Source organism: Microcaecilia unicolor, chromosome 3 (assembly GCF_901765095.1).
Source record: "Microcaecilia unicolor chromosome 3, aMicUni1.1, whole genome shotgun sequence".
Lineage (NCBI taxonomy): Eukaryota > Metazoa > Chordata > Amphibia > Gymnophiona > Siphonopidae > Microcaecilia > Microcaecilia unicolor.
In genome coordinates, this window is record NC_044033.1 from 412,211,623 (window position 1) to 413,220,401 (window position 1,008,779).

The following is a 1,008,779-nucleotide window of genomic DNA, read 5'->3' on the forward strand; positions in this document are numbered from 1 at the left end:
TGTGACAGATGGTTAACTAGCTTTACCACATTTAAATCTTTATAATAAGGTCTGTCAAATGTGACATCTGAGGGAATAGCTTAGAAATACTTCAACTCATACCTACTCAATTAGAGAGAAAGTGTTTGTTAAACCCCTGGATCTAGATTTGTTTTACATGTAAAGATCCCTCAGTTACCCAAGCTACTTAGGAACAGTGTTATTATTTATTTATTTATGACATTTATATCCCACAATATTCCCGCCCATGGGCAGGCTCAATGTGGCGTACATTAGTTAATAAGCAAACAATAGTACAATAGTACAAAGTACAGTAGACAAGGTCACAAGTGGGAGAAAGAAATAACTGAGGAGGAAGAGGAAGAGAGGGGAGGTGATAAATTATCACAGACTGAGCCATGGGCTAAAAGGGGGTGGCACCTGTAGGGCTCGTGGCGTATGCACTGCCAAAAAGGAAGGTCTTGAGTCGCTTCTTGAAAGTCGGGTGATCTGAAGTGAATTTGATCTCTCAAGGCAGCCCGTTCCACAATTGAGTGCTGAGATAAGGGAAAGAGGAACCACAGATGGTCTTATATTTGGGGCCACGGGGAGCAGGGTAGTGGAGATTGAGGTACGAGCGGGCCGACCTTCGGGAGTTCCTGGGCCGCAGGTTTATGAGAGTGTCCATATAGGAAGGGACATCTCCATAGATGATTTTGTGCACCAATGCGCAGGTCTTGAACGCAATGCTGTCCTTCACAGGAAGACAGTGCAGCCGCTCACGTAACAGTCTCGAGCTTTCAAATCTAGATTTGCCAAAGATGAGTCGAGCTGCTGTATTCTGAGCTGTTTGCAATTTTTTTAGGAGCATACTTGTGCATCCCCCATAAATACTATTGCAGTAGTCAAGACGGCTAATCACCAGGGACTGGACTAGATTGCGGAATACGTCTCGAGGGAAGTATGGCTTGATACGCTTAAGCCTCCAGAGAGAGTGGAACATTTGCTTGACTGTAGAGTTCACATGCTGCTCCAATGTCAAAGATCTGTCAACCAGGACTCCCAAGATTTTTAGGGATATCGAGATAGGCAGGACAAGCTCAGGAGTAATTAATGTAGGAGGCCAGAGTTTGTTGTAGGGAGAGGAGAGGATCAAACAGTACATTTTCTCGGTGTTGAGTTTGAATCAAAAAGAATTGGCCCAGTCAAGCATGGTGTTAAAGCCTTGATGAATCCGACAGGTAATTTCATTTAGGTCTTTCTCAAAAGAGATGAAGATAATGATGTCATCTGCATAGATAAACGGGTTTAGCCCCAGTTTGGAGAGAGCCGTTGCCAGGGTGATCAATATCACATTGAAGAGGGTAGGTGATAGTGGGGAGCCCTGTGGCACTCCGCAGTCTGCTTTCCAATGAGATGATTGTGTTGAGTTGGCTTGTACTTGGTAGGATCTGGATGTAAGAAAACCTCTAAGCCAGGCTAGTACGTTCCCACTTGCACCAAAATAGTCAAGGAGCCACAAAAGTATACCGTGGTGCACCATGTCAAAGGCACTGGACATGTCGAACTGCAAGAGTAAAATGCTCTTCCCTTCAACTATTTCCCTCTTGAAGTTAGATAGGAGAGTGACAAGTATGGTCTCGGTACTGTGGAGCGGCCAAAATCCCGATTGCGAGGTATGCAGAACATTAAATTTGTTCAGGTGCTCACTGAGTTGTTTATTCACCAGGCTCTCCATAAGTTTTACAAAAAGGGGGATGGAGGCTATTGACCGGTAGTTGGACAGATCACAACTTTTTTCTTAGCGTCTTTAGGTACCGGGGTTAGCAAGATGTTACCATGGCTTGTAGGGAACTTGCCTGTACCTAGCATGTAGTTGAGGTGTAGCGTCAAGTCATCTAGGAAACAGGCAGGGGCACTTTGGAGCAAATAGTTGGGACAAACATTCAGCCTGCAGTACTTCCCGACAAATCTGCGGAGCTCCAACTTGACAGAATCAACAGAGAGAGTGGAAAAGCTTGAGAGAAAACGGTCTACTGGTTGCACGTCAGGTCCCGGGTCCAAACCATTAATAAAGTCACTAATGCTGGAATAGTTTTGCGGAAGGGTGCTCTGTAGTTTCTTGAGTTTGTCTTGAAAGAATTTTGCTAAATCGGCAGCAGGCGGGGTGCATTCTCCCGTAGTGGTAAGTACTCTGGTATCCATTAGCTTGTTTACAAAGAAGAAGTGTGTCTTGGCATTGTTGTAGTCTGGGCCAATTTTTTTCTTGAAGTAATGTTTTTTTGCCTGTCTGATTGCATAGTTGTACTTTCTGTGAGACTGCTTCCACGCAATTAGATGCTGAGTGTCCTGGTGCTTTCGCCAGGCCCTTTCAAACCTTCTGGTATTTGCCTTGAGCGTTCTTAGGTGATCATTGAACCACGGGGCGGCTACTTTCCTCTTTGTGGAACACTCCTTGAGCGGCGCAATGGCATCTAAGGTAGTTCTGCAACGGTTATCCTAATTGGGTAGGAAGCTGTCTGAGTCTACTGGGTCGGGCCAGTCTGACTCATATATAGACTGCCAGAATGCCGCAGGGTCAACATACCCTCTCGTTGTGTACGATGTTGGGGAATGCTTGCGCCATGGTCCTTTTAACTGCCACAGAATTGAGCAGGTGAGCTTAAAGTGGTCAGACCAAGGGACAGCTGACCACAGGGCTTTGGCTATGCACTGATTGTTGTGGTTAGCCGATTTAAAAAAGAAGAGGTCTAGAGTGTGTCCTTTGGAGTGGGTAGCCTGAGTATTCCAGTAGGTAAAGTACCAAGAGCTGAGGAAGTCCAGACAGTCACGCGTGTGTGCAGAGGAGTAATCTTCGAGGTGCAGATTATGTTATATTACATCCAGGCTTATATCCCGCCTATTATCTTTACAGTTCTAAGCGGGTTACAGATAGCAAGAAAACCAGAACAGACTTCTGGGAAGATAACTAGTCAAGCAGAAAAGCTAATCAAGTTATACATTTTTAAATAAAAGTTTTTATATTTTTCTTAAAAAAGAAATATGAAGGAAAACATTCCAGCAGTATCTTTCCATAGGCATGCTGCTTGAATGGTCATAGATTTATCATAAAGCACTAATCTTTTCTTACCCTTAATTGATGGACATGTTAAAAAAAATAAATAAATATCAGTATCAAATCTCCTAACTCTGTGAGAAAATGCAATGCAAAAATGAGCAAGCAAATAACCAGGAATCTACGCATGCAATGTTTTAAAAAGAAAATAACCTAAATTGAAAAAGACTCTAGCCTCAATAGGCAACCAATAATGCTTAACATAAAAGGAAAAGACACTATCAAACTTGGATAAGCCAAAGATTAGTCTGATTGCTATATTCTGTATTGTTCGGAGCTTCCACAATGACCCCTTTGTACAACCCAAATAGATCAAATTGCAATAATCAAGAGATGACAATAATAATGAATGTACCAATCACTCAAAATAACTGAGTTAAAAATAAACATTTCTTAACAGTACATAGCTTTTTCATCAAGAAAAAACATTTTTGACTACAAAATTGACTTGTGGTTCCAGTGAGATAGAACAATCACTTTGAACCCCCATCTTAATTGGAGAAAGCAAAAAGTCAACATTATTAATGGTGATGTGTGGGTTTAAATCTGGATTGGTATTGAAACAAAGGAATTTAGTTTTCTCTGTATTTAGTTTTAACTAATGAACAGACATCCATTTTTCTAACAAATCAATGCAGCACTGTATCCTAGCAACATCAATGTTAAAAATGGATTGAATAAGAATTAATACAAAAATATCATCAGCATAGATATAATGGAAAAAGCTATGTTTTTCCAACAGAAAGCTTAAAGATTGCATAAAGATGTTAAAAAATACCAGAGAAAGAGGGGAACCCTGCGGAACTCCACAGGAATTACTCCAATTAGAAGATAAATCTGAGCCTAATTTAACCCTATATAATCTACTAGTCAGAACACCTCTAAACCACCTCAAAACTGCATCTGCAATCTGTAATTCTTCCAGCTTCTGTAGTAAAGTGAATGATATATACCTGTAAGCAGGTGTTCCACGAGGACAGCAGGCTGATTGTTCTCACGACTGGGTTGACGTCCACGGCAGCCCCTCAAACCGGACGAAAAATCTTGCGGAAGGTCCTGCACGCAGGGCACGCTCACCGCGCATGTGCGGCCGTCTTCTCACCCGTCCGTGACCGTTCCCGCTCAGTTTAATGACAAGCAAAGAAATGAGGAAAAAACGCAACTCCAAAGGGGAGGAGGGAGGGAAGGTGAGAACAGCCTGCTGTCCTCGGAGAACACCTGCTATAGGTATGTATCATTCACTTTCTCTGAGGACAAGCAGGCTGCTTGTTCTCATGACTGGGGTATTCCTAGCTCTCAGACTCACTCAAAACAAAAAAAACAAGGTCAATTGAACCTTGCAACGGCGAGAGCAAAACAGAAATTGACCTACAAAGAACAACTAACTGAGAGTGCAGCCTGAACAGAATAAAACCGGGTCCTGGAGGGTGGAGTTGGATTCAAACTCCAAACAGATTCTGCAGCACCGACTGCCCGAACCAACTGTCACGTTGGGTATCCTGCTGGAGGCAGTAATGCGATGTGAATGTGTGGACAGATGACCACGTCGCAGCCTTGCAAATCTCTTCAATAGTGGCTGATCAGGTGGGCCACTGACGCAGCCATGGCTCTAACATTGTGAGCCGTGACATGACCCTCAAGAGTCAGCCCAGCCTGGGCGTAAGTGAAGGAAATGCAATCTGCTAGCCAATTGGAGATGGTGCGTTTCCCGACTGCGACCCCCTTCCTGTTGGGGTCGAAAGAAACAAACAATTGGGCAGACTGTCTGTGGGGCTGTGTCTGCTCCAGGTAGAAGGCTAATGCTCTTTTGCAGTCCAATGTGTGCAACTGACGTTCAGCAGGGCGGGTATGCGGTCTAGGAAAGAATGTTGGCAAGACGATTGACTGGTTAAGATGGAACTCTGACACCACCTTCGGCAGGAACTTAGGGTGAGTGCGGAGGACTACTCTGTTATGATGAAATTTGGTATAAGGAGCATGAGCTACCAGGGCCTGCAGCTCACTGACTCTACGAGCTGAAGTAACAGATTCCATGACACTGTAGGAGGCTTGACAGGGGGCTTTGACAAAAGCAAGCCTCTCATGAATCGAACGACTACAGGCTTTCCAGAGACGGCTGTACCGTCTACACGATGATGGTAAGCGCTAATTGCACTAAGGTGATTCCTTACTGAGTTGGTCTTGAGACTCGACTCTGATAAGTGTAGAAGGTATTCAAGCAGGGTCTGTGCAGGACAAGAACGAGGTTCTAGGGCTCTGCTCTCACACCAAACGGCAAACCTCTTCCACTTACAAAAGTAACTCTTTTTAGTGGAATCCTTCCTGGAGGCAAGCAAGAAGCGGAAGACTCCCTCAGACAGACCCAACGAAGCAAAGTCTACGCCCTCAACATCCAGGCCGTGAAAGCCAGAGACTGAAGGTTGGGGTGCAGAAGCGCTCCATCGTTCTGCGAAATGAGAGTCGGAAAACACTCCAATCTCCACGGTTCTTCGGAGGACAACTCCAGAAGGAGAGGGAACCAGATCCGACGGGGCCAAAAAGGCGCGATCAGAATCATGGTGCTGCGGTCTTGCTTGAGCTTCAGTAAGGTCTTCCCCACCAAAGGTATGGGAGGATAAGCGTACAGGAGGCCCGTCCCCCAATGGAGGAGAAAGGCATCCGACGCCAGCCTGCCGTGTGCCTGAAGTCTGGAACAGAACTGAGGCAGCTTGTGATTGGTCTGGGAGGCGAAAAGGTCCACCGAGGGGGTGCCCCACACTCGGAAGATCTTGCGTACCACCCGGGAATGGAGTGACCATTCGTGCGGTTGCATGAGTCTGCTCAATCTGTCGGCCAGACTGTTGTTTACGCCTGCCAGGTATGTGGCTTGGAGAAGCATGAAGTACTGGCTTGCCCAACGCCACATCCTGACGGCTTCCCGACACAGAGGCGGGATCTGGTGCCCCCTTGCTTGTTGAGATAATACATTGCAACCTGATTGTCTGTCCGAATTTGGATAATTTGGGAGGACAGCCGATCCCTGAAGGCCTTCAGTGCGTTCCAGACCGCTCGGAGCTCCAGGAGGTTGATCTGAAGACCTTGTTCCTGGGGGGTACCACATTCCCTGGGTGTGGAACCCATCGACATGAGCTCCCCACCCCAGGCGAGATGCATCCGTCATCAGCACTTTTGTGGGATGAATTTGGAATGGGCGTCCCAGGGTCAAATTGGTCCGAATTGTCCACCAGTGCAGTGAATTGCGACAACTGATGGACAGGCGGATGACATCTTCTAGATCCCCGGTGGCTTGGCAATCACTGGGAAGCTAGGGTCCATTGAGCTGATCTCATGTGAAGACGAGCCATGGGAGTCACATGGACTGTAGAGGCCATATGGCCCAGGAGTCTCAACATCTGCCGAGCTGTGATCTGCTGGGACGCTCTGGCCTGGGAAGCGAGGGACAGATGATTCTGAGCTCTCGCCTCAGGAAGATAGGCCTGAGCCGTCTGTGAATTCAGCAGAGCTCCTATGAATTCCAGAGATTGGACTGGCTGGAGATGGGACTTCGGGTAATTTATCACAAACCCCAGCAGCTCCAGTAGTTGAACAGTGCACTGCATGGACCGAAGAGCTCCCGCCTCTGAGGTACTCTTCACCAGCCAATCGTCGAGATACGGGAACACGTGCACCCCCAGCTTGCGCAGGTACGCCGCAACCACCACGAGACACTTCGTGAACACCCGTGGTGCAGAGGCGAGCCCAAAGGGCAGCACACAATACTGAAAGTGACGTGTCCCCAGACGGAATCGAAGATACTGTCTGTGAGCTGGCATTATAGGGATGTGAGTATAAGCATCCTTTAAATCCAGGGAACATAGCCAATCGTCTTTCTGAACCATGGGTAGCAGGGTGCCCAAGGAAAGCATCCTGAACTTTTCTCGCACCAGATACTTGTTCAGGCCTCTCAGGTCTAGGATGGGGCGCATCCCCCCTGTTTTCTTTTCCACAAGGAAATACCTGGAATAGAATCCCTGCCCTTCCTGCCCGGGTGGCACGGGCTCGACCGCATTGGCGCTGAGAAGGGCGGAGAGTTCCTCTGCAAGTACCTGCTTGGATGGGAGCTGAAGGATTGAGCTCCCGGTGGACAATTTGGTGGGGTGGAGACCAAATTCAGGGTGTATCCGTACCGCACTATTTGGAGAACCCACTGGTCGGAGGTTATGAGAGGCCACCTTTGGTGAAAAACTGTCAACCTCCCCCCGACCGGCAGGCCGTCCGGCAGGGCTACTTTGATGGCGGCTATGTTCCCATGGATCCAGTCAAAAGCTCGTCCCCTGCTTTTGCTGTGGAGGTGCAGGGGGCTGCTTAGGCGCACGCTGTTGACGGGAACGAGCGTGCTGGGACTGTCCCTGTGCCTGAGGAGGCCTTTGGGCCGGTTGGGTGTACCTACGCTTGCTGTAGGCGTAGGGTGCAGCCTGCTGGGCCCGGGAAAAATGTCCACCTGCGGAGATGGATGCTGAAGGCGCCCGGTGGGAGAGCTTGTCGAGAGCAGTTTCCCGCTGATGTAGTTGGTCCACCAACTGCTCGACCTTCTCGCCAAAAATGTTATCCCCCCCCCCCCCCCCCGGCAAGGGACATCCGCCAGCTGCTGCTGGGTGCGGTTGTCCAGGTCAGAGGCACGCAGCCATGAGAGTCTGCGCATCACTATACCTTGGGCCGCAGCTCTGGATGCCACATCACAGGTGTCATAGATACCCCTGGACAGGAATTTTCTGCACGCCTTCAGCTGCCTGACCACCTCCTGAAATGGCCTGGACTGCTCCGGGGGGAAGCTTGTCAACCAGGTCCGCCAGTTGCCGCACATTGTTCCGCATGTGGATGCTCGTGTAGAGCTGGTATGATTGTATTCTGGTCACGAGCATGGAAGAATGGTAGGCTTTCCTCCCAAACGAGTCCAGAGTGCGAGACTCCCGCCCAGGGGACGCTGAGGCGGTATCCCTCGAACTCCGTGCTCTTTTGAGAGCAGAGTCCACGACCGCTGAGTCATGAGGCAGTTGAGGCCGCATCAACTCCGGGTCTGAGTGGATTCTATATTGGGACTCCGCTTTCTTGGGAATGGTGGGATTAAATAATGGCTTCAACCAGTTCCGAAGCAGTGTCTCTTTGAGGACATTGTGCAACGGTACCTTGGAAGACTCTCTAGGTGGTGATGGATAGTCGAGGACTTCGAGCATCTCCGCCCTCGGCTCATCCACAGTTACCACTGGGAAGGGAATGCTGATAAACATGTCCCGAACAAAAGAGGCGAAGGAGAGGCTCTCAGGGGGCGAGAGCTTCCTCTCCGGTGAAGGTGTGGGGTCGGAGGGAAGACCCACAGACTCCTCGGAGAAGAAATATCTGGGGTCCTCCTCCTCCCCCCATGAGGCCTCCTCCTCGGTATCGGACACGAGTTCTCTCAGCTCAGACTGCAACCGGGCCCGTCTCGACTGCGAGGAACCACGTCCTCGACGAGGGTGTCGAGAGGTGGACTCCCGCGCCGGCAGGGACAAAGCTCCCTCCATCGATGTCGACGGGGATTCCACCTGAGTGGCGATCGGCACCGAAGACCGCATCACAGGACCAGAGCCCACCGGCGCCTCCATCAACGGCACCGAGGGCGCAAGCATCCCCGGTCCCGACAAGGCCTGGCGCATCATCCCTTCCAGGATCCCCGGAAGGATGGTTAGGAGGCACTTGTCTAGGCCCGCTGTCGGGAGAGGCTGGGGGGGGGCGGTGCGGGCATAGGTGCTGAAAGCTGTCCGGGTCCAGGAGACGGTACCGGGGTACCCGACGACCTGCGCATCGACACCTCTTCGATAGAGGGGGAGCGCTCCTCCCGGCGCTGTCGCTTCTTGGGGGTCGAGTCTTCTCTCTACGTCCCGGAGCTGCCAGTCCCATGCGCCATGGGCGACCGATGACGGTGCGTCTTCGCAGCTTTCTTCCGATGTCCGTCATTGGCGCTCTGCGACATAGATGAGGAGGAGGTGGAGTCTCCAATGCCTCTGGGGATCGGATACGACGGGGTTCGGTCCCGATGGCTCTGAGCAGCGGGAGTGGCCGGGGCAGACTGCCCATGTGGCCGCTCACCACCGCCGTCGCTGGCAGATCTTCGGGCCATGGGAACCTCTGCTCCTGGGGTCGGTGCCATAGTCGGCGCCGAAGACGTCGACATCGGTACCGGTACCGAAGACCCGGCCGTCAACACCGATGCCATCGAGGTCGACGTCAAAGGGCCAGCGCAAGTTCCAAAAAGACGGTCCCAAAGAACTTGCCTTGCCACCTGCGTCCGCTTCCACAAGCCGAGACACAAGGTGCACGCTTTGGAATTATGCTCTGGGCCGAGACACTGGAGGTACCAAGCATGAGAATCGGTCTGCGAGATCTGCCGGCCGCACCGACCACACTTTTTGAATCCGCTCGGGACCTTCGAGGACATCGACGGAAATATCGCGTCGGCGAGATCAAAATCGTCGATGGTGGCAGTGAAAGGCACACCACAAAAAGGAAGTAATGGCCGCGCGGCCACAAGGCCGTGACAAGGCGACCCCACGAAGAAACTCGACGAGGGGGAAGGAAAGGAAAAACGCGCGGAAAACAAGAAAGAAATAAAGTAAAAGCACGGACTAGGCTGCAAATCGGTTTTCCAGGGCTGACACGGAGAGAGAAGAAGACGCATCTCTCTCCAGCGCGGAAAGCGAAAAACTGAGCGGGAACGGTCGCGCACGGGCGGAAAGACAGCTGTGCATGCGCGGTGGGCGTGCCCTGCGTGCGGGACCTCCCGTGAGATTTTTCGTCCGTGGACGTCAACCCAGTCGTTAGAACAAGCAACCTGCTTGTCCTCGGAGAAAAGGGAATGATCCACCAGATCAAAGACTGATGACAAATCAAACTGAAGCAACAAAGCACTCTTGCCTTCGCTCAATAATGTCCTTACATGGTCCAACAAGGAACATACCGTTTCTGGGCCAAAAAAAAAATAACCCCACACAGAACCCTGATTGAGATACTGTTAAGTCTATCATGCCGTTCCAAATATTGGTTATGTTGTATAGTCACTAGTCCCTCCATTAATTTAAAAAAAAATGGGATAGACGCCAATGGTCTGTAATTAGAAACCATGTGTTTGGATTGAGTTGGATATTTTGGTATTGGTGTGACAATAATTTCTGCCATAGTATTAGAAAAATGTCCCTGGGATAACTGATATTCAATCCACAGATAAACATTTACATGAAATATTGTTGGAGCTAATTCCATCAAATAATGAGAACAAATATCCAATATGCAATAAGAAGAATCATATTTTTGAAATAATTTGGAGACAGGTGACCATTCAATAACATTAATTTCCTCCCATACTCTTATCTACTGGAGTGCCCTGCCCAAAGATTAAATCAATACACAACTCTAGTTTCTCATTAATTGATGAGTTATTCTCATCAATTAATGAGGAACTAGTTCCTAGCTTGTAAATCTTCTCCTGAAAATAAGAGGATAACTGATTTACAGTGGGATATTTTTCTTTTGCAGCGCTTAAGAGTTTAAAAAGTGAATTAACGGAAAACAGTTGTTTTGTATTGCAACTCTCACTCAGAATAATATTTTCTTCTAGCTAAAGTTATTGCTTTCTTATACATATGAATCGCAGCTCTCCATTTGTCACTAGATAAAATAGATTTGTCCTTACTCCATTTACGCTCTGGTTTCCTGCAATCTTGTTTTAATTTTAAAAGATCTGGAGAGAACCATTTATCACTTTTCCACAATCATTTAACTTTAGAATGAAGGGGAGCTAATTTATCCAAGACCTCATGTCTAATATCAGGCCAATCATTTTCCAAATTCAGATATCTATCTTCAGGAAGCTCTAAAAGTATGACATCCCAGAAAGTTTTAGATTCTATGCTCCCTCTGTCATAAATGTTGCAAGTCTACACTAGTCAATTTCTGAAATTGATGCCACCATAATGTGAAAGAACATCGATAATGATCAGACCATAAAGACTCCTCCCATAAAACATCCAATAGCCTAATACCTGAATTCTCCAATCCTCCATTACTAAAGGTAACCAAATCCAATTGGTGACTTTTACTGTGAGTAGAGAAAGAGGGTGGTATCACATAATTTAAAGAAGACAAAAAAAGAGCAAAGTTCATTCCTCATGATGTCTTGTAAGTCGACCAAATGTATGTTAACATCTCCCAGTATCAAACTATAGGGACTTTCAGTAGAATTTTTAAGAACAAATTCACAAAATTAAGGATAAGCTTTGGATCACTTGCTCAGTGGACAGTAACATAATATACGTTAAATGGTCTCGAAGAGTAGAATCTTTAAACTGGCAAGCCAGTGTCTTCAACAAACTTTGCAATGAGTCTGCCACCAGAAGGGAATTAATCAAGAAAATCTCTCAGTGGTGACTCATTTGGGGAGATGCCAATTTCCTTGCAGGAATGTTAAGCAAAACATTTCAACAGAGGGTTTACAAAGGTATGATGAAAATCTTAGACTTAATAGAAGACAATGACAAAATTAGGTCTTTCCAAATTAAATGTTGCAGGATCAGGGCAATCTAACACATCAGGATGTTCTAGCTTATCTGTAAATACAACATTATGTTCGTTTATTAAACACTACAGATCTGCAAAAGGACGCTAAAGAAAACTTGGAGGAGTATTTGTTATTAGACAGTAAGAAGGTTGCGAGGATAGCAGTTTTATATTAGGTATTATCACAGAATAGGCCAGTTTTAGATTATTTAGGATGTACAGAAAAATTATAAGACTTAGAAATTCACATAGGTGCAGGTACACTTCAACAAAACTTGAAAACCATATTGGATCTAACAGTAAATATAGGATTACAGGAGCAACAATATCAGTATTAGATAGGAACGTACATATCTCCTAAGTGACCGGTCCCAATGGGGATGGCAAATGTCAAAAAAGTATGGAAGATAATGGCACCCTAACACATTTATTTCTGAAGTGTAATCAGATAGAAAAATATTGGGAACAGGTGTTTGGTTATTCAGAGCAAATTCTGGATGTTAATGTGGGAAAGTGTCTTGTCTGGAAAGAGGGTGAGCCCTTAGGTCCCGCAAGTCCCCGAAGGACCTCAGAGGACAGCCATGCAACCCCGTCTTCACCCGCGGCAACCGCCGTTCACCGGGGGTTGAGCCCCCAGCTGCAGGCGGCCAACGGGACTTCCGGAACCGCGGGGTTGACGAACTGACCCAGTACTGGAACCGGGGAGGGCAGGTGGAAATCAGAGTAGTCCAACAACAGGCCACAGGTCAGGACAGGCGGCTATCAGAGTCGTCTAAAAACAGGCAACAGGTCAGGGCAGGCAGCTTACAGCATCGTCCAAAAACAGGCAACAGGTCAGGGCAGGCGGCTAACACAGTTGTCCGGAAACAGTCCAAAGGTCAAACCAGGAGAACAAGGGAACGCACTGAAAACAAGAACACACAAAGACTGGCCTTGGGAAACAGAACCTGAAGCAACGTCCTGTTTCAGCCCCGCTCCTTAAATACTGTCAGCATTCAACCGCCCAGCCGACATGGCCGGCCAATCGGAACCCGGCTACTGGAGAAATCCCTCTGGTTGGTTCCGTCCGGCCTCCCAGGCGGGGCTACAGCACCGGCATCCCAATCTGGTTCCTCTGAGGCGGAGCTTCGGGTTCCCACGCCCGAATGTGGAGAAGACGCCGGCCATCGCGTCTCGGTGCCACCCTCCCCGCTGGCGCAAGCACGGACCCCATAGCCGGCGACCGAGAGCCCGGAAGCTGCGATCGCCGGCCCACGGGCTTGGCCCCGGACAGGGCGGCCATCGCCGCGGCCTCAAGAAGGGCAGCCCTCGCCGCAATGGACACCTGCTCAGCCCCGACTGCACCCGGAACAGGCGCCCATCTGGGAAACCGTCGGGTAAGCCCTCTCTGGCTGCGGGTCCTTCCTGCTGGCCCTTGCTTCCCGCAGAGGAGCAGCCGGAGGGAGCGAAGGATGTGACAGAAAGTCCGAACAAATCTTTCTATTTGATGTCTGACTCAGATTTATTGACAAGAGGGAAGAAACATTGTTGCAAAAAGCTTTGTAGCTGGTTCAGAAATGTATTTTAATTAACTGAAGATGTCTACAACCACCCTCTGTTACCAGTGGAGAAACCAACTATTTGATTTGATGGTGATGGAGCAGTTGCAAGTTTAAAAGGCTAAAATAGGAAAGTGAAGGAATTTTCAAAACATTTTGGGAGCCTTTATGAAACTCCCTCTCGCATAGGACACAGAGAGGCTTATTTTCAAAGCACTTTGGGAGGCTAAGTTCCATAGGTTTCTATGGAACTTTGGGAGGCTAAGTGCTTTGAAAATGAGCTTGAGAGTTTACTATTAAATTATTAAAAATTATTGGAGATACTTCTATTAACAGTACTGTAGTTACTGTCGGGGGGGAGTGGGGTTAATATAACTGGCACTGTGAAAAGCATGTTCCAGAGGGGTGATGTAAGGAACCACATTGCCTCCAGGGATACAGTGTAATAGCCTGGGGCAGGGGAAAATAGATGTCTATAAGATATTTTCATGGATATAGAGTTGGGAAAAATATATGATGGGGTGCATTGAATGATTTGTTCTTGTTAACAATTTTCCAGAATTACATGTTGCAATAGAGAGTATGGGGGGGGGGGGGGGAAATTCTGTAAATGAAGCACAAAGAGCCATGAGCCACTTCAATTTGTCTAATCATTGCTGTATAAACAGTTGTACAAAAACTATGTAATAAATTATTTAAATAACTTGAGAGAAGGGGCAAAAACCAAACACACACAAAAGATCCACCATACATAAGTCCTCGACGAGATTGTACCACTGAAATTTTAAAAAGGAGATAGACAGATCTCCTCCTGGTTCACTAACGAACTAAAAGAACTCAAAAGACTGTAGAAAACAAGAAATATAATGGTCCAAGAGCAAATCCACAGTTCACATGGAAGTGTGGAAGAAAACAATAAAAAAAACTACAAAACCAAACTAGGACATGCAAAAGCAAATTATTATAAGGAACAAGCTGGCCTCAACTACCAAAACATTAAAAACATATTTGAGTTAATCAATACCCTGCTAGTCACCTACTCATTTACATCACTAAACGACAAAGTATTGTGAGCACTCTGGAGGGCTGGTGCGAGGGAAAGGGGATAGTGGGTCTTTCAGCCGGCATCATCCCCGTTCATTCAGCCCAGCTAGGAGAACGGGGCGCCCTCTAGGGATCAAACTGCCAGGGAAAGCTGTAATGCAGGAGAAAAACTACACTTCCCAGAAGCCAGTGCAGGGTCAGCTGAACTCCCAGGAGGGGGAGGGTGGAGTGACTGATTGGGAGATGAGGTCTGATCCTGGAGATGGGGAACAGCTGGTGGAGCTTGGGGAGGAGGAGATGGAGTGGAATAAAGAGGAGGTAGAAGGAGAAGGTAAGGGGGAGTGCATGGAGGTTGGAAGGTTTGCTCAAACTTCCTCAGGAAAGGTAAAGGCTTTGGTGGCGGGAGTGTGGCCCAAGCTGTGCATACTTGGAGAGGATAAAATAATCCAGTGGGGAAGCCACTGGTGGAAGAAGTTAACCCATAAACTATCTAAGGGTAGAAGATAGTGCTGATGAGGGGAGGCTACAATTGGGAGCAAGACAAAGGTTTATATTCTGAGTTAAGATTGGACTGTGTTAATAAGCTGAATGTGGAAAAACTGAACTGACTCTTGCATTCTTGAGGAAGAAACTGCTTGAAGATTAAAGCTGTATTAAAAGATGCTGAGAGAATAAAGACCTGTGGTTTTCAAGAACTATAAGACTGCTGGAGTTTGTGTGTCCCAGTTGTGAGCTGATCCTGGGCGCAGGTCAGCTGGGCAGCAGTTAAACTAGGCCAGAAGCAGTGCAGCAAGGCGGTGGTTGCAGCTCGTACCGGGGAAAAGCTAGCCAAGCTAAGCAGGGTCGACCCCGGCTCTCACCTGGAAGAGTGACCTGGTTACAGTATTTAGCCAAAATGTCAGCTGAGTGGATGTTGAGAATAAGATCACCGACCTAAGAAAATCACTACCAGACAAAGCCTACAACCTGGACACATTTTTTCGACGTAACTGGACACCACACATGGCAACATAATAGCAGATAGAACTTGGTCCTCCTTCAAACCATTAACCATGGAAATAGAAAGGCACCTAGTGCAGAAAGTTTCCAAAGTACCTTGCCAGTTAGATAGCTGTCCAGCTACCTAATGCAAACAGCCCCTGACCACTTCATAGAACACCTAACATCCTATCTGTCCTCTATGCTGTCCAAAGGTCTGTTCCCAACAGAAAAAGGCAACATCATCCTAACACCAGCCTTAAAGAATGAGAAAAAAGAAAGAAACAAACCCTCAAACTACAGACCAGTATGGTATGTTTGTGTAAGTATTCCATTAGCGGAGTGGCAACATATCCCTCTGTTAGTTTTATCATGAGAGATATGGAAACTACAGGTCTGTAGTTTGAGGGTTTGTTTCTTTCTTTTTTCTAACTGTAACAGAAGAATTTTCTTGCCTTTGCTGATCTCCATTCTGAGTTTTGTCAGAAGGGTGTTTCAGTGCTAAATAAAGGGTGGAAACCTGATTGGGATTCATGCAGTATGGTATGTTTGTGTAAGTATTCCATTAGCGGAGTGGCAACATATCCCTCGGTTAGTTTTATCATGAGAGATATGGAAACTACAGCATGAATCCCAATCAGGTTTCCACCCTTTATTTAGCACTGAAACACCCTTCTAACAAAACTCAGAATGGAGATCAGCAAAGGCAAGAAAATTCTTCTGTTACAGTTAGACACGTTTAGTGCCCTTCACATGGTTGATTATTCAATACTTGTAAGATTGCTGGACAAAATCAGAATCAGTAAAGAGGTGCTCCAGTAGTTCAACAGTTTCTTGACATCCAGATCCTACCAAGTAAAAATGAGATCATCCCTATTGCTCACATGGAAAGCTGAATGTGAAGTCCCCCAAGTTTCCCCCATTTTTTCTCCCACCTTAACATTTTGATGATTCCACCAGTACAAACCTTGGCAAAAAATGGCTTCAGTCCTTTCCTGTACACTGATGATGTATCAATCTACATCCCATTCAACAATAAACTAGACTACAGCGCAGCGTACATCGAGTAGCGCTATAGAAATGATAAAGTAGTAGTAAATCTGGCATAAACATCCTACAATCATGGGCCACGACATTCAAACTCAAACTTAACACAGAAAAAACCCAATTCCTGGTGTTAACATCTCCTCACTGCACTGACACTTACTCAAACATCAACATAGGAGTCAATTAGCCAATAGCCAAAAACCTGAAACTTCTAGGAGTTACTCTTGACCGTAAACTATCACTTGAAAAACAAATCTCGACCACCTCTTCAAAAATGTTTCAAACAATGTGGAAGCTTAGAAGAATAAGAGACTACTTCCCCAGGGAGCTCTTCCGCATGTTAGTCCAATCGATGGTCTTAGCACATGTTGACTACTGAAACAGAGTGTATGCTGGTTGCAGAGAACAACTACTGACCAAACTGCAGACAGCCCAAAACACTGCTGCCTGACTGAGCTACAGGAAATTGTGATACAAAAGTGCTAAACCAGTACTCCTTAAACTACATTGGCTCCCGATCAGAGACGGAATTCTTTTCAAAATCTGCATACTAGTCCACAAAATCATCTTTGGTCTTGCTCCAGAAAATATAACAATCAACCTCACCCTACGCAACAGTGCAATTGATACATGAAAGTACCTGGTGCTTCAATTCCCTACCTGCTCAGAATTAAGATATAAATCAGTGCACTCGTCAATCTTCCCCTTCCTAAGAATGAAAAACTGGAACTCTCTACCTAAAGAATTAAGATCTGTAAGTAACTACATCTGATTTCACAAACACATGAAAGCATCATATTTCAGAAAATCCTTTCACACTGATGACACATAACCTAGAAATCTAAGAACTTTGAGTAGCCATAATCAGTTCTGCAAAACACCTGAAAGCATTCAATTTCAAGAAATTTGTTTAAGTTGATGTCATATAACTTCCTATCCTCGTCCACAACTACTCTCCTTAAACCAATGTAATCTCCTGCTTAATTAATCAATTTTCCACTATCCTCTCTGCGCCCTCGCCTTCATTCTCTCAATCAACGCCTTGAACTATAGCCAGATTCTACTCTTATTATCTGAGCTGTCCCCTCTGACTTTATTGTAAGTTGCATTGAAACCAATCACATCAAGAAAATGCAGGATACAAATGTCAAATAAATATATAAAAATAAAAGTCATTCAAAATTATGTCATTCAATGGTGGAAAAAAAAAAGACATGCCACCTCGCAACTGTGCAAACTGTTCACAATACAATGTGGCTCAAGTTACAAATGTTAAAAAGAAAAGAAAAAAAAACTTTAAAAATTCAAAATCGATTTTAATAGGTGAAGAAACTTATTTCAAAAATTCTATCCAAATAGTGCAACAAAATCAAAAGGACATCATTTATCTCAATAACTTAGTAATGTGATAAAGCAGTGGAACAGACAATGGGCAATATTTTTGCCCCTAAAGGCTACATTAGGGCATTACTTAAATCCTATTAACCATGCGGCCTGGGAGTCAGTATGAGGTCTGGGTGCCATAGAAATGTATATTGCCCTTGGGTTTTGTTTTGTTTTTTTTGTTTCTTTGGAGGTATTGTGAATAAGTGTGTCAGTACACAGATGTGAATTCTTCTTTTATCCAAAGTGAAAGCTTCAGTAAATACTCTCATAAGCTCTACTTCACCATTAGATTTTTCTGGCATCTCTCAACAATAAAAATCAGGTTAAGACAAATGGTATGTGTGTACAATCAGTTTATTTAAGATTCAAGAGCACTTCAGCTTTGCACAGCAAACAAAAATCACAGCAATAAAGTGTTCTTTTGTAAACAGTCCAAAGAATTCAAGTTTTCAAGCAATGAATATTGATATTTAATATTCATGAAAATATTCACCCAGTAACCAAAAACTGTGTGAAAGAGTTGTGCCATACTTAAAAGGCCATGGTTATAAATGACTTCACCCTACATAAGTTCCATTTTTCCAGAAGTTACATAAAGGTAATTGTGTCAAGCTCCTCTTAACAAAAATTTGTACAGTATCAGTTAATATGGGTTCTCTGGTCTCAAAAGGAGCATCTGGCCATTATATATCTAGTGGGCATGGAGGGGAAACAGAGGTAGAAATGAAAATGCACCAACAGCATAAAAATAAAAATCTATTTGGTAAGACTGACAGCTCAGAAAGAACTGGTCAACTACCTTCACCCTGTGCTTTAGTGGTAATTACCTTAAAAGTGATTTATACCTTTATAAATATATAGAATGAATATTTTCCTAGCATGTGGCGTGTCATTTAATAATCTTGCTAATAGCAAAGGTGCTTTCCTTCTTTTCTATTATTAACCTTTTGCCTAAAAAAATTATTATGAGGTTGTTTTTCTTCTCCTGGTGAAAAACTAGATCTAGAGTGGCCTAAATTAAGGACAGTTACAATTGAACAAAATGGTAATACTCCTATAATAAGTAATAATGCTATCCTAGGGAGGAAGTGACGTCACGGACTGGGATGGCAGCTTGAATGCGGAGCTCCGTTGGCGCATTAAGAGCAAGCAAATCCCACAGACTTGAGCAGTATCCCGCAGCGTGGATCGAAGGGGAAAGGTCCCTGAGTTATGTCGCCGAAGAAGGGACTGGAGCAATTCCGTTTTTTGATGGATCAAAGTAAGAAAACGCCGGTGGCTTCGGCGGGGCCAGAGCGGAGTGAATCAAAGATGGCGGCGAGCCCGGCTGCGGCCGGGGAAGAGCACGCAGAGGAGGGACTCGAAGAAGCTGGCAAGATTGCAAAATCGGACATAGTGGCTAGGTTTCAGGACTTGAAGGCCGATCTGGCGGGGGTCCGAAAGGATATGCAAACTGCCCTGAGAGAAATTAGGGCTGAAAGTCACGACTTGGGAACACGTGTTGGTGAGGTGGAGGAGGGGATGGAGACTCTTAAGCAGGACATGGGGAAACTGCATTAAATAGTGAATACTGACACGCTGGAATTGCAACAACTCAGGGAGCAGGTGGAAGACCTGGGGAATAGGTTGCGCCGAAACAATTTGCGATTCAAAGGAATCCCTAACTTGGATATATTTAGCAACTGTGAAGCAGTGATTTGAGAGCTGAGTGGGTACATTTTGAATCCTGAGGAAGGTGGTCAACTACCAGACCTCCACATCCAGAGAGTGCATAGAGTGGCTGGGCCCGCAGTGAGAATCCAACCTGAGGGACATTGTAGTGTGTTTTGCTGATTTCCCCATGAAGGAGAAGATATTGTCTAAAGCGAGACAGCAAAAAGAGATTCTTTGGAAGAACTGTAAGATTGGTGTGTTTCAAGATCTGGCATGGATTACTTTGCAAAAGCGTCTATCCTTTCGAGAAGCCACGATATTTATGAGGTCAAAGGGGATCCGATACAGGTGGCTATTACCATTTGGGATGTGGCTAACGGTGGACGGTAAATCACGCAAAGTAAAGACCCCGGATGAAGCATGGTTAACACTGCGATCTTTGGGGTGCAGAGATGTTCCAATTCAGAAGGAGTTACTGGAGACCGCCAAGGAACCCAGAGCGTATTCAGAATGGCAGAGGGAGGTGGATCAGGGGAAGAATTCTGACAAGCAAGCTTCCTGAAGGAAAACAGACTTATGCGGACTAGTGGAAAATTGATTTATTCATTGAGAGCATTATGCAGATAAGTAATTATTTCAGGGGGTGCCACATATAGGGGGTCTGTAGGGGAGAGGGAAGGGAGGGCAGGGTACCCTGGTGAGTATGGGGAGCATGGGAATATGTTGGAAGATGGTGAGGGGTGAGGTGAGAGATTGAACTGGAGGGATTTTGGGTGTGGGAATTAAAATTATGCGGGTTTGGGGGTGGAGGGATGGAGAGATGCTTGGCAGAAGGGTTAGGAATTAGCTTTTGAGAGGTCAAAGTCCCGGGAGAGTGCGTTGATTCCTCGTGGGATGGCTGATCTACTGATAGAGAGATCAGCTAAAGGGAGGGAGAGGGAAGGGGAGGATGGGGGAGGGGTTGGGGATATGTTGGAGCAGAGGAGAGTGGGTTTGGAGCAAGGGGGAGGGCAGAGATCGCCTGTGGGGAAGGGGAGGGAAGGGGAGGGGCGGGGAGGGGAGAGACCTTATTAGTGGGTACATGGAATGTAAACAGGCTAAATAATCAGGGGAAGCGCAGTAGAGTATTTAAGGAGTTGGGAAGGCTTAAATGGGATGTAACATTTTTGCAAGAAATGCACTTAAGACCGAGAGATACTCACATGCTGCATCATAGGCCTTTTCGGGAAGTGGTGGTACATCAGGGAATAGGACCAAAAAGAATGGGGGGAGTGGCCATTTTGATAAGAAAAACTTGTGGATTTGTGATTAAAAAGGTGTTTCGAGATACCAGTGGGCGTTGTGTGGCCCTTACAGAGTGTGGTTGCAGAGCAAGGAGCTGACATTGATTAACATTTATGCTCCAAATGTGGGGCAGAGGAAATTCTTTCAAACATTAAAAGAAGAAATTTTGGGATTTGTTGGCGGGCAAGTTGTGGTAGGGGGGATTTTAATATTGCCCCGGATGCAAGGCTAGACCATTCGACAGGAGGAGGGCAGCAGAGTGGCCCTGGGCGGAAAGCATTGTTACAATTTTTGAAGGGGTTGGAGGTGGTGGATTGTTGGAGGTTGCTACATGGGGTGCAGCGGAATTACATCTTTTACTCGCATGCAGCGCAGACTTACTCCTGTATAGATGGGTTGTGGGTATATCGCAATGGATGGCCTATGGTGGAGGCAGCTGAGATAGAGGCGATTTGTATTTCAGATCATGCACCAATATGGATTAAATTAATTGGGCTGGGCCAATGCAGGCGACAAGGAGTCTGGAGACTTAATGACTCATTGCTAGGCGATGATGAAATGCGGGATGATAGTAAGCTTACTATTCAAGAGTTCCAACGATTTAATGATAATGGGGAAGTAACTGATGGGGTATTATGGGATGCGTTGAAGGTAGTAGTGAAAGGGGCTTTGATTAAGTGGGGGTCGCGCAAGAAAATGGAAAAAGGGCAACACTTGCTAGCACTGCGTATGAGGTTATTGTATTTAGAAAAGCAACATAAGCGAAACCCTACGCCACAGATCTGGGAAGATCTTAAACAAGTGAGAGGGGAAATAGCACAACTGCAGATGGCTGACGATTATATGAGAACCAAGCTAAAGCAGCAATATTTTGAGTTTGCCAACAAATCGAGTGCAATGTTGGTCCATTATTTACGGGTGAGGAGAGGGCATTCCCTTATCCAAAAGATGAAAGATGACAGGGGAGGCTGGCACTATGCTGATTCAGATATTGGAAAATGCTTTGTGAAATACTACCAGGATTTATATAGAGCCACTGGGGGTACTCCGGCTGCAGATATAGCTCGTTATTTGGACCAAGTTCCATTACAACGTTTGGATGAGGTTGAAAGAACTCAGCTTGGGGAACCTATTAGAATAGGGGAGGTGCAGGGAGTGATAAAACAGCTTCCTAATGGTAAGGCGCCAGGATTAGATGGATACTCAGTGAGGTTTTACAAGTGCTTTGGGGATGAGCTTGGAGATTTATTGGTGCGAGTGGGTAATGCGGTTTTGGAGGGTAATGGGCTGCCGGTATCCATGTCCGAGGCTGGAGTAACAGTCCTACCTAAACCTGGGAAAGAACCCACTGATTATGGGTCCTATACGCCTATTTCACTTTTGAATGTGGATGCAAAGATAGTGGCCAAGGTCCTGGCTAATAGGTTGGCTAGGGTGTTGCCGAAATTGATTCATATGGATCAATTGGGGTTTATCCCAAAGAAGCAGGTAGGGGATAACATAAGGCGTACTCTACATTTAATATGGGAGGCGCAAAGAACCCGGTCTGGTACAGCACTGTTGGCTATAGATGCAGAAAAGGCCTTTGACCGGGTAAGTTGGGGGGTTTTGCGAGAAGTAATGAATTGTATGGGCCTTGGAGATAATTTTGGTGCTTGGCTGGGAGCCCTGTATGCAACCCCAAAGGCATGCCTTAATATTAATGGGGGGATATACATTTTTTTCCCAATAGGTAGAGGGACTAGGCAGGGCTGTCCCTTGTCGCCCCTCTTCTTTGCACTGTACATAGAGCCATTGGCAATAATGATACGTCAGAATCCAGATGTTTGAGGGATTAGGGTTGGGGGGATGGAACATCGTATTGCACTGTTTGCGGATGATGTGCTACTTTATGTGGTGGATCCTGAGCAGACACTGCCAACGGTGATGGAGATCCTTAAGGAATTTGAACGATATGCAGGCCTAAGGGTTAACATGGATAAAAGTGAGCTATTGGGGATTTCTTTGACCCACAGGGAGGAAAGTAGATTAAGAGCATTGTTTACTTTCAAATGGGCCAAATATCACATTCGATATTTGGGGATTCAGATTCCCTGAGACCGGGGAAGGGTGTATATTCTTATTTATTTTTATTTTATTTGTTACATTTGTATCCCACATTTTCCCACCTATTTGCAGGCTCAATGTGGCTTACATAGTACTGTAAGGTGTTGGCCATTTCTGGTAGAGAAAACAAATACAAAGAAATGTTATGGTCGGTTAAGGTTCATGTGTTATAGACACATTGGGTAATCGTAGAGAGGAAGAGTTATGCAGTGTCTTTTACAAGCTTTGGTTTCGTTGTGTTGCAGGGTTCAGGCACTTAGGTTGGGTCGATAGGGTATGCCTTTGTGAACAGGTTGATTTTTAGTAATTTCCGTAAGTTTATGTGGTCGTACGTTATTTTCACAGCTTTTAGTAGCGCGTTCCACAGTTGTGTGCTCATGTAAGAGAAGCTGAATGCATAAGTTGATTTATATTTGAGTCCTTTGCAGCTTGGGTAGTGGAGATTTAGGTATATTCGTGTTGATTTAATTATGTTTCTTGTTGGTAGTCTATGAGGTCTTTCATGTATCCCGGGGCTTTGCCGTAGATAATTTTATGGACCAGGGTGCAGATTTTGAAAGCAATACATTCTTTGATTGGTAACCAGTGTAGTTTTTCTCGGAGGGGTTTGGCTCTTTCGAATCGCGTCTTTCCAAATATAAGCCTGGCTGATGTGTGTTTGAGCGGTCTGAAGTTTCTTTATGAGTTGTTCTTTGCATCCCACATAGAGTCCATTGCAGTAGTCCGCATGGCTTAGTACCATTGATTGTATCAGGTTGCGAAATGTTTCCCTCGGGAAGAATGGTTTCACGCGTTTGAGTTTCCACTTGAGTGGAATATTTTCTTAGTTGTAGAGTTAACTTGGCTCTCAAGTGTAAGGTTACGGTCGATAGTAACGCCGAGAATTTTCAGGCTGTCTGAGATAGGGAGGGTGTAGTCTGGGGTGTTTATATTTGTGGGTTTGTTCGTATTGTGTTGGGATGAGAGGATGAGGCAGTGTGTTTTTTCTGTATTGAGTTTTAGTTGAAATGCATTTGCTCATGAGTCAATGATGTTTAGGCTGAGCTTGATTTCGTTGGTGATTTCTGTCAGGTCATGTTTGTAAGGTATGTAATATTGTGACGTCGTCTGCATAGATGAATGGGTTGAGGCCATGGGAAGATAGTAGACCAAATTAGGGTGGACTTGTCCCGATGGAAGAGGTTATGGCTTTCTTGGTGGGGGCGCATGGCAGTAGTGAAAATGAATATGTTGCCTAAATTGTTATTTCTGTTTCAGGCACTGCCAGTAGCGGTTCTGAGACGGACACTTAAAAAATTGCAGGATTTTCTGTCTCAGTTTATTTGGGAGGGTAGGCATCCCCGTTTGGCGGGACGAGTATTGTGGGGGGCTCCTGAGAGGGGGGGTAGAGCGGTGCCCAATATTGAGTGGTATTATTTTGCTGCCCAACTGCAGATGATTATGGACTGGGAGAGGGGGATAACTAAGCCAGCTAGTCAGTTAGAGCAGTCGTATAGCCCGCATAGGCCAATGAGTTCTTACTTATGGACTACTGAAGGTGTGGGAGGGATCTTGGCTGGGATACAAAATCCATACGTGAGGCATTTGGTGGAATTGTGGCGACATGTGCGGAGGAAATGGGGACAGACTGATAGGGTATCGACACTGGCGCCTTTGCGATGGGAGCCTAAACTTGGGGCTGGGAGAGAAATGATATATTTGTGCGGTGGGAACAAGTGGGTATTTTGAATTTCCGAGATGTGCTGCAGGGAGGTAGGATGAAGAGTTTTGATACGCTGTGCTCCATGTATGGCCTGTCCAGAGGGGATATTTTTTCTTATATACAGATTTAACATTTTGTGGGGACATTAGGTTGGAAAACCTGTGGCTTTTGTTGAGGAGGGTGCCCAGACCACTAATCAGTGATATATAAATTTCTTAGGGGATGGGATCTCAGGCCATTTGGGTTTCAGGGGGCCTGGGAGGCTGATTTAAATTGCGTTTTTCTGATCGGGAGTGGGAAATTATTTGTGGGGAGGTTCAAAAAGCCTCGGTATGTGTTTCGGTGCAGGAAAATACATATAAAGTCCTATCCAGATGGTATTGCACACCTGAGAGATTGAAGCGGATGTACCCTGGTGCATCAGACTTGTGCTGGAGGTGTAAATCACAACTGGGTTCTTTTCTACATGTATGGTGGACCTGTCCCAGAGTGGTTCCTTTCTGGCAGGCCGTTATGAAATCATTGGTAATGTTGATTGACTCATCCTCGGTGTGCAGTCCTGTGGTATGCCTCTTGGGTTTACATAACGAGAGGGATTCTTGGGAGGAGAGCAAATGGATGCGATGGGGGTTGGCAGCAGCTAAGTGCCTTATAGCATGGCATTGGAAGAAAGTAGACCTGCCGACTTTGGGTGATTGGAAGTGCAAGTTGGGTCAGTTAATACAAATGGAGCGTCTTACGGCCTATCACAGGGAGGGGTTTCTGCGACATAAGGGTGGATGAGCTTGATTCCAACAGCGATTACTACGCATTTAGGATGGTGAATTAGAGGATGTAGATGGGCTTGGCGGGGGGAGGGACAAGAGGGGGAGGGGGTGAGAGAGCGTGCCTCAAAGAACCAAGAGGTACTCTCAAGTTATGCAGGGGCTGAAAGTGGTTGGAGGGTTGGGTGGGGGGGTGGTGTATATTATTGATGCACAGCCTAGTTGGAGAGCGGATGTTGTTTATGGGACTATTATTAAAACAAATAAAGCAGAGGAGTTCAAATAGATGATAAGATTGTGCATGATGTATTAGTTAAGTAACTGTTAGCCCCTGTGTGGGCTAGAGTGAGCAGGATGTGCTCTTTGAAAAAGTTGACTGTTACAAAATTGTTATAATAAAAAAAAAAAAATTTAAAGTGAAAAAAAAAATAATGCTATCCTAATAGAAGGTGCCTGGTTAGAATTAGAATAAAGTCCAACATTCAAGACAAAAGCATCTGAAATACTCTTTTTTAAACATTTTCCCAATTCATTAAAAGAAAGAGTGAAAAAGTTCCACTTTTTAGTTGGTATTAAAACCTAGAGACAACGCAGCACAGCAAGTCAAACTATGCTGAATGTCACTATGCTATTTATATGACACTTTTTCTTTTTTTAAACATGCTATGTTACATAGTCTGGATAAATGGAGACATTCTGTTCAGGTTCAGCCAACAGCAATCTGAAGGCCTCAAATGCTACATGTTTGTCATGTTCCATTTTTTTTCTGGGCCGGATCTTGATTTAGGACTCGTCAATCCAGTGGGTATACCATGAAAGGCAGCTGCTGTTAAACTGGCAGTCTGCACTAGCCAATGAGCGTGCACCTTTGAGGAGTTTGGGTTCCTGAACCTGCCCAAACATTTCATCTGAAAAGGGGAAAGGATAAAGGCAGAGTAATAGAAGTAGGAAGAGAAGATAGGAAAGGTGTACCGAAAGGTGTTGCATACACAAATTTTCAAAGTAGAAGATTCCATGACCTAGAAATTTTAACATAAACTCATTTCTTTTCCCACTACAGACCAAATAAACAATCCAACAGAACAATTATGAAAATATTGTTCCTGGTATGCTACAATGCTGAACTCTACTGATGAACTGTTTTTCACTGTAATTAATCTCCATTAACTCACTCAGGTGAAAGTGTGCACTGTACTTTGGATGTGGTCTACTTTCGGATGTACCAATTTTGTAGCCTACTGTGCCAATTATGGATTTGTACAAAAGAAAAGGCATAGCTATTTAGAACAAAAACAAAGAAAATGTGAATTCAGCCCTTGACATTATTGCAGTATATGAGCATATCCTTTTAAATCATATTTCTTAGATTAATGTTTACCTAACAAAGAGAAAATAATCTAGACAAATAAGTCTAAACCTATGGCTTCCTTTGGAGCTTGCTTGGCAAGTTCACCAGTGCTTTCACACCACCCTGAGTTTGGAAGCAGCCTCAGCATTTCTGTTTGCTAGGTTGATAGGAGGTCAGATGCTTCCAAAGCATTATGCAAAGAGATTACAAATATGTACGTTTGTAGAATACTTTCTTGTTAATCTTGTAATTTCACTGTAAACTCAGACTTCTGCTTCTCAGGCAGACCAGGCTAATATTGCTGAAGCAGAAATCACAAGCCCTGTAGACAGCACTACATAGCATTCTTGTTAATTCTTGCTGACTGCTGTGTAGTAACTCCAAAGTAATATCCAGCAGATCCAGCAAAGAGAGACTGCTGTACTATTCAGCCTGGGAAATCAGGAGGAAGATAATTAATGGGAGCAAGCAGGTGAAAGCAAGTCATCACTTCATGGTTCCACTTGACTGTGACAACTATACTAAGAGCTGGCAGATATTCACTACAGACCTGACCAGATTAATTAGCTAGCAGTGATATGGTAACATTAAAAGAGGTTTTCGGAAAATGAACATATTAAGTCAGGAATAAAAAGACAATTACTTTGTAGTGCTATGAATTATGAAACTGCCCTTAAAGGTTTGTGATTTTGATCTCAAGTTTGATCATTTAATATAGCCTATACCCAATCTTCACAACCAACAAATATTTGTGATTAATGCAGATTACTATATTCTGCACATTCTATCAAAAGGATCAGACAGTACAAAGTTAAGAGAACTAATCTGGTGTGATACTTTAGGTATGTTCACTGCCAGCAATTAATCTTGCTGCTCAATCCCTCTGCAAACTGATGGATTTTACTTTGCTCACAACACACTATGGGGAAAAAGCCTTTGGCAATTAGTTGAAGTCTTAATTAACTTTTTACAATCATTTTTATATACAGTAATATCTATAAAGCCTACACAGTCTTTAGAGCAGTAATAATTTCTCAAAATGTTGTGGAATATTCCCCAGATTCATAAGTGTGAGTGATAAAACATTAACTATCTACCTCCAATCATTTCCTGGAGAATGAAATCTCAGAATGAAAAAGGAGTTTTTAGCCCATCAGTTTTCCTTTAGCCTTTCCATTCAATTGGAACCAACCTGGGTAACAGTGCCAAAAAATCTTCATTCACAACTACCCAGGGTCTCTACCCTTCCCTGTCCATCCTAATTTTATACCTTTCTCCCACTTTTCAGGACTAGTCAATGTAGTGACAATCTTGACCACGAGCCATGTACCAGGGCTCCTTCAAGAACCCATGGTCTAGCTACTAGGTGTCATCATTACTTTAAGTCTGGGGCTCCTTTCCAGGGAGCTGTGAACACTGCCTCTGCAGCATCCTCCGCCCCAGCCAGCCTTGGGAATGGAGATATGATCCAGGAAACAAGCCAGGTCTTCTACATGGCAGTTGTTTCCACTGACCATATATTGTGGCATAATCACGAGCCATTACAACTTTTCCAACATTTTTTTTTTCAAAAAAAAAAAAAAAAAAGGGGGGGGGGGAAGGGCCTCTGAAAGTCTGTGGAACGTCACTTTATTCTATCTGTATATCTACTGTATGGCCACGAAACATACTTTTGCCCAGTTCAGTTGTTCAAGTGAAGACCCTGCCGTCTCCTGCAGCAAGAACAACCAGTGGGTTTAAACACTGCAATTGAATGGGCATCTCTCCTTTAAGATCTTCATTCGGTTTACGGCCGATGTCACATGCTGGGTACGTCTGGAACGTTCAACGTCTTTGATGGTGTCTGAGTTCAAAGGGACAGCAATGCTGAGAGGCACTGTGAAAAACGCCAGGGTTGAAGAAACCGGGCTACTGACAAGTAAGTGTGATGCAAAGTAAATGAGATATTAATAAATGTTAAAAGAGGAAGAGAAGTTTTCGGGTTGGATGTGAAGAGATTCCAGTGAATGTCTTTAAAGCCATCAGTCAAATGGGTGGTTACAACTTGAATGTTTTTAAATCTTGCAGATGGCATTGGGCACATTTACTCCCTTGAAAAAGCCCTGGCAATACCGTTGGATTAAGATAAGTGCTTAATTGTCACAGTTGTTTACCAAATATGGTTTATATCAAATCAAAAATTGAAAAAATTCAACAGCCTGGTGTAAGACAGTAATAAAATATGATGAAATTTTGAGGGGTTGGCCTATGATAAATTGAAGTTCTGTTGGTACTATGTGCTGTTAGAATAAAGTGACATTCCTCAGACTTTCGGAGGCCTTTTTCCCCCTTTTTTGAAAAAACAATTTTGAAATAGTTGTAATGGCTCATGATTATACCACAACATATGGTTTTTGAATGTTGTGTTCAATATATGGTTTTATGGAAGGTTCCTTTTGGATTTGTAAGGGTTCTTTTCACTGAACCAGCTCCTCAAAAAGAGGGTGTTAATTCAGTTGGTAACTGGAACAAATTAACATTTTTTTCCCAAGTGCTGCTTTTTTAAGAGAGCTTTCTATACTTCTACTTACTTATATTTTGGCAGTAAAGCTTAAAATTCATTAGCATAATTTTTAAAATGCCAGGTACCCAATAAAAAGTGTAATAAAATCAGAATACTTAGCAAAATCGAGGACCTCCATATAGTTATTACTCTTAAGAAAGAGAAGAATAAATATATTTCTTTAAAAAAGTGACTATGACTTTATGTGCCAACATTGTCAAAAAAAAGATCATCCCCATGACAGATGACAACTACTCAGCAAAGATAAGAACATCTTCCAAACACGGGGGGGTCCTTGTGCTACAAAGGCCACCTTGCTAGTTTGCATTCGTACTTCTAAAGCCAACATCATGCTCTGCAAATCTTTGTCCCTTCAAAGCAAACAAGCAGGTATTTGGCAGCAAAACACAGTCAAATAAATAGGATGCAGTGCATTCAAATATTTAAGTTTTTTTTAGGCATTTTCTTTTTAAACCTTGATGTGACTCCCAAATTTCTACTTGGTAATTTATCTATGTTGCTGTTTTACCTAGCTGGCCTTTGATTGATGTGCACATCTGAAACCAGCAATTGTTCTGTGCATTTCAAACTATAAGTCCTCAGGAAAGCTTTCTGTTGTTTTCTTAAGTCTTTGAACCAGCACAGCATTCTCCAGGTGAGCTTCCTCCAGCGTGAGCGTTTCATCCAATAGCTCCCGTAGAGGAAGAGAGGTTGTCAAAGTAAATGGAAGGCTTCTTCTACATCCCTGGGCTTTCTCAATGTAGTCTCGCACTTGGCTAATTCTGGAGAGATAGAGGAGGCGGTTTTAGTGCAAAAAAAAAGACTTTTTAAAATACTACTAAAATTATGAGCAAAAAGCAATTTTGTGCACAAAAGTTTTTCATCCCCTAAACTCTACCGTTCCCTTGGGATTTGTAGCCAAATGAATGACCCTGCATTGTTTAGCATTAAATCTTAGCTGCCAATTCTCAACAATTCTTCATACTTCACTAGGTCCCTCCTCATGTTATGTAAACTGTCAGAGGTGTCAACTTTACTGCAGATTTTGGTATCATCCACAAAGTGGCAAACCTTTTCACATAGTCCTTCTTCAATAATGCTTACAAAAAATGTTAAAAAGAACTGGACCAAGAACTGAATCAACCTTGCAGCAAACCACTAACATCCTTTTCCTCAGAAGTATGCCTTTGGGGACAGGTGGAGGTTCCGGGAGAACTGCTAGACACCAGGGAACAGGACAAGGAGGGGGAGGGAAAGGACGAGGAGGGGAAACAGGACAACGAAGGGGAGGGGAAACATACAGAGTTATACAGAGATTATACTTTCTGGCTTTTGATGTGTCACCTATAACTATTGCTGCTGTGGTTTCTTGTTTGCAGTGCTATCTCCCAGAAATGATGTCCCCGGTACCGATTACTTCATCTTGCCCCTAGCAGTGCATGCCACATAGGGGGCGTGCCATGTGCACGTGCCGAAGCAGCACATATAAGGAGCAGGTCCTGCTCCTTTGTATGCATTATGAGTCAGATTTTATGTATTATGGCCCCTCTTCCTGTTCATACTTCTGTTCCTGATCTTCTCCTCATTTATTTCCTCTACCTTATGTGTCTATTACAACCAATTCCCGTTATCTAAGGCTGCCACCCATAGAAACCTGCCCACAGGTCCAATTACGTACAGGTAAGACAACAAACTCCGGTGCAAAATGTAACTCCTTTAGCCCTTCCTGCTCCTACGAATTCTCTCCATAGAATTGGACTTCTTAATTCTCACTCAAAGGGAAACATCATCTCCTCAATGATCTTATATTACCACAAATTGGATATTTAATGCATAATAGAGACATGGCTTATGGATTCAGAAACAGCCTACATTAAAGCAAGTTGCCACCTTGGGATACACATTCTATGTAAACAATCAAAATATCGCCACAGTGGAGGCGTAGTAGTCATTTACTGCCAGGCTCTACCACTATACAATTTCAATACTAACTCACAACCCCCCACAGATTCGCTTACCTTCAGGACTAGAGCCCCTACTGCAATAGATTTTCTACCTTTGTACCATCCTCCACCACCGACCTCTTACTCCTTTCAACTACTTCAGGTTCTACTTACAGATCATTGTATTAACTCAAAAGCTCCCTTTATATTAGGCGACTTTAACATTCAATATAATAAATTTACAGCACCTTAAACCTCTGACTTGACTGATGTATTTTCAGACCTAGATTTAAGTCAACATATTACTCAGTCTACACATTTATTTATTTATTTATTTATTCATGGCATTTATACATTAGCCCAAAACAGACTCAAGTTCAATGTGGCTTACAAACAAACAATAAAGTGAATAAAACATAATAATGTACAGAATATAACACAAATTACAATAGCTTCAAGAAGCAAATTAACACATGTGCATTAAGTAACCAGAGATTTAGACTATCTCAAGGACAAACAAATAATTAAGGGTGGATAGGTGAGAATATAATTAGGCAGGACTAGATGGGAAATGAGATTAAGAAAAGGGTGTGGGTAAAATTCAAATAGAGTTCTTTGTATTCAGAAAGGACAGACTGAAGAAATGTATTTTTAGAAGACTTCTAAAAGTTAGGTATCATCTGTAAACTTGATTGGTTTAGGAAGAGAAGAATTCCAAACTTTGGTGCCTTGATAGGAGAAATTAGCAAAGTGAATTATTTTATATATCACATTATTACGGATACAGAAATGTAAGACAAGATATTTTGTAGATGATGGAACAACATTACGTTGGGGTAATTCAATAAGATTATTCATATATGATGGGGCTTGACCAAACAGGATTTGGTGAATGAAAAATTTGAAAGATAATCTCTCTCTTAGTGTCAACCAATGTAGCTCATATAAAAGAGGAGTGGCTTTGGCGAAGCGAAATCTACATATAAGACCAGCAGCATTTTGAGCAGGGCACACATTAGACCTAGTTTTGTCTTCATCCACGTCCCCTGCCAGCCTCATTCCTTTTCTCTGTCTATTCTACCATGGACTGATCACTCTCTCACAACTTTTACATTCACTCTTCCTAAATCCAAAAATACACATTCAGCCCACTCTACAAAGACCAGAGAACTCAGCAAGCTTACTCCTTCTATCCTAGAAAAATTGTCATTGGATATAGATACATTTCAGCACCTTCAGACGTGGAATGATGGCCTCCACTACTTCTTGAAAAATTTTGCCCCTATACAGGACTCCACATCAATAACATTAAAAAAATACAAAGAACCATGGTACAACCACAGCTTCAGCTACACAAACGACAGTTAAGAGAAGTGGAACGTAACTGGAGACATCAACAAGTACCCTCACATAAGGATACAGCCCAATCATATAAATTAGCTCTACTAGCAGCCAAAAAGAGCCATTATTCCTCCAAAATAACTAACGCCCCAAATACAGCTATTCTCTATCAGATATTTCAGTACAACTAGTCCCCCCCCGTTTCTGATCCAACATCACTGCCCACTTGCCAAGATCTTGCAAACCACTTCAATAAAAATATGTTCACTCTGTGTAGCACTCTCAACAACCCCGACTATTTCTACAACACATCCCTCTTCAGACTCTCAACTGCTGACTAGTAAGCTATCTTCATTTCATTGCCGATTGGACTCCCAATTGAACTGCATCATTCAAGGCATGAAATCAATAGCACCTCATGATCCTATTCCCTCAGTATATATTAAATGAACTGCTCAAGGTCTGAGCCCATTCATATTGCATATGATAGATTCCTCATTTTCTACCAGGACAGTCCCAGAGGCTTGGAAACATGCTATACTATGGCCTCAAATTAAAGATCTGACTAAACCCATCTCTGAAATAACGAATCACCCTATAGCCAATCTCCCATTTCTCATCAAAACTGTAGAAACAATAATCCAACCTCAACTACAAGATTTCCTAACTAAAACAAATACATTACATCCAAATCAAACAGGCTTTCGACCACACCACAGTACTGAATCCGCTCTCCTAGGTATTACCACAACCATTTGCAGATAATTAGACCAAACTAAGTTAATCATTCTTCTGTCACTCAATTTATCAGCAGTGTTCGATCTGGTAGACCATGCAGTACTTTAAAAAGGCTCCATCAAACAGGAATTCAAGATCTGGTATTTGGTTTAAATCATATCTTTCACACCACTCATATGTTGTTCAATATCAAGAAAAACAATCTATGCCATTTTCACTTGATTCTGGAGTACCACAGGGATCAACTCTTTCTCCCATGCTGTTTAAACATCTATTTGGCACCACTTCTTATTCTCACTCAGTCTCTTGGGTTCACAGCTGACGACATCCAATTATTACATTATATCGATCAAACAAACACCCAATTGATTCACAACCTTAACTGCAACTTAACCCAGATCACTAACTGGCTAAAGCAAAACCAGCTAATTCTCAATCCCGAGAAATCAAAATGCATTCTACTACTACTAATCATTTCTATAGCGCTACAAGGCATACACAGCGCTGTACACCATACACAAAAAAGACAGTCCCTGCTCAAAGAGCTTACAATCTAGATAAGACAGGTAAACAGACAGAACAATAAGGGTAAGGGAATAGAGAGGTAAGGATAAAAGGACAGGGCAAGTGAGTAGTGGTTAGGAGTCAAAAGCAGTGGTAAAGAGGTGGGCTTTAAGTTTGGATTTGAAAACGGCCAAAGACGGGGGTAGATGTACAGGCTCGGGTAGTCTATTTCAGGTGTGAGGTGCAGCAAGATAAAAGGAATGGAGTCTGGAATTAGCAGTAGAGGAGAAGGGGACAGATAAGAGAGATTTATCTACAGAACGGAGTACCCAAGAGGGGGCATAGGGAGAGACAAGAGTGGAGAGGTATTGGGGAGTGGCAGAGTGAATGCACATATAGGTCAATAAGAGAAGTTTGAATTGAATGCGGAAACGGATAGGGAGCCAGTGAAGTGAATTGAGGAGAGGGCTAATGTGAGCATAGCAACTTTGGCGGAAAATGAGTCGCACAGCAGAGTTTTGGACTGACTGAAGAGGAGAGAGATGGCTAAAAGGGAGGCCGGTGAGAAGCATGTTACAATAATCAAGACAAGAGGTGATAAGAGTGTGGATAAGGGTTCTGGTAGAGTGCTCAGAGATGAAGGGATGGAGTTTGCTGATGTTATAGAGAAAGAAATGACAGGTTTTGGCAATCTGCTGAATGTGAGCAGAGAAGGAGAGAGAGGAGTCAAAGATGACCCCAAGGTTACGAGCTGATGAGACAGGGAGAATGATAGTGCCATCCACAGAAATAGAGAAAGGGGGGAGAGGAGAGGTGGGTTTAGGGGGAAAGATGAGAAGCTCGGTTTTGGCCTTGTTAAGTTTCAGATGACGTTGAGACATCCAGGCAGCGATATCAAATAGGCAGGCTCAAACATTGGTCTGGATGCTGGTTGAGATTTCGGGGGTAGAGAGGTAGATCTGGGAGTCATCAGCGTAGAGATGGTATTGAAAGCCATGGGATGATATTAGAGAGCCAAGGGAAGAAGTGTAAATGGAGAACAGGAGAGGATCGAGAACAGAACCCTGAGGTACACCAATTGGTAGTGGGATAGAAGTGGAAGAGGATCCACCAGAGTGTACACTAAAGGTGCGAAGCGAGAGGTAGGAGGAGAACCAGGAAAGAACAGAACCCTGGAATCCAAGTGAAGACAACGTATCAAGGAGTAAGCTGTGATCAACAGTGTCAAAAGCGGCAGATAGATCGAGAAGGATGAGGATAGAATAGAGACCTTTGGATTTGGCCAGTAACAGGTCGTTGGAATCTCTGTATAAAAAGCATTATTTTTGCCATTCAACTTTTTAAAAAACTTGTCTGTTCTGCTAGGGGCAAAAGCAATCCCTGTATAAAAAGCATTTTGTTCTGCCACTAATTTTTTCATTGCTATTTCTTTTACTGGAGCTGTGCTCATTTTTTTTTTAACTTGTCTGTTTCCTAGGTGAACACTGCTAAAAGAAAATAAAAGAATTTTTTAAAAAAGAAAAAAAGTTTGCTTATCTGTAACTTTTCCCCCCAAGCTCTAAAAAAACAGAGCGTGAGAACAGCATGCATGATCTCATACAGCTGACTGCAGGGACAAGGGAGGTGTGTGTTTGGGGGGGGGGGGGGGGGGGGTTGAAAATTCTCTCACACAAAACCTTTTTTCCTGCACAGCCTGCTTGTTTGCTTTAAAGCTGAGAGAAACCAGGGCACAATCTCATACAGCTGTCTCTGCAGAAAAAAAAGAGAGGGGTGCTTACTCTTGAAACAGCTCAGCTTTTGTCTATTATGTACCCTTTAAAGCAAAGAGGAGGAGGAGGAAGAGGACGGTCTATCTTTTTGTTTTAAAATCTACAAGGGATGAGTTTATGTGGATAGTTTCAATATGGCTGTGTATTGTGGCGTCATATTTGGCGGGTTTAACAAATGGTTGTTACATTAGATGAACGTCACTGGTTGGCAGTTGTCAACGACACAAGCCTGGAAAACAATCTTGTATTGAAAGGTTAGTTATAAGATGAATGTTTCGGTTTGGTTGCACAGAACAGTATATTAATCAAACTGCTTTAAAGGTACACATAATAGAGGCGACACTTTTAGATGAAGGAAACAAGGCCCTTTGAGGTATATACTATTGCACGGTATTAAGCTGCATGTAGTAAGAAGATCTGTGTACTGCTGACAACTCCTGGTTGTACACTTTGTTGATGATAGCTTTATCTACATTGAAAGAAGCAGACTTACGCACACAATGTTGAAGCATAATATGATGAAGCTATAGAATAAGTATGTGGTTACGGAGAGGGGATTGGGAGGTGGGGAGAAAATGGAAAACTGTATGGTGACATTAGCTACGATGATAACATGTTGTGATTGTGTGTTGCTTTGAGACTTTGTATATGTTATGTTACCGTCAATAAAAAGCTTTAAACATAAAATCTACAAGGGAGATCATTCAGCAGTCAAGTCTGTCACTCTTAAAACGCAGACGTACCTAACACGATCCAACTTAAAAGGGTATCCTTTTTTTTTTTTTTTTTGAGAGAGAGAAAAAAAAGAAAAAGAAAAATGGTGAGTCTGGGGCTAAAAAATGTCCATTTTCTTTCCTGTGAGAAAAAAGTGAAACTGTGCATGTGCAAATAAATTTCACCAAGGCTTTAGGGGCGGGATTTTTAGACATCACTTTCAGTCATGTGACCCCATCCAAGGTGGGTGCCAGTAGTGGAAACAGGAAGTGACATAGGATGACTAGCGGTAGCTACCATCTTGGAAAAAGGGTTGTGGCTATGGCATCACTTCCTGTGATATCACCAAAAGGGGTGTGGCTATGCAGATAATGTGGGGGAGGAGCGGAGTTATGTAAAAGGGGTGGGGCTTGGGAGGACTATAATGTCACACCCAGTGACATTATGGGGCAGGGCTTGGGTATGTCCTCAATTCTGATTGGCTGTTGGGACCGGAAGTGGGTGTGATCACTTGTCAAAAATATGCACACTAGCTTTGACGAAAGCTAGTGAGATATATTACTCACAAAAAGGGAATAGGAAAGAGTAGCCACATATTTAAAAAGACTAAAATTTTCCAGAGAAGATGATCCTACCTGGAAGAAACATTGAATTTCTGTATAATCCTCCTCCCATCTGCTAACCAGATCTGAATACTAGTGATTGGTTCCAAATCATTGACAACAACCACAGGAAGACTTCTGTCTGCCGCTGCTTCTTCGTAACCCTTCTGCACTTTAGAAATTATCTTTGGTGTGGCACTGAGAAACAAAAAAATACATATTTAAGACCATGGGACATGATAAAAATAGGGAATTTCAATACTTTTAAGTTATTAGAATTTTATCCACTATTGCGAAAAAAGTGTTGTTACCTTCTGAATTCCTTTGGAACTGAAATTCAAGCTAACACAAACATAGTTAACACAACATGTTTATAATTAAATACCCAGCAAAATTAAACATTTTAGGCACAATATTCAACCAGTGGCAGTGGTTTCTTTAGATGCTCACTGCCACTGGCTAAGTTAGGCCTGTATATTCAGTGCCAGCCCCTATCATAGTACTGGCACTGAATATCCTGGGTGTTTGGTGGTGCCCAGAATTTATCCAAATACAGCCAATATTCAGTGAAATACCTGGACATCCAACAAGGCATAGTTAACACAGCTAATTGGGCATGTTGGGCAGCATATAATGCTATCTGGGCAACAGAACTGAAAATCTATGCTACCTGGATAATTTCTGGCTCCACCTCCAGACCACCCCAGCACTAAGCAGACAGTGCCACAGCAGACAACCAGATAGTACTGCTAAATATGTTCTCTATGCTGCTCAGTATCTGCTCTAGGGCTGGTCAGCAAATTTAACTGAAAAGGAGCCTCTCCTGCTCGGTTAAATATCGACCCTTTCCTGAAAAGGATGATAAAACCTGTTGAGAGCAAAAAGCAAGCACTAAATGCCTACTCATTTATCGGTTCAGGCATTTCTGAATTTCTAGATTGTAAGCTCCTAGGAGCAGGGACTGTTTCTTATGCATTATCAGTACAGTGCTGCATTTCGATAATACCAATCCCTAATACTATCCATGGTGCTTAAATACCTGAATCAAACAGGCCCGTCCAATCTTAGAATTACTATCATATGCCCCCTATCGAAATCCTGAGCACTCAGAACCACTTTTGACTACTCCCTTCTCATATTCTGGCCAAGCTGTTTTCTATAAATCTACATCGTCCTACACCAATGTGGAACCCAATTGCATTAGATATCTGCCAGAACCAAAGTTATTCTTCTTTCAAGTAGCAACTACAGCAACGTTTATCAAACTTTCTATGGCTGTGACACCATTACTGCAACCACAGGAGCACATGACCCCAGAGGTGTAGGCTGATGAACATTTCTATGGACAGTCTACCCAGGTCATGACCCCAAACGCGCATTTTGTGACCCCATTTGAGGTTATAACCTACAGTTTGAGAAGCCCTGAATTAAAGTCGACTCAGAGTTCTATTGAACATCTTAAAATTAAGGGATAGGCTGAATAATTCTTGAGAACAAGTTCTGTCCAGCCTTGGTTTGGAGAACTGTCATTTGAATTAGCTTGAATATTATATTTGTAACTGTTATTATTTAGATAGAAACAGTATACATTATGTAAATTCTAATTCATCTTGGAATTCCTTAAGTAAGGAAAGAAATCAAGTTCTAACAAAAATATTAAAGGAGGAATAATTGAATTTTATTTTAAGTGAGCACATTGCAAGTAACTGTAATTTTAGAAACATTCTCTTTCTATTCTTTTTATTTTGTTGGGCAGACTGGATGGACCATACAGGTCTCTTTATCTTCCGTCACTTACTATGTTACTATATTCTAGTAAAACAGGAATGTGATTTCTGATGTTGTTGCAGAAGAGCAATCACTATAATCTCAGCTCCTATTAGATTGCACTGTATATGCAGCTGGGCTTAAACCACAAGAGTAAAGGACAGGTAAATCAACCATAACTGCTTTACTCTCCTCTCCAAACAAAAACTCATCCTGCTGGTTTAGCTGCATAATTATAGAATGTGTTCTCATCCTGTGTTTAGCAGACTAGAACTCTACTACTATAACTGCCTCTTGTTTAACTGCATACAAGGGCAACAGTACTTTTTTTTTTCTAAGTTTCATTGTTCCTAGCTGCACATGCATCACTATATCGTATCCCAATATAATGTTGTGGTCAAATATCTGCAGCTAGTCAATAAAAACTACTTTTAGATCTTGCAGCAGAACTAAAGTTTAGGGTTGCTGCAAAAACAACACACAAACCCAACCCCTCCCCTTCCAAAAAACAAACACACCCCTCTTTCACGCATACAAGATATAAGATGAGCCTACACACTCACTTTATGACGTCATTCCCTATTAAACTCTGGTGATTCATATCTTGTAGGGATGCAAATCTACTTTTCTCGCGTGTTGCAAGTTCTGCAGCTAGCACAAAATGCTACAACCCGACTACTTACTAGAGCAAGCAAGTTTGAGCATATTGCCCCACATTTTAAAAACTTGCATTGGTTGTCCATTGTCTAGCAGATTCATTTTAAACTACTGGTATTGGTTTTTAAGGCACTATATGATGGATGAGGCTCCTTATGCTATGGTTCAAAAGCTGCAGAACTATTATCCTACAAGATCCTTGCGATCACAGAACCAAGAATTGTTGACTGCTCCCTCTACTCGCAGTATTTGACTGCAGACTGTTCGTATGCAAATTTTTTTCTGTTGTAGGACCTCAATTATGGAATGCTTTGCCTCTTTATGTACGACAATCAACTTCTTTAGCAGCATTTAAGAAACAGATAAAGGCTTTGCTGTTTTCAGAGAGCATTTCCTGAAGCATAGTTGGTGGGGGGCTTGGCCAAGATTAAGGTTCTGTTTATGTTCATTGAGTGCACTGATGGTGTTTTATGTTATTTGATTATGTTTGTTTTATTGTAATCCACCCACATTTTTAGATGGGTGGATTATAAATTTTTGTCAATAAAGAATTTTGTGCAGGTAAGTGATAGTTGATTTTAGTGAGATGTACAAATTACGCTCACTAAATCATATTCCTCCATCAACTCAGATGCCACAGTAAATTAATTAGACAACACCATGTGACAAAATGTGTGAAATGGCTCAGATATGACTGCCCCAAGGTGTTAGAAGGGACAGTTTAAGTCATTATAGAAAAGGTGGTGAACCCCGTGGGCTCAGGGAACAAAGACAGAGTACAATATAAAAGGAGAAATGAAAAAAAGGAGCTTTAATGATTTGGAGTGTATGTTTGAAATTTTAATTTTCTTCTAAACCATAACAGCTGTGCTGAGGCTTTCCAAAAAAAAGGTGGTGATTTCAGAAGGGGTAAGCATCATTTACTCGTGTAAAAAAGCATTCTGAGATTTGGAGATGTGCTCTGGACTGACCTTCAAGGTATACATGCATTGCACTGTGTGTATATCACAGAAAATTTCCCTGATATTTCCATTTGCTTTGAGTTATTCATAACTGTCAGCAATCTTCTCGTTTGGACTTAGGCTTCGGAGGAGAGCTTTAGAGAGGAATCATGCTCACCTCTTTGGCATTCAAAACCACTTTGAATTGCAAAAATTAGCAACTTGGAGGGTAGTTCCATGATCAGTTCCCTCAGTCACACAGGCTTCCAAAACTACCATTTCCACTGTAGGAGTATTTGCTGTGATCTCACCCACCCGGTGTGCACATGAGAGCACCTTTACAGCCAACATGGACGCTGCAACCTTTCACCTATATGTCTGACTACCAACTGTGCAGAAGTCAGCATTTCAGCTTGTAATAGATTTACTGAAGCCTGCACCACCTCCAAGGTCACTCTGTATCGGGGGAGAATGCATGTCCCTGAGAGAGAGAGAGAGCTTACGAGATAAGACGGACAATGGAAGCTTCATACAGATGCTGGGAGTACATGGTGGGATTATTTCTGATTGGCTCCCAGAAAACTGATGGGTCGGAGGAGCGGGAACAGAAGGGGAAGAAAGCTAGAGTTGGCGGGAAGAAGAAGGAAGAAAGAACAGAAGAAAAGAAGAGGAGAGGACTTGCATTTCTGCAAGCACCTGATTTACCTGAGAGACTTACTGATAATACCTGGCAAAGCTTTTCCCCAGGTTACAGCTGTCTACAGGATCTATACTGAGTCTGTATCATCTGTTGCTGAGCAAGACAAGTGCATCACCTAAGCTCGTGGGACCTTGCTGAGACATTCAGCTGAGGTATCGGAAGGAACCTGATCTGGTGACCGGAACGGTGAGATCATAGCTTACTTCCTTCAAGCTGGGTTAGATAATTGGTCTGTGCTCGGACCCCTCAGATGCGTGACGTCAGGATTTATGATCTCTACTCGCTGTTAGCCTAGTATAAGATTTGTGTGGTAATCATTAGGATCTCGGTATTGTGTTTATCTGTCATTACAGATTAGCCAATAGGATAATCATAGTTAGTCTCTATATTTTTGGTATCATTGTGCATGCAATCAGGAATTGCTGATGCTATAAGCTGATAAGGATTTTTCTATATTTTTGTATATAACACTGTATAAATAAACTAATATATTCCATTGGTCTGTCCGTTATTTTCCATGTAGCGAATGTCGGGCGGAGGCCACACCCCCTAGACATAAGCGAGTACGTATGTAGGAATTGGCCTCTTACAAAATCTATATAACCACCTACAAATTGGGGGCGTTCGTCCGGGACGGTTGGTGCAAGAATAGCAGAAGTTAAAACTTTTCTGGGTCTTTTCAGAAAGCTGGTTTGACCTTCTGTTTCTCTTTGCACGAACTGCAGTTCCACCCTAGCTGACGGCAGACCTTTGTTTATACAGCGGTGTTTTATTGCTGTAATTGGTTGACAGATTTATTACTCTGAGCTCCAAAAGAGAAAAAACGGTTTCTCTAACTCTGTAAGGAAGGAACACAGGGTGTGTTTAGTCTTTAACATGGCGACCGGCACGGTTGGCACATTGCCTGAAATGCTCCTAAGTGAACAGGAGAAGGGCGTGCTGAAAATATTACTGCCACTCTCTCATAGTAAGACGAAACCAGCACCTCCTACAGTAGAGTCTGTACGTGCTTTATTTAGTAGCAGTTCACCGAATAGCTCAGAAGTATATGCTACGGTTTTAAATACAATTATAAAAGAGAAACAGCATTTGTCACAATGGATGCTTTGTGAACTGGGCGTGTCTCTTTTGGCAGTTAAAGACTCTTTGATGAATGAGATAAGAGAGGTATCTGTACCTCTAACAGATCGCATAGCGGATTTGCAGTTAGATTTGTCCCAGACTAGGGAAACTGTCCAGGAGCGAGACAGCGAGTTAGCTGCATTACGAGTTGATTTAGAGACTGCCAAATCTGCTTTAGCAGGAACCAATGTAAGCCCCGCCCCACCTCACTCCTCGGAAGAGATGTGTACGGAGTGCCAGACACTGTATGATAAGTGTAAAACTTTGCAGTGTGACCTATCTGATTCTGAAGCACGTAATTACACATTAAAGCAAGAAATTGCCCAGTACCTCGTGTCTTTTGATTCGTTGCAAGAGAAATTTTCTCGTTTGACTGGTGCTTTACACAACCAGACTAGGGAAACAGATAAGTTGCAGACATTATATCGGGAGCTAAAACAGGTCTCAGAAGGGGTTCAGAGTGAGTTGCGCAGGGAGCTAGTGACCACTCAAGAAGAATCTGTGTCTGTGTTTCAAGATTGGCACGCGGCCAAGCTAGAGTTGGTGGAGTTAAAAGAGAAGCAGGAGACAGTCTCACTGCAATTACAATGTACAGTGAAGGACAGAGATTCATTGTCTAAAGCATTAGATGAGTGCACTGTAAAGATTTCCACAATGCAGCAAGAGCTTACGCACATGGCGCAGGAAGAAGTACCGTATACCTTAGAGTTCCCCGACAGTTTTGCTGCGGGTCACCCAAGCCCAGCTCCCGAAATGAACCGTTACGTGAGCCGGGAGGGACCCGAGTTAAACACACCCATTGGGGGCACGGCTTCGGCTCTTTCCCGCCCCTCTGTACAATCCAGCCCCATAGGGGCTGGTGACCGAAGCAGCAGACCCGAGACAGTGACACACCCATTGGGGGCACGGGACCAGGGACGGCCTGCGGAAATCATCAGCTCACTTGGTCAGGTGCCTAGCTCAGGGTTTCAGCCTTCGGCAGATCCACCCAGTTTTAGCAATACACCTGCCCCGAGGTTCTCTACACCTGCTAGTGATCAGCGGCATGTCAGGCCGGAACCCAAGAAAGGAATGTCTATGGAGAGGCAAGCATATATTATAAAGATGCTACGCACCGTAATAGCGCCTTTTAAAGAGTCTGCCTCGGTATCCATAGAAACCCATCTTAAGGCAGTGCATGAACTCCTGCAGACCATGCACGTCTCTTCTGAGGATGACATCAGAGCCCTCCTCAAATGGACCTTTAGTACCGAGTGCCATGAAGTTCTAGATTTGATCATGTCCGATAACCCCGATTTACGGTCAGTGGAGCAAGCCTTAGCGAAGCGCTACGGTCTCTTTGCCAACTCTCTTGAAGCTAAGCGTGCAGCGTATACTATTAGTTGTAATCCGGAGGAGAGTCCGCGGGAGTGGGCCCATCGCTTGAAGCGTGCATTTTACCAAGGGGGGGTGCCGCCTGATTCTAAAGATCTTGAATTTGGTGATTTCAGGGAACTTTTTATACAGGGTCTGCCTGATCCGATAAAGATTCCCTTGGCAGGAAAAAACGCAGAACCCTATTCCAGCCTTCTAAAGCAGGCTGAAGGAATTTTTGAAATCTGCCGCGCCAAGCCAATCGCAGAGACTCCGAAACCGGCATCCAAGAGTCGCAACAGGGTGATACCACCCGCTGTTTGTGCGGTCACTTCCACGCTTTCTCTGGAAAACAAAGCGCCGAGACCAACTACGCCGCCGGGCTCTCAGGCCATGCCGCGGGATGCAGCGCCTCCTATTGCACAGGAGGGACAGCAACAACCTAAAAAGAAGCGGTTTAATCAGAAGAAGTGGAATGCAGAGAAGATCCGTGCTATGCAAGCTCAGCTGGACCAATTGATGGCAAGATGTTCAATCGCGGAGTCTAGCAGTGTACCTAAGACACCTTCATCTCATAAAAAGGTCAAATTCCAGAAGCAGAAGGACCAGTCTTCTAGACCGCCGACCCCTCCGGGGCTGAGTGTTAAATCTGTTGAGGTGGAACAGCCATCCTCTTCGGAGGAAGAACAAGCATGACTAGACGTGGCCACAAAACCTGTTACCGCAAGCGTCCCCACTGTCCACGTGGATGCGTTGTCGTCCATCAGTGAGGAGTCCCCCGTGAACCATGCTGCGTCGCAGCCCTCGAACCCGGAAGGGCCTCTTTCAAAAGACTCATCCCAGGAAGTCAGGTATTTTCTAGGTAAGCTTATATCTAAAGGTTACAGATATACCGTGGAGTTGTTAATTCAACAAGTACTTTCCTGTGAAGGTCTCCTGGATACAGCATCAGAGGTGACTTTGGTCACCCAGGGCCTGTTTCAGAAACTCGAGGCATCTCTAGGGGGGGGGTCAGAATGTGCTGCGTGTCACACCGTGCGACTTGTCACTGGTGGCCTATGGCAATCAAAGTATTGGAACTGTGGGACAGGTTTGGCTATCTTTACAGCTTGGACAGATGACCGTCAGGCACCCTGCCATCATCACTACCAGTGAGGGTGAAGAATTTCTGATTGGAAATGACCTTTTGAAGAGATTTCGGCCTGTTTTGGATTATGACGAGGAAACGATCTGGTCTAAGGTCACTCGACCCCTTAAATATGTGCGAGGGAGATACTGGCGTACAGTCGGTGATGCCAACTCTGTGGAGCTACAGGACACTCCCCTGCGGACTGATCTCCGGTGTTCCGCGGATCCGCCCATGCGGGAGCCTCCGTTGACAGAGGCACCAAAAGGGGGTCAGAAGCATGAAGAGCTGGTGCAACAAGCGGACCATCTAGAGATTGTTTTACAGGACACAGCATCACCTGAAATCTCATCTCCTATCTCTGGTCCTGATTTTGCTCATCCTTGCAAGGTGACTGTCATCACCCAGAAAGGTGATGAATTCACCATACCAGTTCAGGTGGCTAACACCCAATTGCTTCAAGCTACTTTACTGTTCACTAGTGATCTCTCCTACATCAGTGACTCGTTGTACAGCCAAATTCGTAAGTCTGTACAACTTCCCTTCAGCAGATGTTCCTCTACTTCGGTACAGGTACCGGGACAAGGCTCCAAGCCGCTTGACGGAATATGTGGCCTTCCCTTGACTGTGGGAAAGAAGACATTCACTCACCACTTCTCTATTGTCCGGGGCTTGAGGGAACCCTTATGTTTGGGGTCAGATTGCCTTGCACGACTGGGAGTTTATGTGGACCTGGTGAATCTAGTCCTGTGGAGTAGAATGCAGAACAACCCAGTGGAACTTGAACCTACGGCTGTTTGTTTGAAGTCTGGACAGACCATTCCCCAGGTCTGTGAGGTAGTCTGTGACAAGGATGTAACCATTCCAGGTAGGGTACGGGATTTTTCCCTCAAGCTTCGTCTCGCTCAAGGACAACGTCTGCTGGATGAGGTTGTGTTCTTTAACCCACATGCCCACTTTCGAGACCTTGGATTGGCAATTGGTGTTCTGCCATGTTTGGAGGTCACCGGTACCACCTTATACCTGTTGGTCACCAATCCACAGTCTGCTGAAGTTGAGCTATCTGCTGGAGATTCTTTTGGCTTTCTGGTTGGCCAGTCTTTCCATGATGTCGAGGTAAGTTTGCCTATCCTTGGCAGGCTGCCTTCTTCTTGGGACACCTGCCAGGGGGGGGAGACGACTGACAGTTGGTTTACCTCTCCCAGGGGCCTCATATCTCTCGAGTTTGTTTGGCCCTATGATGCGACGTGTGCTCAGGTACAGGTGGAAGATGACTTCTTGTTTCTGTCCAGGGAAATGTCTGTACCTCAGAAGCCTCGAAGGGTGAATTCTGTGGAAACCTCAACCTTGCAGGAGGACATTGAAGAACAGGTGGAAATTTCATCCAACCAACCTTTCTCAGAGTTTGATGCTATGGTGAAAGAGCAAGTGGAACAGGCTGATGCTTGTACTACTCACACAGAGAAGAGGAAGTTGACTCAGTTGTTGTACAATTACAAGGACCTTTTTGCTGTAGATTCGTATGACTGTGGACTTACGAACCTACATGTCACCAGAGTGCCTACGGAACCTGGTGGCAAGCCTGTCTTTGTGCGTCAGTATAAGATTCCATTGGCTTCCTATGAGTCTGTACAAGAGATTCTCAACACTTTGGAGACCAGGGGTATCATCAGACAATGCAACAGCACGTACAACTCCCCTCTGTGGCCCATCTTGAAAAAGAATAACAGCTGGAGAATCGCTCTGGATTACCGTCAGTTGAATAAGCGAGTACCCTTGTCCCGGTGGCCTATGGCTCCACTGGATCAGAACCTTGCAACCATCAGGGGGGCTAAGTATTTCACCAGCCTGGATTTGGCATCAGGGTTTTGGACAGTACCAGTCCATCCCCACGATCAGCATAAACTGGCTTTTACGTTTGGGAAGAAGCAGTATACGTGGAACAGGACACCCTTTGGGTTTCTCAATTCACCTGCTGAATTCAACATTTTCCTACACAAAGCCCTACCAGATGCTGAAGCTCGAGGAACAGTGGTCTATGTGGATGACATTCTGATCAAGAGTCCTACCTTTCAGGAACACCTGGAGGAGATGGAGCATGTCTTCACGCAGTTGGCAGATGCTGGAGCTAAACTGACTCTTGCCAAAGGACAATGGTGCAGGAAATCACTGAATTACTTAGGGTATGGAATTTCTGCTGAGGGTCTGCGACCCCAGAAGAAGCGAGTGCAGTCTTTACAACAGTTGAAACAGCCCACCAATATCACTGAACTTCGTTCCTTTCTAGGAATTTGCAACTACTCCAGACAGTTCATAGATGAGTATGCGGAGATCACCCGACCGTTGGTCAAGTTGTTGAAGAAAGATACACCTTGGGTCTGGGGGCCAGAACAGAAATCTGCTATGCAGGAGCTGAAAGACAAGCTTAGCTGCTTCCCATGCCTCGCATACCCCGAGGGAGGTCGTGAGTTCTACGTGGACTTGGGATATTCCCAACACTCTATGAGTGCTGTCCTATATCAGAAGTATGACACGGATAAGAGGGTAGTGGCGTATGCCAGTAAAGGACTAACGGATGTGGAGAGGAAGTATTCCGAATGTGAGAAAGCACTCCTGTCTACCGTTTGGGCTTTGCAACACTTCAGAAGTTACATCCAAGGTGAGAAGCTAATTGTGGAGACTTGCCACCAGCCCATCAGTTTCTTGGGTAGTGACCGAATTAAGACCGGTCGAGTGTCAAACAGCAAAATAGTCTCCTGGACATTGGCTCTTCAAGGCTGGCCTCTGGAGGTAAGGTATGCTCAGAAACATCGTAACGCAGTAGCCCAAGGTATGGCTGACCTACATGATTGTGCAGAACAGGATTCCATTGCAGGTATTCACGAAGCAGATGTTCCCCCGCCAGAGAAAGAACCTCATCGACACCATCTGTATGATGAACAGACTTGTGCTACCATGCCTAAGGTCTATGTAGATGGTTGTGCTTACCGTCGTGATACAGTCAAGGAATTGGTTGCAGGAGTAGGAGTGGTATGGGATCCAACCAATCTTGAAGAGACCCTGAAGCACAGCTTGGGCTCGCGAACTAATCAGTACGCTGAGATTGTGGCAGCTCTGGTGGCGGTACAGTCTGCAATTCAGAAAGGAGTCCGCCAGTTGGTCATATGTACGGATTCGGACTATGTGAGACAGAATTTTGTGTCCCATTTGCCCATCTGGAAGCAGAAAAATATGTTAAATTCCAAAGGAAAACCAGTACATCATGGAAACTTGATCCAGATTTTAGATCAACTGGTAAGGGACCATGACATGACCATCTATTGGAAGAAGGTCAAGGGTCATGCAAAAGTTGACAGTCCCGACAAGCTGGGAAACGACTTGGCCGATCACCTGGCCAAGGAGGGTGCGCTTACAGGAGAATTATGGCGACCCCCAGATGTGGAGACTGCGGCTGTCCATGCGGTCACCCGACGACAGGCGAAGCAGTCCAACGACACGCCGGTGGTCCAGTGGTGCAGGGAAGTCCCATCCTTTGATCTTGTCATGGCACAGAAATCCGACCCGGTGATCGGTAGATTTTATGAGTACACTAGTTAAAAAGGCCCGTTTCTGACACAAATGAAACGGGCGCTAGCAAGGTTTTCCTCGGAGTGTGTATGTTTGGGAGAGTGTATGTGAGAGTGACTGTGAGAGTCAGAGTGAAAGTGTGAGTGTGTGAGAGAGAGAGTGTGTTTGTGAGAGAGTGTGTGTGTGAGAATGAGAGTGTGTGCAAGTGTGTATGTGAGACACAGTGTGATAGAGAGTGTGTGTGTGTGTGCCCATCCATGCTCCTCTGTCCCCTGCCCCCTCCATTCATCCCTATCCAGCATTTTCCCTCTCTGCCTGAGGCCTGCCCTGCAATCCATATCCATCCATGCCCATCTGTCCCCTCCATTCATCCCTATCCAGCAAATCCCCTCTCCCTGAGTCCTGCCCTTCCAATCCATGCCCATCCATGCTCATCTGTCACCTGGCCCCTCCATTTTTCCCCATCCAGCATTTCCCCTCTCTGTCTGAGGCCTGCTCTGCAATCCATATCCATCCATGCCCATCTGTCCCCTCCATTCATCCCTATCCAGCAATTCCCCTCTCCCTGAGTCCTGCCCTTCCAATCCATGCCCATCCATGCTCCTCTGTCACCTGGCCCCTCCATTTTTCCCTATCCAGCATTTCCCCTCTCTGCCTGAGGCCTGCTCTGCAATCCATATCCATCCATGCCCATCTGTCCCCTCCATTCATCCCTATCCAGCAATTCCCCTCTCCCTGAGTCCTGCCCTTCCAATCCATGCCCATCCATGCTCCTCTGTCACCTGGCCCCTCCATTTTTCCCTATCCAGCATTTCCCCTCTCTGCCTGAGGCCTGCTCTGCAATCCATTTCCATCCATGCCCATCTGTCCCCTCTATTCATCCCTATCCAGCAATTTCCCTCTCTCCCTGAGTCCTGCCCTCCCAATCCATGCCCATCCACGCTCCTCTGTCCCCTGCCCCCTCCATTCATCCCTTTCCAGCAATTGCCCTCTCTTCCTGAGCCCTGCCATCCCAATCCATGCCCATCCATGCTCCTCTGTCCCCTGCCGCCTCCATTCATCCTTTTGCAGCAAGTCCCCTGTCTCCCTTTCATGACCCCCCCTTGCATCCATGCTCCTCTCTCTCCCATGTCCCAGCCTGGGCCGCCCTCTTCTTCCCCCCCCCCCTTCGCATCCATGCTGTCGTTTCTCCCCTGCCCTCCCGCTCCCATTGTTGTTCTTTAGTGGCCACCCTCTTCTCTCCCCCCAACATGGTTGTTTTGTTTTTTTTTTCTTGTTTTCAAATTTACCTCCGTGCCGGTTCCGGCAGCGAAGCGTCAGGGAAGGAGGCGGCGCTCCCGACGTCTAGGTTTCCCTTCGCTGTGTTCCGCCTTCTTTTGACGTCATCCTTGACGTCAGAAGAAGGCGGAACACAGCGAAGGGAAGGCTAGACGTCGGGAGCGCCGCCTCCTTCCCTGACGCTTCGCTGCCGAGCGTTGCGATTGGTTGAGTGTCATTGCTCCGCCCTCGACGTCATCACGTTTGACGCGTGGGCGGGGCAGACACAATGCGATCTCACCCCCTTCACTTTAGAATGTTGGCTAACAGAGGCTTCATTAGAACGTTGGAGGTGCGTTTTATATAGAGAGATATGGAATCCGCAAGACTGTTCCCTGACGGAAGAACACAAGCAAGATGAGGAAATGAGGATACTCTACGCCTCCCGAGAGAAGTTCAAACTTCACAAGGACCTGCTTATTCGGACGAGCAAGCATGGCATTGAGCAATGGGTGGTGCCTAAAGAATATCGAGGCATTATGTTGCAGCATGCCCATGACGAACCATGTGCTGGACATCGAGGGGAGAATATCACCTATGAGACCCTAAAGCAAGTAGCTTATTGGCCTCACATGCGACAGGATGTACAGTTGTACACGCGAGGGTGTTTGACCTGTTGTCGGTTCCAGCCATCTTCACCATCTCACCGAGCACCACTTAGGAAGAAGGGTATCGCCATGCCCTGGTCGGATATCCAGATTGATTGGGTTGGTCCTGTAGTTCGATCCACTCGTGGTAACAAGTACTTGCTCACAGTCACCTGCTTGTTCACCAAGTGGTTGGAGTGTCTGCCTGCACCCAACTGCACGGCAGAAACCACGGCTACCTTACTACTGAATCATGTGTTCAGCCGGTGGGGTTTGCCTATGCGAGTGGATTCAGACCAAGGTTCTCAGTTCACGGCAGAGGTGATTCAACATATGTGGAAGATGCTTGGAGTAAAGAGTAAGTTGCACATAGCTTACCGACCTCAATCTTCGGGACAGGTGGAAAGAGCTAATCGCACCATCGTGACCATTCTGAAGAAGTATGTGTCATCCTCAGGTAAGAATTGGGACCTTGTCTTACCATTGGTCCTTATGGCGATTCGTTCCACACCCCACCGTTCCACCGGAGTGTCTCCTTTTGAGATGATGACAGGTAGGGAAATGACATTACCAATTCATTTGTTGTACAGGACTAATGATGTGAACTTGTCCAGTGCTACCTCCACTCATGAATATGTCACCCATTTGCGTAAGCATTTGCAAAGTGCCTTTGCCTTTGCTCAGAAAAATTTGGAAAGTAGCGCTAGAGGTAGAAAAGCCTATTATGATCAAGGGACTACCTCTAAAGAATACCAAATTGGCGACAAGGTATTCTACTTCAATTTTGCCAGAAACAAGGTTAAAGAAAGGAAGTTTCTGCCTAGTTGGCGTGGTCCATTCCCAATAGTGGAAAAAGCTTCACCTGTGGCTTACCAAATTTGCCTCAAGAAAAATACTAAGGGTGAAGACACCCTTAAATGGGTCCACATCAATCAGTTGAGACCACGTCATCCCAGTCATTTGATTCCAGACGTATGTGTTGATGACACGAACTGTACTAACACCCCAACAGCATAGTCTGTTTTCTTTGTACCTTGCAGATGCAGAAAAGAACCCTGATGATCGTGTTCTGGATCTCCGTGCTGCTGGGATCGTGGTCCAAGATGATCGAACCTGGTCCCATATCTGGAGTTGTTCTGCAAGATACCCCTGGCTTCCTGATTACCCAGTCCCAGATTGTTCCCCAGAAAGTAGTTGTGTCCCTTGACCCAATGCATGTACTACTGAAACATTTCAATATGAGTAACTTAACTCTGTCTGCTGTTACCCATTCCTGGTTTCTCAATTATATGCAAAATGCCCGTGCACAAGTGAAGAACATTTTGCATCAACTGGACAAAGTCATGGTACAACCTATGCAACCTTATAATTCCAGGTCCAGATCTAAGCGTTTTCTTGGTCTGGCCGGTGGTTTGATTTTTTCGGCCATTGGTTCACTTTTTGGTATTTCCATGTCTGTTGCCAACGTAGTTTCTGTCCAAAAGCTGCAGGCCAATATACAAGCCATCCAAGCAGACTTGAAAGCCATCGAGACCAAATTGGTAGTCCAACAGAGCCAACTTGTGGCCCAGGGTAAAACTATTGCTGATACGGTCACTCTTGTGAATTTACATACACATAAAATTAGGGCTAACACAGCTGATTTGTTGACAATTAAAGGTACCATGAATGAAGACCGTGTGTTTATACAACCTGTTAAGGACCTTATCCAGGATTTATTTAGGGAAGTAGATACTAGTGTTAGTAAGCTAATGCAGGGACAGATACCAACGTACCTGATACCATCTGATGTTGTTAAAGATGCCTTTGCCAAAGTTACCCGTTTGTCTATTGAACCTTTTCAAATTCAAATCGCATTTCATTTAGGTACTGCCCTTCCCCTTTATTTGGATATGGAGCGTATGGAAATTGCCTTCATCCTTAATTTGCCATTTATTATGCCTGAGAATGTATACCAGCTTAAACAAGTTGTAAATGTAGGTACGTGGCATGAGAATTTGTACCTTAATGTTGATACACCTAAGTATGTTGCTTACCAACAGGATGCTCCGCAACATTATTTGGTCCCTAACTTAGACCTTTGCCACAAAACTAAAGATGTTAATTGGCTATGCCCTGGTAAACCTTTCCTGAAAGACACAACAGAAGCTCTTTGTGGCTTGTCCACAGAGAATGTCCAAGAGAAGTGTAAGGTTACCGTGTCAAAATATGACGATTTTCTGATACCACTGTAGCTGTACTGGATACGGTATGGTTAGTTAGCACACCTAGTACGGAACTTACTGTCACCTTCCAGAAGCATGATGTAATCAACCGTTACGCTCTTCCTTGCAATGTTTGTGTGATCGCTGTACCCAAGTATGCTGTTGCCCATGTAGGAGGAGTTTCCCTGTTTTATCTTGACACAGACCCGGTTGTTTCTGAGTTGGAAGTGCTTGATGTATTTCGTGGACATCCTATTGACTTTGCTATGGACCTTATACCATTTTTACAGTCCAAAGACTCTCACACTGTTGAATTATCTGTCGACCATGAGACTCTCGAGGTTGCAGATTACAAACGTCGTTCATCTGATGTCACCCAGTTCCACATGTCCACTCACGTTGTCATCCCACTTTTGACCATCTCGTGGTTCATCATGTTCCTGTGTGCTGTAGTGTTTTGGAGAGACCTTCGTCATTTACGCTATCGCGTAAACACTTTGTCACCTACGGCGATGAGATTGCAAGACTTTATGTAGTTACATCTGACCAGCGTTTTGCCAACAATTTATTCTGTTTTCACTTTTCTGTACTAATATGCTTTGCTTTGCATGATGTGATTATGGTTCATGATTTGTTTGATTAATTTTCATGTGTTAAGACTTTTAACTAACTGCACATGCGGGTTCTATTATTCAGTATTTTGCTGTATTAGCATTTTTGATTTCCTTGTGAACATTATTTTGCTTAATAGAACTGTTGGAAGTGTGTTAGTTTGCATTAGTTGAGATTTACTTTGAAACTTTTTGTAGTTGACCATGAAGTTGTACCTGAATCCTGACTGAACTGTCTGGCTTATTTTTGTAGTTAGGTTGGAGAAGGCCATTACTCCTTTGTAGTAATTTCCATCTCCAAGGGGGGGAATCTGTAGGAGTATTTGCTGTGATCTCACCCACCCGGTGTGCACATGAGAGCACCTTTGCAGCCAACATGGACGCTGCAACCTTTCACCTATATGTCTGACTACCAACTGTGCAGAAGTCAGCATTTCAGCTTGTAATAGATTTACTGAAGCCTGCACCACCTCCAAGGTCACTCTGTATCGGGGGAGAATGCATGTCCCTGAGAGAGAGAGAGCTTACGAGATAAGACGGACAATGGAAGCTTCATACAGATGCTGGGAGTACATGGTGGGATTATTTCTGATTGGCTCCCAGAAAACTGATGGGTCGGAGAAGCGGGAACAGAAGGGGAAGAAAGCTAGAGTTGGCGGGAAGAAGAAGGAAGAAAGAACAGAAGAAAAGAAGAGGAGAGGACTTGCATTTCTGCAAGCACCTGATTTACCTGAGAGACTTACTGATAATACCTGGCAAAGCTTTTCCCCAGGTTACAGCTGTCTACAGGATCTATACTGAGTCTGTATCATCTGTTGCTGAGCAAGACAAGTGCATCACCTAAGCTCGTGGGACCTTGCTGAGACATTCAGCTGAGGTATCGGAAGGAACCTGATCTGGTGACCGGAACGGTGAGATCATAGCTTACTTCCTTCAAGCTGGGTTAGATAATTGGTCTGTGCTCGGACCCCTCAGATGCGTGACGTCAGGATTTATGATCTCTACTCGCTGTTAGCCTAGTATAAGATTTGTGTGGTAATCATTAGGATCTCGGTATTGTGTTTATCTGTCATTACAGATTAGCCAATAGGATAATCATAGTTAGTCTCTATATTTTTGGTATCATTGTGCATGCAATCAGGAATTGCTGATGCTATAAGCTGATAAGGATTTTTCTATATTTTTGTATATAACACTGTATAAATAAACTAATATATTCCATTGGTCTGTCCGTTATTTTCCATGTAGCGAATGTCGGGCGGAGGCCACACCCCCTAGACATAAGCGAGTACGTATGTAGGAATTGGCCTCTTACAAAATCTATATAACCACCTACACCACATGCATGTAGCATTATTTACATGTACAAAGCCCAGACTGATGCTGCTCTTTTTTTATGTTCTTTTGTAAAATAGCTTCTTTTTATATACTGAAGAAATATGTTAGCCTTGCTAGCCCTTGCTCTCAGTAAAATCCAGGCCAATGGCTCATAATAAGAGCTAGGCTTCTTAAAATCAAAATCATCTCTGATACAAAAGAGAGCTAGCCTGTAAAAATCAGAGATCACCTTTGACACAGTTATATTTCACTGTAGCAAGTGCTGCGCTGGCAAGGAAGGGGGTTTTTGCTCTTGGAAACATTCTTGGGACTGGCACCTGTGAGAAGTTATGAGCAAAGCTGTTAGGGCTAATGTACGTCATTAGAAGGTCGGATGCAAGGGGGGTAAGCACACCAAGGGAGGGGGTGGAGCGGAAGAGGGCAACATGACCTGTGAGATCATCTCACAGATGGGCTCTCAAGAGATTTTGTTTATACTTAGGGCTTGAGAACATGTGAAGTCATTTTACTTAAACTGATAAGTGCTAGGAGCCCTGTTGAGACAGCTGGAGTCCATTGGAACCAATGAAGCCAAAATGGTATATAAGGACCATTCTGGAGAGTATTAGGGCAGACAAGAGGAGGAGAAGAAGAGAGAAGGAAGACTCCAGAAGGCCAGACAGAGAGGACGTGCCATGTAATGCTGTTCCACCATGTGACTGTCTGATTTGCTTGTACTACTATTGGTAAGATTGTAATAAACTATCTTATTATATCTATTGAATACTGGGTTCCTTTCTAATTACAGACCTAGCTACAGCCTGGTCTGTGCAGACCTGCCATGAGCAGATACAGGGTTGGGGTAATTAAGCATCTAGAGGGGATTTGCAGTTCTCTCTAGGATAGTACAGAGAGCCCATGGCTTCCGCTGCCCAAATGGGTGAGGCAGATCTAATTATATACAATACATCATTACATATACACTATAGTGCCACAAAAAGTATGCTGTTTTATGGTCATCAAGCCATTTATAAAAGGCTATCAGTTTTGCACATGATATAAACATCCATGTTTTTAAAATCTAAAAGCCCTATACAGAGTTACCCTCAAAATCACAAAAGTTCATATTTTTGGAAACTACCTTGTATTCTCCTAATTGTTAAAATCATAGAGGGCTTGGTGATGTATCAATTAACAGAATATTTGGATAATTTTGGCCTGCTTCATGACTCTGTCAGCATTCTGTAACTACTTTAGTATGGAGACAGTTATTAGTTCTCTTCCGGCGGAGGGTAGAATGCTGCTGAGTAAAGGCCAAAGAGTTGTCATCTTACAATTTGACTTGTCGAGTGCTTTTGATCTGGTTGACCATCAAATGTTCCTGAGCATAACAGACAGTTTTGGAACTGGTGGTAATGTTCTTACATCGTGGACATACAAGGTTAGATTTAAGGAGGCCCTTTCAGAGTCTTGGTGTGCTAACTGTGGAGTCCCACAGGGATCCTCGCTCTCTCCAATTCTTTTCCATGTATTGATGTCCTTTTTGGGTTCGGTATTAAATTCTGCAGGTTTTAAAAGTCTTTAGCTGTGCAGATGATATTACAGTTTTGCTACCATTAGTTCAAACTGTTGGATACTACTGTTAGAATTAGGTACTGTATTTTCCTACTTGAAGACTGGATTATTAACCACTCTCTGAAGTTAAACAAGGATAAAACTCAGTTCCTTTTTCTAGGTCAAACAGATGGAATTTGGAACAAGAATATGTTGAAGTTGAGGGGGTAACATTTTTCATCTGAGAAAAATATTAAGATCTTATTATTATTCTGTCTGGTACTCTTTCCTTAGACTCTCAGGTGAACTCATTTGTTAAGAAATCTTTTTTCTTAATGAAAAGGCTTAGAAGAATTTGCAATTTGTTTGATATACAATTGTTCAGATTGGTTTGTCTAGAGTCTACTTCTGTCAATTTTAGATACCTGTAACAGTATCTGTACAGGCTGCCAAAAAGTCCTGGTAAAAAAAGATCCAAACCATCCAAAATATATCTGCTCATCTGATCTTTTCTGCTTGTAAAAAGGACAGGGTTTCACCATTACTATTGGCTCTCCACTGGTTACCGGTAGACGCATGTATTCGATTCAAAGTTTGTACACTGGTCTTTAAGATGTTTTATGGGCTGGTTCCAACCTATTTATCTAAATGGGCTCAGACTGAAAATAGTAGTATTGGTCTCTGTGACACTCTTAATCTTCATTATCCTATTCCAAGAAATCTGAAATATAAAACCATTTTCTCTGACAATTTATTATATCAGGCTCCTGAAATTTGAAACTCCATTCCACAAGATGGTAGACAAATTTGTAATTATCTTAAATTCAGGAGATCATTGAAAACTTTTATGTCAATGCTGAACTGGGTTTAGTTTTCTGCTGTTTTTATATGTATGATTTTTTATAATTTTTATGTTACATCACAGGTTTTGCCTGTTTAATCTTTTTGTGATCTGCATTTAACTCTTAAGGGCTATTGCGGAATATAAGCAGTTATGTAATGGGTCTCCACCTGTCTCAATGTCAGCTGGACAGGGCCCTCGGGACCTGCCAGTGTGGGACCCGACCCCAAGGTGACCTGAGGATTCGACATCTCCTCGTCGAATCTCAACACCGAGCTTTGGGTGAAGGCCAAGATGCATCGGCATCGGTCGTCCTCGATGCATGGAGCCAGGAGCTCCAAGGTGTCAAGGAATTTGGCACTCAAGAAGTGTCAGCGCCAGGAGGATCACTCCCTCTCTATTCAGGAGGTACCGATTCATCTGCAGCCTGTCTCGGAGTTAGCACCTCAGTCTTTCCGGGTGTCTGTTCTCGATCAGCGTCTCTGGGTCCTGCTCCCTGAGATGCTGGATGGCTACTTGCAATGGTGTGTGTCGGTATCAGAGGTGCTTGTGCCTGCCCCACTGCCCACTGTGGCTCTGCTTAGCCCTCAGCCTGCAGTGTGGCCTCTCATGCCGGCGCCATGTGCAAGCCTGGTGTTGACTGCCACCCATGCTGGTACCCCCTAGACGTTGGTGGAGGAAGCTTCGCCGGAGTCAAGGAGGGAGCCAGCTTCTTGACGCCCCTCTCATGGACATGGCTCCTCAATGACAAGGCAGGCTCGGTCTCAGCACTCCCACAAGGAGTTTCTATCCGATATCGATGAAGAACACTTGTGGGTGTCAGAGGAGAGATCCAAGCTACTTTTCCTCTAATGAATTCTATGGAATTCCCCCTGAACCCTCCTCTCCACTTGAAAGGAGAGTCTTTCATTCCCCTCTTTTGTAAAGGAAATGGCTGAGGCTATTGCATTTCGTTTGGAAGTGGAGGATGAGCCCAGGGCTAAGATACTCGAGGTCCTGGACTACAAGTAAAAACCCCGGAAGAAGCATGGTTAACACTGCGATCTTTGGGGTGCAGAGATGTTCCAATTCAGAAGGAGTTACTGGAGACCGCCAAGGAAACCAGAGCGGATTCAGCATGGCAGAGGGTGGTGGATCGAGGGAAGAATTCTGACAAGCAAGCTTCCTGAAGGAAAACAGACTTATGCGGACTAGTGGAAAATTGATTTATTCATTGAGAACATTATGCAGATAAGCAATTATTTCAGGGGGTGCTACGTATAGGGCATCTGTAGGGGAGAGGGGAGGGAGGGCAGGGTACCCTGGTGAGTGTGGGGAGCATGGGAATATGTTGGAAGATGGTGAGGGGTGAGGTGAGAGATTGAACTGGAAGGATTTTGGTTGTGGGAATTAAAATTATGCGGGTTTGGGGGTGGAGGGATGCTTCGCAGAAGTGTATGGGTTGAATGAATGCAGTGGATGTGGAAGAATGCAGGGTGTTGGGAGGGTTAGGGATTAGCTTTTGAGTGGGTTTGGAGCAGGGTGGAGGGCAGAAATTGCCTGTGGGGAAGGGGAGGGGAGAGACCTTATTGGTGGGTACATGGAATGTAAACGGGCTAAATAATCAGGGGAAGCACAGTAGCGTATTTAAGGAGTTGGGCAGGCTGAGGTGGGACGTAAAGTTTTTGCAAGAAACACACTTAAGACCGAGAAATACTCATGTGCTGCGTCGTAGGCCTTTTCGGGAAGTGGTGGTACATCAGGGAATAGGACCAAAAAGGATGGGGGGAGTGGCCATTTTGATAAGAAAAACTTGTGGATTTGTGATTAAAAAGGTGTTTCGAGATACCAGTGGGCGTTGTGTGGCCCTTAGAGGGTGGTTGCAGGGCAAGGAGCTGACATTGATTAACATTTATGCTCCGAATGTGGGGCAAAGGAAATTCTTTCAAACATTAATAGAAGAAATTTTGGGATTTGTTGGAGGGCAAGTTGTGGTAGGGGGGGATTTTAATATTGCCCCGGATGCAAGGCTAGACCATTCGACAGGAGGAGGGCAGCAGAGTGGCCCTGGGCGGAAAGCATTGTTACAATTTTTGAAGTGGTTGGAGGTGGTGGATTGTTGGAGGTTGCAACATGGGGTGCAGCGGAATTACACCTTTTACTCGCAGGCAGCGCAGACTTAGTCCCGTATAGATGGGTTATGGGTACATCGCAATGGATGGCCTATGGTGGAGGCAGCTGAGATAGAGACAATTTGTATTTCAGATCATGCACCAATGTGGATTAAATTAATTGGGCAGGGTCAATGCAGGTGACAAGGAGTCTGGAGACTTAATGAGTCATTGCTAGGTGATGAGGAAGTGCGGGATGATAGTAAGCTTACTATTCAAGAGTTCCAATGATTTAATGATAATGGGGAAGTAACTGATGGGGTATTATGGGATGCGTTGAAGGTAGTAGTGAGAGGGGCTTTGATTAAGTGGGGGTCGCGCAAGAAAAGGGAAAAAGGGCACCACTTGCTAGCATTGCGTATGAGGTTATTGTATTTAGAAAAGCGACATAAGCGAAACCCTACGCCACAGATCTGGGAAGATCTAAAGCAAGTGAGAGGGGAAATAGCACAATTGCAGATGGCTGACATTGATTATATGAGAACCAAGCTAAAGCAGCAATATTTTGAGTTTGCCAACAAATCGAGTGCAATGTTGGCCCGTTATTTACGGGTGAGGAGAGGGCGTTCCCTTATCCAAAAGATGAAAGATGATAGGGGAGGCTGGCACTATGCTGATTCAGATACTGGAAAATGCTTTGTGAAATACTACCAGAATTTATATAGAGCTACTGGGGGTACTCCGGCTGCAGATATAGTTCGTTATTTGGACCAAGTTCCATTACAACGTTTGGATGAGGTTGAAAGAACTCAGCTTGGGGAACCTATTAGAATAGGGAAGGTGCAGGGAGTGATAAAACGTGTTCTAATGGTAAGGCGCCAGGATTAGATGGATACTCGGTCAGGTTTTACAAGTGCTTTGGGGATGAGCTTGGACATTTATTGGTGCGAGTGGGTAATGGGGTTTTGGAGGGTAATGGTCTGCCGGTATCCATGTCCGAGGCTGGAGTAATGGTCCTACCTAAACTTGGGAAAGATCCCACTGACTGTGGTTCCTATAGGCCTATCTCACTTTTGAATGTGAATGCAAAGATAGTGGCCAAGGTCCTGGCTAACAGTTTGGCTAGGGTGTTGCCGAAATTGATTCATATGGATCAATCGGGGTTTATCCCAAAGAGGCAGGTAGGGGATAACATAAGGCGTACTCTACATTTAATATGAGAGGCGCAAAGACCCCGGTCTAGTACAGCACTGTTGGCTATAGAAAATAAAGGCTAAAGAGTTGGCGTTCCAGAAATACACAAAAACTCAAGAACAGGAACACGGGGAGGAATACCAGATGAAACTGAAAGAAGCCAAGAGAGAGATACGTCTGGCGAAAGCGCAAGTGGAAGAACAAATGGCTAGAAATGTAAGGAGGGGTGACAAAAATTTCTTCAGGTATATTAGTGAAAGGAGAATGACTAAAAAGGGAATTGTGAGACTAAAAGTTACTGCGAACCACTATGTAGATAGTGATGAAGAAAAAGCAAATTTGCTAAATAGATACTTCTGTTCTTTTTTCACAGAAGAAAATCCTGGAGCAGGACCGCGATGGACTGGAAAAAGTACAAATGAAAATGGAGCTGATACAGCATCATTTACAGAAGAGCGGGTGTATGAACAACTTGTAAAGCTAAAGGTGGACAAAGCCATGGGACCGGACGGGATCCACCCCAGGATATTGAGGGAGCTCAGAGAGGTTCTGGCGGGTAAGATTTATTTGTTTAATAAATCCTTAGAGACGGGAGAGGTTCCGAGGGATTGGAGAACGGCGGAGGTGGTCCCTCTTCACAAAAGTGGTGATAGGGAAGAAGTTGGAAACTACAGGCCGGTAAGCCTCACTTCGGTTATTGGAAAAGTAATGGAAGCGATGCTGAAGGAAAGGATAGTGAATTTCCTGGAAGCCAATAAGTTGCAAGATCCGAGACAACATGGTTTTGTAGGAGTATTTGCTGTGATCTCACCCACCCTGTGTGCATATGAGAGCACCTTTACAGCCAAAATGGACGCTGCAACCTTTCACCTATATGTCTGACTACCAACTGTGCAGAAGTCAGAATTTCAGCTTGTAATAGACTTACTGAAGCCTGCACCACCTCCAAGGTCACTCTGTATCGGGGGAGAATGCATGTCCCTGAGGGAGAGAGACTGAGGGAGAGAGCTTACGAGATAAGACGGACAAAGGAAGCTTCATACAGATGCTGGGAGTACATGGTGGGATTATTTCTGATTGGCTCCCAGAAAACTGATTGATCTGAGAAGCGGGAACAGAAAGAGTTAGTTCCTGAGAGAAGAAGAAGAGAGAAGAAGAAGAGAGAAGAACAGAAGAACAGAAGAGGAGAACACTTGCATTTCTGCAAGCACCGATTTACCTGAGAGACTTATTGATAATACCTGGCAAAGCTTTTCCCCAGGTTACAGCTGTCTACAGGATCTATACGGCGTCTGTATCATCTGTGGCTGATCAAGACAAGTGCATCACCTGAGCTTGTGGGACCTCGCTGAGACCTTCGGCTGAGGAATCGGAAGGAATCTGATCTGATAACCGGGACGGTGAGATCATAGTTTACTTCCTTCAGGCTGGGTTAGATAATTAGTCTGTGCTCGGACCCAACAGATGTGTGACGTCAGGATTTATGATCTCTAGTTGCTGTTAGCCTAGTATAAGATTTGTGTGGTAATCATTAGGATCTTGGTCTTGTGTTTATCTGTCATTACAGATTAGCCAATAGGATAATCATAGTTTCTCTATATTTTTGGTATCATTGTGCATGCAATCAGGAATTGCTGATGCTATAAGCTGATAAGAGTTTTCTATATTTTTGTATATAACGCTGTATAAATAAACTAATATATTCCATTGGTCTGTCCGTTATTTTCCATGCAGCTAATGTTGGGCAGAGGCCACGCCCCCTAGACATAAGCGAGTACATAGGTAGGAAATTGGCCTCTTACAAAATATATATATAACCACCTACAGTTTTACCAAAGGGAAATCGTGCCAAACGAATCCCATTGAGTTCTTTGATTGGGTGACAGGAGAATTGAATCAGGGACGAGCTATGGATGTAATCTCCTTAGATTTCAGCAAAACTTTTGACACGGTTCCCCACAGAAGGCTTTTAAATAAACTGGATGGGCTGCAGATAGGACCCGAAGCGGTGAACTGGATTAGGAACTGGTTGACAGACGCCAGATGGTGGTGGTGAATGGAGTTCGCTCGGAGGAGGGAAAGGTGAGTAGTGGAGTGCCTCAAGGATCGGTGCTGGGGCCGATTCTGTTCAATATATTTGTGAGTGACCTTGCCGAAGGGTTAGAAGGTAAAGTTTGCCTATTTGCGGATGATACTAAGATCTGTAACAGAGTGGACACCCCAGAGGGAGTGGAAAACATGAAAAAGGATCTGAAGAAGCTAGAAGAATGGTCTAAGGTTTGGCAATTAAAATTCAAAGCGAAGAAATGCAAAGTGATGCACTTAGAGAATAGAAATTCACAGGAGACGTATGTGTTAGGCGGAGAGAGTCTGATAGGTACGGACGGGGAGAGGGATCTTGGGGTGATAGTATCCGATGATCTGAAGGTGACGAAACAGTGTGACAAGGCGGTGGCCGTAGCTAAAAGATTGCTAGGCTGTATAGAGAGAGGTGTGACCAGCAGAAGAAAGGGAGTGTTGATGCCCCTGTATAAGTCGTTGGTGAGGCCCCACCTGGAGTATCGTGTTCAGTTTTGGAGGCCTTACCTTGCTAAGGATGTAAAAAGAATCGAAGCGGTGCAAAGAAAAGCTACGAGAATGGTATGGTATTTGCATCACAGGACGTATGAGGAGAGACTTGCTGACCTGAACATGTATACCTTGGAGAAAAGGAGAAACAGGGGTGATATGATACAGACGTTCAAATATTTGAAAGGTATTAATCCGCAAACGAACCTTTTCCGAAGATACAAAGGCGGTAGAACGAGAGGACATGAAATGAGATTGAAGGGAGGCAGACTCAAGAAAAATGTCAGGAAGTATTTTTTCACAGAGAGAGTGGTGGATGCTTGGAATGCCCTCCCGCGGGAGCTGGTGGAGATGAAAACGGTAACGAAATTCAAACATGCGTGGGATAAACATAAAGGAATCCTGTTCAGAAGAAATGGATCCTCAGGAGCTTAGCCGAGATTGGATAACAGAGCCGGTAGTGGGAGGTGGGGCTGGTGGTTGGGAGGTGGGGATAGTGCCGGGCAGACTTCTACGGTCTGTGCCAGAGCCAATGGTGAGGATAGTGCTGGGCAGACTTGTACGGTCTGTGCCCTGAAAAAGACAGGTACAAATCAAGGTAAGGTATACACAAAAAAGTGGCACATTTCTTGGGCAGACTAGATGGACCGTGCAGGTCTTTTTCTGCTGTCATCTACTATGTTACTATGTTAGATGCAGAAAAGGCCTTTGACCGGGTAAGTTGGGGGTTTTCACGAGAAGTGATTAATTGTATGGGCCTTGGAGATAATTTTGGTGCTTGGCTGGGAGCCCTGTATGCAGCCCCGAAGGCATGCCTTAATATTAATGGGGGATATACATCTTTTTTCCCATTAGGTAGAGGGACTAGGCAGGGCTGTCCCTTGTCGCCCCACCTCTTTGCACTGTACACAGAGCCACTGCAGTAATGATACGTCAGAATCCAGATGTTCGAGGGATTAGGGTTGGGGGGATGCAACATCGTATTGCACTGTTTGCGGATGATGTGCTACTTTATTTGGTGGATCCTGAGCAGACACTGCCAATGGTGTTGGAGATCCTTAGGGAATTTGAACGATATGCAGGCCTAAGGGTTAACATGGATAAAAGTGAGCTACTGGGGATTTCTTTGACCCATAGGGAGGAAAGTAGATTAAGAGCATTGTTTACTTTCAAATGGGCCAAACATCACATTCGATATTTGGGGATTCAGATTCCCCGAGTCCGGAGAAGGGTGTATAGTCTTAACTATGGGAAGATAGTACACCATGTCAGGTCATGTTTGTAAGGTATGTAATATTGTGACGTCGTCTGCATAGATGAATGGGTTGAGGCCATGGGAAGATAGTAGACCAAATTAGGGTAGACTTGTCCCGATGGAAGGGGTTATGGCTTTCTTGGTGGGGGCGCATGGCAGTAGTGAAGATGAATATGTTGCCTAGATTGTTATTTCTGTTTCAGGCACTGCCAGTGGCGGTTCCGAGACGGACACTTAAACAATTGCAGGGTTTTCTGTCTCAGTTTATTTGGGAGGGTAGGCATCCCCGTTTGGCAGGATGAGTATTGTGGGGGGCTCCTGAGAGGAGGGGTAGAGTGGTGCCCAATATTGAGTGGTATTATTTTCCTGCCCAACTGCAGTTGATTATGGACTGGGAGAGGGGGATAACTAAGCCAGCTAGTCAGTTAGAGCAGTCGTATAGCCCGCATAGGCCAATGAGTTCTTACTTATGGACTACTGAAGGTGTGGGAGGGATCTTGGCTGGGATACAAAATCCATACGTGAGGCATTTGGTGGAATTGTGGCGACATGTGCGGAGGAAATGGGGACAGACTGATAGGGTATCGACACTGGCGCCTTTGCGATGGGAGCCTAAATTTGGGGCTGGGAGAGAAAATGCTATATTTGTGCGGTGGGAACAAGTGGGTATTTTGAATTTCCGAGATGTGCTGCAGGGGGGTAGGATGAAGAGTTTTGATACGCTGTGCTCCATGTATGGCCTGTCCAGAGGGGATATTTTTTCTTATATACAGATTCAACATTTTGTGGGGACATTAGGTTGGAGGGGAGACGGAAAGTCTGGAAAACCTGTGGCTTTTGTTGAGGAGGATGCCCAGACCAATATCAGTGATATATAAATTTTTTAGGGGATGGGATCCCAGGCCATTTGGGTTTCAGGGGGCCAGGGAGGCTGATTTAAATTGCTGTTTTTCTGATCGGGAGTGGGAAATGATTTGTGGGGAGGTTCAAAAAGCCTCGGTATGTGTTTTGGTGCAGGAAAATGCATATAAAGTCCTATCCAGATGGTATTACACACCTGAGAGATTGAAGCGGATGTACCCTGGTGAATCAGACTTGTGCTGGAGGCATAAATCACAACTGGGTTCTTTTCTACATGTATGGTGAACCTGTCCCAGTGTGGATCCTTTCTGGCAGGCCGTTATGAAAGTACTGGTAATGTTGATTGACTCATCCTTGGTGTGCAGTCCTGTGGTATGCCTCTTGGGTTTACATAACGAGAGGGATTCTTGGGAGGATAGCAAATGGATGCGATGGGGGTTGGCAGCAGCTAAGTGCCTTATAGCACAGCATTGGAAGAAAGTAGACCCCCCCCTCCCGACTTTGGGTGACTGGAAGTGCAAGTTGGGTCAGTTAATACAAATGGAGCATCTTACGGCCTATCGCAGGGAGGGGTTTCTGCGACATAAGGGTCGATGGGCTCGATTCCAACAGCGATTACTACGCATTTAGGATGGTGGAGTATTAGAGGATGTGGATGGGCTTGGAGGGGGAAGGACAAGGGGGGAGGGGGGGGGAGAGAGCGTGCCTCAAAGAACCAAGGGGTACTCTCAAGTTATTCATGGGCTGAAAGTGGTTGGAGGGTTGGGGGGGTGCATATTATTGGCGCACAGCCTAGTTGGAGTGCGGATGTTGTTTATGGGACTATTATTAAAACAAACATTGCAGAGGAGTTCAAATAAATGAAAAGATTGTGCAAGATATATTAGTTCAGTAACTGCTAGACCCTGCGTGGGCTAGAGTGAGCAGGATGTGCTCTTTGAAAAAGTTGACTGTTACAAAATTGTTATAATAAAAACAATTTAAAGTGAAAAAAAAAAAAAAGAAAAAAAGATAAATTGCTCTTGTGACTTTATAAGATCAGAGTTGAGTACTATCTGAGTCCTGTGCTGTGGATCCTTGTCCTTTGTACAGAGTTCATCTTGTTCACTAAAGTTCTGTTTTCTTCCAAAAAAAAAAAAAAAGATAGGAAAGAAGACAAATTTTTAAGGTTCTCATAACATTCGTTTTGTGAACCATTCTGATTTGCTTTGCAAGAAGTGACGGTAAAGTAAATAAATGATAACCTTGTTGGACTTGGCGGACTCTCTCCCACCAGAGCAGTTGGCCAAACAGCAGAAGGCATGTTGTAAATTTTTGGCCAGGGGTGTCTAAGACACATTTGACATGGCATCCAGGATCTCTGCTCAAAAGTATAGTGTTTCTAACTTGGAACAGTCAGTTCAGCAGAGGTTGGCGTTTACCCCCTGCCAGGGGGGGGGGGGATAACCTTTTTGGAGAGAAGGTTGAGGACGTCGCTGACCAAATCAAAAAACAAACTGATACCATCTGTACTCTCCCACTAGACGCCTTATGCACCAGCCTCCTCATCTATGAGGTCCTTTGGCAAGTTGAGGAGGAGTGCTTAATACCCACAGCGATGTAGGAATGCCATCTCTTCTCACCAGCCCATTTAGGGTCAGCCCAAGTGCGCTCCTTCTCGTCAGCAGCATGCGCATAAGGCCCCTGCTGCTCCCCAGTCGAAGCAAGGGACGACCTTTTGACTGGCTCCAGCAAAGCACAGCCGCTCTCAAAGTGTCCGACCCGGACGACTTACCTGTTGGGGGGGGGAGGGTGAAGATTTTCTACAAAAGGTGGTCCCCTTGTGCTCTCAATTGGCTTCAGAAACCTCCAAGTTGCCCACCAAGAACTCATTACTTCAGCTCTCAGCATAAGGACCATGCAGTCAAGCCCGTTCCACCAGGGGAGGAAGGGCAGGGATTCTATTCCAATTACGTCCTTGTGCAAAAGAAGACCGGGGGGGGGGGGGGGGGGTGAATGTGTCCCATCCTATTCCTGAAGGACCTGAACAAATTCCTGGTCAAAGAAAAGTTCAGGATTGTTTCCCTGGGCACCCTCCTAACCATAACGCAGGAAAATGATTGGCTATGCTCGCTGGACTTGAAGGATGCACATACTCACATTCCGATACTTCCAGCCCACCAAGTATCTCAGATTTCAGCTGGGAGCACATCACTACCAGTAGCTCGTGTTGTCCTTTAGCCATGCGTCAGCTCCCAGGGTCTTCACCAAATGTCTAGCAGTAGTCGCAGCATCACTACACAGACTGGAAGTCCATAGGTTCCCTTACCTTGACAATTGGCTGGTGAAGAGCACATCTGAGGATGGTGCTTGGGAGTCTATGATGAGGGTTACTCAGGTGCTAGAGCTACTAGGGTTCATTATAAACTACCCCAACTCATTTTAGACTCCCCGGAATCGTCCCTAGAATGTTTACTGCGGGTGATATCAAGATATGGGGAGATGTCGGGATTTAAATTAAATTTAGCTAAGTCTTAGCGTTACCTCTGAGCGATGACGTCCAAAAAAGGTGGAGGGGAGAATTCCCACTACAGTGGGCAGAGGGAAAGATGAAATATTTGGGGGTTATAGTACCAAGAGATTTAGCATTGACCTACGGGCTAAATGTGCTCCCGCTTTTGACGGAGACCATGAGCACATTACAATTTTGGGGAGCATGCCCACTTTCTCTGTCAGGATGCATAGCGCTGTTCAATATGATAATGGTACCCCAGTGGTTATATATTTTCCAAATGTTACCCCTGTTTTTGAGGCAAAAGGAAGAACGGACATTGTGTCAGATGGTGCAGCAGTTTATCTGGAGGGGAAAGCGCCCGCGACTCCCCATGAGTATTATACAAAAGCCCAAACAACACGGGGGAATGGGTCTGTTGAACGTTAGGTATTTAACTATATCTTGAACTATGAGACACATGAGGGATTGGCTGACAGGGAACCACAGCTTCTCGGCGACTCTGGTGGAGTCCTCCAGTTTTCCTAAAACTCATTTAAGTTGGCTGATGCATACAACTAAACGGAGGCTGGAAGCAGGAATTTTAAAGAACCCGCTTGACTCTCGGCCAGGGCAGCCTGGAGATGGCTTTATAGTAGGCACGGGCACACGGTGAGGTCCACCCCCTTTTTGTCGATACATTGGAATCCGGATTTCCCAGCTGGGACCACATCGCACCCTGGCGAAGGAAAGGGATCCTATACCTGTATCAGCTGCTGGACAAGGAGGGGAAGTTGCGGGCTTTTGTGGACTTAAAGCAGGAATTTAATCTGCTAGACATTGATATATTTGCATATACCCAGCTGAAACATTATGCCTCCTCGTTAGGATGGATTAACTTATGTGAGGACATGCAGGACACGTTGAGTACAGCTCTCACCCTGGGCTCTCAGAATATAGTCCCTCTCAGGTTTCATAACCGGTACCTGCTAGATACTACAGAGGACATAGATTATAAGAAGTGGTCACAGGCGTGGACTAAAGATTTGGGAACCGAAGTGACTGAGCATGCATTACAGAGCTATGTACTGTCTATCTTGCATAATTCTCTATTAGGGCTAAAAGAAACGCCTTCAGAAAATGGAAGAAGGAACCGTCTGAAAATAACAAGAAACAGCATAAGGAGTGTCAAAGCAAATGCAAGGCGCAGATTAAGAAGGCCAAGAGGGAGTATGAAAAAAAGATAGCATTAGAGGCAAAAAAACATAGTAAAAATTTTTTCGGTATATTAAAAGCAGGAAGCCGGCAAAAGAATCGGTTGGGCCGCTGGATGACCGAGGGGTAAAACGGGCGATCAAGGAAGACAAAGACGTAGCGGAGAGACTGAATGAATTCTTTGCTTCGGTCTTCACCGAGGAAGATTTGGGTGGGATACCGGTGTCGGAAATGGTATTTCAAGCGGATGAGTCGGAGAAACTTACTGACTTCACGGTAAACCTGGAGGACGTAATGGGGCAGTTCGGCAAACTGAAGAGTAGCAAATCTCCTGGACCGGATGGTATTCATCCTAGAGTACTGATAGAACTGAAAAACGAGCTTGCGGAGCTACTGCTAGTGATATGCAACTTATCCTTAAAATCGAGCGTGGTACCGGAAGATTGGAGGGTGGCCAATGTAACGCCCATTTTTAAAAAAGGCTCCAGGGGAGATCCGGGAAATTATAGACCGGTGAGTCTGACGTCGGTGCCGGGGAAAATGGTAGAGGCTATTATTAAAAACAAAATTACAGAGCACATCCGAGGACATGGATTACTGAGACCAAGTCAGCATGGCTTTTGTGTGGGGAAATCTTGCCTGACCAATTTACTTCAATTCTTTGAAGGAGTGAACAAACATGTGGACAAAGGGGAGTCGGTTGATATTGTGTATCTGGATTTTCAAAAGGCGTTTGACAAGGTACCTCATGAAAGGCTACAGAGGAAATTGGAGGGTCATGGGATAGGAGGAAATGTCCTATTGTGGATTAAAAACTGGTTGAAGGATAGGAAACAGAGAGTGGGGTTAAATGGGCAGTATTCACAATGGAGAAGGGTAGTTAGTGGGGTTCCTCAGGGGTCCGTGCTAGGACCGCTGCTTTTTAATATATTTATAAATGATTTAGAGATGGGAGTAACTAGCGAGGTAATTAAATTTGCTGATGACACAAAGTTATTCAAAGTCGTTAACTCGCGACAGGATTGTGAAAAATTACAAGAGGACCTTACGAGACTGGGAGACTGGGCGGCTAAATGGCAGATGATGTTTAGTGTGAGCAAGTGCAAGGTGATGCATGTGGGAAAAAAGAACCCGAATTATAGCTACGTCATGCAAGGTTCCACGTTAGGAGTTACGGACCAAGAAAGGGATCTGGGTGTCGTCGTCGATAACACACTGAAACCTTCTGCTCAGTGTGCTGCTGCGGCTAAGAAAGCAAATAGAATGTTGGGTATTATTAGGAAAGGTATGGAAAACAGGTGTGAGGATGTTATAATGCCGTTGTATCGCTCCATGGTGCGACCGCACCTTGAGTATTGTGTTCAATTCTGGTCGCCGCATCTCAAGAAAGACATAGTAGAATTGGAAAAGGTGCAGCGAAGGGCGACTAAAATGATAGCGGGGATGGGACGACTTCCCTATGAAGAAAGACTAAGGAGGCTAGGGCTATACAGCTTGGAGAAGAGACGGCTGAGGGGAGACATGATAGAGGTATATAAAATAATGAGTGGAGTGGAACAGGTGGATGTGAAGCGTCTGTTCACGCTTTCCAAAAATACTAGGACTAGGGGGCATGCGATGAAACTACAGTGTAGTAAATTTAAAACAAATCGGAGAAAATCTTTCTTCACCCAACGTGTAATTAAACTCTGGAATTCGTTGCCGGAGAAAGTGGTGAAGGCGGTTAGCTTAGCAGAGTTTAAAAAGGGGTTGGACGGTTTCCTAAAGGACAAGTCCATAAACCGCTACTAAACGGACTTGGAAAAATCCAAAATTCCAGGAATAGCATGTATAGAATGTTTGTACGTTTGGGAAGCTTGCCAGGTGCCCTTGGCCTGGATTGGCCGCTGTCGTGGACAGGATGCTGGGCTCGATGGACCCTTGGTCTTTTCCCAGTATGGCATTACTTATGTACTTATGTATTTATACGAAGTTGGGAACTACAGTACAAATTTGCATTACGAATGTATGTGTCAACCTATAGGGCATATCGAGCGGGATTCGAAGAGTCTGGGGCATGCCCTAAATGTGCAACAGAGCCAGCCTCCTTGGGGCATATGTTCTGGAAGTGCTCAAGAGTGCTCTATTTCTGGTCACGGGTATTAAAGTCACTTCAGGAATACTGGACCCAGGGAGTGTCATTACAGCCGTTGATCTTATTTGATGTATGCAAATGTACAAGACCCACCTTACCGGGCTTCCAGAACTTTTTGAGAAGGTCAATACTGACTGGGAAGAAGGTTATATTATTAAGCTGGAGAGAGGCGGGGGGGTCCCTCTTTGAGCCACTGGAGGACACATATGATCGAGCTGATGAAAATGGAGAGGTGTGGAGTACGAGATCTTGAATCTAGAGAAGGCAGGAGCCTTAAGCAAACGTGGAGCAGGTTTTGGGATACACTACAGCCAACAGCAAGGAGTAAACTTCTCAATTAACTGTGCACCAACATACATATAATGAGATGGAGGAGGACTGCCTGACTGAATGTGAAGGGGGGGGGGGGGGGAGGGAAGTTGGATGGGAAGGGATAGAGAGTGTTAATGTTCCTGGTTTATAGAAGTGAGTTTTGTTACTGTTTAAGATAAACACTGTTAAAGAGTGCATCCTCGGGGAGAAGGGGGATGGGATATGTGGGGGGGGGGATGGGGTAGTATAGGAGGGACATTGTTGTAAAATGTTATTAACATGCTGGAATTTTCTTGCAACCAGTTTAATAAAAATGATTGAAACATAAACTACCCCAAGTCCCATCTTCATCCTGCTCAACAATTGGAATTCATTGGAGCCCTGCTTGATACACAACAGGTTCAAGCTTTTCTCCCAAGACCGAAAGAAGACACTCTACACACTCTGGCTTCTCAGGTTCGAACCTCACAGCAGATCACAGCTCAGCAGATGTTGAGGCTGTTGGGCCACATGGCTTCCACAGTTTATGTGACACCCATGACATGCTTTCACATGCAATCTGGCCAATAGACCTTAGCTACAGAAGATCTAGCAGATGTCATCTGAGTGTCTCCAGAGCTTGTTCACTCTCTGCTTTGGTGGACCATTCGATCCAATTTGACTCTGGGACTACCCTTCCAAATTCCTCAGCCTCAAAAGGTACTGATGACGGATGCATCTCTCCTCAGTTGGGGAGCTCATATAGATGGGCTTCACACTCAGGGAGCCTGATTATTCCAGGAAGCATGTCTTCAGATCAATCTTCTGGAGCTCCGAGCGATCAGGGATGCTCTAAAGGCTTTCAGACATCGGCTGTCCAACCAAATTTTGCTCATTCAAGCAATCAGGTTGCAATGTATTACACCAACAAGCAGGGGGGCACCAGATCATGCCCTCTGTGTCAGGAGGCCGTCTGGATGTGGCACTAAGCTAGCTAACACAGCATATTCATTAGGGTCACTGATTTGGCAGGCAAAAACAAGTCTGGCTGACAGTCTGAGCAAGGTTATGCAACCGCACGAGGGACCCACGAGATCTTCCGAGTGTGGGGCACACCCTCAGTGGATCTCTTTGCCACTCAACTGAATCACAGAATCCCACAATTCTGTTCCAGACTTCAGGCTCACAACAGACTAATCTCAGATGCCTTCCTCCTGCAATGGGGAACAGGTCTTCTGTATGAGTATCCTCCCATTCCTCTTGTGGGGAAGACTATGCTGAAACTCAAGCAAGACCACGGGACTATGACACTGATCACACCTTACTGGCCACGGCAGATCTGGTTCCCTCTTCTTCTAGAGTTATCCTCCGAAGAACTGTGGAGATTGGAGTGTTTTCAGACCCTCATCATGCAGAACGAAGGATCTCTTCTGCATCCCAGCCTTCAGTCTCTGGCCCTCACAGCCTGGATGCCGAGAGCCTAGAATTTGCTTCTTTGGTCTCTCAGAGGGTGTCTGCTGGGTCTTGCTGGCTTCCAGAAAAGATTCCACTAAGAGGAGGAGGTTTGCCATGTGATGTGATGACAAGGCCCTAGATCCTGTTTCCTGCCCTAAACAGACCCTGTTTGATTACCTTCTACACCTCTCCGAGCCTGGTCTCAAGACCAACCTCATAAGGGTTCACCTCAGTGCAATTGGTGCTTATCATCACTATGTAGAGAGTAGGCCCATCTCTGGACAGCCTTTAGTTGTTCGCTTCATGAGAGGATTGCTTCTGGCAAAGCCCCCTGTCAAACCTCCACCAGTGTCATGGGATCTCAACATCGTTCTCACCCAGCTGATGAAATCTCCTTTTGAGCCAATGAATTCCTGCCATCTGAAGTACTTGACCTGAAAGGTCATTTTCTTGGTGGCAGTTACTTCTGCTCGTAGGGTCAGTGAGATTTAGGCTCTAGTAGTGGACGCACCTTATACTAAGTTTCATCATTACAGAGTAGCCCTCCGCATGCACCCTAAGTTCCTACCAAAGGTTGTGTCAAAGTTCCATCTGAACCAGTCAGTTGTCTTGCCAACATTCTTTCCCCAACCTCATGCCCATCCTGGTGAAAGCACTTTGCACACCTTGGACTGCAAGTGAGCATTGGCCTATTACATGGAGCAGACAAGGCCCCACAGACAGTCCAACTAACTTTTTGTTTCTTTTGATCCAACAGCTTGGGGGTCGCCATTGGGAAACACACAATCTCTAATTGGTTGGCAGATTGCATTTCCTTCACTTATGCCCAGGCTAAGCTAACCTTGGAAGGTCACATCAGAGCCATGGCTGCATCAGTAGCCCACTTGCGGTCAGCCTCCATTAAAGAAATTTGCAAGGCTGAGATGTGGTCTTCAGTCCACACATTCACATCTCTTTATTACCTTGAGCAGGATACCCGATGCAACAGTTCAGGCAGTGTTGCAGAATCTGCTTCGGGTCTAAAATCCAATTCCACCCTCCAGGCCCATTTTATTCTGTTCCACGCTGCACTCTCATTCAGTTTGTATAAAGTTTCAGGTTGATCCGAGTTATGTCCTTGCTATTGTGAGGTCCAATTGACCAATGTTTGTTGTTTTTGGTAAGCCAGGATACTAGTGATACCCCACTTGTGAGAATGAATGGCCTGGCTTGTCCTCAGAGAAAGCGAAGATAGTTACCTGTAACAGGTATTCTCCAAGGACAAATCCTCTCCACCTCCCCTAGGAGTTGCCTATTTTTATTTTTTATGATGTTAACAGCAGTACCTGCACCCATGCAGCAGGCGGGAAGGCACTCGCACATGTGCAGTGGATCGTGTCTCATGCTCCACAAAGCTCTGTAAAAGCTTCTTATAAGGTCCAGACCGAGCAATGTGGCACTGTATTACCCACTTGTAAAAATATAAAGCCTGCTGTCCTTAGAGAATACCTGCTACAGGTAAGTATCTTCACATTTCAACTGCTTCAGATGTCTGTTAGAGGTGTGGAAGGGAGAGGGGTACATATCTGGTAGACATGTGGGACCATCCAAACCTTTTGGCTCTTTGTGACTCGGTCTCTCTCCTCAGTGTTGGGTCGCTCCTTCTCTCATTCACCTCAATGGTGCTTGCTGGGGTTGGGTAACCATAGGGATTTTTTAAGTGGCAATGACTTTTGAAGCGAATGAGTCTGGCAGCGGCTAAGATTGTCAAATCTGCCCTTTGGAAAAAGGCAAAGGAACCAACACCTGTGGATTGGGCTGCAAAGTTGATCATTGTTGAGGAGCTGGAAAAATGAACAGACTGCCGTTTGGCGTGTTATGTCTTTACTGCTGATGAATGGACTGTTGGCTGTAGTGCAGGACTCTGGGGGAGGGGGAAAGGGGCATGTTTTTCTTTTGGGCTCAAGCTGGGTTTCCTGAAGAGTCACTGGGCACTCAGTATAGCTGGTAGGCATAGCTGTGGGTGGGGATGGGGGTGGCTGGAGTGGGTGTGGTTAACTTTTCTGTATCTTGTTGCTTTTACTGTTTCAGAGCAGTTTTATGTTGTGGCTTTCAATGTGTCTTTTTTTTTTTTTTTAGTGCCTGTTCAAAATACTTTCAATAAATATTTATTGTTAAAAAAAAAAGAATGTTTATTAGGTACAGTACTCTCTCATCACCTCTCTCCTTGACTACTGCAACCTACTCCTCACTGGCCTCCCACTTTGCCATCTATCCCCCCTTCAGTCCGTTCAGAACTCTGCTGCACATCTTATCTTCCACATGGACCGATATACTCACATCACCCCTCTCCTCAAATCACTTCACTGGCTTCCGATCAGGTACCGCATACAGTTCAAGCTTCTCCTACTAACCTACAAATGCACTCGATCTGCAGCCCCTCCTTACCTCTTTACCCTCATCTCCCCTTACGTTCCTACCCGCAACCCCCGCTCTCAAGACAAATCTCTCCTTTCAGTACCCTTCTCCACCACCGCCAACTCCAGGCTCCACCCATTCTGCCTTGCCTCACCCCATGCTTGGAATAAACTCCCTGAGCCCATACGCCAGGCCCCCTCCCTGCCCATCTTCAAATTCTTGCTCAAAGCCCACCTCTTCAATGTCGCCTTTGGTACCTAACCATTATACCTCTTATTCAAGAAATCTAAGAAATCTAGACTGCCCCAACTTGTCATTTCGTCCTTTAGATTGTAAGCTCCTTTGAGCAGGGACTGTCCTTTTTTGTTAAACTGTACAGCGCTGCGTAACCCTAGTAGCGCTCTAGAAATGTCAAGTAGTAGTAGTTCCCTGTCCCCAAAAGGCTTACAATGCAACTTGAGTTAACATGTTAATGCAATCTAACGCACATCATATAACACAGAATTAAGTAGCTTGCGTTAAACACAATAAAGCACACTAAATTAATGCAGGTTAGTAAGTCTCACCGTTAGTTTGCACCTCAGACAACAGAGAGTGAAGTAACTTGCTCAAGGTCACAAGGTGCGTCAATGAGATTTGAACTTTGGCTTCCTTGGTTCTTAGCAGATGCTCTAACCCTAAACTACTCCTTTACTCCATGTTTCTTCACACTTATGGACTGATGTTCAGAACTCCCACGGTAAAGCCAACAGCACAGAACCCATACTGCTGAACAGCACAGAAAATTAGCTTGCAAATGCTCAAAGGAAACGGTATTCAAATGATATGAGCACTGTAAAAGCAAAAGCAGGGGGGCGTGTGCTTGGCACATGTGCAGGAGTTTCATGGTATCATGCATCAGGCAAACCCGAAAGTGAAACACACATTAGCGCCTGTTTTCTGTGCCTTTAAATACAAGCTTTTCAATTTTATTTTATTTTTTTACCTGGAAGACTTATATTTAAGCGAAGAAAACAGGCGCCAATGTGTGCTTTCACTTTTGGGTTTTCTCTGACTTGCGCTACCAGCACCAAGCTGTTAGGTTTTCTGAGGTAACGGCTGCTTTGTTTTGTGCACTGCTCTCTGAGCATTGGTAGAGAATAGGAAATTACCTCATTAACATCCATTTGACTACATTTGCATGCTATCTGTGCTCATCTTTGGCATGCACATTGTCTCCTGCACTAGAGCCCTCTGAGCATTCAGCACCCACTAATTCTGGTGCTAGTCCGGCACCAATTGCCTCGACCACTGGCGCTGCATTTTGAGAATCAGCCCATCAACATCTTGAGGCTGAACAGCCCATGTTTAGTCTAGGGGTTAGGGCTGTGTACCCTGAATGCAGGAGATGTGGATTTGATTCCTAGTGTGGGTGTTTTGGGTTACTATTGTAGCACAGAATGTTGCTACTAACTGGGTTTCTGCAAGGTTTCTACAAGGTACTTGTGACCTGTATTTGCCACTGTTGGAAGCAGGATACTGGGCTAGATGGACCATTGGTCTGACCCAGTATGGCTATTCTTATGTTCTTTGAAAAGCCTCACCTTCCCAATCGGTAACCTTGTCCAGAAAAGGGATAAAATACTGGCTTCCGTGATGCACATTCCTCATCTTTCTTATCTTCAACCTTCACATCCACTTCATCCTTATCATAAATCTTTTGTAGTTCTAAAGGTAGCTCCCTTATAACACAAATTAAAATTAAAATCAATTTCTTCTCCTCAATAATACCTTAATACATAATCGATTAGGGCAGAAAAAATCTCAGCCTGCTAGCAAGACAAGTCAGTCTCTTATTAAGAGCAGGAGCTAAATTAACATGGATATCATCGTTAATTGTTGGGCTGGAGATACAACTATGGTGATAATTACATTAGTACATCATTACTCAAAATGCTGTCTACACTGTAATTAGCAACTCCATTAGTAACTGGATTTCAGCTATCCTGGTAAAAAGCTAAGCTGCTTACCTACAACAGATGTTTTCTGTTGACAGTGGAATTAAATTAGGCACACAGCTGGGTGACATCACACACTGCTGGACAGACCAGCCCTTCCAGCTCAGAACTACTGTAAAGTTCTGTGCATGGGTAGCCCTTCCTGTGTGCAGCAGTCTCCTCAGTCTCTACATTTCGTAGTTCAATAGCACTACAAGTCTTAGAAAGAGGAACTATGTGCCTGATTAATTCTTCTGTCTATAGAAAACACCTGTTCAAGGTAAGTAGCTTAACTTTTCCATCAACTAGCACAATATAATCAGGCATACAGCTGGATGACTCCCAAACTCAAAGCCACTCCGCTGTATAGGTCCTCTATTGTAGGAAAATTATCTGATCAGAAACACAAGGGTTGCACAGTTCATGAAAAATTGTTTAATACAGCTTGGTCAAAAGTATTGTTTATGACGGTTGACTGTCAAGACAATAATAAGAAGTGCAGATATGACATGATGACCAGGGAGCTGTTTTGTAAATGCTCTGAAGTGAAGCCGATTTCAAAATAGCTATGATAGTCATAATGGTGCTGATGATTTGAGGAGGCTTGACTTAAGTATTTAGAGGAACTGCAATCTGCTTGTACCAGAAATGGATACAGCAATTAGCAAATTAGTTAAGGTCTGTTTTGCCTCTGGAATGCCAAGTTGGTTACAAGCAAATGAGACAACAGTTGTGTAGATTTTTTGATGGATTATTTCTTTTCAGATAATGAGCAACAGCTTATTATTTGCAGTTTCATGTATATGTGCTTCTCCCATAGATGCTTTTGCAGTTTAGGACAATATAGGTAGCACTATTTCTTCTTTCATATGAGAAGGCACAGCCATCTTTGGCAGGAATTCAGGTGGAGTAAAATACTACCGTATTATGGTGAAACCGGACATCAGGGAGCCGATACCATGAAAGTGCCTCAAAAATACCATACAACGATGAAATAATCATTCAGAAAAACAGTGCACACCATAGCAGTGATCTACAGTTCATTGCGAAAATGTTCCCCTCCCTTTCACTTTGTGAGCAGTTATTGGTTCATACACTGACAGGAAGGGGGACATTAAAAAAAAAAATCCTCTAGTTGTACACCACAGTAACACCACCACCACAGAAAAAGCCCTGGTAGTCTCGTGTCCCCCGCCCCCAAAAACAAAATCCCTGATGGTCCAGAATCCCTCCCCTGGTAGTCTAGCAGCCCTGCTCCATCCACCCACATTAGATATAATCTCTGGTTTCCTAATGTACCAAACTCCCCTCCTCAGCTAGTTTAAAAACTTAAAAAGGCAGGAGCAGTTCCCATTTGCTCTTACCTCCAGTGCAGCTGTCATTCAAAATGGGTCAATCAAATAAAGCAACACTAGAGATCATGCACCACTATTTTGAATGACAGCAGCTCTGGAAGCAGGAGAGAGTGGGAATCACTCCTGTCTAGACTACCAGGGATTTATATTTCTATGTTTGGGGGGGGGGGGGAGATTTGGGTCAGGTCAGGTCAGGGGCATTCAATCCTTGTAACTCACCTTTCTATGCTGCCTAAGACCTAGTGGTAAATTTCTTGCATTGTGCTTGTGTTGCTCTCCCTCAAAAACTTCTGTGCACTGCAGTGGATTAACTACTTGCTTCCTTTGTGTACAACTTAATATGCTGTGTGCTAGTCTACCACATCAGTTAACTTTAGCACTGAACCATCGTGCACAAAGATAGTTTTTTTTAACCACATGCTTCTGCCTATGGTAGCTTTCTGCATCAGCCCTAAGTTCATAGGAGACTAAGGTTCAGAGTTCAAAGATTCTTCTAGCCCAGTGGTTTTCAGCCCAGTCCTCAAGATACAACTACCCAGTCAGGTTTTCAGGATACCCATAATGAATATACATGAGATAGATTCGCATTTGATGGTAGAAGCATATTTAACTCGTGTATATTCATTACAGATATTTTGAAAACCAGATTGGTTAGGTGTGTCTCAGTGATTAGTCTGAAAACCCCTGCTATAGCAGGAAAGAGTCTTTGTAGTGCAGGCAGGGGAGTCCAGGTTTTTTCAACAGTGAGCTGCATGATCAGAAATCCCTATATATGTGCAGGCAGGCCCCATGAATATTTTAGCTTGGGACAGCATGACTAATACTATTCTGAAATTAAGACTTTATAATTACCAAATGGTTCTGTAATACTTCACTATTATGTGTGCTAGCTAAATAAAAACAATACATATTTTGCTAAAAATCTCACGGGCTTCATTTGGCCTGCAAGTCACATGTTGGATGTACCCATTTTATAGGCTTGAATGGCAGTTTCATGAGAGAAGAAAGGACGAGAGGCTTCTGCATCAGAGCTTTAATATTAAGGATCCCATTCATGAATCTTGAAATAATAGGGCAGTAAGAAGTTAGAACTCTGTCTATGAAGATATTAAAGGCTAAGAGTGCATTAAGCTGGACTCTGCTAGAGAAACGTTTCAGTCCTATGTAATAAAGATAACTCAAGTACTACTACAACTACTACTACAAATCATTTCTATAGCGCTACCAGTCGTACTGCAATATGTAAGTATAATACTACTGAAAGGATCTTATCCATTTGTCACACGCAATGCTGTAAACCTTTTCCATCTGATAACATATGTACACCTTGTGAAAGGTTTTTGTGTTACAACCAAAATGTCTTGATGACAACAGGCCTAAAGAGACCACTAAGTGCTATTTAACTTCCATGATTTTGGAGGCTGTATCTTGCTAAGGATGTAAAAAAATTGAAGCGGTGTAAAGAAAAGCTACAAAAATGGTATGGGATTTGCATTACAAAACGTATGAGGAGAGACTTGCTGACCTGAACATGTATACCCTGGAGGAAAGGAGAAACAGGGGTGATTTGATACAGACGTTCAAATATTTGAAAGGTATTAATCCACAAACGAACCTGTTCTGGAGACGGGAAGGCAGAAGAACTAGAGGACATGAAAATGAGGTTGAAGGGGGGCAGACTCAAGAAAAATGTCAGGAAGTATTTTTTCACAGATACTTGGATACTTGGAATGCCCTCCCGCAGGAGGTGGTGGAGATGAAAACAGTAACGGAATTCAAAAATGCGTGGGATAAACAAAGGAAACCTGTTCAGAAGGAATGGATCCTCAGAAGCTTAGCGGAGAATGGGTGGCAGCACCGGTGGTTGGGAGGCGGGGCTAGTACTGGGCAGACTTCTACGGTCTGTGCCCTGAAAATGGTAGATACAAATCAAAGTCAGATATACATATAAAGTAGTGCATAGTAGGGAGAGGGAAGTGGGAGGGAACGGGTAAATAAGGGGGGGAGTGGGTAGAGGGTAGGAAGATGGGAAATGGGATGACAACTGTTATATATACGATACTGACATATTGTTAAATTGTGATGTTTGTAAATCAAAAACAAACTTGAACTATGGAATGTTAAAGCTGTTGAATTATAAATAATAAAAATGTTGAAATATGAAGTAGTGCATATGAATTTATCTTGTTGGGCAGACTGGATGGACCGTACAGGTCTTTTTCTGCCATCACCTACTATGTTACTATGATGTTAAAACATAAGGACACGATTGGGATGCAGAAGGGAGCGTCTGTCTGCATTATCTTTTGAAGAGAGGAACTAGGTTTTTTTTTTTTTTTCAATCTCCAAAATGTATTTCAATTTGCAAAACAGACAAAATCTGAAATACAACAGCAACAAGTTGGCTTATAGATAAACAACATGGGCTTTAAAGACCCCCCCCCTCTCAAATCAAGTATAAATCGACAACCCCCCCCCCCCCCTCCACACAACTACAGCTCTTACTACTATGGACAAAAGGGTGGTAACGCCATAGTAGATTATGAAAGAGTATCTGGGTGAGAGTTGTTTGAGCAAAGTTGAGCATTTTCAGACTTGGTTTGATTGTAAACTGAGATTACCTGTGTCCTAGTCCCACCCACCCCTAGATGAACTCCCTTTATATAGGACAATCAAGGGACACGTATCTTCATTACACTTAATTGGTCAATTCTACTCCTTGTTATTTCCTATCACAGCATACCTTTTCACATTTGTTAATCACATCAATATGACCTTCATTCAGTGCAATACATGTTCTGCTTTAAGCCTAAGGCAAACTATCTGGAACCTTAGAGCTTGTCCTATCTGTCTCCAAATATCAGCTCTGAAAGATGAGATCAAGAAGCTCAAGAAGGAATTAGCTACAATTAAAGAAGCATCCAGGATTACTCATTTCCCAGCCAATTTACTAGCACCACTTCCACAGAGAATGAAACAACAGAGGAATAGATGTGTCATAGTAGGCTCTGGTAGACTAAGATCTGTGACACGGAAGCACTCACCCTGCCAACCTTTGCCCGTCAAATTCTTTTGCTGCGTTGCATCATCATGATGCTGGAAAAAGAAGTACTATGGTGGAACCAGAGGCAATGAAAGTAGCACAACCCAAGAAACATCCCCAAACAATGACAGATTGGTGAAAAGCAGAAAACTATTACTGCTTGGAGACTCCATTATCAGAGGAATTAACTTAGGAACACAGTTCAAGGGTTTGCAACCTAGTGAAATGCCTTCCAGGATCTTCAGCTACCAGATGTACCGACCAAATATTGAAAGTGATCAGTGAAGAGAGCAAGGCTTCAAACACTGATGTTGTAATTCACATGGGGACAAATAACCTGGCCAACAATAGCAAGTTTACAGCACAGAGTGTGTTCCAGAAGCTTGGGGAAGAACTGAAATCTTTGGTTTGGACTGTGGCTTTTTCTGAAGTAATTCCTACATGGGGAAAGGGAGAGGAAAGACTACGCAAAACAGTGGAATTCAATAAGTGGCTTGAGTCTTGGTGTAAAGAAGAATGTTTTAGATACAGAGGACCATGGGGTAATACGTGGAAAAATAACAGGCTGTACTGTAATGATGGGCTACATCTTTCTATGATGGGAAAAATGATCCTTGGGGAGAAATTCAGACAGTATGTTTCTAGACATTTTAACTAGAGGGTGGGGGTGACAAAAGGAAACAAGGAAATTCAGAAAGTCACCCCCAGAATAAACAAGATGGCAGAGGGAAAGGTCATCTAAGTATAGAAAACCACCTAAACTCACCAAGCACATGGAAACCAATGAGCACAAATGCTCGTAGTCTAAGTAAAAAGGTTCAAGACTTGCAAGCCCTGATGTCTGAAGAAAACTTGGATATTGTTGCTATACAGGGGTTCAACGATTCCCATGAATGGGCTATAATCTTTTTATGAAGGATAGAGAGGGCCGAAGGGGTGGAGGAGTGGCACTGTATGTGAGAGACAATATCTGAACGGCTGAAATGCAGGGAACCTGGGGAAAGGAAAAAGCTTTATGGATCGTCCTGGAAAGAGAAGACAGAACCTGAATCCACACGGGGGTTATCTACAGACCTCTGGGACAAATGGAGAAGTTAGACAAAGATCTGATAGAAGATATTCAAAAGATTGGTATGAAAGGGGAGGTGCTACTGTTGGGAGATTTCAATTTGTCTGACGTGTATTGGAACCTCCTGTCTGCAGAATCGGAAAGAAGCAGGGAGACTGTGGATGCCTGTCCAAGTACCTTGCTCAGACAAATGGTGACGAAACCCACGAGGGAAGGGTCAATGCTGGATGTAATGCTCACGAATGAAGTGTTTTCAATATCCAGGTCGGTGCCCACCTATGTAATAGTGATCATCGCACCATATGGTTTGATATAAGGGCAAAGGTGGAGGGCGGACGCACAAAACTCAAAGTACTGGATTTCAGACGTACTGATTTTGCTAAAATGGGGGAATACCTGAAGAAGGAGCTGTTGGCGTGGGAAGGTGCAGGAGATGTGGAAAAACAGTGGTTCAAGCTAAAGGCTGCTCTAAATATGGCTACTTATCTTTTTGTGAGGAAAGTAAACAAAAACAAGAGAAGCAGGAAGCCTATATGGTTCTCCAAACAAGTAGCTGAAAAAATAAGGGCAAAAGAGGCTTTGTTCAAGAAATACAAAAGAACACAACGAGAGGATCATGGAAAAAATTATCGTATTAAACTCAAAGAAGTGAAGAGGGAAATACAGCTACCGAAAGTGCGAGCGGAAGAAAAAATGGCTAAAGATGTAAAGAGAGGTGACAAGACCTTTTTCAGATATATTGGAGAAAGGAGAAAAGATAGGAATGGAATTGCAAGACTGAAAGATGATGAGAATAGCTATGTGGAGAGTGATGAAGATAAAGCGAACGTGTTAATTACTTCTCTTCAGTATTCATGGAGGAAAATCCTGGTGAATGACCGTGGTTGGCTGCCGAGGGAACATCTGGGAATAGAGTGGACACTGTGCTGCTTACGGAAGAAAGAGTTTATGAACAGCTTGAGAATCTGAAAGTAGACAAGGCTATGGGGCCGGATGGGATGCATCCCATGATACTTAAGAAGCTCAAAGAGGTACTGGAAGGACCTCTTAAAGATTTATTTAATAGATCTTTAGAGGCGGGAAAGGTTCTGCAGGATTGGAGATGAGCTGATGTGGTCCACAAAAGTGGAGACAAGGAAGAAGTGGGAAACTGGTAAGTCTCACGTCAGTGGTAGGAAAAATAATGGAGTCACTGCTGAAAGAAAGGATAGTTAACTTTCTAGACACCAATGGGTTACAGGACCCGAGGCAATGTGGCTTTACCAAAAGAAAATCCTGCCAAACGAATCTTATTGATTTCTTTGACTGGGTGACCAAAGAACTGGATGAAGGACATGCGTTAGATGTAATCTACTTGGATTTCAGCAAAACCTTTGATACGGTACCCCACAAAAGACTCGTGAATAAGCTGAAAGGGTTGAACTTAGGACCGAAAGTGGTGAACTGGATAGGAAACTGGTTGATCAACAAGTGGCAGAGGGTGGTAGTAAATGGAATCCGCTCGGAGGAAAGGAAGGTGAGCAGTGGAGTTCCTCAGGGGTCGGTACTGGGGCCTATTCTGTTTAATATATTTGTGGGAGATATTGCTGAAGGGTTAGAAGGAAAGGTTTAACTTTTTGGGGATGACACGAAGATAGCCAATAGAGTGGATACCCTGGAGGGAGTAGAAACAATGAGAAGGGATCTCCGAACGTTAGAAGAATGGTTGAGGGTCTGGCAGTTAAAATTTAATACTATGCTAACTCTAGGATAACTTGCTGTTCTGGTTTCAATATTATATTATATGTTCTACTAGAAACCGTTTTCTTCTCTGCCCTATTTTTTATTTGTTTGTTTGTATGCTGTGATTTAAGTGACCCTAAAATCTATTAGTGTTCAATTTTAAGTGCTCAGTAAAACACACATTGCTCCGGCTGGTCAACTGATAGGCAATATGTAGTACCCGACATAGTAACGTAGTAACATAGTAGATGACGACAGAAAAAGACCTGCACGGTCCATCCAGTCTGCCCAACAAGATAACTCATATTTGCTGCTTTTTGTGTATACCCTACTTTGATTTGTACCTGTGCTCTTCAGGGCACAGACCATATAAGTCTGCCCAGCACTATCCCCGCCTCCCAACCACCAGCCCCTCCTCCCAACCACCGGCTCTGGCACAGACCGTATAAGTCTGCCCAGCACTATCCTCACCTCCCAACCACCAGCCCTGCCTCCCAACCACCGGCTCTGACACAGACCGTACAAGTCTGTCCAGCACTATCCCCACCTCCCAACCACCAGTCCTGCTTCCCACCACCGACTCTGGCACAGACCGTACAAGTCTGCCCAGCACTATCCCCGCCTCCCAACCACCAGCCCCGCCTCCCGATCTTGACTAAGCTCCTGAGGATCCATTCCTTCGGCACAGGATTCCTTTATGCTTATCCCACGCATGTTTGAATTCCGTTACCATTTTCATTTCCACCACCTCCCGCGGGAGGGCATTCCAAGCATCCACTACTCTCTCCGTGAAAAAATACTTCCTGACATTTTTCTTGAGTCTGCCCCCCTTCAATCTCATTTCATGTCCTCTCGTTCTACCATCTTCCCATCTCCGGAAAAGGTTCGTTTGCGGATTAATACCTTTCAAATATTTGAACGTCTGTATCATATCACCCCTGTTTCTCCTTTCCTCCAGAGTATACAGGTTTAGTTCAGCAAGTCTCTCCTCATACGTCTTGTAACGCAAATCCCATACCATTTTCGTAGCTTTTCTTTGCACCGCTTCAATTCTTTTTACATCCTTAACAAGATATGGCCTCCAAAACTGAACACAATACTCCAGGTGGGGCCTCACCAACGACTTATACAGGGACATCAACACCCCCTTTCTTCTGCTGGTCACACCTCTCTCTATACAGCCTAACAACCTTCTAGCTACGGCCACCGCCTTGTCACACTGTTTCGTCGCCTTCAAATCCTCAGATACTATCACCCCAAGATCCCTCTCTCCGCCCGTACCTATCAGACTCTCCCCGCCTAACACATACGTCTCCCGTGGATTTCTATTCCCTAAGTGCATCACTTTGCATTTCTTCGCATTGAATTTTAATTGCCAAACCTTAGACCATTCTTCTAGCTTCCTCAGATCCTTTTTCATGTTTTCCACTCCCTCCCGGGTGTCCATCATAGCACTTCAGCCCTCCCTCTCTCCTAATATACCTTAGAATGTATGTGAATAAGCATCAAACTTATCAATATTTACTTGATGAGTACTTAGCTTGGGGCTGGAATTATCTTATCCTCAGGTTACTACAGTGTACTCTCAGTGGGTCACCGGAGCTCTGTGGTGGAATAACGTGCTTGTGATAGAAGTGAAGTCTTTGCTGACTCAGTAGAGAGAACGATTAGTTGAAAAACAACGGACTAATCTGTTAGGGTCAAATGATACAAAAAGTTGGGAGGACTTCCTATGAGGTTTAGTATGTTCCAGATAATATGCTAGACCATGCTTCAGTTTAAGATACGCAGTGCTGCTTCTCCAGGATGAGAGTGTGGCTTAGGGAAGAAGACAGGAAGTACAATGGACTGATTGAGGTGAAATTCCAATACCACCTTATGGAGGAATTTGGGGTGGGTTCGGAGAACAACCCTGTCATGGTAAAACCTGGTGTAAGGCGGGTCTGACACAAGGGCTTGAAGTTCGCTTAAAAGCACTTACTTCTGCCAGATGAGTAAGAACAATATTTTAGAAGTGAGGAACTTCAGAGACTAGGAATGGAGTAGTTCAAATGGAGGTTTCATGAGAGCTGTGAGGATGACAATGAGATCTCACACTACCAGAGATGGTTTGATAGGAGGTTTGGTATGAAATACATCTGGTACTCAAGTGTACTCTGAGTTAGTTTTGAAACCAGAATCAGAAAGATGAAGAACATACTCCATAAGGGAAGGAAGAGAGCACATAGTAGGGTCACCAGAGGGAAAATCTTCTCCACTTGTTAACGGTAACATTTCTGTATAGGCAGCTTCTTAAAGGCTAGAAGTATTCTAGAGACACCGTGTGGAAAATTTAAGAAGTTAAGTCTATGACATCATGAACCACACTGTCAGGGCCAGAGTGCAGAGGGTTGGATGAAGTAGGAACCCCTCATTCTGTGTTATCAGGGTTGGAAAAGGATGTAACCTCAACGGTTCCTTGGACGATAACTCTAGGAGAAGAGGGAACCAAATCTGACGTGGCTAGTAGGGAGCAATTATGGCTCATGGTCCCTTAGTCCCAACGTAACTTGAGAAGTGTTCTCCCAATGAGCGGCAATGAGGGAAAGGTGTATAGAACATCTGTTCCCCAATGAAGTAGGAAGGCATCTGGAGCTACACGACTGGGAGCACAGAATCTGGACTAGAAGCGGGGGAGCTTGTTGTTCTGAGAAGTGAAGATGTCTATTGCTGGGGCCTCGCACTGCTGGAAGATTCGGTGAGCCACCAGCATGCTTAGGGACCACTAATGAAGCTGAAGAACTCTGCTCAATTTGTCTACCACAGCACTCTGTATGCTGGCTAGGTAAATAGCCCTTATAGAGATGTTTCAAGAAGTTGCCCAAGTCCATATCGGGATTGCTTGTCAACAGAGGAGATAAGAACCTGTTCCCCCTTGCTTGTTCAGGTAATGTCGTAACCTGGTTATCTGTGCGAAAGAGATCTGATTAAGGAGGCAGTCCTGGAAAGTTTTGACGGTGTTCCAGACTGCTCATAATTCCAGGAGATTGATATGATGTTGTATCTCCCGTGGGAACCAATAAACCTTTGTATGGAGACCATCGAGATGAGCACCCCAACCCATGGAAGCATCCGTGGTGAGAACTTTGCGATATGGAAGGGGATGAAATGGAGCTCCTCTGGTGAGATTCTATGGAAGCATCCACCACTGTAGAGCGTGGCACAGCTGTGGAATAACTCAAATACAGACTGAGAGTGGCTCCGTGGCTTGAGACCATTAAGAAGAAAGAGTCCACTGAGGTGTTTGGAAGTGGAGCCGAGCCAATCGTGTTACATGGACTGTTAAAGCCATATGGCTGAGTAGGCGGAGCATCTAACAAGCAGATACTTGGCTGGAGCTGAAAATATGTGCAGAGAGATGTATTATATTGTCTATCCTCTGTTGTGGGAGAAAGTCTAGACCTTAAACAGTGTCCAGGAGAGCCCTGATGAACTGCAAGGTCTAAACCAGTTGAAGCTGTCATATGGGGTAATTTATCACAAATTTGAGGAACTCCAGGAGACCTATAGCAGAGAGAATGAAAATCTGTGCAGACTGCAGGGAGGCTGCTTTGATTAACCAGTCATTGAGGTAGGGGAAAACATGTATGGCCCACCTGCGGAGCATTGCAGCTACCACTATCACGCATTTTGTGAAAACATGAGGAGCTCAGGCCACGCCAAATGGCAAGACTTTGTATTGATAATGCAAAGTCCCACAATGGAAGAGCAGAAACTTCCTGTGAGCATGAAGAATAAGTATGTGGGTGTATGCCTCCTTTAGATCTAGAGAGCAAAGTCAGTCATCAAGTTGGATCATGGTGAGAAGTGATCCAAGGGAAGCCATGCAAAATTTTTCTTTAAGTAGGAATTTGTTAAAATCCTATAGGTCAAGAATTGGTCAAACTCCCCCCCCCCTGTCTTTTTTGGTATGAGAACATATCTGGAGTAAAGCCTCGACCCTTCTCTGGCAGAGGACCTGGTTCCATTACATTCTGTCGGAGGAAGGCAGAGAGCACCATCATTTTGAGGGAGTTGAAATAAGACTCTCTTGGTGGATGGTCTGAAGGCCTTCCTTCCCAACACAGAGCATAACTATGCTAAATGATCCAAAGTATCGAATGGTCAGTGGTTATGAGGGGTCATCTATTTTGAGTACAGGATTAGCCTGCCTCCCACCGGTAGGTTGTTTGGCACAGACAACTGGATGGTGGCAATGCTCTCTAGAAAGGAGTCAAAAGCTGGGTTGTTCAGACTGAGAAGGGGTCCGTGACTTCTGTCCTCGCTGCTGACATGGGCATGAGCACTAGGACATAGTCCTCTGAGGAGGTGTCCCGTTCCCCGGTCCTACCTGTGCTCCAGGTGGAGGGGGCGCGGTTCAGCGACCCCCGCGACGCCCGGGGTGGCGAAAGGGGACCTCCGGGAAGACCGACGCGGTCGCGGGGACCGGCGACCCGCTCGGGCGACCTCAGGGAACGGGGCGTTGCGCCAACGAAGATGGTGGCGCCTGCATCGACGCCTCCAAGGGCGGACCAGCGCACAGGCTCCGCCCATCGCTCCCGGGATTGGTGCGCCGGTCCCGAGGCCCCGCCTGGAGAGCGGGCCGACCAATCCCGAGGTCCATTGCCTCCTGGGGTCAGGTTGGTTGGTTCCTCTCTCGGGGAGGGGGTGGGACGGCGCGATATTTAAACCTGGAAACAGGGAAACTCACTGCTTCCGGTTCGTTGGTTACTGAAGCCGTCACAGTGGGTTTCCCTGTGTTTACTTGCTAACCTCCTACAGAGACTGTACCTTCTGCTAGCCGTCCTGCTAGCCTCTCCGTCGGAGTTGTGCCTTCTGCTAGCCGTCCTGCTAGCCCCCTCGGAGACTGTTCCTTCTGCTAGCCGTCCTGCTAGCCCCCTCGGAGACTGTTCCTTCTGCTAGCCGTTCTGCTAGCCCTCCTTCAGAGACTGTGATTTCTGCTAGCCGCCCTGCTAGCCCTCCTGCGGAGACAGTGCCTTCTGCTAGCCGTCCTGCTAGCCCTCCTACAGAGACTGTACTTTCTGCTAGCCGTCCTGCTAGCCTCTCCGTCAGAGTTGTGCCTTCTGCTAGCCGTCCTGCTAGCCCTCTTCAGAGACGGTGACTTTCGCTAGCCGTCCTGCTAGCCCTCCTACAGAGATTGTATTTTTTGGCTAGCCGTCCTGCTAGCCTCTCCTTCAGAGTTTGTGCTTTTGCTAGCCGTCCTGCTAGCCCTCTTCCTTAGACTGTGCTACGTGCTGGCCGCCCTTGCCAGCTATCCTCCAGAGACTGTGCTACTTGCTGGCCGCCCTTGCCAGCTATCCTCCAGAGACTGTGCTGGGGCTAGCCGTCCGCTCGCCCTCATTCTGAGACAGTGCTGTTCCCTCTCGGAGTGCTAGCCGCCCCTGCTAGTCCTCCCTTAAAGACTGCGTTCTGACTACCAGCCAGGTCAGCCGTCACCCCGCGGTTCCAGCAGTCCTGCTGGCCGCTTGCAGCTGAGGGCTCAACCCTCGGTGAACGGCGGTCGCCGCGGGTGAAGATTCGGGGTGCTCGGCTGTCCTCTGGGGCCTTGCGGGGCCTTAGGGAACCTAAGGGCTCACCAACAGAAACACAACAGAAACAGAACAGGAACCGGAAGCCATGAGCTCACCGACGCAACCTGATCTACGGGACCTAGCCAAAGTACTTCAGCAGCAGCAGGAGCAGCTGAACGCCCTGTCCGGGGCGCTCCAGAACGTATGCTCTCAACTTTCAACGCTTCAGGTACAGAACCAGGCCGCTGCGGTCCAGGGGGCCGCAGCAGCTCCCCGTTTGGGAGGGTTCTGCACGGGACCTCGGTTCCCTGAACCGGCACGATATGATGGGGCCCCCGGAGGTTGTCGGGGGTTCCTCAACCAGTGCAACCTGGCCTTCCGGATGCAACCGGAGGCATTTGCTTCGGACCAAAGTAAAGTGGGCTACATTATGGGCCTCTGTGAAGGGAAAGCCCAGGCCTGGGTGGCCCCACTAAACGAACAACAGGACCCCATCTTGGATGACTACAGTGAATTTCAGCGCCGGTTCCGGATGGTGTTCGACCTTCCTGGCAGACCATCTTCCGTGGCGTCGGAACTGCTGCGGATCCGTCAGGGTGAAGGGACGGTGGCCGATTATGCCATTCGTTTTCGGACCTTAGCCACGGAACTGCGTTGGAATCCGGAGTCCTTGATGGCCATCTTTATGGAAGGCTTACAAGAACGGATCAAGGACGAATTGGCTGGACGGGAGGTCCCAGGACAATTGGATGCCCTGATTTCACTCTGTATACGGGTAGACACCCGGTTCCAGGAGCGAGCTAGAGCCCGGGCGGAGCGGCAGAAGTGGGCGCGGGGGACGTCCCGGATGGGCAAAGGACCGTCCCCTCGCCGTGGGAACCGGGACTCCAAGGAGGATGGGGAGGAGCCGATGGTAATGGGCCATCAACGGCTGGCTCCCTCCGACAGGAAGAAACGCTTGTCGAACGGATTGTGCCTCTATTGTGGTGAGGCTGGACATTTCATCCGGACCTGTCCCGCCCGGGCGGGAAACGCCTCCCCCAAGGCACCTTGAGGGAAGGGGTCTTGGGGCACTCCGCTCCCCTACCGGACTCCCTGATAACACTGCTGGTAATGTTACGTTGGTAACAGACCACGATCCAGACCCGGGCCCTGGTGGACTCTGGGTCAGGGGGTAACTTCATCGGGCACGAACTGCTGCAACAAATGGGCTGGCCTACGCTCCCGCGGAGGCCGGCGCTGCAAATAACCTCCATCCAGGGAACTACTCTACCACAGCCGGTCACGGAGATCACCCCCTTGTTGGGATTGCAGGTGGGGGAGGATCACCGGGAGGAAGTTCAATTCCTGGTACTATCCCGGACCATTCACCCAGTGGTCCTAGGATTGCCATGGCTACGGTGTCACAGTCCTGTTATCGACTGGACCGGGGGAAGTATCCAGGCTTGGGGTAGTTCCTGTCAGGAGAACTGTTGTAAGGGTCGGACCGGCAGCTGCCCTGCATTTAATATTGTGCCCGGTAGGGGACGGGTAGAGCTGGGCTCCCTGCCTATGGATTATAGAGACTTTGCAGATGTGTTTAGTCCAAAGGAAGCGGAGGTGCTACCGCCTCATCGGTCTTTCGACTGTGCCATTAATCTGAGGACGGATACCATGCCACCTCGGGGCCGACTGTATACCCTGTCCCGGGGAGAGTCCAAGGTAATGCAGGAATACATCCGGGAGAACCTGCGGAGAGGGTTCATCCGGCCCTCTACGTCCCCTGCCGGGGCGGGATTCTTTTTTGTCACCAAGAAGGATGGATCCTTGAGGCCCTGTATTGACTATCGAGGGTTAAATGCCATCACAGTGAAGGATTGCTTTCCTCTACCGCTCATTCCCGAGCTCTTTGACAGGCTGCAAGGAGCCCAGGTGTTTACTAAGTTGGACTTGCGGGGGGCCTACAATTTAGTTCGTATCCGGCCAGGGGACGAATGGAAGACGGCTTTCAACACCCACGAGGGACATTTCGAGTACCGGGTGATGCCGTTCGGCCTATGTAATGCCCCTGCGGTGTTTCAGCGACTTATCAACTATGTGCTTGAGGATTTGCTGAACTCCACGGTGATTGTATACCTGGACGACATCCTGGTTTTTTCCAAAGACCCCGCTGAGCATACGGGCCACGTCCGCGCAGTGCTGCAACGGTTACAACAAGCCCGTCTATTCGCTAAACTCAGCAAATGCGCCTTTCATCAGCGGTCACTACCCTTTTTAGGACATATTCTGTTACCCGGGGGGCTACAGATGGAGCCGGACAAACTCCGGGCGATTCGGGAGTGGCCATAACCGCTGGGATTGAAAGCACTGCAACGTTTCCTGGGGTTTGCGAATTATTATCGCCAGTTTATCCCTCAGTATTCCCAACTGACAGCTCCGCTGACGGCGCTCACCCAAAAGAACGCGAAAGTCCGGGATTGGCCGCCAGAAGCGCAAGCGGCCTTTCGCCACGTAAAGGAGGCGTTCAATTCAGCGTCCATCCTGTTGGCTCCAGATCCCGAGAAACCTTTTATTGTAGAAGTGGACGCGTCCGCCTTGGGGGCCGGGGCAGTCATCTCTCAAGTCAACCCCGAAGGCCGGCGTCAACCTTGCTCATTCTTCTTGCGTAAATTCTCCCCGGCAGAACGGAATTATACGGTAGGGGATAGAGAACTCTTGGCATTGAAACTAGCCCTGCAGGAATGGAGGCATCTGCTGGAGGGAACGGAGCACCGATTTACGGTGATCACGGATCACAAGAATCTCCTGTATCTTCAAGAGGCTCAGCGGTTAAATCCCCGACAGGCCCGATGGTCGTTATTCTTTGCCAGATTTCACTTTCAGTTAGTGTTTCGGGCGGCTTCTCAGAATACCCCGGCGGACTCGCTCTCCCGAGCATTTGAAGTTCCTGAGGAGACCAAGGAGATCCACCCTATGTTAAATCTGGCATGTCTCAGTGCGGCTACGGGGGAGGTCGCGCCGACTAAGGAGTTAGTGCCGGCCGCCGACCGAGAAAGAATAATGCAATGGGGGCATTCATCTAGATGGGCTGGGCATTTCGGGTATCAGAAGACCCTCCGGTTCATTGCTAGACAGTATCAATGGCCTCATATGAGGCGGGATATTCTCCAATTTGTTACTACGTGCCCTGTGTGTGCACGGACTAAGCCACTAGTTGGGCCTCCCGTGGGGGACCTGCAACCACTGCCCATACCGACCGCTCCCTGGACGGAGTTATCCATGGATTTCATCACCGACCTCCCCAGCTCCCGGGGTCACACCGTGATTTGGGTGGTGGTAGACCGTTTCTCCAAAATGGCTCATTTTGTTCCATTACCGAGCCTTCCATCGGCGGCCTCTTTAGCTCAGTACTTCATTCAGCACATTTTTCGGTTACATGGGCTGCCCAGTCGGATCGTCAGTGACCGAGGACCCCAATTCACCTCACGCTTCTGGAGAGCCTTGTGCACGGCTTTGGGGGTAGAGACTCACTTTTCATCCGCCTACCACCCCCAAACCAACGGCATGGTCGAGAGGATTAATCAAACATTGAAAGGATTCTTGCGGGCATTTGTCAACAAACGTCAAGATAACTGGGCCTCTCTGCTTCCATGGGCCGAGTTTGCATATAACCAGAGTGACCATTCATCCTCAGGACACTCTCCGTTCTTCGTGGTATACGGACGACATCCTCGGCTTCCAGGGCCGTTCCCTTCTCCAGCCCTAACCCCCGTGGGGAACCAAACTCTAGCGGATCTGCAGAAGGTCTGGGAGATGGCCCGGGAACAACTACAAAAAACAGCTGCCAAAAATAAAGTCTTTGCAGATCGCCACCGGCGACCCGCCCCAGTGCTCCAGCCGGGGCAGAAGGTATGGTTAAGCACAAAGTACCTGAGACTCCGGGTGCCCTCCCGGAGGCTGGGACCTCAGTACATTGGACCTTTTGCTATCCAAGAACGAATTGGAACAGTAACGTACCGGTTGCGGTTACCGAGGACCCTACGAGTGCACAATGCCTTCCACATCTCCTTATTGAAGAAATTTCGTGGGTCCAGATGGCACCCTCACCAATCCAAGGATGAAGCTCTCGAGGTTACTCCTGATCCGGAGTATGAAGTAGAGGAGGTGCTAGATTCAAAGAAGCGGCGGGGAAGGCTGTATTATTTGTTATCCTGGAAGTATTTTGGTCCCGAAGACAACTCCTGGGAGCCCGCGGCGAACGTCCATGCGCCAGACCTGATCAGAGCTTTCCACGCCCGGTTTCCGTCTAAACCCGGCCCCGGGGGAAGGGGGGCATCCGGGGAGGATACTGTCCCGTTCCCCGGTCCTACCTGTGCTCCAGGTGGAGGGGGCGCGATTCAGCGACTCCCGCGACGCCCGGGGTGGCGAAGGGGGACCTCCGGGAAGACCGACGCGGTCGCGGGGACCGGCGACCCGCTCGGGCGAGCGCCGACCTCAGGGAACGGGGCGTTGCGCCAACGAAGATGGCGGCGCCTGCATCGACGCCTCCAAGGGCGGACCAGCGCACAGGCTCCGCCCATCGCTCCCGGGATTGGTGTGCCGGTCCCGAGGCCCCGCCTGGAGAGCGGGCCGACCAATCCCGAGGCCCATTGCCTCCTGGGGTCAGGTTGGTTGGTTCCTCTCTCGGGGAGGGGGCGGGACGGCGCAATATTTAAACCTGGAAACAGGGAAATTCACTGCTTCCGGTTCGTTGGTTACTGAAGCCGTCACAGTGGGTTTCCCTGTGTTTACTTGCTAACCTCCTACAGAGACTGTACCTTCTGCTAGCCGTCCTGCTAGCCTCTCCGTCGGAGTTGTGCCTTCTGCTAGCCGTCCTGCTAGCCCCCTCGGAGACTGTGCCTTCTGCTAGCCGTCCTGCTAGCCCTCTTCAGAGACGGTGACTTTCGCTAGCCGTCCTGCTAGCCCTCCTACAGAGATTGTATTTTTGGGCTAGCCGTCCTGCTAGCCTCTCCTTCAGAGTTTGTGCTTTTGCTAGCCGTCCTGCTAGCCCTCTTCCTTAGACTGTGCTACGTGCTGGCCGCCCTTGCCAGCCATCCTCCAGAGACTGTGCTACTTGCTGGCCACCCTTGCCAGCTATCCTCCAGAGACTGTGCTGGGGCTAGCCGTCCGCTCGCCCTCATTCTGAGACAGTGCTGTTCCCTCTCGGAGTGCTAGCCGCCCCTGCTAGTCCTCCCTTAAAGACTGCGTTCTGACTACCAGCCAGGTCAGCCGTCACCCCGCGGTTCCAGCAGTCCTGCTGGCCGCTTGCAGCTGAGGGCTCAACCCTCGGTGAACGGCGGTCGCCGCGGGTGAAGATTCGGGGTGCTCGGCTGTCCTCTGGGGCCTTGCGGGGCCTTAGGGAACCTAAGGGCTCACCAACAGAAACACAACAGAAACAGAACAGGAGGAGCAGTAGAGTATAACGACACTTAGATGTGTAGTAATTACAGAATCAAAATCCTCCCACAAATCTTCTATAAGAAGAAATGGTAGAGTGCTGTGGGACCTGGAGAGAATACTAATGGTATCTGTATGATTTTCTTAATTAGGTTGGCCACTTCCTTGACTTTATCACCAAATAAGTTATCCCCATGAAAAGGGTCATCTGCTAGACATTCCTGGACTGCAGATTTGAGGTTGGAAACTCAGCCAGGAAAAACGTGGCATTATTCCTAAGGTGGATATGGGAGAAGAGACTTCAAAGACCTGTCTTGCCAGATATTTGTGACAATTCAGAAGTTTTCTGTGAAGTTTAAGAAACTCAGCAGCCCTTTCAGAAGGAAAGAAGGAAGTCTGCAAAGGAGAAAGCACTCTGTATCACAGAGTTTAAGTAAATTGTAGAATAAACTTGATAATCTAATATGCGGTTGGTTAGCATAGAGGCTTGAAACGTTTGCCTTTGTTTTTAATTATAAAGGCTGCTCTATCCCCTCCCAATTAGCATGAACTAGCCATTCTCAACTGGGAGGGATAACAGAAACCAATGCTAATCAAACAATATATGAGAAATATCTTTATTATTCTGGCTTACCAATTACAAATACATTTCTGAGAGAATTATACAGTAACATAACTGGATGTTATTCTGTTTTCATCTCCCAAAATATTCTTCTGAGAGGACAGTTTATATACCATTTCAAACAATAATTCCTTCTTCTGCAAGACTGTCTTTCTCAGAGCTTATCTGATTTCCAGGGACTGGCAACATTCTTTTTACTGTTTACACTAGTCTCCTTTCCCAGGCCTGTTTGTAGAGGTACCATAAATTCTAGGGACCATAAATCCCAGAGTCCTGCAAGTACTATCAATTTGATAAATTCCAGAGCTGTACAGACTTTATCAATCTCTAACCTTTTAACCCTATTCCATAATGCATAACTTGTGCTCATAATTTCTTCACCTTCCAAAAAAAGTCTAATGTTCTAGTTTCTCTATCTGGAGGAGCAGAAGCATGAAATCTCACACTGAGAGTGCACTTTAAGGCAGATTCCACAACTAAGGAACAATGGGGGTAATTGTGTTTTTCAAACCCAGTGCATTTCTGTATCCTGTACATAATATCAATTTTCTTTGGCGCAACCTGACTGTTAGAGGAGCTTTCCAGTATTTGAAACAGCATCCTTTATCACTGTATGAAGGGGAACAGTGATTTCCTCTCTAGGAGGAAAGTCATAATCTAGAACATCAAAGAACTCTGAACGAGGTTCCTCTTCAGTTTCCAATTTGAAAGGTTTGGTCTGGGCCATCTCTCAGACAAAACCAGGAAAGAATATACTTTCAGGAGAAGACTTACGCTTTTCAGGTGGCTGAGAAGGTTCAGACAGAATGCCTTAGGACTAAATTTAATAATGAGAACAAACAAATATATGACAGAAAAATATCCCAAAAAGGGAAGGAACCAAAAATAGAAAAGGTTTTACAGGCTGAGAGAAAAGGTTTTACACGCTGAGGAGAGATTTAAAAAAACAACCTCTCTGCTCTGCAGAAAATGCAAGACTGCTGGTCCCACGCCTCACAGTTTTAAAGTGACAGTGCACTATGGCAGCGTCCACACTGGGTTCCATGGATGACTTCACCCATGTGAGATTATTATGCTTGCTTGTCCTTGGAGAACTAATATATGCAAACTTATAGTACACATATTCATTGTGGATATATAGAAATGGGGATCCAAAGCCTTGTTCTAGTGAATAAAAAGAATAAGGAAGCAATCAGAACTGCACAGAGTATAACATGACCTGTTAAGCACTTAAATTATATGGGATAATTCTCAACATTTAAGCATATGTATTCTCTTCCTTGGAAAATTCATAGAAGTTCACATATGGAAAGATAGGAACATACTTTATATTTTTACGCAGTAGAAAACTTTGCACTTTGGAGATCTAGTTATAAGGAAAATGAATATTCCAATACCAACAAATGCACAAGGAACTGGAGTAAATTCACACTAAGCTATAATCAAATGATAATTAATCCAAAAATACTTTGGTACCTGTTTTTGTTGGGGGGGGGGGGGGGGGTTTAGATGAAAGCTGTGTATGTGTGTGGGGGGATGTTTCTTGGGGGTGGTGGTTTGCTTGCTTTCCTAATTCCTCAAGACTTTCTCCAATTGAAACCATAACAGAAATAGGACCGGCCTGTTAGCTCATTGGCAAGGCTAAACACTGCCATACATAAGGACCTAGTCTGATTCTTAGCTCAGGTCTTCTACTTCCCGAGTCACCCAAGACAGCATTCACAATTTGTGAAGGAGAGATTTAAGTGCTATTGTACAATGGCTATTTTCTCTCCTCCATGGGCTGTGAAAGCTGTCTTGGGAGACTGGAGTTTAAGACACATGATTACAAGATTCCAGAAGGAGTGGCCTAGTGGTTAGGGTGGTGGACTTTGGTCCTGGGGAACTGAGGAACTGAGTTTGATTCCCACTTCAGGCACAGGTAGCTTCTTGTGACTCTGGGCAAGTCACTTAACCCTCCATTGCCCCATGTAAGCCGCATCGAGCCTGCCGTAAGTGGGAAAGCGTGGGGTACAAATGTAACAAAAAATAAAAAAAAAATAAAATGCACAAATCCAGGATAAGAATAGACACTGGAATGACTGGAGAAATACAAGTTGGAAGGGAATATAAAAATAGAGGGAAAAAAATCCTGGACAGTTGTGAATGGAAGTTTGTAGCACCAGATCTCACCTGAGCTATAAGGCCAAATAGAGCAAGAGGAAACTGGCAAATAAACTAAAGCTCACAGAAATTTCATGCAGAACCACCCCCACCACACACACACATTTCTCATCTCTTGATTTTTTCATGAATTCTATTAAATAAGACTGCAGAAATCTGGAACTCTGTCATTCAAAATTATTTCCCCCCCCCCCCCCTTTTTGGGGGGGCTGGTTCCTCCAGTTCCTCTCAAATTTCAGCTCAAAACAGAACCAGTGCTGTGATCTGCCACCATGAACCTTCATTTATTATTGAAAAAACTTGCCAAGTCTAATTAAAACAGTCAACAAGAGCAAAGAATGACCAACACATGCAAATTCTAGCTCAGCACAAGGAAAGCAACTTGCCCTCTTCTCATGGACTCCAAAAACTGTTGGTTTGCTGCATCTGTATAGGTCCTGAGGTCACCACCATTTACAGTGAATCCATTCTTCCATAGTTTAATAATTATATCAGCCTACAAAAAAAGAGCATAATGAGCATGTTTGTCTATAATTCCAATAAGCATTAAAAAAGTCCCACTAGCTAAAACATTTTTTCTAGTTTGATTAAACACACACACATCCACTAGAAGTATCAGTTACAACAAACCAAATAAAGATGAAATATTTATATACAGTAAGAATTATTCTATCATGTACAACCCAGATATACCGCATTTTTAGGTATAACTTGTCTGGAATGTTTTTACGTTTGGGGAGCGTGCCAGGTGCCCTTGACCTGGATTGGCCACTGTCGGTGACAGGATGCTGGGCTAGATGGACCTTTGGTCTTTCCCAGTATGGCACTACTTATGTACTTATGTACTTATATATTTGTAATTAGTTTAACGGTCAGCACAAACAGATTTAAACTGGATTATAAGACTGGAAAGCAGAGAACACCTACAAAAATTTTAATGGTTGCATCCCAGGGAATTATGCACCAAAAATATCAAAACTATGCACTGAAGAAAGTCTGAATTATGCAAAGTTATACAAAAACAAAGCGAAGGTACTTACCTGTAGCAGATGTTCTCCAAGGACAGCAGGCTTTACATTCTCACAAATGGGTGACGCCGACACGTATCACCCGGTCTGGAATTTACAAAAGTCTAATCAGAGCTTTGTGGAGTGCGAGACACGCTCAACTGCACCCATAGCACAAACGAGGTCTCCTAAGATTTATACTATAGCAAAAATAATCTAAAAATAACAAAGGAAACAACTCCAAGGAGAGGTTGAAAGATTGTGAGAATATAAAGCCTGCTGTCCTCGGAGAATACCTGCTATGCAATCAGAATCATGGTTCCGCAATCTTGCTTGAGTTTCAACAAAGTCTTTCCCAGTAGAGGTATGGGAGAATATACATAAAGAAGACCTGTACCCCAACTGAGGAGGAAGGCATCCGATGCTAGCCTGTCGTGGGCCTGAAGCCTGGAACAGAACTGAGGGACCTTGTAGTTGGTCTGAGTGGCAAAAAGATCCACTGAGTGGGTGCCCCACACTCGGAAGATCTTGCAGGCTATGCCCATATTGAGAGACCACTCATGAGGTTGCATTATCCTGCTCAGTATGTCGGCCAAGGTATTGTTTTTGCCCGTCAGACAAGCGGCTTGAAAGAACATGCCAGGTTGGCGAGCCCAATGCCACATCCGACGGTCTCCTGACACGGCATGATCTGGTGCCACCCGCTTGTTGGTATAATACATTGCAACCTGATTGTCTGTTTGGATGAGAACAATTTGGTGACATAGCCAATTTCTGAAAGCTTTTAGAGCGTTCCAGATTGCTCGGAGCTTGATCTGCATATTCGTTTCTTGGGAGGACCAAGCTACTCAAGTTTGAAGCCCATCTACATGATCTCCCCATCCCAGAAGAAATGCATCCATCATCAGCACTTTTTTGTGGCTGAGGAATTTGGAATGGAGGTCCCAGAGTCAAACTGGTGGGGGAAGGGAGTGTAAAAGCTCTGGGGATACTTGGATGACACCTTCTATACTCCCAGTGGCTCGATACCACCGAGAAGCTAGAGTCCATTGAAATGACCTCATGTGAAGACATTCCATAGGTGTACACTGTGGAAGCCATATGGCCCAACAATCTCAACATTTGCTGAGCTGTGACCTGCTGAGAGATACAAACCTTGGATGCGAGTGCGACCAGATTGTCCGCTCTCGTTTCCAAGAGGTAGGCTCAAACCATTTGAGTATCGAGCAGGGCGCCTATGAACTCCAATTGCTGGACAGGGCAGAGATGGAACTTGGGGTAGTTTAAAACGAACCCTAGTAGCTCAAGCACCCAAATAGTCATCCGCATGGACTCCTGAGCACCTTCCTCTGAGGTACTTTTCACCAGCAGTCGTCAAGATGGACTCCTAGTCTGCACATTGATGCTGCAACTACTGCTGGACATTTAGTGAAGACCCTGGGAGTGACGCGAGATCAAAAGGCAACATGCAATACTGAAAGTGATAACACCCAGATGAAACTGAAGACACTTCCGGTGGGCTGGAAGTATCGGGATATGAGTATATGCATCCTTTAAGTCCAGAGAGCATAGTCAATTGTTTTTCTGAATCATTGGGAGGTGCCCATGGAACAATATATAGAACAGGAAAAGTTCTCTACGATGACGAATCACAGAAGGCAAAAGTAGAGACTAATAGACAATTCACCACTGGAGTCTGATAGTTTGTATCCAGCATATTCTGTTTGGTGCTACGTGATCAGTGAGTTGACAACACATATACAAGTAGGACTCTTCGTTAAGCATTCATTACTTGGTGTATTTATTGACCCCTGATGCAGACGCTTTTTAGCGTCGAAACACGGCCTGTGTCGGGTCGCTATCTCTGATATAATAAAGACTGTTGGACTCACGTCTCCAGTGGTGAATCGTCTATTAGTCTCTACTTTTGCCTTCTCTGAGGTGCCCATGGAAACCATCCTGAACTTTTCTTGGATTAGAATTTGTTCAGGGCCCTTAGGTCTAGGATGGGATGCATTCTCCCTGTTTCCTTTTGCACAAGTAGCTGGAATAGAATCCCCACCCGTCCTCCCCTAGTGGAACAAGCTTGACCACATGGGGCTTCAGAAGGGTGCAGAGTTCCTCTGCAAGTACCTGTCTGTGCTGACAGCTGAACATATGAGCTCTCAGTGGGCAATTTGGATGCTTGAGATACCAAATGACAGTACATCTGAGACGGACTATTTGAACCTCCCCCCCGATCAGCAAGTCACTTTTACTGCAGCTATGGTTTGCTGGAGCCAGTCAAAAACTCATCCCTTCCTTTGACTGGGGAGCAGCAGGGGTCTTTGGCACACGCTGTTGACGTGAATGAGCACAGAGTGGTTCAGCCTGAGTAGGCTGGTGAGCCAAAAGGTTGTACCTATGCCTAGGACAATAATAGCAACTCCTCCTTGGCTTGCCAAAAGTCCTCCTAGATGAGGAGGCTGATGAAAAAGGCGCCCAGCAGGAGAAAGACGAGATAGTATCGATGTGTTTTTTTATTTGGTCTGCGACCTCCTCAACCTTCTCTCCAAAAAGGTTATCCCTCCAGCATGGGGCATCTGTCAATCTCTGCTGAACAGAATATTCCACGTCAGAAACACGCAGCCATGAGAGTCTTCGCATTGCTATACTTTGAGCAGAGATCCTGGATGCCACATCAAAAGTGTCATAAGTGCCCCTTGTCAAGAACTTTCAACACGCCTTCTGCTGCCTGACAGCTGGTGAACTGACTCTGCTGCTTGACCAACTGGCGAACTGACTTGTCCTGCTCCAGAAGAAGCATCTCAGCAAGGTCGGACAGCTTGCGCACCAAGCTTCACAAGTGGACACTTGTGAAGAGCTGGTATGATTGTATTTGAGAAATGAGAATTGAAGCATGGTACATCTTCCTCCCAAAAGAATACAGGATTCTAGCTTCTCTGCCTGGTGTGCCAAGGCATAGTCCCTGGAACTCCTGGCTCTTTTGAGAGCGGATTCCACCAATATGGAATTGTGAGGCAATTGAGGCCTATCAAAACTAGGTGCACTGTGGATCTGGTACTGGGTGTCAAACTTCTTGGGCATGACAGGGACCGACAGAGGGGATTCCCAATTCCTAACAAGGACTTCCTGGAGTACCTCATAGCCTCCTTAGGAGATGTTTAGTCCAGGACCTCGAGCATCTTGGCCCTGGGCTCATCTTCCACTTCCAAAGGAAACAGAATGGCATCAGCCATTTCCTTAACAAAAGAAGGAAATGAAAGGCTCTCCTTTCAGGTGGAGGAGAGGGTTCAGAAGGAATTCCATAGGACTCATTCGAGGAAAGGTACCTTGGATCCTCCTCTGAATCCCATGGGCGCTCCTTAGTATCTCACAATACCTTCTAATAGAAGACTGAATCTGCCTGGACTCCAACGTCGAGAAGTCAGCTTCCATCTTGACTCCTGGTGGAGGTGGTAGAGACAAAAACAATATCTGAATTCAAGAGAGCTTGGGGCAAGTACACAAAATCTCTAAGGGAGAGGAAGGGATAAACAGATGGCATGGATGGGCAGACTGGATAGGCCATATAGTATTTATCTGCCTTTATTTTTCTATGCTTCCATAATCATGCTCCTACCTTCCAATGGCTCATGTTGCTGGGTAGTTTTTAAGCCTATGTGGTGAGAATGCCTCAAAGCCTGGTATGATTATGCTTTTTGTGTCAGTGTAAACATGGCCCTATCACTGATTAAGAGCAAGTCCTAAAATTTCATCACTCACGATGAAAATATTAATTCTGCTTTAAGCTCTGCAGAAATCTGGGACATGTTACTTGGCATACAACCCTCCTAGAAAATGTTTCTTCCTCTGAAGTTGAGAGAAAATTCCAAGAGGACTCTTTTCATCTGTCGTGGACAGGATGCTGGGCTCGATGGACCCTTGGTCTTTTCCCAGTATGGCATTACTTATGTACTTATGTAATTCATAAAAAAAAAAACACTGGAAATCAGCAATATCAGAATTACTTGCCTTTTTATAATGCATATGAAATTTATTCCACAAGGCTTTTAGGAGAGGGATTTTGGATTTAGCTCTTGCCTTTTCAGTGGTAGCTCAAGAAAAATTATATTCAGATATAGGAGGTATATTGATGTTTAGAAGGAGGCAATTGTTTTGATTTTTTTTGCTTTTTGGATTGAACAAACCCTTTTTCAATTGTACCTCATATCCTGAGCTACAATAGGTCATTATGAACATGAGAGCACGATTATTCAAATTTCACACTAACTTTTTATTCATTCCTGCTAAACCTTAAATAAATAAATTGAGTCAAAGGACTGTCCCAGATTTTATCTACCTACATGGTCCTTAACTTCAGTCAGTGGAACATCTATAGAATCAGCACTTCCACGTTCCGTAAGCAGGACATCAACAAATGAAGAATGCTTTCCAGCTAGGCCATTGGCAATCCAGTCACCAAATCCTTGCTTGGAATCCCTTGGGAAGAAAAAAAAACAAGAATATAGAACAAAAGTTTCAAATTCATTTTTGCCAACTGATCTTTGCACCAAAGTATTCTGGGCCCGGATCAACATTTTGCTGACCTCCACCGGTGTTAAACCTGGAAATTCAATCCTGGGCCTGGGCACCAGCATTGAATTTCCACGTTTGCAGAGCCAGCTTACACATAGCCAGTTAAATGTGCGATATTCAATGCTTAACTGGCTTGGGTTAATGTATAAACATAGGACCGACTTATGTGGTCCCATTTATGCGGTTAACCTGGCCAGTTAAGTGTCAACTCCGCCCCTGAAACACCCCCAAAATAGCCAATTTTCAGTTTGGCGCTAACCCATTATTTTCAGTGGCACTAACCGGTTAAGTGTCGTTGAAAATTAGTAATTAGCCTATTTAAGTGGCCAGGAGCCATTTCTGGCCTGTTAAATCACTGAATATTGATCCCTCTGTTCTTTATCTCTCTCATTAGAGCTGAGCAGCACTGTTCTGCCTGTTAAATGTTATGTATTTTTTTATTTAAGCGAATCGTTATGCATTCTTGCTCTGCCTTAGTGTGTAGTATTCTATGCCACAGTCCAGAAAAAATGGTAACCAGAGGAATCTTTAAGCCATACTGAACCCGATTTGATTGGGGAAAAGTGGGATGTAAAAATAAATAAATTCACTAGATCACGAGTGCCATCTATGTGTCAAAACAGTAGTATAAAAAATTAGACTCACAAGCTGCTTATTCAAAAACTAGTTTTCCTCATACTTAAAAACACACATACCTTTATTGGTATTTGCCAATTAAATAGATTATGGCTCTACTACCATGTATACATACAGAATCTCTCAATATAAACCAAGGTAACATTATGTCTTACCTGATAATTTTCTTTCCTTTAACGCAGCAGATGAATCCAGGAACTAGTCGGTTAAGTCCGCCTAACAGCAGGTGGAGATAGAGATAAACAAACTAAAGGCAGCGATGCCAGATGGCCAGCTCCTTCCTCAGTTAGTATGTCATTTGTAAGCATTTACCAAGGCCAAAAATATGAAACCAATAACAACCAGAAACCATCCTCACTGTGAAAAACAGAGAACCAAATAAGAACTTCGAAATAACTGCAAATTGATCCAGAAATCAGAATCCTTTCCGTGTTCCCATATCTGTCTGAACTCTGCAAAAGAGAACCCGGAAGGAAAAAAATAGCCACACTGCGCGGAAAATGAAAAAAACGTCGGCTGAACTAAGGAGGGATTCTGGATTCATCTGCTGCGTTAAAGGAAAGAAAATTATCAGGTAAGACATACTTTTAACTTCCTTGTCACTTGCAGCAGATGAATCCATGAACTAGTGGGATATACCAAAGCATTCCTTAAGTAGAGTGGGAAGCTGACGCTCCCCGCGCCAACACTCCCGCCCCAAAACTCGCAGCCTCCCGAGCAGACACGTCTAGCCTGTAATGCTTCGCAAAGGTTTGACGGGACGCCCAAGTAGCCGCCCAACAAATCTCTTCCAGAGATAAGGCCGACGCCTCTGCCCAAGAAGCCGCCTGTGCCTTCAGGGCCACTGGAGACGCCTGCCCTTGTAGCAGATACGCCACTCCAATGGCTTTCCTAATCCAGCAAGCAATGGAAGTCTTAGAAGCCGCCTCACCTCTTTTCGATCCCGACAAGAGCACAAAGAGATGATTCGAGCGTCGAAACTCGTTAGAGATCTGCAAGTACTGAAACAAGGCTCTCCGCACATCCAGGAAACATAGCGAGGCAAACTCCCCGAGATAATCCTCTCTTTGAAAAGATGGAAGATAAACCGCCTGATTGACATGGAAAGCCGAAAGCACTTTAGGTAAAAAAAAGAAGGCACTGTCCGGATCGACACCCCTGCTTTCGAAAACTGCAAAAAAAGGATCTCTGCAAGACAAAGCCTGAATTTCAGAAATCCTCCTAGCCGAAGCAACGGCCACCAAAAACACTGTCTTAAGCGTTAGATCCTTCTCAGAAACCTTATTCAACGGCTCAAATGGTGGGGCCTGGAGGGCTCGCAGTACCACATTCAAATGCCAAGCCGGGCACAGCTGCCGCAGAGAAGGCCGAAGCCGAAGAGCCCCGCGTAGGAAACGGACCACATCAGAGTGAGCTGCTAAAGAGGAACCATCCAGTTTGCCCCTAAAACAAGCTTGTGCGGCCACCTGCACTCGAAGGGAATTATATGCCAATCCCTTTTGAAGATCATCCTAAAGGAACTCCAGAATAACCAGAATGTCCGCCCGAAAAGGCGATTCAGCACGCAAAGCACACCACGCCGAGAAAGCTTTCCACACTCGCGCGTATGCTGCTGAAGTAGACTGCTTCTGTACCCCCAAAAGAGTGGCAATGACTTGTCCTGAAAATTCCTTCTTCCTCAGCTGCTGCCTCTTAATAGCCAGGCCGTAAGACCAAAGCGGGAGGGATTTTCCATCAGACCTGACCCTTGATGCAGCAGATCGGGAGTCACCGGATGTCACAATGGTGGCTCTGAGAGTGCTCGAAAGAGATCCGCATACCACGGCCGTCGGGGCCAGTCTGGGGCCACTAGAATGACCGCCCCCCCAATGCCGCCCTATGCAGCAAAGAACTCACCCTATCAGAGGCCACGGAGGAAAAACAAACAGTAGCTGTTGTTCCGGCCATGGCCAGAGAAGAGCATCCAATCCTGCAGATCCTGGCTGCCGTTAGCGGCTGAAGAACTGGGGAACTTTGGCATTGCAAGCCATGGCCATGAGATCCATTACTGGTCTTCCCCAACGTTGACAGATCAGCCAAAAAGCCAAGTCCGGCTGAGAAAATCCACTTGAACATTGTCTTGACTCGCAATGTGCACTGCCAACAGACTCTGAACATGCGCTTCCGCCCATACTAGAAGACGAGACGCTTCCACTGCCAAGGGAAGACTGTGAGTGCCCCCCTGCCGACTGATGTAGGCCACCGTCGTGGTGTTGTCCGAAAATACATGAACCACCTGCCCCTGCAGAAGTTCCTAAAAACTCCGCTGCACATTCACGACTGCTCGCAACTCCAGACAATTTATCGGCCAAGTCGCTTCGAAAGGGGTCCTCGATCCCTGGGCTACTCGATGAAGACAATGGGCTCCCCAGCCCACAAGGCTGGCATCCGTCACGACTACCACCCAATTGGGAAACACCGGAGAAACACCCTTCTGCAAATTGGCTGACCGGAGCCACCACGCGAGACTGTCCTTGGCCCAGCTCGACCAAGGAAGGCGTTGTTGATAATCCGGCGACCATGCTCAAAAGGAAATTCTGAAGAGGCCGCATGTGAGCCCTTGCCCATGGAATGACCTCCAAGGTCGCCGTCATGGAACCGAGGAGCTGAACATAGTCCCACACTCGGGAAGCACAACGACTCAATAAGGTCCATACCTGAGAAAGCAACTTGATCCTTCACTCCTCGGGGAGAAACACCTTCCCCCGCTTCGTATCGAATTGCACTCCAAGATACTCCAGACTCTGAATAGGAACCAGATGACTCTTGTCCATATTGACCACCCAACCTAAGGATTGCAACACCACAATCACTCGGTCAGTGACCACTCAACTCTCCTCTGTTGTCATCGCCCAAATCAGCCAGTCGTCGAGATATGGATGCACTCGAATCCCCTTCTTCCGCAGGAACGCCGCCACCACTACCACCATGACCTTGGAAAAAGTGCATGGGGCAGTGGCCATAAGGGCCCGAAACTGGAAGTGCTGACCCAGCACCACAAATCTGAGAAATCTCTGATGGGGCTGCCAAATGGGAATGTGTAGGTAAGCTTCCCTCAAATCGAGAGCCGTCAAAAACTCGCCTGGCTGAACAGCAGCAATAAATGTCCTTAATGTCTCCATGCAGAAGTGACGAACCCCCCAAAAATGGTTTACTTTTCTGAGATCGAGAATAGGTTGATAAGCCCCTCCCTTCTTTGGAACCACAAACAAGATGGAGTACCGACCTGTGCACCTTTCGAGAGGAGGAACAGGCACGATAGCCCCTATCCTTAGTAGGTCTCGCAAACACTGCAGAACCACTGTCCTCTTGGCCCGCGATACACAGCGGGACTCCAGAAAAAAGTCTGTGACGGGAGAGAAGAATTCTAGCTTGTAACCTTCTCGCACCACATCGAGGACCCACTGGTCCGAAGTAATTCTGGCCCACTGTGGAAGAAACAGAGAAAGCCGACCACCGATCTGCTCTCCTCCCGAGTAGACCTGCACCCCATCATTGGGAGGCCCGAGAAGGAGCCCCCTGATGAGAGGGGGGTCCAGCTGGACACTTCTCGTTGCGAAAGGAAGAACGCTGCCCAAAACGAGGACGCTGAAAGGCTGCGTTGGACTGCCCCGGGCGATACCGTCGCGTCTCTCTGAAACGTGACCTCGAGGCTCCCTGCCTGGAAGTAGACTTGGGTCTATCCTCCGGAAGACGCTGAGATTTGGAATCCCCCAAATCTTTAACAGTCTTTTCCAAGTCTTCCCCAAAAAGCAATTTCCCTCGGAAAGGCAATTTAATGAGCCGTTGCTTAGAGGCCATATCTGCGGCCCAATGACGGAGTCACAGAAGACGCCGAGAGGAAACGGTCAAGGCCATAAGTTTGGCCGAAGCACGGACCAAATCATACAAGGCTTCCGCCAAGTACGCCAGCCCAATATCCACCAGCGACATCTGAGGAGTTCCCGGCATATCAGACTCCGAAATCGAATCCATGACAGAATGTAGCCAACTGAGACAAGCTCTAGCCGCATAAGAACTACAAACAGAAGCGAAGTGTCAAAGCAGCCACCTCAAAGGCATGTTTTAAAGAGGCCTCTAGACGTCTGTCTTGCATATCCTTAAGTGCCACACCACCTTCCACTGGAAGAGTAGTCTTCTTAGTGACCGCCGTCAGCAGGGCATCCACCCTAGGTAGAACAAATTGCTCTAAACGGTCCGCTGAAACCGGATACAGCCTGGCCATAGCCCTGGCTAATTTCAGCCCCCCCCCATCCAGATCCGCACACTCGTCCTTCCCTACACCCCTTCCCGTGCACTCCGCTCCATGGATAAATCCTTCTTATCTGTTCCCTTCTCCACTACTGCCAACTCCAGACTTCGCGCCTTCTGTCTCGCTGCACCCTACACCTGGAATAAACTTCCTGAGCCCCTATGTCTTGCCCCATCCTTGGCCACCTTTAAATCTAGACTGAAAGCCCACCTCTTTAACATTGCTTTTGACTCGTAACCACTTGTAACCACTCGTCCCCACCTACCCTCCTCTCCTCCTTCCTGAACACATTAATTGATTTGATTTGCTTACTTTATTTTTTGTCTATTAGATTGTAAGCTCTTTGAGCAGGGACTGTCTTTCTTCTATGTTTGTGCAGCGCTGCGTACACCTTGTAGCGCTATAGAAATGCTAAATAGTAGTAGTAGTAGTAGGGCCAAAATCAACTCTTCAATAGCTTCATGTAGCAGAAAGTCCTTAGAAGGTCATCTGGTACTAGCCATCTTGGGGTTGACCGCCTGAGAAGCCGCAACCTCAGGGTCCTCTATATTCAGGGCTTCTACAGCCTGAGAGATAAAGGAGGCCAACTCCTCTTTAAGGAAAATCCTCATGGTGGAAGAGTCCTCCGGTTGGTCAGTGAGGACACCGTCCTCCACGTCCTCTACCTCCGTCTGCTACGAGAGAGCCAACATGGAGGCAGCTGCAGGCGACCGTATGGAGGACCCCTCCACAGACCCCAAAGAAAGCCTAGGCTTTTTAAGGGAGGAGAAATCCTCTGGGGAAAAACCCAAAATCTCTTGGTTACCCTCAGAGAGAATCAAAGACCGAAGATGTCGCAACCGCGTGAGGGAGGGCAAGGCCCTTTTCAACAAAAACGCCTGATGGAGTAGCAAAATAAACTGTCAAAAAACCCTCCCCCACAACGGAGGAGGTCGCAGCCATGGCACCTGCACCACCGCCCACAGTGCCTGACGGCCCCCCCGACTCCCCTACCAGCGGAGAAGAAGCTTTGCCCAAAACAGCTACCGGAGCCGGCTCCGTGGCCGATCGCAAAATGGCAAGAGAATCGCCTGGCTCTCGGCGAGAAAGCACACTCTCGGGGGGGGGAGGGCCACCGCTCCGTCGAGTCCCGCCAAATCAGCACACCCCGCGCTGCAAAGGCCTGCCGCCCAATGCCGTTTCCCGCATTGGGAACAGCATTTTACCACCTCCGCTGCCATCGCCCGTCCCCGAACAGGAACCCAGCAGGACTTACCCCGGACCGGAAAGCGCGAGAACTGACAGCTGAGCTGAAGAAAAAAAAACTCTCCGACTCCACTTCGAGGCAGGCTCAGACAAGCAGGCAACAGAAAACAGGACTCGGACAGGAGTAACACAAACCTGATCTCAGCAAAAACACACTTCCCTGTGCTTCTCTGTTTCTCTTTTAAATAAATTCTATGGTTCTCTTTTTTTTTTTTTTAGTGAGGAGGCAGAAACAAACAGGGAAGGAAAGGAACAGCAAAAGCCTGTTCAGAGGGAATTTGAGGTGCAGCAGGGACTCAGTAACTGCGTATGATGCCAAAGGGGACACCACCAGTCCGCCACCCCCAGCTCAAACTGGCCACTGGCCCAGGAGCACTCTCAAAGGCCTTGGGCCCAGGAGCTGGAGAAAAAGCCATCCACCACCTGCTGAGATAGAGACATACTAACTGAGGAAGGCGCTGGCCGTCTGGCATCACTGCCTTTAGTTTGTTTATCTATCTCCACCTGCTGGTAGGTGGACTTAACCCACTAATTCCTGGATTCATCTGCTGCAAGTGACAAGGAAACTTGTTTTCTACTTTTTTGTTTGCAACTTTACATCCTCTCTCTTACACTCATTATAACATTTACACATTCACTTTTCTGCTCCACATACTAAGTACATATGTAAAAATTATAATATACCTTTTATTTTCTTGCTTACATACAACAAATCCATGACACGATGAATCCCCAGCACTGGGGGGGAAAAAAAAAAAAAGACTTGTTATGCTGCAATGCTATATATTTAGCACACACAAACCACATACTTACTACTACAGGATTAATTCTGTATCACACAAGCTAATGTACTCTTTATTTCATTCACATCACCACTTTAGGTGAAATTTGGTCATACCTGTTAATTCCTTTCAAATCAAGCTACACCAGTCTGAACAAGATGGTTGTATCTCTTTCCTACAGCAACAAAGAGAGTCCAAATCTCCCACAAAAAACACTAGAAAACAAAGCAAGCAGAAGATATCCAGAAAGACCAAACTGAAGTCACAGATGCGGAGTAAAGCGATCGTCTCATTTTGTTAGAACCTTTGGAGGAACATCCGTATATGCCAATTTGTAGACCCCTGAAGGCCTTTTTGGCCGAAACACGGACCGTGTAGGGTCCTAATAAATCATTTTGGTTTCTCCACATCTGTGACTTCAGTTTGGTCTTTCTGGATATCTTCCGCTTGCTTTGTTGTTTTCTTGTATCTCTTTCCTACCAGTAGATGGATATAGAGAACTGAGATTTCCAATCTCATCACCGAGATATAGGTTGGTGCCTCCTGGAACTTTCTAGTATGCCACTGCCAAAGCAGTGTAAAGTCCCTTGAGCCACATCAGAGCCCCATCTGTCATTGCAGCATTAGTAAGTTAACCATTTAACCTATACAGGGAACTATGTACAAACACTGACAGAGGGTCTCACGCTAGTATGGCTGGACTCAAGGAAAGAAAACAACAATTATGACCAAAATTTCTTTCTTCTAAGGTATGCATATTCAAGTTTTCCAGTCTCTTCTCATATGTCTATTTTTATAGCAGCCTGGACCACTGTCTTTCCACTCATCGTATGTCCTCCCATCCCATCAGCTTTTTCTTCAGGTATTCCCCCATTTTACTAAAATCAGCATGTTTGAAATCCAGGACTTACAGTTTTAAGTAGCTACCCTCCGCTTTAGATGTTACAGTCCAAGTCCAAAAATCCAGAATGCTCGAGGATGGGGTCAATCCAGACTTTCTGGATTCTTATACAGTACTTTTAAAATTCATATTTAAGGAAGCAAAAAAAAAAGAGAGATAAACAGGCATCCAGCATCTGTCTCTCCTCCCCTTCCAGCGTCTCTCTCCCCCATCTAGCACCTCCCTATCTCTGGTAATTTCTTAAGCTGCAGATACAAAGCCCAGGCGCCTCCCCCCCCCCCCCCCCACACACACACAAACACATGATCGGCATCTCTTCCTTCCCTCCCAGCCCTGCCCACGGCTTTCTCTCCCCCTGTTGAACTCCCAGTGTACTTTTTCAAAAGCAAGCAAGTCTTCCGTGCTGCAGCACCAGTGGCATCCTTACTCACAGGCTGCCTCCAGACTGCACCAGGCCTTTCCCTCTGAACCGTCCAGAAAGGTACACCGGGGGAGTGAGAGAGAGAAAGCGAGTTGCGAGCAGAGCCAGGAGGGGAGGAAGAGACGCCAGACCATGTGTGTGCGGCAGTGCAGGGGTGGGGGGAGGATAAGGTGTACAGCACTTGTGGTTCACATTCTCGGACGGTCTGGATGTTGCAATTTTAAAGGGTCCGAATTCTCAGGCAGTCCAGATTTCTGGTATCTGCATTTTTGGACTTCTACTCTATATTGAACCAAACTGTTTGATGATCACCACTGTCCAGGTGGACACCCACTTGGACATTAGACACAGCTTTCCCACTTGTGAGTACCAGATCCAGCGTCGCTCCTTCCCTTGTGGGTTCCATCACTATTTGTCTGAGCAGAGCACTTTGAAAGGCATTCACAATATCTCTACTTTTTTCCTGATTCCGCAGATGGGGTGTTCCAATCCACATCCAGCAGGTTGAAATCTCCCAGCAACAGTACTTCCCCTTTTTTCCCAACTTTTGGATATCTACAACCAGATCTTAATCAAGCTGCTCTAATTGTGTGTCAGAGGTCTGCAGACAACACCCGTGTGAACAGAGGTTTCATCTTCTCTTTTCAAGACAATCCATATCACTTCTTCCTTTCCACAGGCCCCTGTATTTCAGTTGTTTTCATATTGTTTCTCACATAAAGAGCCACTTCTCTACCTTTTCAACCGTCTCTATCTTTCCTAAATAGATTATAGCCTGGTATGTTTACATCCCATTCACGAAAGTCACTGAACAAACAGAGGGAACAAAATGTGTCACCACACTGTCAGGGAAAGACCACCAAACCTGTCCCTAAACAGGCAAGCACAGCCATCTGAACCTTCAAGGAGTTGCGGTCCAAGCCTTGTTGAAAACACCCTCTGTAGAAGTCCAGCATGGCTGGGAATTGTGCTCTGCCAAGGGGAGAGGGAACACTTCTCACACCAGAACTCAAATTCTTTCCACACCCAGACATAAGCCAGCGAAAAGGACTTATAGCCACCTCAAGGGCCATGACATAAGCCAAAAGGAATCTTGGTCCCTATCTCCACTGATCCCTACTGAAGTAAGCCCTGGCTCAGAGGAACAGCCAGGGAGGGGGGCTGAAGACCTGCTAGAAAGCATATCAAGTCCTCCAAGGCCAATCTGGGGCAACCAGGAGAATCAGAAAGGGTGCCAAGCCAACTTATACAGCACTCTCTCAATTGAAGAGCACTTTTCCAAAACTCCCAGTCCATTTTTTGTCAGTTGTGAACTATGCGATTAATTTCATTTATCAAGGCAAGATTCATTGCATACCTCAAAACTGTCAGAAAAACTGGACCGAGTGAGTTTTGAAAAAGTGCTCTTCAATTAGAGGCCATGAAGGAAAGGGAGTGGCTCCTGCCAGGGCCACTCCAGCACCACTGCATCATTACCAGCAGAGGCGGCTTCTCTTCCACTGAAGAACTGAGTTGCCTTGGTATATGGTTCTAGGCTAACAGATCACATCAAACACCGGCCAACCTCACTTGCTCACAAGGGTTTGGAAGACTACTGGACCAGCCTAAGGAAGTCTCATGGACACTGTCCTGGCCCACAACATGGACCATCAAGAGCGCCAAGAGATGCCTCTCTACCCAGCAACATATTCCTGTGACCTCCTGTTCTATGGCCCCCTAACCTCATTTGTTGACATAAGCCATTGCCATGCCACTGTTTGACATCACTTGGACAGCTCTCCCTTGGAGAATGGGGAGGAAGTTCAGATGCACTAGCCTGATGGTCCTCACCTCAAGAAAACTGATTGATCAGGCTGCTTCCTGACCAACCCAGCACCCCTGCAAGCCCCCCAGCCCGAGAATGGAATCTGCAGTCGCCATGATCCACTCCAGCGGGTACAGGGGAACCCCACCTCCAACAGGTGAGCAGAATGATCCTACCAGGTCCAGGCTACTGAAGAGACAAGCAGACTTGCCTCAAAATCCTGAAACCTCGGAGATCAGCGCAACAAGAGAACCACCTGCCCAGACAAAAACTTAGATTGTGAGACCACTAGAGAAAATCCCTAAATATAACTAAACCGCTTTGGTTGCACCCACAGAAAGGTGGTATATCAAATACACTACCCTTTACTCTATGTGTGTACATGCCCACAGAACTACCTCCAGGGTTGCTGTCATGGAGTCCTTGACATAGCCCCATCCCAGCAGCACACACAAACTAAAAATAGAAACTGATGTTTGTTCATCTGCTACTCGGTGAAAGCACGCTCTCTTATGCTGTGTCAAACAAGACTCTCAGATACTCCAACTACTGACAGGGAACCAATTGACTCTTGGCCTAATTCACCACCCAGCCTAAGCACTCTAGGAGCTGAATCACCTGGGAGGTGGACACTCAAATTCTCTTCTGAATCATCTCTGACCAGCCAATTGTCAAGACAGGTATGCACTTGGATGCCTTGGAAGTGCAGCTGGGCCGCCGCCACTATCATTTTCAAGAAGGTGTGTGGAGCCGTTGCCAGACCTAATGGGAGAGCACAGAACTGAAACTGCTTCCTAAGGACACAAATCCTGTCAGACCTAGGAAAGTAAGGAACTTGCCCAGGGTGAACAAAGATAATGACCAAGTGCATCATCTCCATCCTGAACTGTGACACCCAAACCACAGTACTGATGCCTTTTAAAGGCCCAGCATGGTCTGTAAGAGCCATCCTTCACTGGCACCAAAAAAAGAAAGTAGCCACTCCTGCCCTGCTCTGCAGGAGGCATGGACTCCACTACCCCAAGCAGAGCAGATGTAGAAGCATGTTGGCCATCACCTGGTATTTTGCAGGCAAACTAGAAGGAGAGTTCAAGAAGGCGTCTAGGACTGGCAGTACCAGGTCTAAGACATAACCTTGACTGACCACCGCCAACAACATTCACTGGTTGGATGTAATACAGGCCTACTTGAGGTGAAACAGGGACAACCTGCTGTCCATTGGAACACATGAGCAGCCAGGCATATTCTCATTGTACCCCTCTGGAGACACCAATCCCTGAAAGGGCCAACTCTTTGTCTCATTGGCCTGGTTGGGGTTCCTTGGGTGCACTTATTTGCCCAAAATCATCTGCTCACCTTTAAGCAGGCTTTGCCCAGAACTGATGAGGGAGACAGAAGGGCCACGCCTCCTTCATGCCTGAGCAACTTTTGCCCCAAAGAACAAGTGCCATCAAAAGGGCACAGTGCTCAAGTGCACCACAGGAGGATGAATAGTGGTGAAGCCACAGTCATCTTCTGGCCATGACCACCAAGGTTACCTAATGAAAGGTACTAAATCGTATATATGCTGGAAAGGCCACCCTGGACACCAAACACACCATCTCTGGGGAACCAGGGATTTGCTGTACCCAATGCAACATAGTTCTGACCACATGGCTGCCACTTGTGGGGCTAGCATCCTTGTTGCCATTGAGAAGAATGCCAGCTTGAGGTGTTCTACCTTTCTCTCCTATGTCTCCCCAAGAGCCAAATCTCCCTCCTTCACTGGGATAGAAATCTTCATGGTCACGGCTGACAAGAAGGCATCCATTTTGGGAATTTGCCAATATTTCAACTTCCTCAAGCAGCAGGAGATAGAGCCTTTGAAGAAACTTAGCACCCTACAACACTCCTTCAGAGTACTCCCACTCTGCCAACACTGTGCACGTGAGAGCTTTGTGTGGTCCTGCTAGGTCCTCCAGGAGGGGCAATCTCCTTCATCCATCTCTGACAAGGATTTAATGACTGTATTGTTAAGGCTGAGGAGAATCAATATCAAATCCTGCATGCAACATGTAGTCCTCAGGCAAAATTCACATCTTAAGGCCCTCAGGGTCTGCCTCCAGCCCTCCCTTGGGCTTGGCATAAACTGGGTCATGCCCAGGATGCTTTGCCCATTGTGGCATGGCTCCTGAGAGCACCTCCTCCTTGCATGGCCTAAGAGGAGTACTCTCCTTGGCCAGTGCTCCTTCACTAGAAGGACCACCTGGTAAAGCTATTCCAGCGATTCACCTGGTAAAAGCCATTCCGGTGATGCAGGGGGTCTCCCACCAGCCCCAATGTGAGTCATGTGCCCCACTCCCAGGGAACTGCTGCCATGTGTTCCTGGGGCTGCCATTCCCGCAAAACCAAGTTAGGACATTGGAATGGATCAATTGGGACCTGCAGCCCAATGGGCAGGCTTCCCCCAACCCTCCCAGGTCACTTCTAGCACATCTCCTGCAACAGGGGTCCTCAAATCCAGTCTTCGAGGTTCACATCCCAGCCTGGATTTCAGGATTTCCACAATGAATATGTATGATATCTATTTGCATTCACTGTTTCATTGTTTGCAAACAGATCTCATATATATTCATTGTGGAAATCCTGAAAACCACTATGGGTTGTGGACCTCTAGGACTGGATTTGTGGATCCCTGTCCTACAAAGCCAGCATGCTCAGTACATGGTTGGCCTACCCCAGCAAGCTGTAGCCCAGGATGCTGGTTCTCTGTGATCCTCCTGGGCTTTCTGCTGTTTTATTTTTTGTGTGCGCACCCAAAATGGGCCCTTTTTATTTTTTCTTCTTAACTTTATTATCCTGAACAGCAAGAAGTCTAGCTACGAGGATTAGATCCCTTTTTTAAGGTGGGTGGAGATTTGAGTAGCCTAGTAGTTAGTGCAGCGGACTCTGATCCTGGGGAACTGGGTTCGATTCCCACTGCAGCTCCATGTGACTCTGGGCAAGTCACTTAACCCTCCATTGTCCCAGGTACAAATAAGTACCTGTAAACCGCTTTGAATGTAGTTGGAAAAAACACAGAAAGGCAGTATATGGGAAAATTAGGGTCTTACCATGATAATTTTCTTTCCTTTAGTCATAGCAGATGAAACCATTACGTATGGGTTGTGTCCATCAACCAGCAGGGGGAGATAGAGAGCACTCAACTTTTCACAGTGCCTCATGGCCAGCTAGCTCCACTGCCTCTTCAATATTTGAAGCTTCCAAAGCAGTATGGCAAACCGCAATGGGAATAACATGAACTTTCCTCACAGCAAACGATGGCCCCTTAACAAGGGCATTAACTCAAAAAAGGAGGGAATGAACTCATCCTCCTGAAGGGAATAAACTCGTCCTCCACTTTGCATAAACGGAGGGAATACTTGCATCCTCCTGGAGGGAATAAACTCATCCTCCCAAAACATGAACTGGAGGGAATGAACTCATCCTCCTATAACTGTAACAAGAATCCTGAAGACTGTTCTCCGACTCCCCAAGGAAGGAATATAACTTCAGGAAACAAGAACAGCACCTAAAATCAGAATCACTGCAATACAGACAATCATACAGGGATGGCTCATGGCTTCATCTGCTATGACTACAGGAAAGAAAATTATCATGGTAAGAACCTAATTTTCCCTTCCTTGTCATCAAGCAGATGAAGCCATTACGTATGGGATGTAACAAAGCAATCCCTAAATAGGGTGGGAACAAGCCACACCATGCGCTAGCACCTGTGCTCCAAAACGCGCATCCCTCCTGGCAGCCACATCCAACCTGCAATGTCGGGCGAAAGAGAGCTTAGAAGCCCATGTTGCAGCACTGCAAATCTCATGAAGAGATAGTGCTCCAGTTTCCGCCCAGGAAGAGGAAATCGCTCTTGTGGAATGTGCCTTAAAGGCTCCAGGCGGAGCCCGGCCAGACAGCAGATATGCTGAAAAGATAGCTTCTTTGAGCCAATGGGCAATAGTGGCTTTAGACGCTGAAGACCCTCTGCGAGGACCTGCAAACAGCACAAAAAGATGATCAGAGGTCCTGAAAGAATTTGTAATTCGCGGATACTGCAACAGAATCCTGCGCACATCCAAAAGGTGCAACTGCCCAAATGAATCTGGAAACTCCTCCTCAACAAAGAAGGGAAGAAAAACAGGCTGGTTTAGGTGAAACGCTGAAACCACCTTAGGCATGAAGGAAGGCACGGTCCGAACCGTGACCCCTGACTCTGAGAATTGCAGAAAAGGGTCTCTACAGGACAGCGCCTGGAGCTCTGACACCCGTCTCGCCGACGTAATGGCCACTAAAAAGACAGCCTTCAGTGTCAAATCTTTCTCTGAAGCACGCTGAAGCGGTTCAAAGGGAGCCCCCTGAAGGGACTTCAATACTAACCCCAGGTTCCAAGCTGGACAAAGTGCCCACACGGGAGGACGGAGCCGAAGCACCCCTCTAAGAAACCGTGCCACATCTGGATAAGCAGCTAAGGACACGCCTTCAACCTTGCCACGCAGGGAGGCCAATGCTGCCACTTGCACCCGCAGGTAATTATAGGCCAAGCCTTTGTGTACACCATCCTGCAAAAAGTCCAGAATCGGCGAGACAGGAGCCCGCAACGGAGAAAGCTCTCTTGAAACACACCAGACTTCAAACTGGCGCCAAATCCTGACATAAGCCACGGAAGTGGAGCGCTTACGGGCCTGCAGGAGAGTGGAAATTACCTTATTTGAGTAGCCTTTGTCTCTCAATTGCGCCCTCTCAATCGCCATGCCATAAGACCAAAGCGGCAGGCGTCCTCCATGGCCACCGGACCCTGTGACAACAGGTGCGGAACCAGAGGTAACGGAAAGGGAGCCTCCAACAGCATCTGTTGGAGGTCCGCATACCAAGGCCTCCTGGGCCAATCCGGGGCGATGAGCACCACTTCTCCTGGATGCAGCCGAATCCGCAGGAGCACTCGCCCTATCAAGGGCCACGGAGGGAAGACATACACCAAGCCCAGGGGCCAGGGTTGAGCCAAGGCATCCAACCCGGCAGAGCGAGGATCCCTCCGTCTGCTGAAGAAGCACGGGACTTTGGCATTGGAACTGGTCGCCATAAGATCCATCACGGGCTTGCCCCATTTGGCACATATCTGCAGGAATACATCGTCTGCTAGTTCCCACTCCGCTGGATCTGATACCTGCTTAGATAGTCGGCTTGTACGTTGCTCTGACCTGCAATGTGAGCTGCTGACAGGGACTGTAGATGCAGCTCGGCTCAGTGGCAAATTTGTTCGGCCTGCGCGGCTAGAGCTCTGCACTGAGTGCCGCCTTGTCGATTTATGTAGGTAACTGCTGTCGTGTTGTCCGACATCACTGACAGCCAATCCTTCCAGGGTCACTTGAAAGGCCAGAAGAGCCAGAAACACCGCTTTCAACTCCAGGCGGTTGATAGACCACTCCGACTCGTCGGGCATCCACAGACCCTGGGCATGCTTCCGCTGGCAATGTGCGCCCCAGCCCTTCAGGCTGGCATCTATCACCACTAGGCACCAATCGGGGAGCGCCAGCAGCATTCCCTGCCGCAACATGCTGTCCGAGAGCCACCACTCCATACTGAGGCGGGTCGCAGGGAGCCAAGAAAGTCTGCACTGATAATCCTGAGATACTGGAGACCATCGCAGAAGTAGAGAATACTGTAGAGGTCTCAGGTGCGCTCTCGCCCATGGCACCACTTCCAAGATGGCCATCATCGATCCCAACAGCTGGAGAATGTCCCAAGCTCACGGGCGGGGCATCCTCAGGAGCAGACGGACCTGATTCTGAAGCTTGCACCGCCTTTGCTCGGGAAGAAACACATAGCCCGAGGCTGTGTCGAACCTGGCCCCCAAATATTCTAGAGATTGCGAGGGGGTCAGGTAACCTTTGGCCATATTGACGACCCAGCCCAGAGATTGAAGGACTGAAACCACTCTGGCTATAGTTAGATGACTCTCTTTTTCTGAGTCTGCTCTGATGAGCCAGTCGTCTAGGTACGGGAGAACCCGGATACCCTCTCGCCTGAGAAAGGCAGCTACTACCACCATTACCTTGGAGAAGGTTCGGGGAGCTATGGCGAGGCCAAAAGGCAAGGCCCGAAACTGGAAATGTTTTCCCAACACCGCAAACCGCAGAAACTTCTGGTGCGGGGGCCAAATTGGTATGTGCAAGTAAGCTTCTTTCAAGTCCAGAGACGTGAGAAACTCTCCTGGCTGTACCGCCGCAATGACGGAGCGCAGGGTTTCCATGTGAAAATGCCGCACTCTTAAGGACTTGTTTAGCTCTTTTAAGTCCAGGATCGGGCGAAAAGACCCGCCTTTTCGTGGCACCACAAAGTAAATGGAGTAGCGGCCTAGACCTTGTTCGGCGGGAGGCACCGGGGTCACAGCCCCTATCTGGCACAGACTGTGCAAAGTCTCCTCTACCGCCGCCCGTTTGGCGGCAGAACCGCATCGGGATTCCACAAACACGTCTCTCACCGGGGCATCGTCTATTCGGTAGCCGTCTCTGATCAGGTCCAAGACCCACTGATCTACGGAGATTTTGGCCCACTCCTCGAAAAAGAGGGAAAGTCTTCCTCCGCTGACAGGAAACGAGGAGGGGGCCGGCGCACCATCATTGAGAGGGTCGCCCCTGACCTCCAGGCCTTGAACCGGCAGCTGCGGAACGTTTGTCCGAGCGAAAGGAGTTTCTCTGCTGAAAGCGGGCACGAGAAGTGAACCAGCAGCACGCCCCAGGCGGTACCTTCTAGCTTCACGGAAGCGAGGTCTATAAGAGGAGCGGATCGCCTGACCCTTAGAGGAAGGCTTCGGCCTATCTTCGGGCAAGCGCTGAGGTTTGGAATCCCCTAGGCCTTTAACAATGTTTTCCAGCTCCTCACCAAACAGGAGAAGGCCTTGAAAGGGCAACTTCACCAACCTTTGCTTAGAGGACATTTCCGCCACCCAATGTCGTAGCCAAAGAGTGCGGCGAGCCACCACTGCTACATCCATTTGTTTAGCCGAAGCTCTGACCATATCATAAAGGGCGTCAGCCAAAAAGGACAAGGCCGACTCCATCCATGGAGCCACTTCAGATAAGGTCTCCGCTCCATCACCGGGCTGTTCCACTGCCTGCTGTAACCAAGCCAGGCAGGCTCTAGCAGCATAACAACTGCATGCAGACGCCTGAACAGTGAGACCTGCCAAATCAAAGGACCGCTTCAGCGCTGAATCAAGCCTGCGGTCTTGAATATCCTTCAGGGCAACACCTCCTTCAACAGGGAGGCTAGTTCTCTTTGTCACAGCCGTGACCAGGGCATCCACTTTAGGCATTGCAAAGCAAGCCAAATGTTCCTCACTCAGAGGGTATAATTGCCCCATAGCCCTGGCAACCTTCAAAGGTCCCTCGGGGTCAGCCCATTGAGCCAAAATAAGCTCTTGGATGGAGTCATGCAAAGGAAAGGCTCGAGCAGGCTTTCTGGTACTAGCCATCCTTGGATTAACAGAGGAGGCTGTGCCACTCCCAGGATCTTCAATCGAGAGGGCTTGTAAGGCATCTCAAATAAGCGCCAGCAGCTCCTCGCGGTGGAAAATCCTCACCGCAGACGGATCATCAAGCTCCTGTGGCAATTCTGCACCCGACTCTGGCTCCTCAGCCCAAGAAGTTCTGCCAGACCCCTCAGAATCCTCATAGCCCGACCACGGGGGGGGAAAGGGGGGGTGCACCACACTCAGAAGGGGAATTAGCCCTTCTGCGTTTATCAGGAGGATAAGAAACAGGCAAAGCCAACTCCAAAAGGCCAGGATCCACCGGGGGGGGGGGGGGCAGGCAGAGGGTCCGAAGATCCCTGTGGAAGAGCTCTTTTAAGCATGAATGCCCTATGCAGCATTAAAACAAAATCAGAGGAGAAAACCGCTCCCTGACCGCCCAAATCCTGCCCAGGGCTATCAGCTCTATTATTAGCCTCACTCAGAGGACCCCCACCCCCGGATTCAGGGCTCTCCGTCGCAACGGAGGCCGCACCATGTGGAAAATGCAAAATGGCGTCCGCTGCCAGCTCAGAGCGCGAAAGATCGCCGCTCGCCATGCTCGGGCTGGCTCTACCGTCTGTACAGCACGAATTACAGAGCCCCGCTGCTGATTTGTGCTTGCCACATTTAGAACAGCGCTTTACAGACTCCGCAGCCATCACCAAAAACGGCGGTAAAATTCAAAAATGGCGGTTCATGCCAAAAACGTCCCGATCGAAGGCCCACCCCGGAGGAGTCAGAAAACACTCTTACCTCACTAGACCGAGTATCACAGCTCCGGTCCTGCAGAAGAATCTCAAGAAAAACCTCTTTTCCAAAATCGCTGCGCTAAAGCGCAACGTGACTAATTTTTTTTTTTTTTTTTTACAATGTGAGGAAAGCAGAGGCAAAAGAGGTAAATAAAATCAATCCGGAGGCTCAGATAAGTGGGAAAGGCAGGGAAAGGCGAACCAATGAGCCTGCATCCACTGAGTGGGAAAGGACAGGGAAAAGCAAGCTTATATGTCCACATCCACGGGGGCATGGGTAAGGCAGGGAAAGGGCTGACCTATGTGCCTTCAAAGTGAAGCTGCTATAGCCTCTAACACCCCGGCTAACAACTGGCAAGCCAGGAGCCACCCCCAGGCAGATTTTTGATGGAGCTCGAAGAAGCTGCAGCCACCCTGCTTGGGGAGATAGAGAATACTGAAGAGGCAGTGGAGCTAGCTGGCCATGAGGCACTGTGAAAAGTTGAGTGCTCTCTATCTCCCCCTGCTGGTTGATGGACACAACCCATACGTAATGGCTTCATCTGCTTGATGACAAGGAAAAGTCCCATTCCCATTTAAGCACATCTAGCACTGCAGGTGCCTTTGGGGAACTACGAAGAGTAGCAGGGAAGGGGATGCAGGGAGGGGATTGGGAACCCACACCCCCCTCAAGCAAGGTCCTCATGGAGATCAAGCCTGGCTACCAACCAGCAGGCACCTATGGCTACTAGCTAGTGGAGCATGAATTTTGTGCTCTACTGGCCCTGGTTAATGGGCTGGGGGCAGGCATGAGGATGTTAAGTTCAATCAGCAAGAGGCAGGAGCACTGGAAAGGTGGGCCTGAACCTCCTTACCATCTCCTAGAAGTAGAAAAATACTATAAAGTTCCAAGAAGCACCAGCCTATATCCCAGTGATGGCACTGGAAATCTTAGTTTTCTATTTCTACCTCCATCAACTGGTAGGAAAGGGATGCAAACCACTTGTTCAGTGGTGTGGGCTTGGATGAAATGAAACATCTCCACACACAGCTAATGATTCATATGTTTTATGGCACACAATAAAAGGTTGAGCATCACTTTCTACAGAAGGATCTACCAATCTCAGTGTCCTTTTAATCTGCATGAAAATCAAGCAAGAATTGTTCAATGCCCTTGGAACAATAAACAACTGGCCAGACCAAAAGCTTCCAATGCAGCACTGCAAAGAACTAGAAATATATGTTTAGATATGTTATTTTCCAAACTTCCTCACAAGGGAATAGTTAACATATCTGTTACCAAAGCTGGGGGATGGGGAATCAGGATATTATTATTTATTTATTTAAAATCAAGTAATGACCTTGCATCTTATTCATTTACTTTCAGCTTAAGTATCTAAGACCATGTAATGACTACATCATAACAACACTCTGTAAGCCACATTGAGCCTGCAAAAAGGTGGGATAATGTGGGGCACAAATGCAATAAATAATAAATAATAATAATAAACATTCCACATGACACAGAGAGCAGCATGGAATCATTATGGATAGCAATTCCATATGTGAAGGGAAGGAGCATTCTTGTAGGGCTGTACTACCGTCCACCAGGACAGAATGAACAGACGGATGAAGAAATGTTTACAGAGATTAGGAAAGCTGGCAAATTGGGCAATGCTATAATAATAGGTGATTTCAATTACCCCGATATTGGCTGGATAAATGTTACATCAGGGAGTACCAGGGAGATAAAATTTCTAGATGTAATAAACAACTGCTTCTTGGAGCAGCTGGTCCAGGAACCAACAAGAGGGGGAGCCATTTTGGATCTGGTCCATGGTGGCATCAGAGCATAGTGTGAGAGGTGGCGGTGTTGGGTCCCCTGGGAAACAGTGATCATAACATGATTAAGTCTGAGCTACTATCTGGGATGAACCTGCAAAAGAAATGTAGCTGCATTTAATTTTCAAAAGGGCAACTATAATAAAATGAGGAAAAAGGTTAAAGAGAAACTAAAAGGATCGACTGCAAAGGTTAAGACACATGGAGGGGGATAATCCAACGCTGACGACCATCTCTAAGGGCGCCCATCTCTGAGGACGTCCCCACGAAAGGGCAGGGCATCCCATATTGAAACAAGATGGGCGTCCATATTTCGTTTCGATAATACGGTCAGAGACGCCCAAATCTCAACATTTAGGTCGACCTTAGAAATGGTCGACCTAAATGTTGCGATGGTCTACCTTAGAGATGGATGACCCCGGTTTTCGCCGATAATGGAAACTGAGGACCCCATCTCAAAAACAACCAAATCCAAGACATTTGGTCATGGGAGGACCCAACATTCGTAGTGCACTGGTCCCCCTCACAGTCCAGGACACCAACCAGGCACCCTAGGGGGCACTGCAGTGGAATTCACTAATTGCTCCCAGGTGCATAGCTCCCTTACCTTGGGTGCTGAGCCCCCCACCCCCCCAAACCCACTCCCCACAACTGTACAACACTACCATAGCCCTTATGGGTGAAGGGGGGCATTTACATTTGGGTACAGTGGGTTTCGGGTGGGTTTTGGAGAGCTCACATTTACCACCACGAGTGTAACAGGTAGGGCCTGGGTCCACCTGCCTGAAGTGGACTGCACCCACTAAAAACTGCTCCAGGGGCCTGCATACTGCTGTGATGGAGCTGGGTATGACATTTGAGACTGGCATAGAGGCTGGAAAAAATGTTTTTAATTTTTTTGGGGGGTGGAAGGGGGTTGGTGACCACTAGAGGAGTAAAGGGAGGTCATCCCCGATTCCCTCTGGTGGTCATCTGGTCAGTTCGGGCACCTTTTCGAGGCTTGGTCATGAAAAAAAAAAGGGACCAAGTAAAGTCGGCCAAATGCTCATCAGGGACGCCCTTCTTTTTCCCATTATCGGCCGAGGATGCCCATCTCTTAAGCACGCCCCAGTCCCACCTTCGCTTCGCCTCCGACACGCCCCCGTCAAGTTCATACATATTCATTATGGATATCCTGAAACCCTGATTGGCAAGGGGTACTCCCCAGGACTGGACTTGGGAAACACTGCGATAGGAGTTCTGCTAGACTGCAAAAAGGGAGGAGGGGGGGAATGTGTGGAAAGAAAAAAAAAAAGGCTGAGCGGGAAGGAAAAGCAAAATATATGTTCATAAAAAATGAGTCAAAGAATTTCCTCTCCCCTACCACATTAAAAAAAAACTTTGTCCAACACCTAAGTTTTCTAAATATATTTACATTACCTGGCAGGTAAATTCAATCCATCAACTTATTTACTTTGCTGTTCTTGATATAAGACCATTTAAGAAACATGGTGGTTTACAAAATATCCTGAAAAATTAGTACCAGTGATGAAGCAATACTAAATAAGTAAATATGTGTGGGAATATACAACCCCTGTTACTATTAGGTATCGGTTTTGAAATACATTTCCATTTTGCAAAACATGAAATGCTTTATTCCAAAGATGTCAGCAAACCAGAGAATACTTTTGCTGATCAGTGTAAGCAAGAGAATACTTTTGCTGATCTATAAGTAATGATATAAGAAAAATCCTTTACCTTTCTGTTTGTTTTATGGTTTCACTTTTGTCTACTTCCCTCATCTTGTCTCTTCTCTTTCTAATTACAGAAAGAGAAAATTGTGATTATAGAAGAAAGACCATAGCATCAGTTTTGATCCTGTGTGAGAAAGATATATTGAAGGCAATCACATTAACTTACCCCAGTAAATAGCAACTTCCCCAGTTAAACTTTCTAAAACATGCCCTCATTCAATCTGGCTAAATGTATGAATGCATGGTTTCATTAAATGCATAATTTATGACAGATTCAGGATTAGGGTGTTTTGTGACAATCAGAAAATAACTTGTATATTTTTATATTTAAATCTGTTTATTAAGTTTTACAAAGTGAACATAGAAGGAACATTTCTAATACATAGAAAAATCTATGACAAAATCTCCACGACAAATCAAATCAGTACATTGCGAAGGGCAAAGGGCCTTGTGTCTGATAGCCCCGTACCTATAATACCTCCTTCTATATTTAATCATTTTTATTAAAGATCATACAAACATTAAAACATTAAATAACACATTTACATTATCATGGCAGATACTCCAAAAACATTCCAGAATGCTAACCACCATTGTATGCAAACCATATTAACCTTTATTCCCCCCCCTTTCCCCCCCCCATCCCTCCCCCCCTTCCCCAGTCCTCCCTACCCCTTCCTACCCTCCCACCCAGTTATCTTTGTTACGCTTACCTCCCCTCAACCGGCTCTAACCTATCATGTGAGTGAGTTGACCAATAAGCTACGAGCTCTACCCGAGAGCGCCTGCACGTATGGTTCCCAGACCTCCCAAAAGCAATATGCAAAGCAATATGCAATATGCTTTGTTTCCCAATCAAAATAGCCTTATAGAGGAATAATCTCTCCATAGGTCGCAAGTCTTTCCCACTCCCACCTAGTCCTAGCACTATGCTTCGTGGCAGCAAACTTATCTTTTTATATAACAGGGACTCACAGAATTCCATAATCTTACCCCAAAACTTCCTAATTTCAGGACATTCCCATAGCATATGATATAGGGACGCTCTCTGAAAATTACATTTAATACACTTAGGCTCTTGTATATTTCCAGTATAGTATGCCTGTATGGGGGAGAAATACCCTCTCAAGATTATCCTAAATTGTATCTCCCTGTGTCGAGCACTGGTCACCTTGTATGCAATCTCCTTCAGAAACTGGGCAATGTCACCGCTCCTAATCTCCACCCTCATATCCGCTGACCACCTCCTGGCCACCTCTCCGTAATCTCGCTGCACCATTATCATACCCAGTTGTCTATAAAGCACAGACACCGAGGTCTGCTCTCTGCCCGGAGGCAAGAATAAGTTCGACAATAAGTCATATATCCCTCTACCACACTTGTTCCTTTGCAAGTGCGATATATAGCTATGGAGCTGAAGATAGTCATACCAACTCACATGCTCTGTTCCCACCATATCTACTAGGGCCTCCCGAGTGATTATCTCCCCCGAATCCTGTATCACATCCGCCACCAACACTACTCCTTCCCGTGTCCAACTCATTAACCTCTTTTGGTTCCCCCCTTGCCCAAAGTCCGCATTCCCCGCTAACGGAAGCATATCCGTGCTATATGGGTTCTTATTCAAACGTTGTAATATATACTGCCATGTGCGTCTCATGGGTTGTAATAATACGTGCTGGCTCCACCCCTTAGGGAGCACTTCACTCTTAGCATGTAGCATATAATACGGATGATATGGCCTGAACAATTCTTTCTCATAGCTCCATGCTGTATACTCCTCTGTTTCTAATATCCAGTCTGCCAAATGTCTCGACAAACAGGCCCAGTTATATTGTTTAATGTCTGGCAATCCGAGGCCCCCCTCTGCTCTTCTCCCATACAAAAATTCCAACTTAACTTTAGCCTTCTTCCCTCCCCAGCAGAACCAGGACACCATCCTACGGAGTTTTTTAAGATCTTTTGTTAGTAACAGAATTGGCAGCTGTCGCAGAACATATAGCCATTTTGGAAAAATCATCATGGCAAACAGCCCTACCCTACCGCTCAACGATAGAGGCAATCCCTCCCACAAAGTCAACTGGTGTTTCGTATGATGTAACAGTTCATCCACATTCCTTCTATATAATCGACTCAAATCCCCTGTTAGAATGATACCCAGATATTTAAACTCATTATCCGCCCATCTCAACGGGAACTCTCCTCTCCATTGCTCTCTTACTATATTAGAGGTGGGCAATCCCTCCGACTTCTGGGTGTTCAATTTGAAACCTGAAAATGCCCCATATTCGGCAAAGACCTCCATCAACACCGTCAACGACTGCTCAGGTCGAGCCAGATGGACCAAAAGATCGTCCGCAAAGGCCGAGATCTTAAATTCCCTGCTACCCAATTTCACTCCTTCAATCTCTGGGTTCCCTAAGATTTCCCGAATCAAGGGATCCAATGTGATGGCAAAAAGTAATGGGGACAGGGGGCATCCCTGTCTAGTTCCTCGATTAATCACAAAACTTTGAGAGTACGACCCATTAACCAACACTCTCGCCGCCGGATTCTTATACAATATTGATATCGCTTGAGTGAAATATCCCTCAAATCCATACGCTCGCAGTGAGGCAAATAGAAATTCCCACTCAACCCTATCGAATGCCTTTTCGGCATCGAAACTAATCAATAATGAATCCCCTCCTTCCCTACGCATCCTGTCCATTGTGGCTAAAATCAGTCTAATATTTTTCACACTCTGTCTCCCCTGAACAAACCCGACTTGAGGGGCTGCCACTATCTTAGATAACACTCTGGTCAATCTCGATGCTAGTATCTTCGCCAATAATTTAGCCTCGTAGCTAATTAAAGATATTGGTCTATAGGAGTCGGGGGATATCGGATCCTTCTCTGGTTTCAGAAAAACCATAATATCCGCAAGACGCAAGGACTGCGGGAGCTCCCCCGATTCAACCGAAGTATTGAAAGCATTGACAAGGGATTCTCCTATATCTAACCCTAGTATTTTATATAGCTCTGCCCTAAAGCCATCCGGCCCTGCTGCCTTATGTAGTGCACTACCTCTGATTTCTCTAAGCACCTCATCCACTTCTATCTGTTTGTTTAGCTCCATCCTCTGTTGCTACGTAATTCTAGGCAGAGTGACATTCTCAAGATACATATCTGTGTCTAGATCATCAGCATCATTCTTTGCATACAACCTCTCATAATAATCATGAAACACTTTCTGAATCTCTGCATCGGTGTGTACTAGTGCCCCCCCTTGATTCTTGATCGCCATCACTCTTCTCTGTCCCCTCGCTCTTTTCACTAATCTTGCCATCATTTTCCCTGGCTTATTGCCGAACTTATGTAATTGAAATTTATAATAAACAGCAGATTTACTTGCTCTCTGATGCAACAACTCATTCAAGGACGCTTGTGTGGCCAGGAGTTGATCCCCGACCCGACCTCCAGAATGCTGCCCATATGCCCTTCTTAAATGTACTAACTGTTTCCCCAGTCTTATGATTGCTTGATTTCTCTGTTTCTTCTTCCTGGCACTAAACGCAATTATTTCACCCCTTAAGACAGCCTTCCCCGCTTCCCAGTAAAGGGTCGGTGTGTTTACATGGGGGGCATTATGAATTGTATATTCTTTCCATCTCCCCCTGATATATGTCCAAAATTCTGGATCGTAATACAGATCCAGGGGGAAGATCCAGCGATACTGTTTGCTTTGTAGCTGCTGATCCCTGTATTTGATATATATAGCCGCATGATCCGATATTATCGTCGGATCAATATCGGCCTCCAATATCTCTGCAAAACTCTCTTCATCTATCAGCAAATAATCGATTCGTGATTGTGTGTTGTGAGCTCTAGAATAATGTGTATAATCTTTAAGGTTTGGATGTAATACCCTCCACACATCTACCACCCTCAATGCGCCACATATCAGGTTTATGCCTTTGTTAGCTCCAACAGCCTTGCCCGCACTAGTATGAGATCTATCCATCTTGTGATCCGCTACCACATTGAAGTCTCCCCCTATTATTTTATGCTGTATATTAAAGCACTGAATTTTACTTATGAGGGTCTGATAAAATTGTTTACTGTACACGTTAGGAGCATATACATTCACTATTAGAAATGAATTACCATTCACCTTTACCTGAGCCAGTATATATCTCCCTTCCTCATCAAGACATGATTCTTCTATCACCACCTGCAAAGATTTATGGAATAATATCGCCACTCCTGCTTTTTTCCCTACCGCTGGGGCTTCTAGCATGGTCCCCACCCACCAGGTTTGAAGCTTTGCATGCTCCTAGGACGTTAAGTGTGTTTCTTGTAGGAGCACTACATCAGCCCCTTTCTTTTTGAGGCTATAAAGTATTTTCTTTCTTTTTATAGGAGAAGATATACCCCCCACATTCCAGGAGTAAACTTTAAGTCCCATTACGTTATACCTGTTGATGCTGGCCTTATCAAGTATACTACGTCTAGTGCCCAGCAGGCCCGGCGTCCCAGCAGCGCCGCTCCCGCTGTTCTTCCCCACAAATGCTCATTAATCCGCTCCCTCACCTCCATTTGTATACACTGTATTGCCCGTTGAGATTCAACTACCCAGGACCTTCCCCTCCCTATCCCCCCCAATCCCTCCCTCCTCCCAGCTCCCCTTCCCCCCCTCCCGTTCCAAATGGTAATCACGATATAACACCCACACTCTCCCAATCAACATATCCCCCCTACCCATCAGCTCCCCTTCTCATTGCCAGCATATTATACAGGCACATCTACCTCATATTATCCATCATACTAATCGTTAGCTATCTGTCTCCCTCTCGGGAGGCAGAAGCCTATTCCAGATACATTTAACTATATAAACCCCTTCAAATAAAGTCCCAACAGAAACTTTAGGCATTTTTATAATCCCATATACACATACAACCTCGAGACTCCTGCATATGAGCTTACAGAGAGTCCACTGTGCAAACTGCGGATTCTCGCGTTTGCATATAATCTCGATCAGGCTTGTGCTCACTCCGGAGATCTACTCCAATCCGGCTCATCTACTTAAACTCTTCAACTGCACATTTTCAGTCTTTGGGACTGTCTCTCCGAGTTCGTTTGCCATACTCTGATCAAAATTGTCCCAGTTACTATATCCAATTTTATCTGTCCTTCCCTCTAAGGGAATACTGGAATCTGGATCATAGTTCTGTACTTGCTTCCAATTTATAAACATATCTGAAACCTTAACCTCAAAACCTGGTATTATCCCATATGCTCGTTCAGCCACGAACCGCCATCCGGTGCTCAGTCCAAATGCCCGCAAACCAGTCCCCCAAGGCTCTATTCACTTTTATTGCAAACTGATCTTCACTCTTCCCAGCTTTCAATATCTCCCTTCTAGGTATTTTCATGGCGTATCCTGCGCATTCCCGTGTTGCTACACATATTCTCTCGCTGCCTCCACTTTATCAAAAAATTTTGTAACTCCATTAATAGAGATACGCAGTTTTGCAGGATATAGAAGTGCAAACTTTATCTTTTTCTGGAACAAGTCCGTGCACAATGGCGTAAAAGTTTTTCTCAATGCTTGCACCTGTTGAGAATAATCCTGAAAGCACAGGATTTTCTTACTTTGATAAGTCAGGGTGCCCCCGCCTTGTATCGCTTCCAATATAGCTTGCTTATGTCGGAAATTGAGGATTTTCAAAATCACCACTCGTGCCCTGGTCTCTGATGGGCGTAGGGGCCCCACTCTATGTGCCCTCTCCACACAGAAATTATGTATTTTATCCTCTATATGCAGGGACTGTGGCAGCCACCCCTCCAAGAATGCTGGTAATTCTTTATCTATTAGTGACTCTGGGAGCCCGACTAACCTCAAGTTATTTCGCCTGCTGCGATTCTCTAAGTCGTCGAGCTTAGCCTCCAGGCTCTGCACCCTTTTCTCCATTTTCGCGGTGATCTCCTTCTGGGCCTCAGCTGCCTCCTCGACCTCCGATACTCGCTGCAGCCCTTCGTCCAGCTCCAAACTCATGCTATCGATTCGCTCGTGAGCTTCTTCCGCTCTATGATAAAGTTGTTGTAATTTTTTATCTAGGGCCGCCTCAACCGCCGCTGTGATCTCGGCAGTGATCTCCGTCATCCATACAGAGCATGCTGTAAGTTCTCCGATATCACGCTGGTCGGCCATTTTGTTGTCAGCCTGCTTGAGTCTATCTCGCTCCTTTCTGACTGTTTTTGTCGCCATTCCGCTTCTTCTCTCGGTCTTTCCGATCGCGAGTCAATTCCCCCAGCTGATGAGTGCGAAGCTGTGCCTTTTTCCGCCGTGGGCTCGCCAATTCAGCCGATTATTGGGTTAAGTGGGCACAGAGCTGAGCTTACCAGCGTCTGCCCTGCACCATGGCGTCACGTGATCTACAACTTGTATATTTTTAAATCTGTGCATATTATGTTCTAGAGATAAAACAAACCAAACGTTTTACAGCTCCTCTGTACACAGGGCTGGAAAAATATTTTGAAAACTTAGGAACTAGGATTCCAGCTCTAGTGTAGCTGAGACTGACACTAGGGACAAATCAGCTAACTTGATCCCCCGCACCCCCTCTGGTTGCATAATCATCCCCTTTCTTCCCTTCCCCACCTCTTGGTACACAACCATTCCTTCTCAAGCTTAATTGGCCCCTACAGAAAGAAAACAGCATCTCCACACTGCTCTATTCAAGCTTCAGATGGAGGCAGCCAGAGGGTAAGAGTGCTGTTCTCCTCCTTCCTTCATGCCCAAGAGGATCATACTGTGGCAAGGGAGATGAACAAAGCTGCCTGCAGCAACTTAAGGTAAGATTATGCCAAGGATGGAACACCAAAAACTGCAATTGCACTGATTCACAAAGTACCCCTCCCTCCGACAAAAAAAAATGGCCCTGTATATGTAATATGGCTGCTCCTTGGATTAGTATCATTGTACATGGTGAACCAGAGAGCTCCTCTCAAGCCTGAAGCACTGCCAAGTGCCAAATATGGTAAAATTATGCCTTACCTGCTGATAGTTTTCTTTCCTTTAGTAGCAGCAGATGAATCCAGGAACTGGTGGGTTGTGTCCATCTACCAGCAGGTGGAGATAAATATCACAAAGCTGAAGGCAGTGATACCAAACGGTCAGCTCCTCCTTCACTTCAGTATATGTCTCATCACCAAGCAGAATCAGACAAGAAACCAGGAAGCCTTCCTCATCAACCAAACACAACAGAAACTCGTCAGTCCAACTTAGAGAAACCATGACCGTAATGGACTCCTCTTCAGTGGTTTCTGTTCTCTCTCTTTTTTTTTTTTTTTTTAACTAAAGACCAGGACAAGAACAGACAGGCAAAACAAACGCAGCTGACAGAGGATTCATCTGCTGTTACTAAAGGAAAGAAAATTATCAGCAGGTAAGGCATAATTTTACCTTCTTTAGCGTATGCAGCAGATAAATCCAGGAACTGGAGGGATGTACCAAAGCAATCCCTAATTAGGATAGGAAGTTGCCGCTCCCTGCAAAGGCAGCATCCAAATAGTGAAAGCACACCCGTTCCGCCCAAGAGGTAGACAGCAACCTCGTGCAATAAGCCTGCAACGCCACCGGCGGGACACAACCTTCCAAAAAATCCACGGAAACAAAGTATCTGCAATCCAACAAGAAATAGCCGGCTCAGACGCCACTGTCCATTGGCAAGAACCAGCGAGAAGGACAGAAGATCAGAACGCTGAAAAACATGAAACATCTGCAAATGCTGAAGAAGAACCCTCCGAACATCAAGATGACAAATCGCCGCATACTCCGCGTGAAAATTCCCCTCCCAAAAGGAGGGAAGAAAGAAAGGCTGATAAAGAAGAAAAGCCAAACAACAGCCGGTAAGAAAGAAACAATCATATGCAAGGTCATTCCAGAGTCAGCAAATTACAGAAAAGCAGCTCAGCACGGCAGCGCTAAAAATTCAGACACCCTGCATCCCAAAGAATTGGCAACCAAGAACACTGCTTACGAGTAAGCTCCTAAGCAAAGCCTTCTGCAAAGGATCAAAAGGAGTCCAAAGCAACACTCAGTAGACAAGGAGCCCTAAGCTAGGTTCGGAGAACAAGAACGAGGTTTCAGAGCGAACAAGGTCGAAACATCGGAGGAGCAAAGCACTCTGCAAGAAATGCGCCACCTCTGGGTGTGAAGCCAGAGAAGAGCCCAACACTCTCTCCCAGGAGCTGGCTACCGCTACCTGCACCCGAAGCGAATTAGAGGCCAGGCCATTCTGCAACCCGTCCTGCAGAAAGAAATCAATCACTGAGGAACAGACGCCTGAATGGAGACCAAGCGTGGGCCGCAACCATGCCTCAAAAAATCCTCTACACCCAAGAATATGCAGTCGAAGTGGACCGAATACAAGCTTGCAATAAAGCAGTAATTACTGAGTCCAAAGAACTCTATTCCTCAGAGTCAACCTCTCAAAAAACCAGGTCATAAGACCAAAGGAAGAGGGATCCTCACTCTGTAATACACCCTGAAGGAAGAGCTCAGAGTCAAGTGGAATTCAAGATGGAGGTGCCACCAGGAGCCGCACCAGATCCGCACACCAAGGGCACTGTGGCCAATGCGGAGCTACCAGAATGACAACCCCAGTGGTGAGCAATCTGAAAAGAACTCAGCCACAGAGAGGCCACGGAGGAAACACTATCGAAGAACACCCTCTGGCTAAAGAAGCAGCTGAACAACCAGCCCTGCCGAATTGCCCTCTCTCCGATGACAGAAGAAAGAAGGCACCTCGGCGTCCAGCCGGGACTCTATCAGATCTACCTCTGGAGCTCTCTACCTGAGGCCAAACTAGAGAAGCACTGGTGTGGAATACCATTCTGCAGAGACAAGAAGGCAGAAAAAGAGAGCACACCATAGGAAAAGCCTGCTAAGTGGGCCGTGGAGAAACAGAAAACAAGGTCCTCTGCCGTCCATGGGGGCAACACGCCCTGGTGGCCAGGGCCCGACTGAGTCCCACCCTGTCAAAAAAGAAACCACCGCTGTCGTGTTCTCCGATGGCACAAGCACTGCCTGGCCAGCAACGTGTCCTGAAAGGCTAGAAGACCAACAGCACCAAAAGCAGTTCCAGGCGAGAGATCGGCCACACTGTCTTCCATGCCATCCACCGCTCCGGAGGTGGAAGAAGGAGGCAAAAGGCTCTTCAGCCCAAGAGGCTTTGACCACCACCATCCACAGCTGAGGAACCAAAGCATCCCTTCCACAGGGAGGAACTGCGGAGCCACCAATTCATGTGCAGTCATGCCAAGAACAGAAAACGCCGCTGACACTCCTTGGACACAGGAGACCACCTGCCAAGAAGCGCAAGCTCTAGATGTCATATGTGAGCACAATCCACGGCGCTAACTCTAAATTAGCTGCCAAAGAGCCCAGGACATGAATGCACTGCAGCACCCCGAGCAGACCACGCACCAGAATCTGAAGCTAGATCCTTCAGTCCTCAGTCAAGAAAAAAAAAAATCATACCAAAGCTGTCTGGAACGGGATGAGGTGGCTTATTTGAAGGGTGACCACCCAGCTCAAGGCTTCCAACAGCGAGAAGAGCCAGGAATATTAATTCTCAGTACTCATCTACAGCGGGGTGCACTCTGATGCTGTCCTTGCGGAGAATGCCACAACACTCCCAAACCTAAGAAAAGGTGCATGGAGCCTTAGCAATGTCGAAAGGCAAAGCCTGGAACTGAATATGAAGGCCCAGAACGGCTAACCAGAGAAACCGCAAATGAGGGGGCCAAAGAGGAAAGAGCAAAAACGCTTCCTAGAGGAGAAGTGCAGGGAAGAAAGCTAAATTGAAGTAGCTCTGCAATATAGCAAGCTGTCCAATACAAAGAAAAAGTGAACTGAGGCCTTAGAGACACTGCAACATACAGCTAGCTAGAGGTGCTGCAGATACAGTGGAAGCTGGAGCTGGTGTGCAATAGTTTTGACCAGTGTCAGAAGACCAGAGCTGCTGTGGGAAACCACCATAGCTAACCTTAGGCACTGTAGCATAAACTGCCCCAGCTATGTAATGACTGCTTATAAAGGCAAGCAATATGGGAGAGTGAAGTAAAATATGCCCCATATGAAAGGGAGCCAAGGGCTACAGCTTCTAATATGATGCACAAACCAGCCTTAAACCTGTGACCTTCAGGTTGAAAGCCAGCCATCCTCTAGAAAAAAACTATTTGCTGAAACTACTGCACATAGAGATAATGCCCCCATAGTAGCACTGAGGTTCCATGATTACCATGGAGAAGTGAACAATAGCCCCAGAAAATAACAATATGCAACATTTCCCACAGAAACGTGGAGACAACAGCACTAAGCCTAGAAACTCCATTGTAAAGTTGCAGAAAAAAAAAAGAAAACCTACAGCACCTGGTATTCCCAGGCAATCTCCCATCCAAGTAGAAACCAGGCCCAACCCTGCTGTGCTTCCAAGATCAGAGATCAGGCACAGTCAGGGTAGTGTGCTCATAGGCAATACCCATACTGCCAACATAAAAAGAGTTCCACAAATGAAGAGAGGGAACCTTTCAGGGTGTTTAATAAACTGCCCTCGGCGAAAAAACTGAGGGGACCGAAAAGTCTGTAAATAAAAATACTAAATAGGCCCTTTCAGAGGGCTAACACACAAAGAGCCCTGCTCTGATGCTGTTCACTGTTTCCCACACCAGGAACAGCCTTTAGCTAATGCAGTAACTATAAGAAAATCTTAGTTCACCACAGACAGTGACACCTATTAGAGACTGCTGTCATCAATGCATCTACTTACGCAAACATGGCTTTCCAGCTCAGGTGATTCCTGTTAGCTCTGTGCAGAAAGGGACAGCCCTGAAAAGGCTCCCTCCGAATACAGGAAGACAGGGGACCAATGGACCCTACTGCTGAGCTGAAGAGTAAACATTCACTCTTCGGGGCAGGGTCCATCAGTGGAGACTGAGCTGGGGAACAAGCCAGAAATCTCCAAAGGCTGAACTAAAAAGGAACTGTCAGTTCCCCTACCAAACTTCTGCAACGTATAGGCATATGGAGCAGCAGAATGAACTAGGGGGAAAGGTCAGAAGCCCCCAGATTGGCTGACGTGCATCCCGAAAACAAGGCGTATTGCAGAAGGACCATCAGAATCCTTCTGGAAAACCCTGCTGTCTAGAACCCATCCACCCAAGATGAGCGTAAAATTCCCCTGAGCCCGAAGCTATCAAGGGGGAACCAGAGAGGGGTCCCAATGACCCCACCTCCAACACGGCACCCAGTCGCCTCTCCTGGAACACTGGATCTACTGCAGAGGGTAGCAAAGCCATTACTGTACCCGAAGAAACCCTCAAAAGGGGCGGGCTACACACAAATGCTGAGGAGGCAAAAGCCACTTCAATCAGTGGACATGGAGAAAAAGGACAATGAAATCTGGCACAAAACAATTCCCCCGAATCAGGAGAAGTCGGTACAAAACCTGAAGGGGTCCTCATAGCAGAGGTAAACCCACCAACACAGCCAACAGCCAGAAAGCGGGAGCCGCATCAGGAGGCGCCAAAAGAAAATGGTATGCGCACCCGACACCTCAAAGCAGGCATCCCGCTCAGGAGAAAGAAATCCCTTGTGATTGCCTGTGGCTTTGTGCACCCGGCAACACATGTCCCCACTGCCGCCAACACTTGCTCACAACATAAGCCTCCTATGGTGGCCTCTGCCACCAATACCGCGCGTCCCCCAATGGCAGAAAAAATACACACACTGAAGACATGCAGACTTCATGCCGACAGCGGGACCTCCCAGGCAAGCCTGAAACCAAACCGGCTCAGCAGGCTACACACACACACAGCGACTCCAGAAACGCTGTCCCCCAAGGCTCCTCTTAGCAACCTGCTGCCCTGTTGCAGCTGCAGAGCCTGTGGCCCAAATCGCTCTCGTTTTTTTAACAGCTGATACCAGCAGCAAACATGAGGTCTGTTTTTTGTTTGTTTGTTTTTTTCGGGGGGGGGGGGGGGTTAGTGAGGAAGGCTACAGTCCAAACAACAGCCCAAACTCTGGGAGGAAAGGGACCATGGGGTGAGGCAGGGACCCAGGACACCAGGTATGCCCCTAAAGTTAGAGCCCAAATACCCCCTAAGCTCAACTGGCCAAAAGGCTCAGGAGCAGGTCCAAGAGACAAATCCAGGAGCTACAGAGATACCATCTACCACCTGCTGGAGATATTACTATTATTATTATTAGCATTTGTATAGCGCTACCAGACGCACGCAGCGCTGAACACCTGACAGAGAGACAGTCCCTGCTCAATAGAGCTTACAATCTAAAATAATACAGACAGACAAGACAATTAAGAGCGAGGGAAGTACTGGGTGAGAAGGAACAAGGGGGGAGGCAAATGAGTAGTGGCTAGGAGCCAAAAGCAGCAGTGAAAAGGTGGGTTTTCAGCATAGATTTGAAAACAGATAGAGATGGAGCTAGACGTACAGGCTCAGGAAGTTTATTCCAGGCATAAGGTGCCGCGAGAGAAAAGGAACGAATCCTTCTATCACCTTCTCCCACTACTCCAACCAGAGTTACACCTAATCACACTGACCACCCTTCAACATCTTCAGTCCTTCTGTGACTGTTCTCTTGTGCTTGACTGCTTAAATATTTTAAATGTAAATGCTTTACTTTTTGTCTATTAGATTGTAAGCTCTTTGAGCAGGGACTGTCTTTCTTCTGTGTTTGTACAGCGCTGCGTACACTTTGTAGTGCTCTAGAAATGTTAAATAGTAGTAGTAGAAGGGGGATGACAAGAGAGATTTGTCCATACTGAAGTGAAGGAGGAGCTGACACAACCCACCAGTTCCTGGATTCATCTGCTGCATACACTACAGAAGGGTGCCGAGTATTTTCTCATCCCTGTATGTACCTGTGTACAAGACTATGCAGCTAGGTAGACAATTTTAAAATTTGCCCCACAGTGATCATTTAACCCTGACTTAATTATCCAAAAGTCTGTTTCTCTGAATTATTTTGAAGACTCATAGTAAATGCTAGACTAGAGGCAGATCATCACATTTGTTTGGCACCATTTCTATGATTTGCTGACCAGATAAGACAAAGGACATGCACTGTATCTAGATCCTTGAATTTCAGCAAAGCTTTTGATACCATCCTACGCAGGAGTCTCAAACTGAGAAGCCTGCGTGTGGATGTCAGTGATGAACTGGATTAAAACTAATCAAGTTTATGTTTAATATACACTTGATATATCGCTTGTTCAGATAAGCGATATATCAAGTATATATTAAATATTAAACAACAAAAAAAGCATAAAATCAGAAAAGAACACAAGATTCAGATAAGATAGGTACACAGAGCACATATACACTTCACAGATATAAAATCATAAAACAGTGATTACATACGCAATGATTAGACAAACCATCCGAGTCACAGCAACCAAAAGACTGAATGAAAAAAATGCGTTTTCAGATGAATTTTGAATTTCTTGAATGACATTCTCACCCCAGACAGAGGAAAGGAGGGAGGTTATTCCACAGCTTGGTGGCAAGAAAATGAAATGCAGATTGTCTGGTGGACTCTAAATGAGCTTGTTTGGGGCTGGCATTACCAAACGGTAAGAATCTAAAGATTGCAGGGATCTAAAGGAAAGCCATAATAAAAGGCTCTGTGCGCTAAACAAAGAATTTTGAAGTAAATATGATATGGAAGAGGGAGCCAACGAACACATTTAAATAACAGCATGATGTGATCTGGCCTTTTTCCGTGGCAGAGAAATCATACATCTGACTAATACAGAGTTTGGAGACGTTTAAGTTGGGATCTAGTACAGCCTGCATAGATGAAGTCACAGTAATCTAATCGGGAGATCATAATAGGGTGAGGAAGAGTGTGCATCAGAGGGAAATCTAGAAGGCATGTATTGTGCATTATTTATGTAAAGCTTGATGATTTGACAGATCTGTTGTTGAGAATAACGATATCTAGACAGCAGAAAAAAATAACTGGGAGAATGGTCAGCCCGAACAGAACAGGGAAATTAAGTGGTTGTGGCAAAGAACCTGCTATCCAACAAGCTGTAGTCCAGAAGAGGTACTGCGAGAAGACTTCCAGAGAGAGAGAGAGAGATCTTCATTGGTAAGGATTTGCTGGAAAATTGTTTTTAAACTTGGAGAAAAGTAGACAGAATTAAATAGGTAATCACAGAGATTTTATTTTAAGTTAGTCTGGTCACTTAGCAAAGGAATTTTCTTAGCATTTAAAGTCTCTGTTACAGTTCCATAGGCTAACATTTAAGGGGGGCTATGTTATAGTTACTATACTACACTATAAAGTACAGCTAATAGGCACAAGAAGACTCAGTTTAGACTTTTCTTTAATGAAATTATCCAAACCTTTATTAAACCCTGCTAAGCTAACTACTCTTAAAACATTCTCTGGAAATTAATTCCAGAGTTTAATTACACGTTGAGTGAAGAAATATTTTCTCTAATTTGTTTTAAATTAACAACTTAGTAGCTTAGTATTTTTGGAAAGAGTAAACCATTGATTCACGTCTACCCATTTCACTTCACTAGGTATTTTATAGACCTCTATGATATCTCCCCTCAGCCATCTCTTCTACAAGCTGAAGAAACCTAGCCACTTTAGCCTTTCCTCATAGGGAAGTCGACCCATCCCCTTTATCATTTTCGGTACTGTTCTCTGTACCTTTTCTAATTCCACTATATCTCTGAGATGCAGTGACCAGACCGGCATACCGTATTTGAGGAGCAATAACACCATGGAGTGATACAATGGCATTATTTCCATTCCTTTCCTAATAATTCCTAACATTTTATTTACTTTCTTAGCTGTCGCTGTGCATTGAGAATAGGGTTTCAACATATCACCAACGACACCTAGATCCTTTTCCTGGGCGGTGACTCCTAATGTGGAACCTTGGGTCACGTAGCTATAGTTTGGGTTCCTCTTTCCCACATGCATCACTCTGCAGTTGCTCACATTAAATGCTATCTGCCATTTGGATGGCCGATCTCATAAGATCCTCTTGCAATTTTTCACTATCCTCTTGAGATTTAACAGCTTTTAATAACTTTGTGCATAGATAACCAATGATAACTCAAGTGGTATGACATGATCATATTTGTGTGCCCTACCTAAAATATGAATTGCTGTATGCTTCAAGGTCTGCAACAGTCCCAACAGATGAATTTACAGCCAAGAGAGGAGACCATGGTTATTGCAAGCTGGTTGCGCACATAGAGGAAGTCAAGACTAAGACAGAGGAGCAGGCAGAATCATTGACAGGCCTAAAAGTGTAGGCCGACAGCCAAGAAAAGAAATATCAGGATTACTAGATGAAATAAGTGATATTGAGAACAAAAAAGGGTGCCATTAGGAGAGTGGATCAGGTGAAAGGAATAGAGGCAGTGGTACAGGACATTTACTAGAAACCTTTAGGAGGTGATACTGGAGCAAAGATGTGGCAACAATGCAGATGAAAAGGGCACTTGGCACCCCTTCAAACAATAAGCCAAGGTGTATAAAGTGTGTGTAAAAGAGCTTGGCGTGTGAGTGTTGTACAGCACTTGGGGGGGGGGGGGCAAACAGTATGCTGAAGCAGAGACTTTGGACATAAGTAATCTTTACAAATGTTTTGAATAGTTACCTAATGTTTGGAGGTTAAACTACCATAACAAATGTTTCATGATGATGCCCTGCTCTTGCATGAGACCCACCTAAGGAGGGAACTTCAGAAGTTGTCACTGCCATAGTGTAGTCTTTTGGGGGCAACCACTTCTGATGTCTCAGATCGTGCATGGGGGGGGGGGTGGCAGTTGGCTAATCTCTTTCACATAACTTTGTGGCCTAAAATACTGGATGTGAGCAAGGACCTATGAGGTACATGGATGTATATTAATGTAGAATAAGTTGGATGATATACAGTTTCACCGATGTATACGCAATGGCAAACCACCCCGCTAATAGTCTGCAAAGAAACCATCATGTAAGAGGCAAGCCCCATAAATCATGAGAAGAGCTTGGTGCTGCTCACCACCAAGTTTGTATCGCTGCTCATGGAGGTGGAGGGGAGAGAGAGAGAGAAAGAAATTATGGACCTCAGAAAAGGAGAAAGATAATGACCTGGTGGAAGAAGAGAAAAGAAGTCACTTCACTGGCTTCTGATCAGGTACTGCATCCAGTTCAAGCTTCTCCTACTAACCTACAAATGCACTCAATCTGCAACCCCTCATTACCTCTCTAACCTTATCTCCCCTTACGCTCCTATCCGAAACCTCCGCTCACAGGACAAATTCCTCCTTCTCTGCACCCTTCTCCACCACCGCCAATTCCAGGCTCCACCTTTTCTGCCTCGCCTCTCCCTATGCTTGGAATAAACTTCCTGAGCCCATACGCCAAGCCCCCTCCCTGCCCATCTTCAAATCCTTGCTCAAAGCCCACCTCTTCAATGTCGCCTTCAGCACCTAACCATTATACTTCTATTCAGGAAACCTAGACTGCCCCAATTTGATTGTCTCCACATTTTGTCCATTAGATTGTAAGCTACTTTGAGCAGGGACTGTCCTTCTTTGTTAAACTGTACAGCGCTGCGTAACCCCAGTAGCGCTTTAGAAATGTTAAGTAGTAGTAGTTTAGGGAAGTTGTGGAATGAGATTTGATATACTGCATGTGGTTACAATCAAAGCAGTCATATTATATACAGGTACTTATTATGTACCTGGGGCAAAGCTAAGTTACTTACGTGTAGCAGGTGTTCTCCGAGGACAGCAAGCATATATTCTCACATGTGGGTGATGTCATCCACGGGGCCTGGTGTGGACACTGCCAAGTGCACTGTCACTTTAAATCTTTGAGGCAGCGCCCCCACCGCACATGCACAAGTGCCTTCCCACCTGACAAAGTGTACCAGCAGTACATCAAGAAGACAACTCCAAGGAGAAGCAGGAGGGATGTGAAAATATATGCCTGCTGTCCTCAGAAACACCTGCTACAGGTAAGTAACTTCGCTTTCTCTGAGGACAATCAGGCATATATTCTCACATGTAGGACCAGGCTCACAACATACATGAATTTTCAGCAACTAGATAGTGAGGCTGGTGGAAAAGAGGGAGGAGTTGATTTGTAAGTAGTAAAAAGATCCTGCCTAGAATGCTGCTTCAGACAGTAGTGAGCAGTGAAGGTGTGGATAAAAGACCATGTAGCCGCCTTACAAATGTCTTCAATAGACGCAGAGCAGAAATGGGCTATTGAAATTGCCATGGCTCTTAACACTGTGAGCTGTGACACGGTCTTGAAGGTCAGACCAGCCTGAGCATACGTGTAAGAGAGACAGTCAGCCAGCCAAGTTCTCCCTTCCCCACCTGATTAAATAAATCTGCCAAGAGTGGCGCCAATTCGGCGGCAAATCTTTATAAAATTCATTGGGGAGTCCATCCAGCCCCGGGGACTTACAAGACGGCAAGCTACGGATAGCCTCCTGTATCTCCAACGGAGTGACAGGTTTGTCTAGTTGGGCCTGTTGTTGTAAAGTCAGTGGGGAGAGATCACTGTCTGCCAGGTAGTCTGCAATAGAATCCTTGGACGGGTTTATCTCCTGGTCATATAGGGCCTGATAAAATTCCCTGAAACGTCTCCGTATTTGCTCAGAACTACGCACCAGGTCTCCCTTACCATCTCGCACCTGTGTGATGGTGCGATCCACTTTCCGTCGCCACAACCTTATGGCCAGAATGCGCCCCGCCTTGTTTGCGAATTCATACGAGCCCACCCGTTGTCGGCTATGTAAGTGGCTAAGCTGTTCAGAATAAATGGAGTCAAGCAACAACCTCTGCCCGCTCAGCTCTTGTAAGATCTGGGGAGACCTGCTAATCTTACAGTGGTGGAAATAAGTATTTGATCCCTTGCTGATTTTGTAAGTTTGCCCACTGACAAAGACATGAGCAGCCCATAATTGAAGGGTAGGTTATTGGTAACAGTGAGAGATAGCACATCACAAATTAAATCCGGAAAATCACATTGTGGAAAGTATATGAATTTATTTGCATTCTGCAGAGGGAAATAAGTATTTGATCCCCCACCAACCAGTAAGAGATCTGGCCCCTACAGACCAGGTAGATGCTCCAAATCAACTCGTTACCTGCATGACAGACAGCTGTCGGCAATGGTCACCTGTATGAAAGACACCTGTCCACAGACTCAGTGAATCAGTCAGACTCTAACCTCTACAAAATGGCCAAGAGCAAGGAGCTGTCTAAGGATGTCAGGGACAAGATCATACACCTGCACAAGGCTGGAATGGGCTACAAAACCATCAGTAAGACGCTGGGCGAGAAGGAGACAACTGTTGGTGCCATAGTAAGAAAATGGAAGAAGTACAAAATGACTGTCAATCGACAAAGATCTGGGGCTCCACGCAAAATCTCACCTCGTGGGGTATCCTTGATCATGAGGAAGGTTAGAAATCAGCCTACAACTACAAGGGGGGAACTTGTCAATGATCTCAAGGCAGCTGGGACCACTGTCACCACGAAAACCATTGGTAACACATTACGACATAACGGATTGCAATCCTGCAGTGCCCGCAAGGTCCCCCTGCTCCGGAAGGCACATGTGACGGCCCGTCTGAAGTTTGCCAGTGAACACCTGGATGATGCCGAGAGTGATTGGGAGAAGGTGCTGTGGTCAGATGAGACAAAAATTGAGCTCTTTGGCATGAACTCAACTCGCCGTGTTTGGAGGAAGAGAAATGCTGCCTATGACCCAAAGAACACCGTCCCCACTGTCAAGCATGGAGGTGGAAATGTTATGTTTTGGGGGTGTTTCTCTGCTAAGGGCACAGGACTACTTCACCGCATCAATGGGAGAATGGATGGGGCCATGTACCGTACAATTCTGAGTGACAACCTCCTTCCCTCCGCCAGGGCCTTAAAAATGGGTCGTGGCTGGGTCTTCCAGCACGACAATGACCCAAAACATACAGCCAAGGCAACAAAGGAGTGGCTCAGGAAGAAGCACATTAGGGTCATGGAGTGGCCTAGCCAGTCACCAGACCTTAATCCCATTGAAAACTTATGGAGGGAGCTGAAGCTGCGAGTTGCCAAGCGACAGCCCAGAACTCTTAATGATTTAGAGATGATCTGCAAAGAGGAGTGGACCAAAATTCCTCCTGACATGTGTGCAAACCTCATCATCAACTACAGAAGACATCTGACCGCTGTGCTTGCCAACAAGGGTTTTGCCACCAAGTATTAGGTCTTGTTTGCCAGAGGGATTAAATACTTATTTCCCTCTGCAGAATGCAAATAAATTCATATACTTTCCACAATGTGATTTTCCGGATTTAATTTGTGATGTGCTATCTCTCACTGTTACCAATAACCTACCCTTCAATTATGGGCTGCTCATGTCTTTGTCAGTGGGCAAACTTACAAAATCAGCAAGGGATCAAATACTTATTTCCACCACTGTATGTTGGGCCTCCAGCCTTTGTATGCTGTCCAAGCACCCCTTGATCTGTGCTTTACATACTAGAGAGCGTGTGCTAGCTACTTTCAGGAAATAGCCCCTGGTAACCGCTTTCATTGCATCCCATACCACGTTAAGGTTGGGTCCAGATTCTATGTTAAACTCCATATATTCCCTTAGTATTTTCCTCTACCCCTCTGTCACCTCCATATCCTGCAGCACAATGGTATTAAGCATCCATCTCCTGTCCTTGTGTTCTACCTTTATTTTTGATACCACCACCCAGATTGGGGAATGGTCACATAGGGTCGCACTTCCAATTTCAGCGTCTGGCCCCCACTCCACCAGGGTTGTGTCTAAGAAAATGTAGTCAATGCGTGAGTAAGAGCCATGTACTGCCGAATAAAATGTGTAATCCCTGTCTTTCATGTGTGTCAATCTCCATATGTCCAAAACACCCAACGAGTAGGCTAGGGACTCCAACACTTGTGACTCTTTTTTGTCCACTGTAGTATGGGCCCCCGAGCGATCTATTTTTGGGTGCATGACTGCATTAAAGTCCCCCCCCCCCCCCCACTAAGGTTCCCTGGGCAAATGTAGACAAGGCATTTTTAACCTTGACAAAGAAGTCCACCTGTCCTGTATTTGGGGTGTATATAGATGCTATAGTGAACTCCACCTGATCTACTGTAAGGTGTAAAAAAAGAAAACGCCCTCCCGAGTCCCCCTTTACCTTTATCACTTGCACAGCCAGGGAAGAATGCATCAGTATCGCCACTCCATCTGTCCTGGATCCCTCGGGGGAGGCAAAATAGGTCAGAGGGTAACCAGGATGAGAAAGAAGCCTCTCATGTTTCCGTCGTAGATGGGTTTCTTGCACTAAGACTACATGGGGTTTATGCTGTTGCAACTCTTTAAATCGTTTCTGTCTCTTCTGTGGCATATTCAGGCCTTTAACATTATAGGATAATATCTTTAAGTCTGTGGTCATTTCTTAAGTTATAATTGTAGCATTATTCCAAAACATTCCTGCGGTGAAGGCAAATCCCATTGCCCTTTCTATTGGGTCCCCTCTTGCCCCTGGTTCGTACCATCTCCCTTCTACCCCCACCCTCCCCTCTATCCCCCCTCCTTCCTGAAACCCCTCCCTACCCCAAACAGTAACACCACCCAGAGGTCTATTCCCTCCAAATGGGAATCAAGGAAATGACTCACCTCTTCAATGTCACCCCAACCCCCCCTCCCCCTCCCTTTAAGTTTTAGTCAGCACTTCCATCAGTTTCCCTTTAGTCCAGCCTTGTTCACTCCCCCCTTACACCCCCATCCGAACCACAAACCATCCCATGTAACATACACAAACACACTTCTTCCCCTTTCGCCCCTCTTGCCCACTTAACTCTCCAATCTGGGCATCATAGACATAACAGTTTAACCAAACTCAAACATTCCAACTGCTTGCCTGCATGAACAGGAATAGTGGAAACCACATCTCTGCATCAGTCACAATAAAACATGAATGTTCTGCAGCCAAACCTTCTCCGCCAAGTCCTCTCAACGCTTCGGGGTGATGCGCCTGGTAGCCTCTGGTACCCGCTTCCACTTTTGCAGTTTGGCTCTAGTGGTGGGGGCCACTGCCCCAGGTGGATTCTGCGACGTCACCAAGCCTTCTTTAAACAGCGCTTCCCAGGCCTCCAATAAAGATTGTACTCTACATTTGTTTCCCTTCAACACAAAGTTCAGGGAGAATGGGAAGCCCCATCTGTACTGCACCTGATTTTTAACCAGAATGTCCAGGGCCGGTTTCATCTGTCGCCGCTGTTGGAGGGTGTAGGTGATATACCGAAATTTTTGCCCCTCCATACTCCAGGTCTTGCACTTTCTGGGCCCACGCCAGAATCCGCTCTTTAGCTTCATACTTGTGGAACCGCACTATTATATCCCGTGCTTGCTGTTCTTTCCGCGCTCCCAAGGCACGGTGCGCTCTATCCAGTTCCTCCAGCGCTTCACCTGCTTCGGGGCCAATCAGGGTGGTGCACAAGATCTGCACGATCCGAGGCACATCTTCAGTCTCTCCCCCTTCTGGGACGCCGCGGAAGCGGAGGTTATTCCTCCTGCCCCTGTTTTCCCGGTCGTCTAGCTTAGAATTCCAGGTCGGCATTGTGTTTCTCAAGCCCCTGAATCAATTGTGTGTGTCTGTGCAGGTTTTCCGCATGCTCATCGAGCTTCAGTTCAGCCTCCTCCACCCTGCCCCCCAGCTCCCGCAATTCAGTACTCAGCGTGTCCATCCGCTCCAATCTCTTCCTTGGACTGTTTTATTTCGTCCTGGATATTGGACAGGAATTTTCGGAGCTCACCCAAAATACCTTTTTTTGCTGGCGGGGGGTGCGATTCTGCCAGGGATAGGGCCGAGTCCGAATCAGGCATTGAGGCCCGCTCAGGAGACTCGTGGCATTGTGCTGCCCTTCCCCCCGCGCTTTTCTCCCACTTTTCTGCATCCGTTTTTCGGGTGGAGGTCGCTTTGCTCATGGCGATTTTTGTGTGGGGGTGTTCACGTCGCTTTTTCCCACTTTAGTGGTGCTGAAGATCGCTGTTGTTCGCTGCAAGTGGGTTTTAGGAGACGGAGCTCCGGGGTTAGGCAGCCATGTCGGAAGGTGACGTCACTTCCTCGTAACTGCATACATTTCGGCCTACTATGTTCTTAAGTCTCATTTTCCAGTCCTGGATAGTGGGTCCTACTCGTTGTATCCAGTGAGTGACAATCTCCAACTTTGCGGCTGCCAAACATAGTCTTTTTAGCCGCTTCTGCCATTTCTGGCCCCTTTTGTTTCTCCACCCTAACAGACACCACTTCAGCTCTGCTGGGAACTGTGTATCCAGAATGTATGTCATATGCATGGCTGTTTGTGCAGCGCTGCATACACCGTGTAGCGCTATAGAAATGCTAAATAGTAGTAATAGTAGTACGTCCACCCAAAAAGATACCTATCAAAATTTTTAATATATTTTTGGCTTTGCTCAGATGGAGTTCCAACCGACTGCTGGAGAAATGGCGCCTCAGAGAACGCGGTACATGCGCAAAGCATAGAAAATCTTTGACCAGAAGCGAGCCCGTTTATAAACCAGTCCATCCTTGTTAAGTCCTGTACGGGTCACTGTTTTCCAATCACATATACAATACATTGTTCTACTTGAGTCATCTTTTGCAATACATTACCCCCCTTACTCAAATCAAACTTAACCAAAACCAGAAATTTAAACATCAGTTAAATCATGTTTGGCACTAATCCAATGTTCAACTAGGGGGGACTCAACTTTTAGCAATACTCAGTATTGCTCAGATGCTGCGCAAGATGTTGATTTTTTTCACAGTTTGACCTACGTACATTAGCCCACAAGGGCAGACTATAGTGTATACTACAAAAGAGGAGTCACTATCTGTCCTAGAAGTAAGGTAAAATGTACAAGTATCATTTTGATTAGGAATTTCAACCCAGTGTGTTACAATTGCTAACTCACAGTACCTGCAACCACTGCACTTATAATAGCCAACTTCGCCACTACTTCCTGATGTTCTCTCAGATTTCAACCTTTCTCCCAAATTAGGACACCTGCGGTAAGAGAAACGAGGTGCCTGCTAAAACACTGAGTGATTGCCTAAAAGGACCCAATGCTTATTAATGATATTTCTCACTACATTGGTGCATAGAACATAAGGAAGAATACAAGTAAGTCCAGAATCCTCCATTTTAGCACCCTTCACAAACAGCCATTGCCGTTCAGCATTAGACGCTCTCTTAAATGCCCTACGGACTACCCGATTTGGATATACCCGCTGGCTTGTATCTCTTTTTGGTAACAATTCCTGCAAATACGCAGGAAGGGATAAATCCATATAGAGTATAGACAAAGAGTATGGCTTCCTACTCCCTTTTGAAGTGGGGGAAACAGAAAAGCCTCTAATAAGATGATGAACAAATTTAAGGGAGAGAAGGTAAATTAATATCCTTCTATTTGTAATTAAAGGAGTAACAAACCTGTGTATATATTAAGCGATTCCTTTAATCTAAAATAGGAACTTAGTATACAGACATGCATCTTCATTGTAGATATCATGAAAACCTATATTAGAAGATTGCTAATGTAAAAGTGGAGGGGGGACGGGGTTATGTATGGAAATGTCATTTAGACTCCTCCCCCCGCCACAAATTTAGCTTACCCCACTGTTGCAAATGCCACTCAGATATTGTCAAGAGATACCACTGGAGACAGACTATGGCTTGGGGGGGGGGGGGTTGATGCAAACTTGAAGATGACAAATCTGATGTTAAACATAGAAAAATGTAGGTAGAGAAAGACTATGTGGCCTGTCCAGTTTGCCCATCCTTGCCATCAACTCTCCCTATCACTCTCTTACAGATCCTATGTGCATGTCCCAAGCTCTCTTGAATTAAGATACTGTTTTTGTCTCCTGCACTTCCACCGGAAGGCTGTGCCACAAATTTCACCACCCTTTCTGTGAAGTAGTATTTCCTCAAGTTACTTCTGAGTCTACCCTATTTTCCCTTCATCCTATGCCCCCTCATTCTAGAGCTTCCTTTCAATTGAGAGACTCAACATCCTGGAACCCTTTTTAAAAATCAGCATTGCATTGGCCATCCTCCAGTCTTCCAATGCTTTGCTTTTATTTTAAAGATAAATTACATATTACTAAGAACGGTTCTGGAAGTTCATTTTTCAATTCTATGAATACTCTGGGATGTATGCCATCTGGTCTAGGTGACTTGCTACTCTTCAATTTGTGATATTGCTCCATTACATCTTCCAGGTTTACAGAGACATGATTCAGTTTCTCTGACACTTCAGCATTGAATACCATTTCTGGCACTGGTATCTCTCCCACATCTTCCTAGATGAGAATCTAAGCAAAGAATTTGTTTAATCTTTCCGCTATTATCTTGTCTTCCCTGAGTATCTCTTTTACCCTCAGTCATTTAGCAGTCCAACCGATCCTTTTGCCGGCTTCTTGTTTTTAATATACCTTAAAAAAAAAGTTTTTACTATGTATTGCCTCCAGTACAATCTTCTTTTCAAAGTCTCTTTGCCTTCCTTATCAGCGCTTTGCATTTGACTTGCCATTCCTTATGCTGTTTCCTGTTATTTTCAATCAGATCCTTCTTCCATATTCTTAAGGATTTTCTTTTAGCTCTAATAGCTTCTTTCACCTTACTTTTAACCATGTTGGCTGTCATTTGGTCTTCCTTCCTCCTTTTTTAATACATGGAATATATTTGACCTGGGCTTCCAAGATGGTATTTTTGAACAGCATCTGCGCCTGATTTAAATTTCTGAACATGTTGCATCATTGCAGGACAGTCTTTCAAATGCAGTTTGGTATATGTATTCTTGTACCTTCTTTTGCATGAATGTACCCCTTTCCTATCAAATTTTTGAAGTTTTGTTTGTTTCTTTATGTATTTAAGTTCTTGACTCTGTACACTGCTGTGCTCTGCCCTGGCAGTTAGAGCGGTTTATCAAATCTAAATAAACATATATGCTAATCTCAACTTTGTTAAATGTTTCAGACACATCCATCTACTTGCTGCAGTGATGGTAATGAACTCTATTATTCTGTCTCACTATGTTTTCAAATGTAAACCACATTGAACCAGAGTTTGCTTGGGATAATGTGGGATATAAATATATATTTTTTTAAATCCTTTATCTTCCACTTTTTAAGGCCCTACCTATCCAGCTGTTTTTGTCTCCTGCACTTCCACCGGAAGGCTGTGCCACAAATTTCACCACCCTTTCTGTGAAGTAGTATTTCCTCAAGTTACTTCTGAGTCTACCCTATTTTCCCTTCATCCTATGCCCCCTCGTTCTAGAGCTTCCTGTCAACATGGTGCAGATCTTGTGTGTAGCTAAAAATGTTGTGTTTAGTATATCTTGTGGAATTCTTGTTTTGCTAGTCTGTTTATAAATATTATAGACTCTTAAATTTCCCATAGCATCTTTGGAAAATGACGAAGAAAGTGAGGAAAGCCAAGATGATAATGAAACTCAGGAAATGTGGGAACAGCAACAACTATGGAAAGCAGTTAAAATATTTCAGGTAATCCACTTGGAACTGCTGCAGTAGACCAAGGGCAGGAAAATCAGCAGTGACCTTGGTGGCTGCTGCTCAGTAATGGCTGCTGCTCAGTGGTTCTGGCATCTTCTTATCATAACGGCAGCACTTTGTCATTCCGCACCTTCCATCCCAGAGTGTGTACTTTATATCATGCAGGACAAGGTGTGGCACCAGCCTTGACAGTTAAGGAGGAACATGTGGTGCTGTGGAAGTCTAGGGTGGGAGGTTGAGTGAGAAAATAGAAGGAAGGGAGAGTAAGTAAGGGATACAAGGGAGGGGGACAGAGGAATAGTAGGAGATAAAGGAGCCAGGAAGGGAATGAGACAAGTGAGTGGTTGGAGGAGCTGTGGAGTATGAGTGGATTGTCCTCTCCTCCCCCTTTACCCTTCTTTCTTCCCCAGTGTGGAAAACTAAGATTTTCCTCCTCCCCCAAAGAAAAAGAAACAAATAATTTAATTAAGCTCAGATAAAAGCAATTTTCTGGCATTTCTATTTTATAAAATAAAAAAATAAATATGCAGCTTTATGAAAAGTTTCTGTGTAATTGCCTCAGAATTTTGAGTGTTTGTTAGCTCAGTGTTCCCCAAACCTGGTCCTGGAGTCACCCCAGCCCCTTTCACGCCCTCACCCCGCCCCTTTCTGCACCTCATCCCGCCCCTTGTCGCACTTCGCCCCGCCCCCTGTCACATTTCCCCTCGGTCTCACCTAACCTCCCCTCGGCCCTGTCACCACCTCTCCCCTTACACATGATCTTCCCTGGTGGTCTAGTGACGTTCGGGGCAGGACCAAACATAAAATCAGTTTTCAGAAGCATCCTACCTTTCGGCGTCTTTGTCCTGAATTAGTTTCCTTGAAATAATGATGACAAAGTCTGCATATCAACCGTTCGTTATCTTGTGCTTCTACCTGGTGGGCTGAGAAGGCGGCAAGCTGCAGTACAGCAGCAACTGCACCTGTGTGCAGCAGCGTGCAGCGTCATCATCAGCTGATCAGGCAGGCGCTGGCTGGCACGCACACAGACGCTACCTGCCTGTGTAGCCTGGCTGCGCTGCGTCGGCCCGGGCCACGCGGCATCAGAGGACGAGGAGTCGAGGACAGAAATGACGTATTGCTGTTGCCAACCCCTTCCGCCGACATGGTAAGTGAAGGGCGGAGTCGGCGGACCCTCTCGGCAACGGCCGCGTTACAGGATCGCGGTAGTAGGGTTACCATTCGTCCCGACGAAACCCGGACAAATCGGGGAAATGCGGAAATCCGCCCGGACTCCCCACGGCGTCGGCGCCCTCAAAAAGAGGACATGTCCGGGGAAATGCGGACGAATGGTAACCCTTTTTCCATAACAAATGGGTGGTACCTTGTTGTGGAAGTACCAACATGGCGGCTGCCTAGGGAACCGGCTTCAGCTATATGACGTCATGCTTTCTCCTGTTATTAAAACCTCCTTGCAAACTATCTCATTGGTCTTCTTTTCCCCTTCCTGTGTCGAGAGAATAGAATGCGTTTGAATTCCGGCGCGTGCTGGCTGCTGGGAAACGTTGGTAGTATGGTTTGGGTCTTATGAAAAGTTTGGGACATATTTAAAAAACCGGCCATGCGCCGTTTTCGGGTTCGTGCGGCGGAGTCCAGCGAGGAGGAGGAGGGAGATGGGAAGGGTGGTAGTCCCCGGCGAGAAGAAACGGTGGAGATGAAAGCGGCCTTGCCTGGCCATGAGCAGGGGGGGGTGTCAGAGCGACGAGGATATAGGAGAGGATGGAACTGCAGCGCTCAGTGCTTCCCGGCACCGCAGAAAGCCTAAGACTGGCCTTTGAGCTTGGGGCTGCTCAGCTTCGAGGAGCAGAGAGAGGAAGGTAGGAGCTGGTCCTCACTGCCTGGCCTCTATGGTAGCTGCTTGTTTATTTATTTACGTCTTCCATATCATCATGCTGATCAATCCATAGACTGGTGGGTTGTGTCCATCTACCAGCAGGTGGAGATAGAGAGCAAACTTTTGCCTCCCTATATGTGGTCATGTGCTGCCGGAAACTCCTCAGTATGTTCTCTATCTCAGCAGGTGGTGGTCACACACAGCAGCAACTCTGGCTAGGCCTCCAAGCCTAATTTTTAGGTTTTGTTGAGTGCCTGGGGTTGAGGGCTCTTCTTGAGCAAGTGCAAACCTGGTGGCGCCAGGTCCCTCCTTTTCTCCCCCCTCCCGCTGGCTCTGTTAAAAAACAAAAAAAATTTTTGAACGTCCTTAAAGGCGTTTATTTCGACGTTTATTTAAACGTTTATTGCAGCTACTCACTGGGACACCAGGTCGTTACAGCTCGGAGCGGAAAGCAGGTAATTTTTTCCTTTTTATAGCGGGCAGGGGGTTCCCCGATTGATCTCCACGTGGCCTATGGCGTCGGAGGGCGAGGGCGCAAAGAGCCGCTCCCCGGATCGCTTCTGCGCTTCTAGAGGGGATGCGGGGGTCTTAAAGTCTGATTCGCCCTTGTTGGGTGACAGTTTCGTGACCGATGAGTGTCCCGGTCCTTCCTCCGGTGTGGCGGTTTTTCCCGCCATAAACGCCCATCCCCTGCTGCTCGCCTCCGCCATCTTGGCCGGCCACGCGGCTCGGACGGCTTCTTCTTGGGCCGCCCTTGAGGTGGGAGACGTTAATGCCATGAACGCCCTTAATTTGGGCGACGGCACAAAAGCGGCTAAACTTAAGCACCGTTCTTCCTGCGCGGCTCCTTCGCGGAGTGTCGCGCCGGACACCATTTTAGATGCGCAGCATGTCTCTCCCCCGCTCTTGCGAGCGCCGGTTGAGAGTGCGTCTAGGGCTGTAGCCCAGGCTGCGGAAGTGCACATTCTGGGGGGTTTCTCCCCCGAGTTTGTTTTGCTGCTGCATCAGGCCTTCCTTATGCAAAACGCTGCCCCTGCTCCCTCGTCTGGTAAAGAGGTTGAGGCCCCCGGAGGTAAACGCCCTCGGGTTGATTCCCAGGCCTTGGAGGACTTTGTCTCCTCCGACGTAGATGAGGGCAGCGTTTCTGAGTTCTCCCAACGGTCCTTTGCGGATTCCTTGGAGGAGACGGATCCCCGCTCGGATGGAGCGGATGACCCCTCTGCAGCGCGGCTCTTTAGCTCAGAGGATTTGCCCAACCTGTTAGTGCAGGCCATGGGCATTTTGAAGATTTCCTCTCCGGAGGACGTCTCTCCCTCAGCCCCTGTTGGTTCTGCCATTATGCTGGGGACGAAGCGCCCGCCTAGAACCTTCCACGTGCATGATGCTATGCACACCTTAATTTCGGCTCAGTGGGATGTCCCGGAAGCGAGCCTTAAAGTGGCTAGGGCTATGTCCCGCCTCTATCCTTTGCCTGAAAGTGAACGTGAGGCCTATCTGTGGCCTACCGTGGATTCTTTAATCACTGCGGTGACTAAGAAAACGGCGTTGCCGGTGGAAGGTGGCACGGCCCTAAAGGACGCCCAAGACAGAAGATTGGAGGCGGCCTTAAGGTCGTCCTTTGAGGCGGCTGCTTTAAGTTTGCAGGCCTCAGTTTGCGGCTCCTATGTGGCCAGGGCGCCTGACTATGGTGCAGCGGGCTTCCCCCTCGGATCATTCCTTGAGGGCTGATTGGCCGGCCCTGGAATCGGGCTTGGCCTAATTGGCAGACTTGCTGTATGATGTCTTGAGGGCCTCAGCTAAAGGCATGGCTCAGACAATCTCTGCGCGGCGGTGGCTTTGGCTGAAGCATTGGTCTGCTGACCACGCCTCTAAATCCCGCCTGGCTAAATTGCCTTTTAAAGGCAAGCTGCTCTTTGGGGTCGAGCTGGACAAAATCGTGACCGATCTCGGCACGTCTAAGGGCAAGAAGTTACCGGAGGTCAGGGCTCGGGCTAGTACTCGCCCCGGTACCTCCAGAGGACGGTTTCAGGAAGCCTGTCGGTACCGCCCGGGCAGGTCGGGCTCTTCTGCCTCCTCTTCCTTCAAGAGGAACTTCTCCCCCAAGCAGCATTTCTTTCGCAGAGACCGCCGTCCCGGAGGTGCTCCCTCCGGTCCTCCCCCAGGGTCTCGTACCCAATGACGGGGCCTTGGTCCATCCCCCAGTGCAGATTGGAGGACGCCTGTCCTCGTTTCTGGGCGAGTGGACCACAATAACTTCAGACGCTTGGGTGCTGGAAGTCATCAGAGACGGCTACAAGCTAGAGTTCTGCCGACCCTTAAGAGACGGGTTTGTACTCTCTCCCTGCAAGTCTCCGGTCAAAGCTGTGGCAGTGCAGCAGACCTTGGACAATCTGATCCGCCTGGGTGCGGTCGTTCCGGTGCCAGAAAATCAGCTTGGCAAGGGACGTTACTCCATTTACTTTGTGGTACCAAAGAAAGGAGGTTCTGTACGGCCTATCCTCGACCTCAAAGGGGTCAATCGGGCCTTGAAAGTTCGGCACTTTCGCATGGAGACTCTCCGCTCTGTTGTAGCGGCAGTGAAGGCAGGGGAGTACCTGGCATCCTTTGACATCAAGGAAGCGTACTTGCATATTCCCATCTGGCCTCCTCATCAACGCTTTCTGCGTTTTGCAGTACTGGGCCGACACTTCCAGTTCAGAGCCCTCCCGTTCGGGTTGGCTACTGCTCCGCGGACCTTCTCCAAAGTAATGGTGGTCATCGCGGCCTTCCTGAGGAAGGAAGGAGTACAAGTCCATCCTTATCTGGACGACTGGTTGATCCGAGCCCCCTCTTATGCAGAGTGCGGCAAAGCTGTGAACCGGGTGGTTGCTCTTTTGAGCTCCCTGGGGTGGATCATCAACTGGGAGAAAAGCCAGCTGCGCCCAACTCAGTCCCTGGAGTATCTGGGAGTTCGATTCGACACCCAAGTGGGCAGAGTGTTCCTGCCAGACAATCGGATTGTCAAGCTTCAGGCTCAGGTGGACCAGTTCCTAGTAGCCTCTCCTCTTCGGGCTTGGGACTATGTGCAGCTGTTGGGCTCTATGACGGCCACGATGGAAGTAGTGCCCTGGGCCAGGGCTCATATGAGACCACTACAACACTCTCTGCTGCAGCGCTGGACTCCGATGTCGGAGGATTATGCTGTGCGCCTTCCCTTGGACCCAGCAGTGCGCAAGGCGCTGAGCTGGTGGACGCAGACAGACAAGTTGTCTGCAGGAATGCCTCTGGTGACCCTGGAGTGGATTGTCGTCACGACGGACGCCTCTTTGTCGGGCTGGGGAGCCCACTGCTTGGGAAGGACAGCGCAGGGGCTCTGGTCTCCTGCAGAGGCAAAGTGGTCTATCAACCTCCTGGAACTCAGAGCCATTCGGTTGGCGCTTTTGGAGTTCATCCCGGTACTGGCGTTGAAGCCAGTACGGGTCCTGTCGGACAATGCCACGGCTGTGGCCTATGTCAACCGCCAGGGAGGTACCAAGAGCGCCCCTCTAGCCAAGGAGGCCATGAATCTATGCCAGTGGGCGGAAGCGAACCTGGAACAGCTGTCAGCGGCCCACATTGCCGGAGTCATGAATGTCAAGGCGGACTTTCTCAGTCGCCATACCTTGGAGCCCGGAGAGTGGCAGCTATCTGCTCAGGCGTTCTTGGGCATCACGAAGCGCTGGGGCCAGCTGAGCCTAGATCTGATGGCGTCATCGGCCAATTGCCAAGTGCCGCGCTTTTTCAGCAGAGGACGGGACCCTCGATCCCTGGGAGTAGATGCTCTTCTCCAACAGTGGCCGACACAAGAGCTCCTCTATGTGTTCCCGCCCTGGCCCATGTTGGGCAGGGTGCTAGACCGGGTGGCAAAGCATCCGGGCCGGGTAATCCTGGTGGGTCCGGATTGGCCCAGACGTCCCTGGTATGCGGACTTGATCAGGCTCTCAGTCGACGATCCTCTGCGGCTGCCAGTGGAGCAGGGTCTGTTACATCAGGGTTCCGTGGTGATGGAGGATCCCTCCCCCTTTGGTCTTACGGCCTGGCTATTGAGCGGCAGCGTCTGAGGAAGAAGGGCTTCTCAGACAAGGTCATCGCCACTATGCTGAGAGCGAGGAAGCGCTCTACTTCTACTGCTTACGCCAGGGTTTGGCGTACCTTTGCAGCGTGGTGTGAAGCAGGCTCATGTTCTCCATTCACTGCTCCAATTTCTTCAGTGTTGGCATTCCTGCAAGAAGGTCTGGAGAAAGGCCTGTCGCTCAGTTCCCTTAAAGTCCAGGTAGTGGCCCTGGCTTGCTTCAGGGGCCGCCTGAAGGGTGCTTCCCTGGCTTCGCAGCCAGATGTGGTGCGTTTTCTCAAGGGAGTTAATCACCTGCGCAGTCCTCTGCACTCGGTGGTGCCTGCGTGGAATCTCAACCTGGTGCTAAGAGCATTACAGAAGCCGCCTTTTGAACCCTTGTCGAGGGCATCTCTGAAAGACCTGACGTTGAAAGCAGTCTTTTTGGTGGCTATCACTTCAGCCAGAAGAGTTTCCGAGCTCCAGGCACTCTCATGTCGAGAGCCTTTTCTGCAGTTCACTGAGGCAGGAGTGACTATTCGCACAGTGCCTTCCTTCCTGCCCAAGATTGTTTCTCGCTTCCATGTGAATCAGCAGCTCTGTCTCGCTTCCTTTCGTAGGGAGGACTACCCAGAGGAATACTCTGCTCTTAAATATCTGGATGTGAGACGAGTCATCATCAGATATTTTGAAGTGACCAATGATTTCCGGAAGTCGGATCATCTGTTTGTCCTGTTTGCAGGTCCTCGTAAGGGTCTGCAGGCTGCTAAGCCTACAGTGGCAAGATGGGTCAAGGAAGCCATTGCAGCGGCTTATGTGGCCGCGGGGAAGGTGCCGCCTATCCAGCTGAAGGCTCACTCCACTAGAGCTCAGGCGGCCTCGATGGCAGAGGCCGGCTCCGTCTCCTTGGAAGAGATATGCAAGGCGGCAACTTGGGCATCGGCCCATACATTCTCCAAGCATTACCGCTTGACTGTGGCGGCACGGGCGGAGGCCCGGTTTGGAGCTTCAGTGTTGAGGTCAGGGATTGCAATGTCCCGCCCTGGGTGAGTACTGCTTCGGTACATCCCACCAGTCTATGGATTGATCAGCATGATGATATGGAAGGTAAAATTATGTATCATACCTGATAATTTTCTTTCCATTAATCATAGCTGATCAATCCATAGTCCCTCCCAGATATCTGTATTGTTTATATTCTGGTTGCATTTCAGGTTCAAGTTTAGTCTTCAGTTCCTGTTCAGGAGGACTTCATGTTCAAGTTTTTCAATGGATTCTTCAAGAGTTGAGACGAATTTGTGTTACAGTGAGCTGCTGCATTCCTCTCCCCTCCATTTTACGGGGCTGGATTGAGACTTAAATTCTGCCGGCACTCCCTCCCGCTTCGTGCGGCTGTAGGGCAGCTTTGTACCCTTCCCGCTTCGGCGGTGTTAGGGTCAGTCAGCTCCTCCCGCGGTTGCGGTTGCAGGATAAGCCAGATCCCCCCGCATTGGCGGGTGTGGTGTCCCTCCCCCGCTCCGCGGGGATGAGCTGGACGGATTCCCCTCCCCCACTTGTGTGGGGATGAGCTGGGTTAATTCCCCTCCCCCGTTTCGGCGGTGGTGAGCTGGGCAGAGTGTCCCTTTGTGGGTGTAATTCTCTAAGTGCTGAGTCCTGCGGATGGAGCTTTGATATCGACATACTGAGGAGTTTCCGGCAGCACATGACCACATATAGGGAGGCAAAAGTTTGCTCTCTATCTCCACCTGCTGGTAGATGGACACAACCCACCAGTCTATGGATTGATCAGCTATGATTAATGGAAAGAAAATTATCAGGTATGATACATAATTTTACCTTACTGTTCCGCCCGTTGGGATACCTTCAGGGCAGCTTACAACCTAAACATAGGAGAAAAGAGAAATTTGGGGGAGAAACATGATACAGAAAGGGGAAGGTGGGGGAAGTACAAAAGGAGTGCGCCAAGTAACTTCAGACTGACATCACCTCAGCACCTTTTTCTCGCTTGAAACTGCAAGCTCAAGTGCCACGGATTGCTTAGCGCTAGTAGTTAGCGGGGCACATTGTTTATTATGTTAGGGTTTTATCAGTTGACAGGTTACCTTTCAACTAGCATAACGGAACCGAGCCGGTCACAACGAGGATCTATTTGATCCGATCAAATGAAAGGATTGGGGGGGGGGGGGCTTATTTGGTGAAATTTAAGGAAAAAGAATCAACGACAGATCAATATAGGCTAATAATCCACAAAGACGAGAAAAAGGAAAATCGTGGCACACAAAGGAGCAGACCGTGTGAAGCAGAAAAAGTCTTTATTGCCTCTCTCCCACGCCCTATGGGCTAGGGTTGGGTGAACCATGGAATGAAAGGCCTCCGAGTTTGCTGCTTCCAACATGGTGACTGTACCTGTGTTGCAATGTGACCCAGCATCCTGCTGAGAAGCTGCCACTGAACTTAAAGCTGGCCCATGCTTTCTCTTGGCCAGGTTTGGTCGTACTCCCAAAGTCACAGGATCATGATCAGCGCGACTCTCACCACTGCAACAAAACTCAAGTGCCAGAACTGCCGCTGCAGCCCCCTACCCACAGTGGAAGCACCTTTTCACACAGGCATTTCCATGCTTGCACCCAGCTGCAGTCACTCTCTCCCACACCACTCCCCATGCTCTAAATTGGTATTACCCCATTTTAACTGTATAACAGAGGTATCATGTACATTTGCAGTGCAATTTTATTTCTACTTTAAGAATTAAAGACAGATTTCACAACTGTGAAAAACAGAAAGTAATCATATATAAAGTATGACAGCTCTCCTTTGAAAATACTAAGTTATCCAATATGAACCTACAATACATTCTTAGGCAAGGGAAACCAGAGTGGATGCCTTGGTCATAGCAGTCACAAAGATTACCATTCTCATGGGTGGGGGGGAGCAGGTAAAGGCGTTGTTGAAGCAGGCATTTCAAGTAGTGACGCTGAGGCTGCTGGGTGTGATATGCAGCAGATACATGTTCAGGTCCTGTTTGAGGTGGTCCAGCAACTCCCTATGGATCCTTTGGATGCCAAGGAAGTCTCCCAATCGGTCAGGAGTATGGCAGTAATGGTGTCAGCATGGAGGGGTTGGTCAGGAGTATGGCAGTAATGGTGTCAGCATGGAGGAGTCTATGGCTACAGAACCTGTCTGCAGATGCAGTATTGAAGTCTAGGCTTAGCAAGCTTCCTTTTTAGGGGCACAAGAGAAGCCATTTGCATCGCACCAACACTCCAGCCAGTCTGGGGTAAGAACTGAAAACACCATTGTCCCATGCAACTCATTGTGAAGGAACTTGGATAGATCAGGCCACAAAGGCTGCTAGAAGACAAGTACAGACAGCACAAGGTCTGGTGCAGGGAAAGTCTCATTTTAAAGATGCACACCATTACTGCTCTGGTAAGGGTTTGGAGAAGCTGCCCCTTTTCCAGACTAAGTCTCCGTCCTTCTACTTTTATGAAAAAGATGGACTCAGCAGGATCAAGAGGCTCCAGACACCGCAAGGGTGCCCAATGATAGCCTGGGTGTCGCTGTTGTCTCTAAACCTGTGCACATTGTGACATTGTCATTAAGTGCACACAATTTTTTAGTAGCTCACAGTAAGCGAGACACATCATACCAGTGCTCCAGCCAAACCCGAGCAACACAACCAAGACCTCTGGATCATTTGGGGAGTGCAATTTTAACTTGCTGCTAGAATAATAGCACGAGGGAGGTCATTCATATTGTACAACAGCTCCAGCCAGGCCCAGGGTAAGGAGACTGAAAATGCTATTGTCCTACGCAATTCGTTGGAGACCTCCAGATCCTTTTTGGAGCACATATTTGATTTGCTTCAAAGGTAATGGCACAAGAGAAGCCATTTGCATTGCACCACCACTCCAGCCAGTCTGGGGTAAGAACTGAAAAACCATTGTCCCGTGCAACTCATCGTAGAGTTCAAGATAATTTTGGGAGCACAATTTCAGCTTGCTGTAAGGGGTGCCATTAAAAATGTTAAAATGCAAACTTGAAGATGACAAATCTGATGTTAAACATAGAAAAATGTAGGTAGAAAAAGACTATGTGGCCTGTCCAGTTTGCCCATCCTTGTCATCTACTCTCCCTATCACTCTCTTACAGATCCAATGTGCATGTCCCAAGCTCTCTTGAATTAAGATACTGTTTTTGTCTCCTGCACTTCCACCGGAAGGCCGAGCCACAAATTTCACCACCCTTTCCGTGAAGTAGTATTTCCTCAAGTTACTTCTGAGTCTACCCTATTTTCCCTTCATCCTATGCCCCCTCGTTCTAGAGCTTCCTTTCAATTGAGAGACTCAACATCCTGCGCATTTATGCCGCATAGGTATTTAAATGTCTCTACCATATCTCCCCTCTCCCACCTTTCTTGCAGAGATCTGTCTGTCCCCATTCACAGCCCTGGATAAGCGTGGGTTATAAGTTATAATAATAAAACTACCTGCTAGTCAAACATGCGGTTGGCACAGCAAGGGTGGTTGTAGCGTCACGTTGGCGAAAGGAGGGGGTCCCCTCTTTAGCTGGATGGCTTAATAAGTTGAGGTATGTTCGTGAAATGGAGAGACTAGTGGCTGAGCGTAAACAACTACTGGGAAAATGGCGTTCAGTTTGGGAGCCCGTCCCTTTTGACGCTCTATAAATCTAGCTGCTATATACAAAGAGTGACATGAGGGGTAGTGCCCAGTAGTGTCCACCTGGAGGGGGGGGGGGGGGGGAATATTTGTTTTCTTGAAAATTGGATAAAAAATGTGAAGTTTAATGCAGTTGACATAGTTATGTTGAAACTATTGAATGTAATCATACAAGCTGTACTGGTAGGTTCCTGTATTAGAATCAGCATGTTGTATTCTTTTATTTTTTGTGGTTCCCTTGTGCTGTTTCAATGGATAATAAAGACTTCTTGCAAATAAAAAAAATAATAAAACTACCTGAGTCCATTTAGACCTGCAGTTCATGCCACTGACACAGCTGTATTGCAGGCCACTTTTTATTGCGGCTTAGTAAAAGGACCCCATGGTGACTTAAGGGAACGTAGGTCTCTAAGTAGTTGATTTCTGTTTGGTTTATGCCTGGCAGGATTTGATGATGTCTGTCATGTGTATCTTTACAGTTCTGTATTCATCTAGCAGCACTGCAGACTTTGTACAATGGCTCTGCCACTTACTGCTGAAACACAAGTAGTGCTTCCTATTGTTTTCATAGAAGAGCAAGATGGTTACAACTTTTAATACTAAAATTAAGCTGTACATACAAGAAAATGTATTCTGAACACTTGCACATTCTGACCTTCCCTGCACAGGCATCATTGCTTCATGATCTTAAGAAATTCTGAAAATAAATCCTTCTTTGACCTGTTGTACTGTAGTGTTGTCTTTATAAATAACTAGTAAAAAAAAAAGGCCTGTTTCTGTCAGAAATGAAATGGGCGCTAGCAAGATTTTCCTCGGAGTGTATGTTTGAGAAAGAGTGTGTGTGTGAGAGAGAGACAGTGTGTTTGTGTGAGAGACAGAGTGTCTGTGTGTGAGAGAGAGATAGAGACTATGTGTGTGTGACAGATAGAGTGTGATAGACACAGAGTGTGTCAGAGTGTATGTGAAAGAGAGTGAGTGAGTGACTGGTCTCAGGACCCCTCCTCTCCCCCTGCCCCCCTGCAGATACCCATGTCCAGCGTCCCTCCTCTCTCTTCTGCCCCCCATGCAGCCACCCATGTCCAGTGTCCCTCCTCTCTCCCCTGCCCCCCGTGCAGCCACCCATGTCCAGCGACTTTCATCTCCCCCTGCCCCCCCTGCAGCCACCCATGTCCAGCGACCCTTCTCTCTCCCCTGCAGCCACCCTTGTCCAGCGACCCTCTCCTCTCCCCTGCCCCCCCTGCAGCCACGCATGTACAGCGTCCCTCCTCTCTCCCCTGCAGCCACCCATGTCCAGCGACCCTCTCCTCTCCCCTGCCCCCCCTGCAGCCACCCATGTCCAGCGACTCCCCTCCCTGCCCCCCTGTAGCCACCCATGTCCAGCGACCCTTCTCTCCCCCTGCAGCCACGCATGTGCAGCGTCCCTCCTGTCTCCCCTGCTCCCCCTGCAGCCACCCATCTGGTCTCAGGACCCCCTCCCCACCTCCCTCTCCCCTGTCCCCACCTCCCTCTCCCCTGTCCCCACCCAGCCATCCATGTCCAGCGACCCTCCGCTCCCCCTGCAGCCACCCATATCCAGTGACCCTCCCCTCCCCCCTCTTGGCGCATCACCCAAGCCCCTCCCCCCCCCGGGCACATCAACCCCCTCGCCACCTGCAGCTGCCAATGGTAACGCTGTCCAGCCGCCGCTGCTGCTTCTCCTGTTGAGCAGTAGCGGCCGCTACAAAAAAGAAAAAAACCCCAAAAATGTTTTTAAACCTGAAACGCGGCACTGTAGACAGCCATCTGGCATTGGCTGTCGTCTCTGCAGCCACTCCTCTCCCCTCTCACATCGCTGCACTCCTCTGGGGTCTTACTCCAGGGGCAGTGACGTGGAGGCGAGAGGAGGAGCGGCTGCAGAGACGACAGCCAATGCCAGATGGCTGTCTACAGTGCCACGTTTCAGGTTTTAAAACATTTTTGGTTTTTTTTCTTTTTTGTAGCGGCCGCTGCTGCTCAACAGGAGAAGCAGCAGCGGTCGGACAGCGTTACCATTCGCAGCTGCGGGTGGTGAGGGGTTGATGTGCCCCGGTGGGGGGGGGGTGTTGTGCCTGGGGGGAGGGGCTTGGTTGATGCGCCAAGGGGGGGGCACTGACAGCTGATTCCTAGGCAGGGGGAGGAGTAGTTTCCCTACTCCTCCCCCTGCCAGGCTGACGTCACTCACAGCTGATTCGCAGGCTACGGAGCCTAGCTCAGCAACTGCAGGAGCCACGGACACAGGCAGCTACTTTAGAACATTGGTGGTGAGAATTATTATATAGGATTTGTATGTATTTTTTGTAACAATTATCTTTTTTGCCTTGCTAGGTGGTAGAGTGTTTTCCAGAAAGATAGTTCAAAGATCTTAAAAGTGGATCAACTCTCCCACAGTTGGCAAAATTTAGCAACCATTTGTTGCAGTCTTCAGATGCAATGTACCATAATTTCAAGTAAGTGTGTGGCATGAGCTTGCATGACTTCGCCATTGAATGGATTTCAGTGCTCTGGGAAAAGATGGATTTGACTTGTCATCTTTTGCTATTTCATTAAAGCAAATGCTTTAGAAGGACCTTGCTGGTATATTAGAAATGGAAATTCCATTTTGTTTTTGTTGTGTCTCAAACATAAGTGTACATTGGAAGAAAAATCTAGTAATAACCACGTGAGTGGTCATAGGATCCCTACATTCCATTTCCTATTTGTTAATTTCAGTTTGCTTTTTGTAGAGCGGAAACTAGTGAGATGGTACTTCTGTTGATGAAGATAAAAGCATTGGATTCTGCAGATGTTCTTATTAAGAAATACAGTCTGGAAAACTTGAAATGCGAAACAAAGACATGACATTTGTCAAAAATATTGAACTATTAAAAAAAAATATGTATTATGTATCTTGTATTTTTGTAAACCTTGTATATTTATAAACTACAGTGTGGTGAAATGATGGAATCAACTATGTTTAACTTTGCCAGAGGGAAGCAGAACATTTTGTTAAATTATGTATCATGAAAAAAGACAATTTGTATGTTACCGAATTATTTCAATCTGTCGTATTCTACATCTGTTTTAAGATAATTTTTTAAATTAAAGAAGATATGAAAAAATATTTAATTTTATCAGTAGATTTGGATAAACCTTTGTTAAAAAAATCTCATGTTATATTGTCTGGTCTTAACCTTTAGGCATTTCTGGTAGCTATAAATCCATATGGAATTGTCTCACTAACTTTGATCACTATCCTTGTTTTCATTATTAATTTAAATTGCAACCTTGTGCTTTTTTTTTTTAATAATGCACATGGAATCAAATTTGAACTTTTCACTTGTGTTAAATTGCTGATTACATAACTTTTGTCAGCTGAATCAGAGCAGCATACTCTATTTTGGAGTGGAGGAGTAGTAGTATAATGGTTACAGCCGTGGACTAAGAACCAGGAAAACCCAGCTCCTTGTGAACTTGGGCACATCACTTAACCTTCCTTTGCTTCAGGTACAAAGGTAGATTGTAAGCCCTCCGTAGACGTGAAAATACCTTCTATACCTGAATGGAACTTGCCTTGAGCTACACTGAAAAAGATGTGAGACAGATCTTAATAATGATTTTACAGTACATAGCCTGCTGCTTCCAAAAAATGTAATCTACCTGTAATGAAAAACACAGAAGAAACCTGTCTTCGCAAAAAACAATAGCCGTCACAAACATCTACCTGTAATGGCCATGCCTGGTAACACAGGGGGAAAAAATCTAGTTTCAAATTACCAGATGAAGAATATGGGAAACGGCTCCAGGTCCAGTCATGGTATCCTCAAGACATCTTGGGTTCTGCTACTGGAGTTGTAGCACAAAGATTAGCCTGTCTGCATGCATCTGGTGTAAGGAAAAAGCTCTTTGATTAAAAGAAAAAAAAGTAAATGAAACTGTTTATATCTTTAAGACAGTGTATCAAGTCTGCAGTGTATTACAGGGTACTACATTTCTTTGAAGGGGTGAATAAGCATGAGTGTAAAGGTGAACCAGTTGATAATTGTACATCTGGATTTTCAAAAGGCATTTGACAAGTACCTCATGAAAGACTCCTGAGGAAATTTGAAAGTCATGAGATAGGAGGTAGTGTCCTGTTGTGGATTAAAAACTGGTTAAATGACAGTAAACAGAGAGTAAGGTTTAAATGGTCAGTATTTTCAATGGAAAAGAGTATTTAGTGGGGTTCCCAAGGGGTCTGTGCTGGTTTGCTGCTTTTTAACATATTTATAAATGCTCTAGAGATGGGAATAACTAGTGAGGTAATTCAATTTGCTGATGACACAGTCATTGTTAAATTGCACGAGGACCTTATGAAACTGGGAGACTGGGCATTCAAATGGCTGATGACTTTTATGTTTAATCATTTTTATTATTGAAAACATCACATGTTATATATAATACAGTGAAGGCATCATCTATCAACATGCTCCTAAACATGCCAAAACATTAATTAATAAATGATACAATTTGTTTTTCAATTTTAATCAAACCCCCCCATCTCTTACTTCAGCCTTACTGCTTCTCAGAATAACCCCCCCCCCCCCCAGTCCCAACAGATTATTACATTCCACTTCAATGTACTCCTAAACTCCCACAACAAACCAACTAAGTAATACAAAACATCTTAATTTGAATCATACCCTCCCAACCCCCCCCCCCTATGATTCAACTGTATCAGGTATATAATAATATAGCACACTCCCCAGGAACACTCTAAGAAACTCCTTAATCAAGTATCTTCCATGGTAAGGCTTAGAGATCAGTCCACATATCTTCGAATCATGCCCTTTCTCATAAACCACTCCCCCCCCCCACCTCCCTCCCCTTTATCCTTCCCCCTCCCCTCCTGCCTTCCCACTTCCCCATCCCCTATACCACCCACCTCCCTCCCGCACAGGAATAGTCTAACATCCACTCTTCCAACATCGATTACAACTTGAGTGAGTTCACCAATAAGCTGCAAGCTCTTCCTGATAGAGCTTGCACGTACGGCTTCCAGACCTCCCAGAAATGTTGTTTACTTCTAGGGCTACGGTGCACACCATGTGCCTCCATGAGCACCAGGGAGTGAAGCAAATTCCTCCACTGCCAGAAGGAGGGCCCTATGTCCTGAGTCCAATATTGTAGAATACATTGTTTCCCAATAATTATTGCCTTATATATGAATAGACGCTCCATGTGCCGCATAATTGACCCATTCCCCCCCAGGCCCAACACTACATTTTTCGGCGGCAACCAAATCTTCTTATGTATTAGTGTCTCACAGAATTCTATAACTTTACCCCAAAACTTCCTGATGTCTGGACATTCCGAAAGCATGTGATACAATGATGCTCTCTGAAAATTACACGTACTGCAATTTGGTGCTTGAATCCTACCAGCATGATAGGCCTGTATAGGGTAAAAGTATGCTCTCATAATGATTCTAAATTGTATCTCCCTATGTCGGGTACCAGTCACTTTATATGCAATCTCCTTCAGAAACCGGGCTATATCTCCACTTCTAATCTCCACCCTCATATCCGCAGACCATCTCCGAGCCGCAGCCTCATAACTATGACGCAGGCAGTGGTGTGCTGGAGCAGGCTCTCACAGGCTCGCAAGAGCCGGTTGTTAAGTTTTTAAGAATTTTGGGAGCCGGTTAAAGTAGGGCCCTCCATGGCTACTTAACAACTGGCTCCCAAAATGTGGGCTTGGGCCCCCTGCTGAATTATCTTTTACTTTGCTGGTGGGGATGCTGAGCCCTGCCAGCCAAGTAAATAGACTACTGCTGCTCCTTGCTCCATGTTTCCAGCTCTGGGCCGCAGGCTGGGACTTCTCAAGCATGTGAGAGAAGTTCCAGCATGCTGCTCAGAGCAAGACGTTGGGAGTGGTGGCAGTCCATTTATTGGCTGCCAGCAAAGGTATGCCTAGCGTGCCCGCAAGAAGGGATAGAGGAGAGAGAGGCAAGTGTTTCTCCCCCCCCCACCCCCACCCCTGGCCCTTCCAACTTCAGAGCTGTCTACGTTCAGAGAAAGAGCCTGTTGTTGAAAATGTACCAGCAAACCCCTGGATGCGGGGAAATCATATTTAACTGTTTATACAGTATCAACACCGAGGTCTGTTCCCTACCCTGAAGCAGAAATAAGTTCACCAATAAATCATATATTCCTCTATCACGTCTGGCTCTATGTAGTTGCTTAATATAACTATGTAACTGATAATAGTCATACCATGCCACATTCTCTACTCCCACTATATCCTCTAAGGCCTCCTGAGATATAACCTTCCCCGAATCCTGCATGACATCCGCCACCAGAACTACCCCTTCCTGTACCCAATTAATAAACCTTGGTTGGATGTTCCCAGGGCCAAATGCTCCATTCCCAAGTGGGAGCAGATCCGTACATTGTGGGTTCTTGTTTAACCTCTTTAATATATACTGCCATGTGTGTCACATTGGATATAGTAATATATGTTGACCCCATCCCTTAGGCATCATTTTACCCTGGACATGTAACATATAATATGGATGATAGGGCCTCAACAGTTCACACTCTGTACTCCACACTGTATGCTCTTCGGTTTCTAATATCCAATCCGCTAAATGTCGTGCCAAACAAGCCCAGTTATATTGTTTAATATCAGGCAACCCAAAGCCCCCATCTGTCCTTCTCCCATACATATATTCCAATTTAACTTTGGCCTTCTTCCCACCCCAACAAAACCAGGACACCATTCCCCTAAGTTTCTTTAGATCTTTGGTCTGTAATAAAATTGGCAGTTGTCTAAGGACATATAGCCATTTCGGGAAAAGCATCATTGCGAACAAGCCGACTCTTCCACTCAATGTTAAGGGTAGCCCCTCCCATATTGCTATCTGATGTCTTGTATAATGTAACAACTCATCAACATTCTGTCTATATAATCTTCTCAAATCCCCAGTTAGCGTTATGCCCAGGTATTTAAACTCCTTATCCGCCCACCGCAATGGAAACTCTCCCTTCCATTGCTCCCTCACTGTGTTGTTAGTGGGCAATCCCTTAGAGTTTTGAATATTCAATTGAAAACCCGAGAAGGCCCCATATTCTTCAAAAACTTCCATTAACACCGGCAGCGATCTCTCCGGCCTCGCCAGATGAACCAAGATATCTTCGGCAAAGGCCGATATTTTAAATTCTCTGGTTCCCAGTTTTATTCCTTCAATCTCAGCGTTTCCCTGAATTTCCCAAATCAATGGATTCAAAGTAACAGCAAAGAGTAATAGGGATAGAGGGCAACCCTGTCTAGTTCCTCGATTAATTAGAAAACTTTGAGAGTACGCTCCATTTACCAACACCGTCGCCGCCGGGTTCTTGTATAATATGGAAATCGCTTGTGTAAAATATCCCTCAAATCCATACGCCCTCAATGATGCGAAAAGGAACTCCCACTTGACCCTATCGAACACCTTTTCGGCGTTGAAGCTGATCAAGAGGGAGTCCCCTCCCCCCCTGCGTACCCTCTCCATTGTAGCCAAGAGCAATCTAATATTTTTCCCACTCTGTCTCCCCTGCACGAACCCCACCTGAGGGGACGCCACTATTCTCGGCAACACTTTCGCCATTCTAGATGCTAATAGCTTGACGAATAATATAGCCTCATAGCTAATGAGTGAAATTGGTCTATATGAGCCTGGTAAGGTCGGATCCCTCTCTGGTTTCAAAAACACCATGACATCCGCTAGTCCCAAGGATTGCGGAAGCTCCCCCAATTCAACTGACCTATTAAAGGCATTAGCTAGAGCGCCTCCTATGTCCTGCATTAAGATTTTATACAATTCAGCCCTAAATCCATCTGGCCCCGCAGCCTTATGCAATGCACGTCCTCTGATTTCTCTAAGGACCTCTTCCACTTCTATCGTCTTGTTTAACTCTCTCTGCTGTTGCTCCGAGATCTTCGGCTTAGTGACATTCTCAAGATACGTATCTGGGTCTAAGTCATTGATATCATTCTTAGCATATAACCTAGCATAATAGTCCTGAAACATGTCCTGTATCTCTGCATCAGTATAAACCAACTCCCCCGTCCGCGTCCGAACCGTCAGCACTCTCCGCTGCCCCCTCGCTCTCCTCACCAATCCCGCCATCATCTTCCCAGGCTTATTGCCAAACCTATACAATTGATATATATAATATTCGGCAGATTTATTTGCTCTCTGATGCAGCAACTCATTAAGGGACGCTTGCGTGGCTAATAATTGCTCTCGGACATGGTCTGTGGAATGTTGCCCATAAGACCTCCTCAAGTGTACTAATTGCTCCCCCAATCTGATAATTGCACGATCTCTCCGTTTCTTCTTCCTAGCGTTATACACTATTATCTCTCCCCTTAACACAGCCTTCCCAGCTTCCCAATATAGTATCGGGGTATTTACATGAGTTGCATTATGTAATGTATATTCTTCCCATTTCTCTCTAATATACGTCCAAAATTCTGGATCATAGTACAGGTCCATGGGAAATAGCCATCTAAACTGTCTACTCTGTGGATTCTGATCTCGAAATTTGATATATGTAGCCGCATGATCTGATATAATCGTAGGGTCAATATGGGCCTCTAATATATCTGCAAAACTCTCTTCATCTATCAGCAGGTAGTCAATTCTCGATTGTGTGTGATGGGCTCTAGAGTAGTGTGTATAGTCTTTGGTGTTTGGATTTAGTACCCTCCACACATTGACCACTCCCAGTGCTCCACATAACAGTTTTATACCTTTATCCGCCCCCACTGCTGCTCCCGCTACAGTGTGTGATCTATCCATAGTTGAATCCGCTACCATGTTGAAGCCCCCCTCAATTATCTTCTGCTTGATGTTAAAGTGCTGTATCTTACTGATAAGAGTATGGTAAAATTGCTTGCAGTACACATTAGGAGCGTAGACATTACCTATGAGCCATGAACTGCCATTCACATTTACCTGTGCCAGGTTATATCTCCCTTCGGTATCAACACATAGCTGCCCAACCTCCACCTGGAAAGATTTATGGAATAATATCACAACCCCCGCTTTTTTCCCCACCGCCAGGGCCTCTATTATAGTGCCCACCCACCAGGTTCTAAGCTCATGCGCCTGAGTTGATAAATGTATCTCTTGGAGGAGTGCTATATCAGCCCTTTTCTTTTTTAAGACTATTAAGTATTTTATTTCATTTAATAGGGGAGATATGCCCCCCCACATTCCAGGAATACACTTTAAGACCCATTAGTCAACATCAGCTCGTACGTGCAGCTTGCACCATCCCTACTATTCTTTCCCACATCCACTCAGCATTCCACTCACTCACATATCCCCTCTTATTCCTTATTGCTAGTCTATATCCTGTTGCCCAATCCCTGCTTTCCCCCCACCCCTCCAAATACTCCCAGCTCCCATTCCACTATTCCTCCCCCCTTCCTGTTCCAAGAACTAGTCACGAAATAACACCTGCACTCACCCTACAGCATACCTCTTACCCATCCACTCTCATTCCCATTCCCCAACATCTTAGCCATACACAGCCTTATCTATCACATCTCCTATACCAGTTTTATTCGTCTCCCTCTCGGAAGACTAGAAGAAGCTTCTGAAGGTCCATTCTGTATATATCTCCAGCTCTGCGGAATCGATAGCCCAACGACCATTCCAGGCCCAGGTAACCAGCTGGAGACCATCCATATCACCCACTCGATCAGCATCCGATTCCAATTTTGTCATATAATCTACTATCAAGCCCCGGAGGCACTCTGATAAACATTCTCAGTTCGTGTCCAATCAATCAATCGCATCTCAAACAGCTAATTGTTCAAACCTTGGGGCTCTCAAATTAACTCCCATTATCAGACTCTCCACTTTGAAGCCAGTCCAGTGAAATCCAATAGTCTGAATCTAATCTCTGTAAGATTCTGTGATCTTCTACTTTTTCATTGAGGATCTGGTTCAGTCCCATGTTGTTGAATATATTCTTTAGCTGCCTCCACCTTATCAAAGAATTTGGTTACTCCATTGATAGTAAGTCGCAGCTTTGCAGGGTAGAGGAGCGCAAATTTTATTTTCTTGTTAAATAAATCCGTACATAATGGCGCAAAGGACTTCCTCATCGTTTGCACCTGATACGAATAATCTTGAAAACAAAGGATCCTTTTACCTTGATAGGTAAGGGTGCTGCCACCACGTATCGCATCCAAAATATATTGCTTATGTCGAAAATTAAAGCATTTTAAAATAACCACTCTCGGCCTGGTCACTGCCTGTCGCGAAGGCCCCATCCGATGAGCCCGCTCCACACAAAACCGTTGTAGTTTATCCTCTATATGTAAGGTCTGTGGTAACCATTCTTCCAAGAAGACAGGTAAATCTTTATCCATCAGCGACTCAGGGAGCCCGACCAGACGAATGTTGTTTCGCCTGCTCCGATTCTCCAAATCATCAAGCTTTACCTCCACGCGCCACTACAGTTTCTTATTGATCTCCTTCTGCGCCCCTAAGTTCTCCTCGATCTCCGAAACCCGCTGCAGGCCTTCATCCAGCTCCAAACTCATACTGTCAATGCACTCGTGAGCCTCCTCTGTCCGATCAAAGAGCTGCTGGAGTTTCTTATCCAGCGCTGCCTCCACCGCTGCTGTTACCTCGGCTGTGATCTCCGTCAGCCATGCGGTTCCCACGGCAAGATCCCCGAGATCGCGCTGGTCGGCCATCTTGTTTTTGGCCGGTTTAGATTTGTCCTGCTCTCTCCGAACCGTTTTCGCTGCCATTCTGCTACTCACCTCCGATTCTTCAAGCGCTTATCGGTTCCCCCACCTGATGCATACAAGGCAGTGCTGTTTCTCACCTTGGGCTTGCCAAATTAGCAGTTTTTTGGGCGAATGTGCGCGGAGCTTAGCTTACCAGCGTCAGCCCTGCACCATGGCGTCACGTGACCTCCCGGCTGTTGACTTTTAATGTGAGCAAGTGCAAAGTGATTCATGTGGGAAAGAGAAACCCAAACCATAGGTAGGTGATTCAAGGTTCCACATTAGGAGTCACCGCCCAGGAAAAGGATCTAGGTGTCATCATTGATACATTGAAACCCTCTGCTCAATGTGCAGTGTTGGCTAAGAAAGCAAATGGAATGTTAGGAATTATTAGGAAAGGAATGGAAAACAAAACTGAGAATGTTATAATGCCTTTGTATCACTCCATGGTGCGAACACACCTCAAATACTGTGTGCAGTTATGGTCACCACATCTCAAAAAAAGATATAGTGTAATTAGAGAAGGGTGAAGAAAATTATAAAGGGAATGGGACGACTTTTCTATGAAGAAAGTTTAAAGCGGTTAGGCACTTCAGCTTGGAGAAAAGATGGCTGAGGGGAGATATGATAGAGGTTTATAAAATACTGAGTGAAATGGAACAGGTACATGTGAATTACTTTTTACTCTTTCCAAAAATACTAGGAATAGGGGGTATGCAAAGAATCTACTTAGTAGTAAATTTAAAACAAATCTGAAAAAATATTTCTTCACTCAATGTGTAAGTAAACTCTGAAATTTGTTGCCCATAAATGTTGTAAAAGCAGTTAGCTTGGTGGGATTTAAATAGGTTTGGATAACTTTAATAAGCCTTTACTAAGATGGACTTGGGGAAAATCCACTGCTTATTTCTACGATAAATCAGCATAAAATCTGTTTTACTGTTTTGGGATCTTGCCAGGTACTCGTAACCTGGATTGGCCACTGTTGGAAGCAGGATACTGGGGTTGGTGGACCTTGATGATAACATGTTCTTAAAGAATATTGAACAAGGCACAAAACAAAAATATCAAGACTGTAAGTAACCTCCTGAATGGCTCATATAAACATTAAAAAATTGAGGCAACAATGGGGACCCTTGAGGAACACCACAGTGCGACTTCCAATCCTTTGATGCTATACCATTCTTCAAAATGCTATATTGTCTATTTCCCCAAGAAGAATGAAAAACATTTAAGAACTGATTCCCTAATGCTCATTTCACTCAATTTAAAAAGCAGCAAATTATGATCCATGGTGTCAAACACCATGGAAATATGAAATTGCAATAAGACAGCTTCCTTACCCAAGGCTATATATCCCTTTATTTCTGTTAATAAGCACTATAAGCATTCTCTCCGTGCAATGCATTGGGAGAAACCCATGCAGTGAGAAATGTCAATACATAGGGCCCTGTTTACAAAGGTGTACTAGCCGTGTAGATGCCCATAATATTTCATATGGGCATCTACACTGTTAGCGCGTGCTAAATTTTAGCACATGGTAAAAACACTAGAGCATCTTTGTAAACAGGGCCCATAGATTATTGTAAAAAAATTGAGAATTGATAGTTCAGCACAAACTGAAGGAGTTTTACTATCCAAGGAATATTCACCTCTGGTCGATCTATATTTTTAGGAATGGGAGTAAGAGCAATCGAAGCAATTTCATTAGGGTAAACAACTTCCAGCAACACTTTATTTATAAATGCAGTAAGACATATTAAGATTTTAGAAGAAATTGCCTTTAAATAAAAACATGGACAAATAGCCAAAGAACTTGCTTTCTTGGCCACTCTTCCCAGAAATTTTCCCATCATAGTGGAAGAAACGGGGGAAAATTCATGCCATAATCTATCTGCTGGTATAACTTGAGCATACTGCTCAGAGCCAGAAATAAGCAGGAGTCTATTTGGCTTGCGGGGCTTGGCATGCCCACTTTGGGGGGGGGGGGGGGGGGAGGAGGAAGGGGGAGAGAAGAATGCATTACCCTCCTGGTCCACTTCTCCCAAATTGCCCAGAGAGCCTGTATATGCTTGCCTCTCATTTTTTATGTTGGTGATTCCTACTATTTGTGCCATGCAGCTTCTGGTGAGTTTGAGCTTTGTGGTGACCAAAATCCCATTCTATTCTCACAAGATAGAATGGCATGCAGTTCAAAGTAACTGCAAGCTATGTTCTGCAGCTGGAACCCCCCCCCCCCCCCCCCCCACCCGAATAGCTGTTTAAAATGTGGCACCACATAACAAGGCTCCAGCCAAAGTATAGGAAAGTAGAGGAGGGGATTAAAACCTGGATTAGGGGGAGAGCCAGTTCAAAGGGATGGGTATGGAGAAAGGATGGTGGAGGTTGACAGCGTGTCTGCTGCTTTGTCCAGTGATGATCTTTGCTCTCGTATTTTACAAATTGGCCCTTGCTTGAAAAATAACAAAAAGATGCTGTATTAAGGGAACTCATAAATGATGCAGTTAAATCTAGGCCAGTGTTCCACAATGTGCTCCTAAGTGGAATGCCTCTTTCCAATACAAAATCAAATCAACATGGATGTTGTATATGGTGAATGATTTCTGATGCACATAAAGTGGCAAATTAAAAAAAAATTGTGTGTTTTGTGCAGATGTTCCCTGCCAGGTCTTTGGGCTTACACTACTTGGTGAAACAGATATGACAATATCATTTTGTGACAAGTTGTCAGACTTCTTTCCTGGAAGCACTGGGTTTGTGAGCCCTTGGACCACTACTGTGGAGCGGCAGTGGCAGGCAAGGTCACCTTCAAAGCAGAGACGAGGCAAGGCTGGACTGGAACCCTGGACTGGAGTTCTGCACTGGAACGCACCAGACGGGTGCGCACTGGACTGGAACCCACTGGACTGTAACACACGGGACCAGAACCCACTGGACAGGAACACACTGGACCTAGGCTTCACCTACGCTTAGCCACCGTTCCCCGAGGGTTGAGCCCTCAGGTTCGGGCAGCAGGCAGGGCTTACAGGAAAACCGGAACTGGAACTAGCAAGCAGGAACAGCAGGAATCAGGATACAGAAGTGCCCCAAGGCACCTAGGCGAAAGCAAGGCAGACAGGCAGGGAATGTCCGGGTTTCGGCAATAGGTCTGGCCACAGGCAGAGAATATCCGGGTTCAGGCAGTAGTCGAGTCAGGCAGCAAGTATCGGGGTTCAGGCAGTAGTCGGGTCAGGCAACAGGCAGCAAGTATCGGGGTCACGCAGTAGTCGGGTCAGGCAGCAAGTATCGGGGTTCAGGCAGAGTGTAGTCAGATTCAGGCAATGGTCAGGTCAAGTAGCAAGATTATGGCTGGAGCTCCGGTAGCAAGGAGTACTGGCAGCGGACAGGACTAGGGCTGAAGCTCCAGAAGCAAAAGAAAACACACACGGGAAAACCAGAAAGCTAAACACAAGAAAACTAGTAAAGCTGAACACAAGCTAACGAGCAAAGCTATGCCCAAGCTACGAGTAACAAACTAGAAACTCACACTGAACTGGACAAGGTAGCAGTGCACTCTAACATACCAGGGACCTTAAACGATGCAAAGGCTGCAGTCTCTAAGTGATTAATAAAGCCCTTCAACACCTGAGGAGCAGCTGCACAGCAGGAGGTGGGGTTGGGCTCTGACTAGAGAGACAACCACTTGTTTTGTAACTTTCCAGGTGCTGGACCTGAACCAAACTCCTGCAAAGTAAAGTAAATTCTGACCTTTTAAATTCCAAACTTCTCAACTTTCTGGCTATAGGTGAGATACCTGATATTCTCTTTAATTTAATGCTTATTGCTTAATTAATTAATTTGCCCTGTGAAACCTCTTTCATTCTTTTCCTGCCAAGCTCTGATAGAGGGGACAGGCTGTTCAAACTGCATTGCATTGGGCTCTAAAGTTGCATTTTACATTGCTGAAACTGCTATAATTATTGGGAATTTTTAGATTTATTTACAAAAGGAAAGTTATATTCTAGGGCAATTTTGAAAGTTAAATAAATTGAAAATTCTTTGATCAGACTATACCATTTCTGGTCCCATCTAGAGAATTTCCTTGATAACAGCATTTAGCTGACACACTGGGACTTCTAATCCCACCCACCCCACGGTTTTCCACTCATTTATAGACAAACCAAACCTCATTAACTTTACTCCTCAATCATACACAGGCAGTCTTGCAGACTGTTAACCCCAACATAGTACACCTGTTCATACCCATTTCAACCAATCAGGATGACTTTTATTCTCTGCAATAATTGTGGTGCTTTAGTTTCAAGGCCAATCATCTGGAGACTTAAAGCTTGTCCTGTCTTCAGTTATGTAGTTTAAAACAAGAGCTCAGTAAAGTAATGCAAGAATTGGATGCAATTAAAGCAGCTTCTAAGACTGCACAGAATAATAACTTCTCACCACTGCCTCAAAGAATAAACCCACATAAGAACAGATGGTGCACAGTAGGCTCAGGCAGACTTCGTCATGTGACACAGAAGCATCCACCCGCACAAGTGTTGCCACTAAAGAATTTAGTTGCTCCATTACAGCACTGTGATGCTCCTGAAAATAGAACTGAGGAAGAGGAAAAAGCAATAAAGTTGGAACAAAAAGATATGAAGGTACCCAAAGTGAAAAGACACCCCCAAATCACTAATGTTAAAACACATACAAGGAAATATAGATGGAAAGCAATGGCCACAAATGCTCGTAGTCTAAGCAATAAAATTCATGACCTTCAAGCCCTGATGTTGGAGGCAGACTTAGATGTTGTTGCAATCACGGAGGCTCAATGGTTTCCATGAATGGGATGCAAACATACCAGGCTATAATCTATTTAGGAAGGATAGAGAGGGTCGTAAAGGTGGAGGAGCAGCTCTGTTATGTGAGGAATGATATCATGGCGACTGAAATGACAGGGACCTGGGGAAAGGAAGAAGCGATATGGATCACCTTAAAAAGAGATGATAGAACCTCTGTCCACGTGGGTGTTGTCTACAGACCCCCGACACAATTAGAGGAACTAGATAAAGATCTAATCGCAGATATTCAAAAATTAGGAAAGAAAAAAGAGGTTCTCTTAATGGGAGATTTCAATCTGCCGGATGTAGATTGGAAGGTTCCGTCTGCGAAATCGGAAAGAAGTAGAGAGATCGTGGATGCTTTCCAAAGTGCTCTGCTCAGACAAATTGTAACGGAATCCACGAGGGAGGGAGCGACGCTGGAGCTGGTGCTCACAAATGGGGATAGTGTGTCAAATGTCCGAGTGGGTGCATACCTGGGAAGCAGCGACCATCAAACCGTTTGGTTTGATATGACAGCTGAAGTGGAGGGCAGCCACTCTAAACTCAAAGTCCTGGATTTCAAGCGTGCTGACTTTAGTAAAATGGGGGCATACCTGAGGAAGGAGCTGATGGGCTGGGAGGACATAAAAGAAGTGGAAGGACAGTGGTCCAGGCTGAAAGAAGTAATGAATAGGGCCACAGACCTTTATGTAAGGAGAGTAAATAAAAGCAAGAGAAAAAGGAAACCAATATGGTTCTCCAAGCAAGTGGCTGAGAAAATAAAGGCTAAAGAGTTGGCGTTCCAGAAATATAGAAAATCTCAAGAGGAAGAACACGGGGAGGAATACCGGATGAAACTGAAAGAAGCCAAGAGAGAGGTACGTCTCGCGAAGATGCAAGCGGAAGAACAAATGGCTAGAAAGGTAAGGAGGTGAGACAAAAATGTCTTCAGGTATATTAGTGAAAGGAGAATGACTAAAAAGGGAATTGTGAGACTAAAAGATACAGCGAAACACTATGTAGATAATGATGAAGAAAAAGCCAATTTGCTAAATAGATACTTTTGTTCTGTTTTCACTGAAGAAAATCCTGGAGAAGGACCACAAGGGACTGGCAAAAGTACACCTGAAAATGGAATGGATAGAGCACCGTTCACGGAAGAGAGTGTGTATCAACAACTTGGAAAGTTAAAGGTGGACAAAGCCATGGGACCGGACAGGATCCACCCCAGAATATTGAGGGAGCTCAGAGAGGTTCTGGCAGGTCCTCTTAAAGATTTGTTTAATAAATCCTTGGAGACGGGAGAGGTTCCGAGGGATTGGAGAATGGCGGATGTGGTCCCTCTTCACAAAAGTTGTGAAATGGAAGAAGCTGGAAACTACAGGCCGGTAAGCCTCACTTCGGTTATTGGAAAAGTAATGGAAGCGATGCTGAAGGAAAGGATAGTGAATTTCCTGGAAGCCAATAAGTTGCAAGATCCGAGACAACATGGTTTTACCAGAGGGAAATCGTGCCAAACGAATCTCATTGAATTCTTTGATTGGATAACTGGAGAATTGAAACATCGACATGCTATAGGCGTAATCTACTTAGATTTTAGCAAAGCTTTTGACACGGTTCCCCACAGGAGGCTCTTAACTAAACTCGATGGGCTGAAGATAGGTCCCGAAGTGGTGAACTGGATTAGGAACTGGTTGACGGACAGACGAGAGAGGGTGGTGGTAAATGGAGTTCGCTTGGAGGAGGGAAAGGTGAGTAGTGGAGTGCCTCAGGGATCAGTGCTGGGGCCGATTCTGTTCAATATATTTGTGAGTGACATTGCCAAAGGGTTAGAAGGTAAAGTTTGCCTATTTGCGGATGATACTAAGATTTGCAACAGAGTGGACACCCGGGAGGGAGTGGAAAGCATGAAAAAGGATCTGAGGAAGCTAGAAGAATGGTCTAAGGTTTGGCAATTAAAATTCAATGCAAAGAAATGCAAAGTGATGCACTTAGGGAGTAGAAACCCACGAGAGACTTATGTGTTAGGCGGTGAGAGTCTGATAGGTACTGAGGGGGGGAGGGATCTTGGGGTGATAGTATCCGAGGATCTGAAGGCGACAAAACAGTGTGATAAGGCAGTGGCCGTAACGAGAAGGTTGCTAGGCTGTATAGAGAGAGGTGTGATCAGCAGAAGAAAGGAAGTGTTGATGCCCCTGTACAAATCGTTGGTGAGGCCCCACCTGGAGTATTGTGTTCAGTTTTGGAGGCCGTACCTTGCGAAGGATGTTAAAAAAATAGAAGCAGTGCAAAGAAAAGCTACGAGAATGGTATGGCATTTGCGTTCCAAGACATATGAAGAGAGACTTGCTGACCTGAACATGTATACCCTGGAGGAAACGAGGAACAGGGGTGATATGATACAGACGTTCAAATATTTGAAAGGTATTAATCCGCAAACAAATCTTTTCCAGAGATGGGTAGGCGGTAGAACGAGAGGACATGAAATGAGATTGAAGGGGGGCAGACTCAGGAAAGATGTCAGGAACTATTTTTTCACAGAGATGGTGGTGGGTGCTTGGAATGCCCTCCTGTGGGAGGTGGTGGAGATGAAAACGGTAACAGAATTCAAACATGCGTGGGATAAACATAAAGGAATCCTGTGCAGAAGGAATGGATCCTCAGAAGCTTAGCCGAAATTGGGTGGCGGAGCATGTGGGGAGAAGAGGGGTTGGTGGTTGGGAGGCGAGGATAGTGGAGGGCAGACTTATACGGTCTGTGCCAGAGCCGGTGATGGGAGGCGGGACTGGTGGTTGGGAGGCGGGGAATCCTGCTGGGCAGATTTATACGGTCTGTGCCCTGAAAAAGACAGGTACAAATCAAGGTAAGGTATACACATATGAATTTATCTTGTTGGGCAGCCTGGATGGACCATGCAGGTCTTTTTCTGCCTTCATCTACTATGTTACTATCAGTAAGCCACTAAGGAGGCTGTCTAGGCACAAGCAAGAGAGACAAGTCCGGCAGCCTGGAAGGACCGGACCGGGCTAAAGTCTGGAACGGGTAGGAACAGCAAGACAAACTATGGCAGCCACTGGCTCTGGCCACCAGCAGGTGAGAGGAGCACAAACCAAGGAGCAGGCAGAGCGCACACAGAACATAGAGAGACTTAGAATACCTAGGTGCAGCACAGAGGAGCAAACAGAGCCAGGCTGGAGACAGAGGTAGAGCTAACACAGGCAGCACCCCTAGGTGCAGTAGAGTGGAGTAATTAGAGCCATGCTGGAAGCAGCCAGCACACAGAAGGAAAACTACTCCAGAAAGGATAGGCAAAAGCCAGCTTAGAAGCTGACCCCCAGAAATAAGGTAAGTCTGAGGGTGGTCACGGCCACAGACGTGACACAAGTGTGCCCTGTTCTGCAGTTTGATCACACATTTATATGATGTTTCTTTCCATATGCTGAACATATTTCTCTTCAGAATATAGTAACAAAACACTGCTCGTGAGCCCCTCTCTCTCATATCCACAGATAGTTCCTTGTAGTCCGGTGTTGATGCTTCTGTACAAAGTCACAGGTGAGGCCCCACTTGGAGTATTGTGTTCAGTTTCGGAGGCCCTATCTTGCTAAGGATGTAAAACGATTTGAAGCGGTTCAGAGAAAAACAACGAAAATGGTAGGGGGTTTACGTAGCAAGACATACATAGAGAAACTTGCTGACCTAAACATGGATACCTGGAAGAATGGAGAAATGGGTGATATGATACAGACATTCAAATATTTGAAAGATATTAATCTGCAAACAAACCTTTTCCCAGAGACAGGAAGGTGATAGAACTAGAGGGCACGAATTGAATTTGAAAGGGGGCTGACTCAGGAATAGTGTCAGGAAGTATTTTTTCACTTAGAGGGTGGTAGTTACCTGGAATGCCCTCCCACGGGAGGTGGTAGAGATGAAAATGGTAGAATTCAAAAACACGTACAAACACAACGGAATCCTGTTTAGGATTGGATCCAAAGAAGCTTAGGGGAGATTAGGTAGGAATGTCAGTGCTGAGCAGACTTCTATGGTCTGTACCCTGATCGAGGCTGAATAGATTTGGATGGGCTGGAGTGAAGCTTTTCAGTGGTTTTGACAAGTTCAGAAATTTTAGAACAAGGCCAGTGTCAGGCAGACTTCTATGGTCTATGCCCTAAAAGAGGCAAGGATAAATCAAGATCAGGCATACATATGATGTATCACTTCATACCATATGTAATGAGTTTATCTTGTTTGGCATACTGGATGGACATACTGGTCTGTATCTGCTGCCATCTACTGTGTAATCACTAGGGCTGTAGTCTGTCTTATCACAACATATGCAGGGCACTTCTGGGACTACATTGTAGAGGGCAATAGCAGAGGGGGACACTAGATCTGTCTTTTGTTCGTAATACACAGTAAGCTTGATCTTTTGTAGTGTTGATGCTTGAGGTCAACAACCTCAAACAATTAAGCATAGTGCATTCTCACTTCTTACTACTTTCTTGGGCAGGAATTTTATGAGAACTGGTACCTTCTATTCATACATCCTGTTGGTTAAATTCAAATGTGATGCTATCTACAGCTAGGTTCAACAATGTAGGACATAAAAGGCCTTCATAAATGTCAGCGACCATACCCATCATTTCCAAACTACACATCTGAAATTAATACTTACCAGACAAGGCAATCACACTAGTGGATTGTCACAGGGATGCCTATTTAAGTGCATTTTGATTGATGGTTTCGGTGCAAAATTACTCCAAGAAAATGTTCACTGCTACCTTTTCTTTAGATTGAATTAATCTAGCTATGTCATTTGCTACTGTGCCACTCAAGTAGGATTGCAAGTGGTTGTGAATAGCTGCTTCACATTAGCTCCAGAACCTCTACCAGTGGGCTTATTCAACTCTGGGAAAAAAATCACTATGAACAAATTGGGAAGCTCCACAGCCTTTATGGGTGGGGGGGGGGGGGGGGGGGAGGGGGAAGGGGGAAGAATGTATGTCCTGGAGAAGGACTGCGATGGACTGGCAAAAGTACAAATGAAAATGGAGTAGATATAACACCGTTCACGGAAGAGAGTGTGTATAAACAACTTGAAAAGGTAAAGGTGAACAAAGCCGTGGGACTGGACGGGATCCACCCCAGCATATTAAAGGAGCTCAGAGAGGTTCTGGCGGGTCCTTTTAAAGATTTGTTTAATAAATCATTGGAAACGGGAGAGGTTCCATGGGATTGGAGAACAGCGGATGTGGTCCCTCTTCACAAAAGTGGTGATAGGGAAGAAGCTGGAAACTACAGGCCAGTAAGCCTCACTTCAATTATTGGAATAGTAATGGAAGCGATGCTGAAGGAAAGGATAGTGAATTTCCTGGAAGCTAATAAGTTGCAAGATCCGAGACAACATGGTTTTACCAAAGGTAAATCGTGCCAAACAAATCTCATTGAATTCTTTGACTGGGTGACTGGAGAATTAAATCAGGGATGTGATATAGATGTAATCTACCTAGATTTCAGCAAAGCTTTTGACACGGTTCCCCACAGGAGGCTCTTGAACAAACTGGACGGGCTGAAGATAGGGCAAAGTGGTGAACTGGATTAGGAACTGGTTGATGGACAGACGCCAGAGGGTGGTTGTAAATGGAATTCGCTCAGAGGGAAAGGTGAGTAGTGGAGTGCCTCAGGGATTGGTGCTGGGACTGATTCTGTTCAATATATTTGTGAGTGACATTGCTGAAGGGTTAGAAGATAAAGTTTGCCTTTTTGCGGATGATACTAAGATTTGTAACAGAGTGGAAAACATGAAAAAGGATCGGAGGAAGCTAGAAGAATGGTCTAAGGTTTGGCAATTAAAATTCAATGCAAAGAAATGCAAAGTGATGCACTTAGGGAGTAGAAACCCACGAGAGACTTATGTGTTAGGCGGTGAGAGTCTGATAGGTACTGAGTGGGGGAGGGATCTTGGGGTGATAGTATCCGAGGATCTGAAGGCGACAAAACAGTGTGATAAGGCGGTGGCCGTAGCGAGAAGGTTGCTAGGCTGTATAGAGAGAGGTGTGATCAGCAGAAGAAAGGAAGTGTTGATGCCCCTGTACAAGTCGTTGGTGAGGCCCCACCTGGAGTATTGTGTTCAGTTTTGGAGGCCGTACCTTGCGAAGGATGTTAAAAAAAATAGAAGCGGTGCAAAGAAAAGCTACGAGAATGGTATGGCATTTGCATTCCAAGATGTATGAGAAGAGACTTGCGACCTGAACATGTATACCCTGGAGGAAAGGAGAAACAGGGGTGATATGATACAGACGTTCAAATATCTGAAAGGTATTAATCCGCAAACGAACCTTTTCCGGAGATGGGAAGGCGGTAGAACTAGAGGGCATGATATGAGATTGAAGGGGGGCAGACTCAAGAAAAATGTCAGGAAGTATTTTTTTCACAGAGTGGTGGATGTTTGGAATGCTCTCCCATGGGAGGTGGTGAAGAGGAAAATGGTAACGGAATTCAAACATGCGTGGGATATACATAAAGGAATCCTGTTCTGAGGGAATGGATCTTCAGAAGCTTAGCCGAGATTGGGTGGCAGAGCCGGTGGTGGGAGGCAGGGATAGTGCTGGGCAGACTTATACGGTCTGTGCCCTGAAACTGGCAGATACAAATCAAGGTCAGGTATACACAAAAAGTAGCACATATGAGTTTATCTTGTTGGGCAGACTGGATGGACCATGCAGGTCTTTTTCTGTCGTCATCTACTATGTATGTCTTCCATCTTGGTGACTCAGTAACTTATTAATATCCACTTTCTTGATCCATTTCCTGTAAGGAATTAGGTGAGCTTCCATTTTTCTGTCCAGCTTATTTGAACCCAGTTCTTGGTAGTGGCTGGTTTAGAATTTCCGATGAGTCCCCATCAGATTTCTGGTCTGTTGGCAGTACCTCAATTCTCTGTAACAGTTGTGGAGGTTCTGATCATACTATGTACCTTGCAGCCAGGCTGAAACTGCTCAGAAGGAAATGAACAGTTGCTGCCTGTGTACAGAAGCATACTAGACAATTTAATTGTCTAAAGCCTAGGAGGTGAGTTGGTGTGTTATCCTCCCTAGCAATCAGTCTGAGCTACTCTTGGGTACCTGTTTAAATCAGACACTATATTGTAGCTTTTATACAGTATATTAGAAATGCAATACTAAGTTTTTGGAATCCTCTCGTGATAATATAGTAAAGAGAGCAACTTTGCTAGTTTTATTTCAAACAGAAGAGCAAAAAGGTGTTAGTATGAAAGCATATTTCTCACCCAAACATGAGCTGTTTTGTGGTCAAACAAAGATGTTTCCTGACAGATTAATATGAGGTGAAAGACATTTCTACAGCCAAAGCCTAAAGTTTTATTAGCAGCTACTTCCTTTTTCATGAAATTTTCTTGTAAATGTCTGGTAACACATGGAAACAGCTCTTATATTTTTCTAGATCCTAATTGGAGAATTTTCTTAAAGATAAACCTAATGTTCAGAAAGTGGATTAATATTGCTGTAATTAAGATCTAAGCAGGTGCTTTGATTAGATGTTTATGTCTTCATGCCTGTGGTTATTTGGAGTAACTTGGAATTTGTTTTTCTCTTTCGACTTCAATTGCGGTTTCCCTTGATGTGGACTTCCATGTAATAATGTGTAGTTTTATTAGCAATTTCTTCCATGTTTCCATAATGTTCTTGTAATATATAATAATTTGAAATAAAAAAATATATAAAACACTACAGCATTAGTCTTATTAAAACAGCTTTATTTAGGTAAAATATTACAGTCTTAAGAAGTCAGTGCCTTCATGATTCACCTGTATATCACCAATCTTATTTTAATGTACAAAAGCAGAACTCAGCCATGATCCATCTGCATTATTTGTCCAGCTCTGGATTGATTTCTTTCCAGATTCTTTCCTCTATTTTTGTAGTATCATACTCTTTAAGCATATCAAACTCTGCCCAGGGCCTGTCCCACTTCATTGCTTCTTTTAATTTTTCTTCTGTTAAGTACAGTTCAAACTTGATTCCCTGCACTTTGTACTTGGGTCGTTCCCAGCGTTTTGACCACGGTTTAGGCTTCATTTTAACTTTCAGCTGTGATGGTTGGAATACAGAATAAGATATCATATTTTTTGTATTATGAACCTTAACATTTAAAAAATGCATACTGTCATAGCAATTTTCTAAATATAGTACACTGAAAATTACAAATAAAAAATGTAGCAAACAGTAATTTTACAGAATATATTATTTCTAATAACACCACTTACATTTCCTAATAAATTTATGATGTGAGCACTAAGGATGGACAAAGTCAAACTTTTGGAATGTGACTTTCCAGTAGACCTTATGTTCATTGTTGGGGTTAATTTTCTAAAGCAACTTCTTTCTGAAGTATGAAATATTTGTTATTTTTAGCTCATTTGGCACCTTATAAGCAGCTTCCAAAATGAGCTAATATGGTTCATAGTAAAATATAAACAGGACTTCTGATTTTAGATGTTTATTTTTCAGGCTACTAGGTGCTTTCCCAGAGTCCAAAGAACTGGGGTTTACTGGTGTATTTATATTGCAAAAAATGTTTTTTGAAGTTTTTTTTAGGAGGATTCCATTCAATGATGCAAAACACAAATTTTCCAGTATCAGCCCTCTCCTTGTCCCAGCTAATACGGTTGGGCCCGACCAAATATCAGAGCTCACCGGGTTTGAGATGGCTGGCATCAGTTTTCGGCCATAATGGAAAATAATTCCGGTGATCTCAAACCCGGCCAAATCCAAGGCATTTGGTCGAGGGAGGAGCCAGCATTTGTAGTGCACTGGCCCCCCTCACATGCCAGGGCACCCTAGGGGGCACTTCTAAAAATTTAAAAAAAAAAAAAAATAGCTCCCTTCCCTTGTTTGTTTAGCCCCCCAAATCCCCCCCCCCAAAAAAAAAACCCACTCCCCACAACTCTACACCATTACCATAGCCCTTAGGGGTGAAGGGTGGCACCTACATGTGGGTACAGTGGGTTTTGGAGGGCTCCCATTTACCACCACAAGTGTAACAGGTGGGGGGGGGGGGGGGGGGGAGGGCTGGGTCCACCTGTCTGAAGTGCACTGCACCCACTAAAAACTGCTCCAGGGACTTGCATACTGCTATCAGGGAGTTGGGTATGACATTTGAGGCTGGCAAAAAAGTTTTTTTTTGTGTGGGAGGGGGTTGGTGACCACTAGGGGAGTAATGGGAGGTCATCCCCGATTCCCTCCGGTGGTCATTTGGTCAGTTGGGGCTCCTCTTTGAAGCTTGGTCGTGAAAAAAAAGGGACCAAGTAAAGCCGGTGAAATGCTCATCAGGCATCTTGTGAGCACGCCCCCTTGATGTTTCGCCGGCTCCGTGACGGAAAGCAGCTGAATCCGGTCAAAATCGGCTTTCAATTATACTGATTTGGCTGGGTTCAGGAGATCGCCGGCCATCTCCCGATTTGTGTCGGAAGATGGCCGGCGATCACTTTCAAAAATGAGCTGGATTGTGACAAAAACAACAACTTTACAACACCAGCCTCCCTTCCAATCCAGCTCTTTCTCTCCAAGTTCCATCAATCAGCTCCCTTCTATCCTCCCCCCACTATCTGCCAGCAAATGCCCCTTTAAGCCTCTGCCACCTTCTCCGTCCCAGCACTTGCTGTCAGCTCCTTCTTCCACCTGCCCAGTGCTGGCATACTCTTCAGCCAGGAAAGAGCTTGTGGCTTCCACCACTCAGCAGGTATTCCCTGATCTTGTGAGAAGTACCTTCTCGCATAGTGCTGCCAGGCAGAGGCCTGGGAATGGAATGGAGTTTGTAACCACCCTGTGGAATACCTATCAAAATGGTACCTGGGGCAATGGAACGTTAAGCGACTTGCCCAGGATCACAAGGAAGAGAGGAGGAAAGGCAGGCTGAGCAGTGGGAGAGAAGCAGCAAGCAACCGTCACTCTGGAGGGCATCCCAGCGCAGGTGAGTCCTCAAGTGCTAACCCAATAATAGATGTCAGAATGGTCCTGGACTGATAAAAGGCCAATATACCAAGAAGTAGCTGGGGTCAGAAAGATGCTATGGATCTGTTGTTGAGTGAAGAAATATTTTCTCCGATTTGTTTGATATTTACTACTTAATAGCTTCATTGCATGCTCTCTAGTCCTAGTATTTTTGGAAAGAGTAAATAAGCGATTCACATCCACCCATTCCATTCATTATTTTATACTTAAAAAGTATTGATATACAAACAAATCTTGTTTCATTGATGGGGATGCAGGAGAACTAGACGGCATGAATTGAGATTGCAGGGTGGCAACTGGAGTAGCATCAGAAAACACTTTCAAGGAGAGGGTGATGAATACCTGGAATACCCTCCTGGTGGAGGACACTAAAAAAAATAAAGTGTTATTTAAAAAAATGCGTGGGATAAACACAGAGGAGTCCTAAATAGAAAGAGGATGGAATCCAAGCAAATTTAAACAACCTCATGGTTGTTTATGTGTTATGATGGACAGTACCTCTGTGCCATTTTCAGGACACAGACTGCACAAGTCTTTCTGGCACTAATCAGGATCAAGTATGCTTATTTTATAGCACAAGCAAAAAAGGCACCAAATTTCAAATAAAGCCGCTATAGCTCAAATGCAATTTAAATACATCCTAAACCTGTTTCACTAGCTATAGTTTATTACTGCATTAAAAAGTTATACTCGTAGCTCTAAGAATTTTCTTCAACTCTTCAAAGAGAAAATACACCTTTCATTGTCATTAGAATTAAGATATACTCCAAAAATTCTTCTCAACAATTGTTAGTGAGCCATCATCACATATTTTAGGAGACACTTCTTTCCGACATGAATTCAAATGTTGCATTACACTGCATCACAGGAAGTTCAAAATGGAGCCTCTCGGGAGGAATGAATGGAGAAGGAGACAATCCTCCCATGATGCGACGTAATGCAACACAAACTCACATTGGAAAGAAAAGTCTCCTAAAATATATATGATAATGGCTGACTAACGTTGGTGGTGAGAAGGTCTATCTGTAAGTGGCTGACAGTCTTTTTAAGAGGAATTTTGGAAGAAAATAATTGTTATGATAAAGTTTGTTGAATCACACAGAAGCACACTGAACCACAACGAATCAAGAGAAAAAATTGCTAAAAATATTTTTTGGAGTATTATCTTAGACCTAATTACAATGAAAGTCTCTTTGAGTTGAACAAAATCTACATCTGAAGGTCCACAATATTTTCCTGTCCCTAGATGAGCACAGAGGATCCTTAGTTACAAAGAAAGAGCCAGGGAGCAAATGGGATCCACAGTACTACAGAAGGAGTTAAACTGAGCACACTGGCTAGGCTGCCTGGTCCTTATTTCTCCCTCACACTCAGATCTGGTTAGACTAAAAACAGCTACTACCTGGTTTACAGGAACCTCTTCAGCGACATGATGCGGTACAGGTTTCATATCAAAATCAAAGGTGCTGTATTCTGGAAGTGCATCTCGCAAATACATCAGGTTACCGTCTAGTCTCTTCTCCAGTTTTAGCACCTGGATATCCTGAATGCGAGGACTGTACAAATCATAGCATATCTCAACTCCTGAACACAAAGGCAAAAAAACCATGAATACAATGACCATGAGGCAGATTCAAAACTACCAGAGTGTTATTTTTGACCTTATAACACAGGTTATGTGACAGAAGTGAGCCAGTAATGCTGGATACCAACATAGTTTACTTGGGAGGTGTAGGCAAGGCAGTCTTTCCTGGCAACTGGGAAGAGGGGAAGGTAGTTGTCGCTACTAACAAAAGAGTAGAGTGGAGGAGTGTGGGGGGAGGCCGTATGAACAGTGGCAGCAATGGGTCATGGGACAAGCAAAATGAGCACTGGTGGTGGGGAGCTAAAGGGCAGTTTCCTGAGATTATACAGCAACACAAATGTCAAATATTAGTTGCCATGAACTAGTAGAAAGCTGCGTGCTGCCTAAGACCAGCAAATTGCTGACTAGCCTCAGACCCTTCACACCCTGCTCCGCCCACCATACCAAAACCCGAAGCAAATGTGATATTGTTCACTCCTTTGGACAGTAAAGCAGCGATCACATTTTTATAAATTAAAAAAAATACATTCTGATCCCACTTTATACCTTTTACATGATAAAAATCTGAATGTTTTAAAAATAATGTAGCAGATCCTCTCTCTTTTGAAGGCTAAGGGACATCTGAGAAAAAAAGCATTCATATGTACCATCGACATCATTCATCACACCAATTCCCAAGAGCCATTACATAAAATGTTTACCATGATGGTCTAGTACCATTAACCACAGCAATGCAAAAGACTCTTTAGTGCCCATTTGCCCATGCTGTTTTAAAGAATCGCAGCCTTCCCCTCCACTGGAAGGTAAGCAAAAATTGGATGCAGTTTTTTTTAGTACAGCAGTTAGTTTGATGCTTTCTCTTGCATGGCTTCTGACACTGTTGGTAGGTCACGAGCCAATATCAATTACAAGATCACCATCTGCCAAATAATATCCAGCTTTATAACATTTCAACACAAACAACCAGCAAACTAAGGGGTCCTTTTACTAAGGTGAGTTGAAAAATGGTTTGCGGTAGTGTAGGTGCGGGTTTTGGGCGCACGCCAATCCATTTTTCAGCGCGCCTGTAAAAAAGGCCTTTTTAAACATTTTTGGCAAAAATGGACATGCAGCAAAAATCAAAATTGCCGCGCGTCTATTTTGGGTCTACCAACCATTGACCTAGCGGTACAGTCTCATGCAGTAACTGTGCGGTAATGACAAGCTCGCCAAATGCCATTTGGCGCACGTCCGATACGTGCGTCAGAAAATAAAAATTATTTTTCGAATGCACGTATTGGACGCGCGGCAAAAATGAAATTAACCTAAAGAGCCATGTGGTAGCTGTGCGGTAACTCCATTTTGGCGAGCGAAGACGCTTACGCGGCTTAGTAAAAGGACCCCTAAGCTGATTTATTTCTCTGTAATGAAGATACTAGAAAGCAAGATTCCTACTCTGAACAGTATTACAAGTATTACAGCTTTCTGCTGAGCCGCACCAAAGAGCTTGTCTTCCGACAGATACAGCAAGCAGCATGGCAGTCCTCCAAATTACATAGGACAGCTTTGGAAAGGTCTAGTGCCATACACAGCTGGAAAGCATTGGCTCGGTGAACTGCTACTCTATGGCACAAGGCCGCCACCCTCACATAGCGAATGCTACATACCTGTAGAAGGTATTCTCCGAGGACAGCAGGCTGATTGTTCTCACTGATGGGTGACGTCCACGGCAGCCCCCTCCAATCGGAATCTTCACTAGCAAAGTCCTTTGCTAGTCCTCGCGCGCCCGCGCGCACCACGCATGCGCGGCCATCTTCCCGCCCGAAACCGGCTCGAGCCGGCCAGTCCAGTATGTAGCAAGACAATACAAGGGAAGACACAACTCCAAAGGGGAGGCGGGCGGGTTTGTGAGAACAATCAGCCTGCTGTCCTCGGAGAATACCTTCTACAGGTATGTAGCATTCGCTTTCTCCGAGGACAAGCAGGCTGCTTGTTCTCACTGATGGGGTATCCCTAGCCCCCAGGCTCACTCAAAACAACAACCATGGTCAATTGGGCCTCGCAACGGCGAGGACATAACTGAGATTGACCTAAAAAATTTACCAACTAACTGAGAGTGCAGCCTGGAACAGAACAAACAGGGCCCTCGGGGGGGTGGAGTTGGATCCTAAAGCCCAAACAGGTTCTGAAGAACTGACTGCCCGAACCGACTGTCGCGTCGGGTATCCTGCTGCAGGCAGTAATGAGATGTGAATGTGTGGACAGATGACCACGTCGCAGCTTTGCAAATCTCTTCAATAGTGGCTGACTTCAAATGGGCTACCGACGCTGCCATGGCTCTAACATTATGAGCCGTGACATGACCCTCAAGAGCCAGCCCAGCCTGGGCGTAAGTGAAGGAGATGCAATCTGCTAGCCAATTGGATATGGTACGTTTCCCCACAGCCACTCCCCTCCTATTGGGATCAAAAGAAACAAACAATTGGGCGGACTGTCTGTTGGGCTGTGTCCGCTCCAGATAGAAGGCCAATGCTCTCTTGCAGTCCAATGTGTGCAGCTGACGTTCAGCAGGGCAGGAATGAGGACGGGGAAAAAATGTTGGCAAGACAATTGACTGGTTCAGATGGAACTCCGACACAACCTTCGGCAGAAACTTAGGGTGAGTGCGGAGGACTACTCTGTTATGATGAAATTTGGTGTAAGGAGCCTGGGCTACCAGGGCCTGAAGCTCACTGACTCTACGAGCTGAAGTAACTGCCACCAAGAAAATGACCTTCCAGGTCAAGTGCTTCAGATGGCAGGAGTTCAGTGGCTCAAAAGGAGGTTTCATCAGCTGGGTGAGAACGACATTGAGATCCCATGACACTGTAGGAGGCTTGACAGGGGGCTTTGACAAAAGCAAACCTCTCATGAAGCGAACCACTAAAGGCTGTCCTGAGATCGGCTTACCCTCCACACGGTAATGGTATGCACTGATTGCACTAAGGTGAACCCTTACAGAGTTGGTCTTGAGACCAGACTCAGACAAGTGCAGAAGGTATTCAAGCAGGGTCTGTGTAGGACAAGAGCGAGGATCTAGGGCCTTGCTGTCACACCAGATGGCAAACCTCCTCCATAGAAAGAAGTAACTCCTCTTAGTGGAATCTTTCCTGGAAGCAAGCAAGACGCGGGAGACACCCTCTGACAGACCCAAAGAGGCAAAGTCTACGCTCTCAACATCCAGGCCGTGAGAGCCAGGGACCGGAGGTTGGGATGCAGAAGCGCCCCTTCGTCCTGTGTGATGAGGGTCGGAAAACACTCCAATCTCCACGGTTCTTCGGAGGACAACTCCAGAAGAAGAGGGAACCAGATCTGACGCAGCCAAAAAGGAGCAATCAGAATCATGGTGCCTCGGTCTTGCTTGAGTTTCAACAAAGTCTTCCCCACCAGAGGTATGGGAGGATAAGCATACAGCAGGCCCTCCCCCCAATCCAAGAGGAAGGCATCCGATGCCAGTCTGCCGTGGGCCTGAAGCCTGGAACAGAACTGAGGGACTTTGTGGTTGGCTCGAGATGCGAAGAGATCCACCAAGGGGGTGCCCCACACCTGGAAGATCTGCCGCACTACACGAGAATTGAGCGACCACTCGTGAGGTTGCATAATCCTGCTCAGCCTGTCGGCCAGACTGTTGTTTACGCCTGCCAGATATGTGGCTTGGAGCACCATGCCGTGATGGCGAGCCCAGAGCCACATGCTGACGGCTTCCTGACACAGGGGGCGAGATCCGGTGCCCCCCTGCTTGTTGACATAGTACATGGCAACCTGGTTGTCTGTCTGAATTTGGATAATTTTGTGGGATAGCCGATCTCTGAAAGCCTTCAGAGCGTTCCAGATCGCTCGCAACTCCAGAAGATTGATCTGCAGATCGCGTTCCTGGAGGGACCAGCTTCCTTGGGTGTGAAGCCCATCGACATGAGCTCCCCATCCCAGGAGAGACGCATCCGTGGTCAGCACTTTTTGTGGCTGAAGAATTTGGAAAGGACGTCCCAGAGTCAAATTGGACCACATTGTCCACCAATGCAGGGATTTGAGAAAACTCGTGGACAGGTGGATCACGTCTTCTAGACCCCCAGCAGCCTGATACCACTGAGAGGCCAGGGTCCATTGAGCGGATCTCATGTGCAGACGGGCCATGGGAGTCACATGAACTGTGGAGGCCATGTGGCCTAGCAATCTCAACATCTGCCGAGCTGTAATCTGCTGGGACGCTCGCACCCGCGAGACGAGGGACAACAAGTTGTTGGCTCTCGTCTCTGGGAGATAGGCGCGAGCCGTCCGAGAATCCAGCAGAGCTCCTATGAATTCGAGTTTCTGCACTGGGAGAAGGTGGGACTTTGGATAATTTATCACAAACCCCAGTAGCTCCAGGAGGCGAATAGTCATCTGCATGGACTGCAGGGCTCCTGCCTCGGATGTGTTCTTCACCAGCCAATCGTCGAGGTATGGGAACACGTGCACCCCCAGCCTGCGAAGTGCAGCTGCTACCACAGCCAAGCACTTTGTGAACACCCTGGGCGCAGAGGCGAGCCCAAAGGGTAGCACACAGTACTGGAAGTGACGTGTGCCCAGCTGAAATCTCAGATACTGTCTGTGAGCTGGCAGTATCGGGATGTGCGTATAGGCATCCTTCAAGTCCAGAGAGCATAGCCAATCTTTTTCCTGAATCATGGGAAGAAGGGTGCCCAGGGAAAGCATCCTGAACTTTTCTTTTACGAGATATTTGTTCAGGGCCCTTAGGTCTAGGATGGGACGCATCCCCCTGTTTTCTTTTCCACAAGGAAGTACCTGGAATAGAATCCCAGCCCTTCTTGCCCGGATGGCACGGGCTCGACCGAATTGGCGCTGAGAAGGGCGGAGAGTTCCTCTGCAAGTACCTGCTTGTGCTGGAAGCTGTAAGACTGAGCTCCCGGTGGACAATTTGGAGGTTTTGAGGCCAAATTGAGGGTGTATCCTTGCCGGACTATTTGGAGAACCCACTGATCGGAGGTTATGAGAGGCCACCTTTGGTGAAAAGCTTTCAACCTCCCTCCGACTGGCAGGTCGCCCGGCACTGACACTTGGACTTCGGCTATGCTCTGCTGGAGCCAGTCAAAAGCTCGCCCCTTGCTTTTGCTGGGGAGCCGAGGGGCCTTGCTGAGGCGCACGCTGCTGACGAGAGCGAACGCGCTGGGGCTTAGCCTGGGCCGCAGGCTGTCGAGAAAGAGGATTGTACCTACGCTTGCCAGAAGAGTAGGGAACAGTCTTCCTTCCCCCGAAAAATCTTCTACCTGTAGAGGTAGATGCTGAAGGCTGCCGGCGGGAGAACTTGTCGAATGCGGTGTCCCGCTGGTGGAGATGCTCTACCACCTGTTCGACTTTCTCTCCAAAAATGTTGTCCGCACGGCAAGGCGAGTCCGCAATCCGCTGCTGGAGTCTATTCTCCAGGTCGGCGGCACGCAGCCATGAGAGCCTGCGCATCACCACACCTTGAGCAGCGGCCCTGGACGCAACATCAAAGGTGTCATACACCCCTCTGGCCAGGAATTTTCTGCACGCCTTCAGCTGCCTGACCACCTCCTGAAAAGGCTTAGCTTGCTCAGGGGGAAGAGCATCAACCAAGCCCGCCAACTGCCGCACATTGTTCCGCATGTGTATGCTCGTGTAGAGCTGGTAAGACTGGATTTTGGCCACGAGCATAGAAGAATGGTAGGCCTTCCTCCCAAAGGAGTCTAAGGTCCTAGGGTCTTTGCCCGGGGGCGCCGAAGCATGCTCCCTAGAACTCTTAGCCTTCTTTAGGGCCAAATCCACAACTCCAGAGTCGTGAGGCAACTGAGTGCGCATCAGCTCTGGGTCCCCATGGATTCGGTACTGGGACTCAATTTTCTTGGGGATGTGGGGATTAGTTAAGGGTTTTGTCCAGTTCGCAAGCAATGTCTTTTTTAGGACATGGTGCAAGGGAACAGTGGACGCTTCCTTAGGTGGAGAAGGATAGTCCAGGAGCTCAAACATTTCAGCCCTGGGCTCGTCCTCCACAACCACCGGGAAGGGGATGGCCGTAGACATCTCCCGGACAAAGGAAGCGAAAGACAGACTCTCAGGAGGAGAAAGCTGTCTTTCAGGAGAGGGAGTGGGATCAGAAGGAAGACCCTCAGACTCCTCGTCAGAGAAATATCTGGGGTCTTCCTCTTCCTCCCACGAGGCCTCACCCTCGGTGTCAGACACAAGTTCACGAACCTGTGTCTGCAACCTCGCCCGGCTCGACTCCGTGGAGCCACGTCCATGATGGGGGCGCCGAGAGGTAGACTCCCTCGCCCGCATCGGCGAAGCTCCCTCCGCCGACGTAGTCGGGGAGCCCTCCTGGGAGGTGGCCGCAGTCGGCACCGCACGCGGTACCGACGTCGGGGACCTCACCCCGGGCGATGGGCCAGCCGGCGCCTCGCTCGACGGTACCGGAGGCGCAAGCACCGCCGGTACCGGAGGGGTAGGGCGCAACAGCTCTCCCAGAATCACTGGGAGAACGGCCCGGAGGCTCTCGTTCAGAGCGGCTGCAGAGAAAGGCAGAGAGGTCGATGCAGGCGTCGACGTCAGAACCTGTTCCGGGCGAGGAGGCTGTTCCGGGCTGTCCAGAGTGGAGCGCATCGACACCTCCTGAACAGAGGGTGAGCGGTCCTCTCGGTGCCGATGCCTGCTGGGTGCCGACTCCCTCGGCGACCCAGAGCTCTCGGTGCCGACGCGGGGAGGAGACCGGTGTCGATGCTTCTTCAACTTCTTCCGAAGCATGTCACCGGAGCTCCCCGGCACCGACGAGGAGGACGTAGAATCCAGCCGTCGCTTCCTCGGGGCCGAGGCCGAAGGAGGTCGGTCTCGGGGGGGCTGTACCGCAGGAGCCCTCAGGGTAGGAGGAGACCCACCCGAAGGCTCACCGCCACCAGCAGGGGAATGGACAGCCCTCACCTGCACTCCCGACGATGCACCACCGTCCGACGACATCAGCAGACGGGGTCCCGGTACCACCGACGTCGATGCAGCTATCCGATGTCCCGGCGCCGATGCAGAGGGCCGATGCCTCGATGCACTCGATGCACTGGCGGCCGAGGATGAAGCTCTGGACGCTGACAACGTCGATGCACTCGATACCCTCGGTGCCGATGCCGACGAAGAGCCCGAGAACAAAACGTTCCACTGGGCCAATCTCGCTACCTGAGTCCGCTTTTGCAAAAAGGAACACAGACTACAGGCCTGAGGGCGGTGCTCGGCCCCCAGACACCGAAGACACGACGCATGTCTGTCAGTGAGCGAGATGATCCGGGCGCACTGGGTGCACTTCTTGAAGCCGCTGGAAGGCTTCGATGTCATGGGCGGAAAAATCACGCCGGCGAAATCAAAATCCGAAATGACGAATTTGAGCACCAAAAAGTTTTAGGGAGAAAATCTCGACCGAGCCCGAAAAGAGGCCTACCCCGACGACGAAAGAAAACTTACCGGGGCAAAGACTGAAAAATACGGGAAGGGGCAAACGAAGCCCGGGGGGCTTCCGGAGTACTTCCCGACAGTTTTTAAGGATTTTCCGAAGAAAAAAATAACACGCCAAAGAAAAGGACGCGCGAGGTCGACTTTCCGGGGCTCGACACGGCGAAAACACGACCGTACCGAGTGCGGACAAAAGAAGACTGGCCGGCTCGAGCCGGTTTCGGGCGGGAAGACGGCCGCGCATGTGCGGTGCGCGCGAGGACTAGCAAAGGACTTTGCTAGTGAAGATTCCGATTGGAGGGGGCTGCCGTGGACGTCACCCATCAGTGAGAACAAGCAGCCTGCTTGTCCTCGGAGAATGGATATATCACTGTTCATGTTTTATTTCAAGCGACAAAGGGCAATAGATATGTTCCTTAACAACACCTAAAAAGATAAATAGTAAGAGTCAAACACATTTTCCCAGTTCCCTTTAACTCAAGCTTACTTCCCCACTTTATAAGTGTATATTAAAAAGCTATCAAACATGCCTTGCCCTTCTATGATATTCCGCAGCACAAATGTAGTGCCGAGTCCTGTTCCCGATCGCTGTGTGCAAATTCCTACAAACTTGCTTACTTTGTTGCTGGCATGTGGATCTGACATGGTCACCGCAAGAACACTTCCTGTTATTAGAAATCAGAAGACAAAAGTGTTACAAGTGCTGCAATAAAAACAGGAACTGTAGGGAAACTGCCATCCTGCTTTCTCACAGCTGGGAGGCTCACAATCAAATTCTGTGCCCAGCTTCAGCGAGTGGTCTGAGTCACATAAATATACATAACATGAAGCTGTAAAATGATTATGTGTATCTTCAACTGTTTTCTAAAGGTATTGCATTCATGCTTATACACAGGTTTTGGGCAGTATGCGATGATCACTTAACTCAATGTGACTTCAGAAAAAATACATCACAGGAAAATTTGTTAAACAATGCCAGAAAGCCAGGGAGAGGCAGAGAACCGCATGTGTTCATTCAATGAACCAAAAATACAAACCATAAAATGTACAGCACTTTGTGCAACTGCTATTTGAACTAAAAATAATGACTGGCAAAGACATTTCTTCAACTGTATAAAAGTCTTAACTGCCCACAAAAGTTGGGATTTAGATTTAAATTAGTTTTAACCAAATCAAAACTCAAAATTTACAAATTCATGTTCTGTAGCTATTTCCCTGCCTTAAAAGGCTTACAGCCTAGGTTATACCTGAGGCAATGGAGGGTGAAATGACTTGCCCAGTGCCACAGGGGTTTCCATGGTTATCAGCCCTTTACTCATAAGACTAGCCATACTGGGTTAGACCAATGGTCCATCTAGCCCAGTATCCTGCTTCCAACAGTGGCCAACCTAGGTCACAAGTACCTGGCAGAAACCTAATTAGTAGCAACATTCAATGCTACCAATCCCAGAGCAAGCAGTGGCTTCCCCATGTCTGTGTCAATAGCAGACTATGGACTTTTCCTTCAGGAACTTGTCCAAACCTCTTTTAAACCCAGATTCGCTAACCACTGTTCCAGAGCTTAACTATTGAGTGAAAAAAATATTTCCTCCTATTTGTTTTAAAAGTATTTCCATTAAACTTCATTGAGTATTCCCTAGTCTTTGTACTTTTTGAAAGAGTAAAAAATTGATTCACTTTTACTCTTTCTACACCACTCAGGATTTTGTAGACCTCAATCATATCTCCCCTCATCCGTCTATTTCCAAGCTGATGACCCCTAATCTCTTTAGCCTTCCCTCTAACCAAGTGATTCCAAAACCTGTCTTGGGGGAACCCCAGCCAGTCAGGTTTTCAGGATATCCACAATAAATATACACGAGATTAATTTCCATGTACTACCTCCTTGATATGCAAATCATCTCATGAATATTCACTGTGGATATCTTGAAAACATGACTGGCTGTGATTCCCTCCAGGACAAGTTTGGGAACTCCTGCTCTAACCACTGGGCTGCATCGCTTACATTTAAAACCAAGTAGTAATCCACAGACTGTATTCAGAGATAGCAAAAAAAAAAACACATTTACTCACCTACATAGAACTCTGGAATGTTCAGCAATTTTCTTCTTGCTACCATATCTTTTCTTTCAATCAAGTATTTTAAAGAGTCTTTTCTATCTCTGGGTGGAATGAATTCAGGGCTCAAGAACCTGCACAATGATCAGAAACATAAGTAAGTAACCAAGCTATTTTAGACAAATCATCTTCCATAAGCCAACCAACTGCAGTTACTTATCATACCAAAGTGAACTCCACAGCTAGCCTATGAGTGGGGGGTTTACTAAAGTAGGATAAGGCAAATCTCAAAACACAGGCAAGGAATGAAAAAACACCCCAGTTCACCCTGACCCAAGTCCCGAATTTCCTAATTCCCCCCTCCCACCCAAAAGGTAGGAGCAACGCCTAATCACTCCTACCTCCAGCGACCCCTCCCCCCAAGTCTTATTTGGCAGACTGACCCCTAGCAATGTGTGTTGGTACACATCACTAGAGATCAGGTGTTGCCATTCTGAAAGATGGTATTGCTCCGCCTTTACAGGTGGGGAGGGAAACCCAGGCAGGGTGTAGGAAGCATTCTGGGGTGAGGGACAGGGATTCGTAAATCCAGGCAGGATGGGGTGGGGAGGGGATAATAACGGGAGCGACTGACAGACATCACTCCTGCTTTTTGAGGCAAGGAGGTTTAGGGCAAATTTATTACTGCTGGAATTCTGCGCGACAGCAGAATTTAACATTTTTGCACAAAATCTGTGCTCTGCCTCTGAGGGGAGCTGGCTAGTTCTCTCCCCCCCTCTCCCCATGTCATCCCTCCGAGCCTGGGGTCCTAGCTGGCTGGTTCCCCCGCCGCCCCCGAGCCTCGGTGCCCCCCCCCCGCCAAGTCTACCTGAGCACGGCCTGATGGTCTCTTCATGGGCAGGAAAGAATCCCACTCTTCCCTGCCTGTCACCGCTTCTTCAAAATGGCCTCCAAGACTTCAAGCGGTAATCTCTAGAGACTACCGCAGGAAGCGGCGATTTGGAAAAAGCGGTAGCATTGGCCCAGAGCAGCGGCAGCGGGTAGGAAAGAGTGGGGTTCTTTCCTGCCCCGAAGAGGTACTCCCGATGCAGCAGCTCCTCCTCCTCATGGGTGGTGGTGGGTGAAAGGAGGGAGGGGCTGTGAAAAAAGAAGGTGGATGCTGTGGCAGGTCTGTAAAGATCATGTGGATGCTGTAAAAAAAAAAAAAAAAAAGTGGATGCTGTGGAGGGAGGGGCTATAAAAAGATGGCTGCTATGGAAGGGGTGGATGTATGGAGGGAGGGGGCTATAAGAAAAGGTGGACGCTGTGGAGGGAGGGAGGGAGGGAAGGAAGTGTAAAAAAAAAAAGGCAGATGCTATGTGTGGGTGCAAGGAGGGGGGATGGAAAAAATATGGATGGTGTGTGGTAAGGAAGGGGGCTGTAGAAAAGATGGATGCTATGGGTGCTGGGAGGGAGGCTCGGATAATATGGATGGTATCTTTGTACAGGGAGGGGGGGTGTTATATTGGTTAAATTATGACAAACCTGCAGAATTTGCAAACCCTGTGAACAGAATTTTACAGAATTTGCAAGTTTTGTGTGCAACAATTTTGAAAGTTTTTGCACAAAAGTTTGATTTTTTTTTAGTGCAGAATTCCGTCAGGAGTAATTTATGCAGAATTATATGGATTACGTGGTGCTCTGACAAAATAGCCTTTGACAAAATGGCCCCTCCCACAAAATAACCCCTACACAAAATAGCCCCCTACACAAAAATAACATTACAAAAAAAAGATGATAAACTACAAGTGAAATCTTCACTGATAAAAGCTCCTACCAGCATTGCATTGTATAAAGAATATATAAAGAAACAAAATTCTATAGCTACCAACTGGTATTTCTGATCTGTTCTGCTGTTTAAGGAAACTATTCTTCCATGAACATGCTAATTAACCCCCCCCCCCCACCCCCCCCACACACACACAATATTGTCATCATTTTCATGGTCTTACCAACCTTATCCTGTTTGGCAAGGTAAGATTATTAGGAAAAAAAAAGCAGTGACATATTCTGGGCAGCCTGATCGGGCCCTTTTGTTGGGGGGGGGGGGGGGGGGTCTAATTTGTCAAGGGCTATATTGTAGGCAGGCTTTTTTGACAGTGGCTGTTATGTCAGGTGCTATTATGTCGGGAGCTTTTTTGTCTGGGGCCATTTTGACCAGGTACCGGATTATGTGTACCATCATAATTATGCATGCATAATCACAAATTCCCCACGGCATAGTTAATCCTGTCCCAACACAAGCATCTTGACTCTGAAAGTCTGGACTTTGACCACTCTGGTTTCCATCTGAAAAGCACAAAGTTTTGTCCCAGTTTTGATCTTGCCCTCCTGGACCGTGATGCAGCTGCCCTGCTGCTCCTCTTTGACCTTGCAAGTGCATTCAATCTCATGGACCATAGAGGCTATGGGCCTGGCAGGGAAGGGAGAAACTGGGTAATCAGACAGGTGTTATTCCTGATTGGGAGGACTTGGTCTGTGTGCCCTAGAGATATCCTAAATGCCTCCAGAAAGAGAAGCTGTGGCGTGCCACAAAGGTCTTCCCTACCCCCACTGTTTTTCAATATCTGTGTGCTTCTTTATGGTCTTTTGGTTTTATCAGTCATATTTATGCTGATATTCCACTTGGTCCCTCCAGGGAAGGACCCACATGCTATGATCAGTTTACTGAATAATGCCTGGTCTAAATTTAATCTTGGCTTCTTGACAGTAACTAGTATCAAACTTCAACAAGAATTAAATTATGCACATAAATACCACTGAGGTTTCATGTGTCTCCAGTTGTTGAAGGATTAAATTATGGTATCAACTGAGGCAGATGTGCAACAGAACAGTTAGGCAGCTGCAGCCCTTTTCAGATCTAAGTCTCTTTAAAAAATTTCTCTATGCATTTGATATTTCCCTGATCAATTTCTGCAACATTCTTTTGATCTGCCTGCCAAGGATAGCCATAGCCCACCGACCACTGCAACATGGATCATGTCTGGTAGTTTACGGACAGCCAGTCCACTACTATTATTTTATCATTTTCATTGGTTATGGCTAGATACAAATGTAATTATTCACCCACTATTTATACTTGGACTTCCTGTTTTTAAAACACAAAACACCTGAGTGGATTACAAAACACTTAAAAAAAATAAAGTAGTTTAAAAAAATCCCACCCTCCCTGTCATCCCCCCAAATTCTCAATAAAATAATAATAATAAATTAGCCCCCTCCTACATTCTCAAAACAATTTATTACATCAGCATGGCCAGCACATATTATATCTTACCACATTTTAAAAATGGAACTGTTTATGTTATAAAGTTATTACAGAGCCCCCGACCCCCCCCCCCCCCACAAACTTGAAATCTTCCCGGGTGGACCCTTGACCTCCCCCCCCAACACTGTTCCGAATAGTGCTGGAAAATTAGCGCTAGAACAGCGTGCCCTCATGATCAAAACTAATAATAGCATGCAATCCTCACACAGACGTTGTTTGGCAGGTCAGGGCTGCAAAGAAAAAGCCCGAACCTGTCAAACAGGAGGTCCCCCAGCCCCCATAACCCCCCCAGGACAATATTCACTGGTGTCCCAGTGGCCTTCTCCCTCCCACCCCCTGGACATGGGGATGTTGGAGGTCCAGTGGACCTCTAGCCCCCCCAACGCCCGCTCTGATGCAAAAATAAAAAAAAACAGACCATGGTGGCCGAGTGGGCAACCCTACCCCCACAGTGGCCTAATGTCCCCCAATTCCCCCCATACCTTGAGAAAGGAGGAGAGAGTAGTTTTGGAAAGAATGTTGGCAGGACGATGGACAGGTTAAGATGGAATTCTGACACCACTTTCGGAAGGAACTTAGGGTGCGGGCGGAGAACAACTTTGTTGTGATGAAATTTTGTGTAAGGTGAATCCGCTACTAGGGCCTGAAGCTCATTGCCCCTGCTAGCTGAAGTAACTGCTACCAAAAACAAGACTTTCCAGGTCAAGTATTTCAGAGGACAGGAATCCAATGGTTTACAAGGAGCTTTCATAAGCTGGTTAAGGACGACAATGAGGTCCTATGATGCTGGTGGGGATTTGACTGGGGGCTTTGTTAAAGGTAAACCTCACATGAATTAAACAAACTAGAGGCTGTCCATAGATGGGCTTACCCTCTATATCATAAGTACTAATTGCACCGAGGTGAACTCAAAGAGGTACAGAAGGTATTCAAGCAGGTTCTGTGTAGGGCAAGAAAAAGATCTAGGGCTCTGCTCTCACACCAAATGGCTACCCTCTTCCATTTCAAAGTATAACATCTCTTAGAAGAATCTTTCCTGGAAGCCAGCAAAACCTTGGAGACACCCTCCGGGAGATTCATGGAAGCAAATTCTAAGCTCTCAACATCCAGGCTGTGAGAGCCAAAGATTGGACGATGGGATGCAGAAGAGATCCCTCGTTCTGCATTATGAGGGTCAGAAAACAGTCCAGTCCAATCTCTATGGTTCTTCGGAGGATATTTCCAGAAGAAGATGGAACCATATCTGTCTGGGCCAATACAGGGCAATCAGGATCATGCTCCCAGGTCTTGCTTGAGTTTCAGCAAAGTGTTCCCCAGTAGGGGGATGGGAGGACATGCATACAGGAGGAGGAAGGCATCCAACGCTAACCTGGAGCAGTACTGAGGGACCTTGTGATTGTAATGATGGGCAATACCCATGCTGAGAAACCCCTCTTGAGGCTGCATTCCCCTGCCCCGTCTGTTGGTCAGGCTGTTGAACTTTCCCACTAGGTACATAGCTCTGAGGAGTTACCTGTGCTGGACAGCCCAGTTCCACATCCTTACAGGCTTCTGACATAGAGGGTAGGATCCTGTACCCCTGCTTCTTGACATAATACTCTGCAACCTGACTATCCATTTGAATAGGTACAATTTGGTTGAACAGCCGATCTCTGAAAGCCTTTATTATGTTCCAAATTGCCTGGAGTTCCAAGAGGTTGATCTGCAGCTGCTTTTCCTGGGCTGACCAAAGACCTCGAGTGTGAAGCCATTCTAAGTTTAAATTTGTTTATTAAAGTTTACAATATACACAAAAAGGAATATCTAATGTACAATAAGGCCTGTGACACAATATCTAGTACACTGCAAGACAGTACATCGCAAAGGGCAAAGGGCCTTGTGTCTGATAGCCCCCTGCCTATATATCTTCCCTCTTTGTAAACCTTCGTTGTTTGCACTGTACATCTGACCCAGTCGTCCACTTACAGGCGGCTTACTAAAAAAAGCTGATACTGTTACTTAAAAGATTTTCATACAGAGATGGGTTTCTGTTAGCTTCAACTATTTGCCACTATGTGGTATAAGGACTTTAAACATCTCAATATTTCAACACATCACAAAACAGTCAAAACTTGCCCTCCGCCCAACTGATATACCAACCCTACACCCAGCCTGTGCAAACTTTATGACCTGGTGTACCTCCGCCCCCCCCCCCCCCCCCACACTCCCTCCCCACCCTCTCTGCCCTTCCCTAGTAAATCAAAGCCCAGTTGGGAATAACCTCAGGAGTCTCTAACAAACCTCTATAGCACTTAACTGGTGCATATAGCATTTAACCTCTCCCCCTTGGGCTCAGCATTTGCAAATATGGGGCCCATACTTGAAGAAATTGCCTTCTACATTTGGCTGATGTTTTGGAGTCACGAGCTTCCCAGGAGGCCAAAAGGTGCACTTGGTTTCTCCAATGACAATATGCAGGGGCTTCCGTGGAAGTCCAGTATTGCATAATACATTTGCGGGCCACCAGACTCAATTTCCTGCACAGAAGAGCCGCCGGCGCCTTTAGGGGGGGCGAAAGCCCTAGCTTGGTCCAACAAAAATTGCCTTTCGGTTCCCTGAATTTTATTGCCTAGCTTTATCAGAAATCCACGGACTCGCTGCCAAAATGCCCGCACCTTTGGGCATTGCCAAACAGCATGATAAAAAGAGCCTGGGCCTCCATCACATTTAGAGCAATTAGCACTCTCCGACCTCTGCATATGAGCCAGCTGTGTTTTAGTCATGTTCCCCCGCAGGATCACCCTGTATCCGCACTCTCTCAGTCTTTCATCCGTAACTAACTGTTGGATCCCCTTCAGTGAGGCCACCACATCCCAGGACGCTAATGAAGTCCCAAGATCCTGCTCCCATTTAAGTTTAATACTTTCATATTGTTTTATTGGTCTATCACAAACCAAGGCCCCATATAAATCAGAAATCGCGTGTCTCTCTGACGCCAATTCAGCGAAGAACCCTCGTGTCTTTTCTCCTAAACGGCCTCCCAAGGCAGCCTGATTCAATGTCTGCATATAGTGTTTAATTTGTATATAGGCAAACCGATTCCCCCAGTCAGATCCTATCTTGTCTTGTAAAGCTTCATATGATAGTATGTCTCCAGTCTTGTGCAGCAGGTGTTCCAATTTCGTAATACCTCTCTGTCCCCAGCCTCCAAACCTCGAGCCACCCATTCCGGCCTCGAATGCTGCGTTGCCCACAAGCGGGATTTGATCCGAGACGTTCGGATTGCCTCCCAATTGTCCCACCCACCATTGCCATGTCATTCGAAGGGGATGGAGTAGTACGCTCCGCTTGAAGTTAGGGGGCAGAGTTTTACGCGGTAGGTGAAATAGGGCAATCATGTCATGTGGTGCGAAAAAAGCTTGCTCAAACGATGTGGGCGTATAATAGTGCGTATTGAGAAGCCAATCTCTCACGTGTCGTAGTAGGCATGCTTGATTATATAAAAAGAGGTCCGGAAAGCCTATGCCTTCTTGCCTCCAACTGCCTATTAACAAGTCCTGCCATAGTCTTGCCCTTTTACCGGCCCAGCAGAACTGGCAGCACAAACGATTTACACATTTCAAGTCTTTTTTTGACAAACGGATGGGCAGGGTCTGTAAAGCATATAGCCAGCATGGAAAAATCACCATCTGAATCAAGTGCACTCGCCCCATCAAGGACAGTGGTAGTCCCCTCCAAGAGTCTAATTTTTGTCTGGTGTAGTCTAAAAGGGCCTTAACATTTAATTGATGCAAGTCTGTGGTGTTCATTGTGAGTCTAATCCCAAGGTATTTAAAAGATTTATTTGCCCACCGTAAAGGGAAGTTGTCCCCCCAATCCTCTCCGCTCTCTACCGGGGCTGCTAGGGCTTCGGACTTAGCCAAGTTAATTCAAAAACCCGCATAGTCTCCGTACTCTTGGAAGGTCTCTAGCAAAGTTTCTAATGACACTTTCGGGGATGTGAGGTGTACCAAAAGATCGTCTGCAAATGCTGCAATTTTAAATGTCCGTGTGCCCAGTCTCACTCCTTTGATCAGGGGGTTCTCCATAATGTCTCTAATAAGGGGGTCTAACACCAGAACAAAAAGAAGTGGAGATAGTGGGCAGCCCTGCCGGGTCCCTCTCTTAATAGGAAAACTCAACGACTCCACCCCATTAACCCACATCGTGGCACTTGGATTGGCATATAAAGTTTGAATCGCCTCCACAAATCTGCCCGAAAAACCGTAGCTTTCCAATGTGTCAAAAAGGAATGCCCAATGCACCTTATCAAAAGCTTTCTCAGCGTCAAAGCTAATTAACAGTGACGCCAGCCCATTGTGCGTGCCATGTTCTAAGGATGTCAAAATCGCCCTCAAATTTTTACTTACTGCCCGGCCTCCCACGAAGCCCACTTGACTTTCATGTATGAGGTGGGGCAGCAGTCTTGCCAACCTATTGGCCAAGATTTTAGCCATCAACTTGGTGTCATAGTTCAGCAAAGATATAGGGCGGTATTTATTTTTATTTATTTTATTGCATTTGTATCCCACATTTTCCCACCTATTTGTGGGCTCAGTGTGGCTTACAATACATTGTAAATAATGGAAATGCAATTTGTTACAATCAGTTATGGATTACATTGTGAGAGGTTAAGCGAGACAAAGTCGAGGTGTCGTTAGGAAATAGGACAAGGAAAAGAACAATAGAACACTGGAAAGAGACAACGGGAAATTGGTAGGGTGATAGAACCTTAGCAAAAGAACATTCAGTATAACATTTTCTGTGAGTGAGGTTTAAGTGTGATGAGATTACGGGGGATGAGAGTTCAGAAAAGAATGTATTGGTGTATTTCTGGAATAGTGAATGATGTCAGCTCCATTGGGTCCCTCTCCGGTTTAAGCAGCACTACTATTTGCGCTTTATTCAGGTCGGGTGGCATGGCCCTTGAGTCTATCATGTAGTTTAAGAACCTAGTTAAATCTGGAATAATTCCCGCCCCCATCAATTTATAAAATTCTGCCCGTAGACCATCTGGTCCAGGAGCCTTCAACAATGGGCTCTGGGCTATTGCCATGGTCACCTCTTCTTCTGTAATTGATTGGTTAAGGCGATCTCGCTCTCGTTGGGTAAGCTTAGGGAGATTGAGATTATTCACATACATCTGATTAGCTAGGCCTATATCTTCTGGGGGGGCACAGAGATCTTTATAGAAAAAGCCTGGAAAATGTTGCAGATATCTGTATCCGAAGTTGTAAGGCTTCCCCCCTTCCCCCGAAGAGTAAGAATATTCCTATTTCCCCCCTTTGGTTTAAGGAGCTTGGCCAGCAATTTGCCCGCTTTGTTCCCGTGTTTATAGAGCATGTATCGATAGTAAATCTGCGATTTCCGTGCGCACCCGTGTAGGAGTTCGTTCAGCGCTGTTTGTAATTCCAGCACCCGCTGCTTGTGGCTTGCCGCATGTCTCCCCTAACCGTTTCCTTGCGCAGCAGAGTTGTTTACTCAGTCTTAATATGTCTCGATCCCTTGAAGCCCTGACATAATGTGCGTGACTAATTACTTCCCCGCAGAGCACGGCCTTGGCTGCCTCCCAGAACAAGATCGGGTCATTCTGATGTTCGTGACTGTGTGCAACATAATCTTCCCAGCTGGCTTGTAAACGGCCCTTTAATATGGGGTCTGTATAAAGCTCTATAGGAAACTGCCACCTGTTGCCCCGTCTAACCTGACCCCGGGGCTGCCACGCCACTCAAACCCACGCGAGGTCTGATATCACATAGGGTCCAATCTCAGCTGTTGTAATTTCCCCAAACATCTGTCGTGAAACTAAGACATAGTCAAAACGGGACTGAGTTGAGTGGGCTCGGGAAAGATGAGTGTAATCTTTCATACCTGGGTGAAGCACCCTCCAGACATCCGTCAAGTCTAACAGCTGGCTCAACTTCAATAAGCCTTTATTGTTGTAGTAGGTCGCAGAGGTGCCCGGCACTGATTTATCCAGTGAGGGGTCCCAGACCACATTAAAGTCTCCACCCACTATGATCTCAGCATGTGGTTGCTTAAGGAGAAAATTAATCACAGGTTGAAAAAAAACTTCTGTCGTAATTGTTGGGAGCATAAATATTGCATAGTAAAAATTTTTGTTTGCCCACTATGGCCTCCAAAATGACATAACGCCCCATAGGATCCACTAGAAGTGGGCTTATCGCTGTAGCGACACCTTTATGAAATAAAATTGCCACACCTCCCTTTTCCCCTGCGCATGTGCCGCTACACACTCTCCCACCCACCAAGTGCAGAGTTTAGCGTGTTCCATCTGAGACAAATGTGTCTCCTGCAAAAAAGTAATGTCTGTATGTTGCCTATTTAACTGTTGCAGAATCTTGGACTGTTTTATAGGTGAGTTCACCCCGCCTACATTCCAGGTTATGATTTGTACCATATGGTTATTTTAAATGAGATGGTATGTATACCAAAGAACTGTAATGATATCGAGGGGGGGGGGGGCATCCCAGCCATTGCCCTCCCTCAAGTCGTGTTCTTCTCTCTACTTGTTGGCCATAAACCTGAGCCTTTACAGTGGGGGAAATAAGTATTTGATCCCTTGCTGATTTTGTAAGTTTGCCCACTGACAAAGACATGAGCAGCCCATAATTGAAGGGTAGGTTATTGGTAACAGTGAGAGATAGCACATCACAAATTAAATCCGGAAAATCACATTGTGGAAAGTATATGAATTTATTTGCATTCTGCAGAGGGAAATAAGTATTTGATCCCCCACCAACCAGTAAGAGATCTGGCCCCTACAGACCAGGTAGATGCTCCAAATCAACTCGTTACCTGCATGACAGACAGCTGTCGGCAATGGTCACCTGTATGAAAGACACCTGTCCACAGACTCAGTGAATCAGTCAGACTCTAACCTCTACAAAATGGCCAAGAGCAAGGAGCTGTCTAAGGATGTCAGGGACAAGATCATACACCTGCACAAGGCTGGAATGGGCTACAAAACCATCAGTAAGACGCTGGGCGAGAAGGAGACAACTGTTGGTGCCATAGTAAGAAAATGGAAGAAGTACAAAATGACTGTCAATCGACAAAGATCTGGGGCTCCACGCAAAATCTCACCTCGTGGGGTATCCTTGATCATGAGGAAGGTTAGAAATCAGCCTACAACTACAAGGGGGGAACTTGTCAATGATCTCAAGGCAGCTGGGACCACTGTCACCACGAAAACCATTGGTAACACATTACGACATAACGGATTGCAATCCTGCAGTGCCCGCAAGGTCCCCCTGCTCCGGAAGGCACATGTGACGGCCCGTCTGAAGTTTGCCAGTGAACACCTGGATGATGCCGAGAGTGATTGGGAGAAGATGCTGTGGTCAGATGAGACAAAAATTGAGCTCTTTGGCATGAACTCAACTCGCCGTGTTTGGAGGAAGAGAAATGCTGCCTATGACCCAAAGAACACCGTCCCCACTGTCAAGCATGGAGGTGGAAATGTTATGTTTTGGGGGTGTTTCTCTGCTAAGGGCACAGGACTACTTCACCGCATCAATGGGAGAATGGATGGGGCCATGTACCGTACAATTCTGAGTGACAACCTCCTTCCCTCCGCCAGGGCCTTAAAAATGGGTCGTGGCTGGGTCTTCCAGCACGACAATGACCCAAAACATACAGCCAAGGCAACAAAGGAGTGGCTCAGGAAGAAGCACATTAGGGTCATGGAGTGGCCTAGCCAGTCACCAGACCTTAATCCCATTGAAAACTTATGGAGGGAGCTGAAGCTGCGAGTTGCCAAGCGACAGCCCAGAACTCTTAATGATTTAGAGATGATCTGCAAAGAGGAGTGGACCAAAATTCCTCCTGACATGTGTGCAAACCTCATCATCAACTACAGAAGACGTCTGACCGCTGTGCTTGCCAACAAGGGTTTTGCCACCAAGTATTAGGTCTTGTTTGCCAGAGGGATTAAATACTTACTTCCCTCTGCAGAATGCAAATAAATTCATATACTTTCCACAATGTGATTTTCCGGATTTAATTTGTGATGTGCTATCTCTCACTGTTACCAATAACCTACCCTTCAATTATGGGCTGCTCATGTCTTTGTCAGTGGGCAAACTTACAAAATCAGCAAGGGATCAAATACTTATTTCCCCCACTGTACTACTTTCCATCCTCTTCCCACCAGTAAGTCCCCCCACCAACTCTTATCTGCTGTCGTCAAGATGCTTTGTGTGGCCTGTCTCTCTGTGACTATTCCTTTATATTGTAAGCCTCAATCGACTCCCTCTACCCGCCCCCCCAACCTACCTCGCCCCTCTAACCCTCCCTCAAATCCCCACCTCCCCCTATCCATCCCCCCCCCCCCCCGTCCCTTGTGACCGGACCCGCAAACGAGGACCATCACTTCCTACGTCTCTCCCTCCTCCCTCCGAGAGCCATTGCAGATTTCCAACAATTCCAACCCATGTCGTTCAGAAGCCCAAATCGTCATTAATAAAGGCCCTGCGGCCAACCTGGGCCCCTGAACCATGAAACATTAACCTTTAACTTTAACATATAAATAGTCTTTACTCAGTGCTTCCTTCCACAAATAAGCATCTATGTCACGGTCCGTGCACTTTAGGGAACATGCTTATATACCAACTCTCCGTACAGGCGCTCCTCGCTCAGGTCTGTCTCCAGCAGCTGGTATCCAGGCGCCCCTCTCAACGGTCCTCTGGTGTGGCTGCATCCAACTGCTTTAAAAACTCCTGGGCTGCACTCGCTGTTTCATAAATTTTATTTGTTCCTTTGTAAGTAATTCTCAGTTTTGCCGGGTATTGCAGCGCAAAACTTATTTTCTTCTGAAACAGCCTGGAACATATTGCTGAAAATTGGCGCCGTTTTGCTGCTACACCTGCCGAATAATCTTGAAAACACCGGATTGGCAACCCTTCAAACTCCAAAGGGTGTCCTGTTGAGTCGCTGCAAAATTTCTTGTTTTTGTGCATAATCCAAGAATCGTAGAATGACTACTCTGGGCTTGCCGGTTCCTGCACCTTTCTGTCCCAACCGATGAGCTCTCTCGATGCGAACTGGGCCCAGGGCTTCTGGGAGTTGTAGTTCCTTAGCCAACCAACTGGCTAAAAAGGTCTCCAGGCCCCACTCCTGTATACTCTCGGGAAGTCCCACCATACGAATAGTATTTCTTCTGGACCTGTTCTCGAGGTCCTCGACTTTGTCTTCAAGTGCCTGCAGCTTTTCCTGCATTTGATTTTGTGCACCCTCGATTGTCGTGATGCGGTCTTCCACCTCGCTGACCCTCGATTGGAATGCAGCACAGTCCTTGGACAAACCTGTGAGTTGGGTCTGTACCCGTTCAAGCTTGTTATCAATAGGGGCTAGCCGACGGTTCAGAAGATCGTCCATTACTGCCATCATCTCCGCAGTGATTTCCGCGATCCACGTGGATGAGACTGTCGGGCCAGGTGGGCTTGCGGGCGGCGCCATTTTTTCTTCTCCTGCCCTGGCGCGGAGTCTCTCTTTTGGGGCATTTTTCATCGCCATATCGTTGCTAGAGAGCATAAAAAATAACCAGCAGACCGTGGGATCTTTAACACTCTAGATGTTACAAGTTGGAGTCTTATTTATACAGTTTAAAGGCTTCAAAGGGAGGACAGGAGCCGGGGAGATCGATCTATTCAACCTCTTGCGGTCATGACGTCACCGGAAGTCGTGTGAAGCCATTCTAAATGAGCTCTCCACTCTAGGCTGGATACATCTGTTGTCAATGCCTTCTGGGGTGGAAGAACTTGGAATGGTAGACTAAAGGTCCAACTGGACTAACTTGTCCACCAAAGGAGATACTGATCCAGATCTGTGGCGATTTGGATGATATCTGCTAGGGTCCCCTTGGCCTGAGACCACTAGGGAGCTAGTGTCCATTGGCCAGTTCTCATATGGAGATGTGCTATGGGGGTGACATGCACCATGGTATCCATGTGGCCTAATAACCTCAGCATCTGCCGAGCCGTGACCTGCTAGCTGCTGCGAACTTGATTGCCAATGGTAACAAGAGTGTCTGCCAGTGCCAGAGGGAGAAAGGCTTGGGCTTGAACTGTGTCTGTCTATCAGGGTTCCTATGAATTCCAATTGCTGAGTTGGTGGTAGATGGGACTTCGGGTAGTTGATAATGAACCCTACTAGCTCCAGAACCCAAATAGTTCTCTGCAAGGACTCCTGAGCACCCTCCTTTGATATGCTCTTCATCAACCAATCATCCAAGTAGGGAAACACAGACTCCCAGTCTGCACAGCGACACTGCGACTACCACTAGACACTTTGTAAATATCCTGGGAGTCGATGCAAGGCCAAATGGCAAAATGCATTACTGAAAGTGATGTGTCCTCACCTGAAAATCAAAGATACTTCCCATATAGACATCCTTCAAGTCCAGGGGATAAGAGTGCCCAAGGAAACTATCCTGAATAGATATTTGTTCAGGACCCCTTAGGTTTAGGATGGGACACATCCCCCCCCCCCCCCCCTATTTTCTTTGGCACAAAGAAGTACCTGGAATAGAAGTCCTTCCCTTTTCCCCCTGGTGGAACAGATTCGACCACATGGACCTTCAGAAGGTTGGAGAGTTCCTCTACAAGTACTACCTTGTGTGGAGAGCTGAGGCAAGATGTTTTCAGCGAGCAATTTGGAGGTTTCTTTTGCCAATGTAGAGTGCAACTGAGATGGATTATTTGAAGAACTGACTGATTGGAAGTTACAAGGGGCCACTTTTCTTCGTTAAAAAAAAAAACAACCCACTTAGCCTCCCCTCCACCAGAAGGTTATCCAGAACAGTCACTTTGACGGTGGCTATGCTCTCCTGGAGCCAGACAAAAACTCACCCTGTTTTGACTAGGGAGCCAGCTGGAGGTTTTGGGCACTCTGTTGACCAAAATGAGCATTCTGGGGCTGAACAGACTGAGCGGGCCAAGGAGTGTACCTATGCCTCAGAGTAGTAGGGACCTCGCTTCAACTTGCCAGAAAACTTCCCAAGATGAGGAAGGCACAGAAGGTGTTCACTGGAAGGGGGCGTCGATGGTATTAGTATGTTTTTTGATCAGGTCAGCGACCTCTTCCACCTTTTTCCACAAAAAGGTTATCTTCATGGCAAGTTGCATCTGCCAACCTCTGCTAGACTGCGGGGTCCAAGTCAGAGACACACAGCCATAAGAATCTGTACATTGCTGTACGCTGAGCAGATATCCTAGACACTGTGTCAAAAGCATAACAGGCCTTCTGCTTCTTGGTCAACTGGTGAAGCAATTCGACCTGCTCCTGAAGGAGTATTCACCAAGTCTAACATACTGCTGGTGTGATTGAATGTGGGAGATAAGCACCGAGATCTGATACATCTTACACACAAACAAATCCAGTGTCCAGGCTTCTCTGCCTGGAGGAGCAGAGGCGGAGTCCCTGGCTCACTTAGGTGCAGATTCAACCACCAAGGAGTGATGAGGCAATTGTGGCCCGTCAAACCCAAGTGTACTTTGAATCCGGTACATGATGTCAATTTTTGGGGGGCGCAACAGGGACAAAGGGGAATCCCAATTCTTCACCTGAACATCTCAAAGGATTCTGCAAAGAGGGAGAGTCACAGACTCTCTAGGAGGTGAACTGTAGTACAGAACCTTGCACATCTCAGCCCTAGGCTCGTATTCCATCTCTAACTTAATAGGGAGGGCAGCAGTCATCTCCTTTACAAAAGCAGGAAAAGAGAGACTGTCAGATGAAAATTTATGTCTCTCCTGTAGAGGGGAGGGGTCTAATGGAATTTCATAGTCCGAGAAATACTTTGGATAATCATCTGACTCCCATGAATGGTCCAAATCGGAGTCAGTGAAATACTCCGCGTGGGAGGGCTGAGTCTGCACCTACCTCATATGAATGTAAGTATTGTCATACTGGGACAGACCGAAGGTCCATCAAGTCCAACATCCTGTTTCCAACAGATTTTCCCCAAGTCCATTTTAATAATGGCATGAGGACTTTTCCTTTAGGAAGCTATCCAAACCTTTTTTTAAGGAACCATGTTCACATCTGGAATGGCACAGAGATGCAGGTTATCCCTGGACTCCGGCAAAGCTTCCTCCACAATCAACAAGGGGGGGTAACTACATGGGCAGGTGTCGAGGGTGACTACACCACAGACTGAGAGTTCTGCAAGGCAGGGAGTGGCAGAGTCAAGGCTGGCGCAAGCGCCCCTGGTGCCAATGAACTCTGCACCTATAGAAGCCCCACCAAGTGCTCTTGAAGCACGGGCCAGATCTGTTCTTAGAGGGTCGACATCAGTAAAGGCTGGGACACCAGGTTGGAGACAGCCTGCAGAGTTGCTGGTGTCATAGTGAAACTGGGTCACAGCTACCTGGAGACTGGTGCGTAAGCACCTCTTCAATAGAGGGGGGAAGTGCTCCTCCCGGCACCGACGCTTCTTGAGTATCGATGCCCCCGGAGCTCCAGGCACCACACATCAAGGGGCATCGATGCATGTGCTTCTTGGCCTTCTCCCAATGGTAAGCATCAACGTCCCTCGGTACAGACGAGGATGATGTTGAATCCACATCACCTCCTTGGAGTCCGGTACGATGCTGACCAGTCCTGGGGGCCCTGCACAGTGGCCAGTGCCGAGGCAGGTGGAGACCCACTCAATATGTGTCCACTCCCAGTGTCTGAGGACAGGTCTAGTAGCCATCAGGACTGATGCTTCCGATGCCAGTGCAGACACCGAAGCTGATACAGATGTAGATGATTTGGACCTGGCTCCAAAAATCTTCTCTTTAACACTGTTTAGAGAATTGTAGTCTGGCCCAAAACAATAAATACCTCAGAAATGGGTGTCAGCCCCAGAGATGGTCCCTATTGCACTAGTCTTAAAGCCACTGGGAACTTTTGATGACATGGAAGGAAAAATGGCTGAATACAAATGCATTACAAATACAAAATATTCTTATATTCCACAATAATCGCCAAAGTTCTATGCGGATTACAATGTATAAGAAGTCCAGCCAATCCCTGGAGAATTACAAAAACAGAAAAAAACAACATTACCAATAGCCGTGAAAACAACGTAAAACCACCTAAACTTCCAGAAATCACTAAAAACTTACCTGTTCAAAAAAGCATACCCTACCAACCCAACTTAAATGCCTGAACCCTGCAACACTATGAAACCAAAGCACGTAATAGACATAATGTAACTCTTCCTCTATACGATTCCCTAATATGTCTGTCCCACATGAACCTCATTCTACCATAACATCACTGTGTAACTGTTTATACCGGAATTGGCAAACGCCTTTACAGTACTATGTAAGCCACATTGAGCCTGCAAACAAGTGGGAAAATGTACGATATAAATGTATCAAATAAATAAATAAATAAAATAGCTAACACATACATTTCCTAAATAGAAAAGCTGCTAAAAACAGAAAATTAGATGAAAAAATTGTCTTAAAACAAATTCCTTTAGGAATTAGAAATTCTTTGAGGTTGCAATATCCAAGTGCTCCTGTTCTACCTACATTAAGGAAACCTATTAAATCCAACATATAAAAAGGAACATGCCCATATAAAATCTTAAAAACCATTATTCATAAACTGAATTTGAGCTTCCACTGGTAGCCAGTGTAATTTCACCAGTAACAGGGAAACTAATCTCCAATGTGTGTTGAAAATACCAGCCTAGCTGCAATATTCTGGATGTCTAACTTTTTCAAAAGAAGCTTTGTACACCCCACATAAATTATGTTACAGTAGTCTAATTGCCCTAATATCAGGCTTTGCACCCCCAACCTGAATACTAAAGGATCTAATACACCTCTAATTCTTCTTAGTTTTTCCAGAATTAAAAAGAATTTCTTTATCGATGCATTAATATGCAACTCTAGAGATAAGGTATTTGAGAAAACAACCCCTAAAAATTATAAGCTAGTTTCAATTTAAAATTTGGATAATTCATTTTTAAAACATTTTCATTCCAAGTATCAGAAATCTGCCCAAAAATAAGGTCTTTTGTTCAACTTTAAGCAGAGAGAACAAATCCATTTGTCTAACAAATTAATAAAATCTATAATCTGTTTAGCTAAATCAAATGACTCAATGGTGAGGAAAAAAATGGGCAAGCTCACCTGCAAAAAATCTTAATGTTACTTGGCTGGTGCTCAGGACTAAATAGGCCTTCAGTTCCGAAAAAGAACGAAAACATAAAATGGGGAAAAAGCTCTAAGGGTATAGGAAAGATATACTTGGTACAAAAAGAAAATTATTAGGAACAAAGCCAAAAATCCCCTACAGGGAAGGCACCAGATAAGGAAAAAAAAAAACCCCAACACGCTGAAGAAAACCTCTAACAAACATATCCTTTCTTCATCTCGGATGAAGATAGACTGTTGGTCCCACACTTGTGACTTGGGCAGGAAGGTACCTGCGCATGTGTGGCAGGAGTGCTATATCAAACTGTTAAAGTGACACTATACTAGACAATGTTTTCTGTACCGGGCTCTGTGGATGACGTTACCCTCATATCAGACTACTATGACATTCTTGTGCTTGGAGAAAACAGGGACCACTGCACTCCCCAGAGTCCTCAAGCTAAAAACAAGGACCACTGTACTCCCCAGACACAAGAGCCCTCCTGCTGACAAGGGCTACTGTATTCTCCACGCAGGCAGAAACTACTTATTCACCTGACACAGAACCCTCCTACTGATAAAGAGCCTACTGTACTCCCTCTAAAAGCAGGAGCTACTGTACTCCCGATTAGGCTGTGGCTACTATACTCCCCTAACAGCTGGCTCTCCTACTAAAAAGCAGGGACTACTATATTCCACAGACACAAAGCTCGCCTGCAGGCAGGAGTTACTGAACTTCCCAGTCCCAGAGTCCTCAAACTAAAAAACAGGACTGTCATAGCAAGGCATTGGAAACAATTAGAGGCACCCTCAGAAGAGGACTGGCTCTTGAAGCTATCTTTGATTGGTGAAATGGAGAAATTTACGGACAAGAGATTGGGACGTCATAATGAATCTTCAGAGTTATGGACTCAATATCGGAGTTTAACCCACATGACATAAAACTTAAATGTATAACCTGCTGGGGGGGGAGGGGTGGGGAGAGGGAGGGGGACGGGGACGGGGATATTTTGGATTGTATCAGTGAATGACTGTTTGATAAGCACTATGTTTGTTACTATACAAAACCAATAAATAAATACAAATTTAAAAAAAACTAAAAAACAGGGACTAAAATACTCCCCAGACACAGAGTCCTCAAGTTTAAAAAACATGGACCAATGAATTGCTCTGATAGGCAGTCCCCTGCTGGTGATGAGAGGCCGCTGAACAGTCCAGACAAGCAGCTCTCCTGCTGGTGACGAGGGGCCGCTGTACTGCCCAAACAGGTAGCCCTTCTGCTGGCAACGAGGGGCCGCTGTACTCCCTATATAGGCAGGGACAAATATCTGATGCATGTGCATATGCTCCTCCTGCTGACAAGGTAAAATTATGTATATAACAAAAGAGAGGGAACAAAGTACAAACTAAAGTCCAAACAAAAAAAACAGCACCACGGGCCTTTAAAAATGGAACACAGTTCTTTAATGAATGATTTTGATACAGAAAGTGAAAGTGCCTTGGTGCTTTGTAGCTTTTACTACATGAGACGTGGGGTAAGGAATAATATATTGTAGAGGAATATATTCGAGTTATTCCCCAAGTTTTCCACGTCATCACTGTGACCCCTGACGCAGGTGCTAGTCACCGAAACACGGCCCGTGTCGGGTCTTTTTGTCAAGGCTCATTCATTAAAGAACTGTGTTCCATTTTTAAAGGCCCGTGGTGCTGTTTTTTTTGTAAGGTAAAATTATGTATCATACCTGATAATTTTCTTTCCATTAATCATAGCTGATCAATCCATAGACTGGTGGGTTGTGTCCATCTACCAGCAGGTGGAGATAGAGAGCAATCCTTTTGCCTCCCTATATGTGGTCATGTGCTGCCGGAAACTCCTCAGTATGTCGATATCCAAGCTCCATCCGCAGGACTCAGCACTTAGAGAATTACACCCACGAAGGGACACTCTGCCCAGCTCACCACCGCCGAAACGGGGGAGGGGAACTAACCCAGCTCATCCCCACACAAGTGGGGGAGGGGAATCCGTCCAGCTCACCCCCGCGGAGCGGGGAAGGGACACCACAACCGCCGATGCGGGGGGATCTGGCTTATCCTGCAACCGCGGGAGGAGCTGACTGACCCTAACACCGCCGAAGCGGGAGGGGTACAAAACTGCCCTACTGCCGCACGAAGCGGGAGGGAGCGCCGGCAGAATTTAAGTCTCAATCCAGCCCCGTAAAACGGAGGGGAGAGGAATGCAGCAGCTCACTGTAACACAAATTCGTCTCAACTCTTGAAGAATTCATTGAAAAACTTGAACACGAAGTCCTCCTGAACAGGAACTGAAGACTAAACTTGAACCTGAAATGCAACCAGAATATAAACAGCACGGATATCTGGGAGGGGCTATGGATTGATCAGCTATGATTAATGGAAAGAAAATTATCAGGTATGATACATAATTTTACCTTCCATATCATCATGCTGATCAATCCATAGACTGGTGGGATGTACCGAAGCAGTACTCACCCAGGGCGGGACATAGAAATCCCTGACCGCAACACTGAAGCTCCAAACCGGGCCTCCGCCCGAGCAGCCACAGTCAAGCGGTAATGCCTGGAGAAGGTATGGGCCGAAGCCCAAGTTGCCGCCTTGCATATCTCTTCCAAGGAGACGGACCCGGCCTCTGCCATCGAGGCCGCCTGAGCTCTAGTGGAGTGAGCCTTCAGCTGGATAGGCGGCACCTTCCCCGCGGCCACATAAGCCGCTGCAATGGCTTCCTTGACCCATCTTGCCACTGTAGGCTTAGCAGCCTGCAGACCCTTACGAGGACCTGCAAACAGGACAAACAGATGATCCGATTTCCGGAAATCATTGGTCACTTCCAAGTATCTGATGATGACACATCTCACATCCAGATATTTGAGAGCAGAGTATTCCTCTGGGTAGTCCTCCCTACGAAAGGAAGGGAGACAGAGCTGCTGATTCACATGGAAGCGAGAAACAATCTTGGGCAGGAAGGAAGGCACTGTGCGAATAGTCACTCCTGCCTCAGTGAACTGCAGAAAAGGCTCTCCACATGAGAGCGCCTGGAGCTCGGAAACTCTTCTGGCTGAAGTGATAGCCACCAAAAAGACTGCTTTCAACGCCAGGTCTTTCAGATGCCCTCGACAAGGGTTCAAAAGGCGGCTTCTGCAATGCTCTTAGCACCAGGTTGAGATTCCACGCAGGCACCACCGAGTGCAGAGGAGGGCGCAGGTGATTAACTCCCTTGAGAAAGCGCACCACATCTGGCTGCGAAGCCAGGGAAACACCCTTCAGGCGGCCCCTGAAGCAAGTCAGAGCCGCTACCTGGACTTTAAGGGAACTGAGCGACAGGCCTTTCTCCAGACCTTCTTGCAGGAACGCCAACACTGAAGAAATTGGAGCAGTGAAGGGAGAAAGTGAGCCTGCTTCACACCACGCTGCAAAGATACGCCAAACCCTGGCGTAAGCAGTAGAAGTAGAGCGCTTCCTCGCTCTCAGCATAGTGGCGATGACCTTGTCTGAGAAGCCCTTCTTTCTCAGACGCTGCCGCTCAATAGCCAGGCCGTAAGACCAAAGGGGGAGGGATCCTCCATCACCACGGGACCCTGATGTAACAGGCCCTGCTCCACTGGCAGCCGCAGAGGATCGTCGACTGAGAGCCTGATCAAGTCCGCATACCAGGGACGTCTGGGCCAGTCCGGACCCACCAGGATTATCCGGCCCGGATGCTTTGCCACCCGGTCTAGCACCCTGCCCAACATGGGCCAGGGCGGGAACACATAGAGAAGCTCTTGTGTCGGCCACTGTTGGAGAAGAGCATCTACTCCCAGGGATCGAGGGTCCCGTCCTCTGCTGAAAAAGCGCGGCACTTGGCAATTGGCCGATGACGCCATCAGATCTAGGCTCGGCTGGCCCCAGCGCTTCGTGATGTCCAAGAACGCCTGAGCAGATAGCTGCCACTCTCCGGGCTCCAAGGTATGGTGACTGAGAAAGTCCGCCTTGACATTCATGACTCCGGCAATGTGGGCCGCTGACAGCTGTTCCAGGTTCGCTTCCGCCCACTGGCATAGATTCATGGCCTCCTTGGCTAGAGGGGTGCTCTTGGTACCTCCCTGGCGGTTGACATAGGCCACAGCCGTGGCATTGTCCGACAGGACACGTACTGGCTTCAACGCCAGTACCGGGATGAACTCCAAAAGCGCCAACCGAATGGCTCTGAGTTCCAGGAGGTTGATAGACCACTTTGCCTCTGCAGGAGACCAGAGCCCCTGCGCTGTCCTTCCCAAGCAGTGGGCTCCCCAGCCCGACAAAGAGGCGTCCGTCGTGACGACAATCCACTCCGGGGTCACCAGAGGCATTCCTGCAGACAACTTGTCTGTCTGCATCCACCAGCTCAGCGCCTTGCGCACTGCTGGGTCCAAGGGAAGGCGCACAGCATAATCCTCCGACATTGGAGTCCAGCGCTGCAGCAGAGAGTGTTGTAGTGGTCTCATATAAGCCCTGGCCCAGGGCACTACTTCCATCGTGGCCGTCATAGAGCCCAACAGCTGCACATAGTCCCAAGCCCGAAGAGGAGAGGCTACTAGGAACTGGTCCACAATCCAATTGTCTGGCAGGAACACTCTGCCCACTTGGGTGTCGAATCGAACTCCCAGATACTCCAGGGACTGAGTCGGGCGCAGCTGACTCTTCTCCCAGTTGATGATCCACCCCAGGGAGCTCAAAAGAGCAACCACCCGGTCCACAGCTTTGCCGCACTCTGCATAAGAGGGGGCTCGGATCAACCAGTCGTCCAGATAAAGGATGGACTTGTACTCCTTCCTTTCGCAGGAAGGCCGCGATGACCACCATTACTTTGGAGAAGGTCCGCGGAGCAGTAGCCAACCCGAAAGGGAGGGCTCTGAACTGGAAGTGTCGGCCCAGGACTGCAAAACGCAGAAAGCGTTGATGAGGAGGCCAGATGGGAATATGCAGGTACGCTTCCTTGATGTCCAAGGAAGCCAAGAACTCTCCTGCCTTCACTGCCGCTATAACAGAGCGGAGAGTCTCCATGCGAAAGTGCCGCACCTTCAAGGCCCGATTGACCCCTTTGAGGTCGAGGATAGGCCGGACAGAACCTCCTTTCTTTGGTACCACAAAGTAAATGGAGTAACGTCCCTTGCCAGTCTGATTTTCTGGCACCGGAACGACCGCACCCAGGCGGATCAGGTTGTCCAAGGTCTGCTGCACTGCCACAGCTTTGACCGGAGACTTGCAGGGAGAGAGTACAAACCCGTCTCTTAAGGGTCGGCAGAACTCTAACTTGTAGCCGTCTCTGATGACTTCCAGCACCCAAGCGTCTGAAGTTACTTTGGTCCACTCGCCCAGAAACGAGGACAGGCGTCCTCCAATCTGCACTGAGCCATGGACCAGGACCCCGTCATTGGGTACGAGACCCTGGGGGAGGACCGGAGGGCGTACCTCCAGGGACGGTGGTCTCTGCGAAAGGAATGCTGCTTGAGGGAGAAGTTCCTTTTGAAGGAAGAGGGGGCAGAGGAGCCCGACTTGCCCGGGCGGTACCGACGGGCTTCTTGAAACCGTCCTCTGGAGATACCGGGGCGAGCACTGGCCCGAGCCCTGACCTCTGGTAACCTCTTGCCCTTAGACGTGCCGAGATCGGTCACGATTTTATCCAGCTCGACCCCAAAGAGCAGCTTGCCTTTAAAAGGCAACTTAGCCAGGTGGGACTTAGAGGCGTGGTCCGCAGACCAATGTTTCAGCCAAAGCCAGCGCCGCGCAGAGACTGTCTGAGCCATGCCTTTAGCTGAGGCTCTCAAGACATCATACAGTAAGTCTGCCAAATAAGCCAAGCCCGATTCCAGGGCCGGCCAGTCAGCCCTCAAGGAAGGATCCGAGGGGGAAGCCCGCTGCACCATCGTCAGGCACGCCCTGGCCACATAGGAGCCGCAAACTGAGGCCTGCAAACTTATGGCAGCCGCCTCGAAGGACGACCTTAAAGCCGCTTCCAATCTTCCGTCTTGGGCGTCCTTTAGGGCCGTGCCACCTTCCACCGGCAATGCCGTCTTCTTAGTCACCGCAGTGATTAAAGAATCCACGGTAGGCCAAAGAAAGGCCTCACGTTCACTTTCAGGCAAAGGATAGAGGCGGGACATAGCCCTAGCCACTTTGAGGCTCGCTTCCGTGACATCCCATTGAGCCGAAATTAAGGTGTGCATGGCATCATGCACGTGGAAGGTTCTAGGTGGGCGCTTCGTCCCCAGCATAATGGCAGAGCCAACAGGGGCTGAGGGAATCTTCAAAATGCTCATGGCCTGCAGTAACAGGTTGGGCAAATCCTCTGAGCGAAAGATCCGCGCTGCAGAGGGGTCATCCGCTCCATCCGAGCGGGAAACCGTCTCCTCCAAGGAATCCCCAAAGGACCGTTGGGAGAACTCAGATACGCTGCCCTCATCTACATCAGAGGAAACAGCGTCCTCTAAGGCCTGGGAATCCACCCGAGGGCGTTTACTTCCGGGGGCCTCAACCCCGCTATCGGACAAGGGAGAAGGGGCAGCGTTTTGCATAAGGAAAGCCTGATGCAGCAGCAACATAAACTCGGGGGAGAAACCCCCCAGACTGTATTTCAGCAGCCTGGGCCACAGCCCTAGACGCACCCTCAACCGGCGCTCGCAAGAGCGGGGGAGCAACATGCTGCGCATCCAAGATGGCGTCCGGCGCGACACTCCGCGAAGGAGCCGCGCGGGAAGAACGGCGCTTAACTTTAGCCGGTTTTTTGCCGTCGCCCAAATCAAGGGCGGCCATGGCATGAACGTCTCCCAGCTCAAGGGCGGCCCAAGAAGAAGCCGTATGAGCAGAGTGGCCGGCCAAGATGGCGGAGGCGAGCAGCGGGGGATGGGCGTTTATGGCGGGAAAAACCGCCGCGCCGGAGGAAGACCCGGGACACTGACCGGCCTCCAAACTGACACCCAACAAGGGCGAATCAGACTTTAAAATCCCCGCATCCCCGCTAAAAGCGCACACGCGGTCCGGGGAGCGATTCTTCGCGCCCTCGCCCTCCGACGCCATAGGCCACGTGGAGATCAATCGGGGAACCCCCTGCCCGCTATAAAAAGGTAAAAATTACCTGCTTCTCGCTCCGAGCTGTAACGACCTGGTGTCCCAGTGAGTAGCTGCAATAAACGTTTAAATAAACGTCGAAATAAACGCCCTTAAGGACGTCCAAATTTTTTTTTTTTTTTTTTCAACGGAGCCAGCGGGTGGGGGGAGAAAAGGAGGGACCTGGCGCCACCAGGTTTGCACTTGCTCAAGAAGAGCCCTCAACCCCAGGCACTCAACAAAACCTAAAAATTAGGCTTGGAGGCCTAGCCAGAGCTGCTGCTGTGTGTGACCACCACCTGCTGAGACAGAGAACATACTGAGGAGTTTCCGGCAGCACATGACCACATATAGGGAGGCAAAAGGATTGCTCTCTATCTCCACCTGCTGGTAGATGGACACAACCCACCAGTCTATGGATTGATCAGCATGATGATATGGAAGCAGGGGCTACTGTACTCCCCAGACATACAGTTCTCCTGCTGAGAACTGCTACTGTACTCGTCTCACAGCGTTTCTGTTGACAGCCAGGGGCTACTATACACCCCTGATACAGCTCTCCTAGTACAAAAGAGCTGCTGTACTCCCCTGGCATAGATCTTCTGTTGGAGATTTACTGTAAATCCCCCCCACACACATAGGTTGGGGCTACAGTACTCCCCGACAGGCATCTGTCCTTCTAACAGGCCAAGCATACTGCACTCCCTTGACAGGCCAGGCCTACTATATTCTAAAGGGGAAACTCCTAAGTTGTTTCCATACTATACAGTGTTACAAACTTACAAAAACAAAGTAAAACAACCCCCCCTCCCCCCCACACTGCTCACTCATAGAAGAAGAAATTATCACCTCAGTTTCCTAGGTACAGTCATCAGGTCATATCAGGAGTGTGTGTGTGTGTGTGGGGGGGGGGGGGGTTGGAAAGAGGGGAAAGGGACTCAGACTATTCAGCTAAAATAGAAGCCGAAGAAACCTCAGAGCTAGCTACACATGGCCACTTCTTCAATCTCCAAAGTACCTCAAACCACAAGTAGTAAGGTCTCTTCCTGGAACCAGAGGGGAAGGATCTGGAGCCCTCCAAGTATTTCCAAATTTCAAATCCAGGTACTGCTCTACACCACAAAGAAGTTTAGCGCAATTTAACCAGTGGCAGCTGGCTGAGGAGCTTGTGTGGACTATTCAGTCCTGGAGCTGCATGGTCTGTCTGTCCTATCCACTGGAGACAGAGAAATGCTGAGTATTCTGAGCCTGTATAGTGCCCTTAAGGGGTAAGCCATGAAGAACTACTTTGTTTCTCTGTCTTCATCTGCTGGCTGATGAACATAATCCACAGGTTCTGGACTGGTGTGGTATGGACGCTAAGAAAAGGCAAACTGTTTTAACTTCAAGTTTTAGATATGTTAGGACTTGAAAAATTCCAAGTGCCATGGCACCTAGGGTTCCCCCCTGGTGTTTGCAATCTTTGTGCTCTGAATGTTTTCCCTCCTACTACTGAAGCTGAAACAGATTTCTTCTGTCCAGCATTATGCAATTTTCAGTAAGTTTTAGCCAGTGTCAGAAATCACACACCGGTCTTAAGTTGAGACCAGCGTGGAAGTTCAGGCACAGCATGACAACGTCACCGAGAGAAAAACGCTGTTCTGATGGCATCAGTAAGCAAGGTGAGGAAAGGGTAGCTAATTTGGGGGGAATAAGTCATGCCCACTCAGTACAGATAGTGACTGGCTTGGTTGGGAAATGGCTGACCGGGAGTGGAAAACAGAGGAAGGATAATTGGGATCCAAGACAAGGTGATAGTGAAACAAAGAAATATGCGCTTCAGATTAAGTTATTAGTGTAGTGCTGGCTTGCTCTGGATTCCACGCCCAAGGGGATGGATTCTAGTTGTGCGCAATAGTATCTTAGGGCCTAGACTTAGCCAGCTTCTCTTCCCCTTCTCTCATAAAGGATAGCAAAATAGCTTTAGTACACCATGTTTAAAAAGAGCCGTGGGCAGTACCTTGGAGAACGACTCTCCTGTTTGCCCCCAGCCTGAGGGGAAAACAAAGCAGAGGTGGAGTGACATCAAGACGTCATTCTCAGACACTGGTTTCTAAGTTTTGGGGCTGGCTTCTAGACCTGAGGAAAATTTGTCAAGGCTTGGCATTTGTGTTTATAAACAAGATGAGCTGCAGCTTGATAGAAAATTCAGCAATGCTAAACAGTCTCCATACTTTGCTTACTTCCTTCGTGTTGACTTAATCGTTTTGTCCACAATAACTGGTTTTGGAGGGGGTTGAAACTTAGATGATTCATCTTCTCCAACACTCAGGAGTCTGCTGGAGGAACGCAAGGACCCTTAAAAAATAGAAAAGAACAAATACAGTTCTAACAACAACAGAACAAGAACAGATTACCTTCCAGCAATTAAGCCATTAAGATAGTGTATTAAACATTGTGCTCTCAACATTAAAAACAAATAAAAATTCTGCACTTGCTTTGGAGTCTCACAATTTAAAAGAGATGAGGTCTTGGGAAGTAGCTGACAAATCAAGATCGGCCAAGGAGGGAGATTTTTTGATTTTTTTGGCCAGTCCTGGTTTTAAATTCACATCCCAAAGCATTGTGGGATTTGTAGCCTGGGTTTTTAGCCCTGTGCTGCATGTACCATAATGCACCTGGATGGGGTTGTCTGAAACCCAGGACTGGGCTAAACTCTCCCTCCTGAAACTGGATGACTTGGCAGCTCAGCTTAAATCTCAGCCAAATACATACCACAAACAGTTCTTACAGCCCCAGGCCAAACATATATTTTCTGCTAGCAAATTATCTAAAAACTGGAATGAGGAGGGGGGGAGTGGGCAGCAATTTCTATCATTCCGCTTTGATCATGGACTTAACTAGAAACGTAAGAAGAGGTAAGGAACACTGTACGCACTTCCAGCCACACAAAACTTTAAAACCAAAAGCTATCCTGCCATGCTACTTACAAGGCAAACGGAGCCCAGAGAAAAGTTGTACTGGTAGCACCTTCCTCAAAGCCGCCATGCCAGTTGCAGCCACTGCACTGTGACTGAGCAGTGCACGCGTCGTGCACAAACTTTAGCGTCACCAGCAGAAAGCGTTCAGTCCCTAAGCTGGAAATCTGCAAAGAGAACAAGGTAAAAGACGGATCCCTCAAATCTTTTCCCATTAATACCGAAAGCGGCCGCTGCAGCAAAAGTGGGCTTCAGTGTTGTCATGTTTTAACTACCGCTGCTGCCATATAGAAGACGGCATGAGCGGCAATTGCAAATTAACTCTCCTCGGTCTAACATATCACTTTCCTTCCCTGTCCACGATCCAGCACCTCTCTCTGAAACACCGCCACCCCACTTTCAAACTCACACTTGAAGTCACTCAACAACAATCCCGCAGCTTTCCCGTCTCCGCTGTTTGCTCCGTCTCCTATGATACCCGACTCACTTCTATTCCGCAAAGGCAATCATCCTGCCTTGCCGGAAACAGGAAGTTTCCTCATACGAGAGAGGGACTCCTCCAAGAACGGGATCAAGCAAGGAAGTTAGGTTGAGAACAGAAGACGGTACGAGACTATTTCATGGAGGTTTAATATACAGGAGTGGAAGTGAGCCTAACTAGTCCACTGTAAGCAAGGAAGCCAATTAGGACAATCTAAGTTTCCCCTTCCCAGCGTAGCCGTCATCCCCGTTCACTAAAAACAAAGCAAGCAAATGCAAAACTATGAGCTGCTGCATCCTCATTGTCGTTTTTTTCTTGGTCCATCTGTAACAAGTCTGAAGCTGTTTCAATGGGATATGCAGTGCCGGTTTTGTTTTTACTTATTGGACAGCTTTTTAATTTACTTTCAAGCTTCCCATATGTAGGTATAAATATCATGAAATAACAATTGAATATCACTAAAACAGCTTTAAACAATTATTATAGCTGGTAGAAACAGCAATTTTAAACTCTGCATTTTGTGCTCATTTTTCTACACTAAAAACTAAATACACTATATACAATACAGATGGCCACATTTCAGTGAGGATATCCTGTTTCATAAGTACATAAGTATTGCCATACTTGGACAGACCAAAGGTACATCAAGCCCAGCATCCTGTTTCCAACAGTGGCCAATCCAGGTCACAAATACCTGGCAAGATCCCAAAAAAGTACAAAACATTTTATGCGACTTATCCCAGAAATAGTGGATTTTCCCCAAGTCCAAATTAATAATGGTCTATGGACTCTTCCTTTAGGAAGCCATCTAAACCTTTTTTAAACTCTGCTAAGCTAACCACCTTTACCACAGTTACAACCAACAAGCCCTAGGGGACAAGTTAAAATACAGAAACTAATGAACAAACACCTCTCTACAGCATCAATGTTCCAGAAATTCCCCTTCCCCTTTAAAACAGTATCCATCCTCTCCCTCAGCTATTAAAATCCAATGAGGGAACAGGAAATAGCAAGAGCTAACAAACAGGTAATATAGATAATAACCCCAAACCAATATTCATTCACAAACGCATTTAAAGTGAGAGGCTTTGCCACTGTCTATAAGGTGCCCAAGCACTCAAAAAGAATCCCACAGAATCCTTACAAAGTGCTGTCAACTTTGTCATCAGATATATATGATCAATTTTCATTAAAAGCTGTTCCTTAGTGGGCATATCCTTTCATTTCCAGTGAAAGGCTAACCACAATCAGGCTGCTGTGGCAACCAAAGTCATACGTTTGAGCACCTTCCTCCAACCCAGGAGAAGGACCATTAAGAAGAAAAATATACATATCCCTGGGTAAGGAGACATGTAATACATCCTTAGAGCAATCCCACCAGACATGTAGGAAAAGTCCCTGCAAATCCACACGCCCACCAACACAACCCAGTCTGTGCCATATATCGCCTGAAGCCGCGCTGGGGTATAATACCATTGAAACAACATTTTATAGCCATGTTCCATTACATTAGTTGTGATCTAGACTTTCAAAAAGTTCACATACAGTTTCCCACTCCACTTTCATCAAGGGGCAATCCAAAAGATCTCCCCTTCATATTTTAATTCTAGTGGCCTATAAAAAACAATAGCCTTATACAATCTAGAAATAAGCCCCATTCCTGTCCTCATACAAAATACTTTCAAGAGGGCATAATTCTCCCTGCTCCAGTGAGACAACACTTTCCGAAGCATAAAATCTGTAAGTTGTTGAAAGTGAAAATGATCATGAGAGGCCATATTCATCCTGGAGAATTTTAAAGGAAATCAGTATCACTGAAAAAAATCAGTTGACCCAAAAAAAGAGAATCCCCCTCTCAGCCCACCGCTTAAAAACCGAGCTGGTCTCTCCAGGAAGAAATCCTGGAGCATACTGTATGTAAGACTAAAAAAAACACACACACAGTTGTTTGGGGAAAAATCTCCCCCACAACTCTTGCCACAGGGCCAAAGTGCATGCCACTCGAAATGGAGCTCTCAATGATAACTTTTAGGCTATCCAAGGAAAACAGAACCTTGACTATTAAAGCCTGTTTTAGTTGCACCCAACCTTTAGTCAGGAATGAGGCCCACTCCAGAAGCACCTTAAGCTGAGCAGCATAATAAGGAAATAATGTAACCCCATCCCCCCTTGTATCCAAGCTGCATACATTCTAATCCTTTTAACTCTCGGGGTTTATGCTGCCATATGTAAGAGAATGCTCTCCGCTGCAAGTGTGAGAAATGTGTAAATATATTGCTTCTTCACTTAACAAAATTGCAAAGGTAAAATACTTAGCTTATGCCCTTGTAGAAAGGAAATCTTTGGGGATAGAGGTATAACTATATTTGAGTTAGAGAGAGAAAGAGAGAAAGAAAGAGAGAGAGAGAGAGAGAGAGAGAGAGAGAGAGAGAGAGAGTGAGTGTGTGTGTGTGTGCGCTAATATTGTAGGCCCTTTCTAACAGAGATCACCATATTATTGCTTTGCAATTACTAACAAAGGAACTACTTCAAAGAGACATGTGCTAATTACATAAGGAATGTAAGACCATGAGGAGCGAGAAGGGGGAGAAGGAAGCTCAAATCGCTGAGTCAGAGGTGCATGAAAGTTTCAAGGACGGCCTTAGGGCTGAGATAAAAATGTAGCCAGGCATGAGACCATGATTGGACACCTTCAAGATAAACTGTGAAACTATGGAACAAAGGGAACAGAAAAAAGGGGGGTTGGAGGGTAAATGTGATGCTTAGAACTAATGTAATAGGTTATAGATATCAAATCATCTAATGAAAACTTAGGGGCAGAAACCTATGTTACCAGAGAAAAATAATATATAAACTGTAAGAATTAAGGAAGGGTGTGCCTGCTTGCTTTCAGAGACACCCATTCTTGCAAGAGTGTATTTTGAAACAAATTAATTAGGACTTGTTTCACTAATTTGCTTTTGGAAGTTCTTTTTTGTGTAAGTTCTCAGGTTATCTGGGAGTTGTTTCTAACAGCAAGCAAACAGGAAAGCCTTTGGAATAGGTAGGGGGAAAACAACTAAAAAGATGTAAAAAAAAACAAAAAAAAAAACGAGGTAGCACCACCATTTTGATAGTGTTAATTCTACCCACCCATGAGATGCGTAATCCCTCCCCACCTACCCAAATCAGCAAAAACAGTTTTAAAGAGAGGAGGATAATTAATATTAAAAAGCTGACTCAAATTGGGACACCCATCAAAATTGAAAAGATCTTTTAGATCAACCAAAAGAGCACCAGAAACTGTAAGGTTTAAGATTTCAGATGTAGTAATATTAAGCTTAAACCTGGACACTGAACCAAAAGCTGACACTTGCGCAAAGTGGTCATTAGAAAGGGCCAAGAGACCCGATCAAATGCCTTTTCTTTAATAGTTATCAGTACTGCAGGAGCTAGATCATGTTGTGTGACCCAAATAAGGTCGAGGAGCCTGCAAATATTACCATTAGACTGCCTCCCCACAATAAAGCTGGTTTGATCGTCATGAATCAGATCAGGGAGGTACTGCTGAAGTCTTGTCACCAAAAGATTTGTAAGTAACTTATAATCCACCCCCAATAAGGAGACAGGCTGATATGATGAACCAGCCTGTCTCAGGGAAAGGGGAAGCTCATTCTCCAAAAGAAGGGAATTAAACATTCTAGACTAGCCACCCACCTGGGGTTACCCCGCAGCCACTTAGAGGGTCTATCTCTAGCACAGCTCAGGTCCACCTGCACCTGCTGCTTGTGCTCTGCACTAGCACCCTCCTCCCACCGACTGGGTCACAACCACCGCTAGTCTCCTGCTCTCCAATTACATCACAAGGGTTCTGTGATGTAGTCCACAAATGTTTTTATAAAACCAATTGGTGAACCCATCTAACTGAGAATGTACTGGAGCCACACTCCCAGAGGTCCCACAGTTCCCAGAAAGCGCTCCCAGACCCAGCACACAAACCACCAGGATTCTTTATCAGTTCAGACAGAGGCAATGAACTAAATATTGTTTGTTGTCTTTTAAAAATCGAACAGTGGAACAAAATAGTGCAATTAGCAAACAATAACAGGTAATTGAAATATGGATCAATTATAACACTAACAACATTTGTTTACTTCCTAGAGAGTACCTGGGGAGATCAAGGCATATATCTCTTCACAGTGCCTCAGTAAAGATCTGTCTCTCTTTTCTCCCATGCTAAGACTGAAGCACCAGCAATAAAGGCTGGGTAATTTCAAACTCCAGGCCAATCAGAGCCCAGTCAACAAATTTTAAAAGTATACTGCTCACAGTACTGTAGATTAATTTCTTCACTAAGTGAAACTAAAAGATGGCAAGCCCTTTTCTATAACAGCTTTAACAAACATGCACCACCTTCTGGCCAAACTAGAGAAATATACATCAAGAGTTAATAAAGGCAATTTTACAGGTTTAAAACACACTGTTCTGTCACATAAGGGTTTTGCGATGTAGTCCACAAATGTTTTTATAAAACTGAATGGAGAACCCCCAGGTGATTTATATGTTGGAAGGTGCTATATAGCCTCTATAACTTCTGTTAGCTCAATAGGTTGCCGACAAATGGTCTGGTGCCTCCTGCCCCCCCCCCCCCCCCCCATTGTAACAAAGGCAATGATATCCATTCCAAAAAAAAGCCTCAACCCCAGCTTGTGGGGGCTCTTCATCAGGAGTATATAGGTGCTGGTAAAAAGCAAAAAATTCCCAATGAATTTCTACATCTTGCATGCATACCCCCTACTCCCATCTTCTACCCCCATGGTTCAGTTATGGACCTACCTGTTTTGCTTCCCCATTCAAAATACGTTTATTGCATCTTTTGCAGGACCCCAGCTATATCTTCCAATTCAAGATCCTTATGATTTCATTTTTTTAGCTTACAAATTATACAGGAGTGACAAATTACAGGGAAATAACTTATGTGCTCTTTCAAATAGTACTATATCAATGCATAGTACTGGAGTAAGAACTACATTATTTTGGAGTTTAGAGCTCTTACCGTGCCTGCCACGTTTTAGTCTCCTCCTGACCTCAAAAATCGAGTGCAAAGAAACATAGTGCTTCTCTAGCTGAACCCATCTTAAATGTTATTGTAATCTGCCTTGGAAAACCTGGTGTTATAAAGATGATGGAATATATTTAAATTAAATGGAAGTATAATTAAATTCTCCTTTCATTGGGGCACATGGAATCACATCTGTTTTGTAGAAGTTTACCTTTTAGATACACAAATGGATTATTCTGTTTGAGCATGTTTCATGAACAAGTGGTTTATAAGTCAAAATAATAAAACGATTTTCTGTCAAACAGATCTCTCATTTGTTGAAACATAACTAAATGGGCTATAAGCCCCTAATGCAGTCCATTGGGTTTCTTATATTTTGTTCTTGTGATGGCTTATACCGTGCCAAAACTGGAAATACAGTGAGACAGAATAATAGAATTCAGTAACATCCAAAACTTATTTTTGATGTTTTAATCATCTTTATTAAAAGCAAGATGTATTAGTTGATAAGCTTCATACAGAACAAGAAAAAAAAAGTAAACCATCCAACATGGCACAATAAAAACTTTTACAGAGAACATACCCCAAGAACCCTTCCCCTCCCGTACCTCCTCCCTCTCCATAAGCCCACCTATTTCCACCTGCCAAAATAACACAACAGATGTACAGATCAGTAGAACTCAAAGCATTTCATAACAAGTACTGCCTCCACTGTATGCAAATCTCTCTCATGAATATTAATTGTCAATATCCTGACAATCCTGACTGCCTTGGGTAACGCCAGGACCAGGTTATCCTAACTACCATAAGAGGCTTACATGGTCATATAATTAACATTATAATTTTATTTGTATTTGGGGAATAACTGAGAAAATGCTATTAAAAATGATAACCTGCTGTATATCAACCAGTAGTAAATAATAGTAATAAACAATATTAAGTGCATTTTTATAGCATATCACTGCATTCTTCAAAACATAAGGAGCAAGTTCCCACAAACCATCTTTCTCTTTTGATTTAGGCACAGGAAAAAAAAAAAACTTTCAAATGCTCCCTGGTTTCAACCTAATACATGTTAAATGTGGGATATGAATGTCATAAATAAATAGATTGAAACTGTGAATGTTGAGCACCTGATTCTCATAACATGATGTCTGTTTTCGTGGCCCATTACCAATAGAAAAAATCTCTGCACAAATATAACACGTACTAGGGTGTCCCTGTAACCAGCCCCTCCAACTGACTACTAATTATGATTTACAACAAATTACTACTATACCTATGAAAAGTTTTTCCATTTTCATACTTCCTCTGTGTACATTCATATGCTGCACAAGCTGGCATGTTTGAAAATATAAGTGAGATTTAATAAAAATGCTACCAACAATAAAGAACAACAAGGTGGATGTAGCATCTCATAGGTTTGCTTGCTTTGTTTTGAGTGAATGGGGATGACGGCTACGCTGGGAAGGGGAAACTTAGATTAACCTAATTGGTTTCAGCATTCTGAGGTCACTTCATCTCCTGTCTATTAAACCTCCTTGGGCTATCTAGCCAAGGAGAAAAGATTGAGAACAGAAGACAGTACAGGTTCTGTAGTCCGTTATTTGTGTTGAAGCCAGTAGGCGGAGTCACAAGTACACCCAAAACAATAGCAAATGCTATTGAAAAACAATAGTAAAAGATTTGGAAATAATGGACTGCCTTGCTTGGTCCATCTGTAAAGAGTCAAAAGCTGTTCCAGTTGGATAGGCAGTGCCTTAAAAGGTGGAGGACAAAAGATTTTTTTTATTTGTACTTATTTGACAGCTTTTTAATTTGAAAATGGCCCATATGTAGATATAAATATCATGAAAGCAAAACTGAATATCACTAAAATAGGTTAAAAAATTATTCTAGCTGGTTGAAAATATCACTAATAAAGGTTGTGTTTTGTGCTCATTTTTCTACACTGTTCCATACAATAATACATGGCCAAATTTCAGTGAGGATATCCTGTTTACTGATGGGTTCATCTTAACTGTTGTTGTAATCTGCCTTGCCCTTGGAAAGCCTAAAGATTGGAAGTAAAATTAAACTCTCATCGGGCACATAGAATCACATATTCACCTCATCTCTTTTGTACAAATGGATTCAGAAACAAATGGTTTTCCTAAGTCAAAATAATAATAATGAATTCTTTCACGCAGATCTTGCATTTCTTTAAACATAGCTAAATGTGCTATAAGCTCCTAATGTAGTCCAGTGGATTTCTTATGTTTTGTCCTTGTGATGGTTTATAGTGTGCCAAAACTGGAAATACAGTGAGACAAAATAATAAAATTCAGTAACATCTAAAACTTATTAATTAACATTATAATTGTGTTTGTAGTTGGGTAATAACTGAGAAAATGCTGTTGAAAACTGACTTAAAGAATAAATATATATCAAAGAACTGGAAAATATTGGCATATTTAGACTGACTCTACACTTCTGCATGAAGGTAGCTCTGCCCTCATTATTTATTAAACAGTAGTCATAAACGTATTAAGTGCATTTTTATAATATACCACTGTATTCCACAAAACAACAAGGAGTATGTTCCTATAAACAATCTTTCTCTTTTGATCTAGGCAAAGGGAAAAAAAGATCTTAAATACTCCCAGAGAATCTAGTAAAGCAGTTAGCTTAGCGGGGTTTAAAAAAGGTTTGGATAGCTTCTTAAAAGAACAATCCATAAGCCATTATTAAAATGGACTTGGGGGAAAATCCACTGCTTATTTATAGGATAAGCAGCATAAAATGTATTGTACTGTTTGGGGATCTTGCCAGATACTTGTTACCTGGATTGGCCACTGTTGGAAACAAGTTGCTGTCTTGATGGACCTTCGGTCTGTCCCAGTATGGCAACACTTATGTACTTATGTAACATAATTCATGTTTATTGTGGGATATATAACTGCCATAAATAAGTACATAAATAAATAAATAAATAGAAACTCTGAATGTTGAGCACCTGATGCTCATAACATGTCTGTTTTAGTGGCCCTTTACCAGGAGAAAAAAACCTCTGCATGAATATAGCACATGCTAGGGTGCCCTATAACCAGCCCCGCCAATGACTGATTATGATTTTTAACAAACTGCTACTCTACCTATGAAAAGTTATTCCGTTATTATGCTTCCTCTGTGTACATCCGTATGCTGTACAAGCTGGCATGTTTGAAAATATAAGTAAGATTAAATAAAAATGCTACCAGCAATAAAGAATGACAATGAAAACAACTTGGATGCAGCAGCTCAAAGGTTTGTTTGCTTTGTTTTTAGTGTACGCAGAACAGACTTCTAGTGGATCCATCAGCCAAGATGGCCACTACAAATTGAGCTTCTGCATCCCCCAACTATGACCCCCGATAAGGCATCCAGTTTACTCTCCTGCAGCCTTGTCTCCGATTATCTCGCCCTCCGCTCTTACCTGGCAGCATCGGGAGTGCTCTGGTTTACAGCTAGGGGGTGCCAGGTGGGGTTGTTTGCGCCGAGTGCTCATGCTTCCCCCATCGGAGTTGCTGAGGAGATCAGGGCAGGAAGCCCGGTGGAGAGGTTTAGTGAGGTGAGGCAGCCGGCCCAAGGAGCAACATTGATAGGCAGCAGAGGTGAGGAGGAGTTGACTAGCGGCAGCCAACGCTGTGGGAGGAGCAGAGCTGCAATATCGAGGTGGCGGCTGGTGAAGCATCCAATTTGGTATGGGAGCTGCTCTGGGCCCTGGGGTACGTGTCTGGGTGGTGAGAGAGGGAGATCGGTGGCAGCATATTGTTTGAAACCCTCCTGTGCACTGCTCCCTAGGCCTGCACAGAGAACATATCCTGGACCTTCAACAGGGTAGACTGTATAGGGCTTTGGTTGATTCTACACGGTCTATGAGCAGTGCTGAGAGGTTCCCCCCCCCCCCTTACTGCTCTCTGCCTCCTGGTTGTGCTTGTTTGATATTCCACCTACGGAGTGGCACTGGCCTACTGGGGCTGCCTAGGGGGTGTAGTGTTTCCGTAAGGCTGCCCGTGGTACCAGAAAAGACATGGAGAAGCATCGCAGAGGAAGATTAAAAATGATGGATTCCTACAGTGGGATCCGCCTGGGTGTCGGAAATAGTTGCAGAGGTCTGCAGGCTGTGGAACAGGCCATGGGAACACAGTTGCAACAAATCATTGATAAACTGGATGGCATGGAACACCGATTTACTACTTTCAACAAAGTTGGAAGCTTCGACTCAAGAATCTTCATTGGAAATCAAGTGCCTTCAAGATAGGATTGCTTCCTTGGAAGAGAAGGTTGATGACTTGAAAAATCGTTCTTGCAGGAACAATCTGAGACTGGTTGGATTGCCGGAATCAGTACACGATGCAGAATTATAGGGTTTTCTGGAAGCCTGGTTCTTGCAACATCAAAGTACGGCTGGCCGTTTACATATAGAACGTGCACACAGACTGGATCCCAAAAGATCACCTACGGAGTGGCCCAATTTTTATATTGCTTAATTATCATCATAAGATGGAGATATTGAGGCATATTTTCCAAGCACTTAGCCTTCCAAAGTTCCATAGGTTTCTATGGAACTTTGGAAGACTAAGTGCTTTGAAAATATGCCTCCAAGTCTTTTCTTGGAAGAAGTAAAACCCTGGATTATGAAGGACATAAGATTTTGTGTTTTCAATACTATTCTAACAAAGTCTATCTTCAACATAAACAGTTTTCTCCGCTTTGTCGCCGTTTACACAAGATGCAAGTGTGTTTTAGCCTGTTATATCAGGCTAAGCTATGGATCCACCACAATGGAACTTTTCAATATTATGATACAGTTCAGGCGGCCCAGGCTTTTGTGGATCAGCTGGAGTGCAATAGGCCAAGCACATCCAAATGACTCTTTAGATTTTTAGTGTTACATCTGGGACTTCTTTGGATGTGCTTATGAGGACGGGGGGGGGGGGGGGGGGGAGCATATTCTGTGTTGCTTCTGTGTTTGTTTGTTTTTTTTTTGGGGGGGGGGGGTAGATTCATGGGTTGAGTCTCTCCTGTTAGCCTGTTCTACATGGATGGGAGGGAGACTGGGAGCTAACAGTCCTTTTTTTTCATTTACAATTTACAGGAGGGGGTCTGCAGTTGGGGGTACGGAAATCATGCACCTTATGGTGCCCCTTAGGAGAGGGGAGGGGTTGGGGAGGGGAGGGAGGATGGGCTGGGATGGATGGGGATATTTTTGTGAGGGTTGGGAGGTGGGAAATAGGCAGGAAATCCTGGATTGTTCAATGGGAGTATTTGCAACAGAAGATAGTATGGTTGGGGTGGTGGGGGTACTGGCTGGGATGCCCCTACCATTCTAGTAGAGTGGCTAATCACTTTTTGTATCATTTCTACAATGCTATCATGTAATGCCCTTCAAAATAGTGACCTGGAAGGTAGGAGGTATTTCTTCCCCAGTCAAGCGCTAAGTGTCCATTGCCTTCCTTCAAGAAACACATCTAGATGCCAGGAAACAACTAAATCTTTGTTGATAGTGGGTCAGTTCTTATATTGAATCTCCTACACCAGCCAAAAAGGCAGATGTCATTATATTAGTACGGAAAGGGATTCAGCTGTCCACTCACAAAATTATTCACGATGATGTTGGATGATTTTTTTTGGTTCATGTAATAAAGAACGCCAACCACTGTTTCTTTGTAACATTTATGCACCAAACACTTACAGTAAAACCTTCTACAAGCAGATTCTTCACCGTTTTCAAAGCTTTGATGGGATTCCTTTTTTGGTAGGGGGGACTTTAATGAAGTGGGGGATCCAAGGCTAGATAGATCTCATGGGACAGTGAGTGGATCCTATCATGACTGCCAGGGTATTCCAATGTTGAGTGAAGTCCTGAATTTGGTGGATGTTTGGCGCACCTTGCACCTGGTAGAATGTGACTATACTCACTTGTCTCGAGCGCACGCCACGAAGTCCAGGATTGATTACATTTTCATTTCTCGCTGTCTATTTACAATGATACAGGCAGCAGAGATTGGACCCATTAAAATCTCAGATCATGCTATGGTGTCCGCCTGCTTGGAGTTCCCCAGGGTGTCCCCATGACACTATAGTAGAAGCTCCCTGTTTGGCTTTACAGGGATGGGAGATTTTTAGACTTTATTTTACTGAAATATCAGAGATTTAAGGAAGCAAATGCTGCCCATGTGGATAATCCTATCATATACTGGGATACTGCTAAGGCAGTGCTTAGTGGAGAGATTATAGCCTATGTTAATCAGCAAAAGAAGGTCAGAGACAGGGAGCTACTCAGTGGTGTGCTGGAGCAGGCTCTCACAGGCTTGCAAGAGCCGGTTGTTAAGTTTTTAAGAATTTTGGGAGCCGGTTGTTAAAGTAAGGCCCTCCATGGCTACTTTAACAACTGGCTCCCAAAATGTGGGCTTGGGCCCCCTGCTGAATTCTCTTTTACTTTGCTGGTGGGGATGCTGAGCCCTGCCAGCCAAGTAAATAGACTACTGCTGCTCCCCGCTCCTTGTTTCCAGCTCTGGGCAGCAGGCTGAGACTTCTCGAGCATGTGAGAGAAGTTCCAGCATGCTGCTCAGAGTAAGACGTTGGGAGTGGTGGCTGCCAGCAAAGGTATGCCTAGCGTGCCCGCACGAAGGGAGGGAGGAGAGAGAGGCAAGTGTTGCCCCCCCCCCCAGCCACCCCTAGCCCTTCCAACTGCAGAGCTGGCTACGTCCGGAGAAAGAGCCTGTTGTTAAAAATTTACCAGCACACCCCTGGAGCTACTCCAGTTGGAACAAGAGGTTACACGTCTGAGACAACTTTATGGAATCCACCATAATATACAGTTTAAAACTCAGCTTTTAGAGTTGCAACATACTTAAAGTACTCTACATTAATTAATCACGATACCCAAAAATCATACAGTCATTTTCAATATCAACTATACAAGCATGCAGATAAGAGTGGTAGATTGCTAGCCTGTTTGGCTCATCCCCGTCAGGGTCCATTTAAGATTAATGCTTTGTAGTCCTCCACCGGGGTTTTGGAAAATAAGGATGTTCAAATCAACCACATTATGAGAGATTATTATGCCCAACTGTACTTGTCCCCTGATCCTCCTCTGTTGGAAAGCTCTATACATCTTTCTGGTTTGGATCTTTCATGGTTGGATCCAGACAGTTTGCCTATACTAAATGCTCCTTTTGTGGCAGAGGAGGTATCTTGGGCTATAGAAAGGGGACCTTCAGTAAGGCTTCTGGACCTGATGGCTATAGAGGATAATTCTATAAGATACTGAGAGAGGAGGTCGTATCCCCGCTGACTTCCATGTTTAATACTATAGTAGGAGAAGGACAGTTGCCTGAATCCCTGTGGCTAGGGTATATTATGAACCTAAGTACTGACTTTGGTTCAGGGCCTGAAATTACAAATAATCTGACAGGCCTCAGTGACCATGACACTGGATTCAACTCAAGGGTGACTCAAAAGCCCATGATCTGTTGAGACATGCAGGTGCAAGCAAGAATAAGGAAAGAGCAGGGGTGCAACAGCATAAGTGCCATGGTTAGCGAACTTGTGGTAACGGATGTTCGGGGGAAAAACAGAACCATGAATTCCCCCAGGAGAATGACTAGGCCTGATAAGGTTTTCCGAGAACAGATAACCCCATTATTAGCATTTACAGTAAGCATTAACCACATTATTATCATATAACCAATAAGCATTAACCATATTATTATCATAGATCCAATTGGTATTAACCACAATATTATCATATCAAATAAGTGTGATTATTGTCATATTGCCTATGTATGATTTGCTTCTTTAATTAACATATATAAGTTATTGTGTGGAAGTATTTTACTGGAGATCTTGTGCAGCTAACATGGATGTGTAACAGCCTTGTCTCCCATGAGAAACTGTATCGTATGATTTGTACTTCATAAATAAAAGCAGTTTACCTTTCTCATATGCAACCTTGGTCTTTCCTCACTCTATATATTGGATAGTGGATATTTAATAGTCTAGGGTGAGGGCCAAAAAGGCTAGAAAAACACTAGCCCAGATAGTCATTTTGCTGAAACCAGGTCAAGATCCACAGAAACCAGAATCATATCGACCGATCTTGTTTCTTAATTATAAAGCTAAATTATTTGCAAAACTTTTGGCAAACCATCAATCTTATATAATTCCTGATATGGTCGAGGACTCTCGTGGGTTTTGTGCAAGGCTGCAACATTACTAAGAATGTAAGAAATATTCTTGCTACTCTAGAGTTGGCAGCCAGTCAAGATGTTCCCTCAGTGCGGATCAGTTTTGATGCTGAAAAGGCCTTTGACAGGGAGGTGTGGGACTTTTTATTTGGGGTATTGGATACTTATGGCATACATGGGATTTTTGAGGAAGTGATTCAGGCTTTGTATTTTCTTCCTTAAGCTCAAGTGTGAGTGAATGGACTGCTTTCTTCCCCCTTTTCAATATATTGTGGTACCAGACAGGGTTGCCTGCTCTCACCACTTTTGTTTGTCCTTACTCTGGATCCCCTCCTGTGACATTCAGAGGAATCTGGACATACAAGGCTTTCAATCAGGTACAGATACCTTTAAAATAGCAGCTTTTGCTGATGATTTGTTGTTTCATGTGATTAATCCCCAGTATCAATAGGGGCTTTGTTAGAATGCTTGACTGAATTTGAGGATTTTTCAGGCTTTAAGTCTCGACAAATCAGAGGCATTGCAAAGGGTGGGGCTTGGTGGAGACATTATTCGTTGAAATGGGCCAGTGAATCTTTTCTCTATTTGGGGGTGTTATTGGCTATGGAGACATCGAGACTATATTGTTTGAACGTTGATAGGTTGTTAAAAGACACCAAGCTTCATTTTGAGAAATGGAGTCATTTACCTTTATCTTTAACGGGCAGGATAAATCTCTTTAAAATGATTATTTTTCCTCACTGGCTCTATATTTATTTATTTATTTGTTACATTTGTATCCCACATTTTTCCACCTTTTTGCAGGCTCAATGCGGCTCACATAGTACTGTATATGGCGTTAGCCGACTCCGGTATGAACAAATAGAGGTTTGAACAATACAAGGTGAAACCGTGGTAGAACGGGTCACATGTATGGTAAATACAATTGGGAGAACTTAGAGAGGGAGAGGAAGAGTTAGGATATGTCCATTACGGTCTTTGGTTACGTTGTGTTGCAGGTATCCAGGTTTTTTATGTTGGGTTGGTGAGGTATGCTTTTCTGAACAGGTCTGTCTTTAGTACTTTCCGGAAATTTGGGTGGTCGAGCATAGTTTGTACTACTTTTGGTAGTGCATTCCATAGTTGTGTGCTTAAGTAGGAAAAGCTAGATGTATAAGTGGATTTGTATTTGAGTCCTTTGATGCTTGGGTAGTGGAGGGTTAGGTATGATCGTGCTGATTTAATGGTGTTTCTGGTTGGCAGGTCAATGAGGTCTGTCATGTACCCCGGTGCTTCGCCATAGATAATTTTGTGAACTGTCGTGCAGATTTTGAAAGTGATATGTTCCTTAATTGGAAACCAGTACAGTTTTTCTCGGAGTGGTTTGGTGCTGTCAAAACACGTTTTTCCAAATATAAGCCTAGCTGCTGTGTTTTGGACGGTCTGAAGTTTCTTTATAATTTTTTCTTTGCATCCCGCATAGATTCCATTGCAGTAGTCTGCGTGGCTTAGTACCATTGACTGTATCAGGTTGCGAAATATTTCCCTCGGGAAGAATGGTCTCACGCGTTTGAGTTTCCACGTTGAGAGAAACATTTTCTGTATGGTGGATTTAGCTTGGGTCTCTAGTGAGAGGTTTCAGTTGATTGTTACTCCAAGGATTTTCAGGCTGTCTGATAAAGGGAGGGTGTATTCTGGGGTGTTAATGTCTGTGGGTTTGTATGTGTTGTATTGGGATGAGATGATGAAACAGTGTGTTTTTTTTCTGTGTTGAGTTTTAGTTGGAATGCATTTGCCCATGAAATCATGATGTCTAGGCTGAGCTTGATTTAATTGGTGATTTCTGTCAGATCATGTTTGTAGGGGATGTATAGTGTAATGTCATCAGCGTAGATAAATGGGTTAAGGCCTTGGGTGGATAAGACCTTGGCTAGTGGGACCATCATGAGGTTGAACAGGATCGGTGATAGTGGTGATCCTTGCGGTACTCTGCAATCTGGTTTCCAGGGTGACGATATGTTTGTGGTTGATTTCACTTGGTATGTTCTGGTTGTTAAAAAACCCCTTGATCCAATTGAGAGTGTTACCACTGATTCCGAAGTAATCTAAGAGTCTTAGTAGTATGTTATGGTTAACCATATCGAATGCACTGGACATGTCAAATTGGAGGAGGAGAATGCTTTTGCCTATGGCTATCTCCTGCTTGAATTTAGTTAGGAGAGTAAGTAGTATTGTTTCAGTGCTGTGTAGGGGTCGAAATCCTGATTGTGACTCATGTAGAATAGTGAATTTGTTCATGTAGTCATTGAGTTGTTTGGTCACCAGTCCTTCAATTAGTTTGACTGCTAATGGGATAGATGCCACTGGGCGGTAGTTAGTGATATCGTTTGTTTTTTTCTTGGTGTCTTTTGGTATTGGGGTGAGCAGGATGTTGCCTTTATCTTTAGGAAAAATATCCTGCTGAAGCATGAAGTTTAAGTGGGATGTGAGATCTGTTATGAAGCGGTGGGGGGCAGATTGTATTAGGTAGCTGGGGCAGGTGTCCAATTGACAGTGGCTGTTGGAGTATCATTTAATCGCCTGGGTGATGTGTCGGCACTGAGGAGGGCGAAATTTGACCATGTTCGGTCCACAGGGTATTCACCGGGGTTGGGTCTAGCCCATTCATGAAGTTTTTTTATGTCCATGTTGTCCTGAGGTAGAGTTTTGCGTAGGTTGACAATTTTGTCAATAAAATATTTGGTAAGATTATCTGCAGATGGGATGTCAGTGTTGGTTGTGATGACCGGTTTTCTATCTAGTAATTTGTTCATGAGATGGTATAGTTTCTTTGTGTTTTTGTAATCCGGCCCAATTCTAGTTTTGTAGTACGACCTTTTGGTCTGTCTTATTGCGTATTTGTATTTCCTTTGTATTTGTTTCCATGCATTGAGTGTGTGTTCGTCCTTTATTTTTTTCCATGCACGTTCTAGTTTCCTTGTGTTTTTAGTTTTTTCAATTCTTCGTTGAACCATGGTATCGAGTTGTGTCTACGTGAAGTTCTATATTTTGCAAGTTTTACCACTGCGCCTTTTGCAGAAAGATCTCCAGCAGTTTAATAGGATTTGCATGAAATTTTTTATGGGGGGGGGGAGGGGAAGAAACTGAAAATGCGTGTAGAATATCTTTATGATTCCTGGCCGCAAGGAGGTTTAGGTCTACCTTACCTTAGGCGCTATAATCAGGCTTGTCTTCTGAGGCACTTTAGGGATTGGTTATTTAGTACTGAGCAGTTTACTCCTTTGCAATGGGAAAGGGAATTGTTTACACCTTGGCATTTGAATGTTCTTTTGCATGCCTAGACAAAAAATTAGCCTTGCTCTTGTTGTAGGAGTGTATTGCTACAGCCACTGAGAGGCATTTGGTGGGCTCTTTTGAATTGTTGGAATCAGAACCCAAATGTTAGCACTTTATTGCCATGTAGGGGCAATGCTGATTTTCTACCAGGACTGGAGTCTGGACAGTTTAAGACATGGTCGGACATGGGTATTGTTTTGATTGAGCATTTTCTCAATGAGGAAGGTGTTTTTTTATTCTTTTCAGGATTTACAGCAGAGGCTTTCCCTAACTCACACAGATTATTTTGCTTATAAGCAGCTGCATCACTATTATACTAGTTTAGATCATGGGGCTGTGCATATGGGGCTGAGTCAGAAAATTTGAGATTTTTTTGCAAAGAGATGTTTTGGTCCATGTTTCTGTATCAGGTTTACACAGAGCTTTGATTTCTCTTCTCCCTCCCCAGGAGTATGGTCCTCTTAAGGAAGTTTGGAGTAGGGACCTTGGGTACAAATTGAAGGGGATGGATTTTAAAAAATTGATTAAAGCTATTAAATGCTGAACTTCAGGAGAGTCGATACTGAATACTCCACAGGGCATATATATCACATCAGGCTGCTAGAGCAGGTTGGGTGCCTGCTGGTCAATGCCCCAAACGTCAGCAGGAGTACAATACCTTTTTTCATTCTTTTGGCAATGTAGTAGTATTCAAGCATTTTGGAGGTTGCTTCATCGATACTTAGGGATTATTTTTGGTAATCGTGTAGTCTTTTCCTGGATAGGAGTCTTTCTGAATAAATGGGAGACATATGAGATCTCGAACAAAAGTGCATACTTAAGCATTGGATGCAGGAGGAGCCTCCCTCTTTTTGGTACTGGAGAAGTAGATTGCATGTCTTTATGTTATGGGACGCAAGGGCTGTTAGGACTTCCCCAAAGGAAAAGCGAAGATACTTACCTTTATCAGGTGTTCTCCAAGGACAGCAGGCTGATCATTCTCACAATTGGGTCAACAATCCACGTTGGCCCAGGAATTGGCATTATGTATAGCAAAAAGGTTTGCTAGAGCCTTCTGAGGAACGTTCCATGCCTGACTGCGCATGCGCGGAGTGCCTTCCTGCCTGCCACGCGACCACACTCCAGTTCAGTGAAAAGCAAAAAAAAAGAGAGAGAGAAGACAACTCCAAGGGGAGGTGGGCGGGTTTGTGAGAGTGATCAGCCTGCTGTCCTCGAACACCTGCTACAAGTAAGTATCTTCGCTTTCCCCGAGGACAAGCAGGCTGACTTATTCTCACAGTTGGGGATCATTAGCATCCAGGCTCATCCAAAACAACAAACAATGGTCAATGGGGTCTCGCAACGGTGAGGACATAAAAAAGATTAACCTGAAACTTTATACAAACTAGCTGAGAGTGCAGCCTGGAACAGAACAAAATGGGCCTAGAGGGGCAGAGTTGGATTCTAAACCCCAAACAGATTCTGCAACATTGACTGCCCAAACCGACTGTTGCTCTAGTATCCTGTGAAAGGCACTAGTGAGATGTGAATGTGTTGACTGAAGACCACTAGAGGTATGGGAGGATACGCATACAGAAGACCTATTCCCCAATGTAGGAGAAAGGCATCTGACACTAGTCTGTTGTGGGCCTGACGTCTGGAACAGAACTGAGGGACCTTGTGATTGTACTGAGTGGCAAAAAGAAGATCTTGGGGGCTATGCCCATATTCAGGGACCACTCATGAAGTTGCATTATCCTGCTCAGTCTCTCGGCCAGACTGTTGTTTATGCCTGCCAGATAAGTGGCTTCTAGAAACATGCCGTGATGGCACGCCCAGAGCCACATCTGGACGGCTTCCTGACACAGAGGGCAAGATCCGGTGCCCCCCTGCTTGTTGGTATAATACATCACAATCTGATTGTCTGTTTGAATTAAGATAATTTGGTTGGACAGCCAATCTCTGAAAGCCTTAGAGTGTTCCAGATCGCTCTGAGCTCCAGAAGGTTGATCTGAAGATCTGTTTCCTGGGGGACTAGGCTCCCTGAGTGTGAAGCCCATCTACATGAGCCTCCCACCCCAGGAGAGATGCATCCATCATCAGCACTTTTTGTGGCTGAGGAATTTGGAATGGACGTCCCAAGCTCAGACTGGATCGAACTGTCCACCACTGAAGACAGCGTACCAGCTTAGGGGACACTCAGATGACATGTTCTAGACTCCCCGTGGCTTGATACCACTGAGAAGCCAGGGTCTATGGAGCAGATCTCTTGTGCAGATTTGCCATGGATGTAACATATACTGTGGAAGCCATGTGGCCCAACAACCTCAACATCTGCCGAGCTGTGACTTGCTGCGATGTCCGAACCTTGGATGCAAAGCACAGAAGGTTGTCCATCGCGTCTCCGCTAGATAGGCTCGAACAGTCCACGTATTGAGCAAGGCTCCTATGAATTCCAACTGTTGGACAGGGGAGAGATGGGACTTGGGGTAGTTTATTACGAACCTTAGTAGCTCAAGCACCTGAATAGTTTTCCACATGGTTTCCCGAGCACCGTCCTCTGAGGTGCTCTTCAACAGCCAATTGTCGAGATAAGGGAACACATGCAGTCCTAGTCTGCGTAGCAACACTGCAACTACCACTAGACATTTGTTAAATACCCTGGGAACTGACATGAGGTCAAAGGGCAACACGCGGTACTGAAAATGATGTGTTCCCAGCCGAAACCGAAGACACTTCCTGTGAGCTGGAAGTATCAGGATATGTGTATATGCATCCTTCAAGTACAGAGAGCATAGCCAATCATCTTTCTGAATCATGGGAAGAAGGGTGCCCAGGAAAACCATCCTGAACTTTTCTCGAACCAGGAATTTGTTCAGGGCCCTTAGGTCTTGGATGGGATGCATCCCCCCTGTCTTTTTCTGCACAAGGAAGTACCTGGAATAGAATCCCTGCCTTTCTTCCCCTGGTGGAACGGGTTCAACCGCATGGGTCTTTAGAAGGACGAAGAGTTCCAGTGCAAGTACCTCCTTGTGTTGAAAGCTGAACGTATGAGCTCTCGGTGGACAATTCAGAGGTTTGGATATCAGATTGAGGGTGTATCCTAACTGGACTATTTGAAGAGCACACCTTTGGTGAAAAAAGTTTAACCTCACCCCAACCGGTAAGTTGTCCGGCACAGACACATTTATGGTGGTTATGCTCTGCTGGAGACAGTCAAAAGCTCGTCCCTTGCTTTGCTGGGGAGCTGCAGGGGCCTTAGACGCATGCTGTTGATGAGAACAAGCACACTGGTACTGAGCCTGAGCAGGCTGGTGAGACACTGGACTGTACTTACACCTAGAATAGGAATAGGGAGCATTCCGGGACCCACCAAAATACCTCCTGGATGAGGAAGTGGAAGCAGAAGTCGCCCGGCGAGAGAGAGAAGCCATAGCATCTGTATGCTTCTTGATCTGGTCAACTAGATCTTCCACCTTCTCTCTAAAAAGATTATCTCCCGGCAAGGAACATCCACTATCCTATGCTGGACCGAATGGTCCAGGTCAGAAACACATAGCCATGAGAGTCTGCACATTGCTATACCTTGAGCAGAGATCCTGGATACTATATCAAAAGTGCACCCCTGGCCAAGAATTTATGACATGCCTTCTGCTGCTTGACTAGCTGGCAAGAAGGTTCGGCCTGCTCCAGAGGGAGGGCATCGACCAAACTAGACAGCTGCCACACCAAGTTTCGCAAGTGGATGCTCGTGAAGAGCTGGTATGACTGAATACAGGCAGTGAGCATAGAAGCCTGATACATTTTCCTTCCAAAAGAATCCAAGGTTCTAGCTTCTCTGCCTGGGGGCATAGTGTCTAGAACTCTTGGCTCTTTTGAGCGCGGAGTCCACCACAATGGAGTTGTGGGGTAACTGAGACCTCATCAACCCAGGCTCCCCGTGGATCTGATATTGAGAATCAACCTTCTTGATGATGATGGGCACAGACAGATGGGACGCCCAGTTTCGCATGAGGACTATCTTCAGTACTTTATGCAAAGGAACCGTCACTGCCTCCCTAGTTGGAGAGGTGTAATCCAGGATCTCGAGCATCTGAGCCCTGGGCTCATCCTCCGCTTCTACAAGGAATGGAATGGCCTGAGCCATTTCCCACACAAAGGATGAAAAGGAGAGGCTCTCAGGTGGAGACAGTCTCTTTTCAGGCAAAGGGAAAGGTTCAGAGGGAATCCCAAAGGACTCATCAGAGAAGAAGTACCTGGGATCTTCCTCTGACTCCCACGAGCATTCCTCCTCAGTGTCGGAGGGCACTTCCCTCAGTGACTTCTGAGACCGAACCCATCTCGACACCGAAGACCCATGGTCTCGAGGGTGATGTTGAGGGGCTGACTCCCGTGTAGACTGCAGCAAAGTTTCCTCCATCGACGTTGATGGGGAACTGGCCTGGTTTGCAGCCAACACTGGTGCTACAAGAGGTGCCGCAGCAGACAGCATGGTAGGCACAACCACCCCCGATGCAGATGCAGTGTGGTGTAGCAGTCCTTCCAGGAGTTCCGGAAGCAAGGCCCAGATCTGCTCATCAAGAGCCGCCATCGGTAAAGACTGCTGGGCCAGTGGGACAGCAGGTTGCAAATCCGCCTAAGGCTTGGAAGCAGGAACTTAACTGCTAGGAGACAGATGTGCTGGCACCTTTTGGATGGGGGGTGAACGGTCCTCCCAGCGTCGACGCTTCTCTGGTGGTGAATCCCTTGGTGCCCCGGAGCTCCCGGTGTCGGTGCTTCTTAGCCTTCACTCGATGCACCTCACCGAGACTTCTCGGTACCGACGAGGACAACGTCAAATTCCCACGTCGCGTCAGGATTGGGTCCAACAATGGACGGTCCATGGTGGCCTACATAGCAGAAGGCCTCAAGGCAGATGGAGACCCACTTGATGCCTCGCTGTTCCCATTGTGTCTAGGTCTCTCAGCAGCCATCCCTACCTCTGCTCCCGACATTGATGTTTCCCACCATACTGATGCTGACGTTGAAGGACTGGACCGAGCCCCAAAAAGTTTTTCTCATTGGGCTTCTCGAGCAAGATGAGTCTTTTTCTTCATAAGAAGACAAAGGGCACAATGAGCTGGGCTATGGTTGGGCCCAAGGCACTGGATACACAACAAATGTGTATCAGTACCAGAGGCGTAGCTACGGGTGGGCCTGGATGGGCCCAGACCCACCCAGTTTTGTCTCAGACCCATCCAGAACAGTCCCACCACCTCCGTCACCGTGTCTCCTCACCTTCTCCCACTCCCGCCATAGCGCTTCCATTTAATACTATCGGCGCTGACTCCTCTCCTGCACTTCACAGTCTCTGCCTCCCACCCCCGTGGCAGCGCTTGCAATTTGCTATCTGCGCTGCCTGCCTGACAGATGTGGCGTGACATCCTGCTCCAGGGCCTTCCCTCTGCCGTGCTGATTAAACTTCCTGTTTACGCAGGGCGGAACGCATGCGGCAGAGGGAAGGCCCTGGAGCAGGACGTCGCGCCACATCTGTCAGCTGTCAGGCAGCACCGATAGCAAATTTCAAGCGCTGCCGCGGAGGTGGGAAACAGACACTGTGAGGTGGAGGAGGCAGCGCCGATAGCGTTAAATGCAAGCGCTGCAGGGGTAGGAGAGGGTGAGGAAGACAGTGGGGTGCTGGCCCTGCAAGGGGAAGGGGCTGAAGGGAAGGGAGAGGTGCTGGACTTTTTTTTTGGGGGGGGGGGGGGGGTAAGGATGATGCGGAGTTGCTGGCCCTTGGAGGGGAGGGGCCTGAAGGGAAGAGAAAGGTGCTAGACTTGTGAGGGGCAGGGGGTTGGAGAGAACGGAAGGGAGAGAGGTACTGGACTTGCAGGGGGGAGGTTGGAGGGAAGGGGAGAGGTGCTGGATTTGCAGGAGGGACTGGAGGGAAAGGGGAGATGGGCTGAATATGCAGAGGGTTGAAGTGAAGGGGTGAGGTGCTGGACATGAAGGGAGGCTGGATGAAAGGGAGAGAGGTGCTGAATACGTAGTGGGGGGCTGGATGAAAGGGAGAGACGTGCTGGATATGTAGTGGGGGGGGGGCTGGAGGAGAGGTGCTGGATATGCAGGGGATGGCTGAAGGGAAAGGAGAAACATATGGACCTGCAAGGAGGGCTGGAGCAAAGACAGAAAGGTGCTGGACCTATGGGAGGGGTAAGAGGGAAGGGAGAGAGATAAGGGGATAAAAGAAGAGGGGGTCAAATGCTGAACCCACAGTGGGAGAAAGAGCCAGATGCATAAGGGGAAGGAAAGAGAGAGAAAGAGAAGATGGTTGGGGTGGGATCAGAGAGGAGAGGGACACATTAGTGTGGAGGAGGGAGAAAGGGGACATAGGGAGGTGTACAGATACAGAAGGGAGATGATGGGCATTAGGTGGGAGCATGGGGACAGGGACACAAATGTGAGATGCTGTATGAGGATGGCATATGGAATAGAGATACCAGGCTGGACACTGGAGAGGGGGGTATATGGATACAGAGAAAGGGGAGAGATACCAGACAAGGGGGAGAATAGGAACACAGAAGGGATATGCTGGGCATGGAGTGCATAGGTGCACAGAGGAATGATGATGGATGAGGGGATATGAACACAGGGGAGATACTGGACAAGGAAATATAGGAAAATGGAGATGGGAGATGGATGATGGACACGGTTAAAGAAGAAATGTTAAATAGACAGGAGACCCTGGCAAGGGAGTTAAGAGAAGACAGAGGGAAGCAGAAACCAGAAACTGGGACCAATATGATTTGAAAAAAAAAAAAAAAAAATAATAATAATAAAATGACCAGACAACAAAAAGGTACAAAAATTATTTTATTTTTAATGTTGTGAATATAATATGTTGGATTTGGAATGTACATCTTGCCAGAGTTGATTTTAAACATTGCTAGGGTCCAGGACAGAAATAGGAAAGGACCCCAAAATCCATTACCAGGCTACGCATTCAGCTTCCAGCAGACGGGCTTTCTCTGGTCAGGGAACCAAGCACACACGGGCCAGGAGGTTCTCTGGATGCAGAATGTGTTTGGCATCAATACCATATGTGTGTTAGAGGACCATGGCTCAATGGGGCCGACGTTCCACGCGCAGGGCCCAAGAGACAGGCAAAGCTCTGGAGTCTCAATGTGTGGATGAGACGATGGTGCAGGGAGGAGGGTTTTAGATTTGTTAGAAACTGTCTGGGTAACATTCTGGGGAAGGGGGAGCCTATTCCGAAAGGATGGGCTCCACCTTAACCAGGGTGGGACCAGGCTGCTGGCATCGGCATGTAAAAAGGAGATAGAGCAGCTTTTAAACTAGAAATGGGGGGAAGGCCGACAGTCGCTCAAAAGCGCATGGTTCGGGATAAGGTATCTTTCAAAGATATCACCAAAACAGGGAAGATAGGGTATCCTGATAGCGAGGTTGCAAAAGAGACCGTAGTAGATCAGGTGTCCTTAAATAAAAATCAGACAAAAGATTGCAAATTAATACTGTCAAGTTCTGAGCATGATGTAAATAGGAACAACAAACAGTTTGAAATGTCTATATGCGAATGCCAGAAGCCTAAAAAATAAGATGGGAGAGTTAGAATATATTGCACTAAATGAAAAATTAGATATAATAGGCATCTCTGAGACCTGGTGGAAGGAGGATAACCAGTGGGACACTGTCATACCGGGGTACAAATTATATTGTAGTGATAGGGTGGATCGAATTGGTGGAGGGGTATCATTGTATATTAAGGAGAGCCTTGAATCAAATAGATTGAAAATTCTGCAGGAAACAAAACACGTATTGGAATCACTGTGGATTGAAATTCCATGTGTAAAGGGGAAAAGGATAGTGATAGGAGTGTACTACCATCCACCTGGCCAGGATGAACAGAAGGATGCAGAAATGTTAAAGGAAGTTAGGGACGCAAACAAACTGGGCAACACAATAATAATGGGTGATTTCACCGATATTGACTGGGTAAATGTAACATCGGGACACGCTAGGGAGGTACAATTCCTTGATGAAATCAAGGACAGCTTTATGGAGCAGCTGGTACAGGAGCCAACGAGAGAAGGAAAAATTGGAGATCTAGTCCTTAGTGAAGCGCATGATCTGGTGCGGGAGGTAATGGTGCTGGGGCCACTTGATAACAGTGATCATAATATGATCGGATTTGATATTAGCTTTGAAGTAAATATACATAGGAAATCAAATACATTAGCGTTTAACTTTAAAAAAGGAGACTATGATAAAATGAGAAGAACAGCGAAAAGAAAACTTAGAGGAGCGACTGCAAGGGTCAAAAATTTACATCAGGTGTGGATGCTGTTCAAAAACAGCATCCTGGAAGCCCAGGCCAAATATATTCCGCGTATTAAAAAAGGAGGACGGAAGACCAAACAACAGCTGGCATGGTTAAAAAGCGAGGTGAAGGAAGCTATTAGAGCTAAAAGAAAATCCTTCAGAAAATGGAAGGAACTGACTGAAAATAATAAGAAATGGCATAAGGAATGTCAAGTCAAATGCAAAGCGCTGATAAGGAAGGCTAAGAGGGACTTTGAAAAAAAGATTGCGTCGGAGGCAAAAACACATAGTAAAAATTTTTTTTAGATATATTAAAAGCAGGAAGCCGGCAAAAGAATCGGTTGGACCGCTAGATGACCGAGGAGTAAAAGGGCCAATCAGGGAAGACAAAGCCGTAGCGGAGAGATTAAATGAATTCTTTGCTTCGGTCTTCACCGAGGAAGATTTGGGAGTGATACCGGTGCCGGAAATGGTATTCGAAGCTGACGAGTCGGAGAAACTTAATGAATTATCTGTAAACCTGGAGGATGTAATGGGGCAGTTCTACAAACTGAAGACTAGCAAATCTCCTGGATGGTATTCATCCCAGAGTACTGATAGAACTGAAAAATGAGCTTGCAGAGCTATTGTTAGACATATGTAATTTATCCTTAAAATCGAGTGTGGCACTTGAAGACTGGAGGGTGGCCAATGCAGGGGCGTAGTTGCTATGGGGCCACGGGGGCCAGGGCCCCTATAGATTTGGCCCTGGACCCCCCTGCCAATGACCCTCTCAAGCCCCCCTCCCGCCGCAAACCCGCCGTCGCCGGACCCCAATCCCCGACAGCCGAAGTCTTCTTGCTTCGTTTGGTTTCTGAGTCTGTCTGACATCCTGACGTCAGACTTAGAGAAACAGAACGAAGCCTTGCGATCTGCAAAGGTAGGCGACGTCATGGCGACGGCGGGTGGGATGATTGTGAAAAAGAGGACCTTACAAGACTGGGAGACTGGGCATCTAAATGGCAGATGACATTTAATGTGAGCAAGTGCAAAGTGATGCATGTGGGAAAAAGGAACCCGAATTATAGCTACGTCATGCAAGGTTCCACGTTAGGAGTCACGGACCAAGAAAGGGATCTAGGTGTCGTTGTTGATGATACGTTGAAACTTTCTGCTCAGTGTGCTGCTGCGGCTAAGAAAGCAAATAGAATGTTAGGTATTATTAGGAAGAAATGGAAAACAAAAATGAGGATGTTATAATGCCTTTGTATCACTCCATGGTGTGACGGCAACTCGAATATTGTGTTCAATTCTGGTCGCCGTATCTCAAAAAAGATATAGTGGAATTAGAAAAGGTGCAGAGAAGGGCGACAAAAATTATAAAGGGGATGGGACAACTTCCCTATGAGGAAAGGCTAAAGCAGCTAGGGTTCTTCAGCTTGGAGAAAAGGCAGCTGAGGGGAGATATGATAGAGGTCTATAAAATAATGAGTGGAGTTGAACGGGTAGATGTGAAGCGTCTGTTCACGCTTTCCAAAAATACTAGGACTAGGGGGCATGCGATGAAGCTACAAAGTAGTAAATTTATAATGAATCTGAGAAAAATTTTCTTCACTCAACGTGTAATTAAACTCTGGTCTCTGGGATTCGTTGCCAGAGAATGTGGTAAAGGCAGTTAGCTTAGCAGAGTTAAAAAAAAAAAAAGGTTTGGACGGCTTCCTAAAAGTCCATAGATCATTATTAAATTGGACTTGGGGAAAATCCACTATTTCTGGGATAAGCAGTATAAAATGTTTAGTACTATTTTGGGATCTTGCCAGGTATTTGACTTGGATTGGCCACTGTTGGAAACAGGATGCTGGGCTTGATGGACCTTTGGTCTGTCCTAGTAAGGCAATAAGGAAAGGAGCTAGCACAAGGGTGTCTAACGCTCTCCAACACCAGCATCTCTCCTTTCTTATCCCTTCAGGTGTCCAGCATCCTCCTCCTCCTCCTCCTCCTCCTCCTCCTCTCCCTGCTTCCACCACCTACATACTTCGGTCCTCTGCTAAGCAGAAAGAATGTGGTACAGAGACTTTGAGTACCCAGTGCTGTACTCCAGGCCTGGAACAACCAACCCAAATTTTGAGTCATAAGAGGGCAGCACACACTCTAACATGAAGTACACAAATACTGCTGCCATTGCTCTCTTGCTTGTCTTTTTGGCCATGCACCCACCTCACATAGATGCCTAGTCTGCGTAGTGTCACAACCAACCTTGCATGTAAATAAGTTCTATCAATAAGTTAACTTAAAAAAAAGTTAGCACCTTATACTTTCCTGTTAATCATCATGGTTGGAATTCAGTTTTGTAAACACTGCCCTGCAACAGTCTTCTAGAAGCTGTATTATATTTAGGTATAACTAAATTAACATGGACGTCAAGGGTTAAAGCCTTCAGTGGCAGAAGATGAAGAATATCTTCTTCAGCTATTCCAAGCAATTGGGCAGAAAGGTTCACACCACATACTTGCTATTTGTAATCTATTTTTTTTTTAATCAGCATATAAAAATCTCTGGGGACAATGATAAACATGGCTTTCTCCACCCAGTGAAAATACATCTTAAAAACTGATCTTTTCTTCAGCAAAAACGAATAAAACGGATTTAAAACAAGCCACCATATTCTTTAAACACGGGGAAAAAAAGGTTCAAATCAGGACAGCCGATGTCTTGTCTGTGATGACAGCGCCGGAAGAGCCTCCAGCATCTCCACACGAAAAGTACACACACTATATCCTGGGGGAGGGGTCAGAGCAGGAACAGATTTCAGGCTTCGGTAATGCCAAACATAACAAAATCCACAATAACAACTTTTATTTCAATAAATATTTCTTCCCCAACTCCCTCAAAAAGCTAATAAAAAAAACCCCGTCTCTATCTCCTTCCCCCCATATACTGCCAAGCCCAGCTTCCCCTTTTCACTGCAACGTAAGAGGTGGAGCTAAACCTCCTTTCCTCAGCTGCAAACTTAGTACCGCCTCCTTCAAAAGTCACACACTTGCATCATAGAATCACCGTACGAGGTTAGAGAGTAACTCACGCTGCCATAGAGTGGTAGTCCAGTACTAGAGAGTAACCCAGAGACTAAGGAACTTGGGTTAGCTTCGTAGGCGCCCTCCGGCGGAAGGCGCTAGAAGTGGCGGGGCTTGTGAAAGAAAGAGAAAGAGCGAGAAATGGCGCTCAGCGGCTCTGCTTGAGAGAAGGTTTCGCGCTCTTGTCCGGGTTTTTGTCTGTCTTTTCCCGTGGGTTGATTAGTGCGCTTACATTCATACACAGAAAACGGGGGAGGGCGCTTTACCCCTCCCCGGCACTACAGTATGGTGAACACCCGGCTGAGCGCGCACCGCGGCCAAAGAGGCACTGGCAGCGGTGGCGGCGGTGGTAGCAACAGTACCGGCACCGGTGGCAGTAGTCATTTTATATCGTCCCGCACCCGCTCGTCTAAGCGGCGGCAGAGAGCGGAGGAAGACATGCCGGTGAGTGCTGCGGCTGGAGAATAGGAAATCAAAGTAAAAACTCTTTTGTGTGAGAGAAAATTCCCTGTGGTGGTTGGGAGGAGGAGGGGGGGAGAGAATGTAGTTGGAGGAGGGGGTTTTCATCTTTTTCTAGGGGGGGGGGGGGAGTAGGTTTTCTGTGTACTGTGGGGCGAGGAAGGGAGTAACCTAAGGTTTTTAGGTTTTTTTTTTTTGGTCCTGGTGTAGGTGTATGCGTGTCTGTGTCTCACCCTGTGTCTGTCTGAAGGAAAGAAGACAGCAGGCGCAGCCAGCCAGCCCAGCAACCGCTCCATCTCTGGCTGTGACTGGCATTGCACGCGCATGCGCACACGCAGTTACTTGCAAAACTTTGTTTTATGGGGGTGAAAAATAGGTTTATTATTGTTAGGTGCTAAATAGTTAATTGTTTATTTTATAGGTTAGGCCGAAAACAGTTGTAAGGTATAGTTTTTTTCATAGCTGGTTACGTTTTATACCGCTTTTCAAAGATTTGAGTGTTAATGGTTTGTCTTTATTTTCTCTTTACATTTAAATGTTTTATCCCACTCCGTGTTTAGTATTTTTGTCACGCACTTTGCAATTTTTTCCCCTTAATCTAACACTTACACCTTTCGCATCGCTCTTCATACCAGGTTAACTGAAAAAAGTTGTATTACATCACTTGTTTTCTTTGTACACAGTCTTTATCTGCCCTAATTTTCTTGCCTCGTTCTGCTTTATTTTATATTCTTCTTTTCTGTGCTCCTTTTTTAGAGATCCCTTATATATTTGAAACGCAGTTTTAGTTTTTCTTATTTTTATGTTTGCTTATAAGAAATATTGTTTTTTTTTCTATAGCTTCTTTTAGTTTAGCTCTAATTTTCTTGCCTCATTCTGCTTTATTTAATACTAGTAAAAAAGGCCGCTTTCTGTTTTAAAGAAAACGGGCGCTAGCAAGGTTTTTTTTTTGTGTCCAGAGAGAGAGAGAGTCTGACAGAGAGTGTTTGTGTGTGAGAGAGTGTGTCAGAGAGAGAGAGAGAGTCTGACAGAGAGTGTTTGTGTGTGAGAGAGTGTGTCAGAGAGAGAGAGAGAGTCTGACAGAGAGTGTTTGTGTGTCGGAGAGAGAGTGTGTGTCTGATAGTGTGTGGGTGTGATAGAAAAAGAGTGCTTGTGTGTCAGAGAGAGAGAGAGAGAGTGTGTGTGTATGTGTGTGAGACAGTGTTTCCCCTTTCCCACTATAAGGTACCTGAATCCTTAGTGGATCATCCAGTACCTGCTCAGCCTCTTCACCCAATGTCCAAGTCCCCATCTCCATCCTCCCAATCAAAGGCTCCGCCCTTTCTGCCTCGCCTCACCTCACGCGTGGAACAAACTCCCCGAGCCCATATGCCAGGCCCCCTCCCTGCCCATCTTCAAATCCCTGCTTAAAGCCCACCTCTTCAATGTCGCCTTCGGCACCTAACCTCTACACCCCTACCCAGGAAATCTTGACTGCCCCAACTTGACATTTCGTTCTTTATATTGTAAGCTCCTTTGAGCAGGGACCGTCCTTTGTGTATTTTGTATAGCGCTGCGTAACCCTAGTAGCGCTCTAGAAATGTTAAGTAGTAGTAGTTTCTGTAGATTATTCCCCCCCCCCTCCCTCATTGTCTTCTTCTGTCCCCTCTGAGTCCCACGCCACCCTCTCTCCCCTCCGAGTTCCACGGCCCCCTTTCCTCTCGTCCTATTTACAGGCTGTCCTCCCTCCCCACTCCCATTCCCCTGCAACTCACCAGTGCATAAGTTTCCAGGTGTTCGCCACGGCCCTGTGGTCGGCCGCCGCCTGCTTGTGGTGGCCAACCAGCTTCAGGTCGTATTGTAGCTTGTCGTCATTAGTGAAGTGTTTGTGTGTGTGTGATAGATATAGATTTTTTTTCAGAATTTTGTTTGAGGGGTGCGAAAGGTAGGTTTGGCTAGTTCGGAGGGTGTGATGGTGTGTGTGAGTGAGAATGTTAGGGGGGTGGGGGATTGTGAACTGTGAGGGAGTGGGGAGGGGGTTTTGAAGGGGGGGGGGGGTCTGCGTTCCTGTGGTGATGGGTTGAAAGTGAGGGTTCCTTTAGGTTGTGTTTTTTGTGGCTATCAGTTTTTTTTGTGTGTGTGTGAATGTTTGGGGGGGGGGGGGGCGGATGGTGAACTGTGAGGGAGTGGCTGTGGGCTTGGAGGGGGGTCCAAATGAAACAGCTTTAAAGTTGTTACAGATGGACCAATAATAAAGGACAACCTGGATGCAGCAGCTCATACATTTGCTTGCTTTATTTTGAGTGTATAGCAATGACGGCTGCACGGAAGAGTGGAAATAGAGATCAACCAAATTGGCTTCCTTGCTTACAGGGAACTAAATAGGCTCACCTCTTCTTTCTGGTGGGAGGAGCTCTGAACATGCTCTGTTGCTTTTGTTTTCTTTGTCTAGTACTGGGGAAGACTCGGAGGCGGCGGGGTGGGAGGTGCAGCGACGGTGGGGACTTGGAGGGGGTTCAGGGGCTTTCAGGGGGGTCAGTGTTGCTTGAGTGGGTGGGGTGGGCCCCTCACAGCGCCTCTCACCTCCGTGTAAAGGTGCTACAGCAGAGGCAACAGCTGCTCGTTCCCCTTCGGGCCTCCCTCCCTGTCCCGCCCTCGTCTGAGTAAATTCTTGGAGGTGAGAGGCGCTGTGAGGGGCCGGGCGGCGTGCCGGTGGCAGATGGAGGGGAGTGAGTGAAAGGGGGAGCGACGGCGAGGTGGACGGGGGGCTGTTGGCACGTCATGCTTGAGACGCGTCATTCGCCTGCCCTCGACGTCATCACGCTGCCCTTTCTCCCTCTATTATTGCTTTCCGGAGCAATAAATAAATCCAGCTCTACGGGGGATCCGGGGAAGGGCAGCGCTTCGGGGCGGTGGGTTTTTGCTAGGTGGGCGGCAGTTTCGGGAGAGGGAGGGCAGGTGGCAGTTTTTTGAGGGCGGTGTGCAGCGATTCCTAGGCAGGGGGAGGAGTGCCTACTCCTCCCCCTGGCTGGGTCATGGTTTGCCTGGGTCGTCACAGTTTGTGTTGTTTTCTGGGCGTCGGGCTGGACTCGGAGGCGCAGCCAGTCAGTGGCACTTCAGGAATGACGTCACTTTTATCTACTCCACTTTCCTGAGCTGCTCTGGCCAGAAACCACGGTTCCAGGCAGTCTCAGAAGGTTGGAGGTGAGAATTATTATATAGGATTCTTCTTTTCTGTGCTCCTTTTTCAGAGATCCGGTATATATTTGAAATGCAGTTTTAGTTTTTCTTATTTTTATGTTTGCTTATAAGAAATAGTTTTTTTTTTCTATAGCTTCTTTTAGTTTAGCCCAATTTTTTCCCATTGCATAGATCTTTTTTTCGTTCTGCACTGCCATTGCCTCTTAAGGTACTTTTCCTATTGGTGACTTTGAAATTTAGAGCTGTGATGTCTGTGTGGCTCCTTTCTCATGGGGAAAACGTAACCCCCCCCCCTTCTTAATTCTATAAAATTGCATTCCATATCATCAAGCTGATCAATCCATAGACTGGTGGGTTGTGTCCATCTACCAGCAGGTGGAGATAGAGAGCAAACTTTTGCCTCCCTATATGTGGTCATGTGCTGCCGGAAACTCCTCAGTATGTTCTCTATCTCAGCAGGTGGTGGTCACACACAGCAGCAGCTCTGGCTAGGCCTCCAAGCCTAATTCTTAGGTTTTGTTGAGTGCCTGGGGTTGAGGGCTCTTTGGAGCAAGTGCAAACCTGGTGGTGCCAGGTCCCTCCTTTTCTCCCCCCTCCCGCTGGCTCCGTTAAAAAAAAAAAAGTTTTGAACGTCCTTAAAGGCGTTTATTTCGACGTTTATTTAAACGTTTATTGCAGCTACTCACTGGGACACCAGGTCGTTACAGCTCGGAGTGGCAAGCAGGTAATTTTTACCTTTTTATAGCGGGCAGGGGGTTCCCCGATTCTTCTCCTCGTGGCATATGGCGTCGGAGGGCGAGGGCGCAAAGAGTCGCTCCCCGGATCGCTTGAGCGCTTCTAGAGGGGATGCGGGGGTCTTAAAGCCTGATTCGCCCTTGTTGGGTGACAGTTTCGTGACCGATGAATGTCCCGGTCCTTCCTCCGGCGTGGCGGTTTTTCCCGCCATAAACGCCCATCTCCCGCTCCTCGCCTCCGCCATCTTGGCCGGCCACGCAGCTCGGACGGCTTCTTCTTGGGCCGCCCTTGAGGTTGGAGACATTAATGCCATGAACGCCCTTAATTTGGGCGACGGCACAAAAGCGGCTAAAGTTAAGCGCCGTTCTTCCCGCGCGGCTACTTCGCGGAGTGTCGCGCCGGACGCCATTTTGGATGCGCAGCATGTCTCTCCCCCGCTCTTGCGAGCGCCGGTTGAGGGTGCGTCTAGGGCTGTAGCCCAGGCTGCGGAAGTGCACAGTCTGGGGGGTTTCTCCCCCGAGTTTGTTTTGCTGCTGCATCAGGCCTTCCTTATGCAAAACGCTGCCCCTGCTCCCTCGTCTGGTAAAGAGGTTGAGGTTCCCAGAGGTAAACGCCCTCGGGTTGATTCCCAGGCCTTGGAGGACTTTGTCTCCTCCGATGTAGATGAGGGCAGCGTATCTCCCAACGGTCCTTTGCGGATTCCTTGGAGGAGACGGATCCCCGCTCGGATGGAGCGGATGACCCCTCTGCAGCGCGGCTTTTTAGCTCAGAGGATTTGCCCAACCTGTTGATACAGGCCATGGACACTTTGAAGATTTCCTCTCCGGAGGACGTCTCTCCCTCAGCCCCTGTTGGCTCTGCCATTATGCTGGGGACGAAGCGCCCGCCTAGAACCTTCCACGTGCATGATGCCATTCACACCTTAATTTCGGCTCAATGGGATGTCCCTGAAGCGAGCCTTAAAGTGGCTAGGGCTATGTCCCGCCTCTATCCTTTGACTGAAAGTGAACGTGAGGCCTATCTGTGGCCTACCGTGGATTCTTTAATCACTGCGGTGACTAAGAAAACGGCGTTGCTGGTGGAAGGTGGCACGGCCCTAAAGGACGCCCAAGACAGAAGATTGGAGGCGGCCTTAAGGTCGTCCTTTGAGGCGGCTGCTTTAAGTTTGCAGGCCTCAGTTTGCGGCTCCTATGTGGCCAGGGCGTGCCTGACTATGGTGCAGCAGGCTTCCCCCTCGGATCATTCCTTGAGGGCTGATTGGCCGGCCCTGGAATCGGGCTTAGCCTATTTGGCAGACTTGCTGTATGATGTCTTGAGGGCCTCAGCTAAAGGCATGGCTCAGACAATCTCTGCGCGGCGGTGGCTTTGGCTGAAACATTGGTCTGCTGACCACGCCTCTAAATCCCGCCTGGCTAGATTGCCTTTTAAAGGCAAGCTGCTCTTTGGGGTCGAGCTGGACAAAATCGTGACCGATCTCGGCACGTCTAAGGGCAAGAAGTTACCAGAGGTCAGGGCTCGGGCTAGTACTCGTCCCGGTACCTCCAGAGGACGGTTTCAGGAAGCCCGTCGGTACCGCCCGGGCAGGTCGGGTTCCTCTGCCCCCTCTTCCTTTAAGAGGAATTTCTCCCCCAAGCAGCATTCCTTTCGCAGAGACCGCCGTCCCGGAGGTGCTCCCTCCGGTCCTCCCCCAGGGTCTCGTACCCAATGACGGGGCCTTGGTCCACGCCCCAGTGCAGATTGGAGGACGGCTGTCCTCGTTTCTGGGCGAGTGGACCACAATAACTTCAGACGCTTGGGTGCTGGAAGTCATCAGAGACGGCTACAAGCTAGAGTTCTGCCGACCCTTAAGAGACGGGTTTGTATTCTCTCCCTGCAAGTCTCCGGTCAAAGTTGTGGCAGTGCAGCAGACTTTGGACAATCTGATCCGCCTGGGTGCGGTCGTTCCGGTGCCAGAAAGTCAGCTTGGCAAGGGGCGTTACTCCATTTACTTTGTGGTACCAAAGAAAGGAGGTTCTGTCCGGCCTATCCTCGACCTCAAAGAGGTCAATCGGGCCTTGAAAGTGCGGCACTTTCGCATGGAGACTCTCCGCTCTGTTATAGCGGCAGTGAAGGCAGGGGAGTACCTGGCATCCTTGGACATCAAGGAAGCGTACTTGCATATTCCCATCTGGCCTCCTCATCAACGCTTTCTGCGTTTTGCAGTCCTGGGCCGACACTTCCAGTTCAGAGCCCTCCCGTTCGGGTTGGCTACTGCTCCGCGGACCTTTTCCAAAGTAATGGTGGTCATCGCGGCCTTCCTGCGAAAGGAAGGAGTACAAGTCCATCCTTATCTGGACGACTGGTTGATCCGAGCCCCCTCTTATGCAGAGTGCGGCAAAGCTGTGGACCGGGTAGTTGCTCTTTTGAGCTCCCTGGGATGGATCATCAACTGGGAGAAAAGCCAGCTGCGCCCGACTCAGTCCCTGGAGTATCTGGGAGTTCGATTCGACACCCAAGTGGGCAGAGTGTTCCTGCCAGACAATCGGATTGTCAAGCTTCAGGCTCAGGTGGACCAGTTCCTAGTAGCCTCTCCTCTTCGGGCTTGGGACTATGTGCAGCTGTTGGGCTCTATGACGGCCACGATGGAAGTAGTGCCCTGGGCCAGGGCTCATATGAGACCACTACAACAATCTCTGCTGCAGCGCTGGACTCCGATGTCGGAGGATTATGCTGTGCGCCTTCCCTTGGACCCAGCAGTGCGCAAGGCGCTGAGCTGGTGGATGCAGACAGACAAGTTGTCTGCGGGAATGCCTCTGGTGACCCCGGAGTGGATTGTCGTCACGACGGACGCCTCTTTGTCGGGCTGGGGAGCCCACTGCTTGGGAAGGACAGCGCAGGGGCTCTGGTCTCCTGCAGAGGCAAAGTGGTCTATCAACCTCCTGGAACTCAGAGCCATTCGGTTGGCGCTTTTGGAGTTCATCCCGGTACTGGTGTTGAAGCCGGTACGGGTCCTGTCGGACAATGCCACGGCTGTGGCCTATGTCAACCGCCAGGGAGGTACCAAGAGCGCCCCTCTAGCCAAGGAGGCTATGAATCTATGCCAGTGGGCAGAAGCGAACCTGGAGCAGCTGTCAGCGGCCCACATTGCCGGAGTCATGAATGTCAAGGCGGACTTTCTCAGTCGCCATACCTTGGAGCCCGGAGAGTGGCAGCTATCTGCTCAGGCGTTCTTGGACATCACGAAGCGCTGGGGCCAGCCGAGCCTAGATCTGATGGCGTCATCGGCCAATTGCCAAGTGCCGCGCTTTTTCAGCAGAGGACGGGACCCTCGATCCCTGGGAGTAGATGCTCTTCTCCAACAGTGGCCGACTCAAGAGCTTCTCTATGTGTTCCCGCCCTGGCCCATGTTGGGCAGGGTGCTAGACCGGGTGGCAAAGCATCCCGGCAGGGTAATCCTGGTGGGTCCGGATTGGCCCAGACGTCCCTGGTATGCGGACTTGATCAGGCTCTCAGTCGACGATCCTCTGCGGCTGCCAGTGGAGCAGGGCCTGTTACATCAGGGTCCCGTGGTGATGGAGGATCCCTCCCCCTTTGGTCTTACGGCCTGGCTATTGAGCGGCAGCGTCTGAGAAAGAAGGGCTTCTCAGACAAGGTCATCGCCACTATGCTGAGAGCGAGGAAGCGCTCTACTTCTACTGCTTACGCCAGGGTTTGGCGTATCTTTGCAGCGTGGTGTGAAGCAGGCTCACTTTCTCCCTTCACTGCTCCAATTTCTTCAGTGTTGGCGTTCCTGCAAGAAGGTCTGGAGAAAGGCCTGTCGCTCAGTTCCCTTAAAGTCCAGGTAGCGGCTCTGGCTTGCTTCAGGGGCCGCCTGAAGGGTGCTTCCCTGGCTTCGCAGCCAGATGTGGTGCGCTTTCTCAAGGGAGTTAATCACCTGCGCCCTCCTCTGCACTCAGTGGTGCCTGCGTGGAATCTCAACCTGGTGCTAAGAGCATTGCAGAAGCCGCCTTTTGAACCCTTGTCGAGGGCATCTCTGAAAGACCTGACGTTGAAAGCAGTCTTTTTGGTGGCTATCACTTCAGCCAGAAGGGTTTCCGAGCTCCAGGCGCTCTCATGTCGAGAGCCCTTTCTGCAGTTCACTGAGGCAGGAGTGACTATTCGCACAGTGCCTTCCTTCCTGCCCAAGATTGTTTCTCGCTTCCATGTGAATCAGCAGCTCTGTCTCCCTTCCTTTCGTAGGGAGGACTACCCAGAGGAGTACTCTGCTCTTAAATATCTGGATGTGAGACGAGTCATCATCAGATACTTGGAAGTGACCAATGAGTTCCGGAAATCGGATCATCTGTTTGTCCTGTTTGCAGGTCCTCGTAAGGGTCTGCAGGCTGCTAAGCCTACAGTGGCAAGATGGGTCAAGGAAGCCATTGCAGCGGCTTATGTGGCCGCGGGGAAGGTGCCGCCTATCCAGCTGAAGGCTTACTCCACTAGAGCTCAGGCGGCCTCGATGGCAGAGGCCGGGTCCTACTCCTTGGAAGAGATATGCAAGGCGGCAACTTGGGCTTCGGCTCATACATTCTCCAAGCATTACCGCTTGACTGTGGCTGCACGGGCGGAGGCCCGGTTTGGAGCTTCAGTGTTGAGGTCAGGGATTTCAATGTCCCGCCCTGGGTGAGTACTGCTTCGGTACATCCCACCAGTCTATGGATTGATCAGCTTGATGATATGGAAGGTAAAATTATGTATCATACCTGATAATTTTCTTTCCATTAATCATAGCTGATCAATCCATAGCCCCTCCCAGATATCTGTACTGTTTTTATTCTGGTTGCATTTCAGGTTCAAGTTTAGTCTTCAGTTACTTCAGAAAGACTTCGTGTTCAAGTTTTTTCACTTGGATTCTTCAAGAGTTGAGACGAGTTTGTGTTACAGTGAGCTGCTGCATTCCTCTCCCCTCCGTTTTACGGGGCTGGATTGAGATTTAAATTCTGCCGGCACTCCCTCCCGCTTCGTGCGGCTGTAGGGCAGCTTTGTACCCCTCCCGCTTCGGCGGTGTTAGGGTCAGTCAGCTCCTCCCGCGGTTGCGGTTGCAGGATAAGCCAGATCCCCCCGCATCGGCGGGTGTGGTGTCCCTCCCCCGCTCTGCGGGGATGAGCTGGACGGATTCCCCTCCCCCACTTGTGTGGGGATGAGCTGGGTTAATTCCCCTCCCCCGTTTCGGCGGTGGTGAGCTGGGCAGAGTGTCCCTTCGTGGGTGTAATTTTCTAAGTGCTGAGTCCTGCGGATGGAGCTTTGATATCGACATACTGAGGAGTTTCCGGCAGCACATGACCACATATAGGGAGGCAAAAGTTTGCTCTCTATCTCCACCTGCTGGTAGATGGACACAACCCACCAGTCTATGGATTGATCAGCTATGATTAATGGAAAGAAAATTATCAGGTATGATACATAATTTTACCTTAACAATTTCACGCGTAACGCACAAAGTTGTGTTCATAATACAACATAGTAGGGTTAAAATATTTTTATTAACTTGGAGATGTGTTGGGAGGTGGTTAACTTGGAGATGTGTTGGGAGGTGGTTTGGCAGAGGAGTCAGGGCTGCTGTGGTCTGGGTCCGCTGCTGGTTCAGTGCTAGGAAGACTATGTACCAGCGTGCAGTTTTGATCCTTTTCAATTTAGAATCAACCTAGAGAAGTTCATCTGGGTAATACAATTGCGAATCTTCTTTGGAGGCCAGGACAGCCAAGGTGTACTATCACGTGTAAGTACAAAATCACGTTGGCTACCACCTATCCCACTTGATCCGGTCGTTGAAGCTTTTAAACAACTAGTACTACGAGATGTGCTTAAATTTTACAACACAGATTATGTAGGTTACCGAGATAATTTAGGTAAACAGGAGCGGCAAGCTTTGAATAATTTAAGAAACAATAAGAATGTGGTGATTAAGCATGCCGATAAGGGTGGGGCGGTTGTGGTCTTAGACAGAATTGAATATACTACAGAGGTAGAGTCACAATTAGCAGATGCCACTGCTTATAGTGAATTGGATGTAGAGCAGACCCCAGAGTTAAAGGACAGGATTAAAGAGGTCACGCAAATGGGTCTAGAACAAGGTTTTTAACACGCAAGGAATATCAGTTCCTCAATAATAGAATACCAGTGATCCCAGTATTATACACTCTACCTAAGATTCACAAAAATCCAACTAATCCGAGTAGACCGATTTTTGTCTTTGAGGGGCGCTCTGTTAGAAACACTATCAGCGTACGTTGATACGTTTCTCAAAGAGGTGGTGACCGAAAGTTCATCGTTTATTGAAGCTACAACACATTTTTTACAGCTGCTGAGCAATGTAGTATTACCAGAGATCCCCACCATGATGGTGACATTGGGTATTAAATTTTTATATACAATGATCCCGCAAGATGAGTTAGTAGTCATTAATTATATGGATCACACTTGAGACCCGGCTGAGACCGCATGAGGTCCCTTCAGAGTTTATATTACTATTGACGAAATTAGCACGTCAAAAATTTTTTTTTCTGTCCCAAGATAAATTATTTGCACAAACTTTAGGGGTTGCAATGGGAGCAACTTTTGCCCCCACATTAGCAAACCTTTATACGATGGCCTTCGAAGACAAATGGCTCACACAATCACCTTGGCAGAATAAGATGTCCTTTTACTACTACTTAACTACTACTACTTAACATTTCTAGAGCGCTACTAGGGTTACGCAGCGCTGTACAAATTAACAAATAAGGACAGTCCCTGCTCAGAAGAGCTTACAATCTAAAGGACGAAATGTCAAGTTGGGGTAGTTTAGATTTCCTGAGAAAAGGTGTAGTGATTAGGTGCCGAAGGCGACATTGAAGAGATGGGCTTTGAGCAATGATTTGAAGATGGGTAGGGAGGGGGCCTGGCGTATGGGCTCAGGGAGTTTGTTCCAAGCATGGGGTGAAGCGAGGCAGAAAGGGCGAAGCCTAGAGTTGGTGGTGGTGGAGAAGGGTACTGAAAGGAGGGATTTGTCAAGAGAGCGGAGGTTACGGGTGGGGACATAAGGGGAGATGAGAGTAGAGAGATAAGGAGGGGCTGCAGATCGAGTGCATTTGTAGGTGAGTAGGAGAAGCTTGAACTGTATGCGGTATCTGATCGGAAGCCAGTGAAGTGACTTGAGGAGAGGGGTGATATGAGTATATCGGTTGAGGCGGAAGATAAGACGTGCGGCCGAGTTCTGGATGGACTGAAGGGGGGATAGATGGCTAAGTGGGAGGCCGGTGAGGAGTAGGTTGCAGTAGTCAAGGCGAGAGGTAATGAGAGAGTGGATGAGAGTTTGAGTGGTGTGCTCGGAGAGGAGGGGGCGAATTTTGCTAATGTTATAGAGGAAGAAGCGACAGGTCTTGGCTATCTGCTGGATATACGCAGAGAAGGAGAGGGAGGAGTCGAAGGTTGCGGGCAGATGAGACAGGGATGATGAGGGTGTTATCAATTGAGAGAGAGAGTGAAGGGAGAGGAGAAGTGGGTTTGGGTGGGAACACAATAAGTTCCGTCTTGGCCATGTTTAGTTTCAGGTGACGGTTGGACATCCAGGCAGCAATGTCGGATAGGCAGGCCAGTACTTTGGCCTGGGTTTCCGCAGTGATTTCTGGTGTGGAGAGATAAAGCTGGGTGTCGTCAGCATAAAGATGATATTGGAAACCATGAGAAGAGATTAGGGAGCCTTTTGGAGTCAATACATCAATGATATATTTTTATTATGGCATGGCAGCCTTAGTGAGCTGGAAAACTTTAAAGTATGGCTCAATCACCGCCATTCCAGGATACAGTTCACCTTATCGCGTTCAACTACCTTGATAGATTTTTTGGATGTAAAGATTCATCTAACAAGCGGTTCATAACAAAGGTATTCACAAAACCAACAGATAGGAATACCATTCTTGAGTTGTGTTTGTCATCCAAGAGCATTGCGAGAAAGCCTCCCCTTTTTGCAATTTTTGCGATTCAAACGTATCTGTACAAGGGAAGAAGACTTTGAGAGTCAAGCGCAGCGGTTTAATGACAATCTGCGACAAAGAATCTATCCACATAAAGTCCTGCGAAAGGCATACCTCCAAGTCAAATACAACAATAGAGACCTACTACTTCAAAGAAGACCACAGACAGATCAGACAGACTTGATGATGACATTTGTGATGAGGTTTGCTCCAGGTGGAGAGGCGGCAGCCAGAATTATCAGACAACACTGGGACATCATGAACACACTCTCTTTTCACGCAACATCGAATAAGAACTGCTTTTTCTTTTTTGAATCTTTTATTTTGCATTTTCAAAGTTATACAAGCCAAAGTTCAAACACTACAATTCTCCAAAATACATTAATTGATCAAATCGTTAACATTGCCAAATCTTAATAACAGTGATGTGTCTTCTGATATTACTCCCATCTCCCCTATTTCACCCTTCCGCAAATTATATGGCATTAGGATTTTACAGTGGTAGCCATCCAGGCTGTATATGGTTCCCAAATCTTTTGATGCTGAATCAAACGCCCTTTTCTTAAGGCAGTAAGTTTGGACATCAATTGAATGTACTCCAGTTTTTCCAATACCACTGAGATGTCCGGCAGTCTCGGTTTTATCCATGTCGCTGCAAGTACTAATTTGCCCGCCACAAACACCTGGGTGGCGAATTGATGTATATGCCGTGGTATATTGGGTGGTTTAAAGTGTAATAGGCAATATTCCATTTTCAATTGATAATGTAAAGTAGTCACTAAGCAAACAAAGTCTACGATGCTTGCCCAATATCTTTGCGCATGTATACAGGACCACCAGACATGATACATATCACTCTCTTCTCCACAGGCCCTCCAGCATTCTGCTGAGCTTAGTCGGAACATTTTTATTTTTATTTATTTATTTATATGAAGTTTTTATTGAAAGAAAGTACAATTGTCCAGCAAAACAAAGCAGGAATGGACCTTATATGTTACATAAAATGTCATACCACATAGCATAAGCAACACACTAATCAGCATAAAACACACAAACCCTGCATTGCCAGCCCAATAAGCCCAAACCCGTATACTGATTTGCCACTGTGCATGAACAAACAAAGCCTCCAACACTTCAATCTTTATAGAACTTTTACAATATAAAACGCCCAACCCCCCCTCCCTATTTGAACTTGCACAACTAGTACTCGTAACACTCTGCAGGTTTTGTAGTTATGATAAAAGGATCCCAGGTTGAGTGCCACCTACTGAGTTGATTACACCTCTCAGCTATTAACTTTTCCATTTCATAAACATACCCCAATTTCTTAAGCCACCGAGCTAATGGTGGGACTGCAGGGAGTTTCCAGCAAGCCGCTATGACAATTCTAGCCGCACATGTGGCATAACGTAAAAGGTGATGTTGAATGGGGGAGAGTCCCACCACTTTTGCTGAGAAGAGAGAGACTGTGGGGTGCCACGGAACTGGGCTTCCCAGCCACATCTGCAATCTGTTGCGGACCGCTTTCCAGAAAGCCCTGATTTTCCTACAGTTCCACCAAACGTGCCCCATGGAACCCTTAACCCCACAGCCCCTCCAGCACAACTCTGACAACGCTGGGTAAATGCGCTGGAGGCGGTCAGGTGACATATACCACCTAAATAGGACTTTAATGGCATTCTCCTTAATGGGAACATGAGATGACACCTTCGCCGCGTCCCTCTCCATCCTTTCCCATACCACCTCCTCTACTTCCATACCCAACTCCCGCTGCCAACTCCTCCATGAAGAGTGTATCGAGGTGCTTGCTGTATGATAACATTATGTAGGCGTGATATCAGTCCACTGGTCATATCCGTTCCCTCACAAAGGTACTCTAGTGCTGACTGTTCCCTAAGCATCACTTCCCGGACTGCCCGTGTTTTAAGGAAATGATGTAATTGAAGGTAGGCATATTCATCAGTCTCCACTACTGAAAATTTATCTTGGGCTTCTGGGTATGACATAAGAGACTCCCCCTCAAACAGTTGTCCCCACGTTCGCAGCCCTCCCTTGTACCACCTAGTAAACGTTCCTCTCTCTGTTCCCAGGTAAAACAATGGATTGTACGCAATAGGGGACAGGCAAGACAGTGTGCACCGACGATGTGGAAAAAGACTATCCCAGTTGGCTAGAGTAGTATATATAGAAGGACACAGACCCTCCCCCAGTGACCTAAGGGAGCTCGGAAGCCACATAATCGCCCCTAGGGGCCTATCACCCACAGTAAATTGCTCTATATGCACCCAATGCTTATCGTGGTAGCCCTGAAACCAGTCCAATGCCCCAAGCCCTCCTCGATTCCTAGCCTGATATAAGAAGACCCGCGCTAATCTTGGCCGCTTGCCTGCCCATACAAAGCGCACAATACAATCTTGTAGCACAGCTAAGAACTTGCGGGGCATCTCGATTGGGAGGGCCTGAAATAAGTACAGCAGGCGCGGCAGGACATTCATCTTAACTGCAGCTATACGACCGAACCAGGAAAGTTCCAAGTCTCCCCACCTATCCATGTCCTCTGTAAGTGCTCGGGCCATTCCCTTACAATTAGCTGAAAAAAGGTCTGAAAGCTTGGCCGTTATTTTCGCCCCCAAATATCGAAGGCTCTTATTAGCCCACCGAAAAGCGTACAAGGACTTTAATTCTTCCATCATTTCCGTAGGGAGTGACGCGTTTAAGGCTTCAGATTTCGACATATTCACTCTAAACCCTGATACTACCGAGTACTCCTCAATGTCCCGCAAGAGCACAGGAAATGTGGTCAAAGGCCGAGGGACAAAGAGCAGCACGTCATCAGCAAATAAAGACAATTTATGCTCCCTCCCTGCTATCGTAATGCCAGTAATCCCCGGATTTGATCTGACCCTAGAGGCAAATGGTTTCATCACCATAGCGAACAACAGCGGAGAGAGAGGACACCCCTGCCTAGTACTTCTGTGTAAGGTAAACGAGTGGAGGAGTGACCTAGTGGTTAGGGTGGTGGACTTTGAACTCAGTTCCTCAGTTCCCCAGGACCAATTTCCACTTCAGGCACAGGCAGCCCCTTGTGACTCTGGGCAAGTCACTTAACCATTGCCCCATGTAAGCCGCATTGAGCCTGCCATGAGTGGGAAAGCGCGGGGTACAAATGTAACAAAAAAAAAAATCAGAATTCCCCCCGTTCACTCTGATGCACGCTTTTGGTGAGTTATAGAATGCTTGAATCCACCCTCGGAACTGTGGCCCAATCCCAAATATCTCCAGAACTTTATACATAAATGGCCAATGCACCCTATCAAAGGCCTTTTCAGCATCTAGACTAAGGAAACACAGAGGCCTTCTAAATCTTTTAGCCAAATATATAATATCTACAACTCGCCTCGTGTTATCCATTGCCTTTCTGTGTGGAACAAAGCCCACTTGATCTGGATGAATGATCGTGGGAAGCAGAGGGGCCAGTCTATTGGCCAGAACCTTAGCTAATATTTTAACGTCCACGTTTAATACCGATATTGGGCGATAAGAGCCACACTCTAAGGGCTCTTTATTTGGTTTTGGTAGCACAGCTATCCAGGCCTCAAGCATAGAAGGAGGTAAGGACTCCCCCTTCCCAATTTGATTGAACAAGTCAGCCAAAAGTGGAGCTAGGTTTCGGGATAAATTTCTTATAAAATTTGTTAGGGAGCCCATCCAACCCTGGGGACTTACAAGATGGTAAATTCTGAATAGCTTTTTGGATTTCAATTGGGGTAACTGACGCATCTAGAGTTGCTCACTGTTGGTTTGTCAAGGAAGCTAGCTCACTCTGCGCTAAATAGTCTACGATGGATTCTGCGGAGGGATTAATCTCCTGATCATATAACTCCTGGTAAAATTTAATTAAAACGTCTTTGTAAAGCCTCTGAGGTGTTAAGCATATCTCCCGCACCTCCCGGACCTGAGTTACTGCCCTCTCCACCTTCTGTTTACGCAGCCGTATGGCCAAAAGACGGCCTGCCTTATTAGTGAATTCATAGGAACGAACTTTCGTTCTTGATTGGAGCTGGCATAAGTGCTCTGAATAGATGGAATCTAGCTGAATTCGCTGGCTGCGCAGCTCCTCCAGGACTTCCTGAGAACCACACGCCTTGTGCCGCTCCTCTTGTTTCTGAATCCTATCCAAACATTGAGCCAATTGGTGCCTACGGACCTTGGCTCCTTGACTGGCTAGTTGCAGAAAGTAGCCTCTAGACACGGCCTTCATAGCGTCCCACACTGTACTGAGGGGAGGGCCCGACTCAATATTCAACTCCAAGTACTCCTTTAGCACTTTCCTACATCCCTCCACAACCTCCCTTTCTTGTAGCACACTCGCATTGAGCGTCCATCTCTTATCTTTATGCTCTGCCTTAATATTGGGCAGTGTAACCCAGACCTGCGCATGGTCCGATAGTGTCACACTGCCAATACCTGCACTTGAACCTCTTTCTACGAGGGCTACATCAAGAAAAATATAATCGATTCGTGAGTATGAGGCCTGCACTGCAGAGAAGAATGTATAATCTCTCACATGTGCATGACCCAGCCTCCAAACATCGAGGGTCCCCAAGGAGTGAGCCAGGGAACCTAAAGCCAAAGAATCCTTGTTCCCTACTTGCTGAGCAGACCCAGATCTATCCAGTTTCGGATCCATGACCCCATTGAAATCTCCCCCCAAGGTGATGGATCCCTGGGCAAATGTAGCTAAGAGGTTCGTTACCTTGGTGTAAAAAGCTCCCTGGTGGTCATTTGGTGCATATATAGAGGCTATTGTTATATCAACTTGATCTATAATGATATGTAAAACCAAAAAACGCCCACCTGGGTCCCTCTTGACTTTCACTATTTGGACTGATATCATCTTATGGAACAACACCGCCACCCCGCACTTCTTAGAGCCATCTGCAGGGGAGGCAAAATAAGCCCTAGGGTAGTTAGGATGGGAGAGGAGTCTCTCATGCCGCCGGCGAAGGTGCGTCTCCTGCAACACTACTATATGAGGCTTCAGCTGCTGAAACTACTTAGAGTTTTTGCCTTTTATGGGGCACATTAAGTCCTTTTACATTATAAGATAAGACCTTTAAGTCCGTACTCATTTCGAGTGGTCAAAACAAAACAATATAAAGTGAACACTACATACCAATCCATTACATATGTCTGCAACCCCCTATTCCCCAAATGTGCAAGTCCCACCCCTCCTTCCCTACTCCCCTCCCCCCACATCCAGCCACCACCCAGAGGGGGCTAACCCCCTAGATGGGAAATAGAGAAAGTACCCCACTGTGCTCCTGACAACCCAGCTCCCCCGCCCCCCCCCCCCCCCCCCCCCCAGCCATCTCCCCGCAACCACCGTTCCCTAAGTCCTTCTTTACACAATCATCCTAGGAACAGATCAAAAGCACTCCCCATCTCCCCTCGTGTTCTCTCATCCCCCTATTATACCCACCCTCCGTCTCTCAAGCATAACCCTCACATCATATAGCATCTCCCCGTACAAATTCCCCCGCTCTTCCAAACAGTTTTACATGCAGAGAATAAACCTTCCCCAAACATAACATCCCAGGGATAACTGACAACATAACAATTCTTTAGTACTCTAAGATCATTATCCCCAATTTACCACAAGGGTGTCCATCGTCCCAGTGATCTCCACAGAAGCACTGTACTCAAATTGCAGACCCCAACGAGACTGCTTCGCCCCAGTTCAGGTTCCCTCTGCCGCTACTCCCCGCTTCGGGTTACTTCACTTAGTAGACTCAGGGATCCGCTGCCATTTTTGGAACTTCGCTTTAGTAGCAGGTGCCATCGCTCCCGGAGGTGCCTTTGAGGTCACTAATCCCGCCGCATGCAGGGACGCCCAGGCCTCGGCGAGTGAGCAGACTCTGTGCTTGGCTCCCTTAATTGTGAAATTTACTGAGAAAGGGAAACCCCATCTATAGGTGATATGCTCTTTAATTAATGCATCCAGAGCCGGTTTCAGTTGACGCCTCTATTGCAGGGTAAACTGTGAAAGATCTTGGAATACAGTTATTTTAGCTCCCCCAAATTCCAGGTCCTGTTTCTTCCGGGCGCAAGCAAGTATTTGCTCTTTAACTTCATACTTGTGGAAATGGACGATTACATCGCGCGGTCTGTTCTCCTGCCGCTGACTCAAGGCTCTGTGCGCCCTATCCAGCTCTATTGCCATTGCTGCTGCCGCCTCGGTCCCCAGTAAATTAGTGCAGAGTTTGCACAATTTGGTTAACATCCTCCGTTTCACCGCCTTCAGGAACTCCGCGAAATCGGAGATTGTTTCTCCTACCCCAATTTTCGAGGTCGTCCAATTTATAAGTTAGCTCCCTCGTTTTTTGATCCACCTCCTGGAAGTGCACCGCATGTACATTCAGGGATTCCGCATGATCTTCCAGCCGCAGTTCCACATCTTCCACTCGTCCCCCCAACTCCCGAAGGTCCGAGCTCAATACCTCTATCCGGTCCAGTATTTCTTCTTTGGATTTTTGAATGTCACCCTGGATACCGGAGAGGAGCTTTCGAAGTTCGCCAGAGACGCCCTTTTTGGCGGGTAGCCTCCGTGATTCTGCCAGCGATAACGCCGAGTCAGAGCCGGATAGCGAGGCCTGCGCCATTGCCTCGTGGTGCTTCGGCGTCTTACTAGGCCCTCCTGCGGACTTCTCAGGGTCTTTATTTCGCCCCGTATGCGCTTTGCTCATGGCGATACAAGATGAGTAACTTCTAAGGACGCGTTGCAGGCTGTCCAAAATCGCTGATGGCTGCTAAATATTGCTTTTTGTAGCTGTGGGAAGCGGGAGCTATCAAGCTAAGCTGCCATTGCCAGCTGTGATGTCACTTCCTCCTTAGTCGGAACATTTTAGCCAAGCGGTTAGGGGTGTAGTACCAGCTATATAAAATCTTGTGTCCATTCTCTACCATAGTGCTGGATACCGACACCTGCAGCAAAGATTTAAAAGCCCTTGCCCATTGTGAAGGGTTATGGGTTATTCCCATTCCTAGGTCCCATTTTTGTGTATAATATTCTACTGGGTACTCTCGTGCTAGTAGAGCCTTGTATATTCTAGTAATGCACCCTCGACCTCCTCCTCCCGTCATCCCCCTTTCCAACTGTGTTTCAATTAGCTCAAGTTCCTCTCCCGCTTTTCGCTTAATGAGATTTTGCACCCTGAAATAGTGAAAGGCCTGAAGCGGGGAGAGCCCATGTTCCTGACACAATTCCTGATACATAGGAATCCTATCCTCTTTACACATTTGTCCCAGTTCATACAACCCCATTTCTTCCCAGTCTTTATATACCCTGCCAAATTCTTCAGAGCTGAACTAAGGAGCAAATCTAAGGTAAGTATGTTGAAAGTAAGTGCGCTCTGGGAAGAATTGTTCCCTTATCTTAATCCATACTGCTAATGGCCATTGTAGGAGATAGGGGCTTCTCTGGCTTAGCTCCTTAAGTGTCTGTTTGGGCAGCCATGGGATCGCTCTAAGTGGGTATGGTTCCAGCCAATGTTGTTCAATGCCAACCCATATCTTCTCTGTGTTCTGGGACCAAGTTGCTAAAAGTCTGATGTGTGCCGCACAGTAATAATCGTAAAAAGAAGGAACCCCCATACCTCCTCTGTCTCAGGGTTGGTACATCGTGTCTCGTTTTACCCTGGGTGGTCTTTTCCTCCAAATAAAGGAGAAACCTTTGCCTTGTAGGCCTCGAAAAAAGGCATCTGGTATGTCTATGGGCAGTGCCATGAACAAATATAACAATTTTGGAAGCATTATCATCTTAATAGCATTAATTCTGCCCACCCAGGATAGTGTCAGGCCTTCCCATCTTTCAATTTCCCGAAATAATTCACGTACCTTACCTGGGAAATTATACTTGAATAAATCCTCTATTCGGCGTGTTATATTTATCCCCAAGTACCTAATGTAATTAGTAGCCCATTTATAAGGGAATTGCCTTTTCAGTAAGGCTAGTGTAGAGCTAGGTATATTTACATCAAGTGCCTCGGATTTGCCAAAATTTATTTATTTTATTTTTATTATTTGTTACATTTGTACCCCGCGCTTTCCCACTCATGGCAGGCTCAATGCGGCAGGCAATGGAGGGTTAAGTGACTTGCCCAGAGTCACAAGGAGCTGCCTGTGATGGGAATCGAACTCAGTTCCTCAGTTCCCCAGGACCAAAGTCCACCACCCTAACCACTAGGCCACTCCTCCACTTTTTAAAACCCGATATTGCCCCATAATTTTGTATCTCTTCTCCTACCACCGGGAGGGCTATTTGAGGATATTTTAAGGTGAGCAGAATGTCATCTGCGAAAAGGAGTATCTTGGTTTCAATCCCCCCTCCTTTAAGGCCCCTTATCTCCTGATTCGCTCAAATCTTGGCAGCCAATGACTCCATCACTAGTGCAAACAGTAGGGGTGATAGTGCGCAACCCTGTCTGGTACCTCTGTGTAGAAGAAATGGGCGTGTCAGTGTCCCATTAATGCGCACTACTGCTGACGGGCTTTGATAAATGAGATGGAGCCACTCTACAAACCTCCCTTTGATGCCCACCTTCTCCAGTACCGCAAATAGAAAAGGCCAACCGACTCTATCAAAGGCCTTTTCAGCGTCTAAAGATAGTATACATAGTGGTGATTTAAGTATATGGGCCCCCCGTATCACCTGCAATATTCTCCGGATGTTGTCAAAAGTCTGCCGTGTGTGGACAAAGCCTGACTGGTCTTCATGTATAAGTTGTGGAAGGTGTTTCTGAAGCCGTGTAGCCATAATCTTTGTAAATATTTTATAGTCCACCCCTAACGGTGAAATCGGTCTATAAGAGCTACATAATTGAGGGTCTTTACCTGGTTTAGGTAAGACCGTAATTGTAGCCATGTTCCAAGTGTGTGGCAAGCTCGTGGTCCCATCTAACGAGTTAAATACTTGTAGCATGCAGTTGGATAGATCTAATCCTGTGCAGGGTCGAGGGACACAAACATTGAGGGGATTGCTGGACCTCTGTTCTATACTCAACCTTATAGACGTTTGGCGAGTACTACACCCTTTAGAAAAGGAATACACTCATCAGTCCAGGGCCCATGGTACTCATTCCAGGATCGATTATCTGTTAATCTTGAGAGAGCTCTTTTCAGACGTAGGAGAAGCTGAAATTGGCCCCTGTATAATCTCAGACCATGCGACGGTCTGGATGACCTGGAACTTGGGGAGTCAGGGGGGGGTGCAAAAAAGCTGGTCTTTTCCTAGCTACCTATATAATGTTGGGAAGTTCAAGGAGTTCTTAGTGAGTAAGTGGGGAGAATATTCACACTTCAACGAAGGGGTAAAAGATAATTCAGTACTATTTTGGGAAGCTGGGAAAGCAGTACTGCAGGAGACATTATAAGCTATGTAAGTCATCATAAGAAAGTCAGGGATAGAGAAATCTTACGCTTGGAGAAACAACTGCTGAGCTTACGAAAACAATTTGGGAAAAAGCCAACCCCCAAAATTAGACAAGATATTATAACAGTCCAGACAACTCTAAACGCCTTACTCCATGATCGGGCGGTTAAATCACAAATGTACTATAAATTTGAACTTTACAAACAAGGAAATAAAGGTGGTAAGATGCTGGCAAGGCTAATAGCGTCTAAACGTTCTTCCAGACACATTTTAACTATTAGGAATGAGGGGGGGAAACTACTCCACACAGATAAAGAGATGAGACGTTTTTCAAAGTTTTTTTCAATCACTGTATGGCTCGGGGGAAGAGAGAGGTCTAAGCGAAGAGCTTTACCTGGACAATGTCTCGACCCCTAAAATTCAATCGAAAGAGCAAAAAATTCTGAATGCTCCTATAAGTTGTGATGAAGTGAGTTGGGCAATAGGGTGTAGTAAATTGGGTAACTCTCCGGGCCCAGACGGGTTTAAAGCAGAATTTTACAAATTGCTGGGAGAATCGATAGTACCGTCTTTAACTCACGCATTTAATGCCTGGGTAGACCAAGATCATTTGCCGGAACATCTTAACTTGGCCCAGATAATAGTTTTGCCTAAACCTAAAAGGGATCACACCTTAGTAACTTCGTATAGACCTATTTCGCTTCTCAACCAAGAAGTAAAATTATTTGCTAAGATACTGGCGAATAGGCTAAGACGTGTCCTCCCATGCATTATTCATGAAGCTCAAGTGGGGTTTGTTCAGGGAAGATCAGTGGCACGAAATCTTAGGTGTATTTTAGCATCCCTGGAACGCCTGGAGGCTGGGGGTGAATCATCTATTATGATAAGCTTTGATGCCGAAAAGGCATTCGATCGGGTGGAGTGGCCCTTTCTGTTCTCTACCTTGGACAAATATGGGATCCAAGGATGGTTTGTGAGGGCAATAGCGGCATTGTATGAATCACCAAAAGCTAAGCTGTGGGTGAATGGAATGTACTCTGAGGAATTTGAAATTAAGAGAGGGACTCGGCAAGGCTGTCCGCTGTCGCCCTTACTTTTTGCATTATATATGGACCCATTAATCCGAGACATAAATCAGTGTTCCACAATTAGGGGGGTGCGGCTTGGAGAACAGGAATTTAAGGTAGCGGCTTTCGCTGATGACTTGTTGGTATTGCTAACAAACCCACAGGAGTCATTAGGTGATCTTTTGGAAGTCTTTTCAGAATTCGGGGCATACTCTGGGTTCAAATTAAACTACGACTAGTCGGAAGCGATGGCCATAACAGCAGATACTCGTAGAACATGGAGGAGACAGTTCCCACTGAAATGGGTGGAGGATTCATTCCGCTACCTGGGCATTTATTTAACACCAAGGACAAAGGTGCTTTATAGAACAAATGTGCAGTGGCTGTTAGACAAAACAACAATTGGAAGCCTGGAAAGGACTGACACTGTCCTTATCAGGGCGCGTGTGTCTAATTCGCATGGTAATTCTCCCCAGGTGGTTATATGTAATGCAAACTCTGCCTTTGCAGTTATTACAGAAAGATATAAGGATGTTCTACCGTATAGTGATGAAGTTTTGTTGGGCATATAAGAAGGCAAAGGTTCAGATGTCATCATTACTGGGGGGGTGGAATCAGGGAGGAATAGGCTTGTCCAACATTAAATACTATAACATTGCATGTAGTTTGAGACATGTGCGTGACTGGATCTTTGCCTCGGAGTACCACACACCTCTGGAGATAGAAAAAGAGCTGTTTAAACCATACCAGCTGGTGTCATTACTGCAGGGGGATAACAAGTCCTTGCCTCAGTTGATGAGAAAATCAGTATTGCTGAGCCCTGTACGGGAAGCGTGGAGATTCCTGGGTAAACAATTGGGAGGTGACCCGAGGGTATCAGAACTTCTAACGATAAGGGGGAACCCAATGTTTAGACCTGGACAGGAGAATTCAGTGTTTATGCGGTGGGAGGCTCAGGGTCTCCGTAATTTGGGAGCAGTGGTAGATCAGACAGGGGTGCCTAGAGCTCTGGACAATTTGATTCTGCATGAATCAATTCGCTGGGGTGACAATTTTGCTTACTGTCAGCTGAAGCACTATGTTCACTCTCTTGACAAAGAAGCACTTAAGTTTAAATTGGGAGAGAGAATACAGAATTTATTTACGGAAATCTCAGAGTAGGCGCCAGCCATATCCAAGCTACAGAAGAAAATCTGGTCTTTGGCACCTGGGAAGGAGCTGACCCAGCTTCGGAGAAGATGGGAGTTGGATGTGGGATGTGATCTTGCTTTCTGGGATATTGCAGCTCATCTTAGGGGCATTCCCCAATTAATTAGCGGGGCAGGATACCGAGAATGTGCATACAGAATTGTTCACAGAGCCTATTTTTCACAGGTCCAGCTATTTCGAGCGGGGGAAATTGAAACACCTACTTGCCCGAAATGTAAAGCTGCTGATAATTCTCTATACCATGGGCTCTGGAAATGTCCGGTTATAAGATGTTTTTGGAGGAGGGTGGCAGCTTTCCTCTCCCTTTTGATGTCAAGCCATGCTCAGGGGACATCTATTCAAATGGTGCTTGATTGCCTGGGTTCCTTTGGGGGGCTCAGAGCGGGAGAGGTGCTGTTGTGCCGTAAGCTATGTTTGATTGCAAGAAAATGTATATTGCAACAGTGGACTTCATCGGACGCACCAGAATTCTGGCACTGGCGTAACCAAATACATCAGGTACTTACATGGGAAGCACAAGAGGTTAGAGGCTCATTTAAACGTAAAACCCGATTTTTGAAACTCTGGAATCCTTATTTAGCCAAGTTATCACATCAGGGGAGAAGCCTAATCCTTAATAAATTATGAATATAGGGGGTAAATGTCTTGATGTTTATGTAGAGAATTTATATGAGGTATAAGGAGGGGAGGGGGGATATAGAGAAAGTTAAGAAGGCTAAAATAAGAGAATGGATCTGAACGTTGAGTTGCTGTATAATTTGAAGGTATGACAATGTATACTTGCTGAAGACTGTAATTCTGAGAATTTTTGATCTCAATAAAAAAAGTTGAAATATAAATACTTGTAGCAGCATTGGGGCTAGCAGTTTTTCATATAGTTTGTAGAATTGGGGGGTGAACCCGTCTGGTCCTGGAGCTTTGTTCGGGGATAATGCCCGAATCGTCTGCTCCACTTCCTCTAGTGTGATAGGCGCTCCCAATGTCTGCACAGCTTGTTCTGGTAACATTGGGAGGTCTATGCCAGCTAAATACGTCCTTATCTCCTCTTCTCTACCTCCCCCCTCTGCACTATATAAGTGTTGATAGTATCTTCTGAATGCGATTTCTAAAAACTTAGGCTCCGAGTGTACCCCTCCTCCGGCTTCTCTAATTCCTCCTATCATGTTCTTATTGGTGTGTTGTGCTAGTTTATGGGCCAGTAACCGGCTGGATTTATTGCCAAATTCAAAGTGCATTTGGCGCACTCGTAATTTTTCTGTTATGTCAGCCAGCTCAAGCTCATGCAATTGTGTGCGCAGCTCATACGCCTGTCCCCTTAGACGTAACGGGTTTTGGGCTGTCCCCTCTTGCAACTGCTTCTCTACTTGCGCTAGCTGCCGGCGCAAAGTATTATCTTTTGCACATCTCTCCTTCCATCGCTTAGAGCGCAAGGCTATTAAGTGGCCCCGAAGCACTGCTTTGAATCCCTCCCACACCATTGTTGGGGAAACTTCCTTATTATTGTTAAACTGGATATATTCTCTGATATGTTCTATCTGAGCTATGTTCGCTGGATCTGACAACAGTGCGTTATCTAGGCGCCACTGTCGCCGCCCACCGGGCGGACCCAGGCCACGGAGTTGCAGAAGCACCGGGGAGTGGTCCGACCAGGTTCGCGGCAGAATAGAGTGTTCTCCAATTGCTCCCAACAATGAAGTATCCCCTAGCCACATATCTATTCTAGATGCAGACTGATGGACTGTAGAGAAGTATGTGTAGGCCCTCTGGGTGGGATTGTCCCTACACCAGTAATCTTGAAGTTGCCAGCGTGTGATAAATTCGTGAAGCTGTCTTCTATCGCCTTTTACATAGTTTATTCTAGGTATCGTATTATCTACTTGTGGATTCAGTGTGAGATTAAAGTCCCCTCCCAACAATAGGGATCCTTCTGTGTGTCTGGTAAGTATTTGATCTACTTCTCTAATGAAATCTCCTTGCCGTGTATTTGGACTATATATGTTCACTAATGTGTAGGTTCGTCCCATCAGTGTGAAGACGATCAACAGGTATCGCCCGCCTTTGTCTTTTATAACTTTTTTTTATATCCCAGGATTTCCCCCTGCCAAAAGCTATAAGAACACCCTTACTTTTCGTATTATCAGTACTAGAGGCGAAGTGAATAAGGGGATATGCCTTATGCTTGCAAAGACGTTCATATCTAGGTTTTAAGTGGGTCTCCTGTATCAGCCCTATGTCCACCCCATGTCTTTGCAATTCCCGGAACATCAATTGTCGTTTTCTAGGTATATTCAGCCCCCTGGCGTTTAGCAACATACATTTAATGTCCCCCATTCATCTTAATGTACAGAAATCATTCCTTTAATTTCCTCAGCCATATTCAGCATTATCCTATATCCCACCTGTATCCCATGCCACGCCACTTTTATTCCCCTCCTCCCCCCTCCCATATCACCCCTATGGATTATAGGCATCACTTGCTATCCCAGTGAATGCCTAATCTAGGAGGAAGAAACAACTTGCCCCATCCCAGTCACCCCGCAGCAACAACAATTCCCAAACTACCTCTTTTTGTCCAGAGCCCAAACGGAAGCTCGTTATAACCAACCTCTTAAACAACTCTTACTTAATGTTCAATAACTTTACCAACAGTAACGTCCATATTTCTTCAGGTAACTCGTGTTGCTGATTGTTGGCGCTGTAATCTTCTGGGCCCCTTCCCCACCCGTTGCCACTTCGGTGGGGAGAGGTGAGAACCGGGCCTCGTCCCAGAGCTTGTCCCTGATTTCTCCCCTGGCGTCGCTGTCTCCAGGAAAAATTCTTGTGCTTCCTCCAAATTTGATGTAGCTTTTCATCTTTATAAAACACAAGAGCAAAGGGATGTCTCCATCTGTATTGAATCTTTAAATCTCTAAGATGTCTTGTGAATGGCTTCAATTCCCCTCTCCTTTTCAACGTCGCTGCCGCCAGATCTTAGTATATTTCAATGGCGTATAATCCCATTTGAAATCTTGCGTTTGACGTGCCAATTTCAGCACTTGTTCTTTTTGTTTATATCTAGTAAAGCAGGCAATAATGTCCTTTGGCCTATTATTGCGCATAGCTCCTAGTGCCCGGCGCGCTCTTTCAGTCTGTATTGTTTCAAGTTCTATCGTTTCGCCATTCACTTTGAACAAGTCTTGCACAATTTGCTGTATCACCCGTTCACAGTTCTGATAATTAGGGGTTTCAGAGAGGCCCCGGAATCTAAGGTTGCTGTGGCGGCCCCGATTTTCCAGGTCCTCTACTTTATCCAGTAGTTGTTGTTGTTGTTGTTCGCTCAGCAGCCCTGCAAAATGATGATCCAGCGATTCCAGGGCCTCCCTGTGAGCCTCCACCTGTGCCTCTGTATCTTCCAGGCGTGCACCCAATTCGCGGATCGCACCCCGCAAGTTTGCTTCTACCGTTGCCACTTCTGTTCGTAGGGCTTTAAGATCGGAGCTGATATTTTGTAGCCACTGCTGCAGACTGAGTTGCTCCCCCTCAGTTGATTCCGCTATGGTTTGCTGTTCCAGCTGGTTGTCTTGTACTTGAGCACTCCCCACATCTGTTATGCCTTTCGCTTTGCGCGCGTCTGCCATCTTGGATTTGGGCTTCGACCCAGCGCCCACGAAGGCGAATCGGGAGAGATCCGCCGTCGTGCAGTTTGATTGCATAGGCAAGCGCCGCGCTATATCCTGGGCCCAGTAAGTTCTATTTCACGCTCTTTGACCATGTTTAAAATCGCGGTTTTAGTTGTTTTCGCCGCGGGGCGGCCGGAGCTCATCTCTCAGACGTTCATCTGGGTTGGTGACGTCACTTCCTCCCCAAGAACTGCTTTTTCAAGGGCAAAAAACCTGAAGGAACTGTTGAGCCCTGCCCAGTTATCAGTGGAGGGGAGTGCAGAAACAGTAGTGTCACCGGGTCACTACAAATGCAACAGGACCAATTCTAAAATTTGTGCAATAACAATTGAAGCTCATAGTTTTTCTCATAATGGACGTTTATATCGTTTAAAACATCGGACCACATGCCTTACTACGAATGTGATTTATTACATCAGATATCCTTGTAATAGAGTTTATATTTGGTAAGTCGAGCAGTACATTCCATGCCAGAATGACAACATCGCTGCAGGATCTCTACCCAGAACATCGGGGCACCATTAGTGCATCATTGCATACAACACCAGCACACAATAGCAGACCTGAGATACATGGTGATAGGCCATGTAGTTACATCAGTAAGAGGGGGCGATCTTAACAGGAAATTATTACAGCGGGAAACATTCTGGACTTTTCATCTGGATACCGTAGAACCCAGGGGACTGAACACCTATATACATTGGGGTTGTTTTATGTAATAGAACTCGGGATATGAGGTATGCATCGTGATGTCAGACCATTTCCGGTCTAGCAGCCATCAAAAAGACGCTGCCAGTGCTAGTTTAGAGCAGCAGTCGAAGGAAGAAGGCGACTTAGTGAGGTATGTACAGATCATGAACTGATTAGATAGGGCAACACCGATCAAGCAAAGACTGACAGGCATTGCTTTTCTCTTTGTGAATAGACCCGAGGTTCAAGTATCCCCCTTGACAAAGCTGGATAGTGAAACAGGCTCCTGTCGGGGTACAAGGACTCGGGAAGTCAAGACTCTAATATGGTGTGAAGATATTTACCCGCACCATAAAGAGTCAAGATAAGTGACCACCATTAGCCTGCCATTATTTGCGTGATTATATGAGCAGATATATATGCATGCACTGTTAATGTGAGCAGATTGATACATATAAGAACGGCAGTAGGAACTGCCAATAACGGCAGCTGACAATCTGAAATATATATGAAAAAAACAGAAAAAAGAAGATAAGTTAAACAAAAAAAGAATTTATTTCAGATTATCAGCATCTAAAGGGAGAAAGGGGGTCTTGTCAATGATTACAAACTGTCACAAAAGGGCTCTCACCATTGAGTGAGCAAAAATATAAGATTACCCGGTGACTATAAATATGAGACTTCTCCCTATAGTAATACAAGAATAATGAAAGATAGAACATAACTGTAGTTCTTCTATCAACCATAAAGTTGTTAACTCCAGATCATTCTATCTACCATAGAGTTGAGGAAGACTATGTTGAGCAGAATTTGTAGTGGCTGGGAGGCAGCAGCAGGTTTGGGAGGCGGCATTGTTGGAGAGTGGCATCAGGATCATGTTGAAGTGTGGGACGCCTCTGGGCTCAGGGCAGAATGGGGACTGCGGCTGCTGGTGTTCGGGAAGGCAGGAGGTAGAGGGAAGCCCTGTTTGGGTTCTCTGAGTTGATGTTTTGACATCACCGCATTGATGTCATTGTGCACACATAGGGGGCAGTATTGGACACGAGGCCTACTGGGAATAAGCTCTGGAGTGTATATAGCTCCAGAGCATGAAGGAGAGCCATTAGGTGATATCGGGGAAAAGTCCAGGGGAGTTGCTGAAGAGGCAGGGTCCTGAAGTTTGAGCGTAAGCTGGTTAGTGCATGCGCACACGTGTTGCAACATTGAGGGGATGACAGCAGGAGTGCATGCTGGTGGCCAGTGTTGCAGGTTTGTGGCAGAGCCGTGCAGCAGAAGGTGGGTCCGAGCATCAGGGCATCGGGGAGTGTGGCAGTAGAAGACTTATGGCAGAGGTAAGGAACCTATGATTTTATTTTATTTGTACTAACAAGAGTTTTCTGGAGTGGTTGTGTTAGGATTGTAGGGCCAAGTTTAAAGTGCAGCATGTGCTGTGCATGGACTGTCAGAACTCCCAGTAGTTCCAAATGGCTCTGGTTGGCATTTGGGTGGGTAACACTGGTTGTGTGCGTGTGTAAAAGTTAATCTGAGTACAAATTTGGCACGTTTGTGTATGAATTTTAGGGCAGAGTGTTTGAAACATAAAATTGAAAAGCCTGCAATTTATTTTGGCTTCAGGGTCAGATTGTGTGAATGCTATGTGACTGGATTTATAAAAGTCTCTGCCTGCACTTTTAAACTTTATCCAAAACGGGTACATAAGACTGACCTTGATAGTTATGGAAGTTCAAATGTCAGTTCAGAAGCTGTTGAATCAGTTTTGAATAATTTAAGGTTGTTTGATGTCAGCGTCTCTGAGAACAGAGAGGAATTTGAATGTTGCTGACATTGAAGAAGGAAAGCTGTAATCTCTAGCTACTTACTAACCTCCTAGTGCAGTGATGGCGAACCTTTCAGAGACCGAGTGCCTAAACAACAACCCAAAATCTAATTACTCATCGCGAAGTGCCGGTACTCATTATGGGCGGGGTCACCACATATGACTCCACCCCATGATAGCCACACCCCCTTACACCAGCCTTGGCGTATATAAACAAACATCATTGAAAATATTATACTAGTATAGGAGAAAAAAATAACATGATTTTCTTTCATTATAAATCATTTCTGTAAGTTATTACAGCTCCAGTATACCCAGTGCAAAATAAGACAGCAGATGTAAATTCTCAAATTGGACATATTCCAAACACTAAAATGAAAATAAAATGATTTTTTTCTACCTTTGTTGTCTGGTGATTTTGTTTTTCTATCCATATTGGTCCTAGTCGCTGATTCTGCTGCTATCTGTTCTTTTAACTCTGTTTCCAGGGCTTTCTTTCCATTTATTTCTTTACTTTCCTCCTTTCTTCTTCATTTCTTGCCCTCCATCCATGTCCAGCAATACTCCTCTCCCCTCCAGCCACAAATGTCCAGCCACCCTCCCCTCCCTCCAGCCGCCCATGTCCAGCCTCCCTCCCACCCAGCACCAGGCATGCCTCCCTCTCACCTAAGCACCAGGCCACCCAAGCCTCCCTCCCTCCCACCCAAGCACCAGCCCTCCCACCCACCCAAGCAGCAGTAGCAAGCAGGCAGGCAGGCCTCCCTCCCACCCACCCACCAGGCAGGCCACCCACCCTCCCACCCAAGCACCAGGCCTCGCTCCCTCCCTCCCACCCAGCGTGCACCAGGCCTCCCTCCCACCCACCCACCCGGCGTCAAGCATTCCTCTCTCCCTCCCACCCGGCACCAGCCCGCCATCCCTCCCTTCCTCCAAACCCCAAGAAATGTAAAAGTCTTCCCTTGTCCGAGTAGGCGGCATCAGCAGTAGCAGCGAAAAGCGTGCTGCTGGTTTGGCGCGTCTTCAGCCTTCCGTCTCTCAAGCTCTCTGGTCACGCCCTAACAGGAAATGAGGGCGGGACCAGAGAGCTTGAGAGACGGAAGGCTGAAGATGCGCCGAACCAGCAGCACGCTTTTCGCTGCTGATGCTGACGCCGCCTACTCGAACAAGGGAAGACTTTTAAATTTCTTCAGGTTCGGAGGGAGGGATGGAGGCCGGGCGGGCTGGTGCCGGGTGGGAGGGAGGGAGGAATGCTTGACGGTGGGTGGGAGGGCTAAGTTTTGGGTGAGGCGACCAGCGACGCGCGTGCCAACAGAGAGGGCTCCGCGTGCCCTCTCTGGCACGCGTGCCATAGGTTCGCCATCACTGTCCTAGTGGTTAGGGTGGTGGACTTTGGTCCTGGGGAACTGAGTTTGATTCCCACTTCAGGCACAGGCAGCTCCTTGTGACTCTGGGCAAGTCACTTAACCCTCTATTGCCCCATGTAAGCCGCATTGAGCCTGCCATGAGTGGGAAAGCGCGGGGTACAAATGTAACAAAAAAAATGGAATTGTGATAGCTTGAGAATTTTAAAGCTGTGTTGGCAGAGAATTTTTGTTAGTTTCCCTGGAAACTGGAACATTGAATATTAAATACCCTAAAACTCTGGTGACTTCTGTCCCTTTAAGTATCTTTATGTATTTGGATCCTTAACTTACGTGTTTGTCGTTAAGATAGCTATATAAGTAATTTAAAGAGAAGCATGTGCAAAAGAATGATTTGTGGAAGGGTTTAAGTAGGGATATGGATTATCTTTTTTTTTTTTTTTAAACTAGTTGGGAAAGTCAGGGGGCAAGTCTTTCAATTAAGATTAACCTTAGATAGTTTAGGATTTTCCCTTTGAGTTTGTATATGTAGGGAATAGGGATCACAAGAAGAAGAAAAGATCTGAAGAGAGCTCCAACATTAAAGAAAGGTGAAGACAGAAGGCATTTAAAGAGAGAAGAGTGATGAGACAGAACTTCATAGACATTGGAAGGGAAAGACTTACCTGCATCCCTATGTAGTTCAGTTGTTCTGAGAAAAGTAGAACAAAGAATCAATTTCTTATTAAAGTAGTAGAAAAAAGTGATTTGTAACAAAGTTAGGATTATAGAAGTAATAATTGTGTTATATTTACGTGATTGTCTTGTTTTTAGTTTAACTGGATCCAGTTAGGAAATGTAAGAATAAAATATAAACCATTTATTAACATTTCACACTCTGGTGTGTATTCTTTGGATATTGTACTAATTTGTTTGGTGATAAGTTGTTCACATACCTTGTTCCTCTTAGTCATTCCTTCAGTTTGTTATTAGTTTTCCCTTTTTCCCTCTTCCCTGTATTTTATGGACTCCGTCCCTTTGAGAGAAAAGCACACCTGAGGTAATGGCCAATCGAACTACAGGTAAAGTAGGGTGTGGTTAGCTCTGAGGGGGTGGGGTTTACATTACATTATAGAATGTAATTTGCATGCTAATTAGCATTGACCAATTATTGGTTATAATTTGATTATTGATCTTGGCATTATTAATTAGCAGTTATGCACATAACTGCTATTAGTCCAGGCCCTGCCAAATTTTCATTAAATCTAAGATCCAGCTCAAAAACTTAGGAGCCGGCAGCTGAGACCTTCACTTGCTTCTTCTTCCACACTGCTCCAACATTACTAGTGAATTTTTTATTTTCAGGGTGGGCATCCTCTACCATGTCAGCTGTAGCTCTTTATTTTAGGCTCTTTCTGTCTGTGTCTCTGGGCAAAGAAACCTTAGTAAATCACTACCTTAAGATGCCTTTTGAAGTCACTGGCAGAAGCCAGCCGTCTCCTTTCCCAAGGCATGCTGTCAACTGTGGGACAGCAGTACATTGATATGTAAAGCAAAGAGCAGTTGCTTGGTTATTTCACATATCTTTATGGTCTGTCTCTCTCTCATACACCTCTCTCCAGTCTTCACCTAATCTTTCTCATGCCATCTCTAGCCTTCACCCAGTCAGTCTCTCTCTGTCTCATAGTAGTCAGCAGCACTGCCTCAGAAACTAAGAATGTGGTAGGTTTAAAACAAATCGGAGAAAGTTTTTCTTTACTCAGCACGGTTAGACTCTGGAACTCATTGCTGGAGAAGGTAGTGACGGCAACTGGCCTTGCTGAGTTTAAAGGGGGGTCTGGATAGATTCCTGAAGGAAAAGTCCATTGATCATTATTAAATTTGGGGTTTTTGCCAGGTTCTTGGGGCCTGGATTGGCCGCTGTCGGAGACAGAGTGCTGGGCTTGATGGACCTTTGGTCTTTTCCCAGTGTGGCAGTGCTTATGTACTTCTCCAGACTCTGCCCAGCAATTGGGCTCTCCACATGCTTGAGTCACGCAGTCCAGGAAGTCTCGTGCGTTTAAGCCTCACGAGACTTGAAACCGCAAGACTTCCCGAACTTCCTGGACTGTGTGGCTCAAGTATGTGGAGAGCCCGAATACTGTGCAGTCTAGAGAAGCAGTTTGAGGCAGTGCTGTGAATGGAAGAAAAAAAATCTTGTTTTGGGAGAGGGGTATGAAATTCAAGGCACCATTGTGCAGTTTCTAGGCGCCATGGCAACCTGGTGCTCAGGGTTTGTTACACACTAGATTTTGCTGACTAATTCAGGGCTCATCTGAGGTGCATGTGCAGGTCAGGGGTGTGCCTAACAGTTACTTTCTACAGTTGGGCATGAATATTTATGCTAGCCCTTGAGGTAGTGTAAGCAGTTGCGCCTATAAAGTTAGGCATATAATGGTGGACTTATGCTAGTACTAGTAAAAAAGGCCCGTTTCTGTTAGAAATGAAACGGGCGCTAGCAAGGTTTTCCTTGGAGTGTATGTTTCAGAAAGAGCGTGTGTGTCAGAGAGAGAATGTGAGAGAGAGAGAGAGAGAGAGACAGAGTATGTGTTTGTGCGAGAGAGAGAGAGTGTGTGAGAGACAGTGTTTGTGTTTCTGTGTGACAGTGTGAGAGAGAGGGACAAAGACAGTGAGTGTGTGAGTGAGAGTGTATGTGGCAGACAGAGAATGAGTGACTGCGTGTGTGGTGTGAGGAACCCCCTCGCCCCCTTGCAGCCAGGCATGTGCAGCGACCCTCCTCTCCCCGTGTTCCCCCTGCAGCCTCCCATGTCCAGCATCCCCCTGCAGCCTCCCATGCCTATCAACCCTCCTCTCCCCCTGCTGCGTCCTTCCTGTCTCCCCTGCTCCCCCTGCAGCCACCCATGTGGTCTCGGGCCCCCCCCCATAGCATCCCTCCTGTCCCCCTGCAGGCACGCATGTGAAGCGTCCCTCCTCTCTCCCCTGGCCCCCCTGCAGCCAGCCATGTCCAGCGACCCTCCTCTCCTGTGCAGCCATCCATGTCTGAGGACACTCCTCTCCTTTTTCCCTGTTCCTCCCCTGTGGCCAGCCATGTCCATCGACCCACCTGTCCCCCCTGCCCGCCCTGTAGTGTCCGTCCTGTATCCCCTGTCCCCCTTGCAGGCACCCAAGTGGTGTGTGGAGCCCCATCCCTATCTCCCTGTTTCCTGCCCCCCCTGCAGCCTCCCATGTGCAGCAACCCTCCCCTCCCCCTGCTTCCTTCCAGCCACCCATGTCCAGCGAGACCCCCACTTCCCCCCCCCCCACCGTGGCACATCACCAAGCCCCTCCCCCCCTCATCAACCCCCTTGCCACCCGCAACCGCTAATACAAACTGTGTCCGGCGGCTGCTGATTCTGCTATTCAGCAGCAGCAGCCCGTACATAAAGAAAACAAACAAAAAAAAAAAAATCCTCCTAAAACGCACCTCTGTTGAGAAGCATCTCACATTGGCTGAAGTCTCAGCATGCGCTCCTCCTCTCCCCTCTGACGTCTCGGCGTTTCTCCGGGGTCTTCCAGCAGGGGCACTGATGTTGAGGGGAGAGGAGGAGCGGCTGCAGAGACGTCAGCCAATGTGAGATGGTTCTCCACGGAGGTGCGTTTTAGGAGGTTGGTTTTTTGCTTGTTTGTTTTCTTTATGTACGGGCTGCTGCTGCTGAATAGAAGCAGCAGTAGCCGCCAGACAGAGTTTGTATTAGCGGTCACTGGTGGCGAGGCGGTCGATGTGGGGGGGGGAGGGGCTTGGTGAAGCGCCGGGGGAGGGGTTGGGTGATGCGGCAAGGGGGGGTAGGGGCTTTCTGATGCCCCGTTGCACGGGTTGTTGTGGCGATGCGGCGGGGGGCACTTAGAGGTGCACCGTCGAGGCTGTGTGTGTGTTTGTGCGTGTGTGCTTTGTATGTGTTTATGTGTGTGTTTGTGTGCTTTGTGTGTGTGTTTATGTGTGTGTTTGCGTTTGTGTGTGTGTGTGTGTGTGTGTGTGTAGGGGGGTTGCGGGTGGCTTTTGTGGTCGTGTGGTTGGGGAGTTTGCCAGCAGTCTGTAGCGATTCCTAGGCAGGGGGAGGAGTACTGAAGCACTCCCCCTGCCTGGGTCGTTGTTTGTTGGAGGGGGTTGCCAGTTGGTAGGGGTGCCTTTATGGATCCCTTTACTCTCTGTGTTCCGCCCTCGAGGGCGGGGCAGAGAGACATGGTGAGTTGGATGGCTTCACCGCCATGAACTTACGAACTGTTTAGGGATTTTGCAGATGGCTTCAGCAGGTTGTCTTCAGAATGTTGAGGTAGCGTTTTATGTACAGATGGGGCGTGGCTGAGGGCGGGTCTATGAGTGAGGGTGACTGGTCCTAGCCTATGAAGACTACAGGATTTTTATGCTTCTCTGCCTGGGAGTGAGCTTCTCTGCCTTGGAGTGAGCTTCAGAATGTTCATGGTGGGATTTATTAATATAGATTGTATAATGGCAATTGCATGCATAATAGCTATTATAGAATCCACACTAGTGTGCAATATCCTGGTGCCTAACATTAGGCAGTCTATAGAGAATTAGCTTCCAAACGTCTGGGAGAGTGCAAGCATGGTTATTATGTGACTGAGTGATAGTGATAAAGGCAAGCAAATACATGTTCACAGCAGTGTGTTATGAATATTGTAAGTTAATTCAAGCCAAAGCTACTTTTTTCAAGATGAATGACAGTTCTCTGTAGAAAAGCTACATTGGCCTTAAAGGTTGTATTATTTATTCTACCATGTAAGACTTTTTTTTTTTTTTTTTTTTTGGCAGCTTTCTAACTTGCAGAAGTGAAAAACGTTCAATCACTGGCTTAATAATTATCCCTTTAGTGTTCAATGTTCCCATAATAAGCCATATGGGAACAGATTGATGGGAACATTGGACACTAAAGGGTTAAACAATTTTTCTGTTCGTGGCTGTGGATAAATTTCTTAAAAAAGGCAGTAAATATATCCTAATAAATAAATAATTGCTCAGTTGGCATTAAGTCCGCACTTAAGCCAGCTTGGAGGAGTAGTAACTACAGCCAATGTGCCCACAACATCTGGACATCTTATATATCTGAAGGTGGTTTGGTGGATTACTCCAGGAAAATTCTGCACAAAAATATTAAATTCTGCACACTTGTATTTTTTTGTGTACAGTTCCCCTATTATAAGGCCTGGCATATCCCCCAGGCATGAAATACCCCCCATGCAGACTTCCACCCCATTCCCATGGTGCTTGCACACCCCTCATCCACCTTTTTCCAGCTCCCACAATCCATCTACCTTTTTTTTTTTTGGTCCCCTCATCTACTCTCCATACACTTTTTCCAGCCCCCCCCCCCCCCACCACTCCATCTGTCTTTTTTCCAGTTCCCTCCTGCACACACATACCACCCTTTTTCCAGGTCTCCCCCAGCACACAAACTGCATCCACCCTTTTTCCAAGCCCCCCCCCCCACGCACATTCCATCTACCTGTTTTTCCAGGACCCCCCAGCGCACACACTCCACCCTTTTTCCAGGCCCCCCCAACCCCAGCGCACACACTCCATCCAGCCTTTTTTCAGGCCCCCTCTTCCTCCCCTTCCTCCTGCACATTCACTGGTTCAGCGCTATAGGATGAGCTGCAGAGCCACAGGTCGGGCTCCTTTCTACTCCTCTGCTGTCTTGGGCCGACTGTTCCTTTGAGTTGTGTGGAGCTCCATATAACTGTGCGGCTTAAAGGAACCACAGCAACAGAGGAGGAATGGTTCATCTTCTGCTGTGCAGCTCTTCTTCTGGACCGGTGAGTGCCCTGAAAGGCAGACTGCACAGGAAAGGCCGAATTCTGCGGTGGTGGTGGGGGGTGCAGGGAATGGGAATTCTGTGCAAATTCTGCATTGTGCAGTAGTTCAGAATTCCCCCAGGAGTAGTGGGTATACATTTAATACCTTTTGGTGTTCTTCATTCTGGATACATTAAATATTTTTGTCATGCCTTGCCAAATTTTCTATTATATCTTGCAAACGTGTGCTTTTACTCTAATTTCCTGTTGTGCATAACAGATACTTTTTCTATTTGCCCTCCAGAGACCAATGTTAATTTGGATACATTTGAAATAAGCCTTAATCCGGTGAACTGTTGTGACAAACAAGTTCAAGACCAGATTATGTGATATGGGATCTGTTTGTCATTTTATGTTCTATTCTGATATAATACCTGGCAGGCTGAGGTGTAAAAGGAAACCTCTGTCATCTGTCCTTCTGCTCAGTTACTGCCATCCTGTTTAGGTATTGTTAAGTTATCAGCTGTAAAGCAGTAAGGCAATTGACAGGCCTTACTTTTCACCTAGTTCACGTTGGTTGCTTTTACACAAAACTTGTAGTTAATAATGTTTTTGTAGTGCATTATGCAGGGTAATGTCTTGTAATATTAGTGACAAAGCAAATAACTTTTAGATGATATTGATACTGGAAGTTATTATATTTTCATGCAGCAGTGCTTGTTAGTTTTCTTATTGAGTGTTATTCCTAGCCTGCTTCATATTTTGTCATACTAAAGCTAATGTTTTTTTTTTTTTTGTGTGCACTTTATTTTTGGAATGAAGGTGCACACTCATAGCAGTACCCTTGTTTCATTCAATTGGTCTAGAGCACTATTCAGGTTCATATTCTAACTATTCTTGTTCTATGCATAGGCACCAGTGCTTTAGTATTTTTCTTAAGTCTGTATATCTGGGGCAGCAAGTTCCATGCTGCAGAATTACAGGAAAACAGGAAGGAAGTGCTTCTGGATCCCTAGTTACAGCCCCCGCCTCCTCCTGCAGCCTATTGGCTGGCTGTGCCTGGCCAATAGATTGCAGGTGGAGGAGGGAGTTATTGTAGCCTAGCAGCTGCCAATGGAAAAGGGAATGTAGCAGAACAACAAAATAGATAACTTAATTGGTATGGAAATTTTATCAGTGTTGCCAAACTAATACCTATAGCAGTTAAGGTAAAAAAGATAGGGAAGTACTGGGAGAGGAAGAAAGATAGCAAGGAAGGAGTGAAGAAATTTAGGTTTCAACAGTTTTATTGATGACAGAACCATATGAACAGGTAACATAAAAAAAGAAGCTAACAGGCAGGCCAATAGAGCAAGAACCAGTTTGAACAGTCATCAAACTTTTTTAACATTTTGTATCCACCCCATAACTTACAGGACAAGACTGCATATGAACAGGCATCAACAACCAATAAAAAGTGCCCCAGCAACACACCCCAACGTTCAGCACCAGTCCAAAAGAAACCTTTCCAACCCCCCCCCCCAAAAAAAAAAACAAAACAAAACATCTCTAACCCTCCCCAGTGCCCAGAAAAGGGGGAGTAATGAAGATGATCTCAATCACCCTACCCAAAACACCCAGAATCCAATATGAACAGTACAAGAGAATCTGGACTCTTGATGACTCCCAGATTCCAGCACTAGCCTAATGAGCCACCCACCCCCTACTTCCCTACCCCCCTCTGGTATTCAACCCATGGTGCTGGAGAAAAGAAAAAAATTAAAAATTATTAAATAAAATACCACGGCCCTTAGGCAACAATATATCAAAATAAGCATACTGCACTTTTAGACAGTGAACTTTACACTTAAAGGAACCCCTCGCCTCCCACATGGCAAGCAAATGAACTTGGTTCCGCCATTGCCAAAAGGACAGAGAAAGTGGTGAGACCCAATATTGCAAAATACACTTCCAGGCAGCCAATGTAAGCTTACGGAACAATAAAGTACATTCCTTAGAAGCGCCCTGAAAGGCTCCTGGCTAATCCAAAACAAACAACTTCACTGAACCACGAATGGTACATCTAAAAATGGACTCGACAAAACAGAGGACCAAAAAGCCTGAATCTTCACATATACCCAGAAGGAGTGCATAAAAGTACCATCAGCTGCCTTTAATTTAATACATGTACGTGAACGCCCACCCCCCACTTTAGAAAGCTGGAGCTGTGTAAGGTAAGCCCTATGGATGACCTGAAAGTGACATTCCTGAAGCCAGTATCCAGAAATTGTGAGGAATACCACTAATAGCAGCCTAAACATCCCACCCAGCTAAAGAGCGGCCCAAATCTCTAGCCTATTTCCCTTTCAACACCCCAAAATCTGGCCCTGGTATCGCCTGCTGAAGTGCTTTATGTAGTCCTGAAATGCAGATAACCTGCACGGAGATGTTGTGAAAAAAAAATCCCTCAGTTTGACCCCCATTCTATTACTAGCAGTGTCCTCAGCCAAAAAAGCCACATAGTGCTTAACTTGACAGTGTGTAAACCTATTCCCCAATGAACTACTATACGTTGTTGGAGATCCTCAAAGGGAAGAATTCCTCCATCATTAGCTAATAAGTACTCCAAATCCGTTTATCCCTTGCCTCTCCCAATTCAGGAAAACTGCATTATCCATCCCAGCTGCAAAGTCTCCATTCCCTCTAATGGGAAGTTGATCTGTGACCCTGGGGTCCCCCCCAGCAATCCAAGAAGCACATACCGCACTTCCTGCATCGGTTTAAGAAGTACATTCCTCCTCATCTACACCAGAATCTGAGCTAACGGTGTGTGTGGAGCAGATATAAACAATTATAAGGGGCAAAAAAGACTTGTTCCCACTCCAGTGTGGTAAACCAATGTTTCGAGGTGAGCCAATCATGCAAGTGACACAAGAGGCAAGCTCTATTGTACCATTTGACATTTGGAATACCAAGGCCGCCCCAGGCCCATTGCCCAACAAGAAAGAAAACCGCATGTTAGCCTTCTTACCCACCCAACAAAAATGATGAAACAGACGATAAAGGTGATCAAAGTCTTTCCCTTTCAGGCTGAGGGGGAGGGTCTGTATGACATAAAGCCACCTTGGAAATATAATTGTACAAATAAGATGAATCCTGCCCAAGAGAGAAATCAGTAGGTCCTGCTAGCTATCCAACTGTGTACACGTAGCCTCCAACACCCAAGAGACGTTGATAGAATAAAGGGTGGACATGTTGACGGTGAGTTGAATGCCCAGATACATAAATGAGCCTTCAGCCCATCGTAAATCGTAAAGGAAACTGGTTTCTCCCCTCCCCCTAAAGATACCTAACCTGCGCCGACGATGGCAGAGCCTCCGATTTAAGAAAAATCCTGTGTAGTCGCCATACTCCCAGAAAAATTCTAATAATCCGTAGAGAGATTCCCTAGGATGTAAGATATGAACCAGCATATCGTATACAAAAGTTGCTGAACCCATCCGGATGCTGCAAATGTCAGATTTGTCGTTGAAATATCTCAGTAGAGGGTCTAGCATCAATGCAAAAAGCAATAGGGAAGGAGGGCAACCCTGTCGGGTACCCCATAAAATAGGGAAGCAAGCCAAGGTACAATCATTTACAGATAGGCTTGGGGAGCAGAGTATAGGGACCTAATCGCAGAGACAAAATGACCCGTAAAACCATAGGTCTCCAATGTTGCATATTAAAAAGCCCACTGTACCTGGTCAAACGCCTTCTTGGCGTTGAAGCTGATTAACAAAACACACTCCCATCCTGTGCTCTCTTCTCTAACGATAGGAGAATATTGAAAAGATTGTTGCTTGACAAAACCAATTTGAGACTCTTGGAGCAGGGATGGTAGCACTCTGGCCAATCTGTTCGCCAGAATTTTAGCTAACAATTTGGCCTCAAAATTTAACAGCGAGATCGGTCATAAGAATGTAAGAGTAGCCATACTGGGTCAGACCCATCGTTCAGTATCCTGTTTTCCAAACAGTGGTCAAGCCAGGTCACAAGTACCTGGCAGAAAGCCAAATCATGGCAGCGTTCCATACTACAAATCCCAGGGCAAGCAGTTGCGTCCCCATTTCTGTCTCAATAGCAGACTATGGACTTTTCCTCGAGGAATTTGTCCAAACCTTCCAGATATGCTAACCATCGTTACCACATCCTCCAGGAAAGAGTTCCAGGGCATAACTATTCATTGAGTGAAAAAATATTTCCTCCTATTTATTTTAAAAGTATTTCCATGTAACTTCCTCAAGTGTCCCCTCGTCTTTGTACTTTTGGAACAAGTAAAAAATCGATTTACTACTTCTTGTTCTACACCACTCAGAATTTTGTAGACCTCAATAATATCTCGCCTCTTCCTTGTCATCAAGCAGATGCAGCCATTACAGATGGATTGTGTCCATCAACCAGCAGAGAGAGAGACCACACTTTTTTCAGTGCCTCATACCAGATTGCTCCACTGCCTCTCTTCAGTATTCTCTATCTCCCCTAGCAGAGTGGCTGCAGCTGCTTCAAGCTCCATCTAAAATCTGCCTGGAGGTTGCTCCTGTGTTTTTGCCTGTTGTTAGCAGGGGTGTTGTAGGCTATAGCAGCTTCACTTTACAGGCACATAGGTTCGCCCTTTCCCTGCCTTACCCATACTTCCGTGGATGTGGACACATTGCTTAGCTTTCCCTGTCCTTCCCCACCAACAGTGGATGCAGGCACATAGGTTCGCCCTTTCCCTGCCTTTCCCACTCACCTGAGCCTCCGGAGTTCTATTTACCTCTGCTTTCCTCACAGCGTAAAAAAAAAAAAAAAGGAACAGAGGTTTTTCCTTGCCTTTTTCTGTGGGACCAGAGCTGTGATGCTCGGTCCAGTGAGGTAAGAATGTTTTCTGACTCCTCCGGGGTGGGCCCGCGATCGGGGCGATTTGGTGTGAACCACCATTCTGAATTTTACCGCTGTTTTCGGCGATGGCTGCGGAGACAGTAAAGCGCTGTTCCAAGTGTGGCAAGCACAGGTCAGCAGCGGGGCTCTGTAAATCGTGCTGTACAGACGTTAGAGCCGGCCCGAGCATGGCGAGCGACGATTCTTTGCTCTCTGGGCTGGCAGTGGACGCCATTTTGAATTTACCACATGGCGCGACCTCCGCTGAGACGGAGAGTCCTGAGCCCGGGGGGAGGCCTCGGAGTGAGGCTGATATGAGAGCTACTAGCCCCGGCAGAGATCCGGGTGCCCAGGGTGAGTTTTTCTCCCCTGATTTTGTCTTATTAATGCATAAAGCATACATGCTTAAAAGAGCTCTTCCACAAAGCCCTGCAGGGGCCTCTTCTAATGCCCCCCCCCCCCCGGTGGATTCTAGCCTGGGTATGCCCTCTGAGGCGTTATTCCCTGATAATTGGCAGAATATGAAGCGCAGAAGGGCACTTTCCCCTTCAGAGAGTGCTGCACTTCCATTTTCCCCCCCCGTGGTCGGGCGGCGAGGATTCGGAGGACTCTGGCAGGCCTTCATGGTCTGAGGAGCCAGAGTCTGGTGCAGAAGTGACTCAGGATCTGGACGATCCCTCCGCGGTGAGGATTTTCCACCGTGATGAGGTGCCAGCGCTTATTTCTGATGCCCTGCAGGCTCTCTCTATTGAGGACCCTGCCAGTGGCACAGCCTCCTCTGTGAATCCTAGGATGGCTAATACCAAAAAGCCTGCTCGAGCCTTTCCTTTGCATGACTCCATCCAAGAGCTTATTTCGGCTCAATGGGCTGACCCCGAGGGACCTTTGAAAGTTTCCAGGGTTATGGGGCAATTATACCCTCTGAGTGAGGAGCATATGGCTCGCTTTGCTATGCCTAAAGTGGATGCCCTAGTCACAGCTGTGACAAAGAGCACTACCCTCCCTGTTGAAGGAGGTGTTGCCCTGAAGGATATTCAAGACCGTAGACTGGAATCAGCACTTAAACGGTCATTTGAAATTGCAGGTCTCACTATTCGGGCATCTGCATGCAGTTGTTATGCTGCTAGAGCCTGCCTGGCTTGGTTGCAACAGGCAGTGGAACAGCCCAGTGATGGAGTGGAGCCCTTTGCAGATGTGGCTCCGCGGATGGAGTCGGCCTTGTCCTTTCTTGCTGACGCCCTTTATGATATTGTCAGAGCTTCGGCTAAACACATGGCAGTAGCAGTGGTGGCTCGCCGTCTTCTTTGGCTACGGCATTGGGCAGCAGACATGGCCTCTAAGCAAAGGTTGGTGAAGTTGTGCTTTCAAGGCCTTCTCCTGTTTGGTGAGGAGTTGGAGAAAATTGTGAAGGGCCTGGGTGAGGCTAAACCCCAGCGCTTGCCCGAAGATAGGCCTTGGCCTTCCTCTAAGGGTGCGGCGGTCCACCCCTCTTACAGACCTCGCTTCCGTGAAGCTCGAAGGTACCGCCCGGGGCGTTCTGCTGGGTTCACTTCTCGTGCCCGTTTTCAGCAGAGGAACTCCTTTTGCTCGGACAAACGTTCCACAGCCACTGGCTCAAGGCCTGGAGTTCAGGGGCGACCCTCTCAATGATGGTGCGCCGGCCCTCTCTTCGAGTCCTGTCATCGGAGGACGTCTTTCCCTCTTTGCCGAGGAGTGGGCCAACATTTCCTCAGATCAGTGGGTCTTGGACCTGATCAGAGATGTTTTCAGAATACAATTTGACGCCCCAGTAAGAGACGTGTTTGTGGAGTCCCGATGCGGTTCTGCCGCCAAACAGGCGGCGGTAGAGGAGACTTTGCAAGGTCTGATTCAGATAGGGGCAGTGTCCCCGGTACCTCCTGCCGAACACAGCTGCGGCCACTACTCCATCTACTTTGTGGTGCTGCGAAAAGGAGGGTCTTTTCGCCCTATTCTGGGCTTAAAAGAATTAAACAAGTCCCTGAGAGTGCGGCATTTTCACATGGAAACCCTGCGCTCCATCATTGCGGTGGTACAGCCAGGAGAGTTTCTCACGTCTCTGGACCTGAAAGAAGCTTACTTGCACATACCAATTTGGCCCCCGCACCAGAAGTTTCTGAGGTTTGCGGTGATGGGAAAGCATTTCCAGTTCCGGGCCTTGCCTTTTGGCCTCGCCACAGCTCCCCGCACCTTTTCGAAGGTTATGGTGGTAGTAGCTGCCTTTCTAAGGCGAGAGGGTATTCGGGTTCACCCGTACCTGGACGACTGGCTTATTCAAGCAAACTCTGCTGCAGAGAGTCAGCATGTAACAGCCAGAGTGGTCTCAGTACTTCAATCTCTGGGCTGGGTCGTCAATTTGGCCAAAAGTCACCTGACCCCCTCGCAGTCTCTAGAATATTTGGGGGCCAGGTTCGACACAGCCTCTGGGTATGTGTACCTACCCGAGCAAAGGCGGTGCAAGCTTCAGAATCAGGTCCGTCTGCTCCTGATGATGTCCCGCCCGCGAGCTTGGGACATTGTCCAGCTGCTTGGATCGATGACGGCCACCATGGAACTGGTGCCCTGGGCAAGAGCGCACCTGAGACCTCTACAGTATGCTCTACTCCAAAGATGGTCTACAGTATCTCAGGATTATCAATGCAGACTCTCTTGGCTCCCTGCGGCCCGACTCAGTATGGAGTGGTGGCTCTCAGACAGCATGCTGCGGCGAGGAATGCTGCTGGCGCTCCCCGATTGCTGCCTAGTGGTGACAGATGCCAGCCTGAAAGGCTGGGGCGCACATTGCAAGGGGAAGCATGCCCAGGGTCTATGGACACCCGAGGAGTCGGAGTGGTCCATCAACCGCCTAGAGTTGAAAGTGGTGTTTCAGGCGTTTCTGGCTTTTCAAGTGACCCTGGAAGGATTGGCTGTCAGAGTGATGTCGGACAACACGACAGCAGTGGCCTACATAAATCGACAAGGCGGCACTCAGTGCAGAGCTCTAGCTGCGCAGGCCGAACAAATTTGTCACTGGGCCGAGATGCATCTACAGTTTCTGTCGGCAGCTCACATTGCAGGTCAGAGCAACGTGCAAGCCGATTATCTAAGCAGGCATCAGATCGATCCAGCGGAGTGGGAACTTGCAGACGAAGTATTCCTGCAGATATGTGCCAAGTGGGGCAAGCCCGTGATGGATCTTATGGCGACAAGCATCAATGCCAAAGTCCCGTGCTTTTTCAGCAGACGGAGAGATCCTCGCTCGGCGGGGTTGGATGCCTTGGCTCAACCCTGACCTCCGGGCCTACTGTATGTGCTCCCTCCGTGGCCCTTGATAGGGCGAGTGCTCCTGCGGATTAGGCTGCATCCAGGAGAAGTGGTTCTCGTTGCCCCGGATTGGCCCAGGAGGCCTTGGTATGCGGACCTCTGACAGATGCTCGTAGAGGATCCCCTTCAATTACCTCTGGTTCCCAACCTGTTGTCACAGGGTCCGGTGACCATGGAGGACGCCGGCCGATTTGGTCTTATGGCCTGGCGATTGAGAGGGCGCAATTGAGAGAGAAAGGCTATTCCAATAAAGTAATTACCACTCTCCTGCAAGCCCGCAAGCGTTCCACTTCCATGGCTTATGCCAGGATTTGGCGCCAGTTTGATGTCTGATGTGCTTCCAAAGAGATCACACCCCTGCGGGCTCCTGTCTCGACGATTCTGGACTTTTTGCAGGATGGTGTACAAAAAGGCTTGGCCTATAATTCCCTGCGGGTGCAAGTGGCAGTGTTGGCCTCCCTGCGTGGCAAGGTTGAAGGCGTGTCTTTAGCTGCACATCCAGATGTGGCACGGTTTCTTAGAGGGGTGCTTCGGCTCCGTCCTCCCGTGCGTGCACCTTGTCCAGCTTGGAACCTGGGGCTAGTGCTGAAAGCCCTTCAGGTTGCTCCCTTTGAACCGCTTCGGCGTGCTTCAGAGACAGATTTGACACTGAAGGCCATCTTTTTAGTGGCCATTACTTCGGTAAGACGGGTGTCAGAGCTCCAGGTGCTGTCCTGTAGAGACCCTTTTCTGCAATTTTCAGAGTCCGTGGTCACGGTTCGGACCGTGCCTTCCTTCTTGCCTAAGGTGGTTTCAGCGTTTCACCTAAACCAACCTATTTTATTGCCCTCCTTTGTCAAGGAGGAGTTTCCAGAATCTTTTGGGCAATTGCACCTGTTGGACGTTCGCAGGACTCTGCTGCAGTATCTGCGAGTTTCTAACTCTTTTTCAGGATCTATGATCATCTGTTTGTTTTGCTATCAGGTCCTCGTAGAGGGTCTCCAGCGTCTAAAGCTGTCCTCACTTGGATTCCAGGGCTCTGTCCTTTCCTGGTTCTCTTCCTACCTCTCCCTCCGCACCTTTAGTGTTCACTCTGGTGGATCCTCTTCTACTTCTATCCCTCTGCCTGTCGGCGTACCTCAGGGTTCTGTTCTTGGTCCCCTCCTCTTTTCTATCTACACTTCTTCCCTTGGTTCATTAATCTCATCCCATGGCTTTTCCTACCATCTCTATGCTGATGACTCCCAAATCTACCTTTCTACCCCTGATATCTCATCTTGCATCCAAACCAAAGTTTCAGCGTGCTTGTCTGACATTGCTGCCTGGATGTCTCAACGCCACCTGAAATTAAATATGACCAAAACCGAGCTTCTCATTTTCCCCCCCAAACCCACCTCCCCGCTCCCCCCGTTTTCTATTTCTGTTGATGGCTCTCTCATTCTCCCTGTCTCCTCAGCTCGAAACCTTGGGGTCATCTTTGACTCTTCTCTCTCCTTCTCTGCTCATATCCAGCAGACCGCCAAGACCTGTCGTTTCTTTCTTTACAACATCCGTAAAATCCGCCCCTTTCTTTCCGAGCACTCTACCAAAACTCTCATCCACACCCTTGTCACCTCTCGTTTAGACTACTGCAATCTGCTTCTTGCTGGCCTCCCACTAAGTCACCTCTCCCCTCTCCAGTCGGTTCAAAACTCTGCTGCCCGTCTCATCTTCCGCCAGGGTCGCTTTACTCATACTACCCCTCTCCTCAAGACCCTTCACTGGCTCCCTATCCGTTTTCGCATCCTGTTCAAACTTCTTCTACTAACCTATAAATGTACTCACTCTGCTGCTCCCCAGTATCTCTCCACACTCGTCCTTCCCTACACCCCTTCCCGTGCACTCCGCTCCATGGATAAATCCTTCTTATCTGTTCCCTTCTCCACTACTGCCAACTCCAGACTTCGCGCCTTCTGTCTCGCTGCACCCTACGCCTGGAATAAACTTCCTGAGCTCCTACGTCTTGCCCCATCCTTGGCCACTTTTAAATCTAGACTGAAAGCCCACCTCTTTAACATTGCTTTTGACTCATAACCACTCGCCTCCACCTACCCTCCTCTCTTCCTTCCCGTTCACATTAATTGATTTGATTTGCTTACTTATTTTTTTATTTTTTTTTTTTGTCTACTAGATTGTAAGCTCTTTGAGCAGGGACTGTCTTTCTTCTATGTTTGTGCAGCGCTGCGTATGCCTTGTAGCGCTATAGAAATGCTAAATAGTAGTAGTAGTAGTAGTAAAGCCACTATTGCTCGCTGGCTTAAAGAAACTATCTTTTCAGCTTATTTGCTTGCCGGCCGGCCTCCGCCTGATGCCTTTAAGGCACATTCCACTAGAGGAATTTCCTCTTCTTGGGCTGAAACTGGAGCACTCTCTCTTCATGAGATTTGTAGTGCAGCAACATGGGCTTCTAAGCTCTTTTGCCCGACATTACAGGCTGGATGTGGCTGCCAGGAGGGACGCACATTTTGGAGCGCAAGTGCTGGCGCGTGGTGTGGCTTGTTCCCACCCTATCTAGGGATTGCGTTGATACATCCCATCTGTAATGGCTGCATCTGCTTGATGACAAGGAGGGGAAAATTAGGTTCTTACCGTGATAATTTTCTTTCCTTTAGTCATAGCAGATGCAGCCATGATCACTCCCTGTCTGATTGCTATCTGCTGTAAATCTATTTCAGGTTCTGTTCATGTTTCCTGGAAATTCCGTCCTTGGGAGAAAGTCAGAAAGCAGTCTTCAGGATTCTTGTTCAATTAAAGGAGGATGACTTAATTCCCTCCAGTTTCATGTTTTGGAGGATGAGTTTATTTTCTCTGGGAGGATGAGTTTAAGCCTTCCGGGAGGATGTTTCATTCCCTCCATTCTGAGTTAATGCCCTTTGTTGTAGGGTCATCGTTCGCTGTGAGGAAAGCTCATGTTATTCCCATTGCGGTTTGCCATACTGCTTTGGAAGCTTCAAATACTGGAGAGGCAGTGGAGCAAGCTGGTATGAGGCACTGAAAAAAGTGTGCTCTCTATCTCCCTCTGCTGGTTGATGGACACAACCCATCTGTAATGGCTGCATCTGCTATGACTAAAGGAAAGAAAATTATCACGGTAAGAACCTAATTTTCCCATCTGTCTCTTAACCTCTTTAGCCTTTCCATCACCTTTATCATTTTGATCACACTTCTTTGAACCTTTTCTAATTCCGCAATATCTTTTTTTTGAGATACAGCGACCAGAACTGAACGCAGTACTCAAGGTGCGGATGCATTATAGTATTTTCAGTCTTATTCATCATCCCTTTCCTAATAATTACTAGCATCCTGTATTTTTTTTTTTGGCCACCGCCACACACTGAGCATGTAATTTCTGCATGCTATGTACATCGACATTAGATCTTTTTCTTGAGTGCTGACCCCCCATTTGGACCCTAGCGTCGAGTAACTATATGATTTGCTCACCCCCCAGGTGGACCATAGCATCAGATAGCTATGATGCGTATTCTTTCCAATGTGCATCACCTTGCATTTATCCACATTAAATTTCATCTGCTATTTGGATGCCCAGTCTTCCAATTTCCTAGTCTTCCTGCAATATTTCACAGTACGCAAGTGTTTTAACAGAATTGAATAATTTTGTATCATCTGCAAATTTAATCACCTCGCTTGTCATTCCGATTTCCATATCATTTATAAATATGTTAAATAGCACCGGTCCTAGTACAGATCCCTGCGGCACTTCACTGTTCACCCTCTTCCATTGAGAGAAATGATCATTTAACCCTACCCACTGTTTTTTGTCCAATAACCAATTCCTAATCCGCACCAGAACTTTGCCACCTATCCCATGACTCTTTAATTTTCTCAGGTCTCTCATGAGCAACTTTATCAAAAGCTTTCTGAAAATCTATATACACTACATCAACCGGCTCACCTTTATCCACATGTTTATTCATATCTTCAAAGAAATGAAGCAAATTGGTGAGGCAAGACTTCCCTCGGCTGAAGCCATGCTGACTCTGTCCCATTAATACGTTTGTCTATGTGTAATTTTATTCTTTATAATAGTTTCTGCTATTTTGCCTGGCACCGACATAAGGCTTACTGATCTGGATCACCCCTAGAACCCTTTTTAAAAATCGGTGTCACATTGGCCATCCTCCAATCTTCAGGAACTATGGACGATTTTTAACGACATGTGACATATTACTAACAGCAGAACTGATAATAATCTTGAAATAACATCCAGAAAGATTCAAAAATTTTGCTTAGCTGCAGCTTCAAAACGCCTATCAGATAGTTAACAGGTCATAGCCGCCGCTGTAGCTTGTCGTACCGAAAAATGATTGATCTACTGAATGCCTCCTTCCCCTCCCCTTCAACTAAAAACTGAACAGTCTGGAACAATTCAGATGGCCTATTCAATACTTCCTTAATTTTAGTACTATAAAATGTATTCCTAGTATCACACATTGCCCTATACTCCAAGAGGCTCAGTTTATTTATTTGTTGCATTTGTGTCCCACATTTCCCCACCTTTATGCAGGCTCAATGTGTCTTACATTATGCTGTAATGGGAATCACCATTACCGGAATGAGAAATAGTGTGGTATTGCATTAAAGTTCATAAGTGACAGAGTAATTTAAGCAGTCAGGCATAGAGAGTTCATTTCCGGAATGAGAAATAAAGTGGTATTGCGTTACAGTTCAGTGGTGACAGAGTAAATTAAGCAATCAAGTATAGAGGATTCGGTTTTGTCCAGTTCTGGTATGTTTCGTTGTCTGGTATTTAGGATAGATCATTGTGGTATGCCTTTTTGAACAGGTTGATTTTTGGAAGTTTGTTAGGTCGTGCATTGTTTTTATGACGTTTGGTAGTGCATTCCATAGTTGTGTGCTTATGTAGGAGAAGCTGGATGCATATGTTGATTTATATTTTAGTCCTTTGCAACTAGGGTAGTGGAGATTCAGGAATGTGCGTGCTGACCTTTGTGTTCCTGGTTGGTAAGTCTATTAGGTCTGTCATGTAGACTGGGGCCTTGCCGTGAATAATTTTATGACCCAGTGTGCAAATTTTGAACGCAATACGTTAAGAATCATAATCATCTTCCTTAGCTTTACACCTCTGCAAGTATTTCGCTTGTCTCAGTTGAGCAAGCAGTTGTCAACAGCAGCGTTTTTTCCATGGTCCAAAGTTAATGTTCGCCTTCACTTTAACCAGTGAGCCTGATGTCGGTGCCGGGCAAAATGGTACAGACTATTATAAAGAACAAAATTACAGAGCATATTCAAAAACATGGATCAATGAGACAAAGCCAACATGGATTTAGTGAAGGGAAATCTTGCCTCACCAATCTATTACATTTCTTTGAAGGGGTGAACAATTGTGGAGAAAGGTGAGCCGGTTGTTCTCCAAGGACAAGCAGTCTGCTTATTCTCGCACGTAGATTGACGTCTGCGTCGGCCCCGGGAATTGGCATTTTGCCATAGCAAAGAACAAAAAAACATTGCTAGAGTCTTCTGGCGCGCACACCTCAGTTACTTTTTTTCCGCGATGAGGTGCAGGAGGTTCCTCCTGTGCTCCTTGTTCTGGCCTGGGAAAGAGGAGTTCTTGAGCGATTTCCCCCCCCCCCCCCCCCCCGTGTATTTTTTTCTTGTTTATTTTCTTTAAAAAAAAAAAAAAAAAGAGCTTAGGACCCCTTTTTATCTAAAATCCTCAGTCTCCTTTCCTTTTCAACGCAACCGGCTTTCTGCTTATTTTTGTGCCCCTTTTTTATTGGCACAATTGAGTCTTTCTTTTGATTTCGCTGGAGCCATTTTTCTTTCCATGTCATCAAGGACACCCAGCGGCTTCAAACATTGTACTCTGTGCAACTGGACCATTAGGTACTGATACCCATTCCTGGTGTATCCAGTGCCTTGGGCCCGACCACAGCCCAGCTGCTTGTGCTCTGTGTCTTCATATGAAGAAGAGGACCCAAGTAGCTCAAGAACCCAACGTGAGAAATTTTTTGGGGTCCGGTCCTTTGACGTCGGCATTGACATCGGTACTGAGGTCAACAATGAGGTAAGCATCGACGTCAGGAGCAGAGGTAATGGCTGCTGAGAGACCATGTTGCGCTGGGAGCAGTGAGGTGTCGAGTGGGTCTCCACCTGTCTCGAGGCCTCCTGTTATGCAGGCCCCCCCCGGGACTGACGGTCTTCGGACCCAACCCCGAGGAGTCGTGAGGATTCCACGTCGTCCTAGTCAGCATCAAGGAGGCTCGGTGACGGGCATCGAGTGAAGGCGAAGAAGCACCGTCACCGATCTCCTTTGACACATGGTGCCGGGAGCTCCGGGGCGTCGAAGGACTCTGCACCTGAGAAACATCGGCGCCGAGAGAATCGCTCCCCCTCCATACAGGAGGTGCAGATGCGTCGGCCTCTTAGCATCCCAGCACCTGAACCTCAGCAGATTCTACTACCGGCTGATCCACTGATCCCGCAGCCTTCTCTGATGGTGGCTCCTAACGAGCGCATCCGGGCCCTGCTTCCAGAACTTCTGGAAGGACTGCTGTGCAGTCTGCTTCTGTGTTGGGGGGGGGCGGGTGCTTGTGCCTTCCGTGCCATCTGCTGCAGTAGTGTCTGGCCCTTCACCTGCGGTGAGGCCCTCGTCCATGCAGGCTGTCGGCCTCTCTGCATCTCCATCGAGGACGTTGATCCTCAGCATCGAGGCAGGCTCAGTCTCAGAGTTCCCTTAGGGAGGTACTTTCCAATACTGAAGATGAGCGTTCGTGGGAGTCTGAGGAAGATCCCAGATACTTTTCTTCTGATGAGTTGTATGGGATTCCCTCTGAACCTTCCCCTCCACCTGAAAGGATACTGTCTCCTCCTGAAAGTTTCTCTTTTACATTTTGTGTCCGGGAAATGGCTACTGCTTTTCCATTTCCTGTGGAGGACGAGCCCAGGGCTGAGATGCTCGAGGTCCTGCATTATCCCTCTCCACCTAAGGAGGCTGTGATGGCTCCTTTGCATAAGGTACTCAAGGAAGTCCTTATGTGAAACTGGTCGTTCCCTCTGTCTGGCCCCGTGATCCAGAAGAAAGCGGATTCCCAGTTTTTGATCCACTGTGAATCTGGATTGATGAGGTCTTAGTTACCCCACAATTCCATGGTGGTGGACTCTGCCCTCAAGAGAGCCAAACGTACTAGAGACTATGCCTTGGTGCCCCTAGGCAGAGAAGCTTGGACCTTGGATTCTTTTGGGAGGAAGACGTATCAGGCCGCTATGCTCGCTGTCCGTATCCAAGCTTACCAGCTCTTCACGAGCGTTCACTTGTGGAACTCGGTGAGGCAGCTGTCTACCTTGGTTGATGTCCTGCCTTCGGAGCAGGCCAAGCCTTTTCGCCAGGTGGTCAGGCAGCAGATGGTGTGTCATAAATTCCAGGCCAGGGGCGCTTATGACTCTTTTGATGTGGCATCCAGAATTGCTGCTCAAATTATAGTGATGCTCAGACTCTCATGGCTGCATGTCTCTGACCTGGATCATTCAGTCCAGCAGAGGATGGGGGATGTACCTTGCCAGGGGGATAATCTTTTTGGAAAGAAAGTAGAGGATCTTGTTGACCAGACCAAGAAGCGTAATGATGCTATGGATTCTGTCTCCCGCCAGACGCCTTCTGCTACAACCTCCTCAACCAGGAGATTTTTTGGGTGGGAAGCGGAGTGCTCACTATTCCTATTCTAGGCATAGGTATACTCCGGCTTCTCGACATCCTGGTCAGGCTCAGCCCCAGCGTGCTCGTTCTCGTCAACAGAGTGCGCCAAAGGCTCCTGTTGCTCTCCAGTAAAAGCAAGGGGCAAGCTTTTGACTGGCTCCAGTTAAGCATAGCCTAAGTAAAAGTGTCCATACATGATGGCTTGCCGGTTGGAGGGAGGTTAATCTTTTTCACCAAAGGTGGCCTCTCGTAACCTCCGACTGGTGGGTTCTTCAAATAGTCCGGTTAGGATACACACTGAATCTGGAATCCAAACTTCCAAATTGCCCACCGGGAGCTGATTCATACAGCTCCCAGCACAAGCAGGTACTTGCAGAGGAACTCTCCGCCCTTCTAAAGGCCCATGCGGGCAAAACCGTTCCACCAGGGGAAGAAGGGATGGGATTCTTTTCCAGGTACTTCCTTGTGCAAAAGAAAACAGGGGGGATGTGTCCCATCCTAGACCTAAGGGTCCTGAACAAATTCCTAGTCTGAGAAAAGTTCAGGATGGTTTCCCTGGGCACCCTTCTTCCCATGATTCAGTAGAACCATTGGCTATGCTCTCTGGACTTAAAGGATGCTTACATACAGATCTCGATACTCCCAGCTCACAGGAAATATCTTCAATTTTAGCTGGAAACACAGCATTTCAGTACCTTGTACTGCCCTTTGGCCTACCGTCTGCGCCCAGAGTGTTTATAAAGTGTCTAGCGGTAGTCGCAGTGTCGCTACACAGAGTGGGAGTGCATGTGTTTCCTTATCTCAGCGATTGGCTGGTAAAGAGCACCTCCGAGGACGGTGCTCTGGAATCCAGGCGGATGACTATTCAGGTGCTAGAGCTACTGGGGTTTGTAATAAATTAATCCAAGTCCCATCTCTCTCCAGTTCAGAAATTGGAGTTGATTGGAGCTCTACTGGACACGAAGACAGATCGGGCTTATCTCCCCGAGACAAGGGCAGACAACCTGCTGTCTCTGGTGTCCAGAGTTGGAGCGTCTCAGCAGGTCACAGCTCAGCAAATGTTAAGGTTCTTGGGGCACGTGGCCTCCACAGTTAATGTAACACCCATGGCATGTCTACATATGAGATCAGCTCAATGGACCCTAGCTTCCCAGTGGTTTCAAGCTGCAGGGGATCTGGAGGATGTGATCCAACTGTCCGCCGATTTTTGAAAATATCTTCAGTGGTGGACAATCCGGTCCAATTTGACCATGGGTTGACTATTCCAAATTCCTCAGCCACAAGAAGTGTTGACGACGGATGTATCCCTCCTAGGGTGGGGAGCTCATGTAGATAGGCTTCACACTCGGGGAGCCTGGTCTTTCTGTGAGACAGGTCTTCAGATCAACCTCCTGTAATTACGAGCGATCTGGAACGTTCTGAAGGCTATCGGAGATCGGCAGTCCAACCAAATCATCTTGATTCAAACAGAAACAATCAGTATGCGATGTACTACACCAACAAGAAGGTGGGACTAGATGTCGCCCTCTGTGTCAGGAAGCTGTCCAGATGTGGCTTTGGGCATGCCTTCAGGACATGTATCTCCAAGCCAATTATCTGGCAGGTGTAAACGACAGGCTGAGCAACGGAATGCAACCTCACAAGTGCTCTCTGAATATGGGCATAGCCCGCAAGACTTTCCGAGTGTGGGGTATCCCCTCGGTGGATCTTTTTGCCACTCAGATCAATTCGTTCTGTTCCAGGCTTCAGGCCCACAACAGACTAGCATCAGATGCCTTCCTCCTACATTGGGGAGCAGGCCTTCTGTATGCGTATCCTCCCATACCTCTAGTAGGAAAGACTTTGCTGAAACTCAAGCAAGACTGCGGAATCATGATCCTGATTGCAACTTCTGACCATCTCAGATTTGGTTCCCTCTTCTTCTGGAATTGTCCTCCGAGGAAGCGTGGAGATTGGAGTGTTTCCCAACCCTCATCACTCAGAATGAGGGGTTGCTTCTACATCCCAACCTCTCTGGCTCTCACGGCCTGGATGTTGAGACCTTAGAATTCGCCTCCTTGGGTCTTTCAGAGGATGTCTCCCGAGTCTTGCTTACTTCCAGAAAATAGTCCACGAGGAGGTTTGCTGTCTGGTGTGACAGCAAGGCCCTAGATCCTCTCTCTTGTCCTACACAGACCCTGCTTGAATACCTTCTACACTTGTCAGAGTCTGGTCTCAAGACCAACTCCGTAAGGGTTCACCTCAGCGCAATTAGTGCTTATCATCTGCATGTGTGGAGGAGTGGCCTAGTTGTTAGGGTGGTGGACTTTGGTCCTGGGGAACTGAGGAGCTGAATTCGATTCCCGGCACAGGCAGCCCCTTGTGACTCTGGGCAAGTCACTTAACCCTCCGTTGCCCCATGTAAACTGCATTGAGCCTGCCATGAGTGGGAAAGCGCGGGGTACAAATGTAACAAAAAAAAAATGTAGAAGGTAAGCCTATCTCTGGACGGCTTTTAGTTGTTCCCTTTATGAGAGGTTTGCTTTTGTCAAAGCCCCCTGTCAAACCTCCACCAGTGTCATGGGATCTCAACGTCGTTCTCACCCAGCCATTGAAAGCTCCTTTTGAGCCACTGAATTCCTGCCATCTGAAGTACTTGACCTGGAAGGTCATTTTCTTGATGGCTGTTTCTTCAGCTCATAGGGTTAGTGAGCTTCAGGCCTTAGTAGTGGATGCACCTTATACTAAGTTTCATCACAACAGAATAGTTCTCCACACACATCCTAAGTTCCTGCCAAAGGTGGTGTCAGAGTTCCATCTGAACCAGTCAATTGTCTTGCCAACATTTTTTCCCCAACCTTGCGAAAGCAGCTTGCACACCTTGGACTGCCTTTTACGTGGAGTGGACGAAGCCCTTCAAACAGTCTGCCCAGTTGTTTGTTGCTTTTGATCCCAACAGGAGGGGAGTCGCCATCGGAAAATGCACAATCTCCAGTTGGCTAGCTGGTTGCATTTCCTTCATTTACGCTCATGCTGGGCTGGCTCTGGAGGGCCATGTCACGGCTCATAGTGTTGGAACCATGGCTGTGTTGGTGGCTCACTTAGTGAGCCTCCATTGATGAGATTTGCGAAGCTGCAGTGTGGTCTTCAGTCAACACATTCTCAGCTCACTAGTGCCTTTCACAGGATACTCGAGCAACAGTCGGTTTGGGCAGTCAATGTTGCAGAATCTGTTTGGGGTTTAGAATACAACTCCACCCCCCTAGGCCCATTTTATTCTGTTCCAGGCTGCACTCTCAGCTAGTTTCAGGTTAACCTATGTTAAGTTGTTTATTGTTTTGAGTGAGCCTGGACACTAGGGATACCCCACATGTGAGAATAAGCAGCCTGCTTGTCCACGGAGAAAGCCAAGATACATACCTGTAGCGGGTATTCTCCGAGGACAGCAGGCTGATTAGTCTCACAATCCCTCCCACCTACCCTTTGGAGTTTTTTGTTTTGCTTTTTCATTTAACTGATGTATGCGCTTGCGCGGCGGGCAGGAATTCAGACCGTGCATGCGCGGTTGAGCGCTGCATGTGCCAGAAGACTAGCAAAGTTTTTTGTTCTTTGCTATGGCAAAATGCCAATTCCCAGGCTGATGCGGATGTCGACTCACGTGTGAAAATAATCAGCCTTCTGTCCTCGGAGGTAAGTATCTTTGCTATATTGTGTATCTGGATTTTCAAAAGGCGTTTGACGAAGTACCTCATGAAAGAGTCCAGAATAAATTGGAGTCATGGTATAAGAGGTAGTGTCCTATTGTGGATTAAAAACTGGTTAAAAGATAGAAAACAGAGAGTAGGGTTAAATGTTCAGTATTCTCAATGAAGAAGGGTAGATAGAGCATTCCTCAGGGGTCTGTGCTGGCACCGCTGCTTTTTAACATATTTATAAATTATCTAGAGATGGGAGTAACTAGTGAGGTAATTTACATTTGCTGATGACACAAAGTTATTCAAAGTTGTTAAATCGCGAGAGGATTGTGAAAAATTACAAGAGGACCTTACGAGATTGGGCAGATGACGTTTAATGTGAGCAAGTGGGAAATGATGCAAGTGGGAAAGAGGAACCTGAACTATAGCTACGTCATGCAAGATTCCACGTTAGGAGTCACAGATCAAGAAAGGGATCTTGGTGTTGATAATAAATTGAAATCCTCTGCTCAGTGTGCTGCGGCGGCTAAGAAAGCAAATAGAATGTTAGGTGGTATTAGGAAAGGAATGGAAAACAAAAATGAGGATGTTATAATGCCTTTGTATCGCTCCATGGTGCGAACGCACCTCGAATATTGTGTTCAATTCTGGTCACCGCATCTCAAAAAAGTTATAGTGGAATTAGAGAAGGTACAGAGAAGGGTGGCGAAAATGATAAAGGGGTTGGAGCGACTTCCCTATGAGGAAAGGCTGAAGCATCTAGGGCTCTTCAGCTTGGAGAAGAGATGGCTGAGGGGAGATATGATTGTGGCCTATAAAGTGGAAAGGTTAGATGGGAATCATTTATTTACTCTTTCCAAAAATACTAGGACTAGGGGGCATGTGATGAAGCTACAAAGTAGTAAATTTAATACGAATGAGAGAATTTTTCTTCACTCAACGTGTAGTTATATTCTGGAATTCGTTGCCAGAGAATCTGATAAAGGTGGTTAGCTTAGTGGGGTTTGAAAAGGGTCTGGATGGCTTCCTAAAGGAAAAGTCCATAGACCATTATTAAATTGACGGGGAAATTCCACTGCTTATTTCTGGGATACAATACATAGACTAGTAGAAAATCAAATGTGTGTGTCTTATGTCTTGCTCATGTGTTAAAGGGAAAGTCTCATAACAGTCGCTGGGGTTATTTATACCACCAATCTCGGCGAGCCCTTATTTATTTATTTTTTTTAATTTGCTTTTTGAAACTTACATTTCAAGTGATAACACTTGTTAAGAAATACAGATAGGCATAAGTAATGCAGATAAATACAACCAAAAATTTTGTATTTAATCTTCTTTAGACCACAATATAGGAGGGGGGCAGTTTAGGCAATTCTTCCAGGAGAAGGAAAACCACATAAGACAAATTAAACATGTATATAGCTTAACACGCCTATCCAGACATCAACTTAAATCAGCCCAATATCAGATACTAAGTTACTGACATTTTTTTAAAATCTATAAATGCTTTCAAATGTTCAGGATTGAAGAAGATATATTTAAGCCCTAAATATTTTATCACGCATCTACAGGGGTAGTTCAAATAAAAGGAGGCTCCTATTTCTAGGGCCTCCTTTCTAATTGCTAAAAATGCCCTTCTTCTTTCCTGTGTCTGCTTGGCAACATCGGAGTACATCCATATTTTCGCCCCACAAAATAGGGACTGTATATGTCTAAAGAATAATCGTTTGCTTCTAAATCTTGCTCAAATATAAAGGACACTATTAAAGTATTTCTTTCAGAATCCTCATTTAATGAGGACTCTAAAAGTTCTGTTAAGTTCAAGTTTTGTCCATTTTTTTTTCTTTGTGACTCTATGTCCATTCCTGGTTCACTTTTCTTCTTTTGTGGAATATAATAAATTCGATTGATTGGAGGAATATGTTCTGGGGAATATTTCAAGACCTCTATCAAGTATTTTTTAAAAGCTTCTAAAGGAGAGATCCCAGTAGCTTGTGGAAAATTTAAAAATCGCAAATTTAATCTACGATTATAATTCTCCAGTTGTTCAAGCTTCCTATGTATACCAGCATTATCCTTTATTAACATAGTAGAAGTTCCTTGAATCTTTTCCACTTCAGTTTTAAGCTGAACCATTTGGGTTTTAGAGTCAGTTTTAATTGTTTCTATAGATTTAGAAAGATTGTCCACGGTACTCACAAGTGCTGCCATACCTTCCGTTGAGTCAGTAAGTTTGGTATCAAGTTGTTGGAGAGCATCCCATATGCTCTCTAAAGTTACCGTCTGAGGTTTAATCAGAGAAACTCTGTAAGCTTGATTGCCTGCCGGCTTCAAGCCTCCGTCGGTTGTACTCCCTTCCTGACCTCTTGCTTGGGAAAGCCCTTCGACGACTTCCGTTTCTGGCGTCCCAATAGGAGAGGGAGGACCTTCGGGCACAGGCGGTATGTTGGGCCCCCGGGGCGAAAGAGTGACATCGAGCCCCAAGTCTCGTAGCTCTCCCAGCAAAGAGACAGCAGGGCGGCTCCCGGTAAAAATTTCTGGAGTCCTCACGGTGAACCTTTCGATTGACGGCTGCGAGGGGGAAGAGGTCCTGACCGCCGAGGCTCCGGTCTTACCGCTCCTTTGCGCTTCGTATGCGGCATACTGGTAAGGTACAAAAAGATTAATTTCGCTGCCGTCGTCTAGAGGTCTCATCCGAGATTGCGGCGTGCCGCCATCTTGAAACGCCCCCGCGAGCCCTTATTTTGCGACAATTGTAATCATTGACAGTCCCTTCCTCCAGCCTCTGTTTTTTTGTATATTTTCTTTGTGTATTATTTCTTTTTTTTTTATATAGCTCTTTCTTCTTTTTTAGTAACTATTGTCTTGTGGATGTATCAATTTAATCACTTCAAGATCTCTGCGTACACACTGTGAACTCATGTGTTGAACATTAAGACTAGGCTGTACTTATTTTCAGTATTAAGTCTTCACTTATCTTGAGTTTCCAGGTGCTGATATTGCCCCCACAGGTGCCTGTTTCGCTCAACGTGGCTTTCTCAAGGGATTAGTAGCACTCTGGTCCTGAAATCAAACAGAAAAGTACAGACCCGTTAACACAGTCGTTCATCCAAAAGTGCTGGTGTACAGGAACGTAAAAACCTCCTAGCTTACAGCAGGACAGCCTCCCCTTACTCATGCGGGTGTCCAATATACAAATATGGCGGCCTTTAAATAGGCAAAGCTATTTTGAGCATTTCCTGTTTCCGGTACCTAAATCTGGTGTCTCACATAAAGCAACCCCAATGGATAAACGTGTTGAGACCCCTTGGTTCCAGGGTATCAAGATGATAAATCCAAAACGTTTCTTGTAGAAGTTTCCTATTCCTGTTCCCTCCTCTAGTGGTTAATGCCACGTGATCGATTGCCATGCGTTTGAGGACATCAGCTGAATGGTTATGCTGAATACAGTGATACACTAGAGGCGCTCCTATATTCTGTGCTGTGATCCGGGATCTGTGTTTGATCATCCTAGTATTTAATAATCTGCTGGTCTTACCTATGTATTTTTTGTTGTACGGACAAAGAACAGGATGATTTCATATTGAAACGGAATATGATCCTAAATAAGTGTTCTTTAGACCTTATGTTATTGATTATTGAGCAATTGAAATCAGCTCTACAAGAAGAAAAAGAACTATTAGACAAAGAATTGAAAAAATTAAAGGAAGGTGTCTCAGCGCAAGTATTTGATCAAAAACATCAACAACTGAAGGAACGACTTGAATTTAAAGACCAGCTATGTAAATCTAAGATTAAAAAATTGGCAAGAGACAGACTGGATTATGCACAAAACGTCGTCTACCCTTGGACTAAGGAGAAAACTGCTAGAGAAGATCCATCAACAGAATTCTTACCAACTGATACAACAGTCAAGAAGGTGACATTTAAGGCATTCCAGTTTTCAGACAGTTCCTCCAGTAACAGCGACCCAGATGAGGATTTTTTAGGGAGCCGGCCACCGCGGTCCATGAGAGGCCGCGGTGAAAGAAGATGTGGAAACCGGGGGCAATCCAGAACACGGCCCCACACCAGATCACAGTTTTTGAAAGATTTGAATGTCATCAACTTATCCAGTACTGACTTGACTCCGGCACAAACATCACTGTTATCAAAAGGCCTGTCATATGTTCCAACTAAGACGTTTAACCCTTTTCAATTTCGCATCGAACTTGAAAAATTCATTAGGTCCTTGCATTTGAGTGTTTCTTTGGGTGAACAGAAGTAAGCGAAACACCGTCCCGTGTTTACAACAAATCCCAATGGATCCCACCGATTCCTCTGGACCCAGTGGTCACAGTGTTTAAACAATTAGTTCTATGTGATATACACAAATTCTACGACATTGAATATCGCAGAACACAAGATAATTTGACAAAGCTAGAACGACTAGCATTGAAAGAACTAAGAAACAACCAGAATATAGTAATAAAATGAGCTGACAAGGGTAGGGCGGTCGTCGTTCAAGACATGGCAGTGGATGTCCAGGAAGAGTTGGCAACAGCATTCTCTTTAGAGGCACAGCAAAAAGTGCCCCTCACGTTCCATCACAGGCACATCAGGGACACAGTTACCGAATTGGACTATACCAAGTTACTGGCTGCCTGGAAACGAGATATCCCCATGGCCCTTACATTGCCTCAGTTCAAGTCCTATGTGCTTACAATGCGCAAAACAATGAACATGACACAGCACTGGGAGCTACAATACAAATTTGCTCTTCGACTCTACATTTCTCCCAGAAGAGCCTTTCACATGGGACTCTCGCCTTGGGGAGAGTGCCTCAAATGCAGGGATCCGGGGGCCACCCTCAGGCACATGTTTTGGTCCTGCAAGGGCATAGTCCGATTTTGGAAGGAGCTACTACAATATGTTTCTGAGATGTGGAAGGCGGGCTGGAAGTATGACTCGGCGCTGCTCCTGGGCCATCCTGTTCTCATACACCCTGTCCCATCAGGATTTACCACTTTTGTACACAAAGCTATTGTGGCTAAACAAGCGATACTCTCAGAATGGCTTACATACAACTACCCTACAGTATCGCAGTGGCATGTGCTTATGATAATGTTACTGCGGGTAGAGAGGGTGGGAATTACAGACTTTAAAATGAAGACTGGAGTGCGTTTCCAACTCACTTGGACTCCCTTTTGGAATACTCTGACTCCAACTGCAGGAGTAGACTGTTAAACTTCTAGATATTGCCCTGTACCCGTTATGTTCATTTGATGCCATAGCAAGGGAAACAAAGGGGGGGGGGGGGAGGGGAAGGGAATGGGAGGGAAGGTTATGTCCTATTTGTTGGGGTAGAAGTACTATGTGTATCAGATGTTCATACATGATGATAACTTTTCTTCTTCCTTAAGTTTTGAATAAAAATGATTGAAACATAAAGAGAAATTGCTCCATATTTTCAGTTCCAATTAGGATTACCAGCAGTTTCTTCAAAATGGGTATATCATGGCAACTTTTAAAACACCATCTCAAAGATAACCACCATTAATCAAGGGTCATGGATTTGATGTACCACCTTTCTGTGGTACAACCAAAGTGGTTTACATATTCTTTTTTATTTTTATGTTCTCAATACATAAAGATAAACCATATTTGCCACAATAAACAACCCATAAAGTATAACTTGAACATACACAGTGCAACTGTCAAAGCATATCCAATAACTTCTGCATTGAGTTTTTCCTTTACCCGTCACTCCCAACACACATCCTCACAATCTCTCCCTTGTAACATATCAATACTCAACTCTCACACACCATCCAACCCAATCATCCCCTCCCCCCATTCCTCTTTCCACCCTCCCTTCCCATTTCCGGACTCTCACCACTGGAGGTAACCCTGTTATGTGAGCATACCCACACACTTGTTCCACAGCTGAGCATATTGGCGATTACTAAGCCTATGAGGGTTAGAATAAGCCCGTATTTCATATTTGCCTATTTCGTTCATTTTTGCCCTCCACACCTCCCCTGTCACCGCTTCAGAAGAGATCCAAGAGCACAGGATAGCTTTCCTGCCCAGAAGCAGAGAGACATAAAGGAATCACCTACATGGCAGTGTCAGCCCCTGGCTCAGCAATAAGGACTGGTCCCCTAAGAGGAGGGTGGCATAATCCCATTCCAGGGTCCTCTTCAGGACATTCTTAAACACTTGAAAAATTTCAGTCCACAGCCGGAGTGCTGGGCATTCCAAGAAGGAATGTAAGAATGTACCTCTCTGCATCTTATATTTGTTACATGTATCATCTGCCCATAGTCCCATGCGTACCTCTCTAACTTTAAAGATGTATGCCCTGTGCAATAGCCTGTATTGTGTTTCTTGTAAATCAGCAGAACGCACCATCCTAAACAGTGTATCAAACAAACCCCCCCTATCGTCTGCCCTGTGTATTTGGTTCCCAACTCTTCATTCCACCAACCTGCCAAGGTGTCCATATCTGTCTTTGGCCTGTTCTTAACCATGAGTTTATACCAAGTCGAAAGGCTATTTAACCTATTAGGGATATTGAGGAGGACCTGATCAAGAAGACCCCAGGACCACTGATCTCCGTGTCTTGTTCTTAAAGAGGCCCAATAATGTCTAACCTGCAAATATAAACCAGGACTTATAGCCACCAACTTCAAGAGAGTGCTGTAAAATAGTTTACACCAGTATAATATTATAGAAATATTTTTATGTGTATAGAGTACCCTCAGATATTCACCACTATAACTGCAGTCAATAATGCTGCTACAAAGTGGCATAGCATTTCTTTCATCAGGTAACTCTAACAAATTTTTTGGGGAGAGCAACATATGCTCATTTTATATGCTTCCCAATCACCTCAGTGCTATAAAATCACTTATTACTTTTAAAATTGAAGTTGGTGGCTATAAGTCCTGGTTTGTGTGTACAAGTTATTGAATGTTACCAGAGACATTGATATTGTGGATTCGTTTTCTGTTGGTAACCTGCAAATATTGCATTAGATTAGTATTTGGAATATCCCAATGATCCTTCATCTCACTAAAGGTGAGGAAGGAGTCTTGTCCTGCACTATACAATTGTCCCAGGATCCTACAGCCCCTGTCCTCCCATCTGGAGAAAACAGAATGTCCCATACCCGCTGGGAACGCTTCATTCCCCACCATGCTCAGATATGGGGAGGTATCCGGGGTTCGCCCTTGAAATTTCCTCCACCAGATCCATGCCCTCTGCAAAGGCCTTAAAAAACCCAATTTGCTGATTATACTAGGGTTACCACTGGAACTTATGTGCAACAAGTTCAAAAAAGACCATGGGGCACACCAGTCAACCAATCCCGTCCTAGGCAGAAAACGACAACCACTTCCCACCCCTTCATACACAAAGCGCATCAGCGCAGCCATATTATACAGGCGCAGGTCCGGGAGGCCCAAGCCCCCCACTGTTTTATTCAGGGACAATAATTTATGGTACGCAATCCGTGCCCCCTTTCCCCTCCAGATAAAGGCGCGCAGGATGGAATGGAAAATCCACTCTTCCCTCCTTAGCACCCATATGGGAGCTGCCTGCAAAGGGTATAAAATCTTGGGCAACATAATCATTTTTACCAACGCTACCCGGCCCATGAGGGACAAAGGCAGATCCTTCCATTTATCACAGAGCTTTTTAACTTTGTTCAGAGGTTCAATCACATTCTGCTTATAAAATTTAGAATTACTAGTGCTAAGAAAGATTCCCAAATACCTCATCGATCCTTTAGCCATTTGCAGGGGGAGCCCCCCCCCCCACCCAGCCCTGGGTCTCCCTGTATGCTGGACAGAGGCAGGACCTCTGACTTAGAGCAGTTGACTTTGAGCCCCGATATGTCCCCAAATTCCTCTAAAAGGGATAGGGCCCGTGGCAGGTCTCCTGCTACATTAGCCAGATACAATAAGATGTCATTAGCAAAAAGATGTACGCGGAACTCTCTGCTGCCCACCCGTATCCCTCTAAGCTCTCTGCTGTCGCGTATTACTGCCGCTAATGGCTCAATTGCTAAGAGGAAAAGCAGGGGAGATAGGGGACACCCCTGCCGCGTGCCCCTGTGCAGTGCAAAGCATTTGGTGAGCCCAGGAGCCGCGCCGTTGGGCCTGCATACAGCTTCTCAATCCAAGACACAAACGCCCCATGAACCCCAAACCGGCCCATGGCCGCAAACAGGTAGTCCCAAGAGATACTGTCGAAAGCCTTTTCCATGTCGATTCCAACTAGGGCTTCCAATCCTCCCTTCCCTTTGCTTTCCTGAACAGCCATTAAGGCCCGTACAATAGTCATAGAGCCGCATCTCCCCGGCACAGAGCCCACCTGGTCTTCATGTACCAAATCAGGAAGCAGCAGATTCAGCCGTTTAGCCAAAATAGCCGCCAGCAGGTTAACGTCCTAATTCAGTAAGGAAATGGGGCGATAGGAGCCCAATTGGGCCTGATCCTTACCGGGCTTAGGTATGAGCACAATATGAGCCAAATTGTCTTGTAGGTTTAAACCTTCCGCCACCAGTCCGTTAAACCATGCCTCCAGTGGCGCCACCAAGTCAGCTAGTATTCGATAGTATTCTGGACCATACCCATCGGGCCCCGGTGCCTTAGTTAGTTTTAAGGCCTTAATACCCGTTTTAATCTCATTATGTACAATAGGAGCATTTAACAAAGCCAACTGCTCTCTCGTCAACTTAGGAACACACGTCTGTCGCAAAAATTCATCGGAGTTAGTGGAATCAAAAGCTCTGGCTTCATATAAGGATCTGTAAAATTGCACAAATTGTTGTTCAATTTGAGATGCTGCCGTGTACAACTTCCCCTTATCTTTTATGCTAGATATGATCTGCCATTTACGTGCAGGCCGCACCAGGTTAGCCAGAAGTTTACCTTCCTTACTGCCCCATTTAAATAGGCAATATCGTTGGAAATAAATATCTCGTTCCACCCTCTGGGTGAGAAGGTCATCTATCCTCTTTCTCAGGTTCATCATAGCAGACTTATGGGCCTAGGTCATGTGGGTCATATGTGTGCGTCTCGCCTGTTGGTACTCTCCTGAGAGGCGTAAAAGTTCCTCCTCCCTCCACTTCTTTCTCCCTGCAGTATATGTTATGATATGACTCCGCATAACTGCCTTAGACGCCTCCCAGTACGTGTCAGCGAATATCTCTGGTGTTTGTGAGTTTGATAGTCTACCCACCTAGCATGAAAGTTCCTGTCACTATACAATGCAGGTGAGAATCTCCACGTCTTTTCCCCGGCCCCATCACTCCAGGCCACTGTCATCTCTACCGCTTGGTGGTCGCTTAATACCTGATCAACTATATGCATCCTTGAAACTCTCGAAATTAATGAGATATCAACTAATAAATAGTCCAGCCTGGAGTAAACTCCATGTGGATTGAATAAAACGTGAATTCCTGGTCATGCGGATGCAGAAGCCTCCACATATCTACTAGCCCCAGTTGAGAGGATACGAAATTGACCCCCTTAGTCTCCCAGGCCCCTCCCCTGGACTTTGCCGGCTTACAGTCAATAGAGGGATCTGCAGCAAAATTAAAGTCCCCTCCCACAATAAGTTTATATTCAGAATAAGGGATCCCCCTTGCCACCAACTCCGAGAAGAACCTGTGGGAATAGATATTCGGCCCATATACATTGCACAATAAGAGCTTCTCCCCCCATAACTCTCCCATGACCAGGACATATCTGCCCTCTTTGTCCTAAACCACTTTATGAATGTGGAAAGGTAAACGCTTGTGTATATGTATGGCTACTCCTCTTTGTCTAGCATTATATGATGAATATCCAACCTCACCCATCCAGCCCTGTTTAAACTTCAAGTGTTCTACAGCCGGTTGGTGCGTCTCCTGGAGATAGGCAATATCCGCTTTTTCCTTATTAAGCCGGGAGAGCACCTTAATTCTCTTGATGGGGGAGTGGACACCATCAACGTTAAGAGTGATGATCTTTAAATTAGCCATATTGGTACTCTGTGTTACCAATAGCAGAATTCAAGTGTACAGACCTCTCGCAGGCTCCCTAGCACAGCCTGCAAGGGTAGATTAGCACATCTTCAGGGCCCGCCAACTAAGTTACAACTCCCAGTCCAACCTATGTCCCTCCTCTCCCTCTGTTCCCCTTCCACATACATCCCCCATGCACTCCCCCACTCCTTCCCCAAACCCCCCTCCCCCTCATCCTCTGTTCCCCCATCCTCTACCTACCCAAAACCAGCTACGGATCCGCCCTCCCTTTCCCCCACTTAACCAATATAAACAGTGTTACAAGACTTAATCCCCCCCCCCCCCACTGCTATTTGTGTTGTTCTTCTAAAGCCCTTCGCTCTCTGACCTTGTCTGTCAACGCTCCCAACAGTAAGACATATAGTCCTGTCAATTAGCCCTTTCACCACGCTTCCTTACTGGGCATTACCAGGGAGCTGAAGAGCATAAAGATAGAGAGGGAGACCCCCCCCCCCCCCCCCCCCAGTGTTCGCAGTCAGCAGTTCCATGAAGTCTCAACAATAAACCAGAATTAAAACAATAGAACGTTACTTTGTGCGGGGAGCAGCACCAGTCCCCCTTCGTGCGAGTCGCACCAAACTCTGTTCCAGTGTTGCAGACCACTCCTTCTCTTCCAGCTCTCTTTTGCCCCAGGTTGTTGGTCCCGCTTCCGATTGTGCTTCCCCACAAACTCTTTCGCGGCCGCCACCTCTGTGAACATGGTAGATTTCCCTTCATGCCATATGCGGAGCACTGACGGGTACATCAGGGCTAACCGCGTGCCCCTCTCGTGAAGCGTCGAGCACACAGGCGCCATTGCTCTTCTCAGGAGCGCCACTCTCGCTGAGTAGTTGTTAAAGAGCTTCAGACACTGCCCATCATATTCCAGTGTTTCTGTGAGCGGAACGCCTTCAAAATTTGCTCCTTCTCTTTCCAGTTAAAAAAAATGGGCAATCGCAGTCCTGGGCCTATTATTGTTGCTGGCCCCACGTGCTCCTATTCAATGTGCCCGATCGCAGCAGAAAGAAGGGTTCAGACCGTCAATTCCGGCAGCCATTTGCCAAAAATGTCATACAAATTAGAGTCCATCACAGATTCCGGCAGGCCAACTACCCTCAAGTTGTTTCTTCTGGCGCGGTTTTCTTGTTTTTCCATTCGATCTCGCAAGGTATCTACCTCTTTCTGCAATGTCGCGACCTGCGCTGCAGCCCTCTGCGCCTTGTCCTCCCGCGCCGAAAGCCGTTGTTCCACCTCCGTGAGGCGCGCTGCATGGGAATCGAACTTTTCATTGATCTCGTCCACTGCGGACTGTAGTTTATTAAATTTGTCCTCCAGCGCTGTAGTCATGGACCTCGAGATTTCCTGCGCCCAGTCCATCGGTAAAATCGCAGTGTCGGGCTGCAGAAGCGAACTCCCCGCCATATTTTTTTGTGTCTGCTTCGCTGCAATCGCTGTGTTTTTGTGCGATTTTGCGGGCATACCTCGCACCAACTCTCGCAGCTATGCCCCTAATCAAGCCAGAAGGGCTGTACACCAGTCTTAAAACGTTCTGGGATCTTGTAATCTTGTATTTAGGCTGCTTTTTGTGGGTTCTGGACAGAGCCTCTCTTTCTTTGCTGCCTCTTAGGTAGCAGGCATCACGTGATCCCCAGTACAGCCTAGTCTTAATGTTCAACACATGAGGAGTTCACAGTGTGTACGCAGAGACCTTGAAGTGATTAAGTTGATACCTCCACAAGACAATAGTTACTAAAAAAGAAGAAAGAGCTATATATATGTGTTGTACTTCTCTACTTTTGTAATTCATGTAAGCCATATTGTGCCTACATTTGTGGGAAAATGTGGGGTATAAATGAACTATATATATATATATATATATATATGTATATATATAAAATAATATACAATGCATAAAGAAAATATACAAAAAAACAGAGGTTGGAGGAAGGGACTGTCAATGATTATAATTATCGCAAAATAGGAGCTCGCCGAGATTGGTGGTATAAATAACCCCGGCGACTGTATGAGACTTTCCCTTTAACACATTAGCAAGACATAAGACACACATTTGATTTTATACTAGTCCATGTATTGTATATTTAAAGCACTATAGTAGAATATTGCCACCTAACGTTGACAATATTTCTGGGATAAGCAGCATAAAATGAATTGAACTTTTTTGGGATCTTGCTAGGTATTTGTGACCTGGATTGGCCACTGTTGGAAATAAGATGCTGGGCTTGATTTTGGTCTGGCCCAGTGTGGCAATACTTATGTATTTATGTGCAACCTCATCCAAATACTCCTGCAAAGCATTATTCTAAATATCTACAGCTTCTACAACAGATACTGTTAGGCAAAACAAATTTTCCAATAACTTCTCCAACTCGTAAGCCTCCCTTCGCAAGGCAGTTCTTTTTTTTTTTTTTTTTTTTTACATTTGTACCCCACGCTTTCCCACTCATGGCAGGCTCAATGCGGCGGGCAATGGAGGGTTAAGTGACTTGCCCAGAGTCACAAGGAGCTGCCTGTGCCGGGAATCGAACTCAGTTCCCCAGGACCAAAGTCCACCACCCTAACCACTAGGCCACTCCTCCACTCTAGAAGGATTTCTAAGATCATAACTAAAATATTGATGCTGCATACTTAAAAAATAAAAAATGATCAGATCATGTGACTGTCATCACAGTTGAGGTAGCCACCAAGGAAGACATCAATTTCTCAGACAAAATCAAATCTAATACATGACATGCATGATAGGTAGAATCTACAACTGTCTGACGTAGAGCAAACAAATTAAAATTTTGAAGTAAAACATGAGCATTTAACACCATTCAAACAAAAGGACTATTAAAATCTTCTAAAACTCAAAATTGATCAACATCCAGCAATAAATCAAAATAGAACAATACCCACTCAATATCACTGGCGGACAATACAGAATGCAGTCAGTTCTGCACTTAGTGTTAATACATCAATACATCAATATGACCTACTTTCATCACTTGTAAGTATCAAAAATTTATGTTTAAATCTGTTTATTGACATGCAATCCAAGATATACAAATCTTGTACTATAACAAATTAATATGCTAACACAACAACAGACTGCTTCAATGTCTCATGTCATCAACAGTTTTTATATCTTCTTCCCCCTCTCCAATATCCTAACCCACCCCCCATTTCCCCCCTAAAGTCACATGGATAAGCAGCCAAAATAACATAACATAAGCTGAACATAACAATCATAACATCTCACAGCAACAAGTACTTCCACCCCCCCCCCAACCCAATATCTCAAACCCCAAATCAAACTTCAGTCAATATATCATGGGTGTCCCTTCCTCTCAATACTCTGCTGTAATTGTTGTAATATCCTCTGCTTAGCCCTTGGTTGTAAAGTATACAAAAACCTTCTCCAAACATTTTTAAAGGAACTGATGTCTTGTGCCGTGGAGTTTACTACCCCACATAGTTCCATGTGCAAAAGCTCTATCAGCTTCAATCTCCAGAGATCTTTTAGATGGTGGATTTGAGTCTCGCCACTTGATCAAAATTACTTTCTTTCCAATCAGCGAGGCTCTGCGCATGAAGCCCAGCAGACCCGCAGGAGATGGTTCTCCAAAACTAAATATATCAAACAAAATCAAGGTGTCCGCTTGCGGCTGCCGGCCCCAACAGCGTTTGATTTCATCAAGAATGGAGATCCAATATTGATGAATGTAAGAACAAGTCCAGAACATGTGTCCCAGTGTGGCTTGGGCAATGCCACACTTCGGGCACTCCCCAGATCCAAAACCTGCTTTTTGTGCCCGTACTGGTGCAATATAATATCTCATCACAAATTTATACTGTTGTTCCCAGTCTCGAATAAAAGATGACCTATGCCCAATTTCATGCAGGAACTGCTGTAGCATATCTACCGTACACACTACACCAATGTCTTTCTGCCAGGCACTGGCAAGGTGCCGGTAATCAATATCTTCCGTAGTGTCCAGTAAGTACCGATGATGATAACGCAAGGGCACCACATTTTGAGACCCCAGTGTTAGCGCTGTAGATAAGATGTCTTGTACGTCTTTGCTTAAGTTGAAAGCGCCCAGAGAAACCGCATAATGTCGCACCTGCAAATAAGCATAATATTCAGTTGGAGGCCGCCCATGCTCCCTGCTCAACTCCGCAAAGGATTTTAACTGTCCGTCATTATTAAGCAGTTGGTAAAGGTAGTGTATCCCACGTTTCTTCCACCTGATAAAGCTTCTCTGCAAAGTACCAGCTGGAAAGTCTGGGTTCAGGTATAAAGATAGAAATGGAGTGGCCTCCGCTGAGAATCAATGCCGTCGGCACAACCACCTCCACATTGCTCTGACTGAATTGAGAAACAAGTTCTTTTGTGGGCTATTACTGGGTCGTGACTTAATCGTATGCATTAGCCAACTGAGGTGTGTCTGTGGTCAACATTTGTAAAATGGTGGCTTCCCACTAACCAGTCTCTGGCATGTCTCATGACACATGCAATGGTAAGATATTGCATACTAAGTAAACTCATTCCCCCATGCTCTTTTGGCTTACTTAAGATATCTAAAGCAAGCCGAGGACGTTTGTTGTTCCACAAAAACCTTCGCAATACAGCCTGCAGTTTCCTCTCTTCCCGTCCCCCCAAATATAAAGGCAACATCTGAAACTTATAGAGCCATTTGGGTACCACCACCATATTGCACAATGTGATACGCCCCGCAAGAGACAGGGAACAGGACTCCCATAACCTCAGCAAGCGGGGGGGGGGGGGGGGGAGGACGACATATTTTTCTCATAAACCATACCTAGCTGAGTGGGAACTATAACTCCAAGATATTTAATATGCCCTTCTGCCCACTTAAATGGGAACAAATCTGTCCACTGTTGTTTAGTGGACTCTAGAATCGGACGTGCCAGAAACTTGTCAAAGTTTAACCTAAAGCCAGATAGGTCTCCGTACGCCTGCAACTCAGTCAACAAATGTCTCACCGATGTCCGTGGCTCAACCACTACCAACAGCAAATCGTCCGCATATGCTAATATTTTCACAAGCTCCTTCCATGCTCTAATTCCCACTATATCAGGAGCTGCTCTGATCACACACAACAAGGGCTCCAATGTAATCACAAACACTAAAGGAGAAAGTGGGCAGCCCTGTCGTGTGCCTCTCTCGATCCTGAACCCCTGCGTTCGTACCCCACTAACTAGCAACCGCACCCTCGGGTCTGCGTATAGCGCCTGCACAGCACGAAGATACCAGCCCTGCAAGCCAATCCAGTGCAAGGTCTCCCACATAAAGGGCCACAGCACCCTATCAAAAGCGCGTTCTGACCGGGGCCTCCATCAGAACTGCAATTAGCCGACGCACATTCATCACCGATTGCCGTCCACGGACAAATCCCACTTGGTCAGCCTCTATAATAGAAGGTAACACCAAAGCCAAACGTTCTGCCAAGACCCGCAAGAAGATCTTGATATCAACATTTAATAATGAAATAGGCCTATAAGAAGCTGGTTCTAGTAAGTCACGTCTGGGCTTTGGGATTAAGCTGATGAAAGCCTTCGTTTGCATATCGAGGAAATCGGCCGGTCTCGGTGGCCTCCTCGTAAAGATCAAGCAAGGGCCCCACTACTTGGGTCTTTAAAAGCTTGTAAAACTCGCCCGAGAAGCCGTCTGGGCCAGGCGCCGAGTGGAGCCTCAGGGCCTGAATCGCTGTCGCCACTTTTTTTGCCGTCAGTGGTGAGTCTAACGCCGCCACTTTTTATATCAGTAAGCTTCGGCATATTAGACCTGAGCAAATATTCTTGAACCCTCCCTCTGAGGTCCACGGCAGACTCCCCCTCATACAACTCCTCAAAGTGTCTTCTAAAGACCTCAGCGATTGCTGCCTGTTGAGTGGTTACCTCTCCTGACTTCTTGCGTAGCCCTGTTATTAATTGCAATCGGCAAGTTCCCTTGATCAAACGAGTCAACATTCCCCCGGGTCTGTCCCCGTACCTCCTCAGGGCATACTTCCGCATCACCATGGATCGTATAGTGCGCTCGTGAATCAGGCTGTTTAATTCTGTCCTAACATATATGAGATTTTCAAATTAACCCTGCGTGGGAGTTTTAGTGTACCTCCGTTTTGCCGCTTTAACCTGTCCCTCCAACTCCACAATCCGCTGTGATATTCGCCTGTTCCTAAAGCTCACATACGCTATTAGATCTCCTCTGATCACAGCCTTTGCAGTCGACCAGAAAAGACCAGGGTGATCAACATGCTGCCTGTTATTTGCTACAAAGTCCTCCCATTTACCTATCAAAAAAGCGGCAAATTCTGGAGAGGAAAACAAGTATGCGGGAAAACGCCACCCTCTGGATCCTTGAAAATAGGGTTGCGATTCTAGGTCCACCCAGATTAACGCGTGATCAGAGACTTCCTCCGGACCTATTTCAGCTTTGCACACTTGAGAAAACAAATCCTGTTCTACCCGCGACACATGCGTATAATCTCGCTCTTCCTCATGCAAAAGATGCCATGGGTCCACCAAACCCAGTGAATCACAGAACCCTGCCAGCAATGTAGCCACAGCAGCTCTTCCCATATCTCTAGGGTTAGACCTATCCAATTGGATGTCAACAACTTGATTCATATCTCCTGCAATAATTAAAAGGGTCTTTCCCATGTCTCTGGCACTCCGCAAAAAGCTTAGCAAAAAATTTTCCTCCTCCTTATTGTGGTGCATATACTGCCACTAAAGTACGCATCGGACCCTGCAGGTTCAGACGAATACCCACGTAACAGCCCTCAGTATCCACAAACAACAATTTGGCATCAGCGGCTATGTTCTTATGAAGCAAAAGTGCCACGCCCCCGCCTACCACAAGATGGGGAGCCAAAGATTTCTCCCACCCAATGTCGCCTAAGCTTATCTTGTTTCCCCTGTGACAAGCGCGTCTCCTGTATACAAGCGATGCCTGCCCCCTGTCTCCTCAGAGCAGTGAAGATATTTGCCCTTTTTATTGGAGAGGTAATCCCCCCCACATTCCAAGAAATTATTCTTACACCTTTGTCAGATCTCTGAGCCATAAACAAGGGCTACTTTTCCTCGTCCAGAATTAAATATTTTATCGTCCCTCAGGGAGCCCAGCCTCCCCCCTCGGGCACTAATACCACACAGCACAACTGCCGGCGGCAATCAACAACAGATCGTTTTACACATGTTTCTTGCCTCTGGACATCCCATGGATTCTGCGAGTCTACCCCTTTGCCCACTCTCAACCCCCCCTCTATCCCCCTCCCCCCTATACCTTACCCCTTCCCTCCCCACTACCCCATCCAATATACCCCCTGGTATCCCACCCATCACTAAAGGATAGGCTTAGAGGGCTTTCTGTGTCTCCAGGGCCCCCGCTCTCACATAATACATACTCTGCATTCCTCATACTAAACATATAGACATCTGTCTAGTAAAACCATGTTAACCAACCAGCAATAAACCAAACATATGAAACATAATACAGTAATAATTCAAGCATTCCCCTCTGCCTGCATACGGTTTGGTCTGTTCTCTGTTATGTTGTTCACACATTGCTGAGCTGATGAGACACTTTCGAACTGCTTCCACACTCCATCCACTTTAATTTTCAGCAGTGCTGTGTAGAGCAGCATGAACGGCACATGGTGGGTATGAAGCTGCTGGCATACGGGTGTACATTTTTTCCTCTTCTCTTGTAATGCTGTCGAATAGTCCTGAAAATTTCTAATCTGCTGCCCATCATATCTTGTATCATTTCGCTTAAGTCTATATCCTCTCAGAATTTCCACTTTGTGCATATAGTTATGCACTTTAATAATTACTGTACGCGGGGTCCGTCGTCCATCTTGAAGCCTTCCTATCCGATGCGCCCGCTCCAGAGAGAGCTTGCCTGCATGATCGGACAGCGCGAATTCTGCAGTTAACCAGGCTTCGAGCACTGAGGCAAGCGCGCGATCATTTATCGTTTCAGGAAACCCCACTAACCTGAGGTTTCCGCACCTCGATCTATTTTCAATGTCATCCAATTTTGCCGTCAGCATCTTGACTTTGGCTTCCAGCGCTGTAGTTTGCCTCGTGGCGGGCCCCATAGCGTCTTCTACAGCAGAAACTCTCGTCTCCAGCTCGCTGGTTCTATTGATGGTATCGGTGAGCAGCGCTTCCAGGTTTGCACTCTACTCGCTCAATTTATCCAATCTCAGCGCCAATGCCGCTCCAACCGCCTCCGTAAGTTGCCGCAGCTGCTCTTCTGTGAATATCGCGGTGCTGTCCTGAGACGGGCCTTCTCCTGCAGCGGTCAGCGTTTTCAATCGATCTTTCTCCCTTTTTGCGTTTTTACTGGCCATGCTCAAAGCGGGAATGCCCAAATATATTTTTCCATACAGATGCACCTGCCAATCCCAGCTTTTGGAGGGCTCTCACATGCAGGTTGGTGCTTTTTAATCAGTTTTTAGAGAGCAGGGGCCTCGGAGAACACAGAACCACATCTTCTCCGTTCAGAGCATCACGTGACCCCTCACTTCAAAATTTTAAAGAACTAATAAAGATAGGTAAAACCTCATTTGTTCTGTTCCCCACACACAAAGAAAAATAATATATTCCTGCTACTAGCTGTGATAATATTAACTTCTTGAATCCTATTGCTTAATAATTTTTGACTTTACTATTTATGTATGTGATAAGTAGAGGTTGATTTCAATAAATCTTGACCCTTCATACGAGTAAACATTTGTGCATTGTCCTGACTCATGTTTCTGTATTTGTATAAGTGATAGGAATGCACCTCTGATCTCCAGTTGCTTCTAAAGTGCGAAACCGCTCCTAAGCTTACATTGGCTTCCTATTAATGCTCACATAACATTCAAAATATGCACAATAGTCCACAGAATCATCTACGGACTCACACCAGATTACATGACGGAACTTATCGATTTACCAATAAGAAACGTGACGAGAACAGCAAGAACCTTCACTACCCCAATTGCAAAGGTATAAAATACAAATCTTCACATGCTGCCAGCCTCTAGTTTATAGGCACACAACTTTGGAACTCACTACCCAAAGACCTGAAACTCACAGAAAATTACCTAAAATTCAGAATAATCCTAAAAACACATCTTTTCAATAAGCCTTTCCCTCCTGGATCTGTCTAATCCCACACCACATTACATCACGAAAAGTTCAACGTTTCCCTCCGAGCGAATTCCATTCATCGACGCCAGCGGGTGGTGGTGAATGGAATTCACTCGGAGAAGGGAAAGGTGAGTAGTGGAGTGCCTCAGGGATCGGTGCTGGGACCGATTCTGTTCAATATATTTGTGAGTGACATTGCTGAAGGGTTAGAAGGTAAAGTTTGCCTTTTTGCGGATGATACAAAGATTTGTAACAGAGTGGACACCCGGGAGGGAGTGGAAAACATGAAAAAGGATCTGCGGAAGCTAGAAGAATGATCTAAGCTTTGGCAATTAAAATTCAATGCGAAGAAATGCAGTGATGCACTTAGGCAGTAGAAATCCACAGGAGACGTATGTGTTAGGTGGTGAAAGTCTGATAGTTACCGAAGGGGAGAGGGATCTTGGGGTGATAGTATCTGAGTATCTGAAGGTGACGAAACAGTGTGACAAGGCGGTGGCCGTAAGTAGAAGGTTGCTAGGCTGTATAGAGAGGGGAGTGACCAGCAGAAGAAAAGAGGTTTTAATGCCCCTATATAAGTCGTTGGTGAGGCCCCACCTGGAGTATTGTGTTCAGTTCTGGAGGCCGTATCTTGCTAAGGATGTAAAAAGAATTGAAGCGGTGCAAAGAAAAGCTACGAGAATGATATGGGATTTGCGTTACAAGACGTGTGAGGAGAGACTTGCTGACCTGAGTATGTATACCCTGGAGGAAAGGAGAAACAGTGGTGATATGATTCAGACGTTCAAATATTTGAAAGGTATTAATCCACAAACGAACCTTTTCTGGAGATGGGAAGGAGGTAGAACTAGAGGGCATGAAATGAGATTGAAGGGGGGCAGACTCAAGAAAAATGTCAGGAAGTGTTTTTTCACGGAGAGAGTGGTGAATGCTTGGAATGCCTTCCCACGGAAGGTGGTGGAGAGGAAAACGGTAACGGAATTCAAACATGCGTGGGATAAACATAAAGGAATCCTGTTCCGAGGGGATGGATCCTCAGAAGCTTAGCTGAGATTGGGTGGCATAGCCGGTGGTGGGAGGCAGGGCTGGTGGTTGGGAGGCGGGGATAGTGCTGGACAGATTTATACAGTCTATGCCAGAGCCGATGGTGGGAAGTGGGGCTGGTGGTTGGGAGGCGGGGATAGTGCTGGGCAGACTTATACGGTCTGTGCCCTGAAAATGACAGATACAAATCAAGGTAAGATATACACAAAAAGTAGCACATATGAGTTTGTCTTGTTGGGCAGACTGGATGGACCATGCAGGTCTTTTTCTGCTGTCATCTACTATGTTACTATGTAAATGGAAAACAGTAATGTTAACCTCTCTCACAATATGCTAATATATCAGCCTAAGCGTTTATTGTACTTCTGTATCATGTACTAGACTTCTACTAATCTAAATTTTGTAACCGCCTTTTTAGCAATATGTAAGCCACATTGAACCTGCCAAGTGGTGGGAAAACGTGGGATACAAATGCAATATATAAATAAATAAATAACGTTGTTTAAATGTGAGCAGTACTGATAGTCTGTATGGGAAGCTATAGGGAATGAGTTAGCTAACAAATTTGCAGTAATTGACTTTTGTTAGCTGTGTGGAAGGGCAAGCAATATTCATTATTTATTTAGATTTTTTTCACACCTTTTTCAATAGTAGCTCAAGGTGTTACAATCAGTTACACTGGGTATTGTAGTTTAAAGCAGCTTTTTTAACCTTCAGGTATTTTTTGTTGTGTGAGCCTTTGCAACATGTCAACTATCCAGCATAGAAATCCACTTCTGTTTATAATGGGGTCAAAATTCAGCGTGCTGCTGGATATTGATTCTGATTGCTGTGGCACTGTTTAGAGGCAGTCAGGAATTGGCACCAGTGATAGTCAGATGCCTGCATAGCTAACCAGACAACCTAGACTGCACACAAGACAGTCCCAATGTTGCCTGATTAGCTATATGGGTACAGCACTGAATATCAGCCATACCCACATAACTTCCAGGTGCTACTGTTGACCTGGATATTCAGTGCTGGTGGCCAGATATGGCTGGCACCAAATATCTGGTTTGAATTTAGCCTGTGATGGTGAGTGATGAAAGAAATGCTTATAGCCACCGTCTGAATGTTGACACATGTATGTTTAGTAGCTTGGTTTCTTATATTTAAGTTTGATATATATAGTATGTCCAGATTGTTCACAACTCCAATATTAATGAATCATTTTCCCCAAATGTAGCCTTACCCTTGCTATTTGATGGGTTTGACTTTAGGGCCACTTTGAGGAAGTCACTGCCCACACTTTATTAACCTGTGTACAACTGATTTAGTCTGAATGATAGATTTTAACATACGCTTTTGCTGAAACATGTTTTTTAGAGATTGGCCTGCTGTTTAATAATTGTTTTTTCTTTTCAGAAAGATACATGCAGTGATGCTAGTTTAAGTGATAGTCCTTTGACTCCTCAAGCCAAACGCACCTGCAAACATGGTGAGCCTGTTTGCAATGACAGCTCAAAATCTCGCCATTCTGGGCTGCGAGAGGACTGGAGCATTTCTACTAGGCGGTCTAGGTAAGGCTGGTTCAATCTTTGTCTACAGCTGTATTCTACAAAAACACAATGTAGGCTGCTGAAGTGTAAATGTGAGAATATACTGTCTAATAAAATTGATCACATCACTGTTTCAGTGAACTGCACAGTAGCATTGCATGTGTTCTCCAAGAACAAGCAGGATATCATCTCCATACTGATGGGTGATGTCATGATGGAGCCCTATGTGGGAACCACTGTCCAGCAACTTCTATAGGGTGAGGCAAAAAAAAAAAAAAAAGTAATCCCCTAGAGTTGTTTCATGTTTTCTCAGCAACTGCTTGGAATTTCAATGTAGAATTTTACAGCTTTACTATCTACAGTAATACCTCGTTTTTCATTGACTTCGGTTATCGTCGGTTTTAGTTTTCGTTGATTTTTTTCAGCAAAAAATTTATCTTGGCTTTTGTCGGCATGCCCACGTGACCTTGCTGCTAATTTTGTGAAAACAAAGGGCGACCCCTGCGTTCTCCTGCTCATTGTGGCATTGTTTCTTATGTGAGCATCACCCCGTGCATCTAACGCAACGCACGTAAGATAAAATCACATGTGCTCAAATCTAATTTTCCCTGTTAAATGTTTCCCTTGCTAACAAGTTAACCCTTTCCCTTTAGCTCCATCATTGGACTATATTTATTCTCTTTAAAATGTTTTTGGTATGTATTTTGGAGTGTCTAGAACAAATTAATTGGATTTACATTGATTCATATGGAAATAATTGCCTCGGTTTTCGTCGGTTGTTTTCGGACGGATTATCAACGAAAACCAAGGTATCACTGTACATTTATTCACTGGGTGGAATGAGATTATCTTTAAACACGGCAAAGTTACAGACTTTTTAGCATGACCACCCAATGATTTTCATGTGTTCAAAAATGTTTGCACTGTAAAACTACCATTATTTGGAAAAAAACTGGGCTACCAGCTTACTGATAATTTCAGAGTGATGTCTGGGTGGCAATGTTGGAGGTCTATTACAAGTTCCACCCAAAGACGCAAACAATCACTGAACTCAGGGAGGTGCTGCAGACTATCTGGGACAGCCTGCCATAGGGACTGATCAAGAAGTCTGTTAAAAACTTCCCAAAGTGACTGAAGGCCTGTGTTAAAGCTGGGAGTGGACACTTTAAGCATTCACAATGACTGCGAAATTCTGACATATTGTTAATTATATTGTTTGAGTGATGTTGTTTTACTGTGTTTTAGCTTGAACATTTTTAACATGCAAATATTGCTAGGTAATAACGCTAAAATATCAATAACATCAATGTAGTTTAAGATAATGAAATGTTGTTTCCTTGTCGTCAGCAGCAGATGAATCCATTACGAATGGGTTGTGTCCACCTACCAGCAGGGGGAGATAGAGAAATACTGAGAGGCAGATGGAGCTAGCAGTCCTAGAGGCACTATGGTTTTCAGTGTTCTCTCTCTATCTCCCAGCAGGGTAAGACGCAGCTTGTTCAGCTCCTTGAAAATTTCTGCCTGGGGAGGCTCCTGTGCTTGGCCAGTTGAGCTAGGGTGTTGTGGCTGGTGGTGCCCACTTTAAAGGCACTTAGGTTCGCCCTTTCCCTGCCTTACCCATTGTGGATACAGGCACATAGGTTTGCCCTGTCCCTGCCTTTTTCACCCTCTACTGCTTCCGGAGTACCTCTGTAGCTGTTTGCCTCCAATTTTCCTCACAGCGTTAAAAAAAAACAAAAAAAAAAACGTGCTTTTTATGCGCTGCTATTCTGAGGCTTTTATTGGCGTGCAGCGTGACCAGAGCTCGGTGGACTCGGTACTTTGAGGTAAGAGCGGTACTCAGCTCCTCCGGGGAGGGCCTGCGGATGGCGTTCCGATCGGGGTGATTTTGGCGCAAAGCCGCCATTTTGTATTTTATTCCGCCGTTTTTCGGCGATGGCTGCTGAGGGAGTTAAGCGCTGTTCCTGTTGTGGCAAGCGCAGATCAGCAGCGGGGCTCTGTAAAACGTGTTGTATAGACGGTAGAACCAGTATGAGCATGGCGAGCGATGAGTCTTCCCGCTCAATGGAGCTGGCAGCGGGCGCCATCTTGGAAGCACCGCATGACTCGACCCCCCCCCCCCCCATGGTTGCGGAGGAGTCTGTGAGCAGAGGGGCGCCTCGGGCCGAGGCTACCAGAGGAGTTCCGTTCCGTAGTACTAGCTCCTAAATCGGAGACGGGAGGTCAGGCTGAGTTTTTCTCCCCTGAGTTTGTGCTTATTTTACATAAAGCCTTTATGCTGAAAAGAGCTCTGCCGCAGGTGTCTGACACTGCGTTGCTACCTGGTCTCCCTCCGACTGATGATGGCCCGGGGCAGATGTCAGAAGTGGATGTCCCTGAGCGTTGGATGCACGTTAAACATAGACGGGTAAATTCCCCGTCGGAGAGTGGCACACCTCCCTTTTCCCCCCTGTGGTCGGGCTGTGGGGACTCTGAGGGATCTGGCAGGCCTTCGTTGTCTGAAGAGCCATAGGAAGGTGTCGGTTTGCCACTGGATCTGGATGATCCCACTGCGATTTGGATTTTCCACTGCGATAAGCTGCCAGCGCTTATCTCTGATGCCTTACAGGCCCTCTCTATTGATGATCCTGTTGAAAGCGAGGCCTCCTCTGGTAATCCGAGGATGGCGAATACTAAGAAGCCTGCTCAAGCCTTTCTTTGCATGACTCCATTCAAGAGCTTATTTCTGCTCAATGGGCTGACCCAGAGGGGCCCTTGAAAGTGGCCAGGGCGATGGGGCACCTTTACCCTCTGAGTGAGGAGCACTTGGCCCGTTTTGGGATGCCTAAAGTGGATGCCTTAGTCACTGCTGTGACAAAAAAGACCACCCTCCCAGTAGAGGGAGGGGTCGCCCTGAAGGACGTTCAGGACCCGCGCCTAGAATCAGCGCTAAAACGGTCCTTTGAGACTTCGGGCCTAGCCTTAAGGGCGTCTGCTTGCAGTTCTTATGCTGCTCGAGCCTGCCTTTCTTGGTTACAACAGGCAGTGGAACAGCCTGTGGATGGTCCGAGTCCCTCGCTCAGGTTGCACCGCGCATGGAGTCAGCCTTATCATTTTTAGCTGATGCCCTTTATGATCTGGTCAGAGCTTCGACTAAACAGATGTTTGTGGCGGTGTCCGCCCGCCGCCTTCTATGGCTACGGCATTGAGCGGCTGACATGGCCTCTAAGCAAAGGCTGGTGAAGTTGCCTTTCGGGGACTTCTGTTATTTGGAGAGGAGTTGGAGAGGATTGTTAAAGACCTGGGGAATGCTAAACCCCAGCGGTTACCTGAGGATAGGCCACGGCCTTCTTCCAAGGGTCAGGTGGTTCCCTCCTCCTCTAGACCTCGCTTCCGTGAAGCTAGAAGGTATTGCTCGGGGCGCTCTGCTGGGTTTACTCAACGTGCCCGTTTTCAGCAGAGGAACTCCTTTTCCTCGGACAAGCGATCCGCAGCGGCCGGTGCTCGGCCTGGAGTTCAAGGGCGACCCGCTCAATTATGGTGCGCCGGTCCACTCCTCCTTTACAGCTGTAGGAGGACGCCTTTCCCTTTTTCTAGAGGAGTGGACCAAGATTACCTCGGATCAGTGGGTCCTGGACCTGATCAGAGAAGGTTACTGATTGGAATTCAATGCCCCGGTGAGAGACGTGTTTTTGGAGTCCCGATGCAGTACTGCCGTCAAACAGGCGGCGGTAGACGAGACCCTACAAGTCTTGTTGCACCTTGGGGCGGTGATCCCTGTGCTTCCCGCCGAACACGGCTGCGGTTGTTAATCCATTTACTTTGTGGTGCCGCGAAAAGGCGGATCTTTTCGGCCCATTCTCGAATTGAAGGAAGTCAACAAGTCTCTGAGAGTGCGGCATTTTCACATGGAAACCCTGCGCTCCATCATTGCGGCGGTACAGCCAGGAGAGTTCCTCATGTCTCTGGACCTAAAAGAAGCTTACTTGCACATACCTATTTGGCCTCTGCACCAACGGTTCCCCCAATTTGCGGTGTTGGGAAGACATTTCCAGTTTCGGGCTTTGCCTTTTGGCTTTGCCACAGCTCCCCGAACCTTTTCAAAGGTAATGGTGGTAGTAGCTTCCTTTCTTAGGCGAGATGGTATCCGGGTTCACCCGTACCTAGACGACTGGCTCATCAGAGCGGACTCTGCAAAGGAGAGTCATCATGTCACAGCCAGAGTGGTCTCAGTACTGCAGTCTCTGGGCTGGGTCGTCAATATACCCAAAAGTCACCTGACCCCCTCTCAATCTCTAGAATATTTGGGGGTCCGGTTCGACATGGCCTCGGGGTTTGTTTATCTACCCGAGCAAAGGCGGTGCAAGCTTCAGAATCAGGTCCGTCTGCTCCTGAGGATGCCTGGCCCGCGAGCTTGGGACATTGTCCAGCTGTTGGGGTCGATGACGGCCACCTTAGAAGTGGTGCCATGGGCGAGAGCGCATATGAGACCTCTGCAGATTGCCCTGCTTCAACGATGGTCTTTTATGTCCCAGGATTATCAACGCTGATTCACGTGGCTCCCTGTGGTGGCTCTGACAGCATGCTGTGGCGAGGAATGCCGCTAATGCTTCCCGATTGGTGCCTGGTGGTAACGGATGCCAGCCTGAAGGGCTGGGGAGCACATTGCCAGGGAAGCTATGCCCAGGGTCCATGGGTACCCGAGGAAACGGGGTGGTCCATCAATCGCTTAGAACTGAGAGCGATATTTCAGGCGCTTCTGGCCTTTCACAAAACCCTGGAGGGACTGGCTGTCAAGAGTTCTGTCTGACAACACGACAGCAGTGGCCTACATAAATCGACAAGGCGGCACTCAGTGCAGAGCACTGGCCACAGAGGCCGCTCTAATTTGCCACTGGGCTGAGCTACATCTGCAGCTTCTGTCAGCAGCTCACATAGCAGGTCAGAGCAACGTACAAGCCGATTTTCTAAGCAGGCATCAAATCGACCCAGCGGAGTGGGAACTGGCAGACGAAGTGTTCCTTCAGATCTGTGCAAAATGGGGAAAGCCCGTAATGGATCTTATGGCCTCAAGCACAAATGCCAAAGTCCCGTCCTTTTTCAGCAGACGGAGAGATCCTCGCTCGGCAGGGTTGGATGCCTTGGCTCAACCCTGGCCTCCAGGCCTCCTGTATGTGTTCCCTCCTTGGCACTTAATAGGGCAGCTCCTCCTTTGAATTCGGCTACATCAAGGATTGATGATCCTCATTGTCCCGGATTGGCCCAGGCGGCCGTGGTATGTGGACCTCCGGCAGATGCTGATGGAGGCTTTCTTTCCTTTGACTCTGGTTCTGAACCTGTTGACGCAGGGCCCGGTGACCATGGAGGATCCATGCCACTTTGGTCTTACGGCATGTCTATTGAGAGGGCGCAATTGAGAGACAAGGGCTATTCTAACAAGGTCATCTCCACTCTCTTGCAGGCCCGCAAGCGTTCCACTTCCGTTGCCTATGCTCGGATCTGGCGCCAGTTTGAGGCTTGGTGTGCTTCTAAAGCGATCACACCCATGCGGGCTTCTGTCTCGCAGATACTTGACTTTCTCCGAGGACAAGCAGGCTGCTTGTTCTCACGACTGGGTGACGTCCGCGGCAGCCCCCACCAACCGGAAGAAGCTTCGCGGGCGGTCCGCACGCAGGGCACGCCCACCGCGCATGCGCGGCCGTCTTCCCGCCCGTGCGTGACCGTTCCCGCCAGTCTTTTCTTTTCCGCGCCTGAGGAGAGTCGTGCCGTCACCGCTCTCCCTTCGCAGCCCCGGAAAGACCGTCGCGTTTACGCGATTTTGTTTAGTTTTGTTTAGTTTTTTGGTTACCGCGTGCCCCAGTTCCTTTTCTTTAAAAAAAAAAAAAAAAAGAAAAAACACGCGCTCCTTTTTCCCTCGTTTCTAGTGAGGGCGTCGCGTTGCGGCCTTGTGGCCGCGCGATCGATTTATTTTTTCGAGGTGTGATTTCCGCCACCATCGACGACTTTAACTTCGCCGATGCGATTTTTCCGTCGATGTCCTCGAAGGTCCCGAGTGGATTTAAGAAGTGTGGTCGGTGCGGCCGGCCGATCTCGCAGACCGACACCCACGCTTGGTGCCTCCAGTGTCTCGGGCCGGAGCACAATATCAAGTCGTGTTCCCTGTGTCTCGGTCTCCGGAAACGGACTCAGGTTGCGAGGCAAGTTTTGCGGGACCGTCTTTTTGGAACTTGCGCCGGCCCCTCGACGTCGACTTCGACGGCATCGGTATCGACGCCCGGTCCTTCGGTACCGGTATCGATGCCCGAAAAATCGGCATCGATGGCATCGACCCCAGGAGAACAGGTCCCGTCGGCCCGCCGGTCCTCCGGTGAGGGTAGAGGTGAGAGACCGCGTGGGCAGTCGGCCCCGGTCACTCCTTCAGCCCGTGGCCCTCGGGACCGAACCCTGTCTGACCCGGTTCCTCGGGACCGAGGGGGATCGACCTCCTCCTCCTCCATACCACCCGGCACCGGTGACGGGCACCGTAAGAAGGCAAAGAAGCACCGTCACCGGTCGCCCTCGACGCATCCGGCTCTCGGTACCGGAGAGGAGTTGACGCCGAAGCGTCCGCGTCGAGAGGAGAGGTCCCCCTCGGTGGTGGAGGTACCGCCACGTCAGGGTCCCAGCATTTCGGTGCAGTCTCCTGGACCCGAGCAGCTTCCAGCACCGATGCCTCTACCGGCCCCCACGTCTTTCCCGACAGCGGGCCTGGACGAGTGCCTCCAAGCCATCCTTCCGGGGATCCTGGAAGGGCTGATGCGCCAGGCTGTGCTGGCGCCGGGGGTGCTTGCGCCCTCAGCGCCGATGACTGTGGCACCGGCGAGCTGTAGCCTGGTGCCGAGGCCGCCGCCGCTTGCGGCGCCGGTCTCGACCGCCACGCAGGTGGAGTCCCCGTCGACGTCGATGGAGGGAGCTTCGTCCCCGCCGGCGCGGGAGTCCACCGCTCGATGACACCGAGGCCTTGGTGCCTCGACATCGAGCCGGGCCCGGTTCCGGACTCAGCTACATGAGCTCATGTCCGATACCGAGGAAGAGGCCTCGTGGGGGGAAGAGGAGGACCCCAGATATTTCTCCTCAGAGGAGTCTGCGGGTCTCCCCTCGGACCCCACGCCTTCACCAGAGAGAAAGCTCTCGCCCCCTGAGAGTCTCTCTTTTGCCTCCTTTGTGCGGGATATGTCTATTTGCATTCCCTTTCCCGTGGTCTCTGTGGATGAGCCGAGGGCTGAGATGCTCGAGGTCCTCGACTATCCATCACCACCTAGAGAGTCCACCACGGTACCGCTGCACAATGTCCTCAAGGAGACACTGCTTCGGAACTGGATGCGACCATTAACTAATCCCACCATCCCCAAGAAAGCAGAGTCCCAGTACAGGATCCACTCGGACCCAGAGTTAATGTGGCCACAATTGCCCCATGACTCGGCGGTCGTGGATTCTGCTCTCAAGAGGGCACGGAGTTCGAGGGATACCGCCTCGGCGCCCCCGGGGCGGGAGTCTCGCACTCTGGACTCGTTTGGGAGGAAGGCCTACCAATCCTCCATGCTCGTGACCCGCATCCAGTCATACCAGCTCTATACGAGCATCCACACGCGGAACAATGTGAAGCAACTGGCGGACCTGGTCGATAAGCTCCCGCCGGAGCAGTCCAGGCCTTATCAGGAGGTGGTCAGGCAGCTGAAGGCGTGCAGAAAGTTCCTGTCCAGGGGTATCTATGACACCTGTGACGTGGCATCTCGTGCTGCGGCCCAAGGTATAGTGATGCGCAGGCTCTCATGGCTGCGTGCCTCTGACCTGGACAACCGCACCCAGCAGAGACTGGCCGACGTCCCTTGCCGGGGGGATAACATTTTTGGTGAGAAGGTCGAGCAGCTGGTGGACCAACTGCATCAGCGGGAAACCGCCCTCGACAAGCTCTCCCACCGGGCGCCTTCAGCATCCACCTCAGCAGGTGGACGTTTTTCCCGGGCCCGGCAGGCTGCGCCCTATTCCTTTGCAAGGCGTAGGTACACCCAGCCGGCCCGAAGGCCTCGCCAGGCACAGGGACAGCCCCAGCGTGCTCGTTCTCGTCAACAGCGTGCGCCTAAGCAGCCCCCTGCGCCTCCACAGCAAAAGCCGGGGACGGGCTTTTGACTGGATCCACGGGAACATAGCCGCCCTCAAAGTGTCCATACCGGACGATCTGCCGGTCGGAGGGAGGTTAAAATTCTTTCACCAAAGGTGGCCTCTCATAACCTCCGACCAGTGGGTTCTCCAAATAGTGCGGTGCGGATACGCCCTGAATTTGGCCTCCCTGCCACCAAATTGTCCTCCGGGAGCTCACTCCTTCAGCTCCCATCACAAGCAGGTACTTGCAGAGGAACTCTCCGCCCTTCTCAGCGCCAATGTGGTCGAGCCCGTACCACCCGGGCAGGAAGGGCAGGGATTCTATTCCAGGTACTTCCTTGTGGAAAAGAAAACAGGGGGGTTGCGTCCCATCCTAGACCTGAGAGGCCTGAACAAATTCCTGGTCGAAAAGTTCAGGATGCTTTCCTTGGGCACCCTTCTGCCAATGATTCAGAAAAACGATTGGCTATGTTCCCTGGATTTAAAGGATGCATACACTCACATCCCGATACTGCCAGCTCACAGACAGTATCTCAGATTCCGCCTGGGCGCACGGCACTTTCAGTATTGTGTGCTGCCCTTTGGGCTCGCCTCTGCCCCACGAGTGTTTACAAAGTGCCTCGTGGTGGTGGCGGCGTATCTACGCAAGCTGGGAGTGCACGTGTTCCCATATCTCGACGATTGGCTGGTCAAGAACACCTCGGAGGCAGGAGCCCTCCGGTCCATGCAGTGCACTACTCAACTCCTGGAGCTGCTGGGGTTTGTGATAAATTACCCAAAGTCCCATCTCCAGCCAACCCAGTCTCTGGAATTCATAGGAGCTCTGCTGAATACCCAGACGGCTCAGGCCTTCCTTCCCGAAGCGAGGGCCAACAACCTCTTGTCCCTGGCTTCGCAGACCAGAGCGTCTCAGCAGGTCACAGCTCGGCAGATGTTGAGACTTCTGGGTCATATGGCCTCCACAGTCCATGTGACTCCCATGGCTCGCCTTCACATGAGATCTGCTCAATGGACCCTAGCTTCCCAGTGGGTTCAAGCCACCGGGAATCTAGAAGATGTCATCCGCCCCTCCACCAGTTGCCGCACTTCACTGCTCTGGTGGACCATCCGGACCAATTTGACCCTGGGACGTCCATTCCAAATTCCGCAGCCCACGAAAGTGCTGACGACAGATGCATCTCGCCTGGGGTGGGGAGCTCATGTCGATGGGCTTCACACCCAGGGTCTGTGGTCCCTCCAGGAAAAGGATCTGCAGATCAACCTCCTGGAGCTCCGAGCGATCTGGAACGCACTGAAGGCTTTCAGAGACCGGCTGTCCTACCAAATTATTCAAATTCGGACAGACAATCAGGTTGCAATGTATTACACCAACAAGCAGGGGGGCACCGGATCTCGCCCCTTTTTGTCAGGAAGCCGTCGGCATGTGGCGGTGGGCTTGCCAGTTCGGCATGCTCCTCCAAGCCACATACCTGGCAGGTGTAAACAACAGTCTGGCCGACAGACTGAGCAGAGTCATGCAACCGCACGAGTGGTCGCTCCATTCCAGAGTGGTACGCAAGATCTTCCGAGAGTGGGGCACCCCCTCGGTGGACCTTTTCGCCTCTCAGACGAACCACAAGCTGCCTCTATTCTGTTCCAGACTACAGGCCCACGGCAGACTGGCGTCGGATGCCTTTCTCCTCCATTGGGGGACCGGCCTCCTGTATGCTTATCCCCCCATACCTTTGGTGGGGAAGACCTTACTGAAGCTCAAGCAAGACCACGGCACCATGATTCTGATAGCGCCCTTTTGGCGCCGTCAGATCTGGTTCCCTCTTCTTCTGGAGTTGTCCTCAGAAGAACCGTGGAGATTGGAGTGTTTTCCGACTCTCATCTCGCAGAACGACGGAGCGTTGCTGCACCCCAACCTTCAGTCCCTGGCTCTCACGGCCTGGATGTTGAGGGCGTAGACTTCACTGCGTTGGGTCTGTCTGAGGGTGTCTCCCGTGTCTTGCTTGCCTCTAGGAAGGATTCCACTAAAAAGAGTTACTTTTTCAAGTGGAGGAGGTTTGTCGTTTGGTGTGAGAGCAGGGCCCTAGAACCTCGTTCTTGCCCTGCACAGAACCTGCTTGAATACCTTCTGCACTTATCGGAGTCTGGCCTCAAGACCAACTCAGTAAGGAATCACCTTAGTGCGATTAGTGCTTACCATTATCGTGTGGAAGGTAAAGCCATCTCTGGAGAGCCTTTAGTCGTTCGATTCATGAGAGGCTTGCTTTTGTCAAAGCCCCCTATCAAGCCTCCTGCAGTGTCATGGGATCTCAACGTCGTCCTCACCCAGCTGATGAGACCTCCTTTTGAGCCACTGAATACCTGCCATCTGAAGTACTTGACCTGGAAGGTCATTTTTTTGGTGGCAGTTACTTCAGCTCGTAGGGTCAGTGAGCTTCAAGCCCTAGTAGCTCATGCTCCATATACTAAATTTCATCACAACAGAGTAGTGCTCCGCACCCATCCAAAGTTCCTGCCGAAGGTGGTGTCGGAGTTCCATCTTAACCAGTCAATCGTCTTGCCAACATTTTTTCCCAGGCCGCATACCTGCCCTGCTGAACGTCAGTTGCACACATTGGACTGCAAGAGAGCATTGGCCTTCTACTTGGAGCGGACACAGCCCCACAGACAGTCCGCCCAATTGTTTGTTTCTTTCGACCCTAACAGGCTAGGGGTCGCTGTCGGGAAACGCACCATCTCCAATTGGCTAGCAGATTGCATTTCCTTCACTTACGCCCAGGCTGGGCTGGCTCTTGAGGGTCATGTCACGGCTCATAGTGTTAGAGCCATGGCAGCGTCAGTGGCCCACTTGAAGTCAGCCACTATTGAAGAGATTTGCAAGGCTGCGACGTGGTCATCTGTCCACACATTCACATCACATTACTGCCTCCAGCAGGATATCCGACGCGACAGTCGGTTCGGGCAGTCGGTGCTGCAGAATCTGTTTGGGGTGTAAATCCAACTCCACCCTCCAGGACCCGAATTTATTCTGGTCAGGCTGCACTCTCAGTTAGTTGTTCTTCGTAGGTCAATTTCTGTTATACCCTCGCCGTTGCGAGGTTCAATTGACCTGGGTTCTTGTTTTGAGTGAGCCTGAGAGCTAGGGATACCCCAGTCGTGAGAACAAGCAGGCTGCTTGTCCTCGGAGAAAGTGAATGATACATACCTGTAGCAGGTGTTCTCCGAGGACAGCAGGCTGATTGTTCTCACCTACCCTCCCTCCTCCCCTTTGGAGTTGCGTTTTCATGTTGTTTCTTGCTTGTCATTCAACTGGCGGGAATGGTCACGCACGGGCGGGACGACGGCCGCGCATGCGCGGTGGGCGTGCCCTGCGTGCAGACCGCCCGCGAAGCTTCTTCCGGTTGGTGGGGGCTGCCGCGGACGTCACCCAGTCGTGAGAACAATCAGCCTGCTGTCCTCGGAGAACACCTGCTACAGGTATGTATCATTCACTTTCTGTGGGATGGTTTACAAAAAGGCTTGGCCTATAATTCTTTGGGTGTTCAAGTGCCAGCATTGTCATGCTTTTGGGGGAAGGTCGTTGGCCTCTCCCTGGCTTCACATCCAGATATTGCACGGATTCTGAGAGGGGTGTTTCGGTTCCAGCCTCCCGTGCAGGCCCCTTGCCCGGCCTGGAACCTTGGGCTAGTATTAAAGGCTCTTCGGTGTTCGCCCTTCGAGCCGCTGAAGCGAGCTTCGGAGAAGGATGTAACTCTAAAGATGGTCTTTTTGGTGGCCATTGCATCGGCGAGACGGGTATCTGTGCTCCAGGCGCTGTCCTGTCGAGACCCTTTTCTGCAATTCTCAGAGTCCGGAGTAATGGTACTTACTGTGCCTTCCTTCATGCCTAAGGTGGTTTCAGCATTTCACCTAAACCAGCCTATTTGCCCTCCTTTACTAGGGAGGAGTTTCCAGAATCCTTTGGGCAGTTGCACCTCCTGGATGTGCGCCGGGCTCTGTTGCAGTATCTGCAGATGTCAAATGCTTTCAGGACCTCTGATCACCTTTTTGTATTGTTGTCAGGTCCTCGCAGAGGGTCTCCAGCGTCTAAAGCCACTATAGCCCGTTGGCTTAAGGAAGCCATTTTTTTCTGCATATCTGCTATCTGGCCGGCCTCCGCCTGACGCCTTTAAGGCACATTCCACAAGAGCGATTTCTTCCTCTTGGGCTGGAACGGGAGCACTCTCTCTGCAAGAGATATGTAGTGCAGCTACTTGGGCTTCTAAGCTCCCTTTTGCCCGTCATTATAGGCTGGATGTGGCTGCCAGGAGGGACGCGCTTTTTGGAGCACAAGTGCTGACGTGTGGTGTGGCTTGTTCTCGCCCTATCTAGGGATTGCTTTGATACATCCCATTTGTAATGGATTCATCTGCTGCTGATGACAAGGAAGGGAAAATTAGGTTCTTACCTTGGTAATTTTCTTTCCTTTAGTCACAGCAGATGAATCCATGATCCCTCCCTGATTGACTCTGTTTTGTGTTCAGTTTTTCCTGCAGACATGTTCCCTCATTGAGAGAAGTTGGAAAACAGTCTTCAGGATTTCTGTTCTACTACAGGAGGTTAAGTTCGTCCCTCCTTTGTGTTATTTCTCCAGTTCTGGAGCGTTCGTTCGCTGTGAGGAAAGTTCATGTTATGCTACTTTTGTGGTTTAACACTGCTTTGGAAGCTTCAACTACTGAGAGGCAGATGGAGCTAGCCGTCCAGGAGGCACTATGTTTTTCAGTGTTCTCTATCTCCCCCTGCTGGTAGGTGGACACAACCCATTCGTAATGGATTCATCTGCTGTGACTAAAGGAAAGAAAATTACCAAGGTAAGAACCTAATTTTCCCATGGGGCTTTCCTTACCAGAGAATTATACAAGGGCACTATCACCTCTTTGTTCCTGCTGGTCATCCGTCGTCTCATGCACCCAAGCATCCTTCTGGCTATGACCTTCACTTTTTCTACCTGGTTGGAAACTTTAAGGTCATCAGTCACAATAACCCCCAAGTTCCTCTTTTACTTTGTGCACAGAAGCACTTTACCCCCTATATTGTACCGTTCCCTTGGAGTTTTGTGACCCAAGTGCATGACCCTGCATTTTTTAGCATTAAATCTTGGTTGTCAAATATTGGACCATTCCTGAAGCTTCACTAGATCCTTCCTGATATCATTCACACCTTCCGGGGTATCCACCCTATTGTAGAGGTTGGTATCATCCGCAAAGAGACAAACCTTACCAGACAGCCTTTCCGCAATATCACTCACAAAGATGTTAAAAAGAGCTGGCCATAGGACTGATCCCTGCGGTACTCCATTGATAGCATCCCTATCTTCAGAGCAACTCCATTTACCACTACCCTATGTTTCCTTCCGTTCAACCAGTTTTTTTACCCAGTCAGTTAGTCTATATCCCTTACCAAGGGTACTCAGTTTATTTATGAGTAACCTGTGCGGAACTGTGTTCAGAGGTTTGCTGAAATCTAAGTACACCACATCTAGCGCCCTGATCACGTCCAACTGTTTGGTTACCCTGCCTCTAGTGAAGCCATGTTGCCTTGGGTCCTGCATTCCATTCAGTTTGCGAAAACCTCACAATCCTGCTTTAAAAGCATTTCCGTTAGTTTACCACCAAGGTCAGACTGACCGGTCTGTAATTCTCAACTTCTTACTTCCACTCTTTTGCACAGGGACCACATCTGCTCTTCTCCAGTCCTTCGAGACCACTCTGGACTCTAAAGGAAGCATTGAAGAGGTCCGTCAGCAGAGCCATCAGAACTTCTCTGATTTTCTTGAGTACCCGTGGATGTATCCCATCAAGCCCCATTGCTTTGTCTGCTTTTACTTAGCTAGCTCTTCACGAACACAGTCCTCTGAGAACGGGTCTTGGTCTACCATTCTGTTCTGGATGACCTACCTGTAGGAGGGAAACTGAATTTTTTCCAACTAAGGTGACCTGTTGTAACCACAGTCCAGTGAGTTCTTAAAATAGCCTGGACAGGATGCTCTCTACAATACTCTGTACAATTGGAAACAATCTCACCTAATTGTCTGGTGAGAGCATTGAAAGTTCCTTGTCACTTGCAGCAGATGAGTCCAGGAACTAGTGGGTTAAGTCCGCCTACCAGCAGGTGGAGATAGAGATAAACAAACTAAAGGCAGTGATGCCAGACGGCCAGCTGCTTCCTCAGTTAGTATGTCTCTATCTCAGCAGGTGGTGGACTGCTTTTTCTCCAGATCCTGGGCCCAAGGCCTCTGAGGGTGCTCCTGGGCCGGTGGCCAGTTTGAGCCAGGGGTGGCGGACTGGTGGTGTCCCCTTTGGCAGCATACTTAGTTGCTGGGTCCCTGCTGCACCTCAAATTCCCTCTGAACAGGCTTTTTGCTGTTCCTTTCCTTCCCTGTTTGTTTCTGCCTCCTTACTAAAAAAAAAAAAAAAAAAGAGAGAACCATAGAATTTATTTAAAAGAGAAGCACAGGGAAGCGTGGTTTTGCTGAGAGCAGGTTTGTGTTACTGCTGTCCGAGTCCTGTTTTCTGTTGCCTGCTTGTCTGAGCCTGCCTCGAAGTGGAGTCAGAGTTTTTTTTCTTCGGCTCAGCTGTCAGTTCCCTCGCTTTCCGGTCCAGGGTAAGTCCTGCTGGGTTCTTGTTCGGGGACGGGCGATGACAGCGGAGGCGGTAAAACGCTGTTACCGATTCGGGAAACAGTGTTTAGCGGCAGGCCTTTGCAGTGCGGGGTGCGCTGATTTGGCGGGACTCGACTGAGTGGTGGCCTCTCTGAGAGCATGCTTTCCCGCCGAGAGCCAGGTGATTCTCCCGCCATTTTGCGATCAGTTGTGGAGCCGGCTCCGGTAGTGGTTTTGGGCAAAGCTTCTCCACTGATAGGGGAGTCGGGGGGGGGGGGGGGGGGGGGGAGGCTATCAGGCACTGTGGGCGGTGGTGCAGGTGCCATGGCTGCGACCTCCTCCGTTGCGGGGGAGAGGTTTTCGCCAGAGTTTATTTTGCTACTCCATTAGGCGTTTTTGTTGAAAAGGGCCATGCCCCCCCCCCCCCCACACGGCTGCGACAGCTTCGGCTTTTGATTCTCTCGGGGTCTGGGGGTAAGCAAGAGATTTTGGGTTTTTCCCCAAAGGATTTCTCCTCCCTTAAAAAGCCTAGGCTTTCTTTGTTGTCTGAGGAGAGGTCCTGCATACGGTCGCTTGCAGCTTCCTCCGTGGTGGCTCTCTCGGAGCAGACGAGGGTGGAGGACAGTGTCCTCACTGACCCAACTGAAGGACTCTTCCACTGGAAGCCCTAAATATAGAGGGCCCTGAGGTTGCGGCTTCTCAGGCAGTCAACCTCAAGATGGCTAGTACCAGACGACCTTCTAAGGCCTTTCCGGTACATGAAGCTATTGAAGAGTTGATTTCAGCACAGTGGGCGGATCCGGATGGGGGGGGGCTGAAAGTAGCCAGGGCTATGGCCAGGCTGTATCCGATTTCAGCGGACTGTTTAGAGTAGTTTGCTCTACCTAGGGTGCTCTACCTAGGGTCACTAAGAAGACTACTCTTCCAGTGGAAGGTGGTGTGGCACTTAAGGATATGCAAGACAGATGGCTGGAGGCCTCTTTAAAACGTGCCTTTTGAGGTGGTCGTTTTGACACTTCAAGCTTCTGTTTGTAGTTCCTATGTGGCTAGAACTTGTCTCAGGTGGCTACATTCTGTCATGATTTCGGAGTCTGATATGTCGGGAACTCCTCAGATGTCGCTGGTGGGTATTGGGCTGGCGTACTTGGCAGATGTCTTGTATGATTTGGTCCGTGCGGCCAAATTCATGGCCTTGACCGTTTCCTCTCGGTGTCTTCTGTGGCTCCGTCATTGGGCCGCAGATATGGCTTCTAAGCAATGGCTCATTAAATTGCCTTTCCGAGGGAAATTGCTTTTTCGGGAAGACCTAGAAAAGATTCCTATTCCTGTAGAACTTCATTTACTGTATCAATGTTTCATTCTCAAAGGAATCGATTAAATTATCCATGTGGCTCACTAATAAGATTATATCTGAAGCAAAATTTATTTACTACCATCATTAGGTCCTAGCACGCCTTCCAGATGATATTCAATGTAACCTCCACGGGAGCCAAAAATTCCAAGCTGATAGCTCTTACGGGTTTAGGAGTGGCACCGCCGACAAGGGTTCAGCTGTAAACGACTTCCGTTTCAGCATACACTCCTAACTCACTCCTCCACTCCTTTGGACATGGTGGTTAAATGATTTGAGAGCGATGAACGCTGGCCATCGGCGGCTGACCCCCCCCATTGTCTCCTTCCTCGGCTGTAAAATACTTTATAAATGAAGAGAATCCCTCAGAAACCTGTCGGACCTCACGTCCCAGGTTCTCAACCGGTATGAACTGAGCCGTTGACTTGTTTCTAAATAGGGATTTTTAAACTCTTCTTTTAAGTATTTTTTATAGTGCTCAATGTGAAGTTTTTAAATATAGCAATTCTGACTACAACCAGTTCAGATATAGGAAAGCACCAAAACCAAGAAATGCAACACTTAGCTTGTGTCCTACGGTGCCACCGTTTCACCGTTACGTGGCTTCTTCAGGGACTGGTGTTGCCACTACTTAAAGTTCTCCTATCATTAACCTTTTCCCCTTTACACATGGAGTTCCAATCCACAGTGATTCCAAGAAGTGTTTTGTTTCCTGCAGAATTTTCAATCTATTTGATTCAAGGCTCTCGTTAATATACAATGCTACCCCTCCACCAATTCGATCCACCCTATCACTACGATATAATTTGTACCCCGGTATGACAGTGTCCCACTGGTTAGCCTCCTTCCACCAGGTCTAAGAGATGCCTATTATATCTAATTTTCCATTTAGTGCGATATATTCTAACTCTACCATCTTATTTCTTAGGCTCCTGGCATTCGCATATAGACATTTCAAACTGTGTTTGTTGCTCCTATTTACATCATGCTTAGTACTTGACAGTACTAATTTGCAATCTTTTGTCTGATTTTTATTTTTATTTAAGAACACCTGATCTACTACGGTCTCTTTTGCAACCTCACTATCAGGGTACCCTATCTTCCCTGTTTTGGTGATATCTTTGAAAGATACCTTATCCCGAACCATGCGCTTTTCAGTGATTGTCGGCCTCCCCCCCCCCCCCCCCCCCCCCATTTCTAGTTTAAAAGCTGCTCTATCTCCCTTTTAAATTCTGATGCCAGCAGCCTGGTCCCACCCTGGTTAAGGTGGAGCCCATCCTTTCGGAATAGGCTCCCCCTTCCCCAGAATGTTGCCCAGTTCCTAACCAATCTAAAAACCTCCTCTCTGCTCCATCGTCTCATCCACGCATTGAGACTCCAGAGCTCTGCCTGTCTCTTGGGCCCTGCGCATGGAACAGGTAGCTTTTCAGAAAATGCTACCCTTGAGGATCTGGATTTACTCTTTCTACCTAAGAGCCTAAATTTGGCTTCCAGAACCTCTCTCCCACATTTTCCTATGTCATTGGTACCTACATGTACCAAGACAGCCGACTCCTTCCCAGCACTCTCTAAAATCCTATCTAGGTGGCGCGTGAGGTCCGCCACCTTCGCACCAGGCAGGCAAGTGACCAGGCAATCCTCACGTCCACCAGACACCCAGCTATCTATATTCCTAATGATCGAATCACCAACTACAACAGCTGTCCTAACCTTTCCCTCTCGGGCAGCACTTGGAGACGTATCCTCGGTGCAAGAGGATAGTACATCCCCTGGTGGGCAGGTCCTGGCTACAGGAGTACTTCCTACTTCACCAGGGTGATGCTCTCCTTCTGGGGGACCTCCCTCCTCCAAGGTAGCACAATGGCTACCAGACTGGAGGTGGGACTTCTCTACAACATCCCTGTAGGTCTTCTCTATGTACCTCTTTGTCTTCCTCAGCTCCACCAAGTCTGCTACTCTAGCCTCAAGAGAACGGACACGTTCCCTCAGAGCTAGGAGCTCTTTGCATCGGGCACACACATATGACATCTCACCAACTGGGAGATAATCATACATAGTAACATAGTAGATGACGGCAGAAAAAGACCTGCACGGTCCATCCAGTCTGCCCAACAAGATAAACTCATATGTGCTAGTTTTTTGTGTATACCTTACCTTGATTTCTACCTGTCTTTTTCAGGGCACAGACCGTATAAGTCCGCCCAGTACTATCCCCGCCTCCCAACCACCAGCCCCGCCTCCCACCACCGGCTCTGGCACAGACCATATAAGTCTACCCAGCACTATCCCCGCCTCCCAACCACCAGCCCTGGCACAGACTGTATAAGTCTGCCCAGCACTAGCCCCGCCTCCCAACCGTCTCTGCCACCCATTCAAGGCTAAGCTCCTGAGGATCCCTTCCTTCTGAACAGGATTCATTTATGTTTATCCCACGCATGTTTGAATTCCGTTACTGTTTTTCTCTCCACCACCTCCCGCGGGAGGGCATTCCAAGCATCCACCACCCTCTCCGTGAAAAAATACTTCCTGACATTTTTCTTAAGTCTGCCCCCCTTCAATCTCATTTCATGCCCTCTCGTTCTACCGCCTTCCCATCTCCGGAAAAGGTTCGTTTGCGGATTAATACCTTTCAAATATTTGAACGTCTGTATCATATCACCCCTGTTTCTCCTTTCTTCCAGGGTATACATGTCCAGGTCAGCAAGTCTCTCCTCATCATGTATACCCTGTTGTCATCTACTATGTTACTATGTATGATTGTCTCCCAGTTGGTGAGATGTCATATGTGTGTGCCTGATGTGACACTCAATGCAAAAGACTGGATAGCACCCCTCTCGCTGCTGGACTGCTGACTCCTTCTTAGTGTTTTTGAGTTTTTCAATAATTTAAAACTTGCTACAGTATTAAGGATATAAGCCTAATATAAAAGTGTTTTTTAGTTTATATAGTATATTGTATGATTTAGTGTTTCCTTCTTAGATGGTAATGAAATGTATTTAAAACTCTGTAAGAGCACTCCTTGCTTGTTATCCTAATTACAATAACTGATTATAAATGAAGAGTTATCCTAGGGGTGGGTGGGAAGACTAAACTAGATCATGCAGTGCCTGTTAGATTCTATCTGTTAATGCTGTGGTACAAAGTTTATAAAACTAAGTGGAAAAGACTAAGGAGATTAGTTGATAAAATTTGCTTTTTATATTTTTATTTTGCCTAACACTAACCTACAGTTCCTCCTTGAAACCCCAAAATGCCCAACAAGATAACACATTACATGTGATACTTTACATGTATAGCTGATCTTGATTTGTCCTTGCCATTGGTGTCCATGGCTAGGCGCTTATTGTGGCTGCTTCCCAGCAGTGCCTTATAAAGTTGCCTTTTAGGGGGAAGCTTCTCTTTGGTGGTGATTTGGAGAAATTTGTCAAGGATCTAGATAATTTCAAGACACAGCATTTGCCACACCAAGCGGTACCATCTTGACCACTCAGCTTCCTTTCAAAGATCTAGGAACCAGCTGAAGCAATCCTTTTGCTTTGACAAGCATTCTTGCAACCAAGTCTGTAGGTCCTGCAGGCTCACTCTTTGTCAGACAGGAGAGGAGGGCATCTGTTCCATTTAATGAAGAGTGGGCCGAGATTACGTCAGACCAGTGGGTCCTAGATATTATCAAAGAAGGTTACAAATGAACGTTCTCCTCTCCAATCGCAAGATTTTTTTTTCTTGGAATCCCTGTGCAAAACCTTGCATAAGAGGCAGGCCATATTTTCCACGCTTCAGTCCATGCAGGAGTTAGAGGCAGTGATTCCAGTTTCCAGCCATGAATGAGGTCAGGGCTGCTACTCTATCTATTTCATTGTTCCCAAGAAAGGAGGATCCTATCGCCCGGTTCTTTTCAAGAAGGTCAACAAGTTCCTTTAAGTAAAGCATTTCCACATGAAAACCTTGTGCTTAGTAATGGCCGCAGTTCAGCCGGGGGAGTCCCTCACCTTTCTGGACCTCAAGGAAGCTTACTTCCATATTCCTATCTGGCTGCCTCATCAGCGGTTTCTCCGCTTTGTGGTAGTAGGACAGCACTTTCAGTTTCAAGCGATACAGAAGGAGAGAATTAGAGTGCATTCCTATTTTGACGACTGATTTATCAAAGTCTCCTCTTCTCAGGAGAGCCATCAGGTTGCCTCCAGAGTGATTCGTATGTTGCAGTCTCTAGGGTGGTGATCAGTCTTACCAAGAATCACCTAGTTCATATGCAAGCTCTAGAATATTTGGGGGTTCCATTTTGATACTTCCCAAGCCAAGATGTTTTTTCTAGATCTCAGAAGGGGCAAGATTCAGAGTCAGGTTCATCTCTTGTTACAAACACCAAGTCCTTCGATGTGGAATTATGTGAAAGTTCTGAAGTCCATGGCAGCAACACTCGATGTAACTCCATGGGTCAGAGCACACATGTTTTCACTTCAGCAGTCTCTTATCTCGCTGGTCTCTGGTAACTCAGAATTATGGTCTACGCCTTCTTTGTACGGCTCAGGCAAGGTACAGCATGTTGTGGCTTAAGTAGAACAGTCTCATCTGAGGAATGCCTTTGTTCTCTCCGTCTTTGATAGTTGTTGTCACAGTTGCGAGTTTGACAGGTCGGGGAGCACACAGTCTCCACCACAATGCACAAGGTCTGTGTAGCAAGATAAAGGCACTTTAGCCAATTAATCATTTGGAGCTCAGAGTGATTTCCAAGGACCTATTGGACTTTTGTCTCATTCTGGAGGGCAAGCTGGTCCGTGTTCTTTCAGTCAGTGTCATGCTGGTAGTTTACATAAACAGGCAAGGAGACACACCGAGGGCTGCTCTGGTGCCTGGTATGCACATTTTCTGGGCAGAAAAGCATTTGCTCCAGATTTCAGCAGTGCAATTGTGGGGACCCTCAATGTCCAGCAGTAGCTCTTTAGATTTGGTGGAATAGGAGATGTCACTGGACGTCTTCAAGCTCATTGCCCCAAAAATGGGGCAGCCTGATTCTGGACCTTATGGCAATTCATCACAATGGCTACTTAAGACTCCAGAACATATGAAAAAACCTTTTCTTTATTGACAATAAATATCAGTCATCCATACAAACCTACATACAATATAGTTTTAACTCACTCAAACATTCGCACGCTCCAGCCATCCATCCATATTCGTAAAAGTAGTGCACAGCTATATATGCCTTTCACAAAGATGATACAGCTCGTCATCAATCAATGCAGTGTACATAACTTGTCAATTTGATCTGTACCCATTATCCTTTGTGTGGCTGAAACAAACTTAATACAGTGTTGCACCATATACGTAAATTATAAGAATATTCCTCAAGCCACAATAGTGTTCCCAATTGAAGACAAATGTCACTGAGAATATCCAAAACCCCCAAACTGGGTTGGCTGGAAACGTGTGTCCATGCTTGAAAACTTCAAATCGCCGGTTCCCCGATGCTGATCGGCATTTCGTCTCCTTCCTCAGGAGGAACCAAAACTGTAACAACATTAATGCTCATCACCCACTACATACTCATATTTACTTTAAACTAATTTTACAAATCAACATTTTAAATCGTACTTACTAATAATACTATATCATGCTGCACGCCTACGTGGTAGTCGGCCAGGCTTCCGCCCAGGAATCGCACCACCGGAAACTGTTGTACGTCAGCCCCGAAATTGTGTGAGTTAAATACCCAGGGGCCCATTGCACAAACGCACGCGCCGACAATTACGTCACACCCACTCGACCTCCAAATTGAGGCCGTGCGGTGCTACTGTGCCCCATGTGTAGATGTAACGCTGCTCCAATAAAAGTAAACGAGCACTAATGTCCCCACTTCTGTTGGTAGGTACAATCTGGGACAACACAACACATTGGAGCTGATCAATAGTGTGATTATATCGCTGCCAATGGGACACCAGCGGATTCTCCCTTTTACCTAATCTTAAATTGCTAACATGCTCTGCCAGCCGATTCTTTAATTGTCTCTTTGTGTGGCCTATGTAATATAGTGCACAAGGGCACCAAATACAATAAACGACACACTCACTAGTACATGTAGTGTTCTGTCTTAAAAAGAATTGTCTATCACTATGTGGGATATCAATCACGCTGGTGTCCACAGAATAGCAGCAATACACACATTTACCACATGGGGAATGTCTGCCCATACTATTTTGTTGTTTGGAACGTTTGAGCAACTCCCCTATGTTGGCCTGTCGAGCATACGCCACCTTCGGTCGTTCCCTGAACTCCGAGTGAACAGACAAAACATGCCAGTATCTGTGGATGATTGAAGAGATGCCCACTGCTCTATGGGAAAAAGGAATAACGCATGCCACTGTGTTACTGGAGGAGACCTGACCTGAATAAAACAACCAAGGACGATAGGCATATAGCGCCCTCTTATATGCGCTCCGTATAACCTGCTTCGGATATCCACGCTCTACAAATCTGTCCCTCATCTCCCGAGCCTGAGCCTTGAATTCGATAACTGAAGAACATAAACGACGTAACCTCAAAAATTGGCCCACAGGGACACCCCTCTTCAGAGCCTTATGGTGAAAGCTCTGATAATGAAGAAGGGTGTTCCTGTCGGTCGGCTTACGATAAATAGTCGTATCAAATCCACCATCTGATGTTCTAATGATCTTAATATCCAAGAAATCAAGCTCATGAGTATCCATTCTAGAGGTAAATTTAATGTTAACATCAGCATCATTAAGACTTTCTATAAAGGCATTAAGAGCGCTAAGGGGGCCTCGCCAAAACAAAATAACATCGTCAATGTACCTTTTCCACATAACAACGTGGCGGTACCAACTCGAAGTGTAGACATGAATTTTTTCATATTGGGTCATATATAAACAGGCCAGGGAAGGTGCGACAGTAGCCCCCATCGCAACTCCCCGGGTCTGTACATAGAACTGATCACCTTCCCTGACGATGTTATTTTGTTTTGGCAAGGCCCCCTTAGCGCTCTTAATGCCTTTATAGAAAGTCTTAATGATGGGTATTTAACTCACACAATTTCGGGGCTGACGTACAACAGTTTCCGGTGGTGCGATTCCTGGGCGGAAGCCTGGCCGACTACCACGTAGGCGTGCAGCCTGATATAGTGTTATTAGTAAGTACGATTTAAAATGTTGATTTGTAAAATTAGTTTAAAGTAAATATGAGTATGTAGTGGGTGATGAGCATTAATGTTGTTACAGTTTTGGTTCCTCCTGAGGAAGGAGACGAAATGCCGATCAGCATCGGGGAACCGGCGATTTGAAGTTTTCAAGCATGGACACACGTTTCCAGCCAACCCAGTTTGGGGGTTTTGGATATTCTCAGTGACATTTGTCTTCAATTGGGAACACTATTGTGGCTTGAGGAATATTCTTATAATTTACGTATATGGTGCAACACTGTATTAAGTTTGTTTCAGCCACACAAAGGATAATGGGTACAGATCAAATTGACAAGTTATGTACACTGCATTGATTGATGACGAGCTGTATCATCTTTGTGAGAGGCATATATAGCTGTGCACTACTTTTACGAATATGGATGGATGGCTGGAGCGTGCGAATGTTTGAGTGAGTTAAAACTATATTGTATGTAGGTTTGTATGGATGACTGATATTTATTGTCAATAAAGAAAAGGTTTTTTCATATGTTCTGGAGTCTTAAGTAGCCATGTGTTAAAACTGACTCTGGTTGTGTAAAAAATCCCTATAGTTAATCAATTCATCACAATGCCAAGGTTCCCAAGTTTTCAGCAGAACCTGGCCATGGTCAGTGTCAGGTCTTCTCTGTCTTTTCTCCATGGCCCGTGATAGGCAGAGTTCTCCACCGGATTCTTCTTCATCCTGGTCTGGTAATCCTGGTTGCCCTAGTCTGGCCCAGGAGGTTGTGTTGTGTAACCTGATTTGGCTGCTAGTAGACAGGCCATTTAAGCTTCTGCTTTCTCAAGGGCTTCGTCTGCAGGGTCTAATCCAAATGGAGGATTCATCTTGTTTTGATCTTATGGTCTGGGTCTTTAGAGGTCAAAATTAAGGAATAAAGGTTACTGTGATGATTTCCTTCAGTTGTGAAAGCGATCTACCTCCTTGGCTTATGCTCAGTTCTGGAGAATTTTTGAAGACTGGTGTTCAAAATGGGCCATCTCCCCCCTTCATTCTTCCTTGCCACAGATTTTAGCCTTCTTGCAAGAGGGCTTTAAAAAAAGGCTGGCCTACAACTCCCTTGTAGGAGGCAGTTCTTGCTTGTTATTGGGTGTGGCTGCTGAACACATCTTTGGCTGCACATCCGGATGTTGTTTGTTTTTTTTACGAGAGGTCAGTCATTTTAAATCTCCTTTTTGGTGTCCTTGCTCAGAATGGAATCTTAACCTGGTGCAGAAGGCTACTTTGAAAGACCTTACCCTAAAGTCTGTTTTTCTGCTGGCCATTATTTCTGCGTGTTGGATCCTTATCCTGTAGAGATCATTCCTCGATTTTTCTGAAGCGGGGATGACCATTCGCACCATTTTTCCCTCTCTCTCTAAGGTGGGGTCTTTGTTTAACCTGAATCAACTACTGTTTCTTCTGTCCTTTAGGAAGGAAGATTATGGTAAGGACTTTGCCTTGCTGCATTTCCTGAATATCCACCAAGTGCTTCTCCAGCATCTTCAAGCGACCAATGAGTTTCGTCGTTCAGATCATATCTTCATCCTCAAGTCGGGACATAATTGGGGCAATGCTGCCTCGAAGGTGACTGACTGTCGCTCGCTGGATTTAAGAAATCTATTGCGTCGGCCCATATTCTTCTGGTAAACAACTTACATCTTCGATTAGAGCTTTCTCTACCAGAGCTCTTTCAACATCTTGCAGAATTTCAAGCCTGTTCTCTTGAAGTATGAGGGTCGGCCACATGATCCTCCTTACATACCTTTTCCAGGCACTTTAGACATTTTGGCTTGGTCAGAAACATTCCTTGGAACATCGGTTCTGTCTGTTGATGTTTCTGGTTCCCACAAGTCTCTGGATTTATCTGCTGTTGATGACAAGAAAGGAAAAATGATGTTTTACCCGATAATTTTCTTTCCTTTTAATCACAGCAGATGAATCCAGAACCCCACCCTGTGTTGGTACTTTGATCCTATTTTCAGTAATTTTCTCTGTGTAGGCTTGTTGCTGCATATTGCTATTTATCATTTCAGTTTTGTTCACACCTTATTTCTGTGAGGAAGGATTGTTTAATTCTATCTTTTGCTTTGTTATGAGCAATACTAACTGACTCAGGAACTTACTGTCCTATAAGAGAGTTCAGTTTGATGCCCTATATCTTCACCTACTGGTAGATGGTCATAACCCACAAGTGTCTGGATTCATCTGCTGTGATTAAAGGAAAGAAAATTATCAGGTAAGACACACTTTTTTTTTTTCATATATGGAATATATGGTTCATTAGAGTATCACAGTTGTCATAATATCCTAAACTCAAGCTACAAATGTAGCAGTTCAACTGATTGGCATGCACTAATTAATTTTAAGTTGCATGTGTTGTGACTTCTGCTAGGAGTTGTATTTCAGAAAGTTAATATATATATATTTTTTTTAGGCTAAATCCTCAATCTGGAACTTCATTGCCAAATGGACATGCTAGTTTATGTAAGTATATTGGTTTTATACATATTGCTTATATGTGACCATCTCTGGGGAAAGGTGACTAAAGTAGCAAATTTAGTTTATTTGGCCTTGCTATAACACCTTTGCCAGCTAGCAGATCCAAAATATTGAGAATGGCTGATTTTATTTTCCTGTCATGAGTCCACGAACAGTCTGAAAATGTTACATGGTTGAACTTCTGTAACTTTATTTTTTTCACATAAAAGGGTGGGGTTTGGGCTATTGTATTATTATTTACAGGTGCTTGATATAATGCAAAATGCCAAAATTGGCTTCTATGTGGTTTACAACTTTTTTGCTCAAACAGAATTCATTAAAACCTTGTATTTTTGTTTCTGGTAACTTTAGTTGCCTTTTTCCAGAGATGGTCACACATATGCTATTATACTGTATATTTTTTTAGTACTACTATTTTATTTCTCTTAAGTATATAAACAGTATCCATATATAATAGCTCAAGCTGTGCTGGATTATAAAGGGGAATTTCAAAAGAAGCCAGATCTTATTGCAAGTGGTCTGGCCTTCAGATGAAGAAACAGTTTTCTCTGAAATTGTGTGGATTTAGCTACATTGGGAAATACTTGCATTCTCCAAGGACAAGCAGGCTTCTATATTCTCAGATACCAATCTGCGTCGGAGCCGTGCTCCACTGCGCAGGTGCAAGTGCCTTCCCACCCGCCGGCCGCATGAGCGTGGTCTCAATTCTTTTCTTTCCATGTGAGGAGCAGCTTTGTTTTTTCGGTCTCTCCTCACATACCTCGTTCTAAGAGGTTTTGAGTGCCTTTTGGCTAATTTTTTATTTTTCATTGTGGTTTTTTATTTTTTATTTTTTACACTTTAAATCCTGCCCTTTTATTTTCTTTGTGAATTTTGCCTAAGTTTTAAGTTTTCTTTAATTTTCGATGTCCTGGGTCGGTTTAGGCCCTGACTCCGGTCGGGTTCTTCCCTTCTTTTTTCATGCCTTTGCCCCTTTTTCAAGTGCCATTGAGTCTTTTGATTTGGCCGATGAGGTTTTCCCATCCATGACAACAAAGACTTCCAGTGGCTTCAAGCACTGTACTCGGTGCAATCGGACCATCTCGAGGAAGGACACCCATTCTTGGTGTCTGCAGTATCTTGGGCCCGACCATATTCCTGCGAACTGTGCTTTCTGGCTTTACATGAAGAAGACGACCCAGGTTTCCTGAGAAGCTCAACAAGAGAAGATTTTTGTAGCCAGGTCAGGTTCTACTACTACTACTACTACTATTTAGCATTTCTATAGTGCTACAAGGCATACGCAGCGCTGCACAAACATAGAAGAAAGGCAGTCCCTGCTCAAAGAGCTTACAATCTAATAGACAAAAAATAAATAAAGTAAGCAAATCAAATCAATTAATGTGAACGGGAAGAAAGAGAGGAGGGTAGGTGGAGGCGAGTTGTTACAAGTGGTTACGAGTCAAAAGCAATGTTAAAGAGGTGGGCTTTCAGTCTAGATTTAAAGGTGGCCAAGGAAGGGGCAAGACGTAGGGGCTCAGGAAGTTTATTCCAGGCGTAGGGTGCAGCGAGACAGAAGGCGCGAAGTCTGGAGTTGGCAGTAGTGGAGAAGGGAACAGATAAGAAGGATTTATCCATGGAGCGGAGTGCATGGGAAGGGGTGTAGGGAAGGACGAGTGTGGAGAGATACTGGGTAGCAGCAGAGTGAGTACATTTATAGGTTAGTAGAAGAAGTTTGAACAGGATGCGAAAACGGATAGGGAGCCAGTGAAGGGTCTTGACGAGAGGGGTAGTATGAGTAAAGCGAACCTGGCGGAAGATGAGACGGGCAGCAGGTTCCTTAACATTGCCATCGAGGTCGGAGGTGTCGGCATCAATGTCGAACATCGCACTGGCATCGGGGGCCTCAGTAAGCATGGCTGCTTCGAGACCTTTAGACACTGGGAGCAGTGAGGTGTTGAGTGGGTCTCCACCTATCTCGAGGCCTCCTGCTGTGCAGGACCCTGGGACCGTCCATCGTCGGATCCAACTCTGAGGTGACATGAGGGTTCGACGTTGTCCTCATTGGCACCGAGGAGCATGGCTGATGTGCTTCGGGTGAAGGCCAAGAAGCATTGTCCTAGGTCATCCTCAGTACATGGTGCTGGGAGCTATTTACATCATGCTTAGTACTTGACAGTATTAATTTTGCAATCTTTTTGTCTGATTTTTATTTTTATTATTATTTAAGGACACCTGATCTATTACGGTCTCTTTTGCAATCTCATTATTGGGATACCCTATCTTCCCTGTTTTTGTGATATCTTTGAAAGATACCTTATCCCGAACCATGCGCTTTTGAGCGACTGTCGGCCTTCCCCCAGTTTCTAGTTTAAAAGCTGGTCTATCTCCTTTTTAAAAGCTTATGCCAGCAGCCTGGTCCCTTTCGGAATAGGCTCCCCCTTCCCCAGAATGTTGCCCAATTCCTAAGAAATCTAAAACCCTCCTCCCTGCACTTCAGAAAATGCTACCCTAGAGGTTCTGGGTTTGAGCTTTCTATCCAGGAGCCTAAATTTGGCTTCTAGAACCTCTCTCCCACATTTTCCTATGTCATTGGTACCCACATGTACCAAGACGGTCGGCTTCTCCCCAGCACTATCTAAAATCCTATCTAGGTGACGTGTGAGGTCCGCCACCTTCGCACCAGGCATGCAAGTGACCAAGCGATCCTCATATCAACCAGCCACCCAGCTATCTTTATGCCTAATCGAATCACCAACTACAACAGCTGACCTAACCCTTCCCTTCTGGGCAGCACTTGGAGACATATCCTCGGTGTGAGAGGGTAGTGCATCCCCTGTTGATGCTCTCCTTCCGGGAGACCTCCCTCCTCCAAGGTAGTACAGGGGCTACCAGACTGGAGGTGGGACTTCTCTATGTACCTCTCTGTCTCTCTCAGCTCCACCAAGTCTGCTACTCTAGCCTCAGGAGAACGGACCTGTTCTCTGAGAGCTAGGAGATCTTTGCATCGAGCACACACATATGACATCTCACCAACTGGGAGATAATCATACATGTGACACTCAATGCAAAAGACTGGATAGCACCCCTCTTGCTGCTGGTCTGCTGACTCCATCTTAGTATTTTTGAGTTTTTTAATAATCTAAAACTTACTAAAGTATTAAGGATATTAGCCTAATATAAAAATGTATTTTAGTTTATAAGGTATATTGTCGGATTTATTTAGTGTTTCCTTCTTAGATGGTAGTGAAATGTATTTAAAATTCTGCAAGAGCTCTCCTTGTTATCCTAATTACAATAACTGATTATAAATTAAGTTATCCTAGGGGTGGGCAGGAAGACTAAACTAGATCCTGTAGTGCCTGCTAGAGGCTATCTGTTAATGCTGTGGTACAAAATTCAAGTTTTAAAACTAAGGGGAAAAGACTATGGAAATTAGTTGATCAAATTAGCTTTTTTTATATTTTTATGCTGCCTATCACTAACATACAATTCCTCTATTAAACCCCAATCTTTAAGTTCCCAAAGCAAAATAGTGTTCACTTACCAGAGAAATGTCCTCTTCTCTCAGAACTTCTCAGAAAGTTCAGTGGGACCTTTCCTCTTTATATAGTTTTGAATCTAAGGGGCCTTTTTTATACAGGCTGTTTCAAGCTAACTCAGCAACCTGTGCAAATATTCTACTTCCCCACACCTTAATTAGCACCTAATTGAGGCCACTGGACGTGCTACCTCTCCAGCAACCAAAGAACAGAAAATAACTGCCTTTTAGAACAAGAGGTTTTGGCTGTTAAGTTTCTACCTCTGGAAAAGATTTCAGTTTAAAGCTAAGGGAAAATGCCTATTTCTAGAGAAAATTTTAGTTTAAAACTGTGGGAAAAGGGTTGTACACTATGGCCATTAGTTAATAATGCTTGCGTTTCTCTCTCTTTTTATTCCCCCCTTAATACTAAACTAGGTCCTGCTTACTTCTCTCTCTCTCGCTCTCTCTCCCCTCCGCGCCTCCTTAATAGTAAACTAGATCCTGCAGTGCCTGCTAGAGGCTATCTGTTAATGCTGTGATACAAAATTCAAGTTTTAAAACTAAGGGGAAAAGACTGTGGAGAGTAGTTGATAAAATTTGCTTCTTTATATTTATTTTGCCTATCACTAACCTACAATTCCTTCTTTAAACCCCAATCTTTAAGTTCCCCAAAGCAAAATAGTATTCACTTACCAGAGAAATGTCCTCTTCTCTCAGAACTTCCCAGCTGGTGACTTCCGGTGACGTCACTGTCCTCGATGGAAGCCTGATTTTGTAGCTCCCGAACAATCCAGCTAAAATAGCGAACTTTAGCAGTAAATACGACGAATTTTGATTCTCTCCCGCTGATAGAACCTCGATCGAAAGGTAGGAAGGCAGCATGGCGCAAAAATTAAAGAACTTAGAGGCGAAAAGCGCGATGCGCAGTAGCCAGCATACATCTAAAACACCCTCGCGCCATGTCTCCCCGCACCTCGAAGAGGCCTCAGATTTTGAGTCGGAAAGATCGGAAGAAGACACAGGCAGTGTGAGGAAGTCGCATTCTGCCCGTTTGCTTATGAATTTGAGAAAGGACTTAGCTCACATGAAAGCGGACATAGTAGAGCGCATTGATAATTTAAGAGGTGAACTTAAAGAAGTAGGTACCCGTATTGAAGATCTAGAAGTGCGGATGGATGAGCACGTGGAAGTAGTACAACAAATGCATCAACGTGAGGAAGGAATTACAACGCAGATGTCTGAACTACAATATAAGCTAGACGACATTGAAAATCGCAGTAGACGTAAAAATCTGCGATTTCGCGGGGTGCCAGAAGGGGGGACCCAGGAAGAGGTCCTGAAAATTGTACAAGAGGTCTGTGGACAACTCCTAGCGGCGCAGCCAGATATGCCTTTACCAGAGGTCGAGAGGGCCCACAGAGCACTAGGTAATCCGCAAACCAACAGACCAAGGGACATTGTTGTTCGGTTTTGGAAATTCTCTGAGAAAGAGCAATTACTTGCCTTGGCACGCCAGCAGAAAGAACTGATGTATAATGACACTTTGATAACAGTATATCAAGATCTGTCAGCATATACGTTGCAATGGCGTAGAGAGATGAAACCAATACTGGACACTTTGAACAAACATAACATTAAATATCGATGGGCCTTCCCATTTACCCTTTGCTTTGTTATAGCAGGCAAATCACACCGAATACGCACAGTAGCGGATGCGAAACAACTCCTTCAATTGGCAGGCCTAATGGAGACGGAAGCTGAGGAGACAACAGCGGCCAGCAAGGCGCGGGATAAAGTTCATCAATGGAAACAAGTCTTCAATAAAGCAAAGAAACCACGAAAGACGACAACACGATCTGTGACATGATCTGGGAGAATACTAAGGTTTTGTTATTCATGATGAGAGTGCACCCAGAGAAGTGAGAGGGAAGATGCACTTGCATTGAACTGGAGGGTCGTATTTCAGGGATGAAGGGAAGTCAGGGAATCGGGCTGTGAGAGAGGCTGTTGACCTTGTTGGGAGTTTAATGTGGGTAAGTGTGGGAAGTATTTTTTTTTTGTTTTCTGCATTTCCCACATGGAGTACATTGTTGGGGAAGGGGAAGGTGGGTGGGGGGTGTTATTCTTCTTCTATGTCTGTAAGTGGGGAAGATTCTATTATAGGTGCTGTTATATGCTTTGGTCCAGGCCTTTCTCTATTTCAGGGAGTTAGATGCTATCAGATCTAAAAATAATTACCTGGAATGTTAAGGGTTTAAATTCTCCGAGAAAAAGACAGTTGATATACCAAGAGTTAGCCAGATTGCATCCACAGGTGGTAATGTTACAAGAAACACATTTGAAACGAGCGCATGAACATTTGTTTCACCCTGCCTCATATTCAAAAATTTACTTTGCCTCTGATATTGCAAATAGTAAGAAGCGAGGAGTGGCTTTACTCTTTCATGATAGTATACCCATACAAGTTCAGCAAATTAAGAGAGATCCAGCAGGGCAATACCTTCTCATTCGGGGAATGTTGGAATCTAAGGAATACACTTGGGGATCCATATATGGGCCAAATGCAAACCAAACCTCCTTTTTAAAAATATTAAAGAGGAATATTAGACCTATGGTAGGAGGCCAACTCATATTGGGAGGTGATTTTAATGTTACCATGGACCCGAACTTAGATCGATCGGGATCTGTCTCCCGAGCGGATAGAACACTGGTGGGTCAGATGGCTACATGGGTAGAAGAGATGGGTCTCTTTGATACATGGAGGGATGGGCACCCCCTAGACAGGGACTACTCATTCTACTCCCCAGTACATGCTTCATACTCCCGTATAGACTTTCTCTTCCTAGATAAACTACTGGGGAGACAAGTGAAAGATACACAAATTGGAAATATTACTATTTCAGATCATGCTCCCTGTGAGGTATTACTGTCCCTCTCTGGGATAGCTGATGGACAGAAAAGGTGGACCTTTAATAACACTATGCTAAAAGATGAACACATCTGTGCAGACTATGTGAAAATGCTTAAAGAATATTTAAACTTTAATCTGGATTCAGGCCCTTCCATTGCTGTTGTCTGGGACGCTTTGAAAGTGGTATCACGTGGCCACTTTATGACAGTGGCGGGTCACCTTAAGCGACATCGGGAATCGCTGAAGCGGTACTGGAGGGGCAAGATTGAGGAGTTTGAGATTATTCATAAGCAAACAGGCTCTTCTAGGATATATAGATCTCTTCAGGAAGCGAGGCTCCAACTGGATGAGCTGCTTCTTAGGGACCTTGATTTTATTAATGAGAAACTCCGTCTCCATGCATACAATGGAAGAAATAAAATTAACCGTCAACTGGCACTTCGTTTACGTAAACTTAGGATGGACAGAAACATATTCCGGATTAAAGATAAAAGGGGCACAACTCTTTCCACATCTCAGGCTATCAGGGAGCGATTTAGGGAATTTTATGCTGAACTATATACTAAAGATCCCTCTATACAAAATACTGCTATCCAGGCATACCTAGAGGAAATAAATCTCCCAGTTCTGCTCACGGAGCATTGGAGCAAATTGGAGGCTCCGATAGAGGTTAAGGAGGTACTTAAAGCCATCAAGACATTGAAGACAGGCAAATCTCCGGGAGTGGATGGATATACTGGAGAATATTACAAAACATTTGCTCCATATCTCGCGCCTATATTGACAGAGGTTCTGAATTTTGTTAGGGAAGGAGGGAATTTGCCTCCAACCATGAAGGATGCATGGATAGCAGTTATTCCCAAACCCAATAAGGAGGTAACTGAATGTGCTTTTTACCGCCCGATTTCTATATTAAATGTTGATGTACGTATCCTAGCAAAAGTGATGGCCACTAGGTTAGTAAATATTTTACCAACTCTAATACACTCTGATCAGGTAGGCTTTATAATGGGCAGACAAGCCTCTGATAATATTAGGAGGACGATGAATGTCATATACTTGGCGCAACAACAAAAGTCCTCATGCTGTCTGCTAAGTATAGATGCTGAGAAGGCCTTTGACCGGGTGCATTGGTCTTTTTTGCACTCGGTCTTACAAAAGTTTGGGTTTGGACCTATGTTTAGAGGGCTGGTACAAGAATTATACACTGCACCTAGGGCATGCGTCAAGATTAATGGTAACTCTTCCCCCTTTTTTGAGCTATCTCGAGGAACTCGTCAGGGTTGCCCTCTTTCCCCTTTATTATTTGCTCTTGTACTGGAACCTTTAGCTCATAATATTAGATCCAACCCGGCAGTCCAAGGGGTGAAGGCGGGGAGGTGGGAGTCAAAAATTGCTCTTTTTGCAGATGACATTCTGTTGACCTTAACCTCTCCCTTAACATCTCTGCCAGCAGTATTTACTGAGATTGAGTCATATAGCCAAGTATCAGGCTTTAAAATTAACTATACAAAGACTGAGGCCATGGCAGTGGAGATGGAGGAAAGAGACTATCAGACCTGCTGTCAGACTTACCCGTTGACTTGGGTCAACCAGGGATTACGGTATTTGGGGGTGGTACTTACCTGCAAATTGAATGACATGAGTGCAGCCAATTATTTGCCCTTAATTAAGGAAATTAGGAGAGATTTAGATAGATGGGATCCATTACATCTCTCGTGGTTTGGGAGAGTGGCAACCGTGAAGATGAATATTCTCCCACGTCTGCTTTATTTATTTCAGTCTATACCACTTCCAATTAATAACCGTATGCTTCACTTGCTTCAAACCAGAATAGAACACTTTATATGGCAGGGTCGTAGGGCTCGTCTCCCTAGGTCCCTTTTATATGCAGCTAGGAAAAGTAAGGGTGGATTAGGGGTACCACATTTGGGGCTATATCACAGAGCCGCCCAAGCGAAAGCTGCAATCGAGTGGTTCCATGAGTCAGACCATAAGCTTTGGATTAGGATAGAGCAGTTTATGATACAGAGCCCACTAAGGTTGGGACAACTACTTTGGTTGGCGCCTAGATATCGGTATTTACCTCAACCCCTAAATCCGATCATTCAATACACCTTTTCTTGTTGGGACAAATTAGAGAGAATGAAGGGATTCTATGAATCACGCCTAACACCCATAGCCTATAATGCGGCATTCCCTCCTGGATGCACACTGTCTCCTTTTATTAAATGGCGGAAAAATAGATTGATATGGTGGGGGCAGTTAATGAAAGATGAGCGCTTCATTACATTTGGGGAGTTGGCTATTGAATATGACTTACCTCAGCAAGACCAATATGCATATAATCAGATTATTCATTTTCTTCAGACAGCAGGTTTGAAGCGCCAGTTAAGTGGGGAAGTTACATTTTTAGAGCAACTATGTGTGGAAACTGAAGAGTCCAAGGGACTGATCTCTAAGTTATACAGCCACTTGAGGGACTCCCTGGTGGTTAGTTGTAGACACCGGGATAAGTGGGAAAGCGAATTGGGAGTGACATATACCCCTGAAGTATGGCAACAGATGGAGCGAGCCTCAGTTCACAGCTCTCGAGCAATCAATATCCAAGAAAATTGTACAAAAGTAATATATTGTTGGTACCTCACCCCATCAAGGCTACATCATATGTATCCTGGGACATCGAAATTATGCTGGAGAGGCTGTGGGCAGATTGGCACAATGGGACACATTTGGTGGTCTTGTAGAAAAGTACAAGCATTCTGGAAATCGGTGCGAGGCAGGTTACATGGATGGGTGGAGGGTACCATACCATGGGATCCTGCAGTGTTTTTTTTTAATAAACCGATCAGAGGGCTCACTATTCAGGGGGGCCAGCTGGCAAAACACTGCTTCAATGCAGCTCGATTGCTGATAGCACGGATGTGGAAACAGAATGGATGTCCTTCAATATGGAGATGGTGCAATTTGGTGTGGCACATAAGTAATATGGAAAAATTAATGGCTAAGGAGAGTAAAACCCTAGCAAAATGGGAACAGATTTGGGCACCAGTGACCAAATCCTTACCGTAGACACGGATCTTGGAATCTTCTTTAGGGATAAGACATGGAGAAGAGGAAGGGAGGGGGGAGGGGCGTGGATTTCTTTGGGGACACTGGGTATATATAAAAGGTTTAAATGTTACAAGAAATGTTATTGCTTTTTATGAAAATTGCATTAGGAGTCTTTATGTACTATGCAAATTATTGTGAGAGGAACCTGTAGGATAAGTGTCTGTAAAGTTTTGAGTTGTACTTTGTGGTTTCACTCAATAAAGCTTCTTGTTAAAAATTAAAAAAAAAAAGAACTTCCCAGCTGGTTAGCCTTCTTTCACGTGGGATGTAGCTCCATATTGGCCCGTCGGAAGACACTTGGCTCCTAAGGAACACGGTCCATCTCTACATATGGTTCGCAACATTCTCTGCATCTTGCATGCACTTCCTTTTCTGTCCCTTGAGCGCAGCTCCCTTTTTGCATGGTGAACACAGCTTCATATCTGCATAGTGAGCATTGCTCCTATTGCTGTTGAGCGCGGCTCCCACCACCGCCTGTTTCTTTCAACTGCAGTTCCATCTCTGCAGGTTGGGTTGCGGTGCCATCTCTGGATATGGAGCTTGAAACTCCTTGTGCTGCAGTCCAGGGCACATTTCCCACATGTTGGCTGTCATTCCTTCGTTACCCTTGGGCTTCAGATTTATTTGATTTCTCGATATGACACCACTGCTGCAGGTTGGTTGCCTCTGCATCTCTGGGATTGCAATGTGTCATCTTTTCTCTGGGTTAGGTGGTCTAGCAGCCTGTAGGCAGCAGTGTGGCAACCAGTTCAGTGCAGCTTCTTCTCAAGATAGTTTCCTACCTTTCTTTTTGGTTTTCCAGGGCAGCTCTGGCATACCAGATAGCCTACGTCTCCATGGATAGATGGACAGAGTTCGTTTCTTCTCCTTCACTCGGCATTATCTCTTGGTTCATGACTCTAGACCGAGCTGGCTTGATGGGTAATTTTTCTCCAGTTGGGTCCCTTGATGTGGTTGGTCCATCCCTTAACTCTTATGCTTGAGCTTCAGACACTCTCTAACTGGTTGGTTCTACATTGTCCCTGGCCTTGTCTCTTTCCCTCGATGAAGGTTAGAGCACCGGTTTGGTGCTGGCTGATCCTTGGTATTTGCTAGGATGCTTCTTCCACCTTTCCTTTTGGTTTGTGGTGGAGAGGCATGCCAGGGAGTAGTCTGCTGCTATCGTAATCTGAAGAAGACTGACCCGTGCCTATGAATCAGACGCCTCTTCATTTTATGTCAGTACAGCGTTTACTTTGCTTCCTGGAAGGGGTCCGGTGCTCGTACTCTAGTCCTCCTGGGGTCTAACTCTCTACTGATATTATGCGATGCTCTGGAACTGGTAAGGTTTCTTTCCTTGCACGCTCCTAGGTTTTAGTGCACTCATACCGTGGCTGCTTCTGCTGCCTCTCTCATACCTGGGATGCTTGGTCTTTCTTTCTTTTCACTGGACGTTTCTAACCCATCCTGCTGTCTTGGACCTTCTGGGGTTTGACACAGACCCGCGCTTCTGACCCAGTTGTCTGAAAACAATTGCATCCTTCTCTGCTTCTGGACTTTTCTAAGCTGGTATGTTTTGAGCGGTTGGTCAACCTTCTGGTTTCTTCTGTTTCTCCCACCCTATTAGTGGATTGCTTTGTTATATCCCATTGGTCTGGTCTGGTATAGATGACAAGGAAAGAAAAAATTATGTTCTTACCTGATAATTTTCTTTCCTTTAATCATACCAGATTAGTCTAGATGCCCTCCCTATCTCAGTGGTTCTCAGTCTGGTGATTCTTTTAGGTAACGTCTGCTACTCCAGTGCACTGGGATACGGTGGAACCTGCTGCAGCACTCTCCAGTTAGTCAGTTCATGATCTATTTTCTCAGGTTATCCTCCTGCCACTTCCTCTTGTCAGCTTTGTATGACTCCTGTTGCTGTTAAGACGTGGAGTTTATTTCCCGGTTTCGGGAGTGAATCAGGACGTGCTTGGGACGACCTAGCGTGGTGCATAACCTCATGCTTAACCTCCTGGATGGGAGGCTTGTAGTTGCCCACAGCCTCCCAGGAGCTGCGAGGCTTTCTACCTCAGCTCAACTGGTTGGCATGTCTGACTTACTGTGTTTTATTCTAGATCTGTAGAGCACCATTGCTTGGCTATTCGAAATACTGAACGTTCCAGGCTGCACGATACCCTTAGGGGGTAAATCACTTGGAACTTTTTTCTCTGTGTCCTTCCACTGGTGGATGGATGAAAGAAAATTAAAGGTAAGAACATAATTTTTCCATATAGGTTAGCCAGGTCGGTGGCCATAGTGGCTCCCATCACTGTCCCTTTTACCTGTTGGTAGAATGTGTCTTGAAAGTGGAAATAGTTCTTAGTGCTAGAGTTCTGCATGTAAGAATTAGATGATTTGGAATTTGTGGCCTTTTTTTGTACATAGTCTGTACAATGATTGAGAGGGCTTCTAATTATTCATTTAGTGTTTATTTAATAAAACTTGTAGTCTGCCCATCCAGCCATCTGAGCGAGTTACAATAAAACAATCCAGTTGATATCATAGAATAACAGTATCACAAACATTCAAAGTAAAACCCCAAACAACCCCCATCCCTGCTTAGGACCCAACAAAAGCTTTGCAAAACAGCTGTTTTTTTAAAATAGTACAAAAGAAGAGACTTGATTGTGGGATATTAGTTTCTCCAAGGACAAGCAGGCCATTAATTCTCACAATTAGGAAACATGATCCCGCGTTGCCCAGTACGGAGCTTGTGATGAGCTAAAAAACGGAGCTTCCCTAGCGTCCCTCCGGACCGGCCCAGGATCGGACTGATGGGTTGTGTAAGCCTTCCAGCAGGTGGAGACCTGGGCCAGTCCGGAGGGACTAAAGGGAAAGCAAATTAGCAGGTAAGGTCTAATTTCTCCTTTGTGGCGCGCGGGAGCCATTCAACTGCATATGCACAAGTGCCTTCTCGCCCACCGCATGCACAGTTATTTTTCTACCATGAGGAGAGGTTGTTTTTCTGTTGTCTCTTCACACTGTGTTGTCTGGAAAGAGCTTCTCTAGTAAGTAGTAGTAGTAGTGTTACTGTTCGTGGGTCCCTCTCTGTTTTCTCTCGTATTCTTTTAGTTTCTTTTTCCCAAGTTTTAAGTTTTCTTATTTTCTGTCATTAGGCTGCATTTAGGCCTTGACTTCGGTTGAATTTTTCCCTTTTTCTGGTGCCTTGCCTTTTTTTAGGCACCATTGATTTGTTTGATTCGGCTGCAGAAGTTTTTCCGTCCATGTCCACGAAGGTTCCCAGTGGCTTCAAGCACTGTACCTGGTGCAATTAGACCATCTCTGGCAAAGACACCCATTCCTGGTGTTTTCAGTGTTTTGGCCCGACCATAGCGCTGCTAACTGTGTCCTTTGTCTTCGGATGAAGAAGACCCAAATGTCCAGACAAGCTCAATGTGAGAGAACTTTTGGAGCCAGGTTGATACCTTAATGTCTGCGTTGAGGTTGTTGGCATTGATGTTAGGGGTTGCACCAGCAACAAGAGTATCCGTCTGCATAGCTGCTACAAGACCCATGGACACTGGGAGCAGTGGTATGTTGAGTGGGTCTCCACCTGTCTTGACACCGACTGCTGGGCAGGCCCCCAGGCTCCGCTCATTCTGCCTTGCCTCACCCTATGCCTGGGACAATCTTCCTCAACCCCTACGCCAAGCCCCCTCCCTACCCATCTTCAAATCTCTGCTTAAAACCCACCTCTTCAATGCCGCTTTCGGCACCTAATCCTTTCGTGAAATATAGTATGCCCTATCAGACTGACTCTACACTTGTCTTTTGACTGTACACTCGTCCTTTGACTGTACACTTGCCTTTAGATTGTACACCTGTCTTTTAGATTGTAAGCTCCTTGAGCAGGGACTGTCCTTCCATGTTAAATTGTACAGCGCTGCGTAACCCTAGTAGCGCTTTAGAAATGTTAAATAGTAGTAGTAGTAGTAGTGTCTGACCTGACCCCAAGACGACATGAGAATTCGACATTAGTACCGAGGAGCCTCGATGCTGAGCTTCAGGTGAAAGCCAAGAAACATCAGCATTGGTCATCCTTGACGCATGATGCTGGGAGCGCCAGGACATTGAAGGATTTGGCACCCGAGAAACCCCTTCTATCCAGAAGGTGCCAGTGCGTCCGTCTCTTAGCAGCCAGGAAACCATCTCTTGTTTCGGCCCTATCAGTTCTGCAACCTGTCTCGCAGCCGGCACTCAAGCCTTTCCTGGTGTTGGCACTTAATAAGCATATCCGGGCCTTGCTTCCTGAGCTGCTGGTTGTCCTCTTGCAAGAATGTGCATCGGCATTGAGGTGCTTGTACCTACCCTACCTCCCGTTGTGGCCCTGCTTGACCTGCGGTTTGCCGTATGACTTAGTTGTTGCCTGCTGCTCCAGTGTCGACTGCCACCCAAGCTGGTACCCTCTCGACATTGGTGAAGGAAGCTTCACTGGAGTCGAGGTGGGAGTCGACGCCTCGATGCCCCTTTCGAGGGAATGCTTCCTTTAAGTCGAGGCAGGCTCGGTCTCAGCCCTCCCATGAGGAGTTGCTTTCTGACACCAACGAGGAACGCTCATTGGAGTCAGAGGAGGATCCAGTGTACTTTTCAGAGGAGGATGAGTCCTATGGCATCCCCTCTGATCCCTCCCCTACGCTTGAGAAAAGAAAAGCTCAGGAGAGCCTTTCATTTGCCTCTTTTTTGAAGGAAATGACTATGGCCATTCTGTTTCGTTTAGAGGTGGAGGACGAGTCCAGGGTCAAGTTGATCGAGGTCCTGGACTATGAGTCGTCTCCTAGAGAGGCTGTGACTGTCCTACTCCAGGAAGTCCTCGTTCGGAATTGAGAGTCCACTCTGTCTTTCTCTGTGCTGCCCTGATCAACATGCTGTACTAGATCCACTGCACACCTGGATTTGGTAAGCCCCTGTTGCCTCTTTATTCTATAGTTGTGTAATCTGCCATCAAAAGAGCCAGGAGTTCTAGAGGCTATGTACTTGAGGGACTCTGCACACAAGTTGCTAGACTTGGGTGACTATCTCACGGGAGCAGGGTGAGTTAGTATGCCAGTTGGCCAAGCAGCTGAAGGCGTATAGTAAGTTCTTGGCCAGGGGCGTCTAACACTTTTGACGCATCCAGGATCTCTGTTCAGAGTATAAAAATGTGCAGACTTATAGCTGTGTGTTTCTGACTTGGAACCTTTGGTTCAGCAGGGGTAGGTGGGTGCCCCATGCAGGGGGGGATAACCTTTTTGGAGAGAAGGTTGATGAGGTTGTTGACCAAATCAAGAAACACACTGATGTCTTCTGTCTCCTGACAGATGCCGTCCTCATCTAGGAGGTCTTTTGGCAAGTCAAGGAGGTGTGCCTACTAGTCCCAGAAACTTAGGTTTGCCACCTCCTCTTGCCAGCCTGCTCAGGCTCAGCCCCAATGTGCTCATTCTCGTCATGTCCTCTGTGTCAGGAGTCTGGATGTGGTGCTGGCCTCAACGGCATGGCATGTTCCTTCAAGCCATTTATCTGGCGGGCAAAATCAACAGTCTGGCCAACAGGCTGAGCAGAATTATGCAACCGCATGAGTGGTCTCTCAACTTGGGTGTTGCCCGCGTGATCTTCCAAGCGTGGGGTACCCCCTCAGTGGATCTCTGCCACTCAAATGAATTGCAAACTCTCTCAGCTCTGTTCTAGGCTTCAGGCTCACGACAGACTAGTGTTGGATGCCTTTCCCCTTCAATGGGGGACAGGTCTTCTGTATGTGTATTTTCCCATTCCTTTTGTGGGGAAGAGTTTACTGAAACTGGAGCAAGACCATGGGACTATGATGTTGATCGCACCTTACTGGCTGCGACAGATTTTGTTCCCTCTTTTTCTGGAGTTATCCTTCGAAGAACTGTGGAGATTGGGCTGTTTTCCGACCCTCATTATGCAGAACGATGGATCTTTTCTGCCTCCCAACTTTCAGTCTCTGGCCCTCACAGTCTGGATAATGAGAGCCTAGAATTTGCTTCCTTGGGTCTGTCGGAGGGTGTCTCCCGGGTCTTGCTGGCTTCCAGGAAAGATTCCACCAAGATATGTTTTTTTCAAATGGAGGAGGTTTGCCTTCTGGTGTGAGGGCAAGGTCCTAGATCCTCTTTCTTGCCGTACACATACACTGCTTGATTACCTTCTACATCTTTCCGACTCTGGTCTTAAGTCCAACTCTGTAAGGGTTCATCTGTTCATCTCCGTGCAATTAGTGCTTATTATCAACATGTAGAGGGTAAGCCCATCTCTAGACAGCCTTTAGTTGCTTGCTTCTTGAGAGGTTTGCTTTTGTCAAAGGCATCTGTCAAATCTCCACCAGTGTCATGGTATCTCAACGTTGGTCTCACCCAGCTGATGAGAGCTTTTTTCGAGCTACTGAATTCCTGCCATCTCAAATACTTGACCTGGAATGTCATTTTCATGGTCGCTGTTACTTCTGCTCATAGAGTCATTGAGCTTCAGGCCTTAGTAGTAAATGCACCTTATACTAGGTTTCATCACAACAGAGTGGTCCTCCGAATGCACCCTGCCAAAGGTTGTGTCGGAGTTCCATCTGAACGATTGTCTTGCCAACATTCTTTCCTCAACTTTCATGCCCATCCTGGCAAGACCACATTGCAATCTTGGACTTCAAGCGAGCATTGATCTGTTACATGGAGCCCCAGAGACATTCCACACAGCTTTTTGTTTCTTTTGATCTCAACAATAAGGGGGTCACCATTGGGAAACACACAATCTCTAATTGGCTGGCAGATTGCATTTCTCTCACTTATGCCTAGGTTGGGCTGACCCTAGCAGGTCATGTCAAGGCTCACAATGTCAGAGCCATGGCTGCATCAGAAGCCCACTTGCTGTCCGTCTCCATTGAAGGAATTTGCAAGGCTGCTACATGATGTTTGAGTTCACACATTCACATCTCATTACTACCTTGAGTAGGATACCTGACGCGACAGTCGGTTCGGGAAGACAGTGTTACAGGATCTGTTTGGTGTCTAGAATCCAACTCCATCCCTGCTAGGCCCATTTTATTCTGTTCTAGGCTGCACTCTGTTGTATATAGTTTCAGGATAATCTGAGTATTTTCCTCGCCGCTACGAGGCCTAATTGACCAATGTTTGTTGTTTTCGGTGAGCCTGGATGGTAGGGATACGCCAACTGTGAGAATTATGGCCTGCTTTTTCTTGGGGGGGGGGGGGGGAGGGGGAGGGAATGAAGATACTTACCTGTAGTAGGTATTCTCCGAGGACAGCAGGCCTTATATTCTCATAGACCCTCCCACCTTCCATTGGAGTAGTCTCCTCTTATTTATTTTTATGTTGTAGTATTTAACTGTGGTAACTGCATTCCTGCAGTGGACTGGAATGCACTCAAGCATGGGCAGTGGAGAATGCCTTGTGCCCCACAAAAGCTCTGTTAAAGCTTGTCAGAAGCTCTGGACCAGGCAACGTGGGATCGCGTTACTCAGTTGTGAGAATATAAGGTCTGCTGTCTTCGGAGAATAGCTGCTACAGGAAAGTATCTTATGTATCCCAACTGGCCCCATTGTTTTGTCTACCTTCCGTATAACTAGCTCCTCACGAACACAGTCTTCTGAAAATCGTTCCAAGGTCTGCTTTCCATATCATCATGCTGATCAATCCATAGACTGGTGGGTTGTGTCCATCTACCAGCAGGTGGAGATAGAGAGCAATCCTTTTGCCTCCCTATATGTGTTCATGTGCTGCCGGAAACTCCCCAGTATGTTCTCTATCTCAGCAGGTGGTGGTCACACACAGCAGCAGCTCTGGCTAGGCCTCCAAGCCTAATTTTTAGGTTTTGTTGAGTGCCTGGGGTTGAGGGCTCTTCTTGAGCAAGTGCAAACCTGGTGGTGCCAGGTCCCTCCTTTTCTCCCCCCTCCCGCTGGCTCCGTTTAAAAAAAAAAAAAAAAAAAAAAATTTTTGGACGTCCTTAAGGGCGTTTATTTCTACGTTTATTTAAACGTTTATTGCAGCTACTCACTGGGACACCAGGTCGTTACAGCTCGGAGCGGAAAGCAGGTAATTTTACCTTTTTGTAGCGGGCAGGGGGTTCCCCGATTGATCTCCACATGGCTGATGGCGTCGGAGGGCAAGGGCGCAAAGAATCGCTCCCCGGACCGCGTGTGCGCGTCTAGCGGGGATGCGGGGGTTTTAAAGTCTGATTCGCCCTTGTTGGGTGTCAGTTTGGAGGCCGGTCAGTGTCCCGGTTCTTCCTCCGGTGCGGCGGTTTTTCCCGCCATAAACGTCCATCCCCCGCTGCTCGCCTCCGCCATCTTGGCCGGCCACGCTGCTCAGACGGCTTCTTCTTGGGCCGCCCTTGAGGTGGGAGACGTTAATGCCATGGCCGCCCTTCATTTGGGCGACGGCAGAAAAGCGGCTAAAGTTAAGCGCCGTTCTTTCCGCGCGGCTGCTTTGCGGAGTGTCGCGCTGGACGCCATCTTGGATGCGCAGCATGTTTCTCCCCCGCTCTTGCGAGCGCCGGTTGAGGGTGCGTCTAGGGCTGTGGCCCAGGCTGCTGAAGTGCACAGTCTGGGGGGTTTCTCCCCCGAGTTTATTTTGCTGCCGCATCAGGCCTTCCTTATGCAAAACGCTGCCCCTGCTCCCTTGTCCGATAAAGGGATTGAGGCCCCCGGAAGTAAACGCCCTCGGGTGGATTTCCAGGTCTTAGAGGACTCTGTCTCCTCTGATGTAGATGAGGGCAGCGTATCTGAGTTCTCCCAACGGTCCTTTGGGGATTCCTTGGAGGAGACGGATTCCCGCTCGGATGGAGCGGATGACCCCTCTGCAGCGCGGATCTTTCGCTCAGAGGACTTGCCCAACCTGTTAATGCAGGCCATAAGCATTTTGAAGATTTCCTCTCCAGAGGACGTCTCTCCCTCAGCCCCTGTTGGCTCCGCCATTATGCTGGGGACGAAGCGCCCGCCTAGAACCTTCCTCGTGCATGATGCCATGCGCACCTTGTTTTTCGGCTCAATGGGATGTCCCGGAAGCGAGCCTCAAAGTGGCTAGGGCTATGTCCCGCCTCTATCCTTTGCCTGAAAGTGAACGGGAGACCTTTCTTTGGCCTACCGTGGATTCTTTAATCACTGCGGTGACTAAGAAAACGGCGTTGCCGGTGGAAGGTGGCACGGCCCTAAAGGACGCCCAAGACAGAAGATTGGAGGCGGCCTTAAGGTCGTCCTTCGAGGCGGCTGCTTTAAGTTTGCAGGCCTCAGTTTGTGGCAGGGCGTGCCTGACGATTGTGCAGCGGGCTTCCCCCTCGGATCCTTCCTTGAGGGCTGACTGGCCGGCCCTGGAATCGGGCCTGGCTTATTTGGCAGACTTACTGTATGATGTCTTGAGAGCCTCGGCTAAAGGTATGGCTCAAACAGTCTCTGCGCGGCGGTGGCTTTGGCTGAAGCATTGGTCTGCTGACCACGCATCTAAGTCCCGCCTGGCTAAGTTGCCTTTTAAAGGCAAGCTGCTCTTTGGGGTCGAGCTGGACAAAATTGTGACCGATCTCGGCACGTCTAAGGGCAAGAGGTTACCAAAGGTCAGGGCTCGGGCCAGTGGTGCTCGCCCTGGTAACTCCAGAGGACGGTTTCAGGAAGCCCGTCGGTACCGCCCGGGCAAGTCGGGCTCCTCTGCCCCCTCTTTCTTCAAAAGGAACTTCTCCCCCAAGCAGCATTCCTTTTGCAGAGACCGCCGTCCCGGAGGTGCGCCCTCCGGTCCTCCCTCAGGGTCTCGTACCCAATGACGGGGCCCTGGTCCATGGCCCAGTGCAGATTGGAGGACGCCTGTCCTCGTTTCTGGGCGAGTGGACCAGGGTAACTTCAGACGCTTGGGTTCTGGAAGTCATCAGAGACGGCTACAAGCTAGAGTTCTACCGACCCTTAAGAGACGGGTTTGTACTCTCTCCCTGCAAGTCTCCGGTCAAAGCTGTGGCAGTGCAGCAGACCTTGGACAACCTGATACGCCTGGGTGCGGTCGTTCCGGTGCCAGAAAATCAGATTGGCAAGGGACGTTACTCCATTTACTTTGTGGTACCAAAGAAAGGAGGTTCTGTCCGGCCTATCCTCGACCTCAAAGGGGTCAATCGGGCCTTGAAAGTGCGGCACTTTCGCATGGAGACTCTCCGCTCTGTTATAGCGGCAGTGAAGGCAGGGGAGTTCTTGGCTTCCTTGGACATCAAGGAAGCGTATCTGCATATTCCCATCTGGCCTCCTCAACGCTTTCTGCGTTTTGCAGTCCTGGGCCGACACTTCCAGTTCAGAGCCCTCCCTTTCGGGTTGGCTACTGCTCCGCGGACCTTCTCCAAAGTAATGGTGGTCATCGCGGCCTTCCTGCGAAAGGAAGGAGTACAAGTCCATCCTTATCTGGACGACTGGTTGATCTGAGCCCCCTCTTATGCAGAGTGCGGCAAAGCTGTGGACCGGGTGATTGCTCTTTTGAGCTCCCTGGGGTGGATCATCAACTGGGAGAAGAGCCAGCTGCGCCCGACTCAGTCCCTGGAGTATCTGGGAGTTCGATTCGACACCCAAGTGGGCAGAGTGTTCCTGCCAGACAATCGGATTGTCAAACTTCAGGCTCAGGTGGACCAGTTCCTAGTAGCCTCTCCTCTTCGGGCTTGGGACTATGTGCAGCTGTTGGGCTCTATGACGGCCACGATGGAAGTAGTGCCCTGGGCCAGGGCTCATATGAGACCACTACAACTCTCTCTGCTGCAGCGCTGGACTCCGGTGTCGGAGGATTATGCTGTGCGCCTTCCCTTGGACCCAGCAGTGCGCAAGGCGCTGAGCTGGTGGCTGCAGACAGACAAGTTGTCTGCAGGAATGCCTCTGGTGACCCCGGAGTGGATTGTCGTCACGACGGACGCCTCTTTGTCGGGCTGGGGAGCCCACTGCTTGGGAAGGACAGCGCAGGGGCTCTGGTCTCCTGCAGAGGCAAAGTGGTCTATCAACCTCCTGGAACTCAGAGCCATTCGGTTGGCGCTTTTGGAGTTCATCCCGGTACTGGCGTTGAAGCCAGTATGGGTCCTGTCGGACAATGCCACGGCTGTGGCCTATGTCAACCGCCAGGGAGGTACCAAGAGCGCCCCTCTAGCCAAGGAGGCCATGAATCTATGCCAGTGGGCGGAAGCGAACCTGGAACAGCTGTCAGCGGCCCACATTGCCGGAGTCATGAATGTCAAGGCGGACTTTCTCAGTCGCCATACCTTGGATCATGGAGAGTGGCAGCTATCTGCTCAGGCGTTCTTGGACATCACGAAGCGCTGGGGCCAGCCGAGCCTAGATCTGATGGCGTCATCGGCCAATTGCCAAGTGCCGCGCTTTTTCAGCAGAGGACGGGACCCTCGATCCCTGGGAGTAGATGCTCTTCTCCAACAGTGGCCGACACAGGAGCTTCTCTATGTGTTCCCGCCCTGGCCCATGTTGGGCAGGGTGCTAGACCGGGTGGCAAAGCATCTGGGCCGGATAATCCTGGTGGGTCCGGACTGGCCCAGACGTCCCTGGTATGCGGACTTGATCAGGCTCTCAGTGGACGTTCCTCTGCGGCTGCCAGTGGAGCAGGGCCTGTTGCATCAGAGTCCCGTGGTGATGGAGGATCCCTCCCCCTTTGGTCTTACGGCCTGGCTATTGAGCGGCAGCGTCTGAGAAAGAAGGGCTTCTCAGACAAGGTCATCGCCACTATGCTGAGAGCGAGGAAGCGCTCTACTTCTACTGCTTACGCCAGGGTTTGGCGTACCTTTGCAGTGTGGTGTGAAGCAGGCTCACTTTCTCCCTTCACTGCTCCAATTTCTTCAGTGTTGGCGTTCCTGCAAGAAGGTCTGGAGAAAGGCCTGTTGCTCAGTTCCCTTAAAGTCCAGGTAGCGGCTCTGGCTTGCTTCAGGGGCCGCCTGAAGGGTGCTTCCCTGGCTTCGCAGCCAGATGTGGTGCGCTTTCTCAAGGGAGTTAATCACCTGCGCCCTCCTCTGCACTCAGTGGTGCCTGCGTGGAATCTCAACCTGGTGCTAAGAGCCTTGCAGAAGCCGCCTTTTGAACCCTTGTCGAGGGCATCTCTGAAAGACCTGACGTTGAAAGCAGTCTTTTTGGTGGCTATCACTTCAGCCAGAAGAGTTTCCGAGCTCCAGGCACACTGTCGAGAGCCCTTTCTGCAGTTCACTGAGGCAGGAGTGTCTATTCGCACAGTGCCTTCCTTCCTGCCCAAGATTGTTTCTCGCTTCCATGTGAATCAGCAGCTCTGTCTCCCTTCCTTTCGTAGGGAGGACTACCCAGAGGAATACTCTGCTCTCAAATATCTGGATGTGAGACGAGTCATCATCAGATACTTGGAAGTGATCAATGATTTCCGGAAGTCGGATCATCTGTTTGTCCTGTTTGCAGGTCCTCGTAAGGGTCTGCAGGCTGCTAAGCCTACAGTGGCAAGATGGGTCAAGGAAGCCGTTGCAGCGGCTTATGTAGCCGCGGGGAAGGTGCCGCCTATCCAGCTGAAGGCTCACTCCACTAGAGCTCAGGCGGCCTCGATGGCAGAGGCCGGGTCCGTCTCCTTGGAAGAGATTTGCAAGGCGGCAACTTGGGCATCGGCCCATACCTTCTCCAGGCATTACCGCTTGACTGTGGCTGCTCGGGCGGAGGCCCGGTTTGGAGCTTCAGTGTTGCGGTCAGGGATTTCTATGTCCCGCCCTGGGTGAGTACTGCTTCGGTACATCCCACCAGTCTATGGATTGATCAGCATGATGATATGGAAGGTAAAATTATGTATCATACCTGATAATTTTCTTTCCATTAATCATAGCTGATCAATCCATAGCCCCTCCCAGATATCTGTATTGTTTATATTCTGGTTGCATTTCAGGTTCAAGTTTAGTCTTCAGTTCCTGTTCAGGAGGACTTCGTGTTCAAGTTTTTTCAATTGGATTCTTCAAGAGTTGAGACGAATTTGTGTTACAGTGAGCTGCTGCATTCCTCTCCCCTCCGTTTTACGGGGCTGGATTGAGACTTAAATTCTGCCGGCGCTCCCTCCCGCTTCGTGCGGCAGTAGGGCAGCTTTGTACCCCTCCCGCTTCGGCGGTGTTAGGGTCAGTCAGCTCCTCCCGCAGTTGCGGTTGCAGGATAAGCCAGATCCCCCCGCATCGGCGGGTGTGGTGTTCCTCCTCCGCTCCGCGGGGATGAGCTGGACGGATTCCCCTCCCCCACTTGTGTGGGGATGAGCTGGGTTAATTCCCCTCCCCCGTTTCGGCGGTGGTGAGCTGGGCAGAGTGTCCCTTTGTGGGTGTAATTCTCTTAAGTGCTGAGTCCTGCGGATGGAGCTTGGATATCGACATACTGAGGAGTTTCCGGCAGCACATGACCACATATAGGGAGGCAAAAGGATTGCTCTCTATCTCCACCTGCTGGTAGATGGACACAACCCACCAGTTTATGGATTGATCAGCTATGATTAATGGAAAGAAAATTATCAGGTATGATACATAATTTTACCTTACTTTCTTTCCTATTTGTGCTTGTGTTTTATGATCCTTCTAGGCCCTTCATCTGTGAACACAAAACGGATATATAAGCAATTCTTCTTTATTCTCATTGCCTTCTGAATAATTTCTCCCCTTCACCCTTAATTTCACAATGCCACTTTTACACTTTCTCCTAGCACTAAAATATCTGAAACAAAACAAAAACTGTCTTGTTTCCCCATCCCCACCTCATATTTTTACCATGTTGGCCACTTTTTCTTCCACTTACATCTTTTATTTTCCCTGACTACTTTACCTGCTTCTCTAGCTTTTTCAGATGTTGTCTTACTCTTTTTATGACCTCTTGTAGTATAGGAAGGCCAGCCTCTTTTTCTTCACCTTTTCAGCTTGTTCTTTTGAGAACTAAAGTGGCCTCTTTTTATTTATTCCTAACAAAACAGTTTGTTGTCTTCAAAATAGCGCTTTTCTGACTTCCCCAGATGTTCCCATCCAGCTAACAACTCTTAAGTATTTCCTCATCATGACAGAGTGAGTGAATGTAGAATCTTCACTTTTGAATGAATCCTCTCCATATATATCTTTTAATATTGAACCACACCATCCATAATCACTGTATGGCAGATGACCACACACTATAACTTCAGAAACACATTCCCCATTTGTAAGCATTAGGTCCAGTATGGCCCCATCCGGCATTGATTCAGTTGCAAATTGTTGGAACGGTTCTTCCTTTATAAAGTTCAGGATCTCCCTACTTCTAGACAACTCCATAGCAGGGATGTTCAAGTCAACATCTACCATATTGAAATCACCTAGACAACTTCTCTTTTCATAGCTATAATGTAAATTTCTTCAGTTAAAGGGTTTATTATGTTGATTGAAGGTAGTTGTCAAAATCTCAGGGGGATTTCATATGGACCCCCATAGATCTGTGTTCTGAATCTTTTAAGTATATAGCAATGCCCTTGATGGTGTATTTTGTGAATGTGTATATACAGTAATAACCGTTAGTAAGGAAATTGCATTAATAAGGACATTTATTAATAGAATGTGGTCACTTTGGCAAAACAATTGGCCTATGCATAGGCCAATTATCTGGATTTATTTATATGAGGAGTAGTTATGATTTAAAACTGCATTCAGAAAAGTTTATATATAGATGACCAGAATTTATCCACTACTCGAAAAAGCTGCTAGTTATGGGCATTTTATTTATGGCATGAATATGTGCTGTATGTTTTATGTATGCAAAATTGTGTTCCTTGAATCTTGAAATACTAAACTGAAGTTCTGTATTTATCTCTTAGCCCTCAAACACCCCTGTCGTGGGAAAAAACAAGATGACGAAGCCCGCCCTTGCTTGAATGGCGATATGGAAGTTGGGAGAGGTTGTCGATCAAAGAGCAAACGATTTGAAACGTTAAATCAAAGCTTATTGTTTGATCAGTTGGTCAATAGGTATGTATGGATTTTATAATTGTGTTTTGTTTACAGAATTCAGCATTAGTTGTTAACAAGAATAGTCTCTAGTACCATTTGTTAGTGATTGTCTGAAAGTAGTGCCCAGATTATAATTATGCAGCAGTTTAATTTTTTCTTTTTACTACTACTACTATTTAGCATTTCTATAGCGCTACAAGGCATACGCAGCGCTGCACAAACATAGAAGAAAGACAGTCCCTGCTCAAAGAGCTTACAATCTAATAGACAAAATATAAAGTAATCAAATCAAATCAATTAATGTGTACAGGAAGGAGGAGGGTAGGTGGAGGCAAGTGGTTACGAGTCAAAAGCAATGTTAAAGAGGTGGGCTTTCAGTCTAGATTTAAAGGTGGCCAAGGAAGGGGCAAGACTTAGGGGCTCAGGAAGTTTATTCCAGGCGTAGGGTGCAGCGAGACAGAAGGCGCGAAGTCTGGAGTTGGCAGTAGTGGAGAAGGGAACAGATAAGAAGGATTTATCCATGGAGCGGAGTGCATGGGAAGGGGTGTAGGGAAGGACGAGTGTGGAGAGATACTGGGGAGCAGCAGAGTGAGTACATTTATAGGTTAGTAGAAGAAGTTTGAACAGGATGCGAAAATGGATAGGGAGCCAGTGAAGCGACTTGAGGAGAGGGGTAGTATGAGTAAAGCGACCCTGGCAGAAGACGAGACGGGCAGCAGAGTTTTGAACCGATTGGAGAGGGGAGAGGTGACTAAGTGGGAGGCCAGCAAGAAGCAGATTGCAGTAGTCTAAACGAGAGGTGACAAGGGTGTGGATGAGGGTTTTGACAGAACATTTTAGAAACAGAAGATAAGACATCGGAGTCAGACCAAGGTCCATAGAGTTTAGCATCCCATCTCTGACTTCAGCCAGCCTGAGTTGAGATTATCTGGCAGACTGTAAAACAGACTAAAAGCGCATACCTCAGTTTTCTTTCTTCCGCGCAAGGAGTGACGGTTTTTTCTGTGGCTCCTCTCTTTGCCCGGGAAAGAGCCTTTTTAACATTTTGAGCTTGTCTTTTCTTTTTCCCCTCTTCTTTTTCATTTGTCATTTAGTTATGTTTAAAAAAGAAAAAAAGGTTTTCCCCTTTTTTTCATTAGTTTTGTTTGTTCCTCTTAAAGTTTTTCCTTTATTTTCGATAGCGGCCAGGTCTCTCACTTTTTGTGCCTTTTCTCTCGGCACAATAGAGCCGTTTGATTTCGCCGGTGCAGTTTTTTCCTGCCATGTCATCGAAGACTCCCAGCGGCTTCAAACGTTGTACTCGGTGCAACTGGACCATCTGGGGCACAGATGCCCATTTCTGGTGTTTCCAGTGCCTTGAGCCCGACCATAGCCCAGCTCGTTGTGTCCTTTGTCTTCGTATGAAGAAAAGGACTGAATTGACTCGAGAAGCCCAGAGAGAGAAACGTTTTGGGGCATGGTCCGGTCCTTCGACATTGGCATCGGCATCTGAACCAAGGTCGGCGGCATCGACATCGAGGGACTCATTGATGTCGGGAGTGGAGGTAGGCATGGCTACTGAGAGGCCACAGCACTCTAGGAGTAGTGAGGCATCGAGTGGTTCTTCACCTTCCTTGAGAGGCCACAGCACTCTAGGAGTAGTGAGGCATCGAGTGGTTCTTCACCTTCCTTGAGAGGCCTCCTGCTGTACAGACCCCATGGGACCATCCTTTGTTGGACCCGACCCCAAGTCGATGGTGGGATTCAACGTCACCACTTCAGTACCAAGGAGCCTCAAGGTGCACTGAGCAAAGGCTAAGAACCACCGACACCGTTCCCCCTCGACACATGGTGCCAGGAGCTCCGGGGTGTTGAGGGATTCGGCACCTGAGAAGCATCGGCGCCAGGAAGATTGCTCCCCCTCCATACAGGAGGTGCTGACGCATCAGCCTCTCAGCAGTCCAGTTCCTGCTCCTGAGCCTCATCAGACTCTGCCATCAACTGCTTCACTGACCCCGCAGCCTTCTCCGATTGCGGCTCTCGACGAGTGCATCCGGGTCCTGCTTCCAGAGCTTCTGGAAGGGCTGCTCTGTCAGTCTGCTTCGGCATTGGGGGTGCTTGTGCCTGCTGTCTGCTGTAGCGGCGTCTGGCCCTCTGCCTGTGGTGAGGTCCGGTATCAGCTGCCACCCAGGTTGACTTCTCATTGACGTCGGTGGAGGAAGCTTCACCACAGTCAGTGCGTGCATGGGCCCCTCAACATCGCCATCGAGAACGTAGGTCCTCGGCGTGGAGACAGGCTCAGTCTCGGAGGTCCCTGAGGGATGTGCTTTCCGACACTGAGGAGGGAGCGCTCGTGGGAGTCAGAGGAAGATCCCAGGTACTTTTTCATCAGATGAGTCCTTTGGGATTCCCTCTGAACTTTCCCCTCCACCTGAAAGACTGTCTCCTCCTGAGAGCCTCTCCTTTTCATCGTTTGTGGGGGAAATGGCTGAGGCCATTCCGTTCCCTTCTGATGTGGAGGATGAACCCAGGGCTGAGATGCTCGAGGTACTGGACTACACCTCTCCACCTGTGGAGGCCGTAATGGCTCCTTTGCATAAGGTACTCCGGGAAGTCCTTATGCATTCCCTCTGTCTGGCCCCATGATCCCTAAGAAGACTGATTCCCAGTATCAGATCCACGGTGAACCTGGGTTGATGAGGTCTCAGTTATCCCATAACTCCATGGTGGTGGACTCTGCCCTCAAGAGAGCCTAGAGCACTAGAAACTATGCCTTGGTGCCCCCAGACAGAGAAGTTAGAACCTTGGACTCTTTTAGGAGGAAGACGTATCAGGCCGCTATGCTCGCTTCCTGTATCCAATTTTACCAGCTCTTCACGAGCATTCACTTGCATAACTCGGTGAGGCAGCTGTCTAGGTTGGTTGATGCCCTCCCTCCGGAGCAGGCCAAACCTTTTCGCCATGTAATCAGGCAGCAGAAGGCGTATGTTCCTGGTCAGGGGCGCTTACGACTCTTGCTCAAGGTATAGCGATGCACAGACTCTCATGGCTGCATGTCTCTGACCTAGTCCATTTGGTCCAGCAGAGAGGATTGGGATGTACCTTTCCGAGGGGATAACCTTTTCGGAGAGAAGGTAGAAGACCTGGCCAACCAGATCGAGAAGCACACAGATGCTATGGCTTCTCTCTCCCACTGGGTGCCTTCTGCTACAACCTCCTTTTTCCGTTCTCTGAACTTTTTTCATTTGGGGTAACTAGAACTTTATAAAGTACTCAAGGCCACCTTGGACCTATACAGAGAAATAACAATATTATCAGTTTTGTTCTTCTTTCTTGAATAATCCCTAACATTTTATTTGATTTTTATTTTTGGCAGCTGCAGCACACTGGGCTAAAAAGTTCAGCATCTTATTCAAAATTATTTCAAGATATGTTCTTGAGTGATGACCAAACAGGGGAACCTAGCACTGGGTACCTGTAGTGGGGATTTTTTTCTCCGAGGACAAACAGGCTGAGTTGTTCTCACAACTGGGTCGACGATCCGTGTCTGCCTGAGAATCTGCATGAAAAAATAGCAAAACACACAAGATTTGCCAGAGCTTTCTGGCGCGTGTACAGCGACGCACTGTGCATGCGCGGACCGATTTTCCGCCGGCCGCGTGAGTGCATCTGTTCTTTTTTCCGCGACGAGGAGTGACAGGAATTTCTGTTGCTCCGTTTGTGCCCGGGAAAGAGCTTTCAGCGACGGTGAAGTGTTCTCGCTTCAGGTTTTGCTTCCTTTTTCAAAAAAACAAAACAAAACTTTTTTTCCCTTACTTTTCTTAGTTTACTTTTTTCCACTTTTTAAAGTTTAAAAACAGAAACATGACAGCAGATAAAGGCCATATGACCCATCCAGTCTGCCCATTCTCAGTAACCGCTAACTCTTCCTTTTCCTAAGCGATTCCACATGCTTATCCCATGCCTTTTTAAATTCTGGAACAGTCCTTGACTCCACAACCTCCACCGGGAGGCTGTTTCATGCCTCCACCACCCTTCTGTGAAATAGTACTTCCTTATTCCAGAGCTCTCCTTCACTTGAAAAAGGCTCTCTTCCTGTACATTAATGCCCTTGAGATATTTAAATGTCTCTATCATGTCTCCTCTCTCCCTCCTGTCTTCCAGTGTATACATGTTGAGGTTCATAAGCCTGTCCCTATAATTTTTGCGTTCTTTTGGACTGACTCCATCCTGTTTATATCTTTCCGTAGGTGCGGTCTCCAGAACTGCACGCAGTACTCGAAATGGGGCCTCACTAGAGACTTTTACAATGGCACTATCACCTCCTTCTTACTGCTGGTCATGCCTCTCTTTCTCCGAGGACAAGCAGGCTGCTTGTTCTCACATGTGGGTCGGCGTCCACGAGGGACCAGGAACGGAGCATTTTTCCCAGCAAAAATCCATAAAGCTTTGTGACAGCTTCCGGAGCATGAGGGACTCGCACCGCGCATGCGCGTCCATCTTCCTGCTTCAGCGTGTTCGTTCCCGCCTCAGTTTTTCTTTTTCTGTGGAGGAGAGTGGCTGCATGTCGGTCTCTCTCCCTCAGGCCCAAAGAAAGACTTTGGCGTCTTAGCGCTGTTTATTTGCGCTTTCTTTTTTGTTTTAGTTGCCTCTTTCGTCTTTTCTTTTTCTAGTTAAAAACAACAAAACAAAAAAACCCTTATTCCCCCCTCCTTTTAAGTTTCCTTTTGCTTTTCTCGCGGTTCTCATTTTGTGCCCGCTGTTGGCACAATCGAGCCTTTTGATTTTGCCGCCGCGATTTTTCCGCCCATGTCATCGAAGACTCCCAGCGGCTTCAGAAAGTGTGCTCGGTGCCAGTGGTTGATCTTGGGTACTGACCTGCACTCGTGGTGCATCCAGTGCCTTGGGCCCGACCATCGCCCAGACGCTTGTAAGTTGTGTCTCAGCTTGAAAAAGTGGACACAGACGTCGAGAAGAGCTCTTCGGGATTGTCTTTTCGGAGCTCCGACTGATTCCTCGGCGTCGACATCAGCACTGGGGATGGCTTCGACATCGAGAGCACAGGTAATGGCTGTCCGGACATCACCACTAGCTGGGAGTAGCGAGCCGTCGAGTGGGTCTCCACCTGTCTCGAAGGCTCCTGCTGTGCAGGCCCACTGGGACCGACCACTGTCGGACCCGACCCCGAGGAGGCGTGTGGATTCCACGTCCTCGTCGGTACCAAGGAGTACCGGTGACGTGCTTCGAGCGAAGACGAAGAAGCATCGTCATTGGTTTCCTTCGAGGCACGGTACCGGGAGCTCCGGGGCGTTGAGGGATTCGGCACCCGAGAAGCGTCGATGCCGGGAGGTGTGCTCACCCTCCATACAAGAGGTGTCGGTGCGTCGATCTTCGGACAGCCTGGTACCACCCCCAGGCCTCCACAGATTCTGATGCAGACTTCTGCACCGACCCCACAGCCTTCCTCGACAGTGACTCTAGACGAGCGCATCCGAGCCGTTCTTCCAGGCCTTCTGGAGGGGCTGCTGCGTCAGTCTGCCTCGGTACCGGGGGTGCTTGCGACCTCGGTACCGTTGATGGAAGTGGCTGCTGGCTCTGTGCCTTGTTCTGCGGTCCCCGACGCCAGTACCGCTGGCGGCATCGGCTGCCACCCAGGTCGACTCCCCGTCGACGTCGCTGGAGGGAGCTTCATCGCCGCCGGCATGGGAGTCAACTTCTCGGCATAGCCATCGAGTACGGGGTGCCTCGGCGTCGAGACAGGCCCGGTTTTGGACTGCAGTTAGAGAACTCTTGTCTGATACTGAGGAGGATACCTCGTGGGTTGAAGAGGAAGATCCCAGGTATTTCTCTTCCGAGGAGTCTTGTGGTCTTCCTTCTGATCCTACTCCTTCACCAGATAGAAAGCGTTCTCTCCCTGAGAGCCTTTCTTTCTCTTCATTTGTTCGGGAAATGTCTGTGGCTATTCCCTTCCCTGTGGTATCTGAGGATGAGCCCAGGACTTAGATGCTCGAGGTCCTTGACTATCCTTCGTCACCTAAGGAGTCATCCACTGTCCCTTTGCATAATGTCCTTTAAGGAGACATTGCTTAGGAACTGGGTGAAACTACTAAGTAATCCCACCATTCCCAAAAAAGCTGAATCCCAATATCGGATTCATGGAGGACTTGAGTTGATGAAGTCGCAGTTAACTCACAACTGGTTGAGGATTCCGCTCTCAAGAGAGCCAGGAGTTCTAGAGATTTTGCCTTGGCGACCCCGGGACGAGAATCTAGAACCCTGGACTCTGTGTCCAAGATTCAGTCTTTCCAGCTCTAACCGAGCATCCACATGCGGAACAGTGTGAAGCAACTGGCGGACTTGGTGGACAAGCTCTCTCCGGAGCACGCCAGGCCTTTTCAGGAGGTGGTCAGGCAGCTGAAGGCGTGTCGTAAATTCCTGTCCAGGTGTGCTTACGACTCTTTTGATTTTGCATCCAGATCCGCTGCTCAAGGTATAGTGATGCGCAGACTCTCATGGCTGCGTGCCTCTGACCTGGACAATAGAGTCCAGCAGTGGCTTGTGGATGTTCCTTGCCGGGGGGATATTTTTGGCGAGATGGTCGAGCAGCTCCACCAGCGGGAAACCGCCCTCGACAATCTCTCCCACCGGGCGCCTTCAGCATCTTCCTCATCAGGTAGACGTTTTTTTCAGGGGAAGGAGGAATGCTCCCTATGCTTACAATAAGCTTAGGTACAATCCACCATCTCGATAGCCTTCTTAGGCTCAACCCCAGCGCGCTCGTTCTCGTCAACAGCGTGTGCCTAGACAGGCCCTTGCAGCTCCCCAGCAAAAGCAAGGGGCGGGCTTTTGACTGGCTCCAGTTGAGCATAGCCGCTATAAAAGTGTCTGTGCCGGATGATCTGCTGGCCGGAGGGAGGCTAAAATATTTTCACCAAAGGTGGCCTGTCATAACCTTCGATCGGTGGGTTCTTCAAATAGTCCAGCTAGGATACTCCCTCAATTTGATTTCCACACCTCCAAATTGCCCACCGGGAGCTCAGTCCTTCAGTTTCCAGCACAGGCAGGTGCTTGCAGAGGAACTCTCCGCCCTTCTCAGCGCCAGTGCGGTCGAGCCCGTTCCACCAGGGCAAGAAGGGCTGGGATTCTATTCCAGGAACTTCCTTGTTCAAAAGAAAACAGGGGGGGATGTGTCCCATCCTAGATCTAAGGGCCCTGAACAAATACCTGTTCCGAGAAAAGTTCAGGATGGTTTCCCGGGGCACTCTTCTCCCATGATTCAGAAAAATGATTGGCTATGCTCTCTGGACTTAAAGGATGCTTATACACACATCCCGATACTTCCAGCTCACAGGAAGTATCTTCGATTTTGTCTGGGAACACAGCACTTCCAGTATTGTGTGCTACCCTTTGGTCTCGCATCTGCGCCCAGGGTCTTTACAAAATGCCTGGCGGTAGTTGCAGCGTCGCTACGCAGACTGGGAGTGCATGTGTTCCCTTATCTCGATGATTGGCTGGTGAAGAACACCTTGGAGACAGGAGCTCTACAGTCCATGCAGATGACTATTCAACTGCTACAGCTACTCGGGTTTGTTATAAATTACCCCAAGTCCCATCTTTTCCCTGTTCAAGGACTGGAATTTATTGGGGCTCTGCTGGATTCACAGACTCGCGCCTATCTTCCCAAGGCGAGGGCAGACAATTTTCTGTCCCTAGTTTCCTTGGCCAGAGCGTCTCAGCAGATCACAGCTCGGCAGATGTTGAGACTTCTTAGCCACTTGGCCTCCACAGTCCATGTGTCGCCCATGGCCCGCCTTCACATGAGATCTGCTCAATGGACCCTAGCGTCCCAGTGGCATCAAGCTGCATGGAATCTAGAGGATGCGATCCAGCTGTCCACCGAATTTTACAATTCCCTTTCGTGGGGGACAATTCGATCCAGTTTGACCTTGGGACGTCCCTTCCAAATTCCTCAGCTTCTAAAAGTGCTGACAACGGATGTGTCTCTCCTGGGGTGGGGAGCGCATGTAGATGGGCTCCACACTCAAGGAGCTTGGTCCCTCCAGGAATCAGGTCTTCAGATCAATCTCCTGGAGTTGCGAGCGGTCTGGAACACTCTAAAGGCTTTCAGAGATCGGCTGTCCAATCAGATTATTCAAATTCAGACAGACAATCAGGTTGTCATGTACTACATCAACAAGCAGGGGGGTACCGGTTCTTGCCCCTTGTGTCGAGAAGCCATCCAGATGTGGCTTTGGGCTCGCCGTTTCGCAATGTATCTCCAAGCCACGTATCTGGCAGACAACAGTCTGGACGACAGGTTGAGCAGGATCATGCAACCTCACGAGTGGTTGCTCAACTCGGGCGTGGTTCACAAGATCTTCAAAGCGTGGGGCACCCCCTTGGTAGATCTTTTCGCCACTCAGATCAATCACAAGGTCCCTCAGTTCTGTTCCAGACTTCAGGCCCACGACAGACTAGCGTCGGATGCTTTTCTCCTTTATTGGGGGAACGGCTTTCTGTATGCATATCCTCCCATACCTCTGGTGGGGAAGACTTTGCTGAAACTCAAGCAAGATCGCGGAACCATGATTCTAATTGCACCCTACTGGCCGCTTCAGATTTGGTTCCCTCTTCTTCTGGAGTTGTCCTCCGAGAAACCATGGAGATTGGAGTGTTTTCCAGCCCTCATCATTCAGAACGAGGAGTCGCTTCTACATCCCAACTTCCAGTCTCTGGCTCTCACGGCCTGGATGTTGAGAGCTTAGAATTTGTCTCCCGGGTCTTGCTTGCTCCTAGGAAAGATTCCACTAAGAGATGTTACTCTTTTAAGTGGAGGATATTTTTCATCTGGTGTGCCAGCAAGGCCGTCGATCCTCTTTCTTGTCCTACACAGACCCTGGTTGAGTACCTTCTACACTTGTGTCTGATCTCAAGACCAACTCCGTAAGGGTTCACCTTAGTGCAATTAGTGCTTTTCATCTGCGTATAGAAGGTAAGCCTATCTCTGGACAGCCTTTAGTTGTTTGCTTCATGAGAGGTTTGCTTTTGTCAAAGCCCCCAGTCAAACCTCCACCACTGTCATGGGATCTCAACATTGTTCTCACCCAGCTGATGAAAGCTCCCTTTGAGCCACTGTATTCCTGCATTTGAAGTACTTGACCTGGAAGATCATTTTCTTGGTGGTTTATTTCAGCTCGTAGGGTCAGTGAGGTTCAGGCCCTAGTGGTGGATGCACCGTACACTAAGTTTCATCACAACAGAATAGTCCTCCACACTCGCCCTAAGTTCCTGCCGAAGGTGGTGTTGGAGTTCCATCTGAACCTGTCAATTGTCTTGACAGCATTTTTTTTTCCCCGTCCTCATGCCCACCCTGGCAAAATCAGCTTGCACACCTTGGACTGCAAGAGAGCATTGGCCTTTTACGTGGAGCGGACAAAGCCCTTCAGACAGTCCGCCCACTTGTTTGTTGCTTTTGACCCCAATAGGATGGGAGTCGCCTTTGCAAAATGCACAAAACGCACAATCTCCAATTGGCTAGCAGATTGCATTTCTTTCGCTTATTCCCAATCTGGGCTGACTCTGGAGGGCCATGTCACGGCTCATAATGTCAGATCTATGGCTGCGTTGGTGGCTCACTTTAAAGTCAGCCTCCATTGAAGAGATTTGCAAAGCTGCTACGTGGTCTTCAGTCCACACATACACATCACACTACTGCCTTGAGCAGGATACCTGACACGACGGTTGTTTTGGGCAGTCGGTGCTGTAGAATCTGTTCGGGGTTTATAATCCAACTCCACCCACCTAGTCCCATTTTATTCTGTTCCAGGCTGCACTCTCAGCTAGCTGTATATAGTTTCTGGTTAATTTACGTTTTTGTTCTCGCCGTTGCGAGGCCCAATTGACCAATGTTGTTTGTTTTGGGTGAGACGATGCTAGGGATACCCCAGTTGTGAGAGCAACTCAGCCTGCTTGTCCTCGAAGGTATTCTCTGAGGACAGCAGACTGATTATTCTCACAATCCCGCCCACCTCCCCTTGGAGTTATGTATTCCTTTATGCTTTTGGATTTAACTGAGATATGCGCTTTGGCAAATCTTTTGTGCTTTGCTAATTTTTCATGCCGATTCCCAGGCCTTTGCGGATCGTCGACTCAGTTTTGAGAATAATCAGCCTGCTGTCCTTGTAGAATACCTGCTATAAGTAAGTATCCTCGTTTTCCCTGTCCATCACTTTGCACTTGTCTGTTTTAAACTTCATTGTGATACCGCAAGCAGAGTTTGGGGTGGAACTTCTAAAGGGACTGTGAAACTGAAGTGCAAAAGCTTTTTTTAATGGCTTGGTTTGGACAGATCCAAGCCTGTTCCTTTCACAGGTTGGGGAACTCAGGAGTAGGCATAACTCATATTACAGTTCAGTTTTAGTCATAAAAAGGTACTGACTTCTGCTAGATCACAAAGTCACAGGGTGCACAGGAGTATTAACTTGAAATTGGGTACTAAACAAACGAGGAAAGACTTGGTTCCTGCCAGATCACACAGGTCAAGAATTGCTGAAATGAGAACTTCTCGTTGATGGGCCAGCCTTCTAGTCTTTCACACACAGGTCATGGAAGTGTACTCCTCTGTGCTCTGTGATTTCTTTTTTCTCTACTGGCTGAAACACATCCTCCCTGATGAGAACTCTACGGCCACCTTAAGAGTCCTGGCTCAATGAGGGATGTTCTTAAGGTGGACTGGCAGTTTTCTATACACTCCATTTCATTCATATGCCATTAATGTTCCCAGTCTCCTCGTCTCACAAGATCTTTCCCCAGTTTCTTGCTTTGCTCTTTTTTTTAACAGCATCTAATAATTTGGTGTCATCTGCAAAATAGATAATCTCACTCATTGCTCCCTTTTCCAGGTTAATTATGAATATAGTAAACATCACAGTTCCTAGTACAGTTCTTTGGGCACTATTGACCTTTTTCCATTTAGAAAACTGATCATTTAACCCTCCTCTATTTCTTCACTTTTATCCACTTATCATTCCATGATAATACCCTGCTTGAGATTCTGTAACTTATTTAATTTCATGAGTAGCTTTACATGAAGGATAGAGGCTGACCGAAACTGGGACTTTTGGTTTTGATCAAAACTGAGCCAGCAACCAAAATTTTCTGTTTGGTTTCAGCCAAAGCCATCCCCCTCCCCCCCCAAACCTGTGACCACTCTCAGCGGCCCCTGCCCCCCTCACGGTCACTCTTGCCACAACCCCTCCCCCCACACCTGACAATCACTCTTAGTGCCCCTCTTCTTTCCGCCCACCACCCAAATGCCCTCCCTAGGCCTACCTTTAAACTTCCTGGCGGTCTAGTGGGTCTTCAGGGCAAGAACAATTCCCAGTTGGTCTTGGCACCTGCTGATTTTGCAGCCAAAATAGATGCCAGGACTTGCTGCGGCAACCTTATGAGACTGCTGTGGGAGGTCCTGGTTGCCATTTTTAGTTTGGAAACAGTGTAAGCAGGACTCGCAGGGGCATAGCCAGACACCCAATTTTGGGTGGGCCCTGGGGCCCAAGATGGGTGGGCAGAAGAACTCCTCCTTGTCCCACAAGTGATTTGGTCTCTCCCTCTCTCACCTGAATGCTACATGGTCTCTCAAATATCCCCCTTCCCTTGCCCCTAGATTCAGTATTCTCAGTCTCCAGCAGGTGGAAGGAGGTGAGCCCTTCAGTCAAAAAAAGAGTTTAGTTTCTTCTGTTCCCCTGAGGTTTTTTGTTGCAAGTGACTGCAGTGTACACTTTAGTTGGCACCAGGGGTGTTACACCTGGAATCTGTCCCCGTTGTTCCTTCTTTAGTCACCCAGCCTCTTTCTTTGGCGATTCAGGCTGGGGAGTGTTCAATCTATTTGGTGGGAGAGCATTGTAGCTGTTGGAGAGGCAGCTGCGATTTGTGAAAAAGAAATAGCAGTGCAAACGGACAGAGCAGCTCTTCTTCTGCTGGGATATTTTCGTGTGGGGCTTTCCTCAGGTGGTGCAGTCAGCTGCTGTTCTTTGTTTAAAAAGAAAAAAAAGAATAGTGCGGTGCTATGGCTGAAAAGCTTATGGCTGAAAAGCTTAAGAGGTGTGAGGTCTGTCAGCATTGGGGGGTCTGGGCCTTCAGCGCTTGTAAATTCTGTACCACGGTTGAAGTGTTTGAGTTGGTCAGTCCTGTTCCGGTGGGTCTGCTCGTGGTTCCTTCTCATCCTGCTCCTGTTTTTTCGGCTTGGGCAACTGAGTCAATGCATGCTCCCATTTTGGTGGGAACAGTGACCATTTTACCATCTCCAGCCATTGTAGAGGACCAGGCCCTTTCTACTTTACCTCAGCCGGCTGGTCGTCCAGCTGTGGTGCTTCCAGCTCAAGTAGTAGCTCAGGAGGGAGGTTTCACCCCGGAATTTGTACTGAAAATGTATCAGGCATTTTTGTTGACACGGGCAAGTCCTCCTCCTCTCACTTCTGCAAAGTCAGGGACCAGGCAGATGGTTCCTGCAAAAAGAACTAGAGTCTTGGAACCTAGAGGATGATCAGGATTTGGATATGCCCTGTCTGGAGGAGATGGAGGGGGCTGGATTACCCGCATTTGGAAGATCCCGCTGAGGCAGAGGCGGATTCGTCTTTACCAGGTGAGGATCCATCAGTTGTTCGCATCTTTTACAAAGAGGACCTGCAGGAACTCATATAGTTGATAGCCACCATGTTGTCTTTTGAGGAAGACCAGCCAGCGGTCCCTGAGGGGCATAAGGTGGATATGCTGGTTAAGGGCATTATGCATCCTGGGAAGACTTTTCCTATGCACCAGGATATTTTCGGCTGGCAAGGTCCATTGGTAGGCTGTATCTGGTCCCAGACTCTGACAGATCACAGCTTAAAGTGCCTTTGGTGGATGCCGTGGTGTTGGCGGTCAGTAAGCGCAATACAGTCCCAGTGGATGGCGGTACAACTCTTCAGGACATTCAAGATCGTAAAGTGGAGGCCCTCTTAAAAAGTAGTTTTGATGTCTCTTCTCTGGCAGTGCAGGCGGCTATTTGTAGCTCTTTTATTTATTTATTTATTGGGATTTATTAACCACCTTTATGAAGAGATTCACCCAAGGTGGTGTACAGCAGGTACAGTTTAACATAAAACTTACAATTTTGTTAACAGCATAACAATAGTAAAATAACCAAGAATATACATAAACACAATAAATGATAAACTTGAAAACAGTAAATTGAAACCCAATAATGGAACTACTGTAAAACAGTATAAAAAATGTACACATTTAACAGCACTGAAATTAAAATACCAGAGATATAATACAATATTAGCAATATAGTAATGATACACCTAATAAGCATGCATTAGAACATTCAACTAACATACATATGATGCTAATGATTTTCTACAGTACGGCTTTGTGAGCTCATAATACTGTATCATCCCAAAGAAATAGCATGGCAGTTTCGAAGAGGGTAAGGGGTTCTTGCATTGGTTTTCCTCTTGGATGAGCTACTAAGTCCTGGCTTTCCATTCTCACTCATACCACAGCTCTGCTACAGGCTAGATTTTGGAGTGCGTGACCGATGTGGCTGTGCAGACCACCATGAACAACGGGGTACTACTAGAGTGGTGTGCCACCCCCATATACTACACGATGTGGGCCTGGGAAAGAGGGGATACTAGTGCTGGGCAGAGAATAGAGAAGAAAGGAGGGGATGTTTGGTAAAAGGAGAGAATAAGAGGGACGTTGTTCTGGAGTCACCACTAATAAAGGAGTGGGCATTGTGCCAAAGCTGCTATCGATAAATGAGGTGCCATTCCATTTTTGCAGAAGGCACTAGAGTCAGTGCTAACTCAAGGGCCAATGATCAAAACTCCAGCGCTATTCTGAATAACGCCATAAACATACTGCCGGAACAGTGCAGAAGAACAATGCCCTAATGCTCAAAGCTAATGAGATTCAAATTTGGTGGCTAGAGCTTGTTTCTGGTGGGTCGAGCGAGTCTTGGACAGATCTTCTGATGATTTGGCTTCTATTGACACACAGGTAGCTAAAATTGAGATGGGCTCTGCCTTTTTGGTGGATACTTTGTATGATTTGCTGAGGGCTTCTTTTAAATCTATGGCTCTCAGTGTTGCGGCTTTCTCTTCTCTCTGGTTCAGAGGTTGGTCAGCAGATGCAGCTTCTAAGTCTAAGTTGAGTAAATTTCCCTTTAGAGGTTCCTTTTTGTTTGGGGACGAGTTGGACAAGTTGGTCCATAGTTTGGGTGATACTAAGGTTCCTCATCTTCCTGAAGACCGCCCTAGACTTCTCCCGCGAGCTTCTGCTCTTGACTGGGGGCGAGAGCGAGATTTTTGCCGATTTTGATAGGGCAGAGGCGTCCAGACGCAGAGGTCTTGTTTTTTTTTTTTTGTTTTTTTTCAGAGGACCCAGTCCTTTCAAGGCTCCCGTTGAGGGGGTAGAGACTCCAGCTCTACTTTCCATTCCCCAGCCTGTCCAGCCCAGTGAAGGTATCAGGGCCTTTCCTCTGGTTCCGGTGGGAGCTCGTTTAGCTCGGTTTTATCAGAGGTGGGCCCAGATTACCACGGATCAGTGGGTCTTAGAGGTTTTTCCAGACGGGTACACCTTACAGTTCATTCGGCCTCTCTCCGGCACCTTTCTGGAGTCTCCCTGCTGCTCCCATGTCAAGGCGGGTGCAGTCTGGGACACTCTATTAAGACTTCAACTTCAGGCTATTTGTCCGGTTCCTCTGTAAGAGCTCAGACAAGGCCGTTATTCCACTTACTTTGTGGTTCCCAAGAAGGAAGGCTCCTTTCGACCATTTCTAGACCTCAAGGTGGTCAATCTCTCTCTGTCTCCAGTTTTTGGGTGGAAACCTTTCACTCCATTGCAGTCAGACCAGGAGAGGTTTTGATGGCTCTGCATTTGACGGAGGCCTATCTGCATATTCCGATTTGGCCAGGACATCAGCTCTTCTTCCGTTTTGCAGTTCTGGGTCAGCACTTTCAGTTTCGAGCCGTATAAAACTTTTTTTTTTTTCCCCCCCTTGAAAACTGGTCTTGAAAACTGCTGAGCAGCATACAGCATTGGGGAACTGTTGTGCTGCAAACAGACGAGGCAGGCAATCACTCCTCCAGTTGCTATGAGAAGTTCCTGCTGCTAGCCAATCACAGCGAGTTTAGCTGACACCAGCGAAGCTAAACACACTGTGATTGGCTGCTGGAACACAAGGAGGCGGAACAAGCAGGAGAGCTCCAGGGGGGGGATGGGATTTGTAGCAGAGCCGTGCAAAACTTTTTTTTTTTTTTTAACTGCTGTGTTTGAGGGGCAGCAAACTTGTTTCATTAGGGGGAGAGAACAGTGGTGATTAAACAGAAATGCTTGCTACACACACAGATGGAAGGCACTCTTTACCAGGCATTTTTATCCCTCTGGGCTCCAAACACTTCCCAGAAGAGGTCCGAGTCCAACTTGTACTGTTCATGAGAAGTACGTGGAATGGAGTGACAACTTACAGCATCAGCTCTGCGTCGAGGTGCATCAAGACAGATGAGTCTCTGAAGTTGGAGGAAGCTCCCCTGATGATGTTGACACATGCTTCGGTCGGGTTTGTGTAGCATAAGATGGTTAACACCGAGCTGGCTTGCGATATCTAATCTTTTACTGTCTCCAATGCATCGGCAGTCTGAGCCGGCTGGCTATACAGACTGCAAACACAGTAGCCTGAAAGCTCTTCCTTGAGCATAGCCCGGATTTCCTTGTGAAGAGCAGGAATTGTTACCAGCTCAGAGGGTGTTGTGGACACAATCTGAGTTATAGCCTGTGCAGAGGTGTAGAGATCTCAAAGGCTTTGAAGGCTCTTGACACTTTTGGTGGAGGAACAGGAGGAACATCGTCAGTGTTCTCTGATGGGGTGGCTGTGACTTTACACTGCATATTTGCCACAATTTATTCATCAGTCAAATGCTTGTAAGTGGAGCACTCATTATCAATTGAAACCCAGTTCAGGATATCATTATGCATATGTTCAAATTTTTTTAGTGCCTCTTCAGCTAACTGCATGTCCTCTGCAGAAAAAAAAATCCTCTTGGGCATCCTCCTCCTCCTCTTTCCTCCTCAATTGTCGTTGAAGGAAATATGGATCCATACCTCTTCAACCAGCATCGCTCAATGCAAATTGCTGAGATTGCTACCTCAGTGAAAAGGCCTGAGATACTAAAGCTAACGTCCTTCAGGTTGAGTGATGCCCGCGCTGCATCAACTGTGGCTGTATCTGCCACCATCCTCTTAATCAATTCACGTTGGTAGTTTGTTTTAAAGTAATGTCCTGGTCCAGGGGTTGCATCTCTGATGTATTCTTTGGTAGGAAAGCCACTTTGAAGGGTATTTTTCTTTTGTTTTAAGTTTATGTAGATGAGCTCTAACAGCTGGAACAAAGGATTTATGAAACCAGTCTGTGCAGATTGAAGAGTTTATTCAAGCATGCCTTCTGTTTGTGTATTCAAAGGGCAAATATTTCATATGGGTTTCAAGCAGGGAAGGGGGTGGGCTCCATCCCAACGTAGCTAGACATTGGCTGGAGAGGAAATATAAGAAAAAAAGGGAACCAAGACAATGATATAGGCGGATTCGTATTATTGTGGAGTGCATTGTAACAGGGTTCCGTTGTACTCTCTTCAAGCTCATGTGCTTCTAATCTCTTTTCCCTCGTGTTCTAGTTTAAAAAGCTGCTTCAAATCTTTTTTTTAGTTGTTGGTGCCAATAGCTTGGTAGTAAAGTTAAAATATTGGTAGGATAAACCTTTACAGATTCTAATTGTAATTAGTGTTTTTCTTTTTAATTCTTGAAACATTTATCTACATTGCATTTAAATTCTTACTCATTTACTGTTCATGCATGCTTATTGCATTATTGGCCAATGTTCTTTCACGTATTGACAATTCTTTTATATACACTTGATAACTTTTATGTACTTAAAGCCAACATTCTGACATGATCTGCAGTTGTATCATAGTAAAATAAAAGCAGCTTGATAGCCTCATTTTGGGGCTGAATGATTTAGCTTCTGTCACAGGTATTCTACTCGCATGCTCTTCTAAATAAATTAAGAAAAATAGAAATCCTGCCAGTGAGAGTGGTTATATATTAAAACAACTAACCTTAGAGCACTATTCATGACTTTTCTCATTGCTTTCTAATGAAAAAGTAACTCTTATGCATTTACTAAACCATAATAATTTTATAATTCTGAGCATTAGTCATTAATTTTGTTTGTTTGTAGTACTGCTGAAGCTGTTCTGCAAGAAATGGACAACATAAACATCAGGCGCAGTGGAAAATCAAGAGAAGTGGAACGGCTGAGGATGTGGACAGATACAGAATTTGTAGGTGTCTGGTTTTATAATTTCAACAGAACTTGATCATTATTTTTTGAGGAATTTATCTCAGACTTTTTTTTTTCCTACACTAATGGTTTATTTCTCTTACCTTTGTAACAACTAATTTGCATACAGCACGGGTTTATTTTGTTGACAAGTAGAATTAAGTCAGACACTTGAGGGTTGCTGTTATATAATGATACCAGAATGGAACAGCTCTCCCATAACTAAGAACTAGCGTGTATGTCTGAGCATGCATGGTCCTTCCTATGCACAGCAGTCCCTTCAGTTTTCTTACGTTTTTTTTTCCTGCTATCCCAGACAGATGTAAAAACAAAACTTTTCTGAGAAAATTATTTGAAGACAACTCTTGATCTACTTTTGCAGTTTTCATTATTATTTTTTTGTATGTGTTTGTTACTTTAAAAAAATGTGGTGGAAAAATGTGCAGAATATGGGTCATGAAATTATTTTCATCTCCTGTGTGTGTGTAGCTGTGTTGTCTCTGTGTGTATCTGTGATTTGGAGGAAATAGGGGAGGAGGTGGCTTTAATGCTTCAGTACCTAGTTGGTTTGGAAAGAATAATAAAATTAAACCAAGTTTCATAAATCATTAGATGTCAGAGTACAGATTTCAAAGTCCCATGGCTAAGGCTGGGTTAATACTATATTGGGCCCCATACATAGACCCCCTCCATGTTTCCTTTTTTTTCACATCCCACACCGAGTCTTGTTTACATTTTCCCTACTTACCCACCCCACTGGGATCATCATTCATTTCTCACACCATCCCTTTCCCCCTCTCTGGTAACTTAGGGAAAACTGTAGGGCATAATTTTGGATGTGGCAGAAGCAGCAGGTCATAAATGAGGATGGGGCCTGTGCAATCAGGTAGTTCAGATGTAGTGGCCTATTGGTTAGAGTAGGGGGCTGAGAACCAGGAAGTTGGGAAAGTCATTTTCATTGTCTATTGCCTTTGGGTGCAAACCAGAGATGCCAAAAATGAACTGCTCCAGAGTGAGATTTACAGGTGATAAATCTGAAGAAAAAGCCCCAACAAGCTCAGACAGCAATAGTCAACAACGGTTCAAGTATCATCATTGGCTTAAAAAAAACCTCCTTATCAAAATAGCTTCATTAGTGCCATGCAAGCCATATTCTGCTTTTTATGTATTTTGCATTAATTTTTAGACTTCAGTTTTAATAGAAAATGGAGCATTTGAAAGGAATACAATTAGAAAGTTATTTTCTATGGTTCCCTAAAGCAGCAAAGTGAATTGTTGGTGATAGATGTTTATGAAATTGACATTAGAGGTACTATTATGATGGAGATCAGTTTTAATAAAAAGAGCTTCAACTACTTAAGTCTTATGAATTTTTAAAAGTAGAATATGACTTGTATTGCACTGATGAAACTGTTTTGATAAGGAGGTTCTCCGAGGACAAGCAGGCTGATATTCTCACGTGTGGGTGACGTCACGCCGGCCCCCAGAGGACCGCGCATGGCGTTCGTACTGCGCATGCGTGCACGTAGTTTCCCGCCCGTCGCGCGGTCACGCTCCTCAGTTTCTTCTTTTCCGCATCTGAGGAGACACGGAGTTCTTTTCGAGTGCTTCGCGTTTCCTTGCTCCCGGAGTGAAGTTTCTTCTCTTCATCGAAGATCGTCTAACTCGTTTCTCTATACGAGGACTGATTAAAAAGCAAAAGAGAAAAAAACCCTCTTTTCCCTTTATTTTTTAGTTTTTTTCCCCATATTTTATAAGTTTCCTTTATTTTTTTGTTGCGACCGCGGTTAGGTCGCTCGGTCGGGATTTTTTCCTTACTTTGTGTCTATTTTTCTGACACAATCACGTCTTTTGATTTCGCGGAGGCTATTTTCCCCGCCATGTCATCGAAGACGCCCAGCGGCTTCAAGCCATGCGCCTGCTGCATCCGGACCATCTCTGGCACTGATCCGCACTAATGGTGCCTGCAGTGCCTTGGGCCCGACCATCTTCAGGAGAGCTGTAAGTTGTGCCTAAAAATGAAGAAACGCACCCAGCTCTCCAGAGAGAAAAGCTTTTTGGGGTCCGGTACCTCGGCGTCGACATCGATACCGTCGACGTCGAGGGCAGCTTTGGCATCGGGAGACCAGGTAAAGGCTGCCAAAAGACCGATGCACGCTTGGAGCAGGGATACATCGAGCCGGTCTCCACCCGCCTCGGCGCCACCTGCTTTGCAGGCCCCCCGGGACCGACCTGTATCGGACCTGGTCCCGAGGCGTGTGGATTCCACGTCCTCCTCACCGGTACCAAGGAGTCTCAATGACGGGCGTCGGGCAAAAGCACCGTCATCTTTCTCCTTCTCGACATGGTACCGGGAGCTCCGGGTCGTCAAAGCATTCGGCACCCGAGAAGCGTCGATGCTGAGAGGATCGCTCTTCCTCTGTGATGGAGGTGTCGGTGTGACAGTCGTCTAGCAGCCCGGTACCGGCTCCCCGATCTCTGCAGGTTCTGTCTCTGAAGCCCAAACTGACACCGCAGCCTTCCTCGACAGCTTCTCTTGATTAGCGCATCAAGGCTTTGTTTCCCAATTTTATGGAAGCAGTGCTGCACCAATTGCATTCGGCACCGGAGGTACCGGTACTGTCGGTGCCGGAGGCTCCTGCGGCACCTAGCCTTTTGCTTGTGGTGAGGTCTCCTTCTCCAGTACCGCTTGCGGTACCGGAGTCGGAAGCCACCCGGGTCGCCTCTCCTTTGTCGTCGGAGGAAGCTTCACCGGAGGCCCCAGAGGAGTCGACTTCTCGACACCGTCATCGAGGTCCCCGTACCTCCATGTCGAGACGGGCTCGGATCCATGCTTCTCTTTCTGAGCTTTTGGCCCCATCTGATGATGGCTCATCTGATGAAGATGACAGACCTGGAGTTTTCTCTGCTGAGGACTCTCTAGGTCTTCCATCTGATTCAACTCCCTCACCTCAGAAGCAGCTCTCCCCTCCGGAAAGTTTGTCTTTCTCATCTTGTGCGGGAAATGTCTAAGGCCATTCCCTTCCCTGTGGAGACTGTGTATGAGCCCAGGGCTAAGATGCTCGAGGTCCTGGATTATCCATCTCCACCTAAGTCTTCTACTACAGTTCCTTTTCATGATACACTCAGGGAAGTGCTGTTGAGGAATTGGGAGAAGCCTCTTTCATGCCCAACTGTTCCCAAAAAGGCTGAGTCCCAGTATAGGATCCATGGGGAACCCAGTTTCGTCCGGTCTCAGTTGCCTCATGATTCTGCGGTGGTGGATTCCGCTCTCAGAAGGGCCAAGTGTTCTAGGAACTTTGCCTCGGCGCCTCCGGGGCGGGAGCACAGAACTTTGGACTCTTTTGGGAGAAAGGCGTATCAGGCTGGCATGCTCGTGTCCAAAATCCAATCGTACCAGCTCTACACGAGCATTCATTTGCGGAACTCAGTAAGGCAGCTTGAGAGCTTGGTTGACATGCTCCCGCCAGAGCAGGCTGAGCCTTTTCGCCAAGTGGTCAGGCAGCCGAAGGCATGTCGCAGATTCCTGTCCAGGGGTATTTACTATACTTGCGATGTGACATCCAGATTCTCTGCTATGGGTATAGTGATGCACAGACTCTCATGGCTATGTGCCTGTAACCTGGAGGAACGAACTCAGCAGAAGATTGCGGATATCCCCTTGCCGGGGGGATCATCTTTTTGGAGAGAAGGTTTAAGAGTTGATTGATCATCTCTATCAGTGTGATAACGCTATGGATTCTCTGCGCCTTCTGCATCTACTTCCTCATCTAGGAAGTTTTTTAAAGGGAAGAGAAGTGCTCCCTACGCCTCTAGGGGTCGTAGGTACACTCCTGTTTCTCGACAGCCGGTTCAGGCTCTGCCACAGCGCGCTCATTCTCGTCAACAGTTTGCGCCGAAACAGACCCATGCAGCTCCCCAGCAAAAACCAGGGATGGGTTTTTGACTGGCTCTAGTTGAGCATAGCCACCTTAAACGTGTCCGTACCGGACGATCTGCCTGTCGGAGGGAGGTTACAATTTTTTCACCAAAGGTGGCCTCTCATAACCTCCGACCGGTGGGTTCTTCAAATAGTCCGGTTAGGATACACCCTCAATCTGGAATCCAAACTTCCAAATTGCCCACTGAGAGCCCAGTCCTTCAGCTCTCAACACAGGCAAGTACTTGCAGAGGAACTCTCCGCCCTTCTCAGCGCCAATGCGGTCGAGCCCGTTCCACCAGGGCAAGAACGGCTGAGATTCTATTCCAGGTACTTCCTTGTGGAAAAGAAAACAGGGGGAATGCGTCCCATCCTAGACCTAAGGGGCCTGAACAAATTTCTGGTGAGAGAAAAGTTCAGGATGGTTTCCCTGGACACCCTTTTTCCCATGATTCAGGAAAACGATTGGCTATGCTCTCTGGACTTAAAGGATGCTTACACTCACATTTCGATACTTCCAGCCCACAGGAAGTATCTGCGGTTTCGGCTGGGAACACAGCACTTTCAGTACTGTGTGCTGCCTTTTGGCTTGGCATCTTGGTATTTACCAAGTGCCTGGCAGTTGTTGCAGCGTCTCTACGCAGACTGGGAGTGCATGTGTTCCCTTATCTCGACGATTGGCTGGTGAAGAGCACCTCCCAGGCAGGAGCTTTACAGTCCATGCGGATGACTATTCAAGTGCTGGAGCTACTAGGGTTTTTTATCAATTACCCAAAATCCCATCTAATCCCAGTTCAGAAATTGGAATTCATAGGGGCTCTGTTGTGCACGAAGACAGCTTGTGCCTATCTGCCCGAAGCAAGAGCGGACAACCTTCTGTCTCTGGTCTCCAGGGTTCAAGTGTCCCAACAGATCACAGCTCGGCAGATGTTGAGACCTCTGGGGCACATGACTTCCACAGTTCATGTAACTCCCATGGCACGTCTTCATATGAGATCAGCTCAGTGGACGCTAGCTTCCCAGTGGTATCAAGCTACAGGGGATCTAGAGGATGTGATCCAGCTGTCCACCAACTTTCGGAATTCCCTTCAGTGGTGGACAGTTCGATCCAATCTGATTTTGGGATGCCCATTTCAAATTCCTCAGCCACAAAAAGTTCTGACAAAGGATGCATCCCTCGTAGGGTGGGGAGCGCATGTAGATGGGCTTCATACTCAAGGAGCTTGGTCCCTTCAGGAAAAGGGTCTTCAGATCAACCTCCTGGAGTTGTGAGCGATCTGGAACGCTCTAAAGGCTTTCAGAGATCAGCTAGCCAACCAAATTATTTTAATTCAAACAATCAGGTTGCGATGTACTACCTCAACAAGCAAGGGGGTACTGGATCTCGCCCTCTGTGTCAGGAAGCCGTACAGATGTGGCTTTGGGCTCGCCAACACGGCATGTTTCTCCAAGCCATTTATCTAGCCGGCGTAAACAACAGTCTGGCCGACAGGTTGAGCAGGATAATGCAACCTCACGAGTGGTCGCTGAACATGGCTGTAGCCAGAAAGATCTTCCGAGAGTGGGGCACCCCCTCTGTAGATCTTTTTGCCACTCAACTCAATCACAAGGTCCCTCAGTTCTGTTCCAGACTACAGGCCCATGGCAGGCTAGCATCGGATGCCTTTCTCCTTCATTGGGGGACAGGCCTCCTGTACGCGTATCCTCCCATACCTCTGGTGAGGAAGACTTTGTTGAATCTCAATCGAGACCGAGGGACCATGATTCTGATAGCGCCGTTATGGGCCTGTAAGATCTGGTTTCCTCCTCTTCTGGCGTTATCTTCCGAAAAACCGTGGAGATTGGACTTTTTTCCAACCCTCATTACTCAGAACGAGGGGGCACTTCTACATCCCAACCTCCAGTCTCTGGCTCTCACGGTCTGGATGTTGAGAGCTTAGATTTTGCCTCCTTGGGTCTTTCTGAGGGTGTCTCCCGAGTCTTGCTTGCTTCCAGGAAAGATTCCACTAAAAGGTGTTACTCCTTTAAATGGAAGAGGTTTGCCGTCTGTTGTAACAGCAGGGCCCTAGATTCTTTTTCTTGTCCTACACAGACCCTGCTTGAATACCTTCTACATTTATCAGAGTCTGGTCTCAAGACCAACTCAGTAAGAGTTCACTTTAGTGCGATTAGTGCTTATCATCAACGTGTAGAAGGTCAGCCTATCTCTGGACAGCCTTTAGTTGTTCGCTTCATGAGAGGTTTGCTTTTGTCAAAGCCCCCTGTCAAGCCTCCTCCAGTGTCATGGGATCTCAATGTCGTTCTCACCCAGCTGATGAAACCCCCTTTCAAGCCACTGAATTCCTCCCATCTGAAGTACTTGACCTGGAAGGTCATTTTCTTGGTGGCTGTTACTTCAGCTCGTAGGGTCAGTGAGCTTCAGGCTCTAGTGGTTCATGCTCCTTATCTTAAATTTCATCATAACAGAGTAGTCCTCCGCACGCACCCTAAGTTCCTGCCGAAGATGGTGTTGGAGTTCCATCTGAACCAGTCAGTTGTCTTGCCAACATTCTTTTCCCGTCCTCATACCCGTCCTGGCGAAAGCAAGCTGCACACTTTGGACTGCAAAAGAGCATTGGCCTTTTACGTGGAGCGGACAAGCCCCCACAGACAGTCCGCCCAGTTGTTTATTTCTTTTAATCGCAACAAGAGGGGAGTTGTTGTCGGGAAACGCACCATATCTAATTGGCTGGCAGATTGCATTTCCTTCACTTATGCCCAAGCTGGGCTGACTTTAGAGGGCCATGTCACGGCTCATAATGTTAGAGCCATGGCTGCGTCAGTGGCTCATCTGAGGTCAGCCACTATTGAAGAGATCTGCAAGGCTGCGACGTGGTCATCAGTCCACACATTCACATCTCACTACTGCCTTCAGCAGGATAGTCGACGCGACAGTCGGTTTGGGCAGTTGGTGCTGCAGAATCTGTTTGGGATTTAGAATCCAACTCCAGCCCTCCTAGGCCCACTTTTATTCTGTTCCAGGCTGCACTCTCAGTTAGCTGTTTTCTTGTTTCAGGTCAATCTTATGTCCTCGCCGTTGCGAGGTCCAATTGATCAATGGTTATTGTTTTGAGTGAGCCTGGAGGCTAGGGATACCCCACACGTGAGAATATCAGCCTGCTTGTCCTCGGAGAAAGCGAAGTTTCTTACCTGAAGCAGGTATTCTCTGAGGACAGCAGGCTGGATATTTTCACAAACCCTCCCACCTCCCCTTTGGAGTTGTCTTTCTTTTTAACTATTGGATTCAACTGAGGAGCGTGACCGTGCGACGAGCGGGGAAACTACGTGCGCGCATGCGCAGTACGAACGCCACGCGTGGTGGAATGCTCCAGAAGAGACTTTTGCAGATTTTTACTGAAAATCCTCCGGGGGCCGACGTGACATCACCCACACGTGAGAATATCCAGCCTGCTGTCCTCAGAGAATACCTGCTTCAGGTAAGAAACTTCGCTTTTTATATGCCTATGATTATGCTTGAGCCATTATTGACTATTGTTGTCTGAACTTGTTGAGGCTTTTTCCTACTTGTTACTGCTGCTTTCAGTGTGTTAAATATTGTTTAACTACTACTAAATAGTGTATTTTTGGTATGTTGATTTGTCTGATAATCGCATTCCTTCCATTGTATTACAGATAATGCTATATGTTGAAAGGTAGCATAAATATGAGATTTCATGATCCTAAATCAGATATCCATCTAGGTCATCAAGATCCCCTGAAATCAAAACCAATTAGACTTGGCATCACCTTTTGACTTAATGAGTTTTCATTGAATCTGCAAACTCCCCAATTCATCTTCCAGTGCTGAATTCCTGAAACAGACTTCTTTGCCAGCTGTCAGTCATGTGGCACCTGAGCTGTGTGCTTACTTTTCATGAAACAAGCATGACAACTGATGGCATTCTTTTTGCTGAAGTATGTGTGACTACTTTTCCTAGTAGCGTCTTGACAAGAGGAGTCAGTGAACTTCAGTCTTTTGTCATGTATAAACTGAAAAATCAATTCCATGGAACTCGAGAGATGTTACCCTGTGGTGTCCTTATTTATTTATGGCATTTATCATAAACTCACCCATGGTGAGGTACTTTAATAAAAAGTGGTAAGAAGTAAATTCTAATTGGTATTATAAAATGTCATAATATAAAATAGGAAATAGTTAATAATAGGGCAGTAAGTTAAATATGAAACACTGCTGCATTAATATCAATACTGTCAACTTTGCAAGGAATTGTCAAATGAATACAAATTAAAAGAAAAAAAAGATTTAACATTCAGGATTCCTAGTAATGGGAAATACCAGTGAAAAGCCAGAAGAGCGAACCATTTCATATTTGTCTCTGAGGACAAGCAGGTATAATATTCTCACATGTGGGTGACATCCACAGAGCCTGGTGCGCAGACACTGCCAAGTTCACAGTCACTTTAAATCTTTTTGAGGCAGTACCTCCACCATGCATGTGCGGGTGCCTTTCCGCCTGACACTTGATCGCAGGACCAGATTTTATGTTTAGTTTTTAAGATCGCAATAGGTTAGGTTTCAAAAGTGGTGGCTGCGAAGTTGCATGTATATCAACCTCCAAGAGCTTTAAGATCTGCTGACCAGATGGAGACAGCAGTCCAGCAGCAAGAAGGGTGCTATCTAGTCTTTTTGCATTGAGTGTCACATGTATGGGTCTTCCAGTTGGTGAGAAGTTATATGTGTGTGCCTGATGCAAAGAGCTCCTAGCTCTCAGAGAACGGTTCTGTTCTCTTGAGGCTAGAGTAGCAGACTTGGAGGAGCTGAGGGAGGCAGAGAGGTACATAGAGGAGAGACCTACAAGGGACATTGTAGAGACGTCCCACCTCCAGTCTGGCATCCCCTGTGCTGCCTTGGAGGAAGAAGGTCTAGTTCCAAGCAAGGTCAGACAGCTAGTAGTAACAGACGAAGTCACTCAGATGCACAGGCAGATCTATAAAAGTAGAAGCCAAAGCAAAGTTGAGCGGAAAGAGCTGCTCCTTTAAATACTACTACTACTACTATTACTACTACTACTTAACATTTCTAGAGCGCTACTAGGGTTACACAGCGCTGTACAAATTAACAAAGAAGGACGGTCCCTGCTCAAAGGAGCTTACAATCTAAAGAACGAAATGTCAAGTTGGGGCAGTCTAGATTTCCTGAGTAGAGGTGTAGTGGTTAGGTGCCAAAGGCGACATTGAAGAGGTGGGCTTTGAGCAATGATTTGAAGATGGGCAGGGAAGGGGCCTGGCGTATGTGTTCAGGGAGTCCGTTCCATGCATGGGGTAAGGCGAGGCAGAAAGGGCGGAGCCTGGAGTTGGCGATGGTGGAGAAGGGTACTGAAAGGAGGGATTTGTCCTGAGAGCGGAGGTTACGGGTAGGAACGTAAGGGGAGATGAGGGTTGAGAGGTAAGGAGAGGCTGCAGATCGAGTTCATTTGTAGGTTAGTAACAGAAGCTTGAACTGAATGCGGTACCTGATTGGAAGCCAATGAAGTGACTTGAGGAGAGGGGTGATATGAGTGTATCGGTCCAGGTGGAAGATAAGACGTTTAGCAGAGTTCTGAACGGACTGAAGGGGGGATAGATGGCTAAGTGGGAGACCAGTGAGGAGTAGGTTGCAGTAGTCAAGGCGAGAGGTAATGAGAGAGTGGATGAGAGTTTGGGTGGTGTGCTCAGAGAGGAAAGGGCGAATTTTGCTAATGTTATAGAGGAAGAAGCGGAAGGTCTTGGCTATCTGCTTGATATGCGCAGAGAAGGAGAGCCAAGAACCAGCTGGCAGGGAAGTGGAATCAGCTGGCCCGAGGGAAGCAGATTGGCCCGCCGACAGGAGGGGGTGGAACCACAAGATCACTGGCCAATCAGGGTGCGGTAGGCGTGACCCGAGCTCCTGGGCCCTGCGCCCAGAAGAGGAGCAGTTTCCCTGGAATGCCGGCGCTGCCAAAAATGGCTGGCGTTCCTCAGCAGCGGTGGAAAGGCAGACTGGACACCGGTGCTGCGAAGTGGGCCGGCGGCAAGCCAGGCGACGGGGAAATTGGAGCTTCGGCCCAACCAGCATGGCCGACGCCCTCCCCTACAGTGGCGGAGCAGGAGCGCGGGTTGGCCATGAGGAGCGGGCCGCTGGTAAGGGACGCGACAGTCTGATAGTGGTAGATGCAACACTTCACAGGTGGGGCATACATGTCTTCCCCTAATTGGATGACAGATTAATCAAACAGCCTCTTAAGAGCTTGTGAACTTCTCAATTGCCATATGGCTCCTAGAACTCCTTGGATTTGTGTTCTGGTTATCCCAAATCACATCATAGGGTCTCTCCTTGACACTTCTTTCTTTCATCTGAGTTCGGACAATACACAGTGTCTCGCCACTCAGATATAGAACTCCACCCAAGTATCTGCTTGTCAGATGCTCCGTCTACTCGGTCACATTGCTTCGACAGTCAATGTAACACCATTGGCTTATCTTCACTTCCGAGTTCCCCAGTGTACACTCTTACTTCAGTGGTCCCAAGTTAGGGGATTACTATCAGATTGTATTCAAATCATTCCACAGCTATGCCACTCTCTACAGTGGTGGATGGTGTCCCAGAATCTCACCTGGAGTCTTCCATTTCAGCCCCTTCCACATCACAAAGTCCTCACCATAAATGTCTCACATCTTGTTGGTCTCCACACAAAGGGATCTTGGTCCCCACGAGAGAAACAACATCATATCAACCTTCTGTAATTGCAAGCATTTTGAAATGAGTCCAAAATCTTCCAGGACCATATCCTCGGTCAGGTAATACTCATTCGCACGGACAGCCAGGTAGTGATGTATTACCTGAACAAACAGGGAGGAGCATGTTGTTACTACTTCTGTTGACAAGCTAAACGCGCTGTGATTGGCTCAGAGACTTCCAGGTCTCTCAGCTGAGTGGAAGCACGGCAAAAAAATACTTTTTTTTATTATTGCAGAGGTGAATGACGGCAAAAACGAACGGCTTTTTTCGATGGCCAGCCTCAACTGCACTTTTGTTTTTATTATTGCGGCGGGGGGCGGATTGACTTTTTATAGTGGTTTTTCATCAGTTTTCAATCCTGCCCAGCCCCAACGAGAGGTACAGACCTCTCGTTAGAGTTTCCAGCGTTAAGGCAATCGGAAAAGCTTAGTGCATCTCATTACAATAGGGTTTCTACACAATTTGCTCATCTGCATTCCGTTTTCATTAGCTGTTAACCGTTGTCGTAAAATGGCTTTTAGTGCATGCCAGGGTTTACAACTTGCTCGTTAGGTTTAGTACATCTGGCCCGTAGTTCTGTCTGGGGTAAGCTTGTGCCTTGAGTCATTTCAGTTTGTTTAACTTTCTCTCCCTCGGTGTTCCCTTTGTTGTAATGAGCTTCTGCTCTGCTCCCTGTGGTTCTGCTTCCCCCTGTCCTTGTACTTTGCTCTTGTTTGTTTGTTTTAGTTCTCTGTTTGCTGTAGCTGTCTCCTGTGTTTGGGGAGCAGCGTTAGTTTTCTGGTCTGTGTGTGTCTAGGCAGCTTGGTCTGTTTGCTTACTCTCCACTTTATCTGCTGAGTAGCTCTGCCCTGTTTTTTTTTCCCCTTTAGCAGTTTCCTTTTTCACTTGGGTGTTGTGGGGCCAGCTTTGTATATTCCTTAGGTAGTTCCCCTTTCCCTGTATCATCGTATGCTGTAGGTACAGCCTAGTTCCCTTGTGTGCTGAATGGTTCAGCCTAGAGTGTATTCCTATAGGTGGTTTTCCTTCCCCTTTTCCCTGAATGCTGTAAGGTACAGCCTAGAGTATTCCTTGAGTGGCCTTCCCTTTCCCTGAGTGCTGTAAGGTACAGGCTAGTGTGTTCCTATGAGTGGCTTCCCCTTTCCCTGTATCGTTGTATGCTGTAGGTATAGCCTAGTTCCCTTGTGTGCTGAATGGTTCAGCCTTGAGTGTATTCCTATAGTTGGTTTCCTTTTTCCTTGAGTACTGTGTTGTATAAGCCTAGAGTGTTTCTTTCTGGGGCTTCTTGTATTCTTAATCGCCTGTGGCACAGCCTTGTATACCTTTAGAGGCTTCTGCCTCTCACCCTGCACTGTATGCACTAGTTGTGGCCCAGTTCCATTTGGAACCTTTGTTCTTTTTCCCTTCCCAGAGTGTGACTCGGTTCCCGGTCGGCTGTGAGGCCCGCTTGCTTGGTCTCTGCGTGAGTGGGTTCCTGATCGGCCATGAGGCCCGCCTTAATTCTCTTTCTCCCACTTTCTGGTGTTGTGAGTGTGTGGGGCTTAATGGCTGGGGTGGTGAGTAGGGCCCGTTCGGTCTACCCTAGGCCTTGGCCAAAATCCTAAACTAGGCCTCGGCCTGGGCTCAAGGGCTCACGTCCGGAATAACAGGATGTTTTCGAATGGGCTTAGATGGAGACTTTTACTACCTTCAGATGTGTAGGTTTCAACCACCTTCTCTCTCTGCTCAGAACTCTCAGGCCCAGCGTGTTCGGCCTCGCCAGTCTTGCTCTCAGAAGCCCCAGCCAACTTCCCAGTCAAAACAAGGGACGAGCTTTTGACTGGCTCCAGGAGAGCATAGGCATTTTTCAGTCCAGGATGGCTTACCGGTAGGGTGGAGGCTGATTTTTTTTTTTTTTTAATCCATTCAGGTGGCCCCTTGCAACCTCCGACCATTAGGTTCATGAAATAGTCCGTTTCGGCTACACCCTGTATTGGTATCAGAGGCCACAAAATTGTTCACCGAGAGCTTCGTACACCAGCTCTCAGCACAAACAGGAACTTATAGAGGAAATCTCCGCTCTTCTACAGGCTAATGCAGTAGAACCTGTGCCACCAGGGCAAGAAGGGAAAGTATTCTGTTCCAGGTACTTCTTGTGCCCAAATAGATGGGGAGATTTCATCCCATCCTAGACCTAAGAGCCCTGAACAAATTCCTAGTCAAAGTGAAGTTCAGGATGATTTTCCTTGGCACCCTTTTCTCCATGATTCAGGAAAACAATGGACTATTCTCTCTGTACTTAAAGAATGCCTGTACCCACATTTCGATACTTTCCAGTCACAGTAGGTGTCTCAGATTTCAGATAGGGAAACACCACTACCAGTACCTTATTCTACCATTTGACCTTGTGTCAGCTTCCAGGGTATTCACCAAGTATCTAGTGGTAATAGTGGCATATTTAAGCAGACTGGGAGTATATGTGCTTCCCTATCTGGATGATGGGCTGGTCAAGAGCACCTCGCAGGAAGGGGCTTCCTTCAATGCACCTAACTATTTGGGTGCTGAAGCTTCTTGAGTTTGTCGTAAACTACCCCGTCTCATCTTCTCCCTGTCCAGCAATTGGAGTACATAGGAGTCTTGCTCGTTTTTTTTCTCCCAGAAGCGAGGGCAACCATCTTCACAGCATTAGCCTCGTAGGTTTGCAGCTGTAAGCAGGACACAGCTTGTCAAATCTTGAGTCTGATGGGTCACATGGCCTCAACAGTGCATGTCGCTCTCATGGCATGACCCGAGCTTCCTGGTGGTCTCAAGTGGCTGTATATCTGCAATCCAGATTTCACCAGAGTTAACGCATGCTCTTCTCTGATGGACAATGCAATTGAATTTGGCTGTGGGACTACTATTCCAAATTCCGCTACCTCAGAAGGTGTTAATGGATTAATCCAACCTGGGATGGGGTGCTCATGTAGATAGGCTTCATGCCTAAGGAACTTGGTCTTTTCAGGAAACTGATCTTCATATTGAGCTTTTTGAGCTGAGGGCCATTTGGAATGCGCTAGTGGCTTTCAGAGATTGGTTTACAGAACCAAATTATTCTCATACAAACGAACAACCAGATTGCAATATTCTATGTATACAAGCGGTGTGGTATGAGTTCCTACCCCTTGTGTCAGGAAGCAGTGGGAATTTGGCAGTGGACCTTCCTTCATGGAATGGTATCTTGAGCCACATATCTACCAGGAAAGGACAACTGCCTGGCAGACAGACTGAGCAGGGTTTTGCAAGATACAGTGGATCTTTTTGTCCCTCATCTCAACAGTTCTGTTCCAGGCTATGATTACATGGCAGACTAGAGTCAGATGCTTTTCTCTTACATTTGGGGAAGGGACTTATCTATACCTCTCATATTTATTTATTAGGATTTATTTACCGCCTTTTTGAAGGAATTCACTCAAGGCGGTGTACAGTAAGAATAGATCAAACATGAGCAATAGTTAATTACAGCAGTAAAAATATTAAAAAACAATACAAAGTATGGCATGGTATACTACTTACAATGTCAACACAATATGTAATAGAACATAATTGATAGTGAAGGGTTAAGCAAAGATGTAAAATATAGATAGGTAAGAAAGTAGGAAGAGTTAGAAAGTAAGGTGATTGATTTAAAGAAAGTTGCACATGAGGTCAGAGAGTTAAATATTATCTCAGCTAGGGTAGGAGTGAATAAACATGTCTTGCTGCAGTATATGCAGCCCGAGACACTCCTTGTGTGTGTGAGTGAGACTAACAAGTTAGTTACTTCTTCCATTAAAGGCGTCGTTGAAGAGCCAAGCTTTCAGCAGCTTCCTGAAGTAGAGATAGTCTTGTGTTAAGCGGAGCCTTTCAGGCATTGCATTCCAGAGTGTAGGGGCTACTCCAGAGAAGGCTCGCTTGCGGGTATCACATCGTGTAATGTCTTTTGGAGAGGGTGTGGTTAGTGAAAGTCCTTGGGAAGACCTTAGTGTCCTTGGCGGTGTGTGGAGGATCATCCTATTTTTCAGGTACTCAGGGCCATTTCCTTTCAGGGCCTTGAAGATCAGGCATAGAGTTTTAAATTTAGCCCTGTATCACTGGTAGCTGGTGAAGCTTTTGCAAAAATGGTGTGATGTGTTTTACGTCGCTTCCAACCTTCTATGAGTCTTGTTGCTGCATTCTGAATCAACTGGAGCTGGTGCAGGCCCTTTGTAGTCAGACCATTGTATAGTGCATTGCAGTAATCCAGTCTTGATATTATCATGGCATGTACAACTGGGATAAGATTTACCTTCTCGATGTAAGGAGAGAGAGCCTAGCTGTCGCAAATAGTAGAAGCAGCTCTTGAAGATTGCTTGGATTTGGGGAATCAGAGTAAGTTTTGAATCTAACTGTATTCCAAGGTTCCTGACTTGTGATAGAGGGGGAGTTTGTACTTCCCAAAAGGGATTTTGATGTCAGGTATGTATCCACTTGGTTAGGGACCCAGAGAAGCTCATTTTTACTTGGGTTCAGGCAAAGTTGGTTGTGTTCAGCCCATTCTTGAATTGATGTTAGACAGGTAGTCAGTTTATTCAAGGCTGTAGGTAAGTCAGGTTCAATGGTATGAGTAGCTGCACATCATCTGTATAGATGTAGAACTGAGTGTCCATTGACTGAATCAGCTCAGCTAGTGGCTTGAGGTAGATATTGAACAGAATAGGTGACAGTATCGATCCTTGTGGTCAGTGTCCATGGTGGTGATGAGTTGCTGCCAAACATGGATTGTTGTCTGTCATAGATAGGATCTGAAGCAAGCAAGTGCTGTTCCATTGATACCTGTTTCTATCAGTCGTGTTAGCATGATATCATGAGGGAGAAAATCCGCCAAAAAAGCGGAGAACTCAAACAGGGGTAAATGTGGGAGAAAATCCGTCAGGGGTAAATGTGGGAGAAAATCCGTCAGGGGTAAATGTGGGAGAAAATCCGTCAGGGGTAAATGTGGGAGAAAATCCGTTCAATGTTCCTACATCCTCCAGTCTCTGGCTTCCTTGGTCGCTCTCCCACTTTTTCTGTGACAGCATGATATCATGATCCACAGTGTCGAAAGCTGCTGAGAAGTCAAGCAGTACTAATATTGAGGCAAATCCCTTGTCTCAGTTTCTGTGAAGATCATCTAGTAGGGATATGAGGACAGTTTGTGTACTGTAACCAGGTCTGAATCCATATTGACATGATATCATGATCCACAGTGTCGAAAGCTGCTGAGAAGTCAAGCAGTACTAATATTGAGGCAAATCCCTTGTCTCAGTTTCTGTGAAGATCATCTAGTAGGGATATGAGGACAGTTTGTGTACTGTAACCAGGTCTGAATCCATATTGACATGGATCTAGCCAGTTTCTCCTTTCTAGCTAGTCATTAAGTTGAACACAGACTGTTATTGTTCTATGAGTTTCCCTAGAAATGGGATGTTGGATACTGCCCTGTAACTTTCAAGTTTGTCCTGGCCAAGGTTGTTTTTCTTCAGTAGAGGGCAGACCACTTCCCTTTTTAATGCTGTTGGTAGCTGCCCATTAGAAGGAGAGGTGTTCACAATTTTTGTGTTCTATAAGGCCCACACTTGCTGCATTATCTTAGGATTTCGTCTGACCATAATAGGGGTGTTATTTCAATACTGTTATCCCAGAATTCTGGGATATCCACCCCTTTGTAGAATACCAGGTCTAGTATGCGACCCTTTTCATGGGTTGGAGAATTAATCACCTGTGTAAATCCTAGTGCTGTCATCTTGTCCAAGAAGGCAGGCAGCTGTGGTGGTATCTGGGTTTTTGATGTGTAGATTGAAGTCTCCCATGATCACCATCCTAGGGTAATTTAGGGTTACTTTAGTAGTCAGGTCTAGGAGTTCTTGCACAGATAATGTGTTGTTACGAGGTGCTCTGTATACCATGAACAGCCAGATTGTTTTCTCCTCTTCAAGATATATTAAAAGAGATTCAGGTTCATGCAGCTGGGGGATGGATATTCTGCGCAGTTTGATTGTATCCCGAATCAAGACTGCTACCCCTCCACCCTGTCTTTCTGGTCTTGGTTGATGTTGGATGTTGAAACCTGTTGGGCATAGTTCAGCCAGTGGTAAACCCCCACTTTCATCTTGCCAGGTTTCATTTATTCCTAGGATGTGAAGATGCTGATCATTTATGGCATCATAGATCACCGAGGATTTCTTTACAGCTGATCTGGCATTCACTATATACCTCTCATAGAGAACACTTTGCTGAAACTCATGTAGGGCCGGGAGACTAAGATCCTGATCTGCACCTTACTGGCCGAGGCAGATCTGGTTTCCTCTTCTGAAGTTGTCCTTCAAAGATCTGTGGCGATTGGAATATTTTCCAACCCTCAACACGCAGAACGAGGGCTCTCTTCTGCATCCCAACCTCCGATCCCTGGCCCTCACGGCTTGGATGTTGAGAACTTTGAATTTGAAACCTCTGACCTGCTGGAGGGAGTCTGCCGCATTGTGATGTGACAAACCTCTTCGCTTTTCCTACACAAAAACTGCTTGAATACCTTCTGCTCATCCTGTGTCTGGTTTGTAAACCAACTGTGTAAGGGTTCATTCTAAGTGGAATCAGTGCTTATGTCTTTGTTGAGGTAAGCCCATCTCTGTACAGTGTCTACATTGTGTGTGAGGTAAGCCCATCTCTGTACAGTGTCTACACTGTGTATGAGGTAAGCCCATCTCTGTTCAGGTTTTAGTTGTTCACTTCGTGAGAGGTTTGTTACTGACAAAGCCCCCTGTCAAATCTCCAGCTGTGTCACGGGATCTCATCATTGCCCTCACCCAGCTGATGAAAGCTCCTTTTGAGCCATCTGAAGTAGTTGACTTAGAAAGTTGTGACCTATACTTTTCAATGGGAAAAAAACGATTTTGACAATATTCCAAAAATTAAGAATAGGAAACCAAAAAAGGTTTTAAGTCTTCACATCCTTTGTCATAGCAAACCCAAACTAGCTTTATTATCAAAATTGTTTTAATACCCCATCTGTGTCCAGTCAAGTAATTTGAGCTGATCCAAATAATTTTGGATGAATAATCAAACTGTTTCTTGCGGATGATTAATGAAGAATTGGTTTAGGGAAGTTTGGGTACTGCAATAAATTTTGTTGCTACAAGACTGGATGATGGATAACTCCTTGAATATGTTTTATCTCATGGATTCTTTAAGTTTTGTACAGCTTGCCTATGGGTTTGTTTTCCCATAGGCAAAGGTTGGGTCACCATGGTGGGGGTAGAAATTTTTTTATTTATCTGTGGTAGTATTGTGAGAAAAGTTTGAGTGGGGTGGAATATGCCTTTTATATATTGTGGTAGGTGGGGAATGCAATTTTTGTTGATGGTATGTCATCCACTGAATTACAGAAGTGTCTGCTTTGGAAGAACTGGCTTCTTTGGTGGTGGTGGGAAATCTGTTGATAAGCAATGAATATTGGATTGTATTTGTGTATCTTAGTGTTCCACCAGTGGTTCAATTTTATTTATTTATTTAAAAATAATGCGACTGATGTTCTTCTCAGAGATTTTTGCCAGCTGGGTAGAATGAAGTAGCTGGTGGGGGCAGTAAAGTAGCACAATATTATAAAATTTCTGTGCAGTTAGCTGGGTGGTCAATAAAACAGCTGGGTAGAGCACCCATTCAGAAGGTCCTGAGAAACACTGAATCCACTAATTCCTGTTCAAAATATCTTTTCAACCAATCCCTTAACAACTGTATGCCACGCCCCTTCTATCCTTCCATACTCTTTCCATTTCTCCTTTTCCTTCCAACAATTAAGTTGCCCTCCAAAGTCTCTTTGCTTATAAAATTTTCTGTAGCTCCATTAAAAAACAAACAAACAAAAAACCCTTATATACTATGGGGCTTTTTTTTTTTTTTTTAGTACTGAAGTATTTTCTACATACTATTTTATCTAAACTGAAATGTAGCTCCTCATTCCAACTCTGTGTCAACATCTCTGTTGCCTAACAAGGAAAACAGAACTTCCAGACACTTTGCCAGATGCAGACACACTGTTGACCTCATTCTACCACCTTATCCCAGTTTCCTTTTCCCAGTTGTGGCTGTACAGATCAAAAAGTATTAGGAAGTGGTCTGATTACACTATCAGCCAGACAGTAAGATATTTCAAGGTCCATAATTCATATTCCAAACCACCCAGGAAAACTGAATCTAAAATCCCATCAGCTTTGTGTGTGCGCACTTGCACAAACTGCTTAAAAGCTAAGTCACTAATCATCCTGTGTACTGCTGTCCATTTCTTATCAGCCATATCATGCAAACTAAAATCCTTCATATCTACTATAATAAAAAGCATTTCCAACGTTCTGAAGCTGACTTCATGGCAGTGAAGGGTTTCTAGGGTTCGTGCTGCCTGTAACGCTGTATCCATCGCCTGTCCTGACGTTAGCGTACTTCCTGGTTCGTCACACACATGAGGGTGTCGTCCTTCCCTTCCTCCCCCTCCCCTTCCAGTTCCAGGCCCCCTCCTTCCGATTTTTAAAAGTCATCTTCACTTACCAAGTTGGGGTTACGGCGGACGGCAGCAGCAGTAAAAGGCGTGCAGGCTCGACCCTTCTCTCTCTCTTAGCTGTGGTCCCGCCCTCATTTCCTGTTTCCACAAGGGCGGGATCACAGCTGAGAGAGAGAGAAGGGCTGAGACTGCACACCTTTTACCGCTGCTGGCGGCTGCTGTAATCCCAACGAGGTAAGTGAAGATGACTTTTAAAATTCGGAGGGAGGGGGCCTGGAACTGGAGGGAAGGGAGGGAGGGGACCCTGAAACTCGGAGGGAGGGGGGACGACGACACTGGAACAGAGGGAGGGGGCAACCCTGGAACTTGGAGGGAGGGGGACGACCCTGGAACTCGTAGGGAGGGAGGGGGGACGCCCCTGGCACACACTCTCAATCTCTCACACACTCTCTATCATAGATACACTCGCACCCAGTCTCTCTCTCTCTCTCTGTCACACAGTCGCACATTCACTCTCTCTCTCGCACACAGTCACTCTCACACACACTCTGTCAAACATACACACTCCGAGGAAAACCTTGCTAGCGCCCGTTTCATTTCTTTCAGAAACGGGCCTTTTTTACTAGTACTATATAACAGCGTTGTAAATGTTGGTCTTCCTTAGATATCAATAAATCATCTTAACTTTTATCTCACAGCTGAGTGCCCAATACAATAATAAAATACCCATATCCCCAATTCTTATAAAATCTACTTTAACCCCTGAACCTAAAACAAATGATATTGTTGCAACTGCAGCCCCTTGCTAAACAGTGGCACCACCTCCCCTTCCTTCTCTCCCTTGGGCTTTTAACCCCCATAAAACCATTCGGACAACCCTACTTATACTCCATTTGGACAAGAGCTCGTAGTCAGGTTTTGAATGCTATACAAACTCCTCCTTGGATGCCTTCATAGTTTGTAACGTGAGGGGGGGGGGGGGGGGTCAGGTTTCATGGTGGTTCTCTGTATTTGGGATTATCAGAGCCAAAGCCCAGAGCTATTTTGTCCTGTCTTGGGGAATCAAGTAGGAGGCGAGAGAGAGGTTTCGGGTGAAGGGGATTCTTTAGGGGGGGGGGGGGGGGAAGTTTGTGTGGGATGGAGCTCTTCAGTAAGATGTATGATTCAGTTTTTTTTAATCTGCTGTTTTATATTCAGTAAACAGATTATTTAAATCATTTGGACACAGCTGATGAAGTAATATGTTCTCTGAGGACAAGCAGGACAATGATTCTTGCGTATGGGTGACATCAACCGATGGAGCAGTGTTCTACAGCTTTAAGAAGCTTTTGGCAGTGTCCTACTGCAAATTCTTTCCCGCCCAGTGTGATCATGTGGGACCAGTAGTCGTTCTTTTTCCGTGAAGCATGGAGATTGCGTTTCTGTGGGCTGAGTATGTCTTTTCTTCTTTTTTGAGTTCCATCCCTAATCGGGTATTTCCCTTTTTTTCATGATTTTATTTTTTTCCTTCCCCTGTGCTGATCAGTTTTTTCTTTTTCAACTATGAGACCCACTTAAACCTGAGCACCATATACTTTTTTGTGAAGATCTTTGTTTTTTTGCCCTCACCATTGAGCTCTTTCATTTGCCAGTCTCGTGGCTTTAAGCATTATGCCCAGTTGTAACAGTGTCATGTCTAGTATGCCTTCCCCCCCCCCCCCCCCCCCACACACACACACAATTAGGTGTTTGTGGTGCTTAGGCCCTGATCATGAGGCTTCTGTTTTGTTTCCTTTGCTTAAAAACGCAGAAAATAACTCTGAAGTCGAAGTAGGCCCAAAAGGAGAAACTTTTTGTGTTCTCCAAGTCTGGTTCATTGGCATCAGAAGCATCGGTACCCATAGCTGCTGGAGCTGCATTGGACACTGGGAGTGCACTGACATCGAGGAGGTCTCCACTTCCTCAACACTGGGCGCCGATAGCAAGCCCTGGGACTGATCTGCATCGGACCCAACATTGAGGAAACGTGGATTCAACGTTGTTCTTGTCGGCACTGAAGGACTGTTATGCCGTGCATCAGGTAAAGGCCAAGAAACATCGGCATTGGGCCTTATTGAGGCGCGGTGCTGGGAGCTCTGGGGCATTGGTGTCGCCAACACCCAAGAAGCATCAGCACCAGGAGAAGAGCTTCCCTTCAGTAATTGCAGTGCTGCCCCACCAGTTTCCTCACAACCTGGACCATACTTCTGATACAGCACCAGCAGATTCTCAGGCTGGCTCCATACTGGCACTGTTCCCATCTTTTCCAATGCCTGTTTTTGAGGAGTGAATCCGAGCCATGCTGTAGAAGGGTGTGATGCAGAGGCATCGAGGGTGCTTGTGCTGCACATGGAGCTGCCTCAGCGCATCCTGGAAGCTCATTCCATGCCTGTCAAGAGGTTGTTAACACCAGTGCCTCACCGGCCACCAGTGTCTGTACCTACCAATGCAGTAATTCTCTCTACATCAGGGGAGAAAGCTACCCTGGAATGTCGGTAGCAACCTGCATCTCTGCTCCCATTTTTGAGACCTGTACCTTCTTCCAGCAGATGGAGGCAGGCACAGATTAAGATTCTTATGATGACTATTTTGCTGAGTCTGACATTGGATCACTCTTTGGCTTCTGAGGAGGAACCTGAGAACTTCAGGAAGAGAGGTCCTTAGATATGCCCTCAGATCCCTCCCCACCACAGGAGAGAAGGAAATCTCAACCTGAAGAGCTCTCTCAATTTGGCTTTCTCAGGGAAATGGCAGCAGCCATTCCATTTCAGTTGGATGTGGTGAGCCCAGGGCTGAGTTAACAGTTGTGGACTATGCGAGAGGCTGTGACACTTACTACTACTACTACTTATCATTTCTATAGCGCTACAAGGCATACACAGCGCTGTACACCATACACAAAAAAAGACAGTCCCTGCTCAAAGAGCTTGCAATCTAGATAAGACAGGAAGACAGAACAATTAAGGGTAAGGGAATAAAGAGGTGAGGATAAAAGGACAGGGCAAGTGAGCACTGGTTAGGAGTCAAAAGCAGTGGTAAAGAGGTGGGCTTTAAGTTTGGACTTGAAAACGGCCAAAGAGAGGGCTAGACTACTACTACTGCCACTCATTTCTATAGCGCTACTAGATGTATGCAGTGCTGTACACTGGACATGAAGAGACAGTCCCTGCTCGACTGCTGTCACCAACAAGTGCACCTTAGGCAACGCAAACATCTCCTCCCCTTCCAGCAACAAAGGATAAAGATGAGCCATGGCCCTCCCTACCTACAGGCTCATGTCAGACACACTCCACTCTGCGGTAATCAGGTCCTGAATGTGCAGGTGCTTGGGGAACACCTTGGATGGGCTCCTGAGTCTCTTTGTAAGACCAATCGCCTGACTACCTGCCAGAACCCCCCCCCCCCCCCCCCCAAGTGTTCCTCTATGAAGAGCACTGCCAAAGCCTCAGAAATCAGGGAGCCTAACTCCTCCCACTCAAACAGTCTGAGCACCCAAGGGTCATCCCTCTCCCCCAGAGGGAGCTCACTTTCCTCCAAAGGCTCTGACAGAGAAGGCCCCTCCGAGCAGACAGATGCGACTTCTGACTGAAGTGAGACCCAAAACCAAGTCTTCAAGGAGTCACCTACCAGATCCATCCACGATCTCTTGGGGGCTTGCGGGATAACCCTGCCCTTTCTCTCACAGGAGCTGCCAGGCCCACTATAGGAGAAACCCCCTTACTTCAGCAAATATGCCTGGTGGAGCAGGAGAACAAATTCCAGAGAGAAAGGCAGGCCCTGACCCAGGGGGCTCCCCCCCCCCCCCCCCAAAGAGACCACAACCTCTTCAGCTGCCTGCACAGGAGCCTAATGTTCTGCAGAAAATAAAATGTCCGCCGTTCCTGCCTTTCACTTAGGCAAGGCGCCGAGATGCTGTACCGGGAACCCGGAGCTGGAAGAATCCAGCTGGTGTCCTGTGAAATGTGCAGATGAGAAATTGGGTGACTCTGCTCTCTGGGAGATAGTACCTAAGGAGGCGGGCTGCTGCTGAATTCGAAAAGGTTCAATTGCCACCACCATTCTATGATGGTCGAATCTGCTCTCAAATGAGCCAAGAGCTCCCGCGCTCATGCTCCCCCCCTCCCAAGTAGAGAGGCTCCGATGATGAATTCCTTTGGGAGAAAAGTATTTCTGGCCTTGATTCTTATTTTCTGCATACAGACCTATCGGTTCTGCATGCCCTATACATGAAGTCCCTGATGTCCAGTTTGATCTCTTTTGTGGATACTGTCCCATTGGAGCAGGCTACAGAGCTTCGCCAGTTGACCAATAAGCAGAAGAAGTGTAGGAAATATCTGGCATGGGGGCACTTTTGTTTTCTGTGGTGTGGCGTCCCGAATCTTTCCCTCATGGCTGCGCATTTCTGACCTAGAACCTGCAGTTCAGGAGAGGTTGTCATACGTTCCTTTCTATGGAGGCAGTCTTTTTGCAAATGAGGTGGAGGAGATCATGACCTCATCAAGAAACACACTGATACCATTAAGTCCTCTCTCTTGGCCTCCTCCTTCTGTACCCTCCACCTCCGTGGAGGGTTTGTAGAGGATATAGAAAGGGCACCAATTAATCTCAAAGACTTAGGTAATACCTCTTCTTGTCCTCAGCGACAGGCCCAGGCCCAGCGCACTTGTTCACTAACCACACCCTCTCCCGTTCTAGGCAGCAGTGGGCCCAGAAACTTCAGCAAGCTCTCCATTCAAAGCTAGAGACAGACTTTTTAAAGAGAGTATAGCCACAATAAAAGTGTCTGTCCCAGACTGCCTTCTGGTAGAAAAGAGGCTAAATTTTTTCCCAAGAAAGGTGGTAACCTCAGACTTGCGGGTTCCGAAAAAAGTTTGGACCCAGTACTCTTTTGGCAACACAGACTTTCAAACTGCCCCCTGAGAACAGCATTCCTCAGCTCTCAGCACAGGGAAGTGCTCGCAGAAGAACTGTCTTCCCTTCTCAAGGCCCACGTGATCAAACCTGTTCCACCAGGGGGAGAAGGGAAGGAATTTTATTTGAGGTACTTCCTTGTGCCCAAGAAAATGGGGGGATTTTGTCCCATCTAGACCTAAGGGCTTCAAACAAATTTTTGGTCAGAGAAAAGTTCAGAATGATTTCCTTGGGCACCCTTCTTCCCATGATTCAGAAAAATGTTTGGCTGTGCTCTGGATTTAAAGGCAGCTTACACACCTATCCAGATATAACCCAGGTAGAGGAGGTATCTCGGATTTCGAGTAGGGAAGCACCACTTCCAATATTGCATCTTGCCGTTTGGCATCATGTCCGCCCCCGAGAGTTTTTACAAAGTATCTTACCATAGACACAGCATTGGTATGCAGACTGAGGGTGCATGTGTTTCCCTGCTTGGGACAATTGGTTAGTCAAGAGCACATTGAAGGAATGTGCTCTGGTGTCAGCGTGGAGAACTATTTGAGTGTTGCAGCTACTAGGGTTCATTATAAACTACACCCAAGTCCCACTTAATCCCAGTACAACTGAAGTGCATAGGAGCTGTGCTAGATACAGTATAGGCTTGGGCCTACCTGGCACCAGCATGAATAGATGCCCTCATTGCCATCGCCACTCAGATTTATAGCAGCCAGCAGGCCACAACTCAGCAGGTACTGAGATTGATGGACCACCTGACCTCCACTGTCCATGTCACTCCGATGGCTCGTCTCAATTTGCGGAGCGCCCAATAGACCCTTGCTTCTCAGTGGCATCAGGCCATGGGGAACCTTGCAGATATCATCTCTGTAATCCCAGTTGCTTCTCTGGTGAATGAGTCCACCCAACTTGGTCCTGGGACTCCCATTCCAGATGCCACTGTCTCAACATGTGCTGACAATGGATGTGTCTAACTCAGACGGGGAGCCTCATGTAAATGGTCTTTACACCCAAGGTCCACTCAGGAGACCTTACTTAAAATCAACTTTTTCGAGCCACGGGCAATATGGAATGCTCTAAAGGCTTTCAGAGATTGACAACTAAACCAAATTATTCTAATTCAAACATCAGGTTGCCATGTATTATGTCAGCAAGTGAGGGAGTGGGGAGTATGGGATCATACCTCTTGTGTTGGGAAGCAGTCAGGATGTGGCAGTGGGCTACCAGTCATGATGTGCTGCTCCGACTCACCTGGAGGGGCAGCAGAATGGCCTTGCAGACAGATTGAGCAGGGTGATGCAACTGCACGAGTGGTCTCTCAGCATAGGCATTGCTGGAAAGATCTTCTGAGAGTGGGACACCCCCTTGGTGGATCTTTTTGCCACTCATCTCAACAGCAAGGTCCCTCGGTTCTGATCCAGGCTCAGGTCACATGACAGACTATCGTCGGACACCATCCTCTATCTGGGGGGGGGGGGGGGGATCCTCCTGTATGTATATCCTTTGTTGGAGGTAGACTGGCCTTGGTGCTGCTAAGCTCCTTGTACCCCCCAACACAAGTTCAGAACACAGCTCTTTAGTGGTAATCCACCAGCTTTATTATACTTTGCATCCGGAACAGTCTTACCTTTAGCAGACCCAGTTAACTCAGCAGTACACCTGTCCTGGGTTCTCCAAGCTCTAGCCAGGCTTCTCTGGTCGTCTCTTAAATAGCACTCTGTCTCATAGCAGCCCATTCATAAGAACATAACATAAGAATAGCCTTACTGGATCAGACCAATTGTACATCTAGCCCAGTATCCTGCTTCCAACAGTGGCCAATCCAGGTCACAAGTACCTGGCAGAAACCCAGTTAGTAGAAACATCCCATGCTGCCAATCCCGGGGCAAGCAGTGGCTTACCCCATTGTCCATCTCAATAACAGACTATGGACTTTTCCTGCAGGAACTTGCCCAAGCCTTTTTTAAACTCAAATATGCTAACTGCTGTTACCATATCCTCTGGCAGTGAGTTCTAGAGTTTAACTATTCTTTGAGTGAAAAAATATTTCCTCCTATTTCTTTTAAAAGTATTTCCACGTAATTTCAATCAGTTCACTTTCTCTACATCTCCCAGCCTTCAGCCTTACAGATAAGAGCTTTTCCTCTTGAGCCCAGCATGTGGTTCTCACTACTCCCCACCTGGTTCAGTGCTGCTGTGCCACAGCACACTGCTTCAGCCCTTTGCATTGGTCTATGCCTTCCAGGGTTAATGAAGGTAGAAGGGGAATGGTCTCATTCCATATTTCCATTGGCATTTGAACCCTTCCACTGATGACTTCCTAGAGCTGAGGCAGATGAATTACATTTGACTCACTGTTCCTTTAAAGTGATCCCTCAGCGCTCCATAGCTTCTTGCAATCCCAAAGTCCTTATCATCTTAGGCATTCCAGTTCCCTGACAACTCCATGTCTATAGCCTCACGGGCAGGGCAGGTCCATGGCTCGCTCTTTCAAGAGCGGTTGTCTTTCTTCCCTTACTGCTCCAGCCTACTGCCTTTTTTAGTTGCCCTCTTCTGTTCCAGTAGCTCCTGAGCCCCTCCTTCCTTTCTCCCAGGAACTTCCTTGGGAGCTTCTTTCCCATTGGATGAATCGGGAGGAGAGTATAATTCCCAACCCACCCACAGGAGCCTTTCTCTCTAGTTAGAGCTAGGAGACTACCTTTACCAGCATGCTTACAAGATCCTCCCTTGCAGCTTGGGCTTCCTAGCACGATGGTCTCAGGTTATGCTTGCCCCTCCCCAACATTCTTTACTTAGCATTTCTCTGAGGATCAATCTGGTGTGCGTGGAGTTAAGCTTCTGTTCCTTCCTCCCTGGCTTTCCAATTGTCACCCTGCTGTGAGGAACATGAAGGCTCACACTCTGTCCAGGGACAACAGACACACAACCCCACAGTTTCCCACCCTTTGTCATTCTTTCTTTCTTTCTTTCTTTCTTTATAGCATTTATATCCCACCATTTCCCACCCACGGGCAGGCTCAATGTTGCTTACAACAGCCTTTAATTTAAAAAAATGCATCAATTCAACAAACAAACAAACAATTTTTTAGAAGTGTAAGAGAGAAAGGGTAAAAGCAAAGAAGGGAAAAAGAAAAAAAAATACATCAATTCAGCAAACAAACAATTTCTTAGAAGTGTAAGAGAGGGTAAAAGCAAAGAAGGGAAAAAGAAAAAAAATACATCAATTCAGCAAACAAACAATCAATTTCTTAGAAGTGTAAGAGAGGGTAAAAGCAAAGAAGGGAAAAAGAAAAAAAATACATCAATTCAGCAAACAAACAATCAATTTCTTAGAAGTGTAAGAGAGGGTAAAAGCAAAGAAGGGAAAAAGAAAAAAAATACATCAATTCAGCAAACAAACAATCAATTTCTTAGAAGTGTAAGAGAGAAAGGGTAAAAGCAAAGAAGGGGGAAAAAAAAAGAAGTGGTGATCAATATGACGCCTTGACAGACAGTTCAGAAGTAAGAGATACTAGGTGGGATTTGAGCGTAAGCTTTTCCAAATAAAAAGGTCTTGAGGCGTTTTTTGAAGGTTGGGTGATCAGGAGTAAGCTTCACCAATTTAGGTAGACCATTTCACAAATGAGCGCTAACATAGGAGAAGGTGGATGCATAGGTGATCTTGTTTGCTGTCTGTTTCCTTATATCTCCCCTCCATGCTTAGTGCTGAGGCTTCCCTTACAGATTCTGAGGGAATTGAGGAGCCATATCCATCTTGTTCCAACCCACCTAGTTCCGGTGACGCCCCTTGAGTGTCAGACCTTCAGTCTCCCTGATAGGGAAGACTCTGCTGAAATTCAAACAGGACCAAGGGGCCATGATCCTCATTGTATCTTCTTCTGGAAATGTTCTCCAAAGAGCCGAGGAGACTGGACCATTTTCAGACTCTCTCATCATGCAGAATGAGAGGTCTCTTCCTCACCCCAGCCTTCAGTACTGGCCTTCGTGGCCTGGAAGTTCAGAGCATAGCGTTTGCTTCCCTTGAACTGCCTGAGGGTGTTGGCCAGAGTCCTGTTGGCTTCCACTTAAGTGGGAGAGGTTTGCTGTCTGGTGTGAGGGCAGATTCCTAGAGCTTCTTTCCTGCCCTACACAAAACCTTAAATACCTCCTACACCTTTGCGCGTCTGGTTTGACGATCAACGTTGTAATGATTCACTTCAGTGCAATCAATGCTTATCGTGAGGAGGGAAGCCCATCTTTAGCTGTTCACTTCCTGAGAGGTTTACTGTTGAGTAATCCCCCCCCCCCCCCCCCCCCCCCCGGTCCAACCTACTTCTGTGTCATGGGACCTCATCGTTGTTCTCACTCAGCTGATGAAAGCTCCTTTTGATTTGTGTACCTGACCTGGAAGGTCTCGTTTTTGTTGGCGGTCACTTCAGCTCACAGAGTCTGTGAGCTAAGGCCCTGGTAGTTGATCCACCTTATACAGGGTTTTCTCATAACAGAATAGTATTCCGCACACACCCCAAGTTTCTTCCTACGGTAGTGTTGGCATTCCATCTTAACCAGTCATCTTGCCAGCATTCTTTCCAAAACTTCACACTCATCCTTTTGAAGGTGCACTGCACACCTTGGATCACAAGTGAGAGAAAAGCGAAGTTACTCACCTGTAGTAGTTATTCTCCGAGGTCAGCAGGACCCATAAACTCGCATCCCCTTCCACTTCCCCTAGGAGTTTCATTTTTTGCTTTGATATTATACTGCAGGTCCCACATGATCACGCTGGGTGGGAAGGCACTTGTGCATGCACAGTGGGATGCTGCCAAAAGCTTCTTAAAGTTCTAGAATACTGGTTAGTGTCTTCACCGGGGCTCCATCAGATGATGTCACCCATATGTGAGAAACCCTGTCCTGCTGGTCGGTGACTTCGCTTCTCCTAATGCAGCCATGATTGTGTAATTCCCCTAAAAAAACTCATTAATTCTCCATAATCAAATCCATAAAAATATCCACTTTGTTTTTAGTAGAATATTCATTGATCAAAGCAAATTTTGGTATCTTTGCCATTCTCTGTGGACCTTTACCAAATTCCATCATATTCTCATATGGCCAGAGGAAACAATTCTTTCCTTGTCATCAAGCAGATGAAGCCATTACGTATGGGTTATGTCCATCAACCAGCAGGGGGAGATAGAGAGCACTCAACTTTTCACAGTGCCTCATGGCCAGCCAGCTCCACTGCCTCTTCAGTATTCTCTATCTCCCCAAGCAGGGTGGCTGCAGCTTCTTCGAGTTCCATCAAAAATCTGCCTGGGGGTGGCTCCTGGCTTGCCAGTTGTTAGCCGGGGTGTGAGAGGCTATAGCAGCTTCACTTTGAAGGCACATAGGTTAGCCCTTTCCTTGCCTTACCCATGCCCCCGTGGATGTGGACATATTAGTTTGCTTTTCCCTGTCCTTTCCCACTCAGTGGATGTAGGCACATTGGTTCGCCTTTCCCTGCCTTTCCCATTCATTTGAGCCTCCGGAGTTCTTATTAATTCTGCTTTCCTCACAGTGTTAAAAAAAAAAAAAAAATGGAACACAGGTTTTCCTTTGATTCTTCTATGGGACCGGAGCTGTGATACTCGGTCCGGTGAGTAAGAATGATTTCTAACTCCTCCGGGGTGGGCCCGCGATCGGGGCGTTTTTGGCACGAAACTGCCATTTTGAATTTTCCCGCTGTTTTTGGCGATGGCTGCAGAGAATGTAAAGCGCTGTTCTTGGTGTGGCAAGCGCAAATCAGCAGCGGGGCTCTGTAAATCGTGCTGTACAGGTGTAAGAGCCGGCCCGAGCATGGCGAGTGATGATTCTTCCTGCTCAGAGCTGGCAGCGGATGCCATTATGAATTCTCCGCATGGCGCGGCCTCCGTAGAGACGGAGAGCCCTGAGCCCGGGGGGGGGGGGGGAGACGGACCTCGAATTGAGGCTATTCAGGGAGCGGCTAGCCCCGGACGGGATCTGGGTGCCCAGGGCGAGTTTTTCTCCCCTGATTTTGTGTTGTTATTGCATAAAGCATACATGCTGAAAAGAGCTCTCCCTCAAGGGTCGTCTGAGGCACCTTCTATTGCCCCCCCCCCCCCCCCCCCCCGGTGATTCTGGCCTGGGACTGCCCGCTGAGGCTATTTTCCCTGATAATTGGCATAAAGAAAAGCGTAGAAGAGCTAATTCCCCTTAGATTGTGGTGCACCTCCTTTTCCCCCCGTGGTCGGGTTGTGAGGATTCGGAGAGTTCTGGCAGGCCTTCGTGGTCTGAGGAGCCAGAGTCAGGTGCAGAATTACCACAGGATCTGGATGATCCCTTCGCGGTGAGGATTTTCCACCATGATGAGCTGCCAGCGCTTATTTCAGATGCCCTACAGGTCCTTTCTATTGAAGAGCCTGACAGTGGCATGGCCTCCTCTGTGAATCCTAGGATGGCTAGTACCAAAAAGCCTGCTCGAGCCTTTCCTTTGCATGACTCCATCCAAGAGCTTATTTCCGCTCAGTGGGCTGACCCCGAGGGACCTTTGAAAGTTTCCAGGGCTATGGGGCAATTATACCCTCTGCGTGAGGAGCATTTGGCTCGCTTTGCAATGCCTAAAGTAGATGCCCTAGTCACTGTGGTGACAAAGAGAACTACCCTCTCTGTGGAAGGAGGAGTTGCCCTGAAGGATATACAAGACCGTAGGCTGGAAGCAGCACTTAAACGGTCCTTTGAAATTGCAGATCTTACTGTTCGGGCGTCTGCATGCAGTTGTTATGCTGCTAGAGCCTGCCTGGCGTGGTTGCAACAGGCAGTGGAACAGCCCGGAGATGGAGCGGAGCCCTTCTTGGATGTGGGTCCGCGGCTGGAGTCGGCCTTGTCCTTTTTGGCTGATGCCTTTTATGATATTGTCAGAGCTTCGGCTAAACAAATGGCAGTAGCAGTGGCGGCTCGCCGTCTTATTTGGCTACGACATTGGGCAGCGGACATGGCCTCTAAGCAAAGGTTGGTGAAGTTGCCCTTTCAAGGCCTTCTCCTATTTGGTGAGGAGTTGGAAAAAAAATTGTTAAAGGCCTGGGAGATCCTAAACCCCAGCGCTTGCCCGAAGATAGGCCGAAGCCTTCCTCCAAGGGCCAGGCGGTCCACTCCTCTTATAGACCTCGCTTCCGTGAAGCTAGAAGGTACCGCCCGGGGCGTTCTGCTGGGTTCACTTCTCGTGCCCATTTTTCAGCAGAGGAACTCCTTTCGCTCGGACAAGCGTTCCGCAGCCACCGGCTCTAGCCCTGGAGTTCAGGGGCGACCCTCTCAATGATGGTGCGCCGGCCCCCTCCTCGCTTCCTGTCAGCGGAGGACGTCTTTCCCTCTTTGCCGAGGAGTGGGCCAGTATTTCCTCAGATCAGTGGGTTCTGGACCTGATCAGAGATGGCTACAGAATAGAATTCAACGCCCCAGTAAGAGACGTGTTTGTGGAGTCCCGATGCGGTTCTGCCGCCAAACGGGCGGCAGTAGAGGAGACTTTGCAAGGTCTGATTCAGTTAGGAGCCGTTTCCCCGGTACCTCCCGCCGAACACGGCTACGGCCGATACTCCATCTACTTTGTGGTGCCGCGAAAAGGTGGGTCTTTTCACCCTATTCTGGACTTAAAAGAATTAAACAAGTCCCTGAGAGTGCGGCATTTCCATATGGAAACCCTGCGCTCCGTGATTGCTGCGGTACAGCCAGGAGAGTTCCTCACGTCTCTAGACCTGAAAGAAGCTTACTTGCACATACCAATTTGGCCCCCGCACCAGAAGTTTCTGAGGTTTGCGGTGTTGGGAAAACATTTCCAGTTCTGGGCCTTGCCTTTTGGCCTCGCCACAGCTCCCCGAACCTTTTCGAAGGTAATGGTGGTAGTAGCTGCTTTGCTCAGGCGAGAAGGTATCAAGGTTCACCCATACCTAGACGACTGGCTCATCAGAGCAGACTCTGTAACAGAGAGCTATCAAGCTACAGCCAGAGTGGTCTCAGTACTTCAATCTCTAGGCTGAGTCGTCAATATGGCCAAAAGTTACCTGACCCCCTCGCAATCTCTAGAATATCTGGGGGCCAGGTTCGACACAGACTCGGGCTGTGTATACCTACCCGAGCTAAGGCGGTGCAAGCTTCAGAATCAGGTCCGTCTGCTCCTGAGGATGCCCTGCCCGCGAGCTTGGGACATTGTCCAGCTGCTGGGATCGATGACAGCCACATTGGAAGTGGTGCCCTGGGCGAGAGCGCACCTGAGACCTCTACAGTATTCCCTACTTCAAAGATGGTCTCCAGTTTCTCAGGATTATCAATGCAGACTTTCTTGGCTTCCTGCGGCCTGACTCAGCATGGAGTGGTGGCTCTCAGACAGCATGCTGCGGAGAGGAATGCTGCTGGCGCTCCCCGATTGGTGTCTAGTAGTGACAGATGCCAGCCTGAAGGGCTGGGGCGCACATTGCAAGGGGAAGCATGCCCAGGGTCTATGGAAACCCAAGGAGTCTGAGTGATGTCGGTCAACATGACAGCAGTGGCCTACATAAATCGACAAGGCGGCACTCAGTGCAGAGCACTGGCCACGCAGGCCGAACAGATTTGCCACTAGGCCGAGCTGCATCTTCAGTTTCTGTCGGCAGCTCACATTGCAGGTCAGAGCAACGTGCAAGCCGATTATCTAAGCAGGCATCAGATTGATCCAGCAGAATGGGAACTAGCAGACGAAGTATTCCTGCAGATATGTGCCAAATGGGGCAAGCCCGCGATGGATCTTATGGCGACAAGTTCAAATGCCAAAGTCCCGTGCTTCTTCAGCAGACGGAGAGATCCTCGCTCGGCAGGGTTGGATGCCTTGACTCAGCCCTGGCCTCCGGGCCTACTATATGTGTTCCCTCCGTGGCCCTTGATAGGGCGCGTGCTCCTGCGGATTCGGCTGCACCCAGGAGAAGCGGTCCTCATCGCCCCGGATTGGCCCAGGAGGCCTTGGTATGTGGACCTCAGACATATGCTAGTGGAGGCTCCCCTTCCTTTACCTCTGGTACCGAACCTGTTGTCACCGGGCCCGGTAGCCATGGAGGACGCCTGCCGCTTTGGTCTTATGGCATGGCGATTGAGAGGGCGCAATTGAGGGACAAAGGCTATTCAAACACAGTCATTTCCACTCTCCTGCAGGCCCGCAAGCATTCCACTTCCGTGGCTTATGCCAGGATTTGGCGCCAGTTTGAAGTCTGGTGTGTTTCAAGAGCGCTTTCTCCGTTGCGGGCTCCTGTCTCGCCGATTCTGGACTTTTTGCAGGATGGTGTACACAAAGGCTTGGCCTATAATTCCCTGCAGGTGCAAGTGGCAGCATTGGCCTCCCTGCGTGGCAAGGTTGAAGGCGTGTTCTTAGCTGCTCATCCAGATGTGGCACAGTTTCTTAGTGGGGTGCTTCAGCTCCGGCCTTCCGTGCGAGTACCCTGTCCAGCTTGGAACCTGGGGCTAGTTTTGAAGGCCCTGCAGGCTTCTACTTTTGAGCCGCTTTGGCGAGCATCGGAGAAAGATTTGACACTAAAGGCCGTTTTTTCTTGTAGCCATTACTTTGGCGAGACGGGTGTCAGAGCTCCAGGCGCTGTCCTGTAGAGACCCATTTCTGCAATTCTCAGAGTCCGGGGTCACGGTTCGGACCGTGCCTTCCTTCATGCCTAAGGTGGTTTCAGCGTTTCACCTAAACCAGCCTGTTTTCTTGCCCTCCTTTGATAAGGAGGAGTTTCCAGAATCTTTTGGGCAGTTGCACCTTTTGGATGTGCGCAGGACTCTGCTGCAGTATCTGCGAGTTACTATCTTTTTCAGGATCTATGATCATCTGTTTGTTTTGCTATCAGGTCCTCGCAGAGGGTCTCCAGCGTCTGAAGCCACTATTGCCCACTGGCTCAAAGAAACTATCTTTTCAGCTTATCTGCTTGCCGGCCGGTCTCCGCCTGTAGCCTTTAAGGCGCATTCTACCAGAGCGATTTCTTCCTCTTGGGCTGAAACTGGAGCACTCTCTAGTCAAGAGATATGCAGTGCAGCAACATGGGCTTCTAAGCTCTCTTTTGCCCGACATTACAGGCTGGATGTGGCTGCTAGGAGGGATGCGCGTTTTGGAGCACAAGTGCTAGCGCGTGGTGTGACCTTTTCCCACCCTATATAGGGATTGCTTTGTTACATCCCATACGTAATGGCTTCATCTGCTTGATGACAAGGAAGGGAAAATTAGGTTCTTACCTTGGTAATTTTCTTTCCTTTAGTCATAGCAGATGAAGCCATGAGCCCTCCCTGTATGATTGTCTGTATGCTGTGAATCTGTTTCAGGTTCTGTTCTTGTTTCCTGAAGTTCCTTCCTTGGGAGAAAGTTGGAAAACAGTCTTCAGGATTCATGTTCACTTATAGGAGGATGAGTCCATTCCCTCCAGTTTATGTTTTGGAGGATGAGTTTATTTCCTCCAGGAGGTTGCGTGTATCCCCTCCAGTTATACAATAAGGAGGATGAGTTTATTCCCTCCAGGAGGATGTGTTCATTCCCTCCTTTTGAGTTCATGCCCTTGTTAAGGGGCCATCGTTCGCTGTGAGGAAAGTTCATGTTATTCCCATTGCGGTTTGCCATACTGCTTTGGAAGCTTCAAATACTGAAGAGGCAGTGGAGCTGGCTGGCCATGAGGCACTGTGAAAAGTTGAGTGCTCTCTATCTCCCCCTGCTGGTTGATGGACACAACCCATACGTATTGGCTTCATCTGCTATGACTAAAGGAAAGAAAATTACCAAGGTAAGAACCTAATTTTCCCTTAGTCCCTCTAATTACTATATGAGTACTATCCAAAGTACCCTTATTAAATTGTTGCAGTTCTGCCCTCCCCTGAGTAACTGCACCTCCTCAACACACAAATACATTCTCCCCATTGTAGCCATTTGGCTAACCAACCTAAATCTGAAATCCCTAATACCCACAGGGCTCTTACCTTTTGAACCATTTTCAACAATCCAAAATGCAGAAAGTATCGGAACACACCCCACTTCAAAGCCAGACACGAAATTCAACTGACCTAACACGTGCAATAACCACATACCACAATTCACACAAACATTGGTGAGATCATCCAGTGTGATCATATGAGGGACAGCACAAAGTCCCCCCCCCCCTTTCATGCTGCTTTTACGGTATCAGAAATTGATTACATTGCTCTGGGGAACCAGAGCTTACTCTTCCCCAGGTAGAGTTAGTGACTTGTGTTTGAAAGTGGTTTTGTTCCAGTCTAGTGATTGGGCAGAGCAGGTAATTGCTGCAGTAAATCATCATACAGGAGGGGCTGAAAAGCCTTTGTAGTTTACTGATATTGTTTATTATGTGAAAGGTTGGTGTGTTAAATATCAATCAAATCTCATGTAACCAGCATGAGCATTTTATTTATTTACTAGCTGTTACCGCTGGCGTTGCTTAGTGATAGGTTAGTACTTTGTAATTGAGAAAAGCAAGGTTTATTTGTGTGTAATAACACTTTATAAGTATGCTGAAGTGTGAGTGTGCATGGACATATGCTACTCGGGGGTGTGTGAGAACAGGTGAGTGTGAGTAGGGGTGAGTGTCAGTGGAGGGGGGTGCCATTCTGGAGTGTGTGATTGGGGTTGTTTTGCTGAGGGGTGTGAGAACGGGTGTGTGTGATGGGGTTTTTTTGCTGCGTGCTTTATTAGTGAGTGGGGGGGGGGGGGGGCTGTGAGTATAACTGAATGTGACCGGGGTGTTTTGCTGACAGGCGTGTGAGAAAGGGTGTTATTGACCTTGAGTTTAATACTCCCTTAAATCAGAAAATGTTGAGACTGGATCCCTACCTAGCACTAACTATTTTTTTTTTCTGATCAATTTGTTTAGGTTGATTTTCTTTATTAGTAGTTTTTCAATCTAGCAAGTGTCTGCCGTTTGGCTTACACCGTTTTCTTGTCAAAACACACCTTTTTTCAAAGGCATATTGAAATTGTTTCCCGCTCTTTTCGAGGAATGTTCCCTTGGCGGGGTAGTGAATTCATGCACAGACACACACTTCGCAGCCTGACCCCAATACTTTCTCTCTACCCTGTTCCCAGCAGTTTCTGAACCCTCCTTGTACTGAAATTGTCATGGAAGAGGGTATTAGAGAATGAGAAAGGGACAACTGCACAGCTGCTGTCCATGTTTCTCCCCACTAATCTCTGAGCCCTCTCACCCTGTCCCAACCAAGCATCTCTGTCACAGTCTCCCAACCACTCAGTTTGTCGCTTAGTAATCTGTCTCATCTCATAGACTTGGGAGGGGGTATTGAATCTCCCTTGTACTGAAATTGTTAGGGAAGAAGGTATTAAAGAATGAGAGAGGGACAACTGCACAGCTGCTGTCCATGTTTCTCCCCACCAGTCTTTGAGTCCTCACCCTATCCCAAGCAGTTTGTCAGGGTTGCCAGGTGGAAAATTTTTTTCCCACCCAATCCCGCACAAGAAACAGCCCAAAACCCGGCCAAACACAAACCCCGCCCCCGCCGTCATCAACCCCGCCCCCGCCGTCACCGCCCCCGCCGTCACCGGCCCCGCCTCCCCCGTCACCGGCCCCGCCTCCTCCGTCACCGGCCCCGCCTCCCACGTCATCGGCCCCGCCTCCCACGTCATCGGCCCCGCCCAAAACGTCACTAACCCCGCCCCCCGCGGCCAAAAAAAACCCCGCCCTGAAGCCCAAAAACCAGCCCAAAAAACCGCAACCCGCCGCGGGCAAAAATTTCCCGCGGCGGGTCGCGGAAAACCGCCCAATTGGGCGGTAAAACCGCCCACCTGGCAACACTGCAGTTTGTCGCTTAGCAACAGCAAGAAAGAACTTTCCGACCTGCAGCCTATTTAATGGTTGGAGGTGTAGCTCCCCCTCCCTGAGTGCCCTCGTGAACTGAATCACTTCAAAACTACACAGTAACCTCAGCAATGGCGGGTAGAGTCTGCATGCCGGTTTTGGTGGCCGTAGCTCCTTGGAGGGGGGGGGGGGGGGCTGGAGGAGTTAAGACATGAACAAACAATGAAACACATGCGCCTGCTTTATATATATATATAGATTTTTTTTACAGTACTATAAAGGTGCATATTTTCAAGCATGGATTCATGTCTACAGTGGGTGAAGTAGCCCTAAGTTTAATATCTATAGAAAGAACACCTTTTAGATGATTAATCTATGAAGAACTTTCTCCCCTAAGTGTTCACATTGACATCAATAGAATTGTAGCAGTCCTTAGCAAATCTGTGCACTTTGAGGATTCCCTGATTTCTTGAACCCTACTGTTTTGACTGTTTGGCACTATATACTGAAAGAGCCCATTTAATAAAAGTATATTTGTCCTCAACCTCTACTTTTAGGAAAACATGGATATGTATTCTCGAGTGAAGAGGCGGCGGAAGAGTCTTAGAAGAAACAGCTATGGAATGCAAAACCGTCATGAAGAATCTACAGAAGGGGAAGAGGAGGGGTCAGAAGGTGCAAGATTTTTAACAACTGTGAAATTGAAATGTTTGCATGTGTAATGTGCCTGTGAAAGAGTAACATAATAATATAGTAAATGTTGGCAGATGAAGACTTGCACAACCCATCCAGTCTACCCATCAAGGAATCTGGCACTGTGCACAGGTTCCACTTCATGATTAAATATGGTATACTTTATCTCAGTCTCTCCATGCCAGTTTTGGGGCACAGACCCTAGAAGTCTGCCCGTACTGGTCCTGTTTCTGAACTACTGAAGTAGCAGTGGAAGCCCACTTCAGCCTCAATCAGCCTCCTGAGCTGATTTTGCCATTTGCAGGACCCAGACTGTTGAGGTTTGACTAGTATTGGTCTGTCTTCCCATCCCCTGAAGCTGCAGTCAAAGCTCTCTCCAGTTACGAGGTCATTTAAGTTTTGCTTTAATTGGATTCCATCCTTTTTCTGTGTTTTCCATGCATTCCTGTCACCATGTCTGTTTTCACAGCCTCTAATGGGAGGACATTCCAGGCCTCCCCCACCCTTTCCGTAAAAAGTATTTTCTGACATTGCTCCTAAGTCCTCCCACTCTGCAACCTCAACTCATGACCTGTAGTTATGCTGCTTCTCTGTCTCTGAAAAAGATTAGTTTGCACAGTAATACCTTTTAAGAATTTAAACATCTGTATCATATTCCCTCTATTTGTAGTTTCCTCTAGGGTATACACATTGAGGTCTTTTCAAGTCTCTTCTCGTACATTTTTTGGCATTGACAATGTATCTGTATGACTTGTGATGTATGCACAAGTCATACAGATACTTTGTATTAGAGACAGTTTTCTTAGTTGGAGACCTTATAATTTTACGAGTAGACACGCAAAAGACAGGCAAAAAAAAAAGTGGGAAAAAGTGGGATATAAATGTGCTAAAATAAGTAAATAAAGTTTTGAAAATTGTGTGGTATTGTTTGGCAGAGGATCTTCTGTTTGCTCTGAGTTCTGTTTATTAGGTGGGTGAGGGATGCTGTTGAGATGCATTTACAGCCCCCCAGGGGAAGGAAATAATGGTGATTTCTTGATGAGTGATACCTCTCAGCAGGATTTGGGGCCTGTGATTGTAGAGTTCTAGATGTGATGCATGGCCTCTGACCCAGGACCATCACTGCAATAAAAACAGTCTAAATCAGTATTCTCAGAGGACAAGCAGGCTGCTTGTTCTCACAATTGGGTCATCGTTGTCCACGGTGGCTCAGGAACCGGAAGAAAAATTTTGCCAGCAAAAATAAAGACTTTCGGTAACGTTCCGTCATGCGAGCAGGATGGTCTTCAATGCGAGCAGGATGGACTGCACATGCGCGAACGGCTTCCCGACCGCTGCATGAGCTTGTCTTTTTAGTCTTTTTTTCTCCGCGATTAGGTGTGCCAGTGTGTTTTCACTCCGTTCCGTTCGGCCCAGGACGAAGACTTCTTTCGCGATCCTTGTTCGTTTTCTTTTTCTTATTTCTTAACATAGCTCAAAAAAAATTTTTTTTTTAAATTGTTTCCCGTAGTTTCTTAGTCATTTTTTGCCATTTTAAAGTTTCCTTTCCTTTTTCACGCGGCCGACCTTTAGGCCGCTCAGTCGTGTTCTCCCCTTTTTGTGCCCTTCCTTTTTGGCACAATCGTGTCGTTTGATTTTGCTGAGGCTGTGTTTTCTTCCATGCCATCGAAGACACCCAGCGGCTTCAAACGTTGTTCTCGGTGCAACCGGACCATCTCAGGTACCGATACCCACACTTGATGTGTCCAGTGCCTTGGGCCCGACCATAGCCCAGCCGTTTGTAATCTGTATCTTCGTATGAAGAAACGGACCCAAGTGTCTCGAGAGGCTCAATGGGAAAAACGTTTTGGAGCTGGGTCCGGTCCTTCGACATGGGTGCCAAGGTCGGCGGCGTCGACATCGACAGGAGCATCGACGTCGGGGAGCAAAGTAATGACTGCTGAGAGACCAATTCGCGCTGGGAGCAGTGAGACGTTTTGTGGGTCTCCACCTGTCTCGAGGCTTCCTGCTAGGTTGGACCCGGCCCCAAGGAGATGTGAGGATTCCACGTCTTCCTCGTCAGTACCGAGGAGTCTCGATGACGGGCGTCGAGCGAAGGCTAAGAAGCACCATCATCGTTCTCCATTGACGCATGGTACCGGGAGCTCAGGGACGTCGAGAGAGTCGGCACCTGAGAAGCGTCGTCACTGAGAGGACCGCTCCCCCTCGATACAGGAGTTGCCGATGTGTTGGTCTTCTGGCAGCCCGGTACCTGCTCCCGAGCCTCCACGGATTCTGACACCGGCACCACAGTCTTTTCCGACGGCGGCTCTTGACGAGCGTATCCGGGCCTTGTTTCCAGAACTTCTGGAAGGCTTACTGCGACAATCAGCTTTGATGTCGGGGGTGCTTGTGCCCCCTGTGTCATCTGCTGTAGCGGTGCCTGGCCCTTCACCTGTGGTGAGGTCTCTGACCCCGGTGCTATCTGCGTCGGCTGCCACCTAGGTCGACTCCCCTTCGATGTCGGTGGAGGAAGCTTCGCCGCAGTCGGATCGGGCGTCAACTTCTCGACATCGCCACAGAGGACGTTCCTCGGCATCGAGACAGGTCAAGTGTCAGAGTACTTTCACTCAGATTGTGTCTGACACTGAGCAGGAGCGCTCGTGGGAATCAGAGGAAGATCCCAGGTACTTCTCTTCCGATGAGTCTTTTGGGATTCCCTCTGACTTTTCACCTCTGCTGGAAAGAAGATTATTTCCACCAGAGAGTCTTTCTTTTTCCTCTTTTGTCCGGGAAATGGCTACTGCTATTCCGTTCCCTGTGGAGGTTGAGGAAGAGCCCAGGTCTGACATGTTGGATTATTCTTCTCCACCTAAAGAGTCTGTGAAAGTCCTCTTCCATAAGGTACTGAAGGAAGTCCTTATGAGAAACTGATCCGCCCCTCTGTCTGGCCCTGTGGTTCCCAAGAAAGCAGAATCCCAATATCGGATCCATGGTGAACCTGGAATGATGAGGTCCGAATTACCCCACAATTTCATGGTGGTGGATTCTGCTCTCAAGAGAGCCAGGAGTACTAGTGACTATGCTTCGGCGCCCCCAGGCAGAGAAGCTAGGACTCTTGATTCTTTTGGGAGGAAGGCGTATCAGGCTGCTATGCTCATGGCCAGCATCCAATCATACCAGCTCTTCACAAGCATACACTTGCGGGACTCGATAAGTCAACTGTCCAGCTTGGTTGATGCACTCCATGCGGAGTTGGCCGAGCCTTTTCGCCAGGTGGTCAGGCATCAGATGGCGTGTCACAAGTTCCTGGCCAGGGGTACTTTTGACACGACGTAACATCCGTGGGGCACCCCCTCGGTGGATCTTTTTGGCACTCGGATCAGTCACAAGCTCCTTCAGTTCTGTTCCAGTCTTCAGGCTCACGACAGACTAGCGTCAGATGCTTTTCTCTTGCATTGGGGAACAGGCCTTCTGTATGCATATTCTCCCATATCTCTAGTAGGGAAGACTTTGCTGAAACTCAAGCAAGAATGAGGAGCAATGATCCTGGTTGCTCCGTTCTGGCCTCGTCAGATTTGGTTTCCTCTTCTTCTGGAGTTGTCCTCCGAAGAACCATGGAGATTGGAGTGTTTTCCGACTCTCATCACCCAGAATGAGGGGTTGCTTCTACACCCCAACCTCCAGTCTCTGGCTCTCACGGTCTGGATGTTGAGGGCTTAGAATTTGCCTCCTTGGGTCTTTCAGAGGGTGTCTCCCGAGTCTTACTTGCTTCCAGGAAAGATTCCACTAAGAGGTGTTACTCTTTCAAATAGAGGAGGTTTACCATCTGGTGTGATGACAAGGCTGTCGATCCTCTTTCTTGTCCTACACAGACCCTGCTTGAATACCTTCTACACTTGTCGAGTCTGGTCTCAAGACCAACTCCGTAAGGGTTCACCTCAATGCAATTAATGCTTATCGACGTGTAGAGTGTAAGCCTATCTCTGGATGGCCTTTAGTTGTTCGCTTTGAGAGGTTTGCTTTTGTCAAAATCCCCCAGTCAAACCTCCACTAGTGTCATGGGATCTCAATGTTGTTCTCACTCAGCTGATGAAAGCTCCTTTTGAGCCACTGAATTTCTGCCATCTGAAGTACTTGGCCTGGAAGGTCATTTTCTTGGTGGCTGTTACTTCAGGTCGTAGGGTCAGTGAGCTTCAGGCCTTAGTGGATGCATCTTATACTAAGTTTCATCACAACAGAGTAGTCCTCCGTACGCACCTTTAAATGCCTGCTGAAGATGATGTCTGAGTTTCTTCTGAACCAGTCAGTTGTCTTGCCAGCATTTTTTCCCTGTCCTCATACCCACCCTGGCGAAAGCAGCTTGCAAACCTTGGACTGCAAGAGAGCGTTGGCGTTTTACGTGGCGCAGGCGAAGCCCTTCAGATAGTCCTCCCAGTTGTTTGTTTCGATCCCAACAGGAGGGGAGTCGCCATCGGAAAACGCACAGCCTCCAATTGGCTAGCACATTGCATTTCTTTCACTTATGCCCAAGCTGGGCTGACTCTGGAGGGCCATGTCACGGCTCATAATGTTAGAGCCATGGCTGCGTCGGTGGCTCACTTAGCCTCCATTGAAGAGATTTGCAAGGCTGCAACGTGGTCTTCAGTCCACACATTCACATCTCACTACTGCCTTCAGCAGGATATCGACATGACATTCAGTTTGGGCAGTCAATGCTGCAGAATCTGTTTGGGGTTTAGAATCCAACTCCATCCCCCTTGGCCCGTTTTATTCTGTTCCAGGTTGCGCTGTCATCTAGCTGTATATAGCTTCGGGTTAACCTATGTTATGTCCTCGCTGTGGTGAGGCCTAATTGACCTATGTTTGTTGTTTTGAGTGAGCCTGGATGCTAGGGATACCCCACGTGTGAGAATAAGCAGCCTACTTGTCCTTGGAGAAAGCGAAGATACTTACCTGTAGCATGTATTCTCCGAGGACTGCAGGTTGATTATTCTCACAACCCCTCCCACCTCCCCTTCGGAGTTATTGTTATTTGTTATGCTTTTTGATTTAACTGAGGTACGTGCTTGTGCGTCGGGCGTGAAGTCAGTCTGCTCGGTGCACGCTGCAAGCGTGCCAGAAGACTGGCAAAACTTTTTTGTTTTTACTATTAGAAAATGCCAATTTCTGGGCTGACGCAGACGTTAACCCACGTGTGAGAATAATCAGCCTTCTGTCCTCGGAGAATACCTGCTACAGGTAAGTTTCTTCGCTGCATCTACAGTAGATTTCCTTTGTGGCTTCATTCCAGATAGTATCTCAAACTTAATGATTTTCTCTGTGGACCCAACACCGTTACCTCTTGTACTATGCCCTGCACTCCACCAAGGAATAGATCTAGAATGGCTCCCCCTCTTCTCTGTTCCTGGATTGGTTGCTCTATGAGGCAGTCATTTATTATATCTAGAAATTTTATCTCCCTGGTGCTCCCTGATATAATATTTATCCAGTCAATATTGGGGTAAGTGAAATCAAAATACTACATCAAGTCTACTGTCCTCTACTTTGAACCCTGGACTGGTTAAACTAAAACACGAAAATAAGTGGAGAAAACAGACCTTGGAACACAGAACTCCAAATACACAGCACACAACAAGTCAGAAGCTCACAATAATCATAGGTCATTAAAAAAACAACAACTTCATTTCTGATAATTAAGGCAATGTAATCCAGTCTTGGGCTCAAAAGCAGGCAAACAGTACTTCATCCAGCTGATGAGAGAGTTCTACAGTAGCAACTGAAAAAAATCCACGGTACTTATATTCATACTCTGCCATGTTCATGATGTGCTGCAACTACAACAACTGTCCTAACTATTCCCGCTTGGGCAGAAGTTGTTGGAGACTTTTCCTTGGTTCGAGAGGATAGTGCATCCCCTGATGGGTAAGTCCTGGCTACAGGGGTACTTTCTGGTTCAGCAGAGTGAAGCTTTCCTTTTAGGAGATCTCCTCCTTCCATGGCAGCACAAGGGCTGCTAGACTACAGGCGGACTTCTCTACAACATCCCTGTAGGTCTCCCCTCTGTGTACCTCTTGTCTCCCTCACCTCCTCTGTCTACTACTCTAGCTTCTATTCCAAACTTTGGCGCAACTGCATGTAGTTGCCACTCCGACTCATTAAAAAATATAAATTGCATGTAGGTAGACAAACCGTACTCTGTTTAGTTTTGGTCTATTTCAGAGAATGCTGAACCCAACATTGTCAGTTTTCTGCAAATGTAGTTTTTCTGTGATTTTAAAGAGAGAAACATTGTCTAGATTTACTTAAGCCAAGTCTGATTTAGCATGAATATAGGTTAAAAAACTGTGTGTTTCTCTTTGGTTTAGAATCTCATGAGGAAGAAGATGTAGATGAAGTGGAAGAAGCAGAAGGGGAAGAAAATGATAGACCTTACAACCTGCGACAAAGAAAAACTGTGGAAAGATATCAGGCACCTCCGATAGGTACTGCAGGGAGCCAAGTTGTAATACTTTTTAGTACATTTCATGGTGTACTAGTAAAAAAAAAAAAAAAGGCCCGTTTCTGAAAGAAATGAAACGGGCATTAGCAAGGTTTTCCTCGGAGTGTGTATGTTTGAGTGAGTGTGTGTGAGAGTGACTGTGTGAGAGAGAGTGAATGTGCGAGTGTGTGTGAGACAGCGTGAGACTGGGTGCGAGTGTGTCTATTAGAGAGAGTGTGTGCCAGGGTCGTCGTCCCCCCTCCCTCCCTCCAAGTTCCAGGGTCGTTCCCCCCTCTCTCCCTCCCTCCAAGTTTCAGATTCCCCCCTCCCTCCCTCCGAGTTTCAGGGTCCCCTCCCTCCCAGTTCCAGGGTCCCCCCTCCCTCCCTCCGAGTTCCAGGCCCCCTCTCCCTCCGAATTTTAAAAGTCATCTTCACTTACCTCGTTGGGGTTATGGCAGCCGCCAGCAGCGGTAAAAGGCGTTTAGGCTTGGCCCTTCTCTCTCTCTCAGCTGTGGTCCCGCCCTTGTGGAAACAGGAAATGAGGGAGGAACCACAGCTGAGAGAGAGAGATGGGCCGAGCCTGCACGCCTTTTACCGCTGCTGCTGCCGTCCGCCGTAACCCCGACTTGGTAAGTGAAGATGACGTTTAAAAATCGGAGGGAGGGGGCCTGGAATTGGAAGGGAGGAAGGGAGGGATGATGACACCCTCATGCGTGTGATGAACCAGGAAGTACGCTAACGTCAGGACAGGAGATGGTTACAGCGTTACAGGCAGCATGAACCCTGGAAACCCTTCACTGCTATGGAGTCAGCTTCAGAACGTTGGAGGTGCTTTTTATTATAGCAGATGTTCTTATATTCATACAGTTTTTTTCTATAAAATCAAAGTAAAATATTCATGCAACACACAGAATGAAACAAAATCAATTGTTTAATGACAGTCAAAGCAGGGTAATCAGCTGGGTAACTCCCAACTGTAAAACATTTTTCATGTATTTGCAGGTATACAATATTTAAAGACTTTTTATTTTAATAATACCTTCAGTTTGCTTCCAGGCTTATAACTAAACTATTTGTCTTGTCTAACATTCTTTATTGATTTGATTCATTTTGTGGTATTTGATTGACATGTTGTAAGTCCAACAAGTGCAGGAGGAAAATGAAATATAACTGCATAGACGACGTCCAACATCTGCCCTCAGGCCAGCTGTGGCTTACCTAACTTTGGGATGCTGTCCAGTTGATATTTTACTTCAGTAGTTAGTAGACGTGATTTTAAATCATTGTAGAGCTTTTGTTTTTTCTCCGCGTTGAGGTGCGGTGGTGTTTTTTGCTGTTCCTCACAGGCCCAGGAGAGAGTCTTCATTTTTTGTTTTCAATTATCGTTCCTAAAAAAAAAAAAAGGTAGAGTTCCTTTACTTAGTTTTTCTCCCTTTTGAAGTTTCCTTTCTTTTTCGACGCGGCCGGCTTCAGGCTGTGCGGTCGGGTTTTTTCCATTATTTTTGTGCCTTTTTCTTTTGTATTTTTAGGGTGCATTTGTCCCTCCCAATATAGTGGTCCATCCACCAATTCTTAGGAAGAGATAAATCACCCAAGGCTGAATCTCTCTAGGAATTTAATTAGATACCTTATTTCTTACCAAGTATTTGTACAATTAGCAGATCAGTGATACCTCAGTGGGAGTACGGAACATTGTTATACAAAAGTACTGCTATATCGGAGACTTCAAAGAATATATAAGCAAATACTTTTTATTATTCTCCAAGTATATGTACAATCAATTGCTTATGGGAGTACAGTAACACAGCTACACATAGGTGTTCTCTGTGTCTGAGTCTCTAATGCTTTATTTTAGGGTCTTCTTCGCCCTCACCGCAAATTACCAGCTAAAGCCAATTTGCAGATATAAAAGTCTTGAGGTTACTTATGAGAAAGCAATAGAATTACTTGCCAATGCAGGTACAGTTGATTGGCTTCTCATGAGAGAGCAGCCCTGCTTGCACAAAGATACTGGCTGTGACTGTCTCTCAATTGAAGTAGGAATTACAATCACTTATTAACATTACAGGTCATACCTAGGTAATCTGACAATAATCTCGTTTATTGGATATAAGCTAATATAATGGTTAACACTGGTTATGGTAATGAGTTGGCTAGTATTTACTGGAAAAGCTAATAATAGACTAGCTCTTCCTGGAAGACTGTCATCTTCCTGAGGAGTTATCTTGTTCTGTTTTTCACTAAAACATCTGTGGCCACCATGTTGCTAAACAATGGTACTCTGTTTTTCCACCTACGCCCTTTCCTCATTCTGCTGCATGAGAGTGTCACAACAGATCCTGAGTTCTGCATTCACACTGAAGTTCAGGTTAGAGTCACGGACCTGTAAGATTTTCTCTCATTTCAGATCCTGAACCAAAGTCAGGCCTTGAATCAAAGGTCTTAGCTATGATGATAATATGCATTTTTAACAGGCACAATCGTGTAGTTTGATTTCGCCGAAGCCGTTTTTCCTTCTATATCGAAGACTCCTAGCAGCTTCAAATGTTGTACTCGGTGCAACCGGACCATCTCAGGTACCGATACCTACGCCTGGTATATCCAGTGCCTTGGGTCCGACCATAGCCCCAGCCGCTTGTAGTCTGTGTCTTCGTATGAAGAAACGGACCCAAGCATCTCAAGAAGCCCAACGAGAAAAGCTTTTTGGGGCTTGGTCCGGTCCTTCGATGTAGACATTGACTTCGGTACCGAGGTCGGTGGCATCAACATCGAGGGAAGCATTGACATTGGGAGCGGAGGTAATGGCTGCTGAGAGACCAATTCACGCTGGGAGCAGTGAGGCATCGCTTGGGTCTCCACCTGCCTCAACACCTCCTGTTATGCAGGCCACCTGGGACCGACCTTTGTCGGACCCGGCCCCAAGCAGGCGTGAGGATTCCACGTCCTCATCGGTACCAAGGAGTCTCGATGACGGGCGTCGAGCGAAGGCGAAGAAGCACCGTCATCGTTCTATTTTGACACACGGTACTGGGAGCTCTGGGGTGGGCGTTGAGGGAATCGGTACCCGAGAAGCGTCAGCACTTAGAGGATCGCTCCTCCTCTATTCAGGAGGTGCCGATGCGTCGGTCTTCTGGCAGCCCGGTACCTGCTCCCGAGCTTCGACAGATTCCGCCACCGGCTTCTTTACCGACCACTTTATCAACCCCGCAGCCTTGTCCAACAGCGGCTCTCAATGAGCGCATCAGGGCCCTGCTTCCATGGATTCTGGAAGGATTGCTGCCCCAGCCTGCTTTGGTGTCGGGGGTGCTTGTGCATTCCGTATCGTCTGCTGCAGTGGTATCTGGCCCTTCGCCTGTGGTGAGGTCTCCGACCTTGGTGCCGCTTGCCACCCAAATTGACTCCCCTTCGATGTTGGTGGAGGAAGCTTCACCGGAGTCCAGTCAGGCGTCGACTTCTCGGCACCGCCATCGAGGACGCCGTTCCTCGTGTCAAGTCTGTGGCCGTGACCACCCTCAGACTTACCTTATTTCTGGGGTCAGTTTCTAAGCTGGCTTCTGCCTATCCTTTCTGGAGTAGTTTTCCTTCTGTGTGCTGGCTGCTTCCAGCATGGCTGTAATTACTCCACTCTACTGCATCTGGGGGTGCTGCCTGAGTTAGCTGTACCTCCGTCTCCAGCCTGGCTCTGTTTGGTCCTCTGCTGCACCTAGGTATTCTAAGTCTCCCTATGTTCTGTGTGTGCTCTGCCTGCTCCTTGGTTTGTGCTCCTCTCACCTGCTGGTCTTGCTGTTCCTACCCGTTCCAGACTTTAGCCCAGTCCGGTCCGGTTCTTCCAGGCTGCCGGACTTGTCTCTCTTGTTTGGGCCTGGACAGCCTCCTTAGTTGCTTACTGATGGCTGCAGCTGCTCCTCAGGTGTTGAAGGGCTTTATTAATCACTTAGAGACTGCAGCCTTTGCCTTGGCATCGTCTAAGGTCCCTGGTATGTTAGAGTGCTCTGTGCCCTTGTCCAGTTCAGTGTGAGTTTCTAGCTTGTTACTAGTAGCTTGAGCATAGCTTTTCTTGTTAGCTTGTGTACAGCTTTATTAGTTCTCCTGTGTGTTGTGTTGTGTTGTGTGAGTTCCTAGCGTGTGACTAGTTAGCTTGGGCATAGCTTTGCTTGTTAGCTTGTGTACAGCTTTACTAGTTCTCCTGTGTTTTGCTTAGTGTGAGTTTGTAGCTTGTGACTAGTTAGCTTGGGCATAGCTTTCTTGTTAGCTTGTGTACAGCTTTTCTAGTTTTCTTGTGTTTAGCTTTCTGGTTTTCCCGTGTGTGTTTTCCTTTGCTTCTGGAGCTTCAGCCCTAGTCCTGTCCGCTGCCAGTACTCCTTGCTACTGGAGCTCCAGCTATAGTCTTGCTACTTGACCTGACCATTGCCTTAATCTGACTACTTCTGACGGAACCCCGATACTTGCTGCCTGACCCGACTACTGCCTGTATCCGGATATTCTCTGCCTGTGGCCAGATCTGACTATTGCTGGAACCCGGACATTCCCTGCCTGTCTGCCTTGCTTTCGCCTGGGTGCCTGGGGGCACTTCTCTATCCTGATTCCTGTTGTTCCTGCTTGCTAGTTCCAGTTCCGGTTTTCCTGTAAGCCCTGCCGGCTGCCCGAACCTGAGGGCTCAACCCTCAGGGAACGGTGGCTAAGCGTAGGTGAAGCCTAGATCCAGTGTGTTCCTGTCCAGCGGGTTCCAGTCCAGTGGGCTCCACTCCAGTGTGTACCAGTCCAGTGGGTTCCAGTCCAGTGCGCACCCGTCCGGTGCGTTCCAGTGCAGAACTCCAGTCCGGGGTTCCAGTCCAGCCTTGCCTCGTCTCTGCTTTGAAGGTGACCTTGCCTGCCACTGCCGCTCCACGGTAGTGGTCCAAGGGCTCACAAACCCAGTGCTTCCAGGGAAGAAGCCTGACACCTCGGCATCGAAGCAGGCTCAGTTTCGGACTGCTCTGAGGGATGTTTTGTCCGATACTGAAGATGAGCATTCGTGGGAGGAAGAGGAAGATCCCATGTACTTTTCTTCTGACGAGTCCTATGGGATTCCCTCTGAACCTTCCCTTCCACCAGAAAGGAGACTTTCTCCTCCGGAGAGTCTATCCTTTACCTCCTTTGTCCGGGAAATGGCTGCGGCTATTTCCTTCCCTATGGAGGTTGAGGATGAACCCAGGGCTGAGATGCTCGAGGTCCTGGATTATCCTTCTCTGCCTAGAGAGGCTGCAACGGCTCCTTTGCATAATGTACTGAAGAAAGTTTTTATGCGAAACTGGTTGTTCCCTCTGTCTAATCCCGTGATCCTGATTAAAGCTGAATCCCAATATCGGTTCCATGGTGAGCCTGGATTGATGAGGTCTCAGCTACCTCACAATTCCATGGTGGTGGACTCCGCCCTCAAAAGAGCCAAGACCACTAGGGACTATGCCTCGGTGCCCCCAGGCAGAGAGTCTAGAACCTTGGACTCTTTTGGGAGGAAGACTTATCAGGCCGCTGTGGTCACTGCCAAAATCCAGACATACTAGCTCTTCACGAGAGTCCAGTTGCGGAACTCGGTGAGGCAACTGTCCAGCTTGGTTGATGCACTCCCTCCAGAGCAGGCCGAGCCTTTTTGCCAGGTGGTCAGGTTGCAGAAGGCGTGTCGAAAATTCCTGGCCAGGGGTACATTTGACACTTTTGATGTAGCATCCAGGATCGCTGCCCAAGGTATAGTGATGCGCAGACTCTCATGGCTGCGTATCTCTAACCTGGATCATTCGGTCCAGCAGCGGATGGCGGATGTTCCTTGCTGGGTGGGATAACCTTTTTGGTGAGAAAGTAGAGGATCTAGTTGACCAGATAAAGAAGCACAATGATGCTATGGATTTTCCCTCTTCTGCTACTGCCTCCTCATCTAGGAGGTTTTTTGGAGGGAAGTGGAGTGCACCCTATTCCTATGCTAGGCGTAGGTACACTCCTGCTTCTCAGCAGCTTGCCCAAGCTCAGTCCCAGCGCGCTCATTATCATCAACAGCGTACGCCTAAGGCCGCTGCGGCTCCCCAGCAAAAGCAAGGGACGGGCTCCAAATTGCCCACCGGGAGCTCAGTCCTACATCTCCCAGAACAAGCAGGTACTTGCAGAGGAACTCTCCGCCCTTCTGCAGGCCCAAACGGTCGAATCCGTTCCACCAGGGGAAGAAGGGCTGGGATTCTATTCCAGATACTTCCTTGTGCAAAAGAAAACGGGGGAATGCGTCCCATCCTAGACCTAAGGGTCCTGAACAAATTTCTTATCCAAGAAAAGTTCAGGATAGTTTCCCTAGGCAGGAAAACAATTGGTTATGCTCTCTGGACTTAAAGGATGCTTACACATCTCAATACTTCCATCTCACAGGAAGTATCATCGATTTCGGCTGGGAACACAGCACTTTCAGAACCTTGTACTGCATTTTGGCCTGGCATCTGCGCCCAGAGTGTTTGCAAAATGCCTAGCTGTAGTTGCAGCGTCTCTACCCAGACTTGGAAGTGCGTGTGTTTCCTTTTCTCCGAGCACAAGCAGGCTGCTTGTTTTCACTGATGGGTTGACTTCCGATGGCAGCCCCAGGTCCGGAATTCTTTCTATCAACAAAGTTTGCTAGAGGCCTAGTGCACGCATCGCGCATGTGTGGCCATCTTCCTGCCCGTCGCGCGAACGTGCCCCTCGGTCTCTTTTTTTTTTTTCCGCGGTCAGGCGGCTGTTTTACGGTCGCTCTGCGCCTCAGGAGAGAGCCGTTTGAGATTTTTCGTCTTTTTTCTTGTTCTCTCGTTTTTTCACGAGTCCGCTCACTTGTTCTAAAAAAAAAAAAAAGTTAGACGACTTCACCTTCCTCTTCTAGATTGTCAGAAGTTTTTTTGTTTTCTTTTCGTGTGCGGCCCTGTTGGCCGCCCGTACAGGGTTTTGTTTTTTCCCCTTTTTTGCGTGGAATGGCCTCCCGGTGGAGTCAAAGACAGAATTTAAGGAAGCATGGGACAGGCATTTGGTATCCCTTAGGGAAAAGCAGGAGTTAATGGTTACTGAGGAAGGGCAGACTGAATGGATCATTTGGCCCTTATCTGCCGTCATATTTCTATATCTCTATGTTTCTATGACCGAAGCAAAGAATTCAATCTCTCCGCTATGGCCTTGTCCTCCCTGAGTATTCCTTTTGCTTCTTCCTGATCTAACATATCCACAGATTCCCTCACAGTCTTCCTACTTCTGATATACCTGAAAATAGTGTTACTATGAGTTTTTGTTGCCACAGCAAGTTTTTCTTCATATTCTCTTTTAGCCTTCTTTGCATCTGGCTTGACAGTGCTTCTGTTGCTTCTTATTTTCTTTATTTGGATCCTTTTTCCATTTTTTGAAGGATGTTCTTTTGGCTCTAATAGCCTCTTTCACCTCATGTTTTAACGATGCTGGCTGTTTTTTTTTTTTTTTTCCCCACTTTTGTGAATACATGGAATACATGTAGTCTGGGCTTCCACAATGGTATTTTTAAATGGCGTTCATGCCTGTTTTAAAGTCCTAACCTTTGCAGCTGATTCATTCAGCTTCCTCTTCTTTTTTTTTTTTTTTTTTTTTAAATTCTTTGAGTTTTATATGTAGACATTACATGAGAAAGAGTTTTGGAGATAAACAATCAGATAACAGTAACTGTAACAAATCAAGAATAATCAAACTACTGCAAATGCTGCTATATAGATAACTGGTACTGATTTGCTGGAATAAAAATTTCTGTGCTGATTTTACAAAGAGATTAAGGTAATATTAATATGCTGAAAATAAAAAATTACGTATTTTGATAGAATATATCGGAGTCCATAGTTTGACGTTAGAGATGTGATTTTTAATAGCCGCATACTCTTCATATTTTCTGAGGGTAGACAGATGATTCCAGCATTCATGCATTGTGCTGTTTTTCCAGTGTAGAATAATGATGTGTGTAGCCAGGGCCATCATGATGTCTGTGAGTTTGTTAGAGGGTTTGAGGATGAGCAGCCCCAGGGTGGAGGAACGAAATATAACAATCATAAATTAAATTTTAATATTGGAGTCTAGGAGCAATATTTTTGAGATTCTGTCCCAAACAGCTAACCAGTAAGATTCAACATATGGACATGAGAATAAAAGATGTGCCAGAGAACCATCTTGTGCCAGTATTTAGAGAGGTGGCTTTGTGTAATTTTTGCTAGTTTGATTGGAGTCCAATATGCTTTATGTACTACAAAAAAAGGAAGATTGTGTGATTCCAGCAGATAATGAAAGCCTCTTCATGTTGGACCAAAATATTTTCCAATCAAGAGAAACAGGTGTGAAGTCAAATTCACGTTCTGAGGCACATATTAACTGTGAGCCAGAGGTTAGGAAAAGTTTCATACAACTCTTTATAAAGGAAGGATGAATTTTGGTGATATAGAGAAAGAAACGACAGATTTTAGCAGTCTGTTGAATATGTGCAGAGAAGGAGATAAAGGAGTCGAAGATGACCCCAAGGTTAAGAGCTGATGAGACAGGGAGGCTGAGAGTGTAATCTACAGAGATAGCGAATGGGGGAAGAGGAGAGGTTGGTTTAGGGGGAAAGATAAGAAGCTCAGTCTTGGTCATGCTTAGTTTCAGATGGCGGAGAGACATCCAGGCAGCAATGTCAGACAGGCAGGCTGATACTTTTGCCTGGATTCCTGCTGAATTTTCTGGTGTGGAGAGGTAGATCTGGAAGTCATCAGCTTAATGGTACATACGTATTGCCATACTGGGACAGACCAAAGGTCCATCAAGCCCAGCATCCTGTTTCCAACAGTGGCCAATCCAGGTCACAGATACCTGGCAAGATCCCCAAAAACTCAGTACATTTTATGCTGGTTATCCCAGAAATAAGCAGTGGGTTTTCCCCAAGTCCATTTTAACAATGGTCTATGGACTTTTTCTTTAGGAAGCGGTCCAAACCCTTTTTTTTTTTAAACCCTGCTAAGCTAACCGCCTTTACCACATTTTCTGGTAATGAATTCCAGAGTTTAGTTACATGTTGAGTGAAGAAACATTTTCTTCAATTTGTTTTAATTTTATTACTTTGTAGCTTCATCGCATGCCCCCTAGTCCTAGTATTTTTGGAAAGAGTAAACAAACGATTAACGTCTACCCGTTCCACTCCACTCATTATTTTATAGACCTCTATCATATCTCCCCTCAGCCGTCTTTTCTCCAAACTGAAGAGTCCTAGACACTTCAGCCTTTCCTCATAGGGAAGTTGTCCCATCCCTTTTATCATTTTCGTTACCCTTCTCTGTACCTTCTAATTCCACTATATCTTTTTTGAGATGTGTTGACCAGAATTGCACAATATTCGAGGTGCAGTCGCACCATGGACTGATACAAAGGCATTATAACGGCCTCACTTTTGTTTTCCTTTCCTTTTCTAATAATACCTAACATTCTATTTGCTTTCTTAGGCACCGCAGCACACTGAGTAGAGGCTTTCAATGCATCATCAACAACGACGACGCTGAGATCCCTTTCTTGGTCGGTGACTTCTAACGTGGAACCTTTCATTACGTAGCTATAGTTTGGGTTCCTTTTTCCCCACATGCATCACTTTGCACTTGCTCACATTAAACGTCATTTGCCATTTAGATGCCCAGTCTCTCAGTCTCGTAAAGTCCTATTGTAATTTTTCACAGTCCTCTCGCTATTTAACAACTTTGAATAACTTTGTGTCATCAGCAAATTTAATTACCTCACTAGTTACTCCCATCTGTAGATCATTTATAAATATGTTAAAAAGCAGCAGTCTCAGCACAGACTCTTGGGGAAGCCCACTATCTACCCTTCTTCATTGAGAATACTGACTGTTGAACCCTACTCTCTGTTTTCTATCATTTAACCATTTTTTAATCCACAATAGGACACTACCTCCTATCCCAGGACTCTCCAATTTCTTCTGGAGTCTTTCATGAGGTACTTTGTCAAACACCTTTTGAAAATCCAGAGAGACAATATCAACCGGCTCGACTTTATCCACATGTTTGTTCACCCCTTCAAAGAAATGTAATAGATTGGTGAGGCAAGATTTCCCTTCACTAAATCCATGTTGGCTTTGTCTCATTAATCCATGCTTTTGAATATGCTCAGTAATTTTATTCTTTATAATAGTTTCTTTCATTTTGCCCGGCATCGACGTCAGGCTCACTGGTCTATAATTTCCCGGATCCCCTCTGGAACCTCTTTTAAATATTGGCTACCCTCCAGTCTTCTTGGACCACATTCGATTTTAAAGATAAATTACATATTACTAACAATAGTTCCGCCAGTTCATTTTTCAATTCTCTCAATACTCTTGGATGAATACCATCCGGTCCAGGAGATTTGCTACTCTTCAATTTGTCAGATTGCTCCATCACATCCTCCAGGTTTTTAGAGATTTCATTCAGTTTCTCTGACTCATCAGCGTTGAATACCATTTCTGGCACCAAATCGTCCTTGGTGAAGACCGAAGCAAAGAATTTGTTTAATCTTTCTGCTATGGCTTTGTCTTCCCTGATTGCCGTTTTTACCCCTCGGTCATCTAGCGGTGTAACCGATTCTTTTGCCGGCTTCTTGTTTAATGTACCAAAATTTTTTTTTTTACTATGTGTGTTTGCCTCCAATGCAATTTTTTTTCAAAGTCCCTCTTTGCTTTCCTTATCAGCATTTGCATTTGACTTGACATTCCTTATGCTGTTTCTTGTTGTTTTCAGTCTGTTCCTTCTTCCATTTTCTGAAGAATTTCTTTTAGCTCTAATAGCTTCCTTCACCTCACTTTTTAACCATGTTGTTCGGTCTTCCTCCCTCCTTTTTTAATACACAGAATATATTTGGCCTGGGCTTCCAGGTGATACTAAAAACCATGGGATGAGATCAGAGTACCAAGGGTAGAAGTATAGATGGAAAAAACAAGAGGTCCCAGGATAGAACCCCTGAGGTACACCAACTGATAATGGGATAGAAGTGGAAGAGGATCCAGTAGCGAATACACTTAAAGTATGATGGGAGAGATGAGAAGAAAACCAGGAAAGAACAGAGCCCTGATATCCAAGTGAGGACAGTGTATCAAGCAGTAGGCGGAGATCTGCAGTGTCAAAAGCAGCAAATAGATCAAGAAGGATAGCATAGAGACCTTTGGATCTGACCAGGAACACATCATTGAAGACTTTAGCATGTACTGTTTCACTTGAATGAAGAGGGTGAAAGCCAGATTGAAGTGGATCAAGAATAGCTTGAGATGAAAAAAGTTAAGGCAATGGAGGTGAACAGTACATTCAAGTATCTTGGATAGGAAAGGGAGGAGGGAGTTGGGGTGATAGTTTTGAGGAGGAAAGAAAATGTGCAGTTTCCTCTTCAGTGATTTCAGGAAACGATGAAAAAGAGGCAGGGATTGGGGGAGGATTGAGAGAATGATCTAAGGGAAGGAGAGTTGGCGATGACTTGGCTGAGAATCTTGTGAACCTTATCAGGAAAGTACTTCGCCATAGTCTGGGGAGAAAGTGAAGGAGGGGTTGGAGTTGAAGGAACTTTAAGGGGAGAGTTCAGTGTGGGCAGGAGACATCGATGGTTTGAGCCAAGAGAATTTGTCAACTGGATGTAGTAGTCCTGTTTGGCAAGTGAAAGAGACTTGAAGGAAGTCAGCAAGAATTTGAAATGTATGAAGTCAGCATGGGCACGGGATTTCAGCCAAAGGCGTTTGGCAGAGCGAGCACAGGAGAGTAGGTAGCGGATTCTAGAGGTCAGCCAAATCTGTGGTTTGGTACGCCTTACAGAACAGGGAATTGGAGAAGCAAGTGTATCCAGAGCAGAGGAGAGAGTAGTATTATAGGAAGGGACATCCTCATTGACAGGCCTGGATAACATAGTGGTTAAGAAAAGATTTGAAACACTGGAAGCTAGAGTAGAAGGGTCAGTAGGCTGAAGATTCCTAAATGTATTGGTTGAGAATGGACAGGACTGGGGGTGGGGGGGGGGGGGGGTTAAGTGTCAAAGTTATCCGATGATGGCCAGAGAGGGAAGAGCTGAGGCGCAGAAACTGGAGAATGAGCAGTTTGAGAAGAAGAGAAGATCAAGACAGTGGCCATTCTGGTGAGTTGGGGGTGGTTGAGCACAGTTGAAGATTCAAAGAGGATATTAAAGCGAGAAACTGAGAAGCATAAGAGTCAGAGGGATCAGTAGCATGAATGTTAAAATCCCCCAAGAATGAGGGAAGGAGATGAAGGGTTGAAGAAGGAAAGCCAAACGTCAGTCAGTGATAAAGGAAGAAAGGGACTTATCAGTGGGTCGATAAATGACTGGTATTTGGAGAAGCAGAGGAGTGAATAGATGGAGTGGACATCGAAGGAAGAAAAGCAGTGATACTGAGGTGAAAGAAGAGGTTGAAATCTAAAGTGGGGTGAAAGTAATAGCCAGACACCACCTCCGTGGCCAACCAGGGGAGGAGTATGGGAGAAAAGGTAATCTTCATGGCGCAGAGCCATGGCTGAAGCAGAGTCTTCAGGGCAAAGCCAAGTCTCAGGGCAAGCAGATGAAGAGTACAAGAGATAAAGTGGTCTAGCATGTGGGAAGGTTTGTTGCAGGCAGAGCTGGCATTCCACAGAGCACATGAGAAAGGCAGGGAAGAAAGGGGAGGAGAGGAACAGAAATTAGATTGGAGACATCATGGTGTAATCTGCACCAATAGGATGAGAGCTGATGTGGAGGACCAGGATTGGGAGTGATAACCCCAGGGGAGAACAGGAGAAGGAGCAAAAGAGCACGGTAAAGAGTAGGAGAGGCATGACGACAGTGATGAAGGCGAAATGTACTCAGAATGGAGATGGTTGACTGGATGGAAGGAAATGTTTAAGGTTGAGCTGAGAAGGTAGAAGACAAAAGAGATGTTGAAATGATGAAAGCAGAAGGTGGGCAATGTGTTCCTGCAGTATACAGTGGTTTCAGATGGAGAAAGCGATAGGGAATGGACAGAACCAAGAAGAGAAAGTGTACTGGAACTATAAGTAGCTGGGAGAAAATACAAAGGGTATAGTGAAAATGCTTTGCACGCCATCAGGCGTGTGCAGCACCTGGAGCGAAGGCCCTGGGAGGATCGGGGTGGACCTGGGTATCACCCTGGAGAAGATTGTGAGGATATGCAGAAGGGTTGCAAGTCCTCCACAGCACCTGGATGGCAGCTGGTAGGAGCGCTGGGCACTTCCTCTGTGCACGTCTCAGCCAAGAAAGGGCTTTCTAGGGTTTAGGCCAAAGCCAGCATTCCTCCCCCTGAAGGTCACCTCATCTTAGCCAAAAGGCACCTGGAACGAAGGTCCTGGGAGGATTGGGGTGGACCTGGGAGTCACCTTGGAGGAGGGTATGAGGATATGCAGATGGGCTGCAAGTCCTCCACAACACCTGGAAGGCAGCTGGTGGGAGCACTGAGCATCTGGAGCGAAGGCCCTGAGCGGATCAGAGTGGACCTGGGAGTCACCCTGGAGAAGGCTGTGAGAATATGTAGATGGACTGCAAGTCTTCCACAGCACCTGGAAGGCAGCTGGTAGGACCACTGGGCACCTCCACTATGCATCTGACAGCCAAGAAAAGGCTTTCCAGTGGTTAGGCCGAAGTCAGCATTCTTCTCCCTGAGGGTCAACTCCTTCTGCCCTGTCTCATTGAAATTGCTGTATGATCCATGATAATATGTCTCAATAGCTCATAGTTACGTATAGTTCTCATGCCGTGCTCATCTTCTCCATTGCTGCTCTTCTCAGGCTCATTATTTCAGTGAAAACTCCATCTCTTACATGAATATGATCTCCATCAGTGTTTGTGGATTAAATAACCCCATCGAACGTAAAAAACTTTTCCTTTACCTTAAAAATCTCAAAGCAGATGTTGCCCTGATAGAAGAAACACATCTGATTGAGATAGATAATTTTAGAATGAATGATTATCATTTTACTGTAATTGCTCTGTTGACATTTGTAAATGCAACGAAGTTCTGATACTTGTGAAGAAACATTGTGTTTTAAGCCTTTAAAATAGATATTCTCCGAGGACAAGCAGGCTGCTTGTTCTCACTGATGGGTGACGTCCACGGCAGCCCCTCCAATCGGAAACTTCACTAGCAAAGGCCTTTGCTAGTCGCGCGCCCATGCGCACCGCGCATGCGCGGCCGTCTTCCCGCTCGACCTGGCTCATGTTTGTCAATCTTCTTTTGTCCGCGCTCGGGACGGTCGTGTTTTGCGCCGTTTCGCGCCCCTCAAAGTTGACCCTCGCGCGTCTTCGCGATTTCGCTAAAAAAAAAAAAAGAAGACCTCGGTCTTGTCCCTTCCCGTGTGTCCAGTTTGTTTCCCCGATGTAAGTTTCCTTTCGCTTTCGGGGTAGGCCTTTTTTGGGGCCTCGGTACGGGTTTTTTTTCTCTCCCTTATTTTTGGTGCCCTTCGTCGCCATTACGAATTTTGATTTCGCCGGCGTGATTTTTCCGCCCATGTCATCGAAGTCTCCCAGCGGCTTCAAGAAGTGCACCCAGTGCGCCCGGGTAATCTCGCTCACTGATAGGCACGCGTCGTGTCTTCAGTGTCTGGGGGCTGGGCACCGCCCGCAGGTCCTGTAGTCTTTGTGCTCTTTTACAGAAGAGGACTCAGGTTGCGAGATTGGCCCAGTGGAACGTGTTGTTCTCGGGCTCTTCGTCGACAACAGCACCGGACTCAGAGTGCATCGACGGCAGCATCAAGACCTTCGACCTCGGTATCGACCCTCTGCATCATCGGTACCGAGACATCGGAAGGCTGCGTCGGTGGTACCGGGACCTCCGCTGTTGCTGATGTCGTCGGACGGTGGTGCTTCGACTGGAGTGCAGGTGAGGGCTGTCCGTTCCCCTGCTGGTGGTGGTGAGCCTTCGGGTGGGTCTCCTCCTGCCCTGAGGGCTCCTGCGGTATAGCCCCCCCGAGACCGACCTTCTTCGGCCTCAGCCCCGAGGAAGAGACGGCTGGATTCTACGTCGTCCTCGTCGGTACCGGGAAGCTCCGGTGACATGCTTCGTTTGAAGAAATCAAAGAAGCATCGACACCGGTCTCCTTCCCGCGTCGGTACCGAGAGCTCTGGGTCGCCGAGGGAGTCGGCACCCAGTAGGCATCGGCACCGGGAGGATCGCTCACCCTCTGTTCAGGAGGTGTCGATGCGCTCCACCTTGGACAGCCCGGAACAGCCTCCACGCCCGGAACAGACTCTGACCTCGATGCCTGCATCGGCTTCCATGTCTTTCTCCACAGCCGCTCTGCACGAGAGTCTCCGGGCCGTTCTCCCAGAGATCCTGGGAGAGCTGTTGCGCCCTTCCCCTCCGGTACCGGGGGTGCTTGCGCCACCGGTACCGTCGAGTGAGGCGCCGGCTGGCCCCTTTCCCCGGGTGAGGTCTCCGACATCGGTACTGCTTGTGGTACCGACTGCGGCCGCCTCCCAGGAAGGCTCCCCGACGACGTCGGCGGAGGGAGCTTCGCCGGTGCTGGTGAGGGAGTCTACCTCTCGACGATCCCACCGTGGCCGTGTTTCCACGGAGTCGAGTCGGGCACGGCTTCAGACACAGGTTCATGAACTTGTGTCTGATACCGATGGTGAGGCCTCTTGGGAGGAGGAGGAGGACATCAGATATTTCTCTGACGAGGAGTCTGATGGCCTTCCTTCTGATCCCACTCCCTCCCCTGAGAGGCAGCTTTCTCCTCCCGAGAGTCTGTCTTTTGCGGCCTTTGTCCGGGAGATGTCTACGGCCATCCCCTTCCCGGTGGTCGTGGAGGATGAGCCCAGAGCTGAAATGTTTGAGCTCTTGGACGATCCTTCTCCACCTAAGGAAGCGTCCACAGTACCCATGCATCATGTCCTAAAAAAGACATTGCTGGCGAACTGGACCAAGCCTTTAACTAATCCCCACATTCCCAAGAAGATCGAGTCCCAGTCCATGGGGACCCAGAGCTGATGCGCACTCAGTTGCCTCACGACTCTGGTGTGGTGGATCTGGCCCTAAAGAAGGCTAAGAGTTCTAGAGAGCATGCTTCGGCGCCCCCGGGCAAGGACTCTAGAACCTTAGACTCCTTTGGGAGGAAGGCCTACCATTCTTCTATGCTCGTGGCCAAAATTCAGTCTTACCAGCTCTACACGAGCATCCATATGCGGAACAATGTGCGGCAGTTGGCGGGCTTGGTGGACAAGCTCCCTCCTGAGCAAGCCAAGCCATTTCAGGAGGTGGTCAGGCAGCTGAAGGCGTGCAGAAAATTCCTGGCCAGAGGGGTATATGATACCTTTGATGTTGCGTCCAGGGCCGCTGCTCAAGGTGTGGTAATGCGCAGACTCTCCTGGCTGCGTGCCTCCGACCTGGAGAATAGGATCCAGCAGCGGATTGCGGACTCCCCTTGCCGAGCGGACAAAATTTTTGGAGAGAAAGTCGAACAGGTGGTAGAGCAGCTCCACCAGCGGGATACCGCTTTCGACAAGTTCTCCCGCCGGCAGCCTTCAGCATCTACCTCCTCCAGGTAGACGTTTTTATGGGGGAAGGAAGACTGTTCCCTACTCTTCTGGTAAGCATAGGTACAATCCTGTTTCTCGCCAGCCTGCGGCCCAGGCTAAGCCCCAGCGCGCTCGCTCTCGTCAGCAGCGTGCACCTCAGCAAGGCCCCTCGGCTCCCCAGCAAAAGCAGGGGGCGAGCTTTTGACTGGCTCCAGCAGAGCATAGCCGACATCAACGTATCAGTGCCGGGCGATCTGCCGGTCGGGGGGAGGTTGAAAGTTTTTCACCAAAGGTGGCCTCTCACAACCTCCGACCGTTGGGTTCTTCAAATAGTCCAGCAAGGATATACCCTCAATTTGGCCTTGAAACCTCCAAATTGCCCACCGGGAGCTCAATCCTACAGCTTCCAGCACAAGCAGGTACTTGCAGAGGAACTCTCCGCCCTTCTCAGCGCCAATGCGGTCGAGCCCGTGCCATCCGGGCAAGAAGGGCTGGGATTCTATTCCAGGTACTTCCTTGTGGAAAAGAAAACAGGGGGGATGCGTCCCATCCTAGACCTAAGGGCCCTGAACAAATATCTGGTCAAGGAAAAGTTCAGGATGCTTTCCCTGGGCACCCTTCTTCCCATGATTCAGGAAAACGACTGGCTATGCTCTCTGGACTTGAAGGATGCCTACACGCACATCCCGATACTGCCAGCTCACAGGCAGTATCTGCGATTTCAGCTGGGCACACGTCACTTCTAGTACTGTGTGCTACCCTTTGGGCTCGCCTCTGTGCACAGAGTGTTCACGAAGTGCCTGGCTGTAGTAGCAGCGGCGCTTTGCAGGCTGGGAGTACACGTGTTCCCCTATCTCGACGATTGGCTGGTGAAGAACACATCCGAGGCAGGAGTTCTACAGTCCATGCAGATGACTATTCGCCTCCTGGAGCTACTGGGATTTGTGATAAATTATCCAATGTCCCATCTTCTCCCAGTACAGAGACTCGAATTCATAGGAGCTCTGCTGGATTCTCGGACGGCTCGTGCCTATCTCCCAGAGACAAGAGCCAATAATTTGTTGTCCCTCGTCTCTCGGGTGCGAGCATCCCAGCAGATCACAGCTCGGCAGATGTTGAGACTGCTGGGCAACATGGCTTCCACAGTTCATGTGACTCCCATGGCCCGCCTTCACATGCGATCTGCTCAATGGACCCTAGCTTCCCAGTGGTTTCAGGTTGCTGGGGATCTAGAAGACGTGATCCACCTGTCCACGAGTTTTCTCAAATCCCTGTATTGGTGGACGATTTGGTCCAATTTGACTCTGGGACGTCCTTTCCAAATTCCTCAGCTACAAAAAGTGCTGACTACGGATGCGTCTCTCCTGGGGTGGGGGGCTCATGTCGATGGGGTTCACACCCAGGGAAGCTGGTCCCTCCAGGAACGCGATCTGCAGATCAATCTCCTGGAGTTACGAGCGGTCTGGAACGCTCTGAAGGCTTTCAGAGATCGGCTGTCCCACCAAATTATCCAAATTCAGACAGACAACCAGGTTGCCATGTATTACATCAACAAGCAGGGGGGCACCGGATCTCGCCCTCTGTGTCAGGAAGCAGTCAGCATGTGGCTGTGGGCTCATCATCACGGCATGTTGCTCCAAGCCACATATCTGGCAGGCGTAAACAACAGTCTGGCCGACAGGTTGAGCAGGATTATGCAACCTCACGAGTGGTCGCTCAACTCCAGTATAGTGCTCCAGATCTTCCAGGTGTGGGGCACCCCCTTGGTAGATCTCTTTGCATCTCGAGCCAACCACAAAGTCCCTCAGTTCTGTTCCAGACTTCAGGCCCACGGCAGACTGCCATCGGATGCCTTCCTCCTGGACTGGGGGGAAGGTCTGCTGTATGCTTATCCTCGTATACCTCTGGTGGGGAAGACTTTGTTGAAACTCAAGCAAGACCAAGGCACCATGATTCTGATTGCTCCGTTTTGGCCGTGTCAGATCTGGTTCCCTCTTCTGGAGTTGTCCTCTGAAGAACCGTGGAGATTGGAGTGTTTTCTGACCCTCATCACACAGGACGAAGGGGCGCTTCTGCATCCCAACCTCCGGTCTCTGGCTCTCACGGCCTGGATGTTGAGAGCGTAGATTTTGCCTCTTTGGGTCTGTCAGAGGGTGTCTCCCGTATCTTGCTTGCTTCCAGGATAGATTCCACTAAGAGGAGTTACTACTTTTTATGGAGGAGGTTTGCCGTCTGGTGTGACAGCAAGGCCCTAGATCCTCGCTCTTGTCCTACACAGACCCTGCTTGACTACCTTCTGCACTTGTCTGAGTCTGGTCTCAAGACCAACTCTGTACGGGTTCACCTTAGTGCAATCAGTGCATACCATTACCGTGTGGAAGGTAAGCCGATCTCAGGACAGCCTTTAGTTGTTCGCTTCATGAGAGGTTTGCTTTTGTCAAAGCCCCCTGTCAAACCTCCTACAGTGTCATGGGATCTCAATGTCGTTCTCACCCAGCTGATGAAACCTCCTTTTGAGCCACTGAACTCCTGCCATCTGAAGTACTTGACCTGGAAGGTCATTTTCTTGGTGGCAGTTACTTCAGCTCGTAGAGTCAGTGCGCTTCAGGCCCTGGTAGCCCAGGCCCCTTACACCAAATTTCATCATAACAGAGTAGTCCTCCGCACTCACCCTAATTTCTTGCCAAAGGTTGTGTCGGAGTTCCATCTGAACCAGTCAATTGTCTTGCCAACATTTTTTCCCCGTCCTCATTCCTGCCCTGCTGAACGTCAACTGCACACATTGGACTGCAAAAGAGCATTGGCTTTTTATCTGGAGCGGACACAGCCCAACAGACAGTCCGCCCAATTGTTTGTTTCTTTTGATCCCAACAGGAGGGGAGTGGCTGTGGGGAAACGCACCATATCCAATTGGCTGGCAGATTGCATTTCCTTCACTTACGCCCAGGCTGGGCTGGCTCTTGAGGGTCATGTCACGGCTCACAATGTCAGAGCCATGGCTACGTCAGTGGCCCACTTGAAGTCAGCCACTATTGAAGAGATCTGCAAAGCTGCGACGTGGTCATCTGTCCACACATTCACATCTCATTACTGCCTGCAGCAGGATACCCGACGCGACAGTCGGTTCGGGCAGTCAGTGCTTCAGAATCTGTTTGGGGTTTAGAATCCAACTCCACCCCCCTAGGCCCATGTTTATTCTGTTCCAGGCTACACTCTCAGTTAGTTGGCTAATTGTTAGGTCAATCTCAGTTACGTCCAGTTGCGAGGCCCAATTGACCATGTTTGTTGTTTTGAGTGAGCCTGGGGGCTAGGGATACCCCATTAGTGAGAACAAGCAGCCTGCTTGTCCTCGGAGAAAGCGAATGCTACATACCTGTAGAAGGTATTCTCTGAGGACAGCAGGCTGATTGTTCTCACAAACCCGCCCGCCTCCCCTTTGGAGTTGTGTCTTCCCTTGTCTTTGTCTTGCTACATATGGGACTGACGAACACGAGCCGGTTCGGACGGGAAGACGGTTACACATGCGCGGTGCGCATCGGCGCGCGAGGACTAGCAAAGGCCTTTGCTAGTGAAGTTTCCGATTGGAGGGGCTGCCGTGGACGTCACCCATCAGTGAGAACAATCAGCCTGCTGTCCTCGGAGAATACCTCGCTTTTTCTTTTTTTAATTGTGTCCTGAATTGTATTTCTCCTATTTGGCTAGCAGGTGGTATTTCTTTGCTGTAAAGCTGTTATAGGGAACTGAATGTTCTTTTCTTTAACACAAGCAGTAAGCAAGCAGCAGTATACTTTCAAATCTTGTCTGGGCTCTGATTGGCCCAGGAGCTCTTTTCCTTTAGAGTGTTCTGATTTTGCCTTCAGTCTTGGCCTGGAAGAAGAGGGAGATAGATCTCTTTGCTAAGGCTCTGTGAGCAATTATATGTTCTGATCTTTCAAGGTACTGTTTAGACAGTATATAGATGTTTAGTTAGTGTTATAATTGATCCATATTTCAGTTACCTGTTGTTTGCCATTTGCACATTTTCTGTTCACTGTTCCAAGTTCTGAGAATAAACACAGTTGTTTGTTCATTCTGCTTGTCTGGACTGAGAAAGAATCCTAGTGGTTTGTGAGTTGGGGCTGTGAGTGCTTTCTGGGAACTGTGGGACCACTAGGAGAATGGCCCCAGTATTCTAGAAATCAGTGAGGATAAATTGAGCGTGTGAGAATCACCCAGAGGCGGTTGAGACACAGTCAGTGGGAGGAGTGTGCTAGTGTAGAGCACAAGCGGCAGTTGCAGGTGGATCTGAGCTGTGTTGGGGATAGACCCTCTTAGTGGCCTCAGGGTACCCCGGACGGGTGGCTAGGTGTTTCGTCACAATACTTATGAGCAAAGCTTTTTTTGGTCTTATTAACAAACAAATACCTGATGCCGAATGATGCTGGAACTTTGTAGAATTGAATGTATCTAATACTACTCAGACTCTACTCTGTGTGTATGGCCCTAATTCTGACAATCCCACCTTTTTTCAAAATATTACTTCTGAAATCCTGAAATTCGGCTCCACTAATTGTCAGACTGTGAGCCCTTGTGCCTTGATTCCACACCTTAGCTGAGTCCAACTCCGGTGTCGGAAGGTGGCCGGACCACCCCGAATCTTCGCCTGGGAAGGCCACCGTTCCCTGGAAGTTGAGCCTCCAGGTGCGGGCGGTCTACAGGGCTTCTTTCCTGGGCGACACGGGTGGAAAACGGATACCCAGAAGGAGGTAGTCAGGATCTGGTCCGTGGTCAGGGCAGGCAGCAAAAAAGCAATGATCAGGATCCGGTCCGAGGTCAGGGCAGGCAGCAAACAACCTATGGTCAAAATTCGGTCCGAGGTCAGGGCAGGCAGCAAACAGGCAGTGGTCAGGGTTCGGTCCGAGGGCAGGCAGCAAACACGCAGTGACCAGGTCTGGTCCATGGTCCAGGTAGGCGACAAGCAAACAACAGAATCCAAAACAGGCAAAGGTCAAAAATCAGGAACAAAGCCAGACGGTCCAACTGCACTGCAACTACCCAGGAACTGAATAGAAGCCGAAACACAGGATGACTGAAGGCAAAGCTTTAAATAGTAAGGCAATCCGAGTCAACCACTCTCAGCTGAATCCAAAATGGCTGCCCCCCACAGGCGATCTCTAAGGACCAAATATGGGCTTCCTTCCTGTCCTAGTTACTCCAAGATGGTCTCCTAGGATATGATCTATCCAAGATGGCTGTACCCCTTGAGCTATCCAAGATGGCTACGACTCTTGAGCTATCCAAGATGGCTGCGGCCAATGAGCCAACCAAGATGACGGTTGCCAGAAATAGGAAACAGAAACAGACCCTCCTAAGACTGATCCTCGCCCCTTTCGGACGGAACTGAGGGAAGGCTTAGCCGGGAGGAGCGTCGAACAGGTGAGGGACGTGACACTAATCTTGTTGTATGGGGTGACTTTAATTTGGTTCAAGATTACACTTTAGATAGGCACTCTAAATGTCCTATGAGACAGTCAAAATCAGCTGTCATTCTTGAAAATATGAAAACCTGTTGACCTTGTAGACCCTTGGAGAATTATGCACCCCATATTAAGAGTTTACTTTTTTCTCCCCGCCACACCCTGGAGGGTGTGGATGGCATGAGGAAAGATATAGTGAACCTTGAAGAATGATCCAATAATTAGTAACTAAGATTTAATGCCAAGAAATGCAGGGTTATGCACTTGGGTTACAAGAATCCAAGGGAACGGTACCATATAGGAGGTGAAGTGCTTATGTGTGTTAAAGAAGAGCCAGACGTGGAAGTGATGGTGTCTGGTGACCTTAAGGTGGCCAACAGATAGAAGAGGCAGCGGTCAAAGCCAGAAGTATGCTTGGGTGCATAAGGAGAGCATACTTGTTCTCGGGAGGATCACCTATTACACTGATTGTCATCCAGTCTTCAAGTCCCATTCTCCATCTGCTAGTAAGGAGATATAACCTATAGATCTGAACAGCTTTAGCTGGACTCAAGGAAATTAATAGGTAAGATAAAATTAACAATTTAGGTGCACTGAATTTATAAAAAAAAAAAAATCCTTATCCTCTTATCCAGACCATTCCCTACGAGTGGGTAATATGCACTCCTACCAGCAGAGGGAGACTGAGAATTATTGAACAGTGCTCCTGTATATGGGACTGTGCAACCCTGACCTGCTCAGTATTTCTCAGTCTCCCAGCAGAGGTAGGTGCTGTGCAACCGTGCTCCATATGTTTGGTTGGTGTGCTGGTTTTGGCCCCTTGATTTTAGTTAGGTTTAAAGGTTCCCTTTAGGGATCTTGCTTAGTGGTTTAGTAAATGGGGAAAAAAAAGGAACAAAAAGAAACCTCCTTGGGAGAGAAATAGCTGCATTGGACTCAGGCTCTTGGCCCCAGCGCCTCTTTTGGGGGGTGCACACTCCGATGCGTGTCCCTCCCCCCCCCCCACTCCCCTTTGCCATTAGCAGTGCGCCTCGGCCTTCTCCCCCCTTCCCTGGGAGAAGTTCCTTCGGGCAAGGCCCCTTGTGGGAACAGAGCACTGTTCTCTTCCCCACCCCCACCCCCCCCCAAAAATTATATATGTATATATATGTGTATATATAACATAGGAAACGCCTGGGGGGCAGTGGGCGCTTTGGTTTCTTGGCGCCAGTTTTTGGTGCCTTCGCTTTTGCAGCTGCAATCTTGAAAAATAAAAAAATAAGGAAGCCAGAACCAAGGCAATCTAGGAGGATTGCAGGGAGTTTGGTGGTGTGATGCTATTCCTGGTTCCTGCGAGGGTGGCTTTTCTTCCTGCCCTTCCTCCGATGGTGGCACAGTCTGAAAAGCCGCACTGTTACGTGGCCTGTTCAGCACACCGTGTTGTCTCCCATAGCACCGGCTTGTGCAGGGTTTGCGAGAAGATGAGGCCCGGTTCTGGTGAGGAGCATGATTTGATTATTCCGATGGCAGTAGTTGCAACTACGATTCCTGGGCCAATGGGTGAAGGGTCGGAGTTGCAGAGCACTCCTTCCCATGGCGCGATGGATGCGGTTTTGGCGGGAACGTCTGCCATGTTGCTTCCTCCGTCACCGGTCCCTTTCTTCTCTGAGGAGCTGCTGGTGATGTCACGGCAGGACTCCTCAGGGGCTTCAGCAGCTCCGTTTTTGCCAGAATTTGTGTTGCTATTCCATCAGGCTTATTGCCTGAAGAGAGGAATTTCTTCTAATGTTGCAGCGGGTTCTCTGGCCCCTCCTCCATGGGATGGGCCCTTGGGGTCTCCAGTTGAGACACCCAGGTCCAAGAGGCTGCGTCTGGCTGGTGTGGAGGATCTGGGGGAGGCTCTCTCCCTTGGTTCAGACCCTCCGGTAGATGCAGAGGTGGAGGGGGGAGAGTTTTGGGACGTAGGATCCCTGGATGAACTCAGAGGCTCCCTTAGGTAAGTATCCTTTGGTAGTATGCATTTTTAGAAGGCAAGGGCTGCCCTCCCTGTTGGCGGAGGTACTTCAGACGCTTAAATTGTCAGAAGATCCCCCTCAGGTGTCCCAGAAAGGGGACCCGCTTCTTAAGGGGGTTTGTAGACCTCAACAAACCTTTCCTTATGAGGATTTGAAGGAACTGGCGGAGGCAGAATGGCTAGTTCCCAATTCGCATTTACGAATTGGTCGTGCTATGGCTTGCCTTTATCAGCTCCCTCAGGCAGATCTGGAGACCTTTCCGGGTCCTCAAGGTGGTCGCGCTGGTTACAGCAGTCACCAAGAAGTCAGCTATCCCTCTTGAGGGTGGGGCGTTTCTGAAGGACCCGTAGGATCACGGGTTGGAGGCTTTGTTGAAGTGCTCCTTCGAGGTTTCTGCCTTGGCCTTGCAGGTGGCCATCTGCATGAGCTATGTGACTCGGGCCTGTTTTCGTTGGGCTGAGCATCTCCCTGATGTTCTGGCAGACTCCTCTTCTCATTCGGTGGCTGATGTCATTAATCTTGAGATGGGCACTGCTTTTTTCCTGATGCCAAGTATGACTTGGTTCGGGCCTCTGCGAGGAATCTGGTACTGGTAGTGTCGGAACGCCGCTTCTTGTGGCTCTGTCACTGGGCGGCGAATGTAGCATCCAAAGTACGTCTGAGTCAGCTTCCTTTCCCGGGTAAGCTTCTTTTTGGCGATTGAGTTGGAGAAACTTGTCAAGAGTCTGGGCGAGTCCAAAGGGGCTCGGCTTCCGTGGATAGGTCCCGCTTGGCTTCACGGTCTGCGGCCCGAGGGCACCTCAGGTAGGCTTGCAGATACAGGCCAGGTAGAGGTGCTAGTTCTCAACGTGCTCTGTTCTGGTATAGAGGTCACTACTTTCAGCCCTTTTGGGATACCCATAGAGGAGGTTGCGACGGAGGCACTGGGGTATCCAGCAGTGCCAGAATCTCCCAATGAAGGGGCAGGGGCCCAGTCTCCGGTTCTGACCATAGGAGACAGGCTTCAGCTCTTTTGGTGGAGCTGGGTCCAGGTAACTTCAGACCAGTGGGTCTTAGATATAGTTAGGTACAAGTATGCCCTGGAGTTTCACCATCCGCTTCCAGATGCCTTTCTCGTTTCTCCTTGCAAAGTCACCGCTCAAGGCCAGGGTTGTGCGTCAGACCCTGGATCGTCTTCTGGCTCTGGTGGCTGTGGTTCCCGTTCCCCCAGGCGAGAGAGGTTCTGGCAGATATTCCATTTACTTTGTCATGCCCAAGAAGGAGGGCTCCTGATGTCCGATTCTGGACCTAAAAAGGGTGAATCGGGCTTTTTGGGTGTTTCCCTTCCACATGGAGACTCTCAAGTTGGTTATCATGGCAGTTCAGCTGGGGGAGTTTCTCACGTCCTTAGATCTTACGGAGGCGTACCTTCACATTCCTATTCTTCCGCACCATCTGAAGTTTCTTCGCTTTGCAGCCCTGGGAGATTACTTCCAGTTTCGTGCAATGCCCTTTGGGCTTGCTAGAGTGCCATGGACCTTCTCCAAGGTGATGGTGGTGGTAGTGGCTCAGTTGCTTCAGGAGGGGATCTTGGTGCATCCCTACCTGGACGATTGGTTAATCAGGACAAAGTCGGCAGAGGAAAGCCGGAGAGCCTCAGGTTGAGTAGTTCTCCTTCTCCAGCAGTTGGGATAGATTATCATTGCATTCAAGAGCTCGCTGGTTCCCTCTCAGTCCTTGGAATTCCTTGGAGTGTGTTTCAGTACACGCGAGGGCTTGGTGCACCTTCCGGCAGTGGGCATCCTGAAAACCCAGTCCCAGGTGCGTCGGTTGCTGGCAGACCAGGCTCTTGTCAGCGTGGGATATTTTTCAGGTGCTGGGGTCTATGGCATTGTCCATCAAGGTGGTGCCATGGGCACAGGCACATATGAAGCCTCTTCAGGCGGCCCTCCTGGCTCGCTGGTCCCTTCAGGTAGACTTACACTCATTCACAGCCTCTCTCCGTCGTCCAGTGCGGCTCAGCCTTCAGTGGTGGCTGGATTGTCATCATCTGAGCAGGGGCATGCCCCTCAACACTCCAGACTGGGTGTTTGTAACAACGGATGCCAGCCTGCCTGGGTGGGGAGCCCATTGTCAGGGACAAGTTGCTCAGGGCTCCTGGTCGGCAGAGGAGTCTCACTGGTCCATTAATCGTCTGGAAAACGGGGCAATTCATCTTTCTCTGTTGCATTTTCAGCCGATGCCCCTATTTTGCGATGTCAAAATTCTCTCCAACAATGTGACAGCAGTTGCTTATGTCAGTCGTCTGGGGGGACGAAAAGCTTTCTTAGCGCAGGAGGCAGCGTTGATCATGGCCTGGGCGGAACAGAATGTCCGGCTTCTCTCGGCAGCACACGTTGCGGGAGCATCCAACCTACAGGCGGATTATCTAAGTCGGCATCATCTGGATCCAGGGGAGTGGGCGTTAGCCCCGTTCTCCTTTCAGCTCATTGTCGATCGGTGGGGCACCCCAGTAATGGATCTGGTGGCCATGGAAGAGAATGCCAAGGCTCCGCGGTTTTTCAGCTGCAGAAGGGAGTCATCGGAGGGTCTCGATGTGTTGGCACAGCCCTGGCCTCATGGAGTTCTCCTGTTTGTGTTTCCTCCGTGGCCGCTCATTGGTTGGATTCTTCAGCATATCCAGGGTCTTGTCAGTCATGTGATTCTGGTGGTTCTTGATTGGTCGTGTCGACCGTTGCATGTGGGTCTCTTGTGATTGCAGGTGGACACTACACTTCCTCTTCCCTCGGAGGAGGGTCTGTTGGTTCAGGGACCCGTCCGGATGCCAAATAAACAGCTCCAGCCAGAATTGACTATTGGTCGCGGTGCTCATTGGGTGAGATGGAGAAAAGCCCTCAGAAACCACTGGTATAATACTGGTGGTTTAGTGCGTGGTTATGCAATGTTTATAGAATAACTCACGCAGCAGTTCTATCATTGGGCAAAAAACTCCACTGGCCCGGGCTAAATTTTTAAGCCTCAAGGTTCTACACACAGTTTTAGCAAATATATTGTTTATATGCTAATGTTCAACAACACAGGATAGTGAGTAGCACTTAGCTTATGATTTCTAGTGGTCCTAATGGTCACCCTTGACGTGTGTTCTTTATACACGTCCATACCACAGGAAGAAGCTTTACACACAATTAAACAAGTATTGGACAGCAGACCCAGACCACATCAAATACCCACTGACTTCCTCTTGACGCTTGCCAGAACAGCAATGAAAGAGAATTATTTTATGTTCCTTGACAAACTTTACCTACAAACCAGTGGAGTAGCGATGGGGGCAACATTTGCCCCCTCGATTTGCCAATCTGTACATGTCTCAGTTCGAATCGACATGGATCACACAATCTCCATTTAAAGAGATCATTTTGCATTGGTGGAGATATATAGATGATATCTTCATGATTTGGGCAGGTTCAACAGCAGACCTTCAGAGATTCATGAATTGGCTTAATAGCTGCAATCAAGACACTCAATTCACCGAGCAGCATTCGTCCAAATGTATCCACTACTTAGATGTGGAAGGCAACAATACCATTGATGGTTTTGTCACGAAAGTATTCAAGAAGATTACGGACAGAAATACCTTCCTACATAATTCCAGCTGCCATCCCTCACATCTCAAAAACAGTCTCCCTTTCTCACAGATGCTGAGGTTGAGACGCATCTGCACCGATTTTGCCACTTTTAAAAATCAAGCTCATGATTTGATGGCAAACCTCTTGGACAGAGGTTATTCGAAGTCTGTCCTAAAGCATGCGTACCGGAGAGCAAAATACAATGACAGGCAGTTATTGCTGTCCAAGTCCATGAAACACAAAGTAGAAGACAATACATTTACTATGGTCATGCAATACAATGAACACAGCCTTTACCTTGCCAACATGATCAAGAACAGATGGGACATTATGAGATCCACACATACATTTGAAAATACTGATCTTCGTATAGCATTTGCTAGGACTAATAATATCAAAGAAATAATCAGTCCAGCAGATATTAAATCCCACACCGATAAACCAAAAATATTAGGACACTTCAAATGCGGTCATTGTCAAATTTGCAATTTCACCAAACAAATCAAACAATTTGTAAATCCCCAAACCAACATGGTATACAAGCTAGCACATTTCTCCAATTGCTCTTCTGACCATGTGATATATTCTCTAAGCTGCCCCTGCAGTAAAACATACATCGGGATGACAACGAGACCCTTGAAAGTCAGAATCCTAGAACACAGATCAAATATTCGGAGGTCGGCAGTAAAAGAGCCTGTTGTGGAACACTGTGTCACTCAAAAACACAAATTTGAAGACCTGCAATGTTCTGTCATCGATTGGATAGCGCCGTCCAATAGGGGTGGCGATCGCAAACTTAAACTAGCAAGGAGGGAAGCCAGGTGGATCTTTGAATTGGATACTTTAGCACCCAATGGGCTGAACAGCTCCATTGATTGGTTCAATTTTTACTGATGCTTATTACGTCATATTCACGCAAGTACATCTATCAGCTGTTTGTACGTTAACGCCGAGGCGCCATTTTCAATTTCATGCCTCCAGCTCAAGTACGTCTGTCCGTGGGGTGACTTCCTGAAGGTGTGTTTACCAAAAGATTTCTCACACAATTACAGGCATCTAATATATATCTTGTCTGTTTCAGATTCTCAACACCACAAGAGAGCACTCCGTTCCTGACGAAGCCATGTTTCTAGGTGAAACGGTGGTCCCCGTTGAACGGATATAGAAGAATGCCCAATAGAAATCATAAGCTAAGTGCTACTCACTATCCTGTGTTGTTGAACATTAGCATATAAACAATATATTTGCTAAAACTGTGTGTAGAACCTTGAGGCTTAAAAATTTAGCCCGGGCCAGTGGAGTTTTTTGCCCAATGATAGAACTGCTGCGTGAGTTATTCTATAAACATTGCATAACCACGCACTAAACCACCAGTATTATACCAGTGGTTTCTGAGGGCTTTTCTCCATCTCACCCAATGAGCACCGCGACCAATAGTCAATTCTGGCTGGAGCTGTTTATTTGGTATTCGGTTACGTATTTTGCCCCAGCCACGCTGCATTTGCCCTGTGTAGTTACCCATCCGGATGCCCAACATGGCTCAATTTTTGCTTACGGCTTTGCTGTTGAGCGGGCACGATTGTTGAAGAAGGGCTACTCGGTTGCGGTGGTGCATACCCTTCTGAGTTTCAGGAGGTGGTCCACTTGCTTGGCTTATGTTCGGGTTTGGCGTGTTTTTGAGGCTTTGTGCGAAAAGCGGAAGGTGCAACCATTGAGGGCCTCCGTTGGTCATGTACTAGAATTTTTATAGGGAGGTCTGGAGAAAGGATTGTCGCTGTCCTCCCTTCGGGTTCAGTTGGCGGCGCTCGTGTGTTTTCGGGGTCCGCTTCAGGGGAAATCACTAGCCCTTCATCTGGATGTCTCATTTTTTTTTCCAGGGGGGTTAAGTGATTGCGACCTCCCGTGCGCCCGGTGGTCCCTTCCTGGGACTTGAATTTGGTGCTGTTGGCTTTGGTTCAAGCCCCGTTTGAGCCCTTAGGGCAGGCTACGCTTAAGGATCTTATGCTTAAGGTGGTCTTTTTGGTGGCTATCACTTTGGCGCAGCATATTTCCGAATTGTGGGCTCTGTCCTGTCGTAAGCCATTTTTGGTCCTTACCGAGGAGAAGGTGTTATGGGCGGTTCCTTCCTTTCTTCCTGAGGTGATTTCTCCATTTCATGTCAACCAGTCTATTTCTTTGCCTTCCTTCCTCCTCCCCTCAGTTGTATAAGTTTGATGTCCGTCGGGCGTTGTGGTGCTTTTTGTGTCGGACAGCGGACTTTCAGTAGTCCGACCGCCTCTGGGTATTGTTCGGGGGACCTCGAAAAGGGGAGGTGGCTCCCAAATCTTCCATTGTGCGTTGGATCAAGGCAATTTCTTCCGCGTACGTGCTGTCGGGGAAACAGATGCCTGCGGTTCTTTGGGTGCATTCTACGCATGCGCAGGCTTCTTCCTGGGCAGAACACTCTCATTCCGCCACAGGACATTTGTAAGGCTGCGACTTGGTCCTCACTGCATTCTTTCTTCAAGCATTACAGGTTGGATGTGCAGGCACGACGGGATGCTTCCTTTCGGGCGTCTCTTCCTCCAGGGGCTTTCTCACCCTCGGTGAGTACTGCTTTGGTACTTACCACTCGTAGGGAATGGTCTGGAGAAGAAGATAAGGAAGAAGAAATTAGGTCTTACTTGTTAACTTGCTTTTCTTGAGTCTCTCCAGACCATTCCCGAGCCCACCCAGGAACAGTGGGATAGTTGAGATTTCTTCTGTCTGGGATTGCAACTGCACCTGTGTTGTTTTATTAAAGTTTGTTCCAGTTATTCTTTTTGGTGCTCTTTTTTTTCTGGGGAGTTCCTTCTGGGAGCTCAATTTCTGGTGGTGTTTTAAGTGTTTTATTCCTTGTGGTTGAAGTTTTTTTTTTTTTTTAAGGTGTTGCTTGGCTATTCAAACTACTGAGCAGGTCAGGTTGCACAGTCCCTTATACAGGAGCGCTGTTCAATAATTCTCGGTCTCCCTCTGCTGGTAGGAGTGCATATTACTTGTAGGGAATGGTATGGAGAGACTCAAGGAAAGCAAATTAGCAGGTAAGATCTAATTTCTCCTTAAATATTCTAGAACCACGAGAAACGTGTGCCTATTGTTTATTTTACATTGAGAGACTTGTCGGTGGAGCCCAAATGTTCAGAACAAAACATTCTCACCCAGTTGCATGCTGAATTTATAGCAGTCATCAATGTGAAATTACCCTTTTCTAATGAAAAGCTTCATTTTTTTTGTAGCAAACTGCAGTGCAAAAATAATTTTTGCTATTCTAAATGTTATTTTTTTTTCATCAGTGCCAGCACATCAGAGGAAGAGACAGAACACTTTGTTTGATACTCACAGGTCTCCTGCAAGAAGAAGTCATATCAGGTAAGGTTAAAGCATAATATACTTTTTATATTTTGTTTTTAAAGGTTTGTCTTGTTTTAGAAAGGTTGAAAGTACTCCTTTATAATGAACATAAGAACATACGCTTGCCATACTGGGACAGACCAAAGGTCCATCAAGCCCAGTACCTTGTTTAAAACAGTGGTCAATCCAGGTCACAAGTATCTGGCAAGATCCCAGAACAGTAAAACAGATTTTAAACTGCTTATCCTAGAAATAAGCAGTGGATTTTTCCAAGTCCATCTGAATAATGGCTTATGGACTTTAGGAAATTATCCAAACCTTTTTTAAACCCTGCTAAACTTAACTGCTTTTACCACATTCACTGGCTACGGATTCCAGAATTTAATTACACATTCAGTGAAGAAGAAATTTTCTCTGGTTTGTTTTAAATTTACGACTTCACATCTACCTGTTCCATTCCACTCAGTATTTTATAGACCTCTATCATATCTCCTCTCAGCCGTCTTTCTTCTCTAAGCTGAAGAACCCAGAGGTTTGCTGTTGACAAAGCCCTGGGTCAAACCTCATATATCATGGAATCTCAACTTCATTCTCATACAGTTGATGAAAGCTCCTTTTGAGCCACTTGATTTCTGTCTTCTGAAGTATCTGACCTGGTGGCAGTCACTTCAGCTGACAGAGTCAGTAAGTTTTGGGCCCTAATAGCTGATCTGCCTTACACAAGATTTCATCACAACAGAGTAGTTCTTCACATGCACCCTACGTTCCTTTCTAAGGTGGTGTCTGGGTTCCATATTAACTGGTCAGTCGTTTTGCCAACATTTTTCCCTAAGCCTCATGCTCATCCTGGTGAAAGCGCACTGCTTACCTTAGACTGCAAGCGAGGCTTAGCCTTTTATCTGAAGCAGACTAGAGCCCATAGACAGTCCACCCAGCTTTTTGTTTCTTTTGATCCAAATAGGATAGGGGTAGCTATCGGCAAGTTCATACTTTCCAATTGGCTACCAGATTGTATCTCCTTCATTTATGCCCAGGTTGGGCTGACTCTTGAGAGTCATGTCAGACCCATGGCTACATCAATAATCCACTTGAGATCAGCCTCCATCAATGAGATATGCGAGGCTGTGACATGGTCTTTAGTCCACACATTGACATCACACTACTGTCTTGAGCAGAATTCCTGATGTGACAGTCGGTTTGGTGACATTCCTGCAGAATTTGTTGTTTAGAATCCCACCCTCCTAGACCGTTTTGTTCTATTCCAGGCTGCACCTTCACAACCAGTTTGTATTTAATATCAGGTTAATTGACTTCAAGACCTCAATGTTTTGAGACCCGATTGTCCTTGCATTGTTGTTTTTGGTGAGCCTGTTAGCTAGGGATTGGTGAGAATACAACTGGTCTGCTTGTCCTTGGAGAAAGCAAAGTTACTCACCTGTAGCAGGTGTTCTCAGAGGTCACTAGGCCAAGTATTCACATAACTCTCCCACCTTCCCTAGGAGCTGTCTTTCTCAGTGATATCATCTGACTGATGGCCCTGTGGTTGTGTGGTAGGATGCTGCTAGAACTTTCTTTAGTTATTGCATACTAGGTAGCATCCGCACCATGCTCTGTCAGATGACATCACCCACATGTGAGAATTCTTGGCTTGCTTACTTTTGAGAGCCTCTGTTACAGGTGAATAACTTCACTATATTGCATAATACCAGCTAATAATGTGAAATTTAAGCTTGCAGATGTCCATTTTCTATAGGAGTCTGAGGAGAGATTTGAACTTGCAACTTTTAATCAACTTGCTGTTTTTGGCCCATGCAGGGACAAACGTTCCTGTTCATTTCCAGTTACCAAAGAATTTTTCTGACTCGTATTGTGATATAAATGCATCTCTTGCAAGAAAAACAATACTGGCTTGTTCATTTTTAAACATAATTCAAAATATTTTTCATTTTCACCGGGTTATTCATTCATTGATGCTTAATGATGACATCTTAAACAACATGATTGAAATAGCCAATACATTGTTCTGTTTGTTCCCTTTATCTTTTATGTATAAATCATTTTTATTAATGAACCATACAACCGCATTGTTACAATGTCATCATGTTTCTTCTGTTGACAATTCTTCCTTCCCCTAACCAGACCCTTAACACATCCTACTTCCCCTACCTCCCCCCCAACCCTCCTCCCCGTTCCCTCCCTTCTTTCTCCCAAATTACAATCATCATGGCCTTGAGGACCTGGGCTTACCGGTTCAGGATGCGGCTCCGCACCACCGGTGTCAAAGTGGCCCAGAACCGCTCCCAAACATACTGGAATCTAACTCCTCTATCCGAAGTTATGGCTTTTATACCCAAACGCTCCAGTCAACAATGTTATCATCTGCGCTCGCCAAAGCAATGAAGACACCATCGTCGAGTCCAACCAGCAGATGAGAATTACCTTCTTCCCCATCAGAACAGCCCGTTTTAGAAAAACAGGCCTGGAGCTCGTGGCTTTGCCATTTGGAAACTGTCAAATAATATTAATGGTGCTGGGTGACTCTGCATGACCACATAGTTGATATCTGGACAAACACCTGGAGCCAGAAATCAGCGACTATGGGGGAGGGCCAAAACATATGCCCCAACGTTGCCCGAGATCCTCCACATTTAGCACAATTATCAGAGTTCCTGAGTGCTGCCCTATATGCCCATGTAGGTGCTCTATATAAGCGTTATATAAATTTAAATTGTAGCTCCCATATTTGTACATCCTGCGCCCATGATTGCTCAGCCAATAGGCAGGTATTCAGCTGTGTCCCAGTCACTTCCACCTCCAAATCTCTAGACTAACTGGATGCAAAAAGATCATAGTTAAGGTCCTCTGTAGTCTTTCTCAGGAATCTATAATGAAACTTCAAAGGTACATGAGACTGAGCATCCAATGTAAAGGGCTCTTGAAGAGTCTCTTGCACATCTTCGCCGAGATTTTCCTAGCCTAGGCTCCACACATAATGATTTAGTTGCATATATGCAAAGATGTCCGTCTGTGGCAAACCATACTTTTCTCTTAAGTCAACAAACGTGCAGTTGTCCGTCCTCTGTTAACATAGGATACAAGTAGCTCAGTCCTTTAGTGCGCCAACACGCGAACACTATCGAATCAGTGCCCGGTGGGAAATCCGAGTTGTGGTGCAAGGCCAAGTAAGACGTACTAACTGCAGAGAAATGTTGACGTTTACAAAGCCACCTCCAAGTTGCCCGCACCGTCCTGAGGAACTGGGAGGTTCCCAGTGCCCTGGGGCTACGTTTTAGAATTGTGTGAATCTGCGAACTGAAATGAGTAGGTCCCAGACTTGCAAGTTCTAGTGTTGCTGAAAAATCGCTTGTTCCTCTGTACCAGTCATTGATGTGTCACATAGCGCAAGCAACAGACAGATATCGCACATTCAGCAAGCCCAGACCTCCATGTGACCTTGGCTTCTGAAGAACAGCAATTGATATTCTGGGCCGTCTAGCCCACCACAAAAAAAACTGCACTGCTCTGGTTAGAGCTTGTTCATCTGTAGCTCGCAAAAACAAAGGGAGCATCTGAAAAAGATAAATCCATCTTGGGGCGAGCATCATATTAAATACATTTATTCTGCCAAGCAGTGATAGGGGGTACGCCGCCCAGAGATGTAATAGACCAATTGTGCCCTGCAAAAGCGGGGCCACATTACATGCATACAACGGTTTTAGATTCTTAGGTATCCAAGCGCCCAAGTACTTAATGCCCCCCCCCCCCCCCCATCCAAGACACCCAGAATCTCCCACCCCAGTCGCACTCTTCCCCACTGGGAGCACCTGTGACTTCCTCATGTTCCGTTTGAACCCAGATACTTGCCCGTATACTTGGAGTTCCTTTAAAAGAGATTCCAGGGATGACTGCGTTGTCAGAGTTAACAACAAATCATCTGCGTAAGCTAATACTTTTAAAGTCGCCCTCTGAACAATCACACCAGCCACCTCATCTGAGCCACACAGCATACACAACAGAGGTTCTAAGGTAAGTATAAATAGAAGTGGGGACAGCAGACACCCCTGTCGGGTCCCCTTTTCTATTGGAAAATGGGCCGAGCCTACCCCCATTGACCAGCACCGATGCTCTCATGTCTGCATATAGGCTCTCTACTGCCCCCATAAACCATCCCACAATTCCCACATGGCGCAACGAAATAGGAAAGGCCATGTCACCTGGTCAAAACTCTCTCCGCATCTAAGCTGGTTACTATCATAGGTATACCATGATGTGTACTATGTGACATAGCTGCTAATAACTTTCTCACATTGAGCACCAAATGGCACCATTTCACAAATCCCACTTGGTCTTCTGCTATAATTGTTTGTAGGGCCCCTGCCAACCTATCAGCTAACATTTTTGATAATAACTTCACATCTACATTTATCAAGGAAAATCTACATTTATCAAGGAAATGGGCACGTATGCTTCCGGCTGAGTAAGGTCACGCCCTGACTTCGGTATCAAGGTTATAAGTGCCGTGTTCATGTGTGGGGGAAAGGATCCCCTCTCTATCACAGAATCAAAATAGTCCAATAGTGGCCCTATCAGTTGTATTTGCATCATCTTATAAAACTCGCCTGAGTAGCCGTCTGGGCCCGGAGCCGAATACAGTTTGCACATTGCCCCTTGCAACTCTTTTGTTGTCAATGGTGTATTTAGCCGAGTTATTGCCTCTTCCTGGAGGGTGGGCATACCTGATCTACGCAAGTAATTTTGAATATCTACCTTAAGGGTTGAGGTCTGCGGTTCTTATAGAAATCTTCAAAGTGCTTCTGAAATATGTTTGCTATATCTCGAGAGTTATTAGTCACCCTCCCATTCCTGCTGTCTTATGCTCGATATGTATTTAGAGGCACCTTTATTCCTTACCAATTTTGCCAATAGCCTTCCTGACCTGTTCCCTTGCATAAAATAGGTAAGTTTCGTGTATAGGAGCCTCTTAGTTGTCCGCTCATGTAACATGCTATTTAATGCTGCCCTAGTAGCCAGCATATTCTCGTATAGCTCTGGTAGATGTGATCTAACATATTTCTGCCGAATCGCCCGCAGCTTCCTTTTTAATTCCACAATTCCCTGAGTGAGTCTTTTATTCCTTGCGCTTATGTATGTGATAATGTCTCTTCTTAGTACCGCCTTCCCTGTTGGCCAGAATAATAAAGGATTATCTGCATGTTGTTGATTATTCAACAGGAGCACTTCCCATTTTTGACACACAAATTTTTAAAAATCCTCATCATGAAAAAGATAGGATGGAAACCTCAGCCCCCAGACTGGAGCATGGTCTGAGATCTCTTCAACTCCCAGTTGAGCCTGCTCTACATTCGGAAAAAAAAACCTTCTTGGACCAGGATGTAATCTGTTCTGGACAACGTGTGATGCGCCCTCGAGGTGTGCATATAGTCCCGTTCTAGTGGATGAAGTACGAAGCACTCTCCAAGCATCAATCTACTGTAAGGACTCCAAAAACTCTCCAAAGTGCTTGCTTTGTGAACCCTGCCCCTGTCTATAGGAGTAGATTGGTCCATAAGGGGATCAAATACTTGATTCATATCTCCCATCACAATTAAGGGGAGACGAGGGAGAGCCTGGCACCTACCAAGCAAAGTGGAGAAAAATTTCCTATCTCCCTTTAACGGGCCATAAACTGTGAGAACTATGAATTCTCTCCCTGTCGCCTGAATGTGTACAGCTAGATACCTCCCCTCACTATCGTGGAATAGGAGTTTAGATTGACATTGTAGTGAACGCCTAATGAGGATCTCCATTCCACACCGACGGCCGGTCGCTGGAGAACAATACACTTCCCCCACCCAACGAACTTTCATCTTCAAATGCTCCAGTTGAGAGAGTCTGGTCTCCATACATACTATATCCGCCCAGTGGCGCTGCAACGCCTGCAGTATCTTAGTGCGCTTTATGGGAGATGTGAACCCCCCCCCCCCCCCCCCCCCCCACACACACACACACACATTCCTGGTTAAGAGGCGCATACTATGCTGTGAGGGCATTGAGGGCATTACGAATTCACCAGTTGGAGTCTAATTACCATAAGAACAATCGTTCCAAACCCCCCGGGGTCCCAGCCCTCACCCCGGGGGATCCACACATTCACAGACACCAGTCGAACATCACTATTACACCGCCACTTCTCTTCGAATACAGCTATCCTCACAGCCCTTGTGTTACTCTTTGACTCCCCCCACTTCCTTTCCTCTAACAGTTCCCATCCCCCTGCCTCCCCCCTCCTCTCTTCTCTTACAACACCCTTAATTCTCCTGCGTCACAACTGTAACGAATGACCTGAGATCACCCTGTGCAAAGGGGTCCCCACTCACCCCCCCTAAATGGTCAAACAAACCAAGTACCATGAAACCTGACCATACCATATTATCTTTCTGTCCCTGTAGTCCACCAACACAATCCGGTGAAACACTTTCTCATCAGCTGCCATATTAGTGTATGCCAAGTATCAGGTTCTTGTTGCTTTCAAATGATCTTTGCCAGCCAAGGCTGCTTCTGCTTGTTCCGGTGATTCAGAGGAGCGCGTTCCTTCCATCGATACTTTCAGAGTTGCCGGGTATTGTAGGGCAAATCTCACTCCTTGTACGACCAAGTTAGAACACAGTGGCAAAAATCTCCGCCTCTTTTACTGGACCGAAGCAGAGTAATCTTGAAAGTTTTCATTTGTTATTCCATCATACATCAGGGAATCTTTTTTTTTTTTTTTTTCTGCCGATAACCTCTCAAAATTTCCAACTTGTGAATATAATTATGAACCTTTATCACTACCATGCGTGGCTTCCGCTTATCTTGGGGCCGGCCCACTCTATGTGCTCTTTCCAGGCACAATGGGCCTTTACTATCCGAAAGTGCCAGCTCTGAGGACAGCCATTGTTTCAACTTGTAATCCCTCAGCAATTGATTCCAGTAGCCCTATTAAGTGAAGGTTACTAAACCTAGATCTGTTCTCTAGATCATCCAACTTCTGAGCTTGGTCCCGCAGTTGCTGAGTAAGTTTCTCTATGGTTTTTGTCATTGCAGGGACTGAATCCTCCAACGCCAACACTCGATTTTCCAGCTCTCCTGCTCTTCTCGTTGTTTCAGCCAACAATGCTTCCAAGCTGGTCATCTGGCCGGAGAGTTGCTGGAACTTAGGTCTGAGTGCTTGTCCTATTGCCTTTGTAATCTGTGTTTAGCTGTTCCTCTGTAAATTCTGCGGGCTCCGGCTGTCCGCCCGCCATCTTCATCTCCGCCACTCGCGCTTTTTCTTTCACTGTTTTCTGGATTTTGCCTGTCTTCTCCATGCTTAAGGTTTGGATATATTTGTCCATGCAGGTTCTTATAGCTATAGTGTTTAAAAAGTTGCTCTTACTAGGTCTCAATCGGCTTAATTCTTAAGTAGAGCGGGCAGTGCCCCCGGAGAGGAGAAACGTGCGTCGTCTTCCCCTCACTGCATCACGTGATCTCTCCCCTTTATCTTTTATATTTAGCAGCTTTTCAATACCAGGCCTTCAGTATAGTTATAAAACAAGAAACCTAAATAGTGCTGCAAAATTGAACATTGCACAAACATTGGTAGAATAGAACAACAAGGGGCCTGGAGACTGGCTCAGAAGGCTTCAGAGCTTTCTGTGCGAATATTAATTGAATTCAGGACTTAAAATTAACACATTTTTTGCCTTCCTCCTGGTTCTCGCAAGCCAATTTGCTATCTGAAACTTAAAGTATACCATGTAGATCCATCATACAAGAATCACTCCTCGCTTTCAATCCCAATCACAATTTCTATTCACACCCACATTCTGGTCCACTGATCATTCAACCTATCCTCACAATAATTTGCAATATTGAATGAAGGTGCCTCTCATGTCTCAAAGATTTGTCCAAAATAGAAAGGAAAACTAAGCTAAAGTTAACCTTAAAGTACTGTTTAAGTACCAACACAGAAGAAGATAAACTTTCAATGGCAGAATCAATCTTCCTTCATAAGTTCATAGTCCACTCGTAAGTAAATGTATAATTTAGTTATGCTGTGGAGCTGTTGCATCATCTACTATACTGCAGCCACTTGGGCAAACGTACAGTTAATCTGTCATTTTCTGTTCACTACTGCTTTTCTTCAGGGTCCAGAAAGAGTCTGGGTTTATTAAGTCACCTTTGGCCTTCGGGTGCAACAAACTACACTGCATTCCCATTGATATTAATTGCAGACGCTGCCGCAAGAAACGCTTCTTGCTTCATGACAGTGACTTTACCAGATCAGGTTCTATCAATAGTTTGAGTGGAGATTTTATTCTAGTTCCTACACTATTGCCAAGGCTTGTGGATAACAAAACAATTTTGCCTCTGTGGCTCATGGATATGTGGCATATAGAAGAGGCTTAGATTAAGTGCACCCATTGAACTCCATCAGAAAATGGCAGGCAAATTATAGTCTCAGTAACTTTGCTAGTAGGCTTTGTAAAATGAGGATACATTATAACTAAGCCCCAAATTCTGTTGTTACATTGGTTGCAGTTTGTCTAGATATTGATGTAATTGGATATGAACTGTTTGCTGTCTTGTTTTGCTTCTAGTTTTGTTTTGAAGCTCATTAATTCTTTTCTGAGAAATTATCGTCTTCAGATTTAGACCATCCATCCCTTATTTAATTTAGAGTTGTGCTGGATTTCAAAAATTTGTTTCAAGCTTTGCATCTCCAAAGCACAAAGGAGAGGGAGTCCAAAAGCACAAAAGTGAAAGCGAGTAGCCAAAAAAGCACAAGGAGCCTTCATGAGTGGGGGCGTCACAACTACACTTAATTAGACCTAACACAGTCCATGTTTCGGTGAAACTGCCTGCATTAGGGTTCTAGACAGATAAACATGAAAAGTAAGCACAAATTTACAGGAAAATTTGGATTCAAACAAAATCATTAAAAACAATAATAATCATAATTTAATATAGACCAGCAATATGCAAATAAACATACAAACTAATGAACAAATTATAAATGAACATAACTGTTAAATTCAAGCAGATGAATTAAAACTGAAGTGTATGGATTGGATGAAGACATATAAATGAAACCAAGGATAATGCTAATAAATTGAATGAAAAAAACAAGTAGAAGCTACATGTAACTCATACCTAGTTGCAGTGTCGGAATCCAATCATCCAATGAGAAAAATGGTGTAAACCCCCCCCCCCCCCCCCAGAATCCGATTGAGATATGGAGAAAACAGAGGTGAATTCAAAAATATGCTGCTTAAGATGCTAGCTTAAAAAATAGTGGTATAGGTGTGCAAAGCTTAATGTTATGTCTGTCACTAGCTCCTGGATCATGAGCCCTTGAGCCCAGGCCAAAAACAGGAAGAGAATCTAGGGAAGGCCTGGGGTGGACCGAACCACCACTAACACCGTAACAGACTATAGGGTACTCACCCCGGACTCCAGACTCCCGAGAAGAGGTGCAGAACCCCTCAAAGGATAGGGAACTTCAGGACACGTAGGGCCTGCACTCAACGACCAGACTGCCCCCAGCTACCGGATGCGGAGCCACAGGAACGGCTGGCCCCCACAGGAACTACACAGTTGATGCAGGAGCACAGATACCGGAACAGCTTCGCCAGTCTTCACCTTCACTTGGCCACTGTCCCTCAGAAGTTGAGCCCCAGGGTTCAAGCGGCTGGCAGGACTTGGGGTTAGCAGCAGCAGCAGAAGTATCCGGCAAAGCTGCACCAGACTTGACAGGTAGGGCAGGACCCAGCTCAGCCGGGCAAAGAGTCCTGAGCAAAGAAAGAGTACAAGCCAGAACACAGACTACTAAGCACAGAAACCCACATACAGCAGACACAGAGACCGAGGGGTTAACACAGCTCACTAACCCCAGAGCAAGAGGTGAAACCTCAACAAGCAGAACTAAAACAAATTAACAAACAAGTTGACATAACACAGAAGGCACTCACTAACCTCAACCAGAGAGCAGACAACCACAAACAATGAACACAGAAGAAATGCCAACAGCCAGCACTCCAAGACACAGAGAGAGAGAGAACAGATCCCTCCCACACACAGAGCAAGTTCACAGGGAAAAAGGCAGGTGAGAAGCTACCGGGGGGGGGGGGGGGGGGGGGGGGGGGGAATCCTTAAACACTGTTTACCTGAAACTGCAGGTAAAAATAGCTCCTGGATACCGACCTCAGTAGCTGCAGACTTGAGCTACCACCCAGCTGACTCAATAGCAAGCAAGTCCCACCCAGCACCCTAGCAGGGAGATCCTAGCCCGGCCCTAGCAGAGTGGATACCAGCCTGCTAGCAAAACATAGCAGAAACTGAGAAACATAACACTTAACAAGTGGAAAAAATAAAATGCTCAATGAAAAAAGGAATGAGTGTGTGAAAGTGCATGAATGAGTGTAGCAGTGAAAATACTAAATGCTGCAGGAGCAAGACGTGGTGAATGAAGTGAAAATGCATAATCAGAAATGTGGCAGTAAAGTGCTGATAAAGCAAAAACAAAGTTTAACTCCTACTTTCATGTATTGTGGGTTGTATTTTTCAGACAATCTTTAGATTGTAAGCTCCTTTTGAGCAGGGACTGTCCTGCTATGTTGAATTGTACAGCGCTGCGTAACCCTAGTAGTGCTTTAGAAATGTCAAGTAGTAGTAGATAATAGAATGCAAAAAAGTACATTGCAGAAACGCCACCTAAAACTTTTCTGAGGTTGTTTTTAAATTTAAAACCCTTGATCTTTTGATGTTTATTATAGAAATACATTTCCTGATATGTCTGTCTTGTCTGTGTATCTTGACTGTAATGTAAGCGCCAAGGAGGCAGGACTTTTATATGTATTTGTGCAGTGTACATCTATTAGCGCTATTGAAATAAGTAGTAGTATTTTGTAGTCCTTTGCAAAGAGATGAGTGACAGAAGTTGAACAAAGGAACGTATAATCGAACTGGAATCCAATTGCAAAATGAATCTGAACAGAAGTATTAAATGTATGTGAAAATGCTTTTTTCAGTACATAAGTAATGCCACACTGGGAAAAGACCAAGGGTCCATCGAGCCCAGCATCCTGTCCACGACAGCGGCCAATCCAGGCCAAGGGCACCTGGCAAGCTTCCCAAACGTACAAACATTCTATACATGTTATTCCCGGAATTGTGGATTTTTCCCAAGTCCATTTAGTAGTGGTTTATGGACTTGTCCTTTAGGAAACCGTCTAACCCCTTTTTAAACTCTGCCAAGCTAATCGCCTTCACCACGTAAGGAGATAGATTTGATTTAGGTGAGGGTGGTGATAAACATTTAAATACTTCAAAGGTTTAAAAAACACAAGTTAATGGTTTATAGTGGAAAGGGTTCAGGAGCAAGGAGTCCTGGTTGTGTAGACTTAGGAGACAGTAATGAAATATTTCTTCACGGAGAGAGGGTGTTGGATGCACAGAACAGCCTTTCAAAGTGGTGGAGGCCAAAACATAACAAAATGCATGAAATTGTTGTATAACGCAAAGGATCTTTAGATCTGAGAATGTGAGAGACTGAGATCAGATAGTCCCCAGTGGTATTACATCGTAAATGGATAGGCTTTGTAGGCCTTGTCCTTATTTGACGTTTTCTCAGTTGCTAGGGTTTTTTCCGCTTATATAATCAAATTAGAGACCCAGATAAAATGTGTATTTATGCTGTGTGATGACATATTTTAATTTTCCTATGTACTCTGATGCTTTCATTTGAATCTGGTTTGAAAGTAAAAGGCTTAAAACTTTTAATGAATTATTTTCCTTGGAAGAAATGTTTTGTTTTTTTGTGAACCAATAATAAATGCATCAACATTTTGTTTGAGGGAGAGATAAGGAAGCATGGGAGTAGCTTTATGTTTATCTTAAACGCTTTCTTTTGTATTGCACTGGGAAATAAAGGGCATGGCATGCAGTATTAATGTGTAGTGATTTCCTGACTATAATGGAATTCTCTTTTAAATAGGAGGAAGAAGCATGCTATCCATAGCAGTGATACAACCTCATCTTCAGATGAAGAGCGGTTTGAAAGAAGAAAATCCAAAAGCATGGCAAGAGCTAGAAACAGGTACTCAGCGATTGAACCCTGAGTAATGCAGCAAATCAGCATTTTTGAAAAATGATATAATATTCATGCTTTTCTGTTTCAAAGAAATTGTGAAAACTGAAAAATAGCAAATATGTATTCTAGCGGTTGAAGCCAGTAGTGCATTAACATTTAGTTTACTGAATGGCAAATATATAAGAATATAGAGAAAATGTTAGATGTGGTGGTTTTGCTTATTAGTGAGGTCAGATGTTTCTGTAATCTGAAGAAAGGAGGAGTGAACCATGAAATTAAAATTTCTGTATGAGTGACATGTATTTTGTTATGAACGAATGGTATTTGTTTGAATTTCTCTTTGAATGAATAAACAACAATGTAAAAAAAAAAATATAGCAACAGCTATTCCATTAATAACATTTGTTCTGATATAACATTGTATAGAATATAGCATCCCCTTCCCCTTACTACCCTTCAATCCTCATTTTCCCCACGTTTTTAATGCTACCCCCCCCCCCCCCCCCCAAAAAAAAAAAAAGAAAAAGAAAAAAAAGGATCATACCAGTCATGGGACTAAGAAACAATCCTATCTAAGTATCAGGTCTACACATCCAATGCATTTAAAATTTTGCTTCTCACCCTAGTAGGCAGCAATTGAATATACTTCTCCAAAACAGATAAGAATAACTTCCTCCTTTTAAAGGTGAGGCAAGCATCCTTACCTTCCAAGGTCATATGCGTGTATAGCTTTTCTCCAGTGCCAGTGGAAAGGTGGATTCTCTCCCACCCAATGATGGAAAATACATTTCCTTGCTGTAATAGTAGCATGAGCTACCAGTAACTGTTGCCTTTGTTAAAAAACCACACTCTGCAATTGCACCAAATAATAAACCTACCGATGTCTGCAGTTGCACCAAATAATAAACCCACCAAGGACATTTTAATATTTTTCCCCATCAGAGATGACTAGTAGCATAGAATCTGTGACCAGAAAAATTGTATCTTGGAAAAGCTCCATAGTGGGAGAATGTACTGTCCACTGACCCACATTTGGGGCAATTAGGGGATAAAGCCACTCCTGCTTTATATGCTTGTCTGTGTGAAAAGTAAGCTTTTGAGTGCAGAAGTGACATTCTTGCATGACAGCTCAACCGGTAATAGATGGAGTCTGTCCAAGCAGCTGAATAAACTCTCTATTTGTTATCCTAATTCCCAATTCCTGAGCCCAGACTCTTAAGTTTTTCTGTATAGCTTTTTGGCAGAAGAAGATTATAAAACTGTGTAACATCGAGATAGATGGAGCTTGTGAGGACTGAGCCTGGAAGAAATCAGTAAATTGCATAGCTAAGTCTCTTGTATAGTGGTCTTCCTGTAAGGATAGCAGCAACACAAAGGTGGAAGATGCCACACACGCAGTGCCAACTGGAGCAAGGCAAAAGTTTATTTCAAAAAATGCAGAAACATGCTGACATATTGACCCAATACAGGCCGTGTTTTAGCAATCCAGCCTTTATCAGGGTTCATTAACAAATAAAATAATGAAAAAAAAACAGTATACAAATATTAAACTATACAAATAAATACAAAATATTAATAATAAAACAATGATAAAATAGATATCCCAAATAAAATATAGGATAAGGCAAAAATATATAATTTTAACAACCACTATATGTAAACATACCTTAAATATTAGCAGTAAATCACTTGCGCTATAAAAACAGACTGTAGTGTAAAACGTATAAGCATAAACAGAATAAAAGGCACCTGTTATTTATATATATATATATATATATATATAGACTTAGAAGGGAAAACAGATGAAACAAAAGAGGATGATGAACCTCTCTGTGCTAATGTAAGATTGGCTCATAGTTACTTCATAAAAACCTGACCACAGACACAGAGTTGAAAACTTATGTTTGGAAGACCCATAAGAATAAAAAGCTGCTACAGACACTGGCATTAGATAGACTAAATATAAGCATTGAAACGCTTGCACTGTAAGAACAGATCCCGTAAGAATGATACATGAATATCCTAGTTGTCCATGTGCAAAAATTGTATTCCAGTCTCCCTCTGCCCCTCTGGGAAAATTTGTAAGTGAAATTATGGACTCGTCATTTTTGGTGACTTGATGTAGCAATTGTATACCCTCATGGGTCCACCTTTGAAATATTACATTGTCTATCCTTGGTTGAAAAGTTGCATTACCAGCAATAGTCTTTTCCATATTTCCCATAGTGCCCCCCTGTTTTGTTGCTCCTATATTTTATAAATGGACATGGAATCCCAATACTTAAGGAACCGTAATAAAATGTAGATTCACATGTATTCCATAGTCTCACATGATCCATCCCTCCCTGCTTTCCCTCCCATTCACCTCTTGATCCAAATAAAAAATCCCCCTTCCCCTGTAATCCAAACACACCATATAATACTTCCCTGATTATTATTATTTGTTGCATTTGTATCCCACATTATTCCACCTCTTTGCAGGCTCAATGTGGCTTACAATACATCATGAATAGTGAGAATACATGTGAAAGTATACATTTAGTATAACAGAAGGATTTTGGGTAACATGAATGGTAGAACATGATAGTACATTAGCAAGCAATCATAGTAAGAAATATTTAAGAATTGTATAAGAATTATATAGAAAATGTGCATTTAGTAATAGTGAAAAAAAACATGATAGTGGTTTGGCAGTGAGATATTGTAAGGGCAGTTCTGGGTATGTATACAGGAGTTCATATTTGTTGATCCTTGTTGTATGCCTTGTTGAAGAGATGGGTCTTCAATAGACTTCGGAAGTTGGCTTGTTCATAAGTCGTTTTTAGGTTTTGCGGCAACGCATTCCAGAATTGTGTACTTAGGTAGGAAAAGGTTGACGCGTGCGTTAGGTTGTATTTGAGACCTTTACAATTTGGGAAGTGAAGATTGAGGAATGTACGGGATGATTTTTTAGCATTCCTGGGTGGTAAGTCTATTAGGTCTGACATGTAGGCTGGTGCGTCTCCATGAATAATTTTGTGAACTAGGGTGCATGTTTTGAACGTGCTATGTTCTTTGAGTGGGAGCCAGTGCAGTTTTTCTTGTAGGGGTTTAGCGCTTTCGTATTTTGTTTTTCCGAATATGAGTCTGGCTGCAGTATTCTGAGCTGTCTGAAGTTCCTTGATTATTTGTTCTTTGCAGCCGGCGTAGAGTGCGTTGCAGTAACCTAGATGACTGAGTACCATTGATTGTACCAGGTTGCGGAAGACGGTTCTTGGGAAGAAAGGTCTTACTCTTTTTAATTTCCACATTGAGTGGAACATCTTCTTGGTTGTATTTTTCGCGTGATCCTCAAGTGTTAGGTGTCGGTCAATGGTAACTCAGAGAATTTTTAGGGTGTCCAAGATTGGAAGATTCAGTTTTGGTGTGTCAATGGTGGTGAATATGTTCATGTTGTATTGCGATGACCCCTTGGCATACTCCTACCCCCCCCCCCCCCCAAACAGTTCAACTCTGCACCCTGGACAGTATTAACTTATAAATAGTAAACTTTAGCAAGCACTGTTATCGTGCAACTTAGAAATAAACAGATGCTTGGCACCTTCAAGATAATATGCATGCCAAGATAAAAGCTAGCCAATGGCAATTTTCACCAGAGAGAAGGGGCCAAATAGCCACATGAAGGGGAGCCCTCCCGGGAGCCTCTCGCCAACAACCCCCAGGAGGAACCAGAAGTGCCTCCGAGTGGTTTGCCCGCCTGTGGTTTCTCTGAGTCCAAAGTCCCTTCATCGATGGTAGTATCCTCTTCCAGTGTCACTTGACGCTTCGCTATTCTCATCTTCCCCCTCCGATGAGGTCGTTTCAACAGGTTTTCGAGTCAGAGCTGAGTCTCTGGTCTTTGTGGCAACCAGTTCAGGTCTAGCTGTTCCCACTTCTCTCAGATTGAAGGGTTGAGCACAACTTTTTCTCCACCCTAAAGACCTTTGACAATCCAGTAAAGAGCAAACAGGATTATTCTTCGCAGAAAGCCCCCCCCCCCCCCCCCCCCCCCACCCTTTAGCAAAGGCCTCTGAGCAAGTGGGGCAGAGATTTCTTTGAGGAAAGTTCTGGCCTATTTATGGGTGGATAAGAACTTGCGTCTGCCATTTATTGTACTTACCAATTTGGCTGGGAACCAAATACCCACTCTGTAACCTTTATCTTGAAGTTCTTTTTTTAAATGGCGAGAGTTCTTTGTGCCTCCTAGTGGTCTCCATACTGAGATCTGGGAAGATTCTTACATCCAGACCATCAAAATGATAGTTCTTAGTCTGTTATTTTTTCTTGAGTACTAACTCAGTTTCTTGGTATCGCAATAGTTTCACCACTACTGCCTTATATCCAGTTTGGATTGTAACTCTGTATGTGCTTCAGTTTCATAAGGAGGATTAGCTAATGTTTCAGGGAAACACTGTTTTAAGAGCTTTTGTATGAATCCTATAGAATCAGATCCTTCTCTTCCCTCTGGTATTCCAAGTATCTGCAGGTTTGCTTTCCTACTGAGATTTTTTTGATCTTCTAATTTGTCCCACGGTGCCTCCAATCGAGGTTCAAGATGGGTTCTCTCACTTCTCCCCTCCTCTCGCTATTCCTCCACTTCTAGAATGTTCCCCTCCAAAGTTTCTATTCAGGCAATCAAGGTGTTGAAACAATCTTCCATTCTAGCCACTACATGTTCCACAATCTCAGATTTCGTAATTTGAATTTCAAGGACCATGTTCTGGGGAGGTGGCTGCCATCCCATCATCAGATTGTGTCGAAGGGCCCCGAGAAGATTCATCTCTTGGTTCTCCACTTTTGTTTTCATTTGACAGGATGGACTGTGTAGTTATCACAAATAGAAGTAACTTGTGGCTTTGGTTTCTGTTGCTTTGGCATTGTAGATGTCTTAGATATCTGCCAAGTCTACTCAGTCTGCTTCTTGCTCAAGCCCGCCACAGATCACGCAGCAATCTAGTCCTGTAAAATTAAATTCTGTAAAAGTAAATTCCATAGAAGGCTGGATCCCTGAAGATAGATACCTTAGTGCTTACAGGCTTTCTTCTTTTGAGGCCTATTGCTCCAGTGTTCCCCTAACCTGTGGAATACAAAAGGCTTTCTAGTTCTATTTTTACCACAGCATTTGCAATCCTAAATATACAAATTATAACTCCAAATATCGTGGGCTCTCTTGACGAGTGGCAGAGAGTGCCAGAGTGGCAATCCTCCAGTGGCATTATTGAATGCTCCTTCCTCGCAGCATGTCGTACCATATTTCATTCCTCAACAACTGCGTTCTGTTCACCTCCTGGGGAGCAAACAGTGGAACCCAGGGCTGGGGATGAAGTGTTCAGGTTTCCCCAATCGCAGCATCTGCTCGCCTATTGTATCTGGGTAGCCACAGCAGTCTCCTCTTCCCACCCACGAAACGGCGGCACAGTGATCTACTGGTGGGCCCAACCTGCCTACAGGTATTAAAGTTTTTTTTTTTTAAATATTGGGGGGGGCTCCTTATCAAGCAGTGACACTTATGTACCTGTTCCAGCAAGTGACCCTCCTTGGAGTTCCCCTTGTTGTCTTGCCTCATTGCTGCAATATTTTTTATCCAGCGCCATGATCACAGTGCCACACTACACTGCTTATACTGCGTGTTGGCTCTGGAACATGCCGTTGTCAGCTGCAAAGTTCCGTTCGTTAGTGGGGATGCACATTTGAGCTACAGCCTTCTTTAACAGGACTCTGAGATACCTTGCTAATGGTAAGGAGCTCCTTAGACCATGTGGAGTAGATGTTAGGGGGAACTGACACAGCTAACTTGACCTGGGGCTCCACCGTTAGTGATGACATTTAAAAAAATATATTAATTCACCATAATAGCATAACATAATAGATGATAGCAGCAAAAGTTTCATTACCCTATGTTTGCCTCTAATTTTTATGAGCAGAAAAGACCAGTTCAGTTTCTCATTGAACAGTAATAGGGTATGGAAAGGGCTTTTTAAACTAAACACATGTAGACAGCCTGAAGGTCCAACTTTTCCTAAGTTGATATCCAGTAATAGGGATGCCAATGTGGCAATAAACTATGTGATTGGGTGTTAGAATAGATGAAAGTTGCATGTTGCAGGACTTCATGGGCAAGTTTTCTTTTTTTGAGTGTGTGAAGGGCGGCATATCAAGATTAAATAAACTAAACTATAGCTTATAATTCACTAAGGAAATCTTTTGTTAAAGATAAACGTATGTTATTTAAATGTGTCCTGTGTCAGATATCCTGCATTAATTTTTAGTAAAAAATCTCTCTTGGAGTTATAGTTCTGACTGACGTTTGAACGTGGAAAGTTCTGGCCAAAAGAAGATAGCAGATTTTATAGTAAAATCAAACATTAGATATTCCCTTGTAATGTGGATTTCTTCAACTTCGCACATAATTAATACATGTCCTTGTGCCAACAGATGTCTACCTATGAACTTCAGGTCAGAAGATTTAGCAAGTGGAATCCTTCGGGAACGAGTAAAAGTTGGTGCAAGTTTGGCTGATGTAGATCCAATGATATTGGACACATCGGTAGGTTTATTTATTATTTGTTTATTTAGATTTTGATCACACCTTTTTCATTAGTAGCTCAAGGTGAGTTACATTCAGGTACACTGGATATTTCTCTGTCCCAGGAGGGCTCACAATCTAAGTTTGTACCTGAGGCAATGGAGGGTTAAGTGACTTTCCCAAGATCACAAGGAGCAGCAGTGGGATTTGAACCAGCCACCTCTGGATTGCAAGACACGGTGCTCTAACCACTAGGCCACTCCCCCTTCTTTCCATAAAATGAAATACCCAAAATAGGAAAGAGCATTATGATGCCCTGTTCTGAACTTTTGTGCTTTGATACAAAGGACTAAACAAAAAAAATAACCGTCTAGGGAGAGATATAAATGAAAACAATAATTCTCCGAGGACAAGCAGGCTGCTTGTTCTCACTGATGGGTGACGTCCACGGCAGCCCCTCCAATCGGAATCTTCACTAGCAAAGTCCTTTGCTAGTCCTCGCGCGCCCGCGCGCACCGAGCATGCGCGGCCGTCTTCCCGCCCGAAACCGTCTCGAGCCGGCCAGTCTTCTTTTGTCCGCACTCGGTACGGTGGTGTTTTCGCCGTGTCGAGCCCCGGAAAGTCGACCTCGCGCGTCCTTTTTTCGTTGACGTGTGTTTTCTTCGGAAAATCTTTAAAAAATTGTTGGGAAGTGCTCCGGAAGCCCCCCGGGCTTCGTTTGTCCCTTCCCGTATTTTTCAGTCTTTGCCCCGGTAAGTTTTCTTTCGTCGTCGGGGTAGGCCTCTTTCGGCCTCGGTCGAGATTTTCTCCCTAAAACGTTTTGGTGCTCAAATTCGCCATTTCGGATTTTGATTTCGCCGGCGTGATTTTTCCGCCCATGACATCGAAGCCTTCCAGCGGCTTCAAGAAGTGCACCCAGTGCGCCCGGGTAATCTCGCTCACTGATAGGCACTCGTCGTGTCTTCGGTGTCTGGGGGCCGAGCACCGTCCTCAGAACTGTAGTCTGTGTTCCCTGTTACAAAGGCGGACTCAGGTAGCGAGATTGGCCCAGTGGAACGTTTTGTTCTCGGGCTCTTCGTCCGCATCGACACCAAGGTCATCGAGTGCATCGACGTCGTCAGCGTCCAGACCTTCATCCTCGGCTGCCAGTGCATCGAGGCATCGGCCCTCTGCATCGGCGCCGAGACATCGGATAGCTGCATCGACGTCGGTGGTACCGGGACCTCGTCTGCTGATGTCGTCGGACGGTGGTGCATCGTCAGGAGTGCAGGTGAGGGCTGTCCATTCCCCTGCTGGTGGCGGTGAGCCTTCGGGTGGGTCTCCCCCTACCCTGAGGGCTCCTGCGGTACAGCCCCCCCGAGATCGACCTCCTTCGACCTTGGCCCCGAGGAAGCGACGGCTGGATTCTACGTCCTCCTCGTCGGTGCCGGGGAGCTCCGGTGACATGCTTCGGAAGAAGTCGAAGAAGCATCGACACCGGTCTCCTCCCCGCGTCGGCACCGAGAGCTCTGGGTCGCCGAGGGAGTCGGCACCCAGCAGGCATCGGCACCGAGAGGACCGCTCACCCTCTGTTCAGGAGGTGTCGATGCGCTCCACTCTGGACAGCCCGGAACAGCCTCCACGCCCGGAACAGGTTCTGACGTCGACGCCTGCATCGACCTCCATGCCTTTCTCTGCAGCCGCTCTGAACGAGAGCCTCCGGGCCGTTCTCCCAGAGATTCTGGGAGAGCTGTTGCGCCCTACCCCTCCGGTACCGGCGGTGCTTGCGCCTCCGGTACCGTCGAGCATGGCGCCGGCTGGCCCATCGCCCGGGGTGAGGTCCCCGACGTCGGTACCGCGTGCGGTGCCGACTGCGGCCACCTCCCAGGAAGGCTCCCCGACTACGTCGGCGGAGGGAGCTTCGCCGATGCGGGCGAGGGAGTCTACCTCTCGACGCCCCCATCGTGGACGTGGCTCCACTGAGTCGAGCCGGGCGAGGTTGCAGACACAGGTTCGTGAACTTGTTTCTGACACCGAAGGTGAGGCCTCGTGGGAAGAAGAGGAAGACCCCAGATATTTCTCTGACGAGGAGTCTGAGGGTCTTCCTTCTGATCCCACTCCCTCCCCTGAAAGACAGCTTTCTCCTCCTGAGAGTCTGTCTTTCGCTTCCTTTGTCCGGGAGATGTCTACGGCCATCCCCTTCCCGGTGGTTGTGGAGGACGAGCCCAGGGCTGAAATGTTTGAGCTCCTGGACTATCCTTCTCCACCTAAGGAAGCGTCCACTGTTCCCTTGCACCATGTCCTAAAAAAGACATTGCTTGCGAACTGGACCAAGCCATTAAGTAATCCCCACATTCCCAAGAAGATCGAGTCCCAGTACCGGATCCATGGGGACCCAGAGCTGATGCGCACCCAGTTGCCTCATGACTCTGGAGTTGTGGATCTGGCCCTAAAGAAGGCTAAGAGTTCTAGGGAGCATGCTTCGGCGCCCCCGGGCAAAGACTCTAGAACCTTAGACTCCTTTGGGAGGAAGGCCTACCATTCCTCTATGCTCGTGGCCAAAATCCAGTCTTACCAGCTCTACACGAGCATACACATGCGGAACAATGTGCGGCAGTTGGCGGGCTTGGTTGATGCGCTCCCCCCTGAGCAAGCCAAGCCTTTTCAGGAGGTGGTCAGGCAGCTGAAGGCGTGCAGAAAATTTCTGGCCAGAGGGGTGTATGACACCTTTGATGTTGCGTCCAGGGCCGCTGCTCAAGGTGTGGTGATGCGCAGGCTCTCATGGCTGCGTGCCTCCGACCTGGAGAATAGACTCCAGCAGCGGATTGCGGACTCGCCTTGCCGTGCGGACAATATTTTTGGAGAGAAGGTCGAGCAGGTGGTAGAGCATCTCCACCAGCGGGACACCGCATTTGACAAGTTCTCCCGCCGGCAGCCTTCAGCCTCTACCTCTACAGGTAGAAGATTTTTGGGGGGAAGGAGGACTGTTCCCTACTCTTCTGGCAAGCGTAGGTACAATCCCCCTTCTCGACAGCCTGCGGCCCAGGCTAAGCCCCAGCGCGCTCGCTCTCGTCAGCAGCGTGCGCCTCAGCAAGGCCCCGCGGCTCCCCAGCAAAAGCAAAGGGCGAGCTTTTGACTGGCTCCAGCAGAGCATAGCCGACATCCAAGTGTCCGTGCCGGGCGACCTGCCGGTCGGGGGGAGGTTGAAAGCTTTTCACCAAAGGTGGCCTCTCATAACCTCCGATCAGTGGGTTCTGCAAATAGTCCGGCAAGGATACACCCTCAATTTGGCCTCAAAACCTCCAAATTGTCCACCGGGAGCTCAGTCTTACAGCTTCCAGCACAAGCAGGTACTTGCAGAGGAACTCTCCGCCCTTCTCAGCGCCAATGCGGTCGAGCCCGTGCCATCCGGGCAAGAAGGGCTGGGATTCTATTCCAGGTACTTCCTTGTAGAGAAGAAAACAGGGGGGATGCGTCCCATCCTAGACCTAAGGGCCCTGAACAAATATCTCGTAAAAGAAAATTTCAGGATGCTTTCCCTGGGCACCCTACTTCCCATGATTCAGGAAAACGATTGGCTATGCTCTCTGGACTTGAAGGATGCCTACACACACATCCCGATACTGCCAGCTCACAGACAGTATCTGCGATTTCAGCTGGGCACACGTCACTTCCAGTACTGTGTGCTACCCTTTGGGCTCGCCTCTGCGCCCAGGGTGTTCACAAAGTGCTTGGCTGTAGTAGCAGCAGCACTTCGCAGGCTGGGGGTGCACGTCTTCCCATATCTCGACGATTGGCTGGTGAAGAACACATCCGAGGCAGGAGCCCTGCAGTCCATGCAGATGACTATTCGCCTCCTGGAGCTACTGGGGTTTGTGATAAATTACCCAAAGTCCCATCTTCTCCCAGCACAGAGACTCTAATTCATAGGAGCTCTGCTGGATTCTCGGACGGCTCGCGCCTATCTCCCAGAGACGAGAGCCAACAACTTGTTGTCCCTCGTCTCGCGGGTGCGAACGTCCCAGCAGATCACAGCTCGGCAGATGTTGAGATTGCTGGGCCACATGGCCTCCACAGTTCATGTGACTCCCATGGCCCGCCTTCACATGAGATCTGCTCAATGGACCCTAGCTTCTCAGTGGTTTCAGGCTGCTGGGGATCTAGAAGACGTGATCCACCTGTCCACGAGTTTTCTCGAATCCCTGTATTGGTGGACGATTTGGTCCAATTTGACTCTGGGACGTCCTTTCCAAATTCCTCAGCCACAAAAAGTGCTGACCACGGATGCGTCTCTCCTGGGATGGGGAGCTCATGTCGATGGGCTTCACACCCAAGGAAGCTGGTCCCTCCAGGAACGCGGTCTACAGATCAATCTCCTGGAGTTGCGAGCGATCTGGAACGCTCTGAAGGCTTTCAGAGATCGGCTGTCCCACCAAATTATCCAAATTCAGACAGACAACCAGGTTGCCATGTACTATGTCAACAAGCAGGGGGGCACCGGATCTCGCCCCCTGTGTCAGGAAGCCGTCAGCATGTGGCTCTGGGCTCGCCGTCACGGCATGGGGCTCCAAGCCACATATCTGGCAGGCGTAAACAACAGTCTGGCCGACAGACTGAGCAGGATTATGCAACCTCACGAGTGGTCGCTCAACTCCCGAGTGGTGCGCCAGATCTTCCAAGCGTGGGGCACCCCCTTGGTGGATCTCTTCGCATCTCGAGCGAACCGCAGTTCTGTTCCAGGCTTCAGGCCCCCGGCAGACTGGCATCGGATGCCTTCCTCCTGAATTGGGGGGAGGGCCTGCTGTATGCTTATCCTCCCATTCCTCTGGTGGGGAAGACTTTGTTGAAACTCAAGCAAGACCGAGGCACCATGATTCTGATTGCTCCTTTTTGGCCGCGTCAGATCTGGTTCCCTCTTCTTCTGGAGTTATCCTCCGAAGAACCGTGGAGATTGGAGTGTTTTCCGACCCTCATCACGCAGGACAAAGGGGCTCTTCTGCATCCCAGCCTCCGGTCCCTGGCTCTCACGGCCTGGATGTTGAGAGCGTAGACTTTGCCTCTTTGGGTCTGTCAGAGGGTGTCTCCCGCATCTTGCTTGCTTCCAGGAAAGAGTCCACTAAGAGGAGTTACTTCTTTTTATGGAGGAGGTTTGCCGTCTGGTGTGACAGCAAGGCCCTAGATCCTCGCTCTTGTCCTACACAGACCCTGCTTGAATACCTTCTGCACTTGTCTGAGTCTGGTCTCAAGACCAACTCTGTAAGGGTTCACCTTAGTGCAATCAGTGCATACCATTACCGTGTGGAAGGTAAGCCGATCTCAGGACAGCCTTTAGTTGTTCGCTTCATGAGAGGTTTGCTTTTGTCAAAGCCCCCTGTCAAGCCTCCTACAGTGTCATGGGATCTCAATGTCGTTCTCACCCAGCTGATGAAACCTCCTTTTGAACCACTGAATTCCTGCCATCTGAAGTACTTGACCTGGAAGGTCATTTTCTTGGTGGCAGTTACTTCAGCTCGTAGAGTCAGTGAGCTTCAGGCCCTGGTAGCCCAGGCCCCTTACACCAAATTTCATCATAACAGAGTAGTCCTCCGCACTCACCCTAAGTTCTTGCCAAAGGTCGAGTCGGAGTTCCATCTGATCCAGTCAATTGTCTTGCCAACATTCTTTCCCCGTCCTCATTCCTGCCCTGCTGAACGTCAGCTGCACACATTGGACTGCAAGAGAGCATTGGCCTTCTATTTGGAGTGGACACAGCCCCACAGACAGTCCGCCCAATTGTTTGTTTCTTTTGATCCCAATAGGAGGGGAGTGGCTGTGGGGAAACGCACCATATCCAATTGGCTAGCAGATTGCATTTCCTTCACTTACGCCCAGGCTGGGCTGGCTCTTGAGGGTCATGTCACGGCTCATAATGTTAGAGCCATGGCTGCGTCGGTAGCCCACTTGAAGTCAGCCTGTATTGAAGAAATTTGCAAAGCTGCGACGTGGTCATCTGTCCACACATTCACATCTCATTACTGCCTGCAGCAGGATACCCGACGCGACAGTCGGTTCGGGCAGTCAGTTCTTCAGAACCTGTTTGGGCTTTAGGATCCAACTCCACCCCCCGAGGGCCCTGTTTGTTCTGTTCCAGGCTGCACTCTCAGTTAGTTGGTAAATTTTTTAGGTCAATCTCAGTTATGTCCTCGCAGTTGCGAGGCCCAATTGACCATGGTTGTTGTTTTGAGTGAGCCTGGGGGCTAGGGATACCCCATCAGTGAGAACAAGCAGCCTGCTTGTCCTCGGAGAAAGCGAATGCTACATACCTGTAGAAGGTATTCTCCGAGGACAGCAGGCTGATTGTTCTCACAAACCCGCCCGCCTCCCCTTTGGAGTTGTGTCTTCCCTTGTATTGTCTTGCTACATACTGGACTGGCCGGCTCGAGCCGGTTTCGGGCGGGAAGACGGCCGCGCATGCGCGGTGCGCGCGGGCGCGCGAGGACTAGCAAAGGACTTTGCTAGTGAAGATTCCGATTGGAGGGGGCTGCCGTGGACGTCACCCATCAGTGAGAACAATCAGCCTGCTGTCCTCGGAGAATACCTTCTACAGGTATGTAGCATTCGCTCAACAAAAGAATCAATCCCTGGGAAGAATGCCAATATCGCTTAGTACAAAGCATGGGACCTGTATCATCGGATATTAAACAATGATATATTCAAAATATCTGTACCGAAAAGGCTGTGCAGCGACTTTGATGAAACACTTGGTTTAATTGAAAAATGTGCCAGTGTTTATAAATGCTGCGAGCAATGGCAGCTGACTTATAAGAGTTCGATAACACACACATCCGTTTCTCCTGAGGTTCTTTCTGAGTACATGTCAGCAACAGATCAGGATTAGCAAAATGCGCTGTCCGATATGCTTGATGTACTGTTTTAATACGGTATCGTTTTTCCAAAAAAGTTGACATAATTCATCTGCTTGTTGTTGAAATTCCTGTAAGGAACTGCAAATTCTCCTAATGCACAGATAATGGGCACTGCTTTCTTCAATTGATGCGGATGACAACTAGGATATTGCAAGTAATTATTTGTCAGTTTTACAGAACACAGTAGTAGTTAAACAGTTTCCTTCTGTGTGAACCAACGTGTCTAAAAATGAAATTTCTTGTATTAGTTATTTTTCCAGTTTTTGGACATTGTAACATAACACTTGTTAGATTGTTGTGGACCTGTTAGCTTTTTTTATACAATAGAAATAAAAAATCTTCATTTTTAATTAATTAAAATGTAGAGGAGGGAGGGGAGTTTTGATAGGAGTTATAATGTTGTATAGAGCTTCCTAAGTGAGCTGTATTTGCAGCTATTCTCATTGAAGCTCGGCTGTATTTTGCAGCCTATACTAAATTATCTTCTCTTCCCGATTCTCTACAGATATTTTGAATTTCTCCGAAGACAAGCAGGCTGCTTGTTCTCACATGTGGGTCGACGTCTGCATCGGCCCAGGAAATGACATTTTTTTTTTTTTTTAATTTATAAGAAGTGTTTTTTTGAAATTTGGAAAATCCCTTTACATAAGAACTGCAATAAGTGAAATAAACAACTTTCAGCATAGATAACGACAAAAAAGCAGCGAGGGTTAAGAGATTTATTGGAACAATACCCGACGTGGCCACGTTTCGCCCTCAGGCTGCGTCAGGGGTAAAACTAGTAGGAGTGAATCTAAAAACCTATTCACTCCTTAATTGTTCCTAAAAACAGTTCCTAAAAGTGTGTTCTCTCTTCTACTCCGGAATGCCACAGCCTTAGTGGCACATGCACCTTATACTAAGTTTCATCATAACAGAGTAGTCTTCCATACACACCCAAAGTTCCTTCCTAAGGTGGTGTCAGAGTTCTATCTGAAACAGTCAGTTGTCTTGCCAACATTTTTTCCCTGTCCTCATACCCACCCTGGCGAAAGCAGTTTGCACCCCTTGGACTGCAAGAGAGCATAACAGGAGGGGAGTCACCATCGGAAAACGCACAATCTCAAATTGGCTTGCAGTTTGCATTTCCTTCACTTATGCCCAAGCTGGGTTGACTCTGGAGGGCCAAGTCATGGCTCTTAATGTTAGAGCAATGCTGCGTCAGTGGCTCACTTAAAGTCAGCCTCCATTGAAGAGATTTGCAAGGCTGCAGCATGGTCATCAATCCACACATTCACATTTCACTACTGCCTTCAGCAGGATACCTGATGCGACAATCGGTTTGGGCAGTCAGTGCTGCAGAATCTGTTTGGGGTTTAGAATTCAATTCCACCCCCCACCCCCCTAGACCCATTTTTTTTCTGTTCCATGCTGCACTTTGTTAGTTGTTTATAGTTTCAGGTCAATCCATGTTATGTCCTTGCCGTTGCGAGGCCCAATTGACCAGTGTTCATTGTTTTGAGTGAGCCTGGATGCTAGGGATACCCCACATGTGAGAACAAGCAGCCTGCTTGTCCTCGGAGAAAGCAAAGATACTTACCTGTAGCAGGTATTCTCCGAGGACAATAGGCTGATTGTTCTTACAAACCCGCCCACCTTCCCTTTGGTGGTGGTATTAGTTTATTTGTATGCTTTTTGATTTAACTGAGGGGACACGCTCGCGTGACTGGCGAGAAGTCGTCCGTGCATGAGCGGTGTGCGTGATTCACGCGCTGGAAGACTCTGGCAAAAGTTTTGTGTATTTTGCTTAAAAATTGGTGTTTCCTGGGCCAACGCGGACGTCGACCAACATGTGAGAACCATCAGCCTGCTGTCTTTGGAGAATGCCTGCTACTGGTATGTATTTTCGCTATATCATGGGTAATATCCGATGATAATAGGTCCAATGTTTTCTACTAAGCAATATTGACATTCTTTCCAGGGATGGATTCTTTTGTTGTTATTGATACAAAGGAAACATCTACTGCCTTACTTCAGTGCTAGGAATATAATAATTACACCCCAGGAAATTATGCACAAAAAAAAAAAATTTTTATCCGAGGGTAAGTAGGAAATAGGTTTCTAACAAGTGGGTGATATCCCTCAATGGACTCTGTGTGGACCCTACCCAGTGTTCCAAGAATATTAAAGAAGGCTTTGGTAGGCCCGCACCATGTATGCATGAGTGCTTTCTACTACTACTACTACTACTATTTAACATTTCTAAAGCGCTACCAGTGTTATGCAGCGCTGTACAATCTAACAAAGAAGGACAGTCCCTGCTCAAAGGAGCTTACAAGCTAAAGGACAAAAAAGTGCAGTCAATCAAATTGGGGGCAGTCTAGATTTCCTGGATAGAGGTATAATGGTTAGGTGCCGAAAGCGACATTGAAGAGGTGGGCTTTGAGCAAGGATTTGAAGATGGGCAGGGAGGGGGCTTGGCATATGGGCTCAGGGAGTTTATTCCAAGCATAGGGTGAGGCGAGGCAGAAAGGGCGGAGCCTGGAGTTGGTGGTGGTGGAGAAGGGTACTGAGAGGAGGGATTTGTTCTGTGAGCGGAGGTTACGGGTAGGAGTGTAAGGGGAGATGAGGGTAGAGAGGTAATGAGGGGCTGCAGATTGAGTGCATTTGTAGGTTAGTAGGAGAAGCTTGAACTGCATGCGGTACCTGATCGGAAGCCAGTGAAGTGACTTGAGGAGAGGGGTGATATGAGCATATCGGTGTAGGCGGAAGATAAGACGTGCAGCAGAGTTCTGAACGGATTGAAGGGGGGATAGATGGTTAAGTGGGAGGCCAGTGAGGAGTAGGTTGCAGTAGTCAAGGCGAGAGGTGATGAGAGAGTGGATGAGAGTTTGGGTGGTGTGCTCGTAGAGGAAGGGGCGAATTTTTCTGCTGTTATAGAGAGAGAAGCGACAGGTCTTTGCTGTCTGCTGGATATGGGCAGAGAAGCAGAGGGAGGAGTCGAAGATGACTCTGAGGTTGCGGGCAGATGAGACGGGGAGGATGAGGGTGTTGTCGACTGAAATAGAGAGTGGAGGGAGAGGAGAAGTGGGTTTGGATGGAAAGACAATGAGCTTGATCTTGGCCATGTTCAGTTTCCTGCCTGCTCATGTTGCACAGGGATCCATGGTTCACTTTCTCCGCAGAGGGATTGGTCTCTTGTTGCATTATTGAGTTGTCTTCTTTGTCACTTTTTTGCCTTACTGCCCCTTCTCTTTTTTTTTGAGTAGCATGGAATTTTTCTTACTTTGTTAGATTTTTTACATAAGTACATTAGTATTGCCATACTGGGACAGACCAAAGGTCCATCAAGCCCATCATCCTGTTTCCAACAGTGGCCAATCCAGGTCACAAATACCTGGTAAGCTCCCCCAAAAAGTACAAAACATTTTATGCTGCTTTTCCCAGAAATATTTTTCCCAAGTCTAATTTAATCATGGTCTATGGACTTTTCCTTTAGGAAGCCGCCCAAACCTTTTTTTAAACTCTGCTAAGCTAGGCCTTTTTCACATTTTCTGGCAACGAATTCCAGAGTTGAATTACACGTTGAGTGACGAAAACTTTTCTCCGATTCGTTTTAAATTTACTACTTTGTAGCTTCATCGCATGACCCCTGGTCTTAGCATTTTTGGAAAGCATAAACAGACGCTTCACGTCTACCCGTTTCACTCTACTCATTATTTTATAGACCTGTATCATATCTCCACTCAGCTGTCTTTTCTCCAAGCTGAAGAGCCCCAGCCACTTCAGCCTTTCCTCATAGGGCAGTCATCCCATCCCCTTTATCATTTTCGTCGCTCTTCTCTGCACCTTTTCTAATTCCACTATATCTTTTTTGAGATGCGGCGACCAGAATTGAACACAATATTCGAGGTGCAGTCGCACCATGGAGCGATACAAAGGTATTATAACGTCATCATTTTTGTTTTCCATTCCTTTCCTAGTAATACCTAACATTCTATTTGCTTTCTTAGCCGCCGCAGCACACTGAGCAGAAGGTTTCAACGTATCATCAACGTCGACACTTAGATCCCTTTCTTGGTCAATGACTCCTAACGTGGAACCTTGCATGACGTAGCTATAATTCGGGTTCCTCTTTCCCACATGCGTCACTTTGCACTTGCTCACATTAAACATCATCTGCCATTTAGATGCCCAGTCTCGTAAGGTCCTCTTGTAAATTTTCACAATCCTCCCGCAATTTAACTACTTTGAATAACTTAGTGTCGTTAGCAAATTTAATTACCTCACTAGTTACCCCCATTTCTAGGCCATTTATAAATATGTTAAAAAAAGCAGCGGTCCCAGCACAGAGCCCTGGGGAACCCCACTAACTACACTTCTTCATTGAGAATACTGAACATTTAACCCTACTCTGTTTTCTATCTTTTTAACCAGTTTTTAATCCACAGTTGGACAGTACCTCCTATCCCATGACTCGCCAATGTCCTCTGGAGTCTTTCATGAGGTACTTTGGCAAACGCCTTCTGAAAATCCAGATAGACAATATCAACTGGCTCACCTTTATCCTGTTTGTTCACCCCTTCAAGGAAATACATAGTAGATGACGGCAGAAAAAGACCTGCATGGTCCATCCAGTCTGCCCAAGACAAACTCATATGTGTATACCTTACCTTGAATTGAATTTGTACCTGTCCTTTTCAGGGCACAGACCATATAAGTCTGCCCAGCAGTATTTCCCGCCTCCAACCACCAGTCCCGCCTCCCATCACCGGCTCTGGTACAGACCGTAAAAGTCTGCCCTCCCCTATCCTTGCCTCCCAACCACCACCCCCTCTTCCCCCCACCTGCTCCGCCACCCAAGATTGGTGAGGCAAGATTTCCCTTCACTAAATCCATGTTGGCTTTGTCTCATTAATCCATGCTTTTTGAATATGCTCAGTAATTTTGTTCTTTATAATAGTCTCTAACATTTTGCTCGGCACCGACTTAAGACTCCCTGGTCTATAGTTTGCCGGATCTCACCGGAACCTTTTTAAAAAATCGATGTTACATTGGGCATCCTCCAATCTTCCGGTACCACGCTCTATTTTAAGGATAAATTGCAGAACTATTGTTAGTAATATGTAAGTTCATTTTTCAGTTGGGATGAAAACTATCCGGTCCAGGCGATTTGCTACTCTTCAATTTGTCAGATTGCCCCATTACATCTTCTAGGTCTGTAGAGATTTTATTCAGTTTCTCCAACTCGTCTGCTTTGAACACAATTTCTGGCACCGGAATCTCTTTCAAATCTTCCTCATTGAAGATTGTAGCAAAGAATTAATTTAATCTCTCCACTGTGGCTTTGTCTTCTCTGATCACCCCTTTTACCCCTTGGTCATCTAACGGTCCAACAGATTCTTTTGCTGGCGTTCTGCTTTTTAATTTTCCCCTCCAAAAGTTTTACTATATGTTTTTGCCTTCAACGCAGTCTTTTTTTTCAAAGTCCCTCTTTGCCTTCCTTATCAGTGCTTTGCATTTGACTTGACATTCCTTATGCTGTTTCTTATTATTTTCAGTCTGTTCCTTCTTCCATTTTCTGTAGGATTTTCTTTTAGCTCTAATAGCTTCCTTTACCTCACTTTTTAACCATGCCGGCTGTTGTTTGGTCTTCCGTCCTCCATTTTTAATACATGGAATATATTTGGCCTGGGCTAACGTATTGGATTTCCTGTGTATACTTACTTCAAAGCTAATATCAAATTTGATTATATTATGATCACTGTTATCAAGCGGCCTCAGCACCATTACCTCCCACACCAGATCATGCGCTCCACTAAGGACTAGGTCTAGAATTTTTCCTTCTCTCGTTGGCTTCTGTACCAGCTGCTCTTTAAAGCAGTTCTTGAGTTTGTCAAGGAATTTTACCGCCATAGCATTCCCTGATGTTAAATTTACCCAGTCAATATCGGGGTAATTGAAGTCACCCATTATTATTGTGTTGCTCAGTTTGTTTCCCAAATTTTCTATAACATTTCTACATCCGTCTGTTCATCCATGGCTAAGCGGACGATAGTACACTTCTATCACTATCCTTTTCCCCTTTACACATGGAATTTCAATCTATAGGGATACCAAGATGTGTTTTGTTTCTGTAGAATTTTCAATCTATTTGATTCAAGGCTCTCCTTAACATACAATGCTACTCCTCCACCAATTCAATCCACCCTATCACTATGATATAATTTGTACCCCGGTATGACAGTGTCCCACTGGTTAGCCTCCTTCCACCAGGTCTAAGAGATGCCTATTTTCCTTGTCATCAGCAGCAGATGAATCCATTACAAATGGGTTGTGTCCACCTACCAGCAGGGGGAGATAGAGAACACTGAAAACCATAGTGCCTCTAGGACGGCTAGCTCCATCTGCCTCTCAGTATTTCTCTATCTCCCAGCAGGGTTGGACGCAGCTTGTTCAGCTCCTTGAAGATTTTGCCTGGGGTGGCTCCTGTGCTTTTGCCAGTTTGTAGCAGGGGTGTTGTGGCTAAGTGGAGCCCACTTTAAAGGCACATAGGTTCGCCCTTTCCCTGCCTTACCCTTCCCCCTGTGTGGATGCAGGCATATAGGTTCACATTTTCCCTGCCTTTCCCACCCTCTTCTGTCTCCGAAGTGCCTCTGTAACTGTTTGCCTCCAACTTTCCTCACAGCGTTTAAAAAAACCCAAAACAAAACCAAAAAAACCCCTGCGCTTTTCAGCGCTGCTATTTCTGAGGCATTTCCTTACTGTGCAGCGTGACTGGAGCTCGTAGACTCGGTCCTTTGAGGTAAGAGCGGTACTCAGCTCCTCCAGGGAGGGCCCGCGGACGGCGTTCCGATCGGGGTGATTTTGGCGTGAAGCTGCCATCTTGAATTTTATTCCACCGTTTTTTGGCGATGGCTGCTGAGGGAGTTAAGCACTGTTCCCGTTGTGGCAAGTGCAGATCAGCAGCGGGGCTCTGTAAAACGTGCTGTTTAGACGGTAGAGCCAGTACGAGCATGGCGAGCGATGATTCTTCCCACTCGATGGAGCTGGCAGCGGACGCCATCTTGGAAGCGCCGCATGGCTCGACCCCCGTGGTTGCGGAGGAGTCTGAGAACAGATGGGCGCCTCAGGCCGAGGCTACCAGAGGTGCTCCGTTCCCCGTGGCTCCTAATTCGGAGACGGGAGGTCAGAGTTAGTTTTTCTCCCCCGAGTTTGTGCTTATTTTACATAAAGCCTTCATGCTGAAAAGAGCTCTGCCGCAGGTGTCTGACACTGCGTTGCTACCTGGTCTCCCTCCGACTGATGATGGTCCGGGGCTGATGCCAGACGTGGATGCCCCTGAGCGTTGGATGCACGCTAAGCATAGACGGGTAAATTCCCCGTTGGAGAGTGGCGCTCCCCCCTTTTCCCCCCCGTTGTCGGGCAGTGGGGACTCTGAGGGATCTGGCAGGCCTTCGTGGTCTAAGGAGCCGGTTTGCCACGGGATCTGGATGATCCCACTGTGGTTCGGATTTTCCACCGCGATGAGCTGCCAGCACTTATCTCTGATGCCTTACAGGCCCTCTCTATTGATGACCCTGTTCAAGGCGAGGCCTCCTCTGGCAATCCGAGGATGGCGAGTACTAAGAAGCCTGCTCGTGCCTTTCCTTTGCATGACTCCATCCAAGAGCTTATTTCTGCTCAATGGACTGACCCCGAGGGGCCCTTGAAAGTGGCCAGGGCGATGGGGCATCTTTACCCTCTGAGTGAGGAGCACTTGGCCCGTTTTGGGATGCCTAAAGTGGATGCCTTAGTCACGGCGGTGACAAAAAAGACCACCCTCCCAGTAGAGGGAGGGGTCGCCCTGAAGGACATTCAGGACTGGCGGCTGGAATCAGCACTAAAATGGTCCTTTGAGATTTTGGGCCTAGCCTTAAGGGCGTCTGCTTGTAGTTCTTATGCTGCTCGAGCCTGCCTCTCTTGGTTACAACAGGCAGTGGAACAGCCCGCAGATGTTGCGGAGTCCCTCGCTGAGTTTGCACTGCGCATGGAATCGGCCTTGTCATTTTTAGCTGATGCCCTCTATGATCTGGTCAGAGCTTTGGCTAAGCAGATGTCTTTGGCGGTGTCCGCCCGCCTCCTTCTATGGCTACGGCATTGGGCGGCTGACATGGCCTCTAAGCAAAGGCTGGTGAAGTTGCCCTTTCGGGGCCTTCTGTTATTTGGAGAGGAGTTGGAGAAGATTGTTAAAGACCTGGGGGATGCTAAACCCCAGCGATTACCTGAGTATAGGCCGCGGCCTTCTTCCAAGGGTCAAGTGGTTCCCTCCTCCTCCAGACCTCGCTTCCGTGAAGCTAGAAGGTATCGCCCGGGGCGCTCTGCTGGGTTTACTCAACGTGCCCGCTTTCAGCAGAGGAACTCCTTTCGCTCGGACAAACGCTCTGCAGCAGCAGGCTCAAGGCCAGGAGTTCAGGGCCATCCTCCACAAGGATGGCCCTGAACAAGATGGCCGACAGGTAAGGAGCGTCCGGAACGAGCTCCTGAGCCCCCTAACAAATAGACCACCTGGGCCGTTCCCAACCGGACCGAAACGGACCGGGAAGGTGCTAGACCAGAGCTGAATCCTGTGGAGTCGGTCGATCCGATCAAGACCGATCAAGACCCAGGATTCGAAGGGCTAGCGACGGGCTCGAACGAAATACCCAGGCCTCGTGGCCCACCCACCCACTGACGACCGAGACCGGGCCTTCCAGGTGCCAGCAAACACACCTGACCGAACCGGAAAGGTTCGGACAAGACCAAACCGAGACCGGGACTACTGATTCAGGGAATCTGACCCGGAAACACCAAGATCTGACATCCTGGTCTGCGGCTGTTTTAACGGCCCCGGACGCTGAAAAGAACTGCGGCTGAGAGCAAAAACCACAGCGCTTGACCCATCGGAGCTCAAGAGTGAACAGGGGCGTGGTAACTGAGCAGGACCTGCAGCGGTTCTGCCCGACGCGTGGTGTGAGGCCAAGTTAGAGCGACATCCTGTTCGGGCGCGCCGCGGGACACCAAGCCACGAGGAATCCGAGCGCACAAGAAAGAAAAGAACCAGAGAGGCACTAACCATCGAGAGGCGAGAGCCGCGATCACCCCTGGACCGTCCACCGACCAGCTAGAATGAAACATCAAGAGGACGACATACGGAAGCCAGCGACAGGACTACATTAGGGTAGATTAAGGGTTGCTTTCTCAGACCTCCGACGGCGGCCCCTCAGCGACTGCGTGGATGGCATCTGGAGGCCACTACTGTCCAAACCCGTTCCCGGGGCAAATTGAAATGAAGTGAAAACAACAAATAGGAATAAACTGGTTTTCGATACTACGGCTACCACCACGTCCATCACCCCTCCCGGATCCGAGCACCTGCTTGAATCTACCCAAGGTTATTCCCCATAACTGTTATTACATTACTTTTATAATCCTGAACTCCAGTTATTACTTAAGTTAAAAAAAAGCTGACTGCTCTATCCAGGTTTATGCTTCTGCAAGCTGATAGACTTTTTTAATACTATAATTACTCTAAATGCTTCATCTAAAAGCTTAATTGATAATGTGATTCATAGCATGTCTGAAGAACTCTTTAAATGACTGCACTATCCAAATGTTATGTTTATGCATGTTGAAAGACTCCTTTTAAATGTTATAATTATTCTAAATGCTTCATCCAAATGCTTCAATTGCTAATAGGCTTCATAGTTTGTTTGAAGGACTCTCTTTAAACGACTAAATGCGATACATACTTAGATGATTGCTACATGCCGAAAGACTCTCTTCTAGCGCTCAAAACGCCTCATCTAATTGCTTAACTGCTCGAAGGCATGTAACACGCTTAACTGTTTAAAGGCTTATATTAAACAAGCTTGAAAAAAAAAAAAATTTCCCAGTACATGCTACAAATATCACCAACACCGACCAACACCTCCACAAATACTACTGACACCACCAACACCACCCACACTCACCCGAACACCGTCCACACAAACTCAACATGAACACTAATAAACTACTGATAATACTCTATATCATTCCTATAATCCAATACGCATGGACCACCCCTAACTTCTACAGCAATCCAACCACAACACACCAACTATATACACAACCTACCAAAAGCTCACCAAACCAAAGAAACAATAACCAACCAAAAGGAACCGTCTCTACTTACGAACACCACCAACAGAAAGAGAAGAAAACCAACAACAACAGCAAATCCTACCACCGAGGAAACAGACAATTAATAAAAATAAACACATCTAACCTCCCCACAGAACCATACCGCTCAATCCAAATAGGATACATCAACGCAAGATCAGCGGTAAGCAATTCCGTAGACATACTAGACTGGACTACCACAGAGAAACTAGACTTTCTATTCATCACGGAAACATGGTTTCACGGCCCCACAGACCTCGCCATCAAAAATATATGCCCACCAGATTACAAAATCACCCACTGGACAAGAAATGGAAAAAGAGGTGGCGGAATAGCCATAATTTACAAATCCGAGTTCACCATCACAACCACTGGTGAATCCACCTCACCACTACTCAAAATTGCCTCGACAAGAATCAATCACCCGAACCTACAAGGACACCTCAACACAATTTTATTCTATAGACCACCAGGAAAATGGAAAGACACCCAAGCGCAACTCATGGACTTCATCTCGAACACATGTATCTCGGCATCCAATATCTTCATTATAGGAGACATCAACCTACATCTTGAAGACGACACTTCAAAAAACACACTAGAATGTAAAGAATTCCTGAAACTCTGGGACTTACACGCTCCAAACACCCAACCAACACACGAAAAAGGACACACACTAGACATCATCACGCACAAATTCGACCTAGACTCAACCATCCTACTTACAGACACAAGATGGATACCCACACCTTGGACAGACCACTATAAAGCACATGTCTCCCTTCTCTGGCGAAAAACACACAGAAACGCAGTCAACAAAAACGAACGAACAACATACACTACGAGAGGAAAAATAGACCCTACAACATTCTGGCAACAGGTCTACCAAAACGAATGGCCAGCAAACACAGACACCGTACAATTCCTCCAAGATTGGGACAACATATGCAAAACAATATTAGACACAATTGCCCCAATCCAAACCAGAACATTGCACAGGAAAAAATCAAATCCATGGTTCACCGAAGAGCTGAAAAAACTCAAAACACAAGTTAGAAAACTAGAACGCGCTTGGAGCAAGAAGAAAGATGAACACACACTGAATGCATGGAAATCACTTCGGAGGAAATACAAATACACCATAAAACAGACTAAAAGACTACACTATAAAACTATGATTGGACTAAACTACAAAGACACGCATAAACTCTTCCTCCTTGTAAATAAGCTGCTAGACACTACACCTGTTACAAACAATAACAAAGAAACACCAGGGGTAGACGACCTCGCGAAATACTTCAAAGAGAAAATCATACAACTAAGACTTAGAATACCTGCCAGCCCTACCGAATACACCACTTTCCTGAATTGTCTAGACCCTGAAGACGGAATATACCCAGCAGACAGGATCTGGACCGAATTCGAAGTACTGCCAGAAGACCTTATCTTTAAAACGCTCAAAAGATACGCCAAATCCCAATGCAAATTAGTTATCTGCCCAAGCAACCTCATGAAAACAGCTCCTCAACAATTCATATCAGACTTAACGAACCACCTGAATTTCATGCTACAAAACGGACTTTTCCCAAAGGAAAAATCTTACTAACCCCAATACCCAAAGACACAAAGAAAAATGCTAGCGAAATAACTAACTACAGACCAGTTGCATCCATACCACTAATAACCAAAATAACAGAAGGAGTGGTAACCAAACAATTCACAAGTTACCTCGACAAGTTCTCAATACTACATGACGCCCAATCAGGATTCCGTTCGAATCACAGTACAGAAACAGTACTAACTACCCTACTGACCAAATTTAAGCAACGGATCGCAACAGGCTCCAATATACTCCTCCTACAATTTGACATGTCAAGTGCCTTTGACATGTTTGACCACGGAATTCTATTATACATTCTTGAATATTTCGGCATCGGAGGCAATGTCCTAAAATGGTTTAAGGGGTTCCTAACCTCACGCTCATACCAAGTCACATCAAACTCAACCACATCTGCTGCCTGGACACCTGAGTGCGGAGTACCACAGGGATCTCCCCTCTCACCAACAATTTTCAACCTACTGATGACCCCACTAGCAAAACTTCTATCAAATCACAACCTTAACCCTTACATATATGCCGATGATGTAACGATATATATTCCTTTCAAACAAAACATCAACAAAATCTTCAACGAAATCAACCAAAGTCTACACATCATGAACACCTGGGCTGATGCATTCCGACTGAAATTGAACGCAGAAAAAACTCAATGCCTCAGACTAACCTCCCAATACAACACATCAAAATTTACCGCCATCAATACACCCAAACTAAACCTGCCAATCTCAGAAAATTTAAAAATCCTTGGAGTGACAATCGACCGCCACCTTACATTTGAGACTCACGCGAACAACACAACAAAAAAGATGTTCTTCTCCACGTGGAAGCTGAAAAGAATAAAACCATTCTTTCCAAGATCTGTCTTCCGCAACCTGGTACAATCACTCGTACTAAGCCATCTGGATTATTGCAACTCACTGTACGCAGGCTGCAAAGAACAAATCATGAAAAAACTTCAGACAGCCCAGAATACAGCAGCCAGACTCATCTTCGGAAAACCAAAATACGAAAGCGCAGCACCATTACGTAAGAAACTACACTGGCTCCCACTCAGAGAACGTGTCACCTTTAAAATATGCACGTTAGTGCACAAAATCATTCACGGTGAAGCCCCTGCATACATGTCTGACTTAGTAGACCTGCCACCCAGAAACGCCAGAAAATCATCCAGAACGTTCCTCAACCTCCACTTCCCTAAGTGCAAAGGCATAAAGTATAAAGGATTACATGCATCAACCTTCTCCTACAAAAGCACGCAACTCTGGAACGCACTACCACGCGGCCTGAGAGCGGTCTACGAGTTGACAGACTTCCGCAAACGATTGAAGACCTATCTCTTCGAAAAAGCATACCGCAAGGATCAAAACATATAAATCCCATATACATCACAACAATGCCTCAAGACATTACCTCACGTACTCCACTTCCACGTACTCTCTCCCTTCCAACAATCTACCCATAGATAAAAACTGTTTACCCCATCGCTCTCCTGCTATTATTCGATCACCGTAGCAATTCCCCAACGTCTTATCCTATAGTTTCTACGTCCCAAAGGTGATTGATCTGACTCTATCTTCTTAACTTTTCACAATGTAACCCATAATCGTAATGTAACAAACTGTATTTCCATTATTTACAATGTATTGTAAGCCACACTGAGCCCGCAAATAGGTGGGAAAATGTGGGATACAAATGCAACTAAATAAATAAATAAATAAATAAATGATGGACGCCTTTCCCTCTTTCTCGAGGAGTGGACCAAGATTACCTCAGATCAGTGGGTCCTGGACCTGATCAGAGAAGGTTACCAATTGGAATTCGGTGCCGCGGTGAGAGACATGTTTGTGGAGTCCCGATGCGGAACTGCCGTCAAAAGGGCGGCGGTAGAGGAGACCTTACAAGTCTTGTTGCACCTTGGAGCAGTGATCCCTGTGCCTCCCGCCGAACACGGCTGCGGTCGTTACTCCATTCATTTAGTGGTGCCATGAACAGGTGGGTCTTTTCGGCCCATTCTTGACTTAAAGAAAGTCAACGAGTCACTAAGAGTGCGGCATTTTCACATGGAAACCCTGCGCTCCGTCATTGTGGCGGTACAGCCAGGAGAATTCCTCACGTCTCTGGACCTAAAAGAAGCTTACTTGCACATTCCTATATGGCCCCCGCACCAACGGTTCCTCCGGTTTGCGGTGTTGGGAAATCATTTCCAGTTTCGGGCCTTGCCTTTTGGCTTTGCCACAGCTCCCTGAACCTTTTCCAAGGTAATGGTGGTGGTAACTGCTTTTCTCAGGTGAGAGGGTATCCGGGTTCACCCGTACCTCGACGACTGGCTCATCAGAGCGGACTCTGCAGAAGAGAGTCGTCATGTAACAGCCAGAGTGGTCTCAGTACTGCAATCTCTGGGCTGGGTCGTCAATAAACCCAAAAGTCACCTGACCCCCTCTCAATCTGTAGAATATTTGGGGGTCCGGTTCGACATGGCCTCGGGGTTTGTATTTCTACCCGAGCAAAGGCGGTGCAAACTTCAGAATCAGGTCCGTCTGCTCCTGAGGATGCCTCGCCCGCGAACTTGGGACTTTGTCCAGCTTTTGGGGTCGATGATGGCCTCCTTGGAAGTGGTGCCATGGGCGAGAGCGCACATGAGACATCTGCAGATTGCCCTGCTTCATCGATGGTCTCCTATGTCCCAGAATTATCAATGCAGACTCACGTGGCTCCCTGCGGCCCGACTCAGTATGTAGTGGTGGCTCTCAGATAGCATGCTGCGGCGAGGAATGCTGCTAGCGCTTCCCGATTGCTGCCTGGTGGTAACGGATGCCAGTCTGAAGGGCTGAGAAGCACATTGCCAGGGAAGCTATGCCCAGGGTCTGTGGACACCCGAGGAAACAGGGTGGTCCATCAATCGCTTGGAACTGAGAGCGATATTCCAGGCTCTTGTGGCCTTTCACATGACTCTGGAGGGACTGGCTGTCAGAGTTCTGTCTGACAACACGACAGCAGTGGCCTACATAAATCGACAAGGCGGCACTCAGTGTCAAACACTAGCCGCAGATATGCCACTGGGATGAACTACATCTGCAGCTTCTGTCAGCAGCTCACATAGCAGGTCAGAGCAACGTGCAAGCCGACTTTCTAAGCAGGTATCAAATTGACCCTGCGGAGTGGGAACTGGCAGACGAAGTGTTCCTTCAGATCTGTGCCAAATGGGGAACTCCCGTAGCGGATCTTATGGCTTCAAGCAAAAATGCCAAAGTCCCATCATTTTTCAGGAGACGGAGAGATCCTCGCTCGGCGGGGTTGGATACCTTGGCTCAACCCTGGCCCCCGGGCCTCCTGTATGTGTTCCCGCCTTAATAGAGCGACTCCTCCTTTGAATTTGGTTGCATCAAGGAGTGGTGGCCCTCATTGCCCCGGATTGGCCCAGGCGGCCGTGGTATGCGGACCTCCGGCGGATGCTGGTGGAGGCTCCCCTTCCTTTGCCTCTGGTACCGAACCTGTTGACGCAGGGTCCGGTGACCATGGAGGATCCCTGTTGCTTTGGTCTTACGGCATGGCTATTGAGAGGGGCTATTCTAACAAGGTCATCTCCACTCTCTTGCAGGCTCGGAAGCATTCCACTTGCGTTGCCTATGTTCGGATCTGGCGCCAATTTGAGGCTTGGTGTGTTTCTAAAGCGATCACACTCATGCGGGATTCTGTCTTGCCGATACTTGACTTTTTGCAGGATGGTATATAAAAAGGCTTGGCCTATAATTCCCTGCTTGTTCAAGTGGCAGCCTTGGCATGTTTTCAGGGGAAGGTCGCTGGCCTCTCCCTGGTTGGGCATCCGGACATTGCATGGTTTCTTAGAGGGGTGCTTCGGCTCCGGCCTCCCGTGCATGCGGGCCCCTTGTCCGGCTTGGAACCTGGGGCTAGTATTAAAGGCTCTTCAGTGTTCGCCCTTCGAGCCGCTGAGGCACGCTTCTGAGAAGGATGTGACTCTAAAGACAGTCTTTTTTGTGGCCATTACATCGGTGAGACGGGTGTCTGAGCTCTAGGTGCTGTCCTGTCGAGACCCATTTCTGCAATTCTCAGAGTCCGGAGTAACGATACGTACTGTGCCTTCCTTCCTGCCTAAGGTGGTTTCAGTGTTTCACCTAAACCAGCCTATTTATCTGCCTTCTTTTACTAGGGAGGAGTTAACGGAATCTTTTGGGCAGTTGCACCTCCTGGATGTGCGCCGGGCTCTGTTGCAGTATCTGCAGATGTCAAATGCTTTTAGGACCTCTGATCACCTTTTTGTATTGTTAGGTCCTCGCAGAGGGTCTCCAGCGTCTAAAGCTACTATAGCCCGTTGGCTTAAGGAAGCCACTTTTTCTGCATATCTGTTCTATGGCCGGCCTCCGCCTGACGCCTTTAAGGCACATTCCACAAGAGCGATTTCTTCCGCTTTGGACTGAGACCGGAGCACTCTCTCTTCAAGAGATATGTAGGGCTGCTACTTGGGTTTCTAAGCTCTCTTTTGCCCGTCATTACAGGCTGGATGTGGCTGCCAGGAGGGATGCGCTTTTTGGAGCACAAGTGCTGGCGTGTGGTGTGGCTTGTTCTCGCCCTATCTTGAGATTGCTTTGATACATCCCATTCGTAATGGATTCATCTGCTGCTGATGACAAGGAAGGGAAAATTAGGTTCTTACCTTGGTAATTTTCTTTCATTTAGTCACAGCAGATGAATCCTTGATCCCTCTCTGATTGACTCTGTTTTGTGTTCAGTTTTTCCTGCAGACATGGGAGAAGTTGGAAAACAGTCTTCAGGATTTCTGTTCTTCTACAGGAGGTTGAGTTCGTCCCTCCTTTGTGTTATTGCTCCTGTTCTGGGGCGTTCGTTCGCTGTGAGGGAAAGTTCATGTTATGCTACTTTGCGGTTTAACACTGCTTTGGAAGCTTCAAAATATTGAGAGGCAGATGGAGCTAGCCGTCCTAGAGGCACCATGGTTTTCAGTGTTCTCTGTCCCCCCCCTGCTGGTAGGTGGACACAACCCATTCGTAATGGATTCATCTGCTGTGACTAAAGGAAAGAAAATTACCAAGGTAAGAACCTAATTTTCCCATATGTAATTTTTCATTTAGGTCAATATATTCTAACTCTCCCATCTTATTTCTTAGGCTCCTGGTGTTCGCATATAGACATTTCAAACTGTTGCACCTATTTACATCATGCTCAGTACTTGACAGTATTAATTTGCAATCTTTTGTCTGATTTTTATTTTTGTTTAAGGACACCTGATCTACTATGGCCTCTTTTGCAACCTCACTTTCAGGATACCCTTTCTTCCCTGTTTTGGTGATATCTTTGAAATATATCTTGTCCTGAACCATGCGCTTTTGAGCGATTGTCGGCCTTCCCCCATTTTCTAGTTTAAAAGCTGCTCTATCTCCTTTTTAAATGCTGATGCCAGCAGCCTGGTCCCTCCCTGTTTAAGGTGGAGCCCTTCTTTTCGGAATAGGCTCCCCCTTCCCCAGAATGTTGCCCAGTTCCTAACCAATCTGAAACCCTCCTCCCTGCACCATCGACTCATCCACGCATTGAGACTCCGGAGCTCTGCCTGTCTCTTGGGCCTAGAGTTTCTGGATTTGAACTTTCTACCTAAGAGCCTAAATTTGGCTTCTAGAACCTGTCTCCCACATTTTCCTATGTCATTGGTACCCACATGTACCTAGACAGCCGGCTCTTCCCCAGCACTATCTAAAATCCTATCTAGGTGACGCATGAGGTCTGCCACCTTTGCAGCAGGCAGACTAGTCACCAGGCGATCCTCACGTCCACCAGCCACCCAGCTATCTTTATGCCTAATGATTGACTCACCAACAGCTGTCCTAACCCTTTCCTCCTGGGCAGCAGTTGGAGACATATCCTCGGTGCGAGAGGATAGTACATCCCCTGATGGGCAGGTCCTGGCTGCAGGAGTACTTCCTATTTCAGGGTGATGCTCTCCTTTTAGGAGTCCTCCCTCTTCCAAGGCAGCAAAGGGGCTGCCAGATTGGAGGTGGGACTTCTCTAAACTAGATCCTGCAGTGCCTGCTAGAGGCTGTTAATGCTGTGGTACAAAGTTCAAGTTTTAAAACTAAGGGGAAAAGACTATGGAGATTAGTTGATAAAATTTGCCTTTTTTTATATTTTTTTTCTGCCTATCACTAACCTACAATTCCTCCTTTAAACCCCAATCTTTAAGTTCCCAAAGCAGAAAGTGAAATAGTATTCACTTACTAGTCTCTCAGAACTTCTCAGAAAGAAAGTTCAGTGGGACCTTTCCTCTTTATATAGTTTTGAACCTAAGGGAACCTTTTTAAAACAGACTCTTTGAATCTAACTCAGCTAAGGGACTCTTTTCAAAACAGGCTCTTTGAAGTTAATTCAGCAATCTATGCAAATATTCTACTTCCTCATACCTTAGTTAACACCTAATTGTTCTCCCTTTTTCTTTTGTATTAGATATTGTTGGCCTTTCTCTTTTTTTTTTAATTTTGAGAAATCTTTATTGAGATTTGAGAAACAATAATATACAAAAAAAGTTGTCATTTTGGAAGGTACGCAGCAGAGCACCAATAACATGGCAAGAACATGAATGCTCTGTTCCTATAACAAAGTGATGGTATTCTCAGCGAAGAATGTAACACAACTTAACATATACTTGTAAAATTTTTGAAAAGGTTTTCCTTCCCCAATAGTTCCCAACCTCTTCCCACCCCCTCAACCCCCCTCTTCCTTAGCATCCCTCTGGACCGGCCCAGCCTGTGACTGATGGGTTGTGCAGACTGAGAAGCTGTGATGCTAGAGAGAACCAATAAGAGATCCAGTGTTCTCATTCTCCAGCAGGTGGAAAGGTGGTGAGCCCTTTGATCTCTTCTCTCTGTCCTTTGTGGTAGGTATTATCGAAACGAAAGGTGGACGTCCGTCTTGTTTCGATAATACGGGTTTCCTCACCCCTCCATCGGGACGTTTTGCGAGGATGTCCTCAACAAAACATGAGCGTCCCTTTCGATTATGCCCCTTCATGTGTCTGCTGTGGCTTGGGAAAACATGGTGGGATTGCTGTGCGAATCTGGAAGGGGTGGCGGATGTGGTTGAAGAAGTGGTAGATCCCGAGGGCCATTATGTGGTCTGTTGGGTAGCAGCCCACCAGAAGCTTTTCATCTTCAGTGTATGCCCCTAGTCAGTGTAATTGCCTTTTTTAAATATAAGGTTGACCTAGTTGCTGATAACCTTTTCACCCTATGCCCCTAGTTTTGGATGGTGATTTTAATATGGCATGGGACCCAGCTGTCAATAAGTCTCATAACCCCCGTTTGGAGACCGTTAACCCTGCCCAGGCTGTACCCAAATTGTATAGTATAGTATAGTGTAGTGTACTGGATGACATGTGGCGGGTTCTGCACCCTAGTACCAGGAATTAATATCCACTTATGAGCCCATTTGATGCAATTGTGTATTGTTTGGTTTCCTCCATTCTGTTCTCCTCTGTTCAGCAGTCTGAGATTGATCTCTGATGATGCTTGGGTCCTACTGGACTGGCGGCCGGCTGTGAGTGTGGGGTGAGAGGTGCGTAGGACTTTTCCTTTGGCGTTTATATATTGATGTGGGGTTTTGCAATCGAGATATTAAGGTTCAAAGCTTTGCTGTGGTCTCAGAGGCAGCGTTTTGGACGTACTCATGCTTTGGCTCATAAACAACAATTATTGGAGTGGAGGAGTGGCCTAGTGGTTAGAGTGGTGGACTTTGGTCCTGGGGAACTGGGTTCAATTCCCACTGCAGGCACAGGCAGGTCCTTGTGACTCTGGGCAAGTCACTTAACCCTCCATTGCCCCAGGTACAAATAAGTACCTGTATATAATATGTAAGCCGCTTTGAGCCTGCCATGAGTGGGAAAGCGCGGGGTACAAATGTAATAAAAAAAATAAAATTGGAGACCCAGATGGGTTTTAATGAGTTATTGCAGCAGAGAACAAGAAATCTTTAGTGTATTAGAAGTGTCACCTTTATGCTCATGGTATCAAATGTGGAAGGCTGTTGAGCCACAGTGTCTCGATGCGGGATTGTGACTCTTGTTGGCTCTGGAACTCCAGGCGGCCCCCCAGTCACTGCTGATGTGGCTGTATAGGATATCTTTGTGCGGTACTATAAAACACACTATGCCATGCCCCTCCAAGGATGGTCTGCAGGCATCTCAATACTTGGATAATATTCAGGTGCCTGATCTTATGCCCACTGAGCAAGCTGGGCTGAAACAATCTTTGAATCCTGATGAGGTGTGGTTGGTGATTAGGCAGAGCCTATTGATGAAGGCTCCTGACCCAGATGGATATAGAGTGGAATTTTATAAGTAAATGGGGGAGGCGTGTGCTCTGCCTCTTGCTTGTATGTTTAATGCGATGGTGGATGCAGAAGCCGTCCTGTTGGAGCTCAATACACGAACTGCATGAGTTCTTTCAAACGCTTTTCTCATGGGGACTGTCTGTTTCAAGCATACATGGAGCACTTTGGTTGCGTTGGCCGAGATGGGACTTAATGGGCTTCCGGGATAGATGGGCAGAGCTGGCGAGGGCTTTGGATACGTGGGACCCTCGTGTTGCCATTGGGACTATTCCTCATTTGGTGTCTGGGACCTGGCTTGAAGAGTGTCATTTTAGAGTGATTCACCGTGCTTATTTCTCCCAGGCACAGCTGTTCCATGCCGGTAGAACACGGTCACCTCTCTGTATTAAATGTGGCAGGGCTGCTTTTACTTTGGAGCACTCGTTTTGAAATTGCCCTAAGATTAAACACTTTTGGTCCTCTGTTGTGTGATATATAGTCTCTTGTCTAGATGGGGTTGCTGTAGATATGGTTGTTCTTGGATATACCAGGAGCTTATCAGATGGAAACCAAAGGACAAGTTTTATTGTTTTGGAAGTTGTCTTGTTGCCCATAAATGTATTCTTCAACATTGGACTTCCATAGAAGCACCTTTTGGTGTGGCATTGGTGCAGTCAGGTTCACCAGTTGGCTGTGTGTGATGTGAGATCATCCAGAGGCTGTGCAGAAGAGGTCTTTTCTACTAGTGTGAACTGCGAAGCAGAAGTCTTTCCTACTGGTGTGAACAGCCTATCTGCATACACTGAATCCTGTGGGTCCTTTGGATTCATTTGTAAATGACACTGTTGTAAAGGAGTTGGTTTTGGGGAGATTCTGCCAATGATAGGAATAGGGTTTGTGGGCAAGACTGGGGGTGGGGGAGGGGGGTTCTTTCATGCTGAGATTGATTTTGGGGTCTGGGGCTGCAAGAACATAGGTGTTATGACTCTGCCCCGGTATCATGCTCTCATTCATCTCGCCCCCTGGTGGTCGCAATGGACTGTCTGTTGATGGTTTTCCCGGTTCCAGAAGTCATGTCGGTCTGGTCCGGATTTTCTAGCCTGCCAGTTGGTCTCGAGACTTTTTGGAACTAAGCTGTTTCCGTACCTGGTGAACTCCCTGGCTGTTGGCCTTTTTTAACCACCTGGAAGTGTTTCTAGTTTGCCTTGCAACAGAGGTCCTCCGAGGTGTGTCTTCTGTGGTTGTTTGTTGCTGTGCTTTTTGCTACTTTCAGTTTCTGCCTTTGAACCTAGTGCCTGGACCTGGACTTTGACTTTGCTTGCCGCCTGCCTTTGAACCTTTGCCTGGACCTGGACTCTGACTTTACTTGCCGCTTGCCTTTGAACCTTTGCCTGGACCTGGATTCGGACTTTGCTTGCCGCCTGCCTTGGAACCTGTGCCTGGAGCTGGACCTTGACTTTATTTGCCTGACCCCGGTTCTGCTGGGTTTGTGGACTATCTTCCTGTTCTCTGCTGTGGCTTCTGTTCCGGTGGGTGTTCCTCCTGCCGCTGCCGTCCTCGGCAGTAGCCCAAGGGCTCACTATTCAGTGTTTCGTGTGAAGCGTGACAATAGGTCCGCAAATCCTGTTTGCTTTCTTTCTTTGGGATCTTAGGGGGGAGGGTCTGGCGGGGGGAGGGAGGTTTAAAATACTTGATGACTAGTTTCTGCTATTAAGGTTTCTTTGTATGGTTGCTTACTCAGATTTTGGTTGTTGTTTCTTGCCTTATGTTGCCTGTATTGCTATGTTTTGTCAGGGGACCTGGGGAAAGGAAGCTATATAGATCACTTTGGAAAGAGAAGATGAAACCTGTATCTACAGACCTCCAGAACAAATGGAGAAGCTGGACAAGGATCTGATAGATGATATCCATAAGCTTGGTATGAAAGGGGAAGCACTTTTGCTGGAAGATTTCAACTTGCGTGATGTGGATTGAAGCATCCTGTCTGCAGAATCTGAAAGAAGTAGGGATATTGTGGATGCCTGTCAAAGTGCCTTGTTCACACACATAGTGAAGGAACTCATGAGGGAAGGGGCAACGCTGGATCTAGAGCTCACAAATGGAGGCAGTGTTTACAGTGTTTGGGTGGGTGTCCACCTAGACAATAACGATCATCATCCGGTATGATTTGATATAAGAGCAAAAGTGGAGTGCAGCCACACAAAACTCAAAATATTGGATTGCAGAAGGAGGAGCAGATGGCATGGGTGAAGTGGAAGCACAGTGGTCCAAGCTGAAAGCTGCTATTCTTTTGGCAACTGATCTTTACACAAGGAAAGTAAACAAAAACAAGAAAAACAGGAAGCCTATATGGTTCTCCAAACAGGTGGCTGAAAAAATAAGGGCAGAAGAACACAACAGGAGGATCACGGAAGAGATTATCAGCTTAAACTCAACGAAGCCAAGAGGGAAATACAGCTAGTGAAAGTGCAGGCAGAAAAAAAAATGGCTAAAGATCTAAAAAGAGGTGACAAGACTTTTTTCAGATATATTGGGGAAGGAGAACAGATAGGAATAGAATTGTAAGACTGAAAATGCTGAGAATGGCTTTCTGGAGAGTGTTGAGGATAAAGCAAACATGCCGAACAAATACTTCTGTGTTCATGGAAGAAAACCTTTCTGTGGTAACAGTCAAAGCAACTTACATATTATACAGGTGCTTGCTTATTTCTTTTTTTTTTTTTCATTTCACATGGGTAATATGTTTCCCTTTAGCTTGTAAATTTATGTGGGGCATGGGCAATGATTTTGAGAAGCTGAGAGAAAGCATTCATTAAGGGCAGAGCAAGATTACAGCCAACTATCACTACTACTAAACCACAGTTTCTGATTTCTAACTTTTATTGGTTGATTTTGATGATATGGATTAAAAGGAAGGGGCAATCCCTTGTGCCTTCATGGTCTACCTTGATTTGACACATTTTGTGTCCTATTACTAAATTTGTGATCCATGGCTCGGGCAAAACAAGTCCTAAGATGCAACCACTGGAGAGCTTACGTTAGGCAGGAGGTTAGGGGCCTTCCTTGGCATTTAAAACATCGCTAAGCCCGGAGAAGACAGCCCTGTCCTCTCGCAGAAGTGTTCACTGAGCAGGGAGGTGGCAAGTTGGAGAGTACAGCCCAATAGGGCATCCCTAGGTTCCTGGCACGGGAGAATGCTGGATTGGCTTCTACAGTAATAACGGGTACTGTTTCTAATTTGTTTCAGAGTCGGGAGATTTTACACCAAGATTCTCAAAGTTTTTTTTTCTGGTATAGAAACCTTCTGTTATCACCCTGACTCTTTATGGACAGCAATTGATTCTTTGGGTATAGTTCTGGACATAAGTAAAAAAAAGAAAAAACAACAAAAAAAACCCCTCTGAGACCCAGATTAAATTTTTAGAAGAAACTATTAGGAACAGAGTTCTAAAGTATCGATGTTGGAAGAAAAATGTGATGGGTTACTTTTGAAACTTGATAAACTTGAATTATCTGAATCATCAGTTATTAAAGAAAATATGGTTATTACAAGAAAATTGGAGAATATGGAAAATCTTTTATGTGTTAATTTTCCAAAAATATCTGGTATGATGCATCCTAAAGCTGCTTTTGATAACTATTACATTACATCATTATAATAGGCTTATATCCCGCTAATACCATTAATAGTTCAAAGCGGGTTACATATTAAGCAAGAGTGAACCAAATGTTAAGATGTTACATACCAATCAAGTTAATAAGTATAGTAAAGGTAAGGAAGCATCAACTAAAACCCAATTTCTATATATTTAAAACACTTCTGAAATGATTTCGTAAAATATAGGTAATTTCTTATCAACCTAAGTTCTAATGGTAAGTAATTCCAAAATGATGCAACCTTATAAGAAATAGAAGTAGACAATAATCTCTTAAATCTAATATTATGCACCGAAGGAAAGTGCAGTAAACACTGTTCTCTTCACAAGATAATAAGGGGCATCACCATGTAATATCCTGAATACAAGAATCCTGAGTTTAAACTGCACCCTCAACTCCACCAGTAGCCAATGCATTTCTAACAAATATAATGTAACTGAATCAAATCGATTCCGAGAATAAATCAGCCTGGCCGCTGTATTTTGTATTATCTGCAAACTATGCAATGATTCTGTGGTACAGACTGAAAAAACACTATTACAGTAGTCGATCCTAGAAAGAATTAAAGATTGAACCACTAATCTAAAGGTAGATGTGGTGAAATATTTCTTAATGTACTGCAATTTTATAAACAAGAAAAAAGACTTCTTAATAACTAAGTTAATATGAGATCGCATGTCAAGCGTATTATCTTCTACACCCTTTACCCTTATTGACTTATCAAAATGAAAAGTTTGTCCTAATATTAAATTGCAAACAGCTAAAAGGATGATCCACAGACCCCAACCAGAAAAAAATTGTCTTTTTCTTATTCAATTTAAGTCTATGAGCATTGATCCAATTTTCTATTATGACAAAACATTTCATAATACCTGTAAGTGTTTCAGACCAGTTTCAACAAGGCACACAATCGAAATATCATCTGCCTATATGAAAAAAGTTAAATTAGCCTCCTCCAAAAGCACCCAATGATTGTAATAAGACATTGAACGAAGTATGCAGTAGAAGAGTTGAAACTAACTGAAGAAGACATTCCTCACGTCTCTTAAGTGCTTTTATATTCCAGTAACATATTCTCAAGCTTTAGAAACCTTAGAAAATTCAACAGTATCTGTGGATACTCTAGAATGTTCTAGGGATCTTGCTAGGTACTTGTGCCCTGGATTGGCCACTGTTGGAAACAGGATACTGGACTTGATGGAACTTCGGCCTGTCCTAGTATGGCAACACTTATGTTCTAAGACCAACTGGAAATTTGAGAACTTTGATTGTTTACTAGAATCAGATAACGGTCAGATTTAGAACCTGCTCTTTAAATTTAGAGCAACTAGATTTTATGGTTCTCAGATTTGGGTACTCCCAGGTCTAGCTAAGGATACCTAGAGAAGAAGGCAGTATTGATGTGGTTTAGAGTGCAGTAGATAAGGGCACGGTTTTTGCTGAAATACCATTGTAGATGTGAAATTTACAGTGAAATTATTTTTTAAATCTATCTCAACTTTCTTTTTAATAAATCTGAGGATAGAGCAGAGGGAGGTTTTGCTAGTGCTGTATTGAGAAGTTTTGCACCTGTCAGTAGAGCTGCATAAAGTGTTTTTCCTTTAATTATTTTTTCTGAGTGGAAAAAGTTTTTTTTGTTTTTTTTCCCCCCCCTTTACTGCATTTTTCTCCACCTCCATTGGTGGACTTTAACTTCAGAATGATTATACATTCATATTTCTTCTATTAAGGACTGTCTGTTTAATTTCTTGGTATTATTCTGAATTATCTAAATAAGATATACGCTTATAATATTTTCCAAAAACAATTCTGCCAATGCTCGTGCCTCTAACTTGTTTTGTGATATAGATTGTAGAGTCCATGATGATGTATATGTGACAATTAAAGAGTTCAAATAAGGAGCTTGCTCATGAAATACTTTGTTAGCACCAACAATTTAAACTGAACACAAAACCAATGGTAACCAATGAAATTTCAAATACCAATAATTTTCAAAGCACATAGACTTACAAAAACAAGATAGGTAACTATCTAACTTTGCAAGTCAATGTGCGTTGAAAATGAGCACCACGCTGATACTTGTGAGTTTGTGAGGAAATGTTGGCGATACATAGCTGCTTTGTAAGGGAGTCGGGGAGAAGAAGCTGGCATATATATGAGAGTTAACTATCGATCTAATTGCGGCATTCTGTACGGTTTGTAGTCACATACATCACCTTACCGTAATCCAAATGCGAGATCAAAAGCACGTGAAGCAAGGTATGCAAACTAGGCTTAGTCGCTATGGGCCAGATTCTATATATGGCGCCTGAAAAAGCTGTGTGGAAAGCATTTCTGCCTAAGCATATTCTATAAGCGGTGCCTAGATTTAGGTGTGGTATATAGAATACGCTTAGTTGATATCCCAGAGCCTAGAGCTAAGCACGTCCATTTACACCAAGGAAAATGTGGTGTAAGTGCCGGCACGTAGATTTAGGCGTAGAGGGCCATATTCTGCAACGGTGTGTGACCATTTTGGAATGCCCAGGAAACGCCCATTTCCTTGCCCATAACCGCGCCTCTTTTTGGCTGCATCCATTAGAATTTAGATGCTCTGTTATAGAGTACACTAACTGAGTTGTGCATGTAAGTTCTAATTATTGCCCAATTAGTGCTCATTATTGCTTAAGTGCTATTAATGCTGATTAGCTTGTTAAGCCAATTAAGTTGTGCGCCTTGTTATAGACTCTTGGATTTTGGTGCTGAACACTAGGCGCGATATATAGAATCCAGGATATGTGCTTAATAGCTCGTAACTTTCTCAAAACAGTAAACCCCCTTCTTACCATTACATAACGTTAAAAGTACTTATGTTCCACAAATACCCATGTAGTTAATTGTGGATAACAAAAAGAGAGGGGTACTCCTAAGAGCTTAGATATTGAAATCTCAATAAACCAGTATTTAACAATAATTAAACTTGCTGTAAAACAATTTTTTTTTAAATAAGCAAGTTTTCAGAGCTTTCCTAAACAACATATAAATCTTGCATCGTTCCGACAGAAACAGGCAATGCATTCCGTACTGATGGAGCCTGATAAAACATGGAAGATGATCATTTTTTAAATGATTTAACATTTTTAACAGTGGGAAAGTAGAGTTTTAAACTGATCAAGAAGTAAATACATTTTTCTGCCTATAGAAAAATTAATGAAAGACTGCATATATAAGGAGGTGCAAAACCATATATAATTTTACAAGTTGTTATACAAAGTTTGAACTGGTAACCAGTATAATTGAGTTTAAAGTAGAGAAATTTTATCAAATTTTGAAACTGGGTAAATCAACTGAGCGGCCATATTCTGAATTGTTTGAACCTTTTTCATAGAGGTCTTAGATATACCTAAATACCGCAATATTACAGTAATCTGTCTTCAAATGTATTAGTGCTTGCAATTACAAACAGGTAATGGGAGGTTGAAAAATCTTTCTCATAATGCACAATTTCCATTAGAAAATAACTCTTTAAGTCTGCTAATTTGATCTCTTTGTAATTGCTAACGCCAATCCCAGAGGATATTAAGAAAAACATTAAAAATTTTGCAAATTACAGAACAGTGGCAATCATACCTCTAATGACCAAAATAATGGAAGGCATTGCAGCCAACCAGCTAACTGACTGCATTAACAAATTTTCTATACTACATGAATCCAAATCAGGGTTTAGACTGCATGGAAACGGTACTGATTATACACTTAGCTAAATTTAAACAGGAAATCTCAACTGGAAAAACATCCTTTTACTACAGTTTGACGTGTCTAGTGCATTTGAAATGGTTGATCACATCATCCTACAAATAATACTTGATAAAACAGGAATTGGAGGGAAGATGCTTGAATGGTTCAGGGGATTTCTGACCACCAGGTCCTACCGAGTGAAGACAAATTCTGTTATTTCCTCCCCATGGAAAGTGGAGTGCAGAGTCCCCCAAGGCTCACCACTTTCACCAGTACTATTCAACTTAATGATGGTCCCCCTAGCATGGTCACTGTCCAAACAAGGCTTGAACCCCTTCATATAATATGCCAATGACATGTCAATCTTTATCCCCTCAAAAATGATCTATCCGAAATTACTGCCAAAATCACGGACAGCATAAATATCATGGAATCCTGGGCATCAGCTTTCAAACTGAACAGGGCAAAAAACACACTGCTTGATACTCGCATACCACCCAAGACCAAACGCTTTACAACCATAAATGCTATGGGAACAACTCTCCCTATAGCAGACTACCTGAAGATCCTAGGTATTACCATAGATCGCGAGTTATTCTTTGACAAGCAAGCAGCAAACACTACAAAGAAAATGTTCCACACAATGTGGAAACTCAAACATATAAAAATTTATTTTCCATGGGACGTATTCCGCAGTTTAGTCCAAACCATGGTCCTCGCCCATGCAGACTATTGTAATGCAGTCCACGTAGGACATAAGGAAAAACCTTAAAGAAATTACAAACAGCACAAAACACAGCAGGAAGACTCATATGTTAAAAAAAAATTATCTGAAAGCACGAGACCTTTTCTCCTAAAATTAAACTGGCTGCCTATTAAAGCACACACGTTCTTCAAGATCTGTACGCTAACCTACAGAATAACCTCCCTGGAATACATGATTGATCCATAAAACTACCACTACACAACACAACCAATAGCGCGACATCCTACCTTACCCTCCACTTCCCTGGATGTCAAGGCCTATAATACAAAACCACATGCACAACCAGCTTCACTTACGTCTGCACCAAAATCTGGAACGCTCTACCGAAAGACCTAAAATCCACGAACAACTACCTACAATTGAGAAAACACCTGAAAGTCTACTTTTTAGAAAATTCCTCTTCAATGACCTCACTTAGGCAGACAACCGGTCAACACGATAATCACGATCTTGGACTGATCAGAATTTTGCTTCATCCCTCGGCATGGCTGTATAACATGTAACCTATTTCCCTTGAGTAATCTGTAAGCCACATCGAACCTACTACTAGGTTGGAAAATGTGGAGTACAAATGCAGTAAATAAATAAATATTTCATACTTGGTAAACTGTCAAATCCACACTCCCAACAGTTGCACTACACGTTAAAATTTGTAATTGAAATCATGTATTAAGAATATCTAGTCATTTTGGAATCTTATCTAGTGGACCATAAGAATTTGGTCTTGTCTTTATTTAGTTTTAGTCTGGGAAAGGACCATTCTTCAGCTATTTTCGAACAGTGTTTCCCAGTTGGTTAGGGAGGTAATATGGTGATGTCATCAGCATAAGGATAACAATATTCATTAATCTTTTCAAGTTTGACTCCTAAAGAGCAGCACATAGAAAGATTGAAAAGTGTAGGAGATAAAGCGGAACCCCACATTACACCACAGCTGGGGTTCCAAGAGTCTGAAAATTGTCCTTTCATCCTTACTCTATAAAATGTTTGGGACAAAAATACTTTAAACCATTTTATCACATTTCCCTTGATCTCTACATCACTTAAAATGTGGATCACTAGAAAGTTCAAATTGAATGAGAGCAGCCTGCTTACCCTGGCTCAGTAAGGATTTTGCATGTAGCTGTTTCGGTACTAATAATTTTTTCTAAATCATGATTGTATGGGGTGCAAAACATCAAACTTTTCCAAATAATTATCCAATTGATCTGTGACCCAGCCTTTCATAACTTTTGTCAACAAAGGCATCGATGCTACTAGGTGGTAGTTAGTTATATCATGATGGTCATTTTCATTATTCTTTTTAATTGGAATTAATGTAATTTCACCTCCAAACGGCACAGAATTACTTTGTTGGAATTCATAATTAAAATTACTAGCTATTACTTGAGTTAAAAAAGATTGGCTTTTCATTGGACCACTGCCCAATAAACATTATTGCGTCAAAACAGTGGGTTTGTAAGCCTGTAAACTGTATTAATTATTTCTTAGTTTGGCCAGCAGGTGATGCATGTTTTACGTTTAAAGCTGTTACAAAGAAATGACTGTTCCTTCTTTAGTTTAACACAAAGAGGAAGTAACCTGCAGTGATGTGGCCAGCTACTTTTAAAATACGTTGTTCTGTGCTCTGATTGGCCCAGGAGCTCAAATTCAGTCTGGAAATACTGGATTTTTCTCCAGTTTCAGTTTGGAAGTAGAGAGAAAAGGTCCTCTTTACTGAGACCATGTGAGAAGTTATGTTGTATAACCTGTGAGCAGCTATATTTCCTGTGCTTTCCAGGCACTATCCAAGTAATGATAAAATGTTTAGATAATTTTATAATTGTTCCTTATTCAGTTACCTATTATTTGCCTATTTTCCATCTGTTTTTATAGTTCACTATTCAATATTTTTTTATGACTAAACCTTTTTTAGTTTATTGACTCTGCTTGTCTGGACTGACTAAGAATCCTGGTGGTTTGTGTGTTTGATCTGTGAGTGCTTTCTAGGAACTGTGTGACCACTGGGAGTGTGGCCCCAGTAACCTAAAAATCACAGAGGATAACTTGAGAGCAGGAGACTTGCCCAGAGATAGTTGGGACCCAGTCAGTGGCAGGAGGGTGCTAGTGTAGGGCACATGCCCAGGTGCAGGTGGATCTGAGCTGTGCTGGGGATAGACCCTCTAAGTGGCTGCAGAGTTAGCCCCGGGTGATTAGCTAGATGTTTCATGACAATTATGATTTAGCATATTTCTTTAATAAATTAGAGACAGTATACAGGGAATTTTGTCAAATGTTGATCATATCTTATCCATTGGTATTATTTTTGTGCCTAAATTGTTGAACTTAAAACTCGAAGTTGAAACACAATTAACTTATAAGAATTTCAATTTTTGTCTTAAAATATTAAGATAAATTCCTCCGTGGTAGGAACAGCTAATCCATGCTAGATATTCAGTTATCAAATCATAAATGAGTCTATAAGGACCTCCAAATACCTAAAATTGTCCACTAGAAGAACCATTGGTGTACCCCAAAACTCTGGTACTGTAGACTGATGATCCCTATCTCCATCAATCCAACATACAGTGATTTTATCTCCATTTAAAACCAGGCAATTATCCTTTGACCAAACAGAGACTCCTTTAGACCAAACTAATGCCAAATCTAATGTTAAAATTGAAATTTTTGCCACCAGAAATATATTATCAGCATTACAATGTACATGTCAGACTTGTGAGTTCTTGTACCAAGTAGAGCGCTGCTGAGCCCGGTACTCGGACCAGGTGCGGCCGGACAACCCTGGGTTTCACCTGTGCTGACCGCTGTTCCCCAGAGGTTGAGCCCCTAGGGGCGGGCGGCCTGCAGGACTTACGAGACGGAGCTGGAAGCGGGGTGGTGGACGTATCGGCCAGGCAGGCAGCAAGCAAGGGAGTGATCCAGGTACAGGCAAAGTCAATAAGCAGGCAGCAGGCAGGGGAGTAATCCAGGAACAGGCAATGTCAATAGGCAAGCAGCAGGCAAGAGTAATCCAGGCACAGGTAAAGACAATAGGCAGGCAGAAGGTCAAGAGAGTAATCCAGGTACAGGCAAAGTCAGTAGGCAGGCAGCAGGTCAAGAGAGTAATCCAGGTACAGGCAAAGTCAGTAGGCAGGCAGCAGGCAAGAGAGTAATCCAGATACAGGCAAAGTCAGCAACGAGGGACAAATCACAGGTAAAGATAATAGGCAGGCAACAGGTCAAGAGAGTAATCCAGGTACAGGCAAAGTCAGTAGGCAGGCAGCAGACGAGTAATCCAGGTGCAGGCAATGTAATTAGGCAGGCAGCAGGCAAGAGAGTAATCCAGATACAGGCAAAGTCAGCAACGAGGGACAACGTAGAAAAGAAGCAAACTACAGGCAAGTAACACCTACCAAAGTAGAAGCCGAAGCATTGAGGCAGGGAGGGGTTCCACAGAAATAGTGTTAGCATCAGGCATTCACTGGAAACAGCTGAGAAGGAGAGTAAGGGAAGCAGCCAGGCATCGAATAGGGAAAGAGCAGAGGAGGCAAGGGAGAGCCCATAGGTTAAGGGCTGAAAGATGGACAACCAGAACACCAGTCACAGGTATCTAACCCCCATACAGCAAGGAGGCAGGGCAGAGATGCTGTGAAGGGAACCCTGGCCCTACATCGATGGAGGGAGTTCCATTACCGGCAAGGTGTGAGGGGCGTGACAATACATCAGTACCATGATTCTGAATGACATGAAGCAGGGGACTAATATAGATGTTGAACAAAGCTGGTGAAAATAGCAAGCCCTGTGGTACTCTGCAGATTAGTGCATATTCCTTTGAAAGAAGAGTCTAATTGAACCAAAAAACTGCGGTTAGAAGGAAAAGATTTAAACTAGTTGAGGACTGTACCCTCCAAACCAATAGATTGTAGTCGTGAACATAGTATGGAGTGATCAACTAGATTGAAAGCACATGCTAAATCCAAAGAGACTGTAAGAATCAAATCACCCCCGTCTAGAGTCCTATGTAAATCACTGAGTAATGAAGCTAAAATTGTCTCTGTACTGAATCCAGGCTGAAACCCTGATTTCTGACTATTGAGAACGTTAGCGGATTCAATGAGAGCAGATAATTGTATCAACACTACTTTTTCCACAGTCTTAGAAATAAAACAAAGATTTGAGATCGGTCTGTAATTAGCTGATACCAAAGGATCAACCTTGTCAGCTTTTAAAACTGGACATATTACAGCACGCTTCCTATAAACAGGATGGATCCCTAGTTCAAGATTGGTGTTAACTATCAACAGAATCAATGTCATCAAACCATGTTTTGTTAAAGATCCAATTTGAAGGAAACTCATCTAAGCACAGTAAGTCACATGCAGTTTCATCATTAACTTAACAAGTAAAATTAAGTGTACATGGTTGAAAACTGTGTCATTCTGATAGCACACCTGCACTGTGTTACTACTAGAGGGTGCCCTAGGGTATACGTTTGGTCCTGATGGCTGGTTAAGGTGAGTGAATGGTCTCTGATGGAGTCTCTCATACAAGTGTGGCTGGTACTCAGAGTGAACTGTAGCCTTCCTGCTATTCCGATTTCCCCTGGAACTAGCTCAATCTATCCCCATGGAGCCTTTTCCTACAATGACCACAATTCCTAGCATTTCCCAAACCAAGCTTTTTATTGTGGGCATAACAAACGGAAAATACAAGCCTCTATTCTTGGCATTGGCTTATAGGATTTTCAGAATATACAAAAGCACCAATAACAAAGTAAAATTCCTCTTTCTTTACAAACACTACTACTACTACTACTTAACATTTCTAAAGCGCTACTAGGGTTACGCAGCGCTGTACAATTTACATAGAGGGACAGTCCCTGCTCAAAGAGCTTACAATCTAGAAGACAAGTGAACGGTCATCAAACAGTAGGTCATCAAACATATATCAGTGTGGGCGTACTCCTACCAAAGCCCTTCTCTGGTTCCACACATTACTGGTTACATATGGGGAAATTCCTCTCAGGTTCATCCTAACAGTGCCCTTTCTATTGTTTGCACAGCCCAACACAGAGGTTTAAACCACCTTTTCATGCATATAACATGTGTCACACTTGGGCTGTCAACCCTCTTTCCAGTTTAGCCCACCAGTACTGTTCCTTGGGTTACAAAGCTCAGCCTACAGAGGTTTCTCCCCAATTATAGCTTTGTTTCCTCCCAGCCCAAACCCAGGTTCTCTTTCCAGGCTGCAATAAAATCCTTTATATTTTCTCTCCCAGTCTCCCACTTCCAAGGTTGTAATAACTTTCCCAAAGGCTTTTTTTCACCCAGCCTCTTTACTTTCCTGGTAGATTCAATGCTTTAGGCTCTAATACCCAATGAATTTCAGCCTGCCTGTGTTTCCCCAGCCCAAACCTTCTTCCAGGTTCTTTTTTTTTTTTTGAAATATTTTTATTAGGTTTTTTACATGCAAAGGCTGCAATACCTTTCTCAAAGGCTTTTCTCTCCCAGCCTCGCTTTACATTCCAGGTAGATTAATGCTTTAGGGACCTTCTCATACCCAAGGAGTGCATCTGTCCCTCATACTTTAGGGTCTATCCATTATCCAAGGAATTTCAGCCTGCGTGTGCTCCTCATACTTTAGGGTCTATCAACTACCCAAGGAATTCCAGCCTGCATATGCTCCTCTCTGTGCTCTGTCACTCTCCTTCAAATACTGCCTGCAGCGTATGCTTCCAACCACACCCTCTTGCTCCTGCCGAAACAGCTAATGAACTATTTGCCCCCGCTGTAGAGCACTAGCTCCCGAACTACCTGTCTCCTAAGATACTCTGCTTTCTGACCCCAGCTGGCTGCTGGAGGTACCTCATTCGTGTTTCTTCCTGTTACTACCCCTCCCTCATGCATTCTGCTTTGCTGATTACAGAGATTTTCTTGGGCATAGACAAAGAAACAAGCAAGCAGGTAAGTTCTTTTGACTTCCTGGTAATAGAGGGTTTCCCAAGTGATCACAAGGTCCAAATTCTAATCTCTTGGCTCCCAGGGGGTTTTGACCCTGCTTGCTCATCACAAGTGCCATAGCATACGAATTATCTGTTTTAAGATCTACGGAGCAGTGTGCCCACTGGAAACACTATTCATTAAAGTCCTAAGAAGCAACATGGCTTCAAGAGTCGTGATTTTTGAAACAAAATAATCACCCAAAGCATCCACTGAAGGAGATAAAACCTGAGCAGCGTCCTTCTGCCTGGATGATCCAGTATAGGCAGAGCAGAGCTCAAATTAGGGGCATTCTCAATTTTATTTTATTTTTTGCCCTATTAATTTCTTTATTATAATATTTGCATAGTTCTTTACAATTCTGATAATGTTGAGCATAGTGTATTTTACGCCATTTTCTCTATGTCTTTGCTCTTTTATTAACTTTAAGGCCACTATCCAGCTGATTTTCGAAAGAGAAGGGCGCCCATCTTTCTGACACAAATCGGGAGATGGGCATCCTTCTCTCAGGGGCACCCAAATCAATCGAAAGCTGATTTTGGCCGTCCTCAACTGCATTCCGTTGCAGGGACGGCCACAGTTCAAGGGGGCGTGTCGGCAATGTACCGAAGACGGGATGGGGCGTGGTTAACAGATGGGCATCCTCGGCCAATAATGGAAAAAGAAGGGCGTCCCTGACGAGCATTTGGCCGACTTTACTTGGTCCCTTTTTGTTTACGACCAAGCCTCAAAAATGTGCCCAAACTGACCAGATGACCACTGGAGGGAATTGGGGATGACCTCCCCTTACTCCCCCAGTGGTCACCAACCCCCTCCCACCTAAAAAAACTAATTAAAAAAACATTTTTTTCCAGCCTCTATGCCAGCCTCAAATGTCATACCCAGCTCCATTACAGCAGTATGCAGGTCCATGGAGCAGTTTTTAGTGAGTACTGCAGTGCACTTCAGGCAAGCGGACCCAGGCTCACCCCCCCCCCCCCCCCCACCTGTTACACTTGTGGTGGTAAATGGGAGCCCTCCAAAACCCACCCGAAACCCACTGTACCCACATCTAGGTGCCCCCCGTTACCCTTTAAGGGCTATGGTAGTGTTGTACAGTTGTGGGTAGTGGGTTTTGGGGGGGGGGGGGGAGTTGGGGGGCTCAGCACCCAAGGTAAGGGAGCTATGCACCTTGGATCAATTTATGAAGTCCACTGCAGTGCCCCCTAGAGTGCCCGGTTGGTGTCCTGGCATGTGAGAGAGGACCAGTGCACTACAAATGCTGGCCCCTCCCACGCCCAAATGGCTTGGATTTGGACGTTTTTGAGATGGCCATCCTCAGTTTCCATTATAGGCGAAAACCGAGGTTGGCCATCTCTTAAGGTCGACCTGAATGTTGAGATTTGGGCGTCCCCAACTGTATCATCGAAACGAAAGATGGCTTTGATAATACGGGATGCCCCGCCCCTTCGCCGGGGCACCCTTAAAGATGGGCACGCAGTTCGATTATGCTCCTCCACGATACCGTGGTTTATACTTAGCAGTGCTGTACGGTACAACTCCTCACATGAAATACTACTCCTTGTAAGTACTTGATCTTCAGGCTTTAAAGTAGTGAAATTTTCAGGGATTCTTTTTTAATTAATGGAAGAATTAGTTGTGGGTCATTTGCACCAAGCTGTCTAGCTGTCGGGTTCTCGAGGCAGAACTGGAATTCGTGAGCCCTTGGGCCACTGCCGAGGAGCGGCAGCGGCAGGCAAGACCACCCTGGAACTGGATACACAGAAGAGCAGGACTGGAACTCTGGACTGGAGTAGTACTGAGGCAGGCAACTAGAACAGGCAGAACAGGAACAACTTCACCTGCGCTTGACCACCATTCCTCCGGAGTTGAGCTCTGGAGTGCGGGTGACCGGCAGAACTTGCAGGATAAGGCAAGAACTGAAGATCCAGAGGACCCACCCTGGGGCTGGGAAACACGAAGGAAGCTAGGCTAAATACTAGACTCGGACTGAAAGCTGCACGCAGCCACTAAGCCAGAAACACAAGACAGACCAAGGGAACAAGACATACACAAAGGGTAGGTAGAGACAGGATTCAGGATATACACTCAGGATATACACACTAGCTAGGCAGAGACAGGAGTCAGAATATACACTCAGGATATACACACTAGCTAGGCAGAAGCAGGACTCAGGAAATACAAGCAAGCTTGGCAGAAACAAGACTCAGGGTATATAAGCAAGCTTGCAGAAACAGGACTCAGGGTATACAAGCAAGCTTGGCAGAAACAGGACTCGGGATATACAAGCAAGCTTGGCAAGCAGACAGAAGAAGCAACCAGGAACTAGCAGAGTCTTTGGGCAGGCAGCGGACAATAGAATAAACCAGGAGCTAACAACAGAGTCTTTGGGCAGGCAGCGGACAATAGAATAAACCAGGAGCTAACAACAGAGTCTTTGGGCAGGCAGCGGACAATAGAATAAACCAGGAGCAAACAGAGTCTTTGGGCAGGCAGCAGACAATAGAATAAACCAGGAGCAAACAGGTTTTGGGCAGGCAGCAGGCAGAGGAATAAACCAGGGATAACAGTCAAGGCTGAAGCTTCAGCAGCTCCAAACACAGACAGAGAGAAAATGGCTGAAGCTACAGACTCCAAACGCAGAGCAAGGCAAAGGAAGGACTAGCAGTCCGCAAACACAGAACAGAAGGGCAAAAGCCCACACAGAAGGAAGCAGTCCATAGGCACAAAAACAGAAGGGCAAAAGCCCACACGGAAGGACTAGCAGTCCACAGACACAAGCAGATGGGCAAGAGCCCCAGAGAGAGGCTAAGAAGCAGCGCAACAGTGCTCTCACTAACCTCACAACCTTTTGGCATAACACTCTTACTATGCAAAGGCCCTGAATGCAAGCACAGCACTTCCTTATGAAGGCTCTCACTGATGATGTCACCTACTGCAGGACAGGAGCAGGAAACACACTCACACCAAGGAGAGGCATGGAACACACAGGAAGAACAGGCAGGCGCCATCTTGGAAGCTGGCACAAAACAAGCGGGAGCCATCTTAGATGCTGGCTCCTCAGAGAGGCATAGCCCACACAGGTGAAGTCTAGTGAAGCAATCAGCACACAAAGACAAGACTAACACAGAAACAGAAGCCAGCATAGATGCTGACCCCCAGAAATAAGGTAAGTCTGAGGGTGGTCACGACCACAGACGTAACACTAGCAACCATACCAAAATCGTGAAACAGCGTCAACAGCAGATGCTTTAACTAAAACTTTAATCTGTACTGCCAAATGATCTGTCTATGAAAAACCCAATTTCTTAAAATCTGTTACTTGATAGACTGGATGATCATTCGTGATAACCGAAGTCTAGAGTGACCACCCTGATGAATATTACCTCTAATCCATGACTTAAGACTAATATCATCTAAAAAAATATTAAAGCAAACAGTCCGAGAGTTGTGTGGCTCGTCCATATGAATATTAAAATCCCCTAAAATTATTAAAGTGGAGTAATTGAGTGACAATTGTATAATTGTTTGACAAATGTCCCAAACCCCAATTGCAAACCCAGAAGACAATACATTAAAACAAGATAAAGCAGATTACCAAACTTTATTTTAACCAAAAGGAGCGCCTTATAGGGTACACTAGAGATATTTAACTCTATTAATACGAGTCATGGTGCTGGTAAAAGAGCTAATCCCTCACCCTTACATGCTGTATGTGAAAACCAAAAAACAGAAAAGTTGAGTGGGCCAAGTTAAATCCCCCCCCCCCCCCCCCAAAAAAAAAAGGCTTCATCCTCATCCTTGAGCCACATTTCAGTTAAACATAGAACATCTGTACTGTAACATAAAATAATGTAATAAAAGCAAAGTTTGTTTTTAAAGAACGACAGTTCAAGAAAGCAATCTGAAAATCTGCATGAGGATGAATTACATGAGGCAGAGATTGATTGGGACCTAAACATCTCCCACCACCTCTGTAAGCAACTGACTGTAGTGAGGGTCTGTGTCACTAAATAACGAGGATAGACCGAGAGGGAGAGTTGAAACCCTTTTTGCCAGAATTGATACTCCTCACCCCATACAACCACAATAACAAAAGAAAACACCCACTTGAAAAATATGATGATGTACTTAAAGCCTTTGATCTGGTCAACCACTATCTTTTATTAGAAAGACTTACCACATAGGGATTTGTAACCAACACTTGCATGGTTGAAATAATTTCTTTGTAATCACTCATATATAGTTTAATATTGGGATCAGAAATCCATGCAATTCATTCTTGATTCAGGAGTCCCACAAGGATCAATTCTTTCCCCAACATTGTTCAACATTTTTTTGGCACCATTCCTTACACTTGCTCAGTCCCTGGAATTTACAGCATTTGTATATGCAGACGATATACCAGCTTTTACATCATATTGACCCAGGAAGTATCTATATGATTCAATCCATGAATCATGATCTCATACAAATAACCAACTAGCTATCACAAAACAGGCTTATCCTTAATCCAGAAAAATCAAAATGTATCCTGTTCTTCAACCCTCCAACATCCCATTCTTTTTAATTCTACACCTGTTTCACAAGTGCAATCCACTAAAATCCTCAGAATCTATCTAGACAAATCTCTCTCTCTCAACAGATTTCAAATGTAACTAAGAACTGCTTCTACAGGGTAAAACAAATTCAATCCATTCATCCATTTATTGATCCGCCAGCCGTCAATATTCTTATATAGTTCTTTGTGATCAGTAGACTAGACTACTGTAACTTGTACCTAGGTCTTAAAAACCACTGATGTTAGACGCTTACCCACGAGGATGGAACCCACGTGACGGAACCCATGAGGGAGGGAGCGACGCTGGATCTGGTGCTCACAAATGGGGATAGCGTGTCAAATATCCGAGTGAGTGCCCACCTGGGCAGCAGTGACCATCAAACGGTTTGGTTTGATATTACAGCTAAAGTGGAGAGCGGCCACTCAAAACTCAAAGTTCTGGATTTCAAGCGTGCTGACTTTAGTAAAATGAGGGAATACCTGAGGAAGGAGATGATGGGCTGGGAGGAAATACGAGAAGTGGAAGGACAGTGGTCCAGGCTGAAAGAAGCTATAAATAAGGCCACGAACCTTTATGTAAGGAAAGTAAATAAAAGCAAGAGAAAAAGGAAACCGATATGGTTCTCCAAGCAAGTGGTTGAGAAAATAAAGGCTAAAGAGTTGGCGTTCCAGAAATACACAAAAACTAAAGAAAAGGAACACGAGGAGGAATACAGGATGAAACTGAAAGAAGCCAAGAGAGAGATACGTCTGGCGAAAGCGCAAGCGGAAGAACAAATGACTAGAAATGTAAGGAGGGGTGACAAAACTTTCTTCAGGTATATTAGTGAAAGGAGAATGACTAAAAAGGGAATTGTGAGACTAAAAGATACTGCGAACCGCTATGTGGATAATGATGAAGAAAAAGCAAATTTGCTAAATAGATACTTTTGTTCTGTTTTCACAGAAGAAAATCCTGGAGAAGGACCGCGATGGAGTGCAAAAAGTATAAATGAGATTGAAGTGGATAGAGCACCGTTCACGGAAGAGAGTGTGTATGAAAAGCTAAAGGTGGATAAAGCCATGGGACCGGATGGGATCCACCCCAGGATATTGAGGGAGCTCAGAGAGGTTCTGGCGGGTCCTCTTAAAGATTTGTTTAACATATCCTTGCAGACGGGAGAGGTTCCGAAGGATTGGAGAACGGCGGAGGTGGTCCCTCTGCATAAGAGTGGTGATAGGGAAGAAGCTGGAAACTACAGGCCGGTAAGCCTCACTTCGATTATTGGAAAAATAATGGAAGCGATGCTGAAGGAAAGGATAGTGAATTTCCTGGAAGCCAATAAGTTGCAAGATCCGAGACAACATGGTTTCACCAAAGGGAAATCGTGCCAAACGAATCTCATTGAGTTCGTTAATTGGGTGACAGGAGAATTGAATCAAGGACGAGCTATGGACGTAATCTACTTAGATTTCAGCAAAGCTTTTGACACGGTTCCCCACAGGAGGCTCTTAAATAAACTGGAAGGGCTGAAGATAGGACCTGAAGTGGGGAACTGGATTAGGAACTGGTTGACGGACAGAAGCCAGAGGGTGGTGGTGAATGGAATTCGCTCGGAGGAGGGAAAGGTGAGTAGTGGTGTGCCTCAGGGATCGGTGCTGGGACCGATTCTGTTCAATATATTTGTGAGTGACATTGCCGAAGGGTTAGAAGGTAAAGTTTGCCTATTTGCGGATGATACTAAGATCTGCAACAGAGTGGACACCCGGGAGGGAGTGGAAAACATGAAAAAGGATCTGAGGAAGCTAGAAGAATGGTCTAAGGTTTGGCAATTAAAATTCAATGCGAAGAAATGCAAAGTGATGCACTTAGGGAATAGAAACCCTCGGGAGATATATGTGTTAGGCGGGGAGAATCTGTTAGGTACGGACAGGGAGAGGGATCTTGGGGTGATAGTATCTGAGGATCTGAAGGTGACGAAACAGTGTGACAAGGCGGTGGCCGTAGTTAGAAGGTTGTTAGGCTGTATAGAGAGAGGTGTGACCAGCAGAAGAAAGGAGGTGTTGATGCCCCTGTATAAGTCGTTGGTGAGGCCCCACCTGGAGTATTGTGTTCAGTTTTGGAGGCCGTACCTTGCGAAGGATGTAAAAAGAATTGAAGCGGTGCAAAGAAAAGCTACGAGAATGGTAAGGGATTTGTGTTACAAGACGTATGAGGAGAGACTTGATGACCTGAACATGTATACTCTTGAAGAAAGGAGAAACGGGTGATATGATACAGACGTTCAAATATTTGAAAAGTATTAATCCGCAAACGAACCTTTTCCGGAGGTGCGAAGGCAGTAGAACAAGAGGACATGAAATGAGATTGAAGGGGGGCAGACTCAAGAAAAATGTCAGGAAGTATTTTTTCACGGAGAGAGTAGTGGATGCTTGGAATGCCCTCCCGCGGGAGGTGGTGGAAATGAAAACGGTAACAGAATTCAAACATGCGTGGGATAAACATAAAGGAATCCTATTCAGAAGGAATGGATCCTAAGGAGCTTAGCCGAGATTGGGTGGCAGAGCCAGCCGGTGGTGGGAGGCGAGGATAGTGCTGGGCAGACTTATACGGTCTGTGCCAGAGCCAGTGGTGGGAGGCGGGGCTGGTGGTTGGGAGGCGGGGATAGTGCGGGACAGACTTATACGGTCTGTGCCCTGAAGAGGACAGGTACAAATCAAAGTAGGGTACACACAAAAAGTAGCACATATGAGTTTGTCTTGTTGGGCAGACTGGATCAACCATGCAGGTCTTTTTCTACCGTCATTTACTATGTTACTATGCTCACAATCCAAAACACTGCTGTAAAACTAATAACTGGAAAAAATATGATCACATTACCCATATTCTTAAAGCCGCCCACTGGCTCCTGCTACCTCACCGAATCATCTATAAAATTCTACTGTTTGTCTGTAAGACCCATTATACTGGCAAACCACCCTATCTTTCTTGGCTACTAATTCCATATTCTAATCAGAGAACTCTTCAGTCATCCTCCCAAAATTTGTTAATAGTACCATCTTTTCATGAGATTATATATAAACGTACTGGGAAGACTGTTTTCCCAGAACATTGAACAGGCTACCACAGCCACTTTGCCACCATACTTCTCTTCAAAGTTTCAAAACTGAACTTAAGACCTTTTTATTTTTGTATGTGTTCTCCTATGCCTTCTTTTATTCATACCTCTCTCTACTTAGTAGCTGTGGAGGATGAGCCTGAGTGACTGCAGAGTTATTTAATACTCTTTCCTTTTTTACCTCCTCCTCTTTCCCATTTGAATATTGTGGTTCTGCCCCTCTCCCCCATGTCCTGTTTTGTCTATGCATATATGTTAAATCGTTTCGATGTAACTTTTAGTATGTAAGCCACCTAGACTTTTGTACTGATAGGCGGGATAGTAAACCTTTAATAGATCTTGAAAGTAGTAGGGGAATATATGTGAACTAGGTTGAGATCCAATGGAGCTCTGCCCAAGGAGCAGGGGTGCATGCCACTGTGATGCGGTTGCGTACAGGATTTCTTTTAAGTACTTGAGACAGGAAGTGACCCTTACTTCAAGTGTTCAGATGACTGTTAGGTCTGCACCAAGGAACAGCAGAATAACAGTTCAGAACTTCAGGAAACAGCACAGGTATCTGTTGATCTACTTTTCATTCATTCAGCTAAATCAGCTCTTGGCTTTGTTCTGGAAATTGAAGGGGGGCCCCTCAACTTAAGGATTGGACTTTGAGATTGCAATTAATAGGTGAACTGGAGAAATTAACTGACAAACAGAGGGATCAATTTCATAAAATAGAGAAGAATGGTTAAAATTGAATGGATTATTAGGGGGAGGGTATGGGGTAGGTTTAAATTGGTGAAAAGTGATAGCGACTTCAATATTGCTCAGTAATATTGGTGTTTACTTTGAAAATAATTAATGAAAAATTACAAAAAATTGCAAGTTTATCCGGCAGATGATCCAGTATAGGCAGAGCAGAGCTCAGGACACTTGGGTTACACATTTGATTGCACTATCACATCACATGACCTCCATGGCTTGCCATCTGGTTTGTGAGCAAGGCTCCCGATGTCTTCTGTTCCAAAAAAATTGCTTGAATGTTTTCTACGTGTTTGGAGTCTGGCCTAATAATCAACTTTGTTAGGTTTCACCTTAGAGTAGTTGGTGCTTATCACTAACATGATTTTTCAATTATTTGTTTGTTTGTAATCCACTTTTAACTTTAATGAGTAAAGGCAAAGTAGAAATGACTAAATTAAATCTTCAGAAATGAGGATTCCTTCTGCAGCCTGTAGCTGTCAAATTTATGTAGGGCTTGCTTTAATTGACTTGTCCATTGCCACTGGACATCAGTATGGTTCTTAGCCAGCTGATGAAAGCATTCTTGAGCTTATGGATTCTTGTGACCCGAAGTACTTGGCATGGGCGGTCACCTTTTTTGTGATAACGACTTTTCTGTATATTTGGGTGAATTTGGACACTAGTGACACTTTACACCTTACGCTAGATTTTACACACATCCTAAATTCCTGGGTACAGTGATGACTGACCGCCACCATATTTAGCATTTTTCTGTAGGTCACAAATCTGGCTGGAATAGGCTTAAACCCAAAGAAAGTACACCCAACTTCCTGTTTTGGTCCTGGAAGACCTGTACATGAGGTGGCAAAATGGCGCCATTTCTGATTGGGTACTTGGTCACATCTCCAGTTATATCCAGGCAGGTCTGACCTTAGAGGAATATGTCAAGATGCATATTTAATATTACATTTTGGAAATCTGCTTTGTGGTTCCTAATGATTAGGAAGAATATCAAATTGAAGAAAATAATTCAAAGGCCGTTATATCATTGGTCACCCTTTGAAAGCAGTGTACAGTATCTATACAGAGCAATAAAATATAACCAAGTAAAACAAAGACAAAACAGATAAAATGAATCCAGGAACAATGAGCTATAAATCCCATACCCCAATAACATTCCCGACCCATCCTCAAGTCTTGGAAGCAAAAAAGCCTTCTTTCTAAACATCAAAAAAGTTAATTTGGTGATGTACATCCAAAGGTAGACTATTTGTATGTAGATTGAGGAGGTTATAAAGGTTGCAACATGGAGTTCAGCCAGGAGTTTCACTTCCCATTATTGCCTAGAGATGCCTCCTGGCAAGATAGATTTGAACTGCCTGTTTCTCACTGTCTCTCTAGGTCTGTCTTATAATTTTGGGTTGCTATCCCCTGTCAAAAAGGAAAAATACAAAGTAAAATCATGAGGGGATTTTTCTCAAGAGAATTTCATACCGTTGCTAGTTGTGTTCCATTTTTTGTTGAGGATAACATTTAGCTAAGTATACTTATGTCTTAAAATGCTTGTCTTCAGAAAAATGTTTAGCCTTTTTGAATACATATAACAGATTATTCTCTAAAGGCCTCACTTCACCAGACAAGCAAACCCACTCGTCTGTGCTTTAGAGTTGTTTTTTTTCAAACTGTAGTTTGTATAGTATTGTTTGTAGAAGTTTGCTGTGAAGTTGCTAGTGTTTCTTTTTGTGTTTCTTCAAAGGTACGATTTGATAGTGTTGGTGGATTGAGTCATCATATTCATGCACTCAAGGAGATGGTGGTATTTCCCCTCTTATATCCAGAAATATTTGAAAATTTCAAAATTCAGCCACCAAGGTAAGTAAAATTGCTTGATGATAGCTGAATTAATGCATAATAGGGTGTATATGTTTTACTCAAATATTTTCAATATTGTAGTTATTTGACTTACCATTTCTTTCCTAACAAGAGACTTGTACAAGGGCATGAATGCATCTTAGTATATGTGCACAGGATGTGCTTCAGTACTTTGCTTCTGTTTGTATTTTGCTGTCAAAATATAGGAAATTCTGTTGCTATTTAAATATGCATATCTGTAGCAAACTTAGGGCCCTGTTTTCTAAGCTGTGCTAGAGGCATGTTAGCATTTTTAGCGTGTGCTAACCATGTAGGCGCCCATAATATTCCTATGGGCGTCTATATAGTTAACATTTGCTAATTTTTAGCACATGCTAAAAATGCTAGTGCACCTTAGTAAACAGGGCTCTCAAAGAAAAAGCTTGTTTGGTCTAGCTTTAGCTGTAGAAAGAGTATGTGTTGTTGCTAGGAAATGTTAATTTTCAATCTCTGGAAAACATATAATTCAGAATAGCTTATGTTCTTCTTTAATCATTGGTGAGAGAGGTTTTTGCCATTTCTGCTTCCCTTTTCGAATTATGATCTTTTAATTCTCTTAGCTTAGATAAACGTACAATATATGTTATACTGTGTAAAACCAATTGTCCAACAAGCCCAGCATCTTGTCTTTGAGAGAAGCCAGTTGAGGTCACCATACCTATTAGTATCCCAAAGAGTAGTTCCATTTCTTTACTCCCAGATCTATATGGCTAATGATGGTTTATGAACTTTTCCAACAAATTACAAAAGAGAGGTAGTAGAATAAACCAGAAACATAGCAGAAAAAGTCTACTGCAAGTAACAAAATTGAACCAAGCGTACTCTTTCAAGCATGGATTAAAAGACCTTTAGTGATTATTTCAAACATTCTAATTTGAGCAAGAAAAAAAAATCATCATAGGTCCATAAAAACTCTACCCCCAATTGTCACAAAACTAATGTGTAACAAAATTGTATTAAAAAAATATATTGCAGCCAGTGTGACTTAATAATAATGGTAACCGCAATCTTCAAATTGAAAAAAAAAGAGTACTTAACTGGAAAGTTCCAAAATTAAGAAAAAAAAAAAAAGCAGAAGCAAATGGGATCCAAGATAGTGGCAGCCTTACCCTGATAGGCGGTCATGAATTTTCTTCTGCAATGCCTAAGCAAAGATCGCAATGGAGAGTGTTTCCTTCCTCCTCTCGATTGTTGGCTACTTCTGGTCCCATGGATCAACATCTGACCCATCCTATTCCTTCAGCTTCAGTCAGTGCAGTGTACCTAGTAGAGTCAACACTGTTGTCAACTGATTCAGCTGACTCATTTGGACTTGAAGACTCATTAAGCCCCAACCTTAGCAACTTCCTAGGAAGCTGTGGATCGATGAATCGGCTGAGTCTTCTGTTACTGTCACAGTCGTGCCCTGGTTTTAGGCTCTCAGTCATCTCGCCCCCTGGTGGCCAGGCCTGGTGGCTGCATTGGATTGTCTGTGTGCTGTTTCCCGTTCCAGACTTCAGCCCAGTCTAGTCCGGATCTTCCGGCCTGCCAGACTTGCTTGTCTTGTTTGAGCCTGCACAGCACTCGTAGCTGCCTGGTGATTGCTGCAGCTGAATCTCTGCTGCTGCTGGGCTTAGCCATTTGGAAGCTCTCTGCTTTGCCTTTGCATCGCCTAAGGCCCTGGTTTGTTGGTGCTTGTTGCACTTCTGCCTTGTTTGGCTTTTATTCTAGTTCTTGTCTGATTCTGGTTAGTCTGTGTGTAGTTTGGCTTGGGGTTTGTTTCCTAGTCTTGTTCCTTGTTTGTCTTTTTGTGTTTAGTTTCTTTTTGTCTGTGTTTCTTGTTCAGTGGCTGCTTGGCAGCTTTCAGTTCCGTCTCGTGTTTGTCAGTGTTTGTTCCCTGTTTTAGTTGCTGCTTGCAGCTTCCAGTTCCAACCGTGTCCTGTAAGTCCTGTAGGCCGCCTGCAGACAGGGGCTCAACTCCTGGGGAAGGGCGGCTAGTGCAGGTGAAGTCTTGCTGTTCCTATCTGAGTTCTGTCTTGTTCCTGGTGTGGGGTGGTTTTGCCTACCACTGCCGCTCCTCAGCAGTGGCCCAAGGGCTCACTAACTTAGTTCCTGCTTTGGAAACCTAACAGTTACCCCTCTGCAGCTCCGAGTTGAGGAGGGTTAGGGAGGCACACAGGGCATTGTTCAAACTTCTCAGAGCACAGCATACTTCCAGCCTAGAAGCAGGCGAAGCTTATAGTACAGTTGGTCTGCTTGCCATTTGTGAAGCAGTTGAGCTACTAACAGAATCTGCCTCTAAAGAAGTATTCTCCTTTTCTTTGCAGAAGCTTGTAGGTTTTTTTTCCTCTTCAGTCAATATGGGAGGTTATATATACATCAATTGGGCATTGTTCTCTATGCCCAAGGAAGTGACATTAAATCTTCTATACTTAACCACAAACAAGGAATTTCTGGCTTGGAGCAAACTAATAAGTACATAAGTACTGCCACGCTGGGAAAAGACCAAAGGTCCAACAAGCCCAGCACTCCGTCTCTGACAGCGGCCAATCCAGGCCCCAAGAACCTGGCAAAACCCCAAAATTTAATAACGATCAATGGACTTTTCCTTCAGGAATCTGTCCAGACCCCCTTTAAACTCAACAAGGCCAGCTGCCGTCACTACCTTCTCCGGCAATGAGTTCCAGAGTCTAACCATGCGCTGAGTAAAGAAAAACTTTCTCCAATTTGTTTTAAACCTACCACATTCTAATTTCATCTTGTGTCCCCTGGTTCTATTATTGTTAGAAAGCATAAACAAACGCTTCACATGTGTCTGCTCTACCCCACTCATTATTTTGTACACCTCTATCATATCACCCCTCAGCCGCCTTTTCTCCAGGCTAAAGAGTCCTAGCCTTCTTAACCTCTCCTCATAAGGTAGTCGTCCCATCCCTTTTATCATTTTCGTCGCCCTTCTCTACACCTTCTCCAATTCCTTTATATCTTTTTTGAGATGAGGCAACCAGAATTGAACACAATACTCCAGGTGCGGTTGCACCATGGAGCGATATAACGACATTATAACATCCCCATGCTTGTTTTCCATCCCTTTTCTAATAATACTCAACATTCTGTTCGCCTTCTTAGCCGCCGCAGCACATTGAGCGGAAGATTTCAACGTCCTATCCACGATGACTCCCAGATCCCTTTCTCGGTCCGTAACTCCTAAAGCGGAACCTTGCGTGACATAACCGTAATTCGGGTTCCTCCTTCCCACGTGCATCGCTTTGCACTTGTCAACGTTGAACTTCATCTGCCATTTGGACGCCCAATCCCCCAGTCTCACGAGGTCCTCTTGTAATCTTTCACACTCCTCCCACGACAAGACGACCCTGGATAACTTTGTGTCATCAAGAATAATGACCATTCAACCCTACTCTCTGCTTCCTATCTTTTAACCAGCTCTTAATCCATAATAATACACTGCCTCCGATCCCATGACTCTCCAGTTTCCTTTGGAGTCTTGCATGAGGCACTTTGTCAAACGCCTTCTGAAAGTCTAGATATACAATATTGACCGGTTCCCCGTTGTCCACATGTTTGTTCACCCCCCTGGGGAAATTAAGTAGATTTGTGAGGCAAGACTTCCCTTCACTAAATCCGTGCTGACTTTGTCTGAGTAGCCCATGCTTTTGAATGTGCTCTGTAATTTTATTCTTAATAGCCTCCACCATTTTTCCCGGCACCGACGTCAGACTCACCGGTCTATAATTTCCCGGATCTCCTCTGGAACCCTTTTTAAAAATTGGCATTACATTGGCCACCCTCCAATCTTCCGGTACCACACCTGATTTTAGGGATAAATTGCATATTACTAACAGTAGCTCCACAAGTTCATTTTTCAGCTCTATTAATACTCTGGGATGAATACCATCCGGTCCCGGTGATTTACTACTTTTTAGTTTGCAGAACTGCCCCATTACATCCTCCAAGTTTACAGAGAAATCATTTAGTCTTTCTGACTCGTCCGCTTCAAATACCTTTTCCAGCACTGGTATCCCTCCCAAATCCTCCTCGGTGAAGACCGAAGCAAAGAATTCATTTAATTTCTCCTCTACAATGGTAAAGGATTTGGTACTTTTAAGATCAAAAATTACTAGAATTTTGGAGAATTCAGCATGGGCAGAAAATGTAAGAATTTTGAATTTTCCTAAATCTACTATGGTGATGCCTAAAGGGAAATGGGACTTGATATACTGTCTTTCTGTGGTTTTTGCAACTACATTCAAAGTGGTTTACATAGTATATACAGGCACTTACTTGTCCAGAGTCGCAAGGCGCTGCAAATATGTTTTATAAATATTTGATTGACTAGAAATTTTCAGAATTTCAATCATTACCTTCTGTGGCAAAGGCTTATTACCTACATAACGCTTACTTGATAAGGAAGAAATGGAAGGCCAAAAAATGGATGTTCTTGGTTTCTGCTGTACTTGAGAAATCAGTTTCTGAAGATTTAACTTTGGCTACTTTGCTTTTACAGTGATTTTGTACTTCAGACTTCAAGTGGAAACTTTTTTGAATTTTTGTGTTTTTTCTAATGCTTGTAAGGACACTCAGATGGGTGCCCTTTTTTTTCTCTTAAAACTCCCATGTAAATGTCTTAAGTTTAAGGTTAAGAAATGTGTATTTTATGATCTCTCTTGTGTAACTGCATTTACCTTGGTGATCTGTCTTGCTCTGTAGCTTGTCCTTCTGCTGTTTCATCTCATTAGTTGCATTAACGGGGGTCCATTACTAAAGCTTAGCTCGAGTTATCTGCAGCAGGGCCCATAGGAATAAAATGGGCCTAGCTGCAGATAACTCTAGTTAAGCTTTAGTAAAAGACCCCTTAAATTTAGTAACCAGACAGGGTTTGTCTACTTAAATTGCTTGCTATATAATTGATATTTAGTTACCTGTTCTTTTCTAATTTGGATTTCCTCTATAATTGTGGACTAATTCAGAGCGCTTGCTCATCATATTTCTGTACAAGATTTTGCCTGGTATTTTTTGTATAATTATATAAAAACAAAAGAAAAAAAAACAAAGCAAATTCTGGGAGCCTCCAGCTGTATAGTATGTTACACTGCCGGGATTCTGTTCACTGGCTCAACAAAATCTTGAAAAGTCCAGTATTCTTGACAAGGGCCCTCGTGTTTCACCAGACTTGGCTGCCTCGGGGGCTATAATTTGAAACAGAGATAGTGGAAATTAATATTCTTTCTTTTAAAAGACAGCAAAGAAACAAAAATTCAGCCCATCTACCATACAGTGCTGCGAATAGGCTCCAACTAAAGGTGAAAAAAATGGCGGCATGGTGTAACAGGTTCCACGTACAGATGAAACCACCAATCATAAAACAGACCTTCCAAAGACCTCCCAAAGTTCGCTCCAACTGAGTAAACATAATAAATGGAGCCCAATCAAAATATGCTCTCTGCTTAACTTTGGAATTCAACTCAAACAGTTCTGCCGTATGGAGATGATAAATCCAGTATTGATCACATTGATATAGTAAATGTTTGATGTCTCCTCTGTGTATTAACAGTCGAGAATGTTCTGTTACTCAGTATTGTAATGTAAAAAAATCATGAGCTGCTCATGGAGAGCTGCACTATAGGTGTGGAAATCTTATACATATTCACAATCAGAGTAATTCTATATGTGGTGCCAAATATTAGGCGCTACTTGCATGCTGAATTTTCAGCATGGAAAAATGTTCTAATGGATGCAAGGAGCTGAAATGCGGCAGAAATGGCAAAGCTGTGTGAAAACACACTTGCGCATCCATTAATAGAGTAGTACTTTTTTCACACGGATCTGCAAATGGGGCATGGGCAGGTCAAGTGCGTTCCCTTAAAATGTGTGCAGTTATAGAATAGTGTGGATCTGCTCCCAACTTGTGCCAGTATTTACACCTGATTTCAGTTGGTGTAACTCCTCGCTCTCAAAGTTGAGCGTGATACTGACACTCTGCGCTGTTCTGTAAAGGGTGCTGATCCTGGAACGCCCATTATAGAATATTATTCAGCTCCAAATATTGAGCGCTGTTTACTGAATCCACTCCTCAGTGTTCTATGAGATTAGTTTTCAATATCTGAGAAGTTTGCCCAGCATAAAGAAATGGACAAGGGATTGAGGTTGAAATGACAACCTGAACAGAAGTGAGCCTGCTTGTTGAACTGTGGGAACAGCATAGTGAAGTGCAAGGGGAAGAGTCGAACTTACCCAGCTGAATTGACTTCTTTCCCATGTTTGACCCAGCAGACTCTAAGGGGCTACATGCTCCCACAGTCTGGACAACAATCTTGGGATCTGGAGCATGCTGGAGGGCGATGGCTTTGAGCACGATTGACACCATGTTGAGCCCTGAGAACTGCCTTACTCTCCCTCAACCTGGAAGCACCTAGACTGAGTCAGCAATATGAGAAGAACTGGATGCCAGAGGTGCTGCCACTGTTGTCACAGGCGTCAGGATGCTACAAGCCAGGATTCCTGAAAGTGGAAAGGCACCAGAACAAGCCACACTTGGGTGAGTCTGCCTCTGTGTCAGTTGGTGGTTTCATATTTCCGTCTTTCAAAACTGAAAAACCTGGAAAGCTGGAAGCTGGTGTAAAAAAACAAACAAACCACAGTTGAAGAAAAAAAACAAGAGAAAATCACTTTGGATGAAGTATGGGAAGCTTTGTGTGAAATGACATGTTCCTTGTTGAATCACTTGGACTGGGTTTTGCAAGACCTTGAGTTTGTTCAATCGGATATTAAGCAATGTGGGGAAACTGTTGGTATGTTGAATAAACATATGTGTGAAGTTGAAAATCAGATGGGAAAGATGCAATCTGCTCAGGGAGTGTTGATGAAAACTATGAATATTCACCGAAAGATGGAAGCCTTGGAAAACTGTGATCGTAGACTGAATTCAATATTTTAAATTCCCTGAGTCTTTAGTTCTTTCCCTGAAAGAGATGGTAAAAGAAACATCTGAGGGAAGTCCTGCAGATTACTGCTGACTCTTTACTAGGCTTTCATTGTTGACTCGGGTATCCAGGTACTCTGGGGGCTGGTAGAGAAGTAGTTGAGGCTAGTTTCAATCTCTTGGGCTTTTTGGAAAGTTAGAGTCCTGTTGTAATTAGTGACTTTGGTAGCCTCCTTTGCCCTGGAATATGATTGAAAGTGGATTCTTCATTTGTATTTTTGGTTTAAGGGTGTTGGTTTTCTGGATCATTCTGTATTAATATTTCCTCACCTCTGCTGAGCCACTCAGTTGAGATGGAAGGTCTTTTTGACCTTCAAGTCTGTGGCATTGTGACGAACCATTTTCCTTCAGTTCCCAATCAAATGTATTAAGTTTTCATATGTTTTCCTGGACCCAGGACATTTAAAGAATTTTCTGTTATCAAGGCAACTTCCAGTTCTTTTAGCTATATCTACTCCCTCTAATATCTCTGTTTGACCTGAAATTTTTATTTTTGCAGTATTATGAATGAATGTTTGATTTGTTCTTTGTAAGATTTTTCCTGATTTACCACATATTAATATGTTTATTATTAATATATAAATCTTTAATGTATTTTCCTCACTTAAGAGAAAGCTGAGAAAGAGAGATGATAGAGGTCTATAAAATACTGAGTGGAGTGGAACAGGTAGATGTGAATTGCTTGTTTATTAATTCCAAAAATACTAGGACTAGGGGGCACATAATGAAGCTACTAAGCAGTAAATTTAAAACAATCGGGGGAAAATATTTCTTCACTCAATATGTAACTAAATTCTGGAATTCATTGCCAGAGAATGTGGTAAATGCAGTTAGCTTAGCAGGGTTTAAAAAAAGGTTTGTATAATTTCCTAAAAGAAAAGTTCATAAGCCATTAGGATGATCTTGAGAAACCCCACTGCTTATTTGTAGGATAAGTAGCACAAGTTTCTGTTTTGGGATAATGCCAGGTATTTGTGACCTGGATTGCACTGTTGGAAACAGGACACTGGGTGATGAACCTTCAGTCTGTCCCAGTATGTCAGTGCTTATGTTCTTATATGATTCACTGATTCTGTAATTTTGCTCTTGCTTGTATTATTTTCTTTTAGTTGGGGTTTTAGATAGTTCTTCCATACTAATTTCCTCTAGTTGCCTGTAATCTGCATGCACTTTATCTTTTTGCTCTCCTATTTGATGTTGTAGTTCCTTTCTCTCCCCTCCTTTTATAACTAGTGTGTGGTCAACTGCCGAGAGATTCTGCTGATTGGACAGTGTATCGAAGCTGAAATAAACTTGGAAACTTAGAATTTTTCTTTCAATTCTTTTAATGTGAGCTCTATTTTTCTATATCTAGACTATTATAAAATGGTAGAGACTATTATAAAGAACAAAATTATAGAGCATATATGTAAGCATGGATTAATGAGACAAAGCCAACATGGATGGGGACATCTTACCTCACTATCTACTAGGTTTGAAGGAGTAAATAAACTTTAATAACATAATAATGTGGATAAAAGTGATCCAGTTGATATTGTGTATCTGGATTTTCAAAAGGCATTTTACAAAGTACCTCATGAAAGACTCCTGAGGAAATTAGAGAGTCAAGGAATGTCCTATTGTGGATTAAAAACACTTAAAAGATAGAAAACAGAGAGTAGGGTTAAATGTTCAGTATTCTGAGAAGTTCTGAGTGAAGAGGACTTTTTTCTGGTAAGTGAACATTTTTTTGCTTTGGGAACTTAAAGATTGGGGTTCAATGGAGGAATTGTAGGTTAGTGATATGCAGAATAAAAATATAAAAAAGCAAGCAAACTATCAACTAATCTCCATACTCTTTTTTTTTCCCCCTAGTTTTAAACTTGAACTATGTACCACAGCATTAACACACAGCCTCTAGCAGAGTATCGTAGGACCTAGTTTAGTCTTCATCCCGCCCACCCTCCCCAACACCCACCCACTCCTAACACCACTCTTCATATAAGGTCAGTTTGTTATTGTAATTATGATAACAAGCAAGGAGTGCTCTTACAAAGTTTTAAATACATTTCATTACCTTCTAAAAAGAAAACACTAAATAAATCATACAATATACTATATAAACAAGACATTTTTTATATTAGGCTAATATCTTTAATGCCTTAGCAAGGTTTAAATTATTGAAAAATTCAAAAATACTAAGATGGAGTCAGCAGTCCAGCAGCGAGATGGGTGCTATCCAGTCTTTTGTATTGAGTGTCACATGTATGATTATCTCCCAGTTGGTGAGCAGTTATATGTGTGTGCCCGATGCAAAGTGCTTCTAGCTCACAGAGAATGAGTCCGTTCCCTTGAGGCTAGAGTAGCAGACTTGGTGGAGCTGAGGGAGACAGAGAGGTACATAGGAGACCTACATGGATGTTGTAGAGAAGTCCCACCTCCAGTCTGGCAACCCCTGTGCTGCCTTGGAGGAGGGAGGTCGCCTAGAAGGAGAGCATCACCCTGGTGAAGTAGGAAGTAGTCCTGTAGCCAGGACCTGCCCACCAAGGGATGTACTATTATCTTGCACCGAAGATATGTCTGCAAGTGCTGCCCAGGAGGGAAAGGTTAGTACAGCTGTTGTAGTTGTCATTAGGCATATAGATAGCTGGGTGGATGGTGGACTTGCCTGGTGACCTGCCTGCCTGGTGGGAAGGTGGCGGACCTCACATGTCACCTAGACAGGTTTTTACATAGTGCTGGGGAGGAGCTGGCTGTCTTGGTACATGTGGGTACCAATGACAGAGAAAAATGTGGGAGGGAGGTTCTGGAAGCCAAATTTAGACTCTTAGGTGGAAAACTGGTCCAGATCCTCCAGGGTTGCATTTTCAGAGATGCTCCCCGTTCCACACACAGGACCCAAACGGCAGGCAGAGCTTCGAAGTCTCAGTTCGTAGTTGAGACAATGGTACAGGAATGAGGGATTTAGATTTGTTAGGAACTTGGGGACATTTTGGGAAAGTGGGAGACTTTTCCGAAAGGATGGGCTCCACCTTAATTGGGATGGAACCAGGGTGCTGTCGCTAACTTTTAAAAAGGAGATAGAGCAGCTTTTAAACTAGAATGGGAGAGAAAGCCGACAGTTTCCCAGGAGCGCATGGTTTGGTGTGGAGTATCCTTGAAGGATACTATTGAAACAGGATATTTAAGGAATCCCAGTAGAGAAGTTTCAACAGTGCTTAAAGCCTAATTAGAGAGCAGGATAAAGGATGTGCATTATCCCCTTCAACTTCTAAGCAGCTTGTAGATCAGAGGAAAAAACACAATGTGAAGTGCCTGTATAAAAATGCTAGAAGCCTAAAAAATGAGAGTTAGAATATATATTAAAATCAATAGTTTAATTTCTAAATTCCTTTGTAGAGAGGTGTGGTAGCCGTGTTAGTCCAATCTTAAAGGTAATCAATAGAAATCAAACAAAATAAAACATGGAAAATAAAATAAGATGATACCTTTTTTATTGGACATAACTTAATACATTTCTTGATTAGCTTTCGAAGGTTGCCCTTCTTCGTCAGATCGGAAATAAGCAAATGTGCTAGCTGACAGTATATATAAGTGAAGCATCCAAGCCTTTCATTGACAGTCTAACAGGGTGGGTGGGAGGTATACATGGGGACATCAAAGCATTCAATTGATAGTCTAACAGGATAGGTGTGGGTAGTTGATTTCTATTAAATTCCTTTGGAAATCTTCGGTGCCATGTATCTCTCTTAAAAAGCTTCAAATGCCAAAACACCAAGGGGGGGCCTAAACGTGCCCGACTTTAAGCTATATCACCTGGCCTTTTTGATTTCACAGGTTAAACAGTGGTATTCTGCAACTTTTTCACATGATACTCCTAGATGGGTGATCTTTGAGAGAGAAGCAATTTTTCCAATACCATTTAATTTGTTACCAACTATGAACAAATTTCGATATCCTAATAAATGTTTGATCTTAAAATCCTCCTGACGTTCAGTAAACCTTATCTGTACCATGCTAAACTTTAAGTGGTCAAGTTCTAGAACTGTTTCTATTTGGTACAATTCTGATTTCCTAATTAAGACGTCTCCCCATCTACGTGCGATATGGAGTGCTGCTAATATTTGGTCTCCAGAACAACTGCAATCAGGATCTAACATTATTCCTTTTCAGGATTTTAGTGCATGCTATAATATTCCTCATACACACAAAGCTTTCTGGAACATCTTGACTCAGCGTATTCTCCAAATTTCTTCTACGAAGCAAGACTATCGGCCTCAAATTCCTAGCTTCGACAGCTTATGTCGCCTCCTTATGGCTCCCAAGTCTGCATCAACTCTGTATAAACTCTTGCAAATGTCAAAGCCGAATATATGTTCAAATATTACTTCAGCCTGGGAAAAAGATTTGAGAGTTTCACTTACAATCAAAGAATGGGAGGTTTTTTGGACAAAGACCATGCGTTCCTCATTATCTGCTGCCCTGCTGCAATCAGCATATTATTTTGTACACAAATCCTATTGGACACCTGAAAAACTTTCTAAAGTAAGATCTTCTGTATCCAACTTATGCTGGTCTTGTCAATTGGCAGTAGCGTCCCTAGAACACATGCTGTATTCCTGCATTAATCTGCAGCTGTATTGGAAATTGATCTGGAGATCCCTTCAGGCAATATTTGATAATTCAGATGTGTTAACCTTTAAGATACTAATTCTTAAAGCATCTACTCCTGGCCTATTAATTCCATTGAGACATGCTAAATTGTTTAATTTAATGATCTCAATTGCACTGCATCATATAGTTCTACACGGAAGAATAATCAACATGTCTCCTATCATGAGTGGTGGAATTGGCTTTCTTCTTATAGGCGATATGAAGAAATAGCTGCTTTGAGAACAGGTCATATTTTGTCCTTTCGTAAAACTTGGTCATTGCTAGACAAATATGCAAGTTTAACGGGCTAATACCTGCTTGTTTTATTTGTTTACATTATAAATTACTTGTTTAAATATGCTGTCTGTTATATTCAATCTTAACCCACTGTCATTTGTTTTTTCTTTTGTTTTATTATGTTCGCGTTTTCTAATTCAAAATTATAAATAAAGATAATAAAAATTTAAAAAAAAAAAGAATATATAGCACTAAATGATGTGGTAGACTTAATAGGCATCTCAGAGATTTGGTGGAAAGAAGACAATCAATGGCACACTGTTAACAGGGTACAAATTGTATCGCAATGATAAGAGGATCAAATTGGAGGGGGGTTGCACTATATGTTAAAAAGGGAATTGAGTCAAATAAAATAAACATTCCACATGACATAGCAGCGTGGAATCATTATGGATAGAAATTCCATGTATGAAGGGAAAGAGTATTCTTTTAGGGCTGTACTACCATCCGCCGGGACAGAACGAACAGACGGATGAAGAAATGTTTACAGAGATTAGGAAAGCTGGCAAATTGGGCAATGCTATAATAATGAGTGATTCAATTACCCCGATATTGACTGGATAATTGTTACATCAGGGAGTGCCAGGGAGATAAAATTTCTAGATGTAATAAGTGACTGCTTCTTGGAGCAGCTGGTCCAGGAACTGATGAGAGGGGGAGTCATTTTGGATCTGGTCCTTGGTGGCATGCAGGGAATAGTGCAGAGGTGGCATTGTTGGGTCCGTTGGGAAACTGATCATAACATGACCAAGTTTGAGCAACTATCTGGGATGAAGCTGCAAAAGAAATCTACTGTAGCTCTATTTAATTTTCGAAAGGGCGACTATAATAAAATGAGGAAAATGGTTAAAAAGAAACTAAAAGGATCAGCTGCAAAAGTTAGGACACTAAATCAGGCATGGATGTTATTCAAAATTACCATCTTGGAAGCCCAGTCCAGATGCTTCCACGTATTTGCAAAGGTGGAAAGAAGAGAAAACGTCAGCCTGCATGGTTAAAACGTGAAGTAAAAGATGCCATTAGAGCCAAAAGATTGCCCTTCAAAGAATGGAAAAAGAACCCAAACGAAGAAAATAAGAAGCAACATAAGCACAGGCAAATCATAGTAACATAGTAGAAGACGGCAGAAAAAGACCTGCACGGTCCATCCAGTCTGCCCAACAAGATAACTCATATGTGCTACTTTTTGTGTATACCTTAACTTGATTAGTATCTGTCTTTTTCAGGGCACAGACCTTATAAGTCTGCCCAGCACAAAGCATTAATAAAGAAGGCTAAAAGAGAATATGAAGAGAAACTTGCCACAGAGGCTAAAACTCACAGTAACAACTTTTTCAGGTACATCAGAAGCAGAATGCCTGAGAGGGAATCCGTGGGACCGTTAAGATCATGAAGGAGCAAAAGGGGCGCTCAGGGAGGACAAGGCCATTGCGGAGAAACAAATTAATTTTTTATTTCTGTCTTTATGGAAGAAGATGTAAAAGATCTGCCTGTCCCGGAAATGGTTTTCAAGGGTGATGATTAGGAGGAATTGAAAGAATTCTTGGTGAGCCTAGAAGATGTACTGAGCCAAATTGACAAATTATGTTTAAATCATCTTTATTAGCACATGCATATTAACCAACAATCATCTGTACTTTTCTTTTACCTTGCTACACCTATCCCCCCCCTTCCCTTAGACTCAGTAAAATTAGAGTGTCTCTTGCTGTATATTTTCAAATGGCCAATGTTATTACATATTAAGTAGTCTACAATGGGCTGCTGGCGTCATAGTTCTCCAAAAAGGGGTCCATCTTCGTTCAAATAATTTTCCCCCTTTCACCGGGTCTGCATACATCTCTATTCATTCTAAACGCAATAGTTGTATCATTTGAGTTCTCCACTGCTGAAGCGTTGGTGCTTTTTGGGACAGCCACTGTATCAGGATCACTTTTTTTCGCTATTATTATAGCTCTCCTTACAAAATCTCGATATCCCGCTGGTCTCGGGTTGCTCAAGGTAGGTTGATCAAATAGTAATTTGGCCTCGTAATGCCAACCCGTTTCCCACATCTGTGACACCATAGTTAGCAGTGCATTCCAAAATCGGATAATCTGTGGGCATCACCAAAACATATGTCCTATCGATGCTCCTTGCTCTCCACATCGCCCACATGCTCCATCTGGCGAAATGCCCATATAAAAGGCTCTTCTTGGAGGTATATGCATCTGTAGTGCAAACTTGTATTGTACTTCCCAATACATAGTAACATAGTAGATGACGGCAGAAAAAGACCTGCATGGTCCATCCAGTCTGCCCAAGACAAACTCATGTGTATACCTTACCTTGATTTGCACCTGTCTCTCCCAGGGCCCAGACTGTACAAGTCTGCCCAGCAGTTTTTCCCGCCTCCCAACCACCTGTCCCGCCTCCCATCACCGGCTCTGGCACAGACCATACAAGTCTGCCCTCCCCTATTATCGCCTCCGAACCACCAACCCCTCTTCCTCCCCACCTGCTCCGCCACCCAATAATGATAGAATACCATGGATTTCCTTATTGTTAGAATGTGAGTCTGAAGTAGGTCACTGGTCACCAATGTTCCCAGATCCTCCGTCCACATCTTAGCATATTTTCCAAAGTTTAACTCTGTTGCGGTTTCTCTGATGTGTTTGTGGTGGGAGGACAAAGAGACCTTCTGCTGTGCTTCCAATGAATACGCTGAGGACAACTCCTCGTGCACATCCTCAGTCAAGTCCTCTCTCGGAAGGCTAGCAATATAATGCTGGAGTTGGAAATAGTGACAGTGGTCTGTCTCCCAAAGCCCAAATTCTTTTTTTGGGTATTCAAAAGGCTGTAGTTTTCCTTCCACTGTCAAGACATGTAGCAGGTATGTTATTCCCTACTTTTTCCATCTTCGAAAGGTACCATATAAGGTTCCCGGGGGGAATGCTGGGTTGTCGCATATCGCCAGGAAAGGCGTAGTCTTTTCTGAAAATTTATGAACTTTGCATACTGTGAAAAGGTCACAGGAGAAATGTCCGCAAGCACCTCTCCGTGCTGTCTGCTCTCGACCTGCACCTCTCCGTGCTGTCTGTCTTCACCCACACAAGAGACCTCCTCTGGAGACTGATGCCTTTTCCACTCAGCTTCACTTTGAGTTCTCTAGTCCCCCAGAACCCGCCTGTAGTCAGTGGGCCCTTCTGCACACTTCCTTGGGGATACAATTATTGCCTGGGTCCCACCAACCCTCTGCTCTTCCCTTGGTTTCAACTTTCAGACACTGTTATTCAACTGTCAAGGGTAGCAGGGATTCTCTGATGTCCTTGTCTTCAGGGGGTTATTCAACAACAAGGTCCCATCTGGGATAGTGCCCTTTGTAACCCCCACAGGGGTGCTCTCTGGTGTACAGTGGCCCTCTAGTGGCTCCTGCCCGGCCTCACCAGCCTTTTGCCTCGGGGAACCACCTTGAAACCAGACTTCTCTGTGACTGCATTGACTCAGGCCTCTAGGTTTGGTCCTCCCCTTTCCCTCAGGGTGACCTCTTCCTTAACCTGCAGTCCTGGCCTGGCCTCCCCGCTGTATCTCCTGGTAACCAATCCCCCTTACTAGTTCTTCTGGTGGGGCCCCCAGGTCACCCTTCTCTGGAAGATAGCACAGCTTCCTCTGCTTGCAAAAATATTCAAATTAGCTGGTTGCATGTAAATTCAGTTTATTAGCTAGGTTACAGTCTTTTGGGAACCTGGCTTTCCAACTCTTATTCTGACTGCGATTCACCCCCCCTGAGACCATTTACTGGGGAACATCTGGGTCTCAGGGTATAACAGCCACCTCCCCTGGATAGGACACACTTTATTCACCTTAACCTTACGGTCCTATCCTCCACCCCACGGCTGTTAGTTCTGTCTCAGTAGCAATTGTGCATAACAATCATATCCATTGCCTGGCCCCACCAGGTAAGTACCTCTTTGGGTTTGGAGGAAACCTTCTCCTGACCTTTCTCTTGAGCTCCACCTCAGCAGGCCTCTTTCTTCAGTCTCCTTGCTAGTAATCCTCAGGCTCTGGGTGTTGCAGGTCCACCCCATCTTCTCCCCACTCCCTTGGCTTAGAGGATGCTTTTATAGGGTGCCCAATAATCCATCCCACCTCTCTTTAGGCCTCTCCCCCTGCTTCCAGAAAGGTCTGCACCCAGAACTCTCTCCACCTTTCCAGCTTCCACTCAGAGAGTCCCCCTGGTGGCCTCCCCAGGGAAGTACAGGTCCTATGCCACGAGCACCCCCTAGCCGTTCCTTCTGGTCACTACCATGGACTATACTCTTTGGCTCCCTCTAGTGGCCAGATCAGAGCATTTTTAGGTTTTCAATGGGAGAGCGCCCTCTGGCGGCCTCCTCATGTAAGGGCAGTCACTGTGTTTATCACAATACCCAGCGCCACACAGCTTTGGCTGTGGGGGCTATTGAGGTCACTTTCAACACTGGATGAGTGTCTCCCCCCTCCCCAGTGTAACAGACTACTAAAGTGTGTCCGACCTGTTAAATTCAGTTCCAAGTTGGTAGCTGTAAAGTAGTCTCTGCCTCTGTACCAGTTGGAGATGTGGCGCATCCCACTTGCCACAGTTAATTGCTGGACACTTAAAAGTCCCAGACCTCCATACTCTACTGGTATCTGTAGCGTTTGCAGCAGTTAATCTCGGTCTTTTCCCTTGCCACAAAAATTTTTGCAGACACCTGTTCAGTTTTAGTTCATCTTTGCTCTTTAAGTACAAGGGTAACGATTGGAATGTATACATCCATTTTAGTATAAGAATCATATTGCATAATGTTATGCGACCCAATAACGACAGGGGAAATTCTCTCCATAGTTTTAGTTTATTACACGAGTCTTCTAGTAGCGTTGTTACATTCCATGCATAGAGCTTGGCCAAGTCTCTGGGTATAATCACTCCCAGGTAGCGTACTTTCTCACCCACCCATATCAGTGGGAACTGCTGCTTCCATGTCTCATCTTCACCTTTCTGTATTTCCAGCACCTGTGATTTTTGTAAATTTAAAATAAACCCTGAAAGTTCTGCAAATTCGCCCATCAATCTTAGTATACTCTTAAGTGACTCCTCAGGGTTCTGCATAATTACTACTAAATCATCTGCAAATGCTAGTGCTCTAATATTCTCCCCTCCCATTGTCACTCCGGTGATGTTGCTCGCTAATTTAATGGCCCTTAACAGCGGTTCCATCAATAACGCAAATAAGAGAGGGGATAGAGGGCAGACCTGTCGGGTACCCCTCCCTATCTCAAATGGGTTCGCCCGTACTCCATTAATCAAAATCGAGGCTGTTGGTCCACTATATAGACTTTGAATGGCTTCATAATACCAGCCCTGAAACCCCATAAAGCTTAAGGTCTGGAACAAGAAGTCCCAGCTTACCTTATCGAATGCTTTTTCTGCATCTAAATTGTATAGTACCGCCAGGGTTTTACTTGTCTGAGATTGAGCTATCGCCAGTAGTAACCGGCGTATATTCCTCACAGACTAACGTCTTTGTATAAATCCTGCTTGTTCTACCCCTATCAGACTCGGTAATATAGGAGCCAGATGGTTTGCTAGGATTTTTGCTAATATCTTGAGATCTACGTTTAATAACGATATTGGTCGGTATGAGGTTGCCTGATCCAATGGTTTCCCTGGTTTTGAAATTAGAGTATAGGGGGAACTGCCCCTCCCCTATCACCTGCTCATAAAATTTTATTAAGGGCTCCACTAGGGCCGGTGCCAACATTTTGAAAAACTCCCCAGAAAATCCGTCTGGCCCTGGCGCAGAATAGGGAGCTAGTTGACGTATAATTTCTTGCAGTTCTTTCCCTTCTATGGGCTTGATCAGCTCTTGCTGATCTTGCCTGGATAATTTGGGCATCCCCACCCTAGTGAGATACGTCTGTAATTCCAAAGGGTCAATTGACTTCTTAGGTCTGTATAAGTTGGCAAAAACTTTTGTGAATACTTGTGCTACCTCTTCACTTCTATGGTAAGTCTTGCCCTTCTCATCTCTTATTGCTGTAATCACTCTTCTTGACCCCCCCAGGACTTGACCAGGTGCATTATCATTGATCCTGTACGGTCTCCAAATCTTTCCAGCTTATATTTATTATATAAGGAGGAGCGGGTCTGCCTTTCCTGAAGTAACGTATTTAACGTAACTTGTATCTCTAACATAGCTTCTCTATTTTTCTTCGTGGGGGCATGATTAAATCTAGTCTTTGCTTTTCTTAATTGTGTCTCTAACCGTAGTATTGCTGCCGAGTGTTTTTTATGTCTCTTACTCATGTATTCTGTCACCTCCCCCCTCATCACCGCTTTCGCTGCTGACCAATAGAGCAGTGGTTGTGATGGTTGAACACTGTTGTGGTGCTTATATTCCTCCCATTTTTCCCTTAGATACGTATTGAAACCAGTGTTATGTATTAAATATGTAGGGAATATCCACCCTCCTTCGGACCGATAGAACTCCGGGAACTCCAGATCAAGCCACACCATTGAATGGTCCGATATCTCCTCCTGGCCGATCTGCACCTCTAGCACCCACGGGAAGGCCCTAATGTCTAAAAGGATATGGTCTAATCGAGACGAGGTTCCATGCACCCTTGACGTGTGTATAATCTCGTTCCCCGGGGTGTACCGCCCGCCACGAGTCTGTCAAGTGCAGGGATTTCATCAAAGCTGGTATCTCCCGAGCCCGGGCCCCCCATTTGTGTCGTATCCAGTCGTGTACAATCCATCTCTGGGTCTGAGACAAAATTTAGATACCCCAGTAGTATGAGCTTAAGCGATCTATATGGGATGCACTTTTGCCTTATTTCCCGATAGAATGATGGGTCATAATTATTTGGTCCATAGATGTTCACTAATAAGAATTCCCGATTTTGTATCCATAGGTGGATCGTGACATAGCGTCCCTGTGTATCTCCAAATAGTCTTTCTGCCTTTGCTGCTAATCCCTTCCTTATCAAAATGGCGACTCCTCCCCTCCTCTCTGATGACAATGCTGAGATTACCTCTCCCACCCACATCCTCTGTAGTTTTTTGTGTTCATCGTCTGATAGCCGCGTCTCTTGGAGACCAGCAACATCTGCTTTATGCCTTTTTAGCGCTGTTAATATTTTGTTCCGCTTCACCGGAGTGACAATACCCACCACATTCCACGTGATAATCCGCGTGTGTCTTATCCTGTTATAATCATTTTTCTTAAGTCTACTTTAATGAAGCGTCCTAACCCACTAAGACCAACCAGGCGCCCAGCTTGCCTAGCGGCCCCATTCTGCCACAATCTTAGTGACTTAGACCCCGCCCTCCTCCACACTTCCTGCCTCCTTCCCTCCATCCCGCTTAAAATAGCTATTTCTCTAATCTTCCCCTGAGCCCATATACCCCTCCTTCCCCCCCCTTAAGCTCCTCTTCCCCCTCCTCTTCTTCCGCGTCTCTTCTCTCACTCGCGCGGAAAAAGAGACTTGACCCCCTAGGATGTAAGCCCCCCCCACCCCCCAGGACCTCTCTGTTAACTTTGGTAGATGTATGCTTTCCAATACCCTCCAGAACCATCGCTTCTAAGATTAAAGGGCGATCTAACAACCTTAGAGAACTTACGTATATTTCACAAACCAAATAGGAATGTACTTACCTGGTCTACTCAGGTCAATATCTGCTTGTCTTTAATAAAATTTTGAGCTGCTGAAACTGTCCCAAAGGAATGCCAGCCGCCCTCATGCTGTATTTTTAATATGGCCGGGTATACCAAGGTGAAACGCTTCTGTGCTGCTGCCAGGCTTGCGCAGATTGGGTTAAATGCTTTTCTTCTTTCTTGAAGAGCTTTTGAAAAATCCTGGTATATCCGCACTGGCACACCATCATATTTTAATGATCTCTTTTCAGCCTCGCTCCAGGATCTCCGTTTTAGGGATGCAGTTATGAACTTTGAGTATGACCAGTCTTGCACGGTTTGAGTGTTCTCCTTTGCGGCCCACCCTGTGGCCTCTTTCCAAACACAGTGGCTCGACACCATCCAATAATGCGAATTCCTCCTTTAGCCACTTCTCCATCAAGGTCGGGAGTGTCGCGTCTGGTATCGTCTCTGGCAATCCTACAATTCTTAAGTTGTCTCTTTTGGATTGGTTCTCTGGCTCATCAATTTGCTGTTCTTGCACTTTTAATTTTCCTTGCAGTTCCCTCAGCTGGCTCTCCATGCTGCTCTCTCTGTCTTCGATCGCTGACACCCACGCCTTCAACTCCCCCGTGCGTTTTGTGGTGTCCTCTAGCAAGCCTTCTAGTGTAGTCAGTTGTTCCGATAATTGTACAAGTTGTGGCTCCATTGCCGATTTGACTGCCATTGTAAGTTGTTCCAACTGGTTCGTGGAGAAGCTAGGCGGGGGCGTCGACAGCACAGGACTCGCCGCCATCTTGGGCTCGCCGGCTCCGCGTGTTTTCTCCGGTTCCATTCTTCCCGATTTCCCAGACATAACCACTCCAGATCGCGTGACAAATGGTTCCATACACCTTTTACAGTTTTCCAGTCAAATGTTTTCGGGTTTTGGTGGCCGTGTAATCAGTTGTGTGGTCCGGCGGGGGGTTGGGGGCCCGGGAGGATCAGCACCGCTCGTCTGCTCTCCTCAACACATCACCGGAAGTCCAAATTGACAGATTAAAGGGTAGTAAATCACCTGGACCAGACAGCATACATCCAAGGGTACTCAAAGAACTCAAGCATGAAATTGCTGATCTGCTGTTAGTAATATGTAACCTGTTGTCCATAGTACCTGAAGATTGGAGGGTGGCCAATGTGAGCCAATTTTTAAAAAGGGTTCAAGGGTTGATTTGGGAAATTATAGACCGGTATGCCTGACCGGGCAAAATAGTGGAAACTATTATAAAGAATAAAATTACAGAACATGTAGACAAACATGGTTTAATGGGACAGAGCCAGCATTGATTGAGCTAAGGGAATTCTTGCCTCATCAATTTGCTTCATTTCTTTGAAGGTGTGAATAAACATGTGGATAAAGGTGAGCTGGTTGATGTGTATCTGGATTTTCAGAAAACTTTTGATAAAGTTCCTCATATGAGATTCCTGAGAAAATTAGAGTCATGGGATAGGAGGTAAGTTTCTGTGTGGATTAGGAATTGTAAACAGAGGGTAGGGCTAAATGGTCATTTCTCTCAATGGAGGAGGGTGAACAGTGGAGTGCCGCAGGGATCTGTACTGGGACCGGTACTATTCAACATATTTATAAATGATATGGAAATCGGAACGACAAGTGAGGTGATCAAATTTGCAGATGATACAAAACTATTCAAGATTGTTAAAACACGCGTGGACTGTGAAATATTGCAGGAAGACCTTAGGAAATTGGAAGATTGGGCGTCCAAATGGCAGATTAAATTTAATGTGGACAAATGTAAGGTGATACACATTGGAAAGAATAATCCGAATCACAGTTACCTGATGCTAGGGTCCACCTTGGGGGTCAGCGCTCAAAAAAAAGATCTGGCTGCTCAGTGTGTGTTGACGGCCAATATAGGAAAAAATAGGATGCTAGGAATTATTAGGAAGGGATGATGAATAAGACCGAAAATACTATAATGCCTTTGTTTCACTCCATCGTGCATCTGCACTTTGAATATTGTATTCAGTTCTGGTCGCCGTATCTCAAAAAAAGATATAGTGGAATTAGAAAAGGTTCAAAGAAGAGCGATTGAAATGAAAAAGGGGATGACACGCCTCGTATGAGGAAAGGCTAAAGAGGTCACGAGATCAGTGACCAGAAAAAGTTGATTTGTGAGAGTATCGCTCTGCTTGATATTGTACGAAGGCAAGCAGATCTCCATGCACCCTGACTGAATATCACGGTGGCGCAGCATATTGCTTCCAGCCTACAGCCGTACGCATTGTGCTACACTTTGTGACCCCTGAGGCAGATGCTGTGCGCCGAAACATGGACCGTGTCGGGTCTATTCTAGGATTGTTTCATCCAACATTTGATTAAAGTTTTTACTCCCCTTTTTTGAAGGCTCTTGGTACTTTTTGTTTTGCTGTTTGGACAATTTGGGTTTCTGCCAGATAATTGTGACCTGGCTTGGCCACTGTTTGGAAAATAGGATACTAGTCTAGGTGGGCCATTGGTCCTGACCCATTATGGCTACTCTTATGTTCTTATGCTCAATGGAAAAGGGTAGATAGTGGGGTTCTCTAGGGGTCTTTGCTGGGACCACTGCTTTTTAACATTTATAAATGATTTAGAGATTGGAATAACTAGTGAGGTAATTAAGTTTGTTGATGACACAAAGTTATTCAAAGTTGTTAAATTGCAAGAGAACCTTTACAAGACTGGCATCCAAATGACAGATGACATTTAATGTGACCATGGTCAAAGTGAGGCTTGTGGGAAAGCATAAATCAAACTATAGCTATGTAATGCAAGGTTCCACATCAGTTGTCACCGCCCTGAAAAAGGAATATAGGTGTCATCGTTGATAATATAGGAGGAGTGGCCTAGTGGTTAGGGTGGTGGACTTTGGTCGTGGGGAACTGAGGAACTGAGTTCGATTCCCGGCACAGGCAGTTCCTTGTGACTCTGGGCAAGTCACTTAACCCTCCATTGCCCCGTGTAAGCCGCATTGAGCCTGCCATGAGTGGGAAAGCGCGGGGTATAATTGTAACAAACAAAAAAAAAAAAATTTTTTTTTAAACCCCCTCTGCTCAGTGTACAGCGACGGCTAAGAAAGCAAATAGAAGGGGATTCAAGATGGCGACCAAGCAGGATGTGCGATGAGGGACGCTCCTAGAAAATCTTTCTAATAGCGATATTTCTTATAATAATTATGCCGAAAAGGAAAGGAAAGCCGAGGGGACCACCTCTCCCGAAGCAAATTCCTTCCCTACCTGGGCAGCAGTCCATGTCTGCATATCTGGTTTCAACTCCTATTGCGGACGTATCCGCTAGCGGGGCAGGGAAGAGCCCCGTTCAGGAGAGCGATGTATCGCTCAGTCTGCTGGGACCTTTGACCCCTACGCCGCCGCGGACGCCCGGAGGAGCCGTGCCGAGCTCTAAAGGAAACGAGAGCTCGAAGGAGTGGCGCTCTCCGGAGACGCCCGTGCTGCCCGTGGAGACGTTTGGGATGGCGCAGGGAGACCAACGAACACCAGAAGATCTAGCTGGGGCAATTGGCGGGAACTCGCCTGAAACAACTGCGCAGGCAACGGCTTGCGCCTTTGCGATTGAACCGCTGATTAAGCCTCAAGTGGTGTCGCTGGACTCTATCTGGGCAGCCCTGGAATCGCTTCACAAGGTCTGTACCTCATTTATTACGTTATCATTGAATAATTCTTCTCAGATAAACTCTTTAAAAGTTCAAATGGAGGGAATATCACTAAAGCAGACCAGTCTAGAAACACAAGTTGAAAAATTGAATCGGCAACAAGCTCAGATCTCCGGGGATCGTCTATTAATCCATAGAAAAATTGAAAATATGGAAAATTACTCAAGAAATCTGAACTTGCGATTATTAAACTTTCCAAGATCTCAATTTGTGTCTCCTAAAGACATGTTTGCTAAATTCTTGAAGGAAATATATAAATATTCTGAACAAACAATTCCCCCAATTCAAAAAATCTACTACTTGGATGTGAAGACTCCTCCATTACAGGAAAATTTTGCACAGGATATACCATCTGAAACGCTAGACTTGACAAACTTTCTAGAACAGTCGAAGGATAATACAGAGACTAGAGCTACCCTGATTGTATCTTTTGTTTTTCTACAAGATAAAGAATCTTTATTGAGACTTTACTTTAAAAACTTGTGTCCTGAATTTAAAGGAAGCAAGGTTTCTGTATTTCCAGACATTGCTCGATGGACTCAACAAAGACGGAAAAAATTCCTGTTTATGAAACAAGAATCATTAAATATTGGAGCAATCTTCCAATTACGTTTTCCATGTAAATGTATATTGATACTTAAAGAGAAGAAATATGTGTTTTTCTAACCAGATCAATTGAGATCATTCCTTGATATGAAGCGAGACTAGGTCTAAATCCAGATAAATGTGTCCTATATAATTATGGATAACCACTGCTTGTTTTCTTTTGAATTTGATAGTTCTTAGTACCAACTTCCTTTGGTATTATTAGATCTTGAATCCCTCAATTTGTGGACTATAATAACCAACTGAATATATATTTCTGTTTGTAAAAATTTATCTATTATATTCAATATCCAAAGACCTGCCCCAGCGGGATTAACAGGGTTTCCGCAAAGAGCCTCTATGACTGGGAAGAAAGTAATATTACTTCTGTGGAGAGAGGGGAATCCCCCATCCAAAGATCTATGGCGATCTAAGATGATAGAACTCTTGCACACTGAACTTTGTGGGTTGATGGAGGCTACAGCACAGGACATCAGTTTCTTTAGAAAAGTCTGGGGAAGATTTTTATACACTTTACATCCAAGCACTCAGAGGAGGATCCATCAACGGCTACGAGCCAGACTTGGGCAGTTGGAACAATATGGATCTTGGACAAAATAGACTGTTTCGGACATTAGTATGATCCTGGTAGCTGGGGGGGGGGGGGGGGGGGGAAAGAAAATGTTTAAGACTGCACAGTCAATAAGTGTTATTATATTAATATGACAAGAGAAATGTTTTAAGAGAAGTTTACACTGTATTTTGTTAATAAAAATGATTTAAACATAAAAAAATTTATCTATTAAGTTAGAATATTTTTCCCAGATTGGTTTATCTTATCAAAGAGTTATTCTTTGTGTATTTCATATTAAAATGATAAATAAAGATTTAAAAAAAAAAGAAAAGAAAGCAAATAGAATGTTAGGTATTATTTGTAAAGGAATGGAAAACAAAAATGAGAATGTTATAATGCATTTGTATCACTCCATGGTGTGACCGCACATCGAATACTGTGTGTAATTCTGGTCACCACATCCAAAAAAAAAAGGTAGAGCAGAATTAGAAAAGGCACAGAGAAGGATAACGAAAACGATAAAGGGAATGGGACAACTTCCCTATGAGGAAAGGCTAAAGCAACTAGGGCTCTTAAGCTTGGGAAAGAGATGGCTTAGGGAAGATATGAAAGAGGTCTATAAAATACTGAATGGAGTGGAACAGGTAGATGTGAATCATTTGTTTACTCATTCCAAAAATACTAGTACTAGGGGGCACGCAATGAAGTACTAAAGGGTAGATGCACTAAAAAAAAAACAAGCCAGCAGCGTGGATTTTAAACTGGTTCAAGCCAGTTCAACGAGCAAGTAGTAAACCATGTTATGCACAAAAGGGCATTTTCCTGTCACAATAGCAGCTAACGAAAACGGAACACAAATGATCCAAAGGATATTATAATGAGGTGCACTACCGTTGCAAGGCTATTATAATGAGATGCACTACCGTTTTCCGATCCCCTTACCGTGGAAAACCTAACAGGAGGGCTACACCTCTCTGGGCAAAGGAAAGAATTGGAAGAAAAAAAATGTCAGGGATGTCCTTTTTGGACGTCCTTCACTCAAAAAAAAAAAAAAAAAAAAAACCCTAAAAAGACATCCTTTTTGGACTTCCTTCACCTGTAAAAAACAACAAAAAAATACCCACTCCAAAAAGAGACCTGGAGGTCTCTCAGCCAATTGGCTGAGAGAGACCTAGGGGTGGAAGATGGGTGTCGAAGACGTGGACGATGGACGCCCTCAACTGCGCTCTCCTGCTAGGATCACGAAAGCCGCATCGGAGCCTTCCTGCAGCAGGCCATGGAGGTGGTGAGCAGCGTGGCGGCTTCCTTTCCCGGGTGGCACAGGGAGGCGCAGGGACGGCCACAGGCAAAGCAGAAAAGGTGGACGTCATCAGGGATGTCCTTTATGGACGTATTTGGCATGCGCAGAGCAGCCAGCATAACGCTTGGCTGCTCTGCGCATGCTCGACCGGCTGACTGGCTTCCGAGGGAATAGAGAATGCAAGTGAGCTACAATGAGCAGCTCATTTGCATTCCATTTCCTTGATGCATGGCCGTTCCCTACCGATTCACTATGGAATCGGTAAGGGAAGGGATCTTACGAGGACCTTAGTGCATCTGCCCCTAAGTAGTAAATTTAAAACTATTTGGGAAAATATTTCTTCACTCAATGTGTAATTAAACTCTGGAATATGTTGCCAGAGAATGTGGGAAAAGCAGTTAGCATAGCGGGGTTTTAAAAAGGTTTGGATAATTTTCTAAAAGCAAAGTCCATAATTCACTGTTTATTTCTAGGATATGCAGCATAAAATCTGATTTACTGTTCTTGGATTTTACCAGGTACTTGTGACCTGGATTGGCCACTGCTGGAAACAGGATATTGGGCTTGATGGACCTTTGGGCTGTCCCAGTATGGCAACTCTTAAGTTCTTATGTTCTTAAGTGTTATGCTTGAGTGTAATATACTTACAGTAAATAAATTTGTTTACATCACGTTTGATGACAAAATATAATAACAGGAAATGGCATCTTAAGTCATCTTCATTTTGTAACGTAACTCCTTCCCTCAATCCTATGCCTCCCATCTACTTACAACAGAATCGATACCAAAAGAAAGAAGGGGAAAAAAAAGTAAAATCAGAGGGTTTGTGTTCTTACTATCTCCTGAAATTCCACTCACTAAACAGAAGAAAAAGAGGAGATAATTAAATAGCACATCAGGATCCCTTAGGCCTCTCAAAGGGAGTTAAGTACCCCGCTATGATCTCTGGGTGACAGTCTCTATATATACTTCCTATACAGACAGAAACACCACCTTGTGTTTAAAGGACGTCCTATTCCCATTTCTGTCCAGTAACATCAAAGTATGGAATTTAGTGTGCCAACCCCCAAAAAAGGGCAAATCAGATTCTGTCCAAACTTGCAAAATGAATTTTTGTTACCAACAATTTCTGCTTTCCTAATTAATTGATGACCACCTGCAGCACAAAAAGTTCAAAATAATCCAAAAGTATCCCCACCAATGAAATGGGAATGGAAGATCATAGTATTTTCTCCAAATAGTCTAGTTTAGATCTCTAAAAGTATTGTATTCTAGGGCATTACCAGAAAGTGTGAAACAGTGTATTTACACCTGAATGACATTTCTGGCAAAGAGGTGAGTCCACTTTCCCTATTTTAAACAGTTGTTCTGGTTTGAAGTAATCTTGATGCTAAATTCAAAATTGACATCTCTGAGGTCTGCATTAATAGTAATACTTGAGATTCTCCTAACTAATAGTAGAATATCAAAAAAAGCGTCTGATCGTTGCAAGTCTGCATACCATTTTTGCTTTGTTAAACATGTCTCAGATATATCTATATGTTTTGGCTGTATCTGTGTGTCTACACCCTGACTTGCTATGCTGCCCTGGGGGTTGGGCTTTGCAGCCCCTTCCAGGCATTCGCGGTCCTCCCCCCCCCCCCCCCCCCCCCCCCCCGGTTGGGGTGGGCTATCTGTTCCGCCACCCCTGACCACTTCTCCGGTCCTGCGCCCTGTGTTCCACACTGTTCAGGCTGGTGCTGGCTCTCTTGGATCTGTGGAATCTTAGTGGAGATTGGGTGGCAATGCCGGTAATTGGAGAGTAAAACCAATGCTGGGTGGACTTCTACTGTCTGCGACCTGATCGTGGCTGAATAGATATGGATGGGTTGAAGTGTAAATTTTAAGGGGCTTCAACTTTAGCTTCAGTACATGAACAGTGCGGGGCAGACTTTTATGGTCTGTGCCCTGAGAAAGGCAGGGACAAATCAAACTTGGGTATACATATAAAGTATCACATACCATCTTGTTGAGCAGACTGGATGGACCGTTCAGGTCTTTATCTGCCGTCATTTACTATGTTACTATGTGTGCACGCGGGGAAGACAGGTTTTAAGGGACAGAGGCGGGAGTCTGGCCGGGTGCCCAGAGATGACATCACTGCTAGGACCTTTTTAGGAAAGCTGTGCCTCTTCACTACTCCCTTCACAACAGGTCACCAAGCATTGTTCTGTGCTTTGCTTCAGTCCGACTCCAGTGTGTCTTCACTCCAGCCTGTCTTCAACCTCAGTCTGTCGTAAGCTCCAGCATGTCTTCCAGTGTGTCTTCTGACTAACCTTTCCACAGCTTCAGCCTGTCCTCAGCTCAGGTTGCCTCCAGTCTAGCCTCTTCATTCCAGCTTGTCTCCTGGACCCTTCGCCTGCCTCGTCTCTAGCCTGCCAGACCTAGCCATTTTGACAATCTTGTACCTAGCCCAGGACTGACTCACCTGCCGCCAGCCAGGGCCTAGCTAACCTTTGGGTTGGCTAGGCAGCATCAACCCGGTTGCTGTCCAAGGACTTCCCCCTTCTAGTTTCATGACAGATTGCGAAGGCCATGAGCTCAGGCGAGTTGCCCACCTTGCAGCTGTTTCAGCAACTGGCTGTCCAGCTCCAGCACCTTTCTGGGTCTGTAAGAGACTTGATCGGCCTGTATGGATCACTTCCAGGGATAAGCAGCACCACAGGCCTCAGTTCCTCCATAAACGGCCACCAGTTGAGCTCTGGTAGCCGCAGCAACCATCCCTGATGCCAGACTGGTGACACCTTCATGATATGATGGAAGCCCCAAAACTTGTCAAGGCTTCATCAACCAATGTCTTATAATTTTTGAACTCCAAGCAAGGGACAGGGCTCGAGTGGCATGCATCATATCCTTGTTGTTGCACCAAGCCCTTGCGTGGGCCTCTCCACTCTGGGAATGGAATGACCAAGTGCTCAATAACTTCAATATTCCTTGAGCAGTTTTGGAGGATTGAGGAACCAGGGAAGGCCTGTTCCGCAGCTGCCATGCTGCTCAAGCTGAGGTGAGGCTCACAAACTGTATGGAATTACGCCATCCAGTTCCATTCTTTAGCATCTGAACTACAGTGGAATAATGAGAGCCTTGTGGTGGTTTTCTGGCAAGGGCTGGTACCCCAGATTAAAGTTGAACTAGCAAGATGTGACCTTCCTACCTCTCTGGATCATCTCATTAGCCTATGTGTCTGGGTAGATATCCAGTTCCAATAGCGAGCCTGGAAATGCCAATTTTCTCACCAGACATTTTGTCTGGCGCCTAGTTTTCAGCAAGCCTTGCATACTGCATCCAAAGCAGTTCTACCTCCTGATTCTGGGGAACTTATGCAGGTAGACTGCTCTTCTCTCTTGGAAGAGGAGAAGCAGATATACCAGATACACAATTTGAGTCTGTTTTGCAGTGAAGAAGGGCACTAAACTCTCAAATGTCTTAACAAGTCAGGAAACTTTTGGGCCTATCCTGGCTGGAGGAGCCGTGCTAGATTCGGTTCGGATTTCCTGCACTCAGTTTCAAGTTCCAGCTACTCTAGAGTTGGACCATGATTTGACTACCACTGAGGCCTTCATTGACTCTTGAGCGGGGGGGGGGGGGGGGGGGACTTTATAAGGCTCTGGAGTGACACTATAATATTCCTACCTAGGATCTTCCTAAAGCTATCCCGTTCTCAGTATATGGGAATATCCAGGGATATATCAAAGCCAAGCTAGTTCTCCTTTTAAGAATTGGGATTCTCCACAGGAGGCTATAGTCGTCTTCTTGGGAAAGAAGTATGGTACCTTGCGTCTCTGTATTGATTGCCGAAGACTGAATGTATTATGGTTAAGAACAAATACCTGCTCCCGTTGATATCTAAACTGTTGGACTGTCTTCAAGGGGCCAGTATCTTCACTAAGTTGGACATGAGAGGAGTCTATAATCTGATTCGCATTTGCAATGGAGATGAGTGGAAGACTTCCTTTAATACTAGAGATGGTCATTATGAATATCTGGTCATGCTGTTTGGGCTTTCTAGTGCTCTAGCCGTCTTTCAAAACTTTGTGAATAAGAAAGAAAGAAGGCATTTGGTCCACAATATCCACCATGGAACAAAAGACAAAGAGCAGACTTTGCCGAAGTAAATGTAGTCTTTATTAATGCTCCCAGGATACACTCTGAAATACCAGACAGGGGCATACAATACCAGTTCGTACAGATGTAAACAATCCACCAACATATCAGTGTGTATCTTCCTGGATCTGTTTGGAGTTGTCTTTCTTGGGCTATATCATATCTAATCAGGGACTTAAGATGGATCCCGTGAAACTTGCAGCTATCCATGACTGGCCTTTCCCCCAAGGGTGACCAGCTGTACAACGGTTCCTGATCTTCACAAGCTACTATCAGTAGTTTAACCATGGCTATTCTACTACTACTGCTGCACCCCTTTCCACCTTAACCCAGAACAAAGCTAGCACTTGGGATTGACCTGAGGAGGCAAATTTAGCTTAGTTGGCAATGCAGGGTTAAGGCATTAAATAATCTAAAAGAACAGACCTTTTTAAAGCTGTAAATTCAGACTAGGCTTGTGAGATCATAGGCTTCCAGTAATAGAGAAACAAATGGCTGTACTTAGCACTTCAATGTGAATTTCTTGGCAGAGGTTTTGATAGTTGCCTTTAGTTTTAAGGAATCTAACAGATTCAGAATTTTAGGAATAGATTATACAGTTAAATAAAATTTTAACTCGCAGATTGCAGGTATGAACTTTAGAGTTTCTGGTTCTGATATCCTTGGATGGTCCAATTGATGCAGGTTGCTGTAGGCTTTTTCTTTGTTGTTATGGAGGAGGGTTAGATGTAAATAAAGATCCAGCTTTGATCACAGGGCATGAGGAGAGTTATTTGTATTGTGAAGGGAAGATAAAATTTCCTTTTTCTAGCCATAATAACTGGAAGAAGTTCAAAGTAAAATTGAGGACTTGTGCCTCAACACAGACTGAGCAGAAGTCAGTAAAAGTTTGGGTTGTAAATAAACAGAAAATGTAATTATTTAATCTAAGTTACAGAGCCTCATGTGAACCCAGACAGCCACCCATCCCGATCTTTCAAAGATATCGCCAAAACAGGGAAGATAGGGTATCCCGATATCGAGGTTGCAAAAGAGACCATAGTAAATCAGGTGTCCTTAAATAAAAATCAGGCAAATATTGCAAATTAACATTGTCAACTACTCAGCAAGATGTAAATAAGAACAACAAACATAGTTTGGAATGTTTATATGTGAATGCCAGAAGCCTGAGAAATAAGATGGGAGAGTTAGAATATATTGCACTAAATGAAAGATTAGATATAACAGGCATCTCTGAGACCTGGTGGAAGGAGGATAACCTGTGGGACACTGTCATACTAGAGTAGAAATTATATCGTAGTGATAGGGTGGATTGACTTGGTGGAGGAGTAGCATTGTATGCTAAGGAGGGCCTTGAATCAAATAGATTTAAAATTGTGCAGGAAAAAAACCCACATCTTGCAATCTCTATGGATTGAAATTCCATGTGTAAAGGGGAAAAGGATAGTGATAGGAGTGTACTATCGTCCACCTTGCCAGGATGAACAGATGGATGTAGAAATGTTAAAGAAAATTAGGGAAGCTAACAAACTGGGCAGCACATTAAGAATGGGTGATTTCGATTACCCTGATACTGACCGAGTAAATATAACATCAGGGCATTCTAGGGAGGTAAAATTCCTTGATGAAATCAAGGACTGCTTTATGGAACAGCTGGTACAGGAGCTGACAAGAGAAGGAAAAATACTAGACCTAGGTTTTAATGCCCCTGTATAAGTCATTGGTGAGGCCCCACCTGGAGTATTGTGTTCAGTTTTGGAGGCCGTATCTTGCGAAGGATGTAAAAAGAATTGAAGCGGTGCAAAGAAAAGCTACGAGAATGGTATGGGATTTGCGTTACAAGACGTATGAGGAGCGACTTGCGGACCTGAACATGTAGTATACCCTGGAGGAAAGGAGAAACGGGTGATATGATACAGACGTTCAAATATTTGAAAGGTATTAATCCGCAAACGAACCTTTTCTGGAGATGGGAAGATGGTAGAACTAGAGGACATGAAATGAGATTGAAGGGGGGCAGCCTCAAGAAAAATGTCAGGAAGTATTTTTTCACGGAGAGAGTGGTGGATGCTTGGAATGCCCTCCCGCAGGAGGTGGTGGAGATGAAAACGGTAACGGAATTCAAACATGCGTGGGATAAACATAAAGGAATCCTGTTCAGAAGGAAGGGATCCTCGGGAGCTTAGCAGAGATTGGATGGCAGAGGCGGGGCTGGTGGTTGGGGGGCGGGGTTTGTGCTGGGCGGACTTATACGGTCTGTGCCCTGAAAAAGACAGATACAAATCAAAGGGCTGGTGATTGGGAGGCGGGGCTAGTGCTGGGCAGACTTATACGGTCTGTGCCCTGAAAAAGACAGATACAAATCAAGGTAAGGTGTACACGGAAGGTAGCATGTGTGGGTTGTCTTGTTGGGCGGACTGGATGGGCGTGCGGGTCTTTTTCTGCCGTCATCTACTATGTTACTATGTAGTCCTTAATGGAGCGCATGATCTGCTGCAGGAGGTAATGGTGTGTTAAAATGCAAACTATATCAACAGCAAATCAGGGGCGTAGCTACGGGTGGGCCTAGGCCCGTCCAGTCTTGCTTCAGGCCCACCCAGAAGCGCTACACCCAAACCAATTCCCTCCCTTCCCTCCACCCTCGCATGTCCGGCGCCTCAATCTCCCCTCCCACAGTTCCGGCACCGCTACCTACGTGTCTTCCTTACCCACCCGCCATCCTTGCCACGGAACTTGCTCTCTCTCTATGATCACCGCCCAGCAGGAACTTCAAACAGCGCGTCAGCGCTGTGTCAGAGCCTTCCTCTCTGACGCATCTCACGCAACTTCCTGTTTACGCAGGCTGGGTGGGACACGGCAGAGAGGAAGGCTCTGACACAGCGCTGACGCGCTGTTTGAAGTTCCTGCTGGGCGGCGATCATAGAGAGAGAAGGTCCGCGGCAAGGATGGCGGGTGGGTAAGGCACGGAGGTAGCGCCCTGGCAGTGCCGGAACTGTGGGAGGGGAGAGAGGCGCTGGACATGGGGGTTGGAGGGGAGGGAAGGGGCCCTGGACATGTATGCTTGTGGGTGTGAGGTTGGAGAGAAGGGAGAGAGGTGCTGGGCATGTAAGGAGGTGCTGGATATGTGGGTGGGAGGGAAGGGAGAGAGGTGCTGGATATGTAGGAGGGAGAGAAGGGAGAGATGTGCTGGGTGAGGGTGTGGGAGGGAAGGGAGAGAGCTGCTGGATTTGTGGGGGAGGGCAGGCGGGAAGGGGGGAGAGGTGCTGGGCATGCAAGGGAGGCTGCAGCAAAGGGAGAGAGGTGCTGGATATGCAGGGGAGGACTGGAGGGAAGAGGGAGAGATGTGGACCTGTAAGGGGGGGCGAGAACGAAGGGAGAGAAGTACTGGATCTATGAGAGGGGGAAGGGTTAGTGTTAGAGGAAAGGGAGAAGGATGTTGGATCAAGGAGATAAAGGAATGGGGGGGGGGGGGGTCAAATGCTGAACCCACAGTGGAGAATGAACCAGATGCATAAGGGGGAGGGAAGAGAGAAGGAAAGTTGCTGGTTAGAGAGGAAAGGTGTGTGGGAGGGAGAAAGGGGACATAGAGAGGTACAAAGAAACAGAAGGGATGAGCATTGGATGGGAGCATGGGGACAGGGACACAGATGAGATGCTGTATTGGGATGACATATGGGCACATAGGGGCAATGCCTGACATGGGGGTGGGGAGGGAGATATGGGGAATTAGAGATACAATGGACATGGGGGGGGGGGGGGGGGTATGAGAATAGAGATATAATGGACACAGAGGGGAGATACCAGACAAGAGGGAGAATAGGAACACAGATGAGAGATGCTGGGCAATGGGGTACATGGGTGCACAAAGGAATGATGATGGATGCGGGGATATGAACACGGGAGATTCTGGATAAGGAAATATATGGACACAGAGATGGGAGATGGATGGTGGACATGGAGACAGAAGAAATGTCAAATGGACAGGAAAGACACAGGGAAGCAGAAACCAGAGACAGGGACCAATATGATATGAAAAATAAAATGACCAGACAACAAAATGGTACAAAAATTATTTTTATTTCTATTTTGTGATTAGATTATGTCAGAGTTGGCATATGTCAGACATGGCTGGGGCCCAGGGAAGAAATCTAGGAGAGGACCCCAAAGCCCATTACCAGGCTGCACCTTCTTTAGCTTCTGGCAGGCTTGGGGCTCTCTCTGGCCAGAAAGCCAAGCACAATTGCCCTATTTGCACCCCCCCCCCCCCCAAAAAAAAAAAAAAAAAAAAAACCATCTTCCCTGGCATGTGATACCTTTAAATTTTGCACAGGAGGAAATGCCTTTCTTTTTTGTTTCTCTAGTGTTGTACTACATGCAAGGTCTGGTTTCTTGGGGTTTCAGTTTAATTTATATTTATAGAGTTTGTGGTCACTTATTCTGTATTTGGCTCTTGTGTTCTGTGTGCGTGGCCCCGAGGTATTCTGTCACCATGAAGTTTCTATGTAGCATTCTGTAGTAATTTGGCTTGTTCAGTTTTCTTGATAGATGTATCAATATTTTAGAGCCGCTTTTCATAGGTAGAGGATCCTTGTTTTGGAAGTTAGTGCTGGCATGGTAGATTTGCTCTAGATTCTGAGTGACTTTTTGTTTGTAGATTTTTTAAAATTACTTTACAACATGTCTATTATTCAGATTACCAGAATTTCTTTGTATGGTGAGTTTTATGGGGAAATGTCCTTGCTGTGCTCTGCATCCATTATTGATGGAAGGCCAGGAGGTGCTCTGGATGCAGAATGTGTTTGGCGTTCAGTGTTTGGCTTTCAATACCATATGTGTGTTGGAGGACCTTGGCTCAATGGGGGCTGAAGAAGAGTGCAGTTCCTTGTACTTCCTTTAGCTTTCAATTAATTGGCCACTGAAGCCTGCACTGCTACCCTCATTGAAGTAATGGGGAGTGAGGTAGAGGTGCAGCATGGGGTGGGGTAGGGGTAAAGCATGGGTGTATTAGGTGGCTGGGTTTTTTTTCTCTTTCAAAACGTTGGCAACTCTAGTGTCCACCCATCCAACTTGTTGGCCCACCCTAAAATTGCCTTCTGGCTACGCCACTGCAGCAAATACAAATCATAATACAAAACATATATATGGAAATTTGAAAGTAGTCTTTGAAATCTGAAAATGATATACTACTGTGAATAAAAAATAGAACAACATAATGTAAAGAATAGAATAACACAAGAAATATTGGCAGAGAATAATGAATGGCAAACTGAATGGTATGATTGAGGCAGAAAGGGCCATGGATATAAGATGTATGTTAATTTAATGACACTGACCTTAATAGTAGATAACACTTGAACAGAAGATGATTAAAAATCTTCTTATAAGATAGTCTGATCGGAAAATAAAATAATGAGTGAACTGTCATGGAAAAAGTATATAAATAAATAAAAAGTGTCTGAGTGTATATTGATAAAGCATATTTGAAAAATACCATATAAAAATATATGTAAAAAATCCTCTGAATACTAGTTTAAAAAACTTTTGAGAATATAATTTTAAAAATATATAAATAAAAAATTATAAATTAAAGAATACAAAATAAAAAATGTTACATAAACAAGGTGGCACGGAATGGGAACAAAAATAAAAAATAATAAAAATATAAAAATATTGCAAATATTACAAAAAACTAGAAATGTATTAGCAGCGTAGATAACGTATAGAAAACTAAAATATAGTGCCTTAAAAAGATGGTTATGGGTGTGAGTGTGCTAATCTGACTTATTGGACTACACTCTTACAGAGAAGTGCTTTGCATTTTAAACAGGCACAAAAAAGCGTAAAAGAATACCAAAAATGCCATATGAGATAAAAGACAAACTAAAAGGACTAGCAATGAACAAATAAGAACAGATGTTAAAATATTAGACAAATCAAAATGCTGTAAAAGTGAAAACAACAACAGCAAAAAACGTGAAACAAAAAAAGGTGTGTGATATGTAATAGAATCCAAGTGCTCTGTCACAGTATTATATCATTTTCAGATTTCAAAGACTACTTTCAAATTTCCATATACATGTTTTGAATTGTGATTTGTATTTGATGTTGATATAGTTTGCATTTTAACACAAAACTAATCTTGTACATACACATCTACCATCTGTCATATAACTTTTTAACAAAAGATATTAATATATATTTCATGGTGTATTTTATTTTAATAATGTATACGTTTTTGTCTTTTATCTACTGGGTTTTATTCCATTTCGTTCAAATTTAAACGCCGCTCTTAATTTTTCTTTTTATGCTTGTTTCTTGAATAAAAATATAGGGTGCTTTTAATATCGTTTATACACATTTTTTTTTACAGAAAACAATTTCTTGTTTTTTTAAAAAAATATATATTTTCTGTTGTATTATTTCTTTAAAATGCATATGATTTTGTTTTTATACAATTGGTGCCATTATTTCATTGTTTAGTTTTTAATCTTTGTCTATTTTTACATTCGTTCCAGAATTAAAATGTAATGTACCTTTTTTATCTCACATATACATCCCTGTACATTTTGATAAGTTTTTTATTTGTTGTATTGTTCCTTATTTTTTTATGTTTTTAAATTTGGCTACAGACTCCTGATGCAGGCCTAACGGCCGAAAAACAACGTTGTGTTGAGTCTCCGTACCACAATAAACTTCGCTTTTATTATACATCTTCTTAGTCTTTGAGATCCTTGGTCGTCCTCCCATCTCTGTATTCTTGTTGTTCTCCGCCTTGCGGCAGATTTTCTCTTATGTTGAACCCGTTCCACCAGGGGAAGAAGGGAAGGGATTCTATTCCAGGCACTTCCTGGTGCAGAAAAAGACGGGGGATGTGTTCCATCGTAGACCTGAGGGCCCTGAACAAATTCCTGGTCCAAGAAAAATTCAGGATGGTTTTCCTGGGCACTCTTCTTTCAATGATTCAGAAAAATGATTGGCTATGTTCTGTGGACTTGAAGGATGCATATACACGTATCGCGATACTTCCAGGTCACAGGAAGTATCTTTGATTTCGGCTGGAAACACATCACTTTCAGTACCACATGTTGCCTTTTGGCCTCGCGTCAGCTCCCAGGGTGTTTACCAAATGTCTAGCAGTGATTGGCATGTGTTCTCTTATCTTGATGATTGGCTGGTGAAGAGCACCTCGGAGGAAGGTGCTCGGGAGTCCATGTGGAAGACTATTCAGGTGCCCGAGCTACTAGGGTTCGTAATAAACTACCTCAAGTCCCATCTCTCCCCTGTCCCAACAATTGGAATTCATAGGATCTCTGCTCGATACGCGGGCTGTTTGAGCCTATACATAAGTACATAAGTACATAAGTAGTGCCATACTGGGAAAGACCAAAGGTCCATCTAGCCCAGCATCCTGTCACCGACAGTGGCCAATCCAGGTCAAGGGCACCTGGCACGCTCCCCAAACGTAAAAACATTCCAGACAAGTTATACCTAAAAATGAGGAATTTTTCCAGTCCATTTAATAGCGGTCTATGGACTTGTCCTTTAGGAATCTATCTAACCCCTTTTTAAACTCCGTCAAGCTAACCGCCCGTACCACGTTCTCCGGCAATGAATTCCAGAGTCTAATTACACGTTGGGTGAAGAAAAATTTTCTCCGATTCGTTTTAAATTTACCACACTGTAGCTTCAACTCATGCCCTCTAGTCCTAGTATTTTTGGATAGCGTGAACAGTCGCTTCACATCCACCCGATCCATTCCACTCATTATTTTATACACTTCTATCATATCTCCCCTCAGCCGTCTCTTCTCCAAGCTGAAAAGCCCTAGCCTTCTCAGCCTCTCTTCATAGGAAAGTCGTCCCATCCCCACTATCATTTTCGTCGCCCTTCGCTGTACCTTTTCCAATTCTACTATATCTTTTTTGAGATACGGAGACCAGTACTGAACACAATACTCCAGGTGCGGTCGCACCATGGAGCGATACAACGGCATTATAACATCCGCACACCTGGACTCCATACCCTTCTTAATAACACCCAACATTCTATTCGCTTTCCTAGCCGCAGCAGCACACTGAGCAGAAGGTTTCAGCGTATCATCGACGACGACACCCAGATCCCTTTCTTGATCCGTAACTCCTAACGCGGAACCTTGCAAGACGTAGCTATAATTCGGGTTCCTCTTACCCACATGCATCACTTTGCACTTGTCAACATTGAACTTCATCTGCCACTTGCACGCCCATTCTCCCAGTCTCGCAAGGTCCTCCTGTAATCGTTCACATTCCTCCTGCGACTTGACGACCCTGAATAATTTTGTGTCATCGGCGAATTTAATTACCTCACTAGTTATTCCCATCTCTAGGTCATTTATAAATACATTAAAAAGCAACGGACCCAGCACAGACCCCTGCGGGACCCCACTAACTACCCTCCTCCACTGAGAATACTGGCCACGCAATCCTACTCTCTGCTTCCTATCTTTCAACCAGTTCTTAATCCATAATAATACCCTACCTCCGATTCCATGACTCTGCAATTTCTTCAGGAGTCTTTCGTGCGGCACTTTGTCAAACGCCTTCTGAAAATCCAGATATACAATATCAACCGGCTCCCCATTGTCCACATGTTTGCTTACCCCCTCAAAAAAATGCATTAGATTGGTGAGGCAAGACTTCCCTTCACTAAATCCGTGCTGACTTTGTCTCATCAGTCCATGTTTTTGTATATGCTCTGCAATTTTATTCTTAATAATAGCCTCCACCATCTTGCCCGGCACCGACGTCAGACTCACCGGTCTATAATTTCCCGGATCTCCTCTGGAACCTTTCTTAAAAATCGGAGTAACATTGGCTATCTTCCGGAGAAGCGTGTGGACAATCTTCTTTTCCCTAACGTCCAAGGTTTTAACATCACAGCAAGTCACAGCTTGGTAGATGTTGAGGTTGTTTGGCCACATGTTTTTCCACAGTATATGTTACAGCCATGGCACGTCTTCACATGTGATATGCTCAATGGCCCCTGGCTTCTTAGGGGTATCAAGCCATGTGGAGCCTAGAAGATGTCATCCGAGTGTCCCCAGAGCTGATCTCTTCAGTGGTGGACAGTTAAGCCAATCTGACTTGGGGACTTCCATTTCAAATTCCTCAGCCACAGAAAGTGCTGACGACAGATGCATCTCTCCTGGGGTGTGGGGTTCGTGTAGATGGGCTTCTCGCCTCCTGGTGCTCCGAGTGATTTGTAACGCTGTAAAGGCTTTCAGAGATCGGCTGTCCAACCAAATTATTTTAATTCAAACAGACAGGTTGCGATGAATTACACCAACAAGCAGGGGGGGCACCGGATCTCACCCTCTGTGTCAGGAAGCCGTCCAGATGTGGCTCTGGGCTCGCTGTGATGGCATGTTTCTACAAGCCACTTATCTGGCAGGCGTGAACAACACTGGCCGACAGACTGAGCAGGGTAATGTAACCTCACAAGTGGTCCCTTAATATGGATCTTTTTGCCACTCAACTTAATCACAAGGTCCCTCAGTTCTGTTTTCTTTACCACGACAGACTAGCATGAGATGCGTTTCTTCTACATTGGGTTAACAGGCCTTCTGTATGCGTATCCACCCATACCTTTAGTAAGGAAGTCTTTGTTGAAACTCAAGCAAGACCATGGAACCATGATTCTGATTGCGCCCTACTGGCCGCGTCAGATATGGTTCTCTCTTCTTCTAGAATTGTCCTTCGAAGAACCGTGGAGATTGGAGTGTTTCCCGACCCTCATTACCTAGAACGAGGGGTCGCTTATACATCCCAACCTCCAGTCCCTGGCTTTCACGTCCTGGATGTTGAGAGCCTAGAATTTGTTTCTTTGGGTTTTTCGGGGGGTGTCTCCCGGGTCTTGCTGGCTTCCAGGAAAGATTCCACTAAGAGGTGTTATTCTTTTAAATGGAGGATGTTTGCCATCTGGTGTGACAGCAAGGCCATAGATTCCCTTTCTTGTTCTACACAGACCCTGCTTTGAATTACCTTCTACACTTACCAGAGTCTGGTCTCAAGACCAACTCCATAAGGGTTCATCTTAGCACAATTAGTTCGTATGATCAACGTGTAGAAGGTAAGCCTATCTCTGGACAGCCTTTAGTTGTTCGCTTCATGAGAGGTTTGCTTTTGTCAGAACCCCCTGTCAAACCTCCACCAGTGTCATGGGATGTCAACGTCATTCTCACCCAGCTGTTGAAAGCTCCTTTTGAGCCACTGAATTCCTGCCATCTGAAGTACTTAACCTGGAAGGTCATTTTCTTGGTGGCTGTTACTTCAGCTTGTAGAGTCAGTGAGCTTCAGGCCTTAGTACTAAGTTTCATCACAGTAGAGTAGTCCTCCGCACGCACCCTAAGTTCCTGCCTAAGGTGGTGTCTGAGTTCCATCTGAACCAGTCGATTGTCTTGCCAACATATTTTCCCCATCCCCATGCCCACCCTGGCGAAAGCAGCTTGCACACCTTGGACTGCAAGAGATAATTGGCCTTTTACATGGAGCAGACAAAGCCCTTCAGACAGTCCGCTCAGTTGTTTGTCTCTTTTGATCCCAACAGGAGGGGAGTCGCCATCGGTAAACACACCATTTCCAATTGGCTAGCAGATTGCATTTCCTTCGCTTTTGCCCAAGCTGGTCTGACCCTATAGGGTCATGTCACGGCTTATAATGTCAGAGCTATGGCTGCGTCGGTGGCTCACTTAGCCTCCATTGAAGAGATTTGCAAAGCTGCACTGTGGTCTTGGGTCCACACATTCACATTTCTCTACTGCCTTGAGCAGGATACCTGATGCAACAGACAGTTTGGGCAATCAGTGTTGCAGAATCTGTTTGGGGTTTAGAATCCAACTCCTCCCTCCTAGGCCCATTTTGTTCTGTTCCAGGGTGCACTCTGTTAGTTTGTGTGTTAGTTTGTGTGTTAGTTTGTGTGTAGTTTAAGGTTAATCTTCATTACGTCTTTGCCATTGCAATGCCAAATTGACCAGTGTTTGTTGTTTTGGGTGATCCTCGTTGCTAAGGATACCCCACTTCTGAGAATGATTTAGCCTGCTTGTTTTCGGAGAAAACGAAGATACTTATCTTTTGCAGGTATTCTCCGAGCACAGCAGGCTGATCATTCTCACAATCCCACCCACCTCCCCTTGTAGTTGTTTCTTACCTTTTATTTATGCTTTTGGATTAAACTGAGGAGTTCGGTCACTCGATGGGTGGGAAGGCACTGTGCTCATGCATGGTGCGACACGCGCACCAGAAGGCTCTAGCAAAACTTTTCTTTTTTGTTATGTGATATGCCAGTCCCCGGGCCTACTCGGATCGTCAGCCCACTTTTGAGAATGATCAGCCTGTTGTCCTCGGAGAATACCTGCTTCAGGTAAGTACATAAGTAATGTCATACTGAGAAAAGACCAAAGGTCCATCAAGCCCAGCATCCTGTCCCCGACCGCGGCCAATCCAGGTCAAGGGCATCTGGCAAGCTACCCAAACATACAACCATTTTATACATGTTATTCCCGAAGTTGTGGATTTTTCCCAAGTCCATTTACCCCCTGCATGCCTAGACACTTAAAAAAAAAAAAAAAAATAGAGGCTGCTAAATACAACTGCTTGGTTTAGTTCCTAAAAGAACACGTATTGCAAAATCAATAGAAGTGTACTAGGTATGAGTTTACTTTGTCTTCTCTAGTATCAGATGAAGTAAACAGTCTGATAAAAAGCACTGCTCTCGCTGTTCTATGTATAATAGCTTGTACTACAGGAAGGAAGTTATTGATGGTGGTTTTTTTCCTCTGTAGGGGTTGCCTTTTTTATGGTCCTCCTGGAACTGGTAAAACATTGATTGCCAGAGCTCTGGCTAATGAATGCAGTCAAGGTGACAAGAAGGTGGCCTTCTTTATGAGAAAAGGAGCAGATTGCCTCAGCAAGTGGGTTGGTGAATCTGAACGGCAGCTGAGGCTTCTCTTTGACCAGGTTAGAAGAAAACCTTGTTTTGCTACACAAATGCTTTTCACAGTTGACTATGGTTTTTCACACTAGTTATATACACACAGTACATTCAGTCAATTCTTTTGCAATAGCTACAGTAATGAAACAAAGGCCTTTATTTTAAATAAGTGATGGAGATGGCAATAGAGATGTCCAGGTTGAGAAGTGCTCAAATTCCCCTGTATTTTACATAAGGCTTTTCTGAATACAGAGCATTTTGTAAAACAAGTATAAGTACATGTAGGGGTGCACATGCAAATGCATGTAAAGTAGGAACAGACATTTACAAATTTACATGTGCACATGAGTAGTGGCATCTACTCAGCATTTTCATGTGTGAGTGTTGGCACTTATATAAGGAAGTAGCAATTTTGTATCTTCCACATGTAAGTGCTGGTATTTCTAGAAAAGAAAGTAGCATGCTTAGACAAGGAGCATTTTGGCCAACTCTGTTTGTCTTTTCTGCTTGATATAGAGGGGCATAATCGAACGTCGCTGGCCAAATAGATCGCCGGCGATCTATGTTGGCGGCGGCGCTACAGCTGGCCGGAACCGTATTATCGAAAAAGATGGCCGGCCATCTTTTTTTTCGATAATACGGTTTAGCCCGGCCAAATGCTGTGGAGTTCGCCGGGTTTGAGATGGCCGAGTTTGTTTTTCAGCGATAATGGAAAGTTATGTCGGCCATCTCAAACCCCGACCAAATTCAAGGCATTTGGCTGTGGGAGGAGCCAGCATTTTTAGTGCACTGGCCCCCCTGACATGCCAGGACATCAACCAGCCACCCTAGGGGTCACTGTGCTGGACTTCAGAAAAGCTCCCACGTGCGTAGCTCCTTTACTTTGGGAGCTGAGCCCCCCAAACCCACTACCCACAAATGTACTGCACCCACTAAAATTGTTCCAGGGACCTGCATACAGCCTCTAGGACTTATTGCTGCTGTATAATTTTGGCACACCAGTTCACACCTGAAGACTAATCTCTCTGAAAAAATCTTTTCTTGAAATAACCACGTTTACTCACAGTTAACTGCAGATCAGAGGTTGTGCCCCACTGGGAAAGAGTACCCTGGTACTAAGATTAGCAGTAGGTCAGAGCTGGCACAGTGGTGTACAATGCCCTCTTTCAGCACTATGCAAGGTAAGAACTACGTTCTCTAACGTGGGTAACACAGGAAAGGGAACTAAAACCGGCTTACAAAAATGGCCACTACCGCATCGACTACAACAGGAAACAAAACAGGGCACACTCTGACCCAGTTAGCAGGGGGGAAAAGCACCATGGGAGTAGAGCCCAGTAACCTACACCCACCACAATACATTGCTAATGTGACTCTGCAGGGAACCTAACAGAAAAGGTGTCACACTCACCCGAGAGCCACATCGCAACCAGGGAAACGCTGTCGGAGGATACAACACATTCTGCTGTCATGGAGGTGGGTACGGCATTTGAGGCTGGCATACAGGCTGGCAAAAAAGGTTTTTAGTTTTATTTTTTTTAGTTTGGAAGGGGATTGGTGACCACTGGGGGAGTATGGAGAGGTCATCCCCCATTCCCTCCAGTGGTCAGTTGGGGCACCTTTTTGAGGCTTGGTCGTGAAAATAAAAGGACCAAGTAAAGCCGGCGAAATACTGTTTAACGCTGCTTTTTTTTTTCCATTATCGGCGAAAGCCGGCCATCTCGTAGCCACGCCCATGCCCGCCCATGTCCCGCCTTCGCTAATCTACTGACACTCCCCTTGAACTTTCGCTGGCAAAGTGACGGGAAAGTGGTGATGCAGTCAAAAATGCCGCTTTCGATTATACCGATTTCGCCGCTTTTAAGAAATCGCCGGCCATCTCCCGATTTGTGTTAAAAGATGGCCGGCGATCACTTTTGATTATAAGCTGGATAATTACCCTCCCACTGGGCTTGATATAATTACCATCCCACTGTGGAAGTAGCAATTTTGTATCTTCCACATGTAAGTGCTGGTATTTCTAGAAAAGAATGTAGCATGCCTAGACAAGGAACATTTTGGCCAACGCTGTTTGTCTTTTCTGCTTGATATAATTACCATCCCACTGGGCAAGAAACCTATCACCTTTGCCTCACATTTTAGAATTATACTCGAAGTATTACGTTATCAGTATTTCTATTGCTGTTAGAAATTACAAGGCCCTTTGTTCTCTGTAGCACTGAGAAAGCAGTGGAAAGATTGTGCCATACAGAACATTATTGGAGGAAGATGAGATCACCCTCTAATCTCTGAAGATGTTGGTCACTTCAGTTAATATACTTGTCCTCTATAGCACAAGCCAAGAAGCCCTATATTTCTCAACAGATCTTGCCTGCTGAGAGTTATCCTAAGCAATTATGTTGAACTATAGATGCTCTGCTCAGGTAAAGTTCATATGGACCCTGCCCCTGAATTCTTATCGGTGTGTTTTGCTGCTTATGGATAAACTGGTGACTCTTTAAGACCCTTCAATACAAACAACTTGCAGCTTCTCTCCTGTACCTTTATTCCCCCATTGAGCCCCTCCACTTTTCCCATGTCATCTGGTAAATTTAGTATTCCCTGTAATTTCACAATTCTATCTCTCATTCAGTTTTAAGAAACGTATTACAGCCTCTTGCCCTTCAGGGTCCATCTATGATGGGGAATCTTCATGGTTGTTTAAAGATTATGCTTCCACTCTTTCTCATATTCTGGTAGATATGATTGACTCCATTTTTTTCACAGGAATTGTTCATCTGTGGAAATCTCTGTGGTCCATCTGCACCTCAAGAAAATCAGTTCCTTCTAGCTTCTATCATATAACTGACTTGCCCTTCATGGCAAAATGACTGAAAGGGCAGTCCTTACCCAACTTTCAAATTTTAGGACTTCTACTACTTGTTTCTGTAGCGCTACTAGACATATGCATCGCTGTACACATTATATATACAGGTACTTTCTCTGTCCCTAGAGGGCTCACAATCTGTTTTTTGTACCTGGGGCAATGGAGGGTTAAGTGATTTGTCGAAGGTCAGAAGGAGCTGCAGTGGGAGTTGAAACCAGGACTCCACTTCTTCCATCTGAAATACTCCAGTTTCTGGAAAGTCCATAGCACAGAGACTGGTATGGTTTGCTTACTTAATGATGTCTATCATTTAGATGCCACGAAAGACGCTCTTCTCTTTCAATTCAACCTTAGCGCAGCTTTTGATGTGGTTGACCTTTTCCTCCTTTTGGCTAGGCTGAGGGATATGGGTCTAAACTGGTTCCGTTTGTTTTTCAGCTTGGTCTTTTGAAGTGATCATCAGTGGTATATTCTCCACTTTCTTTCCTTTCTTTTGTGCTGTCCCACAAGGCTCTTTTCTGTCCTCAACGTTCTTTAACATCTTTATGCCCCCCCCCCCCTTTGCAACCGTAATACAAGACCTGGGGCCAAACTCCTATGTCTATAAGGATTCTATACTTGGTGTTCCTTGATAGGTTCCCTGTCATTTGAATCACACAGAAATCTTCCTTTGCTTTGCATATGATTTGATCTCTGTACTCTTTTCTTGATGATCATGTACTTAAAACTCTCATTCATGTTCTAGTGATTAGTAGACTAGAATATTGTAACTCCCTTCTCGTGGTATCCATCTGTAGTCGCTGAAACTCCTTCAGCTAATTAAAATTCGACTGTCAAGTTACTTTATAATGCATAAGTACATAAATATTGCCATACTGGGACAGACCGAAGGTCCATCAAGCCCTACATCCTTTTTTCCACCAGTGGCCAATCCAGGTCACAAGTACCTGTCAAGATCCCAAAACAGTACATTTTATGCTGCTTATTTTAGAAATAAGCACTGGATTTTCCCTGAGTCCATTTTGATAATGGTCTATGGACTTTTCCTTTAGGAAGCCATCCAAAACATTTAAAACTCCGTTAAGCGAATTACTTTTAATACATTCACCGGCAACGAATTCCAGAGTTGAATTACACATTGAGAGAAGAAATATTTTCTCTGATTCATTTTAAACTTACTACTTTGTAGCTTAATTGCATGTCCCCCAGTCCTAGTATTTTTGGAAAGAGTAAACAAGCGTTTCATGTCTTCCTATTCCACGCCACTCATTATTTTATAGACCTCTATCATATCACCCCTCAGCCATCTTTTCTTCAAGCTGAAGAACTTTTGCCACTTTAGCCTTTCCTCATAGTTCAGTCATGCAGCCCTACTTCTTGTAGACCAATATTGGCTACCAGTAGCCAGCAGAATACAGTTCAAATTTTTGACAGTTGCTCTTAAGACACTATATAAGACAGCTTGTTTACTTTCCTGCCTTGTTCCGTATCGACCAGTAAGAGCTTTGCATTCCTCAGAAATAGGCCACATAGTCTAACCTCAGTGATGAGTAAATGAATGAAAATGCTTCTAAAACAGAGAGGTTTCTGGAATCAAATGAATTGCATGGCCAGAGGCAGCATGGTTTTGCTAGAGGGAAAGTCTTGCCAGACTAATCTGATTAATTTCTTTGACTGGGTGACCAAATAGTTGGATTTAGGGGGAGCACTAGATGTGGTGGTCTTAGATTTCAGTAAAGCCTTTGATGCAGTTCCACATAAGAAACTAATAAATAAACTGAATGCCCTAGATCTGGACCACAAAAAGTCACCAACTAGGCTAGAAACTGGTTAAGTGGAAGAAGACAGAGGGTGTAGTAAATGGAGTTCACTCAAAGGAAAAGGATGTAACCAGTGATGTACCTCAGGAATCGGTCCTTGTCCTGGCTCTCTTTAATATCACTGGATGATATAGCGGAAAGACTGTTGGGTAAGATTTGCCTCTTTGCGGATGATACAAAACTCTGTAATAGGATAGACACCACTTATGGTGTAGATAGGATGAAGAGGGATCTAGTGAAGTTAGAAGAACAATCCAGAAAATGGCAACTAAAGTTTAATGCTTAAAAATGCAGGGTCATGCGCTTGGGCTACAGAAACCCAAGGGAGCAGTACCATTTATTGTTTGTTTTGTTTTTTTTTTTTGGGGGGGGGGGGGGGGAGGAGAAGTAGTTCCATGTTCAAAAGAACAGTGAGATTTAGGAGGTGATCATTTCTGATGAACTTAAGGTGGCCGAAGAGGTAGGGCGATGACAAAAGCCAGAAGGGTGCATAGGAAAGAGGAATAGCCAGCAAGAAAAAAAGAGGTGATAGTGCCTTTGTCTAAGTCTCTAGTGAGGCCCCATTTTAGAGTTCTGTGTACAATTCTGGATACTGCACCCTCAAAAAGGTATAACCAGGATGGAGTCAGTCCACAGGCTGGCTACTCAAATGGTCAATATCCTTCATCATAAAGCATATAGAGACAGACCCATAGACTTCAACATGTTATACTGTGGAAGAAAGATGAGAGAGAGGAGATATGATTGGCACGTTTAAATATCTCTGGCATAAATGCACAGGAGATGAGTCTCATTTCAGCAGAAAGGAAGCTCTGGAATGAGAGGGTATAAGATGAAGTTGAATGGGGATAGACTCAAAAGTAGTCTAAGGAAATACTTCTTTATGGAAAGGGTGGTGGAGGCAAGGACTGTATCTGAAGTCAGGAACGCATGGGACATGTATGTGGAATCTGTTAGAGGATGGGCAGACTGATTAGGCCATATGGCCTTTATCTGCTGTAATTTTCTGTTTCTATGTTTCTACTTAAAAAAAAGTGGAGTTGGCCACGAGGTGGGACAACAGAAGCTGCTTCTGTTGTCCCACATCATGGCTGGCTCTACTTTTTTTGTTTTTATTCTACTGTTTATTCTTTCAGATCCTGCTTATTCCTCAAATACATATCATCTGGTCATTCCTTCTTTTTCTAAAGTTCACCTATATACCTTTTGATCAACAGTTTTCAGCTGCCTGGCTCCTTCACTCTGGTATACTGTTCCTATAAATCTTCACCAGAACCTTCCTTCAAAAAGTTTAAATCCGTGCTTAAGCATTGACTTTTTTGACACTGTTCTCCAAGGACAAGCAGGATGTTACCTTCTCACATTTGAGTTGATATCATCAATGGAGTCCCGATGCAGACGCTGCCCAGCGTTCTGTAACTTCTAGAAGCCTTTTGGGAGTCCTGTCCAACACACGCGGGACCGCAATTTCGTTTTTTTCTTCGGAGCTGTGCAGATGTGTTTTCAATTTAAATAATCCTGTCACAGTTATTAGATATGGAAGGGGGAAGTGGCACAAATGTTGTTCGCTGATAATGTAATTAATGAACCCGAACATCTTTTTGGCACAGATCATGTCATCTCTTTCTGGTATCTGGTTCTGCACAAATATGGTCAAAAACACAAACAGGAAGAAACCTCTATGAAAATCCAACAAGAACCAAGAGGAAGTAGAGGGTGACACGAATGACGACCAACCAGAGAGATGAATCTCAAAGGTTCTTTAATGGGAGTACCAGAATATAGACTTGACACAAATATGACCAAATCTGAGATCCTAAATCTCACTATTACCTCTCCTCTACAGCAAGAACATCAGGGAAGATACCCCTTCCCGTGGGCAGATAAATCAGTTCGATACCTGAGTATCTATTAGCTAGAGCATTGGGAGGGTTATAATCTATCCTGGCTTGGCAGGGTGTGTGCGATTAAAATTATAGTGATTTCTAAACTTGTGTACCTTTTTGTGGCTCTCACCATCCCCATTCCCAAAAATATATTTTATTAAGCTAAAAAGAAAAGTTTTTCATTACACTTGGGCTAAAAAAAATACCTAGGGTAACTTGCAATGTCCTATATCAGAACAAAAGACATAGGGGCTTGGGTGTACTCAGTTTTGAGCTCTTATTATGTAGCTGTTCAGCTTTGTTTAATGACAGAATGGTTGGGAGGAGACTGTAAACCACAACTACGCAGTGAGCCTCCCTATTTAGGGGAGATTCTCTTGTGGGTGGCCCTGTTGCTTCCTACACAGCAAGCCCTGCATTTAGTCCATACTTTACTTGCCTTATTGCAATTCCCCTACCCAACTTGGCTATCCAGAAAGACGTTTTTTTTCTCTCCACTCTTATACTTTATGCGTTTCCAGATTCTGATGTAATACTTAGAGGTATTTACCTGCGCTGGGTGTGTCTCTTACTCCATACCCTGGGACAGATATGGGAGGAAAGAATTTATGTCATGGGATGATCTTCAGGAAGTTTATGGCTTGAGGCCCCATGACATATTTACTTATAGACAAATTTGAGATTTAATTTCTCAACAAGCTTGGATTAAGCTTGCTTCCTCAGAAATATTACTTGAACAAGCGCTGCAATGTGGCCTACATAGGGGAGCGATATCTTGACTTTATCAAGTTCTATTATGCTACTCCTATCCTATTTTATATTGCTAAGTGGGAAGCCGACCTTCATCTCACTCTAGAGTATGCTGCCTGGGGTAAGCTTTTTAAAAATCTATTGAAGGTCTCCATTATGACGGGTATAAGATGCTTTATAGGTGGTACTACACTCCATCTCAGCAAGATGTTTTGGATAAAAACAAGCCTTTGTTGGCATAATTGTGGCCAGATTGGGTACTTCTATCATATTTGGTGGGTGTGTCCTATGATACAACTCTTTTGGTAAATTGTCTTAGATCTCTTTGCTACTATCACAGCAGTGCTCTACCTGTGTGAAGCCACTTATTACCTACTCCATGCTAAACCCACAGGAGTAAAGCTGGACATACATAAGCTGGCCTGTTTCTTTTTTGCAGCCTTCAAATTGATTGCAGCTCACTGGAATCAGCAACATATTTCATCCACGGACCACGTTTTGGCAAAATTGGACTTTATTAGCCTTATGTCCAAACTGACTGCATTGAAAAATAGACATCTTCAAACATATCATAAAGTCTGGTATATATATCAACATTGGAGAGAGCACAAAGGTTCACAATGATTGATTTGGCTCTAAATTACCAATCTACGCAAGAATCTGCATCAGGGAAATATTAATCCAGAAACCTTCATAAACGAACTAGATCCGAACCCAAGGGAATACCTGGCAGTCTGAACTAGATCCGAATCAAAGGGAATACCTGGCAGTCCGTATTTGGAATAACTTAACTCATCTAAGCACTGAAATAATAGCTCACGTACTCAGAAAATTCTCCTTCGCTCACTGCCAACTAGACACCTGCCCCAACTATATAATGAACCCCCCCCCTAATCAGTATGTCCCAGAACTCACAGACCACCTTAATTATCTATTCAAAAGAGGCCTATTCCCACAGAAAAGTGGAAATATCCTACTAATTCCCATCCCAAAAGACACACACAGACAAAAAAAAGTAGAAGACCCCTCGACTTATAGACCAATAGCATCCATACCCCTAACAACCGAATTGACAAAAGGCATAGTTGCCAAACAACTAACAGAATACCTCACTGATTTCAACATACTGCACGAATCTCAATCTTTCTTCAGACCTCAGCACAGTACAGAAACAATACTAACCACACCCCTGACCAGGTTCAAGCAGGAAATAGCAAAGGGTAAAAACATCCTCCTACTCCAATTTGACTTATCAAGCACATTCGATATGGTCAACCACCACATACTACTGAGAATCCTTGACAAGATAGGAATTACAGGAAAAGTACTCTCCTGGATCAAGGGATTTCTGACATCCAGAACATACCAAGTCAAATCAGACTCAGATAAATCTCCACCTTGGAAAGCGGAATGTAGAATACCATAAGGATCACCATTCTCACCTATATTATTCAACCTAATGACGACACCACTGACTAAATCTCTATCCAGACAAGGCCTCAATCCAATTCTCTACGCAGATGACATCACCATCTTTATTCCCTTCAAATAGAACCCCACAGAAATCACCAAGGAAATAATAAACAGCATGAACATCATGGAATCCTGGGCATCGGCATTCAAGTTAAAACTCAATAGAGATAAAACCCAGTGTCTCATTCTCTCATCCCAATACAGTAATGCTCCCCCCTCGGCAGTTAACGCACAGGGTTTATCCCTCCCAGTCTCAGACCACTTGAAAATCTTAGGAATAGCAATTGACCGCAACCTAACGATAGAAAGCCAAGCTAAGAACACAACCAAGAAAATGTTCTACGCTATGTGGAAGCTCAAACGTATAAAACCTTACTTTCCCAGGGGTTCATTCCGCAACACGATCCAAACCATGGTGCTAACCCATGTAGACTACTGCAATAGTATTTACATAGGCTGCAAAGATCAAAAGAAAACTACAGATAGCACAAAACATGGCTGCCAGACTCATCTTCGGAAAAACATGCTTTGAAAGCGCGAAACCCCTCCTAAGAAGCTTACATTGGCTTCCTATTCACGCTCACATAACATTCAAAATATGCACAATAGTCCACAGAATCATCTACGGACTCACACCAGATTACATAACGGAACTTATCGATCTACCATTAAGAAGTGTGACGAGAACAGCAAGAACCTACCTAACCCTTCACTACCCCAATTGCAAAGGTATAAAATACAAATCTTCACATGCCACCAGCCTCTCCTTTATAGGCACACAACTTTGGAACTCACTACCCAAAGACCTGAAACTCACAGAAAACTACCTACAATTCAGAAAAAGCTTGAAAACACGTCTTTTCAAGAAGTCTTTCCCACCTTGATATGCCTAATCCCACACTACCATACATCAGGAAAAGTTCAGAAATGGAAAACAATAATATTAATCTCTCTCACAATATGCTAATACTAGCCGTTAAGCCTGTTAAAACGGGCGAGATTTCCAGCTACCCTCCTCACCGCCGCTCCCTCCCCCCTCCGTGCCGGGCCCCCTGCACTGACCTGACAGCGCCTCTCACCTCCATGTGGAAGCGCTGCAGGCAGCAGCAGATCGCTCTGCTGCTGCCTGCAGTGCTTCCACACGGAGGTGAGAGGCACTGTCAGGACAGTGCAGGGGGCCTGATACGGAGGGGGGGGCGGGAGCGGCGGCGGGGATGGGGGTGGAGGTTGGTGCGCGCGATATTCGTTTCCAGGCTCCAGCGGTAGTGTCCGACAGTCCGACTCTATTTCCCTCTCTGTTCCGCCCTCTGACGTCATCACATCTTGACGCGAGGGCGGGACAGAGAGGGAAGTCTCTACTGCGCATTTGCAGGTGAGTCGGTCACTTGCCATTTATATGTTTTATATCAGCCTAAGCATTTATTGTACTTCTGTATTATGTACTAGAGTTCTACAAATCTACATTTTGTAACTGCCTTTTTAACAATACGTAAGCCACATTGAACCTGCCATATGGTGGGAAAATGTGGGATACAAATGCAATAAATAAATAATTGATTAAACCCCCCACAAATCTTCAACATTATGTTTACATTCTAACAAATGTTGTACAAGAGGATTGATTGATACATATGATTTTTCTTTGTGAGTGGCATTGAGAGATGTAGCTTGATGTTTTTCAAAGAAGCATGAATGTGTTTGAAGGTTGAGGAGCTCACAGTTGGGTAGTTCCATAAATATATATTTTTTGAGCATTGGAAACATACCAACTTGTCTGGAAATGTATGTCAGCATTTGAAGCGTCTGCCAATTTGCATGATTAGTTTTGGGAGTCCTTGAAAGGAAGCCTTTTTTTGTGAAACACGGATCACATTGGAGCTTTTTGATTAACAGCCTAAATGTTTTCTTGGCTTTTTTTGAATTACTAGGCTAAATATTTTTATTGTGGAGAGAGGGGACTTTTGTATTAACAAGAGGAATATTTCTTCTTATACATGACATTTCTAAGACCTGGTTCTTTTCCTGTGGTAGGACCAGCTCTATCATATTGGACTGAAGGATAAGACAGTTGTTTTGTTTTTTTTTTGGGACAGTCTGGTGTGATGGGACAGTCTGGTGTGAGTGTGAAGCAGGTGAGTTTAGCATAAGGACTGATCTGGAAGTTGGGTGGTGAACCAGAGCTGATGACCTGTTCGCCTGTACTTTGGGACACAGGACTCTGTACTGACGTTCTGAATTGACCCTCCAAAGGAAGAGTAGGCTATATGTTGTGTAGGAATACTGGCTGTAACAAGTACTTGTAGTCAAAAGAACTGGTAATTTGGCTAAACAGGTGTAGCCTAGTAGGTGAAGCCTAGTTTGGTTGAGCTCTTCCATTATCAAAGTATAGGAAAGAAAGGATGGTGCATCTGTTAAGGTTCTTATCACTCAGTGAAGATATCCTCTTTCCAGGGATTGGTATCTCTGTTTCATTTGTTTCTGATACTTAGTTTTGATACTTAGAGTTACTGTTAGAACCAAGAGATTAGTCTTTACCAAATAAATGCTGCTGCTTTAAGGGAGCTAGGCAGAAAGCAGATTATGTTCTTTTATAAGTATACTGTTGATTGTGCACCCTGGTCAGCAAAACATTTCTTTATGGAACACTGTCAATTATTTCATGGAGATAAGTAATGAAGCTACTTTTCTGCTCCCATTATTGAGAAAAACACATTATTTCAAACAGCAGAAATAAATAGGTAATTAAAAAAAATGCATACCTATCAAGAAAGAACATAATTTTAGCTACAGTTACAAAATAAATCTATAGTACAATTCAGTTTCATTTGTTAAAGAACTTCCTTCTGGTCTGATTATAGACATCAGAATGATTAAGTAGCAGTCTTATTAGCTTGTAATGGTTTTAACTGTGGCAGAAATAATGCCAGTAACTAACATTTCCTTTGTTACATACCAGATAAAGTCAGTAGCTAACATTCATGTCCTTTGTTACGTACCAGGCATACTTGATGAGACCCTCTATTATCTTTTTTGATGAGATCGATGGATTAGCACCAGTCCGTTCTAGCAGACAAGACCAGATTCATAGGTAAGTGGTGTTCATGTATAAAATTTCTGGCCAGTTGTAGGAAAACAACATTTTTATCACTTGGAGTTCAAAACTAAGGATATTGGGTACACTGTTACAGGTAGGTAAATGGCTATTTTGTACAGTTCAGTGGCCATCCTTCACAAGTTACAGGTCTTTTCTTTGAATGCAAAAATAAAACTCTAATTCTTAAGATTTTGAATCAAGTTTGTCTTGCTTGGCAGCAGAGTAACTATAGCCTTTAAAAAGAAAAACAAACAGTTTGAGCCTCTTATACACCATTCCATGTGTGACCTTGATTACTTAGTGGCCCTTTTACTAAGACTTAGTGGACGCTAACTGAATTAGCACATACTAAATGCTAAGAAGCTTTAAGGACCTCTTAATTTGAATTGTTCACTGTTTCAACTAGTGGTGGTACAATTACATTAAGGAACCTTTATGTTCAGTATTTATGATTATTTTTAAGGGCATTATTGATGTTAGAGAGCAAGCAGCATAGAATGACCTCACAGATGGATGGGGTTATCTGGCATACCCCACATGTGGAAAGACTTCCCTAGCTGTTTAACTCTTGAAGAGCTTTGAGTTTGCTGCATGTATTCAGTACATTCCATACTGCATTGCTACACAGAGTGGTCTTAGTTTTAATTTTTCTGTGAAGCTTGTAAGATTTCTTTCCTTCAGCAGTCCCTTCATTAAAAAAAAACCAAACAAAATTGTTTCCATATATGGGTCACCTCTTTTCTCCTCACTGCCTCAGTTTTTTTTTTCTTTCCTTAGGATTTTTGATTCATTTCTTGAGATTTCCTTTAATTTTGCTGAGGACAAGCAGGCATAATATTCTCAGATGTGGGTGATGTCATCCACGGAGCCTGAGTTCACTGTCACTTTAAATTTTTGAGGCAGTGCTCCCACCGTGCATGCACGGGCTCCATCCCGCTGACACTCAAGCGCAGAACCAGCAGTTTATCGTTTTTCATGGAGCCGAGAGGTTAGTTTTTTTTTAAATCTTTCCTCAGTATATCAAACTTTTGCTTTTTTGGTGTGCTCCCTTTTTTGGGACATTTTTTCTTCATATTCTTCTTTATACAATTTTTTTAAAAAGTTATTTTCATTTTTCAGTTTTTGGCCTTTTGGAGGCCTCTGAGCACTTCTTGTGCCCAGGAAAAATTAAGCATTTTCGGGTACGTGACCACTCAAGCTCCCATGGCCAATAGTGCCTTTTGACCTAGCATCTGCTGTTTTCCCCTCTATGTCAGTGAGGGTGCTGAGTGGCTTTAAGAAGTGTACTCAATGCACATACCCCCATAACTAGTGTGGTCAGTGCTTGGGTCCAGAGCCCCGGGACATACAATGTAGCCTCTGCCTGTGCATTCAAACCAGGACTCTTAAAGCCCAGAGTCTAGCGTAAAAAAAACCTTTTTGGTTCTGCATCAACATTGGCATCTGCATTGAGCATGAAAGGGGATTTGGTACTTAACGCGAAAACTGCATCTGCATCAACATCGGGTGCACCGATGCAACATCGTGAAGATCCGACATTGGGTTCGATGCCATGTACCTATAAGGGCTCCTAGTCATCGATGCGTGCATTGAGGGACCTGCAGCATAAATAGCCTAAGGAGCATCGCCATCGTTCTCCCTCCAGGAACTCTGCCCACGCCTCTCCTTTATCGACATCCTTGATGCATGGGAAGCGTCCGTGCCGCAGTGACTGTGCCCCTCCTTTCCAGCTCATTTCTCTTTGAGAGCCTTCGAGATCTCCTAAGCCTGTACAGGCTAGAACTCATGCTGTGTCCACATCACTTTCTCAGCCAGTACTGATGCTTACTCTTCATGAGGAAATCCAGGCTACGCTTAAGGAGTTTTCAGGGCTATTGCATTTGAAGTCTATGCAGGCAGGTGTACAGGATGCTTGTGCCAGCCTCAGTCCAGCCTGTCGCTTCATCGGAAAGACAGTCACAGGAGAGGTCCTACATGACTGCTCAGTGTTGACCGTCTGGTGCAACAGGAACCCTACCCGAGGCATGAGTTGACATTGCCAGAGAAACTGTTCTCCAACTTTGGATACCCGTCTGCCTTGATGCACCTCGATGTACTAGTCGACACACTCTTCCAGATACTTCCCATTAACAGTACTTTGAAGAGTCTGTTTCAGACCTGTCTTGGGATAGATCAGGACCCACAGGACCTCTCCTCTGAGGAGTCCTATGGCCTTCCATGTGATTCTCCTCCGCCACTTGAGAGATGTAGGTCTCCTCCAGAGAGTATATCTTTTTCTGGCTTTGTCCATGAGATGGTTCAAACCATACCTTTCAGATTGGAAAAAGAGGAAGAACTTTGTTTAGAACTTTTTGAAGTTCTAGACTATGCCTCTCCTCCTAGAGAAGGAATCACTATTTCACTTCAATTATAAAAAAAAAATAACTCTATTTAAAAGCTGGGAGACTCCTCTGACAGTTCAAGTAGCCCCCCCCCCCCCCCCAAAAAAAAAAAAAAACTGGTACAATGTATAGGATACAGAAATCCACTGGATTTAAGAAAACAGTTACCACATCATTCTGTAGTTGTGGAATCTGCCTTAAAGCACACTTGCAGTGCAAGATCTCATTCTTCTGCTCCTCTTTTGGCAGAAAATCTTTTCAGGCTTCAATGTTAACCAATCGTATATTAGATGGATGGGGGGGGGGGGGGTAGGGAAGGGAAAAGATGAAGCCGGGCCTACGGGGATGAGGGGGGGGGGGGGTAGGAAAGGGTTGATACCGGGTTACAGGGCAATTTATAATTTCTGGTCCTTTATTTTGTAATTGATGATGGTTGGTCTGTGCTCTGCATGTGACCGAGTAGGTAATCTTTTCAGGCTTCAATGTTAACCAATCATATATTAGATGGATGGAGGGGGGGGGGGGGGGTAGGGAAGGGAAAAGATGAAGCCGGGCTACGGGGATGGATTGGGGGGGGGGGGGGTAGGAAAGGGTTGATACCGGGTTACAGGGCAATTTATAATTTCTGATCCTTTATTCTGTAATTGATGAGGGTTGTTCTGTGCTCTGCATGTGACCGAGTAGGTAAGAGATTCTGCTCCTCTAGGAAGAGATGCTAAATCATTAGACTCTTTTGGCAGAAAATCTTTTCAGGCTTCAATGTTAACCAATCGTATATTAGATTGTCAACTTTATTTTACAATTTACTTAGAATACTCTGTATTAGAGATTTTATCGTTTTCAGAATTCCCCCCCCCCCCCCCCCCCAAGAAAGCTGAGGAATTTTATAAATTTCCCAGAAAAGTTCTTGACTGTCGTAAATAGGCAAGGCAGGCTTTTGATTTCTCTTCACACATTTCCGCCTTAGCAGTGGCAATGCAACATCTCTCCTGGCTCAGGGTGTTTAATCGCAAAACCTCTGACCACAAGCGTCTAGCAGATGGCCCTTGTTGTGGAGATAATTTATTTGGTGATAAAGTCAAGGAAGTGGCTGACCTAATTAAAAAAAAAAATTAAAATAAAGATTCTATCCAGGCCACAAACTTCTGCTACTACTTCTAGAAGATTTGCAGGAGGATATCGATGCTTCAATTACTATATGTTGAAGCTTCATTAACACTTCTCCACCTCAGAGGAGTATGTCCCCAATGCTCATGTCCAAGGCAGCAGTGAGGTCACAAATCCCAGATACCTTCTCAGTCTAAGCAACCACCTAATGTTTGACTTCTTCCTAGAGAGCATTGCCACAGTAGAGTTGTTCATGCCAAGCGGAAGGAGGCTCATTTTTTCCCAACTGAAGCAGCCTCTCATAACCTGCGACCGTTGGTTGCTACACAACATTCAGCACAGTTACTACGCTGTACTCTAGCAAAGAAGACCTCCCGACCATCCACCAAGAAAGCCTCATTTTAACTTCTTCCAAATGAAACCACTTTGAGAGGAGCTCTTGGCTCTCATCTGGCAGAATTCAGTAGAACCAGTTCCTCCGCTGCACAGGGGTCTCAGGATTCTATTCCAGATATTTTCTCATACCAAAATAGATGGATGGAGTATGTCTAATTCTCGATCTGCTAGACTTAAACAAGTTTGTACTCAAAAACTTTGCATGGTATCCCTGGGGATCACTACTTCCCCATTATACAACTCAACGATTGGCTTTGCTCTCTAGATATCAAGGAGACGTATACGCACATACGTATTCTCCTTGCACACAGTAAATTCCTCTGCTTCCGCTGTGGAACCCTGCACTATCAATACAAAATCTTACCATATGGCTTGGGCTTGGCTCCTCGAGTCTTCACGAAGTGTCTGATAGTAGCTGCATAACTGCTTGATCAAGGCAGCTTCCTGAGATTCAACAAATACCTTCATTTTGTCTGCCATAAGGCTCCTAGAACTACTATTTGTAATCAGTTATCCCAAATCACATCTTCAACCAATTCAGCTGTTAGAGTTCATGGATCTTTCTTCAGTACTGGTTCCTTCCTCAAACGAGAGCAAACATACTACATCTCGTCACTTAGGTGTTCAAGTCCACCCAAGTGTCTGCATGTCAGATGCTCGGCCTGTTCAGTCACATGACTTCAACAGTCTGTGTAACACTATTGCCTTGTCTCCACTTCTGAATTCCTTTGTGGACACACTCCTCTCAGTGGTTCCAAGCCATGGGATTGCTATCAGCTTGTATTCGAATCACTCCACAGCTACGCCGGTCTCTACAGTGGTAAATAGTGTCCCAAAATCTCACTTGGGGTTTTCCGTTCTAGCCCCTTCCACATCACAAAGTCCTCACCACAGATGTTTCTATGACAGGTTGGGGAGCGCACCTTGATGGTCTCAACATACAGGGTGCTTGGTTTCCACGAGAGAAATGACATCATATGAACCTCCTGGAATTGCAAGCTGTTTGGAATGCCCTCATAACTTTCCAGGACCATAATCTCAATAAATTAGTACTTGTTCGCACAGACAACCAAGTTGCAATGTATTACCTGAACAAGCAAGGAGGAACAGGATCTTACCCTCTGTTGGCAAGCCATACAATATAGGTAGCTTCTCGAAACATCTCGGTAAGATGCTTAACGAGAGAGCAGGATAAAGGATGCACATTATCCCCTTCAGCTTCTAAGCACCTTGTAGATCAATGGAAAAAACACAATTTGAAGTGCCTGTATACAAATGGTAGAAGCCTAAAAAATAAGATGGGAGAATTAGAATATATAGAACTAAATGATGAGGTAGACATAATAGGAATCTCATAGACTTGGTGGAAAGTGGACAATCAGTGGGACTCTGTGTTAACAGGGTACAAATTGTATCGCAGTGATAGGATCAAATTGGGGTGGGGGGGAGTTGCACTATATGTTAAAAAGGGAATTGAGTCAAATAAAACAAACACGCTACATGAAACAGCAGTGTGGAATCATTATGGATAGAAATTTCATGTGTGAAGGGAAGGAGTATTCTTGTAGGGCTGTACTACCGTTCACCCGGACAGATCGAACAGACAGATGAAGAAATGTTTACAGAGATTTGGAAAGCTGGCAAATTGGGCAAAACTATAATAATAGGTGATTTCAATTACCCCAATATTGACTGGATAAATGTTACATCATGGAGTGCCATGGAAATAAACGATTGCTTCTTGGAGCAGCTGGTCTAGAAACTGACAAGAGGAGGAGCCATTTTGGATCTGGTTCTTGGTGGCATGCAGGGCATAGTGCGAGAGGTGGCGATGTTGTGTCCCCTGGGAAACGGTTATCATAACATGATCAAGTTTGAGATACTATCTGGGATAAACCCTCAAAGGAAATCTACTGTAGCTGCATTTAATTTTCGAATGGATGACTATAATAAAACGAGGAAAATGGTTAAAAAGAAATTAAAAGGATCAGCTGTTAAGGTTGGAACAATAAATCAGGCATGGATGTTCTCTGAGGACAAGCAGGCTGCTTGTTCTCACATGTGGGTCGACGTCTGTGTCGGCCCAGGAATCGGCAAATTTTTGCAAGCAAAAAAGTAAAGTTTTGCCAGAGTCTTCTGGCGTGCAAACAGCGTGCACTGCGCATGAGCGTGCCTCCTCAGTTTTTTCTTCTCCGCAACAAGAGAGACAGTGTTTTTCGGCTTCTCTTCGTTTAGCCCAGGAAAAGAGTCTTTAGTCTATGAAATTTATATATATCTTTCTTTTCGTCATTTCTAGTAAAAAAAAAATAATAATAATAATAAAAATCTTCCCGTATTTTTCCTAGTTTTATTCCCTTTTTGTAAGTTTTATTTCTTTTTTGACGCGGCCGGAGTTTAGGCCGCTCGATCGGGTTCTTCCCTTTTCTTTTGTGCCCTTTTTTCGTTTTACTGGCACAATCGCGACTTTTGATTTCACCTAAGCCGTTTTTCCTTCCATGTCATTGAAGACACCCAGCGGCTTCAAGTGTTGTACGCGGTGCAACCCGACTATTTCAGGTACCGATACCCACACTTGGTGTATCCAGTGCCTTGGGCCCAACCATAGCCCAGCCGCTTGTAGTCTGTGTCTTCGTATGAAGAAATGAACTCGTGTCTCGAAAAGCCCAACGAGAAAAACTTTTTGGGGCTCAGTCCGGTCCTTTGGCGTCGACTTCAACAGGTGCATCGACATCAGGAAGAAAAGTAATGGCTGCTTAGAGACCAACTCGCGCTAGGAGCAGTGAGGCATCGAGTGGGTCTCCACCTGCCTCGAGGCCTCCCGGGACCGGCCTTCGTCGGACCCGGCCTCGAGGATACGTGAGGATTCCACGTCTTCCTCATTGGTACCGAGGAGTCTTGAGGGGTGACGAGCGGAAGGCAAAGAAGCACTGTCATCGTTCTCCTTCGACACACGGTACCGGGATCTCCGGGGCGTCGAGAGAGTCGGCACCCGAGAAGCGTCGGCGCCGAGAGGATGGCTCCCCCTCTATACAGGAGGTGCTGATGCGTTGGTCTCCCAGTAGCCCAGTACCTGCTCCCAAGCCTCCATGGGTTCTGACACCACCTGTTCCACCGACCCTGCAGCCCCGCAGTTGGACCAGGCATTGGCCTCTCGACATCGCCATAGAGGACATCATTCCTCGGCGTCCAGGCAGGTTCAGTGTCGAAGTACCTTGACACAGGCTTTATCCGACACTGAGCAGGAGCGTTCGTGGGAGTCAGAGGAAGATCCCAGGTACTTTTCTTCTGATGTGTCCTTTGGGATTCCCTCTAATCCTTCCCCTCCGCCAGAGAGGACTATCTCCACCGGAGAGTCTGTCTTATTCTTCTTTTGTTAGGGAAATAGCTACGGCTATTCCCTTCCCTGTGGAGGTTGAGAATGAGCCCAGGACTGAGATGCACGTGGTCCCGGATTATTATTCTCCACCTAAAGAGGCTGTGACTTCTCCTTTGCATAAGGTACTTAAGGAAGTCCTTATGCGAAACTGGTCATCCCCTCTGTCTGGCCCCATGGTCCCGAAAAGAGCTGAATCCCAGTATTGGATCCACGGTGAACCTGGGTTGATGAGGTCTCAGTTACCCCACAATTCCATGGTGGTGGACTCCGCCTTCAAGAGCCCGGAGTACTAGAGACTATGCTTTGGTGCCCCCAGGCAGAGAGGCTAGAACTCTTGACTCTTTTGGGAGGAAGATGTACCAGGCCGCTTTGCTCGCCGCCAAGATCCAGTCTTACCAGCTCTTCATGAACGTACACTTGCGGACTTGGTACGACAACTGTCGAGCTTGGTTGATGTACTCCCTACGGAGCTGGCCGAGCCTTTTCACCAGGTGGTCAGGCAGCAGAAGGCGTGTCGAAAGTTCCTGGCCAGGGGTACATTTGACACTTAAAAAAAAAAAATTATTATTATTAAAGATTTTTTTTAAATTTTTTTATTCATTTATTCAAAAAAAATTACAAGAAACCACTTGCATAGAAAGTCTCTACAAACGTAGTAAGATTTAACAAGGAAAATAATACAATAAAAGTAAAATAATTCACTTTCAGAGAATAGAGACTCAAGTCCATAAATCTAGAAATCCAATATGTAGGAAATCAACTGGAGAAATAAACAAAGGGAAATAAACATCAGATATCATTATTAAAGATTTTTACTACAATTCCAAGAACAATCTTGTTACAGAAAAAAGGAATAATAAAGCAAATCTGTTACATTACAATTTGTCAAAAGGAAAAAAAATACTTATCTTATTCAGTCCACAATTTAGAGAGCAGAACAAGGCACAATACTCAGGATAATTTCTTTAACTAATCAAATATTAGAGACTTGGTGTACATGACATTACTGTTTCTGGAATTGGAGATGGAGTTATTACTGACCTAGATTCCAGAAAAGAACTTAATGTAATGGATCAAAAAAAAAAAAAAAACATATTTCAATGAATTTAACTTCACTATACATTTGCATGGAAAATTCAACCAAAAAAGGCCACCCAACTGAAGAACGGGGGGGGGGGGGGGGGGGGGGCGAAGTTTAAGGAAACTTTGGCACTTCTTCTGGCATTTGACATTTTTGACGTGGCATCTAGAGTTGTTGCTCAAGGTTTAGTGATGCGCAGACTCTCATGGCTGTGTGTCTCTGACCTGGATCATTTTGTCCAGCAGAGAATGGCGGATGTTCCTTGCTGGGGGATAATCTTTTTGGTGAAAAAGTAGAGGATCTAGTTGATTAAATCAAGAAGCTTAATGATGCTATGGATTCTCTCTCCCACTGAACGTCTTCTGCTACTGCCTCCTCATCTAGGAGGATTTTTGGTGGGAAGAGGAGTGCTCCCTCTTCTTATTCTAGGCGTAGGTACACTCCTACTTCTCAGCAGTCTGCCCAGGCTCATCCCCAGCGCACTCGTTCTCATCAACAGCGTGCGCCTAAGGCCGCTGCGGCTCCCCAGCAAAAGCAAGGGGCGGGCTTTTGACTGGCTCCAGTTAAGCATAGCCTCTGTAAAAGTGTCCATACCGGACGACTTGCCGGTTGGAGTGAGGTTAATATTTTTTCACCAAAGGTGGCCTCTCATAACCTCCGACTGGTGGGTTCTTCAAATAGCCCAGTTAGGATATACTCTCAATCTGGAATCCAAACCTCCAAATTGTCCACCTTGAGCTCATTCGTACAGCTCCCAGCACAAACAGGTACTTGCAGAGGAACTCGCCGCCCTTCTAAAGGCTCAAGCAGTCGAACCCGTTCCACCAGGGGAAGAAGGGCTGGGATTCTATTCCAGGTACTTCCTTGTGCAGAAAAAGACAGGGGGGATTTGTCCCATCCTAGACCTAAGGGCTCTGAACAAATTCCTTGTCCGAGAAAAGTTCAGGATGATTTCCCTGTGCACCCTTCTTCCCATGATTCAAGAGAATGATTGGCTATCCTCTCTGGACTTAAAGGATGCTTACACACATATCTCGATACTTCCAGCTCACAGGAAGTATCTTCGATTTCGGCTGGGAACTCAGCACTTTCAGTACTGTGTGCTGCCTTTTGGTCTGGTGTCTGCGCCCAGAGTATTCACAAACTGCCTGGCTGTAGTCACAGTGTCGCTACGTAGACTCGCAGTGCATGTGTTCCCTTATTTTGATGATTAGCTAGTGAAGAGCAGCTTTGAACACAGGTGCTCAGCAGTCCCATGCGAATGACTGTTCAGGTGCTAGAACTACTTTGTTTCGTAATCAATTACCCAAAGTCCCATCTCACTCCAGTGCAAAAGTTGGAATTCATTGGAGCCCTGTTGAACACAAGGACAGTTCGAACTTATCTTCCCGAGACAAGGGCAAACAACTTCCTGTCCCTGAGCTCTAGCGTCTCAACAGATCACGGTTCGGCAGATGTTGAGACTTCTGGGGCACATGGCCTCCACAGTTCATGTGACTCCCTTGGCATGTCTACACATGAGAGAGGCTCAATGGACCCTAGCTTCCCAGTGGTTTCAAGCTGCAGGGAGTCTAGGGGATGTAATCCAACTGTCCACTGACTTCCGGAATTCTCTGCAGTGGTAGATGATTCGATCCAATCTGACCTTGTGGCGTCCATTTCAAATTCCTCAGCCACAAAAACTGCTGATGACGGATGCATCCCTCCTGTGGTGGGGAGCTCATGTAGATGGGTTTCACACTTAAGAAGCCTGGTCCTTTCAAGAAAAAGGTCTTCAGATCAATCTTCTGGAATTGCGACCGATCTGGAACGCTGTAAAGGCTTTCAGAGACTGGCTGTCCAACCAAATCATATTGATTCAGACAGACAATCAGGTTGCCATGTATTATACCAACAAGCAGGGGGGGCACCGGATCTCGATCTCTGTGTCAGGATGCCGTCCAGATGTGATTTTGGAGGTGCCGTCATGGCATGTTTCTCCAAGCCACTTATATGGCAGCCGTAACAACAGTCTGGCCGACAGGTTGAGCAGGATAATGCAGCCTCACGAGTGGTCACTGAACATTGGCGTAGTCTGCAAGATCTTCCAAGCGTGGGGCACCCCCTTGGTGGATCTTTTTGACACTCAAATCAATCACAAGGTCCCTCAGTTCTGTTCCAGTGTTCAGGCCCACGACAGACTAGCGTCAGATGCCTTTCTCCTACATTGCGGGACAGTCCTCCTGTATGCGTATCCTCCCATACCTCTAGTAGGGAAGACTTTGCTGAAACTCAAGCAAGACTGTGGAACCATGATCCTGATTGCACCTTTCTGACCACGTCAGATTTGGTTCCCTCTTCTTCTGGAGTTGTCCTCAGAAGCACCATGGAGATTGGAGTGTTTTCCATCACTCAGAACGAGGGGTTGCTTCTGCTTCCCAACCTCCAGTCTGTGGCTCTCATGGCCTGGATGTTGAGAGCTTAGAATTTGCCTGCTTGGGCCTTTCAGAGGGTGTCTCCCGAGTCTTGCTTGCTTCCAGAAAAGATTCCACAAAGAGGTGTTACTCTTTCAAATGGAGGAGGTTTGCCGTCTGGTATGACAACAAGTCCCTAGATCCTCTTTCTTGTTATACACAGACCCTGCTTGAATACCTTCTACACTTGTCAGATTCTAGTCTTAAGACCAACTCCGTAAGAGTTCACCTTAGTGCAATTAGTGCTTATCATCAACGTGTAGAAGGTCAGCCTTTAGTAGTTGGTTTCATGAGAGGTTTGCTTTTGTCAAAGCCCCCAGTCAAACCTCCACCAGTGTCATGGGATCCATTCTCAATGTCATTCTCACCCAGCTGATGAAAGCTCCTTTTGAGCCACTGAATTCCTGCCATTTGAAGTACTTATTTATTTATTTATGACATTTATATCCCACAATATTCCCGCCCATGGGCAGGCTCAATGTGGCGTACAATAGTTAATAAGCAAACAATAATACAATAACACAAAGTACAGTAGACAAGGTCACAGGTGGGAGAGAGAAGTGACTGATGAGGAAAAGGAATAGAGGGTGGGTGATTAGTTATCACAGAGTGAGCTGTGGGCTAAAAGGCTGTGGCTCCTGTAGGACTCGTGGTGTATGCTCTGCCAAAAAGGAAGGTCTTGAGACGCTTCTTAAAGGTCGGGTGATCTGAAGTGAATTTGATCTCTCGAGGCAGCCGATTCCACAGTTGAGTGCTGAGATAAGGGAAAGAGGAGCCATAGATGGCCTTATATTTGAGGCCATGGGGAGCAGGGTAATGGAGATTGAGGTACGAGCGGGCCAATCTTCGGGAGTTCCTGGGCGGTAGGTTAACGAGAGGGTCTATATAGGAAGGGGCATCTCCATAGATGATTTTTGTGCACCAATGCGCAGGTCTTGAACGCGATGCGGTCCTTCACAGGAAGCCAGTGCAGCTGTTCACGAGCTTTCAAATCTAGATTTGCCGAAGATGAGTCGGGCAGCTGTATTCTGGGCCATTTGCAATTTTTTTAGGCGCATACCTGTGCATCCCCCGTAGATACTATTGCAGTAGTCAAGACGGCTAATCACCAGATTGCGGAATATGCCTCGAGGGAAGTATGGCTTGATTCGCTTAAGTCTCCAGAGAGAGTAGAACGTTTGCTGGACTGTAGAGTTCACATGCTGCTCTAATGACAAAGTTCTGTCAACCAGGATTTTTAGGGATATCGAGATAGGCAGGACGAGCTCAGGAGTAATTAGCGCAGGAGGCCAGAGTTTTTAATAAGGAGAGGAGAGGATCAAACAGTGCATTTTCTCGGCGTTGAGTTTGAATCGAAAAGAATTGGCCCAGTTAACCATGGTGTTGAAGCCTTGATGAATCCAACTGGTAATTTCATTTAGGTCTTTCTCAAATGGGATGTAGATAGTGATGTCATCTGCATAGATAAACGGGTTTAGCCCCAGTTTGAAGAGAGCCGTTTCCAGGGGGATGAACATCACATTAAAGAGGGTAGGTGATAGTGGGGAGCCCTGTGGCACTCCGCAGTCAGCTTTCCAGTGAGATGATAGAGTGGACTTGGCTTGTACTTGGTAGGATCTGGATTTTAGAAAACCTCTTAAGCCAGGCTAATACATTTCCACTTGCACCAAAGTAATGAAGGAGCCACAGAAGTATATTGTGGTGCTCCATGTCAAAGGCACTGGACATGTCGAACTGCAAGAGTAAAATGCTCTTCCCCTCGACTATTTCCCTCTTGAAGTTAGATAGGAGAGTGACAAGCACGGTCTCAGTACTGTGGAGCGATCGAAATCCCGATTGTGAGGTATGCAGAACATTAAATTTGTCCAGGTGCTCACTGAGTTGTTTATTCACCAGGCTCTCCATAAGTTTTACGAAAAGGGGGATGGAGGCTATTGGCCGGTAGTTGGACAAATCACTACTTAGTTTCTTAGCGTCTTTAGGTACCGGGGTTAGCAAGATGTTTCCATGGCTTGCTGGGAACTTGCCTTCACTAAGCATATGGTTAAGGTGTAGCGTCAGGTCATCAAGGAAACAGGCAGGGGCACTTTGGAGCAGGTAGTTGGGGCATACATCCAGTCTGCAGTACTTCCTAACAAATCGGTGAAGCTCCCTTTTGACAGAATCAACAGTGAGAGTGGAAAAGCTGAAGAGTAAACGGTCTGCTGGTTGCTCGTCGGGCCCCGGGTCTAAGCCAGCAATAAAGTCACCAATGCTGGAATAGTTTTGCAGAAGGGTGCTCTGCAGTTTCCTGAGCTTGCCCTGAAAAAAATTGGCTAAATTGGCAGCAGGTGGGGTACCATCCCCCGTAGTGGTAAGTACCGCAGTATCCATTAGCTTGTTTACAAAGAAGAAGAGTTTCTTGGCATTGTTGTAATCCGGGCCAATTTTTTTCTTGAAGTAATTTTTTTTTTCGCCTGTCTGAGTGCATAGTTGTACTTTCTGTGAGACTGCTTCCACGCAGTTAGATGCTGAGTGTCCTGGTGCTTTCGCCAGGTTCTTTCAAGCCTTCTGGTATTTGCTTTGAGCATTCTGAGGTGATCATTGAACCACGGAGCAGCTGCTTTCCTCTTTGTGCAACATTCCTTGAGCGGCGCAATGGCATCTAAGGTAGTTCTACAACGGTTATCCCAGTTGGGTAGGAAGCTGTCTGAGTCTACCGGGTCGGGCCAGTCTGACTCATATATAGACTGCCAGAATGTCGCAGAGTCGACATACCCTCTCGTTGTGTACGATGTTGGGGAATGCATGCGGTGTGGTCCTTTTAACTGCCACAGAATTGAGCAGGTGAGCTTGAAGTGGTCAGACCAAGGGACAGCTGTCCACAGAGCTTTGGCTAGGCACTGATTGTCGTGGTTAGCCGATTTAAAAGAGAAGATGTCTAGAGTGTGTCCTTTGGAGTGGGTAGCCTGAGTATTCCAGTAGGTAAAGTCCCAAGAGCTGAGGAAGTCCAAATAGTCTCGCGTGTGTGCAGAGGAGGAATCTTCAAGGTGTAGATTAGTGTCTCCCTGGACAAGTACATTGGGGCAGGACAAGCACATTGTAGAAATGAAATTTGTAAAGATAGGTTGCACATCGCACCAGTTGCTGGGAGGTCGGTAAAATAGGATGCATGTCAGATGACCAAATAAGGTTTTATTAGATATTCTCACTGAAGTTATTTCGAGTTGTGGCATAATGGAGTCAGCAATGGGCTCTACGATGAAGGTGGAACGATAGATGAGGGCTATACCTCCACCTCTCGTACCTTGACGCAGCCAGTGGACAAGCTTGTAGCCTGAGGGACATAAATCAAGCAAGACGGGGTCTCTTTGGTGGTGGACCCAGGTTTCCGTGATGAAGACCAGGTCAAGGCTTTCTAGCGCAATCCAATCAGTAAAAATGGAGGCTTTTTTTGATTACGGATCTGGCATTTACGTAGCCCACTAAGACAGGGCAAGAGGCAGGCGATAAGTACTGCAATTGGCAGATGCGTAGTAGTTGGCGTTCTTTGGGTGGTTTGGTGCGCGGACTGAAAGGACGGCTTGGTAGTCTGCAGGAGGTGTGGAGTATGGGAATGGGGATGGGGATACTTTCTGAAGGAGAGATGGAAGAAGAGAAAGAGAGCAAGGAGAGAAAAAGACAAGCAAGAAAAGATGCAAACATGTCCATTTTGGGAGCAGGAAGAGGAGCAGCTCCTAGGGCGACACTGATTGCAACAAGGCACTCTCTGATGGGAGCATCCAGGAGCTGGCAGCACGATGGGTGAATAGCACAGCCGTGAAGGTGCCACAGTGAACTTGCTGCAGCACACGCCTAACAGGACTGCATCATAGGCTCTACAGCGACCCAGGCTCGCTCAGGTTCAGTCCTCAGTGCAGAAGGGACTTCACAGCCCATACTGGAGTAGAAAAAGAGAGGAGAGCGCCAAAGGTCGCTGCAAAAGCGCGCCCACTGCATTGATAGCCAAAGTCTGGACAAGGTGGGCGGGCGCCTAAACACTCACGCCCCCAAATTGTGTCAGTTCCCTCTTCAACGGTGACTTCGCTCTCGGACAGTTCCGAGGAACAAAGGCAGTGGACGCTGGGCAGGGAAACCAAAGTGGATCCTCAAGCGAAGATAAGTCACTTCCGAATAGCCAGCTGGAAGTTCACTGCGGCCATCAGGACACGGATGCCCGATCTGCCCCCTTGAACGAACTACGCGGTCTCAAAGCAGTAAAAACCCCGCACCAGAGGGTTAGTGACGAAGCTAGTCACCTGGCGGAGCAAAGGAGCGCGGTTTAATTAGGTCTGGAGAGCAGCAAAAAGCAGTTGCAAACCACCGCTGGTTTCATACCAAACCACCTTTCAAACTACCTCCACTGACATGGGTTCTCCATGCCATCTTAACAGCTCTCATGAAACCTCCATTTGAACTGCTTTGTTCCTGTTCTCTGAAGTTCCCCACATATTATGTAGTATTCTTAATAGCTCTTACTTATGCCAGAAGAGTAAGCGAGCTTCAAGCCCTAGTGCCAGACCTGCTTTACACCAGGTTCTACCATGACAGGGTTGTACTCTGAACCCATTCCAAATTCCTTCCTATAGTGGTTTGAGTTTCATCTCCATCATCAATCCATTGTGCTTCCTGTCTTTTTCCCTAAGCCACATTATAATCCCAGAGAAGCAGCACTTCATGCCTTAGACTGCAATTGTGCTCCAGCGTTCTGTCTAGAACAAAATCTTTTTGTGTCATTTGACCCTAATTCCCATCACTAGAAGTACAGTATCAACATAGCTTGCTGACTGTATCTCCTACATGTATACTCAGGCTGGGATGACCTCTCATGACCAGGTCACTGTTCACAATGTAAGAGCCATGCCGGTTTCAGTAGCCCATTTTCATTCTGCCTCTATTGAAGACATTTGCAAGGCAGCTACGTGGTTTTCTATCCACACCTTCACTGCTCGCTATTGTCTGCAGCTGCATTCCAGATGTGATAGCCGGTTTGGACAAAGCAGTCTTACATAATCTTTTTACTACTAAAAAGCCAACTCTGCCCTCTGACCTTTTTCTTCCACCAGGTTCACTATCTGCATAGTTGCAAAATTTATTTATATTGTGATCCTGGTATCTATTGAGTCCTACTTTTTAAGAACGTTATGCCTGCTTCTCAAGGACAGCAGGCATATATTCTCACATCCCTCTAGCCTGTGGAGTTGTCTTCTTGGCTTTAGTACTGTACTGCTGGTCCAGCGCTTGAGCGTTGGGCGGAAAGGCACCCACACATTCACAGTAGAGGCACCGCCTCAAAGATTTAAAGTAACAAGGTATGTGGCAGTGTCCTCACCGGGCTGTGTAGATGTTGTTTCCCACATGTGAGAATATATGCCTACTCCAGGGAGGTCTTTATTGAAATCAAACTACAGGAGTAGAAATCACAGCAGAAAGATGTCAAGCAAAACACATTATACAAACAAAATATTGTGTAGGCCATTCCATATCATCATGCTGATCAATCCATAGACTAGTGGGTTGTGTCCATCTACCAGCAGGTAGAGATAGAGAGCAATCCTTTTGTCTCCTTATATGTGGTCATGTGCTGCCGGAAACTCCTCAGTATGTTCTCTATCTCAGCAGGTGGTGGTCACACACAGCAGCAGCTCTGGCTAGGTCTCCAAGCCTAATTTTTAGGTTTTGTTGAGTACCTGGGGTTGTGGGCTCTTCTTGAGCAAGTGCAAACCTGGTGGTGCCAGGTCCCTCCTTTTCTCCCCCCTCCCGCTGGCTCCGTTTAAAAAAAAAAAAAAAAAAAAAATTTGGACGTCCTTTAAGGGCGTTTATTTCAACGTTTATTTCAACGTTTATTGCAGCTGTTCACTGGGACACCAGCGGGCAGGGGGTTCCCCGTTCGGTCTCCATGTGGCCTATGGCGTCGGAGGGCAAGGGCGCGAAGATTCGCTCCCTGGTCTGAGTGTGTGCGTCTAGCGAGGATGCGGGGGTTTCAAAGCCTGAATCGCCTTTGTTGAGCATCAGTTTGGAGTCCGGTCAGTGTCCCGGTTCTTCCTCCGGTGCGGCGGTTTTTCCCGCCATAAGCGCCAATCCCCCGCTGTTCGCCCACTCCATGTTGGCCGGCCACTCTGCTCGGACGGCTTCTTCTTGGGCCGCCCTGGAGCTGGGAGACGTTAATATTGTGGTCGCCCTTGATTCGGGCGACAGTAAGAAAGCGGCCAAAGTTAAGTGCCGTTCTTCCCGCGCGGCTCCTTCTCGGTGTTTCGCGCCGGACGCCATTTTGTATGCGCAGCACGTTTCTCCCCCGCTCTTGCGAGCACCGGTTGAGGGTGCGTCTAGGGCCATGGCCCAAGCTGCAGAAGTGCACAGTTCGGGGGGATTCTCCCCTGAGTTCATTTTGCTGCTGCATGAGGCTTTTCCTATGCAAAACGCTGCCCCTGCCCCCCTGTCTGATAAAGGGGTTGAGGCCTCTGGAAGCAAACGCCCTCGGGTGGATTTCCAGGCCCTAGAGGACTCTGTCTCCTCTGATGTAGATGAGGGCAGCGTGTCTGAGTTCTCCCAACGGTCTTTTGGGGATTCCTTGGAGGAGACGGATTCCCGCTCGGATGGAGCGGATGACCCCTCTGCAGTGCGGATCTTTCGCTCAGAGGATTTGCCCAACCTGTTAGTGCAGGCCATGAGCATATTGAAGATTTCCTCTCCGGAGGACGTCTCTCCCTCAGCCTCTGTTGGCTCTGCCATTATGCTGGTGACGAAGTGCCCGCCTAGAACCTTCCACGTGCATGAGGCCATGCGCACCTTGATTTCGGCTCAATGGGATGTCCCAGAAGCGAGCCTCAAAGTGGCTAGGGCTATGTCCCGCCTCTATCCTCTGCCTGCAGGTGAACGGGAGGCCTTTCTTTGGCCTACCGTGGATTCTTTACTCACTGCGGTGACTAAGAAAACGGCGTTGCTGGTGGAACGTGGCATGGCCCTAAAGGACGCCCAAGACAGAAGATTGGAGGCGGCCTTAAGGTCGTCCTTCGAGGCGGCTGCTTTAAGTTTGCAGGCCTCAGTTTGCGGCTCCTATGTGGCCAGGGCGTGCCTGACGATTGTGCAGCGGGCTTCCCCCTCGGATCCTTCCTTGAGGGCTAATTGGCCGGCCCTGGAATCGGGCTTGGCTTATTTGGCAGACTTGCTGTATGATGTCTTGAGAGCCTCAGCTAAAGGTATGGCTCAGACAGTCTCTGCGCGGCGTTGGCTTTGGCTGAAGCATTGGTCTGCGGACCACGCCTCTAAGTCTCGCCTGGCTAAGTTGCCTTTTAAAGGCAAGCTGCTCTTTGGGGTCGAGCTGGACAAAATTGTGACCGATCTCGGCACGTCTAAGGGCAAGAGGTTCCAGAGGTCAGGGCTCGGGCCAGTGGTGCTCGCCCCGGTTCCTCCAAAGGACGGTTTCAGGAAGCCCGTCGGTATCGCCCGGGCAAGTCGGGCTCCTCTACCCCCTCTTCCTTCAAGAGGAACTTCTCCCCCAAGCAGCATTCCTTTCGCAGAGATCGCCGTCCCGGAGGTGCGTCCTCCGGTCCTCCCCCAGGGTCTCGTACCCAATGACGGGGACCTGGTCCATGGCCCAGTGCAGATAGGAGGGAGGTTGTCCTCGTTTCTGGGCGAGTGGACCAGGGTAACTTCAGACGCTTGGGTTCTGGAAGTCATCAGAGACGGCTACAAGCTAGAGTTCTGCCGACCCCTAAGAGACGGGTTTGTAAACTCTCCTTGCAAGTCTCAGGTCAAAGCAGCTGCTGTGCAGCAGACTTTGAGCAACCTGATCTGCCTGGGCGCGGTGGTCCCGGTGCCAGTAGATCACCTTGGCAAGGGGCGCTACTCCATTTACTTTGTGGTGCCAAAGAAAGAAGGATCTGCTCGGCCTATTCTCGACCTCAAGGGAGTCAATCAGGCCCCGAAAGTTCGGCACTTCCGGATGGAGACCCTCCACTCCGTAATAGCTGCGGTGAAAAAGGGAGAATTCCTGGCCTCCCTGGACATCAAGGAAGCTTACTTACATATTCCCATCTGGCTGCCTCATCAGCGCTTTCTGCGCTTTGCAGTGCTGGGCCGACACTTCCAGTTCAGAGCCCTCCCGTTCGGGTTGGCTACAGCTCCGCGGACCTTCTCCAAAGTAATGGTGGTCATTGCGGCCTTCCTCCGCAAGGAGGGAGTGCAAGTCCATCCCTATCTGGACGACTGGCTGATCCGAGCCCCTTCCTATGCGGAGTGCGGGAGAGCAACAGACAGGGTCATTGCTCTTCTGAGCTCCCTGGGATGGATCATCAACTGGGAGAAAAGCCAGCTGCGCCCAACTCAGTCCCTGGAGTATCTGGGAGTTCGATTCGACACCCAAGTGGGAAGAGTGTTCCTGCCGGACAACCGGAGCGTCAAGCTTCAGACCCAAGTGGGCCAGTTCCTCGCCTCCTCTACTCTTCGGGCTTGGGACTATGTGCAGCTGTTGGGCTCCATGACGGCCACGATGGAGGTAGTGCCCTGGGCCAGGGCTCATATAAGACCACTACAGCACTCTCTTCTGCAGCGGTGGACTCCAGTGTCGGAGGATTACGCCATACGCCTTCTTTTGGATTCAGCGGTGCGAAAGGCGCTGAGCTGGTGGCTGAGGCCAGGCAAGCTGTCCGCAGGAATGCCTCTTACGACCCCGAAGTGGGTCGTCGTCATGACGGACGCCTGCTTGACGGGCTGGGGAGCCCACTGCCTGGGACGGACAGTGCAGGGGCTCTGGTCTCCTGCAGAGACGAAATGGTCCATCAACCTCCTGGAGCTCCGAGCCATTCGGTTGGCGCTTCTAGAGTTTCTCCCGGTACTGGTGCTGAGGCCTGTACGGGTCCTGTCGGACAATGCCACTGCTGTGGCTTATGTCAATCGCCAGGGAGGTACCAGGAGCGCCCCTCTAGCCAAGGAGGCCATGAAGCTATGCCTGTGGGCGGAAGCGAATCTGGAACAGCTGTCGGCGGTCCACATTGCGGGAGTCATGAATATCAAGGCGGACTTTCTCATTCGTCATACCTTGGATCCCGGAGAGTGGCAACTGTCTGCTCCAGGCGTTCTTGGACATCACGAAACGCTGGGTGCCGGCCGAGCCTGGATCTGATGGCGTCCTCGGCCAATTGCCAAGTGCCGCGTTTTTTCAGCAGAGGACGGGACCCTCAATCTCTGGGAATCGATGCTCTTCTCCAGCAGTGGCTGGCACAGGAGCTTCTCTACGTGTTCGCGCCCTGGCCCATGATGGGCAGGGTGCTAGGCTGGGTGGCAAAGCATCCGGGCCGGGTGATCCTGGTGGGTCCGGATTGGCCCAGACGTCCCTGGTATGCGGACTTAATCAGACTCTCGGTGGACGGCCCTCTGCGCCTGCCAGCGGAGTGGGGCCTCTTACATCAGGGTCCCGTGGTGATGGAGGATCCCTCCCCCTTTGGTCTTACGGGCCTGGCTCTTGAGCGGAAGCGGCTGAGGAAGAAGGGCTTCTCAGACAAGGTCATCGCCACTATGCTGAGAGCGAGGAAGCGCTCTACTTCCACCACTTACGCCAGGGTTTGGCGTACCTTTGCGTCGTGGTGCGAGGCAGGCTCTGTATCACCCTTCACTGCTCCAATATCTTCAGTGTTGGCGTTCCTGCAAGAGGGGCTGGAGAAAGACCTGTCGCTCAGTTCGCTGAAAGTCCAGGTGGTGGCTCTAGCTTGCTTCAGGGGTCGTCTGAAGGGGGCTTCCCTGGCTTCACAGCCGGATGTGGTACGCTTTCTCAAAGGAGTTAATCACCTGCGGCCCCCCTCTGCACTCGATAGTGCCTACGTGGAATCTCAATCTGGTACTACGGACCTTGTAGATGCCGCCCTTCGAGCCCTTGCCAAGGGCATTGCTGAAGGACCTGACGTTGAAAGCAGTCTTCCTGATGGCTATCATATCAGCCAGAAGAGTTTCCGAGCTCCAGGCGCTCTCGTGTAGAGAACCGTTCCTGCGATTCACTGAGGCAGGAGTATCGATTCGCCCAGTGCCTTCCTTCCTGCCCAAGATTGTTTCTCGATTCCATGTGAATCAGCAGCTTTACCTACCCTCCTTTCGTAGGGAGGATTCTCCGAGGACAAGCAGGCTGCTTGTTCTCACTGATGGGTGACATCCACGATAGCCCCTCCAATCGGAACACTTTACTAGCAAAGGCCTTTGCTAGTCCTCGCGCGCCGATGCGCACCACGCATGCGCGGCCGTCTTCCGGCCCGAACCGGCTCGTGTTCGTCAGTCTTCTTTTGTCCGCGCTCGGGACGGTCGTGTTTGCGCCGTTCGCGCCCCTTAAGTTGACCCTCGCGCGTCTTTGAGCTTTTTGCTTAAAAAAAAAAAGGGGGATCTTGGAGAGAGACCTTTTCGTTCTTTTTTCCCTTCCCGTGTTTCCAGTTTTTGCCCCGCTAAGTTTCCTTTCGTTTTCGGGGTAGGCCCTTTTGAGGCCTCGGGTCGAGTTTTTCTCTCCCTCTTTTTGGTGCCTTTACTGCCATTACGAGTTTTGATTTCGCCGGTGTGATTTTTCTGCCCATGTCATCGAAGTCTCCCAGCGGCTTCAAGAAGTGCACCCAGTGCGCCCGGGTAATCTCGCTCACTGATAGGCATGCGTCGTGTCTTCAGTGTCTGGGGGCTGGGCACCGCCCACAGACCTGTAGTCTTTGCGCCCTTTTACAGAAAAGAACTCAGGTAGCGAGATTGGCCCAGTGGAACGTGTTGTTCTCGGGCTCTTCGTCGGCAACAGCACCGGGAGTATCGAGTGCATCGACGTCGACAGCTTTAAGACCTTCGACCTCGGCATCGACTGTATCGACTGCATCGAGGCATCGACCCTCTGCATCGTCGGTACCGAGACATCGAAAGGCTGCGTCGGCGTCGGTGGTACCGGGACCTCCGCTGTTGCTGATGTCGTCGGACGGTGGTGCTTCGACTGGAGTGCAGGTGAGGGCTGTCCATTCCCCTGCTGGTGGCGGTGAGCCTTCGGGTGGGTCTCCCCCTACCCTGAGGGCTCCTGCGGTACAGCCCCCCCCCCCCCCCCCCGATACCGATCTTCTTCGGCCTCGGCCCCGAGGAAGCGACGGTTGGATTCTACATCCTCCTCGTCAGTACCGGGAAGTTCCGGTGACATGCTTCGTTTGAAAAAGTCAAAGAAGCATCGACACCGGTCTCCTTCCCGCATCGGTACTGAGAGCTCTGGGTTGCTGAGGGAGTCGGCACCCAGTAGGCATCGGCACCGGGATGACCGCTCACCCTCTGTTCAGGAGGTGTCGATGCGCTCCACCTTGGACAGCCCGGAACAGCCTCCACGCCCGGAACAGACTCTGACCTCGACGCCTGCATCGGCTTCTATGTCTTCCTCCACAGCCGCCCTGCACGAGAGTCTCCGGGCCGTTCTTCCAGAGATCCTGGGAGAGCTGTTGCACCCTTCCCCTCCGGTACCGGGGGTGCTTGCGCCACCAGTACCGTCGAGTGAGGCGCCGGCTGGCCCATTGCCCGGGGTGAGGTCTCCGACATCGGTGCTGCTTGCGGTACCGACTGTGGTCGCCTCCCAGGAAGGGTCCCCGACGACGTCGGCGGAGGGAGCTTCGCCGGTGCTGGCGAGGGAGTCTACCTCTCGACGCTCACACCGTGGCCGTGTTTCCATGGAGTCGAGCCGGGCACGGCTTCAGACACAGGTTCATGAACTTGTGTCTGATACCGATGGTGAGGCCTCGTGGGAGGAGGAGGAGGACATCAGATATTTCTCTGACGAGGAGTCTGATGGCCTTCCTTCTGATCCCACTCCCTCCCCTGAAAGGCAGCTTTCTCCTCCCGAGAGTCTGTCTTTTGCGGCCTTTGTCCGGGAGATGTCTACGGCCATCCCCTTCCCGGTGGTTGTGGAGGACGAGCCCAGGGCTGAAATGTTTGAGCTCCTGGACTATCCTTCTCCACCTAAGGAAGTGTCCACAGTACCCATGCATCATGTCCTAAAAAAGACATTTCTGGCGAACTGGACCAAGCCTCTAAGTAATCCCCACATTCACAAGAAGATCGAGTCCCAGTACCGGATCCATGGGGACCCAGAGCAGATGCGCACTCAGTTGCCTCACGACTCTGGTGTTGTGGATCTGGCCCTAAAGAAGGCTAAGAGTTCTAGGGAGCATGCTTCGGCGCCCCCGGGCAAGGACTCTAGAACCTTAGACTCCTTTGGGAGGAAGGCCTACCATTCTTCTATGCTCGTGGCCAAAATCCAGTCATACCAGCTCTACACGAGCATTCACATGCGGAACAATGTGCGGCAATTGGCAGGCTTGGTGGACAAGCTCCCTCCTGAGCAAGCCAAGCCATTTCAGGAGGTGGTCAGGCAGCTGAAGGCGTGCAGAAAATTCCTGGCCAGAGGGGTATATGATACCTTTGATGTAGCGTCCAGGGCCGCTGCTCAAGGTGTGGTGATGCGCAGACTCTCATGGCTGCGTGCCTCCGACCTGGAGAATAGGATCCAGCAGCGGATTGCGGACTCTCCTTGCCGAGTGGACAATATTTTTGGAGAGAAAGTCGAACAGGTGGTAGAGCAGCTCCACAAGCGGGATACCGCTTTTGACAAGTTCTCCCGCCGGCAGCCTTCAGCTTCTACCTCCACAGGTAGACGTTTTTATGGGGGAAGGAAGACTGTTCCCTACTCTTCTGGTAAGCGTAGGTACAATCCTCCTTCTCGACAGCCTGCGGCCCAGGCTAAGCCCCAGCGCGCTCGCTCTCGTCAGCAGCGTGCACCTCAGCAAGGTCCCACGGCTCCCCAGCAAAAGCAGGGGGCGAGCTTTTGATTGGCTCCAGCAGAGCATAGCCGACATCAACGTGTCAGTGCCGGGCGACCTGCCGGTCGGGGGGAGGTTGAAAGTTTTTCACCAAAGGTGGCCTCTGATAACCTCCGACCGTTGGGCTCTTCAAATAGTCCGGCAAGGATACACCCTCAATTTGGCCTCCAAACCTCCAAATTGCCCGCCGGGAGCTCAGTCTTACAGCTTCCAGCACAAGCAGGTACTTGCAGAGGAACTCTCCACCCTTCTCAGCGCCAATGCGGTCGAGCCCGTGCCATCCGGGCAAGAAGGGCTGGGATTCTATTCCAGGTACTTCCTTGTAGAAAAGAAAACAGGGGGGATGCGTCCCATCCTAGACCTAAGGGCCCTGAACAAATATCTGGTCAAGGAAAAGTTCAGGATGCTTTCCCTGGGCACCCTTCTTCCCATGATTCAGGAAAACGACTGGCTATGCTCTCTGGACTTGAAGGACGCCTACACGCACATCCCGATACTGCCAGCTCACAGACAGTATCTGCGATTTCAGCTGGGCACACGTCACTTCCAGTACTGTGTGCTACCCTTTGGGCTCGCCTCTGCGCCCAGAGTGTTCATGAAGTGCATGGCTGCAGTAGCAGCGGCGATTCGCAGGCTGGGAGTGCACGTGTTCCCCTATCTCGACGATTGGCTGGTGAAGAACACATCCGAGGCAGGAGCTCTACAGTCCATGCAGATGACTATTCGACTCCTGGAGCTACTGGGGTTTGTGATAAATTATCAAAAGTCCCATCTTCTCCCAGTACAGAGACTCGCATTCATAGGAGCTCTGCTGGATTCTCGGACGGCTCGTGCCTATCTCCCAGAGGCGAGAGCCAACAACTTGTTGTCCCTCGTCTCGCGGGTGCGAGCGTCCCAGCAGATCACAGCTCGGCAGATGTTGAGATTGCTGGGCCACATGGCCTCCACAGTTCATGTGACTCCCATGGCCCGTCTTCACATGCAATCTGCTCAATGGACCCTAGCTTCCCAGTGGTTTCAGGCTGCTGGGGACCTAGAAGACGTGATCCACCTGCCCACGAGTTTTCTCAAATCCCTGTATTGGTGGACGATTTGGTCCAATTTGACTCTGGGACGCCCTTTCCAAATTCCTCAGCCACAAAAAGTGCTGACTAGGGATGCATCTCTTCTGGGGTGGGGAGCTCATGTCGATGTGCTTCACACCCAAGGAAGCTGGTCATTCCAGGAACGCGATCTGCAGATCAATCTCCTGGTGTTACGAGCGGTCTGGAACGCTCTGAAGGCTTTCAGAGATCAGTTGTCCCACCAAATTATCCAAATTCAGACAGACAACCAGGTTGCCATGTATTACATCAACAAGCAGGGGGGCACCGGATCTCGCCCCCTGTGTCAGGAAGCCGTCAGCATGTGGCTCTGGGCTCGCCGTCACGGCATGGTGCTCCAAGCCACATACCTGGCAGGAGTAAACAACAGTCTGGCCGACAGACTGAGCAGGATTATGCAACCTCACGAGTGGTCTCTCAACTCCCGAGTAGTGCGACAGATCTTCCAGGTGTGGGGCACCCCCTTGGTAGATCTATTTGCATCTCGAGCCAACCACAAGGTCCCTCAGTTCTGTTCCAGGCTTCAGGCCAACGGCAGACTGGCATCGGATGCCTTCCTCCTGGACTGGGGGGAAGGTCTGCTGTATGCTTATCCTCCTATACCTCTGGTGGGGAAGACTTTGTTGAAACTCAAGCAAGACCGAGGCACCATGATTCTGATTGCTCCATTTTGGCCGCGTCAGATCTGGTTCCCTCTTCTTCTGGAGTTGTCCTCCGAAGAACCGTGGAGATTGGAGTGTTTTCCGACTCTCATCACACAGGACGAAGGGGCGCTTCTGCATCCCAACCTCCGGTCTCTGGCTCTCACGGCCTGGATGTTGAGAGCGTAGACTTTGCCTCTTTGGGTCTGTCAGAGGGTGTCTCCCGTATCTTGCTTGCTTCCAGGATAGATTCCATTAAGAGGAGTTACTACTTTTTATGGAGGAGGTTTGCCATCTGGTGTGACAGCAAGGCCCTAGATCCTCGCTCTTGTCCTACACAGACTCTGCTTGACTACCTTCTGCACTTGTCTGAGTCTGGTCTCAAGACCAACTCTGTACGGGTTCACCTTAGTGCAATAAGTGCATACCATTACCGTGTGGAAGGTAAGCCGATCTCAGGACAGCCTTTAGTTGTTCGCTTCATGAGAGGTTTGCTTTTGTCAAAGCCCCCCGTCAAACCTCCTACAGTGTCTTGGGATCTCAATGTCGTTCTCACCCAGCTGATGAAACCTCCTTTTGAGCCACTGAACTCTTGCCATCTGAAGTACTTGACCTGGAAGGTCATTTTCTTGGTGGCAGTTACTTCAGCTCGTAGAGTCAGTGAGCTTCAGGCCTTGGTAGCCCAGGCCCCTTACACCAAATTTCATCATAACAGAGTAGTCCTCCGCACTCACCCTAAGTTCTTGCCAAAGGTTGTGTCGGAGTTCCATCTGAACCAGTCAATTGTCTTGCCAACATTCTTTCCCCGTCCTCATTCCTGCCCTGCTGAACGTCAGCTGCACACATTGGACTGCAAAAGAGCATTGGCCTTCTATCTGGAGCGGACACAGCCCAACAGACAGTCCGCCCAATTGTTTGTTTCTTTTGATCCAAACAGGAGGGGAGTGGCTGTGGGGAAACGCACCATATCCAATTGACTAGCAGATTGCATTTCCTTCACTTACGCCCAGGCTGGGCTGGCTCTTGAGGGTCATGTCACGGCTCATAATGTTAAAGCCATGGCAGCATCAGTGGCCCACTTGAAGTCAGCCACTATTGAAGAGATTTGCAAAGCTGCAACGTGGTCATCTGTCCACACATTCACATCTCATTACTGCCTGCAGCAGGATACCCGACGCGACAGTCGATTCGGGCAGTCAGTGCTTCAGAATCTGTTCGGGGTTTAGAATCCAACTCCACCCCCCCATGTTTTATTCTGTTCCAGGCTACACTCTCAGTTAGTTGGATAAGTTATTAGGTCAATCTCAGTTATGTCCTCGCCGTTGCGAGGCCCAATTGACCATGTTTGTTGTTTTGAGTGAGCCTGGGGGCTAGGGATACCCCATCAGTGAGAACAAGCAGCCTGCTTGTCCTCGGAGAAAGCGAATGCTACATACCTGTAGAAGGTATTCTCCGAGGACAGCAGGCTGATTGTTCTCACAAACCCGCCCGCCTCCCCTTTGAAGTTGTGTCTTCCCTTGTCTTTGTCTTGCTACATATGGGACTGACGAACACGAGCCGGTTCGGGCGGGAAGACGGCCGCGCATGCGCGGTGCGCATCGGCGCACGAGGACTAGCAAAGGCCTTTGCTAGAAAAGTGTTCCGATTGGAGGGGCTGCCGTGGACGTCACCCATCAGTGAGAACAATCAGCCTGCTGTCCTCGGAGAATACCTTCTACAGGTATGTAGCATTCGCTTTACCCAGAGGAGTACCTTGCGCTCAAATACCTGGCTGTTAGACGGGTCATCATCAGATACTTGAAAGTGACCAATGATTTCCGGAAGTCGGATCATCTGTTCGTGCTGTTCGCAGGTCCTCGTAAGGGTCTGCAGGCATCTAAGCCTACAGTGGCACGTTGGGTCAAGGAGACGATCGCGTCAGCTTATGTGGCGGCAGGGAAGATTCCGCCTATTCAGCTGAAGGCACACTCTACTAGAGCACAAGCAGCCTCGATGGCGGAGTCCAGATCTGTCTCCTTGGAAGAGATTTGCAGAGCGGCAACTTGGTCGTCGGCTCATACCTTCTCACGACATTACCGCTTGGATGTGGCTGCTCGGGCCGAGGCCCAGTTTGGGGCTTCAGTGTTGCGTTCAGGGATTTCCATGTCCTGCCCTGGGTTAGTACTGCTTCGGTACATCCCACCAGTCTATGGATTGATCGGCTTGATGATAGGGAAGGTAAAATTGTGTATCATACCTGATAATTTTCTTTCCCTTAATCATAGCCGATCAATCCATAGCCCCTCCCAGATATCCGTATTGTTTGTGTTCTGGTTATATTTCAGGTTCAAGTTCAGTCTTCATTTCCTGTTCACAAGGACTTCGTGTTCAAGTTCTTCCAATTGAAGTCTCTTCGAGTTGAGATGATTTTGTGTTACAGTGAGCTGCTGCTTCCTCTCCCCCTGTTTCGGCGGTGGCTGGATGGATAACTAAATTATGCCGGCGCTCCCTCCCGCTTCGTGCGGCTGTAGGATAGCTTTGTATCCCTCCCGCTTCGGCGGTGTTAGGGTAAGCCAGCTCCTCCCGCGGTTGCGGTAGCAGGATAAGCCAGTTCCCCCCGCATCGGCGGGTGTGGTTTCCCGCCCACCGCCCCGGCGGTGGTGCGCTGGAATATTTCCCCTCCCCCGCTTCGGCGGTGGTGAGCTGGGCAGAGTGTCCCTTTGTGGGTGTAATTCTCTAAGTGCTGAGTCCTGCGGATGGAGCTTTGATATCGACATACTGGGGAATTTCCGGCAGCACATGACCACATATAGGGAGGCAAAAGATTGCTCTCTATCTCCACCTGCTGGTAGATGGACACAACTCACCAGTCTATGGATTGATCGGCTATGAATAAGGGAAAGAAAATTATCAGCTATGATACATAATTTTACCATATGTGCACTGCATGAACAAAAAAAAAGGGCTCTTCGTAATTCAACATCTTTAGCTGTTCACCGAGTCTTTCTGAATATCAGTATTAAAATATTAATTGTGCTTAGTTGGTGAAATGTTTAATATGTTTAAAATTTCCCTTTAGCTCTATAGTGTCCACTTTGCTTGCCCTCATGGATGGACTTGATAACAGAGGTGAAATTGTTGTCATTGGTGCTACAAACAGACTTGATTCCATAGACCCTGCACTCAGGAGACCTGGACGTTTTGACAGGGAGTTTCTCTTCAGTCTCCCTGATCAAAAGGTAAATGTGCTAACACATTTCATTGAAAATAATGTATATTTCTATTGAATGTATGGAATACGTTTGCCAGTATTGTTTGTATTTTTGTTTTATCTTCGTGTGACAAAAATGACTTATTTAAATATTGGAAAGCTGTTTTGGTTTGAGGTACTTAGATTCTTTTGTTTCTGAGTTTTTGGGTTCCTGGGGAAAACCAGGATAATCTATACAATCTATACAAACTGGTGCTAACAGCTGCAGCAAGTGGTAAAATAGAGATTTCAAAATTTTATTAAATGAGGTTGTTATTTTAGCTGTAGAGAGGACTTTAGTCCATCTGATTAAAAAGAAAATAGTTGGATTAAAAGGATACCTCCAAGATTTATCATTGTATAGATTCACAGAAGCCAAGTCTGTCTTTTAATGATGTGCGGATTTATGTGTTCATTATTTTATGTAATTATTTCCTTTTTTTATTTATGGATTTCAATGTATAATAAAAATCAACAGCAAGAAAAAACATCCCATTCCCTAACTTCTTCAGAGTCCACAATCAATCTTCAGTGCTCACATCACCCTCAACTTTATTTGGAACTTAGGTTCCTAAAGAGAAAAAAAAATATTTGTAGCTGTCATATTTAAACTTGCATTTATAAGGAAAGCAAACCATAAATAACCATAAAATAATGCTTCCAAGGAAAGAACCTAAGTTTTATAACTCTGAGAGATCATTTGCCACTGTGTATGATTTTATATCTGAAAAACTGCATGAGAACATACTGTTAAAGATGAAAAAAACATTTTTAAGGTCCAGTCCTTTTTATGATTCAAGGACAAAGACAACCACATGGATGGACTGGGAAATGACTTCATTTTAATAATCATAAAGAAAACTGGTAAGTTCAAGTCTATCTGCTGAGATGTTTGATGTATAAGATGTACCTTCAATCACCCCTTGATCAGAAGGGCAAGTACAGTAAAAAAAAAAAAAATAATAATAAAAACAAACCTTTGAGATAGGAAGGAAGGCCTGTAAACTTCAACATTTCAGGAAAAAAAATTAAGCGTATCTAAAATGGTAATTGCTAGAGACTTGGGAAAGTTTAGCAAAATAAAGATTATATTTCCTTCTATTATTCTCGAGAGTCTCCATTCTTCTACAAACAGCATTTTTATCTTGACTCAAAACCAATTTTTGTGCGTTTAGCTTCTTAACCATAACATCTAATCTTATAAAGTTTTTATATACTGCTTACAAGTTAATAAAAACAATGATATACAGACAATATCTAGTCTGTACTTGACATGGGCCCATACCAGACCTGAGGTTGAGGAATTTAGTTAGAAGGATAAATCACTTAGAGCATTTGATCTTCCACCAAGCGTTCCCTGTCCTGATCCCACTGGCTTTAGATGGCACAGGCCAGACTCTTCCCTTTATTTTAACCATAATTTAGTAACAGTTAAACACTCAAGACTAAGCCAGTTGACAAATCCCACTGTTTGAGAATAGAAAACTTAAAGTTCTTATATGAAAGCAAACTTTTCTCCAGTTCTACAGTAGTATTTCTAATGAATGTATTCTCAGTCCAAAATGATGATGGCAGCCAGAGTGGATGCTGCAATCTATATGTCAGATTGATAATTTAAACAATTTCTACAGAGATTTAAATTTAATGTAGAAGGTGGGGGTGCTAAATGGAAGCAGATTAACTCCAGAAGTCACCCACCACCAAGACCAATAACAAAAGAGTGACAGCAGAGGAAAAGGAATTAGAATTGAAATAAACCATTTTAGCAACTCACCTATCAGCGAGAAGGTAAGTGGAGAGACTAGGCAGATGGATAAACAGAGGGTGAGAAAGACGGTATGTAACTGGAAAGCTATGTGCACAAATGCTCACAGTCCTATGAAGCAAAGTTCACAATCTGCAAGCCCTGAGCTTACAGGCAGACTTGGATATTGTTTCTATCATGGAGGTTTCGTTGAGACTCCAATGACTAGGATGCAAACTGTGTGAACTAGGAATTTGCTGTGAGAAAAGTACTATGGTCAGAAAGATGGAAGAGGAGCTTTATATGTGAAAAACAATATTAAAGTAGCTGAAATGCAGGGGACCTGGGGAGAGGAAGAAGCAATATAGATTTGTCTTAGAAAGAGAAGATGTAACCTCTGTTCACATGGGTGTTGTCTACAAACTTCCAACACAGTCAGAAAAGTTAGACAAAGATTTGGTCATGGATATCCAAATGTTGGTAATGAAGTGGGAGGTGCTGCTGCTGGGAGATTTCAACCTGCCATATGTGGATTGGAAAGGCCCATCTGTGGAATCGGAAAGAAGTATAGAGATTGTGGATACTTTTCAAAGTACATTGTTGAGACAAATGATGATGGAACCCACGAGGGGAGACACAATGCTACATCTTATGCTCACAAATGATGATAGTATGTCCAGCGTCCGGGTGGGTGCCCAACTGGCCACTAGTGATCATCACACTGTATGGTGTGATGTAAGAGCTAAAGGAGAATGAGGTCACAAAGCTCAAAATCCTGGATTTTAAAAATGCTGACTTTGTTAAAATGGGGGAGTACCTGAAGAAAGAGGAAGTACATAAAAACGGTGGAGGATCAAACTGAACGGAGCTATAAAATCAGCAGCACATTTTTATAGAAGGAAGGAAACAAGAATATGAGTAAAAGGAAACCAATATGGTTCACTTAACAAGTCGTTGACAAAATAAAGGCAAAAGAGGTGGCATTCATAAAATACAAAAAACACAAGATGAGGAACACAAGAGATTACTGTTTAAAATTGAAATAAAGTGAAGAGAGAAATACATCTGGCAAGGGCTCTGATGAAAGAACAAATGGCTAAAAACATAAAGAATGGTAGTGACTTTTTTCAGATATATTAGTGAACTGAGGAAGGCTAGAAATGGAATCGTGAGACTGAAAGTTTCTATGAACTGCTATTGGAAGAGTGACAAGGACAAAGCAGATATGCTTAACAAGTTTGTCTGTCTTCACCAGAGAAAATCCTGGAGGAGGACCTTGGTCAGCTGATAAAGGTACATATTAAAATGAAGTTGATATTACACTATTTATGGAAGAAAGTGTTTATGAACCACTTGAAGAACTGAAAGTGGACAAAGCCATGGAGCAGAATGAGATCCATAGTAACATAGTAGATGACGGCAGAAAAAGACCTGCACGGTCCATCCAGTCTGCCCAACAAGACAAACATATGTGTAAACCTTACCTTGATTTGTACCTGCCTTGTTCAGGGCACAGACCGTACAAGTCTGCGCAGCAGTACTTCTCACCTTCCAACCACCAGTCCCACCACCGGCCCTGGCACAGACCGTACAAGTCTGCCCTCGACCATCCTCGCCTCCCAACCACCAACCCCTCTTCCCCCCACCTGCTCCGCCACCCAATTTCGGCTAAGCTTCTGAGGATCCATTCCTTCTGCACAGGATTCCTTTATGCATATCCCACGCATGTTTGAATTCCGTTACCGTTTTCATCTCCACCACCTCCCGCGGGAGGGCATTCCAAGCATCCACCGCCCTCTCCGTGAAAAAATACTTCCTGACATCTTTCCTGAGGCTGCCCCCCTTCAACCTCATTTCATGTCCTCTCGTTCTACCGCCTTCCTATCTCCGGAAAAGATTTGTTTGTGGATTAATACCTTTCAAATATTTGAACGTCTGTATCATATCACCCCTGTTCCTCCTTTCCTCCAGGGTATACATGTTCAGATCAGGAAGTCTCTCCTCATACGTCTTGGTACGCAAATCCCGTACCATTCTCATATCTTTTCTTTGCACCGCTTCCATTTTTTTAACATCCTTCGTAAGGTACGGCCTCCAAAACTGAACACAATACTCCAGGTGGGGCCTGACCAATGACTTATACAGGGGCATCAACACTTCCTTTCTTCTGCTGATCACACCTCTCTCTATACAGCTAGCAACCTTCTCGCTACAGCCACCGCCTTGTCACACTGTTTTGTCACCTTCAGATCCTCGGATACTATCACACCAAGATCCCTCTCCCCCTCAGTACCTATCAGACTCTCACCACCTAACACATAAGTCTCTCTTGGGTTTCTACTCCCTAAGTGCATCACTTTGCATTTCTTGGCATTGAATTTTAATTGCAAAACCTTAGACCATTCTTCTAGCTTCCTCAGATCCTTTTTCATGCTTTCCACTCCCTCCCGGGTGTCCACTCTGTTGCAAATCTTAGTATCATCCGCAAATAGGCAAACTTTACCTTCTAACCCTATGGCAATGTCACTCACAAATATATTGAACAGAATCGGCCCCAGCACCGATCCGTGAGGCACTCCACTACTCACTTTTCCCTCCTCCGAGCGAACTCCATTCACCACCACCCTCTGTCGTCTGTCCGTCAACCAGTTCCTAATCCAGTTCACCACTTTGGGACCTATCTTCAGCCCATTGAGTTTATTTAAGAGCCTCCTGTGGGGAATCGTGTCCAGAATCTTGAGGGATCTTAAAGTGGTTCTGGCGGGCCCTCTTAAAGATTTGTTTAATAAATCCTTGATGATGAGGGAAGTTCTGCAGGATTGGAGGAGTGGATGTGGTCCCTCTTCACAAAAGTGGAGACAGAGAAGTGGGAAACTATAGGCTGGTAAGCATGACTTCATTGGTTGGAAAGGTAATGGAGACCCTGCTCAAAGGAAGGATAATGAATTTCCTGGAATCCAACAGATTACAAGATCCGAAGCAACATGGTTTCACCAAAGGAAAATTGTGCCAAACCAATCTGATCGACTTCTTTGACCAGAGAATTGGATAATGGATATGCGGTAGGTGTAGTCTACTTAGATTTCAATAAGACCTTTCACATAGTCCCTTATAAGAGTAGGGCCGGCCAAAGGCAAGATGCCGCCTGAGGCAGAACTAACATGCCCCCCGCCCCAGAGGCGTAGCCAGGTTTTGATCTCAGGGGGAGCAGACGTTTATAACATAGGCGCCGGTTGGTGTCAGCTAGACAGCAGTGTCTGTGTTGCTCAGGGGCTGTGGCGGGCAGCGATTAATACAAGCTGTCTCTGTTACGTCCTGCCTACAAGGAAACAGTAAGTTACATCAGGAGGCAGGATATAGAAGAGGTCCCTGGACAGGCCAGAGCAGCAACCTGTCGTCTTAACTTCAAATAAAAATATTCAAATCGTGACCATCACTTCAGGAATAGCACACCCAGTCCTTCCACTGCTAGACACCTTGTTTAAATCAAGATGGGCTTTTGCTTGTTTGGTGACTCTACAGGATGTGAAGAACACTAGTCTTGAGCATTTTTAGTTTGGGTGACAAGGGCCAGACAAGGGTGACAAGGGCTAGACACTGTGAAATATCACAAAACCCTGCAAAAAGACACCCAAAACCTATACTGAAAACTTACCACACCATAACAGCCCTAACCCACCTATGAAAAGACAGTGCTATAAATATTACAGTGGGACCTAGAGAAGTGTTTCCATAGGTGGTCCTGGAGTACCCCCTTGCCATTCAGGTTTTCAGGCTATCCACAATGAATCTGCATGAAAAAAATTTGCATGTAATGGAGGCAGTATATGCAAATCAATGTCATGCATATTTATTGTGGATATCCTGAAAACCTGACTGACAAGGGGGTATTCCAGGACTGCCCTAGAACACAAAACTTACCACACCATAAGAGCCCTAACCCACCTATCAGACGACAGTGCTATATATAGTACACTGGGCTCTGGAGCACCAGAGCTGCACCGTTACACATTCCTACACAGATACTACATGCTAGCAGAATCCTTCACCTCAGTCACACATGCAGAACATGGACAGACCCTCATCTATATAACATAAGAGTAGCCATACTGGGTCAGACCAGTGGTCCGTCTAGCCCAGTATCCTGTTTGCAATGTGGCCAACCCAGGCCACAAGCACCTGGCAGAAACCCAAATTGTGACAACATTCCATGCTACCAATCTAATGCAGAATAGGGATCAAAAAAAAAAAAACAACAACAACAACAAAAATTGAAATAGAGACCTCTCCCTGCTCAAGGAAGCCAGACTCTAAACAGTGCAATACTGGTAAAGAAAAAGAGAGAGAGTCAGACATGCATTTTCTCCTGTACTTTGCAAAATAAAAATAGAAAAAAAATGTACATTTTACAAAGCAGGTACATCTCAGTCCCTTACAAAGTATTAAATAAAAATAATTTTTTTCTACCTTTGTTGTCTGGAAATTTGGCTGGTTCGTCTTTTTTTCCATGTTCCATGAGTCATCCTTACTAATTCTTTTCCAGGTTCGCCTTTCCATTTCTTTGCTTGCCTCTTGTCTTCTTCCTTTCCTTCTCTACATCTGTCTCCAAGTGCACCATCCTTTTTTCCTCTGCACCACTATTTGTCCTGTCCAGCATCTCCCTTCTGTGTCCCTTGTCCCTATCCTACCCCCAAGTTCAGCATCTGCCCTTTCTGTGCCCCCCCCCCCCCTTTTCAGCCCAAGCCTGTCTGGTCTCATCTCTCCCTTTCTAGCATCTGGTGTCCCCACCTCTCCCTTTTTCTAACATTGTCCTGTGGCCCAATGTTCCCAGCATTACACCTGTTACCATCTTCCCCCTTTTCCAGCATTACCTCTTTCTCCCCATCTCACCCCTTTTCACCATTGTCCCTATATCCCCCTTCCAGTGGTGCCCCTCTTTGTCCCTATCTCCTCCTCCCCTTTCCAGTAGTGCCCTCTTTGTGTCCCTATCTCCTTTCCTCCTTTTCAGTATAGCCCCTATCTTTTCCTCCTTTTCAGTATAGCCCCTATCTTTCCCCCTTTTCCATAGTGCCCTGTGTCCCCATTTCTTCTTTTTCTAGCATTGCCTCTTTGTGTTCCAGTTCCCTCTCCCTGTCCAATATTGACTCAGTGTCCTTCTCCCTCGTTGTCCAGCATTTACTATATCCTTCTCTCCCCGTGTTAACTTTCTTCCCCGTCTCTTTCAGCGCTCCCCATCCTCCTTAGGGCCACATATCTCCCTGGCCTGCTCCCACGGTCCATCCTCTGGCAGCTCCAAGGAGGTTTTAATAGACAGGAGACCAAGTGACGTCAAAATGTTAAAACCAATTAGGCCAGTCTCAGTTTCCCCTTCCTCGCGCAGCTGTCATTGCTGCATTCTCAAAAGAAAGCAAGCAAACCTATGAGTTGCTACATCCACATTGTCACTCTTGTAGCATTTGTATTTAATCTCACTTATATTTTCAAACATGTCGATTTGTGCAGTATACGGATGTACACAGAAGTATAATAACAGAATAACTTTTCATAGGAAGAGTAGTAATTTGTTATAAATCATAATCAGTGTGTCATTTGGAGGGGCTGGTTATAGGGACACTCTAGCATGTGTTATATGTAGGCCACACTGAATCCGACTTTGCTTGGGATAATGTGTGATATAAATGTTAAAAAAAAAAAAATCCTTTATCCTTCACGACACTGCCTATCCTGCTGGATAGTGATGGCACAAGGAAAGCAAGTTTGGTCCAGTGAAGACTAACTCAAAATAACTTGTTCCTTAGCTGGGCCCTAGTATTACCATATTAAAAATGCAACCATACCATGCCTCTCTGGCTAGGTTCCACTAATGTTAAACAATTAACTGGATTTCTTGAAATGATTATGTAAACGTAGGATCATGACTAGGGACACAAATATGTACTTATTTATCCAATATCACAATTCCTCATGTACTGCCACAAAGCAACTTTTTTAGGGTGGATAGTGTTCCTTTTATTATCGACCAAATAGAGATAAGAGTTTTCAGTTTTGGCACAGTATAAGTCATAAGAACAAAATATAAGAAAACAAATGGACTGCATTAGGGGCTTCATGCCCATTTATGTTTAAACAAGAGATCTGCATGAAACAAAATATTTAATTTTATTTTGACTTATAAAATCACATGCCCCTGAAACATGTTCAAAAAACAGAATAATCCATTTGTGTATCTAAAAGGTAAACTTCTACAACACAGATGAAGATGTGATTCCATGTGCCCCAATGAAAGGAGAGTTTAATTCTACTTCCATTTAATTTCAGTATATTCTATCATCTGAAACAGCTTTAGCATTTTTACAGATGGACCAACAATAAAGAATGACAACGTGTATGCAGCAGATTGTAAGTTTGCTTGCTTTGAGCAACAACGGCTGCGCAGGGGTGGGGGGGTGGGAGAGTGGGAACAGATTAACAAAATTAGCCTCACCCTCTCTTCTGCCCATCTCTCCCGTCCCGTCCGTGTGGTCAGTTTTTACATCCCTGAAACCTTCTCCGTCTCCCTCCTGCGCAGCACCGGCGATTCGATTCACAGTCAACCTTCTGCCAGTGTCGGGGCCTCTCTCTCCTCAGGCGCATCCTGCCTACTCTGTTGCAACTTCCTGTTTCCGCAGAGGTGGGATGCACCTGAGGAGAGAGAGTCCCCAACGCTGGCAGAAGGCTGACTGTGAATCGCCGGTGCTGTGTAGGAGGGAGACTGAGAAGGCTTCAGGGAAGTAAAAAGTGACCGGGCGGGAAGGGAGAGACGGGCAGAAGAGGACTCGGGAGGGAGGGAGCAGACAAAAATATTTATTTGCCATGAGGCGCATAGGCACCATTTTTTTCAAAACAGCTGTTTAGGGGAGCGACCGCTACCCCTGCGCCCCACCTAGCTACGCTTCTTCCCCTTCCCCTCCCCCCCCCCCCCGAGTGTTCTACCTCATCACAATTACGTTCCAAACCTGGCAGCAGCAGCGATTCCCATACGCTGTCCTGCTGCCACTGGCACCCGCCTCTTCCCTCTTATGAAACAGGAAGTTACATCAGGGAGGCGGCCACAGTAAAGGGAAGAGGCGGGTGCCGGCAGCAGCAGGGCAGTGTATGGGAATCAATGCCGCTGCTGGGTTTGAAAAGTCACCATGATTAGGTAAAATACTGTAAAGGAGGAGATGCCAGTCCCCGAGATGCTGCTGCTGAAGAGTGCCGCCTAAGGCCCGCGCCTCAGGTGGCCTAATGGTCAGGCCACCCTGCATAAGAGGCTTATAAATAAACTCAAGAGGCTAAAGTTAGGACATAGTGGTGAACTGGATTGGGAACTGGTTAGCTGACAGATGGCAGAGGGTAGTAGTAGATGGGGTTTACTCAGAGGATAGAAAGGTAAGTAGTGGAATGCCTTAGGGATTGGCACTGGGGCTGATTCTATTCAACTTTTTTTTGAGTGACATTGCTGAATGGTTAGAAGAAAAAGTTTGCCTTTTTGTAGGCGACATCAAGGTTTGCAGCAGAACGGAGAGTGAGTGGAAGACGGGGCATCCAAATGACAGATGAAATTTAATGTGGACAAATGCAAAGTGGTGCACATTGTGAAGAATAATCCAAATCATAGTTACCTGATTCTAGAATCCACCTTAGGAGTCAGCACTCAAGAAAAAGACCTAAGTGCTATTGTAGACAATATGCTGAAAAGGAAATGCTATGCTGGGAACTATTAGGATAGGAATGCAAATAAGACCAAGATTATAATAATGCCTCTTTGTCGCTTCATGGTGTGACCTTGCCTTGAAAATTGTGTTCAATTCTGGTCACCATATCTAAAAAAAGAAAAACGTATAGCGGAATTAGAAAAGGTTCCGAGAAGAGCAATCAAAATGATAAAGGGGATAGAACTCCTCCAGTATGAGGAAAGGCTAAAGAGGTTAAGGCTCTTCATTTTGGAAAAGAGACGGCTGGTGGTGGTGTGGGGGGGGGGGGGGATATGATTGAGGTCTATAAAATCCTGAGTGGGGTAGAACGGGTAAGAGTGAGTCTACTTTTCACTCTTTCAAAAAGTACAAAGACCAGGAGACACTCAATGAAATTACATGGATATACTGAACAAATAGGAGCAAATATTTTTTCACTCAAAAGTTAAGCTGTGGAATTCACTGCCAGAGAATGTGGTAACAGCGGTTAGCATATCTGGGTTTAAAAAAAGGTTTGGATATGTTCCTGGAGATAAAGTTCATAGTCTTTATGAAAATAGACGAGGGGGAAGCCACTGCTTGCCTGGGATTGGTAGCATAGAATGTTGCTACTAATTGGGTTTCTGCTAGGTACTTGTGACTTGGATTGGCTACTGTTGGTAACAGGATAAGAATGATGAATGTTTGGCAGTTAAAATTTAATACGAAGAAGTGCAAAGTGATGCACTTGGAGTTTAGAAATCCAAAAGAGTGGTACGTGCTAAGGATGAGAGACTCACATTCACAGATCAGTGAGAGATTTGGGGTGATTAGTTTCTGAGGATCTCAAGGCGGCGAAACAATGTGACAAGGCAGTGGCTGTTGCACAAGGAATGCTAGGCTGCATAGAGAGAGAGAGAGAGAGAGAGAGGTATAACCAGCAGAATAATGGAGGTGTTGATGTCCCTGTACAAGTCGTTGGTGAAGTCCCATTTGGAGTCCAGTTTTGGAAGTCATATCTCTTCAAGAACATAAAAAGACTTGAGATTCAGAGGAAGATGACAAATGGTACAGGGTTTGTGTCGTAAGACATATGAGAAGAGACTGGAGGACTTGAATATGTAAACAGAAGGGAAAAGGAGAGAGAGAGGTGATATGATATTGACATTTAAGTTCTTGAAAATCGTTAGTATACAAGCAAACCTCTTGTACAGATGTAGGGGTGGTACAACTGGTGGACATGAATGGAGATTGCAGGGAGGCAGATTTAGCAGTAATGTCAAAAAATAATTTTTCACAGAGGGTTGTAGGTGCCTGGAATGCCCTTCAAGGAGAGGTGGTAGAGTGAAAAACAGTGAGTGAATTAAAAAAATCCATGGGGTCAGCATAAAAAGAGAATGAAAATATAACATGGCTATTGAGGTGTGGTGTCTGATAAGAGTGGTTGGAACTAAAGTCAAAGCCAGACGGACTTCTAAAGTCTGTGTCCCGTAAATGGCAAAACAACTAAAGAAGATTTGCCAAATTCAGCTTGGCGGATGCAAGGCCAATGCCGGACAGATTTTCATTGTCTGTGTCCTGCAAATGGCAAAAGACATGTGAAGCTTTGACAACTCCAGTGTTGTAGCTCACTTTGTCATGTGCTACAAGTGAGGGTGCTGTGCAGCTCAGGGAGAGGGGAAGACATCTTGACTGATAAGTTGTCAGCAAACTTGAGGATGATATATGCTTATAAACAAGAGTCATCATGTTTGGCTACCTATATGATTAGCATGGTGGAGACTTGACAATCAGTGTTTAAGTGTAGATGGATGGGCCTCACACAGAGTGGCAGATATGGCTCTGGCCACCTTGTTGGGCAGACTGGATGGATTGTGCGGTTCTTTATCTGCCATCATTTACTTTGTTAGATTTTGTGTGTCATTTGATCTCCATTAGTAACCTGTGACACATCCCATAGGTGGGCGAAACATGGCCACATTGTGCTTCTTTTATGTGAGACCTTCCCAGGCTGAATAACTGATTTTATCCATTTGATGCTTGATGATGCTGTTCTTATTTCCATGCATGCTGTTGGTCCTCTTCTGGTTCTTAGTCATCGGAGACAGGATACTGTGCTTGGACATTGATCTGATTCAGCATGGATCATCTTATATTCTTATACTTTAATGCATTTTGAATTGTACTTTTTAGACAACAGATTGTGAAAAGGTACCAGGGTATGAATACTTTTGCAAGATCAGATGGCATTTCCTGAATGTATAGCACCAAAATCTTGAAACAAAACCATAATTTTGTGAGGCTGCAGGTGTGACGGGCAACTGAATGTTAAAATATGATGAGACATCACGGTATACCAGGCAACGTTTGTATTGTGATGTTTGTGATTTTGTCGTCGTAATCTACTTTGCAACAGTATATGTTAAAGGCAGAATAGTAAATCAAATTATTTCAGTAGTTGTTTTAGGTAGCACAAGATATAGAATGTTAAATACAAGCTCAGACTTTCACTGTAATCCCAGATACTTCCTCTGTTAGTGATTTAATTGTTGTTTTCATTGTTTATTGGTGCCATCAATTTATGTCCTGTGTTGGATACTAATTTAAATTTTTAGATTTTTGTTATGTTCATCTTAACTTTTGTTACTTTGTGACATGCAGATAGGATTCCACTTTTGTGAAGTTGGTTTGCAGCAATAGTTTGTGATTACTAAAGCTGATTTCTTTTTCTTATCAGGCAAGAAAACACATTTTACAAATTCATACCAGGGACTGGAATCCAAAATTGTCAGAAGCTTTCTTAGATGAACTAACTGAAAAATGTGTTGGTGAGTTATCCATAACAGGGAAATAGCTTTTAAGCCTTTTCTTCTCTGTCGGGTACAAAAGTGTATTGACATGTAGTCACTTTTGTTTTTGGATTTTTTAATTAAATAGTTTGTTTGCACTTTCTTTTACTATTTTCTCTAAGGATGTGCATGATACACAGCCCTCTATGCTATCCAACAGAACTCTAGGGCTAGAGAGAATGTAAAACAAAACTCTAAAAACAAGTATCAAATTATAATTCTGAAGGGCTTCAAAGTTGTCAGGTTTTCAGGAAATCCCTAGTGAATATTCATTGTTTTGTTGTCTTCCAGAACAGTCCAGAACCAATGGATTATGCAATTCCGCCAGCAGGTACAGACGGAGAACAAAGACTTACGAGCTGTGCCCTATATAGGGCACCATGTAGTCTGAAGCTCTCCTGTGTCATAAGAACATAAGCATTGCCATACTGGGACAGACTGAAGGTCCATTTAGTACAGTATCCTATTTCCAACAGTGGCCAATCCAGGCCACAAGTACCTGGCAAGATCTCAGAAGAGTAAAATAGATGTTATGCTGCTTATCCTTCTTTCGGAACTTGGTGAATCAACTGTCAGACTTGGTCGATGCACTCCCCCCGGAGCAGGCTGAGCTGTTTCACCAGTTGGTCAAGCAGCTGAAGGTGTGTCGCAAATTTTTGGCCAGGGGCACTTATGATACTTTTGACATAGCATCCAGAATCTCTGCCCAAGGTATAGCAATGCACAGACTCTCATGGCTGCATGTGTCTGACCTGGACCATTCTATCCAGCAGAGGATGGTGGATTCCGCTTGCCAGGGGGATAATCTTTTCAGAGATAAGGTTGAGCAGGTTGCTGACCAAATCAAGCAGCATACTGATGCTACGTCTTCTCTCTCACGCTGGGCGTCTTCTGCTACTGCCTCTTCATGTAGGAGATATTTTGGTAGGTCGTGGAGTGCCCCCTGTTCCTATTCCAGCATAGGTACACTGTTGCGACTCACCAGCCTTCTCAGCCTCAGCCCGAGCACGCTTGTTCTTGTCAACATCGTGCAAGGCTCCTGCTGCTCCCCCAGCAAAAGCAAGGGACAAGCTTTGGACTGGCTCCAGCAGAGCATAGCCGCAATCAAAGTGTCCATCCCAGATGACTTGGTGGTTGGGGAGGAGGATAATGTTTTTTCACCAAAGGTCACCTCTTAATAACCTCCGACCGGTGGGTTCTTCAAATAGTCTGGCTCGGATACACCCTCAGTTTGCTTTCCAAACCCCTAAATTGTCCACCAAGAGCCCATTCTTTCAGCTGTCAATTTAAGCAGGTACTTGAAGAGAAACTCTCCGCCATTCTCAAGGACCATGCGGTCGAACCCATTCCACCCGGCGAAGAAGGGCACGGATTTTATTCCAGGTACTTCCTTGTGCAGAAAAAGACAGGGGGGATGCGCCCCATCCTAGACCTTAGGGCCCTGAACAAATTCCTGGTATGAGAAAAGTTCAGAATGGTTTCCCTGGTCACCTTCTTCCCATGATGCAGGAAAATGGCTATGCTCTGTGAACTTGAAGAATGCATACACCAACATCCCGATATTCCAGCCCACAGGAAGTATCTTCACTTTCAGCTGGGAACACATCACTTTCAGTCCCACGTATTGCCTTTTGGCCTTGCGTCATTCCCCAGGGTCTTTACAAAGTGCCTGATGGTAGTCTCAATGTCTCTATGCAGACAAGGGAGTTCATGTGTTCCCTTATCTCGATGACTGACTGGTGAAGAGCACCTCGGTGCTCGGGAGGAGATGAGGGGTTAGGGGCTAGGTGGCAGGTTGGCTTCTGGCTTATGGGCTGAATGTTTTTTTTTTCTTCCAGGGGTGGGAGCTAGGGGGCTGACCAACTTGCAGAGCAAAGAAAAACTGAGGAGCTGGGGGGTGACTGACTGGCTTCAGAGGCAGGGATAAGGGCTTGGAGGGTTGCAGATGAAAGGCTGGGGAACTGACTGACTGGCATGTTGGGTGATGAGTAGTGGCTGACTGGTTTATTGGATGGTGAAGGCTGGATAGGAAGTTTGGCTCACTAGCTTGCTTGGTAGAGACGGCTAGCTGGGGTAGGCCGGTTTCAAAGGAGATTAGGTGATAAGGGGGGGGGGGAGAGTGTGAGGCTGGGTGACGAGTGTGGGGAGAGAGAGAGACAGCAAGCATGAAACTGGGCAAAGACAGCCAATCTGAGACTGGATGATGAAAGGGTAGGAAGATAGTGTGAAATGGGGTGTATATTTCTACTAGTGGCCTGCAGGTGTGCATTAAGAGTCTGATTTCCTAAGTATTCTCTCCCCTCACCCCCATATCATGGAATGGAAAACAGCCTTAGTAAATCAGGCCCTAAAGAAACTATAGTAGACCTCAGAAGAGATATCAGCAACCCCCCCCCCCCCCCCAAAAAAAAAAAAAAAAAGAAAAAAAACCTTCACTGTCAGTGGAGACAGCAGGAGGTGGGGTAGGGGTCAGCTGCTGTCTGTTTCTGGGTTGGCTCCTAAATCAAAAGAAAATTTTTCAAAGTCTGACTTTTAACCACTAGCAACTAGATGGTTGTGTGAGGAAGTGACAAAGAGCAGCTGCAATCAAAGCAAAACAATAGATCCTGACAGACAACTCAAAAAACCATCGGCAAGTACATTTACCCATAGGCAGAGTCAATTTCCATTTACCTGGATAAATAGCTATTTTCCCAGGTAAATGGCTTTGGAAATTGCTCATATACAAAGCTTAAAATTTAAACGTTAACATTCATCTAAGCATATTTATAGGATTGTTCTAGGATGGGCAATGTTGGATGTAACAGTGTGAGCATTCAGCCAGGACTCTGGGCCTGTGGTAAGGCATTAAACATAAAATAAAGCTAACCAAGTGTTTAAACAGGGTTGGTTGAGAGATGATCCATATGAATATGAACACTTTGAAAGTTTGTGCGGGTCCAAGGGGAAAATAAGGGGAACCATTTCTATTCTTTAAGTTTATTAGGGGCACAGATTTTCAGAAATATGCATATACTAGTAAAAAAAAGGCCCATTTCTTACAGAAATGAAACGGGCGCGAGCAAGGTTTTCCTCTGAGTGTGTATGTTTGACAGAGTGTGTTTGACAGTGACTGTGTGTGAGAGCGAGAGAGTGAATGTGCGAGTGTGTGTGTGTGACAGAGAGTGAGACTGTCTCCTCTGTCCCCTGCCCCCCCTCCAGCCACTCAGCGATTCTTCTCTCTCTCCCCTGCTCCCCCTCCAGGCACCTAGCAATTCTCTGTCCCCTGCAGCCACCCAGCGATTCTCCTCTGTCCCCTGCCCCCCACTCCAGCCACTCAGCGATTCTCCTCTCTCCCCTGCCCCCCCCCTCTCCAGCCACCTAGCGATTCTCCTCTGCCCCCCTCTCCAGCCACCCAGCGATTCTCCTCTGTCCCCTGGCCCCCCTGTAGCCACCCAGCGATTCTCCTCTCTCCTCTGCCCCCCCTCCAGGCACCCACCGAGTCTCCGTCGCTCCTTTGAAAGCCCTGCCCGTCTGTAGCCTTCCCTTCCAGTTTGTTCCCTCCGAGTCCCGCCTTCTGACGTCATTTCCTCTTCCCTCCTAGTCCTGCCCTCGCGGAAACGAACTGGAAGGGAAGGCTACAGACGGGCAGGCCTTTCAAAGGAGCAATGGAGACTCAGTGGGTGCCTGGAAGGGGGGGGGGCAGGGGAGAGAGGAGAATCGCTAGGTGGCAATTATGGACACGGCAGGCGGGTTGGGCGTTTTTTTTTACAGACTGTTGATTGGTTCCTTCTTCTTGTGATGTTGCGGGACAGTGAGAGTCAATGAAACGCTGAGTTACAGACTTCCGAACCCTACACTGCCACAGTGCCACAGAGTGAGCTTCAGAACATTGGAGGTGCTGTTTATTATACAGGGTAATTCAGTGATTATGTGTGAGTGAGTGAGTATATGTGAATTGTGAGAGTGGAGGGACAGGGGTGGTGATCTTGGAGGGGGTGGCGGGGGGCTTGGAGGAGGGTCAGCTTTATTGTTGTGATACAGAGAGAGATAGTCGGTGTCTATCCATGGCCCGCATCAGTGTCTGTGTGTGTGTCGTATATTGTCAGATGTGGGGGTGTGAAGGTTGGCAGCGTGTGTGTGTGTGTGTCACAGAGAGAGATCATGTGTGTCGCTGAGGGAGATCGTGTGTGTGTGTGTGTGTGAAAGTGAGAGAGGGTGAGGCAAAGTTGGAGTTTGAAGGCGAGTATCTGTGTGTGATAGAAATTGTGTGTGTGTGTGTTGAACAATGTTAGAGGGGAAGGGGCGTGTCTGGTGAGTTGGGAGGGAGTGAACTTGGAGGGCTTGGCGGGGGGCTTGTAGGGTTGAAGTCTCTGATGTTTTTTCCCCTCTTAACTTTGGGAGATGCGTTTCTGTGAGCCTCCTCCTCCCTCTTCCTCCCTTTCAGTTGTCCCTTGTTATTAGTGTGGTGGTTATTTTGGTTTTAGTTTTGTTTGTGGGGGGGGGGGGGGTTAGGGGGGTGTCGGGTTTGTGAACTGGGAGGGAGTTGCAGGGGGCTTCAATTGTGGTTATTGTTTTTGTAGTGATAGAGAGAGAGATGTTAAGGCGCTGCAGCAGGCAACAGCTGTTCGTTTCCCTTCCTTTCCTCTCTCCTTTCCTTTCTTGTTTTTTTTTCCTTAAATTATGCGAGTGCGGGACACAGGGAGGGAGGGATGCTGGAAGGGAAACGATCAGCTGTTGCTTGCTGCTGCTTGGTTTGTGTGTGTGGGGGGGGGGGGGGTTGTTGGCAGGGGTTTTGCGCACTGTGAGGGAAATTATGCGAGTGTGGGACACAGGGAGGGAGGGATGCTGGAAGGGTAACGATCAGCTGTTGCTTGCCGCTTCTTGGTTTGTGAATGTGTGTGTGTGTGGGGGGGGGGGGGGGGGAGGTTGTTGGCAGGGGTTTTGCGCACTGTGAGGGAAATTATGCGAGTGTGGGACACAGGGAGGGAGGGATGCTGGAAGGGAAACGATCAGCTGTTGCTTGCTGCTGCTTGGTTTGTGTGTGTGTGGGGGGGGGGTTGTTGGCAGGGGTTTTGCGCACTGTGAGGGAAATTATGCGAGTGTGGGACACAGGGAGGGAGGGATGCTGGAAGGGTAACGATCAGCTGTTGCTTGCCGCTTCTTGGTTTGTGAATGTGTGTGTGTGGGGGGGGGGGAGGTTGTTGGCAGGGGTTTTGCGCACTGTGAGGGAAATTATGCGAGTGCGGGACACAGGGAGGGAGGTAGGGATGCCGGAAGGGTAACGATCAGCTGTTGCTTTCCGCTGCTTGCTTTGTGTGTGCGTGCTTCGCGCTGTCCTCCTCTTGTTTCCCTCCCTTGGTTAGGGTGGTGTACTTTGGTCCTGAGGAGCTGAGTTTGACTCCCACTTCAGGCACAGGCAGCTCCTTGTGACTCTGGGCAAGTCACTTAACCCTCCATTGCCCCAGGTACAAATAAGTACCTGTACACAATATGTAAGCCGCATTGAGCCTGCCATGAGTGGGAAAGCGCGGGGTAGAAATGTAACAAAAATAAAAATAAATAAAAACTTCAGTTTTCTCAACTTGTCTATGTGAGACAGATATGCTCAGTTTTTTTCCTTGACCGTCCCTTTCACTGCCTTATGCCTGTGCTGTCGCTCCACTTTTGTCCTGTAATCTCTGTACTTGGCAGTTGAGAGAGAGCGGGGTAACTTTTTTGACAGGCTGCTGTCACCGGTGTTGTGCGCTTCCCACCACCATGTGTTTCTGTTGTCTGGCAATGATGGACCGGGCAGGTGGGTTGGGATTTTTTTTCAGACAGCTGATTGGTTCTTTGTTCCTGTGACGTCCCGTTTGTTTGCTTGGCAACTATGCAGCGTTCCGTTCCCTCGACGTGAGGGCGGGGACAGTGAGAGCCAATCAAATGCTGAACTACAGACTTATGAACCCTACAGTGCCACGGAGTCAGCTTCAGAACGTTGGAGGTGCTTTTTATTATAGTAGATGTCTCAATAGGAGCATGATTTGAATGTTGAGTTTAATATGAATGAATGGAAAGCAATAATTTTGGAAGTTAAAAAAGCCTCACTTTGTGTACTTTTGAAAGAAAATGCTACAGATCTCACCGTGACCTCTCTAACCTCATCTCTATTCCTCTACTCCCCTCCTCTTCTCTGCCTTTCTCTTGCGCCCTATGGAATGCCCGCTCTATCTGTAACAAACTCCCCTACAGTGGTGGAAATAAGTATTTGATCCCTTGCTGATTTTGTAAGTTTGCCCACTGACAAAGACATGAGCAGCCCATAATTGAAGGGTAGGTTATTGGTAACAGTGAGAGATAGCACATCACAAATTAAATCCGGAAAATCACATTGTGGAAAGTATATGAATTTATTTGCATTCTGCAGAGGGAAATAAGTATTTGATCCCCCACCAACCAGTAAGAGATCTGGCCTCTACAGACCAGGTAGATGCTCCAAATCAACTCGTTACCTGCATGACAGACAGCTGTCGGCAATGGTCACCTGTATGAAAGACACCTGTCCACAGACTCAGTGAATCAGTCAGACTCTAACCTGTACAAAATGGCCAAGAGCAAGGAGCTGTCTAAGGATGTCAGGGACAAGATCATACACCTGCACAAGGCTGGAATGGGCTACAAAACCATCAGTAAGACGCTGGGCGAGAAGGAGACAACTGTTGGTGCCATAGTAAGAAAATGGAAGAAGTACAAAATGACTGTCAATCGACAAAGATCTGGGGCTCCATGCAAAATCTCACCTCGTGGGGTATCCTTGATCATGAGGAAGGTTAGAAATCAGCCTACAACTACAAGGGGGGAACTTGTCAATGATCTCAAGGCAGCTGGGACCACTGTCACCACGAAAACCATTGGTAACACATTACGACATAACGGATTGCAATCCTGCAGTGCCCGCAAGGTCCCCCTGCTCCGGAAGGCACATGTGACGGCCCGTCTGAAGTTTGCCAGTGAACACCTGGATGATGCCGAGAGTGATTGGGAGAAGGTGCTGTGGTCAGATGAGACAAAAATTGAGCTCTTTGGCATGAACTCAACTCGCCGTGTTTGGAGGAAGAGAAATGCTGCCTATGACCCAAAGAACACCGTCCCCACTGTCAAGCATGGAGGTGGAAATGTTATGTTTTGGGGGTGTTTCTCTGCTAAGGGCACAGGACTACTTCACTGTATCAATGGGAGAATGGATGGGGCCATGTACCGTACAATTCTGAGTGACAACCTCCTTCCCTCCGCCAGGGCCTTAAAAATGGGTCGTGGCTGGGTCTTCCAGCACGACAATGACCCAAAACATACAGCCAAGGCAACAAAGGAGTGGCTCAGGAAGAAGCACATTAGGGTCATGGAGTGGCCTAGCCAGTCACCAGACCTTAATCCCATTGAAAACTTATGGAGGGAGCTGAAGCTGCGAGTTGCCAAGCGACAGCCCAGAACTCTTAATGATTTAGAGATGATCTGCAAAGAGGAGTGGACCAAAATTCCTCCTGACATGTGTGCAAACCTCATCATCAACTACAGAAGACGTCTGACCGCTGTGCTTGCCAACAAGGGTTTTGCCACCAAGTATTAGGTCTTGTTTGCCAGAGGGATTAAATACTTATTTCCCTCTGCAGAATGCAAATAAATTCATATACTTTCCACAATGTGATTTTCCGGATTTAATTTGTGATGTGCTATCTCTCACTGTTACCAATAACCTACCCTTCAATTATGGGCTGCTCATGTCTTTGTCAGTGGGCAAACTTACAAAATCAGCAAGGGATCAAATACTTATTTCCACCACTGTATATCCATGACCTCTTTATCTCGCGTCACCTCCATCTGCTCACCATAACAGAAACCTGGCTCTGCCCTGATGACTCTGCTTCAGTCGCAGCCCTCTGCCATGGCGGTTATCTTTTTTCACATACTCCTCGCCCTGCTGGCCGCGGCGGCGGTGTTGGACTACTTCTCTCTCCCTCCTCCAGATTTCAACCCCTTCTTCCACCTCAATCTCACTGTTTTTCCTTCTTTGAAGTCCACTCTATCCGCCTTTTCTCTCCTCTGCCTCTTCGAATAGCGGTCATTTATCGTCCCCCTGACAAGTCCCTTTCATGCTTTCTCAGTGACTTTGATGCCTGGCTTGCCTTCTTCCATGATCCTTCCTCTTCCTCTCTCATCCTTGGTGACTTTAATATGGAGTGGAGGAGTGGCCTAGTGTTTAGGGTGGTGGACTTTGGTCCTGGGGAACTGAGGAACTGAGTTTGATTCCCGGCACAGGCAGCTCCTTGTGACTCTGGGCAAGTCACTTAACCCTCCATTGCCTGCCGCATTGAGCCTGCCATGAGTGGGAAAGCGCGGGGTACAAATGTAACAAAAAAAAAATATTCCTGCTAATGATCCTTCCAACTCTTATATTTCCAAGTTACTCGCTTTAACATCCTCCTTTAATCTCCAACTATGCTCCACCTCCCCCACTCATCAAAATGGTCACTGTCTTGACCTCATCTTCTCCTCCAACTGTTCACCCTCTAGTTTCCTTGCCTCTGATCTTCCCCTCTCTGATCACCATCTTATAACTTTCACACTTAAATCTCCTCCCTCCCAGTCCCGTCCTATCTTATCTAATTTATCTAGGAATCTTCACGATATTGACCCTTCATCTCTATCCTCCCATGTTTCAAACCTCCTCTCTACTGTGGCACCATCCACGTCTGTCAATGAGGCTGTTTCTTCTTACAACAATACTCTATCCTCTGCCTTAGACACTCTTGCACCTTTGATGACCCGCCCTATAAGGCGTACAAAACCCCAGCCTTGGCTGACGTCTAATATCCGCTACCTACGTTCCTGTACCCGCTCCGCCGAACGCCTCTGGCGGAAATCTCGGGCCCTTGCTCATTTCTTACACTTTAAGTTCATGCTGACCTCCTTCCAATCTGCTCTTTTACGCGCCAAACAGGATTATTATATCCAACTGACCAACTCTCTTGGCTCTAACCCTCGACTTCTCTTCACCACATTGAACTCTCTCCTCAAGGTGTCCCCTCCCCCAACTCCCCCTTCATTATCTCATCAGACCCTTGCTGAATTCTTTCACAACAAGGTTCAAAAGATAAACCTTGCATTCTCTACCTCGCCACCTCTCCCTCCACTAGTCCGTTCCCCTCTCTCTCCTTCCCCTCATTCCCTTTCCTCCTTTCCTGAAGTTTACTGTTGAGGAAACTACACTTCTCTTTTCTTCCTCAAAATGTACCTGTTCCTCTGATCCCATTCCCACCCACCTTCTTAATGCCATCTCTCCTGCTCTTATTCCTTTTATCTGTCACATTCTCAACCTCTCACTTTCCACTGCGACTGTCCCTGCTGCCTTTAAACATGCTGTGGTCACACCTCTCCTTAAGAAGCCTTCACTCGACCCTACTTGTCCCTCTAATTAGCGACCCATCTCCCTCCTTCCCTTTCTCTCCAAATTACTTGAGCGTGCTGTTCATCGCCGCTGCCTTGATTTTCTGTCCTCACATGCTATTCTTGATCCACTACAATCTGGTTTTCGCCCTCTCCACTCAACCGAAACTGCGCTTACTAAAGTCTCCAATGACCTATTACTGGCTAAATCCAGAGGTCTGTATTCCATCCTCATTCTTCTTGATCTTTCCGCTGCTTTTGACACTGTCGATCACAGCATACTCCTCGATACCCTGTCCTCACTTGGATTCCAGGGCTCTGTCCTTTCCTGGTTCTCTTCCTACCTCTCCCTCCGCACCTTCAGTGTTCACTCTGGTGGATCCTCTTCTACTTCTATCCCTCTGCCTGTCGGCGTACCTCAGGGTTCTGTTCTTGGTCCCCTCCTCTTTTCTATCTACACTTCTTCCCTTGGTTCATTAATCTTATCCCATGGCGTTTCCTACTATCTCTATGCTGATGACTCCCAAATCTACCTTTCTACCCCTGATATCTCACCTTGCATCCAAACCAAAGTTTCAGCGTGCTTGTCTGACATTGCTGTCTGTATGTCTCAACGCCACCTGAAATTAAACATGACCAAAACCGAGCTTCTCATTTTTCCCCCCAAACCCACCTCCCCACTCCCCCCGTTTTCTATTTCTGTTGATGGCTCTCTCATTCTCCCTGTCTCCTCAGCTCGAAACCTTGGGGTCATCTTTGACTCTTCTCTCTCCTTCTCTGCTCATATCCAGCAGATTGCCAAGACCTGTCGTTTCTTTCTTTACAACATCCGTAAAATCCGCCCCTTTCTTTCCGAGCACTCTACCAAAACCCTCATCAACACCCTTGTCACCTCTCGTTTAGACTACTGCAATCTGCTTCTTGCTGGCCTCCCACTTAGTCACCTCTCCCCTCTCCAATCGGTTCAAAACTCTGCTGCCCGTCTCGTCTTCCGCCAGGGTCGCTTTACTCATACTACCCCTCTCCTCAAGTCCCTTCACTGGCTCCCTATCCATTTTCGTATCCTGTTCAAACTTCTTCTACTAACCTATAAATGTACTCACTCTGCTGCTCCCCAGTATCTCTCCACACTCGTCCTTCCCTACACCCCTTCCCGTGCACTCTGCTCCATGGATAAATCCTTCTTATCTGTTCCCTTCTCCACTACTGCCAACTCCAGACTTCGCGCCTTCTGTCTCGCTGCACCCTACGCCTGGAATAAACTTCCTGAGCCCCTACGTCTTGCCCCATCCTTGGCCACCTTTAAATCTAGACTGAAAGCCCACCTCTTTGACATTGCTTTTGACTCGTAACCACTCGCCTCCACCTACCCTCCTCTCCTCCTTCCTGTACACATTAATTGATTTGATTTGCTTACTTTATTTTTTGTCTATTAGATTGTAAGCTCTTTGAGCAGGGACTGTCTTTCTTCTATGTTTGTGCAGCGCTGCGTACGCCTTGTAGCGCTATAGAAATGCTAAATAGTAGTAGTAGTAGTAGTAGTTCTTACACGATGGTATTATACGCCTGTGCGACTTCATGCCATGTATCCAGTGTTGCCCTAACAGTGTTGGCGTTGTGGGGATGGGATTGGAACCTTTATGCATATCTGGTTGTTCTGTGAGCGGATAAAACCCTTCTGGGAGAGAATGGTGTCACAGATCGCAGTTCATATAGGCACTCCTTTTCCTTGTGAACCACAATGGTGCTTGTTGGGATTGGGTAACAGACGTGGTTTGAGGTGACAATGACGTCTCAAGAGAATGTGTTTAGCAGCTGCCAAAAGTGTTATAGCAAGTCATTGGAAGCAATCAGTGGGACCTTCTGAATTTGATTGGACTTTTAAATTACATCTTATTGGAGAAATGGAACAACTCATGAATAAGAGACTGGGCTAATATGACCCAGCTTCTGAACTTTGGACCCATTTTGTTACTTTAACCCAGAAGTCTTAAAGGTTCTGAGAGGGTGGGAACGGGGGGGGGGGGGGGGGGGGGGGTGGTACCTTGGATTGTACTTTGTTTTACGATATGTAGGGTGGATGGAAGGTTTTCTATGATACTTTGTACTGGATACATTATGTTTACATTCCTTGGTTTTTCAATAAAAATTTAATGTAAAAAAAAATAAAGCTAACCAAGTCCAGCTTCAGAGTCAACAAAAATTATTAGCATCAACAAAAGATACACCTGGCTTACTCTGCAGGTTGAAAACAGGGATACAACTGAATTTTTGATAAATATATTCTCCAAACATATTCCTGGGGCCTTCTCTTCCTGTTTTGGTTTCCTTGCTTTAATCTGGTGCTGATGTTTTAGCTTCTTTTCCTGAGCCCCACCCATGGCTCAGCTTCCTTAGCACTTGTTAAGGTGGAATGGATCTAAGGAGGACCAAGGATCTCTACTATATACAGCTTGCCTTTCTCCTTTTTCAGGATCTCCTCACTAGAGGGGGGACTCCCTCTGAAGTCTGAAACACCTATTTGCACTGAGAAGGGGTATCACAAATCTGAACTCTTCAAAATCTCTGAACACAGGGTCCTCTTCAAATCTGGCTCTTCCTACATCCCAATGGCTTGATTTTGTGTGTTTTTCACTTGGACCTCCCCCCCCCCCCCCCCCCCCCCCAAATGGTCCAGCAACATAGTCGCACTGAGCACAACAATGTCTAGCAATTGGCCATTTTTGAAGAAAAAAAAAAGAATTTGTTTCAGGTTTGAAAATGACTCTGTTCATTACTGGATTTTTTTGAAATTTTCTGCAAAATGTCCGAAATCTGATTTAGAGATCATATTGAAAATGCTCCTCTATATGGATTTGAGATGTAATTACTTGTGTTTTCCAGATCCAAATTAAAGGTGAGTTACAAGTAAGTATACATGTGGGCTTATTTTCAAAAGAGGAAAATGTCCAAAAAGTGGCATAAATCTACATTTTCTCACAAAAACATCCAAATTGGTATTTTCAAAACCAATTTTTAGACATGTTTCTATGAAGTCCTTCAGAAGTGCATTCAAATCACAGGGGGGCATGTTAAGGGTGGGATTTGGGCATTCCTAACACTTAGACGTTTTTCAGTCATAATGGAATAGAACAAAACCGTCCAAGGCTAACAGTAAGACATTTTGAGCTAGACCTGTTTTTATAACGAATAAGGCACAAAAAGGTGCTCTAAAAGACCAGATAACCACTGGAGGGAATCAGGGGGTGACTTCCCCTTACTCCCCTAGTGGTCACTAACTCTCATCTTCCCCCCCCCCACCCAAATGTGATTAAAAATATTACTTGCCAGACTCTATGCCAACCTCAGATGTTATACTCGGGTCCATTAGAACAGCATGAAGGTCCCTGGAATAGTCTAGTGGTGGGTGCAGTGCACTGCAGACAGGTGGACCCAGGCCCATACCTCTCCCTACCTGTTACGCTTGTGGAGGAAACTGTGAGCCCTCCAAAACTACTACTACTTATCATTTCTAAAGTGCTACTAGACGTACGTAGCGCTGTACACTTGACCATGAAGAGACAGTCCCTGCTCGACAGAGCTTACAATCACCAGAAACCCACTGTACCCACATATAAGTGCCCCCTTTACCCATAAGGGCTATGGTAGTGGTGTACAGTTGGGGGTAGTGGCTCAGTAGACAAGGTAAGGGAGTAATGGTGAGATGTATAGCTGGGTGCATTTATGAAGTCCATTGCAGTGCCTTCTAGGGTGCCCTATTGCTTTCCTGGGATGTCTGGGAGACCAGTCTACTAAAAATGTTGACTCCTCCCTACATCCCAATGGCTTTATTTTGTGCGTTTTGCACTTGGACGTTTTTTGTTTGAAAATAGACCAAAAAAAACCCCCATCCAAATCACAAAACCTTGTTCAAAACAGTTTTTTCAAAAACAAAAGATAGATGTTTTTCTTTCTTGAAATTGAGCTTCAGATTTTGGACATTTTTTGCAAAACGTCCAAAGTCAGACTTAACATTATATTGAAAATGCCCCTCATGGTATATGAAATACATGGAATGCTTGGAAAAGCTGAATTAATCTGCCCCTATGCATCCTCATCATAAATTTCTACATATCACAGAGAATGGCATCCAATAACAGGTGTCACCACTACTACTACGAATCATTTTTATAGCACTACTAGACGTACATAGCACTGTTAACATTATATGCAGGTACTATCTCTGTCCCTAGAGGACTCACAGTCTAAGTTTTTGTACCTGGGGTAATAGAGGGTTAAATGATTTGCCCAAGGTCACAAGGAGCTGCAATGGGAGTTGAACCTAGGTTGCTAGGATCAAAGCCCGTTGCATTAGTCATTAGGTCACTCCACTAAAATGCAGGCATGTCAGGGGAGAAAGCATCTGTGATTGGTATTTATGTGCTTTATTATTTTTCTAACTGTAAGCTACTTTTCAGTATTGTCAAAATAAGTTTTTTTTTTCTGTGAAAGTATTGGCATGGTCACAGCTGTAAGCAATTTTAAAATATGAATTTTATAGACCTTTTTGTTGGTGCTTTTTGATTCACTTTATCATGTAAAGGATACAGATTCTTTGCTGAGGTTCTTAAGAAGTTGATAATATAGAAGCAAAATTAACTTAAATGTTTTTTTTCTCTTATAAGTCTTAAGAAACCAAAATATGTTGTGGCATTAGCATACTTATAGTATATTCTATGGTATCACTGGTGCAGCATTTATAAGGTTTAGGGACTGGTTCTGCATCATGGTACATAGGAAAGGGCTTACACCAGAGAAGCACATGCAGATCATTATTCTACATGAAAAGAAGATACCACTAGGAACAATTGCAAAGAAGCTGAAGATGGTTGATCAGTCAGGCAAAATCACAAGCTGAACAGTTTTCATTGCAGACATGCTGCAGGTGAGATAGGGCTATGAATGTGGGAAGGGGCAATGCAATCATAAAGACAGTAAAATTCTTCCCAAATTTTATCAGATCAGACTTCCACGTACTCCATTAAAGAAACCTACTAACAGGACAATATGCAGAGGATCGTTCAGTGCTGGACTTCAGTCATATCAAAAAATATATAGAGAGGTTATCTCTTTTCTAGATAGACTGAAATTAAAGAGATATCAAACCAAAAGCATCAACTGCATCTGATTATAGAAACATCAATGTTGTTTATTGAGGAAAAAGGCCTCGAGAAGCCCCCAGCCTAAATATGGCTTTGGGGACTGGACTTCATCATCATTGGCCAAAAAAACCTCTTTTATATAGCTTGTCTATTGAATAATTTAATGAAGTTACTTAGCTTTCATAACTGCCTTTGTAGCTTGTGCGGGTCTACTTCACACCACGGCCACAACCTATGATGGCCGCCGTTTCGGAAACCTGCCTTAGGGTTCAGTGGTCTGTGTGTTACCTCCGCACTAATCAACACACGGACCACTGAACCCTGAGGCAGGTTTCCGAAAAGGCGGCCATCGTTGGTTGTGGCCGTGGTGTGAAGTACTACTACTACTACTACTATTTAGCATTTCTATAGCGCTACAAGGCATACGCAGCGCTGCACAAACATAGAGGAAAGACAGTCCCTGCTCGAAGAGCTTACAATCTAATAGACAAAAAATAAATAAAGTAAGCAAATCAAATCAATTAATGTGAACAGGAAGGAAGAGAGGAGGGTAGGTGGAGGCGAGTGGTTACAAGTGGTTACGAGTCAAAAGCAATGTTAAAGAGGTGGGCTTTCAGTCTAGATTTAAAGGTGGCCAAGGATGGGGCAAGACGTAGGGGCTCAGGAAGTTTATTCCAGGCGTAGGGTGCAGCGAGACAGAAGGCGCGAAGTCTGGAGTTGGCAGTAGTGGAGAAGGGAACAGATAAGAAGGATTTATCCATGGAGCGGAGTGCACGGGAAGGGGTGTAGGGAAGGACGAGTGTGGAGAGATACTGGGGAGCAGCAGAGTGAATACATTTATAGGTTAGTAGAAGAAGTTTGAACAGGATGCGAAAACGGATAGGGAGCTAAGTAGTCCCGCACAAGCTACAAAGACAGTTATGAAAGCTAAGTAACTTCATTAAACTATTCATTTCAATAGACAAGCTATATAAAAGAGGTTTTTTTGACCAATGATGATGAAGTCCAGTCCCCGAAGCCATGTTTAGGCTGGGGGCTTCTCGAGGCCTTTTTCCTCAATAAACAACATTGATGTTTCTATAATCAGATGCAGTTGATGCTTTTGGTTTGATATCTCTTTAATTTCTATATCTTCAGTCATATCAGTCAGCTAGAAAGCAAGAATATTAAAGATTGGCTATTCAATTTAATAAGATAACACTGTATTGTCAGTGAATGCCTGGTTCAGAAGTATGAGGAAGTTGCCGCAATAAGAAGCAAGGTATTCGAAAGTTTAAGAAAGTTTGGGCTCCACTGGATGCTTTTTGTTTTTTATAAATGTGTAATTTCATTGAGTTCTCAGCTGCTTGAGAATTATGTGCTTCTGGGGGGGGGGGGGGGGGAATACTTGTTTCTTGTAATTGGTTTTAAATAATAAAAAAATTGAACTTTAAATAAAAGATACTCACTTTCTGTCACAAATACATGCAGTGGAGAGCTGAGCAATGGTAAAATGCCTTCAATCAGTGCTGTAGCTTTTGTAGATTTGAGGAAACTATCAAACCAGAGACACAATCCTAGCTATGTTATACCCACAGTGAAGCAAACACCAAAGGTCATGGTTTGGGGTACAGTCTCAGAGGCTGTTCAAGCAGAGTTTTGGATTATGCGTAAGAATACAATATCAATTGAACTGTTTATTTGAATATAAAAGAAAAACTCCCAAATATCATGCATATTCTCATTGTGTACCAGGCTATGGAACAAAAATTGTGAAGGCTTGGCTGGCTCGAGAACAAATAACAACTTTTGGAACTTTAGCCAGAAAATAGCCTTGATTTGAAAATGATTGCAAGTATATGGACAGTGAGGAAACAGAAGTTGGCAAGACACAATCCAATGTCTGAAGGAGACCTGACACAAATGGATCAAAGCTGTGTGGACCCAGAAGATAGCACCAGAGTTCTGCAGAAAACTGACAAGATTTAATGTCTGAATGCAGTACAGTCAGTCAAGAATGGCTATTATTGCAAATCCTTACATTCAGGAGAAAACTTTCTGCAAACAATGCTGTAAGAAGCATATAGCCTTTGTGCACCTGTCTTGGTGTGTTATGCAAACAAACAAAAAAAAAAGTGGTAGTCACAAACTTTAGGCCAGGACTATTCCCTGGCATTAGTAGCTTGGAATTGATGAGTGTGCATTAATAACATCCTTTGACCTTTCTTGTAAATAAGTGAAATCATGACAGCTTTTTTTAGGAAGTTATCTACTAGTCGATCTTACAGCTTCAAGTGAGAAGAGGTTCTCCATTTTGGTATGTTGAAGAGAAGATCAATCCATTCACCTATTCTGTTTTGGGTGGTTATCTGTACTTGAACAGTAAATGATCTACAAACATTGCTCTCATATTCTGGAATCCCAGCACAACAAGGTGGATCTTCAAAATTATGTTAAAATTTTACCAGAAGTAGTATCAGACTTGCACATCAATTATTCTGTAGTGCTCCCTACTTTATTCCCAAGGCTTCATGGGAATGGGAACTATGGTAACCAAAATAACTTTTTCAAGCTGCCTATGAAAGTTGTATTTCCCATTGCTACAACCGTGTTCCATCTCTGTTCAGTACCCATTGAATATGTAATTTAGAGCAGCAATGTGATCTTCCATCATACCTTCACAATGTATTATTATCTAGAAAACATATGTAAACGAACAGCACAAGTTGGGCAGGTGGTTCTGTGTAAGTACTTTTCAATTAATTTGCTTCTCAATAATTTCTTGAGTTGCCACAAAAACAAAAGATATAAAAGTCCTTCATCCCTTAATCATTGTATTTTCCATTTCTTTGACTGAATCACATTACCTGTCAGTGGAGAAGGTGAAGTTGCTTTACGTGTAATAGGGTTTTTGTGCGGAGAGCAGGATAAATCAGAAATAAGTGCCCACCTACCTTCCTGTAGAGTTGATCGTTAAGCCCTGCATTAGCCTGACGTGCCTTGTGAAAGATGGCTACACAGGAAGTTCCAAGCTAGATTTTTTTGTTCTGAGAGGGCTATCCTTCTACACAAGCAGATGATTCGCCCCACTTGTGTGTCTGATTTATCATGAAGTAGATAGGTAACCAACTTTGCTTTCTGTCATTCCTCCAACAGTCTCCAAGGATGCATAACCAGATGTTTTTCAAGGAGGTGTTGCTGTGCTTAACACTGAATTTTCATCATATATGGGAGAAAAGTAATTTGGTTTCATGACCCCAGTCAATAATGTGAAATAAATCAAGAAACTGATGAGAGAAATCTTTCAGACCCATGTAATCTTCTCATTGTGCTTACCTATTCTTTTTAATACCACAGATCCTTCTAGATCTGTAACCTGTTTTTTTCAGTGCTAATTATCTTTGATACTTATCCCACCTGCCTCCTTTTGGGTGGGAATGTGTTCTGTGTAGCTAATACCAAAATGCTAAAGAAGTGATCCTCTGTTACTTAATCTACCCCTATTTCCTCCAGATTTCATAAGGAGCTCTCTTTCCTCTCTGCATTTAGCATTTTCTATAATGTATAAGTTTCATGTTACTACAAAGTAGTTTGCGTTGTGAAAAAGTATATTCTTATTTTCTTTTTCTTATAACAGGGTACTGTGGAGCTGACATTAAAGCACTTTGCACAGAGGCTGCCTTGATTGCCCTTCGCCGGCGCTATCCACAGATTTATGCTAGTAGTCAGAAGTTGCAACTTGATGTCTCTTCAGTAGTTCTTGGTGCACAAGATTTTTACCATGCAATGAAGAATATTGTGCCTGCTTCACAGCGTGCCGTGATGTCTCCAGGACATGCACTATCTCCCATTATTCGCCCGCTCTTAGAAAGAACCTTTAGTAATATCCTTGCAGTCTTATACAAAGTGTTCCCTCATGCCGAATATAGCAAGTATAACAAAAAAGGTATGTCTTTATTTCACTAGACTTTTGCTTCCATTGTGGTCTTTTCAGTTTTTGCTCTAAGGGAAACATTAAAACAGTAGAGCATATTGAAATTCAGAGCCAAAAATGTTTGAATTTTGAAGTAAACCTAGCAAAGCTAAAAATTACCATATACACTTGAACTGAGAACATTTTTCCCCCTAAATAGAGGGTGGGGTGGGAAATGTTAACTCAAATATAAATTAAATGTTTAAATTCCAGCATTCCTCCCCTTCCCTCCCTCCCCTTTGAGTTCCCTTCTCCTCCTCCTCCTCCGCCTCGCTCCCCCAAACTGCAAGACTGCTGCTGGAAGTTGTGACAGCCATTTTCAATACGGATATGGCATAGGCAGGAGAGTGGGGAATCTCTCTTGCCCCAGCTTGCCACTAGGTCCCCAGGGTAGAACGGTAGGTCTGAGGGGAGGGGGAGGGGAGGAAGGAAATGGGAGCTCCTCTGGTTGGGGGCAGGGTGGAGGCAGTGGATGAGGGGCACCACAGGGGAGGGAGGAAAAGGGAGGCTCATACAAACTGAGATGCAAATTTGATGGCTGGCTTTTGCTAAAAAAAAAAAATCTTGGTTTATATTTAAGTATATACAGTAATTGTAAAAATGCATAACCAAAAAAATTCATTAAAAGTATCAAGTAAAAGAATTCCTGATTGGTAACTTTGGCAATGATATTGGTTATGATATTTCAAAAAAAGAGAAATAAAAAGACAGGTTCTGCTGTCACACACTTCTTAGGCCCTAGATGGTATTGTTGAACCTCTCCAATTCAGTTGTAAAAATAAATTAGATGTACTGTCGCTCTAGCTTCATTCAGGGCCATAGCTAGCTGTATGTGGCTGTTGCAGTTGCACAGGATGCAGGGGAATCTGTTGTGTTAAATTTGTGTTCTGTCCATTGACTTAACCTTGCCAATATAACACAAATGGGTGGGACAGGAGTGCTTGGGGGCATGCCGATCAAGGTGAATTTTAGGTTTCTGATGCTTCTGCCTTCATTCTCCTAGATCTGATAAGGAGTTCTCACTAGAGCTTTCTTGGGATCAGACATGAATTGTTATATTTGAAATAGGTAAAAATATACCTATATTGGTCATAAAGTAGCAAACATCTGTAGAGGCTGAAGTAGCACAGGTTCAAAACTTGTGAGCAGTAGAACCATTAAAGAGTTCAAAAATGAGTAATAGTATAACTTTCACTGTTGGCTTTTAACTCTTCTTTCAGAAGCATTCGTAAGTTGTTGCTTTACAAAAAAAAGAGTTTGAGTTTAAGTGATGGCATTAAGACATTAAAATATCAATAGGGAAATGAAATTTGCAGAGGAATGTAATTGTCTAGGGGGAATGGGGTATAGACTAGTGGTAAGGCGCATTACCCCTTTGTTGATGTCTGCTGCCCTTCGTCTTACATATGCATGTGTGCTTTTCAAGATTACCTTTAGTTTCTTAAGTGGCTTTTATAAATTAAAATGATCAACACATTACAACCCCACTGACAAATTAACTAGCACCCTTAAGGACATTGCAAGTGAGAAAAAATTGGGGGTTAGCTGCAGGTGAGAGAAGGTGGTGGTGGTGGTGGCTGCTGTATTCCAAATTACATATCGTTGATGCAGTAAATTAATAATGTGCTTGGTTTGTATGCATTTTGATATTGTCACATAGTATGCATGGTTTGTATTTGATATTGTTTCCACATAGTGTGCACTCCTGTACCCTTTATAGTGTGATGTAACAGCAGGTGGGAAAATTGGAGGGGAGGCAGAGAGGAAAGGGGTTGGGGGGGGGGCTATTTTCTGACCTGGGGTCGAACATCGGTCCTGACCCTTGCTGTATAGCTGATAGGGATCCCCAAGCATCCCCAGCTGTGGAACTCAGCCAAAGATAGCCAGAATTTCCTTCTCCCAAGCTCTGCAGTTCATGACAGCATCCTTGCGCCATCAACAACTAAAACGTGTGGGGTGCCAGCATCAGTGGTTTAGGGATGATGCTGCTGCCTGCCAAGCTTGGTAAAAGGGAATTCTGGCCACCTTTGGAGAAAGTGTAATTTATATTTTGAGGTGTGGGGGTTAGGGCAAGGCAGAGGAAATTTTGTGCCCACCCACTTTGGGCTCAGACCCACCCAAAATTGGCTGTCTGGCTACACCACTGCTAGATAATATTGACATTTAGCTCACATCCTCTCAGTGCTCATACCAGAAAGGTTGTGGAGACAAGGACTGTGTCAAAATTTAAGAAAGTGTGGGACAGGCATGTGGAATTCCTTAGGAAAGGAAGAGTTGGTGGTTACTGAGGATGGGCAGACTGGATGCCGTCATCCTATATAATAATTCTCACCTCCAACGTTCTATGCGTGTTGCTGCCTGTGTCTGTGGCTTTCTTCGGAGTTGGTCTGCTAGGTTCCGTAGATCAGGCTGACGTCACACGCAGCACTGACCAACTGCACGATAGCAACATGAGGCCCTGCCCCTGGCGCCCTCGCTGCCACGCCCCCCCCCCCCAGGTTCACCGCCGCTCCACCCTCCAAGGTCGCCCCTCCACCCCCCAGGGTCCCCACCATTTCCCCCTCCACCCCGCCCCCGAGGTTGCCGCAGCCACTGCCCCCCCCCCCCCCCCCGAGGTCGCCGTCACTCCCCCCCCTCCGTCTGCCACCCTGCATTGAACTCCCCTCCAGCCACCCATGTCCAGTGACCCTCGTCTCCCCTTGCACCCCCCCAGCCACCCATGTCCAGCGACCCTCCTCTCCTCTGCCCCCCCTCTAACCACCTATGTCCAGCGACTCTCCTCTCTTCCCTGCCCCCCCTCCAGCCACCCATGCCCAGCGACTCTCCTCTCTCCCCTGCCCCCCCTCTAGCCACCCAGGTTGTCCAGCGAAGTCTTTGGGGCAGGCAGGAAAGATCCCCAGTCTTGCCTGCCTGCTGCCGGCGCTGACCCTCCCCCGTTGCCGGATCGCTGTTCAAAATGGCCGCCGCAAAGTCTCGGTGGCCATTTTGAAGAGCGATCCGGCAACGGGGGAGGGTCAGCGCCAGCAGTGGGCAGGCAAGACTGGGTATCTTTCCTGCCTGCCTCGAAGACTTCGCTGGGCAACCTGGGTTGGCTGGAGGTGGGGCAGGGGAGAGAGGAGAGTCGCTGGACATGGGTAGCTGGAGGGGGGGCAGGGGAGAGAGGAAAGTCGCTGGACATGGGTGGCTGGAGGGGGGGGCAGGGGAGAGAGGAGAGTCGCTGGACATGGTTGGCTGGAGGGGGGGGCAGGGAAGAGAGGAGGGTCGCTGGACATGGATGGCTGGAGGGGGGGCATTGGAGAGAGGAGAGTCGCTGGACATGGGTGGCTGAAGGGGGGGGGCAGGGGAGAGAAGAGGGTGGCTGGACATGGGTGGCTGAAGGGGGCAGGGGAGAGAAGAGGGTGGCTGGACATGGGTGGCTGAATGTGGGGCAGGGGAGAGGAGGGTCACTGGACATGGGTGGCTGGGGGGGCAGGGCAGAGAGGAGGGTCGCTGGACATGGGTGGCTGGAGGGGGGCAAGGGAGAGAGGAGAGTTGCTGGGCAAGGGTGGCTGCTCACAGAGAGTCTGTGTATCGCACACATACTCTCTCACACTCTCTGTCTCACACACACTGTGTGTGAAACACACTTTCTCTCACACTCACTGTGTCTCAGATACTTAGTCGCACACATTCTCATTCTCACAGACACACTTGCACCCAGTCTCACTGTCTCTGTCACACACACACACTCACACATTCACTCTCTCTCACACAGTCACTCTCACACACTCTCTCAAACATACACACGCCGAGGAAAACTTTGCTAGCGCCCATTTCATTTGTGTCAGAAACGGGCCTTTATTACTAGTGTTTCTATATTATAATTAGATATTTTGGCATGGAACACAGGCTCTGAACATAAATTAGAACTAGTAGATAGAGGCTGAGTCTCATTAATCTGATCCTACCACTTCCTATCGCAGTTTGTGATCCACTGGCAAGACGCAAATATCTTAAAAAGACATGAAACAACCCTTGCCTACAAGAAGTGAGAAGCAGAATTGGCCTCAAAGCATTCTGGCAAAGCATAGAAGACAAATTAAACAAACTGTAATACAGTGTCACCATAGGTCAATGGAATGATGTTATCGAGGATGTATTAGATACAATAGCACCCAAAAAGATGGAAAAAAGTAAGAAACCGAAGGAGAGCCAGATGGTACAACAAAACACTCCTGAACCTGAAGAAATCCTGCAGACAGAGAGAAACTGGAGAAAGATTCAAAGCAGCTCCGACCGAGAGGCCTGGAGAAAAACAGTAAATGTTTATAAATTTCAAATCAAAAGTCAGCTAAACAAAAGTATTTCTCAGAAAAGGTAATGGATGGGAAAGGGAAAGCAAATGTGAAGAAACTTTATCAAATTCTTGATCACCTAACAAAGCTGAAAGATCTAGTTAACCGTATGTCCTGTCTCCCCGTGGCAGATGCAGTGGCACACCCCTTTGAAAAGAAAATCAGATGTATGCCTACTGATCATAAGCACATAAGCACCACCACGCTGGGGAAAGACCCAAGGTCCATCAAGCCCAGCACTCCGTTTCCGACAGTGGCCAATCCAGGCCCCAAGAACCTGGCAAAAACCCCAAATTTAATAACGATCAATGGACTTTTCCTTTGGGAATCTATCCAGACCCCCTTTAAACTCAGCAAGGCCAGCTGCCATCACTACCTTCTCCAGCAATGAGTTTCAGAGTCTAACTACGCGCTGAGTAAAGAAAAACTTTCTCTAATTCGTTTTAAACCTACCACATTCTAATTTCATCTTTTGTCCCCTGGTTCTATTATTGTTAGAAAGTGTAAACAAACGCTTCACATCTGTCTGCTCTACTCCACTCATTATCTTGTAATCCTCTATCATATCACCCCTCAGCTGCCTTTTCTCCAGGCTAAAGAGTCCTAGCCGTCTTAACCTCTCCTCATAGGGTAGTCGTCCCATCCCTTTTATCATTTTTGTCGCCCTTCTCTGCACCTTCTTAAAGGACAACCTGCCGATGAAACGTACTATGAAGACTTCCTCTCATGTGGGGACAGGACAAGAGAGACGAAAGGAGAATATGCAGCAGACAGATCCTGGATGGAATTTTTCCCACTAATGGAAGAAAATTTTAGAAGAGCAGTACAAAAATACTGTAACTCCCAGTGCATATTGGAAAGATGCCCAGTTTTCCTGCTAAGACAGCCACCAAAGAGCTATGTTAAGTTTGGAATCCAAAACCAGACGTGCGCGTGAGCTTTCTGCAATTTCTATCTTTCTGCTGTACCGAAGAGAAGGGGTAGGGCCATTGCTGCAGCCTCTCAGCGACAGAATCCCCCGGCTCAGTCCAGTTCAATAGAAACTTTTTTGCAGCGAGCTGGGATCCTAACAACGTGGGAGAGTAGCCCGCTTGCTCAATCTGGGGTGAATGGAGGACCCAGACTGAACTTAAGGCTGGAGCTTTCCCTCAGCCCCGATGAGAGAGCTTCTCCCCTGCAGCTGCATGGAAGCAGCTCCCCAATGGCGGTGTCCTTAGCCCTGCATGTGAAGGAATTAGCAGGAGCTGAGGGAGATTTGGGGAGTTCGAGTTCAAATACACAGACTCTACCAACAAGTGCTGAAGTGGCAGTTTACAGCTACGGGGGTGATGGATACTGCAAGTATGGAGAGGGAACATTCCACGCAGAAATCTGAGGTACTGACCACCCAATTTACTATCCTATTTTCCAAACCCCCTGAGGTGACTCTGGACAGTTTATGGTGTCTAATAGCAGATCTGGGTAAAGCATTATGCCCCCAGGTTCAAAAATTAAATCAAGATTTGACTGTCTTAGAAGGGAAAATAAAGGAAATGGATGATGCATTAAAACTTTTGAATCAACATACTCAAGTGCAAGAGAAAAATCTTGACAAATGCAGACATTTCAAAGTAATATGGTTAAAGATTTGTATAATCTCAGGAGGAAAACAGAATTGCTTGAAAATTACTGTAGAAGGAGTAATCCTCGTTTTTAAAATTTTCCTAAACAATTTGCTGTTTCTTCTCGTGAAATGTTAAAACATTTTATATTAAGGAAATATTGTGGGGGGTTGCTGAAGAAAATATTCCTTCTTTTCTGCAAGTGTATTATTTGCCTATTAAATCTGTAGGTAATCAGCAACCAAGTGTTAGATGTTTCCATGTTACTAGAAACTTCGGTTCTCTGAGGACAAGCAGGCTGCTTGTTCTCACTGATGGGTGATATCCACGGCAGACCCAGGATCGGAAGATCTTCCTAGCAACAGAAGTTTGCTAGCTCTCGCGAGATCCGCATGCATCGCGTTTGCGCGACCGCCTTCCCGTCCGCTACAACGTGCTCCTCAGTCTCTCTTTTTCCGTGGTCAGAATGGACGTGTATCGCTCGTTCGCGGCCCCAGAGAGGCCCCCGGCGCGTTCTTCGCTGCGGTTTTAGTGCCTTTTCAACTTGTTCTTCGTTATCTCGTGTGTTTCAAAAAAAAAAAAAAAAGTTTGTTTTCCGGTACTTCTTCGAAGTTTTTCCAAGTAAGTTTCCTTTCTTTTCCGTGTACGGCCTGGTGTGCCGCCCGTCTGGGTCTTTTCCTCTTTTTTGGTGCCCTTTTTTGGCATCATCGCGTTTGACCTCGCCGGTGCGAGTTTTCCGCCCATCCAGTGGCTTCAAGAAGTGCACGCGGTGCCACCGGACGATCTCGCTAACTGATAGACACGTATAGTGTCTTCAGTGTCTCAGGGCTGGTCATCGCTCGGACTTCTGTACGTTGTGCCTCCAGCTTAAAAAGAGGACCCAGGCGGCGAGATTGGCTTAGTGGAATGTTCTGTTCGGAGCCTCGTCTGGTCTTTCGGAGTTGACGGAGCCAGCTGTACCGAGGTCATTGCCGGTATCGATGTCGGCGTCAGAGGGAGCATCGACGTCTGGAATGCAGGTGATGGCTGTCTAGAGATCCCACGCTGGTAGCAGTGAGCCATCGAGTGGGTCTCCACCTGCCTCAAGGGCTCCTGCGCTGCAGGCCCCCCAGGACCAACCATCTTCGGACCCGGCCCCGAGGAGATGTCTGGATTCGATGTTGTACTCTTCGGTACTGGGAGGTACTGATGCTGTGCTTCGCACAAAGGCGAAGAAGCACCGTCATTGGTCACCTTCCCGTCATGGTACCGAGAGCTCCGGGACACCGAGGGATTCAGTACCTGTGAAGCGTCGACGCCGGAAGGACCGCTCGCCCTCCATACAAGAGGCGTCGATGCGCTCTGCTCCGGACAGCCCAGTACCGCCTCCATGCTCCAGACAGGTTCTCAGCTCGTCGCCGGTACTGGCCCCACTGTCTTCCTCGACAGCCACTCTGGATGAGCGCCTTGAGGCCATCCTTCCAGGTATCCTGGAAAGGCTGCTGTGTTCTTCTGCTCCGGTACTGCTGGTGCCTGCGCTGGCAGTACCGTCGAGTCATGCAGCAGTTGGCTCTCCGCCCATGGTGCGGACTGTGACACCAGTACCGCTTGCGGTATCGGCGTCTGCTGCCACCCAGGAGGACTCCCCGCCGACGTTGCTGGAGGGAGCTTCGTCACCGTCGGAATGGGAGTCGTCTTCTCGACACCGCCGTAGGGGACCGGGTTCTTCGGCGTCGAGACAGGCTCGGCTTCAGACTGAAGTTCATGAACTTGTGTCCGATACCGATGGTGAGGCCTTGTGGGAGGCGGAGGAGGACACTAGGTATTTCTCTGACGAGAAGTCTTGTGGTCTTCCTTTCAATCCCACCCCTTCACTAGAGAGAAAGCTTTCTCCCCCTGAGAGTCTGTCTTTCTTTTCCTTTGTCCGGGAAATGTCTACGGCCATTCCCTTCCCAGTTGTTACTGAGGATGAGCCCAGGGCTGAGATGTTCGAGGTCCTGGACTATCCTTCACCACCTAAGGAGTCGTCCACTGTTCCCCTTCATAATGTCCTGAAGCAGACATTGATGGCGAACTGGGCGAAACCATTAAGTAACCCCCACATTCCCAAAAAGATTGAGTCCCAGCATTGAGTCCATGGGGACCCAGAGTTGATGAGGACCCAGTTGCCTCATGACTCTGGAGTTGTGAACTCGGCTCTGAAGAAAGCCAAGAGTAGTAGAGATTACACCTCAGCGCCCCCGGGCCGTGAATCTAAGACTCCTGACTCTTTTGGGAGGAAGACCTACCCTTCTGCTATGCTCGTGTCCAAGATCCAATCCTACCAGCTCTACACGAGCATACACATGCGGAACAATGTGCGGCAACTGGCGGACTTGGTGATAAACTCCCATCGGAGCAGGCCAAGCCTTTTCAGGAGGTGGTCAGGCAGCTGAAGGCGTGTAGGAAATTCCTGTCCAGGGGTGCCTACGACACTTTTGATGTAGCGTCCAGGGCTGCTGCTCAGGGTATAGTGATGCGCAGACTCTCATGGCTGCGTGTCTCTGACCTGGAGAATAGAGTCTAGCAGCGGATTGCGGATGCTCCTTGCCGAAGGGATAACATTTTTGGCGAGCGCGTCAAACAGGTGGTAGAACAGCTCCACCAGCGGGACACCGCATTCGACAAGCTCTCCTACCAGACGCCTTCAGCATCTACCTCTTCAGGTAGACGTTTTTATGGGGGAAGGAGGAATGTTCCCTATGCTTCTAATAGGCGTAGGTACAATCCACCTTCCCGCCAGCCTGCTCAGGCTAAGCCCCAGCGTGCTCGTTCACGTCAACAGCGTGCGCCTCAACAGGCCCCTGCAGCTCCCCAGCAAAAGCAAGGGACGGGCTTTTGACTGGCTCCAGGCGAGCATAGCCGAGATAAAAGTGTCTGTGCCGGACGACTTGCCGGTCAGAGGGAGGTTAAAGTTTTTTCACCAAAGTTGGCCTCTCATAACCTCCGACCAGTGGGTTCTCCAAATAGTCTGGCTAGGATACGCTCTCACTTTGATCTCAAAACCTCCAAATTGTCCTCCGGGAGCTCAGTCTTTCAGCTTCCAGCACAAGCAGGTACTTGCAGAGGAACTCTCCGCCCTTCTCAGCACCAATGCGGTCGAGCCCGTGCCACCGGGGCAGGAAGGGCTGAGATTCTATTCCAGGTACTTCCTTGTGCAAAAGAAAACAGGGGGGATGCATCCCATCCTAGACCTAAGGGCCCTGAACAAATACCTGGTTCGAAAAAAGTTCAGGATGCTTTCCCTGGGCACCCTTCTTCTCATGATTCAGAAAAACAATTTGCTATGCTCTCTGGACTTAAAGAATGCTTATACTCACATTCCGAAACTGCCAGCTCACAGACAGTATCTTCGATTCTGTCTGGGAACACAGCATTTTCAGTACTGTGTGCTACCCTTTGGTCTCGCCTCTGCACCCAGGGTGTTTACGAAATGCCTGGCTGTAGTGGCGGCGTCTCTACGCAGACTGGGAGTGCATGTGTTCCCTTATCTCGACGATTGGCTGGTAAAGAACACCTCGGAGGCAGGAGTTCTACAGTCCATGCAGGTGACTATTCAACTCCTGGAGCTACTGGGGTTTGTGATAAATTATCCAAAGTCCCACTTTCTTCCAGTTCAAAGACTAGAATTCATAGGAGCTCTGCTGGACTCCCAGACGGCTCATGCCTACCTCCCCGAGGCCAGGACGGACAACTAGGCAAGATAATTCTCACCCCCATTCCAAAAAACCCAATGGGAGATCTTGGAGAGGTGACTAAATACAGGCCAGATGCCTCCATACCCCTCCACATCAAGATCCTAGAAAGTATAGTTGCCTCACATCTAACAGAATACTTAGAATGATTTTGCCTGCTGTATCAAACTCAGTTGGGTTTCAGGAAAGGCTTCAGTACAGAGACATTGCTAGGTGCACATTTAATGACCTAAGAAAGTTTACAAGCTATGGACAACAGGTAGTGATCATATAATTCGACCTCTCCAGTGCATTCAATGTAGTAAACCATCAAGTATTACTAGAAATCCTAAACTCTCTTGGTATGGGGACATGTTCTTAACTGGCTAGATGGATTCCTCAGCAAACAATCCTACAATGTCAAGATGAATGGGATTATGTCAGATGGAAAGCACACACCGGAATAGCACAGGGATCCCCCCTCTCCCCAATACTCTTCAATGTCCTAATGTCCTCCTTAGCTTCTTCTTGGAAAGAGAGACAATACATTGCTTCTCTTACACTGATGATGTTACACTGTACTTTCCTTTTGCAAGTATAAAACTGATGTCGACACTCTAATATCCCATGGCGTCACCCTAATCAAGAAATGGGCCATAACCTTGCGTCTCAAATTAAACCATGACAAAACCAAGTACCTAATCGTCACAGCACCCAACTTAGATATCTCAGATATATAATTGAGTCTTAACTGCAGTCCCCTGAAACTAGAATCCTGGCTAAGAATATTAGGAGTCTTGATAGACACACATCTTAAGCCACACTGAGCCCGCAAAAAGGTGGGAAAATGTGGGATACAAATGCAATAAATAAATAAATCTTACCCTGGAATCCCGCAGCAATACAGTAGTAAAAAAGACTTTCTACGTACTCAGAAAAGTAAGGAGAGTATCGGGCTCATTTTCGAAAGAGGAGGACGCCCATCTTTTGACATAAATCGGAAGATGGACGTCCTTCTCCCAGGGTCGTCGAAAGCCGATTTTGGATGTCCCCAACTGCACTCTGTCGCAGGGACGGCCAAAGTTCAATGGGGCGTGTTGGAGGCGTAGTGAAGGCAGGACTTGGGCATTGCGAACAGTTGGGCGTCCTTGACCCATAATCGAAAAGAAGAAGGATGTCCCTGACGGATGTTTTCACCCGGACCTGTTTTTCTTATGACTAAGGCACAAAAAGGTGCCCAAACTGACCAAATGACTACCGGAGAGAATCTGGGATGTCCTCTTGTTACTCCCCCAGTGATCACTAACCCCCTCCCACCCTCAAAAAAAATTCTTTAAAAATATTTCGTGCCAGCCTCAGATGTCATACTCTGATCCATAACAGCAGTATGCAGGTTCCTGGAGCAGTTTTAGTGGGTGAGTGCACTTCAGACAGGTGGACCCAGGCCCAACCTCCCCCCACCTGTTACGTTTGTGGAGGAAACAGCGAGCCCTCCAAAACCCCACCAGAAACCCACTGTACCTACATCTAGGTGCCCCCCTTCACGCATAAGGGCTATGGTAGTGGTGTACAGTTGGGGGTAGTGGGTTTTGGGGGGGGTTGGGGGGGCTCAGCACACAAGGTAAGGGAGCTATGTACCTGGGAGCAATTTATGAAGTCCACTGTAGTGCCCCTTAGGGTGCCCGGTTGGTGTCCTGGCGTATCAGGGGGACCAGTGCACTAGAAATGCAGGCTCCTTCCACGACCAAATGGCTTGCATTTGGTCGTTTCTGAGATAGACTTCCTTGGTTTCGAAAATTGCTAAAAATCAGAAACCATGTCTAGGGACGACCAAATTTAAGGATTTGGACATCCCTGACGGTATTTTAGAAACGAAAGATGGACGCCCATCTTGTTTGAAAATACGGGTTTCCCCGCCCCTGGATCGGGACATTTTGCAAGGACGTCCAGATCGAAACGTGGATGTCACTTTCGAAAACACCCCTCGTCATTGCTTCAGTGTCGATAGTTTTAGGCTACTGGTACAATCCCTTATTTTATCACAAATCGACTGCTGCAATGTGCTATGTTTTGGCTGCTCTTCTCACTTGAGAAAAGGATTACAGTCAGTACAAAATATAACAGCAAATCTGGTCTTCACCAAATCCAAATTTAACAGTCACCCTACTATAATATATATCATACTGCACTGGCTTCTCATGGAGACAAGTGGGATCTTCAAATCCTGTACAATGATATATCTATCCCTGCACAGATCCTCACCACAATATACAAATCAATGGATAATTCTACCCAAACACAGAAATAGGAGACAAACAGGCAACCCCAGTAACTCTCTCCTACCTATCCGCAAAGTGTTGGAATGACTTACCAAATCAGATGACCCTGCCCCACTACAGAATCTCCCGTAAAATGCTGAAAGCCTATCTATTTGATAAACGTGTCTTACACATCACACAATAACCAACATGAGTGAACATGTAACAGTCAGCTGATATTTAAGGTCTTTCCCTACCAGCTATAAACTCCTCTGACCACTGCTATCTGTCATAAACCTGTAACTTCCAAAAATGTACCCCATTTCTTGATGTAACTCACATAGAACTCTGTATGGGGAATATTGGCGACTAATAAGAAATAAAGTAAAGAAAAACTAAGAGATTTTCAAAACAAGATTGCAACGCCTCCTTGTTTACTCCCAGAAAAGGCAAAAAACACCTCTCCCAACCACTGCTTCTTCAGTTTAAGATGTTCACTATCTGTAAGTCTGGTTTCCTGGAGGCAAGCAATATCCACTGCTTTGTGCTTCAAGAAATTTTAACATTTGTGCGCTTGATCAGTGAAATAATGCCCCCACATTCCAATTGGCCAACCTACACGCACCTCGTACAGACAGAAGATGGAATGAGATAGCTTCCTACAAAATAATCTGAAGAAGAAACTGGCTCCAGGGCACCTAGCCTCCACCCCACAATACCACAAGCATAGCCTAAAACTTACCACGGATAAAGGATGCCTGTGAACATGGTGCAAATCTTCCGGGAAATCTAATAAACTTATGTACAGTTACCCCATAACCCCACAGATCTCTCCTTACCCACTCCCACTCTTCCAATCCAACCCTCCCACTGCAAAAAGCAGAAACCAAAACCATATTAGCCGGGAAAGCCCGGCTACCATGTCACAATCACATGTACCTGCATCATGTTCCCCAAGGAATTGGTCTATGTAGTCTCTAGGCCCTCCGGTAAACAAAACGTGAATTGAAAGGTCTTTAAAGACGCCGAGGGTTCTGGAGGTACCCAAGGACCACGGAGCTAGCAGAGAGCACGTCTCAGCCCACTCACGGCATCTTGTGATCTTCCCAACATACCCTTATAAGAATGAAATTACCTTCAGAGAGTTAATTGATGTTTAGAATGATTTCCATCAACAAGATCAAAAGTTCACAAGTAACGTATGTATGTATGAAACTATCAAAAGGATTGAGAAGGTCCATTTGTTTTTTTCAGTTGGAATGGTGAAATAAATAAGGCTTTCTCTTTACCTGTAACATTATAGTATTTTGCTGTATGATCTGAAATGGTCTTATTTTGTATTTTCTTAAGATGCTTGGAAATTTTGGGTTTTGTTTACTCTGTTACAGTTAGGCAATGAAACACATTTTTGTTTTTAATTTTTTTAACAGATTTATCCAATTTAATCTTGGATGACAGCGAGGATGAACATACGTCATCAATTTTTGATGTAAGCTGTATCTCAGGATCACCAAAGAAACAGCCATCAGCTGCTACCCATAAACCTTTCCTTTATTTTACAATGTAAGTATCCATACAACACAGCAAGGGCTTCTTGCAGTAGTGGCCAAACTTTGACTTCAACTTTTGAACCATATCTAGTACAAAGTATTCAAAAATATGTTGGTGAGAAATTTCTTGTCAGTTTAATATCTGCATCTAAAGTATGATCCTTACAAACATTGCATCCATTATAGCTGCAGATGTTCTTGTTCACAGTTATAGGATAAATTTTATGGCACCGTTTTCCACACCTTTCCTATAGATTCAAAATAAATATGTGATAAATTTGCATACAGTGGAGATTGTGTATGCAATCTGTCTTATGCATGTCCATTATGGATACATTGAAAATCAGACAAGTTGTGGGTACTTCCAGGGTTGGAAAACTGTTTTATGGCATTGTTTGTTTATTTATTTAGAATTTTATGTACCACCTAATTCGCAGTGCAAATCTAGGCGGATTAACAAATTGTATTCTGGAAACAGAACTCCATTGTTAGACAGTAAAGTACACATTTGTTCAGGTAGTCCAGAATGCAACTACCCGGCTGAATGCCAATGTGACCAATTTTTAATCGTTTACATTGGTTACTGGTAATTCAACGAATTCAGTTTAAGGTTTTGACAATTGTACACCAGACTCTCTATTCCAGAGTTCCTCTGTATTTTAAACAAGGTCTAAATGTATACCATCTAAGAAGATCCATTTATCACCGGGTTAGCACCCCACTAATCTTTCCAGGGTGATTTATTTCGAAAAAAAACCCTTTGGTGATTGTTGTAATTATTGACAAAAGCCCCCTCCGTCCATATAATTTATAACAACAAATGTGATTACTGTTTAAGTAATAATTAATAAATTAATTGACATTGCTTTGAGCAACTGGCAATAAGCTTGAAAAGTAATGCAGGACAACACTTAGCTTCTGGCTTACTGAGTCTCGATGGACTGACATTTTTCTGATGTGTGACGGATGTTGCTAAAAGGCAAAAACCAAATATTGACTTGGTTATGGCTAGTCATGTACATGGGCAATTCCATGAGTAATGGAATGACAGTAACATTCTGCAATATTTTATCAAATCAGTGATATATTTGTACAGATTGACACATGCTTTTTGTACATTGCAGTTGGCCATACTTGTAGTGCTTTTTTGTTGTTGTTTTTGTGAACTACCGAGAACATCACTAGTAACAGAATGACAAATTTTAACTTGAAGGTGGGTTTAAGAATATTGCAGAACTCAGCCCAGCCACTTACAACTGCACTGAAAACACACTCGTGCTGGATGGGTAATCCATAAAAATAATAAACATATGTATGAGTATTAGAATATTTACGAAATGCAAATTATCTTAATGGAATGACCGCAAAAACAATAATGGAATGACAGGGGTGTGTAGTTTTGAGTAGCTGTCCAAAGCAACTTAAAAGTTGTCCAATCCATAACTACCATAAGTCATGTCCAAGCTACAGATAATTTTTAAATAAAACCCAGCAAAGAGAGGACTTCTGGTATGCACTAACATCATGCCACAGGTTTAAACAGAAAGGCAATAACCCCAAAGTGATCTCCGGGAAGGTGTCTTCTTCACTTAAAACACCCAGAGAAAACCCACTGGAGTACAATGAAAACCTCAGAAAATTCCTGGAAAAAAAACTGAAAAAAAAATCGTAAAAGATCTACAGCCACTAATACAGAAAGATGTATTATTAAAAAAGAATTCCCAGGTTTCCCAACATATTTCTTGAATAGATGGTTAAATATTATCTCAGCTAGGGTAGGAGTAGATAAACATGTCCTGCTGCAGTATGTGCAGCCCAAGTCTCTCGTCTGTGTGAGTGAAACTAACAAATTAGTTATTTCTTCCATTAAAGGCCATTTCATTATATACTGTAACTCTCCATGTTTTCGGTTTTGGCTTAAAATCAACCATGTGTGTTCAGTGGAGGAAGCTTCGCTGGAGTTGAGGTGGAAACCAACTTCTCAACGCTGTTCTTGAGGACATGGCTTCTCCACATCGAGGCAGGTTCAGTCTCAACACTCCCATCAGGAAGTATTGACATCAAAGAGGAGTGCTCATGGATTCAGAGGAGGATCCAAGGTACTTTTCCTCAGTTGAGTCTTATGGAATTCCCTTTGAACCCTCCCCTCCACCTGAAAGGAGAACGTCTCCTCCAGAGAGCCTTTCATTTCCTTCGTTTGTTAAGGAGATGGCTGATTGCATTACATTTCCTTTGGAAGTGGAGGATGAGCCCAGGATCAAGATGCTCGAAGTCCTGGACTACAGGTCTCCTAGGGAGGCTGTGACTGTCCCTGTCCAGGAAGGCCTCATTATGAACTGGGAGTCTCATCTGTCCGTCCATTCATGCCCAAGAAGATCGATACCCAGTATCGGATCTACAGTGCACCTGGTTTTGATAAGCCTCAGTTTCCTCACAATTTCATGATGGTGGAATCCACTCTCAAAAGAGCTAGGAGTTTCAGGGACTACGCATCGGTGCCCTTGGGTAGAGAAGCTAGAACCTTGGATTCTTTTGGGAGGAAGATGTACCAGGCGAGGGCGGGACACGGAAGGGAGGAGTGGCCTGCCCTGCTGCTTGCTGCGAGTGCGAAGATGAATGGTGAAAGGAAGCGTTTAAGAGGTTAGTTCCGGGAGCGATCGAGGGGGGGGAGGAGCCGGCGATCTCGGGTGGGGGGTGACCTCAGGTGGGGGGTGGGGGCGACCCGATGTTTCCCTGAAAAATAAGGCCTCCCCTGAAAATAAGACCTCCCCTGAAAATAAGACCTAGCGGGTCTTGGGGAGCAAAAAGTAATATAAGACAGTGTCTTATTTTTGGGAAAACACGGTAGGAGCCCTGCTCGATACACAGAAATTTTGAGGCTACCTTCCAGAGACGAGAGTGAACACTTATCGCACTCGATTCCGAGGTTCGAGCCTAGCAGGTCACAGCTTGGTAGATGTTTTTATTTATTTGCTGCATTTGTATTCCACATTTTCCCACCTATTTGCAGGCTCAATGTGGCTTACAATATGTTGAGATTGTTGGGCCACATGGCTTGCAATAGTGTATGTTACATCTATGACACGTCTTCACATGAGATCAGTTCAATTGACCCTGGCTTCTCAGTGCTATCAAGCGACAGGGAACTTGGATGATGTCATCCAAGTATCCCCAGAGCTGGTTTGCACCCTTCAGTGGTGGACCATTCGATCTAATTTGACTCTAGGACTTCCATTCCAAAATTCCTCAGACACAAAAGGTGCTGACGACTGATGCACATCTCCTTGGATGGGGGGAGGGGTCTTATGTATTTATTTATTTGTTACATTTGTACCCCACATTTTCCCCCCTCTTTGTAGGTTCAATGTGGCTTATGTAGTGCCAGAGAGCAGTTGCAGACTCCGGTGTATACAAATACAAGGTGAAGTTGTGATAAGGTAAGGTTCATGTGGTTCGACGGGAGAGTTCAGTGATGGCCATTATGAACTTTAGTGTTGTTGTGTCGCAGAGATCAGGCATTTACGTTGGATCTGTAGGGTATGCCTTTTTAAACAGGTGGGTCTTGAGTGTCTTTCTGAAGTGTAGATGGTCGTATATGGTTTTCAAGTCTTTTGGTAGTGCGTTCCACAGTTGTGTGCTGATGTAGGAAAAACTGGATGCATAAGTTGATTTGTATTTGAGTCCTTTGCAGCTTGGGTAGTGTAGATTTAGGTACGTTCGTGTTGATACGGATGAGTTTCTGGCTGGTAGGTCGATTAAGTCTGTCATGTAATCTGGTGCTTCACCGTATATAATTTTGTGAACCATAGTACAGATTTTGAAGGCAATGTGTTTTTTGATTAGGAGCCAGTGTAGTTTTTCGCAAAGGGGTTTTGCGCTTTCAAATTGTGTTTTTCCGAAGATGAGTCTTGCAGCCTTGTTTTGTGCGGTCTGAAGTTTCTTTAGGATTTGTTCTTTGCATCCTGCGTAGATTCCATTGCAGTAGTCAGCATGGTTCAGTACCATCGATTGTATCAGGTTGCGAAATGTTTCCCTCAGAAAGTATTGTTTCATGCGTTGGAGTTTCCACATTGAGTAGAACATTTTCTTTGTTGTGGATTTTACTTGGCTTTCTAGTAGATTGACTTCACACCCAAGGTGTTTGGCCCACCCAGAAAACGAATATTCAGATCAATCTCCTGGAGCTCCTTGCGATCTGGAATGCTCTAAAGTCTTTCAGAGATCAGCTGTCTCATCAAATTGTGCTCATCCAAACGCAATGTATTACACCAACAAACAGGGGGGGGGCACCAAATTACGCCCTCTGTGTCAGGAGGCCGTCTGGATGTGGCATTAGGCTGGCCATCATGGCATTTTCCTTCGAGCCACTTATCTAGTGGGCAAAAACAATACCCTGGATGTCAGACTGAGCAGGATAATGCAACCACACAAGTGGTTTCTCAATATGGGCATAGCCCACAATATCTTCTTAGCATTGGTCACCCCCTCTGTGGGGTTTTTTTGCCACTTAGATCAACCACAAGGTCCCTCAGTTCTGTTCCAAGCTTCAGGCCCACGACAAAACTAGTGTCTGATGCATTTCTTCTTAATTGGGTAACAGACCTTCTGTATTCGTATCCTCCCCTACCTCTAGTGTAGAAGACTTTGTTGAAACTCAAGCAAGACCTCGGTACCATGATTCTGATTGCACCGTACTGGCTGCAGTAGATATGGTTCCCTCTACTTCTGGAGATATCCTCTGAAGAGCCATGGAGATTAGAATGTTTTCCAACCTTCATCACGCAGAACAAAGGGGTCTCTTCTACATCCCAAGACTGGCTCTCACAGCTTGGATGTTGAGAGCCTAGAATTCACTTCCTTGGGTCTTTTGGAGGGAGTGTCCCGGGTCTTCTGGTTTCTAGGAAAGATTCCAGTAAGAGTTGCTATTCTTTCAAATGAAAGGAGGTTTGCTGTCTGGTGTGAGAGCAACACCCTAGATCCCCTTGCTTCTCCTACACAGACCCTTCTGGAATACCATCAGAGTCTGGTCTCAAGACCAACTCCATAAGGGTTCACCTTAGTGCAATTAGTGCTTATCAATGTATAGAGGGTAAGCCCATCCCTGGCCAGCCTCTAGTTCGCTTCATGAGAGGTTTGCTTTTGTCAAAGCCCCCTGTCAAACCTCCATCAGTGTCATGGGATTTCAGCGTAGTACCGGCACAACCCGGTAAGTGCAGTAAGCATGGCAGGGGGCGCCGACCTCAGGAGTGTGCCACAAGCCATGCTTACCGCCGGCGGCGACTTACAGTTCCAGCCCCATCTGCAGCCCTTGGTCCCCACTTGCCCATCCTCAGTTCCCCGACAGCACTCTTTTTGTTCTTACTGCCCTGAATTTAAGTCTATTTTATTTAACCTCAAAGTGAAAGCGGCAGTGGCGGCAGCACAGCAGTGAAAGAAGCATGCTCCCCTCGCGCCTTCACTTCCCGCTCAGTATCTTACCTTCCTCTAATGTAATTTCCTGTTTCTGCATGGGCAGGACACTGTGAGGGAATGTTCGAGGCGAGCCTGCTACTTTCACTGTTGCCGCTGGTGCCGCTTTGACTTTGAAATAATATATTTTTTAAATGCAGGGTGGCATGAATAAACAGTGGGCTATTGTGTGAGACCTGGGTGGGCAGGTGGGGGGCTGGGATTTGGAACTGGAACTCAGGGGCTGAAAAGGAGGGGGGCAGGTGTGAGCTGGGATGAATCACTGGACGCGAATGGGAGAGAGGAGAAGGATGGATGGAAGGGCAGGGGAGAGAGGAGAATTGCTGGACAAGAATGGATGGAGGGGAGGTCAGAGAGGAGAGTTGCAGGACATGGATGGATGGAGTGGAGGGCAGGAGAAAAGCTGGACATGGATGGAGGGGAGGGAAGACAGAATAAAGAGATGCACATGGATGGCGTGGAAGGGAGAAAGGAGAAATGCTGGACATGGATGGAGGGAATAGCAGGGGTGAGAGGAGAATTGCTGGACATGGAAGGAGGGGAGGGCAGGGAAAAGAGGAGAAATGTACAGGGAGGGAGGGAATACAGAGGAAGGAGATGCACATGGATGAAGGGGAAGGTATAGAGGAGAAATGCTGGACATGAATGGAGTGGAGGGAAGACAGAGGGAAGTATGTGTATATAGATGGAGGGGAGGGGAAGAGGAGGAATGTTGGACATGGTTAGAGGGGAGGAAAGACAAAGGAAGAAGATGCACATGGATTGAGGGGAATGGAGGGGAGAAATGCTGGACATGGATGGAGTGGAGGGAAGAGAGAGGAAGTGAGATGAATGTGGAGGGGAGGAGAGAGGGGAGAAATGCTGGACATGGATGGATGGGGAGAGGAAAAATGCGGGACATGGATGGAGAAGAGAGAGGAAGGAGATACATATGGATGGAAGGGAGGGAAAGGGAGAAGAGGAGAAAAACTGCACATGGATGGAGAAATAAACAAAAGCTGGATCCACTCTATACCTTCTCCAGTCAAGTCCGTGGAGGACTCTGCTTTTACTTGTGGATGTAGGGCAAGAAATGAAGAAGAAAGGAGGAAAGTAAAGAAATAAATGGAAAGGAAGCCTGGAAACAGAATTAAGAGAACAAATAGAGAGCAGTAGAATTAGAGACTGGGACCAACATGATCAGAAAAAATCATTTTATTTTTAATGTTTGGAATATGTCCAGTTTGAGAATTTATATCTGCTGTCTTATTTTGCAATGTATAGCAATGTTTCTGTTTTTCTGGTGGTGTGCTGCATGCATAGTCCAGCTTCTTAGGATTTCATGTTAATTTTTGAAGAGGGGCTATCTCTGTTCTGCATGTGTGACTGCAAGGCCAAGTGTCTGAATTAGGGATCTGTTTGTTAGGTTCTGAGATTTTGATAACATATTGTGTTTCAGATTTAGCAAGACTGTTCTCCTAATTCCTGGTCTGTATGCTAATTTGGTTTTTGTCATTTTGGGTATACTGGAGCAGTAACAGTTTACAGAAATTATTTATAATGAAAAAACCCCCACAAGTTATTTTTTTTTCTCTTATACTGGTATAACATTTTCAGTGATGCCTGTTTATATGAGCCATGGCTGGTACAAGAGGTGTGGCTACTGTAGGGGCGGAGCCATAGTGATCCCTCCTCTAAGGTTAACCATAACGAGTACCAGTACTTTTTTCCTACAAAAAAAAAACACTGGGGCAGGTGTATGGTAGTGGAGGAGTTTGTGTTGCTCTTACTGAGGGGAGGAGATAGAGAAGGTGCTAGACAGGGGGGAGGGGAGGGGTTGGAAGGAGAAAGGAAAGAGAAGTGATGCTGGATGGGTAGGGGGTGCCGCTTAATAGGCTACAGAGGGGTTCCAGAAACCCTAGCGCTGGCCCTGTTTCAACATGTTCTCACCCAGCTGATGAAAGCTCCTTTCAAGCCACTGACTTCCTGCCTTCTGAAGTTCTTGACATGGAAGGTCATTGGTGGCTGTTACTTCAGCTCATAGAGTCAGTGAGCTTCAAGCCTCAGTAGAGGATGCACGTTATACTAAGTTTTATCACAACAGAGTAGTCCTCCGCACTCATCCTAAGTTCCTGCCGAAGGTGGTGTCGGAGTTCCATCTGCACCAGTCTATTGTCTTGCCAACATTTTTTCCTCAACCTCATCCCCATCCTGATGAAAGCAGCTTCCACACTTTGGATTGCAAGAGAGCATTGGTGTACTACATGGAGCAGACAGGGCCCCACAGACAGTCCGCCCTTCTTTTTGTTCCTTTTGATCCCAATGGGATGGGAGTCGCTATCGGGAAATGCACCATTCTAATTGGCTGGCAAATTGCATTTCCTTTACTTATGCCCTGGCTGGGCTGGCTCTAGAGGGTCCTGTCACAGCTCTTAATGTCAGAACCATGGCTGCATCAGTTGCCCACTTGAGGTCAGCCTCCATTGAAGAAATTTGCCAGTCTGCGATGTGGTCTTCAGTCCACACATTCACATCCCCTACTACTTCCTTGAGCAGAATACCCTCAGCGACAGTTGTTTTGGGCAGACAGTGTTGCAGAATCCAACTCCACCCTCTTTTCACCTTCGCAGCCATCATCCCTGCATATCCAAAACAAAGCAGACCTATGAGCTTCTGCATCCATGTTGTCATTCTTTATTGTTGGTAGCATTTTTATTTGATCTCACTAATATTTTCAATCATTCTGGCTTCTGCAGCATATGGATGGGTGGATGTACACAGAGGAAGTATCGGTCTCTTCGGTTAGAGTAGTAATTAGTTATAAATCGTAATTTTGTGACTTTTGGAGGGACTGGTTGTAGGGACTCCCTATATTCGTGCAGAGATGTTTTCACCTAGTAAAGTGTCACCAAAACAGACATCATGAGTATCAGTTGGTTAACAATCAAACTTATTATGTATAAGTTCAAAGTTGTTGTTTTTTTAAATATTAATTTGAAACCTGGGAGCATTTAGCATATTTTTTTTTCTTATGTGTATGTCAAAAGAAAAAGATGGTGTGTGGGAACTTGCTCCTTTTATTTTGTGGAATGCAGTGGTATATTATAAAAATACACTATTTTATAGAGGTATTGAATAATGAGGGAAGTACTTCCTTCATGCAGAAGTTCTGTCCAGAGTCAGTCTAAATGTGCCAAGATTGTCCTGTTCAGCACACTGTTAGCTGCTAAGTGCTTACAAAGTTAATTATGTTCAGCGGAAAATAAATCTGTTGGCTGCCTGCTATGTGAATATCCCATCACTGTTTCATTATTGCTACCAAGTATTACTTGTTATGGGCATTTCTTTGATTGTTTTAATTCATTTATCCAGATATTAAGCATATGGTGTTGCTTTTAAACCCAAAGGCAAATTCTAATGGTGGTTGAACAATGAGGTATTAACTGTGTTGTTTCTGACTTGTTTTGAATTGCTTTTGGCCCTTCTCATCTGTACATCTGCCGCCTAGAATTTTGGAAAATGGAAATGAGGAAATAATTTGTTTTGGATGTACTTTATAGAAGTTGGTGTTTACTTTTGCAATGTGTGAATGTGTTTGTAAGTTGGTGTTTACTTTTGCAATGTGTGAATGTGTTTGTGGATTGCCTGTTCTGGTGTGTACATATGAAAGGTTTTGAATAACTGTCTATACTTATGGTATGATTTCTGAACATGCAGCATGATTACAAGACTGACTTTTAAATGCCCAGGTTTGCATATATGCTAATCTCAACTTTGTTAAATGTTTCAGACATATCCATCTACTTGCTCCCATAATTTTACTGAATTCTATTGTTCTGTCTCACTGTATTTTCAAATATAAGCCACATTGAATCTGAGTTTACTTAGAATGATGTGGGTTAAAATCCTTTCTCCGAGGACAAGCAGGCTGGCTGTTCTTACAAATGGGTGACGTCCACGGCAGCCCCTCCGATCGGAGATCTTCACTAGCCCTCGCTTGCGCATACGCGACCGTCTTCCCGCCCGAACGCAAGTGTGATCGCTAGCCTTCTTTTTTCCGCGGCTCAGGATGGCTGTTTTCGGTCGGTCTGCGCCCCAAGGAGACCCCTCGCGTCTTTTTGCCGCGTTCTTCCGTTCGGAAGTGTCCAGATTCTTCTTTTCCGTCGTGTTTGTACTTCGTTGAAAAAAAAATTCCTTTATTTTGAGTGTTTTCCCGTTAAGTTTTCTTTCGTTGTCAGGCGCGGCCTTTTTTAGCCGCCCGTGCGGGTTTTTTCTAACTTTTTTGGCATTGCCTTCCCTGTGGTTACGGAGGATGAGCCAAGAGCCGAAATGTTTGAACTTTTGGACTATCCTTCGCCACCTAAGGAATCGTCCACTGTACCCATGCATCATGTCCTCAAAAAGACATTGCTGGCAAACTGGGCGAAGCCTTTATCTAATCCCCACATTCCCAAGAAAATTGAATCCCGGTATCGGATCCATAGGGATCCAGAGTTAATGAGGACCCATTTGTCCCATGACTCTGGTGTGGTGGATCTGGCCCTTAAGAAGGTCAAGAGTGCTAGGGAGTACGCTTCGGCGCCCCTGGGCCATGACTCTAGAACCTTGGATTCTTTTGGGCAGAAGGCCTACCATTCTGCAATGCTCATTTCCAAAATCCAATCAAACCAGCTCTATACGAGCATTCATATGCGGAACAATGTGCGGCAGTTGGCGGACTTGGTGGACAAGCTCCCATCTGAGCAGGCCAAGCCTTTTCAGCAGGTTGTCTGGCAGCTGAAGGCATGTCGTAAATTCCTGGCCAGGGGTGTTTACGATTCTTTTGATGTCGCGTCTAGGGCCGCTGCTCAAGGTGTGGTGATGTGCAGACTCTCATGGCTGCGTGCCTCCGACCTGGAGAATAGGCTCCAGCAGCGGATTGCGGATGCTCCTTGCCGGGGGGATAACATTTTTGGAGAAAGGGTTGAACATGTGGTAGAACAGCTCAACCAGCGGGACACTGCCTTCGACAAATTCTCCCACCGGGCGCCTTCAGCATCTACCTCAACTGGTAGACGTTTTTATGGGGGAAGGAGGACTGTTCCCTATTCTTCTAATAAGCATAGGTACAATCCTCCCTCACGCCAGCCTGCTGTTCAAGGTAAATCCCAGCGCTCTCATTCCCGTCAACAGAGTGCGCCTCAACAGGCCCCTGCAGCTCCCCAGCAAAAGCAAGGGATGGGCTTTTGACTGGCTCCAGCAGAGCATAGCCGAAGTCTAAGTATCCGTGCCGGACGATCTGCCTGTCGGGGGGAGGTTAAAATTTTTTCATCAAAGGTGGCCTCTTATAACCTCCGACCAGTGAGTTCTTCAAATAGTTTGGCTGGGATACGCCCTCAATTTGACTTCAAAACCTCCAAATTGTCCACCGGGAGCTCAGTCCTTCAGTTTCCAGCACAAGCAGGTACTTGTCGAGGAACTCTCCGCCCTTCTCAGCGCCAATGCGGTCGAGCCCGTACCACCGGGGTAGGAAGGGCTGAGATTCTATTCCAGGTACTTCCTTGTGGAAAAGAAAACGGGGGATGCGTCCCATCCTAGACCTAAGGTCCCTGAACAAATATTTGGTCCGAGAAAAGTTCAGGATGCTTTCCCTGGGCACCCTCCTTCCCATGATTCAGGAAAACAATTGGCTAAGCTCTCTGGATTTAAAGGATGCTTACACTCACATCCCGATACTGCCAGCTCACAGACAGTATCTTCGATTCCGTCTGGGAACACGGCATTTTCAGTATTGTGTGCTACCCTCTGGTCTCGCCTCTGCACCCAGAATATTTACAAAATGCCTGGCTGTCGTAGTGGCGTCTCTACGCAGACTGGGAGTGCATGTGTTCCCTTATCTCGACGATTGGCTAGTGAAGAACACCTCCGAGGCAGGAGCTCTACAGTCCATGCAGGTGATTATTCAACTCCTGGAGCTACTGGGGTTTGTGGTAAATTATCCAAAGTCCCATCTTCTTCCAACCCAGAAGCTAGAATTCATAGGAGCTCTGCTGGACTCTCAGATGGCTCGTGCCTACCTTTTGGAAGCGAGGGCCGACACTCTTCTGTCTCTCGTTTCCTGGGTACAGGCGTCTCAGCAGATCACAGCTCGGCAGATGTTGAGATTGCTGGGCCACATGGCCTCCACAGTTCATGTGACTCCCATGGCCCGTCTCCACATGAGATCAGCTCAATGGACCCTAGCGTCTCAGTGGTACCAAGCTGCTGGGGACCTAGAGGACATAGTCCTGCTGTCCACGAGTTTTCTTCAGTCCCTCCATTGGTGGACAATTCAGTCCAATTTGACTCTGGGATGTCCTTTCCAAATTCCTCAGCCTCAAAAGGTGCTGGCGACGGATGCGTCTCTCTTGGGGTGGGGAGCTCATGTCGATGGGCTTCACACCCAAGGGAGTTGGTCCCTCCAGGAGAAAGGTTTACAGATCAACCTCCTGGAGTTACGAGCGGTCTGGAATGCTCTAAAGGCCTTCAGAGATCAGTTGTCCCATCAAATTATTCAAATTCAGACAGACAATCAGGTTGCCATGTATTACATCAACAAGCAGGGGGGCACCGGATCTCGCCCCCTGTGTCAGGAGGCCGTCAGAATATGGTTTTGGGCTCGCCGGAACGGCATGTTTCTTCAAGCCACCTATCTGGCAGGCGTAAACCACAGTCTGGCCGACAGATTGAGCAGGATAATGCAACCTCACGAGTGGTCGCTCAATTCCAGGGTGGTACGCGAGATCTTCCAAGTGTGGGGCACTCCCTTGGTGGATCTCTTTGCCACTCAACTCAATCACAAGGTCCCTCAATTCTGTTCCAGACTTCAGGCCCACGGCAGGCTAACGTCGGATGCCTTTCTCCTGGATTGGGGAAGGCCTCCTGTATGCTTATCCTCCCATACCTTTGGTGGGGAAGACTTTGCTGAAACTCAAGCAAGATCGAGGCACCATGATCCTGATCGCTCCCTTTTGGCCACGTCAGATCTGGTTCCCTCTTCTTCTGGAATTGTCCTCTGAAGAACTGTGGAGATTGGAGTGTTTTCCGACCCTCATTACTCAGAACGAGGGGGCGCTTCTGCATCCCAACCTCCAGTCCCTGGCTCTCATGGCTTGGATGTTGAGAGCATAGATTTTGCCTCCTTGGGTCTCTCCGAGGGCGTCTCTCCGTGTCTTGCTTCCAGGAAAGATTCCACTAAAAAGCGTTACTCTTTTCTATGGCGGAGGTTTGCCGTCTGGTGTGACAGCAAGGCCCTAGATCCTCGTTCCTGTCCTACACAGACCCTGCTTGAATACCGTCTACACTTGTCCGAGTCTGGTCTTAAAACCAACGCTGTAAGGGTTCATGTTTGTGCGATTAGTGCATACCATTACCTTGTGGAAGGTAAGCCGATCTCGGGACAGCCTCTAGTTGTTCGCTTCATGAGAGGTTTGCTTTTGTCAAAGCCCCCTATCAAACCTCCTACAGTGTCATGGGATCTCAATGTCGTTATCACCCAACTGATGAAACCTCCTTTCGAGCCACTGAATTCCTGCCATCTGAAGTACTTGACATGGAAGGTCATTTTCTTGGTGGCAGTCACTTCAGCTCACAGAGTCAGTGAGCTTTAAGCTCTGGTAGCTCATGCTCCTTATACTAAATTTCATCATAACAGAGTAGTCCTCCACGCTCACCCTAAGTTCTTGCCGAAGGTGGTGTCGGAGTTCCATCTGAACCAGTCAATTGTCTTGCCAACATTCTTTTCCCGTCCTCATACCCACCCTGATGAACGTCAGCTGCACACATTGGACTGCAAACGAGCATTGGCCTTCTATCTGGAGCGGACACAGCCCCACAGACAGTCCGCCCAAATGTTTGTTTCTTTTGATCCCAACAGAAGGGGAGTGGCTGACGGGAAACGCACCATCTCTAATTGGCTAGCAGATTGCATTTCCTTCGCTTACACCCAGGCTGGGCTGACTCTTGAGGGTCATGTCACGGCTCATTGTGTTAGAGCCATGGCAGCGTCAGTGGCCCATTTGAAGTCAGCCACTATCGAAGAGATTTGCAAGGCTGCGACGTGGTCATCTGTCCACTCATTCACATCGCATTACTGCCTTCAGCAGGGTACCCGACACGACAGTCGGTTCGGGCAGTCGGTGCTACAGAATTTGTTCGGGGTTTAGAATCCAACTCCATCCCTCTAGGCCCATTTACTGGACTGGCGATCACGCTCACGTTCAGGCGGAAGACAGTCGCGCACGCGAGGGCTAGCAAATGCTGTTGCTAGTGAAGATCTCCGATCGGAGGGGCTGCCGTGGACGTCGCCCATTTGTGAGAACAATCAGCCTGCTGTCCTCGGAGAATACCTTCTACAGGTATGTAGCTTTCACTTTCTCTGAGGACAAGCATTCTGCTTGTTCTCACATGTGGGTCGTCGTCCGCGGTGGCCCAGGAATCAGCAAACAAATTTTGCAAGCAAAATAAAAATCAAAGTCTTTCGGGAAAGTTCCGTCGCGCGGGCAGCACGAACGTGCCTCTTTAGTTATTCTTTTCTCCGCGGTTAGGTGCGGCAGTGTTTTCGCTTCAGTCCGTCAGGCCCAGGAAGAAGACTTCTCTTCGCGACTGATTTTCGCTTGTATTTTCTTTTTTCTTAAAGATTAAAAAGAAGAAAAAAAAGAGTAGTTTTCTTGTAGTTTTAAAAAATCTTTTCGTCCACTTTTATGTTTAAACTGTTTTATTAACGATTCTCACAATACAAAGTAATGTAGAATATGCATATAGCATTGCTTGATATACAAAACAGCATTCTTACAACATATTCAACTTCGCCAAACACTTTTCGTCCCCATTTTTCTCCCCCCTCCCCTCTTAACAATTCCTTGGCCCATGCTAACATTAGGTTTTAAGTGACTCTTGCTCCGAATATCATACACTTGAATACTTCATTAGGTAAAATAGTGCTTATCACAAAATATCAGTAAACTAAACATCAAAGCTCTAGATCACTGCCAAGCTTTAGCCATTTACATCTCACTCAACCCCTCCAACCCCCCACCCAATACCTCCCCCCCTTGCAAGCAGAATTCCACTCTAGACTAAATTTACTACTCCAGGCTACCCATACTCTCCATTATTCCACCATTTATCAGGCATTAACAAGCAGACTACGTCCCCTTGGACTAAGCATTTGCAGGTATGGTGTCCAAATCTGCAGAAAGCGCACTCTACGTTTAGGCGATTGTTTTGAATCCCTAGCCTCCCAAGAGGCCAGGAGATGCACCTGATTGCGCCAATGCCAGTAAGCTGGCCCTTCCGATGAGACCCAGTATTGCATAATGCATTTCCGCGCTACCAAGCTCAGCTTCCTGCATAACATTATAGCGGGGGCGCCTAATGGGGCAAATGCTCTTGGTTGATCCAACAGAAACTGCCGCTCCGTTCCTTGAACTCTGTTCCCCAATCGAATCAAAAACCCTTTTACCCTCTGCCAAAACATGCGCACCTTGGGGCATTGCCATAATGCATGATATAACGAGCTGGGACCCCCTCCGCATTTAGAACACCCCGAGTTGTCCGGCCCCAACATATGAGCCAGTTGTGTTCTAGACATATACCCCCGTAGGACCACTCTATAACCACACTCCCTCAGCCTCTCATCTGTTACCAACGCCCGTATGCCCTTCAAGGTAGCTGACACATCCCATGTTGCCAGGGAGGTCCCCAGATCCTGTTCCCATTTTCGCTTAAGATCAACATATTGCCTCTGGGGCCTACGCCTAGCCAGTGCCCCATACAGTGCTGATACAGATTGTTTCTCTATCTGCAACTCCTCAAAGAAAACCCTTAGCAGCTCCCCCATCCGCCCTCTCAGGGGTACTTGGCTCAGGGATTTCACATAGTGTCGGACCTGTGCATAGGCAAATCTATTGCCCCAAGCTGATCCCACTTTATCTTGAAGAGCGTCAAATGTTATCATTTCCCCATTGTCCAATAATAGGTGTTCCAATCTTGTGATGCCCAGCCCTTGCCATCTGCCAAATGTCGGGTTATCTATCCCTGCTTCAAAAACAGGATTGCCTACGATTGGGATTTGATCTGTAACGTGTGGTTGGCCCCCCATTTGCCGCATCCACCACTGCCAAGCCTCCCGAAGGGGCTGTAGTATTATACTTTTTTTAAACTTAGAAGGGAGCTGACTACGAGGTAAATGGAGCAATGCTAATATATCATAGGGAGCAAAAAAAGCTTCCTCCAAGCCCATAGGTGTGTAATACTGCGTGGCATTCACCACATCTCCTAAGTGGCGCAGCAAACACGCCTGATTATATAGGAACACATCCGGGATACCCATTCCCCCCTGTCTCCAGCTCCCTATTAACAGGTTTTGGCTAACTTTAGGCGCATCATCCGCTTCAAATCAGACCGCGATAGGCGTATGGGTAAAGTTTGAAGAACGTACAACCAGCGCGGAAACAACACCATTTGTACTACATGTATCCGTCCCATTAATGACAGTGGCAGACTCATCCAAGAGTCCAATTTAGTTTTAGTATATTCCAGTAAGATTTTAACATTCAACTGATATAAATCTAATGTATTCATTGTGAGTCGGATTCCTAAATATTTAAAAGACTCTCTGGCCCATCTCAACGGAAATTCAGGAATCCAGTCCCTCTGGTTCACCTCTGGCGAAGCCAGCGCTTCTGACTTGTCTAGATTAATACGGAAACCTGAGTAGTCGCCATATTCACGAAAGGTTTCCAATAACGTGTCTAAGGATTCCCTTGGATTTGTGAGATGTACCAAAATGTCATCCGCAAATGCTGCAATCTTAAACATGTGGGTCCCTAAGCCAACTCCCCGGATCAAAGGGTTTGCCATGATTTCTCTGATAAGGGGATCTAATACTAAAACAAAGAGAAGAGGGGACAATGGGCACCCCTGCCTCGTGCCCCTCCTAATACAAAAACTTTCCGATTCTATCCCGTTTACTCTCAGAGTGGCACATGGGTTGGCATATAAAGCATGAATTGCCTCAACAAATCTCCCTGAAAATCCATAATGTTCCAGCGTATCAAAAAGAAACTTCCAGTGAACCTTATCAAAGGCCTTTTCTGCATCAAAGCTGATCAGCAATGATGCTACCTTCGCCTGCGAGCTGTGTTCTAGTGATGTCAATATTGCTCTCAAGTTTTTGCTCACTGCTCTACCTCCCACAAATCCCACTTGACTTTCATGAATCAACCTTGGGAGCAGCCTCGCCAGTCTATTAGCCAAGATTTTTGCCAACAACTTGGTATCATAATTTAACAGGGAGATAGGCCGGTACGATGTCGGCTCTAGAGGGTCCCTCCCCGGTTTCAACAAAACTATTATTTGAGCCCTATTCAAGTCTGGGGGTAACCTCTGTCTTTCTATCAATTGGTTCAAAAATCTAGTAATTGCAGGTATAACTCCTCCTTCCATTAATTTATAGAATTCACCCCTTAAACCATCAGGTCCCGGGGCTTTCAGTCGCGGGCTGCGGGCAATAACTAGACTGACCTCATCCTCAGTAATGAATTGATTGAGACTGTCCAATTCTTGTATTGTAAGCTTTGGTAAAGCCAGATTTTCTAAATACATCTGATTTAACAGACCGTCTTCCTCTGGGGAAGCGTACAGCTCTTGATAAAAGGCCCGAAAGGTTTCACATATTGCTTTGTCTGATGTGTGGAGCCCTCCCCCCCTTTGTCTCAGTGCCAGAATGTTCTTAGTCCCTCCCCGGGGGTTAATTATTTTTGACATCAACTTGCCTGTTTTATTACCATGTTTATAAAGCATATATCTATAGTAGAGCTGTGACTTGTGTGCCCTTTCTTGCAAAAGTACATTTAAGGCGGTTTGAAGCTCTAACACTTGTTGTTTATCACCTATCGCGTGTGTCTCCCCATATCTCTTCCGTGTCTTACAAAGTTGGTTACTTAAACGCAAGATCTTTCTATCTCGTGTCTTCCTCACAAAGTGCGTGTGACTTATCACTTCGCCTCTAAGAACCGCCTTAGCCGCTTCCCAAAACAAAACTGGGTCTTCTATGTGTTCCTGATTATGAGTACTATATTCCGCCCAGCGAGCTTGTAATCTGCCTTTAAGCATTGGATCTGAGCTGAACTCCAGGGGAAATTGCCATTTATATTCTTGTGGGGTTGTACTGCTTGGTATCCATTCTATCTTAACCCAGGCATGGTCCGACACCATGTACGGTCCTATCTCCGCTGTTGTCACTTCCCCAAACATCTGACGTGATGTCAGAATATAGTCAATTCTCGACTGAGTGGAGTGGGCCCGCGACAGGTGTGTATAGTCTTTCTCACCTGGGTGTAGCACCCGCCACACATCAACCAGGCCCAACATCTGGCTCAATTGTAAAAGGCCTCTATTATTATAACATGAAGAGGCCGTCTCCGGGGCTGATCTGTCCAGAGAGGGGTCCCAAGTTGCATTTAAATCACCCCCCAGCACTATAGCTGCGTGCGGTTGCCTAAGCAAAAAATTAATCAAAGTTTGATAAAACTTCCGATCGTATCTATTTGGAGCATAAATATTACAGATTAGCAGTTTCTGTCTCCCAACTACCACTTCCAATATAACATAGCGGCCTTCAGTATCAATCAGAAGTGGATTAATTACAGAGGCTATGCCTTTTCTAATTAGTATCGCTACTCCTCCCTTTTTACCTTGTGCATTTGCTGCTATACAATCCCCAACCCACCAGGTGCTGAGCTTGGCATGTTCAATCTGGTTCAGATGCGTCTCCTGCAAGAGTGCTATGTCTGCTTTCTGCCTATTCAATTGTTGTAGAATCTTAGAACGTTTGATTGGCGAATTAACTCCGCCTACATTCCACGTTAGTATTCTTACTATTCTTGGATTTGAAAGTGTGTGTCTATATCCATAGATGTCCTCTGTTGTAATCGAGGGGGACATCCCAGCCTCTGCCCCCCCCCCCCCCCCACTTGCACCTCCACTATGTCAGCTGCCTTATTATGTTCTACTTCTTTTCTAGTTAAGACTTGTGCCCTGCTTGCATCCCTCTTCCCTCCCCCCACCCCCTCCTCCCCCCCCCCAATTCCTGTATCCCTTATTCTCAGGTCCACCAATTAGGACCTTGACTTCCTTACGTCTCTCCCTCCCCCCTCCGCATTATGCAATGTTACATTAAACATAACTTTCATTGTCAAGCTGATCAGACACTTACAGGGTCTCCCCCCTCTTACCAGGGGTTCAAACCGGTTCACCCACTGGCCATGTCTGCCATATAGTGTCTTAATCAACAGCAAAAGATTAAAAAAAAAAAAAAAAAACTCAACACTCAAGTCTAACTCACAAACCATAGAACCTTAACTTTCCAACTGCAGCCATCTTGCCAAGCCTTCTGCTACTATAAGTGGTCCATCTTTGTTCTTGGCTGGGAGATTACTGTATTGTCATGTATTGACCAGTCAGGTCTCTGCTGACCTCTCCGTATAACATTACTCAGTGTTTTCAGAGTGTTCTCTTTTCTATGCTGTTCAACTTGCATCTGAAGATGTTGTTCCCAGCTGTTGTAGAAATTCTTTAGCCGCCCCTGCCGTCTCATATGTCTTAGTAATACCATTATACGTGACCCGCAGTTTGGCAGGGTATTGTAGTGCAAATCTTATTTTCTTTGGAATAGCGTTGAGCAAACCTCCGAAAACTGTCTCCTCCGTGTGGCTACTCCTGCTGAATAATCTTGGAAACATCTTACTGGGATTCCTTCATACTCCAATGCTTTTCCAGCTCTCAGCAGCTTCATCACTTCTTGTTTTTGCGCATAGTTCAAAAATCTTAAAATTACCACTCTTGGTTTATTGGTGCCAGTCATTTTCATCCCGATGCGGTGAGCCCGTTCTGTCTGTATTGGCCCCGAGGCTTCTGGGAATTGTAGTTCACTGGCAAACCATCGTGCCAAAAAAACCTCCAAGCCCCGTTCGGGTAACGCTTCTGGCAGGCCCACCACTCGGATATTATTTCTCCTGGACCTGTTTTCTAAGTCCTCAATCTTTTCCTCCATCGCCTGCAACTTTTTTTGAGTTATATCTTGTATTGTCTCCACCTCCGTTACTCTGTCCTCATTTTCACTCACACGTGCTTGAAAGCCTGCACAATCCCGAGAAAGATCCGTGAGCTGTTCTTTTACCTTTTCCAGGTTAGTATTTATGGGGGAGAGCCGGCGATCCAACATATCTTCTAACACTGAGGACATTTCTGAAGTTATTTCGGCGATCCTGGCCGATGACACTGTCGGGCCCGGCGGGCTTGCGGGCGGCGCCATCTTGTCTTCTGCTCCTCTACCACGGAGCTTATCTTTATGTATATTTTTCGCTGCCATCACGCCGCCAATTAATTTAAAATGTATGTTGCCGGCCTCTCTAACGTTTCAGGCTGCGGCGAATTTCGTTTTTAGATCGCGGTTTGTGAGCTGGTCATGCGGAGGGGGGATTGAAGCCGGAGAGATCTTTTTCCTTCAACCCCTCGCGGTCATGACGTCACCGGAAGTCCCCCTTTTCGTCCACTTTTAAAGTTTCCTTTCTTTTTCGACACGGCCGGGTTTTTCCCTTTTTTTTTGTGCTTTTTTTTTTTTGGCACAATCGTGTCATTTGATTTCGCCGAAGCCATTTTTTCTTCCATGTCATCGAAGACACCCAGCAGCTTCAAACGTACTCGGTGCAACCGGACCATCTCAGGTACAGATACCCACTCTTGGTGTATCCAGTGCCTTGGGCCCGACCATAGCCCAGCCGCTTGTAGTCTGTCTTCGTATGAAGAAACGGGCCCAATTGTCTCAATAGACCCAACGGGAGAAGGTTTTTGGGGCTCAGTCCGGTCCTTCGACATCGGTACCGAGGTCATTGGCGTCGACATCGACAGGAGCATCGACGTCAAGGAGAGAGGTAATGGCTGCTGAGAGACCAACTCGCGCTGTGAGCAGTGAGGCGTCGAGTGGGTCTCCACCTGTCTCGAGGCCTCCTGTTATGCAGGTCCCCCAGGACCGACCTTCGTCGGACCCGGCCCCGAGAAGACATGAGGATTCCACGTCCTCCTCATTGGTACCGAGGAGTCTCGGCGGGTGTCGAGCGAAGGCTAAGAAGCATTATCATCCTTCTTCTTCGACGCACAGTACCGGGAGCTCCAGAGCGTCGAGAGAGTCGGCACCCGAGAAGCGTCGGCGCTGAGAGGACCGCTCCCCCGTCTGTCTCTTGGCAGCCCGGTACCTACTCCCAAGCCTCCACAGATTCTGACTCCACCTGTTTCACTAGCCCCGCTCCTTCTCTGATGACGGCTCTCGACGAGCATCGTATTCTAGATCTAAGGGACCTGAACAATTATCTGGTTCGAGAGAAGTTCAGGATGGTTTCCCTGTGCACCCTTCTTCCCATGATTCAAGAGAACGATTGGCCATGCTCTCTGGACTTAAAGGATGCTTACACATACATCTCGATACTTCCAGCTCGCATGAGGTATCTTCAGTTTCAGCTGGGAACACAGCACTTTCAGTACTGTGTACTCCCCTTTGGTCTGGCGTTTGCATCCAGGGTGTTCACAGAGTGCCTGGCTGTAGTTGCAGCGTTGCTACACAGACTGGGAATGCATGCATTCCCTTATCTCAACGATTGGCTGGTTTCTCCAAGTCACTTACCTGGGAGGCGTAAACAGTCTGGCCAACAGACTGAGCAGGGTTATGCAACCTCAAGAGTGATCGCTGAACATGGGCGTAGTCCGCAAGATCTTCAGAGCATGGGGCACCCTCTCGGTGGATCTTTTTGCCACTCAGATCAATCACAAGGTCCCTCAGTTCTGTTCTAGACTTCAGGCCCATGACAAACTAGCATCAGATGCCTTTCTCCTGCATTGGGGAACAGGCCTTTTGTATGCATATCCTCCCATACCTCTAATAGGGAAGACTTTGCTGAAACTCAAACAGTACTGTGGAACCATTATTCTGATAGCTCCCTTATGGCCGTGTCAGATTTGGTTCCCTCTTCTTCTGGAGTTGTCCTCCGAGAAACCGTGGAGATTGGAATGTTTTCCAACACTCAGAACGAGGGGTCGCTTCTACATCCCAACCTCCAGTCTGTGGCTCTCATGGCCTGGATGTTGAGAGCTTAGAATTCGCCTCCCAGGGTCTTTCAGAGGGTGTCTCTCAAGTCTTGCTTGCTTGCTTCCAGAAAGGATTCCACCGAGAGGTGTTACTCTTTCAAATGGAGGAGGTTTCCCGTCTGGTGTGACAGCAAGGCCCTAGATCCTCGCTCTTGTCCTACACAGACCCTGCTTGAATACCTTCTACACTTGTCAGAGTCTGGTCTCAACCAACTCCGTAAGAGTTCACCTTAGTGCAATTAGTGCTTATCATCGCCGTGTAGAAGGTAAGCCTATCTCTGGACAGCCTTTAGTTGTTCGCTTCATGAGAGGTTTGCTTTTGTCAAAGCCCCCTGTCAAACCTCCACTAGTATCATGGGATCTCAACATTGTTCTCACCCAGCTGATGAAAGCTCCTTTTGAGCCACTGAATTCCTGCCATCTGAAGTACTTGACCTTGAAGGTCATTTTCTTTGGTGGCTGTTACTTCAGCTCGTAGGGTCAGTGAGCTTCAGGCCTTGGTGGTACATGCATCTTATATCAAGTTCCATCATAGTAGAGTAGTCCTCCGCATGCACCCTAAGTTCCTGCCAAAGGTTTTGTCGGAGTTCCATCTGAACCAGTCAATTGTCTTGCCAACATTCTTTCCCTGTCCTCATACCAGCCCTAGCGAAAGCAGTTTACATACCTTGGACTGCAAGAGAGCAATTGGCTTTTTACGTGGAGAGGACACAGCCCTTCAGGCAGTCCGCTCAATTGTTTTTCTTTCAATCCCAACAGGAGGGGAGTCGCTATTGGAAAACACACAATCTCCAATTGGCTAGCAGATTGCATTTCCTTCACTTATGCCCAAGCTGGGCTGCCTCTAGAGGGCCATGTCAAAGCTCATAATTTTAGTCATGGCTGCGTCACTGGCCCACTTAGTCGGCCTCCATTGAAGAGATTTGCAAGACTGCAACGTGGTCATCAATCCACCCAGATACCCAACGCGACAGTCGGTTTGGGCAGGCAGTGCTGCAGAATCTGTTCGGGTTTTAGAATCCAAATCCACCCCCCAGACCCATTTTTGTTCTGTTCCAGGCTGCACTCTGTTGATTTTGGTTTCATGTCAATCTTTGTTCTGTCCTTGCCGTTGCGAGGCCCAATTGACCAATGTTCATTGTTTTGAGTGATCCTGGTTGTTAGTGATACCCCACATGTGAGAACAAGCAGCCTGCTTGTCCTCGGAGAAAGCAAAGATACTTACCTGTAGCAGGTATTCTCCGAGGTCAGCCTGCTGATTGTTCTCACAAACCCACCCTCCTCCCCTTTGGAGTTGTTATTGTTGTTTCTTGTTTATATGCTTTTTGATTAAACTAAAGAGACACGCTCACGCGGCGGGCGGGAAGTCATTTGCTCATGCGCAGTTAGTTGATTTTTATTTTGCTTGCAAAATTTGTTTGCCGATTCCTGGGTCGTGAGGATGACTACCCACATGTGAGAACAATGAGCCTGGTGTGCTCGGAGAATACCTGCTACAGGTAAGTATCTTCGCTTTATCTTCCACCTTTTAAGGCACTGCCTATCCAGCTGGATGGTGATGGCACAAGGAAAGCATATTTGCTCCAGTGAAGACTGACTCAAAATAAACCTGTTCCTTATCTGGGCTCTAGTATTACCATATTGAAAATACAGCCATGCCATGCCTTTGTGATTATGTTCCACTAATAAGTTAAACGATTAACTGGCTTTCTTGAAAGGATTATGGGGTCCATTTTCAAAGCACTTAGACTTACATATAAAGTTCCATAGTTTACTATGGGGCTCATTTTCAAAAGAGAAAAATGTCTAAAAAGTGGCATAAAGCAACATTTGGATATTTTTCTCACAAAACTTCCAAATTGATATTTTTGAAACTTTTTTTTTTTTTTCATATGTTTTTTATTCTGTTTGTCTTCAGTGCATCCAAATCACAAGAGGGTTTGTTGGGGATGTGTTAAGAGTTAGATTTGGGCTTTCCGAAGACTTGGACATTTTTCAGCTTTAATGGAACAAAACAAAAAAATCCAGGACTAAAACTAAGACATTTTCATCTAGACCTGTTTATATCGAATAAAACACAAAATGGTGCTCTAAATAACCAGATGAGCACTGAAGGGATTCGGGGTGACCTCCCCTTACTCTCCCCCAGTGGTCACTGACCTCCTTCCACCACCAGAATATGTCATTAAAAGACTTACAAGCCTCTATTCTAACCTCAGATGTTACAGTCAGGTCCATTAGAACAGCATGCAGATACCTGGAGTAGTCTAATGGTGGGTGCAGTGCAATATAGACAGGTGGACCTAGGCTCGTACTTCCTCCTACATTTTTTGGCGTTTGCAAGATGTCTAGTAGGACGAAGATGTTGTATCAAAAATGCCCATCCATGTAACTTTGAAAGTCTAAGTGCTTTGAAAATACACCTCTGTATAGCATATAAACGTATTTATTCAATACCACAATTTCTCATGTACAGCCACAAAATAACCCTTTAGGGTGGATAGTATTCACAATGAGATCCTTTTATTATTGAACCACTAAGCCATCTCTCTCCCTTTCAATCTGTTCAAAATTATGCTGCATGATTTATATTCTGTCAGTGTCGCTATGCTCATATTAGCCCTCTCCTCAAGTCACTTCATTGGCTCCCTATCCATTTCTGCATATGGTTCTAACTCCTCTTATTGATCTACAAGTGCCTTCACACTGCTGCTCTTCAGTACCTTTCCATTCTTCTCCCTACACTCTTCCCTGGGAACTCCGTTCATCAGGTAAATCTCTCTTATCTATACCCTTCTCCTCCACTACCAACTCCAGACTCTATTCCTTTTACCTTGCTGCACCATACACCTGGAATAGTCTTCCTGAGTTAGTATGTCAAGCTCCATCTCTAGCCATCTTGAAATCTAGGCTAAAAACCCACCTTTTTTATGCTGCCTTTAGCTCCTAACTCCTATTCACTTGTTCAGTACCCATGTCTATTTTGTCATTCCAGTCTTAAATAATTCCCTTATCCCTTGTTTTTCCTGTTTGTCTGTCTTGATCAGATTGTAAGCTATGTTGAGCAAGGACTGTTTCTTAAATGTTTAGTGTACAACGCTGCATACGTCTAGTAGCGCTATAGAACTTAGTAGTAGTAATAGCGTTTTCTATTGTTCTGGGTGAACTAAGATGCCGGCAAGCTCCACCTACTGGATTCAGCCCATGTAATGGGCTAGATAGTCTTATGCCGTCTCCTGTGTAAATATAACCTCCTTGGTGGCTCCGTACTCCTGCTGTCTATGGAGAATATTACAGATGAGCAGTTTCACTTTCTGTTGTAATTGCGTTCATTCACTTCTTTTTATCTACAAAGAATAGCAATAATGTTTCTATTATTTCTTTCTTTCTGCTGCTTTATCAGTAGGATGCACACTTGTGTTTGGTTTTAGTGAAAATGTTAATTTATAGAAAGTGCTGACAAATAGTGGCGTAGAATTTAGAACCTCAAATGTAACTATATGTAAAATGTATACAGACAAAGACTGTCTATTTTATTTGTATTTGTTTCTAGATATTTTAACATATTTTGATTCATATTACAGGTCAGCTTATCATCAACCAACCTCTTACAGGCCGAGATTACTGCTCTCTGGAGAGAGAGGTTCAGGTCAAACATCACATCTTGCTCCTGCACTGTTGCACACCCTGGAAAAATTTTCTGTTCACCGATTAGATCTACCAGCACTTTACTCTGTTAGTGCCAAAACACCTGAAGAATCATGTGCACAGGTTAGTCTGACGACTTTATAAATTTTTGATTTACAGATGCACTTTATGGCTGGTGTACTTAAGCAAATTTTGATGTTCATTCTTGTTAAGTCTCTGTGGTCAGTTCTACAATCTGAAGCGCAGGCAAACTTTGATAAACTGATTCCAGGTCTAAAGGGTATTTTAATATCTGAGTTCTACATTTGAAACAACTGGACTTTGTTAGTGTCTAGAATGATGATAGAAATTTGTAAACTTTGCATGGTAATATGACTGTAGCAAGGAACTTCTAGGTTTTCAAATTATCATATGTTTATGATAGACACATTAAATTACAATCCTTGCATTTATAAAAATGCATCCATACGATCGCATGATAATTTGATGATATGCATACTATAGGACTGCAGATATTTTTTACTGCTGTACACAGCTAAAAATAATGTTATAAGAAATTTTGGAGTCCCTAAAATGTCAGAAGGGAACACATACAAGATAGTTTAAAGGGCGAGATAATTGAATTGTGCAATATAGGTTTGAAAAGCATGCAGTTGCTTAAGATGAAATAAAAAGATTCACCAGACTACTAGAGGGCTGTGGAACAGCCAGTCATCTTGTCTGGTCTTATCCAAAAATTCAAGGACAATATCATCCACATAAGAAGGTTTCCTTTGAATGCCATCCAGTACTAGAGGCTATCAGAATACTTTTTCCAGGCATGCTCCCTACTCCTTGGAACTTGGTTGTCTGGTCTTATCCAAAGATTTGAGGACAATATCATCCACACAAGAAGATTTCCTTTGAATGCCATCTAGTACTAGAAGCTGTCAAAATACTTTTTTCAGGCATGCTCCCTACTCATTGGAACTCGCTTTCTAAGGAAGCATGTCTCTTCCCCCCCCCCCCCCCCTTTAATTTTTTTAGGCCTGCCTTTCCAAGTAATACTTGTGGTGTTTACAGCATTATTAGTAGTCAGGTGAATAAGTCTTCACCCCAGAGACCTTATAGTCTTTGATGTTAACAGGGGTACTTGAAGATAAAATTATTTTCCCAAGACCAAAAAAAGTATGGGATAGTTTTATCAGTATGAAGAGAGAATTGATGATAAAACCATCAGAGATGGCATTATAAGGATATTACAGGTAGAAAAACAGGGAAAGTGTGTTCTTCCTCCTGCAGAATTTGCCTTAGTGGGGTTGCCCAGGAGTCTGTGCTGGGATTGCTGCTTTTTAATATATTTATAAATGACCTAGAGATGGGAGTAACTAGTGAGGTAATTAAATTAGCTGACGACACAAAGTTATTCAAAGTTGTTAAATCACAAGAGGATTGTGAAAAATTACAAGAGGAGCTTACGAGACTGGGAGACTGGGCATCTAAATGGCAGATGACGTTTGATGTGAGCAAGTGCAAAGTGATGCATGTGGGAAAGAGGAATCCGAATTATAGCTACGTCATGCAAGGTTCCACGTTAGGAGTCACCAACCAAGAAAGGGATCTAGGTGTCGTCGATGATATGTTGAAACCTTCTGTTTCAGTGTGTTGTGGCTGTTCAGTGTGTTGCGGCGGCTAAGAAAGCAAATAGAATGTTAGGTATTAGGAAAGGAATGGAAAACAGAAATGAGGATGTTATAATGCCTTTGTATCGCTCCGTGGTGCGACCGCACCTTGACTATTGTGTTCAATTCTGGTCACCACATCTCAAAAAAGATTTAGTGGAGTTAGAAAAAGTGCAGAGAAGGGCGACAAAAATGATAAAGAGGATGGGACGACTTCCCAGTGAGGAAGGGCTAAAGTGGCTAGGGCTCTTCAGCTTGGAGAAAAGACGGCTAAGGGGAGATATGATAGAGGTCTATAAAATAATGAGTGGAGTGGAAAGGGTAGACGTGAAGCGTCTCTTTACTCTTTCCAAAAATACTAGGACTACGGGGCATTCAATGAAGCTACAAAGTAAAATGAATCGGAGAAAATTTTTCTTCACTCAACATGTAATTAAACGCTGGAATTCGTTGCCAGAGAATGTGTTAAAGGCGGTTAGCTTAGTGTGGTTTAAAAAAGGTTTGGACAGCTTCCTAAAGGGAAGAGTCCATAGACCATTATTAAAATGGACGGAGAAAATTCACTGCTTGTTTCTGGAATAAGCAGCATAAAATGATTTGTACTTTATGTGGATCTTGCCAGGTATTTGTGACCTGGATTGGCCACTATTGGAAACAGGATGCTGGGCTTTATGGACCTTTGGTCTGTCCCAGTATGACAATACTTATGTATTTATGTACTTACTTTAACTGAACTTGGTGGAACCAGGGGTGGGATACAGGACACAGGAGCAGCAGAGCACATAGGCAACTAATCGGAAAACCAGGACAGGAAGAAAGCTAGATTACAGTAAGTAGACTTTTATGGCAAGATCTCAACAGGTACAGGATATGTCTGGGTGGTGGGGGAGGGAAGCGATTAAGCTCTAGCAAAAAAAAAAAAAAAAAAATGTAGAAAATGGAAAGTATAGAACAGATAAGAGCAACCAAACCAATCAGATGCATCAAGCTCTGTTGGAACCATTGCTCCCTGCAAAAATTAATATTAGCACTTAGATGCAAACTTGCCACAGAGGCAAGAACTCATAGTAGTAATTTTTTGAGGTATATCAGAAGCAGAAAGCCTGTGAGGGAATCTTTGTAGCATAAAATTATTGAGGAGTAAAAGGGGCACCCAGGGAGGATAAGGCCATACTGGAGAGACTGATTTAATTATTTGCTTCGTTCTTTATTGACAAGGATGTAAGAGATCTACCTCTACCAGAAATGTTTTTCAAGGGTGACAATGCGGAGCAACTGAAAGAAATCTCAGTGAACCTGAAGGATGTTCTGAGCCAGATCGATAGGTTAAAGAGTAGTAAATGACTAGGACTGGATGATATTCACCCCAGTATACTGAAAGAACTTAAACGTGAAATTGTTGATATACATTTAGTGATCTGTCATTAAAATCGCCCATAGCACCTGACGATTGGAGGGTAGCCACTGTAAGCCAATTTTTAAAAAGGGTTCCAGGGGTGATCCAAGAAGCCTAATGTCAGTGCCAAACAAAATAGTGGGAACTATTATAAAAAAATAAAATTACTGAACACATAGACAAACATGATTTAATGGGACTGAGTCAACATAGATTCAATCAAGGTAAGTCTTACCTAACCAATTTGCTTCATTTCTTTGAATGTGTGACTAAACATGGATAAAGGTAAGTCAGTTGATGCAGTGTATGTAGATTTTCAAAAAGCATTGGACAAAGTCTCTCATGAGAGACTCCTGAGAAAATTTAAAAGTCCATGAGATAGAAGGCAATGTTTTGTTGTGGATTGGAAATGGGTTAATAGATACAAAACAGAACGTAGGGTTAAATGACCATCTCTTTCGATGGACAAAGGTGAATAGTGGAATGCTCCAGAGATCTGTACTTGGACCAGTGCTATTTAACATTTTTAAAATATTATTTATTTAATATATATCCGGCCTGTCATCTAAGTGGGTTACAAATAAAACATACATAAAATTTATCTGCAAGCACATCAGCAATGACATCCTTTCAGATTAACTTTTAATCAACTTCCTGCATAAGCCTGTACAAATAAATACAGTTTCAGCTTCCTCTTACAATTGGATACTGATGGTATCATCTGATTAGTGCCTGGCAACCTGTTCCGTAAAATTGGACAAACAAAAGTAAGAGCACCATCTGAAGTGTTAATATAATGCATCTTTGCTAAAGACAGTTGAATCAGCTGCTCAGTCCCTGATCTTAAAGCATGATCTGGTTTATATAATGTCAATATTTGTTTAAAATAATCATGAACATTCCCATCCAGTGTCTTAAAAATCAATGGTAATATTTGTAATGCCCCTGACCTGGGAGTTCCTGGATTCAGGTTCTGACCCGGTTGGAGCCTCCCGACAGAATAAGAGATTATACAATGTCTAAATACTGATTTGTCAATATATTTGTTTTAGAGTGAAAAAGTTTTTGAGTAAGTAAAAAGACTTCTTAATTACCAAGTTTATATGAGTTTTCTTTTTAGGAGTACTGTTAACCTCTATGCCAAGAATTCTTGAGGAATTCTCAAAAGAGAAATTATCCTGGCAGCTAGGTGTCGTGTTCTCGAGGGCCTTGGCATTCTGTCAGGCTTCTTCCCCGGGAGCACTGGGTTTGTGAGTCCTTGGACCACTACCGTGGAGCGGCAGTGGCAGGCAAGGTCACCTTCAAGGTAGAGACAAGGCAAGACTGGACTGGAACCCTAGACTGGAGTTCTGCACAGGAATACACGGGACTGGAATGCACTGGACGGGTGCACACTGGAGTGGAGCCCACTGGACTGGTACACACTGGATTGGAGCCCACTGGACTGGAGCACACTGGAGTGGAGCCCACTGGACTGGAACACACTGGAGCAGAGTCCACTGGACTGGAACACACTGGAGCGGAGCCCACTGGACTAGAACACACTGGATCTAGGCTTCACCTACGCTTAGCCACCTTTCCCTGAGGGTTGAGCTCTCAGGTTCGGGCAGCCAGCAGGGCTTACAGGAAAACCGGAACTGGAACTAGCAAGCAGGAACAACAGGAATCAGGATACAGAAGTGCCCCCAGGCACCTAGGCGAAAGCAAGGCAGACAGGCAGGGAATGTCCGGGTTCCGGAAATAGTCAGGTCTGGTCACAGGCAGAGAATATCCGGATTCAGGCAGCAGGCAGCAAGTATCGGGGTTCAGGCAGTAGGCAGCAAGTATCGGGGTTCAGGCAGTAGTCGGGTCAGGCAGCAGGCAGCAAGTATCGGGGTTCAGGCAGTAGACAGGACAGGCAGCAGGCAGCAAGTATCGGGGTTCAGACAGTAGTCAAATTCAGGCAATGGTCAGGTCAAGGAGCAAGACTATGGCTGGAGCTCCAGTAACAAGGAGTACTGGCAGCAGATAGGACTAGGACTGAAGCTCCAGAAGCAAAGGAAAACACACACGGGAAAACCAGAAATCTAAACACAAGAAGACTAGTAAAGCTGTACACAAGCTAACAGGAAAGCTATGCCCAAGCTAACTAGTCATACGCTAGAAACTCACACTAAGCAAACACAGGAGAACTAGTAAAGCTTTACACAGGCTAACAAGCAAAACTATGCCCAAGCTACTAGTAACAAGCTAGAACTCACACTGAACTCGACAATGTAGCAGTGCACAGAGCACTCTAACATACCAGGGACCTTAGACAATGCAAAGGCTGCAGTCTCTAAGTGCTTAATAAAGCCCTTCAATACCAGAGGCGCAGCTGCAGCAATCTCTAAGTAACTACGGAGGCTGTTCAGGCACAAACCACAGAGCAGGCAGAAAGCACAGTGAAACACAGAGAGGCTTCCCACACCCAGGTGTAGTGTAGTGAAGCAATTAGAGTCATGCTGGAAGCAGCCAGCACACAGAGAGAGAGAGAGCTAACCCAGGCAACACCCACAGGTGCAGTATAGTGAGGCAATTAGTGTCATGCTGCTGGATGCAGCCAGCACAGGGAGCCAGAGCTAGCTCAGAAAGGACAGACAGAAGAAACAGGAGCCAGCTAGGAAGCTGACCCCCAGGAACAAGGTAAGTCTGAGGGTGGTCACGGCCACAGGCGTGACACTAGGGATACCCCAAGTGTGAGAACAAGCAGCCTGCTTGTCCTCGGAGAAAGCGAAGATACTTAGCTGTAGCAGGTATTCTCCGAGGACAGCCGGCTGATTGTTCTCACAAACCCGCCCTCCTCCCCTTTGGAGTTGTTTGTTGTTCTCCTCTTGCTTTTGGACTATTCTGAGGGACTTACTCATGCGACGGGTGGGAAACCGGTCTGCGCATTTGCAGTGTGCGCCACTCGTGTGCCAGAAGACTCTGGATGATTTTTTGAGTTTTTGCTAGCAAAATGTCCGATCCTGGGCCGTCGACCCAAGTGTGAGAACAATCAGCCAGCTGCCCTCTGAGAATACCTGCTATACAGGTAAGTATCTTCACTGTATCAAAGGCTGATGATGCATTAAGAGCCACAAAATAAAATTTAACATTACTATCCATTCCCTTTTTAAGCACATCAGTAGTTGATAAACCTGTTTTTGCATTCACTAGGTACCCAACTGGAAGATCAAGGTTTTCTCTCATACTGTGCAGGTGATATTACAGTTCTTATTCCATTGAGCCCTGTTTTAGAAGATGAAAAACCAAGAATTCACAGTTGCATACGAATAAAACAATTTTTTTTTTACTTATTGATGCAAAATTAGTGTCATGGTCTGTGCTGTGCCCCACATTTCGACTCACTGGCAGCCCTTAGTGGGGTCAGTGTTCTTTCCAGGGGCCCATGCTTCACCTCCGCAGCATGGCAGGCTGCTGGCATGATTGCTTCCGAGCTGGGGTGCTTGCCTGATGGCTTCCCTATCGGCAGTGTCTGTCCTTTCGCTAGCTATACTTTTAATTGAAAACATTTTTATTAAATTTTTTGGAAAATACAACTCTGAATTACAACATTTGTTCATTCCCCCCGCCCACCTCATTTACAAACATCCACGTTCCATTACAGAGAGGAATATATCACATTATATCTACCATCCAAATCTAGGCTAACCCTTTTGTTGTGATAATGATTAGCAACCGCTTAATTGGAATATTTCAGACCCTTCCTTTAAACATATCCTATAATGCGTAGAGTCGCAATTGTCTTCCACATCAAATACAATTGTTATTGACAATTACATTTTTCTCCCTTCTCCTAATACCCCTCCCCACTCCCCTTTCCCCTCTTATCTCCCCACTTCCCCCCCTCCCCTCTTCCCCTCAAGGCCAGGTGTTCATATGCTGAGAGTGACTGTTACTTGCTTATTGCTGATGGCACTCTGTTTCCCTTCATAAACCTCCTAATTGATTGAGAACAGTGCTACGTGCCCTTGGGGCCAAAACTTGTATGTAAGCTTTCCATATTAGAACTTTTTTTATTTCTTAAAGTTCCATTGAACTTCTCGCAGCTTCATTAATAACAACGCATGTAGTCTATTACGCCATTGCCAATGTGAAGGCGTCTCTTGACAGACCCAAGTTGTTAAAATGCATTTTTCCCTATTAAAAACGCTCTATACAGTAAAAGATCATGATGGGCATCACTGGTACCTCCTATTGTCTCCTTTCCTAGTAACACATTTTCTGGGCTCATTGTGATAGGTCGGTGCAATATTTGTGTCATAAACCTATATATCCCCACCCAGAATTGTTGTATATTGGGGCAGTCCCACATGGCGTGAAAGTATGTGCATTGTGGTCCTCCACACTTACCACATTGTGGAGAGTCTATTCCTCCTTTATGATACAGTCTATATGTGGAGGTATAAGCCCGGAACAATACTCTGCCTTGGCACTCTCTTAACTCTGCATTATTTATTCTCTGCGGGATATGCCTCATACTACTCAGTATTCTTTGTGCAGTGATTCCTTTTTTTAAGTCTTCTGTCCACTTCTCCTGTAAGTGTGTTTGCATTCTATGTGATGTACTATGCATAAGTCGTCTCTGTATTAAGGAAATGGTTATAGGTTCCTCTGAGGGTACTTCAAACAATTTTTCTATCATGATAAGTACATCAATAGCGAGAGGTTGGCGTGGTAGGCTTTCAATATAGTGTGATATCTGCTGATATGCAAATTTGTCTATCCACTGAAGCTCCCCCAAACCTAACGATTCCAATTTTTTGACACAACCATCTGACTCCACAATGTCCTGGAGGGGAGGATAAGCCCTTTTTGCTGCCATCGTCTAAATCTTGGACCGTCTATACCCGGTAAAAATTCACCATTCCCTATTATAGATAATAGTCTACTATGGTGTTCATCAAACTTCCAAATCTTGCCCAAATCTCGCCATATCAATCTAAGGGGTCGAATCACTACATTCCTCCGTAAATGTGCTGGCAACATCTTTAGCTTTGCTTGTAGCATATAGTGTAATTTCAGGGGGTGCACCCACTGCTCTTCCATCGTCCTTGGGGTATAATGTGAGGTTCCCAACAACCAGTCCCCTATATGCCTCAGCAAACTCGCTTTGTTGTAGCGTGTTAAGTCTAGCACCCCAAATCCTCCTCGACTCCATGGGTCCAATAGGTTTTGCCATTTGATCTGTGGGCGTCTCTTATTCCAAAAGAATTTGGAAAGGAGGCCCATCAGTTTTTTCCAATCTCCTTTAGTTAGATAAAGTGGTAAGGACTGAAAACAATACAACCACCTTGGAAACAGGATCATATTATACAACGAGATCCTCCCTGATAATGACAATGGTAAATTTGTCCACCTCTCTAACATCTGCTTCGTATGTTCTAACAATTGAGCTATGTTTAGTGAATATAATTTGTCTGGATCACCCGGCAGCTGTATGCCAAGGTATTTAAATGAACAATTCGTTCTCTTAAAGGGGCAACTTAAGTTCGCCCATTCCTCCTCAGACATCCATAAAGCCTAGGCCTCAGATTTATCTAAGTTTAAGCAAAATCCTGAGTAATCCCCATATTCCCTAAAGATTTCCAAAAGTGCTGCCAATGAGTCTTTTGGGGTCCGAAGAATGACTAAAAGATCATCCGCAAATGCTGAGATTTTAAATTGTTCGGTCCCTATATTTACTCCTTGTATCTCCTCGAAATTCATAATATCCCGAATTAAAGGGTCTAACGCCAGTACAAACAGGAGTGGCGAAAGAGGGCATCCTTGTCTAGTGCCTCTGCAAATTGGAAATTGACAAGAGGTCACTCCATTTACGGATATTTCTGCTATCGGGTTCTTGTATAAAGTCTGTATGGCTTCCCTAAAAAATCCTCCAATACCATACTCCTCTAAGACCCCAAACAGAAAGTCCCATCTCACTCTGTCAAATGCTTTATGTGCATCAAAGCTAATAAGGAGTGAAGAGGTTTTCATGTATTTGACCTGTTCCAACGCCAGTAGTATTTTTCTTAGATTTTTTGCCACTGATCTTTCCCTGACAAATCCCACCTGTGGGTCTAATATCAAGTGTGGTAGGAATCTGGCCAGTCTGTTGGCCAGTATCTTGGCCAACAGCTTAGCTTCAAACGATATCAGGGAAATGGGCCTGTAAGGTTCTGCCCTGCTGGGGTCTTTCCCGAGTTTCAATAGCACAATTATTTGTGCCAGTCTCAGCGAGGTCGGCAACTCTCCTCTAAGGACATGCGAGTTAAGCACCCTAGTCACACAGGGAGTAATATCTTCCACCAAAATTTTATACCACTCTGCTGTGAACCCATCTACTCCTGGCGATTTATACAGGGCGCTAGCTCTTATATTCCAACTAACTTCATCCTCCGTGATTTCCTCCTCCAGGACTTCTTGCTGACTCCTCGTAAGCTTTGGCAGTTTTTGTCCCTCTAAATATGTCTTTGCCTCTAGCCCCTCCTCTGTAGGTGGTGCGTACAGTTGAGCATAAAAAGTTTCAAATACTTTCCCAATCTCAGTATTCTTATGATGACTCACTCCCTGTGTATCCTGTATATGTGATATCCATCGTCTGCCTCCCACTTGATGCGCCAGTCTCGCCAATAACTTCCCCTGCTTGTTGGCGTGTTTGTACAACTGGTATTTGTAATATATCTGGGATTGCTGTGTGCGGGTGTGCACTAGATGATTTAATTCAATTTGTGCCATCAGATATGCTTTTTTATGAACAGTGGAATGAGTTTGGCCATAAATTTGCCTCAGCTTGCGTACCCTTGTTTCCAGCCTAAGCATTTCAGCCTCCCTTGCTTTCTTTCTATGGGCAGAGTATGAGATGATATGACCCCTCAATACCGCCTTGGCCGCTTCCCAAAAAAGTATGGGGTCTGATTGAAAGCTGTCCCTATTTAGCTCTGCATAATCTTTCCATTTATCCTTCATAAAGGAATGGAATTGTACATCATAGTATAGCTTTCTCGGGAATTTCCACCTAAACGGTCTCTTTGGTGTGTCCCCCCACTCTATTGTAACCCAAATCAAAGCATGATCTGACACTTGTGTGGGACCTATAACTGCCTCTACCAGGTGTGTAGCACTATTCTGTGATGTAAGTATGTAATCGATACGGGACTGCGTCCCATGGGCCCTGGAGAGATGCGTAAAGTCTCGCTCTCCTGGATGTAGCAGTCTCCAGGAGTCCACCAATTCCAGGCTCGAGCAGATCCAGGGCACTCCTTTACTATAATTCACTGGTCTTACCCTTGTGGGGCCCGTGCTATCCATCAATGGATCAAACACCATGTTAAAATCCCCCCCCCCCCCCCCCCCCATGATTATTGGGAGTTGACCAAAACTTTGCACTTGCCTAACAAGGTTCTGGTAAAATGCTTTGTCATATTGATTTGGTGCATATACATTAACCAACAAGAGAGGTTTACCTTGTAATGTGATATGTTGAATTATATAGCGCCCTTGTAGGTCTACAGTTTTACGGTTTAACACATATTGTAATCCTTTGCGGATCAGTATGGCTACTTTCTTTTTTATTTAGGGCTGGATTATCTATCACTTCGTTGACCCACCATTTACACAACTTACTATGTTCCAATGAGTTTAGATGTGTTTCCTGCAAAAAGGCTATTTGCGCTTTATATCTATTCAATGTTTGCAGAATCTTAGATCGTTTAAGTGGGGAGTGTATCCCCCCCACATTCCATGAAATTACCTTTACCATTACGTTTCCTTTAGCCTCTCAGCTAATGATACGTCATGTTGATTATACTTTCCTGCAGAAGAGAGGTATCCCAGCTTACCCCTCCTCCCATTATTCTCTTGTAACAAACTGTTCCCTCTTTTTATCCGTAAAATCCTCCTCATCCTAGCCTTGTATAATCCCCTATCCCTCCGTCTCCCCCCCCCCCTCCCTCCCTTGTCCCCCGTATTCCATTCCCTCCTCTGCCCCTTTGAGTTCAAATTGAACTCCTCACGTATAGGCACCCTTCCTCCTTCATTTGAATTACTTTCTGTCTGTTTAACTGGAAACATATTCCTAATCCAACACAACTACACAGTGCACAACCAGGAAACAAAATAAAACAGTTAGCAGAGAACTGTATCGCTAGGCGTAGCTCTGCAACCTTACTCAGCAGTGTTTATCCGTTTTGCCCTTTGAATGAAGATTGTTCACGTTGCGAAATCTCTCTGCCACTCAGGATAGTTGTTTATATCTTGGTTGCATTAGGTTCAAACCACAACTCTTAATGGCTCGTGTCTTGGTCAATAAGTCTCTGTAACTAGTTCCAAGCTCTCTACTGCAAAGCGTCGTTTTGAATCTGACTCCCAATGTTAGGCTGCTCGATATTCTTGCCTTGCTTCGGCTCGTTTCCTGCCAATTCCATGTCACTCTCCACCTTCGATCTTCTCACTCCTTTGTCCTTGGCAATAAGCTGTTGATAAATTCTTGCGCCTTTGCTAGTTCTTCAAATGCTTTCTCAGATCCCTCATGGGTCACCCGTAATTTGGCGGGGTACACCAGTGCAAATCTGATCTTTCAGGCATGCAGTTCAGCACATATAGGCGCATAAGCCCTCCTCGCCACCGCCACCCTTGCCGAATAATCTAGAAAGCAAAGCACATTGTTCCCCTCATATTGAAGTTTTTGGCCCGATCGCATAGCTCTCAATATCGCTTGTTTATGTCCATAGTTTAAGATCTTTAGGATCACCGCTCTCAGTCTGCTATTTGTATTTCTTTTCGGCCCTACTCTGTGGGCCCTCTCCACTCTTAAAGGCCCCAGCACAACGTTTAGCTGTAAGGCCTTCGGGAGCCACCGCTCCAGTATCTCCACCAGTTCAGAATCTCTCAGGTGCTCCGGTAAGCCGATGAGGTGTAAGTTATTACGTCTGGACCGATTTTCCAAATCGCCCAGCTTTTGTTCAAGTTCGGCCATTTTTCTCTCCATCTCCTCCGTAGGCCCCGCCGTTTCTGTTACTTTGTCCTCCACATCGCTAAGTCTCTGCTGCAGGTGATCTAGATCTAAGTGAAAGCCGTCCAGCCGTTCGTGGGCTTCTTCCGCTCTGTCATATAGAGCTTGCAGCTTTTTATCTAGCGCAGCTTCTACTGCAGCGGTTACCTCCGCTGTTATCTCCGCCGTCCATGCCGAGCACACCGAGGAGCAAGGTTCGTCCACCATCTTGTTCTCCACGCTCTTGTGCTTGTCTTTGTCTTTCCTCGGTATTCTGGAGGTCATTATGGCGATTTTTGCCCAGTAAGTGCTGGTTGTCTCTTCTGTATCTTTTCTCACTGTTCCAGTTGCTTCCTCGGGTCGGATCAAGCCCCTATGGTTCGATTAGTGAGTTAGATTCTCTGGAGGATTGGGAGCTTCACTTTTCAGCGACTGCTCTCTCCCATGGCACCACGTGATTCTCGCTAGCTATACTTTTAAAGAGGCTTGCAGCGGGAAGAGTTCTGTACGCCGCCCCCCTGACATCATTCCACTGGCCTACTTCTGGGGCCTCGGGCACATCCCACTTTCCCTTCACAACTGCTCATGTTGCAACTGTTGGCCTTAGCGTTCCTGCTTCAGCCTGTCTCAGCATTCCTGCCAGCCTGTCCCAGCGTTTCCACCCCAGGCCCTGGTCCACCAGGCCTGGCCCCAAGAGCTCTTTTCAGAGCCACCCATGGGTCCAGTTTCCCCTGCATCAGCCTCTCAGAGTTATCCGCTGACTTTCCAGCTAGCCCAGTCTTCCTCAGCATGTCTCACCCCCCCCCCCCCCCCCCCGGTCTCATGAACTACTGGCCCTACCAGAGCCCTAGTGTTCTGCAGCAATGGCCCCGGAGCTCACCAACCAAGAACCTTGACAATTAGACTCCATTCCAGATTCTGTTAATATAAATACAGTGGATTGTAAATTTTTACAGTAATTAAAACTCTGGGTTTTCTAGTAGATTGTACCCTTTCTTTAGAACTACAAATAAATCAGTATATTTCTAAGACTTTTTTGATGATGCGAAAACTTAGTCAAATTCATAATTGCTTCAGTTGAACAATTTAGACTTCTGCTTCAGGCTTTGATCCTGACTCAAATGGACTATTGTAACAACATGCATCTGGGCTGTTCTTGCCAACAACTGAAAAAGTTGCAATGAATGTAGAATACAGTGGTCCATTTTTTTTCTTTGAAAAGGTCAGAATAATTCTATTTTAACTATCTTCACTGGCTTCCAATAGAAGCCAGGATTCAGTTCAAACTGGCTTGCTTCATTTTCGAACTGTTAAAAGGCTCAGTACCCTTGTACTTTTATGACCATATTCCCTTTTCTACCCAGGTAGGAAACTGTAGGACCAACAATTCTAGTTTGTTTTGTTTTCCTGCTGTAATGGGCAGAAGACAAATTTAAACAGGTTGAACTTTCTCTGGGTTTTTAGTTGGCAAGATTTTGGAAAGATTTCTTTTATCTTTCAGAAACCATGTTCTTATTTAGATTTTAGTGAAAAAAATCTTTATTATTTTGAAAAATTGTATTATGAAGCAACCTGTAATTTCTGATAGGGCTATATACAGTTTCAAATTTTCTATGCTTACATTGTCATTGTTTTGAATTTATTCTGGTTACATGTTATTCCAGGAGTTTGCAACTCCAGCTCTTGTTTTTGTTAACTGCTTAGAACTACAAGATATTAGCAGTCTACAAGAATTTTTGTTATAACAAAAAATGTCTTGCCATGAGGGAAGGAGCAATACTGGATCTGGTGCTTACAAATGGAGAAAGTGTGTCTAATGTCCAAGTGGGTGCCCACTTGGGCAGTAGTGTTCATCAGACGGTTTGGTTTGATATAACAGCTAAAGCAGAAGGCAGCCACCCAAAGCTCAATGTCCTCGATCTCAAACATGCTGACTTTAGTAAAATGGAGGAGTACCTGAAGAAAGAACTGATGGGATGAGAGGACCTACAAGAAGTGGAAAGGCAATGGTCCAGGCTGAAAGGAGCTATAAATATGGCTACTAGCCTTTACACGAGCAAAGTAAATAAAAGCTAGAGAAAAAGGAAACAGATATGGTCAGTGGTATGCTGGGAAATTTTTAACAGGCTCTCTCTCTCTGGGTATAGACAGCCCTGCAGTTTGGGAAGCCCCGAGGTGGACTAGAGGGGCAACACATTCCTCTCTCTCCTCCCTCTGCCTCATGCGGGCATGCTAGGCATACCTTTGCTGGCAGGGATGCCGAGCCCCACCAGCCAAGTAAATGGGCTAAGTCTAATGAGTGTGGTTTTCTTGTTGGCATCCATATACATATTGCAAAAGTAAACAACAACTTCTGCAGAGTACATCCAAAATGTAATTATTTTCTCATTTTCATCTTTCAAAATTCCAGACAGCAGATGTATAGATCAGGACCCAAACCAGTCCAAAACAAATAAAATCAGAAACAGTTTATACCTAATTATTCCACTACCCTTACGATTCACGTTTGGATTTAAAAAGCAGAACCATGTGCATGTAAGGACTGGATAAACGAATTTTTAAAAAGTTTAAAGCGAATGCCCTTATATGTAATCATTGGTAGCAATAAAGAAACAGTGATAGAATATTTACATAGTAAGCAGCCTGAGCCAGCAGATATATTTTCCATTGAACATAATTAACTTTGTATGAACTTGGCGGCTAATAGTGTGCTGAACTGGACAATGTTGGCACATTTAGACTGACTGGACAGAACTTCTGGATGAAGGAAGCCCTTCCCTAGTTATTCAGTACCTCTCTGTGAAATAATAGTAATAAAAATAGGCATGTGGAGTAAAACCTGTACTGGCTTAATCTATCCTCCTTTTTTTGGAGCTATGTGGTAACCCTAAGTGGGGAGGACAAAGAGAGTAAGTGCAGGGGTGGGGGGGGAGAGAAGATGCTTAAGCCACAGGGGACGCCAATGTCAGGAGGGTACCCGAGCCCACCTTTTGGGAGCTGGTTGTTAAAGTACCTACTTTAACAACCGGCTCCCAAAATTCTTAAAAATCTAACAAACAGGCTATGGCGAGCTGGTGCGAGCCGGCTCCAGCACACCACTAGATATGGTTCTCCAAGCAAGTGGCTGAGAAAATAAAGGCAAAAGCGTTGGCTTTTATGAAATACAGGAAAACTCAAAAGATGAATACAGAAAGGAATACCGGATGAAACTCAAAGAAGCCAAGAGAGATACATGTCTGGCAAAAGCGGACAAACAAATAGCTAGAAATGTCAGGAGGGGAGACAAAATTTTTTTCAGGTATATTAATGAAAGGAGGAAGGCTAAAAATGGAATTATGAGACTGAAAGATGCTGTGAACCACTCAGTGGAGAATGATGAAGAAAAAGCAAATGTGCTAAACAAATACTTTTGTGTTCACGGAAGAAAATCCTGGAGAAGAACTGCAGTTGGCTGGCAAAGGTACATATGAGAATGGAGTGGATATAGCATTGTCCATGGAAGAAAGTGTTTATGAACAACTTGAAAATATGAAGGTGGACAAAGCCATGGGACTGGACTGGATCCATCCCAGGATATTGAGAGAGCTCAGAGAGGTTCTGGTGGGTCCTTTTAAAAATGTGTTTAATAAATCCTTTGGCACAAGAGAGGTTCCATGGGATTGGAGAAGAGCGGATGTGATTCTTCTTCACAAAAGTGGTGATAAAGCAAAAACTAGAAACTACAGGCTAGTAAGTCTCACTTTGATTATTGGAAAAGTAATGGAAGCATTAGAAACATGACGGCAGATAAAGGCCATATGACCCATCCAGTCTGCCCATCCTCTGTAACCCCTAATTCTTCCTGTTCCTAAGCGATCCCACATGCTTATCCCATGCCTTTTTAAACTCTGGAACAGTCCTCAACTCCACCACCTCCACAGGGAGGCCATTCCATGCTTCCACCACCCTTTCTGTGAAATAATACTTCCTCAGGTTGCTCCTAAGCCTATTCCCTCTCAACTTTGTCGTATGCCCACTCCTTCATTTGAAAAAGGCTCTCTTCCTGTACATAAATGCCCTTGAGATATTTAAACGTTTCTATCGTGTCTCCTCTCTCCCAGCGTATACATGTTGAGGTTCATAAGCCTGTCCCTATAATTTTTGCATTCAAGACCGCTTACTAATTTTGTAGCCGCCCTCTGGACCGACTCCATCCTGTTTATATCTTTCCATAGGTGCAGTCTCCAGAACTGCACGCAGTACTCCAAATGAGTCCTCACTAGAGACTTATACAACGGCACTATCACCTCCTTTTTCCTGCTGGTCATGCCTCTCTTTATGCACCCAAGCATTGCTGAAGGAAAAAATAGTGAATGTTAAAGGTAAATCATGTCAAACTAATCTGATTGAATTCTTTGACTGGGTGAAAAAATTGGATCAAGGACGTGCGCTAGAGGTAATCAACTTAGATTTCACAAAGTCTTTCACATTGTTCCTCATAGTAAGCTCTTGAATAAACTTGACAGACTGAATTTAGGACCCAAAAGTGGTGAACTGGTTGACAAATGGACACCTGAGGGTTGTAGTAAATGGAATTTATTCAGCTAGGAATGGTGAGTAGTGGAGTGCTTCAAGAATCTGTGCTGGGGCTGATTCTGTTCAATATATCTGTGTCACAAGAAAAAGGAAAACACATCTTCCAGAAATAATCCACAGGAAAATGAAAAAAGTGGAAGGCACTGAAGCAAAGTACCAGGATGGCCAAAGGCCCCGTTTATTTTAAAAGTTCAAAGAGACATATACAAGTTCAGTTCCTACAGCGTAGTACAGAATGTGCTTGGTAGATGAGCCCAACACAGGCCATGTTTCGGCATGGAATGTCTTCATCAGGGGTCCTGTGAATGGTAATACCTAAAACCTGGGATGAAGAAATGATCAAATATGCCTCTTTTACAGTGGAGCATCCCAAGTTTTTGGTAGCTTCATTTACAGCACAGGAGGCCCAAGATGTTTGCAGGTATTCCTCCAGCATCCCTGCTGTACCTTTCAATCCGTACGCTAATCAGGAAATGGGAAGGACAAGCAAGGTGATTTACATTTGTAGATGACACAAAACTATTCAAAAACTATTCAAAATTGTTAAAACATCTGCAAACTGTGAAAAATTGCAGGAAGACCTTACAAAATTGGAAGACTGTTCATCCAAATGTCAGATGAAATTTAATGTGGACAAAAGCAAAGTAATGCACATTGGAAGAATAATCCAAATCATAGTTACCTGATGCTAGGTTCTACCTTAGGAGTCAGCAACAAAGAAAAATATCTAGGTGCCATCGTGGACAATATTCTGAAATGTTCTACTTTGTATGCGGCAGCAGCCAAAATAGCATAATGCTAGGAGTTATTAGGAAAGGGATAGAAAATAAGACAAAGGTGCAACATCACCTTTAGTATTGTGCACAGTTCTGGTCACCGTATCTGAGGAAAGTTAAAGCAGAATTAAAAAAATAAAAAAGATTCAAAAGAAGGGCAACCAAAATAATTAAGGGGATGGAACTTCTCTCATATGAGGAAAGGCTTAAGAGGTTAGGGCTCTTCAGATTGTAAAAGAGGTGGCTGAGGGAGGAATATGATAGAAGTCTACAAAATCCTGAGTGGTGTAGGATGGATAAACATGACTTGATCTTTTTTACTCTTTTAAAAAGTTCAGACTAGGAACACTCAATGAAGTTATATAGTAATGAATAGGAGGAAATATTTTTTCACTGAACAAATAGTTAACTCTGGAACTCCTTGCCAGAGGATATGCTAACAGCGGTTAGCGTATCTGGGTTTAAAAAAAAAGGCTTGGACAAGTTCCTGGAGGAAAAGTCCATAGTCTGCTATTGAGATAGACATGGGGAAAGCCATTACTTATCCCTGGGATCAGTAGCATGGAATCTTGTTGTTATCAGGGATTCTGCTAGGTACTTGTGACCTGGGTTTGCCATTATTAGAAGCAGGATACTGGGCTAGATGAACCATCAGTCTAACCCAGTTTGGATATTCTTATAATATGTTCATGCTGGTGGCAGAATATCAGTGTGTCAGTCAGTGAGGGGAGAAATCCTGTAATTTTATCTTTAAATAACTGCTGCAGGTTTTTTAGCTCTATGTTGTATGACTCATTGTTTCACACTGCAAGACATCTTTTACATATATTTTCAGTCTGTCTCCTAACTGAATATGGCCCCACATTTCCTAATGTCTAATGATCTCTGTTTTCTCAACATGCAATGAAAACATGGCTTTTGGAACAAGCCTCTTGATAACAGATGTATTTTATTTTTAACCCACAGTTCAGCATTTTAATGTAGGGGGCTTTTGTTTCTTTTGTTTTTTCTTTTCCCTTTTTTTTTTTTTTTTAATTTTTAGATTATTTTAAGGGACATATTTCTATTTTGTTTACCATACCTAGTTAATTTTATTGTCTTAATGCATTTATTTTTGTCTTGCATACAGGCTGCAATAAAGCCATATATAACGATTGATAGGTCACTGATGACCTTGTTTGGAAAGGTCCTTTGGGTTTCATACATTTGGCAGCACAAAAATCACTGTTTATGGCATGTAAAATATCCAAGATATCATGGATACATATTTTCCTTTTTAATATTAATGATTCCTTTTCCTCCTGCTAGACTAATCTAGACCAGCGTGCTTTGCTTCCCAGCTATCAGATGGAGGCAGAGAACACTGAATTTCAGTAATAATACTGCCACTGTAAGGATTGGTGCAGTCTTACTGTTGTCCAGTGTTCTCTGTCTCGCTTACAGGTTAGATTGGTGCAACAGTTGCTTCGGTCTCATTTCCTCTGGAGGTTTGAACTAAGGTCCTCTTCACTTGGCATTCCTAAACTGTAGTTGAGTTTCTTTAGGAAATTCTTTCCAACAAGTGGGAGCAGCTATGGAGAAAGAGCTTTCTCTAGTCTTCCTTGTATAAACTTTACTGGTGCCTGGGATAAGCAGTAAACCTTGTTGTGATGAATAAAGAGACCTTCTTTTTAAAGCATTTAGGGGCTAGTATATGTTCCACTTTAAATTGATATGCAAAAATTTTTTACCTATAGTTGATCTACAACCAATGAAAGGCTTTCATAATAGGTGACACATGATCATATTTTTAAAACCTCATATCAAATGCATGTCTTAATGGCTCTACCATACATTTAAAGAGCTCATTCAGTGTGCTGCCTTGGTTTGTATCAGCTGGATACAGCTGCGGTCTATTGTGACAAGCATAATAAACCAAATTAAAATAATTCTGCTTTGGCAAAACTCAATACCTAGGTAACCATTGTTAAATCTGCATGCAAGATGTATGGGCTGATCTGATCAACCATTCTACGTCTAAAAGAAAAGTGGATCAGATCTAATACCTGGAGTTCCATAGTTAATGTGAGGTTGATCCTTTTCCCAGTCCTTTACCTCACAGGAATCAAGTACCATTTAAATTCACAAATCCCTCTGGCTTTTTCCTTATATCTGTTGAGCCACAATGCTTCAGATTTAATTGCACTTAATTTTAGCATATTACTCTACAGCCACTTCAGAATCTTTGCCAAGAGCTTGTATAAATTTCCTAGATCCCCATTCCTTCCTTTCGTATTAGAAATAAAATGCCATCACCAAATAGATTATCCCTTGAAGAAAGATGACAACTATTTCTACATAGTTCTCATCCTTGTTGAATATAGCATGATGAAGTAGTAATTGATGAGTCATAGTGTCAAATGTTGAGATAAGATCAAGCATCAGAAGGACTGCCCTACGATCTTTACCCAATCCTCTGAGTAGATCATCTAGAACTACTATACAGTCATAATAATGTCTGTTCCATAAGCTTTCTGGACCCTTGATGGATCACCCAGTATATTACTTAAATATATAAACCCCAACAGTTGTTTATCCAGTACATTCATTAAAAACTTCCCTGTGAGTGGCAGACTAGAAACTGATCAATACTGCTTTGTCCAACTCTTCATGTTTAAGCAAATGTTTTACTGTTTTGTTCTTCAAAGCAGAAGGAAATGTCACTCCCTTAGACAGGTCTGCACAATGGCTTCTAATCACTCCACTTCAAGTCCCTTGTGGCCAATGGGCCGCTCCACTCAGTCTCCTCTCTCTCTGGGGACCTTGGTTGTCTGACTTCTGGCCCCTGCGTACAAGACCTTCAGCCCCTGGTCAGGGTTATGCTGGCTTAGGTGCTAGGATTTCCTGGTTCCCTGGCACCAGTATGAAGCAATGATTCTTTCTTATTATGCCGATCTGGTGTGGTCACTCAGCAGTCATCAACCAGCCTGCTTGACCCCGATACTTCGGTGTGCTATTGGATTCTCAACTTTAGTTTTCTGCTCAAATTTCCCAATTATGCAAAACAAGGTTTTTTGTTCTTAGCCAACTCCATTCAATCTGTCGATGCTTTATCATCATTCTTTATATGCCCTCATTCTTTTCTTGCTTACTATAAGGCTGGACTATTGCAACATAGTCTACCTAGGTTGTACACATTCACAGTTCAAAAAAAAAATTAGTCTCTCCAGAACACCGCCATAAGATTCTTCTGTCATGCCCGTTACTTTGATCATATTACACCTTTAATCAAATCACATCATTGACTTCCAGTAGAACAACACAGTAACTTTAAATTATTCATGTTCACTTTCCAAGCGCTCAGGACTAGCCTTCCTCTTTATCTGGCCTCCCTTACTAGTTCCTATTCACCAACTCGTGCCCTTTGCTTATTGAACGACCACCGACTTGTTCTTCCCAGCCCCAAGAATGCATCTCTCGATTTCACCTGGAGCCAAGCCTTTTTTCTTCACTGCCCCAGCTCTGTGGAATTCTCTGCTCCTTTACATTTGATCTGAACTATCTGTGAAAAAATTTAAACCATTGGTTAAGACCTGGCTCTTTAAACAAGCCTTCCCATCTCCCTCATTTGGCTTTTGATGGCTGACTGGCCATGTTTTTTTTTTATTTCTCAGTCCTCTTTTCCTCTGTTAAATTTGTTTTCTTTGCCTTGTTCTATTGTGTGTGTGATCATGATATCCATCTCCTATACAATATTATAGTTCCTTTTCTCCTTGATTTTTGTTTTTATTGTGACTATTGTATACTGCTTTGAACTGCTAGTTAACAAAGACGGTGTAGGAGACTCAAATAAAATTAACTTTGTTGGCCAGTGCTTGAATGTTTGTGAATAGCCAGCTATATCGCATGATATAGCCAGTTATGTGCTAAGTGCTAGTATTCAGTGGAGATAACCAGCTGTCTCCGCTGAGGGGGGTGGAAGGGATATGATCGAGGTCTACACATTCCTGTGTGGAGTAGAACGGGTAAAAGTGAATCGACTTTTCACTCTTTCAGAAAGCACAACAACTAGGGGGGACACTCATTGAAATTACATGGAAATATTTTTATATATTTCAACGGTTTTTATTGATGACAAAACATTATAGTCTCATTATACAACCATCTGGTAATATCAAAAGTGCATCTACCAATTACATCTAGCGTGTTCTTGTAATTACATGATGTCATCAAATTATAATTCCCAACATTTTTATGAAGGATGTAACAGAATTTCACCAATTATCAATTGTACCAAAATGAAAAATCAAATTTCTAGTGAATACAAAATGAACCTTCCCAATAACAAAGACCCTTCCTCCCTTCTAAATCCCCCCCTACCCAACCCCCGACCTCTCCCTCCCCCCTCCCCCCCCCATCCCGAGACCTGAAGGATCTCAACCTAATCAACATTTAAGAACTCACCCTGCATTAAGAAGTAGACTCCGACCTCTAGGGCTAAGGATGCGTAAATAGGGACCCCAGAGGGCCAGAAACGCCACTCTCTTTCTCTGCGAGAGTCTAATCTCGCTAGCCTCCCAAGAAACCAGCTGATGCAACTGATTTCTCCAGTGCCAATATGCGGGAGGGTCTTTAACCGTCCAATATTGTAAAATGCACTTCCTAGCTAATAAACACATCTTTCGAAGCATCAGTACTGTAAAGCGATTTTGACCTCTAAAGGACCCCGGAAGATCTAAGATTAATTGTTCAACATTTCCCAAAATCTTAATCCCCAGTCGCCCTTCCCAAAAGCCTCGAACCTGAGTCCATCTAGTTAGTGTCTTACAGAGCAAGGAGACAGTGACCTCTCCTTCGCCTACTGAATTGAAAAAATCTTGGAGCTTGCCCCCCAACTGACCAGATAAGGAAGCCCCCGGCAGTGAAGCCATATAATGTTGTACTTGTCTTATGGCAAATCTATTGCCCCAGGAATCCCCCACCTTACTTAACAAGTCCGTAGTTGAGAGGGGCTGCCCATCTTCGCCCACCAGATGCGCCAAACATGTCACCCCCCGACTCACCCAGTCAGCAAAATGTTGGCTCGACATCCCAGGTAAAAACTCACTATTCCCACATATAGTCAGCTGATCTGTCACTGTTGGATCTCCTCCAAGCCTGCGTACAAGCCTTCTCCACACCTCTCGAAGTGGTCTCAACATCACACTCTTACGTAATCCTTCTGGTATATTACTAGTTTTATGATGTAGCAATGAAAAAAGCCAGTAGGGTTCAAAATATGCCTTCTCCAGCGCAATAGGGGTATAACGTTGTGTACCCAGGAACCAATCTCCTAGATGACGTAACTGACATGCCTGATTATATAGCGCTAGATCAGGCATTCCCATCCCACCGCTGCTCCAACTGCCAATCAGGTGGGAGAATCGAATCCGTGGTTTCCTACCTTTCCAACAGAAGTTCGATGCTAATGCATAGAACCTCTGAAGATCTTTCCGATATAACCAGATTGGTATTGTCTGCAAGACATAGAGCCACTTTGGAAATAGTACCATCTTTATGAGATTTATTCTACCCAGCAGTGATAGTGGCAGATCCAGCCAACCCTGTAGCACCTTCCTGGTCTCCTCCAGCAACCACTTAATATTTAACTCGTGTAAACGAGAAGTATCCATAGGCAACAAAATTCCTAAATATTTAAAAGAGGTTTGCGCCCTTCTTAGAGGAAATTCACCTCTCCAACATCTCCAAACCTCCTCTGACGAGGCGAAAGCCTCTGACTTGTCAAGATTTAACCGGAGCCCTGCATAGTCTCCATATTCGGAAACGATCTCCAGTAATGCACTCAAAGATTCTTGCGGGTTCGTCAAGTGTACCAGAATATCATCGGCAAAAGCCGCCACCTTAAATGCCTCTTTTCCTATCTTCATTCCTGTTACTGCAGGCTGCCTCATTATGTCTCTTAATAAGGGGTCTAACGTTAGCACAAACAATAAGGGCGATAGAGGGCATCCTTGTCGCGTTCCCCTGCCTATTGCAAAGTCTGATGTTTCAAACCCATTGACCGAGATGCAGGCCCTTGGTGTCGAGTATAATGCTTTAATCCCTGACATAGATCTCCCTGAGAACCCGTATTTTCGAAGGACCGCGTATAAGAAATCCCAATGGACCCGATCAAACGCTTTTTCTGCGTCAAAGCTTATTAATAAAGAATGTTTGTTCCCTCTACTGCTAGCTTCCAAGGAGGTCAACACTCTGCGGACATTTTTTGCGATTGTCCGTCCCTTTACAAACCCTACTTGGGTATCATGTATTAATTCCGGCAGAATCCTCGCTAATCTGTTCGCCATGATCTTAGCCATTAGTTTGATCTCAAAATTCAGGAGTGAAATAGGCCTATATGATGCTGCTAATTCCGGGTCTCTTCCTTTCTTGGGGATTACGATAATACAGGCAGTGTTTAGATCTGGAGGCACCTGTTCTTGATCTATTAAAGTGTTGAACATTGCAGATAAAGGGTCTATTATCTCTTCCCCCATTATTTTGTAAAATTCCGCCCTGTAACCGTCCACCCCCGGTGCTTTAAACAGCTGGCTTTGATTAATAGCCAGCAACACTTCCTCTGATGTGATGGGATTGTTGAGCTTCTGCTCCTCTTGTGGAGATAGACTTGGCAGCTGTAACTGCTCTAAATACATGTCCCCCGACAAACCCTCATCCGGTGGGATTCCATATAGCTCTTTATAATAATTATAGAAGATCTCACTAATTCCCTGATCCGTGGAGACTCTTGTATCCTGCCCTCCCTTCATAGTGAGAACCCTAGCTTTCCCTTGCTTAGTCGCTATCAACCGTGCTAACAGCCGCCCCCCTTTGTTGCCGTGCTTATAAAGCTGATACTTGTAATAATTCTGTGATTTCACAGCTTTTTGATGAAGGGCTTCATTTAATGCCGTTTGCAGGGACAGTAAATGTTGTTTATTCTCTAGGGAGGGCTGGCGACCATAACATCTCCGAGCCTTGCACACTAGCTGACTGAGTCGTAATATTTCCTTAAGTCAGGCTTTACGTTTATGTGCCATGTAGCTGATGATTTCTCCACGGAGTACTGCCTTGGCTGACTCCCAGTAGAGAACTGGATCATCAGCGTGTATTCCATTATGTAATTTATAATCCCGCCAACTTTGAAGTATGGACGCCTTAAAAGCTGGGTCCCGATAGAGCTCCACTGGGAACGCCCATCTACCATATCCTCTCTGTTCCCCCCGGGGTACCCAGCACATTTCCACCCAGGCGTGATCCGAGATCACAGTGGCGCCTATAACCGAGCTCACCACTGAGCCAAAGAGCTGCTCTGAGATCAGCAAATAATCAATTCGCGCTTGCGTTCCATGTACTCGGGATAGATGCGTATAATCTCTCCCCTGTGGGTCAAGGGTCCGCCAAACATCCACTAGCCCCATCTGTCGACAAAGATTAGGCAGCCCCCTATTCTCCTGGCCAAGATTCTGCCTCCGGGCCCCTGTACTGTCCATCAAAGGATCCATCACTGTGTTGAAATCTCCACCCAATATCATGGGCAATGAGTTATGTCGTAGCAATCTTAAGGCAAGCATCCTATAAAACTTCCTGTCATATTGGTTCGGGGCATATACATTCCCAAACAGCACCGTTTGTCGGTTTATGGTAGCCTCACAGATCAAAAATCTCCCTCCCGGGTCAGTGAATCGTACTTCCAATTTGTCTATTATCCCCTTTCTGAACAAGATGGCAACCCCTCCTTTTTTCCCCTGAGCCTCTGCAGAGACACACTCCCCCACCCACCAGGTACGCAGTTTGGCATGCTCCACAGCTGATAAGTGGGTTTCCTGCAACAGAGCTATATCTACTTTGTGTCTCTGCAAATGTTGTAATATTTTAGTACGTTTAACGGGAGACGTGATCCCTCCTACATTCCACGTCACAACTTTCAGGGTTCCCAGTTCTCATGAGATACCAGTCCTTGAGATCTATACCTCTCTTGTCTTGAAGAGGGGTGTCCCAGCCACCACCCCCCTCCCTTTTCTAACATGCTCCATCTTCTTTCTTTCCAAAACCTTATTAAACGAAACCTCCAGGTCCCTACAACCCCCCTTCCCCCCCACTAATCCCAACCCGCCTTTTAAACTTCCCCAGCCCCAAAACGGGACCATCACATATAACGCCCCTTACCCCCTCCCCCTCCTGTAAGCCATTACCACCTCCACCACCCAACCTTAATATTCCCTTACAGTTTTAACAGTAACATATGAAGATAAAAAGGTGCTCACATAACCTATATATTAATAACTTGTAAACCACAAAACCTCTGCATCTGAGTCCTCAGCAGATCTCCGCTGTTCTGTAGGGCAGCAATCACTTCCTTCGGGTACCTTGAAAGTCCTGCATCCCCACCAGCAATCTCAGTCCGTCTGATCCCATATCTCTTGAGCAATAGTCGTCTCATCTGCTCCCCACAGAACTGGCAGTCCCCTCTCTTTGGCGAGGCCCAGTCATAGACACCTCATGACTCTCAGCTTCCATGCTAACTCCCCCCGGAGACGATCATATGATGGGTATACTGTAATCAATGGTGCACTGCACTCTCTCTCTTAATGTATAAGTAACTGCTAAATCTGCATATTGGAACCAACAGTTAACATTAATTATTCTGCTGCTAAAACAGTCAATAGTAATCCAACTTCTAACAGAAACAATTTGTAATCCTTGCCCTGGAAGGCTGTTGGGCCTTCATCACTCCTTCATAGGTCATTTATAGATCCCATGGTACCTTTATGATCAGCGCTCCTCTAGAGAACTCAGAAAGGCCTGCGCTTGTTCCACGGCAGTGAAGGTCTTTACCTCTGCCTGATAAGTTACACGCAGTTTCGCCGGATACTGTAAGGCAAATCTGATCTTCTTTTCAAACAGCTTCGTGCAAATCGGGGAAAACTTCCTTCGTTGCATCGCCACTGCCGCAGAGTAGTCCTGAAAACATAGCACTTTTTTGTTTCCATAGCGTAGCTCCCGATCCTTCCTCAAGGCCTGCACTATAGCCTCTTTATGTACGAAGTTCAGCAAACGGCAGATCACCACTCTCGGCCTCGCATTGTCTGAGTGCTTGGGCCCCACCCGGTGTGCTCTTTCCACCTGAATGGCTCCGAGATCCTCCGAGAGTTGCAGCTATTCTGATAGCCAGGTTTCTATGAAAACTCTTAGGTTACTAGTTTCTATAGCCTCAGGCAACCCCACGAATCTTAGATTGTTTCTGCGAGACCTGTTCTCAAGGTCCTCCAGCTTCTCTTCGTATGCCTCCACTTGGGTTCTGAGTTTCTTGTTGTCTTCCTCTATTTTTTGCACTTTATCCTCCAGGGCCCCGTGTCTCTGCTGAAATTCCGCCAGCTCCTTGTTTAACTGTCCCAAATTTTCCTGGACCAGAGATAATTTGTTGTCAATGGGCCCCAGGCGCTTATCCAGCAGCGGCTCCATGGCATTCGTCACCTCCGCTACCACCTCCGCCACCCACACCGAACTCACAGTGTGCGCGGACGGGCTCGGCGGAGCCGCCATTTTCTCCTCGCCGCCTTGCGTCTTTTCTTTGTCTCTTCGAAGACTCTTTGCCGCCATAAGATTTCGCTGCGTTTTGGACAACTTAAATTCTTCACCGTAAGTTCCTGTGCTGTAGGTGTAGATTTGGTGGTTCGTTGCAAGCTAGTTCCCCAGTTTTTGAGAGTTTTGCGGGTAATCCGGCAGGAGCGGGAGTTTCAGCAGCCGCTCCTGTTCATGGCGTCACGTGATCCGCCCATGGAAATATTTTTAAAATAGGAGGAAATATTTTTTTCACTCAAAGAATGGTTAAGCTCTGGAACTCGTTGCCAGATGATGTGGTAACGGCGGTTAGCATATCTGGGTTTAAAAAAAGGGTTGGGCAAGTTCCTGGAAGAAAAGTCCATAATCTGTTATAGAGATGAAATGGGGAAGCCACTGCTTGCTTTGGGATTGATTGCGTGAAATGTTGCTACTATTTGGGTTTTCTGCCTTTTACTTGTGCCCTAGATAGGCCACAGGATACTGGGCTAGATTGACCATTGGTCTGACCCAATATGGCTATTCTTATGTTCTTATCTCGTGCTGAATATTAGCACTTAGCTGGCTACGCACTATTGAACCGGCTAGGAGCCGTTCTTCGCAGGCCCATACACTTTAATGCAGCTATATACAAAGACATTGCCTAAACCTTATGCCCTGAAAGGAGCAATCGCTGAAGGGGATGGTTTCTCATTTAACAACGTCTTCCTAATTTAATATACGTAACCTATAAAGAGAAAAGGGCTATGGGAAAAGGTCAAAAGACAGGGTAAATAAAAAGGTTAAAAAAAGACAAGGGGGGGGGGGATGGTGTATCTTGTTGACTAGAAACTTGAAATCTGTAGTTGAGAACTGTGAAATTCAACTGGAAATAGAAGAAAGCGCTATACAAAACTACATGACTGAAAAATAAATGTTGTACAATAATCGCTAAGCAAAAAAAAAAGATGCCAGAACCAAAACTGCAGATAACCTGTCCCTGTCTAGATGTATGTAGAGGAAAGCAAGATAATGAAATCTGAAAAAAATGAGTATTTGAAAATAGTTGTGCTTGAACCAGAAATATGTGCAACAATTCTACTACTACTACTACTACTACTACTACTTAACATTTCTAGAGCGCTACTAGGGTTACGCAGCGCTGTACAATTTAACAAAGAAGGACGGTCCCTGCTCAGGTGAGCTTACAATCTAAAGGATAAAATGTCAAGTTGGTGTAGTCTAGATTTCTGAGTATAGGTGTGGTGGTTAGGTGCCAAAGGCGACATTGAAGAGGTGGGCTTTGAGCAGTGATTTGAAGATGGGCAGGGAGGGGGCTTGGCGTATGTGCTCAGGGAGTTTGTTCCACGCTTGAGGCGAGGCAGAAAGGGCGGAGCCTGGAGTTGGCGGTGGTGGAGAAGGGTACTGAAAGGAGGGATTTGTCTAGAGAGCGGAGGTTACGGGTAGGAACGTAAGGGGAGATGAGGGTAGAGAGGTAAGGAGGGGCTGCGGATCGTGTGCATTTGTAGGTTAGTAGGAGAAGCTTGAACTGTATGCGGTACCTGATCGGAAGCCAGTGAAGTGACTTGAGGAGAGGGGTGATATGAGTATATCGGTCTAGGCGGAAGATAAGACGTGCAGCCGAGTTCTGAATGGACTGAAGGGGGGATAGATGGCTAAGTGGGAGGCCAGTGAGGAGTTATTTTGCAGTAGTCAAGACGAGAGGTAATGAGAGAGTGGATGAGAGTATGGGTGGTGTGCTCAGAGAGGAAAGGGCAAATTTTGCTAATGTTATAGAGGAAGAAGCGACAGGTCTTGGCTATCTGCTGGATATGTGCAGAGAAGGAGAGGGAGGAGTCGAAGATGACACCGAGGTTGCGGGCAGATGAGACGGGGACGATGAGGGTGTTATCAACTGAAATAGAGAGTGGAGGGAGAGGAGAGGTGGGTTTGGGTGGGAAGACAAGAAGTTCGGTCTTGGCCATGTTCAGTTTCAGGTGGCGATTGGACATCCATGCAGCAATGTCGGATAAGCAGGCCGATACTTTGGCCTGGGTTTCCGCAGTGATATCTGGTGTGGAGAGATAAAGCTGGGTGTCGTCAGCATAGAGATGGTAGTGGAAGCCATGAGATGAAATCAGGGAGCCCAGGGAAGAGGTGTAGATTGAGAAAAGGAGGGGTCCAAGGACAGATCCCTGCGGGACTCCGACAGAGAGTGGGATAGGGGAGGAGGACGAACCCTGAGAGTGTACTCTGAAGGTACGATGGGAGAGATAAGAGGAGAACCAGGAGAGGACAGAGCTTATAAAAGTTGAAAACTCTGTGATAATTGTGCCAAGAAAGTGTGTGAAGAAACTAAGAAGAAAATCATGCCATGTGCTTTGAAAATGAGCCTTCACGTGAACCTAAATGTTACCCATAAAAACAGGTTATCTTCAGAGGAATCTTACTGCATGATGAAAACCAACATAAAGAGCATCCGCAGGTAGTGACTGAGCATTTGCAAAAGGATATGTGAAGCCTCATAGAGCCTTAAATACAGCATGCCGAATGTTAGACTTCATCCACGCTACGGTAAATGCACATGTATGCATAAAAGCAAGCATATAATCATGTGAAAAGACATCTGAACGTGTGAAAAAATTTAAAAAGAAAGGATGACAAAGCGTGATAGAGAAACATGAAAACATGAACAGTACAAATAGTGTTGCAAGTTGATATGTAGTTGTGTTGTGAAACAGTGCCTATTACAATAAGGTTTGTGTGTGAGCATTACTGGTGTTCTTTTTGTTTTTGATTTGATTTGATTATTTGATATACGACTAAAGACTAACTGCTTAATGCCGACACAGCCCATTCACTTTGAATGGGCTGTGTCAGCATTGCCATGCAGCAGCCGCTAGCATGGCTTAGTAAACAGGGGCTTAAAGTGTTATAGTGCTTTACAATTCTATTGTAATGGTGTTGTTAACCCCGCTGCTGTTTGTTTTCGATTTTCATACAATGCAATACACTACTTATATTCTATAATATGCTAAAAATCTTAACTTAGTGCAGATTGCAATAATTCAAAGTCAGAAATTAAAACAAAATATAAAATAAAAATCTAAACTTCCAAAAATTTAGAAAACAGAATCTTTTTTTTTTCTTTTGCTGGAAGCTCCTGTAATCATGTTCAGATCTAATATCTAGTGGCAGAATATTCCAGTTTTTTGTTGCTTGATATGCAAAAATTGAATGAAACATAATTTTTATTTCTACCTTTTGCTGATAGAAAATAGATAACTTGAGTCCCCATACTGTGAAACTTTATGCAATGGTAGAAAAGCCAATAATTGAATGATATAAAATGGAGCCAGACCGTAAATTATTCTAAATAACAAAATATGTTGTTTGAAAATCTCACCCACCTCCATTGGCAATCTGTGCAACCTTGACAAAAGGGCAGTAGCCTGATCAAAACCCTGCATGCCACATAGCAGTCTAGTTTCCGTATTCTGCGACATTTATAATCGGCTTTTTAATTTATCTGTACATCCCATGTACACAATATTAGAACAATCCAGTTGAGACTGGGTAAAATCCTAAATAATAATTCTAAAATGTTCAAATAAAAAAATATTTTCTTATCCGGCATGGTTGACAAAGGGGCTCATTTTCAAATACTGATACACCTTCTGCTATCAGTCTTGCAACATTTTTTAAAGAAAAAATAACAAAATTACGCAATTCATTACCTAAGCACAACTCTGACATTGATCATTTTATAAGCGATCTGGACTCAATCGCTGGAGAGTACCCAGCAGATCGGAACCTATCGAAATTTGCAAAGATTCAGTTAGCCAGGGGCTCCACAGATTTTCTTGTACCTGTTGTATAGATATCTGTCCCAGCCACTTACTTAAATCCGTCCCTGGCTGCTTCACCACAGACCTTACTGATCATCTGAACTTCATGCTTGCAAATGGCTTCTTCCTGGAGGATCACGGCAACATTTTACTCACTACAATACCTAAGGATGTCAAGAAAGAAAGTAACGATCTCACTAATTATCGTCCAATTGCATCCATTCCACTTTTTGTTAAATTAATGGAGAGTATGGTGACAAAGCAGCTTAATGACTGTCTGGACAAATTCTCCATACTGCACGAATCACAATCAGGATTCCGCCCCCTTCATAGCACTGAAACCGTGCTAATTACCCTCTTGTCCAATTTCAAAAAGGAAATAGCTATAGGCAATAGCACACTCCTTCTCCAATTTGACATGTCAAGTGCTTTCGAGATGGTAAACCATGGCATTCTATTAAACCTTCTCAATTACTTCGGTATAGGGGGAAATGTATTTAGATGGATAAAGGGTTTTCTTACCTCCAGGACCTACCAAGTAAAATCTAATTCAACCCTATCACCGCTGTGGAAAACTGATTGGTGGAGTTCCTCAAGGCTCCCCTCTATCCCCTACACTCTTCAATATAATGTTGATCCATTTGGCCAAATCCTTATCCAAACTTGGCCTCAACCCATTTATCTATGCTGATGACATCAGAATCTACATCCCCTTTAGAAATGACCTGTACGAAATCTCCAAAGAAATCAATCTTGGCTTATACATCATGAACAAATGGGCTAATACCTTTCAAATGAAGCTGAATACTAAGAAAACGCGCTGCCTTATCCTTTCATCTTTACATAATAGGTTCAAACCTTCATCTTTAATCACTCCAAACCTCACCCTTCCTCATGGGTGTAGACTGGGGGGGGGGGCGAGGGAGGGCATTCCCCCCCCCCCCCCCCCAAACGACGACGTCTGGAACGGCGACTTTTTTACCTGAAGTCGCAGCGACGAACGGGCAGGCAGCGCTGCGGTAGTAAAAGCAACAGGGAGGCAGGTTCGACTCCGCCCTTCACTTCCCTGCCCTCTCAGCGTACCGCCCGCCCAAAAGGAAATGACATCAGAGGAAGGCGGGACGCAGAGGGCAGGGAAGTGAAGGGCGGAGTCGAACCTGCCTCCTTGTTGCTTTTACTACCACAGCGCTGCCTGCTTGTTCGTCGCTGCTACTTTGGGAGTGGAATGGAAGTGAGCCAGCCTATCTCGTCCACTGTAAGTAAGGAAGATATCACTGTTTCCACTCCCCTGCGCAGCCGTCACCGTTCACTTAATACAGCAAGCAAACCTGTGAGCTGCTGCATCCACGTTGTCGTTTTACAGATGCGAAGGGGGAGAGAGGGGGGAGACGCTGGATAGAAGGGGGAAGGGGATGGACAGAAACAGGATGAGCAGGGGAGCGAGGAGAATTGCTGGACAACAGGGATTGATGGAGGGGACAGGGGAGAGAGGAAATTTGCTGGAGATGGATGGAGGAGAGGGCAGGGGAGAATGGAGAGTTGCTGGACGGAGCGGAGGGCAGGGGAAGGAGGAGAATTGCTGGACATGGATAGATGAAGTGAAAAGGGGAGAGAGGAAATTTGCTGGAGATGGATGGATGGATGGAGGAGAGAGGGCAGGGGAGAATGGAGAGTTGCTGGACGGAGCGGAGGGCAGGGGAAGGAGGAGAATTGCTGGACATGGATGGATGGAGGGGAAAGGGGAGAGAGGAAATTTGCTGGAGGTGGTTGGATGGAGGAGAGGGCAGGGGAGAATGGAGAGTTGCTGGACATGGATGGATGGAGGAGAGGGCAGGGGAGAATGGAGAGTTGCTGGACGGATGGATGGAGGGGAGGGAAGTCAGGAAGGAGATGCACATGGATGGAGGGGAGGGAAGAGAGAAGAAATGCTGGACATGGATGGAGTGGAGGGCAGTTAAGAGGGGAGAAATGTTGGACAAGGATGGAGGGAAGGAATGACAAAGGAAGGAGATGCACACGGATGGAGGGGAAGGGAGAGGAGAAATACTGGACATGGATGGAGGGGAGGGAAGTAGATGCACATGGATGGATGGAAGGGAGGGGAGTGAGGAGAAATGTTGGATATGGATGGAGAGGAAACTGATGCATTTAAGGGCTGGATCGGAACACTTTGAGGGCAGATACTGAAACTGGAGGAAGGATAGGGACAGGGCTACAGATGGTAGACTGGACGCATAAACACACAGGAGGATGGTGGACATGGTGAGTGAAAAAATATCAAATGGAAAGAAGACACTAGGACCAAAGCGAATAGAAAAACGAAATAATCAGACAACAAAGGTAGAAAAAAGTATTTTATTTAGAATGTATTAATTGGAATATGTCAGCTTTTGGAAATGTGCATCTGTGGTATGGGAAAGGGGGTGGGGATATACTACTGGAGATGAAGAGGGAGTGCTGGGTAAGGAGGAAGGAAGGGAGAAAGAGCTGGCTTTTTTTGGGAATAACCATAATGTATATGTATGAGATATCTCATACATATTCATTATGGTTATTCCCAAAAAAGCCAGCTCTTGCTCCCTTCCTTCCTTCCTCCGTATTAGCATAATCTGCATATGCATATATGCAAATGCATATGCTAATATGCCCCACCCCTTCATTTGCCCCCCCCCCCCCCCCCAATGAAACAGTCAAACTACGCCTATGCCCTTCCTATCTCTGAGAGCCTAAAAATACTTGGTGTAATTATCGATCGCAACTTATCACTTGTTAGCCAAACCAATTCCACTGCAAAGAAAATGTTCTTTACATTGTGGAAAATCAAGCGGATAAAACCTTTCTTCCCTAGAGAAGTATTTTGATACTTAGTTCAATCAATGGTATTAAGTCACCTAGACTACTATAATGGAATATACGCAGGATGCAAAGAACAAATTGGAAAGAAACTTCATACTGCCCAAAACACAGCAGCAAGACTAATCTTTGGTAAATCCAAATTTGAAAGTTCAAAGCCCCTTCAAGAGAAATTGCACTGGCTCCCAATAAAGGAAAGAATTAACTTCAAAATCTGCACCCTTGTCCACAAAATTCTTTATGGAGAAGCCCCAGGATACATGAATACCCTAATCAATCTTCCAGCCTGGAATACATCAAGCGCATCTCGTTCATTCCTAAATCTCTATTATCCTACTTGCAGCGGCCTCAAATATAAATCCACTTATGCTTCCTCTTTTTCCTTTATCAGCACCTAATTATGGAATGCAATGCCAAAAGCTGTCAAAACTACTCAAAACCATCTCAACTTTAGGAAATTACTCAAGACCAGCCTATTCCGGAAGGCCCACCCCCAGGATCCAACATAAAACCTAATGTCCTTCAAAACAGCATATAAATGGACCATTTTGGAATCTCTTACCTTTACCCTTTTCCCCTTTATAACCTGTTCCTTCTATCCTCTCTGACTACCACAGCTTATTGTATTTGTATAACTATTGGACTGGCGATAGCCTTTTCGGTATATTGTAAGCCACATTGAGCCTGCAAACATGTGGGAAAATGTGGGGTATAAATGTGATAAATAAATAAAGCACTTAGAACCAGGTGCACAAAGGTCCCAATTAAGAATACATCTGTATTTTCAAATTGGTAAACATCACCGATTTGGAATTATAGTGGGATTCCCAAAGAGAACCGCATGCAAATGAGCTGCTTGTTGCTTTTGTGATCCAGCTCATTTGCATGCGATATGGGGGAAGCCATTTGGCTAGCTGATTATGCACAGAGCAGCCCATCGCTAAGCGTGGCTGCTCTGCGCATGCTACACACAGCATACATGCAGGCAAGCTGTGTGTATGAAAGTCGGCGTAGCATTTTTTTTTTTTCTTTCCAAAAACTGCCTGATGCCGGGAGCCTGCTCTCTCTTGCCTGGGCCGAGGGCTGCATTCTAGGAGCCTGCAGTCTCCTGCCCAGGAAAAGGGGGAGGGGGATCCCGAAACTGACGGAAACTTCAGTGTTGACTTGAAGCTTTGGCTACAGAGCTTGAGACCAGGCTGGAACGGCTCAAGCAGGGAGGGGTGGTGGGGGTGGAGGATTTCAGATATCTGCACATGTGAAGCTGGAAACGTACTGTGATTATCTCATACACGCAAAGAAGCTGCATGTATTAGAGCCGTGCAAAAGCTTTTTTTTTTTTTTTTCTTTGCGAACTGCTGTGCTTCCAGGGCTGAAGCAGCATACTTTACTGAAGCATCGGGGCATAAGAACTGTTCCAAATCTTCCTTCTCTGAACACAACAGCTAGTGATTAAAATAAATAGAACTGCTATGCTGGAATGCAGGAAATCACTCTCAGGTCTGGATGATTTGACGGGCTGATTCTTCCCTCCATTGTTTCAGCTGTCATTCTAGGCAGTACCGACAGCTCCTGACCATCCATTAGAATTTTGACGGTAAAGGTAGGTGCTGCTTCTGTTTGTCGTTTGGAAAATGGCTGTGCATCGCTTTGCATTCACATTTGTATAGTAATTAGCTTATTATAATAGCTTTGCCTTCTGTTTTCGTTGGTTGCTACTATGACGGGAAAAGAGCTCGTAGACCCCCATTTTGCGCACGTCTCGCTGTACTCCTTGCTTGCTAAACCAGCTAGAACCAGTTTAAAAACTATGTTGCTGGCTCATTAGGTTTTGTGCATCTGGGCCTTAGACTTACATAGTTCCATAGGTTACTATGAAACTTTGTAAGTCTGAGTGCTTTGAAAGTATGTCTCCATTTTTCCAAAATAACTTTTTCATCAGCAGTTTATGTGAATATTAAAAGACAGAGCTGGATTTAAAGTAATACTGAAAACCTTTAGGACAGGTTCACAAGGAATGGTTGTATTTCTGAGTATGAAGCCGTTATTTGATAAAGAATCCAAAGAAGGGGCCAAGTCATAACAATAGCTAGAATCACAAAGGAAAAAAAGGGGAGAAATAAAAATATCCTATTTAGTATTAAAAAAATAAAGAGCAGTTAATTAGCATTTATATCTAGGTCAAGTCAACACTCCTATTTGTTATAAATGTGCTGCTACGTAACTTCACCGAGTGTCCCCCTAGTGTTTGCATTTTTTAAAAGAGTAAACTATATATGTATACCCTTTCCACTCTATTCACAATTTTTATAGACATCTATCATATCTCCCCTCAGCCATCTCTTCTCCAAGCTAAAAGGCTGTAGTCTTTTTTTCATATGAGAGTCATTCCATCCCCTTAATCATTCCGGTCATCCTTCTTTGTATCTTTTGCAGTTACACTATATCTTTTTTGAGATGCAGCAACCAGAATTACACAAAATACTTGAGGTGTGGCCATAAAGGAGTGATTTGGAGGCATTATGATATTCTTTGTTGTATTCTTTTTCTTTGCTAATAGTTCCTAATATTCAGTTTGCTTTCTTGGCAATCGCGAAATGATGCCTTGTTATGCTGATGTGCCTGCCAGCAAATTTTATACAAGTTTCATTGCAAATGGATGGAAAAACCTTATTAGAGTGTAAAATTGCTTGTCTCATTGACTTTAGTGGATGTGAATGAAGTTACGCAGAAGCTGAAAAGAGAATACATTATTGATCCAAAAACAAACTGAAAGAACCAAATGTTCTTTCCATGCACTATCCCAGTTTGCAGAAAATTGAGGTAGATATTCAAAGCTATTTAAATGGGGGCGCAGAGGGCACCTGCTTCCTTCTTTTTGAGGGTCCCAGCTGATATTTAGCTGGCCTGCATAAGTGTCTTAATGTTGGTCCCGGCTGAGTATTGACCCCTGCTCTGGTGAATGGCACAGAAGAGGTTAGACCCAGATATTCAGTGTTGGTGCCCAGACATGGCCCAACACTAAATATTTGAGGCTAATTTTGCCTGCGGTGGTCAGCGTTTAAAAAAACGTGACTGTTAGCCAGTATATATATATTTTTTACTCCTGTAAGGAGGAAGGGATAGTAGATGGCATAGATGAGTAGACTAGGTAGGCCATATGGCTTTTATCTGCCTTCATTTTTCTGTGTTTCTATTTATCTTCCTTTTGCTAACTTAAAATAGTCATTAAAATTGAAATTCTCTTGAATGGGGCTTTGGAGCTGCAGAATAATATTATGAGGCTATGCTTACTTAAAAAAAAAAAAACTTGCATGTTAAAAGTGATGTAGTTTTATACCTTCTTAACAAACATGTCAAATTTGCTATCAGCTTGCATTTTTGTTAGTTTTGTTCTTGAATATGCAAATGTATAAATATTACTGTACACAGAAGCATCCACCCGCAAAAGTGTTGCCACTGAAGAATTCTTTTGCTCCATTACAGCACTGTGATGCTCCTGAAAATAAAACATTACAGCACTGTGATGCTCCTAAAATTAAAACTGAGGCAGAGGAAAAAGCAATAAAGTTGGAACAAAAAGATACGAAGGTACCCAAAGTGAAAAGACACCCCCAAATCACAAATGTTGAAACACATACCAGGAAATATAGATGGAAAGCGATGGCCACAAATGCTCGTAGTCTAAGCAATAAAGTTCATGACCTTCAAGCCCTGATGTTGGAGGCAGACTTAGATGTTGTTGCAATCACGGAAACGTGGCTCAATGGTTCCCATGAATGGGATGCAAACATACCAGGCAATAATCTATTTAGGAAGGATAGAGAGGGTCGAAAAGGTGGAGGAGTAGCTCTGTATGTAAAGAATGATATCATGGCGACTGAAATGACAGGGACCTGGGGAAAAGAAGAAGAGATATGGATCACCTTAAAAAGAGAGGATAGAACCTCTGTCCAAGCGGGTGTTGTCTACAGACCCCCGACACAATTAGAGGAACTAGATAAAGATCTGATAGCAGATAGGGCCGGATCCAAGATGGCGCTGAATTGAGACGCTACCCCAGACGCGCTCCGAGACTTATCCACACAGAACCAAGCGAGGAGTCCGAATTTCCCCATTTTTGATATGGGGAAGCGGCGGGGAAAAGTGAGGGAGGCTCCTGTGACCCCCACCGGTACCCACCTCTAGAGGCAGATGACGCTGGAAAGCTTCGGAGTTTCGCTGGGTCCCCGGGCGACATCATCTCCTACTATCGCCCTAGCTTCTAACTAGGCCATCAGTGAAGACGGTGTTTCCTTGAGCCCTGATGCCCATGCGGCACCACCACAGCCAGGAAGTATGCGAGCGGTTAGTGATTCGCAGGGCCCCATGCCTGTAAAGGAGAGGACCCTCGGAGAAAGGAGCCCAGCCGATTTCGCTGGGGGCGAAGAAGTTCTGGTAGGACAAACTGTAAAATCTTTTCCTTTAATAATGAGATGTCCTACAACAGATTTCTAAAGCCCCCTCTCCTGAGATTAACATCACTATGGTGAAACCTGCCGTAGTAACAATTGAGTCACTATGGGACCTAACCTTTTCAATGCATTCTTCGCTTCAATCAGTTTTGTTAAAAAATGCTGGCGAAATAAAAACATTGTCAGAAGCTCTGTTGAATCAGGATCAAATCAATGCTTGTCAGATGTCTGAAACAAAAGTGCTTCAAGAAAAAATTCAGAAACTGGAGAACTTGAACAAAGCCACAATTAAGGATAGTAACTCTATTAAAAAGAAGATGGAATATCTTGAAAACCAGCAGAGAAGACTTAATTTGAGGCTTGTCAATTTCCCCAGATCTCCAGTTATTTCCGCTATTGATATGGTTAAAAAATATCTACGGGAAGTTTTGGGGATGCCTGGGGAATCTTTACCACCCATAACAAGGGTAATTTACCTTCAGACACCAGTACCATCTAAATCTGGAGGTGACCAAGTTGTTATGGATGGAGGAATGAACCTGACATCTTTTCTTGAAATGTCCCTGGAAGTGGTTACACAGAGGACAACTGCACTAGTGACATTTGCTCTTGAGATAGACAGGGAGATGGTATTGAAGTTGATTTCAAACATTTAGATTCGATGTTTTTTGGTTCCAAAGTTAGGATATTTCCGGATCTCGCTAGAGATACGCAATATAGACGTAAGGCATTTTTGGCATTACGTCAAAGAACTTTAAATCTGGGGGCAACGTTTACCTTAAAATTTCCTTGTATTTGTCGTTTTATCTACCTTCAGAATAGTTATCAGTTTATGGATCCAAAACAACTCGAAGATATTTTGATAGCTAAGAGGCTGAGAATGTTAATGTTAAAGTTTAGGATCTCATATGGGCACTGAAAGATAGATTGAGAATGTACCCGGAATATGTAACGGTCTGAAAAATATTTAATTACCTTAAGTGTTACCTTATCTAGGATATAGTTAAGTATTTCCAATTTTGAGGTCGATGTAACAATGATTATTTCTTTTATTGAGACATTTATTTTGTCTCAAGTAGAGATTGTTTTGTTTAAAAATTTAATTTGTTTCTTCTTATGCTTCTTTAATAAGATGTATAACTCAATTATAAATAAAATAAAAAAAATAAAAAAGATCTGATTGCAGATATTCAAAAATTAGGAAAGAAAAAAGAGGTTCTGTTGATGGGAGATTGCTTACTTTATTTATTTTTTTGTCTATTAGATTGTAAGCTCTTTGAGCAGGGACTGTCTTTCTTCTATGTTTGTGCAGCGCTGCGTATGCCTTGTAGCGCTATAGAAATGCTAAATAGTAGTAGTAGTAGTAGTAGTAGATTGGAAGGTTCCGTCTGCGAAATCGGAAAGAAGTAGAGAGATCGTGGATGCTTTCCAAAGTGCTCTGTTCAGACAAATTGTGACGGAACCCATGAGGGAGGGAGCGATGCTGGATCTGATGCTCACAAATGGGGATAGTGTGTCAAATGTCCGAGTGGGTGCACACCTGGGAAGCAGTGACTATCAAACAGTTTGGTTTGATATGACGGCTGAAGTGGAGGGCAGCCACTCTAAACTCAAAGTCCTGGATTTCAAGCGTGCTGACTTTAGTAAAATGGGGGAATACCTGAGGAAGGAGCTGATGGGCTGGGAGGATGTACAAGAAGTGGAAGGACAGTGGTCCAGGCTGAAAGAAGTAATAAATAGGGCCACAGACCTTTATGTAAGGAGAGTAAATAAAAGCAAGAGAAAAAGGGAACCGATATGGTTCTCCAAGCAAGAGGCTGAGAAAATAAAGGCTAAAGAGTTAGCGTTCCAGAAATATAGAAAATCTCAAGAAGAGGAACACGGGGAGGAATACCGGATGAAACTGAAAGAAGCCAAGAGAGAGGTACGTCTGGCGAAGGCGCAAGCGGAAGAACAAATGGCTAGAAATATAAGAAGGGGAGACAAAAATTTCTTTAGGTATATTAGTGAAAGGAGAATGACTAAAAAGGGAATTGTGAGACTAAAAGATACAGCAAAACGCTATGTAGATAATGATGAAGAAAAAGCCAATTTGCTAAATAGATACTTTTGTTCTGTTTTCACTGAAGAAAATCCTGGAGAAGGACCACGAGGGACTGGCAAATGTACACCTGAGAGTGGAGTGGATAGAGCACCGTTCACGGAAGAGAGTGTGTATCAACAACTTGGAAAGCTAAAGGTGGACAAAGCCATGGGACTGGACAGGATCCACCCCAGAATATTGAGGGAGCTCAGAGAGGTTCTGGCGGGTCCTCTTAAAGATTTGTTTAATAAATCCTTGGAGACGGGAGAGGTTCCGTGGGATTGGAGAATGGCGGATGTTGTCCCTCTTCACAAAAGTGGTGATAGGGAAGAAGCTGGAAACTACAGGCCGGTAAGCCTCACTTCGGTTATTGGAAAAGTAATGGAAGCGATGCTGAAGGAAAGGATAGTGAATTTCCTGGAAGCCAATAAGTTGCAAGATCCGAGGCAACATGGTTTTACCAGAGGGAAATCGTGCCAAACTAATCTCATTGAATTCTTTGATTGGGTAACTGGAGAATTGAATCATCGACATGCTATAGACGTAATCTACTTAGATTTTAGCAAAGCTTTTGACACGGTTCCCCACAGGAGGCTCTTAAATAAACTCGATGGGCTGAAGATAGGTCCCGAAGTGGTGAACTGGATTAGGAACTGGTTGACGGACAGACGAGAGAGGGTGGTGGTAAATGGAGTTCGCTTTGAGGAGGGAAAGGTGAGTAGTGGAGTGCCTCAGGGATTGGTGCTGGGGCCGATTCTGTTCAATATATTTGTGAGTGACATTGCCGTAGGGTTTAGAAGGTAAAGTTTGCCTATTTGCGGATGATACTAAGATTTGCAACAGAGTGGAAAGCATGAAAAAGGATCTGAGGAAGCTAGAAAAATGGTCTAAGGTTTGGCAATTAAAATTCAATGCGAAATGCAAAGTGATGCACTTAGGGAGTAGAAACCCAAGAGAGACTTGTGTTAGGCGGTGAGAGTCTGATAGGTACTGAGGGGGAGAGGGATCTTGGTGTGATAGTATCCGAGGATCTGAAGGCGACGAAACAGTGTGACAAGGCGGTGGCCGTAGCGAGAAGGTTGCTAGGCTGTATAGAGAGAGGTGTGATCAGCAGAAGAAAGGAAGTGTTGATGCCCCTGTACAAGTCGTTGGTGAGGCCCCACCTGGAGTATTGTGTTCAGTTTTGGAGGCCGTACCTTACGAAGGATGTTAAAAAAATGGAAGCGGTGCAAAGAAAAGATATGAGAATGGTACGGGATTTGCGTTCCAAGACGTTTGAAGAGAGACTTGCTGACCTGAACATGTATACCCTGGAGGAAAGGAGGAACAGGGGTGATATGATACAGACGTTCAAATATTTGAAAGGTATTAATCCGCAAACAAATCTTTTCCGGAGATGGGTAGGCGGTAGAACGAGAGGACATGAAATGAGGTTGAAGGGGGGCAGACTCAGGAAAGATGTCAGGAAGTATTTTTTCACAGAGAGGGTGGTGGATGCTTGGAATGCCCTCCCGCGGGAGGTGGTGGAGTTGAAAACTGTAACGGAATTCAAACATGCGTGGGATATGCATAAAGGAATCCTGTGCAGAAGGAATGGATCCTCAGAAGCTTAGCCGAAATTGGGTGGTGGAGCAGGTGGGGGGAAGAGGGGTTGGTGGTTGGGAGGCGAAGAAAGGGCTTTTTACACATGTAAATACTGATTTCTCAATATACACATGTAATTGCTGGTGCTAATAGAAACTTTATTCTTGTTTTGGACTTCTGAGAACTGACATTTAGACATGAACATCCAAATCCCAATTTTACAAAAGCAGGATATGGATGTCTAACATTACAGTATGTCCATATGGCATGGGGGTGTGGTCTGGGCATGGTTTGGGTGGGACTGGAGAGGGCCCAAAATATGGACAAACAATGGGAAGGTGAAGATCTAGAAACAAGCTAAGCAGGAAAAAATGGAGCAGACCAGCAGTTTGAAGAAATGTGCACTTTATTAAAACCAGCACCCAGGTGTGAAGCATCTTCAGCTAATTTGGAATAGAACATATGTTTTGGCTTTGCCCATGGGTGTGGACCTTTGGGGTTACTCTATTGACATTCCTTCATACCATCTGGTCTTGCAACATACCACATAGTCCTCATTTGCTTTTTGGAGGTGAGCCATTGAAGTTAAGGCTTCCTTCTGGCTATAAGCAGTTTTCTCAATATGCAGTGTTATTTTCTTTGAAATCCATTCTGATTGCATGGATGGACCCCTTGGGGCCCTTTTAACAGCAGTGGAGTTCCCTCATGATTTCTCATATGAGACTGGAATGCATGGCGATGATGGTTTTTAGCCATACTTTGGGAACCCATTTTCAGACTGTTTGGGAACCATTTTGGAAAAACATTAACATCTAGAGCCCGGATCTACCTCTTGAATATTTAAGTGATATATAGTTTGTTTTTTGTTGCCTTTGTGGTGGGACAGACAGACGTAGCAGGATGATGCAACCACATGAGTGGTCTCTCTAAATAGACATTGCTCATGAGATCTTCTGAGTGTGGGGCACCCCCTCGGTGCACCTCTTTGCCATTCAGCTCAACAGGAAGTTCCCTCAGGTCTGCTCCAAGCTGCGGTCACAGGGCAGGCTAGCATTGGATGCTTCTCTCCTCAGTTGGGAGCAAAGCCTGCTGTAACGATCTCCAATACCTCTTCTGGGGAAGACTTTGCTGAAACACATGCAGGACAGACGGTCCATGTTTCTCATTTCACCTTTCTGGCCAAAGCAGATATGGTTTCCTGTACTTCTAGAGCAGGCCTTTGAAAAACACCGGAGGCTGGAGTGTTTTACAAACCTCATTACTCAGAATGAGTGGTCTCTCTTGCATCCCAATCTTCAATCCTTGGCTCTCACAGCTTGGAAGTTGGGAGGCTAGAAATTGATTCTCTCCAACTTCATGATGGTGTTTCCCAAATCCTGCTTGTTTCCAGAAAATATTCCACTAAGAGGTCGTATAATTTTAAATGGAAGACGTCTGCTATCTGGTCTGAGGGCAAGGTCATAGATCCTTTTTCCTGCCCTACACAATACCTTCTACAGCTTTCTGAGTCTGATCTAAAAACCAACTTCGTAAGGATTCACCTTCGTGCAGTTGGCACTTTCCATCACCATGTGGAAAGCAAGCCCATCTCTGTACAGCCTCTAGTTGTTCGGTTTATATGAATTGTGCTTTTAACCAACCCCCCTCTCAAGCCTTCCACTGTGATATGGGACCTCAGTGTCATCCTCACCCAGCTAATAAAGGCTCCATTTGAGCAAGTTGACACCTGAAGTTCCTGACCTGGAAGGAGTGGAGTATTACTATTTAGACTAATGGTTAGTGCAGTGGCTTGAGAACCAGCGCCTTGTGATTCTGGGCAAGTCACTTAACCCTCCATTGCCCGAGGTGCAAAATAAGTACTTGTATATAATATGTAAACCGCTTTGATTGTAACTAAAGAAAGGCAGATTATCAAATCCTATCCCCTTTCCATTTCGTTTTTGATGGCAGTCACTTCAGCGTGCAATCAGCTAGCTTCAGGCCCTAATAGCTGATCCAACTTACACAAAATTTCATCATACCAAAGTTTTCTCCGAGGACAAGCAAGCTGAATCATTCTCACAAGTGGGTCAACGATCTGCGTCGGCCCAAGAACCAGTATAATAAATAGCAAAATACTTAGAGCCGTCTGATGCACGTGTCGTGCCCTACTGCACATTCACAGAGTGCCTTCCCTATCATCAAGCCGATCAATCCATAGACTGGTGGGTTGTGTCCATCTACCAGCAGGTGGAGATAGAGAGCAATCTTTTGCCTCCCTATATGTGGTCATGTGCTGCCAGAAATTCCCCAGTATGTTCTCTATCTCAGCAGGTGTGTGGTCACGCAGCAGCAGCTCTGGCTAGGTCTCCAGGCCTAATTGTTTAGGTTTTGTTGAGTACCTGGGGTTGAGGGCTCTTCGTGAGCAAATGCAAACCTGGTGGTGCCAGGTCCCTCCTTTTCTCCCCCCTCCCGCTGGCTCCGTTAAACAAAAAAAAAAAAAAAAAAAATTTTTTTTTAACGTTCAAAAATGACGTCCATTTGCAGCTGCTCACTGGAACAAGTCGTCGCTGCTCGGAGCAAGAAGCAGGTAATTTTTACCTTTTACTAGCGGGCAGGGGGTTCCCCGAACGGTCTCCACATGGCTATGGCCTCGGATGGCAAGGGTGCGAAAAGACGCTCCCCGGAGCGCGTTCGCGCGCCTAGCGGGGAAGCGGGGGGATCGAAGGTAGAGTCCCCCTTTTTGGGCGCCGTTTCGGAATCGGAAGAGTTCACTGGTTTTTCCTCCGGCGCGGCGGCCTTTCCCGCCTTAGGCGCCCATCCCCCACTGGCCGCCCTCCCGTTTGTGACCGGCCACGCGGCTCGGTCGGCTTCTCCTTGGGCCGCCCAAGAGATGGGAGACGTTAACAGCTTGGTCGCCCTTGAATTGGGCGACAGTAAGAAGTCGGCGAAATTAAAATGCCCTTCTTCCCGCGCGGCTTCTTCTCAGAGTTTTGCGCCGCACGCCATTTTGGACGCGCAACACGCCTCTCCCCCGCTACTTGGAGCGCACATGGAGGGCACCTCTAGGGCCGCGGCACAGGCTGCAGAAATGCACAGACTGGGGGGTTTCTCCCCTGAGTTCATTTTGCTGCTGCATCAGGCCTTTCTTATGCAGAACACTGCCCCTGCCCACCTCTCTGATCGGGGTGATGAGGCCACTATGCTTAAGCGCCCTCGGGTGGATCTTCCACCCTCGGGGGACTCAGTCTCCTCTGATGTGGATGACAGCAGCGTGTCTGAGTTCTCCCAGAGATTCTTAGTGGAATCGATGGAAGAGACTGATCCTCGCTCGGATGGAGTGGACGACCCCTCTGCAGCATGGCTTTTTCGCTCAGAGGATTTGCCCAACCTGCTTGTGCAGGCCATGAGCATTTTGAAGATTGCCTGTCCGGAGGAAGGCTCTCTCTCAGCCTCTACTGGCTCTGCCATTATCCTGGGAACGAAGCGCCCGCCTAGAACCTTCCACATTCATGAAGCCATGCAGACCTTAATTTCAGCGCAATGGGATGCCCCTGAGTCGAGCCTGAAAGTAGCCAGGGCTATGTCCCGTCTGTACCCCTTTCCTGAGGGCGAACGGGAAGCCTTTGTCTGGCTCACGGTAGATTCCTTAATCACTGCCGTGACTAAGAAAACAGCGCTGCCGGTGGAAGGTGGCACTGCCCTGAAGGACGCCTAAGACAGGAGAATGGAGGCGGCCGCTCTGAGTTTGCAAACCTCGGTTTGCGTCTCCTACGTGGCTAGGGCGTGCCTGACTGTTTTGCAGCGGGCTTCCCCCTCGGACCCTTCCTGAAGGGCGGAATGGCTGACCCTGGAGTCAGACAGTCTCTGCGCGGCGGTGGCTCTGGCTTAAGCACTGGTCGGCTGACCATGCCTCTAAATCTCGCCTAGCCAAGTTGCCTTTTAAAGGCAAGCTGCTCTTTGGGGACGAGCTGGACAAGATCGTGACGGAGCTCGGCACGTCAAAGGGCAAGAAGTTGCCAGAGGTCAGGACTCGGGCCGGCAGTGCCCATCCTGGTTCCTCTAAGGGCCGATTTCAGGAAGCCCGTCGGCCTCCTCTGCCTCCGCTTCCTTCACACGGAACTTCTCCCCCAAGCTGCATTCCTTTCGTAGGGACTGCCGTCCCGGAGGTTCGCCTCCGGCCCGCCCCCAGGGTCGCGTACCCAATGACGGGGACCTGGTCCATGGCCCAGTGCAGATAGGAGGGAGGTTGTCCTCGTTTCTGGGCGAGTGGACCAGGGTAACTTCAGATGCTTGGGTTCTGGAAGTCATCAGAGACGGCTACAAGCTAGAGTTCTGCCGACCCCTAAGAGATGGGTTTGTAAACTCTCCTTGCAAGTCTCAGGTCAAAGCAGCTGCTGTGCAGCAGACTGAGCAACCTGATCCGCCTGGGCGCGGTGGTCCTGGTGCCAGTAGATCAGCTTGGCAAGGGGCGCTACTCCATTTACTTTGTGGTGCCAAAGAAAGAAGGATCTGCTCGGCCTATTCTCGACCTCAAGGGAGTCAATCAGGCCTTGAAAGTTCGGCACTTCCAGATGGAGACCCTCCGCTCCGTAATAGCTGCGGTGAAAAAGGGAGAATTCCTGGCCTCCCTGGACATCAAGGAAGCTTACTTACATATTCCCATCTGGCCGCCTCATCAGCGCTTTCTGCGCTTTGCAGTGCTGGGCCGACACTTCCAGTTCAGAGCCCTCCCGTTCAGGTTGGCTACGGCTCCAAGGAGGGAGTGCAAGTCCATCCCTATCTGGACGACTGGCTGATCCGAGCCCCTTCCTATGCGGAGTGCGGGAGAGCTACAGACAGGGTCATTGCTTTTCTGAGCTCCCTGGGATGGATCATCAACTGGGAGAAATGCCAGCTGCGCTCGACTCAGTCCCTGAAGTATCTGGGAGTTCGATTCGACACCCAAGTGGGCAGAGTGTTCCTGCCGGACAACCGAGGCGTCAAGCTTCAGACCCAGGTGGGCCAGTTCCTAGCCTCCTCTGCTCTTCGAGCTTGGGACTATGTGCAGCTGTTGGGCTCCATGACGGCCACGATGGAGGTAGTGCCCTGGGCCAGGGCTCATATGAGACCACTACAGCACTCTCTTCTGCGGCGGTGGACTCCAGTCTCGGAGGATTACGCCGTACGCCTTCCCTTGGATCCAACGGTGCGAAAGGCGCTGAGCTGGTGGCTGAGGCCAGGCAAGCTGTCTGCAGGTATGCCTCTTACAACCCCGGAGTGGGTTGTCGTCACGACGGACGCCTGCTTGACGGGCTGGGGAGCCCACTGCCTGGGACGGACAGCGCAGGGGCTCTGGTCTCCTGCAGAGACAAAATGGTCCATCAACCTCCTGGAACTCCGAGCCATTCGGTTGGCGCTTCTAGAGTTTCTCCCGGTACTGGTGCTGAGGCCTGTACTGGTCCTGTCGGACAATGCCACGGCTGTGGCCTATGTCAATCGCCAGGGAGGTACCAGGAGCGCCTCTCTAGCTAAGGAGGCCATGAAGCTATGCCTGTGGGCAGAAGCGAATCTGGAACAGCTGTCGGCGGCCCACATTGCGGGAGTCATGAATGTCAAGGCGGACTTTCTAAGTCGCCATACCTTGGATCCCGGAGAGTAGCAACTGTTCTTGGACATCACGAAACGCTGGGGCCGGCCGAGCCTGGATCTGATGGCGTCCTCGGCTAATTGCCAAGTGCCGCGTTTTTTCAGCAGAGGACGGGACCCTCAATCTCTGGGAATCGATGCTCTTCTCCAGCAGTGGCTGGCACAGGAGCTTCTCTACGTGTTCCCGCCCTGGCCCATGATGGGCAGGTTGCTAGGCTGCGTGGCAAAGCATGCGGGCCGGGTGATCCTGGTGGGTCCGGATTGGCCCAGATGTCCCTGGTATGCGGACTTAGTCAGACTCTCGGTGGATGGCCCTCTGCGGCTGCCAGAGGAGCGGGGCCTCTTACATCAGGGTCCCGTGGTGATGGAGGATCCCTCCCCCTTTGGTCTTACGGCCTGGCTCTTGAGCGGAAGCGGCTGAGGAAGAAGGGCTTCTCAGACAAGGTCATCGCCACTATGCTGAGAGCGAGGAAGCGCTCTACTTCCACCACTTACGCCAGGGTTTGGCGTACCTTTGCGTCGTGGTGCGAGGCAGGCTCTGTATCACCCTTCACTGCTCCAATATCTTCAGTGTTGGCGTTCCTGCAAGAGGGGCTGGAGAAAGACCTATCGCTCAGTTCGCTGAAAGTCCAGGTGGTGGCTCTAGCTTGCTTCAGGGGTCGTCTGAAGGGGGCTTTCTTGGCTTCACAGCCGGATGTGGTACGCTTTATCAAAGGAGTTAATCATCTGCGCCCCCCTCTGCACTCGATAGTACCTACGTGGAATCTCAATCTGGTACTACGGACCTTGCAGAAGGCGCCCTTCGAGCCCTTGCCAAGGGCATCGCTGAAGGACCTGACGTTGAAAGCAGTCTTCCTGGTGGCTATCACATCAGCCAGAAGAGTTTCCGAGCTCCAGGCGCTCTCATGTAGAGAACCGTTCCTGCGATTCACTGAGGCAGGAGTATCGATTCGCCCAGTGCCTTCCTTCCTGCCGAAGATTGTTTCTCGATTCCATGTGAATCAGCAGCTTTACCTACCCTCCTTTTGTAGGGAGGATTACCCAGAGGAGTACCCTGCGCTCAAATACCTAGATGTCAGACGGGTCAACATCAGATACTTGGAAGTGACCAATGATTTCCGGAAGTCGGATCATCTGTTTGTGCTGTTCGCAGGCCCTTGTAAGGGTCTGCAGGCATCTAAGCCTACGGTGGCACGTAGGGTCAAGGAGACAATCGCGTCAGCTTATGTGGCGGCAGGGAAGATTCCGCCTATTCAGCTGAAGGCACACTCTACTAGCGCACAAGCAGCTTTGATGGCGGAGTCCAGATCTGTCTCCTTGGAAGAGATTTGTAGAGCGGCTACTTGGTCGTCGGCTCATACCTTCTCATGACATTACTGCTTGGATGTGGCTGCTCGGGCTGAGGCCCAGTTTGGGGCTTCAGTTTTGCGTTCAGGGATTTCCATGTCCCGCCCTGGGTGAGTACTGCTTCGGTACATCCCACCAGTCTATGGATTGATCGGCTTGATGATAGGGGAAGGTAAAATTATGTATCATACCTTATAATTTTCTTTCCCTTAATCATAGCCGATCAATCCATATCCCCTCCCAGATATCCATATTGTTTGTGTTCTGGTTATATTTCAGGTTCAAGTTCAGTCTTCATTTCCTGTTCACGAGGACTTCGTGTTCAAGTTCTTCCAATTGAAGTCTCTTCGAGTTGAGACGATTTTGTGTTATAGTGAGCTGCTGCTTCCTCTCCCCCCGTTTCGGCGGTGGCTGGATTGATAACTAAATTATGCCGGCGCTCCCTCCCGCTTCGTGCGGCTGTAGGATAGCTTTGTATCCCTCCCGCTTCGGCGGTGTTAGGGTAAGCCAGCTCCTCCCGCGGTTGCGGTAGCAGGATAAGCCAGTTCCCCCCCGTGTCGGCGGGTGTGGTTTCCCGCCCACCGCCCCGGCGGTGGTGCGCTGGAATATTCCCCTCCTCCGCTTCGGCGGTGGTGAGCTGGGCAGAGTGTCCCTTTGTGAGTGTAATTTTCTAAGTGCTGAGTCCTGCGGATGGAGCTTTGATATCGACATACTGGGGAATTTCCGTCAGCCCATGACCACATATAGGGAGGCAAAAGATTGCTCTCTATCGCCACCTGCTGGTAGATGGACACAACCCACCAGTCTCTGGATTGATCGGCTATGATTAAGGGAAAGAAAATTATCAGGTATGATACATAATTTTACCTTCCCACCCACGCTCCTCAGTTTGATTTCTCCATGTGAGGAGCAACGGGGTTTCTTCGTCGCTCCTTTTTTCGCCCGGGAAAGAGCCTTTTTTTTGTGCCTCATTGGCGGTTTCACAACTTTTTTCTTCATTTCTTTTATTTCAAAATTAAAAAACCCTTATTTATTTAGTCAGGTTTTCCCTCTTTTTTTTGTGCTTTTCTTTTTCTTAGGCACAATAAAGTCTTTTAATTTAGCCAAAGCCATTTTCCCTTCCATGTCATTGAAGACTCCCGGTGGCTTCAAACGTTGTACTCCGTGCAACCAGACTATCTCGGGTATTGATGCACATTCTTGGTCTATTCAGTGTCTTGGGCCCGACCACAGCACGACAAATTATGTCCTTTGTCTTCGTATGAAGAAAAGGACACACATTTCCTGAGAGGCTCAAAAAGACAAACATTTTGGAGCTCGGTCTGGTCCTTCGATGTCGACATCGAGGGATGCATCGGGAGTCGAGAAAGGGTTGACTGCTACGAGGCCTAGAGACACTGAGAGCAGTGAGGCCTCCTGCTATGCAGGCCCCCCGTGACCGGCCTTTGTCAGACCTGACCCCAATGTGATGTGGGGATTCGATGTTGTCCTCGTCTGCACCGAGGAGCCTTGGTGTAGTGCATCGGGCGAAGGCCAAGAAGCACCAGCATCGATTTCCTTCGACACACGGTGCTGGGAGCTCTGGGATGCCAAGGGATCTGGCACTCGAAAAGCATCAACGCCAGGAGGATCACTCCCCCTCCATTCAAGAGGTGGCGATGCGCACATCTCCCAGCAGCCCAGATTCTGCTCCGTGCCCCAGGCACTTCTGCAACCTGATCTCCAACCAGCCCCACAGCCTTTACCGATGATGGCTCTTGACGAATGTATCCAGGCCTTGCTCCCAGAGCCTTTGGAGGGATTCAACTGCATAGGCATGGGGGGGGGGGGGGGGGGTCTTACGTCTGTCAAGCCTTCTGCTACAGCCCCATCTGGCACACAGCCCGCGGTGTGGCCCCGGTGTCAATTGCCACCCAGGTCAGTTCTCCTTCGACTTCGGTAGAGGAAGCTTCACAGAAGTTAAGGTGGGAGCCGACTCCTCGACGTCGAGGTGGGCTCAGTCTTGACAATCCCTGAGGGAGGTGTAGGTGTTGTATAATACCAAGGAGAAACGCTTATGGGAATCAGAGGAGGATCCCAGATACTTTTCCGATGAGCGTTATGGGATCCATTTTGACCCTTCCCCTCCACCTGAGAGGAGACTTTCGTGTTTCTCTCCCCTGGAGAGCTTCTCCTTTACATCTTTTGTACGGGAAATGGCTAACGCTATTCTGTTCCCCATAGAAGTAGAGGATGAGCCCAGAGCCAAGATGTTCAAGGTCCTGGACTACACCTCTCCACCTAAGGAGGCAGTGACATCTCCTCTACACGAGGTACTCATGACAGTCCTCGTGCGAGACTGGGCATCCCCTCTATTTGTCCCTGTGGTCCCCAAAAAGATTGATACCTAGTACTGGATCCACGGGGAACCTGGGTTGGCGAGGTCTCAGTTACCTCACAACTCCATGGTGGTGGATGCCGCTCTCAAGAGAGTCAAGAGTTGTAGGGACTATGCTTCGGCTCCCCCAGGCAGAGAAGCTAGGACCTTGGACTCTTTTGGGAGGAAAATGTATTAGGCCGCTATGCTTATCGCCCGTATTCAATCTTACCAGCTCTGCACGAGTGTCTGCTTGCGGAACTCAGTGAGGCAGCTGTCTAGCTTGGTCGATGCGCTCCCTCCAGAGCAGGCTGAGCCCTTTCGCCAGTTGGTCAAGCAATAGAAGGCATGTCACAAGTTCTTGGCCAGGGGCACTTAACGACACTTTCGACGTGGCATTCAGAATCTCTGCTCAAGGTATAGCAATGTGTAGACTCTCATGGCTGCATGTTTCTGACCTAGACCATTCGGTCGAGCAGAGAATGGCTGATGCCCCTTGCCGGGGGGATAATCTTTTCGGAGAGAAGATTGATTAACTGGTTGACCAGATCAAAAAGCACACTGATGCTATGGCTTCTCTCGCCCACCAGGCATTTTCTGTAGACACCTCCTCATCTAGGAGGTTTTTTGGTGGGTCACATAAGTACATAAGTAATGCCACACTGGGAAAAGACCAAGGGTCCATCGAGCCCAGCATCCTGTCCATGACAGTGGCCAATCCAGGCCAAGGACACCTGCAAGCTTCCCAAACGTACAAACATTCTATATATGTTGTTCCTGGAATTGTGGATTTTTCCCAAGTCCATTTAGTAGTGGTTTATGGACTTGTCCTTTAGGAAACCGTCTAACCCCTTTTAAAACTCTGCTAAGCTAACCGCTTTCACCATGTTCTCCGGCAGCGAATTCCAGAGTTTAATTATGCGTTGGGTGAAGAAACATTTTCTCCGATTTGTTTTAAATTTACTCCACTGTAGTTTCATCACATGCCCCCTAGTCCTAGTATTTTTGGAAAGCGTGAACAGACGCTTCACATCCACCTGTCCCACGCCACTCATTATTTTATATACCTCTATCATGTCTCCCCTCAGCCGTCTCTTCTCCAAGTTGAAAAGCCCTAGCCTCCTTAGTCTTTCTTCATAGCGAAGTCGTCCCATCCCCGCTATCATTCTAGTCGCCTTTCACGGCACCTTTTCCAATTCTACTATATCTTTCTTGAGATGCGGTGACCAGAACACAATACTCAAGGTGCGGTCGCACCATGGAGCAATACAACGGCATTATAACATCCTCACACCTGTTTTGCATACCTTTCCTAATAATACCCAACGTTCTATTCGCTTTCCTAGCCGCAGCAGCACACGGAGCAGAAGGTTTCAGTGTATTATTGACGACGACACCCAGATCCCTTTCTTGGTCCGTAACTCCTAACGTGGAACCTTGCATGACGTAGCTATAATTCGGGTTCTTTTTTCCCACATGCATCACCTTGCACTTGCTCACATTAAACGTCATCTGCCATTTAGCCGCCCAATCTCCCAGTCTTGTAAGGTCCTTCTGTAATTTTTCACAATCCTGTTAATGACCTTGAATAACTTTGTGGCATCAGCAAATTTAATTACCTCACCAGTTACTCCAATCCATTTATAAATATATTAAAAAGCAGCGGTCCTAGCACAGACCCCTGAGGAACCCCACTAACTACCCTTCTCCATTGTGAATACTGCCCATTTAGCCCCACTCTGTTTCCTATCCTTCAACCAGTTTTTAATCCACAATAGGACATTTTCTCCTATCCCATGACCCTCCAATTTCCTCTGTAGCCTTTCATGAGGTACCTTGTCAAACGCCTTTTGAAAATCCAGATACACATTATCAACTGGCTCCCCTTTGTCCACATGTTTGTTTACTCCTTCAAAGAATTGAAGTAAATTGGTCAGGCAAGATTTCCCCACACAAAAGCCGTGCTGACTCGGTCTCAGTAATCCATGTCCTTGGATGTGCTCTGTAATTTTGTTTTTGATGATGGCCTCTACCATTTTCCCCGGCACCGACGTCAGTCTCACCGGTCTATAATTTCCCGGATCTCCCCTGGAACCTTTTTTAAAAATTGGGGTTACATTGGCCGCCCTACAATCTTCTGGTACCACGCTCGATTTTAAGGATAAATTGCATATCACTAACAGTAGCTCCGCAAGCTCATTTTTCAGTTCTATCAGTACTCTAGGATGAATACCATCCGGTCCAGGAGATTTGCTACTCTTCAGTTTGCTGAACTGCCCCATTATGTCCTCCAGGTTTACTGTGAAGTCAGTAAGTTTCTCCGACTCGTCCGCTTGAAATACCATTTCCGACACTCTGTATCCCACCCAAATCTTCCTCGGTGAAGACCGAAGCAAAGAATTCATTCAATCTCTCTGCTATGTCTTTATCTTCCTTGATCGCCCCTTTTACCCCTCGGTCATCCAGCGGCCTAACTGATTATTTTGCCGGCTTCCTGCTTTTAATATACCAAAAAAAATCTATGGTTTTTTTGCGTCTAATGCTTTCTTTTATTCGTAATCCCTCTTGGCCTTCTTTATCTGCGCCTTGCATTTGCTTTGACACTCCTTATGCTGCTTCTTGTTATTTTTAGACGGTTCCTTCTTCCATTTTCTGAAGGCGTTTCTTTTAGCCCTAATAGCTTCCTTCACCTCACTTTTCAACCACTTTCTTTTCTAATTCGCGGAATATGTTTGGCCTGGGCTTCCAGGATGGTATTTTTGAACAGCATCCATGCCTGTTGTACAGTTTTTACCCTCTCAGTTGCCCCCCTAATTTTTTTTTTTAAACCGTTCTTCTCATTTTATCATAGTCTCCTTTTTTTAAAGTTAAACGCTAACGTATTTGACTTTTTGTGTATAGTTACTTCAAGGTTGATATCAAAACTGATCATATTATGATCACTGTTATCAAGCGGCCCCAGTACCATAATGTCCCTCACCAGATCATGCGCTTCACTAAGGACCAAGTCTAGAATTTTTCCTTCTCTCGTCGGCTCTTGCACAATCTTCTCCAAAAAGCTGTCCTTGATTTCATCAAGGAATTGTACCTCTCTAGCGTATCCTGATGTTACATTTACCCAGTCTATATTTGGATAATTGAAGTCACCCATTATTATCACATTGCCCATTTTGTTTGCGTCTGATTTCTTTTATCATTTCTGCGTCTACCTGCTCATCCTGGCGACTAAACTAGATCCTGCAGTGCCTGTTAGATTCTATCTGTTAATGCTGTGGTACAAAGCTTTTAAAACTAAGTGGAAAAGATTATGGACATAAGTTGTTAAAATTTGCTTTTTATATTTTTATTTTGCCTAACACTAACCTATAATTCCTCCTTTAAACCCCAATCTTTAAGTTCCGAAAGCACAAAGCAAAGTAGCGTTCACTTACCAGAGAAATGTCCTCTTTTCTCAGAACTTCTCAGAAAGAAAGTTCAGTGGGACCTTTCCTCTTTATATAGTTTTGAATCTAAGGGGCCTCTTTTAAACAGGTTCTTTGAAGCTGACTCAGCAACCTATGCAAGTATTCTACTTCCCCACACCTTAATTAACACTTAATTGAGGTCGCTGGATGAGGTACCTCTCCAGCAGCCAAGGAACAGAAAATAACTGCCTTTTAGAACAATTAACACTTAATTGAGGTCGCTGGATGAGCTATGTCACTATTCTAGGCGTAGATACTCTTTTGCGGCTCACCGGCCTTCTCAGGCTCAATCCCAGCGCGTTCTTTCCCGTCAACGATTGGCTGGTGAAGAGCACCTAGGAGGAATGTGCTCAAGAGTCCATGCAGAGGACTATTCGGGTGCTATAACTACCTCAAGTCCCATCTCCTTACTGTTCAACAATTGGAGTTCATGGGAGCCCTGCTCGATATAGGGACGGTTCGGGCCTACCTTCCGGAGACACGTGCAGATAATCTTCTGTCCCTGGCATCCTGGCAAGTCCCCAACCATGGTGTGCCTCACCTCTTTAGATTTGCCTACACATATTGCCATTGGTTCTACTTAGCTCTTGCTGAAGGGGGCTGCTGCTGAAAATGGAAGAGTGTTGTAGTCAGCCCGTTGTCAATGAGAAGTTGCTATGCTTGATAGTTTTCACATGCTGAGAGCGCCTTACCATCATAAAGCTCGGAGAGAAAGGAATGGCCCACTGATATGGAATCTTTGCTTTATTGATAATCTTTAAAGCAAGCTATATGGTCTTCCTTCATTGCAAAGTGTATACATAGAGGCCTGGAAAACTTGCACCATTGTATTTCAGTTGTGGTATGCGCCTTGAATTTCACAGCGATAGATCTCTATCCACATAATTCTTGCAGCCTATTATTCGGCAGGGTACTTTAGGCCCAGTGTGCACATGGAATCTGATCATGGTCTTGTTCCACTCCCAAAAGTTGGCAGCATAAATGTTGCACTACAACCGGCACATCCTCACTGTTGCCTTCCTCCAGCACTCCTCGAAAGTGCACATAGTTTCGCTGTCTGCAGTTTTCTAAGTCAGTTTTGTACAAAGGGTCTTCCAATTTAGCACTCAGCAGATCCACTTATGATATTCGTCAGTGAGACTTTCGTTGTGCTCCTCCACTTTAGCCTCCAGTTTCTTGACTCTACCGCCCAGCTTGTGAAAGTTGTAGTGTACAATTATCTATTTGCACGAGTATCTCATTCCTCGTCCCCTTCAGTTCTTGATGGAGCTTACAGAGATATTCAGTTTTAAAGGGAGATCTTGAGTCTTGCCAGCCTCCAAGTCAAAAGCTGATTCATCTTCTGAGACAGAAACACGTGACAAGAGGCACTCCAACCACTCACATATAGAGTGGGCTTAGTTGTGTCACTCATCGATGCTGCTTTCAATTTTTGAGCCATTCCTGTGATAAATTTCTACTATTTCTACTATTGCTATTTTGCTTCAGGAAGTGAGGAGTGGGTGTCGCTCAATGGCTGGAGATTAATTTTCATTTAAGAAGATGGAAAAGGAGGGAAGCATCTAAGCTTCCGTACGAGATCCAGTCTTATCTCGGTCCTTAATATGGATATCAAAATGTTGGCAAATTTTCTGATGAATTGCCTCTCTGAGGTTTTGTGGGACTTGGTGAATCTAGACCAGGTGGTGGTGGTTCTTTAACGACATCTACAGACATCATTCACAGGATGATTGGTATACGCCATATAGCTAGGGAACCTCTTCTTGCTTGCTGGAGATTTACACTGAAAAAGTGTTTAGCACAGTTCACTGGGACTTTATGGAGAGGGTCCTATGAAAGGTTGGAGTCTTTAGAGGATGGGTAAAAGCATTGTATGTCTTTCCAGGGTATTTGCATCAATGGAGATAATTCGGCCATGTTTGAGTTGAGAAGGAGCACACAACAGGGCTGTCCTTCCTTGCCCTTACTTTTTGTGGAAGTAGAGCAAATATATATATTACATGTGTTTGGGTGGGGACAAAAATATATATTTTTTTGGTGGCTGATGACATTCTTCTCTCCTTAATCAGACTCTTTGTGTCCCTTTCTGATACGTTAAAGGCTATTGTATTATATGGCCTCCAGGTTTAAAATCAATACGATCAGAACAGAAGTTATAAAAGCCAAAAAAGCACAAAGAAGCCTTCAGGAATAGGGGGCATCAAACCAACATTTTATTAAACAGACCTGACATGGTCCGTGTTTTGGTGAAACCACCTGTGTCAGGGGTCTTGTGCAGAGATGATCATCAATTGTATAGGTAGGTCAATGGAAAAGTACAACCTTATTGAAACAGAGGACATTTGTACCAAGAAGACACTTAAAACCAGCGCAGAGCATATAGAAACTGCAAAGGCACTCCTGGTCTGTCTGAATGGTGTTTTTCTGGGAGAAGCAAGTTCAGACACCTCGGGAGCAACTTTGCTGTTTCTGTGTGCTCCGCACCGATTGTATGCATCTTCTTGGTACAAGATTTCTCTGTTTCAATAGTAAGTTCTTCCCATTGTGTTACTGACAGCTTTTCTTTATCTGCCGTTCAAGATTGGTTAATTAAAATCTGAAGTAAAGGCCTAGATAATTTAGAAATTTACCATAGACAGAGGGAGATAAAGGACCCAGGTCAACCACTCACTGTTCTTAACAACTATCTCTCAATTGCTAATCTTCCTTTGTTAGCTAAAGTTGCAGAATCAGTCCACATTCGGTGGACAGATTGACAGACTTCCTCAAGGAAACATGTGCCATTCATCCAAACCAGACTGGTTTCTGAAAGCACCATAATACTGAAATGACTCTCCTTGGCAGTGCATTTTGTCTAGCAAAAAAGGTGCTGGTACTCAACTGCCAGGCCACCCTTCAGGGCTGGAGTGATCATTGAGGGACCCACCCTACAATAGCCAGAACCCCTGCAACCAGTCATAGAATCTATGACAAGGTAGAATTTGTATGTAGAACCTGAGCTCTTTCATTAAAATATGAGAACCATGGGTCAAGTTTAGCAGACAGTGGAAAAGGTGCCAGTACTCAGTACCCCCTCAAAAAAAACCCTGCTCCTTGGTATTACTTAGATTTACAGTCAGCTTGACTATGTCCAGTCTGTCATTTTAATCGACCTATCTGTGGCTTTCGATTTGGTTGATCACAGCATTTTGCTTACCTGATTACATTGGATAAGGCTAAGGGATGCCACCCTCTCATGGTTCTCCTCCTACATCTCTAATCAAAACTACTCAGATACAAAAGTGATCTGTCTACCCCTTTCTCTTTGGCCTTGGGTCCCCCAGGTCTCCATGCTAGCCCTACTACTATTTAATATTGTTTGGCACCTCTCCTTACACTTCTCCATTCCCTGGTCTTTATGGCATATACTGTATATGCTGATGATATCCTGGTCATCTGCACCATTCTTCAAAGTTAACTCTTTGCTAACCAAGGTAACCACTTGGCTACAAGATAAGCTCATTATAAACCCTAGTAAATCCTTATCTCTTCTTTTTACAAGCAATAAACATTAAATGCTAAGCCATCCTATTCCACTCTGCTTCACCCCTGTACGAAAATCCTCGGCATCGTTATTGATACCTTGTGTGTGTTTTCTTCCCAGGTATCAGCTGATGTCAAGCGCTCCTTCTTTAAACTATGCCTTATCCGCTGCATTCAAAAACTGCTTGACACCCCCCCCCCCCCCCCCTGGCCATTAATACCTTTATCCATTTTTTAGTCATAAGTCAGCGAGATTACTGCAATGCTCTCTGTAGGGTACTTAAGGTTAAAGAACTTCACCGTTTACAGATCATACAAGTAACTGCTATCAAACTGATTACAGGTAATAGGAAATATGATCACATAACCCCACTTCCTAAATCTGCACACTGGCTGCCCCTGTTACATCATATAGACTTCGTTATTGCTCTTAGTCTTCAAGATCCGTACTTCTGGAGAGCCTCAGTTTCTTTCCTGCCACTTGAATCCTTACTGTCCTTCCCGATCCCTCAGATCATTGCAACAATGCTTACTTCAAACTGCCTCCTTATGTTCGCTCACCCAACTACCATTCAGTGCACCATCTTTTCTGTGCAAGGTCTTAATCTTTCGAACAGACTACCCCACCATCTAAGGCTATGCTTCTCTCTCCAGCAATTTATTTCCAGACTCAAAATGTTTGTCTTTTCTGAGGCCTATGGCCAATAACTGCTGTCCTGTGGGTGCACCAGCTGTAAGCCTGAACTGCAATTCCCCCTCCCCTGCTTTACTGTCATTGATTGTAGTTCAATACCCTTCCCCTTTTTGTCCAACCTATGACCCTTTTATTTGACCTTACTCTTTAACCTCTATTTATTGTACTATGTAAGCTGCCTAGATAATATGCTTGATGAGTTGGAGTAGAAGCCCTGTATAAACTTGGAAACTTGGTTTAGGAGTGCCCAGTCTGGTTTTATATCACCGGGCTGCACAAGCTAAATTGAACAGTCACTGGTAGGTCCCATTAGGTTGGGGCACCTGATGTGTTTGCCCAGGCATTTTTGTGGATTGTCTTCAGTGCTCTGCCCAACTATATTCTGTACTTTACTGGGATACGTTAAGCATGGAAACTGATTTCCAACTTTGTAAATACTCTCCTATAGCACCCAATTCACCATTTCTATCTGATTTAAGTTGAGCACTTTAAACCCCAGGATTCCATAGGTTTGTCTTGTTGGACGACTCTTTGAGGATGATGCACTTTATTTCTTTTGATTTTCTTGCTACAACTTATCAGTTGCCACTGTCTGATAGATATGCCTGTACTCAACTCGTTCATTTTCTTACAACCAAGAAGGTTAAGCAGAAGGTGCTGCAGGAACCATCCTTTCTAGGAGACTTATATGAGGATTTCCTTGATACAAGACCTATCTCTGTGCTATATAAATACCTATGACATAAGCTTCCGCCGCATGTGGCTCATAGGGTCAGATGGCAGAAAGAATTGGGGATTTAACTTGAGCGTGAATGGGGAGTCATGGAAACAGCTCAGGCCAAGATCTCATTTACAACCAGTATACAGGAAGACAGCATCAGTTATGTATTGGTGGTATTCAACCTCTGTTTGGCTCCATCATAGGTTTTTCTTGATATCATCCTACTGTTGGCGTAGGTGTCGCAAAAAGGGCACTATGGGCATATATGATGGCTTTGCTGAAAGGTGAAAGCGTACTGGAAAACTATCCAATTTAGATTGCAAAATTGGCTGCAAATCCAGATCCCCTGAGACCCATTAATTTTTTTTTACTTAAGAGACCAGTTATCAGGGTTGCTTCATACTCAACAGGATTTGGTCTGCCATAGTGTTAATGCAGCTAAGTTGACCTTAGCTTCTTGTTGGAAATCTGAGGCGAGAGTTGAATAAGCTGTCGACATTTGTGAGATGGAGCAATTAACAGCAGCATGTAGATGGGCTTTGCCTAAAGAGGAGGAAGTTTGAGGAGTTTTTCTTCCACATTTTCCTCTGTAATTTATATTGTATGGACTAGGGGGATAAGTACATAAGTAGTGCCATACTGGGAAAGACCAAAGGTCCATCTAGCCCAGCATCCTGTCACCGACAGTGGCCAATCCAGGTCAAGGACACCTGGCACGCTCCCCAAACGTAAAAACATTCCAGACAAGTTATACCTAAAAATGCGGAATTTTTCCAAGTCCATTTAATAGCGGTCTATGGACTTGTCCTTTAGGAATCTATCTAACCCCTTTTTAAACTCCGTCAAGCTAACCGCCCGTACCACGTTCTCCGGCAACGAATTCCAGAGTCTAATTACACGTTGGGTGAAGAAAAATTTTCTCCGATTCGTTTTAAATTTACCACACTGTAGCTTCAACTCATGCCCTCTAGTCCTAGTATTTTTGGATAGCGTGAACAGTCGCTTCACATCCACCCGATCCATTCCACTCATTATTTTATACACTTCTATCATATCTCCCCTCAGCCGTCTCTTCTCCAAGCTGAAAAGCCCTAGCCTTCTCAGCCTCTCTTCATAGGAAAGTCGTCCCATCCCCACTATCATTTTCGTCGCCCTTCGCTGTACCTTTTCCAATTCTACTATATCTTTTTTGAGATACGGAGACCAGTACTGAACACAATACTCCAGGTGCGGTCGCACCATGGAGCGATACAACGGCATTATAACATCCGCACACCTGGACTCCATACCCTTCCTAATAACACCCAACATTCTATTTGCTTTCCTAGCCGCAGCAGCACACTGAGCAGAAGGTTTCAGCGTATCATCGACGACGACACCCAGATCCCTTTCTTGATCCGTAACTCCTAACGCGGAACCTTGCAAGACGTAGCTATAATTCGGGTTCCTCTTACCCACATGCATCACTTTGCACTTGTCAACATTGAACTTCATCTGCCACTTGCACGCCCATTCTCCCAGTCTCGCAAGGTCCTCCTGTAATCGTTCACATTCCTCCTGCGACTTGACGACCCTGAATAATTTTGTGTCATCGGCGAATTTAATTACCTCACTAGTTATTCCCATCTCTAGGTGTCATGCAAGCTGATGTGCGACTCTGTTTAGAAGTGTGTGAGAGGTGGATGTATTGCTGAAGGAGGAGTATATAGACTTTCAAAACATTTATATAATTAGAGGTGAGCCTTCACTCCTTGTTGGTTTATTAATAAGTTTCTTGTCCGTTTGCTTATCCCTTGGGTGAGGATAGATAGAAGTTTGTTCCTTGTTTTTGGCTGTACCATTATACATGTTTGCTGTTCATATTACATGGATAGACCTCTTAAAAAAATTAAAATTAAAATGACAAGTTATTGCTGTGTCACCCTATAGAAATAAGATATATTTCTAAAATTAAATCCTGTTTTCTTTTCACCAGATCTTTCGTGAAGCCCGGAGGACAGTACCTAGTGTTGTTTACATGCCTCACGTTGGTGATTGGTGGGAAGCTGTTAGTGAAACTGTGAGAGCTACTTTTCTAACACTGCTACAAGATATACCATCATTTTCACCAATATTTTTACTCTCTACCTCTGAGACCATGTACAGTGAGCTGCCTGAAGAGGTGAGTTAGTCATGTTTGTTGCAGCCTCTGTATCCTTAGTGGCTCATTGTGCCTACTGTGGCAAGTCATGACTCAGATAAAGCCTAGTTTCGTTCATCCTGAAATAGAAGTACTAACTACTGTATTATGTGCCTTTTTGTTTGTTTTTACAAATTTGGATTCTAGAGGAGTTGTCTGAGCTGAGTCACACTGATTCAAAGTGAGTCATGCATTTATAGTTGGTAGTAAATGCATGACTTCGGTGTCTATTTTCAATGCTTCTATGGAGAAAATTGGGTTGTTTCACTTGCTAAATGGCCAAATTTTATCTGTAGAAAAAGGGGCCTGTATTGGGAAGGGTTGAAGGAAGATTTACTGCTCATGCTTTAGCAGTGATATTCGGCCACTATTCAGATACATTTTACATAGCCTGACTCTAAATGGATCCGCTCCAGCGTGGTTGCCATTCAGATATATATTCTGAAGTGTACATTATACATATAGCGTCACAGAGTATACAAAGAAAGATTAGCACTGGTGCCGATAGTTTTTTTAAATGTTGGCTGGGTCAACTGATTATCCCGTTATTTTTTTTTTGTTTGTTTTGTTACATTTGTACCCCGCGCTTTCCCACTCATGGCAGGCTCAATGCGGCTTACATGGGGCAATAGAGGGTTAAGTGACTTGCCCAGAATCACAAGGAGCTGCCTGTGCCTGAAGTGGGAATCGAACTCAGTTCCTCAGTTCCCCAGGACCAAAGTCCACCACCCTAACCACTAGGCCACTCCTCCACTAGTTTCTTGTAGAAATATCTCTTGGAGGTACTCTGTGCAGTGCTGTACTTGCAGAAAACTCTTTTCCCATTCACAAGTCTGTATTTGCCATGCAGAATTTGATACAGGGGCTAGGAGGAACTAGCAGAATTAGCAGCAATGGCCATGCAGGCCACAAGAAAGAAGAAGGAGAGTCCTGTATATCTCAGCAAAATGCAGCAAAGAGAAACAGTGTTGACTGCGTGAGGTGGAAAATAAGAATGGCCCTCAGTCCAAAGGAGGAAGCAACTGAGATAAGATTGACAAGCTCGAGAGAGCAGTCAAACTACAATAATATGAGTTGGGGGAGTTTCTGGATGTGAGACAAAAGAGAGAACTGAAGGTGTGGTGCAGGTAGAAGGCTTTCAGGGAGAGAGAGAACCGATGATCTTGCAGGGATGGAGGCAGCAGAGAGAAATGGACAAAGCTTGTGAGGATCTTGAGCTTGGAGAAGGAAAAAACCTTCTGTGTGTGTGTGCTTTAGGGAGTTAAGGGAGGTGAGTAATGGAGTCTAGGGATTGGGGAAAGGCAGGGGACTTGTGATAGGGAAGTTCTGTATGAATGTCTGTTTAGTCTCTTTAGACAATCAAAATATTATCAAATAAAGTCTTAATCTCCCAGTGAGGAAATTCAATATGAATGCATGTGCCTCCAATTGACACAACCTCAACTATTCATTGAGTAGAGTAATATCATTGGTTTCTGAATTAAGAGTGGGGTGGGGGGGGAAGAACCAATGTAAAAAGATTCCTTACATTGGAGAAAAACAATTGGTTCCAAAAACTCCTCCGTATGTCTTTATAACATTAGAATCCCTGAATGAATGTGCTTTATAAAAATGTACGATAATGTTCTCAAAATCCAAAATGATAAAGTTCAGTAGGCTTAGTACTTTCAGTAGCGATTAGAAAATAAGATGTAAACACCAATACGTATCCCATCACAGTAGATAGGACTCAGCCTAGTGTTTTGAATTACCCCACTGTCTTGAAACCATCCTTTAATACAGTGTCAATCCAGCATTGCACAAATTCAGTTCCTTCTATGTACTGCCAGAACTACTACTTCAACAAGAGCGCCTTGTTTCACTGGAGATCGCTGCTTCAGGAAGATCCAAATCAAAAGATTGGTTTTAGAACACAAACTGATTTTTTTCTTTAGCATTGACTATTTATCAATTTGTTTCCTATTAAGTAAATTTAAGATGTCCTTTTAGTCTGCAGTCTTGAGCAATAACTTTTCTATATTTTAAATTATTACTCAAAATTGGGGTTTTTTTTTTTTTGGATCCCAGTATTAATGGGGGTGGTGCAGGTATCTATACCTGACTGCTTAAATTACTCTGTCACTAATGAACTTTAATGCAATTACCACTTTATCTCTCACTACGAAAATGAATTCTCTATTCTTGATTGCTTAATCTACTCTGTCACTTATGAACTTTAATTCATTTATTTATTTATTTATTTGTTGCATTTGTACCCCACATTTTCCCACCTATTTGCAGGCTCAATGCGGCTTACATAGTACTATCAGAGGCATTTGCCCAGTCGGTGGATAACAAATACAAAGTTTTATAGTGATCGTATGAGGTATAAGTGGAGGGTCGGAATGGATGAAGATTGCGTGTTGTCCTGTTCGATCATAGTCATGCTGTGTTGGTAGGTGAAGAGAGTTACGTGGGGTCGTTGGGGTAGGCCTTTTTGAAGAGATTGGTTTTTAGTGATTTCCTTAAGTTCAAGTGGTTGTGGATTGTTTTCACAGCTTTTGCAATACCGCTTTGTATTTCTCATTCCGGAATTGGCGATCGCCATGACGGAACAATATAAGCCACATTGAGCCTGGAAATAGGTGGGAAAATGTGGGATACAAATGCAACAAATAAATAAATCTAGGGTGGGGAGGATAACTTAAAAATTCAAAACAATGAAGAGATTGTGAGTGTATTTAGAGCATGAGATATTTTTTACAAATTGTTATAACAGTGTGTATTTGAGTTTATATGAGGTGTCTGGAGCGTATGCCTTTATTAAAAATCTTACAATGGTAGGTGAAAGCCAGGATCCAATCTGAGCAGATGCCTTTCTTGCAAATCTTGCAATGGTTGTAGATGAAAGCCAATGGGGAGCGCAGGAGTCACTGATTTTCAAGTCCATTTGCTGACTCAATGGCTGCCTAATGCTTGTCGGGTTGTCGTTGTGCCACGTTTTCATCTGGGTGGCTTGGAATTTGATGCTGCCAATAGGACATATTATTAACTAATATTTTTGAAAAATGACAGCCTTCATCAGCACTTGTGTGAGAACTATTATTCATTGATTGCTTGAAGATACTGCATCTGGGATTTGGCTGTCGTGTGCTGACACCTTTGGGATTCAGTGGTCAGTTTGGTTTTGACAACAAGAAAGGCTTTCTTCTCTTATGTAAGAATATAATCTTGGACAATAATTTATGAGTTTTGAGCATTAGGTTTGGTGATTGGATCTAATAGTGAAATGTATGTATTTCTAGTATGAATGTGGTAAGAGTGTTATGTGTATGTTAATAAATATTTTGTCTGGAGTTTGTATGTTTAAATATATTGGTGATATAATTTACTCCAGTTTTGTAATTAAATTTTAACTGCCAGACCCTTGACCATTCTTCTAACGCTTGGAGATCCCTTCTCATTGTTTCTACTCCCTCCAGTGTATCCACTCCATTGACTATTTTTGTGTCATCCACAAAAAGGCAAACCTTTCCTTCCAACCCTTCAGCAATATCTCTCACAAATATATTAAACAGAATAGGCCCCAGCACTTCACTGCTCACTTTCATTACTTCCAAGCGGATTCCATCTGTGCAGAACTGTGTCAAATGCTTGGCTAAAATCCATGTACACCACATCTAGCACCCCTCCCACATCCAACTGTTTGGTCACCCAATCAAAGAAATCAATTAGATTTGTTTGATAGGACCTGCTTCTAGTGAAACCATGCTACCTCGGGTCCTGCAGTCCGTTCAGTTCTAGAAACCTCAAAATCCTCTGCTTTAGAAGCGTTTCCATTAGTTTGCTCGCCACCGAGGTCAGACTGACAGGTCTGTAATTCCCAACCTCCTTCTTACTTCTACACTTATGCAGAGGGTCCACATCCACTCTTCTTCAGTCCTCCAGGACCACTCTAGACTCTAAGGAAACATTGAAGAGGTCAGTCAGTGGAAACACCAGAACTTCTCAGAGTTCCTCGAGTACCCTTGGATATATCCCATCAGGCCCCAGCGCTTTGTCCACGAGGAGCTAGATAAAAAATAGACAGAGTCTTCCGAGCATCAGTCTTGGTCTTTCATATATCCATCCCCATTATCATTTGTTTTCTGTGGTCCTACTCCCGGCCTTTCATCCGTGAACACAGAGCAGAAATAATTGTTAAGCTGTTCAGCTTCATTCTCATCAGCTTCTACACATTCCTCCCTATTCACCCTTGAGCCTCACAATGCCATTTTGGCACTCCCTTCTATCACATAGATATCAGAAAAATATTTTGTCCCTCAGTTTTATAGTATTGGCTATCTTTTCTACCATTTGCATCTTTGCCTTCCTGAGAGCTTTTCCAGCTTCTCTTAGCTTTTGTACATATTTTTACCTGTCTTCCTCTTTCTGAGTCATCTTGTAGTTTATAAAGGTTAACCTTTTTTTCCCTTACCTTTTCAGCTACTATGTTTGAGAACCAAAGTGGCCTTCTTTTTCTCTTACTTTTATGTATTTTTCTAACATAAAGGTTTGTCACCTTTAAAATAGCTCCTTTCAGTTTTGTCCACTGATGTTTTACTTCCTTCCGGTGTTCTTATCCAGCTAACTCTTCCTCGAGATATTCCCTCATCTTGGCAAAGTTAGGCCTTTTGAATAGAACCTTTAGTCTTGAATAAGTCCTCTCCTGTGTCTTAATATTGAACCACTCCATTTGGTGATCACTAGATGCTAAATGGTCACCCACCATATCATCAGAAATGTCAGTCCACCTCTCCAAATCGATGTAAATCTCTTGAACTAAAGGAGGGTAATTAGCCTGAAACAAATCATGAAAAGATGGAGTCAAAGTGACACCAAGGTACTTAATGCCCCTGAGGACCCAGCGGAAGGGAAAGGATGTCTTAAGGGCAGCCAAAGGCAGTGGTGGAATGCTGAGGTCCAACACCTCAGTTTTATGGGCATAAAGTTTAAAGCCTCTCACAGCGGAATAATTCTCAATAACCTTCAAAAGATTGGGGAGAGAAACTGAAGGCCACGACAAGGAGAGGGAACATTATCAGCAAAAAGGGCCAGATTGTATTTCCGATCGCCTGCCCCCACGCCCAAAACATCGGGGTTCACATGAGCCGCCACCGCAAACAGTTCTATCACCATAGCAAGTAGCATCAGGGACAGGGGACATCCTTGATGTATGCCTCTAGTCAGAGAAAACATAGCAGAGTTACTGGAGTTACTGCCATTGATACGAACACAGGCCCGAGAAGTAGAATACAAGGTCTGGACCCAACTTCGAAAATAGGAGCTGATGCCAGAACTCTCCATCACACGATCGATAAATGGCCAGTGGACTCGGTCAAAAGCCTTCTTGGCATCTACTTGGAAAAATGTTCTTGCTTGGCATAACAAAGTAAATCTACCATACTGTGGACATTATGCATCGTTTAAATACGAAACCAACTTGATCCGGGTGAAGTATGAAAGGAAGAACTGCAAGGTGGTTAGCTAAATCCTTAGCCAGAAGTTTCACATCAGAGTTAAACATGGTCAAATTTATTTGTTTTGAGATGGTTGATGATTTTCATGACTGTATTTTGTACTATCTGTAACCTGTGCCAGTCTTTGATCCGAAGGTCCATGTATAGGGAATTGCAATAACCATCCCCAGACTCCAAACATAACATAAGTGTTGTCATTCTGGGACAGACTAAAGGCTCATCAAGCTCAATATCCTGTTTCCAGCAGTGGCCAATCCAGGTCACAAGTACCTGACAAGATCCCAGGACAGTAAGACAGATTTTATGCTACTTATCTTAGAAGTAAGCAGTGGATTTTCCCAAGTCCATCTTAATAATGGCTTATGGACTTTTCTTTTAGGAAATTATCCAAACCTTTTTTAAACCCTGCTAAGCTAAATGCTTTTTACCACGTTCTCTGACAGCTGCGTACGCTTTGTAGCGCTATATAAATGCTAAATAGTAGTAGTAGTATCGAGTTCCAGGGTTTAATTACACATTGAGTGAAGAAATATTTTCTCCTGTTTGTGCCCCCTAGTTGTAGTATTTTGGAAAGAAGTAAACAAGCGATTTACTTCTACTTGTCCACTCCACTCATTATTTTATAGACTCCCCTCATCCATCTCTTCTTCAAGCTGAAGAGCCCTAACTGTTTGAGCCTTTCCTCATAGGGAAGTCGTCCCATCCCCTTTATCATTTTCATTGCCCTTCTCTGTATCTTTTCTAATGGCACTATATCTTTTTTGAGATTCGATTACCAGAATTGCACACAATGTGGTTCCACCATGGAGCGATGCAAAAGCACTATAACATTATTTTGTTTTCGATTTCTATCCTAATAATTCCTAACATTCTATTTGCATTCTTAGCCGCCACTACACACAGCAGAGGGTTTCAACATATCATCAGTGATGACACCTAGTTCGTTTTTGTGGATGTTGATTCCTAATGTACATAAGTAATGCCATACTAGGAAAAGACCAAAGGTCTATCGAGCCCAGTATCCTGTCCCTGACAGCAGCCAATCCAGGTCAAGGAACCTTGTCTCACTTAGCTATTATTTGGGTTCCTCTTTCCCACATGCATCACTTTGCACTTGCTCACATTAAACATCACCTGCCATTTGGTTGTCCAGTCTACCAGTCTTGTAAGGTCCTCTTGTAGTTTTTCACAATCCTCTTATGATTTAACCCTATATTCTCCGAGGACAAGCAGGCTCAATATTCTTACACAGCCCGCGACGGCCCAGGAGAAGGGAATTAGTCAAAAAGTTTGAACTTTCAAGAAGTGACGTTGCGCAGGGCAAGACGCATTGTGCATGCGTGAGCAGCTTCCCACCTAAGACACGAGCATGTCCCTTCAGCTTTTCTTTATCCGCGACTTGGACAGTCACGATTTTTTGAGCTGTTCGATTTTGGTCCAGGAGACTGGTGTTTTTTTGGTGTTTTCGCTACCCCTTTTTCCTTCGCTAGCTATTCTCTTAAAAACAAAAAAACAAATAGTTTCCCGTTTGGAAGTTTTCTTCATTTTTCGTTGCGGCCGCCTTTAGGCTGCTCGGCCACATCTTTTTTCCCTCTTTTGTGCCTTTTTATTTGGCACCATCGAGTCTTTTGATTTCGTGGACGCTATTTTCCCACCCATGTCATCGAAGACTCCCAGCGGCTTCAAACGCTGTACTCGCTGCAACCGGACCATCTCGGGTACCGACCCCCACGCGTGGTGCCTCCAGTGTTTTGGGCCTGATCATCTTCCAGCAGCTGTGTAAGTTGATGAAGAAAAGGACCCAGGTGGCTCGAGAGGCGCAGCGCAAGAGACTTTTTTCTGATCGGTCTGGTCCTTCGACGTCTGCATCGACATCGGTACCGAGGTCGTCAACGTCGAGGGAAGCAGCGACACCGAGAGTCCAGGTAATGGCTACCAAAAGACTACATTGAGCTGGGAGCAGCGAGGCATCGAGTGGGTCTCTACCTACCTTGAGACCTTCTGCTGTGCAGGCCCCCCGGCACCAACCTTTTGTCGGACCCGGCCCCAAGGAGGTGTGAGAATTCCACGTCCTCGTCGGTACCGAGGAGTCTCGATGACGGGCGTCGAGCGAAGGTGAAGAAGCACCATCATCGATCTCCCTCCAGACATGGTACCAAGAGCTCCGGGGAGCCGAAGGAGTCAGCACCCGAGAAGCATCTGCGCTGAGAGGGTCGCTCACCCTCCATTCAGGAGGTGCCGATTTGTCGGTCATCCGGCAGCCTGGTACCGGCTCTTGAGCCCCCTCAGATTCTGGCACCGACTCCTGCACCGGCCCCCCAGCCTTTTCCAATGGAAGCTCTCGACGATCGCACCCGGGCCCTTTTTCCAGAGCTTCTGGAAGGTTTGCTTCGTCAGTCTGCCTCGGTGTCAGGGATGCTTGCACCTCCCATACCGACTGCAGAGATGGTATCTGGGCCATCGATTGTAAGATGGTCCCTGCCCTCGGTGCTGCTTGCCGTACCGGAGCCGGTTGCCACCCGGGTCGACTCCCCCTCGACGTTGTTGGAGGAAGCTTCACCGGAGTCCAGGCAGGGACTTCTCAACATCCCCCACAAGGTCGTCTATCCTCGACATCGAGGCAGGCTCGGGTTCGGGCAGGTCTTAGGGAGCTTCTGTCCGATACCGAAGAGGGAGCATTCGTGGGGAGAAGAAGAAGACTCCAGGTACTTTTCGGAGGAGGAGTCCTGTGGGCTTCCCTCTGATCCTACTCCACCAATTGAAGTGCGGCTGTCTCCACCTGAGAGTCTACTTTCTAATTCTTTGTACAGGAAATGTCTAAGGACATTCCATTCCCTATGGAGGTTGTGGACGAGCCCAGGGCTGAGATGCTCGAGGTCCTGGATTATCCTTCTCCACCTGCTGAGGTTGCAACGGCCCTTCTGCATAATACACTTAGGGAAGTGCTGATGCGGAATTGGTGTTGCCCTCTTTCTAATCCAGTGGTCCCCAAGAAGTCCGAGTTCCAGTACAGAGTCCATGGAGAGCCTGTAATGGTGAAGGCCCAACTTCTTCACGATTCCAAGGTGGTGGACTCTGCTCTCAGAAGAGCCAAGAGTACTAGAGACTATGCCTCGGCGCCCCCAGGCAGATAGTTCAGGACCTTGGACTCTTTTGAGAGACGAACGTATCAGGCCGCTATGCTCGCCACCAAGATCCAGACTTACCAGCTCTACACGAGCATTCACTTACGGAACTCGGTGAGGCAACTGTCCAGTTTAGTTGAAGCACTTCCTCCAGAGCATGCTGAACCTTTTCACCAGGTGGTCAGGCAGCAGAAGGCGTGTCGCAAATTCCTGGCCAGGGGGTCTTACGACACTTTTGATGTTGCATCCCGAGTAGCTGCTCAAGGTATAGTGATGCGCAGACTCTCATGGCTGCGTGTCTCTGACCTGGATCAGAAGACTCAGCAGCGAATGGCGGATGTTCCTTGGGGGGGGGGGGGAGGATAATCTGTTTGGAGAAAAAGTAGAGGACATGTTAGATCAGATGAAAAAGCATCGTGATGCCATGGATTCTCTCTCCCACTGGACGTCTTCTGTTACTGCCTCCTCTTCTAGGAGGTTTTTTGGAGGGAGAAGGAGTGCCCCCTATTCCTACAACAGGCGTAGATACACTCCTGCTTCCCGGCATCCGTTTCAGGCTCAGCCCCAGCATGCACGTTCTCATCAACGCTGTGTGCCTAAGGCCCCTAGCGCTCCCCAGCAAAAGAAAGGGATGGATTTTTGACTGGCTCCAGTGCAGCAAAGCTGCAGTAAAAGTGTCCGTACCGGGCGGCTTGCCTGTCGGGGGGAGGTTGATATTTTTTCACCAAAGGTGGCGCTTATCACCTCCGACCAGTGGGTTCTTCAAATAGTCCGGTTAGGATACACACTCAATCTGGCATCCAAGCCTCCAGATTGTCCACCGGGAGCTCAGTCCTTCAGTTCCCAACACAAGCAGGTACTTGCAGAGGAACTCTCCGCCCTTCTAAAGGCCAATGCGGTCGAACCCGTTCCACCAGGGGAAGAAGGGCTGGGATTCTATTCCAGGTACTTCCTTGTGCAAAAGAAAACAGGGGGGATGGGTCCCATCCTAGACCTAAGGGCCCTGAACAGATTCCTAGTTCGAGAAAAGTTCAGGATGGTTTCCCTGGGCACCCTTCTTCCCATGATTCAGGAAAACGATTGGCTATGCTCTCTGGACTTAAAGGATGCTTACACTCACATCTCGATACTTCCAGCTCACAGGAAGTACCTTCGATTTCGGTTGGGAACTCAGCACTTTCAGTACTGTCCTCGCATCTTCGCCCAGGGTCTTGACAAAGTGCTTGGCAGTTGTCGCAGCATCGCTACGCAGACTGGGAGTGCATGTGTTCCCTTATCTCGACGATTAGCTGGTGAAGAGCACTTCAGAGGCAGGAGTTCTACAGTCCATGCGGATGACTATTCAAATGCTGGAGCTACTGAAGTTCATCGGAACTCTGTTGGACACTCGAACGTTTCGAGCTTATCTTCCCCAGGCAAGGGCAGACAATCTCCTGGCCCTAGTGTCCTCAGCTCGAGCGTCTCAATGGATCACAGCTCGGCAGATGTTGAGACTCTTAGGACACAGGACACATGGCTTCCACAGTTCATGTAACTCCCTTGGCACGCCTACATATCAGCTCAATGGACCCTAGCTTCCTAGTGGTGGCAGCCCACAGGGGATCTAGAGGATGTCATCCATCTTTCCATTGACTTTTGCAGTTCTCTTCAGTGGACCATTCGATCCAATTTGACCTTGGGACGTCCATTCCAAATTCCTCAGCCACAAAACGTGCTGATGACGGTTGCATCCCTCCTGCGGTGGGGAGCTCATGTAGATGGACTTCACACTCAGGAAGCTTGGTCCTTTCAGGAGAAGTATCTTCAGATCAATTTCCTGGAATTACAAGCAATCTGGAACGCTCTCAAGGCTTTCAGAGATTGGCTGTCCAATCAAATTCTAATTCAGACAGACAATCAGGTTGCTATGTATTACACCAACAAGCAGGGGTGGGGGCTCCGGTTCTCATCTTCTGTGTCAGGAAGCCGTCAGGATGTGACTTTGGGTTCACCACCACGGTATGTTTCTCTAGGCCACGTATCTGGCAGGCGTAAACAACAGTCTGGTCGACAGACTGAGCAGGATAATGCAACCTCACAAGTGGTCATTGAACATGGACGTTGTCCGCAAGATCTTCCAAGCGTGGGGCACCCCCTCGGTGGATCTTTTTGCCACTCAGACCAATCACAAAGTCCCTCAGTTCTGTTCCAGGCTTCAGGCCCATGACAGACTAGCATCAGATGCTTTTCTCCTACATTGGGGGACAGGCCTTCTGTATGCGTATCCTCCCATACGTTTAGTAGGGAAAACTCTGCTGAAACTCAGGCAAGATCGGGAAACCATGATTCTGATTGCTCCTTTCTGGCCCCGTCAGATCTGGTTTCCTCTTCTTCTGGAGTTGTCCTCCAAAGAACCATGGAGATTGAACTGTTTTCCGACCCTCATCACTAAGAACAAGGGGTCGCTTCTGCATCCCAACCTCCAGTCTCTGGCTCTCACGGCCTAGATGTTGAGATCTTAAAAGTTGCCTCTTTAGGCCTTTCACAGGGTGTCTCCCGAGTCTTGTTTGCTTCCTGAAAAAAATTCCACAAAAAAGTGTATTCTTTTAAATGGAGGAGGTTTGCCGTCTGGTGTGACAGCAACACCCTAGATCCTTTTTCTTGTCCTACACAAGTCCTGCTTGAATACCTTCTACACTTATCAGAGTCTGATCTCAAGACCAACTCCGTTAGAGTTCACCTTAGTGCAATCAGTGCTTACCATCAACGTGTAGAAGGTCAGCCTATCTCTGGACAGCCTTTAGTTGTTCGCTTCATGAGAGGTTTGCTTTTGTCAAAGCCCCCTGTCAAACCTCCACCAGTGTCATGGGATCTCAATGTCGTTCTCACCCAGCTGATAAAAGCTCCTTTTGAGCCATTGAATTCCTGTCATCTGAAGTACTTGACCTGGAAGGTCATTTTCTTGGTGGCTGTTACGTCAGCTCGCAGAGTCAGTGCATGCACCTTATATCAAATTTCACCATAACAGAGTAGTCCTCCGCACTCACCCTAAGTTCTTGCCAAAGGTAGTGTCGGCGTTCCATCTGAACCAGTCAATTGTCTTGCCAACATATTTTCCCCGTCCACATACCCGCCCTGGTGAAGACAAGTTGCACACCTTGGACTGTAAAGAGAGCATTGGCTTTTTACGTGGAGCGGACAGAGCCCTATCGACAGTCCACCCAGCTGTTTGTTTCTTTTAATCCCAATAGGATGGGAGTTGCCATCTGAAAACGCACCATCTCCAATTGGCTAGCAGATTGCATTTTCTTCACTTATGCCCAAGCTGGGCTGACTTTGGAGCGCCATGTCACGGCTCACAATGTTAGAGCCATGGCTGCGTCAGTGGCTCACTTAAAGTCAGCCTCCATTGAAGAGATTTGCAAGGCTGCGATGTGGTCATCAGTCCACACATTCACATCTCACTACTGCCTTCAGCAAGATACCCGACGCAACATCGGTTTGGGCAGTCGGTGCTGCAGAATCTGTTCGGGGTTTAGAATCCAACTCCACCCTCCTAGGCCCACCCTCCTAGGCCTGGGGGCTAGGGATACCCCATGTGTAAGAATATTGAGCCTGCTTGTGCTTGGAGAAAATGAAGATACATACCTGTAGCAGGTATTCTCAGAGGATAGCAGGCTCAATATTCTTACAACCCTCCCTCCTCCCCTTGGTGTTGTTCCTCTTGTATATATATTTTGCTTTTTACTAACTGAAAGGACACACTTGTGTCTTGGGCGGGAAGCTGCTCACGCATGTGCAGAGTGTCTTGCCCTGCGCGGTGTTGCTTCTTGAAAGTTCTAACTTTTTGACTAATTCTTGTCTCCTGGGCCGTCGCGGGTGACGACCCATGTGTAAGAATATTGATCCTGCTGTCCTCGGAGAATACCTGCTACAGGTATGTATCTTCATTTCCTTCACAAATCTGGTCTCTCGCTCTCTCTCAAGCTTTACCCTCCAAACACACTCCACATCCCCAAACACAGCTTCTAGCCCCCCATGCACACATACATATATCAATTCAAATTAGTCTACTTCTCCATACATGCAAACCATCCCCTTGTATTCTCCTCCCTACTTATACGCAGCACTCTTCATACCGTTGAAAAAAAACCCACCATAGTCCTCCCGCCAGACGGCCTTCTCCAAAAATTTTTTGTGGAAATGTATGCTCAAATGTGCTGCTGTGCTTTCCTTGTTTACTCCTTTTACAGTACTGGCAGTTAACAGTATTATATATTGTTGTAGCACATGTAAATACATTTTGTACCACTTGGCTTATGTTTTTTGTAAATCAGTATTTCCCAATCTTTTCACCAACACAACCCTATTTTACTACTCAAATTCATGTGACTCCAACCTTTTACTAACCTTCTTTCCTGCCATGCTTCTGTTCCATGCCCAGTTCCTGCCTCCTTCTGAACTGCCACATGAACATGGCCCAATAGCATTGCTGGCCTGCCTTTTTTTGTTTGTTTTTTGTAAGATGGTGGCATAATTGTGACCTTAAAATGAAAGTTTTGTGACTTTATTTGGGGTTATGACCTACAATTTGGGAACTGCTTTAGTAAATGCATATCTTTAATTTTCATTGCATCTCAGTGAGTGTAATGAAGCAATGGATAGACCACATTTTTTCCTCTTACTTGCATATAATCCATCAATTTCCTAATTAAACTGGAATAGAGAGAGAAAACAGTCGTCTTTGTGATATGCAGTCGTTCTCTGTACAATTTAATACCTCTGTACAGTGAGTGTATGAATAGCTTCTGCAAATTGCAAACTTATTATTACATTGTTTTCCCTTTAGGTTAAATATATTTTAGGGTCCAGTATGAGGAAGTGTTTTATATTGAGAGGCCTAATGAAGAAGACAAATTGAAATTTTTCCAAGACTTGATTCTCAATCAAGCGGCAGTGCCGCCCTCAAAAAAGAAACAAGCTGGTAAGTAAAACAGATTAAAAAGGAAAAATATATTTTTGTGATGATAATTCAACCATTGTTATTGAGAATGGTGCTACTGAGAGGCATTTGCTTGTGGTGGTATCCATGATAATGCTGTGTGATCATTTTTATTTTTTCATTTCTCTTATAATAATATTGCTAAAAATAATCCACAAATCGACATCCAGACTGTAGTGTATTTTCTGTTGGAAGATCATTTGGCATCAAGTGAACACCAAATGGTGTGGATTAATATTAAAGGAGGAGAGGGCATATTCGAGATTAAGGTCCTAGATTTCTAAGCCGAAATGGGGGAATTTCTCAGGAAAGAGTTAGTTGGGTGGGAACAGCTGAAGGAAGTAAAACAGCAGTGGGCAAAACTGAAAGGAGCTATTTTAAAGACGAACCTTTATGTTAGAAAATTAAGAGGAAAAGAAAGCCGCTCTGGTTCTCGAACATAGTAGCTGAAGTAAGGGAAAGAAAGTTAGCCTTCATACGTTACAAGACAACTCCGAAAGAGGAGGACAGGCGAGAATACCTAGAAAAGCTTAAAGAAGCTGGAAAAGCTGTCAGGAATGCAAAGAGACAAATGGAAGAAAAGCTAGCTATACGGTAAAATTGAGGGACACGAGATTTTTCAGATATATAAATGACAGGAGGAAGTGCCATAATAGCACTGTGAGGCTCAAAGCTGAGGGGGAAGAATATCTAGAAGCTAATAAGGATAAAGCTGAACTGCTTAACAGTTATTTCTGCTCTGTGTTCATGAATGAAAGGCCGGGCGTAGGACCACAAAAAACAAATGCAAATGGGGATGGGTGTATGGTAGACCGGGACCGATTCTTAGAAGACTGTGTTTGTGAAGAGCTATCTAAACTAAAAGTAGACAAAGCGATGGGGCCTGATGGGATACATCCAAGTGTGCTCAAGGAACTTGGAGAGGTTCTGGTGGCTCCACTGTCTGACCTCTTCAATGCTTCCTTAGAGTCAGGAGTGGTCCCAGAGGACTGGAGAAGGATGAATGTGGTCCCTCTGTACGAGAGCGGAAGTAAAGTTGGAAATTACAGACCTGTCAGTCTGACCTCAGTGGTGAGCAAACTAATGGGAACACTTCTAAAGCAGAGGATTCTGAGGTTTCTAGAATTGAATGGACTGCAGGACCTGAGGCATCATGGTTTCACTAGGCAGGTCATGTCAGACAATCCTGATTGATTTCTTTGACTGGGTGATCAAACAGTTGGATGTGGGAGGGGTGCTAGATGTGGTGTACTTGGTTTTTAGCAAAGCCTTTGACACAGTTCTGTACAGATGACATAAATAAACTGAGTGCCCTCGGTATGGGACCTGAAGTGACTAACTGGGTTAAAAATTGGTTAAATTGAAGGAGACAGAGGGTAGTGATAAATGGAGGTTTCTTTGAGGAGACAGAGGGTAGTGATAAATGGAGGTTGCTTTGAGGAAAGGGATGTTATCAGTCTTCGGGCTGGCTCTTTTTTTTACATCTTTGTGTCAGACTTGTGAGTTATTGTACGAAGAAGAGCACTGCTGAGCCTAGTACTCGGACCAGGTTCTGCTTGGTGGCCAGACAACCCCAGGTTTCACCTGCGCTGACAGCCATTCCCCAGAGGTTGAGCCTCTAGGTGCGGGCGGCCTGCAGGACCTACGAGACGGAGCTGGAAGTAGGGTGGTGAATGTATCGGCCAGGCAGGCAGCAGGTCAAGAGAGTAATCCAGGCACAGGTAAAGTCAATAGGCAGCAGGTCAAGAGAGTAATCCAGGTACAGGTAAAGTCAATAGGCAGGCAGCAGGCAAGAGAGTAATCCAGGTACAGGCAAAGTCAGCAATGAGGGACAAAGTAGAGAAGAAGCAAACTATTGAGCAAGTAACACCTACCAAAGTAGAAGCCGAAACATGGAGTCCAGGAAGAGCTCAGCTGATAAAGTGCTGGCATCTGACATGAGCAGGGAGAAGGAGCACAGCCATAGGACAAGAGCAGGGCAAGGTAGACCCGGAAGACCAATAGGAGAGAAGCAAGGGAAGCCAGGCAGAGGAAGAGCAGACCCAGGTGGGTGGAAGCAAAGCAATCGAGGAGCCTTGAAGCCAGGCAGAGAGAGAGCAGAGCCAGGTGCATGGAAGGAAAGCAATCAAGGAGCTTGCAGCCAGAGAAGAACTACACACACGGCTCAGGGCTGTGCCAGTCAAGTGTGCGTGTCAACGGGACTCTGCGCAGCCCGAGGATGCTGCTTGTGTTGAGGTAGGGGACATGACACTTTGTGAGTGATATTGCGGAAGGACTGTCTGGTAAGGTTTGTCTCTTTGCAGATGATACCAAACTCTGTAATATGGTGAACATCCCGGAGGGTATGGATGGCATGCAGAAGGATCTAGTGAAGCTTGAAGAATGGTCTGATAATTGGCAACTAAAATTTAATGCTAAGAAATTCAGGGTCAAGTGCTTCTGTGTACGAAGGAAGAGCAGGACTTGGGGATGATTGTGTCTGATGACCTTAAGGTCTCCAAACAGGTGAGGAGAGGGATGACCAGCAGGAAAAAAGAGGTGATGATGCCCTCTGGTGAGGCTCCATTTAGAGTACTGTGTGCAGGATGGAGTCGGTCCAGAGGGCGGTTACAAAATTGGTAAGCGGTCTCAGTCATGAAACATATAGGGACAGGCTTAGGAACCTCAACATGTATGCGCTGGAAGATAGGCAGGAGAGAAGGGATATGATAGAGACATTTAAATACCTCGGGGACATTAATATACAGGAGGTGAGCCTTTTTCAAATGAAGGATATCAATAGAAATCAAACAAAATAAAACATGGAAAAGAAAATAAGATGATACCTTTTTTATTGGACATAACTTAATACATTCCTTGATTAGTTTTCGAAGGTTGCCCTTCTTCGTCAGATCGGAAATAAGCAAATTTGCTTATTTCCGATCTGACGAAGAAGGGCAACCTTCGAAAGCTAATCAAGAAATGTATTAAGTTATGTCCAATAAAAAAGGTACCATCTTATTTTCTTTTCCATGTTTTATTTTGTTTGATTTCTATTGATAACCTTAAGAGTGGACTAACACGGCTACCACACTCCTCAAATGAAGGAAAACTCTGAAATGAGGGGGCATACAATAAAGTTAAGAGGAAATAGGCTTAGGAGGAATCTAAGAAAATACTCTTTCACAGAAAGGGTGGTAGATGTGTGGAATGGTCTCCCAATGGAGGTAGTAGAGACATGGACTTCGTAGAATTTAAGAAATCATGCACTTGGGATCCCTTAGGAAAGGAAGAATTAGTGGTTACGGAGGATGGGCAGACTGGATGGTCCACTTGACCCTTATCTGCCATCATGTTTCTTTTTTTCCAGTGAGATAGTTCAGAGAATTTGAATTGAATCTAAATAAAAAATGGACAATGACTGAGTTTCCAAGGGAAAAGCAAAAATATAAAAACCCTATGAGATTCTGGGGAGGCCTTAGACAATAAGGATATTCTCTTCTATTCCTCTGGCTTATAATACATGCCCTTAAAAGGTTTGTCCTTTTTCCCTCTTCTGTCCATCAAACCAACTGTCCATCAGTATTTTCACCCAAACTGCCTCCACAATACCCCCCACTCTTTTATTCCAATATTACTGTCATATAGTGGGACCCAGAATGGGTTACATCTTATGATATCATATAAATCAGTACAGTATATTCTCTGAGGACAAGCAGGCATGATATTCACACAAATGAATGACATCTTCTGATGGAGCTCGGTGCAGACACTGCCAAAGTGTACTGCTACTTTATCTCTTTAAGGCAGTGCCACGACCGCACATGTGTGGGTCTGGCAGTCTTTCATTTCCTGTGGAGCACAGAAGTTGTATTGTTGTTCTCACCTCAGCGTGTAAACTTTTTCACTTTTAATGCCTTCCCTTTTCTGGTCAAATTTTCCTCATAACTATTTGTTTTTGTCATAGCTGATTTTTTTTTTTTTCATTTTTCAGCCCAGGTGCCTCAGACCTTCCATCTACCCGGGAGCCATTGACCTTTCTCGAGTAAGCGATTACTTGAGCTCCCTGGGCCATTGAACTTTTTGACCTTTCATCAGCCGTTTTCTGTCCATGTCATCGAGGGTGCCAAGTGGCTTTAAAAAGTGTATGTAGTGTAATAGGACTATTCTCCGAGGACAAGCAGGCTGCTTGTTCTCACATGTGGGTCGATGTCCGCGTCGGCCCAGGGAACGGCAAATTTTTCCAAACAAAAATATAAAAACTTTGCCAGAGTCTTCTGGCGCGCGAATCGTGCGGACAACTTCCCGCCCGTCAGTTCTTTTTTGTCCGTGACGAGGTGACAGGATTTTCTAGTTCTCCTCGTTTTTGGCCCAGGAACGAGAGCTTGACAACTTATTTTTCTATTTTCCTGTTTTTCTTTTCCTTTTTTCATCATCTTTAAAAAAAAAAAAAAAAAAAAATCTCCTGTAGTTATCTTAGTTTTAGCCCTCTTTTAAGTTTTCTTTCTTTTCGACGCAACCGCTTTTAGACCGTGCAGTCGGGTTCTTCTCTTTCTTTTGTGCCATTTTTTTATTTCCAAAGGCACAATCGCGTCTTTTAATTTAGCTGAAGCCATTTTTCCTTCCATGTCATCGAAGACACCCAGCGGCTTCAAACGTTGTACTCTGTGCAACCGGACCATCTCAGGTACCGATCGATACCCACGCCTGGTGTATCCAGTGCCTTGGGCCCGACCATAGCCCAGCCGCTTGTAGTCTGTCTTCGTATGAAGAAACGGACCCAAGCGTCTCAAGAAGCCCAACGAGAAAAGCTTTTTGGGGCTCGGTCCGGTCCTTCGACATCGGTACCGAGGGCGGCGGCGTCGACATTGAGAGGAGCATCAACGTCTGGAGCAGAGGTAATGGCTGCTGAGAGACCAACTCGCGCTGGGAGCAGTGAGGCATTGAGTGGGTCTCCACCTGCCTTGAGACCTCCTGTTATACAGGCCCCCCGGGACCGACCTTCGTTGGACCCGGCCCCGAGGAGACGTGAGGATTCCATGTCCTCCTCATCGTTACAGAGGAGTCTCGATAAAGGGCGTCAAGCGAAGGCGAAGAAGCACCGTCATCGTTCTCCTTCAACTCACGGTGCCGGGAGCTCCAGGGCGTCGAGAGAATCGGCACCCGAGAAGCGTCGGCGCCGCGAGGATCATTTCCCTTCTATACAGGAGGTGTCGATGCGTAGGTCTCCTAGCAGCCCGGTACCTGCTCCCAAGCCTCGACAGATTCTGACACCGCCTGCTCCACCGACCCCGCAGCCTTCTTCGATGACGACTCTTGACGAGCGCATCCAGGCCTTGTTTCCAGAATTTTTGGAAAGACTGCTATGTCAGTCAGCTTCAGTGTCGGGGATGCTTGTGCCTTCCATACTGTCTGTTGCAGCAGTGTCTGGCCCTTCTCCTGCGGGGAAGGTCCCGTTGCTGCCTAAGGTATCGGCGTCGGCTGCCACCCAGGTCGACTCCCCTTCGGCGTTGGTGCAGAAGCTTCGCTGCATTCCGAGTGGGCGTCAGCCTCTCAACATCGCCATAGAAGATGTTGTTCCTTGGCGTCGAGGCAGGCTCAGTCTCGGAGTACCTTAAGAGAGGTCTTATCCGAAACTGAACAGGAGCGTTTGTGGGAGTCAGAGGAAGATTCCAGGTACTTTTCTTCTGATGAGTCCTATGGGATTCCCTCTGAACTTTCCTGTCCACCAGAGAGGAGACTATCTCCACTGGGGAGTCTATCCTTTTCCTCTCTTGTCCAGGAAATGGCTACGGCTATTCCCTTTCCTGTGGAGGTTGAGGATGACCCCAGGGCTGAGATGCTAGAAGTCCTGGACTATCCTTCTCCACCTAAAGAGGCTGTTAACAGTTCCTTTACTTAAGGTAACGAAGGTAGTCCTTATGCGGAACTGGTCGGTCCCTCTGTCTGGCCCCCTAATCCTGAAGAAAGCTGAATCCCAGTATCGGATCCACGGTGAACCTGAATTGATGAGATCTCATTTACCCCACAATTCTATGGTGGTGGACTCTGCCTGTAAGAGAGCCAGGAGTACTAGGGACTATGCTTCGGTGCCCCCAGGCAGAGAAGGTAGAACTCTTGATTCTTTTGGGAGGAAGACGTATCAGGCTGCTGTGCTCGCCGCCAAAATTCAATCATACCAGCTCTTCACGAGCGTATACTTGCAGAACTCGGCAAGGCAACTATGTACCTTGGTTGATGCACTCCCTCCAAAGCAACCCGAGCCTTTTCGCCAGGTGGTTAGGCAGCAGAAGGCGTGTCGAAAGTTCGATACTTTTGATGTAGCATCCAGGATTGCTGCTCAAGGTATAGTGATGCACAGACTCTCATGGCTGCGTGTCTGTGACCTGGATCATTCGGTCCAGCAGTGAATGACAGATGTTCCTTGCAGGGGGGGGGGGGGGGGCACAACATTTTTGGTGACAAAGTAGAGGATCTTGTTGATCAGATCAAGAAGCGTAATGATGCTATGGATTCTCTCTCCCGCCGGGCGTCTTCTGCTACTACCTCCTCATCTAGGAGGTTTTTTTGGGGGAAGAGGAGTGGTCCCTATTCCTATTCTAGGCGACAGCCTGCCCAGACTCAGCCCCAGCACGCTCGTTCTCGTCAACAGTGTGCATCTGGGGCCCCTGCTGCTCCCCAGCAAAAGCAGGGGACGGGCTTTTGACTAGCTCCAGTTAAGCATAGTCTCTGTAAAAGTGTCTGTACCGGACGACTTGACAGTCGGGGGGAGGTTGATATTTTTTCACCAAAGGTGGCCTATCATAACCTCAGACCGGTTTGTTCTTCAAATAGTCCGGTTAGGATGCACCATCAATCTGGAATACAAACCTCCAAATTGCCCACCAGGAGCTCATTCGTACAGCTCCCAGCACAAACAGGTACTTGCAGAGTAACTCTCCGCCCTTCTAAAGGCCCAAGCGGTCGAACCCGTTCCACCAGGGGAAGAAGGGCTTGGATTCTATTCCAGGTACTTTCTTGTGCAGAAAAAGACAGGGGGGATGCGTCCCATCCTAGACCTAAGGGCCCTGAACAAATTTCTTGTAAGAGAAAATTTCAGGATGGTTTCCCTAGGCACCCTTCTTCCCATGATTTAGGAAAACGATTGGATATGCTCTCTGGACTTAAAGGATGCTTACACATACATCTCGATACTTCCACCTTGCAGGAGGTATCTTCGAATTCGGCTGGGAACACAATACTTTCAGTACTGTGTACTACCCTTTGGTCTGGCGTGTGCGCCCAGAGTGTTTACAAAGTGACTAGCGGTAGTTGCAGCGTTGCTATGCAGACTAGGAGTGCATGTGTTCCCTTATATCGACGATTGCCTGGTGAAGAGCACATCGGAGACAGGCGCTTTACAGTCCATGCGTGTGACTAATCAGGTGCTAGAGCTACTGGGGTTTGTGATCAATTATTCCAAGTCCCATCTCACCCCAGTCCAAAAGTTGGAATTCATTGGAGCTCTGTTGAACACAAAGACAGCTTGAGCTTATCTTCCCGACGCAAGGGCAGACAACCTCCTGTCCCTAGTGTCCATAGTTCGAGAGTCTCAACAGATCACAGCTCTGCAGATGTTGAGACTTCTGGGGCACATGGCCTCCACACACAGTTCATGTAACTCCCATGGTACGTTTACATATGAGATCAACTCAATAGACCCTAGCTTCCCAGTGATTTCAAGCTGCTGGGGTTCTAGAGGATGTGATCCAGCTGTCCACCGACTTCCGGAATTCCCTTCACTGGTGGACAGTTCGATCCAATTTGACCTTGGGATGTCCATTCCAAATTCCTTAGCCACAAAAAGTGCTGACGACGGATGCATCCCTCCTGGGGTGGGGAGCTCTTGTAGATGGGCTTCACACTCAAGGAGCCTGGCCCTTTAAGGAAAAGGGTCTTCAGATCAACCTCCTGGAGTGATGAGCAATTTAGAATGCTCTAAAGGCTTTCAGAGATCGGCTGTTCAGTCAAATCAGCTTGCCTTTCTCCTACATTGGGGAGCAGGCCTTCTGTATGCGTATCCTCCCATATCTCTAGTAGGGAAGACTGTTGAAACTCCAGCAAGACTGCGGAACCATGATTCTGATTGCACCCTTCTGGCCGTGTCATATTTGGTTCACTCTTCTTCTGGAGTTGTCCTCCAAGGAACCGTGGCGATTGGAATGTTTTCCAACCCTCATCACCCAGAACGAGGGGTCGCTTCTACATCCTAACCTCCAGTCTCTGGTTCTCATGGCCTGGATGTTGAAAGCTTAGAATTCTCCTCCTTTGGTCTTTCAGAGGGTGTCTCCCCATCCTACACTTATCAGAGTCTGGTCTCAAGACCAACTCCGTAAGGGTTCATCTTAGTGCGATTAGTGCTTATCATCGCCGTGTAGAGGGTAAGCCTATCTCTGGACAGCCTTTAGTTGTTCGCTTCATGAGAGGTTTGCTTTTGTCAAAGCCCCCTGTCAAACCTCCACCTGTGTCATGGGATCTCAACGTCATTCTCACTCAGCTGATGAAAGCTCCTTTCGAGCCTCTGAATTCCTGCTATCTGAAGTACTTGACCTGGAAGGTCATTTTCTTGGTGGCTGTTACTTCAGCTCGTAGGGTCAGTGAGCTTCAAGCCTTAGTAGTGGTTGCACCTTATACTAGGTTTCATCACAATAGAGTAGTCAGTCCTCCGCACACACCCTAAGTTCCTGCCGAAGGTTGTCGGACTTCCATCTGAACCAGTCAATTGTCTTTCAACATTTTTTCCCCATCCTCATACCCACCCTGGCAAAAACAGTTTGCACACCTTGGACTGCAAGAGAGCATTGGCCTTTTACGTGGAGCGGAAGAAGCCCTTCAGACAGTCTGCCCAATTGTTTGTTTCTTTCGATCCCAACAGGAGGTAAGTCGCCATCGGAAAACACACAATCTCAAATTGGCTTGCGGATTGCATTTCCTTCACTTATGCCCGAGTTGGGCTGACTCTTGAAGGCCATGTCACGACTGATAATGTTAGAGCCATGGCTGCGTCAGTGGCTCATTTAAAGTCAGCTTCCATTGAAGAGATTTCCAAGGCTGCAACGTGGTCTTCAGTCCACACATTCACATCTCTCTACTGCCTTCAACAGGATACCCGACGCGACAGTCGGTTTGGGCAGTCAGTGTTACATAATCTGTTCGGGGTTTAGAATCCAACTCCACCCCCTAGGCCCTTTTTTATTCTGTTCCAGGCTGCACTTTTAGTTAGTTGTTTATAGTTTCAGGTCAATCTTTGTTACGTCCTCGCCGTTGCAAGGCCCAATTGACCAATGTTCATTGTTTTGAGTGAGCCTGGATGCTAGGGATATCCCACATGTGAGAGCAAGCAGCCTGCTTGACCTCAGAGAAAGTGAAGATACTTACCTGTAGCAAGTATTCTCCGAGGTCAGCAGGCTGATTGTTCTCTCAAACCCGCCCACCTACTACTACTACATTTGTATGCTTTTTGTTTAAACTAAAGGGGCACGCACGACGGGTGGTAAGTCGTCTGCACATGCGCGGTGCTTGCGATTCGTGCACCAGAAGACTCTGGCAAAGTTTTTATATTTTTTCTTGGAAAATTTTGCCGTTTCCTGGGCCGACGCGGACGTCGACCCACATGTGAGAACAATCAGCCTGCTGTCCTTGGAGAATACCTGCCACACGTAAGTATCTTCTCTTTTCAGGCAAAGACCCCCATAATTAGAATGTTAAGTGCCTAGGTGCAGACCATTGAGCTATTCACTGTAACCTCTGTCAGCATATGCAGCCCGCAGAATCCATGGTCAAAAAACTTTGGTTCTGCATCGACTTCGGCATCAAGTATGGCAGTAGATTCAGTCAAAGACGCAGAACCTGCATCAACATCGATTGCACCCATACAGCTCTGCGATGGTGCTGCATCGGACTCAATGCCACGTTCACGCCAGGACTCTACATCCTCCTTGTTGGTTCTTCAAGTATTGAGGGACCTGCAGTGAAAAGAGCCTAAGAAGCATTGCCATCACTCTCACTCAAGGCATTCGTCTCACACCTCCCCTGCATCCATGACTTTGATGCATGGGAAGCATCCATGCCACAGTGACCACTCTCCATCTCTGCAGTTAATTTCACATTGAGAGCCTTCAAGGCCTTCTAGATTTCCTACACCTGCACCAGCTACAACTTAGGCTGCATCCACACCAGCTTCTCAGCTAATACCGACACTTATAAAGAACAAAATTACAGAGTACATAAATAAACATGGATTAATGAGATAAAACCAATATGAATTTAATGAAAGGAAATCTTGCATCACCAATCTACTACATTTCTTTGAAGGGGTGAATAAAAGTGAATAAACATGAACTGGTCAATATTGTGTATCTGGATTTTCAAAAGACATTTGACAAAATACCTCATGAAAGACTCCTGAAGAAATTAGAAAGTCATGGAATAGACAGTAATGTGCCTACTGTGGATTAAAACTGGTTAAAAGATTTTAAAAACAGATAGAGTTAAATGGTCAGAATTCTCAATGGAGAAGAGTAGATAGTGGGTTTCCCTAGGGGTCTGTGTTGGGGCCACTACTTTTCAACATTCATAAATGATCTAGAGAAGGGATTAACTAGTGAGGAAATTAAATTTGCTGATAACACAAAGTTATTCAAAGTTGTTGATTCATAAGAGGATTGTGAAAAATTGCAAGAGGACCTTACGAGACTGGGAGACTGGGCATCCATATGGCAGATGATATTTAATGTGAGGAAGTGCAAAGTGATGCATGTGGGAAAGAGGACCCCAAACTATAGCTGTGTGATGCAAGGTTCCACATTAGGAGTCACCATCCAGGAAAAGGATCTAGATATCATTGTTGATGATACGTTGAAACTCTCTGCTTAGTGCGCAGCAGTGGCTAAGAAAGCAAATAGAATGTTAGGCGTATTAAGAAAGGAATGGAAATTAAAAAAAAAAAAAAAGAGAATGTTATATTGCCTTTGTTTTGCTCCATAGTACGTTCACACCTCAAACACTATGTGCAGTTCTGGTCACTGCATCTCAAACATATAGCGGAATTTGAAAAGGTACAAAGAAGGGCTACGAAAATGATAAAGTGGATGGGACGATGTCCCTATGAGAAAAGGCTAAAGTGGTAATTGGAGGAGAGGCAGCTGAGTGGAGATATGATTGAGGTCTATAAAATACTGAGTGGAGTGAAACAGATAGAGGTGAATCGCTTGTTTACTTTTTCATAAAATACCAGGACTACGGGACATGCACTGAAGCTAGTAGTAAATTTAAAACCAGAGAAAATATTTCTTTACACATTGAGGAATTAAATTCTAGAATTCATTGCCAGAAAATGTGGTATAAGCAGTTAGCAGGGTTTAAAAAAGATTTGGCTAAATTCCTAAAAGGAAAGTCTGTAAGCCATTATTAAGATGGACTTGGGAAAATCCACTACTTATTTCTAGGATAAGCAGCATGAAATCTGTTTTACAGTTCTGGGATCTTTGCATGTGCTTGTGACCTGTATTGGATACTGTTGGAAACAGAATACTGGGCTTGATGTACGTTCGATCTTTCATAATGTGTCCGTGCTTATTTTCTTAACATGAGAATATAAGAGTACTCATACTCAGACCAATGGTATATCTAGCCCAGTTTCCTGTTTCCAACAGTGGCCAAGCCAGATCACAAGTATCTGGCAGAAACCCAAATGGAAAAGATTGCCGTGCTGCAGTATTGTCTAGAGTCTGAGGCTCGTAATGTGATACAAAGTGTGCAGTGACTCTAGAATACAGATTTCAAAAAGGTGTGCTTAAAAGTGGAGAAAACCCTCAGAAACCTGGGACAAACTGTCGCAGGTTTAGAGCGAGGTTACCGACATCACAAGTAACACACGCCCAGATTCTATCATAGGGTACCGACATCACAAGTAACACACGCCCCTATGATAGAATCTGGGCGTGTGTTACTTGTGATGTCGGTTACCCTATGATAGAATCTGGGCGTGTGTTACTTGTGATGTCGGTAACCTCGCTCTAAACCTGCGACAGTTTGTCCCAGGTTTCTGAGGGTTTTCTCCACTTTTAAGCACACCTTTTTGAAATCTGTATTCTAGAGTCACTGCACACTTAGAAACCCAAATGGACTCTGTTTTTTAGTGCTCATTTTTTGGTTCCAGTATTAGCAGGTTTAGCACCTGCCTTCATTTACCTGGGGCAGATTACTACAGCATACTTTATACACTTTTCCTTTGGAAATTAATATGTATATAATTGTAGTTCCCCTGGTGCACTATTATGTCTTTTTGCACTTTTACTCATGTATAGTTCCAGTGATAGGGATTTAGTGGACTTATGGAGCCCTCAGAAATAGTAATTTTTGTTTAAATAAAATATTCCTGAGAACAGGACTAAGGAAATGTAGTTTTATCCATTAGTGTTATTCTGCTACCATAAATAGTTTTGTTTTCATTATATTGTGGTGACGCAGGATACCGCTATATTGTATCTACGGATGCATTCTAAGGAAGTTTTATAGTCATGAGTTAAATATGGCAAATGAAAGCACAGATGTTCCTCCACAAGTGAGAGTCGAGATTTCTTTTCCTTTATCTCATTCCTAGTTACAGATTTTGTAAAGACTATCCTACTGTTTTAGATTCAACAATTTTTTATTGATGACAGTTCCAATACAACCACATAAGCATGACAAAACACAATCCTATATAATAATTCTCACCTCCAACAGGATGTGCCTGGGCCCGTGCCTGCCGGAAGTGGTCTGCTAGGCAGGCACGCACTGACCTCAGTGACAGACAATTTGGCAAAGCAAAACAATCTGAGTGCTGGCTATTAGGACACAGGGTTGATAGGAGAGTTTTAAAAGACTGAAGGAACTGAAAGTGTTAAATGGGGGGAGGGGGGAGTTCTGAATGACTGAAAGACATGAACATTTGGGAAAGGAAAACAATCTGAATGCTGGCCATTAGGACACAGGGTAGATAGGAGAGTTTTAAAAGACTGAAGGAAGGGATTCAAGATGGCGACCTAGCAGGACGTGCGATTAAGACGCTCCCGAGGTTTACTTTGAAAAGTACTTTTTTCTACAGGAATAATGCCGAAAAGGAAAGGGAAGCCGAGGGGACCACCCCTCCCGAAGCAGATCCCTTCCTTGCCTGGGCAGCAGTCTTTATCAGCATTTTTGGTTTCCACTCCAACTGCGGGTGTTTCTATTAGCGGGGAAAGGAAGAGCCCTGCTCAGGAGAGCGATCTTTCGCTCAGCCCGCTGGGACCGTTGACCCCGACGCCTCTGCATGCACCCGGAAGCGCTGTTCCGACTGCCGAATGTAGAGCGGAGTCGAAGGAGTGGTGCGCTCCCGGGGTAATTGCGACGCCTGATACACTCTTTGGGCTGGCTCAGGGAACCCAGCGAACGCCCGGAACTACAGAGGGGGAAACCGTGGAGGAACCGCCTTTAACAACTACACAAGAAGAAATTACTTCTTGTGCTTTGGCGATGCAGCCCCTGGTTAAACCCCAAGAGGTTTCACTGGAGACGATATGGACGGCTCTGGAATCTCTTCACAAGGTTTGTACCTCATTTATTACAGTCTCCCTGAATAATGCAACGCAGATAAATTCTTTAAAAACTCAAACTGAAGGGCTGTTGAGAAAGCAAACTGACTTGGAAGGACAAATAGGAAAAATTTCTCAACATCAAGCCTTAACCTCAGGGGATCGAATACTAATCCATAGGAAACTAGAGAACCTTGAAAATCAATCAAGAAACCTGAATGTAAGACTGCTAAATTTTCCGAAGTCTAAATTTGTCACTCCCAAGGATATGTTTGCAAAATTCTTGAAAGAGGTATTTAAATACCCAGAGCAATTTTTACCCCCACTACAAAAAATTCATTACCTGGAAATAAAAACTTCCCCACAACAGGATATTCCTAAAGTTAATTCACCTGAGAAGCTGGATTTAACTAATCTATTGGAGCAATCAATGGATAATACAGAGACTAGAGCAACCTTGATAGTAACATTTGTTTTCCTACAAGATAAAGAATCTTTAATGAGACTTTACTTTAAAAACATTCATCCGGTTTTTAAAGGAAGCAAGGTCTCTATATTTCCAGATATTGCAAGATGGACGCAACAGAGACGAAAGAAATTCCTGGACATGAAACAGGAATCTCTTGCTACTGGGGCGGTTTTCCAGCTATGATTTCCGTGTAAATGTATGTTGATATTCAAGGAGGAAAAATATATATTCTTTGAACCTGAACAATTGCGGTCCTTCCTTGATAAGAAGAAGAACCAGGCTTTAATCCAAACGTTGAATCCCGAGAATATTTAGGAACCGCTGCTAGTACTTCTTTAACCTACTTATTGTTTTGCTAACTTCCTTTGGCCTATAAACCATCTTGAATCTCCCATCCTTATTAGTGGACTATAATTCCATTTCTCAAGGTTAATATTATTGTAGTAATGATTTTCTATGTGTTTCACTTTGATGTTTGAAATGGATGTATCAATTCAAAGAGAAGTATCTTTGTTTAAATATGAAATTAATAAAGAGATTTAAATATAAAAGACTGAAGGAAACAAAAGTGTTAAACTGGAGAAGGGGGGGGGGGGGGAGTTGTGAACGACTGAAAGACATGCAAATTTGGGACAGGAAAACAATCTCAATGCTGGCCATTAGCACACAGGGTACATAGCAGAGTTTTAAAAGACTGAAGGAACCGAAAGTGTTCGGGGGCAGGGTGGGGGGGGGAGGCAAGTTCTGAATGAATGAAAGAAATGAAAATTTACGAAAGGAACACAATCTGAATGCCGGGCATTTGGACATAGGGTAGATAGGACACTTTTTTTTTTAAAATGAAGGACGTGAAAGTGTTACATCTTGGGGGAGGGGTGAGGAGGAAAGCGGTGGGGTATCCGGATACTGGGCGTTAGGGCCACGGGGGTACATAGACTTTTGAAAGCCTTAAGGAACCCAAAGTGTGGGAAGGAGGAGGAAAAGGAGGGGAGGGAATGGGGTGAGGGGCATTAGGAACAGGGGAGGGGGCGCTGCCACACACTCTCATTCTCACACACTGTCACACAGACAGTCTCACTCTGGCTCTCTCTCTCAAACATACACACTCCCAGGAAAACCTTGCTAGCGCCCGTTTCATTCGTTCCAGTAACGGGCCTTTTTTACTAGTATACAATATGATCAATATGAAACGTATTAAATTTTTTTAGAAAGAGAATGAATCCGCCATCATATTTCCTTAGAAAATATATCCCCACCAGAACCCCATCCCTGAAACACACAAAAAAAAAGGGGGGGGGGGGGAGGTCATGACAAAGCTGAGGCGCATGCAGCACGTCTCCAGTTAGACGCACTACCATCCACTGGGGTGTCTCATTACGTCCTACAAGGAAGCACCCAATCAGAAGGAATTTAGAATCAGGCTCCTGGCCCTATGCGGAAGGGACCAAATATACACATTCCTGTCTGCAAAAAAAAGAGTTTTAAACACGTGGGCGAACACCGAGCATGTCGTCACTCCAAAAGCATCAATGCATGCATACGATTTCTCCAGGCCTAAAAGGAAGGGACCTCTTCCCCTACCCACACACCAAGGATAGATCGTTTACCCATAATCCCTGCTTTATAGAGAAAAACAATACCTGTGACCGATTATGCATACGAAAAGCTTCATATTTATCCAGTAATAATGCTGCTGGGGAAAATGGCAACTCACAGCCCAATAGCCTCCCAGGCTTTAACAGCAAGACAGTTTGAGCCAACTAAAGAGACTGCGGTAGGTCCCCCTGTGTCACAAATTGAGTAAAAAACAAAAAAGACTGCAGAGTGGAAATAATAGAAGGGGACAAAAGCTTGTAGAACTCCACTCTAAAGCCGTCTGGCCCTGGCGTCTTAAGTAAGGCACTCTGTTCGATTGCCAGAGCCACTTCCTCTTCTGTTATTGGAGCATTAAGTTTGTTTAACTCTCTCTCCTCCAAACAAGGTAACTCTAAGCTGTCCAAGTATATATCGCTATCTAGGGATATCCCTTGCAGGCAGCCATACAGTTTTTGGTGATACTATTGAAAAACATCTGCTATCTCCCGAACTGTCCGAACCAATAATCCATCCCCCTATCTTCCTGAAAAATAGCACAAGATCCCCCTCACTGCTTGATCAAGTTAGACATGAGCTTCCCTTCTTTGTTCCCTTGAAGATATAGTTGATAGTTGTAATATTTTACCGACATCATCGCCCTTTCATGCAGAAGCTCGTTAAGAGATGTTTGAAGAGTGAGCAAAGAAGTTCGACTTTGCGGGGTTGAGTTCTTCCCATATTGCCTACAGGCAAGAATCAACTGTTTTTCTAATCTCACAATTTCTCTATCTTTCGCCTTCCGTCTGAAGGAGGACTAGGCCAAGATCTTCCTTCTCAGCCTCTAGCACCGAGGAGAACAACCCAGTGGAAAGAAACCAATAATCAATTCTAGCTTGCATTCCATGAGCCCTGGACAGATGTGTATAATCCTGATCTAAAGGTTGCAGAGTCCTCCAGACATCCAAGAGATCTAAGCTAGAGCACAGTAGGGGGATACCCTTGGTGGGAGACCCCCCATCTGCCCCTGGGCCTCGAGATCTATCTAGAGTGGGCTCATGGACCGTATTAAAGTCACCCCCCATAATAATTGGTAAGTCTACCAGGTCCGCCACTGTGTACATAAGACACTTCACCCAGCTATGATCATAGACATTAGGGCCATACACATTGCAAAGTAATAAAGGTCTTTTGTTAATAGAAGCCTTAATAAGTAGAAATCTGCCCTGAGGATCCCTCCATGACTGATGCAATACTGCATCCAGACCCCTCCGAAAAAGGACCAGGATACCTGCCTTACGATTCACAGCTGATGACTCCAATTGCCCTACCCACCAGCATTTAAATTTGGTGTGCTCCACAGAGGACAAGTGGGTCTCTTGTAAAAATACAATATCTGCTTTTTGGGGATTCAGAGTTTGCAGAATTTTTTGTTGCTTAATGGGCGAAGACACCCCATTAACATTCCAGGAAACCAATTTAAGCACCTTCACATGTTCTAAACCATATGATAGCTTAAGCCAATGAGGTATACTAATTGGAGGACCGTCCCAGTGAGCAGTCCCCAAACCCATCATCAAGATATACTGTACCGCAGCCGCCTGCACGATTCTGTCTGGAGAAATCCCCCAACTCAAACAGCAAACCAACCCCCCCCCCCCCAAAAAAAAAAAAAAAACCAAACAAACTAGCCTTCCAAACCCCTGACCGTCATACAAAAAAACCCCCACCAGCCCCATAACTATTACAACCCCACCAAACCCCATCTACCCACAGTGTCCAACACAACAAATAGGCTAGGGTCAACATGGGAATCCTCCCTCCTGAACCCCACAACTCACCCTCCAAGAACAGACTGCAAAATGAACCAATAATATAACAAAGCTTCTCTGAGGACAAGCAGGTTGCCCGGGAACCGGCATTTTTGCAAGCAAAGTATTTAAAAATCTTGACAGAGCCTTCTGGTGTGCGTGCACGGCCAATTTCCCGTTCGTAGCATGAGCGTTCCCGCTCAGTTATTTTTTCTCCGCGTTGAGGTGTGATCGAGTTTTTTTCCCCGCTCCTCTCAGGCCCGGGAAAGAGTCTTTTTCGTTTTGCAGCATTTGCCTTTTCTTCTTTTCTTTTAGTACAATTTACCATTTTAAAAAAACCCTTTCCCCGTAGTTTTCTTTATTTTTTTGCCCTTTTAAAGTTTCCTTTCTTTTTCGACGCGGCCGGGTTGTTCCCTTCTTTTCATGCCCTATTTTCTTTTAACAGGCACGATCGCGTCTTTTGATTTCACTTAAGCCGTTTTTCCTTCTATATTATCGAAGACACTCAGCGGCTTCAAACGTACTCAGTGCAACCAGACCATCTCGAGTACTGATACCCACGTCTGGTGTATCCAGTGCCTTGGGCCCGACCATAGCCCAGCCACTTGTAGTCTGTGTCTTCGCATGAAGAAACGGACTCGTGTCTCAAGAGGCCCAACGAGAGAAGCTTTTTGGGGCTCGGTCCGGTCCTTCAACATCGGTACCAAGGTTGGCGGCGTCTACATCAAGGGACGCATCAACGTTGGGAGCGAAAGTAATGGCTGCGGAATGACCAACTCGTGTTGAGAACAGTGAGGCATCGAGGGGTCTCCACCTGTCTCGAGGCTTCCTGTTATGCAGGCCCCCCCGGGACTGAACTTCATCAAATTAGCAGCTGACTGCAATCTATGCCAACATCACTCAGCTTGCCAAAAGTGCTGCTTGAGAATCTTTAAGTCAGTGTAAAATCAAGGCTTACGTGTCTTCGGGGGGGGGGGGGGGGTTGGTGGGGAAGTTAGGGAAGGGCAGCGTCCATGCTAGGATCAGAGTGTAGAGTCCCATTGCATGACCTGGTCATGGAGTGGTAATGACAGAAAATCTGGGATAAATGCAGAAAAGAATGAAGAGAGTGGCATGGGGTCCAGTCAGTTATAGTCATCAGAGGAAGGCAGGATCTGGATCTGTGAGTTGCAAAGACATCCTGGTAAGGGAGGAGAGAATGAAATGAGGAAATGATCTGTCCAAGGGATCGGGGAGGAGACATTGGAAGTTGGGAAGAGGACCGAGAGAGAACTAAGTCCAACCTGTGTTCACCACCAGTGTGAGTGGGGAACAATACATGTTCTGATGATTCTGCTGGCCCTGGATTGGCTGTGGCATCCCTGGTATGTGAATATGATTGGGTTCCTAATGGAACCCCCCCCCCCCCCCCCCCTTTGTCTTCCCAGAGGTCCACGTCTTCTGCTTATAATAGGATCCTGATAGCTTCTGGCTTATGTCTTATTCTTCCAGAGAAGTCATTTGAGCCAGAAGGACTATGCTATTTTCTGAAGGCTTGTCTAGACACTTTTTGAATGCTTGTGTGAAGACCATTACTTTTCTGCATAGTGAACTAGTTTGCTGAATGTTCTATCCTTTTTATAAGAGGAAATGGATAAAAGTCTTGCCCTTGACTCCCTGAGGGTACAGATTGTGGCCCTGATACGCTTCTAAGGCAGGATGGACAGTGAGTTGCTAACATCTGGACGTATTAAGACTTCTTTGTGGGGGTTAATGCTGTACCCCCCACTGTACTTGGGGGTAGTTCTGCATTGGGATGTCATTTTTTTTTGTTACATTTGTACCCCGCGCTTTCCCACTCATGGCAGGCTCAATGCGGCTTACATGGGGCAATGGAGGGTTAAGTGACTTGCCCAGAGTCACAAGGAGCTGCCTGTGCCTGAAGTGGGAATCAAACTCAGTTCCTCAGTTCCCCAGAACCAGAGTCCACCACCCTAACCACTAGGCCACTCATTTTGTTCCTGACAGCTCTGTTTATACCTCCCTTTGCAAAATGATTTACTTTTAGGAAGTGATTAACAAGAAACGGCTAGAAGTGGAGATTTACAGATAGCAAGCAGAAAGTTCTTTGACGGTTTAGTTAATTAGGTGTAGAATTTTTTTAAGTGGTAGGTTTTCAGTTCTTTTGTGAACTGGAGATGGTGATGCTTCTTGTAATCTTTGGTATTGTGTTCCACCATTTGGAACCTAGGTAGCTAAATCCGGCCATGTATATGGATTTGTAGTTGAAGTGCTGGGATCCTCAGGAAAATGTTTATTGTTAGTGTATTTGAAGAACAGTTTAAGATGAGTTCATAAACATTAATGTGTTTTGTTCTGATAGTGTGTGGTTATTTGCACAGAGACTGATAGAGGATTTCCAGTGGTTTTTCTCTTTAATAGAGTTTTTTGCACCGGTATCTTATATCTTATCTATCAGTCTAGATAAAGAAAAAAGAAAAAAAGGACCAGTGATAATAGGATTAGCTCCATTTACAACTTTGGCATTCTTTTGTAATAAAAGGGCTCATTCACCTGAAGGTGAAATGCCAAGGGTGGATGCATTGAGGTCCAGTTAATAGAAGTTTAAACATTAAGGCAACCACACGCTGTGAGAACAACATTTGAGTTGCTCTTGGTAAAACGTTATAGATATTTCTTTAATTGGGTAGGTGAAGAAACAAGTAGCCGGGTTTGCATTTCTTGGGGATAGTGCGATCATATCTAGCATATATTCAGGCGACATACCGAATAATATTTTGTAGGTGATGGTGCTGACTTTGAAGATTAGCCTGACCTTGATTGGTAGCAAGTGTAATATTTCGTGCTGTGGAGTGGCTCTTTCAAATTTTGATTTTTTGAAAATTAGTCATGTTGCCATGTTTTGAACGGTTTGTAGCAATTTTGGTGTGTTCTCCTTGCACACTATGTATGCTGCATTGTAGCAGTCTAGTTATGATAATATTAACGATTGCAGTATTATTCGGAATGATTGTCTTGGAAAACAGACTGTGATCCCTCTTAGTTTCCATAGTGTTCTGAAGCATTTTGTTGTTACTGCTGCTGCTTGATTGTCCTGTGTTAGATGTTTGTCAATGATAGTTCCCAGAATTTTTAGCTGTGTTTCAATTTTGTATGTTTGATGGTTGATTGTGATGTTTTGGTGTGATGTGCAGTTGTGTGAACTTAATAGAACCAAGAATTTAGTTTTGTCCCTATTTAGTTTGAGTTTGAAAGTTGCAGCCCAGTTTTTCCAGGCCTGTTTTGGCTTTGTCCATTATTTCTTGGACATGTTTTTAAATGATATGTAGATAGTGACATCATCTGCGTATATGAATGGATTGAAGCCCATTAGTTCCAGTTTTTTTCCTAGTGGAGCCATCATTACATTGAACAATATTGGAGACATTGGGGAGCCCTGAGGTACCCCACACTTGGAGATCCAAGAGGCTGATAACTGGTTAGACATCTTCACTATGTAGGATCTGTTGTTTAAGAAGCCGTCAAACCACGCGGCCACTGTCCCGCTGATTCCCATCTAATCGAGCAGGGCCATTAGTGTTGTGTGATCTACTAGATCGAATGCACTTCGCATGTTGAATTTTGGATCTGGTCCTTGGTGGCGTGCAGAAGTGCGAGAGGTGGCAGTGTTGGGTCCCCTGGGAAATAGTGATCATAACATGATCAAGTTTGAACTACTATATGAGATGAACCTACAGGAAATCTACTGTACCTGTATTTAATTTTTGAAAGGGCGACTAAAATAAAATGAGGAAAATGGTTAAAAAGAAACTAAAAGGATCAGCTGAAAAGGTTAGGACACTAAATCAGGTGTGGACGTTATTCAAAAATACCATGTTTGGAAGCCTAGTCCAAATGCATTCCCCTTATTTGCAAAGATGTAGAAGAGAAAATGTCAGCCAACATGGTTATATGGTGAAGTAAAAGAGGCCATTACAGCCAAAAGACTGTCCTTCAAAGAATGGAAAAAGGACCCAAATTAAGAAAATAAGAAGCAACATAAGCACTGGCAAGTCAGATGCAAAGCATTAATAAAGAAGGCTAAAAGAGAATATGAAGAGAAACTTGCAGAGGCTAAAACTCACAGTAACAACTTTTTCCAGGTACATCAGAAGCAGAAAGCATGCAAGGGAAGGGGCACTCAGGGAGGACAAGGCCATAGCGGAGAAACTGAATGAATTCTTCGCTTCTGTCTTTACGGAAGAAGATGTAAGAGACCTGCCTGTACCAGAATTGGTTTTCAAGGGTGATGATGCAGAGGAACTGAAATAAATCTCGACAAATTAAAGAGTAGTAAATCACCTGGACTGGATGGCATACATCGAAGGGTACTCAAAAAAAAACAAAAAAAAAAACTCAAGCATGAAATTGCTGATCTGCTGTTAGTAATATGTAACCTATCGTTAAACTCATCTATTACTACTACTACTACTTATCTTTTCTAGAGTACTACTAGACGTATTGTGATAAAGTCACATCCAGGATAGTTGGATTAAGGCAGTTTCAGTCTGAACTACAAGTCCCAGAAGGCATTGCAGGCAAGGAGCCAGGGGGGGGGGATGAAGAACCCGGACTGGACTCCTAGCTGCAATCAGGGAAGACATGGGTGTAAGCTGGCAGGTTGTGTAGGGGGGCTGCCACTAGGCGGAAAGAGAGTTGGGAAACCCTGTGTGCAGGAGCTCATCATTGGTCTCATTAGTCTAATGCTTAACTCAGCTGGTTTGGGTGTGAGGAAGCTAATGGAAGGAGAATGATTGGTGATGGTAGCTGAAGCCAGGGATTGATTAGGCAGGTGGGATGGAGTCCCAGCAGTGGAGTTCAGTTCAGGAGAGAGAAGCAGAAGGAGAGAAGTATTTGCAGGCTGAAAATCCTTGGGCAGGGAGGTCCCTAAAGTACTGAAGCAGGCTGAGATTCCTTGGGTGAGAGGAAGTCCCAAAAGTATTGAATTCACTGTGAAGCCGATGCAGGGGAAAACCCTTGGGTAGAAGGAGTCCCTAAAATATTGAACTCTCCTGAAGGTAAAGAGGATAGAAGGTAGAAACTGCTGCTTGGTGACTGAACTGTGATGATGAACTGAAAGAACTGTTTGTCTTGGGAATTGAATTACTGTTTATTACAAAGAGCCCAGGCTGGAGCCTGGAAGCCTGTATTGAATCCTGGTATGTGCTATGCTGCTGTTGGAACTGTGTATTAGAAACCTGCATGGAATAAAAGTCCTTAAGATTGAAGTTACTGGTAGACATCTATTTCTTCATTGTACCGGGAGCCTGTGGCTGGAGGAGATTGTTCTATCCTTGGCTGCACAAGAGAGGTACCTGGTTACAATATGCAGCGCTGTACACTTGAACATGAAGAGACAGTCCCTGCTCAACAGAGCTTACAATCTAATTAGCACAGACATACAGAACAAACAAGAGATAAGGGAATATTAAAGTGAGGATGATAAAATAAGGGTTCTGAACAAAGTGAATAAGGGTTAGGAGTTAAAAGCAGCATCAAAAAGGTGAGCTTTTAGCTTAGATTTGAAGACGGCCAGAGATGGAGCTTGATGTACCGGATCAGGAAGTCTATTCCAGGCATATGGTGCAGCAAGATAACAGGAACGGAGTCTGGAGTTAGCAGTGGAGGAGAAGGGTGCAGATAAGAGAGATTTACCCAGTGAACGGAGTTCCCAGGGAGGAATGTAGGGAGAGATGAGAGTGGAGAGGTACTGAGGAGCTGCAGAGTAAATGCACTTATAGGTCAATAAGAGGAGTTTGAACTGTATGCGGAAATGGATAGGAAGCCAGTGAAGTGACTTGAGGAGAGGGCTAATATGAGCATAACGACACTGGCGGAATATTAGTCATTCAGCAGAATTTTGAACAGATTGAAGAGGAGAGAGATGGCTAAGTGGGAGACCTGTAAAAAGCAAGTTGCAATAGTCTAAGCGAGAGGTGATAAGAGTGTGGATGAGGGTTCTGGTAGTGTGCTCAGAAAGGAAAGGGCGAATTTTGCTGATATTATAGAGAAAGAAACGACTCTCCATCTGCTTGCCCTAACTTGCCCTCATCTATAGTACCCAAAGATTAGACGGTGGCCAATGTGACACCGATTTTTGAAAAGTGTTCTAGGGTGATCTGGGAAATTATAGACCGATAAGCCTGACATCGATGCTGGGCAAAATAATGGAAACTATTATAAAGAATAAAATTACAGAACATGTGGACAAACATGGTTTAATGGGACAGAGCATGGTTTCAGTCGAGGGAAGTCTTGCCTCAACAATTTGCTTCATTTCTTTGAATGCGTGAAGAAACATGTGGATAAAGGTGAGCCGGTTGATGTAGTGTATCTAGATTTTCAGAAAACTTTTGATTAAGTTCCTCATGAAAGCCTGAGAAAATTAGAGAGTCATGGGATAGGAGACCAGGTTCTGGTCTGGATTAGGAATTGGTTATTGGACAGAAAACAGAAGGGTAGGGTTAAATGGTTATTTCTCTCAATGGAGGAGGATGAACAGTGGATTGCCACAGGGATCTGTACTGGGACCGGTGCTATTTAATATATTTATAAATGATATGTAAATCGGAACGACGAGTGAGGTGATCAAATTTGCAGATGATACAAAACTATTCATGTGGACTGTGAAATATTGCAGGAAGACCTTAGGAAATTGGAAGACTGGGCATCCAAATGGCAGATGAAATTTAATGTGGACAAATGCAAGGTTATGCACATTGGAAACAATAATCTGAATCACTGTTACCTGATGCTAGGGTCCACCTTGGGGTTGGTAGATAATACATTGTAGATAATACGCTGAAATCTTCTGTGCAGTGTGCAGCAGTGGCCAAAAAAGCAAATAGAATGCTAGGAATTCTTAGGAAAGGGGTAGTGAATAAGACCGAAAACACTATAATGCCTTTGTGTTGCTCCATGGTGCGTCCGCACCTTGAGTATTGCGTTCAGTTCTGGTTCTTGACGTGTATAGTTTTGTATCCTGGTGGATATAGGTCCAGTAGTGCTGGGTCATCTTTGAGTTGCAGCTATGTTTGTTATTAGCAGTAATCCTAGTTGTTCTATTTCTATCCAATCTGTCAGTAATGTTATCTTGTTAACTGCTGTCTTACATTTACATAGTAACATAGTAGATGACGGCAGAAAAAGACCTGCACGGTCCATCCAGTCTGCCCAACAAGATAAACTCATGTGCATACCTTACCTTGATTTGTACCTGTCTTTTTCAGGGCACAGTCTGCCCAGCACTATTCCCCGCCTCCCAACCACCAGTCCCACCTCCCATCACCGGATCTGGCACAGACCGTATAAGTCTGCCCACCACTATCTTCACCTCCCAACCACCAACCCCTCTTCCCCCCACCGGCTCCGCTAACCAATTACGGCTAAGCTTCTGAGGATCCATTCCTTCTGCACAGGATTCCTTTATGTATATCCCACGCATGTTTGAATTCCGTTACCGTTTTCATCTCCACCACCTCCCGCGGGAGGGCATTCCAAGCATCCACCACTCTCTCCGTGAAAAAATACCTCCTGACATCTTCTCTGAATCTGCCCCCCTTCAATCTCAGACTAAAAAAAGATGTCAGGAAACACTTTTTTTCCACAGAGAGAGTGGTGGATGCTTGGAATGTCCTGAATCAACCATGGGTGGCTGTAAGGACTTTCTGTCGTTATCAGGAATGGGATAGAAACAGACTAACATAGACCTCATTACCTTAAAGGTCGCATAAAAAAAGCTCCACTGGGTGTGGTGCATGGGGAAAGGCCTGGAGGACTTCCAAATGCCTTTCAAGAGGATCTACAGTCTGGGGAGCTACCTAGGGATTTATCCACGAATTTCAACACCATAGAAACTTGAGCAATCACCTCCTGTAATTCATCCCAGTGAAAAACCTGAATGATTGAGGAATCTTTCTCAGGGAGCGAATCCTCCTGCATCTCCTGTTCCTTGTCACCGAGCTCTTCATCATTCCACTCCTGATCCTTCTCTGGAGGGGAACTGGCCTTCAGGATGTCTTCTTCCTATGTATAGTGCTGTCATTGGGGGGGTCCCTGTTCCTGTGTGGTCTGTGTTTGGGACCTGCACAGACAAAAGGCCTTACACATAGCCAAAATGAAGTCAGGAGGAAAATCTACTATAGTGAATCCCTGCAAAGCCTCAGTCCCAACCAAGACCTCAGACATTAACTGCGGAGGTTGCTCTGAAACTGATGCTGACTGCAAAATGGCGGCATTTCCCACAAAAGATGGGCCCAGTGCCACGATGGAATCATTTTATTTTATTTTTTTATTTTTGTTACATTTGTACCCCACACTTTCCCACTCATGGCAGGCTTAATGCGGCTTACATGGGGCAATGGAGGGTTAAGTGACTTGCCCAGAGTCACAAGGAGCTGCCTGTGCCTGAAGTGGGAATCGAACTCAGTTCCCCAGGACCAAAGTCCACCACCCTAACCACTAGGCCACTCCTCCACTCCACTCATTACTAACCACCTTAGTCTTGTCCCTGCAGGAAGACTCTTGACCCACTGTCTGTCAGACCTCCGAAACTGCTACCCCAACAGTCCCATGGGCGGCCCAGTACTTACAGCTGCCTGCCAGATCCAAGCTGCAACTCTGACACATGAAGTAGTACTTTAAACGCTCCGAACTCATGCTGCTGGGGCGCCGCGGCAATGCCTGCTGAACTCTCAAGGGTCCCCCCCCACACACACACCGACAGAGAAGACAGCCAGGCCGGGAGAAGTCCCGTCAAAAGAAAGGGAGCTGCGAGGTACAAGCTAATCACTCACATTCACACTGTGCTCTTCAAAGCTTTTAGCCAGCACTGTTTCCTCCCTGCCCCCCTCCCCCACCCCCACCAGCAGACACCGCAAGACAGAGTAGCACAGCCGAGGCACACAACCCCTCAACAGGACGTATTTATTGTGCTTGTGTTTGGTGTGTTTGCTTGTAGTTGTCTGTGTGGTCTGTCTGTTTTTTTATTTTGGTCCTGTGGCTTGTTGTTCTGGCTTGGTTTTTAGTGCTGCTGCTTGTTTTTGTCATTGTATTGTTGGGGGTCATGTTCTGGTTCTTCCAATTGGTGGTTTGATCATCATTTGTCAGTGATGCATATAGGTATTTTTTTCCATTCATTTGGTGCTGTAGCTGGTGTTCCTATTATCCATATTGCTATCATGTAGTAAAGAATCCATGTCCTTAGGTTAGCCATTTTGGGGGTGGTTATTAACTGGGAGCTAGTTTAGGGAAGCTGTTTATGGATTCTGTGTGGTGATCCTGTTGTTACTTTCCAGGTCAGCTTCCCATGCTGGGTATTTTTTGTGTGTGTGTGTCTGTGTTTATGTGGGCTCTCTCCGGTCCCACTTGGTCGTTCACCTTGCCGTTCACCTCTCTGCTTCTTCACTCCATCTCTCCATTCCAGTGTGGGTTAACCAGCTTCTCTCTGGCGTTGGTTCTTGTCCAGTCCCACCGTTTGCCTTCCTCCAAGCTGGACTGCCTTAGTCTAGTTAGTCTTCCATTCTCCTTTGCTTTGTTTCAGCCGCAGCTCTTACTGTTGTACCAGTGCCGCAGTACTTAATCCTGCATCAGTGTCTCCTAGCCCGCCTCCCATTCTCAAGTAACTGTGATTTGGATTATTCTTTCCAATGTGCATCACATCGCATGTGTCCACATTAGATTTTATCTGCCATTTGGATGCCCAGTCTTCCAATTTCTTACGGTCTTCCTGCAATTTTTTACAGTCCACAAGTGTTTTAACAACTTTAAATTTGCAGATGACATGAAACTATTCAATCACCTCGCTTGTCGTTCCAGTTTCAAGCATTTATTGTAGAGAGTGAGTAAAAGGATACCTGACACAGCTGTGTTTTGCTCAGTGAGGCAGCTTCAGGGGCAATATAATACTAATAAACATAGAAAAAACATAAGGTAACATACATGCAAGTCATATTGCAATCCAAATATATCAATAAATAATTAAAATCATATCAATATATAAATACTTAAATTAGTCAATAAATATGTAATAATATAAATGTATTAAGTACATGAAAAGTGTATGGGAACCAGTTATGGTGTTCATGCATAGATAATTGTATTTATGGGACATACTGCAATCCAAATCCATCAATAAATGTATAAATAAAGAACTGTGGATTGAAACAACCATGAAGTATATGGGGAGGCAGTTACCCTCGAGGAGCTATCCTGTCACTTTTCCCAAGTAAGGTACCTAAGGTGTGGTATAAATTATTTCAGTGTTTCTGGGGTGTTGTCCTAGGTGGTATTTATACCACACTTCAGGTCTCTTAGGGGGTCTTTTACTAAGCTGCGGTGGTGTTTTTAGCTCATAGTAGAAATCAGCTGGCGGTAAACACAGTCGCCCATAGGATTATAATGGGCATCTTGGCATTTACCGCCAGCTGAATTCTACCACGAGCTAAAAACGCTATCACAGTTTAGTAAAAAAAAAAAAAAAAAACCCTTACTTTGAGAAAAGCGGCAGGATAACTCCTTGAGGGTATGTAAGAACACCATAGCTGGCTCCCCATACACTTCATGGTGTTTTCAGCCCATGGTTCTTAATTATTTATTCATACACTTATTGATGGATTTGGACATGGGTGTAGCTTGGGGGAGGCGAAGAGGGGGGTCCCCACCCCCAAATGGCGCTGGACTTGAATGCCTTACTCTCCTTACTTGCTCGACGCATTCCAGTATCTCTCTCTCCTTCTTCTTCCCTGTTCTGTTTTGTCCGATTTTGGCCCGCCCACGCTCCCTCCTTCAAACCTGTCCTAGTGCTGCAGCTTCTTCCCAGTAGAGCCACGATGAGCAGGAACTAAACACAGCAGGTACAGAGTCCTGTGCTACAGCACTTCCAGCAGGGTTCTGCGGGGCTGCTCCTTCCGACAAACTTCCTGCTGCCAAGGAGGCGGTTCCAGCAAACCTGGCTAGAAGCACTATAGCACAAAGCTCTGTGCCCGCTGTGTCTAGTTCTTGCTCACAGCACTGAGAAGGAGCCGTGAAACTAGGACAGTTTTGAGAGAAAGCAGTGGATGCAGGAAGTTAGGCAAGAAGGGACAAAGCAAAGCAGAATGGGGAAGACGAGGAGAGAAAGCAAGATTAATCCTGGAACACATCGGGCAGCGGAGGGGCCAGAAAGGCACTCAGTCCAGCCGCAGGATGAGAACAGGCTTGAGGGATTTGGGAGGGGGGGGGGGGGACAAAAATGGATAAAGCTGGACATGGAAGGAGGAAGGGATGCTGGAATTTCTGGGGCAAGGGAGGGAGAAGAAGGATGGCACATAGTTTTGGGTTGGGAGAGGGGATATGCTGGGCACCAGGAAGAAGGGAATAGGGAGACAAAGGGCAGTTTTGAGGGGGGGCAAGAAGGGGCATGCTGGATGGGGAAGGAGGAGAAAGAGGGGGGATATGCAAGAACACATGGGGAAGGGGATGGAGAAGAGAAATGGCAGAGCTTCATGGGTTGAGAAAGGGGATATGCTGGACACTGGGGGGGGGGGGGGAAAGAATAGGGAAACCAGGGGGCCAGCAAGACATGGACTGAGAGCGCTCAAGTGTAGGGGCTCCTAAAGCATGTTGCACTGGATTGCCCCTTCACAGCTGCCACCATGATCTACCCTATCCCAGTATCTGGGGCACAAGCAGCTAAAACCTCCTTCCCTCCCCATCCCACTCTCTACCCAAACGGGATAGCAGGTGGAAGGAGAGATTGCGGAAGATCCTGGAGAGGAGGTGGGTGGAAGGAGGGCTTGGTGGAAAATACTGGAGAGGAGGCAGATAGAAGGAGAGATTGGGAAGATGCTAGAGAGAGGTGGATGGAAGAAGAAATCGGTGGAAGATGCTGGAGAGGAAGCCGTGGAAGGGGAACTCAGGGGGAGACGCTAGACATAGTGGAAAAGTAGATGGGAGGATGTACTGGACAATAGTGGAAGGTGGAAGGGGAGATCTTGGAAATGGAGGAACATGGGGGCATGCTGGACATAATGGAAAGGGAGATGAGAGGACGTACTGAGCATGGAGGTAGGTGACAGGGAAGATCAAGGAAAGATAACTGGACATGAGGGAAGGAAAGACAGGAGAGATGACTGATATGGTTGGAGAAGAAGGGAAGGGAGAGAGATGTTTGACAAGGGTGGGGGAGAGCTAGATAGAAACAGTAAAAAGAGGGAGCTTGAAGACTGGAGGATGAGAAGGAGACATTAAATTTAAGAGACTGAAAATAAATTGGAGAAAGCCGAGTATGAAAAATCAACGAGGAAGTGAAGAAGATTGGAATACAGAAATGAAATGGCAAATGGACAAGAGACCCTGGACAGCACACTAAGAGGATAGAAGAAGCAGAAACAAGACCAGTATGATTAGAAAAAAAAAACACCAGACCAAAAAAACAGGTAGAAAAATAATTTTATTTTCCATTTATTGATTGGAATATGTCAGTTTTGGTAATTGACATCTGCTATCTTTATATGTTGCACATTATAGGAGCAAAAGAATATCAAGTCAAATGCAAAGCGCTGATAAGGAAGGCAAAGAGGGTGAAAAAGAAACTTAGAGGAGCAGCTGCGAAGGTCAAAAATTTACATCAGGCATGTGTGCTGTTCAAAAATACCATCCTGGAAGCCCAGGCCAAATATATTCCGTGTATATATAGGTATATTAGAAGCAAGAAGCCAACAAAAGAATCAGTTGAACCGCTAGATGACCGAGGGGTAAAAAGGGCAATCAGGGAAGACAAAGCCATAGCGGAGAGATTAAATGAATTGTTTGCTTCGGTCTTCACTGAGGAGGATTTGGGAGAGATACCGGTGCAAGGAATGGTATTCAAAGCTGACGAGTTGGAGAAACTGAATGAAATCTCTATAAACCTGGAGGATGTAATGGGGCAATTTGACAAATTGAAGAGTAGCAAATCTCCTGGACCAGAGTACTGGTAGAATTGAAAAATGGAACTTGCAGACCTATTGTTAGTAATATGTAAATCTTTAAAATCAAGCATGGTACCAGAAGATCGGAGGGTGGCCAATGCCACGCCGATTTTTAAAAAAGGTTCCAGAGGAGATCCAGGAAATTATAGACTGGTGAGCCTGACAGTGCCTGGCAAAATGGTAGAGACTTTTATAAAGAACAAAATTACAGGTCATATTCAAAAGCATGGATTAATGAGACGAAGCCAGTAAGGATTTAGTGAAGGGAAATCTTGCCTCACATATCTGTTGCATCTCTCAGAAGGGATGAACAAACGTGTATAAAGGGGAGCCGGTTGATATTGTGTATCTGGATTTTCAAAAGTCATTTGACAACGTACCTCATGAGACTCCAGAGGAAATTGGAGTGTCATGGGATAGGAGGTAGTGTTCTATTGTGGATAGAAAACAGAGAGTAGGGTTGAATGGTCAGTATTCTCAATGGAGAAGGGTAGATAGTGGGGGTTCCCCAGGGGTCTGTGCTGGGACCGCTGCTTTTTAACATTTATAAATGATCTAGAGATGGGAGTAACTAGTGAAGTAATAAAATTTGCTGAAGACAAAGTTATTCAAAGTTGTTAAATTGCAAGAAGATTGTGAAAAATTACAAGAGGACCTTACGAGACTGGGAGACTGGGTGTCTAAATGGCAGATGATGTTTAATGTGAGCAAGTGCAAAGTGAAACATGTGGGAAAGAGGAACCCGATTTATAGCTACTGTTTGTGCTTTTCGTGCCGCCTCCAGAGTCTCTAATCACGGCTGGGCACTACTCACACAAATGCAATCCCCTCGACCGATACCTTAAAAGAACCAGACAACTGGTAGCACTATTTAGACTGCAACAAAGACAAAAAGAGACCAAGGAAGCGCTTCCTGGGGTTAACACAGGTTTATTTAATTATCCAGAGATTAGGATAAAAAAATAAGAAAATATTCAAGTGTAGTCTAGTATAGAAAAGAGGAGAAAAAACATGAAAAGACAATGGAAATGATCAGGTCAGGCTCTCCATCCCCTGGCATGGGGCAGAGTGCACTAGACACTGACCAACTTCTTATCTGACAAAGACATAATATATAGAACTTTCTTTCCCTTACAGTACAAAAGAGCAAGAGAGAGGGGAGGGCTTCCCTCACCTCCTCAGTTAGTATCCCACAGTCAGTCAGGATCTCCCGTCAATAAAGAAATACATAGCATCTGTTTTGAGGAAAACATTTGGTCTGTTTGTCCATCTTTACAGCTTTTCTCACACAAGGATATATTTCTCAGAACCTATGATCTTTTATCTTAGTATTTCCCCATATTCTAAAAGGGGCATGGGAAAAGTATTCTGTCACCTGAATTTCCCTGTGACCGGTCACACTTAATGGGTGAGATTGGGGGCAATTCGGATTTACAATTCACCTGGCTTGGCAAGAGGGGGGAGGTAAAGTGTAATTGCTATTCCAGCAAGCTCTGTTTCTCATGATTTGGAAGGAGAGAAGCCTTCATTCCTCTCTGTCCAATATGAGAAAATTAATTCTGTATATTAAATATTTGGAGGCCTTCCACCTCTATATTAAATATTTGGAGGCCTTCCACCTCCTACAACAATCCTACAACAACTCCCCCCCCCCCCCCCCCCTCTGCAATAATAATTACTGCCTCAGCTTCAGTGACCAGGCGCAAAGGGGAACTTTCAGGAAGCAGAGCCCATGTCTGTAGTTAGTGTAAAAAAATAGGCACTTCAAAGAAAGAGAGACCTGTCACTACAAGAGAAAATTAATTAAACACCTGTAGAAGGAGAAGGACTCAGTGTATCTGGGTCTGTAGTCAGTGTAGTGGTATAGGAACCTCTGGAAGCATAATTTGCAGACATGAACAGACTTCTGGGTGGAATGCATACTTTTCTCAAGCAGGGAGTAATGCATCCTAACAAACAGCAAGATATAATTACAACAACAATAATGCACAATAAACCAATAAAGAGAGATCTTAAATGGGAACCTAAACTAGAGAACCATGAGGTGAAAGTATCCCAACCGGACATGTCCAATAGACCTTTGTAATTGTATCTTTCCATTAGGAGGCCAGGCCTGGTGAGCCCAAGAACCACAAACCTAATTAGTGTCCCACTAAAAATATAGTAACATAGTAGATGATGGCATAGAAAGACCTGCTATGTGTTACTCTGTGTATCTGACCTTGATTTGTATCTGCCACTTTCAGGGCACAGACAGTAGAAATCTGCCCACCAGTAGCCCCGCCTCCCAACCTGTCTACCACCTATCTGGGGTTCATAACCTAGCATGTGCACTAGCTACATAGACAATGCAACAGATGTGTATTCATTCCAGAATCTACAAAAAGGTGTAAGGATTGTTGGAGGAGGTATAGGGTAGGCCTCCAATTATTTGACCATAGAAAGGCCAGGATTACCAGTGCGGACATAGTGCATATTAGAGGCTGCCAAGCAGGAAGTGAGGGGGCCTAGGTAACTGGAAAAGAAAGCAGAGTAATTAAGAGATGGCTGGGACTGAGCCATTGTTGGTAAGCAGAAAAGGAAAAAAAAAGCAAAAAACAAATTAAAGGAAAGATCAGAACTGAGCATGTTCATATACAGAACCACTATGACATGACAGAGTGTAAGTAGGGAAAACATCTTTAGAGAGAAAACAATTAAATTATCAGTAATGGACTAGGGGACAGGGGGATGGCCAAGTTAGAACTAGGCACAAAGGGTACACAGCCCACACAATCAGAGAGATGTGCAGGACTGGCTGGGCATGGGATTTACAGGTCATTTTATTCCAAAAGGTAGGGCAGCAAAGGGATAGCAAAGGGCAAAGGAAAGATAGCAAAAGTGAAAGGCAAATACCTGGCAGGGGTAGAGGATAATTTGCATTTTGTTTCCCACATTAGAGGTAATTCAGTAATTTACAGGCAAACATAACTTTCCCAGAAAACCAAAATGTAAAACCAGTGAGTGTCCAGAAATGTAAATGTAGCATGAGGGCTGTGCAAGGGACGTCCACACAGAAATAAATAAAACACAGGGCAAAAGAGGCATGGAAGTGGAATGCAGCTACCAAAAAAAAAATAAAACTTCAACTGATTCACAAAATACTGTGGCTTAAGAAATACAAAATCAGGCAAAATAGTACTGAGAAGGGAAGGTGCAGTGGTCATTTAAATGAGTCCATTAAGTCCACAAAAAGCACATAACATTCTGCAGCAGTAGTGTATAGATGTTCAGAGCGTGAGATCAGTCTGGTGCAGGCAGTGCAGCATGGAAAGGTGGTAGCAAGCATCAGAGTTCTGCTTCTGGACAACAGAAGGTGTGGACTGGCAGACTTTCAGTGGACTCTTAGATCAAGGCTAGTTCATAGGCGGGATCGGTGATTTCTCAGGTAGGCCTGATCCGCTAGTTGGTAGGGATAAATTGGCACCAATGGCAATTCTGGTTCTGGGTATTATTGAGAAATAAAAGAGACATCATCAGTATTCTGGGAGACAGAGAAAAAAATGGAGCAAAGGATACTATCCAGGTAAAGGGTAGTATCAGATATAGGTATACTTCAGGGAGGGAGAGACCCTTACAGTGCAGAGGGCGGGAAAGGAAACTTTACAGCCTGCCTGTGTTCACTAAAACTGTTGATTAGTGGCAGAACACAAATAGTTAATGTGTTTAGTAGGACATTCAGAACAGAACACTTTTGTTAAATTTCACACACAAAATATGTATTCAGGAGAGAAACTACTTCTACATACTGATTGTACTATCCACAAAATTAAAAAAATCAGGAATGGTCACTTATACTGAATGTATCTGATGGGTCCCACAAAACACACACAAACAAACAAAAGACAAAGTTTGAAGAGGCCATATATCAGATCTGTCTTGTTGGATTCAGGAGTGGACTTAATCTGCAAGTAAACACAGTATTATACACAATAAAATTATGTATGGTATCCAAGTGGATACCAAAACAGTTTCTGTGAGCTCATATGTGCACAAATGAATACAAACATAGCGTAGCCATTCCAGAAACTTAAAAAAAAGGTACATTTTTAAATGCTCTTAAATGCTTTTTTAGAGAATCTTTTACCTCTGCAGCTGGTAAGAGAAGCTCTTTGGAGCGCATTCAAATAAAATTAAAAGTCAGAAAATATTTCTTTATAAATTATCTGGATGGCATGTATGAATGAAATCCTGATTTCATAAAAATAAAAAAAATCCTAAATTTGTAATTTGCAGTCTGAAAGGGAAAAAAACATTCAGAAATTAATTCACAAGGTCACATATCTCCACTGTTCTGGCTATTTCATTCTTAAGACCCTCATTCACAGATTCCTTCATATTTTCTCTGAGCAAGCAGGAAAAACCACCATTTCTTCCAAGGTTGGTACATGAACAGCAGTATGCAGAAATACCTGTGAAGTAGAAATAAAAAAAAACAAGCCGCACAAGTCTGATGACTGAGCAACAAATTATTCAATTGGTTCCCCTTAGTTTTTCACAAAGTACCCCTATCTGTGGTCTGAAAAGACACAAAACCTGCCTGATGAGGTCACAATAAATATAAAAGGAGCTGAAATGCAGCTTTAACTTCTCTGGCTCCTAGCTGTTGGTATAAACACTTTATTTTAACATTTAAGTGTCAGGACTGCTTGCTTTGCAGAAATCTACAGATCTTAATTTGTTTTCAAGAAAAACGCTTAGTACCAATTAATTCTTTTATCCTGTTTAATTTTAAAACTAAAAGTTCCCTATATAAGGGATGGAACCACATATTTTCTATCAATCTTGCAAAAAGAAACGTAATCATACTGGAATGTGGACCAATTAATTTCCTAATAGCTTAAATACACTCTGAAAGTAACACTTAAGAATTTTATTTTAGCAAGCCTATCATGGAACAAACTTTTATCTAGAGACCGTATACACAAAGGGCAAAGTAACATGGAATTTGTATCAGGTAAACAACAGATCTGAACACCTACTAAGGCACACTTGTTTAACTCTACAGGGGGGCAGAGCAGATCCTGCCCCTGTCTTCAGTGTAGGAGAAAAAGTAATTTGATTTTTGCCATCATGGCTGAAAGAGGAGCAGGGAAATACAGTGGAAAATGCAGGGAGAGAGAGGAGAAAGGAAAAGATCATGAATAATATTAGCCCTTAAATGTCTCTACTAAATTCAGTTAATGGAGAGGAGGCACAAACGCATAGTTTAGGATTTAAGCAGTCCAGCACTCAATCCTCAGGTAATCATAGAAATACTGAGGAGTAGAGATATACATTTCTTTGATCCTGTCAGTGTCCTATATATTAAGCACATGTCTTTTAGCTGTGTTATTTTTTTTTCTAAAGTTCTACCCTCCCCTACACTTTACTTAGACCTGTCAAACAACAAGATGCCTCAAAATACATATGAGCTGCACAAAGGTAAACAGAACAAAGAGGGATCCTTTTACTGCTTCAATTCAAAGGTGTAACCAATATTTAAACTTCACAAAACAAACTTGTTTCCTGTAGTGTTTTTCCTAATTTACCTAATGCCTGAAATCTTTCAAGGGCACTGCTCTGCAGAGAATCTGCACCCCCAGTTTGGTCAGTAGATCTCTCCCTAGTAAGTTAATGGGAGAATCCGGGGCATACAAGAATTTTGCTTCTATTTGTTCTCCCCCCAATTCTAAATTCAAAGGCACTGTATATCTTAATTCTTGGGACTGTCCAGAGAATCCTTTTGTGCTGGTAGTTTCTGAGGAAAGGGGAAATGGGCATGTGCTTTAGGCTGTGCCGGTAGTTCTTTTTCAGTTCTATCCATAGCTGGGGCTGAGGGAATGGGTACACTATAACCAGCAGCAGTAGGCCATATGGGCGGCTGCAGCTGATTTGGGTGTTTGGAATCTGTGAGCTGTGCTGCAGACCCTTCCCCTACCATACACTGCTTGGAGACTGCCGCATAGGGCAGAGGGTTTGGGGCTGCCTGACCATAACCACAGTTTGCCATATTATCCCATAGTCTCCACAAATTTAAATGTCTCTCCCTACTACATTTTTTTGTCTTAGTACATTCTATCCACAACCTTAAAGCTTTTAAAATCTCTTTGTCAAAACTTCCTGACTGAGGCCACATGATGCTCAGATTTTAAGTTCCATTAACCCATTTCTGGTGGTACTTTAAACTTTCGTTTCTGTAGGCCGGCACTGCCGTGGAGACCTGCTCCAACGCAGTCTGCATAACTACAACTAAACAGATTCTAATCTAGCCTTAGAATGAAGAGAGAGAGAGAGCACAAATAAAAGAATACAAAAAACAATCCTCACAAAATGATGACATACTTACCACGCTGTCTTCTCACCTCTCACCGTTCGCCTATCGCCTATCCGGTTGCGCCTCGCCGGACAAATACGTTCTTTAAGGTCCAAACACTTTTCCTTTGGTCGGTCGCTTGTCGAGGCCCACTCACTGGATATTAGCCGTTGCCACATGTGCACTTGTTAGCAGACGGCCGACTCTGGTCCAGTCCCGCCGGGCGGTCGAAGTCCACTCAGGTTCAACCAGACACGGGTTCAACCAGACACGGGTTCAACCGAGCAGAAACACCACTTTGTTTGTGCTTTTCGTGCCGCCTCCAGAGTCTCTAATCACGGCTGGGCACTACTCACACAAATGCAATCCCCTCGACCGATACCTTAAAAGAACCAGACAACTGGTAGCATTATTTAGACTGCAACAAAGACAAAAAGAGACCAAGGAAGCGCTTCCTGGGGTTAACACAGGTTTATTTAATTATCCAGAGATTAGGATAAAAAAATAAGAAAATATTCAAGTATAGTCTAGTATAGAAAAGAGGAGAAAAAACATGAAAGGACAATGGAAATGATCAGGTCAGGCTCTCCATCCCCTGGCATGGGGCAGAGTGCACTAGACACTGACCAACTTCTTATCTGACAAAGACATAATATATAGAACTTTCTTTCCCTTACAGTACAAAAGAGCAAGAGAGAGGGGAGGGCTTCCCTCACCTCCTCAATTAGTATCCCACAGTCAGGATCTCCCGTCAATAAAGAAATACATAGCATCTGTTTTGAGGAAAACATTTGGTCTGTTTGTCCATCTTTACAGCTTTTCTCACACAAGGATATATTTCTCAGAACCTATGATCTTTTATCTTAGTATTTCCCCATATTCTAAAAGGGGCATGGGAAAAGAATTCTGTCACCTGAATTTCCCTGAGACCGGTCACACTTAATGGGTGAGATTGGGGGCAATTCGGATTTACAATTCACCTGGCTTGGCAAGAGGGGGGAGGTAAAGTGTAATTGCTATTCCAGCAAGCTCTGTTTCTCATGATTTGGAAGGAGCGAAGCCTTCATTCCTCTCTGTCCAATATGAGAAAATTAATTCTGTATATTAAATATTTGGAGGCCTTCCACCTCTATATTAAATATTTGGAGGCCTTCCACCTCCTACAACAATCCTACAACACTACGTAATGCAAGGTTCCACGTTAGGAGTCTCACTGACCAAGAAAGGGATCTAGGCGGCGGCGTTGATGATACGTTTGAAACCCTCTGCTCAGTGTGCTTCGGCGGCTAAGAAAGCAAATAGAATGTTAGGTATTATCAGGAAAGGAATGTAAAACAAAGATGAGGAAGTTATAATGCCCTTGTATCACTCCATGGTGCCACCGCACCTTGAATATTGTGTTGAGTTCTGTTCACTGCATCTCAAAAAAGATATAGTGGAATTAGGAGAGGTACAGAGAAGGGCGACGAAAATGATAAAGACGACTTCCCTATGAGGAAAGGCTGAAGCAGCTAGGGCTCTTCAGCTTGGAGAAAAGGTGACTGAGGGGGAGATATGATAGAGGTCTATAAAATAATGAGTGGAGTGGAATGGGTAGATGTGTATCATTTGTTTACTCTTTCCAAAAATATTAGGACAAGGGGACATGGAATGAAGCTACAAAGTAGTAAATTTAAAACAAATTGGAGAAAATTTTTCTTCACTCAGTTTTTGTAATTAAACTGTGGAATTCGTTGCCAGAGAATGTGATAAAGGCGGTTAGCTTAGCATGGTTTAAAAAAGGTTTGGACGGCTTCCTAAAGGAGATATTCAAAAAATAGGAAAAATGGCAATACTCCACCTTTTTGATATTGTAAAATACACAACTATAAGTAGGGAGAGCAATGTTACTACAACAGCAATGTATTGTTTGTAAGGGGACGTCTCATACTGTCACACAGACACACACTGTGTCATGCTTATGTTAGGCCTCTGCAATTGTGACTCAGTATAATCATCGACTGCCCCCAGCCTCCAGTAGTGCACAATATTTGCTTATAGTGAATCTCCTATTGCTATACTTTAAATATATATATCTTTATATAACATTGTGCTCACATCATTTTTTATAATTTTTTAGTGCACTACCGTTAAAGTTCTAAAATTCAAAAAAGCTGTAATGCTGTTGCAATAAACTTGGTTAGAATGCAGATGATTAACTTATCTTAGTGTTACTTGAAGCTATGAGTCACTTTGTTATCCTTCAAATTCATGTAATTATGGGTCTCTCGTGCTTCCAAGGTTTCACTTGTCAACGTTTAATTATGTCTCCGGTATCCATGCATGGGATAAGCAGCATAAAATGTATTCTCCGAGGACAAGCAGGCTGCTTGTTCTCACTGATGGGTGACGTCCACGGCAGCCCCTCCAATCGGAACACTTTTCTAGCAAAGTCCTTTGCTAGTCCTCGCGCGCCGATGCGCACCGCGCATGCGCGGCCTCTTCCCGCCCGAACCGGCTCGTGTTAGTCAGTCTTCTTTTGTCCGCGCTCGGTACGGTCGTGTTACGCCGTTCGCGCCCCTTAAGTCGACCTCGCGCGTCTTTTTGGCTCTTTCGCTTAAAAAAAAAAAAAAAGAAAAGAAAAGGATTTCGGAAGAAGGCCTTTTCGGTCTTTTTCTCCTTCCGGTATTTCCAGTTTTTGCCCCGTTAAGTTTCTTTTCGTTTTCGGGGTAGGCCCTTTTGAGGCCTCGGGTCGAATTTTTTTCTTCCCCTCTTTTTTGGTGCCTTACCGCAATTACGAGTTTTGATCTCGCCGGCGTGATTTTTCCGCCCATGTCATCAAAGTCTCCCAGTGGCTTCAAGAAGTGCACACAGTGCGCCCGGGTAATCTCGCTCACTGACAGGCACGCGTCGTGTCTTCAGTGTCTGGGGGCTGGGCACCGCTCGCAGGCCTGTAGTCTTTGTGCCCTTTTACAGAAAAGGACTCGGGTAGCGAGATTGGCCCAGTGGAAAGTTTTGTTCTCGGGCTCTTCGTTGGCATCGGCACCGGGAGTATCGAGTGCATCGACGTCGGCAGCGTCAAGACCTCCGTCCTCGGCCGCGACTGCATCGACCGCATCGAGGCATCGACCCTCTGCATCGGGGCCGAGACATCGGAAGGCTGCGTCGGCGTCGGTGGTACCGGGACCTCCACTTCTGCAGATGTCGTCGGACGGTGGTGCTTCGACTGGAGTGCAGGTGAGGGCTGTCCATTCCCCTGCTGGTGTCGGTGAGCCTTCGGGTGGGTCTCCCCCTACCCTGAGGGCCCCTGCGGTACAGCCCCCCCGAGACCGACCTTCTTCGGCCTCGGCCCCGAGGAAGCGACGGCTGGATTCTACGTCCTCCTCGTCGGTGCCGGGAAGCTCCAGTGACATGCTTCGTTTGAAGAAGTAAAAGAAGCATCGACACCGGTCTCCTTCCCGTGTCGGTACCGAGAGCTCTGGGTCGCTGAGGGAGTCGGCACTCAGTAGGCATCGGCACCGAGAGGACCGCGCTCACCCTCTGTTCAGGAGGTGTCGATGCGCTCCACTTTGGACAGCCCGGAACAGCCTCCACGCCCGGAACAGACTCTGACATCGACACCTGCATCGGCTCCCATGTCTTTCTCTACAGCCGCTCTGCACGAGAGTCTCCTGGCCGTCCTCCCAGAGATCCTGTGAGAGCTGTTGCGCCCTTCCCTTCCGGTACCGGGGGTGCTTGCGCCACCGGTACCGTCGAGTGAGGCGCCGGCTGGCCCCTTGCCCGGGTGAGGTCTCCGACATCGGTGCCGCTTGCGGTACCGACTGCGGTCACCTCCCAGGAAGGCTCCCCGACGACGTCGGCGGAGGGAGCTTCGCCGGTGCGGGCGAGGGAGTCTACCTCTCGACGTTCACACCGTGGCCGTGGTTCCACGGAGTCGAGCCGGGCACGGCTTCAGACACAGGTCCGTGAACTTGTGTCTGATACCGATGGTGAGGCCTCGTGGGAGGAGGAGGAGGACATCAGATATTTCTCTGACGAGGAGTCTGATGGCCTACCTTCTGATCCCACTCCCTCCCCTGAAAGGCAGCTTTCTCCTCCCGAGAGTCTGTCTTTTGCGGCCTTTGTCCGGGAGATGTCTACGGCCATCCCCTTCCCGGTGGTTGTGGAGGACAAGCCCAGGGCTGAAATGTTTGAGCTCCTGGACTATCCTTCTCCACCTAAGGAAGCGTCCACAGTACCCATGCATCATGTCCTGAAAAAGACATTGCTGGCGAACTGGACCAAGCCATTAAGTAATCCCCACATTCCCAAGAAGATCGAGTCCCAGTACCGGATCCATGGGGACCCAGAGCTGATGCGCACTCAGTTGCCTCACGACTCTGGAGTTGTGGATTTGGCCCTAAAGAAGGCTAAGAGTTCTAGGGAGCATGCTTCGGCGCCCCCGGGCAAGGACTCTAGATCCTTAGACTCCTTTGGGAGGAAGGCCTACCATTCTTCTATGCTCGTGGCCAAAATCCAGTCTTACCAGCTCTACACGAGCATACACATGCGGAACAATGTGCGGCAGTTGGCGGGCTTGGTGGACAAGCTCCCTCCTGAGCAAGCCAAGCCATTTCAGGAGGTGGTCAGGCAGCTGAAGGCGTGCAGAAAATTCCTGGCCAGAGGGGTGTATGACACCTTTGATGTTGCGTCCAGGGCCGCTGCTCAAGGTGTGGTGATGCGCAGACTCTCATGGCTGCGTGCCTCCGACCTGGAGAATAGGATCCAGCAGCGGATTGCGGACTCGCCTTGCCGTGCGGATAACATTTTTGGAGAGAAAGTCGAACAGGTGGTAGAACAGCTCCACCAGCGGGATACCGCTTTCGACAAGTTCTCCCGCCAGCAGCCTTCAGCTTCTACCTCTTCAGGTAGACGATTTTTTGGGGGCAGGAAGACTGTTCCCTACTCTTCTGGTAAGCGTAGGTACAATCCTCTTTCTCGACAGCCTGCGGCCCAGGCTAAACCCCAGCGCGCTCGCTCTTGTCAGCAGCATGCGCCTCAGCAAGGCCCCTCGGCTCCCCAGCAAAAGCAAGGGGCGAGCTTTTGACTGGCTCCAGCAGAGCATAGCCGACATCCAAGTGTCAGTGCCGGGTGACCTGCCGGTCGGAGGGAGGTTGAAAGTTTTCTCTCCAAAGGTGGCCTCTCATAACCTCCGATCAGTGGGTTCTCCAAATAGTCCGGCAAGGATACACCCTCAATTTGGCCTCAAAACCTCCAAATTGTCCACCGGGAGCTCAGTCTTACAGCTTCCAACACAAGCAGGTACTTGCAGAGGAACTCTCCGCCCTTCTCAGCGCCAGTGCGGTCGAGCCCGTGCCATCCGGGCAGGAAGGGCTGGGATTCTATTCCAGGTACTTCCTTGTGGAAAAGAAAACAGGGGGGATGCGTCCCATCCTAGACCTAAGGGCCCTGAACAAATATCTGGTCAAGGAAAAGTTCAGGATGCTTTCCCTGGGCACCCTTCTTCCCATGATTCAGGAAAACGATTGGCTATGCTCTCTGGACTTGAAGGACGCCTACACTCACATCCCGATACTGCCAGCTCACAGACAGTATCTGCGATTTCAGCTGGGCACACGTCACTTCCAGTACTGTGTGCTACCCTTTGGGCTTGCCTCTGCGCCCAGAGTGTTCACGAAGTGCTTGGCTGTAGTAGCAGCGGCACTTGGCAGGCTTGGGGGTACACGTGTTCCCATATCTCGACGATTGGCTGGTGAAGAACACATCCGAGGAAGGAGCTCTACAGTCCATGCAGATGACTATTTGCCTCCTGGAGCTACTGGGGTTTGTGATAAATTATCCAAAGTCTCACCTTCTCCCAGTTCAGAAACTCGAATTCATAGGAGCTCTGCTGGATTCTCGGACGGCTCGTGCCTATCTCCCAGAGGCGAGAGCCAACAACTTGTTGTCCCTCGCCTCGCGGGTGCGAGCGTCCCAGCAGATCACAGCTCGGCAGATGTTGAGATTGTTGGGCCACATGGCCTCCACAGTTCATGTGACTCCCATGGCCCGCCTTCACATGAGATCTGCTCAATGGACCCTAGCTTCCCAGTGGTTTCAGGCTGCTGGGGATCTAGAAGACGTGATCCACCTGTCCACGAGTTTTCTCAACTCGTATTGGTGGACGATTTGGTCCAATTTGACTCTGGGACGTCCTTTCCAAATTCCTCAGCCGCAAAAAGTGCTGACTACGGATGCGTCCCTCCTGGGGTGGGGAGCTCATGTCGATGGGCTTCACACCCAAGGAAGCTGGTCCCTCCAGGAACGCGATCTGCAGATCAATCTCCTGGAGTTGCGAGCGGTCTGGAACGCTCTGAAGGCTTTCAGAGATCAGCTGTCCCACCAAATTATCCAAATTCAGACAGACAACCAGGTTGCCATGTATTACATCAACAAGCAGGGGGGCACTGGATCTCGCCCCCTGTGTCAGGAATCCGTCAGCATGTGGCTCTGGGCTCGCCGTCACGGCATGGTGCTCCAAGCCACATATCTGGCAGGCGTAAACAACAGTCTGGCCGACAGGTTGAGCAGGATTATGCAACCTCACGAGTGGTCGCTCAATTCCAGGGTAGTGCGACAGATCTTCCAGGTGTGGGGCACCCCCTTGGTGGATCTCTTCGCATCTCGAGCCAACCACAAAGTCCCTCAGTTCTGTTCCAGACTTCAGGCCCACGGCAGACTGACATCGGATGCCTTCCTCCTGGACTGGGGGGAAGGTCTACTGTATGCTTATCCTCCCATACCTCTGGTGGGGAAGACTTTGTTGAAACTCAAGCAAGACCGAGGCACCATGATTCTGATCGCTCCTTTTTGGCCGCATCAGATCTGGTTCCCTCTTCTTCTGGAGTTATCCTCCGAAGAACCGTGGAGATTGGAGTGTTTTCCGACCCTCATCACACAGGACGATGGGGCGCTTCTGCATCCCAACCTCCAGTCTCTGGCTCTCACGGCCTGGATGTTGAGAGCGTAGACTTTGCCTCTTTGGGTCTGTCAGAGGGTGACTCCCGCATCTTGCTTGCTTCCAGGAAAGATTCCACTAAGAGGAGTTACTTCTTTCTATGGAGGAGGTTTGCCGTCTGGTGTGACAGCAAGGCCCTAGATCCTCGCTCTTGTCCTACACAGACCCTGCTTGAATACCTTCTGCACTTGTCTGAGTCTGGTCTCAAGACCAACTCTGTAAGGGTTCACCTTAGCGCGATTAGTGCATACCATTACCGTGTGGAAGGTAAGCCGATCTCGGGACAGCCTTTAGTTGTTCGCTTCATGAGAGGTTTGCTTTTGTCAAAGCCCCCCGTCAAGCCTCCTACAGTGTCATGGGATCTCAATGTCGTTCTCACCCAGCTGATGAAACCTCCTTTTGAGCCACTGAACTCCTGCCATGTGAAGTACTTGACCTGGAAGGTCATTTTCTTGGTGGCAGTTACTTCAGCTCGTAGAGTCAGTGAGCTTCAGGCCCTGGTAGCCCAGGCCCCTTACACCAAATTTCATCATAACAGAGTAGTCCTCCGCTCTCACCCTAAGTTCTTTCCAAAGGTTGTGTTGGAGTTCCATCTGAACCAGTCAATTGTCTTGCCAACATTCTTTCCCCGTCCTCATTCCTGCCCTGCTGAACGTCAGCTGCACACATTGGACTGCAAGAGAGCATTGGCCTTCTATCTGGAGCGGACACAGCCCAACAGACAGTCAGCCCAATTGTTTGTTTCTTTTGATCCCAACAGGAGGGGAGTGGCTGTAGGGAAACGCACCATATCCAATTGGCTAGCAGATTGCATTTCCTTCACTTACGCCCAGGCTGGGCTGGCTCTTGAGGGTCATGTCACGGCTCATAATGTTACAGCCATGGCAGCGTCGGTAGCCCACTTGAAGTCAGCCACTATTGAAGAGATTTGCAAAGCTGCGATGTGGTCATCTGACCACACATTCACATCTCATTACTGCCTGCAGCAGGATACCCGACGCGACAGTCTGTTCGGGCAGTCAGTGCTTCAGAATCTGTTCGGGGTTTAGGATCCAACTCCACCCCCCTAGGCCCATGTTTTATTCTGTTCCAGGCTGCACTCTCAGTTAGTTGGAAAAATTGTTAGGTCAATCTCAGTTATGTCCTCGCCGTTGCGAGGCCCAATTGACCATGTTTGTTGTTTTGAGTGAGCCTGGGGGCTAGGGATACCCCATCAGTGAGAACAAGCAGCCTGCTTGTCCTTGGAGAAAGCGAATGCTACATACCTGTAGAAGGTATTCTCCGAGGACAGCAGGCTGATTGTTCTCACAAACCCGCCCGCCTCCCCTTTGGAGTTCTGTCTTCCCTTGCTTTGTTTGCTACATAAAGGACTGACGAACACGAGCCGGTTCGGGCGGGAAGACGGCCGCGCATGCGCGGTTCGCATCGGCACGCGAGGACTAGCAAAGGACTTTGCTAGAAAAGTGTTCCGATTGGAGGGGCTGCCATGGACGTCACCCATCAGTGAGAACAATCAGCCTGCTGTCCTCAGAGAATACCTTCTACAGGTATGTAGAATTCGCTTTGTACTTTTTTGAGATCTTGCCAGGTATTTGTGACCTGGATTGGCCACTGTTGGAAACAGGATGCTGGGCTTGATGGACCTTTGGTCTGTCCCAGTATGGCAATACTTATGTACTTATGGTTTTAAATGTAGTATTTCTTTGGGTTAGAGTATTGGAGGGGCTAAAGGGAGGAAATGTTTTTGGAGTTAAAATTTGTGTATATTATCAGCAAGGGGGAGATGTGGGTAGTTTTGGGGGAAATTGTGCTATTTTGATGTTTATCATCTGTTGAGTTATGTTTTAATTATAACATAAATATAAGCAATTTTAACAATTGGAAAATTATATAATATGCCACAAAAAGTCTGATTGAAGGGGATAAATCCAGTGAATATAGTAGTTTTCCTCCATCCGTTCACAGAGAATGGAAGAGAACCACAGTTTCTCAGTGCTACATTGCAGAGTAGATGCTTGTGGTTATGTTAGTATGCATCCATTGAATGAAGTAGCATATCAAACCTAGGAGATTATATGTTAACCCATAGTAAAACAGCAATTTGATGTGGTGTTTTAGCATGAGAGGATTTACTGTAAGGTTCCCAAACCTGCAGTGCATGCAAATATCTCTTATGAATATTCATTGTGGATATCCTAAAATTCTGACTTGCTGGGGTGCCTCCAGGACCAGGTTTGGAAATCACTGAGTAAGGAAATCCTTTGGCAACCAGGAACATTGTTGTGGTCCAAGTCCAAACCAAACAAGAAGTGGGAACAGGTTCAGGTTCTTCAGTACAGATCAAGGACTCTTGTATTGTAGTTAAAAACGTTTAGTTAATGATGACTCAACACTGTACCATGTTTCAGCATATACGTGCCTACTTCATGAGTCTTGGTAAACATATTTGACAATCACAAGTATTTTGGCAATGTATCTTTAAAATTTGAGCATTACTGGTCTTTAAAAAGACCATTGGTGTCCTCACTTGGATTCCAGGGCTCTGTCCTTTCCTGGTTCTCTTCCTACCTCTCCCTCTGCACCTTTAGTGTTCACTCTGGTGGATCCTCTTCTACTTCTATCCCTCTGCCTGTCGGCGTACCTCAGGGTTCTGTTCTTGGTCCCCTCCTCTTTTCTATCTACACTTCTTCCCTTGGTTCATTAATCTCATCCCATGGCTTTTCCTACCATCTCTATGCTGATGACTCCCAAATTTACCTTTCTACCCCTGATATCTCACCTTGCATCCAAACCAAAGTTTCAGCGTGCTTGTCTGACATTGCTGTCTGGATGTCTCAACGCCACCTGAAATTAAATATGACCAAAACCGAGCTTCTCATTTTCCCCCCCAAACCCACCTCCCCGCTCCCCCCGTTTTCTATTTCTGTTGATGGCTCTCTCATTCTCCCTGTCTCCTCAGCTCGAAACCTTGGGGTCATCTTTGACTCTTCTCTCTCCTTCTCTGCTCATATCCAGCAGACCGCCAAGACCTGTCGTTTCTTTCTTTACAACATCCGTAAAATCCGCCCCTTTCTTTCCGAGCACTCTACCAAAACCCTCATCCACACCCTTGTCACCTCTCGTTTAGACTACTGCAATCTGCTTCTTGCTGGCCTCCCACTTAGTCACCTCTCCCCTCTCCAGTCGGTTCAAAACTCTGCTGCCCGTCTCATCTTCCGCCAGGGTCGCTTTACTCATACTACCCCTCTCCTCAAGACCCTTCACTGGCTCCCTATCTGTTTTCGCATCCTGTTCAGACTTCTTCTACTAACCTATAAATGTATTCACTCTGCTGCTCCCCAGTATCTCTCCACACTCGTCCTTCCCTACACCCCTTCCCGTGCACTCCGCTCCATGGATAAATCCTTCTTATCTGTTCCCTTCTCCACTACTGCCAACTCCAGACTTCGCGCCTTCTGTCTCGCTGCACCCTACGCCTGGAATAAACTTCCTGAGCCCCTATGTCTTGCCCCATCCTTGGCCACCTTTAAATCTAGACTGAAAGCCCACCTCTTTAACATTGCTTTTGACTCGTAACCACTTGTAACCACTCGCCTCCACCTACCCTCCTCTCTTCCTTCCCGTTCACATTAATTGATTTGATTTGCTTACTTTATTTATTTTTGTCTATCAGATTGTAAGCTCTTTGAGCAGGGACTGTCTTTCTTCTATGTTTGTGCAGCGCTGCGTATGCCTTGTAGCGCTATAGAAATGCTAAATAGTAGTAGTAGTAGTAGTAGTAGTAGTGTTGCTTGTAAATGCTACAGTTATGCTCATATTTTAAAGATACATCACTAAAATACTCCCGATTGTCAAATATCTTTACCAAGACTCCTGAGGCAAGCACATATATGCCAAAACATGGTATTGTATCAAGTCATCATCAAATAAAAGTTTTTAATTACAACTTCCATATCATTATGCTGATCAATCCATAGACTGGTGGGTTGTGTCCATCTACCAGCAGGTGGAGATAGAGAGCGATCCTTTTGCCTCCCTATATGTGGTCATGTGCTGCCGGAAACTCCTCAGTATGTTCTCTATCTCAGCAGGTGGTGGTCACACACAGCAGCTCTGGCTAGGCCTCCAAGCCTAATTTTTAGGTTTTGTTGAGTGCCTGGGGTTGAGGGCTCTTCTTGAGCAAGTGCAAACCTGGTGGCGCCAGGTCCCTCCTTTTCTCCCCCCTCCCGCTGGCTCCGTTAAAAAAAAAAAAAAAAATTTTGGACGTCTTTAAGGGCGTTTATTTCGACGTTTATTTAAACGTTTATTGCAGCTACTCACTGGGACACCAGGTCGTTACAGCTCGGAGCGAGAAGCAGGTAATTTTTACCTTTTTATAGCGGGCAGGGGGTTCCCCGATTGATCTCCACGTGGCCTATGGCGTCGGAGGGCGAGGGCGCGAAGAATCGCTCCCCGGACCGCGTGTGCGCTTCTAGCGGGGATGCGGGGGTTTTTAAGTCTGATTCGCCCTTGTTGGGTGTCAGTTTGGAGGCCGGTCAGTGTCCCTGGTCTTCCTCCAGCGCGGCGGTTTTTCCCGCCATAAACGCCCATCCCCCGCTGCTCGCCTCCGTCATCTTGGCCGGCCACTCTGCTCGGACGGCTTCTTCTTGGGCCGCCCTTGAGCTGGGAGACGTTCATGCCATGGCCACCCTTGATTTGGGCGACGGCAAAAAAAGCGGCTAAAGTTAAGCGCCGTTCTTCCCGCGCGGCTCCTTCGCGGAGTGTTGCGCCGGACGCCATCTTGGATGCGCAGCATGTGGCTCCCCCGCTCTTGCGAGCGCCGGTTGAGGGTGCGTCTAGGGCTGTGGCCCAGGCTGCTGAAATACACAGTCTACTACTACTTACTACTACTTAACATTTCTAGAGCGCTACTAGGGTTACGCAGCGCTGTACAATTTAACAAAGAGAGACAGTCCCTGCTCAAAGAGCTTACAATCTAATACTGGGGGGTTTCTCCCCCGAGTTTATTTTGCTGCTGCATCAGGCTTTCCTTATGCAAAACGCTGCCCCTTCTCCCTTGTCCGATAATGGGGTTGAGGCCCCCGGAAGTAAACACCCTCGGGTGGATTCCCAGGCCTTAGAGGACGCTGTTTCCTCTGATGTAGGTGAGGGCAGCGTATCTGAGTTCTCCCAACGGTCCTTTGGGGATTCCTTGGAGGAGACGGTTTCCCGCTCGGATGGAGCGGATGACCCCTCTGCAGCGCGGATCTTTCGCTCAGAGGATTTGCCCAACCTGTTACTGCAGGCCATGAGCATTTTGAAGATTTCCTCACCAGAGGACGTCTCTCCCTCAGCCCCTGTTGGCTCTGCCATTATGCTGGGGTCGAAGCGCCCGCCTAGAACCTTCCACGTGCATGATGCCATGCACACCTTAATTTCAGCTCAATGGGATGTCCCGGAAGCGAGCCTCAAAGTGGCTAGGGCTATGTCCCGCCTCTATCCTTTGCCTGAAAGTGAACGTGAGGCCTTTCTTTGGCCTACCATGGATTCTTTAATCACTGCGGTGACTAAGAAGACGGCGTTGCCGGTGGAAGGTGGCACGGCCCTAAAGGACGCCCAAGACAGAAGATTGGAAGCGGCTTTAAGGTCGTCCTTCGAGGCGGCTGCCTTAAGTTTGCAGGCCTCAGTTTGCGGCTCCTATGTGGCCAGGGCGTGGCTGACGATGGTGCAGCGGGCTTCCCCCTCAGATCCTTCTTTGAGGGCTGACTGGCCGGCCCTGGAATCGGGCTTGGCTTATTTGGCAGACTTACTGTATGATGTCTTGAGAGCCTCGGCTAAAGGCATGGCTCAGACAGTCTCTGCGCGGCGCTGGCTTTGGCTGAAACATTGGTCTGCGGACCACGCCTCTAAGTCCCACCTGGCTAAGTTGCCTTTTAAAGGCAAGCTGCTCTTTGGGGTCGAGCTGGACAAAATCGTGACCGATCTCGGCACGTCTAAGGGCAAGAGGTTACCAGAGGTCAGGGCTCTGGCCAGTGCTCGCCTGGTATCTCCAGAGGACGGTTTCAAGAAGCCCGTCGGTACCGCCCGGGCAAGTCGGGCTCCTCTGCACCCTCTTCCTTCAAAAGGAACTTCTCCCCCAAGCAGCATTCCTTTCGCAGAGACCGCCGTCCCGGAGGTACGCCCTCCGGTCCTCCCCCAGGGTCTCGTACCCAATGACGGGGTCCTGGTCCATGGCCCAGTGCAGATTGGAGGACGCCTGTCCTCGTTTCTGGGCGAGTGGACCAAAGTAACATCAGACGCTTGGGTGCTGGAAGTCATCAGAGACGGCTACAAGTTAGAGTTCTGCCGACCCTTAAGAGACGGGTTTGTACTCTCTCCCTGCAAGTCTCCGGTCAAAGCTGTGGCAGTGCAGCAGACCTTGGACAACCTGATCCGCCTGGGTGCGGTCGTTCCGGTGCCAGAAAATCAGACTGGCAAGGGACATTACTCCATTTTCTTTGTGGTACCAAAGAAAGGAGGTTCTGTCCGGCCTATCCTCGACCTCAAAGGGGTCAATCGGGCCTTGAAAGTGCGGCACTTTCGCATGGAGACTCCGCTCTGTTATAGCGGCAGTGAAGGCAGGAGAGTTCTTGGCTTCCTTGGACATCAAGGAAGCGTACCTGCATATTCCCATCTGGCCTCCTCATCAACGCTTTCTGCGTTTTGCAGTCCTGGGCCGACACTTCCAGTTCAGAGCCCTCCCTTTCGGGTTGGCTACTGCTCCGCGGACCTTCTCCAAAGTAATGGTGGTCATCGCGGCCTTCCTGCGAAAGGAAGGAGTACAAGTCCATCCTTATCTGGACGACTGGTTGATCCGAGCCCCCTCTTATGCAGAGTGCGGCAAAGCTGTGGACCGGGTGGTTGCTCTTTTGAGCTCCCTGGGGTGGATCATCAACTGGGAGAAGAGCCAGCTGCGCCCGACTCAGTCCCTGGAGTATCTGGGAGTTCGATTCGACACCAAAGTGGGCAGAGTGTTCCTGCCAGACAATCGGATTGTCAAGCTTCAGGCTCAGGTGGACCAGTTCCTAGTAGCCTCTTCTCTTCGGGCTTGGGACTATGTGCAGCTGTTGGGCTCTATGACGGCCACGATGGAAGTAGTGCCCTGGGCCAGGGCTCATATGAGACCACTACAACACTCTCTGCTGCAGCGCTGGACTCCGATGTCGGAGGATTATGCTGTGCGCCTTCCCTTGGACCCAGCAGTGCGCAAGGCGCTGAGCTGGTGGATGCAGACAGACAAGTTGTCTGCAGGAATGCCTCTGGTGACCCCGGAGTGGATTGTCGTCACGACGGACGCCTCTTTGTCGGGCTGGGGAGCCCACTGCTTGGGAAGGACAGCGCAGGGGCTCTGGTCTCCTGCAGAGGCAAAGTGGTCTATCAACCTCCTGGAACTCAGGGCCATTCGGTTGGCGCTTTTGGAGTTCATCCCGGTACTGGCGTTGAAGCCAGTACGGGTCCTGTCGGACAATGCCACGGCTGTGGCCTATGTCAACCGCCAGGGAGGTACCAAGAGCGCCCCTCTAGCCAAGGAGGCCATGAATCTATGCCAGTGGGCGGAAGCGAACCTGGAACAGCTGTCAGCGGCCCACATTGCCGGAGTCATGAATGTCAAGGCGGACTTTCTCAGTCGCCATACCTTGGAGCCCGGAGAGTGGCAGCTATCTGCTCAGGCGTTCTTGGACATCACGAAGCGCTGGGGCCAGCCGAGCCTAGATCTGATGGCGTCATCGGCCAATTGCCAAGTGCCGCGCTTTTTCAGCAGAGGACGGGACCCTCGATCCCTGGGAGTAGATGCTCTTCTCCAACAGTGGCCGACACAAGAGCTTCTCTATGTGTTCCCGCCCTGGCCCATGTTGGGCAGGGTGCTAGACCGGGTGGCAAAGCATCCGGGCCGGATAATCCTGGTGGGTCCGGACTGGCCCAGACGTCCCTGGTATGCGGACTTGATCAGGCTCTCAGTCGACGATCCTCTGCGGCTGCCAGTGGAGCAAGGCCTGTTACATCAGGGTCCCGTGGTGATGGAGGATCCCTCCCCCTTTGGTCTTACGGCCTGGCTATTGAGCGGCAGCGTCTGAGAAAGAAGGGCTTCTCAGACAAGGTCATCGCCACTATGCTGAGAGCGAGGAAGCGCTCTACTTCTACTGCTTACGCCAGGGTTTGGCGTATCTTTGCAGCGTGGTGTGAAGCAGGCTCACTTTCTCCCTTCACTGCTCCAATTTCTTCAGTGTTGGCGTTCCTGCAAGAAGGTCTGGAGAAAGGCCTGTCGCTCAGTTCCCTTAAAGTCCAGGTAGCGGCTCTGGCTTGCTTCAGGGGCCGCCTGAAGGGTGTTTCCCTGGCTTCGCAGCCAGATGTGGTGCGCTTTCTCAAGGGAGTTAATCACCTGCGCCCTCCTCTGCACTCAGTGGTGCCTGCGTGGAATCTCAACCTGGTGCTAAGAGCATTGCAGAAGCCGCCTTTTGAACCCTTGTCGAGGGCATCTCTGAAAGACCTGACGTTGAAAGCAGTCTTTTTGGTGGCTATCACTTCAGCCAGAAGAGTTTCCGAGCTCCAGGCGCTCTCATGTAGAGAGCCTTTTCTGCAGTTCACTGAGGCAGGAGTGACTATTCGCACAGTGCCTTCCTTCCTGCCCAAGATTGTTTCTCGCTTCCATGTGAATCAGCAGCTCTGTCTCCCTTCCTTTCGTAGGGAGGACTACCCAGAGGAATACTCTGCTCTCAAATTTCTGGATGTGAGACATGTCATCATCAGATACTTGGAAGTGACCAATGATTTCCGGAAATCGGATCATCTGTTTGTCCTGTTTGCAGGTCCTCGTAAGGGTCTGCAGGCTGCTAAGCCTACAGTGGCAAGATGGGTCAAGGAAGCCATTGCAGCGGCTTATGTGGCCGCGGGGAAGGTGCCGCCTATCCAGCTGAAGGCTCACTCCACTAGAGCTCAGGCGGCCTCGATGGCAGAGGCCGGGTCCGTCTCCTTGGAAGAGATTTGCAAGGCGGCAACTTGGGCTTCGGCCCATACCTTCTCCAGGCATTACCGCTTGACTGTGGCTGCTCGGGCGCAGGCCCGGTTTGGAGCTTCAGTGTTGCGGTCAGGGATTTCTATGTCCCGCCCTGGGTGAGTACTGCTTCGGTACATCCCACCAGTCTATGGATTGATCAGCATGATGATATGGAAGGTAAAATTATGTATCATACCTGATAATTTTCTTTCCATTAATCATAGCTGATCAATCCATAGCCCCTCTCAGATATCTGTACTGTTTATATTCTGGTTGCATTTCAGGTTCAAGTTTAGTCTTCAGTTCCTGTTCAGGAGGACTTCGTGTTCAAGTTTTTCAATGAATTCTTCAAGAGTTGAGACGAATTTGTGTTACAGTGAACTGCTGCATTCCTCTCCCCTCCGTTTTACGGGGCTGGATTGAGACTTAAATTCTGCCGGCGCTCCCTCCCGCTTCGTGCGGCAGTAGGGCAGTTTTGTACCCCTCCCGCTTCGGCGGTGTTAGGGTCAGTCAGCTCCTCCCGCGGTTGCGGTTGCAGGATAAGCCAGATCCCCCCGCATCGGCGGGTGTGGTGTCCCTCCCCCGCTCCGCGGGGATGTGCTGGACGGATTCCCCTCCCCCACTTGTGTGGGGATGAGCTGGGTTAATTCCCCTCCCCCGTTTCGGCGGTGGTGAGCTGGGCAGAGTGTCCCTTCGTGGGTGTAATTCTCTAAGTGCTGAGTCCTGCGGATGGAGCTTGGATATCGACATACTGAGGAGTTTCCGGCAGCACATGACCACATATAGGGAGGCAAAAGGATTGCTCTCTATCTCCACCTGCTGGTAGATGGACACAACCCACCAGTCTATGGATTGATCAGCTATGATTAATGGAAAGAAAATTATCAGGTATGATACATAATTTTACCTTGAGAGTCCTTGGTCTGTTTATTTTTATGTTTTTATTTTAGTTACATTTGTACCCCGCGCTTTCCCACTAATGGCAGGCTCATTGCAGCTTACATGGTTAGTACAGCCTGATCCTGTTTGTGTTTTTTACATGGGACTTTGGTGTTCTTTTCATTTCTGTTCTTTGATGTGGTCCAACTCCAAACTTTTATGTGGCCCAATTCCAGCCATACTGTCTTAAACAAATTTGTTCTTAGGAACATAATAGCTATTTTTCTTAAGCTTCAGCTCCTTAAGTTTCTCCTGGGTTAGGAAGTTAGTGACACCTGTTCAGGTGGTGGTAATTTTCAATGATTAGCTGAGGTGCAGTTTATGGCAAATTGCATTATTTATTTTGAATAATAATGAGCTGCTTTGCAGCTCATTATTATTTAACATGGGTTGCAATAAAGAATTTCTCTTGATGCTGCATTATTGGCAAGTAATGCAGCATAGTATGTAGGGGTCCTAATTTTCTGATTTTCTTCCCCATTCTTTAGCTGAACGTGCAGTGGAAGTACTTCCTCTGGCACTGCCACCAGCACCCCGTCAACTGTCTGAAATAGAAAAGCAACGAATAGAGGACCAGGAGGAGAACACTTTACGAGAGCTGCGGCTGTTTCTCAGGGATGTTACCAAGCGACTGGCTACTGACAAGCGCTTCAACATCTTCAGCAAACCGGTGGATATTGAAGAGGTCTTGTTTCCGTAACATGCAAACAATGGTGTTGGTTTTTGCTTATGCAAAAATTAGGTTATTTGTGTGCAATGTCAAGATGTTTAGACCAATATCCAAAACAAAAAGGCATTGTAGCTTGTAAAAAATACACTGTTAAGTATCTCTGTTAGACATCCTTGAATTCTATACTCTCGTCACATTGTTTGCTAGTCTGCATTATGAAATGGAAAACTTAAAAGAAGTTCTTTTTCCTTTAGTTTTTACTGTGGTTGTACCCATTACTGTTCCTCATTTACTTGGTAGATAGAAGCTTAACTTATGTAAGTACATATATTTATAAAGGTTTGGGATGGTGGGAATTACATACAGGTTTGTATTTCTTCATTATGGTTTCCAAAACGTTTCTTGATTTTTAGCTGTCAGTGTGATCATGGGGGTGAGAGGAATCAGAAAAGGAAATGAGGGCTGGTCCAGTGGCTCACTGACCAGGCTACATATGATTGTGGCTCAGATTTTCTGCTTGTGAGTTAGTCAGGTTTGAACACTGTGAAAATGGCATTCAAAGTCTTTCATGGAGTGAGGCTTATACTTGTTACTAAAAAAACATAGCTTCAGGTAGATTGTGTCTGGTTGCAGTATTCTGGAGGGAACACTGGCACATGGCTCTTTGCCAAGGACAGTCTCTGCAGTGACTGAAAATAAGTTGGGAGGGGGTATATGAAAAATCTGATTCTGTATTGTCCCACCAGACCAGTTTGAACCAGTGGGTTGTGTCCCTTCCTGACCAGCAGAGGGTGGTAGATGTTAGTGAACTTTTCAGTAAATCCCTTAAACAGGTCTTAAACATTAATATGCATGGAAATCAAATAATTGACACACAGAATCCCAGCATCTTCAACTCATTTAATTGCTGCAGTACTTTACTTTTCGGACTGTTAGATGTTGCCTATTTCACATGAGCATGCTGAACTCAACTGCTCATGGCTCACCACAAATTGTCATAGGTCCCATTGTTTTTATGTTTTACTTTTAAAGTGCATTCAGAAAATCTGTTTCAAGACCTTTTCTCAAATTTCATATCAAATAATCATTCAAAAGAACTTGTTTTGACATAAAAACTTGTTTTGAAAAAACCTAAAAACTCACCTGTTCAAGAAGGCATACCCCACAGCATCTGACATAAATACCGAATAATGAAATATGACATTTTAATCAGGAAACGGACAGTTTTCAACCCCAACGCATGATCACACCCTAACATTTTGTCTGAATCACCCCAACCTATTTACCAATACTTCTTTACTGTATTTCACTGTAATAGTACCCCTATACTGTATTTGTTCACACCGGAGTCTGTAACCACCTCTCCGGAACTATGTAAGCCACTTTGAGCCTACTAATAAGTGGGAAAAGGTGGGATACAAATGTAATAAATAAATAACCAACCAGAACACTTAATAATCCTTGGACCAGCTATCGACACTGTCCATGTTTCACACAACTGCGTTAAGGTTCTTGGTCCACTGAAAACAAAAGACATGTTATCTCTAATATATAAACTTATCTTTATAGCAGCGTTTCACTTATATTCACTAGTTCTTTGTTCCTTGTCATATCTCACTGCGGCTATTCAAAATGGCAACCGCGTTTATATATCCATTTCAGGCACTTTCACATGATTCTTTTGAACAGATGCCGTTGGACCATTCATAACTAAGACATCCATTCAGTTTCTAGATTCAGCCCAATAAGATGCTGCGGAATTAAAATAATCCAGTGTTGTTCTTTGAACTTTCCAGTGGTATTACCTGTATAAGGAGCTGGTACAGGCTAGAAAGCATCAGTATTAGTATTCTCTGAGGCATATTTTCAAAGCACTTAGCCTTCCAAAGTTCCATAGAAACCTATGGAACTTTGGAAGGCTAAGTGCTTTGAAAATATGCCTCTCTACCTACTAGACTGATGCACTGGATGAATAAAGTTTTATAGCCTTCATTTACAACTATTCAGGTTTAAAAAAAAAGGGGGGGGGGTAAGACATGGTTTTAGGCCTATTTAACTGAAGTATTATGTTTGCCTTTAGGTTTCAGATTATCTTGAAGTTATTAAAGAGCCAATGGATCTTTCCATTATAATGACCAAAATTGACAAACACAAGTATTTAACTGTCAAGGATTTTCTAAAGGACATTGACCTTATCTGTAGTAATGCATTGGAATATAATCCTGACAAAGAACCTGGAGGTAAGAAGGTAGAATAACTGAAAATTTCTATATTTAGCTTCATAATTTCTGCAGTTCATATTGTATCTGGAGGACTCTGGAGTCAGGACAGTATGTACTGTAGCACCCTTCTGCTGTAATTTGAAGAAGCTTCTCCAGAGTCTCACATTTGTTCAGAGCAGTTGTGACTCATATTAGCCACACAATAAAAAATTGTTATAAGTAGAGCAACAGAGATTAGTATGGTAAAGAGGAATAAATAATGTGACTTTTAATTGCAGCAAGAGGGAGTTGCTGCTACTTGAATACATTGGTATCATGGACGAATGTATTAAAAGAAAATCCTCAATTTCAACTCAGGATATCTTAAACTACTTGCAGTGATATCTCTAGACAGAAATATTTGGAGAGGCAGCAGGGGGGGGGGGGGGGGGCAAAGCAAAGCAACATTTCCACATAAGCCCACCACCACATCACCCCCCCCCCCCCCCCAACACTTTTAAATTAGCAATATAAGACATCAGGGCTTCTCCTTCCAGCTAGTTTCAGCTACAAGTGAAAACTACTGTTATAACTGTTAGCATTATTCAACAAATTCTGTGTGGGAATGGATTCTGGACAGAATCTCAGTATAAACCCTGTACTTACAGGAGGCAACTTTTGAAAATGATTTGGGGTGCTGAACTCATAACTCACAACAAATTTCTCCTCACTGAGTAAAGAAAAGAAAAACAAAGCACATCTAGTAGTAAGTGACCAGCCTGTATCTAAATGTCAAGAGAATGGCAAGTAATGTGGAAATAAGGAAGATTCATATGTCCTGCTAGGGTCCTTCTGGTCTCCCTCCCTCCCTCTGCAGGTAGTGAGCATCATTCATTCTCTCTCTCTCTCTGTCTCTCTCTCTCTTCCTCCCCCCCACCCTATTCATGCTATCCACAGCACTTTTTCCCCCAACCAGTCTCTCGCTCTCCCCCTTCCCCCCCAGCCCATCTACAAGTAGGCATTATTTTTCACTGACCCCTAATTACTTTTTCCTCCTCTCTTCTCCTTGTCCTCTTTTCCTCCTCCCTACTCCTGCACTTTTTTATTTTTCTCCTCCTGCAAAGGCGTACTTTGATGTCTTATATCTGGGGACAGAGAATTTAATAGCTCTCTGTCTGCTCCATTCCTTGCATCTTTTTTAGTCTGCTGTCGCCTCATTTTCCCTTGACCCAGCCCTCTATTTCCCTACACTCCCCTGTGAGCTTCAATGCACTTTTTCCATAGCGAGCTGCTATTCCGTGTAGGCTTGGGTCATCTATCCCTTCACCACTTCTCACTCTCCTCTAGCGGTGAAACTTCCTTTCGTTGTCAGGTTTAACTAGTTTTCAATTTATGACTCCCCATCTCCTACAGGCTTGAATTATTTCCATGCTCTGCTCTCCCTGGGTCTAGGCACATTCCTGTTTTCTAGGACTGGTTCCCTATCCTTTTTTGCACTGCAGCATTTTTCCTGGTACTTAAAATTCCTGGCTATTGACCACCCTCTAACTGCAGAGTTCACATGAGACTCTGCCACATGCCCAGCCTGATCCTTGGAAGCCCTGCAAGGATCACAGCTTGAAACCTCAGATTATATGGTGAGTGGGAGAATATGTTCATCAGCCCATGGCATTGGAGCATACTAAGCCACTTTGTTCTGGCCTACCTGCATGATATTGCTCCAGTGGGCAAGGAACAAGCATCCAGCTCAGGGAGCCAAGTTGAGACCTGGGAGATAGCTGCAGAGTTTTAACAAGAGCAAAGAGGGGATCAATGATTCAGTAATTAAGCAGAGGAAAAGCCAGGGAGACAAAACAGGAAATACATAGTTTGTGAGACAATATGCTCCTTGCTCCCCCCAGAAACTCTGACAATGGTCTCATGTTACCTCATCCTAGTTGTACTGCTACTACTTAAGGTTTACATAGCCCAATGCCCCCACCAGGGAGAACAATATTTTTATTTTTTCATAAAGAACAGGGTTACTATCCATGCCCCCTCAGTTCCTGATCATAGCCCCTCTCAATATCAGAACTACCAAGAGAAAATATTTTTTAAAGGGAGTTGTTCAGTTCTTGGTATTATTTACTTCCACAAACTCCTCCCCTTTCACAATCCTTTTAATTAAATAACTTATTTACCCCAACACTTGCAGGGTTGAAGAAAAAAAGCAGATCCCAGCAGCCATTCAAAACTGACCGAGCCCAATAAGCAATGTCATATCTCTCATCCAATGATAGGGCTTGCTCAGTTTTGGGGAACGGCTGATAATTTTCAAATTTTTGTGCTTATGGCTAGCCTCTTTGCTTGTTCTTGGTTTTCTCTTTCTAGTCTCATCCCTCCCTTCCAATCCTCCCTTCACTCCTTCATGCTTCTATCTTCCACCATGATCGTCTCTTCTCAGAACCTTTTTTCAGCCCCTCCCTTATCAGTCCCTTCCTCGCTGTCCAAAAGTTTCTCTGTCCTCATCTCTCTGCTTCTCTTTTTCCAGTCAACCTCACACCCATTTCTTTCTATCACATCCCATGGCAGGTCGTACCCCCCCCCCCCCCCCCAGCTTGCATTCATTTCAACTCTGTTTTCCCTTTCACAGTCCACGTCTCTTCTCTTAGCTTCTTTTGCCTTCACACCTCTTATCGCGAGACTGAACCCATGGCAGTAGGCAGTGCCATTTTGTTACAGCATCTCCTGCTGCCTGAGAGGGAGGCAGCTTGTTCGTTCCACAGCTGAGGCCTTCCCTCACTCTCAACCCCTTCAGAAGACCCACCCCCTTCCTTTCGTAATACTTCCCAGTACCTCCATTCCTTTACAGCACTTCTCATTCTCCAATCTTGCAGGTCATTCACACCATCTCAGCCTTCCACCACACTTCATCTCCTTTCTCTTACTCCCCCTCCCCACCCTCCTCATTTCACATCCTCACTTATTCTCCCAGCCCATCAACACACTCCTCTTAACTACCAAATGCCACACCCTCACTATACCCTCAAAATTCCCACTCCATCTCTCCCATCCACAATGCCTTTCTCTGCCCGCAAGACTCTTCCACTTAGTTACCAAGTCCCAGTCAACCTCTGCTGTATTCCCTCCTCCCCAGTCCCATCTATAGTCTGCTCTGTTTCCCTTCTTCTTACCTAGTCACATCTATTGTTTGTGCATTTTTCCGTCCCTCCACTTGTCCCTTCTATTGTTTGCTGTTTTCCCCTTCTCCCTACTAGTCCCATCCACCATTTGCTCTTTTCCCCTTCTCCCCACCAGTCTCATCCATTGTCTTTTGGTCCTTTTTACCGCCTGCTAGTCCCATCCATTGTCTTTTCTATGCCCCTTCCCCAGTAGTCCCATCCATCTTTTGTTCTTTCCAGGGTCTCCTGTCCATTTGATTTTTCTTGTCCATCGTCACTTCCTCTTTATCCCTTGCTGTCCTATCCAGTAGTCCAGTATCTCTCTTTCCATTCTCTTCCTCCCTCTCCCACCTCCCTCCACCTGTGTGGACCAGAATATATCCTCCCTCCCCTTCCAGCTGTCCTACAACATTCACATTGGTCACTGGCAGTGTAAACAGTAAACTCGCTGCCTTCAGCCTACCTGGTTACCTTCTCTTTGCTGCCTCCTGCCTATGTGTAAACAGGATGTTGTGTCGGTAGATTGATCAGACAAACAGGTAATATCACTTCAGGAGAGAACAGCTGTCTCAGGGCTAAACGGAAAGTTTGAGCATGTGTGGCTCTTCTACTGCACAGTAGTCTTGAATGCCTCAGTTAATTCCATAGATAAAGAATTAATGCAGCTTTTAGGGATGTCGGAAGGGGCTGTGTGCCTGATAAATCCTGCTGTCTCCAGAAAACAGCTGTGAGAGGTGAGCAACAATTATTTCCCATCAACACACTCTTTATGTATTGTCCATTTTCCAAGAACAGCTACCATTTACAACATCACACAGAAGACTGGCCAGTGTAGCTTGATCAAGTGGACTGGTCCTAGCAGTAATCTGAGATAAAGATTTGAAGAAAGGACCAGGTTGCTGCTTTTCAAATGACTTCAGCTGAGTGCAGTAGTTGCATTGGATCTAATCTGATAATATTTTACTTTAGTAGTTAAGGGAACACTTTTTTTCATAATGGAGCTGAATGCAGGATGCTAAACTGTTTTGCCAGTTTGACAATTGAAATGCTAATTCACTTGCAGGTGGATGGATCCTCTTTTCTCTGAGAACAAGCAGGCTTACATTCTCACAAGTGGGTAGACAATCCGCATTGCCTGGGTTGGCAAGATAGCCAGTAAAAAAGTTTGCGAGAGCCTTCTGGAGCGCGAAGGGCACCCCCAGTGTGCATGTGCAGAGTGGCTTCCCACCAGAGCGCAACTACGCCTCTTCAATTATTTTTTCCCTGCATGAGGGACAGCGGTGTTTAACTTGTCCCTCCTCACACGCCCAGGAAAGAGGCTATTTTTGTGCCTCAGCGCTGTTTTTTCACTGTATTTCCCTTTTTATTTTATTTCTCATTTGTTTAAAACAAATTCCTCTTATTTCTTTTCGTTTTTTTGGCCCGCGTTTGTTTCCTTAAGTTTTTCAGTGCGGGCTGCTTTCAGGCCTGCTCGGACGGGTCTCTTTTCTTTTTTATGCCTTTTTCTCTTTTTCAGGCACAATCATGACTTTTAATTTAGCCGAAGTCATTTTTCCTTCCATGTCATAGAGGACTCCCAGTGGCTTCAAGTGTTGTACTTTTTCAGAAATGGGGAAGCAGAAGATGATGGTCCTTAACCAGGGTGGGACCAGGCTGCTGGCATCAGCATTTAAAAAGGAGATATAGCAGCTTTTAAACTAGAACCTGGGAGAAGGTCAACATTCGTTCAAAAGCGCATGATTCGGAACAAGGTATCTTTCAAAGATATCACCAGAACAGGGAAAATAGGGTATCCCGATAGTGAGGTTGCAGTAGAGACCATAGTAGACCAGGTATCTTTAAATAAAAAGCAGACAAAAGATTGCAAATTAATAATGTCAACTGCTAAGCAAGATGTAAATAGGAACGGCAAACATAGTTTGAAATGTCTATATGCATATGCCAGAAGCCTAAGAAATAAGATGGGAGAGTTAGAATATATTGCACTACATTAAAAAATTAGATATAGGCATTTCTGAAACATGGTGGAAGGAGGATAACCAGTGGGACACTGTCATACCAGGGTACAAATTATATCATAGTGATAGGGTGGATCAAATTGGTGGATGGATAACATTGTATGTTAAGGAAGGCCTTGAATCAAATAGATTGAAAATTCTGCAGGAAACAAAACACATCTTGGAATCTCTATGGATTGAAATTCCATGTGTAAAGGGGAAAAGGATAGTGATAGGAGTGTACTACCGTCCACCTGGCCAGGATGAACAGACAGATGTAGAAATGTTATCAGAAATTAGGGAGGCTAACAAACTGGGGAACACAATAATAATAGGTGATTTCAATTACCTCGATATTGACTGGGTAAATGTAATATCAGGGCATGCTAGGGAGGTAAAATTCCTTGATGAAATCAAGGACTGCTTTATGGAGCAGCTGGTACAGGAGCCAACAAGAGGAAAAATTCTAGACCTAGTCCTTAGTGGAGCACATGATCTGGTGCAGGAGGTTATTGTGCTGGGGCCACTTGATAACAGTGATCATAATATGATCAGATTTGAAATTAACTTTGGAGTACATACACACAGGAAATCCAATATGTTATCATTTAACTTTCAGAAAGGAAACTATGATAAAATGAGAAGAACGGTGAAAAAGAAACTTAGAGGAGCAGCTGCGAAGGTCAAAAATTTACATCAGGCATGAATGCTGTTCAAAAATACAATCCTGGAAGCCCAGGCCAAATGTATTCCATGTATTAAAAAAGGAGGAAGGAAGACAAAACGACAGCCAGCATGGTTAAAAAGTGAGGTGAAGAAAGGTATTAGAGCTAAAAAAAAAAAAAAAATTCTTCAGAATTTGGAAGAAGGATCCGACTGAAAACAAGAAACAGCATAAGGAATGGAAAATCAAATGCAAAGCGCTGATATGGAAGACAAAGAAGGACTTAAAAAAAAAAAGATTGTGTTGGAGGCAAAAAAAAAAAAAGTAAAATTTTCTTTAGGTATATTAAAAGCAAGAAGCCAGGAAAAGAATTGGTTGGACCACTAGATGACCGAGGTTGTAAAAGGGGCACTCAGGGAAGACAAAGCTATAGCGGAGAGAGTAAATGAATTGTTTGCTTCGGTCTTCACCTAGGAAGATTTGGGAAAGATACCAGTTCCAGAAATGGTATTCAGAGCCAGTGGCGTAGGAAGGGGGGAGGGGTGGTCCGCCCCGGGTGCACGCGCTCGGGGGGTGCCAGCCCCGCTGGTTCCCTGCTCTCTGTGCCCCGGAACAGGTTACTTCCTGTTCCGGGGCAGAGAGAGCAGGGAACCAGCAGGGCCGATGCAGCTCTGAGTGACGTGCACTCAGGGCGGATCGGCCCTCCCGCAGGTAAGAATGCGGTCCGGGGGGGGGGGGGGGTCGCGCCATGCTGCACCCCGGGGGGGGGGGGTGCACAGCGGCGACCCGCCCCGGGTGCCATTAGCCCTCGCTATGGCACTGTTCAGAGCTGATGAGTCAGAGAAACAATGAAATGGTCAGTATGAGCTCCGCTCATTCTGCCTCGCCTCACCCTATGCTTGGAACAACCTTCCTGAACCCTTACGCCAAGCCCCCTCCCTGCCCGTCTTCAAGTCTTTGCTTAAAGCCCACCTCTTCAATGCTGCGTTCGGCACCTAACCCTTACCGTTCAGTGAATCCAGACTGCCCCAATTTGACTGCCCCTATCGGACCGACCGTTCACTTGTCTATTAGATTGTAAGCTCTTTGAGCAGGGACTGTCTCTCTTTGTTAAATTGTACAGCGCTGCGTAACCCTAGTAGCGCTCTAGAAATGTTAAGTAGTAGTAGTAGTATTCTCAATGGATAAGGGTAGATAGTGGGGTTCCCCAGGGGTCTGTGCTGGGACCGTTGCTTTTTAACATATTTATAAATGATGATCTTGAGATGGGAGTAACTTTTGAGGTAACTAAATTTGCTGACGACACAAAGTTATTCGAAGTTGTTAAATCGCAAGAGGATTGTGAAAAATTACAAGAAGACCTTACGAGACTGGGTGTCTAAATGGCAGATGACTTTTAATGTGAGCAAGTGCAAAGCGATGCATGTGGGAAAGAGGAACCTGAATAATAGCTATGTAATGCAAGGTTCCACATTAGGAGTCAAGGAAAGGGAAAGGGATCTAGATGTCATCGTTGATACGTTGAAACTCTCTGGTCAGTGTGCGGCGGCAACTAAGAAAGCAAATAGAATGTTAGGTATTATTAGGAAAGGAATGGAAATAAAAAATGAGGACATTAAAATGCCTTTGTTTCGCTCGATGGTTTGACCGCACCTCGAATATTGTGTGCAATTCTGGTCACCGCAATTCAAGATATAGTGGAATTAGAAAAGTTACAGAGAAGGGTTACCAAAATGGGAATGGGACGACTTCCCTATGAGGAAAGACTAAAATTGTTAGGGCTCTTCAGCTTGAAGAAGAGATGGCTGAGGGGAGATATGATAGAGGTCTATAAAATAATGAGTGGATTGGAACAAGTAGATGTGAATCGCTTGTTTACTGTTACCAAAAATATTAGGATTAGGAGGCATGCAATAAAGCTACAAAGTAGTAAATTTAATACTAATTGAAGAAAATATTTCTTCACTCCGCTTGTAATTAAACTCTGGAATTTGTTGCCAGAGAATGTAGTAAAAGCATTTAGCTTAGTGGGGTTTAAAAAAGGTTTGGATAGCTTCTGTGAAGATGAGGCTTCTGCTCTAACACTGCAACTAGCCTGTGACCTCTGAACAAGACTCCAAACAGTCTCTTCCCATCATCCTGAGCAATCTAACCTCAAGCTCCTGGGCCCCTTTCTCACTCAGGGTGAGCTGGTTCTCAGTATGCAAATGGTAAGTAGATTAGCATGTTATCCTTTCACGCTCAGGGTGACCTGGTTCTCCAGAGACAGAATTAAACAGGTCTTACCAACAGCATATTCAGGCAATTCTTTATTCCAGCCCCTGGGCATAGTTCTTCTAGCTTAAATACTTTATACCTTTACATATCTTCACACTGAGCCTCCCCACACAGATTCTTGGGCTCAGCACTAACCTCAATACTTTGGGGACTTCTAACCCCAGGCTTTGCAGCCTGCTTCTCAGTACTGGGACACACAGCCCTACTTCTTCTTTGAACACACAGTTCCTCTAAGTACTGAGGCTACACAGTCCAACACTAATGCTTTAGGGATTTCTTACCCCAGCCTGTTTTTCTTCCTTGAGCACACAGTCCACCACAAGTCCATAGGATTTAGCCACTTCTTTCCAGGGGGGATTTCCTTCCTTCAGCTACCAGCTCTCTTCCTTTTCTTTCACATCTCAGGTGGGGTATAAAGTGGTTAATAGCTAAACAGGACCCAGCCCATAACCGCCTGCACCTGTAGTTATCCCAGGACTCTCCCCGGTCCTAGCGACCTACATCTATTCTAGCGCCCTCTAGTGGCCTACCCCGGACATCCTGGACATTTTTAGGGGAACAACGCGTTCTAGTGGCCTGCCCCGGCTAGGACAGCCTCTTATTTATCACACTTCCTAATAGAAAAGTCCATAAGCCATTTATTAAAATGGAGTTGGGGAAAATACACTGCTTAAATTCTAGGATAAGCAGCATAAAATGTATTGTACTTTTTGGGGATCTTGCCAGGTACTTGTAACCTGGATTGGCCACTGTTAGAAAAGGGATGCTGGACTTGATGGACCTTCAGTCTGTCCCAGTATGGCAATACTTATGTCCTGACAAGTTACTTTACTTATTTATGGCTCTTTCACTGCCAATTCCTCAAAATATTCAGTTAAAGCAGGAATTTTTTGCATACATTTGGACTAAAAACAACCCTTATGGTGCAAGCAGCTAAGCTATATCAGCCCAGGCTATGAGGAAGTATGAGCATCCCGTATTTTCAGCTTTACTTTCAAGCTGCTCAGCGGCGGGTCTTGGCAGACAAGGTGACTGGTCCATGAATGCCATGGCTCAGGATCGAACAAACATGGCTAGACTCCCTATATTTAGGCTCCATCCTTTGCTTTCCTAGGCAATAGTTATTAGCACTCATTAAAACTACCCTTCCGAGTTTGCACATTTCCCTCTGGACATGCTACGCCATCCGGGGTAGATTTTTTTCCTGAGTGGCACTGTTTTCTTCAGACCACTATTTGTAGTGCCCCTGGGCCTCCCTGGGGGGGAGGGAGTTCTAACCCAGTTTATAGGATCTTGGAGCATCAGGGCTTATGTAGACAGGGCCAGCTGTGGGAGGAGGGGGAATTCCTCCCTTTCTTTGAGCTTCAGGAGAAATATGGTTTGCTCCCATGTCACCAGTTCAGACCTTGGTAGATACCTTGGTTTATGAGGGTATTTCCCACTAGTTAGCCATTGCTGTGCATTCCTTTTTCTACACGACCCTTTGAGTTTGTGTTTGGCTGTTTTTCAGTTTTTGTTGTAGTAGTTTTTCCTTAGCAAACTTATCAGTTGATTTGTCATGTCATATCTGCTTAAATTCTATTCAAAACCGGTCAACTGTAATCGCCTGCAATGCCTCTTGTCTTACCATAGTTCCTTCATCGATTATATATTGTTCATAAGGTTGCTTGCACACTATATTAATAATCTTTGAGAGTGGTTATTCCGCACCAGTGCTTCTCCAACGTGGCCTCAGGTAGAGAGCTCCATAGGTAGATCTGATGGTGTCCCGGCTGGACGCCCAGGTGCCTTCTTTCTTCTGTCATGGGAGAGAGGGTGATTCGGCAGGGCTGGTTGTTCTATTGCATCCTTGGCCTGAGGACGTTCTTCGATAGTGTTTCCTCCGTGGCCTCTCTGTGGCCGAGTTCTTTTCAGATCGCTCTCCACTGGGGTCGAGTCATTCTGGTAGCTCCAGATTAACCACGGCACCCTTGGTATGCGAATATAGTGAGGCTCCTGGTGGTGCCTTCATTTTGGATCTGCTTGACTCTGGGCTCTTTGTTCTGGGTCCGCTCCTGAGTGGATAATCCCTCTCGCTTTGGTCTTATGGCCTGGTATTTTGAGAGGTTGGCTCTGAGGAACAGAGTTCTTTGGACGCTATGGTTACTGTTCTGTTGCAATCTTGTATGTGGTCCACGGTCCACTGCAACTGCGTATTCTCAGGTGTTGAGGATTTTTTGAGGTTGGTTGCGGCCCACGCTTGGTCTTCATTGTGGGCGTCTGTTCGTTAGCGATTGAGTTCTTTCTGCAGGATGGGTTGCAGAAGGGCCTGGCCTGGTCTTGCACTCGGAGGTGGTGCATTTCTTGCAGAGTGCTTTGCTCCTCCGCTGCTGTGACCTTCTTCTCCCTGAAACCTCGTTCGTATTCTCCGAGTCTAGCTTGGGGTTCCTTGTCTACCGAGCATTGCTTCAGACTCCTTTTGTTCCTTTGCAGAATGCTTCACTTAGGAACTTACAAGCAGTGTTCTTGGTCACCAATTCTTCAACACGCAGTGTGTCTGAATTTTTAGTGCAGCCATTCCGAGCTGTTTTTTCTGCAACTTGCTGAGTCTGGAGTGGCCTTGCTTTCGGTTCCTTCTTTATTTTCCAGCTGTGGTTTGGCTTTTCTTTTTCAACCTCTCTTTCTTCCCTTCTTTCGGGAGGGGGATTTTCACACGGAATACACGGTGCTTCGTCTTCTGGATGTTCAGAGGGCTCTCCGGTATTTGCAGATGTTGCATGTTTTTCAGCATTCAGATCTTGTCTTTGTCACTGGTTCTTGCTGTGGGACAGCAGCCTCTGCTCTGCTCTGATTTTTTTCTCGTTGGATTGCAGATAATTTGTGGATTTTTTGGAAAGGTTGCATCCCGCCGGTGGCATTCCAGGCTTGTTTCACAAGTTTGCTGTCTACTTCTTGGGCGGAATGGGTGTGCTTTCACTATTCAGATGCTGCCTTTGCAGCAACGGTTCTGTCTCTGGGAGCGGCAACTTCCCACCCTACTTAGGGATTGCTTTGGTACATCCCACCAGTTCTTGGATTCATGTGCTGCATACGCTAAGGAAGGTAAAATTATGCCTTAGCTGCTGATAATTTTCTTTCCTTTAGTAGCAGCAGATGAATCCAGGATCCTGCCCTTTGTCAGCCGCACTTGTTTTGCCTATCTGTTCTTGTTCTGGTCTTTAGTTTCCAAAAAAAGGGGAAAGAGAACAGAAACCACTGAAAAGGACTCCATCACAGTCGTGGTTTCTCTTAAGTCAGACTGACAAGTTTCTGTTTTGTATGGTTGGTGAGGAAGGCTTCCTGGTTTCTTGTCTGATTCTGCTTGGTGATGAGACATGTACTGAGGTGAAGGAGGAGCTGGCCATCTGGTATCACTGCCTTCTGCTTTGTAATCTCTATCTCCACCTGCTGGTAGATGGACACAACCTACCAGTTCTTGGATTCATCTGCTGCTACTAAAGGAAAGAAAATTATCAGCAAGTAAGGCATCATTTTACCATAAGCAAAGAGCTAATGCCTTTGTTTTCCAGTAGGAGCTGTTAGGTGTGGAACAATCATGATAGGAACACTGTGGCAATTTAGATTCAGAATGCTTCTGGCTTTGGTGAGAATGTTTAGCACATGTTGATAATTCAGAGTTTTAAATGTAAATGGACGAGAGCCATTTACAGGTGCTTATGTTTTTGTTGTGGTCCTATGGGTGCATTTGACTTCTAACAGTCTTTGAAAATGCAGATCCAGTCATTTCAGTAATGCCGAGTCTATAAAATCCACAGGTGTGGCTCCTTCAGTGCCCTCAAGGAGGCTCAGGATCTGAACATTTTCTTCTGCTCCAGTTGCCTCCTCTAGTTTGTGCTGCATGATGTCATTCTGCTTACTTTCTATATACACCACTTTCCATCTGTGTGACTCTACTTTTCTAGTGTGGCTTGTTTCTTACAACAAGTATGAATATGAGCATTCAGACATTCCATTTTGGATGTCAAACTCCAATATACCTGATATCTCCCGTGGGGTCACCATTTTAATAGGGGTTGGCATGTCCTGTTTTGGCCATTTAGTGCTGCCTATTTGGGGGGGGGGGGGGGAAGCATCTATATTTTGTTTCTACGTTGACATCACCCCAAACATACTGACACAGACTTCTTCTAGTTGTTTGCCTTTACTTGCAAGGTAATCTAGATAGCCATGTTGATGCACTGCTGGACTGGAAGTTATTTGCCCAGTTTCTAATAAATCCAAAGCCCTCTTCCTTGCACCACCATATCATTCTTGCATTGAGACTCTGATTCTCTGACTGCCTGTGGGGTCCTGCATGTGAAATAAGGAGCATTTCTGAGAATTCTACCCTGGAGGTAATCCGTGAAGTCTACCTCTTCACACCAAGCAGGCATGATGTTATCAAGCAATCCTCACATCCACCCAGTTATCTACATTCCCCAATAACCAAATCACCAGCTCCAACAGCATTCCTAATTCTTCCTTCCTGGTTATTCAAATGGAGGAGATGAGAGATACCTCCACTGGCCGAAGGCTCACTGAAACCTATGTTGATAAAGGTTTGTGGTTCTGGTGATCTTCATTTTGAACTCCTGTTTGGACCTGCAGCAGGACTTGTGCTTGCGAGGGGCTAGTCTCATGATAAGAGAAGTAGGATATTAGAGTTCCTGTTGTGAGACTGATTGTACTATAGCAGATGGTGATGTGCATATAAGCAATTCTGTTGCCAGTTGAGATGTGGGTTTACAATGAAGGTCAGGAGGTGATAGGGACCGAGGGAAGTCTGCCAACACCAAGTATATTTAGCATGGATATGGAGGGGGGATTGGTAGTAGAGAGATGAGAGAACTTGGGGAAGGTAAACGTATGAGCCTGTGACACCCAGCTACTTCATCATATACATCTGCCCCTTCTTAGATACCCCTCTGTATTCTTATACTTGATGCCCAGATACCTTTTCTATATGCTCATTCTGCTGTACACCCCAAATAGCCTTGCCTCCTCAAACAGCATCCCAAACAACCCTCCTACACATGTCCTCCACCCTCATTTGTGTACTCATTCCCACATACACACTTGTCCCAGACCCATGAATATGTCCTCCTATACCTTTTCTTTTGGAAGAAACACACACATTGAAACACGTACCTCAGTCCTTCCCCAAAACCCCCTGCCCGCCTGTTGGTGCAAACTCCGCCATTCCCCCTCAATTGTGTTCCCCACACAGATGTGTTTGTGCCAGGATGAAGGCGATCTGTAGTTAGTGTGCAATTGCCAACTTGCTCACCTCTAGCAATCTTCAGGGCTGAATGTATTTGTTGTGGCTACTGTTGCACCTATGTCATTTCTATTACAGTTCTATTTAAAAACTTCTAAATACTATTTTCTTGGATATGCTACTGTCCAAAGCAGTGAACAACATAAGCAATCAAAATGTCACAAATATACAGAAAATCACTTACACAGCAGAAAATAAAATTGAACTAATAATACCAGGTTACACAAGCCCAGTGTACATTCTGTAGTGGCTCTTTTACCATAGCTGTCATTTTTGTTTGCCTGGGGAAATTTAAACTGCAGCAAACCCTCTCTTTTTATGTTTTCAAATAACACCTCCCAAATAAATAGTCTTCCTCTATTTTTTAAGACTAGCCAAATCTTCCCATATTTGAAGTAGCAGTGCAGTTATATTTTTCCTCTAGGGACTGACACTTATCATTTGAATAGTACTTTGGCATGTTTTCTTTTTATTTATTTTATTTATTAGGATTTATTTACCGCCTTTTTGAAGGAATTCACTCAAGGCAGTGTACAGCAAGAATAATTCAAACATAAGCAATAGACAATTACAGCAGTAAAAATATCTTAAAATCTTCTAGAACATATCTCAATTTGCATCTTCCTAATTGCAGAGGACTTAAGTACAAGACATATTATGCATCCAACTTCTCTGTAATAGGCAGTCAAATATGGAATGCCTTACCAAGATCCATTCGAATAGTTAATGACCTTCTATCTTTCCGGAAGCTGCTAAAAACTTACCTCTTCAATCAAGCTTACACAAATAACCTGAATTAAATAATTTATTTTTATTTATTTATTTATTGCATTTGTATCCCACATTTTCCCACCTTTTTGCGGGCTCAGTGTGGCTTACAATACGATATGAATGATGGAAATACAATTTGTTACAACTTGGTTATGGATTACATTGTGAAGAGTTATGCAAGACAATCAAAGTATTGTTAAGGAATATAACAATGGAATAATAAGTCCATGTGTACCACTAGACCAATCCAAGAACTCAGAACCGGAATGTACTCCCCTATTATTCCTTTAACATATCCCTCTTTTTACCCATCTACACACAATTTATTATATCCTTCTTCTTACCCCTCCCCTACATTTTTCCTATAATAACTACGTTATTATAATAACTATATGTCAACTTGTTATCCTGTTTTACTATGTAAGCCATACTGAACCATTCTATATCATTTTGTTAATCTGTTTTGCTGTGTAAGCTGCATTGAGCCTGCCATTGAGCAGGAAAGTGCGGGGTACAAATGTTACAAATATTTGAGGACACAAAGTTATTCAAAGTCGTTAACTCGCGACAGGATTGTGAACATTTACAGAAGAATCTTACGAGACTGGGACACTGGGCGGCTAAATGGCAGATGACGTTTAATGTGAGCAAGTGCAAGGTGATGCATGTGGGAAAAAAGAACCCAAATTATAGCTACGTCATGCAAGGTTCCAGCACCTTGAGTATTGTGTTCAATTCTGGTCACCGCATCTCAAGAAAGATATAGTAGAATTGGAAAAGGTGCAGCGAAGGGCGACTAAAATGATAGCGGGGATGGGACAACTTCCCTATGAAGAAAGACTAAGGAGGCTAGGGCTTTTCAACTTGGAGAAGAGACGGCTGAGGGGAGACATGATAGAGGTATATAAAATAATGAGTGGAGTGGAACAGGTGGATGTGAAGCGTCTGTTCACACTTTCCAAAAATACTAGGACTAGGGGGCATGCGATGAAACTACAGTGTAGTAAATGTAAAACAAATTGGAGAAAATGTTTCTTCACCCAATTCATAATTAAACTCTGGAATTCGTTGCTGGAGAACGTGGTGAAGGCGGTTAGCTTGGCAGAGTTTAAAAAGGAGTTAGACAGTTTCCTAAAGGACAAGTCCATAAACCACTACTAAATGGACTTGGGAAAAATCCACAATTCCAGGAATAACATGTATAGAATGTTTGTACGTTTGGGAAGCTTGCCAGGTGCCCTTGGCCTGGATTGGCTGCTGTCGTGGACAGGATGCTGTGCTCAATGGACCCTTGGTCTTTTCCCAGTGTGGCATTACTTATGTACTTATGTAAATAAATCTTAATACTTGCAGCATATCACTGAAGTAAAGGACTTTATATTCAGCAGGACTTATTCAGGTAGAAGCAGCTCTAACCTGGATAATTCCTGCTGACTGGGACATACCCAGAGTTTCAGCTGCATTTGTTGTGCTGCTGAAACTCTGGTCAGACTGCCTCGGCACTATCCAGGCAGTCCTTGGATAGAGTCTGGGTGGAGCTAGAAATACCCAGTTAGAAGCAATATTCAGCCTGCTAGCTGGGTAACTATTTCGATAAGGTTAGGACAGCAAAAAAGGCTGCTCTAACTTTATCTGGATAGTTACCAGGTACTGATCTGAATATTGTGAATACCTGGATAGTGCCTATAGTTGTTGAATACCCAAATATGCTGTACCCAGTATCTTGGTACAGCCTGGCATTGAATGTCTGGGTATAAAAAGCGCATAGCGACCATTTAAAAAAAATACTGACTTTTATTGCTGAATATTGCTGCTAAAATTAATAATATAGAAAACAATGAAGATGCAAACACAGAATGTAGTAGGATCTAATTTCAAGGAGGTTTCTAATTTCAAAAATTACAGAATAGCTTTTGGATTGATACCATTAGTCCCTGGTTACTATGGGACTCATTTTCGAAAGAGAAAAACGTCCAAAAAGTGTCATAAAGCACCGTTTGGACTTTTTTCTACTCAAAACGGTATTTTTGAGACCTATTTTGCAGACATTTATCTATGCAATTTGTCTGCAGTGCATCCAAATCACAAGGGGGCATGTCATGGGTGTATCAAAGGCAGGATTAGGGTGTGCCTAACACTTGGGCATTTTAAAGCTATAATGGAACAAAACAAAAATGTTCAGGACTAAAACCAAGACGTTTTTCTCTAGACCTGTTTTCAGAAAGAATACGACACAATAAAGTGCCCTAAATGACCACTGGAGGGAATTAGGGGTGACCTCCCCCAAATACCCCCTAGTGGTCACTGACCACCTCCCACCCCTAAAAAATGTAAATAAAAATATGACTTACCAGTCTTTATGACAGTCTCAGATTTTAGACAGGTCTATTAGAGTAACATGCAGGTCCGTGGAAAAGTGTAGTGATCTGTGCAGTACACAGTGGGGGACCCAGGTCCCTATCTCCCTCTACCTATCACACTTGTGGTGGAAACTGTGACCCCTCCCAATCTCACCAAAACCCAACTGTGCCCACATATAGGTGCCCCCTTCACCCATAAGGGCTATTATAGTGGGGGACAGTGTGTTTTAGGTGGGTTTTGAAGGACTGAGGGGACACGATAAGGAAGCAAAGGTGAAATGTGTAGCTGGGAACATTTTTACGAAGTGTATAGAGGGTGCCCCATTGTTCTCCTGGGATGTCTGGGGGACCAGTCTTCTAAAAGTGCTGGCTCCTGCTACATCCCAATGGCACAAATCTATATGTTTTGCACTTATTGTTTTTTTTTTTTTGGGGGGGGGGGGGGGGGGTTGTTTTGTTTTAAATGGACCACAAAAGTCCAAAGCAAAAAACCTTGTTCAAAACAGTATTAAAAAAAAAAAAAGATAGATTTTTCTTTTTTGAAAATTACCTTCTTATTTGGATTTTGGACATTTTGTGCAAAACATCCAAAATCAAACTTCCATATCATCAAGCTGATCAATCCATAGACTGGTGGGTTGTGTCCATCTACCAGCAGGTGGAGATAGAGAGCAAACTTTTGCCTCCCTATATGTGGTCATGTGCTGCCGGAAACTCCTCAGTATGTTCTCTATCTCAGCAGGTGGTGGTCACACACAGCAGCAGCTCTGGCTAGGCCTCCAAGCCTAATTCTTAGGTTTTGTTGAGTGCCTGGGGTTGAGGGCTCTTTTGAGCAAGTGCAAACCTGGTGATGCCAGGTCCCTCCTTTTCTCCCCCCTCCCGCTGGCTCCGTTAAAAAAAAAAAAAAAATTTTTACGTCCTTAAAGGCGTTTATTTCGACGTTTATTTAAACGTTTATTGCAGCTACTCACTGGGACACCAGGTCGTTACAGCTCGGAGCGGCAAGCAGGTAATTTTTACCTTTTTATAGCGGGCAGGGGGTTCCCCGATTCTTCTCCTCGTGGCATATGGCGTCGGAGGGCAAGGGCACAAAGAGTCGCTCCCCGGATCGCTTGAGCGCTTCTAGAGGGGATGCGGGGGTCTTAAAGCCTGATTCGCCCTTGTTGGGTGACAGTTTCGTGACCGATGAATGTCCCGGTCCTTCCTCCGGCGTGGCGGTTTTTCCTGCCATAAACGCCCATCCCCCGCTCCTCGCCTCCGCCATCTTGGCCGGCCACGCGGCTCGGACGGCTTCTTCTTGGGCCGCCCTTGAGGTTGGAGACATTAATGCCATGAACGCCCTTAATTTGGGCGACGGCACAAAAGCGGCTAAAGTTAAGCGCCGTTCTTCCCGCGCGGCTCCTTCGCGGAGTGTCGCGCCGGACGCCATTTTGGATGCGCAGCATGTCTCTCCCCCGCTCTTGCGAGCGCCGGTTGAGGGTGCGTCTAGGGCTGTAGCCCAGGCTGCGGAAGTGCACAGTCTGGGGGGTTTCTCCCCCGAGTTTGTTTTGCTGCTGCATCAGGCCTTCCTTATGCAAAACGCTGCCCCTGCTCCCTCGTCTGGTAAAGAGGTTGAGGTTCCCAGAGGTAAACGCCCTCGGGTTGATTCCCAGGCCTTGGAGGACTTTGTCTCCTCCGATGTAGATGAGGGCAGCGTATTTGAGTTCTCCCAACGGTCCTTTGCGGATTCCTTGGAGGAGACGGATCCCCGCTCGGATGGAGCGGATGACCCCTCTGCAGCGCGGCTTTTTAGCTCAGAGGATTTGCCCAACCTGTTGATACAGGCCATGGACACTTTGAAGATTTCCTCTCCGGAGGACGTCTCTCCCTCAGCCCCTGTTGGCTCTGCCATTATGCTGGGGACGAAGCGCCCGCCTAGAACCTTCCACGTGCATGATGCCATGCACACCTTAATTTCGGCTCAATGGGATGTCCCTGAAGCGAGCCTTAAAGTGGCTAGGGCTATGTCCCGCCTCTATCCTTTGACTGAAAGTGAACGTGTGGCCTACCGTGGATTCTTTAATCACTGCGGTGACTAAGAAGACGGCGTTGCCGGTGGAAGGTGGCACGGCCCTAAAGGACGCCCAAGACAGAAGATTGGAGGCGGCCTTAAGGTCGTCCTTTGAGGCGGCTGCTTTAAGTTTGCAGGCCTCAGTTTGCGGCTCCTATGTGGCCAGGGCGTGCCTGACTATGGTGCAGCGGGCTTCCCCCTCGGATCATTCCTTGAGGGCTGATTGGCAGGCCCTGGAATCGGGCTTAGCCTATTTGGCAGACTTGCTGTATGATGTCTTGAGGGCCTCAGCTAAAGGCATGGCTCAGACAATCTCTGCGCGGCGGTGGCTTTGGCTGAAACATTGGTCTGCTGACCACGCCTCTAAATCCCGCCTGGCTAGATTGCCTTTTAAAGGCAAGCTGCTCTTTGGGGTCGAGCTGGACAAAATCGTGACCGATCTCAGCATGTCTAAGGGCAAGAAGTTACCAGAGGTCAGGGCTCGGGCTAGTACTCGTCCCGGTACCTCCAGAGGACGGTTTCAGGAAGCCCGTCGGTACCGCCCGGGCAGGTCGGGTTCCTCTGCCCCCTCTTCCTTTAAGAGGAATTTCTCCCCCAAGCAGCATTCCTTTCGCAGAGACCGGCCTCCCGGAGGTGCTCCCTCCGGTCCTCCCCCAGGGTCTCGTACCCAATGACGGGGCCTTGGTCCACGCCCCAGTGCAGATTGGAGGACAGCTGTCCTCGTTTCTGGGCGAGTGGACCACAATAACTTCAGACGCTTGGGTGCTGGAAGTCATCAGAGACGGCTACAAGCTAGAGTTCTGCCGACCCTTAAGAGACGGGTTTGTACTCTCTCCCTGCAAGTCTCCGGTCAAAGCTGTGGCAGTGCAGCAGACCTTGGACAATCTGATCCGCCTGGGTGCGGTCGTTCCGGTGCCAGAAAATCAGCTTGGCAAGGGGCGTTACTCCATTTACTTTGTGGTACCAAAGAAAGGAGGTTCTGTCCGGCCTATCCTCGACCTCAAAGGGGTCAATCGGGCCTTGAAAGTGCGGCACTTTCGTATGGAGACTCTCCGCTCTGTTATAGCGGCAGTGAAGGCAGGGGAGTACCTGGCATCCTTGGACATCAAGGAAGCGTACTTGCATATTCCCATCTGGCCTCCTCATCAACGCTTTCTGCGTTTTGCAGTCCTGGGCCGACACTTCCAGTTCAGAGCCCTCCCGTTCGGGTTGGCTACTGCTCCGCGGACCTTTTCCAAAGTAATGGTGGTCATCGCGGCCTTCCTGCGAAAGGAAGGAGTACAAGTCCATCCTTATCTGGACGACTGGTTGATCCGAGCCCCCTCTTATGCAGAGTGCGGCAAAGCTGTGGACCGGGTAGTTGCTCTTTTGAGCTCCCTGGGATGGATCATCAACTGGGAGAAAAGCCAGCTGCGCCCGACTCAGTCCCTGGAGTATCTGGGAGTTCGATTCGACACCCAAGTGGGCAGAGTGTTCCTGCCAGACAATCGGATTGTCAAGCTTCAGGCTCAGGTGGACCAGTTCCTAGTAGCCTCTCCTCTTCGGGCTTGGGACTATGTGAAGCTGTTGGGCTCTATGACGGCCACGATGGAAGTAGTGCCCTGGGCCAGGGCTCATATGAGACCACTACAACACTCTCTGCTGCAGCGCTGGACTCCGATGTCGGAGGATTATGCTGTGCGCCTTCCCTTGGACCCAGCAGTGCGCAAGGCGCTGAGCTGGTGGATGCAGACAGACAAGTTGTCTGCGGGAATGCCTCTGGTGACCCCGGAGTGGTTTGTCGTCACGACGGACGCCTCTTTGTCGGGCTGGGGAGCCCACTGCTTGGGAAGGACAGCGCAGGGGCTCTGGTCTCCTGCACAGGCAAAGTGGTCTATCAACCTCCTGGAACTCAGAGCCATTCGGTTGGCGCTTTTGGAGTACATCCCGGTACTGGTGTTGAAGCCGGTACGGGCCCTGTCGGACAATGCCACGGCTGTGGCCTATGTCAACCGCCAGGGAGGTACCAAGAGCGCCCCTCTAGCCAAGGAGGCTATGAATCTATGCCAGTGGGCAGAAGCGAACCTGGAGCAGCTGTCAGCGGCCCACATTGCCGGAGTCATGAATGTCAAGGCGGACTTTCTCAGTCACCATACCTTGGAACCCGGAGAGTGGCAGCTATCTGCTCAGGCGTTCTTGGACATCACGAAGCGCTGGGGCCAGCCGAGCCTAGATCTGATGGCGTCATCGGCCAATTGCCAAGTGCCGCGCTTTTTCAGCAGAGGACGGGACCCTCGATCCCTGGGAGTAGATGCTCTTCTCCAACAGTGGCCGACTCAAGAGCTTCTCTGTGTGTTCCCGCCCTGGCCCATGTTGGGCAGGGTGCTAGACCGGGTGGCAAAGCATCCCGGCAGGGTAATCCTGGTGGGTCCGGATTGGCCCAGACGTCCCTGGTATGCGGACTTGATCAGGCTCTCAGTCGACGATCCTCTGCGGCTGCCAGTGGAGCAGGGCCTGTTACATCAGGGTCCCGTGGTGATGGAGGATCCCTCCCCCTTTGGTCTTACGGCCTGGCTATTGAGCGGCAGCGTCTGAGAAAGAAGGGCTTCTCAGACAAGGTCATCGCCACTATGCTGAGAGCGAGGAAGCGCTCTACTTCTACTGCTTACGCCAGGGTTTGGCGTATATTTGCAGCGTGGTGTGAAGCAGGCTCACTTTCTCCCTTCACTACTCCAATTTCTTCAGTGTTGGCGTTCCTGCAAGAAGGTCTGGAGAAAGGCCTGTCGCTCAGTTCCCTTAAAGTCCAGGTAGCGGCTCTGGCTTGCTTCAGGGGCCGCCTGAAGGGTGCTTCCCTGGCTTCGCAGCCAGATGTGGTGCGCTTTCTCAAGGGAGTTAATCACCTGCGCCCTCCTCTGCACTCAGTGGTGCCTGCGTGGAATCTCAACCTGGTGCTAAGAGCATTGCAGAAGCCGCCTTTTGAACCCTTGTCGAGGGCATCTCTGAAAGACCTGACGTTGAAAGCAGTCTTTTTGGTGGCTATCACTTCAGCCAGAAGAGTTTCCGAGCTCCAGGCGCTCTCATGTAGAGAGCCTTTTCTGCAGTTCACTGAGGCAGGAGTGACTATTCGCACAGTGCCTTCCTTCCTGCCCAAGATTGTTTCTCGCTTCCATGTGAATCAGCAGCTCTGTCTCCCTTCCTTTCGTAGGGAGGACTACCCAGAGGAATACTCTGCTCTCAAATTTCTGGATGTGAGACGTGTCATCATCAGATACTTGGAAGTGACCAATGATTTCCGGAAATCGGATCATCTGTTTGTCCTGTTTGCAGGTCCTCGTAAGGGTCTGCAGGCTGCTAAGCCTACAGTGGCAAGATGGGTCAAGGAAGCCATTGCAGCGGCTTATGTGGCCGCGGGGAAGGTGCCGCCTATCCAGCTGAAGGCTCACTCCACTAGAGCTCAGGCGGCCTCGATGGCAGAGGCCGGGTCCGTCTCCTTGGAAGAGATATGCAAGGCGGCAACTTGGGCTTCGGCTCATACATTCTCCAAGCATTACCGCTTGACTGTGGCTGCACGGGCGGAGGCCCGGTTTGGAGCTTCAGTGTTGAGGTCAGGGATTTCAATATCCCGCCCTGGGTGAGTACTGCTTCGGTACATCCCACCAGTCTATGGATTGATCAGCTTGATGATATGGAAGGTAAAATTATGTATCATACCTGATAATTTTCTTTCCATTAATCATAGCTGATCAATCCATAGCCCCTCCCAGATATCTGTACTGTTTATATTCTGGTTGCATTTCAGGTTCAAGTTTAGTCTTCAGTTACTTCAGAAAGACTTCGTGTTCAAGTTTTTTCACTTGGATTCTTCAAGAGTTGAGACGAGTTTGTGTTACAGTGAGCTGCTGCATTCCTCTCTCCTCCGTTTTACGGGGCTGGATTGAGATTTAAATTCTGCCGGCACTCCCTCCCGCTTCGTGCGGCTGTAGGGCAGCTTTGTACCCCTCCCGCTTCGGCGATGTTAGGGTCAGTCAGCTCCTCCCGCGGTTGCGGTTGCAGGATAAGCCAGATCCCCCCGCATCGGCGGGTGTGGTGTCCCTCCCCCGCTCCGCGGGGATGAGCTGGACGGATTCCCCTCCCCCACTTGTGTGGGGATGAGCTGGGTTAATTCCCCTCCCCCGTTTCGGCGGTGGTGAGCTGGGCAGAGTGTCCCTTCGTGGGTGTAATTCTCTAAGTGCTGAGTCCTGCGGATGGAGCTTTGATATCGACATACTGAGGAGTTTCCGACAGCACATGACCACATATAGGGAGGCAAAAGTTTGCTCTCTATCTCCACCTGCTGGTAGATGGACACAACCCACCAGTCTATGGATTGATCAGCTATGATTAATGGAAAGAAAATTATCAGGTATGATACATAATTTTACCTTAGACATCATATCAAAAATGCCCCTCCATGTTTCTTTCAGGTGTTTGAGGTCACTGCTGCCTCTTTGAGGAGTCTTGGAGAAGCTTTGATAGTGGTTTTTTTTAAAAACCTGGTAGGCATCCCTTATAAATGGCCAATTATCACCCTATTTCTTTACTAAATGCAAATTATAAGTTTATACCAAAATATTGGCAACCAGATTAAGTGCTATTCTACTTACGATAATCTATAAGGACCAAATTAGTTTTATGTCTGCAAGATGCATAACAGACAGTGAAAGGCTTTTCCATCATATGATTTAATACTTTAAAACCTTGGATAGCCCTGCTTTTGCACTTGAGATTGATGGCCAAAAATGCATTCAGTCATGCAGAATGGTCCTTTTTGTGGACAACCATGAAATGGTTTGGCTGCCTGCAAGGCTTTTTAAATAAGATATCATTCGTATATGCTCAGCTTCAGTCCAGAATTCTGGTCAGCCAGGCCCTATCTGAGCCTTTTACATTGCAGAGGGGGATGTGTCGGAGTTGCTCCCCTCTTGTGTGTCTTATTTAACATACCAATAAAAACACTGTTGTTGGCAGTTTGTCAGAATTCTGATATATGTGGCTTACATATTGGATCCATGGAAATCAAGATCTCTGCTTATGCAGTAGTACCATACAATAGTAGATAGATGATTTACTATTGTATGGTACAAATCTTGACCTTACTATATATGCCTACCTTTATTGTAATAGTACAGGCCTATTCTCTCATATCAGTTTATAAAATGAGCATGCAAAAATAGAATTTTTTTCAACTGAATTGTTATAGAAACATGACTGCAGATAAATGCCAAATTGCCCATCCACTATGTATCCCCCACACTTTCTGTAATAAAAAAAAAAAAGGTTTTCCTTAGATTACCCCTGAGCCTACAACTTTTTAACTTCATTTAGGCCCTTTCACTGCCTTCTGTGCATTAATGCCAAAGGAATATTTAATTGTCTCTATCATATCCCCTCTCTTCCACTTTGCATTACGGACAGGTTTGGGTTTGTCTGGGCCACCTCCTCCAGGTTGAAATATTTAGGTTCTTATTTCTACAGTGACATAAGGACAACATTAACTAGTGCCTGTGACAGAATTCTGTGGCTAGCTAGTGATCTTATTGTGCATTGATCCCCTTTTCATCTGTTATGGTGTGGATGCTTGGAGTCTATTAACATGGTGCTTGCCCCTAAGGTTAATTTTATATATATATATATTTTTTTTTTTTTCCTTACATTTGTATCCCGCGCTTTCCTACTCATGGCAGGCTCAATGCGGCTTACATGGGGCAATGGAGGGTTAAGTGACTTGCCCAGAGTCACAAGGAGCTGCCTGTGCCTGAAGTGGGAATTGAACTCAGTTCCTCAGTTACCCAGGACCAAAGTCCACCACCCTAACCACTAGGCCACTCTTCCAACTCCAATTATTAAGTATGTTGCCCTCCTTGACTAATCTCACTTATTACAAGCAGTCGGATTCTGTTTTTCACTCCTTTCTTTGGCAGCAGAAGCCCCCAAAGATAGCTAAAAATTAAAACAATAAGAACAGATGGGGTGGCCTTTACAGATTTCCTTCTTTAAAATAAGGCTTTTTTGTTGTTGTTGTTGTTGTTGTTGTTGTTGTTGTTGTTGTTAGCAGGCTTTGAAATGGTGCACAAACTCATACCTTTACATGCCAGCATGATGGCTGGTCTTTGAAAAGAGTTCAGCAGTGCCTATTCCTCTACATTGTTTCCCTGGTATGCATCTTTCCTCTCAGCTGCACGATAACTGGCTTTTTTCAGCAACCTCATAGGAGTTTAAAGGACTCTGATATTCATTCAGAGGTGCCATGTTGTACAACTGTATACATACCTATTAGACAGAATCCACACATGTGGATTAACCAGCATACTACTACTACATGACCATTATGGCAACAATGGTGCTTAGACACTTGATCGGCTATTTTATGATGGCAAGCTCGCTGGTTTTGAAAAAATTAGGGATACATTTCACCTGCCATCCTCACAATATTTTAAGTTCCTACAGTTGTGCCATTGTCTGAGATAGGGTGTTGAACTGCAAAACTCTTCAAGGCAGGTCCCACCCTTGGTCTCCTATGCGAATCTACTATCAACCACTGGTCACAAGGCATCTGGAATTTATCATTTGCTTCACAGTTGAACTATGCACTCTGCAGTTAGTCTCAAAACTGTGTGGGTGGAAGAGTCGGAAGTCAGTTTAACATGAAAGCAATGGAGCGCATATTTGCGACACGATGAATTAAGCAGTGTCATCAGTTGCAACTCTTCAGTCAGTATATTTGATTAATCATCATGCGTTGTAGATGCTGCTCAAAGTATATAATGCAATCTTGGCTTCTACATCCACATCTAATTGCTGGTCATGCGTACTTATAAAAGGAACTCTAGCTCACATATTGTTTTTATTGCTTGCATACCAATATCTTTTGTAAGAAAGTATGAGACTATTTCTGCAAAATTTCAGTTGATGGGGGAGATAACCTAAGCAATTATTATGTTGAAATCTAGTACCCCAAATATAGAACTTATTCCTTTGCAAGTGAGAATTTTAGACATTTTTTGGCTATAGCACAATGTGCAGTAATTACAATTATAGTTGATTCACTTAAAAATTCCCATATTAACCACAGCGGATTACAGCAAGATTCTAGAACACAATAGGAAATGATTACAAGATGTACTTGAACCTAAACAGTATCATAAGAGAAAAATAGATAATAAAGGTAAGTGCAGTCAGTTATTTCTTAGTCACATAGATCTGAAACAATGTCTTTAAGCCTTTCTTAAACATAATATAGTTAGTAATAAGTTGTAAATTAACTTGTATAAATTTCCAAAATTTAGCAGCTTGAAAGGCAAACAGATAATTAAAACATTTCTTTAAAGTAATATCTCGAGGACTCAAGAAATCAAGTAATGCCAGCTTTCAAAAGTTATATGAATAGTTTGCCAATGAGTAATGCACAAAAGAAAGCATATATAATGGAACTTGTCCAAATTCAATTTTCCATAGCACCACTAGAAGGACAATTCTGTGCTCAATGTATACTTTTGGTGGCAATGTGAAAACATTATTACAGAAGGGAAACCCTTCTCTCATAAATGCTGTATGATGTGGTGTTGGTAGAACATTTTCTAACTGATAGTATGAAACAGTAGTATAGACCACTTCTTGCAGGTAGGCTAATATGGCCACTTGAGAGTGCATTGCCTTACCGGTAGTGTTTCTTCTTGGATATTTTTTACTGTTTAGTATTTTTGTTATTGTATATGCTTCTCTGCAGCTTTATAGATTTATATGGCTATTATGCGCTGTAACACCAGTGTACTAGAATAGTGGTTGAAACACTCAGAAAAGAAAGCCATGGAGTTTGAGCACATTTTGATCTCCTGAAGAAACCTCGTGTGAAACGAGGCCCCGTTAGAATTCAGAAAGAAAGATGTGTGCTTTTTGAAAAGAGATTTAAACACTGAAAATTTTGAAAAGTCAAAACTATTGAAAAATTCAAAAATTTAAAAACTTATTGTGGACATTTGTTTAATAACGTTTGCTGAGTTTAGATGTTTTTGACCTATGATTAGTCTGTCATCTGTGAGATAGTATGTTCGTAAAAAAAAATTTAAGTACCACAGACTGATGAGGTCTTTTTCCTCCTGATTTTTTGTTTGTCTAGCACTAAGTGTTTTCACCGATAATTCTAGTACATTGGTATTACCAGTAAGTTTTTGTGGTGTATCCTTTTGTTATGATCTGTATCCATATTCTTTTTTTAATTTTTTCTGAATAAAAAAATGGGACTAAATGTATTGTACTATCCTTTAGTGACTAATAGCTATGTTGTGTATGTACAATGACATTTGATTATCTAATCTGATGTGTACGTGCTATGGTAGTGTTGGAGCATATCTATTTGACAACATTATTTTAGGATATGTAGCAGTTGCCAATGAAAGTTTAATCGGTACAGGCTGAAATTAAGCATTTTCAGTTGTCGTGCTGAAAGACTTATTTTCATTTGTTTTCTAGATAAAATAATAAGGCACAGAGCTTGTACTCTGAAAGACACTGCACATGCCATCATTGCTGCTGAGTTGGATCCAGAGTTTAATAAACTTTGTGAAGAAATCAAGGAGACCAGAAGAAAAAGAGGTGAACTGCAATTAATTCTATTTATTTACTTTTAAAATGTCTTATATACCACAGAACTGGTCAAAAACCATTTACTGTGGTTTACAGTAAACATCAATAATAAACATAAAACAGATAAACATAAATAGACAATTCACAATCATTAAAACAAATCAATACCTAAAATTTCATCAAATACACTAAAAAGTAAATGAAAGGCCTTCGTAAAGAAATAAGCTTTTAACTGTTTATGAAATTTCCTAAAACCCTCATGGCTGTTTAAATTCAACTGGCAATCAATTCCATTGCCATGTAGCAAGTTGCAGATCACTTATGGGCTCAGGAGCATCTACTGAGGAAATTCCAGACTGCCCAGAATACTGCTGCATGACTCATCTTGGGCAAACCGCGCATGGTTCCTGCGCAGCCCCTACGTTTCAATCTACACTGGCTACCTGTGAGAGAACGAATCGCATTCAAGATCTGCACTCTGACACATAAAATAATCTACGGCTTAGCTCCGGAATACATGATTCCTCTAATAGATCTCCCACCTAGAAATGCTGTACGCACCTTTTTACAACTACATTATCCATCTTGTAGGGGTGTTAAATATAAGCTTCTTTTTGCCTCTACTTTCCACTACTCCAGCCCGAAGACTTGGAACGCTCTTCCCTTGTATCTAAAATTGCAAACTGACCACCTTCTTTTCAAGAAGCTGCTGAAAACTGTTAATATGTGTTCTAGCTTGAGACCTATCCACTGGAATGGTGGTGGGCGAAGCTACATAGCTTTACACAGCAGAAAAGCACTGACAAGGCCTGATAACAAGCTAATGGCCTCACATTTGAAAGTCTGCAAAAGCAGGTCTGAATGATGAGTCTTGACAAAACCAGGTACAAGTTTCTAATAGAATGTAGCACCTATAATGTAGGAAAAATGGATAAAAATGGATAAAAGTTTGGTTTTTAAAATAGGGTTTGTTTTTCTATGTGATGGCACACAGATTATGAGAAGTGAAACTGATATATTAAGATATTAGGATATTTTTCAAAAAAAAAAGAAAAATAAATAAGATGTATACAAGAGCGGAAAGATTGCAATGTCTTGTACAAGCTAAAACGGAAAGAACAGATGGGCTAAGATGGGCATCTGACCGGATGTTGCAAAGTCTTGTAAAAGCTAAAAAGGGAAAGAACAGATGGGTTGAGATGTGCATCTGACCGGATAGGAATTAAAAATTAATGCAGAGGTTGTGCAATAAACAGTGAATTCTATTAAGACTTGTGCCTATAAAAGAGAGAAGATTTGGGCAGATTTTTGGAACATTTCCCCGACGGCAGAGCTCTGTCCAATTGAACTCAGAATCTGATGAATGTACTGCAGATAAACAAAACGTACCTTTTTGAATAAGTGTATTCCATTAGTAATTCTGCTGTTTAGCCATCCTAATTGCTGCTAACGTTTTATCCTTATTCTACTGCTAAATTCATGTGCTGTATCTCTTAACTTTTGTAATTCATGGAAGCCACATTGTGTCTGCATTTGTGGGAAAATGTGGGGTAGAAATGAACCGTAAATAAATAAATAAATTTTCAAAAGAGAAAAATGGCCAAAGAGTGGCATAAATCTGGATTTGGATGTTTTTCTCACAAAAACATCCAAATCAGTATATTCAAAACTATGAAGTCAGTCAGAAGTGCGTTCACATCACAAGGGGGCGTGTTAAGGGTTTGATTTGGGCATTCCTAACACTTGATGTTTTTCAGCCATAATGGAACAGAACAAAACCGCCCAAGACTAACCCTAAGACGTTTTAAGCTAGACCTGTTTTTATAACGAATACGGCACAAAAAGGTGCCCTAAATGGCCAGATGACCACTGGAGGGAATCGGGGTGTCTTCCCCTTACTCCCCCAGTGGTCACTAACTCCCTCCCAAAAATGTGATTTAAAACATTACTTTCCAGCCTCTATGCCAACCTCAGATGTTATACTCGGGTCCATTAGAACAGCATGCAGGTCTTTGGAATAGTGTAGTGGTGAGTGCAGTGCACTGCAGACAGGTGGACCCAAGCCCATACTCTCCCTACCTGTTACACTTGTGGAGGAAACTGTGAGCCCTCCAAAACTCACCAGAAACCCACTGTACCCACATACAGGTGCCCCCTTCACCCGTAAGGGCTATGGTAGTGGTGTACATTTCGGGGTAGTGGGTTTTTGGGGTTCAGCAGACAAGATAAGGGAGCATTGGTGAGATGTGTACCTGGGTGCATTTTATGAAGTGCACTGCAATGCCCCTTATTGCTTTCCTGGGATGTCAGGGGACCAGTGTACTAAAAATGCTGACTCCTCCTACACCCCAATGGCTTTATTTTGTGCGTTTTTCATCTGGATTTTTTTTTCCAACATAAATGCACAGAGCACAAAAGCATCTAGGAAATAGCCGTTTTCAAAAAAATATATATAAATGTTTTTCTGTTTTGAAAATGGTTATATTCCCCAATTGAATCTTGGACGTTTTTAGCAAAACGTCCAAAGTTGTACATAGACATCATATCAGAAATGCTCCTCCTTGTTTCTATGGCTTAAAACCAATTCCATAAAGATTCACGTTAGTGCAATTGGCATGTACCATCACTATGTGGAAGGTAATATAATTAATCTCTCCCCCCCCCCCTCATGAAGCCCCCTCAGTGGCATGGGTTCTGAAAGCTCCTTTCAAGCCGCTTAACATCTATCATCTGAAGTGTTTGACCTGAAAGGTTTAGTTTTTTGTGGCGGTCACTTCAGCCCTCAGCAAGCTCCAGGCCTAGTAGCTGATCCACCTTACACAAGATTCCATCATAACAGAGTATTTCTCCGCGCACATCCTAACTTCCTTCTTAAGGTGGTGTCATAGTTCTATCATAACAAGTCAGTAGTTCTGCCAACTTTCTTCCCAGAACTTCATGTCCATCAAAGTGAAAGTACACACTTTGGACTGCAAGAGAGCCTTGGCCTTGTATCTGGAGTGAAATAAAACCTATAACCAATCCTCCCAGCTTTTTTTTTTTCTATCCCAACAGGTTGAGGGCTACCTTTGGTAAATTCACACTATTCAGTTAGCTAGAAGATTGCATCTCCTTATGCCCAGACTGGCCTGAATCTGGAGAGTAATGACACAGCTCATAACATAAGAGCCATGGCTAGGGCTCTTCAGCTTGGAGAAAAGATGGCTGAGGGGAGATATGATAGAGGTCTATAAAATAATGTGTGGAGCGGAATGGGTAGACGTGAATCGCTTGTTTACTGTTTCCAAAAGTACTAGGACTGGGGGGCACACAATGAAGCTACAAAATAGTAAATTTAAAATGAATCAGAGAAAATATTTCTTCACTCAACGTGTAATTAAACTCTGGAATTTGTTGCCAGAGAATGAAGTAAAAGCAGTTAGCGGGGTTTAAAAAAGGATTGGCTAGCTTTCAAAAAGAAAAGTCTATAAGCCATTATTAAAATGGACTTGGGGAGAATACGCTGCTTATTTCTAGGATATGCAGCATAAAATACATTGTACTGTTTTGGGATCTTGCCAGATACTTGTAACCTGGATTGGCAGCTGTTGAAAACAGGATGCTGGGCTTAATAGACCTTCAGTCTGTCTCAGTATGGCAGTACTTATGTACTTATATATGTACTCAGTGCTTTTTTTTGTAGGAAAAAAGGTACCAGTACTCATTATGGGCGGGGTCACCATCTATGGCCCCACCCCTGTGGTAGCCACACCTTTTATACCAGCCATGGCGCATATCAACAGAATCATTGAAAATACTATACCAGTATAGGAGAAAAAATTAACTTGTGATTTTTTTTCATTATAAATAATTTCTGTAAGCTGTCACAGCTCCAGTATACTCAGTGCAAAATAGGACATCAGATGTAAATTCTCAAATTGGACATATTCCAAACACTAAAATGAAAATTAAAATGATTTTTTCTACCTTTGTTGTCTGGTGACTTTGTTTTTCTGATCATGTTCGTTCCAGTCTCAGATTCTGCTGTTATCTTTTCCCTTAACTCTGTTTCCAGGGCTTCCTTTCTTTACTTTCGTCCTTTCTTCTTCATTTCTTGCCCTACATCCATAGGCAAAAGCTGGGTCCTCCACAGACTTGACTGGAGGAGGTATAGAGTAGATCCAGCTTTTGCCTATTTTCTCCATCCATGTGCAGTTTTTCTTCTCTTTCCCCTTCCCTCATCTCCGTCAGTATACATCTCCTTCCTCTTTCTTTCTTTCTTCCCTCCCCTCCATCCTTATGCATCTCATTCCTCTCTCTTCCCTCATCCATCCATGACCAGCATTTTTCCTCTCTCCCCTTCATCCATGTCCAGCACTTCTCCTCTCTCCTCCCCTCCATCCATGTTCATCTCACTTCCTCTCTCTTCCTTTCCCTCCATCCATGTCCAGCCTTTCAACTCTCTCCCCTCCCCTCCCCTCCATCCATGTCCAGAATTTCTCCTCTCGCCCCTAAATCCATGTGCATCTGTCTTTCCTTCTCTCCATCTATGTCCAGCATTTCTCCTCTCTCCTCCCCTCCATCCTTGTTCATCTCACTTCCTCTCTCTTCCTTACCCTCCATCCATGTCCAGCCTTTCAACTCTCTCTCCTGCCCTCCATCCATGTCCAGAATTTCTCCTCTCTCCCCTAAATCCATGTGCATCTGTCTTTCCTCCTCTCCATCTATGTCCAGCATTTCTCCTCTTTCCCTTCCCCTCCATCCGTGTGCATCTCCTTCCTTTCTCTTTCCTTCCCTCCAGCATTTCTCCTCTCTTCCCTGCCATCCACTCTATCCATGTCCAGCATTTCTACTGCCCTCCCCTCCATCCATCCATGTCCAGCAACTCTCCTCTCTTCCCTCCCATCCATGTCCAACGATTCACCTTTGCGCCTATCCTCCCCTCCCAAACATGTCCAGCAATTCTCCTCTCTCCCCTGCCCTCCCCTCCATGTCCAATGATTCTCCTCTCTCCCCTTCCCTCCCCTCTGTCTAGCGATTCTTCTTTGCCCTCCCCTAACCATCCATGCCCAGTGATTTCTTCTTTCTCCCCTGCCCTCTCCTCCATGTCCAACGATTCTCCTTTGCCCCATCCAATCCATGTCCAGTGACTCGCCCCAGCCTCCACCTTCCCTCCTTTTCAGCCCCCGTCGAGTTCCAGTTCCAACCCCAGCCCCATCTGCCCACCCTCAGCTCCCCGACAGCCTTCCTTTCTGTTCCTGCCACCCTGCGTTTAAATCTTTTATTTATTTATTTTTTTACCTGAGGTTGCAGCGGCAGTGGTGAAAGCCCTTGCGAAAACAGGAAACTACATCAGAGGAAGTTGGCACACTGAGAGGGAAGGGAAGGCTGGAGGCGAGCCTGCTGCTTTCACCACTGCTGCCGCGACTTAAGGTAAAAAATAAAATAAAAGATTTAAATGCAGGGTGAGCAAGGAAAGCAAGGCTGTCAAGGAGCTGAGGGTGGGCAGGTGAGCTGGCCCTGGGGGAAAAAAGTGCCGGTACGCTGTACTGGCACAAAAAAAGCACTGTATGTACTTATGTCAGTAGCCCACCAGAGATCAGCTTCCATAGAGGATATTTGCAAAGCTGTAATGCGATTTTCTATCTATACATTCATATCTCCTTACTGAGGTTTGATAAGTCAGTCCTTCAGGATTTCTTTGGGGTCTGGAATCTAAGTCCTTTCTGCAGGTCCATTTTTGTTTCTTTTACTACTTTTACTGCTGCTACTACTACTAATCATTTCTATATTGCTTCTAGACGTACACAGCGCTGTACTCATTATATGCAGGTACTTTGTGTGTCCCTAGAGGACTAACCATTAAGCTATTCCACCATTCCACTAATTAACAGGCCACCCCCTGCTGTCCGTCCCCCATTCCCCCCACCCAAGAAAAGAAACGTTTTAAAAAATTTTAAAATGATGATCTCAGCCATGCTAGCTCCTTGCTCTTTTTTTCCCTTTTTTTTTTTTTAATTGTTGGTTTGGTTTTGGACAGCGTGGTAGCTAGGGATTCCCAGGTGTGATATGATGTCCTGCTTGTCCTTGGAGAAAACGAAATTACTCTCCTGTAGTAGGAGTTCCCTGAGGACAACAGAACATGCATTCTTACATCGCCACCCTCCTCCCCTAGGAGTTGTATTCTACATAAGAACATAAGCTTTTACCATACTGGGACAGAATGAAGGTCCATCAGTCCCAGTATCCTGTTTTCAACAGTGGCCAATCCAGGTCACAAGTACCTGGCAAGATCCCACAACAGTAAAATAGATTTTTATGCTGCTTATCCCAGAAATACCTTTCTCTATTTAGTAGAACTCATATACAAATTTGATCAGCATAGTGTAATTAGAAGTAGGGGAGTCTCATAAGTCGCTGGGGTTCAGGCACGATACTTATATGCCCCTATTTTGCGACAGTTGTAATCACCGACTCACCCTACCAACCTCCTTAGTTTCTATTTTTTTAACTTTTTAAAACTTTTATCTTACTTTCTATATCTAATATACAGCTAAGCTTAATATTTGCATATTCAACTGGAGCTTCACAGTGAAACAGTCTGATAACTCGACAAGTCAGTAATTATACTCGTAAAACCAGCTCAACTTAGCTTGTGTTTTGAGGTGCAGAACTCTCCCAGAAATAAGCAGTGGATTTTCCCCAAGTCCATCTTAATAATGACTTATGAACTTTCCTTTTAGGATGATATCCAAATCTATTTAAAACCCTGTTAAGCTAATTTCTTTTACCACATTCTCTGACAACAAGTTCCAGACTTTAATTACACGTTCACTGAAGGTAATCAGTAGAAATAGAATAAAATAAAACAAAACATGGAGAAGAAAATAAGATGATACCTTTTTTTTTTTTTGCATATTTATAATTAACTTTACAAGTGTAATACTTGACGAGCAAAACAGACTTAAACATTTCTGCAATTTACAGCAAAAAATAAAAATGAAGAAAAAAGAATATAGGAAAAGTATTAGTGGTCTTTAGACCACTAAATTAAGGGAGGAGTATAGGCATTGTTCAGGAGATAAACTTTAGGTATAAATTCTTGAATATTGCTTAACACTTGGCTCAGACATATTTCACAAACTAAATCTCAATCATTGTTATCAAACTGTTTCCAACCTTTTATTATTTACAAAAGTTCTTAAATGTTCTGGATCGAAGAAGATATATTTAAACCCTAGATATTTTATTACACATTTGCAAGGGTAATTAAGATAAAATGAGGTACCTATTGCCAAAACATCCTTTCTTTTTGTCTGTGACTCCATGTCTAGATCTAAATCTGTTTTTTTTTCTTATTTGAAATACAGTATATATGATTAAGTGGAGGAATAAGTTCAGGGGAATATTTCAAAGCTTCCATCAGGTATTTTTTAAATGCGTCTAGAGGAGAAGTCCCCGTAAATTTAGGAAAATTTAAGAGGCGTAAGTTCAGTCTTCGATTATAGTTTTCAATCTGTTCAATTTTTCTATGAATCAGGTTTTTTATCTTTTATGGACGCTGTTGAATATTCTTGTAATTTTTTCACCTCTTCTTTAAGTTCAACCGTTTGATTATAGGAGTCTTTTTTTTGATATCATCTAAAGATTTAGAAAATGTATCGATAGTACTCACTAAAGTGGCAATTTCTTCTGTTGAGTTGGTCAGTTTGGTATCAAGTTGTTAGAGAGTTTCCCAAATGCTCTCGAGTGTTACCGTCTCCGGTTTTGTTAATAAAGCTCTAGGCTGAGTTTGTAGGCCCGAAGGTCCCAAACCTCCGTTGGCTCGACTCTCCTCAGTGCCTCGTTCTAGAGTTCCTCCTACATCGACATCCGATTGAGGAATCTCCAGCTGGGAGAGAGGTCCTACGAGTGGAGGCAGTGGATTGAGAACCGGGGGCGATAAGGTAACATCTAGCCCTAAGTCCTGAAGGTCTCCTCCCAATGAGACAGCAGGGCTCCTCCTGACATTCTGGTCTGGCGTCCTCACGGTAAAACTTTCAATGGTTCGTTGCAAGGGCGAGGAGGTTCTGGCCGATGAGGCCAAGGCTCTGACCATACCGTTTCGTTTTGTGTGAGGCATTTTTGAATTGAGGAATAATAGTTTTTCTTGCAGCGTTCACAAGAGAGAGTTAACCGCGAAGTCAACGTGCCGCCATCTTGAAACTCCTCCCTCCCAGATGATACCTTTTTTATTTGACTAACTTAATACATTTTTTTGATTAGCTTTCAAAGGTAGCCCTTCTTCGTCAGATCAGAAATAAGCAAATGTTGATAGATGGCAGTATATATAAGTGGTAGATTTTCAAAGTTCATTAAACCAGTCAATACTTTTTCTCACTTGTTTTCAATAAGTGCACACAGTGTCTCTCAGCTATTTCTTCAAGACGTTCATATATCTAAAGCATTCATATATTATTATTATTATTATTAGCATTTGTATAGCGCTACCAGATGCACGCAGCGCTGAACACCTGATACAGAGAGACATATAATAGTGTCCTCAGTGATGTTCACCGTCCACCACCCTTACAGGCTTTACGTGGCGGTATATACAAACATCAGCCTCTTCATAGGTACACCATTCATTCTATAGGTTTTATATAAATTTTATTTAGACCAAATTACTTACCTTATTTATTTCGTCGGACTCAGGGGTACCTATGAAGAGGCTGATATTTGTATATACCGACTGCCACGTAAAGCCTGTAAGGGTGGTGGACAGTGAACATCACTGAGGACACTATTATATGAGAATATATGAATGCTTTAGATATATGAACATCTTGAAGAAATAGCTGAGAGACACTGTGTGCATTTATTGAGAACAAGTGAGAAAAAATATTGACTGGTTTAATGAACTTTGAAAATCTATGATTTTGGACCAGTTTAAGCTTATAAATTTAAAAATTGTTGCCAAACACTGAGTATATATAAGTGAAACATCAAAGCATTTCAGTGACAGTCTAATAGGATGAGGGTGGGTTAGATGAGGGACAGGGAGATATGCATAGTGATAAGAGGGTGACAAAGCAGCACAATTTTTATGTTTTATAAGGGGCTAGAAAACCCAGATCTTTAAGTCCTGTCTGGTGGGTGTCAAAATATCTAATTATTCTGACTTCAAAGGTCTTACGTTCCTGGTTTGTTTTAAAGTTTCCTTTTGGTATTCACATCAAAAATCATTGGTACAGTGTTCTGATTTTGTAAAGTTCTGCCCCACAGAGGTGACATCCTGGTTGGTACTGGCATTTTTCATATGATGACTATGTAAATTAAATCTCTTCTTTAGCATCTGACTTGTTTCTCCAATGTAGCACCCTTCGTCACATTTTTTACTCTGAATGATATATACCACATTGTAAGATGAGCATGTGAAGGATTCCTTTATGTTGAATATTTTTTCTTTGTGAATGACCATGGAGGTCCTGTGAAATGTTTTTGCATAGTTTGCAGCTGGATATATTGCAAGGATGTGTGCCACTCTCTTTTTGAGTCTGTATTGGGAGCTTACTTCTCACTAGCTTGCCTTCCTGCCCGCCGCGCGTGCAGTCTCCTCACTTCTTTTTCTACCACGATGAGGAGAGGGCTCAGTCCAAAAGAGGTTTTTCATGCCTTTAGGTGATTTTTTCGTCCAAACTTTTGTTCCCAGTTGTGGAACCTGTTTTCTTTTGTTTTTCCCTTATATTTTTAGTTTATTTTGCCCGGTTTTAAGTTTCCTTTCTTTTTCATTGTCATTCAGCTGCATATAGGCTTTGACTTCAGCTGGGAGTTTTCCCTTCGTTTTTTGCCGTGCCTTGCCCCTTATTCAGGCACCATTGCTTCATTTAATTTAGCCAAGGAAGTTTTTCCTTCCACGTCAGGTTGCCAGTGGCTTTAAGCGCTGTACCCAGTGCAGTCGAATGATCTCTGGGAAGGGCACTCATTCTTGGTGTCTACAGTGTCTTGGGCCCAACCATATCCCCACTAACTGTGTTCTCTGTCTTCGCATGAAGAAGAGGACCCAGATTTCCAGAGAGTCTCGATGTGAACATTTTTGGAGCCAAGTCCAGTTCTTTGATATCAGCATCAATGTCGTCTCGCACCAGCATTGAGAGCGTCGGTAAGCATGGCTGCTGCTAGACCTTGAGACACTGGGAGCAGTGAAGCATCAAGTGGGTCTCCACCTGCCTCGAGGCCTCTTGCTGTGCAGGACCTCCGGTACCGTCCATCGTCGGACCTGACCCCGAGGTGACGTATGGATTCGTTGTCGTTCTTAGCATCAAGGAGCCTCGGTGACACGCTTTGGGTGAAGGCCACGATGCATCGTCATCGGTCACCCATGACGTATAGTGCCAGGAGATCCAGGGCGTCGAAGGATTCTGCACCCGAGAAGCATTGGCACTAGGAGGACCATTTCCCCTCCATACAGGAGGTGCCGATGCACCAGTCTCCCAGCAGCCAAGACCCAGCTCCAGCGTCTACCCCACCTGAGCCGACATCCCAGCCTTCCCGGTGTTGGCCCTCGATGAGTGCATCTGGGCCTTCCTTCCTGAGTTGCTGGATGGCCTAATGCAATGGTGGTCATCAGCATCAGGGGTGCTTGCATCTACCCTGCCTCTTTTTACAGCCCTGCTTGGCCCTCAGCTTCTGGTGCAACCTCCGACATCGATACCATGTGTGGCTCCAGTGTCGACTGCCACCCAAGCCAGCACTCCCTTGACGTCGGGGGAGGAAGCTTCTCTGATGTTGAGGCAGGAGCGACTTCTCAAAGCCGTTCTCGAGGACATGGTTCCTCAACGTTAAGAATCCATTCGTATTTTCAAATTGGTAAAAATTACGGATTTGGAAATACAGATGGATTCCCAAAGAGAATCGCATGCAAATGCGCTGCTCGTTGCTTTGCGACCCAGCTGATTTGCATGCGATAGGGGGGAAGCCAGTTGGCCAGCTGAGCATGCACAGAGTAGCCCATCAGTAAGCAATGCTACTGTTCACATGCTACAGTCGGCTCTCATACACATGTATGAGAGCCGGCATCACTTTTTTTCCCCCCTTCAAAATCAAGCCAGGAGCCTTCACTCTCTTGCCGAGGATTGGGAGGGGGGGTCCACTGATGCCGGGAGCCTGGAGTTAGTCTCTGCCTAACAACAGCACCAATCTACTTCCCAGATCCTTGCCTTTAATGAGAAGGAACTGTGTTATCGGCTTATTCTATGGATTCTCATTATCATGACAATGTTCAAACTCCGCTGAGAGCAACATTTTCTAAACTGAATCCCAGCAAACGAATATACAATCAATTATTACACAAAGCTCTGGACCCCGCCATTCCAGAAATGGAATTTTTAGTCAGTTTCTGCATTTTGCTTTGGTCATAACAGAGTGCACTGGATGAAACAAAAAGCTGAACGGAGCTTCTTGACATCATGGAGGGAATTTGATATGGCCGAATTAATGTCACTGCATCCGTTCCTTCTTTATACTGAAATGATAATGTGCACGGCTTCCGATGGTTACGATGTTGGAATTAAAATTGAAGGCATCAGATGCGGTAATTTCAAGCACGCTGATGGTGTTGTCTTTATAATTTAACGAGAGGTCTGGAGTTGTCAGGACCGACAGCTCCAGACTTCCCATTAACTTTTCCACAGTAATTCTAGGGACTGCTTCTGTGCATTGGGTCAGATATCAGCTGTACATCACCTTGCATGCACATTTGTATAGTAATTAGCTCATTATAATAGCTTTGCATTCCATTTTCTTTAGCTGCTACTGTGATAGGAAAAGAGCTCAGAGAACCCCTTTGTGCATGTCTCATTTTACTCTTTGCTCGCTAAACCTGCTAAAACTGGTATAAAAACCATGTTGCTGGCTCGTTAGGTTTTGTGTGTCTGGGCCTTAATCTCTCTACTATGGCCTTGTCTTCCCTGAGTTCCCCTTTTACCCCTCTCATCTAGCAGTCCAGCCAATTCTTTTGCCGGCTTCTTGCTTCTGATATACCTAAAAAATATTTTACTATATGTTTTTGCCTCCAATCTTCTTTTCAGAGTCTCTCTTTGCCTTCCTTATCAGCGCTTTGCATTTGACTTGCCATTCCTTATGCTGTTTCCTACTATCTTCAGTTAGATCCTTCCGTTTTTTGAAGGATTTTCTATTAGGTCTAATAGCTTCCTTCACTTTACTTTTTAATCATGTCTGCTGTCATTTGGCCTTCCTTCCTTCTTAATACATGGAATATATTTGGTCTGGACTTCCAGGATGGTATTTTTGAACAGCATCCACGCCTGATGTAAATTATTGGCCTTTGCAGCTGTTCCTCTAATTTTTTTTTTTTTTTTTTTTGGGGGGGGGGGGGGGGGGGGGTTACTGTACTTCTTAACATATAATGCTGTCCCTCCACCAATTCGATCCACCCTATCACTGCAATATAATTTGTACCCTGGTAAGACCATGTCCCACTGGTTATCCTTCTTCCACAATTCTATCAGTTATCATATTTGCCTTTATACCCTTATGCCTTGTATAAGATACGTTTTGAAACAACAAATATACAGCAAGCATAATAGAATAAAATAACCTTATAAACTCAAAATTGTTTATATTTTAAAATCTAATATGGACTTTACATTAAGGTGAAGGCTGCAATGTAATCATAACATACTGTGTGTGTGTTTGTTTGTTTGTTTGTTTGTTTGTTTTTTTCTTGAAAGAGAAGTTTATGCAGCTTGGATTATTTACATAGGTGTTCGTATCTTGTGTATGCAGGCTTATCAGTAGTAGCAGAGCAAACAGTTCCTCATGGTTGGGTAGCCCGAAATACAGAAATTGGAGTGGAAGAGTCATCTCAAAACAAACAAGCAAATGGTCTGGATATTGGAAATTGTTCTACTAGTAAATGTGCATGTGAGTATTTCCAATCATTTTCTCAACTCTCAAGGGAGCTCACAATGCAGTGATCATGAATGCAATTTATTTTTATACGCACTGTTCAGGTGCAAATTATTTGGAAACCTAGAGTATAATATTGTACAATGGTCACTCTACAGTTTCTAAGGGTAATATTTCTACTTGAAGATTGACATTTCATTGGACCAATGGGCTATTGTACTAGCAAAGCATTTTTCTTTTTCTATTTTTTTTTTTTTTGTAATGGATGTTGAAATGGATCAGGCTTATGCCATTCTCTTTGCTTATCATACCTTTTATTCTCTTTTGATTGTACCTTAACAAAAAATGAAAATCAAATCCTGGAGGAAGACATCTTCTGCTGGTGAGGCCTTGGGAACCCTGCCAGCTAAGGTATTTCAATTGCAACTGTGGCAGCAATCGAGGTGGGGGGCCGTGGCCCAGGCCCAGCAGTGGCCCTGCCCTGGGCCTGGTTCAGTTTCTTTGTGGCCATGGCACTGTGCTCTGACCCTGACCTGGAAACCCTGAGGCAGAGGGCTGGTTAACCAGCCACTGAGACTTGTAAAGATCGAATCCTATGGAAAGGGGGCTTGTACAGAGAGACTGATCCTAATAGGCCATAGACAGCAGGCAAGCAGCTTATAGTGCCCAGGGCATACAGAGAACAACTCCTACAGATTGCACATGATATTCCACTAGCAGGACATCATGGGGTGACATGCACATGCACTAGATTGACCCAGAATGTCTATTGGCCGCGAGTATCTTGAGCCGTAGCTGACTATTGTTGCACCTGTGATGGTTGCCAAAGAGTGGGCAAGACCCAAGATCACCCCCAAGCTCCCCTGAAATCTTTACCCATTATCAGTGAGCCCTTTGAGAGAATAGCTGTGGATATAGTGGGGCCTCATCCCTAGTTGGACTGGGAAAAGTTATATATTGACAGTGGTGGTCTTTGCTACTAGATATCCTGAAGTGGTAGCCTTATCTTCCATAGAATCAGAGAAAATTGCCACTACCCTGCTAGAAATATTTTCCTGGGTAGGATATCCTCGAGAAATACTCTCAGACCAAGGGGCACAGTTTTATGTCTGAGCTGATCCAGAATCTGTGGGCACACTATGGAGTGAAATCTGTATGTACTACCCGATATCACCCTGAAACTAATGGCTTGGTGGAGAGATTTAACGGAATCTTAAAGCTTATGTTAAAGGCTTTCGTAGAGACCGGGGACTATGGCTGGGAAATATAGTTGCCCTACCTACTGTTTGCATACAGAGAAGTACCTCAGGAGTCTACAGGGTTCTCCCCATTTGAGTTGCTTTATGGCCGGAGGGTGAGAGGGCCATAAAGCAGCTCAAATGGGGAGAACCCTGTAGACACTGTAGACTCAAATAAGAAAACATTGGGAGGGGAAAGTTGATATCTCTGACACCCCTATAATTGAATATGTAGTTAATATGCGGCAGAGATTAGAAGAACTTGTGGGCTTTGTCAGAGATAAATTGCAGGAAGCCCAAACTAAGCAAAAGAAGTGATATGATCATAAAGCCTGAAGTAGAGAGTTTTATGAGGGCCAACAGTTGCTTGTTTTAGTCCCAGTACATCACAATAAAATTCAAGCTAATTGGGCAGGACCTTACAAGGTCATAAGGCGCCTGAATGATACAAACTATGTTATATCTATGGACTGACAAGACAGAAAGCAGCGTACCTTTCATGTAAATATGTTAAAGGCCTATGCAAATTATACAACTATGGTGCTAGCTGTGTGCAGCCTACCAAAAGAGTGTCAGGATAGTGAGCCTGTACCTGACCTTTTATCAGAGACATTAACAAAGGAATCTGACACTGAAGAGAGAGACAATCTAAATGTACCAATTGTGGAGAAACCTTCAGTCAATAGGTAGAACTAGAAGAACAGGAAATATGTATAAAAGACACATATTTTACATGCTCTGTATGAGAAAGATTTCAGTATGAAGAGCTAATGCAGCACCTGAAAAATAAGAAAGAAACTGGAATATGTACATGTATAGAATATGGGAAAAGCTGTATCAATAAAGCAATCTTTACAGAATATCAGAAAAACACTGATATGTCCTGGTTATGACAGCTTCAACCAGGAAGAAAGCGCCACAGGAAATGCAAAATTTCACCCAGGAAAGAGACCAGCTTCAAGTACGGCGTGTAAGAAATGCTTCAGTTGCCAGAAATTATTATCAAAGCAGCATAGAATCCATTTGGGGAAGAAACCATTTACATGCACCGAATGTAGGAAATTTTTATTAATAAATCACAGCTAAGAAAGTACCAGACGATACACACCAGGAGTAAAATATGTGCTGAGTGTGGTAAAAGCTTCTCTCAGAAGATACTCCTCACTATTCACAAAATAATGCATACAGGATTAAAACTGTTAGCATTTTCTGATTTTGGTAAAAATTTCTGTTATAAACACCAGAAGGGCGATGAACATGGCAAAGCTGATGGCCTCTCCAGAAAGGAAGAGCCAGAACCACCCTGACACTGGACTATCAAGACCTGAACAGCGGTCTGTAGAGGCCGCAGTCTGGGGTCTCTCTCTTAAGGGCGGGGGGGGGGGGGGGGGTATGAAGAAAGTGTGTTTTAAGCCTGTAAAATGTATTTGATATTTTCCTGCATTAATTGTGTCTTGAAGTGTATTTCTCCTATTTGGTCAGCAGTTGGGGTTTCTCTGCTGTAAAGCTGTAACAAAGAAAAGAATGTTCTTTCTTTAGTTTTAGCACAGGAAGCAAGAAGCAGTATATGTTTGAAATTTTCTTGTTCTGGGCTGTGATTGGCCCAGGAGCTCATTTTCATTTGGAGACTACTAGCTTTTGCTCCAGTCTTAGCCAGGAAGAAGAGAGAGACAGATCTCTTTGCTAAGGCCCTGTAAACAGTTACACTTGATAAATTGTGAGCAGCTATATGTCCTGATCTTCCAGGTACTTTTCAGAAAGTAAACAACTGTTTAGTTAGTGTTATAATTGATCCATATTTCAGTTACCTGTTGTTTGCTGATTGCACATTTTTTTGTATACTGTTCAATTTTTAAAGACATTAAACAGTTCATTGCCTCTTTGTATGGACTGATAAAGAATCCTTGTGGTTTATTGGGTTTGCGAGTGCTTTCTGGGAACTATGGGACCACTGGGATTGTGGCCCCAGTAACCTAGAAATCACTGGGGATAATTTGAGAGTGGGAGACTCGCCCAGAGGCAGTTGTGACCCAGTCGGTGGGAGGAGGGTGCTAGTGTAGAGACAAGCGGCAGGTGCAGGTGAACCTGAGCTGTGCTGGGGATAGACCCTCTAAGAGGCCACTGGGTAACCCCAGGCAGGTGGCTAGGCATTTCGTAACAATATAAGTGAAAAATAAATGCATTCCAATGACAGTCTCACATTGACAGGTAGGATGCTATGTTGGGAGACGGGTATAGATGCTGAAGATAAGAATCAACTAACACAGACATCAACACCATAAAGCTAACCATGGTTAGAAATAAATGGCAAATGCAGAAATACAATGGAAAATATAAAGAGTTACTCCAGGAACCATATTTATTTATTATTACATTTGTACCCGCGCTTTCCCACTTAAAGCAGGTTCAATGCGGCTTACATAGTAATAGGGATTACAAAGTATTGATAGCGAAAATATAAATAAGTATAGCATATGTGGATCAAGCCCAGAGACATAAATGGTTAAGAAGAGGAGAAAAACCTAAGGATAAGAGATCGATTTTTGCAGTTCAATACGGCAGACTATGGATGAGAGAGTTCACAGCAAGCATATAAAAAATTGGTACAGCCACTTCTATGTAGAATGGCACAATATAGTGGCATGTCTCATTAATTGAAACTGTGTAAACATTACAATATCATTGTACCAAAAAAGCATTGGGATCATGACCCTAAGAAAAGTTTGGAAAACAAAGAGGTTATGATATCCCCACCTTGACAGATAAAAAGCTGGATGCATGAAAACCAGACACGCTGGTAAAAGAGAAAAACACTAGACTGGCATTAATCATAGAGGTGTCAGTTCCAAGGGATTACTCTGTGAATTATGTAGAGAGAAAGAAGATCCTGAAGTACCAAGAAATGCAGCCTGAGCCTAAGAAAATGTGGCAGAAAGATACAGAAATATTTCCTATCATTTTGGGTGCCAGCAGGCTTGATAAAAAGAATTTCCAAACACACCTGGATAGGCTGTCTTTATGTGTTATGAACTCTAGAGGGAAGCTCTCATTGGTACAGTGCAAGTTATACAGCAAGTGTGAGCAGTATATTTAAGAGACTGAGAACATACTCCACATTCTCTGACTTGAGTGAGATTTATTCCTGTCGTGGTATGTACAAAACTAACCCATTTGTAGAAATTGCCCTCAAGACTAACCAAAGTGACAGCTTTGTGGAAGAGCACATTGCAAAATCAAAACACTGCATCAATGATCAGAATACTAAGAGGAGGGGGATCCAAGATGTTAATTATGCCAATGGGAAGTTCAGTGGTCCTCCCGAGCACCCCTAAGCTGAAACAAACAATAAAATCCTTCATGGCTCCAGCATCACTGGGTGTCTCTGCTTTAGACAGGGCAGAGAAGAGCCCTGTCTTGGAAGGCGACGTGTCGCTGAGCCTAAGACGTCCAACTCTCCTTCTGAGATAGATGTGCAAGCCAGGTCCCCGTGTTAGCAGGGGAACGAGGAAGCTGGAGCCCTACGTTGTAGATGAAGTCGAGCCCAGTAGTATTGACATCAATAGGTTATCCCCAGCCGGAAGTTCAAGCTTCTACCAGGTCAGAGTATTCTACTTTGGTGGAACCTGCTGGAGCTCATGGTCTGCAGCAAGAGAGGGAGGATTTCCTATCTACAAAAGCCTCTGGTAAGACTGCCAGAGTTTACTTTGGAGTCTATTTGGATTGCCGTTGAGTCCTTACACAGTATTTGTGCTTCCATTGCTTTGGCTACTGTGGACACTTCTATTCTTGGTAGGCAATTGGACACTTGTTTCTTTTCCCAAGAGAAACAGGGTTCAATTGACACTTCTTCCCAAGAGACTAAGCTTTCTGATTTAGACCTGTCTGTATCCTGTGTTAAAAAGACAGAAAATAGAGTACTGCAGGATAATGTCAGATTTGCTCATAAGCTTGAAAACCTAGAAAATGTTGTTAAAAATTTCCCATCTTTGAAGATGGTCTCTCCTTGTAAAAGGAGGTTTTCAACTATCCAGAGAATAGCTATTCGCCTGTTCAGGATTGTATTATTTACCAACTTCTACACATGGGCCTGACTTATCATCTAGTAGTCTTAATGTGTCTGCTATATTAGAATCATTGCAAGAATAAATAGATTTTAGAGCTAAATTATTGGTTTCATTCATGTTCCTCCATGATAAAGAAGCACACCTGTGATACTATTTTTGATTACTGTAATTTTTATGGGAGATAGAATACTGATTTTTCATGATGTATCCTGAAGTTCTCAAGAGAGAAGGAAGACATTTATTTCTATGAGAACGTAATTATTGTTGCATAGTGCCAGATTTCAGTCGAGATTTCCATATAAATGTGTAGTAAATTTAAATAATTTGACATTTCTTTGAAGCATCTCAGCTGCTTTCCTTCTAGAACCATGGTTAATTAGATCTGACGGTATAATAGTTGGACATTATTTATAGGTGTTAGGTGCCTGCTTTTTCCTGAAATATTTTTCTTTGCATCTTCTCATGCATGAAATGGGCCTGTCCCCCACGTTTATGGACTACTGACGTGATATCTTTTTTCTATATTTGTAGCTATTTCCTTATTTACACTAGGCAGACATTACTGTACAAAGGTGGTGTTTGTGTGAATTTTGAAAATTCTATAAATAAATTACTAAGAGGAAAATTTGAAACTATCCAGGAACATACATAAGGCCTTTGAAGTTAAGATGATGAAGTATTTTGACAAAAGAGGACTTAACAAAGATTTGGGTTTCCTGTTGCATTATAAAGCATAAAATTATACTGCTTTGTCATTCTCTGGTCACTCATCCATCTCTCCCTGTTTTTTAACCCACCCCCAACCTTTCTACTACTACTACTATACATCATTTTCTGTGAGACTGTCATTGGAATACTTTTACGTCTAACTTATATATTCATTCTGCTTATTTCTGACCTGAAGAAGTATTGCCTTTGAAAGCTAGTAAAAAAAATGTATTAGTTTAATCCAATAAAAGGTATTATTTTCTTCTTTGCTTTGCTTCTATTCATTGTCTAGTGTAGGAATCCTGGCACGACGGTGGGTTTGGCCAGGTAGGGTTTGAAATTTATAATCCAACTCCATCCCCCCCTTGGCCATTACTTTCTGTTCCAGGTTGCCTTTTTTTGAAGAAAAAAAAAAGGTTGAAGCCTGTTGCTATCCAAAATAATTTGGGGACTACCTGTTGTGTCACTACTTGTATTGTTCCCTTTTCTCTGAAAGATGGAGCCTATACATGGTGAGTCCCATGCATGAGATCCTGCTTGTCCTTGGAGACAGTAAAGTTACTTACCTGAAGCAGATGTCCTTCAAGGACAACAGGACATAAAATCCTCACAGCCCTCCCATCTTCCCAAGTAATTGTTTTTATCATGCTTGTAATGGACTGAGGTGGTTCTGCATGATAATGGCAGGCAGGAACAAGCTGCATGTATGATAAGCTGACTCAAAATTACTAGAAATTCTAAGCTGGAGAACTGTTTTCCATGCCAGGCTCTCTCAAGGGCATCACCCCTTGAGTAAGGATTTATGTCCTGTCCTCGTAGAACACCTACTACAGGTAAGTAACCTTCCTTTCTCTAATACTTCCCCTCACATAGGCTCAGAATTTGAAATGCTTACCAACAGTAACAGAAGTTGAGAAGAAGGGAGCCTCTAGAGTAGGGAATATCTACCTCAGAATATATAGCAGCAGCAGGGGGGCTGCCTTGGTGGAATATGTGCTACTGTTACCCAGTAATAGAATTTACAGTAGCAGAGCAGCAATAGAAATAATGATCAGGGTGAGAATGAATGGTTGTGCTTCAGATGCTATTCTAGCATCTCACCAGTAGATGGTGACGTCATCACATTTATTGTACAGTTTTAGTACCGTCAACAATATTCCAGTACTCAAAGTAGTTCTAGTAAGAGGGTTTCTTTTGAGATTTAGAGTGTTTGCTGTAGCAGTCTTAAAAGAATAATATAGTGCTGCATGTACAATGTCTGTAACAACTTAGATTTTATTCTGGTATTTTGAAAACATATGAATTATAGGGGAAACAATGAACTGGAAAATTATAGTAGAAAATGATTACCACTTCAATTTGACATGGATTGTAATGCTCAAAGTTTAGAATATCATTACTAAAAGATTTTGTTTTATCCATCATGACAATGTTTTCCCTCCAATGTTATACTTAACATTTAATTTTACTATCTGCTCTTTTCCTCCCTCTGTATGATACAATGATTTCATAAGGCCTTTTTAAAAATAAAGCTTGTAAAAAAAAAAAGTTTGCTTTTTTTCAGCTGCTGCAATTGTTGAATGTCTTTTCTTTGGTTTTCTTGTCATGTCTCACATCTTTACACAACATGTTTTACACTGACTTCGATGCCTGGCTTTCTGTCTTTCTTGATCCTTCATCTCCGTCCCTCATTCTCGGAGACTTTAACATACACGCTGATGACCCATCTGACCCTCACGCTTCTCAGTTCCTCACTCTAACATCCTCCTTCAACCTCCAGCTGTGCTCCACCACCCCTACTCACAAAAATGGCCATTGTCTTGACCTTGTCCGGCTCACCCTCCAACTTCCACGCCTCAGCTCTTCTTTTCTCTGATCATCATCTGATCACCTTCACTCTTCTTCACCCCCCCCAGCCCCGCCCAACATTAACCACTACTTCCAGGAATCTCCAGGCTATTGACCCTTCCAACTTATCCTCTAGTATTTCTAATCTACTCCTCTCCATCATGTCCTCCGAGTCTGTCGACAAGGCTGTCTCTGCTTACAATGTCACTCTCTCCTCTGCTCTGGACACCCTCGCGCCATCCATCTCCGGTCCCACAAGGCGTACTAATCCCCAGCACTGGTTGACCCCTTGCATCCATTACCTTCCCTCCTGCGCCCAATCTACTGAACGCCTCTGGAGGAAATCTCGCACCTATTCAGATTTCCTTCATTACAAATTCATGCTATCCTCCTTCCAGTCCTCCCTATTCCTTGTCAAACAGGACTACTACACCCAATTGACCAATTTTCTCAGCTCCAACCCTCGTCGTCTCTTCGCCACCCTTAACTCCCTCCTCAAAGTGCCCTCCGCTCCCACCCCCCCACTCTCTCCTCAATCACTGGCTGACTACGTCCATGACAAGGTGCAAAAGATTAACCTTGAGTTCACTACCAAGCCACCTCCTCCCCTTCACCCTTCAACCCTCTCCCCCAACCAGCCAACCCTGGCCTCCTTTTCCTCCTTTCCCGTAATCACCGAGGAGGAAACCGCCTGTCTTCTTTCCTCCTCGAAATGCACCATTTGTTCCTCTGATCCAATTCCCACCAACTTACTTAACACCATCTCTCATACTGTCACCCCCTCCATCTGTCATATCCTCAACCTCTCTCTCTCCACTGCAACTGTCCCTGACACCTTCAAGCACTCCGTAGTCACACCTCTTCTCAAAAAACCATCACTTGACCCTACCTGTCCTTCCAACTACCGCCCCATCTCCCTCCTACCCTTCCTCTCCAAATTACTTGAGCGCGCTGTTCACAGCCGCTGCCTTGATTTTTCTCTCCTCTCAGGCCATCCTCAATCCGCTTCAATCCGGTTTTCGCCCTCTACATTCAACAGGAACAGCACTCTCTAAAGTCTGCAATGACCTGTTCCTTGCCAAATCCAGAGGCCACTACTCCATCCTCATCCTCCTCGATCTATCTGCCGTGTTTGACACTGTCAATCATGATTTACTTCTTGCCACACTGTCCTCATCTGGGTTCCAGGGCTCTGTCCTCTCCTGGTTTTCCTCCTATCTCTCCCACCGAACCTTCAGAGTACACTCTCATGGATCTTCCTCCACCCCCATCCCGCTCTCTGTTGGAGTTCCCCAGGGATCTGTCATTGGACCCCTTCTCTTTTCAATCTACACCTCTTCCCTGGGCTCACTGATCTCATCTCATGGTTTCCAGTATCATCTTTACGCCGACGACACCAAGCTGTATCTCTCCACACCAGACATCACCACGGAGACCCAGGCCAAGGTTTCGGCCTGCTTATCCGACATTGCTGCATGGATGTCCAACTGCCACCTGAAACTGAACATGGCCAAGACCGAGCTTATCGTCTTTCCACCAAAACCCACTTCTCTTCCTCTGCTCTTGATCTCAGTAGATAACACCCTCATCCTCCCTGTCCCATCCGCCCACAACCTCGGAGTCATCTTCGACTCCTCCATCTCCTTCTCTGCACATATCCAGCAGACAGCCAAGACCTGTCGCTTCTTCCTCTTTAACATCAGCAAAATTCGCCCCTTCTTCTCTGAGCACACCACCCGCACTGTCATCCATGCTCTCATTACCTCTCGCCTTGACTACTGCATCCTACTCCTCACTGGCCTCCTACTTAACCATCTATCCCCCCTTCAATCCGTTCAGAACTCTGCTGCACGTCTTATATTCCGCATGAACCGATATACTCATATCACCCCTCTCCTCAAGTCACTTCACTGGCTTCCGATCAGATACCGCATACAATTCAAGCTTCTCCTTCTTACCTACAAATGCACTCAGTCTGCAGCCCCTAATTACCTCTCTACCCTCATCTCCCCTTACGTTCCTGCCTGAAACCTCCGCTCACAGGACAAATCCCTCCTCTCAGTGCCCTTCTCCACCACCGCCAATTCCAGGCATCGCCCATTCTGCCTTGCCTCACCCAATGCTTGGAATAAACTTCCTGAACCCTTACGCCAAGCCCCCTCCCTACCCATCTTCAAATCCTTACTCAAAGCCCACCTCTTCAATATTGCTTTCGGCACCTAACCTTTATACCTTTCAGGAAATCTAGACTGCCCATTTTGATGTCCCCTACTTGTCTGACTGTACATTTTATCCTTTAGATTGTAAGCTCTTTGAGCAGGGACTGTCCTTTTATGTTAAATTGTACAGCGCTGCGTAACCCTAGTAGCACTTTAGAAATGTCAAATAGTAGTAGTAGTAGTATTATGTTTTGGGGGAGATTTAGCTTACATTGTGTCAGTAGTTCAAGGTGAATTACATTCAGATACAGTAGGTCTTCCCTGTTTCCAGGGATCTTACAATCTAATTTTGTTCCTGAGGCAATGAAGGGTTAAATGACTTACCCAGGATCACAAGATCATCAATACAATTTGAACCCTGGCTTCCCTACTTCTTAGCATGCCAGTTTAAACTACTAGGCTGCTGCTCCAAACTCCATGAACTTACATTTTATTAACTATGGTATGTACTACTAGATAAGTAACTAGACTTATTGTAAACTTGTATACTATTATTCCTGCTTATGCTTTTTTTATGATGATTAACTGTGGATGAGAACTAGATGACAATTGTGCATAAATGACTGGTTTGAGTAACCCCATGTTGTGGGGTCTGTCTAAACCTAGATGACTGGAGACAGAAAAGCAGGTGCAAGATTTCATGAGCAGAGGAGCCATTATTCTTAGTTGTAAACACCTACAGAATCAAACAGTATAAAATGGTGTGAGCTGACAATGAGATTTGGCATTAAGAGAAATTCTTATTCTTCCCCATAGGAATCAAAATTGACTGTGACAACCATTGCTTCTTTTTGCCTTCTCATAGACCATTTGCTTCCAAACCTGTTTATGGTGACATGCAGTTGGTTAGATTTTCAGGATATTCATAGCAAATGTGCATGTGAGATATTACATGAACTGTTTCTGATGTATATAAATGTCTTGTGGATATCCTGAGAAATCCAAAACAATAACTCAATTCAGTGAAGCGATATAAAGTGTCAATATGGCTCTTCAAATCAGTGTTTTAAAACAACTACAGAGGCAGGCAATTATAGTGGAAACATCTATACATAATTTTAAATGAAATAAGTGGTCCCTCAGTATAAACAGTTGATGGGGAAGCACCAACCAGTGCTAAGTACTACATACCAGTGATTGTAGGACCCCAAAGGGTCTCACCCACTACAGTGTACATACGGTCATATTAAACTTGCATCCTTTGGTTCCACAAAATGTGGTTAAAAGACTGAACACCATAGTGTTTCAAAACAACAGATAGTGTGCTTTAGTATGCCCAAATCAAAATATTAACATTAACTGTCCAGATAAAACTGAATCAATAGTTCAAATAATACTACACTGTTGAATGTTCAAGAAGGTGTTCTTTATTCCAGGCTTGTTAGCCTGTGATTTTGGATTGTTCTGGCAAGGTGCTATGTAAGCAAATTAGAATTGACTGCCTCTGTAGTTGTTTACAAACATTGATTTAAAGAACCTTATTTGTGGATATCCTGAACGTCTGGCTGGCTGGGATTTAGAAGACTGGTTTGGAAACCACCATCCTAGTCTGCTGCAAGGAAAGGTATTAAATGAATTTGAGCATGAAGGACATTTGGACTCCTTCCACCCTCACTTCAGTATTTGCTTTCTTGGAAATGTTAAGCTATTAGTGTAACAATAATGGCTTTGTTTAAAAAAACTGTACGAGCATATTCTTTGCTAGAGATTGATGCATGGTTTGCTCTTATTCTTAAACAGTTACAGTAAGGAGAAGGCATAGGCGGCGCTCACAATGGGGTAGAGGTATCATTAAGAAGAAAAAGCCAAATTATTTAAAGAAAGATGAAGATGATGCCAAGGTTGATGAGGATGATAACCATGTAGGAGAAGAGAGTGAGGCACTTGAAAATGGAGAACTTGAGGTTAGCACGGACTGCCATGATAATGGAGAGGAAACTGGAGACTTGTTCGTGACCAATGATGAGTCATCCTGTGATCTCATGGATAGAGATGCTGGGCAGCAGAGCCTCAGGAATGGGATGATTGAGACAGAAACCAACAACTTTGCATCAGCAGAGGAGGAGAGTTCAAACGAGTCATCATTAGTAAACAGCATTGTCACTTTAAAAACTGGAAAAGTATCCCAAACAAAGTCTGCCCCCAAAGGAGATTGTTTAAATGGTGATGTTTCACTTGACAGCTTGGAGGAATTACCTGCTAGAGTACTTCATAATGGTCAGGAGAAAGTAGCTGACTTGGTTCTATCTCATGGAAATGCTGATTTCCTCAGCAGCAAGCAAAAATATGCTTCTCTGTATGAGCCAAAGGAAGAGCTAGGTGGTTCCAAAATCAGTTCTTGTAATGAAAATCAGGGAGGTAATCCTGTGAAGCAGTCAAACACTGAGATACTGCAATGTAGCAATAATGGAAAACAGCCCCGGAGTACAGACACTGAAACTACAGAAAAAGAAGTGGATAAAGAAGGTATGTCTGTGCATTCTTTTCTGGAATTTGATTAATATATTTGGAGGATTATTCTCAATACAGAATAAAGATCGTACCAGGTAAAACTTTCAGTAATAGCAGAAAACTGTTTCATTTTTGCAAAAATAGTTTTCAGGTATTTTGTTGTGCCAGATATTTGTCATACTCCCATAAACCCAACAGAAACCTGCCCCCAGGCACCTCAGTACAAATTCCATTTAAGTGAAAGGATTAGCTATTACTCCCCAGTGCAGGAAGGTGTTTTAAGACTTCAAATTCTTACTTCTTCTTTTTAAGGCCTCAAATTTAGCTCCTGGCTCAGAGGTGGAGTAAAGCTAATTTAGTCTCTATGGCTAGTGCTAGCTTTGGTGCTGTACCAGTGTTTTCCTGGGCACGGTCTCTTTGACTTGGGGTGGATCACCATACCTGGGAAGCTTTGATTTGAGAACCTCAGGGTCGCCGAGAAGGGGGGGGGGTGGAATTCCTCGGGCCCAGGCCTCCAAGGGGGGCCCGATGCCGGGGTCTCTCTTTCCTGCTCCTGATGGGACCCAGGTGATCGCATCCCGACAGGAGCAGGAGAGAGAAAACTCCGCCGCTGCCCCCCCCCCCCCCCCTTAGAGGCTGGGGAGGACCCGGAGGAGCACACACAGCAGGCTGGCGGGGGACCCTGCCAGCAGAAGAGATACTCCTCCAGCGCTGCTGTTCTTCACTGTGTGCTGCATTGCATTCAGCGGCTGATTTTCTCCTCAGGTCACACATACTTGGTTTTGAAACTGAGGATGCGCAACCTGAGAGAAAAAAAGCAGGAGCAGGCCATGTGGCAGAGAGAAGAAGAGCAGCCTGGAGGAAATCTGTTCTGCTGGTGAGGCCTTGGTATCCCCGCCAACCAAGGTATTACAGTTGCACCGGTCAGCGGCGGCAATAGCGACAATCGTTGGGGTGGACAGGGTGGAGGTGATAGCAACAGTCCTTGGTAGGGGTGGCGACGATCCTTGGGGGGGGGGGGGCCTGGCTCAGTCAGCGGCCCTGGAGAACCTCAGTGGCACAGTACCATAGCCTTTCATTAGCTGCAGAAATGTGAGTTAACTTTACTCCACCTCTAACCCAGGAGTTAAAATTCCAATCATAAAAATGCCAGGCCAAGCACTGGCATACCCTGAGTCAGAGAGACTCTGCCTGAGATCCTCCCAGCCAATTGCTAACTGTTCTTCACTCATGTACCCCGCCTACTCACTAACTGCTTTAGTGAATAGGCAATGATAGTTAATGTGGACAAAGATAGTGAGTGGGTTGGAAATGGTTTAATGAAAGGGTGGGAAGTTCTGTATGAATAGGTGATGTTAGTGGATGAGATAGTCCTGGGGCAGAGTCTCTGTGGTTTAGCAGAGAGAAGGGATAGTGTGAAGTTTCAGAGAGTCTCCAGTTTCTTTAATGGGTGCAAATGTGTGGTAGATTCAACTTTCACCTCTAAACTCTGAACTTAAAAACAGTTGTAGTGACTATCTGGCTGATATTCAGCCAGCAGCGGTCAGCATTTTTTTAAACGCAGACCATGACTGGCTAAATTAGCCCCGGATATTCAATGCTAGGCCATGTACATGCTTCAGCACTTTATATCTAAGGCTATTTTGACCGATGCTAGCTGCTGGGGCTTATGTGGATCCCAGCTGATATTCAGCTGGGGCCCACATAAGACAGTTATGTGGGTCCCAGCTGAGTATTGGTGGGGACCTGCATAACCCCTTTCTTTTTAAAGCTCCCTGATCACCCTCCCAGCCCCCCCACCAAATCCTTCTCCTCCCCCCCCCCCCCCCGGCCATTTCACCACCATGCAGATATCCCCCCCCCCCTTTCCCCAAACATTCCCTCCAACCCATCTGATGTCCCTGGTGGTCTGTGTAGTTACTGGGTCAGGAGCAAAACCCCCTCATTTCTCCCCCTTGCAACTTCCCTAAGAAAATGGCTGCTGCTCCTTCCCCCAATAACCCCACAGACTGCCAGGGACATCAGGTAGACCTGGGGGTGGGGGCTGGGGGAATGTTCAGGGAGGGGATTCAGGAGTTTTGCAAGGTGAGCTGGAAGGAGGGGGAGGATGAAGGAGCTTTAAAAAAAAAAGGGTTAAGTGCCGACCTATAATGAGTGCTGGCACCCACATAGTTAAGCAGGCAGAATTGGAACAGCTTTTGAGCTGTCCTAAATTCACCTGCTTAGCTATGCGGGTGCTGGCACTGAATAGTGCCGGCACCTATATAACTGCCTACCGGCACCTGCGTAACTGCCAGCTCCCCTCCAACACCACCCCCTGTACTGCCACTGTAGTGTAGGTCTTTATTGGATTCCCTTGTAAATGTATAGTGACTTGTGATGCTCGTAAGTATCTCGTTTGAGCCCTCACAGTTTCAGAGTTTCATAGAAAGTAAGAAAAGATCTGTCCCTACTGGGGGGGGGGGGGGGGGGGGGGGGCAGGGAGGAGCCTGCATCTTGAATAGTGATGCCAAAGCTTTTTCCAGACATATAGTTTAATTGTGTGCTGTATTAGGTATTGGGGAGAGCCAGGCCTTTTCTTTACTAAGTGAATGTTTTTGCCGTCTTTATTAATCTCCTATTGCTTTACTTGGATCTTCTCTGTGTTTTAGTTGAAACTTGTTAAAGTTGTCTTTATGTTTTGTTACTTTTTAATTGAAGTAATGATTTCTTTGGACTCCTTTGCTATACAGATTGTTTCGATTTGATGTAAAACAAAATTCTAATATTAAAAATTAAATCACCCACACATCAAACACAAGCAAAAGGTTAGGACACAACTAGAGTAATGCAAATCTTAAAACAGGAAAAAGTCTCAGAAAAAAAAAATATCATCAGCACTACAGTGCACTCTTATTTCTCGGTCACAGTCAGAAAAAAAAACCTTCCTCAAATACGTATGCAAATAAGTTTATAAATGCCTTCTAAACAATTCAAACAGCTCTGTAAAAACCTTTTCTACAAAGAAAAAAATATAAAGTGTACTTGTCTGAGCGTGTCACCCAACAAGGCCTCCTGACTTAATTAGTTCTCTTGTAAGTACATCAGTATTTCTCATTTCCATATCATCATGCTGATCAATCCATAGACTGGTGGGTTGTGTCCATCTACCAGCAGGTGGAGATAGAGAGCAATCCTTTTGCCTCCCTATATGTGGTCATGTGCTGCCGGAAACTCCTCAGTATGTTCTCTATCTCAGCAGGTGGTGGTCACACACAGCAGCAGCTCTGGCTAGGTCTCCAAGCCTAATCTTTAGGTTTTGTTGAGTACCTGGGGTTGAGGGCTCTTCTTGAGCAAGTGCAAACCTGGTGGCGCCAGGTCCCTCCTTTTCTCCCCCCTCCCGCTGGCTCCGTTTAAAAAAAAAAAAATTTTTGGACGTCTTTAAGGGCGTTTATTTCGACGTTTATTTAAACGTTTATTGCAGCTACTCACTGGGACACCAGGTCGTTACAGCTCGGAGCGAGAAGCAGGTAATTTTTACCTTTTTATAGCGGGCAGGGGGGTTCCCCGATTGATCTCCACGTGGCCTATGGCGTCGGAGGGCGAGGGCGCGAAGAATCGCTCCCCGGACCGCGTGTGCGCTCCTAGCGGGGATGCTGGGGTTTTAAAGTCTGATTCGCCCTTGTTGGGTGTCAGTTTGGAGGCCAGTCAGTGTCCCGGGTCTTCCTCCGGCGCAGCGGTTTTTCCCGCCATAAACGCCCATCCCCCGCTGCTCGCCTCCGCCATCTTGGCCGGCCACTCTGCTCGGACGGCTTCTTCTTGGGCCGCCCTTGAGCTGGGAGACGTTCATGCCATGGCCGCCCTTGATTTGGGCGACGGCAAAAAAGCGGCTAAAGTTAAGCGCCGTTCTTCCCGCGTGGCTCCTTCGCGGAGTGTCGCGCCGGACGCCATCTTGGATGCGCAGCATGTGGCTCCCCCGCTCTTGCGAGCGCCGGTTGAGGGTGCGTCTAGGGCTGTGGCCCAGGCCGCTGAAATACACAGTCTGGGGGGTTTCTCCCCCGAGTTTATTTTGCTGCTGCATCAGGCTTTCCTTATGCAAAACGCTGCCCCTTCTCCCTTGTCCGATAACGGGGTTGAGGCCCCCGGAAGTAAACGCCCTCGGGTGGATTCCCAGGCCTTAGAGGACGCTGTTTCCTCTGATGTAGATGAGGGCAGCGTATCTGAGTTCTCCCAACGGTCCTTTGGGGATTCCTTGGAGGAGACGGATTCCCGCTTGGATGGAGCGGATGACCCCTCTGCAGCGCGGATCTTTCGCTCAGAGGATTTGCCCAACCTGTTACTGCAGGCCATGAGCATTTTGAAGATTTCCTCGCCAGAGGACGTCTCTCCCTCAGCCCCTGTTGGCTCTGCCATTATGCTGGGGACGAAGCGCCCGCCTAGAACCTTCCACGTGCATGATGCCATGCACACCTTAATTTCGGCTCAATGGGATGTCCCGGAAGCGAGCCTCAAAGTGGCTAGGGCTATGTCCCGCCTCTATCCTTTGCCTGAAAGTGAACGTGAGGCCTTTATTTGGCCTACCGTGGATTCTTTAATCACTGCGGTGACTAAGAAAACGGCGTTGCCGGTGGAAGGTGGCACGGCCCTAAAGGACGCCCAAGACAGAAGATTGGAAGCGGCTTTAAGGTCGTCCTTCGAGGCGGCTGCCTTAAGTTTACAGGCCTCAGTTTGCGGCTCCTATGTGGCCAGGGCGTGCCTGACGATGGTGCAGCGGGCTTCCCCCTCGGATCCTTCCTTGAGGGCTGATTGGCCGGCCCTGGAATCGGGCTTGGCCTATTTGGCAGACTTACTGTATGATGTCTTGAGAGCCTCGGCTAAAGGTATGGCTCAGACAGTCTCTGCGCGGCGCTGGCTTTGGCTGAAACATTGGTCTGCGGACCACGCCTCTAAGTCCCGCCTGGCTAAGTTGCCTTTTAAAGGCAAGCTGCACTTTGGGGTCGAGCTGGACAAAATCGTGACCGATCTCGGCACGTCTAAGGGCAAGAGGTTACCAGAGGTCAGGGCTCGGGCCAGTGCTCGCCCCGGTATCTCCAGAGGACGGTTTCAGGAAGCCCGTCGGTACCGCCCGGGCAAGTAGGGGCTCCTCTGCCCCCTCTTCCTTCAAGAGGAACTTCTCCCCCAAGCAGCATTCCTTTCGCAGAGACTGCCGTCCCGGAGGTGCGCCCTCCGGTCCTCCCCCAGGGTCTCGTACCCAATAACGGGGTCCTGGTCCATGGCCCAGTGCAGATTGGAGGACGCCTGTCCTCGTTTCTGGGCGAGTGGACCAGAGTCACTTCAGACGCTTGGGTGCTGGAAGTCATCAGAGACGGCTACAAGTTAGAGTTCTGCCGACCCTTAAGAGACGGGTTTGTACTCTCTCCCTGCAAGTCTCCGGTCAAAGCTGTGGCAGTGCAGCAGACCTTGGACAATCTGATCCGCCTGGGTGCGGTCGTTCCGGTGCCAGAAAGTCAGCTTGGCAAGGGACGTTACTCCATTTACTTTGTGGTACCAAAGAAAGGAGGTTCTGTACGGCCTATACTCGACCTCAAAGGGGTCAATCGGGCCTTGAAAGTTCGGCACTTTCGCATGGAGACTCTCCGCTCTGTTATAGCGGCAGTGAAGGCAGGGGAGTTCCTGGCATCCTTGGACATCAAGGAAGCGTACTTGCATATTCCCATCTGGCCTCCTCATCAACGCTTTCTGCGTTTTGCAGTCCTGGGCCGACACTTCCAGTTCATAGCCCTCCCGTTCGGGTTGGCTACTGCTCCGCGGACCTTCTCCAAAGTAATGGTGGTCATCGCGGCCTTCCTGCGAAAGGAAGGAGTACAAGTCCATCCTTATCTGGACGACTGGTTGATCCGAGCCCCCTCTTATGCAGAGTGCGGCAAAGCTGTGGACCGGGTGATTGCTCTTTTGAGCTCCCTGGGGTGGATCATCAACTGGGAGAAGAGCCAGCTGCGCCCGACTCAGTCCCTGGAGTATCTGGGAGTTCGATTCGACACCCAAGTGGGCAGAGTGTTCCTGCCGGACAATCGGATTGTCAAACTTCAGGCTCAGGTGGACCAGTTCCTAGTAGCCTCTCCTCTTCGGGCTTGGGACTATGTGCAGCTGTTGGGCTCTATGACGGCCACGATGGAAGTAGTGCCCTGGGCCAGGGCTCATATGAGACCACTACAACACTCTCTGCTGCAGCGCTGGACTCCGGTGTCGGAGGATTATGCTGTGCGCCTTCCCTTGGACCCAGTAGTGCGCAAGGCGCTGAGCTGGTGGCTGCAGACAGACAAGTTGTCTGCAGGAATGCCTCTGGTGACCCCGGAGTGGATTGTCGTCACGACGGACGCCTCTTTGTCGGGCTGGGGAGCCCACTGCTTGGGAAGGACAGCGCAGGGGCTCTGGTCTCCTGCAGAGGCAAAGTGGTCTATCAACCTCCTGGAACTCAGGGCCATTCGGTTGGCGCTTTTGGAGTTCATCCCGGTACTGGCGTTGAAGCCAGTACGGGTCCTGTCGGACAATGCCACGGCTGTGGCCTATGTCAACCGCCAGGGAGGTACCAAGAGCGCCCCTCTAGCCAAGGAGGCCATGAATCTATGCCAGTGGGCGGAAGCGAACCTGGAACAGCTGTCAGCGGCCCACATTGCCGGAGTCATGAATGTCAAGGCGGACTTTCTCAGTCGCCATACCTTGGATCCCGGAGAGTGGCAGCTATCTGCTCAGGCGTTCTTGGACATCACGAAGCGCTGGGGCCAGCCGAGCCTAGATCTGATGGCGTCATCGGCCAGTTGCCAAGTGCCGCGCTTTTTCAGCAGAGGACGGGACCCTCGATCCCTGGGAGTAGATGCTCTTCTCCAACAGTGGCCGACACAGGAGCTTCTCTATGTGTTCCCGCCCTGGCCCATGTTGGGCAGGTTGCTAGACCGGGTGGCAAAGCATCCGGGCCGGATAATCCTGGTGTGTCCGGACTGGCCCAGACGTCCCTGGTATGCGGACTTGATCAGGCTCTCAGTGGACGTTCCTCTGCGGCTGCCAGTGGAGCAGGGCCTGTTGCATCAGGGTCCCGTGGTGATGGAGGATCCCTCCCCCTTTGGTATTACGGCCTGGCTATTGAGCGGCAGCGTCTGAGAAAGAAGGGCTTCTCAGACAAGGTCATCGCCACTATGCTGAGAGCGAGGAAGCGCTCTACTTCTACTGCTTACGCCAGGGTTTGGCGTACCTTTGCAGCGTGGTGTGAAGCAGGCTCACTTTCTCCCTTCACTGCTCCAATTTCTTCAGTGTTGGCGTTCCTGCAAGAAGGTCTGGAGAAAGGCCTGTCGCTCAGTTCCCTTAAAGTCCAGGTAGCGGCTCTGGCTTGCTTCAGGGGCCACCTGAAGGGTGCTTCCCTGGCTTCGCAGCCAGATGTGGTACGTTTTCTCAAGGGAGTTAATCACCTGCGCCCTCCTCTGCGCTCAGTGGTGCCTGCGTGGAATCTCAACCTGGTGCTAAGAGCCTTGCAGAAGCCGCCTTTTGAACCCTTGTCGAGGGCATCTCTGAAAGACCTGACGTTGAAAGCAGTCTTTTTGGTGGCTATCACTTTAGCCAGAAGAGTTTCCGAGCTCCAGGCGCTCTCATGTCGAGAGCCTTTTCTGCAGTTCACTGAGGCAGGAGTGACTATTCGCACAGTGCCTTCCTTCCTGCCCAAGATTGTTTCTCGCTTCCATGTAAATCAGCAACTCTGTCTCCCTTCCTTTCGTAGGGAGGACTACCCAGAGGAATACTCTGCTCTCAAGTATCTGGATGTGAGACGAGTCATCATCAGATACTTGGAAGTGACCAATGATTTCCGGAAATCGGATCATCTGTTTGTCCTGTTTGCAGGTCCTCGTAAGGGTCTGCAGGCTGCTAAGCCTACAGTGGCAAGATGGGTCAAGGAAGCCATTGCAGCGGCTTATGTGGCCGCGGGGAAGGTGCCACCTATCCAGCTGAAGGCTCACTCCACTAGAGCTCAGGCGGCCTCGATGGCAGAGGCTGGCTCCGTCTCCTTGGAAGAGATTTGCAAGGCGGCAACTTGGGCATCGGCCCATACCTTCTCCAGGCATTACCGCTTGACTGTGGCTGCTCGGGCGGAGGCCCGGTTTGGAGCTTCAGTGTTGCGGTCAGGGATTTCTATGTCCCGCCCTGGGTGAGTACTGCTTCGGTACATCCCACCAGTCTATGGATTGATCAGCATGATGATATGGAAGGTAAAATTATGTATCATACCTGATAATTTTCTTTCCATTAATCATAGCTGATCAATCCATAGCCCCTCCCAGATATCTGTATTGTTTATATTCTGGTTGCATTTCAGGTTCAAGTTTAGTCTTCAGTTCCTGTTCAGGAGGACTTCGTGTTCAAGTTTTTCAATGGATTCTTCAAGAGTTGAGACTAATTTGTGTTACAGTGAGCTGCTGCATTCCTCTCCCCTCCGTTTTACGGGGCTGGATTGAGACTTAAATTCTGCCGGCGCTCCCTCCCGCTTCGTGCGGCAGTTGGGTAGCTTTGTACCCCTCCCGCTTCGGCGGTGTTAGGGTCAGTCAGCTCCTCCCGCGATTGCGGTTGCAGGATAAGCCAGATCCCCCCGCATCGGCGGGTGTGGTGTCCCTCCCCCGCTCCGCGGGGATGAGCTGGACGGATTCCCCTCCCCCACTTGTGTGGGGATGAGCTGGGTTAATTCCCCTCCCCCGTTTCGGCGGTGGTGAGCTGGGCAGAGTGTCCCTTCGTGGGTGTAATTCTCTAAGTGCTGAGTCCTGCGGATGGAGCTTGGATATCGACATACTGAGGAGTTTCCGGCAGCACATGACCACATATAGGGAGGCAAAAGGATTGCTCTCTATCTCCACCTGCTGGTAGATGGACACAACCCACCAGTCTATGGATTGATCAGCTATGATTAATGGAAAGAAAATTATCAGGTATGATACATAATTTTACCTTGTCATCCATTGTATGTAACATTTGCTCCTTTTATACATGGTGGAAGCGAAAACATAGGTCACACATTTGGTTGATGTTGAAATCAGACACTGTCTTAGGCAGGTGGGTCTGTAAAACTACATTGTGGTTGAAGATTTGCATATATGGTTGGTAATGGACAAATATTTTTAGCTCACTAACACAACAAGCCAACGTGAACTACAAGAAAGAGATTCTAAGGACTTTAAAATAGGTAGCTTGAAAGGGTTAAATGCAAGCTTCATGAGCTAAGAGTACTAAGTTACGGTCCCATTCTGTGGGCAGATTTGTGCCAGGTGGCCTAGAATTCCAAAGCCCTTTCATAAACCTTGGCCTCCGGTGGATGCTTGGAAACAGGTTCCTTATGTATGTACTTGCAATATGCCACTATTGCACTAAGAAGAGACTCTTATTGTACTTTAACTGAGACCTGAATCAGATAGAAAGAAGTGATATTGTAGGAGGAAGATACCAAACATTTGAAAGGGTCCCTGTTTTGTAACATGCACCATGGAAGGAATTATTCCATTTAGAAGTGCATGACTTTCTAAGTCACCTTTTTGATGCTAACAGGATAGCTTGAACTTCATTGGATAAGTGGAATTCTTAATGTACCTTTCATTCTCCGAGGACAAGAAGGCTGCTTGTTCTCACTGATGGGTGACGTCCACGGCAGCCCCTCCAATCGGAACACTTTACTAGCAAAGGCCTTTGCTAGTCCTCGCACGCCGATGCGCACCGCGCATGCGCGGCCGTCTTCCCGCCCGAACCGGCTCGTCAGTCTTCTTTTGTCCGCGCTCGGGATGGTCGTGTTTGCGCCATTCGCGCCCCTTAAGTTGACCCTCGCGCGTTTTTGAGCTTTTTGCTTAAAAGGAAAAAAAAAGGGATATTGGAGAAAGACCTTTCGGTCTTTTTCCCCTTCCCTTATTTCCAGTTTTTGCCCCGCTAAGTTTACTTTCGTTTTCGGGGTAGGCCCTTTTGAGGCCTCGGTTCGAGTTTTTCTCTCCCTCTTTTTGGTGCCTTTACCGCCATTACGAGTTTTGATTTCGCCGGCGTGATTTTTCCACCCATGTCATCGAAGTCTCCCAGCGGCTTCAAGAAGTGCACCCAGTGCGCCCGGGTAATCTCGCTCACTGATAGGCACGCGTCGTGTCTTCAGTGTCTGGGGGCTGGGCACCGCCTGCAGACCTGTAGTCTTTGCGCCCTTTTACAGAAAAGGACTCAGGTAGCGAGATTGGCCCAGTGGAACGTGTTGTTCTCGGGCTCTTCGTCGGCAACAGCACCGGGGGTATCGAGTGCATCGACGTCGACAGCGTCAAGACCTTCGACCTCGGCATCGACTGTATCGACTGCATCAGGGCATCGACCCTCTGCATCGTCGGTACCGAGACATCGGAAGGCTGCGTCGGTGGTACAGGGACCTCCACTAGTGCTGATGTCATCGGACGGTGGTGCTTCTACCGGAGTGCAGGTGAGGGCTGTCCATTCCCCTGCTGGTGGCGGTGAGCCTTCGGGTGGGTCTCCCCCTACCCTGAGGGCTCCTGCGGTACAGCCCCCCCCCGAGACCGACCTTCTTCGGCCTCGGCCCCGAGGAAGCGACGGTTGGATTCTACGTCCTCCTCGTCGTTTGAAAAAGTCAAAGAAGCATCGACATCGGTCTCCTTCCCGCGTCGGTACCGAGAGCTCTGGGTCGCCGAGGGAGTCGGCACCCAGTAGGCATCGGCACCTGGAGGACCGCTCACCCTCTGTTCAGGAGGTGTCGATGCGCTCCACCTTGGACAGCCCGGAACAGCCTCCACGCCCGGAACAGACTCTGACCTCGACGCCTGCATCGGCTTCTATGTCTTTCTCCACAGCCGCCCTGCACGAGAGTCTCCGGGCCGTTCTTCCAGAGATCCTGGGAGAGCTGTTGTGCTCTTCCCCTCCGGTACCGGGGGTACTTGCGCCACCGGTACCGTCGAGTGAGGCGCCGGCTGGCCCCTTGCCCGGGGTGAGGTCTCCGACATCGGTGCCGCTTGCGACTGCGGTCGCCTCCCAGGAAGGGTCCCCGACGACGTCGGCGGAGGGAGCTTCGCCGGTGCTGGCGAGGGAGTCTACCTCTCGACGCTCACACCGTGGCCGTGTTTTCACGGAGTCGAGCCGGGCACGGCTTCAGACACAGGTTCATGAACTTGTGTCTGATACCGATGGTGAGGCCTCGTGGGAAGAGGAGGAGGACATCAGATATTTATCTGACGAGGAGTCTGATGGCCTTCCTTCTGATCCCACTCCCTCCCCTGAAAGGCAGCTTTCTCCTCCCGAGAGTCTGTCTTTTACGGCCTTTGTCCGGGAGATGTCTACGGCCATCCCCTTACCGGTGGTTGTGGAGGACGAGCCCAGGGCTGAAATGTTTGAGCTCCTGGACTATCCTTCTCCACCTAAGGAAGCGTCCACAGTACCCATGCATCATGTCCTAAAAAAGACATTGCTGGCGAACTGGACCAAGCCTCTAAGTAATCCCCACATTCCCAAGAAGATCAAGTCCCAGTACCGGATCCATGGGGACCCAGAGCTGATGCGCACTCAGTTGCCTCACGACTCTGGTGTTGTGGATCTTGACCTAAAGAAGGCTAAGAGTTCTAGGGAGCATGCTTCGGCGCCCCCGGGCAAAGACTCTAGAACCTTAGACTCCTTTGGGAGGAAGGCCTACCATTCTTCTATGCTCGTGGCCAAAATCCAGTCTTACCAGATCTACACGAGCATACACATGCGGAACAATGTGCGGCAGTTGGCGGGCTTGGTGGACAAGCTCCCTCCTGAGCAAGCCAAGCCATTTCAGGAGGTGGTCAGGCAGCTGAAGGCGTGCAGAAAATTCCTGGCCAGAGGGGTATATGATACCTTTGATGTTGCGTCCAGGGCCGCTGCTCAAGGTGTGGTGATGTGCAGACTCTCATGGCTGCGTGCCTCCGACCTGGAGAATAGGATCCAGCAGCGGATTGCGGACTCTCCTTGCCGAGCGGACAATATTTTTGGAGAGAAAGTCGAACAGGTGGTAGAGCAGCTCCACCAGCGGGATACCGCTTTCGACAAGTTCTCCCGCCGGCAGCCTTCAGCTTCTACCTCCACAGGTAGACGTTTTTATGGGGGAAGGAAGACTGGTAAGCGTCTTCTGGTAAGCGTAGGTACAATCCTCCTTCTCGACAGCCTGCGGCCCAGGCTAAGCCCCAGCGCGCTCGCTCTCGTCAGCGTGCACCTCAGCAAGGCCCCTCGGCTCCCCAGCAAAAGCAAGGGGCGAGCTTTTGACTGGCTCCAGCAGAGCATAGCCGACATCCAAGTGTCAGTGCCGGACGATCTGCCGGTCGGGGGGAGGTTGAAACTTTTTCACCAAAGGTGGCCTCTCATAACCTCCGACCAGTGGGTTCTCCAAATAGTCCGGCAAAGATACACCCTCAATTTGGTTTCCAAACCTCCAAATTGCCCACCGGGAGCTCAATCCTACAGCTTCCAGCACAAGCAGGTACTTGCAGAGGAACTCTCCACCCTTCTCAGCGCCAATGCGGTCGAGCCCATGCCATCCGGGGAAGAAGGGCTGGGATTCTATTCCAGGTACTTCCTTGTGGAAAAGAAAACAGGGGGGATGCGTCCTATCCTAGACCTAAGGGCCCTGAACAAATATCTGGTCAAGGAAAAGTTCAGGATGCTTTCCCTGGGCACCCTTCTTCCCATGATTCAGGAAAATGACTGGCTATGCTCTCTGGACTTGAAGGACGCCTACACGCACATCCCGATACTGCCAGCTCACAGACAGTATCTGCGATTTCAGCTGGGCACACGTCACTTCCAGTACTGTGTGCTACCCTTTGGGCTCGCCTCTGCGCCCAGAGTGTTCACAAAGTGCTTGGCTGTAGTAGCAGCGGCACTTCACAGGCTGGGAGTGCACGTGTTCCCCTATCTCGACGATTGGCTGGTAAAGAACACATCCGAGGCAGGAGCTCTGCAGTCCATGCAGATGACTATTCGCCTCCTGGAGCTACTGGGGTTTGTGATAAATTATCCAAAGTCCCATCTTCTCCCAGTGCAGAGACTCAAATTCATAGGAGCTCTGCTGGACTCTCGGACGGCTCGTGCCTATCTCCCAGAGGCGAGAGCCAACAACTTGTTGTCCCTCGTATCGCGGGTGCGAGCGTCCCAGCAGATCACAGCTCGGCAGATGTTGAGATTGTTGGGCCACATGGCCTCCACAGTTCATGTGACTCCCATGGCCCGCCTTCACATGCGATCTGCTCAATGGACCCTAGCTTCCCAGTGGTTTCAGGCTGCTGGGGATCTAGAAGATGTGATCCACCTGTCCACGAGTTTTCTCAAATCCCTGTATTGGTGGACGATTTGGTCCAATTTGACTCTGGGACGCCCTTTCCAAATTCTTCAGCCACAAAAAGTGCTGACTATGGATGCGTCTCTCCTGGGGTGGGGGGCTCATGTCGACGGGCTTCACACTCAGGGAAGCTGGTCCCTCCAGGAACGCGATCTGCAGATCAATCTTCTGGAGTTACGAGCGGTCTGGAACGCTCTGAAGGCTTTCAGAGATCGGCTGTCCCACCAAATTATCCAAATTCAGACAGACAACCAGGTTGCCATGTATTACATCAACAAGCAGGGGGGCACCGGATCTCGTCCCCTGTGTTAGGAAGCCGTCAGCATGTGGCTCTGGGCTCGCCGTCTCGGTATGGTGCTCCAAGCCACATATCTGGCAGGTGTAAACAACAGTCTGGCCGACAGGTTGAGCAGGATAATGCAACCTCACGAGTGGTCGCTCAATTCCAAAGTGGTACACAAGATCTTCCAGGTGTGGGGCACCCCCTTGGTGGATCTCTTTGCTACCCGAGCCAACCACAAGGTCCCTCAGTTCTGTTCCAGACTTCAGGCCCACGGCAGACTAGCGTTGGATGCCTTTCTCCTGGATTGGGGGGAAGGCCTCCTGTATGCTTATCCTCCCATACCTTTGGTGGGGAAGACTTTGCTGAAACTCAAGCAAGACCGAGGCATGATGATTCTGATCGCTCCTTTCTGGCCGCGTCAGATCTGGTTCCCTCTTCTTCTGGAGTTGTCCTCCGAAGAACCGTGGAGATTGGAGTGTTTTCCGACCCTCATTACTCAGAACGAGGGGGCGCTTCTGCATCCCAACCTCCGGTCTCTGGCTGTCACGGCCTGGATGTTGAGAGCGTAGATTTTGCCTCCGAGGGTGTCTCCCGCATCTTGCTTGCTTCCAGGAAAGATTCCACTAAAAAGAGTTACTTCTTTCTATGGCGGAGGTTTGCCGTCTGGTGTGACAGCAAGGCCTTAGATCCTCGCTCTTGTCCTACACAGACCCTGCTTGAATACCTTCTGCACTTGTCTGAGTCTGGTCTTAAGACCAACTCTGTAAGGGTTCACCTTAGCGCAATCAGTGCATACCATTACCGTGTGGAAGGTAAGCCGATCTCAGGACAGCCTTTAGTGGTTCGCTTCATAAGAGGTTTGCTTTTGACAAAGCCCCCCGTCAAACCTCCTACAGTGTCATGGGATCTCAATGTCATTCTCACACAGCTGATGAAACCTCCTTTCGAGCCACTGAATTCATGCCATCTGAAGTACTTGACCTGGAAGGTCATTTTCTTGGTGGCAGTCACTTCAGCTCGCAGAGTCAGTGAGCTTCAAGCCTTGGTAGCTCATGCTCCTTATACCAAATTTCATCATAACAGAATAGTCCTCCGTACGCACCCTAGGTTCTTTCCGAAGGTGGTGTCGGAGTTCCATCTGAACCAGTCAATTGTCTTGCCAACATTCTTTCCTCGTCCTCATACCCGCCCTGCTGAACGCCAGCTGCACACATTGGACTGCAAACTAGCATTGGCCTTCTATCTGGAGCGGACACAGCCCCACAGACAGTCCGCCCAAATGTTTGTTTCTTTTGATCCCAACAGAAGGGGAGTGGCTGTCGGGAAACGCACCATCTCTAATTGGCTAACAGATTGCATCTCCTTCGCTTACGCCCAGTCTGGGCTGACTCTTGAAAGTCATGTCACGGCTCATAGTGTTGGAGCCATGGCAACGTCAGTGGCCCACTTGAAGTAAGCCACTATTGTAGAGATTTGCAAGGCTGCGACGTGGTCATCTGTCCACACATTCACATCGCATTACTGCCTACAGCAGGATACCCGACGCGACAGTCAGTTCGGGCAGTCGGTGCTGCAGAATCTGTTCGGGGTTTAGAATCCAACTCCACCCCCCTAGGCCCATTTTTATACTGTTCCAGGCTGCACTCTCAGTTAGTTGAATAAGTTTAGGTCAATCTCAGTTATGTCCTCGCCGTTGCGAGGCCCAATTGACCAATGTTTGTTGTTTTGAGTGAGCCTGGGGGCTAGGGGTACCCAATTCGTGAGAACAAGCAGCCTGCTTGTCCTCGGCGAAAGCTACATACCTGTAGAAGGTATTCTCCGAGGACAGCAGGCTGATTGTTCTCACCTACCCGCCCGCCTCCCCTTTGGAGTTGTGTCTTCCCTTGTCTATGTCTTTGCTATGTACTGGACTGACGAACACGAGCACGTTTGGGCGGGAAGACGGTCATGCATGCGCACGGTGCATGCGCACGCAATGGCTAGCAAACGCTGTTGCTAGTGAAGATCTCCAATCGGAGGGGCTGCCGTGGACGTCACCCATTCGTGACCCAATCAGCCTGAGAATACCTTCTACAGGTATGTAGCTTTCACTATATCTAAGTGTGGAGTTTGGGATGAAGCACTTGGCCGTTCTACTGAATGAGTGGTATTGATATGTAAGGAAGCATCATATGGGCTTATTGCGCCAGTTGCTGTAGATAGGGGAATCAAATTTGTCTCAGCTATTGTGATACTATTGGCATCGGATGGGACATGTCTTTATGTAACTTCTGAATTATCTTGGATATAAGTGGAATGGGACAGAAGGCATACAGCATACTACTTCCAGAAGATTAAAAATGCATCCAATGCGGGAGGAAGTGACGTCATCACTGGAGATGGCCGCATGAAAGAGAAGCTCCGGTGGTGCTTCGATAATAAATAAGATCTCACCTGAGAAATTAAGGAAAATCGCGTCACTGAAGCATCAGCCAAGGTCCGGCAACATGACGACCCGAAAAAAGCTGGAGAAATACCACTTCAGAGCGGAAAAAACAGAGGCGGAAGCGGCGCTAGAAAAGACAGCGGGGAAGCGCGGAGCCAAAATGGCGGCGGATGTCTCGGACTCGGAGCTGGAGCACGAAGAGCGATCGGAGAGCGAAATGGAGCTCACTAAGAGGGACGTTGCAAAATGGTTTCAGGAACTGAAAACGGAGGTTGTAACCTCAAAAAAAGAAATTCAAGCCGCAGTTGCTGAATTACGAGGAGAAATTCAAGAGATCGGGAACAGAGTGGCCCTAAATGAGGAAAACATTGAGGCAATGGGAGAGGAGCTACAAACTGTTCAATCTACCCTCAAAGAGGAAAAAAGAATCAGAATAGAGTTAGAACTGAAGATGGAAGATCTTGAGAACAGATCACGGAGAGGTAATTTGAGATTCAAAGGGATCCCTGAGGAGGATCAATTTGGGGACTGTATAAAAGTAATTCAGGAATTGTGTGCATTCATCTCAAATTCGGGGGAGAACTCCCAATCAGAGCATAGACTGGATACTGTGCAGTTGGATAGGGCGCACAGAAGTCTTGGTCCTCGTAGAGGAGAAGCGCCCAGAGACATCATAGTCTGCTTTCACGAGTTTCAAGTAAAGGAACTGATTTGGAAAAAAGCAAGAAGCATGGGAGACATAGCATGGAAGAACTGCAGTGTTAAAGTCTTTCAGGATGTGGCGCAGGCGACTTTGATAAGAAGAAGAGACTTTAAGATGGTGACAACTTATTTACAGCAGAAGGGTTTAAGGTACAGATGGCTTTACCCTTTTGGACTGCAATTCACTATGGGCAATCAATCCAAAAAATGTCAGACCACAGAGGGAGCGTGGCAAGCATTGCTAGACTTGGGGTGTAAAGATCTTCCGGCAGAGGGACAGAAGCCGAAAGGAGAGACATCAGGCTCTGGGACCAGGTCGCAATCGAGATGGACGACAGTTGGAAGAGGCAGGAGATGAACAGCACTACCCAGCGCAGTCAGTCCAGCGCAAGGAGATCAAACTTGAAGGCAATGGACAAAATAGGGGGGAAGGATTGAGCTGTTAAAGTGGGTAAGGGACTGGTAAGGCTCAAATATAGGAAATGTTGTGGAAAGGGTGAACGCATGGAGGATGGATGTTTGGATGGGTGAGATTGAATGAGATAAGAGGGAACACAGTGGCACCCAGTAGTTGACACACTTCCTTCAAGACCTAACTGGCAGGACGGGAGGGAGGCCGGTTGAAGACAGGGAAGGGGGGGAGGGGGGAAGGGGTCAGGGTGGGTACATGGAATGTTAATGGCTTAAACAACCCAGGGAAAAGAAGTATTATTTTTAATGAACTCAGGCGTCTAAAGTGGGACATTATTATGCTCCAGGAAACACACATACAAAAGAAAGATCAAAGGTTGCTGCAACATAAAAATTTTAGTAATTATTATGCACTGGCAGATCCACGGGGAGGCAAAATGGGGGGTCTGGCTACATATATTAGGGAGGGAGTTCCATTTCACATGGAAGATATGTACACAGAGACACAGGGGAGATGCATAGCGATAAAGGGGAAATTATACAATCAGAATGTAACAATTATAAATCTATATGCTCCCAACACAGGGCAGGGACAATTTTTTGAATCTCTTCGAGAAGAATTAGCCCAGTTCGCAGCAGGCAGGGTAATAATGGGAGGGGATTTCAATATGACTTGGGCAGGGCTAGATCATTCTAAGGGTGAAGGAGATAATCTCCAACCGCAAAGAAGTAAGCTAAAGGCTTTAATCAAGGAGTTAGATCTCCTGGATGCATGGAGGCTGCAACATCCTAGGCAACGAACATTTTCATTCTACTCACATGCACAACAGACCTACACAAGAATTGATATGCTATGGGTTAGCCGCTCCCTATGGGAAAGGGTAGGAGAAACAGAAGTGGAGAGCATTCATGCTTCTGACCATGCCCCGGTTTGGATCACGTTCTCAGATCTAGGGCAAGAAAGAAAATCTACCTATTGGAGGTTGAATGAATCATTAATAGGGGAAGATAAGATCTGTACAGAGATCCGGGGGGCCATAAAAGAATATATGGAATTCAATGATACGGGTGAGGAGTCGGATGGGAGCCTGTGGGATGCTCTTAAAGTGGTAATAAGGGGACGCCTCATTAAAAATGGAGCAATCCGGAAGCGGGAGCGCGAAACTAGGGAATTGGAGATTAGAGAACGATTAGCACAATTAGAGGCGGAACATCAGGAGGGAAGGAATTTAGAGGCTTTACAAAGTTTAATAGAATGTAGGGCTGAACTACAAAAACTGCAGGTAGGAAAAATGGAATTTAGAAGGCATCTCATGCAACAGAAATTTTTTGAATTTAGTAATAAATCAAGTACTATGCTAGCCCGCTTTCTTAAGCAACGTCAGGTTAAAAGTACAATATCAATGATTAAGGGACAGGGAGGGATTCCTTTGTACAGTGATAGGGCTATACGTGACCAATTTGTGCAATACTATACGACTTTGTATACGAAGGGGGCGGAGGTTCCCAGAGGGGAAATACAACAATATTTGCAGGAGTTGGGACTCCGGCAGTTATCAGGATCACAAAGGGAGATGCTGGAGCAACCCATAAATCATAAAGAAGTGTTTGAAGTAATTAAAAATTTAAAAGGAGGGAAGGCTCCGGGACTTGACGGGTACACGGCAAAATTTTATAAGGTTTTTTCTAAGGAACTGGTGCCTGTCTTGTGCAGAGTGGGCAACAGTGGTTTGACAGGCGGATCTTTTCCATCTAGTATGCACGAGGCGGGGATATCGGTTCTGTTAAAGCCGGGGCGTGATCCAGGAGTGTGTGGCTCATACAGACCGATATCCCTGATAAACGTGGATATTAAGATCTTAGCCAAGATAATGGCCAATAGGCTGGGGATAGTGCTGCCGTATTTGATAAATGAAGATCAAGCTGGTTTCGTGCCCAAAAGACAGGTGGTGGATAATATAAGGAGATCATTACATATCCTATGGGGGACTCAACAAAGTAAAGAGCCGCTGGCTTTTTTGACAACGGATGCCGAGAAGGCATTCGACAGGGTTGAGTGGAACTATTTATGGGAGGTGATGAGTGAAATGGGATTTGGAGAGAGATTTGTGGGATGGTTGCAGAGCCTATATAAATCACCTGTAGCCAGAATAAAAGTGAATGGGGGTTACACAGGACAGTTCACGATTCAAAGGGGGACACGGCAAGGTTGCCCTCTCTCCCCATTATTGTTTGCAATCTCTATTGAACCTCTGGCACAGCGGGTGCGAAATTTAGCAGATATTAAAGGGGCGAGGATGGGGGATGCAGAGCATAAAATAGCTTTATTTGCAGATGATGTCTTGTTTTATGTTGGGTATCCATTATTGACACTGCCTATTATTAAACGGGAATTGGATAGATATGGGGGGATGTCTGGCTTTAAAGTTAATTATGATAAATCTGAACTAATGGGGATAACTCTCTCAGACAGCGAGGTAAATAGTTTGCTGGAGTCCTACTCATTTAAAAAAGCAGCAGGGCATTTTCGGTATTTGGGAATTCAGATACCGAGGGATTTGTCTCAATTATACTTATTGAATTATATCCCACTGTTTAGAGAATTACGGAGAGATCTAAGTAAATGGAAACATGGCTGGCTGTCATGGTGGGGCAGGATAGCAGCAATAAAAATGAATCTGCTCCCTCGATTATTATTCTTTTTTCAAACCTTGCCAATCTTAGTCCCGAAGGGAGAGATATTTAGATTACAATCTGAAATATTCCGGTTTATTTGGGGAGGGAAGGGGGCCAGACTTTCCAGGAAGATCATGTGGAGAGCAGTGGATCTAGGGGGTAGAGGTGTTCCCAATTTACTATGGTATTATGAGGCGGCCCAATTAAAATTTATGACGGAGTGGAGTAGGGGGGATGAGACAGCATTAATAAGGTTAGAACAGTATTTTGTAAAGGGATACTCTTTAAAGGGAGTATTATGGGCTTCCATACCCGTTAAAACTTATAAACTTATAACGAGGAATCCATTCATCATCCATTTGTTAAAGATTTGGGGGTCACAAAGGGATAAATTGAGAGGAACGAGAATATTATCCACCAAGGCATTAATCACTCAGGAGCCTAGCTTTCCGGCGGGAAGACAGGGTAGGGGATTTGCAGGGTGGGCACGCAGGGGATTGGTCCAATTCAGTGATTTATTAGATTCAGGGGAAATTAGACCCTTTGAGGAGTTACAGGAAACACACGGATTAACACAGACAGATATATTTGCCTACTTGCAAGTTAAACATTTTGTGGGTAAGCAGGGATGGGGTAGTCCTGCAATGGAGAAGGCGGAGACATTTGAAGACACATGGAGTTTTGTGAGCAAAAGGGGGAAAGGTATAACTCTGTTTTATCGCCATTTAAGGGGGGAAGAGTTTATTAAATTCCCATATATGAGGGAGTGGGAGCGAGATTTAGGGAGTGAGCTGAGTGTGAATGAGTGGAAATCTATATGCGGGGAAGTGAATAAGGCGTCAATATGTGTATTGATAAAAGAAAATGCATATAAAGTATTAAGCAGATGGTACTACACGCCAGACCGTGTGAAAAAGATGTATCCTGACGCGAATGATCAGTGTTGGCGGTGTGGAAAAGCAGTGGGAACATATTGGCACATATGGTGGTCATGTACTGTCCTCCAAACTTTTTGGTCAGAAGTCGCAAGCTCTCTCACTAGAGTGCTGAAGGGTGATTTCCCCTGTGATCCTAAATGGTGCCTCCTAGGGGGAGGGAACAGAAAGGGTTTGAAATGGCACAGACGAGTAAAACGCATAAGTCTGGCGGCAGCGAAGTCCCTTATAGCCTTTCATTGGAAATCGAAACTGGGTCCGACCAGACAGCAATGGGCAGCAAAAATTAAAATAGTGGCCGAGATGGAGAAATTAACAGATCGCAGACTGGGGCGATTAAAATTAGATGCTGAGGAGTGGGTACATTTGGATAACATACTGGGTGAAATGTAAAGTTTAAGTTACTATGTTCAGGGGAAGGGAAGGGAGTTAGTTTGGGTGGGAAAAGGAGGGAGGGGGAGGGGAATAAACAGATCAAGGAAGGGAGGAGGGGGGGATAAAAACGGAGAGTGGGTAGGTTGAAAAGAGAACTATGCACTCATATATGTAAATGTTGACTTTGGAGGAATAATGTTCAACAAGGAATGTAATACGTGTTCAGTATTTTGAGGTGTTATGCTTGTTAAGCTCTCAATAAAAACTTTAAATTGGAAAAAAAAAAATGCATCCAATGCCAGTTATGTCGCAAGGGACGAGCAAAAGGACATAACTTATTCCCTTCTGTTGTAAAGGTAATTTGTGAGTGGCTGCCTCCATTTTTGGAAGAATGTCTGAACAATCTTGCCATCGATAAACTTAGCCTCTTGGCCAGCTGGTTTTTCTCTCCTGGGAGGCAGGGTTTAATGAGGACTGCTACAAAACTCAGCTTCATATTCTTTGTGTTTCCCAGCAAAGATGTTGAGAGCCAGTACCTTTCTGTTTGTTATAGAACATGGCAACCTAGTTGTCTTTCTGAACTTGAAGAACAGTGTTGTTGATGCAGTTTGTTAAGTTATGAGGGATTAATGAGTAATTGTCTTTCTGCAGTCATCCATGTGCTTTTTGTTTAGCGGTGATGAGGGTGAGTGCCCATCCAGAATTTGAAGTATCTGTGGTTAGTATTAGCTGAATTTGTTGATGAATGCACTGTAGACCCATATAAAGCAGCTTGATATAATATGGGATTGTTTGTAATGCAGTCAAGGGTTGGCCTTCCTTTTTTTTTTGCTATTATAAGTACATAAACGGGGGCTAGCAAGGTTTTCTTCAGAGTGTGCATGTGGGAGTGTGTGTCCCTGCCCTCTCTCCCTCCCCCTCCCCCCTTGGAGTCCAGTCCTTCAGTGTTAAGTTTCCTGCTGTTCTGTGTTACAGAGAGAGTGAGGGCATCTCTCTCCCCTCCCCCCTCTGAGTCCTTCACTGTTACAGAGAGAGGGATTTCATGCTGTGCTGTTTTCCTTCACTCATGGGGAAACCGGATATCTCTGGCGCTTCACACTTCTGGCTGGAGGCTTCATAGAACATTGGTCTTGCCTTTTATATATATAGATAAACATTGCCATACTGGGACAGTAGCCAATCTAGGACACAAGTACCTGGCAGGATCCCAAAATATCTTTCATGATGTTGCAGGAATGGAGGCATGAATTTGTGATGCTTCAGGAGTCAGACAGCACACACCAGTATGAGAGAAAAATCTTCTTTATTTGCCAGCAAACAAAGCAAGACATCAGTTCTAGCTCTCTTCTCCTCTGTCTCAGCTCTCTGTGTCTTTGTCTCAGCTGCTTCTCTTCTTATGCTGTCTTCTCCTTCTTCTGTCTGTTCCTTCTGTCCTTCTCTTTCTTCTGAGCTCCTTCTGACGTAAACTGCTTCTGCTCCTACTTAAATAGGGTCCTAAGCCCTCCTCCTAGCCTAGCCCCCTTTACTCCCAATTGGTTAAGAAATTGATTGGCTACCTTGCCTCAACCAATCATTACTTTTGAAATATCAGTTACATAGGTTCCAGACATCCTAAACTGACCTCTGACCTGGGGCCCCTTAAGCCAGACATTTGGTCTCCAGTCTCTTACATGTTATTATGATTGATTTCTCATATTCCTAGTACTAACTGCTAACTAAACTCTGGCATTCATTAAAGAGGTCAAAAGTCAATCTTACTTAATAGCATACATATATACTTTCAGGAGGCCAGTCCTACACTTAGCTATAATTAATCAAGGAGAAGAGAGCTGACTAGTTCTGACCTCTTCACCTATCAGCTTCATACACAGAACCAGCCAGAACTATGGCTAAGTCAAACCACATGTTGATCTCCTCAATGCAGTCCTTGCTTGACCTCTTAAACAGCAGACAAAGAGTAATACAGAATTTAACAGATATTCTACACAGACACAAACCTTATTAATTTACACAGAATCAGTATTTCTTATAAGACATATTCTAAATATCAAAAACTTGTAAATACTAATCTATTGCCTCTCTCTCTCTAAATAGTATTTTCTATCTAAGCATTTTAAACTACAATTAATCATATGTCTGGCTCATTCCTTTATTCATTCATAATAGTTTACAGCTGTGCCAGCTAGCATTGGCAATTCACAAGGGACAGAGTTTCATTTCTCACTGACCTTTCCTAACCTTAGCTCGGCCAAGCTAGACATTGAAATAATATGAACCATCTGGCATACCTTCACTTTAGTTGCAAAGTAAAAAGTTAGAATTCTAACTTCAAGCTTTTAACAGAATTAACCCTTCATATGATTTCTTATATATGATTATGCCCATGGCTGCTTCAATGATACTTATCACAGGACTGAACAGTGGATTTTACAGGTATATATTATATGTAGATTCATTTATAATGTGGCCAAATTTCTTGGACTCAACACTCGCATTTTATGGGGTCTACAAAACTACATGGTTGGCAGGATCTCCCCACTATTGCATGGGCCTTCCTGAAGGTTGCGATTATTGATAGTTATGAAAGTAACTGAACAATCTATTTTTACTGGCAATTTAACTGTCACTGTGCTTCTCTGATGTGTGACTCAAAGATACAACATTTACTGTTGCTGCCATGTGACCTAAGAAGTAGGTTTGTTTTGCTAATGCATATTGACGTAACATCTTTTGCAGCCTAAATTGATCATCACATTTATCCTTTCCTGCTGCAGGAACATCCTAGTATTTGGCATGTATGAGTGTTCTTATAAACTGCAGCTACTGAGCAGAGATTAGATTTGACTTTCAAGTGATGGTTGTTAAACCCCAAGCTCTGAGTGTCCATCAGTGTCTGCAACAAAATTGGCACCCTGTAGGCAGTACTACTAGAAATTAGCCAGCCCAAATAAGGAAATAAGAATACTCCCTTATGTTGTAGGTGAGCTGCTGCAGTTGCCACATACTTAAGGAAAGCTCAAGAGGGGAGACAAGGTCCCAAATGGGATAATGTTGTACTGAAAGTGATATTTGAGGAATTTGAAGCAGAAGTAGTAGATGTGGTTTAGATAGATGGGTGTATGTATGTAAGCGTATTTTTTTTTAATTCCAGAAATGCTAATCAATCAATATTTTCAAGGAAGGGCAGAATGGACCTCAAACAGATTTATCTTGCACTTTACTTTCATGAAGAATTTAAAACTCGAAGGTTCTCTGTTGGATATATGCTTCCCCCCCACCACCACACACGCAACTTCTATAGAATTAGGAAGTACATGGAGTAGAAGCCCTGATCCACTTCTTGTAATGATACTTCTCCGAGGACAAGCAGGCTGCTTGTTCTCACGACTGGGTCGGCATCCACGACGGCCCCAGGAATGGAAATATTCCCTAACAACAAAAGTTGGCTAGAGCCTTAAAGCGTGCGGGGCACGCGCCTATCTTCCTGCCTGTCGCACGAGGGCCCCGATTTGTTCTTTTCTTTCCGCGGTTGGGGAGTGATTGCTTGCGGTCTCTCTCCTTGTGGCCCGAAAAGAGCCTTCGTTTTTTTGGTGTTTTTTTCTTGCCTTCCTTCTTAGTCTCTTCCTTTTTTTCCTAGTTTTTGGCCGTTTAAGTTTTCTTTCGCTTCCATCGCGGCCCTTTTAGGCCGTGCGTATGCGGTTTCTCATTTTTGTGCCCTTTACTTTGGGCACCATCAAGAAGTTTGACTTCACAGCTGCTATTTTTCCGTCCATGTCATCGAGGACTCCCAGCGGCTTCAAGAAGTGTACTCGGTGCAACCGGACGATCTCCGGTACTGACCCCCATGCGTGGTGTCTTTAGTGCCTTGGGCCCGACCATCGCCCAGACGCATGTTAGTTGTGTCTTAGCTTGAAAAAGCGGACACAGGCGTCAAGACAAGCTGTTCGGGACCGACATTTCGGATCTTCGTCCGGTTCCTCGACGTTGACAGAGGTACCTAGGTCGGCGGCGTCAATGTCGGCACCGGGAAAGGCATCGACATCTGGAGTGCAAGTAATAGCTGTCTGGAGACCATCCCACGCTGGGAGCAGTGAGCTGTCGAGTGGGTCTCCACCTGTCTCAAAGACACCTGCTGTACAGGCCCACCGGGACCGACCACTCTCGGACCTGACCCTGAGGAGGCGTGTGGATTCCACGTCCTCCTTGTCTGTACCGAGGAGTATCGATGACGTGCATCGAGTGAAGGCGAAGAAGCATCGTCATTGGTCTCTTCCAAGCACAGTACTGAGAGTTCCAGTTATGGTTCTTATAGTTTTTATAGATTTCATTATAGGGCATAGCTGTTCTGTACGTTTTGCCAATAAGTGGTAGATGGGATTCTGGTGTACATTTTATCTGTTTTTTTTAGTATAAATAAGTTCCTTTATGAACAATATATATATGTGGTTTGATAATATAACATATATATGTTCTTTTATTATTTTTATTATTTTCTTATAGCCCCTGAAGCAGCCCTGTTGGGTGAAACACGGCCTGTGTCGGGCTGTTTGTGTGTATACATATTGTGCAATTTGGTTTCCATTAATAAACTTTTTTTGCTTGTTAACGATCTGCTCTGTTCATTTTCCATCTTGGAGTTTGCAGACCGTCTGCCTTTGTGCTTTCTTGGACCCCCCCCCCCCCCCCCCCCCCCCCCCAAGATTCAGTCCTACCAGCTCTACACAAGCATCCACTTGAGGAACACGATGAAGCAACTGGCGGACTTGGTCGATAAGCTCCCTCCGGAGCAGGCCAGGCCTTTTCAGGAGGTGGTCAGGCAGCAAAAGGCGTGTCGTAAATTCCTGTCCAGGGGTGCTTACGATTCTTTTGATGTTGCATCCAGATCCGCTGCCCAAGGTATAGTGATGCGCAGACTCTCATGGCTGCATGCCTCTGACCTGGACAATCGAGTCCAGCAGCGGATTGCAGATGTCCCTTGCCGGGGGATAACATTTTTGGTGAGAAAGTCGAGCAGGTGGTCGATCAGATCACGCAGCGTGAAACCACTATGGACAATCTCTCCCGCCGGGCGCCTTCTGCCTCTACCTCAACCGGGGAAGGAAGAATGCTCCCTATGCCTATAATAAGCATAGGTACAATCCTCCTTCTCGACAGCCCACTCAGGCTCATCCTCAGCGCGCTCGTTCACGTCAACAGCGTGCGCCAAGGCAGGCCCCTGTAGCTCCCCAGCAAATGCAAGGGACGGGCTTTTGACTGGCTCCAGCTGAGCATAGCCGCCATTAAAGTGTCCATGCCAGACGATCTGCCGGTCGGAGGGAGGTTAAAGTTTTTTTCACCAACGGTGGCCTCTCATAACCTCTGGTGGGTTCTTCAAATAGTCTGGCTAGGATACTCCCTCAATTTGATCTCCACACCTCCAAATTGTCCACCGGGAGCTCAGTCCTTCAGCTTCCAGCACAGGCAAGTACTTGCAGAGGAACTCTCCGCTCTTCTCAGCGCCAATGCGGTCAAGCCCGTTCCACCAGGGCAAGAAGGGCTGGGATTCTATTTCAGGTTCTTCCTTGTGTAAAAGAAAACAGGGGGGATGTATCCCATCCTAGACCTAAGGGCCTGAACAAATTCCTGGTCGGAGGAAAGTTCAGGATGGTTTCCCTGGACACCCTTCATCCCATGATTCAGAAAAACGATTGGCTATGCTCTCTGGACTTAAAGGATGCTTATACACACATCCCGATACTTCCAGCTCACAGGAAGTATCTTCGATTCTGTCTGGGAGCGTAGCACTTCCAGTATTGTGTTCTACCCTTTGGTCTGGCGTCTGTGCCCAGGGTCTTTACAAAATGCCTGGCAGTAGTTGCAGCATTGCTACGCAGACTGGGAGTGCATGTGTTCCCTTATCTGGACGATTGGCTGGTGAAGAACACCTCAGAGGCAGGAGCTCTACAGTCCATGCAGATGACTATTCAACTCCTGCAGCTACTAGGGTTTGTTATAAATTACCCAAAGTCTCATCTTCTTCCAGTTCAAAAACTAGACTTCATAGGAGCTCTGCTGAACTCACAGATGGCTCACGCCTACCTTCTCGAGACGAGAGCAGACACTCTTCTGTCTCTAGTTTCCATGGCCAGAGCATCTCAGCAGATCACAGCTCGGCAGATGTTGAGACTTCTAAGCCATATGGCCTCCACAGTTCATGTGACACCCATGGCCCATCTTCACATGAGATCAGCTCAATGGACCCTAGCTTCCCAGTGGTATCAAGCTGCGGGGGATCTAGAGGATGCAATCCAGCTGTCCACCGATTTTCACAATTGCATTCAGTGGTGGACAGTTTGATCCAATTTGACCTTGGGACATCCATTTCAAATTCCTCAGCCACAAAAAGTGCTGACAACGGATGCATCCCTCCTGGGGTGGGGAGCTCATGTCGATGGGCTTCATACTTAGGGAGTTTGGTCTCTCCAGGAAAAGGGTCTTCTGATCAATCTCCTTGAGTTATAAGCGATCTGGAACGCTCTAAAGGCTTTCAGGGATTGGCTGTCTAATCAAATCACCCAAATTCAGACAGACAATCAGGTTGCCATATATTACATCAACAAGCAGGGGGGCACTGGATCTCGCCCCCTGTGTCGGGAAGCCATCAGGATGTGGCTTTGAGCTCGCTGTTACGGCATGTTTCTCCAAGCCACTTATCAGGCAGGCATAAACAACAGTCTGGCCAACAGATTCAGCAGAATTATGCAACCTCACGAGTGGTCACTCAACTCGAGCATGGTTCGCAAGATCTTCTGAGAGTGGGGCACCCCCTCGGTAGATCTTTTTGCCACTCAGATCAATCACAAGGTTCCTCAGTTCTGTTCCAGACTTCAGGCCCAAGACAGACTAGCATCGGATGCCTTTCTCCTTCATTGGGGATAAGGTCTTCTTTATGCATATCCTCCCATACCTCTGGTGGGGAAGACTTTGCTAAAACTCAAGCAAGACCGGGGAACCATGATTCTGATTGCTTCCTTCTGGTCGCGTCAGATTTGGTTCCCTCTTCTTCTGGAGTTGTCTTCCGAAGAACCGTGGAGATTGGAATGTTTTCCAACCCTCAGAACGAGGGGGCACTTCTACATCCCAACCTCTGGCTCTCACGGCCTGGATGTTGAGAGCGTAGATTTCGCTTCCTTGGGTCTCTCTGAGGGTGTTTTCCGGGTTTTGTTTGCTTCCAGGAAAGATTCCACGAAGAAGTGTTACTTTTTCAAATGGAGAAGGTTTGCCGTCTGGTTTGATAGGAAGGCCTTAGATCCTCGCTGTTGTCCTACACAGACCCTGCTTGAATACCTTCTACACTTATCAGAGTCTGGTCTCAAGACCAACTCCGTACGAGTTCACCTTGGCGCAATTAGTGCTTTTCATTCTCGTGTGGAAGGTAAGCCGATCTCTGGACAGCCTTTAGTTGTTCGCTTCATGAGAGGTTTGCTTCAGCCCCCTGTCAAACCTCCACCAGTGTCATAGGATCTCAACGTCGTTCTCACCCAGCTGATGAAGCCTCTTTTTGAGCCACTGGATTAGTGCCATCTGAAGTATTTGACCTTGAAGGTCATTTTCGTGGTGGCTGTTACTTCAGCTCGTAGAGTCAGTGAGCTTCAAGCCTTGGTAGTGCAGACTTATCTTAAGTTTCACCATAATAGAGTAGTCCTCCGTACTCACCCTATGCTCTTGCAGAAGGTGGTGTTGGAGTTCCATCTGAACCAGTCAATTGTCTTGCCAACATTTTTTCCCCGTCCTCATACCCGCCCTGCTGAACATCAGTTGCACACCTTGGACTGCAAGAGAGCATTGGCCTTTTATGTGGAGCGGACAAAGCCCTTCAGACAGTCTGCCCAAATGTTTGTTTCTTTCGATCCTAACAGAAGGGGAGTCGCTGTCAGGAATCGCACCATCTCTAATTGGCTAGCAGATTGCATTTCCTTCACTTATGAGGGTCACAGCTCATAGTGTTAGAGCCATGGCAGCGTCGGTGGCCCACTTGAAGTCAGCCAGTATAGAAGAGATTTGCAAGGCTGCGACGTGGTCATCAATCCACACATTCACATCTCACTACTGCCTTCAGCAGGATACCCGACGCGGCAGTCGGTGCTGCAGAATCTGTTCGGGGTTTAGAATCCAACTCCACCCCCCTATGCCCATTTTTATTCTGTTCCAGGCTGCACACTCAGATGTTCTGCTTCGTAGGTCAAGCTATGTAATGTCCTCACCGTTGCGAGGCCCAATTGACCTTTCTTTGCTGTTTTAAGTGAGCCTGGGTGCTAGGGATACCCAGTCGTGAGAACAAGCAGCCTGCTTGTCCTCAGAGAAGGCGAAGATACATACCTGTAGCAGGTGTTCTCCGAGGACAGCAGTCTGATTGTTCTCACATACCCGCCCACCTCCCCTTTTGGAGTTGTCCTCCTCCTTCTTATTGCTTTTTATTTAACTAATTGGGGCTCTCGTGCGATGGGCGGGAAGATGGCCGCGCATGCGCGAGGCACTCGAAGGCTCTAGCAAACGTTTGTTGCTAGGGAAGATTTCCGTTCCTGTGGACGCCTACCCAGTCGTGAGAGCAATCATCCTGCTGTCCTCGGACAACAGGTATGTATCTTCGCTTTCTTTCATGATAGTCAGCAGAAGGAGGGATTGGATTTCCTGACGTAGATGTCAATGCTGGTTTCAGGAAGGCAGATGAAAGGTTGGACCGTGATTGGGATGTAGAGGAATGTGATGCAACCTGTAGCCATCTTTTATGATTCTGGGGATCGTTTGTCTATTGGTGTGCACATCTATTTCTCTAGAAATAGACTAACTTCCATCTGAACACTGGTATACTAGGCCCAGGCTTTGCTTGTTACTGGTTTGCTGACTTCCGAAGCCTTTTTATAGGTTGTTTTTTCTTTGATGATATTGTTGGGGAGGTCTCTGTGTCCAAAGTTTAGAATACAAATATGGATACAAATTATCTTTTATGTTGATAATAAGGCTTTCTATCGAAACGATATTGTATTCTCCGGAAAGAAGAAACCTTCTCAAGCACAGAACAGAAAACAACATCAACTGAAATTGATGGGCTGCTATTTCTGGATTCAGCATAGCATTCTAGAGCATTTTCCTTTTAGTCATGTCAAGTGTTTATGATCTTTTGCAGGAGGAGTATTGGAGTATGCCGTCATACTGGTTTTCGTCAGCAGTTCTTCCTGGTTCGGAATTTAGCCCCGATTTTAGGGAGCAGCATGGATTTTAACCACACTACGGAGGGGGATCCCCCACATGACAGTGATACATCTGAGCACAGCTAACACCCTGGAACAAGCTAAGTAGTGATAGTTTTTTTCTATAATGACAACAACTGGTGAATAGAAACCAGTACCCGGTACAAATTAAAATTTAATGCCAGGAAGTGTAGAGTGATGCAGTTGGGGTGCAGAAACCCGAAAGAGGTACCGAATAGGAGGGGAGAGATTAGTAAGCTTAACTAAGCAGAGAAACCCTTGGGTGTTGGTGTCTGAGCATCTGAAGGTGAAGAAACTATGTGACAAGGCGACGGCCATGGCCAGAAGGATGCTAGGCTGCATAGAGAGGGGCGTAACCAGCAGAAGAAAGGAGGTGTTGATACCCCTCTACAAGTCGTTGGTGAGGCCCCACTTGGAGTATTGTGTTCAGTTTTGGACGCCGTATCTTGCTAAAGATGTAAAAAGACTGGAAGCGGTACAAAGAAAAGCTACAAAAATGGTATGGGATTTGCGTTGCAAACCATACGAGGAGAGACCTGAACATGTATACCTTGGAGAAAAGGAGAAAGAGGGGTGACATGATACAGACGTTCAAATATTTGAAAGGTATTAATCCGCAAGCAAACCTTTTTCGGAGACGGGAAGGCGGTAGACCTAGGGGACATGAATTGAGGTTAAAGGGGGCAGACTCAGGACTAATGTCAGGAAGTATTTTTTCACAGAGAAGGGTGGTGGATATGTGGAATGCCCTCCCGTGGGAGGTGGTGGAGATGAAAACGGTAATGGAATTCAAAAATGCGTGGGATACACACAAAGGAATCCTGTTTAGAAGGAATGGTTCCGCGGATTCTTAGCGGAGATTGGGTGACGACGCCAGTAATTGGGAAACAAAACGGGAGCTGGGCAGACTTCTACGGTCTATGCCCTGATCATGACTGAATAGATAGGGATGGGCAAGAGTGTAAATTTTAAGGGGCTTCGACGTTAGCTTCAGAACTTAGTACAAGAACAGTGCTGGGCAGACTTCTACGGTCTGTGCCCTGAGAAAGGCAAGGACAAATCAAACTCGTGTATACATATAAAGTATCTGGTTGGGCAGACTGGATGGACCGTACAAGTCTTTATCTGCCTTCATTTACTATGTTACTATGAAAAGGATTGTCTGCATCCTATTTCATATCCCTCCAGGAACAACAAGTTCCTCTTGCATTTGTATGTAGCTCCTCGCCAAGTTTACCATGCAGAATTTGCTGAGATATAGGTTTTGGACCTGCACGTAGATTTGAGGATACTGGAGGAAACTGATCCTACATCTGAGCAGATTGTCCCAGAAAAATATAGTTGTTACTCCTGAGCTTGTTATTTGATGTAGTAGACAGGATTCCCCATCTCAATGAAGGGGAGAAGGCTTTGCTTAAGAAGGTATTTTTGATAGGCAAAAAGTTTATTCTGGTAAATTGGAGGAAACATGAGCCCCTGGCACTCTTGCTGTGGAAAAATGAGTTGTTCCAGATTTTGAAATTTGAGAGAAGAAATAGCCCTGCAAATGGAGATTGTTCCAGTAGATCTGGGCTCCAGTATGAGATGCTCTTCCGCAGCGAGCACATAGTTTGTCACTGAAAAATGTTGAAAACTCCAGTAGCAAACATGACCATTTTCAAACCAAAAAAATGTCCAACTTTTTGTTTCAAATATAGCCAAATGCTAGATTGTCTTTGTGCTCAGTGCGTCTATCTTTTTGGACCATTTTATTTTAGGAGGGAGGAGGGAGTCCAAGGGGGAAATGCCCAAAAACAAACCATTGGGATGTATAGGGGGTAAGCATTCTTAGTAGTCTGTCCACACAGATATCCCAGCAGAGCAGTGGGGCACTCTAAGGGACACTGCAGTGGACTTCACATAAAAGATCTCAGGTACATATCTCACGGTTACTCCCCCTTATATTGTTACTCCTAAGCTTGTTATTTGATGTAGTAGACAGGGTTCCCCATCTCAATAACGCGGAGAAAGCTTTGCTTAAGAAGATATTTTTGATAGGCATGTATGGTGAGCTCTCCAAAAATCTACTGTACCCACCTGTACACCACTACAATAGCCCTTATACCTGCAGATATCACCTATTATTATTATTAGCATTTGTATAGCGCTACCAGACGCACGCAGCGCTGAACACCTGATACAAAGAGACAGTCCCTGCTCAAAAGAGCTCATAATCTAAATACCTATATGTAGGTATAGCAAGTATACCTAGTATACCTAGTGGAGGAGTGGCCTAGTGGTTAGGGTGGTGGACTGTGGTCCTGGGGAACTGAGTTCAATTCCCACTTCAGGCACTGGCAGCTCCTTGTGACTCTGGGCAAGTCATTTAACCCTCCATTGCCCCAGGTACAATAAGTACCTGTATTTGTAAGCCGCATTGAGCCTGCCATGAGTGGGAAAGCGTGGGGTAGAAATGTAACAAAAATAAATAAAATAAAATTTAGTGGTTTTTGGAGGGCTCACACTTTCCACCACAAGTTTACCAGTTAGAGTGGGATTTGGGCCTGGGTCTCCTTCTCTACAGTCCGCTGCACTGACCCCTAGGCTACTCCTGGGACCTAGTTGCTACTGTAATAGGAATAGCCATCATATCTGAAGCTGTCATAAAGCCTAGTATACTGCCACTGTCATATCTTAGGGGGCAGGGAGGGAGTCAGGGACCACTGAGGGAATAACAGGGGTTATACCTTAATCCCTCCAGTGCATTTGGTCATTGAGGGCACCTTTTGGTCACTTAGTTGTGATTGAAACAGGTCTAGCCAAAGAGTTGTAATTTTTGGCCCTAGACCTTTTCATTTTGTTCCATTGTTACAGAAAAACATCTCTCTTTTGGTTCCACCCATGTCCTGCCCAAAACACACACCCTTGAAATTTGAATGAACTGTAGATCAAAACATCTAGAATTGGGGTATCAAAAATCGAAATGTAGATGTTTTTGAGGAACTAAAAACATAATCCTGCCACCTTATGTTTTTTGGATGTTTTTCTGTTTTGAAAATCAGCCCCAAAATATATTGATGCCATGGTTTAAGAACATGTGTATCAAACAGGAGATGAACAAAGTTCATGATCGATCTTTGTTATATAGCAGTGTTTTGTAATAGTTAAAAGATGAGTGCTTGGGGTCAGTGTAATGTGGTCTATTTGCGGAACACAATGTAATAATGGTTGTAATGACAAATGAATTAATAAAGAGATCCAAAAATATTTTATTTTTGATTGGTATTTTGTTTTGTTTTAACTGTTGAAAAAAATTCTCAATTTAACCATAAGTTACAAAACATATTACTTATGTCATCATTTATAAGAGTATGTGCTAATGCCATTAACATGCATTAGTGCACATTAAAATTGTTACTGTGCACCGTTCGTTAATAATTAACATAGTAAAGGATGGCAGATAAAACCCAGCTTCCTTGTCATCAAGCAGATGAAGCCATTACGTATGGGTTATGTCCATCAACCAGCAGGGGAGATAGAGAGCACTCAAACTTTCACAGTGCCCTCTTGGCCAGCTAGCTCCACTGCCTGTTCAGTATTCTGTATCTCCCCTAGCAGGGTGGCTGCAGCTTGTTCGAGCTCCAGAAAAATCTGCCGGGAGGTGGTTCCTGGCTTGCCAGTTGTTAACCGGGGTGTTGGAGGCTATAGCAGCTTCACTTTAAAGGCACATAGGTTAGCCCTTTCCCTGCCTTACCCATACCTCTGTGGATGTGGACATATTGCCTTGCTTTCCCTGTCCTTTCCCACCAACAGTGGATGCAGGCATATAGGTTCGCCCTTTCCCTGCCTTTCCCACTCATCTGAGCCTCCGGAGTCTTCAATACCTCTGCTTTCCTCACAGCTTTAAAAAAAAAAAAAAAAAGAACAGAGGTTTTTGACCTGATTTTCAGCAGGATCGTAGTTGTACACTAGATCCTTTGAGGTAAGAGTGTTTTCCAACTCCTCCGGGGTGGGCCCGTGATCGGGGCGATTTTGGCGCAAAACCGCCATTTTGGATTTTACCGCCGTTTTTCGGCGATGGCTGCGGACAATGTAAAGCGCTGTTCCACTTGTGGCAAGCGCAAATCAGCAGCAGGGCTCTGTAAATCGTGCTGTACTGGCGTAGGAGCCGGCCCGAGCATGGCGAGCGATGTTTCTTCCCGCTCTGAGCTGGCAGCGGGCGCCATTTTGCTTACACCACATGGCGCGGCCTCCGTGGACACGGAGAGACCTGAGCCGGGTGGGGCACCTCGAGATGAGGTTATTTCAGGAGTGGCTGGCACCGGACAGGATTTGGGTGCCCAGGGTGAGATTTTCTCCCCGGATTTTGTGCTTTTGCTGCATAAAGCATACATGATGAAAAGAGCCCTTCCTCAGGGGTCGCCTGAGGCTCCTCTGATTGCCCCCCCCCCCCCCCCCCCCCCCGATGGATTCTGGCCTGGGACTGCCCAGTGAGGCTTTTTTCCCGGATGCTTGGCCTAAAGATAAGCGCAGAAGGGTTAATTCCCCTTCAGATTGTGGTGCACCTTCCCCCCCCCCCCCCCCCCCCCACCGTGATGAGCTGCCAGCGCTTATTTCAGATACCCTGCAGGCCCTCTCGATTGAAGATCCTGACAGTGGCATGGCCTCCTCGGGTAATCCCAGGATGGCTAGTACCAAGAAAGCTGCTCGGGCCTTCTCTTTGCATGACTCCATCCTAGAGCTTGTTTCGGCTCAGTGGGCTGACCCCGAGGGACCTTTGAGAGTTTCCAGGGCTATGGGGCAGTTATACCTTCTGCGTGAGGGGCATTTGGCTCGTTTTCAAATGCCTTCAGTGGATGCCCTAGTCACTGCGGTGACAAAGAGAACTACCCTCCCTGTTGAAGGAGGTGTTGCCCTGAAGGATGTTCAAGACCGTAGGCTGGAAACAGCATTGAAACGGTCCTTTGAAATTGCAGGTCTTACTGTTCGGGCGTCTGCATGCAGCTGTTATGCTGTCAGAGCCTGCCTAGCTTGGCTGCAACAGGCAGTGGCTCAGCCCGGAGATGGAGCGGAGCCCTTCTTGGATGTGGCTCCGCGGATGGAGGTGGCCTTGTCCTTTCTGGCTGATGCCCTTTATGACCTTGTCAGAGCTTCGGCTAAACAAATGGCAGTAGCAGTGGCGGCTCGCCGTCGTCTGTGGCTACGACACTGGGCAGCGGACATGGCCTCTAAGCAAAGGTTGGTGAAGTTGCCTTTTCAAGGACTTCTCCTATTTGGTGAGGAGTTTGAGAAAATTGTGAAAGGCCTGGGTGATCCTAAACCCCAGCGCTTGCCCAAAGATAGGCAGAGGCCTTCCTCTAAGGGCCAGGCGGTCCACTCCTCGTACAGACCTCGCTTCCGTGAAGCTAGAAGGTACCGCCCGGGGCGTTCTGCTGGGTTCACTTCACGTGCCCGTGGTCAGCAGAGGAACTCCTTTCGCTCGGACAAGCGTTCCGCAGCCAGTGGCTCAAGACCAGGAGTTCAGGGGCGACCCTCTCAATGATGGTGCGCCGGCCCTCTCCTCGACGCCTGTCATCGGAGGACGGCTTTCCCTCTTTGTCGAGGAGTGGGCCAAGATTTCCTCAGATCAGTGGGTTCTGGACCTGATCAGAGATGGATACAGAATAGAATTCAACGCCCCAGTAAGAGACGTGTTTGTGGAGTCCCGATGCGGTTCTGCCGTCAAACGGGCGGCGGTGGAGGAGACTTTGCAAGGTCTGATTCTGTTAGGGGCTGTGACCCCGGTGCCTCCCGCCGAGCAAGGCTGCGGCCGATACTCCATCTACTGTGTGGTGCCACGAAAAGGTGGGTCCTTTCGCCCTATTCTGGACTTAAAAGAAGTGAACAAGTCCCTGAGAGTGCGGCATTTCCACATGGAATCCCTGCGCTCCGTCATTGCGGCGGTACAGACAGGAGAGTTTCTCACGTCTCTAGACCTGAAAGAAGCTTACTTGCACATACCGATTTGGCCCCTGCACCAGAAGTTTCTGAGGTTTGCGGTGTTGGGAAAGCATTTCCAGTTCAGGGCCTTGCCTTTTGGCCTCGCCACAGCTCCCCGAACCTTTTCGAAGGTAATGGTGGTAGTAGGTGCTTTTCTCAGGCGAGAGGGTATCAGGGTTCACCCGTACCTAGACGACTGGCTCATCAGAGCAGACTCTGCAACAGAGAGCTTACAAGCTACAGCCAGAGTGGTCTCAGTACTGCAATCTCTAGGCTGGGTCGTCAATATGGCCAAAAGTCACCTGACCCCTTCTCAATCTCTAGAGTTTTTGGGGGCCAGGTTCGACACAGTCTCGGGCTATGTGTTCCTACCCGAGCTAAGGCGGTGCAAGCTTCAGAATCAGGTCCGTCTGCTCCTGAGGATGCCCCGCCCGCGAGCTTGGGACATTGTCCAGCTGCTGGGATCGATGACAGCCATGATGGAAGTGGTACCCTGGGCGAGAGCGCACCTGAGACCTCTACAGTATTCCCTACTCCGGAGATGGTCTCCTATTTCTCAGGATTACCAATGCAGACTTACTTGGCTCCCTGCGGCCCGACTCAGCATGGAGTGGTGGCTCTCGGACAGCATGCTGCGGCGAGGAATGCCGCTGAAGCTCCCCGTTTGGTGCCTAGTGGTAACAGATGCCAGCCTGAAGGGCTGGGGCGCACATTGCAAGGGGAAGCATGCCCAGGGTCTATGGACACCCGAGGAGTCGGAGTGGTCCATCAACCGCCTAGAGTTGAAAGCGGTGTTTCAGGCGCTTCTGGCCTTTCAAGTGACCCTGGAAGGATTGGCTGTCAGAGTGATGTCGGACAACACGACAACGGTGGCCTATATAAATCGACAAGGCGGAACACGGTGCAGAGCACTGGCCACGCAGGCCGAACTGATTTGCTACTGGGCCGAGCTGCATCTTCAGTGTCTGTCGGCAGCTCATATTGCAGGTCAGAGCAATGTGCAGGCCGATTATCTGAGCAGGCATCAGATCGATCCAGCAGAATGGAATCTGGCAGACGAAGTATTCCTGCAGATCTGTGCCAAATGGGGCAAGCCCGTGATGGATCTAATGGCGACAAGTGCCAATACCAAAGTCTCGTGCTTCTTCAGCAGAGATCTTCGCTCGGCGGGGTTGGATGCCTTGGCTCAACCCTGGCCTCCGGGTCTACTTTATGTGTTTCCCCCATGGCCCTTGATAGGGCGCCTGCTCTTGCGGATTCGGCTGCACCCAGGAGAAGTGGTCCTCATCGGCCCGGATTGGACAAGGAGACCTTGGTATGCAGACCTCCGACAGATGCTCCTGGAGGCTCCTCTGCCGTTACCTCTGGTACCGAACCTGTTGACTCAGGGACCGGTAGCCATGAAGGACGCCGGCCGCTTTGGTCTTACGGCATGGCTATTGAGAGGGCGCAATTGAGGGATAAAGGTTATTCCAATAAAGTTATTTCCACTCTCCTGCAAGCCCGCAAGCGGTACACTTCCGTGGCTTATGCCAGGATTTGGTGCCTGTTTGAGTCTTGGTGTGCTTCCAGAGCCATTGCTCCAATGCAAGCTCCTGTCTCGCCGATTCTGGACTTTTTGCAGGAAGGTGTACAAAAAGGCTTGGCCTATAATTCCCTGCGGGTGCAGGTGGCAGCGTTGGCCTCCCTTCGTGGTAAGGTGGAAGGCGTGTCTTTGGCTGCTCACCCAGATGTGGCACGGTTTCTTAGAGGGGTGCTTCGGCTCCGACCTCCAGTGCGAGCACCCTGTCCAGCTTGGAACCTGGGGCTAGTTTTGAAAACCCTGCAGGCATCTCCTATATAGGGATTGCTTTGTTACATCCCATACGTAATGGCTTCATCTGCTTGATGACAAGGAAGGGAAAATTAGGTTCTTACCTTGGTAATTTTCTTTCCTTTAGTCATAGCAGATGAAGCCATGAGCCCTCCCTGTATGATTGTCTGTATGCTGTGAATCTGTTTTTCGGGTTCTGTTCTAATTTCCTGAAGTTCCTTCCTTGGGAGAAAGTTGGAAAACAATCTTCAGGATTCATGTTCAGTTTAAATTTAGGAGGATGTGTTCATTCCCTCCAGTGTGTTGGGAGGATGTGTGATTCCCTCCAGGAGGCGCGTGTGTTCCCCTCCAGTTCTATAAATAGGAGGATGTGTTCATTCCCTCCAGTGTGTTGGGAGGATGTGTGATTCCCTCCAGGAGGCGCGTGTGTTCCCCTCCACTTATAAAATAAGGAGGATGAGTTTATTCCCTCCAGGAGGATGTGCATTCCCTCCTTTATGAGTTCATGCCCTTGTGATGGGCCATCGTTCGCTGTGAGGAAAGCGCTTGTGATTCCCATTGCGGTTTGCCATACTGCTTTGGAAGCTTCAAATACTGAAGAGGCAGTGGAGCTAGCTGGCCAAGAGGGCACTGTGAAAGTTTGAGTGCTCTCTATCTCCCCTGCTGGTTGATGGACATAACCCATACGTAATGGCTTCATCTGCTATGACTAAAGGAAAGAAAATTACCAAGGTAAGAACCTAATTTTCCCATGGCCCATCTAATCTGCCCACTAAGGTGGTTAAGTTGTAAATGCCTCTCTTACCTGGTTACCATCCTCCATATGACCTTATAACTTGTTTTTTTTTTTTTTTTTAATTATGTATTTCGAATCTACTCAGAGCTGTCCCAAGAGTATCTGACATCTTAGGCGAGCCTTCAGCCATGCACGCTCACTGAAGGCCTTATACCCCCCGATAGTCCAGCATCTTCCCTTCCTTTGCCTACCCTCTCTTCATAGTCCAGGATCTCCATTTCCCTAGTTTTACCCCTACCAGCATGTCCAGATCTCCTCTTCCCTTGTAGCCCAGTATGTCCCCTGCTGTGAGCAGCAAATCTCCTGTTGAAAGAGGTAGGCCTTGCCTGGGTTTGAGCCCAGGCTGTGCTGGAAGAACCCATGCTGCTCTGAGAGCAGTATTATAAAATATTGCTTACCTGCTGCACCTAAATTGTGCCTCCACTTTCCAAATTCTGTCACCCTGGACAGACACTTAGGGGTAGATTCAAGAAAGAGTACCAAAGCTCCAATTCTGTAAAGGCAGTTATGTGCAAAACTGCCACTGTAGAATAGAGCATAAGTCAGCAATCACGCACCTGCAAGACACAACCTTGAGCTGCCCACAAGCACACTTCCCTTTGTAGTTGCACGCTATAGCATTTAGGCACTAAGGATTAAATTCTATAAATGGTGCCTAAAAAAAAATCAGAGTAAATAAAATAGCACCTAGCACTGCTCTATAAACGGCACAGTTAGGCGTCATTTATAGAATAGCGCTTAGCACTGGGAACCATGACTACATTTATGCCCGACCATTTATACCAACAAAACATTAGGTGCGGATCTCTGTAACGTGCATAAATTGTGGTAACTCCCATAGCCACTCCCCCTTTTTGGACTTGTGCATAAAATGTATGCCTGTAAATTTTAATTAAATCCAATTAGCACCAATAATTGCTTATTTAGCAAATTTTTTGTGTTGATTGGCTCGTTATTCAGTTGAGCATGCAGTTATCAGTTTCAACAGAATTTGGCGATATGTACATAGAATAGTAACTACAGTGTTTGGCCAATTAGTACCAATTAATGCCACTTAAAGACTATTGGTATTTAAGGCTAATTAGCACCTAATTTAACAAGTAAGTTAGTCATGCAACCAGCATTATTCTATAACTAGTAAAAAAAGGCCCGTTTCAGTGAGCAATGAAACGGACACTAGCAAGATATTTGATTTCTGCAATGATTGTGTTGAAAGTGGTTTATTTTATAATTGTCTTGTGTTGGTAATGAATATTTTACATTTTTGTGTTATGTGCTATTTCATTTGGTTTTTTTTGTTGTTGTACTGTTTGTTGTTTTGTTATTGTGTTTTTAAGTCATTAAGTTTTTTTTAATTGTATAGAATTGGAGTGCGAGGGCTTGTATGCTGTAGTAATGTTGTGGGTGGGGTGCTGTCTGGATGTGTGTGGGTTTTTTTGTTTGTTTTACAGTTGCAGTTCTGTTGTGTTGGCCTGGGGGTTGGGGGCATATGTTGTGGATGGGGCTTGTGTTGTGATATTTGATTCTGCTTCTGTGTGTTTGTGACACAGAGAGTGTGTCTGTGTATGTTTTACAGAGAGTGTTTGTGTGTGAAAAAGTGAGAGAGGGTGGAGTAGACTTGTAGTGCTGTTTTTTTGTTTGTTATGTTGTTTATGTGTCTCAGAATGGAAATGGTGGGTGGGTTGTTGAGCTGACAGTGTTTTGGTGTAAGAGGGGGAGAAGGGTGGTTATATATTTAGGGTGAGTGTGTGTGTGGTTTTTTTTTGTTTTGCCTGTGTGTTAAGGGCAGTGCCTGTATTGTTTCTTTTCTTCTTTACTGCTTCGTTGGGAGGGTGCCGTGATTTTGAAGATGTAGGACGACTTCTGAACTGATGTTTGGAAGGATGGGGGTCTGTAGGCGCTCAGGTGTTTGCTGATGGGAGGGTGGTGATCATGTGTTTTCTTAATGGGGTAGGTTGACTTCTGAACTGATGTGTTAATGGGTGGGTGTTGTTTCTCCACTGACCTGTTAAACAGAGGCCGATAAAAAGTCTCACTACAGCTTGCTTGTTAATCCTTACTTTCCACAGATCCATGTGGGCTAATACAGCAGCTAGAATTCTCTCTCTGATCTGAAAACTAAGGCAACCTCCCTTGTATGCCTGTGTGTTTCTTTTCTACTGCTTGAACAGGGTCTTGGAGTAGCAAGTGCATCTGGAATGGTTCATGTTACTTAACAGATTCTCATGTTTAAAGACCTGTTGCTTTGATTTACTGTGTGTGTATTCGGGAGGGTGGAGATAATCTGTTTTCTTAATGGGGACTCGGGAGGTAGTGGGGGGGGGGGGGGGAGGTGGAGTGCGGTGTGTGGAAGTAATCTGTTTTCTTAAGGACTCTGCTGCTGTGCTGTGATTAGGCACAGTCCTTTGTGACGCAACCCTAGATGCGAAACGTCATCATGTCAGCAGATGGAAACATGAGCACGAATGCTTCAAGGTTTTTGTCCACGCTGCCAGCTTCAGAACGTTGGAGGTGCGTTTTATTATATAGGACTAGAAGGCAGTCGATCTGCAAAGTCCAAAATGGGAATAGAAGAAGCAGACCAGGTGGAATCTAGTGGCGATCCCCTGGAGGCGGAGGATGGTCGTGTTTGAGCATCTGACACAGCCAGTGAACGAGGGTGAAACACAGCTATTTCAGGCAATATTTTAAATCTTATTATTAATAAATTTTGCAACTACATCCCACCCGGTCTGCTACTACTTCTGTTACTGTTCTGTAACCTGCGCATCCAAAGTTGGGTTTGGTCCACCTAGTGGTAGAACTGGTCCTGAATCTACCCACAAATTGATCTGAAACCACATTCATGGAAAGTAGCTAACAAATCCATACCTAATATACCAATAAGGACTCTGATATTAAGCTGCACTGTAGGCTCGCTAGTGTTTTTAGCGTGCATAAAAAATTAGCGCATGCTAACACTAGAGACACCCATAGGAATATATGGGCATCTCTAACGTTTAGAGCACGCTAAAAATGCTAGTGCACCGTAGTAAACAGAGCCCTTGGTTTTCAAATCATAATTTTGTAAGCAGTACATAAATCAAGAGACTAACATAAATTCATGTACAACCCTAGGACTAACAGCTTACTCCAGAAGTTCTCCAAAAGCCATTCACTGCCAGTTTCACTCAATATATGCTTCTTGAAGGCATCGGAAAATAAAGTTTACTTAAATTCCTGCACCGTAAAACAAAATCAGAAACATATGCTGAGAGTCAACCATGATGATAAACAGTGGTTTACTAACAAAATTAAGTTTAAAAGTGAAGAGAGAAGAAAATTATTTGAGGTATTTAAAGTGCATGAATAAAATTATAACAGGTAGGGAAAGCATGCAGATGCAGATCATTGGCTCATGGTATTCTTTCCAGCCCCCATCTGCATGCATGCTTGGAGGGTGAGGAGCAGTTAGTGGGATGGTTGGGGAAGTGTGGATATTTTTTGGAGGTGGGAGTGAGTTTGTGCAGGGGTATTTTTTGAGGTGGGATAGTTTGGGGAAAGTAGAGCACGGGGAGATGCAGTTTGAAAAAATGAATTTAACTGCTGTGTTTCAGTGTATGTATTAGGATTATTATTTATTACTTTATAGGTTTCTATGCTACAGAAGCTGGAACGCTTGCCACAAAAATGCATTGGGGGGAAGGGGGGAGACTTTTTTCTGTGGAATTCCAGTCTGATAAGCCTATTCTTGAATTCATCTCTTTTTACTGGCTTTTCCTACATGCCAAGTTTCATCCCATTTTATTAATTTTTTTATGCTACAGAAGCTGACGCTCCTTTTCCCATAGAAATGCAGTGGACTGTTTTGGGGAGCTTATTTGTCTGGAACCCCTTCAATCAGATATAGCCCATTTTTAGAGTTTTCCCTCTTTGCAAGTTTCATCCCATTCTGCTACGTTTTTAAAGAGTTATTTTGACCCAGACAAGCACATTCTCAACCCCTTTTGTATAAGTCTTTCCTACTTTCGTTGGGTTGGAAAGAATAAAAATGCTTATCAAATTAAACCCTATTGAATAGCAAAATTGATATGCTAAAGAACCAAAACCCTCTGCAAGTTTTTTTTTAATAATTTCAGTTAGTGTAGTGCAAATTCAAATGAGTATTGCCACCAGGCAGGAGAAGGATTCAGTGAGAATGTCCACTATTAACAATATTTGCTTTTTGTTTGTATTGGAATGCTCTGCTTGTTATTAATAAAAAGATTACTAAAAAAAAAAAAGCAACAATATTCCGACCTGTCAGTTAAATGCAGATTTGGTAGTTCTTAAGGATATATATTTTGTAATTTTAATGGTTACATGAATTTATTCAAAAACATAAGTATTGCCATTTTGGGAAAGACCAAAGGTCCATTGAGAGCCCAGCATCCTGTTTCCAACAGTGGCCAATCCAGATCACAAATACCCGGCAAGATCCCAAAAATGTACAAAACATTTTATACTGCTTATCCCAGAAATAGTGGATTTTCTCCAAGTTCATTTAATAACGGTCTATAGACTTTTCCTTTAGGAAGCCGTCCAAACCTTTTTAAAACTCCACTAAGCTAACCGCCTTTACCACATTCTCTGGCAACGAATTCCAGAGTTTAATTACACGTTGAGTGAAGAAACATTTTCTCCGATTCGTTTTAAATTTACTACATTGTAGCTTCATCGCATGCCCCCTAGTCCTAGTATTTTTGGAAAGCGTGAACAGACGCTTCACATCTACCCGTTAACTCCACTCATTATTTTATAGACCTCTATCATATCTCCCCTCAGCCGCCTTTTCTCCAAGCTGAAGAGCCCTAGCCACTTTAGCCTTTCCTCATAGGGAAGTCGACCCATCCCCTTTATCATTTTCGTCGCCCTACTCTGCACCTTTTCTAATTCCACTATATCTTTTTTGAGATGTGTTTACCAGAATTGAACACAATATTCGAGGTGTGGTCGCACCATGGAGCGATACAAAGGCATTATTACATCCTCATTTTTGTTTTCCATTCCTTTCCTAATAATACCTAACATTCTATTTGCTTTCTTAGCCGCACCAGCATACTGAGCACAAGGTTTCAATGTGTCATGAACGACGACACCTAGATCCCTTTCTTGGTCCGTGACTCCTAACGTGGAACCTTGCATGACTTAGCTATAATTTGGGTTCCTCTTTCCCACATGCATCACTTTGCACTTGCTCACGTTAAACGTCATCTGCCATTTAGACGCCCAGCCTCCCAGTCTCGTAAGGTCCTCTTGTAATTTTTCACAATCCTCCCGCGATTTAACGACTTTGAATAACTTTGTGTCATCAGCAAATTTAATTACCTCACTAGTTACTCCCATCTCTAGGTCATTTATAAATAAGTTAAAAAGCAGCGGTCCCAGCACAGAGCCCTGCGGAACCCCACTAACTACCCTTCTCCATTGAGAATACTGATCATTTAACCCTACTCTCTGTTTTCTATCTTTTAACCAGTTTTTAATCCACAATAGAACACTACCTCCTATCCCATGACCCTCCAGTTTCCTCTGGAGTCTTTCATGAGGTACTTTGTCAAACGCCTTCTGAAAATCCAGATATACAATATCAACCGGCTCCCCTTTATCCACATGTTTGTTCACCCCTTCAAAGAAATGTAGTAGATTGGTGAGGCAAGATTTCCCTTCACTAAATCCATGTTGAATTTGTCTCATTAATCCATGCTTTTGAATATGCTCTGTAATTTTGTTCTTAATAATAGTCTGTACCATTTTGCCTGGCACTGACGTCAGACTCACCGGTCTATAATTTCCCGGATCTCCTCTGGAACCTTTTTTAAAAATCGGCGTTACATTGGCCACCCTCCAATCTTCTGGTAACATGCTCAATTTTAAGGATAAATTACATATTTCTAACAATAGCTCCGCAAGCTCATTTTTCAGTTCTATCAGTACTCTGGGATGAATACCATCCGGTTCAGGAGATTTGCTACTCTTCAGTTCATGCCTTAGGATAAGAGTTAATTCATTTTATTATTACCTGTATGATTTCTTTTCTTTTGATGTCTATTTTTCTATATATTTGCTTTTTGTCTTTGGATTTCATCTGTTTTAAGTTTTCTGCTTAAGGGCCTCTTTTACCAAACTGCGCTAGTGATTCCCGCACAGCAATACTGATGAAGCCCATTCAAAGTGAATGGGCTTTGTCGGCATTGCCACACTGGGATCATTAACATGGTTTGGTAAAAGAGGCCCTTAAGCTATAATGAACTCATTTGGCCTCACTGTGTGTAGCAGCATATTGAAACTGGTGACAGTACAATACAATGTGCATTCTTATATACTGCTGTTACCCAACACATTGGTTTAATGTGGTTAACAAAATATTAAGAAGACATTTAATACTAGGAGTTACACAATAAGTAAATCACAAAAATTGTATAATATATTTTTAGAAGTTTTTAATTTACTCCAATACAGTATCTCTATCATTTCAATTTTTCTTTCAATTGAAGTAACTTTTAACATTTCTGTTACCATATACATGATGATTTATTCAGTATTGCCCTGATTCAATAGATTCCACCCGGTGAAAATGTCCAAATTAGAGAAAAAGTTTTGGGTTGCAGATTTCTGATCAGCCATGTGACCATTTTTATTTTTCTGCTGTTGGTGCTAAAGCTGGAGAGATGAGGAAAAGAGCAAGGAGGATGTGAGCATTGAGGTTGTTATGTTGATTGATCAATTATGGCTATTATTTGTTCCAAGAACAGATTGGGATACAGATGGGGTGGGTCCAGGCATCAGAAATAAATCACTGAAGGGTCCTTTTACTAAAGTCCGCCGAAAAGTGGCCTGCGCTGGTGTAGATGCGTGTATTGGACGCGCTCAGGTCCATTTTTCAGCACCCCTTCAATAAAGGCCTTTTGAGGGGGGGGGGGGAGCGAAAATAGGCCTGCAGCAAAATAAAAATTGGCGCATGTCCATTTTGGGCCTGAGACCTTACCACCACCCACTGACCTAACAGTAAAGTCTCACGCGTGAACCAGGCAGTAATGGTCTACGCACGTACAATGCCGATTACCACACGGCTATCGCCGCGCATCGGAAAATATTTCCTGCACACTTTGTGGACGTGCTGAAAAAATGAAATTACTGCCTGGGCCACGCGGTAGCCAGGCGGTAATTCAAAATTGATACAGGTAGGTGCCTACGTGGCTTAGTAGAAGGGCCCCCAAGGCTCTTCCTGATACTAGTATTATAAATGCTGGTTTTACCCCTGCAATGTTGAGACCTATAAATGGTTTGAGAAAATCAGGGATTATCATAGTTGCTTTTAATAAATATTGAATCGCTTCTGATGCTTCATAAATCCTGAGCAAGGGAAATTATCATGGATTTGTGGGCTAAATGTTGATCTCTTCCTGCTTTTACTCTATGTGCTTGTATGTTGACTAAAGCACAAGTATGACTTCTACAACTTGTGGTTTAGTTCAGTTAGCTGCATATATATTTTATAAGTGCCTTTATTATAATACTGAAGATAGGAGAAAGAAGCTATATAGACCTGCCAATTATATTGATAATTGTAATTTCCCAATCAACATATTTTGAAAGTTATTGGACTGTCACAGCAGTGACTGAAGGTACAGTAAGGTGAGAGGGAATGTAAAACAGGAGAAACAATCCCTGGATAGTTTGGATTGAAGTTTCCAGGCCTGGTTCTCATTGCACTGGAAGCCCAAAGGAGCAGGAGAAAATGGCAAGTTTCCCACCTCCACCACTCCCACCCCCCAAATTGAAAATTTATATTTGTTATTTATAATAGCTTCGGGAAAACTTAAGCATAGGTTGGAAGACAGTATGTCTAGGGTGCTAAAGCTTTACTTTTGAATTCCAGGTATATCCTTTGTTAAGAAATGCCGTAAACAGAATTTGGAACCAGTTCCAGAGGCGCTGACTGACCCAGATCCCCCTCTAGTTATTGATCACAATAGACTTAAGGTAATGGAAATGAAAATGAGGCTGTGACTGCGGCATCTATTTTTGATCCACCCGTGATGCCATGAAACTTGTTATATTGTCATGTTTTGATCCTGCATTTTAAAGTAAAGTAAAAAGGTATTATTTTGTAATAGAGCAACAGATGGCCTCAAAATAGCGTTTGGTATGACTGCCAGGTAAAATTAGCTTGGCCTGTTGTAGTCAGTACTAAGCTAAATTGAGCCATGCTTGCAGACTTTCTCCTCATTTTCCTTCCAGTGTTGGTGGAAGCAGAGTCCAGTAATTATTTTTAACATCATAGCGCCAATGATCTGTCAGTTGTAATTGCAATATATAGAACTCCTAATTGCATATTTGATTATCACATTCAGTGTTCAGCCTCAGAATTGGCCTTGAAAATAGATAGCAGTTCATTTACTTGTAGCGATGTGAGTTGGCCTTAAGATGAAAAGTAGCTGCCAAAACACAGTAGATGGTTGTTGTCTGTACCGTTTTCATGAGTTTAGAATATCACAGCCAGAATGCATGTGATATAAATGCAGTACATCTTGATGTGGTTTTATAGTACATTTTTGGTATTTTCTTAAAGTTTATTTTATTTATTATGAGATGGCTTGAAAGCTTGACTGTGTGGCTGTTTTCAAAATTCACAAACATAGATTTATTTTTATTTATTTAAAAAGCAACACTGTAGTACAAAAATTAAGTACAGTCTTAGGAAAATCATGTTTGGTAAACAGATCAATAAATATGAAGAGAGAAAGGATGGTGTATTTTTCCATTGTTAACAGAAACTCCTGAATACGCTTGTTCAGAAAAATAGCAGTCTTACTGTCGATCAACTTGAGAGGTTGTACTCACTGCTTAGTCAATGCATCTACCATCATCGTAAAGACTATGACAAGTCACAACTTGTGGAGGTAAGGTTAACAATATCACCTTTAAGAATATATACACAGCTTATTCCCCTTCCTATTTAGTCATATATTTATTTGGTTATGCATTTGTTACATTGGTTAATTAACGTGAATTATTTTCAGGAGATAATTTTTATCTGGTGCATTGTAAACAGTACATTCTCTTTCCTTACTAAAGACTACTACTCTCTGCAGTTGGTTGCTAGAAGAGGTTGTTAACCATTGAATGGGTAACTTTAAAAGGCATTTCCATTAATAATGTGTTCTCCATCAACAAGCAGGAGAGATGAGGGCACACTTGCTGGTGACATCTCTGGACGGAACCTGCCTGCGGTGCTCCAGTCTAGCATGAGACTGAACTTGAAGGCGCATAAGCATGCACAGGAATCCCTTAATACTGTCACTCCTCTTCACAGCTCAGTCTTTTTCTCTCTAGGAACCTGTTTAGACATCCCTGAATTATTTTTTCTCTCTTCTGCTAATAGCTTTTATAGCTCTGTTCGCCCCAGGGGAGAATTAAGATAATGAAAGGGACAGAGTAAACATGACTAGAGGCCCACTCAAAACTGCTACTGAAACTGTCTAAACACTTTCAGCCAAACCTCCAGCAGAAACTTATTGCCTTATTTTGGCTAAAACCGAAAACTAAAATTTTGTTGGTGAATGTGAACCAATAAGGCCCAGAGGATTGTCCGAGCTTGTAGTCCTCTGCTAATCCCACAGGAGATATTTTATTTGTTTGTTTGTTACATTTGTACCCCACATTTTCCCACCTATTTGCAGGCTCAATGTGGCTTACATAATACCGTAATGGCATTCGCTAATTCAGTTGATAACAAATACAGGTTATGTTGTGGTCTAATGAAGTAGGTGTGTATCAGGTAACATGATGGTCGAAGGGAATGTAGATTGTATGTTGTCCAGTAAGATCATTGGTTATGCTGTGTTGCTGGGTGTAGGGATTTATGGTGGATCGGTGGGGTAAGATTTTTTGAAGAGGTTGGTTTTTTTTTTGTGATTTCCTGAAGTTTAGATGGTCATGGATTGTTTTCACAGCTTTTGGGAGTCCATTCCATAGTTGTGCACTTATGTAGGAGAAGCAGGATGCGTAAGTTGTTTTATATTTAAGTCCTTTGCAGTTTGGGTAGTGTAGGTTTAGGTAAAATCATGATGATCCGTTTCTGGTTGGTAGATCTATGAGGTCTATCATGTATCCTGGGACTACATAATAGATAATTTTGTGGACCAGGGTGCAGATTTTGAAGATGATCCTTTCTTTGATTGGGAGCCAGTGCAGCTTTTCTCAGAGGGGTTTGGCACTTTCAAATCGTGTTTTACCAAATATCAGCCTGGCTGCTGTGTTTTGGGCGGTCTGGAGTTTTTTTGTGAGTTGTTCTTTGCATCCCGTGTAGATTCCGTTGCAGTAATCTGCATGGCTTAGGACCATTGATTGTATTATGTTTCGAAAAATTTCGCTTAGGAAGAAAGGCTTTAATCGTTTAAGTTTCCACATTGAGTGGAACATTTTCTTTATTACGGAGTTTACCTCTCAAGGGTAAGGTTGCAGTCGATTGTGACTCAGAGTATTTTTAGGCTGTGGGTATTTAGGGAGGTTGTGGGTTTGTACTTGTTATGTTGAGATGAGAGGATGAGGCAGTGTGTTTTTTCAGTGTTCAGTTTCAGTTGGAATGAATTTGCCCAAGAGTCCATGATGTTCAGGCCGTTATTGATTTCATTGGTTATTTCTGTTAAGTCATGTTTGAAGGGAATGTAGATTGTAACGTCATCTGCATAGATGAACGGGTTGAGGCCTCGATTGGATAGGGACTTTGCCAGTGGGATCATCATTATATTGAAGAGTATTGGTGATAATGGTGATCCTTGGGGTACTCAGCAGGCTGCTTTCCAAGGTGGTGATATGTTTGAATTTGATTTTACTTGGTATGTTCTAGTGGTTAGAAAACCCTTGATCCAATTAAGTATGCTTCCATCAATCCCAAAGTGGCCAAGGAGTCTTAGTAGTATATTGTGGTTTATCATGTCGAATTGGAGTAGAAGTATGCTTTTACCTGTGGCTATTTTCTGCTTGAATTTCGCCAGGAGAGTGACTAGGACAGTTTCAGTACTGTTGTGGGGGCGGAATCCTGATTGTGAGTCGTGAAGTATTGAGAACTTGTCCATGTATTCCGTAAGCTGTTTGATCACTAAGCTTTCCATCAGCTTGACTACTAGTGGGATAGACGCAACTGGGCGGTAATTGGTGAGGTCATTTGTGTTTTTCTTAGTGTCTTTTGGTATTGGGGTGAGTAGGATGTTGCCATATTCCTCAGGGAAGAGACCTTGTTGTAGCATGAAGTTAAGGTGGGATGTGAGGTCTGCTTTGAAGCGGCCGTGGGCGGATTTAAGTAGATGACTGGGACATATATCCAGTTTGCAGTGGGTGTTGGCGAACCTATGTGTCGCTTGTGTAACTGATTCAATGGTGAGGGGGGTAAATGTTGTCCAGATACGGTCAGCTGGGTATCCACCAGGGATTAGGTCCAGGTCGTTGATGAAGTTTTCGATGTCGGTGTTGTGCTGAGGAAGTGTGCTGCGTAATTTTATTATTTTTTCGTTAAAGTAGTTAGCAAGTTTGTCTGCGGGTGGGATGTCTGTGTTGGTTGTGGTGATAGGGGTGGTGTCTAGTAACTTATTTACGAGTTGGAATAGTTTCTTCATATCTTTGTATCCTGGTCCTATTTTAGTTTTGTAGTATGACCTTTGGGTTTGTCTTATTGCATATTTGTATTTTCTATGTATTTGTTTCCATGCATTGAGTGTATGTTCGTCTTTTATTTTTTTCCATGCTCGTTCGTTTCCTGGTTTGTGTTTTGAGTTTTTTTAATTCGTCATTAAACCATGGTATTGAGTTTTGTCTTCTTGATATTCTTGTCTTTAAGGGTGCTATTTCGTTTAGTACGCTTCTGCATCTATCCTCCCAGTGATTGAGATAATATCCATTCCTACCCTAGCTGAGTTAATATTTAACCTTCCTTGTCACATACAGCAGATGAATTCAGGAACTGGTGGGTTGTGTCCATCTACCAGCAGGTGGCGATAGAGATAACAGAACTGTTGGGAGTTATAGCAGACGGCCAGCCCCTGTATCAGTTAGTATATCTCTGTCTCCAGCAGGTGGATGGATGGTTTCTCTCCAGGTCCTGGATTCAAGGCCACTGAGAGTGCTCTTGGGCCGCTGGCCAGTTGAGCTGGGAGGGGGTGTCTGACTGAAGTTGTCAGCTTTGGAGGCATACCTTACTGCAAGGTCCCTGCCTCACCCCATACTCTCTGCTGACAGGCTTCAATTCTCTCTTGTTCTGCTCTCTCTTTCCCTCCTCACTAAAAAAAAAAAGAAAAAAAAGAGAACCATAGAATTTATTTTAAAAAAAAACAAAAAAAGGAAACGTTGAGAGCTGAGAGGAATTGCTTCTGTCTGCCTGATTTCTGCTGCTGTTAAAGCCAGAGCAATTTCCCTTGGCTCCTGCTGCCCAATTCAGTGCTGCAGGGGGGATCAACTGGTAAGTGCCGGCTTCAGGTTCTTTTCCTCGTGGCAGGGCGGCATGGCGGCGGAAACAGTCAAATGCTATTCCCGCTGTGGGAAGTGGTGTTTGGCGGCGGGATATTGCAGCACCGAATGTGCTGAGGTGCCTGGGGCAGAGGGCTCTTCCTCCATCAGGAAGATGGCGTTTTCCCGCGCTGAGGCGCATGGTTCGCACACCATTTTGCCTAGCGCTGCTGAAGCTGTTCCAGTAGCACTTCCTGCTCTCCCGCCTTCTCCTTCAGTCGGGGCATTGTCGGGGGGGGGGGGGGGGGGGGGTCGGACATACGGACAGGTCCCGGTCTTGCAGCTCCTGTTGCCAAATTTGTTTTGTTGATGCATCAGGCATTTATGAAGCGGGCCCTCCCCCTTTCTTCCTCAGGTCTCTCCTCTGAACCCTTGACAGTGCTTGGGACCGAGAACGGTATATTGGGGCCCCTGACGGATGATGGGGTGGCGTTTAAGAGGAGAAGGATCTCTCCTGGTACTGAGGAGAGGGGTCCTTGGCCCCAGGATTGGCGGCTCCGTCGGTTGTGGCCCCCTCTGAGGGGTCCTGGAGACAGGCGGTGGGGGAGGAGATTGATGAGCTTGATCTTCCTCAGGATCAGGCGGCTGATTCATCTTTGGTACAGCTTTTCCACAAAGATGAGTTGCCATCCTTAATTTCGCAAGATTTAGAAGCTTTAAATATTGAAGACCCAGATGTTGCAGCTGACAGGCTGTGAATCCTAAGATAGCCAGCACTAGACGTCCAGCTAGGGCTTTTCCAGTGCATGAGGCCATTGATGAGTTGATTTCTGCTCAGTGGACGGATCCAGATAGCGCTCTCAGGGTTTCCAAGGCCCTGTCTCTTTATCCGGTCACGTCGGGGTGATTAGAGCAGTTTGCCCTAACGAAGGTGGATGTCCTTGTGAGTGCGGTCACTAAAAAGACTACTCTGCCAGTTGAGGGTGGAGTAGCACTCAAGGACATGCAAGATAGACTTCTGGAAGCATCGTTGAAGCGTTCCTTTGAAGTAGCTTCATTGGCTCTTCAGGCTTCCATTTGTAGTTCCTATACGGCTAGAGCTTGTCTGAGTTGGCTCCACTCCGGACAACAGTCTCTTGAGGAGCCAGAGGGTTCCGGGGCTCCGGCTTTTGCTCAGATGGAGGTAGGGCTGGCTTATTTAGCGGACGCCCTTTATGACTTGGTTCGTTCTTCGGCCAAGCTTATGGCTTTGGCTGTCTCCTCTCAGAGGATGTTATGGCTTCATCATTGGTCGGCTTACATGGCTTCCAAACAGCGACTTATCCGTCTGCCTTTTCGAGGTAAACTCTTGTTTGGAGAAGACTTGGAAAACATTGTTATGGATTTGGGGGAGTCCAAATCCCAGCGCCTCCCTGAAGATAAGCCTAGGCTGGCTTCCAGACAGGGATCCACTAAATCCCGTTTTCGGGATGCGTACCATTATCGCCCAGGTCGAACGTCTGACTCCTTTCAGCGTCCCCGTTTCCAGTAAAGATTTTCCTTTTGCAATGAAAAGTGAACTGCGGGAGCCCCCGGTCGACAGGGGGCCACTCCTCACACCTCACAATGATGTGGCGCTGGCCTGTTCTGGGGCACAACAGATAGGGGGCGCCTTTCTCTGTTTCTCCCAGAGTGGGTCAAGATAACTTCAGACCAGTGGGTATTAAACGTGGTGCGGGATGGATACAAACTGGAATTCAGTGCACCTGTCACAGAATTTTTTCTGGAGTCTTGATGCGGAACGCAGTCAAAGCGGTTCTACCTACATTGTGAGAACTTCTAAGGTTGGGAGCTATAGTGCCCGTCTCACCTCCTGAATTGCGCAAAGGCCTCTATTTCATTTACTTTGTAGTACCAAGAAAAGGTGGAACTTGTTGCCCGGTTTTCTATTTAAGGTGCGTGAACAAGTTTCTGCGAGTTCGTTATTTTTGCATGGAGACATTACGAGCCATTATTGCGGCGGTTCAGCCAGGAGTTCTTGACGGTGCTAGACCTCAAAGAAGCTTACTTGCAGTTTCCAATTTGGCAACCGCATCAGAGGTTCCTCAGGTTTGCGATTTTAGATCGGCATTTCTAGTTTTGAGCTCTTCCCTTTGGCCTGGCCACGGCGCCACGCACCTTTTCAAAGGTCGTGGTGGTGGCGGCCTTCTTACGGAAGGAGGAAATTCGGGTTCATCCTTATCTCAATGACTGGTTGATTCGGGCCTTCTCTCCTCAGAAGAGTTGGAATGCCACTTCCAGGGTGATCTCTCTTCTTTGGTCTTTTGGGATGGATTATCAATTTGGACAAGAGTCAACTGTGTCTGACTCAGACCTTGGAATACCTGGAGGTGCTCTTTGACTCAAAGGTAGGGAAGGTCTTCCTTCCCAATGGCTGGAGAATAAAACTGATGGCACAGGTGCATTCCTTGCTACAGATGCCTCGCCCTCGCGTTTGGGACTATGTGCAAGTCCTGGGGTCTAATGGCAGCTACCCTGGAAGTGGTGCCGTGGGCAAGGGCTCACATGCGTCCTCTGCAGTTGTTTCTTCTGAGCAGATGGTCTCCAACTTCTCTGGACTATCAATGGCATCCGCCCTGGACGGATGCGGCCAGGGGCAGCATGTCTTGGTGGATCTGCCCGACCACTTTGCAGAAGGGTATGCCATTAGCCTCCCTGAATTGGATGGTGATCGTGATGGATGCCAGTGTGGCCGGTTGGGGAGCTCATTGTCTACACAGAGTGACCCAGGGGACTTGGACCCCTATCAAGGCGGCGTGGTCCATAAATCGTTTGGAGTTGAAGAGCGGTGGTGATCGCCTTGGCCGATTTTCAAGATCTCCTGCAAAGGAGACCTGTTCGGGTGTTGTCGGACAATTCGACGACGGCAGCTTACATCAGTCGGCAAGGAGGCACTCGCAGTGTGCCTCTAGCGGTGGAGGCATCCCGTCTCATGGAGTGGGCGGAGACTCATGTTCTTTGCCTATCAGTGGCTCACATTGCGGGCCAGTCCAATGTCCAGGCGGATTTCCTCAGTCAAACTCTGTTGGATGCGGCAGAGTGGACGCTATCGGCGGTTGCATTCAGACTGATTTCTCGTCATTGGGGAACTCTGGTGATGGACCTCATGGCCACAGTACAGAATGCTAAGGTGCCCAGATTCTTCTCCCTGAAAAGACAGCCCGAGTCTGCAGGAATCGATGCCCTACTGCAGCCGTGGCCAAAGCAGGGGCTACTCTGTGTTTCCTCCTTGGCCTCTGATAGGAAGAGTTCGTCATCGCATCAGTCGTCATCGCAGGCTCATGGTCCTGGCGGCTCCAGACTGGGCCTGAAGGCCGTGTTACGCAGACCTTATTCGCTTACTGCAAGACACTCCACTGCGATTTCCGGTAACACCGGATCTACTGTGCCAGGGCCCTGTTCAGATGGAAAATCCCTCCCGCTTTGGTCTTATGGCCTGGCTATTGAAAGGAACCGATTGAGAAATAAAGGGTTATCGGAACCTGTGATTACCACGCTTCTACAAGCACTGAAACGGTCCACTTCGTACGCTTATGCCCGAGTATAGAAAATCTTTTCTTCATGGTGTGAGCAGAAGACCAGTTCTCCCTTCCTGGCGTCGATTTCAGTGATATTAGATTTCCTCCAGGAAGGTCTTTCTAAGGGCCTCGTTTATAATTCTCTGCAATTGCAAGTAGCAGCTCTTGCTTTCGAGGTCGAGTAGCCGGATTCTCCTTAGCAGCTCACCCAGATGTGGTTAGTTTTTTATGAGGAGTCCTTCATCTTCGTTCGCCTCTTCGGCAGCCTTGTCCTTCTTGGCGGCTAAACCTGGTGCTCAGTGCTTTGCAAACACCTCCATTTGAACCTTACAAAAGGCAACGGAGAAGGATATTGGGCGGTCTTTTTGGTGGCAATTACCTCAGCTTGACGCATTTCCGAGCTGCAGGCCTTGTCTTGTAGGGATCCCTTTTTACAGTTTTCAGATTCGGGGGTCTCAATTCGGACGGTTCCTTCCTTTCTTCCGAAGGTAGTTTCAGAATTCCATCTCAATCAGACTCTGTTTCTCCCATCGTTTCAGAAAGAGGATTTCCAAGGGAGTTTGCATCCCTTCAACTATTGGATGTCCGGAGGGTGCTTTTACGTTACCTTCAGGTCACCAGTGAATTTCGGCGATCAGACCACCTCTTTGTCCTTTCGGGGTCGCAGAGAGGTGAGGCAGCCTCCAAAGCCTCTATAGCACATTGGATTAAGGAGGCCATTGGGTCAGCGTATCTGTCACAAGGTCAAGAGCCACATTTGGTTCTATGAGCTCATTTTACTCGGGCGCAGGCGATGTCCTGGGTGGAGACCTCTACTCTTCACGTGGATGAAATTTGTCAAGCAGCTACTTGGGCGCCTTTTTTTTTTTTTTGTTACATTTGTACCCTGCGCTTTCCCACTCATATCAGGTTCAATGTGGCTTACATATTGTATACAGGTACTTACTTGTACCTGGGGCATTGGAGGGTTAAGTGAAAGTGACTTGCCCAGAGTCACAAGGAGCTGCCTGTGCCTGCAGTGGGAATCGAACCCAGTTCCCCAGGACCAAAGTCAAACACTATTGGTTGGATGTCGCCTCAATGGAAGATGCGCGTTTTGGGGCTCAGGTGTTGGCGCGGGGGATATCGGCTTCCCGCCCTTCTTAGGGTAGGCTTTGGCACATCCCACCAGTTCTTGGATTCATCTGCTGTTTGTGACAAGGAAGGTAAAATTAGGTCTTACCTGATAATTTTCTTTCCTTTAGCAACAGCAGATGAATCCAGGATCCCTCCCATTAGCCGACTGTTTTTTTCTGCTGCTGTGTTCTTTTTTTTCTGTAATGCAGATTCAGACAGATATGGAAAAAAAATAAAAAGAAGAAACTCTGCTTAGACAGACATTGTTACAGCTTCGGTTCCATAGTTACAGTTTTCTAGTTGGTTGTCTTTTATTATAGTGAGGATGGGTTTTACATTAGTTATTGTGTTGATTGGCCTATTTCTACTGCTTTCGAAAGACATATACTAATTAATAGAGGGAATGGCCATCTGCTATAACTCCCAAGAGTTCTGTTGTCTCTATCTCCACCTGCTGGTAGATGGACACAACCCACCAGTTCCTGGATTCATCTGCTGTTGCTAAAGGAGAGAAAATTATCAGGTAAGACCTAATTTTACCATCTGTCTGACCTCATGTGCACCTTTTTTTAAATTAGTCACCATATTTTCTATTTCCTCTTACTCTCGTACCTATCTATGTGTTCCACCTTTGTTTATTCCCTACACTGTCAATTAAAATGTTCTATTATGTATTACTAGTAAAAAAGGCCAGTTTCTGACACAAATGAAACGGCGCTAGCAAGGTTTTCCCTGGAGTGTATGTTTGAGAGAGTGTCGCTTTTGGCACCTAACCATTGTACCTCTATCCAGGAAATCTAGACTGCCCCCAATTTGATTGACTGCGCTTTTTTGTCCTTTAGATTGTAAGCTCCTTTGAGCAGGGACTGTCCTTCTTTGTTAGATTATACAGCACTGCGTAACCCTGGTAGCGCTTTAGAAATGTTAAATAGTAGTAGTAATAGTAGTATATGTGAGAGTGACTGTGTGTGAGAGAGAGAGTGAATGCGCGAGAGTGTGTGTGTGTGTGAGAGAGAGTGAGTCTGGGTGCGAGGGTGTACTTGGCTCCACGCGCGTGCGTTGTGGTGTCTCGCATGGGCGTGGCTAGAGAATGAGCGCTGGACCCGTGGATAATGGCACTGGCGGCGTGAAGAGTCTGCCTCAGTGCCGCATCAATCAGCTGATCAGCGCCGTGGAGAGCGAGTTGCAGGTGGGCAGCGAAAAAGGAGAGGCAGCTGAGCGTTACTGTGCAGGTCGCTGAGCTCTGGCTGTGCTTCAAGGAACTGACCAATCCTATTTAATAGAATGCACCTCCAACATTCTGAAGCCGAGAAACCTCGTGTGGTTGGTCACTTCTGCTTGTGACGAACCCGGAAGTACGTGATGTCAATTCAGGAGATGGATACAGAGAGCAGGAATGCCTCAGCCATGCAGTCAGCTTCAGAACGTTGGAGGTGCGTTTTATTATATAGGATGTTGACATTGTGAGTAGCCATACATTGTATTGTTATCTGAATATTTTTACTGCTGTAATTGTCTATTGCTCATGTTTGATTTATTCTTACTGTACACCGCCTTGAGTGAATTCCTTCAAAAAGGCAGTAAATAAATCCTAATAAATAAATTATTTCCCTCCAGTCCCAGGAACTGCAAGTACATGCTGACAACTGGGAGAATCATTTTAACAAGGTCTAGCACGTTTAGGCTCCTAAGTCAGTGCTGAAGTAGTTAAATATCTTCTGAGAGAGGAACTTTGTGAGAACATGTTTAAAATTAAAAATCTACTCTGTGGACATTATACCAATCTGATGCATCCAGAATAAAAAAGCCCATTGATGTTACTAAATGCAAGGACTATATGCTCTGAAAACAATCACTGCAGGTTCCTTTCGCATGTAATCTAACTTCTGCACACTACAAGTTTAATTAAAGTATCTTCATTTTCTCCGAGGACAAGCAGGCTGCTTGTTCTCACGACTGGGTTGACGTCCGCGGCAGCCCCCACCAACCGGAAGAAGCTTCGCGGGACGGTCGGCACGCAGGCCACGCCCACCGCGCATGCGCGGCCGCCTTCCCGCCCGTGCACGACCGCTCCCGCCAGTTACTTTTTTTCCGCGACTGAGAGAGTGGTGCGTTTGCCTCTCTCTCTGTTCAGCCGCCGGATTTTCGACCGCGTTTACGCGGATCGTCGCTTGGACCGTTCGGTCCCTCTGTTTTTGTTTGTATTGTTTTAAAGAGAAAAAAAAAAGAATTTTTTTGCGCGTGTGGAGCACGCGCTCCCCTTTTTTCCCTCGCTTTCTAGCGGGGACGCCACGTTGCGGCCTAGTGGCCGCTCGGTCGGTTGATTTTTCCGTGGTGTGATTTTAGCCACCATTGCCGACTTTGACTTCGCCGACGCGATTTTTCCGTCGATGTCCTCGAAGGTCCCGAGTGGATTTAAGAAGTGTGGTCGCTGCGGCCGGCCGATCTCGCAGACCGACACCCACGCTTGGTGCCTCCAGTGCCTCGGGCCGGAGCACAATCTCAAGTCGTGCGCTTTGTGTCTCGGTCTCCGGAAACGGACTCAGGTTGCGAGGCAAGTTCTGCGGGACCGTCTTTTTGGAACTTGCGCCGGCCCCTCGACGTCGACCTCGACGGCATCGGTATCGAAGGCCGGTTCTTCGGTACCGGTATCGATGCCCGAGACATCGGCACCGATGGCAGCGACCCCAGGAGAACAGGTCCCGTTGGCCCGCCGGTCCGCCGGTGAGAGTGGGGTTGAGAGGCCGCGTGGGCAGTCGGCCCCGGTCACTCCCTCAACTCGTGAGCCACGGGACCGAACCCTGTCGGACCCGGTACCTCGAGACCGAGGGGGATCGACCTCCTCCTCCTCCATGCCCTCCGGCGCCGGTGACGTGCACCGGAAAAAAGATAAGAAGCGCCGTCACCGGGAGCCCTCGGTGCACCCTGAAGAGGAGTCGACGCCGAAGCGTCATCGCAGAGAGGAGAGATCTCCGTCGGTGGTGGAGGTACCGACGCGTCGGGGTTCCGGCACCTCGGTGCCGTCTCCTGGCCCCCAGCAGCTTCTGGCACCGACACCCTTACCGGCCCCACCGCCTTTCCCGGCAGCGGGCCTGGACGAGTGCCTCAGAGCCATCCTTCCGGGGATCCTGGAAGGGCTGATGCGCCAGGCTGTGCCGGCGTCGGGGGTGCTTGCGCCCCCGGCGCCGATGACTGTGGCGCCGGCGAGCTCTAGCCCGGCGCCGGGGCTGTCGACACCGCCGCCGCTTGCGGTGCCGGTCTCGACCGCCACGCAGGTGGAGTCTACGTCGATGGAGGGAGCTCCGTCCCCGCCGGCGCGGGAGTCCACCGCTCGACGACACCGAGACCTTGGTGCCTCGACGTCGAGCCGGGCCCGGTACCGGACTCAGCTACATGAGCTAATGTCCGATACCGAGGATGAGGACTCGTGGGGGGAAGAGGAGGACCCGAGATATTTCTCCTCAGAGGAGTCTACGGGCCTTCCCTCGGACCCCACGCCGTCACCGGAGAGGAAGCTCTCACCTCCTGAGAGTCTCTCCTTTGCCTCCTTTGTGCGGGATATGTCTATAAGCATTCCCTTTCCCGTGGTCTCTGTGGAAGAGCCGAGGGCCGAGATGCTCGAGGTCCTCGACTATCCATCACCACCTAGAGAGTCCTCCACGGTACCGCTGCACAATGTCCTGAAGGAGACGCTGCTTCGGAACTGGGTGCGACCACTAACTAACCCCACCATTCCCAAGAAAGCAGAGTCCCAGTACAGGATCCACTCTGACCCAGAGCTCATGCGGCCCCAGTTGCCCCATGACTCAGCGGTCGTGGATTCTGCTCTCAAGAGGGCACGGAGTTCGAGGGATACCGCCTCGGCGCCCCCGGGGCGGGAGTCTCGCACTCTGGACTCATTTGGGAGGAAGGCCTACCAATCCTCCATGCTCGTGACCCGCATCCAATCTTACCTGCTCTATATGAGCATCCACATGCGGACCAATGTGCAACAGCTGGCGGACCTGGTCGATAAGCTCCCGCCGGAGCAGTCCAGGCCTTATCAGGAGGTGGTCAGGCAGCTGAAGGCGTGCAGAAAGTTCCTGTCCAGGGGGATTTTTGACACCTGTGACGTGGCATCTCGTGCTGCGGCCCAAGGTATAGTGATGCGCAGGCTCTCATGGCTGCGTGCCTCTGACCTGGACAACCGCACCCAGCAGAGACTGGCTGACGTCCCTTGCCGGGGGGATAATATTTTTGGCGAGAAGGTCGAGCAGATGGTTGACCAACTGCATCAGCGGGAAACCGCTCTCGACAAGCTCTCCCACCGGGCGCCTTCAGCACCCGCCCCCGCGGGCGGGCGTTTTTCCCGGGCTCGGCAGGCTGCACCCTATTCTTTTGCGAAGCGTAGGTACAACCAGCCGGCCCGAAGGCCTCGTCAGGCACAGGGACAGCCCCAGCGCGCTCGTTCCCGTCAACAGCGTGCGCCTAAGCAGCCCCCTGCGCCTCCACAGCAAAAGCCGGGGACGGGCTTTTGACTGGATCCATGGGAACATAGCCGCCCTACAAGTGTCCGTACCGGACGACCTGCCGGTCGGAGGGAGGTTAAAATTCTTTCACCAAAGGTGGCCTCTCATAACCTCCGACCAGTGGGTTCTCCAAATAGTGCGGTACGGATACGCCCTGAATTTGGCCTCCCTGCCTCCAAATTGTCCTCCGGGAGCTCAGTCTTTCAGCTCCCATCACAAGCAGGTACTTGCAGAGGAACTCTCCGCCCTTCTCAGCGCCAATGCGGTCGAGCCCGTACCACCCGGGCAGGAAGGGCAGGGATTCTATTCCAGGTACTTCCTTGTGGAAAAGAAAACAGGGGGGATGCGTCCCATCCTAGACCTGAGAGGCCTGAACAAATTCCTGGTCAAAGAAAAGTTCAGGATGCTTTCCTTGGGCACCCTTCTGCCAATGATTCAGAAAAACGATTGGCTATGTTCCCTGGATTTAAAGGACGCATACACTCACATCCCGATACTGCCAGTTCACAGACAGTATCTCAGATTCCGCCTGGGCGCACGGCACTTTCAGTATTGTGTGCTGCCCTTTGGGCTCGCCTCTGCCCCACGAGTGTTTACAAAGTGCCTCGTGGTGGTAGCGGCCTACCTACGCAAGCTGGGAGTGCACGTGTTCCCATATCTCGACGATTGGCTGGTCAAGAACACCTCGGAGGCCGGAGCCCTCCGGTCCATGCAGTGCACTATTCAACTTCTGGAGCTGCTGGGGTTTGTGATAAATTACCCAAAGTCCCATCTCCAGCCAACTCAGTCTCTGGAATTCATAGGAGCGCTGCTGAATTCCCAGACGGCTCAGGCCTACCTTCCCGAAGCGAGGGCCACCAATCTCTTGGCCCTGGCTTCGCAGACCAGAGCGTCTCAGCAGATCACAGCTCGGCAGATGTTGAGACTTCTGGGTCATATGGCCTCCACAGTTCATGTGACTCCCATGGCTCGTCTTCACATGAGATCTGCTCAATGGACCCTAGCTTCCCAGTGGTTCCAAGCCACCGGGAATCTAGAGGATGTCATCCGCCTCTCCACCAGTTGCCGCACTTCACTGCTCTGGTGGACCATACGGACCAATTTGACCCTGGGACGTCCATTCCAAATTCCGCAGCCCACGAAAGTGCTGACGACGGATGCATCTCGCCTGGGGTGGGGAGCCCATGTCGATGGGCTTCACACCCAGGGTCTGTGGTCCCTCCAGGAAAAGGATCTGCAGATCAACCTCCTGGAGCTCCGAGCGATCTGGAACGCACTGAAGGCTTTCAGAGATCGGCTGTCCTGCCAAATTATCCAAATTCGGACAGACAATCAGGTTGCAATGTATTACGTCAACAAGCAGGGGGGCACCGGATCTCGCCCCCTGTGTCAGGAAGCCGTCGGTATGTGGCGTTGGGCGTGTCGGTTCGGCATGCTTCTCCAAGCCACGTACCTGGCAGGCGTAAACAACAGTCTGGCCGACAGACTGAGCAGAGTCATGCAACCGCACGAGTGGTCGCTCCATTCCAGAGTGGTACGCAAGATCTTCCGAGAGTGGGGCACCCCCTCGGTGGATCTTTTCGCCTCTCAGACCAACCACAAGCTGCCTCTGTTCTGTTCCAGACTTCAGACACACGGCAGGCTAGCGTCAGATGCCTTTCTCCTTCATTGGGGGACCGGCCTCCTGTATGCTTATCCTCCCATACCTTTGGTGGGGAAGACCTTACTGAAGCTCAAGCAAGACCGCGGCACCATGATTCTGATAGCGCCCTTTTGGCCCCGTCAGATCTGGTTCCCTCTTCTTCTGGAGTTGTCCTCCGAAGAACCGTGGAGATTGGAGTGTTTTCCGACTCTCATTTCGCAGAACGACGGAGCGTTGCTGCACCCCAACCTTCAATCCCTGGCTCTCACGGCCTGGATGTTGAGGGCGTAGACTTCGCTGCGTTGGGTCTGTCTGAGGGTGTCTCCCGGGTCTTGCTTGCCTCTAGGAAGGATTCCACTAAAAAGAGTTACTTTTTCAAGTGGAGGAGGTTTGTCGTTTGGTGTGAGAGCAAGGCCCTAGAACCTCGTTCTTGCCCTGCACAGAACCTGCTTGAATACCTTCTGCACTTATCAGAGTCTGGCCTCAAGACCAACTCAGTAAGGAATCACCTTAGTGCGATTAGTGCTTACCATTATCGTGTGGAAGGTAAAGCCATCTCTGGAGAGCCTTTAGTCGTTCGATTCATGAGAGGCTTGCTTTTGTCAAAGCCCCCTATCAAGCCTCCTACTGTGTCATGGGATCTCAACGTCGTCCTCACCCAGCTGATGAAACCTCCTTTTGAGCCACTGCATACCTGCCATCTGAAGTACTTGACCTGGAAGGTCATTTTCTTGGTGGCAGTTACTTCAGCTCGTAGGGTCAGTGAGCTTCAAGCCCTAGTAGCTCATGCTCCATATACTAAATTTCATCACAACAGAGTAGTGCTCCGCACTCACCCAAAGTTCCTGCCGAAGGTGGTGTCGGAGTTCCATCTTAACCAGTCAATTGTCTTGCCAACATTCTTCCCCAGGCCGCATACCCGCCCTGCTGAACGTCAGTTGCACACATTGGACTGCAAGAGAGCATTGGCCTTCTACTTGGAGCGGACACAGCCCAACAGACAGTCCGCCCAATTGTTTATTTCTTTCGACCCTAACAGGCTAGGGGTCGCTGTCGGGAAACGCACCATCTCCAATTGGCTAGCAGATTGCATTTCCTTCACTTACGCCCAGGCTGGGCTGGCTCTTGAGGGTCATGTCACGGCTCATAGTGTCAGAGCCATGGCAGCGTCGGTGGCCCACTTGAAGTCAGCCACTATTGAAGAGATCTGCAAGGCTGCGACGTGGTCATCTGTCCACACATTCACATCTCATTACTGCCTCCAGCAGGATACCCGACGCGACAGTCGGTTCGGGCAGTCGGTGTTGCAGAATCTGTTTGGGGTGTAAATCCAACTCCACCCTCCAGGACCCGAATTTATTCTGGTCAGGCTGCACTCTCAGTTAGTTGTTCTTCGTAGGTCAATTTCTGTTGTACCCTCGCCGTTGCGAGGTTCAATTGACCTGGGTTATTGTGTTGAGTGAGCCTGAGAGCTAGGGATACCCCAGTCGTGAGAACAAGCAGCCTGCTTGTCCTCGGAGAAAGGGTATGATACATACCTGTAGCAGTTGTTCTCCGAGGACAGCAGGCTGATTGTTCTCACCTACCCTCCCTCCTCCCCTTTGGAGTTGTGTGTTTCATATTTTATTGCTTGTCATTCAACTGGCGGGAGCGGTCGCGCACGGGCGGGAAGGCGGCCGCGCATGCGCGGTGGGCGTGGCCTGCGTGCCGACCGTCCCGCGAAGCTTCTTCCGGTTGGTGGGGGCTGCCGTGGACGTCAACCCAGTCGTGAGAACAATCAGCCTGCTGTCCTCGGAGAACAACTGCTACAGGTATGTATCATACCCTATATCCAACAGAGCCTGGAAATTCTTTAGAATCACCCAAATAGTATCCAGGTCAGAATATATATATAATTATAATTTAAATAATGAAAAACCATATTTTACATATTATATACAGGTACTTACTTTGTACATGAGGCAATGGAGGGTTAAGTGACTTGCCCAGAGTCACAAGGAGCTGCAGTGGGAACTGAATTCCCCAGGTTCTCAGCCCACTGCCCTAAACATTAGGCTACTCCTCAAGTCTTAGGGAATCAGGAGATAATAACTCAATTTGTAGTCTGCTGTGTGCATGCCCTCTGTTTCTCAGTTCACAGATCAGGAAATTTCCCTTCAGTCACCTTCTCAAGAAGAGGTGTCTAAGAATCAATCTGAGCAAATCTTATGATCCTAAATTCCTTAGCACCAGCAGCAGATGAATCCAGAAACTTGTGAGTAGTGTCACCAGCAGGTGGAGATAGAGAACACTGAACTGAAGTGGTATATGGGATATCATGTTCCTAGCTCAGCCAGTATTCTCTAACTCCAGCAGGCAGATGGACGTCTTCCCTTCTCCTCTTGGTTCATAGCTACCGGCTCCTCTTTGGCCTAGTTCAGTGTAGCCTGGGGTGTGCAGCTGTACGGTGCCGCCTTTGGGGGAATACACCTGGTCACCCCAGGTCCCTCCCCCAACCTTCCTCCTTCTCTTGCTTTGCTCCTTTCTCCTTCCCCACGTTAACCCATTAGTGCCCAATGTTTCCATATGGGCGCTTATGGGAACATTGGGCACTAATGGGTTAAAACAAAATCAGAAGACAGAAAGCAAAACTACAGGACTAATTCTCCATTGGCAGATTTTATTGGGCAATGGTCATTTCCCTTTATGGAATCTGAAATTCAGTTCCTGTGCAAGAGATTGGTAAAGATGAGCAGCAACTGACACTTCCTTGTCATCAAGCAGATGAAGCCATTACGTATGGGTTGTGTCCATCAAACAGCAGGGGGAGATAGAGAGCACTCAACTTTTCACAGTGCCTCATGGCCAGCCAGCTCCACTGCCTCTTCAGTATTCTCTATCTTCCCAAGCAGGGTGGCTGCAGCTTCTTCGAGCTCCATCAAAAATCTGCCTGGGGGTGGCTCCTGGCTTGCCAGTTGTTAGCCGGGGTGTTAGAGGCTATAGCAGCTTCACTTTGAAGGCACATAGGTTAGCCCTTTCCCTGCCTTACCCATGCCCCCGTGGATGTGGACATATTAGCTTGCTTTTCCCTGTCCTTTCCCACTCAGTGGATGCAGGCACATTGGTTCGCCTTTCCCTGCCTTTCCCACTCATCTGAGCCTCCGGAGTTCTTATTACCTCTGCTTTCCTCACAGCGTTAAAAAAAAAAAATGGAACAGAGGTTTTCCTTTGATTCTTCTATGGGACCGGAGCTGTGATACTCGGTCCAGTGAGTAAGAGTGTTTTCTAACTCCTCCAGGGTGGGCCCGCGATCGGGGCATTTTTGGCGCGAAACCGCCATTTTGAATTTTCCTGCCGTTTTCGGCGATGGCTGCACAGAATGTAAAGCGCTGGGCCCGGTGTGGCAAGCGCAAATCAGCAGCGGGGCTCTGTAAATCGTGCTGTACAGGTGTGAGAGCCGGCCCGAGCATGGCGAGCAATGATTCTTCCCGCTCAGAGCTGGCAGCGGATGCCATTTTGAATTCTCCGCATGGCGCGGCCTCCGTAGAGACGGAGAGCCCTGAGCCCGGGGGGGAGGGGGGACCTCGAATTGAGGCTATTCAGGGAGCGGCTAGCCCCGGACGGGATCTGGGTGCCCAGGGCGAGTTTTTCTCCCCTGATTTTGTGTTATTATTGCATAAAGCATACATGCTGAAAAGGGCTCTCCCTCAAGGGTCGTCTGAGGCCCCTTCTATTGTTCCCCCCCCCCCCCCCCAGTGGATTCTGGCCTGGGACTGCCCGCTGAGGCTATTTTCCCTGATAATTGGCATAAAGAAAAGCGTAGAACTACTACTACTAGTTAGCATTTCTATAGCGCTGCCAGGGTTACGCAGCGCTGCACAAGTTTAACATGGGGAAGGACAGTCCCTGCTCGAAAGAGCTTACAATCTAAAGGTTACAAACTATGTAGTCAGTGTAGGTATCATGACAGGGGAAGGTGGTTAGGTGCCAAAAGCAAGGGAGAAGAGATGGGCTTTGAGTAAGGACTTGAAAATGGCCAGGGAGGGCGCATGGCGTATGGACTCGGGAAGTCTGTTCCAGGCATAAGGTGATGCGAGGCAGAAGGGGCGGAGTCTGGAGTTAGCGGTGGTGGAGAAGGGTACAGATAGGAGTGATTTGTCCTGAGAGCAGAGGTTACGGGTGGGAACATACGGGGAGAGGAGGGTAGAGAGGTAATGGGGGGCTGCAGATTGAGTGCACTTGAAGGTCAATAGGAGGAGCTTGAACTGTATACGGTAGCGGACTGGGAGCCAGTGAAGCGACTTGAGGAGGGGGTGATATGAGAGTAACGGTTCACGTGGTAGATAAGACGTGCGGCGGAATTTTGGACAGATTGAAGGGGGGATAGATGGCTAAGCGGGAGGCCAGCGAGAAGAAGGTTGCAATAGTCAAGACGAGAGGTGACGAGCGAGTGCACGAGGGTTCGGGTGGTCTGATCAGAGAGGAATGGGCGGATTTTGCTAATATTATAGAGGAAGAAGCGACAGGTCTTAGCTGTTTGCTGGATATGGGCAGAGAAAGAGAGGGAGGAGTCGAAGATGACTCCGAGATTGCGGGCTGAAGAGACGGGGAGGATGAGGGCGTTGTCAACAGAGACGGAAAGTGGGGGAAGAGGAGAAGAGGGTTTGGGTGGAAAGACAAGGAGCTCAGTCTTTGCCATGTTCAGTTTCAGATGCCGGTTGGACATCCAGGCAGCGATGTCTGAAAGGCAGGCCAAAACTTTGGCCTGGGTTTCGACCGTGATGTCAGGAGTGGAAAGATAAAGCTGGGTGTCATCAGCATAGAGATGGTACTGGAAACCATGTGATGAGATCAGCGAGCCCAGGGAAGAGGTGTAGATCGAGAAAAGAAGCGGTCCAAGGACAGATCCTTGAGGAACCCCAACAGAGAGTGGGATGGGGGTGGAAGAAGAGCCATTAGAAAATACTCTGAAGGTGCGTTGGGAAAGATACGAAGAGAACCAGGAGAGGACGGAGCCCTGGAACCCGAATGAGGACAGTGTGTCAAGAAGTAAATTATGATTGACGGTGTCAAAGGCGGCAGATAGGTCGAGGAGGATGAGGATGGAATAGTGACCTTTGGACTTGGCAAGGAACAGGTCATTGCAGACTTTAGAGATTGTAGAGCGGCAATTAAGAGCATTTGGCTCGCTTTGCAATGCCTAAAGTAGATGCCCTAGTCACTGCGGTGACAAAGAGAACTACCCTCCCTGTGGAAGGAGGAGTTGCCCTGAAGGATATACAAGACCGTAGGCTGGAAGCGGCACTTAAATGGTCCTTTGAAATTGCAGGTCTTACTGTTCGGGCGTCTGCATGCAGTTGTTAAGCTGCTAGAGCCTGCCTGGCGTGGTTGCAACAGGCAGTGGAACAGCCCGGAGATGGAGCGGAGCCCTTCTCGGATGTGGCTCCGCGGCTGGAGTCAGCCTTGTCTTTTTTGGCTGATGCCCTTTATGATATTGTCAGAGCTTCGGCTAAACAAATGGCAGTAGCAGTGGCGGCTCGCCGTCTTATTTGGCTACGACATTGGGCAGCGGACATGGCCTCTAAGCAAAGGTTGGTGAAGTTGCCCTTTCAAGTCCTTCTCCTATTTGGTGAGGAGTTGGGAAAAAAATTGTTAAAGGCCTGGGAGATCCTAAACCCCAGCGCTTGCCCGAAGATAGGCCGAAGCCTTTCTCCAAGGGCCAGGCGGTCCACTCCTCTTATAGACCTCGCTTCCGTGAAGCTAGAAGGTACCGCCCAGGGCGTTCTGCTGGGTTCACTTCTCGTGCCCGTTTTTCAGCAGAGGAACTCCTTTCGCTTTGACAAGCATTCCGCAGCCACCGGCTCTAGGCCTGTAGTTCAGGGGCGACCCTCTCAATGATGGTGCGCCGGCCCCCTCCTCGCTTCCTGTCATCGGAGGATGTCTTTCCCTCTTTGCCGAGGAGTGGGCCAATATTTCCTCAGATCAGTGGGTTCTGGACCTGATCAGAGATGGCTACAGAATAGAATTCAACGCCCCAGTAAGAGACGTGTTTGTGGAGTCCCGATGCGGTTCTGCCGCCAAATGGTCGGCGGTAGAGGAGACTTTGCAAGGTCTGATTCAGTTAGGGGCCGTGTCCCCGGTACCTCCTGCTGAACACGGCTACGGCCGATACTCAATCTACTTTGTGGTGCCGCGAAAAGGTGGGTCTTTTCACCCTATTCTGGACTTAAAAGAATTAAACAAGTCCCTGAGAGTGCGGCATTTCCACATGGAAACCCTGCGCTCCGTCATGCTGCGGTACAGCCAGGAGAGTTTCTCACGTCTCTAGACCTGAAAGAAGCTTACTTGCACATACCAATTTGGCCCCCGCACCAGAAGTTTCTGAGGTTTGCGGTGTTGGGAAAACATTTCCAGTTCTGGGCCTTGCCTTTTGGCCTCGCCACAGCTCCCCGAACCTTTTCGAAGGTAATGGTGGTAGTAGCTGCTTTGCTCAGGCGAGAAGGTATCAAGGTTCACCCATACCTAGACGACTGGCTCATCAGAGCAGACTCTGTAACAGAGAGCTATCAAGCTACAGCCAGAGTGGTCTCAGTACTTCAATCTCTAGGCTGGGTCGTCAATATGGCCAAAAGTCACCTGACCCCCTCGCAATCTCTAGAATATTTGGGGGCCAGGTTCGACACAGACTCGGGCTATGTATACCTACTCGAGCTAAGGCGGTGCAAGCTTCAGAATCAGGTCCGTCTGCTCCTGAGGATGCCCCGCCCGCGAGCTTGGGACATTGTCCAGCTGCTGGGATCGATGACAGCCACATTGGAAGTGGTGCCCTGGGTGAGAGCGCACCTGAGACCTCTACAGTATTCCCTACTTCAAAGATGGTCTCCAGTTTCTCAGGATTATCAATGCAGACTTTCTTGGCTCCCTGCGGCCCGACTCAGCATGGAGTGGTGGATCTCAGACAGCATGCTACGGCGAGGAATGACGCTGTTGCTCCCCGATTGGTGTCTAGTAGTGACAGATGCCAGCCTGAAGGGCTGGGGCGCACATTGCAAGGGGAAGCATGCCCAGGGTCTATGGACACCCGAGGAGTCGGAGTGGTCCATCAACCGCCTGGAGTTGAAAGCGGTGTTTCAGGTGCTTCTGGCCTTTCAAGTGACCCTGGAAGGATTGGCTGTCAGAGTGATGTCGGACAACATGACAGCAGTGGCCTACATAAATCGACAAGGCGGCACTCAGTGCAGAGCACTGGCCGCGCAGGCCGAACAAATTTGCCACTGGGCCGAGCTGCATCTTCAGTTTCTCTCTGCAGCTCACATTGCAAGTCAGAGCAACGTGCAAGCCGATTTCTAAGCAGGCATCAGATCGATCCAGCAGAATGGGAACTAGCAGACGAAGTATTCCTGCAGATATGTGCCAAATGGGGCAAGCCCATGATGGATCTTACGGCGACAAGTTCAAATGCCAAAGTCCCGTGCTTCTTCAGCAGACGGAGAGATCCTCGCTCAACAGGGTTGGATGCCTTGACTCAGCCCTGGCCTCCGGGCCTACTATATGTGTTCCCTCCGTGGCCCTTGATAGGGCGCGTGCTCCTGCGGATTCGACTGCACCCAGGAGAAGTGGTCCTCATCGCCCCGGATTGGCCCAGGAGGCCTTGTTATGCGGACCTCTGATAGATGCTAGTGGAGGCTCCCCTTCCTTTACCTCTGGTACCGAACCTGTTGTCACAGGGCCCGGTAACCATCGAGGACGCCTGCCGCTTTGGTCTTATGGCATGGCGATTGAGAGGGCGCAATTGAGGGACAAAGGCTATTCAAACACAGTCATTTCCACTCTCCTGTAGGCCCGCAAGCGTTCCACTTCCGTGGCTTATGCCAGGATTTGGCGCCAGTTTGAGTCTTGGTGTGCTTCAAAAGCGATCACACCCATGCGGGCTCCTGTCTCGCCGATTCTGGACTTTTTGCAGGATGGTGTACAAATAGCCTTGGCCTATAATTCCCTGCGGGTGCAAGTGGCAGCGTTGGCCTCCCTTCGTGGTAAGGTTGAAGGCGTGTCTTTAGCTGCTCATCCAGATGTGGCACGGTTTCTTAGTGGGATGCTTCGGCTCCATCCTTCTGTGCGAGAACCCTGTCCAGCTTGGAACCTGGGGCTAGTTTTGAAGGCCCTGCAGGCTTCTCCTTTTGAGCCGCTTCGGCGAGCATCGGAGAAAGATTTGACACTAAAGGCCATTTTTCTTGTGGCCATTACTTCGGCGAGATGGGTGTCAGAGCTCCAGGTGCTGTCCTGTAGAGACCCATTTCTGCAATTCTCAGAGTCTGGGGTCACGGTTCGGACCGTGCCTTCCTTCATGCCTAAGGTGGTTTCAGCGTTTCACCTAAACCAGCCTATTTTCTTGCCCTCCTTTGGTAAGGAGGAGTTTCCAGAATCTTTTGGGCAGTTGCACCTGTTGGATGTGCGCAGGACTCTGCTGCATTATCTGCGAGTTACTATCTCTTTCAGGATCTGTGATCATCTGTTTGTTTTGCTATCAGGTCCTCGCAGAGGGTCTCCAGCATCTAAAGCCACTATTGCCCACAGGCTCAAAGAAACTATCTTTTCAGCTTATCTGCTTGCCGGCTGGTCTCCGCCTGTAGCCTTTAAGGCGCATTCTACCAGAGCGATTTCTTCCTCTTGGGCTAAAACTGGAGCACTCTCTCGTCAAGAGATATGCAGTGCAGCAACATGGGCTTCTAAGCTCTCTTTTGCCCGACATTACAGGCTGGATGTGGCTGCTAGGAGGGATGCGCGTTTTGGAGCACAAGTGCTAGCGCGTGGTGTGACCTGTTCCCACCCTATATAGGGATTGCTTTGTTACATCCCATACGTAATGGCTTCATCTGCTTGATGACAAGGAAGGGAAAATTAGGTTCTTACCTTGGTAATTTTCTTTCCTTTAGTCATAGCAGATGAAGCCATGAGCCCTCCCTGCATGATTGTCTGTATGCTGTGAATCTGTTTCAGGTTCTGTTCTTGTTTCCTGAAGTTCCTTCCTTGGGAGAAAGTTGGAAAACAGTCTTCAGGATTCATGTTCACTTATAGGAGGATGAGTCCATTCCCTCCAGTTTATGTTTTGGAGGATGAGTTTACCAGTTATACAATAAGGAGGGCAAGTTCATTCCCTCCAGGAGGATGTGTTCATTCCCTCCTTTTGAGTTCATGCCCTTGTTAAGGGGCCATCGTTCGCTGTGAGGAAAGTGCAATGTTATTCCCATTGCGGTTTGCCATACTGCTTTGGAAGCTTCAAATACTGAAGAGGCAGTGTAGCTGGCTGGCCATGAGGCACTGTGAAAAGTTGAGTGCTCTCTATCTCCCCCTGCTGGTTGATGGACACAACTCATACGTAATGGCTTCATCTGCTATGACTAAAGGAAAGAAAATTACCAAGGTAAGAACCTAATTTTCCCTTCCCTGGACACACACAGGCAGGCATGTTTTCAGGATAAGAACATAAGCATTGCCATACTGGGCACAGACCGAAGGTCCATCAAGCCCAGTATCCTGTTTCCAACAGTAGCCAATTTAGGTCACAAGTACCTGGCAAGATCCCAGATCAGTAAAACAGATTTTATGCTGCTTATCCTAGAATATGCAGTGCATTTTCCCCAAGTCCATCTTAATGGCTTATGGACTTTTCTTTTAGGAAACTATCCAAACACTTTTTTTAAACCCTGCTAAGCTAACTGCTTTTATCACATTCTCTGGCAACAAATTCCAGAGTATAATTACTCATTGAGTGAAGAAATATTTTCTCTGATGCACTTTAAATTTACTACTTAGTAACTTCTTTGCATGCCCCTAGTCCTAGTATTTTTGGAAAGAGTAAACAAGCAATTTATATCTACCTGTTCCACTTCACTCAGTATTTTATATACCTGTATCATAACTCACCTGAGCTGTTTCTTCTCCAAACTGAAGAGTCCTAGCTGCTTTAACTTTTCTTCATAGGGAAGTCGTCCCATCCCCTTTATCATTTTTGTCGCCCTTCTCTGTACCTTAATTCCACTACATTTTTTTTAAAGAGTCATAAGCCTACCTGGCCAGATATTTTTGACACTCTAGCTGCTTACTGGTTAACTGGTAAAGCTCAGCAGCCTGCTCCTGTGAGAGAGAATCAGACTGAGTGTACTGTGGACAAAGGACTGCCAGTACAGGTTCGTACACAGTATTCTAGGTTCGGTCGCACCATGGAACGATACAAAGGCATCATAACATTCTCAGTTTTGTTTTCCATTCCTTTCCTAATAGTTCCTAACATATTCTATTTGCTTTCTTAGTTGCCACTGCACATTGAGCAGAGGGTTTCAACATATCGTCAACAATGACATCTAGAACTTTTTCCTGGGCGGTGACTCCTAATGTGGAACTTTGCATCACGTAGCTATAGTTTGGGTTCCTCTTTTCCATATGCATCACTTTGCATTTGCTGACATTAAAAGTTACCTGCCATTTGGATGCCCAGTGTCTCAGTCTTGTAAGGTCCTCCTGCAATTTTTCACAATCCTCTTTCGATTTAACAACTTTGAATAACTTTGTGTCATCAGCAAATTTAATTACCTCACTAGTTATTCCCATCTCTAGATCATTTATAAATGTGTTAAAAGGTAGCAACCCCACTATTTACCCTTCTCTGTTGAGAATACTGACCATTTAAACCTACTCTGTTTTCTACCTTTTAACCAGTTTTTAATCCACAATAGTACATTGCCTCCTATCCCATGACTTTCTAATTTCCTCAGGAGTCTTTCATGAGGTACTTTTTCAAACGCCTTTTGAAAATCCAGATACACAATATTTACCGGCTTACCTTTATGCACATACTTATTCAACCCTACAAAGAAATGTAGTAGATTGTTGAGGCAAGATTTCCCTTCACTAAATCCATGCTGGCTTTGTCTCATTAGTCCATGCTTTCAAATATGCTCTGTAGTTTTGTTCTTTATAATAGTCTACCATTTTGCCCACACCAACATCAGGCTCTCCGGTCTATAATTTCCTGGATCACCTCTGGAATCCTTTTTAAAATTTGGCATTACCTCCATTGTATGCATATTCATTATGGGTAGCCTGAAAACCTGAGTGATTAGGTGTATCCTGAGGGCTGGGTTGAGAATCCCTGATATATGGAAAAATAATCCTAATGTTGAGTGCAGTTTTATAAAAGGCCACCTGTTTATGCAGCAGAGAAGAGCATAAGTGCCATCTATTTTGTGAAGGTAACTTATGTACATAAGTGTCACTGTAAAATTGTGTAAGCCAGAAAAAAGCACAAAGGGCTCTCAAGGGTGGTAAACCTTTTGGTGCAATTTTGTGGTGGTCTGTACCATTCCAGTCATTTTCTTCCCTCTTCAGAGCGGACTTATATTGTGTTGAGCAAATACGTCTACATTTTGAGCAACTACTTATGTACCAAGTGGTACTAGGTAGGTTTGACCCCCGAGGCAGGCGTTAGTCACACCAAAACATGTCCCATGTCAGGTCTTTAATAAAGCACACCTGTTCCATCCTCGAGAGCCCTTAGTGCTTTTTTTCTGGATTGATCATTCTGTGTACTTTGATCCTCTTCACTGTATACTGTAAAATTTTCTACCAGAAATCCTCTGTATAAAATTAAAGCTGCTCTGAGGCAGCTTATTTTTGGATGACATAAGTACAAACCCAACCCAATGTCTACCCCTGGAAACATCTACAGTTATTCTTGGTAAGAGCATACGCAGGTAGGCTGTCAGTACATACCTTTATGTGCAGTTTTGAAAGCAGCTATTTCTGCATGTAAATTGTTTTATGAGCAAAAAGGGATTATAAGGTTACCCCCTAAATGTACATAGTGCTGAATTCCACATTGGGAGTGTCTTCTCAGGAAGAGGACCTTGGAATCATTGTATTAGTCTCGCATGTGGGTGTCATATTCTCACATGAGGGTGACATCATCCGACAGAGGCTGGTGCAGACGCTGACTAGCAAGTTGAAGAATTTTCTAGTAACCTTCCACTGCGCTTGCACTGGTGCCTTCCTGCCCAGTGCGTGATCTTGGATCCCTCAGTCTTCGTTTTTCCATGGAGCTGGGAGGATGTGTCATTATTTTCTCCTTGCAGTGCATTTTTATCTTTCGTTATGCCTTCCTGTGCAGTTCTTTTTGCCTTCCTCATATTTTTTTTTTAGTAATTTTTTGTTATACTCTCTTCTTCCTTGTGTTTCTTTTTATTTTAGTAGGTTTTTTTGGCACTATGTTTCCTTTAGTTTTCATGATCTGCTAGGCCTTTTATCGGCCAGAGCACTAACCTGAATTTGAGAACTGGCCCTTTTTCTGTTAAATTTTGGCCATGATTGTTTTTTTGATGTCTCCGAAGAATCCCAGTGGCTTCAAGAGGTGCACCCAATGCAATTGGCTGATTTCTGTGATGGACCCACACTCATGGTGCATTGGGTGCCTTGGGCCTAACCATAATTCTTGTTCTCTCTGTTTAAAAATGCAACTGAGGATACAGAGGGTGGGGCAACAGGAGGAACCTTTTTGGATCCTTGAAGACTGGTGCATCAGCATTGGCACTGGAAGCATTGACCTTGATGGCTGCCAAGGCTTCAACATCCACTGGGAGTGTACCAGCATCAGCATCTCTCAACATCGGGCGCTGAGACTATGCCCTGGGACCGGTTGGCATCGGACCAGACACTCAGGGCAAGTACGAGTTTGTCAGCACTGAAGGACCACAGTGCTAAGCATCAGGGGAAGCCCAGGAAGCATAAGTATTGGTCCACTTCAATACACAGTGCCGGGGGCATTGGCATCACTGATACCTGAGAAGTGCTGGCATCGAGAAGAGCACTCCCCCTCTTTGGAAGAGGTACTGGTGTGCGAGCCTCCGAGCAGCCAGGTCCCCCACTACCAGGTTGACACTGACGCCTTCTCAGGCTGCCTGTCTCCCCCGCACTTTCCTGCCTTTGCTGATGAACGGTTCCGAGTCATGCTGAGGGAGGAACAGACACAGATGCTGCTGCAGCCGCAGTCCACTCGGTCATTGAGGGCACTTGCACCAGCTGCAAATCAGCCCCAGTTTCTCCGCGAGGCTCCTTACATGTCTGTGCAAACATCTTCAGTGCATGCACCTCAATGGGTGTTGACATTGACACATAAGGTGCCGCTCGCGACGTTGAGGGAGGAAGCTTCTTCTTTTTAGAGATGCGATGACTAGAATTGCACACAGTATTCAAGGTGCAGTTGCACAATGGAGTGATACCAAGGCATTATAACATTTTCATTTTTCAAGGGAATATACAGAGAAAGGCACCAAAAAGATAGAATAAAACAACTTCCTTAAGAAGCCATTCTTAACAAGGTAGGGCTCTTCAACTTGAAGAATAGACCACTGAGTGGTGTGAAACAAGTTTTAATTTGATTAATTTGTATTTATTTATTTATTGGGATTTATTAACCACCTTTATGAAGAAATTTACATAAAACTTAGTTTTGTTAATTGCACAACAATAGTAAAATAACCAAGAACCTGAAAATAGTAAACTCAAATCTAATAATAGAACTACCGCGAAACAGTATCAAAAATATATACATTTAACAGCACTGAAATTTAAATACCAGAGATATAATACAGTGTTAGCATAATACTAATGATACACCTAATAATTGTGATTAAAACATTCAACATAGATATGGTGCTAAAGATTTTCTACAATATGGCTTACCATATAACTGAGGGACCATTTGTATTTGTTTCTATGTCAAATAGGTTTGATGCAGATTATAGTCCAGGCAATTGAAGAGCACTTCTTTAGCCTCACTCAGTTCATTTTTGTTTCGTCAGTTTTGAGCTATGCAATTAATTTTGTTCATCAAGACAAGAGTCATTTACCGTAGCTTACTCCTGTTCCAAAACTGACAAAAAGAATGGACTGAGTGAGTTTTGGAAAAACTCAATTGCATTTGAGAGTACAATCATAATGTAAAATCTAATACTACTGCAATTTCAAAAAAATAGGAAAAACCTCTTTAAATATGAATAATACTACATACAGAGTTATAATCTTTAGTTATAGATTCAAGAATGAATCCTTTTAGCAAACACAAATGGATTAAATAATTAGATTCCAGCATCATTGATGTGGCAGTGCATAATTGCACAGTGAGGGTCCATTAACAATGGTTAGCAAAGAACACTGAAGATTTCCATTTTTTATCTATAGAGGAGAGCAACAGAGAATGGATCTCCCCCTTAGTATTTGCCATATACAACAAGCTTCTGTTTGATATAAGGAAAGAAAAATACCTCCCTATGTTTTCAGAAAAAGGTTAAAACCTACTTCTTTAATAAAACGTTTGCAGGTTACATTTTGGTTTTTTTCTTGATTTTATGAATATCAAGGGAATTTAGATATTCTCCCTCTGATTTTCAGCCCACAACAGTCAGCGTTTTTATAACTGCCAGCTGCCGAAGTTAAAAATAAACGGATATTCAGCACAGGTAGGCAGATAGTGGTTGCCGTTGAATCTCTGGATACAGTGGTGAATGCCTGGCATTATCTGGAAAGCACTTTAATATTTAGGGATCAATTTTGGGAATAGAGAGAGGAGAAGAGGATTTTAAAACACAAAACACAACCCACGGGGAAATATGGTGTAAACTCAGCCCAGCCATCTACCCAGAAAAAGATAAGTGAAGAAGTTTTAAAGACATTTTTATGAACTGTTAATTCAATACATATCGTTCTGGGTCAGCACAAGATTTATTTAATTAACAAGGAGAGGAAGGAAGGATAAGTGCTGTGATGTTTGGCAGCTGATGTCTTACTCCATGTTTATGGTAAAAGGCACTACAGCACTACTGAGCACTGCAAATTAAAAAAGAAAAAATATACTTTGTGAATGAATTGATGAATATGCAGGATATTCTGGTGTAATTGGAATTATCTGGAAAGCGTCTGTATTTGGTCGCTGTTCAGATAGCTTGTGCAGATACACTCAAGACAGCTTTTTTTTTTTTTTTTTTTTTGCTCTCCTAAGTTATCTCTGCCCTGGAACACACCCAGAGTTATTCAGATAGTGTCCAGTCAATCTGTAAAGAAATTCAGCTGCACTATCTGGATAGGGCCAAGTCAATCGGTAAAGCTATTCACTGGCACTGAATATCGTTCTCAGCGGAATATATCTGGTTGCAAGTGATGCCCAGTTAAAAAGAAACTAAAAGGATGGCTGCAAAGGTTAAGACGCTAAATCAGGTGTGGACGTTATTCAATAATACCATCTTGGAAGCCCAGTCCAGATGCATTCTACGTAAAGGTGGAAAGAAGAGAAAACGTCAGCCAGCATGGTTAAAAGGTGAAGTCAAAGAGGCCATTACAGCCAAATGATTGTCCTTCAAAGAATGGAAAAAGGAACCAAATGAAGAAAATAAGAAGCAACTTAAGCACTGGCAAGTCAGATGCAAAGCATTAATAATGAAGGCTAAAAAAAGTATGAAGAGAAACTTGCCGCAGAGGCAAAACTCACGTAACAGCTTTTTCAGGTACATCAGAAGCAGCCTGCGAGGGAATCCGTGGGGCCGTTAGATCATGAAGGAGGACAAGGCCATAGTAGAGAAACTGAATGAATTCTTTGCTTCTGTCTTTACGGAAGAAGATGCAAGAGATCTGCCTGTACCGGAAATGGTTTTCAAGAGTGATGATGCGGAGGAATTGAAAGAAATTTCTGTGAACCTGGAAGATGTACTGAGTCAAATTGACAAATTAAAGAGTAGTAAATCACCTGGACTGGATGGCATACATCCAAAGGTACTCAAAGAACTGAAGCATGAAATTGCTGATCTGCTGTTAGTAATATGTAACCTGTCATTAAAATCATCCATAGTACCTGAAGATTGGAGAGTGGCCAATGTGATGCCGATTTTTAAAAGGGTTCTAGTGGTGATCCGGGAAATTATAGACCGGTAAGCCTGACTTCGGTGCAGGGCAAAATAGTGGAAACTATTCTAAAAATTAAAATTATAGAACACGTAGGCAAAGTGGACAGAGTCAGCATGGGTTCAGCCAAGGGAAGTCTTGCCTCACCAATTTGCTTCATTTCTTTGAAGTGAATAAACATGTGGTTAAAGGTGAGCCAATTGATGTAGTGTATCTAGATTTTCAGAAAGCTTTTGATAAAGTTCCTCATGAAAGACTCCTGAGAAAATTAGAGTCATGGGATAGGAGGCAAGGTTCTGGTGTGGATTAGAAATTGGTTATTGGACAGAAAACAGAGAGTAGGATTACATGGTCATTTCTCTCAATGGAGGGAGGTGAACAGTGGAGTGCCGCAGGGATCTGTGCTGGGACCAGTGCTATTTAACATATTTATAAATGATATGGAATTCGGAACGACGAGTGAGGTGATAAATTTGCAGATGATACAAAACTATTCAAGGTTGTTAAAACACATGTGGACTGTGAAATATTGCAGGAAGACCTTAGGAAATTGGAAGACTAGGATCCAAATGGCAGATGAAATTTAATGTGGACAAATGCAAAGTGATGCACATTGGAAAGAATAATCAGAATCATAGTTACCTGATGCTAGGGTCCACCCTGGGGATCAGCACTCAAGAAAAAGATATGGGTGTCGTTGTAGATAATACGCTGAAATCTTCTGCATGGTGTGCGGCGGCCAAAAAAACAAACAGGATGCTAGGAATTATTAGGAAAGGGATGGTGAATAAGACCAAAAATACTATAATGCCTTTGTATCGCTCCATGGTGCGTCCGCACCTGGAGTATTGCATTCAGTTCTGGTCACCTTATCTCAAAAAAGATACAGCAGAATTAGAAAAGGTTCAAAGAAGAGTGACCAAAATGATAAAGGGGATGGAACTCCTCTCGTATGAGGAAAGGCTAAAGAGGTTAGTGCTCTTCAGCTTGGAAAAGAAATGGATGAGGGGAGATATGATTGAGGTCTATGAAATCTTGAGTGGTATAGAACGAGTAGAAGTACATCAATTTTTTTACTCGTTCCAAAAGTACAAAGACTAGGGGACACTCGAGGAAGTTACATGGGAATACTTTTAAAACAAATAGGAGGAAATATTTTTTTCACTCAACAAGTAGTTAAGCTCTTAAACTTTAGTGTATCTGGGTTTAAAAAAGGTTTGGACAAATTCCTGGAGGAAAAGTCCATAGTCTGCTAGTGAGACAGACATGGGAAGCAACTTCTTGCCCTGGTATTTATAGTATGGAGTGTTGCTACTATTTGGGTTTCTGCCAGGTACTTGTGACCTCGCTTTGCCACTATTTGTAAAACAGGATACTAGGCTAGATGGACCATTGGTCTGTCCCAGTATGGCTACTCTTATGTTCTATCATTCAAAACACAGCAGTTAAACTACTATACAGTTCCTCCTGTTTTGACCACAAGACACCCGTATTATTTCACAACACTGGTGAACAGTTAGTTTTAGAATCCTGTTCAAAATTTTGTAACTTGCATGTACAGCATTTTATACAGGTTTTCCTTTTTATCTCTATGCCATGCCCCTTCCATTTACTCCCTCTTATCCCTTTTATTCTTCTGGAATCCTCGTAATAATTCCACCTGTTATTAAACTTTGTCTGAATAGTCCTGGTTCAGCCGCTTTTTGTTGTGTCACTCCCTCCTTGTGGAACTCTTTTCCATTTGAGCTCTATCTTGAAGCTTTTAGAGAAAAACATAAGATCACTCTTAAAACGACTGTTCCTGCAAGCTTTTCCTTCTCAATGACCTTGGATACACTTCCATTGTTAATTTTTGCCCTCTCCAGTTCGTCCTTACATGTCTGCCAGATAATTTATTATTGTGCTATTCATACCTTTCCTTCTCTTGTATTTCTTTTAAGTTATGTCTGTCTGTTTTACATTACAAGTCTTCAATGACTGACTGCTAATCATCCCATTACTTATTTGTAAACCGATTTGATGCTACTACTACTACTACTATTTAGCATTTCTATAGCGCTACAAGGCATACGCAGCGCTGCACAAACATAGAAGAAAGACAGTCCCTGCTCAAAGAGCTTACAATCTAATAGACAAAAAATAAAGTAAGCAAATCAATTAATGTGTACAGGAAGGAGGAGAGGAGGGTAGGTGGAGGCAAGTGGTTACGAGTCAAAAGCAATGTTAAAGAGGTAGGCTTTCAGTCTAGATTTAAAGGTGGCCAAGGATGGGGCAAGACATAGGGGCTCAGGAAGTTTATTCCAGGCTTAGGGCGCAGCGAGACAGAAGGCGCAAAGTCTGGAGTTGGCAATAGTGGAGAAGGGAACAGATAAGAAGGATTTATCCATGGAGCGGAGTGCAAGGGAAGGGGTGTAGGGATGGACGAGTGTGGAGAGATACTTGGGAGCAGCAGAGTGAGTACATTTATAGGTTAGTAGAAGAAGTTTGAACAGGATGTGAAAACGGATAGGGAGCCAGTGAAGGGTCTTGAGGAGAGGGGTAGTATGAGTAAAGCGACCCTGGCGGAAGATGAGATGGGCAGCAGAGTTTTGAACCGACTGGAGAGGGGAGAGGTGACTAAGTGGGAGGCCAGCAAGAAGCAGATTGCAGTAGTCTAAACGAGAGGTGACAAGGGTGTGGATGAGGGTTTTGGTAGAGTGCTCGGAAAGAAAGGGGCGGATTTTACGGATGTTGTAAAGAAAGAAACGACAGGTCTTGGCGATCTGCTGGATATGAGCAGAGAAGGAGAGAGAAGAGTCAAAGATGACCCCAAGGTTTCGAGCTGAGGAGACAGGGAGAATGAGAGAGCCATCAACAGAAATAGAAAACGGGGGGAGTGGGGAGGTAGGTTTGGGAGGAAAAATGAGAAGCTCGGTTTTGATCATGTTTAATTTCAGGTGGCGTTGAGACATCCAGACAGCAATGTCAGACAAGCACGCTGAAACTTTGGTTTGGATGCAAGGTGAGATATCAGGGGTAGAAAGGTAGATTTGGGAGTCATCAGCATAGAGATGGTAGGAAAAGCCATGGGATGAGATTAATGAACCAAGGGAAGAAGTGTAGATAGAAAAGAGGAGGGGACCAAGAACAGAACCCTGAGGTACGCCGACAGGCAGAGGGATAGAAGTAGAAGAGGATCCACCAGAGTGAACACTGAAGGTGCGGAGGGAGAGGTAGGAAGAGAACCAGGAAAGGACAGAGCCCTGGAATCCAAGTGAGGACGGTATCGAGGAGTATGCTGTGATAGACAGTGTCAAAAGCAGCGGAAAGATCAAGAAGAATGAAGATGGAGTAGAGACCTCTGGATTTAACCAGTAATAGGTCATTGGAGACTTTAGTAAGCGCAGTTTTGGTTGAGTGGAGAGGGCGAAAACCAGATTGTAGTGGATCAAGAATAGCATGTGAGGACAGAAAATCAAGGCAGCGGCGGTGAACAGCATGCTCAAGTAATTTGGAGAGAAAGGGAAGGAGGGAGATGGGTCGGTAATTAGAGGGACAAGTAGGGTCGAGTGAAGGCTTCTTAAGGAGAGGTGTGACCACAGCATGTTTAAAGGCAGCAGGGACAGTCGCAGTGGAAAGTGAGAGGTTGATAATGTGACAGATAAAAGGAATAAGAGCAGGAGAGATGGCATTAAGAAGGTGGGTGGGAATGGGATCAGAGGAACAGGTGGTACATTTTGAGGAAGAAAGGAGAAGTGTAGTTTCCTCAATAGTAACTTCAGGAAAGGAGGAAAGGGAATGAGGGGGAGGAGAGAGAGGGGAACGGACTAGTGGAGGGAGAGGTGGCGAGGTAGAGAATGCAAGGTTTATCTTTTGAACCTTGTTGTGAAAGAATTCAGCAAGGGTCCGAGGAGATAATGAAGGGGGAGTTGGGGGAGGGGGCACCTTGAGGAGAGAGTTCAATGTGGTGAAGAGAAGTCGAGGGTTAGAGCCAAGAGAGTTGGTCAGTTGGATATAATAATCCTGTCACGCAGGGCGGTATACCAAAACACACTAAATAAAATAAGTCCTGTCAAGTATTGGATTTTATTCCATTTATGTTTCTCTTATGTTTTGGGTGGGGGGTTATATTATGGATGTAATACTGTAACTCGTGTAATCAGGGCAGAATTAAGGTATTGGCAAAGTAGGCAGATGCCTAGGGCGCAAAATAGTGTATTTCAGAGTCCCTCCTAATCTAGTGGCTCAGAAGCCAGATTTTGTTTCCTGATAATTCAGCTGTTGACAGAAGCAAGAAGGGGGGGGGAGGGGGGGAAGGGACGTAGTGGGTACTAGATCTACTAATGCCTATAGAGATCTGTCTGTTCTCCCCTCCTCTTGTGCATTGCCCTTGTTCAGTGATATGTACCTGCTATGTCTTCCTCTGATGGCTTTCTTCTGCAATCAGATCCATCCAATGCCCATTTGTGGGAGTTTTAAAATGTATTTATATTACGATGGAGAAGGAGGGGTGGGGGTGGAACATGCTTGTTTGCCTAGGGTACATTAAAGGGTTAAACCTGCCCTGTGAATACTAGTGTATTGGGAGGCAATGTATAAATATTTTAATCATCTTTAATGACTGAGATTGGCTACTATCCAAGACAGGATGCTGGGCTCAATACAGCCATGCTTGGACCAAGCAGGGTGGTACCTAGGTACTTAAGGGGTACAGCAGTACAATGTAGAATTTGATCACTCTGTAGTCTTTCATAAGCTGCATAGGTTACAAGACAATAAATTAAGAATATTTGCACACTGCAGAATTGGGGGGGGGGGGGGGGGGGGTTGGTTTCTCTGTGTGTGTGTGGTTTATGTTTCCTGTTCAGATATGGTACTACAAATAGCCTTCCTAATTCCTAATCAAGAGCCTGACCTGTTGGTGATCTGAGTGTTTCAGTTTAACCCTTTGATGACTAGTCTAGGAATACGTATTGAATAAAGAATCCCTAGACCCCTGATGCAGGCCGAGAAGACCGAAACACGAGCCTTGTCGGGTCGTCATCTTTATTTTGGAAGAATTTTCAATAAACTTTGTTTTGAACACCATCTGTCAGAGGTTGCGTTGCTCTACTTTTTCCCGCTGAATGTTTCAGTGCCACATTTTGTTTTTCTGATCATAGGATGCTAAAAGTGGTGTGCTTAAACAGCACTGTTTTAAGTTTAGGTCTTTATTTCAAATTTTCTTTAGATTGGGATGGTGTAAAGGGTAAAGATATTTTAAGCAGAATTTATTTATGTTACACTGCAGCACCAACAAAGACCGCAAACTAAGTTTTCACCAGTATTATCTTACACAGGTATTCTGAATTAAAGACTAGACAAATTATAGTTTATGCCGTTTTCTAATGCTTTGAAGAACTGCTTCAAAAATGCATAAAAGTTTTCAGAATAACTAAAAAATCTTACATTTGACCCTTGTGAAATAATATATGCAATTTTGGGATAGTCTTGAGCTAATTTCCAGAGCTGATAGAAGTGTAATAGTTAATTTTAAGTAAAACGCGTAAAATTTAATGATGTGCTTATATTTTTTAGGAGATGGAAAGAACAGTTTGTGTGTTTGAAACATTCCTGTGAATTCTTCAAGATGAACGCGTTTATTCTCTCAATACTGCTCATGAAAGAGCAGTCTTCTGAGCCATTTAATTTCTATTTGCACCAAGTACTTGTAGAGCCTTGGTATCAAGTGCTCTCCCTAATCTTCTCTCTATTGAATTTGGTGCTATTGTCTCAGGTACCTGAAACCAACCAGCCTACTAGAACCAAACAATTTTAGAGAACGTTGTATTTTGTGAGGTGGAAGAATACAACACCACAGCTTGGAGATTTTTGGTGCTAACAGAAAAACTTGTGCTTATTTCTGCTCATGCACTTGTCATGTCATGGGAAATGGCAAATTTCAAGGAACAGTTTAAAAAAACACAAGTGGATCAAGAAAGCAAGAAGGTTTTAACCAAGTACTGTTTTCTTAATAATGGGCAACTGTTTAATTTGTTTTTCTTTTTGTTTTGTTTTATTTTTATTCAGGGAAGAAGGGATGGGTGCTGAATGTTAATATTCTCTTGGTAGTAAACACTTTTGAAAGCTGGTAATGATAAGCATATAGGAAGCTGGGGTGGCTGAATGGCACTTGAGGATGAGACTCTGTGGAACTGCCATTAATGTGCCTTTTTATTCAACTACAAAAGAGAAGGCTTTTCAAGAAACTAGATTTGTATCAAATGCAGGGTTAGAAATAATGTATAATTGTTTATATATCCCTTGGCACTGATGAGTGGTAATCCTAGTTTTGGTTTAACATTGGTATTGTTGGCAGAGATCAGCTGACATTTTGAAACTCAATTACTTGCAGCAAAGGAGCTCAATCTTACATGCTTCTATAAATTCCATCATTCTCTGCATTCTTTCTATTCTAGGAATGTATTGCACAGCAGTATTTTTCCCATATTGCTGACTGCAAAGATCAGATTAGCCGAAGTTTGTTCTGCTGGTGGACAGTGGTGTATGTTCAGTATTTGTTATGCACATTGTAGTTATAAAACTAAATGAGCTGCCAGGGGGGTTTCTATGGTATGTTTCTCTTGGAATAGTTCTCTACAGTTCTATTTCTTTGCAGCGGGCAGACAGAATGATGATATGACAGGAGCAGAATGATGATATGATAGGAGGAACGGGATAAAGCTATTGCAGTTGTTTAAGCATATTGAACCCTTATTTCATTGTTCATAGTTCTTTGTATGGACTGTACAACAGTCTGTATGTACCAGTATTGTCAAAGAGACTGGAAGGTAAAGACTTTTTTGTGGTTATGTTTGGACATTGGCAGGTCTTATTTGTGGCTTGTTCTCTGAATTGTGAAAAAAGTATTTAAAGACACTGGGAAATAAAGACTGTAGGCGATTGCAAGGAGTCCCAGATTTGCAGTCGGAATGTTACAGGCCTAGTGGTTGAGAAAGAAATAGTGATGAGCAGATGAGTAGAAGTGAAAAAAAGATCATATATTTACAGTATAGGGGATGATGATTTCATTTACTGTTCACTACAACCTTTAGTTAGCTGCACAAACATCTTCCTAAAATATGCAACACAATTTGTATTTTTCATTGAAGATCTCCATAGACAACTGCAGAGATACTGAGCTACCTCAGTTTTTCATGTTTCAGTTACCAACAGTGTTTACGGAGTACTGTAATCACCCTTTTACATGCTGAAGCTAAGGTACGTGTCTCCATATATACACAGTATACCATTGCAAATGCAAAAAAATTAAATTTTCAACATGGACTACTGCAGTAAGCCAAAACGATCCTTTATATTAACATTTAGGCTAAGAATTATTTCTTTTTCAAATGCCACGTTTTCTTAACACCATATTGATAGAAAAGACTGTTAGTCTTTTTTGTTGCTATTTGTGACACTGCTCTAAATACAACCCATGTAAAAGTGCACTGTATTTTGTAGCTGGGAAGATGGGATTGAAAATATAACAAAAACAAGAAAAAAAAACAAAAGGTTCTCATTTTTACTATTTCATTAGTGGGAGTTTTCATCGATTTTCTTTACTATTTATTACTATCATACTTACCTGAGAACTTTTACTGTCCAGTATATTACCTTGATGATATTTTATATTGATCAAAATTGTTAAAGACTTTCACAAGTTGTTGAAATAAAAACAAAACTGATTTTTTGTAGCAAGTTTCTTATGAAAGAGGGGTTCTTTTTTGTGTGTGTGTGGCTTTCAGGTTGTTTCCATTTTTCTTTTTCTCTTTAAATTATTCCAGTTTCATCCATTCACAGACTTTTTTTTCCAGCATTAACAGTAGTAACAGCACTTATGAAAAGAAAAGTGGGATAAATTAACAGATTATTAAATTAGTATGAATTAGACATTTAAGTTAGTAACAATAAGCGATGTTTGTTCTGCTTGCCTTCTAAATGCTTATGGCTCAGAGAACTTTGGTTTTAGAGGTTTTGTAAAAATCCTTAATTATTTCAATAAATCAAATTAAAAGGGGCAGATAAGAATAACAATATTTGGAGCTGCAGTTTTTGGCATTTATATTTCTGCTAATGGATTGCCAAGTTCATCAAGTTCAATGGAAATAATTTGTCAAAAATTGTAGCTTATCCTTCTGGCCAGAAAAATAAACCCTATTTGTCTTTGTATGTATTTTTATTTTTACTGGTTACCTGTTTGTTCTAGAAATTAAAGCAGTGGAGAGTATTTCCATGCGGATTTTAAACTTCACCTGCTTTATACCTTGTATTGATTTGTATAGCACCTGCAAAAAAAAAAGTACTCATACAGGTGTTCTGTTTTAATGTGTGTGACCTTTCACTCAGGTCACGGAGGTGGTACAGACTAATTTATCTGTGGGATTATAGTTACTACTACTACGGGCCTGCATTAAGGCTCAGATTTTCAACTGCAGATAATTCTATTTGCAAGCTTAAATCTCACATGTGACTGCGTTTTCTGTGAATCCTTTAAATTGTAACTTGATTTTCTCATGCTAATGTTTATAGGTTTATTGTGTGTTGCTTTTTTTTTTTTTTTTTTTTTTAAATAACCTGTCTTTCCATTTTTTATCATTGATGATTTTCCTATATCATCACAGGAAAAATGTTGAATGAGAGGTCCTGTAGCTGAACTTCATAACATTTGTATAATCACAAAATAAGCTGGAATTTGTTGGGCTTGTATTTGCATTATTTGTGTTTTGTACATCTTTATTTGTTTTTATGTTTTTATATTCTTTGCTTTTATTCATGTGTCTACTTTACAGTTGAAGTAGGCCTCATCAATCAACTATGATATATTTTGAATTCTGTAGTTTAATTCAAAATTGTGCTGCAGTTCATGTTTTGCATTTTGACTTCATTTTACATTAGTCTTTGAGTAACTTATTTAATTTCTTGGACTTCTGGAATTATTTTACTGTAATTTTGTAATATAACTGCTGTGAAATACTTGAATAAAGATGAAAGGAAAATATATGGTTATATGTCTTTTAAAGTTCTATTGCATTCAAATAGACTACAAGAAAAACTGTGCTGAAAAGATTCCACAATTGAGAGAAACATTCAACTACAAAAGAGAAGAGAAAACTATTTTGCTGCATTTTCAGATATGTATAATACAAATTCTGTTTTTTGTCAGCAAGAATAAATCAGCTGCAAAACTGGGTGTTCACATCCAACAAGTGCTGACTGTTAGCTCTTTTAGAGATCAGAAAACCCTAGAAGGCTTTCCTGATCATGGGCAGCTATTACCATATTACTATTTTCAATCTAATTTTATCCATGCAGTTGCCCTAGCTGTTTTTTTTTTCTATTGCTGCTGAAATGAAGAGATTGGTGCTGAAGGATTTGGCACAAAGTCATGTTCTGCACATCTGAGTATGTGTGGACATTCTCAGTGCTAAAAAACATGTGCTTGGCACAGCATTCAGAAGGAACAATAATTTGACCTCAGATTCCCTGGTAATTATCCCAGAAGCAGAATATTTTTCTTCACTTAACGTGCCAAGACTTTCTCCTATAAAGGAGCAGATAAGGCCAGTTCTGGAGGTTCTCCAAAACCAATTCCCCTTAGAAATATTAAAGGGAGCCTTCACTATCCCAAGTTTTCCAAACCACACAAAATGGAGAAGCTATCACCACTATGCCATCTAGGTATTTTTCTTCAATAGGAGGAAGATTTGAGAATAATAGATCTAGCCAGATCAATGCAGGATGAAGAGAACCTGTGGCATACACTTGATGGTGCTTTCAGGATATCCCTAATGAATATTCATTAGAGAGATTTGCATACATATATTTTAGGCATAGCCTGAAAATCTGAACCTTTTGCATGGTGTGAGGTATGTAAATGAATACCAGACCACTAGATTTGATTATTCCATCAGCATGGATCAAGACTGTTCTTCGCTTTTAGACTCAGTTCCCCGGGCATTCATGAGGCGAGTCATGAGACTGGCTGCTCAGTGTGGTGTCAACAGAACTATCCTTACATTCTTCATCTGTTTTGCACATCACTTCTAGAGGACCTTACATATCCAGAGTTTATATGAAAGATGGCCAAAGAAATCACTCTTGTGCTACAGGAGAATAAAAAAGCCTTGAGTAGATACATATTTAATCACCCAAAGATGCAGTTGCAGCACTACACGTAGGCTACTTACAGGAACTTCAGACTATTTAACCTAATCAACCATCTTTCAATTGTAGATAATATACAATAAAATTATAATTCCTAAAGTAGCACCATATTATATAAAAATAAATAATACAATTCAAAATATATTAAATGCATTATGCATCCAAAATTATTTATATGTATAATTATACAAGTAGCTGCCAAAACTCTATTTCCCATGCCCTGTAGCAAGAAAACAAAATCTAAAGCATAAGCTGTGAACAAACCTGGGGGATACATATCCCAAGAAATAGTGAAAACCCCTGGATCTGATTGGTAAAAAATGATTCAGGGTGGGATGCTCAGTTCAAGGAATCAGTAGTGTGTTATGGTGCAGTGTGTGCACTGGTGCTTTCAGAAACTAAAGACCTTTTCTTCAGAAATACAGATAAATTTCTAAACCAGCTAGCCAATGCCAAATATGTGAGAAAAAAATCTGATTAGGTTTACGTGAGAGACTTTTGACATCGCAGCTTGTGCATCAGGACTAGTAGTTGGGGCAAGAAAGCTGGCATGGTTCAAAGTGTCTGGTCTTTGCAAAAACACTCATGACAGGTTAGCAGATGACCCCCGGTATAACAGAACACCTCTTGGGTTGGCAGTCTCTCTGCCTTTTTCCCCCAAATAAAAGACCCCAATTGCCTCATTTGACGCAGAGGAAAGAGGTGCAACAGCAGAAGCCATGAAGACCTCATCAGAGATAAGAGAGAGCTCAAAGTTCAGTGTTATTGCAATAATTGTATACTGTAAAATCACTAGCATATTGGGGCTGTAATAGATATGCAGGTGAAAAAAAGCTTTTCCGCTAGATTCATAGAGCAGATATTCTGATAGGAGTCACCAGGAATCTGATCAACAGCACAAGGTCCTCAGCTTACTCCTTCATGTTGTTGCTTGGCCATATAGCATCCACAGTTCATGTGACTGTGTATGCACACTTCCATGTATATCAACTTCATTGGACACTAAAGTTCCATGGGATCAGTTCACTGAGTTGTTTTTCCCAATAAGATTAAATAATTGGGGTTCTTCTCCAGAGCTGGAAGATACATGGCAACCCGATTCTGGATTTTCCATTCTAGCAACATCAGTAGAAAGACGCATCACATTTATTTATGTATTTATTTATTTATTTGTGCATTCTTGTATCCCACTGTTATCCAAAAACAGGTTTTGGTTCAAAGTGGCTTACAATTTAAAAATAGGTTGAAAATTACAATACTGGTTTGCAGTTAGGAAGCGGAAATGACATAGTTCATTTAGTCAGCTATAGAATTTTTGAAGAGGTAGGTTTTGAGTTCTTACAAAACTAGTTTGCAGTTGGGAAGCGGAAAGGAAATATAGGCTGAGGAGCTCATATACCATATATTAGCATCAAAGATACTAGGGTGATAAGGGAAAAGTTTCAGATTAGCCTTTTAGAGCTAAGACTATCTTAAGTGCTCTTTAAGTTTTCACTAATGTGAAATCAGGAAAGAGAATGTTGTTTTAAACAGATAACCAAGTTGTGGTGATTTCTATACACAAGGAAAGAGGAACTGTATCTTACATTCTGTACAAACAAGTGCTGATAATCTGGAATGAGACTCACATAATAGATGTTTATTTTAGGAACATACCTTCAGGGAGCACAGAATATGATTGTAGACAAACTCTATTGTTGCCTCTAACCTCAAAAATTGTCCTTCCAACATTATGGAATCCCAGGAATTTGCCCTGGGAACCAAGAAGACACTTCTGCTATTCTGCTCTAGAAGACCAAGAAACCACAAGCTGGCACTAGGTGCTTTCAGTAAACATTGGGAAAGGAGTGGGGCTTCTTTATGTTCTGCTAGTATCTAGGAAAAAGCCTCTATGATTCTTTTAGCCCCATCTTGGCCTCATCAAATGTGGTTCTCATCAACTTTGTCGTCACCAATTTGTCTAACAAAATCTCCTTCACCGATAACTTAAGATCAAGAATAAATTCTCCTCCTAAATATACATTTATTAGTACTAATATCATGGATGTTGAATTCTTATAGCAGCGGGTCGCCAAATTTCTCAAGAAATGTAAGATATCTCCATCAACTTTTGATACACTGCACATTCAAAAATATCTAAGCAGCTTTCAGAGTATAAAACAAAAAAGAGGAGGTAAAGGAGCACAACACTACAGGAGAGACAAGGATAAAGTGGAGGAGTGGCCAAGTGGTTAGGGTGGTGGACTTTGGTCCTGAGGAACTGAGGAACTGAGTTCGATTTTCGGCACAGGCAGCTCCTTGTGACTCTGGGCAAGTCACTTGACCCTCCATTGCCTGCCGCATTGAACCTGCCATGAGTGGGAAAGCGCGGGGTACAAATGTAACAAAAATAAATAAAAGTTAGAATTAATTTCCAATATGCTGCAAAAGTATACATTACCAAGGAAACTTACCCTTTCTCTCCACAAAACTTGTTTTATTATTTATTTTACCTTTCATCATCTAGTCTAAAGACTTCATGGGGGTAATATCTCTAAATGGGTTAGTTTTGTGCATTCTGTAACAGAAACAAACATCATTTTTATGCTTCCAGGATATGTTAGGGATGATCTTAGTCGCTCAGATTTACTGCTAGTGCTCAACCCATCATCTCAAAAAAAAAGTAGCAGTACATCTTTATGTATAGAGGTTCACCTTATAGTTAGTCCCTTAATTTTTCATTAGCTTTTGTGGTCTACCTCCTGTTGGATTTAGCTCACACCTTTCTCAGTAGATCAAGGCAACTTAGGTTAATGTACAGTAGGTATTTTCTTGTTCTTGGATGGTTTGTAATCTAATTTTGTACCTGAAACAATAGAGATTTAAGTGGCCTGCCCAAGATCACATGGAGCCATAGTAGGATTTGAGCTTGGTTTCCCTGGTTCTCAGCTCACTGCTCTAACCATAAGACTATGTCTCCACTTCAAAAATAGGTTTCCTGTGACCTGCTGTACTATTAATATGATCCTCACTTGAAGTGTGTGCATTATCACAACTACCGTCTGTAGCCCTAATGCTTAACTAAGAGTGGGCACCTTCTTATCCTGGGTGATATGTGGCTAATATGATTTTATTTTTTCTTCTTGTCATACTTCACTTGTAATGGTCACCTTGCTGAGATTTGATTATAGGTGTTGTATAACTAGGTCACCACATGAAGGTAATCAGCAAGAGTTGACAAAAGTATTTGATTCTCTCCCCCTTGGAGATACAAAGCTGTTCACCTGCTTTGTTGCTGAATTTTGTATTGTAATTGATTTTTGCAGACTTCCGTGTTCATTTAGGAAGGTGCATCTGTGTGAAATAGTTGCTCACCCTGTATCCATTAATGGAAATCCTGTGTTACATCCATTAGTGTCCAAGCTCATGAAAGGATTATAAAATATAAAACCCACAATCAAGAGACCAGTAATTCCTAAGGAATTCTAGCACAGTTCATAAAGCTACCCTTTGAACCTATGAAATCAGAAGGACTAAAATATCTGACCTGGCGAATAACCTTATTAGTAACAGTAACTTCATCCCAAAGAGTAAGTAGACTTCAAGATCTCATTTCTTATTGTCCTTTGAGCTCCCCCTGTTATCTAAAATAGAATGAGCAAATCTTATCCATCAGTCTGTTGTGGTTTTTCTACTTTGTTTTCAGGGGTTCAGTTACACACAGATGAACAGGTTATGCATGCTCTGAAATGTAAAAGAACACTCTGTTATGATATGAAAAGAACATAAGCTTATTGCCAGGACACTCAATTCTTTAGAAGGTTTGATTCCAGGAACTGCTGTAACTTAAGGAACTTAAACTGGTGAGCAGATTTCATGTTTCTGTGCTTCAGCCCAGCAAGATTATAGCTGAATGATACAATACAAATGGGATGTGAGGAAAAGGGGTGAGGTGATATGTGGGAGGAGATGGCATGGCAGGTGGGATATAACACTGTTTATTTTAAAATTGTAAATCACTTTGAATTTTTTTTAAGTAGGAGCAATACACAAATTGTTTTAAAAAATGCACATACACCTTCACATCCCACTGCTTTGTGGCTGATATGTCTGTGACAGTGCTTGTAGACAAGGATTTTTCAGTCGATAGTCAACTGCTCCCGTTCCCCAAATATCTATTTAGGATTGCCTTAGAAATAAGGCAATTCTCAGCTTGGGTTTTTCACTTATGTGGCATATTCATTCTGTTTGTTGATAGAGAAAGCAAACATTTTTATCTGTAATGGAGGTTATCTGTATACTGTGGGATAAATAAGATATACATACTAAGGAAGTTTGACACCTAAGATGTCACCTTCATGTTATTAGACTGAGAGATTTTGTGAAATTATAGCAGTGTGGGAAGTTCTTCACATGCCCAGAAAATCTATCTAGCTTTTTCTGACTTCTAAGTGATATGTCCAAGTTGGTGCCATCTGCTGGCCTCACTTGTTTTTCTCTATGATATATTCTACTTTCCGTAGAGAATCCCAAATACAGGTAAGCAGCTTTGCTAACAACTGCTGTTAATGAACTTAGACAATCACATGCATATGCTACATATACAGTAGCTAATATAAAGAATGAGTATTCAATTATCAGTTTGACCCCAATAAGCAAACTTGAATATGCATAATAAATTACAGTCCTAATAACAGCATCAAACATAAATTATTGAAACTTACTATAAATTGTCCAATCTTATAAATAATCATTGTAGAAAATTTTCTGAAATAATTTTTATACTTGCATGATCAACTGCCTTAACTCAATAATTTGAACAAGCAGCCTGAATATCCATTAGTGCACCATTAATGTACTCAATATTATAATAGCAGAGCAAATGAGAATTTCTCTGATGAACAAGTTATTGCCTCTAATAAAATACGTGGTACGTATCTGATGGATAGCCGAAGCAATACTGTCTTGGATTATATGTTGCTGGTCCAACTAAAAAATGTTATGCTGTAGCGATTTCAAAAATCTATTCGCCATTTTCTACACTGGAGCATATTTCATAAAGAGGAGCATAATCGAAAGGGGAGCCCAGGTTTTCCTGAGGACGTCCTCGCAGGACGTCCCGGCGAAGGGGCAGGGAAACCCATATTATCGAAACAAGATGGGCGTCCATCTTTCGTTTTGCTAATACGGTCGGGGACGCCCAAATCACGAAATTTAGGTCGACCTTAGAGATGGTCGTCCCCAATTTTCAGCGATAATGGAAACCGAGGACACCCTTCTCAGAAACTACCAAATCCAAGCCGTTTGGTCGTTGGAGGAGCCAGCATTCGTAGTGCACTGGTCCCCCTGACATGCCAGAACACCAACCGGGCACCCTAGGGGGCACTGCAGTGGACTTCAGAAATTGCTCCCAGGTGCATAGCTCCCTTACCTTGTGTGCTGAGCCCCCCCATCCCTCCCCCCCAAAACCCATTCCCCACAACCGTACACCACTACCATAGCCATAAGGGGTGAAGGGGGGGCACCTACATGTGGGTACAGTGGGTTTTGAAGGGCTCACATTTACCACCACAAGTGTAACAAGTAGGGGGGAATGGGCCTGGGTCCGCCTGCCTGAAGTGCACTGCACCCACTAAAACTGCTCCAGGGACCTGCATACTGCTGTCATGGAGCTGGGTATGACATTTGAGGCTGGCATAGAGGCTTGTAAAAAATATTTAAAGGTTTTGTTAGGGTGGGAGGGGGTTGGTGACTACTGGGGGAGTAAGGGGAGGTCATCCCCGATTCCCTCCGGTGGTCATCTGGTCAGTTTGGGTACCTTTTGGGGTATGCCGCCCAGATAGTTCTGTTGGGCGGGATAGAAAGTTCATAATAAACATGAAACTTGTCTATCTCAATGTAGCAATGCTTATGTTCTTCTATATACTCATTTCAATACTTTGAAGTGATATTCCTATTGTTGAAAGTGGGCAAACATCAAGATTGCTTGAGTTTTTTAAATTCAAAAATCAACCCAAACCTCCAGGAGAATAATGTAGAAAAAAATTACCTTACATGTATGAAAAGACCAGTCTATGCAACTGTCGTCAAATATCAACCTAAAAATCAACTATACATTATAATGCTGTACATATGTCTTGTATAGATATGTGTGAGCCCTCAGTTAAATTGTGACATTTCCAAAAACTGGAACCATTTAATGAATGCAGCCGCACACAAGGCTCTCATTAATCCTCTTAGTCACCATAACATTAGTGGGTTCTACATATGGACTTCAAGGGTACTAAACTTCAATTCAATTCTTGTATACTGCTAATAATCTCCTTTCCAGGTTCAGTGTGGTTTACATTCTAGGTGAGACAAAAGCAGATAGTATAGTGTAAGGTATGAGAAACATTAGAGACCATTGGTGTAATGCATGAGACTAAAAAAATTAAAGGAAAGAATAACAGATGATACTAAGAAATAGAAGTCATGATGGATTATTATGAAGCAGTCTTTGGAAAGAGAGAGGTTCTTAGCCTCTTCCTAAAGCTGATGTAGCTGTTTTCTATTCTGATGGGAATAGATAGATTCCATATTTTGACTCCCAAGTATGGGGAATGGAGAGCTGAAAATCTTCTGATTTCGAATTGTCTTTTGAAATGGTGATGCTAGTATATATTTATTCAATCTGTATATTAGTCTAGCTGCTGTATTCTGTATGCTTTGCAGTTTTTTTCTGATATTGACAATACCAACAAATAAAACTGTACAGTAATCCAAGTGAGGTAGGACTAACATTTGGACTAGTAGTGTGAAGGCTTTTTGGTCGAAGAATGGTCTGACTAGATGTAGCTGTCTCATTTTGAATAATGTTTTCTTCCATAGCTGGTTAATATGGGAAGAGAAGGTGAGTGAAGACTCAAGCAAGACCCCTAATACTGTAGTTTCAGATTCGACTGTAAAGCTTTGACCACTAAACAAAGATATTAATGATGGGACCTCAATTCCCTGATTTCAGAACCACAAGACCTTGTTATTTTCCATTCAGTTTATTGGTCAGGGCTCAGGTGCTAACAGCAGTCATACCATTCACTACTGTTATGACCCGGTAGAAGTGAGTCCCTGTGCCCCGACTGAGCACAGCATAGATGGAGTGATGCCGCACTTGGTCAGGCAGCCAGACAACCCCTAGCTTCACCTGGGAAGCGACCACCGTTCACCAAGAGTTGAGCTCCCAGCTGCAGGTGGCCACCAGGACTTCTGGAACCGGCGGGGTTGCACAGCCGCTGACCAGGCTGACGGGCAAGCAGACACAGTCCACTAGCCAAGTAATCTGTAGGGCAAGAATAGTCAAACCAGTCTAAGGTCTAGGCAGGCAGCAAACAATCGTGGTCAGGAAAACAAGCAGAGGTCTGGTACGCAAGAATACAGGAACTGAGGAAAGCCGGTGAACAGAACTCCGGCGTGGACCTCTGAGACAATTGAGGCCGAAGCAGCGAAGGACTGAAGGCAGGGCCTTAAGTAGTGGAGGAATTAGGCTCAAGCATGTGCAGCTGATTCAAGATGGCTGCCCCCATCAGCAGAGGTGCCTACGTCCAAATATGGGCTTCGTTCCTGACCTCGTTACTCCGAGATGGCTTCCCAGGACCTGATCTATCCAAGATGGCTGCGGCCATTGATCCAACCCAGATGACGGTTGTCAGAAATAGGAAACAGAAACAGACCCTCCTTCCTTCCTGAAGCTAACCAACACCAAGATGGCCGGCTATCTTCGCTGGGCCACGACTCGCTGGCAAATCGGCCGCGCAGGCCTGGCACCAGGTGAGGGACGTAACAGCTACAGACTGAGTTGGATCTTTGTTTGATGCTGTTACTGGTAAAAGAAGCACGATGCCATCCGCATAGGATAATAGTAGTTCATTAAGTCCCAGGTGTATTGAGGCAAGGGATGACATAAAGAGATTTAACAGGATCGGTGAGAGGGGAGATCCTTGTGGGACCAGAAAGTTGGTTGTTTTGCTTGATCAGAATAGCTTTGATTTGAAAGGATTTCACTGAACCATTTGAGCACAGTTCCTGTTATTCCTGTCTGATCCAGGCATTAAGTAACAATGTGTGGTCAACCACATCGAACACCGCCAGTATATCGAATTGGAGAAGAATTACTTGGTTGTCTTTGCATAGGTGGTGTTTGACGTATGTAGTTAGAACTAGCAGTAATGTTTCCGTACTATGTGACGATCTGAAGCCAAATTGTGACCAGTGTAAAATAGAAGCTTTTTCCAGATAAAAAGAGTGTTATTTACTAATGTAGGTTTCTAATACTTTAGTAAAAAGGGGTATGCTTGCCACTGGATGGTAGTGTGCAGACAGTGTTACGTCTAGCCCATATCACTTCAGTAGTGGAATGAGAACAATTTTGCCCATATCAGAAGGAAGAGAGCCAGTTTTTAACAGCTCATTGAGATCGAGTAACCAGTTTACTGCTTCCATAGGGTAATCGTACATCCTCAGCTGTTAGTGGTTGAAAAGATTCCAAGTTTTGGTCAGTTTTGAGTCCTTGGTTTGTAGGATCTCCGGTGATTAAGGTTGAACTATGGGTTGTTCTATTTTCCTCTGTTGGAGTAGCCTTAGATAGTTCTGACCTAATTTGGAGGATCTTATTGACGAAATGATCAGTGAGGTCTTGGATGGTGGGGCATGCTTTCTGTGAATGTTCATCTTTATTAGTGGAAGCTAGTGTTTTTTAACTAAGGAGAAAAGTTTTTGTTGTTAAGATCATCTTGATCTATTAGGCTACTATATAGTATTGGCGTTTTGAGACAGCTACCTTCTTTTTGTGTGGTCAGAAGACTGACTTACATTTTTTAGGATAGATAGTTCTTCTGTAAACCATGGCTTATTTCTGGATGTCTTGACCATTTTAGTGGTAAATGGAGCAATTTTGTCTGGTATGGCTTTCACCTTGGTGTCCCAGCAGGGTTTGATCGAACCATGTGTAGGAGATGCGGTAGTGAGGGAATCTGTTAGTGCCGACCAGAAAGTGGCCTCGTTGATTTTACCTCTGGTGGAGATCAGTTTGGATGACTGATGTCTGGTTAAGCTTGACATACAGACATCAATGGTGAAATCCAGTTGGAAATGGTCAGACCATGGTTCTGGCTTCCATTTCAACGAACTAATCAAGCTATTAGGATAGGATGTCATGAAGTCTAACATATGTCCTTTTGCATGAGTTGCATCCTTGGAGAATATAGTTAATTCGCAGTCCTTCAGGATTGATTTGAAATTGTGGACATTGGTGTCTGCATCATTTTCCATGTTTAGGTTTAAGTCTTCCAGGAAGATCATCCTTGAGAATTGTGACATGACAGAGGAAGTAATCTCTATAAATAGTGGTTCTGCCTTGGTCCAAGCTCCCAGAGGATGGTAAATTAGGAATAGGGTGATTTCATTTTCCTCTTTTGAATCATCGCAGAATTTGCATTGCATGTATTCCAGTTCAGGGAAAACCCCAGAACTAGCTAAAGACATGGGGGGAAAAATCTTAAAGATAAGAGCAAGTCCGCCTCCTTTTTTCACTCTGTCTTGGAGAATAAAGAATGGCATAACTGGGTGTAGGGCAGTATCATACTATCAACTTCAGTGAGCCATGTTTCTGAGATAAACAGCCCAGATCTGAAGATTCTAGCAGATCCCTGAGTAAGAGAGCCTTGTTCCCCACAGATCTAGCGTTGATGTAAATGACTGGGACAGACTTGTGTTCCAAAGAGGAGAGTTGTTTGGTTAATTGCAAAAGGTAGCAAGGTTTTTTAGCCATTTTCATTTGGTCCATAACCAAAGTAATATTCTGACGGTATATATTGACATCGTCTAGCAGTTATCTGACATTACAATTAGGTTGTTTCTTAGTACAGGTTTTTCTAGACTGATTATAGGTTACGAGGATAGGATTAGGCACTAAGTTATTTGGTAGATTGCTGCCCGACATGCTCAAGAGGGCTAAACAAATCCATGTGAGCACCTTCATGGTGATAGCTTTTTGAGCTAGTTTAAGTCAGTTGGATTTAACACACATCAGTTTTAAATGTACACTGTTAAAGATTTCAGAACTGCGTTCTCCTTGAAGGTGTGGATGTGCTGGTGTGGCAGACTTCAAAATGATGCTATGACTCACTGCAATTAGGTATAGTTGCTCATTTAAGCTGCTATTCTTCCAAAGTCAGTCATGCAGCAGTAGGGAGAGTTTATATTGGGCGAGAAGCCATATTGTAGCTCTCATGTTTGAAGTATGATTATAAGTACAGAGCTGAGCAGGTCAATTATTTGGAGAGAATTGACCTTAAGCATTTCTTGTGTTCCTCTAACAGGCTGCCGTTCTTCCATAGTCAGTCGTGCAGCTTTGAAGGGAGAGTTAATGGCAAATGCTGGGCCTCAGTGTGGCATTCATGATTACAAATCCAGATAGTTCTCTTATTTACTCAGGAAAAATGTCAGGAAGTATTATTTCACAGAAAAAGTGGTAGATACTTGGAATGCCCTCCCGTGGGAGGTGGTGGAGATGAAAACGGTAACAGAATTAAAAAATGCATGGGATAAACGCAAAGGGATCCTGTCCAGAAGGAATGGATCCACAGAAGCTTAGTGGAGATTGGATGGCAACATTGGTAATTGGGAACCAAAGCTAGTGCTGGGCAGAATTCTATGGTTTGTGCCCTAAAAATGGCAAGGACAAATCAAGGTCAGGTATGCATATAAAGTATCACATATGAGTTTATCTTGTTGGGCAGACTGGATGGACCGTACTATATATTAATGATGCAGACTTGGAATTACTGCAGGTAATGGAGAGGGGAGGAGGAGGAGAAGACAAAAGGTGTCATTGACCTTAACTTGAAATGTAACCAGTGAAAATTAATGATAATGCAATGTTACTCAAATAGTCCCATAAACTATAAATAGTACTGATCTCAGATGCACAAAATTGAAGCACACAATACTTCTTAAAATTCAACAATCCTTTCATAAACATTAAATGCCACATCTCAAAAATCAAGTTGCTCTCTTAAGCTGAAGGGTCCAACAGAAGTTTATTTTGGAATTACTCAATTCTTCGGGAACCCCTTATTCTTTTATCCAGCAAGAGAAGGAAGTCGTGTACTGTTTCAAAAATAGTGCATCACAAGGTCATTATAGGTGGCTACATTCATTAAAATGGTTCCAGTTTTTGGAAATGTCACAGTTTAACTGAGGGCTCACACGTGTACAGCATTATAGTGTATACTTCATTTTTAGATTGATATTTGTTCACAGCCTCATAGGCTGGTCTTTTTCATCTATTTATAGATAGATATATGAGAGAGACTTTTCTTTTGGTGAGTTTTAAATTTCACATCCGAAGAGCATAATCGTTTCAATTTTTAAAAATGACCCATCGGAATCCTGTCCTGCAAACTCTTGGGATGATGACTCTTGTAGTGCAGTACAATATTGTTAGCCATATCTTTTTAATTTGTAGCAGTTGAAAAAGATTTCTGCTTCAAATTTTTTATGGATGTCCAAAAAATCAACGTCAGTTTTGGGATAAAAGGTGTAAATACTAAATTAGTGTCACAAGTGTTCAAATAACTCAAAAAGTGATGCAATTCATTAGTCACCCCATCAAATAAAAAAAGGCAGTAAATTTCTTCCATGCTGTGATAGATATGTAGAGAGATGTATAAATGACTTGTTTGAATTGAGCCATATACAGACGAGAGATAGAGGGAGCAACCGTGGCACCCATTGTCACCCCCTTAGTTTATAGATAAAAGTTTTCTTTGACAGTTTATCTTCATCAATCAGTTGATCATTTGTTGAGATATAGCTACCTGCAATAGGTACAATTCTATCAAATGCATAGCAATTTGTTGGTGGATACTAGTGTATAATGTTATGTCCAACATGAGTAAAAAAAAAATAATAATAATAATTCTGGGAAGTATCTGGAATGTTAAAATCTTTTTTTTTATTATTCTTTATTAATTTCAAATTATACACCAAGTATTACACTGGTAAAGAAAAGGTACATTTGTCCATAATTTTTAAAAGAAATATCCAAAAAAAAAATATAATGAATCTTGACAAGTACACACTAGTCCTCAAAATTAGATCCAAGATTTACAATAACCGGAGAATATAGTAACAATTTTTAAAGAAAACAAAAACCGGTCTGGGGTTTTCCCTTTTTCTATTCAAGCATGTTCTTTTCACTTCAAAGATCTTTTAGCAGTTATAAATTCACTAAGTTGTACAGATTCAGAAAAAACATATTTGACCGATCGATAACAGACAATGCACTTACAAGGATATCGTAAGAAAAATGTTGCACCTAGCTGGAGAACTCCTGGTTTCAATAATAAAAACTGTCTGTGTCTTTTTTGAGTCTCCTTAGAGACATCAGGAAATATACATATCTTAAAGCCCATAAATTCTTTTTCTCTATTATTAAAATATTTCTTCATGACCATAATTTTATCAATAGGAATAGCTAAGGTTACTAACAATGTGGCCGGGGCTACTAAGTCCTCTGTTGGTGTCTCCAAAATCGCTGATACGTCAAGTGGTTCCTCTTGTTGTTGTATAGAGGGCCCAGATTTCGCTTGCGGTAGGTAATAAACTTGACTCATAGGTGGAAAATTTTCATCTGTAAATCCTAAAATTTCTTTCATATATCTGGCTAACATTTCTCTTGGAGGGATAGTTACAGCTCTCGGAAAATTCAGAAGTCTTAAATTGTTTACTCTTTGAGAGTTTTCCAGATTTTCGATCTTTTTCCTCATATTAGTAAAGTCTCTTATCATACTAATTTGTACCTCCTGCGTTTTTTCCACTTGTTGTACCGAGGTCTTAGAAAAAAACGTTGAATCAATGGAAAGAGAGAAAAAAGAGTTAATGGGAAAATCTAAGTTTTTTACTCGTAACTCCAAGTCCAATATTTGTGGGCACAGTACTTTCCCTAAATTAGCAATCAAACCCCATAAACTTTCCAGGGTAATCTCCGCTGGTTTGTCTTGAAGGAAAATCAAAGTACCTTGTCTTTGTGTCTCCTCGGCCACTGTCTTCTCTGCTTCTGAATTAGCAATAACCGCCAATCTTCCTCCCGCAAGCTGAACACTATTTTCCAGGCTTGAGCGAGGGCTCTCAACTCCTTCCGCCCCTCGACTCTCCGTCGATAGGTCATTTCTCCCCAAAAGCTCCGCCGTTGGCCCAATTCCTGGGTACTTCGGAGACGACGCCAAGACCGGAGAGAGAACAGCCTGGGGTTGCGGAGGGGGTGCTCGTTGGTCAGGGCTAAGGGTGACATCATGCACAGACGGCGCCTCAGTTCCTCCGTTTGTCCCGGACGCTGCCAGCGTGCTGCCCTCCAACCTTCCAAAAACCTCCGGTCTCCGCAGATATGCATCTAGAGGGCCGACCTGTGAAGAGGCAAGTCGACCTGGGGGAACAGTGGCTGTTGACTTGCCTCTACGCTTCGGCATTTCGCAAGAAAAAAAGTCAGAGTGTGGAGACCTGCGACCGGTTCAGGCGGCCATCTTGGATCTGGAATGTTAAAATCTTGTAACATTTGAATCAAATACATGGAATCCTGCACATAAGTAATTCAAATGACTGTAAATAATCTAAAAACTGAGTCAAGGGCTCAAAAAAGAAACCTCTTCCTGAAACTATGGGTTGACCAGGAGGTACATGAGCATAACAGCTGAATAAAGATTAAGAAAGAGATGCCAACAACTCCAGCTAGTTCATGGCCTGTATAAAATATTCATAAAATTAGGACAAATACAATAGACTTAATAATACAAGGATATATCAATAACCTTCTTAGTAGCTGCTGATTTATTAGGGAGAACTGTCAGAAAGATCAAATCAATCATCCAAAAATGCTTTCACAAAATAATAAGTTTTAAAGAGTTTCTTGAACTGAGAAGTGAAGGGATCTACGCGTCATTGTTGATATGTTGAAATCCTCTGCTCAGTGTGCGGTGACCGCTAAGAAAGCGAATAGAATGTTAGGTATTATTAGAAGAAGAAATGGAAAACAAAAATGAGGATGTTATTATGCCTTTGTATCGCTCCATGGTGCGACCCCACCTCGAATATTGTGTTCAATTATGGTCAACGCATCTCAAAAAAGATATAGTGAACACTATATGCGCTAGGGTTAAATAAGCTACTTAATAACTGTACACGATATTATGAATATATCAATTACCCACTACTCATCCGTGGGTTCAGTAGCATATAATCATGATACATTTTGGGATTCTGTCAGGTATTTGTGCTTTGGATTGGCCCTTCAGTCTGACCCAGTATGGAAATTCTTATGTTATGTAATTTCCCCTCTGAGAAGTCTGCCTCTTCAGAGGGAGATGTTTTGCCCATTATTTGCATCTTATGTTGGGAGGAACTGGTGAACCTTACTCCGCAAATCTGCCTGTGGATGACATATGTTATAACTGAGGCGGCAGTGGACTGCAACCCTATTTTGGCGGGCTTTCTTAAGCATAGAGGGCTTTTCACCTTCATAAAGACTCTTCCTCACAGAATGAGAATCTCCTGTACTGAAAGGCTGCAGAGTCATGGCTATTGAACACCTAAATCACCCTGCGAATAGCTACCTTGGTATCCTCTTCTGAGCTGCCATTGGAAGATTTGAGATAGCTCTTTTTCCCTCCCCAGAGTGAATACTCTTATGATGGTGGTGACCAAAAAGACTGCCATCCTGGTGGAGGGAGGCTTTGCTTTGAAGGATGCACAGGACAAAAAAGTAGAGCTCTTTCTATAGCAAACTTCTTCAGCACTGGGGGGCTCAAGTGATGATTTGTGGGAGGTATATGACCCCTGCATTGAACTGATGGACCCAACAGCTTCCAGGGAGAATTGAGGCAGTGCAGCTGGAGTCTGGAGCAACATTTTAATAGATATTTTGTGTGACTGTGTCCAGATCAGATCTAGGACTGCGCCTCTACAGTGGTGGTGCTGAAGTGGCTATGGTTCCACAATTGGTCATCATTTGGCTTCCAAGGGATGCCTTAGGAAGCTCCCCTTTTGGAGCAAGCTTCTTTTTGGAGAGGACCTTGAGAAGCTGGTTAATGACTTAGGCAAGGCAAAGCCTCAGAGGCTGCCTGAGGACCATTCCCAGGCACCTGCAAGGGGATAAACTAGTAGGGCATGTCTAAAGAAGTGAGGTTGCTTCAGGTTGAGTAGACGGGCCTCTTCTTTATACTTGTTCAGAATGTTCAAGAACAACTAGCTTTGTCATGGTGTCTCTAAGGCCTGAAACAGGGGCATCCCCACATCTGCAGAAGGCAAAACTGCCCAATGAGTTCTGGCATACCCACACTGAGATTCAGCAGGTTAGGGTCATTGTTAACTGTTTTACACTCGGTGGGTCTGTGCTATCTCAGATCAGTCGGTATTCTAAGTGACTTAGCAAGGCTATGCCCTAGAATTCGCAAAGTGACCTTTCAATATCTTTATGGTATCCTTTATGGTAGGTACTAGAAAACCCTACTGCCATTGCTATGATTCAGTTAAAGCAACAGGCATGGGATCACTGATCCATTTATTTTAAGGTTCCCAAGAAGAGAGACTTGTTCTGGCCTACCTTGGACCTCAAGGGATTCCATACCAACTTGTATGTGCTGTTCCTCATGGAGACCTTATGTTCCATGATTGAAGCAGTCAGAATGGCAAGTTTCTCGCCTCCCTCAACTTTTCCAAAGCCTATCCTCCATATTCCAATCTGAGTGTATTACCAAAGGTTTCTCAACTTGTGGTACTATTGAACTCTATCAGTTCAGGGCCCTGACCTTCCACTTAGCCATAGTTTCAAGAACCTCCTCTAATGTCCTGGTCATGGTGGTTGAATTCATATGAAGGGAGGGTATCAGACTTTATCCCTTCTTGGACAACTGGCTGATCTGTGCTGATTTTGTGCCGATCAGGTTGATTCACAGAATGGATAGCCTTGGAGGGGGGGGGGGGGGTGAATTATGCAAAGAGCATTTCTTGTGCCTTCCCAGTTGGAAGCTCAGTTCCAAACCAAGGTCAGCAAGGTCTGTTTTCTAAGGACAAGATGGATTCAAGCCTTTTTCTCCCTAGCAGCATCAAGTGCCTGGGATAACCTTCAGCATCTAGGGTCCACGGTAGCCACAGCAGAATTTATTTCATGAGTGAGATCCCACATGAGGCCTCTAAAGTGACCTGTTCTAAATAGAATATCCCCCATGCTCAGAAATCTGACACTTGTCTGCTCTCCAGGTGTGGGTCAGGAGGGTGCCCTTGATGGTGGTCTTCTCATCACCTACTCAAGGGCACAGATCCAGAACAACTTAGTTGGGTGGTGGTCAATACTGATGCCAGTTTATTGGGCTGGGGGTGTGGGGGCTTAATGCCAGGATGTACAGGGGCTTTCATCACACCAGGAGGTCTCCCAGTCCAGCACCATGCTGGAAATCAGAGCTGTTCAGCTCACGTTGGAGAGGTCCAAATGGTGGCCCAAGTTCCTTGTCGGTGGAATTTCCTAAAAATGATTTCCATAAAGACATCTGAGTTTCAAAAGTGCTCAGAGAATGGACTTCACTACCTAAGAAAGGCATCTGTATTTAGAAAATGCAGTTTCCTAGAGTGGTAGAGGCAAGAATAGGGTATGTGTGTGCAATGACAGTGGCTTATGTCAACCAGCAAGGGGGCGCCCAGAGTTCAGTGTTGTTGACTGGTAGCCCTGTCAGCGGATCATATTGTTAGGGTAGAAAAAAATGCAAGTAGATTTCTATAGGCCTGAAGAGTTGCTGATAGAATAACTGTTGAGGGGAAAAAAAACATTTCACTGGTGAGTATCTTACCTACTGGGAAATTGCATTCAAACTTGGGACAAGGTAGACTTGGCATTGAATAGGTAATTTCATTGTCTTTTTTTAAGTTGCTCTACATATTTAGCAAAGCCAATTTAGAGAATGGTGTAAGCTTTAAAGTCTCAAGGGTTTCATATAAAAGCTGTTTTAAAGTATAGTTTTGTATTTTAGTTTGCATTTTCATTTTAGAACGTAGCTAGCATTTGAAGAACTTAGTTTATTTTTATTTTTTAAGGAGCTTGTTTGCTTGCATGCTCTGGGATTTCTACCTACCATTTTGAAAGAGCGAGGTGTCCAAATTTAGTTTTTGAAGTCTCTACACTTCTAAGGGTTAGATTTCACACAGAAAAGGCTAGCAGCTTCTTTTGACCTACAAAACAGCCGAGGAAAAGGTGGGAACTTTGATAGGGCTTTTTCTGTTTTCCCTTTTCATTCAACAGGTACAAAAACTTCTACAGCTGAAGTATGGCTGGAAACATATTGAGGGACATAATTGAAAGGGACGCCCAAGTTTTATTGAGGATGTCCTCGCAAAACGTCCCAATGGAGGGGCGGGGAAACCCCTATTATCAAAACAAGATGGACGTCCATCTTTCATTTCAATAATACTGTCAGGGCGCCCAAATCTTGAAATTTAGGTCGTCCTTAGAGATGGTCGTCCCTAGACATGGTCATTTCTGATTTTCGGTGATAATGGAAACCAAGGACGCCCATCTCAGAAATGACGAAATGCAAGCCCTTTGGTCATGGGAGGAGCCAGCATTTGTAGTGCACTGGTCCGCTTGACATGCCAGGACACCAACCGGGCACCCTAGGGGGCACTGCAGTGGACTTCATGAAATGCTCCCAGGAACATAGTTCCCTTACCTTGTGTGTTGAGCCCCCCAACCCCCCCCCCCTTAAAATCCACTACCCACAACTGTACACCACTACCATAGCCCTTACGGGTGCAGGGGCACCTAGGTACAGTGGGTTTGTGGTGGGTTTTGGAGGGCTTGCTGTTTTCCTCCACAAACGTAACAGGTAGGGAGGGGGTGGGCCTGGGTCTGCCTGCCTGAAGTGCACTGCACCCACTAAAACTGCTCCAGGGACTTGCATACTGCTGTGATGGACCTGAGTATGACATCTGAGGCTGGCAAAAAATATTTTTTAAAGATGTTTTTTGAGGGTGGGAGTGGGTTAGTGACCACTGGGGGAATAAGGGGAGGTCATCCCTGATTCTCTCCGGTGGTCATCTGGTCATTTAGGCCACCTTTTTGTGCCTTGGTCGTAAGAAAGAAAAGACCAGGTAAAGTCGCCCAAGTGCTCGTCAGGGACGCCCATTTTTTTCCATTATGGGTTGAGGACATCCATATGTTAGGCATGCCCAAGTCCCGCCTTCACTACGCCCCCTTGAACTTTGGCCATCCCTGCGACAGAAAGCAGTTGGGGACATCCAAAATCGGCTTTCGATTATACCGATTTGGACGACCCTGTGAGAAGGACGCCCATCTTCCAATTTGTGTCGAAAGATGGGTGTCCTTCTCTTTTGAATATGAGCTTGAATGTCACTCAAATTGTTGCATAAGTTATAGCTTCTGCCTCTGTCCAGATGGAAAGCATGTTCCATGTGCGAGATGTCTGTAGCTTGAAACGCTCATTAAAGAATTTGAGGACCTGAAAGAGGAAATGGCAATGTTGAGAAGCATCTGTGATAACGGGAAATACATCAATGAAATGCTTCATGAGGCATCAACGATCTCCAGCAAACGGAAAGATGCAGCTATGCTGAAAGAGAACAGCTGGACACAGATCACGAGACCCTCCAGGATCAATTCCGTGACTCTCACCTGTCCTGAAACTGAAGAACTGATATGCAGGCCCAGAAGTAAAGGAAGTGAGAACATTCAAGGAACATGAGGAATCAAAACTTGAAATCCCCAAAGTTGCTGGATCAGTGACCACTAGGAAGTAAAAGGTTGTTGTTGGTTGGCAATTCCCAGTCAGAAGATAAAGTTGAATAAAATCAAGACACAAAGCAGTATGGTAAAATGTCTTCAATAATATTCATTTGCTGGTAAACATGTCACCTGCCCAATGTGGCCATGTTTCAGCTTGTGCCTGCTTCATGAGTATATGATGTTACCTTAATAGGGAGTCTATTGACAATTACATTTGAGACTCCCTACTAAGGTAACATCCTATGCTCTTGAAGCAGGTGCAATCCAAAATGTAGCCATATTGAGCAGGTTACGTTTGTATCGGAAAAAATCAAGAAACAAAGCAGTATGGTAAAAAGTCTAATATTTAGTTGATTTGCTAACTCCATCTTCTGACTACAGACTATTTTGGTTTTATCGCCTCTCTTTGACAATTCCCTTGGAGTACAGAGGTAGCCATCTGACAACCAGACGTAATGTCCTGGGAGGTGTGCTGTCTGCCAGGTGCCAAGATTCGAGATGTGAGCTTGCTGAAATTCATCAAGCCTACTATATTAGATAAGTTTTTAAAATATGTTTGCAGGTTAAACCTTTTTCTCAATTTATAACAGATAAATCTCATATACAAAGCCTTCAATTTGTGTTTTCATTTTGCAGTTCCTGTTTTATCCTTTTATATTTTATATGAGATACCCAGGTAATTAAGGTATCTTAACCAGTTCTAGGCCTACCTGCCCTGATCTATTTCATTATTATTCTTACAGCAGAGGTTCTCGAACCTCTCCTGGGATACCCCAGCCAATCAGGTTTTCAGGAAATTACCCCTGTCAGCTGCTAAGCAGTTTGTCGATACAAACGAAACACATACTTTTAAATGTCTATATACAAATGCTAGAAACCTAAAATTAAGATGGAAAATTTTAAGAGTATAGTTATTTATTCACTTATTCCAGGGACTACATATAGCACTAATTGAAAAGATAAATATAATAGCTATCTCAGAGACCTAGTGGAAGGATGATCAGCAATAGGCACTGTGATACCAGAGCACAAATTATATCACAGTGATGTAGATCAAATTGGAGGGGGAATGGCACCATATGTTAAGAGAATTGAGTCAAACAGATTAAAAGTTAATCACAAAACAGCAATGTGAAATCCTTACGGATAGAAATTGTGTGATGGCTATACTACCGTCTGCCTGGATAGAATAAACAGACAGTTGATGAAACGTTAACAAAGAAGCTAGCAAATTTGGCAACACTATAGAAAAGGATGATTTCAATTACCAGAAATTCTTCACCAAGTCTTCTTAAATTTGTATTGTGTGGTATTCAACACCAGTGATCAATATTAATGTTAAAGAAAAAAAAAGGGGGGGGGGGAAGACCTCAGATTTCCAAAAGTCAAACTTCTGCTTACAATTGCTGAGTCAATATAATCATCATTCAAAAAAAAAACTCCACTTAAAATCAAACCATCACAATAAAAATATTCAGCAAGATGAAGTGTCCATTTCCCTCCTCCTTTAAACAGTGTCACTCTTCATAAACATTTGCTTTATAATATCTTACTTATCTTTAGAAAAAGCCACTTGAACTTGACGATAGAGGAAGGGAAAGATGTGAACTCCCAACAGAGGCTCCTTGTTTTGTGGTGGTGCTACATCAGGGGACTTCACTTCAACATCATCTTCAAAGTTGACTTTCAAGATGGCTGTGGAGGAAACAAAAATAACATTAAAAAGTTATTTTGGGGAGCGTGCCAGGTGCCCTTGACCTGGATTGGCCACTGTCGGTGACAGGATGCTGGGCTAGATGGACCTTTGGTCTTTCCCAGTATGGCACTACTTATGTACTTATGTTGGGGGAACAAGATGGCCGCCGAGCGTATCTGCTAACAGCCACCACTTCTACAGCTCTCTGATTTTCCGCTAAGATGCCGAAGCGTAGGGGCAAGTCCGCCTTCTATGCACCGCAGCGTTCGGTTTCTTCCTCGCAGGATATTCGGTCCTTTTTGCAGATGCCTGTAGAGTCATCTATCGCAGTGGTTGGAGCATGGGGAGGCAGCCCGCTGATACCCGCTAGTGCGGATGGAGGCATGGCAGCATCTCCTGGGCTAGAGCTTATGCTCTGCCCCGACACAAGGGAACCACCCCCTCAGCCGCTGGGCTGCAGGACTCCGTCAGAGACGACTTTGAACGGGTCCCCCAGAAGCGGTGAGACCAGTCTTAGTCGGGAGGCAGACCATCGACTGGTTGGAGAGCAATTACCATTGATGGCAACACTGACTTTAACAACGCATTCGGTGGGGAATGCTGCTAGCATGAATCCGGACTTACTATCAGAGAGAGAGGTACGACCACCACCACTTTTTTCTTTCGATATGCACAAGCCAGCTGAAGTTACTCTGGATGCCTTGTGGACTCTGATAGTAGATTTAGGGAAATCAATTACTCCCCAGATAGATAAATTAAACCAGGAAATGTTAAAACAAGAGGAAAAAATAAAAAACATGGACTTAAAAATAGTTAAACTGGAACAGATAGAAGAACAAAAAGACTTGGACATGAAAAGACTGATTACCCAGCAGGAGGCTATGATTAAAGATTTGACCTCATTAAGAAGAAAGACTGAATCTCTTGAGAACAATGCTAGAAGTAATAATTTACGTTTGTTAAATTTTCCTAAACAGACTGTCGTATCTCCTAGAGAAATGTTAAAAAAAATATATAATGGAGATTTTGGCTGTAAAGGAGGAATTGATTCCACCCTTTACACATGTGTACTATCTTCCAGTTAAAGAGAAAAATGATCAAAAAATAGAAAGCCAAGAACAACCAATGAATGTCCCTGATTTACTAGAATTAACAGATAATGAAAATGTAATTCCAACGACATTAATAGTAACAGTGGCATTGGCACCTGGATAAACAGTGGTTAATGTCCATGTATTTTAAGAACAAAGACAAAACATTCCTTGGTCAGAAAATACAAATGTTTCCCGACATCTCCAGAGACACACAAAAGCGTAGGAAGTCTTGTCTCTTAATGAAACCAGCTGTAACTCAGCTGGGTACAACATTTTACTTGCGTTACCCCTGCAAGCGTGTAGTGAGATACCAGGCAAATAAGTATGTATTTTTCGATCCGGCTCAGTTGACAACATTCCTTACCTCAAGGCAAAATAGGGGTACTTAGAACAACTTTTCCCTTTATATGTAATTAACACTGTGTAATGATGGCTGTTATCAGCTAGCGCTTTATCTTTGAAGTTTATGTTTATAAGTAATTCAATTTTTTCTTTAAATCTTGTTCCAATATGTGGACTTGAGCATGAAATTTCAAATATTCATTTCTTTGTAAGTGTATTTTCTTAAACTGATTGAAATGTATTGCTTTTCAAACAAGCATTTGCTTGATTATAAATGTATAAATTTCTATTAAAAAAAGTTATTTCCTGTGATGTAAGCCAGCTCTTGCCCTTTCAGTATTATCTTAAAATGATATACCAATTCCAACAAAGATTATTTTTCAAAAAATGCCCATTCAATTGCCACATTTATAAGAACATAAGAATAGTCATACTGGGTCAGACCCAATGGTTCTTCTAACTCAGTATCCTTTCTCCAACAATGTCCAATCCAGGTCACAGGGTACTGGGCAGAAATCTAAAATAGTAGCAACATTCAGTACTACTAATCCTAGGGCAAGCAATGGCTTCCCCATGTCAATCTCTAGAAAACTATGGATGTTTCCTCCAGGAACTTTTCCAAATTATTTTTAAATCGAGATACACTAACAGCTGTTACTACATTCTCTGGCACATCCATTGAGTTCCACAGTATTTAAGAGAAATAGCTATTTCTGCTCCTGTTGTTGTAACTGGCAGCATATATGGCTCCGGTGTTGTGAACATCAGCTGTTCCAATGCTACACAGCACAAAGACTGAAAAGTGATTTTTCTGTGAACAGTGAAAAACCAGCTGTTTCTTTTACAGCACCAAGCAACATATGGTGCTGGTTACAACAGGAGCAGAAATAGGCATTTCATTTTTTTTTAATTTTCTTTATTAACAAATGGAGTGCAACACAGAAGAACACCATAAAGTACCAGAACAAAAATAATATGGCATAAGACTATTTCACAAATGCAGAGGACAGGAAGGGGGAATAAAAGCTAGTATTTCTCTTAAATATGGGGAACACAATGAGTTAAATGTGCCATTTGATTGGGCAGCATTTTATTTGAAAAATAATTTTTTAAATAATATTCTTTGAAATTGGTATATATTAATTTTTAGATAAGACTGAATGGAGAGGAGCTGGCTTATCCCCATCATTTTTAAAGCTGACTTTGAAGATGATAGTGAAGTGAAGTTCCCTGATACAGCAACACCATGAAACAGGAAGCCCCTGTTGGGAGTTAAGATCTTTCCCTGCCTCTAATGCAGGGGTTCTCAACCCAGTCCTCAGGACACATCTAGCCAGTCAGATTTTCAGGATACCCACAGTGAATATGTATATGATAGATTTGCATAGAACATGCATAGCCAATGGACATCTTGCCTCGCCAGTCTGCTATAATTTTTTTTTAAGGCATGTATATTCAGGTGGATAAAGAGGAGCCAGTTGATGAAGGAGATCTAGATTTTCTGAAAGCTTTTGACCAAGTTCTTCTTGAGAGACTCCTGAGAAAATTAAAAGCCAGGGGATGGATAGGAGGCAATGTTCTGTTGCGGATTGGGATCCAATTAAAATATAGAAAACAGAAAGTTTTCTGGCAATGGAGGATGGTGAATAGTGGAGTGCCACAGGGTTATGTACTGAGGACCAGTGTTTTTTTTTTCAACATATAAATGATCTGGAAATGAGGATGACGAGTACAGTGATCAAATGTGCAAATAATTGCAGGAGCACCTTAAGAGACTTCAGCAAGGAGATGAGACAGCTGAGGAGGGATATGGTAAAGGTCTAGGAAATCCTAGTGCAGTGATACAGCTAAATACAAACTGTTTATTCTTTCAAAAAGTGCAAAAGCTAGACAACACAGCATGAAATTACATAGCAATACTTTGTAAACAAATAGGAGAAAATATTTTTTCACTTAATGCATAGTTAAGCTCTGGAATGGATTGCCAGAGGATGTTGTAAAAATGGTAAGTATACCTGGGTTCAAAAAATGTGTTTGGACAAATTCTTGGAGGTAAATTCCATAACTCGTTATTAAGGTAGACCTGGAGAAAGGTACTGCTTAGCTCTGAGGGTACGTAGCATAGAATCTTGCTATTTTTCAGGTTTCTGCCAGATACTTGTGACCAGGCTTGGCCACTGTTAGAAGTAGAATATTGGGACAGATGGACCTTTGATCTGACCCACTATGGCAATTCTTGTGTCTTACGATTCTCACTGTGAATATTCTTGAACAATTTGCATGCACAGTCTCCACTGCATGACAGTCTCTCTCATGCATATTGAGTATATCCTGAAAACCTGAATGGTCGGTTGTCCTCCAGGACAGGGTTGACAATTTCTGCCTTACCAAAATTGGATGTTTTCGCACTCAGGGATCTGGATCATGATATTTACAGGTTGATAATTACATCCATATTTTAAATTCAAGTTTCCAAATTGCTGTGTGCCTGTTTGTGGAACACTGCAAATGACCAAAAGATAGTGGATGTACAAAACAATACAAAAGAGATACTAATAGGGGCATTTTCAATATGAGGTCTAATCCAATTTTGGATGTTTTGCAAAAATTGTCCAAAAATCCAGTAGCAAACATGGCCATTTTCAAACCAGAAAAACATCTAACTTTTGTTTCAAACATGGCCATTTGCTAGATGTTTTTGTGCTCAGTGTGTCTATATTTAAGGATCATTTTTGAAAAAAAAGTCCAAGGGAAAGATGCACAAAAAAACAAGCCATTGGTATGTTTTGGGTTTTTTTTTTTGGGGGGGGGGGGGGCAGCATTCTTAGTAGACAGGCCACACAGACATCCCAGTAGAGCAGTGGGGCAGTGGATTTCACATAAAAGGTCCCAGGTAAATATCATACCATTTTACCCTAATATTGCATGGTGAGCCCTCTAAAACCCACCAAAAATGTACTGTACACCACTACAATAGCCCTTATTGCCTGTAGGTGTCACCTATATGTAGGTACAGTAGGTTTTTGGTAGGTTTTAGAGGGCTCACCATGCAGTATAAGGGTACCAGTTAGAGTGGGATATGGGCCTGGGTCCCCTTCTCTACACTCCACTGCACCCAGGGCCAGTCTTAGCAATTGTGGAGCCCTGTGCAGACCGGTTTGGTAGTCCCACCTAGCCCCACCCCTTGTTAACAAAATGTGTTAAACTTTTTTTATTTCAAATACAAATCAAGTAAAACTTGTACAGAAAAACTAATTGAAATCTGCACAATGCTATCATAGGAAACCTTTGGGTTTAAAAAACAAAACTAGGTGCATGTAAGGACTGGATAAATGAATTAAAACAAATCCCCCTTAATATGTAATACTTGGTATCAATAATGAAACAGTGATTGAATATTCACATAGCAAGCAGGCTGAGCCAACAGATTTATTTTCCAGTGAACATAATTAACTTTGTCTGAACTTGGCTGCTAATAATGTGCTGAATTGGACAATGTTGGCACATTAGACTGACTCTGGACAGTTCTGCACGAAGGAAACACTTCCCTCTGTGAAATAGTAGTAATAAAAAAAAAAGATAAGTGCATTTTTAGCATTTCACAAAGCAAAAGGAGCAAGTTCCCATATACCATCTTTTTTACTTTTGATGTAGGAACAGAAAAAAACAAAGATTTTAAATGCTTCCATATTTCAATCTAATTCATGTTTAATGTAGGATAAAATGCCATAAATAAGTAAATAAATAGATAGAAACTCTGAATGTTGAGAACTTGATTCTCATAACATGATGTCTGTTTAGTGTACCTTTACCAGGAGAAAAAAAAAATCTTTGCATGAATATAATAGTACTTCAGCGAAAGTCTCATGAGGCCACCGCGGGAAGTCTCAGCAGCCATTTTTAAAGAGCAATGCAGCAGCAAGAGGGTCAGTGCCGGCAGTGTGCAGGAAAGACTGGGGATCTTTCCTGCCCAAAGACTCCACTAGACCACCAGGGTGGCTTCAGATATGTGCCGGGAGGGCACCCTGCGGCTCGGGGGAGGAGAGGCAAAGAGTCAGATCGTGGCAATAGCAGGGAACAGGAGGGAGCACCGCGGGGCCCCTGGAAGCGCAAGGCCCTGTACAACCACCCCTGTTGCCCCTGCCTAAGACTGACCGTAATAGCACCAACCACAAGGCTACTCCAGGAACTTGCTTGCTGCTCCACAAGACAAAGCATACATGTCACATAATTTCCACCCCCCAAAAGTACTGTGTTGGTGCTACCAAAACCTAACATTACTCCCCAAATTGGCTGTCAATATGCTTATAAAAATAGGTGTGTCTTCATTTATTTTTTAAACTAAGAGATATCACTACACACATGCAAATGTACAGGCAATTTGTTCCTTATTAAAGGGCCATCAACGGAAAAAGCAGCTTCCTTAGCTTGATCATAATATACACTGGTCAGCATCGGGATTGCTGATTGCTTTGTACTAACTGATCTTAATTGTACTTGTTGGCATAAGTGCAATACCTAAGTCAAATCCAGAGGAGACCTTCCATATATTGTCTGATAGATGATAGTATCTTAAATTTATTTATTTATTTATTTATTACATTTGTATCCCACCTTTTCCCACTTATTAGTAGGCTCAAAGTGGCTTACATAGTTCCGGAGAGGTGGTTACAGACTCCGGTGTGAACAAATACTGGTAAGCATTATAGTCTCATGAACGATGGAGTAGCATACTCATACCTGGCTGTTATTTATCTTGCCACTGCACTGGATGATCTGAGGAGTCTTACTATGTGATTTTGTGCATTACAGTAACCAGGTTTGTCAAGATAAACTCTGAACAACTGTCTGATAATCATTGACAGAAAGCATGGGTTTCAGTTTACTCAGGACCCAAAGCTAATAAAATATTTTAGGATCATATAATACAGGATATTTTAACCTGTATTATATGATCCTACGCAGTTAACTGAGAATCCAATACCACATAAAAACTTTTTTTTTCTTCTCCATGACAATAAAAGAAACATTGTGAAAAGTAACCACAGTAGGCAAAACAAAATCCAAACTTTGTCCAATTATCATTTCAGTCTTCTCTAAATTCAGGGCAAGTCCATTTGCTCTCATCTAAGCAGTTACCTTTTCCAAACAGACACTCAACTTCCAAGAGGTATACCACATGACTCATCTAGAGAGATGAAAAATTGTATCTCTACAGCACATGGGTTCGGTTATATATTTCCTAAAGAATATCAAATTAACTTTCTAGCAAGACAGATAACATGGGTATATCTCACAACTGAAGAAGTTTCCTGAGCCATTTTATTATACATCATTGTATGTATTCTATCAATATTGGTTCTAAACTGTGGTTTCGATCGATAAGGACCTCTGTTCAGAGTGATTTTTTTTGTTGTTGTTGCATTCAGTATGTAAAGATTCTCTTCATTCAGAGAGTACTTTTCCCAATGTTTTCAGTTTCAAATTATTAAGGATTTATCTTTGTTAGTTTTATCTGAAGAACACCAAATTGTTCCCTGCAGTGGACATGTGTTTGCATATTGAATCAATGACCATAGAAATTATACAAAATATTATCCATTCTGCAGCCCCCCATTACCTCTCCACTCTCATCTCTCCCTACATTCCTCCCCGTGAACTCCGCTCACTGGGCAAATCTCTCTTGTCGTCCCCCTTCTCCTTCACTGCTAACTCCAGACTTCGTTCCTTTTCCCTTGCGGCACCTTATGCCTGGAATAGACTTCCTGAGCCTGTACGTCTAGCTCCATCTCTACCTGTTTTCAAATCTATGCTGAAAACCCACCTTTTCACCACTGCTTTTGGCTCCTAGCCACTACTCAATTGCCCTCCCCTTGTTCCTTCTCACCTAGTACTTCCCTCGCCCTTAATTGTCTTGTCTGTCTGTATTTTTAGATTGTAAGCTCTATTGAACAGGGACTGTCTCTCTGTGTCAAGTGTTCAGCGTTGCGTGCGTCTGGTAGCGCTATACAAATGCTAATAATAATAATTATCTGTATAGTCCAATAAATAGAAATAATTATTTGTATGAGATGGTAATCTTGTGTTATTTTATGCTTAATGGAACATGTTTTTTTATTCTTCAAATGATATTAGCATTATAGTAGTTCTACATTCTCTCTTTTGTTTAGTTGTCTGAATTGCTTGTCCATTTATTATTCTTAATAGCAACCTGTCATAATCAAAGTTTTTAATCTGTCCATGTAATGTAACTATAATTATATGGTTTGATTTTACTTATTCCTGACCTATAATTCATTGTGTATCCACCAACTTATCCAGGCTTACTAAAACTGCTGCCTCTTCCCTTAGAACTCAGTGTAACATGCTTTACTATCTATATGGCATCACACTATTATACAGAGATCTCTGGAAGTCTTTAAAATGAAAGCAAGATTGTCATCAATTAAACAAATTAATTATACCCATTGTATTTTGAACTAGAGAACATAGGGAAACAGTAATAAATAATTATTTTCCTTGGAAAGTTACACACAGGAATAATATTCTAAACATATTAGCCCCATTGTTGATAATTGTTTGGATCCTTACTCTTATTCTGACAATTTGGCTTGCTGGTTTACAATGGAGTTTCATGGATATAGAAGATAACTTTTTGGTGCATGGTGTGATACTATGAAACTATTGTGTGGGAATAAGCATGACTGTATGACCCCCAAAGTAGTTGCTAAAGCAGAGTTGGTCTCTGGGGGAACTGCACATGAAATTTCTATGATTAAAGGCTTGAAAGCCCACAACACTAGAAGCAGGCCAGACTTTAACCAAACCTGGAATGGATGCCTGAGGACCACAGGCCAGCTTGATCCATGGTGAATGCATAGAAATACAAAAATAAGCCACAAATATGAGCATGAATTAATAATTATGATACAAAGCTTCAGATTATAGAAGCTACTGTTTTGTTGGGTGATATTTCTAAAGGTGCAATACCTACAGTTCTGCTGAGAAAAAATTTAAAGGAAGGAAGTTTATATAGACTAACGCATCACTGTTTCATTTCTTTCCACTACTTATGTAATAGTGTGCTTTGTGATTTACTCCATTATTAATGTATGTATTGGCCAATGTGTTTTATTTATTATTTGATCATTTAAGCGCTTTGGGTAGGTTATGTTTTGAATTATTTGTGGTGCCTCATTTTAATAGTAATATTGTAATCTTAGATTTAATTTACCTGAGGGTCCAGGGAGCAGAGCCGGTTCCTGTCCTTTTTGAGGCACGGGGAAAGTCACTGCTTTGGACCTGGTTGCTTTTTTCTATGCATGCATGGTGCAGCTCTGATAGGCTACAAATGAAGCCGGGGCCTCAATTTTTGTCTGCCCGGTGAACTTCCATGGCAAATCATGATATTTTGCCACTGACATGGTGGGGCCTTCTGGACCCTCAAGAAGCCCAGAAGTAGCCTGGAGAAGACTTGAGGGCCCAGGTAAGAAGTCCTATGGTCCAGGCATTTAATTATTTAAATTTTAAATAGGGCTTTTAGGTCCATGGTGCTACAGGCTTCGGGATTGGATTCTTAAAATTTGTTTGATAGAAGATGGCCGCATCCAACTGCTGATGCCCGCACCTACTCTCTGCGTCCTCAACTTTGAATATTCATTGCAATGCCTAAAAGAAGGGGCAGCTCTGCTTCCGCTGCCCCCCAGCGACAAGGCTTACCTTCCGGATCGGGCTCGATTACCTCTTTTTTCTCCGAGAACAAGCAGGCTGGACATCATCACGCATGGGTCGTCGTCCGTGACGGCCCAGACCGGAAGTTAAAACAAAAACTTTAAAAAAGTTCCTAAAGCGACGTGGCGCGCACAGGGACAATGCACCGCGCATGCACGAGTGACTTCCCACCCGCGTGCTTCCTTCAGTTATTTTTTATCCACTACGCTGAGTGGTGTTTTTGCGCTGCTCCTCGTGTGTTCAGCCCAGGAGAACATCTTTGCGTTTATCGTGCCCTTTTTCCTCGTGGTAGTTAGTTTTTTTCCTCTAGAAATTAAAAAAAAAAGTTTCTACCCTTATTTTTTAGTTTTTTCCTCATTTTTCAAGTTTCCTTTCTTTTTCGTTGCGGCCGCCCTTAGGCAGCCCGGCCGCGTTTTTTTCCCCTCTTTTTATGCCTTTTTAATTGGCACCATCGAGCTGTTTGATTTCGCGGATGCTATCTTCCCGCCCATGTCATTGAGGACTCCCTGCAGCTTCAAGCGCTGTACTCGCTGCAACCGGACTATCTCGTCTACCGACCCTCATGCGTGGTGTCTCCAGTGCCTCGGGGCCGATCATCTTCCAGCTGCTTGCAAGCTGTGTAAATTAATGAAGAAAAGGACCCAGGTGGCTCGAGAGGCTCAATGCAAGAGACATTTTTTGGATCAGTCCAGACCTTCGACGTCGGCATCAGTACCGAGGTCAGCGGCGTCGACGTCGAGAGAAGTAACAATGAGAGTCAAGGTAATGGCTGCCAAGAGACCACTTCATGCTGGGAGCAGTGAGGCATCGAGCGGGTCTCCACCTGTCTCGAGGCCTACTGCTATGCAGGCCCCCCAGGACCGACCTGAGTCGGACCCAGCCCCAAGGAGGCATGAGGATTCCACGTCCTCATCGGTACCGAGTGTCGATGACTGGCGTCGAGCAAAGGTGAAGAAGCATCACCATCAATTTCCTTCCAGACATGGCACTGAGAGCTCAGGGGAGCCGAGGGAGTTGGCACCCGAGAAGCGTCGGCGCCGGGAGGACCGCTCACCCTCCATTCAGGAGGTGCCGATGCGTCGGTTGTCCGGCAGCCTGGTACCGGCTCTCGAGCCCCTCAGATTCTGGCACCGACTCCTGCACCGGCCCCACAGCCTTTTCTGATGTCAGATTTTGATGAGCGTCTCCGGGCCATTCTTACAAGAATTCTGGAAGGACTGCTTCGTCCATCTGCTTCAGTACCGGGGGTGCTTGTGCCTCCTGTGCCTACTGCTGAGACGGCGTCTGGCCCATCTCCTGTGAGGAGGTCCCCACCCTTGGTACCGGAGCCAGTTGCCACCCGGGTCGACTCTCCCTCTACGTCGGTGGAGGAAGCTTCGCCAGAGTCCAGGCAGGGGTCGACTTCTCGACAACCCCCACGAGGACGTTGATCCTCAAAGTCGAGACAGGCTCGGGTTCGGACTGCTCTTCGAGAGCTTCTGTCCGATACTGAAGAGCGTTCATGGGGAGAAGAGGAAGACCCCAGATATTTTTCGGAGGAAGACTCCTGTGGGCTTCCTTCTGATCCTATTCCACCTATTGAAGTCAGACAGTCTCTGCCTGAGAGTCTTACTTTTACATCTTTTGTGCGGAAAATGTCTATGACATTCCATTTCCCATGGAGGTTGACGAGCCCAGGGCTGAGATGCTCGAGGTCCTGGATTATCCTTCTCCACCTGCAGAGGTTGCAACAGCCCCCCCTGCACCATACGCTCAGGGAAGCGATGTTGCGGAATTGGTCTTGCCCTCTCTCTAATTCAGTTGTCAACAAGAAGTCCGAGTCCCACTACAGAGTCCATGGAGAGCCCGTGATGGTGAAGGCCCAACTTCCTCACGATTCTATGGTGGTGGACTCTGCTCTTAGAAGAGCCAAGAGTACTAGAGAATATGCCTCGGCGCCCACGGGCAGAGTGTCTAGGACCTTGGATTCTTTTGGGAGGCGTATGTATCAGGCTGGAATGCTCGCCGCCAAGATCCAAACATACCAGCTGTACACGAGCATTCACTTACGGAACTCGGTGAGGCAACTGTCCAGTTTAGTTGAAGCTCTCCCTGTGGAGCTTGCTGAACCGTTTCACCAGGTAGTCAGGCAGCAGAAGGCGTGTCGCAAATTCCTGGCCTGGGGGGCTTACGACTCTTTTGATGCCGCATCCCGAGTAGCTGCTCAGGGTATCATGATGCGCAGACTCTCATGGCTGCGTGTCTCTGACCTGGATCAGAAGACCCAGCAGCGAATGGTGGATGTTCCTTGCCGGGGGGATAATCTTTTTGGAGAGAAGGTTGAGGATATTGTCGAAACACTCAAGAAGCATCATGATGCAATGAATTCTCTCTCCCGCCGGACACCTTCTGCTACTACCTCCTCCACTAGGAGAGTTTTTGGAGGGAGAAGGAGTGCTCCCTATTCCTATAATAGGCGTAGGTACACTCCTACCTCTCGATAGCCTGTTCAAGCTCGCTCCCAGCAGGCTCGCTCTCGTCAGCGGCGTGCGCCAAAGGCCCCTCCGGCTCCCCAGCAAAAGCAATGGACGGGCTTTTGAGTGGCTCCAGAGCACAATAGCCACGGTAAAAGTATCTGTGCCGGACGATCTACTTGTTGGGGGCGGGGGGGGGTTGATATTTTTTTCACCAAATGTGGCCTCTTATAACCTCCAACAGGTGGGTTCTTCAAATAGTCCAGTTAGGATACGCTCTTAATCTGATATCCAAACCTCCAAATTGCCCACTGGGAGCTCAATCCTTCAGCTCCCAGCACAAGCAGGTACTTGCAGAGGAACTCTCCGCCCTTCTAAAGGCCAATGCGGTCGAACCCGTACCACCAGGGGAAGAAGGGCTGGGATTCTATTCCAGGTACTTCCTTGTACAAAAGAAAACAGGGGGGATGCGTCCCATCCTAGACCTAAGGGTCCTAAACAAATTCCTGCTCTGAGAAAAGTTCAGTATGCTTTCCCTGGGCACCCTTCTTCCCATGATTCAGGAAAATGATTGGCTATGCTCTCTGGACTTAAAGGACGCCTATACTCACATCTCGGTGCTCCCAACTCACAGGCAGCACCTTCGATTCTGCTTGGGAAATCAGCACTTTCAGTACTGTGTACTACCCTTCGGTCTAGCATCTGCGCCCAGGGTCTTTACAAAGTGCTTGGCAGTTGTCGCAGCATCGCTACGCAGACTGGGAGTGCATGTGTTCCCTTATCTCGATGATTGGCTGGTGAAGAACACCTCGGAGGCAGGAATTCTACGATCCATGCAGATTACTATTCAACTGCTCGAGCTGCTGGGGTTTGTCATAAATTATCCCAAGTCCCACCTGATTCCAGTACAGAAGTTGGAATTCATAGGAGTTCTGTTGAACACACGGATGTCTCGAGCTTATCTCCCCCAGGCAAGGGCAGACAATCTTCTGGCCTTAGTGTCCTCAGCTTGAACATCTCAACAGATCACAGCTCAGCAGATGTTGAGGCTTCTGGGCCACATGGCCTCCACAGTTCATGTGACTCCCATGGCATGTCTACATATGAGATCAGTTCAATGGACCCTAGCTTCCCAGTGGTGTCAGGCTACAGGGGATCTAGAGGATGTCATCTGTCTTTCCACCGATTTTTGCAATTCCCTACAGTGGTGGACCATTCGCTACAATCTGACCTTGGGACGTCCATTCCAAATTCCTCAGCCACAAAAAGTGCTGACGATGGATGCATCCCTCCTGGGGTGGGGAGCTCATGTAGATGGACTTTATACTCAAGGAGTTTGGTCTTTTCAGGAAACAGGTCTTCAGATCAACCTCCTGGAATTACGAGCGATCTGGAATTCTCTAAAGGCTTTCAGAGACCAGCTGTCCAATCAAATTATCCTAATTCAGACAGACAATCAGATTGCAATATACTACACCAACAAGCAGAGGGGCACCGGATCTCGCCCTCTGTGTCAGGAAGCCGTCCAGATGTGGCTTTGGGCTCGCCGTCACGGTATGTTTCTCCAAGCCACTTATCTGGCAGGCGTAAACAACAGTCTGGCCGACAGGTTGAGCAGAATAATGCAGCCTCACGAGTGTTCACTGAACATGGACGTTGTCCGCAAGATCTTCCAAGCATGGGGCACCCCCTCGGTGGATCTTTTTGCCACTCAGACCAATCACAAGGTTCCTCAATTCTGTTCCAGGCTTCAGGACCACGACAGACTAGCATCAGATGCCTTTCTCCTACATTGGGGGACAGGCCTTCTGTATGCGTATCCTCCCATACCTTTAGTGGGGAAGACTCTGCTGAAACTCAGGCAAGATCGCGGAACCATGATTCTGATAGCACCTTTTTGGCCCCATCAGATCTAGTTTCCTCTTCTTCTGGACTTGTCCTCTGAAGAACTGTGGACATTGTACTGTTTTCCGACCCTCATTACCCAGAACGAGGGGGCGCTTCTACATCCCAACCTGGATGTTGAGTACCTAGAAGTTGCCTCTTTAGGCCTTTCAGAGGGTGTCTCCCAAGTCTTGCTTGCTTCCAGGAAAGATTCCACGAAAAAGAGTTATTCGTTTAAATGGAGGAGGTTTGCCGTCTGGTGTGACAGCAAGGCCCTAGATCCTTTTTCTTGTCCTACACGGACCCTGCTTGAATACCTTCTATACTTGTTAGAGTCTGGTCTCAAGACCAACTCTGTAAGGGTTCACCTCAGTGCAATTAGTGCTTATCATCGGCGTGTAGAGGGTAAGCCTATCTGTGGACAGCGTTAGTTGTTCGCTTCATGAGACCTCCACCAGTGTCATGGGATCTCACCGTTCTCACCCAGCTGATGAAACCTCCCTTTGAGCTACTGAATTTCTGCCATCTGAAGTACTTGACCTGGAAGGTCATTTTCTTGGTGGCTGTTACTTCAGCTCGTAGAGTCAGTGAGCTTCAAGCCCTGGTAGTCCATGCTCCTTATATTAAATTTCATCATAACAGAGTAGTCCTCCGCACTCATCCTAAGTTCTTGCCGAAGGTGGTGTCGGAGTTCCATCTAAACCAGTCAATTGTCTTGCCAACATTTTTTCCCTGTCCACACACCCGTCCAGGTGAGGACAAGTTGCACACCTTGGACTGTAAGAGAGCATTGGCCTTTTCTGTGGAGCGGACAAAGCCCTATCGACAGTCCACCCAGCTGTTTGTTTCTTTTGATCCCAACAGGATGGGAGTTGCCATCAGAAAACGCACCATTTCTAATTGGTTAGCAGATTGCATTTCCTTCATTTATGCCCAAGCTGGGCTGACTTTGGAGGGCATGTCACGGCTCATAATGCTAAAGCCATGGCTGCGTCAGTGGCTCACTTAAAGTCAGCCTCCATTGAGGAGATTTGCTAGGCTGTAACGTGGTCATCTGTCCACACATTCACATCTCACTACTGCCTTCAGCAGCATACCCGATACAACAGTCGGTTTGGGCACTCGGTGTTACAGAATCTGCTCGGGGTTTAGAATCCAACTCCGCCCTCCTAGGCCTTTTTCTGTTCTATTCCAGGCTGCACTCTCACTTAGTTGTGTTTATTTCAGGTCAATCTCAGTTATGTCCTCACCGTTGCGAGGCCCAATTGACCAATGTTCATTGTTTTGAGTGAGCCTGGGTGCTAGGGATACCCCATGTGTGATGATGTCCAGCCTGCTTGTTCTTGGAGAAAATGAAGATGCATACCTGTAGCAGGTATTCACCGAGGACGTCAGGCTGGACATCATCACAACCCACCCTCCTCCCCTTTGGAGTTGATCTTCTTGTTTGCTTTTCATATAACTTAGGGAAGCGCGTGGGTGGGAAGTCACTCACGCATGCGCGGTGCGTTGTCCCCGCGCGCGCCACGTCACTTCTAGAACTTTTTTAAAGTTTTTGTTTTAGCTTCCGGTCTCCTGGGCCGTCACGGATGACGACCCATGCGTGATGATGTCCAGCCTGCTGGCCTCGGAGAATACCTGCTACAGGTATGTATCTTCATTTTCTCGAGAGTCGGAACCCCTGTGGAGTTGTTGGGAGCAAGCCCGCTTGAGCATGCAGGGGCGACTGGAGACCCTGGAACTCTCCCTGGGCTGGAGCTTTCACTCAGTCCTGACATGAGAGCTCTGCCTCCCCAACCACGACGTACAAGCTCCCCATTATCGGCACCTCAAGCTCCTTTGCTCAGGGAAGGGGAAGGAGTAGAGAGGCGGGAGGATGCAAAACAGCCTGAGGGAGCTCAGGTCAATGGAGAACCTTGTGCCACATTGGTGACTGTTCCACCTACCACACTGGAGAAGGCTGTAACTATAAGTTTGGAGGAAGTTTCTTATGTAACTGATTCAGAGCTACTGAAGACTAATTTTCCACTAAATATATCTAAACCCTCTGAAGTAACTCTTGATGCTTTGTGGGGATTGATTGTGGATCTGGGTAAAGCAATATGTCCACAAGTTCAAAAATTGTCACAAAACTTTAATGCCTTGGATAAGAAGGTTAAAGAAATTGATTTAAGGTTAGAAAATGTAACTCAGCAAAATAAAGAACAAAAAAAAGAAATTGAACAGATGCAATCTCTTCGGGGGGCTATTATCAAAGACTTAACATACTTAAGGAGAAAAACGGAAGCTCTTGAAAATTTATCTAGGAGTAATAATTTCTGAATCCTTAATTTCCCGAAACAATTCGCAGTTTCTGCTCGAGATGTGTTAAAAAGATTTAGAAATTCTTGGAGTTCATGAAGAAAATATTCCACCCTTTTCTCAATTGTACTATTTGCCAACAAAAATGATAACTACCCAACAGGATCAAGGAATTCAAGCATTGGACGTCTCAGCTTTACTGGAGTCCTCGGATATGGAATTAGTTGTGGTGTCTACATTGATAGCTACAGTAGCTTTATTACCTGACAACTGGTTCCTAAAAATGTTCTTTAAAAATAAGGATACGACTTTCCTAGATTTGAAAAAACAAATTTTTTCAGATGTTTCAAAAGAAACTCAAAAGAGACGCCAACAATTTTTATTAATGAAACCAGGAGTTCTTCAGTTGGGGGCTACTTTCTTGTTGCATTATCCTTGCAAATGTGTTATCAGATACCAATCTGTAAAATATGTTTTTTATGAACCCTCTCAACTTACAGCTTTTTTGTCAGCTAAAATAATTACTGTGTGATTCTAATAATAACTCTTTACAAGTTTAACAGGGGTTTTGCGGTTAGTCAAAAGAAGGTATTTTCTTCAAAGATTTGTTGCTTAAATTTCTCCATTTAACATCTTGGATCCATACAATGTGGACTTGAGTAATGATGGACAAGTAATATATATGTTTCTTTTTTGAAATATTTTCTTTAATTGTGGACTTCCAGTTATTACTTTCTGTACAAGTGCATTGTTCTGCTTGATAAATATTTGAAATTTGATTTTTAAAAAATTCGTTTTTGTCTTTCAGGGGCTTCAGAGGTCCCCATGAGGTGGGTTAGGGTGGTGTGAATATTTTAAACATTATCATTATTTTTCTAGCTCTTCTGCATATGGACAGGTTTTTGACTTTTCAGGTGCACAGTTTGGGCTTCCTTGGCTCGTGCCAGTGCTTGAGATCATGTTTTAATTTTTAGGAGTGAAGGGAGTTTGGGGTAAATTTTAGATATTTTTTGTGAAGAAATTTGATAGTGTCATGTATGGTGTGTTATTTTAAATTTGAAAAAAGTGTATGATTTATACATGGTAAAATGTAATAGGGATATAGTTTTTATTAAAATATGTAATGATTTTTGAGATATTTCACTTAGTGTATTTTTCCATTCATTTTAATGGGATGTCACACTTTCAAAATGGAGATTACAGTTACAGAATGGAACTGTTTATACACAAAAGTTTTATAATGTGTTTAAGTGCATGCTTCTGATTGGTGCTTAGGGCCGTGGATGGGTGCTCTGATGTTATCTGAGTTGCTGTCACCCTGGCAATGACTTGAGTGGCAGTTGCTCAGAACAGCTGTGACCCTGAGATAGTGAGGAAGCGCAGGTGTGATAGCCACTGTGTCATTGCCGTGTGAGAGTGATTAGCTTAACAGGTTCAGAGTAAATTTTGGGGGAGGGGGAACTGATTTTGTTTTCTGGCAATTACTTGGGTGGCAGTTGCTCAGAACAGCTGTGACCCTGAGATAGTGAGGAAGCGCAGGTGTAATAGCCACTGTGTCATTGCCGTGTGAGAGTGATTAGCTTAACAGGTTCAGAGTAAATTGGGGGGGGGGGGGGAACTGATTTTTTTTCTGGCAGTTGCTCAGAACAGCTGTGACCCTGAGATAGTGAGGAAGCGCAGGTGTAATAGCCACTGTGTCATTGCCGTGTGAGAGTGACTAGCTTAACAGGTGCTGAGTAAATTTTGGGGGGAAAAACTTTTTTTTTCTTTAAATTGTGACAGTGCTGAAAGTGTGGTTATTGAAGCTGATTGTAAAACTTGATTTAGAGCATGAACCACTAAAAGACAGCCTACTGAAAAAGGCTTGGACAAAGTGTTGGGAGAAGTTCTCCTTAAAAACCTGTGTTAAGGGTTCAGGCCTGAGGTGATCGGGGCCTTGTGACCCTGGGCCTGATTGTGAAAGAGTAGGCTGAAATTTGGAAACATTGCTAACTGTGGTGTGTGAAAGTGCTGTAATTGAAAATCTGGCTTAGGTAGTCAGAGAAAGTCTATATAGCTGCTGTACTGGGTGGTTGTGGTGCCTGCACTAAAACAAACAGCTCTCTAGCATAGGGCCTATTTAAAGAACAGGCTCCAGTAGGTAGGGAATTCAATTAACCTTTTCTTTCCTATAGTTAGACAAGTCACAGAGTCTATTAAATTAAATCCCATCTTAAAACGTTAATCCTGAGAGTTGAGGTAGCCACGATCGTGCCTTTTTGAGTTTTAAAGTCAGGGAGGTAGCATCTTCCTGAGGTTACAAATCAGCAGAGAGGACATTGCACCACTGGAGTCACTGCAGGGTCCCACCATTCAAACAAGATCAAAGTCCAGCCAAGCAAGGAGAAGCCACTGTTGCAGAGCTAAGTGGATGCAGAAAAAGTACACTAAATTTGGGATTAAACACCTGAGTATCCAGAAGTTCTCTAGAATCCGGGGTACCTACAAAACAAGAATAACACAGGTGTTAAGAAGAAGGAAACGAAGGGTAAACAATTACTTAAATGATTCTGTTCCTTTGGTGGTAGTTACCAAAATAATTTCCTATGGCTTTGTTGAATTGTCGCTGTTAATCTGAAAGTTAAACACATGTTTGATCAATATTTGGAATAATTCAGCAGAATTACTTAGAAATTGCTACAAAGTTTGAGAAGTTACTGCTGCTCAGAATTAAAACATGTTGTGCACAATCACATCTGACTTTCCAAATAAAATTGTTATTCTTACATGTGACTATCCTCAAATTTAGCTTTATTTCCTCCACTTAATCCAGGATTCTGTGGACAGACCTAATGATTTGTGATTTGTACTGCTGTGCTCGGGGTCGGAGTTGGGCACCTGAGTTGGCCACTACTACAAACACTCCCACAGGGAAAGAATCAGAATCAAATGGGGGAACATTTAGAGAGCTAGTGCTATATTTTGTGTTGAACTGC

At 45.8% G+C, this 1,008,779-nt stretch overlaps 3 protein-coding genes and 1 long non-coding RNA gene across 5 annotated transcripts; 2 read left to right on the forward strand and 2 right to left on the reverse strand.

Moving 5' to 3' along the window:
• Positions 1–28,079: 28,079 nt before the first annotated feature.
• On the reverse strand, positions 28,080–151,312 carry UBXN2A (UBX domain protein 2A). The gene is made up of 8 exons (XM_030198806.1): positions 151,144–151,312; positions 124,686–124,745; positions 109,615–109,668; positions 102,527–102,662; positions 97,560–97,669; positions 75,843–75,980; positions 36,699–36,863; positions 28,080–29,836 (listed from the first exon to the last, which is right to left on the reverse strand). The coding sequence occupies exons 2-8, from the start codon at positions 124,727–124,729 to the stop codon at positions 29,644–29,646; spliced, it is 840 nt and encodes a 279-aa protein (XP_030054666.1). The 5' UTR covers positions 124,730–124,745; positions 151,144–151,312; the 3' UTR covers positions 28,080–29,643.
• Positions 151,313–151,411: 99 nt separating this feature from the next.
• On the forward strand, positions 151,412–164,343 carry LOC115465175. Of its 2 annotated transcripts, none has more exons than XR_003941344.1 (3): positions 151,412–151,462; positions 163,280–163,401; positions 163,678–164,343. It is a non-coding gene; the product is annotated as an uncharacterized LOC115465175 (long non-coding RNA). The 2 variants fall into 2 exon arrangements; XR_003941343.1 differs by lacking the exon at positions 151,412–151,462 and adding an exon at positions 151,834–152,171.
• Positions 164,344–184,265: 19,922 nt separating this feature from the next.
• Positions 184,266–225,734, reverse strand: MRPL19 (mitochondrial ribosomal protein L19). The gene is made up of 7 exons (XM_030198807.1): positions 225,598–225,734; positions 225,201–225,355; positions 224,454–224,568; positions 197,665–197,783; positions 196,122–196,256; positions 187,942–188,123; positions 184,266–184,616 (listed from the first exon to the last, which is right to left on the reverse strand). The coding sequence occupies exons 2-7, from the start codon at positions 225,256–225,258 to the stop codon at positions 184,395–184,397; spliced, it is 831 nt and encodes a 276-aa protein (XP_030054667.1). The 5' UTR covers positions 225,259–225,355; positions 225,598–225,734; the 3' UTR covers positions 184,266–184,394.
• A 27,976-nt stretch (positions 225,735–253,710) lies between these two features.
• On the forward strand, positions 253,711–967,901 carry ATAD2B (ATPase family AAA domain containing 2B). The gene is given in 28 exon segments (XM_030198808.1): positions 253,711–254,033; positions 332,162–332,316; positions 358,005–358,054; positions 382,392–382,542; positions 399,785–399,887; positions 437,352–437,469; positions 443,835–443,951; positions 474,823–474,898; positions 486,894–486,995; positions 493,443–493,554; positions 544,787–544,902; positions 586,614–586,788; positions 598,557–598,645; positions 627,075–627,234; positions 639,421–639,511; positions 657,695–658,003; positions 671,346–671,478; positions 696,659–696,845; positions 758,192–758,381; positions 771,847–771,981; positions 826,165–826,361; positions 828,427–828,586; positions 855,611–855,733; positions 868,490–868,627; positions 880,430–881,155; positions 928,005–928,108; positions 928,900–929,028; positions 964,873–967,901. Coding segments are annotated over 28 exon segments (4,347 nt in total). The 5' UTR covers positions 253,711–253,874; the 3' UTR covers positions 964,915–967,901.
• Positions 967,902–1,008,779: the final 40,878 nt, after the last annotated feature.

What these genes read in the sequence shown, in the direction of transcription:
- UBXN2A (XM_030198806.1), bottom strand. Translation starts at nt 124,729, where the DNA reads ATGAGGGAAGTAGACAAAAGTGAAACCATAAAACAAACAGAAAG. An exon ending in TGTAAGCAAGAAAATAAAAG is followed by an intron (nt 102,663 to 109,614) that starts GTATATTATAAT and finishes TTTCTTCCCAAG; the next exon opens with GGATTCCAAGCAAGGATTTG. An exon ending in AAATTCAATGTTTCTTCCAG is followed by an intron (nt 29,837 to 36,698) that starts GTAGGATCATCT and finishes CTATCTCTCCAG; the next exon opens with AATTAGCCAAGTGCGAGACT.
- MRPL19 (XM_030198807.1), bottom strand. Translation starts at nt 225,258, where the DNA reads ATGGCGGCTTTGAGGAAGGTGCTACCAGTACAACTTTTCTCTGGGCTC. An exon ending in GAATATCATAGAAGGGCAAG is followed by an intron (nt 188,124 to 196,121) that starts GCATGTTTGATA and finishes CTTTGTGTTCAG; the next exon opens with GAGTTGAGATATGCTATGAT. An exon ending in AAGAGGTTCCTGTAAACCAG is followed by an intron (nt 184,617 to 187,941) that starts GTAGTAGCTGTT and finishes CAACCATCACAG; the next exon opens with CTGAAAGTTAAAATGAAGCC.